This window comes from Drosophila erecta, unplaced genomic scaffold, assembly GCF_003286155.1.
Source record: "Drosophila erecta strain 14021-0224.00,06,07 unplaced genomic scaffold, DereRS2 tig00000055-arrow-pilon, whole genome shotgun sequence".
Lineage (NCBI taxonomy): Eukaryota > Metazoa > Arthropoda > Insecta > Diptera > Drosophilidae > Drosophila > Drosophila erecta.
Window position 1 is genome coordinate 4,611,605 of NW_020825200.1, and position 1,107,698 is coordinate 5,719,302.

The 1,107,698-nt window shown below is 44.1% G+C and overlaps 135 protein-coding genes, 1 long non-coding RNA gene and 3 other non-coding genes across 226 annotated transcripts; 72 read left to right on the forward strand and 67 right to left on the reverse strand.

The window, feature by feature from the left end:
• The first annotated feature begins 445 nt into the window (after positions 1-445).
• LOC6541238 (TNF receptor-associated factor 4) lies at positions 446-19,404 on the forward strand. Of its 2 annotated transcripts, XM_015159822.2 has the most exons (3): positions 446-1,269; positions 1,715-1,781; positions 17,594-19,404. In XM_015159822.2, the coding sequence occupies exons 1-3, from the start codon at positions 1,091-1,093 to the stop codon at positions 18,785-18,787; spliced, it is 1,440 nt and encodes a 479-aa protein (XP_015015308.1). In that variant the 5' UTR covers positions 446-1,090; the 3' UTR covers positions 18,788-19,404. The 2 variants fall into 2 exon arrangements, with proteins under 2 accessions (XP_015015308.1, XP_015015307.1); XM_015159821.2 differs by lacking the exons at positions 446-1,269; positions 1,715-1,781 and adding an exon at positions 10,621-11,189.
• A 21-nt stretch (positions 19,405-19,425) lies between these two features.
• LOC6540723 (zinc finger protein 160) lies at positions 19,426-21,408 on the reverse strand. Its single transcript, XM_001968625.3, has 2 exons — positions 21,332-21,408; positions 19,426-21,278 (listed from the first exon to the last, which is right to left on the reverse strand). The coding sequence occupies exons 1-2, from the start codon at positions 21,337-21,339 to the stop codon at positions 19,481-19,483; spliced, it is 1,806 nt and encodes a 601-aa protein (XP_001968661.3). The 5' UTR covers positions 21,340-21,408; the 3' UTR covers positions 19,426-19,480.
• Positions 21,409-21,562: 154 nt separating this feature from the next.
• On the reverse strand, positions 21,563-24,680 carry LOC6540665 (vacuolar protein sorting-associated protein 53 homolog). The gene is made up of 4 exons (XM_001968626.3): positions 24,481-24,680; positions 23,918-24,424; positions 22,690-23,864; positions 21,563-22,629 (listed from the first exon to the last, which is right to left on the reverse strand). The coding sequence occupies exons 1-4, from the start codon at positions 24,574-24,576 to the stop codon at positions 21,744-21,746; spliced, it is 2,664 nt and encodes an 887-aa protein (XP_001968662.1). The 5' UTR covers positions 24,577-24,680; the 3' UTR covers positions 21,563-21,743.
• Positions 24,681-24,839: 159 nt separating this feature from the next.
• LOC6541954 (probable DNA replication complex GINS protein PSF2) lies at positions 24,840-25,780 on the reverse strand. Its single transcript, XM_001968627.3, has 2 exons — positions 25,372-25,780; positions 24,840-25,313 (listed from the first exon to the last, which is right to left on the reverse strand). Exons 1-2 carry the CDS (start codon positions 25,614-25,616, stop codon positions 24,947-24,949), a joined length of 612 nt encoding a protein of 203 aa, XP_001968663.1. The 5' UTR covers positions 25,617-25,780; the 3' UTR covers positions 24,840-24,946.
• A 1,121-nt stretch (positions 25,781-26,901) lies between these two features.
• On the forward strand, positions 26,902-31,402 carry LOC6541991 (alpha,alpha-trehalose-phosphate synthase [UDP-forming]). Its single transcript, XM_001968628.3, has 5 exons — positions 26,902-27,450; positions 28,791-29,331; positions 29,423-30,315; positions 30,381-31,002; positions 31,068-31,402. Exons 1-5 carry the CDS (start codon positions 27,317-27,319, stop codon positions 31,305-31,307), a joined length of 2,430 nt encoding a protein of 809 aa, XP_001968664.1. The 5' UTR covers positions 26,902-27,316; the 3' UTR covers positions 31,308-31,402.
• Positions 31,385-32,530, reverse strand: LOC6542022 (protein YIPF6). Its single transcript, XM_001968629.3, has 5 exons — positions 32,398-32,530; positions 32,123-32,336; positions 31,883-32,054; positions 31,661-31,818; positions 31,385-31,607 (listed from the first exon to the last, which is right to left on the reverse strand). Exons 1-5 carry the CDS (start codon positions 32,413-32,415, stop codon positions 31,495-31,497), a joined length of 675 nt encoding a protein of 224 aa, XP_001968665.1. The 5' UTR covers positions 32,416-32,530; the 3' UTR covers positions 31,385-31,494.
• A 350-nt stretch (positions 32,531-32,880) lies between these two features.
• Positions 32,881-38,806, forward strand: LOC6541629 (transmembrane protein 94). 3 transcript variants are annotated; one of them, XM_015159823.2, is made up of 10 exons: positions 32,881-33,208; positions 33,264-33,897; positions 33,955-34,669; positions 34,729-34,891; positions 35,514-35,610; positions 35,675-36,461; positions 36,630-37,783; positions 37,854-38,016; positions 38,071-38,317; positions 38,378-38,806. In XM_015159823.2, the coding sequence occupies exons 1-10, from the start codon at positions 33,057-33,059 to the stop codon at positions 38,448-38,450; spliced, it is 4,185 nt and encodes a 1,394-aa protein (XP_015015309.1). In that variant the 5' UTR covers positions 32,881-33,056; the 3' UTR covers positions 38,451-38,806. The 3 variants fall into 3 exon arrangements, with proteins under 3 accessions (XP_015015309.1, XP_001968666.1, XP_015015310.1); XM_001968630.3 differs by having other exon boundaries at positions 32,882-33,208; positions 35,675-37,783; XM_015159824.2 differs by having other exon boundaries at positions 32,882-33,208; positions 34,729-34,846; positions 35,675-37,783.
• Positions 38,807-39,585: 779 nt separating this feature from the next.
• LOC6541792 (extensin) lies at positions 39,586-41,826 on the forward strand. Of its 2 annotated transcripts, none has more exons than XM_001968631.2 (3): positions 39,586-39,977; positions 40,038-40,456; positions 40,555-41,826. In XM_001968631.2, the coding sequence occupies exons 1-3, from the start codon at positions 39,808-39,810 to the stop codon at positions 41,805-41,807; spliced, it is 1,842 nt and encodes a 613-aa protein (XP_001968667.1). In that variant the 5' UTR covers positions 39,586-39,807; the 3' UTR covers positions 41,808-41,826. The 2 variants fall into 2 exon arrangements, with proteins under 2 accessions (XP_001968667.1, XP_015015311.1); XM_015159825.2 differs by having other exon boundaries at positions 39,588-39,977; positions 40,038-40,381.
• Positions 41,827-41,933: 107 nt separating this feature from the next.
• Positions 41,934-42,747, forward strand: LOC6541856 (thioredoxin-like protein 4A). The gene is made up of 2 exons (XM_001968632.3): positions 41,934-42,131; positions 42,227-42,747. Exons 1-2 carry the CDS (start codon positions 42,054-42,056, stop codon positions 42,575-42,577), a joined length of 429 nt encoding a protein of 142 aa, XP_001968668.1. The 5' UTR covers positions 41,934-42,053; the 3' UTR covers positions 42,578-42,747.
• A 214-nt stretch (positions 42,748-42,961) lies between these two features.
• On the reverse strand, positions 42,962-79,879 carry LOC6540639. Its single transcript, XM_001968633.3, has 4 exons — positions 79,865-79,879; positions 47,432-48,241; positions 47,052-47,362; positions 42,962-46,976 (listed from the first exon to the last, which is right to left on the reverse strand). The coding sequence occupies exons 2-4, from the start codon at positions 48,222-48,224 to the stop codon at positions 44,949-44,951; spliced, it is 3,132 nt and encodes a 1,043-aa protein (XP_001968669.1). The 5' UTR covers positions 48,225-48,241; positions 79,865-79,879; the 3' UTR covers positions 42,962-44,948.
• LOC113564055 (C-type lectin 37Da) lies at positions 49,943-50,469 on the forward strand. Its single transcript, XM_026978433.1, is given in 3 exon segments — positions 49,943-49,962; positions 50,025-50,401; positions 50,465-50,469. Coding segments are annotated over 3 exon segments (402 nt in total).
• On the reverse strand, positions 59,171-59,242 carry Trnaw-cca. Its single transcript has one exon. It is a non-coding gene; the product is annotated as a tRNA-Trp (tRNA).
• On the forward strand, positions 74,748-75,672 carry LOC6540602. The gene is made up of 4 exons (XM_001968634.3): positions 74,748-74,765; positions 74,828-75,179; positions 75,238-75,361; positions 75,416-75,672. Exons 2-4 carry the CDS (start codon positions 75,083-75,085, stop codon positions 75,516-75,518), a joined length of 324 nt encoding a protein of 107 aa, XP_001968670.1. The 5' UTR covers positions 74,748-74,765; positions 74,828-75,082; the 3' UTR covers positions 75,519-75,672.
• LOC26526435 lies at positions 78,441-78,912 on the forward strand. The gene is made up of 3 exons (XM_015160020.2): positions 78,441-78,493; positions 78,578-78,727; positions 78,781-78,912. Exons 1-3 carry the CDS (start codon positions 78,466-78,468, stop codon positions 78,849-78,851), a joined length of 249 nt encoding a protein of 82 aa, XP_015015506.1. The 5' UTR covers positions 78,441-78,465; the 3' UTR covers positions 78,852-78,912.
• A 3,080-nt stretch (positions 79,880-82,959) lies between the features above and the next one.
• LOC6540656 (protein FAM32A-like) lies at positions 82,960-83,623 on the forward strand. Its single transcript, XM_001968635.3, has 2 exons — positions 82,960-83,053; positions 83,116-83,623. The coding sequence occupies exon 2, from the start codon at positions 83,136-83,138 to the stop codon at positions 83,487-83,489; it is 354 nt and encodes a 117-aa protein (XP_001968671.1). The 5' UTR covers positions 82,960-83,053; positions 83,116-83,135; the 3' UTR covers positions 83,490-83,623.
• LOC6541137 lies at positions 83,504-85,347 on the reverse strand. The gene is made up of 2 exons (XM_001968636.3): positions 85,095-85,347; positions 83,504-85,036 (listed from the first exon to the last, which is right to left on the reverse strand). The coding sequence occupies exons 1-2, from the start codon at positions 85,236-85,238 to the stop codon at positions 83,705-83,707; spliced, it is 1,476 nt and encodes a 491-aa protein (XP_001968672.1). The 5' UTR covers positions 85,239-85,347; the 3' UTR covers positions 83,504-83,704.
• On the forward strand, positions 85,347-87,402 carry LOC6541504 (probable elongator complex protein 3). Its single transcript, XM_001968637.3, has 4 exons — positions 85,347-85,465; positions 85,529-85,770; positions 85,827-86,692; positions 86,749-87,402. The coding sequence occupies exons 1-4, from the start codon at positions 85,444-85,446 to the stop codon at positions 87,275-87,277; spliced, it is 1,659 nt and encodes a 552-aa protein (XP_001968673.1). The 5' UTR covers positions 85,347-85,443; the 3' UTR covers positions 87,278-87,402.
• Positions 87,403-89,460, reverse strand: LOC6541666 (solute carrier family 17 member 9). Its single transcript, XM_001968638.3, has 3 exons — positions 88,992-89,460; positions 88,538-88,925; positions 87,403-88,483 (listed from the first exon to the last, which is right to left on the reverse strand). The coding sequence occupies exons 1-3, from the start codon at positions 89,057-89,059 to the stop codon at positions 87,620-87,622; spliced, it is 1,320 nt and encodes a 439-aa protein (XP_001968674.1). The 5' UTR covers positions 89,060-89,460; the 3' UTR covers positions 87,403-87,619.
• A 63-nt stretch (positions 89,461-89,523) lies between these two features.
• LOC113564152 (zinc finger protein 624-like) lies at positions 89,524-91,463 on the forward strand. Of its 2 annotated transcripts, none has more exons than XM_026979745.1 (2): positions 89,524-89,618; positions 89,727-91,463. In XM_026979745.1, the coding sequence occupies exon 2, from the start codon at positions 89,731-89,733 to the stop codon at positions 91,036-91,038; it is 1,308 nt and encodes a 435-aa protein (XP_026835546.1). In that variant the 5' UTR covers positions 89,524-89,618; positions 89,727-89,730; the 3' UTR covers positions 91,039-91,463. The 2 variants fall into 2 exon arrangements, with proteins under 2 accessions (XP_026835546.1, XP_026835545.1); XM_026979744.1 differs by having other exon boundaries at positions 89,543-89,672.
• Positions 91,464-92,862: 1,399 nt separating this feature from the next.
• Positions 92,863-96,658, reverse strand: LOC6540659 (PHD finger protein 14). The gene is made up of 2 exons (XM_001968640.3): positions 94,380-96,658; positions 92,863-93,950 (listed from the first exon to the last, which is right to left on the reverse strand). Exons 1-2 carry the CDS (start codon positions 96,550-96,552, stop codon positions 93,103-93,105), a joined length of 3,021 nt encoding a protein of 1,006 aa, XP_001968676.1. The 5' UTR covers positions 96,553-96,658; the 3' UTR covers positions 92,863-93,102.
• A 75-nt stretch (positions 96,659-96,733) lies between these two features.
• LOC6541569 (tRNA selenocysteine 1-associated protein 1) lies at positions 96,734-98,064 on the reverse strand. Its single transcript, XM_001968641.3, has 2 exons — positions 97,923-98,064; positions 96,734-97,860 (listed from the first exon to the last, which is right to left on the reverse strand). Exons 1-2 carry the CDS (start codon positions 97,956-97,958, stop codon positions 96,886-96,888), a joined length of 1,011 nt encoding a protein of 336 aa, XP_001968677.1. The 5' UTR covers positions 97,959-98,064; the 3' UTR covers positions 96,734-96,885.
• A 137-nt stretch (positions 98,065-98,201) lies between these two features.
• LOC6541363 (NADH dehydrogenase [ubiquinone] 1 alpha subcomplex subunit 2) lies at positions 98,202-98,814 on the forward strand. Its single transcript, XM_001968642.3, has 3 exons — positions 98,202-98,415; positions 98,477-98,583; positions 98,645-98,814. Exons 1-3 carry the CDS (start codon positions 98,318-98,320, stop codon positions 98,725-98,727), a joined length of 288 nt encoding a protein of 95 aa, XP_001968678.1. The 5' UTR covers positions 98,202-98,317; the 3' UTR covers positions 98,728-98,814.
• Positions 98,780-100,408, reverse strand: LOC6542226 (probable pseudouridine-5'-phosphatase). Of its 2 annotated transcripts, none has more exons than XM_001968643.3 (4): positions 100,283-100,408; positions 99,969-100,099; positions 99,440-99,658; positions 98,780-99,321 (listed from the first exon to the last, which is right to left on the reverse strand). In XM_001968643.3, exons 2-4 carry the CDS (start codon positions 100,030-100,032, stop codon positions 98,909-98,911), a joined length of 696 nt encoding a protein of 231 aa, XP_001968679.2. In that variant the 5' UTR covers positions 100,033-100,099; positions 100,283-100,408; the 3' UTR covers positions 98,780-98,908. The 2 variants fall into 2 exon arrangements, with proteins under 2 accessions (XP_001968679.2, XP_015015136.1); XM_015159650.2 differs by lacking the exon at positions 99,440-99,658 and adding an exon at positions 99,697-99,915 and having other exon boundaries at positions 100,283-100,406.
• A 332-nt stretch (positions 100,409-100,740) lies between these two features.
• LOC6541746 (60S ribosomal protein L27a) lies at positions 100,741-101,955 on the reverse strand. The gene is made up of 4 exons (XM_026979549.1): positions 101,862-101,955; positions 101,299-101,616; positions 100,941-101,075; positions 100,741-100,851 (listed from the first exon to the last, which is right to left on the reverse strand). Exons 1-3 carry the CDS (start codon positions 101,862-101,864, stop codon positions 100,947-100,949), a joined length of 450 nt encoding a protein of 149 aa, XP_026835350.1. The 5' UTR covers positions 101,865-101,955; the 3' UTR covers positions 100,741-100,851; positions 100,941-100,946.
• A 567-nt stretch (positions 101,956-102,522) lies between these two features.
• On the reverse strand, positions 102,523-103,203 carry LOC6543491 (39S ribosomal protein L27, mitochondrial). The gene is made up of 3 exons (XM_001968645.3): positions 103,047-103,203; positions 102,829-102,992; positions 102,523-102,766 (listed from the first exon to the last, which is right to left on the reverse strand). The coding sequence occupies exons 1-3, from the start codon at positions 103,108-103,110 to the stop codon at positions 102,563-102,565; spliced, it is 432 nt and encodes a 143-aa protein (XP_001968681.2). The 5' UTR covers positions 103,111-103,203; the 3' UTR covers positions 102,523-102,562.
• Positions 103,204-103,296: 93 nt separating this feature from the next.
• On the forward strand, positions 103,297-105,298 carry LOC6543352. Its single transcript, XM_001968646.3, has 2 exons — positions 103,297-103,696; positions 103,758-105,298. The coding sequence occupies exons 1-2, from the start codon at positions 103,541-103,543 to the stop codon at positions 105,108-105,110; spliced, it is 1,509 nt and encodes a 502-aa protein (XP_001968682.1). The 5' UTR covers positions 103,297-103,540; the 3' UTR covers positions 105,111-105,298.
• On the reverse strand, positions 105,215-106,572 carry LOC6543458. Its single transcript, XM_026979548.1, has 2 exons — positions 106,170-106,572; positions 105,215-106,110 (listed from the first exon to the last, which is right to left on the reverse strand). Exons 1-2 carry the CDS (start codon positions 106,489-106,491, stop codon positions 105,371-105,373), a joined length of 1,062 nt encoding a protein of 353 aa, XP_026835349.1. The 5' UTR covers positions 106,492-106,572; the 3' UTR covers positions 105,215-105,370.
• Positions 106,552-107,870, forward strand: LOC113564056 (zinc finger protein 771-like). The gene is made up of 2 exons (XM_026978435.1): positions 106,552-106,616; positions 106,676-107,870. Exons 1-2 carry the CDS (start codon positions 106,567-106,569, stop codon positions 107,868-107,870), a joined length of 1,245 nt encoding a protein of 414 aa, XP_026834236.1. The 5' UTR covers positions 106,552-106,566.
• A 54-nt stretch (positions 107,871-107,924) lies between these two features.
• LOC113564144 (zinc finger protein Xfin-like) lies at positions 107,925-109,071 on the forward strand. 3 transcript variants are annotated; one of them, XM_026979544.1, is made up of 2 exons: positions 107,925-108,047; positions 108,108-109,071. In XM_026979544.1, the coding sequence occupies exons 1-2, from the start codon at positions 107,948-107,950 to the stop codon at positions 109,028-109,030; spliced, it is 1,023 nt and encodes a 340-aa protein (XP_026835345.1). In that variant the 5' UTR covers positions 107,925-107,947; the 3' UTR covers positions 109,031-109,071. The 3 variants fall into 3 exon arrangements, with proteins under 3 accessions (XP_026835345.1, XP_026835347.1, XP_026835346.1); XM_026979546.1 differs by having other exon boundaries at positions 107,989-108,064; positions 108,121-109,071; XM_026979545.1 differs by having other exon boundaries at positions 107,997-108,047; positions 108,101-109,071.
• Positions 109,072-109,727: 656 nt separating this feature from the next.
• On the forward strand, positions 109,728-111,146 carry LOC6543446 (zinc finger protein 525). Its single transcript, XM_001968648.3, has 2 exons — positions 109,728-109,934; positions 109,993-111,146. The coding sequence occupies exon 2, from the start codon at positions 109,998-110,000 to the stop codon at positions 111,036-111,038; it is 1,041 nt and encodes a 346-aa protein (XP_001968684.2). The 5' UTR covers positions 109,728-109,934; positions 109,993-109,997; the 3' UTR covers positions 111,039-111,146.
• An 81-nt stretch (positions 111,147-111,227) lies between these two features.
• LOC6543469 (polyphosphoinositide phosphatase) lies at positions 111,228-114,112 on the forward strand. Its single transcript, XM_001968649.3, has 3 exons — positions 111,228-111,404; positions 111,462-113,085; positions 113,141-114,112. The coding sequence occupies exons 1-3, from the start codon at positions 111,324-111,326 to the stop codon at positions 114,010-114,012; spliced, it is 2,577 nt and encodes an 858-aa protein (XP_001968685.1). The 5' UTR covers positions 111,228-111,323; the 3' UTR covers positions 114,013-114,112.
• On the reverse strand, positions 114,088-123,274 carry LOC6543525 (sodium- and chloride-dependent GABA transporter ine). 5 transcript variants are annotated; one of them, XM_026978828.1, is made up of 10 exons: positions 123,059-123,274; positions 120,516-121,485; positions 119,766-120,057; positions 118,068-118,246; positions 117,079-117,213; positions 115,937-116,066; positions 115,776-115,868; positions 114,757-115,708; positions 114,506-114,682; positions 114,088-114,442 (listed from the first exon to the last, which is right to left on the reverse strand). In XM_026978828.1, exons 2-10 carry the CDS (start codon positions 121,165-121,167, stop codon positions 114,218-114,220), a joined length of 2,835 nt encoding a protein of 944 aa, XP_026834629.1. In that variant the 5' UTR covers positions 121,168-121,485; positions 123,059-123,274; the 3' UTR covers positions 114,088-114,217. The 5 variants fall into 5 exon arrangements, with proteins under 5 accessions (XP_026834629.1, XP_026834630.1, XP_026834628.1 ...); XM_026978829.1 differs by having other exon boundaries at positions 120,516-121,542; XM_026978827.1 differs by lacking the exon at positions 123,059-123,274 and having other exon boundaries at positions 120,516-122,356.
• Positions 123,275-123,674: 400 nt separating this feature from the next.
• On the reverse strand, positions 123,675-237,307 carry LOC6543522. Its single transcript, XM_026979451.1, has 78 exons — positions 236,774-237,307; positions 219,345-219,403; positions 215,800-216,028; positions 215,626-215,727; positions 215,428-215,544; positions 206,282-206,791; positions 205,716-206,072; positions 197,759-205,036; positions 196,937-197,245; positions 195,027-196,835; positions 194,873-194,965; positions 190,686-191,483; positions 178,421-178,564; positions 178,285-178,362; positions 177,537-178,154; positions 177,013-177,234; positions 176,714-176,896; positions 175,978-176,463; positions 173,485-175,917; positions 172,795-173,418; positions 172,402-172,719; positions 171,786-172,109; positions 171,273-171,590; positions 170,877-171,209; positions 170,484-170,810; positions 169,928-170,245; positions 169,212-169,538; positions 168,822-169,145; positions 167,993-168,622; positions 167,597-167,935; positions 167,224-167,532; positions 166,522-166,848; positions 164,855-166,444; positions 161,485-164,676; positions 159,547-159,873; positions 159,168-159,488; positions 158,766-159,110; positions 158,406-158,702; positions 158,049-158,351; positions 157,347-157,994; positions 156,975-157,292; positions 156,582-156,917; positions 155,898-156,512; positions 155,198-155,842; positions 154,829-155,140; positions 154,430-154,768; positions 154,058-154,366; positions 153,053-153,997; positions 152,678-152,989; positions 152,273-152,617; positions 151,914-152,213; positions 150,897-151,847; positions 150,474-150,791; positions 150,078-150,410; positions 149,705-150,019; positions 149,340-149,645; positions 148,636-149,283; positions 148,262-148,573; positions 147,862-148,200; positions 146,541-147,803; positions 146,162-146,476; positions 144,499-146,097; positions 144,121-144,435; positions 143,413-144,060; positions 142,384-143,346; positions 140,302-142,290; positions 139,927-140,232; positions 136,630-139,851; positions 135,922-136,572; positions 134,660-135,319; positions 133,658-134,593; positions 131,726-133,411; positions 131,170-131,370; positions 130,914-131,108; positions 129,857-130,852; positions 126,560-129,787; positions 126,071-126,496; positions 123,675-126,006 (listed from the first exon to the last, which is right to left on the reverse strand). The coding sequence occupies exons 2-78, from the start codon at positions 219,396-219,398 to the stop codon at positions 125,765-125,767; spliced, it is 55,800 nt and encodes an 18,599-aa protein (XP_026835252.1). The 5' UTR covers positions 219,399-219,403; positions 236,774-237,307; the 3' UTR covers positions 123,675-125,764.
• LOC6543242 (chromobox protein homolog 1) lies at positions 222,891-223,447 on the reverse strand. Its single transcript, XM_001968653.2, has one exon. It carries the CDS (start codon positions 223,321-223,323, stop codon positions 223,003-223,005), a length of 321 nt encoding a protein of 106 aa, XP_001968689.1. The 5' UTR covers positions 223,324-223,447; the 3' UTR covers positions 222,891-223,002.
• A 49,172-nt stretch (positions 237,308-286,479) lies between the features above and the next one.
• Positions 286,480-287,706, forward strand: LOC26526471 (basic proline-rich protein; the record flags this gene model as incomplete). The annotated part of the gene is made up of 1 exon (XM_015160029.2): positions 286,480-287,706. A coding segment is annotated over one exon (1,179 nt), but the record flags the coding sequence as incomplete, so codon positions are not given.
• A 49-nt stretch (positions 287,707-287,755) lies between these two features.
• On the forward strand, positions 287,756-288,577 carry LOC26526575 (the record flags this gene model as incomplete). The annotated part of the gene is made up of 2 exons (XM_026979119.1): positions 287,756-288,165; positions 288,220-288,577. Coding segments are annotated over exons 1-2 (600 nt in total), but the record flags the coding sequence as incomplete, so codon positions are not given.
• A 3,586-nt stretch (positions 288,578-292,163) lies between these two features.
• Positions 292,164-293,580, forward strand: LOC6543520 (trypsin-1). The gene is made up of 3 exons (XM_001968658.3): positions 292,164-292,391; positions 292,461-292,852; positions 293,130-293,580. Exons 1-3 carry the CDS (start codon positions 292,193-292,195, stop codon positions 293,481-293,483), a joined length of 945 nt encoding a protein of 314 aa, XP_001968694.1. The 5' UTR covers positions 292,164-292,192; the 3' UTR covers positions 293,484-293,580.
• A 23,402-nt stretch (positions 293,581-316,982) lies between these two features.
• Positions 316,983-321,451, forward strand: LOC6543478. The gene is made up of 3 exons (XM_001968661.3): positions 316,983-317,244; positions 317,299-317,375; positions 318,901-321,451. The coding sequence occupies exons 1-3, from the start codon at positions 317,147-317,149 to the stop codon at positions 321,372-321,374; spliced, it is 2,649 nt and encodes an 882-aa protein (XP_001968697.1). The 5' UTR covers positions 316,983-317,146; the 3' UTR covers positions 321,375-321,451.
• On the reverse strand, positions 317,370-318,850 carry LOC6543484 (early boundary activity protein 1). Its single transcript, XM_001968662.3, has 2 exons — positions 318,765-318,850; positions 317,370-318,706 (listed from the first exon to the last, which is right to left on the reverse strand). Exons 1-2 carry the CDS (start codon positions 318,765-318,767, stop codon positions 317,597-317,599), a joined length of 1,113 nt encoding a protein of 370 aa, XP_001968698.3. The 5' UTR covers positions 318,768-318,850; the 3' UTR covers positions 317,370-317,596.
• A 187-nt stretch (positions 321,452-321,638) lies between the features above and the next one.
• Positions 321,639-323,142, forward strand: LOC6543532 (early boundary activity protein 3). Its single transcript, XM_001968663.3, has one exon. The coding sequence runs from the start codon at positions 321,851-321,853 to the stop codon at positions 322,988-322,990; it is 1,140 nt and encodes a 379-aa protein (XP_001968699.1). The 5' UTR covers positions 321,639-321,850; the 3' UTR covers positions 322,991-323,142.
• Positions 323,143-323,281: 139 nt separating this feature from the next.
• Positions 323,282-324,915, reverse strand: LOC6543436 (protein ovarian tumor locus). The gene is made up of 3 exons (XM_001968664.3): positions 324,870-324,915; positions 323,647-324,816; positions 323,282-323,544 (listed from the first exon to the last, which is right to left on the reverse strand). Exons 1-3 carry the CDS (start codon positions 324,913-324,915, stop codon positions 323,282-323,284), a joined length of 1,479 nt encoding a protein of 492 aa, XP_001968700.2.
• Positions 324,916-329,077: 4,162 nt separating this feature from the next.
• Positions 329,078-359,077, forward strand: LOC6543461. The gene is made up of 6 exons (XM_015159827.2): positions 329,078-329,344; positions 343,518-343,880; positions 350,411-350,577; positions 355,916-356,052; positions 357,986-358,162; positions 358,550-359,077. The coding sequence occupies exons 2-6, from the start codon at positions 343,794-343,796 to the stop codon at positions 358,660-358,662; spliced, it is 681 nt and encodes a 226-aa protein (XP_015015313.1). The 5' UTR covers positions 329,078-329,344; positions 343,518-343,793; the 3' UTR covers positions 358,663-359,077.
• Positions 338,673-339,209, reverse strand: LOC6543407 (transcription initiation factor TFIID subunit 12). Its single transcript, XM_001968666.3, has 2 exons — positions 339,001-339,209; positions 338,673-338,940 (listed from the first exon to the last, which is right to left on the reverse strand). Exons 1-2 carry the CDS (start codon positions 339,190-339,192, stop codon positions 338,716-338,718), a joined length of 417 nt encoding a protein of 138 aa, XP_001968702.1. The 5' UTR covers positions 339,193-339,209; the 3' UTR covers positions 338,673-338,715.
• A 12,020-nt stretch (positions 359,078-371,097) lies between the features above and the next one.
• LOC6543363 lies at positions 371,098-373,145 on the reverse strand. The gene is made up of 2 exons (XM_026978869.1): positions 372,972-373,145; positions 371,098-372,920 (listed from the first exon to the last, which is right to left on the reverse strand). The coding sequence occupies exons 1-2, from the start codon at positions 373,090-373,092 to the stop codon at positions 371,284-371,286; spliced, it is 1,758 nt and encodes a 585-aa protein (XP_026834670.1). The 5' UTR covers positions 373,093-373,145; the 3' UTR covers positions 371,098-371,283.
• A 145-nt stretch (positions 373,146-373,290) lies between these two features.
• On the reverse strand, positions 373,291-445,289 carry LOC6543419 (neural cell adhesion molecule 2). The gene is made up of 7 exons (XM_001968670.3): positions 444,893-445,289; positions 377,024-377,218; positions 376,326-376,436; positions 376,094-376,231; positions 375,795-375,947; positions 374,561-375,052; positions 373,291-374,442 (listed from the first exon to the last, which is right to left on the reverse strand). Exons 1-7 carry the CDS (start codon positions 444,933-444,935, stop codon positions 374,222-374,224), a joined length of 1,353 nt encoding a protein of 450 aa, XP_001968706.1. The 5' UTR covers positions 444,936-445,289; the 3' UTR covers positions 373,291-374,221.
• On the forward strand, positions 401,793-402,476 carry LOC26526929. The gene has a single exon (XM_015160092.2). The coding sequence runs from the start codon at positions 401,888-401,890 to the stop codon at positions 402,302-402,304; it is 417 nt and encodes a 138-aa protein (XP_015015578.1). The 5' UTR covers positions 401,793-401,887; the 3' UTR covers positions 402,305-402,476.
• Positions 445,290-445,778: 489 nt separating the features above from the next.
• Positions 445,779-447,786, forward strand: LOC6543475 (U2 small nuclear ribonucleoprotein auxiliary factor 35 kDa subunit-related protein 2). Of its 2 annotated transcripts, XM_001968671.3 has the most exons (5): positions 445,779-445,880; positions 445,939-446,757; positions 447,045-447,148; positions 447,269-447,425; positions 447,492-447,786. In XM_001968671.3, the coding sequence occupies exons 1-5, from the start codon at positions 445,867-445,869 to the stop codon at positions 447,769-447,771; spliced, it is 1,374 nt and encodes a 457-aa protein (XP_001968707.2). In that variant the 5' UTR covers positions 445,779-445,866; the 3' UTR covers positions 447,772-447,786. The 2 variants fall into 2 exon arrangements, with proteins under 2 accessions (XP_001968707.2, XP_015015314.1); XM_015159828.2 differs by lacking the exon at positions 447,492-447,786 and having other exon boundaries at positions 447,045-447,177; positions 447,299-447,334.
• On the reverse strand, positions 447,787-453,131 carry LOC6543421. The gene is made up of 3 exons (XM_001968672.3): positions 453,002-453,131; positions 450,932-451,064; positions 447,787-448,822 (listed from the first exon to the last, which is right to left on the reverse strand). Exons 2-3 carry the CDS (start codon positions 451,062-451,064, stop codon positions 448,260-448,262), a joined length of 696 nt encoding a protein of 231 aa, XP_001968708.1. The 5' UTR covers positions 453,002-453,131; the 3' UTR covers positions 447,787-448,259.
• Positions 453,132-463,870: 10,739 nt separating this feature from the next.
• On the forward strand, positions 463,871-466,900 carry LOC6543511 (short-chain dehydrogenase/reductase family 16C member 6). Its single transcript, XM_001968673.3, has 4 exons — positions 463,871-464,442; positions 465,790-465,907; positions 466,053-466,653; positions 466,711-466,900. The coding sequence occupies exons 1-4, from the start codon at positions 464,287-464,289 to the stop codon at positions 466,811-466,813; spliced, it is 978 nt and encodes a 325-aa protein (XP_001968709.1). The 5' UTR covers positions 463,871-464,286; the 3' UTR covers positions 466,814-466,900.
• LOC6543413 (probable ATP-dependent RNA helicase DHX35) lies at positions 466,798-469,206 on the reverse strand. The gene is made up of 5 exons (XM_001968674.3): positions 469,017-469,206; positions 468,862-468,953; positions 468,700-468,793; positions 466,896-468,643; positions 466,798-466,837 (listed from the first exon to the last, which is right to left on the reverse strand). The coding sequence occupies exons 1-4, from the start codon at positions 469,143-469,145 to the stop codon at positions 466,922-466,924; spliced, it is 2,037 nt and encodes a 678-aa protein (XP_001968710.1). The 5' UTR covers positions 469,146-469,206; the 3' UTR covers positions 466,798-466,837; positions 466,896-466,921.
• A 3,498-nt stretch (positions 469,207-472,704) lies between these two features.
• Positions 472,705-478,814, forward strand: LOC6543452. Of its 2 annotated transcripts, none has more exons than XM_001968675.3 (5): positions 472,705-474,134; positions 476,484-476,587; positions 477,275-477,391; positions 477,452-477,927; positions 478,025-478,814. In XM_001968675.3, exons 2-5 carry the CDS (start codon positions 476,486-476,488, stop codon positions 478,422-478,424), a joined length of 1,095 nt encoding a protein of 364 aa, XP_001968711.1. In that variant the 5' UTR covers positions 472,705-474,134; positions 476,484-476,485; the 3' UTR covers positions 478,425-478,814. The 2 variants fall into 2 exon arrangements, with proteins under 2 accessions (XP_001968711.1, XP_026834531.1); XM_026978730.1 differs by lacking the exon at positions 472,705-474,134 and adding an exon at positions 476,279-476,297.
• Positions 478,815-480,175: 1,361 nt separating this feature from the next.
• On the reverse strand, positions 480,176-481,537 carry LOC6543507 (protein farnesyltransferase/geranylgeranyltransferase type-1 subunit alpha). Its single transcript, XM_001968676.3, has 3 exons — positions 481,282-481,537; positions 480,853-481,213; positions 480,176-480,773 (listed from the first exon to the last, which is right to left on the reverse strand). The coding sequence occupies exons 1-3, from the start codon at positions 481,418-481,420 to the stop codon at positions 480,269-480,271; spliced, it is 1,005 nt and encodes a 334-aa protein (XP_001968712.1). The 5' UTR covers positions 481,421-481,537; the 3' UTR covers positions 480,176-480,268.
• Positions 481,538-481,700: 163 nt separating this feature from the next.
• Positions 481,701-486,137, reverse strand: LOC6543437 (ionotropic receptor 25a). The gene is made up of 9 exons (XM_001968677.3): positions 485,560-486,137; positions 485,053-485,202; positions 484,722-484,997; positions 484,210-484,648; positions 484,040-484,154; positions 483,722-483,967; positions 482,865-483,457; positions 482,283-482,798; positions 481,701-482,227 (listed from the first exon to the last, which is right to left on the reverse strand). Exons 1-9 carry the CDS (start codon positions 485,672-485,674, stop codon positions 481,834-481,836), a joined length of 2,844 nt encoding a protein of 947 aa, XP_001968713.2. The 5' UTR covers positions 485,675-486,137; the 3' UTR covers positions 481,701-481,833.
• A 180-nt stretch (positions 486,138-486,317) lies between these two features.
• LOC6543509 (etoposide-induced protein 2.4) lies at positions 486,318-489,007 on the reverse strand. 2 transcript variants are annotated; one of them, XM_001968678.3, is made up of 5 exons: positions 488,817-489,007; positions 488,574-488,611; positions 488,207-488,505; positions 487,455-488,129; positions 486,318-487,206 (listed from the first exon to the last, which is right to left on the reverse strand). In XM_001968678.3, exons 2-5 carry the CDS (start codon positions 488,586-488,588, stop codon positions 486,702-486,704), a joined length of 1,494 nt encoding a protein of 497 aa, XP_001968714.1. In that variant the 5' UTR covers positions 488,589-488,611; positions 488,817-489,007; the 3' UTR covers positions 486,318-486,701. The 2 variants fall into 2 exon arrangements, with proteins under 2 accessions (XP_001968714.1, XP_015015131.1); XM_015159645.2 differs by having other exon boundaries at positions 488,574-488,751.
• Positions 488,609-492,596, forward strand: LOC6543531 (major facilitator superfamily domain-containing protein 1). Of its 2 annotated transcripts, XM_026978439.1 has the most exons (8): positions 488,609-488,690; positions 489,099-489,277; positions 489,918-490,442; positions 490,635-491,162; positions 491,227-491,704; positions 491,766-491,884; positions 491,948-492,047; positions 492,195-492,596. In XM_026978439.1, exons 3-8 carry the CDS (start codon positions 490,235-490,237, stop codon positions 492,250-492,252), a joined length of 1,491 nt encoding a protein of 496 aa, XP_026834240.1. In that variant the 5' UTR covers positions 488,609-488,690; positions 489,099-489,277; positions 489,918-490,234; the 3' UTR covers positions 492,253-492,596. The 2 variants fall into 2 exon arrangements, with proteins under 2 accessions (XP_026834240.1, XP_026834239.1); XM_026978438.1 differs by lacking the exon at positions 488,609-488,690 and having other exon boundaries at positions 489,226-489,321.
• A 565-nt stretch (positions 492,597-493,161) lies between these two features.
• On the reverse strand, positions 493,162-498,569 carry LOC6543529 (eukaryotic translation initiation factor 4E-binding protein Mextli). 6 transcript variants are annotated; one of them, XM_015159638.2, is made up of 10 exons: positions 498,472-498,569; positions 496,868-497,440; positions 496,451-496,772; positions 496,285-496,356; positions 495,907-495,967; positions 495,500-495,840; positions 495,360-495,433; positions 494,921-495,302; positions 494,702-494,820; positions 493,162-493,432 (listed from the first exon to the last, which is right to left on the reverse strand). In XM_015159638.2, the coding sequence occupies exons 2-10, from the start codon at positions 497,267-497,269 to the stop codon at positions 493,319-493,321; spliced, it is 1,887 nt and encodes a 628-aa protein (XP_015015124.1). In that variant the 5' UTR covers positions 497,270-497,440; positions 498,472-498,569; the 3' UTR covers positions 493,162-493,318. The 6 variants fall into 6 exon arrangements, 5 of the variants coding, with proteins under 5 accessions (XP_015015124.1, XP_015015127.1, XP_015015125.1 ...); XM_015159641.2 differs by having other exon boundaries at positions 495,360-495,840; XR_003407788.1 differs by having other exon boundaries at positions 493,418-493,432; positions 493,511-494,820; positions 495,360-495,840.
• A 382-nt stretch (positions 498,570-498,951) lies between these two features.
• Positions 498,952-500,708, forward strand: LOC6543517. Its single transcript, XM_001968681.3, has 2 exons — positions 498,952-499,028; positions 499,087-500,708. Exon 2 carries the CDS (start codon positions 499,101-499,103, stop codon positions 500,532-500,534), a length of 1,434 nt encoding a protein of 477 aa, XP_001968717.1. The 5' UTR covers positions 498,952-499,028; positions 499,087-499,100; the 3' UTR covers positions 500,535-500,708.
• LOC6543439 (28S ribosomal protein S2, mitochondrial) lies at positions 500,641-501,654 on the reverse strand. Its single transcript, XM_001968682.3, has 2 exons — positions 501,547-501,654; positions 500,641-501,489 (listed from the first exon to the last, which is right to left on the reverse strand). The coding sequence occupies exons 1-2, from the start codon at positions 501,569-501,571 to the stop codon at positions 500,720-500,722; spliced, it is 795 nt and encodes a 264-aa protein (XP_001968718.1). The 5' UTR covers positions 501,572-501,654; the 3' UTR covers positions 500,641-500,719.
• Positions 501,655-501,804: 150 nt separating this feature from the next.
• Positions 501,805-503,833, forward strand: LOC6543406 (vacuolar fusion protein MON1 homolog A). Its single transcript, XM_001968683.3, has 3 exons — positions 501,805-502,539; positions 502,603-502,754; positions 502,811-503,833. The coding sequence occupies exons 1-3, from the start codon at positions 501,947-501,949 to the stop codon at positions 503,650-503,652; spliced, it is 1,587 nt and encodes a 528-aa protein (XP_001968719.1). The 5' UTR covers positions 501,805-501,946; the 3' UTR covers positions 503,653-503,833.
• Positions 503,834-504,026: 193 nt separating this feature from the next.
• Positions 504,027-527,721, forward strand: LOC6543495 (probable G-protein coupled receptor 158). 4 transcript variants are annotated; one of them, XM_001968685.3, is made up of 15 exons: positions 504,027-504,223; positions 505,639-505,970; positions 516,854-517,821; positions 522,423-522,662; positions 522,723-522,781; positions 523,097-523,216; positions 523,278-523,358; positions 523,435-523,783; positions 523,851-523,919; positions 523,977-524,378; positions 524,556-524,750; positions 525,848-526,029; positions 526,114-526,225; positions 526,591-526,611; positions 526,934-527,210. In XM_001968685.3, the coding sequence occupies exons 3-15, from the start codon at positions 517,012-517,014 to the stop codon at positions 527,129-527,131; spliced, it is 2,838 nt and encodes a 945-aa protein (XP_001968721.2). In that variant the 5' UTR covers positions 504,027-504,223; positions 505,639-505,970; positions 516,854-517,011; the 3' UTR covers positions 527,132-527,210. The 4 variants fall into 4 exon arrangements, with proteins under 4 accessions (XP_001968721.2, XP_026835425.1, XP_015015320.1 ...); XM_026979624.1 differs by having other exon boundaries at positions 525,902-526,029; XM_015159834.2 differs by lacking the exon at positions 526,591-526,611 and having other exon boundaries at positions 525,902-526,029; positions 526,934-527,721.
• Positions 527,722-528,904: 1,183 nt separating this feature from the next.
• LOC6543367 (chorion transcription factor Cf2) lies at positions 528,905-535,001 on the reverse strand. 7 transcript variants are annotated; one of them, XM_026979627.1, is made up of 4 exons: positions 534,765-535,001; positions 533,101-534,233; positions 532,273-532,367; positions 528,905-531,098 (listed from the first exon to the last, which is right to left on the reverse strand). In XM_026979627.1, the coding sequence occupies exons 2-4, from the start codon at positions 534,111-534,113 to the stop codon at positions 530,923-530,925; spliced, it is 1,284 nt and encodes a 427-aa protein (XP_026835428.1). In that variant the 5' UTR covers positions 534,114-534,233; positions 534,765-535,001; the 3' UTR covers positions 528,905-530,922. The 7 variants fall into 7 exon arrangements, with proteins under 7 accessions (XP_026835428.1, XP_015015122.1, XP_015015123.1 ...); XM_015159636.2 differs by having other exon boundaries at positions 533,101-534,357; XM_015159637.2 differs by having other exon boundaries at positions 532,189-532,367; positions 533,101-534,357.
• A 150-nt stretch (positions 535,002-535,151) lies between these two features.
• On the forward strand, positions 535,152-537,566 carry LOC6543523 (serine/threonine-protein kinase RIO3). Its single transcript, XM_001968687.3, has 3 exons — positions 535,152-535,460; positions 535,519-536,212; positions 536,264-537,566. The coding sequence occupies exons 2-3, from the start codon at positions 535,520-535,522 to the stop codon at positions 537,380-537,382; spliced, it is 1,812 nt and encodes a 603-aa protein (XP_001968723.1). The 5' UTR covers positions 535,152-535,460; position 535,519; the 3' UTR covers positions 537,383-537,566.
• A 4,393-nt stretch (positions 537,567-541,959) lies between these two features.
• LOC113564100 lies at positions 541,960-543,328 on the forward strand. Its single transcript, XM_026978988.1, has 2 exons — positions 541,960-542,502; positions 542,560-543,328. The coding sequence occupies exons 1-2, from the start codon at positions 541,996-541,998 to the stop codon at positions 543,319-543,321; spliced, it is 1,269 nt and encodes a 422-aa protein (XP_026834789.1). The 5' UTR covers positions 541,960-541,995; the 3' UTR covers positions 543,322-543,328.
• A 1,077-nt stretch (positions 543,329-544,405) lies between these two features.
• On the forward strand, positions 544,406-556,736 carry LOC113564084 (sialin). Its single transcript, XM_026978856.1, has 7 exons — positions 544,406-544,942; positions 546,758-546,816; positions 554,216-554,731; positions 554,857-555,227; positions 555,292-555,424; positions 555,517-555,758; positions 555,828-556,736. The coding sequence occupies exons 2-7, from the start codon at positions 546,777-546,779 to the stop codon at positions 556,005-556,007; spliced, it is 1,482 nt and encodes a 493-aa protein (XP_026834657.1). The 5' UTR covers positions 544,406-544,942; positions 546,758-546,776; the 3' UTR covers positions 556,008-556,736.
• A 2-nt stretch (positions 556,737-556,738) lies between these two features.
• Positions 556,739-559,685, reverse strand: LOC6540799. 3 transcript variants are annotated; one of them, XM_001968690.3, is made up of 4 exons: positions 559,622-559,685; positions 558,699-558,809; positions 557,775-557,861; positions 556,739-557,716 (listed from the first exon to the last, which is right to left on the reverse strand). In XM_001968690.3, exons 2-4 carry the CDS (start codon positions 558,766-558,768, stop codon positions 557,106-557,108), a joined length of 768 nt encoding a protein of 255 aa, XP_001968726.1. In that variant the 5' UTR covers positions 558,769-558,809; positions 559,622-559,685; the 3' UTR covers positions 556,739-557,105. The 3 variants fall into 3 exon arrangements, with proteins under 3 accessions (XP_001968726.1, XP_026834658.1, XP_026834659.1); XM_026978857.1 differs by having other exon boundaries at positions 559,567-559,666; XM_026978858.1 differs by lacking the exon at positions 559,622-559,685 and adding an exon at positions 559,281-559,560.
• Positions 559,686-561,479: 1,794 nt separating this feature from the next.
• Positions 561,480-579,929, reverse strand: LOC113563685 (P protein). Of its 3 annotated transcripts, XM_015159631.2 has the most exons (11): positions 579,694-579,929; positions 577,295-577,825; positions 565,588-565,694; positions 564,533-564,677; positions 564,392-564,452; positions 563,280-564,323; positions 562,895-563,224; positions 562,491-562,838; positions 562,285-562,432; positions 562,130-562,223; positions 561,480-562,070 (listed from the first exon to the last, which is right to left on the reverse strand). In XM_015159631.2, exons 2-11 carry the CDS (start codon positions 577,369-577,371, stop codon positions 561,986-561,988), a joined length of 2,439 nt encoding a protein of 812 aa, XP_015015117.1. In that variant the 5' UTR covers positions 577,372-577,825; positions 579,694-579,929; the 3' UTR covers positions 561,480-561,985. The 3 variants fall into 3 exon arrangements, with proteins under 3 accessions (XP_015015117.1, XP_026834761.1, XP_026834762.1); XM_026978960.1 differs by lacking the exons at positions 577,295-577,825; positions 579,694-579,929 and adding an exon at positions 568,003-568,743 and having other exon boundaries at positions 561,483-562,070; XM_026978961.1 differs by lacking the exons at positions 577,295-577,825; positions 579,694-579,929 and adding an exon at positions 568,003-568,743 and having other exon boundaries at positions 561,483-562,070; positions 564,392-564,481.
• A 4,546-nt stretch (positions 579,930-584,475) lies between these two features.
• LOC6540827 (P protein) lies at positions 584,476-587,901 on the reverse strand. Its single transcript, XM_001968692.3, has 7 exons — positions 587,548-587,901; positions 586,939-587,343; positions 586,713-586,885; positions 586,291-586,636; positions 585,847-586,235; positions 585,463-585,789; positions 584,476-585,410 (listed from the first exon to the last, which is right to left on the reverse strand). Exons 1-7 carry the CDS (start codon positions 587,771-587,773, stop codon positions 584,736-584,738), a joined length of 2,541 nt encoding a protein of 846 aa, XP_001968728.1. The 5' UTR covers positions 587,774-587,901; the 3' UTR covers positions 584,476-584,735.
• A 1,765-nt stretch (positions 587,902-589,666) lies between these two features.
• Positions 589,667-591,222, forward strand: LOC6540804. The gene is made up of 5 exons (XM_001968693.3): positions 589,667-589,865; positions 589,932-590,198; positions 590,266-590,666; positions 590,720-590,905; positions 590,965-591,222. The coding sequence occupies exons 1-5, from the start codon at positions 589,773-589,775 to the stop codon at positions 591,149-591,151; spliced, it is 1,134 nt and encodes a 377-aa protein (XP_001968729.1). The 5' UTR covers positions 589,667-589,772; the 3' UTR covers positions 591,152-591,222.
• LOC6540943 (probable 39S ribosomal protein L24, mitochondrial) lies at positions 591,171-592,509 on the reverse strand. 2 transcript variants are annotated; one of them, XM_026978903.1, is made up of 5 exons: positions 592,452-592,509; positions 592,109-592,192; positions 591,842-591,995; positions 591,395-591,784; positions 591,171-591,333 (listed from the first exon to the last, which is right to left on the reverse strand). In XM_026978903.1, exons 2-5 carry the CDS (start codon positions 592,190-592,192, stop codon positions 591,218-591,220), a joined length of 744 nt encoding a protein of 247 aa, XP_026834704.1. In that variant the 5' UTR covers positions 592,452-592,509; the 3' UTR covers positions 591,171-591,217. The 2 variants fall into 2 exon arrangements, with proteins under 2 accessions (XP_026834704.1, XP_001968730.1); XM_001968694.3 differs by lacking the exon at positions 592,452-592,509 and having other exon boundaries at positions 592,109-592,295.
• On the forward strand, positions 592,504-595,474 carry LOC6540919 (geranylgeranyl transferase type-1 subunit beta). Its single transcript, XM_001968695.3, has 4 exons — positions 592,504-592,638; positions 592,859-592,970; positions 593,028-593,178; positions 594,045-595,474. Exons 2-4 carry the CDS (start codon positions 592,861-592,863, stop codon positions 594,972-594,974), a joined length of 1,191 nt encoding a protein of 396 aa, XP_001968731.2. The 5' UTR covers positions 592,504-592,638; positions 592,859-592,860; the 3' UTR covers positions 594,975-595,474.
• LOC6541022 (F-box/LRR-repeat protein 15) lies at positions 595,364-596,935 on the reverse strand. 2 transcript variants are annotated; one of them, XM_015159629.2, is made up of 2 exons: positions 596,027-596,935; positions 595,364-595,694 (listed from the first exon to the last, which is right to left on the reverse strand). In XM_015159629.2, exons 1-2 carry the CDS (start codon positions 596,800-596,802, stop codon positions 595,529-595,531), a joined length of 942 nt encoding a protein of 313 aa, XP_015015115.1. In that variant the 5' UTR covers positions 596,803-596,935; the 3' UTR covers positions 595,364-595,528. The 2 variants fall into 2 exon arrangements, with proteins under 2 accessions (XP_015015115.1, XP_001968732.1); XM_001968696.3 differs by having other exon boundaries at positions 595,364-595,906.
• A 188-nt stretch (positions 596,936-597,123) lies between these two features.
• On the reverse strand, positions 597,124-597,945 carry LOC6540935 (serine protease 1). The gene has a single exon (XM_001968697.3). It carries the CDS (start codon positions 597,927-597,929, stop codon positions 597,153-597,155), a length of 777 nt encoding a protein of 258 aa, XP_001968733.1. The 5' UTR covers positions 597,930-597,945; the 3' UTR covers positions 597,124-597,152.
• A 1,518-nt stretch (positions 597,946-599,463) lies between these two features.
• Positions 599,464-600,347, reverse strand: LOC6540938 (serine protease 1). Its single transcript, XM_001968698.3, has one exon. It carries the CDS (start codon positions 600,325-600,327, stop codon positions 599,497-599,499), a length of 831 nt encoding a protein of 276 aa, XP_001968734.1. The 5' UTR covers positions 600,328-600,347; the 3' UTR covers positions 599,464-599,496.
• Positions 600,348-601,359: 1,012 nt separating this feature from the next.
• LOC6540876 (serine protease 1) lies at positions 601,360-602,245 on the reverse strand. The gene has a single exon (XM_001968699.3). It carries the CDS (start codon positions 602,195-602,197, stop codon positions 601,397-601,399), a length of 801 nt encoding a protein of 266 aa, XP_001968735.1. The 5' UTR covers positions 602,198-602,245; the 3' UTR covers positions 601,360-601,396.
• A 320-nt stretch (positions 602,246-602,565) lies between these two features.
• LOC6540893 (SWI/SNF-related matrix-associated actin-dependent regulator of chromatin subfamily A-like protein 1) lies at positions 602,566-605,345 on the forward strand. Its single transcript, XM_001968700.3, has 7 exons — positions 602,566-603,409; positions 603,477-603,967; positions 604,027-604,177; positions 604,247-604,411; positions 604,467-604,749; positions 604,811-605,005; positions 605,066-605,345. Exons 1-7 carry the CDS (start codon positions 602,646-602,648, stop codon positions 605,279-605,281), a joined length of 2,265 nt encoding a protein of 754 aa, XP_001968736.1. The 5' UTR covers positions 602,566-602,645; the 3' UTR covers positions 605,282-605,345.
• Positions 605,346-605,424: 79 nt separating this feature from the next.
• Positions 605,425-612,761, forward strand: LOC6540995 (cilia- and flagella-associated protein 44). The gene is made up of 12 exons (XM_026979746.1): positions 605,425-605,627; positions 605,682-605,844; positions 605,908-607,724; positions 608,201-608,845; positions 608,897-609,004; positions 609,093-609,131; positions 609,286-609,913; positions 609,977-610,969; positions 611,022-611,444; positions 611,501-611,725; positions 611,779-612,105; positions 612,162-612,761. The coding sequence occupies exons 1-12, from the start codon at positions 605,536-605,538 to the stop codon at positions 612,747-612,749; spliced, it is 6,048 nt and encodes a 2,015-aa protein (XP_026835547.1). The 5' UTR covers positions 605,425-605,535; the 3' UTR covers positions 612,750-612,761.
• A 455-nt stretch (positions 612,762-613,216) lies between these two features.
• Positions 613,217-613,943, forward strand: LOC26526483 (DAZ-associated protein 2). The gene is made up of 2 exons (XM_015160033.2): positions 613,217-613,395; positions 613,454-613,943. The coding sequence occupies exons 1-2, from the start codon at positions 613,309-613,311 to the stop codon at positions 613,844-613,846; spliced, it is 480 nt and encodes a 159-aa protein (XP_015015519.1). The 5' UTR covers positions 613,217-613,308; the 3' UTR covers positions 613,847-613,943.
• On the reverse strand, positions 613,924-615,356 carry LOC6540828 (eukaryotic translation initiation factor 3 subunit I). Its single transcript, XM_001968702.3, has 3 exons — positions 615,243-615,356; positions 614,584-615,073; positions 613,924-614,528 (listed from the first exon to the last, which is right to left on the reverse strand). Exons 1-3 carry the CDS (start codon positions 615,243-615,245, stop codon positions 614,041-614,043), a joined length of 981 nt encoding a protein of 326 aa, XP_001968738.1. The 5' UTR covers positions 615,246-615,356; the 3' UTR covers positions 613,924-614,040.
• Positions 615,357-616,918: 1,562 nt separating this feature from the next.
• On the reverse strand, positions 616,919-617,966 carry LOC6540881 (protein SCO1 homolog, mitochondrial). The gene is made up of 2 exons (XM_001968703.3): positions 617,441-617,966; positions 616,919-617,377 (listed from the first exon to the last, which is right to left on the reverse strand). The coding sequence occupies exons 1-2, from the start codon at positions 617,832-617,834 to the stop codon at positions 617,016-617,018; spliced, it is 756 nt and encodes a 251-aa protein (XP_001968739.1). The 5' UTR covers positions 617,835-617,966; the 3' UTR covers positions 616,919-617,015.
• LOC6541002 (DNA-directed RNA polymerases I and III subunit RPAC1) lies at positions 617,960-619,206 on the forward strand. The gene is made up of 2 exons (XM_001968704.3): positions 617,960-618,211; positions 618,277-619,206. Exons 1-2 carry the CDS (start codon positions 618,072-618,074, stop codon positions 619,136-619,138), a joined length of 1,002 nt encoding a protein of 333 aa, XP_001968740.2. The 5' UTR covers positions 617,960-618,071; the 3' UTR covers positions 619,139-619,206.
• LOC6540823 (protein TonB) lies at positions 619,130-620,516 on the reverse strand. Of its 2 annotated transcripts, none has more exons than XM_001968705.3 (2): positions 620,063-620,516; positions 619,130-619,770 (listed from the first exon to the last, which is right to left on the reverse strand). In XM_001968705.3, exons 1-2 carry the CDS (start codon positions 620,303-620,305, stop codon positions 619,204-619,206), a joined length of 810 nt encoding a protein of 269 aa, XP_001968741.1. In that variant the 5' UTR covers positions 620,306-620,516; the 3' UTR covers positions 619,130-619,203. The 2 variants fall into 2 exon arrangements, with proteins under 2 accessions (XP_001968741.1, XP_015015114.1); XM_015159628.2 differs by having other exon boundaries at positions 620,096-620,387.
• A 179-nt stretch (positions 620,517-620,695) lies between these two features.
• Positions 620,696-622,717, forward strand: LOC6540764 (protein KBP homolog). Its single transcript, XM_001968706.3, has one exon. The coding sequence runs from the start codon at positions 620,863-620,865 to the stop codon at positions 622,645-622,647; it is 1,785 nt and encodes a 594-aa protein (XP_001968742.1). The 5' UTR covers positions 620,696-620,862; the 3' UTR covers positions 622,648-622,717.
• Positions 622,718-622,848: 131 nt separating this feature from the next.
• On the forward strand, positions 622,849-624,167 carry LOC6540753 (39S ribosomal protein L28, mitochondrial). Its single transcript, XM_001968707.3, has 3 exons — positions 622,849-623,037; positions 623,164-623,984; positions 624,037-624,167. The coding sequence occupies exons 1-3, from the start codon at positions 623,017-623,019 to the stop codon at positions 624,098-624,100; spliced, it is 906 nt and encodes a 301-aa protein (XP_001968743.1). The 5' UTR covers positions 622,849-623,016; the 3' UTR covers positions 624,101-624,167.
• Positions 624,168-624,184: 17 nt separating this feature from the next.
• Positions 624,185-625,944, reverse strand: LOC6540967 (GDP-mannose 4,6 dehydratase). Its single transcript, XM_001968708.3, has 3 exons — positions 625,645-625,944; positions 625,106-625,541; positions 624,185-625,048 (listed from the first exon to the last, which is right to left on the reverse strand). The coding sequence occupies exons 1-3, from the start codon at positions 625,789-625,791 to the stop codon at positions 624,468-624,470; spliced, it is 1,164 nt and encodes a 387-aa protein (XP_001968744.1). The 5' UTR covers positions 625,792-625,944; the 3' UTR covers positions 624,185-624,467.
• A 220-nt stretch (positions 625,945-626,164) lies between these two features.
• Positions 626,165-627,468, forward strand: LOC6540858 (mannose-P-dolichol utilization defect 1 protein homolog). The gene is made up of 2 exons (XM_001968709.3): positions 626,165-626,602; positions 626,664-627,468. Exons 1-2 carry the CDS (start codon positions 626,515-626,517, stop codon positions 627,332-627,334), a joined length of 759 nt encoding a protein of 252 aa, XP_001968745.1. The 5' UTR covers positions 626,165-626,514; the 3' UTR covers positions 627,335-627,468.
• LOC6540873 (inosine triphosphate pyrophosphatase) lies at positions 627,441-628,240 on the reverse strand. Its single transcript, XM_001968710.3, has 3 exons — positions 628,033-628,240; positions 627,662-627,971; positions 627,441-627,598 (listed from the first exon to the last, which is right to left on the reverse strand). Exons 1-3 carry the CDS (start codon positions 628,154-628,156, stop codon positions 627,457-627,459), a joined length of 576 nt encoding a protein of 191 aa, XP_001968746.1. The 5' UTR covers positions 628,157-628,240; the 3' UTR covers positions 627,441-627,456.
• Positions 628,241-628,392: 152 nt separating this feature from the next.
• On the reverse strand, positions 628,393-630,167 carry LOC6540762 (UBX domain-containing protein 7). Its single transcript, XM_001968711.3, has one exon. It carries the CDS (start codon positions 630,022-630,024, stop codon positions 628,540-628,542), a length of 1,485 nt encoding a protein of 494 aa, XP_001968747.3. The 5' UTR covers positions 630,025-630,167; the 3' UTR covers positions 628,393-628,539.
• Positions 630,168-630,424: 257 nt separating this feature from the next.
• LOC6540624 (UHRF1-binding protein 1) lies at positions 630,425-641,242 on the forward strand. 5 transcript variants are annotated; one of them, XM_026978803.1, is made up of 18 exons: positions 630,425-630,884; positions 632,472-632,673; positions 632,751-633,377; positions 633,497-634,208; positions 634,528-634,557; positions 634,659-634,751; positions 634,811-635,880; positions 635,950-636,109; positions 636,688-636,829; positions 636,887-637,444; positions 637,506-637,620; positions 638,160-638,180; positions 639,074-639,216; positions 639,281-639,404; positions 639,469-639,616; positions 639,684-639,858; positions 639,919-640,036; positions 640,334-641,242. In XM_026978803.1, exons 1-18 carry the CDS (start codon positions 630,841-630,843, stop codon positions 640,382-640,384), a joined length of 4,533 nt encoding a protein of 1,510 aa, XP_026834604.1. In that variant the 5' UTR covers positions 630,425-630,840; the 3' UTR covers positions 640,385-641,242. The 5 variants fall into 5 exon arrangements, with proteins under 5 accessions (XP_026834604.1, XP_026834606.1, XP_026834605.1 ...); XM_026978805.1 differs by having other exon boundaries at positions 635,950-636,031; XM_026978804.1 differs by lacking the exon at positions 638,160-638,180.
• A 1,427-nt stretch (positions 641,243-642,669) lies between these two features.
• LOC6540684 (reticulon-1-A) lies at positions 642,670-658,675 on the reverse strand. Of its 10 annotated transcripts, none has more exons than XM_026979528.1 (7): positions 655,303-655,654; positions 653,384-653,536; positions 652,956-652,991; positions 643,503-643,710; positions 643,230-643,438; positions 643,061-643,166; positions 642,670-642,999 (listed from the first exon to the last, which is right to left on the reverse strand). In XM_026979528.1, the coding sequence occupies exons 2-7, from the start codon at positions 653,457-653,459 to the stop codon at positions 642,930-642,932; spliced, it is 705 nt and encodes a 234-aa protein (XP_026835329.1). In that variant the 5' UTR covers positions 653,460-653,536; positions 655,303-655,654; the 3' UTR covers positions 642,670-642,929. The 10 variants fall into 10 exon arrangements, with proteins under 10 accessions (XP_026835329.1, XP_015015110.1, XP_001968750.1 ...); XM_015159624.2 differs by having other exon boundaries at positions 653,384-653,551; XM_001968714.3 differs by lacking the exons at positions 653,384-653,536; positions 655,303-655,654 and adding an exon at positions 657,086-658,675.
• On the forward strand, positions 647,474-649,429 carry LOC113564143. 2 transcript variants are annotated; one of them, XR_003407817.1, is made up of 2 exons: positions 647,474-647,873; positions 649,123-649,429. It is a non-coding gene; the product is annotated as an uncharacterized LOC113564143 (long non-coding RNA). The 2 variants fall into 2 exon arrangements; XR_003407816.1 differs by lacking the exon at positions 647,474-647,873 and adding an exon at positions 648,046-648,131.
• Positions 658,676-658,831: 156 nt separating the features above from the next.
• On the reverse strand, positions 658,832-659,722 carry LOC6540610 (zinc finger HIT domain-containing protein 1). Its single transcript, XM_001968715.3, has 2 exons — positions 659,625-659,722; positions 658,832-659,572 (listed from the first exon to the last, which is right to left on the reverse strand). The coding sequence occupies exon 2, from the start codon at positions 659,333-659,335 to the stop codon at positions 658,880-658,882; it is 456 nt and encodes a 151-aa protein (XP_001968751.1). The 5' UTR covers positions 659,336-659,572; positions 659,625-659,722; the 3' UTR covers positions 658,832-658,879.
• Positions 658,840-659,716, reverse strand: LOC6540657 (general transcription factor IIH subunit 5). The gene is made up of 2 exons (XM_001968716.3): positions 659,625-659,716; positions 658,840-659,572 (listed from the first exon to the last, which is right to left on the reverse strand). The coding sequence occupies exons 1-2, from the start codon at positions 659,657-659,659 to the stop codon at positions 659,386-659,388; spliced, it is 222 nt and encodes a 73-aa protein (XP_001968752.1). The 5' UTR covers positions 659,660-659,716; the 3' UTR covers positions 658,840-659,385.
• A 166-nt stretch (positions 659,723-659,888) lies between the features above and the next one.
• Positions 659,889-661,246, forward strand: LOC6540646 (thioredoxin reductase-like selenoprotein T homolog CG3887). Its single transcript, XM_001968717.3, has 2 exons — positions 659,889-660,275; positions 660,350-661,246. Exons 1-2 carry the CDS (start codon positions 660,130-660,132, stop codon positions 660,798-660,800), a joined length of 597 nt encoding a protein of 198 aa, XP_001968753.1. The 5' UTR covers positions 659,889-660,129; the 3' UTR covers positions 660,801-661,246.
• A 70-nt stretch (positions 661,247-661,316) lies between these two features.
• Positions 661,317-677,639, reverse strand: LOC6540689 (collagen alpha-1(I) chain). Of its 4 annotated transcripts, none has more exons than XM_001968718.3 (9): positions 676,738-677,149; positions 676,420-676,604; positions 667,634-667,816; positions 667,523-667,567; positions 664,826-667,436; positions 662,791-664,705; positions 662,616-662,730; positions 662,331-662,554; positions 661,317-662,258 (listed from the first exon to the last, which is right to left on the reverse strand). In XM_001968718.3, the coding sequence occupies exons 2-9, from the start codon at positions 676,510-676,512 to the stop codon at positions 661,667-661,669; spliced, it is 5,778 nt and encodes a 1,925-aa protein (XP_001968754.3). In that variant the 5' UTR covers positions 676,513-676,604; positions 676,738-677,149; the 3' UTR covers positions 661,317-661,666. The 4 variants fall into 4 exon arrangements, with proteins under 4 accessions (XP_001968754.3, XP_026835405.1, XP_026835404.1 ...); XM_026979604.1 differs by lacking the exon at positions 676,738-677,149 and adding an exon at positions 677,530-677,639 and having other exon boundaries at positions 661,667-662,258; XM_026979603.1 differs by lacking the exon at positions 676,738-677,149 and adding an exon at positions 677,409-677,496 and having other exon boundaries at positions 661,667-662,258.
• A 1,366-nt stretch (positions 677,640-679,005) lies between these two features.
• On the forward strand, positions 679,006-686,782 carry LOC6540695 (collagen alpha-1(IV) chain). 3 transcript variants are annotated; one of them, XM_001968719.3, is made up of 9 exons: positions 679,006-679,129; positions 679,651-679,751; positions 680,346-680,394; positions 680,459-681,391; positions 681,496-681,992; positions 682,107-683,557; positions 683,621-684,595; positions 684,678-685,822; positions 686,145-686,782. In XM_001968719.3, the coding sequence occupies exons 2-9, from the start codon at positions 679,732-679,734 to the stop codon at positions 686,403-686,405; spliced, it is 5,331 nt and encodes a 1,776-aa protein (XP_001968755.1). In that variant the 5' UTR covers positions 679,006-679,129; positions 679,651-679,731; the 3' UTR covers positions 686,406-686,782. The 3 variants fall into 3 exon arrangements, with proteins under 3 accessions (XP_001968755.1, XP_026834023.1, XP_026834024.1); XM_026978222.1 differs by having other exon boundaries at positions 679,082-679,293; XM_026978223.1 differs by having other exon boundaries at positions 679,082-679,234.
• Positions 686,783-687,534: 752 nt separating this feature from the next.
• Positions 687,535-690,324, forward strand: LOC6540638 (SPRY domain-containing SOCS box protein 3). The gene is made up of 3 exons (XM_001968721.3): positions 687,535-689,454; positions 689,521-689,739; positions 689,830-690,324. The coding sequence occupies exons 1-3, from the start codon at positions 688,825-688,827 to the stop codon at positions 689,884-689,886; spliced, it is 906 nt and encodes a 301-aa protein (XP_001968757.1). The 5' UTR covers positions 687,535-688,824; the 3' UTR covers positions 689,887-690,324.
• Positions 687,831-688,492, forward strand: LOC6540654. Its single transcript, XM_026978329.1, has one exon. The coding sequence runs from the start codon at positions 687,846-687,848 to the stop codon at positions 688,479-688,481; it is 636 nt and encodes a 211-aa protein (XP_026834130.1). The 5' UTR covers positions 687,831-687,845; the 3' UTR covers positions 688,482-688,492.
• A 35-nt stretch (positions 690,325-690,359) lies between the features above and the next one.
• On the reverse strand, positions 690,360-692,711 carry LOC6540596 (reticulocalbin-2). Of its 3 annotated transcripts, none has more exons than XM_001968722.3 (4): positions 692,515-692,711; positions 692,048-692,444; positions 691,391-691,538; positions 690,360-691,250 (listed from the first exon to the last, which is right to left on the reverse strand). In XM_001968722.3, exons 2-4 carry the CDS (start codon positions 692,268-692,270, stop codon positions 690,593-690,595), a joined length of 1,029 nt encoding a protein of 342 aa, XP_001968758.1. In that variant the 5' UTR covers positions 692,271-692,444; positions 692,515-692,711; the 3' UTR covers positions 690,360-690,592. The 3 variants fall into 3 exon arrangements, with proteins under 3 accessions (XP_001968758.1, XP_026834128.1, XP_026834129.1); XM_026978327.1 differs by having other exon boundaries at positions 692,519-692,698; XM_026978328.1 differs by having other exon boundaries at positions 692,048-692,441; positions 692,515-692,698.
• A 112-nt stretch (positions 692,712-692,823) lies between these two features.
• On the forward strand, positions 692,824-698,006 carry LOC6540644 (ankyrin repeat domain-containing protein 39). Of its 3 annotated transcripts, XM_015159836.2 has the most exons (6): positions 692,824-692,940; positions 694,166-694,272; positions 695,488-695,591; positions 695,846-696,860; positions 696,925-697,131; positions 697,187-698,006. In XM_015159836.2, the coding sequence occupies exons 4-6, from the start codon at positions 696,758-696,760 to the stop codon at positions 697,420-697,422; spliced, it is 546 nt and encodes a 181-aa protein (XP_015015322.1). In that variant the 5' UTR covers positions 692,824-692,940; positions 694,166-694,272; positions 695,488-695,591; positions 695,846-696,757; the 3' UTR covers positions 697,423-698,006. The 3 variants fall into 3 exon arrangements, with proteins under 3 accessions (XP_015015322.1, XP_001968760.2, XP_015015323.1); XM_001968724.3 differs by lacking the exon at positions 694,166-694,272; XM_015159837.2 differs by lacking the exons at positions 692,824-692,940; positions 694,166-694,272 and adding an exon at positions 695,075-695,160.
• Positions 694,180-696,185, forward strand: LOC6540619. Its single transcript, XM_001968723.3, has 3 exons — positions 694,180-694,272; positions 695,488-695,591; positions 695,846-696,185. The coding sequence occupies exons 1-3, from the start codon at positions 694,191-694,193 to the stop codon at positions 696,041-696,043; spliced, it is 384 nt and encodes a 127-aa protein (XP_001968759.1). The 5' UTR covers positions 694,180-694,190; the 3' UTR covers positions 696,044-696,185.
• Positions 696,208-696,654, forward strand: LOC26526297. The gene has a single exon (XM_015159997.2). It carries the CDS (start codon positions 696,230-696,232, stop codon positions 696,635-696,637), a length of 408 nt encoding a protein of 135 aa, XP_015015483.1. The 5' UTR covers positions 696,208-696,229; the 3' UTR covers positions 696,638-696,654.
• LOC6540611 (alpha-latrotoxin-Lt1a) lies at positions 697,469-700,767 on the reverse strand. 3 transcript variants are annotated; one of them, XM_026978325.1, is made up of 3 exons: positions 700,630-700,767; positions 698,436-699,662; positions 697,469-698,356 (listed from the first exon to the last, which is right to left on the reverse strand). In XM_026978325.1, exons 2-3 carry the CDS (start codon positions 699,619-699,621, stop codon positions 698,001-698,003), a joined length of 1,542 nt encoding a protein of 513 aa, XP_026834126.1. In that variant the 5' UTR covers positions 699,622-699,662; positions 700,630-700,767; the 3' UTR covers positions 697,469-698,000. The 3 variants fall into 3 exon arrangements, with proteins under 3 accessions (XP_026834126.1, XP_001968761.1, XP_026834127.1); XM_001968725.3 differs by having other exon boundaries at positions 700,336-700,767; XM_026978326.1 differs by lacking the exon at positions 700,630-700,767 and adding an exon at positions 699,770-700,261 and having other exon boundaries at positions 697,988-698,356.
• An 80-nt stretch (positions 700,768-700,847) lies between these two features.
• Positions 700,848-702,789, reverse strand: LOC6540592 (eukaryotic translation initiation factor 3 subunit H). The gene is made up of 3 exons (XM_001968726.3): positions 702,345-702,789; positions 701,327-702,004; positions 700,848-701,233 (listed from the first exon to the last, which is right to left on the reverse strand). Exons 1-3 carry the CDS (start codon positions 702,423-702,425, stop codon positions 700,976-700,978), a joined length of 1,017 nt encoding a protein of 338 aa, XP_001968762.1. The 5' UTR covers positions 702,426-702,789; the 3' UTR covers positions 700,848-700,975.
• LOC6540727 (UDP-galactose transporter senju) lies at positions 702,518-704,199 on the forward strand. Its single transcript, XM_001968727.3, has 3 exons — positions 702,518-702,863; positions 702,934-703,051; positions 703,110-704,199. The coding sequence occupies exons 1-3, from the start codon at positions 702,779-702,781 to the stop codon at positions 704,068-704,070; spliced, it is 1,164 nt and encodes a 387-aa protein (XP_001968763.1). The 5' UTR covers positions 702,518-702,778; the 3' UTR covers positions 704,071-704,199.
• Positions 704,200-704,219: 20 nt separating this feature from the next.
• On the reverse strand, positions 704,220-704,979 carry LOC6540662 (protein D7). Its single transcript, XM_001968728.3, has one exon. The coding sequence runs from the start codon at positions 704,664-704,666 to the stop codon at positions 704,385-704,387; it is 282 nt and encodes a 93-aa protein (XP_001968764.1). The 5' UTR covers positions 704,667-704,979; the 3' UTR covers positions 704,220-704,384.
• Positions 704,980-705,173: 194 nt separating this feature from the next.
• Positions 705,174-706,077, forward strand: LOC6540718 (histone H3.3). The gene is made up of 2 exons (XM_001968729.3): positions 705,174-705,666; positions 705,752-706,077. The coding sequence occupies exons 1-2, from the start codon at positions 705,385-705,387 to the stop codon at positions 705,878-705,880; spliced, it is 411 nt and encodes a 136-aa protein (XP_001968765.1). The 5' UTR covers positions 705,174-705,384; the 3' UTR covers positions 705,881-706,077.
• Positions 706,078-706,135: 58 nt separating this feature from the next.
• Positions 706,136-708,348, reverse strand: LOC6540670. The gene has a single exon (XM_001968730.2). It carries the CDS (start codon positions 708,203-708,205, stop codon positions 706,346-706,348), a length of 1,860 nt encoding a protein of 619 aa, XP_001968766.1. The 5' UTR covers positions 708,206-708,348; the 3' UTR covers positions 706,136-706,345.
• Positions 708,349-708,570: 222 nt separating this feature from the next.
• On the reverse strand, positions 708,571-710,035 carry LOC6540700 (26S proteasome non-ATPase regulatory subunit 14). The gene is made up of 3 exons (XM_001968731.3): positions 709,862-710,035; positions 709,017-709,790; positions 708,571-708,854 (listed from the first exon to the last, which is right to left on the reverse strand). Exons 2-3 carry the CDS (start codon positions 709,779-709,781, stop codon positions 708,693-708,695), a joined length of 927 nt encoding a protein of 308 aa, XP_001968767.1. The 5' UTR covers positions 709,782-709,790; positions 709,862-710,035; the 3' UTR covers positions 708,571-708,692.
• A 1,014-nt stretch (positions 710,036-711,049) lies between these two features.
• Positions 711,050-721,111, forward strand: LOC6540725 (protein Hook homolog 1). Of its 4 annotated transcripts, none has more exons than XM_015159839.2 (7): positions 711,050-711,236; positions 713,091-713,566; positions 717,316-717,686; positions 717,782-718,715; positions 718,783-718,881; positions 720,536-720,738; positions 720,792-721,111. In XM_015159839.2, exons 2-7 carry the CDS (start codon positions 713,093-713,095, stop codon positions 720,877-720,879), a joined length of 2,169 nt encoding a protein of 722 aa, XP_015015325.1. In that variant the 5' UTR covers positions 711,050-711,236; positions 713,091-713,092; the 3' UTR covers positions 720,880-721,111. The 4 variants fall into 4 exon arrangements, with proteins under 4 accessions (XP_015015325.1, XP_015015324.1, XP_015015326.1 ...); XM_015159838.2 differs by adding an exon at positions 719,592-719,684 and having other exon boundaries at positions 711,051-711,236; positions 720,536-721,111; XM_015159840.2 differs by having other exon boundaries at positions 711,051-711,236; positions 720,536-721,111.
• A 288-nt stretch (positions 721,112-721,399) lies between these two features.
• On the forward strand, positions 721,400-722,317 carry LOC6540671 (60S ribosomal protein L37a). Its single transcript, XM_001968733.3, has 4 exons — positions 721,400-721,468; positions 721,540-721,594; positions 721,670-721,798; positions 722,022-722,317. The coding sequence occupies exons 2-4, from the start codon at positions 721,592-721,594 to the stop codon at positions 722,166-722,168; spliced, it is 279 nt and encodes a 92-aa protein (XP_001968769.1). The 5' UTR covers positions 721,400-721,468; positions 721,540-721,591; the 3' UTR covers positions 722,169-722,317.
• Positions 722,318-722,854: 537 nt separating this feature from the next.
• LOC6540634 (polypeptide N-acetylgalactosaminyltransferase 5) lies at positions 722,855-743,945 on the reverse strand. 2 transcript variants are annotated; one of them, XM_015159619.2, is made up of 9 exons: positions 743,812-743,945; positions 729,062-730,163; positions 728,839-729,005; positions 728,392-728,710; positions 728,153-728,330; positions 726,237-726,417; positions 724,992-725,131; positions 724,694-724,927; positions 722,855-724,630 (listed from the first exon to the last, which is right to left on the reverse strand). In XM_015159619.2, the coding sequence occupies exons 2-9, from the start codon at positions 729,586-729,588 to the stop codon at positions 724,484-724,486; spliced, it is 1,893 nt and encodes a 630-aa protein (XP_015015105.1). In that variant the 5' UTR covers positions 729,589-730,163; positions 743,812-743,945; the 3' UTR covers positions 722,855-724,483. The 2 variants fall into 2 exon arrangements, with proteins under 2 accessions (XP_015015105.1, XP_001968770.1); XM_001968734.3 differs by lacking the exon at positions 726,237-726,417 and adding an exon at positions 727,717-727,897 and having other exon boundaries at positions 743,812-743,944.
• Positions 743,946-744,950: 1,005 nt separating this feature from the next.
• Positions 744,951-746,877, forward strand: LOC6540704 (pantothenate kinase 4). Its single transcript, XM_001968735.3, has one exon. The coding sequence runs from the start codon at positions 744,974-744,976 to the stop codon at positions 746,156-746,158; it is 1,185 nt and encodes a 394-aa protein (XP_001968771.2). The 5' UTR covers positions 744,951-744,973; the 3' UTR covers positions 746,159-746,877.
• A 233-nt stretch (positions 746,878-747,110) lies between these two features.
• Positions 747,111-749,491, forward strand: LOC6540642. Of its 2 annotated transcripts, none has more exons than XM_001968736.3 (5): positions 747,111-747,575; positions 747,916-748,106; positions 748,487-748,601; positions 748,659-748,983; positions 749,040-749,491. In XM_001968736.3, the coding sequence occupies exons 1-5, from the start codon at positions 747,526-747,528 to the stop codon at positions 749,331-749,333; spliced, it is 975 nt and encodes a 324-aa protein (XP_001968772.3). In that variant the 5' UTR covers positions 747,111-747,525; the 3' UTR covers positions 749,334-749,491. The 2 variants fall into 2 exon arrangements, with proteins under 2 accessions (XP_001968772.3, XP_026834780.1); XM_026978979.1 differs by having other exon boundaries at positions 747,243-747,575; positions 747,913-748,106.
• Positions 749,492-750,451: 960 nt separating this feature from the next.
• LOC6540606 (NADH dehydrogenase [ubiquinone] iron-sulfur protein 6, mitochondrial) lies at positions 750,452-751,240 on the reverse strand. Its single transcript, XM_001968737.3, has 3 exons — positions 750,962-751,240; positions 750,690-750,866; positions 750,452-750,627 (listed from the first exon to the last, which is right to left on the reverse strand). Exons 1-3 carry the CDS (start codon positions 751,091-751,093, stop codon positions 750,556-750,558), a joined length of 381 nt encoding a protein of 126 aa, XP_001968773.1. The 5' UTR covers positions 751,094-751,240; the 3' UTR covers positions 750,452-750,555.
• Positions 751,241-751,565: 325 nt separating this feature from the next.
• LOC6541299 (nesprin-1) lies at positions 751,566-856,903 on the forward strand. 5 transcript variants are annotated; one of them, XM_026978388.1, is made up of 30 exons: positions 760,208-762,800; positions 769,396-769,457; positions 773,394-773,666; positions 774,147-774,313; positions 774,373-774,649; positions 774,736-777,345; positions 777,430-777,444; positions 777,530-790,717; positions 791,058-791,372; positions 791,470-792,612; positions 793,343-793,580; positions 793,693-796,475; positions 798,746-799,051; positions 800,483-800,634; positions 806,010-806,979; positions 807,079-807,291; positions 807,346-807,606; positions 810,142-818,188; positions 818,600-836,178; positions 837,742-837,852; positions 838,265-838,429; positions 838,490-845,587; positions 846,162-846,467; positions 847,910-848,167; positions 849,314-852,273; positions 852,702-852,740; positions 853,059-853,685; positions 854,370-854,511; positions 854,793-854,821; positions 855,021-856,903. In XM_026978388.1, exons 1-30 carry the CDS (start codon positions 760,901-760,903, stop codon positions 855,262-855,264), a joined length of 62,478 nt encoding a protein of 20,825 aa, XP_026834189.1. In that variant the 5' UTR covers positions 760,208-760,900; the 3' UTR covers positions 855,265-856,903. The 5 variants fall into 5 exon arrangements, with proteins under 5 accessions (XP_015015340.1, XP_026834189.1, XP_015015334.1 ...); XM_015159854.2 differs by lacking the exons at positions 760,208-762,800; positions 777,430-777,444; positions 810,142-818,188; positions 818,600-836,178; positions 852,702-852,740 and adding exons at positions 751,566-751,987; positions 753,667-754,576 and having other exon boundaries at positions 854,754-854,821; XM_015159848.2 differs by lacking the exons at positions 777,430-777,444; positions 810,142-818,188; positions 818,600-836,178; positions 852,702-852,740 and adding an exon at positions 793,002-793,208 and having other exon boundaries at positions 854,754-854,821.
• A 1,800-nt stretch (positions 856,904-858,703) lies between these two features.
• LOC6540594 (probable cytochrome P450 28d2) lies at positions 858,704-860,595 on the forward strand. Its single transcript, XM_001968742.2, has 6 exons — positions 858,704-858,912; positions 858,977-859,115; positions 859,172-859,279; positions 859,341-859,968; positions 860,025-860,294; positions 860,355-860,595. Exons 1-6 carry the CDS (start codon positions 858,719-858,721, stop codon positions 860,516-860,518), a joined length of 1,503 nt encoding a protein of 500 aa, XP_001968778.1. The 5' UTR covers positions 858,704-858,718; the 3' UTR covers positions 860,519-860,595.
• A 636-nt stretch (positions 860,596-861,231) lies between these two features.
• Positions 861,232-863,181, forward strand: LOC6540609 (probable cytochrome P450 28d1). Its single transcript, XM_001968743.3, has 6 exons — positions 861,232-861,464; positions 861,516-861,654; positions 861,712-861,819; positions 861,922-862,552; positions 862,616-862,885; positions 862,940-863,181. The coding sequence occupies exons 1-6, from the start codon at positions 861,271-861,273 to the stop codon at positions 863,104-863,106; spliced, it is 1,509 nt and encodes a 502-aa protein (XP_001968779.3). The 5' UTR covers positions 861,232-861,270; the 3' UTR covers positions 863,107-863,181.
• On the reverse strand, positions 863,134-865,913 carry LOC6540658 (TBC1 domain family member 19). 2 transcript variants are annotated; one of them, XM_001968744.3, is made up of 7 exons: positions 865,039-865,913; positions 864,559-864,745; positions 864,412-864,505; positions 864,102-864,354; positions 863,577-864,046; positions 863,438-863,519; positions 863,134-863,385 (listed from the first exon to the last, which is right to left on the reverse strand). In XM_001968744.3, exons 1-7 carry the CDS (start codon positions 865,306-865,308, stop codon positions 863,212-863,214), a joined length of 1,530 nt encoding a protein of 509 aa, XP_001968780.1. In that variant the 5' UTR covers positions 865,309-865,913; the 3' UTR covers positions 863,134-863,211. The 2 variants fall into 2 exon arrangements, with proteins under 2 accessions (XP_001968780.1, XP_026834494.1); XM_026978693.1 differs by lacking the exon at positions 865,039-865,913 and adding an exon at positions 864,800-864,888.
• A 36-nt stretch (positions 865,914-865,949) lies between these two features.
• LOC6540612 (lipase member I) lies at positions 865,950-867,378 on the reverse strand. The gene is made up of 5 exons (XM_026978694.1): positions 867,233-867,378; positions 867,075-867,183; positions 866,455-867,023; positions 866,224-866,392; positions 865,950-866,170 (listed from the first exon to the last, which is right to left on the reverse strand). The coding sequence occupies exons 1-5, from the start codon at positions 867,264-867,266 to the stop codon at positions 866,029-866,031; spliced, it is 1,023 nt and encodes a 340-aa protein (XP_026834495.1). The 5' UTR covers positions 867,267-867,378; the 3' UTR covers positions 865,950-866,028.
• Positions 867,379-868,397: 1,019 nt separating this feature from the next.
• LOC6540647 (troponin C) lies at positions 868,398-869,799 on the forward strand. The gene is made up of 3 exons (XM_001968746.3): positions 868,398-869,090; positions 869,184-869,601; positions 869,663-869,799. Exons 1-3 carry the CDS (start codon positions 868,815-868,817, stop codon positions 869,689-869,691), a joined length of 723 nt encoding a protein of 240 aa, XP_001968782.3. The 5' UTR covers positions 868,398-868,814; the 3' UTR covers positions 869,692-869,799.
• A 64-nt stretch (positions 869,800-869,863) lies between these two features.
• LOC6540645 (bone morphogenetic protein receptor type-1B) lies at positions 869,864-892,044 on the reverse strand. 2 transcript variants are annotated; one of them, XM_026978692.1, is made up of 3 exons: positions 891,907-892,044; positions 872,205-872,392; positions 869,864-872,143 (listed from the first exon to the last, which is right to left on the reverse strand). In XM_026978692.1, exons 1-3 carry the CDS (start codon positions 892,004-892,006, stop codon positions 870,836-870,838), a joined length of 1,596 nt encoding a protein of 531 aa, XP_026834493.1. In that variant the 5' UTR covers positions 892,007-892,044; the 3' UTR covers positions 869,864-870,835. The 2 variants fall into 2 exon arrangements, with proteins under 2 accessions (XP_026834493.1, XP_015015103.1); XM_015159617.2 differs by lacking the exon at positions 891,907-892,044 and adding an exon at positions 886,880-887,964.
• Positions 891,254-891,325, forward strand: Trnad-guc. The gene has a single exon. It is a non-coding gene; the product is annotated as a tRNA-Asp (tRNA).
• Positions 891,629-891,700, reverse strand: Trnad-guc. The gene has a single exon. It is a non-coding gene; the product is annotated as a tRNA-Asp (tRNA).
• Positions 892,045-914,377: 22,333 nt separating the features above from the next.
• On the forward strand, positions 914,378-916,781 carry LOC6540625 (probable cytochrome P450 4ac1). Its single transcript, XM_001968748.3, has 5 exons — positions 914,378-914,936; positions 914,989-915,192; positions 915,251-915,332; positions 915,389-915,489; positions 915,539-916,781. The coding sequence occupies exons 1-5, from the start codon at positions 914,735-914,737 to the stop codon at positions 916,477-916,479; spliced, it is 1,530 nt and encodes a 509-aa protein (XP_001968784.1). The 5' UTR covers positions 914,378-914,734; the 3' UTR covers positions 916,480-916,781.
• A 230-nt stretch (positions 916,782-917,011) lies between these two features.
• On the forward strand, positions 917,012-919,167 carry LOC6540676 (probable cytochrome P450 4ac2). Its single transcript, XM_001968749.3, has 5 exons — positions 917,012-917,301; positions 917,360-917,563; positions 917,620-917,701; positions 917,757-917,857; positions 918,077-919,167. Exons 1-5 carry the CDS (start codon positions 917,097-917,099, stop codon positions 919,018-919,020), a joined length of 1,536 nt encoding a protein of 511 aa, XP_001968785.2. The 5' UTR covers positions 917,012-917,096; the 3' UTR covers positions 919,021-919,167.
• Positions 919,168-919,202: 35 nt separating this feature from the next.
• Positions 919,203-921,120, forward strand: LOC6540674 (probable cytochrome P450 4ac3). Its single transcript, XM_001968750.3, has 5 exons — positions 919,203-919,460; positions 919,518-919,721; positions 919,772-919,853; positions 919,907-920,007; positions 920,069-921,120. The coding sequence occupies exons 1-5, from the start codon at positions 919,259-919,261 to the stop codon at positions 921,007-921,009; spliced, it is 1,530 nt and encodes a 509-aa protein (XP_001968786.1). The 5' UTR covers positions 919,203-919,258; the 3' UTR covers positions 921,010-921,120.
• A 2,618-nt stretch (positions 921,121-923,738) lies between these two features.
• Positions 923,739-930,668, reverse strand: LOC6540588 (blastoderm-specific protein 25D). Of its 6 annotated transcripts, XM_015159616.2 has the most exons (8): positions 930,012-930,668; positions 928,981-929,222; positions 928,558-928,777; positions 928,327-928,407; positions 926,067-927,828; positions 925,187-925,613; positions 925,012-925,123; positions 923,739-924,951 (listed from the first exon to the last, which is right to left on the reverse strand). In XM_015159616.2, the coding sequence occupies exons 1-8, from the start codon at positions 930,265-930,267 to the stop codon at positions 924,701-924,703; spliced, it is 3,351 nt and encodes a 1,116-aa protein (XP_015015102.1). In that variant the 5' UTR covers positions 930,268-930,668; the 3' UTR covers positions 923,739-924,700. The 6 variants fall into 6 exon arrangements, with proteins under 6 accessions (XP_015015102.1, XP_026834579.1, XP_001968787.1 ...); XM_026978778.1 differs by lacking the exon at positions 928,327-928,407 and having other exon boundaries at positions 925,187-925,577; XM_001968751.3 differs by lacking the exon at positions 928,327-928,407.
• Positions 930,669-931,174: 506 nt separating this feature from the next.
• Positions 931,175-935,396, forward strand: LOC6540705 (probable serine/threonine-protein kinase fhkB). Its single transcript, XM_001968752.3, has 3 exons — positions 931,175-932,444; positions 932,502-934,166; positions 934,252-935,396. Exons 1-3 carry the CDS (start codon positions 931,536-931,538, stop codon positions 934,975-934,977), a joined length of 3,300 nt encoding a protein of 1,099 aa, XP_001968788.1. The 5' UTR covers positions 931,175-931,535; the 3' UTR covers positions 934,978-935,396.
• Positions 935,397-941,451: 6,055 nt separating this feature from the next.
• LOC6540710 (formin-J) lies at positions 941,452-964,401 on the forward strand. 4 transcript variants are annotated; one of them, XM_026978624.1, is made up of 3 exons: positions 941,452-941,923; positions 961,434-961,781; positions 961,876-964,401. In XM_026978624.1, exons 2-3 carry the CDS (start codon positions 961,649-961,651, stop codon positions 963,555-963,557), a joined length of 1,815 nt encoding a protein of 604 aa, XP_026834425.1. In that variant the 5' UTR covers positions 941,452-941,923; positions 961,434-961,648; the 3' UTR covers positions 963,558-964,401. The 4 variants fall into 4 exon arrangements, with proteins under 4 accessions (XP_026834425.1, XP_001968789.1, XP_026834424.1 ...); XM_001968753.3 differs by lacking the exon at positions 941,452-941,923 and adding an exon at positions 959,452-959,969; XM_026978623.1 differs by lacking the exon at positions 941,452-941,923 and adding an exon at positions 959,921-959,994.
• A 705-nt stretch (positions 964,402-965,106) lies between these two features.
• Positions 965,107-968,676, reverse strand: LOC6540604 (carbohydrate sulfotransferase 11). 2 transcript variants are annotated; one of them, XM_001968754.3, is made up of 4 exons: positions 968,461-968,676; positions 967,125-967,689; positions 967,007-967,062; positions 965,107-966,861 (listed from the first exon to the last, which is right to left on the reverse strand). In XM_001968754.3, the coding sequence occupies exons 2-4, from the start codon at positions 967,622-967,624 to the stop codon at positions 966,086-966,088; spliced, it is 1,332 nt and encodes a 443-aa protein (XP_001968790.1). In that variant the 5' UTR covers positions 967,625-967,689; positions 968,461-968,676; the 3' UTR covers positions 965,107-966,085. The 2 variants fall into 2 exon arrangements, with proteins under 2 accessions (XP_001968790.1, XP_026834426.1); XM_026978625.1 differs by lacking the exon at positions 968,461-968,676 and having other exon boundaries at positions 965,640-966,861; positions 967,125-967,756.
• Positions 968,677-969,629: 953 nt separating this feature from the next.
• On the reverse strand, positions 969,630-980,589 carry LOC6540721 (nuclear receptor coactivator 6). Of its 2 annotated transcripts, none has more exons than XM_026979759.1 (6): positions 979,762-980,589; positions 978,550-978,730; positions 977,177-978,487; positions 972,370-977,055; positions 971,746-972,249; positions 969,630-971,688 (listed from the first exon to the last, which is right to left on the reverse strand). In XM_026979759.1, the coding sequence occupies exons 1-6, from the start codon at positions 979,774-979,776 to the stop codon at positions 971,627-971,629; spliced, it is 6,759 nt and encodes a 2,252-aa protein (XP_026835560.1). In that variant the 5' UTR covers positions 979,777-980,589; the 3' UTR covers positions 969,630-971,626. The 2 variants fall into 2 exon arrangements, with proteins under 2 accessions (XP_026835560.1, XP_026835559.1); XM_026979758.1 differs by having other exon boundaries at positions 978,550-978,733.
• A 424-nt stretch (positions 980,590-981,013) lies between these two features.
• On the forward strand, positions 981,014-981,735 carry LOC6540623 (cytochrome c oxidase subunit 6C-1). 2 transcript variants are annotated; one of them, XM_001968756.3, is made up of 3 exons: positions 981,014-981,090; positions 981,309-981,482; positions 981,548-981,735. In XM_001968756.3, the coding sequence occupies exons 2-3, from the start codon at positions 981,313-981,315 to the stop codon at positions 981,609-981,611; spliced, it is 234 nt and encodes a 77-aa protein (XP_001968792.1). In that variant the 5' UTR covers positions 981,014-981,090; positions 981,309-981,312; the 3' UTR covers positions 981,612-981,735. The 2 variants fall into 2 exon arrangements, with proteins under 2 accessions (XP_001968792.1, XP_026835562.1); XM_026979761.1 differs by having other exon boundaries at positions 981,035-981,155.
• A 166-nt stretch (positions 981,736-981,901) lies between these two features.
• LOC113564153 (acylphosphatase-2) lies at positions 981,902-982,723 on the reverse strand. The gene is made up of 3 exons (XM_026979760.1): positions 982,401-982,723; positions 982,079-982,205; positions 981,902-982,016 (listed from the first exon to the last, which is right to left on the reverse strand). The coding sequence occupies exons 1-3, from the start codon at positions 982,462-982,464 to the stop codon at positions 981,902-981,904; spliced, it is 306 nt and encodes a 101-aa protein (XP_026835561.1). The 5' UTR covers positions 982,465-982,723.
• A 2,154-nt stretch (positions 982,724-984,877) lies between these two features.
• LOC6540667 (protein Turandot M) lies at positions 984,878-985,405 on the forward strand. The gene is made up of 2 exons (XM_001968758.3): positions 984,878-984,956; positions 985,019-985,405. The coding sequence occupies exons 1-2, from the start codon at positions 984,934-984,936 to the stop codon at positions 985,389-985,391; spliced, it is 396 nt and encodes a 131-aa protein (XP_001968794.1). The 5' UTR covers positions 984,878-984,933; the 3' UTR covers positions 985,392-985,405.
• A 185-nt stretch (positions 985,406-985,590) lies between these two features.
• Positions 985,591-991,193, reverse strand: LOC6540697. The gene is made up of 5 exons (XM_026979324.1): positions 990,375-991,193; positions 986,808-987,879; positions 986,594-986,746; positions 986,349-986,532; positions 985,591-986,285 (listed from the first exon to the last, which is right to left on the reverse strand). Exons 2-5 carry the CDS (start codon positions 987,486-987,488, stop codon positions 985,954-985,956), a joined length of 1,350 nt encoding a protein of 449 aa, XP_026835125.1. The 5' UTR covers positions 987,489-987,879; positions 990,375-991,193; the 3' UTR covers positions 985,591-985,953.
• Positions 991,194-994,134: 2,941 nt separating this feature from the next.
• Positions 994,135-997,348, reverse strand: LOC113564074 (acyl-CoA synthetase family member 2, mitochondrial). Its single transcript, XM_026978719.1, has 3 exons — positions 996,925-997,348; positions 994,499-995,951; positions 994,135-994,428 (listed from the first exon to the last, which is right to left on the reverse strand). The coding sequence occupies exons 1-3, from the start codon at positions 996,993-996,995 to the stop codon at positions 994,171-994,173; spliced, it is 1,782 nt and encodes a 593-aa protein (XP_026834520.1). The 5' UTR covers positions 996,996-997,348; the 3' UTR covers positions 994,135-994,170.
• Positions 997,349-998,768: 1,420 nt separating this feature from the next.
• Positions 998,769-1,018,869, forward strand: LOC6540587 (serine/threonine-protein phosphatase 6 regulatory ankyrin repeat subunit A). 3 transcript variants are annotated; one of them, XM_026979161.1, is made up of 17 exons: positions 999,179-999,857; positions 1,001,262-1,001,363; positions 1,004,933-1,005,034; positions 1,006,362-1,006,478; positions 1,008,140-1,008,232; positions 1,009,186-1,009,399; positions 1,009,533-1,009,828; positions 1,009,890-1,010,192; positions 1,010,257-1,011,684; positions 1,011,744-1,012,280; positions 1,012,358-1,012,564; positions 1,012,673-1,013,366; positions 1,013,751-1,013,837; positions 1,014,978-1,015,189; positions 1,016,691-1,016,819; positions 1,017,342-1,017,450; positions 1,017,876-1,018,869. In XM_026979161.1, the coding sequence occupies exons 1-17, from the start codon at positions 999,486-999,488 to the stop codon at positions 1,018,139-1,018,141; spliced, it is 5,268 nt and encodes a 1,755-aa protein (XP_026834962.1). In that variant the 5' UTR covers positions 999,179-999,485; the 3' UTR covers positions 1,018,142-1,018,869. The 3 variants fall into 3 exon arrangements, with proteins under 3 accessions (XP_015015347.1, XP_026834962.1, XP_026834961.1); XM_026979160.1 differs by lacking the exon at positions 1,014,978-1,015,189 and adding an exon at positions 1,015,574-1,015,803; XM_015159861.2 differs by lacking the exons at positions 1,013,751-1,013,837; positions 1,014,978-1,015,189 and adding an exon at positions 1,015,574-1,015,803 and having other exon boundaries at positions 998,769-999,857.
• A 15,172-nt stretch (positions 1,018,870-1,034,041) lies between these two features.
• On the reverse strand, positions 1,034,042-1,034,641 carry LOC6540692. Its single transcript, XM_001968762.2, has one exon. The coding sequence runs from the start codon at positions 1,034,639-1,034,641 to the stop codon at positions 1,034,054-1,034,056; it is 588 nt and encodes a 195-aa protein (XP_001968798.1). The 3' UTR covers positions 1,034,042-1,034,053.
• Positions 1,034,642-1,058,197: 23,556 nt separating this feature from the next.
• Positions 1,058,198-1,070,603, forward strand: LOC6540589 (T-box protein H15). Of its 2 annotated transcripts, none has more exons than XM_001968765.3 (6): positions 1,058,198-1,059,140; positions 1,060,828-1,061,303; positions 1,061,581-1,061,714; positions 1,066,945-1,067,230; positions 1,067,893-1,068,137; positions 1,069,353-1,070,603. In XM_001968765.3, exons 1-6 carry the CDS (start codon positions 1,058,819-1,058,821, stop codon positions 1,069,891-1,069,893), a joined length of 2,004 nt encoding a protein of 667 aa, XP_001968801.1. In that variant the 5' UTR covers positions 1,058,198-1,058,818; the 3' UTR covers positions 1,069,894-1,070,603. The 2 variants fall into 2 exon arrangements, with proteins under 2 accessions (XP_001968801.1, XP_026834980.1); XM_026979179.1 differs by having other exon boundaries at positions 1,061,584-1,061,714.
• The last annotated feature ends 37,095 nt before the right edge of the window (positions 1,070,604-1,107,698 follow it).

Sequence of the window (1,107,698 nt, forward strand, 5' to 3'; positions counted from 1 at the left end):
GCTAAAGATGAAAGTGCAGACAAAGCACTGACTGAGTCCCCAAGCCGAAAGTTGTTGTCTCCACTATTTCTTTTGCACTGAGTGAAAGTAAGAGCAATATTTTTCAGATATTTTATAGCTATGCTTGTTAAGAAAGGTAAATTAAACTAGATTTGTTTAAGGAATATAAGCAAACTGTTCCTATCCCATACGTGGTATGGATTAATAAAAAGAGTAATCCCTCCTCTTTTTGTCCAGTGCACTTGTGGCTTCCTGCAGCTTGCGACGTGTGACGACATGTAGAACTAATTGTCGTCCACTGCGGCAAGGGAACCTCGGCGTGCAGGAGGAGCTGGTGGGGATTGGGTGGTGGGGCACCGAGGACCGAGCAGGAGGGGACTGGAACCGACTTGGCAGCAACTCCGACTGCAATTGGCTGCACCGTTCGCCTTGTGACAGGCATAAATCAGTTTTGTTTCAGTAATCGGCGCAGCAAGAAGTCCAAGTCGAAGCCAAGCCAAGTTGGAGTGAAGTGAGCACCTGTCGGCGGCTGAAAACCATGATGATCTTGAGATTTTCGCGTGTGTTGCGTCATAATTGAAAACGATCGCGGTGTGGCACCTTAAAAGGCATCCCCCCAGTGGTGGCAGACACTCTGCTTTTTTGGCAAGGCAACAACTTCGCCAACGAGTTAATTAGAGTTCGGGTCGTGTGCTCGGGCACCGAATTGTTTTGCCTGATTTATGTATGTTGTATCGCCGGACAATCATTCCTAGGCCAAAAAAGGCGCAGTCGCAGCCGCAGCGCTAAATAAATAAACCAAAAATTAGCGACATTTAGTTAATGCACATAAATAAGATACGAGGCGCGGGTATTCGATATTGCGAGACTCCAAATTGGGCAAGACGCTCGTGTGCCGAGATACCGTGATCCACAGATCCCAAGATCCAAGATCCCAAGATCCCGTGTGGGCAGAAGTCTAACAAAGTAACAATCAAACAAACAAACAGAAAATAAATGACAAGTTTAAATAACACTAACAATCGGCTTTGCTGAAGCTTTGTTGGTTAATGAGCGAACCCATATTTGGCCAGATCGAAGTCGTCCCAAGATGCCCGCCCCGCCGGCCACAGTGAAGCCTGCCACTGGTCACACGACCAAGCTCAACAATGGCAAATCGAGCATCAGCAACAGCAACAGCAACCACACATTGAGCAACTCCATCGCCCATCTGAGCGACTCAAGGACCAATCTCACTGTCAACACGCCCACCACTTGCCAGCGCCTAAGGTATGACACTTTAGCAGCTCTTGGCTTTTGATACTCGAACTAGTTTATCGGGTCGGGCATGAGTTCCGAAAAGTTCCCTCCGATTGTAGTGTTAATAAATTATACCATAGCGTGGGTCTTCGAGGGGCTTGGGTACCACCACTGTGTGTTAGGTTCCATCTATAGAGTTTGGCTAATTGTGTGTCTGTTAATAAATGGAATTTGTCAGTGTAAATTATGGCTGAACGGATTGTTTAATTCGTGTTAGCCACTGCTAAGTGAAAGGTATTTTTTGGTAAAATAAAATATCTGAATCTCACAGTTGTATCTTTATATCAACAATATCAAGTGTTTCACCCTACAAGAAAATTTGTGACGCAAAGGATACGATAATTTACATATCATTTGTTACACCAAATTATAAATGCAGAAAATGTTTCAATGGTTAATTGTCTTGTTTCCACAGCGAAATGTTTCGGCGTTCGATTGCCAGCAGCACTCAGTCCAGTTCCAGGGAAAATACCTACGAGGAGGTAAGACAAATATGCATATGAATAAAAGATCATCCTTTGATAAGCCACAATGAAGAGAACTATTATAATTACAAATGTAGATCGGAGGATTATAAATGAAGTGTTGCGCGTGAAATATCTGGGAATTTAATTGGGAAGCGGCAAAAATTAGGGAATTCAAATCAACCCCAGAGATGGAAAACTGATCGTTTTTACCTGCCATAAAAGTATTTTGTTGAATGCCCATCCCAATTCGGCTAATTAATCAAACAAAATGCCAAGACGTAATTTTTCGTGAGAGGGGAGAAAATTCCTGCAAAGTTTCCGTTACCCCCGAGGAAAAACTCTCGAATTTCCAGGCGTTCCGAGTTGATTTACTTTTCATAATAAAATCTTTTGGCAAGCCCATCAAAGGAAAATAATATACATTTTAGGGGAGCGCGTCGGCGACTGCCTACTGTGTATACGTATCTATAAGTGCGCGGTGTGTAATCCGAGATACTTTCGGTATGGGTTGGGGTTCTCGTCCAGGAGCAGTAGATCGATTTATAAACAGGCCGCGCTCAAGTGTGACAGCTGCCGCTCGGCATCGTTGTATCTTCGAGATACCTTTCCTATTTGCTAAGAAGCTGTGAGCCAGGACCAACGCATCGAATCCTTAAAGACGGCAGGCATTGACCTGCTTCGGAATGCCAAACGAAAACATCTGTCGTCCTCAAAAGGGATCGTCGTCGTCTTGGTAGATACTATATATTTATGAGTCTGGGTGTCCTTTTCATGTTATTACAGGCGTCTTCCTCGATTTGGCGCGCTCAGTTCGTTAGCCCGAGGAAGATCAGGTCGATGCTTGATGGAGCTGCATTCCATACAGGTTTTCTGTTCGGCTGCCTGACGCCTCTGCCTCTGAAGGATCGGAAACATCTGCCTGGGTCGTAAGCGGGTCCTTGCGATAGCCAGTCCAATAATTGAAAGTAATTTCCCTGCACTCCAATGATGGCGGCAAGGTGATAAGCCAGTTTAGTCGCCCGCATCCTGCAAGTTTTGTTGACAGTATCCGGTTAGGGGTGTATCTTTATAGCCAAGCCTAAAATCTTCTGATCTGAACACTAAATAAGGTTCTTGGCTGGGACAAAAATTTTCCTGTAATCCTGTAGATTATTAAAAAGGAGTTAAGGGAAGTAGGTCCTAATTTATAATGTAAATTCTACATTTTTTATATTAGATGTAAAGATAAAATCAATAATTACGCAATGTTTTAAATAGGATTTTTATGGTCCATCTTTCACCATTCTTAACGCATTAAAAATAAATACCCCCATCTTATTAGACTGTGTTCTTAAACTCCACATTACACAATCAAAGTGTCGGGCCAGAAGGTATTTTCCACAAGTTATCCGATACCAAATGACCACAAGCTCTAGGTTCTGTCGCTTGAAAATGTATCTGGCAGATACGCATGCCATAGATACATATTTGAATAGAGTGAGGCAACGCGTGTAAAACGCATAAAATTGCAAATTACCGCGCTCGAATGCACGTCATATGACGATTTCAGAGCTGCAGCTTTGATTCGATTTCATCTGAAACTTGGAAACCACAAAGCCAGGCGGAGCTGGAATCTGAGACGCAGTTCAGACGCAGATGCAGATACAAATGCAGATCCAGATGAAGATGGAGGCGATCGCAGCTCAAGTTGAGCGTGTGGCAGGCAGACGACGATCTCTAATGGGCAATGGCATCATAATCATCATCATTGACAGCCGGTCTCATGTTGCATTTAGCTGGGGCCACTGATAGTTTGTAGCTAGTGAACCCCAACTCAGACCAAGTTGCACTGTGAAACCTCCGCGGCTAATCTGTGGAAAGTGCAAGTGAGTGCACTCTAGCCAAACATTTGCCTTTTATTGCAGTGCCCTAATCACAAATCAAATATTTCTGTTCGCCTCGAGGGTTTTATGGCCTTTGCTCCGTTGCGGTTCATCGTCTTTGGATCGGGATCGGAATGGGAATGGGAGTTGGAATGGGACTGATTCGGTGCCCTCAAATATTTGACAAGGCCCAGTGCATTCGACTTCTGTATCCGACTGACTCTGGCCGAATTGATAGCCTCTAATCAGTTGCTCTGTTTGCCGTCGAATGGGTGCCATAAATTACACTGCTTTGCATTCTTCTTCAAGTGCTCAAAAAAGGGTGATGAACCGTCTTGACATGTTTTATATTTCAGTGCTTAATTGTTTGATTTATGGCTACGAAACTAACTATTTTAAACCATTCTATTTGAATTAAATATAGTTTTAAACTATAATTTTACTAAAGAATTTCATGTTCGTAGTTCTTATAATATTACGAGCTTATTGATATACATCGGTTTATTTTTCCCACCTCCCGAATTATTTTCAGTCAATAACTGTTCAATGTTCTTTAATGTTTTCCGACTGATCCCACGGATTTTTTACTCTTTTCCCTGTCTGATTTCCCACTTGGCTAGACCAAATAAATGTCACCTTCAACTACTAAAGAGGTTTCCAATTGAAGAGATATCACAAGTCAAACATGCGATGTCTGCCTGGACTTGGGTCATGTGCCTTTCATTACCGTCTACTGGGGGTATCTAAGGGCTTTCTTGAGGAGATCCGCCCCCGGTCCGACCTCATTGAAATGCAAACAGCTACGATATGCCCGGGCCATCACCCCGATCCTCTGCTGATCTGACCATGTTATTATTAAAGACACCTAAGTGGGTCGCCAAGAAGTGGGGATGGATCGTCGTGTGTCCGTGTGCTTTGTAGTGCAGCACGTACAATAAATTAGTGACATTATAAAAAAATTAAAACGTGAGCTCCTCTAGCTGAAAATATTTTGACAATAATAAGCAGCTTTGTCCGCTGCCTTCTTGTTTTTCCAAATATGTATGTGTATATACGTACGCATATACCATTTCTCGAGAGCCGCAAATTCACAACGCAAACAACGTGACATGGGGATCCGGATGGGTTTGGGTTTGGGTTATACGTCTTCGTGGGGCCTGTGAATTCATTTTGTTTGCCTTTGCCTTTGCTTTATGCGTTTTTATGTTTTATAGGCCTACTCATTAGCATGCCGATCACGAGAAGCTTACAATTTTGAACTCTCCGTTCTGTTTTTGGTGTGGAGCGACTAGGACAAAGCACAATTGTCAATAAAATTGCTGGTCCGAGTGACAGCACGCACTCGAAGCCATTTGAGACATTTTACGGAGGGGCAGAAATCCGTATCTCAGCTCCGAACAATTAACGAAATAAAAAGGCCGTTCGGCTGGGATCCCACGCTTTTTTCGAGCGGCGGGAAATGTGCGGCATTTAAATAATTTTTCGATGCCAACCCACACCAACCAGCCGCAAGCTGATTATTTGTATACATTTTATTGCTGAAATTTATATGCGAAAATGCACATGCGAACGGAGATTCATTCACAAAATGTTTGGCGCATCTGTAAGTCAGTTTTTTATCATAATCGTATACAGCGGAAATACAGAAGACACAAAATGAGAGATACGAATACACGGAGTCTACCTGAATCTCAGAAATCTCAGCCGCGAACTGGTGAATGAACTGAGAAAATACCTTCGTATTTATGTTTAACTGGGGTTTTTCTAAGCCCCGAATCTCTAGGTCATTAGCAGCTTTTTAGCCGGAATTAGATTGTCTCGGTGGAAGCACTTGACTTTATCTTCGCCCAGCATGTTTGGGAATGGAAAGTCCTGGGATCCGAACATGTTTTGTACACATTTCGGGCAAATCCTGTGTGGCCTCTGAACTGCAGGTGGTCCCTGAATGAAGGGTGCAGTTTGCGAGCCATTTGCCAGTTCGCCATTGCAAACCCAGCTCAAATAATCCGCAGTCTAGTCTATTAGAACCGATTGATTATCAGCTGGAGAAATTATGGAATGATTTTTTCGGTCACAAAAGTAAACTACTTGTGTAATTACATTGTCATGCTTTTTCATTACTTTGAAATTTGTTTGACTAAATCTGTAAAATTCAGCCATAAGCTGATTACCCACTGACTTTTGGTAGATAAAACAACTTTCTATTGTGGCTTTCCTCTGCTTTTTCACAGCATTTCCTCATTAGTTTTTGTTTGTGGCACAATGGAAGTTGGTCCAAGTTGCCACTGTCTCCTCCACTGATGATAATTAAATCAGCGTTGCATGACACAACTTAATCAAAACAGAGCCAAACTGAAAGTGAATTCGGCTGGCAAAAAAGATACAGATACGCAGATCACAATTGAGGTCAACGAACACGGTCCAAGTTGTCAACCGGCACTGTAGGCAGAATCCATTAATGTTTCTATGGGACTTTGAATGGTTTCCCCCCGAAAAAAAAAACAAAAGAAAGACTTTAAAAGATACAAAATCTTTTTGTCTGCTGCTTTTATCAGCACATTTACGTGCCAAATCAGCGGGTGAAAGTGTTGCAAAATGAGCGGAGCGAAATGGCGAAATTACCCCAAGGTGAAAATTGTTTTTCCTCGCTCCACAAGGAAGGAAAAATTCCAATGCGAAAAATTGCACCCAGAGCAGACGCCTCCAGTTGGCCTGGAGTTTTCCCACACTTTGCAGGTGGACGTGTCTGAACTTTGATTAAGCAGCTCGCGTTTCCACCGAGTTTTTCACTGAGTTTTCTGGAGCCGGGTAATAAATGTGTAACATTCTGTAATGGCTGACAACTATGCCTATGGTCGCATGAAAACCGATCTCTGAGTCATGCTCGATTAGTCAGAAGAATTTTTTGGACAAGTGAACGGCCTCTTTGAGTCACTGCAACCGCCAGAGTTTTCCATTTCCCGCGCTGCCGAGGAAAACCTAAGCGTGTTCGCATTTAATGAGTGTCGCGTTTATCGATCGCTGTGGCACCTGTTTCCGTTGCATAATTTCGTTGTCCAAGCCACAAAAACACAAGAGTTCCTTCCTTGGGTTACCAAAATATTTACACATTTCGGTGAGTAAACGATACCCAGGCGCTAGTTCTAATGAAGTTACGAGGGAGTGTGGCAGGTGTCTGCTGCCAGATCTTACGGGCTATTTGTAACCCAATAGACCCAGTTTACACTCTAATGAGGGATCAGTAGATACAAGTAACTTAGCTGCTAATGGGTAAAAGGAACTAGAAAACGGCCTGGAAAATGTGCATAATAAAGGCCTTAATTGGGTTAAAAATATAACTTTAGCTACCTGAAAACAAGCTCTTTAATGAATTGTATTATTATTGTGATTACATTTAGTTGTAATAGAATAATAAACAATATAATCATAGATGGCAGTATTTTGTATACATTTATGTAAATGTTTTTTGATACTTTATGGAATGCAGTAAATGACTCGATCAGCACTCTTAGAAAAGAAGACGAATATCTTCAAAGAAGCCTTGACTAATAGAGCTACAATGGTTTGGCCCATAAATCTCGCTACCATATCGCAATATCTGCCTTGAGCTCTGCTTCCCAGAAGTGCATTTCGAGTACATCAGAGAGCGTACCTCGTGATTTTCGTCATTTTTTGCACTGCTAACCATCCGCAACTAATGCGGCAGAAGGAGATACATCTGAAGGATCTTCCAGAGACGAAAGGCCCGGCGTGTGCGGTTGGCCAGGCTGCTTATTGTTGGGAAATCATAAAAGATCATAAATAAATAGCGGGGCAGCAGGGATTTGAATTTGTCGGTTCTGTTGAGGGTCGGTCACACTTTAATTGCTGAAGATAAAGCGAGTCTAAGCGGATCTCTTGGACTGGGAAACGTACACAGAGTGCGATCCATTCGGGTCCAGTGATTCATGCCGATCCGTCTCGTTCAGTCCGCATATTTTCCTATGCAGTCATCTCGCTCTGGGTAATTGATACCCGAGGTGTTGATTTGTAAAACAAAAAACTGTTTGCTTATAAACAAAAGGCCTTGTTATGTGCACGAGCATCAGCAGCAGTAGGAACAACAACTGAATTTTCGGGAATTTAGATAAGAAGCGAAAATGTTTTCATCCGAAACTAGGAACAGATAAAGCTGGGTCACACCCAATGGGCATTCAAGATCCCAAGCCCCCACCCAGTATGCAAATCAATGAACCATTAGTTTGGGAAGCTATGAAGAACTCAGATTCCCCTCCGAACCTCTGATGTGGGTCTCCATTTCAGTGACTGACAGACTGATTGTGGGTCTTTGGTAGTAACATAGCCGACTCTTTCACTACCAATATTTTCCTTGATAAGCTGACTTATCAGCGAGGCTCTTTAAATATTTAATCTGCCTCTTATGATTTCTTGTACAAACGCCAATGTTTATGCAAGATTAATGGTCAGGCGCACGCCTTCCTTCCTCGTAAAAAGCCCTCATCCCGCGCCGAAAACAAGGTTCATATACATATTACCTCATCGCCGACTTTCCTCTGATCTTGAACTATTAATTAGGCTGATTTCATTTTGATTTGTGGGCTGGCTTAGTAGCGGATGTAACTAAGTTGAGATCGAACTGGGAGTTTAGGCTGAAAGTGCCTGAGAGTGGAAGTTGGTTTTGCTGGTAGATGTTAGAAAATTGTTTAAAAATGTATTAGTTAGTATTAGGTTTCTTTGACTGATGCAGAAATCCGAACGTATATACAGAAAGTAATAAAATTAATAACAGAAAGTAATAAACATTTAAGAAAAATGATCGGAAAGATAAAGATAAACATTGGCTTGCTTATATTTATAAACAGTGTGTTACTGTTAAACTTCCATTTTGATGTGTTTATAAATTCAATTCATACAAAAAGGAAAGATGATATTATGCATCTTAAAAGATGTTTATCCGAGCCCAAAAAGCGAAACATTTCTTTATAAAAAATGTATCCAATGAATATAATAGAACCCAAATTCCCTCGGCTACATGGCACATTTGTCCGGAAATCTGCACACAGCAAAGGACATATTGTCAAACATCGGGCATGAAGGATCCTTTTGCTACGAGCCTGATCCTCTTTTGTGCGACACCTTTGGGAGACTGTCAATAAGCGAGGGCATTGTTCGACATCAGCCAAATGCAGCTGCCTTTTGCCATCGAACTGCGAATCATTTCCTTGGCCCGAGAACAAAGGATCCGTCAGCAAGGACATGTGGCTGCCAGAGGACAGCTTATTGGCCAGGCAGAGAAAATACAAATCGATGCAGAGCATCTGCATCTGTGATGGCCGACATGTGCCCACAAGATGCGAATGATTTTTGGCGGTAAAACGGAATTAACACAGGATTTCTGGTAAATAAATGGTCGAAATAAGGATGGGTTATTTGACTGACCAAAAATTCCACTTATCTAAGGGGTTTATCCTTTTGCTTAAAGTCATATATAATTTTCTACTAACCTATCAACGAGTGTTACAAAAAAACCTTAAATTAAAAAGCATACGATCTTGAAATCTCGTGAAGATCTGGTTACCCTGGGGAAACATTCAGCTGGAACCGAAGCTAAAGCTGAATGAACTCATTTCCCATTGCTCATGCTGGCTCAGCTTCTAAGCGGCTTTATGGCTTTCTGGCCATTATCAGAGCGAAGAGAGAGCCAACTCTTGGCTCTTTCTCCGCTCTGGCCTCTCGTCTTGGCCAGAAAAAGAAGCAGCAACATCAACGGCATCAACTTTTCTTGCTGCCGCTCGGTTTTATGGCTCTTTTTTCGGCAACATGCTCAGTCAACCTTGGCAAGGCCGTTGTTGCCGGTTTTTATGCTGTCTGTGTGCGTGTGAGTGAGTATCTGTGAGTGGGTCCCTGTGGCTGTGTGTTTTCGCGTGGGTTTTCTTTGGTATGCGGCCAACGGAAGTCGGGAATGGGTCATAATCGACATCCCTATTGCTCTGGCCCCTCTGTTCCCCGATCTCTTTGCCCCCTGTTCTACATGTCCGCTCCTGGCCAACAGATGTTGATGCCCTTCGGATAATTGCACTTGGCAATGGCTTGTTGGTGTCATTAGAGCTGCGTTTGGGTAAATACAGCAATTACAGTATCCGCAGCATGTCCTGTTGCCAAATTGAGCGGAAAGCCCATAGAAAATGGAAAATGACAAAGGAAATCAAGCGACGAAATTAACAGCTAAGGATATGGTGTACGCGTCAAGCACCAACAAGGAAATGGGCTGGAAAATAATACTACTCTCAACTGTTTAGTCATTTTAAATTGGCAATTTTTCAAGTATTAAGATTCTGAATATCAAAAGTATTGAAACACAAATGCATATATATGTACAATGTACAATGGAAAATTAGTGCCCAGCTTGCGATCGTTTAATGATCCTTTTGTAAATAGAGCAAATGCAGTTTCAAAGACAATTTCAGTATTTTACGAAATCAACCACTTTTTGCATTTTCAACCACCGCACAGTGGGGAGATGTGAAAATAACATTCAGGTTATTTTAAAACCCTAAACTGTTACACTGTAACTTTCAAAATTATTCTTAGCGAACAAATCATGTGCTCGATAGTAATATATAATCAAGAATATTACTTATAAGCCTTGTGTGCTCATTAAACAGCTGCTTCTTAAACTAGCTGCTTATTTGGTAAATTCAATGGTACTTATAAGTTAATAATAATAAATATACAATGGTATAGATCAGATTATTTGGATAAAGTTTATTATCTGCATATCTTCTAGCGTTGACTTTTGAACAAGAAAATTCAAATAATGCCCACTGTGCACTCCTGCTCACACACACAGACACAAAAGCAGTTCCCTTCTCGCTCTAAAGTGCATTGCCAGAGCAGAGCGGCGCATGCCGTCTCCCTTGCACAACCCCTACGCCACATCCGTGAGAGCGGCGGTGCGCGTGTGTGTGTGAGAGAGCGGGAGTTTCAGAGCGGCTTGGACGTTTCTGCCGTTTCTGCGTCACTTCAATTGCTTTCGAGAAGTCGACGCAAGCGGTTCGTATTCGTGAAGTTCGCATCTGTATCTGAATCTGAGTCCGAACGAAAAACACCAGAGAAACGATGCGCGTGCGCCGTGTGAATTTCGCCAAGTTTTGAAATAGCCAAGATCTTTTCCTAGTGATGTGCCTATAAACCAAGTGCAATTGCCCAGTAAAAGCAATCAAAGACCCCCAAAAACTTGCCACTTGAAACACTTTTGGATTAGTTTCACGACGAGCAAATAAACATTAACAATATGGTTCGAAGTTTGGCCCAGTGGACAAAGACGCTGAGCTTTCCCTCGCGTCTCTCGCCCAATCGCAACTCCAAGGACTGCTCCACTCTGGCCAGTCCCGTGCCGCCACCCACTCCGCCCCGGAACAAGACGACCTCCGGCAGTGGAAACTGCGCCACATCGCGCTCCTCCTCGTCGACGGTGTCCTCATCACACTCGTCCTCCCACAGTTCACCCACTCCCGGGAACAACAACAACAACATGCCCATCACAGAGCTGGAACAGATTGTAAGTTCACCAAGATGTAGTCAGTGTTCCTCAGAATTATCAAGGGCAATGCACCAGAGATGTGATCTTTTCGTCTTGCAGAGCACATTACGTGCTGATTCTGCAAATTTCATATCTTTGGCGTATTGCGTTTTATAAAATTAAATTAGTCATAGAACACAGGCTGTTATTGTTTCTGAACTATAGGCAACAAAGTATTTAAAGGATAAAGTGTTCATCACGAATAAAAAAGTTGGGTATAAATATAACAATAGGTAATTTCGAGACTCAGTTAAATTCATTCACGATAGTCAGATGTGCGTAAAGTGGTATTTAAAACAGGGATCGCATCCGTACCCCTGTGGACGCGACTTCCTGTTTTGGCGAGCCAGCTGTGCAAACATTTAACAACTAAAGCCCGCATATAATTGCCACAACCATAATAGCCGAGCACCCGACACGAGTGCATTCCATTCCATTCCCGATAAAGCTCATTGACCCAATTGAATGGGGCCCTAGACCAGCGGCCAGATACTACGGCTTAGCCAGCACTTATCATTATCAATCAATCAGTTTCGTAAAGCAAATAGGCCCATCTAGAGCGTGGGGACGTCCACTGATAGCGGATTTCCACACCCGATAAGCGGGCTGACAACTATCAAATATACGAGTATATGGCATATGTATGGGTTTCCCGTACCGAATCGGGTGCCATTAAGCCCCCACCGTTTGACGGCCAAGTTGAGAGCAATTTGCCAAAGCTGGGCGACAGATTGCCCGGCCTTAACACATGGCAGGAAAATGGAACTAAAAAACATTCCGAACGAGATTGAAATAAAAATCCGAAAAGCAAACAGGATGTAGACGCGCTTGAACTGAGGATGCGATGGGAATTTTTTATTTTAGGGATACAGACACAGTCTCATCTTGGGCGACAACATATGGGCACAACGTGGACCGATTTCTAGAAATGGAAAGAAGAGCCGTATCAAATGGGAAAATAGGGTTTATTTTGAGGCATAAACAACTGCAGTTTGCGGAAAAATAAAAATTTACCCTGAAATTATTTGAAAGTTGGAAAAGTAAACTGTTATATGAGAACTCGATTACCGAATACTAAGGTAATCGTTCCAAATAGGTTGACTTTCCAGCAGGTGAAAAGCTAAAACTCAATCAACTTTTTCTGCCTCTCGAGTCAAATTTTCCCACCGACTAAGCCCATTTCAATGCGGATTCGAGTCTGCAGAGTAATCAGAATTCCCGTACTTCGATTTCGCTGGCATTTTTTCGCAATCCGCTTTTGACATTCTCTCCCCGGTCAGTGGATTCCGCAGACGAGAGCTGCATTCATTTGCAGACCCAGACCCACTGCGAGCCACACCCACGCTGCACGACCAAGTGGCGCTGCCTGGCTTAAAACAAAAAAAAAAACAAAAAATAAATAAAAACATAAATAACGAAAATCAAGTAAGACGACGCCACGAGCATGCCACAGTTTTCATTGGCGGCCGGGAAATGGAAAATCGTGACCAGTGGCGACCAGGCGCCGCCGACGCGTCCGCGGCAAATGCCAAAGTTGAAGAGCACTTAAGATACAGGAGTCCAATGCAACCGTTAGCCGAAGGAAACCCAGGTGGACCTAGGCTTATGTAAGGCAGGTTCGCATTTTTGCCAACAGAAACAATTCAGAAAACGAGTTTCTTGTTTTGGTTTTGGTCTTAGACCAGTGAAGCGCTCGGAAAAGTTGCCCAGCCGCTTTTCAGCTGCTGCCGAGCTGCTGCTCCGGTGCAAAGTACAAACATCCTTGGCCAAAGGTAAACCAGTTAACCAGTTTCAGTTGCCAACTGCTGACGGGGGCGTCTGCCCTGTTTTTTGCCTCCTCCTGGACTGGCATTCCTGGAATCTTGCAATTATGGTGCAACCCGTTAAGTGGCGGAATGGAGCTTCCGTCTGGGAGAATGGTTCCCACCAATCCAGAATTGCATTTCCCACACGGGAAACCCGATTAGCATATGGTCAACAGATTAGTGTAACAGGAACTAAAGGCTTATAAATATCTGCTTGGTCATTAAATTACAATAGAGTTTCTCTAATGAGCAACTAGTAGATATATGATTCAATTTATTGAGGCCAATATTTTCAATAACAACCTACTATCAAGTTGAAATTGGAGTCCATATAGTTGGTTGCTCTTTCAAGAACGTGCTGAACGTATATTTTCACAAACATTTTGCTTTCGATTAGCAATCAATTAACATATTGCTGGTAATGACACATTTTGAACCGTCTATGGCTGACTCAACGGATTTCTCCCATTCGCCGACTTTTGGGGACCTTGTCAATGCGAAGTATTTTTGCTAATGCCAGCAAGAATTTGGCCCGAAGTCTGACGACCCCAAAAAAAAAAGAACAACTGCATTTCCTGTCGCTTTTCCAGACAAACAGCTGCCAACCAGGCCAACATAAAGGTCAGAGCCGCACGAAAAAAGAGCCACAAAATGTGGCAGCTGCAACAAAGTTCACCTGCGTTGAGGTTTGGCAACCAAGTCGGTGTGGTAATAAATAGTGGCAGAAACTAGAACATCTGATCACCGGGGATCATGGTTTGAAGTCGTAATTTATCCATTTCTTGGGGCCAACGCATGCAAATTCATCACCGTGATTAAGAGTGGCAAAAAGCAGCATTTAACATGGGCACAGTGGATATTTTTGTGATATTGCGATATTGCAGGTGCAGAGGGAGCGGCAACAAAGCGGCGACAGCAGCAGCAGCAGCAACATGGTGTTTTTACCTGTTTAGAAATCAGCTGCTCTGCTCCGCTTTGTCCCCTCATTTTCTGAGGTGAAACCAGTTTCTGGCTTTGGCCATGTTTTGTTTTCATTTTTTCCTCTCTCTGCCTTGTTTTGGGTCTTGTGTTTTGCAGCTGTCTCAGCTCAGCTCATATCCACATCCATCCATTGTTGCCGCTGGCATCGGTGGCTTCGCTGGCTATTGCTGAAATTACACACTGCTGGAGTATTTTTGAAATTGACAAAAGTGCACATCAGCTGTTTCATCGGTTTCCTTTATGGCCAGCTTGGTTGAGCTACAAATTCGCCAGCGATGCACTTTTAAATCCGGCATCGATGCACTTTATTAGGTCACCCATGTAGCCATAACTTTGGCAATCTCCGCGACTGTGGGAAGTTTTGGCCTTAGGCAAACACCTCACCGAAAAAAGCGATCTAATTAGTGTTCCAGCTGCGGGTAAATATCAGAAGCATTTAGCACAGTTTTCATAGAGCTTATAATGTTGATACTGTAGTCCCATATGAATGCTGAGAATTTCTTGGGCAAACACAGACCGCCGAGTCTTGAAGTATAAAAAGCTAATGCCAATGCTCACGTACCAAATAAAAAGCATGCCAGGGGCGTTTTTTAGGGGGATATTTGTGCAGCAGACCCATGCCAAGTTCCCCCCATCCATGTCTCTGCCTTTTGTGCATTACACAAATGAACGTCAACATATTTTGGTTGGGAATATTTTGTGTTAACTGAACAAACGGAAGTTCTCCCAGCGGGGAATGGTTTACCAATAATGGAAGGTGCTAAGTCCCCTTGCCCCAGAATTTGATGATCTTTTGGTTAGCAGGTTGGGAAATCGTGCTCCAGAAGAATAATAGAACACTCTGAGATCATAATGCTTGCATTCAGATTTGGTTCGAAATGCTTTGTTTGGCATTTGCCTATCGAAAATATGAAATAATCAAGTCGATCTCCATCTAATCAACCTGTAAGTCCATTGTGTTTATGTGAGAACATATAATAATATTTTCCCTAGACTCAATTATATTATTATTTAGAGGGGCGATGCTTAAATAGACTCGACCAGATCCCGCATAGCTTCAAAAGTCATTTGGATAATCAGACAAACAAATCAATGTATCCCAACGGACTGCAACCCTTCAAATTAAAGTGCCTCCCAATCAATTTGTCTATTAATAAAGCCCCAAGAGGAACAGATCTTCCAGAAACATGGCCGAACCCAAAGTTTTTGGCCGCCCCAAACTTTCAACAGAAGCATAAACAATGGGATGTTGTCTGATTGAAGCCAGGCAGAGCCATAAAAGCAAATAAAACAAACTTCTTCGTCTATGAGCGCCTTGAACTTTAAGGTTGGGGCAATTCCAAGTAGGAGGCACATGTATTACGGGGAATCGAATCGAATTCGATGTCTAAAATTATAAATTTGTCTTCCTGCCTATTCCTAACTTCATTTTTATGATCTGCCGCTGCCCGATGCACCATGGAAACATGGAAGTGCCTCCAAGTGGAGTGGGCATGTTGCCACTCCAGGAGGCTCCAGGTTGCGTTCCATAAAAATAAAACAAAATGCGCCAACTGCTGTTGGTCATAAATAATGCGTTTGTTCGCTCACATTTCTGTTTGCTGTTTCCACTTTCATTGGCTCGAACATTGAATTTGATTTGGTTTGGAGTTGTGTTGTCTGTCCGTTTGATTCATTCAGTTTTATGTTATTTTTTAATTACCGAAGCCTGAAATTTGGCCACGCTTTCGTGTCTGAATCGGAATTTCAATTGGTTTTGACTGCGGCTTTACATAAGAACCAATCAAACTGAATGACTCTGAGCAGTTGAATAACAATATTCTCGATTTCCTTGCGTTTTTCATCTCTTTTTTTTGGCATGACGAAAAAACAAAAGTTGCCCAAAGATCGCTTAATTATATAATCATCCGCCGAAATGTGGCAAACGACCTCCATTGCCATTCCATCTTTGTGTGGTCCCCAATGTGGAAGTCGGAGTAAATTAACCTTAGCAGAGCGGCAAGTAATTGCCACTAAAAAAAAGTTTCTTCAGTTTTTTTCCTGCCGCTTGGCCCATAATTGTTTGGTTTCCCCGTAAACATTTGGAGTCAGTTGACAAACAGTTGGACGGGGCCAGCTTTTGATCTCTGATCTTCTCGGATGCTGCTGCATGTTCTTCATTAAATCTTCATCCTATATGTGATGCGGAATTTGTGTAAACACCGCCCGTTTGTTTACGGCATCTCCGATTGAGTGGCGGTTACTTCCTGAACGAACTCTTCTGTGGGTGGTTCGACTCCACTTCCAAGTCCAATTGCCTAATTGGTCCATGGCCCCATCGAGAGTTCAACCGCAGTTCACCACTTTTTAAGTGACATTTAACAGCGGAACGGCGGAGAAGAGAAGAGGAGCACCGAACTCGTTTTCACGTTAAATGAAATTACCAGCAAAAGGCGATTCCATAGAAATAATATTTTATTTTTTCCACTACGCCCATTTGCCGGGCACATGGGATCCGAATCCGAGTCCAAGTCCGATTCTGAACTCAACCAGCTCCCTGCTCATGTGTTAATTGCTTATTATATCTTCGTTTTTATGCCGCCTCTACGAGTCTGTCTGTGGTACCAGAACCAGATGCAGCGACATGTTCATTTATCAAAAGTCAAGCCACGCTCCTCCAAGCCCCCTGACCTTCCCTCTTCCCTCTGGCCCCATATAGGCATACATGCTGCAGATAAGGTCAATTAAAAGAGTCAACCGGAAATGTCGCGACGTTCGCTTAGGAGCCACATCTCCCCTACATCTCTCTTTTTCTCGATTTTGACTTGTCTGCTCATCCCTTTAATAGTTTGTCAAATATCAGCGGATCGAACAATTACCATATCCAAGAGTGGGTGGCTGGCCATTCGAAATGGGGGCGTTTTAATTAGATTACACCATCGCAGCCAGTCATAAATATTTTCGCACAACGGAGCAATTTATTATTTTAATCTACCGGATGTGCAGTCGCACTCCTCTCGCCGTCCCCTGCAATTAAAAGCATACGAGTGAAGTGCATAAGGAAAAACTGGGGAGCAGAACTAGAAGCGGGTGCAGTTCTTCAAAAACCCGAAGTACGAGTATATGGGCAAAGGCAGTCAAGCGATGGCTGGAGAAGTTGAGAGAGTGCCCAAAAAGAACGTTAGAAGGTAGGACAGGAAGTGCCTGTCTGGGTGTGCCTAGGAACCTGAGCAGTCATGTGTGAAAACCCCTCAGGGGAAAATGTGCGGCGAAAAGGTGGCGGGCAGGTAGCTGGAAAATCAATATCTGCTATGCATTGGATAAACAACAGGTCAAGGGGATCGGAAGATAAGAAGTGCCATCTCCTGTCTATCAGCTTGGGAAAGTAAATCTGGTAAACCTTATTAGAGGAAGGGGGGTCTCAGGGACCTCATTAGTTTCAGTTCAACTTCCGCACTTGTAAAGTCAGTAATGGGTTTGTGAAAACATTTTTTCACACCAAAGAGTTCTATCAATACTGCGTAGTTTATCATTTTTTACATTTCTATTTATATTTCATATTCTGAATTCCTCATCGATCTTTACTTACTCACAAATTCCTTTATCTTGTATTTGCAGATCTATCCCGGTCCCGATCCGAAACACATCATGGGCTCCCTGGTGTTCTGCATTCATCACAAACAGGGCTGCAAGTGGTCCGATGAACTGCGAAAGCTGAAGGGACATCTTAACGCCTGCAAACACGATGCCACCCAGTGTCCCAACAAGTGCGGAGCTCAGATTCCACGGATCATGATGACCGATCACCTCCAGTACACCTGCACGATGAGGCGTACCCGATGTGAGTTCTGCCAGAGTGAATTCTCCGGAGCTGGTTTGGAGGAGCACAATGGAAGCTGCGGCCAAGAGCCGGTTTACTGCGAGGCCAAGTGCGGTCAGAGGATCCTGCGCGGCAGGATGACCCTTCACAAGTCCAAGGACTGCGCCAAGCGGCTCCGTCGCTGTGTCCACTGCCAGCGGGAGTTCTCGGCAGACACACTGCCCCTGCATACGGCCCAGTGCCCAAGAGCTCCGTTAGCCTGCCCCCAAAGATGCGATGCTGGTCCGATTCCCCGGGGTGAGCTAGAGGCTCATCTGCGTGATGAGTGCCAGTCGCTAGCCGTGTCCTGCAGCTTCAAGGAGGCGGGATGCCGCTTCAAGGGTCCCCGCCAGATGCTGGAGGCCCATCTGGAGAGCAACGCCGCCGCCCATCTCTCGCTGATGGTGGCCCTTAGCTCGCGGCAGGGTCAACAGATCCAGATGCTTAAGTCGGCGGTGTCCAAGCTGTCCATCAACTACACAGGCACTCTGTTGTGGAAGATCACCGACTGGTCGGCGAAGATGGCAGAAGCGAGGGGCAAGGATGGCCTGGAGCTGGTCTCACCACCCTTCTACACCTCCCAGTATGGATACAAGCTGCAGGCTTCGATGTTCCTCAATGGCAATGGACCTGGGGAAAACACGCACGTCTCCGTCTACATAAAGGTCCTGCCGGGAGAGTACGATGCTCTGCTTAAGTGGCCATTCTCGCACTCCATCACCTTCACGCTGTTCGAACAGGGCGCCCAAAGTGGCCAGGGAGGCGTGGCGGAATCCTTCGTTCCGGATCCCACCTGGGAGAACTTCCAGCGGCCGTCCAACGAACCAGATCAGCTAGGATTCGGCTTCCCGCGCTTCATCTCCCACGAACTGCTGCACAGCCGACCCTTCATCAAGGGGGACACCGTGTTTCTGCGCGTGAAAGTGGACCCCAGCAAGATAGTGGCCGTCTAAGGCGCACCATTAGTACCGTAGACATTTACTCGACTTGTGTAAATACTGTGTATTTAAATTTATGAGTAAATCACCTAGCCTAGCGTAGTCTAGCCTGTTCAGTCTCAGCGGCAGCTTCGGGCGATGTTGGCCGGCAGGCGCTAACTGGCCTTGGAATGCTGACCGCTGGGCCACTGCGTCATAGTCATATTCGATTCGTTTAGGTTTTTGCAGTGCTGGAATTAAACCAAAGCATAATTACGCATAGAAATACATTGAGAGCTCATCCAATTCATCCAATAAAATACGCCTAAGTTTGTGTCTTAAGTCTTTTGTTTAGAGATTTGTATTATTGCGCGCGATGCGATCACTTTCAAAAGATCTTCAAACTAGACCATACGCTCAAAATCACTTAGACCATAAGTTGCATGTAAATAGTGTTAAATTCGGAGCAGCCGCAGCGACCGCAAACCTAGTTTAGTTGTAGTTGTACTTAGTTGCCTAAGCGAACGCATAAGTCATTAGTACCATGAACGCGAACATAAACATGAGAATCCAACTTTCAGCATAGTCAAATAAGTTTATGTTTAAAAGCTAAGAAGTCAAACATACAATAAAATGCAGTAACTAAAATACAATTTCAAATTTGTTGTGTTTATTTGGTTGGGAGAGTTTTTATATATCATATCTATTGTAATATTTATTCTATGGTTCCTAATCACTTTCGTTGGACTCCTCGCATTCTTTGTAGTTCACATTTAGATTTCTCCGCCCCCTTCTCCCACTTAATTGATTAATGTGAGTACGCGTGTGCTGCTTCAAAAGATATGTGCTCGTAAAGGACAGCGGGCAGTGGACACACTGGTTGTGACTCAAAATGTGCTTGGTAAGGAGTTTTTGATGTTTGTAGGACTTTTCGCACAGTGTACAGTTGTACTTCTCGACAGCAGTCCATAATTTCTTGTGCGTGGCGTGGTGCGCTTGGTAATCATCTTCAAGGTGAAATTTTTTGGGGCATTTGGGACAAGGGAATATTTGTCCCGGGGACTTACTTCGAAGAAATTGTATGCATACCTGCGAATTGATGTGTTCTTTAAGATCGCTTCTTTTTCCAAAAGTTTGCTGGCACTTTATGCACTTGAACGGCCCTTTAGTCGTGTGACTTTTCTTGAAGTGATAATCTAGATAATACTGACTTTGAAAAAACTTGGAACACTGGTGACACTTGAAGCGAGTGTGAGCACAGTCGTGATTTTTGAGGTTGCTTTCTTCAGGAAACGACATCATGCAGAGGGGACATTTGAACATTAGTTTATCCTTGTGGTGCTTTAAATGATCTTTAAGGCTGGACACGTCTGAGAATACCTTTGAACACTGCAGGCACTTGTGCGATGACTTCCGAGAGAGTCTCTTGGCGAAATCCTCATGTGTCTGGATGTGAATTTGAAGAAAGCTGGCGTAAAGGAATACTTTTGGACAGTGCGGGCACCTATATGGTGGTTCCGACTCTGATTCTCTTTCATTATGCGGCCTATGAATCCACATATGGGCTTCAAGACATCCGCGTTTCAAGTATATGCTTGGACACATGGGACATTTTAGCCGTGGACGCTCTGTGATACGCTTTTGATTATGCGTCCGAATGTGATCTTGAAGTTTGGCGGCGAGTAAGAATATCTTTGGACATTGAGGGCATCTGTGGGGTGGCTTCCCAAGAACTTCATTATCCACTGACTTCATTTTTACTGGTATTGAATCTTCGTCAATGATCTCTTCTTTTGGTTGTCGGTACGTCTGGATAACATTTTCTTCAGCCTGTAGAACCTCCGATGCATTTTGCACATCACCCAGGCAAGTTAGGCAAATATATTCAGAAAATGAATCGCCGTTCTCAACTGGCATTCCTGTGTACTGTGAGATTGTCGTGGCAATCGGAATACCGGACTCCTGTGCGTCATCAAATATGTTAGTTAAATGGTCCGACTGTTCCAAACAAACCCGACAGCTTCTGATTGCTGGCTCCTCCAGACATTCTGTTATTATAAAGTATTCTCCCTGCATGGCTTCCTCTTCAAGAACCTCCTCCTTAATTACGGGGTGCTCCTCAAGAATTTCCTCCTTAGCTACGGAATCCTGTATGAGGATCACGTCTTTACATGCAGGATGCTCCTCAAAAACCTCCCTGTCAACTATTTGGCGAGCTTCTAGGACTTCCTTATTAAGTATGTGGTTTTCCTCCACAAGAACCTCCTGTTTAACTACGAAGTGCTCTTCTGGCATCTGCTGATGATATACAGGTTGCTCTGGTAGGTCGTCCTCGGTGCTTAAGGAGTGTTTTACGTGGACCTTTTCACTAATTTGGGTTGCGGGGCACCAAGGCACCAACTTATGCTTGATGCCAAATGTGTCCAAATGCAGGCACTGGAGGCAAATGGTTTTGGGAAGCGAGCCACCGCGTTTGACCGACAAGCCCGGACGTAGCTTGCAACACTGGCACACGTTCTCCATCGCCCTGGAATCGAATAACTGTATATAACGTATATTGAAATACTTTTTTTGGCTCACCTAGTCATTTGTTTACAATTTTCAGGGCTGTGAACAGTTTTCTATATGCACGAGCCACCCTGTCTCCTTCTGTTATCGAGCTGTTATCGATCTCAAACAACAAGATACCCCCCGGTAATCGACTATTTTAACTATCAGATACCCTTTTTATAGAAATTTAAATGCGTATTTACTTTACCTTTGCAATAAGCCACAGGTGCTTTTCATGCCACCCAAAAAAGAAACGTTTTATCTTTTTCAAATATTTAAAATAGGCGGATGGATTGCGAATAATACAAAACTTAATGTTCCATTACAGTCTAAGAACATAAACCGGATAGACCTAATAAATTAAGCAACTAAACGTTAACGAATATAGTCAAACTAAAGTTAACTTAGTGGAATGATTTCTCAAGATGTTATCGTATATAAACTAGGGGAAGCGCTTTTTTAGTAGGTTTTCCAGCTTTCTGATGCCCGTCTGGGAGCTTCCGTCGGCATTTTTATCTGCGCTTCCCGTAAAGCTGCCCACGCTGAAGATGAAGGCTCGTTTGGGCGTTGAGGAAGCTGCCGTTGTCGTTTCAGTTGGTACTGCCGCAGTTTCAGCATCGTCAGTGGTTGCCAAAGCTGCGGCTACTGTTTCTGCACCTTGGGGTTCCTCCTCCCCAGCATTTGGCTCGATTAAGCCACTAACAGCTGCTGCAGAAGCCGTGTGCTTAAAAAGATCAATCAGTTGCAGTTGATCCACACGTTTGACCGCCTTCATATCCAGAATCTTTTGATACTCCGCAATGGTAATGTCTGGCAGCAGCTTGAGCACTTGCTGGGTGAAGTGCGCCGGCGGCTGGACCGGTGTCATCACCACCTTGATGATCATCTCGGCCCGAGTCATGTCCTTGACCACAACTTTGGTGTAACTGGTGGGCGCCTTGCGGTTTACACTCGATCCCACAGAAGGCAGCTCTAATAAAGCCGTCTTCAGCGAATGGGTGTCCAACAAGAGTTGCTCGCAGCCCAGAACATTGTTGGAACCATCCGAGAGGGTTAGTTTGCAGCGATAAAGCACGTTGATGAACTTCGGTATGAATGCGGCGACGAAGCGATGGCAGAATTGAGTAAAATACTTCCGCGAACTGGCTAACGTGTCCCTGATGGTCGGCACTGTCTGCTTAAAGTTTCCACAAAGACTGCTGATGAAGGCGCTCTGGTCCCCCACATTGTTGATTTGTTGCCACTGCACCTTGGACATCGCCTGCAGCGAAGCTTCGCAACCAGCCTCTAGATCTTGAACCAAAAGTTGGATGCAGTTGGAAATGATACTAACCATGTTAAAAGGAATTAATAATTGTTTGGATTAAAATATAAAGTTTTTTACTCACCGATGAAATACATCCTTTTCCTCGCTCATGTCGATCTTGCTGACATATGCAGAAGTCACCTTTTCCTTCAGTTTATCCTCCAGCTGCTGGACAGTCTCCAAACAGTACTCACCCGTGGTCAAAACGCAACATATGCGCACCAGATCATCTCTTGCAAATCGCTGCGTATCGCCCTCCTTGAGGAAATTGTGAAAGACCTGACCAGCGGCAGTGGATAGATTCTGCATGTCGCGCGTGAGTAACGAGACACTCTTACCGATGGAGCTGCTGGTGGTGGCTGGCACAAGCTTGGGTGTGCTGCCCTCGAGTACTTTGGAGGCATACTCCCGCAAATATTTCTTGAACACTAAAGCCAGATCGTACATAGGTTGTTCGTTGCTCAGCTGGTTGCACTGCACCATACACTTCTTGTAAAAGACGAAAAGATCACCGGAGCTGGGGTACACGGTGGTCTTGGCCTCGGCGAATTTGTATGGTTCCCGCGACATCTCTACGAACTTATCCATCAGCTCCGAAAGGTTTCGGTCGATGCTGCGTATGTATATGTCCAAATGTGACTTGAAGCATTGACCAATTTGGTCGTGGAAGACGGTGATGCCCACAGGGCCGTCCGTCGTCGTTGGCTCATTAAGCACTCTTGCTTTATCAGTGGGCTGCGCACCCAGTGTAACTCCCGTGAAGCGCTTGGAAAGCAGCTGTTCAAATGCCTGCGTCTTGTTGATGGCGAACAAAAGAAGTCTCACGTCGATTTCGTTGGTGCGTTTGGCCATGATTTGTGCCAGCTGTTCGCGTGTCTGCCGGCAAAACTCCACAGTAATTCGCTCAGAAACCTCCCAATCTAGGGGAAACACGGGTCCATACTTGTCCTCGAAGTCTAGCAGATGCCTCTTAAGCCAGGCATAACGTTTATCTATCTTGTCCAGCCAGGCTATATCCTGGTTCTCGTGAAACAGGTGCGTGTACTCCTCCAGCTGTTGTGCAATAAACCACTTGAGCAGCTCCTTCTTCACTTTGGGATCCAGCACGGACATCACTTTACAAGCATCGGCCAGCTGATTAAGTCCCAAACGGTGTTGGTTCTGTGCCGATGGCTTTGCTGAAAACGCATCCTTGAAGTCCTCGGTGATTTGCTGCGCCAGTGTAACCTGTATCTTATCTACGCTCTGAGAGAGATTCTGAAAGAGAAAAACTTGTCGATTACATTATTTTATATGGAAACCAAACCAACCTTGATTTCTTCGATGTCGGAGAACTGCTGGAAGTGCTGGTTAACTTCAGTAATAGCCTGGAGGGGATTAAGGATTTCTCCGTAGGATCGCCGCTCGATCAATTTGTTCAGACTTTCGATTCCGCCGACCAGCATGTGCAGGTGATTCAGCGTGGTGATGGCAGCAGTTAGGTTGCGCTTGGCGCAGTCCAGCTGCTTGATATCCCGGGTTATCTCTTTGACCATTTCTTCGGTGCGCTCCGCCCGGGTCTTCACGTCGATGATGTGGCTGAACAGGGAGCTGATAACTTTTTGAGCCTCGCACAGTGCAAGTTGTCCATCCTGGCCGGTGTTCGTCTGTCCACGAACAACGGATCGGATGTTGTCGTCAATCAGGGACACCTCGCACTGCATCTTTTGGATTGTCTCATCAATCCCGGCCAGCGATTGCTCGTTGGGGAAGAGCTGGTTGATGTAGTCCACAGTGTTGAAGTCCGGCGCATCCATGGGATCGTCCGTTTTGAGAACCTTTTATGGAGATTCGTTGTGGGTTGGTCATTGCAATAAACATATGTTCCACTGACCTTGTCGATGACCTGCTTCACCTCCTTGGAGAAGTGTATCTTGTTGTTAGCAACCATCCTCTCTTCCGGCTCCGCAGCTACCGCAGTCTCGCTCATCTCGCTTTTTCCTTATTAACTTGTATAAAAAAGTTATTGTTATTTTCTTCGTGGAAAACCAGGGATGCAGTGCTATCTTATTGTATAGCAGCTGCTGTTAAATTGCAGTCGTGCTGTAAGACGCAGTGCTGTTAGGATAGTGCATTTCGATAGACATTTATCGGAATTTGAAATGCCTTATCAAAAAATTTTGATTTATTATTTAATTTTCTGAAAGCTTTTCGTTTTAATTATGGGTCTACAAAAATTTTTGGATTTTTTTATTATTTGAATTATTTATTTAATGACTACAGGTCACAAAGCATCCAGCTAATAACTATCTTATTATATTATCTTGAATAAACTTCACAATCTTGCTTGACTGAAAAAATTACTGGGAAAACAATGAGTTACTGTTCGGACCGGAACTGGAGCCTGTCATGGATGCACTTAACATGGATGTGTCCCTTTGAGAGGCGGTGGCCGTACGCTGGTAACGTGCTATGTGGTCCAGAGAATAGGGCAGGATGGGTCTCACACTGTGGATCTCCAGCAGCGTGAGGTTGTCCAGTTTCGCGTATGTGCCCTCTCCCTTGATAAAGGCATCGATAGAAGTGCGGAGTTTGGACTCGCGGATGTCGAAGATGTCCTTGATCACGGTGCGCAGCTCCTCGCAACGGGGAACGTCATCCGGAGCCGTGCTCATGACCAACTGGGCCACTACCATGTAATGCTCGCAGGGCATTTTGGTGAAGAACCTACGGACCGCTGGAGAATAAGTAGTGCGTTCAATGGGCATTCTCACATCATACATACTTTGAGCGCTTTTCCTCCTCCTTGATTTCCTCCAATATGTCCATGTCCATCCATTCTGGAGGCACAATTCGGCACTTTTGCTGTTTGCGCAGATGCGTGGCCATCCACAGGGGCACGAACACGGGAAAACCGGCTCGGAAAGGCCCCACAGATCCGTATATCAGGTGCAGGGGCTCGTTGGAGAAGTTCGGTATAATGCTGATCATGCATTTTTCGCCAATAAATTCAATAATTGCAGGATCCATAATGTCTATAAACAAAAAATAAACAAATGCGGGAACATACGGTCACTCGTGAGGCCAGTGATGGCACCTATCCGCTATCGATCCTCAAGCTATCGGCGAAGTGATATCAGTAGTCTGGCAGCCCCGCTCTGCAATCGACCGTTAATAACGGTGTTCTTTTCTAAGCAATCTGCTTGCATCACGAAGCTATCGCCTGCGGGCTCTGCGTCAATTTAATAACGTCAAACTATAGACTCCTGCGACATAATAGCCATACTTCGCCACTATAAATATGCCAACCGTATTTCGACGACCTTCGGCCGGGTTATCTCACCATCATTACCACTATCGCCGACCGGATCGCATCGAATCGCTTTGCTGCACCGCTGCAGCCAATGGAGCTGACTAATTTGTGCTCCCGATGCGAATCTGTTATTGCAGATTCCGGCTAAGGCGACGACAACTATCAAGAATCACGTAAAACGCCAGCCGGTCGTCGTGATAAGCGCATGAATGCCAAACATGATCAAGCGTTCAAGTTCAGCCAAGTTTTCCGTTCTATAATATATAAGCTGCACGGGTGTAATCCCTTGCACCACTTCGCCGTAAAATCCGAGACTAAAATGCACTAGATAGCGTTATCGGTCTTGTATCTTTGTGGCAAATAAAACAATACGCCCGGTAATGAACTCCAGAAATGACGGTCACCACAAGGTTAGATTTGCATTAGCTGAAATCCTAACTGAGAAGATTTCAACTGCAATCTGCAGACAACTTCGATAGAGAAACGAAAATAGAAATATAAATCTTCTGTGTACAATTCGGATGTTCTTTATAAGGCAGAACTCGAAGCGTAAACAACAGCATCGATTTGTTGACTTATCGCATTGAGAGACAGCATCGATGGTGTGGGATGGGTGGTCAAGGGGAGGCGGAGGATGAGGTTGTGGCCGTCGTTGCCGTGAAATGTTCCCGAGCTGATAACACCAGGCACGGCCTGTTAATTCTAGAAAACTATCTGCGGTGCGTAAACTGTGGCACCGATAGTTCAGATCAGATCACCATGACATCTAACCCCTTCAAGGATCACGGGGTTCGACTTGGCAGTCGCCAATCAGGCAGGACAGAAGCGGCAGGTATTCTCCTCCGTCTGATTTCGATTCTCCCACATCCGCTGGGAAAACGTAATCAGCGCGAGAGGAGCAGATGCCGGACGATTTTCTGATAAGCCGGAGAGTGGACTGTGGAACCCATGACGGAATGGGTGGAGGGGGTTGGCTGGCTGGTATTCATTTTTAGCAGAAAAGTGCGACTTGAGCTGCTAGTTGGCTTAGTGCTTGTCTATTTTCGGCAGGGTACGGAGCTGCTGGCTCTCGCGACCATCGAAACCAACTTAACCAAATCGCCAATCAGCCAGGAAAAGTGCTTGCCATTTCCACGTCGAATCGCATCTCGTAGAAGCTTCGATAAGAAGGCAGTAATTGACTTGGCTTCGGGCAGTCTTCAGTCTTCGATCACCGCACCTCAATCTAAATTCGGCAACGGTCGCTCTCGCTTCGGAAGAACGAGTCCCATTGATAAGCCTGGATTTGAACTAGACGGTCGTTTAACCTCCACATCCGCGAATTTTCCCATTAGTTACGGCCAAAAATTATGTGCCAGGCTTGACGGCAAGAGAAGATTCGTACAACTCTTCTATAGCTAGTTTACCAAGGATCACGATGCCCGACACGGAAATCATCGTTACCAATGCCGGGGAGCCCTCCACCAAGGCGAGTCTTATTGTGGTCTCCAATCGGTTGCCGTTTGTGCTGATCCGGAATCCGAAGACCGATGAGCTGGAACGCAGGGCCAGGTGGGTACATCAGAAAAATATTAGATGAGTGTCAAATAAATAGCTGAAAACATATCTTATGTAATCCATTTAAACAAATGCAAATTCTAAGTACAACTTTTTAAACGACAAAGATTAGAAAAACTTAAAGACAAGTGAAAAAAAAAACAAATTTATGTATGAATCAGGTTAAAAAAGCAAAAGTGAGCTCAATTTGGAAATATACCACACGTTTTTCGAAGCCCAGTTCTTAGAAAAACATATATAAGCGAAAATCTCCGGGTTTAAGAAAATATTAACAAAATATGGCCGAATTATTTTTAATCTAATAAGTCTAAGCTAATAATCTAGCTAATAGTAATTTAAGTACATTTCGAACAAAGGAAAGTTCCAAAGAGTCGTGTTCAAATAAATCGATCGAGTCGTAAGCTCGGTGCTTATCAATTCTCCGGAATCGGACAGTCAGCTTGACCAGTCCGAATTTCCATGTTCTTTGCACTGCAGAGAAACACCAAGTAACCCAGTTCGATCCTCGTGCCGACAATTTGCATTGAAGATAAGCCGCCCGCCCAAAGGCCCCCAATCCTAAATTCTCCAGTTCAGTGCTCGATTCAACTATGTGACATACTCGTACCTACATGTCAGTTCATCTTGATCCACGCTAGCCTCTCAATCTTATCAGTGCAAAACATACAGAGCGTGAGGGAGGCGAATTAAGATGTGCTGGACTAAGCGAAGTCTGGGCTCCGAGTTAGAAAACAAATTCAATAATAATGGCGAGCCTTATCAGCGCGTTTTTGACCCTTTCGTGTGTCTGGTAAAAGGGTCAATACTAGAGGCGTTATGGCGAGGCTGTTGTCGCCCTGTGGAGCCTGAACCTGACACTGAAATTGGAGTCACGTGAATCCGATTGCATCGCAATGGAGCTCTGGCTCCCCGACCTATGGCAGGAATGAGTTTCTTTTGGGCCTTCCGGTCTTAGGGTCTCCGGGATTGATGGCACGGAACGGGATGGACCGGAGTTGGGTCCAGCTCTTGTTTACAATCGCTTGCTTAATGGGCATCTGCTTATCAGGCACCGGGTGTCATGCACTCTGCACAAAGTGGGCTGGGTCCTCACCAACACATTGGCGGGTTCCATTCCAGTCCAGTAGCTTTGGGGAACTTGATTACGTTTTTTATAGGCTGAAGTATGAGATTAAAACGTTACATCACATGGTTTTTCTTTATACAAAATAATGCGGAGTAAGAGGCGTTGCTATAGGTCATGAAACCTCATGTATCTGGCTGAACTAAGAAACTGTACAGGAAAGCACTGTCCCACCACCTTCAATATTGATAGTATATCTTTTACCTTTCAGCGCCGGTGGCCTGGTAACCGCAGTGTGTCCGGTGGTGATCAAGGGCAGTGGTCTCTGGGTGGGCTGGTCGGGTATCCACTTGAAGGATCCCAACGAGGCCATTCCTGAGTCCAATCCCAACGATCAGACGCCGACCGCTGGCCTCAAGTCCGAACAGGTGGTGTCCGTGAACATCGATTCGAAGATCTTCGACAGCTACTACAACGGATGCTGCAACAAGATCTTCTGGCCACTGTTCCACTCGATGCCGGGAAGAGCCAACTTCGGAGGTGAGCACTGGCACGACTACGTGACTGTTAACAAGCACTTCGCCGTGCGGACCATCGAGGCTCTGGAGAAGTGCCTGGCCAAAAATCAAGGATGCGAGAAAAGCCCACCGATTGTCTGGATCCACGACTACCATCTCATGCTGGCCGCCAACTGGGTGCGTGAGCACGCCGAGGAGAAGAACCTGCCTTGCCGACTGGCCTTCTTCCTGCACATCCCATTCCCGCCATGGGATATCTTCCGCCTGCTGCCCTGGTCCGATGAGATCCTACAGGTCAGCATAATTTTCCTATGAGCTCACGAATAAGAATATTGAAAAGCAAGGACAACGTACCATCATTAACTCCTTTTTAACATAATTCTAGGGTATGTTGGGTTGTGACCTGGTAGGCTTCCATATTCAGGACTACTGCCTGAACTTCGTGGACTGCTGCCAGCGGAATCTCGGCTGCCGTGTGGACAGAAACAATCTCCTTGTGGAACATGGCGGACGCACCGTGCGCATCCGACCGCTTCCCATTGGTATTCCCTACGAACGCTTTGTTAATCTGGCCACGACCGCGCCCAAGGTGTTAAAGACATCCAAGATGCAAATCATCCTGGGAGTGGACCGACTGGACTACACCAAGGGCCTCGTCCACCGCCTTATGGCCTTCGAGGCGCTGCTGCTGAAGTATCCGCAGCACAAGGAGAAGGTGAGCCTGCTGCAAATCTCGGTGCCTTCGCGAACCGATGTAAAAGAGTACCGCGAGCTGAAGGAGGAGGTGGACCAGCTAGTGGGCCGCATTAACGGCCGCTTTACCACCGCCAATTGGGCGCCCATCCGGTACATCTATGACTATGTTAGCCAAGACGAATTGGCTGCTCTGTACAGGGATGCGGCTGTTTGTTTGGTAACTCCGCTTCGCGATGGCATGAACCTGGTGGCCAAGGAGTTCGTGGCCTGCCAGATCAACGAGGTGCCCGGCGTGCTGGTCATCTCACCGTTCGCAGGAGCCGGAGAGATGATGCACGAGGCCCTGCTCTGCAATCCGTACGAGGTGAACGAGGCCGCCGAGGTGATCCACCGAGCACTAACTATGCCGGAGGACGAGCGCGTTCTTCGTATGGCACGTCTTCGCCGGCGGGAAGCCGAGTGCGATGTAAGCCACTGGATGCGTTGCTTCCTGAAGGCGGTGGGTGCTTTGGAGATGGATGATGTGGGCACCACCATTATGCAGCCAGTCTCCGTGGACGATTTCGATGACTACTTACTGAAGTGAGTGAAGAACTGCATTTGATTTATAGGAAAATACTTAATTATTCTGATTATCCATCCCATAGATACATCGGCTATAACCACAAGTTGGCTCTGCTGCTGGATTACGACGGCACCTTGGCGCCCATTGCCCCTCATCCTGACCTGGCCACGCTCTCGCCCGAGATTAAGAATGTACTGTATAAGCTGTCCAACCACTCTGACGTCTACGTGGCCGTCATCTCAGGTCGCAACGTAGACAATGTGAAAAAGATGGTTGGCATCGAGGGCATCACCTATGCGGGCAACCACGGCCTGGAAATCCTTCATCCGGACGGCAGCAAGTTCGTACACCCCATGCCCATGGAGTACGAAAAGAAGGTCAGTGATCTGCTGAAGGCTCTGCAGGATTCTGTTTGCCGCGACGGCGCATGGGTAGAGAATAAGGGGGCGTTGCTAACGTTCCACTACCGAGAGACACCCAATCACCTGAGGGGAGCTATGGTTGACAAGGCGCGCTCCTTGATCGAGAAGTACGGCTTCAAGGCCACGGAGGCGCATTGCGCTCTGGAGGCTCGTCCGCCGGTACAGTGGAATAAGGGTCGTGCCTCGATCTACATTCTGCGCACATCCTTCGGCGTGGACTGGAACGAACGCATCAAGATTATCTATGTGGGCGACGACCTAACAGACGAGGATGCCATGGTGGTATGTTATCTTTGAATGATTCCATTTAGCTGCCTGGGATTTATCCAAATTGTTTATCCGCACAGGCTCTGAAGGGAATGGCGCGAACTTTCCGTGTGACATCGTCAGATATTGTGAAGACCGCTGCGGACCACCGACTGCCCTCTACAGACTCCGTGTACACGCTGCTGAAATGGGTAGAACGTCATTTCATGGGACGGAAGGCGCGCGCCAACTCGCTGACCTACAGGCCCACTAAGGGCGATGGCGTCCAGATGCTAATGTCTCTGGAGGTGGCCGCCTCGGCAAACAATCTGGAGGTGTGAGACCAGATATCCCTGCATGCATAGGCAACCTCGTAACTCAGATAACTTGTAAGATTTTAAGAATAAAAAACGGATTTGTAGCTTAAAGAAATGTACAATTGATTTCGGTTTTTTTTTTTGGTTACGCTATGGAATATGCACTGTTTTCTTTACGAACTAATCACTAAACAAAACGTCATTACTTGGTCTAATTGTGGGAAAGAACCAACCACGAGATGATGAAGAAGAACAGAAAGATTGGGTACACGGCCAGTGGTTTCCTATGCGGCGGCTGGCTCTGCCCCAGGAAAACAAAGGAAGCTAAAGGGATGGCCATTAGTGGGCGTTATATGAAATGCAAACGATTATCATACCGTAAGTGGCCCAGGCAAAGCCCATAGTGGTGGTCACAAAACGCAGAAAGAAAAGCATCCTCGTTTGGGTGGCAAGCAGGATTACCCGGCACACAATTAGGGAAATGGCCACTGGCGTAAGGCAGTAGCCCAGCACGCAGACAGATTGGAAGAATGAGCTGGTGGCGATTAAGTACATTATGATGAAACAATTTGTGAATATCAATGAAATAAGTTATTTACATATTGCCGCCCAGCAGTTTGGAGTTAAGTGTGACTACGGCCGCCCCTATCCAGACGATTACGAAGACCTGGGCGAACTCGGGTCCGTTGTCGGACATGCTGTCGGCGGAGGAGGAGCCTTGTAGGATGGTGGCCATGAAGGTGCAAAGCACCAGCGGCCCCCAAAGATCCCCTAAAAGACATGAAAACACAATAAGAAAGCTGCATACGAATGCAGAAGGAAACAAGTTGATGACGTACAATCGCGTAGTAGACTGGACTTTTCCTTGGGGTACAGGACGTGGTAGAACTTAATGCCTACGGCCCGAATATCCCTCAGTACTGTCTCGCTAATGGGCTCGTCCAGGGTATTGTAATCCGGCACTCCGCTCGCAGACTTTGCAGTTGTGGTTCTTTTGCCCGGAATCGACATGTCGCCCTCCAAGGAAGGCGACGTGTTCACGTCCTCGAACATCTAGTGGGGTATTATATATATACATTAGAGATAAAATTCGTGATTAAAGCTCCTTACTCACATCTAGTTTGGAATCCATCGGTATTATCTACTTAGTTTAATATATAAACGTTTACATCGACAGAAAATACGTAGAGGACAGTGTGACCGTGGCCTGCGAACCACTAATTACTCATCCATCGATAACGGTTATCGATAAGAAGCAATACCGGTGAGGCTGACATTTCCTTTTGAAAATTCTGAAAAAAAGAACAACAAGAAAGCATTAAAATGTTTGACCATATACAACTATTAGATAATTATATATTGTAAGCCAGTAAATTTACAATATTTTATGCATTTCAGAACATAAACAAAAAATTAAGGTATTCTGCGAACAACTTATAAATAATTGACTGCAAATCAATTCAAGGGATTCCCAGAAAACGGAATTTCTTGAAAGTATGAAATGCCCAAACGCCAAAAGGGAGTCATTTAATGACGACTTACAACATGGATGTTGACGACGCCAACGCCGCCCAACAATTTGAATGTTTATTAGAGTAGAATATGATTTATTGCTCCAGCCCTGTGAGGGATTAGAGTGACCATACTCGCCGCCGACGACTGTTGCGAACACTTGATCGCCGAACACAAATCTCAACAGACGCAAATATTGTAAACTATGCTGTAGGTGGACGCGAATTCTTGAACTGCAGCCGCAGGAGCACGTCAAGGAAAATGGCAGCGAAGCGGGCGGAAAGTCCGGAGAAGACGGCGAGCTCGGAGCACACGCAGCGTGGCCTTACCACAAAGCTGGCGCTGCGGCGTCTGCATGAGGAGATTGAAAAACGGGTGCAACTGGAGCATGAGCAACAATACGGAGCAGAGAGGTGAGTCAATCTATATCCGTTGGAATGTACTGATAATAGCCAATCCCTATCCTAGCTCCTATCGAAAATTGCGTGCGGCCTTTGTAAAGCGGTACGATAGCCCACTCGGTTGGCTTTCCATTGGGAGTAGTTTGCTGGCCAGTGGAGCCCTGCTTGCTACGGGGATGCTATGGCCCGCCTTCTGCCTGCTGGTCATTTTATCGCTTGACCTTTTTGTGGTGGTCCGGGAAAACAACCTGCGGCGCACAGAGATCTTCCGGAAGGCGCGACACGCGCTTTCGGAAATAAAACTAGCCGAGCAGCACTTCAGCGACGATTGGCAGCCATCCAACTATCCGCATCTAAGTAATCCCATGTCGCCCTGCGTTTCCCTGCAATGGACCTACCGAGATGGAAAAATTGTCAACTTGCCCTGGGCTTTGTTGGTGCGCGGGGATTACATTGTCTTACGACCGGGACACATTTCACCGGGACCCTGTCACGAAATGGAGACGAATAAATTCTTTGCGGCTAATGAAATATATGGAGCTGCTCCTCACGGAGACCCTCCGGTAAAACCTGTGGCACGTCCTCCGTTGCCCGATCTCGTTTGCTGTTTGGAGAGCACACCCTACTTAGACAACCTTACCGTTTGCCTCAAAAACTCCCTGAAGCGACCGCCCACCATCTACAATCAGCAGCGCTATCTGGTAAGAAGATCTTTAAAAGAAATTCGAACCCGTTGATATCTTTGTTTACGTTGACAGCTGGTCACCAAGTACATACAGCAGTGGGGCTTCATTAGTGCCCTGGTTATCACGCTGATCTCGGGACTTTTGCGCCTCCATGGCTACGGCCTGCCTACCGATGAGAAACACAACTGGCGCTTTGTGCTCGTGGAATCCTCGGCGGCGGCCATAGTTCCTCTGTTGCCGCTTATCTTTCCGCTTATGTGGATATCCATGAACCTGTGGGGAATCGCGCGGTTGCAGTGCTTCCTAAAGACCCCCCAGGCTGCATTGGAAAAGACTACAAGCAAATCGTTTGAAGAGGACCTGGACACGCCCTCGTACGATTATCAGAATATATCGATGCTTCGTTCCAGTGTGCTCCGCATCTGGATGCAGCTGTGGCGGGGTGACAGTGAACTCTTGCCGCGCTCAGCAAATCTTGTACAGGTGCTGGGCTCCATTTCTGCGCTGTGCTGCGTGGACAAGAAAGGTATCCTGTCATGGCCCAATCCCACCGCCGAAAAGGTATTCTTCCTGCACAACACAGACGAGGAGGCTCGCGAGGATGGAGCAGGCAGCCAATCTTCTTCACAGAGCGAGAGCGACGACGTACCGGATGTGGATGAGGACCACAAGGAGCGCGGCATAGTAGCTGAAGTACTGGATCTTACGCACGACCAACACTGTCCATTTCGGCTAGAGTTTGACGATCACGAATGGAAGGCGCACATCAAGTCCTTGAAGCCACTGGGTGACACCTGACTGTGAAATTAGTTTTGTAAGTTCTCTAATGTAATTCAATTTTTCCAGGTCTCGCCATTCTGCTAAACACCTGTTCTCCACTTACCCACGAGCACTACGCACAGTTCTGCGGTCATGTAACCGCGGTGGCTATGCTCGACAAAGATCTGGTACCTGTGACTAATCGGTATGCGTATGCACTCATTGAGTCCAGTAAAAGCTTTTTGCATGGGTACGTAGTTCATTGCCATACTCATCGTTAGTTTCTGTCTAACCAGTCATATATATGGTCGATCGCATCGACCGCAAAACTACTACTTATATAGTCTAATAATTTTCTCCAAAATGGTATTGAATACCATTGCATCCAAAGCCAGCCCGATCAAATTAGTCTTTTCTTTGGGTAATTTTGATTTTTGAATCCAATTGGACGATTTCCCCACAAAACAAACACAAGAGATTGGTAAAGATTTAAAAATTAAAAGCGTAAGAAAAAGTATTTTTGATTTCCAGTAATTTCCATTCCCTAATCGTTTTGCTCTATAATTTCCCATATCATTAAAGCTTTAAAACTAATTGCAATGTGGACATATAAACCTTGTATTTATGTATTATTCTACCTCTATTAATTTGTTTGTACTCGTAAATCGATCTCCTTCGCCTCCCCGCCCCATCCCCATTGGCATGCTATTTTAAGTAACAGACATTCAAGAACGCTTAAATATAGTCGCCCCATTCCCGTCACCACCCCATCCGACGACCTCCGCCCGCCACGCTTGCCTGCATGCTCACGCACCACCGACGCATCCAGCGGTAGTTGGAACCAGTTCTAATCGGTTGTTCTCTATAAACAGACGCTGCCTCTGCGAGCTGGCCAAGCAGATTGGATTCACCGCCCATGCCACGGATCGGTTCGCGCTGGAGGGCCAATTGGCCAGCTACCGACATTTGGTAAGTCTCGCAAACGTTGTAACATAGCAAACTGTAATTATTTAAAGTCATCTGTCCCTTCCAGCAACCTGATGTTGTGCGTAGGGACATTCGTTTCGCCCGGCAGCTACAGCTGTCCTCCAAGGTGAAGGTGCCATTCCCGCACTCATTGTCTGTGGTAATGCGCGAGAATCCAGGAGGCTACTTGTCACTCTTCACCCAGGGAACAGCAGACATTATCCTCGACTGCTGCGATGACTTTTGGGACGGCATTGATCTGCGACCCCTGTCACCCCAGGATCGCAAGCGTGCATTGGACTTTTACCAGCGCAGCGCTTTGACGTCATATTGTACTGCCTTCGCCTATCGCCCTCTGCGGCACGGCATCCATGGAGCCCTTAGCGGCCCTCAACGGAGTGGAGGTGACTGTTTGTATCTGGAGCTACCGCCGGAGTCGAAGCTGCGCATGCAGCACGTGGACAAGACCCACTGCGACTTTCAGGGAGGACATCACGTCAATCTGAGTCACAGCATTAGCACGGACTCATTGTTATTTTCGGAGAGCAAGGACGAGGAGTGTAACGATGTGGAGGGCTGCTTCGAGATGCAGTGCCATCAGGTGTTCATCGGCATGGTGACAATGCAGTACCAGGCACAGAACGATATCGTTCGGCTAGTTGAGCATCTCGAACAGGCCTGCATTCGCTTTGTCCACTTTAGCAAAGAAAACGAACTGCGCTCGCGTGTCTTCTCTGAGAAGATGGGTCTAGAGTCCGGGTGGAACTGCCACATCTCGTTGCTAAGCGAACCAGAGCCGGACAGTGAAAAGGAGCGGATAAGTGCCAAGCCCAAGGAGTTCCCGGAAAATATTGGTAAACCTCAAGCCACCACCTCAACCACTGCCACCACCACTACAACTGACCATGAGAACAACCATCATCCCAGTGCCAAAGTCATGTACATATCGCCCCCCGCACCCGCACCTGCCACTGCATCTGTATCCGAATCCATATCTGCAGCTAAAACCACTGAAATTGTAGGTGACGGCCCAGAAATTAATTATCTCTTAGGACCGCCAACCAATCTGGAGTCGTCAAAGACCCTTAGCTCTTCAGCTCCTGGTGCCATTTCCAACCCGGATGAGTGCAATCCACTTAATGCCCTCAATGGCGAGGATTCCCATTCCCCTGATAGCGAGGGCAGTAAGGAGAGCTCGCAGGATAGCTGCACAAAAAATAATCCACCAGCAGATACTGAGTTGGAGCCGGAAACCGAAATAAATAAGCACAAGCAGCGCCACTCGCTGGACTCCGCCATGGACGAAAACTGCCGTTCCTTGAGCACACTCACTGAAAGCACAGATCAGAGTGCGCCCATCAACTTCGATATGTCCAATAGGGCAAAGCTGCCAAGAGGCATTGAAAACATTCGGCCGCATTTGGAACAGGTTGACAACGTCCCACTGCAAGTCTCTCTTTTTACGGACTGCTCAGCGGAAGCCACGAGTCAGATGCTGGACATCATGCAATCCTACGGCGAGATCGTTGTCTGCCTCGGAAGTTCGGCCAGTAATGCCAATGCCGACATTTTCTTGCAGGCCGACTGCAGTATAGCCGTGGAGCCATTGTATCCACAAGTGTGCCAGGATGTCGACGCATACACGGAAGCCAATATCCAGAACAACAAACTGTTGTGGCAGCGGCAGTCTGGCAAGTCGAAGGGCAATGATGATGAGGAGCTTCTAGAGGGCGGCCTTCAGGGCTGCGCCATGCAGTCGCCAGCTCACACCATCTCTCCACTGTATTTAAGCCGGCTTCTCAACTCTCTGCCCTGTTCCATTGCCGTTTGCCGCGACGACCCGCTTTCGCTAGTGGCCATAATTGAGCTGTCACGTCGCTTCTCTCTGGGCCTGTGGAACTGCATCCAGTACTGGGCATGCTGCGCAGGCTCTATCTCCATTCTGAACGTGCTGTGCGCGTGCCTATCGCAGCCCCCGCTTGTAACCCCGCTGCTTGGCATTTATCTGATGTGTGTGCCGGTGCCGCTAATAGCCATTTCGTTAGCCCACATCGATGTGGACCCCAAAATCATGAATCGGGCAACAAGCAAAAAACAGACGGACTATGATTCTCGCGCCTTTGCCTTTGTCATGTGGTGCTACGGCTGCAAGTTTATCGTTCTGGTCGTGTCTCTGGTAAGTTGTGTTGGTTATAAACGTTAATTAGGAAGGAGGAATTAAAGGTGTTGATCAATATTTATTGTAGCTTGTTGCCTATTGGATGCTTTTACCAAATACCCAAATAAATCCCACTGCACCAGCCACTGAGGAGTCCGTGCTCGAAATCGACGATGATGACGACCCGGAGTTTTATCAATTTCTTTACATCGCCCGATGCTCTGCCTTGCTAGGCATAATCCTACACTTTGGTAAATTAACTTACCACACCTGTCGTAAACCTGACCATAATTCGATCATTTCAGTTTTCATTTCTGTCACCTTTGTGCATCGTGACCATGCGCTCTGGCAGCGCAATCCATTTACCAATCGTATCTGGGCTTTTACATGTTTGTTGTTAGTCCTCATCCATGGTATTATTTGCTTTGTGCAACTGCTTCTGGAGGATATCTGGGTTCAGCTGCCCAACCAATGGGTGGCCTTGTTGATCTTATTTGGTGGCAGCTTTCTGAGTATGCTTGTTAGCGAGCTGGCAAAGTTCCAGGAGAACAAGTAGGTTACATTGGACCTTTTTTGAGTTCCTCTATTAAGTGTATTCCTTGTTTATTTTAGGGTTAACGCGCGCTATCAGCGTCGTGCGCGTCTTGACTTTGGTACCAAATTGGGCATGAATTCGCCCTTCTAAGAATCACGGCTAAGACTTACCAAGCAAAAAGACACAAAGGCTGTATATAACACCACCACTCGACACACTTCTTACTACTTTTTCTGACCATCAATCTGGATATCCATAGACGAAGTTGTTTCTGTCAGCATTTGTTTAAACTGTTCCTAGGTTCAGCATCGTTATTTTAGCCACTAGTACTTACACATGTTTATTTTAGTTTGTGACACCCCCATTGAGTAACGACCACACATTTGTTATTCTTGTTTCTAAAACGGTTTGTTTCGAGTTCCTTGTTTAAATGAGAAAAACCTTTGTGTACTAACATGTAAAAGACTTGCAATTATTGTATGAAATATATGTATGGTTAAACTGAAGTGTCCTATCTTTAAACAAGTAAAAGTTGGAGGCATTTTCCATAATTCAATTGGGAAAGTGGCATGCCTAGAACTGGTTCTCCGCAGATACCTTAATATTAAGACGATAACTACGAGGGGCAACAGTATACAGCACGCCTGAATAGGTGCTAATCCGGAGAGGCACGCTGCAGCAAGTGCCGCAGTTACTGACCCACATCCGCGGGCAGGAAGTTGACTGATATTTTTGTCTTTATTGTGTAACGCATGCTATTAATCCTGATTTGGAAATATTTGTATTTCTCATTCACGTGTTTAAATAAAATTCTAGAATAATAATACTAATATTAACTATTGTGATTTATATTTTTTAGTCGTTAAGTAGGAGTAAGTACCTAGGTAACTGACACGCATGTGGCACCTCTAATATCAAATATTTTTAATAATATATATTACGAAATTATACCTACTATTTCTATGGTTTTTTGAGTTAAGTCTGATCAAGTAGAATGTGCCTATATAATATTATGTTTCATGACGATTCAATATGCTACTAATTAGTTGCAAAATTGGAGCCACACGTATAGCCACGGATTCAAACTCTAGTTACACTCTACATGCACAAATCCCAAGCAGCCGGGAGCACCTAACGGAAGATGGCATCAAAAATGTGGAGTAACAATCAATTAGCACCTGCGATGTCGACGAAATGAAAGTGCTGTTCTGCCCGTTCGGATCGCTGGTATATAGATCACTTCTAGTAGCACCTTCTGCCCGGAATCTGGGTCACGAAAAAACGAAATCACGAACTTGCCCAAACGGAGTCGAATAAAACCAATGGTTAACCCAGTGCGCCGTTGTATTTGAAAATTTCTCGCGCCTCGGTACGGTGGTGTTATTTCCGAGCTCCGGTGGATATGAGGACAGTATAGCCCCTAAGGATACTAAGTGAAAGTGCGCCGAAAAAATTATAATTATAAAGTGTCCCGAGCTGAAACGATATTCAGTAACAAGTTCACACGATGCGGTTAGAAGGCGCCAACTGGGCGCTGGTGGTGTGTCTCAGTCTAATCCTTGGATTTGGACGGGTTCGAGCCTACTCTCAGGTTCTGGTCAGCGGCACTGGGGCAGCAAACGATCAGGGACCGCGCATTTTCAAGGCTCTTAATACGGATTTGATATTTCCGAGGACGTAAGTTTGAAGTGTTTACGAATCGCTTAACAAATCTCCTGACGTATCCTGCCCGTGCAGTTTCAACTCCAGTGCCAATGTGGTATCCACCACTGAAGCTCCAGCTGTAACATCCACATCCACGACAACTGTACCACCCGTCCCCTACAATCATCAACCCGAGGGAACAACCAACTCCCCGGTATTCGTCACCCCTTTAGTTGTCGCGGATGCGGAGAAAGTCGGTCATCCTGCTCCTGTATCCGAGGAGCAAACAGAGCCAGTCGTAGAAGGAGCCTCCACCGGACGCGCCGTTGACTACAGGACAGCGTATCCCTTTGGTCAACTGATAACTCCGTTGCTACGGGGCGGCAAGCCACAGCAGTACAACTCCCGACCCTCGAAAACACGTATTTACCCACAAGGTATACCATCCTACTACTCTTCATCATCACGAAATCCATCCCGCCATCAAGCATCGAGGCCCAGCTACAAGAAAGGTATCATCATCACATTAATAGAATATACAAATCAAGGAAAACTTAAATTTTCTAACACATTTGTTTATAATTATTTATTTTTTTTTTTTTTACCTTAGGAATCAGTGACCGCTTTGCTCCTGGCGAGGGAACCGCCGCAGGCCTGTTCAAGGATCACAACCATGATCACAGCCATGATCATAGTCACGATCATTCCCACGGACAGGATGGCAAGGTGGTCGCCGGCTCCAATTCGGTTAACTCTTATGTTTCACCAGGCGATACATACTCGTTTCCACCGTTGAACACAAAGTATCCATCACCGTCACAGGATCCAAAGGCTGCATTGCCCTCGGATACTGTGACAAGTTACTTGGCACCCGCATCTGGAGGACTGAGCAATGCTGGATATTCATATCCGGGACCTACCTTTAGTAGTTACAAGTATCCCGGCCCAGTGCCCAATAGCAATGCCGACAAGGATACGGCGGCCAGTATGGCGAGTGCTTCGCCACCGGCTGATGATGACCCCGGTAATGATGATTCAATCGGAACCCTGCCAGCTAGTGCCCAGGACAACATTCCGTCCAAGGACCAGGACGGCATGGGTGCTGGAGGTGATGCTCCGGCAGATGCCATGGGACCTCCGGCTGATGGTGGAGATAGCGGTGGCGGTGGCGGCGGAGATGGGGACATAAGCGGTCTGCCATCGTTGCACAATGATGGTTCTGGTCCCGACGACGATCACAAATACGACCCCAATATGGAGTATGCCACACCACCGCCCGGTTGGCTACAATCTCACCCAGAATCTGCGGTTCCCAAGCCGGATGATCACGATCACGACCATGCACCCGATCATGATCACGTGCACGATCATGACCATGCACCCGATCATGATCACGTGCACGATCACTATCCGACTCACTTTGACTACCAGCCCTCGTACCCGGATGATTCCTATCCGGATGTTATTTACGATGATCATCCGCACCACCACCACCATGTCCACCATCCACCGCCACCTCCTCCACCGCCACCACCACCACCACCACCGCCGCCACCGCCGACGGAACCACCACCACCTCCTCCGCCGCCACCAGAGCCACGTGTGAAGAAGTACAGCTACTTCTACATTGGCCGAAAGCTCTGGTACATCCCGCTTTACTTCACCGTGTGGTTCAGTTTCTACATCCTGTGGCTGATCATCAAGTCCATCGGTCGCCACAAGGTGAACCTGCCCAATCACTACGTCTCGAGGCGCAGTGCTCCCGATCCGTTCACCGAGCAAGGACGGGACGAATATATCAACGAGATGACGGTTAGGGTGCTGGAACACATAGATAGCTTTAAGCAGAAATACTTGAACTGATAAGGACGCTACTAATTACTTAATGGCTATTAAAAACTTAATTAATGATCTTGCACTGTTGTTTATTGGTTAACCAATTTTGAATTTTCGCTAGGAACGTTGTTCCGTTTCCGCCGGCAGCTGTCATCGATACGTAATCGATGTTTAATAAAACACATGCTATCGTTGCTAGTCCATCTCTAATTTGTGAGACTTTGTTTATGTTTTAATTTTTCTGCGGTAACTTGATATAAAAAACACGACAGGATGTCGTATATGCTCCCGCATTTGCACAATGGCTGGCAGGTGGACCAGGCCATTCTCTCCGAGGAGGACCGCGTAGTTGTGAGTAATCGGAGTCGGGCCAAAAAGATACTGCTCCGTGGAGCACCACTTGGTCGTCCATCAGACATAAGTAACCAGTACTGATTTCCTCATAGGTAATACGCTTCGGTCACGATTGGGACCCCGCCTGCATGAAAATGGATGAGGTCATGTACAGCATCGCCGAGAAAGTGAAGAACTTCGCTGTCATCTATTTGGTGGACATCACCGAGGTGCCGGACTTCAACAAGATGTACGAGTTGTACGATCCCTGCACGGTAATGTTCTTCTTCCGCAACAAGCACATCATGATCGATTTGGGCACGGGCAACAACAACAAGATCAACTGGCCACTGGAGGACAAGCAGGAGATGATTGACATCGTGGAAACGGTGTACCGAGGTGCCCGTAAGGGTCGGGGTCTGGTCGTCTCGCCCAAGGACTACTCCACCAAGTACAGATACTAAAGTGGGTCGCGTACCCCGTCTACTTAGTTTAATATATTTCATTTAGGCGTAACAAATTGATGATCCCAAATAGAAGCGGCTGTCACTTGGCAACTTGTGTATATGTATTTTCTTCTGGTTTATTTTTCACTTGTCACATTTCTCATTAATATCGCTAACATGTACATCAATTTCTTGGTTTTTCATATATAACATTTAACTAAGTTTGTTCTTTAATAGCTCATACTTTTAAAAATTTTAATCCGTTCTTTAAAGTAAACTTGCATTAATAATTCTTGTATTTGCGCGTTAGTAGTACACATATTCGTTTTAATTTCGAATTGCTTTCATTTACCAATTTGATCAATTATGCTTTGAGTTTAGCTAGAGGTACATATAGACATCGAGTTCATAAACATTATGGAAATAAGGTCGGACTATGGAAGGGGGATCGTTAGTACAAAAGTATAAAAGAAAACATCGCAACGAAAGCGGGAAAAGGAAAAGAAGTCTTTTCTAGTAAAAACTCTAAGTACTCGTATTGGAAGTTCACAAATTGAATGGCCTACGCATTGGCGCCGATATCCAAACTTTGTCTTCAACATTGTTATTGTTCATTTAATACAACAGCTCAGTTTTATTACAGATTTATTATGCTTAGGTTTAACAATTGGTTCCGCTACTCTTTGACTTACACAAGTTAGGTTTTGCTCATTGGTTTCATTAAATATAGGTATGTATATTTATCTACGTTATTAGTTATATGTATATGTTTGCTCATTTGAAACAAATCAACGCTACAATTACAATATTTTCATTTACGAATTTTCATTTACGCTTACGTTCTTCAGCATATAACCAACAATTAAATGTTTGTGTTTCTGGGGGTTTCCTTTTGATATACCATTTCCATTTCCTAGGCGCCTTTCGAGTTGATCTCATCGTACAAAATACTTACTAGCATTAAAAAATATTCAAATAGGGCTCGATTTATATATGTGTGGTGTATATAAATATATACTTATGCATAGGATAGGTACAAATCAGGCTCAGGCTGAGGCTCAGGCGTGTGAGAAAGTCTCTGGGGGGCTGGGGTACCTCAAAATGCAGCTATATCATATTATCTCGCCTTTCGACCACTAGTTGTGTATTTTGATTTGAATAATCCGATTTATTTGATTTATTTCCCTTCCCTTGGCTTTAGCTTTTCATAGAAAAATAGAGATGCGTAGGTGGGATGAGTTAGGAAATTGTTTACATATACATGTTCGGCTCTTTTTTGGTTTACAATTTCTATATTCGCTTTCTAACTTTATATTCTGACAACAACTCTATTATATATCCAACAACAATTCGTTTTCGAACAGGCAGGAGCGGGGAAATGCGAAAATGTTCCTGGAGAGTCTGCACCTTTTGTCTAGCTACGCGTTAAAGACATTTAGGCATCTTTTGGGTGGACCCCTCAAGGTCCTTAAGGTCTTCTGTCAGAGTACTTTTGTTGCAAGGATAACACGATATCGCTCGATTCGATACGACGTTGTGGTGCACTCTATAAAATTTCTAAATTACAATACTTTAAGTATTTGGCTGCTGGTTAAGACACTAGAAGAGTTTTCATTCCGTAATAGGGAGAGTTATAGATAGAGATAGAAAGACCGATATATGGTGGCGACTGGCGATATATCTATAGAAATATATGTATAAACTTTCTCTTCAGTATGGAGCCGCATACAAATATATATATTCGTACGCCTGCACTTTTGTTTTACAGATAAAGTGTGAAAAATAAATCCGAGTATCACTACTTAACTTTTAGAGTTCTATTAACAATAATAGACAACAGTCTCTAAGTACGAATACGTTGTTGTTCATTACCCACTTCCTCGTCCCGATCGGTCTATACATGATTAGTAGGCATGTACTACTGTACTGTGACTCCTTGTGACCGAACTTACTTATATTTTGACTAAATGCGCTTAATCTAATCCTCCTTATCTATACCTAAATACTCATCAATACTCGCGTTTCATAGTTCTGGGTTCCGGGTCTCGAGCAAGCCAGGAAATTGGTTGCCAGACCATGCGACAACCTGAATTACAGCGAACACTTCCCTGAAGAAGAATATTCTTAAAAATCGGTTTCCATTTGAAAACATTTTTAAAAAAGGTGTCAACCTAGGATCCTTAGAAAGTTTTACATTTCTGGAATACAGCGAGTGAAAATCCATACGAAACTAAGTTTTACTAAACTTTTTCCAAGTACCTTCTTGTCCTTCCCAGGGAAGTTTTCACTGTAGATCCCATCACCATGCGTACAAAGTCAGTTACTAAGCTCTTAATTAGTGGCCCGGCCCAGGGAACTGCCTTTGTTGGAGCAGTGGAAACCAGCTGGGCTAGAAGAGTGTCTCCTTTGACCATTTCCTGGAAGTGCCGGGCAGGCTGGGATCGCGCTTTTCACCGCCCAAGCCTCCGTCGTCCCGCTCCAACTGGGCCTGATGGTGCTGCTGGTCCTCGTCATCGTCGTTGGGCAGCCGGATTAGGGGAAGCTCTAGCATGACGGCTGGCGTCGCAGTCGTTGTGGTTGATGCAGTGACTCCACCTTCACAGCTCAGATTCGCGGCACTCCGACTGATACCGCTGGTGGGAACTGCAGCGGGACCCGATCCCTTCCGCAGGATCAGATCCTTAAGGGAGGCGGGCACACAGATGCTCTGCTGCCGGGTCGCTATCACCGAGTCGGACACGGACGAGGGGCAGGGATCGTGCCCCAGCCGGATGGCGTTTGTTGGCAGTTGAGCTGGCTGCTGTGTGGCTTGGTTGGCGGCTTTATTGTCCATCCGGATAGCCAGACCAGGAACAGAAACGGGAACGGGACTGGGCGTGGACCGGCCCATGCTGATTACCGTGTTGAGGCTGCTGTACTGGGTGTGGGTGGCAGACTCCGCACCGCCGAGAGTTACTCCAGACGCCTCCACCAATCCCAGCTCTGTATTTAGGGTGGAGCAGGTGTCCTCCTCCGTGGTGGTGGTCGTTGTGGTCGTCGTTGTCGTCTGCGGATCGCTGTACTGCTGCAGCAGAGGTCCTCGCCTGGGGGGACTCTGGCTCACCACTGCCCCAAAGTGGGTTTCCAGCGGAGGCGCCTCCGACTGGATGGGCAAGCCCATGTGGAACTGTTGCAGAGGCTGATTGATGAGAGCCACTCGGTCGCTAGATGTGACACTGATGGTGCGATGCCGTTGAAGCAGGGGTCTCCGGGGCCGTGCACCACCACCACCACCACCACCACCACCACCACCACCACCACCACCACCACTAGTCAAGGCAGCACTCGTCAATCCTGCAGAGGGCACCGCACTCAGGCTCATTCGTTTTAACGGCATGGTATGCAGCATAGGATTGGGCTTGGTTTCCCCACTAGCCCGAATCGAGGCGGCCTGGACTTGGGCAGCCTGGGCTGCCGCCTCCTGCTCCTCGCTGTCGCTGCTCAGCTGCTGCATGTCATCGTCCGTGTCCGCCGGACTCTCCAGCCCAAAGACCGAGTCCTCATCCAGAGAGCGCAGCTCGGAGTCGGGACACTCCAGCGAGGAGATCTTGAAGGAACTTAGTGAGGCCAGCGGCGCTCGCTTCTCCGGATTGTTATTGCCCAGCGCCGGCAGTTTGTTGGACGCGGAAATGGTGGCCAGGCTGGCGCTTCCGCAGCTCGCCGCGCCATTTAACCGCTCCAGACTCACCGGAGTGCTGTCCACGCTGATACTACTGGAGCTAGCTGCCGTGACCGCCGCTCCGGCCGGAACCGCTGCATTGGCCGTGTACGGAAAGCTGTTGTTGTTGCTCTCGTTGCGCTGCAGCTCCACCAGCGTGAGCTTCCGCCGTACACCCAAACGCAGTTCCTCGGATGGCGAGTCGCAGAAGTGGAACGCCTGGTGAGCACTGGTGGGCGGGGCAGACTGCACAGGTTTGGGAAGTGGCAGAGCCAAAGCCAGGTCCACGGTACTCTCCTGGTTGTACGGATACACGTCCACAGTGTCTGCGCTGATCGAGTGGATCTGCTGCTTCCGGCCCGCCTGAGCACTATGCGGATCGTAGGACACGATGCTGTGCTTCCGCTTGACATTGGATGCACTGAGACTGGACATCCTCGATCCGTTCGCAGAACCCGATCCCGATCCCGATCCTTCGTGAACACTGCGCTCCGAGGGACATGGCGAGGCCTTGGGCGTCGGCTGGATCACCTGAATGTCCGGATAGTAGTAGTCCCAGTTCTCGATGCTCGATGTTCGCGAGGCAGTCGATAGCTTCCGTTGCATCGTAGGCGGCAGGTTGCCCATGCAACCGCCCATGTAGGCAGATGAGCGGCGCTCCAGGTAGGAGCTATCGGTACTGCAGCAGGTCATGGCACTACTTCGGCGCGAGTCCTGACCCTGTTGGGTTAAAGGACGGATTCATTTCAGTGTGGATTCATTCCGGAGAGGTCGAACCGCTCCAATTTCACTCACCGCCATCGGTACGGACAGAAATCCCGGCTTGCTGCGCGTGGAATCCGTTCTCTGGTGCTGGTGATCGGGCTCATCGGCGGCACCTGGCTGCATATACTCCTCCGCATCCAGTTCGTCGTCCGTCTCCACGAAATAGTCGTCCGTGCCGAAGCTGCCGCCCATTGGATAGTTGCTAAAGATGCGCGACGACTCTGACCCACTCTTGCGACGACCCACATGACCTCCTGCGCCGGACATTGAGGAATAGGAGAAGCGACGCGGTGGCTCCAGCAAGTAACTGTAGCCCGCCGGAACGCCCACACCAACGCCACCTGAAATGGAGGCATTTCACTTAGTTGAAACCACTTTCTGGTGATTCGTATCCATTTTAAAGGACTTACCCATTGAACCACACCGATAGCCCCGATTCAGCAGCGGTGGAGCACTCACATTGCCCAGTGAGAGCATCCGCTGTCGGCGGTAGACCATTGCATCGTACTCATCTGGGTAAATGGACATGCCCGTGGCTACGATGGCGTCGTGGATTTCGCGCTCCTCCTCTTCCTGCATGCACACCGCCGCTACGGCAGCCATTTTGGGATCCTTGAGCACCTTCATCGTCTCGTTGCTGCTGCTGCGACTCTTCCAAACGATTAAGAACACCATCAGGCCAAAGAAGCCGCCCAAAGTGGCTGCGATCCTGACTCCAGTCATCACGTCATACGTGGCAAAGAACTCCTCCCGTATCCTGGCCCGCTCCGCCGCGTTTTCCGCCTCCGTCAGATTCCGTTCGCCCGGCGGCAGTAGCGGCATATAGGGCGTGGCCGTGACGTGGGCATGGGCGGGTGCTGTGGGCGTGGCAGTGTTGCTGTGGTAGCTGCTGTTACTGTTGCTACTATTGCTGCTGCTGCTGTTCGAAAGCGCCGCCGGTGTCGGTGATGGCGGTGGATTCTCATGCAGGACATCATGACTCGTGTCAATGAGGGCCGCTGCTTGGATCCGATTGCTGTTGCTGGCGGCATGACGGGCAATTCGTTGCTGGTGTGGCTGCTCCTGTTGCTCCTGTTGCTCCTGTGCTTGCTGCGTGGCATGACTTGGATTGAAAGATGTTGCGCCGGTTGTTGCAGTTGTTGCTGTTCTTGCTGTGGAGGGCGTTGCTGCAGACGACGAGGCACGTCGTGAAAGTTTGGCCATCTCTATTAAGACATTTTCTGCAAGCAGAAGGCATAAATTAATAAATTGTAAATTAATAATGTAGGGGAAGGGTGAAATTTTGCATTTTCTTAGTTTAGGAATAAAATCAACTGTACATTGTTCAGCTCACAACTTCACTGACCTATTCTTTGCGACTACTTGCCACATCTCCGCGTACTTGACGAGCAAACTGCGGCAGCTTTATGCTCCTCCACTGGACGTGGCTAACTACCCATGAAAGTGTTGGTCACGAACAAATTGGCCATACAACATCGACGTGACTGCCGTTCAAGCCAGCTGTGTGCTGATGTTGCAAATGGCCAATGAAATGAACGGATCCCCACTTGTGGCAGCTAAATAACCGAATAAAAATAGAGCCTTGAAGATTTATTGCTCTTGAAATTCTATTAAATAGAGATGATGAGATATAAAACGTCAGACGTTTATGCTCAGCTACTTCGCGTTCCCCGCTTGAAAGAATTTCACTGATTGATGAAAGGAAATTGAAAGTGCAACAAAATAAATGGCAAAGCATTATTGATTTCCAAGGAAATATTTCCTTTGAAATATTTTCCACCACGCGCCAGCACCTCTTTCCTTCTGAGAGTGCCATCCCCAACCCATTAGGACGCCATAAATCCATCCACATTTCTTGGCGCATTCTTGGGCACCGCCTCCAACTTTTTAATTGTTTTCAGCACTTTTCCGGCTACCGCTCCGCTAGGCAGCATTCCCGTGGGGAAATAACTTGGTAAATTTTTAACATTTCGTTGAAATGAGTAAATTAAGGTATACACACACACACAACTAATACTTATTCCGTCCGTGAAGTTGCCTTTGCCCGCAGCTTCCCCTTTCGGCGGTATCCTTGGATTTTCAACAAGTTGCACGCTCAATAATTCAGAAGGACACTGTAGCCTGTTGCCTTTGTGGGGCGGTTTGGGAGTGTGGGTGTGTGGCCAGTGGCCATTATACATTGTCATTGGCAGCTAGTTGGTCAGCTCCTGGTCCTCCAGCCGTGCCCCTCCCCTCGGAGACACCATCCAGCAATTGTTCGTTTTGTATTGACAGTCGCGCAATTGCGGAGCTCCGCTCTGCTAAATTTTTCTATCTAAGCTGTTCTTTCCTTCCACAGGATTTTTGGTATTTTTGTTTTACACAGCGTTATGTGTGTCCTGCCAACGCTTTTGTGTCCTGCCAAGGACAGCGGCAGTCAGTCAGGGAGCGAAATGATTATTGCAAAAGTTTTCGTCTAACTCTCGTTTTCCACCTCAAGCTCCTGCACCTTGGCATTTTTCGGTTTGGTTTTTCATATTCCGTTTTCCATTTCCATTGCCACTGCCGTTTTCATTTCCCGCCTTTCCATCCTCCAAGTTGGTGGGCAAACAAGAAAGTTTTAATGGCTATTATACATTGGCCATAATTCGTGTCCAACTTCCGTGCAAATAATGAGGCAAAAAAATGTAAAACACAATTTGCAGTCTAAGCAGTTTGGAGTGATTTTTAATGGCCCCACAGTTTGCGGATTCTTTTCCCGGGCAATTATATTTGAATTCCATTAATGGCAGCAAAATTTGTCTCCTATACTTTAGCACATTTGAAAAGCTTCTTGAATAAGTTTGTATATGATATCTTTAAGTAAATAGTGAATCTGTTTATTTACAGAGCGATAATATTATTAAATAAATCTTTATTCCAGTAATAATATTTTATGTATCATGCTCAAGCAGGATTCAAGGTGAATCCCTTATCATTTAACTTATCTTTTTAGTACTGAAGTATCTGTTGAAGTACTCCAAGAAATGCATTTCTGAATACACCCACAGAGCCATTCGTCAAGATCGGAGATAGTTATTAATTTATTAAAAGTACGCGTAAAACCAACTGGTATGATGCCTTCGAGGCTTGTCCCGAAATGAACGCTGACTTTATCGCATTTGAAGACTCGAAGGAACTGAAACTGGTATCTCAATACCTTGTTAATAAGAAAATTTATATGATTTATTGGACTGCTGGCACCGACTTGGCCAAGCAGGACTATTTTGTTTGGATTTCTACTGGTCAGCCCGTATCTTGGAATTTGTGGCGTAAAGGAGAGCCTAATAATAATAAAAAAGAGGAGCACTGCGTTGAATACAAACCCTTACAACCCAAAAAACAGTTTCATTTATTGTGTGGTAAACCATTGTTTAACAGCTTGAAAATATAAATAAAATTCAAATTTTATATATCCGAAACAGACTGAATCATAAAGGATAATTTGTTCGTGTCTGAGAAATCGAAGTTATTAAATACTTCTAATAAGTTGCAGCTTCCGCTTGCCACACAATACAGCATGTACAAATGCTCTTCAGATCCTGCTGCTCCAAAAGAAGACAAAGTGTTGAAGTTCACGTGGAGTCCTATTGATGGATTAGCACACTTGGGTATGGGTCTTGCTGCCAGGCAAGGATAATTGCCTTGTGGGTGTGCGTGGGCCGAAGGAAAGAATGAGAGGGCAAACAATATACGTTGAACACATTAACAATGTCCGTTCGATGAACGTGTGTATCAACGCCATATCGATGTCAAAGCGGGCGGATTTCGGGGGGCAGAGTGATGGATATGGAATAGGTTGCAAAATGAGCGGAAAATGGGGCTCAAACTACCGACCGACCAAGCAGCCAACAACAAGAACAATGTGTTGCTTGTTGCGCCTTGTTGTTGCTGCATGATGAATGATTGTGGCTGGGCCAGTGGACAAATGGACAGTGAACAACGGGCAAACATGCTGACAGGCGGCCTCGGCTTGGATTTGAGCACACGGTGCGTATGCGTAATGCGTGAAAGGAGTGAGCTGGCGAGGGCACAAGGGGAAAATAATAATTCATCATGCCCGGGGCAAGTCTGCCCTATATATGCATATACATATATGTATGTATATATACATATATGCTGTGTATGTATTTTGCCTTATTTTGGGACTCTCGTATTTTTACTTTGGCAAATGAAATTGACGGCAAATCAATTGAAATTGTGTACAAATATATAGGCTTATACAAGAATGCCTTTGTCAGATCTTGGGCCACCTCGATTTGACTTCACCCCCAGTCAGCCAAAAATGAAATCATTCATGTGCATTGAGGCATATGCCGTAAATACAGAAGCCAATGTTTAAATAGAATCAGCTCAAAGGAACCGTCTAGATTGCTCAATTTGTTCACTTTTACATTTATTGGTCCTGTCACTGAAAACCTAGTTATGCCTAAATGAAGGCCCAAATATTTAAACTCTTTTAACTTACTGGCAATATATTACGCAATTTTTCATAGATAGAACAGATTGATTTATTATTTATTTCTATCAAAGTAACACAATTCATTTAAAAAGCAAGGGTAAGTCCCTTTTCGCCTCTGCTCAACTGGAATGACTGGTGATTTATTGATGAAATTGATTTCGTGCCATTGATTTCTTAACACCCCATAAATCCCTACTTAAATGTCCATCATTGTCATCAGGAAGTTTCGTTGAGCAACTTAAGAATATACATTTACAAAAGAGAGAGAGACTACATATAACAACCTAAGCGGCTTAAAGGAGCATTAGGCAAATGAAAATACTCAACGGCAAAAATGTGTGGCCTTCTTTCGATTCGATTTGCCTCGATTGTACTTCAACTTGGCCTCCATTTGAAATATTTTTTAATTAGCTAAAATGCACACTAAGCTGTGGAATTGAACATTTTAGGAGCTTAAGCTGAGAGTGTAGGCTTTAAAATAGAGAAAGAACAAATGGAAAGTGGTTTCTGTGAGTCTGGCTGCCTTATTAGTGTCTGCTTTGTCTTTTGCAAAGGGACCAAACAATGCCACACAGTCGCCCCAAATAATGAGAATTATGGCATTCCACAGCCGCGCCTACAGAAAGTCCTGCCCTCCACCTCCGCTGCTCCAGTCCTTGCCGAACTCCTGCCCCTGCAACGCAGCCGTGCGCCATTTAACAAACATTCCGTTAATCTGCTACACTTGGCAGCGCCATGGCCACGAGCCTGCCTCCCACATCCGCTCCTTTATCCTGATCCTGCGCCTGTACTTGTGCCACCTCCGGTTCGGCTAGCTTGGCTTTTTAGCCGACAGAATAGAGAATGTAGGGAATTTTGGAGAAACAAAATTGCAGATCTGCAGAAATTTTCATTAAAGGACTAAATTTTATTAAGGGACTACTTAAATGGGGGCTGAAAATCCAGTTAAAGTATCACTCCCTGCTACAACTATGTGATAATAATGTCAATAGAATTAAGAACATATCTTTAAAATGTATGTTATGCAAAAATGGAAAACAAAACAATGCAATTATATTTTAGCCAAACATTCAGGTACCTCCAGGTGTTTTAAATGTTTGATGTGGATTTTTTTGGATGTCAGCACTGGTATTGTGTGTTGTGGGTGTGTTACCTCATGCCGTAGAGCTCGGCGATGTTGTCCTCGTTGTTACTGCTTATTGTTGTGCTTTTATTGTTATGAGCATGTTTTTTCCCAGTCCCGCGCCTGCTCTTTTCTGTTTGCTGTTTCATTTGGCGGCATTGTTGCTTCTGCCAAACCCCTGGCCAAGCCACGCCCCCACGCCCACTTTTATATATACACGTATGTGTGTGGGTGAGCTGCCTTTGTCTTTAGTGCTAAGCGTTTTACGTTTATGATCCCAACTCAGGCCCAGACAGAACAGAAACCGAAACCGAGAACAGACAGACGGAGCCCTGAATTCCTGTCCTGACCCCGCCCACGGGCTTATGTGGCGCTTACAAATGACTTTTGAATTGCATTCCGGTTATTGCCACTCATTCGAGCGCAAATTATGCACTTAAGGTCCTTTTTTTGACACTCACGCCCTCAAAGCGGGACAGTTGTCCCAGGCTAAAGGGAAAATTCGATTGCTTTCCCGCTTAAATGTGTCACGTTTTGAATTTGTTCTACTTCTAATATTTGCTCAAATATTTAACAGGATTACGTGCCTGGCCTTGGTAAAAGATGTCCTGTCCTGGATACCAGCGATAAGATCGTTGGGTTCCCTAAGCTGCACCCGTAGCCCCATCTACTCGTCCATTTTCGACGTTAATCATTTACTGTCAACTTGTATATTTATTGCTTAATCACTCGGAAGACCACAGATAATGCGGCAAAATGTGTGTGGTTGCTGGTGGCCTCTACATAAATCAAACTCATTCGGCAGATGTAGTCAATTTGTAGTAAATAGTCAATGGTCCTTCATTGTAAATGTTGCTAGTCTTACAATCGATATAATTCTACCTGTACCCGTAAATTCTTTAAGAAAAATATTTAATATTTAAATGTCATTCTGAATATTTCATATTCCTTTAAAAGTCTACAAATTATATAATTATGAATCAGTATTGATATTATAATTTTTTGCTGTGTAGAATATCTCTTGAGCGCACACAAAACCTATTTTGCCCATCGCAATCAATGGAGATTAGGCAGAATTAAAGTCAGGGAACCTGAATCGGAAAGCAAAAGGAGAGGAACTTCAACATATAATTACATTTATGCCCATTTTGTCGGATAATCACTCAGTCAATGAATACCATTTTAAATGAGTACGTGTAAATTTATTTAAAGTCTACTAGAAATTAAAGACTCAAAGCAAAGATTACATTACGTTCAATTCTCTTTAAGTTTTAAATTAAGTTAGAGTAGTTACTAATTGCCTTATATTTAAATTGGTCTAAAGGACATAAAACAGGTTTTCTTTTAGTGCCCGCCAAGCCAATGATTATCCTAGCCAAACCATAAAAAGTGCCATTAGGCGTCTTCTATGGTCAACCACTTTGGCAGCTGGCTTTGGCCAAAAGCCGGCAAAGTAGTTAAATTAACAACTAATTTAAAACAGTTTTTATGTGGCAGTCGCACAAATGGCTTGCCTCCTCCGCTTCTCAACGCACAAATAGCCATGTCACTGGCTGTCCAAGGACTCACTTTTGTGCCACTTTGTGTGGTGGTGGTGCTGGTGGTGGTGGTGTTGGTCGCCTGTCATGCGAGTGGACAGCGATGTCTAGACAAATTTATAACGACTGTTGTTATCCTGTTGGCGGCATTCGGCGAAGGCAGCATTCCGCAGCGGACATTTAATTTTGACACCAGGATTGACAAATGCTGGCGGGGTTTTGGGTCAGCTGCCAGGGCCATCAGATGCCGCTTGGTGTGTCATTTGTGTCGGTGAAGTCAAGTGTCAATTAAATGCCCTGTGGGCCACACTTCATTTTGTGACCACTACGACCGCCACATGGCGTATACGCAATTTACTTCACCACATTCCGGCACAACAAATGACATTAAGAGGAAAGCCCTCTTCAGTGCTCCTTTCCTGCAAGCTGACACTTGACTTGTGCTTCCTGTTTGTTTTTGTTCGCATATACACCATCTGTATCCTTTACAGCGGCGTTAAAGTGCCAAGCAAAGAAGTATAATGAAAGCGCCACAAAGTATGCAACAGAATCACACACATGCACGGAAATAAACGTCGCTTGAGTTAACAATTACTGACACCATTAAAGTTGCTGCCACGCCCACCGCCCACACAGGAACGCCCAGCGCCCTCAAGCTTTTTGTTTTGCAACGGCTGTGTTTATACACAAAAAACGCAATGCTGCATTAAGTTGAAGTAGTTGGGAAAAATGGGTTTGCACTGTAGAAAGCGTAAATTATTTAGATTTATTCAGACTTTACCATTCATTTTGGATTTCAAAATGTGATTTTCAATTCCCAATGAATCCAGTGTCCATATATATACTTCAGCATCCGAAAAATATAAGACCTATTTGAGACATCTTTGCTTTCTCGCAGTGCAGCCTTCTTGCAGCTTCATCTCCATTATCCTCAGCTCGCCTCATTGTTGCGCCTTGCCTTTGTCTTTGTGTGTCGATGCATGTGTCTGTGTGTTAGCTGGGGTGTCACTGTACAGTGCACACAGTACAACTTGCTACGTGCCCGGCTCAGGGTTTTCAGTGTATGCTTGTGACATGTGCCTGGCACAGATTGCGCATTGTCTGCAGCAGGCAGCTCACATTTTCTGTGGTCCTGCAACTTTTTGTCCTCCAGCCCAACGACAACGAGGATGCGACGAGCATTTTATGCAAACGACGGCAAACTTTTGCCACAATTGAGCAAATTGCTGTCCGGAAATGTACTTTGATTCAATAGCCATGGGCCAGGACACAAGGCACAGGACGCGTCCGAAACTTTGGCCCACCAAGAAGTAATTTCGAAGTCCATTCGCCCCCGAAGTTGCAGCGGCCGCCCCCAAAAGTGTATTTATCATAATGCCAATGGCTCTTGCCACTCCAAACTGCAACATTGCCTGGATGAATGGGGAGGGGGCTGCAGCTGGCGCCATTAACCCATTAAAAGCCCACAACAAGGACCGCATCACGTAGTTGCCGGGCACCGTACACCGAAAAAACTTTTGCAATTTAAACGTGCTGACTAGTTAATAAAGCCAATTGACTTACAACAAATGTAGGTCGTTCCATAAAATTAAGATATTATGTTAATAATGTATTTATAAATTATATTTGAATAGTGATTCCATATTTCGTACAGTGTAGTAAACTGCATCAGGTATCCGGATGGATCTCGAGCACCGCAAACACAGCACGTAGCCACTTCTCTTGAGAACGACCAACCCGACAGATTCGAATGGGTTGTGGTGGAGCGGGGGCTACAGGGGGTTGGAGGACTCCAAGTGGGTTGAAGGGGAAGAAGAGCAGTTATGTCCGGTCGAGCACACACACACAGACAGAGACACACTCACGCACACAATGGCAGTAGCAGGTATTGCATTGTGGCCATTAAATCAGAGTTAACAACTGCCTGTTCCCCTGCGCACAATGGGCCAAATAAAATAGAGATAAATTATCGTCTTTATAAGAGATCATGGGGATTGTCAGATTGTTACGAAGTCCCTAAAAAGCTTATCAAATTATGTGTTCAAGCAATGTTTAGTTCCAGCAACCTCAAAATAGTTTAGAAGCGTGAATAAATTAAAATGGTTAAAGGACCAATACTGCTTATAACTTCCATTCATTATAAGCAGGTTGAATGTAATATAAAACATATTGTATCCCTTCAAATAGTGCACAAGTCAAGCAGAGGAATCCCCTCCGGCGGGCTATGTTTTCAAGGATCCACCAGGTCAGCTCCACTTCCCCACTGTATGCCATTCACCTGACCTGTTTGCATTAGCCCCGCGCTCCTGGAGCAGCTGCATCCGCCAGCCTGCTGCAGTTGAAATCACGACGACGAAAAAAGATTAAACTGCGGCAACAACTTTGGCTTTATTTGCAAAAAAGTGCAGCAGCGAGCTGGGTGGTTGGATGGCTGGTTGGCTGGCCAAAAAACAATTATTTGTTGAAACGGGGAAGGGAGAAAGTGGGTAGTGTATATTTATTCTAAGGCCAGAGGCACCCGGCCACGCCCACGCCAACGCCCCCCATTCACAAGGACGACTGGCATGGGCGCAGGGAGGGCGAAAGGTAAATGCCAGCAGACGCCACCTAGCGGACGGTGTCAGCGAAACGGCAACATATGCGGGGGCCACCTGTTGTTGTAGTTATTTCTGCAATAGCTGCTCCCCTAGCACACTATTTCCTTCCCTGTCCGCCACTGCCTTTCATTTTGTCCCGCACTTTTATTTCATTTCACTTTTCCATTCGCTTTGTTGGTTCTCCGACCACCCTTCGCCTTGATTTTCCCATTTTCCGAGCATTTTTCTAGCATTTTCCCCTATTTTCCCTGCAGTTTCATCTCTTTTATTTCGTGCTATGTTGTTTTACATTTTGTAATTGAATACTTTAAGTGATTTCTGCTTTGACTTTTCGCTGGTTAATTGACAAAAAACAAAACTAGTTTTAGCAAGGGCGCATCAACTTATTTTAGCTTTGAAAAGCGTCACTTAGACGAATTGAAAAGATTTATTTGCAAATCAAATGAAAAGGTTTCTTAACAGATTTAGGCAGAGGACCAGGGAGATCATTACAGCCCAGTGAGTTGTAGAGTAGACGAGTAATTGGAGTCATTGGTTTAATTTGTTCGTTCGCTGGCACCGTAAGCTGACATGAATTCCCAGTATCATAACCAGAGTAAATGAAACGAATTCGTGGTAAATTAGAAAAGTTATCGAATACCTCTCTAAATGGCTTAGTGGGTAACTAACATTTAGTGATTATACCCGTTAGTTTATTTTAAATGTTACCACGCCCACAAAACTCCCAAAACTGTCACGCCTACACTTTTGAATTTTTTTTTTTATTTCTTTATTTTATTTGCAATTTTTACCGAGATTCCAGAAAATTGTGAAATTTTTCTGATGTATGATGTTGTAGAAATTCAAAAAAATTAAGAAATGTCCTAAGGCTGAAGTTCTACGCTCCATAACTCAACTTATCTTAATCCGATTTTGAAGTGGCATACCTCTAAATATTTCTGACGCAATTCTCTAAATATCTGCATTCAAATTTAGAAATTTATTTTTTTTTTAATTTTGTTGTAATTTTTCTGATGTATGATGTTGTAGAAATTCAAGAAAATTAAGAAATGTCCTAAGGCTGAAGTTCTAAACTTCATAACTCAACTTATCTTAATCGGATTTTGAAGTGGCATACCTCTAAATGTTTCTGACGCAATTCTCTAAATATCTGCATTCAAATTTAGAAATTTATTTTTTTTTTAATTTTTTTGTAATTTTTCTGATGTATGATGTTGTGGAAATTCAAAAAAATTAAGAAATGTCCTAAGGCTGAAGTTCTAAGCTCCATAACTCAACTTATCTTAATCGGATTTTGAAGTAGCATACCTCTAAATGTTTTTGACGCAATTCTCTAAATATCTGCATTCAAATTTAGAAATTTATTTTTTTTTAATTTTTTTGTAATTTTTCTGATGTATGATGTTGTGGAAATTCAAGAAAATTAGGAAATGTCCAAAGGCTGAAGTTCTAAACTTCATAACTCAACTTATTTTAATCGGATTTTGAAGTGGCATACCTCTAAATGTTTCTGACGCAATTCTCTAAATATCTGCATTCAAATTTATAAATTTATTTTGTTTTAATTTTTTTGTAATTTTTTTGATGTATGATGTTGTGGAAATTCAAAAAAATTAAGAAATGTCCTAAGGCTGAAGTTCTAAGCTCCATAACTCAACTTATCTTAATCGGATTTTGAAGTGGCATACCTCTAAATGTTTTTGACGCAATTCTCTAAATATCTGCATTCAAATTTAGAAATTTATTTTTTTTTAATTTTTTTGTAATTTTTCTGATGTATGATGTTGTGGAAATTCAAGAAAATTAGGAAATGTCCAAAGGCTGAAGTTCTAAACTTCATAACTCAACTTATTTTAATCGGATTTTGAAGTGGCATACCTCTAAATGTTTCTGACGCAATTCTCTAAATATCTGCATTCAAATTTAGAAATTTATTTTTTTTTAATTTTTTTGTAATTTTTTTGATGTATGATGTTGTGGAAATTCAAAAAAATTAAGAAATGTCCTAAGGCTGAAGTTCTAAGCTCCATAACTCAACTTATCTTAATCGGATTTTGAAGTGGCATACCTCTAAATGTTTCTGGCGCAATTCTCTAAAAATCTGCATTTAAATTTAGAAAATTAGTTTTCTGTAATTTCTTTTGTAATTTTTTTTGAAATTCAAAAATCTGCATTCAAATTTAGAAATTTTTTTTTACTAACTATTTTTTGTTTACTCTTCTATAGCATTCTATCTTGTTTTTAAGATCAAATAATAAAAATAATTGTATCGGGATCAGTATCCTGTTAATGCTAAAATATATTGTACAATTTTATTTATGAGAAAAATCTACTATACTAATCCCTATGTAGTGGGGATTGCCCGCAGTTGAAAAAGCATACATAAGTACTCGGAAAAAAAACTTCTGATCTGACCCCGACGTGATTTGAACACGCAACCTTCCGATCTGGAGTCGGACGCGCTACCGTTGCGCCACGGAGTCTACGTTAAAAACGCCACACGAAACAGAAATATAAAGCTCTATTGTTGATACTCGCGTGCCTAAAAATAATATCCTACTAAATAAAGTGCACCGACTTTTTCGTCGTTTCGTTGTTGTTGCTGCCGACGACGTCATTGCGTCCGTTCACTTTTACCGCCCCCCATTTGCCGCCCAACTGCAAATTAGTTTGTGTCGTTAAATTAGTTGCTTTCGGCTTTGTGTTTGCCTTCAGACAATATTATACCATTGTGGATTTGGTCACTGTTTACCAGAATTTCATAATATATATTGAATGCATATGATGCTCCTATACACGGTTCTTTTCCTAAATCAATATAGACGACTAAGTTTTTCTCTTCTTCACTTCGTTATATTGATAAGCATAAAATCATAAATATAAACGCGATTAACTTAGATTAGATAAGCCAATACGTCGACTGCGCTGCTAGTTTTACTGCAGCAGAATTATCAGCTTAGCCAACTTTTAGCGACTTAGGTAGGCAAAAAAAAAACTGGTTTTGCTAAAAGAAAAACTGCAGTTAGATCATTGGTAACTTGTTTGGAGCAGCAATAGCTGACCGAAATGAATTGGCGAAATTCTACAACGACTTTGTCAAAGTACAGTAATGACACACTAATATCTTTTTCACTATATACAATATATTAGGAAGTAACCTTTCATAAGGAAATAAATAACTGATATTAATTTAACTATTGGTATACAAATAGCAGCTGATTAATTAGAACACAATATCCTCGAATGACATTGCTATTTAATTATTTATATTATAAATTATAAAACAGGAGTACCAGTTCATTATTATTTAGGCCATAGTTTCATTAATTAGGCTGTGGGTAAGCTTGATAGAGTTTGTGGCATTTGAACCAAACACCATGAGTAAGCATATACATCCAATGTTCAAGCACATACAAAATTATTTTATATCATCTCTTTAAAGATTCCACACTTTCGTATCGTACATTTCGAGCTCTTCAATATTTAATTTACTCGCCAACTGCCCAAAAACATAAACATGAAAAGCTGATTGAGATCTCCAGTACGCCAAGTTCATGGAATACCAGAAAACACCTGAATTCATGGGAACTGGGCTCCTATTTATAGGTTCTTGATTAGTTCGCCCGGAACTTTCCACAGCGCACTTGCATATATTCGCTATTATGGTATTCAAGCGCAAATCCCCCAGGGAGCCACACGAGTCCGCCGTACTAGACCCCTCCACACCCCTCCAGACCCGAAACATACCCCTAAAGAGCCCTCCCGACCTCCGACCTCCGACCTCCGACCCCCGCCCCATGCTCCACGCACACACACAAAACCATTCATGCTTATGGGGCACACTAATAAATACTCAACAGTTGCACATTTGAAAATGTCTGTGGAAAATGAGCGGCAAAAAGCGCCTGGTGAAAAGTGAAACAAAATAAAAAGCGAGATATTCGTTTGGCCTTCACTACTTTAGTTGTTAGTTTTTGAATACCCTAAAATAAAACACTGTATTAAAAGTAATAAAATTAATGTTTTTGACAAAATAACATTACATTGTGGTAGCAAAGCTAAAAACTTCGTTGGCCTGAAAAGTTCTATAATAAACTATTTATTTTATATTGTCTGAAGGATATTTGTTACTTCGATTCCATATTTCAGAACCGGTCTTTTGGGTTTTTTCTCAATTGAGGCGCGTGCTTTTTCATCTCGTCCTTTCAAAACGCTGTTTGTAATTGTGTGGTGCAGTGTGTGCGTGTGTAAGTGAGCCATTTGTGTGCCCCTCCGCAGTCCTGATTGTTTGTATGTGAGAAGCGCATGGAATTGCCAGCCAGGCGCTCAGATAGTGGCGTAGGCGTCCTGGCAACTCCACGTGGAACAGGCCATCCTGGCGCAGTGTACAAATGTGGCGAGTAAAACGAGGAGCCGGAGTGGGGAATGGGAGCAGGGATGGCAGAGAGAGCACTCATTAATAAGTGAGCAGCAGCACAAAGAGAGAAGCGAAACAGGACGAACAGGAGCAGGAATCGAGGAAGAACACAAAAACACACGCACACACACAAGCTCCCATAAAATCTGAGAGTTAATGGCAGCCCGAGTTTTTTGCTCAGTTAAGTAGTTACAACTGGGAGTTCCAGCATAAGCTCTACCTAATTCGTTTAAGGACAACGCAAGTAGCATTTGTCATGCCGCCCCAAAATCTGAAAACCAAGTCGCACGGATCCTGTCTAGCACATCCTGGCTGCCAGAGCGTGACAAACCAAAAAAAAAAAAAAATGGAGAAAATGTGAATGGGCAACGAAGCAAGAAACATTTGACCCAAGTCCTTGTTACGGCGAAGACCTAAATTAACTTACGATTTAGTAAGCTTTTGGTTAGTCATGCCATATGCAAATACATGATTTTATGGCACTGCAATGTCCTTGGCAAGAAAGGAGCGAAATGAAGAACTAATAAAGTGAAAGTAAAAATAGAGAATAAATTATTTAAGAAAATATCCGATTGCTCTGAATATGCAATAAACTCGTAATATATTACTTTAAATAATTAAAATATACTTTTTGCGTTATCTTTGACTAGGTGTGTGAAAACTGCATTATTGGCTCCGATGGCAATTTATGGGCGCGCAAGGTTGTCACAACTTGAGATAAGATATGGCTATGAATATCTATGAATTTCCGGATGGAAACAAGCGCAGTATCGATGGGACAAGGTGTGTTTTATTGCTGGTTAAACGTGTACCCACTCGTGGGTAAATAAATCATCTCTTTCTAGCCAATTTGTCTTTGATAATCCAAATCAATTTAGCAGCCAAGCCAAGCACTCATAACTTTGCCCATCGGCAAGCTGAGAACTTTAGTTCAACTTGGTTAAGTGGCTGGAATATTTCCCAAGGTGCTTTTCCACTTTTCCAATTTCATCCTTCGCCTTCACTTGTTTACACCGCACATCCTGCATGTGTGGATGTGTCAACAGTTCTTTTTTAATTAACTTTACAGCATCGACGGCAGTTGCACAAACTTATTTAATTAAATTTCGCCATTGAGGCAGCTAATTAGATTTTTAAAATGCCACCATTGTGCTTGCTCTTCTCGTTGCTGTTGTTCTTGTTATTGTCGTTCCTGTTCCTGCCTCCGATGTTAATGATGATGTTGTTATTTTGTTGCTGGCTCGTTTCTGCCTGTTTTTCCTGCCCCGTGCTCAACATAATTTTTGGCGAGCTGTCCATAAAATAGTTACAATTATGTTTGCTCAGTTGGCTGCGGGCCGTGTTCGGTTCGGGTTCCCATTCAACTTTTTTCTTCTGCATTTTTGCTGTTTTACCGAGGCGCAAGGACTCGCCATATCCTAGCCAGCATAAATTTGCATAATTTTTAAGGCTTATTTCGGAGCGGCGGCTGCTGAAAATCGATACGAGAAATTTACAAGCGAATGGCAACAAATTAATATGATTAATTGGCACGTTGCTGGTGCGTGGCAACCACCAGAAAAGGGGAAAATAAAATTAGGGTCTACAATTAGGCGGCAAAATACTGTGCAACACATTATAGTACCCTCCATTTTCGGGAACTGAATATGTGTTCCCAAAAAATGTAACATCTTTATATTACCGAATCCAACATTTGTATAATCAAACACATCTAATGTATTGCAAAAATTGCCCCTAAAGTTTTGTTCCTGATGTAAAGCATGTTAATTATTTGAGACACCGAAGCAGCTAATATACCCTGTGGTATCCCCTGTGGTATTGTGGCCACTGGCATTGGGAGTTAACCTGGCACTGGGGTCGTAGCTAGCACCCGACGCTCGCAGCTCACAAAATCAGAACGAAAAGCTCGCTGACAGCAGGGTTTTCCATTGGAGGTGGAGGTCAAAGGGCAGTATACGGGAAATGGGGCGGCCATTGAGGTTACGCGCGAACGCAAACTGAACAGAGGTGGGGCTACTGATTGACAGCACGTGTAAAAATTGATGTCGGTTCAGTTCAGTTGGGGCAGGAGTCACTTGGGCGTAGTGCCAATTTGATAAAAAGTGTGTGCACCGAAAAAGGATTTCATTGGTTCAGTTTAACTGGGTGTTAAATTGACCAACAACTGTGAGCATAGAAAAATATCGAGTATCGCAAATATCTCACACCCATTTTAGAGCAGTTGAAAATGCAATCCAGTCTACATAACTCAAATACATGCTAATTGTTTAATTGAGTGATTTGGCCATGTGCATGAATACAAAGTGTATTTATGATGAAATATGAAAGGAATGTAAATTCATTCTATTACTAAAAAATATTTTAAGTAAGCCATCATAAAGTATTAACAACCTCTATTTAAAATGTTCAAGTTCATGAACATGAACTAAAGAACTTCCATTCTTTTTTTTTTGGGAACAAAGATGATGTTCTAATAGACATCTGTGAATTCTTTTGGGTCTTGTGCTCCGTCTGCCTGAATTGTTTATTTTCGAAATGATTTTAAAATGAATTTTGCAAATTGTTAGGTGTCTGCTCACATAAAGCTTTTTGCGAAGAATACATGTGACGCTTTCCCAGCTATCCCAGAAATTCTGCGAAAAACTCATTAAAAACAGTTTGCAAAGCTATTATTTAATTTGCTTCAGAAAATCCGAAACCAGTAAAGTTGTATTACTTTTTGGGTTCTCTGAAATGGCAAGAAAACTTTGGAGGCGGATCCCAATCGGCCATTTATCCCGAAAAGTTTCCAAACGAGTATTTTTGCATAACATTTGGAATTAATTCGAACCAAGCTTTTGGCATAGTGAACTCAATAATTGCGCTTGTTAAATATTTAAGAGCCAAATGCACACAACGGCCCGAGAACAGACAGGAGCAGCAACAGGCAGGCGGATACAGACAGGACTTTATATAAGCAAGGACGAGCGTGGCCAGGATGTTGGCTGGTTGGCTGGATGGCTGGTTGGCAGGCGCAACTATAAAATTCATTGAGAGCAAAGTTAAGCGCAAACTAAAGCAACAAGTTATGCAATGCCACGGGGGAGGCAAAATGCGAAAAGGGGGCCGTGATGTCGTGCCGTGTAAGCGTCACTTAAAATGAACCGAAGCCGTTGCTAAAACGTGCTCCGTGCGCACTTGAAACAAGAACAGATTTAAGTGCACGCCCTGCCACACCCACACACACCCACACCCAAACACACACCCAAACACACAGCCACATTCACATACACGTTCACATTCAGCCAAGGCTGCTCCGATATTTTTGTCACTAAGCATTGGGACCTCCTGCTCCGATCCGCCTGCTGACAAACACTCGGGCGTATACGTAATCTGGCTGCGAGGGCGGGCCAACGGGGCGTATACGTGCGCGTGCTTTAATGAATGTGCTACTATGTGTGCGATAAGAAGCCGTTCTGGATCTGTGGGTCTGGGTCTCGGTCCCCGATAATGATGAGTATCATTAACTGCCTGCTGTTGGCATTAAGTTGCCTGGCCCCATTGTCCTTAAATTCCCTTTACATTGTGCGGCACCACCGATCCCTTGTTGTGCACTTTAAGGCGATTTTCCACACCACCCTCAACCTTAACGGACGCTTTTTGCAATTCTCGCAATTTTCCCTTTACGCCAGCCATTTTGTGACATTTCCCGTTTTGGATAAACGCATTTCGCGCAGCCTTCGTAGGCCAAATAAAAAAAGTCATACGCAACCTTTGACACTTTTGCAATCAAAGCACCAAATGCACCTGTGTGGGTGTCATTGTGGCAGGCGAAAAATAAAAAGGACTCTCACAGAAGCTTTGGGTTGCATAAATGCATTATGCTGAGCTTATACTTTACCCCTCCTGCAGGAGAAGTTCTCCTTCAGTTTGCAAAAGAAAACATATTTTGTACAAGTTTATAAAACAATTTTGAGTCCAGATTGCTACTGACATAATTCTACACTTTCAAGATTATGATCTTGAGCACACTTCACACTATGAATTAGAATGGTATTTCCATCTGGCATCCAAAATGTCAGGGATTATTATTGCGAACATTTTTAAGTTAAACACAGCTGCAGTATAATGCCTTTGAAAGCATGAACTAGATATTCCTCCCAAAAGAAAATATTCAATGGAATTATAAATATTTGACAAGGCAAATAAATCAAAATATTATTATAAATTTAATGCAATTTTATTTAGCAGGCAGGTAATTTATTTATCATTTTTCCTATACTGCTAGTTTAATTAATTTTTAATGTAAGCTCTCAGTAAATATTTAATATATAGGCCGAACTATGCACATTTTGACTGTTTTTCGTTAAGCCAGAGGCAAGTTGAGTACAACAATTGGAGAAATCAACCAGAAATGTGGTGGTGCATATGGCGAGCAGTGGAAATAGACCAACTATCAAACCGCATTTGTTGGCGTTGGCTTAACGCAGTTCTATCGATTTGCCATGTCAGTTATGCCGCAGTAACCCATATATACACACAGACACACACACAGATTCGCTGATTGCTTTGCCGCTTTTGGTCTGTTTTTTCAGGCTACCTCTATTTTTTCCCAGTCATTTCCTTTCATGCTGCCACTCCTTGATATATGTGAGCTATGTGTGTCCTGCGTTTGTGCCGAATATCAAGGCAACATTTCTGCACTTGCTTGGCAGCGTTTACACGGTTATCTGATAGCTTAATTTGATTTGCTGCTCACAGATACTCACTAGCACACAAAAGGACTTGCACTTGCACCCAAACAATGCCTTTTCCTGTCCCTGTATCACATTTCCCGCCTGTGGTTTCCACTCACGATTGGCGCTGCCTTTGATTTCATTTCATTTTCATTTCTCCGTGCAACCATTTTCAATTTTTCATAGCATACTTTTGGGAGTATCGAGTACCCGGCCCCTTGTTCGCATGCAAGTGCTTACAATTGATAAAGTGACCTGCTCTTGGGCAAATTATTTGCAAATGAATGCATTTGAATAGACTTTTGAAGTTGCCAGGAGTTTACTTAAAAGTATTTACATGTTTATCAGCAAACTAGCTTAAAAATAGCTTATAGCCGTTAGCATTGTTCACTTAATTGTTTATGGTCAAGTATAAGCTTTGCTGGATGCATTAATTAAGATTCCTAGTTAAGTCCGTAAATTGCTGAAATATATTCAATGTCAAATAAGTGTTAATTTCGAGTAACATAGAGTTGGTATGTAGTTTATTATTCATTTATTTCGTGCCATTTTCACGGGTCCTGCCAGTTCGCAGCTTTAAATTAACATTTTTTAATTAAAAACAGAGCAGAAGAGATTGGCAGCCAGACAGCAGAACAGGCAGCAGAGCACTGCACGTGGCGTATGAGTGATGTGAGTTTGGGCCTCAGCTTGGATGTGGGCGTCCATCACCTGGAGCATTTGTTTCGCTGGAGGAAAATTATTTTCGGCTATTAAGCATGTATAAGATATGGCAGATGCTTTTCAAGATTCCTTTAAATATATTTCTCCTTATTGCCGGGCATAAATTATTGAAATGGTATTTCCATTTGTTGTTTCCAGCTGTCCTCTGCCACGTGTCCATATCCCATTTACAAGTCCGTCCGTCCGCTGCATGCAGGCACACATCCGGTCATGGAACGTGCCGCCCATGGTCTCATGGTCTCATCTCTTCCATTTCATGGCGATGGCTTTGGGTCCACAGCCTTGGGCAACTGACCCACAATTGCAATCGCCGAGAAAGGATAATTGAGAGCTGGCGGAGGGTGATTAATTACATCTCCGAAATCTTCGAGAAAAAGCATGTAAATGAAGGACGCAATAGTTAAGGAGCGGAGCTTTCAGCCACCGAAAACGAAGAATGAGCTTAATATTGAAAATAACTCAGAGCCGTAATTGCAAGGACGAATTTTAATGGTGTCCTTTGTGCCTTTTTGCAATATTGGAAGACAGGTTTGAGTTCCCTCTGAACGCTTGAAAATTCCAGCACATCTCGGTTATTTTTCTCATTGCTTTATTTCTGGCAACTTTCATGTTTGCTAAACAGCCCCTCCTCTGCCTCCTTTGAAGCGCCTTTTACATGCGTGTGGCCCCCGAAAACGAGCGGAAATATGTGTATAAAAATGTATGTACATAAAAAATAAACATTACTTATGCTCGACACGTTGCCGTGCCCCGTTGACGATGTGCTTTTGTCGCTGCAATCGAAGAGCTCGCTTGTTCGCCAGTTTCACCTGGTCGTGCGCATTTCCCTGCGTTTGTGTTATCGTTTACCTGCCTGTACAGGTGAGAGCCTCCGGGCGGGAAAGTCAGAGTGGATGGTGATAAAAGCACAAACACACAAACACACATACACAGAGGCACACAACACATGCACATTGAAATTGTTTGGGTTCTGGCATGGCAATTTGCTATCACAGTGCTATGTGGAAGTCGCAAATTGAATGCGAAATTGAACTTTCGCCTTTGAGAGATGGGGTCATCGGAAATTTGCCATAATTGCATTGAATGTCGATGACATTGAGCACAGGAAGCAGTTGCAGCAGCCTTGCCATGGAAAAATCTCCATAAAATAGAACATATCACGAGGGCCAACTGCGATTTGTGGCAGTGTAGTGTAAAGAAATCCGTTCTTATCGGTTCGCATCAGACACAATCAATAAACATCGCGTATACGCAGCGTGGCCTGCGAACAAACACGGCGCACAATTCATAAATGCCACACCTGGCTGGCTCACCTGGCCAGGCTGAGCAGTTTTTAAAAAAAACGGATCAATATTCTCCAGCAGCAGCACAGCCCTTGGCTGAGACGTTGACGTGGCAGCTGTGTGTCCTTGCAAGGACAATTGTGTTGCCACGTCCCGCCTCCTTGTCCCACATTTCTACCCTGCAAATGTGTGAATTTGATTTTTTCTTACTGCTTTCTCTTATATTTTTTTTTTTTTTGGTTGCCAAGGCCCGACAAAGGACTCGGCTTTGACCCGGTCCCAGTTTTGGGATTCCACACTCAAGTGGCAATTAGTGGGCCATGCCACGTGCCGAAAAATCAGCCAAAAATATCAATGAATACACTTGGAATATATATTTATTTGCTACAATTTTAATTATAAAAATATAATTATAATTTTGAATGCCAAGAGAAATGGCAATTTTACCCTTAGTATGTACCAAATAGTATAGACATTTACCTTGAACGTAACCCATCCGAAGATCTAAACAAAACGAAATCATTTAACGAACACCAATGTAAATATCATCTTCATCGGCTAGCAGCTGAAACAACAGAGAACTACGTTAAAATAGGCCAAATTGTTTACGAATTGCGAAAACTAATGGCGTTTAAATTACAAAGTTCGATTTATGTCCAAAGGCAGCAAATGCCAACAGAATTCCAATTCGATGCGGAAAGAAGATGTCAAACGCGAGATATAAATAAATTCAATAAAATTAAAGACCCAGAGAAAGTGCAAAGACTAAATAGAGGTATTTTTAATTTTAAAAATTATACCCACTGAAAACAAAAAAATATATATATTTTTAATGCATATATGTAGTTTAAAAATAAGAATATATTCTCCCCAAATGAGCAGTGCATTTGAGGTGGGGTATCTAAAACGGCAACCGCATCATTTCGTAAACCACAAATGTGGAAAACGTCTGGCAAAAAATTGGCTCAGCTTTGATTAATTAACTTAAAACAGCTATTGACATACGTGTGAGACAAAAACAAACACAGCCAGTGGCCAGCAGCACACGGACATTGGCATTGGCATAAATTTAATTGAATTGTGTGGCCGGTGGAAGGGGAGGTGGTGCCAATGCAGTTGCACCGACTGTCCATTAATGAACTGGGCCACGACCGAGTATCCACACGATGGATGTTGGGGATTGCAGGAGGTGCACTGCCAGATATATCTTTTTGTTCTGGACATCCCCGACTATATTGACATGCCTTAATTCATATTGAAAACGCTTTTTCTCTGGCTTGTTCAACTAGCAAACAATTAATGCAAACGGCAAATATTTATCGGATCAATATGTGGTCGGGGAATGCTCATGGCCAGCAATAAAAAATCCATTAAATAAATATTTTCAAGTGATTTTAATTCAAATGTGGATTGAAAATTCATTTAGAGTGTTGGAAAATCTAATAGAATGATATTATTCATTGAAATTCATATAGAAAAACTTGTTTGTTTTATCATATCCGAATCCGAATAAGTTACTATTACTTAACATTGTGTAGTTTGCTTAAACTATTTCTGAGCCATTTCCATAGTACATTTTGAGTGTGTACGAAAAGCATTTTGGATCGATTGGGATTCGAGTCCATTAGGCGACTACTGACAGTTCCTGAGAGCCTATGGCGCGTAATTGTTTCGTTTCGCTTTGTTTGAATTTAGTTTTCGGCTTTGTTTTGGTTTTTTGTGTGCAGCCGCCTAAAAATAACAAAAAATTCGGCACGAGCACGTTGTCTATATGAATACATGTGTACATGCCAAACAAACGGGCCAGATTGGTATACTATACTACATATTGGGTAGGCATTTAGCTGATGACTACACACATAAAAGTGAAATTGACCAAAGGCAGCAAAGCCGAGCCAAACGAGCCATCAAAATTGAATGTGAATCGAAATCTGGTGAGCTCCATTGTTGCTCCTTGGGTTTCTCAGGGGTCTCGTATGGGGACCAGGTCCTGACCTCCTGACTGGGATCCTCCTCCGCCCTCTGGTTTCTCGGGCTCTGGGCGTTGATTGGCCAGCCCACATGCAAAAGTCAATGGCAGACAAAGTTCCGGCCACCTTGGGGCGTTCTGCCCTTCGCCAATCATTCGCAGGGTCAGAACAAACAAAATAAAAAGCGAAAAGAGCGAAAAAAATTAAATGAAATCCCACTGAAACCGAACTCGAAGCCCATTAACTGCGCTCGAGTGGATAACCTTTTCAGTTTTTTTTTCCTTTTTTTTTTGCTCCGACTTCGAGTGGAATTTTTAATTGCGTGAAGGAAAAATGTTCGACGATGGAGGCTCGCAACTCATTTCAAAGAAATCACTTCCTTCGAGAAATGTTCGGGGCCCGAAAAATATTAATGGCGCGCATCCTTCGCGTCCTTGACCACCCACTTGTTAGCCTTGCGCCTTCATGGGCAGAAAAACAAAGCCAGGTCGACCGACACTGTTCACAAATTTGGTAGTATCAAGGTAGTATCATATTGTTAATTATAATCATGCTATTATTGAATCATAAGACATGTCCACAAATCACTATAATATGTATTATTTTATATTATTCATAGCATCTAATCTGACATCTAAGCTGAGCTAATTACTTCATGAGTACCAATTTTTTCAGTGTAGTGAGGCGACGTGGAAGGGCAAGGGCGCTGTGGGCTGCGCCACCAAGTGCTGCTTTGCATTTAATTACGCTTAAAAATTAATTAATTTCTTTTTTGTGCGGAGTGACTCGGGTCTCGACTCTCGAGTCCTGAGACATAATCAAGCTGCCGCTGCCAAAGAGGACTTTAGTGGCGGCGTCGCCAACGACGCCTTAATGTATGCTACATTGCGGCCACTTTTATCTGCTTGGCATTATCCTTGTACTTGATGATGGGTGGGGTTGGGCGGTGGGCGGTGTGAGATGGGCGGTTGGCTGGTTGGGCGGTGCGCACTTGTGTGCCTTAAATAATTCAACAAGCGCAGCTTCGCGGTTTCCACCAGCAGCAGCAAAAACCACAGAGAGCCAGGACAAGTCAAGCATTGTTAAATGCCAAGGATAAATTCGCAGGTCTGGGTTAATCCGAACTGTTTGGTCACACTCACACACAGCAGCCACAAGTCCATTATCCTGCGACTTACAACGTTTTGATAACGCTTTGATCCCTGATAATAATAACCTAAAACAATTGCAGAGGGTAAGGAGAAGGCGTAGCTCTTGTGAAATGCACATAAATATTTGAATAGATAGAAGCGGCCTAATTAATTAAGTGTAAATGTGACTACAGAAGAAAAAATATAATCGATTGAGGCTAATTGAAAATGTTAATCAATTCCAATGTCTTTAGAAAGTCATTACTCATTTACTTGCCAGGTTATAATCCAATGCAACTCAACTGCAAATAAAGGAAACACTATTGTGAATTCTTTTCTCAAACCATGTATTTCATTCAAGTTACAAAATTCAAAAGAAATTTTCCCCCGGCTGACATACTGATCTCTTCACTTTCGCATACCCATTACAAGGTATTTCTGTGTTCCAAAAACACACAGTAATTTATGGCTGAGAAGTGCATTTGTTTTTCCCTTACACATCTCTCAAATTGTTTATAATTGCATATTCCTCAGTCGATGCCCCTGAAAATTTTGGACACAAAGCAGAGATCTATTTTCGAGAGTATTTCGTTTCTCGAAGTGAAACAAAGGCTAAGCGGTTTATAGACTGCAATTGCAAAGGCGAATTTTAATAACTCAGTGTGCTGCTGTCAGGAACAATAGCAGCAACTACAACAAGATGAGCAAACAAACAAGTAAGCTGGAAAACTGGAAAACCGCATTTTCAAGGTCGTTTACAGTGGATGTTACAGTTGTTGCAGCCCATCGCTAGGCTATAAAGAATGCACACGAAGAATAAAACTCAAATTAAAGCAAAAGAAAAACATTTAAGGAATTTTAGTGTTATTTATATAGACATTTCTAGATGCAATCTTTCAACAATTTATAATAAAAATATATCACAAATTATTAGTGTAGATTTTACTTCGAGTATACAATGTAAATGTTTGTGACTGAATCGAATTTATTTGTTCTCCAGCAAGAATTTTGGGTACTGCACTTTTCACTCAGTGTGCGTGCATTGTGTTTGAAATTTTCGTTGTTTTTCGTTGGTTTATTTTTGGACCATGAATTATTCAGTGAAGCATAACACAATTGAATATTTCATATTTGCAATGCAATAATATATATAATACGGCTAACAAAGTGTAAAGTACTGCAAATTATTGCTACAATGTGTGCGATTTGATTTGGGTAAACAGTGCGTATACTTATTATGAATGAAATTGCGTCCGTAATATATATTTAATTTGATTGAGAAATACATGTGTTTGGAGTGCCAGCTATGACGTAAGAAAAGCGCACAGATTTATTTCTTGGAAAATGTAATTTTGTACAGAATTATTTTCCTTTCGTTTGGTACAACAAAATGATTTTCTTTCAGGTGAAAGCTGAAAGCAAACTTTTCCACACAAAACATCCGCCTGACCTTCAGGTTACACATGCCTACGCCTAAGTCATATCTGTTTTCTCAACTATAAAAATACATACGTGAAAAGCTAGAATTACAAATACACATAAATATGTATGCAGCCGTTAAAAATGCGTGTGTTTGGATGAATGACTTTGGCTAAAAGCATTCGTTGTATCGCATATACGTTATACGTATACCCCGCGTATATATTTCTCGCCCTTTTTTCGAATCTTGCTGCCTGCAAACGTAAATAAATGCCGAATAAAACACATGGCCGTTGGCCTTTTAACGCAGACATTTCACTGGGAGACTGGGACAGGAAGCAATTTGTATGCGAGTGTGTGCCCAGGTGGGCAGGTGGAAAGGTGAGGTGGCGAACAGGTGAGCTGGTGCGCTGGTGAACTGGTGCTCACCTGGGGTCAGCGGGAGGGCGTCACAAAAATTAAAAGCGCCGAAAAAGTAGAGCAATAAATATAAAACATTCGCTTGTATCTCATTCACTTTGATAGGGACTTTAATGTCATTGAAATTATAATGATGTGTGTTTTTATGTGCGACCATAAAAAGGGAGCCGAAATCCAGTCCAGAAGCCGGAGGCTTGATAACCATCTCGGTTTGAAGGCCCCAGGACAGCCAAAAATAAAAAGGGAATACTTGAACGCATCGTCGCCTATAAGTCCCTAAAAGAAAAAAGGAAAAAAATAGAGGTTGCCTGGCCGAAAGTTGACCCTTATTTCTGGACACCTCAATCGATGCCCATTTCAACTCACAGCTAAATGCGTTCACCTGGCCAATTTGTTATTTACGCCACATACGTGTTGATTCTTTATATATGCAAATACCTTAGCAAATGCCCGTGTACATGGTTCTATTGCTCTATCGATCGAAACAATTTTTGGCCTTTATGTATGCCAAAGCGGAAACCGGAATTCGTTGCTCAGGTGTAGAGAATGATTCCAAAAAACATAGTGTGCTACGAAATGGAAATTCCAATAATTGGTGTAAACTATTTTCCTAGGTTGCAAAATGTTATTTTAGTGGCCCTTCAAAAAGTATTTCATTTTGATTGATTAAAATTTAAAAGATTTATACGGCCGCAGTTCCTATAATTTAGTCCACCCTCTAGATATTTTATCTCAATCAATTATCTCAATGTACTTTCGTACTTTTAAGATGTAATTCCTGTAAGTATAATTTAAAAGGGCTAACAAAACAGGGTAATACCGTAGATTTCCTGCTAATAGAGCATGCCCGCACCCCGTTTCTCTTCGCTTAAGCCATCCACTCCTCGGCGGGAAATTCAGCTGTGTTTATTTGAGCTTCGAGTGGGTCGGTTAATTAGCCAACCACTAGGGTCGAGATGAGTTCATTGAAGTGCATATTTCAGGCCCAGCTGAGGCCACTCGATTCAATTAATTTCAACTGGCGAACAATGGAGGTCGCTTGCTAATTGGCCAGCCAGCCAGAGGAAAGGTAATCAAAACAGCACCACACCAGCTAGAATCGCATTTACTTGGCTCGACGGTGGGTGACCCGAAAGCAGACCAAAGATATGTGTGTGAGTACACAGCTGTATCAATTAGGTGGCCCACAAATTTGTTGATTCAAATGGATTTGGCCTGGGTCGCCGACTGGCACACCAACAATCACAATTTACGGAAGACAATAGACAGTCAGACAGACAGGCCAATAAACCAACATTTACATTGGCCCGAAGAAGGGCATGGGTCGCAGGGCAGAGGACATGAGGCTCTGGAGGCAGCGTCACTTAATCGAATTATGCAACTACATCAACAGATGACACAAGGCGAATCCAGCTGCAAATAACTGCATTAACATATTCGATAACTTCATCAGCATATAGCCAGCATATCCTTGCCGCCTGTCTGACTGCATTTTAATTAAAATGCGCATACGGAATCAACAGCGAGGCAGGGTAGGCCTGGCACTTTACGGCCAGACAGCTGGGAAAATCGAATCTTTTAGTCAAATTTCCTGAAAACCCAACAGCGGCGAGCACACACAAACAGGATCAGGATGCCGCAATTCAGAATTTCCACTATCCTGCCAGTAATTATGATTATTCATGGCCAACATCATTTACGAATTCTTTGCCGATAATGGTATATCTGTACCAATAAAAGGTTTAATTATGCAGTTAAAAATATTTCAAAAGTAATTATGTTATCATATCACTTCATAGGCCATTCCAATAAGTGTGTCTTCGATATTTTCCAGGGTAAGGTGATCGTCGAGAGTGGCAAATCATTTCGCCATCCCATAAAGTGCGCCCAAGTTGAGTGCGGTCGGGATGCTTGGGCTCTGACTTATGGGTAAACTTATTCCCCAATATTTATATGAACTTTAAAGATATGAAATTCTTGTAAATACTCAGTTGCAATGATAAATCGTATCCTCCGAAGGGCTGTGTATATGACGGTTATGTGACGCCGACTTTCCCGATTGCTGCGAAATGAGTTTCAAATGCAACTATGCTTAAAATTGTGCGTTTACGTTTTGCAAAGTACGTCAAATTGAGCATGAATAAAATATAAAACATATTTACGAAATTCGAGCTAGATTGTAGTTTAATTATATGAAGATATTAGATACAAAAAAGTAGCTTTTACAGTTTTGGGTACATTCCTCGATGGACGCGCGCACTTGGTTCCTTTTAGTTATGCTCCTCTGGATTCTTTTCGACGCAGGCCAGTCGGCGGAATGGGAGGACATCCAGTACGACCCGAGTGAGTGCAGACAACCGCAGCTGACAGCTCCATTTTCAGCTTCAATTTTCATCCACAGGCCATCCTGGTAAGTGCACCATCAACCCGGGAGTCGTCCTGAATCCGGGGGTTAGCATCAAGGATCCCACGCACGAGTGCCGCAAAATCTTGTGCGGACTCAACGGACGTGTCGTTTACCACAGGTGAGTTGGTTACTTTTCGATGGCTGGAATGCACATCTAACTGTTCCTTGGCAGCTGCGGAGTGAGCATCCTGCCGCCTCCTTGCCGCTACGGTGGATATATCAATCCAGATCTTCCTTATCCGGACTGCTGCAGCAAAGCCCTACTTTGCAACTAGGCAGCCGATCGCTCGTGTTCAATTGGATATATTTAATATTTCTGTCGATATCTGTGCAGAATGTTGTTTGTCCCAGAAACGTTTATTATTTATGCACCAAAATTTTCTGCCTTGGGATACGACTGAAATTTCTAGTTGGAAAATGTGTTCACTTGTTAATTAGGTCATAGTGCATTTTTCGAAATTAAGCAAGCAGCTAACAAGGTTGTGAATAAATCAATTTCACCCCAAAATATGCTAATTTAATAGCTTCATTCGCTGCAACACTTTTATAACCAACTAGCTAAACAGATTTAAAAGGTTTTATTCTTTCTTACCCCTTGGTGAGTACTCGTGCTGGTCGAGATTTATTGAACGCTGGCCAAGGATCCAGATCCGGATGCGGACCTTCTATGGCCTTCCGTGGCCTTCAATTGCTCGATGGCTTCCCGGGGGATTGGAATTGGATTGGGAATGGAAATGGGAACGGGCCAAAAAGAGCCGGAAAGATAAGAGGGCAGCGTGGAGAAATTGAAACCACAGCAACAACACTAATTGACATTTGAATGCGACTGCGGGGCAGATTAAGCCCCGGCTGCATTGCGGGTCAAATGTGACGACCTCGACAGTTGCTCCCAATTCACAGCCATCTCGGTTTAAGGCCAAATGCCCCCACCGAACCCGAGTTCTCGCCCACCATCAAAAGGCCAGCATTTTTCCCCAGTCGTGTAATTTTCCACAGCCTGCGAATGCAATCAAAGTCGCATCTCAATTATGTGATCGATTGCCGCTGAACAGTTGTTCGCAGCTAACTGTTTAATTATTCAATTCGATTTACAACCATCAAATCAACATTTAGTGACAGAGATGCGCAGTAAGAGTTATGTTTTTGGAATTAGATCGCTTAATAATTCAATCGATACAATAGGAAAGTGGCACATATGTTTCACACTTGTTTAGAGCTCTCTAAATTATTTGTTACTCATTTTTTCAGTTCGATATTTATACTATTATACTATTTATTTAAGGACTGACTCTAGTTAGTGAGCCAGTTTCTCATATCTAATTCGCAAATCAGGCCGATAAGAGGTGCTTTAGCTAATCCGCAAAACAGAAATTAATTCGGTGGCCGTGTTAAGCGCATTTAACTGGAACTAATTTGCGCAGGTGCATGTATTGACAGCGGATTTAATTTAAACTTACACGCATACCATTTGCGAGTTTCACATTAAAATTAGCATTGGCTAATGCCTTCGATGGTGTTGGAATTTGCACAAGTAATGTGCGGATGTGTGTGGCCATTAACCCAAATTCGAGTGGAGGACCGACCGAAAAACACGCCACAAAAGTTCCGATTCTGCAAGGACCAACTGGGCAAAGAAGTCGGGTTTTCTTTGTTTGCCCAACCGAAACTTGACCATGGGGCCACAAAGTTTCGAGAAATGGAGAAATGTAGGAGAAATTTACACAGTACGGGGACCGCAGCTGGTTTTTAGTCGCATGCGAGAAGCGCCAGCCTCAGCATAAAAAGTGAATATTACACTTTTATTTTTTTGCCCACTTTTTGTGGCGCATTTTGGGTAGAGGGCCAAGTTAAAGCCTTGTGAAAACACATGTACATACAGCATTTATAAATTGGCAGGGAATGGTGACCTCTCCGTGTGTGCGAAAGGTGAAGGTTGGCTCGGGTGTGGATTTGGATGTGGATGTAGATGTGGAACTGAATGTTGGCCAGGCTACAAATGTGTACATAAACGGAAACTGAAATAAAAGTAGGCGCAGAAGAGGAAAAATTCGGGGGCCAGTCGACGGCTCAAAAACTCAAATTCAACCGCCGCACGGCATATAAAATGTAAAAGGTGCAAAGGAGCAGCTAAAATATGCAAACGCACAAGTCCTCGCACCTTTTTACAATCTATATATCCACATCCACGTGGGCTGGAAAATCTTAAGCTCCTCGAATGGCAAACTACAGCCAAACCTTATTTATTCATTACGTTTCACGCGCTGTCTTTCGCTGCCTTAAAAAAGGAAACTCCATTCACAAAAGCTAAAACGAGATGGACTAATTTAAAGCTTCTCTAAAGATATTTAAATATTTATACACATTCACAATTCATTTATTCCACAGAGGAAATCAATGAACATGGTTTTAATAATGTAAAAAAATTCTTCTTTTTAACCACTCTTAATCTACTACAATATACGTATTAAAGCCACAAAATATACAGCGTTACATTTGAATGCAAATCAATTTTAGTATAACGTTACATTTCAATGCCATAAATCAGATTATTCGCGGAATCTAACACGCTTATATTTCTGACATCAATATAGTAATATTGTCACGGATCTGCCAAAAGTATTATTATTTAAACAAATTTATACATTTTTATCGCTTTAACAACTCATTTTCCGTGGTTGCAAAAAGTGAGAACTACATTTCGCTTATTTTTTGTGTTTTTTTTTTTTTTTGCACAGAAAGAAGCTATGGGTATCAAAAATATCCTCTGAAATTGAATTTTTCCCCTTCAATGCTCGGTTTTTTTTTTTGTGCCTGAGAGGAGTGTATCCTTGTTTTCCTTCTTGTTTTGTTACTCGAATGTGTGTATGCAAAATAAATTATGAGAGTAAGGCACTGCGGACTGTTGCTTTTGTTTTACGAGCTGTTGGCAAAGATTGTTGCCATAAAAATGTTCCGGAGGTCGGGTGAATTTTATTCGCCATGATTTGTAGTAGTAACCTAATGTAATGTCTGCCATGAATTATGAAGGAGACATTTTCTGACCCATCTGCTTTCTTGTTACTCAAAAGCTATCGTTCAATTGGAAACCGTATTTTGTTATAGAAAGCAAGAGTTGAAAACATTTCATGGTTGAATGCGTTGTATATTCTATTTTTGCAAATTAGTAATGCCAAATCCACTGTCATAACTCAGTCGACTTTCACACTTTGCACTGACTTACAAATGAAGCTACTTTGGTTAATGATAATAGGTAGATATATGTAGATCCTATATGTTTCCTAAAAATATTCTTACAAATTAAATAAAAAAAAATTGAAACAAATTAAAAACAAAGGTGTTGTTGCCGCGCAACATTGTGATAAGCTCTGCCCCATCAAAGATAACTTCGGATGTGTCAGCAAGGACAAACAATGCTTTTATACCGTGCGCAATCCATGTATTTTGAAGGCCATTAACTGCCAACGGAAGTCGATGAGCTTATCGGGTAAATATCGATCGTGATTGCTAACTATAAATGGCCCAAACTTTTTGTTTTAGTCCTGACGCCCATTTCTCGCAGCAAGTGCTCCGAAAAGCAAGTTCCAGTTTGCAAAGATGTCAATACATGATGTTTAATGTATATATGATTAATGACGATGATTAATGTATATACATAAACTTCCAAAATTATTTTTGTCTATTATCACTATAGATGTAGGCCATTGGGTGGAATAACTCACTTTAATATGCTTAAATAGTTATGCACTTCCTAACAAACAAAAATTGTAAGTAAAGCCAATAAGGGTGTGCAGTGGTTAAGATTCAAAAGCAAAGTTACGTATACGCCCCGTTTTCCCTTCGCTCAGCGCACAAAAGTAGGCAACATCATGGCCATTAGCCAGTAACTAGTTTAGCTGTAATAGCCGGTCACTGTTGTCTAATTATAACAAACTGTTTCCATTACACGCCCATTATGCCACGCCCAGTCTGCAGAGGGTCTATATTTATGGGCGTGTTTGGGCGGTTAGCTATGTCAATCTCAGCCTGAGAAGTCGTTTATTCACGTATATGGTAGAAAACCCAACATGACACAAATCGAAAAGTTTATTGACATTTTCTGCTGTTCAGGCTCGCCTTCGTCATCGCTATGAGCGGTTTTTCTTTATGCCCAATAGAAATATTATTATTGTGAGGCGAGAATAATTACCAAATTTAAACCAAAATAACATCGGTATATTTCAAATGCAAATGTCTACCATTCAATACAAATGTGTATGAATTTAGCGTCAGAAGCTGAATGAGTTTTTGTTAATCGAACAGCTTTGATTATTATCGTTTCTCGTCTCATTGTAAACATAAAAAATTATAGTAATAAAAAACCGATGTGCTGACTGCCAAATTGATTTAGGTGCTTTTATATGCTCCGCAAGCAAATGAAACTATTTATCTCTGGAGAAAAAAAAGCACATTTGAATAAAGTGTCGATGTGGGCGTTTAACATTCAAACTTTAATTATGTGTTTGTTTGCTGGCCTCGCCTGTAGCTTTTTATGCGACTTCATGGCTTATTTAAGTTGGAGCTCAGTTGGGGAATAATCGATTGAGCGAGGAAAATGACGAAAAAAGTGAATGTTTGCACTTACCTTCAGAGTAGGCCACCAACTAGAATCTGCTGCGCCAAGGATTCAGAATGAGGATGAATGGGGGGTCGCACCGAGGAGAACAGCCAAGTACAACCACAATGGCCAAGTAGATGGATGCCCGGGCTTCTTGGATGTTTGGATGCGCGGATGCTGCAGGATGTTTGGATGGTTTATTCTTGTCCAAGGTAACGCAGACACACGCGTGCTCCGGCAAGGCAAACACACACAAAAACGGAATCAACTCACTGAAAACGACCACGAAATGTTGCAATGTTTTTCACCGCTGTTGTTACGAAAATTCACGCATCAGCAGAAGGCAATTTTCTTAGGCTTTGTTTCGCTTGCCCTCTCTCTTTTAATTAGGCCAAACTAACTGGCATTATCTGCATTCGTAACGATTATGGCCAGCATTGTTCCGGCAATATTAATGTAAATGTGGGGCCAGCTGGCATAATGGCCACCACGCGAATTAATATTATCTCAATGCCAGATTGCGTATACGCCGCGTCGGCGCAATGCCAATCGCACGATTTTCGCTAATGGCATTTCAATACGCAATACAGCAGGAAAAACGGCTGGCTGACCACAGTGAAGCCTTTGCATGAATAATGCATGCTTTTTTATTACACCGCCCAAACACAGACATCATGTGTGTGCTGAATAATAGAAAAGCTGGCGCTTAATAATGCACCGCATTGGAAAAGGCAGCGTGGGCGGTTGGGCCAGGACCTGTTTTGCATAAAGGTCATCCAGTATACGACAAACTTCAACTTCATGTGCAACAGTAATGAAAAAGTGGGTGACTTTTCCGCAACCCGTTGCCCTCTTCTTCGCCATTTAAGTTCGGACATTCAAAAAGAGATTTGTACTAACTGGACAAACTCTGGAACAGCATGTGCTGGCCAAAAGTTGTGCATTTCTAATTTAGCCATGTTCTCGGTGTCCTCAAACATGAGTACTGGTATATGTAGAGAGTTTCTTATTTCAAATAATGCATATTTAAACCAAGGACTTCTAGTTAAATTTTTTTAGAAATAAATCTAAGCAGATTTAAAACGATTCTTTAATATAAGTTGGTTTCTGTTTATCTTCATTATTAATTACTTTCCACATTAATCGAATTCAGATCAGAAATCTACTTGGCAGTTACTTTTGACTTGATGCGAACTCAACATCCTTTTATGACATTGAAATGGCTCTTTGTGGCAACTGTTGTTATTGACGGGACGAGTATTACAGGACCTTCCACAAAAGGAGGAGGTTCGGAGAGCGAAAGAGCGACGGAAATGCAGAAGCGAGACAGGTGTCAATTGTGTTGTGTTACCTGTTACATGCCCTTGGCTACCACTGTGAGAGTGTGTGTGTGTAGTTTTGAGGAGGGTGTGCGGAAGGAGTCGCAGCCTCCTTGGCAGACTTAACCCGTTGGATTGTCTGTTTTGGAGGCTATGGGAATCGTAAATCGCATGCAAATGCCCTCGTATTGTCGCGTTTGACGGCGACTGTCGCATTAAACTAAGTGACAAAGAAGGACATTAAAGTTTGTGGGCTAAAAGAACCTGGTAGACATACACACACACACACACACACACACATAATATTTTCCCTTGCCATGAAAATGTTGATGATGATGATGATATTTTCTGATATTGTTCATTACATTGTTGTGCTTTTACGACTGTTATCCTTGAGTGAAGAACTTGCTACAGGATGCTAACACGGGCACACACACAAACACACTCGCACGCTCAAGCAAGCACACACACTCACACGCACACGCATGTGCGAAAGGAGCGAGCTTTTACGGCACTTTTTGCCTAAACCGTTAGTTTCCGCCAGCAAGAAGAGAGAGAAAGAGCGAGATTCGGATTGAGCAGAATTTTCACCTTCGCACTTTCAACTTTATTTTTTTATTCAACTTTCAAACTTTTATATATCAAATGCATTTGTTATGATTATATTTAATAGATCTTCTTTTGTGTGTAGGGGCACAAAACACGACTTTGGCTCAAACCGGTCACTTTGAAACCACTCATTCGAAATCACTTCGCTGCAGGAATTTCTCGCAGTGTTTTGGCCTGGGCCGATTATGAATATGTTTTTCAATTTTTAAATATTTACAGTCGCGCCTCTAGCGAACACAGCACACACGGTATGTTGTTCCGTCGCCCGTTGGATTAGAACTGAACCTGAATGCCAGCGAAATGCTAACAAGTTCGTTCGTGAGCACGGCCGCAATTTCCACTGAGCTTTTCCTCGGCGTGGGTGGCGCAAGAGAGGCGAAAGAGAGAGTCACACGGCTTAAGAGCAAGACCATACAGCGTGGCATTTAAATAGGAGCACCAAAAACCGTACTACCTTGTCTAAAAAAAGTACCACAATTGCGGTGATAAGAACTGTCCATTAGAAAACCAAACATGATTTCCTTCGTTTACCAAATCCGTTCCGAAGGTCCAATTTCTGTCGAATATGTTATTTTGCATAAGGTATTCGGATACCAGGCGCAGTTTGTCTTCAGTTTCAAACGTGATTAATTCCGCATATAGTCGTCGAGAAAATTCGTAGGCATCAAATCAATTCTTTAGTTTCGTTCTATAAAATAGTAACCGTCTCCAATCTTCATCATCCATTATTGGAGTTATACAAATCATAAGCTCCTAATTAAACAATTAAAATTGATAAGCCTCAGTTAAATTACATTATAACTTAATCGAATTTAGCAACCAAAAACAGGAAAAGTCTTACTAAAAGGTAGATCAACTAAGTTTAACAATCATTGTGATAATGAAAATCAAACCCTGAGTGAACCAAGATATTATAATATATTACCATGGCTTATAACGTTTACACTTCAGATTTCAAGAGTAAGCTTGATAGTTGCTTGAAAATATTTTTATTAAGTATTAACATTTTTGAGGGTACTCAAAATTGTACCCGGTACCATTGATCGAAAATCTTCCGAATACATGATATTTATTGAAAAACTATTTTTAATCTTACAACACTATTTTCAATTTCTTTAGAGGCTTATACCATATTTCTGGTTAGGTTAAAGAAACTTACCACTTACCACTTAAAAAAAAACTATTCTTTAAGATTTTAAAATGTGTTCTATAATATGCCATCGATATTCTTGTTAGATAAGATTATCGAAAATCGGAATATATGCTAAGATAACAACGTTGCGTTCGTGTAAACAAAAACAAGGAAAACCTAAACAGATCGGATTCATTTCAGTTCAGACTCATTTGCAGATAGAAGAACCATTCAAGGCATGTCCGACGAGTACGCCTGCGTTGCCAAGAGCAAGCTTAAGCTAAAGAACGATTCGGATCTCAAGAAGAAAAAGAAGAAGCACAAGGGCAAGGACAAGGAGGAGCTGCAGAAGGCGTTTGTGGAGCAGCAAATAGCGGAAGCGGGCGCCACATCTTCCACCACTACCAGTGGGTACGAACGCAAGCTCACCAAAGCCGAGCTGGCCAGTAAGAAGCAGCAGGAGAAGATGCGCAACAAGCGAATCATGGACAAGGCACAAACCACCCACAAGGAGCGCGTGGAGAAGTTCAACGAGCACCTGGACACGCTCACCGAGCACTTTGACATCCCCAAGGTGTCCTGGACGAAGTGAGGCGACGGCACTCGTAACTTAAAGCATACATTTATTATAAGGTTAAGTAATTTCGACTACGTTTCAACCTGGGACGCAGGAAAAGTGAGAGGGGAGGCCAAAATAAATAATCCAGATGGCACAACTAAACTAAATACACAGACATATGTAGTTACAACGTAAAGAGGGGTAGTTTCCAACTTTCAGTCCATTGTCCTTGGAGGGCGTTTGATCTTCTAGCGCGGTGCAATTAGCTCATACATGGCATACTTCCATGTCCACGAGCGCACCAATTGCTCGAACCGCTCGCGCTCGTGCTCATAGATGTATCCAAGTTCCGGCTCCATGCAGACCTCGGTATAAGGATCGGTCAGCAGGCTCTGCACCGAAAGCAGAACCTTAGCCACATTCAGCGCCAGAGACCAGTTGTGCTGCTGGAAGATGTCGATGCCCACGTCCCCATGCCGCGACACATTCGGATGCAGGATTTTGGTGAGGAATCGTACCGTGGGCGGCGTCATCGGATATCGCTCCGGAAAGTAGATGAACAGGAAGAACTTGCCGCCTTCGTAGGGGCTTCCTGGTGGCCCCAGGATTGTTGCCTGCCAGTAGTTGTTTTGTCGATCCAGCGGTATGGCCGATATGCCCTCAGAGTCGTAGCTGTTGAGCAGATTGGCTTCACCGCGAAGGAAGTTGTTGCGCATTACGTTTCCCGGCTCCCGGTCGCCCAGCTGTGGACCTGCCTCCTGTGCGTCCTGACCCCGACCGCCCATCTCAATCAGGCAAGTGCGACAGAAGCAGGAAGACATCAGCGCCCCGTACAGCCGGTACCAGTTGGGATTGTCAGCCAAACTGTCGAACAACGGCCAGCGCTGCTTGATATACGCCTTCCACATGCTCTGGGCCGTGTTTTTCCCGACAATGTCGTGCCATTGCTTGCAAACTTCACTAGCCATCCACAGCGACATGTCGTCCAGATAAGCGAATATCTTCAGCATAACCTCGACGGGTATTATGTTGACAATGTTTCTGCTGCTGCCACTTGCGCCACTTCCGCTAGCGGAGTTGTATTCATGGACTCGCGCCCTTCCATCGGCCAACTCATGCATGTAATAGGGCAGAGCCAAGGGAGCCGTGGCCCGTGGACGCTTTATGGGCAGCAGGAAGGGATTAATGGCCCTCTCGTGCTCAAAGTCGTGTTCCGGAGACTCGCGCCGTGGTGCCGCAGCTTCCGGCGCAGGCTGAGGCAAATCTATAACTGGTTGGGCTGGTTGTTGATCATGTGGCTCCATTGCTGGCTGCGGATTTGGATGCTGTGGGATAGCTGCCGGTTGGGGGTCCTCCAGATCCTCAAAGCCCATGATGTCCACATCGTTTTCGGTCTCTTCGTCCTCCTGCTTGTCCTTGAACGGAGGCTCGTCGTTCCCAGAATCCTCGTCGTCGGAGAGCTCCGTGAGCAACTCCTCCGCTCGCTGGGCGTTGTATAGGAAGGCGTGGCAGGCGCCGCACAACGGCTCCCCGAAGTTGGGCCCATAGTAGCCGTTGCACACCCAGCAGGTGTTACTATTCTGCGAATTGGAAAGGCTATTAATCGGTCCACAAGAAATTAGCTTGTTGTATACACACCGAAAAAGAGAAGGTCGGCTCTACCAACTGGTGGTGGTCCTGATCCGGATCGTCCGGGTCGTCCATCTCGTCGCCACTGCTGAGCAGTTCCTTCAGCAACTGTTCCTGGTCCTTTTGCTGCTGCGCTGGCACGCAGCTAGTCATTTTATCCAGAACACCCGAGAAACTGGTGCTAAAACAAATAAATAATCGACAACCGATAGACCATCTAAAAGTGTTACCAAGTGCTGTTAGCTTCAAGACCTTGCAATAAGTGTTGTGATTATCGAACTGTTGACCGGTCGATAACCAAAGCAAAACAACTGCTGGTAACGTCACACGTGCAATTTATGTGAAATTCATCAGCAAAATGAAAGCGAAAAAGAAGTTGGGTATGTAACGACGCTGGAAAATCAAATACTTCAAATGTCCCTTTACCCTGATAATTGTTTCAGGCGTGGGATTGAGCCGCCAGGAACGGCAGGTGCTCGTCATTGGCGAGATCATTCAGGAGCTCCTGAAGGCGCACGAAGCCAAAAAGGATGTAAACCTTAACCGGATGAAGTCTTTGGTATCCTCAAAATATGGATTGGACAGTTCCCCGCGCCTGGTGGACATCATTGCAGCCGTGCCGCAGGACGCCAAAAAGATCCTGCTTCCCAAGCTGAGGGCCAAGCCCATTCGCACAGCAAGTGGCGTAAGTCTCACTCGTTCTGACAAGGCGGATTATTAATTTCAATCATTTTAATACAGATCGCCGTGGTGGCCGTCATGTGCAAGCCGCATCGGTGTCCGCATATCAACATGACCGGTAATATATGCGTCTATTGTCCCGGCGGACCGGACAGCGATTTCGAGTACTCGACACAGTCGTACACAGGCTATGAGCCGACCTCGATGCGGGCCATCCGGTCGCGGTACGATCCCTTTCTTCAGACCCGACACCGCGTTGAACAACTGAAGCAGCTGGGCCACAGCGTGGACAAGGTGGAGTTTATCGTGATGGGCGGTACGTTTATGTGCCTGCCGGAGGAGTATCGCGACTATTTCATCCGCAACCTGCACGACGCCCTCTCCGGCCACAGCAGCGCCAATGTGGCGGAGGCCGTCCGCTACTCGGAGAAGTCACGCACAAAGTGCATTGGCATCACCATAGAAACCAGACCGGATTACTGCCTCAAGCGGCACATATCCGATATGCTTAGCTATGGTTGCACCCGGCTGGAAATCGGTGTGCAATCAGTTTACGAAGACGTGGCCAGAGATACGAACCGAGGGCACACAGTGCGAGCGGTGTGCGAGAGCTTCCAGCTGGGCAAGGATGCTGGCTACAAGATCGTGACGCACATGATGCCTGATCTTCCGAATGTGGATTTCGAACGCGACATCGAACAGTTCATCGAGTACTTTGAGAACCCTGCCTTCCGCTCTGACGGCCTAAAGATTTATCCCACACTCGTAATTCGCGGCACAGGTCTCTATGAGTTGTGGAAAACTGGGCGGTATAAGTCATATCCGCCATCCATGCTTGTAGACCTAGTGGCCAAAATTTTGGCCCTTGTGCCACCATGGACGCGAGTGTACCGTGTACAGCGCGACATTCCCATGCCGCTTGTTAGGTGACTTGACCGATATGAAATGTATTGAGTGTACTTGACATAATTCTTATTTTTAGTTCCGGCGTGGAACACGGAAATCTCCGCGAACTGGCGCTGGCCCGCATGAAGGATCTTGGAACCACTTGCCGCGATGTTAGAACCCGAGAAGTTGGCATTCAGGAAATCCACAACAAGGTGCGCCCTTACGAAATTGAGTTAATACGTCGGGACTATGTGGCCAATGGAGGCTGGGAAACGTTCCTCTCATACGAAGATCCTGAACAGGACATCCTCGTCGGACTTCTTCGGCTGCGAAAATGTTCGCCGGATACCTTCCGCCCGGAATTGAAGGACAAATGCTCCATTGTGAGGGAACTGCACGTATATGGCTCAGTAGTGCCAGTTAATGCGCGGGATCCCAGCAAGTTTCAGCACCAGGGCTTCGGTATGTTACTGATGGAGGAGGCGGAGCGAATTTCTCGAGAGGAGCACGGCAGCACAAAGTTGGCGGTCATATCGGGGGTGGGCACCAGGAACTACTACCGCAAAATGGGATACGAGCTTGACGGGCCATACATGTCAAAGAGCTTAGAGGAAAATTACTAAATCTAGCGTAACTAAATAACTGTCCTTGTGGTATGTTGATGGATTAAATATTTGTATTTTATCACGCTAGGAGCAGTAAGATTTCACTACTTAAAACTACTCTCTTAAATATATACATTAATATATAGAATGAATCGATTTATTGGCAAAAACTCACAGGGTCTTTTAAAGTATCAATGATACCTCATATTTTTCATATTTCTCACAAAAAAACGTATTGATCGTCAAACTTAAACGTATATTCTAAATATTAGATGCATGAACATAAATCGATCCACTCCAATATACCCACACATAAATAAATACGTTTGCTTTTGCTGAGAGCATGTGTGGGAGAGAATGTTAAACGATGGCTTCCGCCGAACCAAAGACTATAAATATGATCCAGCCAACCAAATTAATGCCAGCAGCAGCGCTAAACACCATCGGCCAGCTTTGTGTGAGCTCCAGAATGTGGCCTGCCAAGTAAACTCCGAGAAAGCCAGGAATTGCGCCCACTGTGTTCATTAGACCAAAGACGCTGCCCGAATGCAGAGGGGCTAGATCTTGAGGATTCACTGTTACCGCGTTGTTGTGGAAGCCCGTGCCGCCAATGATAATGGTCATGCAGATGAGGGCCGTATGAAAGTCCGAAGTCCTGCTCATCACAAACAGGGCCAAATTCTGAGCAGCGAAGCAGCAGCTTTGGATGAGCTTCCGTACCGTCGTCGTGTGCCATTCGCGAGCGAGTAACCTGGTCGTTAAATACTTGGCGAATAGCGTGCAGGGTGGCAAGGCAAGCCACGGTATCATGTTTACTACCCAACCCTTGGCGTGCGGGAAGCCATCGTGGAAGTAGGTGGGCAGCCACGAGAGCAACACGAAGAAGCAGTTCATCTCGCAGGCGTGGGTGAGCACACAGGCCCAGAAGGACAGTCGACTAAAGTAACGCAACCAAGGCACGGCTGACGTCTCTGCCGGACTCTTATTCGCACACAGTCGGGATGGTGTGGCAATATTAATAATTCGATTTCGCTCACCGGCCATTGCATAATAGCGCAGCACCAGCGCCCATGCAATGCCCATCATTCCAATCACCCGGAATACATACGACCAGCCGAAGTAATCTAGCAGAAACGATCCCATGATCCCGGTCAAAAGAGTACCCAAAGCCGATCCTGCTGTGAGCAGCCCAAAGAAGCTGCTTCTCTCATTGGGGCACAAATTCTGCGAATGATTAAATTATAGTTTAAGCGTTCATTTATACAATGAGGTAAGCACCTGACTGGTTAAACTAATCATGCTGGGAAAGTGGACGCCCTGAAGAGCGCCGTTTAGGATTCGAATGGCAACAATGACGGGAATTGCGTAGCTCTTGATGGAGCCCGCCGTCCAGATGATAGTGGGCATTAGGAATGTGATGAGTGACCAGCCGATGGCGGCGAACAGGATGACCCGCTGGCCTCCAAAGCGGTCGCTGAAGTAGCCGCCCACAACCTGCGTAAGTGTGTAGCCCCAAAAGAAGGAGCTGAGCACGGTGCCCGAGTCGGTTTTGCTCCATTTTTGGGCGGATGCAACGGCCGGCACAAGAAGTGGCATAGTGGTGCGGGTGGAGTAAAGCATGCAGGTGCCTGTTATCAGGGTGATGAACCAGACGCGCTTCTCTTGCCTGCAAGGATTAAACGGAGGAGTTGTAATTGGAGCGCATAAGTGATTTGTATGCTGTGAGACCCACCTGGTCCAAATGCTCTGCGTGTCCACCAGTTCCCCGCGCAGCAGCGAATATTTTAGCTTCTCGTCCATGGTCACAAACTGGGTCCGGAACTATTGCCACTGCTTCACGTCACATATCAACTGCAAGTGCTGCGTCGCTTGCCGCTGTGGCATATTTTACTGGCCTGTGTTTGCTTTCATTCACGTTGGTGACCAGGGCACGCCAAGTATCTGCGCGTGTTAAAATTATATTTTTACGTGGCCGTTTTTCCAACAGCCGCTGGACTGGAGCATAGTGCGGCTTGGTCGACTTAGCGATAGACTTGGCTTTAGAGCATATTATCTTTTTAACAATATTATACCTTAGATTTCCTATATAGCATTTGTAGTTGGAGCCAAATAAATATGTAAAATCATCAGAAAGGTTTATATTTCTTTTAAATTGACTATTTCTTAGAAATATATAGAAACATATTAAGTTAACTGCCTGTTGATGTTCTCTACTAATTCCGGTGTAGGGCAACGAAACAGTGTGCCCGTACATTGAGTTCGTTGTTTATGTTATGTCGATATGCCCTGAATGGATTGTCATTCGATAGCACAACATGTGATTTAGATCCTAACAGCACATTTAACGGCAATGTTTACGGTACGCCAATGAAGTAAACAACAATCTGCAACGCAAAAATCACTAACCAAAATCGTATGCATAATAATGTATTTAATATTGTCCATAACGTTAATTACTTGATTTCAGAAATATGAAGGAGAAATGCAGAGCTTGCTTGCTGGAGTACCAAAATATGGTCAATATTTTTAAGCCAAGTGTGGAGCTTGAGATTTCCCTGGCCGATATGATTTCACAGTCCACCGGCTTTCCAGTTCACAAGGGAGACCCATTTCCCGATTTCATTTGCCTACTTTGCCTCAAGGATACGCAAAATGCATATAGAACTCGACAAGCTTACGAGCCGGACTATGACTTAACCTGCCAAGTCAAGGAGGAAATCATAGATGATTCACTAGGGGAAGCAGAGTATAATAAATCTAAAGGATCACAATATAGCGAGGAAACGGACCATTTCGTTTGCCTAGTAAAGAACGAGCCTTTAGAAGAAGACTTCCTAGATAAAGACATCTTTTTAACAGCACCTTACCAAATAGGGGATCAAAATGAAGATCTGAGTTACGAAAAAAACAAAAAGGTTAAAGCTTCTTCCGATGAGGCACTTTCTCTCAATAGTCCTTATTGTGCTGAGACATTTCGGAGCAAGTATTTTCTAAATCTCCACAAACATCTTCACATGAAGAAACAGAAATACTCATGTATCCACTGTCCGAAGACTTTTCTTCTTCCGGATGCCCTCCTAGATCACATGCACACCCACAATGCTTTATTCGAAGAAGAAGTCTGTCAGATGTCAAACAATGAAAATGATCAATTTGATGAGATTAAAGTGGATATATTTGAAGCTGATGATAAATACAATTCGGATGGCGAACCAGATATCACCGACTATTCTAATTTATTAAGATGCCCTCGTTGTCCAAAGATGTGCAAGCGCACTCAGGACCTAAAAGCCCACCAAAGAAATCATTTTGAGCAGCCGCAAAAGTGTCCCCACTGCCCCAAATCTTTTGGTATTATATCAACTTTTAACAGGCACTTGCGGGTTCATAAAAAAGAAAAATCGGTTATGTGCTCTTTTTGTCCAAAGGCTTACAAGAATCAGGCCCAGCTCAAGGAACACAACCGAACTCACACGGGAGAACGGCCGTTTCAGTGTCCCGAGTGCCCACAGACATTTACGTATAATTCCGTGCTAAAAAAACATATACGTACCCACACTGAGGAAAGGCCGTACACTTGCACCGAATGTAAAAAATCTTACCTACAACTAGATCATCTTAAGCAACATGTTCTAGAGCACCATTCAGAAAACGCAGGGGGTCGACCGCACAAGTGTGGCAAGTGCTCAAAGACCTACAAGTGTGCGAGATCCCTTCGGAGGCACATACTGATTCACAAAAGTGACAAAAAGTCCACATGTACTCACTTCTCAGAGTGACTATTTTTACACACAAACACCAAATTTATTATATGGCACAAATGCCTCCTGATGAACACCTTGGAAACTTACACGGAGAAAGCCATTTAGCTGTGAACATCTATTATTTTTAAGAGCAGACTATCTCGAGAAGCATGGCTTTATCATCGTTGGTTTCCATCATTGGAAACAGAATAATCAGTTAATCAGTCGGAGTATCAGGGATTACAATAAAGAAGAGAATCTTAAGACTTTTGAAATCCTTTAAAAATCAAGCTGGGCTTGTAATGCTTATTGACCAATGATTGGTAAACAAATATGTAAAAATTTTTAAAAATGCGTTTTATATTTGAATTTAAGAACCAAATGTAATGTTATATGTAATGTTCATCTTCTTAAGTAATAAACTATAACTACAAGGCTTAGTGGCTTGAGATCAACCGAAATGATTCATTTTTGTTTTCCTATTATTTCTAATATCCGCGTTATGAATCGTCTTCAGATTCTTTCTTTGTATGGCTTTGAAGGTGGTTTTGAAGCATGATATCCAATGCGTAGGACTCGGGGCACAGGGAGCACTTTAAGGGTTGCCAGTCGATGTGCTTCTTGCGAATGTGTCGCCTCATCTTATCTGGAGTGAGAAAACTCTTTGGGCACAGGAGAAGCGGACATCTTACAGTCGGTGTGTGGCTCCCCCGTGGATTCCAGCGATTCATTTTACGTGTATAAGCCTGCGATTTGCGAAAGTAGTCCCCTATTGGACAAGATTTTCTCTCCTTTCTAATATTGCTGTAGATTTTCTTTTGGTCGTCAGTGAATCCTGGTTTCGTAAAATGAGTCCGCATATGCAGCTTAAGGTTTACGGCACGCAAACAACGCTTTGGACAAAGAGGACACTTAAATGGTAGGAGATTGCTGCACTTTGCATTAGTCACTTTGCTACAGTCTCCAGGAACACAGGTGGTCTCCTCCTTTACGAAATAGTCGAATTGGTGAGGTTCCGTATTTTCGACGCCTGGGGATTGATCGGTTTTTCTAAATGATGCTTCGTCCATATTATCATCGATCCTCTCGTTCTTGACTTGATAATCGTATAGGAACGTCATCGATTCCCGATCTTCATATTTCTTCTCGTAGCTCTCTTGTTCGCTATTACCGCAGTCTGGTACTTGGTTATCTCCTTTCTCCAGTAAATCCTCATCAACGATCTCTTCTTTGACCTGGCAAACTGGTATTACGCTGAATACATCTACTAATGTGGAGGTAACGATCTCCTGCTTTACTTCTCCGTACAACCTCGCCATTGTCCTGAATTCGGTTATTTAAAACCAGGCCAAAATGCACAAAATTCACGTAGTTTTGTAGAAATAATTTAGAAACTTTAAGCAATTACTACAACTGTTTACAAACAGTTATCAAACTACTATCGATATAATATCTAAGAATTTCGATATTCATCGCTGTTATTTATAGTTTGCAATTTGAACTTTCAGTCTTTTAATTTTCTTTTCTGCATTGAATAAACAGAATTAAAAGTTTTAATGAGTTCGAGAGATTTATCATACAAAAATATTTTTTCTTTTTATAGAAATTCATTTGGCTTAAACATCTATATTTAGTATACAGTTCAAAAATGAAGTTCAATACGATATGATGCAAAAAATGAAAAAGTCTACTTTCTATAAGAAGTAAAATTAATGTGCAATGTTTATTTTTTAATATCAATAAAATGTTACTTCTGCCGCCAAATGCTGTTGCTCTCTGCTGTTATGAGCCTGCAAACTGCGCGTTAGGTCACTAAACATATTCGATAAATAAGAATACAATGTTATCGGCGATTTGAAATTTGTCTTTTGTCTAAAATGGCATATTTATATTGTTTTTATTTATACAATATTCACTTACATAAATAAATAGCTGCGCCGCCCAAGTCAGCACCTTAAATATTACAATTTGATCAATAATTGATTGTTCATTCTAATATGTATTTTTTACCTATTTTATGTTGTGTATTCAGATTAGATTTGGAAATATCGCACGAAACTTATATTATAGTAAAAAATCTACTTAAAATCGTGTTTGCTTTCATTTCTTGGGCAGTGCATCCTCGTCTGTGGGATCGCAGTCAGCACAGTGCCAGGAGTAGCCGCGAATCTTGGGCGACTTCTTAAGCGGCGGCTCGAGGCAGGCGAAGTGGTAGTGCCGGTGGCACTCGTCGCAGGTCACCACCTGGTTGGATTTGCCCGTCTGGGTGCATACGCAGCAGCTGATTTCCACATTGGGCTTGGCGTTGGACACTCGTGGCCGACCCACACGTGTCTTTCGGGGACTTGCCTTTCGTGGACTGACCTTTCGTTTTGGCGATGGAGTAGCGGTGACGGAAGCGGTGGCTGGAGCCTCCTTGGGCTCTCGAACTTTTTGCGGCGACGCTGCCGGCAGCACGATGGGGGCCAAGGCCTGCTCCGCTCCCTGAACACTATCTTCCACCGTTTCAACTGAGGTTGGGCGCGAGGCCTCATCCACGGAGCGCACCGCGTTGGCCGGCACGTAGAAGTATTGAGATTCAGGCGCATCCTCGCCAGGTAGACGCAGAGCCTTAAATATAATCTTAATGGTGCTGCCCGAGGTGTTGCCCACAGTATCCAAGTGGGAGGAAGATTCTTCGAGGTGGGCGCGCTTTTTACGCTTCCGTTTATGCTCCTTGCCGATAGATTTCTCTGTATCCGACGACAGGTTGTGTTTGTTTTTGTGCTTATCCTTTCGCTTGCCCTTGCGCGATAATTTTCCACTAGAGTCGTCTATTGAGTCCTCGCAGCCAGATAGGTTCATGGTGCTGGTATTGGGCGTGGGCAGAGCAGGAGGTGCCGCAGGAGTAGCCGACGAAGCAGCAACAGGAGCAGCCGCAGTTGTGGGAGTGACATTGTCGGAAGGAACTGGTGGCAGAAGATACGTGACATTAGTTTCATTATTTAAAGTATTTTACGGATTATTAAAGATACGCACGAAGTTTTTTTGTTTAATTTTAGTTAAAACAACATAATTCCTTGAAGTTAATACCAATTTGTTATAATTCAATGAAGGTAAACAAGGGTCAATGGATGAGATCCTTTTGATATCAATTTGTTTGTACAGGCCAAAAATAAACAATAGTAGGGAAAATCAAGTTTTAACAGAAAACAATTTGTTCATAAACAAAACAATCAAGCGAAAAAAACTGATAATTCGCGAATACATTTTACCAAAATATCAAAATACCAACCAAAGAACATATTCACATATTCAAAAATTAAACCAAAAACTTCAAATCAGTTTAGATTAACAAGTATTGTGAAGCAAAGTGAAATCCTTCACAACAAACTCACTATTAGTTGGTGTTTTACATGGTGATTGGAGTTTAGGCCTTTTCGGCGACTTAGTCAGATCCTCGATATATTCCGGAGCAGGAGGTGGAAGGGATTTGTTAGGCGTTCGCTTGGTGGGTGACTCCTTGGGCACGTTTGCAGCAGCCACTGGAATGTCGTCCAGCGAATATCGATCCACATAGACCAGATGACCATCCTTATTGAAGCGAGTGCGTGATTTTCTCGGGCCCGACGAGATCTCCGTAACGGCATCAGACCCTTCCGACTTGTCGCAGCATTCGGAGCACTGCCAGCCATATTGCTTGGATTTCTTTGGGGGACGAGTAAGCGGCGGATTCAGGCAGCCCAGGTGGTAGTGCAGATTGCAAGTGTCACATTTGACCAACAGATGCTGATCCTTACTCCTTTTACAGATGCCACACGACACAGAAGGAGCCGCCTCCACGGACGCCGAAGAACTGCTGTGTTTGCCCTGTTTGGCCTGAGTACTGAGCATTCGTGAAGAGTCCATTTTACTCCCCGGTGGGCCCAGGTGACCCAAAGGAAAGCCCACACCCATTTTCAGGGCAGCTGCCGTGGGCACTGAGATGGGTCGCTGGGGAGGAGTTGGCGTGCTCGTCTTGGGCGGTGCCTCTGGCAGTGGACGAGCTATGATATCCACGCTGGGTAGAGTCATGTTGGGTGCGATTTGAGCCAAAGAGGTGTGCAGAGATTTAATGCTAGTTAGCAGGGAATCCTTAGTGCCCTTCACCGCCTTGCGCTCCTCCAACGCGGTGTCGTATTGAGCCCTCAGCACGTCTTGATCCTTGGATAGGATGGCGTTGTGCGAAATAAGCTCCCGTTGCTGCTGACGAAAGTCATCCATTCGAACTATGCGGTCCATGTAGTAAGCGGTGAACTCAACGCTGAATGCCGGCGCTATGTGCCACTTCTTTCGAATGTCTGTCAAGGCGTTGATGTGCGCTTCCCGCTGCTCCAGATGTTGCACATCCACTGACATGATCTCCGCCTTGGCCAACAGGCGACGACAGGCTGAGGCCGAGGTGGTAAGTAGGCGCGACATTTTCTGGGTTGGCACCCACGGTGTGGGCTTAAGCTCCTTGTGTCTGGCATACTTGTTCTGGATCTTGAGCAGCTTACGCTGAATGCGTGCTTGGGCTGGATTCGGGTGAGGAGCAGGTGCCTTTTCGTCGCCAGCTGCCGCCTCTTTTTCTCTTGCCCGTTGCATCATATTTAACCGCAGTGTGTGATAGTTGCGTCGTCGCTTCTTGATCATCTCCTTCTCCGAGTGCACCTTGCAGTGGGCGTAGAACGGATCGGCGGCATCGTCCTCGTGGTGCGCCTCGATAAGAAAACCGGCCACTTGGGCGCAGGTAACGTGAAAATAGGTTTTGCACATGCCTGCATCACAACCAATGCAAACGCCCGAGCGAGCAAATAGAGCGTTTTCGCAAAGGGAACACACCTTTGCGCCCCACTTGCTGTACTGCATCTCGAACAGCGTCACCGAGGACAGCTGCTCCACTTCGCCAAAGGCCACGCCGGGCACATACAGAGCGCAGATGAGGTGCACCCACTTGCCCACGTCGGTCTCCTTGTAAATGCCGCCCTTATTGGGACAAAGCTCGCAGTCCGGTTCCGAGACACCAGCGCGACAGGCCTCGCAGAACCACGGTTCTGTCGAGCAGGTGGAGTTGGTACTGGATATGCTCACGTTGTCGCTGACCCCATAGCAGCCTTCGTGGACAGAGACGCCGCAGGAGTCGCACTCCACGATCTCGTTGACATCGTCGCTGCGTTCGCCCAGGCAGACGCAGCACATCCGCTTGGCCGGAGCACTGGACAGCTGAAGAGGCGGACGAGGCACTGGTGCGGCCGGAGATGTTCCACCGTGGTCCACTCCGTTGATTCCGTTCTCCAGCGGTGACGGCTCCGTTTCTGCCAACAGCTGCCGGAGCTGCAGCGTCGAGTCCTCGCTCTCCGCATCCGAATCCGATTCAGAATCGGAGCCACCACTGGCGTCGCTGCTGCTCCCGTCGCCATCGCTCTCGTCCTTCGATCCGTCCGAGCAGTTGTCGATGTCCGGCAGGAAGTCACTGTCCGAGGAGCTTTCGCCCAGGTCAAAATCTAGCAGGGCCTGTGTGGTAATATTCGGCTGCCGCGCTCGCTTCATAATTCAGCGGTTATTTAATACTATTTATACGGAATTTTCTGTACAATACCCGAAAGTCTCGGGCCGAGACGGAAACTATCGACTGCCAACATAGAGATGGCATATGCGGCATGGTATTCCATTTGTATATCGATAAGACTATCGATTTCTAATGGATATTATTTTAAATATTTTTAGACATTTATTATTAAACCTTCGCGAAGAAATGTAGAATCACCATTACAGGTGATAGCTTGCTCAAAATCATTAATTAAATATAAAAGGTAGAAGTGAGGATTTTTTTTCATAATAGTAACTATAATAAGCTATAAATACATATGGTAGATAAGAATCCTAAAAGACCTCTAGCTGTTCAATGGGCAGCCACTTGGAGCTCTCCAGAGCATCATACAGACGGCGGTCGGCGTCGATGGCCTCTCGATTCATCTTGTCCACATCCAGGACGAACTTATGTTCGACCAGTCCGTACTCATCATCAGCTCCATTGGCGGCGGAAGCGGTCTGCTGCTGCTCGTACTGGGCGCTGCGTTGTGCGCTCCATGCCTCGGCGTGCTGGGCCAGAATCTGGGGATTGGAGTGCGACTGCGACATGGCCTGCTGGTAGTAGGCAGCCGCATCTGTGATCGAGGCACCGGCCTGCTCGTAGTAACCCTGCCAGGCCTGGTATCCCTGCCAATAGGTGCTGGTTGGGTCGTAGTACTGCGAATAGTCAGTACCACCTCCTGCGGTCGCACCGCTTCCAGTGCCACTATAGCCATAGTTCGTGTTTCCATCGGCCAAGGCATTACCCAATTCGGACTTTGGCTTGGGCACAGCATTGCAGATCTTAATAGGCTTGGTGCCCAGTCCGATATACCCATTCATATCGTATAGCGCTGACTTTTGCTCATCCTCGATGCCGAACCGCACAAAGCCGTAGCCCTTCGAGAAACCCAAACTGTCCAGAATCACCTTGGCGGTTTTGATCGATGTGAACTTGCTGGAAAACACCTTGTACAGCTGATAGTCGTCCACGTCGGAACTGAGGTCGCCCACCCAGACGCTGAACTCGCGCTCATTGCCGGGCAGCTTGTACGAGTTGCTGGCCGAGTTGAGCCGGAATCGCACGATGGGATTGGTGCCCGGAATGGGCTTTCCGTTCAGCTTGTGCATCGCGTCCAGCGCATGATCATCCGATATGAAATTGACGAAGCAGTAGCCGGCTGGTTCGCCGGTGTACTTGTTGCGCATCAGGCGTACCGTGGTGGGATCTTCGCCCATCTTCCGGAAAGCGGCGATTATGAAGTTCTCCGTCATGTAGGACTCCAGCTGAAACGGTCATATTGGGCGTTGAGGATCTTGTTACTGGTGAAATGCGCGTTGCTACTTACGCTTCCCATCCACAGTTGACAGTGTACGGACGCCATATTTGTTCAAAGTCGTGTTTAATTGAATACTTTCCAGAGACAAATGGTATTTACCAAACACAGTTAGCGATGGCAAATAAGTAAGCTGACCGTCAAGCATATATCGGTATTAATCGATACAGGCAAAACAAATGTCAGCCAAGACAACCACCTGGGTTGGTGTCTTTAATAAACGATTTATTAAGTGGTTCGAGTCTCTGGCGAGTTAGACGTTATTTTTGTTTGAGCTCAATAGTAATTTGTTTTTTAAAACAATAATACCAATATGTAATCCAAGGCTGTTTGACAACCCTGTATAGTAACGACATTTAAATAAACTTACTTCTTCATCATTTCAAAATCGAAGCAGCGTTGCCAAAATGCGTATCACTCTGTCTCGTTTGGCCAGCTTCACTCCAAAACTGAAGGAGCTGCGGATCATATTGGATCCCAAAGGAGCAGCCTCCAAGGGAGCCAGGTAAAATCTACGCCCGCCGTTATTACGTTATATAATTTGCTCAAGCAGCGTTCCTCTACAGGGAATACGTGGAAAGGTTCTATCCGAATCTGAAGAAAAGTAATCCCGACCTGCCGATCCTCGTGCGCGAATGCTCTGGCGTCCAGCCACGCCTCTACGCCCGCTATGGTGAGTGGATGAGCATGATGTGAGCAACAAGTTTCTCCAACATTGATTCCCATATCCGCAGGCAACGGCAAGGAGGTGTCCCTATCGCTGGCCAACCAGGCTGCTCCAGACATACACAAAAACCTGGAGGCAGTGGGAAAATAGAAGCTACGCTGCGAAACTATGTAGATTAGGCAGAAATAAAGGCGAAGCCAGATACTATATGCACAAATACGTGTATATGGGATAACACTTTACACTTAAATTCATTAGCTTGGTAGGTACATCAATTTCCAGTTATAGCAATAGCATCGCTCGGCTACAAAAAGTACATCAGCCATTAAGCTCAATCCGTGAAGGCGGGCAGGCCGAACTGCTCCGGCTTGAAGTCTGCCAAGGAGCCCAGCACCTGTGTGGCGTGCGAGGTCTTCTCCTGGGAAAGTCGTGGATCCGGCACCATCACTACCTGCATTCCGGCGCTGTTCGCCGCCGTCACTCCGTTTGGCGAGTCCTCGAACACCAGGCAGTCGGACGCTTTGGGCGGCACACCGAATCTGGCGGCGGCCACTAGGAAAATGTCGGGAGCAGGCTTGCCGTTGGCCACCTCCTTGTCCGTGGAGCCACAGACCTTGTGGTTAAATAGGCCGAACAGCTCCCGATGCTGGGACGTCTTCAGCTCGACCATGTCGGCGCCGGAGCTGGTGGCCAAGCAAAAGGGAACCTTGTTGGCGTGCAGGTGACGCAGCAGGCGCTCAGCACCTTGAAAAGGGAAGGGAGCACAAGATTAACAGCCGTCTTCGGTCACAGTGGGGTACTAATGGAAGCAGAGGTATTTATAGGGAGAAAAGCCGATTAGAGTTCTGGTCGTGGTGCTAACCTTCCAGCAGGGGAACGTTGTTGAGTCGCTCGTGGCACATTTGCGAGTACCGCTGGAGGAAGTCTTTGGTGGTGATGGGCAGCTGGCACTCGGTGATGGCAATCTCCGCCGAGCGCTGCTCCGTGGTGCCCATTACCCGGAAACGCACATCCACCGGATACGGACGGCCGAAGGAGGCGGCTATCTGCCGGGTGACCTCCTCGTATATCCTTTCCGTGTCTGAAACGTGACGGCAAATCGAGAACGGGGATTAGTACCTGGCATCAACTGGGCGTTCCGCATCAAAATCTCGGTGTTGGCGCGCTGCTGGCGAGCGTACTCCTCCCACGACATGGGCAGATCATAGTGCTCGACCATGAACCTGGCCAGCGGCTCCGTCTGCAGGCCCATGACCTGCTCCTTGACCTCAAAGGGGTATGCCTTGCCGTAGGGCTCGAGGATCATTTCGGTGGCCACCGTATAGAGGCGTTCGGTGTCTATTCGGCAAACAATTAACACAGAAAACAGACTCAAGCACGGCGGCACTCACCCAGCAACAGACCGTCCATATCAAAGACGCAGTGCGTCACCTTTCGCAGCACTTTGTTGGCCATCTCGCAGCACTTCTCCTCACTGGGCTCCCGATTATGTAATTATGAAGTCAACAAGTTCGTTTCGCGCCTGTAACATAGAGGTCATAATCAAGTTTATTTACATTTACAGGCGCATCCCCCGTCCACTTTGGCATATTCTGGACATCGAGCCCCTTGTTCGGTGGTGTCCTTGACCCAAGGTCGCCGCATCCCCCCACCCGCAGCAAGGTCAAAAATGGGGGTCGCCCTCATCCCTGTGGCCTTGACCTACACGTAATCTGCTTCCGCCTTTTGCAATGTCGCGCGTATCGCACTTTTCCGCCTCTTCCAAATTTTTCCGCGAGCTTTCTGCTGGGCGCTGTGTGACCGTAGCGACGAAGGCCCAGAAAGCCTAGTCGAGAATAGTGCTAAAAATGGAGCCTAACTGATAATCTACACCGACGAAGTTATGCTCTTTAAATAGGTCATTCGTAGTTACTACAAATTATTTTACATTTTTCCAATATTTCTGACAATCTTATCGACTTCTGCAATGTCTTGATAGCTTAACCAAATTTTAGCTAGATTGATTTGCTTTGCCACAAAAAACAATGACATTTACATAGAATGCATTATAAAAATGTAAGGTAATGTTGCGGCAGAAATATAATTCCAAAGTCTATATATAATTCTAAATCTGCGCCAAACGATTTGCAAATGAGACCCCAATATCTTACAGTAAACAGCACGTTTTGTAGGAATAGCAGATACTTGTTTTTCTTTTAAATTTATTAAAAAACAAATACATTTTTGATGGTCGAATGTAGTCCACTTGCTTTTTTCTGTAGAGGAGGAATCAATCTGCAAGAGAAACAATAGCAATTAGGCACTGCAATCGGAAGCTTCAGCTTTGAATAGATAAGATGGCTAGGCCTGGAACACAAACTCACCTTAACTTAGGCGCTCAGCAAGCACACACCGCCGGCCTTCTTGATCTTGTCCTCAGCCTTCTTGGAGAAGTACTTGGCCTTCACGATGACGGGGCGGGCGGGCAGGTGACCACGGCCCAGCAGCTTGTAGTAGCCCTGTGGAGAGAATGGAATACCAGTTAATACTATGGCTTACAGCAGGAGGTGGAAGAGTGCACATCCTCTGCAGAAACTGCTGGCTTTGATCTGAAAGGCTGTCCTCTACACGGTGAGAGCAATTGTACGGTCGCATTCTGTCCGCCCATCGCCTTGGGTGTCTCTTCATGTTGAAAGCAGCAGCAGTTCGGATGGCAGGGTGCTGAATATGGGCGAAACTTACGAATTTAACCAAGTCGATGACGGGAGCCTTGGTGCTCTTCTCCTTCTCCAGCTCGGCGAACTTCTCGGCTCCGACCAGGGACCAGAGTTTGTCCAGGTTGATCTCGGGCCTGAACTTGTGCTGGCGACGCAGATGGAAGTTCCTCATGCCGACCTTGCCGAAGTAACCAGGATGGTATTTGTCGAAGTTGATGCGGTGGTGGTGCATGCCACCAGCGTTACCGCGACCTCCGGGATGCTTGCGGTGCTTGCCGATACGGCCGTGACCGTGGCTCACATGACCACGCAGCTTCCTGGTCTTCTTCCGCTTGATATTCGACTGTAAAAGATAGCAGAACAGAAACGTGTTTTCATTATCCATTCCATTCCTCAATCATTTTCACCCACGTGCTGGAGGTTATGTTTACGTGCAGCATTCGCTCCAGTAGCTGTGCGCACTGCGCCATTGCAGTCAGTGGGCAAGCGAGCTGCGGCAGTCAATGTTAACTTTTCTTTTTATTCCGCATCGTTTACCTGCCCACAAACCACATTTTAGGTGCACCACATTTACCGACGTCCACTCACCATCTTTAAAATTGTAGGAAAGAAAGAAGCGAAGTTGGCTGCGGTTGTAGCAGTGTGACCGCCCCGCAGCGATAACAAAAAATACCATCCGACCTGAGACGAAATACCCTTAATGACCATTTTGGTGTCAAAAAATATCACGTACACACTATTCCAAATTAATGTTTAATTTCCTTTTATAAATGTTATTATTATATGTAATCTGTAATGGTGTTGCGTATTTTTGAATATTGAACGTTACTTTTACAACGCAAACATTAAATTTGTACACTTTTATAGCCGGATGCTATAGGCACATTTATTTATATATGGTTTGGTGCATACTATTTTACAAAGTGTTTTGAGTGTGAAAAAAGTTAACAAATTAAAGTTTTTGAATTATTGTGTTTTATGGTTTGTTAGAACCATAGTGCTTAGTTAGTGACAAAATAAAAGAACGGGCAAGCTTTGAAACTCGTAATGTAAATGGGACAGCGAAATTTATAATTACAAAGAAGCATTGAAAACAGCCTATAGTTTGGAACCTTAAGTTTGGGAAATATCGAATAATTTGGTTTAGAACACTGCTAAAGACAGGGCTGTAAAACGATCGGGCTGCCATGTTAAAATAACAGGTTATGTTAAGCTCACCGATTTCTGTTAATTGCCAAAAGTTCAAATATTTGCTATTGAATTTGGTTTGAATTTTTTTATTTAACAACCTAGATTTCCTCCACTAGACGGAATCGCTGATGCTGATTTTCGGGCACAACATTAAAGAACTTCTTATAGATGGTCTGGTCCTGACGGCCGGCGTAGTTTCGCTGAATCCAGGTGTGGTCCCAGTTGGGATCGATCGCCTCGCAGGTCACATAAACCTTGCCGTGCTCCATGGCGAACAGCGTTCCGTTGCGGCCAAAGCCCACCTTTTAATGGGAATAAGAATACGGATATTAGAGCCAGGAAAGCTCAGTCAACCACTACTTACATTCAGGCCTGGATGGAAGCGCGTGGTGAGCTGGGTGGCGAGTATGGTGCCCTCGGAGACATAGTGGCCATCCTGGACGCGCCATCCACGATGTTTGGGCCTCGCATGACCCTTCTTGTTCCTCGTACTTCCGCCGGTTTTCTTGCTGGCATTGCGCACGGTGGCTAAAGTGGATTGAATTGATTATAATCTGAAACTGGCTCGTGGGCAGCTCTTACTCATCAGCGGCTGGTCCGCCTTTAGGCACTGCATTGTCAGCTTTTGCATTATATTAAACGACATATTTGTGATTTTAGTCCAGTAACGAGGTTTGTTTATGCAATTCCAGATGGCGACCAGTGTGACCCCGAGTTTAGCTAGAGCAGCCCATTAACAGACTGTGGGCCATTGTTGCCAACTAGAGCTCTTAAAATATAGCTATAAAATGATATATCAAAAATAGCTACATATTTATTTTTGTATTTACCTGTATGTTTTATGCTTTAATTAACTATAGTATAAGCTATTAATTTAGCACACCTAGCTAAGTAGCTAATCACATGTAATATTCAAATATTATAAAATCATGTAATAGCTAAATAGGCATCACTGCTGCAAGCGGGTGACTGGAGTTTGGCACCTTCTGTGGTAGAGCAACACTTGCCGGTCATTGAAAATTTTAATTCTTCGTTCTTACGAGCCATTAGCATTAAGTTTAAAGTTTACCATTAGTATGACGACGTGGGGCAATATCTGCCGCATCTGCAGCAGCCCCGCAGACTACGAGATATTCGCTAAGATTCCCACGTACTTGCACGGCTCCACAAACGAGTTTCTCAACTGGCAAAAGCCCATAAACATTCTGCTGGAGGAGACGACGGGCCTTAAAGTAAGTGACTACATTGTCCAGTAACCTCTTGTATATAAGTGCCTCTTTCGCCTGACCGTAGAACTCAACCGACGACGGGCTGCCACGCAACATATGTGCTTCGTGCATCTCCTATCTCAAGCATGCCGTCACATTCCGGGAGCAGTGCATCAAGAACGCTCTGAGCCTGAAGCTGGCGGAGCTCTACCAGCAGAAGAGGGTCAACATTTCAGATGCGAACAAGATAGACAAGGAGAGCGCCCTGTTCACGGCGGAGGATCTGCGTTATGTGGAGCAGAGGCCTGTGCACAATCTTCTGCTGAACAACAGCACCAAACTGGACCCTTCCAAGGACAAAGTGCACAAGCGACTGCTCAATCAGGCGGCTCCCCAGCTGGACGGCAATGCCGAGCAGAGGATGCAGTACGTAAACGTGCTGTTCAACAAGCAGCAGTCCCACAGCCGCATGCCCAGGCACTCGCGGGATGGCGAGCTGCCAACGAGCAGTGGTCAGAATGACGATGAAGATGACGACTATGCGGTGGCTAGTTCCAGCGATGACAACGAGGAGGCGGCCCTGCTGCGCAAGCACAAGAACTGCTACAACTACACCGAGACCAACTTCGAGGAGGACGATCCCATGGAGCAGGACCAGTTGCAGCTGCGCGACATCAAGGTAAATATACCGGAGCCCATGTGGAAGGAACGCAAGTGCCCGGCATGCTTCAAGCGCTTCATGTTCGAGGACTCGCAGCAGTTGCATCTGGACAACTGCGTCGAGTTCCAGTTCGTCACGTTTGTGACGGAGATGACCAAGTTGCTGGAGATTAGGCGACAGAAAATGGTCTCGCCGCACGAGTTCATCCGTCGCATGATATTCGCTCTGCACAAGACCTGCACCTGGCTGCAGGAACATTCCATAGACTCGCTTCTGGCCGAGAAGCTCAATCAAGTAAGGGTGTCCAACGGTGAAAGGAGAGCTGAGCCAACAATTCCTATAGAAATACGCGATCCCCGCCCGGTGGAGGAACCACCTCTTTTCGACTTTGCCAGCGGAACGACGACTCCGATCACGGAGGAAAACAATGTGCTGTACGCCATTGAACGTACTGAGAGCCGCCATTCTCAGGGCACGCCCACGGTTAAGAAACCCATTCCAATTCGCGGAAGAGCCGCGGTGGGAATCGGCCTAGATAAGCATAGGGAGAGGGCTACGTTCCTCGAGAAACTGCAACGGGCTGCAGTCTCTCCAGGAACAGTTTCGCAAGGCCCAGCGCCCGTTTTCTCAGCTCGCTGCGGGCAGTGCAATTTAGTATTTGACTCGGTCTCCGAACTGGAGGTCCACAACCACAATGTCCATAGGGGCAATGAACTGAACGCCGACGACGAAGCCAAAAAGCGTCAAATAATCGCCCTCTTCGAGGATGATATATAGGTTTTCCAAAGTCCTTTTTTTATAGCAGGTGGCTTAATCAAACTAGTAATCAAGTTGGCCACGTTGTATCTCTATTTTATTGTTGTATTGTGTTTGTTTATTATTTATTTATTTAATTTATTCTGTTTCCATTGGTGATTTACATCTGCTTAGTGGTAATCCATGTTCACTGACATTCTCATGTACTCAAAGCTCATTATATTTATATTTACTCTAAGACCAATAAAGAGATTCCCAAGACTTATTCTTAACCAAAACCCCTATGCGTATATATGCAAGCTATCCAATAACAGGTTGGAATCGGCTACGTTTAATTGCAAATAGTTCTTGAGCAGCCGCATCGAGTCCAGGCTGAGATCTGGATCTCGCAGGACGAAGAGCTGGTTTAGGGTTTTAACAAGGTTCTGCGGGTCTGCCAGTGCTCCTATAAGACTTGGGTCACCTAGGGCAACCAGATTGGCCATTACGCGCACCCCGTAGATCAGGCTAAGACGGTCGGCTGGTGGCGCCAAGGTGGCTTCAAAGAAACGCACCAGATATTCGGCCTGTTGAGCACCTAGCTTGTGTTCCTGTTTCACGATTTCCAGTTGGTGCACTATGTACATGAAGTACTCGTTGCCGGGCTGATCGGGGATCTTCTCGGGCATATTTTGGGCAATATACCTTCGATCCTCGTCACTTACATGCTGCAGGCAGTGGGTGGCTACCAGGGAAAGGCAGATGGCCGTATCTTCTTGGCAGCCATTGGGATCACTGTAGAGCCTCCACAACTTGGGTAGTAGTTGCATTTGCAGCAGTACCCGGCCGGCCTTTTCGCACGTGCCCAGAATGTTGGCCAGTGTCCACAGGCAACTGCGCTTGAGGCGTTCGGCCTTGCCGTCGAGGTAGGTGACCATGTAGCTGCCCGCCAAAGTGACAATCTTATCGGAGACATGGGCCTCGCCCAGGGAAAGATTACACAAGCACTCTACAGCATCTGTCTGTCGCTGAATGTGGGGTCCTGCAAGTCAAGAACACTGTATATAAAGATACAACTGATAAAGATGAAATTATGGTTACCAGTCAGCTCCTTAACAAGGACCTGAATTGCGCCAGGAATAGCTGCAAATGCGTTGATGTTGTCGTTGCCCTGGAGGAACCCCAGTGACAAGCGGCACAGATCCTCGGAGGTGGCGTGCTTGCGCCGCTTGATCCTGCTGGCCATTCCAATAACGTCCTTGGTGCCCATCTCAAGGGCCGCCACTTCCTGCTTAACCTGTCCAAGTCCAATGCGCAAGGAGTCCTTCGCCTTCATGCGGCACTCAACGCGCTGATCCCTGGCATATCCCCGGATCTTGTTTCGGAGGAAAGTTCCCTCCGCTGTTGTGGTCAGAGAGTTCATTTTTTTAAATTTTAAGAAATCCTTAGCAAGTGAGCAACTAGCCGATACATCAATAACTATTTATCGATATCAAAAATGGTTAAAAGCACTTGCTCCATCAGCTGTTTAAGTTGTAAACAAATAAGGTAAGCTTATATTTCTGTTAATAATTTATTCGGAGTAAGTAATGCATATTTAATTTCAGGGCTATGGTGGCCTTGTGTCGCATTTGTAATCTGAACTCGGAATCGTGGATTAACATATTCAGTGGGACCCAGGAATCCGATTTCCCATATGTGGATGTGGTTTCTTTCTACACTGGCACAGAAGTTCAAAGAGGAGATCCATTTCCTGAAACCATTTGCATGATGTGTCTCGAGGATGCTCGAAAATCCTGGCAGGCCTACCGAAAACGTCTACAGAAACAGGAAGTTGTCTTTGAAATCTCAGCATTCCACAATGAGGAGCACCTTTCCGAAAAAGACCCATTAGGAACAGTCTTCGTCACTCCAGACCGCCAAATAAAGGAGGAGGATTTACTGGAGGAGGAAGTATTCAAGGTTCCGGACTGCGACCGAGAAGACTTAAGTTGTAAATCAATAGTTAAGGAGGAAGAAACCGAAGAAGTGGAATTACATTTTAACAAGGCTCCAACAGTCCACGTCCAAATAAAAAACGAACCAATTGAGGATGAATTGTTCGCCGAAGAAAACAGCCAAGCATCTGAAAGTAGTGTTAGTCCAACAGATTGCCTGATAAAAATCGAGCCAATTGAGGAAGAAATGTTTGAGGATGAAGCTTGCACGATAGGAGTTGAGCGACCCTACAATTGCAGTGATTGCCAAACGTATTTCAAGGAGGAATCTAGCCATAAGAAGCACATTGCGACCCACAAGCGACCACACAAGTGCTCCCACTGTCCGAAGTCCTTTCTCTCAACCTACGATCTTAAAAGGCATACCCGGATCCACACAGGAGAGCGGCCCTACTCCTGTGACCACTGTCCAAAGACCTTCTCGGACAAGACTACTTTGACGTCGCACGTGAGGACGCACAAGGGCGAACGGCCCTTCAAGTGCCCCGACTGCCCGATGTCCTTTTCGCAGCAGTGCAATCTTCAGAGGCACATCCGCTGTCACACGGGTGAACGACCTTTCGCGTGCCCCTACTGCCCCAAGTCCTTTACGCAACAGTCCAATCTGGGTCTGCACCTGCGAGCGCATTCCGGGGAACGCTTCGAGTGCTCTCTCTGCTCCAAATCCTTTGCTTATAATAACGATCTTAAGCGTCACTTACGCACTCATTCCGAGGAAAAAGTCCAGTGCTCCTTCTGCCCAAAATTGTTCGCAACCAGAGGAACTTTGGCTAAACATCTGAAAAAAATACACGAAAATGTATAAGCTATTAGAAAAATAAATGAAAATATTTCGTGTTCCGAAAATTAAGTTATTTAAATATCCTTCAACAGGTAAAGGATATGTGCATATATCGATATCCGATAATCGTTATCCAACCACCACCTTGGGCTGACCACAGGGTGACTCTAGCAGTTGTGTTTCTTTCAGCTGTTGAATATGGTAAACAGAAAAATTTGGTATTTGTTTTGAAAGCTACAACCGATTTGGATAAGTTAACAGTATTTCACTTTAGGAAAAACAGGACATGTCGCATTTGCACGAAAAGATCGAACTTTGTGATAAACATATTCGATGGGCCATCGGAAAGCGGCCTTTCCAATGTGGATGTGGTCTCCCACTACACTGGCCTAGACGTTCAACGGGGCGACTCCCTCCCTGAAACAGTTTGCTCGCTGTGCCTCGTGGATGCGCGGATTGCCTTCAGATCTAAGCCGTCCTGCCCGGAAAGTGACCAGCTAGATATCCGAGCCACGGAAGACAATCTAGACGAGTTAGGGGCGAATACAGAGAAGGAGATCCTCAAAATCGCAGAGCTCTGCGACGAAAGCGCAATAAAGAAAGAAGCTCTCGAGATACCGGAATACCAAGTAAAGCAGGAACGACTTGAGGATTCAGAATGCATATTACCAGACTACTCCCGTACAACTCCTTTTCAAATTAAGGAGGAGCAAATCGAATGTGAATTGCTCCATGATGAAGTATCTTCTAGCTATAGCAATACATTGTACGATGAAGTAATACGGCAAACAGATAGTAAGACAACATTCCTCGGTGATAGTAGGACTCATGAGTCGTTCTCGGCTAGAAATACCTTGACATCGCAGGGAATGCCCCACAAGGCGGATACTTCTTTTAAGTATCAGAAACGCTCTGCCCGGAAAATATTCTTCAGGTGCTCCTTCTGCATGAAGTGCTTTAAGCAGCAGTCCGATTTGGACCTGCACATGCTGAGTCACTCTGGGGAACGCTTCAGTTGCTCTGTTTGCTCCGAGTCGTTCGCCTTTAACAACGATCTCCAACGACACATGCGAACCCACAATACGAATTTAATCAAGTGTCCCAAGTGCCCAAGACTGTTTCAACATAAAACTGGTCTTAAAAATCACCTCCTTAAACACGGATTTAAATTTCATAGTCCCTAAAAGTACATGCAATTAATATAACTACAAGTACATCATAAGAAAAACAGTCATTTTATATTATATATTATAATCTTCGTTTTTTGCTTTATTCTACTGTAAAATAAAATTCGTTTAAATATTTTTCAAAATTTTACATATGTAAACATCGGTAACAGGTGTCAGAAAAACAGGGTGTTCAGTGCCTAACGAAACTTGAAAAGTGCTGATCACAACATTGTTGCGGTCAAAATACTTTAGTTTCCATGTAATTGAGGAGATATGTCGTGTTTGCCTGGAAAGGCCCAATGGCTTGGTAAACATCTTTGGCGCCAGATAAAAGATCAAAGTTTCCATAGCCGAGATGATCGCCCTGTGCAGCGGTCTTCCAGTAAGTCGAGGTGATCTGTATCCGACATGATTTGTCCGTCGTGTTTGGAGGATGCGAATAACGCTTTTTCGATTCGGCAAACCTGTGAAAGGAGCTAACAGTTCTACTGCCAGGTCAGGGACGAAGGAATTGAGGAGGCCCTTTGCGCCTTGATTGAAGAAGAGGACTGGGAGTTTTGGGAATGCCCAAATAAGTTTAGACGTAAGGATCTGCTCAAGATCTTAAACATCAGATCTTTAACCTTCTTAAATATCACACATTAAATTAATAAAATTAATCAAATAGGGAAATACATAAATATTTTGAATTTCGAACATCGATAATAAATCGATATGGTCCAGAGCACAGGGTGCCCAGTGTACTGCACACATTGTAAACAATGTGAACTCTTAGTTTATTTTGTTTAATAGTGGGATCAAATCAATGAAATTGCCTTTGAATTAAATAGATTACACGGAAAGGATTCCTAAATTATTAATGATTGCTCTCATAACCATAAAGTGTCATACAAGCGAAACTGCTTAAGTAGTTAAACAGGTGAGTAGTTTTGAGTTTGCTGTTTAAAAGTCAGCTTAATAGCTTTAGTTTCTTACAGGGATAATGGCGAAAATATGTCGTGTTTGCCTGGATAGTTCCGGTAGATTTATCAATATATTTGACGCCAGAGGAAAGACCAAAACTTCCATTGCCGAGATGATCGCACAGTGCACTGGGTTTGAGGTCAAACGTGGCGATTTGTTGTCGGAGATGATATGTCCACCGTGCTTGGAGGATGCGAAAAGCGCGTATTTGATAAGGCAAAGCTGCGAGAAAAGCCACCAGTTCTACTGCCGAGTTCGGGATGAAGGTATGGAGGAGGCATTATGCGCCTTGCTCGAAGAAGAGGACTGGGAGATTTCGGAAGACGAAGATGCGTGGATTGGATCTGCATCCGATGATGACGACGATGGAAAAGTCGACAGCATGGAGATAGTATTCGAATGTCGCGAATGCCCCAAGAGATACAAGCGAAGGGGATCGTGGATGAGGCACATGAGAACGCACATGGACGGACAATCCTTTCCCTGTCCCTACTGCATGCAGAACTTTAGATTTAGGATAACTCTCAAGGCGCATATGAAAACCCACAATTCAGCAAAACCCTACGAGTGCTCCCACTGCTCGAAGACCTTTGCGCAGCAGTCCACCTTGCAGTCGCATGAACGAACACACACTGGCGAGCGGCCATACAAGTGTTCGCAGTGCTCCACAACCTTCATTAAATCCTCAGATCTCCAGCGTCACATCCGCACACATGCCGGTGAAAGACCCTTCAAGTGTTCCAAGTGCACGAAAACATTTACGAGGAAATTTCACCTTCAAAACCATCTCCGTTCTCACACTGGGGAACGACCATTCAAGTGTTCCCACTGCTTGAAGGCCTTTGCTCTTAACCAGCACCTCAAGGTACATATTCGCCTTCACTCACCAGATCGTCCATTTCGCTGCTCCAACTGTCCCAAGACATTCCGACTGAGCAGCACCCTTAGGGAGCACAATCTCGTACACAGTTCTGAAAGGACCTTTAAGTGTCCTCACTGTTCCAGGTCCTTTAAGCAGAGAAAAACACTTGCTAGACATATTAACGGGGTACACAAATGACCTCTACGATTTTCTTAGATGATAAAATACAATTACATATTCGTTGGTATTGTAAGACCAAGGTATAAAACTAGTTTGTAAGGAATATACGTCTTTTGATATTTTTATGATGGATTAAAAAATGATTTTTGTGTAATCGTACCAACATCAATTTATTTATCGAGTACTCTCACGCTGCCATCACTGGCTATTTTGGGCATCCCAAACACAGCTGATCAGCTGTTGATTGTTTATGTGGGAGCGGACTGAAAAATTGTAATAAAAAGTGACGCAAAAGGAAGAAAAATGAACAATGATAACCCGAATATAGTTTTCAATCCCCTAATAAGCTCCATCCAGAAAGTAGTGCTCTATGAGACACGTGCGGTAAGAAATCACCACCAACAATGCCGTTTCTGAGTAATCACACACATTGTCATGCAGCGCTTGTATTTGGTGGGCAGCAACAATCGGGAGACTCGGTTCCGCCTCCTGACCATAGACCGACTGGCCCACAACAGGCTGAGTATCGAGGAGAACGCCAACGAGTTCAACAGCTTGGAGATCCGGCGTTTTGTCGCCTCCCTCACGGGTTCGCCCAGGGTGACGTCTGCTTACGGCGTCCTCGGGTTTGTGCGCTTCCTTGAGGGCTACTACCTCTTGCTGGTAACAAAGCGCAAATGCTGCGCCCACATCGGCCGCCACCTGGTTTACACCATAAAGGACACGGTGATGGTGCGTGTGAACGAGGTGACCTCGCAACGACCTCCGCATCCGCACGAGGATCGCTACAAGCGGATGTTTCAGAATATCGACCTCCGTAGCAACTTCTACTTTTCATACTCCTACGATCTGACGCGCACGCTGCAGTACAACGAGTCTGCGCCCCGCTACGTTGGTGCCAAGGTAGACCTCGACCGAGACGAACCCCTTCCCGATTGGAACACGCTAACCAGCAACGTGGACAAGGCCCATGAGCGCGTGGATTACGCGTTTCGCACCGATTCCCGCAAGCGCTTTGTCTGGAATGCCTATCTTTTGCAGCCCATGGAAGGCATTATGCTAAAGGACTGGCTTTTAGAGGTTACTCACGGTTTTGTCAGCCAATCGTGCATCAGCATTTTTGGGCGGCACGTTAACGTTTGCCTGGTAGCACGCAGGAGTTCACGATTTGCCGGCACTCGTTTCCTTAAACGTGGAGCCAACTTTCAAGGAGATGTGGCCAACGAGGTGGAGACCGAACAAATCGTCAGCGATGGTCAGAGAATCTGCGCCTTTACCCAAATGCGAGGTTCCATACCATCGCACTGGTCCCAGGATATTAGCAAAATGGTGCCCAAGCCGCAGATTCAATTGGACATTTGCGATCCATATGCGCAGACTCCATCGCTCCACTTCGAACGTCTACTCTTCCATTATGGTGCGCCGCTTATTATGCTCAATTTGGTGAAGAAGCGGGAAAGACGCAAGCACGAGTCTATCATCTCCAAGGAGCTAGAGTACAGTATCCGCTATCTCAACCAATTTCTGCCGCCGCCGCACCGCATGAAGCACATCCACTTCGATATGGCACGACAAAGTCGCCTAAGTGGAGGCAACGTCATGGAGCAACTAGCCATTCACGCAGAAAGTATTGTACAAATGACGGGGATGTTTTTCAAGGCGGCGGGCAGTGAGCCCGGCTTGCAGACTGGGATCGTACGCACAAACTGCGTGGACTGCCTGGATCGCACCAATTCGGCCCAGTTTGCCATAGGAAAGTGCGCTTTGGGTCATCAACTGGAGCGTCTGGGTTTTGTTAAATCCGCTAAGCTGGAGTTCGACTCGGATTGCGTGACGATGCTGGAAAACCTGTACGAGGAACACGGCGATACACTGGCCCTGCAATACGGCGGGTCGCAGCTGGTGCATCGGATTAAGACATACCGGAAGACGGCTCCCTGGGGCTCTCAGGGAAGCGATGTGATGCAGACCCTCAGTCGGTATTACAGCAACACGTTCAGCGACACCGAGAAGCAGCACAGCATCAACTTGTTCTTGGGCATATACAAACCCAGTTTGACAAAGCGTAAGTAATAAACTCTTATGAATTTGAAACATTATTTAATCTAATTCTCAACCAGAGGGTCCGCCCATTTGGGAGCTACAGACGGACTACGATATGCACAACGCATTCGTGCCAAGAGCGGATAGCAAGGCCATCACCGATTGGGTGCGCCACAAGGTTCGCGAGTGCCTACCCTATTCATGTGCGGATTCCAATAAATTGGTCAAGGAGCTGTTTCGCGTTCACACAAGCGGTCTGGAAATGATCGATGCCTACTCCAACTACCATCAGTCCTTCAAGTGGACTGACTTCAGCGAGCACATCGCTTTCGAGATCAGTCAGCTGGCACTGCGATATATGCCCACATTCCGCACTAACTTCAGTCCCTTCCAGAGGCAGATCCAGACATCTCGAAAGGCCCGTCAAAATCCCTCAATGACAGGGCAAAGCTCCACGGGTTCTACGAATAGCAATTCCTCCAGTTCCAGCGAGGGCGACGTTAGCTCCAGCGATGAGGAGTTGAGTGCAAGTTTTGCCGAGAAGGAGGCAAACCAGACGGAATCGTCCGAACCAGCTGTTGCCACTCTGGCCACAGGTCTCCCCTCGATGGAGGAAATCTATGGGTGCACCATCAATCCGCCCTCCAAGCAGAGCATGGCTGTTTATAAGAAGTACGTCCAGATGGGCAAGTTGTCCAGTGGTGGTGCGAGGCCAGCTCAGACAGCCGTTGCTCAGCGCGATCAGGAGCTGGCCAAGATTATGCGTGGCATTACCCTGCGTCCACTCAGTGACTACGGAACCGACTCTTATCTCAGCGTGCGTCCGCCGGTCGTTCCTCGCAAGAGTCTCATTGTCTATGCCGAGTACTGCAGAACTCGCAGCACCTTTAACGCCGTGCCCAAGCTGGAGGAATTTGATTTACTCTATCAATATGTGCAAAAGCTGTAGTCATTGATATGTAATGTCATCTGATATTTTAGTTTGTTGTCTCAAAATGTATTATACATTATATTAACTATTATATTAAGTTAGATAACCTCCTTAATCCAGTAGGCTCGATCTACAATTTATTTAAATACTTTAATTTCTGCAGTTAACTTACAAAAGTGATTCGTTAAAAATACTCGGAAATGGCTATTGTTGGTAGAGGTTCCTAACAGTTACTGGCCACGTGGTCCGCATGAGCGGGTGAGGCTTGCATGGCGTTGTAGCCGGACTTCTGGCCGAGATGGAGCAGGTGTGGGTTCGTTGGCTTGTACACGGTGGCCAGTTCCTGGGTCAGCATGAACTGCTCCTGCTCCGGAAAGTCGTGTTCGCAGTGATGTTCGCCGCAGATTTTGCACTCGTAGATGTTTGGTCTCAGCGTGTTTCGGATGCGCTACGAAGGGTTTTCAATATGGGGTTAATAATTGGACATAGGCAAATGCCAGGTGCAACATACTTCCCAAAAGGTATCTCCACCGGACCGCAGGAAGTTGATAACCGCATATCCCGGTATGCAGATCAGCGAGAAGGAGGCGAACATCCAGCCTATTCCATAGGCCCAGTCCGGATAGGTATAGCGTCCATTGTGGTAGGTGGGCTCGTGGTAGTTGATCAGACTCAACACCCAGATGGCCTGATGGCAGATGGCAGAAATCCCATGCTTTTAGATTAATTCTACATATGTAATTAAGACTCGGGGTTACTTACAAAGAGGAGGCACGGTCCCAGGACTAGCCAGCAGGACCTGAAATAGAATGAAGGCGCCTTTCCGGTCATTTGCTTCACGTTCTTCGAGAGTCTTCCCGTGCCGTAGAACCAGGCAATGGCGATCATTTGGCAGAAGGCCAGGAACATGATCGTCACGGAGGCGGCGTAGTGATCCATTAGCTGGAAGTAGTAGATGCCGCCCTGTATGATGTTGGGCATTCCGAAGAGACATGAGATGACACAGACGAACAGGACCACGATTTCGTGATAGCCCAGGTGTCGCTTAATCCACCGCGGAAAACCATCCTGTATGGAGGTGACCACCACCTCCACGATGGCAAACTGCGAGTTTAGTCCCAGGCAGAGCAGCATGAAGAAGAACATGACCGCCCAGAGCTGGGCGTACGGCATCTTAGCCATCGCTTGGGGATACACCACGAATATCATGCCAGGTCCATCACCGATGACGTCCCTCACATTGGTGTTCTGCTCCAGGGCCAGGTTGCCCAGCGTGGAGAAGGCAAAGATGCCCACCAGGAGACTGGTGATCATATTCACCGCACTCACTGCCACGGTATCCCGCAGGATATTGTTGTTGTACTTGTTGTAGCTGGCAAAGGAGATCATGGATCCGAAGGTGATGCCCAGCGAGTTGAAGTTCTGGGAGGCGGCGTTGATCCACACATTGGCGTTTTTTAGCTCCGACCACTTGGGACGGAAGAAGAAGCGCAGACCCTCCGCAGCTCCGTCCAGGGTCACCGCCCGCACCATCAGGATGATGATCAGCACAAACGGAAAGGTGGCCGTGAAGTAGCGCACCTTCGCCGACGACTTGATCGACTTCCACGTGGCGAAGTAGACCATCAGCCAGGCGCAGATCAGGCAGGCGAACAGCTCCCAGCGCATCATGCCCGGATACTCCAGGCCACCGCTGATCTGAAGGACCTTGTTTCTTTGGAAGGGAAATTACGAGTATAAGACCACAATGATTTTACTTATAAATGTATGCTATATGTTACTCGAAGAATTCCTCAGAAGGAGTGCGAGATGTGTCCGGCGCACTGGCATTCATCTCCTTGCGCTGCGGCACCCAGCAATCCGGCGTGTTCCACCTGGAAATCATTTATGGAAGTCCACTTATGAAGGAACCATAAAAGAATGAGAAACATGGGAAACCCACCTGTTGTTGCAGTCGATCCAGGGCATCTCCGTTTTGAACGACGTGAAGAAGTAGTAGATGGAGTAGCCTATGATGACACTATAGTAGGTGGACATGAGGAACGAGACGACCACGCTGGCGAGTCCGGCTCCTGAGGAGGCAGAGAAGAGGCCATCGATAAGTAACCCAGCTCACCCAAATCAGTCGGGCATCTCCAGCTGCAGCTCAACATTATGGCAATGCCAGTTGCAATGAGTTGAGCATACACAAAAATTAGACTTAATTAGGCCAGATGATAGTCGGACCGGTTTCGTATGGAATCACATGTCTAGACTGGCACTCATCTGCATAATTGGCCATGTGCCTGCCTCCTACGGCGACAATTGGAACCGTTCGAAGTCGCTTGCGATTCTTGGTTAAATAGTTTTTACACGTTATTAATATTTATTAGCTTGCCTCTCCGTGGGCGTGGTTTGTTTGCAAAATATTGACAGTAATTAAGCGTTTGGCAACGGCAAAAATAGCAAATCGGACTGTGTGGTGGCATGGGGATGGGGGAATTTTCCCGGCTTGCCTTCGGGTTTTCACGCCACCTCCACAACACAATGGCCCAGCTAATTAGCTTCCGTCCGTATGCATGTGGAGCATCGCAGCGCACGGATTGAGTGTAAATCACAACGCAAAATAGAGCTCAACAAGCTGGCTAAATATTGGATTGACCTTGGCCCATGGCCAAGTCCATACCATAGCTGGCCAAATCAGCGGGCTCTCTTTTATGTTTGTCATGGTGGTTGGGCAGGCCTGGCTTTCCATTGTTTTCAGGGGGGTTTTCAAAGTTATGAAAACCATGACGCTTTTGCAAACTACAAATGACGCAATAGGTTCGATCCCAAATAGGAGTTGGAAAATGATGTGTAATAATAGTTAGAATCAGTTTAAGTCGCTTGTAATAACAATTTGCTTTAATAACAAACGGGCCCGAATTCGCAAACGTCGCTCTTGACAACAGGCTGTATGTGTAATATTTATTGATAATTATTACGTATACGAGCCGTATGCGATTTTTGTACACCAGTGCAAGAACAAATAAACTAGATTCATGTTTTAGGCTTAAAAATATCAAACTTTGGTGATAACCAATGGCGTTTTCTACTGCTACTCACCCTTGAACAGAGGACACAGTTGACCCAGTGCCCCAATGGGTCCTCGACCGGTGTACTGGCCAACGGATAGCTCCATGAAGAGCAGCGGAATGCTGCATATGAACAGTATTATGCAATAAGGTACTAGAAAAACACCTGTAACGACGAAAAGCAAATAATTGACACATGTACGTGTAGCCATGGACGAGAGCAGCTAAGCAAATAATTTAAATTAATTATAAATATTTGACATAAGCACATGCAAATGGCATGAAACTGCTGTCTATCATTCCACGCGTCATTAGCAGGAGGTCGTGTGCCAGTTTCTCCACTGTCACACCAGCTCATTACGCCCCCATTTCCATTCCCGATCCCCTCGAGAAATGGGGAAACTAGGTAGGGGCCCAGCTCCGGGTCTCCAAGTGCAAATGAAGATGGACGCGGGCCTCCGCGCTCGCGTGATCGAGAAACACCGGCCAAGTGATGACAGTGACCGCTCTATTATCTATTCCCGCTGCCCTGAGCTTAAACAAATTTTAATTTATGACTTTTAAACGTTTCAGCGGAAATGCCGCTTAAAGCGCAAAATTGTCAAATGTTTTTAGAGCAACTAAAACAAACAACTAAACCCCCATATCTTCCCAGTGCCGTCGCACGAAATCAAAGTAACTATCTCAATATCTGCTTATCGCATGTGCAGGCTGTTTTTGGCGGCACACTTAGTCACTTGCTGGACTCTCACGAGGCACTTCCGCTAAGCCTTCCCCGGAAAATCTCGCAATTGCCTACGACTGACCCCCTTCTTAATTCCCAATTGAACCGGAGATCTTTTTCGTAGGCACTGATAAGGGTATAAATAGTTTTTGAGCAAGTACATATAACTCAGCCAAATTAGTAATTCAATAAAGAATAGTATCTCATATAATATCTATAGCCATCGCCAAAATAATCTTATCGTAAATATACCTTAATGCTGTTCAATTTATAGCCCTGTGCATATGCGAACTTACCACCGCCACTCTTGTAGCACATGTAGGGAAATCGCCAGACGTTTCCCAGTCCCACCGAGTATCCAATGCAGGCCAGGACGAACTGCATCTTGTTGGCCCAGTGCTGCTGGCGCGGCTTCAGGTTGGCCGTCTCATCGGACATGTCCAAGTAGCTGTCGTCATCATCGACTCCCAAGGGTCTAAAAAAAGAAGGAGGAGGAGCTTTAAAAAATAGCCACTTATGCACAGCACACACAAAAAGAGTTGATGCGTCAAATGGCTTAATTGCAGTAATCACATGGATCCGAACCACCACCAAGTGGGGGCTGGCCATTCCATTGGAGGTGTCAACTGACGGTGCATTGTGCCCGGCGACGAGAATCTGATCCGGGACTCTCGTGTCATGGATGGCTGCTGAATGGTGTGCAATTGCTGGTGTGGGTGAGGTGCCACCGATTTGAACAGCCGTTCGTGTCGGCGTCTCCCCCTTTTAAGTGCTTTGATTAAATCGGGGTAATATTGAAAATAAGCATTTGTGCGGTCGCATGTCGACAACACGGCACTTTTAATAATTTGTATGTGTTTGGCTAAACGGAATCATACTCACTGTGGATCAGTGCATTGTAACATTTAATGATTAGTACATTTTAATAATAGACCAATAAATCTATATCCTAGTTTCTGTTCAGCAAATTGCCTAATTCGAATACAAATTGCATATTATTAACTTTGCATTTGTATTCCATTTTTTTAAGCAATTTCTTCAAAAATTCTTGATATATCAACACAGCACAGTAGCACCATATATGGGCAGATATTGAAAAAAAAACGTATATTTACTATCCTTTTTGGAATAGTGGTAAGTCGGGTATAAGCAGTCTACTTAACAATCAAGCAATCATTCATGTTTAATCAGCGCTTTATCGCTAATGTTTCGGGCAAATAAATCACACGATCACCATTTAATGGCCTGATTCGAGACGTTATGCAACTGAAGTTTTTCCCTGTGCTCTTACACTTTGGCCACCCGGTTGAAGCGGAAGAAGGACTGCTCCGAGTGCTTCGAGGACTGGGCATCGTAGTCCTGGCGGTTTGGCATCTCGACTCTCGCTCACTCCTTTGCTTTAATCTACTGATATTCAGGAGTCACTTCTAATGCAGCCTTCGAACTATGAAGGTATCCATGGATGCCAAGGATACGTGGAGCAGGAGTCGCGGGCACTGGAGGGAAACTGGGAGTGGCAACCGATCGGTTTGTGGGCTGATGCGTTACTGACTACAAATCCGGCAATTTTTAGCCGGGACTCGGCCGCAGTCCCGGTGTTTATGGAGCACACAATGGGGAGTGGTAATTGGTATGGCCAACACAAACAGATAAATCACAAAAACGATCGAACCGATCTATTGATCTCGTTATGGAACGTTGCTTAAAAATAGCTGATGCGAGATCGGCACGTTTCGGAGCCCCTTGGCCATCATGTGGACCCCGCGCCCAAAGATGCCACAAGGGTGTTAAAATCCCCTGTTTGCCAAATGCTCCACAATGTTATTCTATGCTAAAGTGCCAAATGCTGGCCAAATTTGCCACACATGTTAGATCATTTTATCGGCGCCCCTTTGTCAAGCTAATGGCCCTAACTATACACAGAGAGAAACAGCTAACAGAAAACTAAATCGGTATTTGATTTGGAAATAAATGCGTCCCTTTACTTCACTTACGGCGGCGTCTGCGGATTGACCATGTCGAAGAGCTCGTTGGCGGTGGTGGGCACCCGCCGGATGACCAGCTTGCGTCCATCCGTCGACCCAATGCCAATGGAGGCCAGCGAGCGAACGGAGGTCACATCGGAGTAGATCTGGTTGCCGGCCAGTTCGTGGAAATGATAGGAACTGCCGCTCAGCGAGGCCTGTGGTTGCATGTAGAGCGGATTGGGGGCCTGTAATCCGGAAGTGGCCATCGATATGCCTCCAACCAGATTGCCGCTACTATCGCTCAGGCCCGGAAGATAACCTGCGCGGGATTAAGAAATATAAGCGCCTTACAATAGTTCCAGGTAAAAGATTAGATGTGAGACAATCATCGCGATTAAGGGCATGCATATGCGAGTATAATCAATTACAGAATAAATAATTATACACTAATTGCATAGTAAATGTGGAACTAAGTTGCTGGGTGTGCCATTTAAATAGCTAATAATGCCTCAAATTTAGTTTAATGTTGTAGAACTCAAGTAGCAGAATACTATGTAAGCCTATCTAACTTTCGCTAAATGACACTGGGGCACTTATAGGCATACACTTAATTATTAGTAGGACAACATTATCAAAAGCCTGTTCAAGTATTTCGTGTAATTAAAAGATTAAGAGGCGTTTCCAAGCAAAGCAATTGAGTACAAGCAATTACATTCGCGCACTTTGGAACTCAATATGCGGGTGAGGAATGGGCTGTGAGGTTAGAGGTTCACCAACCTGAGACCACGGAGCGCATACTGCTGTGGTGGCTGCCTAGCCGCGACTTCAGATCCATGCTGAGCGGCGAGACGGCCACCGAATCCCCGGCCATGGTGGTGGTGGTGGTGCAGGTCAGGGTGGCGGGCGTGGGTGAGATGGCGGGCATGGTCACGGGACTTGGAGCTGAAGATCGAGCTGGATTCTCAGCGGCTTGTTCATCGCAATCGTCGATGGTGAAGGTGACCGTGGAGGTGGATCCTGCTGCCGTTGGCTGATGGGCCTGCACCTGACCTGCACCAGGTTGCAATACCTCCGAATTGGGCCTGGTTCGAACCGATATCTGGCGTAGTGGTGGCTGTTTGTGCAGAGCAGCCGCCATGGCCGCCAGCGAGGTGGTGGAGCTGGTTTGGCGGAAGGGAAGTGGTCCGGCTACCGCACCGCTTCCCGGCGGTGTTCCCGGCGTGGCCGGTATAATGATGAACTTGTGGACCCGCGACGAGGACGACCGGATGAGCCGTGCCTGTTCGTCGCCCTCGTAGCAGCTCTCCGCTCCGCTATCAGAGAGTTGGCTGTGCCTCAAGGGCGTAAGACCGGTGGGCGGGGTGCGCTTGGTCACCACCTGGTCGGGTGTGGTGCTCAGCACCTGGCTGGCGTCTTTGTTGTCCGCCATTGGGAAGGTTGAGGGGAGGGCCTCTCTGTGGGAAATTCGTGTGGCTGCTGTAGCTGTGTTGCTGGTTGCCAGTTGATGTGTTGCTAGTTGCAGGTTGCTAGTTGCTGGTTGGTATTCGCTAGTCGCTTTATCATAAAACCATTTTGAACGGCGACTGTTGTTGGATTTTGCACTGGTTCGCTGATGCTGGGGCCGCTTTCATATCTATCATTTTGAATGGTCGCAATCTGCGATTGCGAGTACTGGTTGACACAATTTTAAATCACATTTAAATCTTGAGTTGCACAATGTTGTTGTTGCCGGCTGCGTGAGTTTGGGCTTTTAAATCAAAATAAACTAAATCATGTGAAAGCCAGCACGAGTTATCTTTATTTGCTTTAATAGAGGTGATTACTTTCTTGAAAGTTGCTCTTTAACCATTTAATAAAATAAAATATTGTCTGCCTACTCCGCAAATTGTTATCACTTTATGGGGAATTCACTTTCCCAACTCAGTGCGCTGCCATAAAACTGAGTGATTTTTCCTTTTCTTTTTACGTACACCTTATATATTTTTCTCGTATTTGTTTATATAAACAAACAAGCTGAAGTTTTGTTCCATTTTTTTTATATATATTTTATCACCGCCACAGATAAACCAACTCGAGCTCTTCAGCCACACACAGGTGAACAGCAACTCGCACTTGACACTACAGATACAAATTTGTATCTTATCGGCGATGTGGCCCTAAAAGGTTGCTCCCGACCACGTCGCCCACCTCTCATGGTCGCCTTCTTGGAAAGCATTTCTCGGGCTGCTTTCATTTCGATGACTGCCAGTGACGCTCTTGCCCATATCGGGCTCTTTGAATTTGAAAGTTTCGGATTGAGGAGGAAACAGAGGCACTACGTCATTGGCACGCGATCTGCTCCAGTGACTCTCCGGTCAGCAGCAGACCACGAAAGGTCAGCGAGCTGGCTCAACTGTGCCGTAATTAATAATTACGCATCTTGCCGTACACATATCATATATCATAGCACGCTAGGGGGTTTCGTTGTAATATGAAAATCAGCCACACTCAAGTAGTAAAAATGTAAATTTTCAGCCAGAGCGCGAGGCACGAATAAAACCGATTCAACTGATCAACTGAGCTCGAAAACATTCCAATTGTATTTACATAACTGTGTGCTAGTAGAGTAAGCTTCTTAAAATATCAGCTGTTGGCTTTTTGGGGCTTCCATTCAAACCTCACAATAAAAAAAAACCTGATTGATTACCTTTGTCGGGCAATAAATCACTTATGGAGCGTTGTGTGAATTTAATTCGCTTTACTGTTGAAGCTGAGAAAGCTAAACCCTGTGAAATGTTTTGGTAATTGCTTACTTGAGGTCTGACAGTGGGAGAAATAGTGTGACATCGTATAGGACAACTATACCTCATTGTAAGTCGTAAGCCGTCGATAGAAAGCTGCGGCATCAACAGATGTTCTATTCCGGGCACATCCCTTGTATCGCACTGGACTATAAAACCAAATTAGCACTCCAACTTGCTAATGAAAGCTGTGCCCAGCCAGTGCTAAATTCCCCATTATACAACAAGTTTGTTTGCCCAGTTGCTGCCACCAACAAACAGCCATTAAATGCTGTTTTTACCGATATGCTGTGCTGCACTCGAAGATCAAACAAACAAAAAGATTTAACACCTTGGCCAAACAGATAATCACACACTTTAATGGTGGCAATCAGAGCGACAGCGATCGACACTAATAATGGTAATTTCATTCACTTTGATTCACTTGTTCCTGCAGTTCAATTTAGATTCTAGTGTGGGGATTCTGGATTCTTCACTCATTCATCCGCCGAACAATGGCCAATTTCAATCATAATAGTCGTAATAGAACAATCAACGCACATCAAATTACCCGACAACGGCAATCGGGCGGATCAAGATAACGACGCGTATACTTGATGCCCAGTGCGAGTGTAGTGCGAGGTGCTCAACTTTGCGTGCCGCACTTTCGACGACTTAATGGATTAACCATGAGTCCATGGAGGTGGCTCCGAAAACGTGCCAACACGCGCGCCGTCAAATGTCAACTGATCCAATCCCCGTGTGCGAATATCGTTTGCAGTTGCGACTGCTGCTGCGGCATACCACAAACCCGATCCGCTCGCGCTCTCCACATACATACGTACATATGTATGTAGATAGTATGTGTATATATGGCCAGCTATATCTCGCCGCTCTACCCATATCTGGCACGACCACTCTGCCGGAGAGCGGATCCAGTATTATAAGTGGGATCCGCGTCGGTGGCGGCGGGCAGATTTGAGAAGCACTACGGGTTAGGCTTGTTCCCGCTCCCCAAAATGCTGGAATATTTTAAATCGGATTATCTGACATCCAAGAAGAAGCTACAATTTTCGCCATATGTGTCCGCTTAATCGCTTAAATGGCCAGATTCGAGTTGAGTGCAAGCGGAACGCTGGCGAAATACTTAATTTAATTATCATTGGAGTCCCCGCCGTCATGTTGATTTATTTTTATTTATTTATTTATTAGTTTACAATAAGCGATTACAATTATGTTCGTTTCTCGTTATTAAATACACGTTTTATAAGTACAATTTAACTATTGCTTTCTTTTTACAATAAGAGCCACTCTTATTCCTTATTATTTTCTCATTTACGAGTATATTTGCTGCCAGTGCAAAAAGTTTTGTCTATATTCAATGTAACTCTATTTTGGGTCCGATTTTGAAGCGGTTCTTGTGAAGAAAAATAAAAGTGTGTGGTAATTGTGAACGAGGCGGTTGCAAATTTGTGCACTTGCTTGTACATTCTATTGGCTATGGAATTAAGAAAATAATTTTATGCCTGGCATGGGTTAGGATTAGCCTGTGATTTAGTTCGGATTTGGGGGTCAAGGTGCTGAAACCTATACACAATAATGCGCTACTAAAAATACCATAGAGTTTGCCTGTGTATTATTTACAAATTCTGTCTCTTTGTGTACGTGTCTGAGTGCGAGTTTATTTTGTATGGTATTTTACTATAAAGAAAATTCTCTTTCCTCTTAAAGTAGTGACTATACATTTTGTTTACGTTTAATAATATTAATTTAAAACTTCATGTTTAATAATTTAATTATCCAGGCCCGAACCCGCGAAACCGCGACCCCCCCGGCTATCATCGCATCGGAAAAAGACATGCTCCGTGAAACGGGCGCCGGAAACGGAAATTCGCTGCATAGTTTCCGGCGCGTTGACAGAGGCGTGCTGTTCCCGACGGAGAACGGAAGGGGGGCGGGTCAGGGGCAGGGGCGGGACGCTGGTTCGTTGCCTTTTTAAGTACGCTCTGTACTTTTGTCTCTACATATTAGTAAGTTAGTGGAAGTATCTCTTTTGCATTAAAAACAATCACAACAATTTAATATTAATTGACTATAAAACTACAAAAATAATGGTTAATCATAGTAGAGTGTAGTACAAGGGGTCGAGGGACAGTGGTCAAAATCAAATCCTCCATTAGTCGGTGTTGCGATTAAAATTAAAACAAACCTAGTATTTCCTATGCAATAGATAAGTATCTTTTGTGCGCTGACGACGCCTCAGTGGCAGTTATAGTTATGTTCCCTCAACGAGTTGGTGCCTAGATCCAGATGAAACTGTTCCCACGTCTATAAGCTGCTTAGAGTGGTCTGATTTCTTCGAGGTTCGTGTTCGTGTGTGTGTGTGTGTGTGTTTTGGACTCTTGAGCTTGCCTACAATCCAACTGGGACAATCGTTGGCATATTGTCCAGTGGTTATGGATGATAGACGCGAAATAGTATCTTATCGACCGAGGCACAACGATCTCTTACATATATTATGCTAGAGAGTATTCTGGGGTGCATTGTTCGTTTTTTCTTGTTGGAAATCAAAGGCAGTTTTCAATTTTAACGGGCTAGTTGAGTTGGTATCTAAATTACAGGAAGTAGTTGCAGTTGTGTGTGCGTGTGTCTGTGCTATAATACAAAGTGTCGTTGCTACTACCCACACCCTAAATATTTATAGGAAGTCTTTAGTTATACATATATAACAGAATTAATATTGGTTCTCGACTAATGAAGAAGTTGTCGTTAGAGGACGAGAATTCGTTTGTAGCTGTACTCTCTATGGGTAAATTCCCTCACATCTGTTTGGCAGTTGGTGGTCTCTATGTGGCAGCTAAACGTACAAACACTACGCGGAATTCTCATGTTAGTAGGAAGGAGAATACTAATCGTTATTACAATTAATAAAATTATTTTCTTAAGCTACTAAATTACTTTCGTGCTTTCTTCGTGCGATTCTCGCTTCGTCATTTTTGCTTTTTACAATAATTCAATCATTCATAGTTTCGTTTTACGGCCAACAGAGCCGACTATTCTTTCAGCTCACAACTGTACTTTTGTTTTTCTTTTCTTCAATCTTCAATCTTGATTATCTTTCGCGATTTGATCTGTTTTGCATTATTCATAACCTTTTGCACTTGCCTTTCAAATATTCACAAAGTTTTCTTTTTCATTTTCATTCGATTTTCTTACATACTAAAGATATAGCTAGGTGTTGTGTATCATTGTATTGTTACGTTACATTTAGGAGATGTAATCCGGCGTTGGCTCGGGCACTGCGTCCGGATTGGAGAACAGCGGGTTGGGGAACTCTGGCGGATGGGGGAGGGGCGCAATGGTCTTCGGCCTCCTCCTGTAGGCCATCAGCCAGCAGGAAACAGCCACGGCAACGGCCACAAGAGCCAGCAGAGCCGTGATGACCAGCGCAATGATTAATCCCACCATAGACACGCAGATATCCTCGACCCTTTGAGCCGCCGGTTTTACTGTGGGAAATGGAAATCAAAGTTAGTTATGGTTTGAGTTATGATCCATTGCAGGACTACTTACTGTTGGCATCATTAAGACCTTGACCGCTGCGCTTCTCGAATGTCAAAATGGCATTTGACGAGATTGTGATCTCTTCGCGCAGTTGACCCTCCACACCCGAATTCGTGGCAATGGCGGTCGCATCGGTGGAGTTGTCCGCAATGGAGCGGCGACGTCGCCCGAAGGCGTTGTAGCCACCACAATTGACGGGTTGACAGCGTCCAAAGCAGACTCGTATGTTGCACTGGAAGCGGATGTTATCGCTCGATGGGAACTTGAAGGCATTGAAACTGGCCAGCAGGCTGTTCGTGTCCGGGTTGTACTCCCAGTTTCCAAAGATACTGGTATCCGTGGCACAGCCATTCTCATCAGTGACCAGATACTCGTTCTGCACATTGTCCTCCATGGTTTTGGCAATACAAGAGCGGGCAAAGCCTCCATAAATGGCTAGAAGTTAAATATAGAGATAAGCATACATTTTGATAGGTCTTAAAAATATTAAATTCTTACTGGCTGGCTCCACATCCACTTGCAGCTTGAGATTATCGCCGATCTCAGCAGAGTTGATCTCTTCGCCTTCGTTGGTGATGATGCGCATCTGGCAGATCGGCGGTGGTCCTGTGTTGGCAATTGTTCCGGCAGTCGTCAGCATGGATACGTTGAATCCTAGAGTAACATTCTTCTCGCCAGTCTGGTAGACACACTTGATGTTGTAGGCCTGCGCCTTGTAGGTGACCAGCTTGGGATGTTTCTGGATGACCAGCACGAAACTAGCCACATCCTTTACTGCCTGCATGCCGCAGCTACCAAAGTGAACGCGGAAGATCTCGGTACGGGGAACAGTCTCGCCAGCCAGGTTGACCACCCGACGGCACTCCTCGTCCTTGCTGTGACCCTTAACGTACAGTACTCCATTGAATCCTGGCTCCGTGATGTGGATCTCTACTTGAACTCCATCGGCGAGACAACTGACGACCATATCGGGTCGTGGGAAGTCGGTGCGGAAGTTAGTGTGGTTGCAGTGCAGCTCCGGATTGCCGGTGTAACCAGTGATGCACTGGCACTGGGCTCGGTGATTCACCGCGTTACAGAAGGCATTCACTCCGCACACCTTGGTCAGACAGGGATCCTCACAGGTCTTGGTGTCTAAGTTGCAGAAACGGTTGTCGGCGCACTGATCATTGCTCGTGCACTCTGGCGGCTCCTCCGGCTGGCATTCGCCACGTGGAGTCAGACGGTAGCCCAGATCAATGGGACAAGTGCAACGGCCACGCTCGTCGATCACCATTCCACGCTCCAAAGCGCACACACAATGTCCATTCTGGTCGATGCGGAAGCCTTGCTCCTCTCGGCATGGGGTGCAGTATTCGTAGATATCCAAAGCGGTTCCTGGTGGGCAAACACATTGTCCATCCACATCCCGAACGAAGCCCTTCTCGATGACGCACAGCGAACGCTTGTCGCATTGCACGGCTGGGTTGCCAGTGTAGCCTTCAAGGCACTCACAGATCATTGTCCTAACAGGCAAGGTATCACGGACACTGCAGAAGGCATTGACTCCGCATGGTTGGGTGGCATTGCACGGATTCACACATTCTCCGCGCAGGCATGCTTTCTGGCTGGGACAGTCCGCATCGCTTATGCAAATGGGAATGTGTCGCTCCGATTCGCAGCCATTCTTTCCGGGCACGGTTCCTGGTGGACAGGCGCACTGTGGTCGGTGATGATACACCTTGCAAAGCTCGTCCTGGGCACATAAAGCAGTTGTTGTACAAGGATCATTACATTTGCCGTTGACGCACGCCTTGTCTGTTGGACATTCGTCGTCTGAGCGACATCCTAACGGAGTACAAGCAATCCTGGCGTTTCCACCATGTCCTGGCATGCACTCGCAAACCGCACGATGCTCGATAGCCAGGCACTGGGCATTGGATCCACACTGCTCACCCTGGCAGGCAGGGATGCAGAGCTGGTTGCGGCACAAGTGCGTTCCCGGGCAATCTGAGTTGATACTGCACTCTATCTTGGAGCACTCAAACTCTGGGTTTCCTTCGAATCCTTGGCGACAAGTGCATACGGGTTTATGGTCCTTAATACGGCATTCGGCATTCAAGCCACAGTTGCAAGGATCTCGGCAGACGCTGTTCAAGCAGGACTTATCTGCCGGACAATCAGAGTCCGAGATGCACCCTCCAACCTCCTTGATTCCTTGCGTGGGCTTGCAGCCTCCACTACCTCTGCTGACATAGCCATCCGGACAGATACAGAGCATCGTACGCACCGGTGATGTGGGAGTTACCTCGCAGATGGCAGGCCGTTGGCAAGGCTCCAATACAACGCATGGATCCACGCACTGTTCGTTGATGCAGGCCCGGCGACCTGGACAATCGGTATCCAACTGGCAGATGGGCTGTGGCGGCGGTCGGCAGTCCACGTATGGATTACCCAGGAAATCGGCAGGACAGCGGCACACGGCCAGATGGTTCTGAGCCCTGCATTCCGCTCGCGGGGCACAAGGGTTGTGGTAGACGCACGGATTCACGCATTGTTCGTTCTGGCAGGTCTTGTCCGTGGGACAGTCGTTGTTGCTGCTGCAGCCAATGACACGACAACGCTCGTAGGGATTTCCTCGATAGCCACTCAGGCAGCGGCACTGGGCACGGTTCGATTGCACATAGCACTCGGCGTTGGGTCCACATGGATCGTTGATCAGGCATGGGTTGATGCAGTCGCCGTTGATGCAGGCCTTACCCGAATCGCACTCACCGTCAACGCGACATCCAATAGAGCGACAGGAGGCATAGGGATTACCCTCAAATCCGTCCTGGCAACTGCACACGGCGCGATGTTGAGTCACTTGACAGACGGCGTTAGTTCCACAGTTGCATGGATTGCGGCACTGCGCGTGTATGCAGGCCTCTTGGTCGGGACAGTCCTGGTCGCTCTCGCAGCCTGGTTGCCTGGGCGGTACCATCTTTTTGCACGCTCCACTGGCATCGGGCACCTCATACTCTGCACACTCACAAACCATTGTTCTCACTGGAACGCTATTTAGGACACTGCACTGAGCAGTTTGATGGCATGGCGAGAGCACAGCGCAAGGATTTTGACACTTGTCATCGATGCAGGCCAGCTTACTTGGGCAATCTCCGTCATCCCGGCAGACGGGCTCCACAGGTCTGGGTTCACAATAGGCATGCGGGTTACCCAATGGCAACTGATCCGGACAACGGCAAACAGCGCGATGCTGCAGAGCCTGGCAAATGGCATTCTGGGCGCAAGGATTACGTTGACCACATGGGCTAACACATTCGTTTGATACGCAAGCCAAGTTCGATGCGCAGTCATAGTCTGAGTGGCATTCCAAGCGCAAACAACGCACAAACGGATCACCCTCCAATCCCACGGGACAGCGGCAATTGGCGCGATGGTTACGCCCGTAGCACTCGGCATTAAGGGCACACGGATCGCTGGTCAGGCAGGGATTGATACACTCGCGATTCACACACTGCTTGTCAGCGCTGCACTCATCATCCGACTGGCAGCCAATAGGTGCACATCCAAACTGGGCGTTTCCGGAGAATCCGGGCTTGCAGTAGCAGATCGGATGGTGGTTCTTCACCGTGCACTCGGCATTCGGTCCACAGTTGCAAGGACTGACGCACTGGGTGTTGATGCAGGCCTCGTTCGAGGGACAGTCGGTGCTAGACTTGCAGCCCACCAGGATCACATCTGAAGCTGCAGAGATGGAATTGAAATAAGTATTGCAGCCACTTGAGGTTTCAAAAACAAATAAAAAACACTTACGTGGCAGGCAGCGGTCTTGTGGGTTACCGGAATAACCAGGTGGACAGCGGCAGATGGCCTTTCGCTGCTGCACATGGCAGTAGGCTCCAATTCCACAGTCATCTGCGGCACACGGACTGACGCAAATCTCGTTGCGACAAATCTGATCCCTGGGACAGTCGTCGTTGCGGGAGCAGACAGGATTGGGGATTCGTAATACATCAACTTCCGTAGTGTAGCATTCGATGCGGGGATTGCCTTGGAAGCCCTTAGGGCAGTTGCACTGAGCATAGTGATCCCGAGCTGTACACTGGGCATTGACGCCACATCTCTCCAGTCGGCAGGCATCCAGGCAGTTTCCATTCAAACAGCCCTCAGTATTGGCGCACTCAGAGTTGTGCTGACAGCCGGTGATGACCTTGGGTACAGTGATAGGCACGCAGTTGCGTGAGATATCCGTCACTGTATCGCCGGGGCACTTGCACGCCATTGCTCGCTTTGGAAGGGTATCCAAGACTGTACAAGTCTGCTGCGGAGTACAAACATGGGGCATGGCGCAAGGATCTGCGCAGCGCTCATTTATGCAAGCCAATTTTGATGGACAGTCGGCATCCTGAATGCACTGAGGCTTGGGCGTCTTCACCGGTATATCGCACTGCACATGTGGATTGCCCTGGTATCCGGGTCGGCACTCGCACAGAGGCTGATGGCGACGACCCACACAGATGGCGTTTAGGGCACAAGTCTCCTGATCGCAAACGGGTCGGCAAACGCGATTCAATCGATCGCAGGCTTCGTGGTCCGCACAATCCTCGTTGTACTGGCAGTGTCCAGTGATGCAGGAGATGAAGGGATTTCCCTGAGTTCCGGTTGGGCAGATACACACAGCTTGGTGGTTTTGAGCCAGGCACTGGGCCCCGTTGCCGCAACGCACTTGGCTATGAGTGCATGGATCCACGCAGTTTTCGTTCAAGCAGGTCTTGTCATATGGACAGTCGGCGTTGATCTTGCATTCGGCTGGAGGATTAGCGATTTCATTATTCTTTGTCTACAAGGGTGTTTCACACGGAGTACTTACGTTTGTAGCATTGCACTTGTGGGTCACCACCCCAACCAGCTGGACAGAAGCAAATCGGTCGGGAGTTCTGCACGCGACACTCGGCATTTCCGGCACATGGATTGGCCTCGGCACAAGGATCCTGGCAGCGTTTATTGATGCAGGCCGTGGTCGGCTGGCATTCCGAATCGTGGGTGCAGCCAGTCTTGATTTCAGCTGGAAATATAACACATGATTAGAGGAATCCATTTGATCCCAATTATAAGTGGTAGCTTACGTGGCTCGTAGCAGTTGGTGAATGGATCTCCCTGTGTCCTTTCAGGACAGCTGCAAATGGCGCGATGCTGTTGGGCCAAACACTGGGCGCTTCGAGCACAAGGCGAGGCATCCAAGCAGGGATTGACACAGTTGCCGCCACGACAGGCTTCCGTATCCTGGCACTGATCATGTGACGTACAGCCCTGATCTCGCGGGGGTTCTGAGCAAAAAAATTATAGATTAGAGATTTCTCCAAAGTAAATGTGTGATTGCTGAGTGTGTATGTGCAACAGTTAAGAGTTATAGAGTGCATTCAAAATATATATAGGTGCAACTGCTCAGGATAATGGGTTTGCATCACTATAAATGGGATTGTAAATTCAGGATAAATATTTGTATAAGCACTTTATAAAAAAACCTGCTGCTGCAATGAGAAAAGCAAACTCAAAAGTAAAGGGTATAATAAGCTGGAATGAAATCCACCAAAGCTATGGTGGATTGAGTTAATAGACAGCTGTCTAACAAATCAACCCACTTTAAGGCTCCTTGTGATCTTTCCACCAGTCATATCTTACCTTTGTGACATCCGATGTCGGCTTCACCCACATAGCCAGGTAAGCAGCTGCACATCATGGTGCGCAGAGGCAGAGTGTCGACCACCTCGCAGATGGCATTGGCGCCACATGGATGCGTGACATCGCACGGGTTCTTGCACTCGCCGCCAAAGCAGGCCAGTTTGCTGGGACACTCCGCATCCATGGTGCAGCCCTCCGACTGTGTTGGCACAAGATCACATCTTACGGCCGGATTGCCACTGAAGCCAGCTGGACAACGGCACTGGGCACGGTGGTTCTCCACGCGGCACTGGGCTCCAATGCCGCAGTTGCACGGGTCTTCGCAGCGCTCATTACGGCAGGCCAAGTGGAACGCACATTCGTCATCGGATCGGCACTCTGGACGTTCGCAGCGCACCAGAGGATTGCCGCGGTAGCCGTCCAGGCAATGGCATCTAGCTCGGTGGTTAAAGTCAGCCCGACAGATGGCTCCCGTTCCGCACTGTGTGAAACCACAAGGATCCACGCACTGCTGGTTAACACAAGCCTCATTGGCGGCACATTCACCATCCGATCGGCATCCCAGAAGGTAGCAGTTTTGCAAGGCGTTTCCAGTATATCCCTCATTGCAGACGCACAATGGCCGGTGGAGCTGAACATGGCAGCGTGCCTGTGGGGCGCAGATGTTCGATTGCTCGCATGGATTGCGGCAAACTTGGTTGATGCACGCCTTGTCATTGGTGCAATCACCGTCATTGATGCATTCCGGTTTGGGCTGTGGCTCCGGTATCTGTCTGACACACTGAGCGTACGGAGATCCGTAGAACTCTGGTGGGCAACTGCACACAGCCTTGTGGTTGATGGCCCGACAGATGGCATTGATGCCACAGGCATTCAGGCAAGGGTCGCGGCACTTTTGGCTAACGCACGCCCTATCCCGGGAACAATCCTCGTTAATAACACACTCCGGATAACTGCAGGTGGCAGCTCCATTGTAAACACGACAGATTCCATTGCTTCGGCACGGGGAAGGCTGGCAGGGATCGATAGGTTCAGCCTGGCGTGGTTCCTCGCACTGGACGAACGGATTGCCCACCATGTTGGCAGGGCAACTACACACCGGGCTGTGGTTGATCGTTTGGCAAACAGCTCCGAATCCACACTCTCCCACGCAGGCATCCACGCACTTGGAGTTGATGCAAGCCCGATCCTTGGCGCAGTCAGAACTGAGGGTGCATTCAGGGCGACATCCCTGGGCCAGCGGATTCCCGAAGAATCCGGGCCGGCACTCGCACACGGACTTCTCGTTCTGAATCCTGCAAATCGAATTGGGTCCGCATGGGGACGGATAACAAGGGTCCGACGGAGGGGGTGGTGTTAGCTGACGGGTGCATTGTGCAAATGCGTTGCCTGTGTAGCCCGGCGGGCAGGAGCAGATCGGTATGTGGTTGTTCATGGTGCAAATGGCCTCCAGTCCACAAACTCCTGGACAAGGATCCTGGCACTTGCTGCGGATGCAAGCCTGATTGGCCGGACACTCGGAGTTGCCCACACATTCGGGGCGACAACCCTCGTAGGGATTGCCGATGTACTCCAGTTGACTGCATTCGCAGACGTAGTTCTCTCCTTGAACGCGGCACACTGCATTGGTACCGCAAGGCGAAGGGTAGCAAGGATTCTTGGGAGTTGGTGGTGGCTTTGGTTCGTCTGAAATCGTAATATTCATATGTTAGGATACTATATAAAAAGGAGGCATTCTTAACAGTGGGCCCTGCCTAATTACAATATGCAAACTTGGTTCTTAAATGTTGTAAGAAATATTTTTATATTGGGTCAAGGAGTTTATAACTTTTGGGTGATATTCCTGTTTAAAAGGATTTAAAATTGGGACACTCTGGTTCTGACAGGTGGGTAAGATTCTTGATTTGGGTGTCGTTACTTGGGAGATCTTACCACGTGGTTTTGGCAGACAAATTCGGAATGGATCACCAGTCATGCCCACGGGGCACTGACAGTTCGGTATGTGAAGGCTGACCGTACACTGGGCACCTTGGCCACAGCTTCCGGGGCAGGGATCACGGCACTTCTGGTTCATGCAGGCCAGGGTGTTGGCACACTCATCGTGGCTCACACACTCCGGTCGGCAGTTTGGCGGGGTACCCTGGAACTCCTGCAGACAGCGACACTCCGCTTGGCTATTTACATTCGTGCACTGCGAGTTGGGACCACAGGGCGAGGGTTGGCAAGGATCGCGGACTGGTTCTGGTAGTATGGGAACTGGAATGGGGTTGCACCGAACAAAGGCATTTCCTGTGTATCTCGGGATGCACTCGCAATGGGCTCTGTGCTGGATCGCCTGGCACACTGCATTTAGACCACATTTGCCCGGGCACGGGTCCACGCACTTGTTGTTAATACAGGTGTGCACTTGGGAGCAATCGGAGCTGGAGTAGCACTCTAATCGGCAGTTGGGCGGCTGACCAAAGTATCCGGCTAGGCAAGAACAGATGGCGTTGCCATTCCTCTCTAGGCACTGGGCATTAGTTCCGCACGGCGAGGGCTGGCATGGATTGGGTGTAATTGTTGGTGGATCTTCGCGAATTGGCTGACAGGAGACGAACGCATTGCCCGTCATCCGCTCGGGGCAGTGACACATGGCGATGTGGTTAACGGCATCGCAGAGAGCATTGAGGCCACAGTGGCCTGGACAAGGATCAACGCACTTTTGGTTGACACACGCCCTATTCCTGGGACAATCCGAGTTCAAAACACATTCGGGACGACATCCAGTGTAGGGATCACCATGATACTCTGGCAGGCATGAGCACTGGCCATTGTTGCACAGAGCATTGGCTCCGCAGGGCGAAGGCTGGCAGGGATCAGAGGGAGCTGCAAAAGAAATGGGGCCTAGCTTAGGGAAATCTTCTTGGGTTTCAGGTAAAGCGAGGGGCATACTCTGTGGGGGCGGTGGTGGCGGCAGAAGTCGGCAGCTGGTGAACGGATCTCCCGTGTAACCCGAGGGACACGAACAACTGGGCGTATGGTTGATGACACTGCACTGAGCAGCAAAGCCACAGGCTCCTGGACATGGATCGCGACACTTCTCGTTGATGCAGGCCAAATTACTGGGACACTCCGCATTGATGGTACATTCCGGACGGCAGTTGGGGGCCGCTCCCACATAATTGGGCAGGCAGCTGCAACTAGCTCCGCCATTAACCACCCGGCATTGAGAGTAGGGTCCACAAGGTGATGGTACGCAAGGATCGCGGATATCATTCGATTTCGGTGGCTGTGGAGGCGGTACTGGCAGACAGCGGGTCAGAGCATCTCCGGTGAACCCGGGCTGACACGAGCACAGCGGACTGTGATTGCGTACATGGCACTGGGCATTCAAGCCACATGCTCCCGGACAAGGGTCCTGGCACTTCTGGTTGATGCACGCCCTATCCGCCGGACACTCAGCGCTGATCACACATTCCGGACGACACGAGGGCGGTGTGCCCACAAACTCCGGCAGGCAGGAGCAGATAGCCTGTCCCTGTGCCTCACGACACTGGGAATTAGCACCGCATGGCGATGGCTGACAGGGGTTCACATATTCCGGTGCAGGGGCTAAGGGAAGTCAGAGTAGGATTTTTAAAATTTGCGTAATAGCGGGCCAAAAGCGAAGCATGATTAAAGGCAATCAAAAGCGAGGTTAATATTTTCTAAAGCTAGCATATTGTCACTGAGCATAATCGATGCAATATTCCAAGGGACACTTGATGATTTTATATTTAAACAAATGAGGTAGCTGAAAGGTAATCGGCAGTAGTAATTCGTTGTTGCTAAAAGATATTATTTTTTACGATTTCACAAAAATATCACAGAACATTATTGGCACGTTGGATCATAGGATCATAGCGTTGAGATCAAATATGTATGAGGATTAAGTCGTAATGGGTAGATACAATTAGGGCACATAACAGGAGCAGATACAAGATAACTGAGGCAGGGAATTGAGTACAGCGTTGTTGTATGCAGCATTAGGAAGTAGTCAGATTTAGTTCGGCATTGAAAAGTTCTCCCAAAATATCACAGAATATTATCAATGGACTTATATGTTCGCAGTAAGACAGAGCAGAAAACAATTCGAGTAAGGCGTTGTTGTTCAAAGAGAAAGTTCGCATTAGGGTCGGTTTTAGATAAGCCAAAATAAGGAGATTTTTTCTTACGTTCACGCTGTGGTATGCGACAGCTGTGATAGGGATTGCCCACATGACCCGTGAGGCACTCGCACACTGGGTTGTGGTTAATAACCTGACAGAGGGCATTAGGGCCACAAACTCCGGGACAGGGATCGCGACACTTTTCGCTCATACAAGCCCTGTGGCTTGGACAGTCCGAGTTGACGGTGCATTCGGGTCGGCAAATTTTAGAGGGATCGCCATAGTAACCCGGCAGGCATTGGCAAACGCTCAAGTCGTTGTGCGGCTGGCAGAATGCGTTTACGCCACAGGGACTGGGATTGCAAGGCAGGATCACCACGGCAGGTGGACTCGGCTCGGGTCGAGTGCAAAGGCTGTAGGCATTGCCTACATAGCTTTCGGGACAATAGCACACGGGACTGTGGGCCACCACACGACAGAGAGCTGAGTAACCACAGCTGCCAGGGCAGGGATCAATGCACTTGTAGTTTCGGCACGCCTTGTCCGCCGGACAATCAGCGCTGTTCACGCACTCCGGCCGACAGAAGGGCGGGGTGCCGTGATACTGGGGTAAGCAGGAGCAGCGAGCTCCGCCGGACGTGGCTTGGCACTCGGAGTTCGGGCCACAGGGCGAGGGCTGGCAGGGATTCACTTCATCGCGCTCTACAGGGGGAATAACTAAAATAGTGGAATTAGAAAAGTGGTCTTTTGGTTTGGGCGATTTTTCTGGTATACCTATGGGTTGACAGGCCAGCAGGGGATTACCCGTCAAATAGGGTGGACACACGCACAAGGGACCGTGGTTCTGGACATGACAAATGGCACGAATGCCACACGCCCCGGGACATGGATCGCGACACCTAAGATTCAGACAATATTTGTCAAGGGGACAGTCTGAGTTGGAGGTACACTCTGGACGACAGCCTGGTGGCGTGCCAATGAAATTTGGCAGGCAGTAGCAAATCGCCTGCTCATGGTAAGCTCTGCACTGGGAATTGGGTCCACAGGGAGTGGGCTGGCAGGGATTAATCGGAGCACGTTGCGGTACGATGACCGGCAAGGTTGTAGGTGGTGCTGGCGCTGGCGGTTGAGCCTTGGGTTTGGGGTCACATCTCACAAAGGCATCGCCCTGCATTCCTTCCGGACAGGTGCAGGTGGCCACATGGTTGTACACATGACACAAGGCCTGTAATCCGCAAATGCCCGGACACGGATCTTTGCACTTTTGTTGAATGCAAGCCTTATCCCTGGCACAGTCTGTATTGAGAACACATTCCGGCCTACATCCAACATAGGGATCTCCTCGATATTCAGGTATGCAGCTGCACTGTCCATTATTGCACACAGCGTTTGGTCCGCAAATAGATGGATAGCATGGATCCTTCGTCTCAGTGGGCTCACGTTGAACGGGGGCTATAGGTGTACGTTGGCAGGAAATAAATGGATTTCCGGTGTAGCCAGTCTGGCAGTAACAATTAGGCACATGTTCATGCACACGGCACACGGCATTGTAAGCACAGGATCCTGGGCAAGGATCTCTGCACTTTTCATTGATGCAGGCCAAAGCTGATGGACAATCCGAATTAATTACGCATTCTGGTCGGCAATTCGGCGGAGTTCCTTTGTAATTTGGTAGGCAACCACAGGCAGCTACTCCAAATCGATTGTGACAATGAGAGTAGGGACCACAAGGCGATGGATAGCATGGGTTGAACTCGAAATCAGGCTTTGCCACATCATAATTTGGGCGATCTGGAGTTGGCTGCGGAACAGATGGAACGTTAACCACACCCGGAATTGCTTGTGGCTTCTGAGTATCGTGATAAACCTCTTGCACCGGATTTTGTGGTGCTGATGGTATAGGTTGCGGTATTGAGGGAATATTGATGATTCCAGGTTTTGGGATTGGTGCCGGATAAGATGGCTCTGAGGGCAAATTGATCACTCCAGGAGTTGCTGATGGCACTGGCTGGGGCACCGAGGGAATATTAATAATTCCAGGTACCGGAGGATTTGGCTGTACAGTTGGGACCTGGTAAGATGGCTTTTGAGTTGGATACGTAGGTTGTGGCACAGATGGAATGTTGATTACCCCAGGCGTAGGCTGTGGTGTTTGTGTTTCATATTGAACAACCTGTATCGGATGGTGAGTGGTAGGAGTAGTTGGTTGTGGTACCGACGGAATGTTTATAATTCCGGGCTGCTGAACCACAGATGGTGGCGTTGGTTGCTGCGGAATATTGATCACACCAGGAGTTGGCGCTGGGAACGGTTGAGGCACTGAAGGAATATTAATAATTCCAGGTAAGGAAGGAGTGATCGGCGGTGATGCTTGCGAGGGAATATTTATCACACCAGGAGTGGGTGATACGGCTTGAGGCGGTGATGGAATATTTACTATTCCTGGTACGGGAGGATTTGGTTGTGGAGCTGGATAAGTAATATCCTGAATCGGTGGATTCCGATGTGGATATGTTGGTTGAGGTACTGATGGAATGTTATGAATGACTGGTCTTGGAGCTGGTATATGTAGAACTGGCGCCGGAACGTAGATCGGTTGCTGGGGCACTGGGTAAACGGGCCTTGGGGGCGATGGAATATTGATCACACCCGGCCTGGAAGGCGGCGGCGGGTAGTACACGTCATATATAGCAGGGCGTTCGACAACCGGAGGTTGATACGTTGGTTGCACTGGCTGTGCGACTGAAGGTATATTAACAACACCTGGTTGAGGAGCGGGAGTCGTGTATACAGGTGATGGTACAAACACGGGACGTTGCGTAATTGGAGGCGTTGGGAGTGGCACCGATGGAATGTTAACTACTCCAGGTTTGTGTGGTATTGCAGATGGAGATGTTGGATAGTTAACGTCGTAAACAGGGGCCTGTGGTGTAGGATACACAGGTTGTGGTGCTGAAGGTACATTTATAACTGCCGGTCCGGGTGTTGGTTTCGGTTGCTCCTGGGATGGTATGTATATAGGGGGCTGAGGTGTTGGTGCCTCTGGCCTTGGGTATGATGGTATATTCAGAACACCTGGCTGGTGAGGAACTGCTGGCGTAGTGGGATAATTAAAATCGTGGATTGGTGGATTGGGTGCAGGATGCACTGGTTGCGGTGCTGAAGGAATATTTATTACTCCAGGCTTTTGAGGAATAGGAGACGGTGTTGTTGAATAATTCACGTCATAAACAGGAACCTCTGGTGTTGGGTGTTCTGGTTGCGCTTCGGACGGAATATTAATTACACCAGGCTTTGGAGCTGGTGACGGGCTCTCAGGGGACGGAATAAAAACGGTAGGATGTTGTGGTGGTGCTGTTGGATGCGGCGCAGACGGTATATTGATAACTCCCGGTTGGACTGGTATATGAGATGATGGTGGCGTTGGATAGTTCACCGGTGGATTTGGAGCAGGGTATGTTGGAGTTGGCACCGATGGAATGTTAACTACGCCAGGATGTTGGGGAATAGGACTTTGAGCAGTAGGATAGTTTGTATCATAAACAGGGCTTTGTGGCGTTGGATATCCAGGTTGTGACACTGACGGAATGTTAATAACTCCAGGTAGCGGTGTGGGCGCTGGGTTTCCTGGCGACGTAATAAACACAGGTCTCTGAGATGTCGGGGGCACTGGTCGAGGTGCCGAAGGAATGTTCACAACCCCGGGTTGTTGTGGCACTGGCGTTGTTGGGTAGTTGACATCGTAAACAGGTGGTTGAGGTGTTGGGTAAACTGGCTGTGGCTGTGGAATATTTACAACTCCCGGTTTTTGGGGATGCGCCGGTTGCGGGGATGGATAGTTTGCATTGTATTGTGGTGATTGGGGCGTAGGATATATCGGTTGAGGGACAGAGGGAATATTTACTATTCCCGGTTGTTGTTCTTGTACATAAACCAGATCGGGTATAGCGACCGGATATGGAGGAGAAGGCGTGTCGTATATTTGGGGTCGCAAGGCTGTTGAAAGTGTAATATTGAAATTTTTGTTAACCGATTTTTGAACTCCATAAGAACTTGTATTTATATTCTTACGTTTTGGGGTTTCGTAGCATCGTGTGAATGGATCACCCGTATGCGATGAAATGCAATAACATATGGGACTGTGATAGTGCACGCGACATTCGGCATTAACACCGCAAATTCCAGGACAGGGATCAACACACTTGTGATGTACGCAAGCCTTATCATAAGCACACTCAGAGTTTAGAGTACACTCGGGTCGACAATTGGGTGGGGTTCCGTAGAATTCGGGTAAACAGGAGCACACGGCTTCATTGAGCGACGGTTGACACTGGGCATTGGGTCCACAAGGTGAGGGATCACAGGGGGTCAAAGGAGCTAAAAGGGTTGACATATGATTTGGATTATCTATATTGGTGGCGGGTTTATCAATGCATTTATGCTTACACTCTTGGACTATTGGCACTGGTGAGCAGTACGCCAAAGGATTTCCAGTGTACCCACTGAAACATCTGCACTGTGGCAGATGATCCAGGACATGACACTCGGCATTCAGGCCACAAGTTCCGGGACATGGATCGCGACATTTTTGTTGTACACATGCTCTACTCGAGCCACAATCGGAGTTCAGAATACACTCGGGTCGGCAGGCTTCGTAAGGGTTGCCAAAATAGTCTGGCAGACAGACGCAAGAGACTACTCCCCTTCGCTGATTGCATTGCGCGTTTGCCCCACAGGGATTTGGTTCACATCCATTGATGAATGGTTCCTCATACTGAAGCACTTGTATGGCAGTTGTGGGAGGTGTTGTTGGAATATCAGGACGCGTGGGGGGCAGGCAGGAGTTGAAGGGATTACCCACCAAACCAGGAGCACAAACACAGTTGGGCTGGTGATTGTAAGTTCGACAAATGGCATTGTACCCGCACAGGCCGGGACATGGATCCTGGCACTTCCGGTTAATACATGCCCTGTCACTGGGACACTCGCTGTTGGCGATGCATTCGGGTCGACAGTACGGTGGTACTCCCAGGTATTCCGCCAGGCATCGACAAACTGCATTGCCTCCCTCATTGCTGCATTGAGCATGAGGCCCACAGGGAGATGGCGAGCAGGGATCAATGGGTTGACGCTGAACTGGTGAGTAATCTGTCCTAATCAGGTGGCACTCGGAGTAAGGACTTCCAGTGTATCCAGCAGGGCAAACACACTGTGGACTGTGATTAATTACATGACATTGGGCTAAGCGACCACAGGTACCAGGACAGGGATCGCGGCATTTTTGATTTACACAGGCCAAACTGGGTGGACACTCCGGATCGCTGACACATTCGGGTCGACAAGCCGGTGGGCTGCCATAATAACCGGGAAGGCAAGTGCAAATGGCTTGCGAACCAACTTCACGACACTCTCCATGGTGTCCACAAGGTGAAGGCTGGCAGGGATGGAGTTTTGCGGGTGCTTGAAGAGGTGTTTGCTGGCACAGTACAAATGGATTGCCCTGATAGCCAGCCGGACACTGGCACATGGCCACATGATTATGTACCTGGCATGTGGCTCCTGATCCGCACGTTCCGGGACACGGGTCCAAGCAACGATTGCGGATGCAGGCTTTGTCCCACGGACACTCTGTACTTAACACGCACTCCGGGCGACAGCCCACATAGGGATCACCCTGGTACAGGGGCAGACAATTGCAGACACCGTTCGAACACTGGGCATTGGGACCGCAGGGCGATGGCTGACAAGGATCATTGGCCACGACGGTAACAGGTGTTGGAGGAGGCGCGGGAGCAGGGTAACAGCGGTAGAAGGGATCTCCCACATAACCTTTGGGACATGAACAGCTAGGCACGTGATTGAGCACATCGCATCGCGCGTGTAGACCACATGCCCCGGGGCACGGATCCACGCACCTTTGATTGACACAGGACCTATGGCTGGGACAATCTGAATTCTGTGTGCACTCGGGTCGACAGTATGGCGGAGTACCGTAGTAGGAGGTAAGACAAGAGCATACCGCTTGTTCGTACTCAACGCGACACTGTGCAAACTGTCCACAGGGCGACGGCACACAGGGGTCTCTATAGATTACTGGCGAATCCCTAATCGGTTGGGGCGGAGGCAAGAACTGGCAGCGCATGAAGGCATCACCTGTATAGCCAGGATGACACGAGCAATAAGCTCTGTGCTGATGCGCTCGACAAATAGCGTTCTGACCACAAGCACCCGCGCAAGGATCGGTGCATCTTCTAGCCACGCAGGCTTTATCATTGGGACATTCGGGATTAGTGGTGCACTCGGGTCGACAAGCAGGTGGGGAACCATAGTAATCGGGCAGACAGCGACACACCGCTTGGCCCTGAGACTCGGTGCACTGTGAGTTGGGACCACACGGCGAGGGTTGGCAGGGATTAGAGTGCACAACTTCAAAGGCTAAATAGGGACATAAGAGTGCAGATTGGGCATATTGGTAGATTGGTGAGTTAGTGCATGGGTTAAACGACGGACTGGGTAAAGACTGCTTACGTTCTGCCTGGACCACATGGCAATGGCGATACGGATCGCCACTATATCCAGGATAACAACTACAGCTGGGCACGTGATTGACTACTTGACATTGGGCATTGGGCGCGCAACTTCCCGGACAGGGATCTCGACAGTGTTGATTGAGGCAAGCCAAGTGGCTAGAGCAGTCCGAATTAAGCACACATTCGGGTCGACATCCTTCATACGGGTTTCCGTAATATTCCGGTAGACACTGACACGAAGCGACTTCTCCACGCTCTCTGCAGATCGCATTGCTTCCGCACGGGTTCTGGTAGCATGGATTGATTTGCTCTCGCTGAATGGGCGGCCGGGCATAGCATCCAGTGTAGGGATCTCCAATATAGTCTGCAACGCAAATACACGAAGGCACGTGGCTGACAACTTGACAGGTGGCAGCGTTTCCGCAGAGCCCTGAACAAGGATCCTTGCATTTCTGACCAATACAAGCCAGCTGAAGCGGACACTCTGATGACGTTATGCACTCTGGTCGACAGTTGGGTGGTGTTCCTATGTAGTCCTTTAGGCACTTGCAAATGGCCTGTTCATTCTGATTTGTGCATTCGGCATTGGGTCCGCATGGCGATGGATAGCAGGGATTGAGCGGTTCTCGTTGGACTGGTGGTGGTGGTGGTATGCGATGACACAGGAAGAAAGCGTTGCCTGAGTAGCCTGAAGGACAACTACAGTGCGGAACATGCCGGATGACCTGGCATTGAGCGAACTGGCCGCAAGCTCCAGGACAAGGATCTCTACACTGTTGGTTCAAGCAGGCCAAATGTGGGGCACAGTCTGAGTTAATGGTACACTCGGGTCGACACTTTGGTGGAACACCAAAGAAACCGGGTAGACAAGAGCAAACGGCCTGATCATTAACCTCTCGGCATTGGGCATTGTTTCCGCACGGTGATGGTTGGCAAGGGTTTAAGGGCACCACGGGTGAAGCTAAATAAAACAGGGAATTGTTAAATAGAGGCTCTATAGTTGGTAGATTCTTAGTTTGGAACCTACATTGCACAAGGGTGCACTGAACGAAAGCATTGCCCGTCGTTCCGGGTGGGCAATTACACGTGGGAATGTGATTGCGCACCTCGCAAACTGCTCCAATACCACAAGCTCCTGGACAAGGATCTGTGCACTTGCTGCGCTGGCAGGCTTTGTCTCTTGCGCAGTCCGTATTGAGGACGCACTCAGGTCGGCAGCCCACGTAGGGGTTGCCATCAAAGTCGGGCAGACATGAACACTGGCCTCCGGGGCTGCAGATTGCATTGGAGCCACAAGGTGAGGGATTGCAGGCATCGCGAAGGGGTGGAGTCGGCGGTGGAGGGATTCGTTGACAGCTGATGAAGGGGTTGCCCTGATAGCCTGATGGACAACTACAGATGGGTGTGTGGTTTATGACGCTGCATTGGGCCTGCAGGCCACAAGAACCGGGACATGGATCGCGACATTTTTCACTGATACATGCCAAATGGGACGGGCAGTCCGGGTTAATTTCACATTCCGGTCTACAATTTGGTGGTGCTCCGTAGTAGCCAGGAAGGCATGAGCATACAGCCTGGTTGCCTTGAGCTCGGCACTGACCAAAGGCTCCGCAGGGAGAGGGAACACAGGGATCGCGGTGGGTCTCTTTGGGGGGATCGTAACTAATGGCGGGTGCTGCAGAGAGTTTGCGGTTAAGAAAACTATCGAAGGAATTTATTAAAAGTTGAGTCTTACGAATCCGTTGGCAACCACTAATGGCATCACCCGTGAAACCAGGCAAGCAACTGCAGTGGGGACTGTGATTTATGACCCGACACTGGGCACTATTGCCGCAGACACCGGGACAGGGATCGACACAGTGTTGTTGAACACAAGCAAGGGTCAAATCACATTCACTGGAGATGGTGCACTCGGGTCTACATGCAGGTGGGGATCCAATAAAGTCGGGCAGGCACTTGCAAATTGCCTGGTTGTTTGACTCCCGACACTGAGAGTTCGGACCACAAGGTGACGGCTGACAAGGGCGGGAGGAAACTGGTTCAGGCAGTGCTGTCGGGGTAAATGCAGAATAAGTATCGGATGCAATAATTTTCCTTTCCATGGGCTGCTTACGTTCACGCAGGACACTACAGTAAACGTAGGGGTTTCCCTGATATCCAACATGGCAGTTGCATTGGGGCAAGTGCTCGCGCACTTGACATTCGGCGTTGATACCACATGTTCCGGGACAGGGATCGCGGCAGTGTTGGTTAAGACACGCCAAGTGGCTGGGACAGTCCGAATTGAGAACGCACTCCGGTCGGCAGCCTTCATAGGGATTGCCATAGAATTCCGGAAGGCATTGACAGGCTCCGGCTCCGTTTCTTTCAGAACAAAGTGCATTGGCTCCGCATGGACTGGGCACACAGGGAGTTTGTGGCTCGGGAACATCTCGCATCACTTGACAGCCTACAAAAGGATTGCCGGTTTGTCCGGCAAGGCATGTGCACATGGGTGTATGGTTAATCACATAGCATTCAGCATTGGAGCCACAGACACCTGGACATGGATCTCGGCACTTCTGATTAAGGCAAGCCAGATTCGTGGGACAATCTGAGTTGGACACGCACTCGGGTCGGCAGTTGGGTGGTGTTCCAATGAAACCACTTAGACAATTGCATTGAGCACTGCTTCCCTGAACACGGCATTCCGCATTAGCTCCACACGGTGATGGTTGACAAGGATCAATGGGTTCATGCTTAATCGGTGGCGGTGGTGGCCGGTGACAAGCCGCGAACGGATTTCCCGTAAAGGAGCCAATGCAATGGCAGTTCGGGCTGTGATTTATGACCCGGCATTCGGCATTCAGGCCACAGACTCCGGGACATGGATCTCGGCAATGTCGTTGAAGGCAAGCCAGATGAAGTGGGCACTCAGCATTACTAACGCACTCTGGCCGACATGAAGGTGGAACTCCGATGAAATCCCGAAGACATGAGCACACTGCTTGTCCGTTGATATTGCGGCACTGGGCATTTGGTCCGCATGGCGAAGGCTGACAAGGGTCTATAACATCGCGTACCGGAGCTGGTGGCAACTGTCGGCATTGGCTGAAGGCATTTCCAGTCATTCCAGGTGGACAATGACACATGGCAACATGTCTGTGCACCTCACATATGGCATTGGATCCGCAAGTTCCTGGACATGGATCGATGCACTTGTTTCTCACGCACGCCTTGTTCCAGTCGCATTCTGTACTCAACACACATTCCGGACGACATCCAACTAATGGGTTACCCACAAATTCCGGCAGACAAGTACATTGCCCTTGATTGCAAACAGCATTGGGGCCGCAAGAGATCAATGCGCATGGATCACTAATTTGAGGGGGGTCCCGAACAATTGGAGGTGGTATATGGCAGGATGTAAAGGCATTGCCAATAAATCCAGGAGCACACTGACACGTGGGATTGTGGTTAATAACTGTGCACAATGCATTGAATCCACAGGCTCCGGGACAGGGATCGCGACAACGCTGTTGTTGGCAGGACAAATGAGAGGGGCAGTCGGGATTTATCGTACACTCGGGGCGACAGTTGGGCGGGGTGCCAAAATAGGAGGGCTGACAACTGCAAGTGGCAGTTCCCTGGTTATCCCGACACTCTGCATACTGGCCACAAGGCGAAGGTACACAAGGATTGCGGTATACATCCAACTGAGGTGGTCGTGGGGCTGGAATTTAAGGGAAGGACGGGTAAACTAAATGGTTGCGCGCATTCTAGAGGCAATATCTTACGTGGCAGGGGTAAGCAGCGTGAGAAGGCATCGCCTGTGAATCCTGCACGACAACTACAAATAGGAGCATGCTGGATAACACGGCAATCGGCATTTGAGCCACACACACCGGGGCAGGGATCACTACACTTTTGCCTAATGCATGCCTTGTCATGAGGACACTCTGAACTGGTCACGCACTCAGGTCGACAATTGGGTGGAGCACCGACGTACTCGGGCAGACATGAGCAGATGGCCTGCTCGTTGTTTTCACGGCACTTCGAGTTGGGGCCACACGGGGAAGGCTGGCAGGGATTGACATATTCTTTAAGGACAGCTAAAGGTATGGGAGAGGAATTGGTTACCATATGAACGCAGAGCAAACCAAACACACAACTCACGTTTTTCGGGAATTTGGCAATAGCGATATGGATCACCAACAAAGCCGTTCTGACAATGACAAGTTGGTAAGTGATCGATCACGCGACATAAGGCATTGAGAGCACAGACTCCTGGACAAGGATCGCGACACTTCTGCTGTTGACAAGCCTTATTCGATGGACAGTCGTTATTCGTTACACATTCCGGCCGACATATCTCGTAAGGATTTCCGTAGTATTCGGGAAGGCATTGGCAAGAACCAACATGACCCTCGTGGCGACATACAGCATTGGCTCCGCAAGGATTGGGAGAGCAAGGTTGAACGACCTCAATTTGCTGAATCACTGGTACTTGGCCACAGGAAGTGAACGGGTCCCCAGTAAATCCTGGTAAACAGTAGCACATGGCACTATGGCTAATAACGTGGCAATTGGCGTTGGAACCACAAGTTCCCGAGCAGGGATCGCGACATCTTTGGTTTAAACATGCCTTGTCGAAGGAGCATTCCGAATTGGTGATACACTCCGGGCGGCAGCTCGGTGGAGTTCCAATGTACTCCGGCAGGCAACGGCACTGCGCCTGGTCGCCCACGGTAGTGCATGTAGCATATGGCCCACAAGGCGAGGGCTGGCACGGGTTCTTTGGAACCAACTCGTCGCGTCGCACGGGTTCCGGGAAGCATCCCAAGAAGGGGTTTCCATTGTGCTTTGGTGGACAACTGCATATGGGCGCATGGTTCACAACGTGGCAAAGTGCATTAAAGCCACAAGTTCCTGGACACGGATCTATACAATGCTGCCTCTGGCACGCCAGTCTAGGCAGGCAATCTGAGTTATGCGTGCACTCCGGTCGGCAATTTGGTGGGGTTCCAATGAAATCCTCTATACAGGAACACACAGCGTTGTTGTTGAACACACGGCACCGACTGTTCGGCCCGCACGGCGATGGGTAACACGGATCTGGAGGTGCCAGCGACACTGGCGGGGTTTCACATTGGATAAAAGCATTGCCTGTCATACGCTCCGGACAACGACACATGGCTATGTGGTTAATTACATCGCAGACGGCATTCGGTGCACACGTTCCCGGACAGGGATCCACACACTTATGTCGAACACAAGCACGATTTCGCGCACAATCCGCATTTAACACACATTCGGGCCTACAGCCGGTATAAGGATCTCCTTGGTACTCGGGTTTACACGAACATTGACCATTTTGACACACAGTATTGGCGCCACAGGGCGATGGATAGCACGGATCATCGAGAGCAACGGGTTTGGCTAGAGTTAGGGGTAAGGTTATACTTTGACCAATAACACGCACACTTTATATTCTTACGTGGTGGCTGAGGTTCAGGGTGACAGTTGGAGAACGGATCACCTACATAGCCCACTGGGCACTGACAACTGGGCACGTGATTACGCACATGGCAAATGGCGTTGTAGGCACAGGAGCCAGGACAGGGATCCGCGCATCGTTGATTGATGCAGGCCAGACTGGACAGACACTCTGAGCTTTGAGTGCACTCGGGTCGACAATTGGGTGGAACACCGAAGTAGTTGGGTATGCAGGAGCAGATGGCTTGCCCTTGGGATTGTCTACATTGGGCATTAGCTCCGCAGGGAGATGGTTGGCATGGATCGCGCGTGTAATCATGGACAATATGCGTAGGTGGAGCTGGACATATATGTTAGATGATTAGAAAGGAAGACGAGGTTTTCCACTTTTGGCAACTTACGGGGAATTGGGTAGCATCGAGTAAATGGGTCTCCTGTATAACCCGCTTGACAAGAGCAGAGTGGAGCGTGGTTCACCACCTGGCAGTTGGCAGAGCTGCCGCAGGCACCAGGACAAGGATCCAGGCACTTGTGACGAATGCAGGCCTTGTCAAGATTGCACTCAGAAGATACCGTGCACTCGGGCCGACAACCCGGCGGAGTGCCCACATATTCTGGCAAGCAAGAGCATGTGGCCACACCATTCTGCTCGCGGCACTGAGAGTTAGGACCACAAGGAGAGGGTTGACAGGGGTTAACATATTCCCGAATGGCTGTAAAAGAGTATATGATGTGTAGAGGCATTGTTGGGTCAACAATAGAAAGGTCTGCTTACGTTTCGGTTCAATGCTACAATACCGATAGGGGTCACCCACATAGCCACTGAGGCAGTTGCAAGTAGGCAGGTGATTGCGTACAAAGCATTCGGCATTTGATCCGCAGCTTCCGGGACAGGGATCACGGCATTTCTGATTGACACAGGCCAGCTGAGCGGAGCAATCAGAGTCAAGAGTACATTCCGGACGACATCCTTCATAAGGATTGCCGAAGTACTCCGGTAGACATTGACAAGATCCGACTCCATTCTGCTGACGACACTCGGCAAAGGCGCCACAAGGATTAGGGTTGCAGGGTTGCACTATCTCAATCGATTCCCTTTGGACGTGTGGTGCACAGCGAACGAACGGATCGCCGCTGTAACCCGGCTGACAGTAGCACATAGCACTGTGGCTTATCACGCGGCATACGGCATCAGTTCCGCAGAGACCCGGGCACGGGTCCTTGCAGCGGTTATTCGTGCAAACGTTCACCTGACTGCACTCGGAATTGGAGACACATTCAGGTCGACAGTTGGGCGGGGTGCCAAAGAAGTTGGACAGGCAAGAGCAGGAGGGTGTTTCTCCTGCGCGGCGACATTCGCTGTTTGGACCACAGGGTGAGGGCTGGCAAGGATCTTTGGGCGTAATATCCCGCTGTGGCTCAACTATAGGTGGGGCATTATATAAGAGATGTCCTCTTAAAATAGTTACTATAACTTACTAATCATATGACATTGGACAATGGGATTTCCCGTATAGCCGGGTCTGCAACTACAGAAAGGACTGTGATTGACAGTTCGGCACTCGGCAAAAGCGCCACAAGCTCCAGGACAAGGATCGACGCAGCGCTGATTCTGACACGCCAAGCTTGGGGAACAATCGTAGTTGGTGCTACACTCTGGTCGACACGAGGGAGGCACCCCAAAGTAGTTGGGGAGGCAACTGCACACCGCTTGACCGTTCTGCTCTCGACATTCAGCATAGGAGCCGCATGGCGAGGGATTGCAAGGGTTACGGTACACATCAACTAGAGAACGGGTAAGAAATTAACCGATATTCTTCTTCAAAATCATTGGGTTAACCTACGCTGAACTGGAGTACATTGGACAAAAGCATTTCCTGTCATTCGATCGGGACAGTGGCACATGGCAATGTGGTTGACCACATCGCAGATAGCATTGGTGCCACAGGTTCCGGGACAAGGATCGGTACACTTCTGTTGTATACAGGCCAGATTTCGGGGACACTCGGAACTGAGAACACACTCGGGTCTGCAGGCCACATAGGGGTCTCCCTGATAGTCAGCCACACATGTACACTCGCCCTGATTAGAACAGATGGCATTGCTGCCGCATGGACTGGGGTTGCATGGATCGCGGGGCTCTTCACGAGATGGTGGCGCTGCAAAAGGTTCCTGGTCTTAGTCCGAGAAATGGAATTATACACTGAAAACTCTTACGTGGTGCCGGGTGGCAGGCCAGGAATGCATCGCCCACATAGCCGCGAAGGCAAACGCAACTGGGAACGTGACTGATTACACGGCACTCGGTCTGTTGACCACAAGCACCTGGACAGGGATCACGGCATCGCTCGCCAATGCATGCCAAGTGGCTTGGGCACTCTGCATTGATGGTGCACTCGGGACGACAATGGGGCGGAGTACCGAAATAGTTCGGCAAACAAGAGCAAATCGCTTGGTTCTGTTGATTCCTGCACGACGCATACAGGCCACATGGTGAGGGGAGGCAGGGATCGCGATAGGGAGCTACATCCCTCAAGGGTGGCGGTGCAACTGGCATCGGGTAAAGAGAGTTAGCCTTGATCTTATACACACCAGACTTTTCCAATTTCTTACTTGTTGGTCGGGGTAAACAGCGCACGAAGGGATCGCCGATCAGGGCGGTGGGACACCTACAAATTGGACTGTGGTTGCGAACCTCACAGATGGCTTGCTGGCCACAAACACCAGGACACGGATCAATGCATTTTTGATTGATGCACGCCCTGTTGGGGGCGCACTCTGAGCTCGAGGTGCACTGTGGCCGGCAATTGGGTGGGGCTCCCTCAAATTCGGGACGGCAGGAGCATACTGCCTGTTCATTAACCTCGCGACAATTTGAGTTCGGGCCACAAGGGGACGGTTGACAGGTGTTCACATACTCATGGACAATAGCTAGTTATGGTTAGGAATACAATACAAAACAATTTTTGGAATTAGTAACTACTTCCACTACTACGGCCATTAGTACGACTACGTGAATAATTGGAACTCGCTTACGTTCTGGCGGTTGGCTACAATAGCGGTACGGATCGCCTATAAATCCAGCGAAGCAGTTGCACATCGGTGTGTGGTTCACCACATTGCATTCGGCGTTCTGTCCGCAGCTTCCGGGACAAGGATCACGGCACTTCTGCTGCTGACAAGCTCTGTTTGCTGGGCAGTCCGAGTTCAGAACACACTCCGGGCGACAGCCTTCGTAGGGATTTCCGAAATAGTCTGTGAGACACTGGCAGGCTCCGGCTCCATTCCGTTGGATGCACTCGGCATTGGCTCCGCAAGGCGATGGTTGGCATGGATTTATGATCTCAACATCCTGCACGACGGGTTGGCATTGTGTGAAGGGATCTCCGGTCAAACCAGCATCACAAATGCACATTGCTGTGTGTGAGACGACGCGGCAAGTAGCACTTGAACCGCACAATCCAGGACAGGGATCGCGGCACTTTTGATTGATACACGCCAGGTTCGAGGGACACTCTGAATTGGCCACGCATTCGGGTTTGCAATACGGCGGTGAGCCTACAAAATCAGCAAGGCATGTACAAGTTGGTGTCTCACCAACGGCGCGACATTCAGAGTTCGGACCACAAGGTGAAGGTCGGCACGGGTCCTGTGGCACAATATCTTGACGTGGTGGCTCGATAATCTGCTGACAACCCACGAAAGGATTACCAGTGAACCTTGGCAAGCACGTACAGAAAGGATTGTGGTTAACCACACTGCACTGGGCATTACGGCCACATGAACCCGGGCAGGGATCAGTGCACTTTTGGTTAACACACGCTAGGTGGGACACACACTCCGAGTTCGACGTACACTCCGGTCGACAGAGTGGCGGGGTTCCGATGTATCCTGGTACACATGAGCAAACAGCTTGCTGGTTGACTTCGCGGCATTGGGAGTTGGGTCCACACGGAGAGGGTTGGCAAGGCTGGACAAGGACGGGGGCTGCAAGGAAATCGTTGAGTTGGGTATCGTTGGGCTTTGAACACGGCCTTGGGGGAAAATATTTACGTGGTGTAGGTTTACACTGAACGAATGCATTGCCATTATATCCCTCCGGACAAGTGCACATGGGCACATGGTTAAGGACAGTACAAATGGCATTGGGGGCACAGGTACCGGGGCATGGATCGAAGCACTTGTTCCTCGAACAGGCAAGTTCACGTGAGCAATCCGCGCTTGTGATGCACTCGGGTCGGCAACTACTGTAGGGATCGCCATGGTATTCGGGAATGCAAGTACACACTCCATTATTGCACTGAGCGTTTGGACCGCAGGGTGAGGGGTTGCATGGATCTTCAAGCTTAACGGCTGAGGAAGGAATGGTTTGAATCCATCATAAACTTTTCTGTTTATACTGAGTGTCTTACGTGTTGGAGGCGGAGGTGGCAGGGGCTGACACTGACTAAATGGATCACCAGAGTAGCCTGCTGGACAGGTGCAGCTAGGCGTGTGATTGACCACATTGCAAATGGCACCATAGCCGCAAGAGCCTGGGCAAGGATCTCTGCATTTCTCATTAATACACGCTTGACTGCTGGGACACTCCGCGTTGATGCGACATTCGGGTCGGCAATTTGGAGGGGCTCCTATGTACCCGACCAAACAGGAACAGGCGGGGGCATCTCCCTGGGATCGACACTGGGAGTAGGGGCCACAAGGAGAGGGCACACAGGGATCAACTGGAGTCTTTTGTACTGGTGTTGGTGGTACCGCTTTTGAGACATTAGAACAGTTAGGAGTGGGACCTTCCATTTGGGAACAAGAAGACTTACGGGGCTTAGGGAAACAGCGGAAGAAGGCGTCACCGGTGTAACCGGCACGACATGAGCAAATCGGACTGTGGTTTACCACTCGACAGATCGCTTGATCACCACAAGTGCTTGGGCAAGGGTCAACACATTTCTGGTTCACACAGGCCTTGTCAGTCGGGCACTCTGAAGATATCGTACACTCAGGGCGACACACAGGCGGAGCTCCCACATATTCCGGAAGACAGGAGCATATGGCTTGTTCATTCACCTCACGGCACTGAGAATTCGGACCACAAGGTGATGGCTGGCAGGGATTGACGTATTCCTTGATCGCTATAAGGGTAGGTATGCCGTGGAAGATTACACAATTCAATGAAATCTGACCATTAGTCTTACGTTCTGGCACACACGAGCGGTAAGGATCACCGGAATATCCTGATATACAGCTACAGCTGGGTACATGATTCAGGACATTGCAGAGAGCATTCTGACCGCATGTTCCTGGACAGGGATCCTGACACTTCTGCTGTTGACAAGCCTTGTTCGATGGGCAGTCCGAATTAAGGACGCACTCAGGGCGACATCCCTCGTAAGGATTTCCAAAGTATTCTGGCAGGCACTGACATGAACCGGCATCTTGGCGGGAAGTACATCGGGCATTGATTCCACAAGGACTGGGACTGCACGGGTCTAGCTGGTCTAGTTCCTGAATCCTCTTTTCCCTACATAAAGTGAACGGATCACCTTCCATGCCTTCGGGACAAACGCAGCTTGGCGTGTGCGAAAGGACACGGCATTCCGCAGATTGTCCACATAGCCCAGCGCAAGGATCGCGACACTTCTGCTGAATACACGCCTGATTCGTTGGACACTCTGAGCTGGTCACGCACTCTGGCCGACAGTTAGGTGGAGCTCCAATGTACTCTGGCAGGCAAGTGCAAGAAGGTGATTCGTTAACTTCACGACATTGGGAATACGGTCCGCAGGGAGATGGCAGGCAAGTTTGTCGTGGCGGTGGAACCGGGGGTTCGATGATCTGCTGGCAGCTCACAAACGGATTACCCGTGTAGCGCTCTAGGCAGCGGCAGAATGGACTGTGGTTAGTCACATGGCATTGAGCACCGCGACCACAGACGCCAGGACAGGGGTCACTGCACTTCTGGTTGCGACACGCCAGGTTCAAGGGACACTCCGAGTTTGTGGTGCATTCAGGTCGGCAGAATGGCGGACTTCCAATGAAGGATGTGATGCAAGAGCAGATTGCTTGCTGATTAACAACGCGACACTGTGAGTTTGGCCCACAGGGTGAGGGTTGGCACGGATTCTGTACGACGTCGAGCTCTGTAAGGTTGGCGAGTTTATGGTAACTAGGGAGGAGAACTTTGGGCAAAATCATCTTACGTGGAACTGGGCTGCACTGGATAAAGGCATTGCCTTGCATTCCTTCTAAGCAGCGGCAGTTGGGTATGTGGTTAAGAACCTCGCATATCGCATTGGTGCCACAAATACCGGGACAGGGATCAACACACTTGTGACGGACACAAGCTCGACTACGGTCACAATCCGTGTGTAGAACGCACTCTGGCCGACATCCGCTGTACGGGTCACCATGGTATTCGGGCAGGCAAGAACAAACTCCGTTGTTACATTGTGTGTTAGAGCCACATGGTGATGGGTTGCATGGGTCCTCCGGTGGCAATGGGTCTCGGACTGATTTATTAAAATGTAAGTTGTGATTTTTGAACCTCAGCTTTGGTAGATAATGCATCTTACTTTTCTCGGGTATTGGCTGTGGGTTGCAAACGCTGAATGGGTCACCTATATAACCCGAGAGACAACTGCAGATAGGCGTATGGTTGATGACATTGCACTGAGTGTTAAGACCACAAGAGCCAGGGCAGGGGTCCCTGCATTTTTGATTAATACAGGCCTGATGACTGGGACATTCGGCATTGATGGAACATTCCGGGCGGCAATTAGGTGGGGTGCCCAAATATTGCGGGAGACAGGAGCAGGATGGTGTGCCGTGAATTTCGCGACACTGAGAGTTTGCACCGCAGGGTGAAGGAACACAAGGGTCAAGGGGTTCACGTTCGATGACTGGAGGGGGAGCTGAAATGGATTTTATTTATGGTATCGAAAGGACCACTTTATTCATGACTGCTTTCTTACGCGGCTGACGGTAGCAGCGGGTGAATGGATCACCAGTGAATCCACTGAGGCAAGTACAAATGGGATTGTGGTTACGCACGCGACACTCGGCCTGCTGACCACAAACGTTTGGACAAGGATCCACACATTTGCGATTCACACAAGCCTTGTCGGCGGCGCACTCCGAGCTGCTGGTGCATTCCGGACGACAGGCAGGCGGACTGCCAATGAACTCTGGCAAGCAGGAACAAACTCCTTGCTCGTTTACTTCACGACATTGAGAGTTTGGACCGCATGGAGACGGCTGACACGGGTTCACATAGACACGTTCGGCTGGAAGGAAACCATCTATGGTAATGGTGTTCTTACGCGGAATAAAATCTATCTTACGCGGCTCATTGACTGTGATGCGGCATATGCTGTACGGGTCGCCGGTGTATCCAACCAAACAATTACAGGTGGCCAAGTGATTGATCACCTGGCACTCGGCGTTTTGGCCGCAGGTGCCGGGACAGGGGTCACGACATTTCTGGTTGACACATGCCTGATTTGAAGGGCAGTCAGAGTTCAGAACGCACTCGGGACGACAGCCATCATAGGGATTTCCAAAGTAATCAGGCAGACACTGGCAGGATCCTGCCCCACCACGTTCCTCACACTTGGCATTGACGCCGCAAGGACTTGGGTTGCAGGGCTGCAGAACTTCAGGAGGACTGTCTCTTATTGGACTACACTGACTAAACGGATCTCCGGTGAAGCCACCGTCACACAAGCACATGGCACTATGACTAAACACCCGACAAACGGCATTCTGACCACACAGCCCAGGGCAGGGATCCACACATTTCTGGTTAATACAAGCCTGGTTTGAGGGGCACTCAGAGTTGGATATGCACTCGGGGCGGCAGTTAGGCGGTGCTCCCACAAATTCAGGTAGACATGAACAAGATGGCGAGTCTCCAGATACACGACATTCGGAGTTGGGACCACAAGGAGATGGCTGGCAGGGATTTTTAGGTCTTTCATCGCGTACAACTGGAAGAACTTCATGCTTGAGCATAGGCCGGAGTTAAAAACTATGATGTCTTACTTTGCTGCTGACAGCTCACGAAAGGATTTCCGGACATGCCACTGGGGCAGCTGCAGAAGGGACGGTGGTTGACGACGTTGCACAGAGCATTAAAGCCACAAGTGCCAGGACACGGGTCGCGACACTTCATATTTTGGCAGTCCTGATCGGCAGGGCAGTCTGAGTTGGTTACACATTCCGGCCGACATTGCGGCGGGCTGCCCACGTAGTTGGCCAGGCAGGAGCAGACCGCAGTTTGTTGCACCACGCGGCACTGGCTGTTCGGGCCACACGGCGACGGCTGGCAGGGATTTTGAATCTTGGCAGGGGGCTCAGGTCGACACTCGAAGAAGGCATTACCAGACATTTGCTCTGGACAACGGCAAATGGGGATATGGTTGTTAACTTCGCACAAGGCGTTTACCCCACAAGTTCCAGGACAGGGATCGATGCATTTATTGCGCACACAGGCTCGATCCCTTGGGCAATCGGTGTTAAGCACACACTCAGGACGACAGGAGACGTATGGATCCCCTTGGTACTCAGGTATACAAGAGCATTGGCCATTTTGGCACTGAGCATTAGCTCCGCAAGGCGATGGATTGCAAGGGTCGTCGGCAACTGGTGGTGCTGGGGCTACAAAGGGAAAAATTATCGGAGTGGGTAAACAATCACCAGATTTGTAAAATCTTTTGCGACACCTACGTTCTGGAGGTTTGGGGTTGCAGCTGGTAAATGGATTTCCTATGTAACCATCGATGCAGGCGCACAGTGGTGTATGATTAATGACACTGCAAATGGCGTTTTGACCGCAGGCTCCTGGACAGGGATCGCGACACTTTTGGTTAATACACGCCAGCTGACTGGGACATTCGGAGTTGATCGTGCACTCAGGTCGACAATTTGGTGCCTGGCCAATGAAATTAGCCAGACAGGAACAGGCAGGCACACCATTGATATTACGGCACTCGGAGTTAGGACCACAGGGTGTTGGTACACAGGGATCCCTCAAAGGTTCGTCCTTGGTCTCAATAATCGGTGCTGTGATAGGGAAGGGTTTACTATGTTTAACCCCTGGGTAAAAGGCATTGGGCTTACGTGGAATAGGGTAGCATCGAGTGAAGGCGTCGCCTGTGTAGCCGCTAATGCAACTGCAAATAGGGCTGTGGTTGCGCACCCTACATATGGCATTATTTCCGCATGTATCCGCTGTGCAAGGATCCACACATTTCTGATTAACACAGGCCCTATCAGCGGAACACTCTGAGGAAATGGTACACTCGGGTCGGCAGGAGGGTGGAGTTCCGACGAACAGAGGCAGGCAAGAGCAAACCGCCTGCTCATTCGAAACGCGGCACTGGGAGTTGGGACCACAAGGTGTCGGCTGACATGGGTTTATATACTCGTTTTGGGGAGCTAAAATGGGGCGCTTGAGTATGAGGAAAGTATGTGTGGTCGGTTCCGGCTTACGTTCTGGCAGTCGATTACATTGCCGGTATGGGTCACCCACATATCCGGTCAGGCAAGTGCAGGTTGGCAGATGGTTCACCACTTGACAGTTGGCATTCAGTCCACAGGTTCCTGGGCAGGGGTCCTGGCATCTCAATTGTTGGCAAGCCCGATTGGACGGACAGTCCGAGTCAAGCATGCACTCTGGGCGACAGCCTGCGTAAGGATCTCCAAAGTATTGCGGCAGGCACTGGCAGGATCCTACTCCGTTGCGATCGCGGCATACGGCATTCGGGCCACAAGGACTCGGACTGCATGGAGTACGGATTTCATTTTCATATGCGATCTCCGGTTTGCATTGCACGAACGGGTCTCCGCTGAAGCCCTGCTGGCAAATACATTGCACGGCGTGGCTAACCACATAGCAATCGGCATTAAGGCCACAGCGTCCTGGACAAGGGTCGACACACTTCTGGTTCACACAGGCCATTTGACTGGTGCAGTCTGAGCTGGTCACACACTCTGGTCGACAGTTTGGAGGACGTCCAATATAGGTCTCCAGACAGGAGCAGGCGGGGGCCTCGCCAACAGGTCGACACTGGGAATAAGGTCCACAGGGAGATGGGCGGCAGGGATCAACGGGCACAACATCACGAACGGGAGGTTCAACTGGGAAAGGTGACTCTTGTAAAGATGACTCTTTTTCCGGCATAATGGTCTTACTCTGGGGCTGGCAACGAATGAAGGGATTACCCGTAAACCTCTCAGGACATGTGCAGAAGGGGCTATGGCTGACAACAGCGCAATTAGCACCCACTCCACATGTTCCGGGGCAGGGATCTCCACACCGTTGGTTCAGGCAAGCTTGAGTGGGTGCACACTCCGCATTCGAGGTGCACTCGGGTCTGCAGGATGGCGGAGCTCCAATGAAGCTTGGCAGGCACGAACACACTGCTTGCTGATTAACCTCTCGGCACTGCGAGTTTGGACCACAAGGTGAGGGTCGGCAGGGATTAGATACTGTAACTATGGGGGCAATTGTTAGAGGAGCTTTTGAGGAGGGTAACCATTTCGACGTACTCTGCACAGGAGAGCAGCGGATAAATGCGCTGCCAGCGGTGCGTTCGGGACATCTGCACATGGGTATGTGATTGATGACATCGCAAATGGCATTCTCGCCACAAGTTCCTGGACAAGGGTTAACGCACTTGCTGCGATGGCAAGCCTTGTCCCTGGGACAATCGGAATTTAGAACACACTCGGGACGGCAACCAGAGTAGGGATCGCCATGGAACTCGGCCAGACAAGTACAGATTCCTGCGTTGCATTGGGCATTCGAGCCACAAGGTGATGGGTTGCAGGGATCCACATATTCGCCTATTAATTGAGTTGTTTCATTTAGCTGGAACATGTAACCTACAAATTTTTCCAATTCCTTACTTTGTACGGGCTCTGGCGGTGGCGCCGGACGACAACTGGAGAACGGATCACCGGTAAAGCCAGCGGGACAGACGCAAATGGGCGTGTGGTTTACTACACTACACTCAGCAGCATAGCCACATGAACCGGGACAGGGATCTATACACTTCTCCCGTATGCAAGCGAGATTTGAGGGACACTCAGCACTGATTGTGCACTCCGGCCTACAGTTGGGTGGTGCTCCCAAGAACTCTGGCAGACAGGTACAGGACGGCACACCTTGTACATTGCGGCATTGGCTATTCAATCCGCAGGGCGATGGCAGGCAAGGATCACGCTCAACTCGTTCGATTACAGGAGGCGGGGCTAGGTTGGATATAAGATTTACAGGATGTTCGGTGTGAAAAAGGGGCAATCTCTTACGTGGCAGGGGATAACAACGGGTAAAGGAATCACCGGTGAAACCTTGACGACACTGACACAGAGGACTATGATTACGAACCCGGCACTCGGCATTGATGCCACAAGTGCCTGGACACGGATCCTGGCAACGTTGACTGATGCAAGCTTTATCGGTGGGACATTCTGTGCTCAATACACACTCGGGTCGGCAGTTGGGTGGCAGGCCGATGTGGAGCTCCAGGCAGGAGCACACGGCCTGACCGTTGAGTTCGCGGCACTGGGAGTTGGGACCACAAGGTGAGGGGCGGCAAGGTTGAGATGGTTCGGTCACTCGGGCAGGGACTAGAAAGGGTCGAAGGTCAGGGAGGAAAACAAGACGCGTTTAAGTGGGGTATCTTACGCTGGGGTGGGTCCACGTGGCAGTACCGGTACGGATCACCGGTGTATCCAATGCGACATGTACAGGTGGGCAGGTGGTTCGTAACACTGCAGTCCGCATTGCTGCCGCAGGTGCCTGGGCAGGGATCGCGACACTTCTGCTGCTGGCACGCCTTATTGGAGGCGCAGTCCGAGTGGCGTACGCACTCCGGACGACACGACTGATACGGGTCACCAAAGTGATCGGGCAGGCACTGGCAGGAACCGATGCCATTCCTTTCACGGCAAACAGCATTCGAGCCACAGGGATTGGGCTCGCAGGGAGTAACCTGCTCATTGACAATGCGTTCTGTAGGGGGGGTAAACGGATTTCACCCAAAAAGAGAGGGATAGAAATGTGGACAGATATTTTCATTAATTGCTCTTGAGTGAAACGGGTTTAGTAGAATACAACACACCTGGCGTTGGTTTTTTGTCAGCTGATTAATCCGATTGCAGTTGTGGTATTATTGTGGCGGATTAGAGTACAAGTACGAGTTAGGTGTTGGCATTAATCGCTCCAATCGAAGGATATTGCGGTTCAGGTGCAGCGGTTCGTAAACCGCATTATTTAGTTTGGTTAAACTCGGTGTGCTTAGTGCATTGGCAGTGTTTTGTGAGTGCAATGTGCCAAGTAAATTGGCATTGAGTTATGTTTTTGTGTCGTAAGTAAAACAGGTGTTCTTTTGCGAGGTTATATCATTTCATTTATTGCTCATTGTTAAACAATACGCTACAATTTTGTTAAATCAATTTAATTTGCTAATTTATTACTAACGCGTTTTTATTTTGTTTGGTCTACGACCAGTATTTGGTTAATTTCTTTGGCGTTCCTAAGGCAGAATTTTGGGTGGGTCAGGGTCAACAACAACAACGCAGTACTCAATTTCGGGTAGTTGGGTTAGGATTTCGATTCAATTTTGGGTAGTAAGCGATTGGAGAGACAGGGCCATTTCAGGTTTCAGGGCCAAATAACAAATTAGGTAAAAGCATTTCACGGGAATTATCCCCCAAATCGAATACAGCAGGGACGCGAGGAGATACTTTTTGTGGCAGCAACGATAACGTCAAGGGTTAGGGTAATATATTTTAGGGCAGCAACGATTTCATCAGGGGTTAAAGGCAAAAATCAAGGCGGGTGATTTGGTGTGAAGGCATTAAAGGTTGTATATAAGGAAGCAATAAGGCGTGGCAAGTTTGCATATTGTAATTAAGGCATTAGGGGCAATAAAAGCAAATAAATAATTGACTAAACCTAATTAAAATCTTTGACTTCCCCAGCATACAGACACTTCCAATTGCACATCCACTCAGACAACTCGTACAGAGTGTGTGACAAATTGAAATTTGCATTTCGCAATTCGAGTGCACTGTGATTTTGTGTAAAGAAACATTACTGGAACACTCATTAATTTGCAATGCATTGTGCCTGTGCGTGCGATAATCATAGATTTTAATGGACGTAAATTGTGGTATAAAAAAGCTGCCTAAGAGCACATTAGAACAAGTCACGCGCCTGAAGTGAAACACAAGTGCAAACAAATAGTGCAAAATAAGTAGAAAGCAACTGCAACGATTGCAATTGCTCTTTAGTGATGATTGTTCTTTTGTTCTAATGCGCTTGTAACGAATGTGAAACTTTGCTTTAAAAGTTTTTAGATCTAGGGTACCAGGGGAATTTCACTGAGTTTTCTTTATATTTGTTGGTTGGCGAATACTGAGGTGGATTCTATAGTTTCACATTCTTTTTATTCTTTCAAGACGCAAACAAATGTTTTGGCTGTGCGGCATTTTTGTTTGATTTTTAATAATAGCAAGTGTTTTACTGGGCGTCCAGTAAGAAACCAAAACCACAAATTAGGTTTTATAAGCTGGTTTACGTCTTGACCTGACCACTAAGCAAATGAAAACGGGGTCCTACCTTGCTCCTTTTGACAGCCAGTAAACGGATCTCCAGTATAGCCCACATCGCATGTGCAGATGGGTTGATGATTGGCCACATTGCAGCGGGCATTAAATCCACAGGCATTCACACACGGATCCGAGCACTTTTGGCGAATACAGGCCTTGGTTGGTGGACATTCCGGATTGATGGAGCACTCGGGTCGACAGCTTGGTGGCGTACCAATAAAGGTGGCCGCACACGAGCAGGCCGCGTTTCCATTCAGCACCTTGCATTCGGAATTGGGTCCGCAAGGAGATGGCTGGCAAGGATTATCTGGCGTCGGAGGTGGTTTTCGTTCCTCCTGGTAGCATCGGGTGAACGGATCGCCAGTGTAGCCCGTGTTGCACGAACACGACGGGTTGTGGTTGATAACCTGGCAGCGTGCAAATTGCCCACAGGCTCCGGGGCAAGGATCGACGCACTTCCTGTTCACACAGGCAGTGTGCAACGAGCACTCGGAGCTGACAATGCACTCCGGCTTGCAGGCGGGCGGTGAACCCAGCATTCCCGGTTGACAGGCGCATACAGGTCCTTTTCCGGATATGTGGCACAAGCTATTGGGTCCGCAGGGGTTTGGTTGGCATGGATCCTTGGCGACTGGCGTCTCGTGGCGGCAGTGAACAAACGGATCGCCCGTGTAGCCCTGCAGGCAACTGCAAATCGGTATGTGGTTTGAAACATCACACTGCGAGTTCTGCCCACATACTCCTGGACAAGGATCAACACATTTCTTGTTTAAGCAAGCCTTGGTAGGTGCGCAGTCAGTACTCAATGTACACTCTGGACGACAGCCGGTGTAGGGATCTCCCTGGTAGTCCAAGAGGCAGCTACATATACCGTTTCGGCACTCCGCATTCGATCCGCATGGCTGCAGATCGCAAGGATCCTGCGTGAGTGGAGGTGACTTTGTGATCTCTTCGATTAACTCGAAGCAACGAACAAACGGATCACCGGTAAATCCTCCACGGCAAGTGCAGATAGCCAAGTGGTTCTGAACACGACATTCGGAGTCGACTCCGCAGGATCCATCGCAAGGATCACGGCACTTCTCGGCAATGCAAGCTCGATCCGGCGAACAATCCGTGTTTACAACACATTCGGGTCGGCAGTTGGGTGGTGCTCCTATAAAGTTGGGCAGGCAAGAGCACGAGGCCTGATCGTCACGCACCCTGCATTCCGAGTTCAATCCACATGGCGAGGGTTGACATGGTCTCCTAACGGGCTCATCCCTGGGTCCTGGGGGCGGCGGTGGCGGAGCTGGGTAGCATCGTGCGAACGGATCACCCGTCATGTCCAACGGACAACTACAGATGGGATTATGGTTAATCACTTCACACTTGGCATTCAGGCCACACGTCTTGGCGCAAGGATTAGCGCAACGGAACTTATGGCACGCCTTGGTCGAAGGACATTCGGCGTTAACCGTGCACTCTGGTTTGCAATTCGGTGGGGCTCCAATAAATGTATCCAAGCATGAGCAAACGGCTAAGCCATTGGCGACCCTACATTTGCTGTTCGCTCCGCAGGGAGATGGAATGCAAGGATCTGAAACTGGTGACGGTGTTGTGACCTCCACTCGACGACAACTGGCGAACGGATCTCCAGTATAGCCATCGTCGCAGACACAGTTGGGCACATGGTTTACAGCATAGCACTGGGCGTTCAATCCACAAATTCCTGGGCAAGGATCCTGGCACTTGTTGCGGATGCATGTCTTGTCCGTAGGACAATCTGAGCTCAGTACGCATTCGGGACGACAACCCTCGTACGGGTTACCCTGGTATTCATCAATACATTTGCAGGCAGCGGCTCCGTTCCGTTCAATGCACTCGGCATTTGGACCACATGGCGATGGCTGGCAAGGTTTCGGTGGCTCCTCTTGCTGTGGCACACACTGAACAAAGGCGTTGCCGGCGTATCCAGCTGGACAAGAGCAGGACACAGCGTGTCCAATGACACGACACTCGGCATTGGTTCCGCATGATTCTGGGCATGGATTGCTGCATTTGTTGTTGATACACGCCTGCGTAGATTGACAGTCCGGATTGATGATGCACTCTGGCCGACAGTTGGGTGGCGAGCCAAAGAACTCTGGTTGGCATTGGCAGACGGGACCGTTCCTATCATTCTTGCATATCGAGTTGGGTCCGCAAGGCGATGGCACGCAAGGATCTTGAGGAGGTGTCTTTACATCTGGCGCAGGAATCGGTGGCAGGACAACGCATTGCTTGAACGGATCTCCAGTTCGGCCAGGTGGGCAACCACAAATCGGACTATGATTGATGACCTCACAGCGAGCCTCTAAACCACAAGCTGCGGCGCATGGATCTACGCACTTCTTGTTGACACAAGCTTGTAAGGCGGAGCACTCGCTGGACACCACACACTCTGGGCGGCACTGGGGCGGTGCTCCGATATAACCTTCCAGGCACGAGCAAACCACATGTCCGTTAACGTCTCGACACTGACTGTTGGAACCGCATGGCGATGGAGAGCAGGCCTCAATAATAGGGTCCTCCACAACGGGTTTCACACGGCAGTTCATGAACGGGTCACCCTCGTAGCCCTTGACGCATGAGCACACCGGAATGTGGTTCATCACCTCGCACACGGCATTGTTACCGCAGATTCCTGGACAGGGATCCACACAGCGATTTCGCATACAGGCCTTGTCCCTAGGACAGTCCGCGGAGAGCGTGCACTCAGGACGACATCCTTCGTAGGCATTGCCTTGGTAATTATTTTGGCAGCGGCACTCTCCTGCAAAGCAATCTGCATTTTGTCCGCACGGGTTCGGCTTGCAAGGATCATTCTCGGGTGGCGGAGATCTATCTTCTTCCTTCTTGGTGCAACGCACAAACGGATCTCCCTCGTAGCCCTCAATGCAGTTGCAGATGGGCAGGTGGTTGAGCACATGGCACTTGGCCTCAAATCCGCAGGATCCAGAGCAGGGATCGGCACACTTTTGGTTAATGCAAGCCTCCGTGGGTCCGCATTCCGAGTTCAACACACACTCCGGGCGACAGCGAGGCGGAGCCCCGATGAAGTTCGGCAGGCAGGAGCATGCCGGACTATTGCCCACGATCTGACACTTGGCATTGGGTCCACAAGGCGAAGGCACACAGGATGCGGGAGCCGGCGACGGTGTCGTATTTTCATTGGTGATTGCTAAATAAATTATAATAGACGTTATCGGTAAGCAAAATTACAGTTAATCGGGATTTTGTAAGTGCAGGTTTGTGAAGTAGTATCACTATTTTAAAACAAGAAAGAATGCTACAGTCGATCTATAGTCGAACGCCTTTTACTCTACGAGTGACGGATATAAATATATTTAATTACTTACCAACTCTAGTGCACTCAACAAACGGATCTCCAGTCATTGTTCGAGGGCACGTGCAGATGGGGCTGTGGTTTTTGGTGGTGCAGATGGCTCGGATGCCGCAGGTATGCTGACAGGGATCAACGCACTTCTTGTTGACACATGCTTTTTCCGGAGCGCATTCGGCGCTGACCACGCATTCCGGTTTGCAGTTGGGCGGCTGGTTGATGAATCCTGCCTGGCAAGAACACACTGCCTGGTTGTTCATGGCCCGACAATTGCTGTTGGGTCCACACGGAGATGGATTGCATGGGTTAAGCGGAGGACGCGATGTGACCGGCACGGGTTTGCAGCTGAAGAACGGATCTCCAGTGTATCCAGGCGGGCAGTCACAAGTGGGCACATGTTTGTCGACTGTGCAAATGGCATAGTCTCCGCAAATATTGTTGCAGGGATCGACGCATTTGAATCGAGAGCACGCTTGGACAGCGGTACAATCATCGTTATTCTCGCATTCTCGTCGGCATCCTCGTTGGGCATCGTAGGGATTACCCTCGAATCCCTCATGACAGTAGCAGGCTCCAGCACCATTCCTCTCCCGACACTCGGCATGAGGACCACATGGAGATGGTTCGCAGGGCGATGATGGGGACTCGGTGGGCGTCACAGCTGGAATCAGCTGACAGCCAAAGAGAGGCTCTCCTTCGTATCCATCGGCGCAGGAGCATACAGCATTATGCTGCACCACCTGGCAGATGGCATTGCTACCACACGAACCAGGACATGGATCCACGCAGCGCTCCTGCTGACAAGAAAGATGGTTCTGGCACTCGTCATTGTTTGTACACTCCGGTCGGCAAGTGGGGGGGCGTCCAATATAGCCCGCGTTACAGGAACAAGCTGCCTGGTTTCCAATCTGTCGGCAAACAGAGTTGGGTCCACATGGTGACGGCACACACGGATTCTCCACGTTCTTGACTTCGGGCGTGGGCTCACAGCCCGATATCGGATCACCTGTCATGCCAGGCTGGCAGGTACAAATGGGGTTGTGGTTTACCACTTGGCATTTTGCATTATTGCCGCACGATCCTCGACAAGGATCCTCGCACTTTTGGTTGATGCAAGCCCTGTTTTGTGGGCACTCCGAACTGACCACACATTCCGGTTTGCAGCTAGGCGGTGCTCCAATGTAGCCTTCTAAGCAGCTGCACACAGCATGACTGTTGGTGTCCAAGCACTGGCTGTACGGTCCGCAGGGTGACGGCTTGCATGGCTCCGGTCGAATGGTGACCACCTCGATCAAGGAGCACGAGCGATGCGGATCTCCAGTGTAGCCATCGAAACAGTTGCAGTTCGGTCCGTGATTAAGGACCCTGCATTCAGCATTGATGCCGCAGGCTCCGGGACATGGATCCTGACACTTGTTGTTGATACAGGCACGCGAGCGGTCACAGTCGTCGTTCTGGACACATTCCGGTCGGCATCCACTGTACGGATCACCAAAGTACTCGGGCAGGCAGGCGCAAGAGCCAGCTCCATTGCGCTCCCGGCAAATGGCATTTGCTCCGCAGGGGCTAGGATTGCACGGATTTCTTGTCTCGTCCCACGGGGCAACTATAGAAAAAATTCGAGAATTGGTTATGTAAATTAGTAGGGAATCGTAGATTCGTTAGCAGGCAGAAATATATTACTTTGCTGTACGACCGCACAGCCTGAGAAGGGATCTCCGGTGTAACCTGGCACACACTCGCATGCTGGTCGGTGCTTAATGACCGTGCACACGGAGTGCAGGCCGCAAGCGCCGATGCATGGGTTCGAGCAGCGCTGGTTTACACAGGCCAGATTAGCCGGACAGTCGGCACTACTAAGGCACTCGGGCCGGCAGTTTGGCGGACGTCCCAGGTAGTCGGGCAAACAGGAGCATGCAGGCGAACCACGGACATCGAGGCATTTCGAGTTGGGTCCGCATGGTGATGGGATGCAGGGATTACCAGACTTATCGGTGGGTGGGGGCTCCACTACATGCCATATAGCCGTGCCAGATAGTTGAAGTAGTTTTATAGCACATTCAAACAAACATTTACATAGGTTCATAGGATAGTAGAGTTGGATAGTGGTTTTACAAAGTGTACATAAAATAAACATAATAAGAAAGGGAAAATCAAACATTAAATAGTGTATATACATGCAGGAGGTAGAAAACTTGGGTGGGACGGCAGGCCAAGTGGGGGAGTAGATTAAGTATCGCGCTTTTGGGGTTTAATATTTTAAGGGGGCTTCAATTCTCACAAGGTGGAATAAACTATAGTGTATTCGAGGAGGTTTATATAGAATTTATAAAGATCGTCCCCATTTGGCTTGCATTCCTCATCCATCAAGCTAGTCATGCTTACACAATATCTTGGTGCACCGGTTGAAGGGATCTCCGGTAAAACCTGGGGCACAGGAGCATGCGGGATAGTGGTTAATGACCTGGCAGCGGGCCTCGATGCCACATGTGCCCGGGCACGGGTCCACGCACTTTTGATTCTGACAGTTAAGATTTTGGGCGCAATCCGAGCTAATGATGCACTCGGGTCGGCAGTTGGGAGCCGATCCGATGAAGCCCTGAAGGCAGGAGCACACGGCATGGCCGTCAACCTCGCGGCACTGACTATAGGGACCACACGGAGATGGTCTACAGGGGTTCTCATCCCGTTCGGCTGGGAAAGTAGGAGGTGGGATCAGTTCGACTGTGTTTCTTTACAGAGGTACTCGTCAACCTACGTGGTGGGGGCAACTGAGGAATTTCTCGGCACGCGCTCGACGGATTTCCAGTGTATCCAGCCAGGCATGAGCAACTGGGAAGATGATTGGACACACGACACTGGGCGTTCAAGCCACAAACACCTGGACACGGGTCCACACATTTCTGGTTGACACACGACTTGTCGCGCGAACAATCACTGTTCACCACGCATTCTGGACGGCAGCCACTGTACGGATCGCCGAAATATTCCGGCAGACAAGTACAGGAGCCGGCTCCGTTGCGCTCACGGCACTCGGCATTGGGACCACAAGGCGATGGTTGGCAGGGAGTCAAACGTTCATCGGGTATGGCTGGAGCTGGGGGCCACAAAGCGGATTAGGACTACTTCCAAGAGGCACTGAGCTAAAGCTTACGTTGTGGGTTACAGCCGGCGAAGGGGTCACCTGTGTACCCAGTGTCGCAGGTGCAAATGGGCGAGTGGTTTACCACACTGCAGTAAGCATTAAAGCCACAGGATCCCGGACAGGGATCCTGGCAGCGCTCATTGATGCAGGCCAGGTTTGCAGGACACTCGGTGTTGATAGTGCACTCTGGACGGCAATTTGGCGCCCTGCCCACGAAATTTGGCAGGCAGGAGCACACACCCGTCTCGCCCACGACACGACACTGAGAATTGCGCCCACATGGACTGGGCACACAAGGATTTTCATTGGACTTGGGATGCTCCGGTTCCTCCTGCCACGGCGCACAGCGATCGAAAGGATCGCCGCTGTAACCGGCTGGGCAGGAGCAGATCGGGTTGTGGTTGGTCACTTTGCAGATAGCCTCATTGCCACAGGTACCAGGACACGGGTCCGCACAGCGCTGGTTCACACATGCCCTGTCCTGAGCGCATTCGGAGCTAGCCGAGCACTCCGGACGACAAGCGGGCGGTGTGCCAATGAAATTGGTAACGCATGAGCAGACCGCATGTCCGTTAACCTCACGGCACTGGCTGTAAGGTCCGCAGGGCGAAGGACGACATGGTTCAACGGGAGCGGGCACTAAAATCAGGGTGATCGTTATAAGCCTGTTTGGCAATGGGGAGCACTAAGAGTGGGCCTATTTTTAAGGAAACTCAACAAAACCGGAGGCTATTTGTAGGAAGCGTTCTGATCAAAATGATCTTAGATACTGTTTTTGGAAACTACAATTAAAAGATCCCTTAAAACTCGACCCACCCAAAGTGAAAGTAGTTCATACATCTTGGTATCTCCCGACAAAATTGCGAGGGATTGCCAGTGAAACCCGAAGGACAACTGCAGCTGGGTGCGTGGTTTATCACGTGACACTCGGCAGAGACTCCACAAACTCCCGGACAGGGATCGCGGCACTTGTTGTTGAGGCAGGCACGGTTCTTCGAGCAGTCACTATTCAAAACGCACTCTGGGCGGCACTCCGTGTACGGGTCTCCATTGTACTCCGGTAAACAAGAGCAGGAACCCACTCCATTGCGCTCCTTGCACACGGCATTGGCGCCGCAGGGACTCGGGTTGCAGGGCTGTGCCACTTCCACCGGGACATTAACTAGGGATGGGGGAAAGGTCAACGGTTTAATATGTGCCTGGATAGCGACGCTTTCGGAACCCTTACTCTTCGGACTACACCCTGAGAATGGATCCCCTGCATAACCGTCAATGCAGCGGCAAATGGGTCTATGATTATTTACAAGGCAAGTGGTCTGTATGCCGCAGGTACCGACACACGGATCCCGGCAGCGCAGATTGATACAGGCCAAATTGCCGGGGCACTCGGAGTCGGACGTACACTCCGGCCGGCAATTTGGCGCCCTACCCACGTAATGCTGCAAGCATGAGCAGACAGCATGCTCATTGGCGGCCGACACCCGGCATTCAGAGTTGGGCCCACATGGCGAGGGCACGCACGGATCGATGCGGTCATGGGTAATGGGCGGCCGCTCTACTTTCACCATTTATAACCATAACATTACACCAAGTACGATAATCGTCATGCACCAAAATAAGCCATACATAGAGTACATATAAAAGAAATAAACATAATGGTAAAGATATATATAGAGAATGTGAATAATGTTGTCAAGCAGTGATGAAATGGATCGAGTGAACAAAGCACTCTCTGATGACGAAATGATTCGGTGAATAGTTGGCTTAAAAACCCCTGCAGTAGAGTTGTACAATCGTAAGTGAGTATCTAGTTGAACCCAGAGGAAATACGGATAAAAGAACAATCTAAACGCTTGCATCAATTTAGAGAAATAACTCTGCAGGGGAATTTAAAACTCCGGCTGGCCGAAGCTAAGCTTTCTTTGACTTCTTGCCGATGCTTACTCTCTTGGGGGAAGCAGCGCACGAAGGGATCACCGCTGAAGCCGGGACTACAGGAGCAGATGGGGTTGTGGTTGACTACGCGGCAGAGCGCGTTGTTGCCGCAGGTGCCTGGGCAGGGATCCTTGCAGCGCTCGTTAAGGCACGACTTGTCCTGCGCGCAGTCGGAGCTGCTCATGCACTCGGGCCGGCAGTTGGGAGGAGAGCCGATGTAGCTGGGCACACAGGAGCAGACTGCGTGACCATTAACCGGACGGCAGTTGCTGTAGAGGCCACAGGGCGAGGGTTGGCAAGGGTTTTCAGGCACTATAGGGTCGGGATCTACAGGCGTGATAATTACAGCAATTATTAGAGAGCCCAACTATGGGCCTAAGTTGCAGTGATGGAAATAATACCATGGTAGAGTAGACTTTGCGGGAAGGCCATATCAAAAACTATTGTAATGAAAGGGAGTATTCCCAGCAGCAAAATTTTAAGTAATCGTTTGAGACTGACTCTATCTACCTAAGTACATCCATCACTGCTAAAACCACTAAAACGACATTGCTTGCGATCTTACAGTGGGGAATCTCAGGGACTATGTGACAACCAACGATGGGGTTGCCAGTGTAACCAGGTAGGCATTCGCAGTTGGGGGCGTGGTTGAAGACGGCGCAAAGTGCGTTGTGACCGCACATCCCCGGACAAGGATCCACGCACTTTTGATTGACACAGGCTCGCGACCTGGGACAGTCCGAGTTAATGACGCACTCGGGACGACACTCGACATAGGGATCCCCAAAGTATTCCGGAAGACACTTGCAGGCGGCGGCTTGATTCCGCTCCTCGCAAAGGGCATTTAAGCCGCAAGGGCTGGGGCGGCACGGTTGGACCACCTCAATGGGGGCTGTATGGGCGGGGCAAGCACGGGAATAAGTATATGGCATATTACAAAACCCTCAGAAGAACCTACTCTCAATAATCTTGTAGCACCCGGAGAACGGATCGCCGGAAAATCCGGGCTCACACATGCACACCGGTGCATGCAGGCTGACATGGCAGAGTGCGTTATTTCCGCACGATCCTATGCACGGATCGGCACAACGAGCATTTATGCAGGCCATTCTGGCCGGACACTCGGAATTGATGCTGCACTCTGGGCGACAACCCGGTGGTCGTCCTATGTAATTCGTTACGCAGGAGCACACTGCTCCACTGCTTGAAACCTGACACTGAGAGTTGGGTCCACAAGGTGATGGCACACAAGGATTGGGCGGAACAATGGGATCAGCTATTGGTGGTGGTTCTACAATTATGATAACCTCAGTTAGACACTCTCTTAGATTAATTCTTCCTACAGGAAACCTACTTCTTTCAGGAACGCACTGATGGAACGGATCCCCGGTGTAGCCATCGTAGCAGCTGCAGATTGGTGAATGATTGGTGCAACGACAACGGGCATTGTAGCCACACGTTCCGGGACAAGGATCTTTGCAGCGCTGGTTTATACAGGCCCTATCCGAAGGACACTCGGCACTGGTCATACACTCGGGCTTGCAGTTGGGCGGAGCACCCATGTAGTCTGGCAAGCAGGCACACACAGGGCGATCCCCAACTACATGGCACGTGCTGAACAGGCCACAAGGCGACGGTCTACAAGGGTCTTTGGGCAGGGGAAGGTACATGTCTATAAGGGGAAGTAACATTAAGTTCAAGACTCCTGATAAGGTGTATAACGAGTTGGGTCGATTTCTTTGGGTGAAGTAGAACCAAAGCTAAGAACCAAAGTCATAATTTAGACAAAATTAGCTGAGTAATCCGAGTTTAAGATAAAACGATTCGTTTTCCAAACAAATCGACCCAGCCCAGGACAAAGTCATACTTGAGGGCCTCTCGACGCATGCGCGCAGGGGATTGCCTGTGAAGTGAGGTTCACAACTACAGACAGGTTGATGATGAGCCACCCGGCAAATGGCATTAAATCCACAAGCATTGGCGCAAGGATCGCGGCACTTCATGTTTATACAGGCACGGTTACTGGGACAATCGCTATTCTGGACGCACTCAGGGCGGCAGTTGATATAGGGGTCACCAAAATAATTTTGGATACAGGAGCAGGAGCCGGCTCCGTTGCGCACGCGGCAAATGGCATTCGCACCACATGGCGATGGGTAGCATGGATCGGTGGGTGGATCTAGCACCACGACTGTCATGGTCATGAAAATAGCAAGCAGGCAATGCGGATGCATACAGACGAATGTACAAACACAATAGGCTTAAGACTAAGTAATAATAATTAAAGTAATAATAAAATAGATAGATAGATACATAGATGAAGACCATAATATATACACAATACGAGGAACATGCAAATGTACACCACAATACCAATACTTCTAGAGCACCACTGAAAGAAACATTTAACATTAAGGGCGGATCTGGAGCACATATCGGCGCTCTTGGAAAGGATAGCAAATAGTCGAGGGTTTTGTACTCACTCTCACGCATTCTGCAGGCGGTGTACGGATCACCCTCAAAGCTTTCAATGCAACTGCACTTGGGCTGGTGGTTCTGTGTGGAGCACACGGCATTGAAGCCGCAAATGCCAATGCAAGGATCCTCGCACCGCTGCCGTATACAAGCTCGATTTGATGGGCAATCCTGGTTAATCACACATTCTGGTCGACAGTTAGGTGGTGCTCCAAACATTCCTGGTGCACAAGAGCACTCCGCTCTATTGTTCACATTTCGGCAAATGGAATTGGAACCGCATGGGCTGGGCAGGCAAGGATCCACGTTGAGAGGTTGTTCTGCAGCTGCAAAAGTTTCAAAAAAAAAAATAAATAAATAAATATTTTAATATTTAAACTTAAATTAATCTTGCTACTTACGTTTGGGCACACATTGCTCAAATGGATTTCCCTCATAGTTGGCTGGACACGAGCAGATGGGATTGTGGTTGTTGACTTGACATTTGGCGTTGAATCCACAAGTGTCCACACATGGATCCATACACTTCTGGTTTATGCAGGCCAAATGCTGCGCACACTCCGAGCTGACCACACATTCGGGTCTGCACTGCGGCGGAGCTCCGAAGTAACCAACCTGACAACTGCACGTAGGATGTCCCTCTACAGAGCGACAAATACTGTTCGGTCCACAAGGATTGGGCTCACACACGCTTTCGGGTCGCACAATAGCCACCCGCTTGCATCCGTCGAACGGATTACCCTCAAATCCTCTGGTGCAACTGCAAGAGGGCAAGTGGTTAACCACCGTACACTCCGCATTCGCTCCACAAGCAGCCGTGCAAGGGTCGCGACAGTGCTGCTTAATGCAGGCCAGTGATGAGGGGCATTCCGAGCTGTAGATACATTCCGGTCGACATCCGGTACTGTAAGGATCGCCATTGTAGGGCTCAATGCAGGTGCAGCGCGCGGCGTTATTGTAAGGCGTGCAAACAGCGTTCTCGGCACATGGGTTGGGGTAGCATGGATCGATGTGATCGCCGGGTCCTAATTGGGAGTATAATAAATAAGTTTATAAATAATATGTACTTTAGTAGGAACAGGACTACTTACTTTCTGTAATTTTCTTTGAGCAACCAATGAAGGCATCTCCCTCGTAGTCCTCATCGCAACTGCAGTGGGCCGAGTGGGCGATGACCGTACAACGGGCATTGTGTCCACAAACGTTGGCACACGGATTCTGGCACTTCTCGTTGATGCAGGCCTTGTCAGATGGGCATTCACTGCTCAGCGTGCACTCTGGTCGGCAATACGGCGGGCTGCCTATATAGTTGGCCACACAGGAGCAGACTGGTCGGTTTTGTTTAATCTGACAAATGGAGTTGGGTCCGCAAGGAGATGGCACGCACGGGTTCTTGGGCAAAGCGATATCGCGACCTGGGTCCTGAATGGGTGAGCACGCCACAAACGGATCACCCTCGAAGTTGGCCTCACAAGAGCAGATGGGGTTATGGTTAAGCACTTCGCAGCGCGCTCCACCACCGCAAATACCTGGGCATGGATCTGCGCACCTCTGATTCAGGCAAGCCTGGGTGGGAGCACACTCGGAGCTAACCACACACTCTGGCTGACAGACTGGTGGAGCTCCTTTGAAGTTCGGCAGGCAGGAACAGGCTGCATAGCCATCAGGCGTGGCCTTGCATCGAGAGTTTGGTCCGCACGGCGATGGCTCACACGGATGAGGTCGCTCTGGAGGTGGCAGGTAGAATGGATTGCAGGCAATGGAGGCATCTCCGCTATATCCCTCAGCACATATGCAAACTGGCGCATGGTTAACCACACGGCAAACGGCATTAACGCCACATACTCCGGTACACGCTTCTACACACTTGGAGTTCAAGCAAGCCTTTTCAGCGGGACAGTCACTGTTAAGAACACATTCTGGCCGACAACCAATATGTGGGTCTCCGAAGTAACCCTTACGACAGACGCAGGCAAGACCACTGTGCTGACGCTTGCACTCCGCATTGGCACCGCAATGGAGTTTAGCGCAGCTTGGTTGTGGTGGCGGCTCTACGACTGACTTAGTCGTGCACTGTTCATAGGGATTTCCAAATAGTCCAGTGGGACAAGCGCATACGGGGTTATGCTCGTAGACATTACAGATAGCATTCCGGCCACAGGATCCAGGACAGGGATCCAGACAACGCTGGCCCAAGCATGCGCGATCAAACGGACAATCCGAATTGCCCACGCACTCGGGTCTGCAGCGGGGATTCTGTTGGGCATTGGGTCCAAAGCAGGGATCACAAAGGGCCACTCCATCGCCGTATACCGAACAAACGTCGTGAGGTCCACAGGGCGACGGAGCACACGGATCCCGAGAAATATTCTTCAGTATTCCAATAGGAACGCATTGCAAAAAGGCGTCGCCGACGAAGCCATCCAGGCAAAGACATACTGGCGTATGCTGGCGGACATTACATATGGCATTAATTCCACAGATCGCTCCGGCACAGGGATCCACACACTTGTGGTTAATGCACGACAAGGTATCACCGCAATCCGAGTTAATGTCGCACTCAGGCTGGCAACCCGATTGAGGATCGCCCAGGTAACCTGGGATGCACGAACAGACAGCACGGTTGTTCAGCAACTTGCACTCGCTATTTCGGCCACAAGGGCTTGGAACGCAAGGGTTCGTTTTGGGATGGTCCAAGGCATAGCAGCGAATTCCAGGGTTGCCAGTCAAACCGGAGTTACAAGAGCAAACTGGGTGATGCTGATCCACTTGGCAGTGAGCCCCTTGGCCACAGGCTCCGGGACAGGGGTCGTAGCAGCGATAGCCCATGCAGGCCTTGCTGTTTGGACAATCGGCATCCACCTGGCATTCATACCCATGGCATCCAATGGGGGACGTGGGATCTCCTGACAAACCGTCAGGACAAACGCATGCGGTTTGTCCGTCGCCAGCTACAACGCAGTTAGCATTAGGTCCACAAGGATTGGGGTCGCAAACAGTGCGACTCGGTTCACGGCATCCCTGGTAAGCATCTCCCATATATCCCGAACGGCAGTAGCACTCCTCTCGATTTCCAGCCACATAGCACTCGGCGTTTCGGCCACATGGTCCTGGCTGGCAAAGTTCAAGAGTAAATGCAGGGTAGTCACACAGTCTGAAAGGATTGCCAATCCTGTCGTCCGGACAGTAACACACGGGCTGACGCGAAGAATCGCAGATTGCTCCAGTTCCACAAGGATTCGGGTCACACGGGTTAATTGGTTCAACACATCCACGGATGGTGTTCGGACTCTCCACGTAGTTCGGCAGGCAGGTGCACTTGGAGAAACCGTTGCTGAGTACGGAGCATTGAGTATTTGGTCCGCAAGGCGATGGGTCGCAAGGATTCGAAGGCAGCTCACATGGAATCGACGGTGGCTGACCCTCATATTCCGGCAGGCAGAAGCAAACCGGGTTTCCACCTACACGTCGACATCCGGAGTTGGGACCGCAGGGATTCGGTGTGCACTCATCTCCCTCAGGAACTAAATTATGATTGAATCAAGTTTTACCTAAGCATCTCTAGAAATATAGACAATACTCACTGCAATTTTTGAACGGATTTCCGGTAAGACCCTTTGGGCAGTAGCAGATGGGGTTGCCATTGTCCAGTTCGCACAAGGCATTTAAGCCACATGGATTGGGGTCGCATGGATCTTGAGGCGGACTGCAGCCCACCTGTGGATTTCCGTTGTAGCCGGGAGGGCACTTGCACACACCTCGATGATTAACCACATCGCAGAGGGCATAAGCTCCACATTGGCAGGGCGATGAACACTTTCCATTGATGCACGCCTGACTGGAATCACATTCGGAATCGGAGCGGCATCCCTGACTAGGAAGACATTGCACGTAGGCATTGCCCAGGAATCCGGGCAGGCAGCGGCAGTCAGTACCATGGTTCACAGGTATGCACTCGGCGTTCTCGCCGCAAGAGTCCTCTTGACAGGGATTGATGCAGCGGCGGTTCAACCGATCGCAGAGCTTCGTCGGTGGACAGTCCTCGTTGTATTGACAGACATGGGAACGTGCTGTGGTTTTGGTTAGGATAACGGTGCGATTCGGTTGGATCGGTGGGTGTATTTATATTTTTTTTGTTGGTTTTTAGAGTTGAATGGTGTCGGGGCGGTACAATTTTTATACATGTGTCGTGGTGTACGGGGATTTGTACAGTGTATGAAAGAGAAAGATTTTTAGAAACGAGACATGGTGACACATTAGCAGGAGATTTCTTGGAGGACAACAGAGGTGCGTCATCGTGTTGATCAAGGGTATACTAACCTGGCTGACAGCCAACAAATCCATTGCCTTGGAAGCCATCCGCACAGCTGCAGTCAGCTGCATGGTTGCTGTTGATGCAAACAGCATTCGTGGCACAAGGATCGTGAACATCGCAAGGATGCTGGCAGAGCTGGTTGATGCACGCTTCCGTGACACCGCAGTCCGAATCGTCGGTGCATTCAACTGCAAGTTGGTCAAATAATGTTATTCAGATAGGAAAAGTGGAGCCTCTATGGTCAATTATTGGTAGTACCCAATGCATTAAATGAAAGTTGTTGATTAATTGATTAGTGCCTTACTTGAGGTTTGAGTGGTTACACATTTGACCATCGGATTGCCCTCATGGCCCTGCGGACAGGTACACACTGGTCGATGACTCTTGGCGGTGCACTTGGCAGTCGCGGCACAAATCTTGGCAAATTCGCAAGGATCCTGGCACAGTCCCATGTAACAGGCCTCGCTCTCAATGCAGTCGTTGTTAGATTGACAGGGTTCGGGCGTTTTTGGTGAACCCGGCGGTTCTACTTGTTAGAAAGGATTAAGTGAGTTAAATTGTTAATAAAATGACGGTGATTTTTTTTTTGGTAAATCAATTTATCCCAAATATGTAAAAGGGCTATCCTAAATATGTACAATTTTTACAACGAAATTAGTTTGTAATGCCAGAATGTATAGGGCACACATACGAATTTATGTACAATTAAATGGTATTAGTGCCACTTTGGGATAAAGGATTTGTTCCAATTAATATGACTGGTTATTTAGCCAATTAATAGAATGGGATCCCGAAGTGGCGTGCATGTCACATATAAACTTAATATACCTTTTTTACGGCAATGGCCCAGCTTGCAGTGCTCGTTAGGGGCACAATTAGTATCTACTGTACATGGGTTAATTAATGAGGTGTCAGTGGTGTTGACCACCGGGGCAATCATGGTGTTGTAGACTTCCGTGGTGGTGCCCTCCGTGGTGGGCAGCTCTATCGGCCACGGCGAAGTGGTATCTGAGACTTCGTTGGAAGTATCCAGTCGGGTGGTTTTCATTTTGGGCGTCGTGGTGGACCAACTCAGATTGTAACTCAGGTTACCTTCTCCCCGCAGCGTGGTCGTCGGGATCGGGGGCCTCGGTGTCGGAGTATCAGTGATATTGTTCTCACCATCACGATACCGCCTCGTTGCATCAGTGTGGGAGGTGGTGCTTTCTGTGTCTGGTTTTTGGTTCTTACTGGTCTGGTTAGTAGCGCTTGTGATTGTGCTCGATTCAGTGCTAGTGGAGGAAGTGGTAGTAGTGGTTGTGGTCGTGGTTGTATTTCTTGTGGTGACCCTTGTGGTTGTCGGCGTTGTTTTGACGCCTGTGTTTGGGTTAGCTGTTGTTCTTGGTTTCGTTGGTATCTTGGTAGATGTGGAGTTCTTGGTAGTAATAGTTGTTATTGTTACATTAGCTAAGGAGAGAGATGTATTTACACGGGTGTAACGGGAGGTTAATTTTAAATTAGAATATGTACACATCGTATTTACACTTAAGGCTAGAAGTTTTAGGTTGATTAAAGAAGGACTGACAGTAAAACTTACCCTTTATACAAGCACCGGTTGTTGGATCGCAGTTTGCGCCTGGTGGACAATGCTCGCAGCCAGGCGTGCGACCATGCTCTGCGCAATTAGAATATTAATAAATTGAACCAGTTATTTAATTTTGATTGATACTCACCGGCTGAGCACAATGGCTGATGGTTAAAAACACGGCAATCTTCATTGCGGCTGCAGGGATTGTTAAAGGTGCAAGGATCCACACAAAGAGCATTAATGCACGCCTGCTGGGACGGGCACTCATCACTCGATGCGCATCCGATCTCTGTTCATGCGTTCAAAGCAAAGGACATTAAGGCATTAGATAAGGTAAAAGAGATTTGTTTATCTAAGCACTATCGTGCGTGGATATAGAGTCGTTATAATTTAAGTCATTCACTTTAGGTCAAGAATCCTGTTCGGTAGGTAGTTTCTTTTTCATTAAGTTTTCAATGCAGTTAGTACATTTTTTTAAATAGAATATAAACTTTAACTCTTCAACTCCAGAGTCATGCTATATAATAATATTTAGCAGGCTTTAGCTACGGTTAAATATGGTTTAGTTTTAAGCAGTTGCATAAAACAACATATACACATGCAAAAGCGTTAAGTTAGTTAGTGCTAGGGTTTTTATCCTTAGTTACCCATATACCACATGCAATTTATTACACTTAAAACTATTACACTTACGATGCATGAATAACGAAAACGAGTATGCACTAAATACAACAAAATCAACACAGATTTGAACACATTTTGAAGGTGTCGCGCTGAGATATGGAGAAAACATGCGAGTTGAGATCATTCGAAGACTTAACGAGAAACATTCAAAGTGGGGTGGAAAATGACTGAGGATTTGGTGATGATTTTTGCAGCAGGCAATCAGGCAGACAAAAAGCAGGCAACTAACATGAACGAACAACATTGCAACATAAATCGACATGCAAACGACTGCAGACAGGTTGAACTCCCAAGGACAAGCATTCGATCAAAAGCTTCTTTGGTGGACACACGGAGTTCAAACATCTCTGGTGCTGCACGTGGTGGGGAGATCGATGGGTGAAGGTGCGGGTCTTTGACGAATAATAGCCGAAGAAGCAATAAGAAGAGGGGAAACCGACATATGCACTTGGAAATTCGAGAACGAAAAACACACGGGAATTGCAGGAAATAATCCAAATGATTGCATGCAAGGTGCCCGCACTATTTGAATGGCTGGTCATACATATATATGTGCCACAAGAAGGATAATGGCTGGAAATCCAAGAGAAGAGAAAGATAACATGACATCAAACTGAAGTAGTCACTACGATTGGCCAGCTATGTGATTGGCGTTGAAAGTAGTCGGCTATGCCACGATGCCAGGAGTAACCGCAACCCTGTGGTTCCTTGCAATTCATTCATTATGATTCGATAACAAGACTTACAACTTATATACACAACTTTAGTTACCTGCTTTCATAGAGCAATCGGGTCTATTTACATCATCGGCGGTATCACAGAAGCACTTTGTGGTGTGGTTTAATGTACGACAAATGGTCAGATTCTGCACCGTGCACAGATTAGTGAAGTATTCACAGGGCGATATGCACTGTCCCCCAATGCAGGTCTGTTCGTCCAGGCAGTTATAGTCTGTTTTACAAGTCTGTACAGGTACTGTCGTCGGGCTATCTGTCACAGTAATGTCTGTTGCAGTTGGCAATTTATCCGAAACGGGTTCCGGTAAAGAAATCGACTTGTTGAAATCTGGTAAAACAGTAGTAATTGACGGCACGTCATATTGTTTGATTGTTGATATATCAACCGATAGAGTAGTTGAACTTATATCAATGGGATTGACCGTAGAGGTTTCCCTTGGCATAGTACGTTCAGTCACTACGTCACTTGAGCGTCCAGTCGTTATTTCGCTGACAGATTTGGTAGTCCGTTCTGTCACTTGTCCTCGTGGTGTACCAACAGAAGTAGATTTTGTGATTTCTGGAGTTAATGATGAATTAGTCGGTTCTAATGTTGCCGGCCTGACAGAAGATCTTTCTGTTGGGCTGAGTGTTTGTACTTCCCTAGTACTTTCTGTTGATTGTTCAATAATAAGTACAGTGCTTCCATCCGGTATTTCGGATGATATAGTTCTATCCGTTACTCCAGGAGGAATAGTATGTTCTGTATATGGTCGAGTAATTGACTCTGAAGGTACTGACGTGGCTGACTCAGGACTATCAAATGGAATAGTTGCATCGGCTAAGCCAGCAGGAGGAGTAGATTCTTCAATGGTTTCAGTGGTTCTGACTTCGCTCCGAGATGTGGTAGTCTGCTCTGCTACTTGCCCAGCTGTTGTACCAATCGGAACGTTTGTGGTGGTGTCTGAAGTAATTGATGGAACAGTCGTTTGCAAAGATACTGGACTAAGAGTAGATTCTTCAAATGGCCGGATGGTTGGAACACTAGTAGTTTCAGTCGTTTGTTGAGCGTAAGCCCGAGTGGTTAAGTCTGATGGTAATGTTGTGGTTATCTCAGAACTTTCAGATAGAGTAGTTCTATCCGTTGACACTGAAGGAAGTGTAGATCCTTCAGGAGTCAGTGTCTTTCTGACTTCGCTGCGAGATGTGGTAGTTTGTTCTGTCACTTGACCACCTGTTGTACCAATCGGAACATTAGTGGTGGTTTCTAAAGTGATTACTGGAACAGTCGTTTTTAAGGATACTATAGTGGGAGTAGATGAATCAAATGGCCGAATGGTTGGAACTTCTTTAGTCGTTTGTTCAGTGTAAAGTCGAGTAGTTGTGTCTAAAGGTAATGTTGTGGCTGCGTCTGGACTTTTGGATGGAGTACTCCTATCCGTTGAACCAGCAGGAAGTGTAGATGCTTCAATGGCCATTGTGGTTCTGAACTCGGATGGAGATGTGGAAGTCTGTTCTCTTGTACCTGTTGTACCAATTGGAACATTTTTGGTGGTTTCCGGAGTGATTGATGGAACAGTAGTTTCCAAAGATACTGGACTGGGAGTAGATGCCTTAAATGGTCGGGTGGTTGGAATTTCTTTAGTAGATGCAGTGTCAGGTAGAGAAGTTGTATCTGTAGGTAATGTTGTTTTGGATGGAGTACTCCTATCCGTTGACCCAGCAGAAAGTGTAGAGGCTTCAATGGCCATTGTGGTTCTTAACTCGGTTGGAGATGTGGTAGTTTGTTCTGTCACTTCTCCACGGGTTAAACCAATCGAAACATTTGTGGTGTTGTCTGAAGTGATTGATGGAACAGTCGTTTGCAAAAATACTACAGTGGGAGTAGATGAATCAAATGGCCGGAAGGTTGGAACTTCTTTAGCCGATGAAGTCGTTTGTTCAGTGTAAAGTCCCGTAGGTGTGTGTGAAGGTACTGTTGTTGTGGGTGTCTGAGGACTTTTGGATGGAGTACTCTTTTTCGTTGACCCAGCATGAAGTGTAGATTCTTCAATGGTCATTGGAGATGTGGTAGTCTGTTCTGCCACTTGTCCGCGGGTTGAACCGATCGGAACATTTGTGGTGGTGTCTGAAGTGATTGATGGAACGGTTGTTTCCACAGATACTACAGTGGGAGTAAATGAATCAAATGGCCGAGTGGTTGGAACTTCTCTAGTAGTTTCAGTCGTTTGTTCAGTGTAAAATCGAGTAGTTGTGTGTGAAGGTAACGCTGTGGGTGTCTCAGGACTTTTGGATGGAGTACTCCTCTCCGTTGCCCCAGCAGGAAGTGTAGATACTTCCGGAGGCATTGTGGTTCTGACTTCGCTGGGAGATGTGGTAGTCCGTTCTGCCACTTGCCCACCTGTTGTACCAATCGGAACATTTGTGGTGGTTTCTGGAGTGATTGATGGAACTGTAGTTTCCAAATGTACTGGACTGGGAGTAGATGCTTCAAATGGTCGGATAGTTGGAACTTCTCTAGCAGTTTCAGTCGTTTGTTCAGTGTAAAATCGAGTAGTTGTGTGTGAAGGTAACGCTGTGGGTGTCTCAGGACTTTTGGATGGAGTACTCCTCTCCGTTGCCCCAGCAGGAAGTGTAGATACTTCCGGAGGCATTGTGGTTCTGACTTCGCTGGGAGATGTGGTAGTCCGTTCTGCCACTTGCCCACCTGTTGTACCAATTGGAACATTTTTGGTGGTTTCTGGAGTGATTGGTGGAACAGTAGTTTCAAAATATACTGGACTGGGAGTAGATGCCTCAAATGGCATGATGGTTGGAACTTCTCTAGTAGTTTCAGTCGTTTCTTTTGCGTAAGGTCGAGTGGTTGAGTCTGATCGTAATGTTGTGGGTGTCTCAGAACTTTCCGATGGAGTAGTCCTATCCGTTGACCCTGAAAGAAGTGTAGATACTTCGAGAGACATTGTGGTTCTGACTTCGCTGCGAGATGTGGTAGTCTGTTCTGTCACTTGCCCACCTGTTGTACCAATCGGAACATTTGTGGTGGTTTCTGGAGTGATTGATGGAACTGTAGTTTCCAAATGTACTGGACTGGGAGTAGATGCTTCAAATGGTCGGATAGTTGGAACTTCTCTAGGAGGTGCAGTCGTATTTTCAGTGTCAGATCGAGTAGTTGAGTATGATCGTAATGTTGTGGGTGTCTCAGGACTTTTGGATGGAGTTGTCCTCTCCGTTGACCCAGCAGGAAGTGTAGATGCTTCAATGGCCATTGTGGTTCTGACCTCGATTGGAGATGTGGTAGTCGGTTCTGCCACTTGTCCGCGGGTTGAACCGATCGGAACATTTGTGGTGGTTTCTGGAGTGATTGGTGGAACAGTAGTTTCAAAATATACTGGACTGGGAGTAGATGCCTCAAATGGCCTTATGGTTGGAACTTCACTAGTAGTTTCAGTCGTTTCTTCAGTGTTAATTCGAGGAGTTTTGTCTGAAGCTAAAGTTGTTGTGGGTGTCTCAGTGCTTTTGGATGGAGTACTCCTCTCCGTTGAACCAGCAGGAAGTGTAGATGCTTCAATGGCCATTGTGGTTCTGAACTCGGATGGAGATGTGGAAGTCTGTTCTCTTGTACCTGTTGTACCAATTGGAACATTTTTGGTGGTTTCCGGAGTGATTGGTGGAACAGTAGTTGCCAAAGATACTGGATTGGGAGTAGATGTCTCAAATGGTCGGATAGTTGGAACTTCTCTAGAAGGTACAGTCGTATTTTCAGTGGTAAATCGAGGAGTTGAGTCTGAGGGTAATGTTTTGGCTGTCTCAGAACTTGCAGACGGAGTAGTTCCATCAGTTGATTCTGCAGGAAGTGTAGATTCTTCAAGAGTCAATGTGGTTCTGACTTCGCTGCGAGATGTGGTAGTCCGTTCTGTCACTTGCCCACCTGTTGTACCCATCGGAACATTTGTGGTGGTTTCTGGAGTGATTGATGGAACAGTAGTTTCCAAAGACACTGGAGTACTCCTCTCCGTTGACCCAGCAGGAAGTGTAGATTCGTCATTGGCCATTGTGGTTCTGAACTCGGTTGGAGTTGTGGTAGTCTGTTCTGTCACTTCTCCACGGGTTGAACCAATCGAAACATTTGTGGTGTTGTCTGAAGTGATTGATGGAACAGTCGTTTGCAAAGATACTACAGTGGGAGTAGATGAATCAAATGGCCGGAAGGTTGGAACTTCTTTAGCCGATGAAGTCGTTTGCTCAGAGTAAAGTCCCGTAGGTGTGTGTAAAGGTACTGTTGTTGTGGGTTTCTCAGGACTTTTAAATGGAGTACTCTTTTCCGTTGACCCAGCATGAAGTGTAGATTCTTCAATGGTCATTGGAGATGTGGTAGTCTGCTCTGCCACTTGTCCGCGGGTTGAACCGATCGGAACATTTGTGGTGGTGTCTGAAGTGATTGATGGAACGGTCGTTTCCACAGATACTACAGTGGGAGTAAATGAATCAAATGGCCGGATGGTTTGAACTTCTCTAGTAGTTTCAGTCGTTTGTACAGTGTAAAATCGAGTAGTTGTGTGTGAAGGTAACGTTGTGGGTGTCTCAGGACTTTTAGATGGAGTAGTCCTCTCCGTTGACCCAGCCGGAAGTGTAGATGCTTTAATGGCCATTGTGGTTCTGACCTCGATTGGAGATGTTGTAGGTTGTTCTGTCACTTGACCACGGGTTGAACCAATCGGAATATTTGTGGTGGTGTCTGAAGTGATTGGTGGAACAGTAGTTTCCAAAGATACTGGACTGGGAGTAGATGCCTCAAATGGTCGAATAGTTGGAACTTCTCTAGAAGGTACAGTCGTATTTTCAGTGGTAAATCGAGGAGTTGAGTCTGAGGGTAATGTTTTGGGTGTCTCAGAACTTGCAGACGGAGTAGTTCCATCAGTTGATTCTGCAGGAAGTGTAGATTCTTCAAGAGTCAATGTGGTTCTGACTTCGCTGCGAGATGTGGTAGTACGTTCTGTCACTTGCCCACCTGTTGTACCAATCGGAACATTTGTGGTGGTTTCTGGAGTGATTGATGGAACAGTAGTTTCCAAAGACACTGGAGTACTCCTCTCCGTTGACCCAGCAGGAAGTGTAGATTCGTCAATGGCCATTGTGGTTCTGAACTCGGTTGGAGATGTGGTAGTCTGTTCTGCCACTTCTCCACGGGTTGAACCAATCGAAACATTTGTGGTGTTGTCTGAAGTGATTGATGGAACAGTCGTTTCCAAAGATACTACAGCGGGAGTAGATGAATCAAATGGCCGGATGGTTGGAATTTCTGTAGCTGATGCAGTCGTTTGTTCAGTGTAAAGTCGAGTAGTTGTGTGTGAAGATAACGTTGTTGGGGGTGTCTCAGGACTTTTGGATGGAGTAGTCCTCTCCGTTGCCCCAGCAGGAAGTGTAGATACTTCTGGAGGCATTGTGGTTCTGACTTCGCCGGGAGATGTGGTAGTCCGTTCTGCCACTTGCCCACCTGTTGTACCAATTGGAACATTTTTGGTGGTTTCTAGAGTGATTGGTGGAACAGTAGTTTCAAAATATACTGGACTGGGAGTAGATGCATCAAATGGCCTGATGGTTGGAACTTCTCTAGTAGTTTCAGTCGTTTCTTGTGCGTAAGGTCGAGTGGTTGAGTCTGATCGTAATGTTGTGGGTGTCTCAGAACTTTCAGATGGAGTAGTCCTATCCGTTGACCCTGAAAGAAGTGTAGATACTTCGCTGCGAGATGTGGTAGTCTGTTCTGTCACTTGCCCACCTGTTGTACCAATCGGAACATTTGTGGTGGTTTCTGGAGTCATTGATGGAACAGTAGTTTCCAAAGATACTGGACTGGGAGTAGATGGCTCAAATGGCCTGTTGGTTGGAACTTCTCTAGTAGTTTCAGTCGTTTCTTCAGTGTTAAATCGAGGAGTTTTGTCTGAAGCTAAAGTTGTTGTGGGTGTTTCAGTGCTTTTGGATGGAGTACTCCTCTCCGTTGACCCAGCAGGAAGTGTAGACTCTTCAATGGCCATTGTGGTTCTGAACTCGGTTGGAGATGTGGTAGTCTGTTCTGTCACTTGTTCACGGGTTGAACCGATCGGAACGTTTGTGCTGGTGTCTGAAGTGATTGATGGAACAGTCGTTTCCAAAGATACTACAGCGGGAGTAGATGAATCAAATGGCCGGATGGTTGGAATTTCTGTAGCTGATGCAGTCGTTTGTTCAGTGTAAAGTCGAGTAGTTGTGTGTGAAGATAACGTTGTTGGGGGTGTCTCAGGACTTTTGGATGGAGTACTCCTCTCCGTTGCCCCAGCAGGAAGTGTAGATACTTCCGGAGGCATTGTGGTTCTGACTTCGCTGGGAGATGTGGTAGTCCGTTCTGCCACTTGCCCACCTGTTGTACCAATCGGAACATTTGTGGTGGTTTCTGGAGTCATTGATGGAACAGTAGTTTCCAAAGATACTGGACTGGGAGTAGATGCCTCAAATGGCCTTATGGTTGGAACTTCTCTAGTAGTTTCAGTCGTTTCTTCAGTGTTAAATCGAGGAGTTTTGTCTGAAGCTAAAGTTGTTGTGGGTGTCTCAGTGCTTTTGGATGGAGTACTCCTCTCCGTTGACCCAGCAGGATGTGTAGATTCTTCAATGGCCATTGTGGTTCTGAACTCGGTTGGAGATGTGGTAGTCTGTTTTGTCACTTGTCCACGGGTTGAACCGATCGGAACGTTTGTGCTGGTATCTGAAGTGATTGATGGAACAGTCGTTTCCAAAGATACTACAGAGGGAGTAGATGAATCAAATGGCCGGATGGTTGGAATTTCTGTAGCTGATGCAGTCGTTTGTTCAGTGTAAAGTCGAGTAGTTGTGTGTGAAGATAACGTTGTTGGGGGTGTCTCAGGACTTTTGGATGGAGTAGTCCTCTCCGTTGCCCCAGCAGGAAGTGTAGATACTTCCGGAGGAATTGTGGTTCTGACTTCGCTGGGAGATGTGGTAGTCCGTTCTGCCACTTGCCCACCTGTTGTACCAATTGGAACATTTTTGGTGGTTTCTGGAGTGATTGGTGGAACAGTAGTTTCAAAATATACTGGACTGGGAGTAGATGCCTCAAATGGCCTTATGGTTGGAACTTCACTAGTAGTTTCAGTCGTTTCTTCAGTGTTAAATCGAGGAGTTTTGTCTGAAGCTAAAGTTGTTGTGGGTGTCTCAGTGCTTTTGGATGGAGTACTCCTCTCCGTTGACCCAGCAGGATGTGTAGATTCTTCAATGGCCGTTGTGGTTCTGAACTCGGTTGGAGATGTGGTAGTCTGTTTTGTCACTTGTGCACGGGTTGAACCGATCGGAACGTTTGTGCTGGTATCTGAAGTGATTGATGGAACAGTCGTTTCCAAAGATACTACAGAGGGAGTAGATGAATCAAATGGCCGGATGGTTGGAATTTCTGTAGCTGATGCAGTCGTTTGTTCAGTGTAAAGTCGAGTAGTTGTGTGTGAAGATAACGTTGTTGGGGGTGTCTCAGGACTTTTGGATGGAGTAGTCCTCTCCGTTGCCCCAGCAGGAAGTGTAGATACTTCCGGAGGAATTGTTGTTCTGACTTCGCTGGGAGATGTGGTAGTCCGTTCTGCCACTTGCCCACCTGTTGTACCAATTGGAACATTTTTGGTGGTTTCTGGAGTGATTGGTGGAACAGTAGTTTCAAAATATACTGGACTGGGAGTAGATGCCTCAAATGGCCTTATGGTTGGAACTTCACTAGTAGTTTCAGTCGTTTCTTCAGTGTTAAATCGAGGAGTTTTGTCTGAAGCTAAAGTTGTTGTGGGTGTCTCAGTGCTTTTGGATGGAGTACTCCTCTCCGTTGACCCAGCAGGATGTGTAGATTCTTCAATGGCCATTGTGGTTCTGAACTCGGTTGGAGATGTGGTAGTCTGTTTTGTCACTTGTCCACGGGTTGAACCGATCGGAACGTTTGTGCTGGTATCTGAAGTGATTGATGGAACAGTCGTTTCCAAAGATACTACAGAGGGAGTAGATGAATCAAATGGCCGGATGGTTGGAATTTCTGTAGCTGATGCAGTCGTTTGTTCAGTGTAAAGTCGAGTAGTTGTGTGTGAAGATAACGTTGTTGGGGGTGTCTCAGGACTTTTGGATGGAGTAGTCCTCTCCGTTGCCCCAGCAGGAAGTGTAGATACTTCCGGAGGCATTGTGGTTCTGACTTCGCTGGGAGATGTGGTAGTCCGTTCTGCCACTTGCCCACCTGTTGTACCAATTGGAACATTTTTGGTGGTTTCTGGAGTGATTGGTGGAACAGTAGTTTCAAAATATACTGGACTGGGAGTAGATGCCTCAAATGGCCTTATGGTTGGAACTTCACTAGTAGTTTCAGTCGTTTCTTCAGTGTTAAATCGAGGAGTTTTGTCTGAAGCTAAAGTTGTTGTGGGTGTCTCAGTGCTTTTGGATGGAGTACTCCTCTCCGTTGACCCAGCAGGAAGTGTAGATTCTTCAATGGCCATTGTGGTTCTGAACTCGGTTGGAGATGTGGTAGTCTGTTCTGTCACTTGTCCGCGGGTTGAACCGATCGGAACGTTTGTGCTGGTGTCTGAAGTGATTGATGGAACAGTCGTTTCCAAATATACTACAGAGGGAGTAGATGAATCAAATGGCCGGATGGTTGGAATTTCTGTAGCTGATGCAGTCGTTTGTTCAGTGTAAAGTCGAGTAGTTGTGTGTGAAGATAACGTTGTTGGGGGTGTCTCAGGACTTTTGGATGGAGTACTCCTCTCCGTTGCCCCAGCAGGATGTGTAGATTCTTCAATGGCCATTGTGGTTCTGAACTCGGTTGGAGATGTGGTAGTCTGTTCTGTCACTTGTCCACGGGTTGAACCGATCGGAACGTTTGTGCTGGTGTCTGAAGTGATTGATGGAACAGTCGTTTCCAAAGATACTACAGAGGGAGTAGATCCCTCAAATGGCCTGATGGTTGGAACTTCTCTAGTACTTTCAGTCGTCTCTTTTGCGTAAGGTCGAGTCGTTGAGTCTGATCGTAATGTTGTTGATGTCTCAGAACTTTCAGATGGAGTAGTCCTATCAGTTGACCCTGAAGGAAGTGTAGATACTTCGAGAGACATTGTGGTTCTGACTTCGCTGCGAGATGTGGTAGTCTGTTCTGTCACTTGCCCATCTGTTGTACCAATCGGAACATTTGTTGTGGTTTCTGGAGGGATTGATGGAACAGTAGTTTCCAAAGATACTGGACTGGGTGTAGATGCCTCAAATGGCCGGATGGTTGAGACTTCTCTGCTAGATTCAGTCATTTGTTGTGTTGAAGATAATGTTGTGGGTATCTCAGAACTGTCAGATGGACTAGTTCTATCATTTGACCTTGTAGGAAGTGTCGTCATAGTCGGAGATGTGGTAGTTTGTCCTGGTTGTTTCCCTTGTGCTGTCCCAGTGTGCACAATTGTCATGGATTCGGGGGTTATTGATGCGACAGTAGTTTCTGGATGTGCTGGACCAGAAGTAGATCCTTCGACTGGCCTGATAGTGGGAATTTCACTAGTAGGTTCAGTCTCTGTTTCTGGGTTAGTAGAAAGTTGTTTTGTCGTCTTATAAGACTCGGTTGTACTTGTGTAAGAAACTGTTGTTTCGTTTTCGGCTTCTATATCGGTAAAGCGGGTTCTCATTTCAGTTTGATTTGCCAATTGCATTACAGTGTACTTTACGTTAATAAAGTCCGTTGTCGTTTCTATTGCTTGAGTTGTAGTCTCTATTGTTATTTCTGTCGAAGTGCAGTTTGATTCTGTATTGTTCGTTAAGGTTGCTGGACAAGTACATATAGTAACCCTATGTGCTGATACAACACACTTTACTGCGCCAGCACAGGAAGTGAGGCAGGGGTCGATACATTTACCCGACGATCCACATTGGTGCGCTTCACTGCAATCTTCGTTTGAGGTACAGTTGCCACCTGGCTTAGCTGCTTCAAAATTTCAGGGTTTTGGGATTTTTTTTATATAATATTGGGATATACGAGTGGAGTATTTTGTACATATTTCAAAATAAAAGTGTAGGGTTTAAAAAAATAAAAAAATACGTTAAAATATTTACAAATATATACCAAATATAGGATAGAAAGTGTAGAGCTACAACAATAAGGAAGGTGCACTATATATACAGAAGGGTGTACCTAGGGATATACTTTTGGAGGTGTGGATCTAACTCTCTTGCGTACGACTGCAACTGTAAACAAATATCGGAAGCTTCATAAACTATTTTACGGTTAATCAATTTCAAATTAGGAACGAACGCCTTTACTATTAGTTAGCTACATTTTGGTGTTGGATTGGTATTAATTAGTATTAAATCTTTTTACCGTTTATTTAGGTTCATAGGTTAAATTTTCATAGTACAAATATTCAAGAGGCATTTGATTAATTAATTGATTATTATAACTGTGAGCATGAGCGTGTGTGAATGTTCAGAAGAGTTTTCTTGTAATTGTGTCTTCATGTTATTGGTATTTTTTGTGGCTTCAAACGATCATTCAGATCAATGTTTGGACAACTCTTTTCATTTAAGTGCTTTCGCCCAGTCTCTGTGCTTGTAGCATAAAGCATCTGATCATAAGGTTAAAAAGTCGCTGGACTTGAATTTGGCTTGTAACTAAGCTTTGGGAAGGAAAGTTGACCATATCAATAGGCGAAAGCTTGATACGGCTACAGGCTGTTAATTTCTCAGACCTATGTACACTTCCACAAACATTGCAAGGAAACAGATTGACAAGGCCCAAAGGACTAATCAGGAGTACGCGGCTTTGGTCAATACATTTCGTCGGGCAAATTGGTTTGTGTGCTTTATCGCTGTTATATTTTTTGTAAGGGGACAGACAATAAGACAGAGCTAGCAAAAGGTGAGAGCGTGTGTGAGAAAGAGCAGGAAACAGAGATATTCGAGTCGGAAACATAAGACACTTTCACTCGACAGAGAGCTGAGTGACAGAGAGTACTTTTGGTGCTTTACCTTTTTGACATCCATTCTTGGCATCGGCTATAAATCCAGCTGGGCAGAATTTACATATCGGCTTGTGATCCTCGACAATGCATGGCGAGTTGGGTGCGCATGTGGCAAACTCGCACGGATCGACGCACTTGAGCTTCCGGCAAGCCTGGCTAGCCGGACAACCGGCGTCGCGCAGGCAAATGGATATGGATGGCTGGCAGTCGCGCATACAAATGCAGACTGGCTTGTGATTCTGCACCTCGCAGGACTTGTTCTCGGCACAAATTGCGGCTCGGCCCAGGGGCACGATGCAAGGATTGCGGCACTTGCCATCGGCGCAGGCCATGTTCGAGGCGCAGTCATCGTCTCGATAGCACTCCCGCTTGTCTGGGGCGCACGTTAGTTCTCCGAACTCATTCACTATGAAGCCCGACTTGCAGATACAAACGGGCTGGTGACGTCTCGTCTCGCACTTCTTGTTGCTCTCGCAGATGAAGAGCGGATTGTTGCACGGATCTGTGCATTGACCATACTGGCCGCACTGCAACGTCTCTGGACACTCGGAGTCTGTGGAGCATGGGACCTGCTCCTTGGTCTTTGGGTCTGTGTCCTCGGGCAAGCACTTGGGATCAGACTTGCACTCGATCTCTGGCCGACCGATGTGGCAACTGGGGCAGGAGCAGCGCGGTCGATGCAGTACGGTTTTGCAGAGAGCATTCAAACCACACACGCCACGCATTGTACAAGGATCGCTGCAGTGTCCTTGGAGGCATGATTTTTCACTGGGACAATCCGTATCTGAGTAGCATTGTTCGGTGTCTATAACATTATATCCAGGGCAGGGAAGAACGAGAGAGAGATAGACAGGAGTTGTTTGGTTGTTTAAATGTTAATCGTTGGTGGGTGCATTCAACTATTCGGTGGCATAAACGGTACAGTACGCTACTAAATAGATATATCTTTTTGTGGGTATGAAAACACATAGAAACGAAAGTGCGACATTGAAATCGTCGAGTCAAAGTTTGGACTTGAGCCTGATGGACAAAGTCTATAGTTGATAGTCTGGCGGAAGATTCAGATTCAGGGCTGGTTGGGATATTGCAGTAGAAAGTGTAAACACAAAATTTTGGAAACATGAAGTATAGGTGACTCGCATAAGACTTAAGGCTAAACGTTTCTAAAAACAAAAGGAGAAAACTTAAACGACAAAATATATAAAAAGTATTTTTCAGTTTCTTTTTATTATGGTTGATTTGGGATTGGGCCTTTTTTGCTTAAGTGTTGTGTTTTTTTTTTTTTATGGTGTTTGGGTTGGGTTGTGTGTGTTGCTGTGGGTCGGCTTCTGTGTTCAATTAAGTGTAAGTGGGATTGTTGTGGACTCGATTTTGGGGTTGCGGGTTTTGTGCATGGGGTTTGTTAAAGTAAATGAAAATTTCAGCGGGGATTTATAACGAGTTAAAATAAGGGAACGGTGCGATCAGAAATCATAAGGTAACTAAAAGAAAATAAAACTGAGGAAACTTAAAATTTGAAAAGGGTCTCTTAAGTGGCTAACTTTAGTTGGTGCAGTTAGTTTAGGCAGACAACTATAGCGAAGGCTGATTATTATTTTGTTTGTCTTAATCAAATTGTAGAACTGTGAAGGGAACATCTCACAATAACTAGGGTTGTTTGTATCTATAGGCAGGCCAAAACAATGCTTATCAATAAAATTGGCTGCTTTTAGTTTTTGTCATTGGTAGGTATGAGTTCGACCGAGGTTATCGATCAGCGTACAAGTGAGCGAGTGGGGGTAGCAGTAAAAATCGGGTGAGCATAGTTACAATTCTTGATGATTTACCATTTTGCGAGCGAGCATAGAGCCTGTCACTTTCCCAATTCGCCCAATTAATTTGATGCTGTACTAGAGGCAGGCTTAGTTGACCAATGAATTATCTCGGGATTAATGCGAATTCGAGCTAATATATATTTTGGTTTATTGTTTGTTCAGTTTGAATAATGGCAAAAATTACACGACATCCAACACATGCGCTCTGCCCTCACGAGAGACACGTTATTGGCGATTGGATTTGTGAGTGAGTGATTGATTCATAGGAGAGATATAGAAAGATCTATTGGAAGAGGATGAAGTGTAGGTACAAGTCTGGCAATAGCAAGTTTAGCTTTGTAGAAGAGTGCTTTAGTAAGAACGTGAAAAATCAGTAGTAGTGGAAAATTGATGGGTAAATACAATTTTGAAAAGTTCGTTACAAATATACGTGTCAAACTAAATTTATTCGGGTTATTTATAATTCAGTTTTCAAATTTGGTTTATATTTACAGATTGTATTTGGTGAGGTTAGTTTGATTGGCCACCAAGATGTGACCTATTCGTTTACGAGTATATGTACAGGTATGTACAACTTGCTGTATATACAACTTAATCACTAGTCAAACGTACCAAAATATAATTGAAATGTTAGTTAAATTTAGTTACAATTTATATCAATTCGGGTTGTTGTTTATATAGAGTTTTACCAATAGACGATCTATGCAGAGAGTGGTAGATAGGGAGGAGCTTTCTTAATACGTATTTTAGAAGGAGCTTTTTACATAATAAACGGTTGGTTTAATTTCGGTTATTCAGTAGACTTGCTTTAAGGATGCATTGAAAAGTAGTAGTAGCTGTTGATGTTGCTTTTGTTTTGGTAATCGTTCTGTACACAGTTGTAATGGATCTTAACTTGATAGCTATGTTCCTCAATTGGTTTCAAATTGTTTCAAGCATATGTGAACTATGTGTGAGAATTGTCCCGTCCACAGTTCCCAATCTGAGACTTTGTTCATTTAAGAAATGTGACAAAAGGGTATTAGCAAAAGGAAACGACAGAGCGATAGGAAAACATCATTTCAGGTTCAAAAGGGGTGGACAGAGCGGAATCGGAGAAAGGATGGGATTTTTTTGGGTCAGGAGTTCGTTCATTTTTTTGTTTTCAGTATCAAGGATGTGTTGAGGATTGTTGTCTATATGATAAGCGTGGCATTATGTGTTGTTTTCTTCTTTGTTTTTTTTATTTTTTATATAATTGTTTAGTTCTAAATGGTGTGCCTTCTTTGCACTTTTCCTGATTAACCAGTTTAAATTTTCACTACAAATTTTATAGACTACATATCGCTATCGCGGCATTTGTCATTAGACTAAATGTTTAATTGGGATGAACTAAATCGTTTACTGTTCTGTGCGTTAACTGTTTCCAAGTTTTAATGAATGCCGCATTATTAAGTGCCAATACAGATGGTTATTCAACGCCAATTGTATGGTAACTAGGGAAGGATTTCAATGAGAACTTAGCTTTATGAAAGCCGAATGAAATGAAATGGCAAGCTTTAAGCTTAATGAGAACTAAGATAAATTCTTGATATTTTTTTTAAGGAATGCACTGATTGTGAATGTAATTTTAGTAAGGTAATTTTAACTTTCTTATAACTAAGCTTAATTTTGTTGCGTATTTCTTTAAGTAATGTGTGTTTCAAAAATGAATTGTAGGCACAGATTGGGTAACCGCGATAGCGACAGCAACATTTCACGAATCTCCATATGCGTTGATGGTATTGTAAAGTAAAGTGCTTAAGATCTAGTAAAACTCAAATAAAAATAAAACAAAATTGCAAATAAGAACTGTGCACTGTATATTCATCGGCATGTCTGTTGCTTAAAAAAACAACATAGTTGCCTTTAGGGAGTTGGTTGTGTAGGTGGCTTTTTTGGTTTCTTAGCGTGTTTTTTGTACGTGCTGGGAATGTCGATATTAGACTAATACCTGAAACTTCGCACATGTGTATAAGTTGTTAAGAAAAAACTCAAAATGTATTAGCATTTGTATTTTTAAACACACACTACACTGAAATCAGATTTGTTTGGGCAAATGTTCTAAGCAGCCGCGAGGGCCGATAAATTAGTGGAATTAGCTAATTAGCTGGTTTAAGTTTTTGTGTTTAAACAACTCAAAACTATGTAATTAAACCAAGAATATTATAACAATATAAAGTCAATGTCAATCAGTTACTAACAAACTTCCAGTTATATTGGTAAGGGTAAAAACTTCAACGATATAACGCTTACTGATTACAATAACGATAACTTTTAAAAACGCTGGTTAACTTGATTAGCATTAACGGTACGGTATGGTCTAAAACACTCAAAACCTGAACATAAACTGGGGACTTACCCTGCTGGCAAACGTATTCATAGCCCTGGCGTACACAGCCGCCGACTTCGCATCCTAGGGTACGACAATCCTGCTTCGGCGTGGTCAAGTAACCTTTATTAAAGGGATAATTATTAATCCAACTTAAATAACCTGCGATAACTACAACACTTACATTGCACATAGGCATCACCATTGGGGAAGTCCTCTGGGCAGTAGCATTCGGCTTGATTGTTTTCCAGTACGTGGCAGGCGGCATTTAGCCCGCAAGGATGATCCCGACAGGCATTCACTAGAGGTCCGCCGCAAAGGCATCCCTGGTGGGCATCACCAATGCAGCCATCCATGCAAGCGCATTCATAGCCTCCAGGCACCTCAGTGCACTTGGAGTTCTCACCACAGGGTTTGCTTGAGCATCCTCCTTCCAGCGGTCTGCACTCACTAGTCGGATTGCCAAAGAAGTCCGGCGGACATGAACATTGAGCCTTGCGACCCACCACCCGACACTGAGCATTGGTGCCACAAGCTCCATACTCCAGACAAGGATTGCGGCACTTTCCTTGGTCGCAGCGCTTATTGCTGTCGCAATCGGTGTCCACACGGCACTCGAACTGCACGCACTCCTTACTGGGCTCGCCTTCATATCCATCCGGACAGTAGCACAGCATCCGGTGCTCGGACACAGTGCAAAGAGCATTCCGTCCGCAAGCCTTCTCGTTCGCACAAGGATCGGAGCACTTTCCATTGACACAACTCTGGTCGGCGGCACAATCACCGTTCGACTTGCACCCGGCAATGCAAGCGCCTCTCTCGCAAAGCTGTCCCACCGTACACTGACGCTTGGGTCCGCACTTATTCCGGCACTTTCCTCTGGCACACTGTTGTCCACAGGCGCAATCCTCGGTTCTTGAGCATTTGGCTGCGCAATAGGCTCCGTTTTCGTCGCATTCACAGCCAGGATGGCAGCGTTCCGGCGGGAGTTGGCAGCCAGTCAAACCGTCTCCCATAAAGGCGGCAGGACACTGGCATTGGACTCCATGGTTGACAACAAGACAGTCGGCACACTGGCCACATTGGCCGGGCGTGCGACATGGATTCTGGCACTTCTTGTTCACGCAGGCCTCGTCGGTGGCACAACTCAAATCGGTACGACATCCAGTCTGGCACATTCGGTTTTCACAAATCTGTCCCTGAGCACAGGCCTCATCGGTGTTGCATACGGTTCTACATGTTCCTCTCATGCAACGCTCATCCGCCAAGCAGTTCTGATCGTTCCTGCACTTTCCTTGACAGCTGCCAGCATAGCATAGCTGATTCGATTGGCAATCCTCGTTCCTGCCACAAGCAATGCGAGGCACCTTGCAGGCCACATTGGCATTGCCATCAAGACCCTCTGGACATAAGCACTGTTTTCTATGATCGATCGTTTGGCAGAGGGCATTAGTGCCGCAGGCAGTGGGATCTGCACATGGATCCACGCACTGCTGACCCACGCAGGACAGGTCCTGGGGGCAACCCTGATCGGAACGGCATCCAGGTACGCAGTTCAGGCCAAGACAGAGCTCTCCATGGCCGCATTCATTGTCGTGGCGGCAAAGGGGTTTGCAAACTCCCTGCTGACAACGCTCGTTGGTTAAGCAGCCGGCATCGTCGGCGCATAGAGGTCGGCATACCGACTCGAAGCAAGCCAATCCATTTCCACAGTCGCGATTCTCGCGGCATTCCAAGGGAGGAGAACGGACGCAGCCCACCTGGGGTGTGGGATTGGGCACCATACTCTCCAGACAACTGCAGCTAGCACGGTGGTTGGATACCGAACAGGCGGCATTGGGACCACAGGGACTCTCCAGACAAGGGTTTACGCACTTATCGTTGCGACAAGACTCTGAGGCACTGCAGTCATCGTCCACATGGCAGCCATACACGCACTTGTTGTGCAGGCAAACGTGACCCAGGAAGCAATCGTTGTCCACCCGACAGGTCACTAGAGAAGAAAGATTATTATTAGATTGGGTGAATCTGTTTATTGGTGCCCACCCTCATAATATTCTTTTGCGAATTATGATATATGGCTAGACCACTTACGCATACAGCTGCCCTTCAGGCACTTCTCGTTGGAGGCGCACTCCAGATCGTTGTGGCACACAGGCAGGCACATGGAGTCGCGGCAGGTATATCCAGGAGCGCACTCGCCATCGCAAGCCACCGGCACACGCACACACTCCTTCGCAGAGTCGCCGGTGAAGCCCTCCGGGCAATGGCACTGTTTCAGATGATTCTGCATCACGCACTCGGCATTCTGGCCACAGGCCTGCGGTTGAAGGCAGGGATTGAAGCATTGGCCACCTTGACACACTTCGAATGCTCCACATTCGGTGTCCAGAACACAGGCAGCTGTTTGGATGAAGATCATAAATTAATAACTCTTTTTCAAAGGAATAAGTATTTATCCCGGTTGGCGTTACGGTCCCGATTTGTTCGCGGAGTGTAGTCAAATGTGTAAATTGTTGTATTTTTATTTTAGTTTGCAGTTAGTCTTAGTTAAATTATAGCATTTGGTTAAGTTCGTAGGCTTTGAGCCAGTCAAAGGTTGTGTTGCAGTGGTAGTAATGCTATCTAATACAGTCTTTTAAGTATAAATAGGATATTGGAGTTGCTGATCAATTTTTTTTAAATTTAAATATTACCACTTGGGATTGCAGTGGTGAGCCTATCGAACTATTTTATAGATTCATCATTCATTTGTAATTTATTTTTGTTTTAAGAGTAAGCTCCTGTTTAACAGTAAGTACCTAAGTGCTAGTTTTTGAGTAAGTAGTACTAAAAGGTTGTTACAAGGTTGATTAGCCAATTCACGTTGTCTGGTAGTCGGTTTAGGCCCGGTGCTGGGTGGGTGTTAATACTTACGTTTGCAGACGCTATCCGAACAGTATGTGTTGGTCGGACAGTCGCCGGTGACCTGACAGGGAGACGGCAGCGGCTTACAGCCGGCCACCCGGTCGGCGGGTTGGCCATCGTAGCCGCTGCGGCATGCACACTGCGCCACATGGCCCTTCGGAACACATTCCGCATTGGGACCACATTGCAGCTGGGCACAGACATCGCGGCACTTGGCCACCCCATTGGTTTTGGTGCATGCGGCATGCGGGGGACAGTCCTCGTTGGTCTCGCACTCAACAGAGCTGCGACAGCCCTCGTTGTACGGATCACCAACGAGTCCCGGGGGACAGGTGCACTTGTACGACCCCCTCGCGTTTCGGCAACGGGCTCCGGGTCCGCACGGAGCATCCCGGCAAAAATCTATAACATCGCAACGAACCCGCGGGTCTCCAGAGAATCCTGGCTGGCAGTGGCAAACCTGCTGGTGGTGTTCTGTGGTGCAGAGGGCATTCTCTCCGCACGGCTGTCCAATGAGGCAGGCAATCTTGCACATGTGGTTGTCGCAGCTCTTGTCATTAGAGCAGTCATCGTCGCTACTGCACTCGATCTTTCGGCATCCAGACTTGGCGTCCCCGAAGAATCCCTCCTTGCAGAGGCAATCGGGAGCATGGGAACGTGCAACGCACTCTGCATTCCTACCACAGGCAGCGCGACCAAGACACACAGATTCACACTTTGCACGCCCATAGGCATCACTCAGACAGGTTTCGTCTTCGCCACACTCGCTATCGGATCGGCACTCCAGCTCCTTGGTGCAAATGTTATTCAAACAGAACTGGAACTGGGGACAGCTTGAGTTTGACTTGCAGGTTCCCTGACAGACGCCCTGCAAACACAACTGTTCCGAAATACAATCACGATTGGTGCTGCACAACGGACTGCAAATTCCGTGGGAGCATATGCTTCCCTGGGCACATTGTCCGTCCTGCTGGCAATATTGCAGCTGCACACATCCCAGTTTGGCATCTCCGGTACTGCCCGCTTCGCAGGAGCAAACTCCGATGTGATTCTGCACCGAGCAACGTGCCAAAGCTCCACAGGCATTGGGCAGGGAACAGGGATCTATGCACTTCGAATCCAAGCATGCTTTCTCCCCGGAGCAATCGTCATTGTCCGCGCACTCAATGTGTACGCACTCGATTGCGGGATCTCCACGGGAATTCAGAGGACAAGTGCAAATGGCTTGATGGCCCTGTGCCTGGCAGTTAGCATTTAATCCACAAGCATTCTGCCGCTCGCAAGGACTACGGCATCGGGAGTTTTGGCAACTTGCTGATGCAGGACAGTCCGCATCACTCAAACACTCATTAGGATCCCGACAACCGGCTTGCAGGGGATCTCCGATCAATCCCTCCGGGCACTGGCAACTGTAGCTTCCTGGAAGATTGTTGCAAAAAGCTGTGCTGTGGCATGGCTGCGATAGACACTCGTTCATGTCCTCACATATTCCGTTGACTAATTGATATCCTTCGTAACAGGCACATGTCGCCTTGTGATCCTTCACCTGGCAATTGCCCTTTCCGCAACTAGTCAGATCACATGGCTTAATGCATCGGTTGGTTTCCGCATCGCAGGCACGATCTTCAGCACAATCCACATGGTCGATGCACTCCACCTTGAAGCATCCGACTCCAGTGTCGTTGGGGTCTCCCAAAAATCCAGCTGGGCAGCTGCATAGAGCTTCGTGTCCTTCCGACTGGCAATTGGCATTAATGCCGCAAACAGTATGTAGGCAAGGATCCGTGCACTTTCCATGTATACAGGCCAGACTATTGGCACAATCGTCTGGTTTGTGGCATTGCCTGGGCTGCGAGCAACCCGGCTGGGAGTACCCATCGCCGACTGTTCCTTCGGGGCATACACAACGATAGGTTCCCGGAAGGTTCTCGCATCGAGCACTGGCATGGCAGGGCTGTTCCGTGCACTCATCAATATCCGAGCATCCAAAGGGTGTGCCTATAAATCCGGTGGCGCACTTGCACTTTCCTGTCAGACACAATTCGGTGGGTGGGCAATCGGCATCTGAATCACATCCTGGTTGGCACGTCCTGTCCGAATTACAGATTTCTCCGGCCAAACAGTTGTTGCTGGTATAGCACACCTTGCGGCAGACTTGTTGATAGCAACGTTCACCAACTGCACAGGAAGCAGTCTTGGTGCATGGAAGATTGCACTGATTTCCAATGCACATGTGTCCGCTGGGACATTGATTACTGGCTAAGCAGGGAGCTGGAACTCGAACGCATCCCTGTTCTGGTGTGGGGTTGCCCTCGAAACCTTCCGGGCAACTGCACTGGCTATGGTGCTGATCAATGCTGCACAGGGCATTTGGACCACAACTGTTGGCAGACTGGCAGGGATTCAGGCACTTGTTCTCAATGCAAGACTGATCCTGCTTGCACTCCTTGTTGCTGCGACAGCCGATGGTGCAGTGTCCCTCGACACAGGCCAGTCCACTTGCGCACTGACTGTGATCCAGGCAGGCAACCACACAGACATTCTTCAAGCAGCTCTCGCCATCGGAGCAGTCTTGGGTGTTCCGGCAAGCAATACGGCATTGTCCATTGTAGCACAGCGCTCCTCCGCAGTCGACATCTGTGAGACATTTAGATATGGTCCGAGCACATCCATCCTTGGCAGTATCAGAGATAGGCTGGAATCGCAAGGGACAACTGCATACGGGTTTCCTATTGACAACCTTGCACTCAGCATTCGATCCGCAAGCGTTGTCGCAGGGATTTTGGCATATTCCTCCGGCGCAGATGGTGTTCGCTGGGCAGTCGGCGTCTCCACTCGGGCACTGACCATCTGGACGGCAGCCACCCGACTTCGGGTCGCCCACAAAAAGCGGCGGACACTTGCAGACAGGTCCTTCAGGAGTGACCTCGCAAATTGCGGATGGGTGGCAAGTTCCAGCGGCACAGCCGCCTTGTTTGGTGCAGGCCACTTCCGGTAACGGATCTCCCTTAAATCCAGGTGGGCACTGGCAGACGGCCCGATGATCCTCAGCTAAGCAAATGGCATTGTCGCCGCAGGACTCCTCGTCGCACACATCGAAGCATGTGTGTGTCATACGGTTGCACATCTGGCTGGGTGGACAGTCATGGTTGTAAACACAAGGAACACTCTGGCAGCCATTAAATGGATCGTATGGATCTCCGGCGAAAGGTCCAGGTGGACACTGACACTGCGCCTGATGGTTATTGGTGACACAAACGGCTCGGGGTCCACACTTCACCGTATCACACGCTGGACGACAGCCGAGGGTTTGGGTAGATTCATCCTTAATACAGGCCTCCGACTCCTGGCACTCGGCGTGGTTTCTGCAGTGATGTTTTTGGGCCGCCTGGCAGCCGTTCCTATCGTTGGGGTTACCCACGAATCCGTTCAAGCAATCACAGCGTCCCTGGTGCTGACGGGCTACGCAAACCGAGTTGGCTGGGCACGTGAAGGCATCACAAATGGCGACGCACTTAAGGACTCCCAAGACATCCGGTCGACAGGCAGATGCATCAGGGCAATTAGCGTCACTGGTGCAGTCTGGCAGTGAAGGCTTTTCGCAGGAAGAAACCACTGGGTTCCAGACATAGCTCTCGGCGCAGTTGCAAATGGCATGCCCAGCTGGATTAATCTTGCACAGCTCGTTGGGTCCGCAGACGACGTTGGAGCACAGGTTAATGCACTCCTTGATGCCGTGAACGCTGGCCTGACAACCGTATCCCCGATTACAGTCCTGATCCGATTTACATTTATCCTTTTCCTCGGTAACTGTTCTTTCCGGCTGGCAACCCACCTGTAGGTTGCTTGGGTTTCCGAAGAATCCGTCAGAGCATATACATGAAGATCGATGATCCTCGGACACGCAAAGAGCATTGGGTCCACACTGAATCTTGGAGCACGCGTCCACACATTTGCGCAGACCCTTGCCTAACTGGAAGCAGATCTCAGAGTGCAGACAGTCCGCATCATTGCCACACTGACCGCGAATGCTGCAACCCTGAACTTGGTCATGGGGATCTCCAATGTAACCCATGGGGCAAATGCAATTTCCGGCATCGCAGATAGCTCTTGGCCCACACGAAGCTTGGGAGCAGAGGTTTTTGCACTGTCCTTTTTGGCAACTGTAGCCATCAGGACACTCTACTCGTTCGTTGCACTGGCACTTATTCGCATCTTGGCAGAATTTGCTCTCAATGGGTTGACAACTACTGTAGGGATTTCCGGCGTGTCCAGAAAGACACAAGCACTCGAATCCTCCGGCTCTATTTAAACAGGCAGCATTTAGACCACAAGGTTTGTTGACACACTCATCCACATCCTGGCAGCCAATGTAGGGATTACCACTGAAGCCCTGTGGGCAAACACAGGAGATGTGGTTGCCCACAGCACGGCATTCGGCATTGGGTCCACAGCTATTCGGCTGGCATACGTTCTTGCTTTGCGCTCCACAGCCTTCATAGGGATTACCAAATGTTCCCGGGTTACAGGCACATCGGCTCTGACCCAATCCGTACTCGCAGTGTGCGTTCTCTCCACATCCTGGAGAGCACTTGGCCTGCTCGATGGGTGGCATGCAGATCAGGTCAGGATTACCCACAAAGTTCGGCTCGCAGATGCACTTTCCATTGTTCCTATCGCAGGTGGCTCCAATGCCACAGACCACACCCTCGCAGCGCTCCTTGCATCTTCCATTGATGCAGATCTGCCGTTCGCCACAAGGTCTGGCGGCTGAGCACTGATCTGTGCTGCAGCTGCCGCCGGGGAAGGGATTTCCGAGCTGTCCTTGCGGGCACTTACATGTGGGTCCGTCGCTAGTTGGAATGCAGAGAGCTCCATCGCCGCAAATCACGTCCTGACACTGAGACACGCAGTCTCCATTGCCATTTTTGACATATCCCACTCGGCAACGACACCAGCCAGCATGTTGCTCCGTCTCACAGTAGGCATTGGATCCACACAGAAGACTGCTACATGGGCTTACGCAGCTACCTTCCAAGCAGGCTAGATTACTGGCGCAGTCATCGTTGCTGAGGCACTTGCTCTTCGGCGTGCCGCTCTCAAAGATGCAGCCACTCTTGTACGGATCTCCGGTATAATCCTTGGGGCACACGCACTGGTATCCGCCCTTCTTGTTTACACAGTATGCTCCATATGCACAAGGGAGATGGGAGCACTCGTCTTCATCGGTGCATCCCAGCAGTGGATCTCCCTTGAATCCAGCCTCGCACATACATTGTGGAGGATCCGAGGGCGTACACTTAGCATTGATGCCACACGGGAAGCGTTCGCAAGGGCTCTTGCACTTGTTGTTGTCCTGCGGATCCAGGAAATATGGAGGTGGGCAAACACACTCTCCTGGCTGGATGCATTTTTCGTTGCTAGCGCACTCCCTGTCGGCAGCGCATTTCCTTTGTGCGAGGGCACATAGTCCGTTGTAGGCATCTCCTTGGTAACCCTCGGGGCAGTGGCAACTATAGCTTCCTGGCTTGTTTACGCACTGAGCTCCAAAGGCGCACAGTTGAGCGCCCCGTTCTGCGCACTCGTCGACATCTACACAGCTTCCATCCGGTTGGGTTTGGTATCCCTTGGGACATGCACAGTAACTAACACCTCCAGCTATGGAGATGCACTCAGCTCCGCTGGGACAGGCCTGTCCACTGGAGCATCCTGACAGAACACAACTATTTCCAACAAGCTTGTACGGCGACTGACACTGGCACTCCGGCGTATTGCAGATCTCGCACATGATGAAGGGATTTCCGTTATGACCCTGTGGGCAGCGGCACTCGTAGCTACCAGGTAGATTCTTACAGAGAGCATTAAGTCCACAAGCTGGTTTTCCTCTTTGCACCGAGCACTCATCCACGTCCTGGCACTGACCGTTCTCGGGATTTCGTTCATAGCCCTGTCGACAAATGCACACGCTGCTGCCCGTGTATGAGTCTTGGACGCAAGTCTCACCAGTCGCGCAAGGATTGGCATCAGAGCAGCCCACCGTCTTTGAGGTAATGCATCCCTCGCGGTATGGATCTCCACTGGATCCCCCTGGGCACTGGCACAGATAGCCTCCGGCAGTATTCGAACAGATAGCCTTCTCTGCGCAGGGATTTGCGCGACATTCGTCGATGTCACTACAGCCTCCTGCAAGAGCAGAGTTTCCTGTGTATCCTGGAGCACATAGGCACTGAGCCTGTCCATTGGCCAGCATGCACTGAGCATGTGCTCCACAATTGAGGGCTTCGCAGGGATGACGGCAGTCATTGCCAATATTCGGTTCCGGACACAGGCAGCGCTTTGTAGCATCACAGATGGAGTTACCCGGGCAGTCCTCGTTAGCGGAGCAACTGACAATGGGCACACACCTCACACTAGGATCAGGATCGGCAATGGTGTTCCCGGGGCAACGACAGGTGTATCCACCACCTGGTACGTTCACACATTCAGCTCCAGCTCCACACTTGCTGGCTCCTGTGCGGCACTCATCTACATCGACGCATTTGGAGTGCGGATCTCCAGAGAATCCAGGTGGGCAGGCACATGTAAATCCTCCGGCACTGTTCGTACACGTGGCATTCTGACCACAGCTTCCGAAAGGTCCATGCATCGCATCGCACTCATCAATGTCCACACATCCCGCAGCGACATCGCTCGGGTTGTAGGTCCATCCATCCTCGCACACACAGTAGGCTTCATTTTGATCCGGTTTACAGTAGGCATGGGCTCCACACCGCACATCCTCGCAAGGCTGCTTGCACGCCATTCTTGGCGGACTGCCCACATATCCCGCCTCGCATTCACAGCCGTACGACCCGGGCGTATTCAGGCACTGGGCATGGGGACCGCACACCTCAGCGTGGGTGCGACACTCATCGATGTCCACACAACTGGATCCAATGGGTTCGAATCCATCCAAACAGAAGCACTGATTCTCAATGCACTCCGCATTATTGGTACAATCGAAGTTACTGCTGCACAGTATATTGACATCCACCTGTTCGCAGGCCACCTTGGGATCGGGTTTGCCATCATATCCCTGCGGGCACTTGCAATTGTAACCAGGAACAGTATTTTCGCATACCGCATGCTGTCCACAGGGCTTATCCAATGCGGTGCACTCATCGATATCTACACAACCACGGAACGGATCACCAGTATAGTCCGGCTTGCATGTGCAAACGAAGCTGCCAACGGTGTCCGTGCAGATCGCATTCTCCCCACACGGATTATCCTGACACTCGTTGATGTCTACGCGATTTCCAGTTGGTGCAGGGACAGGGGTGATGGTTGATTGGAGAAGGAGCGCGCGTGTTCGTTTGCGGGTTTTGGGGTGAGTTAAATATATTATAATTAATTTAATTAGTATGCAAAACAATACAGAATCGGATGATAGGCGAGGGAGCACAGCGTGAAGTGGGGGAGCGGGATTTGGATCGGGCGGGGTACACAGATATAGAGAAGAGAACGGGAAGATGGGACTACGGGAACACAAAAGGAAGCTGTCTGAAAAGCATGCATCTGCCGGGAAAGCAAATAAGCCAAGCTTGAAGCTTGCAAAACAGCTATGTGTTGGAAAGCAGGGGAGGAAGCAAGAAACAAGGCTGGCAAAAGTAATTCCAGAAACTTGGGGATTTGCCAGCTTTGTGAACTACTAAAATGCATGGGCTCTATAAACAACAGGTTTTATATATATAAAAAAAAAAATAACTTCGAATTATTTAAATTTAAGATCTGTTTTAAAATTCTTTTTCAAAATCGTTAAAGAAATGCGTTTTATCACATCAAAAGTTATATTACCCCTTAAAAATTTTAAGTTTAAATTACATGCATATGTAACATTTAATGTATATTTACATTCTAAATTCCTTTCGTTCAAAGTAATGTTTATAGAGCCCAAGCAAAGGCAAAAAGCAGGCAGGATACTAACTCTCGCAGTGCAAATAGCCTTGTCCTTGGAATCCACTGGGACACAGGCAGCGGTATGAGCCGGGGAAGTTAATGCACTTGGCATTGGTGCCGCACTTGGCCACTCCGTCCGGCTGATTGCACTCATCGATGTCCAGGCAGGCCAGACCGGCGCCCGAGGTCCTTTGATAGGGCGCCACGTCCGTCGCCCCCGGCCCGTAGCCCAATTGTTGGGTGTTCTGCGGCTGAGGCAACTGATCCGCATGCGGATCGTGCTCCAGCACAAAGCCGGAGGGACAGCGGCACTGGAAGCTACCGCCCAGGTTCACGCATTCCGCACCCAAACCGCATGGATTGTTAGTGGCGCATTCATCGACATCTGCCGGCGTTAGGCATTAATTGTTGTATTAATGTTGCATGTTGCGGTGCATTAATGTACGATTATAGTAATAATAATGTGTGTGTAGGTGTTTGTTCGTATGTTGAAGGTGCCGCCAATTCAAGTTCAAATAAACAAAAGTGCAAAAAACAACCAAAATGGAACAATGAGCTAATTTAATTTCCATACTGTGTAGCTAATCTACTTACCCTCGCAACCGTGCATGGGATCACCACTGTAGCCGTCCGGACACAAGCAGCGGAAGCTGCCGTCCGTGTTCAAACAATCCGCGTTCCGGCCGCAGGGCGTCCGTGCGCACTCATCCTGGTCCACGCAACCGGACTCCGAGCGTCCATCGCCGTCGTATCCCGGCGGGCAGTCGCAGCGATAACTGCCCTCGAGATTCGTACATATGGCACCGGGTCCGCAGACATTCGGGTACGAGCACTCGTCCACATCCTGGCATCCCTCCCGATACGGATTGTTGCCCACATAGCCCTCCGGGCAGGTGCATGTGTAATTGCCCGGCGTGTTGGTGCACAGGGCGTTGGGACCGCAGTTCTCCGGATTGCGGCACTCGTCCACATCCGTGCACAGAACCTCGCCGTCACCCTCATATCCATCCTTGCACTTGCAGAGGAAGTGCGCCGGCAGGTTGCAGCACTCGGCGTTCTCCACGCATCGCGCTGCTATCGCGGGATCTTGGCATTCGTCAATGTCTAGGGGGGAAGGAGAACGGAGAGCGGAGCTTTGATTAATCGAATGTGCCACGCAACAAATGACAAGTAATTAAAATCCGAACGCAGGCCATTTATCTCCACCTCCGAGAATACACTGAAGTGAAAGTTTACTCACTAGGGGCTTTAAAACGGAAAGGTTAGGGAAGAAACTTCTAGTATTAAAAAATCTAGTTTCGAAATCTTAAAAATCTATAAAATACGTATTTAAAGGTCACTGATCTATATAATTATTTAGGATATATTTCTACTTCGGATAAAATCTTAAAAAATTCAAATCCTACTGTTCTGGCAATACAAAGATTCAAAATGTATTGCATAGAAATAGTTCTATTGCATCTCCAAGTGTAGTTACCCCCCACCGGTAGTCGGACAGACTCCAATCTCAGCCTCATTCTAAAACTCTACGCATTTTGCCGCTTCAATGCGCTTTGCTCGCTTTGCAGCCGCACTTGGAGTTGGATTCGCTGCTGTAGCTGGAACTGCAGTGGATGCATCCGAGATTTGCATGTTACGCATGACATTTCAGTGTCGTTTCAGCGGCGTGGCAGCCACTGGTTGCAATGTCACAGCACAGGATGCACCAGTTGCATACGCTTTGCATGCCAATTGGCTGTGTGGTCAATGTTAATGGGACGGGCCATTTTCGTTTGGAATTTTCAAGCGGAGTACATCTCTAGTTTGGGGAATTCATAAATTCTTTCTTTTTTTTAAACTCTAATAAAAGGTGTAAGCGCTCCAACACATATTTAAATTATGTGTTATATTTATTTTAATGATGATTTTTAATAATATGTAACGTACATCTCTATAAATATTAAAAAAAAAAAAATTGCAAGGAATAAGTTTCAAGCCATCTCATAATGATAGCATATCCGTTGGCCCCTGCTATAATATTATTCCTTTAGAATAATCTATCTCTAAAACCTTCTTGAATAAGTAGCCATATTGGCATTAAGTTTAATACATTCACAAGAATTCTCGAATTGCATAAACCGGCAGTCGGCAACCCATCTAACCTTTCAGCTTAACCCAGCTCAGCCGCATTCTCTGGGTCTGAATGCGAATCCAAAGCTCAACTCAGCCGGAAGACTGGCTTAGGATGAGCTGGTGATTAAAACTTTCTGCTCCAATAGCGCGCAGCACATTGAGAATTCAATATCGTAGACGGTCGTAGCCAATGGAGCGGCAATTCGGCTGGATGGGATGGTAGAATGGTAGGGAGGGAACTGAACAGGAGGCCCGGCGGAATCATGGGCATGGGCAGCCGCTCCATTGCAATCTGGACCCATTAATCATTGGCCCGGCGAACAGGCAAAAGTTGTACATTTATAGCTAATATGACATAAGTACAAAAGTTGGCAAAAGCCAAAGACAAGGATCCTAGAGTGGGAAAAAGGGAGAAAAAGGGCGAGCGTTGGGCTTATAATTACAAGCAGAACGAGTTGGCCGTTCAGTTATAATTACTAGTTTTTAGCTTATAAATTAAGAGGATCATCACTCGGTTGCGGCGGGGCCGAAACTGGTATTTGCTCTTAACAACCGACTGATATGACAGCATTCCATGTTTGCCCGACATCGCTGCGCTGTGTGTTGCAATTGCAAACTCTGATTACTCAATGTCATCATCCTCGTCGACTCGACTTGGTCCCATGCCACTCTTGGTCTCTTCTAAATGGCAGTCCAAACCAGGAGTTCTCTTCCAGAAGCAGGAAGCATTCTGTGTTCCTCTAAGTTTCAATGTCAGTTTAATTACTTTATGCAATCCGACTGCAAGACGACAGCAGGCCAGGGATCTCGCATCCAGGCATCGGGCCATTGACCAAAGGCTGTCTAATGAACTTAGCACGCCCATTGCATCTCCTGCCAGGAATGATATTCTCACAGCCCGTTAAACCTTGAATCTCGACTGGGATGCGTGGATCTAATTTTGCTTCCACTCAGATTAAGATTTTCCAGCTTTCGCAAAATAGAATCACTTTTTGGCAAAGCTCTTTTTTCAGTAGATGTTCTAGCCGTCGGATTTGACCGCTTTAAAAGCAATCAAATATGCGTGACTCGATGTCATTAAGCCGAATGATTGCCTGAAATGATGCTGACATAATTCTCGTTGGCTGCCTTAAGCAGGGTCGTCTTCTTGGGTTTCCTGTTCGTCTCTAAATGCTAACGCAATGCTAACCATAATGACAAGTGGCATTTTACGAGGCGGTGATCTGGTCATTAAAATCACACACACACACACAAAAATGAAGAATAGGGGAAATGCTTAGAACATTATTATATCCATCTATTTCTTTGCATTTGATGTGAAGGAAACCTAACTTAATTTCAGTTTTGCCTGATGGGTTCTATACTTCCTGTCCGCAAAAACTGTAACTCAGTGGTGATTTAAATAATAGTCAACTGTTCGCTGACCAATCAAAGTGCAGCTCTGTGCCAATTAAAACTAATTATCAATCAGACACAAAGCTAAACCTAATCTCTATACATGGGTAGCAGTCTCGTCTGGCTGGCGTCTATCTAATAAATTGTGTAATTGTGGCACTAATTAGCATTTGCTGCATTTGTTGCATTTGTGTGCAAAACATTTTAAATTATGACATTCGTGCCATATAGAAGAGATAAAATTTACGAGCGGACATGACTTTCATGCTCCACCGACAGGCAATGTTGACTAGCAGCCCGAATAAACGAATAAAACAACTAAGTCGGCCAAACAGTTGAACTTGAACTCAAGCTAAAACCAACAGAGATAGTTATAAAGAAAACGCAAATTAGTTAGCAATTTGTTACGCAATTATGCGCCAAAGTTTTTCCGTGCCACTAAGTATACTCTAAGATCAAGGTCGGCCCGCAAGTGAAGTCACCCGGATCCGGATACGGATCCGAACCACTGGTAAATAGAAAAACAAAGCCATGGGTGGCTTTCCTGCAGGGAGCCGCCCCTCATTTGTGCGTAAATGTGGCAACACACGCGCGTATAATTAGGCGTGTCAATGCCGACGCTTAAAGCCATTTTCATGCCTTATCAGCGCCGGCTTCGACATGAGAATTAATTGCTGCCATTTTGATATGCAAAAAGTGCAAAGTACCTGGCAAAACAAAAAAAAAATTGCACTACAAAGAGGCCTAAAATAAGAAGCCACAGCAAAAAGAAAAACAACCAAGGAAGAAACCATTTTGGGATTACTCTAAAAACTATAACAAATTCCAGAAATAATTTCATACGCTTTCTATGTCATATTCAATGAAAATGAAGATTAATGGTATCTAACTTTATAATCTGCAACTAGAGCATTATTGCTCATGGTCAACAGTATTAAGCTCATTCTTGCTGAAAGCATAATACCCTCCTTGAAGGGTATTAAAAAAACGGAACGAAAAACTGGCAACGCTTATCAACTGACGCTGATCTCCAACTGGTGCGACGCCCGGCCCAAGTCGGCAGATTGAAGTTGGTGTCGGTTTTTGGCTTTGGTTTCGGCCTGGAAGCGGGACAAGAAGGCGGCTGTTGTTGGAGATGGAGCTGTTGTTGGAGCTGCAGTTGGAGATGGAGGCAGTGCCGTTTGGGGCTTTTGAGGACAGGCGGCATTAAGCGCCGACAACGCTACCGCCTCGGATCCCAAAGCCCGAGCTGAGACTGTGACGGCGTTGCTACGTGGGCACAATCTATTTTATCCGTTTTAATGATCTGCCCCAGTTAGCGAAACGAAAGGGAGCAGCCGCCGCTGGTGAACGTGCCTGGCTAAGCTGGAGCGGACCAACGAGCACCAGTCGATCCAACTCAGTGCTGTATTTGCGCCGTCTTGTTGTTTTTTGGCGCTGGCCAAGTGGAAATAAATTTTAGCACTCGGCTGGAGAGGTTCACTCCATTTTTATTGCGAGACAAATGCATTAGAAGGATCGATGGCTATATGTGCAGCAATACCCACTCTCTCTCGCCGCGTGTGTATATTTCATTTTTCAATAGTCATTGCATAACTGGACTTTTGCGATGCGTTAACGAAGCCATCGCCTTCGCCATCGCCATCGAACGCGTTTGGGTTATGAACATGAAATAATGCGCCACGGAGTCTAAAACAGGTGTTGCCACAAAGTACCGTTAGATGCATAAAAAGGAAATAAATGGCCAAGTGCGAAACAGGAAAACAGGTAGATCCACCTGCAGCCAAACACACCACTGCACACCACTGCAACACGCAAAATGTGTCTCTGAGCCGGCAAAGAGTGGGTTTGTCAGGCCAAGAGCAGTGTGATTTGTTACTAAGTTTATTGGGTGAACTTCATTTAGAAACTGGATTTACATAACGCCAGGGGACACCTCGAATCCCATGGAAAATCTGGGCGTTACACGATGGAAGACTTTCCTGTTCAAGAAGATTTAAGACTTCCATTATCATACTACTTGTAATGGGATCGTAAATAATGCCTGCATTTGATATGCAAACATATTAAACCCGAGCTAAAATGCTATAGTCGAGTTCCCCGACTATCAGATACTCGTTCTCAGCTAGTGAAAGTGCAAACGAGAAATTTTTTGGAATATTGGAACATATTTTTCAAAAATGCCACTTCAAAAACCAATTAAGATAGGTTGAGTTATGGACTCTGGAAATTCAGCCATGGAATATTATTTAATTTTTTTGAATTCTACAACATTATAAAATTTGAAAAAATTACAAAAAAAAAAAAATTTCCAAATTTAAATGCAGATTATTAGAGAATTACTCCACAAACATTAAAAGGTATGCCACTTCAAAATCCGATTAAGATAAGTTGAGTTATGGACTTTAGAACTTTAGCCTTGGGTCATTTTTGAATTTCTACAATATCCTCACATCAGAAAAATGCCAAAAAAATTGAGAAAAATTTAATTTCCAAATTTGAATGCAGATTTTTAGAGAATTGCTCCAGAAACATTTAGAGGTATGCCACTTCAATATCCGATAAAGATAAGTTGAGTTATGGACTTTAGAACTTTAGCCTTGGGTCATTTTTGAATTTCTACAACATCCTCACATCAGAAAAATGACAAAAATATTGAGAAAAATTAAATTTCCAAATTTAAATGCAGATTTTTAGAGAATTGCTCCAGAAACATTTAGAGGTATGCCACTTCAACATCCGATAAAGATAAGTTGAGTTATGGACTTTAGAACTTTAGCCTTGGGTCATTTTTGAATTTCTACAACATCCTCACATCAGAAAAATTACAAAAATATTGAGAAAAATTAAATTTCCAAATTTGAATGGAGATTTTTAGAGAATTGCTCCAGAAACATTTAGAGGTATGCTACTTCAAAATCCGATTAATATAAGTAGAGTTATGGACTTTAGAACTTCAGTTTTGGGACATTTTTGAATTTCTACAGCATTATAACATCAGAAAAATGACAAAAAAATTCAGAAAATTAAATTTCCAAATTTGAATGCAGATTTTTAGAGAATTGCTCCAGAAACATTTAGAGGTATGCTACTTTAAAATCCGATTAATATAAGTAGAGTTATGGACTTTAGAACTTCAGTCTTGGGACATTTTTGAATTTCTACAGCATTATAACATCAGAAAAGTGACAAAAATATTGAGAAAAATTAAATTTCCAAATTTGAATGGAGATTTTTAGAGAATTGCTCCAGAAACATTTAGAGGTATGCTACTTCAAAATCCGATTAATATAAGTAGAGTTATGGACTTTAGAACTTCAGTCTTGGGACATTTTTGAATTTCTACAGCATTATAACATCAGAAAAGTGACAAAAATATTGAGAAAAATTAAATTTCCAAATTTGAATACAGATTTTTAGAGAATTGCTCCAGAAACATTTAGAGGTATGCTACTTCAAAATCCGATTAATATAAGTAGAGTTATGGACTTTAGAACTTCAGTTTTGGGACATTTTTGAATTTCTACAGCATTATAACATCAGAAAAATGACAAAAAAATTCAGAAAATTAAATTTCCAAATTTGAATGCAGATTTTTAGAGAATTGCTCCAGAAACATTTAGAGGTATGCTACTTCAAAATCCGATTAATATAAGTAGAGTTATGGACTTTAGAACTTTAGTCTTGGGACATTTTTGAATTTCTACAGCATTATAACATCAGAAAAATGACAAAAAAATTCAGAAAATTAAATTTCCAAATTTGAATGCAGATTTTTAGAGAATTGCTCCAGAAACATTTAGAGGTATGCTACTTCAAAATCCGATTAATATAAGTAGAGTTATGGACTTTAAAACTTCAGTCTTGGGACATTTTTGAATTTCTACAGCATTATAACATCAGAAAAGTGACAAAAAAATTCAGATAATTAAATTTCCAAATTTGAATGCAGATTTTCATTTAGAGAATTGCTCTGCAAACATTTAGAGGTATGCCACGTCAAAATCCGATTAAGATAAGTTGAGTTATGAACTTAAGAACTTTAGTCTTGGGACCTTTTTAAATTTTTTGGAATTTCTACAATACCATCACATCAGAAAAATTACAAAATAATTTAGAAAAAATAAATTTTCAAATTTTAATGCAAATTTGTAGAGAATTATGCCAGAAACATTCAGAGGTATGCCACTTCAAAATCCGATTAAGATAGGTTGAGTTATGGACTTTAGAACTTCAGCCTTGGGACATTTTTAATTTTTTTGAATTTCTACAACATCATAACATCAGAAAAACGTTTCTTTCTGTCTGTTATGTACTTTTCAACGAATCTAGTATTCCCTTTTACTCTACGAGTACGGTTTATAATATTCCTGTCAATTATCTAAACACATGCTGACGCAATCTGATACTCTATCTATATCATATGTTGAATTATGCAATCAGCTACTGGTGCCGCATACAATAATTGTGTATTTAAGAGCATTCGCCTTGGGAAATGGAGTGCGTGCCCCTGATGAAGGTGCAACTATTCCACGCAAATGCGCAGATGGCGAGTGAAACTTTCTCAGCGCATTTAAAACTAATTCAGATGGTTACTGACAATTGGAAGTGCTAGTTGCTTCGGGTTTTGGTTCTGGGTCTCCCGAGGAGGGCCCTGTCCCCAATGCAGCATGGCGAGCGCAATCATGCCATCGTGAATAATATGCGAGAAAAAGTTCTATAGAAAAGAATTAGATAATGCGACTGAAATGCGATGCCGGCGTTACACGTCGCTGCTCAGAATTTATGCATGCCTGCCGCTGGATGGGATCTTGCCATTTTGTGACTGGGACTCTCCTCCCGGCTCCTCCATATCACTCGTCACATGTAATCTAGAATCTTGGCAACGTCTTCATACGTAGCGGGGTAATGTCAGAGTGTCTGTGAAATTTGCGCTCGTTATCGCATTGCATCGTATGCAGGTGGGGCGTGGCATGGGCTCCTCCCTCCAACATTGCACACCTCTTCATCCTACTCCGCTGGGAGTGTTGAAAGTTCTGGCGTGTCCATGTACGGGGTCAGATTACATGACACTGATCCCCCGTCTAACAGACAGCGTGTGTGTTGCATGGCGCGAAAGCATTGCCACAAATGCTGTGGATTTTATTGTTCGGTTTCCCCGATCCATCCGCATCATTATCACCGCCATCATCATCTCCTATTGGAAGTGAACTACTTGCGATGGGTTCAAACAGAGTTTGAGAAGCTCGAGTTGGAAAGATAACTTTTTAGTACACTTTCCTAGTTATTATTGCTGCTCACGACGTTGTTCTTGTTTTCGATTCGTTCTTCTTTGGCCTTAGCGATGCCGTAATGTGCTTTTATTACGTAACATTAAACGAAGTCCAATTACGACAGCCGGTTTCTCGCTGTCATATACTCTCCAAGTCGTAATCGTTCTCGCTCATATGGAGGAACAGGTGCGCCAGCACACGTAGAGTTCTATCTTCTAGCTTTTTGGGCCCCTGCTGTGCGGCACTTAGTCTAACGAGCGAATGGAACCGACCTCAGGATTAAAACTGTAGCGCAGATCGACGGAAACTGATTGAGATATTTCGGAATTCGTTTGGCCAAGAGATCCAAAACATCCAGATAGCTCCAGCCTGGGATTAGTTTGCCCGCCCGTGGCTCTCTAATCCGCTCTAGCCTTGCCACAATACATCCAAGTGTAATCGCTACACGGTCATTATTATTACCTCGCAGATAAGTATTACTCTATTCTGGCTGAGAAAGCTTTCATATTATTGTCTGGCGCGTCTTTTGTTACATTTTCAGCTTTGGAGGCTGGGCACTCGAGACGTCTATTTGCTGGGAATGGCACAAACCGTTAGGTCAAACTACATAAAGCCTTTAGTCTGGGCTAAAAAGAGACGTTGACGGAAGTACAAAACGGCAAACAACAATCATCTGTACGATGCTTGGTTGGCTGGTCAGTCATTATGCTAACTAATACAATGAAACTAAGACGGAGGCTGTGTACTAAGGTTACACAGAAAAAATCACTAGATGAGTCTTTCGTTTGATATAAAGAATGAAATTGTTAGAACATTGCATTTGATAAAACAGAACGCCACCTATCCATATAACATGACATTAGGTTCCATAGATTGATAAGTAGTTCTTGAGTAGATCCTTGCCTAATTTAACTTGTATACTATTTACACACTATTCAAATATCTCAGTGTACAACTTACCTTCACAATGGAAGCCATTGCCGCGATAGCCCGGAAAGCAGGTACACGTGAAGCTGCCCAGTGTGTTTGTGCAATGGGCGAACACGTCGCACGGCCGCTGTTTGCATTCGTTCTCATCTGGGGGCAGAAATTGGAGAGTTAGCAGGGGATTTTAACGGTTATGTAAGTTAAGACCAGAACAGACACAATCAGACTCACCTTTGTCCACGCAATTGCAGCCGCCGTAGCCGTCATTGCAATGGCAGACGCCGTTCAAACACGCGCCATGTGTGCACTTGGTGCCATCCTTATCACAGTCATCTGCGGAAAATACACGATCGGGGGTTAGGCAAACCCATTAAGCTTTCAAGCGATTCCCGGTTAGATACTCACTTGTGCATTTGAGCTCTTTGCTCAACTCATCGGCACCCAGAAAGCAATCTTGGGTACCGTCGCATAGTTTCGATAGGTTGAATAGCTGCAAATATTCGGTGGACTCGTTGACTTGGCAGCCAAAGTAGCCATTCTCGAGGTTCAGGTAGAAGACCTCGCCGCGAAACCGACTATTCGCCCTCAAGTTTGTCTTGAATGGTTGCGGTTGTTGTGAATATTGTGAATGTACCTGCAAGCACACGATACAAATAAATTAGTTAATGGCCAGTTACTGCTATTAACCCAATTTAAACAGGATGCTTATTTGTATATGTATATTTAAAGCTAATTGAAGGCACAATATATAGCAATGACCTGCTCAAAACGGCTTTTGATCTCATTTGGAAAATTTCTGGGAAATATATAATAAGATTCGGTATAACCAAGAATAATGTATACATATATACGGAACCTGCTACTGACACCAGCATTTTGTAGAAGGAAAGATAGTAGCGATCCCCAATCCGCCCCAACAAAGGGTTAAACCTTTTCCAAATGCCAACCTTCGCTGCAACCTCATTTCGTTGATGATAGTATTTAGGGTTCCCCAGCTGGTTCGCTAAACTAATTTAGATTCAAATTAGATACAGCGAGCTTAGCAGGCGTAGCACCGGCAGCGCTTCTTCAGATTTCTCAACCCGATGTGGTCCATATGGGCACGACCCGATCGTACAGAAACGAGTATTATATGTAGATACACCGGTCCATTCTCTACTATACTGTGTTGTTCCGCCGCCACTTAATTGTTACACTTGGCTGATTTTACTTTTAGCAAAACAAAAGTTGTTCGCCGCTTGCCATATTTTCTTGGCCAAAACTCTGGCGACTGGCGGCTGGTTCGTTTGTGTGTTTCTGCTGGCAGTATTAGATAGCTGGCTGCGAAACAAGTTTGTCACTTAAGACCTTTTTGTGCTCCAGCAAAAATGAATTAAAACTAGTTTCTATACATGTACCTATTGTCGCATTGCCCGTTTTGATACATATGTATGTGATCGTACTTCTATTTTTGTAGCCTGTTCAGTTCGACTTCCTACGCTCAAATATAGTTATTAAGTGGTTAGATCAGATTTGGAAGCAGATAAATATTTGTAAAACAAGATTGGTGGTGATTTCTTCAATAAATATCAGAATGAGTGCCCAAAGTTCATGCATTCTCTTTTAGTGATTACTATTGAGCAACAAAACTTTATAACTTGCTCTTAGAAGTGAGCACTTTAATGATTAAACCTATAGTAACGATTTCTTTTTAAGGCTTGATTATTTAAGTATTGTACGTTTGTATTGATTTATAGTACACTCTATGCATGTTATTCAAGGCTTTCTTTCAATAAAAAAATAAAAATGTATACTATCAATATGGGTTTATTTTGTCCGTTGCCTTAAAGTCTTTTCCTTATTATGCCATTAAATACAGAGTTCTTTGTCTCAATTAAGTAGAAGGTTCCCCTCTGCTATTTATTTTCCCCAGTTTCCTTATGTAAGGCCAATTTTCTCTGCCTTTGTTTGTGGGCGCCTAATGAGCCCAGGGAGGCCATAAAAAGGCAGCTTAAATTGCTCTACGACCCCGCCATGGAAGGTGTGAACATGAGGCACTGGCTGTCAAGTTCAAGTTTAGCCGCGAATTGTTTTAGGCAGATTCTTATCGGGAGGAAGACGATGGAGGCGGGCTCTCTTGTAGAACTCTATGTGGCTGCGGCTGTGGCTGTGGCTTTTCAATTGCTTTGTACCCACTTCACTTCACGCCATGCAACGCTAACGGCCTTGCTAAACAATAGATTCCGCCGACTCTGCGACTTTTATCAATTGACAGGCGGCACAATGAGCACCACATGCACTCAACTGAGGCAGCAATACTCGCAGTGTGCTGCAACAATTAAAGGCGTGCGAGCAAAGATGTGCGCAGCCCATGGGGATGCTGATGCTACACACTGATCCAACTGATGCCTCCTCTACTGAAAATGACGATAATGATGATGATGATGCGGCTGCTGAACGGCAAAAGCTCCCATGACATTGAGCGGCATATGCCAGCGACTACAATGCGCAATTTTTCGTTGCCAGGCTTGTTAACAGGCGCAATGACAACGGCAGACAGATGACGACGTTGCACGTCAACGCTCAAGTGCACATCCGTTATAACTGTCAATGGGTATTAACTTGGCTGTATTTGGGAAAACCAAACTACTGCCATATATTTTATTTAAGAATTATTTTCTTTTTCATTCCGACACATCCTAACTGGACTGAAATTTAGTAATAATTTACTTTTTACAAAAATAATAAATCTCTGAGGCTAACAATTCACGAAAAAAGGTGTTTATAACATAAGCAGCATAACCTTTTTATTTTTAAGCAGGGAGTGGTAAGTTCATACAAGTCTACCTTACCCGCGCAAACCATTTGTAAAAATTGTCCTCAGAACAACAAAGTATTCGTCAACCGGCAAGTTTGTTGCCTGAGTTTTTTGTTTGAAAAACTCACAATTAATTATGATCCCATCTAGCTAATCAAATGAATTATGACTGCCTCGCATAAATCAAGTTCCAACGCACGAAAGAAAGCAAATATCCGTAAACAAAATCTTGCCATGGATCCATTGACAGAGTGTCGCAAAGAAAACCACAAACGGGAGAGAGAGGAGTCAATGAACTTGGCTTTAGACTTAGGGAATTCTCTTGGCCAATTTCTCAAAGCCCCTCGGAGTTCCCTCATTTACACCGGACACCCTTTCCCCTCTCACCAACTGCATAAATCGATGACTATCAAAGCGTTTTTACAGCTAATGCGGCTATTTTTATTCATTACGTTTTCTTGGCTTTCTTCCATCGATTGGCTCCGTTTGGTTGAGTTCCTCGGCCAGTCGTTGACCGCAGACGCTGTGATTCTGCTCTTCCGTTGGCCCTATCATTACTAGTCAGTCTTTCTAGCCTGGTTTTCTTCTGTATGGCTTGAAATTCATCTCTGGCTGCCAAATTGTTTCCCCAGCATCATCGTTTCCTCTCATTCTCCTGCAGAGTTCACAGCTAGCTGTTAGTTTTAATAAATAGATATGTTCTCGCTATGCCCAAGTCATTTTGCAGTAACTTCTTTTTATGGCTCATTTGCATGAGACCAGTCCGAATACCGTTAGGTCATCAAAGGTTCCAGCATCGTTATAATTTGTTTCCTCTACTTCGCTCTCGGATTCTATATTATATCGCATCATAATAACATTTGTTAATCATTGGAGTTCTTTCACTTTTGGGATCTCTCTTGCCTTATTTGCTCAGAATAAAATTTGTTTCATAATGAGGTGGCAGCTCATAAATTTAATCATATTTCTTTCCATTCCACCGACGAGGCGAAAAGCCTTTTGTTTGAGCCTTTCGAGAACCCATAAATTAATTATGACCGCTACGCTAACTGCCGCTGGCAGCCTCTGATCTAATCCCATCGAAATTCAGGTTTAGCCCCGTCAACTTAAAACTAATTAGCTTAATAATGAGTAATGTTTATGAGGTACTTACTGCACTCGAGAGTAGTAGCACTATCCACGTGACTAGTGGCAAAAATATTTTCATTTTTGCTGCAAAGAGATCAAAGAGAAAAAAATCACACATTAATAACCATTGAAAAATCAATTACAGCATGTTGGGTAACAAAAAATAAATATAATTAAGGCCACCCGGGAATAACCACTTAAGCCATAAGACTCTTTTCGGCTCTGGCCGAAAAATAAGACAAATAGAAATAATTAACTTAAAAATGTTGGGCACGCACAAACAAAACACAATTGGCCTGGTCATCTCGAACAGGTGCCAAAAAACAATGAAGGAGGTACGAAAGACAAATGCCCAGTCGGGTAAATGACACTTGAAATTTATGCGCAAACACGAGTCTGGGTCTGGAATCCCAGGCTTATCGCTTCCTTCGTCTTTCCCTGAAAACTTATCCAACAACGGGACCGGCATAAAAAATATAGTAATGCCCGAACACCTTTGGCGAAACAGAAAATGTTTAATGGCCGCAATATTCATTGTTTGCTACCTGTTGGCGATTTTCTCACGCATTCGTTTTCCACTTTCAGTTTTGGGTTTTCAGCCCGGCGACTGATTTTCATTAGACTTTGGTCTTGGCAACGAGAAAAACGTCAAATGGGCATGGACTCCCTCTGCGCGTTAATTGCGTAGAATGACAGAAAACTGTTTTCCCCTGGAGACGCCCGGGTTTTTCGGATAACGTAATCACTTTTGTGTGAAGTCCGATAGCATCTTTATATGGTAGGTGGGAGCATTCGTGATTATGACATAAGACAGCTGGACAGGCGGAAGTGTCTGGGAAGAAGGCGTTAGTCTGCAGGTCACAAATACACAGTTGAGTTTTCACAACGAAACAATTTACATGATTGTACACAAATGTCCTATTATTAAACAGATTATAAGATTGTAAGAGTATTAGAAGTGTGCTGTTAATTCCAGTTCAGTGTAAGGTGCTAGGTTTACCTAATATGTTGCTTCCAGGAACGTCAGCCATCCTTCCTATCGAGGGCCCACTGTAACTGCAGATGGGCGTGAACAAACAACTTTCTTAGCCTGGCGTGAATGCTTTAACGTGTGTAAAAGTATTTGCCATTATCTATCTGCGAGTGCGGTAAACAGGAAAACAGCGCCTTGGGTTGGCCATAAAGCCTTCAACGGGCTAAAGGTAAAAGGCAGGCCAAGGATTGTGTTTCCCTTTTGGACCACGATTTATCTATTTCGGTTTATCAGCTAATAAACGCTTAAATAAAATACACACTCTGAGCCAAATTACATGCGCTTTGCAGTTCGCCAAGTTAGCAGAAGGAAGTTGCTTACTCTCGCAGCCGGGACTTCGCGTCTCGTTTGCTGACTTGGCCATAAAGGGCATTTTGGCCCGGGATCCGGGTCCAGAGATTTGCTCCATTCTAACGACATTTGAAGCCCGTGCAGTCGGGCGTCTTCTAATCTTGTTTTGGCCGTTTCCAGATCCAAGTCCGCGGCCCCTGGCCATTTGTGTTTGCCCATGTTCATGATCACTTAATTAAAGCTGAGCCCCCAGTGGTAGTTTTCCAACTCGGGCTTATGTTTATTGTGGCTGGGCTACGGAAAGTACTGTGTTCTCTGATGTCCGATAAATTTATGTGGCCGCGAAATGAGCGTAATTTGGTGGGTTTGGGTTGGTTCGGATTAACTGGCCGGTATTGGGGTTTCCTGGGCAGCTCCCTTTGGCTGACAAGCTGATATATGTGCGTGATAAATGTGGCAAATGCGGTTTCTTGTTTTTCCACCGATTGCAAATCACGAAGTGCAATGCGGCAGCGAAAGAAACGCGGCGCCTCCATTTGCAGCACGTATTTCAAATTTCCAAATTATCGTCAGCCACGGCAAATCGAAGGAACTCCTATCTAAGATGCTCTTAATGGCTTTCTTTCTGCTTTTAATAGTAATTGGCGGCTTTTTGCGCTTTACAATTGGACAGTTGCACAACAGAGCTTTATTGAGCAGTGATGGTAATTGCTCGATAACGCACAGGAAAGTGCGATAACAGCAGAAGTGATGCATTCAACAAGTAAAGCCATGGAACAGGCGGAATGAAACAGGAAGCCTCTTTTGAAAGCAGGATTTCGAGATAATTAACCTATTAAGCAAACTCATTATTTAACGAACTCTTCGCCCAACAACCCAAAGCTCAATTCGACTTAAGCTAACGGCACCGCCGGCTTGATATCTACGCACGAATGTCCGTAGATCTAATCTAAATATTTATACAATGTCAAATCATTTTTGAATGAAGGCCAAACAACCGCCGGTCACTTGAGTTTTATAAGAGTTGGAGGTAAAGACCGAAAAATCGTTGAATCTCTTGATATGCCAAACGAAAATCTGGCAGTTCCCTTGCCCCCATCTCCGCTGTTGCCATCTCGCTCTGATGCGGCGGCTGTCAACGCTATCAACGTCACTGCCGCCATCCCCGTCTCTTTTCCTCGATGGGGGATGATCTCATCTCGCTTTAACCTGTCTAGCCACTAAATCAAAGTCAAAGAAGCCAGCCAGTGACACATTTTTGCCCGATCGTCCGAAAACCAAAAACAACAGCATTCTCCACAAAAAAACACACAGACGTAAAATTAATGATGGCATCTTTATTAAAAATAAATGCCGATAGCTTGAAAAATGGGTTTCTCGCAAAGCAAACAGTTTGTGCAGCGCATTGGCTGAAAAGTGGAGAGCGCTAGTGTGAACACACCCAAAAAGATTCCGACCGGATGCTGGCGCGTCATCGATGCAATCGACAGTAGTTGGGAATTTTTCATGTTAATTCGTGCGTTTTACATGCGAGTGGCAATTGGGCTTTGATTGATTTCGAAATGGCAGGCGGCGCCCCATTTTATTTCTCTTTACTTGTGCGCTTTGCCATAAATCTTTCATAAATCGATTTAATCTGCCCCTGGCCACGCCCACATGCTGGTGGGCCCATCAATTAATTATACTTTTTCAATGTCAAAATGTCGCTGCAAGGAATGTGCGCCTTCTGTTGAACCCTTTTTTTATGTATGATTTACTTAGTTGACTGCATTAATGCTGAGGCGCCGGCGAAACGGAACCTGTGAGCTGGGTCTGATCCTGCGGCTTAGTCTTCTTTTCTAATTGCAGGTTTTCCAACGCCCCGATGTGAAGGTCACTGACAGTATTAAGTACACTCGGAAAAGTTTTGCTGAGCTAAGTCCTACTAATTGATAATACAACAATTGTATTGTATGCTGTTTTCTTATAGAATGCATTTTTGTTTAAATTTCAAAATCCCACTAAGCCTTTTCGCTCGGTGTATACATACATACATGTATAATTTCGCGCCCGGCAGTTAATGCCGCCGGCCTGTCTCCAGCATCAAGTTGTGGCCAGGAGGCGGAGGGCGTGGCTGGGCCGAGCTAAACTCACTTATTCACCTGCCCGCATGCCAACAAAGTGCAGCATCAGCAACCAGTTCGCATGAAAATGCATAATCAATCACCAGCGACAACGGCGACCAGAAAAAGTGAAAAACTTGTGGCAGAAGTTTCAATACTCTTTATAGGCGGTATCCATAAAGCGGACAACGCCAATCTTCGTTATACAGGAGATATTCGTGAACAGCAACAGTAATTTTGTGAATTTGCGTTATGACCTAGGCTTTTGATGAACGTTCCTTTGACGGGCTCGAAGTGGTTTCATACCCATTGTCGGAGTCCAAGTCCATGGTGTCTTCATGGTCGCTGGCATCCTTGAACTCGATGCGCTGCTCGTAGAACGATATGACCAGTTCGGGCCATCGAATGTTGGCCACCTTGGCGGGCACCAAATCCGCTTGGTCGCAACCCTTCCACTGCATCAAAAACATCAGCTCGCCGGACCAGTCGCAGACTCCAATGATCCGCAATGGCTGGAGTCCACGATCAACTCCAAGTGGTTGCTCCTCCAGGTAAGTCTTAGTTTGCGAAGGATCCATTTTAATGAATGGATATCGTGATATTTTAATAGGCAACTTGTTTAGATGTTTGATAGATCGCCAATTGTCACTTGTCGTTAAGTGCGTTTCAGGTTTCAGTTTCGATAACTGTTGGTATCGATTTGTATTTGAAATCCTGTAGGTGTGACAACCCTGAGTGTGAAACGCTTTAAGGGAAAACGCAAATAAATGTTACATTTCCACATAACCATATTGTTTAGCATCAAGTTAGGGTATTGTACATTCCAACGCCCATTGAGCGTATCATTGGTGCATCTTCATCTGACATTTCGCACGACTCGAATCGAATGTCAAGGCGCGATTGCCGGCGATATTACTAGCGATATTGGCCTTACGCGGCTTCACTTGTTAACTTGAATTCGTGTAAAGTGGCCGCTCATTAAAAACTCATAAATCAGGGCAAAAGGGAGGAGGGTTTTCGGTGGCACCACCAGTAATTGCCGTTGCTGGCCCAGTGTCAAAATAAAGGCAAAATAAAGGAACCCAACTAGTCGGCGGAAATGATCGGCAACCAGGTGATTGGGATGGTGGGAATGGGGCATAAAGAGACTACAGCTACATACATACAAGTAATTTCCGCATATTGGAAGTCTCGTACTCTCGGATGGGCCTGTGATTAATGATTAATCTGCTCGGTGCATCCGCCGCTATGACATTTAGCCAACGCCGTCTGAGAACCCGCTTCAGCAACAAAAAGAATCCGATTCGAAATCAGAAACAGAAGTCGGTGGTGGGGTGGCCAGTTTGAGCCGAGGTCTCCGGTCGCCAGTTGGATCCATTAAACGCCGCTGGAGCTGCTTGGGCGCACAATTTAAAGCAGCAACTAACGCAGTTAGACAACAAACCACTTTCAAGAGCTGGCTGGCAAACAGGGAAAACGGCTTTCAACTCGTTTCGCTGCCCGCTCAGTTGCAGTTGCATACACTGGGAAAACTAAAGGGTATTCTCCAACTAAGTCGAGTTTTTTTGTATAATCTTATTCTTAGTATTTGGCTTGGAATGCTTATAAGAAAAAAAAAATAACATTTCATTTCAGATGGATTTCCTATATTTCAAAATAGTTTATATAAAGGAAGGAACAGAAAGAAACAAAATTATTACTAAAGTGAAACAGGTTTGAATCCAAGAAAATTGATATTTGCAATGCTATTTGCAAATTATGTATTTTATAATATTTAAAACTATTTTATTCTTCATAAAGAATTATTATACTCATAAAATATATTTTGCAAGTGTACTGCCGTTAATGCTGTTGCTGCCGTGGGTGCAGCCGTTGAATGTTGCATGCTGCCAGTACGTTCAACTTTTGCAGTTAACAGTTAGATTTTGAAATAGCCAGCAGCACTGGCACTGGCATCGGCATTGGTATCGGTTCTCTGGGATTCCAGTTTTCTGGCCACGGCCTGAGAACCCGGCGATCAAGATGCGCAGCTCCACCACGACGGAAGGAAATTGCCGATCGCTGCATTGCGCACATCAAATAAATACTGGACTGGTACTTGGCAATTTTTGTGTTAAAACAAAATTAAAGCAATGCCAGCAGTGCTGCTGCGGTGTAACATTAACCCAAATACATAATACCCATTCCCGCCACATCGACATCGGACAAGGATCGGCACATTAATCATTGGCAGGGGGACAGCTCTTGGGAAGTGGCAGCATATTTGGGTCTATGGGTGAGCCCCAGTATCCTAAGCAGGAAATCATTAGAGTGCGGTCCGCAGGAATCCGCAGGGGTTTGGCTCATACGTATTTCTTGGGAATTCATTTTGTAGATCTTGGCTCTGCATGAAGGTCAGTTTCTAAGCCTTCAAGCGGAGATCATCGCGTGACTGGGCAACAAAAACCCATTATAAATTCCTCACATTTATGATGTGTCCTTCTGTCAGCGATGATAAAATATCATACCACTCTCTTCTAAACTTCTGAATTTTTCGTGTTTTTGTAGATATAAATATATAAATTAGCAGAGCCCATCTTGAACGCTGCCCAACTGCTGGTGGATACTATTTGTACAACACCTCTGTTGTCGTTTCTAAGAAGGTAAATGTGAAGGGCATGTGAAAATATTAAAATAAAGAGCTTAGCCCTTTAAACAAAATCTACATCTTATCCCCTTATTTCGCAGATCTTCACTTCAATGGTATATTGATATATATGTATGTATGCAACTAGGCGAGTGAGACATTACATGCGATATCCGAGAACAATGTATATATCTTGTCAGCAGGGAAGCGGCTCGATCGGATTGACTTTAGCTGACTGTTGACAAGTTTCTGATAAGATTAATATGCCGCACGAGCTTAAAGGTTAAGCATGCAAATCAGGCGGTGGAAGTGGAAGTGGCGGTGGCAGTGGCACTGGTCCAGCGGGAAGCATTGACCGCTCAGAAGGACATGCACTGCTGGCCAGGGAAAGGATGAGGAATTCTGGAGGAGCTGGAGCAGCAGGAGGCTAGATGGCTGGTTGGTACGAGCTACTAAATCTCTTTATTGCCTGGTGGCAACACAATGGGGGAACTGAACTGGAGACGCCGACTTATTTGTAGTAGCTACAGCCACTACGCACCGTATGCCTGATGTATTGTTTTTATAAGGCTTATCCCCATTTTTTTATATATATATATATATTTTTTTTTTTCTTTTGGTTTAGTTCCCTTGTTTATGGTGTGCTGCTGTACTGTTTTGTTTATGCACATGCACATGCACCCAATGAGATCAAGTCGATACGTTTCGATTTGTTAAGAGATGGCACCTAAGCGGAGGCCAAGACGATGGTCACTGGTGTCGCATTGACATAATTGAGACATTATCGATGGCCTCATTGGTGGACTCTATTTGCTGCCAAGGGGCGAAATGTCCAGCGATGATCGCCTGGAAATGTCAAGGTTACATTGCCGACCTTTGGCCAAGCACGAAACAATTTAAATGCAATTTTTGCTTAAATAAGAAATAAAATCCACAGCAAGGCAAACATCTGCAGAACTACAAACAAAAAAAAAAAAAACAAAAAAAGAAGAAACAAATATTTGCTAATTTATCCTGTACGTGTCCTCCAACTAAGTGCACAGGTTTTGGGCCTTAAGCCGGCACGTTACCGCTGACCCTCCTCCAGCTCCAACTTCATCTCCTCCTCATCCGCTTCCTCATCCCCATCTTGGGCATTTAGGTCTTCTGGTTGTCTTCTGGCTCTTTGGGCCGTGTTGATTGTTTGCGTTGGACGCTGGCTGTTAAAATGCCTTTGATCTTCTGATATTTCTTGGCCCTGGCCTGGTCTCCCGGTGCCCAGAGAACCAGAGAGCCCAGCGGACATGCCAAAATGACCAGTCCCCCATTCCCGACGACTTCGACGCACGGCGGGCGTATTTAACTTGACTTTGACTGGCTCCAACTGCAGCTCTAGGCCCTTTTCTGGTCTCTGCGGGCAACTTGTTAAAAAGAATGTCGACTCCGGGCGACGCATGTTTTCTTATTTTCCTCCCATTTTGTTCTTTTATTTCCCCAGTCTGGAGAACTCCTCTTTCGGCGGACTCTAAAATTTCGCTTTCATTGCCGGCCATGACTGTGTTTTTTTCGTTTTCCCCCCACATTTAACCCAGAAATTAGCCGCTAACCCAACGATCTGGTTGCAACTCTTTAATGCACCTTCAATGGCTAAAAGCTAAGGAGCTGACGAGGAGAATCGAAAGATCCGAAGTTCGGTGGAGGGCCAGAGGTGTTAATTAGGTTTTTTATAGTCTACGAATCTCTGTGCCACATTATTGGCAAAGCAATCTTCGGGGGCCGTCGCTAAACATAAATGTCAATATTTATTTACGCCGTTGCGGTCGCAATTTATTTCCAGTTTTTAATTGAAAAGGCTGGCCTCCGACGGGGATACTGGAGTGCGGCCACAATTTGCTGCACAATGTGTCTAAGCTGAGCCTCGTAAATGTCCAGACCGCCGTAAATTGTGGCCCGCACTGAGGCGAATATCGGCTAAAAAGTGTATATATGCCAAGGACATGCTCTTTATTATGGGAGAGAAGATCTGGAAACTGGTTTTTCTATTACAACAAGGCAGGGCCGATATTTTGGCTTCGAAGGTGGTGACCCATCCATTCCACACACTTGTAAATGCGTTTGCCAAGCGGTAATAAAATAAACCTGTGAAATGTGAATCTATTGTTATCAGGTTTTATTTTAAAATCTCAAAAAGGTTCCATACCTTACCATTAAATTCTGATCAGTGATTCCGTTCGAATAATATTGCTACACTACCAGTTTGATAACCAAGAAGTACCTTCACAAAATTTCACAACGTGATCAATGCATTGCTATGGCGTGGCTATTAAACAAATTGAATAAATGGCAGCCATAAAAATGCAGATAATCTGTAATATATTTCCCATTTCCAATTACCATGCCTGCTGCACTGATTCCTAACTGACACACTTTCTTGGAGTGTAGAGTGTGGCGACCACGGCCCACATGTGGCCGTTTTTGTGGGTTTTTGTGTGTTTTCGTGGCATGCGGAGCTGACCTCCAATCGACAGAGCCCGTGGCGCCTTTGATGGCTTTCCAAAATGCACACATTTCGCCTACGCCGGGTGAAAGAGTCTGGCCGAGATGGAGAGCACGGAGTAGGAGCAGGAGTTGGGCTGGCCACACCATAAATGGACACACACGATCTGGGGAGTGCAGTACAGACTGCTGCAGTCGAAAACCCCATGTGGCCATAAATGGAGCTGGCCATTAGAAAGGTAAATTGCAGTCGATTTAATTCAATGCAGGAGAGTCAGTCAGTCAACTATAATTACCAGTGGTGGTGACCTTTCGGACGCTTCGATGATTTGACTAAGTGCCTTGAACACCCTCGGCTCTCCAGTTCTTGAGGTTACATAATGGGTATGAAGACCCGTGTATGGGATACGCTGCAAAGCAATCAATCATATAAGGGCAGCGCCTAACGGAAATACCCAGAAATAATGTAAATTCAAGAATCTGAATAATCGGGTAAGGTGACTGGTTCTTCACTTTAGTTTTAGGAGTCAGCACTCCAAGTTCGGTTTTACCATTCTAATTTATATGATTTTTACGTAGCTATCCGGCGGAAGTAAACCTCGGCCGGTGTTGACGTCTTGCCACTTCGACTGCTTCTGCCACATCTTGGCCATGTTTATTTGTGTTGTAAATTGCGAATGCGCCCCACAGCAACAACAAAGGGGAAAAACATAACGCGCAGTCGCGCACTTCAATAAGCAACAGGAGGAACACCACAACAGCCACAACAACTATATATACTTGGGCATTAGTTGCCTCTGGCATTGCGTACGTGCCCGGACCCGGCGTCGCCATTTTCATGCACCGGGAAAAATGTTCATTTAATGGGGTAAACCCAACAAATCAGACTAATCCAGACTAAGACCAGACTAATCTTGGTTGGCCAAGAACCGACATAATACTAGGTAGGTCTACACAAAATTTAATGATGTGAAATGGGCAAGCTACAGTAACTGAGGCATCGACGGCATCATGAAAATCCAAGGAAAATCGTAAGTCCCCAAAACGCGCACTAAGTTTCTTTCTGTGCAGCCATCGCCATCGAATGTGGATGGTTTCTTTGGGTTTACCACTGACAAAGACGACAACCACGCATCGTAAAAAGAGTTTTATGCAATTGCCGCTTTGGTTTTGGCCCGAATGTGGTGTGGTTGTGTTGGCCTATTGTATAATAGCCCCATGTGTGTACGTGTGCGGTATGTGCTCTGCATAATTTTATGATTCGTCCGACAGTTCCTGCAACGCGGGCCAACTCGAAAAGCCATGTCCATTGGCGATTTCCACTCGAAGCCTCTTTTTTTTTGTTTCCTTCGGAGGACGCGTGGGCGATGGAGTGCATGTGCATGTGGATTTGATGCATTGATTGAATTTAACGCAGCACATTTTGGCCCCTACGCTGTTGGCCAAAAGGGCCAAAGTCGAGTCACAATGGCCCAGCGTGAGTCAGGCGGAGATGTGCGACTATGTGACTGGAATCGCAATCGGAATGCCGCGACGGATGAGCCGCGGATGGTGGATAGTCGATGGTCGTTGGTAATTGTAAATGGCCGGACAGGTCGGTAGCTGCCATTCAGTGTTGCCAATTTAGCCAAATTTGGCATGTGACTAGGTTTTTTTTTTTAAAGAGCGGCTCTTAACTGCTATTTTATCCGACTCTTGTGGAAGTTTCGATGGATTTGGTCGAAAATCTTATAATAATAATGTGGGACGGGAACAAAATCTTCAAGAAAATCGCTGTCGGTCGAAAAAAAGTTAGGAATTAGTGTCATCACGAAATCATCAACTCATGGATTCGCCATAGCGTTTTCTTATTCTTCCGTTTCCATTTAAAACTTTTTTCTCCCAGAAAATGTGGTTTTTTTCAAGTCATTAGGAATTATCCCATAATATATATTATTTCCCCCCCAAGTTAAAGATACTTTGTGTAGCAATCCCCCTTTCTTATCCCCATTTCATCTTGATTTATTTAGTTTGCTTTAATTTATGACTCGACTTCGATGCGATATTTCCAACTAATCCTGGTCGCAGCATTCCTGTTTAAATTATCGCCGCCTGTACTTCTGATCCAGTGGCTGGTTACAAGGAGAGAACCTTGAAGCATCCCAAGTACAAGCGATTTAAATATACGAAAATAACTAAATCTAGACATAAAAAGCGACAACAGTGCCGCAAACAAGAAGTCTTGTAAAAATGCAAATCAATAAGCAAAGGTCCAGTTTGCCTGCCTGCAATAAAATAAACGTAAAATGCCAACCATTAAAAACGTCCACAAGGAGTACCAATATCCAATACCCAGTACCTGTTGAGTTGGCCAGTTTTTGTCTTTTGTCGCATCTGGCAGACGCCGATGCTGCGGTTGCAATTTGGTTTAGTACCTAGGTGTTAATTATCGCTAAAAGTCAATGGCGGCCAATCGGCGAAATCTGCACAGGGGCATCGCATCGTGCTTTGCATCTGCCCCTGGAGAATACTTAGAGCTGCATCTGAAGTTGGAGCTGGGATTGGGGTTTCGAGTGGAGCAGCAGGTTGCACTCGGACAGCTGTACAAGTGGCCACGATAATTAATATAAAAATATGTGAGGATGGCGCAGGACAACTCCACTCCGCCGCGCAGAAATGTTTGCTGCTATTTTTAGCAGGCAGTTTTTAATGAGCCCTGTCCAAAGTCGTGCCCATGCTGCAGGGGGAGTCCGAGGAGACCAAAGAATCCGTAGGGCCACCCGGGTGTCCTAATTATGCGCTCATTTCTCTTTGCTTTTATGAATTATTAAAATCAGCATCGCCGGCATTAATTGCTTTATAATAGAGATGGCGGCGATCATGGCCCAAAATAGGGTCCCGCTTCTCGGTTTGCGTTGCTGATCCGAGTGGTGTTTTGAGACTTTTTGCCGTACTCATATTTCTATAATTTATTGTAATGCACTTGGGGCGTGTTTCATTTCTCGCTTTAAAATGGCATAAATTTTTAAGCCATGCCCCGGCCCATTCTGCGTCTCTGGATTCCGGAGTCTGCGGCTATTTAACAATTTATTGTCTGTATACATATAGCTGCATTTATACTATATACATTTTTTTTCCTTTTATTTCCATTTTTTCTGTAGTTGCATTTTGTCTGAAGTCGACAGCGGCCACGACCACCTTGATGTTCATGTCCCGAACCGACAACAACGACGATGACTCCAACGACTGGGGGCCAATTTACTTTAGTTTTCATTCATGTATGTCGGAGTGGAGTGGAAAATAAGAGAAAAAATCGCTGGAAAAAACTGTAAGCTGCGTTCATTACACGTTGTTATTTGTTGTCTGCGGTACATTATTGCTCTTGTTCGCTGTTTTGCTCACCAATTAGCTGCAGTCGGCCAAACGAATGACTACGACCACGAACTTGACTCGACTGCTGTTCGTTCTGAGTGAGGAAGATTCCAGCCGCCGAGGGCTTTTGTCACGTACTTTCCACGGTCCTAATCCACTTCTATTGCCTGGAACTTTGTTCTTGGCACAGGGAACTCGAAGAAGTCAAAGAACTAACTCGATTTTCTTGCTGACGCACCACCATCAACATCATGCTCATCCTCATGACGATTATGACCGGCAAGAGGGGCTCACATCAATCAAATGCCTCATTGTACACGGTTTCCTTCTTCTTGTTTTTTTCTTTTTTCGTTTTATTTAACCAAGGGCCGCCACTTGAACTTGACATTTGGTGTAAGTGACCATTAAGGAAGTGCCTTGGGATGGTCCGAGTCGGAACAACTTGGAGCCAAGCCTATGGCAATTAGCCGGGAATATCAATCAACGCACCATTTGAGTGTGAAAACAGCTCAGCTTTTAATTACAAAAGCTCTTTGTGTGTGGGACTCAGAAGTCGACGCAGTTGAAGGCCTTCCATGTCCCCGCCCACGGTCATTTCAAAACGCCTCTGCGCAATGTTTGTTGCCAACTGGCGTTTGTTAGAACCGCATGCAAACCAGGTCTGTTTGCCTGTCTTAACTCGGATCATGGGTAATAAGCCAATTGGCGTCGGCCAGGCCACACTACATTTTAATCAAGCCAACTGAGCTGTAAAGCCCACGCACCATCAAAGCCAAATATGTTCCCCGTCGGCGGTGCGAGACTAGCACCACATCCAAAGTGTCGCCAGCTGTCGACCTTCGAGGCGTTGTTGAGTTGAGTCATGGCTTATACCATTGGCCATAACCGACAACTCTGTGGATGGCAAGTTGATGGTGAAATGGTGTAGGGAGGCTGGAGAGCGAAGATATCCGGGATGCAAAGCGCACTTAATCGCACTTAAACACAAAAAATCTTAAGTTTTATGTATAAGCTGAGTACTATATTCGTATAGGGTACAAAACCACTGCCTCCCCTCATTACTCTGGGAACCAATAAAATATATACATTTTATGGAAAATAACAAGCTAGTGAAGTACTTCTTCCTGAATGTGATCGTCACCTGGGTACGATCAAAGTGCCCACACTTGTTTAAAGCTTCCTTTGCACACCGACAATCATCCAGCCTCCTCGTTCCGGAGATGAATCAAATACCGATAGCTACGCCCCTTTTAGCTGGCGAGAACAGACTGTCAAGCTAAATTAGCAGTGGCTACTGTTGGTCATATCATATCATTTACCCAGGAACACTGGTCATATCTACCGGCTACCAAGACCCCTTGCCAATTCGATTAGACCGTGCAAATGTAATTTAATAATTGCGGTTGCCCATGTTGATTAGCATGTGCGGTTTTTGCAATTTACGACCAGCGGCGATCCGCAGGATATGAGCTGGCACTATGACAATGACAGGATGCATCAATGTGCGGCGCAGAGCCACTTCACTCCACATGGTGGCGACGGGGAAATGTTTATGGCTTTGTGCTCGCCTGCGGTGGCAACTTCAAATGCATCGGTAATTGAATTTTAAATTGTGGTGGTTGTGTGCTCTACGTGCTGCTCCTGTTGGCCAGATTAATTTAAATGAAGTTATTAGCCAGCTAGATAGCTCACTGACAGGGCGCAAAAAGCAGCAAAAGACAAAAGACCATGTAGCTCCCACTCCTGCTGACTTAAAGTGCCCTGATATGGGGATACACTACACTACATGTACCAGTGGAGTTACCAGGCTCCAACGGGTTTTCCGTTTTAACTGCTCTTGCGGGCTGCATTTGAAAGTTAAATTACGGTAGCGATATCAGAGCAGACATTCCGTTAATTGGCCGCACAACTTGAGATCGAGCTGATGGTTAGGTTTTGCATCCAGGCGTTTTGCATACTCTATTTGCCAGTGAAGCCTGGTAATGACTGAACGAATATGCAGGCCAGTCGAGAACTCCGTTCGGAAGTTTTTGGAACTTTCTAAAGTCGATGATGTTATGGGCTTAAGAAGGCTGTGCGGTAAAATATTTAGTACTTGCACAAATCTGTGGCCTAACCTTAAAACATCAATTGTTTTGTGTAATGTATGTGTTTCCGAGTCACTTAATTCATTTAACTTGGTTTTTCCTACTTGGCAGTCGCGCGAAAGAAACCTGAACTGGATTTTGTAAACCGTGAAGCTCACAACTCAACCCATTTCCCTGCTGTTTTTGGAGAGTGTAATAAAACTTCGTTGCGCCCCAGCAACCTCGCCTTCTGAATGCCAGTTTTGCAATTTTTTTTGGCTAAGTCTGCTTTACAGTTGCGGCAGAAATTGTTGCAAATTGCAGTTTAAAAAGTTTCCGTGTTGGTTTTTTTTCCGGCGTCGGCGTCGGAGTCTGCAACTAATATGAGTCATAAATTTAAGGGCTTAACTCGAGGCTAAGGCGAGTGCAACTGCAACCGACCTGGAGCTGTGCCGCTGACAGGGACTTTTAAAATGAAATAAATAAACGGCATTACGGCTAGTTATATGCAGCGATCAGGGTCTTGAGCGGCATAAAGCACGACGACAAAAAAACAACTGTGCCACGGAGTGTTGGCGTGGAAGCTGAAAGTTGAACTGAATGTGAACTTAACTGGGCTGGGCCCAAGTCGTCCAGTTACTTTTGCATTTGCAGCACGGTCCCCATGCTGCACGAGACGAAGCCATTTTATTGATACAGATACAGCAAATTCGGGTCCACCAAAAACAAAAAAAACTAAAGTCTGGCCGGGTTTTTTTTGGCAACTCGCAGCATGACATCATTTTGAGTTACTGCGAATCGGAGTTTGAACCGCTCTTTTAACTGCAGCAGCCCTGCAGCCACAAAAAAAAAAAACACAAAAACTGGTCGCTGTTTTACTTTCGCTTTATTCCTCGAAGTATTTCTTATTTCCTTTCGGCCTGTGCTTTCAGTTTTTTTCGGTAGAGATGCTTCATTATTTTTTGGGTCATCCCGAAGAAGTACGTTCGTATATGGCGATGAAAATGAAACCGAGTTCTGGTGAAAGTGGGCTGCCCATCACCGAATGGAAATCGAAAACGCATAACAAGTGCACGGCTTTCAAGATCCGTGAACCACATGGTCGGGCCTTGGCGGATCGATTGTGTCATGGAGCGTGGGTCGTTCGCCCACGAGGCCTTCTCAAAAAAGCCTCCACTGGCCGAAACTAATGATGTTAGACTGCTTCGCTTTGGTCTCGGTTTCGTCTTCATCTGTTCATCGGTTTATCGATTTGTATGCGTTGCCCACACACTGTAGCTCTTTTGGGATTTTTGCGGCAGTCAGAAGAGATCAATGCAAAAAGTTTTGCGAGCGCAAAATTAATTAGAATTTTGTGGCTTTGAATGGCAGCTCCGCCGTTGGCGGCTGGGAAAAGACCTTGAGCGGCGGTTCAACAGACTGTGTGGGGTGCTGCAAACTAGTTGAGGCAACTGAGTCACAATCTTGGAGCTCCAAAAGAGCATCCAAATCGCGACCAGTCTTTGGAATTTGCCATAATAAATCTGTCTGCAGGCTAATGGCACTGAAGACGCACAACATGACTTACGAATTACCCGTAAAATCTATGGAATCAATCTCCCGATTTCGCCAGTTGCTTTGGCGTTCGACGAAAGTAGCTAAATCTCTTTCCCACGAGTTTCTCTGGTCATTAGGCAATAATAAAACTGGGGTTTTATTTGCATTCAATAAAGGTTTCATTAGCCGACGATAGGTTTGTGTCTGCAGTCTTTTGTTTTTGCCATGCAATTTATCTGTGCCAGGTTTTAAAAATAATAGTTCGTCGATTTCATTATCGACAAAAACAAGTTTGTTTCCTTAGTCTTTTGATTCCGTTGTAGAAATTTGCACAAAGTTGGAGTTGAAGTTGGAGTTTTCAAAACTTTAAAATAATATCAAGTGCGTGACTTAAGACTTGTAATCTACCTCATCTACCTTGGAAAACCAGAATCCCCTATGTAGTTTGTGTCCTAAGTCTTTAGATTTGGCCCATGAATTTTGCAATAAAAATAACTGAAATTTCTCTTCTGCAAAATGTGAAAGACTTGTCTCTTTACACTTACGCCATTTATCTCTGCAGAAGAATCGCGAAGCAGAGCATTCACTTTGGGTCCCTTGACTCACTTAATTGCGGCAATTTCTTTCGCCCACGCAGAGTGAGTCAAGCCATTTGGCTCATAATTTATAGGCATTATTATTGTAATTTCTCCAAGCAGACAAACGCAGCAGCTCGCACGCAAAACAATAATACATAAAGTGAAAGTTTTGCACCTTTTGCCGCGCAGACAACAAACGAACGGCGAACGCATCAGCCTAAACAGCTAAGCAACACAAAAATAGTCAGTCAGTCGGTCGGTGAGATGGGATAAGATGAGCCACGCACGAACCGTTCGGGAAAAACAACTTCAACCAAACTACCAAAACCCACGGCGAGCAGAAAAACAATGGTTTACAAATGACTACCAGCTAGTTCATGCCGAAACTGGCTGACAAATGAGATGGCGCCGGTAGCTTCACTTGTGTCTTGCTTTTGACAAAAAAAAGATGCAGACAGGGATCTCCCATCTCCATCAACGAACACACAAATTTCGCCAAATCCGCCTGCGAAATCTCCCAAAATATCAAACAATCACAGAAAGATATTTTTTTGACCTCATCTTTGTTTTCGGTACACTTGTGATTGCTTGACAAACTCTTTCCTCGCGCCTTCGAAAAGTGTGTCAAGCGGGCATTTGAAGCAATTATTTGTCATATTTTCTATTTGCGTTTCGGTTTCGTTATATCCGAAATGAGATGCAGAGAAAATAAACAGCATTAGCGAAGAGGCCCTGACCACAGAGTCAGTGACAAGCCGTCTTCGGACCCGTTTCCATCTGCGTACTCATCATCTTCGTCTTCCAACTCATCAAATCTCACAATGACTTTGGTCTGAGATTTTTGCACCAACGAAAGTGAACGTTTCTTTGTGTCGGCACTGTTTGTTATTATTATTTCTTTGCCACACTAACAGTTGGTATTGTGAGCTTATGTCTGCACTTGGGTGGAAAAAAACGCATATTTATCATGTAAATTTTGTGTGCCAGCAGTTTTAATGCTCGCTAATTCCAGACTATTTATAAGTAGTTTTAATGAAACTTTTGTGTTTGCGACTTTAATGGAACTACAAACGTTTTTATATTAAAGTTAAAAATAATATCTAAGACCCATAAAAAGGCACTTAAAGTAATACGACGAAATTTATATATAGTTTCATATATTAATTTGACTTTTCTAAATGTATTCAATTTCAGTTGGCTCTTCCTAATGGTTATCAGTTTTATTGCAGGCTAAATATATTTTTATCTTTGCCATTTGCGATATAATTTAGGTTTTGGCTGTTTTAACCACTTGGCTTTTTCCGCCCGAAAATCCATCAAATTTCTACTATAATAAAAATGTTTTATATACCACTTAAAATTTGCACTTAGTAGAAGGGGGAAAAAATGTGCTCACCATTTTATTCATCAACTTTCGGCCAAAATCAGTTCATACTGCCAACAGCTGCCAACGAAGATCGACGCCAGCAAAAAAGCCTTGTTTCTTACTTGGCTGCTGCCAAAGCAGCTGCCAAAAGCGATTTGCCGTCAAAAGCGCAGAAATACACACACACACACAATGCGCGACGGCTTTGGCAGACTCACAGACACTGGAATATTTTTATTAAAACGTATTGTTGTACTTAACAATATTTAATGCTTTTCTTTTGAACACTTTGGATTGCTTTGCGCGCGTTTGGTTTTTCGGAATTTTCACAGGGTAAAATAGCTGAAAAATGCCCGGCAACTTTCACTGCAATTAGGCGATGGATGTTAGATTCCCCGCCTATTCAAATAAGGCAACGATCTCCGCTCAGATGATCTATCCGGAGTGCTGGCGCTGAACTTAACACTTAACACACTGTCCAGAGAGAAGCCCACTTGGCAGAGAACCGCACCGCACGCGCGCTGAAAACGAACTGAATGTGCGGAGCTTGAGCCGCCGATCGCGAGCCCCAGTGGTTACCTGTATTGCCAAGAGTTACCTGGCTCTAAACCCGAGAGAGTGTGTGTATGAGCCCGGATTTTGGTGTGAGTGCGGCTGGCTGTTAGGCAACTTTGCTGCCCACACTTTGCTCGGCAAAAGTCGCCGCTCTGCTGGTCCATTTTTGGCCTGGACCGCTCAGCAATAATTTTTTCTCTCCTTTTTTTTGTTGTTACTTTGTTATAACCAAGACGCCTTTGCAGAAATGTGAAAAAGAAAAAAAATGTAGAGGTATAACCTATACGATTTGTGGCTTCCAAGTTGCCAGTTGTGCTTTGACTTTTGATTGACGTAATTTCTGCGCTTGATATTCACTTGAATTTCTTGTATTTCCACATTTAACTGTTTTGGTGTCGGGCGCACATTACACGCCCACCACACCCGTACTCACACATACACACACACACCTCCCATGTGGGCGTTTCATTTCTTGAAAACATTTAAATTTATTTCATACGTGTTTCATCAGGAGTTTTGTGAACTTTCGCTCGCCACGGAACTGAATGGAATATGTGGGAGTGCTGAACCGACCCTATATAGGCTATATAGTGCTTGACTCACTCGATTTGCTTGGCTGGCTTGCTTATGCTAATTAACCAGCTTAAACTTTGGTATTCAAGCGTTTCCCCAGAAATTAAAGACTTAAGCAACGAACTCGTCCCAAATTGCTGAAAAACTTTTGTGGTTCACAGCTGACCTTGTGTTATACCTCCGAAATGAGGTCCTTATCGTCAAGGAATCTTTATTGCAATGAAGTAATTTCCGCATGTAATGGGCAGATCGAAAAAAGTTCTCTCATCTTACGGTAACCGTTTTTTTTTTACCAACATTACCTTTTGGAAACGCCCAGCTTGCACATTAATTTCTACGCCCCGCAATTATTTCATGCAGCAAATGGAGTATGAAGAAACATAAACGAAAAACGTGTCCCACATACTAAGATAGGTTAAAGCAAAAAGAAACAAGCCACTAAAAAAAATAAAAATGTACAAGCATAATTAAAAACACACTCGTTGAAAATGGCAACAAAAAATATCAAAAAAGGTTGGGATCTGTGCACCGCAGAGACTGAATCTTTTAGCCTTTGCTGCAAGTGCGGGCGTTTTAATTTCGGAAAAAAAAACGATCCGAAGATTGAAGTGCACTAAAAACTTTATGGTAAAACGTAAAATTTTTGGCAAAATCTAAAAAAACAAGTTTCCAAGAACATTTATGTTGATAATATCATGTTTACTTAGGTCCCAAAATTATTTATATATATAAGGTTAAAAGCTTTTAAAACATATAAAGTTTTAGCATATAAAGTTAAGCTTCCTCAATTTGTAACAATAACTACATAAATAATGATATAGTATTATTCCTAATAACATTCACATTGTAATTATTAAGTACAGGTGAGTAACTGCAATTAATTAATACACATTTGATTTTCTAAGTACAATGTAAATGAAATAAGTCAACGTTAAACAACCTGAACAGCTAATAGAAAAACTGGTGGGTTTGACTTGAGTGTTTGGTATGTTAATTATACCCATTTGAAGATGAGTAAAGTTCCCTGTCTAAACAGCCACTTTATGATCGCCACTTAAGTGAAGGAAAATTTCGAGTGCAACTCTAAAGTGCATTTTGTTACCTATTTTCGCAGCCTAAACAAACTTGGCGTTCAAGTTGGGTTACCCGTTCAAGAGACGTGCATTCCTGAATTGCTAAAACAAGCAATACCGCAACAGCTGCAACAAGTGCGGCTAATTTGATGCAGCAAAGGCAGCAGTGCAACAGCAGCGGCGCAAAACCCACACGCGTCGTCGTCTACACTTGGCATATTTAACACATTTAATGAAAAACCAACAAAACATCAGTATTTATGATGCAGCCGGGTGATCTAGGGCCAGCTCTCCAGGCGCCAGGAGGGCCTCCTGTCCACCGGCAGGTTGTGGCTTTATTAAGTTGCTGTTGTTGTCTGTTTTTATTAATAAGTCATATTTTTATATGGTTCAGCCTGGGAGCAACAGAAGCAGCAACTTGATAATTTATGTTGTTTGCGAAGCGCCGAGCGGGATGACAAAAGTTGCAGATGAAGCTGTTGGACCAAGGGCAACTGGAGCCAGGGGCTCCCACATTCATACGTGGGCTTATTCATAAGTCATTCACTCGCTTGCTCGGCCATTCATTCATTCATAAACTTTAAGAAAAAAAGCTCGAAAAGCGAAGCTCATTTTGTGATTAATTAAATGCAACTTGGATGGCTTTTTGTTTTGATTATTATTATGGTTGCTTTTGAAAAAGTGTGCCACTGCAAGAGACATGCAACAGGTTGCAGTGATGTAAGTGTTTACGACTATTTTCAGTTTTTTATTGCTCTACCAACCACTAATATGATTTTCGTGGAGTTTACTTATTTGGTTAGCAGGGGGCGAAAGTTCGTTGCCTAAGTCTTTCGCTGTGATGCACTTTGCACCTGACCAACAGGTGCGCCAGAAAACAATTCAGACGTGGCCGATTGGCCGCGTGATAGCCCCTAAAACTGTGTCAAATCACTAAGTACACTAAAATTATTTGCTCATTTGTGCGAAAATGTGCAAAAATATAATTGCAGGAAAATGGCGAAAAACGATGAAAAAATTCGCAAACGCCGTAAATAGTTCAAGCATTACGTAATCGCTTAAACATCTCATTTCTGCTTCAGTTTTCGTGATGAAAAAGTTGCATGGCGTCAACGAATTAAGCAAACAACGATAGAAATTGCTGTTAATTTGAATGCGGGTTTTATTTATTTTTGCAATTTTTGCCGGCACAGTTTTCACACAGCGCCCACACACAGCTGTTCAAACGCCGGAGCATTGCACAAATATGATTTGGATAGGCGGGGAGATCTGGATCTAGAGGGGATTACGGGAGGATCGCGCACCTTAGCCACAATCGAAACGCAACCGATCGGCGGATAAAACTATTGAGCGAAGTGCACACAACGCGGTGCGCCGGCTGACTGAATTTGAGAGGCTAAAACTACGACGCTCCTCACTGCATTTGTTGGCCAAGTTAGTTGGCAAACAGCTGACAGACTGGCTCTCTCTCTCTCTCTCTCTCTAACGACTAAAACTAGTTTCGTTTAATTGTGGCCCGGCCTGGCATTTGAAAATCTGTTTGGCCGTATAACAGTTGGCCAGCGTAACTGTGCTACCCGCTGAGAAACGGAGAAAAACTCAGAGAAACTGAGAGACTTACAGAGAAGTATGGACAAAACGAGAATCACAGCGGGCTGGCATCGTCTAATTTGTTATTGTTATTGTATTTGTCAAGTCAACTGATAAATTGACTTGATATTGAAAATAAATTAATTATATCGTCGAAAAATGGAACAATTCGAAGTTGGCTTTCGTGGGATTAGGCAATCACTGAAGCTGGCAGAAAATTCAAGCGGATCTGTACTTGCAAAAAAAATGTATAAAATTATAGTACTTGAATAATAAAAATGAGGTCACAGCATGCGTCATGGGAGATTTTCATAATAAAATATAGATATAAATATTTTTTGTATTCATATAGATAACTTGACTTAACTTGTTTTTTTTTATATTTCTGCTGCAATGACTCACACATCTATTCTGAGCGCAAGACAAATTGTGGCAAATTAAAATCAAGTTATCTAATTGATTTCAACAATATTTCACCTTGAAATATGCCAATATGCTATGCATTTTTAATGATCCATTTCCATTCTTCCTCGGTTGAAAAGAACATCATTAGCTTTGAGCTGCCTTATAAATGAAGGCATATTCTTATCATGGGTGATATAAAAGAAGTAGACCACTTGTGGTAAAATGGCACTGGGAGATAATTAATGATGCCCTTGATGTAAAAGACAAAATGCTACATATTTATCTGCATGCAGCTATGCTTTCATTTCTTATGGTTATAAATTATCAAGGAAAATGCGAAATAAGTAATCCCTATTTTTTAATAAAAAGTTTAAAGGCCCCATAACTTTTGAATTAGTTATACGTACAGCTTTTTCACTTCTCCTGTCTTTTACTTACATTAATTTCAAATGTTTATAGCGCATTCGCCTGCAAAATGTAAAATGTGCAGCAAATTCGGCTCAGTCAATTTAAGTGACTGCTCACGTTTTTTATTTTGCTGATCTTTTTGAATATGTACGAATCTTATATAGAGTTCACTTCTGGCCAGTTCCAAAGTCACGTTGCGCCCATAGACGCCACGTACGCAGTAACAGTCGCGAAGTAAGTCACAGTCACAGTTTAATGTTAATGTTACTTGCTGGCTTGCTTATTTATGTTTTTCCATTGCTAAATTTATTGTTGCGCCCGCTTGTGCGGAGCTTTACTCAATTTTTGGGAGCAAAAAGTTGTTGTTTTTGGAGCCACGGGGGAAATTCACAAAAGTGCAAGCAATTGGCCGGGCCAAGGTGCCCATACATAAGCCTCTATTTGCCTCATCCAGTACTAAATATGATTTATGCTGCCCCTGCGTTGCGTAAGTTGCACACGTCAAGAGTGATGACGTTATGCGAAGCGCGTGCTGAGGCAGCTGACCCAAAAAGCAAAAAGCCACTACGGTAGTTTGACGCCAACGCGGCCGAGGCGACATTTGGCTTAAATAGAATGCAAAGTACGAAACTCAAAAGTTGAAACTGCAACATAAAGCCATAGGCGGGTAGATAGTAGGATGATCTATACTCTATTTACTTGTTAATCCTATGAAAACAAATCATAATTTGTGATATCTATATTGTTTGGTCTACATATGGTTGAATATATTATTTATCTTCTTTGAGAAACATATGTGCGGTTAATAACGCGTTAATATTTTTAATTTTATTGTTATGTAAAAAAAACATTCGTTAAGTTAGCGATAATAAATACCGAATTCCGTGTACTAACTTTTTTTTTTGACCGATTTTTAAATGTTTGCCCTAGTTGATGGCACCACTTGCAGTTAGGGTGGACCAACAGCCGAGAGCAGCGAGCGTAAACAAGTTGGCGGCTGACAGCGCAGTTAGACATTAGACGGTTAAGTGATGAGCCTGTTGAGCGCGTTGCTTGCCAGCTTTTGCAAATTGGCTGGGTTCGGTTGGGGCCGAAAAGATCGCCGCCAGGCTGAGTACCGTTGGTTGCCACACCAACCTACATAGCACATGGCACCAAGCACATAGCGCATGCCGCCGCTCCAAAGACGCGGAATGCAATTGCAACTGCAACAGCGGCCGATGATGTTGCCGTCTATGAGATAATTGAAAAATGCGTAAGTTAGACCCTGATGTCAACCGGACGAAAGGGGTTGAGCGGGTCACGCCGCGGTGCCAGAACTCTTTGCATTATCCACTGATTTTTCCTGCACGCACCTTCTTCTGTGTTAGGTTAGCTAAGAGAATCAAGGAAAAACTGGTTTCGCGTGTTGTCTATTTTCTTGTCGCCGCTTTCCCCCTTCGTTGTTTGTTGTTTGCGCTCAATTTCGTTACGTACGGAAAGCAAAAGGCATGGCAAGAAGATACTAGAAGAAGTATCTACGAGCTGGATGTTGTGGTGTTTTGGCCATTAGAGGGGAAAACACTCACACACATATACGCAGGGAATGCTAGCGGTTATGGAAATTCCTTTGAAGCACTCACACACCTATATATACACATAAAATCATGGCCAACAAAGGATGTGAGGAAGCATTGAGGGAAAAAAGACCGAAACAATGAGGATCTCCCGTAGTGTTGTTGCTTTTGGCACTTGGCTATGGCCATGGAAAATTGGCCGTTTTGCTGGCATAGATACAACACTTGCTCCTCGGGGTATCATCAACCTCATCATTGGGATTGGGATCGGGATTCGGGATTCGGGATCGTGTTTGTCTGGTAGCAACTTAAGGCATGACACTGCCGGTTTTTTCACAGTCCCTTGCTACATTCATTTCTTGCCAATAGAAATTCGGTTAGAATTTGTTTGTTTCCCGATTGAAAAATGCCTAATCAGCGTTATATTGTTACGAGTATAGTGGCTCTGCTACTGATGGGCGACTGTAACAAGCGAAGAGTGAGAAAAAGTAGCGTGACTTTCGATGGAAGTGCCTGCATAATTAGAATATAAATGCCCACTTTGTTGTGGGATCTTCGGGAATGCACGGCAGTGATTATGTGGATCATGTAATTACCAGCGCATTTCCTTATGGCCAAAACAATGTAAAGACTTGGCCAACGAACTTGTGAAATGAGAGTTTTATGCGAAAACTATGTGCGGGGGCTCTAAAACGGTATATGGTTCCCTTCCAACATCGCAAACATAAAACCCATCAGTACTCAAGGTATTGACTAAGTAAAAGAATAATCTCAACTTCCGATTTAATAGATTCAAATTGCTCAAATGACTCGGCGCAAAACTGCTCTTAGAACAGTTAGAGAACAAAAGACTTAGGCAACGAACTGAAATAAATTTACAGACGACTGCACAATTTTTAGAAAGAGACGGCGACAACGTGCAGCATTCTTGGCTCGTTACCAATTAATCAAACGGCTAGAGAAACGGTAAACGAATTATGTAACTAATGCAGTAACTACGCCCCGGCTCCCCAACGCCCCCGGGGCCACGCCTTCTGCTGGTAAGCATCTTCAGCGAAGCGTTTGACGCCACTAAACTGTACAACATTTCAAACACTTGCCTCGAGGGCAGCGAGCCACTTGGTTTTGGGAAAACTAAAACTGGTAACTAGAAACTGGTAACTGATATGCATGCGCAGAGCGTGTAAATAATTAGAACCGAGCACTTCCAGCCAAGCAGAGCTGCCCAAGAGACAAAAACCGCAGCATGATTAAGAAGTTTTTACAGTGAGGTTCAGATGAGGGTGTAATAGAGAATGGGAACTAGAATGTTCTTCAAAAATATGAACAAAAGATAATTATACGCTAGATTTCCCAAAACCCTAAAAGACTTAAATTCAGATGGTCAAAAAAGTTAATGAAAAGTTATGTTATGAAATATTATAATAATAATACATTTTCTGTTCTTGAAAATAATAATAATTAAATTAAAGTATTTCACGATTTGTGGAAAAATTTTTTCAACACTTTTTCCAAATATGCCTGGAATGAACTGACCCTACGCCAAAAAAACATGTACTTCCCTCATAATACTTTGGGTATCTTGTCTTCTATCATCACTCTAAGTTCTTCTCTCTGGCCTTCGCTTAGAAACAAAAAGGAATTTAACTGAAGCATAACTCGAGCGTCGGGCAAAGTTAATTTTTATGGCTATAACATTCATTTGCTGGTAATTATGAGTGCCGAGTGAAGGCACAGAAAATGCTGAAAGGCAGAAAAGGCGTAGAAAAGCTCATTTTGTAATTAGACATCCAGCAAGCGGCAATCCTTTGCAATGGGCCAATGAACTACGGTGTCCAACGAACTTGATTTGCTCCGCGGATTTTGCTGTGATGGTGCGTATGCAAATGGATCCGCCAAAAAGGTCAACCTGGGACAACAGACAACAGCCGCAACAATTACAAAATATGCGTTAAAAATGCAGGGCCGCCTGAATCGAACACGACGACCACGGACAACGTAGGCAGGCTAGGAACAAAAAAAAAAAACTGAAAAAGTACTGAAATAATATGGCCACAAATCGTGATAAGCAATGCCGGGGCAAAAACTTATTGGCAAACATTGCCAACAACCGACAGCAACAAAAACAGGCTTGGCCCGGCCAAGAGCAGCAACAACAATCAAATGGCCCAGGACGGCAGGCACAACGGCGGCAGCATTTTGTGAACCACTCTATTTATCAGATTGAGGAGGGCGGGTGCTGGGGGGCTTGGGTATATTGGTGGGTTCCCCGGTCCCCAGGTCCTCTGTACGGGCCAACTAGTTGGCTCAATTGCTATGGCCAGTGTACATATTATTGAGCGATTTTTAGTGCTTCTCTCTCTCGTACAGCAGCACTACGCTCATATTTTTTTTGATGGCGCGCTGAAAGTCGAGGCGATATCTCCCCTACATGTGTGTTAGTAGTAAAAGTTGTTGCACATCCAGCTGAGGCCGAAGAGTGAACGACCATCAAGGTAAGACTGCAGCAAACAATGGCCAAAGCGGCACGTCGTGCCCAGCTCCAGGTGAATGTGCGGCTGAACCCAGTTCCTGCCCTCCATCCGCCATCAGCCATCCGCCGTCCCACAGCTACATTCTCCACCCTCTTTTGGGTGTAGCCGCAATACTGCCCGCAGAATTGTAACGCGTTTTGGCCAAGTATTTGCCGAACCCGGCACTCGCCACTCTTATTGTTTTTGCTTATTTGTTTCTACGTATTAATAACATGTTCGGGCCGCAATCGCGCGCTGCCTGTTTTAAAAATATGCATACAGTGTGCTGGGTTCCTTGTTGTTGGGTTGGAAATATGAAAGGATTTCGATGCGATCCCACAGGCTCGGCGTGCGTGTAACCGCCCTGACTGGCTGTCTACTAATAATAGTAATACACGGCCAATAATAAGTTTTAATCATCGTGATAATGGTGTGCTTATGGTAAGATTCCTTCCCACGACTCCGCTCCCCAGCTGATGTCTCCATAAAAAGCCCTATCCTGGATTTTAATACATTTTTGCTTTTAAGCCAACAGGTCCAAGCCGCAGACTGTTGACGTGGGCGTCATATTTAGTTTACATGACCAACACTGCATCTGGCATCTGCTAGAAAAATCCATAAACTCTTTGCCATATTTTTATGGGCTTTGAAAATCTTAATATTGTAAACAAGAAATTCCCATAAAAATTCCAGGAACATTGATAGGTTCCCAAATAGCAATATAAGTTTATGTGAATATAGGGTAAATTGTTAAGAGGTTCAATAAATACAAAAAGCCCCAAAGGTATTAAGAAGGCTTTAATGAGTTCAAAAACTTAAATATTGAATTTTATTCTTATAAAACGCAATGGCAAACATCCAGAGTCTCATATATAAAAAGATGTTAAATGATTTTATTTTCGTTAAAATATATTATAGTCTCATGACAATCATTTTGAATCGTGAAATCATCACCTACTTTTCAAATTTGGAAAAATCAAGTAATTGAACTGTATCCCCACGTTCAGCAAAAAACTTTACAGTTACGATTCCGATATGAAGTGGGTGGATATAATAAATACCATATTCACTGTATACATGAAAAATGATCGCTATTAAAACGGTGCCAATGAAGGCTTTGTTCCGTTTGCAAATGTCAGAACAGCCAGGCGAGAGTAACTGGCCAAATGCCAAACTGGTTTTGGCCAAAAACAAACATTTGCATATAAAAAACGAATGGAATCAATGCACACACACTGGACAGAGACAGACCCCCAAAGTTGTTTGCCTTGAGTGGATTTTAAAATTCGAGAGTGCACACAGAGCAATGAGAAATCCGTTCGCATATTAGAAGCCAGCTCAGAAACAGCTGACCAGGTTACTGACGCATCTGCCAAGACAATTAAGCAAATCCGAACAGGTTGTGCTGGCCATAAGTGTTTTAATTACATTTTCGGTGACCTTAATTATGCCCAGATGGCAGATCTCCCAGCCGCGAAGTTCGAGGTTGATTTTGCAGACATACAAAAGACTTAAGACACAAACTTGTTGAAAGAACTTTCCTCGGGCACGCATGGAGCATAAAACTTTATGACAATTTAATTAGTTTAATCGATGCGATGAGACACAAACGGCGGGTGAGGAAGCCAGTAGATCCAGCTGGACACTGGTCACTGGCTGCCTGCATGGATATTTATGGAAAGCATAAAACTTAATTGTTGCATAAGTTACCTAGCAACGATGGGATCGAATCGGGCTGGTCCGGTCAGGTTCGCTGGGGTTGTTTAAGCTGCTTTAATAGTTTGCTTTGGCTGGCCGATGATTAATGCTTATTGCCAGTTGCCCTTTCGGCGTTCTGGGCCCTCTCACACATAACTGTAAATTGCTGGCGTTATTAAACGTAATTACTGTCAATAGTATTTCTACTTTGGCAATGATGAATTGCACGAATTTCGCCGAAATCGAGCCAAATGAAAGTTCAAAGACACGCACAAAAAATTATTCTTAGGCAACGGGGGTGCGACTTGGCCTGTCATTCATTTTCCATTAACAAAATGTTTACGTATTATTTTTCGTATTGTTCGCATCGCCAACTTATTGAAAGCTCTTAATAGGATTGTGTAGTTTACATATGTATGTTTCGTAGCTCCTCAAAAACGTGAATGGGCTCAGTTCGAGCAGTTAAGATTCGATTGCCATGATGCGTGTGGAATAAATTTGGTGATCTCATGACGCTTTGAGTTGAAGTAGGAACACTTAAGGTGACATAAAAGTTCCTGTGAGAAAGCGAGCTCGCAGTGAAATGAGCAGCCAAAGAACACTGCTCTTGAAAAAGGGAGTTTGGCTGTAAAATGTTTACAACCTGAGACAAAGTTTTTATGTTAGGGTAGTCCGCAGCAGTAAATTTTTATTGGACCCTCAACTAAGTCGGAGGAGTTTTACTGCTAGGGAATTAATTTAATTTGTTTTCGCCCTAGCATAAGACCAGATGCATATCATTAAGATTTGATCTCCTTAATCTATTTCTTGGAGTAATAAAATAGTGCATTGTTCGGAGCAGACTGTACACAACTGGCCAACTCATATCAATTGCATTTTGGGCTGGGTAGGCTAGCCAAATTATTGCATCACTTTTCATCCACCAACCCATTTCACAAATTCATGAAATACTTGAGATACCCACTGCGTTTGGCTGTGAAACGCGTGGACTTCCTTTGAAATATTTTTACAAGCGACAAGTTACCAAAAATAGGCAATTAGCAAATGATTTCGAGTTGCGGTTCGGGTTTATTTTGATTATTTATTGACAGTTGCCTGTTATGTGCTCAAGAAAACAGAAATGTGGCGAAGAAGCAAAAAACCCGGACTACAGACGGTTTCGTAAAGAGCCCAGCCCAACAGCTTTCACCTGACTTGTCTCCATGTAAGCCACACGATTTATATTTCGAATACTGTGTATTTTTCTCCCCCTTTATTGCGCCGATGTTAAGCATTTATTTGTTTAGTTATATTTGCGGGCATGCAGGTCGATTTAAGCCTGCTGATTTGCCACACTTTGGATTTGAGCACGTCAAGTTCGTGCCTCGAGTCTTTCGTTTCGCTTGCCTGGTGGCCCGTTGCCCCGATCCCGAACCGATACGATATGGTATGGAATGGATTGGAATAGTAAACCCCTTTGTTGTGCCTGTGCCTCGGGTTCAGGCTGCAGTTGCTGCCGGGGCGTATGGTAATAATAATTTTGCACGGGCCATGTTGGCGGCATGCGACTTTGTAGGTAAATTGCGCTTAATGATTATGTTCAGCGAACTTTACAATATATATATGCGAGTGCATGTATAAAGATCCCAGGTCCGGTCCCTTCGAGGTGTTGAAAGTGATGTCTCTCTTCCTTCGTGACCTAGCAGGAGGCTGCGCTAAATTCAATTAGTTGGCAGCCGCTGTAATTTATTTTAATACACTTACTTTTGAGGCCTCTCATAATAAAATTACTTAATATTGGTTCGAACCTTCTCCGAGGCTGCTGAGGCTATTGCCGTATCGTGCCGAGCCCCGATTAGCTATATTTATATATATTTTGTGATTTAAATTCAAGGCTGTGGCCATTCAGGCGTCACGGCAAACATTTGTTTGCAATTTTTTGCGACGCAGAATTTCGTTAGCTCTTTGAAAAGATTTACCGAAAATTAAACGAATGCGGACATGACTTCAGGGCACAAATAAAATAATTTGAAATAATTTGTAAGAATAAGTGGAAAACCGAAAACCGTCAAGAGCAAAAACCGATTGCAAATTTCAAATGCTGTCAAAGCGCGTTTGGCAAATATCAACACGCCTTGGAATATTTTATGTTAAATAAAACTAAATAGTAAACAAAGGCAGTCATGAGCAAAATAAATTAAGTTTTTCTGTATCTGAGAAACCAATCGTAAAAAGATAAATATCTTGACCCAGGAGTTTTTTCCCTTCCTATTCATATTAAATCCCCACTCAACAACGAAAATAATTGTTTTGTCGAAAATGGATAATTAATAATGGTGCTGTAAAAACATGAAACTATGTATCTCATTTGCCGCCCTCAAGTATTTTGCTATTACTGTTCGACCTTCGATGGGCGGTAGACATTAACGTCTCACATCAATGAACAGCAAAAGCTTTAGCAAATACATATGTATATCTATAAATATATGTACTTAGGAAGCATGTGAATCTTTACTAAAATTGTTAGAGTACGGCACAGCTGATGAGCAGACAAAAAACCTGAATATATCTTGATTGAAAATAATTACCGCAGTAATTAAATAAATGAGTCTGTTAATCAATGAGATCAGATTCTTCACGAGATAGCTGTTTTGGTTTTTCTACAGACAGTTGCTTATGTCGAGCTTAACACTTATGTTTCTTAGTAAATAATATGAATTCTCCTAATTTGTATAATAACTGAAATCAATAACCGACAAAATCTTTTTATTCTAAGAACCCAAATTAGCCGTAAATGGGGCGATACTTATTAATGTCTATTATTACTTCAAAGTGTTTGCAAAGTTTATTAGTTAAAAACCACAGTGCTGAAAATACCACAAAACCAATCAAATCTGAATTAGGTAAAATGAAAAGCAATAAATATATTGGCAATTAAAGTACACGTATTTCAGGGAATTTGAAACTTGTTTGTGGTTAATTTTTGGCTAAAGATTCCGTGGTTTACTTACCAAAAATTTGTTGTTACTCATTTCTCCGCAACAGGAAAAGGTGTTGGCCTGGTTGAGATGGGGTTTTGTAGCTATTCAATTACTTTTTGTATTATTTGTCACTACACGATATGCACTATATATATATATGTATATATATCTATTCGTTGTACTTTGAGTGCACAAGGCACTTGGGAAGAACACACACACACTAAAAACCCAAGTACTGTGCCAACTCTGATATTAGTTTCAGGCAGTTTTCTCCACTTCACGTTCTCTGTCTCTCAGAGATCTGCAAATAGGATGAGTTGTTGGTTGTGGTTATGCAACGCCAACGCAGGCAAAAATCAATTGCACTCAATTGGAGTGGCCATAAATAAGCGAGGGGCGAACATTTATCATTTGAGTTTTCAGGCCCTCAGAGCTCTGAAACCCCTACAAATTGCACTGGCCCGTTGCCACGATCATTTGTTGTGTTGGCGTTTAATTTGCCAATTGTGATGAGTTATTGCCAGTGCCAGAATTGCGCTGATCTGTTTGCATTGGCAAATTCAGCTCAGCTCTGCTAGGCAGCAGCAGCTTCATTAAGTGCTAAATTTAGACAGGTCTAGCAGAAGTAGTATTCGCGGAGCCCTCGAACCGGATATGGCTTAATGCCGAGGGAACACCGATATCCAAGATCTGGCCACTGTCCACCAGTCGAGATTTTTTTAGTCAGCATCAGCAGCAGCAGCAGCAACAGCAGCGCTTAACTTTATTTAAACACAATTATTTGCTGGGCCAGGCCAAGAGCAAAGAGCCCTCTTTTGCTGCTGTTCACTTACACATAAATTTGCATGCCCAACAAATTTGCTGCAGTTTCGTTTTCGCTGCTGTTGCTGCCGTTGATGTTGATGTTGTAATTTAGTTAATTTTGCCTATTCCAAGGTGGCAGGGAGTCCAAAGAACAACCCATGTCAGAGCTCGAGCCCCTGACTCAGCCTGAGACTGAGATTCAGATTCAGATTCAGACTTGGAGGAGGCTCATGCCAAAAGGCTCGTGCTCTGTCTGGTTGGCTCGCGTTTTTATTCTGTTTTCGTTTCTTTTATAGAGCTGTTGGCTTTTGATTGCGTTGGCGTTGTGTTTCGATACTGCAGGTTTTGCATGTTCCCTTGCTGTTGCACATTTGTTTTATTGCTGCCAATTTGGCTAATTGTATATACAGTAGCGACAAAATATTGCCTTAAACGATTTCGCTGAAGTTTATTATTTTAGTAATTTGCTACTATTTTTTTTTGTTTATACTTTTTTTTTTAATTATAAGGAGGCAAATTTGATGTTTAAATCTTCATTATTTTAAAGTCACAATTTATGTACTCAATTTAATTTTATTATATCATAAATATTTGTAACCAAATAATTATCACTTTCAAATGCATTTAAATGTTAAAAACTTTGCAGAATAGCAATTTTTAAGAAACAATTTAACACAAGGCTATAACATTCAGTCGTGTAAAAACGTTTAGATTGAATTTTTTTTGTAATTGAATATCAATAGTTGTATTTGGAAAACTTTCAGTAAAGCGCGCACACGAGAAATTATTTTCTTGCAAGACGAGATTTTTCCTCTTAATTTTTTTTCCGTGCGACGATGCGCGCAGACGACTTGGCTGGTTATTAAGCGCGACTCGGAATGCGGCAAGTTGTCCAGGCATTGCCCCAACAAACCCAGCGAAACCCCAAAGAGCCCGAAACGTAAGCGACCAAATGACGTAAGCGGCGGTCAACGAACGACGGACGACGTAAGCGGGTTGGAGCAAGATGCCCTGAGTATTTCGAGGGGAGCTGTCCACTCACAGAATCCACAAAAGGAACACAGATCATTAGCGACGGACACACCTCGCACGTTGAAGTTCGCAGCCAAACTGAAGCGCGCGCGCCTGCAAGCCGAGATTATAAGTTGGCCCAAACCGGCGAAGAAAACTCACCACACAGCCACCACACTTGAACTTGACCAAATGCACAAATTGCAGAGGCGGCCTCCGCAGCACGTGAGTCGCCGGAGAGCCAGCGATCCGCTCTCCCAGGTAAACAAACACTTCCAGCTGGAAAGCCGCGCTCGCCAAAACAGGTTTCACTTGGCCATAATCACGTGGCCGGCATCGGTTTGTTTTGGTTTTTCGAGTGTTGTTTACAGCCGTGACGTCACTATTTTGACAATTCCAATTGGCGTTCCGCTCTCGCGTTTTCTCTCACTCTCCTTTGTGGTGAGTTTGCACGGCCTCAAACGAAAGACTTAAGCAACGAACTTAACTTGTGCGCGCTGACGCAACGTAATAAAATATGGAATTTGCGAAAAAAAACATCCATAGGTAAAAAAAATATGTGAACATTTGCTTAACAAAAATATAATGTAAAAACCTCTTAACTTAAATCATTGGCTCGAGAATTTCGTGTACACTTTGCCCTACCCAGACGAGAGACTCGAGCAACGAACTTGACTCTGGCGCTGACACAAGAAAAGTGACCAAAAAAAGATGTAGCAAAAAATCATATTGAATTTCGCTTTAAGTCGCTGGGCGTGCAGAACTCCGTTCTTTTGTTAAGCCGCACATTTGTCTGGCTTTGAAATCAGCTTAAAATCAACGCCTACGTGGGTGTCCATCCATCGCCACAGAGATGCCGACAACATAAATAACCATCTGCTTACGGACCGTGTCTGTGGCAAAATTCGGCATTCGATTTCATTCGTGGTATTTTAAATCGATGCCATGACATCACACTTGACTGGCAGATAATTAAATTGCATTAGACACTGCAAATTCGCAAATGAAAGAAACTGCAGCGAAGTTGCTGCGGTTTTGCTTGTATATAAGCTACACAATATGACTCAGTAAGTAGTTTTTACTTATGGCGAAGTTTTAATGACTGTCAAGAACCATCAGCGGGTGGTCACCAAATATAAATAATTTGGAAAATGTGATTTGTCATTACATGATTAATTCGAGGTGGGGAAACTTGTAAGCTTAAAATGTACTTTTTTGAAGGTTACTTTACGTGAACTTGACGCACCCAGTTAAATGTGTTGTATTCCTTATTTTGTTTAAACTTAACTTTTATTGAGTGACTCATCGTGTTAATCTAACCTAAAGTTATAAAAACTTTACGAATAATAATTTATATATGTATATATTTATTTTAAATTTATCATTAATTCAAATATTAAGCCCACAGTTGGTGATTTTTTTAATGAGCATCTAGAACTATGAGGTCAGCAATCGTCTCAAAAGAAGACAGAATGGTGAGAAATCAGTTGGCAACGAAACCTGTTAAACTGAAAAGAATATAATCGCATAATAGACGGAACAACATAATTTTAAAAATGAATTATATAATTGTGCACTAATTTAAGTGCACCAATTTCGAGCTGAGGAAACGTAAAATCTTTCTCGGAACTTTGAGAAACACATTTCGCAACCCACTAAGTGCTACGCCAAAGGTAACTATTTTCGCAGCTCTTATGCGGAGTCAGTTGATGGATTGTTTGGGCGGTCGGACAAGGTGTTCATCATAGTCAGAGCTTGGCGAATCGTGCCACTGTTGACCTGGTTGCATAACCGCCGGACCACTTCCTACACCTCCACGTAGACATTAGTCAAATGCAAGCGCTAGCACAGACCAAACAGAAGCCACTGCACAACACACAACACTTGGCTTTCATTTGCGCCTGTTGAGTGCTTTTGTCTAATTGAATTAGCGCCATTTGCAAATATTTTGCAACCATCGAGGGGTCTCCCCCTTTTATGTGCACTTAATTATGGATTTGGCATTGAGGTTGGGCAGGCAGGAATGGAATTAAATGGAGAAACCGCGATCTGCAGAACGCATTTTTATGACTTTGGCACTGTGTTTTATTAGCCCAGACAATGTTACTAATTTCCAGGGATTCTGTTTTTTCCCAGCCTTCTTTACGACCATCCAAGTGGCCCTCCAAGGACCCACTGGCTGCTGATGAGCGGTGGTGCGAGGTGGTGCGTTGACAAGCGACTGGCGGTGTGAAGTGCAAGTGGATGTGGAAGTGGTGCGTCGTGGCAGTGGAGATCGCTGCGCCCTGGCGAAGATGTCAGTTTCAATTTGAATGCTCAACTTAATCCGCGCGTCAGGCCAACTCATCTCATCTCATGCCATCTCTAGGATTCTGGTTCTGATTCTGATTCGGATTCTGAGCATCGTTCCCATGGCCGGGAGTTGATGCCTCGGCTAGGCAATTTGCGCGGCGGCTCGTCTTCAAAAGCGTCCATGTCCAAGTCAAGTGCCAGCATATATTCAAAATTAATTTCAACCACAGCTAAAATTTTTTAATTATGGGTCTCAGTTACATTGAGATCGGTTCGTGGCAGTGCTGGGGGCTGGTTCGATTCACGCAGGATCCATTTGGGGCGGCTTAATTGAATTCCAGGTATGTTCCATCTTCTAGCCTCTCCAAGTTCCTGACTCCAGTGGCCCAGTGTGGTCCTTTCGATCCGGCGATGCGATGCCAAATTGATTTGTTTACAACGGCCGGGGGATAACGTGTTTGTTTTTACAGTTAACATTGAAGAATGAAACTGTTGCATGTCGACTGCCAATTAAATATGAGTCGTCCCTTAAATCCCCTTCCTAGGTAGCCGCAGTTTAAGAAGCTTTAATGAAGGGTCTGCACCGGCTAAGCAGACGCAAGGCCTTCGGCCAGGATTGTACTCTGACCTAAACAAAGAAACAGATAAATTGATGTTGGCTCTCGATCAGGATTACACTTGAAACAATATGAGTTAAATGTTAAATTTTCTTAGGCTTATTTAAGTACTTCCTTAACAGCTTAATAAAAGTGTACTTTCTATCGCTATTCTAACAAAAGACCTTCGAAAAGCAGTAGTGAACCGGTCAAATAACATCCAATTACCAAAGTTTTTTGTTTTTGCCTACAGCTTATTTTGTGTTTTATTTGTGGTACTTCTCCGAAGTAAACTGGCTTTAAGATCGGTACAATAGAGCTTGATCGGTCCATCTGTCAGGTGAGTTGCCCCTCGGATAACGGTAGCTCTGCGAAATGATTGATCGGACACCCACCAGAGACAGCCAATTAAGCCATTGACACACTTTCATCTCCTGCTGCCAGATCAATTCGAGTGCAGCCAAGCAATTACCAATCGCTGGAGATGTCTCCGGGCAACCGCCCGTTCACACATAACTGCAAATTCATGACCGAATATTAAATTGGAGAACTCATAGATGTGCAGTTCCAGCGGGAAGACTTATGGAAACCAGTTGCGCTGTTTGCTCATCGGTCATTTGACTGCCTAAGTGTCGTCTCAGTTTTGGCCGATTGCCAAGGAGGCAAGTGGATTCTTGGTCAGAACGGAGCACAGCGATCTGAAAGCCATTAAAAATTGCAAGCACACACTCGACCAGAGAGGAGGAGCAGCTAAAAACCGCGCCCATCCTAGAACGGCTCAGTTCCCGAGATGCTGATTAGGCAGACGACTCCAAGTCGCCAGGGATGACAGCTCAGATCTCATTCCCCTGCCCACGTAAAGAGTCCTTGGCGCACGTGTGCTCTGGACTGGCATTTGAATGTTAAGTGATTGGTTAATTTGCGCTTGATGGCCCCGCTTTGAGTGGCTACGACCATTAAATGATTATGCATAAAGGGCCAAGAAATTTGGTGTCTTTAAGTACTTTAGCTAGACTGTGATTCGATAAGTCGACAGTTATATTCGTTCGCATAATAAATCCTTTTCACAAAGAATTAATAAGAAATAGAACCTTCAGTCAATTTAAGTATAATGTGATGCGTAAAGAACTTGTACAGGAAGACCTCTTTAACCATCCTCTCTTAGGCATTTCCATTAAAATATGTAGTTCATTTAAATAACATCGAAACTAACATCTTTTAAAAATAATTAAATGGCCATCCCACAGTTAGACAGTAAGCGCATATAAAACTGCCAGCTACGCACTTCTATTACCATAAATTCCTGAGCCTTGGGACGCGCAAACATTTGGCTGAGCCTCGGCAAATGCCTTTAGGTGACAAATTAGCAATTCCACTTGGCCGGCTGTCTACACTCGAGTTCCTAATGAGCCACCAAAGCCACCGAAGGGCTCTCGAAGCGGCAGCCATTTGTAAATGCTAATTAGAAAAGCAAGTTGCCACTGCAACTGGGAGTTGCATTGGCAGTTGCAGTTGCAGCTACCAGTGCCAGTCATAAATTGCGTATGCCAGCCTTTCTATTTCCTCTGCCCCTTTTGGAGGCACAGACTCCGGGCAGCAAATCACATAGGCAAATGAACTGTCAACTGGAATGTGTGTGCCCCAAGTTGGCCATGACCGAAAGCCAAGTTGGTGGAGCAGATCAAGCATGATCTACGGCTGGGGCGTTATTGTGTGTGAGCCAAATAGCACACGCAAATAATAAATCAGCCGGGGCTTTTGGTCAGGTTTGCGGCAGAGTCTTGGCGGTGGTTAGAAAACATTTTCCTTGCCATTCTCCTTTTTCTTTTTGCTGCCGAGAGGCGCGAATTGCTTAAGCGCCTGTCTTACCTCATCTGCCCCGCCCACACATTTTTTACGCTCGCACTCCGGGTGCTAAAAACTCTTTGGCCATGCCATTTCTAATGGGCCCAGTTTGTTTGATTTGTAATCGAGTGGCGACTGGTGTCAATGGACATTGAGGCGGGTTGAGTGCCTCACCTGGGATTACCTTAGCCCCCATCTCCCATAGAAAGAATGCCCGTCCAGAGTTCGGTTTGTCGGCCTCTTCCAATTTAGCGCAAATTGCAGAAATATGCCGAAGAAACAAAGGCAGAAAACTCATCCGCAAAACAATCATAACACTGACCTCAATTTCCTGCCAGCCACAATCACATTTCCTAGCCAGTTCTCTTGGCTCTGTAATTCTAATCAGATGCAAAGAACGAACAGCGCCGCAATTATGATGGACGTTCCATACGAAGGTACAGTGGGATTGCTAAATTGAAGAGCAATAAACTATGGGAACTTTATTTCCAGAACTATTTTATAAAATAGATGCCAGTGAGACAGGCAAATTTCCTAAACGAGGTTAAAGTTTAAACCTCATATGAAGACATCAATATCGAAGAAAAGTGTCACCTTATTTCATATTCCCTAACCACTGTAACTTTGTTCGGGCCAATTGTAAGACATGAAAAATCAATAAAACTACGGAGAAATTTCTTTTGGCTGGGGGTAGCGGTGTGTACGTGGAATGGCATTTCTATTTTGGCTGATGATTTGCTTTTGATGATGCGCACGAACAGGAACGGTTCGTCGAAGAGAACAAAGTCAGAAAGGTAAGAAAAAATAGAACTGGGAATATTGTGGCAACCCGAGACGATGAAAGCCGAAAAGTAGCACAGCAATTGGCACAGAAATGGAAATAATTTGCATTTAATGACGATCGCCGCGTGGGCCGCATATGGCCATGGAGGAGGCGGGCCCAAGGAGGAGGATACCCAAATCCTCAATCCCTATGCATTATGCACTAATGTCGGTCCAAGTTCAAATCATTAGGTATGGCATGGTGTCTTTCGGCAGTGACTGACCATCGCGGTCTGATGGCTGGATGGTAGAATGGCCCACTGGTCCAATGGTCTGATGGTCCTGGGCAATTTGCAGAGTGCGCTGTCACGATTAATAACGCTGTCATAATAACACTTTTCTGTGATTGATTTAAGACAATTACAGAAAAGAGGAACACAGCGCTCACGTTTGATGATGAGGACTGGAGCTGGAATAGAGTGTTCGTCAAGGTTTGCGGGTTCTGGGCCCTGAGTGATTGGCGCTGGCCGCAGCGCTTAAGAAAGAGATTATCAAGTTGCCAAATGGGCACGTCCGTCGAGGGAATGGGAATTGGAATGGGATTGGGATTGGAACTTGCACTTGGACTTGGACTCCCTAGTAATATGGGCATGGGCATGCCGATCGAGGGCGACTGGCTGCGAAAAGTGTTGAGCCGCGCAGACATGCTAAATTAAGCTGAAGAAGATGGCTATCAACACCACCAACACCGCCAAAGAGTTGGTGGCTTCACTTCAGCTCAGTCCACTTCTGGCTGGGATGGCCTGGCAAAATCGCTTGATGTTGATGGCTTACAACAAGTAATTGGCAGCATCCACATGTTGGCCACAACAACCGCAGCGCAACTTCGTTTTGTGCCCATCCGAGCGTCGCTTGTGTCAAAAGGTTTAATTTTTTACCCTTCTTCATTTTGTGTTGTATTTTTTTGTATTATGTGTTTTTATTTTTTTTACTTTTGCGGGTTATGGGTTCGGGTACCCCGCTCCCGCATGTAATAACATTTCAAGCTGTGCTCTTTGGTCTTCAACTTGAACCTCTTACACGGCTGACTGCCCTGCTCACAGACCTCAAAAGGCAGCCCAGATTTCAGATCCCACATCCACGGGCCAGGGCGTCAATGTCAGAGCTTCGATTTTGTTGCCAACTCTCTCTGGTTATTGTTATTGCCGCCGGAGCTGCCGCTTCTGCCTTTAGGCCGGGTCAAGTTCAAGGCTTCCCATTTTGCGAATTTTATGCGTTTTTTGCCGCTTTGGCAATACATAAGCGCCCTAGACTCGGCACACGACTATCCGCCGGCAGAAACGAGGATCTGCCTTGGGCTTTGGGTCGATTTTCTGTTGCGAAATCTAAGTTATGTGTGCTTCGGCAGTCGGGGTAAATAATTATGACCAGACAATCAAAAGGATACGGGTATACGGCTATATGTGTAAAATCTAACTATATTGTTAGGGACTTTTATCATTGCAAATTTAATCCCTTGAATCCCTAGTTCTAGGCATTTCCTCTTGGTATAAGTTAAATCAACCTGAAATCTCTTGTCGTTTTTCGACCAATGGGCAGAACGCTGTTCAGCGAAATAATGGATGGGTTTGGGGGGAGGGGGAAAACGACCACATAGTTTTGTTTTTATGGTATGCAATGGGTATAAATTCGTAATATTTGCTAAATGCCGCAAAGTGCCTCCTTAACTCACATTCTACCCACCGCCGAATGCCTTTTTGCGGCTAAGCTCTTTAGCTCTCCCCTTTCATGATGGACAATAATAATTCTTGGCAAGAGCCATTTTCGTTTACAAATTGCCGCATAAATCGCATATTCGATGAGAGTTCTTTGGGCTGCTGCCCGCTGCAGAAATGCATAAAATGCAAAGAAGAAAAAAGCAGCATGCAATTTCTTCCTCTTCCACCGGCTTGGCGCTCGACTCCCAAACAGGCAACCGGCCAAAACCGTTAACTGAAAACTGAAAAAGAGCCAGTCAGTTGAAATAAAGCAAGTCGAGTGCATATAATTCGTTATGCTTTATTACGAAATTGGATATCCATAGAGTCGACGTAGCCCGAGTTGGGCATGAAATTACAGCCGAATGCCGATTCTGGAGTCTCTGGAGTCGCGGTAGCCGCCAAATGACATACTTCTAATTTATGGCCACGGCTGATCTCCATCTCGCGGAGATCACGCAGCTGTGGATCTCCCCCGAAAAATGCCGCCAGATCACCGGCGGATCGCCCACGGAAATGGCTGAAAACTACGCGAAAAAATTACAGCAGAACCGCTAGATTCCTCGGCAGGCACATAATTAGTGCAATGTGTGGACAGGCCACCGCTCCCAGCACATCCCGCCAAGGAAACTGGAGTCCAAGTCAAGTGCACTGCACTGGAAACAATATGTGCCTAACGAATGCCACCAGATCGATTGATGCGCTTTTGCTATATTTATAGTCTTGCGATTTACTATTGAATTTTCAATATAATGTTTTCAGGATGGTTATCGAGCACAAAGTTCTTCTCTTTAGTTAACCAAACTTTCAAGTTACTTATCTTGTAGTAGTAACCATTTTTCCTGTGTATCATCCGCATTGCGAGTGCATTTCTGGGCGATCGTGATACGGATACGCGGCGGCTGCCAGTCGTCAATGATTTTATCTGGCTGCACTCGGTGCCTCCTCCTCCGAATCCCAACTCCCGGCATCCAGGTAAATAAACAACGGCTGCTGCTGCTATCACAATCCGCTGGCGGCTTCTTCGGTGCCCGATATCTTGAGGATACATTGGGTATAATGAACTTTGGATAAGTTGGACGCCCCGGCCCTAGTGTGAAGAATTCGAAAATTGCTCTGATGTGTATGATTCTGCAGAGAATCTAATGGTGATCTTCCCGAAGGCCAAGCATAAATGGTTTTCCTCCTTTTTCCAAGGAATCATTTCCCATTTAAAGTGCTGACGTTCCATATAACGTAAATGGGAAAAGATTTTAAGTTCATAATTTCCTTAAAGCTTTTAGATACCGGCTTGTTATTCTACTCTTGAACACTGTCGTAGAGGTACTAACGAATTCGATTCACCTACCGACGATTTTTTCGTTTTTTCGATGCCATAGATATATTGTCGCTTCAAGTACAGTTAGCCGGTACATATATATTAGCCAGCTGCTGCCGACATGGCCAAAAAATGCTCTTGGCCGCCTTTGGCGGCCAGTGTCAGGGTAAGTTGTTTATTGGCGAGTGGGTGGCCAGCTGTTCTGCGCTTTTTGCGCTGTTTTCATTAACACTAACCGCAAATTAGCCGCTTTGGCTGGACCAGTTGCGAAGATAACTCAATCGAAATTAAAATCGCACTTGGAGTGGTCGGCAAAGTGTTACCGTTACAGCAGATGCCATTTATGGCCAACTGGCTACAAATTGTTGAATCTTGTTTACCATGCCCAAGTAGGACGAGATGCATTAGAACGGCAATCGATCGGGATTCGATCTCGCCTAATCAGATCAAGTCGCTCCATTTGGTCACAAACACTTAGGCGCCAATTGAGCATCTATGGCATTTCGTCTAATTAGATAGAAATGCCTCGAAACCCGCTGAAATTCTCGCATCGGATGCCACGCCTTTTAGGCGTCCAAGCCAGCAACCTTACCATCGCCTTGTTGGTGGTTCCGTCACACGCACATGTTGTCCAGATTTATGAGCTACCCACCGTATCCACGAATCGCTCAGCGGGATCATTGCGGATTGACTCCGAATTGCATTCGATTCTGGATCGCTCTTCCTGTTGAAATAAAAGCAGCAGCAGGCAAGCAATCGTTCTGAATTTATGTGGCCTCCAATGCGAGTTTTTAAATTCGGGCATATGGGTTTCGTTTGGCAAGAGGGAGCATCACGGAAATTGAGGTCTTGCGCTTGGGGCTTAGTACATCCGTTTGTGATATATGATCTCAACAGCAAGTCAATTTAAACACACCAAATTTGAATTCACATAATAATTGGAATACGATTTATGATATGTTGGGGAAACTCAAGAAAAGAAGTAAGAAGCGGAAGAAATTCGAATTCGTAATATCCTTCGTATATAACTTAATTAAAAAACAAGATAAAATGCTATAGTCGAGATCCCCGACTATCAGATACCCGTTACTCAGCCAGTGAAAGTGCAAACGAGAAGTTTCAACATATACTGGAACATCGGTAGAAATTGTATAAGAAAATTCAAAAAAATGTTCAAACACGTAATAGTTTTGGGCGGATTGTCTGCGGTAGAGTGGACGTAGTAAAACGATTTTTCCAAATCGTTAAAAAAACAAGACTAATAAAAAAGTGCAGAAATAGCAAATTTTTCAAATATGTCAATTCAGAATCCGATTAATTTAAGTAGAGTTATGGACTTTAGAACTTCAGTCTTGGGACAATTTTGAATTTCTAAATTCAGAAAAATTCAGAAAATTAAATTTCCAAATTTGAATGCAGATTTTTAGAGAATTGCTCCAGAAACATTTAGAGGTATGCCACTTCAACATCCGATAAAGATAAGTTGAGTTATGGACTTTAGAACTTTAGCCTTGGGTCATTTTTGAATTTCTACAACATCCTCACATCAGAAAAATGACAAAAATATTGAGAAAAATTAAATTTCCAAATTTGAATGCAGATTTTTAGAGAATTGCTCCAGAAACATTTAGAGGCATGCCACTTCAACATCCGATTAATATAAGTAGAGTTATGGACTTTAGAACTTCAGTCTTGGGACAATTTTGAATTTCTACAGCATTATAACATCAGAAAAATGACAAAAAAATTCAGAAAATTAAAATTCCAAATTTGAATGCAGATTTTTAGAGAATTGCTCCAGAAACATTTAGAGGTATGCCACTTCAACATCCGATAAAGATAAGTTGAGTTATGGACTTTAGAACTTTAGCCTTGGGTCATTTTTGAATTTCTACAACATCCTCACATCAGAAAAATGACAAAAATATTGAGAAAAATTAAATTTCCAAATTTGAATGCAGATTTTTAGAGAATTGCTCCAGAAACATTTAGAGGCATGCCACTTCAACATCCGATTAATATAAGTAGAGTTATGGACTTTAGAACTTCAGTCTTGGGACATTTTTAAATTTCTATGGCATTATAAAATCAGAAAAATGACAAAAAAAATTCAGAAAATTAATTTTCCAAATTTGAATGCAGATTTTTAGAGAACTGCTCCAAAAACATTTAGAGGTATGCCACTTCAACATCCGATAAAGATAAGTTGAGTTATGGACTTTAGAACTTTAGCCTTGGGTCATTTTTGAATTTCTACAACATCCTCACATCAGAAAAATGACAAAAATATTGAGAAAAATTAAATTTCCAAATTTGAATGCAGATTTTTAGAGAATTGCTCCAGAAACATTTAGAGGCATGCCACTTCAACATCCGATTAATATAAGTAGAGTTATGGACTTTAGAACTTCAGTCTTGGGACATTTTTGAATTTCTACAACATCATCACATGAGAAAAATGACAAAAAAATTGAGAAAAATTAAATTTCCAAATTTGAATGCAGATTTTTAGAGAATTGCTCCAGAAACATTTAGAGGTATGCCACTTCAAAATCCGATAAAGATAAGTTGATTTATGGACTTTAGAACTTTAGCCTTGGGTCATTTTTGAATTTCTACAACATCCTGACATCAGAAAAATGACAAAAATATTGAGAAAAATTAAATTTCTAAATTTGAATGCAGATTTTTAGAGAATTGCTCCAGAAACATTTAGAGGTATGCCACTTCAAAATCCGATTAATATAAGTAGAGTTATGGACTTTAGAACTTTAGCCTTGGGTCATTTTTGAATTTCTACAAGATCCTCACATCAGAAAAATGACAAAAAAATTGAGAAAAATTAAATTTCCAAATTTGAATGCAGATTTTTAGAGAATTGCTCCAGAAACATTTAGAGGTATGCCACTTCAACATCCGATAAAGATAAGTTGAGTTATGGACTTTAGAACTTTAGCCTTGGGTCATTTTTGAATTTCTACAACATCCTCACATCAGAAAAATGACAAAAATATTGAGAAAAATTAAATTTCCAAATATGAATGCAGATTTTTAGAGAATTGCTCAAGAAACATTTAGAGGTATGCCACTTCAAAATCCGATTAATATAAGTAGAGTTATGGACTTTAGAACTTCAGTCTTTGGACAATTGTGAATTTCTACAGCATTATAACATCAGAAAAATGTCAAAAAAAATTCAGAAAATTAAATTTCCAAATTTGAATGCCGATTTTTAGAGAATTGCTCCAGAAACATTTAGAGGTATGCCACTTCAACATCCGATAAAGATAAGTTGAGATATGGACTTTAGAACTTTAGCCTTGGGTCATTTTTGAATTTCTACAACATCCTCACATCAGAGAAATGATAAAAATATTGAGAAAAATTAAATTTCCAAATTTGAATGCAGATTTTTAGAGAATTGCTCCAGAAACATTTAGAGGCATGCCACTTCAACATCCGATTAATATAAGTAGAGTTATGGACTTTAGAACTTCAGTCTTGGGACAATTTTGAATTTCTACAGCATTATAACATCAGAAAAATGACAAAAAAATTCAGAAAATTAAAATTCCAAATTTGAATGCAGATTTTTAGAGAATTGCTCCAGAAACATTTAGAGGTATGCCACTTCAACATCCGATAAAGATAAGTTGAGTTATGGACTTTAGAACTTTAGCCTTGGGTCATTTTTGAATTTCTACAACATCCTCACATCAGAAAAATGACAAAAATATTGAGAAAAATTAAATTTCCAAATTTGAATGCAGATTTTTAGAGAATTGCTCCAGAAACATTTAGAGGCATGCCACTTCAACATCCGATTAATATAAGTAGAGTTATGGACTTTAGAACTTCAGTCTTGGGACATTTTTAAATTTCTACGGCATTATAAAATCAGAAAAATGACAAAAAAAATTCAGAAAATTAATTTTCCAAATTTGAATGCAGATTTTTAGAGAACTGCTCCAAAAACATTTAGAGGTATGCCACTTCAACATCCGATAAAGATAAGTTGATTTATGGACTTTAGAACTTTAGCCTTGGGTCATTTTTGAATTTCTACAACATCCTGACATCAGAAAAATGACAAAAATATTGAGAAAAATTAAATTTCTAAATTTGAATGCAGATTTTTAGAGAATTGCTCCAGAAACATTTAGAGGTATGCCACTTCAAAATCCGATTAATATAAGTAGAGTTATGGACTTTAGAACTTTAGCCTTGGGTCATTTTTGAATTTCTACAAGATCCTCACATCAGAAAAATGACAAAAAAATTGAGAAAAATTAAATTTCCAAATTTGAATGCAGATTTTTAGAGAATTGCTCCAGAAACATTTAGAGGTATGCCACTTCAACATCCGATAAAGATAAGTTGAGTTATGGACTTTAGAACTTTAGCCTTGGGTCATTTTTGAATTTCTACAACATCCTCACATCAGAAAAATGACAAAAATATTGAGAAAAATTAAATTTCCAAATATGAATGCAGATTTTTAGAGAATTGCTCAAGAAACATTTAGAGGTATGCCACTTCAAAATCCGATTAATATAAGTAGAGTTATGGACTTTAGAACTTCAGTCTTTGGACAATTGTGAATTTCTACAGCATTATAACATCAGAAAAATGTCAAAAAAAATTCAGAAAATTAAATTTCCAAATTTGAATGCCGATTTTTAGAGAATTGCTCCAGAAACATTTAGAGGTATGCCACTTCAAATTCCGATTAATATAAGTAGAGTTATGGACTTTGGAACTTCAGTCTTGGGACAATTTTGAATTTCTACAGCATTATAACATCAGAAAAATGACAAAAAAATTCAGAAAATTAAATTTCCAAATTTGAATGCAGATTTTTAGAGAATTGCTCCAGAAACATTTAGAGGTATGCCACTTCAACATCCGATTAATATAAGTAGAGTTATGGACTTTAGAACTTCAGTCTTGGGACATTTTTGAATTTCTACAACATCATCACATGAGAAAAATGACAAAAAAATTGAGAAAAATTAAATTTCCAAATTTGAATGCAGATTTTTAGAGAATTGCTCCAGAAACATTTAGAGGTATGCCACTTCAAAATCCGATAAAGATAAGTTGATTTATGGACTTTAGAACTTTAGCCTTGGGTCATTTTTGAATTTCTACAACATCCTGACATCAGAAAAATGACAAAAATATTGAGAAAAATTAAATTTCCAAATATGAATGCAGATTTTTAGAGAATTGCTCAAGAAACATTTAGAGGTATGCCACTTCAAAATCCGATTAATATAAGTAGAGTTATGGACTTTAGAACTTCAGTCTTGGGACAATTTTGAATTTCTACAGCATTATAACATCAGAAAAATGACAAAAAAATTCAGAAAATTAAATTTCCAAATTTGAATGCAGATTTTTAGAGAATTGCTCCAGAAACATTTAGAGGTATGCCACTTCAACATCCGATTAATATAAGTAGAGTTATGGACTTTAGAACTTCAGTCTTGGGACATTTTTGAATTTCTACAACATCATCACATGAGAAAAATGACAAAAAAATTGAGAAAAATTAAATTTCCAAATTTGAATGCAGATTTTTAGAGAATTGCTCCAGAAACATTTAGAGGTATGCCACTTCAACATCCGATTAATATAAGTAGAGTTATGGACTTTAGAACTTCAGTCTTGGGACATTTTTGAATTTCTACAACATCATCACATGAGAAAAATGACAAAAAAATTGAGAAAAATTAAATTTCCAAATTTGAATGCCGATTTTTAGAGAATTTCTCCAGAAACATTTAGAGGTATGCCACTTCAAATTCCGATTAATATAAGTAGAGTTATGGACTTTAGAACTTCAGTCTTGGGACAATTTTGAATTTCTACAGCATTAAAACATCAGAAAAATGACAAAAAAATTGAGAAAAATTAAATTTCCAAATTTGAATGCAGATTTTTAGAGAATTGCTCCAGAAACATTTAGAGGTATGCCACTTCAAAATCCGATTAATATAAGTAGAGTTATGGACTTTAGAACTTCAGTCTTGGGACATTTTTGAATTTCTACAACATCCTGACATCAGAAAAATGACAAAAATATTGAGAAAAATTAAATTTCCAAATTTGAATGCAGATTTTTAGAGAATTGCTCCAGAAACATTTAGAGGTATGCCACTTCAAAATCCGATTAATATAAGTAGAGTTATGGACTTCAGAACTTCAGTCTTGGGACATTTTTGAATTTCTACAACATCCTCACATCAGAAAAATGACAAAAAAATTGAGAAAAATTAAATTTCCAAATTTGAATGCAGATTTTTAGAGAATTGCTCCAGAAACATTTAGAGGTATGCCACTTCAAAATCAGATTAATATAAGTAGAGTTATGGACTTTAGAACTTTAGCCTGGGGACATTTTTGAATTTCTATAGTCTGCTATATTCGAGTTACTCAAATAGCAAACGAGAAATTTTAACATTTTCTGGAATATCGGTAGAAAGTGAGTAAACAAATTCAAAAATAATTTAAAATGTTTCAAAGTTGTGTTCGTGACAGTTTTGGGCGGATTGTGGGCGGTAGAGTGGGCGTAGTAAAAATCGCGAGTCAGTACAAATCAATTATAGGGGATAAGTAGTGCTTCACAGCCGATTCCAGTTGCATCATCATACTCTTATTATTTATTTTAAATTTAAATTATACGCTTGCCTTGAGAGAAAAGTGCACGGCGCTATGTTTAAAACATTAACTTTTGCTGCCTCAGCCGGACTAGGGAGCTGGAAAGGGCGGGGCTATATCTGCGGCTCACAGTCCGACTTCATGCACGATTGGCAGTTGCAATTCAAAGATATTTCAAATTCTAAAGCCAAAGCCTTGGCCCGCAGGCGATTGCACTGCAGTTGCTGCATGCGATTTGCATTCGAAATGCCCATGCGCTGGCTGCTCGAATTTAATAAAAAATGTTTTATTAAGTCATAAAAATATTTTAACATTTTGCGCATCGTCCGGGCAAATATGTGCAATTTGCATAAGTAAATGCGCATTGCAATTGTGCAATTTTGCGAGCCCAGTGCAACCAGGAAGTGCCCCGTTGATTTTCAAGCAGTAGTGAGTGGGAGTTGAGGGGCTTTGGCTAGTTTTGTGCCATCCTAGCCAGGAATCCGGGCATTGACTTCCATAGACAGGCCCAAAGACACAAACTCACTGGAATCACGCACCATCAATTAACGTATATCTGGCTGTCACAGTCACAGTCCTTGTCACAAAGGCGGAATCCAACAGTCCCGCCTCTTCCACTCAAAGGGCAATTACACGAATTCCAGGGCATCAATGAGGAGCGACTATTGGCATTCAAGCCGCCACATCACAGCGACAACATGGCGTGCCGATCTCACATAAATCCCACAATTCTACGCTTTCCTGGCAGCCCATTGACCCGCAAATTTGTCAAGAGATTGTGGTGATCTTCGCTCGGGTTTTAGGTTAATATTCAATTACCATTTACATCTTAACCACCCAGGGCAGGCACTAAGTGCAGGCTCATTAGCAGGCCTGAGAACCGTTCTTACCCTCTCGGCCACTCAGAAAGATGTTATCGTTAAATTACCGCAATTTGCATGTAAATGTTGTTTATCAATTTAAACGCTAAATGCCTTAGAACTAATGACGGGTGCTGGGGTCCCAAAAGAATGAAGAAATTTTTTCACCCTCCAGCTCTGGACCGACTGGTAACGGTTCAGGTCCAGGTCCAGCTTCAGGTTCACCCATCACCCAAATGGCCATCGCCAGGTCCACGATACCCGAAGCAAGTCCATGTTCATGGTCAAACACGACGTGAGTGCGAGAGTACTTGCGGCTCACATTGTAACAACAATATTAAGGTAATGACGTGTCATTAATTTTATTACAAAATGTGTATGTGAATGGTACGGCCAGTTGATTCGGAGGTGCAGGCGGCGCATCGACCAGGTCCGTCATGAATACTCACTACTCCATTTAGCCCATTGGCGTTGTTTCATTGAATTCTTCGCCAGACTGCCGGTCTTCCGCGTTTGATGGCCAGGCGCGCCGGTGAAAGCCAGGAGTTGGGGATTCTAACTGGAATCGATCAAAGTGTCCTGTCGTATATGAAAGGTAAGATTTTTATGAAGACTTGGAACAAAAACGACTTTATAAATATTTGTCATCAAGCAACAACAAGCATTCACCAAATAAAAGGTAGGAATTATTTTTATATGATTAATCAAAGCCCAATTACGCGGCACAGGGGAGAATAGTTTACATTGTGATGAAATATATATAACAAGGCGCGCAGGGTTTTTCTGGCCGATCTTTGGGAGCAGAGCCGACTGGGGAGATATATTCTATGAACTGTTGACTGCATAACTCACTTATAGCGAGGCGAAGAGGAGGCGATCCCCAGCCGATTGCGCTCTTCCGATCCTTTCCAGCAGCAGCAGACTGACACTGAAAAATGCAAACAGAAATAAAACAAAAGACTTAAGCAACAAACTGAGTGATTGCAATTGCTGGGGTATGTGTGTGCCAAGCGCTATTTTTAGCCGGCTAAATAGTTGCCATTGCCATGGGCCCAAAGGATGCGAGGATCCGAGGAGCACCTTACCTTATCCACATCCGCGCCCCGTCTGCGAATCGTCTGCGAATGGCGTTGCCATGGCAGCATATTATTTTATAGCCGCTCGCATAAATCTTGCAAACGCAGATAAAAAGAACGCTTTATAGAAAAATAAAAATAAATAATACGATCTGGGCAAGGCAACCGGATCGGCAGCCCTCGCATTGATGGAAACAATTTATGGCAAAATTAATGATAGATTATGGTGCTGCCAATTAAAAACCAACAAACAAGCGCCCAGTTTATGGATGTGGCATCAACTGGAGTGGACTCCCATCCCAGCCTGCGATAGAAATGGACATGGAGATGGATATGAAGATGAAGGCGGCAATGAAGATGGCGCGAGTCAGCTAGCAGTAGAAGAGTAGGTGTTTAGACGGATTGTGGTCATTGGCATTGATTTGCTTGGTTGCTGTGATGAGTGACAAATTACCCGGCTGGATGGGGTGACATCATACCGAACATGGTCATGATTCCAGGCAATTAAAATACAATAAAGGGAAAGATGTGTATTACCTCTTTGATTAATAACCTATACCAAGTCGGCTATAAAAATCAGTCGAGCGCAATCAGAACAAAGCAAAGCCAATCTGCGTGTTTCCTTTAAGGGGAAGTCGAAGAACTCGAATCTTGAGCGGAATTCTGCACGCTTGATTCTTCTGGTCAACAATGAGATCACCTGCCTAATCGACGACACAGTTTGGCAGTCACTGGACGGGTATTCAAATGCCACTCACAGATCTTTGTCGGATTTAACTGGAATTTTTTGCTTAAACAGAAGCACCATTATTCAAACCAAATCTCAGATCAAATCTAGATCTGTCTTCAAAAAGACTAATATCACTTAGTTCAAATTAGCCTACTTAAGATTATTTTTATTGTTTTCATAGATTTTTCAATCTTTACTTGTGTTCTGATTTAAAAACCCAATCAAATTCGAGTTATTAACACCTCATTCCCTAAGGCCTATCTTTTTAAAGCTACCATTATGCAACGACCCTTCAGCTAAGAGCAGCGAAATACCTTTTCTAAAACTTGAAAAGTGATTGAAAGTTAATTAAGTTGCCCTGTTGTTGGCGTGAGTTCAAGGAACTGGCACACGGTTACCATCGAAGTTGAGTCAAAATTAGAAATCCAAAAGAGATGGCCAGAGGGGTACCAAGTAAAAGTCGCCATCAACACCAACAGTGCGGAGGCTCAGACCACGCAGGAATACGGGGGGCACGCAAAATTAATGAAACCACATTGAAAAAATCATAATTCTTATTGGAGCCACAGCCACAGACCGCGGGGAATCATTAAAATCGTGTGTAGCGCTCTTGTCAAACATAGGGCGAAGCAGGAACAAAGTGGCAGGAGTGCGGGGTAGCAAGTGCTCGATCAGCACGCGATTTGTAAGAACAAGATAGCAACGACATGTACATTGAATTCAAGAATCGAACAGCAGACCAAAAGGGAACGGTGCAGAGGACAGGCCACAGTTATGAATCATTATTCATATGCCAAGTTAAAAATCGAACAAATCGAAGAAAGCCGTTAAAGGCTAGATACAACAGTCTACAGCCGTATACCCTACATGAAGTTTCAAAAATAATTTACAAATTCTATATATGTATATGTAATACAGTACGTACACTTTGAAAGCTTAACCAAGTACAAGTTGTATATACTAAATTTTAATCCCAATCGGAATAGGTTGCTTTATCTTTTCCTCTATCTACAAAAAATCGTCTTAGCTCAGTAAGGGTATGGGTTTATAGAGAAGAAATACGTTAAGAACCACGAGCCATCAATGGAGGCACTTTGAATTGGTCTCTTGATTATCGATTGGTCGGCTTTTGTTTGACCAAATCAGAGCGGTAAATAATGTTGTTTGTTTCTCTATGGCACTCTAAGCACTCCAGTTAGTTTTGATTTGTGCTTACGGCAGCGCCCCGAGCGCCAATGAAATACATTTAAGTAAAAACTGTGCCGCTTCTGGTCCGCTCGCCAACCCGTGTTACGCGTCGGAGTTTCTGGCGGGGATCGGACGTGGTCTCAGTCCCGGTCCCAGCTCATTAAATCATCGTAAAATTGTCCGCTACCGAGTTGCGGACTCAATATTCTCCTCACATACGACCGTTTAGCGAGTTTGCTCAGCGGCTGTTTCGACATGAGCTTTTGCCAGTGATCTCAGCTTTGCTTTACATGGATACTTGGACATGGGCGTGGATTGGACAAGAGTGAACAATCGCAGATCGTGTAGCACAGATCCGTCAATCAACGGATCAGTAGGCCTTATTTATATAGTATATGCCATTTCGATTGCGCAACGCCGACTTTCAGCACGCGATCGTCGGATAGCCGAAAATTTCCTTCGGATTAGGCACAATGAACTTTAAGCCGGAGGTGGAAAAGTATGATGTAATTGCATAATCTTTGGAATACAACTTAATTATTTTAGCTGTGATTATTTACAATATGGTGATTTTGACGGCTTTCTCAGCAAAGTATTCCTTAATTATCCTTTTTTATTGCCAAATTAGGGATAATACTTCTTCAAATGCTTCGTTATTACATTAAACTTATTACAACTGAAAGGTATAGTTAAACTAAAGTAATGTGTGTACTTTGACTGTCACATTAATCTTTTTATTAGTGGGCAGCAACACAAATTTGTTAACAATTTTAATAGTTTGTTTTTGACATTGGTGACCAGGCACAATTGACATCTTGCTTAAGCGACTAAGTAATTGTAGTTTTAAACAAATAAATACTAAGGACATGAGATCAACAAGTATTATGTTTCCACACCCGCTGTTTTGCTGTCGGCAAGATTAGCAGGGGCTTATACATTGTTGCCAACCATTAAATATCTGGCCATATATATCTTGATTCCTACATCATATAATGCTAAGCCTGGCTGTCGTTGTGCGGGTTTTGTTGGCGGCAATCAGTGTTTATGTGAGCACTATTCAATAAGGCAAATCTCGATGCTAATGAAGCAATGAAACTGCCCATCCACAGGCAACTGGCTAGCCTTCCGCCCAATGAGGGGTCTTGGGCATCCAGCCAGTTGGAGTGCTAGATTTTATATCTATACTTATGCGAAACTTCTAATCGACAGGCGACAGATGGCAAACGTTTAGCAAGTGCCTAATTAAAAATGCCATCAGCAGTAAGTATAATGCTAACATGGCTAAATAAAAATTAAATGCCTTTTAAAGCTAAGTAAGTGCGTTTTATTTTGCATAAGTCCCAACACTGGAAGATACCTACTTTAAGTGTGTTTGACAAATAGAATCATACAACCTCGATTGTTGCCGAATTCGGGGAGTATTGAACATGTTAGAATTGACATTAATATTTCATACCTTTTAGGTATTGATTTATGCAAAATGGCTACTTTAAAAATATCAAATTGGGAATTACAAATTCGCCAACTCATAAATGGATTCCCCCATTTTAATACCCTCCATACTTTAAGTGACATGGATATCAATGACAAATGCTCGTTGTTAGACATTATTTGCATTTGCTAATTTGCCAAAAACAATATTTTGTTTGCAAAATATTTTCAAGGTCGCTGGGCCAACAAAAAGCCAACGTTCAGCAGTGCATGAAATTTTCGCTTGACCATGCCTCTGTACAATTTATATAATTATTTGCACTTTTTATTATGCTCGGTGATTTCTCGCAGTTGTTTCTGTCATCGCTGCAGCCATAAAAATGTTTTTAATACTTTTATTGGTAATAAATCCCCGCCCCAAACATGTCATGGTACCTACGACTATTTTCTCTAGATTTTTCTTGGCGCTTGCCTCACTGCATACTTGTACTTCCTGTCATAGCGAAAATATTTCTCTAAACGCACTCAGGTGCATCAGAAAGCTCCGTTGTGTCGGCAAAAAAGGCGACGAGATGTTACGGCCAAGTGGCGAGAAAAGTGTCGGGTCTGAAACAATGGGGAACTGTAGATCTATAGATCTTTGAGAATATGCCCGACAAATGAAAGCAAGAACAACAGCAAGCGGCAAAGGTAGCGATAATTTAGCGTAGATAATTTTAATGCAGCCAAATGCAGTTAGAGGTGCAAATAAAATTAGAGTCTAAGGTGAGGCACACTTGTATACTTCTTAAAGGCTTAAGTCGATAAGTGTACTTATAATTCATAGATAAATAGTTGTTAAATTCTTTTATAAAATATATTTGATATTATATTGCTTTTCAAACCCTAGGCCACTAAGCCCTTTATGCTTTTAGTTACAGGGTATCGCCTTTGCACGCGACAATTGAGAAATTAACATTGCATGCTGGGGATGGGTGGAAATAGTTAACTGAATTGCTCAAAAAGCGAAAACATTTTCAGGACATTTAGGTGCAAGTGTAACTAGAGCAGTTGAGTTAGCAAACTGTGACCATTAAATGTGCTTTGCTCAGTTTTGGGCGACAATGAAGCTACGAGCTCGGAGCGAAATTAAAAATTTAGTGTTACTAATTGTATTAATTATTTCAGCATATCTCATTAAAATGTAAATTTATTCTTTTCATAGTGTTGTTCAGAAACAAAGTAAAACTTATAACTAAGAACTTCATGCACCTACGACTTTAGTTCAAGCGTTGGTCATAAATTTTCGGACCAACCTTAGGCGGATTTGAGAATTTGCGCTGATTTGCATGCGACATTTGTACACGAATCTTGCACAGATCGGTTGAGTTGAAAAGGTTTTCCTGTCACAGCTCATTGAATGCCGCTGGGAAAAAGCCGCAACAAATCAATTTGACAGAGCCCCACAAGTCGATACCTTGGGCACCGGGTCGAATGCATTTGGGTTAATTTGGGGGCGTCGGAAAATTCATTGCAAATGCACCCAGATGGACTATCATCCTCCACTTCAGCCAGTGATCCCGCACTCTGCCTGCGCAATAACACTCAATCGTAATTACCTGTTAATTGTCATTTAATATGCCGATCTGATGCTGGGACGCGTGTCATTTATTGCAATGCACAATCTCACTGCCCCCCTTCCCAAGGTCGTCCGTTCGCCGGGTGCGTGCCGCTGATGATGAGCTCATGGTGACCACATGGCCTGGTCGCAGATGCACCTGCTGCTGTCTGTTTGCCAGCTACCAGTTGGAAGCCAGCTAGTTTGCATTTCAATTGTCCCAAGGCACTGTGGACAACAGAGCTGGAAAAGGTATTCATTTCACTTCATAAGAAAATGCCTTACATTGCCTGCATATTATCAGCATCTTCATCTAAATTTCAATTTAAATAATTTCAAAATGTAATGTAAGTCCACTAAAATTCATTTCCTTAATTGGGTTATTAATATTAATTTAAAATATTAGCTACATCTGCACCTTATTTTCATCAGTTTATGGAATACTATCCTATAGATAGTTTACCATACACCCTACTTTTAGTTTAATAACGTTGACCACCACAGTGCATTGCAGCAGTTGGCTGCGCAGTCATTAATAATATTTGCTGCTATTAATAGCGAGAGGTGTTTGAAAGTTTTGCACACTTCACAATCGGCATGGGGCATTGGTTGTGTGGCTACATAGAACGTGGCATGGAACATGCATCATGATGCAGCGAATCCAGTGCCGCCCCTTGCCACTCTTTCGATTCGTTCCGCACACATGGAAATGGATGGGCGGGCAAAACGCCCGACACAAGCCATACTAACTTTTTGCAGTATTCAGTGGCTTTACCTATTTTATTTAATTGAGTACTTGGCCAGAAAATAAAACAACCAAGTCTAAAAACGAAGAGCATGTCACGTTTGCCAGCTGAGAATCGTATGATGTGCATAATGACGGCATTGTCATAATCATACAAAGCCTCTAATCGCAAATCAAAGCAATAAACGTAAACCAAACAATGAATTATGTATTGTAATGCCATAAAATACCTGTACCAGGCGCCAAATATCAACGTTAACTCGTTTTACTCCTAAAGTACACGTCTAAGGTTATTTCCACTGATCGGTCGACCAGCATTTGCATTAATTGAAAGACCTCACGTTTATTAAGATGTATCAAGCATACAGATGTATCTGTAATTGGTACATAGAATTTGACTTTGGTATTGATCTGAATAGATTTATTAGATTAGGATAAAGATAAGTCAAGTTAAGCTTTTGATCGTTAAATAAATCAAACAGTTTTACCGCTAGTAAAATCAAAATGATTACCGTTTATTAACTGTTCATTACTTGAGAACGTACCGTAGAAGATTAAAAAAATTAATGATTAGTTGCCATTAGAAACTTTAAGCTATCGATATAAGGCTGCCCATCTTTGTGCCCCTCTGCGCTGCAGCAACAATTCAATCAACCATCTAGCTAAATTCAGCCCATCAAATCCTTTCAATTATCCAGACTTTCTGCCCATCTAGCGATTAAGTGGAACAGCCCGCAGGGCATATCAAAGTCTGGCATTATTCTAGAGGCCAGCCAACGTCGTGCCCACATGCTTTTGATGTTGCAATTTAATGCTATTAAGAAGATAAATTGTTATTTACAAAGCTGCAAAGATGCAGCTCGCCAGATGCCAGATGCCAGCCACTTTCCACAGCGAGAGAGAGAGAGTCATTGATGGCAGCAACACCTCCTTCTGCCTGGCCACTTAACACTTTGACCAGCTGACAGTCAAAGTCGTTAGCTTTGACATGTTCATAACAATTGCCCAAAAGCCCGACCAATTACCATGGCCACGGGCACAGCAATTTTGCAGCACAGGTATCGTGGCCGCCACCCGATGAACATCTTCCTTCGAAATGATTTCCTCTTAACCTTAAGGCCAACTATAGAAACAGAAGAGCCCGAATAAAAGAAGCTTTAGAAAAATAAACCCGTTTAGCATATTGGCAAATGTTTAGTATTTACGAAAACCGACAACTTCCTTGACCGCCCACTTCAGTCAACCGGCTAGGCACATTCATCTGACTCTGACTTTCGAGCTTCCTCGGAAAACAGAAGAGCTGAATAGAAGGGTAGGGAGCACAACAAAGACCGAGTCCAAGATGATGATGACGATGATGGCTCAGCGACCTCTGCATTCGTGTTGGCCCATCGGACGACCAGCGAAATGTTCAACTTTGTGCAGCTGTGGCCGCGGCTCTCCTAAGTGGAGTAATGAACTCTTGGTTCGCGATGTTGTTTCTGGCCATTACGTCAAATGCGCTGCATGCATGCAACTCTTGTTTGACCGCCTTGCCGCCCTCTGCACCTCTGATTTTCAACAAATTTACAAATGCAACAAGCCAGCTGAGGGGCCATCAGCGGGTTGCCCGGCCTCTGATTGCAAGTTTAAGGTTAAGGTTTCGATTTTGTTTTTGTTTTGGCCAAGCAGCCGAAAACAAGGAAGTAAACTAGTCGCCCACCGTTGGAAACACCCATTGATTTAAAGGAATACGAGGTAGATCAGTTAGAGATTCATCAAGCATATGTTTGGGATTAAAAACATCTAATAAATTCCCCGGAATAATTTATAAATCTTAACCTTTACATGTAAATAACGTATTTTAAAAAATCACTTTTCACGTTAGAAAATATTAACAGGTAGTTTTTAGTTGAGCACCTTTCGTCTTGCATCTACCATTTACCAATTTGAGGCAAAAAACTTGGACGTCTTCTTGGCGATCGCCGCCTAAATGGTAATCATAGTGATTCGTTATTGAAATTTTCCGCTGACTGAGCCGGCAAGTGGAGTTAGATTTTGCTTAAGCTTCAGCTTAAGTTTACTGTTAAGAATTCGGCCCAATGCGTTGGCTGGCGAGCAAGTTCGTGTCCTAAGTCTTTTGATTTCGAAGGCCTTGGGGCCCGCCCGCGTACATCTTTGCATATTTCCCGATAGAATTTTCCCATGCAATTTGCCACTAATTGCTGCACGCAAACCCCGTACTACAAGTGGAAGCTTTTTATACCCGAATCTGCTTTCCTTCTTGCGCCCAGCACGGAGCGAGTGACCATATTACGTGCCCGGCCCAAGACTTCCATGTCCCAATTCTGGTCGTTTACCTGCATCGAATCGGCTGGGAAAGCCTTATGGGCTTCTGCATAATCTTATAGATTGTAGGTGGAAGTCTCATATAGAAAATTCGGCTTAAAGTGAGTAATTTATCCATTTTGGAAAGTAAAACTACGTGTAGTTAATTCCAATTTATATATTTACAAAATACTTGGTAATTTACAAATAAATGGAATCTCGTTTGCTCAAATATTTAAGTTCAACTTAAGCTCAGCAGGATTGCAAGCTCAAAGGCAAAGTCCACGTCCCGATCTTCTTGGTATCTCTGCTCCTGGCCTGGTGGTCAAAGTTGTCACCGGTCGTGTCCGCCTGGGTCGGCACTACAAATCAATGTGGCCATAGCCATGTGACAACAACCTACCGCGTTGCTGCAGGCGAGGAGCCGAAGAGTCGGGGAACTGAATTTGCTACAGTTGGAGCTATTTTAATGGGTTCTTTCGCTTTTCGTTTCGACTCGCCAGCATCGGTGGATAGCATCAAGGAAGCCAGTTTGGCCTGGCTTCTGTTTCTCTAACGCTGTCGTTTAAATGGAAATCAACGCGCAGGATGCATAAAGTTGGCCAGTCTGCGTCTAATGAAAGGGTCAGCCTGGTGCTTCTGCTTTTGCCTCTGCTGCCGGCTGCTATGAATTATATGCGCTTTGTTCTGGCTGCTCTGCAGTGCTCTGCACTTCTGTTCTTGTGGCTACTGCACGCGAACTGGCCAAAGCAAATAATAAAGTGAGAAGAACAATGCCAATACAATGTTCAAAGTCAACGAACCTAAAAAGTCCCATATTTCCCTGGCACAGCAGCGGCAACAGAAGCTGCAGCAGAAGCCGCAACATCAGCAGCGGCAGCAATACAGTCCAAGTGGAGGCTTTGACTGTGTCCAGCTCAACATTTTTTCGCTCCATTTCATTTTTTCCATCCATGACGCAAAATTTGTTGCCAGCTTTTCCACACACAGCCTCAGAGTCTCAGCATTTTCACAACCTTTGCACGTACAGCCAGCAACTGCAACATCGGTGGCGGCAGCAACTGCAACATTGGCAACAGCAACAGCAACATCAACGGCAATGGCCCTCCATGGCATGCACGTAAAAAGTGCAATGGCCTTAAGTGGAAAAAGCAGTAATAGAAAATAAGCATGGACAAGGCATGGGGGCAAAAAAGCAGCAGAGAAAAGAAAAGAAAACCGAGAAGAATTGCTGGCAGTCAGGAGAGTCTGCAAAAAGCTGCAGATCTCCGTTGTTGTTGCTGTTATTGCTGTTGCTTAGTTGTTGCTGTTGTTAGTTGGCTGGCTGAACGACCTCGCTGGGATCGGATCATTAGAAGTGGTGCTGCGGTGCAGACACAACAACACTGGGAAGAAGCTGCTAGTCTCAGTCTTCAGCAGTCTGCAGACGAAACCAAAGTGCTGCTACGTGCCCAGGAATCCCAGACCACTATGTACGAGTAGTATGTGATGTGTATGTGGATTCTACAATCGAAATAATAAACCCAACTGTTGGACAATTTCCTAGACGTGCGGCTCTGCCAGCCAAATGGCCAAAGAGCCTTGCCATTTGCTGTATTCTGGTTGTTATGAAGGCAAAACATGGCCAAGTTGTCACTGCTGCCGCTGACAAACCAATTGACCTTTGCCCCGAAACGACGCGGTTCAATGGACTCAATCAAGCAATCAATCAATTGTACCAAGCCAAAATCATTAGTGCCACACAAAAATTCCGGCCATGGCTTGACCCACAGCCCACTTAAGGCAAAACTTGTTGAGGCCAAAGCCTGGATGTAGCTGCACTGGGATACAAAAGTTAAAGTACACTATAATCTGGAGAATCTATAGAATCACTTTAACAATAAATCTTGTTTTATCAACTATAATATAATATAATCCAAATGTAAATTAATCACTAATCAACAAATCGCTAATTTCTCGTGCCTCGAAATGAATGTGTACAAATTATGTTTGTTTCACAAACTTTTCCCCGACTGTAGTTGCCCATCGCAGCAGTTGATGCTTTGGCTGTTTTGGATTTGGGCAATCAAAGCACAAGTACCGCCGTCGCCAGAACATGCGCCATGCGAATCGAAATTGGAGTCGAGTCTCTGTCTTTGGCAATGGCCATGGCGATATAGGTGGCTGGGTTGGGGCCAATGGAGAAGCCTGGGTACTCGGCCGGGTCTATACACAAAATGTTCGTGAGAAATTCGCACGCTTTTTTATCGCAATTGTTTACGGCGGCATCAGCAACATACAGCATTGCTGTTGCTCTTGCAGTTGTTGTTGCTGCTGCTGCTGCTGCTGCTACTTCGTTGTCAATAGCAACACCAAACAAAGCCCGACCCAAAACAACTCGGAATGGGCAACGTGACTTACATATTTGCCACCTTCATCTGCATCTTCTTCTGCGGCAATCGGCTTTCCTTCCATCCCCCACCACTTCGATTGTGGGTGACTCCGAACTTTGGATGATTGCAGTTACCCAAGCCATTGTGGCAGTTGTTGTTGCGAAAATTAGAATTTCTAATGGTGGCCATGTCTTGGGTCTGCACTTACCCATACCTTTGCCTTTCCTGTCCCTAGAAGTTGTTGCACCAGCAATTTGCGCGTGTTAAATGCAAACGCCGCTGCAACATTTAACTGTTAAACGCGCACTCCGGACTCGAGACTCCATCCAGACTGCAGTACCACCTTCCTCCTTCCTCCTTCCTGCTGTTGCCTTGAGTGTGCCAAATTATAGTCAATGATTGAATTAAATTTGCAATTGAAAAAAGCCCGGCCACGGGCAATGCCCGTTCGGCTTGGCCCTGGAGTAGGCGGCAGTTAAGCCGATTTGGTGGCTAACGGACAAAGGCAATGGATAGGAACGTATCTGGGAAGGCTCAGGCCCATAGCATTGATGATGCAACAGTCGCTGGGAGGAAGATTTACTGGTGATGTCATACCGAGCCGGCAACTGATGTTGCTTTTGTTCCCTCGCTGGCACGTGAATGGGCATTTAATTGCATGTAAATGCAAATGGCTAGATTGATTGGAAGAATAGAAAACACATCGGTTTATTAGGTTTTACCACACTGCCCAAAAATAAGCAATAACAATTGGGAAAACGAAAAGATGGAAAGTGTAGTTTGTCATAAAAATGTTCGAGACAGTTCAAGGCTGCAAGTTAATTACCATCGTTCTTATTTATCGTCATATTTAAATAAGAAATATTGCAAATATTTATTTTCAGTAAGTCATAGATTGGTGTATCATAATCCGAAGCCTTCTCACTCTCATGTGGCAAGTGCATAGTTAGAGATTGTGTGTGCAAGTAGGTAATAAATTATTAAAGCAAATTAAGCAAGCACAACATCAAGGGAATCTATTTTTAGTGGCATGTATCAACGCCGCCAAGATGAGCACATCAACTTTGGAGTGGGATGATGATACATAGATAACCTGGCACGTAGGCATGATGATGTCGTTGATTGTGAAATACGTCTAGCGGTTATTTATGCAAACGGATGTATATTCCAGGGAGACTTACATAGCGCAACTGCACTGGATAATAAAAACTAGAACCTTGATAAGTATTTCTAATTAGCACTGGCCCAAGGCTCCAGCTGCCCCACAACTTCCATCTCGCTGAGCCAGCTTTGCATATCCTGGCTAATCAGCCGCTTAGTAGATGTGGAGATCCCTTGGCATTAACTTTTATGTTGGAGCTATTAAAATCGTAAAAAAAAGGGTCGACAAGCCCTGAACAGATCGTTACATTCGAGAGTAGCCAACACGAGGGGCACAAAAATGTTGGCTGGCATGTAGATCGCAGTTGATTTAGTTGTTTCATTGATTTGAATAGGTACACCTACACGAATTCTCCATTTAGCGAACATGAAACATGGGTTCCTTCAGGTGTTTAATGGCAATCGTAAAGCTGGCCAGGGAGCCATCGTTAAAGCGGATTGAATGTAAAAATATTTAATTTCACAAGCCTTTTATTGGGTTTGTGATGTAAAACATCTAGTTTTGGGACTACTTATTTGAAATATTTTCTTGTTATATCACTTTACTTGCAGTTCTTAAGAAGCTCTCCTTATTACCCTTAATCCTGAAAGTATGCAGAATATTTTTCAGGTTTTTGAATCGGTGACTAATATGTGACAATAATGTAAAAATATAGTCAGGCGTATTTTTGACCCTTCGCAGTATATTAAGCTGACCTTTCTGATACGGCTATTCCTGTTGGCTGAAAGGCGAGATGCTCCGAACTTTCCGAAACATTAGCAGCCCGCTTTAAGAGCCAGCTGCAGGCTAGGTATAATGACTTTCGGTCTAGACTAGACATAAGATACATGAACTAATTAGAGGTGCCCACTATCCAACTGTAACTGTTCCAAATGCGATCGCAGCTTGAAACTAATTAGCCGTCCAGCGGCTCTCATGGCGGAATAAGATCAGCCAGCTGGCGGGGTTGGCTAATTAAAATCGCCAAAAGGCTGTCTCCTCCTTAAACATGCTGGGCGCGCTCATAAAAGCGCACATTTCTTTAATAAGCATGAAATGCAACTAGGATCCAGCCTTGGTGTGGAACCGGAGGAATCCCGAGGAAACTGAGACCCCAACCCATGCCCCGATCCCATCGAAATGCCCAGTGCCCGGCGAAGGTCCCGGCCAAAACTATAAATAACGCCATGTCTCCACGAGACTATGACCAGCCACATGTATTGATGTGTGTCCTGTCCACTGCTTTTTAAATCAAATGATAATAAATCACCGCCAGATATCATAAAACATGTTGCTCATAATCATCGGAGCTGAAGGGTTGCTGGATGGGGGTCTTGGGGGCCTGGGAGGCAGGATCTTCTAGGCCACGAGGCAGCCGGCTGGTCTCTTGGTCTGGTGGGAAATTTGCGCCGCTGCTTAGAAGTAGCCATCGATCGTCTTTTGTTGCTCCGCGGCCTTTGGTGCTCCTGCAGCAGCTCCTCGAGAGCCATTGCCGTACTCCTAATTTGCATAAATGACAATGAGAGTCATAAAACATGCGTCGTTGTTGTCGTTGCTCGATTGTCTTGCCGCTCGCTTTTGGTCTTCACTTTTTTTGTTGTTTCATTTTTTATTAAAAAATATTGCTGGCTGGCTGCCGCATTTTCATCATCGTGCAACATGTTGTATGTTCTTGTACATTGCATAAATTAGATTTCGCGCTGATCTACACTTTTGCTGGCACGACGAAGAAAGTGCAACCCGAAGCGGTTTCCCTCTCCACCAGAAAGAAAGAACAGACCAGAACAGAGCAGAGCCAACTGCATCAGCATCAGCAGCCAAAGAGATGCTGAAGAATTTATATCGGCAAAATGACGGTCAAAAATGTTAAGGGCCAAAAGCGTGTCTGGAAGTTCAAATACGAGCAGAACAAGCAGGAAGCGGAGGCAGTCATGGCATGCCACTCAGTCGATTTGGAAGAGGATGAGGATGGGTATCGGGATCGGGATCGGGATGGAGATGAGAGGATGAGGATGAGGCCCAGAGGATGCAGCTCTGCCTGCCTGTTGGCTACTTGTGCGGCACGGCAAGGTGAGGCTTGGCCTTCCTCTCCAGCCATTTCATTTCGATTCATTCCAAGACACTTCAACTAACACTCAACAAAAAAGCATTCTATAAAAATCTGTAACTTCACTGTTTAGTGTTTACACAAAGAATATTAAATTCATTCAGGCACTTAATTTGTATATATTTTATTAGCTTCGCTTAGACAACCAATTCTACAGTAAATGAGAGATGTATATGTCCTAGAGCTAGTCAAATCTCATACTTAAAATAGTTTTTAACGTGTATCTGATCTTCGCCAGCTGGCGGGCAATCGTCGCCAGCTCCATCCTCACGGACCAGACCATGTTGTTGCCCTTTTTGAAATTTATCTAAGCTTCACTTGACACTTGTCGTCGTATTCGTCGTTGCTGCCCAGTTCTAGGGCCGCAATCTCGCGCCTTTAAAGTTCCAGCAGTTATCATTAGCGAGCGAGCTGGGCTTCAATTTTCCACACACATATGTGCCCCAACCCCATTCCAAACCTTATTCCTTCCTGGCAGATTGTTATTGTAACCCGCGGTCCACATCTGCAGGCTATTCGCCTTGTATTTTTCGCTGCAACATTTGACGCGCGCCTTTTTTCCCACTTTTGGCCATAACTGGCAATTGCACGAACTATTTGCTGCCTTTTCCTGGGACTTAGGATCTGTCGAGGGCTTTCATAGGTAGGCACGAGACTGTTGTGCCGGGTATTTAATAGTCGCGGCACTCGACTTACAAAAGTTATTGATATGTAATAGTATCTTATATATTCTCATATTATTATCATTGACTAGCCAAGAAATCCTCACAAGATCAGAGCAAAACTAGAGAAATCACAAGAACATCACTTCGAACTTTAGCCAGAACAACACCCTCGTTCACCGATTTATCTCAATATCTCATGGACACCTTATTTACTTTTAATGAAGTGTTGGTCGGCAGTCAGCATTCGGTTTCTTCTGCGAATCGCTGTGGGTAATTGATGTTGAAGGTGCTCCACAGGCTCTTTGGAGCTGTCAATTTGTTGCACCACTTAATCAGCAGCCCATAAATGCGATATGTAACGCATTTCTCCCCCAACGCCAGTGCCAATTTGAGGAACTCGACTCAATTCAGCGTCTGGCAGATGCGTTGTGCCAATTTGTTGCAACCAAATGCAAGCATCGGGGCATGCCATGCCATGCTATGCCATGCCATGGCACATAGAAGCGGTGGGAGTGGAAGCTGGAGAGGATCGGACATGACCATGGGGTAAGCCCTTTTTGGGGTCCCGGCAAATCATTGCGCACGCTGCGATGCAGAGATTATCTTGTCCGATTGCGTTCACAAGGCATCGGAGGCCTCGGGTGGACCGCGTCCGGCCAGTTCTCTCGGCTGGCCATAAACGCAATTAGAAGAACAATTGTTAGACATGCAAAGCGGGGACGTTGCCCACAATCCACGGCGCAGCCCTTTCCAGGCAGCTCCGATTGCCATCTCTGGATCGGGGAACTGAGAGGATTCCAGGGGTATCTGGGGGTCCAGCAGCGGCTGTGTGCGTGTTTATAACTCAAATGAGCAATTACCTTACAAAGGATTTTTTGCAGGGGATGGCTGAGAACAGCCGCTGTTGTCGTGGCATTTAATAAACTCTTCACGGTGCCAAGATCGCTGCACAGTGGTACAATAACTCAAACCTAAACACATCACACATAAAGAGACCGAGAAAATTAATACATACAAGCATGTCACTCAGCTTAAATTTTTCCAAGATAAATGACACTTTAACTATGTAATCCAAATAGTTTTCCGTCAAATATGACAAATTAGTTAATGTATTCCTGGTAATGCATTTGTTCTACTTTTAAATGAGTAAAATGCCAAGCCAAAGACAATCACTTCAGTTTTGTCAACTGAAATGCCCCCTCAAAATGTGGAAGTGGATAATTCATATTATACTATTGTTAGTGGTTCAAGCCAGCAAAAAAGTAGATGAACAAATATCACCGGTAAGAAATTTAGGAACGAATAATGTTGACATTTCTAATGCTCTGCACCAACATCTGCAGAGAACAACATCTCAAAAATTACTTCAGCCGTATCCGTGTTATTATACAGTATCAAGCCACATAAACCAACATTTCCGAAAGTATCCAAACACAGGATACCTGTGTTATCCACAAAATGAAATTAACTCATACCTCTGGTACCCACCGTGGAGCCAATGGGTAGTTGAAGAATATCCACCAGAAAATGGGTTCATCCCACAACTTCCGACGGGATCTCAAAATATCCTTTATCCTGTTTTTCAAATCCCGCCTGTTCAACTTCCGACACTACCCGCACCACCTGCGTTTCCGATTCCTTCGCACCAATATCCAGGATATCCTGGATCGCCTATGCCTGCCTCTCCACCCATACAACCAGGTTGGAGTCCACCTGGATCACCTTCTCCTCCCTTCCCACCGCCAGGACTACCGGAAACACCAGGTTGGAATCCATGGGGGTCTGAGAATCGTCCCATCCATCCTCCGGCGCATCCCGTACCACCCGGTTGGAGTTCACCTGGATCACCTTCTCCTCCCTTCCCACCACCAGGACTACCAGGTTGGAATCCATGGGGTTCTGAGAATCGTCCCATCCATCCTCCGGCGCATCCCGTACCACCCGGTTGGAGTTCACCTGGATCACCTTCTCCTCCCTTCCCACCACCAGGACTACCAGGTTGGAATCCATGGGGTTCTGAGAATCGTCCCATCCATCCTCCGGCGCATCCCGTATCACCAGCTTGGAGTTCACCTGGAGTTTTGATTCCTTCCCACCAACTTCCATCACCAGTGGGATCTCTTGGACCATCCCCCCCTGACCAACGTCCAGGATTACCGGCACCACCAACTGGGAGTTCACCTGGATCTCCGAATTCTACTTATCAGCCAGTACCGATTCCTCCTGTCCAGCCTTCAGGATTACCGCAACAACCAATTTGGAGTGCACCGGGCTTACCTAATTCTCCACTTCAACCTCCGGGAATGCCCGTACATCCTCCAAGCTTGCCGGCACAACCAAGTTTTTCGAATTTTCCCTCTCTACCCGGGAAACCAGGTTGGCAAGGTTCATTGGTGAATATAAATGTAAATAATTTACTTGTGGATGGTAAGAATGTCACCAATAAAACATTTACTAAACAAATAAGAATATAACATTTAAAAAGAAAAATTTAATAGACATAGAAAAAAGAAATATTGTATTTTGATATAACTGAGAATAAAAATATTTATGTATTTTAGCTGGGAATGAAACTAAGCCATTTACATATATAGTTTTAGAAAATCTCAGCCCTAATTTTAAGCTTTTTATTAAATTCATTCGTAATGGTGTCTAAATTTGTCGGACTTGAAGCGTAACTGTTACTTATTTCTTTCTAAAGCGTTTATAATGAATCAACCCATAAAATAAGTTTTCGTATTAAAACTGAGTAACTTGATATGTTTCAGTTCATTCAAAAGTTTGCCATAAAAGAAAAGTACACTAAATGTTGAAATGGAATTATATGGTACTTCTTGTTTTCCTTTTTGTGCCACATAGGCACAGTTTTCAAAATAATAGCCCCTCGGTAAGCCCGGCTCAGCCCATATAGAAAGTTAAGTTTATTAAATCCAATTTAAGGTGAATGGTGAAATTAAGGTCGAACGACTAGGATTCCGGGCGCCATGCAATCGATGCCGTCCCTGCTACCGATGCCATCCATCTCACCACTTTCCCTTTGTTCCACCACCGCCACCACCGCCGCCCCCACCGCCACCACCGCCACCGCCGCCACCGCCACCACCACCACCACCACCACCTACAACACAACCACCTACAACACCCCCACCACCTACAACACCTGCCCCACCACCTCCTGGTCCAATAATTCATCCAGTATGGTATCCGTACCCTATATATCCACCTGGATCGGTATTACCTCCTAATTCACTACCGGGCTGGATTCTGCCTCCTGGGCCACCAAACCAAGGTGGATATCCACCAGGATCACAGATGCCTCCTAATTCTGGATTACATCCTCCACAACAGAATTGGATTCTACCTCCTGGGCCACCAAACCAAGGTGGATATCCACCAGGATCACAGATGCCTCCTAATTCTGGATTACATCCTCCACAACAGAATTGGATTCTGCCTCCTGGGCCACCAAACCAAGGTGGATATCCACCAGGATCACAGATGCCTCCTAATTCTGGATTACATCCTCCACAACAGAATTGGATTCTGCCTCCTGGGCCACCAAACCAAGGTGGATATCCACCAGGATCACAGATGCCTCCTAATTCTGGATTACATCCTCCACAACAGAATTGGATTGTGCCTCCTGGGCCACCAAACCAAGGTGGATATCCACCAGGATCACAGATGCCTCCTAATTCTGGATTACATCCTCCACAACAGAACTGGATTCTGCCTCCTGGACCACCAAACCAAGGTGAACATCCACCTGGATCACTGATGCCTCCCAATTCTGGATTACCACCGGGCTGGATTCCTCCACTTGGGCCACCAAATAAAGGTGGACAACAACCAGGATCACAGATGCCTTGTAATTCAGGATTAAACCCCCCACAACCAGACTTGATTCCGCCTAATGGACCACCAAATCAAGGTGAAGGAGGATTACTGATGCCTCCTAATTCTGGATTAACCCCTTCACTACCTGACTGGATTCTGCCTCCTGGGCCATCAAATCAATGTGGACATCCACCAGAATCACAGATGCCTCCTAATTCAAATGTATCCTCCCCACCAGCCGCCTCGATTCCGCCTCCTGGGCCACCAAATCAAGGTGGACATCCACCAGGATCACAGATGCCTCCTAATTCTGGATTAATCCCTGATAATAAGCCAGATAATAATCCAGCTATAGTGGCCAACATAAATATAAAAGAATTGCACATCAACAAAAACAAACTTACCATACCATTCGGAGATATTGTCAAACCCGATAATGTAGAAACCCCGCAACCCTGTCAAATTTGCATTACACCGTAACAAAAGAGAACAGGAGTAAGTAAACTTTTTATAAAAAAAAAGTTTATAAAAAATGGTAATTAAAATGTTTTTAAAAATACTAAAATTATAATTGTAATCACAAATTAAAGAAAATATTTGACATATTAGTTGCACGCAAAATCGCTTAATAAAAATTTACAAGCCAATTCGATTTAGTATTAACCCTACAAACTCGATTACCGAAGAGATTTAAAAAATAAATTTTATTCATACACGTATAAGCCTTCAACAGAAACTGCACCAAATGTGCAAATGGCAGCATATGTTTATATTGTTTTACTTAGTGCCAAGTAAACATGGACTGGAAAGACGTGATTCATTGGTAAGACCTTCATATATTAATACTGTACGGTTTTTAATAATAAACTTGGAATACCTGGATAAGGAGTCACATTCATTGCTTTTTGATGATATCGATAATCTACTATCCGAATTAGAAACAAGCCTTAGGGCGCTCCGCATTAATCGACAGTCATGTAACAACAGGTAAAAAGTAAGCAATTCTTTGATCTAAATATATATTTTTGTAATACTTTAAAGATTATTTCAAGTAAATGGTCTGGCCAACGATACCTCTTTACTGAAGAGCACAGAAAAGCAGTTACTTTTTCTGAAACTACTTTTTAAAACTGGCTGTCCAAATGAATATCATAGGAATATTCCGAAAGTCCGCTCGCCATATAAACCATTCCATTTTCCCTTTGTACCAGAACATGAACCTAATGGGGATTGCCCTCCAGCAAACCCATCTTGCCAGGGATCAGGCTATCCAACTAGTCGTCCTCCGCCTCCTCGACCAGCACCCACTGCTCCTCCAACTAAGCCAACCACATCCTTTGTGCCTACAACTACTACTACTACTATTCCTACTACTACTACAATGCCTACCACCACTGCGACTACTAAACCCATTAGTTCTACTACTACTTCGCCTGGACCTAATCCTTCACCTCTACCAACTTCTGTTCGTCCGTATTTTGTAGATCCTACCTTTAATATTTGCAATTTTACATTTTCACAAGGAGTGATAATAATAATTGGTTACAATTGGAAAAGCAGTTTCCAAATATTATTACAAAAGATTTATTTGGTTATGACACTTGAGGAATATTTACAATTTTTCAACCATGTGCTCTTTAGTTTTTTGAGTATTCCAAGACCACAGTGCGATCCTAGAGTGTCTCGCGTTTGGCGTTGACTTGTGAGAAAGCTGGGCGAAATATTTTAGAATTTTCACAACACGTCACACGACAGCAGGCCCAGAAGAAGAGGGCATACGTGGATGGTCTCGGACTTAGGGCCCTTGGCAGGCTGAGGGATTGGGAAATGTAGACGGAGGGTCGGAATCTGAACCCGAGCCTGGATAGCTGAATGACTGGATGGCTGGAAGCTGCGCCGGCACCCGCACGCTCATGGCTTGTATTTGGCTTGTTAACTGCGCTTGTTTACTTTATGTTAAATTAAGTTGAGAATCGTGCAATGCAAATCAGTGCGCAGTGCCAGCCGGAAAAGTCAGTCCAAGTCCAAGTCGGAGTCGGAGTCGAAGTCGGAGTCGAAGTCGGAGCTGCAGTCCGATCTGCAGCCGCATACAATTTTCCAACTCTTTTCTAATTGCCAAGACCAAAACGGAGACGACGAGCGGGTTCTGGAGGAGAAGCGCTCACTGATTGCTTTGCATACGAAATGAATTAATGTCATTGAGGAAGAAGATGTTGCCAGTTGGCACTGCAGGGGACGATTCTTCGGTAGCCGAAGACGAGTCTTCCAGACCGCTCTTCTCTTCCTTTCTTCTGCTCGCCTTTTCTCCTTTTCTTCGTGCCGGCCTGTTACTAATTTGAATTACAGTGCACCAGACTCGAGACGAGCTTCCTTTTCATTATCTAAGGGTCTAAGACTTCATTGCTGGCAGTTATCAAATGCAGCACATCAGGCGAAGCCACACCGCAGACTCCGAGACAGTCTGAGAATTCAAAGACAGATGTCTGCCAGAGTGCACTTCAAGAATGTTAGTGGGATAGATGTATCTGGGCAAATATAAATAATATCAAACTTATGCTTTCAATATTTTTGACATATTTTCAAATAACTTCCAATTAAATAACTCAAAATATTGTACAATATACAAACTGAAAGGCTTAAGTACTTAAGTACTTTTCTTGCAGTGTACAGGCAATTGTGGGCTCTCTCTCGTGTTCTCACTCGACATCTTTCTCCGAGTTCTTCCCAGCTGGAGTCGTCGTCGCCGTCACACACAATAATTAAAATCTTTGCCTTTGCCATGATTGTTTCCACAGCCGAGATAAGTGCGGCAACAACTGCATCTGGAACTGCAACTGCAACTGCAAACTGCAAACTGCAAGCTGCAACTGCCGCTTAGATAATGCAATGCAATTCAGTGTTCTTATGCAAATTTATGAGTGACTGACTGAGTGACTCTGACGGGCAACTGCCACCGGGCGAAAAGCAAAGAGCAAGAAGCAAGTGAATGGCATGCCATTCAACCTTTCTAACCTGGCATCTTATAGTTTGGCATCCTCGGTCTCTTGGTCCGTGTGCCGTCTGGTTCAATGATCTGCATCCTATATATGTGGTCATAAGTGATTCCTGCTGCGTGTTTGTCACTCAGCCACGCCCACAAAACAGAAGGGGGAGGTTCGGGTATTTATTCATGCTGAAAGCATAATGAGCATGCTGAAATCTGCGATCTTTTCATTGTTCTTTTTCTGGCAATTACAATTGCAACAATTAGACGTGAGTTGAATTTGCATATCTCTGATGCTTTCCATGATTAAGTTGTGCCTTTAACTAATGAGTCTGGGCCAAGATAGTGGCATTTTGAGATCTGTTTTTATACATTATGCTAATTTTGCGAAAGAAACAAATTTCTAAAGCTGCCTACATTTGCATGCGTTGAGGGTTTGCATAAGAGTAAAAGTTATTTATGTTGGGAAGCCAAGCAAAACATACCAAAATGTAAATATTAGGCTATTAGCTTTTGGCGATTTTGATATGTGTAGCACAGACTATATTAGATATAAATTAAATCTATCACCTTTAATGGGTTTTTGGCAGATTTATTATTGTTATAGTAGGTCAGCCAGAGCACCCTAAAATGTAACCTTAAATATTCCCTGCAAATTTGTGTTCTTGCATAATTCATTTTGTGAAGGCATGCATGTAAGTGCCACATGTTGCTTAATTTCAAACTGCACGCAATTTTTCAACGCGCTGCATTTATTAATTTATATTTTTTGGGCGTTTGGATGGACGACACTGAGCCCCAGGCGAATCAATTTCGATGCCAATCCGAGTCCGGGAATAAAGTGGAGGGCGACGACGACGACGACATTCCATACAAAGAAATATGATCGAGGAGCCAGCAGAAGGAGCTGGGGGAATAACTTGTCCCTGGTTCTGGTTGCGTTTTGTAAATTATGCCGAAAAGCAAACCCCATCGCCAAAGCCTTATAAATTATTCCCCATCTTCGGCAGCGTGAAAGCGGGCGTTTGCCTCCGGTTAATGATGATACCGGATAACCGGCACTTAAAGGATATTTATGCTGCAATGCCGATCGGTCAGATGGCAATTTGCCATTCGCATTCGCCATTCGATGCGACCGATTGGCGCGGAGAAAGAGACTCTCGAGTGGGCCAGCAGGAATCCGCCAACTCAGCGCCCGAGTTTATTTTGGCCAGGTCCGGCGGGTCAGAGGCACTGCTGTCGATGACGATGCCTAAGCCGCTCCAGATGCGCATTAAAAGTCCATTAAGAAAGCGACGGGAGGTGGAAGTGGTGAACTCGCGCTCGAGTTTGCTCCACTTTCATGAATATGCAAAGTTGTAATGGAAAATTGGACGGAGGTTTGGCGAACTTAATATACTCTGCATTATTCTTTAAGATTTTTTAAAATAAAAAATAAGATAACAAAAAGATTTGAATATATTTTTTTTGTTTGTTTAACATTAATTTTGAATTCCAAACTTTAAAGTCTTTAAAGAACTTTTGGACAACAAAATTTTAGAAATATGAAATCTAGACAAGTCATTGGATGATCTTGCTATTTCCTAACGTTTGGCTATTAAACGTATAATTCAGATCTTTCAATTGACCCTTCCCAATAACCCATTTCGTTCAGCATTACACGCTTAAAAGCCTTAATTGATATTACAAGTTTTTTTGGCCATTTGGCAAGTTGTTCTGGATGAGAATGATGAGTTGTACAGAGCCAAAAATACAAAACCCTCCGCACTCGAGAACCGCAAGGTGTGTGTGTGTGCGGCGCTATAAAGTGTTATGCAAATAAGGTGCTGCCAAACAAAGAAAGCGGAGAAAGAAAGAAAGAAGAAAGAAAGATGCGCACGCGGCTTATACAAGCAATAAAACATTCATATTTTTAGTTTTATTAAAAGGCGATTCGAAACGAATTCGCCAACTCAAGGGTTTGGGCCCTATAAGTAGCCGGCGTTTGGCAAACCACTCTGTCACTTTCCTCAGCAGTCAACTCCGGACAAGATGCGCATCTACCTGGCCCTGCCGCTCCTGCTGCTGGGCATCAGCCTCAGCTTGGCCCAGTACCAGTACCAGGCTCCCCACCAAACCCTTGTCCAGCAATTCGCCGACGTGGTGGATGTGGTTAATCCTGCAGAGCAATCCCTCAAAGCAGCGCGACCACCGAAGATCCGCAATCAGTGCACCGCCAAGCAGAACTGCTGTGAGTACCAGCAACTCCATTAGAACTCCATCTATATCTCATAAATCCGATTGATATTGCATTTTTCAGTCTGCGGCACCCCGAATGTCAACCGAATTGTGGGCGGCCAGCAGGTGCGCTCCAACAAGTATCCTTGGACCGCCCAATTGGTCAAGGGTCGCCACTATCCCCGCCTCTTCTGCGGAGGTTCCCTGATCAACGATCGCTATGTGCTGACCGCCGCCCATTGTGTGCACGGAAACAGGGATCAGATCACCATTCGGCTGCTCCAGATCGACAGATCCTCCCGGGATCCTGGCATTGTGCGCAAGGTGATCCAAACCACAATGCATCCCAACTACGATCCCACTCGGATTGTCAACGACGTGGCTCTGCTCAAGCTGGAGTCCCCTGTTCCGCTGACTGGAAACATGCGTCCTGTCTGCCTGCCCGAGGCCAACCACAACTTTGATGGCAGAACTGTGAGTACTATTCTTGATTTATTTGCTATGCTGTATTTTATGTTGGCGTGAATAGAAGTTTTCAGGGCATATATAAAATGTTTACGAGTCCATAAAGAAAACATCTAAATCTGATAGTTAGCTAAGGCAATCAAGACACACGACATTTAAAACCAAAAGTCTGACCATTATTTTGGGATTTTTATCACATCTTGACCTATTTAGTTTAGTTTACCTGTAGTTCTTTTGTACTTGTACAAATTTATGACCGAGTTATTGACTTTTTAATGGCTTCCAGGCTGTGGTCGCTGGTTGGGGCCTGATCAAGGAGGGCGGTGTCACCTCCAACTATCTGCAGGAGGTCAATGTGCCCATCATCACCAACTCGCAGTGTCGCCAGACGCGCTACAAGGACAAGATCGCCGAGGTGATGCTCTGCGCAGGATTGGTGCAGCAGGGTGGCAAGGACGCCTGCCAGGGCGACAGTGGTGGCCCACTGATCGTCAACGAGGGGCGCTACAAGCTGGCCGGCGTGGTGTCCTTCGGCTTCGGATGTGCCCAGAAGAATGCGCCGGGTGTCTATGCCAGGGTCAGCAAGTTCTTGGACTGGATCCAGAAGAACACCGCCGACGGCTGCTACTGCCAGAGCTAGATCATTTTGCTAAAAGTGCTCATTTGCTTGCCTCATTTCTAAGTTATTCTAAATTATTGAAAAGAAGTTCACATCCATTAAATCCATGAAATCCTCAGCCTGTCTGTTTTATTTATAATATGATATTACACAAATTAACATTTTAAAGTAGTAAAATATTTAGCTTACGAGTCAAAAACATGTGATTTATGAATGAAGAGCCGCAACTAAATGTTCGGCTACCCAGAATAACCTCTTCATAATCCATTCTGCGTACGATTTAAATGCCTGTCGCATCCGGCGGAGATTGCTATCGAGGATTCGAGGAGCATTCCTTCGGCGGCATTGCTCCACCTTGTGGCAGTTTTGGGTAGAACTCCATGGGACCCACCCTCGTACTTGACGGCCATGATTAATGCCTCGAAATTGTTGCCGCTGATGGAAATCTTTTTGGCAGCGTTCACATCATAATCGCTCGGCAAGAACCCCGTCCACCGATCGCGACCGCTGGTCCAGTCGAAAGTCGAACTGCAGTCGCTGTCAATCAGGCCCCAGTTGGCTAAAACCTGCGAGCGGCATAATTTGTTTTGACTCATTTTCATGCGCAGCTCATAAATTCCGCCAGGGTATGGGGGACTAGAGATGCAGTACAGAGCATGCAGCGTGGAGCGTGGAGCGTGGAGCTTGGAGCTGGGAGTATAGACTCCCTAGCCAGCACCTCGATTATGATTATGATGATGATGCATGTGGACAGGACTGGGCAGCAGCCCATCTGCATAGAGTGGCCTTTGATTTACTATGTGAACACTTTATGGCTGTTTAAGTTGTTAAATTGAATTAAGATGAAATAAATTCTCGGGCAATTTTTATGTTTGTTAATAAATTTTGCATGCCCTGCGATAATTTGAACGGCTCCTGACCGCCGATCATAAATCGGCCGGCTTTATGGCCACTCTAAAAATAATGCAGCGCGCAGACAATCGAAATAAATAATTCATGCGACTGCGAATGCGAATGGGAGTGGGTATCGCCTGGGTTAGCTGGACATGGACGCACATCCTCCTCGCCGCGCCGGATCGCTTTCCGTTTCAATCTCGGGTTGCCTTCAGTTGCTTTTTGGCAGCGCCCAGGGGAGCAACTTCAAATGGACTGCGGATAGAAGCCACATTGTTGGCCATTTGGTGTTTGCATTTTAGATTTCTTCACACCTGAACGTGGCGGTGGGTCCTCGTCCTCGTTCAAAGCAGCCGCCGGCGGCGACCGACAGAACCAAGGAAATGGTGAACCTGTCCGCGTTCCTGGCACTTGATGCTGCAGTCAGGGGAGCCACTGGAGTCACTGGAGTCCCGGAGGCCGGAGGAGTCGCAGGAGGGACCACAGTTTATCTAATGCCCAACCGATGTCGAGGTCTTACCAAATTTGGCTCTCAAACGTCCGGTCCGACTCTGGACTTGCCAGCGAATTTGTCGTGACTTGTTAATGATACATTTCGCCAGGTTGCAGGTTGCAAGTTCCAAGTTCCCAGTTCTGGACCTTAACCACGCTGGCTCTGGGCCTGGTCAAGTGTTGGCATGTCGCTTAAATGGTACATGGTGCCATCTTTGGAGCATCACACAGCGAGAAAAGTGGAGAGCTGAACAGGTGTTCAATTGATGTTGTAAGACCTAAGTTAAATAAATAAAGAGGTTGATGAACCTTTTAAACTAACATTCAAAAACATATTTAATCCTATGAAGGACACTACATATCTTATTATTGATTTTCTAAACTTCTCAAGCGAAGATTCCAATTGCAGAGCATTGATCTTTTCCAGTGCAGCGGCAAGTACCTTTTTGGTACTTAGGATAGGGCTAGCATCATGACTTGGCCGCCACGGCCCGGGGCTATCAGTTTTCATTGATTTGAATAGTTTTCCAACTCTTTTTCAATTTACACGGCGCTGCAGAAATATGTTGCCCCAGCAGCAGCCGTCACCCGCCTCTTGTTCTGACCACAATTTACGAGCTGGAGGACAGACCAAATCTTGGCTCGTGATAATTAAACTGCGGCAGCATCCAGAGTGAAAAGAAAATGATTTACTGGTGGAACCCGAAGGCCTTACTTGCACTTTACTTACTCCAGTCGTGTCAGAGCGCACTTTTATTTTTGGCCTTTGCCGAGCCTAATCTCATTTGTCTTAGTCGTCGACTTGCCAACTTGGCCGTCGATGCCTTCTAAATAACGACCCTGTAATTACGGCTGCTTAGTCCGTTTAGTGGCGAAAATGCGCTTTAAAAATCAACTTCATTAGCCGATCTTTATTGGTTGGCATTTATTTAGCCAAAATGGCGAAAATCCCAAGGCCTTCGCTAAGCCCATTAGAAGATCGCTCACTTTTATGAAACCCCTTTCGATAAAAGTAAGGTGGGGCTTTTCGCTTTACAACCTGCATGAAAAAGTGTGAAAAGCCTCTTAAAAAGACAGTTTATGGCAAGTCTGAAGAGTATTCAAAACGTTAAATCATTTTTTAAAAGGTAAGTGCAACCAGGTAGTTGTAAAACATTTGAGTGGAAAATAACATTTTTATTACGGACTGAAGGTTCTAAATATTTTATTTTAAATTGACTTTTTTATTTCTTTCCTTATCTGCAGAAAGTCAATAATGATTTCGCTGAACCCCAAACATTTATTTTCATTTACTTCCTAAAGGTCTTCAAGTCTTTGCATATACATATAAAATGCAATATATTATATAATACAATTTATTATATTATTAACTATTAACTATATGAAAATCTACTTTCGCAAAAGATTGCAATCATTTGAACACAATTTTAATATGCAAAAATAATTTTCAGACATTGCCCCATCGGGATTTCCACGTACAGTGCGTCCCGTTCCCATATGCATAAATCAGTTTTTGCCAGCCTTACTTTTCGTTTCGTTTCGCCGTATTTTGGCGCTGAACACGTTCCAGTTTTACTTTCGGTTGGGGTCTTTGGCATTTTTGCACGTTGCACATTTATTTTAATTTCTGGCCGATCTCTTAGCAAATAGGCTGGGCTTTTTAGCCATATCCGAGCACGATGCACGTCCGCGTCGAGGACTACTTTATGTAGATAATCTCGCAGATGAACTCCACTGGGCGAGGGGGGCTGGCTTTGGCGGACTTGGCTGCAAACTGCTCATTAGTTTATTAATTAAGTTGTGCTCGTCGATCAGTTTCCCAGGCTGCAGCTGCTTCTGCTGATTCTGCTGCCTTTTTAGCTTCAGCTGGAGCTTCTGCTTTGCAGATTTATTTCTGGCCATTACGAAAATTGTCTATGGCAACGCCATCGCCCGTTTCTGGACTGCGATGGCCGCTGTTTTTAACATTATTATGCTAGTTGCCGTAGTTATTTTAAATTGTTTTGTCTGGCCTAATGATACCCTACACGGCAACGGGGCAGCGGCACCTTAATCGACAGTAGTTGGGCTTTAACGCCCGGCCCTCAGCCCGCAGATGGCGACTGGAAGCTCCCAGCTGCCTCATCCCAACTCATTTTGGGCTCCAAGTGGGAGCCGCTGGGCTGTGGGCTCTGGTTTGGTTAGCGGCCGCTAAGTGGAAGGTGTTGAGAAAATGCACAAAAATTAATCATTTTATAATTGCTAAATTGCCGGCGGCCATTCAATTGCCCACAAAGCCTGAGAAACTCCGGCTCATAAATTAGAAATTTGATGAGGCGCTTAGCCGGAATAGAATATGCATTAACAAATGGCCAGCGTGGGCATCTGAAGTATCAGCTTGCCACTTCTTTTGGGCCTAATCCATATATGAAAGTCTTGACAAATTAGCTATGAGTTTCGGTACACCGAGAAAATTAGCTGTACGCTAAACTTCGAAAACTTTGCTATAAAAAAAATGCTAAAGTGTCTACAATTAAATTTCAAGCTATTTATACCTCCTAAATTAGATTAGGGATATGAAGAATTGGTTTGATAAAAAAGTGTAGTAAAGAATTATTTTTACGAGTGTTTAGTTAAGAGCAACTTACTTCCTCTTTTGGCATCTAGTATAATATTTTTGGAGCCACAGCTTGTTAAGCCCAAATAGCTTCAGTAATTTCTTGCGATAAATTCTAAGAAAGCTTTGTTTGCCACATCGAAGTTATGGTCTTGCCCCATGATGACGTCATCGCAGTGACCTTGGAGCAGCGGAGTGTGTGCGACTGGAGCTAATCAGAGCGTCCAGACACCATAGGATCTGGCAGTTTAGCCCTAGAATTCTCTGGGCTGGCCAGACCTGACGCGTTGTCTACATTTTTCTCGCTTTACTTTTAAATTTGCACGCGTCCCAGCGGGTTTCCTTTGGAAGATTTCTGCTCGTTTTTTCTTTCCGTTTTTATTCTGTGTCCATTCTGATGAGTTTGTTTAGTTTGAAATATGTTTTCTATACGTGCGTCATGTTTGGACGTCCCTGGCCGCGACTCTCGGCGGGTCGGGCACTATAATTAAAGGTATTGGTAGGCGTTACTATTGGCTCAGTCATCCGAAAGGGACAGGTATGTGGCTGAGGAAACTGGAGCTACAAGCCCCATACGGAGCGACAGCAGATGGTCTTGTCTAGGTGGACATTGCATCAGTTGGAGTCCGAGAAAATTCTACAAAAGACTCGCCGCCGAGCGTGGCAAACAGTTATGTAAGCTTTCTGCAGCGCGATCTTCTTCTAAATTCGTAGGAAATTGCCTTAGCCTCAGTTTCGGCCACAACTGGCAGTTAATTGCCGACTTGAAAACCGACGGATGTTGGTCTACAATTTGCGCTATACTTCCAACGCCTTCATCTGCGCATTTGTGCCGCTTTGCTTTGCTCTGCTCTGCTCTCGGAATTAATTAGCACTCTTGGCTCAAAATTAATTACTGTAAATAACAAGTTACACTCGGTGATTCTGGCCATCTTAAGAGCTTCACTAAAGACCTGCTGGTTTCGAAATCGAAAATCCGGGGGAATTTCAATAATTTGTGGCCGACTCAAATTGATTTACATTTTTATTCGTTTATTATGCTCAGCAGTTGCCCAAATGGAAATTGCAAAATGTGGCACAAGGTGAGGAGTGTAAATCCGTTCTAAGAACTGGGTTACGAAGGTGTAGTGTACTCAGTTCGACTAGCAAAATTTCACACAAAATAGGTACTTTAAACTACATTTAACTGGAAGCGCTTATTAAAATATGCGCGTAATTTGTAGCCGTTTCCCTTAAAACCCATAAACTTTAATCACGAAATGGACCAGGCAACTCAAATGAATTACCATATAATATCAAGCTCAGCTTAAATCGAAAAAAGGGGCAGCAAACGAGTCATTTTATAATTACGGACATCTAAAAGAGTGCAATTTATTTAAGGTATTTAAAATTACCCAAAGAAGAGGGCCTGGAGCCGCGTTTCCCGGTACTCCGTAAACATGATAAATGAATCACATTTCTCATAGCTCAGCCAAATTTGTATCCCAGCCAGTCGGCAATTGTTAACCATTACTTATAGAATCCCCGAACCGATCTTCTTTCGCATGCTGTCACAGCCATCCATCGCGATTCGCGATTGTATAACCGCACAATGAAATTACAAAAGCGCGGATGGTCGGGTTTCTCAACGGGCGGATAGAAGAGCAAGTGCTTACCGCATTAACAATTGCAAGTCTTTGGCCACAATTTTTATGACTTTAATTGTTTGTTTTCCTGGCATGACGGAGAGCCCGAAGAAGATCAGATCATGGCCGAGAATCTAGTACTTCGGCTGGAAGGCAAGTTGAGTTAGGGAAATCAAATCGCAGAACTCGAGCGTTGAGAAAGCCCCGTTAATGTGACCCGACGTGCGCGGCAACAGATAAAAATGCCCAGCCAAGAAAATGATAGAAAAAAGAGACAAAAAGGCACAAAACGAGGCAAGACAAACATTTCAGAGACAGTCGGATTGTCGGATGGCTGGATAGCTGGATAGCCAGATAGATAGATACGAGTACGTACAGTTGAAGTTGCGGGCGGACCACCAACCGCAGAAACTTCACCTCTTACCCGCTTTTTCCGGCCAAAGGCGGGGGAAAATGATGACCTCGTGCGGAAAACTAAGTCACACGAAGTGAACGACCAACGAATCAGTGACTGAAAAATTGCCAACAAAATGTGGCGGATGGCATGACGATGATCTCAGCCCAAGTCACTGGGTAAAAGGGGTGCCCGTGACTCCAATGAAGCCAGCAAAGTACGAAAAAACAAAGAAAACATTGCCAAGGCATTGACACAGCTGCAGGCCATGTACTGCCTTTTGGCCAGGCCCCCAGATAAGCTTTTGGCCATTTAGGGAGCAGTATCGAAACCAAAGGCCGGGTATCGTACATAAACGTTATCTTACGACCATGTCCCGAGCCATGCCATGCCAATGGGCCCAAAATGTCCACAAGTGATCAGTGGCTTGGGAAACCGGCAGCAGTGCCAACTTTCGACCACCTTCATATGCGAAACAGCATTGCCAAAAATGTGCTCAACGCATCACGTTTATGTAGATACATACTGTTAACAGCAAGCACTCTATACGTTTATGTAGATACATAGTTAACAGCAAGCACTCTATAGATGACTCCCGACGGTACTGAAATCGGCGGCCATAAACTTACTTAACTGATCTGATTATTCTTAAGTGGACTTCCACTGGAAGCGACCGACCTAATCCCAGTTTCAATGCCATGGCTCTGGCCATGAACCATATCGTATCGGTTGTCACCTCCGGAGCGCTCCGCCACTGACACTGACCGCCAAAATGGAAATGCGTTACAAATCTGGCCGCAAGACAGGCGGCATCCTCCTGGCCCGCCAGTCAATTGCAATTTCAATCAAGCAGCTACAGGCTAAGGGTTGTCCGGAGGCAGGAGGATCCCGCTTGCAGGGTGCTGGGGTGGAGGAGGATGGAGGGCAGCACTATAGCGGACTAAAGCACCGGCTGACCATGCAATTTTATTGGCAATCTTATGGTTATCAAAATAAATGAAGTGTTACAGCAACAAGTTGCGCGGCGCGGAAGCTGAGCTACGTGCCTGCCTTTGGCCGCTGATTGCTTGGCCACACTGTCACAAAAAGGGCTACGAAGTGGATAATAATCACTTTGAAACTGGAACTGGAAAGCCTGCATAGTTAGTACGTTGATTCATTTATATTTTAATGATTTATTTTCCCTGAGACAGGATTTTACTGAACCAAAATCAACCAATTACCATCAAAGCTAATCTCCCTAATTAGCACATCATTTGTGTAATTTTTCTCTCTGCAACGGCTGACGAGTGCAGACCGAGATGCAGGATCTAGGCACCAGCAGCCGAGGGAAAGTGAGGGGATAGCAAATTTTCAATATACAAATACATGGCATCCTGGCCGGCGTGGGCATGCTCAACAAACGCTGGCACAAATTGAATATTAAGCCGGTGGATCGCGGATCCCGAATCGGAAATCTCGATTCGGACTGCTGACCACTGGGCGATTCCCCAGCAGATAACAACGATCGCGATAAGCGCCCCAGAAGGCGCTTCCTGCCGAACCAAAGTGGCCCGCTGTGGCGTTTGTTTGCCACACGCAATCAATGGATGTGGATGTGGCTAGGGAGCGGATTGGGTTGGGTTGGGGATATAGATGCCCCTTGGACCCGATTCCATGCTTCAGCACTTTGATCATCATTTCGACTAATCGGCCCGCTGTGCAGATCCCCAGCTCCCACTCCAGCTCCCGCTCCAGCTCCAGATTCAGATGCAGATCCAGATGTAGATGCAGATACATGTACGAATACGAGTTCGAGTGCATCTCATGCATCCACATCCAAAGCCACATGCACATCTGCAGCTGTGGCTGTTTATCTAGCTGCGATTGTCGCTGCCCAGTCACTTGGCCATGTTGTTAGTCATTTGTTATGAAACAAGTAAAAGGGTCTCTGGTCTGAGGATCTCCCATGTTGTGCATATGCATGAGATCGCCGTCCGTCTCGGCGTCCATGTCCAGTGTCCATTTTGCTGCCGCTGTGTGGCATTTCAACTGCCGGCCAGTTGCCATGTGCGGAATTTCTTAACACGTGTCACCCTGCTGCATTTGCCTTCCACGGCCAATTGGTAGGGGCAACAGCCTGCGATGGTATATTAGATCTCTCGTTGCTGGCTGGTTTACTAAATAGGCTGTAAGCCTTTAATGAGATGCTGGCAATCTATTTGCTTCTCTGGTGCTAGCTAGAAAGGCCTTACGATTCAGCGAAAAGAGAAAGGGTTTTTAATTACTTTTCGAATTTGTCTAAACATACATCCTTCATATAACTAAGATGGTCTTTTAAATTACTAGCAATTCCGTTTTTTTTTGTATGCCAGTAATATATAAGCCATTTTAAAGCCAAGTATCCAAATTTTTGTATTTTTTTTTAATGAAATTTTAAACATTTTTATACATATGTACATATGTATATTAAGCAAGACTTTGAATCCACTGTCTCCTTAAAGTGGGCTTTATATTTCCGGCCAAATATGAGTGGCGCCACCTATGTTTTAAGACGCCTACAAAGCTTATTCGAGTTTTGAGACTCGCTTGCTTTTAACGTCAAGCAGAAGTCACTGTAGAAAGCGAATGTAAAAATGTAGAATGTAGATGTGTAGACTGTTTTATGTTAAAATATTTATTAAACTAAACCGTACTGGCTGGTAATACAGAAAAATAATCTGAAGGATTACGTTGCCATTTCCATATTATCCCTAATTATTCCTTGAGCAGCTGTTACAAAGCTCTCCCGATTTGTTCATTAAATTAATTTCAGAAAATTGAACACCCTCTGATAGCTTTCTTTATTACCATATTTGTCGAAGCTCTCAGCTTTAAGTCATTAAATCGCTCGACTGTCTAATTTGGTGACCGACAAGATACTTAATTATAGGCATAAAAATTCCACAGGGGAATGGGTCAGACTGGAACTACATAAACAAGGGCTATTACCAAGGACAGGTGAATGCCGGACGTTTTTATTTATTTATTCTTATTTTTATGAGACGAAGTCGCTTGCGATAGCTGAGGCATTCGTACAAATTAGCGGTGAAATACATTTGGCAATGTCACCGGTTTTCCCTCGCTTTTCCGTTTAAAAGCAAATTAAATTAGGCACACTGCTTAAAGGAAAGAAACCAAACGAAAAGGGAAAGCCATTGAGGTAAATGCAAAGTAAATAGAGGTAAAAGAGGTTTAAATCCGTCCCCCCTTTAAATGCCCTTCCTATATAATTTAAGTGAACTAAGGAGCATGCATATGAAGTCCTATGGCATTCATATTTGCTTTATAAAATGAAGAACATTTGTTTATAATTATCACGACAACTAGTCCCAGCAATTACTAACAGTTTATGTACAAACCGAAGGCTGTCTAAAGAGTATCCAAATATCGTCCATGGGCCTGTCCAAAGGGGTTGCGACCTGTCGCCCTTCCATGGACGTCGGTCTGGCTTTCTGCCGGAATGCAGGGTTGACTGGGAAAGCGCATTCATGGCTGGTGGTGTCAGCAGTCAAATGGGAACGGGCATCAGCCAAATACGACATGACAGCTGACTCGTCTCCCTGCTCCGTTTTAATTTTTCCCTTTTTTTTGCCTGGAGTGGTGCGACATAGGCGGTGCTTAAAAACGCGTGAATGGCAGGCAGTCACATGCTAATTTGCATGCCCAACCATCTCCAGTGCCTCGAAAAACCCATGTGCCGGGACAGCTAATCATGCCGATGCCAGTGGCACTAAAATGTCAGACAATCTGCCATGAGAAGTGACGCTAATGAGCTGACATAATCCTAGGACCTGCGTTGGCGTTGCAATTAAAAATACTTAATCATTATTGGCAGACGCCAAAAGGCCGTCGTTTGATTTTTTCCCCTCCGTTTTTGTTTTTAATATTTTGTGAAATGCTCCTGGTCGGCGGTGACAAATTAAGCCGATTGAGTGGGACTTTTGATCCTCTTTTTGGGGCGGCTTGCGTTGAAAAGTTTTCCAGAATGAGTTTTAAATGCGGAGGTAAAAAACTGAAATCTTTTGGCCAGCTTATCGCCTTATCCCGCTGCCAAGAAAACTTCTGAAATTCAGAGAAAATATTAAGACCCACGCTAGACCAAAGGTCCGACGTCATTGGCATGCTAAATGCCTGTTTCGTTTATTCATACGCCCAGTTGGCCGGCTTCAACTTCGACCCCGAGATGGCCGGCCACTCGCATAAAAATGCTCATTACAATCGAGCCAAATTTTTATTGTTGCATACATTTGCCGGCGCACTTGAACTGCCTTTTCGGGGCTGGCCAAAAGTCGGATCAGAACTTATTTATGTTGTACACATATTTGCCAGCAATTTTCCAAAATACATACTCCTATACATATATACGTTACCAGCCGGCAGTCAGCCTTTGTCTGCCAGAATGATGTTCAGTGCCGAAATGGCGGAAGGCCGATAACCTCATTATTCAAACTCCTTTTGGCTGATTGTTGTACTTTGAATATTTGATTAACAGCCTAGATTTGTTATTGCCCCTTCAGTAGAACGAAAAAAGACTTAGAATATACACTCTCCCTGTTTGGAGAATAAATTCAAGTTTAACGTGCTGCTGAGGTTTTGAATAATCAGACTCGGTACCATCTAAAAAAATCGGACTAAGTTCGTTATGACCTTCATAAAATATTGCTTCAATTATTTCGAACAGTATGATTGTCAGTGACAAAGGAAGTGGACTTGGCAAACCCTTTTCACAGAGCAATTGTTCACTATGGTGAAGGAAAATATAATGACCCCTGACCCCAATTTACCAATGCTTTTCACCTTTTCTCTGCTCAGTTAATAATTGAGTTGATTTTGTTCATTTGCTTTTCACATTTTGGACAGCTCATGTCGGGCAAATATTTCCATTGGGGATATTTCCAATTATTTTGCCACTTTTGTGTGCCAAAAGGGTTTCGCCATGTCTTATTCTGTTTGCCCAATATATTTCCCCTCTAGCAAAGTGAATAGCAGACGAGGTATTGTTTTGCCGGAGGTAAACAATAATTTTCCGGGCAAACAACATTTAAAGGAATTGAAGGATAGGTAAAATGTATAAAATAAACTCTATCAATTACTAATGTTTTGCCATTTCCCAAGTTGTGCAAGTACCACTACAAATATACACAACTAGGACAGCGATTACATGCAGAGTGCATAACCGTGAGTGCTGGCACTCGGTTGACTTCTTTTTGCATAGTGGCATGCACATTAATTGAGCCACTTGGGGCATAGCCTAATCAGCACACGCATAATGAGCACTATTAAAGGACAAACATAATTACAAGTGCGCTCTGCCCACACACACCAAATAAAACGGGCAAAAAAAGCAAGGACCCAGCCAAAAGCCGGGCCAGCAAAGGGGCAAACAAAGAAAGGGCTGCCAGAAAGCCCTGGCCAGAAACAAACACGGAAAGAAAGCGAATCCTGTGCAAACTGGGCAAATGAAATTAACAAATTTCGCTAGCGCATGCACAAAAGGCGTATGAATCCTGGAGGCAGGACTTGAACCCGAGCCCGAGCCATCCTTATTTACGTATGTAAGTCACACAAAGCGATTTCGGCTCGGCGCTCGATTACACACCAGATTGGGGTTTTCTGGAGGTTTCCTGGCCCTGGGGTTTCCTGGGGTTTGGGCTGTTAAATGCGGTGATAAATGAGTCAAGGTAATGCGTTACATGCGATGATACTCCCGGGAAACCCCGGCACGCGCTACTCTAATGAAATCATTTAAATACAACCCACACGAGCGAGCTGCCCCTCGCCCAGCATCACAGCCAACTCAACCACCTACAGTCGTCCGGCTTTCATTTTCGGGATAGGATTGCTCCCTACCGCAAAAACGTGCCTCAGCTCTTAGTCACAGAACCAGAAGCATTTCCCACTCAAACTATCTTGCTATCGCCACAGCACAACTTTGAAAACTTAGCAGGCAGTATGAAAAGTCAAAAAATGTTAACTTTTATTACGCTGAGGATAAAGAGGTATCTGTGCTAGCATGGTATCAATTCCTTTAAAATCCGCACATCGTATATACAAGTAGTCTTGTGTACAGATATTTTCTTTCTAATGAGCTACTGTTTTATTAATTTGGCAAACATGAACACAAATTTCCTGAATAAATCCTGTAGCTTTGCTCATTTTGTCACACGAAATTCAGTGCTATAAGATGCAACATTCAAACTTGGCCACATCTATCATCGGGATTCCCAAGGATCCTTCCATCTCCGGCTAATGCAGAAATCCACAAGCCAGCGTGTGAGTGAGGACACAATTTTGAACTATTTTAGTGCAGGCGCAGCTGCGTTAACGATACTCCCCGACTGTTGGCTTCGATATATCAAGGATAGTGTCAAGCAGCGTGTTACTTTGTGTAACACACAGCATACACATGGATAAGCAAACACTTGTACATCAGGCGAGATAAAAAATTTCATTTTTTACGGCCAGCAGCACTTACGCACCAGCGAGTAAAAGGGCTGGGTGCCTGGAATATACATTACTGCAGTTGATGGTTTTCCAAACTCTGGTTCGCTCATAAAACAAAAAAGCTAAGAAACTTGGCAATATGCTAACCAGGCGCAGATGGAAGGGTGCTTTTCATTCCCTTGCCATAAATTTCAGGGGAGACGAGTGTCGCTATAGTCGAGTGTCGGTCCTTTATAGAGAGTGCTACGGATGCGACAGCTGCTGTTAATTTGCCGTGTCATTTGCAACACTTTTATGATTCAATACCGCCGACAGTGTCTCATCACATAAAACGCCAAACGCCTGCATGCTATATATGCACAATCCTTCTGGGGAGGCGTGCCAATTAAGCCACAGCGACATTAACTTTAAACTCCCCTAAAGTCCCAGGCTTCAGGACTCAGGCAGAAGAAGAACGCAGCAAATGCTGGCAAAAAGTGGTAGAAAAAAGGGATAAAAATGGCTGAGGAAAGCCTGAAAGATTGATGGGCGCGGAAAGGGGCGAAATGTTTGAGCAAAAGATAAACGCGCGACGGGCTAACTGAGCGCTGCAAGCTTTGCTTCCGTTTCCGGTGCATTTTTGCATTTGCGGATTCGGCCACGCCCCATCGTACCCCACGCCCCCTAGGTCATTCTGGTTTGCAATGCAAATGTTATCAAGTGGCGTTTAAGCGGGATTGCATAAATTGTGACTGCCATTGAATTATGCGACCCTGTGCCTGCACTATGCACCGGGATTTAATTTTAATCAATTCCCCCAACACTTATTTATTTAACATTAATCATAGTTAAACTGGTGCCACTAATTGATATATTATAGCTGTCATCGTTTTAAACTATAATTAAGGCGGCCAGCCGGCTGCCAAATTGAAAAATGAAATGAGCACGGCGAATGCAACACTTTACAATCCGCTTACATGGCCAATGACATTTATTGGGAGTGGGTAATTGCAAATGCAAGTGAATGCTTGTCGTTACATTCAACAAAAAACATACCCACAGATATGTATGTTTTCATCATTAAATTATATTCAATTTCGCTTTAAAAGTTTGCTACATGTTTCGGAGATTGAAAAACGACCTTTACATAAAATTTGTAAAGCTCACTGTGGCTGGATTTAACTGGGAATTTGATCGATACCAAAACCTGAATCCAACTAAAAAACGTTTGAATATTTAGTCATTTTTTCATGTAAAAATTCAGTTCTTTAAGCTCAACCAAAGCGTGAAGTCTCAATAAATGCAATTCTGTTGCAGCTTACATATGTAATCCCTATTGTAGCGAATTCATAGGTCTATCATGACAAATAAAAGGATCCACGTATTTTTGAACTCATTTGTGCCATTCGAAATCGCGGAGCAGCAGCACAAAAAAATGCAAAATAAATTAACCCAAACGAGGGATTCTTTTGCACAAGGCGCACACGGCGTATGCGCGATATTTTCTGAGCGAATGAGATAAAAGTTTGCGCTCCATTGATTGAGTTGAATAAATTATAGTTGCATGTTGATTAACTAAAGCCCGAACATGGGTAATTAAGTTGCGGACCGAAAAGTGCCCAAAATTAAGCGAGAGTTTACAGCTTGGACATTTTCATGAGCTGACAGTTGGTATTATGGCAAAATGGCCGCCATTTAAACCACCAAATGGCATAAAGCCGCTTTGTAATGGTAAAGGCTGACCAAAAATCACCCGAGGGTGTAATATTAAAGTGTTGGGCGAAATTAATGTGTCAACTTAGAATTGTTTGATGTGAAAGCGGTTGGTAGCCGCAGGGGGTTTATGTCAAATCGTCGTTAATAATTTAAATCCTATGCATAAGCTAGTACTTGTAAAATATGTTTTATGGCGATTTTAATTACCAATTAGGTTCACATTTTCTCTCTCCTATTTTAATGCCAGTTCAAAGAGTGATTGATGTTCACTAGTGGACCCATAAGAGCTTCATTCAATTTTCTCAGACACCTTTATTGTTTTTACCCTCATGGCTGTCCCTGACATCTCGAACAAAGGAGCTTTATCTTCATCCATTTCCGAGAAGAAAAATAGTCGCTGACACCTCACTTGATTGCAATAAAATCCGTTGGATAATCGATCGATATGCACATGGAAATTATACAGAAGTCTCCCCTGGTCCCCGGAATTCTTGGCCCCAACCCAACTTGCCGATGATGACCGTGTGCTGGTGTTGAAAAATTCATATAAAAAATTCCAGTTTCCGAGCCAGGAGGATGGATTCTCAACCCCTGATGCATTATACATTGACACCTTGGAGATGGGCTCCAGGTTAATCAACTTAACGCACTCGCATAATACGACGAAAAGTTTAATTAAAAGCTTAATTAATGAAGGGGGTCCGCAGACGCCAGGACGTGGCGTGTGACCTGTCAACCCGGCGGCCTTGCTGCCACGCACATGCTGGCAATTAAAATTAAAATTTTATGCTAAACTAAGTAGCAACTCAAGGCAAGAAACGAGCCTTTCGCCTAAGCTGCCGTGCATACGGCTGGCAGCTAATACCACTCGGCTAACGGGGCGTATGCATAATAATGCGAATTTCTCGCATCCTTGTGGCACAGGTCTCTGATGCTATTAATATTAATTAGCCATTTGCATGCAAACATTGTGTTGCATTCGGCTGATACCAATCATAACTACTGTAGCACATCAAATGTATTTAACAACACGTGAATGAAACAAGTTTCATTTTTCTATGTGTATTTGGTTTAAACATGTTCTATTTTATTATCTTTACAATTTCGGAAGTTTTCTTTCAACACATTATGTTTTTTTTCAATCTACAAAGAATATTCCTGTATGATTGCCACTGTACTGCTTGAATATTTTTTGCGAAGTTGGTCTGTGAATTACTACATCAGAATGTTTTTATTGGCTAAATAAATTGCTGAAATTCCTTTATCTCATCTCCCGTGTATCTCAACAGAATGTCAACAGGGAAAAGAGCAAAAAAGAACTAAAGGAACTGCATGTTTTGCCCTTCTGGGACATTTTTGTGTATATTTGCACGGATATTGAGTTCACATTGGAATCGAGTTGGATCAGCAAACGTATCTGTGTCAGCTCAAGACAGAGCTCAAGCTCCGTCTGTCTGCCCATTTCATTTTGACCAAAACTTTTTGCCACACTTTCGCAGGCCAAAACTAATTTTGCTCCTAGCATGTCGCGCAAATCTCGTTCTCCGGGAGCTTTCGATTCAGGCCCAACTGGAGCGTAGCGTATACGACGTGTTGTTCGAGCGAAACGAACAGTTTTTACTTAAGTTTTCTACATTTCCTGTCGTAGTGCCACAAATGCCTGTAGTGGGATGTGTTTTGCTTGTTCTCAACCGGTCTCTTTTCCATTTCGATGCTGACACGTCCTTGCTGTCGCCTCCTCATCCTCCTGAAATCCTCAAATTGCTCTGCACCCGCTCGTTATTTGTTACTAGTGCCGCTCTTCACTTGGATCTGTTTTTTCAGCAATTTGACGTTTTTGCTACGGTATTCTTGTCTGTTTCCCATCTCTGAATGGGTGTTATTCTAAACCTAATAGATTATTTGCCGCTTTGCTAGAGAAATAAGTTTCATTTTTTGGTCGCACAGACCTTGAATTATGTTGTTTCGACTGTCAGGAGTTGAGTACAGTGGAACAATTTGTTTTGCAATACAGGAATATCTTAGAATAAACCAGGTATCTACTCTCTTTGAAAGAACTAAAATGTATTAATATTTTATTATGGGAAGCTCATATACATATATGATTTTTTGGCAAATTTATATTAATTTTGTCTCACAATGCCGTGTATTCCCATCTGTCTTCGACACAAACGTCTTCGCAGTTTGTGCCTGGCAAGCGGGATTCGATGAGACTTCCTGGTGCACATCTGGGCCACATCGCGTCGGCACTTCTGCTTATGCGATGCGATTTCGCAATGGAAGCTTAGCGAAGCATGCTGGGAAGGCCAAGATTTAGTACCACCGGAGCCACGCCCCCACGTTGAGCAGCCGATTTCGTGTGCAGCCGCCCAAATTAATGGCTAATGAAGCGCACGGAGCGCAGGTGATTGCAGCCGAGTGCCATAAAAGTCAAGTATCCGGGCGGAGTTTAACCTAGCAGCTTCCTGCGTTCGGCTGCACGCCTCATTTGCTGCACAAATACTTCGGACCAACCTGCCGAGTTCAAGGCCGAACAAAAAAAATAGAATGTAAACCTCGAGAAAATAAAAATCACATAAAATTTTGGCTGCCATCAGCAGCAGAAATTGCAAATGCAGCGCACTGCAATGATTTGTATCGATGCGATATACTCACTGTAAACACGTTTACCCCCCAAGACCTGTACAATTTTCTTTTGATTTTTACGGTCACGACTTGGCATTTATTTCGACCCAGACAAAAAGTTCATTCAGCTCGATATTGATCAAGTTGAACTTGAAGTGCAAACTTTGCTTTGCAGTCGACACTCGGTAAAGCTGACAGAGAAAGGGCCCATTGAGTCGTGACCTGGAGAAATGCAAATATATTTGCAAACATTTAGGAGGAAATCAATCAATTTGTGTTGCCTTGACAAGAGACACACAAAGTCAGAGTAGATCAGAAAGCAGATACGGTTGTAAAGCTATTTATTGGAAAAAACTAGTTAGGTTGTGAGATTCGATAAGAAACCATGTGTAATGGGATATAAATGATGTTGGCATTAATTGTTCGTGCCTAGCTCATTTAGAAAATGAGTTTATAAAGGTCAATGCAATAAATTGAATTTAAATCGAATTTTTCGAATAGGCGAGCATAAATAATTTTAATACATTCATTTATCACTGTTTGCTTCCTTGTCCTTCTCTGTTTTACTGGAATTTTCACCGCCCGTTTAATTTCATTTACAAATCAAACGTCAAATCATTTCACATATCAGTGCATTCCATCAGGCTTAAATGTTGTCGTTTTGCCTCGTTATGGCCCTCTCAATATGTGTACACCCCCTGGGCCTTTGAGCTTTCTGCCTTCCATCGATATTCAAATATGTCAGGTCGCCTCTTATTGATTACATTGCCAAACAATCCGGAGACACATTTGGACCCATTGTTGCGCCCATTTTTCGCTTCATTTAACATCGCCTGCTTTTGGGTACGGAAAGTGTTTAAATGCCGCTTCCGTCTGGTTTTTCGATTTTGGCCCTCACTTTCAGATGATTTGAGCAAGATGTCCTGCATGTGTCAGTTTAATATTTGAAAACCTACACGAATTGTGCGTGTTTTATTGATTTTCATTTACCCAAGTATTCATAAAAATTGGTTTCTGATGTGTTTTTTATGACTGCGTATACCTCATAGGACATCTTGTTCTGGATACCTCGTAAAAATGTTTATTTGAAATTGACAGTGGGTTGAATAAAAAAAAGTTAATGTCCTTTTTATTTTATATCAATGATATACTCCTTCCTTTTTTCAAATATCCTGATAAATAAGTAATGAATTCATCTGCATAAAATTCGACAATCAGAACTACCAAATAAATTAAAGTTAGCCAGAAATAAACAATTGTATTAGCTTTACAATTATTCTTAGAATCTAACGATTCCACCGTGCTCGTTAGTCGCTCGTCTTGGAAAATTATGCCCTTTCAGACAAATTAAATGCATTAATAATGCATGAAAACACATTACAAAAATATTGATAAAGTCGCGCTTAATTTTGGCAGCATTTCCCACAGCTACCAGAGGTGGTCTTAGCACTTCAAATGTGAGCAATCGCACGTGGCACATGCGGCGTATGCGTAATTTTCGCATAATCATGCGGTGTCCCAAGCTATTGAACACACTCGCACACACACACAGCAATAAACCTGTCAGGGCGGCATTAAAAGTAAGTCTCTAAATGTTATTTACTCACACACAAGGACAATCAGCGGGAAAAGGAAGGAAACAAAAGTATCTGCAGTGGAGGGAGCATCCAAAATTGTACACGGAAAAAAAATAGCAAGGGTTGCATTTTTCAGCGCCTAATTCTGTATGGAGCTAATCAAGTATTCAAAAACCATTCATATGGAAGTCGTTTGAAAACTGTTTTACATTTAACATACCTAATAAAGCAATAATATTTTAGATAACTAACTTTTACTTGATTGCTTTAAACAAAAGGAATGCCCATTGGTTGACCCATTTTAGAGATATTATTATTTAGGAGACTATGCTTTGGTTTCATTTTTGTGCCGCCATCAGAAGATCGTAAAAATTAAAATGATTGCCCAAACTTTGTCCGCTGCACGTGTAAAAGTTTTGTCATTATGTTGAGTAGCGCTGTCGTTAATGGGTTTCCATGTGGGGGCGAAACTATAGAGCTCCCTGGAAAAAAGCCATCTCCAATTGCCATCGAGCTTAGTTTACAGCAGCGAGCAAATTGCCGACATTCGCTTGTCGGTGGCTCAACGCAATTGTATTGCCATAAATCAAAGGTTCACAAAGTATTCCGAACTATTTTTTATTGTACCTTGCCGGGAGTAAAAGCGTAGTTAACTTAATGAACACGTTCCATTTGCAGACAAAGCCAAGCAGCAAATGAACTTTGTTTCCAAACAATGCAGTGACGATATAAAGCGTTCGTTTGTCACATAGAGTGAAAGACAGTAAAGACATTTTAGGGATAAGGCGAAAATCTGATGGGCTGCGAGTGATGTTAACGCGGCTCTGTTGAGCTGCCTGTTATGCGAACACGTGGCGTATGAGTGATGTTAGTTAACAGAGGGTACCTTATCCTTTGTATAAAATCTTAATATATTATTATTAGTATCAATGTTGTCCGCCTGCATTTTGTCTTCGATTAAATATGTATAGCAAAACTTTTGTATTATACCAGCATCTTTGTGCTGTTAAATAGTAATTGCCAACAATCCCCCTTGGCTTTTGAAATTAAATGTAGCAACCATTTCTCATTTCCCGGTTGGCCAACATCCACAAAATTTCTATTATAATCGAAACTTTTTATCGGCGCAATGCGCGCTTGGCGAAACTTTGGCATTTCGCACGAGCTCAAAATTACTTTGTCCTGGCGGGGAAATGTCCTGCGGCTACTTGACGCATTAGCGAACTACGAAAGCGTTACATTCGCAACCATGAACATCATAAAATTCCGTAATTGAAACCAGCATTGTTTGGCGGTACCGGGAATTTGCCCCAATCCAATGAGGATAAGTTAGTCTTTTGTCGGGGCAGCTGATCTGATTCTGGAGGAAAACAGCTTACCTGCCCACTAATTACGCTAATTATCTTTACGATTACCTGGCTAACTTTGCGCTTTGTTCGCTTCTTTCATTGGCGTATGTATTATTCAGAAAATCTACTCAAAACTTTGGCACAATTTGCCATGGTTTATGCCGAGCAATGTTGTGAATCTAAAATAATTTGATGTCCCTGCTTACATTTGGTTGCTAGTATATATTATATTTTTTATATACGTTTTGTAAAAGCAAAGCACTTTTAGATTATTTTACATAAGAAAGGTTACCATGATCCGCGTTAACTAATGCACCATCTCTTTTGTTTAGAGCCAAAACTACCCAAACTTTCAAATGAGCCTTTAGAAATTTGCAAATCGATTTTATGCTTTGTTGGCATTTTCCTTACCAAATTGCAGCCAACGCCATATCCTGAAAATTTTTCCCAATATTTAACGCAACTGCCACCTAGCGATGGATTCAAATGGAAAAGTTGACTCGCTGGCATGTTAGTCGCCTGGAATGACTTCCCTCCGTGACTACACCGCAAAAAAAGAAAGTCCCAAAGTAACACGGAGTCCAACCGACGGGCGACTACGTCCTGGTCCCATAGAGTAAACACAATTCAATTAACTCGGCTCTCGTTGTCGGTCGGTTTTTGGGGGCATTGTTGTGTAAAGGAGCAGGCACCGTCGACGCTAAAATAACTGAAAGCGACAAGCCGATGATGGCACATTGCCAAAGGCAGAGGAACGGAGGTACACTGCAAACAACATCTATGTATATACATACCCTTAAACCAATATAAAATGAAGTAAAAGGGAATCTCTGGTTAGAGGAAATCTATTATGTACGATCCAACAGCGAGCAAGTTATCTTAATTTGATCTGATTCGGAGTTTGCGTTAATTTTGCCCAGTGCACATACTGCAGTTACTAGGTGCATGCAACAAGCCACAAGAGCAACGCGGCTTCAACAAAGCATTTGCATTATTAACATTTTCATTTGGCGGCCGCCCTTGAAAATAGAGAACCGGCTAATTGAGGAAAACGCAATCTTTAGCTGCTCTCAGAGAAGAGAGCACAAATTGAATCTAGACTGGTTAAAGTTTCCTATTCCGGCTTAAGCCCAAAGTAATTGTCACAGTTTTGCCCTTAATCACTAGCTCTCACTGTTTTGACAAGCCAATGGCGACAATAACTATTGTATGCTTAATGAGCTAAATGCTGAAAAACTTTGACTTAACCGAGCACAACAGGCGTCAACGTTGCGTATACTCATTCATCATCTGCAAGAAATTTAAGCAAAGCAGCAGCTGAAGTGTAAATGTCACTGTCAGCTTGGTTGGGTAAAATCGAAGGCAGTTGGTGGTCCAGGGGGAGTTAATTCTGTGACCTTTCCCACACTCTTTGCTATTGGGGTACATCTTCACTTGTCAATATCCTTTAAATCTTATCTGCAATTTCTTAACCCATTAAAAATTCCTCCAGCTAAGTTTTTCTATTATAAGAATTTATAAGATGAACTTGAAATAACTGGAAAAAACACTTAATAAACGCTACTAAAGCTAAAAACTAATTTTATACTATCAGGAAGGGTATTCAGGCCTCTACTTGCATTCTTTGGCATCGTAACTTGTGTTCCTTATTGCTTCTTTTATTGTGCGACACAGTGGTTGGGTTCAGTCATCGTCAGAGGAGCAGGACATTGAAAGGATGCGATGCGTGGCTGTGGCACGGAGATGGAGTCGCACGACTGCCGTTGACACGTTGGGAAATGGGGAAAGCCCGGGAAAAACTAGGGTTTGCCGAAAAGGGTAAACGGTGGAGCCAAGGTTCCGGGATCTGTGGAGTGTGATTTTGATATTTGGCTCGGGCTGAGGGGCACTCTTCGACTGGGACTCACCTTGAAGTAATGACTTCATTTTCCGCCGCATACATTTCCAGCAATGTCACGCCTGGCCGCGGCGGCTTTGTTTCCATTTGCTGCCTTTGTTTTGCTTCTTCAGCTTTAAAGAAAAGAAAAATCCACGAAGTGTTTTTCTTCATTTTTCAGATATTTTGCGCGACGAACGGGCTTCGGCTAAAAATAACTTGGAAATTCCTTTAAATTTGTTACGTTTTTCTTTCGTGGGCCTCGTTTTGATGGTGTTTTATTTTTAAGGCCAATTTGCCGAGTGGGTAGTTTGTGGGATGGCCAGGCCAGGCCAGTATTTTATATAATGTTTCAATTTGCCATCACATAGACGCAGATACCATTGTGTGGGCGGTTGTGTACGTATGATTGATATCAATTTTGCTTTGATGAACGCTCCAAGGAATTGCTACCGAATTTATTTATTATACTTTTGGGTCGCCTATTCCAATTCCCGTCCTTCGTTCCGATGAAATGTTTGAGAATCACATTTTTATACAATTTCTCCGCCGCAAATTCGAAAAACAGTTTACTTCAGCCACTGTCCTTGCGGTTTGTGGTCCAAAAACATAGCTTCTCTATTTAGAACCATGGTATGGTGTAGCACATAAATATATTTAAATCAGTCGGCATCTGCATATCAAAATGTGGAACATCAGAAGAAAAAAATCAAATATTTACATACATACGTAAAGAAATGGTGAAAACATTGACACGCTTTTGGCCAGAGCGACAACCGAAAATTGATTATTCCATTTATTTTCCAACCCAAATGCCTCGGGTTGTGAGAATTACTCATCAATTTCAACGTCTTGGGTGCATGTGTGAAAAATGGTCCTTGAATATTGTGAACTTCCATGCTGTATTGACTGCTCGATGGAAAAGATAAATAACACACTTTGTCTGGAAGGCAGACAGAACAAAATCCAGTCTGCTGCTAGAGGTCTTTCATATAAAAATGCGAAATTTAACTTTAAATGGTTTATAAAATAGGTGTTCATTCTTTTTTTCAGATGTTTTGCAATTGTTATTGATCTGAAATTAGGGAATTGAATTGAATTGTAAGAACAATTAATAAATAGGCTAGAAGATACCATTCTGTACTTCCTCTTCCGCAGCCGCGAGACTTTGAGATGGAGCTGCCTGAAGGACGTGGACGCCAAAGAGGAAGCGCAGATCCCGAACCTGCGCTCTATGATTGCAGATGGGGCAATTGCACGAGGAATTCAAGTGCAAGAGGATGCAGCTGGCCCCGAACAGATGGCCGCACTCTAGAGAAACGATCCTGTGGGGTCCCTCCGCCGTCCAAGGTGTTATGCAGATGGGACAATTATTACTCTCCATAATATTATCTCGCTCAGTGATCACCTTGCAGAATGCTTCGTACCATTCGTTGACTTGCTCCTCTTGGAGGCAGCTAACGATGGCATCCTTGGATATATCTTGTTCCAGAACTTGTTGACGCAGTAACTCGTTGTTGGCAACCTCCCGTTGAAGCTGCTGCAGCAGTGCGTCCCTCTCCTGCACCAGTTTCTCATTCTGTTCGGTGGCCAACTGGAGCAGACTCTGCTGCACACCATCGTAGTCGCTTGGCTCAATCTTCACTGTGTAGGGCGTATTCTGCTCTTCCAGACTCTGCTGCACATCATCGTCGTCACAACCATCGTAGTCGCTTGGCTCAATCTTCACTGTGTAGGGCGTATTCTGCTCTTCCATTGTTTTCCGGTTACTTTAAGCAATATTATTTATTTAAGAAGTCACAAAGCTACATATGTACATATGTTGAAGTGATCGGACAAGGGATGTCAAATGTACCGATTAGTTTGCTTCGGGGAAAACTATCGATGATTCTGAAGTTTTCTGCTGCTTAGTAGAAAATGGCAAAAGTGTGAACACACCTTTATTGAAATGCGATGCAGTGTGTAAGACAGCTTTTTGCTACCAGTGTTGCCACATGGAAAATCGATATGTGAAAACAAATTACATATGTACATTTTAGACAATCAGAAACCTTTTCTTTTGAGCAATCCAAATTATTTGTTACATTTACTGACCAATGAGTGCCACGAACAAAAAGACCGGGGAAGCAAGCTTGGCAGCACAGCAATTTAGGCAGAAACATCAATATATAAGCCTGATGATGATATTAGGAAGGTAAAAGGAAACTTTCTGCAATAGTTTCTCCAATTCTAAAATTTGCAATTTCAGATGCGACGATTTGCCAAGGAAGACCAAAAGCGATTACTCCCTTACCCGCATCAATTTCAAGTCCACTAACGTCTTGGGTAAGAAAATGGGTTTCTTTATTCATTTGGTGCACTGGCTTTTATCGGCTGTGCCGGGACTTACTATACTGTAGAATCACTTACAATTGTAAATGGAACTACTATCGCGGATTACACAATACATTCTGTTAGATGATTCAAATACACTTCTAGGAAATAGTAACTTTGATTAGCCAAACCGCTTCGACTCGAAAAAGAAAGTATTTCCCAGTGGAATTCCCCTACTTCGATTTGCGCTGCATTCGCGAGCGGAGCATCTTGTTCTCATCCGCACATTTAGTGGTGATGGCGGTGCGCACCTCCCGTGGAGTCATGTCCAGGCTGTTGGTCATCAGATAGACCAGATCGGCCACCTTGAGCGGATCCAGCTGTTGTTTGCTGGGACGAGCACAGTCCCTAAATGCCGGCGATGGTTTTCCGGAGAGCGTATGATGGGCCAGGGTGTCCCGGTCGAAGATCTCGCAGAGCAGCTTCCTGGTGATCGATGGTCCGGTCATATCCCAGTTGATGGCACTCAGGCTAACGCGGGATACTTCGGTGCCATTGGGACCGATCATCACCATCGGCGACTCGCCGTCCAGGTCGAATTCGAAACCAGGACACCGCCGTTTGGCATTCGGAGTGGACGTCACCGGTTTCTTGATGCGCTTCCTCTTGTTTCCCATTGGCTCCTCTCCACCGGGCACATAGTCCTCATCGTCATCGTCCAAACCAAGATCTTCGTCGTTTGTTTTCGGCGTCGAGGTGTTGTGCTCATCGGTTCCATCGCGAAACACATCAAAGGGCTCCGAACTCTGCTCCTGGTCCTTGTCCAGATCATGAGCCTGCTCTTGCTCCTGATCCATTTCCTGCACCTTCTCGATCTCAGTTGTTAGGAGATCGAGAGCCTTGCGCTTACTGCGCTCCCATCGCTGTAGAAGCCTCACACGTGACTCATTTACCGCCTGTATGGTGTTCTTCATCAGCTGCGAGTTCTCCATACCCTGCACAATGTCATCGAAGTCCTGATCTGGCACAGACCCGTCCCGAGGCGATCGATGTGCCCTTAGCAGTTTCTCAGCAGCCAGTGTCAGAGTTTCCAGAGTGCTCAGCTTGCTCAGCTTGCCATTATCGGACATTTCAATGTGGTGCATGGCGGTATCGGCGAACTCATTTGCTTCTTGAATGCGCCGCACCTTGCAGTCGTCGCTCTCCTCCTCCGTAAAGGAGTCATCCGTTCGCAGGCGGGCAATGATCTCCTCCACCTTTTTCTGCGTCTCTGACAACTGAATCGTCTGGGGATCGTAGGGCAATAGTGTCAGGGCAAATTCCAAACGCTGGCGACGGTTAATCTAGGAGGAAATGATATTTTATTTTAAAATGCTTCCCCTTGGCTTCCACTTAACTTACCATTATGCTGCTTGTTCTCCACTTGCAAACTGAATTGTTGCTAATAGGTCAACGCCTTATATACCAACGCGAACCGCTTCAGGTAGTTTTTTTGAAGTACTGATTAATCCTTTTATTGCCCTTTATAATTTTGCAGATGCTTCCACAGTCGATTTGGTGGCCATCGAGTCGGCTACGTTCCGCCTACCTGCCGGAGCAATTTGCAGCTGTCGTTCCGCTGGCTCCAAGTATCAACCGACTGCCATCGACTCGGAATCAAACCAAACCACTAAGGACATGGGAACCCAAGCCGGCTTCCAAACGGATTCCGATGAGGATTGCAATTTCGAACGTGATGCATCCACCCAATCGATGCTTAATATGCAAGACGCAGAGACACAATCGATTCCAAAATTATCTAAAAACATAAACAGCATACAAACGCAAACGGAATATGAAGAACCAAGCACTTGTAGAGTTACATCGGAAACTAAAAAGTCTAAAACTAAGCATAAAGATGAAAAAGCTACAAAATCGAATTCTTCGATGCGAAAATGCTTTTTCAAGCGCCCACTAATCGTAGTAAAAGGAGGCGCTCTCGTATCTACCGATTTTACAGCAAATGTCCATCAAACTAGAAATGAGAAAGTATTAGTCACTATTCGGAAAGAAGATAAACAGACCCAATATGAAAACCCTTCAGGGTCACAATCGAATAGTTCGAGCGATAAGCCTTCAGGTCCCTCAACCTGTTCCAAAATCCTCGATAGAGTACAGAATCTGGAAACAATTATGAAGAGACAGGAGCGTTCTCTAAGGGATTTGCAAGGATCTGTTAAATTATGGAAGGCACAGGAATGCAAGCTCTCTGATTGCAGAAGCATATTTCAAGTTCATCCGGAGGAACGCGAATTGCCAAGAAAACCTGAAACTTTTGACCAGGCTTCCCAGAAAAATGATATAGTTCGTTGCGAGAAACGCGAAATGCCAAACAAATCTGAAACATGTGATCGGGGTGCACAAAATAAAGATATAGCTCATTGCGAGTGCACATCCCAATTCGAAGAATTTCTTAAAATATTTATGAAGCCTGAAGCTGCGCAAGAAACACCGAAACCAAATAAGTCTCAACGCGAAAGTAATGGAAATTCTACAAAAAATAATCATAAGTGTTGCAAGGAGAACGGAAATGAAATATATCAGAATGATAATCAAATCTCAACTGCTACACAGTGCTTAAAAGATACAGAAAACTTTCTGCAACAATTTGATCGGGCTTTTGCTAAAACTAAAAGTGAAGAAACAATTGGCGACAAGTCCAAAAATGTTCCAAAAACAAACCACATCGAAATACCAACATCCGCTTGCTGTGCAGATCCTACGAAACAAAATCTTATGGAACAAAGGGTAGAAAACCTACTTGATGATTTTGTTGAATTAGTTAATAAACCCAAAGCAGATTCCATAAGTGTAAGAAAAGTTTCTTCCACATCTTGCTTGGAAGCAAAGATTTCCAGTCAATCAAATCAAACTGTAGAGAATGAAGTATACAAATCCTTGATTGAGCAGCTTATTAGTCTTTTCACAAAATCCAAGTCGTGTGAAAATAACCAGGCGCAGAAGACAGAATCTGAAACCTTCTCATTCGATCGTTTACTGGCGGAATTAATAAAAATGTTTACGAGATCCAACAGCCTGGAGGAGGACAGGTCCAAAAAAGTTACCATCTCAGAGAAGGAAACTATTTTGGGCGCCAGCTGCAATTGCTCGAAAGCTCATCGCAATGTTAAATCCACTGCAATGCAATCGGACCTTAAGATGTCGGATATGGACTTGGATTTTAACGGGCATAGGGGATCCTGTCAACTAGAAAGAAAATCTACACTAAGTGAAATTTTAAGGAACGCCCAGAGAAAGGATCAGTCGCCACGTGGATGCCAATTTTGTGGCGATGGCAGTCTGCCCATTCTGGACTCCTTGTTAGACGACCTATTTCGGCTGATTGGACCGAGGGCCTTCGATGACGTGGTACTCACCATACTGCGTCAGGAGGAAAATGTCTACCACATCAAGGTGTGTGAGATGGCTACCGGAAACCATCTGGGCTGTATTCTGGGGAATGGAAGGTCCATCAACCAAGCGATCGCCCTTGGATTATTCGAGGACATTCACACGTTCTGTGAGCTGGACAGGACCAGGGAGCACTACCCCAGGGTCTGTTCACTGGGCACCAGTCTGGACGCCCTTTGTCCACGGGAGCACGGCGGTGAGATTGTACCAGATGGAAGTGTCGACAAGGAAAGAGTCGTAGAATTTTGCACTCGTGTGCTGGGTCTCCCGGCTGGTCAAGCGTGCCGCTTCTTCTCCCTGACCAACGCCCTGAAATTGGCCAAGAAGTCATCATTCGATTGCTCTAGTGTGCTTCCTCATGGCACAAATCGAGGACTAACTCGCCTAGGAGCAGTCACTGGTAGCTTGGCTTACACGCCAAGTGATGTCAGTAATAACATTTTTTCTACAAAGGACTCGAGTGATGTGATCAAGACATCCAGCTTATTCCTACGCATCATTTCTGGGCACGATAATGAAGTTCAAGAAGATGAGGATGCATCATACATTCTTGATAACTAATATTCATTTTAGCTTGTGAAAACAGTGACCATTTCTTTCTCTTTACATTTCCCGTAGGGCTTTGAGACAAAATTTGTATACGCATTTTTATCGAATTTTGTATGAAAATACATTTTAAATGCAATTCGCATTTATTGCCACTTAGCAGCTGCGTATTGGGAAAATCCGCTCAATCAGCAACCTTTGCAGGTAATACACAATTAGAACAATCCCAGTTTAATCCCTTCCCGCTGGCAGATGTTGGTCATTTTAAAAGCCTATATAAAATTATGGAGTTAATGGCAGGTAGAACCATTGAACTATACCCTTTAACAACTATAAAATAACTGGCAGCGAGGAAGAGTTCATCAGTTGGCGAAGAAGGCTTCACCAATTAAGACATTCAAACAAGACGGTTCGAAAGGATTCATTGTTTTTCTTAATATATATTAGTTTTAAAGAACTTTTGCCTATTAAAAAAAAACACATCCGCCATCATGAGCAACATCAGCAACGACAGTGGATTGGATGACTCCGCGAACAGCGGAGCCGTTGTGAGCGCCAATGGACCGTTGGCAGCGACTAGGTTATCCTGGTTCCTGGCCGAAGTGGATGACGGCTTGATGAAGGACGGGAAACCAAATGGTCGGCGCCGTCTCTGCGTTCTCCATTCGATGGAACTATTAGAGTCCGATGTATCGGACAAGTACATGACTCGTTTCGTAGAATTCCGGGTCAATGGAATGGTGCTGGAGGCGAAACTTATACTGGCCGCGGATGAAAGGCGCCTGGTGGACGCAGCATTGCTTTCCATGAGCAAGGAGGAGAGGGAAGATGCCATATCCCAACAACTGTTGGTTCAGTACACCGAAAACGAAAAGGCTGGCGAGCGCCTAATCCAGAAACTAGTCTCTCCAAACAATGTGATGTGGCTGAGCACCAAGCCCGAGCTGAAGGGTAATCCTCTGGTGAGCCTGGCTCCCGGTTGCATCGCCCATGTTTTATACGCCTACGAAAGCCGTGATTATATGGAAAAGATCCTACTGCACCTGAAAGCGCGAAGCTTTGATCTCGCCTTCGATGATAATGTGGAAACTGAACCGGAGGCCATGAATGACGACACTTGGATGCTGGTGCAATACAGTCCCGAACCGGAGATGGTGGTCTACCAGGTGGTGCAATACAGGCAAACAGTGTGGCGGAACGAGAATCTATTTAAGGATGTGATTGCCTACATACAACTTCCTGGTAGCGACGTCGTCCTCCAGGCGGTAGTCATCAGCTATGGCCAGGACAAAGAGGCCCAGGAAGCGAAGTACGAGGAGTTACAAAGATTCCCTTTCGATATTGACTTTCCACTGCCTGAAGATTTGGAAAAGCATCCGGATCACATGACATCCACAGCCCTCTTCTCGCGAACCAGTTTGTACCAGAAGGCGGAACAGCGGGACTCCACTGGTGAACACAGGGAGCTGCGAAGAAGTCTGGAACAGATGACCGAAAAGGCGCAGGGCGAGGCGCAGTTGATCATAGATGCCTTCGACATGGTAGACAATATCAACAAGAATCTGCAGAGTCGATTGTCCGGAGAGGTGCGATCGGCAGTGGAGGCCACATCCGGAGACGAACTTCATTAGTTGGCAAACACATTACAAATTTCTTTCCATATAGTAAACTAAGTTACGTTGAAAGTTCAAAACTTAAAAGGTAAATGTTATTAGGCTAGAATTAAATACCAATTGTAAACTTTATCTTCAGGAAAACTGAATAAATATTCAAAGATCTGCAAATGATACGTGAATTAATATTTCTGTAGGTGTAAACATTTTTTATTGAGAGATTGTCTTGTTAAATTGACACACATATTTGAAAAAAAATGGAAAAATTTATAAAAGTTTATGAAGCTATGTGGCAGGCGGATGAGGGGCCTAAACAGATTCAAACACCGATGGTGAGTTGTGTACAACAAATGGAATCGGCATCATGTTAGGCGGCGGACCAACTCGTGGTGGTTGGACAAAAACGAGTGGTCCCGGTGGACGAATCATCAGATGATTCGGCATAACCGGCCGGATAGGTTGCATCCATCTAGGTGACCCGAAAAGAGGGAGCGGTGGTGATAGGAAAACCGGACGAGGAATAGCCATTGGTGCTGCCGTGGGGATCTGATTGTTTGGGGGAGGAACGAATTCTGGTGGATTATCTTGTAACGACTGGTTTGGTGACGACGGTCCACTGGAAACATTTTCAAATCTAGTTTCAAAACATTGTTCCCTCGCTTCGGAGTGTTGACGTGGACTTGAACCACGTGGCTGTGGTCTGAATGTGTTTCGTATCTGAAGAAACTGCCTCTTCATTCGGATCATATGGAGATGTCGAGGCAGCTTGGGTCGCCGCTTACGCGCAAGATCCCAGGCCTTGAATTCATCTGGCGGCAGAGGATGTAGGTTATCGTAGGGCACGCTTACAAGTTTTCCCTGCTCCTCGATAAACACTTGACAAGCGGATCTATTCCTATCGATCGATTGGATGTAACAAATGCTGAGCAGATCGCGTCTATTGGTATCCAACTCCACCTGGCACTTGGCTCCAACCTTGAAATTGTAGTCGCCTGTGTAGATATCCCATTGCCTCGCTTCGCGACGGGCTTCGACCAGGCTAGTAAGCTCAACGTTGCGAAACATATAGGGATCCATTGACTTGGCTGCCACGTAGCAGAAGGGCTGCCTTTTATGCTGCAGAAGGCCCAGCATGCAGGACATGTCTGGAGACTGCATGTCCAGCTCTAGCCTGCGATTATGAAACGGGCACAATTTGTAGTTATCAAGCAAGCAAATGGTGCTTCCGGGGCGATCCAGCTTGAAACTCCGTCCGTTGCGGCACAGCAAACGGATGACATTGCCGCGCGGGTCGTACTCAAAGTCAATGCCCCGTTTGAAGGTCTCTGGATACAGCATCCATTCCACAGCAAGACTAACATCCGGCAGGCGGAACACGTGCTTGTATAGCATCTTGAAGGCCACGGCCTGGCAAACGGCGGCTATATCGACGTCCTGCATGGTCAGCACGGAGTCGAAGTGCCCCTGTAGGTTAACAAAGATGCGTATGTTCTCCTGGTAGTCCGTGCTGTAGGTGATCTGTCGGCCCAGATCGAATGGTTCGTAGATAATGACATTCCGACGGTACAGGTGGCACAGGGCACTCAGTTCCAGCATGGTGCCTGCCGTCTTGGTCTTGCCCAGCCGCCACAGGTACTCTTCGAAGTTTTCACTCACAAATCGCCGGAAACTCCTCGATCGCCCGAACATAAAGCGCACGCACTCCATCCTCACTTCGTAGTGAAGCATCTGGGTGTCGTACACCTGCTCGGCGAACACGCGAAACAAACTTGAGGTGTCCATTATTATATGCTTCCGGAAGAGACGATGATGTTCCAAGAACTGATCTATAGGGTCTGATGCCTCTGTGGGAAGCTTTGGTTATGGTAATTGTGTAAGATGAAAATCACTGACCTACTTTTACTGCCAATGGAAACTGAACGCTGCAGTGCTTTGGACATCATTGTTGAGTAAAATATTCAAGTAATGGGCTCTCAAAAAAAATCGCAATATCAAGTCGTTCGAACTAATAGGAAAAAAATGAAGGAAAGCCACGCATTTAATAGGGCGTTGCCGGATGGTGGAATTCTGCACTTCCAACATAAGCCCTTAAAGTGGAACAGTGGAATTGGAAATCACACTTGCTTTCAATTAATAAAATTTCAGTATTTGTATGTACAGGCTTAAGCAACAGCTTTTATAAAAGCAAAATGCCAAACATCCATGTTATTTTATTTATAGCTTTTCCCTTTGAGGTCCTGTGTGAAAACGCTATTATCCTGCCATTTAAATATCAAAATGAAGTGAGGAAATGCAAAAGTCTAGCTACGTGGCAACACCGTTGAAAGGAAACGTATGCAATACCTAAAAGCTAAATCTTTATAATAATTGATAGTATCAGGTCATAACATTATCATCAAATATATTAATATATACATATTAACCTTTGCTGCGTACCTTAACCATTTAAGTATGACGTTTTGTTTCTGAACATAGATAATTCGTATTTATGAATACAATTTCCAATCCCATAAACTTCATAAAGTGGCTCTCAAAGCTGCAATGAATGTTTATCTTTGATAGCATTGATATATTACGCTTTCATGTGGATCAATAAAACAGGAACAGAGTAATAGAACATAAATAACCGCATAAATATTTAGATGCAAACGGCTGAAAAATGCAGCAATGGCATTCAATAAATTTAAACGCATTTGACACTCCAGCAGGTTGGTAATTAATTGATAGACAGAAATAATCGAGTAAATTATGTATAATTCGATTTCAGCACGTGTCGCCTTCAATTTCTACCAAAATGGCTACCATGTGCGATGCCCCCCAATTAACTAAGCGCTTTTCCATTACTTGGCAATCATGGATCATTCATGGGATTAATTCCGCCAACCGAGCCACTTCATCATCGCCACAAAATTGTGGGGAAAATTGTGGAAATGTGAGAGTAAGACTATCTCGATAATGAAGTGTACGGAAATAGACAAAGATTTAGGGGTTTCTTCCGCTGCCCATCGGGATATTGACTTGCTGATTATTTTTATTTGGCCGGCCAGCGCTTCAATTGAGACATAAAACTATGCCAACACACAAGCATAAACATTTATACACACGATTAGGAGTGCTGTTTGTTTTTATGTTTGGTTTAGCGCTTCCGTTTGCGGCCACCAAGAAATTCCAGCAGACATTGCGTATACGCATTAAATGGCCCAGAATGAGATACAAACAAACAGACGAGTGGGAGAAAAAAACAAAAGCGAAAATTTGGCGAAGCGAAGGGAGCCCAAACATTTGGTGCTATTAAAGTGAGCACATCTAGTTTAATAAAACACGGTCCATAAATCAATGAAAAACTAATCTGAAAATCAAAAGGGAAACACTGTGGAATTTGTTTAGTCCGAAATGAAATTGGCTGGCCAATAGAAAGCATGTGAAAACCCATACTGCACCAAAAATTATTGCGCTCTTTGTTCAACTTGTTGAAAATCATTTAAAATGCAAATCAATTAAATTAAAAGAACAACTTTATTCCCAACTCCGTGCCATTTTGGAAATTAAATTTATGCAAATGCAACAGCAGTAGCTGTAGTAGAAAAATAAAAAACTAAATTCAGGGCAAGCCGCAAGCTTAAATGCTCATTAGTGTTCTGAAGCGAGAAAAAACCAAATAAAATGAAATAAAATAGAACCCCCGAAACTAAAATCAAGAGGGAGCGCAGTGGAGCGTACTTTTGTCGCCTGCATCGCATTTACATTTTCAAATCCAGCAGTACTATATACTTGTGAGTTAGCACATAAGGACAAATATCTGCCCCATATAAATGCAAAGCTCCTCAGGAACCGGATGGCCTTAAGTAACCGAATTGCAGGCAATTAATTGGGACTTATGGCCAAAATCCAAGGCTGACTTGGACTTTGCCCGAAACAGAAAGATTTCGTTGGCTGCATTGTTATGCGCTCTTGTGTGAATTGATCCACTTTTAATGATGCACTCCAGTGGCGAAAATAATTTGCTTGTGACAGCCTTTAAGCCTTCTGCTAATGCTTTGTTTTAAATCACTGGTATTTCAGGCGAGTAAGCTTTGCTGTCTGTGCTTTTCTTCGTTAAGTGGAAACGCCATTGATTTCGGCACACAAATGCAATTCTGTTGCTATATAAGGAACATGTTAAGCATACGCAGCGTTGCCTCGGCGAAAGTTTTGTGCATGTAAATTTCACGATAAACTTTAACTAATTAAAAACTTGTGCTTAATGACAGAGACCGCAAAGGTTGTGCATTATTTTTCCGCCAGAAGGATTTCACATTTCGTTGGCTGCGTGGCGGGTATGTTGACAAATTGACATATTGTGGCTACAAAAAGTTGCAGCTATACGTCGCAGCCATTTCTCTTGCCACATGTGGCACAGCGGGAGGTGTAATACTTGCCGCTAATTCCGAGTTTGTTGCTCCAAGCCCGAAGCATTTGGTATCTAGCTTCCTGGCCCTATGCTCTGCTCACACAAAACTCATGGCCACACGATAAAACGGGAGCCAAACAAAACCGCACGCAGGCTACCAGCGGTTTACTTGCCCCTCAGCAATTGCTGTTCGAAAAAATATAATGGCACTGGATAAAAAGCATGTAAAACATTTTGTTCTTGGCCGAAAACTGCGGGAGCTGCAGTTTAAGAAATTCAGCCACTACTTGACTGGCGTTCAGTTAAAGAACTCTTCGAGTTTACTATCAATAACTTATTTTATTCACTTTTAAAGTGCATCTACACCGTTTCGTTGGCTTAACCTTTATTTGTGGTTTTTTCGTCTGTCTAGTTTAGCTTTACTTTGACTTAGTTCAAACCTGCTTACCTGGTTATGTTTTAGATACTTTCGGCCAAAACTTTACCTTTAAAAGTTTAAATAGTGCACATCAAGTAAACTTCATGCCTGCGAAAGAAATAAATATTTCATAACTTTCAAAAATGAAATAGAAAAAAGACACAATTTAAGTCTTAGGTTTGGCTTTAAAAACTCTTTGAATTTACAGTGATAGCCGCCACATATCGGGTATCACAGAGTCGGACTCCTTGAAGCATTTATTTTTTATAATTCACTTGAGCCTTGTTAAGACCGCTGGTGGGTAGCATGTGTGTGTTTATGGGCCACCACCTCATCATCAACTCGTGCCGTGCCCCACAATCCCCGCACCACTTGCAACCACTTGAATTTGCTGCGGTTGTTGCTGCTGCTCGTATTTGCCATGCCATTTGCTGGAGAAATTTTTCTTGATTGCCTCGCCCCCAGCATTTTGCTTGTTTTTCGCTTATGCGTCGTCATCTTTCTTCCGCAGTTTCCACTTCCTTTTACCATTTTCCACTGCTTTTCCCTTTTCTCCATTTTTTACTGTTTGTGTTTTTTGTTCTCCTGGCAGACAGTGATTTTGACATTTCACGCGCATTTGTTTGTTTTGCTTTTCTGGCCAGTAGCATTGACAGCGCGGGAAAGGTCAACATTTCCCTTTTTTTTTGCATACATAAGTGCGTAAGGCCATGTATTCATAGAAATCGTAGTGGGCCATAATAAAAATAAAGGCTGTGGAAGTGGCACGCAGGCTCATTAACATTTGCGAGGCACGTGGCGGGAATGACGCTAACTCAGTTGCTCCCCAGCGTCGCATTCGGCTTAGCCAAATTGATTTTCCGTTCTGCCAACAAAACAATCTGGCACAGCGAGAGAAAAACATAACAATATCCGTCACATAACCATAGCCAGTTTTGCATAGCTTTTCCAGTTCATAAGCCAAGGGTTTTATGATCACAATTTATCCGAATTTCGGCCAATTCGATTGCTCCTTTTCATGTGGAAAATATTTATGAATCGATACGTTTATAAAATATAAAGCACATTTTATAAATGCCATATCTTTATCTAAGGATGCACAGCATTTCGCTGTGTATTCCCGAAAGTGGAAATAAACATCAGGCCAACACACAATTTCACTCAAAACAATTATGAATGAATGGCCAGAAGAGCGCTCAAACCAGTTAACAGAGCAGCTGTTGCTGTCGAGTGTATGTTAACGCTTTCAGTTGGCCAACAGTCGCAGCTTCTGGCAAGTATTCTGGCTTTTAGTCCCACAACAGACGTCGAGGCGAGAGCACGCGGCCTAAAAGACGTGCGCATGTCAAGTTGCGAGCTGCGTTTGGTTTTCGATTCGAGCCACATGGCGTATACGCGATACGGTCTGTTCCACTGCCACTGCCTGCATTGAGTACCGAGTCAATATGGTCGGCGGTCAGTACTGCGGTCAGTAGCAGATAATGTGTCAATAATTGAACTGGGCAATCGGCATTGCTCGATCAGTATGTGAATAGCCGACACTCAACTGGAAAGGAACTTCGATGTAAGCATAAATAGCTGGCAAAAAGGTTAAAAAATTCAATAGAGTTTCTAGTAAATTGTGGGTGCAGTAAGGCCACGAACTAAAAGCACATCCCATTTCAACATTTATGAAATAATGTGGTAATTTTCTGTTAAGTGAAATGTGTAGGAAACACAACCTAATTACAAAAATTTATGTTTTCAACTAAGATTAAGGATTTGAATTGCTTGTATTTAAGAAAATACAGCCTCAGCATAAATGAAATTGGAACACTTAAATATCCAGACACAAAAGCCCTTATATCACTTAGCCCAATCAATTAGATCAAATGAAATATCAATACGAAGTAGAATAAAAATGGTCCACAGCACCGGAGAAATTCGAATAAATAAATGCAAATGAAATAAGTTCAAATCGGATCAGCCGAGTGACGTATTTAAATTTCACCAGTGGCAAATCGAGCCGCCACGTAGTTCGAGATTCGAAATTCGGGGCGGATTGCATTAGGGAAGTTCTTACCTTCTTTTGCCGCTCGAATTTCCCGGGGGCACTTGGGATGCACGTGAACTCTGTGCCGATGGATTTTCCATTCCCCATTTTCCCCGTCCCGCTCCCTTAAACATTTCCTGCGACGTTTGTCAACGCCATTTGCCCTCTGTTTGATTTGCATATTGCTACCTGTCTGCGTTTCTGAGAAGCCCGTGAACGTGCGTGAAAAGTAAACAGGGGACAGGAAAAACAAAAGAGACGCCGAACGTGATAAAATAGGCGGAAGAATAGCGGATAAAAAATGAAAACATTTGCCGGAAAACAAAGAAAATTATCGGACCAGATGCCCGGGCTTTCCGTTGTCCCTTCCCGGGGGAAAGTTGTAATACAAAAATAAAAATAAAACCCGGGGGTCGCCAGTGACAAGTGACAGGTTGCTTGTTTGCCCGGCCAAATAATGTGGTCAGGTCCGTCTGATATGGCCGCCTAATTTGGGCGACGCTTTTATTGTTTGCCCACGGACATGGCGTCATTATCTTCGGGCATTTCCATGCCCTCCCCAATTGTTTGCACGCACTTTTAACGTGTTTATTCGGCCGCAGCGCAAACTAATTGAAACACACCGGGCGTATACTTATTGTAATGCCCGTGGGCGTGTCACGTTCCGCGTGCAATCAGTGGCCGCCTTGAAATCCACTCGTCTGCAATTGCAGTGCACTCCCCTGCCACGCCCACCGTTTGCTCTTTGAGGCGTTCGCTCGGAGGTGCCACTGTCATTTGGCCCTCAATGCCAGCAGCTGAAAGCTGAAACAACAGCTCACTGCTTCCTCAGTTCCCGTAGTGCTCGTCCTCACCATCATCATCATCGTCATAGTCATCGTCATAGTCATCGTCATCATCATCCCCATCCGCCGTAGTCGCGGGTACGGCGTATTCGCGCAGAGGTTCACGCTGAGGTTGAGGTTCAGCCGAGCTGAGTGAGTGAGTGAGTGCCATGGGCGGCAACTTGTTTACCTGCCTGTGTTTTAATGAAATGCAAATGCAAACACTAGCCGCGGAGCACCATGGGCTCCATAGGCTCAAAGTGGGCCAAAAATAGGTGAAGGATTAACTGCAGGCAGAAGCCATTACCCGCTTTCTAAGCCCGCTTTTATTTATGTCTAAAGTGCTGGAAAGTTACTTTCTTCTAGAAACACATTCACAAAATCGTATTTCAACAGTTACAGCGAACAATTTATAAATTAAGTATAATCGCAACCAGATAAGCGAGTACTTTAAGGAGCAAAGCATATCTATAAGTATATAGCTAGCAAGTTGACTGAATCTCAGTTTAATTTTGATAAAACTTTGCAGATTTCCATTTGAGTTAAAAACACAGAACACTTTATTTGGAGCTTTTATAGGCGGATGTTGTGATTAGTTTGTTTAAAACAGCATTGTTTGTTTTCATAAGCTCGCTCGATGGCTTCGTACGATTGATTGCACCCAGAGAACAAATCGAAATAAGCCTCCGAATCTAAGCGTAAACATGCCACAGTGCGCACCTGTACCCTCCGCCCCCCGCAGCAAGGTAATTTTTCCTGGCCCTCTGCAATGGCACTTAGTGGTAATGGGGTTACTGCCAAGGAGCCGCACACGCTGGAGAATGTCCCTGATTTTGTGCGCAAACACTTAAATTTCCGTGACAGATGACAATTTGCCACAATTGCACATTGCAGTGCAATTAGATTTAATAAATTTACAAATCCCATTTGGTCGCCATTAGATTCGTATGTAACACAATTTCATTCACGCTAGTATTAGCCTTTTTGTCCTTTTTAAATTGGCCAAAGATTCCTTTACGGCCAAGAGGGATGATCTTTAGCCCGCAGCTTGGTCTTAAGTTCTCTTTGCCATCGGGGTCGTAAAAGCGGATTTAAGCGCCATTTCAAAATTGCCTGGAATTGACCGCCATTGCGTTGGATTTCGACTTAAAGTGCCATTTGTGTATGCATTAAATTTATGGCAAAACATTAAACTAAATACTCCACATCGAAGCTATCGAAGGTGTCGCAGCGGAAATTGAACGTGACAAACTTATGAAAAGCGCTGAAACATGTTGGCCTAAGCGGCTTTTTATGACGGATACTCAATTTTTCCTAATGGTACCTGTGGGCTTAACAGAGGTTGGTAAAAAAGCCGTCCGATTTGTATCTGAATATAAGCATGACATGCTCGACAAGTTTAAAGTTTTAATTAAACAAGTACGATGAGCTAATTACTACATTATGATAAACTTAACAGAAAGAGCACTTTAGACTTTTAGCAAACCTTGAAATGAAGTCAAGGATAAAACGTTAAGATAAATATTATTTTGCAATTCAAGTTAAATACATTTAAAGTTATGTGCATTGAGTTTTAAGCCCACGTCAAGTCAAAGCGTCAAGGATAACGTCAAATACTCGTGTCCTTAAGGCGAACGGGAAAAGTTGAAAACTTTTCCAATTCACTTAGTTCATTAACTTGATTCATCGGCAAGCGAGTTGCCCGAACTCCACAAATGGTAATCAACTGCCATTGATTGCTCCTTTTTTTCAGGTTCTAGTCCTGTGCCAAAAACTCATCTCGATTAAAGCTGTGGATTGCAGAAAACCCCATTGACCTTGGCCGGAAACCAGAGAGGATTATTTTCTTTTGGCCTGGCCCAGCGTCAACTCTTTGGTAACATATCACTCAACTCAAGTTTTTGCCCCGGCCCTAAAGTTGCCATGAATAACTTGCGAATTTCTTTGAAAATGACTCGCTCAAAGGCGGAAGTTTCCGCTCTCCCCGCGTTTGACATGCAGGAACGGTCGTCACTTGAATTTAATTAAAAAAGAATTTGTTCTAAACTTTGGAGCTGCAAAGGCTGCTGCTGCATTTACTTACCCATTAGAGGGCTCAATCCGCATTAATACACAAGTCGGGTCAGAGGACCCGAGCGTAATCATAATGTGCTTGCAAATAACGCCTTTGATTTATGCTGATAACTCAATTTGGATGCCTCATACTTTATTCTGACGCCTGGATACATTTTCATTAATCTATTACGGCCAGCGGCGACCGATTTCACTTTAATTCAATTTATATCTACCAACAACATCATCCGCAACACCATCGAGAATTCGTATTCGTATTTATTTCATGCGCACGATTTCGAATATCAAAACCGAAACCGAAACTGAAACCATACCGTCAACACCCCATGGGCCATGATGTCGGGACAAAGTCACTTAGCTGCTTATCTCCTCGGAACTAAGCCAGATCGCCCTCAAATGGAGTGGGCGTGTCACATTGTGTCTGGTTGTTATTTTTTTTTTGTGTCACGCATTGGGGAATATGTACGAATATGCACGACAAATTCATTATAATATCGCCCAACCGAAATCGTCGACGGCTTGAATTTTCCTGCGTGCGTGCCAAGACATACGGCAAACGAATTTCCTCCCGAATTGCTGTGGTATTGGTGGCATGCACACAGATACTCACCCACACACAACGCACAACACACACACAGGCAGCAGGCGAACGAAAACACTCGCTGATCCAATATGAAATCAGTTTAAATGCGCCCCAATGTGTCGTTCCTGGATTATGATTGCGAACGTTTGCGGCTGCCCCGAGGGCGGATACAAATGTAATGAAAAGTGTTTTCTATATTTGGCCATAGCCAAAGAGGATTATTTCCAAGTGGTAGTACTGCTTGTACCGTAAATGTGATATAAACATAAATGTAATAGATATATATTTATTTGCAATAAAATTAATAGTCCGACTGTGCTGTTCAATCCATTAGCATTAAATTAGTTTCACCTACATTATTTCATTATTTAAATCACATTAGTTAGATATTGAAATATTGTCAGCAGGTTGATTATTTATTTTGTGTCAGCAGTTCTCAATTATATATTTAATCTTTATCCAATCCATTTGTAGCTGGTCTTGATTTATTTTAGTTCAATTGAAGAAAATACATAAATTGGGTGAAAAAAATAAAACTGATTAAATAGTTTCGGTCTGTTCTTTGTTTCAAAGCAATCGGATATTGATTAAATATTAGAAAAAGAAACAATCTCTATTAAATCGGTGTAATAAAAAAAGTCGTTGTTTAACTAGCATATTTATTCTTTATATCCCTGCAATTCGCTTAAAAATAACGAAATGCAGCTGCTGGGCATGCAAAACATACACCGGCATAGAATGAAATCCTATGGGTATTATTTAAATAAGTACAGATCATCTTCTGAATACAAAAATACAAGTTTGCTTAAGAGTCAGAGAGAAAAGCTTCAGAATTACGCTTTTTTTCCGCTGCTGCAAAGTGCCCATGGCCGGCGAAAAAGTATTCTTTATTCTTGAGGCACCACAAAATAAGAAATGTGAGGAAAAATCGTTCTGAAATTTCCGCCCCAGCCTTATCCTTTATTTTGAGCAAAGGGCCTGAAAAGGACCCAGTGCCTGTTCATGTGTGTAAATGGGAGCATGTGAGTGTTTTTCAGCCACTGTGTGAGTGCGGCATTATGCTCCCTGGCATTTTTATGGCACTTTAACTTTATGTTGAGTAATTCCCGGCTGAAGGGCGAGAGTCAAGAGCTCGGCAAAGTGTGGCCGAGACCATGATGACCGTTTCGCAGGGGCTATTGAATGTGAGTCCGGCCCTTGACAGCGGCCATTGAATTTATTAATTGCTTAATCATGATCATCCGGTTTGCTACCTTTTTTCATTCACACCTGAATGGTTATTTACAATTATATTGTTTCGTCATAAAAGTTCATTGTTTCTGAAAACAATGTAGACCTTTGTTAGTTTTGGGTATTTTTAAATTCACCAAATTAAATAATTGCTTGCGATAAGACATTTCGGTCCAAAAGTAATCAAATTTTTAATCATAGCATTTGAAATAATTGACCAAATAAAAATTGGCATACCTCTTTGAGCTTGTATTTTATCCGCAAATCGATTTGCATTAAAATTTGCCTAATTTAAATTTTTGACATTTTCGGCAAAATTTGATGATGGTAAAAAAAATGCGAAAACTGATGGAAAAATAAATTTTTTTGTATTCACCAAAAAGTGATAGGGATCGTTGGCATTGGTAATAAGATGCAAAAAACTGTTGTTCTTTTATATTTATGACCATTTTTAGCTGAGTTGTAAAGAAAAAACCATTCTTAGATATTGAGTTTTTGCCAAAGGACGTTTTTCTTATTTTTGGACCAAATATATTTTGACTTTTCGTCATAGCTCAGGAAATAATTGACCAAATAACAATTGGCATTCCTCTTTGAGCTTGTATTTTATCCCCAAATCGATTTGCATTAAAATTTGCTTAATTTAAATTTTTGACATTTTCGGCAAAATTTGATGATGGTACCCCTTAAAAAAAATGCGAAAAATGATGGAAAAATAAATTTTTTTGTATTCACCAAAAAGTGATAGGGATCGTTGGCATTGGTAATAAGATGCAAAAAACTGTTATTCTTTTATATTTATGACCATTTTTAGCTGAGTTGTGAAGAAAAAACCATTCTTAGATATTGAGTTTTTGCCAAAGGACGTTTTTCTTATTTTTGGACCAAATATATTTTGACTTTTCGTCATAGCTCAGGAAATAATTGACCAAATAACAATTGGCATACCTCTTTGAGCTTGTATTTTATCCCCAAATCGATTTGCATTAAAATTTGCTTAATTTAAATTTTTGACATTTTCGGCAAAATTTGATGATGGTACCCCTTAAAAAAAATGCGAAAAATGATGGAAAAATAATTTTTTTTGTATTCACCAAAAAGTGATAGGGATCGTTGGCATTGGTAATAAGATGCAAAAAACTGTTATTCTTTTATATTTATGACCATTTTTAGCTGAGTTGTGAAGAAAAAACCATTCTTAGATATTGAGTTTTTGCCAAAGGACGTTTTTCTTATTTTTGGACCAAATATATTTTGACTTTTCGTCATAGCTCAGGAAATAATTGACCAAATAACAATTGGCATACCTCTTTGAGCTTGTATTTTATCCCCAAATCGATTTGCATTAAAATTTGCTTAATTTAAATTTTTGACATTTTCGGCAAAATTTGATGATGGTACCCCTTAAAAAAAATGCGAAAAATGATGGAAAAATAATTTTTTTTGTATTCACCAAAAAGTTATAGGGATCGTTGGCATTGGTAATAAGATGCAAAAAACTGTTATTCTTTTATATTTATGACCATTTTTAGCTGAGTTGTGAAGAAAAAACCATTCTTAGATATTGAGTTTTTGCCAAAGGACGTTTTTTATATTTTTGGACCAAATATATTTTGACTTTTCGTCATAGCTCAGGAAATAATTGACCAAATAACAATTGGCATACCTCTTTGAGCTTGTATTTTATCCCCAAATCGATTTGCATTAAAATTTGCTTAATTTAAATTTTTGACATTTTCGGCAAAATTTGATGATGGTACCCCTTAAAAAAAATGCGAAAAATGATGGAAAAATAATTTTTTTTGTATTCACCAAAAAGTGATAGGGATCGTTGGCATTGGTAATAAGATGCAAAAAACTGTTATTCTTTTATATTTATGACCATTTTTAGCTGAGTTGTGAAGAAAAAACCATTCTTAGATATTGAGTTTTTGCCAAAGGACGTTTTTCTTATTTTTGGACCAAATATATTTTGACTTTTCGTCATAGCTCAGGAAATAATTGACCAAATAACAATTGGCATACCTCTTTGAGCTTGTATTTTATCCCCAAATCGATTTGCATTAAAATTTGCTTAATTTAAATTTTTGACATTTTCGGCAAAATTTGATGATGATACCCCTTAAAAAAAATGCGAAAAATGATGGAAAAATAATTTTTTTTGTATTCACCAAAAAGTGATAGGGATCGTTGGCATTGGTAATAAGATGCAAAAAACTGTTATTCTTTTATATTTATGACCATTTTTAGCTGAGTTGTGAAGAAAAAACCATTCTTAGATATTGAGTTTTTGCCAAAGGACGTTTTTCTTATTTTTGGACCAAATATATTTTGACTTTTCGTCATAGCTCAGGAAATAATTGACCAAATAACAATTGGCATACCTCTTTGAGCTTGTATTTTATCCCCAAATCGATTTGCATTAAAATTTGCTTAATTTAAATTTTTGACATTTTCGGCAAAATTTGATGATGGTACCCCTTAAAAAAATGCGAAAAATGATGGAAAAATAAATTTTTTTGTATTCACCAAAAAGTGCTAGGGATCGTTGGCATTGGTAATAAGATGCAAAAAACTGTTATTCTTTTATATTTATGACCATTTTTAGCTGAGTTGTGAAGAAAAAACCATTCTTAGATATTGAGTTTTTGCCAAAGGACGTTTTTCATATTTTTGGAACGACTTTTCGTCATAGCTCAGGAAATAATTGACCAAATAACAATTGGCATACCTCTTTGAGCTTGTATTTTATCCCCAAATCGATTTGCATTAAAATTTGCCTAATTTAAATTTTTGACATTTTCGGCAAAATTTGATGATTTAAAAAATTTAAAAAAAATGCGAAAAATGATGGAAAAATAAATTTTTTTGTATTCACCAAAAAGTGATAGGGATCGTTGGCATTGGTAATAAGATGCAAAAAACTGTTATTCTTTTATATTTATGACCATTTTTAGCTGAGTTGTGAAGAAAAAACCATTCTTAGATATTGAGTTTTTGCCAAAGGACGTTTTTCTTATTTTTGGACCAAATATATTTTGACTTTTCGTCATAGCTCAGGAAATAATTGACCAAATAACAATTGGCATACCTCTTTGAGCTTGTATTTTATCCCCAAATCGATTTGCATTAAAATTTGCTTAATTTAAATTTTTGACATTTTCGGCAAAATTTGATGATGGTACCCCTTAAAAAAAATGCGAAAAATGATGGAAAAATAATTTTTTTTGTATTCACCAAAAAGTGATAGGGATCGTTGGCATTGGTAATAAGATGCAAAAAACTGTTATTCTTTTATATTTATGACCATTTTTAGCTGAGTTGTGAAGAAAAAACCATTCTTAGATATTGAGTTTTTGCCAAAGGACGTTTTTCTTATTTTTGGACCAAATATATTTTGACTTTTCGTCATAGCTCAGGAAATAATTGACCAAATAACAATTGGCATACCTCTTTGAGCTTGTATTTTATCCCCAAATCGATTTGCATTAAAATTTGCTTAATTTAAATTTTTGACATTTTCGGCAAAATTTGATGATGGTACCCCTTAAAAAAAATGCGAAAAATGATGGAAAAATAAATTTTTTTGTATTCACCAAAAAGTGCTAGGGATCGTTGGCATTGGTAATAAGATGCAAAAAACTGTTATTCTTTTATATTTATGACCATTTTTAGCTGAGTTGTGAAGAAAAAACCATTCTTAGATATTGAGTTTTTGCCAAAGGACGTTTTTCATATTTTTGGAACGACTTTTCGTCATAGCTCAGGAAATAATTGACCAAATAACAATTGGCATACCTCTTTGAGCTTGTATTTTATCCCCAAATCGATTTGCATTAAAATTTGCCTAATTTAAATTTTTGACATTTTCGGCAAAATTTGATGATTTAAAAAATTTAAAAAAAATGCGAAAAATGATGGAAAAATAAATTTTTTTGTATTCACCAAAAAGTGATAGGGATCGTTGGCATTGGTAATAAGATGCAAAAAACTGTTATTCTTTTATATTTATGACCATTTTTAGCTGAGTTGTGAAGAAAAAACCTTTACAAAACAGAGCTATGAATGCTGAAGTTTTTTATGCTGTGTACCTATTTATTATTTCCACAATTTTTAAATTGTGCATTTTTTTCCCATTAAAATATTTATTTATTACTAGTTAGTTTTTAATATTTATTGTTAATAGATGCAATTTATTCAATGGGGAACTCCATGTTGTACTCGCGCTTGAGGATGAACTTCAGGTCTAGCACGCTAACGTGGCTCTTTCGGTACTTGGCCAACTTGACCATGCGCATGGAAACGTCATTAACGAAGGCATCGGCTATTCTGGCCATCATATCGCATCCTTGATCGTCCAGCGAGGCATTTCCATCGATTTTGTGCACAAATTGCTGCATGTTGCTCTTGCTGATAATCTGATAGGATAGGAAATGCGTATCGATTAATGCGTCCTAATTGGGAAAGTCGTTACTTACATCATAGCTGCCACCCGGGATGCACAGGCTCTCCGTTTCGGTGGCTGGCTCCTTCTCCACGGAGGTTTCGCTGCTGGTGTTACTGGAGCTGCTCGAGGATCTGGTCGAAAAGGGGCTCTCGTTGCCCGACGATTTATCGCTGTCATCGCCATTTAGGGCAAAAGACCAAGGGTCCTTGTTCTTCCTATCCATGCTTCAATTAATTTGATGTCCTTTTGCGTTTATATCACATGCACTAGGTGAGGAAATGGCTTGAACTGGTTGGAAATTATAGGGAAGAAGGGTGTGAGTCATTGCATACTTTTGGGACAAGAAAATGTTGAATCCTAATGGAAAAGTAAAATTTTTTTTTGGGTGTCGTGGGTCATTAGACTTTCTCGCTTTTTTCCTCTGCAATAGTTTGGATCGGGAAAACCCAGCTGGGCCTTGCAGACTCAACTCTTCGCCCTTGGCCTGCCATAAATAACCAGTTTAAGTCGCTCTCTCCCTGCAGCTGAAAACGATTTCCATTGTTGCCGCAGCGTTTTCCCTTTCCGCTGCGGCTTTTCCTTCACGGTTTTTCCGCCGCCTTGTGCTTTTGATTTATGTTCCGACTGGGCTGTGCGCTTTTCACTTCTCATGCGCCACCGCCGTCTAAATAAATATCAAAAAGCAACAAATTGTGGCCGTGCCGTAAACGACCTTTGCCCCGGCATAAGAAGTAGCCAGGCGACAAACGCGTCGTCATAGCTTAATTTTATGCCAGGTGAGTCCTGACAAGGCCAGTCAAAACAACAGCCCACACGTGCCCAGGTGTCCTGCCAGCCTATTATGCCGTTTGTTCTTTTCGCAAGCCCTCAATGCACAGTGGGAATTTCGCTTCAGCGGAGCTCCGCGCCTAATTTAAGGCCACCTTGGGAGCTACGGGTTTCAGGCTGCAACTTGAGCCATCTGTGCAATCTGATTTATATGCGCGGTTTACGGCTATAATTTATATGCCTAGTTAGCAGTCTAAACGTAAATAATTTAAACTGGAACACCATTGAAAATAGAAGTTAACTGAATATTCGGATCTATTTCTTATAAAAAAATGATTAAAGATTTATACAGAAAAACCAATAAGAAGTATTGCTAAGCTTAGCTCAAGTTGCAAGCATATTTATTAGGTAGAAACATCTTTTACTATTAAAATGTACTATATTCTCATGTTGCCAGTGCCACAGTGCCCGTTTTTGTCATTCTAAAACGCTGTGCCATTTGCTTTTGCTGCGCTCCGGCCACTTTTGAGGTGCTCCTCGGTGTCCTCGGCTTAATAAAGTCGCCTACTTAAAGCGAGCGACAATGACATTGTGCGTATGTTGCCCGTCGTCGCTGGAATGGGATTGGGATTGGGGTGACGGCGGGGGGCAGGTCGCCCCTTGGCCATGTGTCACACATCCGCATCCGGTGTTTGGCATTGGCATTAGGTCTCCTCTTTCCCCTCGCCGACAGTCGTTTGCCGTTTCCGGCATGCGACTCTTTTATACCGCCGCTTTTATTTGCTGTGTGCACTTTTCAGCTCCTGCCCTCTCTGGCTGATTTTTGTTTCATATTTTGCTCGCTGGCCTTTTGCATAGTGTGCGGCCGACGTTTAGCTTTAAGTGTGCCAAATGCCATAAATTTCACTTTGTCAGCGTCTTTGATCGCCCAAGCCCCAATCAGGCAGTCATTGTGGGGCATTGAACAGGACTTGGCTGGCGCAGAAAGCTTAACTGTCGTGGGGCACTCGGGAATAAATGAGCCTCTTGTAGGTTTTTTACATATATGCCAAATTATTCTGTGTTTTTTCGTGTCATGCAATTTCAAAGACTTTCACTCTTAGAATATACCGCATATACCGTATAAAATTCGTATACATAATGTGCTTATGAACTTGAACTGGTCGTAGACAAACAAATTAGTTTCCTTAACTTTGAAGACGGCCTTTTTGTTCATTCTTCTAAATTTGAGATACATGCTCGTTCCTTTCTTTTATTAAAACAACGGCTCGAAAAGTTTTTCCGGCCTTCAAGTTCAAATTGCACCTATCATGTCCGTAACGAGAATGAGAGTCAGTTCCTGTGTATGAAGTGCTAATTTGCTGTCGTGCGCACATAAAAAATGACAGCCTTAGTTGCCAAAATGTTTGAATTAATCACACATTTGTCAAAATTATTCAAATGTCTTTGCGGCGCAAGAGAAAGGGAATGAGTGTGTGTGGGCATGAATAGTTAATACGCATGTGGGGCCTTCAGTCGGTGCCGCCCCCTCAGATTTAGCCGCAGAGTGGTGTCTGTGTAATAAAGCTAATGAGTTTCTGCCATGTCTGGTGGAGTGTCGAGACTGAGGGGCTAATTCCCAGCTAGTCAGCATGTTCTATGCACTCGCAGTTACACGTTGGCTGCCATGCGGAATGGTTTTATTTCACACGATTATGGCATTCTGTTGTTAAGGATTTCCCACACACAAATGAAACAGCCACGCATTCTTAGGCCCCGTTTTGTTATTGTGGCGTACTTTTTCGCCCACGCAGTGGCTGTGCCAGATATTGCGTATACGCCACAGTGGCAGATAGCAAGGTTGCGTATACGCCACCGTGGCAGATACGAAATTCATTTAAGTCGAGCCAACAACACACAGACTATTAAACAGAACTCGATCTGCAACAGATTCGCGTTAATGTTTCATAAATGCTAAGAGCAACACATTTAAATTCTTTCTCCATTTAAGTTTTTAATTACACTTAGCCGGCGAAGCGCACGGCAGCAACAGGAATGAAAATGGAAATGAAAATGGGTAGCAGACGAGGACGACGATGAAGATGGGGATGGGGATGGGGATGGGGATAGGGATGAGATCCTTTAATAGGCGACGCGGCATTTTGTCGCCGGCATCGTTGCTTAATCCTTTAGCGGCATATTTTCCAGCGCACCGTGACTTAATGAGGCGCTTTTCCATGCCGAGCACGCGGCTCGTCCTTCCACGCCCGATGCCAAACAATGCGGATCCTTCCGGGAAAAGTGTGATTCTAAGCCATCAGACATACACCTCTTATCAGTTGCATTTACGGCGGGGCAGGCGTTAATGTGGCATCGCATTTAGTTGGTAACGCAGGATGCCTAAGCCTCATTTGTGTGCCAAAAAGTGTGCGAATTTAATTTTCCAACAGGAAATTAATTTCGCTTCCTCTATGAAATTATTCTGGTGGACCAAGTTAAATTGTCAAAAATTAAATCGCAAACTAGATTGATATCTTTGCATTAGCTGATTTCCATAAATATTTAGATACTCACAGTTTGCAATTGCCAATTTCTTTCTTGCCAATTACCTTCGAGTGTTTTGCCCAGAGCACTCTATTCATATTTATCATTTTCGTTAAGTGAGAATTAAATTCGATTTAATGAGTATTAACTGACCTATGGCATTTATCAACTCCTCTCAAGCTTTTTCAATTGATATTCTGCTAAATTTATTCAAAACCCTAGCTCAAGGCGCATTCTGAACTGTTTGTGTTGGCAAATCGAGCGACTTGACTGGCTGGCACAAATCAAACACGGACTGCAGGCAGATAGCTTTGCTCCATCGCATACTGGCATCGCATCGCATCGCATCGCCATGGCAAACAATTTACCTCGGGTCTTAGCCTACATTATTTGTTTGCCTTGCTTTCCTGCGCTGGCTTTCAGACTTTTCAGACTTTTCAGCTGATGCAGCTGCAGCTTAGTAATTCTCAGTTGTTTTCCTTTAATGTAATTTCATCGTTTTATGGACAGGATGGGCTGGCAAAGGTCGGTCGCGGTGGCGAAGGTCGCCAGTGAACTGATTCAATACAACTGAAATAAAAAAGAAAAAAAACGTCTGTACACAAAGATCTCCGCTGAGAGCTCTGGTTTTTTTGTTTAGGGAATTTCCGGCAGAGATATTTAAGCTTTCAATACTTTTTAGGCAACCCTCTGTGTTGATCTAGTGTCTGCATGTTGCTGCAGCACCAAGAGTTGAATTTAATTTAATTTCCCTTCTCGAGCTCGACCTTTTGTTGCCTGCTTGTTTATTTGTGCGAATCGAAGGGTGCGGAGGGCAGAGGCCAAGTGGATGCAAGTTTGTGGCCACGTAGTAGCCAATCCAGCCACTCAAAGCCAAATGAAGTGTTAACGCCGAAAGTGCCAGGAGCAGTTGGTTGCCAACTGTCGCATCCGGTGCGTTTGTTGTTTTTCTTGCTGGGAGCAAAAATGCGGGGCCACAAATGAAAATCGATGGCATGGCACAAAAAAAAAGCAGGGGCAGGAGAAAATAAAGCAAAATGCAAACTAAAATCCCCGAATGAGTCGATTGTGGCGACGATGGTGAAGTGGCGTGACGGAAATCGGCGATGCCACATCCGATTTCCCCGCCTTCCATTTTCCCGGTGATGCCGGAAAGGCGTGCCAACATTTTCCGGTGTCGCCGCATTTCGCATATATGCAATTCAATCTGAATCCCACTCAATCGGTCTATGTTATTTGTTTTATTTATGTTCGCAGATGGTCAGCGCACCAGGTGATGTGATTGGAAACAAGCGAAGCTAAGTGCATCCCATAGCCATTGCCAATTTGCGAGCTCAGCGGCTGTCTCGATGGCTTGCCGCGGCTCCGAGAACAAATAGCGCATATCTGTGACCCGAGAGCCATGTTCGATTGAATGCGGCAGCAGCAGCAGCACCAGCACGAATCTGCAACACTGCAGCAGCAACAGCGGCATCAGCAGCATCCGCAGCATCAGCAGCAACAACAGCAGCAAGAGCAACACCAACGAGCAACATGTTGACCACCCACCATCTGCACCACCTGCACCACCATCGCGGCAGTACGGCCGTGGAGCTGGACAAGATCACCAACCTGAATACGGTAGGTCGAGGGGTTCCTTACCATTATGAACGATTTTTTAATGATATTTATGGTATATATCTATATCTACATAATAAAATGATAGCTATCCGAAATAAAACCTATGAACTTGAAGACTAGAAGGTAGAATCAAATACTTTAATCGTTTAATGTACTGAGCTAAAAATCTAAGAAATGTCACATTTGCTAAAAGTAATTTATGTATTTGTTAAATCGCCTTAAAGTGAAAAGGCCAAGCTGTCTAGTCTGTGCGAAGGCATCAGTAACTCTGCTTTCCGAACTCACAGTCCGAACGCTTGATTGCATTTGAAAAGATAAATTCTGGCAAAGAGCGAAACCAATTTAGCTTGTTCCCAAACTTGCAAACCCCAAACGATTGCCAAATTGCATTTGCTTTCCCAAGGAATTCTTTTGCACTTCAAAATTCGAAGAGTTTGGCTTCTGGCTGCGTGACCTTTCGGAAAAAATGCATGGTCGCCTTTCGGCAAATGAAGACAAGCACTAATGAATGCCGACTGCAATTCATCAGTTTAAGCTGCAGTAAAATCGTGCTTCGGAAAATGAGCTAATAAAGTTGCCTGCGATTTTTCGAAGTGTAGTGGCGCAGCTTCCGCGGCAGAATAATAATAACAAGATTGAGTGGAAAACAAGTTTATGGTTTGCATGTGAAGGAAGTTAGTTAAGAGCAGACCACCCATTGCATTACCAGCTGATGGAAATTAATGAAAGGATTGCATTAAGTGAAAGTGGGCGGTGGGTGGTGTTAGGTGGTCAAGCGAACGTGGCTCACTTGACCAAACACAAAAGTTCTCTAGCAGCTAAATGAGAAATGTTTTTGAGAAAAATTCGGGGGAAGTCGGCTGGAGTGGCAGCGAAAAGGAAAATGTGAAACACGTTTATTGCCATTCATTATATTCTCGCGAGCTGTTGCGCAAAGTAATGAAGTTCTTTTATACGAGGCAGTTCTCCTTTCACAGGACACGCACAGAGCCACGCCCACCCAAACTACGACCTCGGCACTGAAACAAATATTCCAGTAACTTCTACACCATCTAGTGTTTCTACAATACAGTATGTTGACTAAAAGATAAAGCACATAAACTTGGGCTTGACAAAGCAGTCTACCTTTGTTGTATATTTGAATGTACAATTTATTTAAGCATTGATTTCAGCACTTTGGTGTGCAGTTTTTCTCAGTGTGTCAGCATGTTTTCGCTTTTAAAAACACTCGATGAAAGGGGGAGAGTGACTAGCGATGATGAGGAAAGACCGTGAAGTCTCCCCCAGTTTTAGCTTAAGAAAAATGGCTCGCGTCTTGGTCTAGAGTGGAAATAATAATTTCGGGTTTGGCCACTGCAGTTTTTCATGGAGCTTGGAGCAGCGGGAAGCACTGCCCAAAAAGAACTACAACCAATTTTCATTAAATGAGCACTCCCACACTCAACAGCCGCCAATATGTCTTCATTAATTCTGGAATAATGTATGGCATGTTTGCTCAGACATTTAGTCGACCCTGTCATTGGGGCTGCTCTTCTGTCTGCGTGGCTCTCGGTTTTTGGGGGCTTGGGACCGCAGGACCTCAATAAAAACTGAAAACTTGTGCTTAACTTTAGCGACGAGCATTTGTCTCCATTGCGTGGGGCTTGTACGTATGTATGTGGTTTGAAGACCAAATAAATTTGAGGGCGAAAGTTGCGCAATAAAAAGTCCTGGCCAAACAAAGGATCGTGTTCAAGGTCCTGGGCCAGATTCTCCGCCTTGTGTCACTCCCAATACGGCCGAAAGGTATCCGTCGATTGTCAGTCGGCTTGATTGATAATGTAAACCGAGGCGCTCAGCACACACTCCGACCATTTGGTCGGTCCTTTGGTCCTTTGGTCCTTTGGTCCTTCTCCTGGCTGCCACCCAACTCAACATCGCCGTAATCGCCGGCCATTGAGACCCACTCCTCGTCAAGGAGCAAATAAAAGTCCGTCTGGTTCCGGAGCGAGCATCTTATCGATTTTGCGGATTACACATTTTTGTTATCACTTACGCAAATGACCCGAATGGCCGATGCAATTGCCGCCTAGATGGGAGTTTTCTTTGCAAATGAAAATGTTGGGTTACGCGAGATATAAAAAGGTTCCTTCCTTTTCGAGTATAGCTTTAAGAACTTAAGCCACCCGCAGCCCTGTAAGGTTTTTAATAATTTCCCTAAATGTATAGATTAAAATAAACGTTTTTAGATGAACTATTTATTTGTTTTTATGGGAACAGTGTAGGAACAGTTAAATACAATAATTATAATCTTAGTTCAGATCCTTTTGTAATGGCCAGCAATTGCGAAACCGCAACGGTGTTGCACGTGATCTAAGCAGGGGCAGGCAGCCGAGTCCAAATTGCTTTCTGTGGCAGCAGGAATCGAATTCGGAGGGGTCGTTGGTTGACGAGGGTCAGGGGCTCTCATCACCGTCACTTTGCCGCAGTTATGCTAGTCGCTGGTTGTTCTAGACACTTCTTTTCCTTTATTGCTGCTGCTGGCCGAGTGGGGCTTTGTGGCTAACACCAAAGTCCCTGGTTGCGCCACACATACACACACTCCTCTCCCTCTTATCCCCATATACCTCTCATGGGACCATTCGATATTGGCCGTGTGTGTTGCACATCTGCGGCATTGTGATGTTTTCGATGCTGCCCTCTGTTTTCGCCTGCTGCAAGTTGTTACCAAGCCAAAGGACACTGAAAAAAACGTGTAACTTTCTGTTAAACACATTGTGAAGTAGTGTATTTAATTCCAATTCTTATCGAAGAAAACGGAATTGGTTAAATAAATTGCAATTGGTCATGATTGAAATGGTTTCTGTATATTTGAAGTGGCATTGTGCATTTCTTTCTCTGTAAGCCGATTTGAAAACCCTGTCGGACATTCATACACTGTAACGAACCTTTGTTTGGCCAAGTGGTGGCGGAGTGGGAGTGCGGGGTTAAAGGTCGACTGCTGAAAGGACAGTTGGCTAGTTGCCTGCTTCCTGCGATTGCCTGCTTCCACCGCCGACCCCCCGCCAGTTCGATAGTAATTATTCTACAGTTCAACTTGTTGGTTGAACTGGCTAATGCGTTTTGGCATTGCACTCTGTAAGCTTGGCCCCCAGTCCGCCCGCAATTGTTCCATGTGGGCGTGGCAGTTGCTGGACATCAACAGATGTGGCTGTGGATGTGAATGTGAAAAGTGTAGAAAGCGCATTAGCGGCAGCGCGTTATCAAAGTTTTTACAGCTTGTGTTGCAAATGGTGCGTGATATTTATTGGCTGAGAGGAGTGCATCTGCTGTTTCTGCGAAATGAAAACGGAGAATTACTATTATCCTGGCCATAAATATTCCCAGCAATGTAAGGCTAAAACTTTTTGCATTTTAAACTTTTCTTCAAATTTGTGCAGAGTGCTTGTCCAAGTACAAAGTGTTGCATGTGGACATTATTTTTTCATTGCCCGCGGCAAATGCATTCTTCAGCTATTCCAAAACAAACTCTAACACATGCCACCGCCCACACACTCTCTTCATTATGAAAACGCTGTCTTTGTCTTTGTTGGTTCGCCCCTTTTGTATTGCAATTTTAATTTCCGCTTTCACTTTGTCTAGATTCAGTTTTGCTTGTCGTCGTTCGCTTTTGTGTGTTGGCTGCTTTCCTTACCCACCACCCACACCACCCATCTTATGCCATCTTTCTACCCGCGGGCTTTCTTTGTCTTGTTCTTGGCATTGTGGCATTTGCGTTTTTGCTGATTTACACATTTGGGAAATGAGGGAAGGAGTGGGAGTACGTTTTTTATGGCAAGCGCAGCACGTATGTGCACTGGGAAAAACTACTCAAGATTTCCAATGAGTATGCAGCATATTTAATAGAAGCGTTATTTTTACTTATTTGGTATTGGTCTCTCATAGAAACTTTCTGACAAAAAGAGCAGCTAAATTTCTGTGGATAACGTTTACTTTAACTTCGCTGCACATGGCACTTGGCATGTGGCACGTAGAACGCGTGCAGTTTCTGCTTTCGTTTCCTTTTGCTGCACTAAGCGCGCAGATGTTTTTCAATTTTCCGCCTCAACTGTTGACGCAAAAGTAGTTGCAAGTGGTTGGCAGTCGGGGGATTGGTGAAACAACGTGGCCAGTCCAGTTCCGCATGGATATGCATATTCATATGCAATGTGGAATGATAAGGGGATTCTCCCTACAACTTGTTACTAGTCTACACGCTGCATCACAAGGCGGCACAACTTTTGTGGCACACTTTTTAGCTGGTGCGGCTGTTATGAGGCACTGCTTTCATTACTGACCAAATGGAGCGCCAAGTGCGCCGGGGGAATTGAATACATACGAGTATATCCCAGTCATATGTACATACATATATATTGGGTTGGTGTGTGAGTTTGGCCAGGTAATTTCCGAAATGTGCTCGGGCTTTTTTCGCATTTGTATTATTTGCCGTTTCGTTGTCTTTGTTGTTGCACAGGGACTCGACTCTGGTTTAGCGCCGCTGTCGGCTGTCCCTTTTTATGCCAGCCCAAGGACCTTTGCCGCAGGACGAAGACGACAGGCGTTTACGTTTGGGATTTGCATGAGCTGCATGAACTTTTGCAGTGCCCATCCAAAACCAAAAAAAACACGCCCCCTTTTCCGGCAGTGAAAGCCCTGCGTTGTCTCTTTATGTCTGCCGAGATTTAAGCGTCATATAAAATTTATGCGTGTGGCTTTTATGAGCTTATACCTGTGCCTCACTTGCCGTTGTTTTATGGGAGCCACTGTCCTTGGCCGACCGGCGAAAAAACCCCAAATAATTAGGCTGCAACGCAGACGTTATTTCGTGGGGTTTCCAGTGAGCTGTGTCTTATTTAAGTATTTAATGAATTATAGTCAGGTCACATAGGGCTTAGCCTTTGAACCCAAAATGCTAGCACTAAAATAAGAAAATTGTATTTCAGGCAAATGTGTTTTATTCATCTACCTTTGCCCTACATTGCACCATATGATTTCCTTTTTGCCCTTTTTCCAATCCTTTCGCAGAGCCCTTTTTCCTGAGCAGGCACAATTTGATTTTCTGCTTAAAATTAACCCTGATTCCCCATCGATTCTGTCTTGTTCCTGTCAATATCACAACTGAAAGGCAAACAAGCAAGCCAAGCTGGGTTCCAAAAACAATACATCCAATCGAGTTGCCGACGAGGAGAGGGCAGCAACAGCTGATGGTGGAAAAGTTTCGGCTAGGCCCGAGCCAAGAGGAATGATTACAAAACCATGATCCCGCCCCCTTGGGCCCGCCCATTTATTGGAGAAAGTTTTTAAGGGTGGGAAGCGCCGCACTCACAGCACTTTCAATAAGCAATTTGGCTAAGTGCCCCGCCCCGCTACGCCTACGCCTCTCTTTGGGGCGCAGTCTTTGTGGCATTGTCAAGCCGATGCCATCAATATGACTAATCATGCATATATTTCATAAGGCTGCAAATCTTCCAGCCTCCCTCCTGATTTCTTCATCGGCACAGTCCTCAACGCACAGCTGTCGTCCCAAATTGAGTCAAGCCACAGAATTCACTTTGCGTTCGCCGGGGGCGTTTCAGGATTCGGGGATTCGAGGATTCGAGGATTATTAAAATTACGCATACGCCGCGTTTTAAATGAAGTGCGCGACCAGATGGGGGAGTGGATTTTGGGCGGGGACTGGTTGCGAAATGAGGTTGCCGGAGTCAACCATTAATATTTAAACGTGCCACTCGCATGCGTGTGTGCGTTGGATTTGTGGCAGCGGCTCGTGTGTGTGAGTGCAAATTAAGCTTATGACTGACTATGGAATTAACTTGGCGGCAGTAAGAGAATAAAAGCATATCGAAATTTATTTAAAAATAAATCGGTGAAATAGCAGTTTTAATTGGTCATAAGCCTACAAGGTGCTTTATGTATAATTATAATGCATAACAATATTGATATTAAAGCCAAAGCCAACCAACCAGAGCGCACACAGCGAATCAACATCACATCAAATTAACCAAATTAACCAAGAATGAGGAATTTAGTTAACAACAATTGACCTAACATATTTTCCAGCAGCAGCTTGACCCTTCTGCTTTTCCAAAAACAGGGCTAACCCACCCAAAAGCCATAAAAGTGAGCTCGAATAATCCTTTGCATTGCGGGCATTTTAATTTTTATGAGCCTGATTCCGCCGCTGGCGAAAGTCGATGGCGTCGGCCAAGGAATTAGGTCTCGATTGCTCGACTCATTGGCCGCCTCCATTTCGGCAATGGGCCGTAAAACTACAGGAGCAGCCTCCATTTTATCTGGCCAAGAATTTCCCAGAAATTTTGATGGGCCGACAACCCGGCTGGGTAAACAAATACATATATATTAAGTCCTTAGATGGGGTTGTGCATAAATTAAAATATCAAATGTGCTATGTGCCCGGGCTAATAGAGCTCTCGCATAATTTAAGCATCAGTCGCCACCGATGACCCTGATATGAATCGCTCATCCACACCCGCCAATCCGTGTGATTTCAGCTCATCGTGGAGATCAACAGCCATGTGGCGCTATTCCGGGACATGCTGATACACGTTGGCCAGGCCAAGGACTGCCCCGAGCTCCGGGAGAAGATCCGCAAGCTGCGTCGCACCTGCGTGGAGGCACTCAAGCACACCGCCCAGATCCTGATGCCCCAAGTCAAGAGGTGAGTGCGTAGCACAGTCCCTTTCGATTTCCATGTGCACGGGAAACAATCATTTAAGCACTACCAATATACTTTTTATTTCATTTATTATCAGAATTACGAAGCTCATAGATGTATATCCAGGGAGTACAGCAATTTTGTCCAGTGTAACTGAGCGAAGGACCCGCAAAGGGATAGATAGCATTAACATAAACATAAACAGCAACGTGTGTGTGACATTTGGGGCATATCCCTCATGTGGCTGTCCCTTCCTTATGGAAATGTATGCAAATCTAATTGCAGGCAAATTGGAAAGAGAAAAGCGGTTGGGTTGGGTTCAGAAAACATAAATAACAATTTGTTGGGCTCGGATTGAAGGTCCTTGGAATGCTTTCCAAAATGAGTTAGTGGCTGAGTTTGAAATTCAATTTCAAAGTGCTGCATAATTTATCAGAGCACTTCAACTTCCCGATCCCTTCAATCCGAAACGGCAAAAGCTAATAACATTTTTTCGAGCTGCCTCCGGTGCTCAGAGCATATTGGGTAATTTTTATTCATTAAACCTGATGAAAGGACCGTTGTGCTATTGTTTTTCTCATTTGTTTCGAAATAACAGCGAGCAAAGTGAAGGAAAAACTGCACAAATTTGGTTGAAAGCCCGCATCGAATGATGTGGCATTAGCTTCCATCAGTGCGATATCGATTTACTCTGGAGAACCCAGAAAGGCACAAAACTTGAACGTCCCTGTTGACTTTTTTGGGGCCTGTCTGTTTACCGAATTCAATTTATTGATTTATGCCTCCAAAAAGTTTCAAAGGCGAAATCCCTTGTGGATGCCACACATGTGCCATTATCGCACGCCTCCTTTTTCTTTTTTTAGTGAACATCTTGACGAGGAATTCACACACAATGCCATATTTGTAATTTCAGACATGGGGTATCTGTCAAATTTTTGTGTGAGGGTAGGAACTTTTTAAGCACACCACGCTGCCATATGACAATGTGATTTATTATCGAGCAGAGGCTTTAAATGTCACTCTGAAGTGAGAAATGTCAATATAACGAGACGAGCATTCGCATCAGCCTTCTGTCCATCCGCACTACACATTCGACTGGGTAAAGTGCAGAAAAATGAAGAAAAAGCGGAACCAGAGACAGTTAAATTGATGATTGCCTGCAGTCGGCCAGGGACAAAAACCAGAAAAGGGGGCAATGGGAAGATTTCAATTAATTTCTGCTTTATTGACACAAATGAACGACACGACGAGCAGTCAGCCTCACATTCTTCATTTCCTCGCAGAGCCACCGTTTGCAGATAGGCGCACATGGCGTATGAGTGACGACAATGAATTAGCGCTGCAAAAAAGCCGCCAGCTCGAGGACTCAAAGTTAAATTGAAAGTCAAAGTTCAATAAAGCAAAAAGTATGCTCTCCGAAAATGAACAAAGCAAATGGAAGGCACCGTGAGGTTGGGTAGAAACTTTAGTGGCAACTTGGCAATGACAGAGCCAAACTTTCTGACAATATTTCGATGTTTGTTGCTGTTTTATGTTTTGTAAACACATGCATGACCCATGTGCGACAGCCAAAGTCACAACAACTCGGTGCTACTGTCCCATATCCCATAAAGAGGAAAAAGTAAGAAAAGCAAGAACGCCATGGGAAAATAAATACTTAAAGTTTGCTGTTTTGCCGTAAGGAATATGTCAAGTCTTTCTGTTAAAGAATGAATATAGTCGTTGAAGCTTTTTAAACGAATTATACCTGCACCTAAACCAGAAATGGAAAAGTTCTGATTTATTTAATGATGGAAATTAGGCATCCAGAGCTCGGATTAAATTAAGCAATATTTCTGAGAGCTTTGTGAAATGTTTTTACATTTTTCTGTTTGTGTTAGATCACCGCAAACTAAACATTCATAATAGCAACTCAAATATGCCCCTCGAACTTGGCTTTTAGAACAAATACATTTACCATTTAGCCCCAACTTTTGTGGTTTGGCTGGCCAAACAAGACGACAAAGTTGTGATACCTTGCGGCCACCCAAGGCAATGAAATGGCATTCCCCTACGAAAAGGGGAGTGCTGAGAAAAATCAGCCAAGACCTATGAGACTACCTTGGAGCAGACACTCTTTGAGGCGTTTTCCCAAGTCATGGCTATTTCCATTTCCATTCACATTTCCACTAAGATTCTCAGATGGCGGCAGCACTTTGCCGACTGCCTTGAGTGACTGATAGTTGTTTGCCTGTTTGTTTGTCCAACTCGCACTTATACATGTCCTGAAGATACACTCGGAGAAAATCAATACCAAGGCGCTAGTCAGCTGTAATCTGAAACAGCAAAAGAATTTATAGTCTGCCTTCAGGCAAAGGGATAAAACCTTTGGATTTTCCCCAGCAGTATTTGAGCCTATTGCTGCTGAATCGCAGTGTATCTTATATAGCACATGTATATCCTTGGAGGCGACGTTCGGTCCATTTCGCCGTGTTTGCGTTTGTGTTCATGTTATCTATCCATCTGTCTATTTGCCTGCGCTTACTTCGCATTTGTTCTGCTGTTTGCCTTGTAGTTATGTGCAGTTGTTTGTTGTTGCTAAATTACTGGCGCTGCCTTTGTTTTAGCTGCTCGGTTCCTCCTGTTTTGACAGCCAAGTTAGTCAACAGAGTCCTCGGGGGCAGGACGAGGTCCCACTCCACGCAATCCATCCCCATACCCATGGTGCTGCCTTAAACGCATTTCCGCTGCAAATATTATTACTCGGACTGCTCTGCCTGCCACATCCTTCGTCCTGCGTCCTTCGCTGCTGCACGGAAAACACAATCCGACAATTGCCCAGAGAGTCCGCCGGGTGAACATAACACAAGGATTCAGACCTCCGGGGACGGCCCCATCAAAGCCAAAGCCAAAGCCAATCTCATAGACGTCGTCGATGGCGTTGTCTGCGGCTGTGTCGGAAATTTTATGTTTCCTGCAACTGCCACTGCCACAGTGGATGAGAGTTAAGAATATATTTCAAAAACTTATGCATTTATTACTTGTGTTTTTTGTTTAATATACAACACTTACGCTTTTACGTGTTTCGTAATATCTGGGGAAACCCTTCAAAACTCAGTAAAAAATGATATTTTTATGCCTTGATTGGTAATATTGCCCATATCCTTTGGCATCCCATGGTCCTTGCTGTGCTGCATTGTTTTATTGTCGCTGTCGGCTACTTCGTTCATTATTTCGACACTTGATGCCGGCTTCCCTCGCCGGATGGCCAACTCGGAGGAAGACTCGGTGTTCTGTGGTCATGTTTGTGAAAATGACAGCAAATTATGGAGGACAGGGAGGCAGTGGCTAGAGTTACACAATTAGGGAGAGCTCGTCACGTAAAGTGTGGCAATTTTAACAGCTCCATACAGCTGCAGTTAATAACTTCGATTGGGCAGCGCGTTTTATGAAGGCCAGTTCCTTCACCATTCCGTTCAGTCTTCTGCGCTGAATTTCCTCGGGTCTAGCGAGGGAATAAAAAATACTTCAGTGTTATTTGCAATAAATGAATATTACGTCCGAGCTGTAATCAAGACCATCTGCTGACAATGGTCTGCCCATTTTTTCTTCGGTTTGCCCTTCGCTTTTATTTATTTTTTTGCTGCGATGCTCGGATGCTTGGATGCTTTGCAGATTTGGTTCCTTTGCTCCAAACTTATTATTGCCGTTTTCTGGGTGCGGTGCTGGCGAAAATGACCCACGTTAATGTCCGCGCTCCACAATCCAGGAAAGATGGAATGATGGGATAATCGGAGCGGGAGGTCATTAAAACATTGCCCTTTGCCATTTACAACTTGCAGTTTTTCAAGGAAATCGCTTGGCATTAATTTGATTACGATTTGAGACATTAAAGTCGCACTCCTCTCTTCGTAATTTCTGGCATAAATGCTGATGTGTGATAGTAAAATATTAATGGGGTATTACGAGAGATCATAACCGGATGATTATGAATTTACCATGCCGGCGAATTTGTATACGTTAATTGGGGATTTCGCAATTCATTCAGATGCTCAAATGTTAACATTTATAGGATTTTGGTATTTAAACGTAATTTGAAATATATTTTTGGCATGGATAAACTTTAGGTGATCCAAAACAACGTCTTCTAAGCCTACATTTTCGTTCGCTCCCCTAACAAATAACTTTTCCGTGAGTAAGGAACCCGAATCTAAATCACTTTATGCTGAATCCCCTCACACCGAAACTCCACTTTAGATTCACCTTGGGGAAGATTAATTCGCAATTTATTTGCTTTAATGCCAGTCGTGGGGTGAAATCAGAAGACATGGCAACACTTTCTGGATTTGGCTCCCCTGTGAAAAACATATTTTTCATTTTCAGCTCCGTAGAGTTTGGGCTATGCAAAAGCAATTTGCAAATTGAATTTATTCCTGTGTAGCTGCAAATATGTTTATGGCAATTTATATTTGTGTCCCACTCCGTAGATTCGCCCAGTTTTGCCTTCCTAATTGCCCCAACTGTGTTCCTCGTGCTGCTAAAACTGAAATTAATGTCAACTAAGCAGCAATTTGCGAACCCACTGTAAATTCTGTGAATTCTGAGTGTTTTCTAAATGAATTATGCCACAGCGAATGCTGCAGAGCGGTATCTGCTATTATATACATTTTCGTAATGGTAATTTCGTTGAATTAAAATGTCGTTGTGCTGCTGATCGTGGAATTAGAATTTAATTGCCCACGTTAACTTACAGAAGTTAACCTCAAGAAAACATGTTAAGCACTTTAAATTTTAACTTTCAGTAGAGTCTATGAAGTAGCAACTTTTAAATCAAAAACGTTTTTTATCTCTACCGGTTATTGTGTTACATATTTTATATCGAACTGATGTCAATGCCAACACTTTTTTCCGAATGAGAATTATTTTTCCAACAAGGGAAAAATGTGAATGCCGTGGCCTGATAAAATATGCCTGAGTGTCTGGGTTTCCCCAGAAAAACCAATTGTTACTTCGACGGGAGCAGCTGAGCCCAGATACAACCATCTAGGATGGCCTTTAAAAGTTGGCGGAAATGAATTAGTTTGTCGCCAGTTTACGACCCCCACTCTCGACCCAAAGAAATGTCATAAAATCATATAAATTTCATTTCACAATTTCCGCATGCAATTTGGCGTGCCACAAATGCGGCTCATACCGACTGCGGCATGCCACTCCAGTACCATATTCACTCGGATATCGGAAATCGGAACACAGAGCTGGGTGCTCGGTGCTCCGTGCTCGGTGCTCGGTGCTCGGAATCCGATGTTCACGTTACCTTGCATGGCTCCCATTGTTTTAACCCTTCCATTTCTGCTCTTTGCAGCGCCATGGCCGATGGCATCCTCACCGACAACCCGCACTTGGTGCTCCTGTTCTACATGGCCCAGTTGTTCCTACGTGAACTTGTGAAAAGCTATCGCCTCATACAAGTCGTGCCAATGGATATGTCCGGCTATTATGGTAAGTTTAATTCAACACCAACGCCCAACGCACAGTGCCAACTGAAACCATGTTTCAGCTGTCGCCATTTCGATTTCGGGTCATTGCGATTTTGCTGTCGCCAGCAAATGTCAAAGTCAGCGAAGGACTTTGCCATAATTTGTAGTAAGTGCGGGAAACCAGTTCTGTTCCAGTGCATGGTCGTTATGGTGCTTTAATTATAATTACTCGGGCTTAACATGCTGAAATTGTAAATATGTGGGGAACTGGTGGATTTACTTGGGTTTACGAGCATAGGATTGGCTGCGTTTACTTCGCACTTCGCCTGCATTAAATGACCTCACTTCTGAATTATTTGCCAGCATTCCGAGTTTGACCTAACGAGGGTGTCGTTTCTTTGACATTGCCATCAGGGCAGCAGTCACTCAGTGCACGTTCAACAATTGTTTGGCATACTGAGGAGTCGGCCAGTGCAGCTGCGATTCAGGATCTGTGTGTCCTGGCTGTGATTGCCATTCTTTGGTCGTGTTTAATGTGCACGTGCGAGCGCAGAAATATGCAGAGCCAAACTTCGAACTGATTTGTCGCCAGAGTGACCGTGGGAAATGCCAGTGAATACAAATGGCAACGCAAATGCCAAATGCCAATTGCTGATCATAAATTCTTAAATTACCACCAACACAGCACTGGCACTGGCAATGGCACTGGTTTCTCACTGTCAACACGCGGCCAAATTTGGCCAGAATGGGTGGTAAATATTTACCAAAGCCACAGTGCCAGAGTGCCAGAGTTTCTGGCTCCGGGCCTCTGGATGCAGCAAATTTACAACGCACCCGCGCCCAACCGTGGGAACAAACAAATATCTGCAGTGCCATGAAAATGCCATCAGAGCAGAATAAGCAATAAAAAATGCAAAAATTGAAAACGTTTTTCCTGCCTGGTGTTTGGCTGTTATAATTACAAACCAAAATATGCGCAAAATCGACATGACAGTGCGATAGTATGTATGTGGCGATGGGATGACAGCTTTATGTGGACCTTTAATTATTGCCCTGCCAGCGAAAATACACTTCTTTCCAGGGTTTTTCGACAAAAAAGTGTTCGTTGCCAGTTCGTTCGTTGCAAGGGTTTTTGCACAATTTAAGCCAGAATTTATGTGGCTCACTTCTTGGACAGTCTTATAAAAACTGCAATATAAACGTATATACATCCGATTTAAAACCAATATACCCTCTAACGCAGCTGGTACCCTGCAACGAAATGGCAAACGATGGATGCTGGTCATGCATCCTCGATGAAATATGAATATTGCGCATACGCCGCATTGGCTGATCGAATAGATTGCAACGCACTGAGGCATGCAGCTCAGCAAGTTTCACTAAGTAATTAATTTGAATGCGTCTGATGAAGATTGATTGCTGATCCAATATTGATTGCAATCAATCAAACGGCCCATATCAAAGCAATGAAGACACTGTTGAACAAATAGATTATAGAAATACGCCAAACTTTCGGTCTAGATTGTGGACAGGAGGGTCGAGTAATTGGCAAACTTTGCATACTCGCACGCTTCCAAAAGTACATTATTAAATTTCCGTTCATTAAATTAGCAAATGTTAAAGTCGAAAGTTTATTTCGGTTACAAGCGGACAGACATCAAAGGGAGTCCCAAAATGAAAAGCGAATAGCGAAAAGCTAATGAAGCAGCAAAAGCAGGGAAATAAATAAAAAGCGGGAAATGCAAACGTCAAAGAAAAATGTTTGCATACAAATGAATGAAACAAATAAATGCGGCTTCCGCTTTTTGCGGCCAAGTCAAACAACATGGTTTGTTTTATTGCCATTCCGGCTAAATGTTCTGCCCACAGCTTGACCCACTGCACCTTGGCTTATCACTTGGCTGCGATTTATCCCTTGGCTTCCATGTTTATTTCGTTTATTTTACTACTTTCAGAGAACCGAGCCGGGCCCTCGAACCTGGGCAATGTCATCAGCCAGATATTGTTGTGCAAACAGTTCACGCCCGACTTCAACGAGGAGGAATTATGCAGCATCACCAAGGATTCGCAGGACATCGCCGTGCTCCTGGCCGAGATGCAGGAGTACATGCCCCAGCACGAGGCGTACTTGGGTGAGTGGCTCCAACTGCGCATGCTCCCGCACTTCCGGGCTCCCAGTGGCCCGCCGGTGACTTGCCTGCACTTCCAGTGCCGTGCACTTTGGTATTTCGCCAAGGCCCGTCGAGCAAACAAAATTGTATAGCATACAAAAAAGGGCAAAGCTGCGCACAAAATATGGACAGGCTATTAGGGCTGCAGTGGTTTATTGCCACGCTCCTGGTAGATTTCCATAGTGTGTGCGAAAGTATCTGAAAAGATCGTAGTTAAACTAAGATGAAATGCCAAGGTTAAATTGCAGTATTGTTCTCTGCTCTCACCATGTGAGGGGTTACATATTTTCCCGCCGGATCCATTAATTAATCAAGCCAACTGTTTGCTCTTCCATGTGCTGTTCGCAGAACGCAACGCGGCACTGGACACAACTGGACCTTGGCAGGCCAAGCGGCGCCAGAACTACATCTGCAAGAACATGAGCCTGCTCTGCTGCGTCTCCAGGCCGAACTATCTCTGAGAGCAGGCGGATGGTGTGTAGTCCGATGCGGACTAGGAGGAGGAGGAGCCAGGATGCGAGCCAGTCACCGCACTCAACCACTACTTATATCAATTACTAGCGCCTAAGCTGAGCCTGCATACCCGTAGAGCAAATTCTAGATCTTAAGCCGAGGAGCGGAACACTCAATTAGCATTGTAAATTAATCAAAGGTCGACAGAGACATGTGTATAATCAAAGTTAATTATGCTGCATAAACAATATTAATGTAAAACCAATCACACAATATGGATGTGGTGAGTACGTTATAAGGACGCATAAGCATACATAGTGGAGCGCAGCCAGTTAAGACTTTTTAGGCCATTAAAATGTAGTCACTGTATAGACCCGAGCAAAACCACACACATACATTATCCGGAAATGGAAATGGAATGGTGTAACCCTGGAGTTAACACTAAGATTAGACAGAGGCTGGGCCGAGGATGTGAAGGGTGCTGGGAGCAAATGGCAGTTTAGAGGTAGTTGATAACGATGTAGCCTTCGTAATTAAGTTAAAAGCCTGGCCAGGCATGTGCTAAACAGAAGCAATAACAAACGTGTTACTCAAACAGAAATCTATGTATGTACAAGTATGTATATCTAACCAATTAGAAATGTAATTGAAATGTCTCTAGGTTTCCGTTTGTTCATTTCACGGTTTTCAATGAGAACTCTGCACAGTACCTAAAAACACAGCAACGTGTGACCAATGAAAACACAATTGAACCAGATCAATCTGTTTAAAAAACAAGGTTCAATTACAAATCAATATTCCATTCTCCAATGATAATAATAAATTCTGTGAATGTGTGGGGCAACAAAGAATTTCAATCAGCCAACCAATAAATATTCCTTTTAGCATAAAGGATTAATTTCAAATAATAATAATAATTGTTAGATCTAAACACAATCAGCGTTGAAAGCAAAAGCTATTTTCTTTATCCAGCATGAAATAGATGAGACCAACAATGTAGAAATTAAATTATTTAAGAATGCACTACTACTTCCTGCCATCTGTACCCTTTGTTTGCCAACAAAGCCATGCAAAATAGTGATGGTTGGCAAATAAATTTTTATTCGCGGCCAAAATGAATAATTATGAGCTCATTGTGTTTTTGTTTCCATCGAAATCGCATTAAAATTGCACAGTTCTGAATTTTACAAATTGAATATGTTTTTAAGCAGCCGCAACTCAGCATATGGAAAATTTATAGGTTGATTGTTTTAAAGGGCAAAAACAACTTTTCAATGGAGTGCACATACCATTGGCCATTTATTATTACTACGTGCCGCATATTTAATGGCAATTAATTGAACATTATTTGTTGAGCAATTTAAATGGCAGGGAGTGAGCCGAATTTGTTGAACAATGTAAATCAATTTGTTTTGCCAACAAGTAAGTGCTGATCAACTATGCTTGGGCACTCAACAATTGTTAAAATGCTGAAATGACAATGAAAATGTAAAACTCTGTGCGAACTTCGAATGCCCGAAACACAATGGTTCAAGTAGCTGGCAAATATTTGTACATACTTGAAACCCAATAGAATAAATATGTAATTGAACGGAATAATATATAACAGATGTATCTCTCATTACTAACGAATTACAATACGGATTATTTACTAATTTTATTTACTTATTCGATTCTAGGCATAAATCAAACACCAAACAAATTTACACGTCTTTGGCGAAGATAGTTCTTAAATAGAATGTTTATAGTATTGATAATTATTTACCTGTATATGAATGTATATTGCTTAGATCGTTTAATAGGTATTCCATCAAGAAGCCGTGATTGTTATATGATATTCATATAAGAATTATCTGAATGTATTTACTAAATGTTTGTTCATGTTGTTCGAAACCAAATGCCACTGAGAAGTAACTCAAAAACTCACACACTAGCAACAAGAAACTAATACCGAAAACCGAAACTAATTACCAAACTGGGTACCAATCAAATATGAATAAAGCTATTTTTAGAGAAACTAAAGTCAAGTTTTGCTTTTATTTGCCTTCCCTAAAGGCTTTAAGCCTTGAAAGAGCGGCCAAGAGCGTTAAGTTGCCGGCCAACGTGTAACTCTGAATTTATTACACTTCATAAAAGAGCGATTAATGTTTATAGATGTGATTTTATCACGAACACCCGAGCTACGATAAATATGTATGGAGCTGCACATAAAGATGGAAGATGCCTGCCCCCTGAATCCTCGAAGGGTTGCTACCTTGTAAAAGAAAAGTCGGTTCACGAGGGGCATCTAGAATGCTGATATACTCTTTTAATTAAAGATTATACAAATTAATAATTTATTATAGTTCTAACAGTTATTTAGTTTCAAATGATTATGCATGGATATTTTATTTGTTATTATTTCAATATTTAATTTTTTGTTTAGTGAAGGATATTGAGAAGTGCGCATATCCTTATTCTTTTACCCCATAACCAGGTGTATAAAACGGTTTGGCTTAAATCACTTGAGGAGGTGCCATTCTACGTGCCAAGGCATTGAGGACAAGCCAACGTATTCGACAATAGATGCGTCTTAATCAATCTTAGCCCGTTGCCAAGTGGCAGAATGGCAGCATCACGAGGACCCTGTCATCGTGTTTATTTTAAACGCACTGTTTGGCAGGGAGAACCCCGGCTTATCTTTGGGTTAGCGGTACGAACTTGGCCCACAACTTGCAGCCACGACACGGGCCCAATGCAAATTGCATGGTCACGTAGGTTCGGCGTCGAGAACTCTATGCAAATTAGTTGGAAAGTTACGGCAGCGATTGCCTTTTGACGTGAAATCCATGGGAAGAGGGAAGGACCAAAGCCTTTTGCGAGTACGTGCCGTTTTGGCCAAAATGCTTCATTTACCGCACTCTCACACATACGCACTGCTCGCATACAGGCACACCTTGCTCGATGGCATTGGCTGTGGTTTTCGTCCTGTTTTCCCGCTCCCTCCCCTCTCCTCTTAACTCGAAGTGCGGCCCAAGCGGGCTTATCCTTCAGCCAGACGTGAGGTGTTAATAGATTTACATGGCGCCCGTGTGGCATGGGCCTCTTGGCTGAGCACGCACTCCATCAGGTGCAAAGTGAAAGAGTGGGAATGGTGACCAAGGAGGTGAAAGTGGAAATAGCTTTTTTAAAATAAGTTTTCGGGCTTTTCCTTCAGTTTATGGTAATCCCTACATTTCACTAATTTCTATAAAAATTAAATTCTTTTGTATATTGTTAAGTAATTATGCCCGTTACTCTTAGAGTGAAAGGGTATACTAGATTCATTGAAAAGTATGTTACAGGCAGTAGTAGCTTTTCCGACCATATAAAGTATATATATTCTTAATCAGGATCAATAGCAGAGTCCGCCCACATTTTTGAAAAATTATGAAATTTCTCTTTCGCACTTCCACTAGCTGAGTTACGGGAACGGAGTCGGGGAACTCGACTATAGCATTCTATCTTGTTTGTATTTTGTTTTGAATTATTTTATTTCGTTGCCTGCTAAATGGCAATGGGGCACGCATGCCGTGGCAACTGGCGGCTCATTATGCTCCGCAATGAAGCGAGAATATAAAGTTAAAGAGCCCAAACACAAAAATTTGCAATTCAAAGTAAACAGAAATCAAGAAAAACAGCAGCGAAAAGTTAAAGTTAAAACAACAGGAGAGGATGGCGTCAAAAGTTGGCTAACCAGAACGGAAGTTGACATTATTTTTATTTTCACTCGTTTGTTTTTTGGTTTGTTTGCGTGTTTTCTTTTGATGTGTGTGTTTTCGGTACGGGGGCTTCAAAATGCGGAATCGAGTTGAGTGGCCAGCAAACAAGTTGCCACTGCCAGCGGATCCCAACTCTTGTATGTGGGTCTGTGTGCGGCAAAGCCAAAATAAATGCCAACAAGGATAATTCCGGGCTAATCCGATTTAGTGCGTTGCCCGCCGTTAGTTCCCCGGATCCGTGGTGCACACACACAAAACCCTCCTGATTATGTGCCACTGCCCCGGACTAGATGCCCACTTCTGGTTGCCTCTACATCGACGTTCTGGCCAATGTCCTGGGCACTTACTAGCCAGCTGATGCGGGTCTGCTGGCCAGCAGACTCCGGCAGACACAGTGGGGCAGGTGCAGGGAAAACCATTCTGCCCGGCCTTAATGGCTTTAGTATTTCCATTAAATTTGCCTGCGAACAAAGTAGTTTGCTTGCAATCCTTTGTAAACTTCAGTTGAAAGTGGATTAAGAGTATGGATTTTCTATGTGGATTTTAATATAGTTTATGCTACCGAAATATTTAATCGATTTTCCCCACTGTACGACCCTCAGTATTTTTTGCCTCTTCTTTGTTGCGTGTTTTAGCATTGGCAGCAGGACTCGGACTTTTTAATGTTGTTTGAAACGCAGTGGTCGGTGAATTCTGTTTGGAACCCATAATGTTGTTTTAGTCACTGCCACCTTTCCGATGCCAAAGTCCTTGTGGTTTGAAAAATTAAAAACATAATTTTCATGTGGCCGCACGCATTGTTGCTGCCTTTTGCATAATTGAATAACGTAGTCTGAGCGCAGAATGCTAATGTTGACTAAGGGTTAGTCTGCGGCTTTTGTGTCTCCTGCCAACTGCTGTCTTTAAGACAAACGAGCCAAGGCTATTGGACAAATAAGCACGCCCAAAATCCGTCTCAGACGGCAACAATTGCTCTAAGGCTCTTCAAATGAGTATGAGAATGAGAATGGAAGTCGAGCGCTGACCTCGAGTCATTTTGTCCCATCTCGGCATTATCCGATTTTATTTCAGCCAGTTGTCTTTACAGTCTGCAGGAATACTCGCCAACTTAAAGAGCTTGTGCTCGAATACATCTTGGGGGTTGAATGCTTCCCTAAGCACTGAAACGGCACACGTGGCGTATGCGCAATAAAACGATAGCGATGGCTAATCACTGAAGTACATTCTTAAAGCCATTAATTTAAGACCATGTTTCGCGGAGCGAGCAGAAGTATTTCGATTTTATTTTTTATGTGCTCCTGGCCATCCTCCTTTCAACGCATCCTTTCACCAGAACAGCTGGGATTCATTTTGCCAAAGCGAAAACCACTTCGCAATGCTGGCACAAATGTTTTAGCTTCGTTTTGCTTTTTCGCTTAGAAATGCACAAAGGAATTCGGCACAAAGTGGGTGAAGCGATGCCCGTTAAAAATGCATTCGTGCTGCTTTTTTGAGCGAATTGCATGCGATAAACTTTATAATTCAATTGTGGTTCCTCAAGTCGTATGTCGTGTCGAATGCAAAGCTGGTTTGAAATACGAGTATTCCAAAAGCGAGTAAAAGCACTTGTAGCTAAGCCGCAAAACCACTAAGTTCAATCAGCCGGTTGGTGGTTTTATCGCAGAATTTTTCTTGTTTACTTGCCACACTATATGTTAACTCAATCGCCACCGCAAAAACTCCACAACATTCCTGAAAACTTAATTTTCATCGGGGTACTTGGTTATTTTCATTAAATAAAATTGATAATAAAATTCTTTAACTTAAAAAAACAATATTCATTTTTACTTTTACATTTTAATAGATTACATTCATGGCTCTTAAGAAGTACTTGTTATATTTCTCGAATTTCGTATGTGAGGTCCTTTTATGCCAGGACCTCATTACTATGCCAATTGTAATTAAAGCCCAGAATGTCCTTTAAGGGTCCTGTCATTCGAGTGACTATGTCACAAACTTCAAGGAGCTTTCCCTCGCAATAAATGATTAACAAGTGACCCACTTGAACTATTATGTAGCAAACTAGCAGTTAATTGGCTAATTAAGGAAATAAATTCGGTGCTGAAATGTTTGACACTTTAACAAGAATGTATAGAAATGGTAGTACTTGGACAAAACTGCAATTTGTTAGGAATTACAAGGTAAAGTCTTTCTTAAAGAAGAAATGTGTTTTTAACTTAATTTACATATGTTCCAATATCCATAAACCACTAATTCAAAACGCACAAAGCTAACAGCAGTTACCTTTTGAAGCGTACAAATGTGCGCTATACCAGTCAGCTTTTGCAAGCTTAGCATAAGGTTTGCAACCGAAGAAGGGTTCGTGGCATCACTATTTGTTTATGTAAAAGGGATAAACAAGGATATCTTTGAGTGAAAATGTAAAGTAACATTTTAACTGTTGAAACAGCCGCTAGGTGGAGGGCCTTCTTGTGCGCCAATTTAAATAAATTAAATGTATTTCTAGCAAGAGTAGACTAAGTAGTTGTAACAAATCAGAACCAAAAAGTGAAAAGCTAACAATTTAAAACATTCGATATACCATCTGGGCATTTATATACCTTGTGACTTTAAGGGATAAATTGATTTTGAGGGGCTGCCAAAGCATGAGGATATTTTAGGAAATATCTTTGCTACAAACATTGTACCAAATCTAGTTCCGAAACTGAAACATTTGTCCCCCAATCGACTTTCACACTAGTGAATCATATTTCGATTGGAGTTGGCACTCACACGTCTGCCCAGGTATTTACATGGTTCAGTTCAGGTGCACCAGGTACCCTGAATAAGCAGTACATCCTGCGGCCGTAAGCGCAAATACACCTAAGTTCAAACACCTGCTAAAGTTCAGAACATCAACGGCAACGTTGACCGCAACAAGCAAACAAATGAGGGTCAAACTGTGAAAAAAGGAAAACATCCTTGCCCGCCAGGCCCGAAACACAGGCACATGCTTACTCGCACATTCAATGCGCCACATTAACCCACAGCCAGGCACACTCATCCTATTTTCCAGCAGGATCCTACCTCTGATTCCCTTTCAATTAGAACGGGCTGAGAGGGGCAGCATTCAGATGAACTTTGACCATTCAACACGTTCATTTCCATTCGCAATGAGTGCATGGGTGTAGCAAAGGGGCAAGACTTTTTGTTCTTAGTAAGTAAGAGTAGAGCAGAGTAAGCTATGCCTTATTATTTTTATATTCCAATAGTTTCGTATGTAGTTTTAAACATTTTTCACGGAAATAATTTATTTATAGTTATTCTATTTGTATTAAATATCCTTTTCAGCGCGGCCCTGCCAATATCGTTTTTTATGAGTTGGCCAACAGGAAGACCAGGAAGTTGCTCGTAATTCTGTTTCCGCTTGATTTACAAATATTTGCATGGCAAAACATTTTTCAACAATTTTGCGGAAAAGCGGGTGCAAAAAAAATTGCCGAACAACAAATGCAGAAATAGAACAAAAAGTCTTTACCGAAAATTGCAAGGAAATGCAAAACTAGCAAAGTTGTTGAAATGTTTAAGGCGAACTATTTTTGTGGCCAGTTGGGTCTTAAAATATTGGCTGAATGGTATCCTACTGATTTCTGAAAATTTCAACAGAATGGTTCGGCATAATTATGGCAAATTGATCAGAAAAAGAGTAATATTTGCAGAAAATAGCAGAGAATTGTACTTTAAGTAGCTATTTTTAAATAACTAGAAACTATAGCAAGAGGAGATTAATTTATTGACTGACTTCTTTGCCCCAACTAATTTGTTCATGAAGTGTGTCTCGAGTTGTCTATCATTTCAATGTTGTCATTTGCTTGGCATACTTCATAGTTTGTTTCCCCCCCATTTTGACAGTTCTGTTTGCTTATTTACTTATTTGCATGGCTCTTTTCTCTCCCGCAGGACCCTCCGAAGAACTCGTCCTGTTGACTTCCTGGCGGTAGTACTTTTTATGTGCCGTCTTTATGCGTTGGCTGCTTCCAGTCGACGGGGGCGAAACTTGGGGCTCCGGAAGTTTCGCAATTTGCATGTCAGTCTGGCAAAGGACTTTCGAGGACCATTAATAATCGGCTGCCTGTTGCTCCACCTGCACGAATCCTTTGCGTTGAAATGCATTTGCCGCATCAATCACACACGAATTCGGACGCTCGTTTGATGGCAACAAATCTTTGGCGAATTCCCGCCAGCATCGGCGTCCAAATCAGGGTCCCAAAATCATCGTCCTGCGAGTGACTGCAGCTGCTCATTATGGACGCCAGTTGCTCCCCGGTTCCAGCACACAAATCTCCACAAAGTAATTTACTGGCAACTGCGAAAAGTGCTCTCTGCTATTTTTCAAATCGCCAAGCCAGACACAATCCGCTGACTTCTGGCTTCAAGTTGAAACTGAAATTGAATTGCGATTGATATTGATTGGCTGCGTGCTTGAGCGACAACTCGGCCAAATCATGTGCAGCCAGCTGGGGATTTCCCCATCTTGTAACTTTCGCTTATTGTTGTTTTTTTCTTTTTTTCTTTTTTTCTTATTCAAAGCCAGATCCTCGTTGAACTCGCTGGCTAGCTGGAAATCGAATTTGGAGTCTAGGTCCCAGCACACTCGCATATAAGTTGTGTATTGTTTAGTCAAGTGCAGCTGCTCGTGCAGCTTGTTTATGTGCTGTGTAAATATGAGTCGGATGGAGCTATGAGTGCGCAAGTTAAATGGGAACTCGGCGCACGGATTTCTGCAATTTAATACAGGCCAACTCGAGTTTGTCAAATTAACTCGGAAAGTTATCGCCTTACTGTACAGTTTTTCTAAAGATTTATACCGAAGTTCTGCAGTGGCACCATGACTCTCAGATCTAGTTGACCAAATTATATTTCATATTTAATTAAGGTGTTTAATTTTGGAAATTTCTTGATTGCAAGAATTCGAATATTTCAAGTCATAGATAGGTGCCTGGGATCAATGCCGAGTATTCGATCATCGACTGACAACAGACTGACTTGAAAATTTGCAGTAATTAAAGCTTGCAAATCGAAGACAGCACACTGTGGCCAGCACCAATGCGGAAGCAATCAAACAAACGCAGTAACAAGGATTGCATTAGGATGCATACAAAAGCACTCCAGAACTGCCGGAGTACCGGAGTCCCGGACTCCAGGACTCCAGGACACGGGGGAACCGCAAAAGGTGCCCGGGCAAACAGGTGCCAAGCGGGCAGGAGCAGCACTTTGTGCCACAAAGAGCTGAGTGCTCCAGATTGGGATGTGCGAAGGGCGAGGAGCAGCAGCAGGAGGTGGGCAACAATGGCAGTTCCTGCCAGGACAACGATGGAAACAGGAAATCCTGGCGACACTAAAAATATTTTCTACCAAATTTACAATATGAAGTGGCTGGCTTCAGTTTGCTGCCAAAGGTGCTTGCTTATGTATGTTACATCATTGTAATATCTATAGTTTAGTGTGTGTGCTGCCACAACATTCGCATAAAGCAACAACACACACACAGAACGTAGTATACAAAATGTTGCACTTCATTGCGTTGACAGAAACAAACGTGGCACAAATGTGGAGTTTCCCTAGCTCCTTTCGCTCGTCCTGCCCCTGCGAGTCCCTATTCATCCAATCTACGAGGCTCCATCTGTTGCTGAGTGCATTTCGAACATAATTTTCAATTTTCAAACATGTTTTGCCATTTGCTCGAGCACTGCGAAATTGTTTCTGTGTGACATTTTTTGATTTGCTTAATGGTCGCTCTGTGATTCGGCATTTGGCAAACGGACATTTTATTTAAGTTCATGATAGTTGCAAAACACTGCAATCAGCAAATAACTCTGCATATCTCTTTAAAATGTTTTATAGATTTAAATGCTAACAAAAACTTTGTTTCCAAATGACACTAGGACTTTTAATTTTCCGGGCAATAACTTAAAGCATTTCAAATGTGCTAACATTTCATTCCCGCTTAATTTTATATTTTTGCCTTTTTTTAAGAGTTTATTTCTGTTCAGTTTTTCAGCTGTTCCTTAATCCTCTTTTAAATAAATTTAAAGTGTTTTGCTTTTAAGCCTATAACAATTTGACACCCACTGCTTAAAGTAGATTGCCATAAAGGGCTTTATTATAATAAGCTGTTTACGTTTAATTACTTTTAGTAGCAGCACATGCTATCATTATCATTTGGCTAAGCAATTTAAATTGCTCATCTGGGATGCCCTGTGAATTGGGCCAATATCATTTGATATGCGCTTTGAGACAGTGGCTACAACCGCATAGAAAGCGCTCACAAAAAGGCCGAAACACGGGCAAAGTTGCAGCCAAAAAGCGGGGCAACAATGGGGAAATTGTACTGGTTTCGTTTTACCCTTTTTCCGGGTCCAGATTCTGATCCTGCTACTGGTGCCGCCGGTGGTCCTGTTCCTGGTCCTTTTGCTGGACGGACTTGGCTCCGCAGGCAGCATAATTAATTGCGGTAATTAGTGTGTTGGCAACAAACAGCAAACACACGAAAACATTCAGCAACAGCAAGTGAAACCAGCAGAAAATGGGAAAAAGGGGCCACAGCACCGATGCATTTACTTTGCACAAGATTTGTGGCCCCGCCATCTCTGGCATATTAGTTGGTTTGTGGACCAACTTTTATTTACGACTCCATCCGAAGAGCTGGCTGTGTATACGATATATATTTATATATCTCGACTGTTGAAAGGCCGACGGCGCTAATTTAGTTGGCCGCCATGGTTGTTCAGTGGCATCATTAGAAAGCGCGAAATGATTTTTATTGCTAAGCAAACGGCAGGGACCGAGTAGCCGGCGCAAATCTCAGAGCAAAAGGATCCCTGCGAAAAGGACATAACCCCCGGAGGTCTGTTGCTCCAGCTTGGCGGGCAAAGAAACCCGGAGATTTTGCTCTTTGGCGTTTCGCTTTAATTGGTCACTTGGCGAGCACAGAAGAACAATTTAATTTTCGCCATTTTCCTATTATCTCCGTCTGTGGATAGTCGTCGTCTTCTTGGCTCAGCTTTATGTAATTACGGGCTGCACAAGGGCGGGCGCCCGGAGGGGGCGTGGCAGCGTCTGTTGTGTGTTATTACCACCGCAGTCATTAAATCTTTTGTGTGTAATTAAAAAATTACAATTTAATGCTTTGCGCTCATTTATTGACACGGCGTGCGGTCGTTGCAAAAGCATTCACATTCACATCCGCACCGACATCCGCATCCGCATCCACATCCGTATCCGCATCCGTATTCCCCTGGCCAACCAGCTTCAACGAGCGGAAAATCGCGGAAAACCAAGTGAAGAAAATGTGGAACATTGTGTTGTGGGGGGATAATAATGAAGCACTGATGGAATTCCTAATGATGCAAGTCAGCCCGTCTGCAAAACGTGTTAAGTGTGTATTTATGGCTAGGTAAATGTTGTTAAATCTTCGTATCGCCAGCGGCTGTTTCCTTAGTTAATGCTGATTACTGGCTACGAAAAGGGATTTATATTATCAGTTTAAGACATGTGAGGGAATAAACAGATAAGCAACGTGGGCCGATTTCCACAAGATTTAAAATCTGCGCCCGTAAAAATACAGCTTTGGAGTTTAATTGAAAGCCTGACTGCCATGCTTGCAGTGAAAAATGTTGAGCGCTGAACTTTCGATAAGCCAAACGAAAGGAAACAGATAGTTGGGGAAAGCGGAAAACTCTCCGCTGACATGGAAATTGCATTGTCCGATTGGCCTCGCCCCCCCATTGAGTCGGTTGGCATATGACCTGTAGCGGATTTCGCGTTGATTTGCTCTAAAAGCCAGTTGGAAACTGACCCACTTGCTGGTGGGTCGATGGATTGGCGGATTGGCGGTTGCAGGCCTAAAATTGACGAATGTTGATTTTTTGCAGCATTTATTTGTACTCCGTTTTTGTTGGTTCAGCTGTCGTGGCCCAAACCGTTGACTTAAAGTGTTGATATTGAGAGCCGGCGGGCTCACAGGCTAGTCATTTGAACTCACGCTGCGCCGAATGATTCGACGGCCTGCTCCACTCATTTGGAAATTAAATAGCCGGGCTGATTGTTTTGAGCCGCACCCAAACAATGGTGACGTTCATTGCTCATTGTGATGCGGATGGCGATGGCAATGGGAAATGTCTATGATGACGGGGCGGGGCATCCATGTCCGTGCGTAGACAGAAAAATATTTAACGCGCGGCCGGGCAATAAAAGTCACCACGCACAATATGGTGCCCAGTCGCAACGCATATCCGCATCCGCATTCGCATCAGCATCAGCATCCGCATCTGCATCCGAATCCGACGTGTGGCATTCAACTGATTTATGCGGCTGTCATCGCAGTGCTCCTATTCCTTGCCAAAAGCCCCCAAAAAGGCATTCCGCCCAAAAGCGCATATGCGGGTCCTTAGCTGAGCCCCAGTTGACGTGGCTGATTGACAAACCGCGCTCTTTGCCCAAATGAACCATTTGCCATGCGGTCCGTCTGTGCGGTTGTGCAAGTGGCAATGCAACCTGTACGGTTAGGTTCATTGAAGCTAATTAGAATTTCCTTTGATCTGCGCCTTATTGTTCTCTATTCTCGCTACTCTGATTTGAATTGCATTCTTGGTATGTTATAAACATTAAAGACTTACTTGATTTTTTAAAGAAATATTTAAATTCTCTGCAAGGCTGCATTTCTATAAACATGTATTTAAAAACGGGTTGCCTTTTATTAAAAATTTGAAAAATAGGTTTTAAGTGGGCCGTTCGAAATCTTTTGCTACAATTTAAAATAGCATTTTTGGTTTCTAAGGGGTATAGTTATTCGCCCTTTCCATTTCCTGTTTATCTGCATCCATATTGATCGTTTCCTTGACAGCTTTCCTACCACCTGACTGACTTTCTCTTCAATCTTGTTTGAGTGGAAACTGAGTGTGTCTGAATTGCAGGTAGCTCGACTCCCAAATGGCTACTGGGTATCTTTTTGCTATAGGATTGTGGAATGGAGTACACGTACTCTAGCTGCTCCAAAGGAAGACCGAGAACCCTGGAGATGTATTCCTTGCCCGCCATGCAAGTTCCACGAAGTGGAGAGTCGCAACCACCGCTCTGCCGACTTGCATGATGGTATTCAAAGGAGATGCCCAAGGGGCCGTTCTTCGACTTGATGGTATTCCGCACATCAATTACACTGAAGGTGAGTATCTCCTGGAAAACTCCCAGCTCCATGGCCTCCTCAATGCCCGCATCAGTGACCAGGAAGCAACCAAGCGAACATCCAGAGCTCAGATCCCTAACATTTACGTGATAGACATTATCTGCTCGTAGAAATAAGGTTATCACAAGGTCTGTCAGGCAACGATCCCTAATACAGTCCATCAGTTGGCAGTGGAAACTATTAAGTATGTTCAAACACTGCCCTTGACAGAACTGGCAGGTGCTCGAGTTCTTCTCCACCAGCTTTTTGGCGCATTCCTTTTTCTGAATACACTCATTGGCCAAACTCTGAACGTTGGCATGCAGGCTATTCACCTGCGAGCGGATATCGCAGAGTTCCTGGCTCTGAAGACCCTCCAAACGACGATTCATTTCCTCCAACTGCTTGGATAAATCGCATATAGCTGGGCAGTTGGAGCATGGCGGTGGATTCGTCGAGCAATGGGGCTCCTCTGGTAAATAGAAACAACAGAAATCATCCTGGATATGGGAAGTGCAGCTTGAAATTGGACAAGTCTCTTCGATTTCCACTGTAGACTGGCAACAGCTTGTTGAAGAATCGTTTTCAGGGAGCTGCCTCTTTGCCTGGTTCTGCTGAGCTGCAGAATGTGACTTGGAGTGATCTTGGCTAACTGCTTTGGTATTCTTAGATTGATGCTTCTTAAATTGTTTAGTTCCCCCACCCGTGGGCACCACAATCATCGGTCTCATGCAAATTCGTGAGCCTGCGTGGTTCCTGGACATCTCTTTCGGCGGTTCATCGGGACGTGGTTTTGGGATATCCCCGTGTGGCTCCTGGCCACAGCAAACGTTGACGGCGGAAAGGCAGGATTCATCGGGCTCCGAGCATGAGGAGTGCCGGTAGTGCGGATCAACTGTGGGAATATCCTTGGCCATGGGCTCTTCAAAGGACACACAGCTCTTGCGCTGGTTCTCATGTCCACTGCAGCATGGGGACTTATTGGGTTCCGGCATAGAATTGCAGTGTTTTTTCGGGCTTTTATCCGCTGCACTTTTATTGCACTGGCAGAAAGATTCATCATCCGTGCTGCAATCAGTTTGCTTTGAGGGCTTAGCGGCTTCGCAAGCAGGCTTAGCTGTTTTGTTTTGCTGGTCGGGGCATTGCTTTTTTTTATTTTGTTTTTCCTTTCCAGATTTATTGGATTTCTTGCAGAATCCACCACCTGAAATACGGCTATGTGTGGCCTGAATATTTAGAGTGCTGCTGTGGGGATATCTTGGATGCAAGGCATTTTGCACACGGACGAGGGTTGCCATGTACCGCTGATATGTTCTATTAGTATCTAAACAAAAATGTAAATTTTTTGCTTTAATTATAGGCTAGCATTACTTACCCGGATCTCTGCTAAACGTATAGTTTCTTTGTGAATTTCGTAAAATCTGGTCTTCTAAATAAAAGTCTTCATTTAGCGGTTGGTTTGAGTTCTGACTACAATAACGAAATGAATTTTCCATTTTGCAGCATTTTTATGCTATGTGCTTTTTGTTTAAAACTTTGTGGCCAAATGATAGAAATTAAACACTATATGCTACGCCAACTTAACTGAGTTCATTATAACCACATATATCTATTATATGTACTCACCATGGCCTCTCATCGAAATTGAATATGCTGATTTAAACAGCAAAAAATCGAAGCAGAAAAGATTTTGGTTTGATATTCATAACTTTTATTATGGCTCACACACAATTGGCAAACGAAAGCCAGAAAAAATTAAATCTTTGGCTAGGTAGTATGGTTTAGATTGTACACCACTTTAGCTGAAATACATTTATTTCATTACGTATAAATAACTTTTGTAAAATATATATATATTTTTGTTCAGCTCTCGTTTGCATAATATTTGTATTGTGGCAAATGTTTAAGCTTATTTTTACATCTATCTTTTATTCTGTATTTTTTAGCACTGGTAATTTACACGTGGAAATGTTTGTGTTGGCTTTTGACTATTAAAAAGATTATGTGACATATAAAACTTTTAAATGCTGTCATTAAGCTCTTTGATATTTATATTAATTGTTTGATGCGTTTGATGGTTTTCCAAAATTGTATATAGTTATGGAGTTTTGCTGAAGATTGTGTATTTATATGGAATGACGGAAGGCTTCTGTTTATACTGAACTAATGTTCATTTTTAGATTTGGCAACTGTCTGATTATATCTTAAAGATTTGGCAACGACATGGGAGTTGCGGGAAAACTTCCAATTCAAGTTTAAATATTCTCGACAGTTGAGCAAGCATAATTTTGGGGAGCCAAGGCCAACAAACTATTGATTATGTCTAACTGCTATGAGGATTTGTTTAAATATATATAAATATCCTATAAGTGATCCATTAATATCTTTCAAATCGAAGCACTGAAAGCGTAATAGAAATTCTTACTAAACTTAACATTCTTTAAGGTTATATTAACGCACTGAACTTAAGAGTAAACCCAATTACTTAGACCGAGCAAATCAGACAGAAAAGTGTCCTTGCGGACACGCCTTACAGCTATACAAAGCACATGGGGTTTAAGGTCCTGGTTTCCGGTTCCGCTAGGTGCATCACCCGTCATCCTTCATCCGCCTGCAGATTCAGATTCATCCCACGAACGGCCGCATCAGCACCATTAGTATCATCAGACCCAGTTCCACGCACAGATTCCTGGTCTGCTCCACCCCCGATGAGACTCGGGGCTCCAGGGAAAGTGTCTTATACTTCTCCACCCTGGTGAAGTCACTAAATCCGGCCAGGTTCCTTGATGCAGCCCTCACCAGGTAGACCGTATCTGGCTCCAAGTTCGTCAGAAGGAATGTTGCACCTAAAATTCAAAGGAACCGTAAAGTTAACGAAACAGATGAAGTTAACGAAACAGATGAAAGGAGTGTTTATTTTGCCAATTTATTAAGAAATATGGCTTAATATGGCTTAAAACTCACCCTCCTCGAAGGCGTAATCCTTCCGCCTGGCATTGGTCCACTTGCCCGCGTCCGTCTTGAACTCCATTTCGGTCATGTACTCGATGCGGAATCCATTGACCCCCATGGGACTGTCCGGAGGACCTCGTGGAGCACTCAGAACCACATCGAAGGTGTTTGAGTTGAAGCCACGCAGCTGAAAGTTGGCCGGAGCCGGGGGCTTCTCGCCCTGCTCCAGTCGCGTGGTCCTCTCGATGGTGCCCAGGTCATTCCTCGCACGACACCTGTAGTTATCGAAGGCGCTGGTGTTCAGCACGTGGATGGTGAGACTCGACCAGTAGCTGTCCGACTGAATCGTGTAGAGCCTATTGTTGCTGTGCAGCTTGTTGTGTTTGCGATACCACGTGAAGTTCGCCGGAGGTTCCGCCAGTGCCTCGCACATAAGAGTCGCGGTTCCGTTTATATAGGCGTACTTCAGGCTGACGAATGGCGTCTTGGACCACATGGGCTTGTCTGCACGGGTAACAATAAGGATTATTTCGTTTAGAAGCCACTGCAAGACCGCTTCGTAATAATTAAGCCAATAAATTGACATTTTTCAGTTAGTGCTTTCTGTTCTATGGCCCATTGTAGCCAATTAAAGTGCCCCAGAAATCAAAATGAGCATGCATAGAACCGCAGGAGGCATAGTGACAGCTCAAACCGAGGCGACTCTCAAAGGTAGGCCATGGAAATGGAAAAATCATGTGCGCTAACCATAAATCAGGACCCGGCCAAGTTAAGCCATTAGCTGCATGTGCGACACGCCCACTCGCACTAGCATTCGAACGCCCACGCCCACTGGCCACACATCAGGAACACCGGTCGACATCCGGATCCATCAAAAGCGGTTCGCATGCCGCGAGTGTAATTCCAGAATTTTTCGTGCTCAAAAACTATTTACCGCTCACTGCACTGCATACTAAGCGCAAACTCGAAATTTAGAACAAAACGGTGCTCAAGTAATTTCGACAGGTCATCCCACTTTGCACACTGGGTCTAGGTAGGTTCAAAAATGTCATGCTTGGCTCTAAGGAATGAGCAAAAACCAATAAAGCTTTAGATAACTACTAATTTATTATTTAAGGAAATTGCACATACAAACACAATGCAAAGAGAGTTGTTTGGATAATCCTGAATAGGGAACCCAAATTTCAAGGTAAGGTCCCAGTGTGGACCAGTTTTCAACGTTTGGGAAATCGTAAATCATACTCACGTTCGATTTTCATCAAAACGGTGCGCTCCTGCATATCGGAAGCAATCGAGTTGACTTGGTATGCCCGGCACGCGTACTCGCCGGTGTCATTCTGTGTTACCTTGTTGATGAGCAAACCATCGGCCAGGATGCGGAACTTGGAGTCGTCGGCCGCTGCACAGGCGGAAATGGAGAAGGTGGAAAAGGGCAGATATGTAGTAGTGGCAGTTGGGCATTCGGCATTTGCCAGGAGGAGGCATCATGGTGGTGGGTGGGTCGGATTGGAATGCAAAATGCTCATTATCAAGGGGGATTCTTACCGCCGGCACTGATGGGCTGTCCGTTGAAGTGCCAGGTGACATTTGGCTGGGGCTCGCCCTTCACCTCGCACAGGATGGTGGCCTTCTCGCCCTCCTTGACCGTCATCACAGTGGCATTTTCCGTGAATGTAATTTTCTCTGTGCGAGTGTGCGTGTGTGCGTGTGTGTGGGGAGGGAAAACAATGCAATATTAATGACTGACCTCACGCCCGCCGGCGACTCCACCACTTACGGTACACAATCAAATCGAAGGATTTACTATGCAGACTTCCATCAGCAGCTTCGCAGGACCAATTGCCCTTGTCGGCCAGTGCGATATGGGCGAAAACGATTTTCAATTGTTCTGAGCTCGGGAAATAAACGGCGAAACGCGTCGGAGGGTGTGAAGAAATGGAAAATGGGAAATTGAGTAAGGAATACATAGAAAAAAGGTTAAACGGGCTTGGCAAAACAAAAGCGATATATTTATATTGGCCCCAAAGTATGTGGACTAACTGATACCGCATATCTGCATACACAAACGGAATCCATTGATTGCTGTTGCTGGAACGTAATATATATGCTTTAAAGTTGAATATATTCTTAGGGCATGCATCTAAATAAATGAAATACCCTTTTTAATTGGTGGTTATTGTTCACATTTAAATGACTAAGCTAATTTCCGCATTCATTTATTTTTGTAATTAAAGCTTAGTCGGAATTGTTCCATTAATGTTGCCAGCACTGAGCATTCGGCTACAAAGAATGTGCAGAGAATTGCAATTAATTGCGTTTGTTGTGCCAGTGGCCTTGTATACACTTACCCCCTGAACACTGAACCCTGACCCCCTGACCCCCTGCACCCCTGCTCTATCCACTCCCCTGCAGCTTTTACTTTTGTTTTATCTAGCCCAATCCAACGGATGCAGCCCCATCCCATCTGATGCTTACCTGCCGATGTTTGCTCAATGTGAATGCGTCCTTTGTGCTCGCGTATAATTTCGCCTTTCGGCGATTTCCAATGGAGCTCCACTTTTGGATCCGGACTGCGGCACTGGACGATGAGGGATTCGTTTGTATAGCGCACCACACTGTGCTCCGCCGGACTGAGTGAAAGGCTCTCATGGTGGTTGGCCCAGGCGACAGCTGCAATGGCAAGCAGATGAAAAGGATATGTAGTATGTATACTCGTATGTGGGATGTAGTAGTTACTATGTTAAATGTCAATTGAAAAGTCAAGAATAACGTCCTCGGTCATTGTGGCTTACTTAAGCGCAATAATAGGTCGGATTTGCTTTCACACACATGTAGTCAGGGCACACACATTGTAAATATTTAAAAAGGATATTTTTGTAGTCGATTGACTCAAACTAAATGGATTCAAAACGTATGCAACCCGTTTTAGACATTTATACAATATTGTTTTCTATTAAACTATTTCTGGTGTTCTTCTTGATAAGTTTTTCATCAGTTTTCAAGAAACAAAGGTACACCATTGATCGCTGAAATGCACACACAACCGCCACTTAATCACTAAATGGAAAATATGGTTTGCAACATTTAGCACGAAAAACACAACTATTCAAACTAGTTTGAAAAGAAACACAGAACTGCTTGCGAGAGTTTCTCTTATTTATTTGGCATAAATCAGTTGGCACGCAATTTATGTGGCCAATTTTTATTTGCCAACCGCCTGCTAACATACAGCAAACTGCACTCAACGGAGCGAAATCGTTGCCGCAACCCAGACTTTCACTTCGTCTTTTGCGCCTCGGCAGAATGTTCATTGAAATTTATCACAAGAAATTGCAATTTCATTTCGCCAATTCGTGTCAATCTGCAGAGGGAAAAGCGTCGGCAGGAAAACTTGAGGCAGGATCAGGATGGTTGGCTGCCTGGCTGGCTGGATGGCAGGTCCAAACTTCAGGCAGAACCGGATGCGGATGGGGATGCCTTCGCAGCCCTTGGGGTATTCGGGCAACCTATAGATGCACAAATTTCTTGCATACTTTTTAATAAAGTTTGTTGCCAGCCCAAAGTGGCAAAGATGGAATAAAAACAAGAGCTACGAAACACGCTGGGGTGTGGGCCACATGATTGCATCGTTCATTTCGTTGGCAAAAACTTTTGCGTTGCCTTTTTCTGCTTGTGCAAATTTTATTGGCAGCAGTACGAACATATTGAAATTATACAACTACATAATGAAACACTCGCACATATACATTTTGGTGTGGCCCCAAAAGGAGTCATGTACAAGGATCCCCCTGAAACCACCCACACCCACACCCACACCCCCCCTCCCAAGGGCAAGCCAAGCGTCATCTTGGTGGAACATTATTAACAATGCATCTGGGCCAAAGATGTTCGCAATTAGGTTTCGGCAGCAAAAACTTTGCTAGTATTAATTAGCACAGACCAACTTTGAATAGAAATGATTTTAAATGTGGCCAAATAAGTTTCAGCTTCGGCACTCTAATTGCGGTTCCTCAATAGAACTAGAAGTAGTTTGGTTGCTGCTGAATTTACGTAAAATAAGTGCTTCTAATGGTGAGTATCCTTGAAATATCCGCACTAAAGACATGTATAAGACCCATCAACAAACTGTTCACAAAATCGGAGAAAACTTGCTCATAACTTTCGCATAAAAAAAGATTTAAAATTCGGAAATAACAGTGTTAAGAATATAAAGTCATTTCCCATGCATTCCCAACCTTTTTGTACAAACACTTTTGTTTTCGCTTAAGAGCTGTCTGATGTCTCAACGAATCAATGCCGTCGTCGGCCAGAGCTGCCAAACAATGGCCAAAATTACTTTTTATCGCTCTCCTGGCAGAACTTACACGTTGCCGATATCCTTCGCTATACTCGCATGTGTGCCATATAGTTATGGAAACATACAAATATTTGCATTGTTCGCCTCACCTGCAGACGCCCACGTCACTGTCTCCGTGGCGTCTGTCTGTTGGAAAGTGAGCATTGACTGCTTTTCCGAATCGGATGGTGGCTGTGTGACTTGCTACACAGCGCGAAAATACTGCCTTATTATGAAGCTGTTATGACGTGTAATCAACCGTAGAGAGTTGCGGTTTTCTGTGTGACTAATGTATTAGGAAGCTGATCATATTATGTTATCAAATGTAATTAGGAAACATTTCAAAGATCTATAAAAAATGAATTGTATAGAGACGGTTTGGCAGTGAATGAAACACATCTTTACGTGTATATCCTGTGACTCCTGTTGCTGCGTCCTGTCGGCAATGGTGATATCTGGTCTAGAAGAATGCGACGTCGTAAAATTTCATGTGCCAAGCAAAGTCGCAGCACATGCAAGCTTAATGACAGTGCCACGAAAAAAATAAAGCGAAATGAAATCAAATAAAATAAAGTAAAGCAAACGTGTCGGACGAGTGCCAGTGGAAAAGTAAATGTAAAGCAGTGCCAAGTGCGAGAAAAACAAACTGTTAGTGGTGAATCGGAAATGGCATTCCCGCAGGAGCGAAATGAAATTATCTGACTGGCTGTTGGCATTGTTCGGCGGCCTTTATAAATGCATTATGTCGCGCACTGTGTGCCCTGCAAGTGGGTTATAAAACAGTGTGAGGGGCAGAAACTGCAGCTGGCAGTGGGTGGTGGTTTCTGGGTGGTGTCTGGGTGGTTTCTGGGTGGTTTCTGGGTGGTTTCTGGCTGGTTACTGGGTGGTTACTGGGTGGCTTCACGCACGCTGGCTGGAGTTCGGATGGAGTTGCTGAGCGGTAACACGTGCGAGCTGCCAAAAAATGCAACCAAGCATGCAGCGCGTGGGCGACGTCCTGTGAACTGACGTATAATGCCAACTGGTCCTGTCAGGATCCTGCACGAGTCCCATTGAGTTTTTATGTGGCTGTGTGGGACATTGCAAGGTGTTAACCTGGAAATTCCGTTAAATGAAATGCATTATTCAGCACCAATATGCGGAGCATAAAAGCACGAGGAATTTTTTGCGAATTTATGCTTGCGGTTCAGCATTTCTATAATTCGGAATTAACAGAATATCACCCATTTGAATGCTGTTAGTAGATATACCTAAAAAGCTCGACCACACTGCCCAAAAATGGAAGGAAATAAACGACAAAATGCATATATAAACAATGTTGTTTCGAATAAATTCGCATTTATGTCCAGCAAAGCTGAGCTAACAAGATGACACTCTATTGTACATTTATTGCTCCTTGAGGGCTTCTGTTCGAAACGAAATGTATTCATTTGGTTTTAAATTATTCATCCGGAGTTTTAATGAAATTCTGCCTGCGTTCATGAGACGGGCCTGCAATTCAATTTCCATTAGCTCGACGAAAAACTTTTTAATTATTTTCCAATGCTTAATGGGGGGACTGGTTACTCGGCTTCAGAATTCTATTTGCTCGAAATGCTGCAAGTTTTCCTCTTTGTGCGACATTTTTGTTTTGCATCTGCTCCGGCAAAAAGTTTGTTAATATTTTTTGTTTTTTTGGTTTTTTTTTTTAATTCTGTTCGCATTTGCTTTGCCCAGTACGCACGCATGCTCTCAACTTCAATAAAAAGTTTTAATTTTGCACTTGTAATGGGAAAAGGGGAACGAACAGTCTAAAAAGGCCTGGCAACCATTCAATGTGTTTTAAATGTCAGCATAAACGCACATGAAGCGCACTTAACCTGAATTATGCGCGGGTTTTCACCGGCCTAAAGGAAAATCCGGGAAAATAGGGAAATAAAAGCAGGCACATAATTGTAGCATTTGTTCGAGCTTAACCCATTTCTGTCAGGTTTTTTTTCCTCCTGATACGTTACAGTTGCACAGTTTGCCATGGTTAACTTTTCTTTTTTATCAAAAGCCAGACACTGGGTACGATGGGAAAGTAACTCAGCCACCTGAAAGAGCAGTGCAATAACCCGATGGCCATTATTACCTCGTGGAATATCCTGGCTGGGAATTTAATTCCAATGGCACACAAAGCACGTAATGCTAGAATATACATAAATCATCAGCGCGTCTCCGCACAAGAATATATTTCCGCTATAAAATGGACGTTTCCTGTTTGGGCAAGCCGAAAGGGCCACGTCTTGGTTTTGGTCCTGGTTTTTGGCCAGCATGAAAACAGGAAGTCAGGTTGCCTTTTTCGGTTTTGCCTTTGCCCAGCTGCAGTCATTTGCAGGTGGAGAACTTGCACCAGTTGCCACCAGGTGCTGCAACTTCAATGGCTGGCCGGCAAAGATGCCTTTTTAATAGTTTTCCAGCTGACACTTGGCCATGCTCTGCGCTCTTGTTTCAGTTCGGCAATTAATTTTTCCTGCTCTTTCCGCAACTAGTTCATAAATTTTGCATTATGTGAGTGCGCGCCGGAAAATACATTTATGCGTTTTTAAATGCCTGGCAGCTTATAATTCTCCCAGCTCGGCATCTCGGCAGCTCTCAACTCTTGGCTGGCCTTTGAGGAAACTGGCGCATATAAATTTGCAACTGTCGGGTGATAAGGAACTGGAGTGCAAGGATGCGGGTGTGGCCGGTCCAGTTCCAGACAGGACTCTCCTGACCATGATTCGGCTTTCGACTCATTCATCAGCGTGGAGCGCCTTTGACTTTTGAAACAAAAGTTTGACAAAGTTTGCTTTCTGCTTGGGAGGAGGAACACGCAGCCAGTTTAAGCTGACGTTGTCGCAGGACTACATAAAAGTTCGAGCTACTTAAATATTTTAAGCATTTTATAGATAAATCTGCGAACAGTGGCTCACTGTCAGTTGCGATTGGGATTTGTGTCATTCTTAAAGTATTCTTAAAGTGGAATAACGAGTGGCGCCAAACGAAGAAGTCAGTTTCAAGGATTAAGGCGCACTTTATGTTGCTTCCAAAATATTCAGTTAAATATGAAACAAAACATTCATTGTCTCATTTCTTTTGTTCATCAGCACAGACAGATAAATCATGACTCTGATTTTTATAAGGAACTCATAACAAGTTGATAATTTATGTCATTATTCATGGCCCATATCTAAACAGTCATCACAAAAACATTTTCTTTTCTTTGTCATTTCACTCCACTGTCCCGCTTTCACTTTTCCACTCCCCAGGGCAAACTTGAGTACATTTGTCTTGGAGTTAGACCATTTGTTAAGCAAATTTCGCGTAAAGTTGCAACATGACAGGCGTCGCATTAATCATGGACCATCAAATTGCATTAATCGTGGCTTCAAGTGTCGTTGCTAATTATCCTGGCTAAGGATAGAGTCATCCAGGACTCCTGCGCTCTGGCGCACCTCATGGAGCTGTAATTGAAACTGTTTCTGCGCACATTGCGTATACGCAGCGTGCGACATGCCACTGGAGTCGGGCTGTAAAAATAAAAATAAAAATCAAATTTCCACGCCGCTCTGAACTTTGCTGGCATGCAATTTTTAGTTAAAACTTTGTCTCATGTCGCTGCTAAAAATTAAAATCCAACTGCTGGGCGACAACAACTTGTGTAACTATAGCTCCGCCGTGGTTGTTGCCTTTCGGTCCTTTGCTAACAACTTTGCTGCTTGCACTTTGTCGTAAAAATAAAGTTTTACACACGCGTACGCGAGTTGCTTTTTCTATTGTATTACTTACTTGATGCCATTGTGCCACGTCCCACAGCCCCACATCCTCACATCCCCACTTCCCCACATCCCCACATCCCAGCTCCAACGTGCCACATACATGCCACATTACTGCACCGCCTTTGGTGTCTTCATTTTTAGTGCGCCATGAGAAAAACTTGTCAGTTTCCCGATCCACTCGAATTGTTTTTGTTAAGTCAACAAACGGCGGGACATTTGCGCGGACAACAGGACTTAACCCGGAGGTATGCCAACATAATAACCAAAGGGAGCGGAATGCCAATGCATTGTTATTTTTACGACTATTCCGACTCGGATTTTGAACTCTGGATAAAAGGTGCGGTTATATCTTCATAATACACGGAAGCATAATAACTAAGAATACACGTATTCTGAATAACAAGCTTATGAAATGTGTAACATTCCAGTCCTTATTTGTACAAACAGCTCTTTCAGAAAGGTGATTATTTGGATGATTCAGTCAAATAGATAATTCCGCTATGCATTTTCAGGTTTACTTTTAGGCTTGCTTTAAACTTGTTTATTTTACTACTGGCCAATATCTCGGCTAATTTAGTTCATTTCCCAGTAATTAGTTGGTTGAGCCAGCAACGAGGTTGCTAATTTAATTTGATTTCAGACAAACACTCGGACACGCCCATTTCCGTAGCCCAGCAGCGAAACTTCCTGTTTGCCGCGCCCCTCCTCCCTGCGATTTATGCACCTCAAAGTTAAAGGCAAGTTTCCCGACTCATGGGCGATTAACCCGCTTAGGAAACTGAGCCGCGGCACTTAGCTGCATATTTCATTAGCATGCAAGAGGCGCTTTCAATTCGCAGTAACAACAATACGCTTACTATAAATTCTGGTGCGTGCATGAGGCACGCAAATTGTTGCCGGAGTCTCGAGTTTCCCGTGATTCCAGGCAGCGGGGCGCAGATAGCTCAGGTGAGAGACTCCGGCTGACTGGGCCCGCTGCAATTTAGCAATTTATAACCGCGGATTCGCTGCAACTCCAGTTGCCGGCTACAATTAATGCTCTTTTAATTAAACTTAAGTGCGCGTTCGCAATTGCAAAATTGCACCCGAAGTATTTTAACTTCTGAGCAGCGGTTTAGTTCGGGGTGGGTGCGATGAGTTCCACGGTGCTGGCATTTAAATAGTTTACTCAAGTTGGGCTTACTTCAAGAATGTGGACTTAAATCGACTGACGGCGGCTTCAAGTGGCTTTTATTTTAATGAAATTTCACCCAAAGCTGGATTGTTTTGTGAAATCTAGCTGATGGGGCACAGTGAGTTCAGACTATCAAAACATTAATTTATTTTAATAAACTAGGATTACATTCATTTTATTCAAAGAATGTTAAGCTTGCCAGCAATGGCAGAACTTTTTATCGGCTTATGAACACAGTTTAAACCCTTTTGCACATTTTAGCAAGCACTTTGTTGCACTGTGTGGAGGTGGCTCCATTAATTTATGCTGTAAACTATTAGAATCTCAGCCGAAACAGGATGCTGCTGCCGCTCCATACGGACACACGTGGTGTATATCGTCACGGCAGTTTCTAAGCTTTTAACGGTGTGTGTTCTGTGTGTTATGAGCAGCTAAAGCCAGCATAAAGAGTGTTACAAATTGAATTTTTCATCGCAACACTAAGCCCGCTGCCGCACACACACACACACACACACACACACATCGGAGTCATGGCTAACCACACACTTAACAAGTTTTTGTGTGGCGGTGGAAAACTGAAAACTGAAAACTAAAAACTGAAAAGTGGAAGCCGAAAGCCGGAAGCATATTGAAAAATGCGACAATATTTTCCACCGGTGAAATGAGGTGAGCTCAGCAGGAGGTTTTTAGTTAGGCGGATAAGCCGGGCTCTTCCAGAGATGAGCAGGTGGAAATATAGTTGTGGCAGGTGCGAAAAGATTGCGTTCGCCGTGAGCCTTTAATTTGCGACCCAGAAAGCAGCGGGATATGAACCACTCTCTATTTACCTATATATTATACATAAGAAATATGAAATCCTTGGCGGCGGAATAAAGGAAAGCACAGGAGAATGCCTTTGATGGTTTTGGGGTTCATTTGCGTAGAACGGCTTTCCTGGCACTTAAGCCATGCAGCTAATTACCTGGCGGTAATGAGTGGCGTGGCAAAGAAGTCATTAAAAATGATTTACCTACGCGCGGAATGCTGTCGACAAAAATAAACGTTGCGATATTTGTATAAATGTAATACCCGTGGAGTGCTGTGATTTAATTACAGTTGAATTTCATGTTTTCCAACGCATGGATAATGATTGACAAAAGTCATTAATATCGATTAAGCCGACTTGTTTGTAATGGAAGCTCATTGGCATTGTTCGGTAGTTTAACTCGCTGAAAAGTGGGCCGATATCATGTGCAAATTTAAAGCTTAACCCGATGTATTTGTGTTGAAACCACAATGACTTTTGGCGCAAATGGCTGCTTAACGAAATGCAATAATATTTGCTTATTCATTTTAAAGTTTGTTCGTGCAGGAAGACTGTTAAAGGTTTTGTTGAGTGTATTAATTGTTGAGAAAATTTTATAAGCTCCTCTCTCTCACCATTTACCATTTGTAGTCCAATCAACCAGAATATTTGTACTACTTTAATAGTTCCCTTGCAAATGCACTGACTACGCAGGAGTTATTTATCAAGTATCCGACGACAATTGCCATTCAACTTTGCTCGATTCGTTTGCCATTAGAATTTTTGCAGTGAATTTGCCCTTCGTGTAATGCAGAGTAAATGCACCGAACTCACTTTCCTCTGATTTACTGCGTGAATGGCATGACTTTGCAAATAAACTGCTACCAATTCGTCTTGATCACGGTCTCTGATTTGAAAATGCAAATGCGCAGCACTCTCTCAATCATTCTGGGTTGCAAAAGGATGCAGTGGCATTAAAGGCGAGATGCTTGTCGCTCATTTCAAATCGAGCAAACAAATGCACACAAATTCACATCTCATCACCGAGCGGCACGACCTTTTTCGTGTTTTCCATTTTTCAGTTTCCATTTTCCCCCGATTTTTTCCGAGGGGGACAGGGGCAAGATGGGTGGATGGATACAACGCACAGATGGACCCGGATTCGGAATTGGGGGACATATGTGCTGTTGGTTGCAGTGGGCGAGGGACTTAAGTAATTCATTACTTTAGTCATGCATTGTCATGCATGTTTGCCACGCTTTCCTTTCCGTGCCTTTGCGATCCTTTCCGTTTCGTCCTCGCTGGCGTTGCATTTTTATAGAATATATCCTGGTGGGCAGGTCGCTCCGCTTTGGTGCTGCATGTCAAGCTCAGTGCTGGCTGCTGTTGCAATTTGTATGCAAAATTGTTTTACAAATTGAGCAAGAAAGATGGCGTAAGCAGAAGGCACACGCACACACACAGTCACGTATCACCTGACAAAGGAAAAGGATGTCATACCCACACACATACACGTACACATGCACATGCAAACAAGACAGCCATAGACAGTTGCATTTCACTTTTTCGTGCTGCTTTTCTATACATTTTTGAACGGCTGCCTTCAGCTTCAGGTGAATGCCATTAAATGGGAAAGTTGCGGACTCGGCAGACTGTTGTCACCGTATTTACATAATTAATTGAGTTTATTTTTAATTTATGCCAAACAATAGCGAACTGATTACGCCGCCCACACTGCCATAATGACCCGCGTATTTATGAGAAGATTAATTACAATTTAACGCTGGCCTCGGGCCTGAAAATGAGAGCTTTGATGCATTGTTTTCGTTGCGCAATCTGGGCGGCCCGCAAATGTCCTTCCCTCCTTTTGACCCTGGGCTATTTTTAAAAGTTCTTCTCCTTGAGCAGCCAACTTTGTAAGCCTCCTGCCGCCGCTGATCCACTTCAAAATGTAGCAGGTGTTGGCATTTAAGGCAAATACAAGGCAACGCAAATCCCGGCAACGCCGGCCACAAAAAGTTTGACGAAGGTAAGCGCTCGAAAGTATGCTACATCGTTTTATTGTTACGAGCAGGCATTACGTATACGCCGTGTGACCACCAATTGGATGTAAGCTGGCATGTAAAATGCGTGCTCTTAGTTGCTGCGATTTAATTTAGGTAAATGTGACTCAAGTAGTATTTAAAACTAAATTTGACTTGTTCAACAATTTAGTTTGGTGCTCGGTCAAGTGGCCGAATTCTCTAATTAAAGTTTTCTTGTAATGCAAGCTGCATAATAAGTAGATGCACAGCTCTCACTGCCCATTCAAATTTGCCTTCAAAGTTCATATCAAAATTGCACAAAGCTTTGGATTGCGGTCAGACTTTTGAGGTCAACTGTTCATATTATAATTAAAATATAAATACAGCAGACTCGGGACGAGGCAAGTACATATTTAAGTAGCTCTTGGGCGGCAATTTAAGTATTCAAATATTGGCAGGAGTTTTGTCTTCGGGGGCCGAGCAAGTTTTATCAGCAGTGTCGCAGCAATTTGTGTGAGCCACTTTTCGAATTCCAATTGTTCGATGTTGGAGTGGAGTCCCGCATGTTCTCCATTTGCCATTTGCCATTCGCCATTCCCCATTTGTTTGTTGGCCAAAGTCCACTCGCCGAGTGAAGCGGCGGGAATCTGGTCTATTGAGCGAACTTTTCCCAAAAGTGGAATTGCATTTGCTTTGCTTGAAAAACTATTATAACTTTGGCCACTGCCTGCGCCATGCAAGAGTTTCAGTTCATCCAACTATGAAAGTACTTTATGTGAGCTAACAAAAATATTTCTTTTATTGAGTTTCACCAGATCCTTGTGCCCGTTCTTGTGCCTCAGCCTCAGCTCGAGTTTTAGGCTGAGTGGATCGAGTGCGGACCCAAAACTTTTGTTCTCAAAGCGCTGTTGCAGAAGGCCAAGTCCCCAGTTGCCACCAAGTGCCATTGTTGGCCAAGTCGAAGACAAGTTGATACCGGATACGAGCCTCGTTCGTTGGTTATTTGATATATGCAATCTAGAGCCACAAGGAAATCGTTTTATTTACTTAGACTAAGCTGTAGTGATACAGAATAAACTGCACTTTATCATTTTAGGGAATGCAAGGGGATTATCTTGTGTTGCTGTGTTGCTCAACTAATCAATTTATATTGGAGAACTTTACCCAAAACTTGTATTTAGTACCGCACATTTTCCCACTTGTATTTTCCAACAAAGTGACTTATTGTGCCACATTCAAAAGCAATTATGTCGATTGGTTTTATGGCCAGTGCTGGGCGTACTGTAAACTATTAAATTTGATTTATTAACTACACAAATTAACCGCAAGTGTTGAGCCGTAAATTGTAAAATACATTTTTGTGTATGAAAATTGCCAGATGATGCGACATAAATTGTGCAACATTTGCATTTAAAATGTCATTGTAAAATTATAACTTTAAAGCCCTTGCCCACATTAGCCAGTCAAATAAATCTGTTTCCGCCGCACAAAAAGCCAACATAGTTTTTAGTACTTTTTGGCGTTAGCAACAAGCACACACACATACACACACACACACACACACACCGACGCACACAAACAAGCCGCAGACTGTGGCATATGGCTTGTGTTTTTGTTGCTTTAGCATGTACATTTCTTGTTGCTCTAGTGATGTAATATTCGCCGGCGTTTTTGTTGTTTGCCGGTTATTGTTTGTGGCGCTAGTTTTGTGGTCGCCCTTTGTTTTGGTTCAGACAATGCGATGGCAAAAACCATTGCAAAAAATGTTGCTTACGCAATGGCACATGCCTCGTTCTCGGATTTAGCCCATCCCCAATTGTTGCAGCGCCAGTAGTTTGGCAACAAAAACATGAAAACAGGAGAACGGCAAAATACAAAAATACAAAAAAAAACATTCGCATGCAACGTCAGCAACAGCCAAGTTTTAATTACGTAAAATATTTTTGCGTAGCCCTGCTTCGCTGTTTCCCTCTAATCAACTTAAAAGCCGGGTTCGCAGGCGAAGCTGCAGTTGCAGCATCAGGCCAAATTGCGATTCGGCAACACGGTCCGAAAATGTTGCAGCAATGCAAAGTGCGCTCCATGAGTCGCCTGTTGCAACTCCGCGGGCCGTGAAAGCATACCAAAAGCGCACCAAAGTTCCCCCTGCAGAGAGCTTAGAAATGTCAGACATCAATGCATTTTCATCCTTTCCCAAAATTGCCAAGCTGCTGCATCTGAGTCTGATAATCACAGCGTGGATACTTTCATTCGAAAGAGTTTCCTTACCCTGAAAGGGCACACTACAATTGTTTGCAGTCTTTGTAATTTGTCTCTATACGAGGTTGGTGGGCCTCTAGGGATAATTTTCTATAGGTTTTGAACTAGATGCATTTGCATTTTCAGAAAAAATGTAATTCCCTAATTGAGCTACTGGAAATCAACTGATACCCAGGCTAAAGTATTTTTTAGAATTTTTTTCCAAGTCTATTTTCTTAACTTTAAAGGTTATTTAATTCAGCATTTCCCTTCCGCTTAGCGTATTGAGCAGCGTGTGCGTGCCGCCAAATTGTTTCTCCTCTGTGTTTGTTGTTATGTAATTACTTGCTGAGTGGCGTACGCAAAATGTTTGAGCTGGCAGTTGCCAAGGCGACGGGAACTGAAACAGCAACTAGCACAACTTGCACAACCAGCACAACCGACACAAGTGCAACTCCGACTGCAGGACAGCACCTATACACTCGCACATACGGAGCTCTAAGTGCTTTTTGACATGCAACTACTGCGCTGCGTTTGTGTGTGTGTGTATGTGTGGGTGTGTGCGAGTGAGTGTGTGTGCATTTATGAATGCTTGTATAGGTAGGTGCGAACATTTATTAACATGCATGTGGCGGTGGCAAGAGTAAAAGCAATTTAGTTTACTGCAAATGCTGGCCGGCGGCTCTTTGTTCTGTTCTGCTGCCTTCAGCATTTTGGCTGATTCATGGCTAAACGTTTGGCAGCAAACAGTGCGTATGATTGATATCGTAGCCAGCACAGCAGAGCAGAGCACAGCACGGCACAGTACGAAAATTGAATTCACAACTTGGTGGCGGACAACCTGGTCCATTAGGAGCCCACCCAACAAACTAGATACAACCAATAGATACGAGTGCGGGCATAAATCACAAGTCACCTGGCTGATATTTTGGCCAACAATTGTTAATCAACTCGCAACATGACAGCCGCAAATTATGCGAGAGACTCGAGCCCAAGTCGCCCAGTCGGTGCAGTGAAAATCCGGTCAGCGGTGGAGCGTCTGGAGTTTCTGGTGTTCTGGTGTTTGTGGAGCCTCGAAAGTGTTTGCTAATGTCTGCGAGAATGGAATTTATTATGCCAGTCGGGCATCGATCAATGTAACCTATTGTCCGATCGAAAGAGGCCAGGCGAAACGGTCGCAATCGATTTCAATTGCCACAAATTGCGACATGCTGCACACAAAAGTCAATGCAATTATGTGCAAATTTCATTTTACTAGATTCGATTCAATTCGTGGCATTGATTGGATTATGCAAATGTTTGGTTTAAATTGCATAAGCACACGGCTAATTGAAATTGCTGCAAGGAGAAAAGTTCGGGACAAAACTTTTTGCGCCAGGTGCTAGGCAGTTTTTTTCGACTTTAAATTATTTAGTTCAATAATTTCAGTTTCCTTCGGAGATTCCGTGTTGGGAAAACTTCTTCCCTCTGCTTGGAAAATGTGATTCTCACACTTGAGGGAATTTTCCAGTGTAAAATTCAGGGCATCGACTCTACATATTTTCCTTGATTTTCGTATTGAGGTCGGTTTACTTGCACTAGTTTTAATTAACAGTTGCTATGCCTTTGAAGAGCTTTGCAAGTCCTCAAAGTTCTCAAATGTGACCAATTACAGTGTCAACATTTGAAATTCTGTTTTACATCTTTAGTGTAAATAAATAAACATCTGAGGAAAGTAATAAAGGCCGTAATTATTATTTTCATGGCTCTGCACTCACTAGTGAATCAAATATAAATCGTTTTAGTAGTAGAAGTATTTGTGGCTACACACATTTAGCGAATTTCTCTGGATTTTACTTTAAAACATCTCTCAGTTGTCTTCTATCCTTACAACCTCTATTAGGACCTCAATTCAACAAATCCTAATTGAATACAGTTTTAATGATGCCCCAATTTGGTGGGGACATGCAAATTCTAATATGCTAGCAACTTTCGATTCACTTGTGCATTCAGGGGTGACCGTATTTTCGCGTTTTCATTTTCAGTTAGCGATCATTTTTGATGGCGCATTATGCCATCGCATAGTTATGCATTCCAGCCAAATTCAATTTGAAACGCAATTACAATGGTCATTGGGGCTGCATTCATAATCAATCGGCGGCTGTATTTAGAAACCGAAATGAAAGGACGATGATGTCGGTTTTGTGTAGAGGAAAGCATTCATTGCTAAGCAGAAATAATCAAAGCGCTGACATTTTAAATAAATCATGGGACACTCGATTCATGTGATATGACTGTGACATTTGTTTTGGTAAACAATGTGTGTGCGGTGCACCGCGTGCGCTAATTGAAGTGTCAGGCCGGCCAACGTGGCGTATGCGCAATGCTTAGTGCATAATGTGAATAATGTCGTTTAGCGAAATGCCATTGACATTTGACGGGACATTTAATGTTTGCAACTCATGTTAGACATGAGTAATACAAATTTAAGGGGCACAAAAACCAGCTCTCGCCGTTTTAAGTCATAATTTTTGGCTCAAAGTTGGTCCTTCAGTGTCCTGGCCTAAATGGAGCATACACACATGCGTTGCCAGAAAATTGCTGCAGTGATGCCTGCAATTGTCACGACAACTTGCTGTCTCTAATTGCAGTTTTCTGGCACTTTCCATTCTGGCATTCGCATAGCGTCAACTTGACACAATTCGAAACTCGATGCCGTTTTGCCATTGTGCTTGTTTGGGCTAATTCTTCTGACAGCATAAGTTAGCAAGTGACATCATAAAGGAAGAGAAGTGGAATATAAAGTCTGCTTATGCGCAGGGAAAAAGGATACAGCACACAGTTGGAAAAAGATGCACAAGCTCTGTCCATGAAATACCCATAAAAATTCGAATAGATTGGATGCTTTTTCAGTTACTCGGTGTATTAGTAATAAATATCTTCTGACAAAAAGCTTGCATGTTCCTGTGGCTCATCTACATTTACATATGTAGGTGAATCAATTAAAATTCTATTGCTGTATCTAGATAGACACATCCCTTTTTCGTCATTTAATTGATTGCTTTTTGTAGCAGCCACACCTTGCCAGAAGCAAAATGTGTGCACTCCCGAAAACTTAGACTATACTTTGCTGTTGGCCACTAATTGGTCACTTGCCGTGTCCTGATTTATGTGGACCGTTCTGCTCGGCAATTTGTTCAGTATATTTGGCGCAAATACTCATTGCTGGCAGGACAAAGAAAACACCATTTTGCTTTGTGTCGAAAATAAATTTTTGAAAACTTTTCATACACTGTTCCAGAGTGTCGGGCGTTGAGAGCTGTCAAGAGCAGGGCCAAAAAGACACCGACATCGATAGCCCGGTGCTATGAACTCGGCAGGACCAGGCACTGAGTCCTTGAGGACTTCAACCAGCAGACCAATGCGTAACACTTGGACCAAACAAACTTGTTTACACATTTTTGGTTGCTCAATTTCTAGTGTCAACAGGCGAGCCACCAGCTAGCTGTTAGTCCTTGTCTCGTCCTTGTCCTCCTTGGCCGTTGTCCTGCCGGTGGGTGTCCTTGTGGCCGCCTTGTTGTTGCAATGGTGCTGCAGTTTAAGTCCAAGAATGCGCTAAAAGTAATTCACGACCAGTGCTCAACTTGGCCACAAAAAAAATACAAAAATGGAAGGACATTTCCTTGACCGTGTGCCAGATACAGGCACTGCGATTCAGGACCCCCTTTCTGCTGGCTATATGCAAATGAGTAGCTGGCACGACTCGCCGCTACTTTATGGCCCGATGCAGATGCAGTTTTTTATGATCTCGACTGCCAGCACGGTTGCAGTGCTAAATTACAGTCGCGCATTACGGCTAATCCATGGCAATGATGACGTTTAGTGGCCTCGGCGACAGTTGTGCGAACTTTTATGTGCCATAAAATTGCCACTTAACAGTGGACCGAATTCGGATGTTTAAGAGGGCAAATTGTCACGTTTCTTCCAGGAAATACAGCGTTTATATTTAAAAAGCAGTAGTTTTCACCACGATGTTGTGCCATAATTAATACAAATATTTTAAACTTATTCTTTTTACTGAATTTTCTTCTTCCACACAGTTATACTTTGCCTGATTTTACTTGACAGAATATTAATATTAAATAGCCGCAATGTTTAAACTGCATTAAATTTCAAGTGTATAACATTAATATCGTTGCCGCACCACTGTTCCTGCCACCTTTTGCTGCTCGGATGCCTGGCACTCTGGTGCTAATTTCGATTTAATTTTATTTGAGTTTAAATTTTGTATATCCCCAACTTGGCTTGGTGTCGTGCAGTCGGCGTTTGGCCGACATTCTGGCGACCTCCTCCCAGCCCACATATGCCATGCATTTAAATGAACATTTTCCTGTGTGCGTGAGTTTTTGCCATTTCATTCAATTACCGACTCAAGCTGCAGACCTGGTATGTCCATGTCTTTGTCTATGACTATGACTATGGAAATGTCCATGAGTGTTCTAGCTGAGAAGGCTTTTATGGCTGACTGGAGCCTGTCACATTTGCTTATGCCTTGGCTTAGGTCAAATTATGTTTGACTATAAACGGCATGCGAAATTTTCGGACAAAGCCCCGAGCACATCAATTTTAATCAAAGACCAGGCAACGTGCCCGGCATGTAAAAATAGGATGTTCTGGGTAAAAGGGAAAAGGGCGCTATGTCAGGATATCAAGAGGCCTCATCATATCGTCGCATCGTGGCGTGAAACTTTTCAGCCCTTGAACAACACTTTTGAGAACTCAAGGAGTCGCAGTAAATCAAGGCTAAGCCCCCCTCCCAGCGTTGATGACCATTCAACGTCACTTAGAAAATGGAAAAAAGGAGGAGGAGATTCCCAAGCAGGGTCTTCAAATGCATCCGATGGCGAACTTTGAACTTGCACTGCCCGAAGCAGCAGCAGCTTAACCCCTTAATGCCGTTATCAGCCTTCGCATTTCACTTGGCCGGCTCGACTCAAACTTTGTTGGGCTATTTAGCCCGGCTTTCTTGTCTCTTGGCTTGACCTCCCTCCGGCAATTGCACAATTTTTTCTCTACTTCTTGGTAGCCACAGGGGGTTGGCCCAAACCTGGACACTTGACCAGCACAAATCCTTATCCTACGAGCAGGCAAACCAAGATTTAGAGGTATTAGAAATCAGTGGGGAGAAATCAGTGCTGCTAAGAAAGACGAATGAGCTCAGAAGTTTTAAGTTCCTTCAAATACAATGTTGCAAAAAGGAAAGAAAATAAATACACACATTTTCGGGGGCTATGAAACTTGTAAACTGCAGACTTGAACGCTTTCTGCATTCCTTTTAAAAAAATTAAACAATTAATTAAATGTTTTGATTTCATTTCACCGTATTTAGAATAGAAAGAAACTCACTGCTTTCTGCTGTTCATTAGGAACTCTGTGTCGTCTAATTCCCTGCTGACTTTTCCGAATTTGTCACCATGCATCAGTCGTCCTGTCAGTTCCCACGTCCACCAGAAACCATCCATCCACCAACAAACTGCAACCAAGGCTAAGCCCCCTGTGCTTTGTAGACTGGCTGCTCGCTCTATTACCTTACTACGACTTCCTGGCCCGGGACTGCTCCTCCTTCTCATCCAACTCCGCATGGAACAATGTGTTCCGCCTAATCCTTTTTATGCCCCACTATTATTACCAGCTGAACAGCAACATAGTTATGGTTCTGGTTGACGAACCAGTTCCCCGACCCTTGGTAAGCTGCTTACGATTGTCCCCACTCGACATGTCAACCCATCCCAGCCCACTATTCCCAACCCTAGACCCAACGACATTGTCTCCATTTCAGCAATTGAGATTCCTGTTGCTGGCAGCAACTTTAATATTTATTAGCTGTTGGCCGACTTCAAAGTCAAAGGCCCAGCATTGACACTTTAATCGGCTGATATCATATTTAATGCATCTCGTGAGGCAGGCTTTTGATTCAGTTTGGCAATTAGCTAAATGCTCTAGCAAACATAATCATAGTAATCATAGAAACACTGCCAACAGCAGCAGAACTTACTTTAAAGAACTGAGAGTTCAAGTATTCTTAGGTAATTTTAAACCTAGCAAACGACTTGGTAGCAAACATTTAATTTAAATATCTTCATGTAAATAAATATACAGAAAGTAGTGTGTGGATTTACGTGGTGTAAAGGTATTGACTTCTGTTTTAGTCAGTTCTCTGGAAAAGTGCATAGTAAAGCTTTTAATAAAACGACGAGGCATGCCTTTAAAAAGGAAATGTGGCGAAGCCATTTAAGGCATCCAAACTGTTTGTTTATACATATATAACGGACAGCCGCAAAAACCATCGAATTTGGCAAAATGTCAGAATGCGGTTTTTGCCACCAAACTTTACGTATTTGCGGAGCCGAGGCAAAAGTTCAAAGGGCTGCGGTGAATGGATAAGTTGGTTGTACCTCCCACCCCTCTCAACCGATCCAAACACCGATCCAAAAAAAAAGGAAAACATTGACAAGGACGTAGAGGAAGGATCCTGAATGGCTGTGGCTGAAAAGTTTCCCCGCAAACATGTGCTGCAATGAGTTATATGTAGTTTTCTTAGTAGCCAGCGAAAATCAATATCGTGCAACTGCAACAGCTTTTCAGACTCTTCTCGTTATTTTCCAAAAGTCCAAACCCAATTGCATTTCCTGGGTGAGCTGTGTGTGTGTGGGTGCTAATCGTTGCATATCAGTTACGCGCTGCACGTTCGGCTTGTGCCCCTTGCCGCCATCTTTTTTCAGCGCAGGTTGCATCTGCTTATTGCCACATAAATCAGCCAATATGCCAGACAGAGCTGCAGGCCAAAAATGCTCCCCATTGGCCTTCTACGTGTGTCACGCCTTCCGGGCGGAGTACTCGCATCCGCATCCACATCCGCATCCCCATCCCCATCCGCATCCGCATGGCTGGCTGGCAGACAGACACGTGTTCCATCTTAAACGTAATATGAGTGGCATCCGCTTTGTCCTTGGCAGCTGCCTAGGACTCTTTCACCATGACTTATGAAAATGACTTCAACGATAAATCGAGCAAAATTGCGTCTATGACTTAATAATTTTCACGTGAAAAACATTTTAAAGTTCAATTTGCCAATGTCATCCAGCACAAGGATAAGGCAATAAGAAGGCAATAATTCGTAACTTCAATTTAATATTGGCCTTTGTGTAGCTACGTGTGCTGAGATACTGAATATTGTGATACTTGATATTGTGATTTTGTAATTCAAAGCGCTTTGTAATTCGAAATAGTAAGTGAGAACAAATAAGTAACTTTATTAAGATGTGTGATATTTTTATAAACTGTTATGTATTAAAATTAAATGCAAAATTAAGTCCTTTAAAAGTACATCTGCTACATCCAATTATAATAACTTTTTTAATTCATTTTTGAATGGAACGCTTAGACTAAGTACTGCCAAAACACACACACTCACTCACACGCAACCGAGAAGCACCACTACCAAGACACAGACTCACACACAGATACAGAATGTAACTCTCGTGAGGATGTATTCGCATATAGATCAACTCGGCGTCGTCGACACGGAAGTTGCCGTTGTATTTCCGGTTGTCTCGCTGACATTGCCGCCATTGCAGCGTCGTCGCCTGCTTGTCGCCTGCCACACGCACACACTCACACACACACAAACACACATGCACTTGGACTCATATACACACACTATGATCCAGAAACACAAACACTGCAAATGAGATGCCAAAATAGTTGCGTTTATGGTTAGCATTTGGAGGTAAATGAGTTCTGCTTATCCACTTGATGTTTTAGTTTCGGTGGCTGTTTTCATTTTAGAGCAACAGCTCGTTTTGCATTTTCGGTTTTAGCCGGGGCTTAATTGTGTGCTTTTGTGTGACATTGCCAGGACATTCGCTGGTATCCAAGTGCCATTCGCTGGTGATTAAATTTTCAGTTTTACGGCCACATTTTTGGGGGCGCACTCACTAATTGAAATTGCTTTTGCAAAGGCACTTTCGCACGGCTACAAAGATGTCATCATATTTTCCCACACTCGGCCCTGGGGCGTTAAATTAACTCGTTACAATTTTTGGGTCGCGGTGTCCTGTGCCCGCCCACGGAAAATGCAGTTTGCAGCGCGCCAAATTGGAAATGCTGTTTTTTTCCCTCCTCCCCCTCCCCAAACTCAATTGCTGCATAAATAGTTTAGCCGAGCTGCTGCAGCTGTGGCCCATAAAGCATACGACCCGTGGCCCGCCGGTCGTAGCTTATTAATTACCGCAACGATGTCGATAGCCCCTCCGGCAACCAATGGAGCATCAATCCGGGCATCCGTCAATGTTTGAGTATCTCCCCGGGTTAGTCCTACACACACAGACATACGCTTGTGCATTAGATTTTAATTGCACGTAATTTAACATGACTGGCTGCCGATGCCATCGACAAGCGCTGTGCCAGCGGATTTGTTACAAAGGAAATGTGAAATGTGATTGACGTCGAGCACTTGGCTCGATGCAATGTGCCACGAAATGAAAGGATGCCCCTGCAGCCACCAGTAACATATAGCATTCAGCATCCAACTTCCGCCATCCGCCATCCGCCATCTGCCATCCGCCACCGCATCCGCAACAAATGAATCGAGCAATGCAATAAAAGCCATCAATAACCGGGCTCCAGATGTCAATTGATGGGAAGAACTACAACCGACAGCCAAGAATGCACTTGTCTCTGGCGGTAATCGTACGGACTGAAAGGAGTTGGTCGAGTGAAAGTGATTCCATGGAGTAAATTACCACGAAAACCCAGAATAGCTAAGCGCCCATGAGGCATAAATAAAATATATGGCCAAGCAAATGGCTTACGTAAGCCATTCGAGTGTAAGTGTTACAAAGCAAATAGGATATAGGATGGCCTGGCAGGGATAAAAGTAATCTACATAAAATGTTGAGCATTGAAATCAAACACTTGAACTTCTCGGAGGAGCAGCATATATGTACCATTTTATGGTTAATTGCTAGGACAACAGATGGAAACACATTTCTCCATTGACTGAAACAAAAACTCAAACTGATGCAAACTGAAGTTCAATATGATCTACTTGGTGCGAACAAAACATTTCCTAGTCTCGCAGTAAATTCAACTCTTCAAGGAGCTCTCAAATGGAAACTCCCTATTTCGTGTATCAATTTGAAGCTCTAACTAACTGTAAAAAAAAAACAGTATGGACCATAAAAACTGCGCAGGCAACATGGCCGTTGCAAGAACATAAAGCCATGAATGGCCAGAGCAATTTGACAGCTGTTGATGGATTCGAGAGCTGCAAACGGAACTATAACTATAACTATCCATGTCGCTGCCGCTTTCGCCGGCTGCAACTTTAATGCCTGAAAAGGAGCCGTGGCATGGGAAATCAATACGGATCCGGGTGGCTCCCCTGGTGGGGCATAACACCCGATAACGGGCCGCTGGATTTATCCCCAGCCGGGCTGCCAAAGGAATGGCTGCACTAAAAATTGGCAGTGACAAGCAGTCGGACGGGCAACGAGGTGGATCCCGGTTCTGGGGCATTCCCGAGTGCTGGATGTGGCAGCAGCGGTGACGGTGGTGGTGGTGGCGACAACAACCGGGGCAACACAAAGTGGCGCCACCAAAGTGCGACGCCATTTGTCTGGGAAAATAGGAAGCAACGAAGCTCACTAAGAAAAAATGCGGAAAAATATCGCGCTCTGGACGTGACCTAGAAAACTCGAGTTTGGGGCAACTTAAATGAGGGAAGGACGGTTGACTTGGCCATGTGCGTGTTCCTAGACATTAAATTGATTTATTGGGTTTCAATTTTTGCGCAGCATAATTAGGTTTTGTTTGGGCCAATTGATTGAGTGTCCAGTTGACTGCCAGCTCATTCATTAAAGCCCACCGACAGTGGCCACATAATGTTGTTAAATTTAATTAGTTTTCATCCAAGCCAATTTGTATGCGAATCAGCTGACAGGCGTACAGATCCTTGATTTAAGTCGACAAAAAAGGACTTTTTATTAATTCCGACAAAGGCCATTTCACACCGGGTAATCGTTGCATGAGTCATTAAGCTATTCACAAACGGACTTTTATTCACATTAAGTGATATCATTAATACATTGCCAGCAGAGTTATTGCACTTTCAATAATTTTCGCAAATAAATCGAATTATCATTGGTAGTAAATTAAAAGCATCAGTCGTGGCTCTCACAAAATGATTTAACAGCATTATTTTGCTTCCATTTCAATGGGAATGGGAGTAAAGTTGCTATTCATTTCCATGTTTTTGAAATAAAAATAAGAAAATCTGATTTTCAGCACATTAACTAGTAAATATCTGTATAAGGCAAACTCAATATTAACTCATCAATCATATTAGGGACAAGTATTTTAAACAGAAATACTTAAAAGGAACCCTGCCTTAGATAATGACGTTCTAAATGTCAGACCCTTTTCATTCATTTTCATCTTACTTCAAAAACATTTCACGAGTTCTACGCCCCAAGGCTCTTATCCATTACGCAAGGACCTCTTTATATTCAGAAGCCTCCTGCTGGAAGCGCTGCCCACACTCGAATTGGCTTTAAATATGTTTTAGTTGTAGCAACATGACTTCATGGCGAAATTATCGATTTGCCAATGGTTGCCAAAAATTGCTCCGGCAAATGGCCAATGCCAAGAGGTTGATGTAACTGCTGCTTTCGTTGCCATTGAGGGTCGACTGGCGCCGTCTGGTCGCGAGTGGAGCGAACAAAGTGTAACCTTAACACACGCGGCTGAAAAGGCGAAGGACTTTTCCGAACCCCCCTTTTCAGCACCCACTTTTTGCACCCCCTTTCCCGCCAACAGGCAAAGCAGACAGACAATGCCGTTCATTACAGGAGACGAAGCGTAGGAAAAACAAACAAGTTTTTCCAGCTTTGGCGACGCCGCTGCTGATAAAGCATAAAACTGTCGTCAAGGCTTTGCCAGAATTCTTTTTTTCCTCACTTTTCAAATTGAACTGGCTTCTAGGGGACCGGGACGAAGAGGAGTGGAACTAGTAGGACTCTTGTGTGCTGGGCGTCATAATAAGGCTAACACAATGGGCGGGATTAAGTGGGTCCAAAGTGCAATGTGCTCTTTGTCCTTTGCAGCTGCATTTGGAGCCCATCTGCCGGAGGCTGTTGCATGTTTGTTGCGCTTTTGTGTGGGAATGGGCAACAACGGCTTCTGGCGCAGTCCTCCAACATACATGTGCATGTCCTTGTTGCAGCCGGATCGAGTGGCCTCCACTTTCGATATAAACACATTGTATATATGTAGGTACTAATGCGCTCCGGCCTGATTCGCATTGCAATCGCAAAGTAAATGCTTTAATGCGCTTATCCTTTTAGCGTCGGTTGGGCATTCGTTCAGACTACCTAACCGAATGGTTTCCTGCCGGCTGCAGGACCTCCTTTCCTGCTCTGCACTTTTTCACACCCATTTCTTTTTCCTGCCCGCCTGGGCAAACATTGTCGCCATCGTAGTCGTTGGGTGTGGAAATAATTTGAATGCTCTGTGACTTGCTCACAGCGGATGTGAGAGGGGAATTACGTTATAAGTAGCTAACTTCCTTTGCACAGGAGCAACTTTCAAGTTCCGTTTTGTATTTGTTTATCTAGGCATACTTAGAAAGCAAGTTTGCAAATAATAGGTAACTGCTCGTTTAGAAAGTCAGTATTGTAAGGGACAGTTCCTGTGAGATAACAGTTTAGTCACTGATATAGTTTTAAAATGAAATATTATACAATTTCTGCTCATGCTGTTGGGATTTGAATATTTAAACATACACTTATGTTACTACTCTTTTCTGAGTTGATTTTCTTAATTGGCAAACTTTTAAAGCGCATCAAGCGCGTTGGCAACGTTTTGCACCAGAAGCAATGGGGCATGCAACACTAATATTGGCTTCACCTGTAGGCGAAAGCTTTCACCTACGTTTTTTTTTTTTTTTTGTCGCTACGAATCGACGAAATGCAGCCAATTTTCGCCCTCTCACGCGCCAGTGACCGATTCTGGTTCTGGGATTGGTCCCATGGAGGGCAAACGGCAGGCGGAGGCGGAGGCAGTGAACCGTGCGGATGTCAAATATTTGCACAGTTGTTAAATTCCATCAATGGCATGTCACGGCCAGGCACATGTGACATGTGCAGACGTATTTTTTATTTCGGGGAAAGACAATCAGAACCTGGCCAGATTGGAGCCCAGCGAAAGATACGTGTGTACACACGAGCTGCATCTACGCTAATTAACAGGCAATTAAGCCGACGGAAGAAGTTGCACAAACACAGCTGTTGCACTCATCGACCAAACAATGCCAAGAAGAAGGGTTAACTTAAGCGCTACGACCACAAAATGGCGGCCAGACGACTTCCGCTTTGCGACTTCCATAGAGCAAAAGCCACCAGAAAGGGAAAGAACTACAGAATGAGAGAGAGGGAGAGAGAGAGCGGGGAGGAGCCGGCGTCGAACGCCATTGTTTATTTAAGCCAATATCCGTTATTTAAGTTGAACTTCCTTCCGGCTGACATTCGCTGTTGCCGTTGTCAGCTGTTTGTTTGGCTTTTGTTTGAAATATATTTAGCACTGCTGCAAGTGCAAATAGCAAATAACAAATAGCAAATAGAGCTGCCATTTGGACAAAACTTCAGCAGACACAACAACAACGCCCGACTGCGGTAGTGGACAAAGTTCAGCCAACGGAAGTGTGAACTTTCTGCCATTATATAGAGTTAGCCACAACCGTGCAGCACCGAAGAGCGAAACCCGAGAAGGACATGCGATAAATTGCCGAGCGAAATCCTTGTCAAATTAATACTGCAAATTAAATGCCATTAACGAAGTAGCCATGTTTCTGGTGTCAAATATGTTTGCTGATTTCATTTTACACCTCTCACACACTTCCAGTTTTCAGCATTCAGCACGAGCAGACATAGATTGAAAATTTCTAAGTTAATTTTTACATCAATATGGAATTTAAAGCTGGTTCCTCGAAATATGCGAAGGAACCGCAGCGAGCAGGAATAACCATCGATGATCCTGTGTCCAGCTGCGATGAGTTTCCCAGGCCCCTGGGTCCGATGTTGAAATACATAGCAAAGACAAAGCTTCAGTCGACCAGGAGGAAAGCAGCTTTAAAAGGGGTCAAAACAAACCAGGCCAGAAAATCAGAAAAGAGAAACAAATTGCACTTATCCAAGGCGCCGACTCAGGGCAAAAGGCGTCCTGCCGCGAAAGTCACAAAAAAGAGAGCTCTGACCACCACGAAACCCAGAAAACCTAAGGCCACGGGGATTATTGATGTGAATGGATCTCGTGGGAATGAAAAGTCTGGAGAATCCAACGATTGGACCGCGGTGGAAGTTCTTGTTTGGCCAGAAGCATGATGACGAAAAGATCTTCCGGGAAGTCCAGAAAGATAAGATACCATGCGATACGTCGATATCCGACAGATCAACCCAAACCAATATATGGATCCGGCCTCAAGGGAATGATAAGGATGATGATACACTGAACACTAGTACCATTAAAAATGCTCAATATAAATAATGAAACTAATTTACCTTGCTTACTCTTTTACTTTTTATTTAGGTTAGAAACTATAAAAGTCTAGAAATGAGGTTTCGCTTAAAAATTGATATATGCTTTTATGTTCTTCGTCCAATTCTTATTGTTATTAGCTTTAAGGAGCAGAATGGCCTGGTGAAGTGTACTCTGCACTTTCGGTCCCCGATAAATTGCATAATAAACAGGCTGCCCGGCAGCCAGCCCAGCATTGAATAAGGATGCTCTTGGCCAGGTCCATTATGCACCTGCAGATGGCCGAAAACTTTGCCGTGCCATTATCTACCAAGGGGGAGTGCTGCTCTGTTTCAACATGTTTGGGCTAATTAATGTCAGAAGCCATTGCAGGGATAACTTGGCGAACGGTCTGCCATTTTGTTTTCCACCTATACACGGCCAGGCAATTGAAATTTAAGGCCGGAAGTTTATTGTGGCAACAAAAGAGCGAACTCGGCGGCGGATGCTGCCCCCGCCCCTTCACCATACTCATTCTGCAAGCTGGTGGTGGCCTTTAAGAAACGCTGACCAGAACTAGAAGTAGAACTTTTTTGCCGTAAATAAATCGCAACGAGCATAAATGGAATGCAAACTTTTTTCCGGTAAGCTGACGTTCTAATTGTTGCACGGCAGTCCGAGTTTCCAGCTCCTGTTGTTTCAGGTTATCTGCCGGCAGCTCTTCTCCGGCACCCTCTTGTTGTTTTAATAAAATATATACTCTTCTTTCTCGAATGGAAAAGAAAAAACGTAATGCAGCTTTAAATTGAAAACCTAATGAGAAAACCCCTTGGGAAGTGCTCAAAAATTAAACGGAAAGGGCGACCGCTACGTGCTACTGCCAACATAATTGCGCTTAAAATCGTTTAAGTGCTTTATAATCCGCCCAACGATTTTTTCCAGCTGTTGTGGTCGCTTTAAACGATGTGCCATCCATCCTGGGCGATACCAGGAGTATCCATCCACAAAAAGTATAAAAAAAGGAGCAAACCGAAATGACTTTTTAAAGCGTCGTCCTGGACGATCCTTTGCCTCGATGGGTGTGCGAGTGTGGGTGCGTATTTGCTTTTGCTGGTCAGTTAAGGCTCTTATGAACGCGCGCACACACACACACACCCACAAAACCACGCACACGCATACACAAAATCGACAATGTGAGCCATTAAAAACGAGGCAAATTTTTGCGCGCCCTTTTCGGATTTTTAGCGCTTCTCCTTGTGGCCTCTGCCGCACCACAGTGGCATGCAATTCGCCAGCGTTGCAGTTGCCGTGCAAGTGGGTTAATTACATCGGTGGCAAGTACCCACGGCTAAGGAAATTAGCTTGATGTGGGTAATTTCAAGTTTTGACATAACCAAATGTCTTATGAATGCATATGCCTTATCTTGAAGTATGTGAAATATATAAATACTGCCGTACATACACGTATATGAATTATAAATAGTTTTGCTAAAACGCGGTCAGTCCGGTAGAGGAAAGATTTGTATGCTCGATTTATTATTCCTAAACAAAATCAACTATCATGCCTTTTCTTTGGCACAGGCGCTGGTATATAAATATTTATGAGAAAGCAAAGGCAAGTTGTATTTTCTCTACAAAATTGCGTTGATATTCTTCCGCCTGAGTGGCTGCCATTTGACTTTCGCAATCCCCAGCCAAGTCGCAGCACCTTAAAGTCAAGTAGTAAATTAAATTTATTCACATTCGGAGCAGAGCACATATGCAAAAGTGAGATTTCGCTCCATATTCACCCACAAGCTGGGCACCAATTGGGGTCACTATTGTGTGTGTGCGTGTGCGAGTGCGAGTGTTGGTGCAAAGAATTCGTCTGAGGATCCACAAACATTTCATAGCTCAAAAACCCCTTTGCCAGGATAACCACTCGAGCCACCACTTGCCGGAATTCAGAAAAAGTTCCCACTTACCCGGAACTTAAGACACTCAAGGGCTGGCCCATATGGAGCACACATATGGAGCTGCAGCGAGCAACAGATACATCGTCATCCGTATGCAAATGTCGGAGTGAGCCACTTAGGAGCAGAAGTATAGGAGGTATAGGTATGCTGCACCTTTGGCTTACTGTACGTACCTGCAGGAGACAAACAGCAAATAAACATAAGTAATAATGTCGAGCTGCTGTGGATAGTCACATGAATATGAATGTGTTTTCGTTTTATTTTTGCATATTTATTTCAGCCCGTCTCTGGGCCAGCGGAAAGTATGCTTATTTAAATGGCAAACAAATAGACAGGCGACCAGGAACAGAGAGTTATGTAACCGAAGCTGTCGACAGCTTTTGCCCTCGTCCTGCCATGTCCTGTGAGTCGCTTGTGAAGCGCTTAAATCTTTAGAAAATATCTAAATTGTTCTCTGTGGCTTTTGTGTCAGCTGTCCCACCCAGAGAATCCATATGAGTGTGTGTTTGTGACTCTGTTCGAGTGTGCGACATGCATTATGCTGTTTTTGACTTTGCCACAAACTACGTAAAAATGTCTTTCTCGTTCGCCCCGTTGCCTGCGAAATGAACTTCATTGTAAGCCGCTCTGGGGATTTGCTGTGACAAATGAAATTTATAGTTCTGCGATTCCCTTTTCCCCGGACAACAAAACTGCAGAGCTGCAAATCTCCGTATGCTGGAAATCTAATTCATCTTTCAAATTAGTAACGTATTTTTTGCATATGGGATTTGCAATAATGGAAATCAGGTTGACAGTGATGGAAAATTTCATTTTACAAATGTTTTGCTATAAATTCTAACATACGAGTATACTCGTAGTATAGGGAATATAGAAGGTTGCTACTTTAGCTATAAAGAAGATGAGGTACATTTAAATAAGTACGAGGTATCAGTACTGTCTCAATCTCGTCAATCACAATGCAACTTGCTTTTTGTGTGGCCCGCAAACGACAATGGCCCTTTGTGCACATGTGACATGCAGCCCCAAAAGTGGCATAAATAAAATTTCATAGCATGCTTTTTTGCGCTGCCTCCGAGAGCTGCGCATACGGATACGGATAGGGATACGGATGTCCATGGCCAGCGCTATTCGTCATCTATTGCTGGACGGGGCAAACCCCAACTAAGAGCGGTTTTTATATATGCATCCATCATTCCTGGCCAACTATGCACGTACGTAACCCCATCCCTCTTGGCTTTTCGTTGGAAGGCATGTCATTAGCCTGAGTGCGGGTACTTATAATTTGTCAATGGATGGGGGCTCACTTTAATCAGGCCATCAAAGGACACAGGACATGGCATAGGCCCAACTGACAGCTGTTTGTGGTCGGACAGCTCGTCGGTCAAACATTTAGCCTGTTGCATCCAATCGAGAACCAAAATGGGGTTCGGTGACACCGCCTCCCCTGCTAATCTAATAAGTTTCCTAACAAACCGCAGCGATGCGATCCTGTAATATGAAATTCTCATTCAAGTGTGTGTGCGGTTGTGCTGAAGTGTGTGTGTGAGCACTGCGAGTTGTTGTGGTTAATTTTGTGAGAGACAGCTCTGTAAGTGTGGCCTGCTCCTGCGGTTGCCCCAAGATTTGATTGCAACTGCAGTTTAGGCACGCCTGGATGCCCACTTGCTGTTCTCTGGGCACTTCAGCAGGAAGAAAAGTCGATTATTATATGTACTTTCCGCATTAAGAAATTTAAGGCTTTTAAGCCATTTTATCTTCAAACGGGTGTGAGCCATATTGGGTCCTGTTGTTGTTGGGGTGCTTCTCGTAACCACAAAATATACAACATTTAATTATGTTAATCTGAATTTATTGTATGAATGGCTTGAATTGGAAATTTCAAATTGTATGAAAATTTAAGAATTACATATTAGACTATATAGTTCCAAGATAATTTGAATATCAACTGTACAACTTTTAAATTACATTAAATAGTTTGTACAGTGTGGGGAAGAAATACATGGTATAAAAAGATTTCTGTGGTGTACATCCCTCTCTCTCTGTATTACTCTATATCTCTCTTTCCAACCCGCTGGACTGACTGTGCCGAATTTCGTATGGAGCTTGCCAGCATTTGTTTTAAAATTAAAGTGCAGAGCAGCATAAAAGCAACAGCGGGCGCTCTCCTTTCTCGTCTCCAGCCAGGAAAACGCCATCCTTTTTGGCACGAAGGCTATGACCATGGGTGGCTCCTTTGCCGGTGGTTTCCATCCCACATATCTGAGTTATGTGCCGCATCCAGTGCTGATTAAGCGGAGCATCGCAGCGCCACGGGCATCTCCATCTTCTCCTGATTTCTCTGGACTGCGGGCGGTACGGAAACGTGGGTCTCGAGTTTGCCATCGAATGGAGCTCCTAAGTATGCTTTGTGCTTCTCACGGAAATATATGAACATTGTTCAGTTCGGGCGAAAGGAAAGAGCTCTTCGAGAGGACTTCTGAAGTTGAGTGGCGGTGGGTAAAACAAAGGAGATGTGGTGAATGAAAAATAAAAGTTCCTCAGCTGCTGAGTAGTCTTAGCTATTTTTCTCATATAAATAATTCTGAACTTTTGCCAACTCTCAAAACAACCAACGCTTTATAGCATTGCAACTTCCGTAGTGATATTTTTATTAATAGAGATATTGAAATTATATAACAAAGGTTTTAATGGATAGCAATAAATCCATCGCCTTTAATATAGTATGCATTTTTATGAGTGGTTAAGTGACTTATAACTTATTATTGGATAAACAAATTAATTAATAATCCAACTCAGTTTTAATGCTTTCAAAACACTTTTTACTTGCAGACTTAGTTGTGTATGACATTTGACAGTTCGCCTGCCATTGATATGCAATTTTATATATTTTTTGTGCTGCATGTAATAAGAGCTTATTTAATTAACAATCCAAACAGATTAAATGCAAATATTTGCACAAAGCCTATCAAATTAGATTTAATGCGAAAAAGCTACAAACATCGTGTTTATTGCATTTACCACCACACTGCGATTATGGTCGGAGTTATACATAATGCGATGTGCAGAAAAAAGGGTATATAAATAAATAACTGATTGGGCTTACAATGTCATTAAAAATAAACGACCACGAGCAGAGGAGGCGTGCAATAAATATTTAAATAGGCTGCTAGATTCTGCTTAGTCCGTGTTTCTCTTGTTTTTGCGGCTGTTAATGTTAATTAATTTCAACTAAGCGGCTTATGCATATAAATAGCGAGCAGAATGGCATCAAATGACATTGAAGCTCTGCCAAAGCCGACAAGATAATTATTAGTTATTTAAACAGCTTTTGTACCATGTTCTATGCAAATCCTGTGCGATTTATGCCGAGAGCCAGAGCGAACAAATGACAACAAAACTGAAATGCCCAAGGGCTTAAAATGATTGGATTGCACCAGTTTAGGCGTGCCAAAAGTATACAATCTAACGATCAATTATTAAAACTACATGCTTATATAATAATTATTATTGTCATATTTAAATAAACAAATGTTATACCTTGTTACGTGGTAGTTTTTTAATTTCCATCTGCCAATTTTTCAATATTTTATACATGGGCGACGATTTTTCCCCGGGGTGCATCTCTTGCAGCTGAGCAATAAATTATGTGATAAATCATTTAATTGCATGACCCGATTGAATGTTTCGATAGTGCAACATTCAAAAAAGAAACAAAGAAATTCACAGGAATACCGAAACAAAAGAGCAGGGCATTTAAGCCGCCCCATTCCAGCCAGCTTTTCCCTCTATCAGCCGAGAATAAATCAGAGACCAAAACCAAAGCAATAAATAATAAATCAGCGCTAACGATTTGCACAGCATGCGGCGCGGAGTTTTTCCTTCTTTCATTCAGCCGCTGCTCAAAGGCGGGAAAATCCCGTTGATAGCTCGTCGAGCGACTCGATTTGCCATTCATGAAAATTATGCAACCAGATGAAAAATAATGAAATTAATTGCTCGGAAAACAGTCGGGCTGCAAACCAATGCAAAGCTCCACCTCTCAATGCTAATGAAACTGGCAATTGCTGGAATGGTCAACTAAGTTGGATGAAAAAATGGCTTTCAGCTAGGAGAATTTCTTCCATTGTTAAAAGGGCGTATTTTATAGGGAATGCCATTGGAGTTTGAGGATTTCAAAAATTACATAAATGGATAGAAGGAATTCTATTCATTAAGGATAAATAGGAGCGCCTGGCTTAATATACGAAGGGCAATAAATCGTTTAACCTGCTTAGAATACAAATGATAAATTGTGGTAATAAATAAGCCAATTCCCAAGTGTCATCACGCCTTCGGCAATCGATTAAGATTGATTTTATAGGTCAAAATTTGCATTACTTATGCAGGCTATTCTTTTTCTCATTTATTCGAGCAAGTCACTTGATGACTTAAGTAGAAAATGCTTTCAACTTGTCAAAATACTGAAACATGCTGCGCAATGCAATTTGTTAGCTCCAATGATGATTGTGGATAGAGAGGGGCGCCAAATGCAAACATTTCAGCTGCATCCTGGCATCCTGGCATCCGGGCATCCTCGAATCCTGGCCTTCTGGTATCCTGGTACCCTTCGCTCCCGGCCGTCAGTCGTTAATCAAAGTTAAAATGCGTTAAACAAGCGCAGCTAGCGCAACAAAATGCGCATTTCGATGGGCGCATTCATGATGGGGTGGTGGTGCCCAAGTGGTGTGGGTGTATGGGTGTGTTGGTGAGCTGCTCCGATAGTGTGCAGTGCATTCGACTTCCGCTTCCTTGGCAGCCGAGCTGCCTTTCCGCTTTTCCGCCTCTGCATTGGCTCGGCGATCTCAGCTATGCATTTCCCTCGACGTTTGCATGTTTGCACAATCCAGCCGGCGACGCGTTATAAACAAAGTTTATTACAACGGCTCAGGATTCGGTTTTGGCTGTGGACTTTGGCTGCACTGGGAAAAATCATGGGTGAGTTTGCTTGGTAGTTGTTTGTGTAGAATAGAGCTTTGCAGCTTTCATAATGTTACATATTTACGTTATACTCGTGCATTACAAATATACATAGTGTTTGTAGTACGCCCTGAGCCGCTGTTTCTAAATGGCAACTGCTGTTGTATCGCATTTCTCTGCCTGCAGATCTCATGGATACTGTTGAGGCATTGTTGCACATTCTCTGGAGGCGCATAACTTGTCCAAAACTTTATGCGCGCCACGTTGCTGCTGACAAAATGGCGACGTCCCGACAATGTCCTCCGTTGATATGCACTCCGTGCCCCCAATTACAGACACGTCCCAAAGCCAAATGCAATGGCAAACCCAAAGCCAGAGGACGAGTCCTTTGGCGTCTTTGTCGCCTGCTCAGCCGGCTATTAAGCCAATCGTCTGGCAATTTGTCAAACATAAAACTATGCAACTTCAATAGGGAAATTGCTGGGAAATTTTAGCAACGCCAGCAAAACGTTTGAACTCAAATAATCGTAGATGTTTGTGAGATCGAGATATGTGCTTGGAAGATAAATGCAATGAATTACAAGCGTGGCAATTTGCAATTACCCTATGCCACTTTGTAGTCTGCTTTACAAATGTGCTTAACTTGTAAACTGTGACCTAATTTGGTAGTATTGAAGGTTTAGTTTTATTGGTTTTCCGTTGCATCATCATTGGGAAATCAGCTAAACCAAGCAACAAGAGACTGAAGGAAATCAGTTGAAGGAGATTTTCTCTTCCCTTCCAAAGTTTCAATTTTATTGCCAGCGTCGAGTTCGCCGCTCTGCCGTTTTATTAACGAAATTGCTACTCTGATCTAGGTGATGGGGCGTGGTCTCAAGGAGCTGGAGACTTTGATTGCGCCAAGGTTTTTCCTCTACAGCTTTTAGCAGCCTCTTCAGCTCGTTTTCTTTCAAGTAGAATTTGATTAAACGCCGTCTATTGATTTTACACCCCAAAAGTCACACAAACCAACGAAAAAAATAAAAAAAACGATGATAGATAGAAGGCTGAAAACTCCGGAGGGAGAAAACTTTCCAACTACTATGTATTTTAATTAGACTTTGCCATCGGTGGTTGTTTTTGTTGACTGCTGTCGATGCCGATGCCGCTTCCGCTTCCTGTTTTCTGTGCTTCGCTGTTGCGGTTGTCAGTCGAAGCCACAGGATATTTAAATTAGCAGCTATATGTTTTATGCCTGGGTAATATGGCTAAAGTTAATATATCGGCTCGTAAGTGGTTTGCACAACTTTCGCAATCTATCATCTGCGTGGCAGGGACTAATTGCACGGTCGACAGGGCGTATACGTGATGTGAGCGCTCGTTTAATGAATTTAATTAAGTTGATCACAAAAGCAGTGGAAAATGACTAAACATTTTTCACAACAAGCAACTTCGGTTCGTGTGTGTATCCGTATGGAGCAACTTAAGGATCCCTTTGCAGTTTGAGCCAACTCCCTCGTAGTGTCCTTTTCAGGCTCCCAACTGCTCGGTTCTTCGTTAAAAGTTCTCAAAAGTTAACTTTTTAGTGTCTGCTGTGACTGGGGACCAAACTTGCAATGCACTTGGCACATTGCCTACACTAACAGCAAACGGAGTTGACAATTTTTTCTGTGTTCCGTTCTTGTTTAATGAAATGTCGAAAAATAGCTCTAATTAAAAAGGCAAACATACACACACACAGAGCATGTGGCCCAGAAAAATGCAATTATAGTTTCGGGTGGATATTGGGCAAATATCACAGTGTCCTGTGTTTTTCAAAACTTTATGATGCCTGTCATCTGGCTTTTGTAAGCTGCTGCCAAGTTTTGGAATTAGAAGCGATTAGTCAAAGAACAATGCAACCAGAGAAGTGAAACAAAGAAGTGATTTCACTGCAGCTTTGCCACATTGCCTGCACTTGCACAGAAACAATAACATCGAATAATTTGTTAAACCAAGGCTGTGTTAATTTTCAATTCAGACATTCTTATGCCATTATTATGCAACCGAAACGAATCTCTCCCTGGGGATGTAACCCGATTCCCTGTCAAGTTTTCGCACAAAACTCTTGGCTCTCGAGTTACGCAATTTCCTGAAGCGCATTTGCCACTGCAATGCCACATCCTGATTCGTCCTGATCCTGCACCCCGAATGCCATAAAGCTGCACAAAAGTACTATTTATGCAGAAAAAGGCGAAAAATTTATGGCTACCCTGGTGCACTTCCTGCAAAAAGGACGAAGGAAACCGAGCACTGGTTCCGTCTTATCAAGAACTTGGCAACCGAAACACTCTGGCACACATGCACCCATTCCAGTTCGGTTCGATATTGAAAGCGCATTAAGCAAAACTCGGTCGCACTTAGTTAAGCCGCTTTTGACAGCACTGAAAATATTTGGATGTGTGGAGCCGGTTCCACGGCTCCTCCACTGGCAGATTGTAAACCAAAATGAAAATTGCAATTGCAATAAAATGGCTAAACGCACTTGAGCGTAATTGCAGTCATGCAACGCTCCCTTTTTTGGCCCAGCCAAGTGTGTCGGGCCGAGAAGCATTTTACAATAAAATATGCGTCCAAATTTAAATGAAAAGGCTCTCCAGCATCCCGAGTCTGCATTCAGCAGCAATATAACTTTGCGCCGCATCTCCAAAGCGGCCTTAAAGTGCAGAGCCTTTGCCACTTGGCAACGGAATCCCGACTGGCTGCATAAATCGAGCCTGGCTGCGGACCCTGCCTTATCTCCTTAAGCTGGCGATGTCCTGTTTCAGTGTGTTTCAGTGTGTTTCTGAGCCCAGGGTCCCTTGTTCGTCGGCGCCAGGCGCTAAATCGTACCAGCCAAGAGCAACAGTAAACATGGCCAGCGGCCACTTTGGCCACGTCCAAAAATCTCAGCATACGAGCCACATTAAATTAGCCCAATGGTCATTGGCTGTTGAGCCAGAAAATGGCAGCCATTAAATGGGCTCGAACTGTTAAATACATGGCTGATACCAGTTAGGCCGAAGCCAAGCCAATGAATTGTAGGGGATTAAAAGGAGTTGGCTTTGGAAAACATAACAATTTTGTTTAATGGAATAGTTTGAACTTGACCGTTTGCTTTTATACACAAAACTAACTCATAATACATTAGGGTACTGTTTATACATACAAAATATGTATTAATGTATGACTAAGCTAAAATATTAAAAACCGCCAGTGTAGGTGTTTTTTAACTTATATTTTTTAGGCAGATTCCAAAAAGCTTATACACTTTACGTTTTCAAACTTCCCAAAACATCTTCTTGAAGTTATTAAAGTCTAGTTGTATGGGGGTGGCTTCATAATTGAAACCCAAAAAATCTGAAAAAATATGTAGAATATTATTTATGCATATTTTGTGAGCTTGAGAGCGCTGGCTGTGCTCGTGCCGCACGAAGATGCTGTAAATATAAACACATTTAATTTTTTTTTAATTTTCCAAGCGAATACACATTTTTGGAGGCAGCTGCTTGGCTAGGCACATGTCCCTGCTGGCTCGAAGGCTTTCTGGGTGGATCGCATGGTGTCGCAGGCAACCGCAAACACGGCCGACGCAGCAACTGTTGCAACAGCAGCATCAGCAGCAGAATCAGCAGCAGCAAACTGTAGCAACTGCAGCTGCAACATCAGCGGCAGCACAGACACAAAACTGAAGCGACATGTGCCTGGCTGTGCGGCGTTGAAGAAAAACATATTGTTAATGGAGTCGAGCATGTGAAACAACAAACAGGACGAACCACTTTTGTCCCGCCAGCACTGTGAAAATGTGTCCAAAAATCGAATCGGGCTGCACACGTTTGTTGGTCTTAATTTGCCTGACAAAAGAGTGATCAGCGCTCTGTTTTTGCGCGGCGGAAATCCATTAAAATTGTTTCGAAACTTGTGATTTGTTTGCAAAATTACTTATGGCACGCTAATCACCGAAAAGTTTTGTCAGTCATATTAAATGAAGGTGTGCCGGCGGCAGCTTTCAGCCTTTAAGGCTTAATAAGCATTTAATTGACGCCTTGAGAGAGGGCTCTGGAAAAGTTGAGCAAAAGTTCAAGGCTCACACACACGTGCGTCATCGGAAAACCCCAACTCCACCCACTTTTCACCTGCCACCGCCCACTGTGCGTCTGTCAGTTGCCACAGTTACCGAGTCGGGCTTCTTGGCTATTTCCCAAGGTTCCAGGTCCTTTTTAAATACTCGTACGCAAATTTACACATTCGATAAGCCGCTTTCGAGAGGGTGTTTTTTTTTTTCTTTAAGAACAATAAGCATCACTTGAGCTAACCCGACAGGCAACTGACAAGCCCTAAATTTAAATTTAAATTCATTTGACAGCCGGTGCGTATACGTAACGTGCTACATGGCGCATGGCTCAGCGTTTGCCTGTGGCTTTTGCATGCAGGTATCGCTCTATTTTTCATGCCACGTAAACACTTGATAAAACTCGCATAAATTTTTATCAATGTGGGATTCGATTTGCTCGTACATCAAACGCGGTAAAAGCCGCTTGGCCCATTTAACTGCGCTCCGTTTCGAGCGTAAAAATCGCGTTTAGTCAGAATTCATGGCGAAAATAAATAAATAAATCCGAGCATGCATATCAATGGGGGCTGCGGGTAAAACTCAGCAGTTTTTTGCCTATCAAAATGAAAAACATTTCCCTAAAAATACCCTAACTCAACTACAAATGATATGCGATGGCTTGTAAATTTTGTCCAAAGAAAGCTCCCAATAAGGTAAATGCTAAATTCATTTTTTAGGCAGTTTTCTAGTGTAAATATTTATTTGTTCAAAATTTGACTGCCGCAACTGTCGACGGGGATGTGGCAAAATATTTTATTGCTGCCAGTGTTTATTTTGCCCCATTCAAAACACGAGGAAAGAAAGGCAAGAAATTTAAATGTAAAGAAGTACAGTACAGCATACACTATGAACTACTATGCTATGATATTATAAGGAATTATAAGAAATTCTCTTAAAAGCGGTCTCTAAAATTGCTTAAAGTAATGCAAAAAATTCCAGCGTAAACCCCAATTTCCGTATGTGGATTACCGCATTCTATGGAAGAAATTTATTCAGGAAGTTCTTTTGTCCATAAATATATTTTTAGCCAGAATAGCCGCACCTGAGCCAGTGCTTTATGCTGCGGCTTGTTGCCCTCAGTAAAAATAAATCTACCGCATTTACGCCGCCTCGTTGGCTTTTGCATATTTTATTTTCGTTGCTCAGTTGCTTTCTGTGGGCAAATGCACAAAATATTTGCTTGTTGATTTTATTGATTTTTTGTTTAGCTGCTCTGCAACTCAGAGATAGAGCCTAAAACGCATTTGTTTGCAAAATGGCAAAAATGGACTACCACCGAATGCTAAGCCACTTTGTGCCGCCTATGCAAGCGCAATACCAATGGCAATGCGACCGGCAAAATGCAATAAAAACGAAAGCAGTGCGCACAAACAAACCGTGAATACCATGAAAACCACAACCAACAGCTTTCTCGCCCCTTTTCCCGCGGCATTTCGCTCGGCAAATATTTACCTGTACAATCAAATTTAAAATAGCCAACACACTACGTGCGGCAAGTTGAGGCATTACAGGTTTAAATATTTTAGGCAATTAGCGGACAACACACTTCCCTCCGTTCCGGCGACAAAGTGGAGTTCTCTGGAATAGCGACGAGCTGAGTGGTCACCATGGAGCAGAGCTCACAAAGTTGCTTCATTTGCTTGGTGGGCGGGGCTCTGGCACTCGAGACATAGCCAAAACTTTGCCAATATATCAGATGCTTAAAAAACATAAACATAACAATAGCGCAAGGAGTCCACAGTGCCTAGCCCAATTCACAGTGGTGTGGAAGTGAAAAACGCGGTGCAATTATCTTAAATGGAATATTAGTTTAAGTAAAGATTTACACAATATAATAAATATACTTAAAAAATATGTGAAAGATTTAGCATTGGGTAATGGGGTTATTGCATGTTATTTTGACCCAGCTTGGATATTTTTTTCCACTAATTAACAGCCACTGTGCCAAGCCGGGGCAATGTATGACTTTTGTAACTTTTGCCAACATGCCTCTGCATATTTTCTCGCTCCGTTGTTGTGCGCAAATGAATGGGTGGCTCTTTCAACTTTGTCTGGGGCACACAATGTGCGAATGAAAAGTGTCTAATAATGCACGAGCTGTAGGTGTGCACTGCGTTTTTGCGTAATTAAATGAGAATGCAGGGCCAAGCGGAAGCGGAAATGGAATTGAAAATGAAAATGAAGTGAGTGCTAAGGCGACGCATAAGCCATTAAGCGGGCGCGAAGCCATCATGTAAATGTCGGTCCTTGCACTAATGGCTGGCACTTTAATTGAACCCCGGATGCCTGATGGCTGATGGTTAATGGGGGGCAGAAAGGAACCGCACCCAGCAGTGCCTGTCACTAGACGGTTTGACCCAAGTTATGGCAGTATGTGCACTATCATAACCTCTGTCAGCTCATTTGCAGCATTTGTTGCAGGCGATGGCTCGGAAATGAAGTGACATCGAGAAAAACACAGGACGAGGCCACAGGGAAGGGAGAAAGTAGCAAGGGGACAGGAGACAGCAGAATGGAGAAAGCAGAAAGGGACAGGCCATTAGCCACGGAACGACGACGACGACAACGAATTGTCAACAACAAGTTGACAAACCGTTGCGCATACGCCGCGTATGCGGTGGGCAACTATTTCCAAGCTGTTGCACACTTTCGAGCTCACTAAGCAGCTACTGCTTATTGGCCCTGCCTCTGCGTACCCTTCGTCCTTCAGCCCGGTATCCTTGTGGCAGAGATATCTGCATCTGAAAAGGCAGCCTGTCAGACCTTATTAGCCATTCTGCCGGTGGAAAGTCCGCTCTAGATTATTTATAAGCCTCGGTATCCTGAACATCTGATGAGTATTATTGATAGTTTGAACGGTATAATAAAGTTAATCCCTAAAGTCCAACCTTAATTACACTGCCTGCTTTACAATCCCAATAACTTTACTCACTTAGCACACTCAATTACTTTAAACTAAGTATCATACACGTCCTTTTCGACTAAATTCGCTCCTGCTAATCCAACTGCTCTCTGGCAATATGGAAAACAGTAAGCAGCTTTTGACAATTTGCTGAGTGGGTTGTCTGCTCTTCTATGCTCTTCCATGCAGACAGTCAACGCCCCGCTGTTGTGGCTGCTGTTTGCATAAATACATTTAAATGGCCGGAGAGCAATATGTTACGTATACGCAATGTTCGCCCGAAAGCTGCACCCATTGTGCACTGTTTTTGTGCTGTGGTTGCCGCCCTGCCATGCATATTTTTAAGCTGCTCGACTTTAATAATGGTTTTCGGTCAGTTGGCCTGGCCACAGGCTTGATGGTTTTGCGAACCCTTTCCGGTTGCCCGGTTGCCCGGTTCCCCGGATCCCCGGGAAAAATGTGTAGGTAGTGCATAGTTGGTACCCCTTTGGCCCTTCACGCTTTTAATGAAGTGGCATGCGAAATGGCAGGAGTACGGCTCTTTGTCCGGAAGTTTGGCATTACCTGCAGACTGTGGCTATGCAAGGCAATGCATCCGTTATTTACTGCACATAAACTTGAATAAATTCCAGGGAACCTTGGAGTTGCTTTGAGTTCATTAGTGTTACTTGAGGAGTCAAATCGCTCTCTAACGAAATGCAAATCAAGTGCAAGGCTTCTAATGCCGGGCCACAAAAATGCAACTCATTTTTAATATCCTGCGGCAGCAGATGTCGACATAGCAGCATGGCAAAAAGGTGCCGGAAATTAAAACTCAATATTCGAGTGATTGTGTGCCGGGCAAAGAGGAATTGTTTGAGCCATCGACATCGACATCGCCATTGCCATTGCCACTGCCACTGCCACTGCCACTGCCATTGACTATTTGACTTAGACCGCACAAAAGTGCGCAATTGAGGCGGCAAATCAAATGAAATCCAACGGAACGAACCGAAACGTGCACCCAGCTCTCAATTCTCCATTCTGGATTCTCGACTGGCAACTAAAACTCGAATTTAAACCGAGTTTCCAGCCCCCGAATGGCATTCAATGCGACTGGCTGCAGACGTGCAATTTTCGCAGACGCTCAACGAAATTGTTTGATTTTAGCCAAGTGCAGCTGCGTCACTGGCATTTTGCTATCTTATGCCATTGCCGTTTGCTAAATGTTAATGCCATTTCAATTGCTCCCTCCCCTCCGATCTCAATTTCGAATCCGGGTCTCTGTGGCCTTTCACCATCTCAGATCTGCCGCTGACACTCAACTTATTTCGCACCCAGAGATACCCTCTCTTTGGGAATAAGCACTCAAGGATATGGAAACAAAAAAGGGGTTTAACTTAAACATTTTCCAGGAGAGCAGCCAACGCTCTTTGTACTTTAAAAGCTTAAAAAATATCTGAAGCTTCCTATTATCTCTATTGTTACAAAGTGGTCTTAAGAGCGCAACAACAAAATACATTTTTGCAGTTTTTATTTTGCCAATTGGTTAATTCCACATTTTAAACAAGAACAACCAATCTGCCAAGGGCATTTCATTTGCAATGTGTGGATAATCTTATAATGCTCTTTCCACTTTTTTTCTATTTAAAAGGAAGAATTTAGAGGCTTGTGTGCAGTGTGCATATCGCATATCTCGTTTGTGGGACACTTTTATATGTTTGCCGGGCACTTTGCGGCAGGGATATTCAGCAGGAGCTGCTCGAAGCCAGTGCCTGGAGTCTGTTTTGTGGCAAGGATTTGACTTTGCAGTGCTTTGGGGCCTGGCAATGGCTTCATAATTTGCACATGAAGATTTCATAATCCTTGCAGTTACCGTTTGCCAGGCAAATGTGACCGATATGTACACCCGGCACAGGTCAGCAAAAGTTACCTGCTGCATCAGCAATCGAAGAGGAATAATTATGGAAACAGGGTTAATCTGAACAGACTGTAACTAAAGTGCTAGCATGCTATCTTGTTTATGTTTTGTTAATCTGGGCTTCCTATTCACCGAACTTGTACTGTTACTAAATTCGCAGAGTAGGATGTTAGTAGAATGTAGAATTGGGCTTAAGTTTCGATTTAAAGGGGTGTGTGAAACATTTCCAGGGGCGTATTAAAAAATGGTTCTCGATTAGAATGTCGCTCACGTCCAATGCCGGCGCTCTGATTGATTGACTGACTAAATGGCTTGAATGGCTGATTGATTGACTAGCCCTTGCACACGTACGCACTCGCTCAGTATTCGCTGCGTAAACTAAAGTTGGCCATCATTGCGATACTCTTATTCTCATTTTGGTATCTTAATGTCTACACTTTGCATCTATGTGCTTAAAAAGTAGATCGCTTTATATATAGGTCTTTAGCCAGCTTAGTTTTAAGTAAATATATATAGAAGAGTTTTGCTTCTAAGATTGAATATCATCATTTGGCACCCATAATGTATTCTCGATCGTAATTTAGGTTTTTGAAGGCGTTTATAAGCTACGCCTTAGCTGTATCCTTTAAATCCCTTTGCAAAGTGTATTTACCTCCATCGTAATTTTCCCGGAACCTCCAATTGCTTTTCCATTGAGCTTTCATGTGTGCTGCGTGTGTGATTTGTTTTACGCCGAATTGCATAAAACATTCGCAATTGCGTGGCTCGTGCTCCGGATGGGAAGCAAGTTAAGGCTTATTTATATTCACTCCAGACACGCCCACCCACCTCATGCGCCCACGCACCAATGCCACGCCCCCTGCAGCTCGTAATCCAATAATGCACCACATAGACAGCAGCTACAAATTAGCCGGCTTTTCGGTGAGTTTACACATCAAGGCCCGTGGGCCATCATAACCGCAGCTGATTAAGGCCGAGGAAGTGGGCGCCAAGTGTGGGCTGCTATGCATATCGCACACTTGATTAAGGAGCCTGGTCATAACGGCGTGGTTACGTCAGTGTCGGCCCCGTATAAATAAATCAGTCATATTGCCGCCATCGGCGCCCACAATGTCATCATGCTTTTGCAACTGTCACTCTGAGGAGCCCACTCCACGTTTTATTGACACCCGGGGACAGCCGAGATGGTGTCCTGTTCTCCTGCGGAGATGACAGAGTGGCCGTCTCTTGTTTTAAAAGAGTGCAGGGTCTACGAAGATTCGCTATGAATATTCTTATAAGATATCCAGTTAAATCAATAGTTAAATTCATATGACATATATTACATATAGATATTATTGATGTAATGAAGTAGTAAAAGTGAGCTTTATGTTGGGGATTTCTCAAATAAAAACTATATAGCTTTTTGTGAGGATCGTGTTGAGGATTTCTCGAATAAAAAGTGTGAGAAGTAGTATATGGCTTTATGCGAGCATTATGTTGAGGATTTCTTGAATAAAAAACCGTCTGAAGTACATAGCTTTATGCAACCAATTTCAAGATGCCACTGCTGTCAGCCATCAAATGGCTTCATTATTATTTGCATTGCACTTTCGCTTGCATGTTAACATCATGTAAAGCAAAGTTCTGCGGAGGACAACCGCTTAGACGTTCTGCACCACCTTGTGACCCCTGACCCCGAACCCCCTGATCCCCAGAACGGCTGACTCTGTGGCTGCAGGACGTGCTGGTGCCGATTGCTGACGCGTTGATTGCTGCGAAGGCAAATGCGATGGCAGGCAACTAATTAAAAAGTTATACGAGTAACTTGCACACGCCTTTAACTTTGGCCAAAGTAATTAAAGTTCGCGCCAGGGCCAAAACCAAACCGAATGTGTATGTGGTGCTGTGTGCCTGGCAGACGCCTCATCTCAACTCAACTCAACTCAACTCAGCTCAGCTCAACTCAACTTTGGCGCATTTACATTTCACACCTGCGCGTGTAAATTCGCCACAAAACCCGACCGCGGAAAAAAGTTAACACACAAAGTTAAGAAAAGCGCTTAACTGGCAGAAAAGAATGACGTACAGTTTTTTTTTGTTTTAATTTCATATGCCTTGGGCTAGAATTAAGCTTTTAGCTCTTGAAATATTAAACATTAACATGTACAAAAAATGTGATAAGTGATTGGCTCTGTTAATGGAATAAATAAGTACCCATGAAACCAAATGAAAGTGAATTCTAAGACCTACGTATTCATTGCTAAAGCCGATTAGGAATCCCAGTTAAGTGTAATCCTGATTCCCATCGTTGGCTCACAGCAAATCAACATAGATAAACAGATGCGTTTGATAATGCAATGCTGTTTGTGTTATTTTTGCATAATAGAGTGTGAAATTGATATGGTTTGCATACCGAACTCATACAAGGCAGCTGGCAAACATTGGTGCTAATATATTATGTAGTAATTGACCAATAATTAGGCAACGAGAATGGTGTACAATTGCAGGTGAAATCACATTATTTGAATACAGCAATGATGTCTTCCCGGGGCCTTTAAGGCAGCGAAAATGTCACAACATGACAACTGTTTTGCATTATTAATAAAGCCACTTCCCCACACGGCGGGTATTTTCGAGCGAATTAATTAATTCTGAGAAGCGCATAAGAGGATTATCAACTTTAAGGGATGGGTGTGGGGGGTGTAACTATAATTAGTTTTCGAAAGCATCAGAATTCTATTAAACAGTCTGGTGATAATACGTAAGCCGGGTTCAATGACCAACCGCAAGCGATCAATTCGCCAATCAAAAGTATATGGAAACTCCTTTGTCCTGTCATATACTTGGCAATTAATTTGGCTTGTCATTGTTCGCGTCTAGACAACCATGAGCTAACATAGGGCTCAATTTGCGGTGCAGTGAACTCTGACGGGCCACTTTGGCCAGTAATTACTGTAATCAGGCATGGTAATGGCATTAGGCATTGGCATCGCACCGCCACAGGGAGGCGATCAAGTTGCCCCAAGGCAGCTCATTAGCCGCAGCACTAAAGTTGTCCCGATAACTTGCTGAAACATCAAAGCGGCCCAAAAGCAGCTCACAAAATGCTTATAATTGGACGAGATTACTGCCATTATGGGGCTCGAAGTTAGCTGGAACTTAGCAATTGTATATAGTTTAGCAACAGTCTTCGAATGCTCTCCTAAAATTATCCCTAAAAAGTTTCCTAGCATCCTGCGTTAAAGCTCTTTGAAAACATGTTGACCTAACCTACGTTAAACAGTCATGTAAAACATACCAATTTCTTAAATGTGTGCAACTGCAAGTAGTTTAAGTTCAGGAATTGCATTTTCGTTATTTTTTGTCACATAAAAGAAGAAAGAATTGTATTTTTTTTTCGCTGCCGTAATTTCTTTGAGTGCTGACCTCACAGCAGGACTCGCAAGCGGCTCTCTGCGGAATTGGTTGAGCGCGACAGGAAACTGCGACGGTCCACGCTGCGTATGATTAACAATTTAAGCGTGTGCATATTTCACGGCGGGCACACGCATTCGGGCAAAGTGAAAATTGCATGCATAGACAATGGACTGGGGTCCCCCCTTAGTCCCTTAAAGCGGATGAAGGGACAATGCTTTAAGTGCTCTCTCTTCTCCCTTCCCTTTACGCAAGATTGCTTCTTTTTCGGAACCAACTGCGTTAGCACGGCACTGTTGCCGGTTTACAAAGCAACCGGCATTAAGCAGGCGACATCTGCATGCTCGGCGTCACAAAAAAGAGGACTAGAGATGGTGTCCAGATTGCAGGGACTCTGCCTGACACTGTCCACCGGGTGAATTTCAGTGAGTTGTCACCCTCTGGGCGGGCAAACAATGCGCCTCGCCTAAGCAAAGGACCCGCACCGATTGTGCTGCGAGGAGCGAAGAATGTCCAGGACATCCAGGACATCGAGGACACTGAGGACATGGCAGAAGGCCGTCTAATAGCCGGTGACTGACTGCGCCGCCATTGTGCAACTTCAATCACCCGCCCATGGAGCACTTCACCAGTCGATGGGCCTTCATCAGAGCCCCCATTTCTCGGAAAACTCAAAAAGGTAGTCCTGCTCAACGCCCAACACATTAAACGCATTTGCTGTCCTGTGGAGAGTCGCTTATTGATTGAACAAGCTTCCTTTGCATCCGCTTATGGCAACATGTTCTTGTGGAAAATGGCAAGGGTTTGGCCATGGGTTTTTTTGTTGCTGTGGCAACAAGGTGCAAATGATTGAATTTCCGATCCTGAATGGATGAGCAATACAGAATGGCACCTTGCAGAGTGTCCGAAGTTGTGGACATATATTAATTGGGTGATTAGTAGTAACTGAAATCGTTCCACCAAAGCAGCAGTCTCCACACCCTCTTACTTTAATTAAACACTATTGATTTTATTGATTTTACACTGAACACATTTAAGATTCCTTTCGTTAATACTTAATAATAAAGCGAAGTAAGTGCTTTGTATGCTTTCCTTCTTTTCCACTGTGTATTTAGTACGTGTATTCAATTTCCGACCCAGGTCTCACCGACAAGCAGTTGACCTCCAGCAGGCGGGGAATCCATTAACAGATCAGAACCTGCTCCTTGACCACCTCGAGTGGATTTCCAGCCCCGTAGTGGGACACCGATGTTAAGTAGCCAGTTCATTAGACGAATGGCAAACACACACAGTTTGCATAATGGCCAAGATTAAGTGAGGCGTGGGAGCTGGCCGTGCATTGAAGATTCAAACATAATGCCACTAATTGCATATCTTGATGTTCTATACTTGATTTAGAAAGCACGGGCCTCAAGTGTGATTGATTCTGTGGACGGAACTGGTTTGGGACACGCAGCGCAATCTCATTACAAAGTCACGATGCAAACTGGGCCAAGACGGACTTAAGGACTTTACCCAGAGCACAACAACGAAGGCAACTATCAGAGGAGCAACTGCGGAGCAAAAGTAATTTTATTATCAAATCCAACTTTAACAACTGCAACAAACCTCCTGCCCGCTTTCTTTCCTCCGGGCGGCCGGGCCAACTTGTTATTTGGCTTGTAAGTTACAAAGTCTTGTTCGTGTCCTCGGGGTAATAAAACAAAACTTTGTGTTGAAAATGAAAATGTACAACGCACAAACGAACAAGCGAACTAATGCAATGCCAAGGCGAAATCCCAGGTTTTTGGTCCTTGGTCCTGGCTATCCTGGCCATCCTAGCCATTCGTCGGCCATTTGGCCATGCTGTGAGTGCAAATGACAGGCGGGCCAAAGGATTAGAGTGAAATGTAAATTTCATTTGCCAGCTCCTCCTTTTTCCTAGCCAGTTTGCAGATGTCTAATTACGAGCATTGCCATAATGCGAAAGCCAGAAGCTCTTAGCAAATTCCACAATCAACCTTGACCAACACGATTTGCATGCGGAAATCATTGAGGAATTTGCTGGTGAAATTCATTGATTTTAGGTGTGTCGATTCTGATCAAACAATTCAGCAATTGCCAAGTATGCAGTCATTTTTACCAATTAAATGGAACTTAAAAGCTTAATTGATGGACTTCACTACATTTATGGTTATTGCGTTTAATACAATTTTAAGTGCCAAAATATTTTTGGAGCTCTTATTTCAATTAAACTAAGATATATTACGCTATTCGCCAATTAAGTATTTTAAGTAAATACATACGAGTTTATGGTATTCCCATGTATAAGATTTAAATTCCTTTTTTGGCTATCATATCATCTGAATATCATATCATATCCCACAAATTAATCCCATATCTCCTTTAACTACCACACAACATTCTCACAGATTGGCGGAGAAATGACAATCCCCGGTTATAATTCAAAATACGTCTTCCTGCGTGAAAAATATAACTAATGGCCAACTCACCGGGGTTGGCACCTTCGCCTACTACCCAAATAATATCCCCATCCAATTTGGCCCGCATGCGAATGTGAGTGAGCGTGTGGAGCTGGCCAGATAAGCACATTGCCATTTGCAGAGCTACCTGCTCTTATCTGCCAAGCCATTTACCAGGACCTGCTCCTGCTCCTGCTCCTATTCCTGCTCCTGCTGGCACCTAGCACTTCTGGAACTTGCCAGACCAGGCTGAAGCGCTTTCCCATTTCACAGCTTATTGTTATTCAGCAGCCAAAGTTTTTTTCTGCTTCTCGCAAAAGTCATAAGAAGTTTGAAAGGTTTTTCCCCAGCTCGTTTTGGACTGCTGCGTAGCGTAACTCACTTGAGCTCTTCTCCTGGGACGCCTCAATAGTTTTATGAGCCCGAAATGGGTGGGAATTTGAGGTCCTTGCGTCCGCGGGCGGCGCAGTTAAATGCATTTTTAAATTGCAGCGAAATTGATCTTTAGTGGTGCGAGTTGGCGCACTGGCGAACTGGCAAACTGACGACGTGTAGCCATCAAAATCCGCTTTACTTTCTCGAGCTGCTATTAAGGCAAGGACCTGCCAAGTGGCATATAAATCGAGTGCATCTCTGACTGGGAGGATATCGTGTGGGTGTGTGAGTGCTTGCACTTGCAAAAAACCAATTTTATTAGTCTAATAAAGGGAATGGTCCATATCGATTTTAATAGTTATAAAGCAATAAACTGTAATATCTATATTCTATAACTAATAGTAAAATCTGTAACCAATTGTAGCAGAAAGTAAAGTACCAATGAAATGATACAAGCTAAGACTTATGAATTGCTCTGCTTCCATGAAATGTAAAATTATTTGAGCAGTAATTCATTTAGGCATTTCTATAATTTCTTGCACTTAGCTTGCGTCTGTCTAATTGCTGCCACATTTCTTCGACGGCTTCATACGGAGTTTCTTCGCCCATTTCCGTTGCTCATACGCCATGTAAACACACTGGCTGGCAACAATGAGTCATAATGATGGCAGAACCACAGGAAGTGCGGGGCGTGGAAGCCGGTAATTGCAGCACGCACTTCGCCAGACTTCGATGCATTTGTCATGGCATTTATTAACCGTTCACGTGCAACTAACAAATGATATTTTGCCCCAGCAGCGGTGGCGTTGTTTTCAGGCAGGCAAAGGAATTAAGCGAGCATTCAGTATTTCCTCCGTGACAGCATCTTTCTGACAAATTGAATTTGGCCAGGACGTGCTGTTGTTTCATGGCATGGCCACGCTCCATTTGCGCTGCATTGACGACACGATGGCCCAAGTCAGCTGGCCAAACTGCAGAACAGCCAAGTCTCTGAATGCCCAACTCTTTGGGTGCACTGGAAACTTTTCAATTACATTAGGTTCTCCAGTCGATGAAGGAGCTTTCCGTGAACAAAGAGGATCCAGGAGGAGCCAGAAGGATTCAGGAGAAGCCAGCAGCAGCAGCAATAGCAACATGTTCGCCCAGGCGCCCGCTGACAAGTCATTAAGAGTGACAAATTGCCGGAGTGGGGCGTGGCCGACTCTCGAGTCGAGTTGCCAAAGTTGGGTACCACATTTAATTAGACTAAACTTCCGTCCACTCGCCGGCTAATGCAATTCATTAAACATTTAATGCCCGGCCCACAACTTTGTTGGCAGCAAACAAGTGCATCGCTGCCAGTTATGATGGCCACTCCCCAAGGACTTCCATCGAGCTTATCCCTGTGGCCCCATGCCCCATTCGGCAAAACGAAGCCACAAGCTTGTGTTGGTGCTCCGTGCGAAGGTGCAAGACATAATATTTTGGGTCCTTCGTAACGAGCGTGTGCCTTGAAGTGCTTACCTTTCTGGCCATAATTTAGCCTCAGTTTTCACTGGATTTCCATTATCCCCCAACGCTCAGTGGGTCATTCTCTACCAATGGTTCCCTAATTGGATGGAAATCTTGTGTTTTCTTGGGCCCTAAGTTCCTAATTTATTATTAAAGTCGTAAGGATTGGTCGTTTATGCAGGGGTTAATATATGCAGGTCGATCATTACGCACATTTTCAGTCGTTCTGTGCACCTCATTAATTTTAAATTTCACATTAGCCCATTGTTTATGTGGTTGTGCTTTTAATACCACAAATATTCTAGTTATATATTAATATGAATAATCGTTGGGCAAACACATACTAGCCAATAAATAGCTTTATTTATTTAAGTGCTCAAGACTGCAATTCAACTCACTCTGCGCTGCAATTGTTATTTAAAATGGAAACAGGACGAGGGCAAACTTCTTACGGGTCTGTCATTATAAGACTCCTGCGGACAGGCGGCTTCGCATTTACTGATTGATGGACTTCGGCCCAATAAATTCAATTGTCAGTGGTGTGGACGGCGTAGTGGCTCCTCTGCCCATGTGGCCGACGCTCCCCGGAGGGCGTTAGATTTATGGGATGCCTCGTGGCCACATAGGCCTGCTGACGCTTTGCGATGGATGTGGGTAGGCCGCGTTCCGGCACAAATTTGTAAGCTTCCTGACTTTCCCAGCTCGTTACGCAAAAGCGAACATATGACAGGCAATTTGTGTTTATTGCGTGGCCATAAAGACCTGTCATATGGCCGAGTAAAACTACTACAGCACAGCTGGGAGGCCACAGTGGCCAAATCTCTTTGGCCTTCGTTAAAGACACCATTACAGAATCCGCCCACCGAAGCACACAAAGAAGCCGCAAATGCGCCACACGATTCGGTGTGTCATTAAAGGTACATAACGTTTTTCTCCATGAGCAATGGTACCCCTTACCCCTTACAGGATGGGGCATATAGGTTACAGACGATTGAAGTGCAAAAGATAAATCGCATAAAATGTCGCAAAGTTTTATACTGGATTTACACAGTTGAAAAGGATTTATTTGATGTAGGAAAGCAGTTTCTTTTCGGACTACCACCTTTAAAATTTTAATGAGTAACATATATTACATATAAAAATATCCCATAAAGCATATATATTTTGTTAAATAAAAAATGTCATTAATAGGTCTAAATAGTTTCTATTCCTTGAAAGTCTTTCATTATGCAGCGTTCTGTGTCTGCATTCAGTTGATTAATATGCAATTTCTTCATGGTGGAAACGCCATTAACGCACACACATACAAAAAAAAGCGCTCACACAGACTTGCTTTTCATACCCGTTACTCGTAGATTGAAAGGGTATACTAGATTTATTGAAAAGTATGTAAAAGGCAGAAGGAAACGTTTCCGACCATATGAATTATATATATTCTTCTGAATTCAAATTTAGAAATTTATTTTTTTAATTTTTCTGTTTCGTGATGTAGAATTTTAAGAAAATTAAATAATGTCCTGAGCTGAATTTCTAAGCTCCATAACTCAACTTATCTTAATCGGATTTTGAAGTGGCGTACCTCTAAATGTTTCTGGCGCAATTCTCTAAAAAACTGCATTCAAATTAAAATTTTTTTTTTTTTTTAATTTTTTTGTCGTTTTTCTGATGTAGAAATCCAAGATTATTAGGAAATGCCCCAAGGTTGAAGTTCAAAACTCCATAACTCAACTTATCTGAATCGGATTTTAAAGTGGTATACCTCTAAATGTTTCTGGCGCAATTCTCTAAAAAACTGCATTGAAATTTATAAATTTTTTTTTTTTTAATTTTTTTGACGTTTTTCTGATGTATGATGTCGTAGATATCCAAGATTATTAAGAAATGCCCCAAGGCTGAAGTTCAAAACTCCATAACTCAACTTATCTGAATCGGATTTTAATGTGGCATACCTCTAAATGTTTCTGGCGCGATTCTCTAAAAAACTGCATTCAAATTTAGAAATTTTTTTTTTTTTAATTTTTTTGTCGTTTTTCTGATGTAGAAATCCAAGATTATTAAGAAATGCCCCAAGGCTGAAGTTCAAAACTCCATAACTCAACTTATCTGAATCGGATTTTAATGTGGCATACCTCTAAATGTTTCTGGCGCGATTCTCTAAAAAACTGCATTCAAATTTAGAAATTTTTTTTTTTTAATTTTTTTGTCGTTTTTCTGATGTAGAAATCCAAGATTATTAAGAAATGCCCCAAGGCTGAAGTTCAAAACTCCATAACTCAACTTATCTGAATCGGATTTTAATGTGGCATACCTCTAAATGTTTCTGGCGCAATTCTCTAAAAATCTGCATTCAAATTTAGAAACTTTTTTTTTTTTAATTTTTTTGTCGTTTTTCTGATGTAGAAATCCAATATTAATAAGAAATGCCCCAAGGCTGAAGTTCAAAACTCCATATCTCAAATTATCTGAATCGGATTTTAATGTGGCATATCTCTAAATGTTTCTGGCGCAATTCTCTAAAAAACTGCATTCAAATTAAAAATTTTTTTTTTTTTTTAATTTTTTGTCGTTTTTCTGATGTAGAAATCCAAGATTATTAGGAAATGCCCCAAGGTTGAAGTTCAAAACTCCATAACTCAACTTATCTGAATCGGATTTTAAAGTGGTATACCTCTAAATGTTTCTGGCGCAATTCTCTAAAAAACTGCATTGAAATTTATAAATTTTTTTTTTTTTAATTTTTTTGACGTTTTTCTGATGTATGATGTCGTAGATATCCAAGATTATTAAGAAATGCCCCAAGGCTGAAGTTCAAAACTCCATAACTGAACTTATCTGAATCGGATTTTAATGTGGCATACCTCTAAATGTTTCTGGCGCGATTCTCTAAAAAACTGCATTCAAATTTAGAAATTTTTTTTTTTAATTTTTTTGTCGTTTTTCTGATGTAGAAATCCAAGATTATTAAGAAATGCCCCAAGGCTGAAGTTCAAAACTCCATAACTCAACTTATCTGAATCGGATTTTAATGTGGCATACCTCTAAATGTTTCTGGCGCGATTCTCTAAAAAACTGCATTCAAATTTAGAAATTTTTTTTTTTTTAATTTTTTTGTCGTTTTTCTGATGTAGAAATCCAAGATTATTAAGAAATGCCCCAAGGCTGAAGTTCAAAACTCCATAACTCAACTTATCTGAATCGGATTTTAATGTGGCATACCTCTAAATGTTTCTGGCGCAATTCTCTAAAAATCTGCATTCAAATTTAGAAACTTTTTTTTTTTTAATTTTTTTGTCGTTTTTCTGATGTAGAAATCCAATATTAATAAGAAATGCCCCAAGGCTGAAGTTCAAAACTCCATATCTCAAATTATCTGAATCGGATTTTAATGTGGCATATCTCTAAATGTTTCTGGCGCAATTCTCTAAAAAACTGCATTCAAATTTAGAAATTTTTTTTTTTTTAATTTTTTTGTCGTTTTTCTGATGTAGAAATCCAAGATTATTAAGAAATGCCCCAAGGCTGAAGTTCAAAACTCCATAACTCAACTTATCTGAATCGGATTTTAATGTGGCATACCTCTAAATGTTTCTGGCGCGATTCTCTAAAAAACTGCATTCAAATTTAGAAATTTTTTTTTTTTAAATTTTTTTGTCGTTTTTCTGATGTAGAAATCCAAGATTATTAAGAAATGCCCCAAGGCTGAAGTTCAAAACTCCATAACTCAACTTATCTGAATCGGATTTTAATGTGGCATACCTCTAAATGTTTCTGGCGCAATTCTCTAAAAATCTGCATTCAAATTTAGAAACTTTTTTTTTTTTAATTTTTTTGTCGTTTTTCTGATGTAGAAATCCAAGATTAATAAGAAATGCCCCAAGGCTGAAGTTCAAAACTCCATATCTCAAATTATCTGAATCGGATTTTAATGTGGCATATCTCTAAATGTTTCTGGCGCAATTCTCTAAAAAACTGCATTCAAATTTAGAAATTTTTTTTTTTTAAATTTTTTTGTCGTTTTTCTGATGTAGAAATCCAAGATTATTAAGAAATGCCCCAAGGCTGAAGTTCAAAACTCCATAACTCAACTTATCTGAATCGGATTTTAATGTGGCATACCTCTAAATGTTTCTGGCACAATTCTCTAAAAAACTGCATTAAAATTTAGAAAAATTTTTTTTTTTAATTTTTTTGTCGTTTTTTTGATGTAGAAATCCAAGATTATTAAGAAATGCCCCCAGGCTGAAGTTCAAAACTCCATAACTCAACTTATCTGAATCGGATTTGAATGTGGCATACCTCTAAATGTTTCTGGCGCGATTCTCTAAAAAACTGCATTCAAATTTAGAAATTTTTTTTTTTTTAATTTTTTTGTCGTTTTTCTGATGTAGAAATCCAAGATTATTAAGTAATGCCCCAAGGCTGAAGTTCAAAACTCCATATCTCAAATTATCTGAATCGGATTTTAATGTGGCATATCTCTAAATGTTTCTGGCGCAATTCTCTAAAAAACTGCATTCAAATTTAGAAATTTTTTTTTTTTTAATTTTTTTGACGTTTTTCTGATGTATGATGTCGTAGATATCCAAGATTATTAAGAAATGCCCCAAGGCTGAAGTTCAAAACTCCATAACTCAACTTATCTGAATCGGATTTTAATGTGGCATACCTCTAAATGTTTCTGGCGCGATTCTCTAAAAAACTGCATTCAAATTTAGAAATTTTTTTTTTTAATTTTTTTGTCGTTTTTCTGATGTAGAAATCCAAGATTATTAAGAAATGCCCCAAGGCTGAAGTTCAAAACTCCATAACTCAACTTATCTGAATCGGATTTTAATGTGGCATACCTCTAAATTTTTCTGGCGCGATTCTCTAAAAAACTGCATTCAAATTTAGAAATTTTTTTTTTTTTAATTTTTTTGTCGTTTTTCTGATGTAGAAATCCAAGATTATTAAGAAATGCCCCAAGGCTGAAGTTAAAAACTCCATAACTCAACTTATCTGAATCGGATTTTAATGTGGCATACCTCTAAATGTTTCTGGCGCAATTCTCTAAAAATCTGCATTCAAATTTAGAAACTTTTTTTTTTTAATTTTTTTGTCGTTTTTCTGATGTAGAAATCCAAGATTAATAAGAAATGCCCCAAGGCTGAAGTTCAAAACTCCATATCTCAAATTATCTGAATCGGATTTTAATGTGGCATACCTCTAAATGTTTCTGGCGCAATTCTCTAAAAAACTGCATTCAAATTTAGAAACTTTTTTTTTTTAATTTTTTTGTCGTTTTTCTGATGTAGAAATCCAAGATTAATAAGAAATGCCCCAAGGCTGAAGTTCAAAACTCCATATCTCAAATTATCTGAATCGGATTTTAATGTGGCATATCTCTAAATGTTTCTGGCGCAATTCTCTAAAAAACTGCATTCAAATTTAGAAATTTTTTTTTTTTTAATTTTTTTGACGTTTTTCTGATGTATGATGTCGTAGATATCCAAGATTATTAAGAAATGCCCCAAGGCTGAAGTTCAAAACTCCATAACTCAACTTATCTGAATCGGATTTTAATGTGGCATACCTCTAAATGTTTCTGGCGCGATTCTCTAAAAAACTGCATTCAAATTTAGAAATTTTTTTTTTTAATTTTTTTGTCGTTTTTCTGATGTAGAAATCCAAGATTATTAAGAAATGCCCCAAGGCTGAAGTTCAAAACTCCATAACTCAACTTATCTGAATCGGATTTTAATGTGGCATACCTCTAAATTTTTCTGGCGCGATTCTCTAAAAAACTGCATTCAAATTTAGAAATTTTTTTTTTTTTAATTTTTTTGTCGTTTTTCTGATGTAGAAATCCAAGATTATTAAGAAATGCCCCAAGGCTGAAGTTAAAAACTCCATAACTCAACTTATCTGAATCGGATTTTAATGTGGCATACCTCTAAATGTTTCTGGCGCAATTCTCTAAAAATCTGCATTCAAATTTAGAAACTTTTTTTTTTTAATTTTTTTGTCGTTTTTCTGATGTAGAAATCCAAGATTATTAAGAAATGCCCCAAGGCTGAAGTTCAAAACTCCATATCTCAAATTATCTGAATCGGATTTTAATGTGGCATACCTCTAAATGTTTCTGGCGCAATTCTCTAAAAAACTGCATTCAAATTTAGAAACTTTTTTTTTTTAATTTTTTTGTCGTTTTTCTGATGTAGAAATCCAAGATTAATAAGAAATGCCCCAAGGCTGAAGTTCAAAACTCCATATCTCAAATTATCTGAATCGGATTTTAATGTGGCATATCTCTAAATGTTTCTGGCGCAATTCTCTAAAAAACTGCATTCAAATTTAGAAATTTTTTTTTTTTTAATTTTTTTGACGTTTTTCTGATGTATGATGTCGTAGATATCCAAGATTATTAAGAAATGCCCCAAGGCTGAAGTTCAAAACTCCATAACTCAACTTATCTGAATCGGATTTTAATGTGGCATACCTCTAAATGTTTCTGGCGCGATTCTCTAAAAAACTGCATTCAAATTTAGAAATTTTTTTTTTTAATTTTTTTGTCGTTTTTCTGATGTAGAAATCCAAGATTATTAAGAAATGCCCCAAGGCTGAAGTTCAAAAGTCCATAACTCAACTTATCTGAATCGGATTTTAATGTGGCATACCTCTAAATTTTTCTGGCGCGATTCTCTAAAAAACTGCATTCAAATTTAGAAATTTTTTTTTTTTTAATTTTTTTGTCGTTTTTCTGATGTAGAAATCCAAGATTATTAAGAAATGCCCCAAGGCTGAAGTTCAAAACTCCATAACTCAACTTATCTGAATCGGATTTTAATGTGGCATACCTCTAAATGTTTCTGGCGCAATTCTCTAAAAATCTGCATTCAAATTTAGAAACTTTTTTTTTTTAATTTTTTTGTCGTTTTTCTGATGTAGAAATCCAAGATTAATAAGAAATGCCCCAAGGCTGAAGTTCAAAACTCCATATCTCAAATTATCTGAATCGGATTTTAATGTGGCATACCTCTAAATGTTTCTGGCACAATTCTCTAAAAAACTGCATTAAAATTTAGAAAAATTTTTTTTTTTAATTTTTTTGTCGTTTTTTTGATGTAGAAATCCAAGATTATTAAGAAATGCCCCCAGGCTGAAGTTCAAAACTCCATAACTCAACTTATCTGAATCGGATTTGAATGTGGCATACCTCTAAATGTTTCTGGCGCGATTCTCTAAAAAACTGCATTCAAATTTAGAAATTTTTTTTTTTTTAATTTTTTTGTCGTTTTTCTGATGTAGAAATCCAAGATTATTAAGAAATGCCCCAAGGCTGAAGTTCAAAACTCCATAACTCAACTTATCTGAATCGGATTTTAATGTGGCATACCTCTAAATGTTTCTGGCGCGATTCTCTAAAAAACTGCATTCAAATTTAGAAATTTTTTTTTTTAATTTTTTTGTCGTTTTTCTGATGTAGAAATCCAAGATTATTAAGAAATGCCCCAAGGCTGAAGTTCAAAACTCCATAACTCAACTTATCTGAATCGGATTTTAATGTGGCATACCTCTAAATTTTTCTGGCGCGATTCTCTAAAAAACTGCATTCAAATTTAGAAATTTTTTTTTTTTTAATTTTTTTGTCGTTTTTCTGATGTAGAAATCCAAGATTATTAAGAAATGCACCAAGGCTGAAGTTCAAAACTCCATAACTCAACTTATCTGAATCGGATTTTAATGTGGCATACCTCTAAATGTTTCTGGCGCAATTCTCTAAAAATCTGCATTCAAATTTAGAAACTTTTTTTTTTTAATTTTTTTGTCGTTTTTCTGATGTAGAAATCCAAGATTAATAAGAAATGCCCCAAGGCTGAAGTTCAAAACTCCATATCTCAAATTATCTGAATCGGATTTTAATGTGGCATATCTCTAAATGTTTCTGGCGCAATTCTCTAAAAAACTGCATTCAAATTTAGAAATTTTTTTTTTTTTAATTTTTTTGTCGTTTTTCTGATGTAGAAATCCAAGATTATTAAGAAATGCCCCAAGGCTGAAGTTCAAAACTCCATAACTCAACTTATCTGAATCGGATTTTAATGAGGCATACCTCTAAATGTTTCTGGCGCAATTCTCTAAAAAACTGCATTCAAATTTAGAAATTTTTTTTTTTTTAATTTTTTTGTCGTTTTTCTGATGTAGAAATCCAAGATTATTAAGAAATGCCCCAAGGCTGAAGTTCAAAACTCCATAACTCAACTTATCTGAATCGGATTTTAAAGTGGCATACCTCTAAATGTTTCTGGCGCAATTCTCTAAAAAACTGCATTAAAATTTAGAAAAATTTTTTTTTTTAATTTTTTTGTCGTTTTTCTGATGTAGAAATCCAAGATTATTAAGAAATGCCCCAAGGCTGAAGTTCAAAACTCCATAACTCAACTTATCTGAATCGGATTTTAATGTGGCATACCTCTAAATTTTTCTGGCGCGATTCTCTAAAAAACTGCATTCAAATTTAGAAATTTTTTTTTTTTTAATTTTTTTGTCGTTTTTCTGATGTAGAAATCCAAGATTATTAAGAAATGCCCCAAGGCTGAAGTTAAAAAATCCATAACTCAACTTATCTGAATCGGATTTTAATGTGGCATACCTCTAAATGTTTCTGGCGCAATTCTCTAAAAATCTGCATTCAAATTTAGAAACTTTTTTTTTTTAATTTTTTTGTCGTTTTTCTGATGTAGAAATCCAAGATTAATAAGAAATGCCCCAAGGCTGAAGTTCAAAACTCCATATCTCAAATTATCTGAATCGGATTTTAATGTGGCATATCTCTAACTGTTTCTGGCGCAATTCTCTAAAAAACTGCATTCAAATTTAGAAACTTTTTTTTTTTAATTTTTTTGTCGTTTTTCTGATGTAGAAATCCAAGATTAATAAGAAATGCCCCAAGGCTGAAGTTCAAAACTCCATATCTCAAATTATCTGAATCGGATTTTAATGTGGCATATCTCTAAATGTTTCTGGCGCAATTCTCTAAAATACTGCATTCAAATTTAGAAATTTTTTTTTTTTTAATTTTTTTGACGTTTTTCTGATGTATGATGTCGTAGATATCCAAGATTATTAAGAAATGCCCCAAGGCTGAAGTTCAAAACTCCATAACTCAACTTATCTGAATCGGATTTTAATGTGGCATACCTCTAAATGTTTCTGGCGCGATTCTCTAAAAAACTGCATTCAAATTTAGAAATTTTTTTTTTTAATTTTTTTGTCGTTTTTCTGATGTAGAAATCCAAGATTATTAAGAAATGCCCCAAGGCTGAAGTTCAAAAGTCCATAACTCAACTTATCTGAATCGGATTTTAATGTGGCATACCTCTAAATTTTTCTGGCGCGATTCTCTAAAAAACTGCATTCAAATTTAGAAATTTTTTTTTTTTTAATTTTTTTGTCGTTTTTCTGATGTAGAAATCCAAGATTATTAAGAAATGCCCCAAGGCTGAAGTTCAAAACTCCATAACTCAACTTATCTGAATCGGATTTTAATGTGGCATACCTCTAAATGTTTCTGGCGCAATTCTCTAAAAATCTGCATTCAAATTTAGAAACTTTTTTTTTTTAATTTTTTTGTCGTTTTTCTGATGTAGAAATCCAAGATTAATAAGAAATGCCCCAAGGCTGAAGTTCAAAACTCCATATCTCAAATTATCTGAATCGGATTTTAATGTGGCATACCTCTAAATGTTTCTGGCACAATTCTCTAAAAAACTGCATTAAAATTTAGAAAAATTTTTTTTTTTAATTTTTTTGTCGTTTTTTTGATGTAGAAATCCAAGATTATTAAGAAATGCCCCCAGGCTGAAGTTCAAAACTCCATAACTCAACTTATCTGAATCGGATTTGAATGTGGCATACCTCTAAATGTTTCTGGCGCGATTCTCTAAAAAACTGCATTCAAATTTAGAAATTTTTTTTTTTTTAATTTTTTTGTCGTTTTTCTGATGTAGAAATCCAAGATTATTAAGAAATGCCCCAAGGCTGAAGTTCAAAACTCCATAACTCAACTTATCTGAATCGGATTTTAATGTGGCATACCTCTAAATGTTTCTGGCGCGATTCTCTAAAAAACTGCATTCAAATTTAGAAATTTTTTTTTTTAATTTTTTTGTCGTTTTTCTGATGTAGAAATCCAAGATTATTAAGAAATGCCCCAAGGCTGAAGTTCAAAACTCCATAACTCAACTTATCTGAATCGGATTTTAATGTGGCATACCTCTAAATTTTTCTGGCGCGATTCTCTAAAAAACTGCATTCAAATTTAGAAATTTTTTTTTTTTTAATTTTTTTGTCGTTTTTCTGATGTAGAAATCCAAGATTATTAAGAAATGCACCAAGGCTGAAGTTCAAAACTCCATAACTCAACTTATCTGAATCGGATTTTAATGTGGCATACCTCTAAATGTTTCTGGCGCAATTCTCTAAAAATCTGCATTCAAATTTAGAAACTTTTTTTTTTTAATTTTTTTGTCGTTTTTCTGATGTAGAAATCCAAGATTAATAAGAAATGCCCCAAGGCTGAAGTTCAAAACTCCATATCTCAAATTATCTGAATCGGATTTTAATGTGGCATATCTCTAAATGTTTCTGGCGCAATTCTCTAAAAAACTGCATTCAAATTTAGAAATTTTTTTTTTTTTAATTTTTTTGTCGTTTTTCTGATGTAGAAATCCAAGATTATTAAGAAATGCCCCAAGGCTGAAGTTCAAAACTCCATAACTCAACTTATCTGAATCGGATTTTAATGAGGCATACCTCTAAATGTTTCTGGCGCAATTCTCTAAAAAACTGCATTCAAATTTAGAAATTTTTTTTTTTTTAATTTTTTTGTCGTTTTTCTGATGTAGAAATCCAAGATTATTAAGAAATGCCCCAAGGCTGAAGTTCAAAACTCCATAACTCAACTTATCTGAATCGGATTTTAAAGTGGCATACCTCTAAATGTTTCTGGCGCAATTCTCTAAAAAACTGCATTCAAATTTAGAAATTTATTTTTTTATAGTTTTTTTGTCGTTTTTCTGATGTAGAAATCCAAAATTATTAAGAAATGCCCCAAGGCTGAAGTTCAAAACTCCATAACTCAACTTATCTGAATCGGATTTTAATGTGGCATACCTCTAAATGTTTCTGGCGCAATTCTCTAAAAAACTGCATTCAAATTTAGAAATTTATTTTTTTTTAGTTTTTTTGTCATTTTTTTTATGTATGGTGTAGTAGAAATTCAAAAAAATTCAAAAATGTGCTAAGACTGAAGTTTTATTCTCCATAACTCAGCTAATCTTAATCGGATTTTAAAGTGGCATACCTCTAAATGTTTCTGGCACAATTCTCTAAAAAACTGCATTAAAATTTAGAAAAATTTTTTTTTTTAATTTTTTTGTCGTTTTTCTGATGTAGAAATCCAAGATTATTAAGAAATGCCCCAAGGCTGAAGTTCAAAACTCCATAACTCAACTTATCTGAATCGGATTTTAATGTGGCATACCTCTAAATTTTTCTGGCGCGATTCTCTAAAAAACTGCATTCAAATTTAGAAATTTTTTTTTTTTTAATTTTTTTGTCGTTTTTCTGATGTAGAAATCCAAGATTATTAAGAAATGCACCAAGGCTGAAGTTCAAAACTCCATAACTCAACTTATCTGAATCGGATTTTAATGTGGCATACCTCTAAATGTTTCTGGCGCAATTCTCTAAAAATCTGCATTCAAATTTAGAAACTTTTTTTTTTTAATTTTTTTGTCGTTTTTCTGATGTAGAAATCCAAGATTAATAAGAAATGCCCCAAGGCTGAAGTTCAAAACTCCATATCTCAAATTATCTGAATCGGATTTTAATGTGGCATATCTCTAAATGTTTCTGGCGCAATTCTCTAAAAAACTGCATTCAAATTTAGAAATTTTTTTTTTTTTAATTTTTTTGTCGTTTTTCTGATGTAGAAATCCAAGATTATTAAGAAATGCCCCAAGGCTGAAGTTCAAAACTCCATAACTCAACTTATCTGAATCGGATTTTAAAGTGGCATACCTCTAAATGTTTCTGGCGCGATTCTCTAAAAAACTGCATTCAAATTTAGAAATTTTTTTTTTTTTAATTTTGTTGTCGTTTTTCTGATGTAGAAATCCAAGATTATTAAGAAATGCCCCAAGGCTGAAGCTCAAAACTCCATAACTCAACTTATCTGAATCGGATTTTAATGTGGCATACCTCTAAATGTTTCTGGCGCAATTCTCTAAAAAACTGCATTCAAATTTAGAAATTTTTTTTTTTTTAATTTTTTTGTCGTTTTTCTGATGTAGAAATCCAAGATTATTAAGAAATGCCCCAAGGCTGAAGTTCAAAACTCCATAACTCAACTTATCTGAATCGGATTTTAATGTGGCATATCTCTAAATGTTTCTGGCGCAATTCTCTAAAAAACTGCATTCAAATTTAGAAATTTTTTTTTTTTTAATTTTTTTGTCGTTTTTCTGATGTAGAAATCCAAGATTATTAAGAAATGCCCCAAGGCTGAAGTTCAAAACTCCATAACTCAACTTATCTGAATCGGATTTTAAAGTGGCATACCTCTAAATGTTTTTGGCGCAATTCTCTAAAAATCTGCACTCAAATTTAGAAATTTATTTTTTTTAGTTTTTTTTGTCATTTTTTTGATGTATGATGTTGTAGGAACTCAAATTAAAAAATGTCTCAAAGCTGAAGTTCTAAGCTCCATAACTCAACTTATCCTTATCGGATTATTAAGTGGAATACTTCTAAATGTTTCTGGCGCAATTCTCTAAATTTATTTTTAATATAATATTTTTGTCATTTTTCTGATGTTATGATGTTTTTGAATATATCATGTAAATATATACATTTTTGAACAATGTTTTTTCCCTTTTTTATACAATCTTGTAAATTTCTATAGATTTCTATAAAACTTTTTGCAAAGCCCACACTAATTGAAAAATTTGTAAGTTATTTTTTAATTTTATTATTTTTTTCCCAATTTTTACCGATATTCCAGAAAATACGGAAATTTCTCGTTTGCACCTCCATTAGCCGAGTAACGGGTATCCGATAGTCGGGGATCTCGACTATAGCATTCTATCTTGTTTTTCTTTTCGTTTCTTCTGGTCGGTTGGCGAGGCTCGAAGTCGAGCGTTTTGGCTTTGTTTGTGGAGCAGAAAAAAACAGAGTAGCAAAAACAAAGGGATAATTTAAACTCTGTCATAAACTAGGTTAGCATCACAGCGCCACCCACTCAGCCACCCCAAATCCACACACCCACACACACACACTTGACTGGCAGACTTGGCTATAATAACTGTCGGTCGGTTAGGAGTTTTTCTTCATCAGCTTCTGTTGCTGTTGGTGTTGCTGTTACTGTTGCTCCTCTTTTGCGCTTTATTTCCTTGGAGGGATATACAATCTTTTTTGCTCCTTGTTGTCAGACAATACGCGCATTTATTTCATTCACTTTTTTCCGAGGGCATGGGCATATATACGTATTTGTATATATATATATGTATATATATGTTCATATGTATGGATGGGGGCGTGCCTCGGTCGGGTCATGCGGCATTATGTGGTGCATTTTTTATGAGTCACTCTGCCTTTTATCACATATGCATACACATAAGTACAGCCTCTGCGCTTTTTGTATTCATGGCGATTCGCAGCCGCCACATAAATTGGCCACAGAGTTTAAAATGCCTTTTTTCCTGCCGCCGGCGGAAAATGCAAAGTGGAAAGTGCCGCTGAAAACAGTTTGGTGAGTTATACTTAAATAGGTATTTGCACGGTGCCCCCAACGGCTTTAGTCCGCTCTTGTTTTTAAAATATTAATTGTGATTTAATTAAATTGAACACAAGTTTTAAGTCCTAAAACAAATGGAAAACTCAGCCACAACAAATTGTGTTGTTATTCGGTGGCCGCAATGAATTCGTTTTAGATGCATTGAGTGTTCATTTAGCAATTTGTTTACGGCCTTTTCTGTGGCATTGGTATTTAAATATTTCCAACGTCGCATAAATAAATCCGTGCTAAGGTAGTTGGCGTATAAAAAAATACAAAAAAATTATTGATAAAAACCAATGTCGAACAGAGTGCCATAAAAAAGCGATTAAATTCCGGATTCCCGGCGAATGCATACGTGGAATGCCCTTGCAAGTGATTTTCCTGTTTATTTATTTGCATTGATTGAAAACACACACAAATCGATTATTATTAACGATTTTTTGCCAATACTTTTTTGCGGCAATGTACATCGATTGTGTTTGGGCAATTCGTTTCAATGGGAGCCATGCATAAACATCAATTAAATTCGCCTGTAAATCGGCGGCATGTGCTTTATGGTAGGTATAAGCCCATATCTTTTAACCATTTAATTAAATGATATTGCAGTGGAACACGCCCCCAGTTGCACAATATCTGCAGTAAATGGTTGCCCACTTTTCACTGTTTTACCACCGTTTTTCAGCTTTACTGACTGCCACCTCATACTACATCTATTGTTTAACTTTGCCGGCGGGGGTCAGAGGTTAATTGATGATAAATTGAAACATCATCATCATCGCCCATCTTGCGGTTGGCTGAGAAGCGAAAAAGAGGCAGGCCGGGCACAATGGCATTTAATTAATGAGCAATTGATTAAATCATAAACAAAAGCAGCGAGACGCGATCCAAATTGAATGCCCAACAAATGTCAAACATTTATCTCCCATGCATTCTCGCATTTTGTCCCGTGGACGAGTGCAATGATTTCTGGACATTTGACTCGGTTCGCTGTAATTGCCACGGCAATTTGTTGGAATTTCCCGCTATGATGCACTCGAATTTGTCAGCCCCAGTTTTCCCCAGTCGACTGAATAATGAATGCCAGCACCGATTTCAGCGGCTACCCTGGTATTTTAAGTGACATTTTTAACGGCAGAGGAGATATTTTTCCACCAAAGGTGGAACCACAAAGAAGCACTTATCTCATGTCGTATTTTTACCACTCTAAAACTAAATAGTTTTGGAGTAATGTATGGTCTGCTTTCGACATTTATATCTTCTGTCGCATAAAACAAAAATGGAAAACAAACAAAGATAATAACTGCCAAGGTTTAAACAAAAACCTATTTTAATTTTTAGCTGTATTTTTAACAAGAAAAGCGCTTTTTTAAAAGCGGAAAAATCGCAATCGTTCCAATTTAAATACCAATTAACTTCAATTTACCGCCCAGAGAAGCCATTTTGAAAAAACACCGACTTTGAATCAGATCCAACACATTTCGGGTGTTAACAAATTGAGTTCGGTTTGTGACCCCGGGGGCAAACTGGCTATTGTAATTATTCACGCCGCGATTCGTGGTAAAAAAGATATGCTCACGTACACACACATATATGTGGAAAATTGGGGGAAATCGTGATGTCAGTGGCACACTGAAATGCAGGACTCGACGCCACCTGACAGCCACTCTACGTGGAGTGCTTGTCGGATTTAAAAATAAAAATATAATAACAAAACGAAAACTTATGGCTTACAGACAGTGACACAAAAAAGAAGACGGCCAAAATCATGCATGCAAAGTGAAGGGGTAAAAGGAAAATGGGGACGTCACGTGGCAGTGGGTGGAAAAGCTGGGCAGGATGACAGGACACTTTTGCCAGTGTCAGTTAAATGGAACACCCGATCCACCAGCCACGCAACAATGGCCAGTTGGGCTGTCGTCCGACTTCCCGCTGGGCGCTGGGCTCCCAAAAACTTAAATGGTGTCAAGGCTGATGAGTTTGTATCGCCCAAGCACCTACACACTCACGGAAAACGAAATTCGGAAAACTTCAGCACAAGTCAAAGTTCGCATGCCCGGCAAAAGTTGAACAAATTCAATAGATAACAATGAAGTGAAAGCAAGTGAGTTGAGACCGTTTTGTGGCTGCCGACGATGGAGTGGGGGCACTGGAAAAAAACGGGGCTATTTCAAGCTCATATATAGAGCTACAATAAATGTGTTGGATGCCAGTTTTGTACATCCATTTTAGACATATAAAATTAGATTTTTAGCATTTCTAAAATGATTGGAAAAATGCTGAGAAGATAGAAAAAGATATAAGCTTACAGTGTAGCACGTTATGAATAATTATTGTGCTCTAAAATCCTTTTAGATTTATTATTAAAAATATATCAAAGAGGAGATACATATTCTTTCCTGTCCACCACTTTTGCCTACCCGAACTCCGTCACAGTCATCACCCTTTTCACGACCCGTTGACAGCGCAAATATGCAAAGTCAAGTGGCAATTTATCATGCTATGCAGTGAAACCGCCCTCCGGGCAGCGCGAGAGTTAAAGGTGGCGGCCCAAACCGCCGCGTGGGGCACTCTGGGGTTAAGTGGCAAACTAAATTGAATCGCCAGCGACGAACCATGCGTGGGCATGTATCTACGCCTACAACTAACACCCCGCGGCCCCAACCCCTCGACGCACTGAAACTGCACATTGGAATGAGAGTGATTTCCATGCGGACTTATATTTGTTCAGATTTTTCGGAAATATTCAAGTTGTAAAGTGGCACGGCACAACTGCCGATAGTAAGAGCGAACGTATATAAGTATATAAGCATGGATTCCGTATTCCAATTTAAGCAATTCTACAACGGATAATATAGTTCAATATTCACTTAGCCCACGAGACAGTGGCCATAAATTGCCAGCCCGCGAAATTAGATAATTGTTGTAAATTCACCGGCATTATCTAGAGCAGGTCTAGTGTCCACAGCAATGTTTACGGTTCGCTTTGCATTAAAATCGATGCGACGCTGACCTTTCCCTCAATTAAAAGCGCACACCCAACGAGGAGGGCGAGGATGGCACACAGTGCCGGTCGAAAGTAATGGGACACTTTTCCACTGGGGGCGTTGCTGTCGACACTTTACCTCATTAGCGGCAGCATCGGCCGGTTGTATAATTAATGACTGCCTCCGCTGCAGGCTTCGTATTGATTTTAATTTGTGAAATTTACTGGGTAAATATGATAAATTCGAGATGAAAAGTGGGCTTTCTGCGCGAGATGGGTGAACAGCGCTTAGCAAAGTAATTAACCAGCACGATTTGGCACCGACTGCCTGCCAGCTCGGTCATCCTCAAAGCCAGTTGGTCAGATCGAGCCAGTTGGTCACTTGACAATCCGAAACCCCAGCCCCACCGAAGTCCGGAGGCGGAAGTGCTCGAGGCAACCGCAGAACAACTCCACTCCATCCACCGACCTCAGGCGTCTCCGGAAATTCACCCTGCCGTTGACAAGCCTCAAGAGATCCAACCAAAGACACTCGTCCCAGTCAGTAAGTGACCGCAGCAACAGAAACAGCAACTGGGGGGCACTGGGAATATGGCGATGTGTCGGTTTCTGGGACGGCGAATGCAACGGAAGGATGCGATGGGCTGCGATGACACTGGCGGCGAAAGGCGGAGTAATATGCGTAATTAAACAAAACCGCAAGTGGGACAGAGCAGCAGCAATAAACGGAGTCGGGCGCAAAAAGGATCCAGTTACCAGGGATAAAAGCAAGTGCAGATGCAGTGCATTTACTCGAGAGATGGTCAAAGTGACTGGATTCAACCAGACGAAGTCGGGACTCTCTAACTTGGCACTTGCACTTGCCTGGAATAAGCAAACTTTCCTAACAAAAATTACAGAAGTAATACCTAGCAAATAATATAAGCCCTATATTGCTTCATGAAAATAGATTTTGTGAGCTCATGAAAAGCACATTAATCATGTGTGCACTCCTCACGTAAATAAAATCTTTGACACTTTACTGCGTGACAAGAGGCGAGAGAAAATGTTGATACCCTTCGGCGAGAATGACAGCAGGCTTAAATGAAATATTTGCGAGGACGCAGGACAAACTGGGTGAAGTGCGGGCCAAAAGGACGAAAGAAATCAAAGAAAGTCGAGCGGCGAGGAGCCAAAAACGCAGCGCCACATAAATGTGGAGCATGCAGATTGAAGTGTCGTCCGGAGACGAGGAGCATGGCAAATGGGAAAACGGGAAAACGGCAAAATGGCAAAATGGTCCCATGGAAAATCAGAGGCATGTGGCAGGCCATGGAACTGCCATTCAAGTGCGACTTAACACCAAACTCAGACAGCTTTTAGGCAGTGGAAATTGATCGAAAGACTAAGAGCAAACATCGTTGACTGACATCGACTTCAAAAAATACAACGGAAAAACAGTGCAAAAGAGCTGCACAGCTGCGAGATAGAGATACTTTCGCAGTATCTTCCAGATACTTCAGCAAAATGTGCAACAATGTGCCAGCATCGATTTTCTATTAGCCACGAGACACTTGAGCCAGAAAACCAAATACAGAAGGCAAATATTGATAAATACGTAACGGCACGACGACGAGGAAGCCGAAAAGCCACAACAACCACATTATGAATAGTACTAATGCTCGTAACTGTCCGTCGACCGGCCAAGAACATAATAAACGCCGTCCATGAGACCGAAAATAAAACGCAGAACGTAACTCGGAAGAGGTCGCCACATCCTCATCCCCCTTCCCATTCCCATTCCCATCCCAATCCCCTCCAGAAGACCGATGACCACCTCAGCCAATGTCACACTGCAGCGATGAATGGGCTCAAAACCTTTGTTAAACAAAATTGAATGCCTACAAAAGGGCGGTGTACACAAAAAAGGTCTGAGTACAGATCAAATAATAGTATATTTCTTATTTCAATATATATTATAAATATTATATATCATAACATATTTTTGCAACATTTTCTATGCCTAAGCGGTTAACATTTATGTAAATACATCAGTTAAATAGCTAAAATTCATCCATGTAGGTAACATATCCCCTATTTTTCGGAGTGTGCGAACCACTCACCTGTTAGGGCTGCCAAATTCAAAATAAATCCAATTAGCCGCATTGCGATTATGAATCTCAGTTGTTACTACACGAAAATGTGAGTGCGTTTGCTGAAGTCCCTGCGACCTGATTACGCGTTCAAAGTGCCAGCGGCGCGAATTATTTCATTAAACTAATTTCAAATTGTGCCGCGAGAATTCACATCAATTGTTTTGACTTAGTTCTGCACGCTCAGATGTTTTTGCCTGAGCCAAGCACGGCGATCCGTCGCTGAAGCCGGGAGTCCAAATTCCGGACTTCGGATTTCGGATCCGAGCGGAATAGAGCAAGGAGAGAAAGCCAGGAGAAAGGCTTTCTCTGGCGACACGAAGTTTGGTGAACGTGAACCGACGCGCACGAATTTTACTTTATCACTGAATTTGATTTTTTTTCGCATCTTCGGCAATCGCCAGACACATGTGTCTGGCAACATTGCCCAAAAGGGGCATTTTCGAACTCGAAAACTCCTGCTTCGAAAGAAGGGGGAACGCGAAAAAGCTGCGATTGTAGCCAAGCAAGTGCTGTACCAAGCAGAAATTAGACGTCTAACAGCTAAGAAAAGCTATATTAAAAGCTTTTCAAAACAGTGCTATAGATATCCTATAATATAATTTATAGTGCTATAAAGCAAAGGTATTTTAATTTTTATCGCGAAAACGAAACTTGGTGTTATATTAGTCTGTTATTATTCTGTAACAATTAAAAATTATCATTACTGTACAACTTCTGTAAACTTTTTTTTACTTATTTTTAAGATAGCTATATGGAATAATGCAAAAAATATGTAATATATTAATGCAAAATATATTATTTTAAATGTTATTAGCTCTTCTGACATACAGTAGTTTTTAGTATTTTTCTTCAACCATGTCCGTGTTACCGGTACTAATCAGCTGTGTACTCACAAATGCGTTTCAGCTGCTCATCGAAATTCAATGTTTTGATTTTGCGAAATGCCGCAAAAAAGGTAAGAAACTATAATTTGTTTGACTAAAATGCAAAACTAATGTTTTTCAATGACAAAGGGCACGAAGGAAGTTGACCAAGAAGCAGCAGAGGAAGCGGCGTCGTCAAAAACATGCCAAAGAACGTGACAAACGGGAGGAAGAGGCGGAGCACCTGAGACTTTTGCAGCCGGAGTACCAGAAATGGTTGCAAGAACAGCAGGAAATGCAGGAGTTCCAACGGCTGGCCGACGAGCGGGAGCACCAGGTGGCGGAGGATTCCTGGCTGCGACGCGAAGCCACAGCGCAGCAGCAGTTCCGAATCGACGAGGCCAAGAAGCGCCAGGAGCAGGAGGAAGTGGAGCGTCTGCAGCAGCAGCAGGCGAAAGAGCGGGCGGAAAGGGAGGAGATCCTGAGAAGGCAGCGCGAGGAGGAGACACGAAAAGCCGCCAAGGCTGCCGCCGAGTTCGATGCCATGATGGAGAGCATGGACGAGTATCTGAGCAACCCGCGCATGGAGAAGCCGCCCAGTCAACTGCTGCGGGTGATGGAGACGCATCCGGAGGAACGAGCCTGCGAGTTCTTTAGCCGCACAAACTGCTGCCGCTACGGTCACGCCTGCACCTTCAACCACCGCCGTCCCATGCTGGCAAGGATCCTCCTCATCCGGCACTTCTTCAACCATTCCATGCTGCAGGAGCGACGGCCGCACAAGGAGTACGCCTCGGCGGAGGAACATCTGGAATTGACCGAACAGGATCTGCGCCACGACTACGATGAGTTCTTCAACGATGCCGTCGAGGAACTGAGAAAGTTCGGCACCATCGTCAACTTCCGCACTGTGCGCAATACGGTGGAGCACCTCAGGGGTCACGTCTTTGTGGAGTACACAAACGAACGGTTTGTCTGAGAGTATTAGTTTTCATTATTATTAAATTTAATTCACATTGTTCATATTCAAATGAAGCCTATTTCCCAGCATTTTCATGTAAAAGTAATTTCATATAAATCACAATTTTAATTTATACCTGTTCTCTCAACAATTTATATATATTGTATTGCCTCTGAGCTCACTTATTTATATTTGTATAGTTGTGAATACTTTCGTAGTTAAATAATGTCAAGAGTTTATAAGCTGATTAGGAGCATTTTCATAGTTCACGACAAAGCTCACCTTATCATTTCAGCTCCGCTCTTCGCGCCTTTACCAATCTTCAAGGTCGCTACTACGCCTCCAAGAAACTGAACGTGGAGTTCTCCAATCTGAAGACCTGGCGCGGCGCAGTCTGCGGTACGTGAACTGCATGCCAAGAAGAAGCCGTATCCTTTAACAAACCAAAACTCAGTTAGACTAAGCCCATGCATATATTTTAATACCATTTTCTTTGACACAATCTGTGGCTTCTTAAAGGTTTGTCCTTAACACGTAAATGTCCCAAAGGTAACGGCTGCGGATATCTGCACCTGTTTGGCAATCCAAACAACCTGTACAACACGGAACTGGAGTACACCACCGGTCCCCGCAGCCAGCGACGCTCTAGCCAAACTCCAACGGCCAAGACTCCCAGGTGGATTAAAATATAATATTGGTTTAATTTCGGCAAACTATTTTACTAACCTCCCCATCTCTTCAGTTGGGATGGGCACAACCAGCACGGCAGGAACTGGCGCTGGTCAGAAAGCCCTGAGGTGGAGCTGGAAAATTCCAAGGACTTGGGCAACAGAGGTCAGGATCTCAAGCACACCCATCAGCGGGGTCATCATTCCAGGTCAAGCAGTGACCGGAGCTCAGTGCGCTCTAAACGAGAACACAGCTCCTCGGGATCATCACATGACGATCGTAGATCAAAGAGACATCATCAGCACAGGAGGAAATCCACAACACCGGATCATCAGCACAAGCATCGCCAATAAAAACGAAAGTATTAATTCAAGTTTTTTATGGGATCTTTACAAAATTTTATTCAATCTCTTTGTGGACAAAACATGAGTGTCTCAAACAAAATACTAAAGAGATTCCGAATTTCTTGCTTGAATGATAGACAGAGGGTCAGAGAGAAACACTTGCAATTTAGGATTGCTTATAAATATTTAAGGTGCGATCTGAAAACGACTCAATTGATTACAACGGAATGGAATTCTACGCGTAAAATTGGCAGTTTTGAGGGGAGAAAGGTAAAGTGGGACTAAGTGCTTGGTGCTGGGTGCTAAGGTGTGATGACAGTACAGTATCGTGGGTGGTGGGGTAGGATCGGAAATTATAAATTCTAAAGTCTATTTGTCTTGCTTTCTTCCGTTTTCGTCGTACACATACAAACAAAAATTATACAAAAACTCGTTTAAGGAATATTATAATAAGTAGCTTTAAAATTAGGCAAACAGCGAACGCCCAGCGAGCCGCCCTATAGACGGATTCCGGGATTCGTGGCCGCCACATAGCGCAGCAGCTCCTCGTTGTCCTCGCAGATGACGGGCTTCTCGTGGTAGCAGGCCACGTCGTGCCAGGCGATGCCATCGTTGTACACGTTGTTCAGCACGGAGAGGCACTGCTCCTTGGTCTGGTTGATGTCGTACTCGGCGTTGTCCGGCTGCGGGCGCTTCTTGTGGCCAGTCTGCGACCAGGGATTGTAGCCCCAGCCCTGTGGGATGCGGTTGGTGGCCTGGATCTTCTCGCGGGTTGCGGACCAGAACCATCCGTAGACGGTCTTGGGCTCCAGATCCGGACGGTTCTCGCAGCCAGCAAAGTCACAGATACGTCCGGCCGTCCAGATGTACGGCACATCGTTCTGCTGGATGACGCGGAAGATCAGGTTGTTCTTCTCTTGGGTCTCCAGGGCGACCAGGTCCATGCAGTACTCGCGGCACAGATTGCGGCCATCCAGCCAGTCTACCTTCTTGTTGGCCAGGGCGGGCACGTGGGTGGTTAGGAACATGTTTTTGCCGCGGTAGGAGAACTCCTTGGGACCTGCGGGTCAGCAAAGAGAAAGTCGGTCAGCGGGAAGTGTTTTCGCGTATGCACTGGGAAAATCGTGGGGGCATGTAATGTAATCTGTGCTTGGAGATCTCAAATTCTTTTTTAAATCCTTTCAGCAAATGCAAAGCTTACATAGCTTTCCAAAAGACTTATAAAATAATTGAACAGCCTTGTTTGAAATAGTTTAAGCTTTGCAATTCAAACTCAGATGCTTTCCTACTGATTATCGGACTTTTTTCCGTGTGGGTGTGGCATGTGGCAACCGGTTTTCCGCGCCGCTGCAGCCTCATCTTCATCACCAACTGAAGTCGGAGGCGCAGTGCAATGTCTCGGAGCCTGCCCCATCATGGGCAAACGAAACCGAAAGCAGTAGCGCCGAAAATAAAGAGATGTATATGCCATTGGATGTACATAGCTGCCCCGGGCCTTACACAACTTCCCCGGTGGCGGCGGCGTGTTACGCAATCCGCGCGGAATTTATGCAGCATGCTTCTTTTTGCGCCTGCCGCCGCTTTCCTTTTGTCTTGGGTGTCAAAAGGTTTTCAGCTTCTCTGTGTGTTTGCTCTTTAGCTTATTTTTTCGTTTGTCCGCCGAGGAACAATGGGAACCCCCGCCTGACACTCCATCCTCGAACTTGTTTCGCCTGAGCGAGCTGCCAACTGCCAACTACCAACCATTACTTCGATTTGATTAGCTGCCTCTTTGGAAGTCTTCGCAATGTGCGATATGTCCGCCCCTCAGACGCGCCCCGAAAAGCTGACAAATATACCCGCCTGTTGCCACAGTTGGCACGCGTCATTAGGCGCGCTTTAAGCCACTTTTGCAACTGCCCCCTGCCACGCCCACCCCGGCATGGCCAACACTTCGCGTGAAATCAGCTTAAGTCCAACACATAATGGCCTTATTGGCCATTGTTTGCATATTATTATTTATTTTGCTGCCGCTTCGTCTGCCACTTGCCATTTCCTCACATTTCTGGGCCTTTTGTGTGCGGGTCAAGGCGATAATGTGGCTAATACTCATCTTGGCTGTATATTTTCCTAGTCGGAAACTTGCGTAATAGTCCCGGTGGCGATGCATTTTTTCGATTGGCATCTTTCAACAGTGACTTAGAAAAACCAAAACGTTTTCGAATCTTAATTATCGGGCGAATGCACGCCTGAGAGAGTTGTCTACAAAAGGCAATTAAGTGGAATTGTTAATCAGGTGATTTAACTATTAGGAGGCAGACCTAAAAACCTGCGCTTGTATAACTGGAATTTTCTAAGAGATGAAAGATCTAAATCGCTGCCAACGGCACTGGCTCACCAAAACTGGATATGCAACTCCGGTGACGCCCCAAAATTAAGTTGCATGTTTAACGGCTTTGGCTAAGTCTCGCTGTGTGTTTGCCTGTGTATGTTAGCCATAAGCTTGTAAGTGTGTGGCGGTGTGAGTTAGGGTTTGTCTAATTAGCAATAACTGCAAAGTGTTCATTAGTGTACCGGATATGCAGCGATGATGCTATTGTTCAGGCGTCTCACCCATTTCAGCCCGATCTCTGAGCCCTGATGCAATGCTCGTAATCTCAGGCGATGACTGGCAGCGCCATTCGTTCGTAGAATAAATGAGGAAAACCCACTTCAACTGAACTATTTGCTTGTTAACCCCCTTGGATTTGAGTAATTATGAGCTTAAGGTGCAGAGGAAATCAATTAATTTGTCGGCCTACAATGTAAGAAGTGGCTGAAATCCCATTAACACACTTATTTTACAAATATTTTATTTAACACAATTGGTGTTAGGTTATTTTCCACATTTTCCGTTTTAAGCCACATATTTTGGCCTATCAAATGGAATTTGTTTACGAAAAAGGCGGGCAAAGAAAGTGAGTTTATAAGCCACCATAAACCTGGCTCACACGTCGACGACCTCGGCTGTTGTGGTTACACCCACACCCACACCCACAGCCACACGTCGCATTGCCAAACAATTTCAAGTGCAAACTTGGCAATCAAAGCCGCTTAATATTCTCGCCGCGTTCGTCACTTTTACTTTTCGCCATGGTGGGAATGGTTTGGAGACATTGTATGATGGTCTATGATGATGGGGTATACTTACGGCTAGCGCACTTGGCGGGCACGGGCAGTGAGAGGAAGCGACCCGGCTTGGTCGCTGTGGTCGTGGTGGTTCTGGCCGCATGGCTGCAGGCCATCACCACGCAGAAAGTCGCTATTGCCAGGGTGACTTTCATCTGGAAGCCAAAAAGAGAAGAGGTTAACATGAGCCAAAATATTGGTAAGACAAAGTGCCAGGCAATCTGCGATTTGGCAAGTAACTGGTACTGGTACACGGCTACAGTTATAGATATGCAAATTGTTAACACGTTGTCATTAACATAAATTTGTACACGATTATCGAGCGATAACGACGCCGCGCCCTTTTGTTCGCCGCCTCAGCCCATATTGCGTATACGCAATTTCGTATAAATTTCCAGCTCGCTGGTCGATCCGATCCGATCGATCCGAAGATGTAAGCTGCTGGTCGAGATCGCTTTTTTATGTCAAGGATGCGCAACCGGTTGCCCCCGGCGGCCACTGACACAGTGCCACAGTGACTACCAAACGCCATCGACCGCCGACCGCCGGCCGCCGAACAGCGACCATCGACGATCGACGACACTTGAGACTTTATTATTTTCATTTTCATTTTTATTGTGGCGCAGCGCAGCGGCAACGTGATCAGCATCAGCATCAACATCAATATCGGCGTCAGCACATCACATTATTCATAAATACAAATGTATTTAGCATCTGCAACGGCGGCAAGCATGTTGATTACACAAGCAGCAGCAGTGGGGCTGACCTTAACTGGTTTTATTGACTTTTTATTTTCTATTTTTTTTTCTTTACTTTTTTGAGACGCTGCGTGTCTTCGGCTAGAACCTTCCACGTCGGCTAGCATTTCAATTTGAATTAAAGCCCGTTTTCGACTCGTTTCTTCCTCCTTATGCTAATGCAATTCGCAACGGATCGGTTAGACCGGGGCTCAATGTCCGCGCAGCTGGAAATTGTTGCATATTAATTGGATTTGATCTGGGTGGCGATTGCGTGTCTGTGTGGCTTAACGCCAGTACTTATTTGATCGCCTGCTGTCCGCTGATTTGGCAATTATATTGATCATTAACGACTGGGCGCTTATCAGCGGTCAGCGCCTAATTTGGTAACAATACATAATGAAAATTGGATTTCGTATTGATTTCATTTTCGACAGCGACATTTCCAAAGTGAAGAGTTCATTGGGAAATATGTGTGTTTTTGTGGGGCTACTTTTTGATGTTTATTTATTTGTCTTATATGTTTGTTCATTTGTTGCGTTTTGTAACTTGTCCATCAGCGCTTTGTCCATTTCTTGTTTCATGCATGTTAATCAATCAGCCGACGAGCTGATGAGGCATTTAATTATACTCCTACAGAGAGCTCAGTGCCCTTTACTGCCAGTGGGCAAATTACATGCCAAGTGGGCTTTGTGCATTATCGAGTGTTTCTCTTTTTGGGTTTTTCTTCGTGGGGTTATGGGTGATGGAAATTTTATGTGCACCATTACGCAAACTATATGTTCGGTGGAAATACGTTTAACTAATAATTTTGTCTTTAATTTATAACTCAAATTTTTGGTCTCTCATGTAAATTTTTGTCTCTCATGTAAATTTATGGTACAATAGACTTAGGCAACGAACTTTTTCAAAGTGGCAAACAAAAGTCAGCAAACTTAATCAGTAAAGGTTCCTAAACGAATGACTTAGACAGCAAACCTTTCTAAGTTCTCAAGCGACAGACTTAGGAAGCGAACTTTTTTCAGTCAGCGGTCTCAAACGAAAGACTTGGGCAACGAACTCGTTTCCCAAAGCGCCTCCACTAGCTTTAGTTCTCATTCATTCAGGTCTTGCAAGTTCTGAGCGGGGTGTTTTTTATATTTTTCAGTTGGATTTCGGATGTTTCAGGTTTCCATATCCTTGAACAGCTCACAGCACTCAATTTTTGTACAAATTATGGTTGGTTTGATCTTTTTTGAACACAATATGACTTTGCACTTTGGTTAGTCCTTCGATTGTCCGCACACACACATATCGTATATGGCATATTAATACAGCACAGTTTATATCCTTGGACGCGGAGGGCTGCTGCTTACCTTTGCTTGCTATTTGGAATAACACTGCACAGCACGTTTTCTATACTGTAGTCGCCGAATTGTCCAAGCAGACAACCAGACGAGACCAGACGCAAACGAAAACAAAAGTCAATTGGCAGCAGCAAACTGTTTTATAGTCGAAGCCGCGCTGGCTGCCCACCAACAACATCTCGTGCAGCTTTGAAAAGCTGCGACGGCGACGCCAACGGCGGCGGTGAAGCTGACCGCAGCTTCTGCTGCAGCGAAGCTTTGGCAGCAGCAAAAGGCAGCCATATAGACATATAGCCATACAGCCATATAGCAATATAGCCATATAACAGCAAAATCCAAAAACAACGAGATGAGCTGCTCAGAACATCTTTAGACAACGACAACTTTTGTCTATAAATATGTATGTTAATTTTTTGTTCAGCCTTTTTTCCACTCGTCTTATTTATTTAGTTTTTATTTAAAGCATCTTCTCGATCTATTGTTCGGTCTAAAACTGTAGTTTGATAATTTTTATAGCCGCAGATCCATTAAGTAGCTGTTGTTCGAGTGCCAGGCACTAGAAACTTGAGCTTGACTGAGATAGAGATTTCGACCGTGTGTTTGTGTTTTGTTTCGAAATGTATTTATGCAAACACTCTTGGAACCGCCGCGCTGGCATCCATCTCCCTGACCAGCTTCATATATCAACTTTTGATGGAGTGTTTGTCTTCTTTTTTAGGCCTTGATCTTGAAAAGCCTTTCGAAATGCCATTTAAGATCGCTGATGATTTGGCTTCCGCGCTCGGCCCCACGCACGCGTCGAAAAATTAAATACAAAAGCGGTTCGATGGGTTTCTTTGGGCATTTACAAACTCGGTTTCTGTTTCTGTTTCGGTTTCTGTGCTTTAATTGCCATGTGAATGAACTGGCGGGGAAAGGATCGTCTACGGGCCATCAGCATACCCCCCAAAAAAAAAACAAAAAATCGCTCGGGAGTGCTTGGCGGTGCCAGCCGGATCTGAGATTGTTCTTAAAAAGCTTTATGTTTGCTTTTTATTTTCGCTCATAAATATGCAAATTGATCGCTTGATTATGTAATTTATTTAGTGTGATTTTGCCAGTGAATCCCCCGCACCGCCCCGCTATTTGTATACAAAAGCAAATCTGTTGCAATGCGTCAGTGAACATTTTAAGTTGGGGGGCAGGTTCAAGTCGCTAATCCTGTTTAATTGTCATCATCAACTTGACATTTTGACTGGATTTGAACCCGTGACTCTTGAATAGCGCCAATGTTCACCTGCCCGCTCTTTGACTCTTTTTCAGTTTTTTTTTATTATTTTATCTTACGATTTCCTTTTTTTTTTTGTTTGTCACATTTCTGTCGCCTGCTAATTGACCATGAAGATGCGTTTGTTGGGTGGCACTTTTGTTTGTCATTTAGAGCTGGCTCTAATAGCGAACTAATTTTGAAAGCGGATTCGAATGCGCTAGCGCTCGCCAAAGGCGTGGCCGAGCTCCACTTCCCGCCTCTGTTTAGCCGCATGGGGTCTTCCCCCCGACTGCCCATCTCTTGCATATTTTAATTAGCCTTATTAATAGAGCCGCAGTCACTTGCCTTGGGGCGCCATGTGCCAAAGGTTTGGACCCGAAGAGCCGTGAATTGTGTTGGGCCAACACATTAACACCAGCATCAAATTAATTACACATTTAGCTGGCGAGTGCTAAGTTCAAAATTGCAAAAAAAAAATGTAAAAAGTACCCGACCGATTGGGAAACTTTAAGTTGATGATCTGGCACGAAGGTTGTCCGCGGAGATCAAGGATGTGCTGATTAAGGAAGTGCAGAGGGCATTTCCACGAAGCTCTCGGAGATCAAAATTGCCTCTATAACAGGTAAAACGTTGAGTCACACGGTCTCGGACTTGAAATGCTGTTTAATTAGTTTTATGACTGTCTAAAACAGCGATGTCTCCAAAGAAATATTTAAAGCCATTTATGTCATGTGGCTTGTGGCCAATTAATATAATGCATAGTAGTGGCAGTTATGTGTTAGAGATGCTATCGAGTCAAATTTATTGTTTATTTATTTCAGTATTAAGTATTATTAATCCAGCTTATGTCAACATAATTATCCTTTGCTTATAAACATTCAAAATACGTTTCCTACTCAAGTTATTCATTTGTAAATATACCAGGATACAACAACAATGAACACCTTTTTGTTCGATATTTTAGACAATTCTGTGATGCTCTCGACGCTTCTTGCTGCTTGCAACATCCGCAGTTAATGTCTTTTGTAATTTTTTCACATGCTGCATCCGCTGTGTCGATGATCTTGTTTCCTTTCCACTTGTTGCACATTTTCGCCCTTGAATCTTGTTTTGATTTCGGGTTTTTGCCTGAGTTTCCTGCACTTCCTGCGGCTAGCCTTGTAGAGTTCAAAAACCGCATCGGCATCGCCAGTCATAAGAAGCTGTTCTGCGTAAATGGTCCTAGTCATGCAAAACTCAAACGATGATCGCTAGTAACGCATATTACTAATACGCAGCGTGAGCCCTTCGATCAGTTTGACAGTTTTATGCGAGGTACGACCTTCGGTGGGTGAGCTGAAACATAAAACCTTTTGCAACTACAATAGGCATTCGAGTGGCTATCGCTGGTGGGCAGATGTTGCCAGCTATCTGGATTTCCATAATCTTTAGCAAAACATCCAAAGATGTTCGGCCAAATCAAAATAAGAAATACACAAAGCCAGACTCCAAACAAGATCGGATTGCTTTGAGCACGGAAGCACCCGTCGACAGTTCGAGCAAATCTCAATCTAAATCTGAAGCAGATTCAGCGCACCACCTTCCGCTTCAAAGGAAATAAATAATAAAAATTGGAAAAAGGAAAAAAATACACAATCAAGATGCAAATTGTTGGAACAACAATGGCACAGCCAACTGAAATAGCGAACAAAAATAATCAATCTACTTAAACAAACAGCCACAAAGAATGGCCAGCTTGTGACCTTAGCTTGGATTTTGGGATTTGATTGGACGGCTTTAAGATTGAACTTTAGCTTGGTTAAAATTTTCCTGCGGTTTTTTTGATTGGCCATATAGAATTTCTATCATTAACATTGGGGCATCAAGCAACTCGTCTGGGGAATGCGTGAAGGTTGCCGGGCGTAATTGCAACTTGTTTTTACGGCCAAGAAGCTTGGCCGCGGCAAATTGAACAACAATCAAAAAACAAAAAAAAGATTGAAAAACGAATACTTTTTAAATGGTTTTGCCCGATCGGCAGATGAGAAATGTTGCCAAATTTGACCCCAAGAGGCTGACGCTTGTTCATTTACACATTAGTTGAAATTTAAATGCTGAGCTTGCGTTGGCTGTTTTGGCCGAGTGTGGGGCTTTTGTCGCACCACACGAAAAGTGATTGGCAACAAATTAATCAAGACCTTGCCGGCTCTCGATCCAACTTCAAACTTCAGCAGCAGCAGCGGCATCAGCATTTCCAGCAGTCATGAAATGAAACCTTTTATTCAGGCGCTAAGTGTGAAACTAAGAAGAAGAACTCGTAGATCATATGCCCCATACCCAAAAGTATAGATTACGCAATGAGCGAATCATAAAAAAAAATATCAAAATGATTGATGTCTGCAATTTAGCGCATCTGTGTAAAATGTGAAGACGAAAAACGGGCTGTTCGTTGTGACACAAAAGAATTAAGTGCCCGGGCGCATTTTAAATTCGTCACGGAAAACGTGACAAAAATTTTCCATATGCGAAAAAAAATCCGACAAAAATTTAGGAGCACCGGCAAACAAACGAAACGAAACGAAACGAAGAGATGATTGCGAAAATGCACAGAGCACAGTACAGCAAACTTTGACACACATTTCGCACACAGGCCATCAAGAATCTTCGTATGAATGGGTCTCCGGCCACGGCCCCGCCCCCATAGGCCCTCCCGCCCACATATATCTAGTTATATTAAATACTGCTGCTGCTGCTGCTGTTGTTGCTGCCGCCAAGACAATGCAACATAAACAACAACCAGCGGGCTAATTGCACAAGAGGCAGACAGACTCTTGCATTGGTTCGTTTAGAATCGCCATTTGCCTAATCAGCGCCATAAATCTGACAAATTATATAAACGCTAAAAAGAGGGTGTGTGCGGAATTGTGCACCGTAGTCACAGTCAGCCCAGACAATCAGGGGCAGATGCGGATGTCTGATTCCATAGAATTTCCATTTCCACCCCTTATCCCAGCCCATTCCATCCGAACATCCATCCATCCAGCAACCCATCGGCTGAATATGCAATGGCAATCGCTCAGCTTTGCATAATTTGTGTGTGTGTTTTACATTCAGCTTTTCATATTTTTTCTTGCTGTAATTTTTACATCATCATCCACCTATCCGATTCAACCACACTCGAAAAAGTGGTAGACTTAACGAAAAGCGGCTTGAACATTTTTAAAAATTCTCACTTTATGTATGCCAGTATACTTATGAAAACCATGTTTCAAAGAGAGAATTTTTGCGAGTGCATCAATCGTCGTGGAGGAAGTTGCATATTTATAAGGCAAAAGTTAATTTTTGTTTGCCAGGCGGGGTGTCATGCTTATGAAATCAATTGAACATATGTTTCGAGCGGCCAGCGCATGCTGCAGTCATAAATCAGAAGCGCTTAGTCAGACAGTTTTCCGCAGGTTGGCCGCTGAAACAGATGAGAACCGCCAAAACAAAAGACTTAGGCAACAAACGCGAACTTTTCTCTACAACATTTAAATTGGATTATTTTGCTGCGCCATTGTGATTATTTTATGATATGTTATTTTATGATATATTCTTTTGCGGACTGCTAAGCTGCTTAAGTCGTCAAATGTTTTCATTGTTGAATTCTATTCATCAACTTAACGTTACCATTGTTGCAGAGCTTAAGCCATTTATAAACGCCCTAAAGAGATTACATCTTAATTTAATGAGCTTAAATACTGTTTGTTGGAGTATGAACTCCAGCAAAAACATGTCTTAACAAAAATTTATAATGAAACGTGATGACCTGCAACTTGGATTGCTGCAACGCACTTGTTGCACATAAAATCAACTTCACCCCACCTAACCCCATCATGGGCCCAAAAAAAAAAGCAAATTGCGTTGTGTAAAGTTCATGGGTCGCCGGCTATTTGCTTGATGATGTTTCTGATGAGCTGCTGCTGCTTTTGGGGGGCTGCAGTTCGCTCAACAGTTTCAGGGTTGGCTGGTTTTTTTTTTTTAGCTTTTTGATTGGTTGTTGGCTGCTTCTTTAGTCATCAGCACACAAGCCACAACTGCGTTGGGGGCGACCTCATCTGTCAGCAGAATTAGAAGCCACATCGGCGGCGGGAACGCAGCCGTTTGTCAGATCTTGTCACATGTCTGCCAACGCACTGCCCTCCACTTCGACCCCCCCAACTCGCCTCTTGAGAAGATCGAGATGCGTGCCAAGTCGAGTTAAAATGTTATTACATTTTGAAAAATCCAAAACAAACGCCACAAAAACAACGACCTGTCCAACTTGTTGTTAGTGTGCGGTCAAACAAGTGCACTTTAGAAATTGTTCATAAATCATAAACTCAGATGTGGTGGGACCGAAAAACGAGCCAGTTTGAATGTAAAACGTTGAAGAAGTGCTAAGTGCATTCCGCGAAGTCATTAACAATATTTTTATTGTTTACAATAATGTACGCAGATAATGTTAAGCGCACACAGAATTAACCACATTTGTCTGGCTTTTGATCTGCCCGATTTTGGCATCAGTTCAAGGCCAATAGCACACTACTACAAATGGGCGCCTAATATCTTAAAATTGTGTTCTTCAAATTGTAACTTTTAAATGTTATAAATATCTAGGCAAAATGTAGAGCATATGAGCATGTTTGAGTAAAACATTATTCCATTAAATAAAAATCATAGGGAAGTATTTAAAACAGAAGTTGTCATTAATTTTCAGGGCTACTATTTAGAAGTGCAAAGACTTGCTTAAATTTTTGTGACAAGGGAAAGGCTTCTAAAATTCTAGTTTTCAGTCGACCCCGAAGAACATCTTCGGTGGCTAAATATACATGGATATTAATTAATCCACAGCGACTCGTGCCAAGCGGCGACCGCATTGGTCCACAATCTCGGATCCAGCAAACTGCTCTTAACAGTTTAGCGGCTTCGGCCAAAATAAATAAAAATCAAAAAAATAAATAACAACAATAAACAACAGCCCAGCCACAATCATTTGGATGTGGATGTGGATGATGATACCAGTTTGCCTCAACCTTGAGCGGAGCGACAACCACATTTGCGTACCCAGTGCGAGGTACGAGATTCGAGTTACCAGTACCACGAAGATGAAGAGCACTTCTTGAGCGGCGCGGCGACTTTGTTTTTGTCGCCCGGCGATAATGCGGATGCGAAAAAGTGAATGTATAGCCACTCGATGACGTTGCGGTAGCCTCATCTTGGTACGTGACAGAACCAAAAGGCAGCATGCGACTGGTTTCGCTGCGATCCCAAATATTTTTAGCCACAATATCCAGTAGTTGATTCGCCGAAGAGGTGCTTGGTAAAACACGGAAAAGGTATCAGTGGTTTCATAATACCCAAGCAGTGATCGTGACTCATCTTCTGCGGTTCATTGATGGGTAAGCGCAAAGAACAATCCTCAAATGTTGATTTACAGCACATCATTAGTCCCAAAAAACACATTTCTACATTTCAATCAAAAAGTTTTAATTACCTAATCAATCTTTGTGCGTTGCCAAAGGTTCCGTCGATAAAAAAACAACACGAAATACATTCATGCTTAATATTTTTAGCCATCGCTCTGGTTCATTGGTTCATTGCTCCTTTTGCCCATATTATGACTGACATTTTTCATTATCTAAGCGAACATTTATCTTCATTTGATTTCGATCATTTGTAAATCTGCAGAACTGGTTGGTAACACGAAGCCAACTTCATGGGTTTCAAACACTTGACAAAAGGGAATCAAACCCATCTCAGGCGATATTTCATTAAAATTTATAATGGCGAAGACTTAAAATATGTGTAATCGCATGCGAAGGCAAAAAACAAAGCAAAGCTTTAATCTGATTTAAATTAAAATAATTCCACACTTCGATTTTACGTAGTATCGATACCAAAATATATATTTATTTATTTATGTACCTGATATTATAATAAATTAATATTTATTGAAAATCTGTTCGTTGGTGTTAACTTACATTATACATTTGCATGTTTGTTGAAGTTAAGTGAGATTGATTTAGTTAACTTAGCAGTTTATCTTGCATCGGTGTAGAAATAATTATAAAATAGTAAACTATTGTAAGTAATATTTGGCTTTCCATAAAAAGCACAATCGACCCTGATTTTTGAAAAATCTTAGCTAATGGAATCATTTATCATCTGTGTCGCTTGACCTTAGCACATTCAATCCAAAAGGTTCGGTCCACGCTTTAGTTTTTACATTTTAGTTTATCAATTCCGAGATGCGTTAAATATTTGCACTTGTTGATATGCGTGACCTCTAAAGCCACTTGATTAAATATTAAACTTACTTGCTGCCCAAAAACCGGCGTATAAATAGGCGTCTGTTGGTCCCAACTTGTTTATGAAAATGGTCGAAAAACAATAATCCGACGTCCTGAAATGTTAGATAATAAATTTCAGACTATAATTGATTAGCGAGTTCATAAGTTTTCGCTATGCTCGGGGGTTTCCGTTTGAGTTTAATAACCTGTCCCAAAACCTGCGTCATAACCCATTCGAAAAAGTTGCTCGAATAGTTTGATATAATCTATTCTATGTATGGTAAAGATTCTGAGAATAAACGTCATTTATGCGACTTATACAATCAGATTTTATATTAAACTAGAAGGGGGTCCCAAAGAAAAAGGTCGACAAAAACGTCATACAAACTACTGACGCACATTCTATACCTCAACATTATATTTAAAACGAGAATAATGAAACAGTTTTCTTATCTTTAATTATTAATCTTATTATTATAAAAAACTGTTCTATTTTTTTTTACATTTTATCACTAAGTAGTGAATTTATCATTGAATTATCACTGCAAGTGCAACGATATTTTTTTAAGTGAATAAAAGTTTTTACAAACATAAGCTTTAGCGAAGACACAAACCTGCACACAGCTATGCCCGCACTCTTGCCATCCTGCTCTCGCGCATGACAAAAACGCCGGCTGCAGTACAGCCATCCCGCTCCCACCCAGCAAGAGCCAAAGAAAGCAGCCGCCGCAAAATTGCGAGAAATCACCGAACTAATTTTTCTGCGCTCCTGTTAACGGACGCGCGATACAACAAATCGCACTACACAAAATGAAATTTGAAAAAAACTCACTTCACAATGCCAGCCAACGAAAAGCGAGAACGCTTTGCTGCTGGCCGCATTTTTCTAACACCAGTCACAGGGCCCAAACCGAAATGCCCCACATCCACCTGTTGATCGCCCTGCAGCAGCAAGTGGGCGGTGGAAAGGGGGGTAGGAAAAGCGGTCGGGAAAAAGGGGCGGAATGGGGTGTTCTCGAGCGGCTGGCAAAGGGTTCGAGTCAATCGGATGAGAAACCAATTACAATTGTGATTGCCAATAGGCTCGGGACCTATCATCATCGAATGCAATGGCCAAACAATGGCCAATGCCACATGAAGCACGAACTCCACCCACCTAATTGCAGATGAACGAGGAGCGCGGCATTTAAAGGTGCTGCTTCCGAAAGGGAAACCTGTTCGTTCTTCAGAAGACTGCGATGAGATTCTTCGCCTTATCGAATGGGGCATCATCAGATCGTTTTGCAGCTCCTGCCCCTGCCCTGCCCTTGCCCCTTCCCCTGCCACTGGTTACTGCCACCTCCGGGGCACAAGGGCCACTCGGCCAGTTGGCCACTTTGGCCTGTAATGGCCTTATCCCCGCTTTAAAGCATTTCTGGTTGGTCTGTCATTTCCATTTCTGCACCAGTCACAGTAAACAGCTGACGCCGGCCCGGCTATCACTTAAATAAAGGGAGGTTTACGACACAAGCCGCACTGCATATACTCTTTAAGGGAGAAATATTTCAAAAAGGTCGTGTTTTACCATACTAATGCTATTTTAAGTTGTCAAACGAATTTATGCCACAATTTGTTAGTAAACTTACCCGAAAGCATAATTAAAATGATAGTATTAAAATTTTCAGGTTTTAAATGACTTATAATAAATTGCCTGCATAGTAACTACACTAACTAAAGAATAGGCTGGTTGACCATCAGAAATCGCACGTCTAGTATGTATACAACAAAACAAATATATTTTCAAAGTTACACTATGGTGTCTTAAGAACTAGACGAGCAATAGTAACACAAAGCTATAGTACCGGGCTGTGAAATACCTAATAAAATAGTACCCCTTCGGCGAGGGTATGAAAACAATACACGCCATCCATGAGCCATTTGTGGCACTGTGTGAGTGCGCAGCTGTGACGGCAGCCAATAAGAGCCACCATCCAACTATATGAGGGCAAACACCATCTGGGCGATCCTGAGTGCCTAGTGCGCGGTTTGTGTCATTCGACCAACACAAATTTTGAAGTTTTTTTCCTGAATTTCTCGCTGTTCGAATGCAGGCACTGGGCGAACGCTTGCCGACCAATAAACTGAACAGCAATCCCAATCCCAGTGCAGGAAGGCTGTTTGGCAGCCAAACCACCAACCAAAGTTGCGACGAATAAAAGAAGCAGAAACCGAACTCAACTGAGTATCTGTATCTGTATCTGCATCGGTGTTTGTGTGCTCTGTATCTGTGACCGCTACTCTCTGTGTGCGTGCTTGTGTGTGTGTGTGTGTTGCTGTGTGCGGGTGTGTGTATCTGTTCCGCCGGATTGCTCGTATCGATTGGACACTGCTCGACGGTCTGGGCATTTCTGAGCGCCTGGCTAAAATATCGGTAGTTTTGTTGGCCGCGTGACGATTGCCGCGTGACTGAAATTGATTGGAATCGGTATCGATAAAGCAAACTGCTTCCTGTCCTGGCGATCAGGTAGGCAATTTAAGGATAAACCTGGTTCTAAGAAGCCCTGATATATGTAGCTAGAGATAATAGCGAAAATCAACGGAGAAATGCGCCAAATATAGAATTTATATTGTAATATGAGTTGAATAGGAAAGAGTCCCTATTGTCCAAACCGTTTCTATATACAATACAAATCATTGTCAAAATGACGAGTGAGTTTCGTCGGAAACGATTTTGTTATACGACTGTAGTTGTAGAGACCAAATGGTGATGAAAACCCAAAATCTGAAGTACAACGAGTAACGAAAGTAACACCCACTCAACAGGTGTGAGCCATACATTTTTGAAAAGGTATGGGTTTAGTCCAAGCCGTTTGCAAGACACTGAGAGAAATATTTGTAATAAAGTTGCAGTTATTAGTAAAATGTTGCATACTTTTCGGTGATGATCGCATTATGTTTTCCATGCAATGTTTTTTTTATTTATATGCATATGTATATGGCGTGAAGGGTGTAATTGTAATATAAAAACTTTCTAAGCTTCTAACAAAATTCTTAAAAAATAACAAGTTTATATAAAAAGCTTTGTAATGAAGAGTGTCTTTAAGACTGGTCTAGTTGGTATTGGCCCGATTTAAATAGGCTCTGTAGCATGGAAATAGTAGCGTGGAATCAACATAAGACGCAATCAAATGCTGGCCGACTAAGACAATAAAATGAGCGAAGAAACAGGTCGAGTTTGCCAGCAGCGTTTGGCTAGAAAGAGCAAAAGCCAAGTTAAGAAAGTGCTCAATTCGGTTGGTTTTTATGCTGGCCGACCATTTCTTCTGCCATTGTGTAAATGTGAATCCCGCACAATGGATAAAGGCAACAAAATAGAAAAAGCGTTGGCTTGGGCTCGAGTTTTTCTGCTATTCGCCAGACCAGCGATCATCAGTGGGGATTGTGAGTTCAGGCTAGACGGACGTGAGTGCTTAGGATCGGATCGTGCGAGTCGAAATCCGAGACGAACATATAGGAAGACGGAGAAATTCCAGCGAGTTTCATTTGCATTTGTGCGGCTCGATTAATGCGCTCCATCAAAAGTGATCAAGTTGCGCATGCCCAGTGCCATTTGTGTGCCGTGCCACAGCCCTAATCAGCCATTCAAGCCGCGCATGCGCAGTGAATTTTAAAAAACCGAACCCAAACTCATACCCAAACCCGAATCGAAACTACCGCGCACGTGTGGCCCACGTTGAATTGCCAAGGGCGTGATATAAGCCAAAATACCCATCATCATGACCGCTGCAGCGGGTCTCTTGCACATGGATCATCCGCTTAGAGCCACCTTTCAATTCTTCCTCGACTTGATGGTGTTTGCCATTAAGTCTGTATATTACGTACTCGAGTCGATTTACTACAGTCTGCTGCCGCAGCGTTTTAGAAAGTTAAAGGTACCATGGAAATGTGTATATTTTATTTGTAATGTGATAGACTTTCCTTCCCCGACTGACCCCGATTACACAACGCCGTGTCAAGAGACACCCACAAAAAATATATTTTTAAGGCAGCTTCCAGTTCGGCACTCCAAATCAATCATTGGTAGAGCTACCTTAAAGCCATGTCATTTGTTTTTTTTATTGTGCAAACCGCCAGTTTTGGCCATTTCACAAATCTTAATGAGCCACGCGCAGTTTCGTGGTAATGAAAACAAATCATGTTTGCTTTTTCTGAAGCAGTCGAACATATGATACTTATGATTTATGAATCTCACGCTGAGAAATTACTGGCAAACAAGAAAATCTAATATTTTAATTCAGGCGTAGGGCAGCACGTTGTTTGCTGATTTGTACGGAGTCTGAAAACTTTCCAATTTATTTATACCGTCTGCAAATCTTAAGCAAATGTCGTAAAAAACCTTTGAACAAACACCTTTCTTTGTTTTGATACGCCTCGATGGTAAACAATTTCGTTCACACGCTTTGCTGACTATTCATGAATGAACCCAGCTCTGTTTTAAATATTTGTTCGCTTCTGCAAAGTTTAACCATGATACAAGCTTTTAAAATATTTGTTTAAATATTTGCTTTAATGGAGCTTTGTCTTCAATTAACCGTAGTCCATGGCTGACATTGAACTTAAGCTATTTACATTTTGGGTATATATGTTTGTCAAAGTTAAACACATCTTCAGTTTGACCAAAAATATCCGTGACTTGACAGTCCAATAAGCAGTAACCAACTTAGTATGACAACAAGTTTTTCCTCATTCAAAAGGCAATGTCTTTTCCTTAGTCACGGTGCACGCTCCACGCACACCAAAAAAATAAATTGCATAGATAAGTATATAGAAATTACAAGCAATCGAAAAGAAAAAGTTGGGATCTGACTAGCAGACAGCAGAAAGTAGCTTCCTTAGCTGCATTGTAACGATGGAAACCGATATGCCCTGCTGTAGGGGATTGAACTCAGATGAAATTATTGAACTTTGTCAACGAAATAAAAGCTGGTGGGCACTCTTGCAACATCTGTCTTATATTATGATTCAAGCATATGTGGCAAGCCATTCGTTGGCCGAAGTAACAAACTTAAATTATGCAAAATGCCCAAGTCATTCCACATGCAGTCGCACCTTTTTCATATGCTAAATAGTTTGCTTATATATATGGATGTACATATATTGTTATTTTATGACTACGGAATGAAAATGATGTGAAAAATTATTGTACACAATATACTATCCTATTTAAACAATTAAAGCTCTATAATTAAAGATTGCTTGTAAATTATTATTCACAACAGGACATCTCTGGCCAGGTAGTGCTCATCACAGGCGGAGGCGGCGGTGTTGGACGCTTGATTGCCCTAAACTTTGCTCGACTTCAGGCCCGCATTGTCATCTGGGATATAAATCAAGAAGGTGGGGGTCTAAGAAATCGCACCTAGATGCTAATGACGCCGTCACAGCTTCCGAATAGCGGGTCAAAAAACTCGTCGACTAGTGAAAGCTGTTACATTTACAATTTGATTAGCTAAACAATATTTGACAATAATTTTCCGCGCAGCCATTAAGACAGCTGTGGATTTGCTGGCCAAACATGGTTATGACAACTGCAAGGGCTACGTTGTGGACATCTCAGATCGGGAGCAGATCTACCAGCGGGCCAGTCAGGTCACCGAGGAGGTTGGTCCCGTGGATATACTGATTAACAATGCCGGAATTGTGTGCTGCAAGCCCTTCTGGGAACTGCACGATCGGGTCATCCAGAACACATACAACATCAACATCATCTCGCACTACTGGACCGTGAAAGCGTTCCTGCCGCACATGATGCGTAATAATCGTGGTCATATCGTGACCGTGGGCTCGATAACTGGAATGCTGGGCACCTACGGATGCAGTGATTACGCGGCCACCAAGTACGCCTGTATCGGTTTCCACGAGAGTTTGCTCACCGATCTGAAAGCCCATGGCTACGATCAAGTCCAGATGAGTTTGATCTGCCCATACTACATCAATACTGGCATGTTTTCGGGTGTCCGTCCGCGGATGATGCCCATGCTGGAACCGCAGTATGTGGCCGATCGCATCGAAAACGCCGTTCGCTGCAACGAGGTGTGGTGCGTCCTGCCCAACTCTATTCGACTGCTCACTCCTCTCAAATGGTAAAGTAATCTATTTAACATAGTTATATCTAATGCAATTAACCCTGGTTTTCTCAGTCTTTTGCCCGCCAAAATGTGCTGGGAGCTGATGTCGCGTGTCATCCGTGGACCCGAGTCTATGATGATGTTCCAGGGACGAGGGCGCGTTGCCGCTGGTTAAACTCAGCTTATGTTGTTCTTCAACCTATAATTTTACAATAAACTTAATTATTTGATTTAATAAACTACTCTAATAGTCTTACATCTACCAATGAGGCCTTGGTTCCTGCTAATCCCGCACTGTGGTCTGTTGGTAGTAATGCGGAGCCAGTTCCGTCAGCCACTCTCTCTTGATTACGGTCACGTAGTTAATGAACAATTTCGTGGTTTGAAGCAGTTCCCCGTAGACCACATACTGAGCTTGAGGTAGCGTGTAGAGAGTGGAGTTCGGATGAATCGCAAGTTCAGTGCCGCTGCTGATTTGTCGATATACTCCGGAGTGGTGCAGATAGGCCACCTGAGTGAAGAAGCCGGCGGTGATGCACTTACACAACGTTTCCACATTGCCATTGCACGAGAAGATTGGAATGCCATACTTCTTCCTTGCCAATGTGATGAGCTGCTCCCTCAGCTCGTGGGCCCTCTTAAGATTCCTATAGATGAGGTAGTATTGGCCACAGAACTCCTTGGTCATGCCCTCCTCCACGAAGCCAGTGTAAACGTTCAACATCGTAATGAAATCCCCTTCCGCGACTTCGAAGTGCCGATGTGCAATGCGTCCACTTTGTTGGGCAACCGCCGAAGCAGGGCGCGAAAATATAGATTGCACCTGGAGCAACGCAATAATGGTTATGATCTCCTCCGAGCAGCCCATCTGACCAGAAACGTATAGCATTTTGGAGAGCATAGCGTTGAAGGGCAGTTCGGCAAGCAGGTAACCCACAGGCTGAGTCAGCTTGCCCTGCTCATCGATGGCGTCCAAGGCAAATAGACCCTCCAATGCGGATAGAAGATTCTGTGCCGGTGGTGGCGATGGGAAATCAAAGCGCAGTATGTTCCCGATGCCCAGCGCTTTTAATTGCAGGACAGCACCGCTCATTTCGCTGCGTCGCATTTCGGGTGGTTGTCGAGGAGCTAGTGCATCATAGTCTGATTTAGTGTACAAACGATAAACCTTGCCGGGACGCATGCGACCCGCTCGTCCTGCTCTCTGGATGGCCGACGCCTTGCTGACGGGCACTATCACCAAACTGTCGCTGCAGGTTTTGGGATTGTACCACTTCACTTTGACGTAGCCGCAGTCTATCACATAAACGATGCCTGGAATGGTGATGGAGGTCTCTGCTATATTGGTGGCCAACACCACTTTTCGAGTTCCTTTGGGCGGGGTAAAGAACACAGCCAGCTGATCGGTGCTCGACATACTCCCGTACATGGGCAGCACCTTGAGATTCTCCTGCTCCGAGCTGGCGATGTATTCGCGCAGGAGATCCAGCGCCTCCAGGACTTCCTCCTGACCGGTTAAGAAGGCCAGAATGTCGCCAGGCGGCTCTTTTTGATGGAGTTTCCAGACGGTCTCCACCGTTTCCTTGACATAATCGGCGCATGGTTCGTTGAGATAGAAATTACTCACTGGATGCATCCGACCTTCAATGCTTAGTTTAACGCTCACTTCTCCCGATCCTGGCCAGCTAAAGAACTCGCTGAAGAAGCCCGCATCTATGGTGGCCGATGAAATGATGAGCTTGAGCGTGCTGCGTTTTCGAAGAATCTTCTTGAGCAGCCCCAAAACCATGTCCGTGAGCATATTCGGCTCATGCGCCTCGTCCACAATGATAACACCATACTGGGTAAGCAGCGGATCGGCTAGGAGTTCGCGCAGCAAGATGCCCTCGGTCATGAACTTGATTTTGGTCTCCACGGTCATCTTTTCCAGGAAGCGCACTACATAGCCCACCGTGTCCCCTACTAGTTCGCCCCGTTCCTGGGCCACGCGATTGGCCAGGGTAACCTGGAAATGGAGTCTAAGTTTAGATTTTATAGGTGTAAAGGACACGGGTTACTTACGGTGGAAACACGTCGTGGTTCGGTGATGCCTATGAGTCCCTTGGTGTGCCAGCCCCACTCATATAAATATTGTGGCACCTGGGTGCTCTTGCCACTGGGAAATATAGAAAAACCACAGAGTTAGAAGGAATACATTGAGACCTTTTGGAATTGCATACACACCTGCCTGTTTCACCCACCAGGATGACCACTTGATGCTTTTCCAAGCAGTAAAGTATTTGATCCCGGTACTGGCGTATGGGCAAACGCTCCCTCTGCAATCATTGAAATTGAATGTGTTTTTTAAGCAAATATTTAAAGATAAGTGATGAGCCCACCTGATCCACAAGTCCCAGGTTGTGATTGGCATTGAATACAAAGGCGGAGGTCTGCTGTTCACCACCTGCATTATCCGTGATTGCATCGTCGGTCTCTGGTTTCAGGAACTTTGGCTTAAAAGTGGTCATTTTCGATTTTGTATTCTGTTTAGGTTTAGTTTTGAAATTAAGTAAACAGCTGATGGAATCAAACACCAAAATACCAAAATGTGTGGAATATGGCTTTATATAGACTTTATGGTCACACTATTATTTGGCGGGAAATTCATCTATATAATGAGTTGAGTCGCCTAAAAACCTCGTTATATCAATTAAACTGAGACTATATAGTGTTCTACCCTAAGTTTATAAAAAAGGCCTTTAGCAGACATAATGATAAAATTTTCACTTTAATATGGTAATATTATAGATCCAACGTAAGAAACCAAAATAAATAAAATATTTTCTACGAATTGGCTGCTAGGATAACAAGTAAATTCCTTTGGTACCCAAAAATTATACTATGTTTGATTTAGTCGACCATTTCATGTACCCCTAAAATGGCAAATGTCCATAACATTCACCTGTATTATTCATGCACATGTTTTTGGCCATTTTGCGGGCACGTTGCAGCACCGACATGTCCCCTATTGCGAGTGAAAATAACTCTAATTGCCAGTGGCAAGGCCACTTGGCTCCTCTGCATACCCTGCAAACTCATTATGTGCTATAAGGTCGCTCTGGCCACGTGTGTGTGTCAAAAGTGTCCCCCGAGTTTTGTGCAGCTGTCGGCAACAGAAGCGCCCAGCCAATTGCTTTTGAATAAATATTGTATCTCTCGAGCAACAAAACACACATTGTTTCGCCCGTTTTCTTTTTTTTTTTATATATATACATACATATATTTTGATTTATGTATCGTCAGTGGGTATTATATGCATGTCGCCAATATTGGGGCGAGTAAGATGGCCGTCGATTCCACCCATCGGCCCCACATGCAAGACCCCTGAATTCTGCATTGACCCTGACATTAAGAACGCTCGCTTTAACTTTAACCCAACCCGACCCGAACCGAACCCATTCAAGCCAAAGCAACGCAAAGCAAAACACGTGCCCGACATGCACGTTTGACCAACCACATCCGCATGCCAGTGCTGAAACAATGGAGCTCTGCTCCACTCGACTCGACTGGACTCCTCGAGCCCAGACCACAGACCCCAGACACCATGGCGTATGAGTAATCCGAGCAAAGCTAATTAAAGGCCAGCGGCGAACTTCAGCCAAGGACGAGGCGCCAAGTCGCCAAAGCCCAGCGAAAGCCGTGCCGTCGAAGCCAAAAACTCTGCGAGCAGTTTGTCAACACCGCCGTTCGCGGAAAGTGCTTCTAGTAAAAGGCACTGGGAGAAATGTTCCTGCTTTCCATTTAAGCTGCTATTACCTTCGTAGGTAAGAAGGTATTTCTCACTATATGAAAAAAAACAATAAATTCACAATGTGTCAAAAACTGTGCTTTAATATTCGCAACTAATTCTCGAATTTCAAATATTAGGATACAATAAAACACGTATGCTTTTAAGTCCGCTGTGTTTCATATGCATATAGATTAGTCATTTCATTTGCGTTCTATGCCACTTAATAGTAGTTATTAAGTTACATTGATGGCTATGGGGGGATGTCACATTTCGCACAGTGTGTATCTTGTCTGGTGGTGTCCAGTTCCAGTTTCGGTTGCACATAAATTTTAATAGATGCGCCCAAGGCCAGAGTTTTACTGTCAAACGACTGTCGGCACTTCACTGCCGGGATCCAAATTCCAATTCCCCCGTCTTTGGGCACCTGACTAAATGCCACAGAACTAAAAGGGCGGCATGAATGCTAACTGTTATTCCGGCTTTTACGAGCAAAGTTTCCTTGGAAATGCCTATGAAGGTACGTTTATTTTTTTCCTATCTATTATAACTATAGTTTCGCGTTGACGACCCTGATTACAAACGCCGGAGTTATGCGTCCTCGACACCCAGCGAGCGGCGCGAAAAGGGGCAGGCGTCATTGTCTTTGCGTGCCGCGATTTGCGTGATTCATGATGCATGTGGCAGGGCGGCAACGTCGCAACTCGAATGCAGCACACACAAAGTGCACTCAAAAAAAACTTGTGGTCTCAAGAATATCCCTAAAGGGCATCCAGTATGTAATAAAAATTCGTTATTCTTTGGTCATTCCTATTATATATTTGTATGAAGTTTTTAAGGGAATTTGGATTTTTTATGATTTTTTGAAAACTCTCATATATGCCAGAGTTTTCGCAAAGTGCATTTAGGAGTGCTAGCACTCCGGGCGTTGTTTTTTGGCGCGTCTTCATGTCTGCTTTAATTACTGGAACTTCTGAAACCGAAACTAGTCCCTGCACCACTTAATGTCAATAAAAATGTCAATTGCACACGCGACCTTGGGCCGCCCGTATGGCTTTCCGGTCAAGTCGGCTGGATTTCGGATGGCATATCACTCCGAACGGCAGCGATTAAAATAGATTTTTTCGGCAACAAGGATTTTCAGGTCCTCACAGCTGAGCGGCGTAAACAAAAACAACAGGCCGCCTGAATTCGGAGAGGTGGATAGAGAGAGAAAAAGAGAGATAGAGAAAGGTGGACAGAAAACGACCGGCTTTGGTGACACGTGCTCCAAAAACTGGCGGCGCTACGTGGCGTATACGTATTGCGCTGACGCCGTGGCCATTTTGCATTGTTTTTTTTAGGTTTTTATACTTTTTGCCTTTGTTGCCGCTAATGTGTTTTGAAAACGCATATCCCAATCCAGTACGGTGTACAGTTACCGCTGGGCAATGGCAACGTGCAAAATAAAAGCCGAACTCCTCATCCGTCTCATCAAGAAGTTGGAGTGAGAGAGTGGCCGAAAGAGAGCCATTCCGATGGGGATGGCAACACCAACACATGAGAGTACCAACACAACTGCAGGGCGAAAGTGGGAGGTAAACAGTGAAAAAGAGGACGAGCGGGCACAAAGAGCACACGCACTGAGAGAAAGTCGCTGGAAATTAAAGTTAATCTCTAAGACATATAATAAATAAATCAATAATTACCGTTCCAAAGAATGTCACTATTAAATTAAAACTGAGCTGTGCAATGCGTATTACTTAAACTATTTAAGCTATTTATAGAAAATATTGCATACTTACCGGGGACAAAGTAGTGGGAATCTGATTGCAATCATTTCTGCAAGTGCAGAGAGAAATGAGCGAATTACAAAGGGTGAGGAGCCTTGCGAGAGCGAATAAATACACGAAGGCGAAAAACACGACGTCGCTGCCACGTTGCAGTTTCCTTCGTTCTCAAATTTGCAAGCGCAGTGGTTTGGGTTAATGATAAATGTATTATTTATGAATTTTAAAATACTTTCAGTATTTTAAAAATGAAGTTTGCAAAATGTTTGAATATGTTTTCTTTAATATTTTCCTTATAACGGAATTACTCCTTTATTGAGATGCAAATTATTATTAATGCATATAATTATTTAATGACAGTGACTCCCTTGAGTAAAATCTGCTAAAATTCTTCGAGATCTGTCTAGAGCGTTCAGAGAAGCATTGGAATCGGCCCACTGTGAGGCGATGGCAACAACAACAGGCAGCGGCGAAAACAGCAACATCTGCTGCTGTTTCGACTGCTGCTGCTGCTGCGGCGCTTTCATGGCTGCTGCTCCTTGGGACGCGAAATCAGTTCGTTGTCGTCAGTCAGCCAGTTCAGTTCAGTTCGGTTTTCGCAGAGGACATCAAGGCAGAGAACCAACAGCCCGAGGAAAATCCATCCAAGGCGAAGGCAACACCAGCAGCGAATTGGAGCAGCAACAGCAACAACGCAGCAGAAGAAGCAGCAGCAGCAGAAGCAACGCAACAGCAAGCAGTCCAGTCCAGGCACAGTTAATGCAAAAAGTTCTCACACCAGTCACCGCAATCGAATTATTCAAACTCGAATTCGATTCCACTGTGCGTGTACCGTTGTGGGTGCGTGTGTCGGTGTGTGTGTGTGTGCGTGAGTGTCCTTGGTTGTGTGTGGCCAAAATAGAAAAAATAATATAAAGCCAAACTGAAGTAAATCAACACTGAGGGCGCCGCCAGGATTCAGCAGCCCACGCAGGACTAAAAAAGGAAGCTGAAATCAGGCCAGGCCGCAGAGGAAAATCAATTTTCTGTTAAAATACATAAATTGCAACGGTAGACGCGTCTCGAAAAGCGAATTGCCGAGAATTGTAGTCGGCTGCAAAACTCCAAAAACTCCGCACCCTTTTCCCCGCCGCCCCTTTGAATCGCCATGAACACACACTCACGCGCGTAGCACACACACACACACACACACGCGCGTACAGAGCAGCAGCGCTTGGACGTTAACGGTAAAAAGAAGAAGAAGACGCCGCCTGGTTAGGCCATCAGTGGAGGTGCAACGGGGGCTAAGGGAGGAGCAGAAAGGAGTGGAGAGGAGAAGAAGAGGAGAATCAAGAGAACTAACTGTAATCTCTGGCGGAGACAGTTCACAACAGTCGCGTCCATCGAGTTAGGCCCACTCAATAATCAATCGACAGAAAAATCAATCACAGCCTGCCGACATCTCCATTCAAAAAAGGCCTAACCAAGAAGCAGCAAAGAATAACTCAGAAAAAAGAACTTCCAGAATTTCCAATAATATAACAAAAACAAAAAAGAAAAAAAAAAAACTATCAACTAAAACAGCCTAAAATAATAACTAAATTTTTCTAATAAAGACATCTGTGATTTGAATATAAAAACGGAACATAAATTTATAAACAACAATTATTTTCATACTGCACTTTTTCAAAACCAACAACAAAATAACTGAAAACAAAATCAATTAATTTTATAAATTTCCAAACATAAATCACATAAAATTTGGTGAGCGTATAAAACAAATAAAAATATAAATTTAAATATATACCGCGCACGCAAAGCTGACACGCCTCGAGGATAAAGTCGAAAACCGCAAAAGCAAGGAGAAAGCAAAGCAAAAGCACCACCACAACCGCCAAACAGCAGAACAGCAGAAGCAAAAGCCGCACCACCAGCCAAGGCAGCCTCAAATTCACACAAGGTCAACGGAATTAATATTTTTTGTAAGTGCACTTCGCAGGCGAACGAAATTGAGGTGGGGAACTGTGCCCTATGCACATTCCTCGGATCGTATCTGATTTTTCCTTTTTAATTGAGAATACGTCGCTAACTTTTCTGCGCGCCATTCCCGAAAGTGCACATGTGCATGTCAATTAGCGTGGATGCGGCTAAGAAATCGCATCTGTAATCACCCGCCAAGGGTTCCTCGAAATTCGCTTTTCGATGCTATTTCAGCGTGTCGTATCATTAATAACTTTGTAAATACCCTCTGAGATACGAATATTTCCCATCTTTAGTATGCTTACTCGAAAATCCATTGCGCTTATTGAGGAGTATTCATATTGATTTATTTCTGAGTTTAAGGATACCTCATTTCATATCTACCCTTTCCTTCTATTCTTTTGAGGCAATCACTTGCGGTTATTGTGGGCCATCTCCTTTCTGTTTTCTGTGACTATCATATTTACCTTCTTCTATTTATCAAAACCCCTCTATCCTTCATGTATTGTCTTGGTATTCTGCTAATCTTTTACCTCCCGTTGATCCTTACAAATGGAAACCTTTCCATTCAATTACATTTTACAGTACAATCTTCTTATGTATTTTAACTGAGTGTACCTGAGTTCAACTTAGCCTTATTTCCTGGAAATTTGCGAATATGTGCTCCTCACAAGCAAATTCAGGGGAAGCTACCTCATGACCAATTCATGACACCCTTCCGGACAGGGTATTAAGATTAAACGCATCGCAGCCATATGGCAACTCAATAATTAGGCCGGAAAAAAACCCAAACGTAGCGAAAATAAATTGGCTGACAAGTGCGATAGCATGCCACAGGTAAGGAAGCAGTCGTGGGCGGGGTAGTCGGTGGACTACCGACCATATAGAGAAGAAAGGGCTCGGGATTGGAATGCGAATGCGAATACGAACTTTCTCGGGGCGATGTCGGCACCCGCGGTGTTGCGTCTGGGTTTCCAAATTCCCCGCGGGGTGTCGCCGTGAAATGTCAACGGTATTTTTATCCATCAAATCAACAAAAACCGTCATAGCAGACCCATCGCTGTAAGGCAGTCAACCAGAAAATATAGACAGGAGATACATTTACAGTGGAAATATTACCACTAAAAAGGAGGATTACGTTTTACCAATTCACCCATACCATTAGTCTGAGGAATAACAAAAGCGTTTTATAAGTTTCAACTACACTGATTCGCTAGCTAAAAGGGATAATATTTATTTAAATTTAATTTCAGGAGTCATTAGTTACAGATAAAAGATACTTTTACTTTCCATAGAAAAATTAACTCTAAATGTGTATTTTTCACCTCTTATGGTAAAAAGTTGACAAATCTGGTCAACATAAATAGCAAATGCTCAAGTCTGATATTGATTTTGCCAAGGCACACAAGTGTTAAGCAATGTCTGAGCTGAATCAGACGTGATGCGGATACGTGGCATATCTTGGCCACTGGTCTGGTCCACACACTCGTACTCCTGCAATGCCAGGCCCACCTTGGATAATGTACAACATGGCTAATACAAATTTCAGCCAGCGTGTGCGCCATTGCTACATTCGTTTTGAGCGCACAAGTTGCTGCAATAAATAGTCATAGTAACCCCTGGCGGTTGGTGGGCTGCAAAAAGGGGGAGTGGCAGATGCCTTTGTAGGGCGAAGGATAATGATATTTGGCGCAATCGCCAATCAATCACAACAGCCATCAATCTTGCGATAAAAACAAGAAAACACACATTGAGCTGCAAATGGATGTATTTGGGAATTGACACAAAATAACTTCTTCCCATCCACAACTTAAAAGATGGCTCTCATTTGTCTGACTTCAGTAACTACAGTACCGATGTTAAAGGTTTAACCTTGATCCCATCCGAAAACTAGTAAATCTAGTCCAATCACGCCATCAATTAATGACAGTAATTGATCCCAATTTCAGTTAATCGAATCAAATTGATTATTGGGCGAAATTTGATGGAGATTACCTGTTTTGGCATGGCACTTTCCTGCTAATTTGGCTCAATTGCCGATGTCCTTCCGATGCACAACCAATTTGAATGGCAGAGTAGCCGGGGGCCATAGTTCTCCATGGATATGAGGAGCCAATCTATATTCCGTTCAACCATTTGTGGCAGAGCATCCCTAACATCCGGACGTGAGTGGCCCGATTTCTTAGACTCCCGCCGTTGTAACTTTTGCTTTCCAACTTGGCTATTGTTAAGCTGTTGGCCTTGAAAGAGGCCAAAACGTGAGACCTTGATGGACGTATAGGGATTCTAAATATACAAGCATTACATAAATACCCACATATGTATGTAACCTGGCTTTAATTTCGTTGCAGAAATGGAAATCATTCCTGAAGGTAAACACTTTCGTTTGGTGCATGAATCAGAGCTTCCAGAAATTTTGGTAACTTTAGAGCGCTATCTGCCGGAATCGCTAAAGGTGCGTATCAAAAATGCCATCACTTTTTTTGCATCCCGAAAGTTTTGCATGCCCGCCCGACTTGACACCAAGATATTCCCCAGGTGCCACGCCCAATTCTCAGATAATTTACCAACAATTACCTGCAGTTGGGCGGGAAATAGGGGGTTTTCCTGTAGTCAGGAGGCGTTACCGAGACCACCAGTCATGCAATCCCAAACCCTCAAAACTGGTCTCGCATTTTTTTTTTTTTTGTTTGTTGACCTGTTTTCACTGTTTACACTTGTATTTTTGTTCAATTTTTAATGCCATTCCGCCCCGAACATCACGTGCTTTTGTACTTTTGCTGGCTATATCTATGGCTTGGCAAAGAACTCAAGGATTTGGCCACCGCCGGAGTTGCCTTAAGTTTCGATTTTTAGCGAGCGACTTTTTTCCGGGGCGGTTACCAACAGCTAGGGGAATGCGATGCCCAAGACTGGGAAATTGCTTTTGTAATTGTAAAATATGGGGAGTGCTTAAAGTCGTAAACTGGGGTAATTTAATTTCATTAATTGTGCTCTTAATTTATTAATATTAAGCACGAACAATTACTTACTTAAATTCCACTTCTTTCAAAAATTATATTATATCACTTATAATTTCAATATCATATTTTCATCACCCATATTCAGGTTATTATTTCAACATGACCTTTTCTACTTGCAGTTTCATCAAACCATAAAAACGTACCTGAATGATCGTATTTGGGATTTTAAGTTTTATGTTGCTAAAGATTGGCCCGACAAACCGATAATTCTCCATTTCCCAGGATGCACGCTTGCGGTGAGTTTGAAATTTAGCCAAACAGAAGAGTAAGATTAACTAATAAACTAAATTTTTTAGCCGCACAACAATATATACCAAACTATAGGCATATTTTGTCCATCCGCACACATCGAGCATGTCGATATGCTGCGCACCGAAGATGTACTTATAGATTGGCAGAAGCCTATGTACCTGAACTTTACGCACATCGCCATTATCAATCGCCTGGATGACTTCTACTCGAAGTTCGGTGTGGTGGAACGACTCAGTGGTGATATCTATGTGTGCAACAAGCTGAACGCCGACCTGGAACTGGAGCCGCTACCGGATGACGCGGAGATGCGTCTGCTGAACCTGGACAACGTGCAGGGCATACATGATTTATATCCTGCCAATGAAATCGAGTGCGTCCAGCTGTTTGACATCCTCGTGCGCAAGCTACCTGGCCTGGGCATCTTTCGCAAGGAAACCGGAGAGCTAGCAGCCTGGATGGTCCATTCATACTACGGTGCCATGTTCTCAATGCAAACACGTCCAGACTTTAGGCGCATGGGGTGAGTAGAGCTCCTTTGGTGACCCATGACAGCATCCTTAGCATCTTTTACTTTAACTTTTAATTTACTAATTATACAATAAATGATTCTCCCACAGCTATGGAATCCGTCTGGCCAAGTCACTGACCCAACTAGTGATCGAGCGCGGCTACACGCCTTTCGTGGTGATACGTCCTGGGAACGATGCGTCCCGCAGTCTGTATACGAAGCTGGGCTACGAAAAAGCCTTCGAGACGTGCCGGGTACGGATGACACCGGATTGCTATGAGGACAGCACCGTGGGAACCATCGGCAACACGTCCTATGGAAAGTTTCCGCCGTTGCCGCAGGGCGAATGCGTGGTGGTGACCAAGCTTCGGCGCAAGCATGTGCCCGGCGAGAGCCAGACGGTGGACGAGGGCATCGAAGATATGTTGGCTGAAAAATGTGATATCAGCGGCGACGAGGCGAGGGAGCGCAAGACCACGACCGACGAGGGCATCGGGGAGGACAAGTAGGTCAGGTTGGGTTAGGGGTACGAGATATGAGATCGAACGGAGCGCTACGCCCACGCAGAACTTATGCTTAAAGCTGTAAGCACCCATTAGGACTCTTTAGGACAGACAGGACATGGCACACATCAAGTGGCGTTGATTTTTTAAACAATTATATTAACGAGAAAATCAAGAAACTGTACGAGTATATTTATAGATGGTATATGAAGCTTCCTCACACAGAAACGCGGCGGCGTCGATCGGCGAATGCGGATTTTTTGGCCAGAATCAAGGGATTTATTTTATATGGGTATTGATTAGGATTCGATGACAAGAACTAAACATTAACCGGGGGATATAAACGATCAAGAGGAGCGCTGAAGTCAGACATTTTAAACGGGAACCGAAGACAGAGAGAGAAAATTTTTAATTTTTTGCTAAAAATGCTTTTACAAAAGTGAGCTCCAAGAACGAACAGAGAACACAACAAAGAGTGGCTCAATGCAAATCGAGGAGCGCATCAATTTATTAAAACTATTATATATATTAACTCTATATATCAAATTGTTAAACGAACTAAACAAGCAACACACACCAACTACTTCTCTCTTCTGGCTCGCCACGCAAAATCTCTGAACAGGATAATAATCTCGAATCAGCCGAAAAACACAGAAATCTCTCGCTTGGGCCATGGAACAGAGCTATGCACAATTTCCTCTATTTAAAGAAATCGTTTCAGAATACTACATATATATTTTTCAAACTATATTGAATACTTTCGATGACCCAAACGAAGTGCTTTGATTTTAAATGGTCTTGTACCAACCAAACATATTTGGATTTATAGGCTTTTTTCAAATTTATATATATACCCAAATCCAAGAATGGAATACGAAACGATGCGAAAACCAAACAAAAATACAAAATAAATATATATTTTATTATTACGAAATTTTATTAAACTACGCAAACGAGTACTCAATGATTTTGCTCCTATTTAGCTGAACTAAAACGAAACAAACAAAATAAAAAAACACGCCAAAGATGTCTTCTGCTTCATTTTAAGTACATACTCCCAAACCGATTCCAAATTTCCAATTCCCACTACCCCTTAGATGATTTTTGGTCTAGTCGATTGCGGTGAAGATCTGAGTCATCTTTGGAGGTTTTCTATTATGAAAATGCAAAAACCGAATCTCAATATATATGCAAGAAAATCAAATTAAGTGAAAAAGTTATATATTACAACTGCTATATTGTATGTACTCGAACTAAAAAACGAATGAGAAAAAACAAACACAAAAACCTAAAAGAAGCAAATTTAAATAAATAACAATATTGAGACAGCACACTGAAGGTTCTTCCTGTCTCTGACGAAAAAGATAACGATTGCGATGGCAACTAAACGAAGATAGCTGGAGGTAAAGATAATTTCTGCTCTAGAAATATTTTCTAAAATATTTACGATGCTTTTCACTTCGTAGTTCTAAACTCCCACATTCATTTGCACACAAAACAGAAGCTCTTCCTAAAGCCTAGCATTAAATGCATTAATTGTTTCCATAATTTACGAGCCCACTTTAACCGCTGAATGGCCTCAGCTGGCGCACACACTGCGCTAAAATTATCTGTTCATTGTTAATGAAATTTACGTGTGCAAACACAACAGCTCACTTAGATAAACAGTTGGACAGATGCGGCAAAGATGAAGACAGCCGCCCATCACGGCATGTGGCAATGTTTAGCTGGGGTTTTGCAACATTTCAGGCGCTCACTTGACGGTAAATTAAATTTTATTTATGTATAAAGAAGGCCTAAGTACGTCGTATGTGGTTTAAAACTATGCAATAATGGATCTATAACCTGGACTACTGCTGCTCCTTCTCCTCGACTGGGCTCAGCTGGTCCTTCAGATGGGTGGCCACGTACTGCCAGTACTTGCGCCGAATCACATCGTGTTTGGTGGCCATGTCCTCGCACAGACCGTACACCTTACGGGCTAGCTGATCGCTGTCGCTGACCTTCAGTTGGAGTGCCTGCTCCTGGTACAGATCGATGAGGAAGGCCAGCAGATAGGGCGATCGATTGCCGGCCTGGTAGAGCTCCTCTACGAACTCCACCACCTCGGGGTAGCTATTCAGAAGTGCTTTTCCACTGTCGCCTTGTCGCATCACGCCCACCAAATAGTTCCATGCACTCTCGTTGTTCTTGATGATGCGAATCCTGTTCATCGTGTACGTCAGTTCTCGCTGGATTAAATCCGGCGTGTATCCAAAATGCTTGACCACGAAGAAGCGCTGGTTCCAGGCTGAATTGTTGCGCTGATCCTCGCAAATCAGACGATCCACAAAGCCAAGTTCGTCGTCATAGAGACTGCAAATAATGAAAAGCAATTTAAAAAAGTAATTTTAAAATTCTCCTAATAAACCAAATTAAACCTAATTTTACTCACTTAAAACTGCGAATGGCCCACTGGCGATGTTGCCAGGCATGGTAGTTCTTGGCATCCCCATCGTTGACCAGGGCGTTCTCAGTGAGGTCCAGCTCGTTGCTGGGATCGTTCAGCATTTCGACGATGACGCGACGGTGGTGCCAAACCTGGTAATTCTTCGAGTTCTGGCCAATCACATCGCTCAGATAGTCCAGTTCCGCATTCAGATCAGCCTTCAGTTCGCGCAGGACGTCGCGTCTGTACTGCCACACCGTGTAGTTAGCCGGGTTCAGACGAAGTGCATCCGTGGTGAGGTCCAAAGCACGTTGGCTCTTCTCCCCGCGCGCAATTATGGCCCTCATGTAGTCGAAGACCTCGCGAACTACGGTGTATGGATATATTTTCTCAGATATAATGACTTCCAGAGATAAAGCCGCATGGATTACTCACACTTTTGGCTGTAAGCAATGGCCACCACCGGATTTAAACCGTCGTCTTGGGCGAGCGGCTCCACATCATCCCATTCGGAGCGTTCGCTGTAAGGCAGCCAATCCGTGCCCAGGTATTCCTCATCCGAACTGTCTCCCATCGCGGTTAATTAAAAACAAAACTGTTGAGCGCGGGTGAGGGCTGAATTTTATGTTGTTCTTTTTTACTTGTCCGAATTTATCGGGCTCTATCGCTCATCGATATCGACAGGCGTTTTTTGTCCGAACCTATCGGTGTGAATTGTTCGATATCAGAAGGCACAATTAATACTAAACTAGAAATACTAGATACAAGCTCCAACGGCTTTTTAAATTTTATTTACAATTAAAAAATAATAAATATATATTAAACAAGTAGTTTAGAAAAAAGGTTATACAAGCTTTCTGTTAAAACATTTATTATGATTTCAATAAAAGTGCACAAGGTGACTGATTCCATTAAAACTAGACGTAGACGTAGACATCCGAGTGCTCACTTTACCATAATATTCGATTCATTGGTATACGAGTAATTTTAGAAACGAGGCTTAAACGTGGCCGGATACTGGTTGAAGCGCGGACGCAGTGCAGCTTTTGATTTCTCAAACTTCTCGCCCGAGTTGCCCAGGATCACCCCATCGACCAGCTTGCCAGGATGGTCCGTAGCATTAGATCGGTCCGCATTGGCCTCGACCACATCGATGATCCGCGGATTCTTGCGGTACCTGTACCACCAGTACTCAAAGACCAGTGTGATGCAGGCCATTCCAATGCCAACGAATATCACGATAAAGACTCCACCAATGTTCTGGATTGAGATGCCATCGGATTGATCCTCCGGCTTATCGCATTTGGCCTGAGCTTCGTCGTTCTTCCACCACTTCTCCTTGAGCTTCTCCAGTTGTCGTTTGTTGAGCAGGGTCAGGATTCTTAAGTATAACAATGATATAGAGAAGCTCACACTTATAATGAACTATTACTCACGCATTATTGAACTGATCCTTGAGATGGGAGCCCTGCTGAACGGCTATGGCATAGGGTTTCCTGGAGAACTCCTCACCCACCACCTGAAGATCGCAGTTGGTCAACTGGAGGTAGCGTATATCGGTAGCATCGCCCAGGAAGGCAAAACCCGTGGCTGCTGTCGAGTTCCTAACCCGGGCCACGGCTTCGTCGAGTGTGGCAGGTAGATGCGCCTCCTGCATGGCCTGCCACATCTTGGTGTACTTATCGCTCACTGGATAGTCCCAAACAGCCAGCTTGGAGCGCTCCAGCGGGGTCAGGGAGTCGTTCAGAGACAGATCCTTCCAAATCTCGTAAAACATTTGCTCTATGTTGGCCATACGTTCGAAATATGTCATGGCAGAGGAACCATTCAATGGAGCGTACAGGATCTTGTACTGCTTCGCCAGATCATCCAAGCTTTCAACGGGCGCATCCAAACGTGATACGGTCAGGAAAGCAGCCAAATTGGCCGTGTACGAGGCAATAATGATAAAACTTAAGGGAAGAACAAGTTAAGTTTGAAAAAATAGAGTTTTAAAGAATCATAAGAGGACTACCCACCCAAATAACCACCAGGTGGCAGCCACTAAACGCCCAGACAGATTTTTTGGAGCTTCGCCACCACCTTGAGGTGTCAATGAAGTCATGCAGAACCAGAGGCACTCCTTCAGATTGAATTCGCGCTTCTCCTCATCATCCTTGTACTTCTCCCGATTATTCTGGTAGCTATAGGGACTCCAACGATCGAAGATCCACATGAGAAAACTGGTGAAGAAGTAGGCAGCCAGGATGCACAGCCACACGTTCGTTTCCAGCACGGTGAGGAACTTGAACAGCGAGCTGGGGGAACTGGGTCGCTGCATCATGATCGTGATCCCGACCAGATCGTAGTACGGAACCGTGAAGTCAATGACTATCTCCCGTTCGGCCATCACCGACATGCTGCCAAGGCCAATATCCGCCTGCTTGTCCATCAGCTTCTTCACAATGCCATTCCATTGACCATTATCGTCCATGTTGCCAAACTTTCCGTCCTCCACCTCCTGGATGGTGTAATCAAAATGGACAATCGCGGCAATCTCGTTGATCAGATCTATGCAGTATCCTTTGTATCCTTTTGGGGCCGTTTCATCGCGAATTATGAAAGGAGCTTGCTGTGAAGATTAAATAAAAATTAGATTACAATGTACAAAATAAAGTATTCTCTTAATTATACGTTTTTGACTAAAACAACGTGCCTTTAGATTTAATATTTTGTATGTATTAATTGAAATGTGACTAAAGACGAGACACACAACGACTGCAAGTTACTTATATAAGCAAATAAAAACAAATATCGTACGAAAACTAAATTTTTAAGAGCGCTTTCAATAATTGCACTACTAAAACATCCTCTGTATTCCCCTGTCGTGACCCACCACAACAGTAAAGATTCGATAAACCGTATCCGCAGTGAGATTCTTCATCTGCTCCTCATCCTTGACGATGAGCTCCGAGTCCAGACCCGATACCCATTTGCCAATGGATTTGCTGTTCACGGAACTGCCACCACGAATCTGTAGCACGTTTATATCCATTTCGAATTTCATGAAGCTATGCCCATTGAATGTCTGAGTGGATTGCGTGACGAGATCGAAGGTTCCATACGAAGTCGGTTCGGTAATCTGTGAAACGGAAATAAAACGGAAGTGGGGGTAATCAACTATAATTTGTTACACAGGTGGGGAAGCGGCAACCTTGGTGAAGAAATCCCGAAGATCCAAGTTCCTTTGGGGTGTGTTGCCACCTTGGAAATCGTCACAATTCAGATACTCCATGTCCTTTGGCCAGGCGCCCGATTGTAACATTTCTCTGTGTATTTCATATTGTGAGTATATATAGTAACTATTATGAATACCCAACCCACTTGATGGTTAGGAAACTCCTCAGTGCCAGATCAAAGTAAAACGCGGATGACAGCTGCGGTTCTTCGTTCAAATTATACGTGGTTCGCAGCAAGCCCAAGCGATCTCGATATTGCGTATACGCCATGGGTTTCATAAACATGATGGTCGCATTATCCCGCTGGCTGCTGATCTCACCTTCGTTCTGGGTGATGGCGTGCCAGGCGAAGTTGCGCTCGAAATACTCCGGCTTCACGGACTCGAGAACCATTCGGATCGATTGCAGGGTGCCCAGAATGAAGAAGTTGTTGATGTCCAAATTCCTCAGCTTTTCGATCTGCTCCTCGCGCTCCCGTTTTCCATCCTTGGCGATGGCGGTGATCACATGACGCGTTTGGATGTTCTGCAGCAGGGACTTGTACTTGTGGTCCATAACGAAGGAATCATCGTACAGAATGGCAGCTGGTGGGGATTGCGAATGGCAATGGCATACATTAATACTCACTTTTATACATGTATTTATGAATTCCTTTACCATTAGTGATGTTAAGATGAATCACTATACTTCGAATGACCTCGGGAATAATGTCCGCCGGCGGCATGACCTGCAGCAAATACTTTTGCTTCGCCTCATCCAAGTCGCGCCATTGCCTCAAGTCTCCCTGCTGACCATAGGAGGCACTTATGGTGGGCAGACCAAGAGCCTGGGTGAAGCTCTTCACCGTTTCCGAGGCTATGCCCGATTTAGTGGTGTCCAGGATCAAGTGAGGCGTCTGTTTCCTCTCAATACTTGTCGCATATTTATTGCAAACTGAGGGGGAAAGTGTGAGCAAAAGATTCGTAGCATAATCTCGACCACAACTCACTAGCTTCCAGCAGGATCTTGGCATCTGACTTGTTTGCCTCTATCGAATCCAACTGCACCGAGAGTCCATATCGGATGTTCTTCTTCAAGTAGGTGAGCACCACGTCCACAGCCTTGGCCGCCGGCTCATTGTCCACCTCGTTGATGAACACTATCCAAATGGATGGGATCACATGGGTTAAGTGCATTGGCCAAAAGCATTACGTGGCATTGCGTTTGTTTGCTTGCCCTAAAAACTCTTATGACAGGCACCACCCAACTAATCTACCCAACCAATATGGTTATCCACTGTTTTCATCTAATTAGTTTACTTTTAATCCAATGAACGAAAAGAGTTCGTCAATATTCAATGTAGATTCGAATAAATAAGAAAATGGTCTTAAAGACGTACCGCTTTAAAGGTCTTGATGTTTTTAGCAAATCCTTTACCCTTCAAAATGAGCGTACTCATATATATAATTATGTATATTTCACTATTTAAATACATATCGATTGATGCTCAACTTACACACATTGATATTTTGAGTAGTTTGCGCAGCGATCTTCAAACTTAAGCTGCTTAATAACGCTAAAAATCCCACCAGCCATAGGATTTTCGAGGTTTTCGGTTTCACCAAAATCATTATGGTTTTCACATAGGGATTTAAATCCGGATCTTAAGAGCTAAAAATCGACCGCACTGGACGAACAACAAATGGTGACTGGACAGGAAACTACGCTTTTGAAAAGGGATACAGATACAACCTATACTGCCACTGACAATTTCGCTTTCAACCAGGACAGTGTGTGGACACATGGGTGTAACCTTGGTGATAATCAATTTGGTCGGCAATCGCCCACAACGCCACATCACCAACTCCCCAATCCAAGCATGAACCCATATCCTGGTTCGATGGTTCGTGCTGGAACTCAAGCGTTAATTGGTGGCGGTTAGGGAAAGGGGATTCGGTCCGGGGGGAAGTTATTATGTGGTACTAAGGAGCTGTTATATTGTCAAATCTTCATGAAATTATTATTCGAATCGGTGGAGTGGAAACATTGGGAATAGGGTCACAGTGGGCAGAACTATTTATGAACTCTTGATTTGAAAATAAAAAGTTATAAGCACACACAAAGTGTTCAAGTTGTGGATATCCTTATCAAAAAACTTATATTAGCAACTACTGTAGATTAGTTCTGACTCACACGATTTATAATCAAGCCCAGACAAATCACACTGATAAGGCTTGATCAAGCGTTCCCCATCAAACGACCAACAACAATTGATGAAAGTACAAAATTAATTTTATTTTTGATTAATTATACATTAAACGAACTTTACGCCCGACGTAATTTCTAGTGTAGAGCATAACACCCTACGAGCAATAATTAAAGAGAAAATCGCCGCCTAAAATAAACATACACGATTATGCAGCAGTTGCGCGAGCCGCATTTCAGATATAGCCACTCTATATATATATAGTCATGCCCGTTCCGAATAGGGCGTTGTGGTGGTGGCGGTGTCGACTAGCGAACATTGTCATTATGCGTAGACCTAAAGTTATCTTTAACTTACACAGTTCACGATGGTTATATAGGTAGATGATACGTACATTACACAGATCGAATTATATATAGCTAAAGCCTACGTTGCGTGTATAAGCATAAATCTCACAAGTTCCAGTCATCAGGCCCCGACTCCTGGCGTATCACGGGCGGGGTTAGCGGAGCTCTCGGTGCACCGGGCACTGGAGTGGGCACCAAAGGCGCGGCTCCGCGCAGCGAGCTCCCGTAATAAGGCGGCGGCCGGTGGCTATTGATGCTCGGCGCGTTGGAGCTGTGCGTGGACGAGGTGGAGGAATCGCGCACCCGTCCCGCATCGAAAACGGGCGCCTGGGCGTAGCGATGGGGCTGTCCTAGCTGCGGTGTCTGTGACCGCGAATGAGAGCGATCTCGTCGCATCAGCTGCTCCTGTTGCAGCCGTTGCTGCTGCACATATTGCTGCTTCCTCTGCTTTAGGAGCTGCTCGTCTCGCTGGAGCAAACGCTGGCGCTGCTGCAGCTCATACTGCTGCCGCTGCATGGCACTCAGTCGATTGGCCTTGCTCCACGGATTGCCGCCGAAGCACAGATTCGATATGAAGACCACCGGCGAGAAGAGACGCAGGGAGACCTCACTGGGCGGAAGTCAAATATTTAGTTATTTATATTTATAGATAGAGTACAGTATAGCTTCTCTAAATCGATATGTGCTGGTCACAAAGGAAAAACGAACTATATTTAATATAGACGTACCATTTAAACAATTTGGACTGAAATTCCGTGATAGTTTAAACATTAACTATATCACTTTTCAGTTCACGTTTTTATTTAAGAAGTTCGATTTAGTGAAGCTGGACTGTGTTACCAAACCAAATATACTTACGTGGTGTCCACAATGGGTTTTGCCTCATTACCGCTGAGTATGAACAGGGGGAAGAAGATGGAAAAGATGCAGCTGCTGACGATCACTGAGCTGGACAGGTTTGTCAGCACCGTAAGCGGTATTCCGAAGCCGAAAAAATAGGGCCAGTTCTTCTCAATGTACGTGAGGCGTCTATGTAGCTCCCAGCCCATGTTGAACCACTTGTACTCGAACGAGTACAGTGAGTAGAGCAGGCACAGATGCACGAAGCACAGCGAGGAACCAACATACTTGACGGGCACTAGGTTAACCAGCATGCTCTGGACCAGGAACAGCATTTGCACCACCATGCTGAATAGGAAGTCGGCCACCAGTTTGCTGATCCCGGGGATTAGCTGCGGGCGTCCCTTTCTCACGCGATAAGCGGCATTGGCTATGTCCGCGAACCACAGAGAGCTCACAATTTTAGACAGCATGAAGATGGGCAGGACCCACATCATGCCGAACAGCAGGGACAGGATGGGATGCAGCCAGCCCCAAACCACCGGCAGGGTCTCGGAATGGGCTCCATAGAAGATGGTAAGGCAGAATTTAAGCGTGGGCAGCAGAGCGGATTCGAACAGGACGATGCTCAGCCAGGTGAAACCGCCATTAAGCATGCAGCACTTGAACAGCTTCTTGGCGATCTTCTTTTCCCTGTGTAGGCGGATTATAAATCAAGTGCGCAATTAAAAAATATATGTACGTGGGATGGGTCTTTGTGTTACACTTACCCCTGCGGCTGTTGATCCTGGGTGGTTGGCTTCTTGCCCAGGATCTTCTCCAGCGTCCGCTCGTCGGCGTTTTCCTCCGCCTGCTTGGCATACTCCTCCCGAATCATAGCAGCCGCGGAACTGGGCACTGGTGACGGTGACCTCCTGGCGCGTTCGTAACGATCCTTGTCGGTGCGACGCAGCTGTTGGCGGTGCTCCTGCTCGGCATTCTGGCGGTTCACCTCGTCGTCGATGTGCAGGACCAGTGTCATGCCACGTATGCTGTCCCACAGGCCGTACAGAATGCCCAGGGTGATGTTCTGTGGTTGTACAACGCATTTAGTTGGGCCATTGTCTGTGTGCTCCAAAGGGGCAGTCTCAATCTCACCTTTATCGCCGCCATCTCGCGTGGACAGACCTTAGTTCCTGATCGGGGGCATTACGAAATGGACATGCAAGCATACGAAACGTGTTTAGCTGCTCGGGAGCGTATCAAAATGTGGCAGTGGGTCTTTGAATAAATTTGCGTTGTGCGAGACGAAGACAACATCGTTGGCGCCTTTACACTGCACAAAAAAGCGTAAGCCTGCAGATTCGGCTGGCTTTGTGACCTTTTGAAACTTTCACTTACATACTTATCGCTGTGCCAGTGCTTGCTGATCGAATTGTGAGTGTGCAGAGGACCTAAAAATCATTGAACTTTGTGCTGAATTTAATAATAATAATAGTTGTTTTGCTTGGTGTAGGAACACACGGTTGCCACCTGATGCGCAACGGACGTTTAGCAGCACTGGTCAGTGATGCACAGGCAGGCAGTGTTGTCAACTATCGATACTTATTAAATTACCGTTATTATATGACAATATATTGATGCTGTTTTCAATGGTATCATATAGTTTGTTTTAATTTTCAGCATGTTACACGATCGCACAAATATTTGAGTAATCGAATTGATTTTCTAAGATAATCTAATATCACTTGCTTATGATATACGTAACGGATACGGTGAGGATATTCCCAAGGCGATCGATATATCGATAGCACGAACACAATGCCACCTTCCATCTCTACAGCTACAGGTAGGGAAACCAGGTAATAACGAACATTCTTCTCCTGACAGGGGACAGAAATAAACCGTAAGTCCTTGACTTGTTGAATATATAGTAGGCGTAATGGGACTTGCTCATCACAAGAAAATTTTGATAATCAAAATAAATACTTCGGGAAACATTAAGTAAAGTTTTCCTGGATCGTAAGCCCGCCACAATCACAATTTGAAAATATCAAATGTAAATAATGCAAAATAAGACCGTGGACTAGTGATTAATTAGTGTGTGACTTTATTTGTTAAGTGCGATAACGAGGCATTTGTTTATTAATCCCCCTTTTTTGTTGATATACGGCATTTACATATGCCTATTTATTGCCGTGTGTGTGTACATATCGAATTTATACACAGTAGAGCTGCTTTCAATACGCAAATAACGTAGTAAAACCTTAAATCAGGTGTCAACTGAATGTTATGCGCATGCAAGCGCTTAATTGATTACTCATTAACCGTTAGTCAACCAACGGACAACAGGATCTTTCATGTTTACCTTGCAAGCACACACAAACGCATGCCCACCCGTGACATTTGCCTGCATGTCTATGTGTGTGAGTGTGTGTGGCCGTGTCCGCGAAGAGAGTGGAAAATGTGGGAATGCAATTTTCAATCTTGGCTTTTTTGCAGATTAACCGAAACACCCCCCATTTCAACCTCTCCATATTCCATCATCTCTGTGCGCGGGAATAATCAATACTGCACTCATACTGAGGCAACAGCAGCAGCAACAACAACAAGACATAATGGTGTGGTCTAGTGATAAGCAGCAACAGTAGGGCCACAGCCCGCCCCCATCCCCCGCCTACAACCTAACGCCTAACGCCCACCACCAGCCAACGAGCAGGAATTCCGGAAAACAGGAGGAGCCGCAAATAGCAATTACCATCACATAACTCAAATTTCCCGTCACTCCTCTATCATTCTGACAACGAAAAGTGGCAATAATGTCACGCGAGGAGCGCAAACCCATCGTTAGTTCGCCGAGCAGCAGCACCTGCAGCAGCGGCGATGACGAAGTGCATCCTGTGGTGCGACGACGCAGCACCCGAGACACGGAGCTCGCCGGCCACCAGAAAGATCCCGGTTGCTGTGATCCGACGAGCACGCCACATCGATTCCTGGCCCTGCTCTTTATGTGCCTCTTGGGTTTCGGTAAGATGTGGATTCCTTTTCTTAATGGTATCACCCATGCCAATTTATATTACACCCACTACTCTTTGAATTGTATACAGAATTGAAACTTTTTTTAAAAGATTTTAAGTTAAAACTTTATATTCACACACAAACCTCACTCTATCAACATTCTTAAAACCAAACCTAATTAAGGAACTCTTTTATATGTAGGTTCCTATTTTTGCTACGATAATCCCGGCGCATTGCAGGACGTTTTCCAAAAGGAACTGCAACTCAGCTCCACCGAGTTCACGCTGATTTACTCCATCTACTCGTGGCCAAATATCGTACTCTGCTTTGTGGGCGGCTTTCTTATCGACCGGGTGTTTGGCATCCGCCTGGGCACCATTATCTACATGCTGATCGTGCTCGTGGGCCAACTGATCTTCGCCACCGGCGGAGTCCTGGGCCACTTCTGGTTGATGATCTTGGGACGCTTTGTATTCGGCATCGGGGCTGAGTCGCTGGCTGTGGCCCAAAACAGCTATGCGGTGCTATGGTTCAAGGGCAAGGAGATTAACATGGTCTTTGGACTGCAGTTGTCGGTGGCCCGCTTCGGCAGCACCGTCAACTTTTGGATTATGCAACCTCTATATGGCTACGTCTCGAAATCCTACACTGGCTACAAGGGCCTGGGTGTGGCCCTGTTCCTGGCTTCCTCTACGTGCGTGATGTCCCTGGTTTGCACCTTGATTCTAGGTACGATTGGTTTTTACATACATAAATATCAGTTTTGAGTTATGACATTTTTCCCTTCACTTAGGTTGGATGGATAAGCGCGCGGAGAGAATTCTTAAGCGAAATAACAATCCTGGTGGAGAACTGGCCAAACTAAGCGATATAGTCACCTTCAAGTTTGACTTCTGGATGGTGTCTGTGGTCTGTGTGGCTTACTACCTTGCCATCTTTCCCTTTGTGGCTCTTGGCCAGGCCTTCTTCGTGAGCAAGTTCCACATGACTCCGGATGAGGCGAACACAGTCAACTCGATTGTCTACCTGATCTCTGCTATAGCATCGCCTCTGTTTGGTTTTGTGATTGACAAGGTCGGAAGAAATGTGACATGGGTGTTTTGTGCCACCATCTTCACGCTGCTAGGCCACTTCCTGCTGACATTCACCGACTTGGATCCCTACATCGGGATGAGCATAATGGGACTGTCCTATTCCATGTTGGCTGCCAGCCTGTGGCCTCTGGTTTCCTTGATTGTGCCCGAGTATCAGCTGGGCACTGCATATGGCTTGTAAGTTCACTCATCTTCCGACTTTTTGTATTGATTAACTCCTTAATTGTTCATTTTGCAGCTGTCAGTCTGTGCAGAATCTGGGACTTGCGGTGGTGACTATTGCAGCGGGCATTATTGTGGACAGCAGCGGTGGCAGTCATTTCTGGCTGCAGATATTCTTCATGTCCTTCCTGCTGGGTAAGAGTAGAGATTGGTGTATATTTTGGCGTGAATACAGGCTAACCCCATCACATTTTCTAGTCTCCCTTCTGGCCACCTGTGCGATTTGGGCCTACAACCGCAAGCATCAGGGCAACTTGAACATGTCACCTGCCCAGCGGGCAACATATCACACCTCGATGTACGTGAATATTGATTCGAGTTGAGCATGCTATTGATGTCTTGATGTTGTGTTCTAATCCCCTATCTGATGACACACCTCCACATCAGCCCCTGACTAATTAACATTCTTTTTCTAAATGTATTTGCTTTGTGTACATGCCAAAAGCGCGATGCAGTGCCCCCATGTGAACAGACGGCCTTTATTGGGCAACTATGTGCAATAGATCGATTATCTGTAACTAACCAATTAACAATTGTGATGCTAATGCCATCTCTCTACCCTTGACTTGTTATGCAACTCGGAGCACATTCTGCTAACCGCACAATCGACGTGGTCATTAGATCTGTTTAACTCCTAGCCAACATTCATTGATACATATCAAAGTTTAAACTATTGTTATATTTATTTTTTTTGTTGTGTATGATAAATAAATTTATGTAATAATCATGTATAATTATGTATTAACCAAATTAAATAACGAAACCGATGCGTTTTGGTGAAATACGGTGTATGTAAAAGAAGCAGTATTTGATCTTGATTCCATTTTATTTCCTTGCAAATATCTTTTTGAAGAATAAATGATTTGTATTTGTACAAAATAAATAAAATAAATTAACTAAAGCATAAACAGAAATTCAAAGAATTTGGTGTGGTTTTCATCTTGTTACATTTCCACATGAATTTAACAAAAATAGTATAAAAATTTCTATGATGCATAGACTAGAGAAAACAAAATACAATTTCAAATCTTGAAAACTGATACTCAGCGCAAGTCACAAAAGAATTATAAAATAATAATAAAGACATAGATGAATTAATACATTTCTTTTTCCATTTTGAGAATTATTTGGTTGGGAGAAACAAAGTTTGCGTAAGGATGAGAAAAAAATTGCAAAATTCCTCTATTGAGCTACTAAAAATGCATTCCATTTCATATGGGCCATTAAAGTTAAGGCCGCTTCGAGGCTTTTCATTTAGCTGCATTTTGTAAATTAGAACATATTGGGATCGGATTCCCATTTCGCTTGAACTTAACTAAGAGCTTCGTTGAATTTTCTAGTTATTATGAAAGTTTTGATTATTTTCGTCGGTAATTTCTACGGTTAGTTTGGATGTTTTTTTTAATATTTTCTTTTTTTTTTTGGTCGTTTTGAGTTTGCGATTGTTAGTGGAGGCCATGGCCAAAAGCATTGAAGCCTAGTGCAGCACCGGCTGGGAGCAGACACTGCACCCCGGACATTGATAGCGTATTATCTATATTGTCAGTTTAAGCCGCTCGATAGATTGCGTTATTCATCCAGAGTCTCGACCTCATCGGCTGCCACAATGTCACGCTTGGCGGCCGTCTTAATGCTAGCCAGATACTTATCACCATCGAAGCGCTGGCTCTCATCCTGCAGATCCTGTTTTCAAACAAAGAAATGGTTATATAGCAGATTGCAAAGTATCATAGGTGGCCAACACAATAGGGACAAGCTTACCTGGGATAAACATATGTACATATGGAACAGTTTAGTAACTAAGTTAGCCATTTGGAGTGGTTTGGTGGACGTGCTTTAGATGAGTTAGCAGCTCATGTTATGATTTTTCAGTGGTAAACACAATTTACAATTTACAATGTATGCAGTGTGGAAGTTAAACCCAGCCAAGCTTTGTTACGGACTTTGAAAGTCCTGTTTATTAGTTAATATAAATCGTATTGAATATGTGTGTTGGGGATAAAACGCTTAAGCCTACGTTTGTTATAAGTCTTAATAAAACATTAATTACAGCTTTGTAAATGTTGGTTTGCATTCGAGAAAAGTTTGTTAGTGGTTAAACGGTTTTAACCGCGATTCCAGTTTATCCTTAGCGACGACTTAATCTGTTTCACAGCCAAAACACAGATTCTTCCTAATTATTACATTTTAATTTCAATGCATTAGATGTATTGTTACCTCTAAGACTAGCGAACAGTTTTACTTTGCAATTGTTTTGGTTTCGTTGGTATGTCGTTAATTATATGACTGGATGCTGATGATAATGTTAATGGCTCGATTCATTATCAAATTCTTGATGGTTCAATTTTTCTGATAATAAGTAATATAAAATTAAAATAGCTAAAATACTGGCATGAGATGACTGAAAAAGAAAAGCCTATCTGTGGCTGAGATTCAATAATACGTATTCTGGCTACGTAATTAAATTAAATAAAGTTAGAAAAAGATCCGGTTATTATTTGACTCTGTTTCGCACAGCGCCAATGAAAACTCATCGTCCTCGCAGTAGCGTTGAAAAATTGCTTTCACTTGGGATGCTTGATAGTTCGACTGGCGATTCTTTCCCTGTGGTGGCCCAGATTTGCCCACAGTATTCGTTATGATTTGCAATTGCTTGTTATACAAATTTCGATCGGACACGGCCGATGTTTTGGGAAGGCGACGGGTCTCGCGATCGGCGATGATCCCTTTTGATTGCTTGTTAGTGACGGTTATGGGATTGTCTGCTGACGCCTCGACAGCAGCTGCTCCAACGGCGGTGCTGATGATATTGGTGTTCGGGGTGGAGGTTATTGAACTTATAACCGGCGAATGTGTTATTACTGATGAGTTAGGTGCACTGGCGATGGTGGAATCGGGGGTGTTCGAAGAGAAAGCAATACGGTCGACTAAGCCATCGAACGGCGGAATTACCTTGTTGCGCAGAATCGAGGGCGTTGTCTCCTGCATCTTTTGCCAGTCGGTGGGCAAGGCCCAGGCGTGCGGACTCATGGAGTAGTAGATCAAGTGTTCAATATCGTAAGAAACGCGAGCTGTAATTTATGGAAACGCATCAAAGACTTGGCTCAATGCAAAAGTGGTTTAAGCCCGTGTAAACTTAAGCTTAAACTGTAGAAATGACTGTAATCTTACATGCATTGCTCTTCAAGGGATTGGGGCCTGCCAATTCGTCCACCTCAAACTTTTCGCGAGCTCCCTTGGTCTCCGGCGTGGACTCCTTGCGTGAAAAGTGGCTGCGACGCGATCTGGCCAGGCCATTTTGATTGTTAGTCGATGATCCGCCATTGCTTGGCTCTGCGAACACCTCGTCGTCGCCTTCACCATTATTGTTGGTTGCCGAGGACGTGTCGAAAAATTGCAGTGTCAAAAATTGCTGCGGGCCGGCTCCGGGAAGCGGAGTCGATGGCGTGGTAACTGGGCTCACCAGCGAAGTGCCGTCGAAGGCGGCGCCAGCCTCAATGGAGGCCAGAAATTCCGAGCTGCTGAAGTAGTCATCAAGCACAAGTTTGGCCACCTTGAAAGCACAGAGGATTTAATGGATTTCAAAGTTGAAAACTACAACATTACTCACGCGCACTAGTTCGCAGCAGTCGCCGGTAATCTTGATCAGGCGCTGGCCCACGTTGACCGTGAACTTGTATTCACCTACGGAAGCATCGTTTGTGGAATATGAGTGCATTAGCAGCTGTTGATTGGGACGCAAGACTTTACCCGCAGCGGCTGTCGCCTGAGCATGTGCCGCCGCTGCTGCTGCGGTGGCTACTGCGGCGACATGCTGCTGCTGCTGTTGGTGCTGCTGGTGATGCGTTTGGTGGTGCATCTGCTGCGAGATCTGCTGTGCAGCAGCGGTGGCGGTCATGAAGTTTTGGGCCGAGTTGAAACTCAGCCGGTTAGCCAAACTGCTTCCGGTTGGAGTTCTTGGCTGCACAATGGCGTCGTCCGAGTTGGACGAGTTAAGCGAGGAGCAGGATCCTCCAGCGGCGGGAGCGGGTTCCAGGCGCACCGGCGAGGCGTTGCGACGGATGGTGTCCTCCATCAGTTGTTTGGCATAGCTGTCGTGGGAAGAAAACATTTTTAAATATTAAGTTGAATAATTTAAGTTCATTTACATTACTCACTTAATTTTATCCTCGGCTGGACCAGTAATCTGTACCAAACGCTCCTTGGCACCCGGGTTGACTAATGAAAACATTGCATTAATAAATTGTTCCAAAAAAGCATATATAATTATGAAAAATAATTAAGATGCAAACACATTTAGAAACAAAATGCTTAAAGATGCATGTATACAGTATGAAAATAGGTGTTTAACTAATTCCTTTAACGATCTTTGTTCTTAATGTGGTGACGTTCAATGGACAAAATCTGGGACATGCGTATTTTTATTTAGTAAATTTTGTAAAAGCCGCTAGCCAGTCAATAATTGAGTTGAATAAGCGTGCCAAATGAAATGCGGGTGCGGTGAGGGTCAATTAAAACCAGCTTTCTGGGGTTACCTCTTTGAAACGATATTATGGTTTCGCTTAGCTCCTCGATCATGTGCACGCGACGCCCCTTGATGCCCATGACTTTGTGGCCACGGCAATGGAGGAATTCATTATTTAAAACCATTTTTATAGATCTGTGTGCTCCAGAACACTCCTCAGCTGATCAGAAACTTACCTTTGCCGGAGTCGGCATTGCGAATCACGACCTCGTCCTTGCAGTACGTCTTGCCGGGAATCTTGGTCGGTTTGGGGAACTTGCCCGAATTACGGATAACCTCACCGGGCGGCAGCAGCATGTGCTGCTGGTTGGGTGAGCCCACGGCCGCAATGGCCGCAGCTTGGGCGGCTGCAGCTGCAGATGCCGCATTGAAGACGGCGGCAGCGGCGGCTGCGGCTCCAACGTTAACACCACCTACACCGCCGCTGACGCCGAATGTGGGGGAGGTGCTGAAGGCGCCAGGCTGCACGCCAGCATCGTACTGATATTCCGAGGGCAGCTGCAAGACAAGTAATGCCCATTAGAAACTATAACAATTTCTTGGCAAACATTTTATCGTTTTCCAAAGTAAGATTGATCCTAGGTACAACTCACCTCCACGTTGGAGATCTGCTGCTTGGACTTGTAGTACGCGATTGTGTCGTCATTGTCCCAGCTCTTGGCGCGCAGCTCGATGAGCTCGAGCAGCTTGAGGCGCGTCGTTATGTTCAGCCGTTCGTCCTGCGAAGCGTTGCGGAAAACGACGAAGGCCCGGTCCAGTGTATCCTTGGACACCGCCTCCAGTTGCGGTCCGTGCACCCGGAGGTTGTGCAGGAGCAGTGTGATTGAGTCCGGCGTGGTGTTGCACGATTGAAGGCCCACGGTCACGCTGTCTATCAACTGGATGAGCTCCTCGATCACCAGGTAGCTGTTTTTCAACGACGATCGCGATTGTGTTTTCAGTGGGCGTGGCGCCTCAATGTTTTTCACGGCGCGTCCCAGATGTGTGTGTGCCATTCTCGGTATTCGTTGGATTCGATATCGTTTCGCAATAAAGTCTTAAGGTTGTCCTGCCTGGTGTCCGGATTTGCTGATTTCTGCTTTTTGTCTGCTTACTGGTTCGTTCGTTTAAATGTTGTTGAAGAATTGGTCAAAATAAATCGTAGAAGCTGTTTTCCGCACCTCCCCCTGCAAGTGCAAGAAAGGTTAGTTAATGATCGAATATATTGTTCATATATTTATATATTATTATACTATTTTGATATTATATATTCTTTTAGCTGCTTGTGCTGCTTTAAGGGAGTAAATCCAAACTGGACTATATTAATGCGGTTGTGCGGTAGAACTTTGGGGTAATAGTCGGCCGTATGGATAACTCTTGGTTCTTAGGATATGGAAATTGGCCTCGTTTTTGAGTGAATCTCGAGTATTGCGACGCAAAGCTCTTGTATATCTTTGGCCTTAACGATGTGCACGTTTGATAAGCGGCTTTAGCTGATAACACCGCGATTTATCTATAGTTTAGTGGCTAATTAACCCATTGGCGCCTTTTGCACGGCTTCTGCTGAGTCAATCGGTGCGAAGTTCCAAAGCGAAATATGTAAATAATTGATGAAAATTGTTTGCATAAATGGGAACGACAAACGGACGACCATTTGTGTTATTTCAGTTCGGCTTTCGCTCCATGCGAACTCATTTCTTTTTAAAATATCACTTACAACCGCTACAGCAACATCAACAACAACGACAAACAAATAGGCAACTAAAACAGCTAACAGAAATATTACAAAAAACTGAAATTGTCCGTGGGAGGGAGAAAGAGAGAGGCGATCACTCTATTGAATCATATGTCGAGAATAGCAACAACAAGAATGGTCTCTGCCGACGTAGACGCTGGCAGCGCAGCTGGCGCCCCTTGGGCGTTGAACAAAAAGGGAGTTACATTTCAAGAAACCCTCTTTAAACATCCATCTATTTTATCCGTTTTTGGCCAAAATACTTTGTGAAATTGAGTAATATTTCGATGGCACTGGCCGCATTTCGTTATAATGGGCAAACTACGCGTTTTGCTGGCGACCGACTTTTCACTCTCGTTCAAGTTCTTTCACTTTTCGCGTTTAGCCCTCTGCTCGCTAATTGTTTACATTAATGGCCGATTGAAACGTCTATTTAAACGGTCTATTTTCGACCGTACTTTCCATTAAATTACTAAGGCTTACCAAAACCAAAATCTCTGCGACTGCGACTAAAATCGTTTTTTACGGTGGGTGTTGCCACCTGGTCGAGCACCTTAGATTTTAGAGATGCGCAACAACTATCTGTTGAAGACCCGTTCACGCAAAAGCGCAGTAGAAAAGCTCGCATCAATTCCGCATCACAGATGTGTTCATATTAAAAATTGTACTTTAATGCTTATATTATAAATGTAATTATAACGAATTCAGACAATTATCACTGCCCTCATTAAATTATGTTAGATGAACGCTATGCGATAACTATTCTTGGGCGGTTGTGTTTGCACGAGATTTAACGTGTTCATTAGTCTTTATTAAGCTCGACATTTATATATCGTTCTTTAGTATACATATGCAAATATTTTTAAATCGGAGAATATGAATTATAATTGTTGAAATCGTAGGTCATTCTGGCAAGAAACAAGCAGTCCCATAAAAATACTTCAGGGGAAACTCCCTAAAATTGTAAAAAAGAAAATATCGATAGAACCATCGACTGCCCTTAAATTGATTGTTATTGAAATTTTTTTTGCCATCGCCAAGTAAAAACGAAATAAAATTGTATTGATATATTCATAAAAAGCATTCCCCATTTTTAAGGTCGCTGCGAGAACATGTCTGATATCGAGGACTTGGAGGCGGCACCAGAGGATTCCAAGGAAGGCGTTAAAGAATCTGTCAAAGATGACGCAGAAACGAAACCGCTGCAAATGTCGTTTGCAGATTGGAAGAAATGCAAAGAGGCTTTGAAACCGGATACTAAGAACGGTCCTCAGCGGAGCAACAATAACAATGGTCTCAACAACAATAACAACAATAACGGACGTAAACAATGGGCTTCGAATAACAACAATCACTTCCAAGGAGGCGGAGGACCGCTAAGCTACCAGGACAGAAACTATCCTCCACTGAACAGACCCCCTCCGCTTCCGATGCAGCTGATGAACATGGGCTTTGGTGGTAATTTCGGGCCTGGTCCCGGACCCTGCGGTCCACCAATGGGACCTGGAGGACCTTGTGGTCCCATGAGCAATATGGGCCCCGGTGGCCCACTGGGCTTTGGAGGTCCAGGCTGTTCTGGGCCCCGGAGGAATCACAACCAGCGACCGCTGCAGCCGCCTCCGTTTTGGGAGGACATGATGTCGCCGCAACACAGGCCACCACCAATCCAACCGCCCATGCCTAAGTGCCCCACCTCGTGGAATTTGGTGCCCAAGGAGCGGGGTACACAAAATAATCGCAGCAATCAAAATCACAATAACAAAAAATTCAGGGCGAATAACCGCGGCAGCACTGACAAAGATACCAAGCTAATGCCTCCGCCCCCGCCGCCAAGCAATGGCAACAATTCGTATTCGAACGGAGACGCGCAGCCATCCAAAAAGCCCAAGCGCAGCGGTACATTTGTCCAGGTTAACGGCCAATGGATCCAGAAGCCAGAGGCACCACTACCGCTCGAGGATGCGCCGCCGGGTACAAAGGAAGAGCGCCAGCGTCAGTGGAAGGAGTACCGCATGGCCATGAAGCCGTTCAAAAACCGTGAGTTCCACAACTGGAAGCGAACAGTGCAGCGCTTAGGGAAGCTGCCGCGCGACCAGCTGGACGAGCAGCAACTAGAACGTCTACAGAAGGCCGAGGAGTACATAGTTGCCCACAAGGCGATGCTGACGGTGAAGTATGCAGAGCGCTGGGTGCAGCAGGACAACAAGCATGAAAAGGGCCAAGTGTTCGTACGCAAGTCATCCAACAACGTGGGCTCGTGGGACATGCCCAAGGAGAGGCCGCCGAATGGTTATGCGACGATGCATGATTTCAAGAAGCAGCAAATGGATAAGTTTTTCGGTCCCGGCCGTGCCATCAAAGGCGGTACAGATCTCTCCGTCATTGGAACCGTAGCGCCGCCTCCGCCGCCACCTGACACCCCTCCACAAATTACCAACTACTGGCCCTCTGGGAGTACCAACAACACGGGGTCCAACTCCAATCCTTCGTACTTCAGCCACTACAGCAACAACTTTGTCAAGGGTTCTACTCTGCTGCCGCCCTAGAATAGCCATCCAAAACTAACCCAGGGCGTGGGTTTTCTCGAACACTATCCAATTGCATGTCACATGCATAAAATTGTACAATATTTTAATCAAGTTCAGCAATTTCTTCATCATCCCGGATCGACGGACATCGGCATTTGTATTCAGATAAATGTAACAAAATCAACTTGACAATACTATGACTATTACTTGAATTTGCGACTGCGCCGCGGCTGCGATTCGTCCAGAGGCGGAAGGCCTAGAAGCTGGCGTCGTTCCCGCTTGCCACGCAGGATGGCCTCCTTGAAGAGGTTGCAATAGAGTTCCACTGCGGCCGGCGAGTCATCGTTGCCGGGCACTGGATAGGTGATTAGGTTGGGATTGCAGTTGGTGTCCACTACGCCAATCGTTGGTATGGCCATTTTAGCAGCATCACGAACTGCCGTGTGCTGAGTCATTACGTTGTTCTGAGTGTTGAGGAAAATGCAAAGATCGGGCAGTCTGGTGACTGCATCAAATTGCACATTGGCATTGGTAAAGATGCCGCCGCGCCAGAAGCGAGTGTGTGAGAATTCACCGGCCTCCTGCGCCTTTCGCTCCACGAGATGCGAGTTCATGGCGTTGCGGTTAAAGAATAGGATGATTCCATCCCGGAAGGCGATGTGCGCGGCAAAGTTGAGGGCATCGCGCAGATGTAACGCCGTCTTGTCCAGATCGAAGATCAGGTGGCCAAGCCGACTGCCGAACAAGTAGGGACGCATTCGGTCGTCCAGGGAGCCCTCCTTGTGGCCATAGTGCACTCGGGCATTGAAGAGGTCGCGCACGGTGAACAGGTTGTGCACTTGGAAGTAATCCGGGTGCTTCAGAATCCGCTGTTCCACCAGGGCGATGTCCTCCGGTTCCGTTTCCACCGATTGCTCCGGTTGTGTGCTTTGCAGACGTCGTGGAAAACCGCACATCTGCCCAAAGCGGGGTACTAACAAAGGAATTCATTTATAACTCGGTTTCCTTACTATTTTAATTGATTACTTACGGTTGGCAAGCGATTTTCTCAACATTTTGGAGCGGCTCGTGTTTTCATAACCTATGTTCTTCTTCTTGTCTTTGGTTTTTGATAAACAGCTGTTGGCCAGTGTTAAAAAGATGTGCTGTAGAACAAGTAAAAATATAAGTTTTAAAAAATGTAATTTTTATATAATAAAATAAATAAATAAAATAGTTCAATAATATATATCAAATTCAGATTTTCTTTAACTTAATGAATAATGAGCCGATCCCAGGAGTTTTCCAGAACACCCTTTATTTCATCATCTGCTACGGACAGTGTTGGATAATCTATCCCAGCTGGAATGATTGAGTTGTAAATTTGTGTTTTTGCTAATTATTGGCAAACTGCAATGTTCCAGAGACTGAAATAGTCAAAAGAAATCAAAATGGAAGTAGAGCAGACGTCAATCAGGTCGGACACGAACTCCACCTGCGAGTATCTGGACGCAGAGGGCGATCCGGAGTCCCCAAATCTCTATCAAGAGGCGGATCCCGACCAGGAGGCGGAGCAACAGAATCATAGTATTATCTCCGAGCTGAGAGATGGCCTGGGCACCACGCGGGACACCAGTACCCTCAGTCCCGAACCGGGGCAGGAGAACAAGGGACTGGCAGCTTCTGTGGAGTCTCTGGCATTGAGCACATCAACCAGTGCCAAAACAGAGGACTCACTTGGTGGGGGATTGGAGGAGGAGTACGATTACCAGCACGATAGTCTGTGGCAGGGCCAAAAGAAGCACATATTCATACTCAGCGAGGCGGGAAAACCAATTTTCTCGCTACACGGCAATGAGGATAAGCTGGCGACGCTTTTCGGTGTCATTCAGGCACTGGTGAGCTTTGTCCAAATGGGCCAGGATGCCATTACGTCCATTCATGCAGGCGGCATCAAGTTCGCTTTCATGCAGCGCAGCTCGCTCATCCTGGTAGCTGCCAGCAGGAGCAACATGAGTGTCCAACAGCTGCAACTGCAACTGGGGTGAGTCAATTTTAAAGCTCCTGATACCAATGCTAACTTCGCTAACTTCGCATTGATTACCAGTGATGTCTACAATCAAATACTGTCAATTCTGACGTACTCACACATGACGAAGATCTTCGAGAGGCGCAAAAACTTTGATCTGAGGAGACTGCTCTCCGGCAGCGAGCGATTGTTCTACAATCTATTGGCGAATGATAGTAGTAGTGCCAAGGGTTAGTATAATTTGCGTGATACTTAAACTGTTTAATTGATCAATAACTTGTTTTAGTGTCCAACAACATCTTCACATTTTTGACCAACTCAATTCGTGTCTTCCCATTGCCTACAACGATACGATCGCAAATCACCAGCGCCATTCAGAGCAACTGCTCAAAGATCAAGAATCTGGTGTTTGCCGTGCTGATTGCCAATAACAAACTGATAGCACTGGTGCGCATGAAGAAGTACTCCATACACCCGGCTGATCTGCGACTGATCTTCAACCTGGTAGAGTGCTCCGAGTCTTTTAAGAGCTCCGAGAACTGGTCCCCCATTTGCCTGCCCAAGTTCGACATGAATGGGTATCTGCATGCGCATGTCTCGTACTTAGCGGATGATTGCCAGGCCTGTTTGCTTCTACTGTCCGTGGACAGAGATGCCTTTTTCACGCTGGCAGAAGCCAAGGCCAAAATCACGGAGAAGCTGCGCAAAAGCCACTGCTTGGAAACCATCAACGAAGAGTTGCAGCAGCCGTTCAATGCGAAGCTATACCAACAGGTTGTGGGAATCCCCGAGTTGCGGCACTTTCTGTACAAGCCCAAGAGCACAGCGCAACTGCTGTGTCCCATGCTAAGGCATCCATACAAATCTCTGGCAGAGCTGGAGCGCCTGGAGGCCATCTACTGCGACTTGCTGCATCGCATCCACAACAGTAGCCGGCCACTGAAGCTCATTTACGAGATAAAGGAGCGCGAGGTGGTCTTGGCCTGGGCAACTGGAACCTACGAGTTGTACGCCATATTCGAACCGGTTGTGGACAAAGCCACTGTGATCAAGTATGTGGACAAGCTGATCAAGTGGATCGAAAAGGAGTACGACGTGTACTTCATACGAAACCATGCTACATTCTAAGCTTTAGCGCGCATTGCTGGGGCATTGTGAGATATGACTATTTTTTTATTGCTCTTCTGCCAATCGATCCAGGACAAAGATGTTGTGCTGCATTTGTGACGGCGTATGTTTAACTGATCCTAGTATACCACAATTACGCATGTACATTTGTAATTTTAAATGCTTAAGTAAATTCTTAAACATAATAGATTGTAGTTCATCTCTTAGAATGTGAATCTATAAAAAACTGAATTACGTTCTAGGAAACGGTTCGAGCCGATGCTAGCGTAATATATCCTTTAAGTTCGGACACAAACCAATCCGGTTATCGTCGGGGATGGACTTTAGAGAGCCAAAGGACTCGCAGAGAGAGCTTTTGCGGAATCAACAACTTAACGCGCGCACTCGCATCGGCGACACAAAGGCAAGGATTACGATGTGAAGGTGCTGGCAGAACATTCGGAGAACACAATTGAGTACAGGACACAAACGCGAACGCACACGCTTCGATTGTGGGCGCTGCCACCGGAAATCCAAAGTTGAACCAGTGCCTGACCGAAAAGAATTACAAAATAATTGCTAAAACCGATGAGTATGTGAAAAATGTGGAAAAACGTGTGGTGGTGGAAAAAATGCCAAGCATAAAATGGAAATTCACGGGTCTAACGCGGCACTTCTTTTCCCCTATTTAACTTGCTCGAAAAGGAGCAGCTTTTCAACATGCGCCACGCATTTTTTTGGGTGTTAAATGCTCGTGTATCTGTCGGTTTTTGCGCGCTTAGCTCTGCGGCGGCATTAATACACACACAAACACGGGGCTTGAACGAAATCCTGCCAGGATATATGCCAGAGTGCATGTGTGTGTGTCCGTGTGTGTGTTGGTGTGTGTGTGAGACGCCGCTCCGTTAGTTTTGCGCGCGTGTTGGTCTACCCGCTTTCAGTGTGCAAATCGTTTAATTTATGAGCAAAATGTATATTTTTATACGCATTTCTCGGGCATTTCCGTTTCGTATTTCTTTCGCTTTCGAATCCTCGTTAATTTGCCGTTTGTCTTTCGAGCCAAATTCGTAGTCCTGAATTAACAATCGGCGGCACCAGGAGCAGCAGCAACAACAAGGAGTTCCAAAGTTTCACCTTTCCTAACACAAACACACAAACACCCATACACATACACACATTGGAGGCCACAGGATGTCTTTTTGTGTATCCCAGAGTTATTTTGAAAGCAGCGCGTGTAGCAGAAAGAAGGACGAAAAAAGAGTAGCAGGAGTAGGTGCATGCGAGAGAAGAGAAGGATTCTATTTAAGTCGGAAAAAGTTTTAGCGCCTTGGACTTTTTATGACTCTTCTTTCGGCCTCCAAACTCCTTGGCTTTAATCAACTTTCCTTGCAGCACAGCAAATGTGGCCAAATTTGATAATTGGCAACATAAAAAGTTGATTGCGAAACTTGTGAAAATATTTTTAAAATATCTCATGGCTTTATTGCACCACAAAATGTTATAAAAATTACTTAAATTCATCAGATATATTTTTGGGCAGAACAGAAAGTTCGTAGGAATTATTGTAATTAAAGTCTTAGGAATTTCATCATATAAAAGAATTGTATGCTTATTATACAAAAGTTAAAACTTAAGTACAATAAGTATTTGCTTATTTTTCTTCTAGTTCCATACAATCTTGATCAACTCTTTTATTTTTCTTCTGCCAATTCAAAATGTTGTTGCAAAAAGTTTTCGCAAAACTCTCAGATAAATTGCACTCCTTAAACTTTTGATTGCATACTTTCAGCGGCGGCAAGGCAGTAAAAATAACTAGATATTGATTTCATGATTTCAGCGCTTAAACGTGCAGCTTAATTTATTATTTATGGCAGCTTTAGGATGTTTTCAGTGCAAATCACGTTATTTATGGGTATTTTTAAACATAAATATTGTGTGTGTGGCAATAGGGAAGTGTAACTAGTTTAACTAACTTAATTGTCTTACTTTGAAATCTATAAAACAAAGTTTTCCGGATTCAACTTGCCAACTACTCGCCAACAGATGAAACCCAGAAGCAAAATTGAATTGAAACTAAATCAATACTGAAAATCAACAAATGAAAATATCAAAAAGCGCGTGCATAAAACCCGCATAAAGCCAAACTGCAACCAACGAAAAAAAAGCGAGATACAAAATCAACAACAATTTCTGGAATTAATTTCATTTGCCGCGCGCGTCCATAAAAATCTACATAGAAAGCGGCACAAAATAAATACACCAGCCAGCGACGAAAGTGAATTGGTTAGCCATGGAGAAGGCGTAACTGCCATCTGCTGACCCAGGACCCATAACTTTAGGTTAGTATGTCGTCGCCGTCTTACTGACTTTGCACTCCTCGAAGTGGGGGACACCCATTTTCCTTTGCCTTCGAGCTTTCGTTTCCACAGCGCTTTCCCATTTTATTTCGAGCCCCTTTTTTATATCTATTTAGTACTAGTTGAATTTTGTGGGCATACTGGACTCATGGCAGTACAATTTTGGCATAAGCCTTAAGAGGTATCTTCTCTATAGAGACAATAGCGATAATAAATGTTATAGGATATTGTAAAACAACTAATGTAGTGAAGTTGAACGATGTGTGATCATATCACCATTCTTAAATTCCTTTATATACAAATTAAAAGGAAGTAAATACTGGGTATCTTGCATTTGAAACGTTTTATTTCCTCCTTTTCTTTGTTGAGATGCGTTGTTCGCTCGTTTTGTTTATCCTTTGGCCCCGATCAAATAGGCATCATTTGCCTGGAGGCTTCTCGGATTGGAAGGAAAAAGGTTCGCGACCGCATCTGCCGCTCCGCCGTGGCATCCGCATCTGAATCCGCATGCTCCGCATCCTGCGCATCCTTCACATCCTTTGCATCCCCATCCGCGTCCATCTCCTTCGCAGTGACAGCAATTTGAGCGACAGACAGTTGATGACTCTGTTGACAGGAGCGGGGTATCTTCGATATGGAGCCGGAAGGTGGGGCCATCTCGGGCCATCGCTTCTCTATACATCCCATCGTCTTGGGCGATATTAACCCTATTTTTGTCGTAAATTAATTACGACCGGCAGATGGTGGGTACGGAAATAGGCACGCACAATTTTTATGAAATTTTATATTGAGCGGTCAAAGCGAAAGGGAAAAGCTGGAACTTTTAAGGCATCTGGATGAAGATATAATCTTAATAGTTCGGGTCTCTTTTAATATGCATCAAAGCTTCTGCTTGAATTATAAGATCTGGTAAAATGGTTACATTATTATTATAAGAACATTATAGAATGCTATAGTCGAGTTCCCCGACTATCAGATACCCGTTACTCAGCTAGTGCAAACGAGAAATTTATTCAAAATATTCTGAAATATCGGTGGGAAAAAATAATAACATGAAGAAAAAATAAAACATTTTTGAAAAGTGTGGGCGTGACAGTTTTGAGTTGTTTGTGGGCATTGGAGTGGGCGTGGCGAAAATTGTTCTACCCAGTATACCCTTTTTCTCTACGAGTAACGGGTACAAATATTATACTTATTTTCCAAGGGTTCTTCCGTATGTCGCTTATTCACTCGCCTGGCATAACTTAAATATATGAGACAGATACAACATATTTTAATGCGAGTAATATTTCAATGGCCACCCACAAGGTTGTCCATTTATTTTATTTTGTTTGTTTTCAATTTCCAGTAGCTGGCTCCTTGGGCAGCCCACTCCCATGGCTCCAGACCATATATCATCGGCTCCTGCGACTTCCGGTTGTCGCTTTTGGCAGCCGCCATTCCCACTGTCTATTTATAGGCGCCGCTCACGCATACATCTTCACATGGAAACCACTACGCCACGCCCACTCCCGGTCCAACGGCGCCCCCCACATTACAAAGAAAATTGAAAAGCAAGTTATGTGTATTTTCGTCCTACTCGGACTTAAGGTGGCTATGTCAGCATACGTGTATGTGAAAAAGGAAAATGCCAGGCTGCTTTCCACTGAGTTTTCCGCGCAATTCCTCAACTCACCCACTCAAAATAAGATACGATATTAGTTTTAATAATTTTGCCCTTAAAAAGGCGACACAATTGCGGTAGCAATAGTAGATGTTCTCAAGAAATAGAGAGAAATTCGATAAATATGGGTAACAACAAAGATATTGTACCTTAAAGCTTCAAAGTTTCAATTTTCAAAGTAATAATAATACAAAGCTTTATTCATTTAGTTTTGTTAGGCAGGTATTTTAATTAAAACTTACATATTCACTTCACAACAGCTAGTAAGTTAACCGCAGCTGTGGCTGTGGTATTGTGTGGAATTTATTGAATTTTTATTGAACTTCTCTGCCGAGCCACGCTGGCTGCTGTGTACTCGTTAGGCGTGGCATAATTCATTATGTTGACTCACCGACACCCAACCACACCCCAACCCCAGCAGCCACATCCTGGCGAATGTCCTGTCCACAGAGCCACCTCCTTTCGTCAGAAGCCTCCACTAATGACGTGCCGCGTGCTTTGCATGCTAATGCATAGAACGGACTGCATTCCATTGGCGGCTCAATTTGCGAGTTAAAGTGCCTACCGCCGGCGGCGCAGGATTGAATATGGTTGCTTTCTGGTGAGACGGGAAGAGGTCCCTTTCAAGGACACGTTTCGTGATTAGCACAGAAGCGAGACGGCTGGCAAACGGGCCATTATTACGCTGCAAAGATCAAAACCGGATTGCCAGGCCAGCGAACTGCCAATCTCACCTTTTCATATCAAAGCCAAGCAATTTTGGGCAGTCAAATATATAAGTATATATGTATATACATATATACACAATTCTCTCATATCCCTGCACACATTATATACAGGAATGAACCACCCTGCAAAGTTGTCCTTGGCGCTGTATTTTTAGAAGAAGTTCCCAGAAAATACACGACTTGTCTGGTAAAAGCAAAAAGCGTTTGAATGCCTTCATTTCACTTGCAGTGATTTGTGTTATAGTGAATTGAATAAAAAATGGTATTATTAAGCAAAGAAATAGGGTTATCTTCAATGAATTAGGTCTTAAAATATATTCTGGCACTGATACATGATTACATATGCCAATTTGATTACAAAATGCTATAAGTTACCAGATTTATTTGGACCTTTCACCGACACTGCAAGTATTTGCTTATATATTTATTTAGTGTACTGTTTTCAAGGGTTTCAAATATACTCTCCTATCCCGAAGTTCAGTTTAATCTTAATCTGAAATTGATTTCGCAGTGAATGGCTCTAATTGCGAGGCCGTGATCTTCCAGCTGGTTGCTTAACCAAACCGATGATATCTGCAACTTCCGGCTGGCATGCATGGGGTATTTACATATCTTGCTCTCCATTTCCATTTCCATTACCCCTCCACTTCCCATTTCCATATCCAAATCCAAATTCATGGAGCCTGGCATCAAACTTTCGCCTTTGCCCAGAACTTTGTCCCGGCGAAAAGTTTGCCCAAACACTGGGACCAGACCATGTCGCCTGGACAAAAAAAAACCAAAGTTTCGGGGGATGAAATTGGGCAATATCGCAGTTCCACTTCCCAGTTCCCACTTCCCTCGCATTTCTAAGCAAAACGTTTAATATTCACGCTTGAGCGCGTTTGCCGAGGCGAAGGGTGCCTTTCTTGGCAGTGGCTATGAAAATGTGTGAAACTGTTTGACGCTTATCTGTACGCCCTGCTCGGCGTTTTGACCAAATTTTATTGCCTGTTTCCAGGCCAAACGCTTCGTTTCTGCTCAAGTGAACCCGGCTCCCTTGGTATTCCGGAGCTCTGCTGTTCCGCTGTTCCGCTAGTCCGCTCTTATGCAATTAGCCACCGCCCATGTGTCCGGATAGGACGGATGTGGATGTCCATTGCCCTGATGATGATGCCCAAGCGGCGTTCATTACCTCCCGGCAGTCATATTAATCATACGCCACGTTGTGCGCACCAGCACTAATGTGCCGATGATGCCCAGTCCAACTTGTTGTCCAATGTCCAGCGTTTAAATGCAGTTTCGAGTTACTTGCTAACTGTCGCTTGTTTACATGCCCAGCCACACAGGCCAACGTCGTGTTTCTCCAAATGTCCTGAATCCAAAGTGAAAACACGGACCGAAATTCGGACGTGGCCTGCAATTGCGATTCCTGATTTTCAGTTTGGTTCGGCTTGCAGCCATCATTCAACTTTCATGCGAACATTTGTTTTCCCCATTCTGTTTTTCCACCGCTTTTACTTTTTCTTTTTCTTTGGTTTGTGGCTGAAATGCGGATGGCGGCCACTCAGTTTCTATTCCACAGTGGTTCAGATACAAAAATGTGATTAAAATCAGTTTTTAGTTGAGTTAAGATTTTAAAAACTATTCAAGTAAAAAACCTTCAAAAATGTTTTAAAATCTAGAAAAACTTAACCCATTTTCACAGTCAATGGTATGACACTGGCTCAGAATATATTGAGATTTCTTAAACACACGTGAGGGTTCCAAAGAAGTTTGACTAAGATAATGCTTATCTGAGACACCTTGCCAGGCATCGATATTAGATGTCTTGTTTACAGACACTTTTTATTGACGCCAAGAAGTTGGCCAGCACTTTTCCGCCATCCAAGTACAACTGAAAGTCGAAGTCAGTGTGCCAGAGACCAGAACAGTGCTCATCTAGGACTCGACGAACCATCAGCGGAAGTGCTCGTCGCCATTTTTAGTGCACTTCTTGAAAGTGCGCACATTTCCGTTTGGCATCAATGATTCGGACCGGAGCCCATGACTCCACCCACTTTACTGCCCACAGTCCGTGTCCTCTCCTTCTCCTTCCCCTTCCTTGTCTCCTCTGTGTGCTCCACGTTTTTTGCCTCTCCCTTTTTTGGCCACTGACTGTTTTGGCCTCACTTTTGCTGATTTTAATTTTGGTAAAAGTTGTCACATTTGATTTTTGGCAATTGTTCGGTTTTATGCGCGCTAGTCTCCGCCTTAGTCTGCTTTTTTATGGCGCTTTTTATGTGGTGCCATGTCGCTGTTGCTTTGTTTGGACCCGCGGACAGCAGTTGGCTTTATTGTCTTGGCCACCCCGATACATTCCGGATTTTTGGGGAGCACAAGGCGGCTAGGATACAGTGTGGCCTGGAGTGCCTGTTGCATGGAATGGAAGTGGATATCTATAAAAGAAAGCCGGGGGAAAGGAGATTAGGCGGTGAAAAGTTTGGCAGAACTCGAAGGAATCTTTGGACGTCTGGCTAGAGGAACAAATGTAATTAGCCAGAGAATTAATTTGGATTTGGTAGTTAGCAATGAATGTTAGGGATTTGGGAAGACGGAAAATGTTGAGATAGGTTGCAGAAGAAAGTGCAATTAGAGTCAGAAGTGGCTTGCCCTATATAAGCCTTACATATAGAGAAAAGCGAAATAAAGCAAAATAAATAAATAGTAATATATAATATAATAAAAGAAAAAATATTAAATATATAAAGATATCATACTCATACATTATCTGGGAAATTATACTCCTCTTACCTCGTTCTATCAATAATAATTTTAGAAAATTGGCAAATGAAATAATTGAGTTCATAGCGAGCATTTAGAATTCAATACCACTGAATAGAATTTTGCTAATAAATCCGATTATAAATCATTCTTGTCTGCCAAATTGTTTATCAAACTATTACCAGAACCACAGGCATTTAACTTTAAGCTCCTCAAACAAACGTAAATGCTTGGCTAACACTCAAAGTATAGAAAACTTGTTTACCCATTCACCTCGGTAATCTGGGTGCATTGTCATCGATATCAGATCATCTGGCCCCCATTGTCCTGCATGATAATGTTCGTTGTTCGTTGGTGGGGAGTCCTTTGGGCAGACCGCCCATCTGCTGGGAGGATGATAGCCACTAAGATATTTATGAACTGCAATTTCTTATGCAATTAAATGTGGCCTTTAAGTCGGCCCATCCACATCCCATCCACCCACTTGACATTGTCATGGCTACGGCTGAGCCTCAAATGACATCAGCTGAGAATGAAAATTTGCCCGTGCTTTTCCGGCAGCCCGTTCCCCCCACCACCTCTCCTTTTCCATGTTCTGTTGCCACTTGACTGCACTTTGGATACACATATTGGATGCATGTTGTACAGAGCTCCGATACGCCCGGGAAAATGGAACAGGATGCGGTGGATTGGGGCAACTGGAGCAGCGAACAGGCAGAACAAGTAGAATGAATCGAAATAAAATCAAGTGAAATTTGAACTTTTGTGTGAGAAGCGAAAATGGCAAAGGCGCTGTTTGTAAATAGCAATCGAAACGGCAATCGGAGCGACACTTTTTCACGCTTCTCCGAGCGAAATAAACAGGGACAAATGTGCGCCAACTATATGTGTGTCCTGTACAGTGCAGACTGGCTATGCCAAATGAATAATGAGAGTGCTTTGATTTCAGGAAATTTCTCAAATAGCAGGAATCCATGCTTTCGTAATAAAATTAGCCCATGAGCAGGCAAATTAATTTTTCGGAGGCTTCACTGTTTGAAGGCCCCTCCCCCTCAGCGCAACCTTCATGCTAGGGCCAACAACAAAGCTAATAAAAAGCTATGACCTCGAAAAGTTCAATTTTGTTGCTGTACATAAACGTTGAGTGTGCTTGACAATTTTTCACTTCAAGCAACAAATTATGCCGTAGCATAACATTAGGCGCACCCACTCACACACACACACACACACACACACAGGCACACACACAGCCGCAATCATATGGTTGGTCCTTCGACATTTTGAAGTGAGCCTTAGCCCCTCTCACCACCCACCGCCCACCGCCCGCCGCCCTTTCCTTTTCCGCTTGTGCGTGCCAAGCCGACTCGGCAGCGACTTTATCTAAAAGCGCACTTAGTCCAAGTAGGCCAAGTAGATTACGGCCAGAGAGCCGCTTGCCTTTGGAGGCATGTATAGATACAAAGATAGCTTATAAATACATCCTACATCCCGTGCTATCCTGTTCTGCCCACGCAGAGCCAGAATCCAGTGGATGAGTGATGAATAATCGTAATTTGAAGGATGAATATCCCGCATATGGTTATTTATATTTATATTAGATTTGTGGTCCATTTATTACTGGGCAGATGGATCTTACTTTTGATTAAATATGTATTGCTATTGCTTCTAGTTCCTCAATGCGAAGTTAGTTAACAAGTTAGCCACAAAGCGAGCAATAAAATGGCTGGATAAGCATCTAACGTCTATTCAAAAACGAGATGCTGAGGTCGTGCTTTTAATGATATAAACACTACGTAGCAGCACTTGAGTAAATTCAGCATGCAAAAGTGGGCTCCCAAAAAGAACGGAAAAAATGGAGAACAAGTGGGGGGCCAAGCGGCGGGGGAGGCGAGGAACAACAAAGTGTGGCGCCAGACCCTGAAAAGTGATTAAAACGATTGTTGTACAACAATGGCCGCGTCCTTGTAAGGACTTTGCTGGCGCCCCTCGGCCGCTCACTCCGCCCCCAATTTGCCAAAAAATAGCGCAGCCATTACAGTGCTGTCTCCTCTTTTGTAATTTTTATACTCCTCCACCCCATTATACAGTCTGCACTGGGTAATGTGAATTTGCATGCCTTCAAGCTTACGGGAAATAAAAAATCTAGAAATGTATTCAAGCCACGCTGCATGCAGCTACTTTCAAAATGGGATTCTAAATTTGGAATGATCTTAGGTTACAAGCCTCCACTGTATCTACATATTGTATCTATATAAATGGCTGAATTTATCTAGAAAAGCCTAATTGGAAAAGTGTTTTGGGACCGGCACTCGAAGCTTTTAGCCGAAAATGTTTCGACAAAGGCACAAGGGAAGCGATTTCAAGCGTTGTTGCCTGATTTGCTGGCTTTTCGGGGTTTCTTGGGGGTTTTGGGGGTTTTGGGGGTTTTCTGGGTTAGGTGTGTGCTGTTTTTTGGGCGGCTTTCGGCGACTTCAGCAAAGCGGGACGTTCACAATGGAATGCGGTGGAGCGGGGGCTGGGGGCTGGGGGTTGAAGACCGGCGAACAATTTGTCCTCGAGCCTGTCAGCGGCACTCCTTATTATTATGCCGTGGCTCTCTGCTTCTGCAATTGCTTTGCTTGTTGCTCTCTCATTGTTTAATTGTTAACCATTTTGCTTGCTAGTTTGCGTGTGTGTGTGCTGGAGTGTGCTGGTGTGTGCTGGTGTGCGCCTGTGTGTGTGCGGCTTTGTTGCATTGTTTGATTGTTTCACACGCCCCAGCCTTGTCTCTCATTCTGTGCGTGTGTGCGAAATAACATTTGTCTAATGAAAAGCGCCCTTGTCTCTTGTCTCCCTTGCACTCGACTCTTTGTCTCGCTCGCTCCCCGTCTGGGCATCTTTAGCTATTTTTAGCTCATTATGTTGCCATGGCCCAAAGGACATTATGTCCTGGGACACGCCTCAAGAATTCGGGCTGCCGCTTCGCCCAAACTGACAGACATGGTTATCTTATTGTTATTCTTGTTCTACAACATAATCTAGCAAAATGATTGAATTGCTGCTTCTTCATGCGTTCAACTTATTTAGTGTGTTTGCTTGGTCATATATATTTACCTAAAAACTAATTCCATTTTCTCTCAACTCTATGGAAAATAACTTTTAATTTATAACTTTTTAAATTTCAATTTGCACACCAGCATTTCCATGCTTCTATGCAAAATCTCTGCAAACTCAATTAACTTTAATATTTAAGCCAACTAGTGCGAAGTGTATATGCAGTTGATAATAAATTGCAAAATCCTCTGAGGACTCGCATCTTTTGCAGCTATTTCATGTTTTGCCACAAATTACAAAGGCAGTTTGGACACAAAATATGGTTTTGATTGCTCTGCAAACAGGAATAAAATAATTGCCAGAAAATATGAATATTCAACAGATGGGGGAAAGGCAAAATATCCATCTGTTGTTGTTTGCCCATCAAATTTGCATGCCGAAGTTATCAAACAGAGACAACAACCTCAACAAATCCGATTGGGGATTGCAGTGCGGCGGTGGCTTGTTAGTGATTTGTGTTTCGTCATTTTTGATTCGAGTTGCAGTTTGCAGCATGCCCAAAAGCAAAGCCAAGACAGTTGGCAAACAAGGCAGCCAATTGGGTTGTAAATGCAAACATGCAACACACCAGGTGACAGGCAGTGGAACCTCAACACGACACGGCAGCAGCTACACCCGAAATCCGGTTAATTGAAAAACCGAATGGCCCACAGAGACATACTATTACAGGATACAGTTACAGATACAGATACAGCTTCAGGTACAGATACAGATACAGACACAGATAGACCCAGTGGGATGGCTTTCGGAGACAGAGATACATTCTCGCATCCTTACCGCATTAGCTGCAGTTGAGCGAGTGTCAAGGTGAGGCCAGGTGAAACCAGCCAGGCAGAAAACAGGCAGCAAAAACAGGCCAAAGTGGGAAAAGAAACTTGGCAACACACGAGTGTAGTGCCCACGCACACTGCAAGAAATACGGCGGCAGAAAAAATGTACGCTCTACTTGATATTTGCCAAAGGCTTAAGGCTGAAAATCTGCTTGTCCAACCAAAGTTTACAGCTTTAAAATGCCTTGTACTAGAGATATATTTATTTTGTATGTAACCATAAAGTTCAAGTGACTAAGTGAACTTCAGAGAGCAGAAGATACAGAAGAACTCGTTGCCTTCAGGTAACGCAAATTTGGGGATACCACCTTAAATGGACATGGGAGACTGTTTTTTCACTTTGGCTGCTGGCATCTGGCCAAATCACGTAATCACAACTTGTTTATGGCGCATGTGCCAACTATTCCCGACTTTCACCTTCGCCGCGGCCCCCTCCAAATCCCTGGGCTCAGACCCTCCAAAAAAGTGACCCCACATACCCCACCGTGCAGTTGCAGCCATGAAAATTAATTTCAATTAGCGGAAATTGTTTTTACACCTGTTTGCCTTCCAGCACATGGCTTGTGCTGCTGCTGCTGCTTCTGCTGCTGCTGCTGCTGTGTAGAAGCCGTCCAAATCGTTCGGCCAATTTGCGGCCTGTCATCGCATTGACGGGCTAATGCCGCACCATACATCCCCTACCATTTACTCTTCTTTTCAGCACTCCCTGTGCAAATTCATAAATCAGAATTGCAAATTGCCAAGTGCAGCACAATGAGAATGCAGCAAAAAAAGTGGAAAAATTATGGCATACCGCTGGGCGACACTTGAGTGCAGCAAGTGCCACGCCCACTCCCTTGGGAGCTCGTAACTGGCCAAGCGAATTCTTTTTTGCACTGCTTTCAGGGTTTCATAGCTCCACAGCTGGGGGATTTTTATTGGGAGTGCCGGAATGTGGCTCCAAATTGCGCACAAGTTCGTCTGAAGCGAGCAATTTGACGCGATTTAATTGCAGCTTCATCCGGCGACGAAAGATACACCCACAAACTAAAGTCGTTTTTTAGAATTATGCATAAATACAATTTGAACAAACTTTTTTTTTTTATTGTTAAGTTTAATATGCCATGCTGTTTATCTGTAAGTGCAGTTTGAAGTCACAGGACACCTTTAATAAAATTTCAAAATTTTATATAAAATGTATCTTATATTTAGTGCAGAGCACTTCGAAGTCGATCACATTCCGCTCTATTTTAATGCACTTTGGCTTTGCACATTTAGCGGACGTCATCAGCAATTATTTGTGCTGGATTCTCAATTAAATTGCAATTGGCGCAGCTATAAAAATTTTCATTGACGTGGGTGTTGTGGATTTTGAATTTTATGCGCGGATTCTGATTTCGTTTTCTGGTGACCAGTTCTTCTGTGGGCTTTTTAATTGATCAGCCACCATTTGCCTACCGAATGCAGTCGAAATTAATTGAACGTGATTGAAAATATATTCAACCACAAACATTTAGAGAGCAATCGAAACGGTCTGGGCAATTGCTTACAGCCAATTTAATTGTGTTTACTTTTTAATTGCTGCTAATTGTGAAATTTAAATATTTTTTTAACAATACGATATGATTTTGTAATTGACTTCAATTAGAGTTAAATGGAAACTACTTCTTAATAGTACTATATTGCTCAGTGTTGTATATGTTTAGAGTTTATTTTTGCTGCATTTGCATGCCACATTTGAACACAAAGCCATATGTGGCAACAACTTTGAATTTATACTCCGACTAAGCCGCAACTAAACAAAAGCCAAAACTTTTCAAATTTTTGCAGATGAGCGCGCCACTGTGCCACAATTTCGGTTTACACCTGTCGAAGCTGCCACTCCCACGAGGAACTTTTTCTACGACCACACCAGCCACAGCAGCAGCAACAGCAACTAGAGGCGCCACAAGCACAGGAAAAAGCAAAAGAGCAACAACATCAGTGATATGGAACTGTGCATAGCAACAAAGTCAAAAACTGAAACCGCTCAGAGTTCAATGCAGCAAAGCAGCCAATGCAGCAGCAACTACCGAAACTATCAAAAGAAATGCCACCAAAATCAAACAAACACTCAAGTACAGAGCACTCAGCAGAGCATTTGCAGCAGCCACAGAGATCGAGACCACCTGACAAACCCACAAAAGCAACAAAACCAACGAACAAATAGTGCAACAGCAACAGCAGCAGCAGCTGCAGCTGCAACATCATCAAATTTCAGTAGGTGCAACGTCATCAGCAACACAAGCACTAAACGCAGTAAAAACACCAGGGAGCCGAGCAGCAGCACACAATTAAACACCCTCTACGCGGTGCTGGTGCTTTTGATAGTCGGCCTTGCCGCAGCCACCGCCTCCCCCAGCCCCGCCCCCTTTTCCCGCGAGAGCAGGCGCGATGCTCTTTTGGCCTACTACAAAAGGGCGCACCTGCCACAAAGCGGCAGTAGCAGCAGCAGCATCTCCCTGGGGCACGAGTACCACAGCCAGCACCAGTATCACCTGCTCCACGATGCCAATGGCCTTGACTTTGAAGAGCTAACACCCACCGCCAGCAGCGTGTCCGCTCTCAGTCGGGCGGAGCGCTTTCGATTGCGTAAGCGCAGCGCCACGCCCACAACGCCCAGCAGTGCGGCAGCTGCCACGGCGGCAGCCACTCCACTGGATGTTGCAACGGCAGCAACAGCGAAGGAGGCGGGCAGCGGGAAGAAGCCCGAGGAGAAGTGCGAGCCAAAAGTACTCGAATCGCTGCCAGACGAGCCGGTAGGTGGTCCATAATAGATTTCAATCATTAGTTAGTTACTCACTGGCATGATATACATATTTTATGAAGATAGATTGTATGTACCTAGTTTTAAAAGATAATATCATAGCGAAAGATACAAGTAAGTAGTAATAAGATAGAATAATAGATACAATAAGTAAGATACAAGCGCTGATTCACTCTACATAACTTACTTGTAACTTTCAATAGGTAATCGTTTACATACACGTGTATATCAAGTTAATAACTACCAAAGCGATCCAAAAGTAATTGAGATTTTCTCAGCATTAAACAAAAGTTCTTCAATCGAGTCCCGCGATGGTGCTTGCAGTTCGTTTAACTTTGTTTAACTTCACAACTGCCACTGCAGAGCGCCACCTTATAATTTGTTGCATAAGAGGATGGGTGAAAGTTCCAGCTGTGCACTTAGTCACGAGAACTACTTAGATCAGAAGCAATTCCGAGGAGCGGTGGCAATATGCAATAAGCAAGCGCACAACTTAGTGCCTCCAACTTTTGAGGCAATCACACAAATGCAAATGCAAATTCAAAGTACTGCAGGAGGATTGCAGGAGGATTGGCGAAAGCGGAGCGGGATTCACCTTCCGGTTGCCTTCATAACTTTTGACGGACATTTGTGGGAACGAGTGCAGCCTGCACAGCGCATCGATCCAAGGCAGAGACAATTAACGACAATTTGCGAAATTGCCGACGCGGCACTGGCGAATAATCAATAAAATTGCTGAGATAGCAGCCCATATAATGTGCTCCTTCACTTTTCGGTATCCTCTGCTTTTTTTTCCCTTTTTTTTGTCTTTTTGTTTTCCTGCTGACACAAATCTCTGCGCAAATCTGTGTCCTCCCCCATTTCGTTATACTCCGCCCCACCTTGTTGATTGTCGTGGAAATATTACGCATACGACATGGCTGACGCAAGTGAATGTGGGAGTCAAGTTTTTCCACTCTCGAGGGCGGCGTGCTGCACAGAAAACCGCGCGATTTTGGAAAGAGTTGCGGCCTGTCTTGGCGGCAGTTCACATGTGGCGCCTCCAGGCCAGCCTCTAGTTCCTCCACTCTGTGAAGCTGCCTCTTGAACAAGTTAATTAAGAGATGCTAATGAAGTGAGCACACCACACACCGTCGCAGCCCGGGGGCACTGGAAAAAAGCAGACATACAGTAGGGCATATTTTGATGTACTATAAATTTGTAAATCTTCAAAAACAAGTTGGAAATTATTTAAGTAAATCAAATATATACAGACTTTTCCAGTGTAAAAGTTTCCTAGCGTTTTGGATGGTCCCTATTACGCCGCAAATTGGAATTAAATAACTTGCACATTTTCGCGCCGTGTGCGCATCACAATATTTTAATTGAATTTGCATGACAATTGCAGGCGAGGACTTTAAGCAGCCGAGGACTTGTCAGGCGAGGATTTGCTCCCACTGTCTGGCAGTCAGTGCCTTGGGATGCTATTTTTAGTGCGCCAAGCGAATCGAGTATAAATATTCAATGAGTCGGCGGTGTAAACAGAGTCCAATACATGACGTGCACGAATCGAATCGATTGCCCTGCCAAGTTTCCTCTGACGCAATCGGGACAGGACCTTTGTGTAATTAGAAGGCGCGGAGTGAGCGGAGGGCGGGCGGTGGATGAAAATAAGGAGCATCCTTGGAGCGATTTGAATCTCGAGTGTGGCCAGATAAAATAATAAATAAATGTGCTGCGCAGCAAGGGCAGCAGCAGCAGGAGCAACACCGGCTGACAGCTGCCAACTTGGGCATTATCCTGGCCACCGCCTGTCCCCCGCGCAACCAGCGTCCTGTCTCGCTCCTGTGCCCTGCGGTCAACGGCGAGCGCCTTGTCGAATGGCTGTCAAGGATTATTGTTGCTCCTGTTGCCGCTGCGGCTGCTCATGTTGCCTGCGGCTGCTTTTGTTTCGCTTCCAGCTGGAAAGTGTCTGCCTTTTCTGCCCTGTTCCCTCTGCCCCATCTCTTCCTTTCGTCCTTTTTTATTTTTTGCTTCGTGTGCGTGTTGTTTTGCTAACAATGCTGAAGCTGCAAAGTTATTAATAATTGTTCTATATACATTCCACTTTGTGATGCTGGACACGCATATTGTTGATTTGCGGAAATATGTTGCCTACTTTAAGGGGCGTTTAACTAGAATACTTTTAAAGTCCTACCGTAATTCAGCTTTGTTTAAGTCACATGAATTAAGTATTTACATGCTGTTTTAAAGTTTATTATGCAAATTAAGTATATAAGAAGCAAAACATATTGTGCATTTGTGTGCGAATTTAATTTTAAATTTAAAATAACCAGCAATTAATCGATGCATTTAACTGCGTATTCTCCGATTAATTAGGTTAGTACTAAAGCTGGCGAACTGTGCGTTCATTATTTATAGGGACATAAATTTAAAAACCATTGCCACTCAACAGGAGCATTTATGTTAATCCGATAAATAAAACAGTCGCACAAACACACTCTCATCCCCACACACACATTGAAGAGCATGCTTCCGTAGCAATCAGCTTATGTCATTCGCCTTGTCGTCCTGAATAATGTAATGAATGCAGGAGTACAGTGAAGCCTGTCAGTAATCGACCGGCATTTGCAGCGTGTCAACAGCAGTTGAGCCAAAGAGAAAGACAAAGCAAAGAAAAAAGAAAAAAGAAACAAATACAAGAGCAAAAAGCAAGGAAAAGGAAAACACTGTCTGACATATTTTATTCATTAAGCGCAGAGCATAGAAAATAAAAGGAAAAACATGCAAATGACAATGAGGAAGCATACAGTTACGCCATGTAAATATTTTTATGGTCATAAGTAGGAATCCTGTACATATGTACATGCCATGCCGGAAAATGCAGATGGAAATGCGGGGAAAGGCGCGCACGGACATTAAAAAGCCAGTAAAACGCGCTTTACTGATTTCATTTGGCAGCCAGGATTCAGTGCTCATGTGTGTCTGAGTGTGTGTGGCCCAGACTCTTGGCATAGTTGCTCAAATACACACACACACACTCACACGTGCGCATTTGTTTCGGCCGTGTTTGCATAAGTATGCATGTTTTATTGCACACACACTCGGTGTGTGTTTTGTGGCTGCTGCCGCTTTTTACAAGTGTTTTCCCCATACATTTATACCCTGAAAAACGAGTGGCGTGAGTGTGAGGGTATGTGTGTAATTGCGGGCATTTGGAAAAAGGATATCAAAGGGATTTGTCGGTAATAAAGACATTCTGTTATTTTCAAGATTTCTTGTGGGATAATTTAAAGTTCCATGTTTTTGTAGGGTGAAAACTAAATAATGTTGTAAAACTACAAACGTTTGCTTAATAAGTTTCAAACTTTCATGTATTATAAACTTTTTAATATATGGGATCACTTTCCATCTTTTATAAACTACTTGTATTTCTCTAGCATGAAAGAGTATCCAAAAGGTTTATGATTATGGCTGCACACTAGTGTTAGGAGCACTACATAATGGCTTTATCTGGAAGTAAGTCTCGTGCCATTTCTCCTGGTACCTTATACTGATTGCTTTTGCCTCGATGTGTAAATTTTGGCCCACGTTTGCGGGAAAAAGGAAACACACACTCACATGGGAGAGCATCCACAAACATTTGTGTATCGATGTTACTTGTTGGCAATTTATTTGGGGCTTCGGTGGCGTATACGCAATGTGGTCGCTCATCACCGAAAACCCAGCTAATGGGAAATATTTGTTTTAAAAGCCAAAAGGTGCCAGCTCAACTACATGACTCACGCCCAGACAACGTGTCCTTTTCCCCGCTTCCCCTTCATGGCCCTTAGTGCGGTTACTTTTGTTTCCCAAAGCCATAATGATGTCATCAAAGTTGCCCCCCTCCGTTTCCCTCACTTTGGTGCGTAGATCTCGAGAGCTTCTTGTAACGTGTAAATTATGTACAAGCATTTGGTCGGTTAAGAGCTGAGCAAACTTGGATTAAAAACATTCCTGCAGACCCACAGCCCGGTGAGGGCATTAAATCCTATTATTTCACAGTAGGAACGGAACAAAACTTTTCGCACTCTTGCCACAAGGTGTTGCTGTGAAACGTGTCCTGTGCGCCGGGTGAATAATTAATGGTCCCAAGTCGGGGGAAGTGGCAGTGCCGCATGGTCACTTAAATCACGTGGCGGCCAATGCGTATACGTAATTTTTCGGAATTTCTGAAAACATCTTTAATAAGAAATCCCACGTTTTCCGCCGCCAGAACTGCCACTTAAATTGCTTATTTAGGCATTTAAGTTTTCTATATATTGTGGTAGAAATAAATTTAGTTTGGCAGAGTGAAATTTTATTTTAAATGAAATTATAACTTTTTGACACTTCTTTTGTTGATACGATATTTAAATCAAATTCGATTAAGAATCAATTTAAATGATATTTAAAATGATTTAAATTGTATGCTTATGACACTCCGCATTTAATATAAATTTAAATTGTATGTTTATGACACTCCGCATTTAATATAAATTTAAATTGTATGTTTATGACACTCCGCATTTAATATAAATTTAAATTGTATGTTTATGACACTCCGCAATTAATCTGTTTTTATAAATTTTGCAGTTTTACGACTACACCGACATCGCCGAGGATGCCGCACGCCAGTTTATTGAATTTTTATCGGGCAAATTCCCAAATGCCAACACACCGATTACCATCGATGAGCCGACACGTGCGGAGGTGAGTCGCCGGGCCAATGGAATCGCCAGCTACGCCCTCAACGAGGACGACAATCTCCTGGCCTTCGCCATCGCCGCGCCCAGCATTCACACGGTGGTCGTTAAATTCAGGGATAACGTTACGGTATGCACCCGCTAATCAGGGATAATGGGGCCACGAGCTAATCGGCTTAACTTATTGCAGATACCTCCTGATCAGGTGCACAATAAGGCATATTTGGGTTCCTACTGGCGGGAGTTGGGGTAAGTTCTTTAGAAAAACTAGCGGCGCCCCAAAAAGTATGCTACATTATTTTGCATATGCCTGTTAAACGCAAATTGTCGTTTCTAGCAATATGCATATGTAGGTTTATTTTCAACGCTTTAAATAATTCAAGTCAATTATCGTAAGCTTATAGCTTTTTAATGCAATCACTAATTACTCTGAAAGATAATCCCAACTTAATTCAATAAGCACCGGAGCTTGCCTAAAATATGTGCCTCGCTTAATTTGAATAGACCATAAGCCGTGTAATCTTGGAAAGTTGCCCATAAATGTATTGTTTTCCTCGACTACAGTGCGGCCTGGAACAGCACGGACGGCACCCAGGAGTGGGGGGCTCCCTTCCGCGACTGCAACCTGTTGACGCGTCGCTGGCTTTGGCCATTTCGCATATCCTTCAGCGAGCACAGGATCAAGTGAGTCGCATCAATGTGCAGCTGGATGGCACAACTTATAATTTATGGTAAATACTTTCAGAGTTGTGGCGGCTGCCTTCATTGCCGCCGATGAGGATGTGTGCAACGATGGCCTGGAGGAAGTTTTCGGTCGCCGCCACGGGTGAGTTATTGCCAAACTTTATCCGCTAACTTGTGACGCTAGTTCTGCAAAATATATAATACCAATATCTCTTTAGTTGCGATCGGAATACGACCTTCTGCCTGCTCACCGAAAACAAACCCGCCGCCACCCGTGACGTATACACCTGTCTCTGCCGGGAATCCTACTACCTGCCCAATTCCACGCTGCAGGGATTCCGTGGCGATCGGGTGGAGCTGTCCGAGGGTTACGACAACTACTCGTGCATTCCGTGTCCCGGCGGATGCACCAACTGCGATAGCAATGGCGTCTGCTTGACCTTCCAGGAGGAGGAGGTGCTCAACGTGGACGCCTGCCTGCGCCTCCTGGTGGCCATCGTCCTGGGCGCCTGCATCCTGTGCTGCATCGTCCTCGGCGTGATTGTCTTCCGGCAGAGAAAGTGCAAGGTACATATACAGTTTAGATACTGTCATATGGTTAGGGAACTTTTAGTAATCATTTCATCATTTTCAGGCCATTGCGTCTGGCATGTGGACTGTGCTGGAGACGATACTGCTGGGCATTGTTTTACTTTATGCATCTGTGAGTGCTTCTTGTGACAGTCCCCACTTCTGTCGTCACTAACATATTGCCCATTAGGTTGCCGTCCATTTCTTTCCCGCATCCACCGAGCGCTGCCTTCTGGAGCCTTGGCTCCGGGAGCTGGGCTTCATCACCTGCTACGGAGCCATCATACTGAAATTGTACCGCCACCTGGTGGACTTCCGCACCCGCAAGGCGCATCGCTGGGTGCTGCGGGACGTGGATCTGCTCAAGTATCTGGGCACCATGGTCTTCGCCGTCATCTGCTACATGGCCGCGTTCACGGCCTCGTCGCTGGACCTCCTCGAAAGTGCGCAGCTGGAGAGCCTCAGGGAGGCGGACACAAACACCTGCCATCCGCTCAAATGGGAGCTGGTCACGCAGACCAGCGAGATGCTCATCCTGTGCTTTGGGCTGCACCTGTCCATCGCCAGTCGGAATGCCAACACCCAGTTCCGGGTAAGATGTACATTCAAATCGGTTGCAATATGAATTTTGTTAAGAGATAGATCATTATTTATCAATCAAGCATAAGAGGTTGCCTTAGATGATTACCTAAGTACACGGGAAATTAGGGCAGCAAATGCCAATAAAGTCAAGTGAATTAACCGGTCATTTCCTTTCGTTCCGCTTAAGGAACGACAATTCCTGGTGACCGCCCTGACGCTGGAGTTCCTGGTCTCGTCGAGCTTCTACTTTCTGCGCTTTGTCTACCTGCCGGAAATGAGTCCCAGCGCCATCTTGCTGGCCCTATTCATCCGCTCCCAGCTGACGAATAGTTTCGCCTTGGGTCTGATATTTGTGCCAAAGTTGTGGTATCAGCACAAGCAGGTAACGTATTTGAGTTCGAAGCGATTTCATTTACTTACTTTGCTTTGGTTTCCTTGGTTCGAGTACGCTTTTGTGTTTCACACATTGAGATATAAGATGTAATTAGGAACTGTTGTGTCCAAGTCGGGCATCAAATTAATATAATAATTATGCTTAGAGTATTCACACCAGTTCATTTTGTGCTGTCTGTCGCGGGCGTGGTCGTCATTATAGTCATCGAAATCCGTATTTGGTATTGACATTGGTTGAGGAAACGATTTTTGTTAATAACTAGCCAACACAAAAAGTATAAAAATGGGGAAACCCACTCGAAAGCTTGGTTGCCTTTGCCGAAACAATTGAATATTTCATTTGGTTATGGTTATATTTTGAGTTCTTGTTCTGGTTTTTACCGAGAAAATTAACATAATTTTAGTATTAAGCTAACATTGAATTAAAACTTTAGTCAAGCTATGAAGTTGCTGCAAGTGTGTCTCGTTTAAACAGAGAATGTTTGACTGTTTTTAGCTCTTATTGTTTCGGCCTGAATGTATTGCACTTAAACTTGAACTCAATAAGCACGCCATTTAATTTGCATGTTTAACGTTGATTTTTGCATGACCTTACCAAATAACACAACATATAATTACAAACAAAATGACAAAAATCGGTTTCCTTTCAAAATTTCCAATATGCATACCAGAAAAATTCCAAACTAGTGTATCCAAGACTCTTCCTCACTGTAACTTTCTCTGTCTTTTTGTGCCTCAACTGAACAATCTTAAACTGAAGTTCTCTATCTAAGTAGTCTTCTAATAGCTATCGTTCATCTTGTTTACCGTTTGAGTTTCTTTTTTAATTTGATTTGTTTCTTTTGATTCATTTCCAGCACCCTCAAAGAGTCACAAACATTCACAACCAATAAGCACCGACCACCCACAAACATACTAAATACATACATATCACATATACTCTCCAGCACAGATCTATTCTATTTGGTTTTTGCTCTCTCTTACCTTTGAGTTCCGATTCCATTTCCGTTTCCGTTCCGTTCTCCATTTTCCGTTTGACTTCCTGAGTGTGGTTTGCGGTGTTTGTTGCATCTTCATAGCTTGCAGGTTCGTTCGCTAGCGTATGATCTATCAATACGTTTACCTGTGGATGCTTTCAAGGGTACGTCACACGACGCCGGCCAGCGGCTGGGCGGAGGATATGCCGGACTCTGTCTGGGCGATCCGGACATCGGGGAGCTGACCATATCCGAAATGAGCCCCGAGGACATACGCGCCGAACTCAAAAGGTACGAGGAAACCTATATTTTCTAACCAAATCTCTGCAGTCCTGCAGGCGTATTCATTCCTTAAATATGTACCTTCGATTCCAGACTGTACACCCAACTGGAGATTATGAAGAACAAGACTCTGAGGCAGGACAATCCGCACATCAGCAAACGACGTGGTGGACGCAAGGCGGGTCACCGTCGCTTCTCCCTGCAGGTGAGTCGGGGTCACCACAACGCCAGCGTAGTCCACCAGCCATAGTGCTCACTGTACATGACATTGACGTGGCCAAAATGGGGGACCGGGCTGTAGGACTCAGATCGATATTGCTGTTACTCTTCAAACCGAAACCAAACCTTATGCTGCCTATCCCAAGCTCCCTAGATCTTTCTCTCCTCAGTCTCTCTATCCGCCTTTGAATCTTACTTCTATTGATCCTCCAATGTGAACTCTCAGTACTGTTTGCCACTTATATTAATACATCTATAAATATCATTGTTCTTGTCATGACTATGTACAATACATTCGATTCCCACCACAACCAAACCAAACAAAACAATAACCACCAATGTTCAATGTAGAAAAAGGGCAGCAAGGATAAGGTAAGAATTGTCGGTCGCTTCTAGCATAAACCTAAAACCTAACCCGCTAAAATATCTGTGTTGTGAATGTAACTAAATCCAAAACAAAAAGACTAATTCAAAAAAACTTCTCGCACGTTTGTCTTAACTTCTCTATAAACTTAGACCCAAGTCCCCCAATAAAACCCGAAACCACCAGCTTGTGTGTCTGCGTGTGTGCATGTGTCCGTCCCATAGATAGCACTTCATAAGTCTTATCGAAAACAGATTGCACACGAAACTATGAGAAACTACATATCCCCAGTTGCCAAAGTGCCCCACTAAGATATCTCCAATTCTCTAGGCTCTAAGTGCCAAACACCGCAGCAACAAGCATCATCAGGACATCGAGATCACCGAGGCGGAACCATCCAGGACGCCCGAGGATTCGGTTTGCAGTGCCGAAGGACCCACGGATACCTATGCGGAAATATCCGGCGTGTCCCACTCAATGCTCTCCCACTCGATGGTCTCCCACTCCGTTGTCTCGCACTCAAAGTAAGGAGTCTTTGCTAAGGAGACCGAATCGCAGGATCATTGCGGATTTTTGAGAATTGTATATAAGTATTAACGATACGATACATGTTGGTATGTGTAGATAATATGTGAGAAATAGTTATTATATAGCGCAACAACACAAACAATAAAAGAATTACTTTAATTTCGCGAAGAAAGAAAAACCGACAGGAAAATGATAGAGGAGATGCAAAACACACACAAAACACAAACAATAACAAACATTACTTTATTTTTCAATGAAACGTAAAGTAAAGAACCTTGAATGCAGTCAAGTTTTATAAAGTTTTGATAAATTTTTAGACGATTTTACTTTAATTTCCGTTGATTTCTCTCAGTCTTGAGTTCGATTGATTTCGATGATAGGATCACTGATAGATCAAAGTTGTTCAAACGGTAGAGCGGTAAAACAGAGCCCACCTGTGTAGGTAACGATAAAACTGTAAAAACAAGGCCACATACACTAAGAAAAATGACACCCATTCCTAAAACACGCGTTTTTGTTTACCTCTAAGTTCCTCGACAGTTACTAACACTCGGTTCCTCCAACCATTTGCTTTCAAGTCAACCCAACACTATCCACTTAATGCTCTGCAAATTGCTAGAGATCTTGAGATCACTTTCGATCAGCGAATAATCAGTTGTAAATTTGAGCTTATAGGCATTAAAACTAGCAATTCCCCCATAACTATCGTACGTCTTACGTCTTGCTAATCTTACCAACTAAAGTGTATTTGTATTATATATTATATATTATGTACTTGTAATTTCCACTCATTCCCATCCAATATCCGAACGGGCTAGACTTTCTGTAAATACACAATGTACGAGGACGGAAGAGCAAATTGTTACATTTTCAAAACACATAGTTCCCGAACGAGAGTGAAAATCATAGGAAAATGCTTAATAGAGGCTACATTGCATTTTTTTTTAACCTAGCCCAACAACAAACTGTGTCGCAAGTATTATTCACTACTAGCTGATTTCCTCCGAAATTTGTAGATCCCAATCCAGAGCATCTTAAATTCGATATCCTCGAAATAAAGATCGTGTTAGAGTAATGAAAAACACAAAGTGAAAACATTTCAAATGTACGCAATAAATTTTGGATGAGCTCGTTATAAAAAAAAGAAGGGGGAAAACAAGTCCATAGAAAACATATAGTACAGTTACATGGGCATTTATAAGGGTTATGAAAAGTATATCTATATACACTACAAAAAATATATAGAAAGTAAAACATGGCAAATGGTTAAATTAGGTAAACTTACGCATGCATGCAACAAATTGAGCATTTAAAACAAAATGAAGGCAAAACCCAAAATGATAATTAATTATATAAAAAAAAGTAAAAAACCAACTTTTGGTTGCGTTTGATCAAAAGTGTGTGTATAAAAAAAATATTTATGGCATATACATAAACATATAACTAACTTATATTATATATAAATATATATACATATATATGAGTGTAATCAGCATTACAATAAAACAAAAACGAGAGAAAAACTAAATTAGTGGCTCAGCGCAAAGGAAACTACAAAAACGATTGGAAAAGAAACCGAATACATTTTGAAAGTGTGATAGTGTTCATAATATTCGTTCATTGTAATTAAAATGGAAAACAAACCCTAAATAAACTGAACTAAATCATCAAACATTTCCTGTATTTTTACGACAGACCTAAAAAGGGGGTACTCATCCACCTAAATATAATATATATATATTATATTCCAAACGACCTTGTGCGGTTTGTATGTATAATCTTTCTACATGGTTGGACTTTATTTTGTATATATAATTCCTTTTCATATATTTTAATTGAAATATTGCTCGAATATTTGCTAGATTTTGTCACGTAAATTTAGATTGCAAGTACATACATTTATATTCGTAATATCTATTTATATATTTAATAATAATAAATTTTACAATTTAACTTCTAATTACTCACTTGCTTATGTTCGTGTTTCTGTGTGTCTGTTGTCTGGCTTCGTTTTTGGATTCGTGGCTAAGATCTAATACTAATAGTTAGTCGCTATTTAGTACGTATCGCATTCAACATGATTCATTCATTGGTAATCACTTACAGCAGAGTTAATTGTTTTTTTTGTCAGTGTTGCGGTTAGTTAGGCGCTTTTTTCTGGATTTAGCTGTTTGCTTTTGATCGTCAACTCATCTCGGTTTATTTAAAACTTAAAGAATTACAATAGTTTAGTACTTAGAATTTATTTTGGTTTTACATGCGCTGCGCATCGTTTGTTGCTGTGCTATGTGCCATTAGGTAGACAATTTGTTTGAGTGTATTATGCATTAATATTAGATACAGGTTTATATATTTGCATACTTTATAATTATATAACACTATGTTATAAAAATGTACATGGTTTTGGTTTTGCTACAGTTTTAGTTGGTTTAGTACGTACAACTCTTGCAAGTAATCATTTGCTGGTTTAAAAAACGCGTTTAAGTAGTTTTAAAAATGATGAATCCACATTTATATACATTACAAAAACAACTTTAAGCTTTCTTTTTATCAAAAGTATCAATTATGTAGATCGTTATGTTAAATTTGTTTAATCTTCTAGTTTGGCGCATAAAGCTGTGTTGCGTTTAGCGTAGATTTCTCATTTCGATTTGCCTTAAATACTTTTTGTCTTGCGTTAAAAAATGCAAATTTTGTAAAATTAATTTCTTAGTTATGTTTTTCGTTTTTCTTTTTTAGTTTTATACAATCTCACTGTTTAGATTAGTTTAACAAACAAAAGCAGCGCTTTCAACTTAATTATTTTAAAAAATAAACAATGGTTAACATTCATCAATAAAAACAAGCTAAAATGATTAGATCATTTAGTTAATTAAAAGTAATTAAATTTTTAAAGCCAAAACAAACGAGATCCTGCTCGTGTGCAAATAATTGGGAAATGACTACAATGGTCCTTCGCCATTTCCACTACGAGTCGAAATTTTGAAAACATTTTTTATGTAGAATAAATAATTTTGTGTTGTTTTGATTTCGAATAAAATAGATGTATAATTTATAAAAATAATTTAAGTTTTGCGCGTAGACATGAGTTTACCTTTCTTTGTTTTGCTGCTTTCAGTAACATTTACAAACAATTTCAGGAAGTAGTAAAAATAATATTGCCACAAAGTATGAGTAAAAATATGTTCTCTCTCTTTATAAATAATATATGTGTGCGCGGTGTGTAGTGTGTAGCTTTTTCGGTGTGTAGGTATAGCGCCGCGCGTAAGTGAGTGTGCGCTAAGGAGTCACCATATAAAATCTCAATGAATAACAAAATATTATATACGATATACATAGGTGTATAAAAATAAAATTGCAAAACATCTACATAACCAAATAATAATAAGAATCAAAAATCGATTGCAATAACTTAAACATTCTACGAACTGTATGCTAATTTAGTACAACTGTGTTTCTGCTTCTCTGTTAACCGAAATGAAAGTATCTAATTTAGTAATTTAATCTAGCAGCACTGCGAAGAGATTTGCCAGTCGTTGGTTGCGTTGCATCCGCTGCAGTTAACACCCATGTACGTGAGTGTGTCTCGTCTTTGAAATGGTCTTTCATTTTGGGTTGCTCATCCCGTTTCCGCTGCAGCTCTTAGCGTCCTAAGCCGATGCCGCAGCCGCTGCAGATGGCTTCTTGGGATCTGTATCCGTGTCGGCGGACAACGGCGGCGGCGCACCAGGAGGAGGAGGAGGAGCGGCTGGGGCAGGAACGGGTATCTGGCGGCCACCGCCCGGCCTTCCCTAGAGCGGATGCAGCTTGGTCGTGTGCACAGTAAGGGCGCTGCGCTGCGTGAAACGCTTGTCACAGTACGGACAGGTGTACGGCTTCTCGCCGGTGTGCGTCCGTATGTGCTTGGTCAGATAGTCCTTCACGCTGAAGGACTTCTCGCAGTACCCGCAGTGAAACGGCTTCTCTCCTGCAAAACAGCCACGATTGGCGAAACGGAGAAAGTTGGGAACTCGGTTAGCACATGTCGCTAGCACTTGGCCAGTTTGCTTGGTGCGTGCAGTACCAAAGGTTTGATTGTTTTGATTGATTGACTGAGTGAGTGGTGGATGTGTGGGTACAGTAGATATGTATGCATATCAAATAGGGTTTGCACGTAATCAAACTAGAGATAGATTATATATTAAATGTGTATATATATTTGGTTGGTGTTGTTAAAATGCATTAGAGACATATTATTACGTAATGAGATGAGGCGGCGGGCGATACGGATTTGGATTATCATTTTGCTTTGCTACCCTCACAGAAAGCTTGCTCATAAATAGTTGTGATTTTGATTTTCTCGTTCTGTGAGGGTATGTAAACTGTGACTCATACTATTCGTTATTTGTCGCTAATCAAAGATGGCAAAAATTCAAGGCCCCGATTGTCACTTGCTGGAAATCGCATAGTTGCTTAACTAGAATCTCTAACTAGACGATTGATTATAATCTAAATTAAACTTTTTCGAAGCAATCAAGATGAAAATCTTATTATAGAAGCACATGTAATCGGAACGTTATATTATTAATTAAATTGCACACTGATTTCACATTGATCATCTCAACTTCTCACAACGGTTGTCGTTTATAATTACTATATTCTGGGTTTCCGATTATTTAGAATGTAATTTCAATAGAATACACTTTAGCAAGCGACATCCTGATCTTGACCATTGGGTTTGGCAATTTTTGCCGCCTTATTCGACGTGTTTTTCTGCGCAGGCGCTGCGGCGGCTCGAGTCTGGTGATTGAGCTTCGGCAGGGACACTGGCAGTGGTGAGAGATTGATATTGGTACTGATTGATTGAGATTGATTGATAGAGATTGAGCGAGTTTGTGTATGGCAAATGGGAATGGACTTGCATACAGAGGTTTCTCTTTTTTGAGTATTGCTTTTTTCTCATCACGCTGAGGTGATAATTTACTGATCGATTGATTGGTTGAAAAGTCGATTGATTGGTTGAGTTGATTGAGAGCTGATTGACTGACTGAATTGATTTGAAAAATATTGCTTCTCACCCGTGTGAGTCGTTAAATGTTTGTTCAGGTAATCCTTAACAGTGAACGCCCTGCCACAATAGCCACATCTAAATGGTTTCTCACCTGTATGTATGCGAGTGTGCTGTTTTAGTGTATTCGATTGAGTGAAGGACTTGCCGCAGTAGGAGCACGTGTAGGGGCGTTCTTTGGGCGTGGCGCTGTCGGAGTTGCGGTTCGGAGAGTGGAGATTCGAGAGTTAAGAATTATTCATATTCATATTCACAAAATACCGCGCAGAAACGGAGAAGAGAAAGATACAGAGAGAGAGAGAGTGTGGGCGCGGGAGAAAAGAAAGAAATTTAAATTATATTATTAGTAACACTCGATTTAAAAATAAGTTGCAAAACAAACGACACACGAACGCATGGGCCTCGTCCCAGAGCTTCGAGGGCGCGCCCATGCGTCCAGCTGGCCCGAAGGAAATCAAAAATAATATATATACAAGTGGTAAGATTATTGGGGTTAGCTCGGCGATCACGCAGCCCCAAACGCAAAGGGAGCCCCACAAACAGAACGTGGTTCCCTTTGAGCTGGAGCGGGCAAGGCCTTGGAATGAATAACGGGTACTCCGGCAATGATCTAGGAACCACTCTTATCTTAAAACAATGTAACTGAATGTTTCCCTAGATGCAAAGAGACTTAATCTTGTTGAGATTAAGCTGAGGTCTATACTATATCTACCAATATTTTATAGATTCTTTACACGACAATATCACATCACTTCTAACGTTAGTTATGCAAGTATTGCTTTAAGTAAATTGACGCTACTATCATTAAAATATCTATAAAATCATCAAATGCCAGTTACACGACTATAGCGTTTATGGTGGCTGTCAAAAGCTATCATTGCCGGAATACACAGTCAGTAAGATGCATATAAAATGGATTTACTCTGCTTCGCCTGTGTGTATCTTGCGGTGCATTGCCAGAGTGCCGGGCGTCTTGAAGGTCTTTGGACAATCCGGGCATTTGTGCCGGATCTTGTGCGCCAGATCGGCGGCCACCGTTTGCGTGCCGACTAGCACACCCGAACTGGCCGGAGCGGGTACACCGGGATTGGCTTGTATGGCATAGACGGGCACAGAGTTGACCACATCACCACTATCGCTCAGGCTGAGTGGCTCCTCCTTGATAATGACCTGCGGGTGGGCCACAATGGCGCCACCGTTGGCATTCTTGTTTAGCTTGACGGTGAGCGGTGGCACCTTCAGCGCCACCTGGTCGCCGGCGAGATCCTGATCCTGCTGGTGATGATGCACCTGCTGCTGTTGCGCCTGCTCCTGCATTTCACGCTGCTGCTGCTCCAGCAGTTCCTGCTGCTGCTGCTGTTGTTGGTGCTGTTGCTGATGGTGGTGCTCCGCCTGCAGTTGCTGCTGGTGGTGCTGCTCCTCGGGCGTCAGTCTCATATCACGGGGCGCCATCGACGGCAGCTGGTCGTCGGGCGTCACCGCCGCCTCCTGCTGTTCCATAAAGCCCTGCTGTCCGGCGGCCAGCATGGCGGTGGTGCAAATGGAGCCGCACTGCGTGCATTTGTACTCGTTGGGCTGCTGAGTGGCCGAGTGGATGCCATAGATGCTGCAAATGAGGCAGCGGGCCAGGAAGGCGGACGTCTGATGAGCCAGCCGATGGTGTTCGTCCAGGTCGACGGCGTTGCCAAACTTTTCATCACAATTGAAGCAGGGGTGGCTGAGCTTGGGGTGCTGCTGTGCCTGCGGATGGCCACCGTCCAGCGTGGCGATGGCTCCCTGGGCGTTCAGCGTTATCCCGTGGCACAGCTGCATGTGATCCGCGACATGCTGCGGCCGCTCGAACTGCTGGTGGCACATGGGACAATAGTGCGGCGACACGTGCACATTGGGATCCATGCTGAGATTGGGCAGAAAGGCGGTCTTCAGGGTGTCCATGTTGGCTATCACGGTGGCCACTTGGTGCGTGGGGGTGGCAGGGGCGGTGGTGGAGGTGGCTGAGGAGGGGGGCGGCGGCGGCGCTGGCGACTGATCCTCGGGGCGTGGCAGACGCTGTTCCTGTGGATTCGTGGTGGACTTTATCATTTCACTTCCGCTGGCGCTTGGAGTAATCGCTTCTTTTTGTCTTGGTTAGTGGGCAGGAGCAGGTGCAATTGGCGGTTAAAGAAGGCGATAGAAGGCGCTGCAGGAGTAATAAAAATCATAATTACAGGCGGCCAAAAGCGGATGTACATATGTATGCAAGGCGGATGTATGGGTGTGTTGGTGTGTGTTCTTTGAGTCGGGCAGTCGCAAATTAACAGGAACGAATTCAGAAATCACAATTTCACGAAATCTTCAGCCCCGATCTTCTGCATTTGACCCCCAATGTCCCCCCACAGCGGCTGGCTGGCGAAGAAGAGGAAGAATGAAGAGGAGGAGGAGAATAAGAAGAAGAAGAGGAGGCAGGCAGCAGCAGCGGCAATGCGTTCGAATTGAAAATTTTTTTCAGTCTGTCATATTCTAAATTCGGAATTCTATTTTGATTGCTTTTTCGGTCTCTCGTTTTGTTTCCATCTTTCTTACCAGCGCACTGAATATTTACTGCACCTTGTTGTTGCTGGCGGCCGTTCTATTTTGTTGTTTTTGGAGCGGGGGTCACGAAAATGCTGGGACGGCCAATCAGTTTAATAACATTTTCTCCTTTGTACAACAAATAAACGTATATTAACAAAAAAAATTTTTCACTTTTATTATTATTTTTGGCGAAAAATGTACAACTACAACAAAAAGTATCGATTACAGGCATCGAAACTGCTTCTGGCAACGTCGCTCTAGAACGGACGATGTGGCAACGATTTTGCTAGCGATATTTTTTGCTGCCTTTTTCCTAAAATTAGTCAAATATCACGTTTTCTAAGTATGCAAATTATAGTATAATATATCTATAATAAGGCTTTACAAAAATGTAAGCAAAGCTTTCGATAATTTGAGACGTTAATCAAATACTATCGGGTCTATCGGTCTGCGATAGTTCGATATTTTTATAGGCTGATCATTTCACAACAATTGGAAAAAGCATTGTTTGGTGAAATACAATATAAATATTATTGCAACAAGGGTGCAATTGGCTCCCCGTTATATTGGGAATCTATAGTGCCACAAATCTCACTTGTCATCAACCGCGGACACATCGAAGTCCACCTGCAATCCGCCGCTGGTCAGGATTTGGATAGGGGCTTGTTTGTCAACTGCCACAATTACCACCGACATAGAACTCCATCTCGTCAAGCCAAGTTCCAATAGGTTTGTCGAATCACAGCACCAAATTTCCATGTATATTGACTGTCCTTCAATTGTGCAGAATGTCGTCACCATGGGTTAAGAGCAGCGATCCAGTGCAGCAGGTAAATCTGGCGGATATAATGTCGGAGCAATATGCCCACAAGTTGCACGACAAGGAGCTGCAGCGCCATACGGAGAAGCTGAAAAAACCAAATGAGCATATATCACCTGTTTGGGGGACGGAGGCATCTTCCTCGCCAGCTCCTAGTTCGCTTAGAAACCAAAGTAATGCGGAGGAATGGGAGGATTACTCTGCGCTTCTTAACGTCGATGGAAACCTTCCGGAGGACATTCAGCTGCCTGAAGATAGCGATGCAGTTATAGCCCAGCTATTGCAGTCCCAGTTCGATCACGAGTACAATGAAGAATTGCGTCGCATCGAGCGGCAGCAAAACAAGCAGTCCAAGGTCACTGTTACCCTCAATAAGTTCCTACGCGATGGCGATGCCGAGTTCTTGCACGACACTGCCGAAGATGACTACGAGGAGGACGAATTGGAGCAACTGAAGCACGACTGGGATCGGTTCGAGGACAACGAACGACAGCTTGACTCTATACCAAGATGCGGCTTTAAAGTTAACAAGGAGGGCGAGATGATAACAAAGCACGATCCGCAACTCTGCGCCGTGCGTAATGCTCAGCGGGTGATGTCTTTTCCACCGGAGTTTCCTACCGGCGATGCTGCCGGTTTTGACATGAAACTCTCCAACAAGGTTAGAAGTGACCAGTGTTAAGAGATACCAAGACTTAAACCTACCTTTCAGGTGTTCAACCAACTAAGAGCCCATTCTCGACGAGGTCGCTCCGACAAACATGAAAAAGTGGCCACCGCAGAAATGGGATTGGATGCGGGCACTCGTATGCTGCTGTACAAGCTGATCAATAACCAAGTACTGGAGCAGATTAACGGCATCATATCCACAGGCAAAGAGGCGGTCATCTTACACGCTAACTCCGATGCGAATTATACAGGCAGCAACGAGCATGGTCACCAGAGTGGTGTGCTAGTTCCGCCGCAGCTTTTGCCCCGGGAGTGTGCCATTAAAATCTTTAAAACCACACTCAACGAGTTCAAGCAGCGCGATAGATACATCAAGGATGACTACCGGTTCAAGGACCGCTTTAGCAAGCAAAACCACCGGGTGATCATCAACATGTGGGCGGAGAAGGAGATGCATAATCTGATGAGGATGCAAGCCATCGGTCTAAACGTTCCAGATGTCGTTGTGCTGAAGAAGCACGTGCTGGTAATGCGGTTCATCGGTGACAATCACAACGCTGCGCCCAAGTTAAAGGATGCCCGCCTGAGTGACGCAGAGCTGAGCTGCGCCTACGAAGAGATTGTGGCCGCGATGCACAAGTTGTACAATGAGGCTAAGCTGGTGCACGCCGATATGAGCGAATATAACATACTCTGGTTCGAGGGTAAGTGCTGGTTTATTGATGTGGCCCAGAGTGTCGAACCGAAGCATCCCAGTGCCCTGGAGTTCTTGATGAGAGATTGCGGCAACATTGTTAGCTTCTTTGAACGACGCGGCCTGCCCAACATTTACACCAAGGAGCAGCTGTTTGAGTTTATTACTGGTCTCAATTCAGAGGTCCACACTGCCGCTCAGCTGGAGCAGATCCACACGCGTGGCGCTTCCATTAGCCAAGCCACTGCTCCGAACCAGGAGGAGTGCCCTGATGAACTGAAACCTTTGGAGTATCCCTTTGAGCTGGCCTGGGAAAAATCACAGCAAGATCGCGCGACCCAAAAGGCTCTGGAGCAAAAGCAGCATAATAACGATAACAAATCCGACACGGATAAGGATCAGGAGACCGATGATAATGAGAACGATAGTGACGACAAGGAAAAGGTTAACAAAACTGCCAACCATTGAAACTTCTAAAGTGTAGACTCATTTAGTTTAGTTTTTAATTGATATTAACAGTTTGGCCACAGAGATTCCATAGCAAAAGATATGATTCTTGTAGTCAAGCAACTTGACTATAAAAGATCCCTCGAAAAAAGAATAAATTGTTTTGTTTTCCGCCTATGGAAAAACAATTGCTTTGTATTTTATAGAATTTATTTATTATTTTATGTTTAACCTTCAACTCCTATGTATTGTGCTCAAATTTGCATTTGTTGCACTCATGTTGTTACGGATATTTCTTCTAATGGCTTTGATCTTGAATCGTTATTAATCAATTAAGATTAATGCAAATGTCAGGCTTCAATGGCCACACGCCCATCTTCCAAATCAGCTAACCCGACAATTGAACTCATTTGGTGCGCAGTTTTCCCCATTAATTGGGAGATTTGTCGGTTCAATCGAATCCCCGATCAGATGATTACGTATAGAAATGCACACGACTCTGGACTGTCGATTGCTCGGGGCTAGTACATCTATCTGTACGAGAGTAGTCTGGATGCGTTTGCGAAATTGGACTTTGCAAAATATTGTGGTTCAATTGTGACGTCAGAATCCAGTTGAGAGCAGTTCCGTGCGTACCAATCTACAAACATATGTATGTATATTGTGAATGAATTCTGTTGGGTTCAGTATAGCTTGAGATGCAAAGTCTACTTTGGTTTACCCTTCCTTATCATTATGGAACTTCAAAAACTATATATATTTTGCTTTGTCTGTTTTGATGAAATAATAGCTAAGCATAATACTCAAATGTAGTATCAACGGATTTTTGCAATCTTTTTTAGATTTCTGCGACCCACTTGTTTGTACTCTTTTTGAAAAAATGAGAGGATCTTAACACAGGGCTGCATTTTGGCCTTCAAAGCGAAAACCGTTAGTTGCTTATTTCCGTTTCCGTCACGACATCTGCAATTTGAGTTCAATTTCAATTGATTCGCATTCGCTGTTGTTGTGCAGCCGTCAATCAAAATGTAACTTTCTTTCGATCATCGGCACACGCAGCAGTTCATCCCATCTATCATTTGTTGTTTATTTGCGGCGCTTGCAAGTGGAAAATATTATTTATTTTTGATTTCTGATCGAGCACAGCCCACTTGACGTTGGCAACAGCAGATCTGAAAAATCGCCTTCTATTAGCGTCTATTGAAATTGTGATACGTGTGCCTGCGGCTACAACCACATACATATGCATAATATACATATGTATATATTTGTGGCTATATGTAACTCGGAGCCCCACACATAGACGCCAATGGGGGCCCGACTTCGTGTGACGGTGACGCGTAGCGGCGAGGGGGGATCTGAAGGGGAGCCAAGTGGCGTGGGGATGGAGGTTGAAAATAGACGCACCAAAAACACGAGTTGGAGCGGCCAACACAGAACTGTATGAAATATACATATGTACGTACATACGTACAAATGTATGTACTTATGCCCAATAAAACGAAATCATGTAGCGAAATAAATGTGTCATTCGCATTTGAAATAGAAAAATAAAGAACACTGTGAAAATGTTTGTAACTTAAAATAATTTTAAAAGAAACATTTAGTAATAAGGATTGTAACAATGAAATACTATTAAAAGATAAATAATTACAAAATGTTAGGACCTTTCCCGAAAAAGAACTTAAAATCGTTTTTTTAAAGATACATTAAAGAATACATTAGAATTCGATTAATTTATTTCTAACGCATTCTACTGAATAACTGTATGAGGTATCTCTATGTGTCAGGAAAGGTCTCTCAAGTCATCTCGTAGAAAGATTTCCAAGAAATTATACGAATTTCGGGGAATTTCGAAATTGAAGGAGCACTTGAAAACCTGCTTTCATTGTGGGGCAATGAAAAAAGCACGAATAACAAGTCAAAGCAATAATCATAAAGACAGGCAGAAAGAAGTTTGCAAAAAAAAAAATGGCCAATGAAGAAAAGCGAAAAATACCAAACAAGGCTATAAACTCAGACATTGCGTTTGGATCATCAATTAAAAAGTGCCGGACATGTAATCAGTGTTCAGTCCACGGTCCTCGGGTGAAAAAGTGGGCTGACCTAGGCAAGAAATTAATTAGGATCACAGAGAAAAAATTGTATGATACTGTTAAGAACCATGATTAAAATTCTTTCAATTCCAAAATTTTAATTGAAAGTATCAGCAAAACTTCCCATCGAAACTGGGAACTGTTTTGCAATATGAGATCAACATGTGAGTCTTATGTTGCTGGTAGCATTTTCTTCAGGTGTAGCCAGTCACTCACACACACGCGCCACTTGACAGTGCGAAGAGGAAGAGGCAGAGACCGAAAACTTCGAAGGAGGCTCGTCGTGATCTTGGGGCCGCTGCTCCGCCACTGCCGCTGCCTCAGTCGCAGTCGCTGCCTCTGCCTCTGCCGACGCGATCGTGATCGAACTGACCTCAAGTGGCTGCAGACACCCCCCTTCTCCTTTTCAACACTCCCCACCAACACACACACTCTCGCACACACGGGATGTGCGCAGACTGGAATTTGCGCGTTTAAAGTTAACAATTTATTTGCATTATTAATTTTCATTTTGGAGCTACACTCCGAGAAATCAATATGTAACGGAATAAAGAAAAATCTTAGCTGGCCTGTTAATGTATTCTGCTTTATATTAAGACATGTGCTAAAGGAATCTTAGTATTGCTTAATTCAAATAATTTAAGCCTTATGATATTGTATACACTCGCATCTAGAAAACAATATTTTCGGATGGCATTTCGAATGGGCATAGGATGATCATATTTAGTATTTATATTTAAATATATGAAACCCCAAATTACTGATTTCTTACGTTTGGAAATTAAAAATAAAATAAAGTGCTACTGCACTTACTCGACGATTTTTTCCCGTGCACGATTGCAAGTTGGTCAAGCCAAGTGTGTCGCCTCCTCTGCTCTTCCGCTGCTCGACTTGGACACTTGGGCACTTGGACAGCGGCATCTTCTATTTTAGGTCTAACTTGTTAACTAGTTAACTAGTTGCTGGCGTGGAACGCGGGTAGGTAATTCAAGTTAGCTACAAAAATAGGACCTTAATTTATTGTTGCCACCATTCCATCGTCGTTCGCTCCCAGTTGGCAGTAGACGTCCTTACATGGTCGTATCATTTTCATTTTTCTTGGTGGCGCATCCACACGCCCCCCGTCACCCCTCCTCCTTGCTAAATAATCGCTGACTTCAACGAAAGTGAAATCTTCTGCGGTCTAAGATGCCAGTTCAGTGCCCCCAAGTACAGTAGACAAAAAGGTACAAGATGTGTGTCAAATAGCATACAAATGAATTGGCATTTATTTTGAAAAAGTGCTAGTAATAACGTAGATATTCATTTAATGACTTACGCTTATTTACAGCTATGCAGTCGTAAATGTGACTTTGTAAGTTACTTTGAAGTTTAAATAAGCTACACTGTTCAACTAAAATATTCGGTAGTTAAAATACTGTATTTAATTTGAATTCTGTGAATAAGAAATCACGGAAATTCAAATCAACAAATGGAAAAAATGTTGCATACTTCTAGGTATGCGATAAGCCAATTCAAATCAGTGCCCGTAAATTATTACAACAATTCGTGTTAAAAAAGCCGTATCTCTTAATAGAGTGCCCACTGTACGTGTGAGCATGGACCCATTAAATGGTTACCCGAGCAATTGGGGTATAATTACCATATCTTCCCCCTGGGACGACACTGCGATCCCAGTAAATTATAAGCCAGGCACACTGCCACGCCCACTCCGTCGCCAACTACGCCCCCGCCCATCCTGACGCCAAATTCATAAAATTCTAGTCAACGGTGCTTAGACTCGAAATGTATAAAGTGAAAAACGAAACTTGGTGTTAAAAACATGCGCAAACAGACCTAATTGATGTGCCCAAAACTGGAAAAAAACATTACAAAGTGTCATCACATTTTAAGGCGAAAAACTGTTGCAAAAAAATAATAAAAATTGACAGGCACATGCTAATGAAGGTAAGCGCTCGCCCAAATGAACCTGATGAGGTTTATTGGGCTTTTGCTTGATTGCCGAACGAACGACCATTACAATACCCAAATGACCGAAATGGCCAAAAACGTGTTTCCCTTAAAGCCACCTCCGATATGTGCGTCACGTGAGACGATCGCAGCGAATCGGCGATGATTCAGCGATCCAAACGATTTCTATATGTACACGTTTATACATACATTTCATACAGGTACATACCTATATTCGCGGTATTCATTAATAAACCGCAAACATATTCGCTGTCAGGTATCCGAACCGGAGGCGTTTACCCTTGACCATGTTTTGACAACCAACATGAGCACATGGCCACAATGGAGGAACCGAACACCGTTAGGAGTCGGAACGACCCAATCCCGATGCAGCCCACTCCCATACAATCGTTCTATCACCATCTACCTGGGTCACAACTCACGTTTGGCATGTGCTGATTGAGGGACAGATGTTTGGGCCGGGGGTTCGATGCTATGGGTACCCATGTGGATATCTACCTGGTCTGGCCGTGTCCAGATTTCTCCAGATTCTGATGACTTGTTTACGGAACGAAACGTGCTGGCAAAATGGAAATACGAAGCCATGCAAAAGCGCTGGCATTGGCTGGAATCAAATCAAATATTACGTTACTCTATAAGAAAGTAGATCTTAAATATGACACAGTAAAGATCCCAAAGGCTTTGGAGCAGCTATCACTCCATTTCTCTCGCGTTTCTCGTTGTAACATATTTTTTAAGCCATCTAGAAAAAGACTCAGGGATTGTGAGCTAAATTTATGCAAGATGCCCTATCTATATGGAATAGCGGACACCAAGTTCCTCCACCAGAGAAAAAAAAAGCAGACCAAGATCCGTTTGGATATGGCACCCACCAAATTCCAACGGAATGAGTTCCTAAAGGGCTGTCCCAAGTACGATAAGGACGATGTACCCATACAGTTTAGAACCACACCCGATTCCCTTGTAGAGCTCTGTATCATTGTGGTGGACAAGTTGCCATTGCCATCGATCTTTGAGTGGGATGACATGGACATCCGGCGGTGGATCAATGGCTACGGCTATCCTCAGTATATGGTAGGTAATACAGAACGATTCAGTTCCAGTGTCATAAGATCATCATGCTCATTTCAGAACACCTTGCGGGTGAACATGATCTCAGGTCGGAAGCTGCTGCTCCTGGACGCCTCCGCGCTGTGTGCGATGAACATCAAGAACTTCGATCACATCCGTCACATAACCTATGGCATCCGGATGCTCTTCCACTTCGAGCTGACCAAGTTCTCATCCAGCATCACGCTGCCGGGCGAAAAGCCCAATGAACTGTACTTGCTCTTCCACACGCAGACCGGAATGAACTACGACGAGGTGCGCAGGAGCGATCTGTACCGACGGATGCAGCTCCTACGTGAGCGTGCCCGCAATCTGGACCATTGGGATCTGCTATACCTGTGGCTGCGCCGCGAGCAGGAGCGCAAGTACCAGGATCTCATCGGAATGGTGCCGCGCTTCACGATGTACAAGTGCGAGGCGGCGGCAAAGCCTCCGGTGGAATCGTCACTGGACCTGAAACCCGATGAGCTCATATGCATGACTTGCATTCCGCCGTGCGACTGCGACTGGACCACACGGGATCTCCGGCTGCCGTGGCGACTGGAGTGCCTGCCGCCCATGCTGGAAACCACCATGAGCAAGTGGAACGCCATGCAGGCGCAGTGCGCCACCTGCATCCCGCCGTGCGAGTGCCGTTGGCCACCGCGATTCTATCTCACGGGCACCGTCATCCGGTGCCTGCAGCAGAAGTTCCCGGAGAAGTTCTGCCCCATCTTCGACGAGCGGTACAGGGCCTCACCGCGACCCAGTCTCGTGGAGCGCTGGACTCGCTTCTCCATTTGATTCGGCACTTTCACAACCTGTTTATTTCATAGATATAGTATTCCATGTTTGAGCTACGCAAATGAACATACACATTCAGCTTTTGATTGCAATTTTGGGCTCTCCATAGGATTGGGGTCCTTGAACGGATGCACCTAATCGCCATAAGTTCTGAAGGGCGAGATCTATGGAATTTCATCATGTGTACAGAGTGAGAACTGCTCCAAGAACTGCTATAAAAACTAACAAATCTCTCGTTCAAATAAGCTATTAGTCAAATATTTAAATGTCTGTCAAAACAAAAAGCACTGATGTTTCAAAATTGCCGCGTAAACTGAGCACTTCGTACTGATTCGCTGCTTTGGCAGCGTTTTTTTGTGCCGAATCAAGTGCTGATAAGCACTTTTGGCTACGCATGCCAAATGGGTCTTGACTATCCGCTGCGATTTGGCCCGATCCCAGCTGGATAATGGCAGCTGGGCAATCAAGCTGACGGCGCCGAGAAAATAGGGAAAGAAGAGAAAGGGGAGAAAGAGGCGAAAGAGGAGAAAGAGGCGAAAGAGGAGAAAGAGAAAAGGAGCGCAGGCGACGTTCGCAAAACAAGACAGATGAATATGATGGTACAGCACAAAAATAAAATAATCGCCGCAAGAATTTGAATTTTGCATCCCACGAACATCAACGACGGACGTCAGCAGAAGCAGCAGAAGCAGCAGCCGCAGCCGCAGCAGAAGCAGCTACAGAAATAATAGCAACAATGACAGGAAAAGCAGCAATAACAACAGCCATAACAGCAGCAGCAGGAACAACAACTGAAATAACAGCAGCAGCAGCGACAGCAGTAAAAGGAGCAACAACGAGCACAGCAGCAACAGCAGCAGCAACAACATCGCTAATAACAGCTATAAGAGAAGCAGCAGCAGCGGCAACAACAGCACTAACAGAAGCAGCAGCAGCAACAACAGCAGTTTAAACATCAGCAACAAGAATGACAGCAACAGCACTAACAGCAACAACAACAGCCGCAGCGACAACATCGACGGCGACGGCGACGGCGACGGCGACTGGGGCGTCGACGCCTCTGCCGACGAACCGCTTTGGCCGGAGTAAAGAAAAAGCCGCGGACGAGCGGCCGCATTTTCAGTTCAGTTCCAACGCTCCGAGTGAAGCGAGTACGCAGCAGCAACAACCGAGCGACAGCAGCAGCAACTGGCCACGGCAGCAACACCGTTTCGAATTTCGATTTCGAAACTGTTCTAGAATTGCCTGCGCTTGCGCTAGAAAACTCCTCGTTAGCCGTTTTCAAAAATAAGCAACAGCTGTCCCATCCAGCACTCTAAAAACCGTTTCTTGTTCGGAGTGCGAGTGTACTACAGCCCAGTCTTCAGTCTGCCGACCTTTCAATATCCCACTGGGAACTGAGATATTACACAAATCGAGAAGAACAGACAAAAATAAACACAAAACACGTGCGGTTTCTTGGCGGTTTTGAGGCGGTTTTCGTTCCCTTGGTGTGTTTTGTTTTATGCAAATCGGCGTTAAACTGAATCGTACGTATACGGATTGCAAATCGGTTGGTGGCAGACAAATTATATAATTTGCCATAAACAACTAACATTTGTTAGTTGTCGTCGAGTGCAAGGTGGGTTCCAGTTCCTAATGCAAATGTTGCTAACAATTTGTTTATATTACAATTACTTAAAGTTAAGTAGATCTAAGCTGCGTATTTATTAAAGGTGTTATTTCCGATAAAGTCACTAGGTCTGTAAAATAAGTTATGATCTAATACTGATCGCTAGATCGTTAACCTGAAAACGGCGTCATAATTGCTTAGTTAACTTCATATAACTCATTTGTATTTCAAGGCGCAAAACATTTAAAATGCCAATTAAACGTCGGCTAACTATAGCATATTGACATAAATATGCCTGATTTGATCGTGTTTTGATTGTTAAGAAAACCGTGAGTTTAAAATTAATGCTTCGGTTAAGATAGTAAGCTGCTAACTAATTTTGATTTAAAATTGCTGTAACTACAAGTTTCATTCATTTATTTTTGCCATTTTAAGTCCAAACAGAAAGTGAAATCAATGCAAACTACATAGTACAAGTAATTACATTATCGATGATATATGCTCTTATGTACATTAGTGTATGGGCCTATTGATGACTAATGTTCTTAACGTAATTGCTTTTATTTGTAAGAAAAATCCGCTGATGAGGCTAACCTCCCGCGATAAAAGTGGCGAATTGAGTTATTTTGCCCACATATACGGGTTGTCGGAAGATGACGTATGTCGACATGTGACCATATAGAAGTCGTATATAGTCATTGCCCACTCGATTGGCTGGCAGATGCCACTTTTCATGGGGACGCCAGCTTAATAACATGGCAACATGCCACACAGGCAAGGACACTAATTTCGGCTATATATATCCTTTCCTCAAACATGCGGGCATAGTTTTGTTGCCATTGTTGTTTTTGTTGTTGCCAGGACGCCAGCAAATATTTGCAACACAAACACCACATAAACTGGCAGTTAATTGATTGTACCAACTTACACATGTTGCTAAGGGCCGACTTCAGACCTAGGACCCTGTCTGCCTCACATGCCTCACGTGTCTGGCGATAATTAGCATGCAACCAATCGCATATAGCCAATGAATTTCCATTTGCACCACCGCAATGTTTCAATAATTTATCGCGGCGCCAGTAGAACTGAACAAAGGAATGATAATGACAGCCCAGTGCAGTTGTCGGTATCACAGAAAGTCTAAAAAAGATATATGCATATCAATTTAACTACATTTTCACTGGTAAAAAGATATAAAGATAACAAATATCATATCAGATCCATTCCTATATATTTAACTACTGAATCACTTCACTTGTGCAAACTTGATTAGCCTACGGCTTTTACCCAAGTCTCTTTGACGTGAAAGTAGCCAAGTTTGCGCCGCTTTGGACGACACTCAAGTGTCCGTGTGAGTTCCGTATCATTATATTTAGAATTTCTGATTTCTGGGCGGCGGCATTTGAAGACGCAGACTACGGCGGCGATAAGGAAAACGGAGACCGAGTTCCGGGCGGGGGCAGGGGCACCATGTGGCGTAGTTATGAATGAGCCGAGAGCCGCTTGTGTGATATAATTGCCTTGAGTCATGGGACACATATATGTATATGGTACAGAATATTCCCTCCTCCGATGAAAATACCTTTCGTGGGCACGTTCAGGTACGAACACGAGACACCGGCGATAAGATAAGATTGCCAAAAAACAAAAAAAAACCAAAAAGGGAAGGAGTAGGGAAAACCATGGTGGGGTTACTTCGTAAAAAGTTTCATTAACTTTGCAGACTATTAATATCGTATTTTCTAGATGTCTATCATATCGCCTGCCATATTTCGTTTCCAATTTATACAATTCGTCTAACCTCTGGTATATTTCCACTTGCAGAGCGGCACTTAGAGGCGTCATGTCCAACACGGAGAAAGGAGGTCTGCACAGAGTGCGAAGTAAGTAGATAAAATGATATGATATGATATATGATACGTGATAAGTCCCCACCCAATAACCTGGTTATATCATACAGCCCACCACACTGATTAACTGCATGTTCTAAGTTAATACCTAGTGCTTTAAGAACTTTCGGGTGGAAATTGAATATTTATGCGAAATAGCTAGAGATTTGTGGTTGCCGCATTGAGTTTCCAGTTTCCACCTGCTGTTCAGCCAGTCGAAAGTGCCAGAACAAAAGTGCCCCACTGAACCGCAACGCTCTTCAATGGCCGAGCCCCTTTTTTCTGCGCTTCTAGCCGCGCAACGATAAGGCGGCCAGAAACCGCATGACGCCACTGAAAAATGGGGAGCGCCAGGGTCAGTCGGCTTGAAAACCGAGCAGAGTGCCCATGTTTGATGGCCAATTGAACTGCAACTCGGCTAACATAAACAAATCGATCTGACTCCCCTCCATCGAACTGGACGATTGGTGTCAACGAGACAACTTGTATGGAGGTTACAAATCAATTGGGCTGTGTGATTCAATTGAATGCTGATTGACTTTCCGGTTCCTCCATCTGTCCTTTGCAAATGTTCATCGATCGAATGTCAATTTGCCCTAGCAATATTCGAGATTATTGTGCGCTAGTCATGATAAAGCAAGATCATCAGGAAAGGTTTCAGAAATTTTCGAATGAATAACTTGAATATTCTGAATGTATATCCTTGATAAAGGATTTTTACCCTGACCCGTTTTTTACCCGTTTGTCAGCTGATCGATCACAGATTATTCGCTAAATTGGCAAAATAAAAGCTTGGTAAGAGAAAGCCCAAATTATAGATGTTGTAACATATCTAATGGATTTGTTTTGCTATAACCACCTGACCCAGATGTGTCAATGGAAATGTAATAAATATTTAATCGTATCAGCCTCGACACCTTGTCAACTTCTCGATCATGGACACCTGGTGGACCCCATTCCAAACCCATACCAAACCCACACCATACCCATCCATCCTTGGGTACACACTCCTCGAATCCTCAGGATGTCATCGATGCGGACAAGGACACGCCCACGTCGTCGGACAACTGAACTGCGCAGTTGGGCGACCTCATGACGCCATTGTTATGACATTTGCACGGAGTACCACGCATTGAACTATGCAAACAAATTAGCACAGTCACGCTAACTAAACACGTTAGTTGGTCTCGTCTACCCCCTGAAATTGTTTAACAATTCAAGTTCCGTTTTTGCGTATGGAATGCTAGGTTCATGGACTACATTTCGAGTACATTTCGCAATTAATTGAATCACTTTTGTGTGTGGTTGTTGTGGCGAACTTTTTAATATCACACCGAAGACGATCATCCGACTGTTTACCGTTTAATTCGTACTTTTGAAGCTGTTTAGCACTTTAGAGCCAGACAATTAATCAATCAGACAGGTGAAGTGGATGAAGTGGAGGAGGTGGGTGTGTGATATCATGTTTCAGTGCACATTTCGTCGATCCCGTGAGCAATCATGAATGATAGTGAAGCTGCGAGCTCTAACCAAAAGTCAAATTGTTCAATTAGCAGGGAAATATTAAAAATGGTGAGAAATACGTCTCAAGATTTCTAAATGCACTCGTTTATAGCCTTTAATTAGGGGGAGTTGGTATCAAAACTAACTTTGAATGTGCTAATTAGATACGTTGTCCCACGAGACAAGTACACATTCAATTAAACTCAAACAATCTGCAATTCATATCGATTAGACAGTTAATAGTATAGATATTCATTACAAACCCGTGTAATTCACACCCACTCACTTGCTCGCAAATAACACAGGAAGGTGTGATTCATGTCTGGTTTTTAAAGGTTTGTATTGTTTTTTTGACATTGTGCTTGGTGTAAACAAAATTCAAGGTGCCTAAAGTTGTTATTTAAAGGCTTCACAAAAAGTGGGAAAATACAAATTGATGAAAATGTATTGTTAAATAATTTAGCAGCAATATAAATTGGAAACAAAGAGTATTACTTTGAGAGAGAAATTACATTTGATTTGTAATTTGATATAAAACCTATAATTTATTATAAACTCCTAAAAAAGCTTTCAAATTAAGTGGTATTCAACGAATAATAGAACTTGGACTAAAAAAAATTCGTCTGGGCTGGGCTATAGCATTTATTTGCGCTTGAAAATTCCCCGGAGGAACCGCTTCGATTCTCATTTGAATCCACATTTGAATCCGGCGGGTATTCACCCTTGGCAACAGACTGTGGGTCGTCGTTTGGAATTAATCAAACAGCCAAGTCCCGCCACAAGTAATGAATAATGAGCATGTGGTACTACGTTCATTCCGCTTACGATAAATTGTTATTAAACTTTTGTCACTTAACGTCGATTTGTGTTTACTTGATCCCTTAGTTTTATTAATGACTGCCATAATTGGCACTCCATTGTACGAACTCCGCAACAGGTTCAATTGTTTCATCCGTCTGCTTAATATGCATTAATTAAGTGTGTAATAACGAGATTGCTTTTAATTGAGCAGAAACCATTTCTTGGAATTTTCGAAGTTATTTGCGCCGCGGCTAGCAAATCGAATTTGTTTATAATCTCATGTCTAGCGTTGTACTTCCGTTGCACATGGCACACTTAATAATTGAACTTAGAACCAGAAATTTCAAGTATTTCGACAATTAAAAGTTCCAACGTTAATCGAATCAACAAGTCCAGACAGTAAAAAAAGTTGGTTTTGACCCGCAAGACCTCTTAATCATTCAGAGTGAGCGATAGTCAGATATGGCGAGGCAGGCCTCCATTGATGGTTCTGAAATCGTAATTATAATACTAAATATTTTCATTCCAATCTGTATTTAAGACCGTCCTTAGTCAAGGCAACGCGTGTCTCAGTTTCGAGTGCCAAAGTTCGGCAGTAGTTTTCGCCCATTTGCGAAATAGTTGCTGATAGTTTCGGTGGGTCCAGAAAATATTGACTCTTGTCGACGAGCCCCCTTTTATACATATATTTTTACTGCCAGCTATAAATGTATACATAAGCACGGGGTCTGAGACCCCTGACAAGTTGTTTACAACCTGTAGCTCTTCATTAGCCGGCACGTGCATCTATGAGATATGGCCGGAGGAAATGGCAACTTGAAGATACATTCATGTCGTATCTTATGCTGGATTAAAGTGATCAGATTGGCACTCTTTTGACGTTTACATGGGCCTCTTTATGGCCAAATGCAGCTAAGTCAATAAAAGTTCCGCATTTCCTGCTTCAGACATCAGACGTTCCATTCCATATACTTATCAGTCTCGTCTGGTGCTGTAAATCTACAAAAGTTCCTCCTTCTTAGAACTGAGTGCACTTTGAACGGCAAGCGCCACAAGTGCAGGGCCACAATTGTAAATTTCCATGGAAGATTTCCCAGCTCGCTTCAAAGGAATCTAGGACAATGGCGATGATGGCGATGCTGGCGATGGGAAAGTTCATCGCAAGATGGCCAGTAAATCACAATGGTCGATTGCCCAACAAAAGTGATAAGTGATGCGGCTGTGTGTGCCTTCAACAAACAGCAATTGGCACAATAATTCAGCAATTAATTAGCTTATTGCTTATTGTTGAAGTAGAACCAGTTCCACAGCAACAGAAACTCGAAAACAAACAATGTCGTCGACGTCGTGGCATTACAATTCACTCGCTTTCAACGAGGCCAGTTCCGTAAATCAGTTACAAACGGAAATGCAGTTGGCCAGCACAACAAAGCCAATAATTGCCGCTAGAAGGCGACGCGGCAATGCCATCCATCCGACAGATTTAGATACTATATTGGGTGTTTGTGAACCGATACAGTGCTTTTCGGCGCTTGAAAATAGTGCAACATTCGGGAATAATATCAAACAGTTATTCCCATGATTTATTTTCAAGTTATGGCTGCAGTGGCGTTAATTTGCATATATTCAGTTGAAGGTCTGATTGATAATTTTTTCAGAAAATCGAGGACAAACCGTCCGCAGCTCCACTGCAAACGTGATCACATGGAAATCGATTGATCTCAAAAGCAAAACTTTTGCATTTCCCCTTGTGGGTTATTACCCACATAGTACTACATAGGTTTGCACAAATCGGTTGTGACTACGATTGGAAATCAGGTGTGTGGGAGTTACTACAACTCAAATGGCTACAAATGGCTACAAATCGAATCTGAAAAGTGGGCTCGTGGCTGGCGCGCCTTCGCCATAACTCATACGCCACGTTGCGCCCGCTGCGATCCCGTGACAGGAAAATGACTTGGCAACTTGACGGAAAAGTGCGCATTTATGTGACGCCGATGCGGGCCTTTCTTTTGGACGGCGAATGAATGGAAAATTTTCGGCCCGACCAAAATGCCCACGCAAATGCTGAGGACATTCCACCAGAAAATCCGAAAGCCGATCACATGCGTCCACCCAATTCGAGGAGAAAATATATCAGTCGGTCGCAGCTGATGACGATATCGGTGGCTAACTTTCACCAAAGCAGTCTATGGCCCATCCGATTTTGAAGGTCAGGAGTGGCCAGAGAGAATCGAGAGTGGGATTGGATATTATCAGCGGTGGGTGTGTACCCAGTGCCCGCATTCGAACGACAGAGAGTCATTATAAATAGATCCGAAAGTGTAAAGGAAAACGGAATATACACAAATGAAATAGATTGAAAAGAATAACAGACGGAATGTACTTAGAATCTTACAAGACATTTTCGAAATTGCTTTTGCGTCAACCCAAAAGTGCCGGATATGATGCGTCTTTTCGAAAATATTAAAAACCCAACTATCGATCGAGCTCATCTTCCCTTCAAGTGCCACTTAGTTGGTCCGCTGTTTTTGGCGAATAAATTCAAGATTTTCCCGAGAAATCAATGAACCCCGTAACGAACGAACTCAGATTCACTTGTTGTTCGATCGTAAAAAGCAGTAATTTAAGTATCACGTTTTGCCCATATTCATTTCGTTTTATTTACTTGCCGGCTATTTTTAAGTTTCTGCCTTTCTTTGATGGGATTTTGATGTTGGCGCGGACTGGCGGACTTGTTTAAACCCAAGTAGAGCATCAACGAAAGCGAATAAAGGCTGAAGATCGCAGCAAAAATAAAATAAAATTAAATAAACTAAGGAAACGAACGGAGCCTAACCAAATAAGTATTCGCACGAGACAGGCGAAATTCTGAGAACAGTTGCTTAAAAATCAAGTTGACCCGGCAGTTGGATACCCAAATAATTTCGACCGATTTTAGCCGGTTTTCTGTGCCTCTCGGCTGTAAACATCATGTCTGGCCTTCACTTAATTTATTGGCAAAAAAGATAACAGAAAACAACACAAGGCAATAGTTTGTTGGTAAACAAAGCTTTAAACAAATGAACAGTTCGAGGCGACAATTAATCAAGAACTCTTCTGTTGGAGGCAAACAAGTTTTAACCATTAAAATTCTGGGAAGGAGTCACACATTTCAGAATTCGAGATGATGAGTAAGATCGGTTTCAGAACCCTTGCTGAGTTCTAACAGACAAATTAGAGCTCTGTCTCAAACTCCATTCCATTAATTATCATCCAAAATATGTGCCTAATGGGAATTTAAGTTTACAAGTTAAATAACTGGATTGATTTATGAGTTATTATACAATTACGAAACCTCAAAAGTTGTTCGCCAATCTTAGTGCAACTTTGTGAATTTAATTTATTGAAAATAGGCCACACCAATTTTTATATTCTATGTCAGATAAGAACATTTACTACTTTAAATGCATAGTCCTTGCCAGATTATGACTCTAATTTATTATAGTTTATTTCCCCTGTGGAAGTGGAAGTCGCACAAATCAATCCTTATCAATATATAGTGGCGGTAATTTGCGGCACACGCTTATTTAGCATTGATTTGAGGTGCTGATGAGGTGTCAGGTGTCCGGACATGCCCCAAAAAATTAACAGAGCGCTACTTGTTAATGATCTAAACTTTCCCAATGACGTACCCTCTTGGTCAATGCTAATCACAGACCTCCACCTCCTGAGTTCGCAATATCCCCCGAGATTTGGCTATAGTTCTGGTCCGATCCGATGCGATCCTATTCGATTTCGTCCACCAAGTCGAAACCTTGCCTATATTTTGTGACTTATTTGTATTTGTGTATTTTGGGCACGTTTTTCTGGTTATATGGAATCGAGAATTTATAGCAAACATGACTAGAGATTTCGTATTTTTTAACGCTTTTTTGATTGTTCAGTTTCGGTTATTTTCGAGTGCTAATTTGAATACAAGTCGAGTGTTTCGGTTTATTGTTGCCCGCTCGTTTGATGATGCTCACCGATGTCTAGACAAGCCGAGTGGCGTTATTTTCGTATTTTTTTGCATGACATTAACATGATATTGTGGCCATAATCAGCGGGGTGGGCGTGTCCCGTCCAGACAGGCGATAGACTGGCCCCGATAGCCGCTTCCACCAGCTGATAGCGATTTTTTCATTTTTTCACCTTCTTTTTGTATGGGAAAGTCATTTGGAGCCACTTTATTATTTATTAAAATCGGTTGGCTTATAAATTTACACCGACACTTGTGAGCATTTCCCTGAAATTGAAGTGTGAGCTGACTGGGGTTCAATGCCACTTGAAATTTATTAATGTGATTTGCGAAAAATGCAGCCCGCGCGAACAATGCACTTTGCCACTTAATAAGCGCCCAAAAAGTGACAGGCTGAGTCCGAGTTGCTTGTGGACACCACTTAATGATCTTCGAGTTCATGTCTTTGGTTTCAAAAGAATGTGATTCACTTGGCCTGTCTTCTCCTTGAAATCCAGCTGCACCCACAATCCGTTGATCCTCAAATCAAATTCATGGGCCATTCGATATGCTATTGAGGTCACTTGACAACGACGGTTAAGTTTTCTCACTGCGATTTTATTGGCTCATTAATATGGGCAATTAATGCTTTTATATGGGCTGCATCGTGTAATGAAAACAACAGATTACATCAGATAATAAGTGTAGTGTGCGGGATGTAGTGAGTTGATAACAAATCAGTTCAAATGGGTGTAAACAAAACGTGTATTAGCTTTTTATACATTAACAGAGGCTCATAATCCAGGTAGACTTTATTTGTATATATATTGTTTAATGTTACTTGAAGAAATAACTTCAAAGGTTATACTGCTCAATTTAAATGTAGTAAAGTTTTGTTATCAGAAATTGGGTCGTTCCCTGGGTGGGTTTTTATTTAGTCGCTGGTCGCCTGATTTTCGGCAGCTTGGGAATATTCCAGAGCTGAATTTTAAGTGCCTAACCTTTCGACGACCCCGACGAATTTGGCGAAGCTCCGACTTATTCGCCATGTACTACAGTATCATTTGCCTTGGATTCTATCATTAATTGGACACCGCTCTTCCCTTCCAGACTTCCTGTCATGCCGCCAAGTTCTGAACCTGCTGACCATGCTCGGCTTCATGCTGAACTACGCCCTGCGAGTGAACCTCACCATTGCCATCGTGGACATGGTCCGACCCAATGTCACATCAGCGGGAAATGCCACTCTAACGGGGAACGGTACGGCGGTCAATAGCACTGCATCGCCGGACGGAGTGGATGTGTACGAGGAGCGCTTCCCGTGGGACACATATCAGACCAACTTCGTGCTGGGCTGCTTCTTCTGGGGCTACATCCTCACCGAACTGCCGGGCGGTCGTCTTGCCGAGCTAATCGGTGGACGCCGCGTCTTCGGACATTCCATGCTGTGGGCCAGTTTGCTTACCCTGATCACGCCGCTGGCGGCGCACATCAACTACGTGGTGCTCATCGTGGTGCGAGTGGTGCTCGGCTTCATGCTGGGTGCATCTTGGCCAGCCATTCACCCAGTCGCCGCCGTCTGGATTCCGCCCATGGAGCGCTCCAAGTTTATGTCCAACATGATGGGTAAGTAGGAGTTATTTGTCCGTAGAAACTCCCTTAAGCGGACAGGTTGGTTGTCCGCTCAAGAGAGGCTTCGTACCTGTATTGTAAAGACTTCCTTTCTCTAACATAAATTTTTTATTCCATAGCTTCTTCTCTTGGTGCTGCAATCACCATGCCCATCTGCGGCTACCTGATCTCCGTCGCTGGCTGGGCCAGTGTGTTCTATCTGACAGGAGCCGTGGGTCTGCTGTGGTCCTTGGCCTGGTTCACCTTTGTCTATGAGACCCCTGCCACTCATCCCAGGATTTCTGCCGAGGAGAGGCGGGAAATTGAGGACGCCATTGGCACAACTACCTCCAAGAAGCGCCCGAGCCATGTGCCCTGGGCCCAGCTGCTCTGTTCCCCGGCTGTGTGGGCAATCATCATCTGTCACGGCTTGGCCGTATTTGGATTCTTCACCGTGGTCAATCAGTTGCCCACTTTCATGTCCAAGATTCTGCACTTCGATATCAAAAAGGTGGGTTTGTTGGCCAAGGCTTACCGGGGATTTTATCTTTACTAATATATTTCTTCTTCTGCAGAATGGTTTGTTCTCGTCGCTGCCTTATCTGGGTAAATACGTTATGGCTGTGGCTTCATCCTACCTGGCTGATTACCTGCGCAAGAAGGGCACTTTGAGCACTACTGCCACCAGGAAGCTATTCACTACTTTTGGTAAGTAAATTGTAATATCACTTAGGATATTCCAAGCATACAAAGTGTTCTTTGTGATACATTTGTCATAAACAATCTTTTCTTATTTACAGCTCTTGTGATTCCGGGTCTTTTGATGATTGTGCAAGTGTTCCTGGGCTACGATGCCACCTGGTCGGTCACCATCTTCTCGCTGGCCCTGTTTGCCCATGGAGCTGTGACCGCTGGTTATCTGGGCAATGGCTTGGATATTGCCCCGAACTTTGGAGGAACCATTTTCGGACTGGCCAACACGCTGTCTTCCTTTGGTGGCTTCCTCTCCACGTGGATGGTGGGAGCCCTCACCTACAAGGATGTGAGTGAATCTAGCTTGAAATTCTATATTAGATAAAATAATAACCTGAGTATTTTATGAAACCAACAGGAATCCTTCCATTCGTGGCAAATTGTATTCTGGATTCTAGCAGCCACCTACATCTCGGGAGCAGTGGTGTTCGCCATCCTTGGCAGCGGTGAACTGCAGTCGTGGAACAATCCGCCAGAGCGTGTTAGGATCAGCGATGTCACCCAGGAGGAGGGTGTGCCCCTCAAGAACGAGAAGTGATTTCACATCGCCAGTGAGACTAATTCGGTGCCACTGCTGTTCCTGACGAGCGGAAGGGAATGAGAGCCAAGTGGAAGATATCGACCCACCGAGAATCATCATCTGCACAAGTTATAGTAGTTGCTACTTGCACCATTGAGATTACGGGGCTTTAATTTGGCCATCCCTTAATCAGAGAACTATAGACCGAAAGGCACCGAACACTCAGTACACAGAGAAAAACATGATATGAAAGACATTATTTTTATAGACACTGCATGGTTTTTTCGCACAAAGAACACACAAACATCTCATACCCATACAAAAAACCCAAAAACCACTATACACCGATGCACTCGTCTGCTAAATGGAAATTGACTATATTTATAAGTAATATTTACTTTAGTACGCCTACATATGTAACTGTAGGCAATATGTATGTAGCCTAAATGATTTATAGTATTCTGTATGTCCACAGAGCGCACAGTCGGCTGGTGGAAGGACCTCATCCTATTGTCGATCCACGATCAGCTGCTGTGCCCCATATGTTTCGTTTAATTTATAATGTAGCCCATAACTACTGTCTAGCTTAGATGAACAAAATACTTATGCAAGTAGGGAAATACATAAAGATGTGCCGATAGTATAGCTAAGTTGATAAAACATGTAACTTTGTACTATTGAATATTTATGTAATTAATTTAAACATTTGTAAGTTCATAATAAAGCGTAACTAAAAAGAAAGAAAAATGTTGGTGTTTTAATGGGGAATATAGCAGTGCGCTACATACCCAAAATCTTTATATACAGTAAAAAAATACAAATGCCTCCAGAAACTTTTAACGTTTAATATACAAGCAGTTATTAATATATTTAAGCAATTTAAAATGTAGTTTACCTTTATACATGATTTTTACATGAGCTCGATTTGAATAAACTTTTATTTACTTTTTATTGCCTACTTGCAGGCTGGCCAATAAAACGATTCGCTAACTTAAGTTTAGTTTTAATTTTATTTACAAAAGATAGCTAAGCCATACTACACACAGATTTGCTAAGCACCCAAATACACTAGTATTTGTATACAGAGGTTAATTAGTAACTAGATAAGCGCACAACCTAAGTGTCCGTCTCCAGACTGACATCCATTAGCTCCTTGGTGATCTCACTCTTGCTCTTGAGCGGATCAGGATTGCTCAGCGTGTTGGTGTCCTGGCTGAGAGCAGGTGGAGGCAGCCTAAAGCCACTTGGACCACCCAATTTGAGGGATCCTCCTGCGAAGGCAGGAGGCACTGTTGTGGTGGATGTGGTGCTGGAACTGGTGGCCATTTTGTAGAGCAACTGCAGCTGCTTTATGGCATTGGAGGGATCTGCTGCCTGTGCATTCTGATAATTGCCTGGCGCACTTTCTTTTGCCGGTCTTTTGAGCTGTTCCCTCGTTTTGGGCTTCTGCGGTTTCATGCCATTCGACCAGGTCTCCAGCCAGCTGGCCCCATTCCTCTCCGTGGAGGTCATCAATCTCTCCGCCTCCTCCATCACCTGCTGGCGGTAAAGTTGACGGGCCAGAGCCTTCTGATCGCTCTGACTCACCTGGCGCTTGTTGAACGATTGATCATCCTGCTTGGGCTCACCGATAGGACGGGTCTCCTTCTGGGGACCCAGTTCCACCATCACCTGAAAGTCCGCATGCTCGCCCAGGCGAAAACCAAAGCCCAAACGGGAATCAGTTCCTGTTTAATAAGAAATCGCATGGATTAGATGGTTCGAGGTACATACGCATCAGCTTACCCTTTTTAATCGGTGGTATATTGGAGTAAACTATGGATAAGATGGAGGGCAGTTCCTGGGGCACAATGAAAGCTGATGCATTTTGTGCTGTAATTATACAATATTTCATTTACACGTTGAGCCCAATGATTGTATCTCTCTTCTGCCGGCCAAGTCCCAGCACTTATGTAAATTTTTGGCCAGTTATTTTAGGGCGGATTATGTAACTGCTTTATGGTCTTGGGTTTTCGGATTCACAGATGACTAACAATGCGTATGCTTGATGTCTTACAGCTCTAAGGTCCGTTTCACTTTGAAGGTCGCTTAAAAATCGAAAGTAATACAACTTTATCTAGATAAACTTTTGTAATCGTACCTTGTGCATAGCAGTTATCTTTGATTAAACAAATTTCATGTAGAAACAAACTTGATTAGTTGTAATCAGCAGATCTATTTAGAATTCAAGGAAATTATACTTATACTAAATTAATTAAGAAATCTATTTAAAGCAATTCTGTGACTTAATCTAATTATTTTATTATAATTTTTTCATGTACCCAACTAGTTTTCCATTTCAATGGAAAAATACTTAATGGTTGTACTCCTTGTACTTTGATCGCAAAGCGTACTATACAAGAACTATTAGGTAACTCATTAAGCACCGCACCGCCATAAAACACAAAAAATAAAAACGAATCACATTGCGAGACAGACAATGAGACCCATAGACGAACCACAGGTTAAACAACAACTGCGGCGATCCGACGACCTTGACACAAAGACCGGCAACAAGTTGAAGCTCATATGAGAGCTCAGGGTGCCAAAGTCTGTCTTGGAGTCACCCGAAGATCTCGATAGACTGTCGCCGGATCGGTTGAAGTAGTTGGACCGGTTACAAATGCTCCAATCTGGGCGATTCGAGCGATTTGGCAGGCAGTTACTTACTGTGGAGCAGGCCGATCAGCACGGGCAGCCAGAGGCTAGCGAAGCCCCATTGTTTTGGCCAAGACATCATGACCAGCAGCAGCAGTCAGCATTTATGTGGAGCCGCAGAAACTGCAATTACACACAGGCGATTACTTCATGCCACCAGATATGATTACTATTTGTTGCAGAATTTTGCTGCGAACCAGTCCGTTTTTTGCCGCGTTTGCGCAACATTCAGAAAACCCGATTTCTGACTTGAGGTTGGTCAGTTGTTCGCTTGAAAAAAAGCAGGTGCGTCATTTGGATAAATATTTGAAATATTTGAGTTGCCAAGTTGTCATTGGCCGCTTTTGTTTACACGATTTCGATTCAAATGCGATATGCATACACACACACACACACACACACACCATACCATACCATGCTATACTATACTATGTTTTTTGGGTCTGGCTCGAAATAAAAGCGTAAATACAAAAATCCACAAAGCCAACAACACAGCAACGCGGTTTGGAAATCACTCTCACTTTTGTTCAATGAGCTTCGTATTGTTGCTGCTTTTTTATGTTTTTATTTTTGGTTGGGTTTTTATTTATTTACATTTGTTTTTCCTTTACAGTTTGGCCTTGTCTCATTTAGGCCCTGATTGATTTCTGACTTCTTTCGGCATTTTTTACTGCTGTAAATTCATTTACACGCTAACTGCCCAAATTGCTGCTAATAAACTGAGCAAACATCACGCAGAAATTTCGGATCGCATAAAAATGAAAGTTAGTGGTCTCAAAAATGCCTTGCTATTTTCGGCAGTACTGCAATTTTTTTTTTTTTTTGGTTTCTCAGCAACAACAAAACGCAACGCACATACGAATGGCATAATTAAACTAACGTATCTTCGGTTCAATTCAATTCGACTTGATTTGAACTCCTTAGCGAGTGCCCACCGTGTTTCAATTGACAACTTGTCTGCTGCGCGTCTGCAAGGCAACTGAGTTGAAAATCGAGAGTGTTTGCGGCTGTGCAACACGCGCTAAAATTCCAACGCAGTGTCGCTCTCCGCGGAAAGCTGGGCTCTGCACTGAAAGAAAACAGGGTATATGTCATGACTCAGACCTGCTTAAAACGTGATCTGTGTATTGACAACAGTCACCTGATGCAAAAGCTTACTTTATCTTTGGTGTATAGATGTATATTTTAATATAATTATGAAGGTATAATTTATTTATTTTTCTTGCATTTCTTATTATATTATTTCTCAGTTTAGATTAATATTACAAAATAATTTGCAGTGTGAAAAATGCCTATCAGTGAATATATGTAGTTATATAGTAATATTTATATTATGAATATTAAATCCTCAAATGTATTTATTACATTAATATATTTATACATATATTTAAGCCATATTTTTTCCCACTGTACAGTAAATCACGTAACTTTGCGCGGTAGCTGCGTACTCTCTTTCCATTGAGCCGCGCTTCAAACTGAAACTGAAACTGACTCCGAGCTTGAAAACGAATCTGAATCTGAAACTGAGACCGGCTGTTGGCATCTGCTCCATTAACGTCATCTCCGACTGAAATTGGCGCACTTTGCTTGGACCCGGGTGTTGCCTTCTGGGGTTTTGTGTTTATTTTTTATACTTTCTGTACTTTTTTTTGGCACATTTTTGTGGCATTGTGAAAGGTTGCTTCAGGGCGGCTCAGTTTTATATCGCTTTTCATAAAATAAAGTACGAAAAGGATGGCATTTTATTGAGTTGTCTGAAGCCTACAGCGGTGATTATGTTCAAGCTGCGAAAAGAAAGTCGCTAATAAATATACGAGTATTGCATTTTCAAGATATTTTATGCAGCAGTTAAGATTGCGGCTTAAGAAATTAAAATTAGCACAAGTAGAAAAAATATAAAACGATATATTACTGTTTACCTTTTGACTCCATGCAAATGTTTTTACCAACTTTTTAGGTTCATTGCACCCCGTAATTACCATAAATGCCAATGCCTCTTTGACGATCGTCCTAACATGAAAAAGTCTAGGTACCATATGTAATGGTACCCAGTGAACCACGACGATCGTTTCGCATAGCCACAATATGGATTATATTGTATTGTATGCATACTTTGCATAACTCAGGTCCGGTTGACATATAGACCAACTGCACATGCCCCCTTTAACGACCCTTAGTCTAATTAACGAAGACGCACGTTGTAACTTTATGTACGTACATTTTGCTTAATTGCCCAGCCATAGAGCAGATGTGCCAAAGAAACCAGTAAAAATATTTATGCAATAGGCGTTGGCAGACTCACACACACCTGCACAGGAAGAAACTTAGACAAGTAAGATATTGTCCTTATAAAATACATAATACCTCTTATATTTGACTAATTAGAGGTCTTAAATCGCTGTAATATAAAGATATTTATTTAAAAATATACTATTTTGTACAGTGTATATCCCAGCCAAAAGCAAACAAGCGGAGCGGTCAATGCATGAAGTGCAAATAGCTTGGGAGGCTGCATCTGCATAATTGCCATTGCAATGGATATGTCGGGGCTCGTCTTCACTTTTCAATTGTTTGCTTTGCAATTGGTAGTCTGCTAAAATTCATAAAAATAAGCGAAAAGAAGTGGAAAATGAATATGACACTGGAACTTTGAAAACTGAAAACATTTAATAAACGACTGAGCTTTTAACCAATGCACCTGAGTTACATTTTGGGGCTGCCTCTAAATTTGTATAGTTTGTTATAATTTGTAGCATACTTTTGGGGTGTTCCTTTACATGTTGCAAATTGCAATGATAAACATATATGTAAGTTACACTTTCTTCAGAGTTTTCTTCAGCATTAACAAAAAATGTAATTAAAATAACCCATTTATTGGGTTATTTGGGCTTACTTGTTTCGTTTTTATTTGATTCGTATTCATACATTTAACATTTAACAATTGTTTCACAGTTCAGCGACATTATTAATTGTAAATAATTAATTTATATTTATTTTAATTCTCTTAATTGTTGTTGTTTGTTATGTTATTTATACTACACACTACACTAACAACGACGTGTAAAAATAAATGTATTTTTATGTAATATTCTTCGTTTCTGTGTTTCTCTGTTTTCCCGGAACCAACACTTATGGCCATCGCATAAGGAGTTGGTTCCCATCTAGCTTGGTGCTGCTTCCGGCATCGGAAACCGGATGAGTGTGGCATTTGGAACAGTTTCTGTCCGTTAGGTAACGAGGTACAGTGCGCCTTGTTGCGAATCGACACAGTCAACTCCGTCATCAATGGGGGCCCTTCATCAATGCCACGCGAACAGCGAATGCGAAACGAGCAGGTAGCCCGTGGTGACAATAATGCTGCCGATCATGATGGGAAAGCCAACTCTGTGGGTTGGGAACTGAAATTAGTACAGTGTCCCCGTGCAAGGATAACCCAGACCTACTTGAAGAACTGCAGGAAGGTGAACTTGTAGCCGTGCTGCTCCGCCACTCCGGCACAGACCACATTGGCAGAGGCGCCGATCAGCGTGCCATTGCCTGGAGGAAATTGTTGCACATAATTCTAGATAATCCGGTGGAGCAAAGAACTGCTACTTACCTCCCAAACAGGCGCCCAAGGCCAGGGCCCAAACCAGAGGCTGTAGTGGCAGATTCAAGGTGCTATTCTGCGCCAGCGATATGGTGATCTTGACCATCATCGTGGTCAGTGGGATGTTGTCCACAAAGGCGGAGGCCACAGCGGAAACCTACAGAAAATAGTGGTATATAAAAAAAATAGCGGTCATAATATACTGCGAAACCCACCCAAAGAATGATCAAAATGGCCACCATCAGGCGCCGATCCTCGCCGACTCCCAGGATAATGCCCTCGGTCATGTTGCCGATCCACTCAATCAGTCCCAGTTCCGTCAGGGCTTCCATGAGAATAAAGAGAGCGGCGAAGAAGAGCAGCGTGGACCATTCCACGCGAGCCAGTATGGCCTCCATGTCCTCGATGTCCGCCAGAATGATGAGGAATATGGCGCCCAGCAGAGCGGTCCACCCTAAAGACAGTCTTTGGAGTTCGGGAACCGAGTGCAGGAAAAACAAACTGATCACAAAAAGTAAGGCGGCGGAGCACTTGATTAGCAGCGGCTTGTTGCGAATGGGGTACTGCAATGACCAACATATAATAAGTAAGAGTTGTATTATATCTAAGATATACCCACCTTTGCCTGAAGATTGGCCAGAGTTTGTTGGTAATTGGGTGCCGGTTCTATGACCGCCGTCATGCGTTTCTTAAGGCTCCTCTTCAGGCGGTTCACCTTCTTCATCAGTGTCTGCCGTACCAGCTCCTCGTCCTTGGAATAGGCAGATAGACTGGCGGCCGCCCGCTTCCACACGTGAATCTCGTGACGCAGTTCCTCCACCTCCGGCGAGTCCTTGAACTGCAGATCACTGATGTTGCGAAACTTGAAGCGCAACTGGATATAGGTCTGCACCATCACCAGGAGAACTCCGGGCAGCATGTGCAAGGTGAAGACAGCAAAATTGACGCCCTGGAGAATAAATATGTCAATATCTATATATAAAAAGAGTTTCCGATGATCCTACATTTTTGGATATGTAGCTATTCGAGGCTATGATGACGTTGGGCGGATCCCCCACTGGTGTCAGTGCCCCGCCAATGTTCGAGTAGATGACCATGCACATGAGTATGGGCACCGGATTGAGGCACATGACCTCGCAGAGTCGTATCGTCACCGGAGTCATGAGCAGCACGGTGGTCACGTTGTCCAGGAAGGAGGACAGCACAGCGGTGAACAGGCAGAGGCAATTGATGAGTGGCCAAACGTGTCCGTTGGTTATCTTGTAGGCATACACAGCCAGATAGTCAAAGACTCCCGTCTCGGAGAGAATGGCCACCAGGATCATCATGCCGAAGAGCAGCAGCAGTGTCTCCACATCGATCCAACCCATAATGGTGGCCATCGAGGGCCTGGAGTTCAGTGCAGCCAGTATGCCAACCGACAAAGTGGAGGCGATGATGGCAGCAAAGGTTCGATTCACAATCTCCCAGATGATCATCACATACAGACCGCAGAGCACAGCCGCAGCATAGATGACTCCGTCCCTCTTGTAGATGGGTGACTCATCCACATTCAGCTGGAGCGGCAGTTCCCCCTCGATGGAGCTGGTGAACTCGAAGCTCAGCTCCGTGCGATTGGCCTGGGCCAACCACAACGGATCAGTGGGACTCAGCTCGAAGGTTCGCTGCTTCTTCGTGTCCCTGGTGGCGTCTATCAGATCGGGATAGACCACGTCCAGTTGCCACACCTGGCTGGCATTCTCGATGTAGATCTCCATGCCCTCGCCATCGAAGTAGCTGCGCATCACCTGCACCTGGAGCAGGGGCAGTGGAACGCTCGCGTTGATGGTCAGCTCGTTCTCCTGCAGCCGGAAGGGTCCTCGCAGGCCCAGGCCAATCCTCTGCAGGCTGGCGGTGGCAATGGGAAACACTCTGGGTGAGCTATTCCTAGGAACACTTATGAGGCTCAGCTGGTCCACATGCTCGTTGTTGGACATCAGGAAGGCGGTGAAGACGCACCAGACCACCAGGAGCACGGCTATCTTGAACCAGATGAGATACTTTCGTATCTGAAAAATAATAAATACATTATGGTATATATCTCTGATTATGATCTCTGACATTGATGTGTACATACCAAACTTTTGGCATGCGGTTCGGCCTCCTCGTGCTGATCATCGTTGTTGTTCTCCAGATCCCTGCAATGGGCACGGGGAATCACAGAAAACTGGTTGCACTAATTACGTAACTGACAATCGAGGCGCACAGAACTACGAACCTGCCATCGAGTACCCGCACCTGACCCGCCTCGTTCGTCACATTGATCCCGATCTGTGTGAATGGCTGGTTGGCCAGCGCCGTCTCCTCGTGGTGTCCATTCTGCACCCGCACCTCCGACTCCTCCGCGTGCAGCTGGTCAACATCTGCGGTGTACAAAATAGATGCATTTAAAAATAGTTACCCATGAAAGACATTTCCAGCTGATTGACCTAACCCCGCCTCGGAATTGGCAAATATTTGTGCGAAAATTCACTCATTCGGTGCTCGCGGAAGGACAACTGGCGGTTAACTGTGGCCATGTGACTTTGGCCAGGAATCGGGTTAGCCCAGCTGCCTTCTGTTGCCTTTTTGTATTCTTTTATTGGCCCAGCCACGCGGTAATCAAGTCGAGGCTATAAATAACCATAAATGGCCATGGGCGAGCTGGCGGAGAGAGTGGCCAACTGACTGATGGCTGGAGACAAGGATGCGGAAAAGGGCACATTAGGAACTCGAAGGTTCACGACACATTTAATTCGGCCCATGGGACTGCGAACTCTATAAGCCGTATGCTTGAATTTTCTTCTCGAGAGAACACATCTTACATGAAGTGCAATATATTTTGTATATTTCGGAGCTATGATGATTCCTCTTGGCAGTAAACCAATCATTAACTGTGCCGAATATTCAATTCAAAGCAAATTTACCGAGTAATTTGGTCCTCCAGTTTCCACTGAGCCCTCTAATTTAGGGAACCCAACGCAGATTTTGTCCACTTGCGAACTGACATCATATGCCGGAAAAAGACTGGAACCCTGGCATTATTATAATTTTCTAAGCCCCAAATAGTGGGTCTATCAAAACAATTGAAGATAAGCTTGGACTCGAGTTTTTGGTATGCAAATCAGGCAAAAATGAAAAAAAAAAAACAAAAAAACGCAATGTCAATGCCAAACGACGACGCAAATGGCAATAAAAAATTCAGCAATAATTACGGCAATAAAAAAGGTGGCCAAACAGCCAGACATAAAAAGTAAGGAAATTATGTGATGGGGGGCAGGACGCAGGACTTACCGCCATGCAGACGCTCGTGCTCCTGGCGAAAGGACGCAAGACTGGGATCCTGACGAATGCGCTCCGGCAGAGTCCGCCAGACCTGTAAGGCACCTTCTGTTACTTCGCTGCATGTGTGGAGCGGGATTCCAAGGAGGAGCAGGACGAGAAGGAGCCGGGTTTTGTTACACATCGGGGAGCAATGAAAAAGAGAAGAGAGAGAAAAGAAATGGGATTTAATAAGATTACCCGGCTTGTGTGGGAATTTGTTTGCTCAGGTACTGGTGGGATAGGGTGGGCGTGGCTCATTTCGTCGTCCGCCCCACCGCCAAAAACATTCAATAAATTTTTTTAGCACATCCATATTGATTTTTTGCCCCGCACCATAACGCCTTAACATACAAGTATTATTTCCCTAGCTCGTGCGTGCAACAATTTGTATTTATTTGATTTGACTCTTATGAAGACTTTAAATCGAAGTTGTTTACCCTAAAAGGGATTTCTCGAGGGTCTCAGTCGGTGCCACATGAAGTGGAAACTCACTTGTGGCTGCGAAACTGAATGAAAATCTGCTTAGCTCGAAAGGATTCTGATTGACAACAAATCTGAAAGGGCTCTTAGGCAGCTAGCAATAAAATCGGATTTTGATAAATGTATTTGGCCATTTGCTTAACGAATAGAAAAGTGGGGAAATTATAGACGATATAAGAAGATTGAAATTACTTTAGATAGAGCGTCAGTGCATAAGAAGGGTTAAGCGAACGATAATAAACTTCTAAAGAAAATATGAAATATCTTCACTTGAAAATATCTTGCTAATTATGACGGGGAACTCATGAGCCACGTTGTCCACGTCACGTAGTCCGCAAGATAACTAAGAACGATGACAATTCCACATTCTAATTTCCACATAAACCAGCCATCTTCAATACAGATTTGTAAATCACTTCCAAGAATCTGAGTAGCCGAGCTCAATTAAAGCGCAATGCCAGATGCGACAAGCTCTATAAGTCGGAGCGCCCAAAGGTCGTTATCAGAGGAAAAAGTCATCGGACCAAAGAGAGATGTCTATTTATAGTGGTCATAAAATATTGTTTTCCATTTCAAATGCGTCTTTAATGACTCTTTGCCATAATGACTGGGATCCAGACAGCTGAGGTCCACCAACTTGATTGGAAGAAGGTTCCTCGGTGGAAAAAAAAGCGCTTGTAGTGCATTGGGAATCGCATCACGTGTGCGGGCTAAATAAATGCAATTTGTGCACTTGGTTCAAGTGGGCACACAAATCTTAATTCAGTCGGCTTGACTAAATTTACTTAGACCTGCCTTAGAACGATAAAAAGTGCTCGAAATAAGTCATAAATTATATTTACTTAACTTTCAATTAGCCGTCGTGATGGACGGACGCGCTGTAGTCATGTCATAAATAAAAACAGAATCAGAAACAAAGACCGCCAAAGTAATGCTGACACTGATTTTCCACGCAGCCATATATACCCGACTTCATATGGCATATACATATGTATGTAGCCACATAGCGAGGCAGACATTTTTGCTTGAACTTGCCTCAATTGCAATTATCAGCTTAGACAGCTGTGGTTTTCACAGCTCGTTCATAACTCATAAGTTCTTTGATTGGCCGCCGTGTTGGGGCGAAAAAAAGCATTTTCGATTCACAAGAGAACCTAATTGACTAACATTCGGATTGGCTTTAGGTCTGAAAAATGATATTACATCACTAACAAAATCTGAAACATGCCTTGCTGGATAGTAACAAAATTTCATTAGTGGTTTACTTTAATCCCCTTAGCCTTCTTAGCTTGTTGAAGCCAATTGCAGCTCATCACATCGTTAGCTCCACTTTAATCCATACAAAATAAGTGGAAATTTAAGGGGAGCATGTGGGAACTTTCTCATAACATGAAAGAATTTGTCAAGCAGTTGCCGCCTCCTCAACGCAATGATTAAATGATTTTGCTGATGGCTCTTAATACTGTGAACAGCTACTTCATGTCACGGCTTTCGCTTTCCGCTGAAGTGAGGACAAGTGTCCATGCCAAAGATTGATTCAGCCAACGGAAAGGACACCCACGAGCACCAGGATGTCCTGTGTATAAGGCAGACAGCTATCATTAGCCGGAGCCAAACGAGTTTTACGCTCCACTGAAGTTTCCGGCAATCTGTCGGTTATTCGAAGGGTGCTACACATCAAAAAATATAATGAGTACGTTGGAAAATGCATAAATATAAAAAAGGTGCACCCAATAAATTAACTGAAATATGGTATAAGGTCTCAGCTTTTTAATGGTGTTTTACAAATCACACTACTAGGTTTTTAGCCATAGGTTTGTTGCGCTGTAGGGAAGGTGAACCGCTGACAAGCTTCTTAATACTAGAACACAATTTATTTTCGTGCCCCCCACCCTGGACACATACTCATCCTCGTATGCGGTGTCGTCGGCGCTGTTGTTGGGATTGTAGGCCATCCTGGGAAGGGAAATGTTAAGAGTTCAGGGGTTTCGCGAAACGTGACACTCAACCAGTATATAGGTAGGTATGTATTCGCGGAAAATAAGGCGTATTATTACGTAAATCGCAGTACGCATACACTCGCGAGCTTCTTTAAAACGAAAGCCGGGAAAAATGTGAAATTTTCCTCGTTAATCGCATAGTTTTGCGCCGCTTGGGATAATGGATAATGGGCGAGATCGGGGGGCGGAGAGCCGATCTATTCAATTAAATAGCGGGATCGCGTTGCCTTGACCACTTGTTGCAGCTGCTCTGCGCTGCGCTTTTGATTGTCGCGTGCCCTTTTCGGTGCTTGGCTTTACTCTTTGCCGCCGATCGTGACTCGGATCGGGCGTCTATATGCGGTCGAAAGCTCAAGCGTTACTAACTGCCGTCCGCCGTTTTTTACCCTATTTTGTAGGTTTTAATGCACTCGCAGTCGCAGCGCAGTCGCGGCGCAGCAGCAGCGAATTCGAGTGCGAGGCGAAGCAGCGCGGCAAAGAAGAAGGTAAACAAGCGCTCAAATGGAATGAAATTTCCTGATATTCACATTCACATTCACATTCGCTTTCCATCTTCATCATCAGTTATCTCTCGCTGGCCGCGCTTTGCTCATTATTCGCATTTATGCTTTCCCGGCGGCCACTGCAAGTGCACTCAAAATCCAACAGCCAACTCGACCGATCCACCGTTCTTACACTCAACAAAATGCCAGGTGAAAAAGTGTATATAGCTTTGCAAAAAACATTTAATGAAATTCAAAAATATTTTCTCATGAATTGATAGTATTCAAAAGAACTTAGTTGCAACTGATTTAAAATAGTGGTAGAAGTCCACCTAGTCGAATGTCCGAGTAATATAACGAGTAAAATTATGGATACAAAAAAATAGTATACAAAATCGAATAAAAGGTTACCAATTGGCAGAAAAGTTTCCAAATAAAACGTTAATCGACCAGTGACTGTCTTATAATCTCGGAAAAATACCTCTCCTTAATTTATAATTTTTTTTAAATTTGCAAATGACCATTTTAAAGATAAATGACCATTCTTTTGAGATATTTTTATGAGTGCTGCCTAACCCGAGCATAGGCTTGTACTGCTCTCCCCTCCCCCTGTCCATCCATCACAAAGGGGTTCTGCTTTCATTTTCGGCTTCGTCAAGTGCCCTCTCTTTCGCTCAGTGTTTACTCTTCCGCTCTCTTCCGTCATTGTTGTTATTGTTACTGGCGTTGGCTTATTTGCACTTATTTCAATTACACTTGATTTATCACATTTGACAGTTGCTCTGCGATGCTTTTGATCTTGCGCTGCGCTACGCATAGTTCTTCGGGGATTTAGGATCCATAGAGTACCTAACACTAGAACATTTTGTATCATTTCAATACATTTATCCATTTTAAAAAATTTTTATACCCGTTACTTGCAGAGTAAAGGGATATAATAGATTCGTTGGAAAGTATGTAACAGGCAGAAGGAAACGTTTCCCACCATATAAAGTATATATTCTCTTGATCAGGATCAGTAGCCGAATCGTACTGGCCACATCAGTCTACCCGTCCGTCTTTCCGTACGAACGCTTCGATCTCAGGAACTACAAAAGCTAGAATGTTAAGATTAAGCATGCAGCTTCCAAAGACATAGTCGCAGCGCAAATGTTGCCACGCCCACTCTAACGTCCACAAAATGCCCCAAGGCTGAAGTCCTATACTCCATAACTGAACTTATCTTAATCGGATTTTGAAGTGGCATACCTCTAAATGTTTCTGGCGCAATTCTCTAAAAATCTGCATTCAAATTTAGAAATTTATTTTTTTTTAGTTTTATTGTCATTTTTTTTATGTATGATGTTGTAGGAACTCAAAAAAATTAAAAAATGTCCCACTGCTGAAGTTCTAAACTCCATAACTCAACTTATCTTAATCGGATTTTGAAGTGGCATACCTCTAAATGTTTCTGGCGCAATTCTCTAAAAATCTGCATTCAAATTTAGAAATTTATTTTTTTTTAGTTTTATTGTCATTTTTTTTATGTATGATGTTGTAGGAACTCAAAAAAATTAAAAAATGTCCCACTGCTGAAGTTCTAAACTCCATAACTCAACTTATCTTAATCGGATTTTGAAGTGGCATACCTCTAAATGTTTCTGGCGCAATTCTCTAAAAATCTGCATTCAAATTTAGAAATTTATTTTTTTTTAGTTTTATTGTCATTTTTTTTATGTATGATGTTGTAGGAACTCAAAAAAATTAAAAAATGTCCCACTGCTGAAGTTCTAAACTCCATAACTCAACTTATCTTAATCGGATTTTGAAGTGGCATACCTCTAAATGTTTCTGGCGCAATTCTCTAAAAATCTGCATTCAAATTTAGAAATTTATTTTTTTTTAGTTTTATTGTCATTTTTTTTATGTATGATGTTGTAGGAACTCAAAAAAATTAAAAAATGTCCCACTGCTGAAGTTCTAAACTCCATAACTCAACTTATCTTAATCGGATTTTGAAGTGGCATACCTCTAAATGTTTCTGGCGCAATTCTCTAAAAGTCTGCATTCAAATTTAGAAATTTATTTTTTTTTAGATTTTTTGTAATTTTTCTGATGTTATGATGAAGTAGAAATTCAAAAAAATTCAAAAATTTCCTAAGGCTGAAGTTCCATACTCCATAACTCAACTTATCTTAATCGGATTTTGAAGTGGCATACCTCTAAATGTTTCTGGCGCAATTCTCTAAAAATCTGCATTCAAATTTAGAAATTTATTTTTTTTTAGTTTTATTGTCATTTTTTTTATGTATGATGTTGTAGGAACTCAAAAAAATTAAAAAATGTCCCACTGCTGAAGTTCTAAACTCCATAACTCAACTTATCTTAATCGGATTTTGAAGTGGCATACCTCTAAATGTTTCTGGCGCAATTCTCTAAAAGTCTGCATTCAAATTTAGAAATTTATTTTTTTTTAGATTTTTTGTAATTTTTCTGATGTTATGATGAAGTAGAAATTCAAAAAAATTCAAAAATTTCCTAAGGCTGAAGTTCCATACTCCATAACTCAACTTATCTTAATCGGATTTTGAAGTGGCATACCTCTAAATGTTTCTGGCGCAATTCTCTAAAAATCTGCATTCAAATTTAGAAATTTATTTTTTTTTAGTTTTATTGTCATTTTTTTGATGTATGATGTTGTAGGAACTCAAAAAAATTAAAAAATGTCCCACTGCTGAAGTTCTAAACTCCATAACTCAACTTATCTTAATCGGATTTTGAAGTGGCATACCTCTAAATGTTTCTGGCGCAATTCTCTAAAAGTCTGCATTCAAATTTAGAAATTTATTTTTTTTTAGATTTTTTGTAATTTTTCTGATGTTATGATGAAGTAGAAATTCAAAAAAATTCAAAAATGTCCTAAGGCTGAAGTTCCATACTCCATAACTCAACTTATCTTAATCGGATTTTGAAGTGGAATACCTCTAAATGTTTCTGGCGCAATTCTCTAATAATCTGCATTCAAATTTAGAAATTAATTTTTTTTTAGTTTTTTTGTCATTTTTTTTATGTATGATGTTGTAGAATTTCAAACAAATTAAAAAATGTCCCAAAGCTGAAGTTCTAAGCTCCATAACTCAACTTATCTTAATCGGATTTTAAAGTGGCATACCTCTAAATGTTTCTGGCGCAATTCTCTAAAAATCTGCATTCAAATTTAGAAATTTATTTTTTTTTAGTTTTATTGTCATTTTTTTGATGTATGATGTTGTAGGAACTCAAAAAAATTAAAAAATGTCCCACTGCTGAAGTTCTAAACTCCATAACTCAACTTATCTTAATCGGATTTTGAAGTGGCATACCTCTAAATGTTTCTGGCGCAATTCTCTAAAAGTCTGCATTCAAATTTAGAAATTTATTTTTTTTTAGATTTTTTGTAATTTTTCTGATGTTATGATGAAGTAGAAATTCAAAAAAATTCAAAAATGTCCTAAGGCTGAAGTTCTATACTCCATAACTCAACTTATCTTAATCGGATTTTGAAGTGGCATACCTCTAAATGTTTCTGGCGCAATTCTCTAAAAATCTGCATTCAAATTTAGAAATTTATTTTTTTTTTCGATTTTTTGTAATTTTTCTGATGTTATGATGAAGTAGAAATTCAAAAAAATTCAAAAATGTCCTAAGGCTGAAGTTCTATGCTCCATAACTCAACTTATCTTAATCGGATTTTGAAGTGGCATACCTCTAAATGTTTCTGGCGCAATTCTCTAAAAATCTGCATTCAAATTTAGAAATTTATTTTTTTTTTCGATTTTTTGTAATTTTTCTGATGTTATGATGAAGTAGAAATTCAAAAAAATTCAAAAATGTCCTAAGGCTGAAGTTTTATACTCCATAACTCAACTTATCTTAATCGGATTTTGAAGTGGCATACCTCTAAATGTTTCTGGCGCAATTCTCTAAAAATCTGCATTCAAATTAAAAATAAATTTTTAATTTAATTTTTTTGTACTCGTATAGTAAAAGGGTATACTAGATTTGTTGAAAAGTATGTAATAGGCAGAAGGGAAAAAATTGCCCATTTTCTACCGATATTCCAGAAAACGGTAAACTTTCTTTTTTGCACTTCCAGCAGCTGAGTAACGGGTACCTGATAGTCGGGGAACTCGACTATAGCCTTTTTGTCTTGTTAAACATTTATATTAGGAACTAGTTGAGGTGGGAAAGGTCTTACTACTAAGCTATTCCTTTGACTTAGTAGTAAGGCCTTTCTTTCTCCGACTTACGCACAGGTATATACATATGTACATACCATACCATACCATTCTATTAATAACTGAATTATGAACTGAAAAGTCTCGAAAAGAACTCAGTTGATATACGAGTTCCAATTATAACATTCTATTTTAAGCCGTAACCCGATACAATTTTCATCAATTTGTTCCGCTCGTTCTAAACGATTTTATGACACGAGATGAGCTATGAACCCAGTCATAAACAATAGTATATATACAATAGTATAGAATAGGTTGATTCTGAAATTTGGCGAGAATCAGCTGCTCAAGGTTCGCTTATTCTGTTAAGGAGCGCTGCGAATTATGAAATACTCGTGGACCGCCTAAATTGGGGGCGTATTCAGTGGGTGCTTCGCGAGGCCTTGGAGTTCAAGGGTGCCTTCAATTCGCATGCAAATTTGAGAAATTGAGCCAAATCCGAACGCCCTCACGTGATGCGAAATTCCGAGCGTATTCATTTTAGACATCTATATATATTCAAGTAATTGAAAGGCACCCCAGGGAAATGGCGCCTGTCAAAACTTTCGAACAGAAGCATGTCAGAAGTGAAGATTCTGCCGCGTAAGCTGAAAATATTTTAAGCTTTTTGGCCAACTCAACAGAAACCGCTGGCTGCTGACTCACTGACGTCACAGGTGTGCCGGCCAAGTTTGCATAATGCGACAGGTAATGCTATACTTTTCCCTCAATAGATTAGAAAATCAAGGCGGCCCAGGGCCACAATTGCAATCTGACACCCAGAGCCACCTAATGATAGCCATTTCGCAGCTCGGCTAATGAAAAAGGTCTCCAAGCATGAAGATATATACTTATACATACATATACACATATATATATAATTATACATATATTGTCGTGTTGACCAACTGCCACAAGTGTTTGCCGTGGCCGAGTGAAATGCAATTTAATTGAAACGACGCTAGGTTTCGCGTTACGGCGGCAAGTTAAGAGCCCTGGCATTGAAATTGAATTGAAATAGATATAGAAGAAGCGCAAATCGAAGGGAAACTGAGGCGCCAGTTGTGGCCGTTTAGGGCAAAGTGCGCCATTTGGACGGAAAATGGCGTATAGCCGATGTGGCACGCCCCGTTTGGATGTTTATTCAGAGTTCTATTCAATCACACGATGCGATTAATTCACAATACATTTCAGTCAGGGTGCTCATCTAACTGCTGCTAATTTCAAGCTCAATAAGCAAATAGGCAAATTGCAAATTGTTGATTTCATTTCAACTATGATTAGTTAACACACAAAAATCACAATTGGCCAAGAAATATTTTATTATGCCAATTATGTTTGATGTTCCGCGCTTGTTAAAAATAAATGTTCTTAAAATAGCTTCTCTAATTGGAAGTATTTCGGCATAGCATTAAAGTTCAAAACGGATGAGTGGCGAAGCAATTGAAAGTGCACGCACTTTTTCCGTTTGATAAATTAAATGAACACGCGCTCATCAAACGGCTTTCCTCTAACGCTCGGATGTATATTAAATCAACTCAAACTTGCTTAAGTAAGTCGCACTCACACAGATACTAGTGCTCACGCACACATGAGAATCGAGAGTCGAGAAAGATGAGCCTATATATATACACACGTTTATATATATAGGTCATTGTGCGCAATGTGGATAACGAAATTAGAGACCCGAAAAAACGTTTTTCATCCAGTCGGTCCTCTTTTTCATTTTAATTTCACTCATTGTATTTTTATGCACAAGCCAAATGATTTCTAAATTAAAAAGTTGAAAAATAATAGTTTTTATAATATTGTGTATTATGAAAAGTTAAGCAAAGTATTCAAGCATTGAAATAGTAGCGGTGATTTGAATTATCTTGCAATGGCTCCTAAAAGTATGCAACGAAAACTTTGGCGAGCTATAAAACCTCTTAAAAATAGTAACATCTACAAGAGATATAATATTCTTTTGCAGTATAGGACTGTTAATAAGTCCAGCTAACTCTCACTACTTTTTTCCCAGTGCACTCTCCTCTCGCTCCCGTTTCGCCAGTGGGCATGTCATTCGTGTGGCGCTTTCAATGCGACACGCTTCATTAATTTCGAGAAAATTGAAAGCATGAAACGCTTTGCACTCGGCGTTTTGCCATTTGGCGATGTGAGCGACTTGAAGTCTTATTTGTGTTTTTATTTTTAAATCAGTCTGAGGAGGGTGGCAGGCCTCGATTAGCAAGTTAAATCTTTTTGCCGACCGTGCGAGTATTTTTCCACTGCGAAAAATGCGAGTTAATTAATTGAAAAAGCGTCAGTTGGCGACGTGGATTGCGGCTCCATAGTGGTGCACAGCTGCTGGGCAGAGTGTGAGAATGGCGAATGGCACACGTTCCTAATGGTCTCATAGTCACACGTTTCGACGACGCCTCCATAAATCGAACTGTGACTGAGAATGGCCATTTCGCCAAGGGCAGGGCTAAGTAGTGGGTGGTTCTGGATGTGGGCGGCAAATGGGGGCGGTAGCGGGAGCGGGTCGGAATCGAAATCCAGGCGGATAGCAAAGGTTCAGCTGGCACTCCAGTGTGGTATGCAAATTGTCGGCATAGCGGTAGTGCTAGCTTGCATTCATTTGCATTTTTAATTTCCACATACTAATAGTTTACTCGCTGTGAATCAAATTGCAGTTGTAAAATATTTTGTTTAGCTAATTAGTTTGTTTGAAAATATTTATTTATGGAAACTCTCGTCATCTGATTGCATTGCTTTGTAGTTTGTTATTTAAAGTTGTTGATTCTTGCAAAGATTCTGTGCCGGTTTCCGGGTTTTTGTTCAGTTTTTAGCAGCAGAATATTTAAATCTAATTTATGTGCACTGCTTGCGACCTTTTCTTTGTCTCCCAGGGCAAGTGTCTGCTGAAGTACCTTAACCCAATTTCGGCATTAAATGTTTTAATTATTCATGTGTCATGTTTATGGCCCTCGCTGTCGTCGCCGTGGCTCAGAAACACACATCCTGGTCGGGCTCATAATCACATTTTGAATGAGCTTGGAAGAATGCAGAATCGGGGACTGAGGCTGGGCCAGAATTTGACCTTGGCTGGGTGGACGAGGTCGCTGTCGCAGCTCGCGCTATGCGAAAGAATTTTTACTTTCGACTGACCCACATGTAAGGCGTGGTGGCGGTGTTAATGGCTTGCTTAAAGTCGCCGACCAGCCCACGGGGCGGATGAGCGATGAGCGTGGGCCAAAGTGAAGTATACGCAGTGTTGGCTGGGCTCCTGCAGGCAATCTAGGTATTCGTCACAAAAAGACAAGACACACAAACTGAAAATTAATTGCAGAATAATTTGGTTGCATGGAAGACAGAGTTTTCGATTTGCTTTCGGCTTTGTTGACTTTCCTGTCGTCCATTCGGTCAAATACATTAATTAGTATTTGTCTAAGACCATCTCTTGTTTGGTCCGTTTTAATAGGAATGGAAGTGAAAAACGAAAAGTTTGAGTCACGTTGTCAGGACACTTTAAGGACCCAACAGCACGGCCCATTTGACATCCCGATTGATGGATGGATTCCCCCGAATGCCAATACCTGAGTCTATAAATTATTCCAACAAATTTCTTCTCCAATTCAATGAAGTGCTCGGTATTGAAACATTAATGGCAACGGAAACAGGACGCCGCACATTTGTCCCTTGTTTTGGGCAAAAACGGAAATTAAATGCCTGACATTAATTTCTTTCTTGTTTTCTCATCTTTTTCGGTCGACACATGTTGCTGCCATTCAGGGGAAAATAAGAGCCGTACACGATTACATGTTTATGTTTATGTTGTGGTCGAGACGGGCACCGGAACTGCCTTCTATCCGGCCCACTCCCCTGCGGAGTTTCAGGCACGTGCTCTTGGCCGGGCCACAAGAAACCCATATAAAGATGTAAATGTACGAGTATGGGAATTCTGCATTAGCAGATGTAAGCCAAAACAGGTCTCGCCTCATGAACTTTGGCATATTTGCCCGGCCATCGCAATCCTATAATGGAAAAGGTTCAAAGGGAAACTTTATCTGTGGCAAAAGGGGAATAACACGCATACCGCCTCATAACCAAAAAGAAAATCTCTACTTCAATAGTCTTAATGATGCTTTAGCCAACATGGATCTGAACCTGACTTATTAATTTTAATCTTTCTTGAAAAGTTTCATTTTTATCTCAGAGTGCTGAGTAGTATGCATTCTGGTTAATTTCATTCAACTTCCATTAAATTGACGAACTAATTGCTTTAATATGCTTTTAATATAAGCTTCTTAAATGTGGTTTCAGTTTGTAATCCCTTGCACGTTTTTTAGTTGATGCCTTTGAAAGGATTAAGCCCATTAGCCAGGAGCTTAAAACTAGTGCACACATGGAATAACAAATAATGAAAAAATGTATTTTAATTTATTAAATTTGCTGGTTTGTATTAAATTCATTAACTTAATTAGCTATGTTGACTTACTTTGGCTGTGGGAACCGGTCGCTCTTGGTGGACGCCTGTCGGTGGAACCACAGGCGCTTGGCCACCTTCACCCGCATCCTGAATGGCCAGATGTTTTTGCGCTTCTTATGGATGCTGCCACTGCCACTGGCACTCCCACTGTGCCGCCGCTGTCTCGTGGATGATGCCGCAGTGTGGCCCACTGTGCCGGAGTCCGTCGTCTTGCCGCTTGGCTGGTTGTTGTTGGTTGGGTTTGATTGGTGGGTGGCCGTGGGCGGTGGGCTGGGCGCAGCGTGAACACGAACGGGCGCAATTTTGACCGAATTCGGTGGGTGTTAAATGAGTTAAGTCGGTGACGTCTAGACGCGATTTGGACTTTAACTTCTGGGCAGTGATATGCTTTGAACCCTTTTCGATTAATACTAATTATTATCGCAAATCACAAGAATTTATCTGTGGGCTTTCAGGCCTTTCTCTTGTACATCTTGATGTAGAATCGGGCTGTTTTGTGTCTACCCTTCATATAAACGAGTCACGCATACGCAGTGTTGGCTGCCAGCAGTAAATAAATTGATAAATAAAAATAACAGCTGGTTTTCCCGAAAAAGTTCATGGTTGCGTCACGCCGAGCAGGGATTAATTATTCAGGGTCCAGAGTGACGAAAATAGTCACCCAATAGACAGACCTAATTGGGAATCAATATTCGTTTAGTTTCCCATGGCCTCGTTTCATCTAGGCACCAAATCAGATGGCACATCAGAAATCCAATCGCAAAGTACAAGGGATGATCACGTACGTCATCGTCCGCGGTTCATGGAGCACGTTCCATCGGTTGATTTCCGATGGGTTTAGGTACCCATATACTTTCGTATTAAGTTCTACTTAATTATGGTGTTTGCTGCTAATTAGTCGGCGTACCCCTTCATACATTAAACAATTTAAGAGGGCGCATAATTAAAAACCCAACCCGAAAACATTTCAAATTATGGCAGGCCATCTGGGGGATTAGGCCGACAGGATGTGGCCAAAATTACGGGGCCAAAAATGCAAAACAGACACGTGGCAAGGACTCAGCTCGGCGGAATGTTTCACCGAAAAAATAAAAATAAAATATATATTGTTGCCGAAAATATCCTGTGCGTTAAGCGGAAATTGCTTTCACAGATATGCCGCCATTTGGGTGCGGAATATATTTTTATATATTTGCCTTCAAAAAATGTTTGCTGATACATAATGTGTCAACAGGGTGGATAAGCCATCTATGTTGGGGGTGTGGAACCCATTAATATTTCCGAAAATTCGGGTCAAGCTTGCTTAAAGCCATTTTGTTAAAGGAAGTTCAACATACCCAGAATATACTTATGCCATCCATTAGTCTAATTACTAATTGATTTCAGTGAAAAATAAGTACGCTTTTAGAACTCGAATGCAAATTGGCTGGAGTGCTTTATTTACAGACTTTTCATTGTTTTGTCAGCAAACTTTTCGCATCCTGGCTGAGGACTCTAGAATCCTTTGGCAAATTAACGCCACAAAAGTTTGGTGTTGTCAAAACCCTCAAGCAATCACTTAAAATGTATTTGAGTTTTCCCTAAAAGCCATTTTCGTTAGCTCTAGCTCATAAATGCTATTCCTGGTTGTGGGGAAAAGTGATGGATGCGATGTGTTTTGGGGGCACACTCATATCTAGACTGGCATGAATATTTCAAATGAGTGTCATGAAAAGTTTGCAAAGCTTTAAACAACTAACATAAAAGCCTGACACGCATGGGTCCTCATTTCTGTGTTGCCTACTTTTTGGGGGCGGTATTCATTTTCATTTCCATTTTCATTTTTGCACACGATGATGCTATGCTGATGAATCAATTTGTCCTGCGGAATATATTGCTTATTTGCGTGGCCTGTCAGTGGTCAATTATTGATTGCGTTCAGCCCAAAAGGTGCGACCCCGAGTATCATCCATAAATTATGAAATATTTGCCAGCAACTGATAGGCTAATTCTTCCTAAAGGACCTGCTCGCATGCCATCGAATGCCTCAATGTTTAACCACAAATTTGTAAATAGCAGGTGGTTCGATTCCCATATAAAAAACGAACTTGAATCCTGGGGAATCCTTCAATTAATGTATATATGTATATATATGTATTGTAGTCACCAGACGCTAGGCAATTATTCAGAAAGTCAGAAGCAGACTAATTACCAACGCTTAATGCAAAGAAATTGCTCCTTTTGGGGCCCGCCTAATGAGCAAAATTATCTTGAAGTAATAAGAAACTGGAAATAGAATGGAATCCGACTGCCCGTGGAACAAAGGAAAAATTTCCATAATTAAATGTGCTTTTATCTCCTTTAGATTATCTCGCGACCTGCTGCAGCCACAACCCTGAACTTCCGGGAAAGTCTCACTTGTTTCTTACTTGGAAATAAGAAGTTATTTTCTAGTTGTTGTTTTATGCGCCTTTTGTGCACTCGGCTGTTTGATTATTATTTATTTGTATCGCTATTGCTTGCCACTCGAACGCGGATTGCCGGACAAAGTCGCACGTCCGTTTCAAGCGAAAGTTGTAAACTGAATAAATCTGCGGGCTCGGTGCCGCGTTCCTAGTTATTTCAGCCGGTTACTGCCGATTCCGATTCCGATGCCCATCCGATGCCCATCCGATGCCAATCCGATGCCATGCAGGCGTAGCTACAGCTACTTATTCCGATACTGATGTTGCTGCTTCGTGCGTCGCCGAAGTCTCAGCTGTTTTCGGTTGAATGGCGAATTGAAAGCGGAAAGCGTTGCCGCGAATTGAATGGAACTTTGCCGCTTTCAATAGCTGTTGAATGCCTCTGGCTTTTGGGGCCTTGTTGCCGCTGGAAGCGCTCGTATTCCAATGGCCAATAACTTGAACTTGAGGCTTTCAGGCCGGCAGAATTAGCTAATTATTGCTAATTTTATAGTTCATTTATAAACGTATGTATGACTGAGTCAAACAGTTTTTGATAAATGCTTGGGTCATTTAAGTCATTGAGTCATTTACAAATGGGGGAAAAAATGGTTTAATGGCTTCAAAATACTTTATACTCAATAAGTTATTGTAGGCGAGACTGCCTAATCACTTGTTTACTTCAACTTAAGTGTGCTATTTTAAGCAACTGAATTAATAGGCAGACTAAATGATATTCAGAACTTAGAAACCACGAGCAACCGGTCGAGCAATTAGTGTGAATTTAAATCACTTGTCATACAGCCCAAAAATAGTCATGAAAATTATACGATACTGAATGTAAGACGAGAATCTGGACGAAAGCTTTCAAGACTTTCTCAGAACGAAAGTAAAATCTGCAGAAGAACTCAGCTTTATCAAATTTAAGGCCGTCCGCTTGTTTATTTATAGGCCAAAGTTGATAAATCCCACTGAAGCTTCCAATTCTGACAATATAGACGACCACGCGCGGTCCCATTTGCATGTGTTTGTGTGCCACATTCACGGTTTTTTTGTGTTTTCTTTGTATTTTCTGTATGGGCAGACAAAAGGCGAGTTTATCAAACGGGCCATGCAAACAGCTTCTGCTGTGCCCCATCTCAATTTTCACGATTTCGGTTCGCAATCCCAAACCCAAACCCAATCCGAATCCCAAAACCCATGCCACTGACAATGAAACTCAAGCAAACACACTCCAAGGAGCTGAAAGTGAACTCGTGTATATGTATATTTAGATCTCGTCACGAGCCGTTTGACATTTGAGCGAGTTTAAAGCTAAATATTAACGCTCTTTTATTCCGCAATTTTCCTCACCCACATTCAATAGGACGGTGGCAATAATAATAATAACGCTGATGTACGGCTATATCTACAGTAAGACGCAGTAGGTGTGTGCTCCCAGTGTTTTATCCAATAACAATTGTCTCTTCGCTCAAGGTCTGTGCGGCTTATCCATCTGAATAATAATGTGGTGTGGGTGCAGTTGATTCGAAGAATATGGGATAAATCCATGACCTTCTTATGCAGATATCAGCAGTTACTTTCCTTACAGTCCCGTTCTTGATACAATACACTTTTAGGAGACTGTTATACCACATAAGCTATTATTAAGTGAATTACATGTCATAATAACAACTAATACATAATACATTTCCACTCAATTGTGAAGGAAAGGTTGGCCCCAATAGAGGCGCACATAGGTACATAGACAGACACACATTCCTTATTCAAGCCGGAACTTTAACAGCCCCTAAGCTCATCCCCTGGCAACAGAAAAGTATTTACAGCTTGTGAGAAAATTGTGCGCGGAAAGCCCTCATGTACAGGGATAGGTATTCGCACCTCCTCCGTGTGCCACCCACCCACACCAAAACTATGATATGTTTCCACAAACAACACACACATATGTACATGTGGAATGCCGCAAACCGAGTACATGTCATCGTGGGACCACCAAACTTGGGTTGCATGTTCCTGGATCACGTGGTTCTGGGTGGACTTGAAACTACTTAACAACTTTTCAGTTGTTTGTCGGGATGTCAAAGTTAATGGGCCGCCACATCAAAGTATTCAACTGTCAGTGCCAGTAACTTACAACCCATAACCCCATCAGTATATAACCCTTCCGCTTTCTCTTTAGTACCCATCAAATGTGCCAATTAGCCAAAGGCTATTATCGATGTGTTAACTGTAATTATTTGGTATCGGCCAATGCAAAAATGCAAATTATTACTAGCGATATACTCGATTGTACACTTTGTCAAGACGTACTGAACACAACGAATGCCCAGCGTGAGTAAATAAAAAATAATTATGTAAATAACGAGTGCTTATGTAATAAGCTAAGCTTACTTCAGGTTTGACTGTCAAGAATATGTCAAATAGAAACAGGGTGTTCCAGAAACTAGCTACAAGGCAAATCCTTAAGTTTAAGGTATAAAAGGTTAGGCATCTGTGTAAACGTATCACTTTGTGTCTGAAGCTCTGTTTTTTATAAGTGTATTGTTCTTGTTAATGTCTGAAAATGTTTTATAATGATCTGCAGTATGTAAATCGACTGCACACCCTATAAATTTATGAGTAGCCGTCTCTATTGCAACCAAGTGTAACTGCTTTATAAGCCAGAGAACTCAGTGAATTACCGTCTCGGATTTTCCCTTTAATTGTTAATTAACAAGGCGGAACTTTTAATTGAAGACCAGCTGCGTATGTAATACGCATTACCCTAGGTTTCCACTCCACCGATAACGCTCAGCTAATTTTGTGTGGGAGTGCACTAATTTGAGTACCTAACTTAACTCGAATGTTTAACTTAATAACACAAACAGCTGCGGAGGCTGCTGAACCACGTATTTACCAACGGAAATCCAGTACTATAAATATAATGCAACGCAGCCAATATTTATGCCCCATTGTTTATTTATAATCTACACATTCTCTTTGTACTTTAGTAAATTCACACGTGTCCAAGGTATTACATTATCGATTCTAAGCAAGCAATATCGAATGGTAATTCCCAGAAGCGAAGTGCTTAAACAAAAGATTGGCTTAGGCTGAAAGTGTGTATATGCCAACTATTCTTGGAATTATTCAGACAAAGTCTGATCAAAAATACCTGAATGGCATTCAGTAACTTATTGTGAGCGTTTCAGGCATTTTGTTATAACCACAATCTTAATGGGAATGCTGGAAAAATTGTTCCTATCAAAACAAAAACATGATTAATTTGGATTAGGAGTACATTTCAATCAGAGTTTCTGAGAAAAGCGCATTTATCACTCGGCTGGATTTCTTACGCATAGGACTATGAAATATACAATCTGCTGTGTCTGCTCCAACTAAAAAACAAATAAATTGTAATCAATCTCAATGGAAACCATCTGTTGCGGTTCTCAGCGGCTTAAATTCCATCAAATGTCCATCATGATCAATGGACCGTTATTAAGGAGCTTAGCAGGACATTAAAGAGAAAAGTTTTGGGTCCACCATCTCCTGCAGCACAATTAAATGTCAGGCTAATGAGAAAAACGAACCAGGCAAATAAACAACTGAAACTTTGAGTGGCGGTGGCCACCCGAGCGTATACTTAATATAGAAAGAAGTTGACTCAGGGCGTATACTTGATGCGCCCAACTTACCATTTGCTGCGATGTTTGGCGTTCAAATGCAGCCAACTGATGATCTCCTGCAGCTTGGACTGTCGCTCCTCGTCCTCATCCAGATCATCGTCTTCATCACCGGGCTGCAGATGATACGGATCCCGGGTGTGGTCCGTTATCATAAAGGTGGGTTTGCTGTATCCATAAGGAGATGTCATTTTGGTTCACCTTCAAAAAAAAGCAACACAATTCCAGCGAAATTTCGAACGCTTGTCACATTTTTATTGGCCACCAGGGCAGTCTAGGTCTAAGCCAATTTCCAATTTTCACTTTATTCCTTGGCGAAAATTAATTAAAATTCAGTCAGTCGTTGGGGCCGACTTTCCCTCTCGCGGCTGCCATAAAACTGCTGGCAGTCTCCTCTCCACATGGCGGACTGGGTCCTCCGTTTCACCTCCTCCGTTCCCAATCCCTCGTGGCCATTTGTTTGAGAACTTAAAATACAATTTACCTATGGAACGAGCGCTGTGGAAAGCGTGGAAAGCGCAGCGGCAGCAGCAGCAGCAGAGCAAATACCAACAACCACCCGAGGAAATCCCTCGCTGCTTTTCCATTTTGTCTTGTTCTCATTTATTGACCAGCGTTTGTCTTTCTATATACTATAAGCTATATACTGCGTTTTATATACATGCATACGCTTTCATATGCGGATATTCCGGTCAACATTGAACTTGGCAATGGTCAGTCTCAGGAATTATTTACGTTTGTTTATGTTTTCCTACCAAAGTGCATATGGAAAAAACGCGAAAACACGAGAATTATGATATCTATAATGTAACCTATTGTATGTTTATATGGATGCTTTGAAATTTCTAAAATATGCCACATATAGGTAAGAATTATTATAGTTTATAATTTAAGGCTTATTAAATAGAGCTACCTCTTATTGAAAATTCAACATAAAATCTATAATTTTCATTGGTTCTGTGCTTATGGCCTGTTTAATTTGCACGATTTCCCCACTTCGACCTCAGACGATAAAGACTAAAATTAGAGCATTCCACACGACATTAAAAACACAGCCTTGAGCGAGAGACTACCAAAAGTGATTTCCATCAGTCCAGCCAAGTTCTATAGAGGTGAACGAAAACCATATGCACTTTATATTTATGGTATATTTTTATACATTTGCTAATCACAAATGAACGCTTAAATATAGATATTCTTACGTTATATGCCAGAACACATAAAACACATCAAGAGGCGAATATAAAAGGACGAGGACTACAGTGGAACTCACACAAAATAAACTTTTTAGATTCGAAGTGAAAAACATTATTCATTAGATACAATAATATATTAATCAGTATGGATATTAAATAGGGAGTCTCAATGCCATTCAAAGACCACATGGGCCACCAGTAGATAGACAGTCATCAGGGTGATCTGTGCCAGCATCATGGGAAAAACGGTTCTCAAATATCGGGTGAAGGACAGCTTATAGCCATGTTGCTCGGCAATTCCGGCTGCTATGACATTGGCTGAGGCGCCATAGAGCGTTCCATTCCCACCCATCGATGCGCCCAGGGTCAGAGCCCAAACTAGTGGCTGGAGGGGCAATCCCAGCGATGGCTTGGCCACCAGAGAGGTCACCAGCTTCACCATTATGGCTGCCACTGGAATACTATCCAATATGGAGGATGCCAGCGCCGACATCCATAATATCATAAAGATGGCCATGGCCAGACGAAGACTCTTCCCCACCGAAAGGATCACATGCTCGGTGAGCTCACTGATGCAGGAGAAGATTCCCAATCTCTCCACGCACTCCATCATCACGAACATGGCGGCAAAGAAGAGCAGTGTGGTCCACTCGATGCGGTGCATCAGATGCTCCATGTCATCACGATTGAGGATGATCAGCAGCAGGATCACGCCCAGCAGGGCCACCCAACCCAGGGGCAACGTCCTCCAGTGCGGCACGGATTGAATGAAGAAGCAAACAATGACGAAGAGCAGGGCTCCGGCGGATTGCAACAAAAGGGTCTTGTTTTTGATGGGGTACTGGAAATGGATTGGTCAGCTATAAAGATTCCAGTTCTCTGAATCCTTTTACCTTCTGCTTGAGCTCATCCAGCGTATTTGTATAGACCTCCGAGGATCCCACACCCTTTTGCAACCTTCTAAGGGTCCTTTTCAGCTGCTTAATTTTAGCCTGAAGCGTTCCCCTCACCAGCTGGGCATCCTTGGAACAGGAGGCCACTGCATTGAGGGCTCTCTGCCACACCTTCATCTCCCTCCGAAGCTCACTCATCTCCTTGGGCTCATTGAGACGCAGTGCATCGATATTGTGATAGAAGAGGCGCAGATACACGCAACTTTGAATAACTGCTAAAATGACACCAGGGAAAGTGTGGGCCACAAATGTGGGAAAAGTTACATCCTGAAAAGAAAAGGCTAAACTATATAATAGCTTAGATAGGACCCGTGTTGTACCCACATTATCCACAATAAAGTGATTGGTGCTGACTATAATGCTGATGGGATCTCCGATGGGTGTCAGGGCGCCTCCGATATTGGCATGCACTATAATGCCCATCACCACGGGCAGGGGATCCAGCTGCATTACCTCGCACAATCGGATTGCCACTGGGGTGAGGAGCAGCACGGTTGTCATGTTGTCCAGCACACTGGACACTACGCAGGTGACCAAGCAAAGACTGTATATCATGGGCCAAATCTTGCCACCCGATATCTCGAAACAAAATACGGCCAGGTAGTCGAATACGCCAGTTTCTGTCAGTATCAAAATGAGCAGCATCATGCAGAAGAGTAGAGTCAGTAGCTCCATGTCCATCCACTGGATAATCTCATCCATATTGGGACGATCTGTGGGATTAAAAGTTATTAAGTGATGAATAAAAGCCTGGGTTCTTTAGCCCACCATTAAAACAGGCTAGAGCTGTCACGGAAAGAATAGAACATATCATGGCCACAAAGGTCCTTTCGAACAGTTCCCAAACCAGCAATGCGTAGAAGATCAGCAGGATCAAGCCAGCCAGGATGCTCCCTGTCCTGGCATTCACTATCAAGGGATTATAGTTCAGAACAATGGCCAAATCCGCCTCCACATCGCTAAAGATATGCAAGCGAAATTCGCTGTCCTTCTCCTCCAAAAAACCACTCAACTCCTGGGTCATCTGATAGGTGCGATTGGTGGCCACAGCCGGAGCACGTAGCAACAGCTCGTCCTGGGAGAGCAGTGGTAACCGCCAGGCTGGAAGTATATCCTGAAATATAAAACAAAAGTTAATTTTTTGCCAACTTTGTACACATTCGGGTAGTAAAAAGTTAAGTAACACCCACCTGGAACACCTGGCTGTGATTCTCGCCAATGTAAGTGGACACCTGTGGCTGCACAGTCAGAAATCCGAAGCTCAAAGTCTCATTTTCAGGGGCATCCAGCGTGGAGAGCTCTCTAAAAGCACCATGAATCTTTAAGCGAAAGTCACCAGTGGGTTTTTGACGCAGCTTGAAAACTAATTAAAAATAATTTCCTAATAAATTCGATAAAAGAGCAATAGTAACTCACACTTTCCCTGCTCGCCCATGGGCACATCAATGGTTTTCTCCAGCAGATGCTTTTCGCCCACCGATATCAGCACCACTGCCGCCAGGAGCCAAAAGACAAGTAATCCGCCGCGTTTCCACAATTTGTCCCGCTGTCTTTGCTCCTTGGAACGCCTGGATTTGTGATGGATCCGGCGGGCCTGTGATTTGGCATTACCCGGCCCATTGGCCGGTTCGTGGTCGGAATGGGTGGTGGCCTCATCGTCGGTGGCATTCTCATCACCAGGCCTGGTCTTGATGTCCAGGAAGTCGGAGCCAGCATAGCTGGAACCGGGCTCGTCCTGAATGCCACTGGCGTTCTTCCTATCTACCTCCTCGTATGCCTCCTCATCCTCATCCTCGTCGTCGCTGGCGCCGGCGGAGGAACCTACGAGTGGGTGGCAGTCAAGTAATTAATGTGCTAGCTATGAACTTAAAGAATGGATTGACGTTTGTTTGACGGCTTATTGATTTAAATGCTATGGCTCATACACTCAGCAAACAGGAAAACAGAATATTAAATTTATTTATATATATTTTTATTTATGAAATAATATTTTTTCATAAATTGCATGTGAACCCCTTAACTCACCATGGATTCTTTCGTTCTCCATCTGAAAACTGGCCATGCTGGGATCGTGGCGAATCTCTGCGGGCAGTGCGCGCCATACCTGTAAGGACTGTTCGGTGACCTGGACGGCGGCCACCTGATTGTGATGGCATGCACCTCTCGGACTTCGGTGCTGCAGCTCGATGCTGCCCTTGTCCCGGCCGGGACTCTCCGGCCGTAGATTTCGAATGGTATCCCGCAGACCCATGTGGTTGAGAATCGGTAGGAAGTGTGTATAAATCGGGTGGCGAGGCGTGGGAGATTTTCCAGAGACTTCAGAGATGCACGTCAGCGAGGTATAGTCGCGGACATCTTTGCCGCACGCGAGGCACAATGCGACTGAATATAAATCCGAGTCGGAAGCGACGCAGTTGCGGGGTTTCGGTTTCCATTCAGCCGCCGGCGCTGCTTTCAATATTGAAAGTGAAAATGCCATCGTACCATCCCCTGCGACCTTCGGTCCTACGAAGCTTTATAGTCGCCGATTTCCAGGATGACGCAGGCGCGGTGGATATTGTTGTGGATTCCCATGTTTTGCTCGCCTCATTCTGGTGGCACAGTTCCTATCAACAAGTTTGCATTTTGCACCCACACAATGGCTTATTTAAACGCATTTACTTGACCTATTAATTTTTGCCACCCCGATTTTAGGTGCACTCAATTGCGCATACGACATGTGGTCGGATTTTATATGAATGCTACCTATAAATTTGTACGTCCTATTGAATTTCATTGAACAGAAGTAAAACATTGACAAAGAGCACCAGAAGCAGTCGGACCTCTCCAGACATCCCGGATATAACAGATGCTCCTATAACGACCACGGATGCCACATCTCCAACGACTACCACTCCTGGAGATGCACCACAACATCTTCCACTTGTGCTCCAACCACAACGACTAGGTAGAAAATAACTTGGAGGTCACAATAGCGCAGGCGCCTATATGGCTTTTGGTTTTCCATGTTTTGCTTAACACTTTCGCCCCCCAGAAGCTCAGAAAGCTTGGGCGCCATTCATCAACAAGTTTGCATTTGGACTTCACCACTCTAATCGACACTTGACTACATTATTACTTATTTAAACGCAATCATTTGATCCATTATTTTCCGACGCCTTACCGTTCGGTTGCACTGCATTGGTCATGCGACATGTGGTCGCACTATATGTTTGGAATCCACATTTGGACAAGTTTAATGACCAATTGTCAAGGGATCGGAGGACTCACTGCCCTTCGAATAGCGTTAATAATTTAGCTGGTTAGGAAAAGTAGAAAAAGCGATAAACAAGATAACTTAACGAGTTCTAGCATATGGCAATGTGTACAGCTAAAAAGTTATTACTTAAGAATATATGTTCTTACATTTTACCAATGGTAACATGTTTATTTCCCTTAGAAATGGTAAAATGTTTGAAATGTAACAAATTTACTTTCTCTGCAGGGTATACCAAGCCTAATAAGCAATAACAACTCCTCAGCAGAGTGTACCACTAATTTGCAGGTAATTTATCAAAATCTAGATTATAATCCTGCTGATGGATTATGTTTTCGGTCGATTAGTACCCAAGTTATAGGGCTACTAGGGTTCGTCCTTCGTTCAGGTGAGCTTGCACATTTCCAACACAATAAGCAGATGTTAATGGCTCCCCTCTTTGTTGTTTTTGTTAACTTGTTAATACAAATACACCGTGTGCCAATTCACAAATCCAACAAGGTATAGTGGACACACCAACAAAAATGCTAGCAAGGCAAATAACAATTTGTTGACACACATAGGGCCATTGGAGTGAACCTTAAAAAATGCATTTAACCGAAATATTATTATCTATCAATTTATTAACCGAAATATGTGAATCAAGCAATGTGAGGAAAGCACGTGTTTACAAAATTGGTGCACATGTCGTATGAGCAATTTCCATGAAGAGAAGTCCACTCTAAAGGACACATACGTGTTAACAAGGGGGTAACGCTTGACCCTGTCCCCACCTCCCAAAATGGGTCGTGGGTGGATTTGGTGTGGCCCTGTCCAATGACTAGCGCGCAAAAAATAATTTTTTATTGTGTTTTCCCTCATAAGTGGACATGACGGACCCAACGAAAGCTCATTCAGCGCTGGACAGGCGAACTGGAAAGGTCTGGGACGGAAGATGTCATCGCCGGAAGAGCGGGCAAACTTCGTGCAGCACTTCGGACAGACAACCTGAGTGATGGGCTGTGGCTCCTCCATGGATACGCAGACGAATCCTGTCGTCACGGAGGTCAGCTCGGAAATGCAACCGCGCCAGAATGGCGCCTCTGGAGTAATAGCACTTGTACAAGTCGTCTTACCTTTGCCATAATCAATACCTCTTCCATTTCGTCATCAGAATGTGGTCGAGCAATATGTGCGCCTGGACGAGCAGATCAGCAAGCTGGAGGGCACATGCCCTGGTCCTCGAATGGCAACCGCCGAAGCCTGGGTGGAACACATCCAGAGCAAGCACGAGGCGATGCTGGGACTCGAAGGCATGGGAGTAGCACCTATGCGGGAGAGGGAATGGGAAACGGAGGAGGCACTGCCCCTTCCAGCTTACACAATGGGACGGCAGGGCGACCCAATTGTAGCCAACACACCCACCAAGGACCTGGCCCAGGTAAATGGCCTGCCATTAGTGAATGTGATGAACTTTCCTCAAGTATATTATTAAATTTTGACCTTAGCTTGCCTACAACCTGGGTGTAATTGGCGATGCCCGCAAGGCTTCCATGCACGAGGATTTCTTCGCCAACCTGAGCGAGTCCGCCCTGTATTTGCTAAGCATTCGCTACTACGGAGAGCTATTGGAGCACACTAAGGTGCGTCTTAAAACACTGGTCGAGAGCTATGCGGAGCTGAACGAGCTGTACGTGAGACAAGATGGGATTATAGCCTATATAAGCGGGGGAACGTACATGACTCGGCTAGAGGAGCGCATTGATGAGCAGTTAGAGACGGCAAGAGATACAAGAGATAAGCTGGGCAGCGCACTAGAGCAGTGGCGCATCTGTGGATTACTACTAAGGGCAGCCGCCAATTCCTCTACGCAGGCATTAAAACAATGGCGACAGCTTGGGAGGATAATGTAGGTAACATAATTCCCACTTAGAACCGGTTAACATGTTATTACTCCTTCAGAGATCCCAAGCAAAAGCTTCAGTGGGCGTTGGACTGCCGAAGTCTGTTACACGCCTCCACGATATCCCTAGAGGCGGCTCAGCTGGCTCTGCCGCACGTGGAACTCAAATACATGAGTCATCGCCAAGTCCTAGCCGTCAAGCACTGTAATACCTACCTAATCACGGATATAGCCAACAAAGCGCGGTGAGTCAATATATAGATACCTCTAGAATCTTCTCCAACGCTAAACGAATCCTTTGTAGATACGAGCACACCAGTAGAGTGTTCACCAGCTACGAGTCAAACATGTCCAAAACGTGCACGTGGCTCTACGAAACTTTCAACAGCACGCTGCGCCCAGACTACGACAAGGCGGAGGAAACAGTATGTAGACTGGCTAAGACGCTTCGGGATCATCGCGAGGAGGTCTTCAGCACGGTGCGCAAGTGACATTAAACTAATTGCTCAATTATATGGGTATTTTGTACATTACTTTAATAAACAGTAGGCATAACATTAGTACCAATAGCTCTTTACAGGCGTGCGTTCCTCCTTGATGCCCATTTCCTCCATAATGTCCATCTCGAATGTAGACAACTTGGGCTGAAAGGTGATCTCACCCACAACAGCGCCTGAAAAGGACAGACTTGTAGGACTATGAACATAATGATTTGAGATATGAGTAGCCCATACCTGGCGTATCTTTCTCTCTTTCGATATAGGCGTTTGGTGTTTTGTAATCGTGTGTCTGATTGTTTGTCTCTGGGACGGGTATGATTCGGCCTGATCGCAAGGACACCCGCACTTTCTCGCCTTCCTCCGTGAAACGCCACTCAAAGTCAGTGCCCTGAAGATCCGCTGGGTCCACCAGACGAATATCCTTGGTGACGTGCAGTGGTGCCTCGGACTTGATAATGATGCCGGGAAACTCCTTCTCGCCGCCAACCTTGCGATAGTGCCAGTTGAGGCCTTCTACAATTACCCAATTGCGCTCGGGTATTACCTGGGTGACGATTCCTTGTTTTCCCTTGTCCTTACCCACCAGGACTTCAATACGATCCCCACGGAAATAGCTCCAGTCCTCTAAAGAGACACAACCATGGTTTACTAGAGTAGAGATAAAGGCATACTTTTCCTTACCAATTGGTTCCACTAGCACCTTGCGACGTACTGTTCCGGGCATATTTTGCTGGCGGAACTGTCCCGTCCACGGGCGATTTGTCGTGTACCGAAACTTCTTTCGCTCAACTGTACGTGGCAGGTAATTAATCTCCTTTGGAGTTTGCCAGTACACCTATTTTTAGATGAATATAAATATTTCAATAAATGCGGATACATTTTCCATGCGATCTGTTACGTGAGCCACTGTTCACAAGTTGTTCAATGAAAAGCGACTTTTCCTGTTACCTGCTTTTTGCTGCGCTCGATGTATTCCTTGGGCAGATTGGAAAAGTTCTTCAACTTGCTGGCCAAATACTGCGTTAAACGCATCTTGAAAGATTAATTCAATAATTAATAATAAGAACTAAGAAATTAAATGCGGCTTGCAATCAGCTGTTGGGAACTAATAAAAAGCCATTCAAAGGAAATCACCAAAGTTGTATTTATTTTGAATATTTATGCGACGCTAAAGATTATGATTACTTGTAGTGGGCTCGAAAATTATTGAATTAAATTAAAATTGGGCTTGAAATTACAATTAAAATTTTTTTTTGTCAGGTTTTTGGTTAAACAAAATAAGTTAGCTTACATCTTTCTTTACATTAGGATTTACAAATTAGCAAACTAGCATTGAATTCCCCGTGTAAACTTGGTTCGTTGTGACTGGCAAAAAGAGGTAAGAGGAAGCAGCTGCTGATTGTGGACTACTCTTGGTGTTTTATATCGTTCGCCGCAGCTCTAAATTGCAATGCAAACCGGCTTTATATAAACAAAAGGTAAGTGCTAGACCATATAAATGCGGGCACGTGCAGGCGCAACACCATTGGAAGACGCAATCGCAACCTGAGAGCGTCTGTTCTGGCCAGCTCCGTCCAACCGTTTGGGAAGGGCCTCGCAACGCTTAGTCATATCCATATCTCAGCACTCCTCGAGACAACTCATTTCCTGCCCAGCCATAAGTTACGAAAATAATAAGCAATATGTCCCACCACATAGATATGGAAGACCACAATGATGCGGAGCCCGTGCTGCTCTCCAAGCACGCCAAGAATCTGCTCCGATTCCTTAATCTCCTGCCAGCTCGCATGGCGTCGCACGATAGCACAAGGTAAGTGCATTCTGGCCTCGTATATTCCTTGTGAGTAACCATGCCTTTGTCCATCAGGAGCACAATTGTGTTCTTCGCCGTCTGCGGTCTGGATGTGCTGAACTCATTGCATCTGGTTCCCCCACAAATGAGGCAGGACATCATTGACTGGATCTACGGAGGATTGGTGGTGCCACGCGACCACGAGAAGAACTGCGGCGGTTTCATGGTGAGCATAAATTCGGGTCTGTCAGATGTACAAACAGTCGTTGACAAGCCAAACAGCACCGCCTTCCGTTCCCACATCCACTCCCAGTCATATTCCTTATCTCGATACGTGGCCAGGCAAAAGACACTGCGGCAGACCTTGTCGCATCCCCCACATATTGGTGTTTATTCAGTCAGCTTATATATGAATTCGCATTTCCTTCATTGAGACGCTTCTATAAAGTTTATATTTTGAAAATACGCCATGAATCATTTGCATTCATCGGAAAAAGTATGCAATTCTTTCCGTTAAATTCTTTTTAATTTAATTATGTCGTATTCGTATAACCGATATACCTCAGAAGCCACGTCTTATTTCCCCATCACACCATCCTAATGCTTACAGATGCAATAAACGCTGATGTACTAGTAACACGGTGTAAATACTAATGGAAAACCATAAATACATTTATAGGTCATTTACCCATACAAAGACAATTTAATGATTTATGCATTTAAGTTTTATAATTTAACAATGTTACTCAGACTCTCTAGTTTCAATATAAAATCTAAATTTTATTTTTAAATAAAGTTGGATACACTTTGTTTCCAACAAATGTTTCTACTTAATGAAACCAATTAAATTGTTAATTCCAAGGTCAACGCATCTGCTTTAGAAAAAAAGCAAAGTGGCATTGCTTTTGTTACGATCTATACTGTTTAAGTATGCATAACTGTAGGGTAGTTCTCCATTTGCGCAGCAGCTCGATTTACCAATACCCACCACACCCCACCCACCGAGTTTATCGCGCCACGCTTTATCAGCGACGGCAGCAACATGCAAAACCACTTTAAAATAGATACTTTAATTAATTGGTATCTTTGCAGGGCTGCCGCGCCATGGTTCCTAAAAGCGAGGACGCCGAGATCTTGGAGTGCATGCGGAAGTATCAGTGGGGTCACTTGGCCATGACATACACCAGTCTCGCAGTGCTGGTGACCCTGGGCGACGATTTGTCCCGTCTGGATCGAAAAAGCATTGTGGCCGGAGTGGCTGCTGTTCAGAAGCCGGAGGGCAGTTTTAGCGCCTGCATCGATGGCAGCGAGGATGACATGCGATTTGTTTATTGTGCCGCCACCATCTGCTACATGTTGGACTACTGGGGTGATGTCGATAAGGAAACCATGTTTCAGTTCATCACTCGAAGCCTGCGGTACGATTACGGTTTCAGCCAAGAGCTGGAGGGAGAGGCCCATGGCGGCACCACATTCTGTGCCTTGGCGGCGTTGCATCTTAGTGGACAACTGCATCGCCTAGATGCTACCACGGTGGAGCGAATGAAGCGTTGGCTAGTTTTCCGGCAGATGGATGGATTCCAGGGTCGTCCCAATAAGCCAGTCGATACGTGTTATTCCTTCTGGATTGGTGCTTCGCTATGTATTCTGGATGGCTTCGAACTAACCGACTACGCCAGGAACCGAGAATTTATTCTGAGCACACAGGACAAACTCATTGGGGGCTTTGCCAAGTGGCCGCAAGCCTCGCCAGATCCGTTTCACACTTACCTCGGCCTCTGCGGACTGGCCTTCACTGGGGAACCTGGTCTAAGCCCAGTGAATCCCAGTTTGAACATGTCCATGGCCGCCTACGCTCACTTGCAGCATCTGCACGAGCAGTGGCGATCCGCTGATGGCCGAGGGAACGAGGACCTCAGTGTAAGCTCTGCATTGAAGCAACAACTTCAACTGTCAAAAGGGGTCGAGGCGACATCCACGACAACAACTACCTCTAACTCGCCATTAATTTCAGCACAATGATGGGAAACCGCACGAAACCCAAGGGGAATGTTAAAGCACACTATTGTATTTATATTGGCCGCATTTTAGCCATGCTTTTATACCCTTGCAGATAGTTTTATTTCAGCCAAAAGTTTGTAACGCATTGATGGAATTTGAGACCATATAAAGTATATATCAGTCTGTCCGTTTACGCAAAAAAATGTCTTAGTTTTAAATCTATCTACATGAAGATTTTCCAAAAGTCTTCTTTCTATTGCAGATATTTTATAAATCGGAACGGGCCGTTGTTTTTATTCGGTATATATAATAATTACTGCAAGGGTATAAGTATAAGCTTCGGCTTGCCGATTCTAGCTTCCTTTCTTGTTTGAATGTATGCAAAAAGCACGAGCTTTTGGAGAGAGAGATGAATAAGTTAGTATGTTTATTGTACAGCCTAAATTAATGTTAACAATGTGTAAGAATAAGCTTAAAAGTAAATTAAAGCGTCCCATGCTGAGGCATGTATTTACAGAAAAGGTATTGGATAGCCTCATTGGTACATTGGTATTGGCCCGGAATCAGAATTAATCTCAAACCTGAAGGAACAGGCGGTGATGTCGCACAGTTGGCATGTAGCCCATACTGGGCCGATCGATGTGGACCCGTCCACGAAGTGGGGCGAGCACACGCTCGGTGACCAATGGGCAGCGCTGCACCATCAATGACTGCAGCAGCGGGCAACTCGAGGTGAGGGCGCTGCGGAAGAGGGAAAACGAAGTGTGGGCTAGTAAACAAGAAAATCGCTGGGATAGAAGTCGTTCAAGTTGTAAGCGTTGAGCCCCACGTCCTGCTGTGGCCTATCGATGTAAAGACGCCGCTGCCTGAGCGGTGCTAAAGAGAGTTCCGTGACCCGCGGACAACGGCGGATGAGCAAGGTCTGTAGACGCAAACAGTGCACTGTTAAAGCGCTGAAAATACGCAGATGCGGATGCAGATGCAGATTGGTTTCCCCAGAAACACACAGACACAAGGCACGCACAGGTTTACTGACAAAATGACAACAGCTGTTAGGGATAACGATTACTTACTGCACGCCATAGTCGGAGATGGTCGCACACCCGATCAGGTTGATGTGCTCCAGTTCGCGACAATAGTTCCCGATCTGGATGAGCACCTGGTCTGTGACACTGGGCGTGTTTGCGAGCGACAGGACGGTGAGCTTGTTAAGTTTTCTGAAGAAGATAATCAAGCAGCGTTCGCCAATTGCTCCGCAATAGGAGATGTCAAACTCCACCAGCTTGCTTTGGTGCAGCGTCAAAGCGTCCACTGCTCCAGTGGTCAGCCACTGGCACTTGGACAGCTTGAGTACGCGCAGCTCTTTGCACTCTACGATGATCGGCTGCAGCGAAAGGGCTGTGATGTTGACGCACTCGTTCAGGTTGACGGCCCACAGGCGTTTCTTGTTGTTGGTTAGCAGGGGCAGCAGCAGCTCATCCGTTAGCCACCGGCAACAAGCCAAATGAAGCACCTCTAATCGTTGGCAACAGCGTGCCAGCACTCGAAAGCCCACGTCGATATTCTTAGTGTTGTTCCCAGAAAGATGAAGTTCCTGCCTTTTTTCCAGCGCAGCCTCCACAAAGCGTTGTGCGGTACGGGAGCAGCACCGCAGGTTAAAGAGATCCTTGAGCGACAGGTAGATGGCAACCTGCGGGATGAGCACATCGTCCCAGCAGACATCAAACAGCGATCGTAGTGGTGCTGTGGAGGCTTTGAAAAGTGGCCTTGGACTGGCCGTTCGTGTTGGTTGTCCGCCGCTGGCCATGGCCATCAGGTGGGCCTCCTCCTCGGGATGCAGAGTGCACATGCTGCCGCCTCCGGTTACGTGATCTGGCCACCAACAAGCACTCCCAACGCAATCCTCTGGTGCAAGGCAAAAACGTAATTAATTGTTTACTTGCAATCAGCAGGTGTGTTGCCATTCACACAAAATACCCACATATGTTATTTGTCTACAATAAATTTACGATGTGGTTTCTACACACGAGTAAAATGTGCCTTACACTGTGTAAAACGAGCGTAGTAAACTTGTTGGTGACCCAGCTTTTTTTTTTCGAGCTCCATTCAAGATTTTTGCCGCTTCACAATTGCGCTTTAGTTTGCTGCCGCCCACTGTAATTATATACTCTTTTAATATGATCGATTTATTTAGAAAAATTAGTATGAGATGCCAGTGTGGTCGCGGATCCAATCCAAATGGTAGGTGACGCGCTGGAATCCAGCAGGAGCTCCCGACTGGCAGCCGTTGGAAGAGACGAAGTTGCTGACTCCCACCAGCTTGGTGCCGTCGTGTGTGACCAGAGGACCGCCAGAGTCACCTTGGCAGATGGACTTGCCGTCGACGGTGCGGGTGCAGATAATGTTGTCACCGACGCTGCCGTAGGTCCAGCCGCACTCGTCGTTGTGGACGATCTGCAGGTCGACGCACTGCAGCCAGTCGGGCAGTGGGCTGCCGTCGTAGGTGCCACCCCATCCGCAGGCAACGGCCCACCATTCGTTGTAGTTGTTGTAACGGTCGTTGTAGCTTGGGAGCTCGACCTTGTTCACCATGTGCCAGAAGTCAACGTGGGGGATGCGGATCAGGGCGATATCAGCGTTTTGGTGCTTGATGAAGTTGCCGTTACCGACGGTGTGGGTGAACTGGGCGTTGGTGCGCCAGGTGGCACCGAAGTAAACGGTCACGGAAGCGGCATCTCCGATGCAGTGCTCGGCAGTCAGGACCCAGTCGTGGGCAATGATGGAGCCACCGCACCACCAACCACCGCTGAAGCCAAGACCCACAGTGTAGGGGGCCTTGCCCTCGGGGGCGGCGTATCCGTTGGTGACACGGCCCTCAATCTTGGTGGTCTTGGGCAGGTCCTTCACGAAAACCTTCTCGTCGAAGGCGGCGGCCGAAGCCACGGCCAGAGCCAGGATTGCTAGGAACACCTTCATGCTGATGTCTATACTGGATTATTCTCTAGAATAGCAGCCTTTTATACACATTTTCAGCGAACCCTATCTGCAACTGAAAAGGGCTCGTAAATAATCCTCAAGACTCCCATAAACGATGTCATCGATAAGAACGGAGTGGAAGAATCGCTGTCGGCCCATGGAATTAGTAATCAAGAAAACCATAAGCCCTAATTGCAATATAAATTAGATTTACTATATTTTAATTAGGCAGCAATAAAACAACCAAATTATGATCAATTTAAATGGGATCATGTTGGTGGTTTTTTTGCAGTTTGACTTATATTTATAAATTATGTTAAATGTTGTTCAGACCATTCCATCTTATCATACCTGATAAGAGTTTGAAATTTACAATGATCTTTCAACACGAATGATTCCAATATTAGTTGTTGAATGATTTCCAATATTAGTTTTTTGTTAAGAAAAAAAAAACTTATACATAAACTGTAAGTCTGCTCATTGTTCTGATAAGGATAATCAGTGATAATGACTGGGATTTTTTGGTTTTTTATTGAAAACATATCTATAACTGTGGTTAAGTTAATCTGAAGATTTCTCGACTTTTATTAATTTAATTATTTTTAAGGACAAACAATCCAAAACTTTATACACAAGTGTATGGACTATGATAAGCTTATACTTACGAGTTTTAATTAACAAGAATTACGATGTAGGCTCTCGTTTAATATTGTTTACAATCACAATTACAACAATATTCTAAAGGTGAAGATTATAAGATAGATGTAAATAAAATCTCGGAAACTTGTGTATCATTTTCTTCTTTTTGTGCACCAAAATTAGTTAGCTCCAGATATTAAATCTATTAACTTGAGATTTTGGAGTCCATTCTAGAACAATTACAATTTATAATTTTTTGTTATTAAAAATTGCTTTTGCTGAGCGATTCTAAATTATGTTATGTAATCGTTTTAAAGCTTACATTGACTTATCAAATTTCATTAAGTGATAAAGTTACTTTCACTATCAAATTCTAACTAAAAGTTTATAACTAATCATAAACGAACTATATATCTGTATTTCATTATAAGAAATTTTCATTAGTAAAATTATGGAAAAGTTGATTTATTATAATTAAGTCTCAAAAAATGGAAATTTTCGCCACTTGCGTAAACCCATAATCTTATCGAAAGTACGTAGGTCCGAAGAGTAAACATATCCCTCTAAATCAATTGATAGAAAACTGAGATAGTATATAGTATAGGAATAACCAACACAGATAATACAAATAAAAAAAAGCGACTTTTGTTTCTAACTTTTGAAGCCAGCTTATCTTTCTAATTGAATTAAAATATGAGGCTAAAAATTGAATCACCAATAATAATGAATTCTAAATCGCGGCTTTCATAGAATACAAAGTTCAGCACAAAGCTACGATTATATAAAAGAACTAAAAACTAAAGAAACTAATCTTGAGGAGGATAGATTTTAGTTTCCCCATTCGAGATCGAAATTCATTCTATTTGATTTTAAGTTAGTAAAAAACAATACTCTATTAAATGCAAAATAGTTTATTTCAAAAACGAAATTAGTAAGAGATGCCGGTGTGGTCGCGGATCCAGTCCAGGTAGCTGGTGACGCGGGTGAAGCCATCGGGCAGTCCCGAGGTGCAACCGTTGGCGGCAACGAAGGAGGTGACACCGACCAGCTTGGAACCGTCGTGGAGGACCAGTGGGCCGCCAGAGTCACCGGCGCAGGTGGACTTGCCGCCGGGGGTGGAGGTGCAGATAACGTTGTCGGTGACCACATCGGTTCCGTAGACGCTGGAGCACGCGTTGCGGTCGATGATCTGGGAGTCCACGCAGTTCAGGTAGTCAGACACTCCACAGCTGTCGCAGGGCCTGCCCCATCCGGAGGCCACAGCCCACCAGCCGGCGAAGTTGTTGTGACGCTCGTTGCCGTTGGGCAGCTCCACCTTGTTGACCAGGTGCCAGAAGTCCACGTGCGGGGTGTTGATCAGGGAAATGTCGTTGTTCAGGTTGTTGGTGTTGTAGTGTGCGTGCTGGCGGAAGCTGCCGCTGCCCACGGTGTGGGTGTACTGAGCCTGGAGGCGCCACAAGGCACCGTAGTAGATGGTCACGGAGCTAGCTCCATGGGTGCAGTGGGCAGCCGTGATCACCCAGGTGTTGCCGATGATCGAGCCACCGCACCACCAGCCACCACTGCCGCTGCTGAAGCCCAGACCAACGATGTATGGCACCTTGCCCTCGTGGGCAGGATAGCCGTTGGTGATGCGGCCCTCGATCGATCCGGGTCCGGATCCCAGGACAGCGTCCTTCAGGGGCACCGGCTTCACATGCTCGGGCACAGCGGAGGCGCAGGCAATGGCCACAGCCAGGACAGTTAGGAACAGCTTCATGTTGATCACTTGAGTACAACTGGATACTCCGCCGTCGGGCAGTGATTTATATACCCCTCCAATCCGACGTAGTCATATCGCTGGAGATCTTCACCACCACTCGAAATTTCAAACCACTCTGCCTAGACCTATCTTATCAAATTAATTTCGCACGCCTCCAAAATGCGCCACTATCATTACAGGGTACTCCATTGATCTACCCATCTGATTCGCACACTTTCCGGCTCATGACGTGCCACTCAATCCGACGATTGCCGACCGCCACTCATTCACTAGGAGATTGTGTGAGTCTATCGACTTGGACGTGCGGCCACTCGGTGCTGATTTGTTTATAAGTCCCGATAAGCACCCATTCATGCCCAGAACCACAACTCAATGGAGCACTCGAACAGGAGAGTCCAGAGATTAAGGAACAAGTCCTGTGGTCATTCAAATGTATTGTTAATTAACGTTTGGAATTGCGCTACATTGTTTAGGTTTTCCATAAATTTCTATCCCATTTACGTTGTTAAATTAATTTAAAACTGTATATAAAATACATATATGTATGTATTCATAGGTAATTAAAAACATAGGTATCTTTAAGAGAAAAAACGTTGGAATTTACCCGTAAAACGTACAAATATTTCAAAGACGAATACTTTTTTATTATTTTATATTTCCAAATAATACGAGCAGCTTCTGCATATAAATGTAGAACAAGAAATACTTAGCCTGTGGGATTAGTTCTTGTAGCAATTTTTTGGGGAATTTATTATCTTATTATTCAGTAAATTAAGCCTCAACTCATATTCCTTTTTATATATGTATGTATATCTATACCTATCATTGCTAAATATATTATATAGGGTTTTAATCATGTTGCCCAGATAATAAGTGTTAGAAGCCATCCCATTTCTCGGCCATTCATGGATTCTTATCTATGTATAAAACGTATATTATAGACTCTAAAAATATCAAAACTTTATAATATCAATGTGAAATATTATTAATATTGAAAACCAAAAACGCAAAAGGCACGACATTAAGTATTAAGCATTTTGTTTATTATAAATGGGGATAATCAAGCTTAGTAGTAAGCAACGCCGGAGTTGTCGCGGATCCAGTCCAGCTGGTTGGTAACACGGGTGAATCCGGAGGGCAGGCCAGCGGTGCATCCGGCGCCGGAAACCCAGGAGGTGACTCCCACCAGGCGGCCACCGTCGTGGAGAACCAGGGGGCCACCGGAGTCACCAGAGCAGGTGGACTTTCCGCCGGGGGTGGACACACAGAGGATGCCATCGGGCTGGTTGCCATAGGTGCGGGAGCATTCCGAGTTGCTAATGATCTGCAGGTCGACGCACTCCAACCAATCGGGCTGGGATCCGGCGGTGGTCAGTCCCCATCCGCAGGCGACGGCCCACCAGTTGTCGTACATGTTGTAGCGATCATTGAAGCTGGGCAGCTCCACCTTGTTCACCATGTGCCAGAAGTCCACGTGGGGGGTGCGGATCAAGGCGATGTCGTTGCCGTTGTGGTCGGGCCAGTTGTGGTTCTGGATGAAGTTGCCGCTACCGATGGTGTGGGTGAACTGGGCGTTAGTGCGCCAGGTGGCTCCGTAGTAGACGGTCACCTGAGAGGCGCCGTTGGTGCAGTGAGCAGCAGTCAAGACCCAGTCGTGGGCGATGATGGAACCACCGCACCACCAGCCGCCGTTGCCGCTGAAGCCCAGACCCACGGTGTAGGGAGCCTTGCCTTCGGTGGCTGGATATCCATTCACAATGCGGCCATTGAGCTTGGTGTCCCTGGGCAGGTCCTTGGGATGAACCTGCTGGACAGTCTCGGCGGACACAGCGGCCAAAGCCAGAGCTAGTACAACGAACACTTTCATGGTGATTGAACCAATCGTGGCCTTTGCCAGACTTTCATCCGTTTTTATTTCGCCCCTTATCGCTGTCTGGAGTAGGCCCCACTCTGCGATATCCTATCATTAAGAATTTGGCCCACTGATACCGATGGAAATTAAATGATACCTAAGAACATCTTGATAGGAAAGAAATAATAATAACTCACTCTTAGGAAAAATCCAATGCTGATTAAATAATCACTTACAAAACACGTACACAATATAAGGAAACTCAAAAATTATTTTAATTTAATTTAAGGACTAAGTATTTTACATTTACGTGTAGTAAAGTGTGTAAGATGTAAAATAAAACTTTTCAGATTAGGCGCTTATTGTATGATGTAAACGATAAAAACATGATGGCGCTGGTCACACTAAGCCATGCATTTGTTGTTTATAAATTCCGCCAAATTTCGTTAATTTATGTCGCAGCATGTCCACTTGCAGTTCATCCGAAATAGCGGAGAAGAGGCGCATTGCGCTGGCCAAATTGCAGGCCAAGAAGACCCAGCTGCTGGCCAGCGCATCCATATCCAACGGAAAATCAACGACTGCAACAGGTGCTCCGCAGCATGCCCATAATGGAAATTCGGATCCCAAACAACCGCAGGCCAAATCCCCATTAAATTTCTACCGATCACCGACTGCAGCGCAGAAGAATATCACCAGGATCGGGCCCACGCCCGGCGACAACAAGAGCTCGTCCTTTATGAACGCTCTAAAAGCAATCAAACAGACTTCCGCTCGAGAATTATCCCGAGGAGCCGCACATCCTTACCAACGGCCAAATGGAGGGAAGGAAAGAAACAAGCCAACTCTTTCACTTGGTCCGGATAAGGAGAAACCCGTGACTGTGCAACTCGGAAACTCCATCACTTGCTATCTTTATATGGTCAGCACATATCGGTTTGCTGCCCATACCTCCGGATATCATGAAAAGCTTGTGGCCGTGTTCAAGAACATGCCCACCAAATCCTACGAAAGCCAATCCCGAATATGGAGTTTCGATCTCTCGGACTACCAATCCCTGGAGACGCATACAGCGGATCTAAAGCCATATGTCCACTTGGTTGGTATTCCAAAGAAGGTGCTGGATCTCTGCCGCCAGCCTCCTATAGTTCCGGAAAGAAGTGTTTTAGCTTCCATAGAACCCAAGCTCGCGGACCAGCTTATGCCCTTCCAACAGGATGGCGTATGGTAAGCTTTAGTGATATGCTATATGTTATGCTCCAATCGCACTAAATCTATTCCATCTTATATTTAGCTTTTCCATAGCCCAAAAGGGCCGCATTATGATCTGTGATGAAATGGGTCTGGGCAAAACCTATCAGGCCTTGGCCGTAGCCGACTATTTCAAGGATGATTGGCCTTTACTTGTCTGCACCACTGCTTCAACGAGAGACAGTTGGGCGAAACACATCATGGAGCTACTGCCGAAGGTGCCCATCCACTATGTCCAGGTGCTGAACAACAATCAACAATATGTGGGCGAGGCCAAGGTGCTAATCACCAGCTACAACATGATGGAGCGGCACGAAAATAAGCTGTTGCAGCGCAAATATGGTTTCATCATCTTCGACGAGTCGCACACGCTGAAGAACAGCAAGGCCAAGTGCACGACAACGGCCAAGAGGCTCACGGATCAAGCCAAGCGGGTGGTTTTGCTATCCGGAACACCAGCTCTCTCCCGACCGTTGGAACTGTTCACTCAACTTCAAATGGTGGATGGAAAATTTATGAGTTTCATGGAGTTTAGTATGTCTAGGATAAATGCTAACCTTAAAACATGATTATATCAATTACATTATTTACAGCTACTCGTTATTGTGATGGAAAGCAGTCCACTTTTGGTTGGGATGCCAACGGACAGTCGAATCTGGAGGAACTGAAGGTTCTTCTTAACCTTAAATATATGCTGAGGCGAACGAAAGTGGAGGTACTGCCTCAACTCGCTGAAAAAAACCGGTGGGGTGTTCACATTGCTGTATATTTAAAATATAACTTCTAACATTTTTTGCATTTTTCCATTCGCAGTGAGACTGTGGTCCTGGATCCCGCCTTAGTGTGGACCAATGATGAGACCAAAGATACCTTAGATGCGTTTAACAAAGAGTTGAAAACCTCTAAAGGCAGAGAAATGGAGGATCTCTTACTGCGTTTCTATGCACGTACTGCGGAAGTGAAAGCTCGAGCCGTCTGGTAAATAAACGAACATTGCGAGACTATCTGCAATTTAATACATTATCAATTATAGCGCCTACCTGAAAACCTTAGTTAAGGAACAGAAAAAGTTCATTATCTTTGCCCACCATCGTGTCATGATGGACGCCATTAGTGACTGCCTCAGTGGGTTGAAAATACATTACATACGTATTGATGGACAGACGCGCAGCGATCTCAGATCGGATTTTGTAGACACATTCCAAAATAAGAGCAGTTGTAAGGTGGCCCTGCTCTCCCTTAAAGCCTGCAATTCAGGAATCACGCTAACTGCTGCTGAGATTATAGTGTTCGCTGAACTGGACTGGAATCCCAGCGTAAGCTTTCATCATATGTTATCGTGGAAATCAGTCTAATATGTTTTTTTTTTATCTGTAGACCCTGGCCCAGGCTGAAAGTCGTGCCCATCGCATTGGTCAGACGAAACCGGTGATTTGTCGCTATCTGATGGCTCACAAAACGGCAGATGACACAATCTGGAACATGCTGAAAAATAAGCAAGAGGTGCTTAGTAAAGTGGGCATCTTTGCCGAAAATCTTCAGAAAGCAACCCACACAGCAGCACCCACTTCAGTAAGATACGTTTTAAATACTTTGAAAAATATAATTTTCGATGATTTTACTGCTTTTTAGTCTCACAAGATTGAGGAATACTTCTCGCCCACCAAGTCTACCTCCCTTAAACCGGAAAAGAGTAGCATAAAACAATACTTTTCGCCAGCTCCAGTCAATGAGCGCCGTGAGCAAAATAATAATTTAGAAAAGACCAAAGAAAACCATGCCGAGTCCGATATCGCGGCGTTTTTTAACGATGATGATGACGAGGCTTTTTTGGATTTAGATATTTAGATAATGTGAGGGAATTTAATCCTAGGTCGTTTAATGAGTTAATTGAAATAAATTGTATTGGAAAATGTTAAGGCATTGTATGAACTCCGTTGGAAACGTTTCTGCGCATGCTCCACGTCTAAACAAATCTTTTCAGATAGCCGGTTTTATGTGACCTGGCAACAGGCAAGCAAACACTCAAGCAAACCTTTTCACTTGTATCAAATAAATAAATACACAGCAAGTTAATTTTTGTAGAGCTTAAGCTATATAAAATGGATACTACGCAGGAATCAGATCTTCTGGGCGAAGAGGAGTTGGAAAATGAGAACGACATATCCTTCCCCCGTGATATCGTCAGTGTAGAGTGAGTACGAAATTGGCAGCTTGTACCTTCATAATATGAAAACTCCTGCTGCAGGCACTCCTTTGGCTACGATTGTAAGAAACTGTTTAATTTGGTCCTTGTGGATTCAGACACTCTAGTTTTTGCCTCGGGAAACTTCCTCAATTACTTTAGTATTACGCGCCAGGAGATTTCCTTTCAGGAAACGGTCTACGGCTGCGGAGTTGGATTTGTTACGGTGAGCTTTAACTTAAAAACATTTGTATGATCTAATGTCCTCCTCTTTGTCCTCGATTGCCAGAAAAACGAGCATCCCAAGTACACCAACCTCTTTACGGTGGGCGAGAACGGAGCTCGCCCCACTGTTTTTATCTACGAGTACCCATCGCTTAATGTCCGTGTAAAGCTTCTGAATGCAGCCCAGAATTGTTTTACGGCGGGCTCTTATAATAAGACCGGGGAATTGTTTGCCTCGCAGGCTGGCTATCCGGATTTCATCATAACTATTTGGCTCTGGGAGAAGGCAGAGGTCGTCCTGCGTGCCAAGTCCTTCCAGAGCGACATTCTGTTCGTGCACTTTTCGGAGCACAATCCCATTCTCCTCTGCTCTTCGGGTCTTAGCCACATCAAGTTCTGGAAGATGGCCAACACCTTCACCGGCCTGAAGCTGAAAGGAGATCTGGGACGCTTTGGCAAGACAGACTTCAGTGATATCTATGCCATGTACATGTTGCAAGATGAGAATGTGATCTCAGGCAGCGATTGGGGCAACATGCTGCTTTGGCAGGCGGGGCTCATAAAGTTCGAGATCTGTCGGAAAGGTCGAAAACCGTGCCATACAAAACCCATTACAAGGATAACCATGAAGAATGGTGAAGTGACCACTGTTGGAATGGACGGTTATGTGCGCGTTTGGTACTGGGAAACGGTAGACTTGGCCGATCCCCCAGAGGACGATTTGTTTGTGGAGATCGATCCGATCTACGAGTTCAAGATTGCCGACGTGGAGCTCCGTTCCATGCAGAAAATCCATCCTTTTGATGAGTCGGATTTCACCTACTACGCCCAAGATGGAAATGGAGGTATTTGGTTCTGCGACATTAACACTTACGATGTCCCTCAAAAACCGAAAAAGCTCTACTCCTGCATTGGCGGTAAGGTACTGTCAGCCCAGATGTCCCCAGTGTCGCCCCATTTCCTTTGCATGTCGGAGAGTGGAAAGCTGTTTCTTTACCAATACGATGATCAGCGCCTGATCCTGGAGAAACAGTTCCCGGCGGAGGGAGTCGATGTGATCTGGTTGGATACGAATATCTCGGTAAAGGGAACCGAATTAGTGGCAGCGTTCAAGGATGGTGTTCTGCGGCAGTTGTATCTGGACCTAAGCAACCCAGAAAGACCAAAGATGACTCGCGTGAGAGCCTTCAAGGCGCACACATCCCCGATTACTGGACTCACTGTAAACCGGAACAGTTCTATACTCCTTACAGGTAGCGCTGACAAGAGCATATTCATCTACCAATTGAGCCAGGATAAAAATCAGATGGTAGACATGCGTCCGCTGGGATTTATCCAGTTTGCAGCTATTCCGAACTGCTTCTACTGGAGCGAGACGGAGCCCACCGTGGTCCTGGTGGGTTGCAAGAGTGGTGATCTGTACGAGTATAATATCCGCACAGAGGTCACCGATCAGGAGACTTACCTGTCCTATAACATAACTGAAAACTCGCGCATGCGTTACACAAAGTTCGCTTCCATTAAAAGCCGCATCCGAAGGGACATCAATCGGGAGAACGCGAAGAAGCGCAAGGAACGCAAGCGAGAGCGCAAGATGAACGAGGTCGAGAAATTGAAGAAGGCCAATCCCGGTCTGCAGATCGACATGGAGTCAGCGCTGGCGGACTCGGAACCGGATGAAGAGGAGGAGCCGCTTCACATCCCCGTCGTGCCCAACGCAATCATCTGGCTGCGGTACACCGTCAGAGATACAATTTGGGTGTCCATGGCGGGCTATGATGCGGGATATATCTATGAGCTGGAGTTCAATGCGGCGGAGCCCACTCAAGCCACCATCATTGCGGAGGCGGATGATATCGAGATACACTCGTATTGCATAATGTGAGTGTATTTAAACTCGTAGAGTAAAAGGGTATACTAGATTTGGTGAAAAATATGTAACAGGCAGAAGGAAGCGTTTCAGACCACATAAAGTATATATATTCTTGATCAGGATCAAGATGAGTCGAACTGGCCATGTCCGTCCGTCCGTCTGTCCGTATGAACGCCTCGAAACCGTCCAAAACTGCCACACCCACACTTCTGAAAAATGTAATATTTTTTCTTTTTTGAATATATCATGTATATTGCTATAAAAAACTTTTTGTCACGCCCACAGATCGCCCAAAATTGTCACGACCACTCTTTTAAAAATGTTGTGGTATTTTTTCACTTTTTTTGTTGAAATTTCTCGTTTGCACTTTCACTACCTAAGTAACCGGTATCTGATAGTCGGGAAACTCGAATATAGCATTTTATCTTGGTCTGTATTCCCTTACCAAAGATCCCGACATGTTCACTTATTTTGTATTTTCCAGTGATGACTTCATCATCTTTGGTCTCCACAATGGACGGATTCGAATCAATCGCATCAATCCGGACAATTTTACGGACCTCTCCGAGTTCCGCATCTATCCGATGCACGACGGCCTGAAAGGCACCATTCCCAAAATCGATATTAGTTACAGTGGTGAGCACTTACTCACTGTTGGCTACGATGGAAACGTGTTCCTACACAAGTGGAACGGTCCGAAAATCGTTAGGAACAAGAAGAGGGATATACTGCCGCCCCTGCCGGAGGGAGTAAGCCAGATTCCGGACATAGAGGCGGAGGCTACATCCCTGGAGCAGGATAAAATCAACGCGGAGCTGCGACGCCAACAGGAAGCAGCCGATGCACATGATCGTGATGTGCTCAATAAAATCGGAGTACTCCAGAACGTCTACTTCGACATTATCAAGATCAATGAGGAGCTACCGGCGGGCCTGAGGGCCAAGGATACCGACTTGCTTCTGGACGATCGCATCACCCGACAAATTCGAAATGAGCTGCAGGCGGAGTTGGATGATGTTCGAGAGGATCTGGCCTACGACTTGGAATTTGCCCAGGTGGGACACTCGAAGCTGTACAATCACTTCCTCAAGCAGCTCGTCCAAGTCCCCTTCACAGTCAATCCATTGCGGTAAGTAAACGGGTGCATATCATCCCAACAAACATAACACTATGCTTGTAGTGCCAAAGTGCCGGGTGTGTCCACATTCCGCCTACAGGCTCTGGGAGAAGAGCACGCGCAGATTAAGCAGGATATCGAGGAGCGTCTGAAACGGGAGCATGACATGGGGTAAGTGGGGAATTTCAAGGTTCAGCTTTTCACTCTACCATCTTCACAAGAAATATACATAATTTACTCTTACATTCAACACAATCAGCCTTTACACGGAGGATCGAGTACCAGAACAACCGGAAGTGTAAGACATACAATTTCTTAAACATTTGATCACCTGCTCACCTTAAATTATTTATTATGCCACCAATGCATGTTATTATAAGTCATAGATATGACTTTATTTTCATTAGTTAATATCGATACCCACTGATGACTTCTGACTGTATTCATTACAGACTGCATGATATTGTGGTTCCCGAGACATCGGAAGAATCCATTGGGGAGCCCCCGCCCGAGTCGTTCTTCTTTGGACGGGATCCGAAGAGCATCGAACCGCGCTTCAGCAAGAAAATGATGCGACTCCTGAACCGCTACCGAAAACGTCAGTTCTACGAGGTGCGCCGCATCTTCGACTGGGACAAGCTGGAGCGGCAGAAGCCGGACCCCAATCGTAACCATCCCGATGACGATGCCCAGATCGAGGATGCCAAACGCAACTTGGGTGACTTTAAGCTAAAAATCGGATCGGACTATGAGCCGAAGTCATCGGAAACCTTGACCCAGAAGTACATAGAGATCGTTGAGTGCCGCGAACAATACTTTGCTATGGTGGACTCCTTCAACCAGATGGTGATGGAGCTGCGCGAACGCAAGGGTGAGCTGGACCAGTTCATAAGCGCCAAGAGGAAACGCCTTGAAGTGATTCATAACTATCTGCCCGAGCCGGACCGTCAGCCCTTGGAACCGATTCAGGAAACGGACATGGACTTGGAGTACCCAGAACTTAATCTCTGCGAGCACTATACGCCCGGCTGTGGTGTAGAGATTGACGATATCCTAACCCTGGAGGACAGTGCAGAACAGGTGGGTGAACTAAATGCTACTTATTTTATTTTATATGCATACATACATCTTTTATATTCTCAGGTGATATCCAGGCTAGCTCCAATAAGATCCGCTGGCAACGTAAGCCTTTTCAGTATGCACGGCTTGGATGTACCCGAGCTTCACGAGAATGCCGCTTTCACGATGCTCCAGATCTCGAAGCTGACCAGAAGTCTTCCCAATGCAGAGCTGACCGAGGAGCTGCTAAAGCTGCCGCCTAGGAGTGATCCGGCCTACTTCGAGTTGAATGATGATGGCCAGACGCCCTACATGATGGAGACCCGTCATCGATGGCTTCGTCATTTACTTGTGGAACAGGATGCCATACGGACAGAAGTGGACGAGGAAGTGCGGCAGTTTGATAAAGCACTGGAAAAGCTGCAGGTACGACGCTTCCACGTCAAACTGGACGCCGAGTTTATGACTTCATTCATGAACAGCCTAAATCAGGAGCTCTACATCCTACGCGACAGCGAGGAGATAGAGACGCAGCTGCTTCTAAACGCCAAGACGGCGATGAGCACCCGGAATGACCTACAGATGGTTATCAATAGCACCAACAGGCAGTTGGATGAGCTGAGGCGCAACATCGACAAGCTGGGCGAGCAAATCGTAGCCCTGCAGGTACTCTTCGCGACCACCGTTAAGGGTCACAAGTTTTTCGACTTCCTGCGACGCATCTTCAAGAAGAAGTGGCGTCCACCGAAGGTATCCAGAGGGGAGGACGAGAGCTCCTCTTCCTCCTCCTCATCTTCGTCATCCAGCGAGGACGAACAGGCCGATAACAAGAGTTTGGACTCACTGGACATGACCACTATCCGATTGGACGAAGCCACCTGCCCCACCGGCCTGGATCGATCGCTATACGACTTGGCCTTCTCCATGCGCGCCGACCGCCACGAACTGGAGCGAAATGTACGGGATCTGATACGCGAAGTGGAGAACAAACGCAAAGAAATCGCCGAGATGCAAATCAAGATGAAGTTTCACGAGGAAGTGTACCAACGCGAGAAGAATGCCCTGTTGCAATTCCGGGTAGGTTATTCTATTGGAGTTTGACCTTCATGCTGAAGCTTCTGTTTTGCAGCGTAATCGACAGCAGGAAGTGAACAAGGTAAACATCAGCGCCATCCTGCGTATGGACCAACTGCAGCATTTCTATGACGGCGACGACTACCGCGACCTGTCCAAAGCCATTCTCTTCGACGCCGACATGCTAGTGGACCTGCGTCGCCGGGCGGATCAACTAAGTGAGGAGACACAGGCGACCAAGCGCTGGCACCGAATAAACTTCATTCACTTGAGACGTATGAACACGGACATAAAATTCATGCGATTCGAGATAACGCGGCTCGAAGAGGAGATTCGCCAGGCAATGATGAAGAAGTTCGGCATTATTGTCAATCTGGATGAGTTGGAGGAGGAGGTCCTGAGGCGTTACATTTTTGATCTGGAAACCAATGCCGAGGATGAGCTTATGGCTCTCGAAAAGGAGCTTTTGGAGAAAGAGGTACATTTGCTTTCATGAATATGAAAATTTTGTAATATCCAACTATTGTGCTTCAGAAAGAACTCTCTCGCTGCGAGGAGGAACTGGTCCTGGAGACCCAGAATAACACCGAGAAGGTTAACATAATGACCGTGCTCCGTGAAGAGAACAATTTCCTTCGCACTTTGTTGGACATTCAGAACAAAAACTACGCCAAGTGGAGCAATCCAAATGTACTGAATCTGTCCTACGATATTGAGAAGCTGAGGGGCATTGAAAAATCATTGCTGGACCAGATTGAAGTGGGTACTTCTCCTAAGCTGATTTCAAATCTTTAAAACGCTATATTTAACAGTGCCTGGAGCGGGAAATTTGTGCCCTGAGGCTGAAGTCCAAGCCGCTGCAAATCAATTACGAGTTCGAGTTGGATCCCAATGCACAGCCACAGGTTGTGGCCAGTGAAATAATGCCCAATGACGATGCAATGGTATGTCCCGCAATCCTCACTGTGGATGCATACATGCTGCCACCCATGCCCGACGAGTTTATCATGGATCGCGTACAGACCATTGTCCAGAAGAGTTTCAATCGCTTCTTTGGAAAGAACACCACTCCGGAGAATGTGCGCAAGTTTGCCCAGCGTTCCTCGCTTTATTTGTGCCAGGCCGCCTACAGTTTCCAGGTGATAACAACTAAATACAATAAGTTTAGGTTATCTTACCAAAAATTATAATATAGGGTCGCTACACGGATCGCATAGCCGAGTGCATAACGGAGCATCTGCAGACGATTGTGCCAAAGAAGTACTTCATACACATCAGCGGCGAGGAGCTTCGCAAGCTATTCAATGAGGTTGTGGCTGTGTTCGACTACGAGCGCTCTGATGTGAATACCGAGGAGCTGATCTCTGGAATTTTCGATCACGCCAAGGACTCGCTGTGCGCTCGTATCCATCTGGGCGATTCCGAAGTTGTGAACCGCACCCACTTCATCGTTGCTCACATGTTCAAGGAGCTGATTGAGGTTCTGCCGCTGGAGGACTTTCAGTCCGACGAGACCCTTCGCATGATTGTGGACGTTCTGGAGCGTGAACCGATGGTGGATCCTCGAGCCATCGGCGTGGAGCAGTTGATCCAAAGCACGCTCCAGCACGCCCAGGAGAATCTAATCGATGGGATTACAGCGGTTCCCGTTCGCAGCCTGGGCAGCTCTATTCAAAGAGACCTGATAAAAAGGCGCCAGTATAAGCAGCCCAGTTGCGAATCGCCAATGTCGGTGCGGATAGCCACGAAAAAGCCAGGAACCAGCAGTGGGCTGCCTTTCTAAACTTGCATAGGATTTTCCAGCGTCCGAAAAAATGCAACCACTTTGGTAGAAATTCCAAAAGTAATTATTATTGGGAACTTAACAGCGTCGGATTTATTCAGATTTTTAAAAAGTCTTTAAAATTAGCTTCAATTTTATTACGCAATACATATTTTTTTAAATTTTGGTTTGATTTTTGAATATAGGTGACCCAAACATGAATATTTTATCACAGCATATCTTTAAATCTGATTTTGGATTATTTGTAAAAGCATGTGTTTCTCTAACTGGCGACCTAATAGCAGAACTTGAAGAGTTGAAAGAAGTTGAAAACAAATTTACTAATTAATTGTTGTTGACACAATTTTACTTTTTTTTTTTTTGTATTTTAGTTCACATAGCAAATAAAAACCTCAAATTAAAATACTCGCAGAGCGCACTACACAAAACTGAATTCGAACAAATCCAGATCTGACGGGAAAACTTTACATCACTAATTTCGATTGGCTGACAACCCTGTTTCTGAATCGCAGAAACTGCAAGTAAACAAAGTGCGACTTCGAATTACAAACAAGATAAAATGTCGAAGCCATCCAAATCGGGTCCACCAAGCGAGACAAGTGCTCCCGCCTACGATTATCGGAATTCCGGCGATGCCATGGCCATGGTAATAAGCTTTTTCGATTACAAATGAACAGTTGCAATCTAAGGTGTACGATTTCCAGCGAGCTCCTCCGCCAACCTATGAAGAAAGCCAGCGAAACGGCGGTACCGGTACTGGAGCCTATGGTTATCCACAAGGAGGGGCTCCTCCGCCCAGCCAGAATCAGTATTACGGCATGATTAGCCACCAACAACAGCAGATGCCCTTCGGCGGGCACCCCAACTACGGTATGCATCATGGCACTGGATTAGGATTTGCTGGTCCCAGTACATCGGCTGGAGCAGCTGCCGCACAGGTGCTCCACTTGGACTCACGCGCCGAGGTGAGGACAAATTCCAACGGAAATGTGGTCATCCCGCCTCCTCCGCCGGGCTGCCTGCCCACACCGGCTCAGTGGGCGGCCATGCAGGGTCAGCCTGTGGTTCTCAAGCAAAAAAAGCGTTCCTTTTTCTAGATTACACAAGGCACACCATTTACTCGAATATAATCATGTTGTACCCTTTGATGTTATAAAATAAACGATGCGATCCATTTCGTTTCGTCCTCGCGTATATTTGAAAGTTCCCTAAGCAAACGAACATGTCGCCGGTGAAGTGGTTAGGTTCAGTCCACCGGCTCTGATCCCTACTAAACACTACTGGATGCAAACTACTCGAAGATGTTCTCAAAGTATGTACTATCGAATGTCTGGACACGCACGAAACCATCTTCTCCGCCCGAGGCGTAACTCTTGCCATCCGGATGGAAGGCCAAACTGTTAATGGGTCCGAAATGGCCCTTGAGTCGGGCGAACTCCTCCTCGTATATCAAGTGGAAGAAGCGCGAGTCGAACTTTCCAGCCTTCGTAGACGTAGTGGTGACCTCCATGGCATCTTGACCGCCACCCAGCACGACATGATCCATGATTGGGCTGATGGCCGCCGAGTTAACAGGTCGCTCCGTCTTGTAGGTCTTCAGGCACATCAGAGACTCGGAATCAAACAATTTCGCGGTGGTGTCCTTAGAGGCGGTGACAAACATGGTCCCATCCTTGCTCAACTGCATGTCGTTGATACCAGCGCTGTGATCCGTGCCAGAGTCAACCACCTTCTGACCCTTACGGATGTCCCAGATGGCAATGTTGCCATTATCGTGACCTGAAAACAATGGTTTTATATGGCTTTCATAATAGATTATCAGGGGAATACCCACCTGTGATGATGGTCTCATCCAGTGGACCCCACAACATCGAAGTAATTTTGGACTCGGTCATCGGGATACGGAGCGTGGGTTCCTGCTCCGACAACGACGAATCGGCGTTGCGGACATCGATGAGGAACAGCTCACAGCTTTGTCCCATCGCTTTGTCCGTTGAGTAGGCTGCCTGGTTGCCCGAAAAGCTGAAATTGCTGGTACGCACCGACGACTTTGTCGGAATGGAGGCGATAACGGTGCCGTACTCGACGTCCCAGATCTTGGTGGTCATGTCACCGGCGCCGGTGATGAGCTTACGACTCTCCCAGTCCACGTCCAGACACCAAACCGCGCCCTGGTGACCATCGTAGGTGCCCAAACGTTCTCCGTTCAGCGAGTACCACACATTAGGCTTCTGATCCTTCGAGCAGGAGAACAGCAGGTCGCCCTCGCGGTTGTACTTGATTTGCGTTATGGAACGCTCGTGGCCTTGCAGCATCAACGGACGCTATAAAAGAGTGAATAATACGGATTTTTAGAAACAATTAAGGCCGCTTTTAAGGTTATGTTTGTCCCGGAATATCACACGACATTCAATTAAGTTGCAATTTCGGGTAAATTCTAGAGGAACCCCTCCGGAATACGGCAAACTGTGTAATCCTTTAGTGAACACGCACCATTTTGTATTATATTTTGTATTTGTTGCGAGAAAACTAATATTTTTGCAACAACATCCACGCAGCACTACACGCCAAAAGAGCAGTGTGACCGTGGCCTAGGGTTGTTGATAATATATCAAAATATCAATATATCGATATTTTTTCCCTTCGGTCACCCTGATTTTTAAAGGGATACCGGGTAAAAGTGCTCGTGTTAAAATGACCATAAGGTAGGTACCTGATCCGTCCGGTATAAAGTGTGTAGTCTGTGACGCACGAAGGCGAATGACTGACACACATATAACACAACGAGTCTTCATAAAATCACTTAACTCGAAGTATTGGAAATAAGTAGCATTAATTTATATTAACACAATCTGTATTAATATCCGTATTAGATATTGAATATCCAGTTAAATAACAAACATGAAGTTAATAAGAAACTTTTATATTTTTATTGTGGGGAAAAAACAAATTTTATTTGAAAAAAAAAATATCGAAAATATCAAATAATCGATTTTTTTTTTATATTTTAAATATTATCGTAATTTTTTTGATAAAAAAAATATCATCGATACGATATTTTTTTAAAATCACGACATTCCTACTCTAAATTAGAAAACATGCCTTACAGTCTTCACTTGAACTAGTTGGGAATTACAGGGCTACAAGAAAATATGTTTCCTAAACAAATATTAAAAGCGGCAATGACTATGTGTTCCGACAGTAAGTTAAACATCCTTCAGGCTTTATTTAAGACATTTTTTACTACTCACTTTAAAGACCTCACTATTTCACTCACTTATATCATTATGACAAAATAATAGATTATTATTTAATTACTTACAGCTCGAGATTAATTTTTTAGCACTTTGTATACGAATAAACATAAAAATATATATCCCTTTCAGTGTAGGGTAATCAATTTCTTAACAAGAATTTTATATTGTATTCTAAATATTTTTTATGAATAAATATTTTAAAATAAATATTATAACATTTCAAACTCTTGTATGAATAAAATTTGCCTGGTTATTTGTTCAAGAGGGATGCCAATGTGATCTTGCAAGTAATCACACTTAAAAACACATACACTACACATACAGATACACTACACATACACATACACTACACATACACTACACTCACTGCTCGACCGGTAAGAGATTACTTGAAATATTTTCTGACTCTAAATTAGAAGACATGCCTTACAGTCTCCACTAGAACTAGTTGGGAATTATAGGGTTACAAAAAAATATGTTTCCTAAACAAATATTAAAAGCGGCAATAACTATGTGTTCCGACAGTAAGATAAACATTCTTCTGGCTTTATTAAAGACAATTTTTACTACTCACTTTAAAGACCTCACTTTTCACTCACTAATATAATTTTGACAAAATAATAGATTAATTTAGTAGCACTTTGTATACGAATAAACATAAAAATGTATATCCCTTTCAGTGTAGGGTAATCAATTTCTTAACAAGAATTTTACTTGAAATATTTTGTGACTCTAAATTAGGGTTGTTGATAATATATCAAAATATCAATATATCGATATTTTTCTGAATATCGATACGATATTTTTTAATATCACGACATCCCTACCGGCGAAGAAGTTTATTTTAAAATTTAGACATTTTAACATTCTAAGAATTAAAGTATAGCCAATAATATGCAATATAAACTAAAATTTGGATGTAAAACTTGATATACATCAAGTAAAAACCATATTTTATGCCATACATTAAGTAAATACAACGAAGCAACATTTGTTTAGCTTAGCCAGCCTAGCTGAACCATCCCTTTTTGTTCATTGAATTCCACTTGGCTATGTTCACCAAAATGGAGGCCACACACTGGTCCTTGTCCCGACTTTGGCCGTAGTAATCGACAAACTCGCCATCTGGGTTGACCAGGTACATAATAATGGTGTGATCCACGATATAATCGTTGTCCTTGTCCCGGGGTCCAGCGCTGAAATAAACCCTAAAGGCCTTGCACACCTTGCGGATCTGTTCGACGGTTCCGGTGAGTCCCAGCAGTTTTGGGGAAAACTCTTTCACGTATTTGGCCACCACCTCTTTGGAATCACGTTCTGGGTCAACTGTGATGAAGATGGGCTGCACTGCTGGAGTTTGCGGGGACTTTTCTGTGAGGATTTGAAAATCATGGGTTCTTTTTTGTATGGAAGATATACTCAGGCTTTACTTACCAACTTCATCTACCACGGCGGCCATCTTCTCCAGCTCATCGGGACAAATATCCGGACAGTGAGTAAAGCCAAAATAGATGAGCAGCCACTTGCCCAAAAAGTCCTCAGATTTGCGAACCGCTCCCTGCGAATCCACTAATTCCCAACTGCCACCAATGGCCGCCTTTCCCAACTGCCGCTGACGCTCCTTCATTCTCGCCTCATCCTTCTCGCTCTTCACGTACAGCATAAAGCCCACGCCACCGACTCCAAGTGCTCCAATGACGGCCAAACTTCTCCAAGAGATCGGTCCCTTGCCTTTGGTGGAATCTGCGGGAGCGGCATAGTGACGAATGGCGGGTTTTTGTGCCCAGCGACGACAGCTGCCCACTAAGCGTTGCAGAGAGCGGGACATCCTATGCCCTGGTTTCAGAAATTCTTAAGCTTTACGTAAATGTTCTGGAGAAATAAAAATCTCGCCGGTGTCCTGCTGCTTCTTCCTATTCTGCCACTCACGGTGGAACGCCGTTATTTAGTACAATTTCGGTATATTAATCGGTGTGGTATATTTTTGTATTAGAATCGCGGTCTTATTGATTCCAGCACGTGCGGTTCAATTTTGTTAAAATATTTAATAAAATCACCGGGGCAAATGACAAGCACAATGCGCAAAGAGCCGCTTCTGTACATGGAGGAGTATCGGGTCAAGCAGGATCCGCAGGACTATGGACTGGCGGACGACGTGTTTTCCGTTGAGGCGTTCAAGGAAAAGCTGCACATAAAAATCGTCAAGTAAATTTTGTTTTCTTAATAAAAATTAAGATATCTGGAGTCGATTAACTGATGCTCATTTTTAGAAACGACGAGGACGGCTTGGAGTTCGACCTGATTGGGGTTTATCCCGCCATAGCAAATGCCTTCCGGCGCCTGATGCTCAGCGATGTGCCCAGCATGGCCATCGAAAAGGTGTACATCTACAACAACACCTCGATCATTCAGGACGAAGTTCTGGCCCATCGAATGGGTCTACTTCCGCTGCGGGCTGATCCCCGGCTTTTCGCATACCGCACCGAGGAAAGCACTGAGGCGGGCACCGAGCAGGATACGTTAGAGTTCGAGCTGAAGGTGAAGTGCTCGCGGCGACGGGATGCTGGAAAAGATCAGTCCAACTTCGATGACATTTACAAAAACCACAAAGTGTACTCGGGTCATCTGAAGTGGCTGCCAAAAGGAAAACAGGCGCAGATTTACAGCGAGAGTGCTGTAAACTGCATTCACGATGACATACTGATTGCTCAACTGCGTCCGGGTCACGAGCTGGATCTTCGACTGGTGGCCGTCAAGGGACTTGGACGAGATCACGCGAAGTTCTCACCGGTGGCCACGGCTACTTACCGACTGCTGCCCCAGATAAAGCTGAACCGCGAGGTCTCCGGAAAGGATGCGTACCTATTGCAGAGCTGTTTCTCACCAGGAGTGATTGGCATCGACGAGAATGAGACCGCCTATGTGAAGGATGCGCGCTACGACACGTGCAGCCGTAATGTGTATCGCTATCCCCAGCTAAACGACGCTGTGACTTTGTCCCGTATTCGAGATCACTACATCTTCTCCGTGGAGTCGGTCGGCGCACTGAAGCCCGATGTCATCTTTCTGGAGGCTGTCAAGGTATTGAAGAGAAAGTGTCGGGCCTTTATAGACGAAATTGAGGCAGAATAGTTATTTATTTAGTTGTTAAAGAGATTATTCTATGTACATAAAACAGCTTGATATAAATTGTAAGCCTATGAAGAGCGTTTTAGCTCCCTCTTGCGTTTGAGGACCTTCAGGCGGAATTCTGTAAGAACCACCTGCAGACGCTCTTGGCACATAAGCGCGTCCTCTAAGTCCATGTTGTTTAGCTGTAGAGCCAAACTCTTGCCAAACAAATCAAATTCGCTAATAATGGCGTCATCCGACATCGCGTCGACTTGGAATTCGTTATTAATCTCCGGATCGTCCGTTTTCAGATGTATCATCTCTTCCTCGTAGACCACCTCTTGGTCCTGGAGATCTGTTTCTTGCTGTTGTTCTTCGAGGAATTCATTCTCAACCACAAACTCCTGCTCCTGATAAGGCTGATCGGTTCTCAGCAAATCATCCAGGATTGAGTCGTTCGAGGCAATTTCGTCCTCCTCCTCCTCCATGCTCTCCACCTTAGCCTCGTTCTTAATCTTTGTCAGCAATTTGCTCCTTGGCTTTTGATTTGGATAGGGCTTTGGTTTGGGCTTGGGCTTTGGTTTGGTTGGAATTATGGAGGCCTCTAAATCCGGGTCATGCTCATCCTTGCTGAGTTCACCTTTGATCATGTTCTGTTGGTATAAATGCAAATGAGTTGTTAAATTTGTGTAAGGGAACAGCAAAAAAAATGCTAAATAAGTATTCCTTTCTAATTGCATTGCATAGTAATTAAATGTACCGATAGAGGGATCTACTAGTAAATCATTAAACAGGAAGAATGCAACGAAATAATTAACAAAAGATTAGTTAATTCGCTAAGGCGAAGAACAGAAAAATCATGTTTAAAATTTAGTTCGGATCGCAGAATACTTGACTCAATGTATATGGGTCATTCCTATTGCTTCTGGATAAACCCAATCCCACCTGGGCAAGAATGTTGTAGCATTGGGAACTTTCCTGGTGCTTCCGCGTGGCGAGGTGCTGTTTTATGGACGCCAGTCTGGCCAGGACATTGACGTCACAGATCTTGCAGTGTGCTGAGTAGCCATCGTTACTAGATGCAAGCCAGCTGGAGAACTCTGGGTATTTCTCCCACTCCGTGCGATAGCGCTGGTGGTACAGTCGCTTCACTTTCTTGTCGTCCTCTGTCTTGTAAGTCTTCAGCATTGTGCCCGCTTTCGGATTGAGCAGTTCGTCGGATTTGTGGAGAATTATTATCTTTGAAAGATGAGCGCCAAATGCAGTCTTTAATAACTGATAGTAGTAAATATTTTGGTATATTCCAAAAATTTGCGACGCGAAAAAAATCTGAAAGTCGATGCGGTGTGACTGTGATCCAATTCGTTATAATACCAGCAATTATTTCCAGGGCTTCGACAAATAGGTTGCTGCCGAACGGTCACACTAAACTGTTTTTTTTTTTTTTATATAAATATATTAATTCCAGGCGGACGTCTTAATATTTGTATTACAGGCTTTTACGGTTGTAATATGTATAATTTTTAAATATCTTTTGCTTATTTAGTTTGAATTAATTTCACTTAAGAGTTGAAGGAAAATATACATTCATGGTTTGGGTCTCTGGTAAGTTTTGAACTGTCTTAATACTGCCACACTAATATCAATGGGATGACAAAATAGAGAGAAAAAACTTTAATATAGTAATAAAACGGTTTAGTGGACTTCACGACAACTTTTGCTTGCACCGTGGGTGCTCAGCCAACATGGTCATTCCAAAGGAGATCTTAAGCGACTACAAGGAGCTGTACGAGAAGGCCAACCGTCTGGTAGAGGAAGAGAGCCGTAGCGATCCGCCCACAGACCCCTTCCGCTCCCATTATAAAGCGCGCGATGTGCTGAATGACTTGAAGAAGCAGCTCGACGACCAACTGGTCTCTGTCCAGGCCAGCGAGGAGGATGGTGGTCAGGACGATCTATGCTACCAGTCCTTGCTGGCCTTCGTCTGCCGGGATCTAGGCAGGGTATACATCTACACGGAGGAGCAGTCAGAGGGCGAGAAGATGCTTAATCGTTGCCTGGAACTAGTCACGCCGTTCAAGGACCGCCCTGAGGGCATCGTTCCCTATATTGGTTCTATCAACGAACTTAGCATTGTGCTGGCTTCCAAAGAAGAGTACAAGAAAGGCCTGGACATTCTACTGGAGGCAGAAAAAATCTACGAGAACTTCAAGGAAAGTGGTCTGAAGCCCCTAGTCATACAGGATTTGTTCAATCCCCCGGAAGACGGACAGGAATCTCAGGAAGCGGGACGCAAGGAGCTGGAATCCCTGTACACGCTTGTCTCCTTTTACATGGCGCAAATGTATGGGCATTTGGGTGAGCCGGAAAAGTCGGCTAAGTGCTGCCACCGCACCCTCCATCGCCAGCTGGAGTCTAAAACATACGATGCCATTGATTTCGCACTGAACACCGCCACCTTGTCCCAGTTCTATATTGGAGAGAAACGCTTCCAGGAGGCCCGTCATCACCTGGCCGCCGCTACGCTCATCATGGCCGAATATGAGGTGCACATGCTGGAGCCGGAGATGAGTGAGAGGCAGCGGCAGGAAGTGTCGGAGACCTTCAAACATCGCTACGCCGATGTAGCACGCTGTTGGGCCAAATACGGATTGTATTTAATGAACACATCCAAGCTTCGGCTGATGAGGGACGAAGATGACGAGGAAGCCAAGAACCTGGAGATGGTTATGCGCAATCTTCAACTGGTCGAGGCGGAAAAGACCCGGTTTGCAGGTCTTGACCTCACTGCGTGTGAAAATCGTATTAGTTGTGAGTACTGCCTGACCTTCGACGATGCAAAGTTGGTGTTCCATTTTGTTAACGAGTGGCTGGACATAGCTAAGGACTATTACAAGGCAGAAAACGAAGCTACTGAGTATTCCAAGATTATGCAGGATTACGCTGAGGCGTACGAGCACATTGCCTTCTTCGAGGAGAATCCAGAAAACCAGGCCAAGATGGAAAAGCGTCGTGCCAAGTACCTGGAAGATCTATTGGATCTGCTTGACCCCATATTTTACATGAAGATCTGCCGAGAGTGCTGGTACCGAGCTGGGACAGCCCATGCTGCCGTGATGGATGTCCGTCTCGATATCATTCGAGCCACTAGGACTCCATCTCCGGAGGAAATCAAGAAAGTCAATCAGAGCTGTATGAAGGCCATCAAGCACTTTGAGAGCTACGTAAAATCCTATCTGGTGAAACCGCCGAGCGAGGAGTGGCGACCCAACATGGACGTGGAGGAGCAGCGTCATATGCTCTACGCCCACTTCCACATCGGTCGTATCTACTACAAGCTGATCAGTGCCCATCCACTCCAGCAGTTGGAGCACCTAACCATGTGTCACACCTACTACAAGAGATTCGATGCTGGTTGTCAGCTGCACAAGGAGGCGGCTGAGACGCTGCAGGGCGAGATCGGAGTTGTGCGCGAAATGCTCCAATTGCTGCCGCTCAAAATAAACACGATTAAGGCCAGGTTAGGCTAGACTAAAAATTAATTGCATTTGCTGAAAGCTTTATACGTAGTCCAAATAAAACGCTTATGTTTCAAGAGTATTTCTCTTTTTTAACTTATTAAACTATTTAGTAACAATATAAAAAAATTTTATTTGAATGGAAATTCGGATTTTTCTAGCTAAATATCTCCGAAATACTTTTCAAAAGTCGGCAACCCTGGCCGCCAGCCATTCACATACGAACAGCTGTTTTTTCCAAACAGAAAGAGGAAGAGCGCTGTGCAAAGTTGTTGGCCTGGCCAAAATCAGGGAAAATATAGTTTAATAGCCAAGTTTAGACTGCCACTATAGTTTTAATAGTGAATAATAACGGTATACTGCTAGTTGGTTCCTTGAAAAATGGCGCACGCCACACCACAGGTAAGTGATTGCACCAAAATCGAAGAGGAAACTGGTAGCGCGCCGCATTTCTGTGACGCAATAGCTGCGTTAGCTTTTGTAAACCCCATGGAATAACAAATCGTTTAAAACAAATCGTTCCGGCAGGGCGTAAAGCTATTAAATGGATGGAAGCGTCCGGGTCGCTTTGACAAGGGTCTGGGAGCCCAGCTGCCTGAGGCGTACAGGAAGTTCTGGCGCGAGTGGAAGCTGACGACCCCGGCTGCGGTTCATTACATCCCCAAGGAGCAGGAATGGGAACGAGATGAGGTGACGCACGCCATCAAGCCGGTGCAGAACATCCCGCTGCCATTGATCGACACGCCGGAATCGCACCGAGGCATTTGGGGTGGTGAGGCCGTGATCAAGGGTTTCCAGAAACGCCAGCAGACAAAGCGTCGCGTTCCGCACTTTTGGGTGCCAAATCTTAGACGTTCGGTGGTCCATAGCTACGTGCTAGACTCGTACATGTCCGTGGTGGTGACGGAACGCACGCTGGAGCAGATCCACGAGTGCCATGGCTTTGATCACTACCTCCTCAAGAATCGTGCCTGCGATCTTCGCTCCGCTTTGGCCCTGAAACTTAAGCGAGAGGTGCTCCAGGCCCTGCAGAACGGTGTTCCAGCCCTGGCCGATGAGCCCGAACGTCAACAGGAAGTGCTCAAGGAATATCGCCGCTATTTGGAATCCTATACGTCCGAGGAAATTGATTGGTATGGCCATACCTATTTGGAGGCCATACGCAAGCTGCAAAAGCAACTGCGCGAGGCGGAAAAGGTGGTGCCGCATAAGTTGGAGTTCCGCGGAAAGCTAATCGAGCAGCTGCGCCAGGCGGGAATCAGCGAAGCGGGAAAGCTGGAAAAGCCGGATGCAGTAGCGGGATCTTCAGCCGAGCACAAGGATTCGGACATTGAAGCGCTAACAAAGCTGTAAGTCACAAATACCTCTGTAATGAACTACCTAACCAATTATTAATTTCAGGGAATCCTCGGCCTCTTCCAGTTGGCTGTCTAAGATGAATCCTTTCGGAAAGAAAGAAACCTAGGCCAGCTGTCCTCGTTTGTTTTTGATTTATGTGTTCAGTCTCGAACAAATAAACATAATTTCGGAAACATTTCGTTACTGTTTAAAGGTATTAAAACGTTGATACTAAAACGTCTTTATTCCAAATATTTGTTACATCTGGTAAAGTGTATAAAAACAAGTAGAATCACACACAGAACGTGAACGTACGCCGCAAAGTAGAAAAAAGGAATGATTGCAAATCCCCATGAGAATACAGAAATACATTGACAAATCAACTACAGTGATCACTTTTTACGCTTAGACTATGGTTAGTGTGTAGCTCTGCAAGCGGGCAGAGAGCTTTGTGCCGTATAAGATCCCAGTCCGGGCTGGAAGCCTGGTGGGCCCTAAGCAATTGGGTTTTTCCTCATTAATTCGATGTCGGCTTTCATCATGTCGCTAACCAATTCCACAAAGCTAACTTTGGGCGTCCAATTGAGCTCCCGGTTGGCCTTAGAGGCGTCGCCTTGCAACAGGTCCACCTCCGTCGGCCGAAAATACTTTGGATTTATGCGGACGCGCACAATACCTGTGCCGCTCTCCACTCCAACCTCGTCCACACCCTTGCCCTTCCACGTTATCTCCCGATCGATATGCTTGAACGCGGCTTCTACGAACTCGCGCACACTGTGCGTTTCGCCCGTTGCTATGACGTAGTCGGAAGGAGATTCCCGCTGCAACATCATCCACATGGCCTCCACGTAGTCGCTGGCATGTCCCCAGTCGCGCTTGGAGTCCAGATTGCCCAGCTCGAAGTACTCCATTTGCTTGTGATAAATCTTGGCCACGCTACGGGTGATTTTTCTGGTCACAAAGTTCTCGCCACGTCGCGGACTCTCGTGATTGAAGAGAATTCCATTACAGGCGTACATGTTATAGGCCTCCCGGTAGTTGATGACGATCCAAAAACCGTACATCTTAGCGCAGGCTTAAGTGAGGTGGAATTTAGTGTTACATATAGCGTTCATTATCGTAGCTGGCTTACCATATGGCGACCTGGGATAGAAGGGCGTCTGTTCGTTCTGGGGCGTCTCCACCACTTTACCATATAGCTCCGAAGTAGAGGCTTGGTAGAACCTCACGTTCTTTTCCATGCCACAAGTGCGGATGGCGTCCAGAATACGCAACGTGCCCACGGCGTCCACCTCGGCCGTGTACTCACTGAGATCGAAGGAAACCTTGACATGCGATTGTGCCGCCAAATTGTATATCTCCGTAGGCTTCACCATATTGATTATCTTCACCAGGCTGCTACTGTCTGTCATGTCGCCATAGTGGAGCTTCATCCGCCCACCTTTGTGCGCCTTCGGATCCGCATAAAGATGCTCGATGCGGGTGGTGTTGAAGGTGCTGGCCCGCCGGATAATGCCGTGCACCTCGTAGTCCTTTTTGAGCAGGAACTCTGCCAAGTAGGAGCCATCCTGGGCGTAAGCGAATAAGTTACAATCAAGCACTTTGAACACGTAAGCACGGGATTGAGGAGATGCCCCTGAAACAGCAGTGACTAATCCATCAATTACACACCTGGCCTGTTATGCCTGTTATCAGCGCCACTTTATCACGGGAGTCGCCCTCGGCGCCGGCTGCCGTTCCATTTTGGTCCTTGCTGCCGTTGCTGCTGCTTTCAGGACGTGGCTTCTTGGTTTCCGGGGCCCCATCTGAGGTCGACATTGCAATTAGCCGGGTATTCAGCACGTACTGATACTAGTTTTTATTTTCACGCCGACGCAGCCCGGATAATAAACAAATTTTTATATGCAGCACAGAGGTGGAGGTGAATCGATTGGCTATCGATACATTTGAATCGAATACAGTGGGGCAATCTGTTTAAGACAACGTAAATTATATTCAATTAGCAACAATTAAATATTTTTAAAGAGTATATAAAATTACATTCTAAATAAGAAATAGATAACATATTATTTTACTTTTTTGATTTTTTCAAAAAAAATAAATATACATTTTCAAATAATTTTGTAAAACATAATTAGTTTTACAAATTTTCCTATTACTATTACTATTTTCCTTTTTATTCTACTGCTGCACTTTTATAACGATTCTGTGCCACTTTGCGGCAGTGTTGAGTAGCGCCAAAACCCACGTTGCGATTTTTACCGCATACCTTTCAGCGAAAGTTGGACGAAAATAACAACGTTGGCACAACCACCTATCTTATCATTCCTCCTCCTCTCCCAAGCCAATTGGCCACCGGGCATCAATATTTTCTTCAGCGGAACCCGCATTACGTGTGCGTGAACGGCGGCTTTCAATTTCATTCTTGGAGCGACCGGCCAGCGTGATAACACCGGTGCACAGTGAAACCAGCGCCACTTACTAATTAAGTACGACCACGACCTCCGTGATAAACAGAAGTCAATTGTTCGCAGCACAAAAATGACGGATCTTATCAGGCAGGGTGCTCTGTTCCTTATGAGCGAGAAGTGCTATGATAACTACTTCCTGGAGCACAACTTTCTAGACGGTGAGTGGCCGCTAATTCGAATGGGTCTGAAAATATAAACTATCAATGAACTTCTCCGCAGTTCCCTGCTTTAAGGCTTTATTGAGCAAGGGCCTGGGATTGGGCATTATCGCCGGATCCGTGCTGGTCAAAGTACCGCAGGTGCTGAAGATCCTCAACAGCAAGTCTGGCGAGGGCATCAACATTGTTGGCGTGATGTTGGACCTGCTGGCAATCTCCTTCCACCTGTCGTATAACTTTATGCATGGCTATCCGTTCAGTGCCTGGGGCGACAGTACCTTCCTGGCCTTCCAGACCGTTACGATCGCTGTCCTAGTTTTGTTCTTCAATGGTCGCAAAGCGCAGTCGGGACTCTTCCTAGTGGGATATGTCGTGCTAATGTATGTCCTCAATTCGGGACTAACGCCCATGTCGGTATTGTTCACCATTCAGAGCTGCAACATCCCCATCCTGCTGGTGGGCAAGCTGTCTCAGGCTTACACCAACTACCAGGCTGGATCCACTGGTCAATTGTCGGCCGCCACCGTGATCATGCTGTTTGCTGGATCGGTGGCCCGTATCTTCACCTCCATCCAAGAGACGGGCGACTTTATGATTATCCTCACCTTTATTGTCTCTACCTTTGCCAATTCGGTTATTGTGGGTCAGTTGATATACTACTGGAACAAACCTGCTGGCGCCAAGGTGAAGGATTCAAAGACCAAGAAGACGAAGACAAAGAAGGATGATTAGGCTGTGCGGAAAGGAAATTACAAAAGTAGGAACAGATATAGAGAGATTTGAACTCGAAACATAAGTTGCAACAACTTCTCGATAATGTAGAACAAATATGCAAAGCTTAAATAAATTGAGTCCTAGTTTATTAACTTGTCCTGCTTCTCGAAGTGCTGCCGCAGCAGAGCCAAGGCGCGGTAGCGATGGGAAATTGTGTTCTTTTCGGATTTGGGCAGCTCGGCGTAGGTCTTATCGTAGCCACTGGGCTGAAACACCGGGTCCCTGCGGCAATGATAGAGAATAAGTAAGAGCCATTTTATCAAACATGTTACGCAAGTGACTCACCATCCAAAGTCCCGGGGACCGCGAGGTTCGACGATAACGCCCTCGGTGATGCCCTTAAAGATTAAAGGTTCTGCATCCAATCCGTCACAGTAGCCAAAGGTGCAAATAGCCTGAGCACTTTTGTTCTCCCAACCATGAAGCAGACGGTGTAGTCCCTCCGGCTGCAGCTTCTCCAAAAACCACTTGATGTACGGACCCGGCAAGCCCTCCAGAGCATTGAAGCAAAGACTGGTGTCCTCCACCAGTACGGGTCCATTCACCTGACGCGCTGCCTCCTTGCACTTCTTGATGGCAATTTCGTCGATGTCCCCTGGGGTATTATCAAAACATGGACTTAGTGCTACTTTATTATGATAGAGGCTTTTATTCACCTTGCAATTCCGGAAGATCGATCTTCTGGGACACAATGGTGCGCGGGAAACTAGGACCCAGGATGGCAACCAACTCCTCCAGCTTCTTGGCGTTGCCGGTGACAAAGGTAATTGGTTTCGACATGTTAAACAAAACTCAATTCAACGCGATTTGCGAGAGTGAAGCATGCGACCAAATCAGCTGTTTGCTGTTTAGCTAGGGCGCGAAATCAAGAACAGGGTGGTTATCACTCAAAAATGTTTAAAAAACTTGAATTTGAAATAGTCACAGTAATTTAAATATGTAGGTAAATTAAATATAAAATGAAAAATTGAAAAAGTTTTTTCCCTCAACACGAAGAAGAAAACACTTGTGGTGTCTAGCATTTCTAGTTAATTTATTCAACATAACTTAGTTTAGGACAAAATTGTTATTCAAATGGAAATTTAAGTTTTTTTGGGACGAGAATGGTTTTCTTGGGATGACGAAATTTGCAAATAAATAAAACATGCACATGAAAACTTTTACTAATCGTCCACGTTTGTGAGATGCAAATTAGCCGACGGATGCAGCCCGAGTTCCTTCAGGGAGCTATCGTTGTGCTCCGCCTCCAAGAATTTTCGCGGGAAGGCGCAAATGAGCTTGTAGCCGTCCTGAGGGATGTGCTTGTGCGTTTGGCTGATGTACAGCCTCAAAGTCTGCAGTTTGGTGTCCGAGGGCCAGCGCAGCTGAACCATCTCATCTGTTCCGGCAGCGTTGAGCAGGCGCAGCTTAAGGGCAGTCAATTCAGTCGTGGCCTCGCCCAAGTGATTCTCGTAGGAGGCGGCGGCCACGCCCTTGAGCTCCTCGTCATCGAACTCCTCCAGGCTGTCGTTATCGCTGGCTTCATCAGGACTATCATCTTTGTGGTTGCCTCCGCCACCGTTTTCGTTTATGGAATTCTTGATAGCCAACTCCAGCTGCTCCTCCTCAGTTAACTCCAGAACCTTGGCGCGTTTTTTGGGAGTTCCCTTTGAACTGGTTGTCGAGGAGCGTGAGGCCTCCGGATCAGGCTCCTCGTCATCATCGATGTAAGTGGCCGAACGCTTTGAGGTGCTTGGGGCATCCTCCTGAATAAAGTCACGGTGCTCCTTCAAAAACTGCTTCAAATCGGGAAGGATATTCTCCAGCTTCGGCTCTGCGCTGCGCCACACTTCCTCGCCTGTACGCGGATCGATCACGCACAGGTAAGGCAGAGTGGCACAGTGGTAGAAGGCCACGAAGCGGCGTCCCTCCGAGGTGTCGTTGTCCACTTGCCAGAAGGTGAACTGGCGCCGTATCAGTTTCTTAAGGTCCTTGTCTGACCAGACATCGCGGTTCAGGGTCTGCGACTGAAAGTTGTCGTCCTGGACGTTGACCAGCAGCCAGCGCTGCCGTTTGGTGGCAAACTCCCGGGCAGCAGTCAGCGATCCGGAATAGAGTATGTCCGTGGGCGGGCGGAACAGGTCTCCGAGGCGGGAAGTGCTGGTGGCCGTGCCCGTTGTGGACCGTCTGTTAAGTGCCATGGCCTGGCCGGCAACCACCATCTGGGCGGACCGTCCGCGACGGATTCGATGCGTATTGGGATCGGCATAGACGCCAGTGGCCTGCAGCTGCTCCTCCATTAGAGCGCCCTCGCGGGCAAAGTCCCGCAAGGGATACACCTTGACGCGCTGCGTGACACGCGACAGCCGGCTACTGCTGCCCGACGCAAAAAAGTTGTCGTCCTCGGGCAGGATCAATTGCTCACGGACCGGGGCGATTGGCGCCCTTACCTCATCCTCGTCGTCCAAAAGGGGAAGCGATTGAGCTGCAGCACCAGCACTGGAGCCCGCCGCCGTGGATGTGGAGGCTGCCTGCTCGAAAAACAGAGCCACTGCAGCAGACACATCGTTGGCACAGGCAGACAAGTAATATTTGGCCTCGTCCATGGAGCAAGCGGTCACCTCGCGGACCTGCTCCACCAGCGCATCCGGCGCCTCGCTGCTGGACATGGCTCTGCTCTGGAGGATGATTGATTTTCTTGCTTGTTAAATGGCGAGGTTTGAAAAATGCGAGCAAACGAGAGAACACAGTACGATTTTCCAGGGACAGATAAATGCGTCCGCACAGCTGTGGGAAAAATTTGTTAGCAGCCTGTGTTGGGAAACGTCGTGCCCAATGTTTATACAGACAGATTTAACGCAGATATTTATAATTATACACCTGATTAAACCTAAAATTCAATTCAATGAAGCACCGAGATTCAAGCAACACTCAAAAAACAATAAATTTGGACGTCATCAACCAAAAATTGTATCGCGACTAATATTTTATTTGAGACATCACTTGCGTCACCTTCAAACTGCAAGTTGCACTACTCCAATTGGAGTGCCTGACCAACACTGCTGGCCAACTTGCGCCAGTCGTTGTGCAGCACTAGTCAAGTCAGCAGCAGCAAAAAGCAGGAGACTTTTGCGTCTCTTACGCGAAAATCAAGATAAGATTCGGAATCAAAGGGTTTCCAAAATATGACTAATCCGCCGCCGGAAGACATCCCACCCCCGCAATGACCGTGAATATGTGAGCTTCGCGAAACGAAAAAAATTGAAGCCAGTTTGACAGTTAGCAGCCAGTTTCCAATCAGATTCAAATCAAGTGCAACAGTGAGAAAAATTGAAAGTGAATTGAAGTTCCCAGTGCCATTTGCTTGCAGCCAGAAATACCAATGATTTGTTGCGCGGAATAAAAGTTGAACTATTCAACCCGGTCGTCCCGTTGTTTGTTTGTTTTCCGTTTTGTTTATTGTTGACCGCTGCTGACGTCGCAAGATGGTCTCGCTGATAAAGAACCAACTACTCAAGCATTTGTCCATGTAAGTTAATCTGCGCCAGCAAATCCAATTACGAAACTCAATTAAAAACTGCAGTTGGCTGGAAACAGCTTGCAAAGTGGAGAACTTGGAGACGGAATTGATTTTTCCCACTTTTTCGCATTCCAATTGGATTTCCTGTGCCTGTGTGTGTGTGTGAGTCTGTATTTTTCGCAGCTTCCCACCCACCCCACAGTACCGTTATTCCACCTGTACACTGGTCGGCTTTCATGCGGTCTTTATCGTTTACCGTTCGTCTGGCCCCATGCTAATTCACCCCTCCCCCCATCCACCCACTCCACCCCCTTTAAAGTAACAAGTGGATTGCCAATTTCTACCCACGCACCTTTACTTACTTCTCTTTGTTTTTTTTTCTGGCGTCTCTGCGATATTGGATTCCCATTTCCTCGCTACTCTTTCTCCACCATTTGCATGCAAAATTCAATTTTCCGTATTTTCCTCGCCGCAATATGGTTACTCGTTAACCCCGCCAAGTGAAAATGAAGATGTTATGGCCAAAAGGCGCCGCTTCGCATAAACAGCCAAATCAAATGTTTATTTGCTTACTTATAATTATGCTGAATGGTCGGAAAGGGGGTTCCACAAAATTGGTTGTCAAGGGTTTTACGCAGGCACTGAAAAAAAAAATGTATACAAAAGAAATACAGAATATATCACATGTTTATATTAAAAGTTGTATTAATGCAATAATTTTTTATGAACATTTTAAAAATAATTTTTTAAATATGTTAATGCTTTAGCATAACTATATTATATTGTATACATATTTATATACCTACTTATGCTGACCATAATGTTACGCGTGGTTTATTAGCCCACTTTATTGGCCCCCAAGTGTGGTGATAACATCGAAGGGCCCACATTTAGCATTTATTTTTATATTTCTACCCTCCACGAACGAACCTTAATATGTCAAGTCCCGCCCACCTGCCAAAACAAGGCCATATTTACCCGTACACACATTGCCATTGTCTTGGCCCCTTTGTTGATGTCTTTTGTGCCCCATTCGCCAGGTTGGCTCCATCCCACCGCCACCACCATGCTATGGTCTCTTCCACGCAATTAGGCTGCAAACAAGCCAAGTTTATAACACAACAGGGCCCAAAGTGTAAATGCAAAGCAAACTTGTTGCCCATGCTGGGCGGGTAAAAGTTTGAGAAAATCTTGTTATAACCCCCATCGTGGCTGTTATCACATTTTTCCATGCATTTCTCTCGGCACTTCTAATTACCAAGGATAAAGGCAACTTAAGGCTCGGCAAAAAGTTCCTAAGTAACAAGTTGTGGAGTTCCGCTCCCGTGGACTTTTCGCCACTTAGACCCAATCAATGTCTTCATTTCGATTTCAATTATGCCCCGGCCATTAGCTGGAAGTGGGTCAATTGGGTGGCAAGCATCTGGCGTCGACAGTTCACTCCCAGTTCACCCACCGTTCCGAACCCTCCTCAACTCGAGACCTCGCATTTCTTTCTATCCCCTCACGGAAAAGGCAATGTGACATGTGCGACGAGGCACATATTATTGCCCAGACAAGCAAGTGATTCATCTTCGTTCTCTGCTTTAATTATAGCTATACGAAGAATCTATCCTCGGACAAAATCAATCTGAGCACCTTCCGCGGCGAGGGCGAGCTCTCGAATCTGGAGTTGGATGAGCGGGTGCTCACCGAGCTGCTGGAGCTGCCTAGCTGGCTGCGCCTCACCTCTGCTTGGTGCAACCATGTCTCCTTCCGGATTAGTTGGACCAAGCTCAAGAGCGTCCCCATAACGCTGGTGAGTGGTTTCGGAAACTAGGAGACAACTCTTCGTTGTAAAGTTATTCTGTTCCTAATAAATACTTGCCACCACAGACTTTGGATGAAGTGCGCATCACCATCGAGACCTGCAATCCAACGACTCGCGATGCAGGCGGAGGATCTGGACCTGGTGGAGCAGGATCTCCCACCGCTGCCGCCGCTGCTGCACTGCCACAAGTGCCACAGGGTAAATACAGCTTTATCCACAAGGTGGTCGACGGCATCACCATTGTGGTCAACACGGTGAATGTGAATTTCGTAAGCGCCGCCTTCACAGCCTCCGTTCAGATGTCCCGCATTCGCGTGGAATCCAAGACACCCAAGTGGGCCAATGCCGATCTGCGGTTGACGCGACTCAAGGACGCGCAGAAGGGCATCATACTGATCTTCAAGGAGCTCTCCTGGCAGACGGTGCGAATCGAGGCCAGCTCGACCCAGGACAAGTCACTGACTCCCCTGCGCCTGCTCACCAATCACGCCAGGTGCCGCATCACCATCCGGAAACGGCTTTCCGATTGTTCGCTGCTCGCTTCCCGCCTGGTCCTCATCCTGGACGATCTGTTGTGGGTGCTCACGGACTCGCAGCTGAAAGCGGCTCTGCATTTTGTGGACTCCCTGTCCGGATTAATCAAGGCCGCCACTCATGCCACCCAGAAGACGAAGGCGGCTCGCAAAATGCAGGTGATTAATCCATTCATGAATTAAGGGTAATTCCCTGTCTCTAATTAGACGAGTTAAGCCACTAGGGTGAACTGTGGTTATCAATTTCAATACTTATTTACTATTTAAATTGTTTTCAGACACTGCCCGAGTACAAGGCCCAGGTGGAGCAGCAGCAGAATCGTCTTTCCGAGTCCGCCCATACGACGAATGCGCAACGCATGTTCAACGCCTTCGATGTGCGTGAGACATCGTATCATTTCTTTAGCCAGCGCATCGATTTGCATTTGTGTGACGACGAGGGTGACGGGCGCTCCAGTTACCCGGACTTGGACAAGGGCGGCGCCTTGCAGGTTTCGGTCACCGCGTTTCAGGTGGACTACTATCCCTATCACCTGGCCAAATCGGATCGCTCGCATTGGGCGAAGTATAAGGAAGCTTCGGTGGCACCGGCTCTGTGGCTGAAGGAATCGCTAAATGCCTTCCGTGAGGCCGTACTTAACTTGAGCCAGCCGAATCGACCGGCCACTCATGCGCCGCTGGAACGGAGCACTCCCGCCTCACCGATTATGCTCAGTGCCAGCATGCTGGGCTCGCAGCATGGAACCGGCAGCTTCTCCAATGGAAGCAGCACGCCGACAGCAGCAGGTTTGGCTGGGGGATCGGGTGGATCCGCTGGTTCCGGAACCGCCTCCATGAACAGCCAGTTGTCCCAGGCAGCGCAGCAACGAAGCACTCTAGAGAACCTGGCCAAGCTGATGAGCTCTTGTGTGATCCTGCGCATCGAGGACTTCACCTTGTACCGAGTCACTACATCGGGAAAGAAGGCCATGCCTAAGGAATTCGTTTCGGGTACGGATTTATCTTGCATTGGACTAAACATCACTAACTAACAAGCCACGCCTACATAACAGCTCACCAACACTTTAACCAATGAACAGAACAGGCTACAATTTTATTAGCTGAGCTTGTAGAAGAGTATTCTGTCCAAAGTGACAATAGAATCCCTCATCTTATAACTCAGTTGGTAAAAGTGGGTCTTCAGCATTTCCAACTAATGTAACATTTTGGCCTCTTTTTCTCTCGCTGCTTTCTACTGACTTATCCATTCCATCCATGAATCATGTAAAACGCTTTTGTTGTTGTATTCTTGTTGTCGTTGCCCTTGTAGCGCAACATAAAAGGAAGACCAAATCCTCAGGTGAATATCACAAAAGCTTGTAACTTTTCTGATGTCATGTTGCATTTAAATATATATACAGATGGGGTAAATGACTTATTAACAATCTTAACCATTTGCAGGTGACAAGGATCGGTACTCCTTTCCCGCAGAGATGCCCATCATCCATGCGGAATATACTTACTTCTACTACCCCGGAGACTTTGTCTTTCCATGTAAGTTTTGCTTTGCTGCCAATCTACTTGAGATCTGATCCCTACCTTTTTGCCCACAGTGCCACCATCCAAGGTCTTTGTGCATGTGAATCCAATTCAGGTACATTTCGATCTCAGCTCAATACTGTGGCTCAACTCCTTCGGCCTCAATCTGCACGAGAGCTTGCTGCGCACCAGCGTGGGATCCCAAAACACTCTGCATCCGCAAGAGCAGCTGCCACGCGGCTCGATTGCCTCCAATGGCTCCAATGGCACACAGATGGCCGGCGTCAATGTTGAGCAGGAGCCAAATCTGATGTACATGGATGTCAAGGTGGAAGCGATTATGCCGCGTGTCGTGATGGAGGCGGCGTTGGATGCGCCCAGTCAAAAGGATCGGCCGAAGACCATGCAGATTCAAGTGTCCCGGTTCGCGTTGACCAACATCCGGGAAATGGGCAGCTCAAGGGCGGATCTGGCCCAAGCACTTCACTCCCTGCAGGAGGGATCGCTGGTGTTTGGCTCCGGTTTTCCCTCCCAGGAGGGTGATATGTGCATCGTAACGGATCGCATTTTGTCGCATGTGGCTGCCTCGGATGTGAGCATGATGTCACCCGTTTCGCCGACGGGTCAGCAACTGCCCCGATCCGCCTCCACGCAGTACCTATCCCGTTATGTCATGTGGCTGGAGCCGCGGGATGTGTGGTGCATTAAGCTGGACCCGGTTTGGGTGGATTTCCTGGGCGCCCGCTCACTGGGCCCCAACAAATCCATTCCGTTCGTAGACGCGGTCCCCATCACACTGTGGCTGCACTCCGGCTCCGCCCAGGCACAACTGGATGTGGGAAAGACCGGGACGGCGGTCAGCATGGAGAGCATGGGTCTGCCCCCTTTGCCCACGCTGCCGCCTCTCCAGCCGTGCAATCCCTTCCTGAGCGACGAGGATGTGCGTTTAGCTGGTGCCTCGGGAGCATCACCTCCGGCTCCTGCACCAGATCGCACGGCAGATGTGCATGCCATTGCACATATCTCTAACCTGGTCAGCCTTCAGATCGATCACTACCAGTTGCTCTTCCTGCTGCGCCTCGCCGAGGAATTGAACGAGATGTCTACCTTCCTGAACCTGGACGCCGAGCGCATATTGCAAAAGGTTTGGGCTGCTTGCTATACCATATCCAGGAGTCCATTCCTAATCAATATTATTTTGTATGATCGCCAGCAAAACGAACAAAAGTCGATAATTTTTGGGTGCGTTGTGCCGCAGATCGAGGTGACGCTCGTGATGCCATCGCCAACACCTGGTAAGGAATCAAGTGGTGGTGATGCTGAAAGTGTCGTACCCGATTCAGCTAGTTTGGGTGATGATTTACACATGAATAGTAAGAATTTATATATCTTTTGTTGTCTCTTCTTCAACTCTCTTTAGTTTTATGGTTAAGTGACTCACAAACTAACCCCCGAACGATCTCCATCCAGTGAGCTCTTCGATCTAACACAACCACACGACCCTAGCTAATGTCTAACTCACACGTAGTTGCCACCGATACCGTGTTGTTCTTAGTCCCAACCCCCATCACTCAGTTCACCAGATTTCCTAGAATCCAACTAAGAGCCAGTTTACACTTGCCGCTGTAATTGTCGCTTACAAATTGTACCTTTACTTTTACAATTGTTATGCGTTTAGGCTGGGCACCTAGGACCATAGACACTTCATTTGGGTGATGTTCCGCTGAAGCCGTTTGGAAGCGGAATCATATGAGTACTGCCAGTTCCATTTCTCATTTGACTTTCGTCCACATGGCTTCGGATAAACACTCCTTATAAATATCTCGCATGTCTTTTTGTACTAAATTACTAACCGAAGCAGCAATTTTAGTGCATATCTAATATTGTAAAGTGATCGTAAACCTTGACGTGTGATCAACAATTTCAAATAACACCAATAAATCCCAACTAGGCGGCAACATCACCTGGCCCACACCACCTCCATTGGACCAGCTAAAGAGCAATACTTTCGGCAGCGTAGAAACACCATCCCCGGTGACCAATGAACCGCCTTTCGACAATGGCATACACACATCCAATCCTAATACGCATGGGTGAGATAAATACAGCTGGGATGCACTTCGTCAAACTAATTGCCCTTATCATTGCAGCTACAATGTTCAGATACAGAGTACGCCCACGATGGCGTCTTCCACGGCCAGCCAAGGATCACGTCTGGATACGGGTATATCCACGCAGACCCAGTCGCAAACACAATCAGTCTCGTCTGCCTCGAAGAGTGGCAAGAGTGCAACTGCTCGATCGGGGGGAACTGATGCCGTGCCCAGTCTCACCAAGGAGATCAACTCCGGACTGTTATCCATGAAGAAGGGCTTCTCCAGCTTCATGACTTCCATTGACTCGGCCATCAAGTCGGGTACGCCCAACGACGATGCCAGTGATACCTTCTCCATACAGAGCGACATTAGCTCCGATTCGGATAACTATGCCCATGTATTGGGCGATGACAAGACCATGGATTGCATGGATGTTATGTTCCGACTTAATCCCTTCACCAACGATAACATGAAGGCCTCGCCAGTGGAGGTGGCCAGTGAAGTGTATGAGGAGCAGCCGAGTAGCTACAAAACAAACATGTCTTCCCCATCCGAGCCATCGGAAGGCAGCACCTGGCGGCGGCGCGATCTGGTGTCCATGGCCACCTTCAGGTTGCTTCAGTGTAATGAACTGCTTTGCAAATCAGTTAATACATTGTTTGTCCACACACAGATTGACCACCGTGGAGCTTATTCGCCAGCAGGAGGGCCCCAAATCTTCTGTTCGCTTACAGGTTGCCGCCGTTTCCTGCGACGAGTGTGGAGCCATTCCCTGGGATGAGTTGCAGGTAGACTTTACCGGAGGTCTCCGCTTTCTTTTGCTGGAGTCTTTTTAGTTCCTTGTCTTTCATTTGTTTTGTGTTTGATTTGTAAATACGAAAACGGACTTCAATTCTATCGAGATTCTTTAGTTCCTCTAAAGATTTTGCTCAATTAAATGTTTGCGCTTAACTTTTTGCATGTTTCGATATCTTTTATCTGAACATTTTCTTGTAAAATCACTTTCGAAGTTGATATATATTTGAATCAGTTGGGGAGTACCCCGGATTGTTTATTTAAAGCAAAAGAATTCTTTCTGTAAGATAACTTATCATAATATCATTTTCTCATTATATTTTCTCTCTCTCTCTTAAAACAAATGTTAAAATTACTCAAAATCAATCTCAATGTGTGCTAATCAAAACCAAAAACAAACTCAAAATCAATTGTTGTGCTCAACTCTTTATAATCAACATGAAACGAACACTTGTAAATTAATTTATGACAATCCTTACATGACACAACTTTCAACAATTACAACAACCAACAACACTCCAAAAATAAATAGATCGCGCATCAAGCAAACAAGGTATAGAATATACAAAATTTGAAATTTTTAAATTAGTTAATTGTTAAGGATTCTAATTTGGCGCTTTGTATATACAACCCACATTTTTATTTATTAACATAACTTAATGGTTTTTGGTGCGGCATTTTTCCTTTTAACGTAGTGAACTTTTGGCTTGCTCGCAAACGCATTTTGGCGTTACTGGCTAGTTGAGTAGTTAAGAGCTTGTCGTGGGTTCCTTCATAGCTGGTAGTCACTGTGAATACCTCTGAAAGTACGTTGATCAAACATTCAGCCCGTACAGCAATCGAGATGCTCTTGCGGAACTTGTTTGGAAATGGTTTACTCATTCAAATGTTATTTTTGAGCATGATGCCGGTTTGAGAACAGCTATCTCCAACTATATTCTAGACCTTCCCACACAATAAGTACATATTGATCCCCACCTGAATTCCATTTGATTTTATAATTTCATTGGTATTGGTATTGCTTTGTTGATGACTTATGATTTGCAACGAATTGGTTTCCTTCAGAAATATACGTTTTTTTTTTCGAAAGCGTACACGTACTGCATAGGCAAATACGGCCAAAAGAAGTACAGTAGAACACATAATAGAGCAACCACCGACCTATAACATAGGCGTCAAATACGACTAACAACTGTACTGGTAAAACTAACAAAGCAACTAAAAAACACCCGCTGTTTTAACAAAAAAAAACCCATTTTCCATCTCTCCCATAACACCCACATCAACACCATCGATCCCACTCAACTCAAACCCACATTGCATGGTGTTGCCTCTAGCTTAGCATGTTGTTCCTTAGCTGTTTCCATTCCATAGTAGCTGATCACGAGCACAGATTTGAGCGGCTTAAATCTAACATGCGATGTGTTTTCTAACCCCTCCACTTAGACGAAGTTCGGCGCACGCTGCAAAGCCTGGAATCTGGCGCCATATAATCCAGAGGCCCCACCTTGCATCCGGATGCGCTTGGAGGAGACTTTGAATATGCCAAAGGAAATTGAGGGCATCATCGATCGCAAACGCATCCAGAGGTATGTTCTTTATGGTTTATTTTTATGTTTATGTTTATGATCTTAAGTTCTCATTCATTTTTAGCTGGATCACTCACCATGCCGAAATTCGTGTGAAAGATATCAATATGGATCTGTCGATGAGCACCGTAATTGGACTGGGTGATCTGGCCGAGGATGAGGTCATTTCCCCGCCCATGCCAGTGACCGTAAGATGTCCCCCATATGCATTGTGTTTAGATTCTTAATACTTAATGCTTGGCAATGTCATAGGTAAATCTGGAAAATGTGCGGATCAATTTGCTTGAGGATCGCCCTCCCGTAAATATTACCTCACCGGGTCCCATCCCCATAAATCTGTGCATTGGTCGCATGCGTTTGGAGCGGGACCAGAGCGGATTGCTCAACATTCAGCCTATAGGTGGGATACGCCTACTTCCGAAACCAATCATTCATGGACAAATATAATTGTGGTGTTTATACCGTAGATACCAACATGAGTGACGCACAGCACCAGGCGTTGGGCAGTGCCTTATTCGGAGCGCCTCGTGAACGCGATCGAGAGCTGTTATCCATGCAGCTGGTGATGCAGCAGATGAAGCTGGACAACGATCAACTGCGTCGACAGCTTGTGGACTCCAAAGTCAACACGGATAACTATAGGTGCACGTTTAATTATATTGATCTCAAGCATTTACTCATAGTTGACTGATTTCTCTATAGACACAAGACCAAACAGGAGGCGGATGTGCTGCGATCATATTTGAAGGCCGCCCAGGATGATATTAGCATATTGCTGGAGGAGAAAAAGGCGTTGCTGGACACCATCCGTTCATTGCAGGTAATTAAAAGGGTCGGAGTTCTCTTTGCCTAAAACGACTTTCTCACCAGTTTCACTGTCTTTAACTTTGTTGACTGTAATAAACACCTTACCACCTCTTGCTGTTGTTGTTGTGCGTAAAGTTAAAACACGTTAAGCTTAAGAACACTACAAATAATAATGCAAGGATCAAAGGTCAGTTAATGCCCAGCACGCTAGAGCCCTGCCTGCACGCCTTTTGAACTTTCCACACGCCTTGCTTTAGTTTCCAAATAGACTTCCTGCAACGATCTAATGAAATGCTCTGCTCTCTTGTAGGTACAACTGACCTCATCGAATATGAGCCGAAAGAGTGATGGAAACAGGTAGCACAACTGCATGGACTGCATACAATGCTGCGGCGAGAACAACAACGCCTAGCCGTAAGCTCCAGCCAGTGTATGCCGTATGGTCAGATGATAGTTACCCCAAACCATGACGTTCTCAACATCATTGCCATTTGATTTTGAGTTTAGCAGAAGACTGAGCCGTTCCGAAAGCGGACACTTTTCACGTTGCCGTTCGTCATTCTTGCTTATACAAGAACCTATACGTATAACAAATCTATAACTATTAATTGTTTTTATCGGTTTTAAGCTGCCACAAGCTTTTGCTATTGTTCCAAAGAATGCTTTATTTTTCTAAATTTTGGAAATATTTTTTGTTAATCTATTGCGTAGCCTTTTTAGACGCAGACTTTTAGATAACCACCATTGTTAATTATTTTACAAAAGATAATCAAAAAGAAAGCTCGAACTATGTACAGCCAGCATTGTCATTGATATTGCGCCTACTCCACATATTGTATATTAAAACTAATTCCACTAAGATTGGATAAGACATATTGTTGTGATTCATGATCATATCAAAACTGAATTCTAGAAGCTGTATGCATTGCTGTCGTAATCGTGTGCTAACCAAATATTTGGCAAAATTTATTATATCGAACTTTATAGTATTCTCTCGGATGGGATTCACTCATCTGAGGGCTATTAAAATTTGTATTCACGTTCAAATTGCATTCCATTCGACTCGATCATCGTCTTGCTCCACCTACTAATCAAAACAAAATACACAGTGAAATACAATAATCAAATGTTATACAGACATCCTATACTTACCGCCTACTATTAAACAAACTTAAATCGAATGTACCATGTTGAATAAATCAAAAACTCAAGTCAGTAACGCGATGCGTATACAAATTTTAAATTACAAATTTTCATATTTAAAACTGTACATGAGCAAGTGTTTGTATTTGTACTATAAAGTCTAACATTAAACTAAAACGATTATTGATTGTTATACATTATACGAAAGTTTTCATCTGTAGCTAGGCGAATTGAAACATAAAAAATTGAAGTCATATTAAATATTACAAATATATTCAAATATAAATGTTTGAGCCGTTTTTCAATCCGATTTCCAGTTTTTGGTGTTGTGTTGGGAGGAGCCGTACATTCTGAAATTGTCTTCATAAAAATAAGAGTTGTATAGAAAAACAACAATTGTTTTACTTTTATAAGAGTTTATTTTTATTTGAAACTTTACGATCATAGCCAACTGCTGTTGCTGTTGTGTCTCATTCATAGAATTAAATACTCTTTAGAGCGCATCTTTCTTATCTGTTCATGGCAAACTCACTGCACTTGTGTAATTCTTCACCTGTTCTCTTGGGATTACATATGTATGTACGTAAAGTTGCACTAAATTATAGATAAACCCTCGAAAAGTTGCACTTAAAAATTTCGATCGTTCGTCAGGCGATGTCTTTGTTTATCTCACTTACGGTTTGTATACATATATATTCAAGTGTATTAATTTGCAAAAATATCTATTGGTATATAGTCTGATTTAGAAGAACGCCTAAGATGCAGTTGTTGGATAAACTGCACATGCACATATGTATGTAAGTACGTCTATATGGGGATTCCATCGAAATACGCAATTCAAACGCAAGGTTCTTCAACAATCAGCAACAAAGAGTTACAGTAATAATAATAATGAACATTTAAGCTACAATTGTGATGACACTTGCCAATGCCTTTGCCTCAAAAGAATTTGCATTAAATATTTGATTTAATTTCATGTAAAATGCTTACAAATTAATTGTACAATATGAAACAAGGCCATGTATGTAAATAAAGCGGTAAAGCTGCTTTCAATTTTTTTCTTCGTTATGATTTATGATTAATGTCTGCCTTCTCCTTTAGCATTAGGCGCGTGTTTAATGACTTACGGATCAGCTTACTTATAAGTATATATTTATTTTTTTGTTCTTTATTAAAAATGTTAGAAAACACAAAAATCATTAGTTGTGGATTTTTACTTCATTTTTTATTTGATTTTTTCTTATTTGTTTGTTTTAAGAGTAATCTTAGTTCTTCTTGTTGTTTTATACAAAAAATCAACAAAATAGTTAAACTAAAACTAAAGCAAAGAATTAATTTAAAAAGGGTCACATGAAAACTAAGAAAGTTGAATAAATCGAAATGAAGATAATTGATATAAATCGGAAATTGCGTGGAACTCATAAGAAATTTAATTGCATTGCTGCGTCTATATAATCGGTTTCTTCTTAATATTCCTCACTATAAATGTTGTTTAATGTTTCGTTCGTTAAAAACTTAAAGACACTTGGACAATGTTTGAAACTGCTACGAGTTGTTGGTTGATAAGTTGTTTTGGGTTTTTTCAAATTTGATTTACAATTATCGATTGATGTAGATTGCAATTATACAATTAATATGTAAACATTGCCGCTAGACTTGTTATTTATTTAATGCCTGGATGAATATTAAAACCATTCAAATTATGCTTTAAAAATAAATAAACATGTTTATTTGTGGTTGTTTCTCATGCTAGTGCGGGTTTTTTACTTGTCCTTCTCAGACTCGGCAGCGGCCACGGGCTTCTTGTTACCAATGGGGATGGCCACTCGGATCCTAGAAGATAAACGCGATTTAGAATATCTGTTTTACAGGGATTAAAGACGGCCAAACTCACTTGTCGGTGATTTCTGCCAATTTGCTGCGCCCCAGATCCAAGTAGGTGTCGATCGATTGCTTGTTGTTCTCGTAGACCTTGGGCAAGGTAAACAGCGAGACAAAGGCTGCAAAAATATAGAAGATTATCAGTTGTACACCCGATTGGGCTTAGCGAATCCTCCACTTACCCAAGATGACCAGAGTCATGCCATTGAACCAGGCACCCACGTAGGTGAAGACCCACAGAATGACGCCGAACTTGATCGAATCGATGATATCCTCAACCAGAAACAGACGCCTCAGCTCGGAGGTGAAGCCATTGATATGTGCCACAGCCACCCCGGCAATGTTCTGCACCTTTTCGTGCGACAGCGTCAGATCCAGCTCCAGGTATTCCCTGATTTCAAAAGAAGTTACGTTAGTTAACCACCATTTGGGGAGTTTCAGTCAACAAAACTCACTTGAAGGGGTGTCCCTCGTTTGTCTTTTGCACGGCCTGTGTCACAGATTTGTAGATTCTGAAGGCGACGGTGCCGAAGAGGGCCAGGAGCGACAAGTAGGCGAACACGCTGATCACCGAGAAGCTGGAAATGGCCACCAATGTGATCAGGCCAGCGCCGAAGACAATGCCGGATTTCTTCACATCGCGCCAGTAGATAAGGGATTCCACTGGAAAGAAGAGCAAATGGATCAATTAGAATCTGCTTTTGGTGCACCATACACATTTGATTTTTCATTCCCAAATTATAACCCTCATAAACTGTGAAAAGAGACGAGATAGAGTGGACAATGTGGACTGAGGATCCGCAAATATACAGAGGCACACATACGTTCAGCGTCTCGCAAGCATTTACATATATCTTTTCAGCTGGCGGCAATTATGCAATCTATGAGATAAATAGATGAGATACAGATTCGAGCACCACGGCCCCATCGGCTGAGGTGGTAATTATCGTTGGCATTTGTTTAACAGCATGCAACTAAGCTCTGCATTATAGTATCTGAACCCAAGCACCCCCTTTTTTCAGTCCGGTTCACTCACACAATCTGTTCGACATTTTCGGGTATTCAAGTTTTCGGGTTTCACAACGGATCGTTCGAGGTGCTCCTACGTTTGACGTTCGCTGCCAAGTTCTACACACTAGCGAAGTATTATTTGGCGTCTGCTGGTCGGGGGCAGAACGTATATGAAAATGTCTAGAAGAAGAGGGCCAAATTGTCCGGACCCAGCCGGAAAACAAAAGAGAGCCGCAAAGAGCATAGATACCAAGTGGGAAGAGCGATGGCAAACGAGTGTTTGAGTGGTGAACGGATATGGAAATGGTAGTGGTAATCGCTTAGGAATCGATTGTCCAGCTCGTGCCGGAATGTATCTTGTGGATTCAGCCGCTGACGTAAACACCTCTCTATCCACTACAACCTGGCCATCGGATTCGGCTTCATTCGCTTTCGTCGGATTTGCCGATAAGAAGTCACTGCCCCACGGCGTCTGGGTTAACCCAATTAAGATATGTACTAAAACAAACAATAGTTCTATAAATACACATCTCAAGTGTTGGGATTTGCCAACTCATTGAGAGGTCATTAGTTTGAACTGATTTGTTAGGGTGCTCAGGTAACTAATAAGGGAAATCCAGTAAGGTGCTTCCCATAAGGAAATGATATATGGCCTATAATTAACGATAAGCATTTATTATTTTATAGTGCCCTTGCGTTTGGGAAACACATTAATGGGTTAATAATGGTATGTTTGTTGGAGATGCGTTGAAATATATATGTTATTCTTACAGGTATCATTTTAAAGACTGAGTACAATGAAAAACTAAATGGTATATCACTTAGGAATACACCTAAACAAATAGTATATAGATGAAACCGAAAGCCTGCGAGCTGGGTAAACTAGTTTTCTGACTGAGACTCGGATTCGAATTAGTCTAAAGTTGCTAGGCCAGACTCCATCTGAGAGGTATTATGTAAATATGGGTGAAATAAATTAGAAAGGAGACGCACAATAGTGATGAGATGGCAGCGTCTGAGGCCCTAAACTGGGTAAAAAGACTGAAAAAGATCTCTCGTGGGAGAAAGTTACCCGAGTAGCAATTGAATCGAAGAGTTCGTTACAATTGCAACTTCAATCCCGCCGAAGATTTCTTCGGATGGAACTGGTTTGGTTTCGTCCGCCTTGAAACCCGTTTTGGCCGAAAGTGAAGTGCAGCCTCATCGGGACCGCAGAACACGTATGTAGTAGTGGAAAATAATTACAGAAAAGAAGGCAGATAAGAACGACTGGGACTGATAACGTATAGTAAGTACCTGATACTTAGACACTTGTTTAATAATTCAATTTAAAATTGCCAATGCAAGCTGGATTTATGATGATGGGCGAACATTTTTGTTGTGCTGGTTGCCAAGCACTGAGTTCACAACGTGGCAAAAAAAATATACGAAATTAGCACTGTCTAGAATGGAAGTGAAAAAGAATTTGCATAGCGAAGGCTGGATTTGATTGGATTGTGCTTTTTGGTTATGACCATCACTCAACATTTTAGCCACGTTGACTCTGATGATATTCTGTTGCTGACGTTGGCAGCAATCACTGCTCCATAAATAAATTTTATTCCACGACCCCCCGAAGATAAGACCCTCGTTGCGTTGTTGTTTTCGGGTGGGCTTTAAGAACCCACAGTGGTCAACGTGGACCAGAGGCCAGGTGATAGCAAGGTGGAGATAGCTCCCTGATGGTTTCGTATTTGGTATTACCTGGTCCGCGTTCTGGAAGCGGCTGAAAGTTGCCGTTGGAGTTGTTGCGAGAGTAGCGCTTGCTGCCACCTGCCATGTTTGGTGTTTTCTTAGCTTTTTAGTTTTGAAAACCGTTACTAGCTTGGCGCCAAAATGTATGCAAAGCGGTCTGGCTTTTCGCGTGTCTAGGCTTAATTACAGCGATGAAGTTAGTTAGTTAGCTGGCTAGTCACGCACACACACACTCACTGGCACACGAATGGGACGATTCGGCCGACCGTCTGAATCGAGCGCAGCAAAAGAACTGGAAGAAGTTTGAGCACAAATTAAACCAACAAGCCTCCAATTTGCCGTCGCATATGGGGAACTGCTTGGTTGGAGCGAGCGGGACAGCAATTGTAGCGGGTGGGGGAGCGAGAGAAAGGGAGAGGGCGCGAGAGTGGCGGCAAACAAGTTTTCTGGATTAAAAAAGCAGTGGGAGCCCCAGCAAGCAGTACACAGTGGGCGCTCGAGCAATCCAATCGATTAATGGTCCACATATACAATTTAATGATTTCAATAAACACCATTACAGTGAATTTAATTTGTATTGTTTTTTGATGGTACTTATTGCAAAATTATTCTTTCATAAGCTAACAAACTTATTTAATCAGCGCCAATCTAGGCAGCCCGGCCCACTGTGCGGTTGGAGAGAGCTCCATTGGAGAGCGGGAGAGAGCAAAAGACGATCCGCATTGAAAGTAAAAGATAACGCGCAGTAACAACAACAAATCCGGCATGGGGGCCGCAAGGAGAGTCCGTACATATGTCAGCAAACGTGTCAACCTCAACCACGAACTTGGATTCGCGTTTCGGCTGTGTGGAGCCGAAGATTGGAGATTGGACTTACGTAGTGTTACGTTGAGTGACGTAGTGGGTGGGGTTTTGCGGTTGAATCATGAATCCGAAGCGTGACCAACAATGGCGAAATGCGGGAAATGCTAACACATACGATGGACCTAAATCAATAAATTAAATCTCCACTCACATCCCCCACCATTTGTACTGCTTATCTGGGCTCAATGGGTTCACTGGACTGCTTGCGCCAGTTTGACAGCCACTGTGCATGAAAATACCCTAAGCCCCGCTCAAATGAAAACGCAATAGACGGGAAAACTGCGTTTTGGCGAAATGCGAAAAAGCGTTTAAAGTGACATCATCATACGCAAACACTTACATAAATCCAACCCCAATCACCTCTAACGCTTTTGCGTTTGCTTTCTAACTTTTTTGGCGCGTTTGAATGAGTAAGCTCTGCTTCAAATGATATCATAGCGATGTTCGCTGACATAATTCCTAAGTGCGCGACAACAAACGAACATGAATGCAATTATTGTGTGCACCTGACATTGTCAGAAAGTCTGCAGAATTGCATAAGGCTATGTGTTCTAAAATAATAATAAGAAATGCAGCGCATAGAAGCAAAAAGAAAATAATATTAGAAAGTACACAGATGATGTGCACAAAATCCAATGCTTTTTTTTTACATTTATGATTAAATTTTGAAATCATAATTCACTCACGCACGCACCCCTCACTTGAAACCCCAAGAAAGTTCCACGAGTGACAAGCCACTTGAGGCTTTAATATTTTTATCAACTAAAGTTACCCAGCGGGAAGTGCTGATAAGAGGCAATTTTCTCAGATTAAGAATAGTTTTAAAAATCAATCACATTTCGCACAGTAATAATAATTGAAAAATTGTCACCATTGATAGAGTGAAAAAGATCAATGATTCCAAAAATACCCGATTCAGCAAACTCCTATCTAATCGAATATTAAAGCAGGGGACCTATCAGCCTTATAAGCCGAAATACTCTTCCAATTTTTCCTATAGTCCTCAACATTTTCCCTAAGACACTAAAAAGAATATTTATAAATAAATTACAGCTGCAATTAGAGAGAGGGGCTGTGTTGAAAAGAGAGGGAAAGAGAAAGAGCGCTAGGTGAGAAATAAAAGAAATTTCCCCAAGGGAAATTCCGTTTCATTCGATTTTCAGCTGGCCATGCGGTCGGCCCTCATATCTAACCAAACCCTATACCTACAAACATATGTACGTACATATGTACATATATATTGGAATTCTTCGGGAAAAATTTTCATTTAATTTTACTTACACGACTCGCGGTTCAGGGGCAAGTCTTTGAGTTCGCCCAGCGATTGCAGCAGACCCTGCAGCTGTTCCAGACCAGCAGCCATCGTATCTTATTGTGTTTGGGTTTGGATTGACTGAGTATATGTGGTTTTAGTTCTATCACTAAAGCTTTTCGCCCGACTGCAAGTGGAGGACAAAATTGGAAATGTAGCGAAAGTACGGTCGAATTCTCGCGCGGTTCACGGATCGAGGAAATGCGAATAATGCAACCGCGGGCATTAACATTAGCCAACTGAACGATCGCGGGCCAGAGCAAAACCCGATGGGATCCGACCTAGACGAGAGATATAGAACCCGTCCGAGAGTTCCTCGCACTCGCGGACGGAACTGATATGGAAAGAGCCAGTCAGCGGGGCCAGATAATAGGATAGGATTAATATTATTATATTATTTCATTCACCGCTGCTTTACGACGATAACCGCGATGGCTAGGTGCACGTCTTGATATTGAATGTGATACAGTGGTCGCTGGCTAGGGGTGATTACTTGGCGTTTTCAGATCTTTGTTAATAAATTGTAATCCTCTAAGGCAAAGTACACCAAATAAAAGGTGTATGAAAATAGGCACTGATGCTGTATGATGATGTCGTTTGCTAATGTTCAGAATTTAATTGATGTATAAGACTGGATGAGTAATAAGAAGCCCACTTTAGTGCTACATCTGGAACTTCGCACCTTCTAGCGAGCACTGTATCCACATTGCATATATAGCCAGTGCTAGGGCACCTATCCAAGTTATATAATTAGAAAAGTATCCGCACAAAAAACACAAGAAATTCCGCGAGTTTTTCTGGGGCTGGGGCAAACAGATTCAGAATCGGAATAATGCCGAGTGCTGAATGCTGCGACGACAATGACAAAGGCGCGGATACGTGTTTCTGTCAGCTGCAAGTGCAGGTCATTCGATGAGTTCAAACAGCTGACACAATCCGTGCCATCCGCAGTGCAGGAAGGGTATCCGCATCCCGCACAGACACTGTCACACACTTATAGCGAAACGCACGGGCACGCAGAGTGCGGAAAGAACCATTTACCGATCTCGTTTTCGTGTTCGTTTTCTCGATCTCGATCTGGACCTAGATCCCGACTCTGGGGCAATGTGACGTTGTCAAAGTCCGTACATCAACTAAACTACAATTAATTTCAGATGCGCTCAGCTCGTCGCAGGGCGAAGCGAATACACTCATGCCCACACAAACACAAGCGCACACACACACGCGCTGAAATTACACACGCAGGTACCTAGCTCGGAGAACAGCTGCGAGCAGTGAAATAGAAATAAGTGTAGAAATGTAACAAATACCAAAACTAACTTTATTTTAAGTTTTGGTTGTAAGTCACAACATCATGTACTTAAAAAATAATGAATTATGTACATATATTCCCCCACACTGAACAATACTTTTAATAACTTCTCAGTGAATCAGCAATAAATGAATGTTTAAAAAATTCAATGAAACGAAGAATGAGTAATCCGAAATGCCTATCGTATTGGCCCTTGCTGTGCGCAAGGAAGGGAAGAGGAAGGGCCTATGGCGAATTTCGAATAACATTGCTCGGAGAGAATCGCCCAGAGAGGGGGTGTTTTTATGGCCCAGCAGCAAGCATTTGTAGCCGTTAATGTAGTTGTCGCCTGCCAACAAACACACATGTGCGAAAATGCAAGTTAGGTAGCCGACTGTTTTTCTCCCGAACATGTCTCTGCATGCAGCGATCACCGGGAACAGGTAAAAGGAATCGCAGAGAGCGTATGTCCAGGTGAGAAGATGAGAGACCAAAGGGAAGCTGAACCGAATCGGTAAAACCGGTCAGGTACACGTGATCGGGTCCTAAAGGTCATACAAATGCGAACCGGTTATAATTTATGGCTACAGTGAAGGTGATCCAATTGTCAGGTTAAATTAAATGTAGTCTATACTATGCATTTGTACAGATCCTGTAGCATACAATACCATTTAATATGCTTTACATCTTGATTTTTGGTAGTCGATCTCTATGGATGTGTTATATCGGGTCCCCACTGTTCCAATATTCTGTTCCTCCCCAGTTCAACTGCTTGACCGCCCAGTGCAGCCTACATAGCAATCTTTAAATGTTAAACCGCACGGCTAGCAGAACAACAACACCAACTACAAAGATAATGCCAACGGCAGCAACAAATGACAGCGAATGGCTGAAATACTTAGCTAAAAGGCTAAAATTAGCAGGCAACTGTGAGTTTGAACATTGACGCCGGCCGGGTAGTCAGCATCCAAAGGGGGTGCGAATGGGAGAGAACGAGATAGATGAGTGCAGTAATGAATGAGATGGGAGACAGCCAGATTCAAGGTTAACGGTTTGGCGCCTTCAAGAAGCTGCTCACTGCTTATTTTGAATGATGAACTGCTTGCGGTAAGCAGTACGAACTGCTTACCCAAAAGCCCTCGAAATTTAAAATTTTGAATTTTCACTTTTCGCGATCTGACGTCATCATCGATAAAACCAAAAGCTCTGGGTGCTCATGACTTGGCGACTCCCTTATCTTCAATTTCTAATTGCAGACCAGTTATCGTTAGAATTAAGTCATTTCTACTGGCTTATCATTGTTATTTGTGCGTTTTTGCTAATTTTTCATTTCAATGCAAATATTTCGCATATATAAATAATTTTTTTTTGGCGCTGAATTAGCAATGGCCAGAAAAATACTGTCGATGATCTAATCGATTTCGACTGGAAGTATAAAATGATATATGTACACAAATGTTTTTAGACAAAAAGAAATCTTGTCGACCAGGGCACGTAGCATTTCCCTTTTTGGTCGTTACTCAATCTAGTTCTTAAGACAGGTAAAAAATGTGGTAAGATAAAGACCTAAAGACCGTTGGCTTAGATAGTTATATCTTTAAAATTAATAGCAATGCAGTCATGGCTAACAACTGAAACGAGTCATTTCGATATTTATAAACGAAATATTCAATAAAAATCGAAATTTCACAACTTCGAATGGAAAGCACAAACTAGAACAACGGATAACTAATCATGATTCTTAACGCTAGACTTGCGAACACATCATGTCTAATTAACAGTTTTACAATCACCGCTCGCTTGGCTTTCCTCTTCTGGAGAATGCTAATGTGGGCCGACTTCCGACTGACTGACTCGATTATCCAAGTATTCGAGTGCCCACAGTGGGCAGTCCACTGCGAGCGGCACTTAAGCTCCTAACCATGTCCAAATTGGGCTGAAAGCACGGAGAAATCCATCAGCGCCGCAGGTTCATGTTTAGCCACTCGTGCAAAATGTATTTTGGCGCATGGAGGAGAAAGACTCATGTAGAAAGGAAGGGAAAGCACATTTTTGCAAATTTGGGAGTGGCTGGATAATGAAAAATTGATATTCTAGAGCTTACAGCTTTTTTTATATGTCAGTATGTAATAGGATGTATATAAATTTTAGCTTAAGTAATAATGAATAGATACACTAAATATTTACATGTAGGTGCAATAATCAGTAAGTGGTGATGTAAAATTAATTGGCCAATTAAACTATTTTAGTCTGCTTTAGATGTTAGATGTTTTATTGATAGCGATGTGAGATTCTGAACATAACAAGTGTAATAAAAAATCGATTTAATTTAAAGCCAAAGTCCAGCATTTTGAATGACTAAGAGAAGCACAGTCCCAGTGCATGATTAACGAGTGATTTTTAATAATAACTAAAGTAATCTGGTGGCGACCAAATTAAAACGAATTAGTCATAGCGAAGCAAATAATTTTACAGCCAAAAGCTGATTAAAAGCGGTGCACTAAGTGAGTATATATATATGTATATACATATATGCACATACATACGTTTGTACAGACATACTAGTACCTATAGAAAGTGCATGGAGCGTTAGACTGAGCTCAGATTGCATGCGAGGCCTTTGCCCCTCATTTTTGTGGTGGGGAAAACGGCAGACGCCCCATATCAGTTTGCGATTTTCAGTGGTAAAGTGTTTTTGTGAATATGCAACAACAGAGTATATGCATCCCAAAACCAAAATTTTAATGTGCTACATACTAACTACCGATTTAAAAGAAACTGCGTGGCATGTGCATTATTAACTGACCATCTTTTACAAGCCGAAATTCAGTTATTGAAAAGTGGTTCTACTATACTGGCCGGCACTGTGCCGCCTGGCGGTATAGTTGGGTTGGCTTAGCATGCGATCCGATTACGGTTACCGCTCACCGCTTCAGTGCAAATCGTTTGGCTGGCGGGTAACTGAACTATATGAAAACGACGGCTAATTGCATTGCGACTGGACTTGCAACCGAATATATGAAAGGGAAGGCAGGGAAGGGGGAGTGCAAAGTGAGGGGCGTGGCAGCAACCCCCATGAGCATTACAGAAAATGAAAATTGTTTGTTAGGCACCCTCCAGGTGAAAGCTGCACCAAACATGAAACTAAACTTTAAAGTGCAGTAGCAAAGTAGAAAATGTAGCTTACATGTATATATTTCAGTAAAAATACAACATTAAGGGAAGAGATTTAGTTAGCTACTATACATATATGTACATATAAGCGTATATTTAACAGCGTTTTGAATGTTATCCACATCGGCATCCCCCAATACATGTAATATTGCCCTAGAAAAGTACTGAGACAATGCAGAGTGGAGCACTCGAAAGGATATGCGGAATAATGTGGCATACTTTCTGGGGCACTGCTTGCAGCAAATGAATACAACAGCAACAGCAACAGCGTACAGCACAAAGCCCGTCATTTGTACTTGTGCTCGTAGGCTCTTAACCAAAGAGGGGAGCAAAACAAAGTCAACAACAATAACAACACAAAAAAGGACAACGGGGGTGGCTCGATGACATCATCATCATAATCATATAAAACGCATATTGACAACCGTTTCGTAGGATTTGTACAGTTACAGTTTTACAGCGCACAGGCTGGGCGGCTAAGCAGCAGAGTCGCGGGCACAGTTTTAGCTGCACTTGACTTACCTTGCGGGTGCAAACGTTCGGGCTTAAACCAGGCATCTGCAAATAGGCGATTGATATATTGATTTTCGTTAGTTTAGCGGTTAGTCGAGGTGCGAAAAGATAATGAAAACAGGAGTGGAAGGAGATGGCGTGCAAAACAAAAACTTAGTGCAAAAGCAGTTAGGCAGAGTTAAGGACCAAGCAGTTGAAGCAGTATTTAAAGTAAAATTTAAAAGCAAAAACAGTTTTAATACAGGAAAGCGTTAAAAACCACTTGTACAACACAGTATACATATATACTATATAGACAAATTATACAATGCTTAAGCTTAAAACTACCACCCAGGCCACCGTTGACAGAGGTTAGTTTTGTTGTTTTTCCAACTTATTTCCCAAATTCGGGGTGAGTTTCGTTTTTTGGGGTATTTCCTTTCATTTTTTTAACTTACTGGGATCGAGTATGGAACAAATCAATGGGCGCTGCTTGCACACGCCATTCTGACCGGTTTCACCAAATGCAGACATTATGCTGTTTTTTTTTTACAATTTGGGTTTGCTTTTTGCTTAGCACACTTCTTCGTTAGCACTACGAGTTATCCTTTCTATTTGGATAGTAACTTTTCCGTTTTATTCGATTGTTTTCGTTGAGCAAAGCGCAGCGCAGCAAGAGAGAGCGGAGAGAACGAACGGGTATTACGACGTTAGGGTATTACGCTATAAGAATTTTCCACTTCCGTGTGGCGGCCTCACGACGCGTATAGAGACTGAAACGTATTGGGAAAAGCTTCGCCGCGAAAAGCAGGCCGGGCGTTTCCCCCACCCCACCCCCCGAAAAGGACAACCCTAGGCTCAGAGCGGCGGCGCCGAGAGAGAGAGAGATGTCTAAGCGGCCCGCTGTGCACACTGCACACTACAGTGAGCCCCCTTGATCGTTAACAAAGCGTGTCCTTTTGTCACTGGAAGTGTTTTAAATTCGCTTCAAGATGCGTCTAAGAGTAAGCCACTGTATTTTAAAAAAAGCTAAAAGCAATGGGAACATGGTTTCCAAAACTGAAAATATTCCAACTCAAGCTTTAACATGTAGTCCTTTAGTTTTCAAAAATTCTAAAATTAGTTTGTGGTAAGAGTTTGCTTGGTCTCCAGCATAGTCGCTACTGTCGCATAGTGTCCACTGTAGTCGCCCGGCCGGGCTGAGTACGATGCGGATGCGGATTGAATGAGAGGGCAACCGCAAGTCTCACCAAGTTGAGCAACCGTGCTTAGCCCTGAACTCGGTGGCTCGGCAGTAGCGTTCGATTTGCCGCCGAGTTTGGGGAAAGCTCGCGAGCTGGGGGGCCATCGATTTCACCTATTGCAGCTGACCCGCTGCCTGGAGAGCAGCGGAGAGTTTTCCGGGCGGAGACTTTTCTTCGCTTTCCGCGCAGCGCATGCGTTGGCTCCTGCAGGACTCGTGTTGTTTTCGTTTGACACCCACCCACCGGATTGGGCCGGAAATTGCCAGACGCTGCAACTTTTGGGTGCGGTGGGTGCAGATGCTGTTGCTATCGCCATCACACATCCCACCCCCATCCCGCAGCCCCCAGCTTGCCCTTTGACCCCGCCCTGCAGTTGCGTGCGGCGCGATAAATGGATGGGAAATCAATGAACTAAGACTCGAAACGCATTTCGCACTTTTCTGGCCATCGGTTGTCTATGCTAGCATTGCTCCGTTTTGCAAAGTTGAATACTTTTGGCCAACGACCAAGTTATGACACGAGTTTTTGACGCATTCCGTATGAGATGTGCTGCCAAAAAGGCAAACTTCCTTGACGGTTTAGCACAGTTCTGTCCGAATGAAATCGATATTTAGCAGGAGCATACGGAAGCATGTTTTCCGGCGCTATTTCAAAAGGAAAATCATACCACAACTTTTGCATTCAGTTTTTTGATACTAATAAATTTGACCTACTTTCTTAGTAGGAGCCAAGTACAAAAATATGGCACTCTTTAAAAAAAAAAGACTATGTCTATGTCTGTTAAATCTCGTAACAAGGTTATTACGAAAGTGAAGCCTATTTTCAGACAGCTATTCACGTAAACTGATACTCGAAAGCAACCATAAGAGCCATGGTTTTTTTTCACTGTAAGAGAAATTCACCTATTCGATGTAATCCACATATCGAGCAATACCCCTGACCAAATTGTTTTTAGGTTAAATTTGACCCACGCACAATAACTTTCCTAATATAGGCAACTCTCCTCCGCTTTTTCCACCGAGCACCATGTGTTCTCCTTTTTGTGGCCCCAAAAAAGCGAATACCCCCCACTTAATCGATCGTTGGCGGCGTGGGAGGCGCAATTAACCAAAAATAATTTAAAAAAAGCACACATTGTTTACTCAGTTCCACTTTTCGGATGTCCGTCTTTCTTTGCCGAGCAACACAACGCGCAAGTAAAATTAAAATAAATTCTAAATCTCCGATCTCCGGTCGGCTGGGAATTGTTATAGTTATAATACACAAATGTGTAAAGTTAAAGTGTGACGATATCGGGAGCTGTCAGTGAACTACAGTTGATTGCAACTGCAACTACGACCATTGGCGATAATGGGGGTGCGATAAGGTGGATGCTAAACCAGAGAGGAAGATGCAATGGAGAAATGCGATTTGGATGCGAGTCCAAAGCGAAATCAATGGCAAATTGGAAGACAAAAGCGCAGCGAAGACAAAAGAACAAGGCACATGTACATATGTACATATGAGTAGCAATGGAATAAAAATAGCCGCATAATCGCACAAAAGGGATGCATTCAGACTGCCAGACAGAGGCGTCGATGAAAATCACTAATTGGAAAATGTTTTTCCGCAGCTTGTGGCCGCCTGCATGCCGTTAAAAACTGGCATTCGCCCCACGGGAGACGAAAATTGAATTATCCGCTGGCTAAATTAGCGCCCTGGCGAAAGGTAGTAGAAATACGAATGTAAACGTGAGATTGACAAATAGTAGCAGACATTACTGCGCAACAATAAATTACTCTGCCGCAAATTGCTTTAATGGACACGAAGCTGAAACACAGAAAGCGGATAAAGAATCGCAATGAAATAAAGCGAAATATGAACGGACATGTGTACGTCAATGGCGGGCTACATATGGCTACATACTCTAGTATGCCCTATATATACAGCCACATAGAGCTTTTGGAATGGAGCAGCTACCGAGCTGGTGAGCCACTGAGCAGCTGATTCACGCCGGTTAAGTATCTCGGTAGTGGTGGAACCAGCTCGAGAATCTTGCCCCTTTCCTATCTACTATACTCGGTGTGATGAGTTGCCCAGTTGGGATTAGTTATGCAATTTACCTTCTTTTCACCTCTATCTATCTGTTCATCTAAGGTGTACCTATCTGCTGTGCGATTCACAGCGCCCTATCTATTTAATTGTCTCTGTTTGCTTTGTTAGACACAGTAAACGTTAAGGTCAACAAACAGTTAAGAATATTATGAAAATTAAAGAATATTATTGAATATAACATACACTATTTCCCGCTGTATATACTTTGCTTTCCCCAAAAGAACCTTCTTCCAATGTATTAGCTGGTTGCCTTTAGCGAACGACCCCTGTATTAACCAGCCACAGTTTTGTTCGTGGCATTCAAATGAGTGTGAATCACGCGGAGACGATCGATTTGCGAAAAATCTATGGAAACTATGAGAAAGCCGGCAAAAAAAAGAACATCGGCTGCAGTTCACATGGAGAATGATTAATGTCAAGGGAAATGGAAAAGTCGACATCAGAAGAGAGTATCTTCTAGGCAATTAAATTTCACCACATTGCGATACAAAAAATACATTTATAAAATAAGAGAGCCCCGCCAAAACCGATGACATCATGAGCAGAGTTGGAGGAAAAAACGACAGAAAAAAAACAAAAAACAAAGTAAGAGAGTGGCGAATGACTAACGCACAACACAAAATCATATAGAAGGGGCAGCAGGCGGAAGGAAAAGGCGTGGGATGCAAGGTGCGCCGCAAGGACACTGGAAACAAACATCGAAATGGTACTCAAATGACGGCGGTGCAATAGAATACTCTAGTGACGACGGGAGCACAACAAATTAATTAGAGCGCAATGATAACGGGTTGACTTAGTGCTATTTGCAGTGGCTAGACTCACCCAATCCGTATTTGCAGAAGATCTCCTCGACGGACGCAATCTTTGGCTGCGGCTGGGTCGATTCAACTGGCGCTGGAACGACCTTCGGCTTGGGCGGCTCCACCTTGGGCTTGGGTGGCTCCGGTTTCGGTTCGACTACGGGTGTGGTGGTGGTGGGTGCCTTGGGCGCGTCCTGGACACTGGGCTTGAACACCACCTCCTCGTCATCCAGATCGGTTATCAAAGCGGTTGTCACGGGTACAGCCACTGGAACCGGCTGGGGTTTGGCAACTGGTACTGGTACTTCTACTGCCACTGGCACTGGCACTGGAGCAGGAGCAGGAGCAGGAACAGCAGGTGGAGCAGCAACGGAAATGGGAGCTGGTATGGGTGCTGGTGCCGGTGCAGGTGCTGAGCGTGGCTCCTCCTTGAAATCGCTGACCAGATCCTCCGATGAGATGAACTTCTCGTTGTCCTGATCCTTAAGGGCATCCACAATGGGTTTCTTGGCCGGCGACGGTGTGTACGAAACGGACGGCGATTCGGTGTCCGAATCCTGATTGGCTTTGGTCACTGGAGCGGCAGGTTCAGCTGGGGCAGAAGTGGCTGGCTTGCCCAGGAAGTCATCCTCCTCATCGTCATAGAAATTTGCCGTGGACGGTGCCGTGGGCTGGAAGGCCTGGAGTGGAGCCGATGGCTGGTCACTGAAGCTGCCCAGGAGGTCCTCCTCGACAGGAGCTGGCACAGCAGGAGTTGGAGCCACAGAAGCTGGAGCCACTGGATCAGGAACCACATGAGCTGGAGCTTGTACTGGAATCGCCGGAGCTTGAGCTACCGTCTCGGAGAATGGAGCCAGGGGCGAGGAGAAGCCCCGCTCGGCATTCATGAAGTCGGTGGTCAGTCCACTGATGCCCTGCTTCACCTCCTTGCCGGCGTCGCGCAAAAAGTCCTCGAAATCATCCGTCTTCTCGGCGAACTTGGCGTCCAAATCAAGTTTGGCGTCCTTGGCGCCGCCGGAGATGCGTTGTACAATCTCCTGCGGATCGCCAAAGTCCAGGTTCTTTTGCTCGTTGGCGAAGTAGTGCTCCGTGTGGGCATTATCGTCCTGGGCGCCACCGCTCACGTTGCCAGCATCGTAGGCCTTTTGTGCCCGTTGAAAGATGTCATCGTTGGTGGCAGCGGCCTCCTTTTTCAGTTCGTCGAACTTCAAATCCATTTTCTCCAGTGTTTTGATTTCCAAATATTCTGCCTCTCTGATCAATCAGAAATTTTCACAGATGTGTTTGGGTATCCTGGCTTTCTGATTGGAACTTCGCACGCACGCTCAGCGGAGATGCTTCACACACACGACGCACCCAAACACACACACACACACACGCACAGGCACCGAGCTACAGCTGATTCGCCGGTTGGAATTAAAATGATTTTTTTTCTTGCCGACTTCACTGCTTTATGGTGACTGGAAGGCCGCAATTCGTAGGGTTTTGTGCTCGGGAACGTTAAATTTGGTTTGAGCAACAGCGACTTTTTACAGGCGCCGTCGATGCAGACGTTTGAAAAGTTTCAATGGACCTGCGCTAGAGGTGGCACACTGGCCGATACTATCGATTACGCGCACTGTATAATTGCCTAAAAATAGCCAAATGCCCTGATCAGCTGTGTTTCGAACCAAAGCGAATATTTAGCAGTGACATTAACCTAACAGCTCTGGTATATTAATCTAGCATTAATGCTAAACATATTTGGATTTCCAGAAACTTCGCATAATTCATTTATGTCTAATGTTTGATTTATTTGTAAACATAACAACCATGTTCAGGCGGTCCACTTGAGGCATCGCGTGTCCTGGTGCGTATTCAGGCACCTAACGCTGCAGTATCGCGTCCCGCAGGCGGTGCACGAGTACAAAGAGAAGTTGCCGCAAACGGCGCAGAAATGCCGCAAAGGCTTTTGCGGAGCCGGCGCCGCGGCGCTCTCGTAGTTGGGCTGCTTGTCCTTATCCTCCTCGAGCAGCTGCTGGAAGTTCTTGCGATACTTAGCGCGAAAGTATTCGGCGCCCTTGCGCTTGCCTTTCTTCTCCTTGGCAGTCTTCAGGTTGTCCTGGAATTTGGGCAACTTCTTCGACATGACGAGGTCTGCGTGTGGGTCATCGTGGAAATTGTCCTGTTCCAGGGCCTCCAAGGCTTTGCGCGCTCGCCTCTGGCGGGATGTGGAGTCGAGGACACGCTTCTTCTCAGCGTCCTTGATGCGGTTAGATTCTCGACCTGTCATGGTTGTTTTGGGCTTCTACTTTTGACTATTAGTTTTTGTGGTTGATTTTTTTAGGCGTCCTTGTCGTGCAACGGAAAGCTTATCCGATCCATCAAATCGTCCACTCGCGCCTGCAGCACTTCCACAATGTCCGTGGAGATAAACAAATGGTTTTCGTCCAGATCCTGGATAATGAATTTGCGACCCAGAGCCAGTTTCTCGTCCAAGTGCAGCAGGAATTGTTTCATAGCAGGATCACTAAGGGAAACGGTTTAAATATAGCAACACAAACGTCTAAGCTTCCACTTACCACTCCACCAGCACTCCTTTCATAACATTTACCATGTTGCCAGCATTTGCTTGCCGAAAATAATAAACAATTTCTTCAATTCTTAGGGATGCATGACAATCACAGTGAAGCGTAAATTAGAGCTGGCAATCGGGAGCCTCTAATATCGATATTTCGAGGATTTTAATTAACCTGGCTATCGAAGCTTAGTAATTATTGCACCCGCCTAATATTACTTATTTTAGTATGGCGACATAATTTTATTTTAAATTATCTAAGAAATGTATTTTAAGACATTTTGTTTTTATCCAACGCATAAATTAAATATTTTAAGATTGTTTAACCAGCGAAAGTTCCTTGCGAAAAAACAAAGCTGTTTTGCCAGTCCTATCAGTGCCACTCACAACAAAACGTAGACAGCAGTAGCGGAGTATTTGCCAGTCACACGGACAAACACTAAGGCAAAAGTGTGAGCAAATATTGAATTCCAAATTAAATTCGAATTATATCAGGCCAAAAGCACTCAATGGACGCTCTGAACGGAAGGAACGTGGCACTGCTGGTGCTTTGCCTGTGCGCCGGCTACGCCCTGGTGTTCGCCGAAGGCGAAAAGGAAATACCGGTCACCAAGTTCGGCCAGAACATAGCGCCGACGATGACTTTCCTTTACTGGTGCGTTATATGCGGGGCAATTAACATAATAGATAACGATGACCTATGTTTCTCCCTTTTGATCCGCCAAATAGCTACTCCTGCGGATATCGCAAGGCGTTCGAGGATTACGTTCGCCTGCTGGACGAGAAGTATCCACAGATTCAGGTCCATGGCGGCAACTACGATCCGCCGGGTCTGAACTATTACCTCTCCAAGATGATATTTGCATTGAAGATCATCATCATTGTGTCCGTGGTCAGTGCGGTCAGTCCGTTCACTTTCCTTGGCCTGAACACGCCCAGTTGGTGGGCTCACCTGCAGGCGAACAAATTATACGCCTGCATGATGATTTTTTTCCTGGGCAACATGCTCGAGGGCCAGCTCATCTCGTCAGGCGCTTTTGAGATTACACTGAATGATGTGCCCGTGTGGTCGAAACTGCAGACGGGACGCTTTCCATCGCCGGAGGTCCTCTTTCAGATCATCGATAACCATTTGCAGTTCACCGAAAAGGTGCAGGAGAATCCGGACTTTGTTAAATAATAGCATTGGACGGACTGGCGGGCGGAGCGGAAGCAGCAGTTGGACAACACCAAAACAGCCGCGGGCATCGATTCCCGGTTCTGAACCTATCTTAAACATAAGCTCCTTGTTCCGATATTATCCACTTAGCTGTATTTCTGTTTTCAACCTAACTCTAGCCCACTCTACGCATCCTATATCCTTGTATTCCGTGTAAATGCTTAGGGAACTGTATGTGTTCTTTGTGTTGAGCGGCAGGATGGCGATTAGAAACCGAACGGAGACGACCGGGGTACATCTGGAGATTCATTGCCTGCCTCTATAAAGATGTACCTTGTCCAAAGCCTTTATGCGATTGTGTATTCATTAACTGTTAGTGGGGGGAACAATTACTTATAAACGGATGTGTAAAACCTTTTTCAAATTGTAATACAATAAAAAATTCACTGGACAATTTCAAATGCGAACGAAATAGCATTTTACCGGAGAGGGTACAAAGTTCCCATACATTTGCAATCAAACAAAATTTCTTGTGCATTAGTTTTATGTGTTGTAAATTTTATTTATCAAAAAACTGGGCTTTGTTTTTGGTTTTGTTACGTTTACAATAATCCCAACAGGGGCTCCAGATTTACTTTCGTTGCAGTGGAGGCAGTGATTACTCTTCTCGACCCCTCTTCCATAATTATATTTGGTATGTGGCATATGGTTTTAGCTTTTAGGTGTCCACGTAATTAGATTACATCTCCACGGAAAATGGCACTGTTCAGTGGTTGAAGTTTGTTTGTTTGGTACTCGAGTTGGGGTTTGGATCGTTATCGTTTCCTGGATAGGATAGCAAATGACTTAAGACAAATATTTAACTGCTACTTAGTTCGAATTGCAATCTAGGGGGCGGTGGTGTCCTCGCGGGGGCGTCGGTTGTACTGGCGGTTATTGCCTCCATGGCGAGCATACTCATTGAAGGTGTGCAGGTTGCTCGGGCGAACCCTTTGCTGGTACCTTCCGTTCAAATAGTTTGATGGGGCGCGAGAGCGTGTATCTGAGCTCCAAGAGGAGCCTGTGGACCAGGCGTTGGATCCTGGATTGGAACGTGCACTGGAGCCCGGATTGGAACCTGCATTTGAGCCAGTGGACCAGCTAGAGTAAGATCCCGGATTGGAGCCTGACTCTGCTACGGGTCCGGAAGACCAGCTAGATCCAGCATTGGGCCTCGATTGCCAACTGGCGTTGGATTCGGAGATAGAACCGGGATTGGACTGGGAGCCAGCACTGGAAGCCCGGCCGGCTGTCCAGCCTGACCTACGATCGAAATCTGTGTTCGGAAATGAAGGATAAGCTGTGCCCGAAGACGATCTTGAGGACCAGCTGGGAGAAATTCTCGAGGCAGAACCACTGCTTGAACCGGAAGACGCATATTCCTTGGAATATGCACTCCGAGCCACAAGGCTGTTACCTTGACGACGGCAAACCGTGCACCTAGAAAATTATTTCATTATTTATATGCATATGTATGCAGCCTGAGCAACCTCATTAGCTCAAGTAACACACCTGCTAATCTTGCTGGTCAAATCCGCCTTGAGCGTCTGTTGGCGCGGCTGTACAAACTGATCCTGCTCCTCGATGACGGTTAACCAGAAGGAGGCCAGTGCATCGTAGTAGTTGCACCGTCCATGGCCATGGCACTCAATCACCGGCTGGGCGCGGAACTCCTCCAAGCAAGAGCCCGGGGAGACGAGGTTCTGTCCAACGCCTCCGACATTGTCCAGCGTGCTCTGAAATTTTGGATAACAGTGGGTTAACGTAAGATTCTCAATTCTGAGAGTAGTAACCTACCATGAAGTAACTGTAGCCGGTCCACATTTCTTCCCAGCCGCCGGGGCAGTCCGGAATGGACATGGATTGCGAGTGGAGGGCAATAATCCTGGTCGCCGTCTCGCACACAACGCACCTAGGGGAAACACATGGCAATAGTCAGGGGATTCCAGGGGAGGAAGGAATTGGCACTTACCGCGAGATGTACTTTATGAGGTCCCTGCCCTGGATGGGCGCCATGGTCATTGACATCGGCTCGGCGGTGGAAAGCCAGAGACTGTCGTCGTTGTTCTGAGCAAAGTGGCAGACGTTGGTAAAATCGCACAGCATGTACGGCATGGTGGTGAACCTCATCAAGCAGGAACCGGCCTGACCTAGATCCTGACCCACTGCTTTGCTGGCGGCCACGTTGCCGGACAGTGAGTAGCCCTCCCAGAGCAGATTCGTGTTGGCAGGACACTGGGGCACGTGAACGGACTGCGAGTGGCGGGCGAAGATGAATCCGCGGCTCTTGGGCGCCGGCGGCGCTGGCGCTGGGTCACCTTGCGGTCCGGGAGGACCAGCCTGGCCGGGGGCTCCGGTCACGCCCATATAACCCTTGTCACCACGTAGTCCTTGCGGTCCATCGGCGCCGGTGTAGCCCACCTCGCCCTGGTCACCGCGATATCCGAAATCACCTCTCCGTCCCTGTAATCCTAATAGTCCTAGTGCGCCGGCTTCACCTTCCTCGCCCTGGAATCCATCAAGTCCGGGCTCGCCGCGATCTCCTGGTCGGGCCATGGAGTAGGAGTAAGTTACACCTGGTTGACCCTTGGGGCCGACGAGTCCGTCCATGCCATCAATTCCACTCCAGCCGGCGTCGCCAGTGTCTCCCCGTGGTCCTGGGGCACCAACCCGTCCGTTTTTACCCGAAAGTCCGGGGTATCCTTGCTCACCCTTTGCGCCATCCCAGCCTGGTTCGCCCTGGAAGCCGATATCTCCGATGTCGCCCTGTCTGCCAACAATCGCATATCCAGATTCACCGCGCTCACCCTGCCGACCCATGTCGCCAAGCTCTCCTTTTGGTCCAATAAGTCCATGACGACCATTGCGTCCTGGTGCTCCCGTAAAGCCGACATCGCCCCGTGGTCCAGGGGGCCCCTGGATCGCGGGTCCCTTGTGTCCGCTCGGACCGTTGGCTCCATTCTCACCCGCTGGTCCTGGTGCTCCCTTCTGTCCAGGGTAGCCGTGACGACCTGGGCGTCCGTCGAGTCCAGCAACACCCTCTTCACCTCTCTCCGCCGGCATTGTTATGCCCGGAGCACCTCGAGGTCCTTGGTCACCCGGGAAACCCTTAGGGCCGTTTGCTCCATCGAATCCAAGTTTTCCAGCGTAGCCAATGTCACCGCGTTCGCCCTTGGCGCCGGGAGCGCCAATAAAGCCAATTGGTCCCGTGTCACCCTGCTCGCCACGTTCACCATGTAATCCTCGATCTCCGGTGTAGCCACGATGGGAGCTCCAATCTGTCGGCTCCACTCTACCCGGGAGGCCGACTTCTCCTTCGTCGCCCTGCTCACCCTGCTCTCCCCGCTCACCAAAACTGCCGCGTGGTCCTTGATCACCAATCACACCAGTTGGTCCATCCAGGCCCACAACTCCTCTCTCACCCTGCGGACCTTTGGGTCCCTTGGCTCCAGTAAAGCCAGTGGCGCCCTTCAGGCCGTGAGCTCCGTTGCGTCCAGGATAGCCATTCAATCCAATGGCTCCTGGCTCTCCTGGTCTGCCCTGTTGGCCGGCGAATCCGCGATCTCCTCGCTGTCCCTTTAGTCCATAGCGACCGGGAAGTCCATTGGGTCCAGGACTGCCCACTTCTCCCTTGCGGCCAACAATTCCATCAAGGGCCGGTTGTGAATCTCCAACGGGTCCAGGCTGTCCCTTTGCTCCGGGAGCTCCTGGATATCCGACGGGTCCGGTCAAGCCGGATTCTCCACTATCACCCTTAATGCCACTGTATGCGGCCCCGCCTTTCGCGCCTGTACGTCCTGGGTATCCAGCCTCTCCCGGCTCACCCTTGCGTCCGGGATAACCGTTAGCTCCGGGATAGCCATCCGGTCCATTATCACCGGAGAGACCTAAAGAATAGTAGGTACCGTATTTTATAGACTGGTTTATAGGATAGCTGATAAGCTATGATTAGACAAAGAGAGCAACCTCTTTTATATGTAATATATTTAGTCCAGATATCCGCTCACCTTTAGGTCCGAAGCTGCCATTGGGTCCACGAGGACCGATGTCCCCCTGCCGTCCGGTCAATCCAACTTCACCACGCTCTCCAGCCTCGCCAATCGTACCTCGAAGTCCGGGTATGCCAGGACTACCGGGCAGGCCCTGCAGACCCGCACTTCCGAGTAGTCCACGGCGGCCAGAGAAGCCGATGTTGCCCTTGGCCCCGTTCTGTCCATTCTGTCCCAGCGAGCCCACTTCTCCCTTCTGGCCCTTGATTCCGTGCGGTGCCTGGCCACCATTGCGTCCAGGCTGACCCTTTGGTCCGGGCAGACCAACCTGGAAGTCACCTCGCTGGCCCTTGTTACCAGGCAGTCCTTTTTGTCCTTCTGCGCCATCTGGTCCCTGCCCACCCTTCTCTCCCTTGGGTCCTGGACGGCCGGAGTGTCCGTACTGCCCGGGTGCGCCGACATCACCAGGTAAGCCCTTAATGCCTGATAGACCGGGCGGTCCAATTTCTCCCTGAATCACCTCCTGACCAGGTACACCGCGTTGGCCCTTGTATCCAGGGCCGCCATCCAAACCAGGTTGACCTTCCTGACCGGGTAATCCGGCAGCTCCCTGCGGTCCGTAATCGCCAGTTGGGCCGGGATAACCCTTGGCACCAACGGGTCCAGGAATAACTTGACCAACCGGTCCACGGTCACCAGTTTCGCCGCGAAGTCCAATAGCTCCTTGCTGTCCCTTGGCTCCCTTTACGCCCTTCGGACCGGTATAACCATCCTCACCAGGAGCACCAGTTCTGTCGTAGATCGGACCCGGATTCGGCTCACCCTTGACGCCCTTGAAACCGGTGTCACCATCGGCACCGCGCTCTCCCTTAAATCCGTTATATCCCGGCTCGCCGATCAAGTAGATAATAGGAGTGGTGTTATTCCTTCCGGGAGCTCCATCAATACCATCGCGTCCTGGCACGCCATCGCGTCCCGGGAAACCGGCATCGCCATAGTCGCCGCGCTGTCCGGTTTCTCCGCGCTCACCCTTGCTACCAACATCTCCATCTCGACCCTTGACACCATCGTCACCTTGCTCTCCACGACGTCCGCTCTCGCCGTCTTCACCTGTTGCGCCCTTCTGCAAAGAGCCAATGGTTTGCACCACTCCCCTGGGTCCGGGTGCTCCGACTTTGCCTGGCTCGCCGGGAATACCCGGTGGACCGGGCAGACCTTTGTGACCAGCCCTTCCGGGATTTCCCTGCAAACCCTTTGGGCCACGAACTCCCATGAGGCCCATAGCTCCGCGGTTTCCATGGTCACCCGAAAAGCCGGTGTTGCCCTCCTGACCACGGGGTCCTCGGGGTCCAGCATTGCACACGGGGCAGTCGTCACCGCGTAATCCCTTGTCACCAGGCTGTCCACGTAATCCATTTACACCATCGTCACCGGGAAGTCCACGGGAACCGGGCGGTCCCTGGGATCCGGGAGGTCCAACGATATTATAGCCCTCGCCGGGCAGACCCTTGTCTCCGGGCAAGCCGACTTCTCCGCGATCACCGCGATATCCCCCCAAACCGTCTTCACCGTTCTGGCCAGCCTCGCCCTTGGGTCCGACCTCATTTTGTCCGGGTTCTCCGTGCAAGCCGTATCGTCCGGGAAGACCAGCTTCGCCGGGAGGACCCTGCGGTCCCGGGGGACCAATGAATCCATAATCTCCAGCCTCACCGCGTTCACTACGTCCAGGCGGTCCGCGTTTGCCATTCAAGCCGGGGTCTCCTGACTGACCAGCTGGACCGGTGGGTCCACGACGTCCCTGTTTGCCGGGCAGACCTGGTAGACCCTGCTCTCCGGGCTCTCCGATGTCGCCCTGCGATCCAATCGGTCCGGGAAGCGATTGACTCAGACTGGGATCGTAAATTCCGGGGGGACCAGCGCGTCCTTGAACACCGGGCATGCCAGGGAATCCATCCGTTCCGCGCTCTCCTGGGCTTCCGTCCAATCCATCAGCTCCAGTCCAGCCGGGCGCACCCTTCATGCCCTTGTCTCCAAATCGACCGGGCTCACCATCCTTACCGGGCTTTCCGCGCTCTCCGGGTCCTCCGATCTCACCTCTTGCACCCGGCAGTCCATTGCGGCCGATGGCGCCCCGTTCGCCGGTCTGTCCCTGTGGCCCCTCATCGCCTTGGAGTCCCACGTATCCCTTGTAGCCCTTTAGGGTGTCGTCTGGCTTCAAAACTCCCGACAGGCTGTCTCCTGGCTCACCCTTGGCACCAGGTGGTCCAATCAGTGAGTATGGCAGCTCCGAAACGTCACCAGTGTCGCCCTTGGGTCCCGGCAGTCCCGGGTCTCCCTTCTCGCCGTTTAGGCCAGCGTATCCAGTGTCACCCTTGCTACCGCGATCGCCATCGAATCCAAACGGACCCGGACTGCCTGCCTGTCCGGTCTCGCCGCGATTACCCTTGGTGCCCTTGGAGTTGATGCCGCCCTCGCCAGCCTCACCGGGAGGACCCTGCTGACCGGGCTTTCCCGGCGGACCGCGAACTCCGTTAATGCCGGGTGCTCCGCTTGGACCCTGCAGACCAGGCCGTCCGTCGCAGCCATCGATTCCACGGGGTCCTGGTGTTCCAGGCTCACCGCTTTTACCCTAGATGACCAGAAGGTAATGGAAATGATTACTATTTGTCTTGTGGCAAATGAAGAATATATCCATGAAATACATTAATAACTCACCAATATGCCAGGGTAACCCATTTCACCTTTAGGTCCGATATCGCCCTGCAAATATATTTATCATGCATAAGTCATACATCATTTAAGGACACAATGCCACTGATTTCTTACGCGATGTCCTTTCTCGCCTTGTTCGCCATACTCGCCGACGTCTCCTTTCTCGCCGAGTGGTCCTGGTGGTCCATTTGGGCCTATATCACCGGCAGGTCCTTCCAAGCCGGGAACACCAATGAGTCCTGGGGCACCCATACGTCCCTTGATTCCTTTGCAATCGCATATCGTTGTATTACAGATCTGAAATCCAGAATACATATGTACATATATATTATATAGTGACTCGCACATGTTGCAGGGCAGCCCAAGGAATATGGAAGCAGGCTTGATTGCCCCTGATTGAAACCCCCATTTGGGCAATCGAAGATGTCACAATCAATTCGTTTTCTATGGCTTGTGCCATTTGCTAATGGCGCAAACTAGGAACTAGCTGGATGCTGACCAAATCTATATAAATAAATTTAAACTTAGCTAGCTTTCAGCTTATACTGGACATGACTTGAGCATAAACTTGGGTATAAGTGTAGTTTAGCACTTATATATCAGTTTTTTGGTGCACATACCACTTCAAGTTGAAGTCTGTAAAGTGGACTATTTGCCTTGCTGTACAATCTTGTTGAAATTATACGGAAATGACCTTTGCCTTTATAGGGTTTCTGCTGGATGGATTTGTGAAAATTCCTTTGCATAGTCATTTGCAAAAGTCAAACGAAATCTGGAAATCTGGGGCCGCCTTAGCCAGAAAATCAACAATAATAAGTAGAGCTGCAACATTTTTCAGCTGCAGTTCGCAGCTTTAATTGCACAGTTTCCGTTTGCAATGAGATAATCTTCTATATGAGTACGTTTACTTTTGCCCAGTCAATTGAGCGAGTGCATAGAACACGCTCACTGGACCTCGGAATGAAGTTGAGGGTATTCAGAAGTGAAAATGTGGCAAATGGGCGGGGGAAACCGCTGGAAAATGCTGCAAATGCTGGGAAATGCTGGGAAATGCTATCCACATGCAGCGCATTTTTAACCCATTTAATGTGCATTTATTTATAAACAACAAGAGCGATTCGGTAAAAAGCGATTATCTGGAATATCTCCCATTATGAAATCACTTTGAAATCCCATTTTTGAGGTAGGTTGAAGAAGTGGCAGAGACACACCTATGTACGCGGATTTATTTGCACATTGGTTGCGGCTTCCTCATTCATGTCAGCATAAACATCCTTAGTTGTATTTAACGTATTTATAGAATTGACATAATTTCAAATTTCATGTTGGTTAATTTTTGTTGGCCCGAATTTATGACCGCCTTCATTAATTTGGAATTTCAGTGGTCGTTCAAGCTTTCCGCCGACAGTTCCTCCAAAAAACCATTTCAAGATGAAGAAAAAACTGCACACATGTTGCACGCATGTGTCGACGTTCTTTGCGTAAAATCTCAAACATTTTTGCATACGAAATTTGTTGTTTAATTGTCTGCTGCCTGGATGAATTAGTGTCAAATGTTTGGCAAATTCTGTTCTGGATTTACAAACACCTCCGCCGACTGGAGACTTATGGCCAAAATGCAAGCGACATCAGCAGAGTTCAAAGCCCCGGAAGATCGCACTCTATTCGATTCCCAGAAGGGAATCTGTTCGCAGGAGATCAAACCATCTGTTAACTAAATATTCACATCACCAAATCCCGACACGAGAACTCCAAAGGTAAACAACACCGCACACTGAAAGCTGAAAAGCTAGAAAAAAACTAGAAGAAAAATAAAAGACTGTGCCACTGCGGTGAACCAAAAGATGTTGTTCTCCCCGGGCGAGCCAATGAACAAAAATCCGAGAAAATGCAGATACCAAAATAAAAACCAATTTTCCCCCCTCCGGAAAATTTTCTGCGGCTGCAGGTGCACCAAAGCAATTGCACTCGATTGCTGGAAATGAGAAGCATCTCACCAACTGGGAGAATCATCATAATATGTGGGGGTGTACCCAGTCCCATAATATTCGAGCATTACCACATATTTCGATCAGTTCTGGGTCCCATTCAAGTCTTTGGTTTCACAGCACACATTCCTTCAATCGAAATAAGTGCAAGAGAAACCGAAAATATCCAAAGGCGACACCATCGAATTTCATTCAATCAATTTGCCAAATCTGAAACCCAAGGAATCCTTCTCGCATAACACACATAAAGCCATATTATATATCTGTGAAGATATGTACGAGTATATTGGCCAGCAAATGTATGTCAAACTGTGGAAATTGTTGCGGTAACACGTTCAAAAGTGACAGCACTGCAATTTCCTTGAACTTGACACTGGGCCACATATGCTACATATAGCATACTATATGCTGTATGCTACATGAACGTTGTGCCCGTCCACATATATGGGCCACTTTTTTTTGGATTTTTTTTTGTTCTTCGGTTGGCAGACGGAAGACGCACTACTAAGTGGCGTCGTCGAGGAGGCGAAACCACTTGAAATCGAGGGAATGGGAGGGGCTATCTGCTGTTCCGATGGCTATTGCACTGTGCGCTCTTCTTTCACATATGTACTAATGCATACCCGTACGATACCCTCGATTCCGCCGATGTCAGCAGTGGAGGCAGTGACTGGGAATATTCGCCAAACTAATAACAAAATTCCTCAATGGGCACGCGTGTCTGCGCGAAGTTGGCTTACCACGTGTTGGGCGTCCCCACTTATAAAGCGAGAGTGCTGGAGAGGATTTGGGAATTTCAGGTGGAATATGGGGTGTGCTTAGTCGAAAGAACCCACTCTCGTTTTTGTCCCTTGGGTGATACAATCAGTTACGCCACTGTGTCTGACCAAATCGGCGGACTATGTGCGGACTATATGTCGACTTAAAGATGCGATTCTCTGCGAGTGGCGCGCACTTAAGCGCATTTACACATGTTAATGCCAATTGCGCCAGTTGCCCGTCCATCCAAGCATTCAAACCATGGTTTAAGGTCAGCGCGAGGCCGCCACACGGATATATCTTGATATCTGGCATATATCTGAGGCGACAATTGGGCACACCCACCCACGCTAATCGCTTGCCGGGCGGAAAGCTACACAAATGACGAGCGCTCCGGCTGCAGCGTAATGCATCTGAGCAACCAAGTTTATTGGCCCGACACGTTCTGGATATATGTATGTATCTGACACACATACGTGTATGTATGTATGTGCAAGTATCTGCAGTCTGTGGTCCTGGGTATCTGATGACAATCCTCGGGTGCCAACTTTTCGCCTTTTCGCCGAACTGTAAGCGATACTACCTTAAACTCTGGCCACCAATTCTACGGACTGCAATTATTCAGGGAATGCAAAGCGCAGCGAAATGTCTTCGAAAGAGATGAAGCCACTTGGGGGACAGAGATGGAGGGCTTGAGAAAGAGAGGGAGACAGGGAGACAGGGAGAGAAGGAGAGAGGCGTCTGGTAATCTGGGTCTCAAAGTTGGTGGCCTGCTACGCCCGGATGTGGCATACAAAAAAAAAGAAACAATAATTATAATTATCAGAATGTCATATACAAATTACGGCTGATAAGACTGGACACAGTTTCAGGACGGGAGAGCGGATTTAATTAATATATTTCAAATTTAGCATTAAATTATATTTCATACACATGTGCGAGTATACCCTACACTCGTTTGACATTTATTCGTATTCTTTCTCGAGCTCTTGAGGACAAAGGGGTTATCTGTCGCAGACTTCAATGTGAGCTCTTTGTTGCCAAGGAAGACTGTCAAAGAGAGGATACTATTAACTATTGCTCATGCGATCTAAGACTTTAGGTTGTTAGATATACAATGCTTAGAAATTTCTATCTTGTCGACGCACTTTTCAAGCCCGAGACCAAGACTCCGATGCATCTATCGAGGATCCTTTTGTGCGTCACAGTTGACCCAATTTTCCCCGTCAGACAACACGCGCCATCAATCAACCGCATTTTCATTTTCACATTTATATGGCCCACGAAATGGAGTGGGAATTTCGCACCATCAACAATAGCAACAACAAATCTGTTGTTGAATGTGCATCATAAACGTTTGGAACACTGCACACATGCAACAATGAAAGGCATTCGAATGAAGGTATTAGACGCAGGAGTACTAAGTAAAATTTAAAATCTAAATTCTTTATTATTTCACTTAAGTAATTCTTTTATATCATTGGCAAATTGGGAAACCTAAATTACAAGCCCATTAGAAAATCACAAACTAACTTCAAATAGTTGGCGACATCCCACAAATGCATTTTATTGACCATTCAACCTAGTGGCTCATTGCAAAAGTACCAGATTCATGGCAATGCATGCGCGCCAGTTGGCATAAAAACGCCTGATTTGGGGCACAACTACAGGGTAGCAGTAAAAAAACGTATATGGGCCAACATATGAGCAGCGTGTGATTGACATGAAAAGGCAACCCCCGCACATACTCACACTAACATTCATGTGGAGCATAGTATAATGGATGCACATCTGGACGGGCGCACTTGCAGCATGACATCATTTTGCTCCGGCTTGACATTAAGTCAACATGTGGAAGAGACGCAGAAGAATCTGCACTCCCACTGGCACATGGAGAACACCCACGCACTCCGTGCGCCTGGACCTACTGGACCAGTTGGACCTACTTGAGTGCCCGGTTACGGCATCATGGCGCATAATTGTTTGGACACAAGCCTGACAGATGATAACTAATTGCCGTGCACTCAAATTAACATTGAAATTGATGGACAGCGCGCTGTCACAACTGAATATTCGCAACGATCGTCAATAAAGTGGCGATAAGGAAGCGCCAAGTGATTGAATCGCCTCTGGAGTGGCACCTGCCCCGGAATCTAGGTATTCCTAGGAGTCCGAGTTGCGAACTGATCAAATATCTGGCGAAAACTATCTTGGGTCCTTGTATCAAAGCAACTTACCAGATTGGAAAACTAAAGTGTTTTCTATTAAAAATTTGTTGAAAATCATAAGTCATTCCATATGCACCCCTTATCGTTCGAATTTCTCCTCAATTAAATTTCACCCAGTTATAAATCGTTTGAAATCATCAACCCATCGGTTGACCATATCAATGGCTTGCAAATTATTCAGGCAATCAAAGCACTAGAAAGTTAACCAAGCAAATTAAGCAGAATTTATTTTTAGCCATGACAGTAGATGTCTGCCTTCTGAAATGGAATCTCAGCATACATTGTATATATGCCATATAGTGTCTAAATATATGTATAGAATTTCAAATGCTCAGATGAATATCAATTTCATGAGCCCGTACGGACTGATAAGGCGGCAAAAAGGAGAACAACGAGCTGTAGTTATGAGACAGATGACTGATAACCTAATTTCACTAGCTTCGCTCATAAATAATCGTTTCAATTTACGAAATTCATTACAAAGGCGGCTACTAAGTGGTCCCTGTCCATATCACTCATACGACATGTTGTCCATATCGCGCACACACACACACACACACACACAGTGAGAGAGAGACTTCGCATAATTTCCGCATTCAGTTGCAGATAAATAAATAATTGAGTCAAATTGAAATGCAACTCGCCAAACAATTCAGCTCAAGCACGCAAATAAACTTCCACAAGGAGTCCAACAATGAGATGATGATCATTGTTGTCCGACCCGCTGCCCCTCTCCCTTTTTTCTTGGGCGGTCTCCAGTCGGATCCCCTCTTCCAGCTGGTCCCCATCCCATCCCCATCCCCATTTGGCCCCGCTCTGTCTGGCCGGCGGTGGTCAGTGATTTATGCCAGCATCATCGAATCCCTTCGGACCAGGATCGTTCATAAACAAAAACCCAAGGAGAGCGAAACTGAGGACTGAAAGGGAGATGCACCGTAAGAAATAGCTGCGTGGAAAGTAGTCAAAACTACAGTTCATACTAAGATCCTAATTTTATAATTCGATATTGTATGAAATTGTACAAATTAAATGTAGAAATGACGAATGTTATGAAAAGTCGAATATATGTAAGTCTAAAATCTCTCGTCCTCTTAAAGATTTATATGAAAATAAAGCAAAATACAACATTTTGAAATTCACGGTATATTTCAAAGATTTAAAGTAATTTATTTATTTGGTAATTTTCAGTAAGTAGCTACGATTTTTTCTAAGTGCACTATTGAAGTTTCTAAGACTTTGGACAGCAACAGCAGCCGCCGCAGAAGCAACAAAACAACAAACAGCCAAGAACTTTCAATTCCAATTTGAAATGGTGCAGAACGTCAAAAGATTGCCGCCTCCCCACCCCCTGCAGCTGCCCTCCTGGCAACCCTTCTTTTCAGTAAATCTCTAAGAGAGCCCCTCACCGATCACTTGAGCTGCTGCTAATTGTCGGAATCGAGCTGCACACACCCACACACACACTCACAAACTAGTGCTGGAGAACACTTATTCACAGGCAATAACGGCATTTCCATACATGTACACGTATTTATAGCTGGACAAGTGCAGTAGAAAAGAGAAGGGGTATGGGTGCGTGGGGGAGAGCGGGGGTGGTGAAGTGGGGAGAGCGACTGATAAAGACCATTTATCAAAATTCATTCATGGAAAGCCTCAGCTGCATCTGCAATCGATGAGTTCATCTCTCTCTCTCATTTGCTCTTCGATTGAAGCAGCTCTTAAGCGATCGGTTTCTCTTTTCGTGGAACGGAAAAGGAAATCATTTGTTCGGTTAATGAAGCTCCAAACTGGTTGCAAAACCCATTGCGGGAACAGTTTTAGAGCCACTGCGGGATAGCTGTTAACTGTTTAGAAAGTATTTTCAAATGATGCTGGTATAAATACCCTTAAAAATAAAAATTCGATATTTACATGATAAATACAATACAACATTTGAAACAAAATTGGTTAAACGACTTAATATTTTGATTACTTGTAAATTATTTGTAAAAAGAAAGTTTAAATTAGTTACACTCATTTTATGTATTCTATGTAAATTATTAAAAATAAGGAAACCAAGTAGATAATGCACATCAAATATTTGCTTATAGCTTGTACATAATGCATAGATTGCGCACATACAATGTGTGTTTTTAATAACGCTCTAATCAAAGCTAGTTCTGGCGAAAAATGTAAGTCCCAATTGCATTCAGATTAACTTAATGCACACATGCTTATAATATATTTAATATATTTTTTCAAACACTGTAGTAAAATCAACTTTTCTATAAGCCCTAATTTTTCGTGAGGGTAACCGGAGCAACGGTAGCTAAGCGAAGTCAAGTTTTTCAGCGTTTTGCGGTTAGTCTTCCATTGGCAACCCACAAGACCTGGAGACCTGGTAGCTCTCACTCGGAATCGGGGAGTTAGGGTCCCAAGCCCATGGCATTGACCACGTAACCGAGTGCGAAAAGAGCTGGGCATCGTATTACCAAAGTAGTCAGACGAGCTGCACACACTTATGATGGCAAACACGTGAGCGATGAGGCCAGATTTCCAGATCCCAGCAAATTGAGTACACGAATTGTGTATTGAGAAAACTGCTAAACTAAGCTGAACTAAACTCTGATCTCTGGTAAAGGCAATAAGTCAAGCCAAGCCGATAGCCTCTGCGACACTTGTTTCAATTCTAATGTGTATTTATTCTAAATTCGAGTCTAGAAAGCCATGTCGCAATCAGCGGACATGCTATCAATGGCGTCAATGCCGCCAACATAGCAATAGGTCTAATTAAATGTGTAGATCAGCGGGCAGTAGCCCAGTCGCAGCCTGATAAGGCCGGAACGCCATCAAAAAGTAGATGCCGCCGGCATGTGCTCCATTTTTCATCCAGCCTTATGAAATCTCTGCGATCCATAACCATCTAAATATCAATGTACAAATAATTTGGTATATGTGCAAGGTACTCTATTGGGAAACTCAGCGCTAAAAAGTAGTGCATAGTTTTTGGGGCAACAGCTTTGCACTTGTGTCGAATCATATCTCCTAATGAAATCCGTTTCCTATTTTGTAAAAATCCGAATAATCTATTAAATTGTTTTATTAACCAGGAACCTACGCATTATTTCTGTGCTTTTCATTATCATTCCCGTTTCATTTAACAAATGATTATAAACCAATTATGCGACTAATCTCGCAGTTATTAAATATAATTTTAATTGCCAGCCGGAAATGGCCAAAAAAGAAATGTCCTCCAAACGTAAAGATTAGGGGGTTATCAATGAGCGTTATCGCCAACCTCTTCACCTAAAACATTATGTTGCCAAAATTATTTAGTGACATAATCGATTCCAAGCTGGACTTGGACTCCAGTGAACCCCCAGAATCGGGAACGAGCTGAATGGAATTATCTGTCGAAGCCAAAGAGTTGTAACTACGCGATGTTTTCATGCCGGAAGTGTGAATGAATCAAAGAGTGCATTGCTGCAGAATAACAAGAATAGCTGCGGTGATTAAGAGTCGAGCTCCGAGCTGACCCAATTTTATATAGTTGCTTATGGTTGATACTAAATGCAAAATCAATGACTACTTATACAGTTTGGGGAACATTGGAGGACATGATAATTTTCTTCCAAAGTAAAACACAATAATATTGGTTCAAGTAAAAACAAACTTAGAAATTAAAAATTGATGGCTGAGTTAATAAAATGTGTGTTTACAGTTAGACAATCACTTTGGGTAGTATTTGGCAATCCCGCAAATTCAAACTGTGTTTCGGTTTGAGAAGCACTTTAAATAGCCTATTGTAAATAAACTTTACTCAGTGATTTTAAGACATTAAAAAAATAACTTAAAAAAGCTTTTAGAACTACAAGCTAAAATAAGTATTTATGATTCGTATGATTTCGTTTATGCTTAAAAGTTGAAGTCCTTAGCTTGCACTTACCTTTCCGTTCGCCAAGGTAACGGAAACCAGGCTGCCCAACAGATAAACGGCGCCCAGAAGACCCGAGAGATACCTTAGATCTCTGGGTAACATCCTCGATGGGTCCTTTGGTCCTATCCGCAACGTATTTATGTCGCACTCTATCTAATTGCCTCTGTCTCTCCCCGCTTAAAACACACACGAAACTGCCAACGAAATAAGCATAAATTAGATTTTGAAATTGAGGAATTTTCGATTCTTATTCAATCCCCTAAAGAAACCGACATTAGCAAATCAAGTATTAAAGAGTTGTGAATCGGAAAAGTGTGGGAAACTAACGGAAAACGCTGATTTGCTGCTGCTGCGATCGTCGGGCACAGCACTCTCCCCACATGTGGAGATCGTCTAGCGTTCGAAGTATTACTAAACACGAGCCCCGCCAAAGAAATTTGAATTCTTCGCCCGCTCGCTTGGCACGCTCGGCTCCACTCGGCTCCGCTCGTAATAGTTCGGCCGTTCGATCGGCTCTCGGCTCACCAATACCATCGCAAGGCGAAGCTGCAGTGGTGTGCGTGTCGCAGGCACAGGCCAGGGACAGGCCTGGATGGCTGTTTCGTTGGAGATTTGGCTGGATGTTTGAATGTAGATGTGGCTCTGGTTCTGGCTTCGGTTCGGAATTTAGCACTTTGACGCCTTGAAACGAGGAAATGAGGAACAGAGCCCTCTAACCAAATCAAATCGGGCCGATTCTAAGCATACAAATTCTAGTTCCTATTTTGGTACCGTTTCTCTGATGAGGTATAATTGTTCTTATTCTCACTTCTGGCTATTAATTACAAGTCTGCTAGGAATATAAAAATTAATAATTTTCGCATTTTTAATCTTTAAAGCTTGGTACTGCAATTGATTTTAATATGCACTTTAACAGATCGATAGGTAATAAAAGGACACATACCATATTATTATTACTAAAATTTAAGTGCCAACTATCGACACAACATTTTGCTTACCGGGTATGAGCAAGTCTTTATACTCAACTCCAGCTTGCCCAGTAATTTCAATACAATTAGATGCTAGTTTGTTTGTCGCGCTCCTCGTGATTAGGTTAAGGCTTTTTCATTTAGTACTTACATATATTGCATATGTAAGGCTGATAAGACTGATATAGCTGAGTATTTCCTGTTAGAAAGAACTACTGAACAACTGAAAAAAGAAACAAGTCCCAGCTGCTCTTGCTCTGTGCTCCAACAAATCCGACACAGAAACACCAAATTAGAATCTTTCGAAATTCGAGCTTGATTTTGAGTTTTGGGGCCACAGTGTTTTGAAATAACTCTTGGTAGGGCTATAATCAAGGCCTTGTTCTAGTTGGGAAAGAGTTCTTTTGTTCTAGGGTACGTGCAAGTCGGATATGGTCTAGTGGCCTTAATAGGTCTCTTCTCAGGAAGCTGCTAGATTGTGATATGAAATGATGTCGCACTTTGCCAGCTTAAAATGAATTATTTTAAGTTCAAAATTAGTATGTAAATATAAGTCGTACTTACTACCAATATGAATGGATCTTATAATATAATAGTAATCAATTATTAGGGATGTTATGTGTAAATTAAATAAGTTATAGAACATAGTTATAAAACTTTGCACTTAAAATTACATTGTACATTTTTATTTTTAAAAATGGATAAATTTTAAAAGATAACCTCAAAAAAATTATTATTTTTTTATTATTGTATTTAAATTTGAAATAACATACTTTATTTAGTTTGGTAATTGTATATATTATAAGAATGATTTTTTAATCATTATGTGAAAAGCCTAGAAAGATTTTGTCAAGCCTTTGTCAAATTAATTATATTAAATTATTACAAATTATATTCAAAATTATATTAAATTTGAGATATTTTGAGAGCTATACTGATATACTAATTTTTTAAAACTGATGCAAAAAACTGTAATCTCGGTGAGATTTCAAAAGTTTATGTGCGCCATTACATTTTATAGCAAAGAAATATGAATAAATATAGATACAGCTCAATAAAATGTTTACACATGTTTTTTATGATTTCGTTATCCTTTAAGTTGTAATCTGTATAAGAAGTTTTCTTCTAAAAAAAAAAAAGATAATACTTCTGATGTGGTTATAATTAGAACATGGCCCTGATAACGAAGACCTCGGAACTTCCGATTTTCGAGCTCCAAAATAAGTCCAAGAGGCAGGAACCGCGGACCAAAACGGAAGTCATGTGCCCGATCTCGGGACGAGGGCTATCAGCTAAATTCAAGATGGCAGCTGGAAGCTGGGATCTGGAAGCTGGGAGCTGGGAGCTGGAGCTGGTTGAAGGTGCTCCCGGGGAGGTGATCCGGCGGAACGAAGCTGATGTGCTATTGAGCAACTTAAGTCGCATGTGGCATATCAACAGCAGCGCCTTAGTTTTGGACTTATCGCCAAGTTTCATTCATTCCGCAGCGACTATGTTAACTTGTGGGATTAGTGTTGCTACATACGTTTCATTGCCCATCCGTTCTATATGCCATGGTGCCACCCACCTCCCAACCGATCCGATGCCCATCCAATCCCCGTCCAATCACACGGATACTGTACGTGAGCCAGAGACCCGATCGCCGCGATCGTGCCCAGCCGAACGATCGGCGAGTGGAGATCGGGGCATCGGCGTTTGGCTTTTGGATCGCTCGAACTTATACTATAATTAGTCGTGTTCCGTCTCCCCGAGTAAGTAGTAGTCTGGTCTCGGTCCGGAGCTGATCTGGCCAGTTGGTTTTAGTCTGTAGTCAGCTCTGTGCAGTGGTGATCGGATCGGATCGCTCGGTTGTGAATGTGTGTTTTCAGTAGGGTCCACTGCCGTCTATCCGCCCCTTAAATAGGATTAGATTCCTGTAAGGAACTGAGCGTTTAAAACGAAGAAAAAATAACAAATTAAATAAACATGAATGACAATTTGTCGAGTAAATCAGGGTAACCGCGTACTTTTAACTGAAATTCTCCAGCAAGTCGTTGTGCGAGCCTCGTACCAGTTCCAGTGCTTTTCAAACTGTCGCGTGTACGAGAAATATTCCGATATGCTTGGAAATTAAATGAAACGAAATACAACCATTAAATCGTTGAAAGACAAATAAGCCAGCTTGATTTTCCCACGAATATTAAATAAAATAATATTCCTCTAAGAATATTTTTAATTTATTTTGCAACTGTTGCGAAATTAAAGTGCCCAATTTTTTGGCTCATCTTTCCAGGCCCAGCGACGGCGACATATAAAATTCAAATTCGACGAGGACAGAGCAAATAATTGTGCAGGCTTAAGTGCATAGGGCATCATGTTGCCCTTCTGGAAGCGGTAAGAAAAAAATATAATAGTAATGGTAATAGTAATAGTAACAGGGAAATTGCCTCAAAATTGTAAGTTAGTAAAAAAGTTAGTTAGTTAGAAAAAGAAGTTAGTTAGAAAGCAAGAGTAAAAATTTAAAAAAAAGTTTTCGCTTGGTAACAATAAAATACACTCATCCCTTAAGAAATTATTTTTTTTTTTCAGCAAATAAATATAGTTTATAAGCATATTGGTTCTTAGAAATCATTTTTGACATAATTAAAACCCACTTTTGACCAAAATAAAGTATTTCTAAACTGTTTGAATACTTAAGTGCATCCAGAAAAGCCACATATTAATTTTATTAGATATCTGCAATACGAATGGAAAAAATATTTTTTTTTACTTTATACATGCTTGCAATTATTTTTTAAGTCTTACGAACTGCACTCTCTTAAAAACTTGTTACCTCTCTCTTAAGTGAGAGCTCTTTTCACCGAAGCCTTAAGAGAGTGGCCACTCGAATTAAATAAACTGCTCAATTAAAAAACTAGCCTGATAAGACGGATCGTCTGTACGAAGCACAGTTCCTAACCCTCCTGATCCCCGTCGACTTCTTTGCAGGCTGCTATACGCCGCTGTGATCGCGGGAGCGTTAGTCGGTGCCGACGCTGTAAGATAACCAGTGGACATGCAATCCAACGGGACATTATTTAATATACTCATTTTTCCCTTAGCAATTTTGGAAGACGTCTGGAACGTCCGGTTCGATCCAGGACTCAGTGAAGCAATATCGAAATGAACCCAAGATCCCAATTGACGACAGTTACGACATCGTAGATTCTGCCGGTAATCTACCGCCTAAGAATTGTACGGCCGGATATGCGGGCTGTGTGCCCAAGTGCTTAGCCGAGAAGGGCAACCGGGGTCCGCCGGGCCATCTGGGACCCACGGGAATGAAGGGCGAGATGGGTTTCCCTGGTATGGAGGGACCCTCAGGTGACAAGGGTCAGAAGGGTGACCCCGGCCCATATGGACAGCGTGGTGATAAGGGAGAACGCGGATCGCCGGGTCTTCATGGTCAGGCTGGTGTACCCGGAGCTCAGGGACCCGCCGGCAATCCCGGCGCCCCTGGTATCAACGGCAAAGACGGTTGCGACGGCGAGGATGGTATTGCCGGCTTAGAGGGTCTGTCCGGAATGCCCGGACCACGCGGCTATGCCGGCCAGCTTGGCAGCAAGGGCGAGAAGGGTGAACCGGCGAAGGAGAATGGTGACTATGCGAAGGGCGAGAAGGGTGAGCCCGGTTGGAGGGGCACTGCCGGTTTGGCTGGACCTCAGGGATTACCTGGCGAAAAGGGCGAGCGCGGCGACAGCGGACCTTACGGAGCCAAAGGACCCCGGGGTGAGCACGGTCTGAAGGGAGAGAAGGGTGCCTCCTGCTACGGACCCATGAAGCCTGGTGCACCGGGAATCAAGGGCGAGAAGGGTGAGCCGGCATCATCGCTTCCAAGCAAACCGACGCACACAGTAATGGGACCTCGTGGCGATACGGGACAGAAGGGAGAACAAGGCAGAGATGGCCGCAAGGGTGAGCCCGGATTGGAAGGCGAAACTGGAGCCGATGGACAGAAGGGCGAGAAGGGTCTGCCCGGCGGACCAGGCGATCGTGTAAGTAGAGTTCATATCGTTGTTGAAGTCGGAACCTATATCTGTGATATATCCTGTCTTCGTATTGTAGTAAAGATCCTAATACATTCTCAATTATGTTTCAGGGTCGCCAAGGTAACTTTGGACCCCCAGGCTCTACAGGACAAAAGGGAGATCGTGGCGAGCCGGGCCTTAATGGCCTGCCCGGTAGTACCGGGCAGAAGGGTGAGCCAGGACTTGCTGGAGCGACAGGTCAGCCAGGTCTGCTCGGTCCCCCGGGACCGCCAGGCGGTGGACGTGGAACACCAGGACCCCCGGGCCCCAAAGGACCACGCGGCTATAGCGGCAAACCTGGACCCCAAGGATTAAACGGAAATGATGGACTTCCGGGTCCACAGGGATACACTGGACAGAAGGGAGGTGCTGGTCTGCCCGGACAAAACGGTAACGAAGGACCTCCTGGCAAAAAGGGCGAAAAGGGAACCGCAGGACTTAATGGACCAAAGGGATCTATTGGACCCATTGGACACGCAGGACCGCCGGGACCAGAGGGACAGAAAGGTGAGGCCGGTATGCCCGGTTATGGCATTCAAGGACCTAAGGGAGATGCAGGAAAGCCTGGGTAAGTGCAATGATTCAGTCGATTTCCAGTAGGGAACTGAGTCAGACCCTTACTATCATTCATACAAGATTTTATTTAATGGTTTTAAATGTGAATGATGTTCGTTTATCCTAGTTATCCCGGACTAAAGGGAAGCAAGGGAGAGCGCGGCTTCAAGGGCAATGCTGGTGCTCCCGGTGACTCCAAGCTGGGTCGTTCTGGACCTCCCGGTTTAGCTGGTGCTCCTGGACAAAAGGGAGACCCTGGTCGTCCCGGCATTCATGGCCAAAAGGGAGACATGGGCATCAAGGGAGATGTCGGCGGAAAATGCTCATCGTGCAGGGCCGGACCAAAGGGTGAAAAGGGTACGAGTGGACTGCCTGGAATTCCCGGAAAGGATGGCGTTCGAGGACCGCCTGGAGAGCGAGGTTATCCCGGAGAACGTGGACACGATGGAATCAACGGACAAACTGGACCGCCTGGTGAGAAGGGAGAGGACGGTCGCTCTGGTGTTCCCGGAGCCACTGGTGAGCCTGGCAGACCTGCAATGGTCGATTTGAATTCCGTTGCGGCCGAGAAGGGTGATAAGGGTTCCCCTGGCGCGCCAGGTGCCAAGGGCGTGAAAGGATTTAGTGGAGCAGACGGCTTTCCTGGTAACGATGGACCCAAAGGAGAATTCGGTTTTAAGGGCGAGAAGGGTCTGAGCGGAGCTCCCGGCAACGACGGAATACCCGGACGCGCTGGACGAGACGGTTACCCCGGAATTCCCGGCCAAGCCATCAAGGGCGAACCAGGCTTCAATGGAAGGGACGGAGAAAAGGGCGACAAGGGATCATTTGGCAGAAGCGGCGAGAAGGGAGAGCCCGGCAGCTGTGAGATTGCCGAGCTAAAGGCGATCGAAAAGGGTAACAAGGGTGAGCCCGGCCAAACCGGCATGCCAGGAAGTCCTGGAAGAGACGGCAGCCCGGGAGAGAGGGGCTTGCCCGGAATGAAGGGCAACACTGGACCACAGGGACCTCCTGGCATTGAGGGGCCCCGCGGCTTGAATGGGCCTCGCGGTGAAAAGGGCAACCAGGGAGCGGTCGGAGTTCCTGGTAATCCTGGCAAGGACGGCCTTCGCGGCATTAATGGACGCAATGGACAGCCTGGACCGAGGGGAGAGCCTGGTATTTCGAGACCCGGCCCAATGGGTCCACCCGGTCTAAATGGTCTGCAAGGAGAGAAAGGCGAACGCGGTCCAACCGGAGCCATTGGTCTTCCCGGAGCCGATGGCGCTGTGGGATATCCTGGAGAAAGAGGCGATGCTGGTCTGCCCGGAATCGCTGGACGACCTGGAAATGTTGGACAGAAGGGCGACATGGGCCCGGTCGGCCCCCCTGGTGTTTCCGGACCTCCTGGTGTTCCTGGTATTGAGGGTTTGCGTGGACTTAATGGCGTCAAGGGTGAACCTGGAAGTCCCGGACTGGTCGGCATGCCCGGCAACAAAGGTGACCGTGGCGCTCCTGGAAATGACGGACCCAAGGGCTTTGCTGGCGTTACTGGTGCGCCCGGAAAGCGCGGACCAGCTGGTTTAACTGGAGCTTCCGGTATGTTGTACCAACATTCTATTAGAACATTTTATGTGACTCATTAGGATTATTTCTGTTCAGGTGCCAAGGGTGAAAAGGGAGCTGCTGGCTTGAATGGCAACGATGGACCTATGGGTGGCCGCGGTGCTCCCGGTGCTCCTGGTTTGATGGGCATTAAGGGCGACCAAGGATTGGCAGGTGCCCCTGGACAACCAGGACTGGACGGTTTGCCTGGCGAAAAGGGTAACCAGGGATTCCCCGGTTTGGATGGAGCTCCTGGTTTGCCTGGTGACGCCTCCGAGAAGGGACAAAAGGGTGAGCCCGGACTATCTGGACTCCGTGGCGATACAGGTCCGGCTGGACAGCCCGGTTGGCCAGGCGAGAAGGGTATGCCCGGTCTAGCTGTTCACGGACGTGCTGGTCCGCAGGGCGAAAAGGGAGACCAGGGACGCAGTGGAATCGATGGACGCGATGGACTCAACGGCGAGAAGGGTGATCAAGGTCTGCAGGGCGTTTGGGGACAGACCGGCGAGAAGGGATCTGTGGGAGCACCCGGTATTCCTGGTTCTCCCGGAATGGATGGCTTGCCCGGCGACGCTGGTGCCCCTGGTGCTGTCGGCTATCCTGGCGATCGCGGTGACAAGGGAGAGCGTGGTCTAACTGGTCTGCCCGGACTTAAGGGTGAGACTGGTCCCATTGGACTGTCGGGCTTCGCGGGTGCTCCTGGTCCCAAGGGTGAGCGCGGTATTCGTGGTCAGCCCGGTCCTCCGACCATCATCAACGTGGAAGACCTCCGTGGTGAAAAGGGTTCCCAAGGCGAGCGCGGCTACACCGGCGAAAAGGGTGATCAAGGCAAACGAGGCGAGACTGGTCAGCCTGGCTACAAAGGAGCAAAGGGAGATCCCGGATTGCATGGTCCACCTGGTGCAAGCGGATTAAATGGTATTCCTGGCGACAAGGGAGACACTGGTCCAAGCGGCGAGCCCGGTTATCCTGGAGTTACCATTAAGGGCGAGAAGGGTCTACCCGGTCGAACAGGTAGAAACGGACGTCAAGGTTAGTTTTTGTTCGCATATTTTCTTCTACACAGTTCGGTCGCTCACTCATGTAACTAATCATCATTCGTTCACTTATTCAGGTCTTGTTGGAGCCCCCGGTTTAATTGGAGAACGTGGTCTGCCAGGCTTGCCTGGAGAGCCTGGCCTCGTCGGTCTACCTGGACCCATTGGACCAGCTGGCAGCAAGGGAGAGCGTGGTCTGGCCGGCAGCCCCGGAAACCCAGGACAGGATGGCTTTCCTGGCGCAGCCGGATTGAAGGGAGATACGGGACCGCAAGGCTTTAAGGGAGAACGTGGTCTAAATGGCTTCGAGGGACAAAAGGGAGACAAGGGTGACCGAGGACTCCAAGGACCGCCTGGACTGCCCGGCTTGGTCGGACAGAAGGGTGACATTGGCTACACTGGCTTGAATGGAAACGATGGACCTGTCGGCGCTCCAGGCGAGCGTGGCCTCACCGGACCCAAGGGACGCGATGGACGTGACGGAACACCAGGTCTGCCTGGACAAAAGGGTGAACCGGGAATGCTGCCACCGCCAGGACCCAAGGGCGAACCTGGTCAGCCTGGACGTAATGGACCAAAGGGAGAACCCGGACGTCCAGGAGAGCGTGGCTTGATTGGCATCCAGGGTGAGCGTGGCGAGAAGGGTGAGCGCGGCCTGATCGGTGAGACTGGCAACGTGGGCCGAATCGGACCGAAGGGAGAACGCGGAGAGCAGGGCGAGAGGGGTTACGAGGGCGCCATTGGGTTGGTCGGCCAGAAGGGTGAGCCCGGTGCTTCTGCCGGCGCCGCTTTTGACTACCTCACCGGCATCCTGATTACGCGACACAGTCAATCGGAATCGGTGCCGACGTGTTTGCCTGGACAAACGGAACTCTGGACTGGCTACTCCCTGTTGTTCGTCGATGGCAATGACTATGCCCACAACCAGGATCTCGGATCTCCCGGATCCTGTGTGCCACGATTCTCAACGCTGCCCGTTCTATCTTGTGGTCAGAACAACATCTGCAACTACGCTTCGAGGAATGACAAGACCTTCTGGTTGACAACCAACGCTGCCATTCCAATGATGCCCGTCGAAAAGAACGAGATCCGTCAGTTCATCTCACGTTGCGTCGTCTGTGAGGTGCCGGCTAATGTGATCGCCGTGCACAGTCAAACGATAGAGGTACCCGAATGTCCGAATGGCTGGGAGAGTCTCTGGATCGGCTACAGTTTCCTCATGGTGAGTATCAATACTCTTGTAACTCTAGATTATGGATGAATATTGACTTTTCTAAGCACAAACTTTTCTAAGTTGGCAAACTTAGTGCTATAATTTTCTAGCAGATGGCGCACGCAGATGATACACGTGCGCCATCTGCTGGATACAGCTCAGTACTCGGAACTTGACAACAGATTTAAGCCTTAATTTCTAGATAATTCTAATAACAAATAACTGTATGGTTTTAGAAGTTCATTGCATTTGGGTAATCAGGAAACATACTTGCATGTACATGTTTGTATTATATTATACTGATAATTAACCAAACAATTTTTAACAATAGCACACTGCCGTGGGCAACGGTGGCGGTGGACAGGCGCTGCAATCGACTGGCTCCTGCTTGGAGGACTTCCGCGCTACGCCCTTCATCGAGTGCAACGGCGCCAAGGGCACGTGCCACTTCTACGATACGATGACCAGCTTCTGGATGTTCAACCTGGACAGCGCACCGCCGTTCGAGAGGCCCCAGCAGCAGACGATGAAGGCCGGCGATCGGCAGCGCAATGTGTCCAGGTGCCAGGTGTGCATGAAGAACTCCTCGTAGGACCTCCAACCCCTCACAGACACCCACAGCACACAGCATAAGTTTAATATAAATGTAAAGCCTTAAAATTACCAACGAATCGTGTGCACACCCACACGATCACAACACAACTCAAAACAAACACACACACACACACACCGACGAACCAACACTGCTACAAATTCCTTAATCTAACCAAAAAGAAAAACGGATCCACAAGTCGAAGTGCTAATTACCGACCGACCTGGACCACAATGCCATTTTTTATCTGCCAATTAATGTTCTAAACAAATGTAAACTGCTTATAAGTTACGCTACGTAAGTTAAGTAAATCAAACAAATAAATAAACTAGCCTCGGTCGTATGTCCAAAAGTATAAAATAAACTATATGCCAGCATGTTCCATTTATTTTTGAAACCGATTAAATGCGACTCAATGCACCTAAATGAGATATACAACGAATATTAAACGAATCCAATCCTCAACTGCTATACAAATCTTGTCGCATATCGTTTACATTGATAAAACAAACCAAAATTGGAAAAATAAAGAAAATGTATCAATAAAAAAAATTCCCATATAGACGTTTGATGGTGGTGATCCCTATAACAACAAACATATTATAAGAAACGCAAGAAGTTCTTTGCTTTAAGGACATTGTTCTGAGATATATTAATAGGGATACAAATCGTAAGCCCTTCAATGACGTGCTTGTCCTGTACATGGATCCATATGCAAGACAAAGATTGGAAATTTTTTACCCCTAACTTGGCATGATAAGATCTTCCTCGAAAACCCAGGGTTCAGGGTAGCTATTGTGCTGGAAACCCCGCCGTGGAGAGCCACGAAAAAGCAATGCCAAGACGAGGATGACGAGGATGACGAGAGCGAACTCACCTCATGCACTTGTGCGCATGCCTTTGCCTCTCTCCGAGCGGATTTGCAGTGGGGGTTGGGCTACCAAGGGGGTGGCGATTGGGGTCGCTGTGCGGGGCATGAAGTGGGGTGGACCGGGCCTTATGATAATGATATGCAGACAGGCACACATACGCACATAGTCCAATTGGTGGTTGGAAGCAGGTCGTGGAAAATAAGGGTAGGCCTTTGTGGCTTCTAGTTGGAATCGGAAAAGTGAGTTGGAAACAAAAGTGCCAGAAGCCAGTGAGACTTGGACGCATGCGGAGGCGGTCGTCGGTGGGAGTTGTAACTTCAGCCAGATAAGAGGAGCTGCTTTTTGTAGGTGGAGGCAAGCAGCAAGTAGGAAAAAATGTGTGTACCCCGTATAAAACAGTGGAAATAGCCTGTTTGCGTTTGGAAAATTACGTGAAATTTGCGTAAACCAAGACCACAAAGCCACCGGAAGTGCTCCAGCAAAATCCGAAACTCTCAAGAAGCAGCAGCGCCAGCGGCAGCACTCCTCCGCCACCAAGAAAAAAGAGAAGAACACACCACCCCTATTTATGATTATCGTTCTGCTGCTGCTGTTCCAATCGCTGTGCCTCTACTGCCAACGCCTGGTGCTCTACGTCCACGACCGATGTTTCCCAAAGAACGTGCGCCTGCTGCAGGAGGTGGCCGAAACGGTGGGCGATCGTAAGGCGCCACAGCGCCTGGCGGAGCAGCAGTTGGAGCAACAGAAGCGCAGCCAGAAGCGGCGCATCCTCGAACCAATCCTTCCGCTCGTGGGTGGCCTCAATTCCGAGGCCTGTCGCTTTTGTGCTCACAGTCCGCAGGGCTACTGTCGCCACCACTTCCATCTGCAGGAGCTGCAGCTGCACAAGCAGAGGGGCTCCGGTCGGGAGCAGGATTTCCGACAGATCCGCCGAATCAAGCGGGAGCTAAAGCGTAGCCTTGGCCAGCAGCAGCAGCAACTTCAGCCGGCGAGGAGCTACCGTCCAGTCCGACTAAGTTCCAGCTGGAGCAGCAGTTCCCTGAGCAGTGGTTACGCTTCACTGACCAGCGTTGGATCTCAGGAGCAGGAGGAGGCGTCATTGGATCAGGAGATTATAGAGGATATTCCACTGGAGGAGGATGTGGAGCAGCAGGACCTGCCAAAGGAGGAAATCCCACAGCCCCTATTAACCACTTCCTTATAGATAAACGCCTCTGGGTCTTTTCCTTTGAAGGAGGACCATCTACTTGGAGTTCATCTCGGACTAAAGGCCCCTTCATAGAAATTCCACACACACGAAACTACACCATAAGGATGTATTGAGAAACAGGTATAACATAGTTAACCACTAGAGAAACCAAGGGACGAACATCTACGAGCTAAAGACGCCACCCCTGAACAATTCCAACAACTTGTGAGCCCTGGAGCAGCACATCAACCCCAGCAAGCCAACCCCGTTGAAAACGTAACCCCCCAAACGGCTTGAAGGGTTCCCATTGTTAAATTGATTCAAATTGAGAAGCGAAAAAATTTCTAGTCGCAACACAATGTCTGATGTGGAAGTGGATCCACAGCAGGCTTACCCCCATCCAATGGTGGCCATTGCCCCGAGGAGACGTCGTCCTGGCGGCCGACGAGGAGTAGGAGGAGGGGGTTTGCAACCCGGATCACTGGATGCTGTTTCTTCCTCGTCGCCGCCACCACGTTTCTGCCCGCTGGCCGAGGGCGTCGAAGACAACTGGACGTGGAGCAAGCGGCACCGCTCCAAGGAAGTGGTGCTCAGAGGACCCAACTCGCGGACCGTGCACTTCCATCCCAACTGGAGCAAGGGCACTGCCGGTGTCCAGGGCAAAAGATCCCTAAACAACGGACGGTATTACTGGGAACTTCATGTCTCCCAGCGGGTCTTTGGCACCTCGATAATGTTCGGTATCGGTACCAAGGCTGCTCGGCTCCATGCCAACGCCTTCCGGAACATGCTGGGCGAGAACGAGCACGGCTGGGGTCTCTCCCACAAGGGCGTACTCTGGCACAACGGCGTAGCTCTGCTGTACACGAAGCGGTTCCGTGAAAATCAGCCCACTCAGATTGGAGTGCTCTTCGACGGCATCGAGGGCACACTAACCTTCTACAAGGACGGCAAGTGCCTGGGCGTCGCTTTCCGTGGATTGGACCAGGTGAGTTGGTTGAATAATGCAAGTATGCAAGGAACAGGTTTAAGAATTTTGCCCAATTCACTCCAGATTGATGAGCCCCTGTACCCCATCGTATGCTCTACTGCCGCGAAAACGGAGATGACCCTAAAATGCACCAAGAGGGAGTTCGTCAACCTACAGGATCGCTGCCGGGCGGTAATCATGCGGCGGGTGCGGAGCGCATCGCAGCTGGAGAAGCTGAAGCTACCGCTGCCCATCAGTGAATATCTGAGAGAGGTGATCGATGAGAAGGAGCCACTGCGTCAGGTAGACAACTACGATATACTGTGTGATTTGTAGAGCGCGGTTCATCCGGTCACCGTAAGCTAAGTTTATAGAGTACGTCCTCGCCCCCAGGTTAATCAGCTGGAGATGTGCATTATGAATTACGATTTGTATGAGGCCCGTGAATGAATTTAGTGCCATCACATATTGGAGTGCACTGCGCCTCCCAGACGATGCAGTGGCTCCTCTGGGACATGTGCATTTTCCGTAGTAGTTTTAGAGCGCTAAGGTTAAGCATCTGGAATTATCAAGTGTGGATTGTCCGACATTTTGATTTGCCTTCATTTGTAGCGAAAATGTGGGGAAATAGGCCAATTTGGTGCAATATTTGTGATATAAGAAATGAGAGTATATGGAAACGTTTTTCTGGGCTTCAAGTGCTTGCTAGAAAACCGCAAAATAAGCTAAAGCTAAGCATATTTTTCGGTACAGACGAGTGTGAAATCTAGTCAAAAAGAACACGCTGCTAAACTAATTTTGTAAATTCGCCGACAGCAATTAAAGCTTAAGGGAATGTAATGTAACAAAATGGGAATGTCTCTAGTCATAAATTGCAAATAAAGCAAGTGTAATTTAGTAAAAATTATTTATAATAGTTTAAGTAGATTTTTTGTTTGTGTTTATATAAATTACAACACATAATGTAATGGTACATGACAAAACAGACGAATAGTATGAACATGAAATTCGTAAGGAGCGCTCAAAACAATTTGGCGATATTAATTTGCAATTGTCACTTGAATTTACATAAATAAACATAAATTTACTAACTATTTAAACGAAATAAAATACTAAGCACAGGTTCACTATAGCATGATGGGGCTTTGAATGGCATCTACAGCTCGTCGGAAAGATGGTTTATGTTTTGTAAGTGGTCCCCGTAGTCGGTGGCCTCGCTGCCCACAAAGGTGTCGTAGTTGTTGAGTATTTCCAGGTAGGACAGCCGATCGTCGTGATCCTCATCGGTGGAGACAAAAAGGTGGTCCACCTCGTCGTTGGCAATTGCCGTATTACTTGGCACAATCCAGGATAAGACCTCATCGCCCGTCAGCACGCCATCGCCATTGGAGTCGTGATCCTTGTCGAACCGCTCCTTCTCCGTGATCAGCCACTCCTTGTCGTGGTGGGAGGCTGCGTCGCCGACAAACTCCTGGAAGCTGATCTTGCCGTCGTGATCTGCATCCTTGTCCTGCATTGTGTGCTCCAGCAGTATCGGCAACATTTGTGGATGTTCCTCGGGATTTTGGAAGAAAACGAACTCCTCCAGCGTCAGAACTCCATCCTTGTTCGCGTCGGCCGCATTGAACATCTCCTTGTCCTGCTTGATCATATTCTGCTCATCCTCGTAGCTTTCATAGTCGATGGTCTCCTTCTTAAAGTCCTCATCCTCCATGGCGTAGGTGTCCTGGAGATACTCTTTCCACGTTATTCGCTCGTCCGCGTCCTGATCTATTTCTTCGAATCTATCAGCGGCTTCTTCCTCGGATAGTTTTCTGAAAATTGTATTATTTATTTTAGTAAAAGCATTAAATAGCTGTGTTTTCAGTTTAGGCAAGCACAAAGCATTAGGTTGCCGAGGTGATTATTGGCTTGGCTAACATTGATGCAGTATTAATCAACAGACAACACTCACTTAAAGGACCTTAATATCCAGGCTTTCAACTCATGCCGGTCAATAAATTCGTCCTTATTCAGATCCATCATTTTGAGTAATATCAACAGGCGTCGCTTCGATTCCTCTGGCGTAAGTGAGTCGAATTCTTGAGCCTCTTTCGTGTTGCCTAATGTGGTTAAAAGGTAATAATATCACATATGTTAGATGTTAAATGGAACATAAGTCAGCAGCAATGCCATTGACGTGTTGCTTTCAGAACACAATTTTAATGGTGGGTAAAACTATATAAAGCTATACACTTAAAAATTAAATCTTACAGCATATTCCAATTATAATTTCAATTATAATTTAAAAGATAAGAGCCAGCATATGATCTGAAATCCATTAGGAAATCTATTTTGCGACCTTCAAAAACTATTTTCAAATCTTGATGTTTGAATGATTCTTTGCATGTGCAGACCCATAAAAGTAAACCACAGCCAAGTAAACAAACATATCGCCAAAGCATACACCGAAAAAAAAATTATAGGTCCTATTAATTAAAATAAACCCAAAAAAATTATGGTCCAACTCAGTATCTATTGAGTTTTTATGTATAATAATACCCGTCTGCTCAAAAAACTACACTGTAGCTGTGAATATGATCTGCTTTCTGTGTAACTTGCGCTGACTCACCGATGATGGCCTCGTGATCGAACTCCACGTTGTGCTCCCCATCCTCGCCGTGGTGGTGGGCATCCCGAGGGGCGTAGATGCCATCCTTGACCCGCTCCTTGCTGAGATGCTTCTCGTGCTTGTGGCTGTTGGCCACCGCCCCATGGGCGGGCATGGGACCCACGGCGGCCAGCATGGCGATGGCACAAAGGGTCAGCGGGAGGAGCGGCAGATTCCTAGGCATTTTAATTGATTATGCCAAGCGGCGTGTTCTTTGGTATTTGTATTCTCTTTTTTTTTGGCAGCTTCCCGAGTTCTCGAGTGGTTGTTGGTGAGGGACCGGCGGAGTAGGGAAACCGGATGGACGCACACGTAATGCCCAGCTGAGCAATGAACTCTGTTCACCTCTCGCCTGCTTCTGAAATATTCAAATATCAGTACAAAATCGACAACAACAAAAAAACTATTTTTTGAATTTAAATAATCACCAACAGCTGTTGTCTTCGCTTGCCACGCCAATATTTCGCTGAACACAACTTTTTACCTAACCGCACTGCCGTTCAGTCCCACGTGCAAATTATACGCATTAAATTTAATTTAATAATCTATACTTTTTATACATTTTCACATAAAAATTCATTTATTTATTTCCGCACACCAAAGAAACGAAAAAGTAAACAGTGTGACCGCCTGCAAGAAATATATGTTTACCTATTGATTTTTAGGTATGGCACATACGCAGCCCTGTTTTTTTCACACCCTACCAACACTGCCCACCTTGCTGTTAACTTTACAGTAGTGTTTGCTACGCGCCAGCCCTGGCTTACATTACGAGGAATTAAAGAAAATAAATTGCACAAATTGACAAGAAAGACATTGCGAATTGTTAAACTAAAGCCTTGTTAAATTAGCAGGTGAGATATTAAATACGCAAATATCAACAAAGTGCTGTGCAGGTTAAAAGCAACCGGAAGAAAAAGTGAAAACATCTTGAAAAGTGAACGAACGCAGATAATTAAATTCAAATGACATCATTTTGCGACAGCTGTGTGGCATAAAAATCATTTGGAGCCGCTCGTTTATTTATTTCGAAATTTGATCATAATTCTCGTTCATTTTGTGTGCCCCAAACACGCAAAGGACACTTGAGCCCACTGGGTGTGTACGTGTGCTTTTCCAGGACCCCATTTGCTTATGTGTGCCTGCGCCTCTATCGGCATGTGTGTGTGTGTAAGCGCGCGCGTATGTATGTGCATTTGTGTAGGAGTTGTTGACCGGCTCGGTTGGACTTTTATTTTCATTTTATTATTATTTTCGTTGGGCGCCGAGCGACAGAAATACTTACTCATTAGTCGACCGGTCAGGTCAGTAATTATAGTCCCTGACTAAAGCTTCACATGCAACTGGTCGCGGGGTGCCATCCGCAGCGAGTGCGAGCGAGAGGGCGCATCGCACAGTGGTGTCGTCAGCCGAACTCCAAGGGGGATTGCCTAATGATACTCGACAATTTTCCACTTGCACTGACGTACTGTTTTAAAATCATTGATCGAATGGCCTTTTTTAATTTTAATAGTTATTTGTGAGTTTTACTAGCATTTCAGAGCATATCATTAATTTTATTAAAAATATTATATATAAATGTCCGATTTCTAAAAGTTTTTACGAAAAAATGTCGAGTAAGCTTTAATATAAACTAATAGGTTGTGTGGAAAAACAGCCGAACGATATCCCTTTATATGTCACGCCTTCGCTGCTGGCTGGGTCATATCGTATCAGGCGAGTGATTATCCTGGCCAGAATGCGTCACTTTGTCATTTGGGTATCTGCCACCTTACACCGCAGGCTAATCCAATAAAAAAAGCTGCTAACCATTTCAGAGAGCCGCGCTGAGCGACGCCCAAAAGCGAAATAAAATTACAAAACCAAACCAAACAAAATAGCCACAACAGCTAGAGCTAGCGCTGGGAAAACCTCTTGGTCGACAGCGTGGAGCCCAATTTCGGTTTCAGTCGAGAGTCAGCCTTCAGCAGCGCCACAGCGAGCTCTTGCTGCCCCCCAGTTTTGTTTCGGCGTCCATATCTCATTTGGTTTTCACTACTTACGTTTCACGTTGTCACGCCCGCCCTAATTAATCCGCAGATATATCCAACAGTAATCGGGCCAAATGCCGTACATAATCATACGGGGGAACCTAGCCTCCTACAGCCACAAATATCCATGGAGGGTGCTCGTCTCTGGGTTGAAAGGTAAAGCGTGAACCGCGTAGATACAGTATCTCGTTTTAGTTTCGTTTCGCTTTTATTTGTCGTCTCTTTACCATTGCGACACACAATTCATTTCGAGAGCTTGGCAAACAGATACGAACACACAGATATACTTTATTATACCTCCACGCATACGATAGCGCACATCACGATAGATTTCTGAACGCCAGTTTCGGTTTCTCCACCTTGCACCACGAAAAAACACTTATTGAATGGTTAGACAGTGCCTGCAAATTATCCAGACACTAGCTGTTGATTTCTAAATTATATTAATTTTAAAGTATTGTTTCAATATCTTGCATGTCTTTTGCTCAACTTAGAATATTCTTTTATATGGTTCGAAACTTACTTGACCTGACCCAGTGCATGTTCATTTAAAGCCATAATTGTCAAATACAATACATTTATTATATTTATTCAAACTTTATCTCTTTGTATTCAAAAATCACAAAAACTTTAATTTCAACAGCTCTTACAACCACTGATATAAGCCTTAGTGTAAAGACAACTTTACAATCCAATCTTATAGAGTGGGTACAAATCTCACAGTAAAGCTCACTGAAACAATAATTTAAAATAATTCACTGCAAGCTATTTTTAGTTGTTGGTTATCCAATGACCATCGAGGTAAAATATTAGCACTGTGCCGCAGTTATTTTCTCATAAAATCAACAGCTGCCCTTTAATTGCGCTCCATTTGCCCCTGGAAATCCGACTGCCCGCACCATACCGCTTTTTTCGACCGTCACTGTGCGAAGTTTGGTGCCCGCAGACGAGGTCTTCAGTTCGTCAGTTTGGGTTTGTTTTTCGCTGCGTGCAGTTCGCCTGGCAGAGCGGGCCATAAATATACAAATATTTATATATACACCCGTACGTAGAGCACATTTATCCACTCGATTCCGGTGCATATTTCTGGAAGTAGTATCTGTGCGGCACAGAAGTCAATGCACTGGGCTTGTTATCCAGGGACAAAGAACACACGAGATACTCCCATTTTACGTTTATTATGAAACAGCAGTAAATATTTTTTGCATTTCGCTTAATTAACACACTCACATGGAAAGACAAAGCTCTGGGCTGACGTCACCTTCTGACACAGCCGCGTTTATCTTTTGTTGGCCCTGTTTACACATTAGCGAAAAGGAAAGCGATTTTCCAAGAAATAGCACCCGTGATAACCATTGGCCATTCTTCCAGCTGACGACATCGAGCAGTTGAACAAGTTCTCCTGCGGCGGCTACAGCGACGAGTCCACCATCGTCTACCTAGTACATCCTTGTCGGATTCTATCGGCGCTAGAAGTGAGTACATCTATTCAGATTTCTACTTGACATATATCTTATTTAAAAGCTTATAAACACCAAATTGCCTTAGATTAAAGTCTGCTATCTAATGAGACAGCAGTTATTTTATCAGCTTTAGCAGTGCCCAACAAACACTGATAAATTCATTTAGTAACACCTTCTACAGGTTTGCCTTCTAGGCAATCAGCCTATGTTTCCCATCGCAACGTTCAGTTATCCAATGACTCATCGATTTCTACATTTCCTTTCAGATCCTGGGATTTCGCGTGGTGGCCAGCTCATCGACTGCAGTGAAGCAGGACTACAACGAGTATATGTGGACGATGCGCAAGGAGTTCGACGAACCAGAACCCTTGGAAGCCGAGTCCGTAGTGCGAGAGAATCTATCGAATATTGGCCGGGAGGCAGCCAGTTTAGGCAACTATCACAAGGTGGATTCACCTGAATAGGGGGATACAATCCAAAACAAAAAAACAGCAATCAACCAAGAACTCAACTCTAGTTGTATAATTTAGTGTGTGTGAATTGTGTGCGTGTTTCGGTGTGAAAAAACTATAGTAACCTAGGGAATTCTGTTCCAAAACATACTCTGAGCGAAAAAGGCGACCAAGCGAGTCCCCGAAGACGAACGAACTATGAGTGAGGGCGCAGCCGGGCTGAAGGAACCTCAGAATCTCAACTGCGAAGTAGCTTCGACGGTCGTGTCCGCGGGATCGGCTGTATCTCTGAACACCGCCACCGCCAACGTACCGGCCAATGTGGTGACCATTCCGGTGCCCATTCTGCAATCGGAGGGCAACTTCGCCTACGTGACCGTCAAGGGATCACTGCACGACTATACCTGCACCATTTTTGGTTTGAATCAGGCGGAAGTTCAAGCCCTGTCCAAGCGCTTCGAGAGCGGAGTTAAGGCGTGCGTCAATGGTATTATGGTGGCCGTGCCGCCCATGGTTATGCTGAACACTCTGGCCCAGCTAAGCTACAAGGTTGTCTGCAGTTGCGGCGAAGCCGAGATTTGTTGGACCATGCAGCGTGAGGTCTAATTCGTTGGATGAGATCACACTGTCATATCGTCAAACATCAGGCACCTGGAAACGAAAGCAAAAGGAAAGGAAAGGAATTCGTCATTGTAGAGAAAATCTCAAACTAATCAGCAGGCTAAAATGGATCCACATAGTGCGGACAACTGCAAGTGCCACAAGCAGACGCAGCCGGCACAGCAGACGTTAAGTGACATGGACTTCGATCGAGGCATCTGGAATGCAGGTAAGAAATTCATTCTCCATTAATTGTTTCGTATTGTTTAACCAACCACTTCCCTTTTGCATAGCTATCTATAACGAAGTGGAGCGTGTAAGGGAGTTTATCAAGAAGGGTCAGTCGATGGCTCGGGACGACTGCGACTACACCGCTCTGCACTATGCGGCCCGCAATGGGAACGAGCCCATCTGCAAGCTGCTTCTCGACGAGGGCAAGGCAGACGTGAATGCTGTGACCAAGGCTGGAGCTACCGCGCTGCATCGTGCAGCCATGATGGGTAACAACCATGGCAAATCCCTGTTACATTCATACTAAGAGCTTAATCCTGGCAGGCCACTTGGAAATTGTGAAGGTACTGGTCGAGCACAAGGCTGATCTCCTTCTGCAGGACGAGTGCGGGCAGACTGCATTGCATCGGGCAGCGATGCGGGGCCACCTGGAGGTGTGTCGCTTTCTGCTGGCAAAGGAGCCGACTCTTAAACTGGTTAAGGATAAAAAGGACAAAATTGCATTTGAGTACATCATGGAGAACGCCAATGATGACTTTAAGCTGCTGCTGAAGCCCTAAAAGGGCTTGTCATTTCCCAATCGTTCAACATATTTGTATTCTTTATGGTTTAAATATCTTTGTTTATTGAGTCTGTTAACACGTTTTCTATAAAATTGCACGCGATATCGTTGTAAAATCCTACTTAAAAATTGCATACGTCCTTTGTTTGCATTATGTGCGAGATCGATCGTATATGGGAAAGTAATCTTAACGTTTGCGTAGTCAAATAACTTAGTGGATACATTGTTTAAATCATCTATATAGACTATATACATGCCTAGTAAACATAAAATGTGCAAGTAATTTAGACAAAGAACAAAATCTTGGTGCCCAACAGAATGTGTACACAGAAGTCGATTTGAAAAATTCGAGATTTGCGTGGATATTCTGTTCTAAATTTGTAATACATCGTAAGAAAATTAATATCACATTGGAGTCGTGTATCAAAGTTGTTAATCAATCTGGTGTTGAAAAATTAAGGAAAACCTTACACAACCTTCCTACACACTCGTCGCCAATTTACAAAAACTATACGCTACTTATCATATAGCAAACATATAAAACCTATATAATCTGAATAAATTCCTAAAGCGCAATCAATCCCAAGACTCTGTGCATCTTATAACAGGTATCTCGACCGGCTCCATACCCCTTACCGCCGGAAGTTCGGCAAAGTCGCTGAGGTAGCGTTTTAAAGTAACGGGTATGGCGAACTCATCCACGATCCTTCCCAGCGACGACCTCTCCTGAGTGGGGCGATACTTTTCCTGCACCTCCAGCCGCGTTCGCAGGGATCTCAGGAGACACCGACGAATTTCCAGGCGAGCGAGGGACTGCAAGGAGCGTGGCTGGGTGCCAAACAAACGCATTTCCCGCTCGAACTCCAGCCGGGCTGGTGGCCAGTCCTTGGGCAGGGGTCGGTGCTTGTGAGGAAACTGGAAGCCAGCGTTGCCTACGGACAATTAGACATTGAAATTGCATGCTACTTCATAAAAACGAATATCAATGTAAGCTTCTTAGCTCAAACTTACATAGCAACCTTGCAAAGGCCAATCTTGTTGGCGTGCAATTGAATCTGAGCTCATTTACCACATGCTCCCGGCAAATCTGCGCCAGATTGCAGCCTTCGTGGATAAGAAATTCAGCCACCTCCAGGCGATGCAGGTTGATGGCCCTGGACAACGGAGTTTGACAGTAGATCAAGCCACAAACGATTGTCGGAGCACAGGAACCATAGAAATCCTTACGAGCGCTGGGTAATTTGGCAAGCAATACGCGCAGGATGTGGCTAAACTCCTTAACCCAAACATTCTGCTGCACGGCAAACAAAACCAAGCCCTCATCATGCACATCCGAGTAGAGTCCGAGCTTTCGATGTGCCTCAGCCACGCTCAGCAGATACTCCAGCATTTCGTGACGCCCCAGATGGATGGCCAGCATGATGGGGGTGTGGTTATCAGGATCCCGTACGGATAAACTTTCGCCGTACTGTAGAAGAAGCTCCACCAGTTCCCTGTCGTTGGACTCCACGGCAAGATGCAGTAGGTGCTGGGAGGCCAGGCGACGTGCACCGCGCTCCAAGAGCAACTTGGCCATCTGGCCGTGACGACCCCTTACCGCGTACTGCAAGGCCGTGTGGCTCTGCTTATCCTGGAGATTGATGCGAGCACCTCGCTTCACCAGCTCTTGAGCAACATCCAACATGCTGCAGGCGATGGCCGTCATCAAAGGCGTCTCGCCATCGTCATCCGTGTCATTGATGTTGATGTTCGTTTGAAGCAGCAGCCGAGCCGATTCCGCGGACTTGCTCTCGATGGCCACATGAAGAGCGGTCTTGCCATCACTCAGGGTTTTGGCATTCACCAAGGCTCCGTGCTTGATCAGTAACTTGGTGACACCAGCGAAACCGGCACCCACATGGAGCGGAGCGTATCCCTCGCTGTTGACGACATTGATGGGCGCATTGTGTTCCAACAGGATGCGCACACACTCCTCGTGGCCCCAACAGGCGGCATAGTGCAGGGGAGTGGCCAGCTCGGCATCGTAGAGGTGAGGATCCTGTTCCCGACATGAGACACAGCACTGTGATGATATGAACTCTCCGGTGGTTTCGAAGGTTTTTGCATAATACTGATACAATTGGCTGTCCTCTTCGCCGCTTCCAGCTCCATTCTCCGAACAATTCTCGAACTCATCCACCCACTCCAGTTTCTCCATACCGTCGGGCGTCCGCTCGATCTCAAAACTATCCGTGTTAGCTGGAATTCGAAAGCAATGTAAAACGATTTAAGAAAGCAGCTTTAAAAATCGTATTGCTAAGTCTATTCAAAACAAGTTTCTATAAATTTGAAAAGATTTTCGTTACATCCCACATAGAACTCGCACAGTCTACTGCCATTGGAACCGATGGAACCCGTCGTCGACCATTGTTATCAGCCAACCAACTGGCCAACCGATAACCGGTTTCTCGGCCTTCACTTACTTTTCTCTGTGCTTGCATTATGTTGGATAGCCCCGAAAAGAGGTTTGTTCAGTTCAATTTGGGTCACGAGTAAAAAATGCACAACAAATAATTGACATTTCAAACAAAAAACCGACTAAAATTGGTACATTCAACATATTAAAATTAAAGTTATAATAAATATTTTAATTCTTTCATGATGATAGCAAATTTTTAGAAATAGAATAACTAAATATATCATAAAATGCACAAGATACTTTGACTGCACTGCAATTAAAAATTTCCTCGATCCATTGATTATTTTTCATGACCTCAAGACATGTTTTTATCTTTAAATCATATAAATGCACATTATCTATCTCACCCACTGCGAATGCGTTTGATTTAATGTGCTGTATGTGTGCAGTTAATGCATTTTACTTTTCCGGAAGTGTTTTTGTTGTTTTTGTCGGGGCCAGCGGGAGACTCACACTGATGAAAGACATCTAGTTCCGGCTCCTCGCAGGATTGAAGCAGAAGCTCCAGCAGCTCGGCATCGCCCAGGATGGCCGCCGTGCCCACGGCAGTGCGTCCGCAAGTGGGAGATACATACGAGGCCTGGGCACCTTGCATGATGCAGCCCAGAGCCTGCTCAAAATCTCCACTCTGAACGGCGGTCAGCAGGCGTTCGTTGAGGTCGTAGGACAGCATTTTGCCATCGGGTTAGTAATGTGTTAAGGCTAATTGAAGCTGGTTAGCAAAACGCGAAGCAAAAAAGAACAAACCAAATTATAAGCAGCTGCTTGGTGTGTGAAAAGTGCGTCGATGTCGTCAGTGGCTGCAACACTCCCCCGGAAAGTCTCGCCGAGAATTGTAACCAAACAACCGCCGTGCGCAGGAGCAGTACCATTCACACAGCGGGTGGTGGTTTTTCTTTTTTTTTGGGGGCGGAAATGGAAAAGCTATTGAGGCACATGGAGAATACAATAAAGATGAAATCAGCTGGCAGTTCGCTTCCAAGCACACTCAATGCTCTTTTTGTTTATTTTCGACATCAGTGTGTGCAGTTGCTATGTTTGTAGGTATTGAATGTTGTTGCCTCAGCTTAAAAAACGCTTAACATTAGTTTGTCTATTTGGTTTCCTTGGCTTCCTTGGCATTTTGCAGCGATTCGGTGATGAAGAGCTTGGCCAGCGACTGCGAACAGAACTGGGCGATGTGCTGGGCGTGGGTATTAATCTGGCCTGAGGTTATGGTGGCCGTCAGGCGATTGGGCGCCGTCATGGGACGGAACTGTTTGATCACTTCCTCTTCTGGCACTGTGGGTTCTCCCTTCGAAGTGCGAACGGCGTTTTCGGCGGCCAGCTTAGCCAACGCACGGTGCTTCTCCTAAAAAGCCAAAGCAAGAAAGACGATTAGGAGTTTTTAAATATTAAATAAATCTGGTATGTCACTTCGCATATCAATGAGTTAGCTACGTACCGTATCCTGCTTGAAGACCACCTGCTGGTACTTGTTATAGCGCACTGCCTCCTGGTACAACTCGTCGACGCGCTCGATCAGGCTGCGCATTTGGTTCTCCAATACGGTGGCGGTGCCCAGGTCCAGGAAATTGTGTCCCTTGTCCTCGGGCAGCAACTCGTTCAACTCGCTCATCATAATGTTGGTCAGCGGCGAGTTCTTGATCACAATGGGGATCTCGGCGAAGAGGCTCTCGTAGCCCACCTTAAGGGTGCGGAATGCCTCTGGAGTGAAGTCGCCATCCTTGTACATCTGGATGGCCTGCGGCGTGAGGCGGTAGGCCTTCAGGCAGAGGAATCCCCGGGATGACTTCTGCGTATCGTAGACGACAACGACAGACTCCTCAATGCTGGTCTGGTAGTGGTACTGCGATTCCAGCAGCGCCAGTGACAGGCTGTTGCCCACGTCGGAGCTCTGGTACCAGCCCACATGGAGATGATCCACATTGACGCGACGCAGGCGTCGCATCACGGTCAGCTGGTACAGCTCCTCGTCCATGGTCTCATCTCCGCTTTTGGGGAACGGGAAGCAGTTGGTGATCTCCAGGCACTTGTCCACCACCAGACCGAGCAGGGCGCCCTGGGCAAGATCCATGTTGCTCGACTCTTCATGGCAGTGCTTCACCATTTTCATCACGGCCTGCACAGAAGAAAAGTATTAATTAATTGCCAAAATCACTTAGCGACAGATAACTATTTGAACAGGGGCGTGGCAAGCAGATAAATTTCTAAATAATAGTTTCTTTGCTGTCAACATTAAAAAACATGAACAGAGATTTAATATTGAATGAAATGCTATGGTAATAAACTGATCCCTTTTTTATGAAAACTCTACGCCCATGTCCTCGCAAACACCCATACAAACACACACAAGGCAGGCAAATTTTTTGAGCCAGCGCGTGGCATCAACCTTTTCAACTTTCGCACCGGTTGCCACGGCCCAGTCTCGGCCAGATCTTTTGGCCAGAACCACCACTCACCAATCCGTCGCATTGTACGTAGTTAATGGTGTTATCCGAATCCTCGGTGCGGGCAGCATGACGATTTGCGCGATTTGCCATGTTGACGAATTGTAAGCGAAAAGACCCACGACGTGAACTCGGCTGCAGTGGTAAAAGGGCGTTTCACAACACCGCCGGGTGTGTTGACGTGTTGAAAAGCGTGCACTGATTTGAAATCAGCTGTTCGGCCGAGCGAAACAAAAAAAAGGTCCCAAAATATAGTTTTGTTTATCAGCAAAGAAGGCAACAGAAAGAAAATCACAATTGTACTTCCTAGAAAATCGAGAACGGCCCACTTGTCACGAACGGGCGAAACGGTTCTGATAACTGCGGTTGCCGCAGTTGGTAGAGTGGTTGAATTTGAGTTCTCTTCTCATTAGCAACGCAACGCTGGCAATTCGAAGACCGCAGAAATGTCAACTAATTGGCGTGAATTGTTCCCCACCAAGCTCACATTTGTGATCTTCCTGCTGTACATGTCCCTATTTATAGGGCAGGGTATGTAACTGCATTTTTTAAGAATTCCACGTAAGCGAAAGCCGCACCCTAATGTCTGTCTATTTTGCAGGCATCTTTGTCACAGCATCTCAGGAATCGAATAACTCCTATGGCTACAACACCGTCACGGTGGTGCTGCTCACAGAGGTCTTTAAATTGATAGTCTCCACCTGCTTGTACTGCCGAGAGTGAGTAGGAGTTGAGGCACTCCTTAGTTTCACTATTAACCCGCGATTTCATTCACAGCAATAACCTAAGCTCCCTGGTGCGGGATGTTCACAAGGATCGCAATGTCCTGGCCTTGTACATGGTGCCCGCCTTTCTCTACTGCCTGTACAACAATTTAGCTTTTGTCAACTTGGCCACATTTGACCCCACCACGTATTATCTGCTACTACAGCTGCGTGTCGTCGTCACGGGCATACTTTTCCAAATTATATTCAAGAAGTACCTGTCGCAAAGGCAGTGGATCTCACTCATACTGCTGACACTGGGCTGTATGATGAAGCAGGTGAATTTCGGCAGCATCTACAGTGATGCCAATGATGACAGCGAGTCCGCAGCCATACAGCAGCGCCAGTCACTTAATAGAACTACTGCCGCAGAGACGCACGCACACGGCAAAAACATGTCCGGCTTTGACTTCAGCCTGAGTGCCGTCTTCATTCTGGCCCAGACTATTTGCTCTTGTCTTGCTGGCGTTTACAACGAGTATTTGCTAAAGGATAAGGGCGCCGACGTAAATATCTTTGTACAGAATGTCTTCATGTACCTGGACTCCATTGTCTGCAATGCAGTCATACTCTTGCTGCGCGGCGAACTGCTCGATGCATTTAGTCCACAGAATCTGGGTAGTATTATGCGCTTCAGCGTGCTAATCATCATTGTTAACAATGCGGCCATTGGCATTGTCACGAGTTTCTTCCTCAAGTACATGAACTCCATTCTAAAGACCTTCGCGAGCGCTCTGGAGCTGCTCTTTACGGCGGTGCTATGCTACTTCCTCTTCTCCATACCCATTTACATGAACACCGCGCTGGCCATAGCGGTTGTATCCTACGCCATCTATCTCTACACCCAAAGTCCGGTCGTTAACCTGGGCAAGGTGCGTCCGCTGTCCAGCTTGAGTGATGCTACCACCAAATCAACGGACAAACGAAAGCTGCTCGACGAGGAGGCGGCAGAATCGGACCTCGATATGGTTTAGTGCTGTAGCTAGTCCTAGACGTTATCTTAGACTGTAAATATTGTTGTGGAAAAGTGCCTGTAAATGTTTTAAACGCAAGACGAAAGTATTTGACCCCAGGCTTTGTGCAACAGTTGCAGAAACAGGCTTGTAAATACCAAAACTTTTGCTTTTCTAGTTTTAGATTCACAACGCAATTTGTGTATTTTAATCATAACATAAATGCAATCAAACGAATACTGTGTGTAAACATTTCTCCATGTGCTTCTTCAAGAAGCTTTTTATGGTTCATATAGCATGTAGTAGTATATGTAGAAGTGTCTGAATGTGTTAGCCTAAAGTGGTGTATCCACATCATGTCCATTTTCCTGAACGGGCGGAATGCGAGTACTGAGCGCTATCTGCACGGCCTGGTCGTCGATGCTGCGAAGATAGTAGTCACACTCCTTCAGGTGCTCCTCCATGTCGAGAACGCGGTGCGCGGCGTTGTACTTGCAGGTCTGTAGCGGCGGTCCACGGTAGTTCTTCGCGCACTTGACGATGTGCTTGGGCATCCGGAAGATCATTATGCGGTGGGTTTTGTCGTACGGGCAAGTACCTAACTCGCAATAGGACATTTTTCAAGAGTCAAGAGCAGTTGGTCAAAACACAAGTTTCTAAATATGAAAGTCCCGCTATGTTTTAAACACGCCGGAAGTTTTAGTTATCGGTTATGTTATCGGAAGTATCGATATTCCAAAATCGAATATATTACCAATATCTTAATTATGGCTGAAGAAATATGTAGTTCTCTATTTTGACCAGAAATTCCTAATTTTATAGGATGTTTTCGTCAAAACACATCCAAAAAGTGTCACACAGATAAATGAATCACTGTATTTTACAACTAATGATCTAGAATAATTATCCCAATTACATTTTTATGATTAAAAAAAAAATCCTCGTTTTTCATATTTGGTAATGGGAATACAGCGAGATACTGCATTCCATTTTCGCACAAATATTTTAATTGTTGGTGGTAAAAAACGTAATTTTTTGTGCCGCACGAATTAAACAACTAAAAGGTTTTTTTTCTTTATTTAGCAACAGATAAAATCATATTAAAAACTTTAAGTATACATTTTAAATTTTGAAATAACATTTTCCGAAACAGCTGTCAAAAAAATTGACCATATAAGGAATACTTACGATGAACATACGGTCACACTACGCAGACGCGCGTTAACCACCCCGTCCCTCCCTTTCACCATTCATTCAGCGTGAAAATTTCGTAGAGTTCGGTCAATTGTCAATTGTCAAGTCTGCTCAAAGCCAATTAATAATACCAAGTGAAAGATGGCCCGTACCAAGCAAACAGCCCGTAAATCGACCGGTGGCAAGGCGCCCCGCAAGCAGCTGGCCACCAAGGCTGCCCGTAAATCGGCTCCTTCCACCGGCGGAGTGAAGAAGCCACATCGCTACCGTCCTGGAACGGTGGCTCTGCGTGAGATCCGTCGCTACCAGAAGTCCACGGAGCTCCTCATCCGCAAGCTGCCCTTCCAGCGCCTGGTGCGTGAGATAGCCCAGGATTTCAAGACCGATCTGCGCTTCCAGTCGGCGGCCATTGGAGCCCTACAGGTAATGTGTACAGCACTCCCACCTCTGCGACTATTTCATACAGTCATCTAATACTGCGTCTCTCTATCAAATGCGCAATTTGCAGGAGGCCAGCGAGGCGTACCTGGTCGGTCTGTTCGAGGACACCAATCTGTGCGCCATTCACGCCAAGCGCGTCACCATTATGCCCAAGGACATCCAGCTGGCCAGACGCATCCGTGGCGAGCGGGCCTAAGTGCCCATGTCCGCCATCTTGGATTGGAAAAGCAGTGGCGGCAAAAATACCAACCCACAGCTGTCGTTTGGAGTGGGAGATCCGGAGGTGGGGAAGCGGAAACCCGAACCCCCGACCGCAGCTGCCGCCGCTTAGTACTAAGGTCTATCTATACTTACAGATAAGTAATCAATAAACAATGTTCTAATAAAATCGAATTCATTTTTTTTTTGTAAAAGTTTAACCATAAAGAAACGATTTATTTGTGAAGGCATTCGTATGTTTTTAAAGACTGTACATTTGTCAGGTCTCTTAAATTCGAATTCTGTTCCAAGATTCAAGACTGCAAAAGTTTAGCATTATTTCGAATGATTTTATACAAAATACATACATTATTTTATATCACTGTATTAAATGAGGTAGTCAATGTGGTAAATGTATTAATTTGATATCCCAGTTGGTACTTGGTCGAAAAATATGTTAATGCTACTTAAGCTCCTGTTCTGGAGCCAAGCAGTTGAAGGCCCGGACAAAATCAGGCAGCCTTGTAAGAGAATTTGTGGGTTGACCGCCCTCTACGAAATCGCTGGTAGAATACAGGGTTTCCCCAAAGGAACTCTGGCCAAACCTGAAGAAGAACAGTTCCGTCAGAGACATTGTGGTGAAGTTGGGCTGCCTCTGGCTGAACTTGGAATCCTCTGCGAAGTAGGCTTCGTGGACCAAATGGAGCACTACGAGGTACTGCTCGCGTTGACTATTCGCATTCTCTTGAGACAACAAGCTTAGACAATTGTCGCCGGCGGTAATAATTTGGTTATCATCGAACATTTCGAGCATGTTGACTTTATACCGTTTGCAATTATACAAATCGAGACTTTTTAACATCTCCATAGTAAAACGGATGCCCAACGGAGTCATCTTAAAGATGTCATGACTATCGGTATCAAAGGCATCATCCGCCAGGAGGTCGTAGGCCACATAAATCGTGTTTTCATTTTCCTCGATCGCAGTTTCGAAGAAATGATTCGAAATAGGTAAAGAATGGATCACGTATCGTCTGTCTCTGAAGTTCGGTTGATCCAGTATGCTCAGCTCGGCACGGGTTCGGTGCTCCAAGACCTTCAGGTGCGCAGTCGCAGACGTCTCGTCGTCCGCAAACTCAAGATCCTTGTAGAATCGGGTCACGAATCGTCGATGACCTGCTTTTCCCGGCAGATTGCCGATGCTCAGGCTCAAGCCATTCAACTTCTGCTGCAGGGTGGAAATCATAGCGGCTGGCAGCTCAAGGGAGTTCCTTTCGAGCCTGATATGTATCTGCTTGCGCATGGCATCAAATATTTTTCCGGCCTGGTTTTGATAGCTACGTAGCTTCCTGCGTCCCAGAATTCGCTCCTCGAACAGCAGATTGCTGGCGAATTCCATGGTATGGCGCATTGAAGTCACGCATGATCCTCCGTGTTTCATGAACGTGAACATTATATAGAAGTTAAATCGTGCCGCAAGATAAGTGGCCATCACCTGGCTAGGGACGGCAGTCATGAGCTCATAGAGCCCCATAATGTAGTACAGGTTCTCCACTTGCACCACAAAGTCTGGCGAAAAGGGGCGTCGGAAGACGATCTCAAGATACTTGGTTAGGTACACCCCATAATTTTCCAGCTCTCGTAGACTTATCCGGTGGCCTGGTGCAGTGTTTCCATTGTATTCCCAATTCATATCTAATTTGTACATTTCTTGCAGGGCTTTATCCAAAGGCGCTATCTCCTTTGCCAAGTTGGGAGGCAAGCCAATATTTTGCAGCGACTCCATGAACCGCAATAGAAAATCGAACTTTTTTTCAAAGACCACAATGGCTTGGCCGCTGTCCGCATCCTGCCGTACACTCATTCCGAACATAACGTCATTTATGCCATACCGTCGCAGTCGAGCCAGTGCCTCTATCCACTTGAACTTCTCCTTGGGCCACTCGCTTCCGGCGGGTGTCAGAAAGGGCCATGTGATATCTTCTCCTAGTGGCACCAGCTCAAAAAACTTTAGCTGACTGGGTCTTTTCTTAGTCAAACAAATTTTGTAGAAGCGTTGTAATTTTTCCTCGAAGCTGTCCTTTTCGAATACTTCGTTTTCTATTCCATCGAACAGCAATTGGAACTGGTCGCTCACAGTCGCAAACTCCTTCCACTGAAGATTCTTTTGGGAGGAGTTGTAGAAATTATGACATGGTTCGGCTTTTTCATCCATGTCGTCAAGCATTCGCTTCATGATCTCGAGATTAGGATTTGTAGAACACACTGCACTGCCGAGCAGGAGGAGCCAGCTCAGGCTAAGGAATGGTCTGGATCCCATCATCTCAGTTAATCAACTGACGCATTTGGAAATAATCAGCTTCTTCTAAGAAGTCTGATGAAATTACACGAAATTTGAAATACTTTTTTGTTGTGGCGAATTGTGGTGTGACCCTAAGTCGTTTCATGTCATATGCTGAATTGTGCGTCAGTCGCACTTTTTTCGAAATTCACCAAACATTTAATCAAAATTAAAAAGCACTTTTGAAAATTTGAGTAGTACATACATACATATGTACATATACAGAAGTTCAGTCTTATACAAAACTCCAGATATTGCAATGAAGTCCAGCTAACGCAGTATATGTACATTAAATATATCTATGTATGTACAGATGCTCCCAAAATGTAACGAAATAAAAAACTAAATTCACTTTGTGTAAAACTTTGCTCTGAACAAAAGCCGTTTCTTTTTTTATCAGTTAATACGATTAGCTTAGCGGTTTGTGGGTATGAAGGGGAATTGATTGGAGGAGAGCAAATGCAAAAATTCACTTAAAGACTATGGTGTCCAGCATGGCGCCCAGGCACTGCACAATATTATTCTGCATAACCTTGTCCACCTTCTCCTCTAAATGCCGCTTGGGGTCCTGTTTGCCCACATTCTTGATCGCCAGCTGCTCAGGCGTCATTTTCTCCTCGTCCTCCAGTGACTGCAAGAAATAAAGAGAATTCAATAAATTTGACACAGCTTTTCGTAACTATAGAAAACTAATTGTCTTGTCCTTTGGAACAGATGAATACTGAATACATCTACGCATTAAACTGGCTAAATGACTAACAAGATGAATCACCATTCAGATTCAGTAACCCACCTTGTTGTAGTTCTTGGCGAGATCCAGCATCTCAGCCACTGTGTCCTCATTGATAGAACAGTGCTCATTGTAGTCGGACAACGTAAGCCCGTCCTTCCACGACTTTTTGTGCAGATTGAGAAGCATCTTCTGCTCCAGTTCGTTCTTGCGGTAGTTTATGCTAATCGAGTAGTAGTGGCGATTGAGCCCATGGATCAGGGCCTGCACGGAGGGCTTTTGCAGATGACCCAGATTAGAGGTTGTCTGCCGGGGCTCCTGTCCCAGCACAAGCATGTTGGGATTGATCAGGCGGAAGGCATCGATGACCACCTTGCCCTTGACGGACTGAATGGGGTCGACGACGACGGCAACGGCTCGTTCCGACAGCGCTTCGAAGGATTGCTGCGTATTGATATCCACACCGGACAGCCAGCAGCCGAAACCAGGATGCGAGTGATACCAGCCAACGACCATTTCGGGCCGACCCGTCTGCTTCAGCATGTCCAACATCTTGGCCTGGAAGACGGGATCCACAGCCTCCACGGAGACACCGGTGCCCGTTTGGGGCATGGCGAACACATCGATGACCTGCACCGTGTAGTCGTCCACGAACTCGCCCAGCATCAGGCCCATCACCTCCATGGGCACGCCGGCTCGTCCGTGCTTGAGCATCTTAAGCAGGGCCAAGGACGAAATGTACACCTGCTCGGCGGTGTCCACGACGGGCGCATCTGTGGGCGGGGCAGCCTGTGGCATAGCGCCTCCAAGACGTAGCAGACGATCCATTCTATGCGGCTAACCGTGGGCAACGATACAGGATCAGAGTTAGAAACAATCGAAGAGCGCTGACTAATCCAAGTGCTCACCTCTGGGGTTTGTAGACACTCTGTGTTCGGGGCAAGAATCACCTATTTCCTACTGATTTACGTGTAATTTACGTTCCTCGCCGTAAGCAGCAACAAAAAACACAAAGCCGTCTCGTTTGATTTTGCAGAATTGCAAGTAATACTCGCAACAGGGTTGTATCGCTCCAGGCCTATCGAAAAGCTATCGGAGGGAGGAGATGAAAAATTGGCTAGTTTCTAGCTTGTTTTTAGCTTAACTGGAATATAGTCTTATTGATGTAATCAAAGAAAAATTGTAGTTGTTTTGTACACAATGTGTGAATATAAAAGTATAGTAAAGTATTATCAACAAAAAAACATGTTTTCAAAAAAAGTATTCTACTGAGGTTATTAAATAAATTATAAGTTTGCAAAACAATTAACTCAATAAAATTACTTTATTACGAATAAATTACTTTATTTTATTTAATATTTTAGAATATGTTAATTACTTAATTTGTTGATCGACTCTTGTAGCATATTTTTCAGGGAGCTTGTTGTCAGCACTGGTCAACACTGTCTTTATATCGATAAGTAAAACTATCGACAATGGAAATTGGCGCCAAATTATTTTGCAAACAAACATTCCAAAGCTTTCTGAAGTGTTAAATCCCAAAAACAAACTCAAAGGACGTGAAAGTACTGGAAAAAGTGCATTGTGTGTTTAATTTTGTACAACAATAGAATAAGTGCGCAGTGTGGTTACCAGTGAAGTGAGGAAAACTAAGACTTTCCGCAAGACCGAACACCGCAAAGTTTATAATGCACCATTCATCCGCCCGTCAAATGCCATGGGAAATGAGGTCTTCGCCGGCAAAACTGAAACGATTTGGGCAAGTACAATGCAGCCGCCTTTGTTTTTATTGTGCCAATTAATTGCACAAAAAACCTTTTGCCTTTGGATGCGGCGCCTTCTTTATGCCTTTCACCTCGCTCTCGGAGATGGGGACTCCGATTAAGAGATTCCCAGACCGCCAGACGCTCGCAAATTCGCTTAAAATGCCGTCAAAAGGTGGGACTACGCCGCACACCGGCTACAAAATCCAAAACTCAAAATCCATCCGATTGCAACACACGGACTACTCCATTTTCCGTCTCGCTTTGGTAATTGAACAATAGTTTTTCCATCTGCCAACAGACTTTTCCATTCGCCGCTCGGCTTTTCAGCTTCAGTTGCATTTTGTCGCTCGCCTCCAGCACGCGCACTCCACACAATTGTTGTTAAAGTTGAATAGTTTCATACTTTTCGCTTGGTTAAACGGTTTGCCGCTCGGTGTACTCAAGATTTCTGCAATTATTCGCATACAAATTGCCAGCAAATAGTGCACTTATTTGCAGCAAGCGTAGCCAAACTCAGGTATTTAAATACAAATTGTTAATATTTCTAGCTGAAAGGTGGCGAATTTCAGCTGAGGCCGACATATTTGTGTCGATTTTGTATTTCGCTGTTGACTTGCCCTCTTATCACCCAACGAAATACAGCCACAAAATTGTTAAAGTTGATAAGTGAGCGAAGGGAACATAGAGAGCTTTTTTTTACAAGGGGTATGTGTTCTATTGGTACACATAAAGTAAAAATTTGTCATTGTCATAACAATGTGTTTTTAATTCAAGTACATAATTCATTCTAGGTGATTAGTTCTATTTCAGATATAGAGTGATAGTATATGCATTGAGGAGCTGCAATTCGTTAAGTAATATTATTCTTATTGCCTTAAGGCTAGTGAACTGTGCAGGTATTTCGTTCTGTGTACTTTAATTACTTAAACAGCTGCTTGGCATTTACTTAGGCCGAAAGCAAATGAAACGTGCTCCATTTCGCCATTGATTAAATAGCTTCGCATCTGACTTGGGCATCTTAAGCGCTATCCATTGACCTTGTCAACGTTTAAATCAATCCCGTTCGAAGAAATGACGCGAATGCACTCAATCTGGTTACAAAAACGTGGCAAATAACACATAGCCGATATTGAAGGGGGGAAAAGTGGAGGAAAACACGTTTGTTCAGCTGTGAAATTGACCTTTTATGGCCTAACTCAACCCAAAACCCCCCAAAACTGAACATTTTGTTGGAGCAGCCTGAGTTTACAAGAAATGAGCGGAAATACTTTACAATGATAGTCGCTCTAATTGCTACCAAAAGTGGCAGCGGAATCCAAGAGGAAAAAGAGAAGATAATAAGGGTCAGATGAGTAAGACAATTATTTTGGATAGGGGAAATGTTTTGGGGCTCTTTCCATGAGACTCGAAAGCTGTACAAATGAAATATGAAAAATTAAAGTGAAAAATCTATGTTTAATGCTTGTAAATGTATTAACTTAGAGCATAATGTTAATGTTGTTGTATAACATTTATAAACTTCAATTCACTTTTCAAATAAGAATTCCAGTTTGCGTTTAACTGGTTTTTAAGAACTTGAATGCAAGATAATGCAAGAAAGCTTAAAAGATAACAATTAATTTCGCATTGATTTGCCAAATGACCCAGAAAATCTTATCAATGGGACCACTTTTGATGTCTCACTTAATTGCTGATAATGCCAGAAAATATTCAACTGAATTTCTTGTACCTCTGAAGGTGTCAAATAAATGTTTGCGTGTGTTTCAGCTTATTTAACCCAAAGACCTTTGAGATCGGGTTGACTTGTGTAACTAGAACGGCCAGATCCATTGAAACCGCCGCAGAAACCGCAAACGAAAAAGATCCCAACAAACAAATTTCGTAATTAGCTGCAGGAAAAAACTGAACAAGAAAACAAAAAATAAAAAAAAAAACACAAAAAAACTGAGAGTTGCATGTCTGGGAAAATGCTTTAATTTCACTTTTCATTTTGGATTTGCCCAGCAAATCAGTGCAACAATTGGCGAGCGGAAAGGAGTACGATCGTAATTATTAATTGCGGACTGAAGAAAGTTTTAATTACTCCGCGAGCGTTTAAGATAATGAAGACGTTTATCTGAGGCATTCAATTATTAAATTGCTTACATTTTGAAAGTGCAACCAATAATTAGAAATTGATTTAAGCTCAATTTGTATGCAGCTCATTTTCCTAATCATTATTTTGCATTTCACTTTCATGGGGGTAAATGGTTGATTAACTGTTTTTATTTGTACATTTTAAATGTTATTTTCATGAAAAAAAAACAAAGTTAGTGCTAACTTTAAAGTGATTAAAACTAGTTAATAATCTTGCAATTATTTGTCTCTGCAGAAATGATGACGTCGCTGCAGCTGGAGACGTCACTGCCGGCGATGGAGGAGCAAGTGCAGCGGGAGAAGGACAACGAGCGCGCCGAGGACTCCCACACGGCATCCACAACGCCCACTCGCATTCCACATCCCGCCGTGGCTCGTTTCCGGCGTTCCGCTTCCCTGCGCCTGCGCGGGAATCCCGCAGAGCTTGGTTTGCGGGCTGAGCACTGTCCAGCCGGCGGAGGCGGATTCAGTTCGCGCGCCAAGCTCACGGCGATCCCATCCAGTCTCGAATCGCGTTCGCATCCGTTTCACTTGAGGCGTAATCGCAGCTGGAGCAATTTAGGCCACAAAACGGAGCAGGAACCGGAAGTGGAGGCTTCTACGGAGGCACTATGCAATGCCACCCAGTGCTTGTCTTTGGATAAAGAGGCAGTGGCTCCGGCTCCCACAGTGGACAACAGCAGCATGGCCAACGGCAAGCCGCGAAATCTGGTGAGTTGACGTAGGTGGTGCGACTATACAATATTCTGTATTGATTTTCACTTGCTGGTAATTGAAGAACCGCCCTCGCTAGGCGGCTTAAAGGTTACGAGGGGGTGGCCACCACAATACGCACTCGTTGTGGCATGTAGTGTGGGTATTACGAAACTATCTAGGGAACTCTAGAGCCATTTTCCGGGAATACTGGAGCACTCCCAATTCAACACTCCTACTAGAGAGGCAAAATGTTTGCTTACCTCATATGTTCAAGCGGAAAGGGCATACAGTTTAGACTATCAAGTACCCTGGAAAGTCAGGGGTCTCAATAGCTTGTTGGCTATATGTTAGTGTGCGCATTCTGATAACTGACTAATAAATTGATTGATATCTATGTGGTTTGTGTTTCAAAGAAGGGATATTGTTATTTACATATTGTAAATATTGATGCCCATTTGTAGTAGTTGCGTTGTAATCTTAGTGCATGAATTTGCATTAAATGCAATCTTTTTTACTTATAAAGAAATTTTAAGTGAAAAGGTTTATAACCTGCCAAAGATTTAGCCAACTTAGTAATGACTTGGAAAGTTACATATAATTGATTTAGCTGGCTAATGCCATTTTGTCACTTGCACTTCTGTCGATGTCGTGATGACACGCAGCTTACAATTTTTTGCTCTTCCCGCCGACGGCGATCATTAAACCAGATACACTATATACATACATACACATGTATGTACCGTGCGAAGGGAACAAAAAATAAACCCAAAGCCGAGTTTGCATAATACTATGGAAATGGGAGGGAGGGAGAAAGAAAGCAGGTGAAGACAAACACAGCTTACACACACGCTATACCTACAACCTCTCACCTCCCACCTCTCCCTCCCCCCACCCATCACTTAGTTTTGTACCAGCTGTTTCGTTTCCACTTCCGCTTGTTCCGCATGCCAAATTGTACCTAGGAAACAGCTGATTTTCGGCTTGTTTGTGTTTTCCTCTGATTCGCGGGGGTTGAGAGAACAGGAAATGCAAGTGCGCAGCATTTCAACCACAATACCACCCCCAAACCCCCCATCTTTTTTATGTACTCCCTCCGCCCCTGGCTTTTACCACCTTTTTGGTATCTTCTTCGCCTGCTTCTCTGCTCTCTTCGCTTCTTGGTCAAGTGATTTGCGTTTCAGTTGATTTTTTCCACTCACCGCGTTCACAAGATTCGCGGTTCGGCTCACAGATATATTGTTTAAACTGTAAGCCTTCTGGCCCAAACAATTGAAGCGTGCATTTTGCCTTTGGCGCATTGTTGTTGTGTTTCGTTCGAGTTCTCCAAGTGCCCAAGTACCTACTAAGTACAGTGTGCGAGCGATTTTAATTGAAGCCAACAACTTGGGGCCATGGCTCATAAATGGTAATTACGCGCATTGGTCTGGCTATTTTAAGCCACCATTAAAAGTGGCAGTTCGTTGGCCCTTCTGCGTTATTTATTCATAATTGTTATTGATTTTCTTCGCTCCACGTTCTAATTGCATCGAAAATGATTCAGTGTAAATGTGCTGTTTTTTGTTGGTAAAACGGAAGTGGCACGTGTGAATACATAATTATGTGCATGCATAGATTATTACATGGGAAATATTTTTGTTTTAAAATATTTTGTATGTCCTTTTTCTTAGAATATTTGGATCAATATAGCTGCTTGTTTAATAGCATTAAGCTTTTAAACAAGTTTGTATAATATTTTTGCTCTTATTCGAACAAGTTGGTCGAGCTTTTTGAAAGTCGTTTTTCGTCATAAAATTACAGCAATTAGGGATGATTTATACAGCTATAAAGAAACACTTTTTAACCACCATATGTCGCAAGAAGTGGCAGTTCAGTTTTTGTGGTCTATGTAGTCAAGAAATTAAATCGAGAAGTAGTTGAAATAATATTGATCAAAGTCGCGTGTAAAAACCATTAGTATCCCATATAAATTTTCCCTCACTATCGACCCTGAAAAGTATGCAAAAGTTTCGGATGTCCTTTTGTGTTTTAGCCAAAAAACTTGGCCAAAACAAGCATTCCCACAACAGCGAAAAGTGATTGCCAACACGTGACCAAAATAGTAGAAAATTGGCACTGGGCCAAGTGCGCTGAATTGGCCATTACGTGAGTTTTCTTCTGATATATTCACCTGCATTGTGTCGGCCCATCTCCTCCGTTCGGAATCAAAGTCATTGATTTTCCTTAGTCAGCAGCTCAATTGATGCCACCTGAGCGGCGTGTAAGCCAAGTTAGATACCTGAAACGTGACTCTTAGATGGCTTTGAGACGGCCTGAAGTGCGTAATGCAACTAAGGGTCAGTTATTACGTGGCCAAGTGTGTGCTGGCCCCGTTTGCGGGCCATTATTCCCTTTCCCAGTCAGGTTTTGGCCATTGTTTAGCCGTGCGTAAACAGTTTCTCCGGCGCTGGCCATACCAGTAATGCCATAAAATATTCCCCAGAACTTGGGCAATTAAATGGAGCAAGAAACTCATTACTGATTATGAAACTAACTTGCTCACATGCATACCATGAATGGGGAGAATGCAGTGGCAGTTAAAGAGATTTGCTTTCCATTCGAACAAATCGCTGTCAACGTATCGTTTTCAGTTAGCCAATCGGTGAGTTGGTCAGTGCGGCAGAAAAAGGGGGCTAAGATATGGGCCAGTGGTTCCTAAATCACTTAAAACAGAATCTATTCACTGCAAGTCAATGAACTTTTCGCTTACTATGCACATTTCAACTAAATGGGTTCACCAGTTGGTAGATGCATAGTAGATGATTAAGGTGCCTAATGGGGCACTTGTTGGGCTTATTAACTCATATCGAACAGTTAACTTTAGCAATCTGTATTTATTTGCATTTCCAATCACATTCTGAACACTTTATTTGGCTCATTTCAGTTTGTAAGGGTTTACAGAGCATTGTGGTGGCGCAATGGCAAGTGTTTATTTAAGGATTCTTAAGTTTTTACTCAAGTGCTCGAACTATGTCCTTAAGGAGGCGATAAAGAAGGGCGATTTGTCTTCTCAAACAGCTGAGTACATTTTCTTAGTTACAAAACCCGAATACTCCAGGAAGCACAGTGAACCCTATTAGGTTTTGAAACGATCTTGCTCCAGTTAAAAACAGTTTTGTTAGTTTTAAGCCAAGTAAATCGGAGAAATCCATGCATAATTTGCAGAACCTAATGATTTAATCGACGCAGCACCGATTTAAGTCAGTCGGTTAGTCCGATTAGCGAAATGCTAAAAACTAAATACTTAATAGCCACTTGGAAAGTCCGACTAATGGGCAGTTAATTGACCACAAAAATGCTGCCCGATTTGGTGGAGCCCAAGAAAAAAGGGAGGCGATTTTCGAGAGCACCACAATGAAAGTAAGCAACGCGAATGCGAATGCGAATACAAGCCGACAATGTTTTGTTTTAAATCTATGGCAACAAATTGCTTTTAGGGGCGTTGCAAATGCGAATTGGCTTACCCTCCATTTCACGCGGCTACTTCTTTTTTTTACTATTTTCTTGCCATATCTACACAAAATCCCATGCACGACTGACCAGCGACCACGCAACAAAAATTAGAAAATTGCTAAGCAGTGAAACAAGAGTGTAAAATTGAAATGCAAAAAAAAGAAGAAAAAGATTAAGCTATCGAGGGGCAGCCACCACATCGGCATCAGTGAAAGATAGTTACTAATCCCAGTCTACGGACTTCCATCCTACGTCTTCCATCTCCCATTTTGCAGTCTCTCAAGTTGAACGGTGGCAGTGACATCAGCAGCAGTGGCACCGCCAGCAGCAACAAGGAGTCGTCCCCCAGGACCGCCAGGACGCCCAGGACACCGCAGACACCCCAAACGCCGGCCAGCCGAGCAGCTGCAACAGCGGAAGAGACGCCACCAGCGCCACACAGCTGCATTCGGCAGGGCAACTGCGTCAAGGCCAACCAGGGAAAACTGTCCACGCTGCACGAGTCGAAGATTTCGCCCAGGACACCGCCCGTCACACCGGACTCACCCAGCACCTATCTGGAGGATGATCTAGACTCGATGTACTCGTTCGCCACCACCACTTCGGGTCGCTCCACGATGTCCTGCGAGCATCCCTATGTGGCCAGGTAGGGGGTATTTCAATTAAATGCAAATTAAATGCTATAAGACACAGGGCAACGCCAGTAATATAACATTTGATTACATCTTGATGAACTTTCAGAAACGGCACCACCTTCAGTGGTCGCAAGATGAAGTACGTGGTGCACTGCTCCAACTATGCGGGCCAGGTGGGACCCGACTATCTGACGCCCACACAGCGGGCACAGCGCCAGATTCGGCGGCTCAAGGAGCTGCTGTGCATCGCGCGGCAGGATCTGGAGCAGAAGGATACGGAGCTATTGCGTCTGACACGCGAGGTGGTGGAGCTGCGCCTGTTCAAGGCATCGCTCAGTTCGCCGGAGGAGCGATCGGCCTCCTCCGATGCGGTAACCGTGCGGGAGGCGGAGCTAAAGACCTCGCAGGATGTGTCGCCCATCGTGGACATGGTGGACGAGGGCAATGCAAAGGGCAGTCCACGCCATCTAAGCCGCCAGCAGCAGCAGGCGAACCACTCGCTGCAGCAGCAGCAGCTGCAGGCCATGCAGATGTCGGCGGAGATGCAGAGCTCCTACGCGGATTCTGGCCACTTCGAGGACCTCACCATGTCGTCGGTGCACTCGAAGGATTCGCAGACGCAGAGCGAGGCATGCGGCACAGCCACGCCCGATGGAGAACCGGATGTGGGCTGCGTGAGCGGTGGTGGCGATGCCGCCAGCAATCTGGAGAACTACGAGCTGCAGCGACAGGAACTGATACGCATGTACGAGCATCGGATCGAGGAGCTCATCCGGAGTCAGGACAGCGCCACCAGCGATCTGAAGCGATCCCACAATGACAAGGTGGAGGCGCTGCTCCAGAAGCTGGCCGAGTGCAATACCAGGTACTCGGACATGGTGCCCGACTACGAGCAGGCCAAGCAGCGCATCCGGGAGCTGGAGAAGCAGCTGGAGGATCTGCAGCGCAAGCTGATCGAGCATGAGGAGAAGCAGAACAAGATGTACCTGCACATGTACCAGCAGGGACAGGAGGCGGAGCGCATTTCTCGAGCGGATCAGGTAGACACATACTTCGATTGTAAATGATTCGAGAAGGTGATATCTGATGATCCTATGCCCGTTTCAGGCCCTGGATTTGGCACAGCGTCAGCCGGAGAGCAAGGTGTCGATCAATGAGCTACTGCATCAGCTGCAGAGCACGCAGGACGAGTTGGAGAACATACGCGTAAGATTCTTCAATATATTCCTCATCCTATTTTCGGTTTTGTTTTGTGTGTTGCATTTTGTTGCATCGTGAGGCATCTCAGCATCTCAGTTCGACACCGCCACAAGAACAACAAGAACACAACGCGACAAGAACAACACGCATTCGATTCACCTACTTTATGATCCATTGGCTTGTGGGCGTGGCACTTCAATTGGTCTGACTTTGCCCGGCTGGAAAAGCGGCACCTAATTGAAATGCCCGCCAAACAGTGCTCGACCATGATCGGCACAAGCGACATTTTCGTTGAATTTCGTTTCTAGCTGTTAAGATCATTTCGCATATACCTAATTTTCTAGCAAGATTACTACACATTTAAACATACATTAAATGCAACATCGTTTACGTTCAATTTGTTCGTTTGATTTGTTTCATTTTCATTCCGTTGCGAGTTCGAGTAGCCCAAGTACAGTCACGTAGTGGAGTGCGGCGAGCAAGCAAGTGCATGCATGTAACCAAGTACAGTTGACACACTTTCGTTCATGTTTCAATTCCAATTCCAAACGTTCCAATCGCATGCTGGACTTTTTGACCTTAACTATCTTTCTCCGTACTTCTCTTTGCTTCAGTTGTATATCTTTTTAGTTAATTTAACCGATAAAAGCAACAACTCTATCTAAATTTCAAATATTTCTGTCGTAAAACAAACAAAAAACAAACTATTTTTGTAGGCATCAGAGTGCAGAATGAGAGAGTGCGGCAGTAATCATGCTCTCCTTACTGCAAAAGAGGCGATTTCTTTATGGGTACTTGGCGCGCGTAAGGTTTGTAATATCCCTAACAAAATTCCCCCCACCTTCCCCCAAAATAATCAGCCCAACTAACTAACTAACTTTTTATTTGTTATATCAAAATTACCCCCAAAAAATGAAACGTATTTTGAGTTGCAATCTATGATTTGATCACGCACATTGGCTATATCGAACATTGGGTCCTACCATCCAAAACCATCCAAAATTCCCACACCTCACCACACCCTCGAGACTAACCAGCATTTTCATCCGCATTCGCGCTCATGGGCCAGGGTAAGGTTATTGGGTTCCCATCGAAACTACAACTTTGAGATCTTGTGAACACTTTAATGATTTCCATTTCCACACAAATATATACATACATATATTTTGTTGTTTTGTAAGTACTTGTTGTTTCCAAACAAAACCGTTTTGTAGAGGTAACAACTAGAGGTATGTTCAACATCATTCACACATGACACTATGGCTAGATGATATATCTCTGTTCGAGAGTACCAAACAAAACACCCAAAGCTAATCTCTATCTAAAATCCATTTAGCATGTGGTTCACCTCAAGTTAACTTCCAATTAAAGACCAAAATAAGTTTGAATAAACAACCATAACCGCTCCCGAAAATTATTCAGTGTTACATACATAACATTATAACCTAAATGTTCATATGGCATAGCACTACCAAGATTAAAGCGAATCCTTTGTAAATACATTTGATTTCAACGACTAACCACACTTTCGATATGGACTTTGAATATTGAAATTTCTGACTAATTCTCTCCACTTCTTCTTGCACTTTTTCTCTCTCTCCACTCCGACTAACCTGACCATTGTAAAAACTGTACACAAAACTAACCAAACACCATTTAGACCATATATCGCCGCCTGCTGGAAGCCCAGAAGAATCGCACCCATGTGGATCCGGAGGTGACGCTGCAGTTCCTGAAGAGCGCTATCTTCTACTTCCTCACGGACAAGGAGAATTCCCAGGGCCATTTGCAGGCCATCGAGAGCATCCTCGAGTTCACCGATGCCGAGAAGCAGAAGATCAGCTCCGCCAACCGAACGCCAAAGTGAGGTTCTCGATCATCGTTACACATGGCGTATACTTATTATTAACACTTAGATTGCACGCCAAAGTGAGCAAAACGATGGCTAAGATTTTGGTTCGCGCTAAATTGCATTGTTTTCCGCTAATTGGCTGGCGGCTTTGATTTCAATTTTATTTTGTTTTCGGAATAATTTTGTTAAATTATGAAGGCGCCCTTTTTAAGTTATTTCTTTGGCAACGAAGTGTATAAATTTTCCCATAAGTTAATTTCGAATTACGTATATATTTTCTGGTCTAAAGCTTAAGGCATACTAGTACGTCCTTTGTATGAATACGAACATCTTGAGAGAAATACAATTTTACAAAATCTACGTAGTTTTTGTAGATCTAGCTAATCAAGTGAGAATAACACCATCAAGTTTTGTGGAGTTTCCGTCGAGTTTTAATGGCAAATAAATGAAAAATCTGAATAAATTATATGGCGTTTTTTATTTGGGTGCAAACAACATTTTTATGAAATCTAAATAATTATTAATAATCATGATGTTTCTAGAGAAGTTAGGGAATGATAGAAATTTTTTTAAATTGAAATCGAAAAATTTAAAAATCAAAATCTCGATAACTTTGCGTTCAACACTTAGCTAAGCACGTATCCAAGTTTTCCACCCTCTCACGATCACATTTTTTGGCATAATGGACGTGACGAGCGGCGGTCACACTTTTCGCTCTTTTCGATTTTTCGTTTCCGGCGTGTAAGTGTACAATTTTGTTGCTCCACGTTTTTTCCTATTAATTTATATTTATCTCATTTCCACGTGCACAGAATACTGCTGGCGAATCTTTCCCGTGTCTAACACACCGACAACAACAGCAAAATGGTACGTCGAACCCGCAATCCGCACGAAAAGGCACACTAACCGCATTGTTAACCACCCCCCCTCTTCCATTGACAGGCCAAGCGCACCAAGAAGGTTGGAATCGTTGGTAAATATGGTACCCGTTATGGTGCCTCCCTGCGTAAGATGGTCAAGAAGATGGAAATCACCCAGCACAGCAAGTACACTTGCTCCTTCTGCGGCAAGGTGAGTTGGCTTCACCCCCTCCATTCAACATTAGGGTGGCCCAAAAAATGGAACACCAAATGGTGACGAATCGTTGGAGGAACCTTATCAATGGATATTTCTAAAGCAACGCGGATTAGGCTCGTGGATTAGTAGAAATGTCCATTTGTAAAATTCCTTTCCAATAGAGCCATTGCCCAAAGTTGTCATGGATAGAGTAACATACGTTATCTTGTATCCGCAGGACTCCATGAAGCGCGCCGTTGTGGGCATCTGGTCGTGCAAGCGCTGCAAGAGGACCGTCGCCGGTGGCGCCTGGGTGTACTCCACCACCGCCGCCGCCTCCGTGCGATCCGCCGTCCGTCGTCTGCGCGAAACCAAGGAACAGTAAACATAAACGGATCATTAATGATGGAACCATCTTATTGAATGCTCCGCTATGCTAGCTCCCCTAGTTTTAATCTGACAACGCGATTTTCCTGTGGTTTGCGCCGTGCCGGTCATGTGAAAATAAAAAATGTTTTTTACTTTTAACAGTAAGCGAAAGTTATGCTCATTTACGTGGTCAACCAAGTTAACAAATGGTCTGTGTAAAAACAAATCCAGGCATTGCAAGATTCCCCTTTCGGCTAATCAGTTGGATCTAATACTTCTGTGCACTTGTGATTTTAGTTCGGTGTGCAAAGCTAAAACGTTCGATTTGGAACTCTCTTAGCTTGGGATGCATTGCATCCCAAAGGGCACCATAGAGTATCTTGTCATTAGCTGAGTTTCCATGATTTGCCATCAATGAGGAGCAGAACAAATCGCAATGAATGTGTATCACTTTTTTGTGATAAGCTCCTTCGACGGACACTAAATTGTATTCCTCTACCCGAAGGTGCAAGACTCTTAAACTGCACCATTTAATGGCCAAAAGTCGTTCCTTTGTCCAGCACTATGTGAAATCAGCCCAAAGAATGTAATACTGATAGGTGTTCTCTTAAATTTGTCATCTTTTTTATTTATAAAATTTAAAAAGTCTCTAAACAAACAAAAATAATGAAATGAAAAATTCATAAGAAATATTGGCTTACATTCAGTTTTGCGTTATTCTATTATCCGTTCGATTTGTATTCTGAGTGGTTTTACAATTGAGTAATGGGAAACCTATATTTAGCTAATTATACAAATCAACAATATAAAACATAGAGGCAGCTGTAATATAGTGTAGGCCAAATCTAGTGGTCACACGACATTGATAAGGACAAGTTTTAGGATTGTTTTCGGGAAAGGATCGTTGAACCTGCCTGTCTGTGTTGCTTTGTTGGTTCGTTTTCCTGTTTTACTTTAAATGTTTATTAAAAATTGCACCGTCACCAGTTAAAATAGTTGCTATTTTGCCGTATGTATATATCGTTTCTCTATAACTATGGGTTCTTCACATAATCGATTTTAAAAATAAATTTAGCTAAAAAGTTTTACTTGGCCTGCGTCTTATCGGTTTGCTGCTGTCAAGGGTCTGTGGAATTTCGTTCATAGTCAGGTTATGCATCGTACTTTTGATTAAATACATTTCGAAATATTTACACAATAGCTGAGAGAGCGAGCTCTTCAATTTTGAGCAATATTTAGTATTTAGTCGAGAGCTATTGTTGATGTTCTGCAAAACGTTGACTAAATCTAAATTTAATTTAGAACTTAACGTTAAACCTAGAACTAAATGCAATTTATAGTACAGTTTTGCTTGCTTTGCATATGTGTATATCATATAGGTACTACATAGATATTTTATTTAAATGTATATTTTTAATAGCTACATTAATCATATTTACACTGTTTTTATTTAGTTGTTTAGTTTACGTTTGAATGTAGCTTATAAATATTTTTACACTGTATTTATGATATGCGTGCAATTTTGAGAGATTTTTTGTTTTTTTTTTTTTCATATATTCATTGTATAATGATTATGGTTTAGAAGCATTTTCGTGTAATTTCCATTTGTGATATGAAGAGCGCGTTATTTTGGTACAAAGCAACAGATTCTCTGATATTCTTATAGGTGCGCGTAAGGAACAACCCATAAAGTGACTTAAAGTTTAAATAATTAAAAAACAATGCGAATCGTAAATTTTCTCAAGTACAACTCTAGATAGGAATGTCGTGTGCTTGGGTTTTGGTGAAGAGGGATTAGAACCTTTTCGTTTTAGTATTTGGGTTACATTATGCTCTGCTATGACACACTTGGGACAATTGCTTGGCGATGCAATTGCTTGGGTTCAATTTATGTACTTTAAAATTATATTCTGTGAAGCACAAAACGTCAGTTAAATGCCAATTTATTGGTACTTGGTCGAAGCTAATGTAAATATACATTACAATTACATATACCTAGATAAATCGTAGCACTGCCTGTCTATATAAACACATATACATGCACATCATGTAAATAGATATATCTGAATATATCTCACGCAATCACACACGCGCATCAAGATATTGGGAAGACATCCTGCTGCCGAAGGATTTCTCCGGCCGCATATACATTCACGCACACAGAGAGAGATATTTGCCTAGCAAGAACTTAGATCCGCTTGAACTTAGGCTACATAAACGTCAAAAACAGGAGCCGGCTAGGATTAAACATAAATTGGAAGTTCTCAGTATAGTTAGTAGGATCTGTTGAGTTTATTTGTAGTCGGGCTTTCCGGTGGCGGTGCCATCCAGCTAGTGAGCCTGCCACTTGAACTTGGACTCCATCAGCCACTGTTGGCCCTTTCCGTAGCTGCACGGACGCAGCAGCGGCGTGTTGGCATCCTCCCGCGTGGCGCGTTGTAAGCACTGACCGGTGTTCGTGTGCCGAATCCACTTTTCCTGCAGGTTAAATGAAGAAACAGTAAGTAAATCCTCAAAAGGTTTGGTGACATGAAAACGCACCTCCGCATCGTAGACCCACTCCTGATTGCCGCCCATGTTGTGGCATCGCACCATGTTGACCGGGCCGTTGGAGCTGGATGCGTCCAGACACAGATCGTCGGACATGATCTGCTGGCGCTTGGTGTAGGCGAACACCTGATTGCCGCCCAGGCCGTGGCAATAGCTTATGCCCACCTTCTCGTTGTACTTCCTGCCCATCGTGTCCAGGCAGGTTTCCGTTTCCGCATTTCGGATCTGTTGCGCATTTGGAAGTTATACGAGTTGAAGCAACCACTTTTAACTTGAGTTTCCCACTTACCTCTCCAAGATAATAGTAATCCAAAGGCATTAAGCTCTCGGGATACACGTTCTCCAGATACCAGCGGAAACTCTTGCACTTGAGGCGATCTCGCAGAGCTTTACGATCGCTCACATCGCCAGCCGAAGCCTTTCGAGCTCCTAAAGAGATGTCATAAATTGGGAAAAAAGCAAATGAAATACACAAGTTAATTAATATTATTCCAATATTTAAATATAAAACATATATGCGGGCGAGTGTTTTGTGTTTTACGATCTAAGTGTATGTGTTTGTTAGAAAGCGGGTTAAAAATGCTTTTTTTATAAGAATTTGTGCGTGTGATGAAAGATGGAACATATTTGTTATACCAGAAGCATGCAAGTTCTTAGAACATCTATGCAGCCCAACAATTACAAGCATGTACAATTACTTATTATATAAGCTGTGCCAATTACAGTATTTACAAGATTCTCAAACATCCATACGTATACATTAAGCTATTCGCAGTTCAGTGTTTTAATAACTAAGATCTAAACTAATATCCATTACCAAAAAAATGTAGTTTACTAGTAGTTGGCAGTAGAAAAAACATATATAAAGCGGGTTTCAAGGAAGAGGACTTTATAATTAAGTTTCTAATAACCGCTCCCACTAAATTTGAGTTTCTTTTATACCTCTGTGATTATTCCTCGCAAAAAATATGCGATTTTTGGGTGGAAAATTCGGGGACACAATGGGGACAAAGACAAAAGGCAGCAGGTGTGTGTTTATTGGGCGTAAAGGGAACAAAACCAGAACGGAACTTAAAGGTGGCACAAGAACACTGAGAGAAATAAATGGGAATCGGGAACCAATAAGACAAAAAACATTCGAAAATCAATGGTGTAAGGTGAAGAAAGAAAGATATTTCGTGATTGGATTCAGTTGATTGATCGGTGGGTTGCGATATATTTGTTGTGGATTGGATTTTGGACACGGCCATGCCATAAATCATAAATATCGATATAAATATTCATTGTGTGGTGTATATAGACATTGCATAATGCAGGGCGTGCTGCTTGCTCGAGATATAATATTGTAGTTATGTATGCAGAGATATATACGAGTATACGGAACAAAACACTATTTAAGAGACAGACAATAGAAACTAGACAGTGGAGAAAGAACGTGAGCGTGAGAGAGAAAGTGGAGGAGCATTCTGTTGGTTTTATTATTGCTTTTTTTTCGTTTTTTTTTTTAATGTATTTTTTTTTGTAGTTTGTTAACCTGGATAAAAACTGTAGTAGAACTCTTTCCAGTCGTCCAGCCACACCTCGACCAGACGGGCATTATTGTGATTGACTATCTCCGTGGTGCCGCCGGGGAAGGTGTACGGCGTAGACTTGCGGAACACGTGACCCACACGGGAGCAGGGCGCGATCTCGAGCACGCCGCCGCACATCCACACCTGGATGGGCGGCATCGGTGGCGTTTACGGGTTGGTTTCGGCACATTTCGTATCGGGTTTCGTTTGGGGATTATGTGTGTGTGGTTGTTATTTCGACAATCGGGCAGTACAATCGATCATTTGGTGGTCAAAGAGTGGACGAGAAAGATATACACAAAGATATACAATAAATAGAAGCTGTAGTTATGGAGCAGTTTAAGCCAAGCCTAGCTCTCTGTACTTCCAGGCCTAAGACCCTCAAGCAATTGGGAGATGGGGGGCCGGGAAAGATGGTTTCCATATTTGGGCTATAGTCAGGATAAAACTAGAAACAGCATCGCCTAAATCTTTGTATTAGTTTGAGAGATTATAAGCACTTTGTGTGGGCATTATCAATAATAACTGAAAATTACGATTACCTAGAGTAAAAACCGTCTGCAAAGTGCTTATCAAACCACACCAACACTCAAGGAAACCAGAACACAAAAAAAAAAGATTCAACTAAAACTAAAGATTAGTTAAACTTAGGCTAATAAACGAATCATTAAATATAATTACCAATTGGTCAGGTACTTAAAGCATAATTAATAAGCAACAAGTTACGTGTACGTTATGCTTAGCCTAAGGTTTCAACTTGTTAATACTGCGCAACTGGATTATAACTGGATACGTTAATGCCTATGCAAACGAAGTGTTCAACATTAGTGTTTAGTATTAGGAACAAGATGATATAGTATTGTATCTTGGTTAGCCGAACTCGGTCGTTTAAGGAACCTTCAAGGTCATGAGAGAGAGCATGAGCATGAGCAAAAGGAGAACTGAGAAACTGAGTAACTGAGAAGAATTGTGAGAACATTGAGAAGAATTTGAGTTGAGGAAATCATAAAGGAAAACATACTAATTAGGTAATGCCAGTGCGGTTATAAGAAAGAAAGTTAATGTGTTCTGTCATCGATTTGGGAGCTCTCTGAGTTACATGACATGTTTAGGGATAGCTAGTTATAGAATGCTGATCGGGCATCGGTTATATAGAAGTCGGTTACACAAAATCATTAACTATACATTAGTTTTATGCTCAAAAACATATCAATCAGCTTGATTTGAATGTGGTGTGTGTTAGTGTTTTAGTGGGCACCCTTTTTTTTCGAAAAGTGTGGGTTTTTTCTCTGTCTGTTAGCAATTTTTAAGCCAATTACAAATAGATAACGAGTAATTCTTAAGGCTAGGAGTTAGATGCACGCAATTTAAAATCGACTTGTGGTTGGAATGTTATTTGACTGTTTAATTTGTTGATTGTTGTTTGTTTGTTGTTTTGCGAACCTGTGCTCATCGAATAATAGAAATCACGCCACTCGTCCAGCCAAACTTCGGCCACTCGGGCCGCATTGTGCAGCACAATTTTGGCCACGCCGCCGGGGAAGGTGTACGGCGATTTGTCACGGAACACGTGACCCACGTGGGAGCAGGGTATTATTTCTAAAATGCCGCCGCACTGCCAAATCTGCGGGTTATCATCGTCACGATTGCGTTTGTTGTAATGGTTTGTGTGTGTGTGAGTAGAAATAAATGTGTTTCGTTGTTTTAGGTCAAATTTAAACACTTAAAATAAAGCTTCAATAAAATAACATAATCCTATAGTAAATGCAAGTACTGAATTTGTTTTGCGGCTTGGCTTGGCAGCTAAAGAAAAACGTTTGAACAGAACAAAAGAGAGAACGGGAAAATCTATTTGCAAAATGCTTTGATATTGCCTTACACGGAACGACATCTCCAGATTCTCGCCGCCCCAGATGTCCATGCCCTCGTCGTAGGAACCAAGCTCATAGAAGTAATCCTTATCGATGGAGAACAGCCCACCGGCCATTGTCGGTGTTCGCAGCGGAGCGGTTCTATCGTTATTCCTGCGAGCCATTTCTCGCGATGGCACTCGGTACCTAAAGCGGATTAAAGGGGTATTTTAAGGGGATTACCCTGACCAGGAAACTTTTCGCTTACCATCGGAAGTTGAGCTTCCAGTTAAAGCCGCCCCACGTGGAATCCGAGGCCGTGATGTACTCGAATGTCTCGTCGGAAATCACATCAATAATAGGGCACACAACCGTTCGACGATTCTGTACAATACGCGCCAAAAGGGGCTCCAGCCAGCCCTCCGTGCACTCACAATGGGCGTCCAGGAAGGTGATGACCTCACCGCTCACATGCTCGGCTCCCAGGAGACGTGCACGGATCAAGCCGGAGCGCTTCTCTGTACGCAGCACAAATGTCTTTACTGGCAATTTGGCCACGTACTCCTCCAACTGCTTGCCCAGGAAGTCTGTAAGATGAGATGCGTTGTGTGGCAGTTATCTTATCACATAATAAGCCGCTTAATTAAAGCTGGACTTTCAGTTAACTCGACATAGTCCAGAGTCCCCTGAGCATCTTTTGTGTATGCCAACTCACCCCTTTCGCTGGCATCGTCCACCAGGATAATCTCTTTGAGGAGAGCGCGCGGCGAGCGATTAATAACACTCCAGACTGTTCGCAACAGGGTTGTCCAGGCTTCGTTATGGAAAACTATCACAATGGAAGTGGTGGGCAGCTTGGAGGCATAGTGTTTGCGGCGGCAACTGAAATGGTACAATGGTTAAACCAGTTTAACCATATTTAGGAATCCAGCTCTTACCCTTCGTGTCGCACATCAGTCAGCGAGCGATTCAACGAAATCATGTCACTGGCCAACAGATTAAACTGGTTCTCCTTGAACTTCTCCTTCATGAGATCCTTCATGTCGGCGGGTATCTTAACCGGCTTGCCCATCTCGCCCGGTTTGCCCTTGGCTTCCTTTACGGTTGGCGCCAGGAACCACTTCTTTAGCACCACGCTGGGATAGGTCATCGAAATGCCGCCGGATGCAAAGCCTTGGCCCATGATTAGAGCACCACCAGAGTCGCCGTCCAAGGACTTTTCCGTATTAATCTCATTATCATCCACCAGCTGATTGTCGTCCACCAGGCGTTCGGCATTGGGCAGCTCCACGTCGTACTCGCCGGATCGCTTGCAGCGCCATCCATCCTTGCCTATGCAGTCCGAGTAGCGGGCGATGAGGACGAAGTCGAAGATCACCCAGACCAGCGAGGTGAGCAGGACGATGCGGCAGGTGTTGGAGCGCATGCGGCCGCGCATTTTGCGTGTGAAGGTCGAGAAAGTCATGATTGCCTTTGATCACTGTTAACTATCTTTTGTGGTTGGGCTATAGTTCTTGGTTAACTGATTGTTGATTATCCTCGGTTGATGTGGAACTAATGGTATGTTTTAGTGTGGGGCGATCATGTTAGTACCCTGTTTATGATTTGTTGATCTTATAAGGATATGTTGATGTGGCTCGTCTTATGCTTAAAACGTTGATGTTGCTGTGCTGTAGCTAGTTTACTTTGTTATCAATCGTATCAGACTTTTATCGCTCCCTCAAGCGTGAAATGTTAATAGTTTTGTGGTATTTGTTGTTGGCACATATGGGAGCTCCACTCGTCTCGTCTCCCTCTCTCTGGCTGTCGTCTGTCTGTGTGTCTCCCTTGCACTCTCGCACATGCTAGCCTTCGGTTTGACCTTTGACTCCCACGTAGAGTTCCTACTGCTGCATTCTCTTAGGAAAGATCGCTAGTCCTCGGCGACGGTTTCCAGGTCCAGTTTCGCCTCGGAAAACACATTCCCGGACCACTTTGTTGATATCTTTCGCTATCAGTTCCCTCTGGCTATAAAAAATGACGACCTTCGCTATTAATAATCTGCAAAGAGAGCAAAAAAAATAACAATAAACACCATGATAAATCACTTCGCTATAATGAATAACAGCGGAAAAAATGAAAGTTATGATTACATATTGCTGCCGTGATATATTTGTATGCGTTAATATTCAAACAAACACTTTTTTGTACTAAAATATACAACAAATATACGGATAATTGCGCTCAATTTATTGTCGACCAATGAATTCACGCCGTCTTTTATGGGCCGAGCAATTTATTAACAATTTTGTTAGCCCCACATGTGTACAGTTTGGGGCAGATATATATTAATTAATATATGAAAACATATTAATTTAAGCGTTTCGTTATCAAAGTGGCTGCATTAATATTTTTTTAAGATATGTCATGTTGATTGACGGGATAAACGCTTTAATAAAATCGAGTATATATGTACATAAATACGTACGTTATCTTACACATATGTTTATTTTTACTTTACAAGTAAATCGAATATGGAGGGACGACAAGAGCTAAGTAAATACGATTTTTATTGATTTCACATGAGAAAAACAAGGCAAATACATTCCATGGAAATAGCGAAAAACTCCATCGATAAATCGCATCAAAGCTGAGCTTTCAATACCCCTTTTTCGACTTAAATCTCTGTTTTACGTGTGGATCCCACCGCGGAATCTCCAGCGCTTTGCACACGAAATGCCAACGGCAAGTATGAGCAAAAAAAAAAGGAGAGAAAACAGTTTTTTCTCCAAATGCCGTTTTGGCCAAAATTCCATTGACAAAGGTCATAGTCGCAGACAAAAACAACGGCAAGACAAGCAGCATCAGTTCCAACAACTCACGCCAAATGCCAAACAAGCTGTCAGAGGGAGAGGGAGCTAGGTGTGACAGGGAGGGAGAAGCAGTCAGCAGTACTGGCCAAAAGCGCAACAACTCTTAACGGTATTTCGCCGGGGCTTTTCTGGCTTAACTCATACCCTATGAAGTAGCATTACTCGAATCAAGATGCATTTTGTGTCTTAAGAAAAATGTTCCATTATTCATGATCAGATGTTTTGGTCCTTAATATATCTATTTATTTTAAAACAAAACTTCGAAAATTGTTTTAATTTATATACTTAACATTTTACATTTATCTAAATATGTCACACAAATTTTGGCCTTTGATATTTATATTTAATCTAAACGTAACTACGCCCATTTTTTAAATTTACATTTAACATTTTACATACAAACTTATTTAAATATGCTTTATAGCATATGCTATGCTATACCTTATGAATTTTTAAAACTTCTTGGGACACCTATGATGTACCCTGTAATGTAACCAGATTCTCACGTAGAGTACTGGTATCTCGCTGCCCCATAGTGTTTTGAATCCTGCACTTTTTTGCGCACATAACGTGCCTTTGAATCATTCATAAGGCATGCGAAGGCGACGTCAACCTCGTTGAGCGGCAAACTAGACAAGACTCCGGGTCTGGGAAATAGTAGGTAGTCGGAAAAACCAGTTTCCCACCAACCAGTCAGCCGACAGCGCCACGCACACCACTGCCACTTGGCAAGGCTGCCTGGGGGGCAGATGGAGATGGCGATGGAGATGGAGATGCAGATGCAGATGGAGATGGAGATGAAGATGGTGATGCGGATGTGCAGAAGTGGGTGGCTTGGGCAGGGGCAACACTCTGCTTAAATATGCAGCTGCATGTGCTGCCAGAGCCCAGAAGAGGCAAACTTCAGTGGCGCTCACTGGAGTGCCCTTTCAGCCATGTCAGGCCATCAATAATACATTTGCTAACAAGGAAACGTAAAAAATAAATTTCAGTTTTTACAATTATCCAACGTTTCTTGACGGGGTGCGCTCAACAAAAATTCAGAACTTGCGTAATTATTAATTCAGTGCAGATTTGAAAAAACTACAAATTGAAAGGTCATCTCATGAAGCTTTCAATGCCCGTAAAACTTTATGACAACCCACTGTGATTTCATATTTGATGAATGGTGGACAAAAAACATGCTCAATTTATTAGGCATTTCAAAAGCTGACCGCCTCAAAAAAAAGTGGTTAGAATAACACAATAAAGTCATGACTGGGTATTAAAAAACCATATTTAAGCTGCTGTCAAAAGGGCTTTCGGCTGGAGTCGCTCGGTATTTGTAGCATTTAAATTAATCAAATTGTAACAGCTCTGTTTTCACGGTTGTTTATGCTGCTACCACTCATTTGCATGCATATTCCACTATGGAAAATGCAATTTCAATTATGTCAAATGAATACATTTTACAATTTGAGCGTTCTGCTTGAAAAGAGCATAATTGGTCTGGCAAAATGTTGAAATTCAATTAACCCCACATATCGCTGAAATCCCAACGGTTGGGTTTGTTGGTTATAAACAAAAATAAAAGTGGGATGAGCTGCGACTGTCGAAGTCACGCTTTGTGAACTGCTAATTGACAGGTAATCAGTTTAAGTGATGAAAACAGCAGCGAAAGCAAACAAATATTTTTCACATAAATTGTGGTACGGGCGAAAAAAAGAAGAGTTAAATTCCAATGCGACTTAATCAGTGTTATTAACACTTGCCATCAGCACTGCTCAAGAATTAATTGTTCAATCTGATAAGTGTTTTTATTAAATCTACATTATAAACTTAATAGAATCCAATTCAAAGCAATTGAAATTAAAAGCGATTAACATACTGTTGGGAAAACGAACCAGAGCTAAGAACATCATGTGCGAACAGTGTTGTCTAGGTTTGATGGACATGCAGCAATATGTTTGAATTTTACGAAATAGTGAAATCTGTAGACAGTTTCCTTGATAAACATTTAAGGATTTTCAACGATGATTGCTTCCTAAAACAATAAACAAACTTTTGCAATCTGATAATAGCTTCAAGTTGAGTTAAGTTCCGCAGTTTGCAGCAGTAATTTGCTGGAAAACTCTTGGCTCACTGTGTTGAGTTGGTGAGTTGCTGTGCCGACAGCAATTGATGATTCATGTACGACAATCAACTTCAATTGTTGCCGACTTCTGTGAACTTGAGTGCTGATTTCTGTCCCTCTTTCTGATTTCCGATACCATGGGTGGGGTGGGTGGCACTGCAGATAGGGTTTGAATGTTTGTCCGTTGGCAAGTTGTGAAGTTTCGCCTTTGCTTTGCTGCACTGCAGCAGCTCAAATTCTTCTTTTGTAATTTAATTTTGCTTGATTTTAATTAAAATGGAGCTCGAGCTCAGCAGTGCGCAAAAATTCACAGCACGTAACATTGAAAAACTGTCAAACTGCCATAAATTGAAATATTCCCGTGCTGTTCCCTTGAAGTTGGCCCCTTTTGGTCTTTATCTTGGCCTGGGCCACAAAGCGGAAGCTAACATTTTTTACAAGAGCTAAAAAATAAAAAAGCAAACAAAATGGGAGTGGGTGGGTGGCGATGGCGCCTGCTGAAAGCTTTTCAAGCTGGGCTGTGTTTATTGCCACTGATAAGGCGGCCGAGGGTGCGACGAGGGGCGTGGCAGGCCATCCAAGTACAGTAGTGGCTCGGAAATGTGCCAAACTTTTCGGCTTCGAGGCGTTTTTAATTTGACACAAAACTTTTCCTTTTATGAGGCTGCATTTAGGTAAACGAGTTATAAGTTTGCCAAAACATATTTCAAATTAGGCGAAAATTCCATTAGAAGATAAAACAATATTCAAAATAGTTTGGATCTAAGGTTTCGTGACAGCTCAGCTGAAATGTTGCAAGCAAAAATCTTGTTATATCTGAAACAGAAATAGTAGATCTCACATACTTTGCCTACTGTGTGTACAACCTATTTGCAGCCACTGTAGATGAGCTTGTAAGCCCGTTTCAACTGCACTTGGGCCCGAAAACACTTAGCACGCTTGTTGAGTGTGTGGCGCGCACTTAAAAAAGCGCACAGCAATTAATTTGATGAAAATCTGTGTCAGCTCTTGCAGGAATTTATCAAACGCGAGGCGGAAGCGATGTGAAGTGGAGATAGTGCATAATGTTAACAGATCGAAACTGTTTGAAGCTGACGTGTGTGCCATAACTTATTTATTACTACTCTTTGGGGAAAAATCTGTACATGCGGCCAGGCAATCAATTTATAGTTATTTTTTAATGAATTGGCCGTTGTTGACGTGTTGGCGAAGGTCATGTCCCGGCGATGACAAACATGAAAAAACCGACAACAAACAATCAAAAAGAGCAACCAAGCCAATAAACGGGGGCAACAACTATTGTGACAACGCTTACAAAATGAAATTGTAACACAAAATGCAATTAAGAGTGCAAAAAACAAAAAAAAACAAGAAAATAACAGAAAGCAATCCAGTAACAGAAAATAAAAACAAAGGCGCACAGTGAAAACAATTTGGAAAACGTAGGCAATTAAATGCAATTAATGAAATTGTACAATTAAGCGAGTAGTTTGCTGAACCGCTGATGACCATTTGCCGTCGAACTGGTTGCTTTTCCATGGGCTTCCCATCTGGTCACCATTTGCATACAATCCAAACGGAAAATTAAACCAATTTGTAACTTGTTCGCACATAAATCTGTCTAAAGTGTAGTAAAACCTAATGAAATATGGGCATTCGATATGAAACCCCTATAAATAGAAATGTAATACCTAATATTCTTGATTTTAATATATGATTTATTATTATCCCCTACACTCTGCACTTCTAAAAACTCAATTTAAACGAAAACCATACACAATTAGGTGCAACATAGCATAGTAGGTTAACTTTAAAGACTACCACTTGACTTCCATAGGCTTGACTGCCATAAATTCATCATCTGAATGCTCCAGCATGCTCCCCACATATAAATCATCCGATTTTAAGTTTGCTATAATTAAGTACACTCGTTTGGCGCGCACTTCAACAACAAGTCGCGCCGAGTTGAAATAAACAATTTCACATAAATTTCAAGAGTGTTGGTGTTTTTTCGTTTTGTTTTTTGCCGGGGGGACGAGGATAATACTTGTTGTAGGTGTCTGGGGGCCCTGCACTCGGCTCTTTAATGATCTGTGGCCGACTGCCAGAAATGCTGGGGAGTTTGGGGAGCTCTGGACTTGTAGCGTTCTGGAGCTGGGGAGCTGTGGAACTCCGGCTGCCTGATGTGAAAGGCGCGTAATTTATATTGCACACAAATAAAATTTATTTCGGCTTCATGCTGGCATGCGGAGAGAAACCCAGTAGATTCAGGGAGTGATACAAATTAGCGCTATAAATACGCCCCACACACAAAAACTCAGGTTCCACAATTCGCAATCCACAGCCCGCTGGGACGTTTTGGAGTCATAAAAACAAATGCGATGCCAAGTCCGTCCGTCAGGTTAATGAACTAAGACGCCGGCGACTTTGGCGATGACGATGACAACGCCTCGCAATTTCAGCTAATAAAATGCTAATTTTTTCCCCTCCCGCCCAGCAGTTGATATTTTTCAAAGCAGTCAAACTTGCCCAGCTCGAAAATATAATTAAGTTTTCAAGTGAAATTATAAAACGAAGTGTGAACAGATTATTATAGTTATCTATAGTTAGTTTCATGGAAAGTTATAACGGAACTATGGTTAGAAGTTATAAAAACATTTTCTGTAGACTTCAAACTTTTAAATTTCAATGAATAAAAGTTCTTTAGTCACAAGTTCGCATTCGGTTCATGTTTGGGAAGCCCCACTGTATGTCACAAGTGAATGATAAAATCCGGTCGTGTTCAGAGAAATGGGAATAGCAATTAAAAGAGTCCCCAAAGAGGTGTGACAAAGGGGTTTCGACTGGGGAACGTTACTAACTAAGTGAGAAACAAGAGGTTTGAAAATATTTGTCATACATATTTACATTATATTTCACCTGCTGAAATACTCAATTTGTTTGCAGTTGTCAGGTATGTTGTAGGGATTAAATAAATTAAATCAAATAATGCAATGCAAACTGAAGTAAGCAAATAAATTGTAATAACACAAAAGTAATTCGTTTGATTGCTCTTTGGTAGGCATCAATCAACACAAATGGACAAAGCCATAAAAATTGCTTTGAAGATGCGATTTTTCCGCCGGCTAAAGAGAAAATAAATGACAACAAATTAAGTAGGCATTTTCGAGAGGAAATCCGAGAAAAATGCGAGGGGAGAGAAAACCTGTCGCCAAACGAAGAGAAATGTGTCGAAATACGAAAATTGACATCTGAATAATGTATGGGGAGCGTATGGGGATGGGGACATTATCATCATCATTATCATTTGCAACCATCGACTGTTGTGCAGGCTCATAAAGCGGATTTTGCGCTAATTTCTCGTTCTTTTCTTCTCGTAAAATCTTTTGGCACACAAAACAGAAATGAATTCCTGACTCGCATTTTAATTAAAAGTAAATAGAAAGAGAGAACAACTGGGCAATGGAGAAGGACAAAACAGCGTAGCTTTACGTTTGGCATGTGTACACAGTGAACAATTTAAGTTTAAGCATCATATGATAGCTTAAAATGAAAGAGCTGCATTTCAATGCAGTGGAAACTTTTTGCAATTTAAGTTAACAATTTTAAGAAAAATTCAAGTACCCAAAGTTTCCTGTGTATCGAGAAGACTGGAGAGTGTAATCAAGAAAAAAGATTTCGCTGTGTTAAATGTAGCAGAAGAGGATAAGAAAGAGGCGGGGGCGTTTAGAAAGCAGAAATATGCTAAGCGACCCAGTGTTTGCATAGCAATTGCTCATTTACAGTACAAGTTCTTCTTCTGCGGCGTTTTTTATTTAAAACAAACTTTGTGTGTGTTTTTTTTTATTTTTCTTTTTGTTATACCACTTTCCTGCAATTTGTAAAACTTTGCACGAAAACGCGAAACAGGCTAGAAAAAAAAAATAGCCTGCACATAAAGGGCGAGACAAATAAGTGGAACAAACGAAAAGTTTTTCGAGGTTTGACATTTGGCACAATGGTAATTGTATTTGGACCATCATTGGGTGGGCTTGAACTCGGACTCGACAAAAAAACCCCCCTTTGCCACTGGACCCGCATCATTAATTTGCTTTTGTTTCGCTTTGTTCTGCCTCTAATTATGGCCAGCAGCTTCGTTTATGCGATTAAGTCAATTATGCATCGAGAAAGGTTGGCTTAATTAAATGGGAATATAATTACAGTTTCCAGAATTTGAAAATTCGTCGGCTTTGTTTGTACCCAACGCTTCTCAGCTGGTTTGCGAACTAGTGTAAGAGCGAAAATTTGAGAAATGGCTCGAATTGAAGCGACAATTGTATACGTTTAGGTTTTTTAGGCGCACTTTCTTAATATTTGGAAAGTCGATTACTAGAAATCTTCCATGTAATTCGATTTCCATAAAATAAAAAATCGCATGCGGACATGAAGCAAATGAATTTGCAGACTAGCACAAATCCAATGCATTTCAATTTGAAATCCACAAATCCAATTCAATCAGTCAAACTAGTTTTACCAAATTAAATCAAAGCAGGTCAGTGAGTTTCAAATAAAAGCCCCAATCCGGCTCTTATCACGAAAACCAATCACGCATGAACGCACTCGGAACTAGGAGATGTGCAGGGGGCGGCAGCAAAAAGGGGGCGTGGACGTGATTGGACTCTTTTGCGGTTTTTTCGACCAGCGGTACACCCTACCATCCCCTCTGGCTTTTTTTGGCGGAATACTTCCTTCCCAAGCACACGCACACACACACACACATAGGCCAATCTCTCTTGTCCCATTAAAATGTTATTTCCTTATTATTGCCCTGACTTAATCGTCTTCCTTGCCAGCAGCCTGTTTTCCTTCCTTTTCCCTTCGATTCCTCCGCTTTTACCCACTGTCCCACTTTTATCGCACCCTCTTTCCGACTTACCGATTCGTATAGGGGACAATTGTGTCCCCACCGCCGCACATATGCACAATTGTGTTCAATAAAATAGCAATTTAAATGTATGTCTTCACTTTCAACTAGAGTTTACCAATATTTCATTAAGTGACATATTACACAGCTCCCATATTGTTTAAAAAACTTAATATTTGAGATATAAGTCGTAAAAGTGTTCGCCTGAAGTTGTGAGCACTCCTTGTGGTGACAAGCAAGAAAATAAAAATGCATGCATGTTTACCAACTCAAAGAAATCATACAGCTTTCAGTTTCATTGCGTTATTGTTTGGTGTTTGTAAATATGCAACCTTATTGCTATGTTCTTGACCAGCGCTGTAGCGAAATATGAGTGACTGACGGACTTTATTCCCCATTTCCATTTCCACTTCGCTCCTCGTTTTCATGTGATGCGTGTCCATGACAATGGAATACAAATTTATATGGCACACATTTGCTTATTTCTGCTCTCTTGGATTTTTATTTTTTTTCAGGAACGGGAGCTTACACAACCTCATAATCTTCAAGCGGGCGCCACCACAACAAACTAATGCAAAGTGCCAGCGCCACACTATGCCAAAGAATTTCTGAGTCATCGTCGAGCATTGTGATTGTAATGGGGCAGCATCTGCAGATTTAAATTTCAATTTAGACATGGGACTTTAAATGGTAGTTCTATGGAATATTTGAACAATATATAAGAACTACAAACTTGGCAACTATAGAACGTTTCCAAATTCATTACTCTGCATTGAGACAACTTTATTTGGAATTCATCAGGCTCAAAGTTGCTGGTTATAACTTATTTGCGGTGTGGGGAACAAGAGATGGAAACGCAAAAGTTTCTAAACAAATGTGAGCAAATAATAAAGTTATTTGGCAACTATTTACCCAATAACATAATAGAGTGAGACAGGGAAAAATAGATAAATTCTATGCCCTAAAAGAGGCTTATAAATGCTGCTCTTTGCTTACAATAATTTTAAAGTATTAATTACTTAAAACTGGCATATGCTTTCATTTGCACTTTGGTATTATCAATGCGAATTAATTAAAAACCTGTAAGTGATTCATTTTCCTGAAATTATTGGCATTATTCCCGTATAATTTAAACGGAATGACTTATTGTGGGGGAGAAGTCTTTGCCTTTGTTCATCATTTGGTTATGTTCATCAGCTTATCAGTTATGCAAATGCTGGTATTGGGTTTCCATTTCCCAGTTTGCAGTCAAATTGATTGGAAATGGGACACAGACGGATGGACGAGACGGATGTGGCAAGTGCCATTGAGCTAATTAAAACACCTTGCGTAACTGGCATTCAATGCCGCTTAACTGGGTGACATGGCAATTAACTAGATGGTTACCATTGTTCCGGGACACGTGAATTGGGCATCCAAATGCCGCGACTGGTGGGTGAAGTGGAGTGCTAAATTATGTTAGGTAAATGTTGTTCCAATGTTGTCTGTTGGGCCGCTATCGGCATCAGTTCTTAGCATGCGAGTGCCACAGATAGCAGAACATTCTTTCCGGTTACTTTTCATGCACTAATAGTTGATCAGAATTTATGGGGCCACCATACAAAACCACCCACCCACTAGTTTGCATTGCGCCCAGCGGAGCTGCGTTGCCAACCTTGGTGAAAATGCTGTGCTGGCTGCTGCATGGGAGCTTTGTTGTTAATGCAGCCATTGTTGCTGACGCGTTTCGCTGCTCAGCGTTGTCAACCTGGCTAATTTCTAGACCAATCTGGTTATTGCCAAGAGGCGGATGTGGCAAGAACAATACCCGACTTGTGGGCAACCACAAGTCAGTTTAATTTTCATGACTAATCAATGGTATAATGCTGTCGTACTTGACCTGTTATTTAAGCTACCTGCTTAATTAAAGATATTATATTTTTATAAAATGTTACTATTTCAGCTTCCCTGGCTACATTATTTTTACATTTCAGTCGACTAACGCATACCTCGTATTCTGTTTAAGGTCACCACTTATACAGAGAAACTGGACAGTTTTTTATTAGCCACCGTTGTTTAAATTGGCAGTACTAGCGGTGCTGCTTGGTTGCTTGGCGCGCTCCAGTACGATTTGTTTAGTTTTTTTTAGCGGGGTTTTGTTTGGAGATTGGGTCGGGGTACGCTTTTCGTTGGGGCTTTGTCAAGTTCGACCCTGGGGGCATGGCTCATAAATTTCCTGCTGCTATTGCAATATGAAATATATGCAGCATAATTGAATTGCGTCTGTGTGGGTGCAGTGTGCGGCGTACTGTTAATTTCTAATTTACGTTCATAAATAACCAAGCCATTTTCATTAGACAAGATTTGGAAGAGAATGAATGGGCAAAAAATGCAAACTCATGGGCGAAAGAAATGGGGGAACAACAATGCCGAGGTAAAAATGAATGCAATGGTTTCATATCATAAAGACTGAACGCAATTTAAAGGAAGTATAAGATACTTCACCCCTCTTTCTTTAAAAGATAGGAAAAACAAAATACCAGGAATACCTCTCCTTCGAGCACTAAAAAATGTAATTTATACCATGGTGGAAGCAAAGAAAAGTGCGATAACAAAAGAATTTTTCTTGTCGACCTCCGGCTTATAAACAATTTTACTCAGCTTAAGTGCCGAAAATAGAAATAAAAGTGTTACAGTTGCGGAATAGATTCCGTTTCTGGTGTTAAATGCCGCGTAATCACTTTCGGAAGCCCATAAAAGACCAACTAAAACGAAAAAAAAAAAAACCTGAGGGAGTCAGATGGAGTGTGAAAGCTGTGCAAATATACGTAGTCAGCTATGTCAGCTGGGCTTTAATGTGTATCTTGTGACATTCGAAACAGCAGCAGCGCGAAAAAACGGGCAAGACAGAAATAATATTGTCGACAAAAAAAAAAAAAAAAAAAAAAAAAAAAAAAAAAACGAAACGAAACGAAAAAAACAAAAGAAATAAGGCCAATGATGCTTGTAATTGTAGCTCCAGTTGGCCCCAACTCTATTCGGTTTTGCCACTGCTGCGCTGTGTGTATTCCACACGATTTTAGCCCCTTTCCCAGCTTTCGGCCATGACGGCCACTTGCAATTTCAAGGCTGCAGCTCCAGCTCGAGCACTCTGTCTTCTTGGCCACCACATCACCATCACGTCGGATCGGATGGCATCGCATCGCATCCATCGCCCACATGCGCAAACAAGTCTTAAAAACTCATTAACGTTTAATAATGTGAAAAGCGAGTTGCCGGCGGCTACACAGTTGGCCACTGACTGTCACCACGTTTGTGGCACACAGAAAAATGCAGCGACTTCTTACCACAACTTCATTTCAAATCGGAGCTAAAGCCAATGGTACTACTTCTGAATTCTATCGAACAAATAATGTGTACCCTACAAAACACTAAGCAACATTGTAGCATTCAACAACTTGGCACACGTATATCAAATTGATACTTCACACTCAAATGTTAGTAAAAATGATATCTATACATGAGACACGCATTACTAAAACCACTCTGAAGATGAGCTCGGTGCTTTCTCGCAGTGCAGTTACCCAACACGCGATGCTTACTGCCCCCGATGGACACTTGCTGCACTCAATCAAGCTCGACGCCCCGAAGAGGGTTGATATAGGATGTACCGCGAATGGCAAGGGGCTAAAACCCAGGATGAGTTGTCTTCATTTTGCCATGAATGGCAGCTGGCAACTGCAACAGACCAGCCATAAAAGTTGACAGTGGCAACAGCATCTTTTTTGCGTTGTTTTGGTCGAGAAAGTGATTACAAAAACAAGAAAAATGAATGCCAACATTAGCTAATGGACTTTAGCATACTCTGAGGTAGATGGGAAATGCGTGATAATTTCATTGCATATCTGATTAAAAAGCGGCAGTCACAAAAAGTAGTGAGCTACCACAATCGGTGATCGAATATCAAGTTACCGCTAATTTCCGTTCGAAAAAGAATGTTTTTCTGAAAAAAATCGCTCCAATTAACAGATGCTAAACGCAGGTTGTTCTATAACCCAGATATCTAGCCTATATAGCCCCATAACATCGAAAACTTGATCATGAGCAGGAAACTGTGTCTAAGACGATGGCATTTTGTCATTTCATCGGCGGCGGGCAGCTTTATCACTTCTTGGTACAAAAAGACAAAAACCGCATGACAGTGCTATAAAAACACAGCTTCATCCTAGACAATTACGATAGAGTAGAGCCCGGTTTACTACGGGGAAATCTTTTCTTGTACAGCATCTGCAGCTTCTTCTTTGTACGCTGCCGGCCATAACTGTAGTTGCAGGTGTGTGGGTAAATGTACTCGACGTTGTTGTAGTTTCGGTGTTTGCTCGGGGGAATTTACGGAGCGTTGATGGCTTTCTCCTCTAAGACTCGATTTTATGTGAAATGGTAGAGAAGAGGAGGCAGAGCATGGCAGTGGAATGGATAACATAGTGCTCCAACTAAGCTTGGAATGGAAATGGAAGTGGGAATGGGGAGCTGGAGCTGGAGGTGGAGGTGACCAACAAGAGCACGGGGAGATGATCTCTAGGCCATTAGGAGGGGCCAGCAAAAAAGTTTTCGTTTATTGGTGGCATGGGCCAGTTTTATAGCTTCATTTGCACACAACCACTGCTGCAGAGGCCGAGGTCAGGTTGCTATAATTTAGGGGGCAGGTGGGCGAACAGCGGGCGTGGCTCACCAAGTGCACGGTGGATCGCCATTCTTTCAGCGGAACGATAGCCTAAAACCTTCAACCGGAAAGCCTTAATTTAAGCTTTAACTGCCTTATTGCTAATCAAAAATTCGCTTTATTCAGATTTTTTGTACATATATAATTTAGTAGATAAGTCTAGTCACATTCAACCGAAATCAGCAAGAAAGCTAAATAAATACAAGTATCTGCACCTTCCGACTTTTGCGGAATTTCCTCTGTATTCACCTCAGAAGAATGTTTAATTTCGATAATATGTATATTATCAATCTACAAGTTAATGAAATTATACTTTATTTGCTTAAACAATTCGCACTGAACTATGGAGTGAGTAAGACATCTGCCAAAAAAAGTCATCCAATAAGAATTTCGGCAATCAGTGAAATATGTAGGAATTACTTAAGCGAAATCTTTCCCACAATCAGTGTTTCTTTTTTTTTTGTGTTTGCCTGCCATTGGCTTTACCCAACGAGAAGTCACGACCCAAGTGAGCATTATTTTCCGCCGATGCGGTGGTCACTATCATCATTACAGTGAGGCCGATAAGTACGTGGCCCATTGTCATTTAGTCATTAGCTGTGGGCATTAATTGCAGGTGGAAAACGGCGACCTTAATGCATTCGGTTCCACAGCGCGGTTGATAAAAAGAAATGCAATGCTCAGATAGGAGCACGAAAAACATTTAAAATTATCTGGCTCGACTAGAAGATGTCCGGTAATTAAGGTTTCAAGATACAAGATATTTAAATTCCAATTATTCAGACAAAATCTTATAAGAATAACTGTTGATTCTGATAAGAAGTAATGTATTTATTTACGCTTACTATAAGACTGAAATTTGTGTGCAAATACTATATTACCCTATTCGGAAGTTGGAAATTTAACGGGTATTAACCAGGAGAACTGCATTTAACCAGAAAAACAAGAAGAGGAATCTTCAGCGGATTTTATTTACACGAACCGGTTTAATTGGCCCGACCTCCAATCAGAATCAAGTTCACGAACGCACTGGCATTAAGAGTCCAATAAGTAAGTGCATTGGGGAAAATACTCGTACAGATGGAAACAGATGAAAAGTCGCGTTGGAAATCGCTTACCCAAAGTGAAAATCTCTGGAAGCTGCTGGATGAAAGGATGTGGGAAGAAAACAACAGAAACGTTGCAGGATTAACGCGAATTTTTTTCTCTTCTTGTTTGATAGTGTGTGTATGTGGCGAATTAAAGTGACCAACAAAAACAGACACACACACACACACACGGCAGGCCGCTCACTAACTAACACACACACACAATCGTACGCACCGAGAAAGAGCGAAAGAGATGGATGGAGCGAGGGGAGATTCGGAAATTGAACACGTTTGCCGCGATTCCGATTTCGATTCCGGCGGAGGGCGTAGGAACGCCCCTAAATTGTGGGCGACCCGGTTTATTTACACGTCCACATGCCCGAATTACTTACAAACGTATATATGTGTGTATTATGGACCGCGCCTGCTGCACTTTCCACTACTACCACTCCAACTCTCTGTTGCGTACGCGCGTGTGTGTGTTTATATGTGCGTATCAAGTGCACACGTATGCAACTGCTTGGCCGTGTGGGTGTTTTAAATTTGATTTTTTATCCGGAAAAAATTGCATCAAACTACTCACACTTGCACTGCACAAGCACTATTAACTCTCCTTTGATTAATAATTAATTCATGCGCGACGCGACATATCCTCGTATCGAAGCAAAAAACTACGAAGAAGAGAGCGTTGCGGGTTGCTTAAATAGATTTTTCAGGTGTTTAGAGTGACCAGCTGTGACTTACTGGAAAATGACAGTGCAGAGGGACCAGAGTGCATGCATGGATGCTATCGATAGTTGCAATAAGACTGTTAAAAAACAATATTTTAAAAATATTTGTCAGTATTTTTAATTGTAATTTATATTCATACCCCTTTTTTTTTTATTATTATATCAAATGCTCTCTTACAAATTGCAACCACACATTATTTAATGGAAGAGGTAGTATACATAATCCCGGTTTGTTTTGGGTATATATTTAAAATATATTTTGCTTAGGCAAATTTGCGTAGAATTCGAATAATGTATCCACACAATAACAATACTTGGAGTACAAATGTATTTTGGAACTGCGTGCTCATTTATTAAGCTTATGAAAATAACGGTATTATTTAGTACGATAGTCGCAGACTAATCGGCTTGTACAAAACTGAAAACATTGACTTATCGATTGCAGATCAAATTCTATTGCGATGCCCCTGGTCACACCTGCCACCCTAAAAAAAAAACTTACAAAAACGGCGATTAATTCAGCGCTGAAAATCACACGCTCCGCGTCTATCCGCGTCGCAATGCACAGTCGCAGCTTGCTGCCAGATCCGGCTGTCTATCAGCCGGACACCCTGGACCTGAACACAGATGGAAAGGCTGCGGAATACTGGTTCAACTGCTTCCGCGACATGGTAGCCAAGTTCGCGAAGGTGGCGGCCAAGTCGCAGGAGGAGGATCACACGGCCACCCAGAGGGCGGAGCAGTTCCAGTCGGCGTATCTGGAGCGGCTGGAGGAGCATCAGCGGAATGTTCCTGTTAACAAGGGCAAGGTGGTTCTGGGCACCAGTGAGCTCCTCCAGCTAAACGAAACCCTGTTGCGCCGCTATGGATTTGCGGATCCCTGGCTCAGACAAAAGAAGCTGGAGAATGCCTCGGCTGTAGCCCGTCTGAAGCAGCGCCTCCAGGAATTGGACGCCCTGGAGGATGAGGACACCAGGTGGACAGAGCTGGTACGCGGTGTCCTCGCCGGCAACATGTTTGACTGGGGCGCACAGGCCATATCTAATATCCTGGAGCAGGACAGCAATTTTGGACTTCATTCAGCTCTGGATCGCATTGAGAAGCGACCATGGCTGCTAGACAACCTGGACAACTGGCTGAATCGCCTCAAGGGCGAGCCCCACAAGTGCGCCGTGGTCTTTGTGGACAACAGCGGAGTGGATGTAGTCTTGGGTGTGCTTCCCTTTGTCCGAGGACTCCTGAAACGTGGCACCAAGGTGCTGCTCTGCGCCAACAGTGAACCTGCTCTTAATGATGTGACCAGCGAGGAGCTAAGATCCTTGCTGGATGACTGCTCGCGGGAGTGTGAGGTCCTGGAGCATGCCTGGTCAAAGGGACAACTACTGGTCTACGCAAATGGGCAGACTGGTCCCTGTCTGGATATGCGCACGCTGCCCAAGGAGCTGTGCGACGCTATCGCCGCCAATGAGACTGACCTGCTTGTAATCGAGGGCATGGGACGCGCCCTGCACACAAATCTGAATGCCCGCTTCGGCTGCGAGACCCTCAAGCTGGCCGTGATTAAAAACAAATGGCTGGCCAAGTACCTGGGCGGCGAGAACATGTTCGCCGTCGTCTGCAAGTTCGAACCGGCTGCGCCCAGCTAGTCCACGAACCACTACGTTCATTGTTATTCCTTGTTGACAAACAAACGATATCCTCGGTCCTTGTTCAGTATGAAATTATTGTTATGATCCACAGAACTGCTACCGCTACCCATAACCCACAGCCCACAAACCAATCCCATCCCTCGATCTACCGATGAGATTCATATGTGTATAAATGTAATCGTAATGCAAGTGCTTTCGTGGTCACCTCACCCATATAACCGCAAAAACTTTTAATAATTAAAAACAAGAATATATAATAACAAAGCCTTTTGTTTATCACTACGGCCGTTTATTATCGGTCATGGTTATATGGACTGCAATTTTGATAAGCGCCGAATGGTGTGGATTACGCGCTGATAAGGTCCACCGTTCGCTTCCAATTGGCATTTCATCAGGGCGGAGGGCTCGCTCAGACATTTCCCACCATAAAAATTGGTTAATGTCTGCCTTATTTACATACAGTCTACCTTTTTTTTGCGGACTGCGGTGCGTGCTCATTCTTACTGTTGGCTATCTCACTTATCTCTCGATGTGGTCGGAATAAAACAACAAAGTCATCATAATAACTGGTTGATAAGCGGCAGCAAACGAAGCCGAGACCAGGAAAGGCATGACCTTAAGCTAAATTCGAAATAAAATTGATCAACAGATCTAGGCTTGAGAAACTCGCAATGCTATTATTACAAAATATGTCATTAAAAGCCAAAAATAAACGCAAGAGGGTAAATGCCTGCAAATATTTGCCTTCCATAAAGCGAATATATATTTAAACATTTAAATAAGCGGCACCGTATTGCGCAGTATAGACATGTATAAAACGTAAACTAATTAAAAATTACTTATTGTGCATGATAGATTGGAAATATATTGGTTATAAGTTGGCAGTTCATTTAAATAAATAAATTCCTCAATATAAATATTTAGTTGAATTATAATCCTTGATAAATAACTCACGAAAAAGCATTCAAAATTCCAAAAATAATAAGTCCAAATAAATGTAACGGTATTTTCAGATCTGAACAACGTGCCGTTAACAGAGAAGTTTCCAGCGCAGGCACTGTTAAGTGCCGCAGCTAACATCAGCTGTTGGGCGCTCGTGACACGAGCTCACCACCCTCGAATTGTCAGTTGTCAGCTGTGCTGTTGTCAGTTTTTCGACGGTCGTGTGAAAATTAATGCGAAAAAAATCCCCAATAGATAAACAATAAATAGGCGTGCGGATAAAGGATAGCCGGGACAAGTTGAAACTCGCGTCGTTTTGGTTCTTTTAGTTTTCCTTAAACCACTTTGGTTTGCGCTCAGTCAGGAATTTTCCGTTTTCCATTTAGCCCCAAGCAATTATATCGGCGTATCAGCAGAAGATTATGGATATTCTAAAGAAAATGTTCAAGTCCGAGGCGGAAAAGGAGTCGGAGTGAGTACTGAATAGTGGACACTACGGATTTGTCAGCATTACGCAAGTTTTGGGGGCGCCCAAAGGCCAGGGAACGAAGTCTAAAAATATTGACAGGGGGGGGCATTCACATATGCGGCGGCGTTTTTCAGGCGACAATGGATCGATAACCAGGCACCTGCCATTATAGATACATTTTCGCCAGGATACACACACGCACGCGAATAAGGAAAAGCGCCCGCTGCTCTCCGTGGAAACGGAGGCTGCGTGTTGATGTACCCGAGGGTTGGAAATCCAGTTCCCCTGCTCATCCCTGTGGTTTTTCCCATCTCAATCTCTCTCTGTGTTTCTCTTCAAGCAGCTCTTCGGTTTCCGCTTCCAACAAGGACGAGTTCCGGAAGCCCCAGTGGTTCGAGGAGGCCGAGACCGATGACGAACTCTTCGATGACGATCGCAAGTTCGCCTTCCAGGTGTTCACCAGTCCGCTGGAGATGCAGAAGCACTTCGAGAGCCAGCTGCAACGACTCCTGGAATCGCTGAACGACAATGATGGTGAGTGGGGTTATATCCAAAGGACTGTTATTCCCTTTTCACGTTGAATATGATGTCTATAGCTTAGTGTAATAATTCATTAATGTTAACGATGTAATTAGACAGTCTAAAGTTCCTTTTTCAAAGTTAATGATAGCATTAGCGATTCAAGCCATTAGTCGAAGAAAATTGATCTATATGTATGTGCACATTTGTATAACAAAAGTTACTGGTCGATTTACTTGTTATTTGATAAATGACACAAACCCAATGAGTAATTGCAGTAACCTGCATATACAACGACCGGAAATATACAAAGTGTCCCCTTGAGAATCTTTGAATCTGTTAGACGATTTGGTTAAATCCCTTTTATTAAAATATTATTTACTAATTTGAATCAGATGGTTTTGAGCGCGACTTGAAGGAAGACTTCCTGAAGCCGGGCTTTGAGAGCAAGATTCTGAAGAAGTTTGAGCAGCAGAAGGATCTCTCTTTGGATACCGATTTGGATGGCGAGTAAGTAAACATACTTGACCAGCCAACGAGGTCACATTGACAAATTATTTCTTTTAGGATCTATGCCGACCAGTTACACTCGCTCATCCAACGTCTGAATCCGGAGGAGAATGTGGAGCCAGGCGACCAGGCTATTGGCAACATTTTGCCATCGAATCAGCATGGCTATCGCAAGAGCGTCCAAGGCGCCAAGCTTACGGATGAGGAGATTATCATGGGCCGGATCCATGGAACCATCTCCGCCGATGGGGAGAGCCAATCGAACGCTCGTCCGCCGCGTCCGCCGATGAACAACAAGCCGGACATCATGACGCCCATGACTCCGATGTTGCCGCGTAGTGGAATGTCTTCATTTGGAGGTGTATTCGATGGCAACTATCAGGTTGGAAAGATCACAACTTCTTAAGTAAACATCGTATTAATAAACACTTCTGATAGGGCCCCAAGCTATTCAGCCAGAGCGTGATGACCAAGACTGTGCGCAAGCCGGATGGCAGCTATGAGACCACCAAGGTTACTCAGGATTCGTCTGGTCACAAGACCACCACCGTAACCCGGATGATAGACGGGCGTAAAGAGACCACCGTCACCCATGATGGCGGGGCTCCAGCACTTGGAATGGGTGGCAAGCAGCAGCTGCAGCAGCAGCAGAAGGAGATGGCCGTGGCTCGTGGCGAACGCAACATATTCGTGACAAAAGAAGGCTACGCCATGCCACGGAACCTCTGGTGACCAGTGGTGAACAACTATTGCCCCAATCAAGACAAGCGATCTCTGCTGCAGCAACAGAAACAACAGCAACAGTACGAAGATAGGCTAAAGCGATTCGTCGGCAACATAGTCCCGCATCCTCACAACATCCAAATTAGAACCTACTACATTTTAGTTTACATTCTCCTTAGTGTTTGGTGTTTTAGATGAAACGCACTTGAGACAACAGATGACGACGACGATTATTGACCATGATTTAATTGACCAGCGATCAGCGATCCGCTGGGCATATATATTATGTGAGACAGGCGCACCACCCGGCGGCGCCGCACTTTCAGTTCCCAGATCCAGGGCTCTCTGCAGGCCAAGCTCGAACTCCCAACGGTTGGAGATGGAATTGGTATCGGAGATGGCTCGTGTTGAGCGGTGCGAACGTGTGATTAATTTCAGTTTTGTGAGCAGCAGGAGCAGGCTACACGGATGGAATGGAGACTTTAGAGTCGTCCACACCAATTCCCGCAGAGCGCTGGCATCCAAAACAAAAATCAACCAACAAACAATCGCCTAAACGGCGGCAGTTATTGTATTATTGTATTGATTCTTCGTGGTACTATCTGTGTCTCAATGCTGCGATCGTCAGCATCTAAAGTGCCCGTAGTGATTTAACAGCGAAAAATTATAAATTCAAACCACTATACAATACATTACCGCTTACCAGGCAAACAAATCAAGTTTATATACTATCTACGATTGCGTTAACTTTGTTAGTTTTACTCTACATTTTATGCACTTAAGCACCCGCGTGGTGAATTGATCTAATTTCTGCACAAGCAGTCGAGTTCAACTCACAGTATTTTGAATTACAATTCGGTTTTGGTTTATTAGTTTTACTAAACTTAACACTTAAGTTGATTTTGATCAGATCTATCTTTCAAAAAGGACACAATGCATGCACGCATTAGTAATCATTCAAGACACATGCAAATAAAGTGTTGTGCAATAAAAAGAGTTGACTTTCATTTCGGAAAAGGGGTCTTTTAGGTTTCTTATCCATTTGTTTCGGGACCAGAAGATCTAGAGCATTGATTCAAACTAATTTTTCATAGAAATAGTACAAATGATGGTACTTCTCCATGTGATTAGCTTTTTGGTGTTCTAATTTTATTTAGTTCAGTTGAGTTCAAGCTAGCGCAACAGGATAGAAAGGTGTTTCAGCTAAAATCTATTGGCCATTATGGATTCCTCAATGATGATGGTCATCTTTCTTGACGAAACGCAGACCGCAGTAGCCGCAGATGTGATTTCCGGGTTTGTCCTGCAAATAACACACGATCCAATGAGTCAAATAGATGCGTTAGTAGGCTATCAAGATCTCACCAGGTTGATGTACACCTTGGGATGGCCCAAAGGACCATCGCCGCCGTCGCAGAAGACAACTCGTTCGGTGCACTCCTTGGGTGGCACTTCTTCGATGAGCTTGATGCCCCAGTTCTCGTTCACATACCGCTTGGCGTTTACGAACCGGGCATTGCGGTAGTCATCCTTATCGAACACCTGAAATTGTTATAAATTTAGCGATTTTCGTACATATTCCCCAAAATGTTTGCGTAATCGCAGGACGGTTGGATCAACAGTTCAATTTGTCTTACTTGTCCGGTGTGTGTGACCTTCTCGATGTCACCGCGGCAGCTGGAATGGCGAACGGTGGCCAGGGGTGACATCCAATTCTGTCGCGGAAGGCCGAGTTTGGCCAAATTGTTTACCAATTGCTTGCTGGCCATTTTTTTCCACAAAAATTTGTTCGCAAAATGTATTGTGACAGGATTCACCCTGTGGCTGTCAGGCTTACAGCGTCAGCTGGCCTAACAGCGTGTTTACAGAGCAGGTGTTAGTTTACATTTTCCGAACAGCGGTCACACTGGATATTTAATTTTTTTGACTATTTTGATTTTTTTTCAAGTGAATTATATTTAAACAAATTAAGTACAGTACAGTTTCATTTTATTTTGATGAATACAATTTTGTAATTTAGTGAAATAAGAGTTAATACAGGTTGGTTGTGTTTTTTAATAACTCAGACAAAAGTTAATTTAAGAAAGATATTAATTCTACAAGATTTCTATCAGATTAGTTGGTTTAATCAAACAGTACATTTAATTTATTTAACTTATAGAAATTGGTATGCTAGAAAAAACACGCATCACAAATTTTTTCATTTTCTCTATAGAATGCCAAAGTTTTTGCGCCACCTAAGCGCACGTTTTTCTCTCATTTGAATGTTGTTTAGAAAATGGGGATGTAAACAGAAGATGAAGAAAGAGAAATGTTTTCCCATGTGGCACGCTTCACAAAAAAAAGCCGGCAAAAAACGCCGAGAGCCGATTCTTCGTGCACATTTCCCGAACCAGTCAGCGTTTCGAAAATTTTCGAAATTTCCCCAAAGATCGGGGAGGTGCCTCCTGGCGCTTGGGGAGCCAATTCAGTTAGTGTTTCGTGCTCGTCGAGTGTTGTTCTCGGTTCTTCCTCTACAACATCTAAAGTTCTTCTTCATTGAAAAGTCTTCTTTCCGGCCATCCATGCATATATACACGCCTCTATATATACGCATATATAGAAATTGAAATTGGAATTGTTCGCGCAAAGAAATACTGGCGTAAAATCAAAGCGAATTTACGGTGTGTAATGTTACAAATTAATTGCTGTGCCTGTGTATATTAAGATCCCATTGAAAAAGCTCCGAAAAATACACGAATTTCCACCGATTACATAATCCGGCAGTGAAGTGCTCTTTGGAAAAAAAACGTGTTTTTCCACGTTTTCCGGTGCAAGAAAAAAGGAACGCAAAGAATATGGAATGTGTGCTCCAGAATAATAGTGAACCATAATCGCCATAGAATGCATATGGATATCAAAGAGGGATTACATCCCGCAAAGCGGATGGCAATTAAAAGTGGTCCCAGAATAAAGTGAAGCATTCGAGGCTGCATCTTTTTTACTTTTTTTGCTCTCGGCATGGTTTCCTCCGATCCGAGCGAACCGAAAGTTTAACGAACTGAGTTCATTTCTATTTTTGAATAATTCGAAAGCAACCGACAACCGCCGCCGCAAAGTGAAAAGTCTGCATGAGTTTTCCCTCGTCGCGGTGGTGCGATTGGGATTCTTGAATTGGGGGACGTGTGCTTTTTAAGTGCTGCCGATGGTGGACTGATCCACACACCACCCAAAACGCCTACACTGTGCAGTTTTTGGTTTTCGTTTTGGAGAATCCATAAAGGCACTGAAATATTGAAAGCAGATGACGAACAAAATGTGCAAAAATGTTGGAAAATCCTTTGGAAAATTTAAAACAGTGATGACAGCAGATGAGCATTGCATTGCATTTTAGTTGCAAATTATCGGGGCCTTAAATCTACTACTACTACTATTTTTGTTTTATGACATGGGCCTCATTATTTCCTTTTAGTACAGAATAGAGTGGAAGCTAAAATTATTGACAATTGACTTGCAAAACAATTATTTTACTTTTCTGCTCTGCACGGAATGTATTTAACACTCAGCTAATTTCACTTTCACGCAGCGTCCAATGCGAAATCAATGATTTGAGACATTTGTCCAAGGTTACCACACACTCTGCCAGGCATATATCATAGACTTATGGGGCCTTCACACAATTTTGACAGCAGCTAATCCCCAAAATGCCCACTTTTCTCCTCGTTTTCCGCACTTTCGATCTGCAGCATAATGAAAATGTGTTTTGTTGAATTGTGAATTATCTACCAGAGGCATATATGTTTTCACTAATATATGTGACAACTAACTGAAATAAATGATTGTGCGCGGAAAACACTCCTCGGAGACTTGAAAGCCGCACACTCACGTCAGACCCATTTTTAAAGATTGTATAAATGTTTGGACCACTTCCGTTAGGATCTATATCTATACCTACATATGTCTTTCTTATATCTGCGTAGTCTGGCGAAATTAGCTGGCTACCCGTATTCTTGAATAGGTCACGATTTATTTATGCCTCTTCAGCTTGTTTTAGTGACATAATTGGGTTGGATGTTCAGGTGATTGTTTTGGCTAATGAAGAAATGATGATTTATGATTTTGGACAGCTTTGGTGAAGTGAAAAATAGGCCAGCAGATTTAACGTTAAAATGTTTAGGTATACTTAACTGTTTCGTAGTTTTCAGTTCATAACTTGATTCTCAACTCAAGCCAAACTCTGTGCAGTTGTAGGCCTTTTAAGCCATAAACCAAACCTAATATGCAAAAGACACATTTCCCAATTAAATCTATAATAGTTATATAAAGTAATAAAGTAATATGTTTTTAATTCTTCCTTTGCCAGTGTAATATGTTAAATTAAAACCCATAACCCCGTCCAAAAGTCTTTGTGAAACCATAGCCATCCCGCTCGTAAAATCGAAATAAGCCCAAACCCAAAGATCTCGATCGTCTGACGAAGATGTCCGGGCAGCAACCGCCGCCGTACGGGAATGGACCACGTGGCTGGAATCCGCGTGCCCAAAATCCCGCCTCGCCATCGCCCTCGTCCTTCCTGTACCGTCCACCGTCGCCATGGACAACGGCGCCCAGTCCGCCGCCGATAATCTCGGGACCCCGTCCCTATGGACACGCCATGTCCCCCGCGCCCATCAACCAGGTGAGGGGTCAGCGCGGCAGCACCAATATACCCCATCCACGGCCCCAATGGCCAGGTGGTAACCAATCGCCGTCGCCCTACCAGCAGCCAGCACCAGGCGGTTACTATGGCGGAGTGGCGTCCAGTGGTGGCGCATCGCCGGCACCACGTCCCTATCGACCGGCTCCCCTGCAGCACCAGAACTCGTATGGCGCCCAGCCGACCAGCTCCTTCCAGCTGTCGCCCACGCCGTCGCCCATCGTGTGCCAAACTCCGAGTTCGGACTTCAACTACAGCAATCGACAGACGCCACTGTCGCTCCACCAGTTCCAACAGCCACCGCCGCAATTCTACCAGCAGCAGCAGGGAGCGCCGGTGATCCCGCCACAACCGAGACAACACGGAGGACAAGGAGGACATGGAGGGCACGGACTGGCCCAGGATCAGATCGATTTCGTGGGCGTGCCGCTGGAGCCTCCGCAACCTAAATCCTACGTGATTTACGATGACGAAGAGGAGTTCGGTCCTTCGACAGCCGAAATCATTGCGAACCAATCGCAGGACTACATCGACGAGAAGCTTGCCGAATATCAGATGACGATATTGCAGTTGCAAGGTGAGTGCCGATATGATGACCTACATGTATAAGAAAATAATTTAAGTAATTTTTATACAAACATACCTATATTATTTAACAGGGTTAAAAGGGTTAAAAGAAAATGGAACAGTTTTTGAGTACTTCTAATAATTCATTTTATCATACACATTTGTGTAGCACCGTTTCTCTCAGTGCAGCTGAGTCAGCCGCATTCTAGAATTTGTGTGTTAATGTGACAACTATCACTTGGACGCCCCTTCAGCGCCCAAAAAACGTGTAAAATATTTGATTTTCTCTTGGCAAAGCATTGAACTTTGTTGAATCAGAGCGTTTTTCTTGATTGTGCCGGGCGGGAAAAGCGAATGTAAATGTCATCCGAACTTGACCCAGACAGCAGTGGCCCACGTCTCCCCCGTCATCCGCGGCACCCGCATCCCCCGTATCATCCGAATCATCCGAATCATCGAAATCCGCCGTATCCGCATAGGACTCCTGACATCATCGCTCGAAAGTAGACTATGGCCCAGATTCTTGGATTCTGGCTCACCTTTCGCTGCTTTGTGTGCCTTCGGTTCGAATGTTATTTTAGGCCATTTTGGTGCCTTAGGTGCGATGGGCCAAAAGGTAATGACATAATGTTGTCGCCAAAATGGAAACGGAATATAAGTTTTTGGCAATCGTGCAAATTGCAATCGCCAATACGGGCCAAAAGCACATCGAATGCCAAATGAATCGATGAATTGTTATGCGCACATATATGTTTTTTTGTGCTTTCTAACAATTTGCAAGTGCCGAGAATGAGATAATTTGTTATTTAATATTTGGCTCTTATGTGGGTGGGTCTAGAAAATATTTGCAAAGTGAATTTGCTTTGGCAATTTGTATGCTTCAGCACTGATACCAAACACTTGCAGATCATTAAGAGTGGCTTGTTAAACAAGAACCTTTTAATTCATGGATTTCAAAGTGACTAACTCAGCCAGGACAATAGCCAATCGGATTTCCTTTTGGCCAAAATCACCGGCACAAGCCATTTGAAATCAATTGAATGGCGTGCGATCGGATTTTGTGTGTAGCTGATAGGCGAGATTTTGAGTTTGATTGTGAGCCTTTTGTTCGGTGTACTTAGCCTGTTGAGTGGAACGGGCAATGAGATCACTATTTTTTATTGAAACGCATTGAGTCTGTGGACTATAGACCTGACTATGGGATTATTTTGAAAAGTTGTTTATAGACTGAAGCACAACGCAGTGCTGTGAATGCTTTTTTTTCCCCATTTTCCAATGGTGATGATGCCAGGTCCGGTGCTGATGTCACTGTGGAAATGGCTTCACTATTTATTTATACACTGCATTTGTCTGAGCTATTTGATTTTATCCCCATTGTCTTGTTAGCCACCAAAGACAAAAGAAAAGAACAAACTTGGCTGCATCTTGATTCAATTTTGGGCTAACTTATTTTTAGGCGCTTGTTTGGCATGAAATGGGAATCTCAAGGGACGTTCTGTGCTATTTTCGTCGAGGTTTTTCTCGCCCTGCTTTCTGGTTTATTTTCAAATTTAGCAGCATATTTTCTATTTAGTCATTTTATTTCTTTTTGGCTTTACTCGAACTTGTCTTGTCACGCCGAGAAATGCGATTAAAAATAAAGTTTTTCGAGTTTTCTGGGACTTTCAGCTGTTTATTTGGGATTCTTCTGGGGATTTCGTTGTGCAACATATGGATTTATTTGTGCACTCTGAAATACAAGAAAATATTTAGTATAAATTACTAGCAAAAGGTGTATTGTGGGTTTGAATACTAAGCGTTAAGCTTAACAAATTAAATCAATATTTACTTAACTTTTACTGAGCTAATGTTAAAAATCCCAACAGTTATAGTTTTTCTCCCACAATCAAAGTGATTAATTTGCCACTATAAATCTTTGCAACTGCATAGCATCATAAACTAAACCTCATAAATATTTTAAGGTTTTTCCGACTCATTTCATTGACCAGCAATATTTTTTTGTAGAATGCAACTTGTAATCCCCTGTCATGTTTTAGGTGCTATCACCTTAATCCAAGTGACATATTTAATTTAACAATATTATATAAGACAACAAATCTCTTGCCAATAAAATTTCAAGCTGAGGAATCTTGAAATTCCGTATTTTAAATTTTAATCCAACTGTTTGTTAATTTATTCGATTCTGCTGCACATATATATTTTACAATAAACGTTTTGGTGAACACCCACGCGTCTCCACAAAATGGGAAACATATGAGAAATTGGCATATACTTTGTACGTGGATGTATAATGCCTATAAATAGGGAATTCTCGAACTAATTTTATCATTTTTCGCACGTAGAAATCGGGCATGGATGATGATATCTAGACATATGCAAATGCCTCAATTCAAACGAATCAAAATCGTTGACAGTTGCCCAGTTTTTTTTTTTTGGTCAAATTGCTTTTCGACTTTGCGAGGTCTAGTCATTTCAAAATGTATGTGCACTCAAATATTAATGGGTAATAGTTTATATCGTTTACATAGCTTAATTTTTGTGCAAATAAACTTTCTTGGCCGATCTTAATAGGAATTCATATATCATTAATTACCGCTTGAGCTGACTAATGCCTCAAGCCAAAAAATGTCTATTTGGCTCTTTCCACTAGATGAATTTCTGTTTAAAGAATCGTTTGTGATGCCTTGAAGTCAATATTTGAAGACCAAGAAGCTCTGTTCGTTTGCCTTGCCATTAAACTGAGCAACTTTATGGATGGGTGTGAAATAAATGAGGAAACATCAAATATATCTTGGGTCGAAAAGATATAGCACTGAAAGTGCCGAAAATCAAACTTTTCGAGAGCGGAAACCAATGTTTATGCGAAATAATGTTTGCCAAAATTCGAATTGGGTGCTGGAGATATTATAAATATAGATGGTATATTTTAAGAAATTGTATATAATTAAGCCACTGAGTTTTTATTCAGTTGGCATTCAGCGTAGAATCAGATTTATACCATCTATAATTGTAATCATAATTCTTGTTCTTGTTTTTTTTAATTGAATGTTTTTACATATGGATGTTTTTACATATCTAAGTTACAACCGAATTACCCATGGCCTTTCAAGTAGATGCCACTTTAAATTTTACAACCCGCACAGTGGCTCACACCCTTGTAAACAAAATAATGCTATTAAATCAAATTGAACATGTGAATTCTCTCAAGAAGACGCCACTTTTTCGGGGGCCAGCTGCCACTGCCACCAATGTTTACTTTTATCTTTATGGGGATGCCTTTAATATTCAAATTTTACACGATATTTCAAGTGGCGGTCGAGTGTGTGGATGGATCACAAGTTTGAGTCATTATAATAAAGGTCCCATTAGTAAAAGTATTATAGAGTGGCCAATGTGAAATTAGCAGAATCCATGAAGGAATGTATAAAATTGCAAAAAAAAAAAAATGCTATAGTCGACTGTAGTATACTATATACTATACTATATAGTATATAGTATATACTCCTCAAACGGGCTACCTTAGCTGTAATCGAATGCACCTAGTTTTCGAAGAGCCCTCCTCTGCGCTTCTCAAACGGGCTACCTAAGCTGCCATCGCACGCACCGGATTTTCGAAGTGCACTTTTCAAATGGGCTACCTAAGCAGCTGCAGAACTTCGAGTTTTCGAAGAGCCCTCCTCTGCGATTCTCAAACGGGCTACCTAAGCTGCCATCGCACGCATCGGATTTCCGAAGAGCCCTCCTCTGCGCTTCTCAAACGGGCTACCTAAGCTGCCATCGCACGCACCGGATTTTCGAAGTGCACTTTTCAAATGGGCTACCTAAGCAGCTGCAGAACTTCGAAGAGCCCTCCTCTGCGATTCTCAAACGGGCTACCTAAGCTTCCATCGCACGCATCGGATTTTCGAACTATCAGATACCCGTTACTCAACTAGTGGAACTGCGAAAGATTTTCTGGAATATCGGTAAGAATTGCAAATAAAATTAAGAAATAAAAACCAAAATTGTTCAAAAGTGTGGGCGTGACACTTTTGGGCGATTTGTGGCAAAACTATTTTTGGCAAATCGATAGAAATTTAATTTAATTAAAAAAATTTAATTAAAAAAATATACAAACATTTTTCAAAAATGTGGTCCATGGCAACTTTGGGCGGCTTGTGGGCGTGGCAACATTTGGAAATAAACTTGCGCTGCGTGTTATGTCTCTGGAAGCCGCATGCTTAATCTCAACATTGTTGTAGTAAGCTGTTAAGTAGAAATATACTTCATAATTTTAGGGTTAATGGCTGCATTTCTGTTAACTAGATTACCTTTCGAAATTATTAAAATCCGTTGACCTTTGTCCAGCTTGGAATTAGAATTTGTCTATGAATAACAAATTGAATTGCGTTGCTAACAAATTGCTTTAGTCCATTTGAAGTGCAACTTTATATCTCAGGGCCAACTTCTCGGCGCGGCAACAATAAAAATGTACAAATACACGTATCATATGCAATGCAATCACCACAGCGTGACGTCATTAGTCTAGCCCAGCTTGAAAATACACGGCAAACTTGTTTATAACTTTACGTTGATTACATAAGCCACATTTGTTTTGGTTTCCAATCCATGAATGACTTTCATTAAGTGCCGCTGTAAGCTGAGCTTTGCCATGCGCTGACCCATATTTTCAGCCTCTCTCAATATCGCAGATTCTGTAAATATTAGTAAAACGATCCATCAGGGCTGTACCTTATGCTTGTAGTAATAGTCCACATAATCATAAACAACCACCAGCCAAGGGCTGTGTAATTGATATTTTCTCACGCTCCATGATGTCACACAGCAAAGGTGTAAGGCAAGAGGTTTACGATTTGAGACCAAAGGGCGCTACTTAACCAAAGCACTCAAATGCCACCCATTCATGCAGAAGAGCAGAGAGAGAAAGGTAGACAGGGAGCGCCAGAGAGGGGGAGAGAGCTTGGAAGAAATGGGAGAACATGGGTAACTCTTATCGTTCCAAACTTTACCACCCTATAAAGACGAACTAATTTGCGTCGTTGGGTAGCAAGACATTTAATATGATTTTTACAGCTAGTAGTCTTTAAAGTGAAGCAAGTACATAACAAAGACATATTTTTTTGATGGGTAAATTAATTGAAATTAAAGTTCTTTTTAAAATAAAAAGGTTTTTTGATAATATGATTTTTTAATTTCTAACACGCAGATTGATATTAAGAATTTTTGACCCAGAAAATAGAGGTATATAAGTGATAAGATCAATGGAATACTAAATCGCTAAAAACCAAGGGATTTTATAAGCTAAGAGCGTTAACCTTGTAACATGCTGTTCCATTTGCTCGGAGCCCTAAAATGTTTCTCCAAAAAAAAACCTCACCCCCTTGAAAAAAGCCGGCTGCTGCGCCACTGACCCCAAACAACAACAAGGCGGTCGGTTAAAAGGCGGAGAGTACGTGATAAACAACAACATCCAACAAAAGTCGTACGAAATATTGCGTATACTCCCGCTTTAAGTCTCTCTGATTCTCTCTGATTTTCGACCACACCGCTCCAAGACTCTCTCTCTCGATTTTGAAGCAAAATACCAACACACACACTGGAGAGCACAGACTCTGAGCTTTACTACGATTACTATGCCTATGGAGCTGCTCTCTCGCAATTTTTTGGACTGGACAAGGCGTAGCACATTGAACGCTTGTGAGTTTGGGTTCAGTATCGAACCGGCTTTCTACGACTGCGGATTGGAAACGCGGAGCGGCCAAGTCGCCGGACAATAATGTGATATAGCCGGCTATGTGTTCAGCAGGCAAAACTGAAATAAAAGTTAAAAGTAATAAAAACGCCGAAAGCCCTCGAATTCTCCCATCATCATTCTTTGGTGGGGGGCAGTGAGAAGAATTGCGAGAGAAATACTAATTTCCTTACCTAACTGCGTGAGATAATCTCCGGTTGGCATTGAGTGTGGCGCAATAAAAACCCCCAAAAAGCCCAAAGCTTCAAGTGTTAAATATAAAAAAATTGAGAAGAAGCGTGTGTATTTGCATTTGGGAAAATTAAAGTTGAATTACGTGGGCCGAAAATTAAAGACTGAAGGCCATTCAGGGGTTGTTCAATAAGGAAAATTCGGTGAAAAGTCACACGGTGAGTGTGTCTGAGTGTGCGTTGCGTGAGAAAAATCAATTCTGCATTTGGTGGAAAGCCGAAAAAGGAGAGAAAAGTGGTGGAGCGGGGGAAAAAGGACACGAATTAAAGGCTGGTTTCTTTTGGCTGCGAAAAACTCGTGACCGATGACAATTTGGCTTGACGAGGGTCTATTAGCGAAATCAATGCCATTATGGCTGATAGTGGAGGACCAGGATCCAAGCACATGGATCCAACAACCATAGATGCCGGCGGGGGAGGAGCAGGAGCAGCCGCAGGCGATGACGTGCCTCCAGTCCCAGCTGTTCGCCGGCGTCGTGCGCACGAGCAGAAATCCTCAAGAGAGCAGGTGCTGGAGGAGGAGGAGAGCCAACAGCTGGAGACATCGACGGTGACTAGGACCTACATGAAGACCATCACCACCTCCTTAACCACCTCGAGTAGCTCCAACGTGGAAGAGTTTATTCTGGGGGAGCATGCAGCAGGAACAGCAGCAGCTGCTGCTCCATCGCCCAACCAGCAGAGATTGCGTCAAAAGGTGGCCCAGTACGAAAAGGTCTGGTCGGATGGCTCCAGCCCCGTGAAGCGTCCAGCCGAGCAGAGCTCTGACGAGCTGCGTCTGGTCGATGACCAGGATGAGTACGATGCGGAGAATCCTTTCGAGATTGATGTCCATGAGATTGAGCGCCGGCTGCGCCAGGAGAGGCAACGTGGCTTGGCGGAGGCGGAGGCAGCCAAGCTGGCCTTTCAGCAGGTCCAGCTGCGGCACACCACTCCTCCGCGTCGTGTGGAGGTGACCAGTGACCAGGTGGCGAGTCCCTTCAATGTGACCCTGCGCACCACCAGTCGCATGAGTCCCGGTGCCGAGCACGGAAATGTGGAGGAGCACCTGGCGCCGTTCAATGTGACCCTAAGAACCACTCGAAGGACCAAGAAAAAGGAGTTCAAGGAACTGGAAAGCTTTCTCGAGGGCGAACGTACGGTAAGGGAGGTTCCATCTGCGGACGGTGTGAGGACCATCATCACCTCCTCGATGACCAGCGATGGTGGCTATGCCGAGGAGAAGATCTATCGCCACGGCGAGGGCTATGTATCGCCCAGGGATTCGCCGTCCTGGTCGCGTTCCAGTTACTCCAGCGAGCGATCCAGTGTTACGCCACCGAGGAGCGTGGATCTAACCGCCGGCGGACGCAGGATACTGATCAAACTGGAGCAGGAAAGCGAACTAACCGAGGATAATCAGACGAGGGACGAGACCGACCTGTCGTTCGGTCGGCAGGAAGTGGCCATGGCAACCGGCAACATTGACATTACCGTCGGCGGTAGCAACCCCCGCCGGCGTTTGTACCAGCAAACAACTGTCCAGGTGGGTGGCGGCAACCACACCAGCCCCCAGGATTTAACACCCCAAAGACCAAGGGACTTAGACCTGGCCGGCGCCACGAAGACAATGCTAACATCCACGCCGATTGGCACGAAGGAGCAACCGCAAACGGGTCCGAAAACTCTAGTTAGTCCAGCTGCAACGTGCCAATTGCGCGGTTCTTCGACGGAAGAGCCCCGGAAAATTGTAAGCCACAAAACGATAACCAGCACAACGACCAAGTCCACCTCAACCTCATCCTCGACCTCCGCCACCTCCTCATCGTCCACGTCGCGTAAATTAATCGAAACGTCGCCGGTGGTCGTCGGAAATATCGCGCAAATACACACCGGGAAATCACAAGCCAGTGACAACGATATCGACATCGATAACGACTCGGACACGGAGGGCAGACCCGCCAGCAGCATAGTGATTGTGTCCACGCCTACGCGTCCCACCACTCCGGCAACCGCATCCGTATCCGTATCAGCGTCCGCGTCCGCAGTAACCCCATCCGCATCCATATCCGCGTCAGCTGCCCACGCCCTTAGTGGCATCGGCACTTTCAGCAAGAGTCTGCGCCAGGATTATCAGACTCTGGCAACGCAAAGTGGCCGCAGCAACGAATCACCCAGCGACCAGGAATACCAGGAGTTCCAGTCCACCATGGCGTCCATCAATTACGCCCGCAGCAATTCCCAGTACGACAGCCATATCAAGGAGAAACGAGGTAAAAATCGGGAGGAGTACGGATGGGATATACCCACAATGTGTTGGAAAGATGTGTCCAGTGCTTGGGCACATTTAAAAAGTCAGACATCTGCTATTATTCGATCCCAAAGGATCATTCTTAAAGTATTCGTTTAATACTTACAGATATGAAAGTTAGGAGGAAGAACATGTTATATAAAGCTCTTGAAATACACACATTCCTTGTAGCCCTATCTACCATCATACATCCAAGTTAATCCCCAATTTGGCCTATTTTAAGCTAGATCTTATCTTAAAAAGGTTTATACCCCACCACCTGTAGTCCGCAGATAACGGAAATTGCACTGCCCGTTCGGAAAACAATATAAACGGGGCAGAAGCTATAGAATATCCTATAGAATGTCAAGGTCAGGCGGCGGAACTTTGTGGTTACACCTGGTTCGAGAGACATTTGTATGCTTAATTAATTATTACACAAAAAAAAATCGATAAAAACTGCCGAAATGACATCATCCATCGCTTTGAGACGCAGCAATTCGAACTTTAACTTGTTTAGCGGGCTGTGTTCATTGGGGCTGTCGTTATAAGTCAGTCGGTCGGTTGGTCGCGCCCAGAACTTCTATACTATCTGGCGATTTATATTATTTATATACTGGCGCACAGTGCGTTTGTTATGTATTCGGCCCACTCCATCGACTGTTGGCAAGCAGTTTGTTACCTCTTTCCTTTCCTTTTGCCTCGGGGCAAAAAAAGGGAAAATTATTGGCAGCGAAAAGCACTCGAGGCAGAACTACCCCCAGATCAGATTGATGGGGTTGGATGTTCGATTGTTGGATTGTTGGGTTGTTGAATAGTTGTCTATTATGTGACCTCCTAGGCTGTTATTATGTTTAGCACAACAACCAATTAGCTGTCTGGCAGGCGGTCTGTCTTGCCCTCCTTGAATAAGCTGATCTAAGTGGTTCGAACAGTCTGTCCCCGAATGACTGGCGCAATTTTTGGGCTGCACTTGTGGTATATGCAAATATTTTCAGACACATATTTATATCTATAGATATGCCCTGACTGACGGTTGTTTGTATTATTAATATACGAGCATTTTGTGTGCATTATCTTTAATTTATGATGATATCGGAGGGAAGAGTCCTATTTGCAGGAACTGTATTTTGTGGAAATTGATTTTCCATGTTTGTCATATGAGTTTTTATGAGCTGGGATAAGGTTGATCATAAGGGATCATCATAAATTTAAAATAAAATAAAAAAAATAAAATAATATTTTAAGCCATTTGAAGACAGAACCTTTCACTTAGTTATTCGGAATAGATGTCTTCATATGACAATTAGCGAGCATAAATCAAGTTTGCGTGAGTTAAAGTATTATTTTTTCTCTTCTCGGATCATCGTCAGTGTCAGCATAACGGCTGGCTGTCCAATATTTTGACGTTGCGTGTTTTACCAAACTTTTCGAATGCTTCGATAAATTTGCTTGACAGGGCAGCTAAATTTGGCCCAAATGTGAGCCGTAAAACCATATTGGCAGACCCAGTCACACACAATATCTGACATATCATATAGAGCGACATGGAGACAGGGCGCTATATAAATTTATAAGGCAGCAAAAGTACGTCAAGCATTCACTAATTGATGACATTCACATGGATATAGTATAGTAAACTATTGATTGGTGGCTCTTGACTTGGTTTCAATACATGTCCTCACTTTCCCAGCAATTATCATTAATTCCATTTTAATGGTTGTGCAAAAAGCCCATTGAAAACAAAAAACTCTATCCATATTTATGACATGGCTTGCGGTACATCAGCTATTGAGCTACATCAGTTCGCGATTCAAAGTCGAATTTGACTATAAGATGATTTATGAGAGATATTGATAGCTAAGCTCAATGAAAATGTTTTCAAAACCAAGTGACAGCTAGCGTTATCTCAGAAGGTACGACATTGTAAGTAATCCACACAAACGGAACAATCCGAACAGCAGCCGTACAACTGAGATCATCGCCGAGTTATTTATTGATTCTGGTATTGTCGCTATCTGTCAGTTCACCAATATTTATAGTTCATGTAGTTTAGCGGCTTTTAATTGATGCCTAAAATGCGGTCCAGAGAAGTTGGCGCCTCGCGCTGACATTCGAGCTGAGCTCTGTAAATTAAGAAGCGAATCAAGTTTGCACACAAGCCGAACTTGAAGCTCCCACAAGTTCGCTCTTAACCCACAAAGTATATTCGTTTTGGAAGTGGGTGCCAATTCCCCCATTTTCCCCTCAAGATGTGGCTCATGTGGTTGAAAAAAAATTAAAAATTCCTAATTTCGTGGCTTCCTCCTCCTCAGTTTTCAGTTCTGCTCGTGGGCAGATCTTTTGAAGATCCCTTCTGGAGATGCAAACAAATCATCTTTTTGTTTTAAAAGAGGTTTTTTTTGTCTAATTTATTTTTCTAATTTTTTTGCCGCTCAATCATTTAGTCTTAAGTGTTGGCCATCGGTTATCTGTTGGTTTAATGTGCTGTATAAATGACAAAAATAAATAAACATTTAGTTAAACACGTAGAATACGTATAGTTAACTATGACGCAATGCCACCACTTGACTCTGCTTCAATATGTATGAATCCCCCGTATCGTATTTGCATCTAATATTTTCGAGTATCTGCGAAATACCAGCAAATGGGTGGGGGTGCTGTAAACCTGTCGTAGGCAATGGAGCGTAAAGTTAAGTAACTATTATAAGACTCTTCAACATGTTGACTGCTGGCAATTTATGCGACATATTCACCAACATGCTCGTATTTGCTGCTCACTTGACGCCGCAGGTGACAACAACAAGTGCAAGTCGACACACCTCGCTGGGTTTCACTGTACTGCGTTGAAATGTGAGTTTAAACTTAAGCGAAATTTAAACAGTTGCTTTAATAACCATGCAGCCTATGCTGGAGTGTTCATCACATGGTTGATTGCCAATGGGAAGGTCAGCATTGTGAGTGTTTCGATTTGGTAGAATATCAAAATACCTTATCGAGTGGCACGAACTTTGGAGTGTAATCAACTAAGTTGGTGTCAGTGCAGGTTTAGATAATTTTAAGGGGTTTTTGGGAGGGCTTTTGCGATAGGAATGGCATTTCCGAATGATGTAGCGCAGCTTAGTTCCAGTAGCTGGACAGATACTAAGGTTTAAGAAATGCCAAAGATTCCACTGATTATTTAACCCAAATAATTAAGCAAATAAACATAAGTATTTGTATCGTGGAAACTCACTACCGCAAAGACCCAAACATTTAATTCGACGCACTTCCGTTGAAAAACCCAACATGGCCTGCATTCTAGAACCAATTCCCCTCCAACGATTGCCTTTTGTTTATGCAAATGCACAGGAACATATATCGTATTTGGTGTTTTTTTTTTCTATTTTGGGAGGGCAGGAAAACAATTAGCTATGCGTGAAGGCAAATAGACTACTTTAACCGAACACTTCTTTCCTATTTCTATTTATGTTCTGTAACTAGGCCAACTCAGACAAATGGGCGACTGAAGTTGAATGTACAACCAGCTGACTGCCCTTTCAGTACTTGACTTCTTTTTGTTAAGTTTTTTTTGGTAATTGGTAATTATAATTAACGGAAAGAAAGCCATAGGTTTTCATTACGGCATTTCCTAAGAATTTCTGTGTACCATTTTTAATATTTCCCCTACGTTTTAACGCGCTCATTAAACAGCAAGAATAGCGAAATAAACATAAATAACAATCTACCGACTTATCATTATAATCACCATCATTAACTCACTGACTGACTGAACCATTCATAAGATGAAGGGAAACAGAACAGAAGAACCGACAACCGAAGCAGAAGAATTGTGAGAAGAAACCGATTTACCGCTTCTGAAATTTCTGGACAATCTAAAATGATCATTTGCCTCGGGGATCTTGTAATCATTTCATACATCATTATTGAAATGGAAATTGATTTCAACACACCTGAAAAGTCATTCAACTTGAACGTTACTCCCTGGCCTGATTTTGCCCCTTGTTAATTGTTTTACGCATAACGCGGTGTGTAAATCAAATATTTATGCTTTTACTTTTAGATATAGCTTTTATTTCCGAAAGTCAAATTGTTAAATATTTGAACGAGCAAATCACTCGAAATTGAATTATAATTAGCTTTTGCCTTAATTATAGACTATTCGCTTTTTGGTTCGTAGTATAGGAAAGTTTTTCCTTGATATAAAAGCAAACATCACTTCAAGTTTTTAAAGTCAGCATTTTCTGGAGTAGTACCTTAAAAATTGTTATTTGATTGCGTAATCTGACTGGTTTAGAAAGTTAAGCACTTAGTTTGATTAGCTTGACCTGCATCATGTGCACCATATTGCTATACTTTAAGTTCTTATCAGATTCCATTACTTCGAGTGCATTATTTCTTATCTTTGCAGTAATTGGCATTTTTCTGTTATCAGCTATCAGCTGCTAAAAAAAAATACAATTACCAAAAATTCACATGATTTATGGTTTACTAAAATGTTAACTAATCAACATGTGTCGTACATATATGTACATTTATTTTTGGACAGGCCAAGACCGAAATACAACCAAAGCAGCCAACTTGATTTCTAGAGAAAATTAATTCAGTTTGCCAAATGCGGTAGTTATGTTAATATATTCGCAACGCATTCACGATTCCTTACCAAAAATATCAGGTTAATTTTAAACGAGTTTTTGAAGAGGAGTTTTTGGCCAAAACAACTTAATTGTTTGGAAAGACAACGATAGATATTAAAAATAAATAAATAAACAAATAAAAGTGCAATCAATTGTAAATTTATAATTCCGCGAAAGCTTTAGATGTCAATTAAATTAGTTCAAACGAGTTATTTCGAAATTAAAAACACATGGATTATAATTAGGTATATATGAACAGGCAAAACGGGTTATATAAGAAAATTAAATAACTTGAGGTAACTTGAGGCCAGGAGAACTTATATTTTTCTGTAACCACCACAATGTTTTTACCCAAATAAATACCCAATTTAAAATGCCACATTTGTGGTAATTTATTATTGGACCTGCTACATCGAATCTTTACAGGCCATTAGATGATTTTAACGTGTCTGAAAGGAACATAAAAATGGCCATTAGGTTAGGATTTGATGCCTTACCTTGCATCAAGTTCATCTAATTGCATAAATTTGTGGGTTTTTGGCATTGCCAAATGTTGGCTAAACTATTTCTTTCATTTTAGAAAGATTAATGTATAAAGTATACGTACACGAATTTCAGTTGCTTTGCAAATTGCGCAACCTTGAACTAATTTCTATTTAAATAATCTTTTGTCAACATTTCAGAAATTGCGTCACTCAGCTCGCAATAAATGAATGAAATTCAATTCGAGAAATGGCAAAACATAAGAGAACCAAATTGTGGGGGATCATTTAAAATTAATTATTACAATTTGTGTTCGCTCTTACTTTGTAAATTGTTTGATAATTGGCTAAGCGTTTGACGCTTTCATGGTAGCCTCGATTTATTTTATGTAATAATTCTTATTCCAAGCATTCCTCTTGTCTAACTGTAGAAATTTTCCATTTTCGAGAAATTAGTATTTCTTATTTATTACGGGAAATCTATTTTCGTTTCATATTGTTGGCATGCGTTTGGCCAAATGCCAGGGAGCGAATAGACCACGCACTGGGCCAAGTATTCTTGGAGCTGAATTCCCAATGGGCTGGATTTGGTCTGGTGTGGATAGGATTTTCAGCAGACAGCTGCTTCTAGCCACCATTTTCATTTCCATTTTGCATATTCATTTCCATTTCGACTGCACTTTTCCATAATGACTACGCTTAATGCGTTTCTTTCTCGCTCTCTTGTGTTTATTTTGATAATTGTTTACAAATTGATGTTTTAAACGCCTTGTTTATTATTTCCATTTGTCGGCTAAAGAATGAAATTGAGGTAATTAAGGCACGCAAAAAAAGGCTAAATATTTGCTTAAGTCAATCTGAGAATTCGTGTTTACAATTTGCGGTCTACCTTTTGACGCATGTGGAAGGGTCAACGAAATTTGAAATATTGTTTACATTATTTGAATCATCAAATAAATTGTTCAAAAGTTAAAATTAATAAGGGGAAAAACAAAGGAATGCTTGTTGATTTTAAGTAGCTGGAAAAAAAATTAAACTGTAGACGAATCACAGCTTTCCACTTCATTTACAGTGTACTTGACTGGATCTTCACTTTGTAGAGTTTATTGAGGATATAAGCCTTTTGCGATAATATAGCGAAAGCAAGCATGATGTCATTGTGTTAATTTAGTTTTATACACCGACTTAACTGATAATTAAGTCAACATCAGGCAACGTAAAAACGAAAACGAAGAACTGGTGTATACTCGTATGGGATGTACAACCCATGCATACGAAGAAATGTATCTTATCGGTTGGTTTCGGTATCTTTGTTAGTATCGTCATGTCTCTTTTTTCGCCTTTAAGTCTCTTGTTTTTCTTTTCTGCCGACACTTGTTTAACAATTAATTACAAATGAACGAAATGTATTCGCCATTCACTGACATTTACCTTTTCTTCGTCTTTTCTACATTTTCAGAGGAGCAAGAACGTGTGCAGAAGAAGACATTCACTAATTGGATTAATTCATACCTATTGAAGGTGAGTCTATCTTGTCTATCCCCCTGAAAAGTCTCAATCGATTTGCCATTCGTCTTGGGTATACTGCCAATGAATTTTGTCTACAGCAAAGTGGCATTGGAATTTGCATATAGATTTGCATTTGATAAACCAATCGTGAAGGGGTTTTTTTGAGTGTGCCAAAAACTAACCAAAACTCACTGAAAACAAAAATGGGTTAAGGGGCGTGACGTGTCCATCACTTTGAATACAAAATCGTAATTTAAGCGTGATAAGCGTATTTATTTGTACAGTAATTATGATGGAATAATAAGCGAAAAGTGTTTGTTCGGAGATCTGTGATATAACAGATATTAAATGCGTGAAATTTGAAGGTTGTTTTTTTTGGGGCTTGTCATTGTCAAGTAAATTAGTGAAAAGATTTTGAAGCTGTATTATGCGATTGCATTTGATATGTATAATATTATATTTTTTTAAATTCTGTTTCTTTTTTTCGTGCCACAAGTTTTCGGTTTTTAATCATTTTGCTTCTCATATTTGATCTTTTGCTTCTCCTTCTGGTTTTTGATCTTTTATGGCCGCCATACAGCCTCGCAAAAATTATTAAAGCCTTCTTGTTTTATCATTAGCATATGTATGAGTAAATATTTACCTCCAGGTTCTGGATAAACATTTGCCATTTTGCCATGTCTGGGCATATTGGAGTCACTCTTTCTCGCTGGATAGCTTCCAAGAATATCTTATGAGCACACGCACCCATCAGCAACCAATGCTAGAAATTCCTCAACGCATTTGTCTACATACATGCTCCCCATACATCACCACTTCAGACCTTTAACAATGCAAGAAAAAGAGAAATAAGTAAAGAAAATATTGAAAGAAAAATGGTTGGAAGAAATCCAACCAAAGTTGCCTGAAAGCCAACAACCAGCGAGTTGCTTTAATGCCAGACAGTTCCGTTTCTGGCGGGGATCGGCTGTTGGTGGCTTCAATTGCATTGCCATTAACCCGCCAAGAAACCCACGCGACGCCTACTGCCTTACTTTCATGCCTCCAGATCGGAGGTGATTTAATGCACTTTTCAGTCTTTTCAGACTCTTCAGTCTCCTCAGACTTTTCAGGCAATCCCGGCCAAAGTCGCAGATTGAGTGAGCCATGTATCGGTTGGTGTCTCAAATGCGTTATCTTTTAATACCAACGGCAATCTGCAGACATGAGCCGCCAATTTTTTGTCGCCCACATTACTGTGGTTAAAATTGTAGTTGTTATTGGAAATTGTTGAAAATTGTACTGCATTTAAATATAATCATTTAAAAGAAAGCAGTTTGTATACTCATTTTTGCATATTCATAAAAATAAAAACTGTGATCAAATATTTGCCCGCGAAACTCTTTCTTTTATTATAAATGAAATTGAAAAAACTAAAACCTAGATATGTGCATAACTTATATTGTAAAGCACAAATACATATATTTTTTACGGAATAAATTTCTACGTTTTTCAATAACATTTTCTCAGCCATTACTATTTTCCCCACTCTGTATATAAGTGCATGTATATAATTGCATGTAGGAAAATCCGTTGCCGGCCGGCAAATATTCCAATCCAAATTCAATCCAGAAACCAGTTTCTCGACTTCCAGAGTGTGCAGCTCAATAAGGCTGCCAGACAGCTATATGTACAAGTATGTACAGGTATTCCATATAAAAGGAGCAGCTGAAATGGAGGGGTATCCGTCTTCGAATCGAAATCCAGAGTGCGTGGGCAGGGCTCTCCTGATTGAAGTCACATTTCAGTCCTCCCAGGAGTCGCAGATACAATATCTCCATCAACGGGTTATGCAATATGCAAATGAGTCATTTAATGTGCATAATGACGGGACAAATTGATGTCGCTGCCTTTGCAATTGCACAACGATTGGCTTGACACGTTTAACTGAGGCAATAAATAATGCTATTGCCGTTGCAAATAAAAAGTGATTTAATTTGCGTTTACCTATTGGAGATTCGTTAGACCTGTCAATTAGCAAGTATCTTCCATTTCCATTTCCCTATACTGTATCCACGTATCCGACAGATACACACTCGAATGCCATGTAAAAGCATTTGATGTGGCAGCCGAAACAAAATGTTTGTTTGGCTCTGTTCAGTTCAAGGTGAACGAGGTCTTTATTTGACTGCGCTGACGACCCAAAAACCCGCTCTCAACGTTCGCTTTCCATAGAATTTGATTAAAATTTATGAATTAATTTGATACGCTCGTGGTGGGTCCGAGTGACAATAAGCTCGTTGGATGGTCAATTTTTGAGCGGCCCCACATACCCAGTTCCCCAGTTCTCAGTTCTCCAGTTCGCTTTCATTTCTCTATGACATAATTGATGGCAACGCCCTGGCACGAGTCGTGCGCTCCAGTTGGAGCACCCGCATGGGAGTCCATGCCGATGTCCAGACACCCATAAAGCCAAAGTGAAAGGATCCAGCCATTGGAGATGATTAAATTAGAAAGGATTTGGCTGCGGGAAAGTGGGTTACGAATGCTGGAAACTAGTGTCAGCCGCACGTCTAATTGCGTTGGACAGGTGACGAGTGAAAAGATTACAGCAGATTTACAATCCTCTAAGCACTTATTCACCCAGTGAGTGGGATTATCGTTATGACAGAGAAGTAGGGGGCACAACTAAATTAAATTTGAAATGGTTATTTCAGAGGAGACTAGATAAGTGACATGCTTATTTAAAGCACCATTCTTACTTAGAACATCGTAAAGCACTTGAGTACAGTGCTCACTTGCCTACTTATCAATTTAACCCAAGGTAATTATAATACCTGGCGGTCTGATCAAGGGAAGGTACCCATTAAGCGATTAGCTGGCAAGACCCATTTTCCTTCGATGTCATGTTCGGGGATTATTATGTTCCTAAGAGACAGCCAGGCAACGGCTGTAATGACATATGTCTGCCCGAAATAAACAAGAGGAATGGCGGGAAAACTTTTTATTTAAAGCACTATGACACCATGAATTCCGGAACTAAATGGAAAAAAGATGGGCGTATCTAGTGGAACCGGAAACGGAAGCATTGAAATTGATTTCGCTATGTCTGTTCTCAAGCAGAATTCACACAAAAATGAAAAGTTTTTTGCCGTAAAAAGTTGTTACCAAGCATTGTCATTGTCTTTTGCATGTTGCTGGCAGCAGTTGAATAAAGTTTTGCAGAAACTATTTACCCACAAGAAAGCTCAATTAAATGCTACACTCAATTACAATGAATTTTCCCCGTTTTGTTGTTTTGTTGTTCGGTTGGTTGTTTGTTTGTTTGCATGCTTGTTTTTGGTGCCACTTCCGTTGCTGCGGCCTTAATGGCATTACCTTCAAAATTGTAATCTTTTGCGGTGGATTCAAGTTAAATGCCTGCTCGTGCCATTTGCCAATTTGTCTTGGCCCACACTGAAGTATCACCGCAAATTATCGCTATGGCAAACAGCAATTTAAACTATTTTAATTGATTTAATGCGCCTCGACCGATTGCGCGAGCTGCATTTGATTGATTAACCCAAAATAAACTTATGCAAATCTTGAAAGAGCAGTCGAAATTTTCCAAATCAAATCTTTTCAATGCACACCATTAAGTTTGTATATATTTATCGTTAGCTCTGAGTGCAAAACGTTAATAGCATCATAAAAGTGCTACGAAAATTACAATAACTCTAACTTAACTCTACTTAAGTAAGAGTTGCAGTTTAAATGAAGTTAAATTTATCAAGCAGAAACACTTTCAGTATAAGCTAACCCTAATACTTTGAATGGATTTCCCTTCAGGGTGCTGGGTTTCTAGGCGAAGATTAATAGCTTATAACACATTTTTTTATAACATTCGGGTGAAAGTTTAAGTGCAATAACATGTCTTTTCTTTAACCTATATTGGATGGCTTACTGATATTATTTTTATTATTATTTTAGCGTGTTCCACCGCTTCGCATCGATGACTTAATCAATGACTTACGCGATGGTACGAAACTAATCGCATTGCTGGAAGTTCTGTCCGGAGAACGTTTGCCCGTGGAGAAGGGTCGCGTTCTAAGACGTCCACATTTCCTCAGCAATGCCAACACGGCCCTGCAATTTCTGGCCAGCAAACGGATCAAGTTGGTCAATATCAATCCCGCAGATCTGGTGGATGGGAGACCACCAGTTGTGCTGGGTCTGATATGGACGATCATCTTGTACTTCCAGGTAAGCATGCCCTATATCCAATATATATATATTTAAATACACCGAGTGCACCAGTTCACGAATTGAGAGCACCACCAACGATTGGTTGCTAGTTGTACACCTTCTCACGCGGCTACCACCAGTAGAGATGTACACTCCAAGTCCAAAAGCCCAGCAATTTGAAACTTTAAACGTAATTAACCCTATGAACCTTCTTTTCTATATACTTTTTATTGATATCATAATCCTAACACGTAAACAAGCTTCGTAAAAAGAGGCGGAAAAACTTAGTAGTAGTTATAAATTATGCGCCACAGGTGGGTTCAAGTTCAACTTGTAATTGTTGTGTTGTCGTGTGTACCTCATTTATTTATGGGTAGAATATCGTTTTTAGTTGGTAGCCAAACCATTTAAGGCACTTCCAAATTTTAAGTTTAACCATTACATTGCATTGCATCCGGGTAGTGTCGAAAATGTACTTACACAATTATTTATTCATAGATCGAGGAGAACAGCCGCAACCTAGAGTATTTGGGTCATGGTATTGGCGGTTCGGTTAGTTCCCTCGACAGTGTTGGCAACCAGAAGCACGGCGATCTGAAGGCTGAGAAGTGGAAGCAGGGTGCCAGGAAGACCCTGCTCAACTGGGTGACCAATGCCTTGCCAAAGTGAGTGGACTAGACCTATACTAGTTGTATTCACATTCACAATACGTATTCATCAATAGGGACAGTGGTGTGGAGGTGAAGGATTTCGGCGCCAGCTGGAGAGATGGCGTCGCTTTCCTGGCCCTCATCGATGCCATCAAGGCGAACCTGGTCAACTTGGCTGAGCTGAAGAAGACCAGCAACCGTCAGCGTTTGGAGACCGCTTTCGATGTGGCCGAAAGCAAGTTGGGCATTGCCAAGCTCCTGGACGCTGAGGATGTGGACGTACCCAAGCCGGACGAGAAGAGTATCATGACGTATGTGGCGCAATTTTTGCACAAGTATCCCGAACCAAAGGTGAGTTTCGATGGCGAATTTATTCTGAAGCTTTTGAATAAGACTGGAGCTGTACGTTTTAACTTATCCAACCAAATTTGTTGTAGGGTGCTTCCCGCGGCGACCAGTCGCAGGTGCAGCAGGAGGCGGACGAACTGCGTCGCTTCCTGGTGGAGAAGACCACTGAGTACGAGCCCATGGTCATGATGAGCTCGTTCCCACGCGATTTTGGTGAATATTTACTGGCACGTTCTGAGGTCGATGCACATTTGCCGGCATACAACCGCTTGAAACAGCTCATCGAGAGCCAGAGCGGATTCCTGCAGGTCTCCCGCCAATCCTGGGAGGAGATCAACGAGCTGTGGCAGCGTCTCCAGTACCAGATGATGTACTGGCTCTGGCTGCTGGACTCGGAGCTGCCCGGCGACTTTGGCACCGTTGGCAAATGGTTAGCCGAAGCTGAGAAATTATTAATGGACAACGATATACCCAATGCAATGAATGAGGAGACGGCCGCTGTGATCAGCAGGAAGCTGGAGGAGCACAAGCTCTTCTTTGCCGATTTGCCTCGCATTTTGGCCATGTTTGACAATGCCAAGCGGTCACCAGTGGCCCAGCAGATTCCCCTGGAGCAGCTGCGCAACATGGAGCGTCGACTGCAAGAGGTTGGACCCAAGGCAGCGGAGCGAAGGATTCGCTTGAAGTTCCTGGAGCACAAGTGCTGTTTGATTGCCTTCCTGAATCTGGTGGAGAACAAGATGCGCGGATGGACTGGAAAGTATGGACACGAGGAGAAGGTGGCTCAACAGCTCGAGCAGTACAAGAACTTTGTGTCGCGCAACAAGATCTTCCAGGAGTTCCAGAAGGCCTTTGTCGATATGCAACAGGTGGTGGAGGAGTACAAGCGCGATGGCAATGTGCCGCGCAAGGAGATCAACGACATCGATCGGTTCATGTACGAAACCGAGGAGCGCTGGAAGCGCGTCTCCATGGAGCTGAAGTGCTGTCAGAACTCCCTGGAGGAAGTGGTCAACTGCTGGCGCAGCTGGAACCAATTGGCCCCCACGTGCGAGGAGTGGCTGCAGCTGGCTGAGCAAAAGGTCAACCAAAGCGAGGATGAGCGTCTGGACTTCTTTCAGGACATACCCGTTTGGAAGGACAAGTTTGATGCCCTCGCTAGCTCTGCTAACTATCTGATTGCCTCCTGCGAGGAGCCCATTGCCCAGCAACTGCGTCAGCGACATGGAGCCCTCTCTGAGCGATTCGAGCGATTGTTTGCCAACACCAAGCAGTATATGCATGCTGGTGACATTATCCGCTCCCGACAGGAGTACAAGTCGGGCATAGAGCAGCTGTCCAGATGGCTGCGAGGAGCCGAGAGCGTTCTGGACCAGCGTCAAGTCCTGGGCAACAGTGAACAAGTCAAGCAGTATGGCCAGCAGTTACAGCAATTGGCCAGCGAAATCGATGACAACGAGGAGCTGTTCAAAACGATCAGCAGGAATTTCCAATCCCTGATCCAAGACCTGTCACGCGATGAGGTGGACAAGATGATGAAGCTACTCAAGCAAGAGAAGGAATCTCTGGTGCGCATACGTGCCCAGTTGCCTGCCAAGCTGCATCTGTTCCACCAGCTTCAGATCCAACAGGAATCCCTGGAGGCTGGACAAAAGGAGATTCACCAGTGGCTGAGTGAGGCCGAACAGCTTCTGGGCACCCATAATCTCTCCGGAGGCCGTGATGCCATCAATGAGCAGCTGCTTAAACACAAGACCTACTTCTCGCGCACTGTCTACTACCGATCCATGCTGGAGAGCAAGAACAAGGTGTTCCAGAATCTCCTGAAGGCTGTATCCTCCGATGACAAGATCGACACCGCTCCTGCCTCGCAGCAAATGCAACAGCTGAACGAGCGCTTCAACTATGTGATTCAGAATGCCCAGCAATGGGAACAGCGCTTGGATGCGGCAGCCGGTGGATGGAGCAACTTCAAGGACAACGAACGTGTGGTCAGCGAATGGCTCACCCAAGCGGAGTCCATGTTGGTGGAAAAGCACATCGAGTCCAAGACCACAATCGAGACACAGAAGTACTTCTTTGAGCAGGTCAACGATCGCTGGATGAATGACCTGGTGCAGTCGGCTCAACAACTTCTGACCACATTGCCCGCCCAGGAGCAACCGGCTGTGGTGCACAGTGTGGAGCAGTTGCAGTCCCGCTGGAAGAATGTGCTGTCCCAGGCTCCTTTGCATCTACTGAAACTGGAATTTAGACTGGACGAGAATGCGTTCTATCAATCTCTGAAGGATGTAGAGAAGGAGTTGCAGCTGGAGCAGCAGGCCCTCAATCGCAATGAGGATGTGGACTCCATACTCCAGCGCAACCAGCAGTTCCTTCTGCAACAGGATGCCGTTCCTCGCCTGGAGCGATGCCTCCAAAACATGCAACGTTTGGCCCAGGCCCACAGGCAACAACAGCCCGGTGACATTAGTCTGGATCAGGCCTACGACAATGCCAAGTCCCAGTGGCAACTGCTGTCCAACAAATTGGGCGATATGCGTCAGACTCTCCAGCAAATCCCGGCCCAATGGCAGGGCTATCATCTGAAGTTCAACGACATGGTCGACTGGATGAATGGCGTGGATCAGAGCCTGAAGAATATTGTGAACGAAGTTAATACCATGGAGGAATTCGAAAAGGAGAAGGTTGTTTTCCAGGTGAGCTCATTATAATGATCTATAAACATTCCATTTCAATCACCTATAAATAATCCTCTCATTACCCATCACGCATGCCTTAAGCTGAGGGAGCTAGTGGTAACTAATATGCTTTTATATCTTACCAATGTGTACTTCATTTTGGAAATGCCATGGCTAATTTATTATTTGTATCTTATAACAGAAAATCTGCCAGGACGCTGACAACAAACGCGAGGACATGAAGTGGCTGGTCAAGACCCTGGACTCTCTGCTCAGTTACGCCACCGAAGATGAGGCCAATCTGGAGCAGAAGAAACTTGAGGATCTGATCGCCCGGTACAAGAACCTTATTCCTACTATTGAAATCACGATGGTCAAGACGGAAGTGTTCTCGAAGTGCTACACTTACCGCAGAGAAGTGCACGAGGTTGTGTGTCTGCTGAGCAAGGTCAAGGATCAGACTGCCAATATACCAGCACCCGACAGCCTGGAACGTGTGAATCGCCTGATTGAGGAGCAGCAGTATGCCATCAACCAACTGGATCACCAGCGTCCGCATATCATGTCCATGCTGCAAAGAGGACGTGATCTCATCAAGGATGTCCATGCCCCGGCCTTCGTAAATGCCGAGGTCAAGAATCTGGAGACTGGATGGAATCAGGCGTACACAGAAACCTCTGACAAGCTGCAGGCCCTCAAGGGCACCCAGGCTGTTTGGAGCGAGTTCGTGGACCAGAAGAACGACATTTTCTCCATGCTCCAAACTGCGGAGACGGAGCTGCGTTCTCTGACACCATTGCAAACCGATCCCAAGAACGTCAGTCAAGATCTGAAGTCCAAGAGAGATCTCAACGTACAACTGCAGCAGGCTTCCCATCAACTGCTGCCCAAGTTGCATGCTCTCAAATCGGAACTGGCTCCTCTGGCCGCTCCCGATAAGCGTCCCATCCTGGAGAAGGAAGTGACCGAGGTGGAGAAGATGTTCTTCAACACCATGGAGCACGTGAAGGACCGCGTCGGCTATCTGGAAGATTATAGTGCCAAGTGGAATAACTACAAAACCCGTCTCGCTGAACTGCAGGAATGGGCGAACAAAGTCGCCCCCAAGAACATCGAGGCCCTTCAATCGGAGGACCTCACACCGGAGGAGCGTGTGGTCAAGGTGCAGGCCTTCAAGCGTATCCTTGGGGATCGCATGAAGCAACTGGATCTTCTGGCCGCCGATGCCTCCGAGTTGGCGCCCAAGGAGGGCAACATTGCCGAGGCCAAGCGACTGAAGGGCGAGATCAGCAAGCTGCAGGAGGTCCTCAGTGCCATCAATCGCAACGTGGACCACCAGGCACAGGCTGTGCAGGAGGATCTTGTCAACTGGCAGCAGTTCCAGGCCGGTCTGCAGCAAATCAAGCCAGCCGTGGAGCAGAGCGAAGTCAAGGTAAATAATGTAGTTTCTAAGCCCATCTCCCTCGAAGAAGCCGTTGCCATGCAACAGAATGCCCAACAATTCGAGACACAGTGCCAGGAGCAATTGGACAAGCTCCATGGCATATCAAACATCAGTCATAAAATGTTATGTAAGACCAATGCACCCGACGAACTGGACGCCATGCATTCGCGTTGGACTGCCGTCCATGAGAACGCGAAGCAGGCGAGCGCCAAGCTCGAGAAGTTGGTGGCCAATTGGAAGTCGTTCGACGCCGATGCCGCCAAGCTCGAGGATTGGATTGGACAGGGTGAGCAACTTATGTCCCGCCGTCCAGCTGTCCTCAACACCCCGCACATTGACAAGCTCGAAAAGGAGCTGGTCAAGCTGAAGTCGTTCAACAACGAGATCTCGCAGCAACAGGCCAAGCTGGTGACTCTGGGTCAAAATGCCGATCAGATCAGCTTGCACTTGGCTCCCGAAGGAGCAGCCGCTTTGAAGGATCGTGTAAACCAAATGAAGGGCAAGCTGCAGAAGCTCTCGGAAGCCACTCGAGGTCACATCAACGAAGTATCTGATGCCATTATCTCCAGGCAGGACTTCAATGCCAAGTTGGTGAACTTTTCCAACTGGATGGAGCAGCTTCGCAACCAGGTCACCCAGGTGGAGGAGATCAACCCGGAGCGTGTGGAAACCAGTCTCCATGTCATCCACGCGCTGCTGCAGGAGCATGCCGATAAGAAGCCCAGTTTCAATGCCATATATGATGAGGTCAAGCAGTTGGCCTTGGGAGCCACTCCCGAGGAGTCGAATGCCCTGAATGATGCCTACACCGCTTTGGTGGTGAACTATCAGAACCTCGAGACTAACATGCTGCAGAAGAAGGCGGCTCTGGAGAAGTGGACCGAGCTGCTGGGCTGGAAGAATGACACTGAATCCCATTTGAACTACCTCAAGCATCAGCTGGACAAACCGGAAGGACCTGCTGCCGAGGAGCTGTCCAAGGTCATTGATGAGATCGATAACCTGGGTCAGGGTATTGCGTACTGGAAGGGTCAGGCTAAGGAGATCGACGAAAACCCGGCCATCCAGTTGAGGGATGCTCTGTCCCGTCGTCCACTGATTGCCACCCAAATTGTGAATGATGTTGAGAATAAACTAGAGAATCTGAAACTCCGCTCGCAGAACCAGCAACAGCAAATCCAACAGATGACCGTGCGCAAGGACAAGTTCCATGCCCTGGAGCACAACTTTGGCCAGGCACTTCAAGAAAATCGCGCTAAACTGGATGAGATACTCAGACAGCATCCGACTTTACACAACATCGATCAAATTATTGCCGATTTGGTGGCTCTAAATGATGCGCTGAAGTACCAAGCTGATCTGAAGAATCGCATCCATGACGAAGGTTCCTTGCTGATGCGTGAGGACATTGCTAGCATGCCCGCCATTCAGGAGAGCCTCCTGGTCATGGATAAGAACTACGATTCTCTGCAGAATGAAATAGCTGATCGCATTCAGAAGTACAACCTGATCAGTCAGGCCTTGCGAGAATATGCCGATTCCAAGGACAAGTTCACCAAGGAGCTGAAGAAGGCAGAGGATCTATTCAATGCTATACCTCAACAGCCACGCGATGAAACCGAGCTCCATCAAGCTTCTGAGAAGATCAGGAAGACAATGGAGCAGTTGCGTAAGTCGAAGCTCAGCTTGGATGAACTGGAGCGTCGGGGCAACAATGTGGGCAAACTGTTCAGTGCCATTGGAGAGCCCATTCCACAGGATGTGCCACAGGAGGTCACAGCTGCCAAGCAGCACTGGCAGGATCTGCACGATAAAACGGCCAAGAATGCCCATGTGTACGAGACGGAAGCTGTTATTTGGTCACAGATCGAGGATGCCAAAAAGGATCTGCTACCCTGGTTGTCCGAAACGAACCAGGGACTCTGCGATGCTGCGGATAACTCAATTGAAATTGAGTTTGGACCCATGCGTCTGAGCAAGTATCGCACAGAGTTACCTGCCTATCAGGCTCTGAAGGATTCGATTGTCGAGAAAACCAATGATTTGGTGAAGATCAACAAAGGTGCGGAGATACCAGCTCTTTCTGCACTCAATCAACTCCTATCTGAGCAGTTTGCTGAGGTCAGCAACAATGCAGATCGCTTAAGTGCCATAACCACTTCGTTTAATGACCAGGAACAAGAGTTACGTAGGCGCTCGAAGGAAGCTGGCGAAAAGGTGAGCAAACTTCGTGAGCAGCTGATCAAGTGCGATGACATGTCCGGTGATAATAACAAGATCATGGAGCGTCTTCTGCAATGCCGTGCCCTGCGTGGTGAACTCGACAATAGTGGAAACGAAATCGACAACATTAAGCAAAAGGTTGACGAGCTGCGTAATCTGTACCCCACTTTCAGTGAGTCCATCATACCCAAGGAGCTGAACAATGTACAAAAACGCTATGAGAACGTGGATCTGTATGCCAAGAAGATCGAAAGCTCCCTGCTGCAGTTCCTCAAGAAGTTCCACGCCGATAAGGTGGGCATGCTGAAGCGTATCATTGCCACTCAACGCGAGAAGGTGGCCTGGTGCCAGCCAGAGTCCTCCAGCGACAAATACAACCTGGATGTCAAGAAGTCCTCTCTGCAGGAAGTCAGCAAGAGCATTGATGACTGCAAGGCGCGCCATGCCGAGACACTGAAGTCCTTGGAGATGTTGAAGGCTGTAGAATCGCCACAGAACCTGGCGGAACTAACCAGCGATGCCGAGCTACTGCGCAAGGACATGCAGGCCCTGCAGGACAGCTTTGACAAAATCAAGGGCATCCTTGACGAGAACGTGGACCTATGGTCACAGTATGAGCAATCGAATGAGCAGATTTCCAACTGGTTGCGTGATGTTGAGGGACGCGTTAAGGCAGAAACTAGCAGCCAAGTTAATCTATCCGAGGTTCCTCAGAAGCTTCAGGAATTGTCTATCCTCCAGCAGGATGTGTTGGCCCATGAGCCCATTATTAATAACCTTGAGCAGACATCCCAACAGCTTATAGAAAAGAATCCGGAGGCGAGAATCGGCCAGTTTGTCACCCATTTGGTGCAGCGCTATCAAGCTGTGTCCAAGGCACTAACCAGCTACATCGATAAGATCCGTAGTGCCCAGTTGTCGAACGCCAACTTTGCCAAGGCCGCCAAGGACTTCAACGAGTGGTTTGGAGATGCCAAGATCGAGTTCCAGGAACTTGCTCGCATGGGATCCCCGGGCTCATCTTCTGCCACAGCTCAGCAACTGCAGACCGTCAAGAATTACATCAAGACCTTCGACAATGGTCAGATACTGCTGAACAATGCCGTCGATATTGGTGAGGCACTGTACCCAGTGGTTTCGCCCGACAATCGCGAACGTATCCGTGCTGATCTCCGCCAGATGCGTGAGAAGTTCGACTACTTGCGAGATGAGGCCAATGCATTTATGCAGCAAGTTGAGGGTGTTTTGATTCAGAAGACTTCGATTGAAGAAAGCTATACGCAGGTTTCGCACTACCTTAACGAATCGAAGGCTAAGGTACCCACCGGTGACGAATTGTATCCCACTTTGGCCACCAAAAAGGCTGCCCTCCAGAACTACAAGACCCAGTTGCAGGAGATCACCCTGCACAAGAATGCACTGAAGCAGTTGCACGACAAGGCTGTGACCCTTTGCGATGATGAGTCAGAGAGGAAGACCGACGAGTCCATCCAGGAGTATAACACGCTATCCAAGAAGATCTCCGATAGGATTACAACAGTGGGAAATCATGTGGTCAAGCATGAAGCCTACGATCAGGTCCTGGAAAAGGCGCAAGACTGGCTCAATACCATCAAATCCGAAGCCATTGATATCCTCAACGAGACGACCTTTGAAAAGGAAGGCGCCGAGGAGAAACTGCTGGTTGTGGAAAACCTTCTCCAGCACAAGCCCGAAGGCGATTCCATTTTCGATACCTGTCACAAGTTATTGGAAACGGTGCTCACCCAAACCCATCCCAGTGGCCATCCAGCCCTGCTCAAGGGCTTCGACGAACCAAAGCAGTCTTGGGAGGACTTTATGACTCTTTGTCAGGACTCGTTGGTGAAACTGAAGCAGCTTTGCTCTAAATGGGATGAGTTTGACACGATCATCGAGGAGCTAGACAACTGGATGAAGAATGTCGAAGCGGTGGTTAAGAACCAGAACCTTAAGAGTACGGCGGAAGCCAAGAACGCCCACTTAAAGCAGCTTCAGGATATTTCAAAGGATATTGAACGCCGCGGTGCTGCCATCAACGAGCTAATGGATCAAGGCCGTGAGATTGAGGGTGAAACCGATTTGAATCTTAAACTGTCCCGCCTGAATACGCGCTATCAGACCCTGAAGAACCTGTGCAAGGAGTCGATAGCTAAGTATGTGAACTATGTAAAGGATCACGAGAGCTTCGACAAGGACTTCGATGCATTCAAGCACAGTCTTCAGTCCTCGGTCGACGAGCTCGCCAAAACCAATGAAATTGTGGGCGATCAAAGTGTGCTGCAGGATCAGCAAAATAAACTGCGTGAGATGTCCGACAAGCGCATTTCGGATTCCACTCTTTTCGAAGGACTCATCGATCGTGGCGAGAAACTCTATGGCCACACCAGTCCTGAGGGCCGTGAAATCATTCGTCAGCAGTTACGTGCCCTGCGAACCCTTTGGGACAACTATACGGATGACTTGAACTCGGCAACGCAAAAGATCGATCAGTGTTTGCTGCAGTTTAACGAGTTCAGCATTGCCCAGGATCAGCTAACCAAGTGGCTGAAGGATGTGGACAAGGCCATGCAGAGCCACACGGAGCCCAAGACGACGCTGCAGGAGAAGCGTGCCCAACTCCAGAACCACAAGCTGCTCCATCAGGAGATCACCACACACAATGTGCTGGTTGATAATGTCTGCGACAAGGCGCAAATCCTGGTCGACCAGATTAAGGATAACTCGTTGAATGTGTACCTGGCCTCGATCAAGCAGCTTTTCCAGAGCATTGTCCAAAAGTCCGATGAGATATTGCACAATCTGGAGGATTGCGTTCAGAAGCATAATGAATTAAACAATGCTCTGTCCTCAGCCAAAACCTGGATTTCGAATGAGAAGGCCAAATTGCTGGAGTGCGACGATGCTTATGGCGAGAAGGCCGACATCAAGCGCAAGATCGAAACTTTAGGCCAATTGGCACAGAACAAGCCGCAGGCAATGAAAATAATCGGCGATATCCGTGATCTCTTTGAGAAGGTGAAGGCCACGACCTCCGAAAAGGGTAATGAAGTGCTGGACAAGGAGATCGAGGAATTGGAGACCACCATGAAGAGTCACTTCGATGACATCGAGGGCATTGAAGGCAAACAGAAGGATGTGCTGGCCCAGTGGGACAAGTTTGAAAAGGCGCTGGAGGAGCTTACCAAGTGGTGCCGCAGTGCAGAGGCCGTGTTCCGTGAGCAGCAGCTGCAGTCCACGCTCCACGAGAAAGTGGAGCAGCTGGAGAAGTACAAGATACAAAGGGAGTTGATTCTCCAGAAAGAGAAGGAGATCGATGCCTTCGGAGATGCTGCCCATGCGCTGCTTAACAACTGCGGAGCCGATCGTCTGAAGACACTAACCACTCAGATCACCAATCGGTATCAACTGCTTCAAGTGCTCAGCAAGGAGGTTGTCAACCGCTGGTCCAATCTGGTCGACGATCACCAGTTCTACCAGGACAAGTACAACGAGGTGGATTTGTGGCTGCAACCCATTGAATCGCAGATGGCGAAGGTCCTTCTGGATGAGCCCACCCAGAGTTCAAACATTTTGCAAGTGCTGCTGTCTGAGAAGGAGCAAGCAGAGAGCTTATTTGCTGCTCTAAATGCAGCCGGAGAAAAGGCTCTTCCAGAGACATCCACTCAGGGTAGGGAGAAAATCCGTAAGGACCTGCGCGATATCCGCGATCGTTGGGACAAACTGGACGAGGGCATTCGCAACCTGGAAAAACGCCAGGAGGCGCAGGGAGTACAGCTCTCCAGCTACCAGGATATTCTCAATCAAACTGTTAACTGGTTGGATCAAGTGGAGAAACTACTCCACAATGAAAACCCTGCCAGCTGGACCAGTGCCCAAGAAATCCGCTCCAAGCTGTACAAGTACAAGGCCACCAACCAAGACATTAACTCCCATAAACGCATAGTTGAGGCTGTGAATGAAAAGGCTGCAGCTCTTCTGGGAAGCGCAGCTCCAGCCAACGCGGATGAGATCTCTCAGGCGGTGGCCGAGGTAAACAAGCGATATGAGCAAGTGGGTCAGGACTGTGCCAAGTTAGTGGCCGATCTGGACGGAGCCTTCGATGTGTACCAGCAGTTCAGTGAGCTGCAGAAGGCTCAGCAAGACTACCAGAAGAATCTTTGGGATCGTCTTACCGGCTACTCCGACTACTCGGGCAATAAGGCAGCTTTACAAGCACGCCTCCAAAAGATTAACGAGATCCAGGATGCATTGCCGGAGGGAGTGGCCAAGCTCAAGTCCCTGGAGGATCACATTGAGCAACAGGCCAGTAATATACCCGCTCGATCCAAGGAGGCGATGGCCCGTGATCTGGCCAACTTGCATGCCGATTTCGAGAAGTTCGGAGCTTCGTTGAGCGACGTCAAGAGTGGGCTAGAGAATCGTCTACAACAATGGAATGACTACGAAATCAATTTGGATCGACTGATTACTTGGTTGGGTGAGGCCGAGAACGCCCTCAAGAACTACAATCTGAAATCATCGTTTGAGGAGAAGGAAGAACAACTGAACGGTTTCCAATCCTTGGCTCAGAATTTGCGTCAAAACGAAGCGGACTTCGACAAGGTGAAGGATGACACCTCTGAGCTGGTGCAAAGCTCCGGTGAAACAAGGATTGCTGTTAATGTGCAGCAGGTCTCCTCCCGGTTCCAATCGATCCAGGCTACCGCCAAGGAGATTCTCAAGAAGTGCGAACAGGCTGTTCAGGATCATGGTCACTTCAATGACAAGTATAAGCAGTGTGCGGACTGGTTGGCAAATGCCCAGGCCCGTTACGATGACTGCTGTGACTTGTCCACAGTGGCCTCTCGAGACGATCTTCTCAAGAAGCAAATGGTCATTCAGGAGCTTCTGGCTCAGCAGCCAACAGCCACCCAGCTTCTAAACAGCACCGTTGAGCTGGGCGAGAAGTGTTATGGGTCCACAGCAACCGAAGGACGCGAGGCCATTCGCAGTCAGCTGGATGATCTGACATTCGATCAGTTGTTTGACAATATTGCCATAACGGCAAGAAAGATTCAGGACAAGATCGCCAAGTGGTCTGGCTTCGATGAGATTGCTGATAGCCTGAAGAGTTGGTTGGAGGAAACGGAGAATGCTCTTCCAGCTGATATTGAGCTGAAAACCACTCTGGATGAGAAGCGCAATAAGCTGCAAACCTATCGTGACATCTTGAACGACATCAACAATCACCAGGTGGAGTTGGGTAATCTCCAGGAGATTGCCGCCAATCTGCCAGAAAAAACAGACCTTGTGGACCAAATTCTTAAGGACATCTCTGATCGTTTTGGGAAGCTGCAAAAACGTGCCCAGAACTACGTGGAGCGTTACGAGGGTATCGTGAGTGCACATCAGCAGTACTCCAAGGCTGTTATGGATGCTCAAGAGTTTATCGATGCTACCCTGAATACTGTCCACTATTGGGGCGATCTAGATCTGGAACAGATCTCACTGCACACGAACCTCGATCGTCTGAAGAATCTGAAGGCCAGCTTGGCCGATGAATTCCCACGAGTTGATCAAGTCAGGGCCTTGGGCGAGAAGGTTATTCCGGGTACCGTGGATGTGGGACAGGTGAACATAAAGTCCCAGATCGACACCACCCAGCAAGAATGGGAAAGTCTACTGACCACTATCAGCTCCACCATTGAAGCTATTGAAGCTCGTCTACAGCATTGGTCGGAGTACGAGCAGTTACGTGACCAGTGTTTGGCTTGGATTCGTGATACGGATAACAACCTTCATGCAATCGATCTCAAGGAGGATTTGCCGAAAAAGCGTGCTCAGCTGGATGCACTGAAGGCGCTCCAAGGCGATGTGCGCGCCAAGGAATTAGAGGTTGATAATGTCACGGAGAAGGCCCAAACCCTACTGAAGGGTCCCACCAGCAATCGGACCTCGGGTCCTGAGTTGGTAACCAAGTACCAGCAGATCTTCCATAAGGTCAAGGAGCTGAACAATCGGTGGCAGCAGTATGTTACGTCTCACGAAGATTTTGATAACGCCATCTCGGACTGCTCCTCTTGGATCAATGACATCAAAGAAAAATTGGACTATTGTTCCGACATGTCATCTATGAGTCCCAAAGAACTGGATAAGAAATTGGCCACTATCCAGGATGTTATCTTGCTGAAGGACGAAGGTTCTGCGCGCGTCTTGAAGATCTTAGAGCAGGCCCAGCACGTGTTGGCTAACACAGCGCCCGGAGGTCACGAGGCCATCAACAAGGAACTCACCGATCTCCAGGAGCTCTGGTCCGGAATCGCACTGCGCATCATGGATGTCAAGTCAAATCTTGATGACTCCATTACTCAATGGTCTGGTTTCCTGGATCAAGTGCAAAACGTTCGCAAGTTTAACGAGTGGTTGGATGGTCAGGTTAAGGAGTTGAGTGAGCATCAAACAACCATGACAGAGAAGCGAGCGCAATTGGATCGAGTTAAATCTACGGAGGAGAAGGTCCGCGTAGAGAAGATTGATGTGGATGCACTCAAAATCCAAGCCAAGGAAATGATTGCCAGTGGCCAACAGAGTCAGGCAGCCTTCCAGGCCCAAAAGGTACTGGACACGTTCGACGAACTCTTTGCCAAGACACAGAAATTGCTGTCCGACCGTCAGGATCAGTACAGGGATCATCGATTGTTCAAGGAGGCCTACGATGACCTGGTTAGCTGGATTGGACGAGCCCGCGAGAAATTCCCTTCGTTGAAGCAGAGCAGCTTAAGCGATAAATTGGCCATTGAAAACGCTGTCCAAGCTACGGAAGCTCTTCTCAACAAGCAGGCGCAGGGTGAACTGCTCGTGGAGCACTTGGTCCACACTGGAGAGGTGGTGCTGGCCAGTACCTCTGCTCAAGGTCAGGAAATCATTAGGAACGATATCCGTGCGCTGCGCGACAGCTTCGAGGGCTTGTTCCGTGAAATCAATCAGCAGAAGGAAAACCTGGAGGTGACCATGGTTCAGTGGCGAGCTTATAAGGAGGAATATGAACGTCTGATGGAATGGCTCCAGCAGATCGACATCCTTGTGAAGAACCACAAACTGAACTTGTGCTCCAACCTGCCGGAGAAGGAGAAGCAGGTGGCTGATATGAAGGATGTAATGTCTCGTCTCGAGAAAGGCAAGGATGACATCGATAAGTTTAATGCCTCGGCTGCCAGTCTGCTAAAGTCCCATTTGGATACTTATGTGAACAATCAGCTAAGGCACTTGAGCTCCGTGTATCAGGTACAGGTAAATCTAGCCAAGGACGTGCTCAAGAAGGTGGAAACCAACCGCGATCAGCATCGTGAATATGATGCCAATATGAAATCGGCCAAGGATTGGATAGCAAATGCCAAGGCAACAATTCAGTCGGCGGGTGAAGGAGCAGGCTCCAAGGAGGCTTTGCAGCGTCGCCTGGAGCAAATTCAGGATCTGATTCGCAATCGCGAGGTTGGACAGAACTTAGTCCATACCGCTATCAATAATGGCGAAAAGATAATTAGGAACACGCGGTCCGACGGACGTGACGCCATTAATTCCGAGATGAAGGAACTCCAAACCGAATGGGATCGCCTTGTGAAGAAAATGTCCACAGCCAAGGTGCAGTTGGAGACCAATCTGCTGCAATGGGCGGACTACAGTTCCAGCTACTCCCAGCTGCAGCAATGGATTACTGACAGGGAGGCCAAGTTGCAGCAGGCTTGTGAACAGAAGATCGTTAAATCCAAGAGGGGCCAACCTGGTCTCAGCAGTGGATTGAGCGAACGCAAGGCCAATCTTCGTCAGACGAACAACATTGTCCAGGATATTGTGTCATTTGAGCCCATGATTCAGTCGGTTACCTCCAAGGCTTCGGTTCTTCAGCAGGGTGCTCCGGGCACCGAAATCTCGGATAAGTACGAGAATCTTACTAAGCAGGCTAAGGACTTGTACGAGAAACAGAAGAACACCATCGAGAGCTATCAGTCCTTGATTGACGCGGGCAATGAGTTTGCTACGTGGTTGAGAAATGCCAAGGAACGATTGAGCAAGTGCTCCGAACCCACGGGAGATAAGCAAGCTCTGGCCGAGAAGACCCACCAGCTGAAGATTCTGCAGGGTGAGCTGCCGGAAGGCGCCCAGAAACTGAAGAATGCTCTGGAACAGGGCGAGATCGCTTGCCGCAGTGCCGAGCCCGAGGATTGTGAGATCATCGAGCAGGAAGTGGCCCTTCTTCAAGAGGAATTCGATGCCTACAGGGAAGCCCTCAATAAGGCCAAGGATTACCTGGAAGTGGGCATTGTCAAGTGGTCCGACTACCAGGATCAGTACACCGAGGCTTTGGAGTGGTTAAGTAAGACCGAAGCTTTGGTGCAATCCTACAACAAATTGCAGGATAGCTTGATCCAAAAGAAGGTTGTCCTCGAGCAATTCCAGGGACATCTGCAGACACTATTTGACTGGCAGAAGACTCTGGATGACCTGAACATGAAGGCACAGGTTCTACTGGAGACTTGCTCCGATACAAGAATCAGCAATGCTATCATGCAACTGACCACCAAATACAATGCTCTACTGACTCTGGCCAAGGAGGTGATGCGTCGACTGGAGATGCACTACCAGGAGCACCAGCAGCATCACAGTCTGTACGAGGAGTGCCAGTCATGGATTGAGAATACCCGTGAGAAACTTTCCGAGTGCGAACAGATTCCCGGAACTCTTAACGAGGTTCAAATCAAATTGAATACCGTGAAGAATCTTCGTCAAGGATTTGAAACCGGCCAGAATAAACTGCGCTATCTTTTGGAGCTGAAGGAGAAGGTGATAATGAACACCGAACAAAATGGTGCAGCCAAGATCCAGGAAGATACCGAAGCCTTAAAGCAGGACTTTGACAAACTGCTGGTGGATCTAAACGATGTTCGCCAAAAACTGGCCAATCGTCTTGCCCAGCTGGAGGAGATCTTCAAGCTGTACAAGATACTGGTTGAATGGCTGGAGGATGTGGAGCCGAGTGTCAAGACCAGTGATGAGTTCCTGAACGACTTGAGTGAGAAACGCGCGGCGCTGGAGAAGTTCCGCGTCATTCAGCGAGATATCAATGGCCACAATGATATTGTGGAAAAGATCAACCAGCGGCTAAAGGAGGACAACAGCTTGGATCTAAAGGACTTCCAACCGGGCTTGACCAAATTCGATGACCTGCAGACCCAGGTGAACAAAATCATCGAGTCGCTGGAGAACCAGGTAAACAGCCACGAGAAATACAAGCAGGCCTACAATGAGCTGCAAGATTGGCTGCGACGCACTCGCATTGAGGTGGAGCAGTGTGCCGACTGCCATGGCGAGAAGGATCAAGTGGAGAGTCGTCTGAATCGCTTGGGAGACATACAATCATCATCTCTGGAGGGCAAGGCCCTTCTCGAAGCTTGTGAAGAGCTGAGTCAGGCGGTGATTGCCACCAGCGGAAGCGAGGGCCAGGACAATGTGGCCCAGGAGATCAAGCATCTCACCTCGGAGTGGGAGACCCTCCAATCTTTATCCCGCGATGCTCGCAGCAGCCTCGAATCTTGCCTGGCCGCCTGGCAGACCTTCCTGCAGAAGTTCAACAAGATCAACCTGTGGATCGAAACGATGAACAAGCGCGTTACCAAATCCCAGGAGGGCGAGAACAAGACACCCGAAGATTTGGTTAATGCCAAGGTAAGAACTCTTCGTCAAGTCGAGATCTCGCAACTGTCGCACGCACCTCTAACCAAAAAAAGTACTAAAAATGTAATCGAGTATAAATATTGCCAAAGCGTGCACTTTAAGTAGAACTCACCGACAACAAAATTTGTATCTTAATATCTCGCACGGTGAGAAATTAAATCATGTACTAAACCCTCACTAATCACTACTGCTAACTTTTCAGCTAATCACTTTTTGTATAATCAATTGCAGCTAATCATTTACACAGACACCTGTCTTATGCTTAATTGCTTTATGTGCTCTAAACGCCCAATGTCAGGTCTTGAAACTAAATGTTTCCTCTTTCCATTAGAAACTGCTTGAGGAAGTGCTGGCCGAGAAGGATAATGTGGAGGACCTAAACGATAACTGTGAGCTGCTCATGGAGCAGAGCGCCTGCACTCGCATTCGTGACCAGACCATCGAGACTCAGGCCAACTACACCAAGCTCTTGACTTCCGCCCAGGGATTGGTTGCCAAGATCGAGAAGAATCTATCCGATCACACCGAGTTCCTCAACTATAAGAAGGAAATGGACGCCTGGATCGAGAAAGCGCAACAGGTTCTGGACGATTGCTCCACTGATGGCGATGCTGCCATCATTGCCCAAAAACTGGATACGGTCAATGTAAGTTGTTTGTATTTATCAGAAAATATATTAATTGTTTCAAATTTTCATATCATATATATTTAATATAATTATAAAAATCATTTTTGTTTTACAGTCCTTGGCTTCTCGCCTGCCCGAGGGTCAGCATCTGCTGGCTGTGGTACAGGATGCCTACTCGAAGGCTTCCAACATCACTCCTGAGGACAAGCAAGAGAAGCTGCGGGAGCTGATGACCAAGGTTCGCGAGGACTGGGATGCCCTGGGACTGGCCGTAAAGCAAAAGTTGAGTGACCTGAAGCAGGCGCAGACTCGTTGGAACGATTTTGCTGCCAACAAGGATAAACTGGAGAAGTGGCTCAAGGAAACCGAGTCGACGCTTAAGGTGGCACCGGAAACCAAGGGCGAACTGAGCGAAATGAAGACCCTGCTGGAGCGTTACAAGACCCTTTCGAATGAACTGAAACAGAAGGGTAGCGAGCTGGAACAGTTGCAGTCGGAGGCTCGCGACCTGGGCACCGAAGTGGATGCAGTGAATCGCTTGCAATCCCGATGCGACAAGCTCAAGAACGATTGCTCGGCTCACATTGCGGCGCTGGAACAGGAGATGTTCGACTATAATGCCTACCATCAGAGTCTGCAGGATGTGGAGAAGTGGCTACTGCAGATTTCCTTCCAGTTGATGGCCCACAATTCGCTGTTCATCTCGAATCGTGAACAGACCCAGGAGCAGATCAAGCAGCACGAAGCACTGTTGGTTGAAATCCAAAAGTACCAGACCAATTTGGATGATTTGAATGCCAAGGGCCAGGCGCAGATCAAGCGCTATGAATCCTCAACCCCAGCCATTCGTCCTACAGTGGAGTCACAGCTGAAGAATATCCAGGATAGCTACAACTCCCTGCTGCAAACATCAGTGCAGATCAAGAATCGCCTGCTGGAATCGCTGGCCAAGTTCCAGGAATACGAGGACACTCTGGATAGCATTATGCGTAATCTGGAGACATATGAGCCCATTATCCAGACCGAACTGGATGCCCCGGCCACCAGCCTGGAGTTGGCTCAAAGCCAGCTGAGGTGTGCCCAGGAAATGCAGAACAAATTGAACAACGAGAAGTCCCGACTGGCAGCTGCCGTCCAGGCGTGTGAAGCAGCCACTGCCTCCATCAGTCGACCCAGTTCTCCGCTGGAAACAGCCATGCAGGCTATTCCCGAAAGGGAGCTCATTGTGCGCGCCAAGCTCGAGGATCTGCTGGATCAGGTAGGCTACCGTTTACACCCTTGCGATGCCTTTGTAGATTTGCGACCACTTTCCTTAATTCAAAGTCAAGCAATTATATTGTTTAAAACGAATAGAAGCATCCTTGTGTAGATCTATGCAATGCCTTTCAGATCTAAAGAGTAGAATTTTTGCTTGTTTGAAATGTATTTAATTACACCTTTTTTAAAATATTTAGTCTGCCACTCTATTTTAATTTTATCTCTATTATTTTCTAACCACTGACTTGTTCTTTTTATTAATCCCTTAACCCCAAAAACCCAACACTGCCCCAATCTTTGTTGACTTGCCACACTGCCCGTAAATGTTGTAAAATGCACTACCCACCACAAAAAAAAAAATGCTATGCCTTGCGCTTTGCTGCCTAAAAGAAACCGCCTCCAAAGACTCGGAGCTCAACCGAAGGTGTCAACAGGAATGATGATAAGGACGAGGATGATGTTGAGATTCAGGTTGAGCTCAGCGATGTGCATGAGGCGCTTTCGGATCCGATTGCCTACGAGCGTGTCAGGAACTATCGCCGCATAGTTCGCCTGAATAGCGCCCATGTGGGCAAGCTGAATGAATTAGTTGCTAAGGTAAGAGTAAGGACTATCCCCATATACAAACGAACAGGTGGCGGTCTGCATGGCTGTGTTATTTAAATTGCTTGTTTTGCTTACAAATTATGCTATAAACGAATTTAATTCAATTGCTTATTTGTCTTTACCAGGTGCAATCCCACTTGGGTGGTTTGACTGCATCCGTTAGCGAACTGGAGCAACAGCAGAAGCAGCGCGCCGAGCTGCAGGATTGGGTGAAGAAGCAGCAGAGCTCTGTCTCAGATTGGATGATGCGTCCATGCAAACTGCGTCCGGAGGCAGCTCAACAGGAGCTGGTGTCCATGAACGATTTGTTGAACTCCATCGGGGACAAGCGGTCGCAGTTGATGCTGGAAATGACAGGATCGTGTAAGTGTTAGATGTAAAATTGACTGCAACTTATAGGTTTCTTCAAAATTCTGGATCCTTGGAGCAACCCTGTGACCCTTCTGATTGTATTATCTCTTTTTCGTTCCATTAGTGGGCGACGAGGATACCGATCTGGATGATAACATCGACAAGCTGGAATCAGAGCTCATGGATGCCATTGCCAAGAAGCAGGCTGGTCAGAATGTAATCGATGGCTACCGCCAGGGAATGGCTGATGTCCAGAACTGGTTCGATACCCTGATCAAGCGCATGGACGTTTTGGATCGCGGTTCGGGCTTGAATTGTGCTCAGAAAATGGCGGCCATTAACGAGATCAAAAACGAATATGAGCTGCAAGGACATCCCAAGATTCAGGAGCTCAAGGGCAAGGCAGCGCAGGTGGCGGAGGTCATCAGCAATCTCGATGGCCAGCAAGTGGAAGAGCAAATGAAGTCACTGGATCGCCGCTTTGCTGATCTCGGCAAGCGCATCGATCGCAAGGCTCAACTCCTGGATGTGACCAACAAGGGTGTGGAGGGAGCTAAGGGCGAGATTGATCAACTCCAGAATTGGGTGAAACAACAGATTGAGGAGCTGCAGGCACCCACTCCATTGGGTTACACGCCCAAGGATGCCGAGGCACGCCAGCAGAAGATCAAGAGTCTGATGAAGGATGCCGAGGCCAAGCAATCCCTGGCCGATGTCCTTGAGAAGCGTGTGGCCAACATGCAGCAGGAATTGGAACCCGTTGAGTACTCCCAACTGGAGTCCGCATTGCGTAATCTCAACACTGACAACCGCAACTTATCGGCAGTCCTGAAGGCTGAACTGGATCGTGCTCTGGAGGCCAGCAAGGCTCGTAAATCCCTGGAGAACGATCTGGACAAGGCACGCCAATGGCTGAAGACCAAGATCTCTGAAGTGCGCAAGCTGCCCGTCTACCACCCACTGACCTCTGGTGAGATCGAGAAAAAGATCCAGGAGAACCGGAAGTACGATGACGATGCCAAGCAGTTCAACGACAGCGTTTTGACTGATGTTCAGCGCCAAGCGGCCAACATAATGAAGGATTGCGATGATGCCGACAAGGCTGCACTGCAGCAGATCCTGGACGAAATAGCTGCCGACTATCAGACCCTCAAGGATGAGAGCAGCAAGAGAGGAAAGTCTCTGGATGATCTTCTGCAAGGTCGCAAAGCCTTTGAGGATTCCATGAAGAACATGGGCGATTGGTTGAACGAAATGGAAACCGCCACCGAGGGTGAGCTTCGTACCACTAGTCTACCCGTTTTGGAGGAGCAGCTGGCCCATTACAAGAAGCTCCTCAGCGATGCCGAGAATAAGGGCGGCCTCATCAACGATGTTTCGGAGCAGGGAAAGAGCATCCTGCCCACACTAAGCAATGCCGATAAGTTGAAACTCAACGACGATATCAAGAACATGAAGGATCGTTATGGCAGAATCAAGAATACCATCGATGATCGCGTGAACGCCCTGGGTGATCACATCAAGAAGTACAAGGATGCCAAGAGCCGGTTGGCCGAGTGCAGTCAGTTCTTGGGCAATATTCAGCAGAAACTCAGGGAACTCAACCGCCCGATTGGGTCAAGGATCGAAGATGTCCAGGACCTGTTGGGTGCCTATGAGGGAATTCTCAAGGAACTCAAGGACAGCAAGAGCAAGATGGGCGATATGCAGATGGATGATTTGCCAGAGTTGCAGAGCATTTTGGCCCAGCAGGATGATATGATTAAACTGATTGAAGATCAGTTGGCCCATCTCCGCCAGCTTCTGCTGCTCCGCGAGCAGTTTATTGCTTTGATTAATGAGATTATCGCCTTTATCATGAAGTACACCGATGTTATCATTGATATTGAGAACTCACCTGATAGTCTGGAGGATAAGATCAACAAGTACGATGATGTGATTGTGAAGATTCAGGAGTGCGAAGGTGTCTTGGCTTCGGCCAATGATAAGGGCCAGAAGATTGCGTCCGAAGGTAATGCCGCCGATAAGAATAGCATTACCGAACAGTTGCAGTCCCTGAAGAATCAGCTGCAGAATCTCCGCAAGGCGGTGGAATCGCAGCGCCAAAAGCATCAACTCCAACTGGAATCCCACAAGAAGATGGCCGCCGAACTGAGCGAAATCCTCGACTGGCTGCACAGCCACGAAGGAGCGGCCAAGTCGCGTCCTCTACTGGACCGAGATCCCGAGTCCGTGGAGCGTGAGCTGCAGAAGCACCAGGTTCTCAGCCAGGACATCGAATCCTATCTGAATAAATTCAACAAAATCAATGATGGTGTTAAAACCGAAATAGGCATGCCGAGTTCCCTGTTGGAAATGCTCTCCGAGGGCAGATCCCTGGTGGCTTCCCTGCCCCATGAACTGGAGGAGCGTGAAAAGTATCTGAAGAACAACCGCGACTCTCGTTTGGAGTACATGCAGCTGGTGGCCAAGTTCAATGACTGGGTCCATGAGGCCGAGTTGCGTCTTCAGAACAGCCAGCATGGCATCGACTACGAGCACTTGGTCCAGGATCTAGACGAACACAAGATATTCTTTGGCAATGAGGCGCCCATCCGTAACCTGGTGCACAAGCAGATCCAGGAGGCCGCCGACAAGATTTGGTCCTCACTGAACAACTACGAACAGTCGGAACTTTCGGCGGAGTTGGCTCAGTTCCAAACCAAGTTGACCAACACACTGGCCAATGCCAAGACCCAACAGAGTGAACTGGAGAAGGAGGCGGAACGCTGGCGGGAGTACCAACAGTCCATCGATCGCGTCAAGGCCACCATCGAACGCACCAAGTTCATCGATGAGCCCGTCCAGAATTTGGCTGGACTCCACTTCAACATCCAGAAGCTGTCCCACGCCATCGGCAATGTTCAGGTGAGTTTGTTGATTCGTTTTTGTGTGTATTTGAATGGTTTTCCAAAGGTACTTTAGTATCTTACCTTTAAGAAAGTATACGTATTAAAAGTTTTATGAAAGCCTTTTTCACGAAAGAAAATGCACATCCAGATCTGATTGAAAGTACCACCTATTTAGGGCTTTAACTTTTGTCGTTACCTAACATAAAAACCCAACATATGGACGGCTCTTGTGTGTATTTAGGCACTCCTTTGAATAGCCATGAATATTCAGCTGTTCGACTGCATGCTTTGTGCATATAAGTGTATAGTCGAAGAACCAGTTTTCCAAAAAATGACACATTGCACAAGGATGTGCCACTAACTTACATACATATTTACTTATGCGAATGTATCGCCTTAAGAGCAACCTTATGGAGTGGCACCATTAAAAACCGAATTGCAATCGTTTTCTATCTTTTGCGTTACGTAGCAACGATTCGCCGGCCGGCAAAAGCAAATAAAATGCACTCTTGACTCACTTTCAGTTGCATTTGCATTTAAGTCCTCTTCTCTTCTTATTCTTCGCTCTCTTATTTCCACAGAAAATAAAGAGAGATTTGATTTTTTGAGCTGATAGTTGTTTATTGAACACTTTGAGTGCCCATTTGTTTACTTTCGTAAGCTTTTACCTTGGGCACTCATTAAACTTTTAACCTACTAGTTCACTATTTGTCGAGCTTATCGTTCAGTCGTCTGTTGTCGGACTTCCAGTTCGATTATAATTATTCAAGGCACTAGCTCGGTTTTTATGCTCGGCAACTGGAAAAAACAGCTGTTGTTGTTGCTGCTGCCCCGGAATGAATTAAGCTCATGACATCATCAGCACCAGCAACACTGTATCAAGCAACCAGTTTTGAGCCAGGGATGGATTCATCATATATAATGATTTATATATATCTATCTTTTTTGGGATGAATATTTCAACGAATTAATGTTTTTCTAATCTGTTTGGAAGATAGCAATTGTTAATTCAAAATACATTTTGTAACTATTTTATTTACTATTGGTTTCAATTCAATTTTGTTGTTATAATTTAAGGACTTTTTAAACGGGCTTTGAAAAATGTTATAGATTTTATTCAATAGAAAGAAAATAAATACCTTAGATATTTCAGTTTCAGTTCTAGCCCTGGTTTTTCAATGGGATATTGAGATACACATGCTAAGTGCACATTTGTTGGTGTTTGCTGAGTGAGCTTTAAGAGCACCAGCCCTTTGGTCTGGCTCTTTTCTACACAGCTGTTCTGTTGTTGTACTTGTTGTTCTTTGTTGTTTTTGCCGTACAGGGCATGCCGGCAATTGTTGTTGCTGCCAATTATAAAAGAGAGAGAGACAGCGACAAAGAGAGTGAGTGACGTGTACACGGTGGCGTATGCGTTATATACACATTGTATGTGCGAAGCCCAACTTTGGCCGCCCACGCCCACCCAAAAACGATGTTCCACACACATACATTATGCCAAATGTTTGAAAAAACGTGTTTGCCCGGCTTTTTGCTCTCTTTGGGCCTGCTCTGACGGCAAATTAAGAGAGATTCTAACTCGTGCTTATTTGCTTTTGCTTTTGGGCTGTTGGATTTATTTTGAGTTCCGTCGAATTCACTTCAAGTTGAGACGTTTATCTGTGCGGTTGGCAGCGTGTTTTAGATTCGTATTCGCGATTCGTACCGTACATACATGTGTATAGAAAGAGAGCAAAAGAAAGAAAGAGGAGAATCGCTACATTTGTTAAATTTGAATTACCCGTTTCGTTATAAAAACTTCGCCATGTGCTTTGAGCAAGGCGTAAATTGAAATTGAACAAAAGTATAAAAAAACAGCAACAAAATCGCCAGCCAGATAGACATCAATATCGAAAAGCCAACGGCTAACGTCATCAGCCATTTGAAATCTATAAAAGACCAATAAGAAACCAAACAAAATAAAGGTCGCAAAAGGAGGCTACACTCGAGGTGTGTGTGTGTGTGTGTGCGTTTGTGTTTGTGAAGAAAAATCTATAAAATTTATATATGAATTAAGCAACGTTTGCCTTTCAACTCCGTGGGCCAGACATATGTCAGAGTTGAACTAGGGCACACTTAGCAAGCTTCTAGCAAACTCTAGACCAAGACGAAAACCCGGAATTCCAGATATACCTCTTACATATACATACATATATATATATATTTTGTACCAACCGCGTTTCCTAAATCGGTGTTACGTCAGAACCAATTTCATGCCGCTTGTTTTTATACCTTCGTACATTTCAGAGCCAAAGCAGCGACTTAACGCTAGTCAACCAGCAGGCCCAATCGCTGATCCGCCAAGCAGACGCCCGCAATCGCCAGCTGATCGAGCAGGATAACGCCGCACTGAATAGATCTTGGCAGGATCTGGTGCGCAGCCTGGAACAGCGACGTGACAGCCTGCAACAGTTGGCCGAACATTGGGACGGCTTCGAGAACAGCCTGCACGCCTGGGAAAAGGCACTTGGTCGACTGGAGGACAAGTTCCGCAATGTCGATCCGACTGTAAGATCCCGACGTCACTTGGAAGATACGAAGAATGCCATTCAGGTGAGTTGCAACCTTTTGGGGCGACACTGAGAAAAAGTCACTCTTTATTATAGTGCTTTATTTTTAAGGGGACGGAAAAGTTATAATTTTTAATTTATCATTTATCATTTCTTTCATTTATGTTATAAAAATATCCCCTTTCATACAATTGATACAGATTCATGTGTATGTTTCATTCATGCTCGGTTCACAGTGTTTTCATACTTAGGGGCACCCATTCATTCACTCGGTTTCGTTATGGCAATCCGCCCTCCCTTGGGGGCTTTCATGTTTGTCAAATATTTTTACCAATATCCATGCATAAACACATTCCGACAGATACATATGTAAGTGTTAGATATATACGTAAACTGTATAGCCGTGAACACCATGCCGACATCAAGTTCATGGTCACGTTGTGGACCGGAGCTTGCGCTCTCGTAGTTTGAGTTTGTCACGCTCTTCGGACTCTCTTAAACCGACTTGAGCTTCTCGAAAGCCATGGAGCAGCTGAGTTTCCGAGGCAGGTCCAAAAATTTAACTTACGATGTGTTGTGAATGATTAGCACGGAAAGCCACTAAATCACAGTAATCAAGAGCTCAATGCGAATCAAAAAACAACATTCTAACTTTCGGTTTCTGCGGAATCTTGAGCTAACCCACAGAACCAGATATACTCCCATGATTAATGACCTATAATAACATAGAGCGGTTTGCATACCTCTGATTTTATTTATATTTATGTAAATAAATAATAATAAATAATAGCATTATTTTATTGTAACTTGACTCAGCACATTTGTGGCACTTATCAGTAATGATTTGAGTGATTTGTAGGCGAGTGAAATCACTATTTGGAGCGATAACAACTTTGGAAGTTTGTTTCCAATCGGTCAACTATAAATAGTACAAAAACACAAATTAACCAACTAAAAAGGTAGTCCCACCTCAACGTCAATAGCAAGCTTTCAAATCACATTTCAATTGAAGCAATTTTCAGCCATAAATGCTAGGCCCGACCAAATCAAACTAACGATGTTGTCATACATGTGCCATATGAAGCAGCATTCAGCGATAACGAACAAAAATATCAAGCCAATGATAAACAAAAGCAAACACTTAGTAAAGGTTTTAGATTGTCTTTTAGACACTATAAATTGTATTTCTCTATAGTTTTTTGCTTATACTGCATTTTAATTTTGTCGAAAATCTTCTTGATCAAATAACCGCAAGCTCCAAAAGCTGCCAAGTCAAGCGAACAAATTTATTTACTATTATACAGTGCTGACCTTCCAAAAAACTGGAAATGAAACCGAAATTGAGGGAGATACACAAAAAAGTTCTACAAAAATGATGTTGCAATGATCATTTCTGTTTAGAAATTACATGACCACACCAAATGAATCATAATTGAACAAACATTGTAATTAGCAATAATTTTTATTTTTTTAGGAACTGCGTGAAGAATCAAATCAACTTAAATCATCACATAAAGAAATCGAGGCGCTCTCTAAATCCATCCTCACATTCCTTGGGGAAGTACACAAACCCTCGGCGGAGGCCATACAGGCCAAAGTGGATAAGTTAGTTGAGCAGCAGGCCAAGTGAGTACCCAGTGAAACCCCAATTACCAGAACCCTATCAACTATGCCATATACCATTTACCATATAATGTGTTTAACTACGCGTGACTCGGGACCCAAAAAGAGAAACAAACCCAAACAAAACACAAACAAAGGTCCCAATCGAAACGTTTAATTCCGGAAATTGTATTGGCTTGCATACATTATATCTAGCTGCCAAACTTGTTGCCTAATGAAAATAAATGGCAATCTAGAGAACCTAACTGGTTACAGATGAATATCGCCGAGGCTGGTTTATATCATGTTTATATCACACTCATTTCTAAAATATCCAGTGATGTGCTACGAGGAAATTTCTTAACAGTACTTTTAACAACTAAACTACATACTTATAAAGCTTGTTTATAGCTCTAAAAAGAAATGCTTCTCGCCTTTTCAAACCTTTTCCCAAAACGCCTGACTTGTTCGGCCCTCGAAATGCCATCTTATTGTTATAGTTGAGTTGGAAACTGACGTCAGACCAAGTGTTACGCTTCGTTGTCGGCGTTGTTGTGTGTGCATTACGTAACCGAGGCTTATAGCGTTTTGTTTTTACCCCCTTCAGTCTGCTATTTCCCGAAATAATTGTTAGCTTTATTGTTCTGGGAATCCCGGAAAACTCTTTATTTTTAAGCACTTGTTTTCTTTATTTTTCCCGGTGGCTATCCCGTTCTTCAAAAAACTGTGCCAAAGCTTCGGTCTTATCAAACGCGATAGGGGTCTTAGGAGCTATTTGATATATGTACATATATTTCGTATATGCTTTTCGCTTTTGTGATAAGGTACACAGCGAAAGAAGAATTCTTTAGCCTTTTTGGCGGAAATGCCTGATATATAAATAAATAAATAAATTGTTGTTATTTATTGTTGCCTGGCGCTAGACAAACACAGAAACTGTGCCAATATGTCAGTTCATTTCATTCTACTTGTTGTTCATTGTTTCATTGAAAGTGTTGTGGATTTTCTTTTGCTAATTAATCACGTGCCGAAAGCTTGGCAACATGTTGCCAGCAACATATTTATTTGTTCATAAGCCCCGATACTCGGATCACGTAAACACTTTTCGGTTGACAGCGGCCCACTTTTCTCCCTTTTGGCCTTTCACACTGACACAATTTTTGGGGAGATCACCGGCCCCCCAATTCCCCCAATCTATTTTGTTTTATTTTTACACACAATTTGTTGTTTCTTGACAGCAGTCCGCTTGAAAAACGAGAGCAGCAGCTGTGTCTATAATTTTCCTCAATTTTTCCCCAAATTTTCCCTCAAAACCCACCGCAATGTGCGTAAGTTTTTAGGAGGCTTAAAGCGAGTAAAATGACAAATGTTTTGACTGCTGCCAAGCGATGACGGGTTCTATATATCAGTACACATTCTACGGATAAGCACGTTTTACTGTTGGTTGATTAAAATAACAATCAAGAAATGAATATCATTTAGATGTATATATTTCGAATGATATAATAATGATATAATGGAATGATATAATGATCTCCCAAGGGCTTCCCCATAAATTCCCTGAATTATTTCTTCCTTTAATTGTATTCACATTCAAATGTGGCTATCCCAAACTGAACAAATAAACTATGCCATCATCGCACCGAAAAGAGTGATCTAATATAGCTCCAAGCGGCATGTCATCGATAATTATATAGACACAACTGAGATATGTATATGGTATATCCTAAAATGCGTCGCAAAATTTCAATGCATTTACACACTTGAGATATTAACAACATTGTTTCGGCATGCAAAATCTAATCGGCAGAAATACATTAAGTCTCTTGCGTTTTGTGGGGATTTAATAATTTATTTTTAACAACTCGCGGCGTTTGTGAGCGTGTTTATCTTGAAGGCGACAATTAACTCCATTAGCGAGTAAATTTGATTTTTGCGCAAATACTATATAGAGATTCCAAAGCGAAATATGAATATATGGCATATATTTATGTACATATGTATTTGCCATTGAAATATGAAATGCCTGAGCGGATTCAAGCTAGGCAATGAGAGCAGAATGTAAACAAAATGCCGAAAAAATCATAAAGAATAAGTAAATAAAAAGCACAAGTGAAAATTAATTTGTTTGCTTGAGTTGGGTGACTTCATCAGTAAGAAATGGCAAAAGTATGAAAAAAAGGTGAACTAAAAACCATTTGTGCAACTTATTAAAGTGAATGACAAATGAACTATTGCTGAATCATAGTCGTATCTTGCAGATTTACCAACCTTATCAGGTGTATAAGACATCATTAGGCACCCCAACGAATCCAAGTTTAATCTGGGATTTGCATATGCATTTGCATGAACAATTTGTCATTCCGGTAAGGCCGAAATAAAAACAAATAACAGACAACAAGAGAAGCGAATAATAATAAAAACTTTGACCAAATGAGGTAATCGGGTAATAATAAGTTCATTTTCGCCACTGTTAGCCGTTAACAGAGTGCTGTTAGCTTTTTCGTTCCATTCCACAGCGTTGCTCTCTTTTCCGGTTCACGCGAGTGGTAAGTTTATTGCCGGCTTTTCTTATCTAAACCGGCGAATTGGCATTATGGCTTTATCAATCAGCTCTGCATTTTGTGTAATATTTGGCCCTGGAAAGGGTGAGAGTTTCCTTCTAAGTTCGTTGATTTCAGCCGGTAAATTCAATGCCAAGCCACTTGGCCATTATAACTTTCAGTCCCCCCTCGCCCATTTGCTCAGATATTTTTGTGTGTTGAGTTGGGCTCTTAGCAGCATTCGTTCTTTTATTTCCGCAGCGCCTTCGTGCGCCATTAACGATCGACAGCCGACGAAAGCCGAAGCACATTATTTGGCAATTTTTGCATGCGCCGCCAGTGTTGAGATTCTATTCGAATCAGTTTTTATTTAGAGTTAGCTGCAAGCGGACGTGTTTCTCAAACTGGATGGCTGGAAACTAAATGAAAGAGCAAACGAACGAAGCGACCGCAATACATATACGCATATTTTTAAATCAAATTAATTAACTAAGAAGTAGTAAATACCAGAGAAGCAGCAAAGCAAATAACAAAAATACACTCAACCGGCGCCCCAAAAATACAAGAGAGAGATGTATGACAATGGATATACATTTGAGCCAATGGCTTCTAATCGGAATTTACATTTCTTCCCTTCGGTTCTTTCTATTTTCATGTTGAAGTTTCGAACGCCGCTTTGTGGATTACCAGGCGTATACGTAACGAGCGAACAGCAACGAGTCCGGGAGTTCATTTTCCATTTGCAGCGTCTGCTTGGGTTTCACCGAAATTCCGCTTACGGAATTGAGGCACTGGAAGTCAAGCAGAGAGCTAGCAAGTTGCAAAAGTTGAGCACACTTCTGCCTCCAAAGTTACAGGAGGTCCGAAAGTTGTCGCCAACGAGCCAAAATCGCACACAGAAGACTGAGCAGCAATTAAAAATTTGTAGTTCTAGCTAATTGCCGGCCACTTACGCACACGCAGTTAAAGTCGTGAAAAGCATAAGGTGATTAATTTCCCACAAGCAAAATAAGAAGATAGAAATCGCGTACTTAAACGAGAGCTGGTAGAAATTTTCAAGACTTGATTAAGTCATCGTAGATATGCAAAACATCACCGGTCTCTGGTACTCGTATAGTTCGTATAGTCATATACTCGAATACCTGCCAGGGTCGTCAGGTGTGATTGTTTTTGTTATTTTCGCCTCATTCGCTTCGCTAGAGAAACGGAGAGAAAGAGCATATGATTCGCACGCGTTTCTACTTTAAACGATGACGTAGCCAAGGCGACCGAAATAGCCAGACCCAGTGCTTATCGTCGTCGCTGCGGGAATGATTACATTCCTACTGTCCCCATAATTGATCAAACTATTTTTTGCAAACGTTTGTTTTTTTTTTTTTGTATATTTTACGATTTGTTTTATATAGACACTTGTTTCGTTTTGGAGCAACACGCGCCACTTCACGAAATGTGCCTTTCACTTTCACTCGTACTTGCCACGGCATTTCTAGCATATTTTGCCATTTAAATTAGAGCCGCGTACTAAATTTATATCGTTAATTTGTACAAAATGGCAGCCGACTGAAAATAGCGTAGAGGAAAAATAATTTTCCTTTTTTTTTTGTTGCTCTTAGATTTATTTTGCTCGGTTGTCGGCGGCGGCAATTCAAACCCAAACAAAATTGAGAACTCACTAGTTCGATATTTGTTGGCTGCGAAAAATGACGCCGAAATAATTCTGGCTAGTTTATAGACGAGTATCGTTTATTTCCGCTCCCCGATTTTCTCATTTTCGGCGCAGCGCATTTAACAATTAAATTTGAATGTGTTCAGTCGACTTTTCGGCCAATTGGCCAAGAGCCAAATGTGAGTTGACTTGGCCTCATCTTGGCCAGCTTTCGGTACGGCACTCGGTGGCTGTAAAGGGCAAAAAACGTTCCATTAACGAATCCGTCATTCCATGCCAAGTGCAATGGTTGGACATGAAAACGAACAAGTATACAACATAATACTTCAAATACACACCAAGCGCCTTTTGCTTTAGGCCACCAGGGCGTATGAGTGATATGCGTCATGTGCTGGAAATACGGAACGGAAATCAATGCGAATTTCATATACGATCCATGTTACTCATTGATTCATCTCGTTCACTGCAACGCCCCAATGACGTCAGCTTGTCTACGGCCGAAATGCAAATCGGCCGAAGTGCAAAAAAAAAAAATCAAAAAAATAACATAAATAAATGAGGGGAATATAAATTTAAACATGCGCCGCTTTTAAAAATACACACAAGCTAAAACAATAACAAAAGCAAGAAATTTTAAAAGCGGTGCGTGTCCAAGAAACGCTAGGGTATTCATTTATTTAATTTTTTTTTTCTTCGGCGGCTTTTAAATGAAGAAAAGTTTCGCTCTTTGGCTCTCAATGGGATCAAGGCAATTTCGAATTATGAGAAATGTACGAAAATCTTTTTCGAATTTCGAAAATTTTCTGTGGCCCAAGCAAATGTGGTCGAGGCATTTCATTTAGAAAACTCTCTTGTAGCCAAACGGCAGCATTCATTTTTCACGGAAATCTTCGCAGCCTCGAGGCCAAAGCCCAGTGGATCTTACACAGATATATATATAGCGATATATATATATGCGCAGCAAAAGAACATTGAAAACTTCAGAATATTTCAGCCTTTTGTGCCAGCAGAATAACTTTTAGCACCCCAAATATCTCTATAGATAGAGGTCTTTCAGATCTCTTCGCGTGTACGGAATAGAACTTGGTCTATACCATCGGAACCGCGTGGTCTTCACACTGTCTACCCATCGACTGCATGCCATTGAATAACGTGCCCCTGAAACTTTAACAAACCGCTCTGTTTTTCAGATTGAACGACACTCTGCGCGATAAGGAGCAACAGGTTAGCAAGGATCTCGAGGAGATCGAGCAAGTCTTCCGTCGCATCTCGCAGCTGCAGGACAAGCTAAACGCGCTTCACGATCAACTCCAATCGGTTCACGTCTACGACGAGCACATAGCCCAAACGGAACAGCTCCTAATCACACTGAACAGTCAGGTGCAGCAGGCCGCCGAGGAGAGCAAATCACTGGTGGCCCAGACAACGGCCCACTACCAGGCCAAACAGAATCAGCTGCCCAGCGATATTGCCCAGGAGTTTACGGCTCTTGAGCTACTCGCCGAGCGAGTCCAGGTGACCATGGAGACCAAAGAGAAGGATTTCAAGCGGGCGAAGACCGTGCGCACCGAATACGTGGCCGGTGTGGACGCAGTGCAGCTTTGGCTGCTCCAGGCGGAGGTGCAGGTGCAGGAGAGAAGCCTCACACCCACACAGATGAAGGAGCTGCTGCAGCGCATTAACCACGAGATCACCGCCATCTACGAACGCTTCACCCTGGTCAAGACCAATGGCCAACTGATCATCGAGAACTGTCGCAACAGCGAGGAGAAGACGCTGGTGCAGACGACCATCGACCAGTTGGCCGCATCGCTGGCCCAGGTACGCGGCTGGCTGGACGAGAAGAAGCAGGCGGTGGGCGATAGTCTGGACGCGTGGACGAGGTTCATGAACCTCTACCAGATCGTGATGTCGTGGGCTTCCGAGAAGCGCACCTTTATCGACCAGACCATCGAGCTGCGCACCCTGCCCGAGGCACGCAACAAACTGAACGACTATGTGACGGCTGTGAAGAGTATTAAACCGATTGTGAAGCATCTGAGCGAAATGGATAAGGAACTGGAGCACATTGGCCAGGTGACGACTGTGGGTGATCTCAAGGACAAACTGCAGGAGGCCGAGGATGCGAAGATATCCGTGGAAGCGGTGCTGCTAGAGAGGGTAAAGTGCCAAACCACCACCAGAGTGGAGGAATCTCTTTTGAAGTCCAACCATTATTCAACGTCCTTTTTCCCCCATATTCCATATTGTATCTTGTAGAACTCCCTGCTGCAAGAGGCCTGCGAGGAGTGGGACCAATGTGAACGCAAGATTAAGGATATACGCTCCTGGCACGAAAAGACGAAGCAGGGACTGGACTCCTCGCAGCAGCAGAAGAAACCGCTGCGCGATCAGCTCGGCTTCTGTGAGAAGACCCTGGCCGATATCAATGTGCAGAAAACGAAACTGAGACTGTCCATCGAGAAACTGGAGGTGAGTACTGGGGGCGACGGCATGGCTAATCCCTGCTTACCATCTCGTCCACAGGTTCATTTCCGCAATGGCATGGGCGGTGATCCGCGCCTGAGCGAGAATGTCGATGATCTGGTCCGCGTGCTCGACGGCCTCGGCGAATTGGTCAGGGCCAAGTCGCAGAGCCTCGAGCAGACGCTGGCCCAGATCGATGTTTACCAGCAGCAGATGCAGTCCCTGCGCCAGCGCATCATCCAGGAGGAGCAGCAGCTCCGCCTGGTGATGGCGCCCACGTACTTGCCGCACGATCGCGATCGCGCATTAGCCGAGCAACAGGTACGTACCGTCCAGTCTTTGATAGACTTAGTAGACCCGTTTAGCGAACAGCTAGCAGCTAGGAGTTTAATTCAATTGTAGCAGATATATTGCCAGGCTATCTCGTTAGTTAAGTCGGTTATCCAATGTTGAAGCCCCATCCCTTTTGATCTCTACCTCATTTCTTCATTGCTGTGAACGATCCTTCATCGCTATGAACAAACAGTTGACAGAACAACCAAAAAAAGTTATTAACCCTTTACCCGAATATATAATAAATACTTGATTAATCTATGGAATCGTTTTGCCCCCTACGCTTTAGTGTGTGCGGGTAGGTCTGAAGAAAAACAGTTGCACGGTGGCTGCGTATTTAATTTATTTTATTTTATTTCGTTTGTTTAAAAACAAAAGAAACAAGGCGCCTTATTATTTTCTTATTTTCATTTCATTCTATTTTGTTTGGCAAAATTCTATTACGTTTTTTTATTTTCGAATTCGTTTGGTGCCATCATACATATATCACACAAATGCTCACACAAATCATCATTCATCATTTACATTTCATCTTTGCGTTTCCTTATGTTCAAACATCATTCATCTCTCATTTACCAACCGTGCAGCTCACACTCTCAAAACTCATTGCTTTCATACCGCTCTCATTGGGAAAACTACCCACAAAATTGTTCCTCATCAGTATCGGATCTTTAGGATCTTTAAGATCTCATCATTACCATTTGTCACGTGCTGCGGCCGAAAGCATTTTGAATGCCAAGGAAACAAATAAGTTAGGCCACCCAGATGAGAAAAGCAAATTCCTCCTCCAGATAATCACACGGACTATTTTTAGGGCCATGCTGCTTGCCATTGTTTTTGTTGGTCATAAACAAAGTTTATAGATTATATTTAGAACCAGGTGGCCTAGCATAGGTTAAAATCAAGATTTCCCTAGTTTTTTAAAATAGCTTGTACATTTATTACTAAAATTTAACTTTACATTGCGAACTGCAATGTTGGCGGTAAGTGGCAATCTTAGAATTCAATTCAATTTGGGACTCTAGCTAATTTTGATGATATTTGGGGCAGCTCTTGCTATGAGAACTTTTTGATTTCCCTTCACCTGACCTCTCACACACACACAACCATAAGAGAAAGTACAGTCATCACATCGCATTTAAATCGTCACATTTTATGGCACATTTACACATTAAGCTTTGGCCTAGACATTTAAAAAATTCTTTTGGTTTAATTTCATCTACTTTTTATTTTACTTTTACTTTTATTTGATTATTCATTTAGTCAGCTTAGCCAAGCAAACATATTCTTCACCAAGCAGCTCTCTCTTTCTCTAAAAATCTTTTATATCTTTCTGGTATTGTAATAGCGAAAGTCGGTTAATATTTAATTATGGTTACGGTTATAATTTGATTTGGTATTTTATTTTTGACAATTGTATTTCTTTTTATCTTTTCTCTACGTAACTTTTGTTGAATATAAACAAAAATCCTGGTGTCGTTGCGCTGAAAACAATCGAAAAACAAACATGCAAATTATTAAACACACTTCATAAACTTGATTCTTACTAATCGTATATTAAACCAAATACAACTTATCTTGGGCTTTGCTCGCTTGCTTGTTACGCTACTTACAAACCGGTGACTAATCCAAATCTGCCACATTCCGATGTAACCACCCCACCTTTAACAACCCCATCGAATAAACAACCCCTTATCACACACATATTTAAACACACATGGGTACTGCTTACTTCTTCTATTAAAACGAAATATCGAACATGGTGAATGGTCGCTTTTCCTGTATCTATCCCATGGCGTATGATGTGCTCGCTGTCTTTGAATTACCATAAACGAATCTCAATATATATGCTGACATCTCTTGTATTTCTTCTCTATATACTATATATATAAATCTCTGCTCTCACGCCAACCATTCGAACTCTTTCAAAAACATGCACCATCTATACCCTATATATATGAACAATAGGCATGCCGGGAACGTGTCAAAAATCTGCATTCGAAAATAACTGCACGTAATGAGCGCATCAAGTTGTTAATACATCGCGGCACGCCGGACGATGCCAAGCTAGAGATTTAGGATGCCACACCCTTAACCATAAGATAAAGCCAATCTAGGACTAGATCAAAGCCAAAGCAGCCACCCCGGCGTCTTCCGTTTGCCCCTGCCACCGATCTCCTTCTCCCAGGAACGGTGGCTTCGGTACAACTGTCAACTGCCGTCACTACTCTAATCAATGAAACATGACCCGTGTTTAAGAATTTACAATTATCTATATACATATATATATACTATTTTAAAGAATAAATTAAATTATCAAATTATATTTTAAAAACGCAAGCCCCTTTCGAGTATAATTTATGAGGGAGCTAGGACTCTTGTAACTCTTAGGTAGCTTAGCCTTGAGTCCCCCACTTTCAAACCCCTGCAATCATATCAAAGCTAACGTTTTTGGCAAATCTTCCCCCCATCTCTCCCACTTTCTCTCACTCTGATATGTGAACCGTGATGATGAACAATTAGGCAATGCGAGAATCAATCGATGGCATGCAGCAAGTCTACGATGCGACCGCTCGAAAGTCCTATGCGCTGGATCCCCATTCAGTGGTGACCACTTCATCGACTGTCTCGTTGCTTATGAAGCCAACGGCGGCAGTGGGTCTAACCTATGCTGAAGTGCTGTCGGGACAAGCGAGTCCGGTAAGCAGCGGTAATGAATCGGTAACCAATTCCCGACAAGAACGAGACTCCTCCACGACGACAACGACTACGACGACTCGGCAACAAAAATCGAACGATACTCAGAACCAGACCACCATTACAACCATTAAGACTACCACAACCACGACAACGACTTCGAGAAGTACGCACGGGGATGACGATCAGAGCCAGGAGGGATTCGAGTTCAATGGCGGTGGCAGCACCATGCCCACATATATCTATGAGCACCACCAACAGATCACACCACCCAGCGAGAATACATCAAACACGGTTCCTAACACAGCTATGACAACGACAACGACAACCAACCCCAACACCCAGTTCATCGAAAGCGAGCAGAGACACCAACAGCACCACCCGAAAGCCGGTAAGAAGCTTCAGCCACCGCGTCCAGAACGCCGTGGTCGATCTCCCAGACGCCGACCTCAACAACCACAGCCCTCGATCGAGATTCAATTGGAGCCACAGCAACCACAAGAACAGGAGCAACTCTTCTTGCCAGCTGATGACCGGACACGTTCCCGCAGTCCCATGTGGGTACCAGGATCGACTTCCTACGCGGAGGTTCTTCGGGGACTGGAGCTGGAGCGGATCAGGGCCGAACAGCAGGCCGCTCAGGCAGTTCAGGAACGTTCCGACCTGACCATTCAGGATGTTGTGGATGCCAGCGCAGAAGTTTCAGGCAGCATATTTATACCCCAACCTGATCCAGAGCCCGTCAAGGAAACGCAGCAACAGCAACAGCAACCACAATTGGAACAGTACATCACCGAACCGAGCACAATACTCGACTATTCTACTCCTCAGCAACAGGAGCAAGAAGCCCCCAGCAATTATGAAGTACCAATGACTGCCGAACAGATTGCAGCCACCTACTTGCAGCCCGATCCGCAGTTGTATCAGACAATGTACGAAAACGTGGCCGACAGCGGTCAGTGGGGTTATGTCACGGGATCTGCGACGGATCCACAGCAGCAGCAGGCCCCACAGAACTACTACGAGCAGATAATGCAGATGCAGTATCCCATACAGTATCAACAGGTAGCAGTTCCACCAGCCACTACGCAATATCAGCTTTTAGCAGGTTACTATCAGCCGGTGCCCCAGACAGAGACCTATTCCACGGTTTATCCGGCAGAGCCAAACCAAATCTACTACACACAGCAAACGGCGGAGTACTCGCCGGAATATTCACAGCAGCAGCAAACGGAACCCATGCCTGAGTACCCGCAGGAAACAGTGGATCAGACATATCTGCTTGATCCATATCGCGTGGAGAACACTCTTCCCTCGACGACCGGCAACAGCGTGCTGGATCGCGTTGTTACCACATTGGCTTCCATCGTCCAACAAAGTGCAGAACCCCTGACCACCAGCACCCAGCAAATCCAACCTCTTGCCACTGTGGTCCAGGAGGAGCCGTACTATATTGAAGAGCATGTTCAAATGCTGCGACCTGTAGAGCCACAGGAACTTGAGCTAGACGAACCGCGACCTGATATCACATTTGGTCAGTTCGATGTTGATGCTATTGAAACCATACCATTGGATGAACCACAAGCACCACAGACCCAAGTCGAGACTCAGTCGCAAGTCCGCACTCAACAAACTATTACCACCACCACCTATGTAACAGAGACCTCAACTGTCTTCGAACAGACACAGCCAACTGAGATAATGCAGCAGGTTTGGGAAGTCGTCGGGGTAGAAGATGCCCCACAGGCCCCCATAGAAATGCCCACCACTGTCGTGGTGCATCCCCAGGCCCAGAGGCGAAGCAACCAACAGATCCGGCCCCAGGACATTAGTACAGGCAGCACTTACGCCGAAGTCCTTTTCGGTCTCCACCACAATGAACATCCAGTTTTCCAGCCATCCAGTCAGCAACCGACCCCAGTGCGCCTCACGTCCTCGCCGCCTTTGCAGCGCAAGACGGATCAGGCTGGTACTATCAGTACCACTACTTTTAGCAATAAGACTACCCAACCAGCCCGACATGTCGAGAAATCGTCGACATGGGAACACAATGTGGACTCACGATCCTCGCGTTCTAAGAGAGTGAGGCACGAAACTCAACCGGAACCACTACCCATTAAACAGAGCACCAGGAAAGATGGTCGGACGGGTAAAAAACCACTGTCTCCGGATACAAATGGTGTTGCCTCGGTGGAAACCAAACTTGTTGTTGATGCTCCAGCACCCAATCCTGTAGTTGAAGAGACTTCTAAGCCTGAGCCAAAGGCAAGAAAATCGAAGAAGCCAAAGAAGTCCACTGATAATGTGGTCAACGCAAATGTTGAGCCAGGCGTCGCTATTTCAGTGCCATCTAAGAAAGATACGCAATCGGCCCTTCCCCCTGTAGAGAAAAAGGAAACTGTGCTTGAAAAAACTGTGATAAAGAAAATCGTTGAGCCATCTGTTGAGCCCGTAGAACCAGTTCCGGTTCCCTCGAAGAGAGAAAAGAAACAAAAGCCAGTCAAGGAAAAAGAAACTGCTCAGTCAGATGTACCTGTTGTGGAAGTGGCACCAGTCGCTCCGACCAGAAAGGAGAAGAAACAAGTCAAGACAGCCGTTAAGGAGGTTGAAACCACCATAACGAAAGAACCTTCTATTGAAAAGGAGACTGTCAAGCCAGCTGATGTTCCAAAGACGCAAGTAAAGCAAACGACAACTGTGGTCCAGTCGGTAGTTGAAAAGGAGGTTCTTCAACCAGCCGCTACCGAGGATGTAGAGTTGGCAAAGCCTCATATCCAGGCACTGCCTTCGAAGAAGGACAAGAAAAAGACCAAGGCAGTTGTTGAGCCAGAAGTGATTAGGAAGCCAACTGAGGAGGTGGTTATCGAAAAGGAGTTGGTAACGCCAGTTGTGATTGAAACAACCGATGTTTCTCAAGTGAAGGAACAAGGTACTGCAACTTCTTCGAAAAGGGAAAAGAAGCAGTCCAAAACAGTTGTTGAGACCTCGGTCATTGTTACAGAAAATGTGGAACCGGCTGTTCAGTTTGAGGTCACTCCTGCTCTGCCCACGAAAAAGGACAAAAAACGTTCTAAGAAGGAACCTAAGGAAGATATTACAATTGCTTTGGCTTCGGTGGAGAGTACTGAACATATTACGGAGCCTATAGTTTCTATTCAGGAAACAGTTGAAACGTTATCAGAAACAATTCCTGAAACAACAGAAGAAGAAAAGGTGACTGTTCAATATGAAAATGGTTTTTCAGATTTAGCACTTACGACTACCGACACTGTTACGAAATCAACCACGGATACGACATCTTCAATAGAGGAGGCACCTTCCAATATAACTGAGACCATTATCGAAGGCGAGCCCACGGTTACCACATCGACTAATACCATCTCAACGGAAAGTGGAACTACAACCATCACAACGCGAACAATAACTAAGCATATTACCAAGCGCATAGTGAAGCGCATTGTAGATGGTAAGGAGGAGATTGTTGAGGAAGACGTCATTGATGATTTGCCTGAAGAGAACATCTGCGTTGAGCAGTACAACCTACCAACAATCGAGACCACCACCAATGAGGAGCCCATCGAAGTGACAGGATTCGCTGCAACCCAGGATACAATCGTGCAGCAGGGATCGATAACTAAGACCGTCATCACCAAGACAAAGCGCATCTTGAAGCGCATCACCGAAGACGGAGAGGAAATAGTTGAGCAGGTCTTTGAGGATGAACCGGAAGTGGAGCGCGACGTTACACTACTGCCTACCACAGTGGTACATTCGTTGGATGTCATAAAGGATGCTGCCCATAATGTGGTTGAGGAAGTCATCAAACAGGCTGAGGAAATAACGCAGCCTGAGTCGCAGGAATTGATCGTGGAAAAGCCTGCTAAGGTGGAAAGCCGTACTGAACCTGAAGTTTCCAAAGAAGTTGTGGTTGAGCAGGAGCAAAATAAGCCACAAAAGCCTTCGAGAAAGGATAAGAAGAAGCAAAAGTTATTGGAGAACAAACCAGAAACTGTTATCGCCCCGAAGGTTGTCGAAATTGTCGAGCCACAACAAGAAATCGCAGAGCCCCAACAAGAAATCACAGAGCCCCTGAACATAACAAGTGCAATTACAACGGATAATAATCAAACTCTTTCGTCGGAGCAAACCACTGTCAGCGATGATAGTGGCCTCATTAAGACTACAGTTATTCGTACAACCAAAATCGTGAAGAAAATCTCAAATCAGCAGGAAAGTCAGGAGATGACCTCTTCAACGTACTCAGATGCACCCTCGTCTTTGGGATCTTACGATTTGGCGGAAGAAGCATTAGAACCGGCCAAGATTGAAAAATCCGAGTCGAATAGCCGCGAAGTTAGCGATGAGGGCGTGGTAAAAACAACTAAAACCAAAACAACCAAAACAATCATATCTCCCAAGGTAGATGAATGCAAAGAGGAACCATCACTGGAAGTGACATCCACCGTTTCGCCTCCAGTTGATATTCAGTCTGAGGAGGGTGGTGTAATTAAAACTACAATTGTGCGTACCACCAAAATTGTCAAAAAGATTTCCCATGAGAGTGAAAATGTCAGCGAGACAAGCAGTGAACCCGAAGTATCTCTACCAATTGTGGAAGATGCACCTGTCGTTGCTGAATCGGTTACCACCGAGTCAAACAGCGAGGGTATAACCAAGACCACGACAATGCGAACTACAAAGGCTGTGGCCAAGACTGTCACCGAAAATGAACGAGAAATCCTTAACCTACCGGAGGTTCCTGCTGGTCCTGTTGAACCAGAAAACAACACTGTTTTGGGTGTAATTGAAACCGTCGAACTGCCAGCAGTTCCGGAGGCCCCAATTGGAGTTGAGGACAAGCTCCTAATTACTGCAACATCTAGTAAAATTCCCCAGGCTAGTCAAGAAAAGTCCACAATTATTGACTTTATCAGCGCAGAACAGAACGCGACTGATAATTATACAATGCCAGTAAAAACCGTCACGGAGGTGCCAGCTATCGAGGAACTTGAGATCAGTTATCCAATTGAAGAAACTACAACACCTGAGCCAGAATCTTCTGGGGTTGGTGATGTTGTCAAGACAACAATTGTTCGAACAACAAAAATTGTTAAAAAGGTTACCCAAAACACGGAACAAACGGTTGGTGTGATTGTCGATGCTCCGGAGTCGGAGACTGAAAAAACGGAAGCGGAGGAGCCTGCTGAGGAGGCTAGTGGTGGTGTGACTAAGACAACAACTGTGCGTACTACGAAGATCGTGAAAAAGCTGAATGAAGATGGAGAAACAACCACGGAGGAGACCAACACTGCCACTGACCCAGTGACAGTCCGCGAACCCTCGCCAGCTTTTTCGGAAGTGCCGAGCGATACTTCCACCACATCCAGCCAAATCGATGGTGCAATTATCAAAACTACGACGATTCGAACGATGCGCATTACAAAGAGGATTTCCAATGACGGACGTATTCATCTTACGGAAAGCGAGACACCAAGCGATGTGATCGTGACTTCAAGCATTGAGATGCCCGATCAAAGACCAATTAGTCCACTTGTTCCCTCGAGGTCAACCTCCCCTGCTGTGACGCCTAGTTCCGAACTAAAGCTAGATAATTTGGGTGCAAGTATTCAGTTAGGATTGAAGGACAGTCCCACTGGTGTCAAGGTTATTGGCATCGAAACAAGCACAGGGGACTTGCCTAAGCTGGCTGAACAGCAATTTGCTACAAACAAGACTAATGGGGCTTTGAACGAGACGGATAGTATTACCACTACTACGACGACTACCAAGAACACGATACTAACGACTACGCAACGACGAAGCTTCGAAACCGAAGATGGCACAAATGTTCTTTTCGTGGGAGAAGGCATTGACGGTGCTTATCCACCGGGCACAGTTCAAAAAATTTCCCTTATTACCCATGAAGAGAAGCTGAAGACACCTATTGTGAAAATGCATCTTGATTTTCCGGAGGTTAGTCTTCGGGTGACCGAGACTGTGACTGAAAATGTGGAATCCCTGCAAAGAGCAGCCGAAAGTAATGAGAATTCCGTGATTGAAGTAGTTGAATTGTCCAAATCTGAAGTTCCAGAACCAATAGAATTAAAGCCAGATCCAGTTCATTCCACCAATTTAGACGAACCAAAAGCGACCCAAACAGTTTTACCCGAAAGTAATCCTGCAGAATTGAGCCCTGAAGAGCAGAAGCTCTTCGAGGACATTCAGAAGAAATTGTCTAAGAAAGATAAAAAGAAGCGTCCCGCCATTCCTGAAGAATTTATTAAACAAGAAACGGTTCAGGTCATTCTAGAAGAAAGCAAAGGTAATGAAGCTCCTAGTGTTGTCTCAGTAGTTGAAAATCTTACTGATGTCGTTGAACCCTCAGTTAAGCAGGACCCTATTGCCCCGATTGTAGAAGTAAAAATAGTTTCCCAAGATCCTCTTGTTTCAACCATTGATGACGTCGATGTAGATACAAAGCCGATCCCTGTTCCAGAGTCAGAGAAATTGCTCCTTAATATTTCTGAAGACTCGTCCCTAATCTCAACCATTAAGTTAATCGAGCAGAACAATTCAGATATTCTTTACCGAGAGTCTATAGTAGAAGTTGTCCCTGTTTCCACCCAAGAAGAAGTGCCAGTAGAAAATCCATGTGAAACTCAGTCAAGTACTCCTACTAATATCGCTAATGAAATTGTACCTGATAAACCAAGCGCATTAATTGCTGAAGCATTTGTGGCTAACACGGTAAGCACTTTAAGTATAATCACTAATATTGAGAAACTTTCACCTTTAAACAAAATATTTGAAATTCCCAAATTTGACATCTCCAAACTTACTATTGCTGAGGGTAATTATCACATAATAAATTCTAAGTCTAAAGCAATTGAGCAGGTAAATCCTATCGAACCTGATCCTGTATCGCCACCAAAGTCGGTAAGCTTTGTCATTGACAACGTAACAAACATAGAGTCTGCCGTCACCGACGTGGGTTCAACAACTACAAAGACTTTCAATGTAGACCAACAAACAGAAAATGTTCCAGCTATATACCACTTCGAGATTCCCAAATTCGACATACTGTCCATTAGTAAGGCGGAAGCCAGACAGAAAACCCTTCAAGCTTACGAGCTTCAGGAAGCCTCCAGAACTGAACCAGATATCACAGAAATTTATGAAAATGTCCAGAAAATTGAAGAATCACCAGTTCAGGATAACTGCGACACCATTACAGAGACTGCAACAAAAACAGAAAATGCAAAGTACCTCGGCGAAACTTATATTCCTGAGGATGCCCAAACTGAACAAATCGAAGAATTCGTCGAGCCAAAGCCAATAATTGAAGCTCCAATTGTAGACCAGACGACGACCATTACAACTGAAACCACCACAACAATAACGACCGAATCTGTAAGCGAAACATCTTCTAATCCAGTAGTAGAATCGGTGAAGATTCCAGAAGAACCCAAAAAACCAGCATATGCAGGTCTTCCCGTCGATGACTCTTCTAGCTCGTGGATGGATGTCTTGGAAGAACCTATTAACTTCTCTGATGATGAAGAGGAACCAGTTCCTAAGCCAGAGAGGCAAGTGACGCTCGTCGAAGAAGCAGTCGAGGTCAAGCCAATTGTTGAAGATTCGGTTGTGGACGAATCAAAGACCATTACAACAGTTACCACCACAACAACAACTACTGAAACCATTGGCGAACTTGCTATTCCCGAGGAACCCAAGCAAGTAGTAGAACCGGTGAAGATACCTGAAGAACCCAAAAAACCAGCGTATGCCGGTCTTCCCGTCGATGACTCTTCTAGCTCGTGGATGGATGTCTTGGATGAACCCATGAACTTCTCTGACGATGAAGAAGAACCAGTTCCTGAGCCACAAAAGGATGAAATTCTTGCCGAAGAACTAGTCGAGGATAAGCCAATTGTTGAAGATTCGGTTGTGAACGAGTCCAAGACCATTACAACAGTGACCACCACAACAATAACTACCGAAACCATTAGCGAACCTGCTATTTCCGAGGACACCCTGAAAGTTGAAGGAACAGTGGTCAAATTTGACGAACCAACAAAACCACATACTGAAGTAACACGTATCGAGACACCCCTGGCACCCTTTAAAGATGTATCAGAAAATAACACTCAGATTGTAGATGCAGTTGATGTGGTTCAAAAACCAGTCGAAACGGTTCATATATCTGAGGACTCTGTGACTACTGAAACCGAGATCACTCCTCTGGCGCCTTTCAAAGTAATTCCTGAAAGTGAAGAAGAACCAGTTCCTGAGCAGCAAAAGGAAGATACTCTTGTCAAAGAAGATGTCGAGGTTAAGCCAATTGTTGAAGATTCGGTTGTGGACGAATCCAAGACCATTACAACTGTGACCACAACAATAACTACCGAAACCATTGGCGAACTTGTTATTCCCGAGGAACCCAAGCAAGTAGTAGAACCGGTGAAGATACCTGAAGAACCCAAAAAACCAGCGTATGCCGGTCTTCCCGTCGATGACTCTTCTAGCTCGTGGATGGATGTCTTGGATGAACCCATGAACTTCTCTGACGATGAAGAAGAACCAGTTCCTGAGCAGCTAAAGGCAGATACTCTTGTCGAAGAAGATGTCGAGGTCAAGCCAATTGTTAAAGATTCGGTTGTGGACGAGTCCAAGACCATTACAACAGTGACCACCACAATAACAACTACCGAAACCATTGGTGAACTTGCTATTCCCGAGGAACCCAAGCAAGTAGTAGAACCGGTGAAGATACCTGAAGAACCCAAAAAACCAGCGTATGCCGGTCTTCCCGTCGATGACTCTTCTAGCTCGTGGATGGATGTCTTGGAAGAACCTATTAACTTCTCTGATGATGAAGAGGAACCAGTTCCTAAGCCAGAGAGGCAAGTGACGCTCGTCGAAGAAGCAGTCGAGGTCAAGCCAATTGTTGAAGATTCGGTTGTGGACGAATCAAAGACCATTACAACAGTTACCACCACAACAACAACTACTGAAACCATTGGCGAACTTGCTATTCCCGAGGAACCCAAGCAAGTAGTAGAACCGGTGAAGATACCTGAAGAACCCAAAAAACCAGCGTATGCCGGTCTTCCCGTCGATGACTCTTCTAGCTCGTGGATGGATGTCTTGGATGAACCCATGAACTTCTCTGACGATGAAGAAGAACCAGTTCCTGAGCCACAAAAGGATGAAATTCTTGCCGAAGAACTAGTCGAGGATAAGCCAATTGTTGAAGATTCGGTTGTGAACGAGTCCAAGACCATTACAACAGTGACCACCACAACAATAACTACCGAAACCATTAGCGAACCTGCTATTTCCGAGGACACCCTGAAAGTTGAAGGAACAGTGGTCAAATTTGACGAACCAACAAAACCACATACTGAAGTAACACGTATCGAAACACCCCTGGCACCCTTTAAAGATGTATCAGAAAATAACACTCAGATTGTAGATGCAGTTGATGTGGTTCAAAAACCAGTCGAAACGGTTCATATATCTGAGGACTCTGTGACTACTGAAACCGAGATCACTCCTCTGGCGCCTTTCAAAGTAATTCCTGAAAGTGAAGAAGAACCAGTTCCTGAGCAGCAAAAGGAAGATACTCTTGTCAAAGAAGATGTCGAGGTTAAGCCAATTGTTGAAGATTCGGTTGTGGACGAATCCAAGACCATTACAACAGTGACCACCACAATAACTACCGAAACCATTGGCGAACTTGTTATTCCCGAGGAACCCAAGCAAGTAGTAGAACCGGTGAAGATACCTGAAGAACCCAAAAAACCAGCGTATGCCGGTCTTCCCGTCGATGACTCTTCTAGCTCGTGGATGGATGTCTTGGATGAGCCAATGAACTTCTCTGATGATGAAGAGGAACCAGTTTCTGAGCCACAAAATGAAAATACTCTTGTCGAAGAAGTAGTCGAGGCTAAGCCAATTGTTGTAGATTCGGTTGTAGATGAATCCAAAATAATTACAACTGTTACGACCACAATTGTTACATCCACCAACCAAACTGAATCTGAGAAGAACTCTCTTCCTGCCGAAGAGGAAGCTGAACCGCAGATATTTAGTAATGTAGTAGAAGAAGTCAGTCAGATAGAGAAGCCTCTAGAGGGGCCTATTGATACATGGTCCAGCGTTTTGGAGGACACCATTTCTAATACTGGAAACATTGGCTTTACTTCCACCTTGTCGGCGGACGCACCTGAGTTTACTCCATCTTATTTAAAACATACCTTCTCCGACCAAACACATACGTTCCTTGCGAATGAAAGAGTATACAACGAATTCATTCCCAGGAACAAGTCTGAACAAACCATTGGCCCACTTCAAAAGGCTAAAAAGGTAAAGCCCTCAAAGCGACAAAACAAAAAGGTGGAAATACAAGAACAAATTATTGATGTCCAGCCTGCTCCAGAAGCAAGTGTTACAGAACCAATACAAATAGTCGAAGAAGTGGAGAATGTTTGGAACAAGAACCGGGATGGTAAATCGTATGCTGACGTGCTACTCAACTCTGGAGTTATAACTGACGTCCCATCTACTGAGGTGCATAAAGAAATCCCGCACAAGCCAGCCATGGTCAATACTAAAGCCCAAGATCGGAAGAAAAAATCGAAGCCAGAGAAGGGCCAGGAAGAAAAGAGTATTGAACTTCCTGCACCAAGCACCGAAAGCGACAAATCTAAGACAAATAGCGACAGTGAGCTGTCCAAGCCTACGACAGAAAGTGAATTATCGAAACCAACAACAGAAAGTTCCAAAGAGCCGTCTTCCGATGAAAGGGATGTTTCCAGCACATCCGAGCTGACATGGTCAGCCCTTGTGCGGAGACCCGGCGATTGGTCAGATACAACCGTAGTTAAGAAACTGAGTTCACACACAGCTGTCACAACTAAAGATAAACATCACCAGAAAGAAAAGGAAGAGCCCAAGAAGACCACAAAGGCAAAGAAGACAAAGAAGTCTAAGAAACCCATTGTAGAGCCCGTCTCAACTACATCAGAGGACGAGCAACCCGAATCTGTGCCTGAGCCAGTGGTGGCTATACCTGAACCAGTAGAGGCAAAACCGGAGCCTGAAATTGTCGAGAAGCTAGAGAGTAGCAGTGCGTTCTCCTGGGCCTCACTTGTAAAAAGACCAGGCGAATGGATTGACAACACTGTTACTCACATTAAAACCGCTGTCGCACCATTGCCTGAGGTAAAAGAACCAAAAACAACCAAAAAGGATAATAAGAAGCCACAAAAGCCCAAGAAACAGAAGGCAACAAAAAAACCCACTCCCGTTGCAGAGCCCGAAGATGAAGTAAGCAGTGAACCTTCGGAGGACATTGTTGTGGAGTGTGAGGTAGAAGTGGAAGAATCTAAACCTATCAAAAACACAGAAAACTCCTTCTCTTGGGCGTCCCTGGTAAAAAAGCCCGGCGAATGGGTTGATGACATTGCTTCTCGTAAAAAGCCAGTTGAAGTCCTTCAAGAGGAGCCTAAGGAAGTGCAACCACGGAAAGAACGTAAAATTTCAAAACCCCAGTCCAAGCCTCAGTCTGAGAACACCACCAAGCGTAATAACAAAAAGGAAATTCGTGAACCAATAATTGCTCATTCGACTTCAGAGGGCAATGATGTGGTTGAGGTATTACAACCTTTTGATGAGAAAACTATTACTTGGGCTAAAATCGCCAGTCAAATTGATCATATGACTGACTTGAAACCAAAGGCCAAACCAAACCAGGAAACTAAGCCGAAACAAGTAGAAAAGGTAAAACAGCAAGTAAGAGCCGATCGAATTGAGAAGCCCATAAGAGATCTACATAAAAAAGAAGCTGGTCATTCCTGGTCATCTGTCGTTAGTCATCAAGTCACTGATTTTATTGAAGCTGAAAGTGTCAAACCAGCTCCTGAAATCTCTGAGAAAAAGAAGAGTGGCAATACCAAACCAAGAATTGCTCCAAAAGTGGAGGAACCTTTGCAAGAACCCGTTCAAAGTGAATTAGAAAGTACCCCCGTAATGTCATGGTCTGAAATGATTGACGATGGGGCGGACAACGTGGTTACTGAACGAAAATCGTGGAAAGAACTTATAGAAGATGAAATAGAAATTCCTCTTCCTCATGAGAATGGAGACGAAGCCAACATCAACAAGATTATTGAAACCATCCAAGAAATACAATTAACCTGTGAAGAAAAACCAAAAATCTTGCCGATAGCAACAACGATTACAACAGTAACCACCACAACAATATCAACGGAGTCTAACAGCGAAACTGCCATCCCCCTGGAGCGTAAGCAAAAAGAAGAACCGGTAATGAAAATTGAAGAACCAAAGAAACCTGCATATGCTGGTCTACCCGTGGATGACTCATCTAGCTCGTGGATGGATGTCTTGGATGAACCCATGAACTTTTCTGACGATGAAGAAGAACCAGTTCCTGAGCAGCAAAAGGAAGATACTCTTGTCAAAGAAGATGTCGAGGTTAAGCCAATTGTTGAAGATTCGGTTGTGAACGAGTCCAAGACCATTACAACAGTGACCACCACAACAATAACTACCGAAACCATTAGCGAACCTGCTATTTCCGAGGACACCCTGAAAGTTGAAGGAACAGTGGTCAAATTTGACGAACCAACAAAACCACATACTGAAGTAACACGTATCGAGACACCCCTGGCTCCCTTTAAAGATTTAGCAGAAAATAACACTCAGATTGTAGATGCAGTTGATGTGGTTCAAAAACCAGTCGAAACGGTTCATATATCTGGTGACTCTGTGACTACTGAAACCGAGAACACTCCTCTGGCGCCTTTCAAAGTAATTCCTGAAATTAAAGAAGAACCAGTTCCTGAGCAGCAAAAGGAATATACTCTTGTCGAAGAAGATGTCGAGGTCAAGCCAATTGTTGAAGATTCGGTTGTGGACGAGTCCAAGACCATTACAACAGTGACCACCACAATAACTACCGAAACTATTGGTGAACTTGCTATTCCCGAGGAACCCAAGCAAGTAGTAGAACCGGTGAAGATACCTGAAGAACCCAAAAAACCAGCGTATGCCGGTCTTCCCGTCGATGACTCTTCTAGCTCGTGGATGGATGTCTTGGATGAACCCATGAACTTTTCTGACGATGAAGAAGAACCAGTTCCTGAGCCACAAAAGGATGAAACTCTTGCCGAAGAACTAGTCGAGGATAAGCCAATTGCTGAAGATTCGGCTGTGAACGAGTCCAAGACCATTACAACAGTGACCACCACAACAATAACTACCGAAACCATTAGCGAACCTGCTATTTCCGAGGACACACTGAAAGTTGAAGGAACAGTGGTCAAATTTGACGAACCAACAAAACCACATACTGAAGTAACACCTATCGAGACACCCCTGGCACCCTTTAAAGATGTAGCAGAAAATAACACTCAGATTGTAGATGCAGTTGATGTGGTTCAAAAACCAGTCGAAAGTGTTCATATATCTGATGACTCTGTGACTACTGAAACCGAGAACACTCCTCTGGCGCCTTTCAAAGTAATTCCTGAAACTAAAGAAGAACCAGTTCCTGAGCAGCAAAAGGAAGATACTCTTGTCGAAGAAGATGTCGAGGTCAAGCCAATTGTTGAAGATTCGGTTGTGGACGAGTCCAAGACCATTACAACAGTGACCACCACAATAACAACTACCGAAACCATTGGCGAACTTGCTATTCCCGAGGAACCCAAGCAAGTAGTAGAACCGGTGAAGATACCTGAAGAACCCAAAAAGCCAGCGTATGCCGGTCTTCCCGTCGATGACTCTTCTAGCTCGTGGATGGATGTCTTGGATGAACCCATGAACTTCTCTGACGATGAAGAAGAACCAGTTCCTGAGCAGCAAAAGGCAGATACTCTTATCGAAGAAGATGTCGAGGTCAAGCCAATTGTTGAAGATTCGGTTGTGGACGAATCCAAGACCATTACAACAGTGACCACCACAATAACAACTACCGAAACCATTGGCGAACATGCTATTCCCGAGGAACCCAAGCAAGTAGTAGAACCGGTGAAGATACCTGAAGAACCCAAAAAACCAGCGTATGCCGGTCTTCCCGTCGATGACTCTTCTAGCACGTGGATGGATGTATTGGATGAGCCAATGAACTTCTCTGACGATGAAGATGAGCCGCAAAAGGAAAATACTTTTGTCGAAGAAGTCGAGGCTAAGCCAATTGGTGAAGATTCAGTTGTAGACGAGTCCAAAACCATTACAACGGTTACTACAACAACAACAACTACCGAAACCATTAGCGAACTTGTTATTCCCGAGGACCCCAAGCAAGTAGTAGAACCGGTGAACATACCTGAAGAACCCAAAAAGCCAGCGTATGCCGGTCTTCCCGTCGATGACTCTTCTAGCTCGTGGATGGATGTCTTGGATGAACCCATGAACTTCTCTGATGATGAAGAGGATCCAGTTCCTAAGCCAGAGAGGCAAGTAACGCTCGTCGAAGAAGTAGTCGAGGTCAAGCCAATTGTTGAAGATTCGGTTGTAGACGAATCCAAGACTATTACAACGGTTACTACAACAACAACAACTACCGAAACCATTAGCGAGCATGCCATTTCCGAGGAACCCAAGCAAGTAGTAGAGCCGGTGAAGAAACTTGAAGTAGCCAAAAAACCAGCATATGCCGGTCTTCCCGTCGATGACTCTTCTAGCTCCTGGATGGATGTCTTGGATGAACCCATGAACTTCTCTGACGATGAAGAGGATCCAGTTCCTAAGCCAGAGAGGCAAGTAACGCTCGTCGAAGAAGTAGTCGAGGTCAAGCCAATTGTTGAAGATTCGGTTGTAGACGAATCCAAGACCATTACAACGGTTACTACAACAACAACAACTACCGAAACCATTAGCGAGCATGCCATTTCCGAGGAACCCAAGCAAGTAGTAGAGCCGGTGAAGAAACTTGAAGTAGCCAAAAAACCAATTATGGATGTCTTAGATGAGCCAATGAAAGAGCCTAACAAAGAGGAAACAGTTTCTCAGCCAAAGCCATTATCTTCTAATATATGGGAACTGCATTCGTCATATGCGGATGTTTTGCGTCACACTGTGGATTTCATAAGTTTAGAAAAGAATAACGTAGAAGTCCCATCTGAATCAAAGTTAGATAAAGGACAAAAAGCAAAAGAGCCTGCTAAACTTCCAGGAACTTCGATTAAACCAAAGGCGAAGAAAGAAAACCCGTTCAAGAAGGAGCAAGGAGCTACAATTTTGGCGTCTAAGGACGAAATTATACCACTCGAACAAGAATCTCCCAAAACCGAATCAAAAACGTCGTGGTCAACAAAGGTCGATAACATTTTGGATGATAACGTTCATACGAACATACCCAGTTCCGATAGCACTTTGTGGTCTTCAATTGTCCGACAAGGTGTTCAGGAACCTATTACAAAAATTACTCAATCTGCAGACCATGATGTTAAAGCTCTAGAACCAGCATTCCATGACTCGCAAGAAATAAATAATTTCATTTCCCACGAATGTCGCTCCTTAGTGATGGAAAAGACTAAGAAACAAAAACCAAAGAAGGAAAAGCATCCCAAAAAATCGGAAACTGTCGACGCAGTGGTTTTAGAACCTTATGTTGATTGTACCATGCGCGAAGATCCTAAAACACAGCAAGAACCAGAACTTCAGTCAGTTTTAGAAAGTTCACCCAGTCAACCCATGTCATGGTCATCTATTGTCTCAAAGACCGTGGTTCTGCCTCCAACAATTACTGAAAGTAAAATATCCAAGGAACCAGTTGAACCTCAGAGATCAAAAGCAGTGCAAGAGTTCATTAGTAAAGAACAAATCTTTTCAACGGCTGTAAATGACAAATCTACGAAGCAAAATATAAGGAAAGAAGGAGAGTCGTCTAATGTAGAACAAAAGACTTTTATTGATGAGCCAGTTAATAAGGTGACCATAGTTGTTGAAACACAACCTGAACCCAGTACAGTTAGTGAGGTAGTTCCATCGCAACCACTATCTTGGTCGTCTATCGTCTCTCACACCACGGAAGTTACGACAAATGTATCGGAGACCCACTTGACTGAAGAACCTAAACCTTTAGAAGAAAAACCGAAAAAACAAAAAGCAAAGAAGGAAAAGAAATCTAAGGTTGTTGTAGCTCCAGAGCCCATCGTTGAGTCCGCAGTTCCTGAAGCCATTGTTGAACCCACTGTTGAAATGACTTTTGTTCAAGAACCAGTGGTTGAGGTCACCACAATTGTTGAGGACGTAACGCCTGAGATACAACCGGAACCCACTCCAGTTAGTGAGGAAGTCCCATCGCAACCACTATTATGGTCGTCTATCGTTTCTCAAACCACGGAGGTTACGACAAATATAACAGAGACCCGCTTGACTGAAGAACCTGAAGATCAAAAACCTTTGGAAGAAAAACCGAAAAAGCAGAAAGCAAAGAAGGAAAAGAAATCCAAGGTGGTTGTAGTTTCAGAACCCAATGTTGAGTCCGCAGTTCCTGAAGCCATTGTTGAACCCACTGTTGAAGTGACTTTTGTTGAAGAACCAGTGGTTGAGGTGACCACAATTGTTGAGGAAGTACCGCCTGAGATACAACAGGAACCCACTCCAGTTAGTGAGGAAGTCCCATCGCAACCACTATCATGGTCGTCTATCGTTTCTCAAACCACGGAGGTTACGACAACTGAAACAGAAATTCACTTGACTGAAGAACCTAAAACTTTAGAAGAAAAGCCGAAAAAACAAAAAGCAAAGAAGGAAAAGAAATCTAAGGTGGTTGTAGCTCCGGAGCCCATCGTTGAGTCCGCAGTTCCTGAAGCCATTGTTGAACCCACTGTTGAAGTGACTTTTGTTCAAGAACCAGTGGTTGAGGTCACCACAATTGTTGAGGACGTAACGCCGAAGACAGAATCAGAACCCACTCCAGTTAGTGAGGAAGTCCAATCGCAACCACTTACTTGGTCGTCTGTCGTTTCTCAAACCACGGAGGTTACGACAAATATAACAGAGACCCGCTTGACTGAACAACCTGAAGATCAAAAACCTTTGGAAGAAAAACCGAAAAAGCAGAAAGCAAAGAAGGAAAAGAAATCCAAGGTGGTTGTAGTTTCAGAGCCCAACGTGGAGTCCGCAGTTCCTGAAGCCATTGTAGAACCCACTGTTGAAGTGACTTTTGTTCAAGAACCAGTGGTTGAGGTCACCACAATTGTTGAGGACGTAACGCCGAAGACAGAATCAGAACCCACTCCAGTTAGTGAGGAAGTCCAATCGCAACCACTTACTTGGTCGTCTGTCGTTTCTCAAACCACGGAGGTTACGACAAATATAACAGAGACCCGCTTGACTGAAGAACCTGAAGATCAAAAACCTTTGGAAGAAAAACCGAAAAAGCAGAAAGCGAAGAAGGAAAAGAAATCCAAGGTGGTTGTTGTTTCAGAGCCCAACGTGGAGTCCGCAGTTCCTGAAGCCATTGGTGAACCCACTGTTGAAGTGACTTTTGTTCAAGAGCCAGTGGTTGAGGTGACCACAATTGTTGAGGACGTAACGCCTGAGACAGAATCGGAACCCACTCCAGTTAGTGAGGGAGTTCCATCGCAACCACAATCTTGGTCTTCTATCGTTTCTCAAACCACGGAGGTTACGACAACTGAAACAGAGACCCGCTTGACTGAAGAACCTGAAGATCAGAAACCTTTAGAAGAAAAACCGAAAAAGCAGAAAGCAAAGAAGGAAAAGAAATCCAAGGTGGTTTTAGTTTCAGAACCCAACGTGGAGCCCGCAGTTCCTGAAGCCATTGTTGAACCCACTGTTGAAGTGACTTTTATTCAAAAACCAGTGGTTGAGGTCACGACAATTGTTGAGGAAGTAACGCCGGAGACAGAATCAGAACCCACTCCAGTTAGTGAGGAAGTCCAATCGCAACCACTTTCTTGGTCGTCTGTCGTTTCTCAAACCACGGAGGTTACGACAAATATAACAGAGACCCGCTTGACTGAACAACCTGAAGATCAAAAACCTTTAGAAGAAAAACCGAAAAAGCAGAAAGCAAAGAAGGAAAAGAAATCTAAGGTGGTTGTAGTTTCAGAACCCAACGTTGAGTCCGCAGTTCCTGAAGCCATTGTTGAACCCACTGTTGAAGTGACTTTTGTTCAAGAACCAGTGGTTGAGGTCACCACAATTGTTGCGGACGTAACGCCTGAGACAGAATCGGAACCCACACCAGTTAGTGAGGGAGTTCCATCGCAACCACAATCTTGGTCTTCTATCGTTTCTCAAACCACGGAGGTTACGACAACTGAAACAGAGACCCGCTTGACTGAAGAACCTGAAGATCAGAAACCTTTAGAAGAAAAACCGAAAAAGCAGAAAGCAAAGAAGGAAAAGAAATCCAAGGTGGTTTTAGTTTCAGAACCCAACGTTGAGTCCGCAGTTCCTGAAGCCATTGTTGAACCCACTGTTGAAATGACTTTTGTTCAAGAACCAGTGGTTGAGGTCACCACAATTGTTGAGAACGTAACGCCTGAGATACAACCGGAACCCACTCCAGTTAGTGAGGAACTCCCATCGCAACCACTATCATGGTCGTCTATCGTTTCTCAAACCACGGAGGTTACGACAAATATAACAGAGACCCGCTTGACTGAAGAACCTGAAGATCAAAAACCTTTGGAAGAAAAACCGAAAAAGCAGAAAGCAAAGAAGGAAAAGAAATCCAAGGTGGTTGTAGTTTCAGAACCCAATGTTGAGTCCGCAGTTCCTGAAGCCATTGTTGAACCCACTGTTGAAGTGACTTTTGTTGAAGAACCAGTGGTTGAGGTGACCACAATTGTTGAGGAAGTACCGCCTGAGATACAACAGGAACCCACTCCAGTTAGTGAGGAAGTCCCAACGCAACCACTATCATGGTCGTCTATCGTTTCTCAAACCACGGAGGTTACGACAAATATAACAGAGACCCGCTTGACTGAAGAACCTGAAGATCAAAAACCTTTGGAAGAAAAACCCAAAAAGCAGAAAGCAAAGAAGGAAAAGAAATCCAAGGTGGTTGTAGTTTCAGAACCCAACGTGGAGTCCGCAGTTCCTGAAGCCATTGTTGAACCCACTGTTGAAGTGACTTTTGTTCAAGAACCAGTGGTTGAGGTCACCACAATTGTTGAGGAAGTAACGCCTGAGATACAACAGGAACCCACTCCAGTTAGTGAGGAAGTCCCATCGCAACCACTATCATGGTCGTCTATCGTTTCTCAAACCACGGAGGTTACGACAAATATAACAGAGACCCGCTTGACTGAAGAACCTGAAGATCAAAAACCTTTGGAAGAAAAACCCAAAAAGCAGAAAGCAAAGAAGGAAAAGAAATCCAAGGTGGTTGTAGTTTCAGAGCCCAACGTGGAGTCCGCAGTTCCTGAAGCCATTGTAGAACCCACTGTTGAAGAACCAGTGGTTGAGGTGACCAAAGTTGTTGATAAAGTAACACCTGAGATACAACCGGAACCCACTCCAGTTAGTGAGGAAGTCCCAACGCAACCACCATCATGGTCGTCTATCGTTTCTCAAGCCACAGAAGTCACCACAAACGTAACAGAGACTCACATGACTGATGAAGCTAAGGATCAGAAACCTGTAATGGAAAAACCGAAAAAACAAAAGACTAAGAAGGAAAAGAAAACCAAGGTTCACAGTGTTGAAGAGCTAATGGAGTCTAATATTCCGGTGTCCGTTGCTGAACCGCTTGTTGGATTGAGCATTGTTCAAGAAGATGTAGCTCCAAAAACTGAAACGCATACCTTGTCATGGTCGTCTATTGTTGCCCAGTCTGTTGGGGTTCCACAAGCAATTCCGATGCATGTTGAATCAAAATCGGGAGATATTCAAAACTTTATTGCCCAGGAGCAGAATTTCTCTACGGTTGTGAATGATACAGCCAAAAATCTGAAACCCAAAAAGGAAAAGAAAATAGTGCAGCCTATTCAACAGCCAACCGCAGAAATCGTTTCTGTTCCCAATGTCCACATGCGACAGAGAGAAACTGATGCAGTACCTGAGCCACAAACTTTGTCTTGGTCGTCAATCGTTTCGCATAACATCGATTTGACTCCAACGTTTACTGAAAACCGAGTCATTGAAACCGTCGATGAGATCGTGAGGCCAGCGGACGTTCAAGACAGCATTCCTCAAGAAAGCGAACTTCCCGTTCATGTTGGTGAAAAGAAACAAAAGCCTAAAAAGGAGAAGAAACATAAACAAAATATTGAGACTTCTGTTGTATTCGAAAAGATTCCCGAAACTGAATGCGTTTCTCGGTCTTCAACACCTGAATTCAACATTCAGTTGCCGGCACCAACCAAACCATCAGTGTGGTCATCATTAGACACCTATGCCGAAGTTGTTAAGAAGTCGGGCTACACCAATAATACAAACATTAAATATCAGAAAATTGAGACGAGCGAACCAATCAAGAGTGAACCAAAACATTTAAATGACGAAGTACAGACACATGAAGATCTTCTGGAGTTCCCGGACCCTATCCTTCCCGCAATTGAAGGAGATGAACCACACGACTATATCGAAAAACCCTCTCAGTTATCGTGGAAGGACCTTGTAGATGAGGATGATGTGGTGGAGTCTTGGTATAAGGAAGAACCAGCTTCAGTAGAAACAAAGCCTCAAGAACCAGTACAGGAAAGACATTCAAGAGTCAGCGTAAAGCCGCAAATTCGAATTACCGAGGTAGTTACTGAAAATCAACTGCAATCCGAGACTGACCAAGAATTCTTGGAAATTACTTCAAAGAAACGAAATCGCTCACGCTCTCGTTCGCAACAGTCACAGACTTCTAACTTCGATGAAAAGCCTCAAAAGAAAAAATCAAAGAAACCGAAAAATAAGGTACCTAAAGCACCAACTCAACAGCCTACGGAAACTCCGGAGGATGTTCAGCCCCCTAAGGAAACTGTAATATTTGTAGAAGAAAAGAGTGCTTTAGTACAAAGAAGGGAACCGTCTCCATCCCCAGCTCCTTCTCCTTATAACTCTGGTATGTCATGGGCTGCGATAGCCGCCCATAATGTGCCAGAACCTGTTCAACATATTCGACCCCTTCAAGTTGAGTCCAAACCAACTATCGTTGAAGATGTAAGGAAATCAACAAAAGAGCACACAGTAAACATTCCAATCACTTTTGAAACCAATGAGGCGAAGACTAAAAAGCCGAAGCCAAAATCTAAGCGAAAGTTGCCCAGCGATGTGGTTGATTTTATTAATGCAGAAAAATCTGGTCATCAAGTGGTTGCCTCTAAACCTGATAAAGAATCTAATTTGGGTCCTCAACCTTCACCTAAAATAGTTGTCGAAACTGGATCTGTAATAGTTGAAGATGTCATTAATACTTTACCATCGATGGAAATAAAAACTCCTCTTGCACCTTTTGAAATTGTTGCCGAGCCTGAAGATGAACCAGTTTCTGAGTCACATAAGGAAGTAATTCTTGTCCAAGAAGTTTTAAAGGACGAGCCAATTGTTGAACCTACGACTGTGGACGCATCCAAGACCATTACAACAGTTACCACCACAACAACAACTACCGAAACCATTGGCGAACTTGCTATTCCCGAGGAACCCAAGCAAGCAGTAGAACCGGTGAAGATACCTGAAGAACCCAAAAAGCCAGCGTATGCCGGTCTTCCCGTCGATGACACTTCAAGCTCATGGATGGATGTCTTGGATGAACCCATGAACTTCTCTGACGATGAAGAAGAACCAGTTCCTCAGCAGCAAAAGGATGATACTCTTGTCGAAGAAGATGTCGAGGTTAAGCCAATTGTTGAAGATTCGGCTGTGAACGAGTCCAAGACCATTACAACAGTGACCACCACAACAACAACTACCGAAACCATTGGCGAACCTGCTATTTCCGAGGACACCCTGAAAGTTGAAGGAACAGTGGTCAAATTTGACGAACCAACAAAACCACATACTGAAGTAACACCTATCGAGACACCCCTGGCACCCTTTAAAGATGTAGCAGAAAATAACACTCAGATTGTAGATGCAGTTGATGTGGTTCAAAAACCAGTCGAAACGGTTCATATATCTGCAGACTCTGTGACTACTGAAACCGAGAACACTCCTCTGGCGCCTTTCAAAGTAATTCCTGAAACTAAAGAAGAACCAGTTCCTGAGCAGCAAAAGGAAGATACTCTTGTCGAAGAAGATGTCGAGGTCAAGCCAATTGTTGAAGATTCGGTTGTGGACGAGTCCAAGACCATTAGAACAGTGACCACCACAATAACAACTACCGAAACCATTGGCGAACTTGCTATTCCCGAGGAACCCAAGCAAGTAGTAGAACCGGTGAAGATACCTGAAGAACCCAAAAAGCCAGCGTATGCCGGTCTTCCCGTCGATGAATCTTCTAGCTCGTGGATGGATGTCTTGGATGAACCCATGAACTTCTCTGACGATGAAGAAGAACCAGTTCCTGAGCAGCAAAAGGCAGATACTCTTGTCGAAGAAGATGTCGAGGTTAAGCCAATTGTTGAAGATTCGGTTGTGGACGAATCCAAGACCATTACAACAGTGACCACCACAATAACAACTACCGAAACCATTGGCGAACATGCTATTCCCGAGGAACCCAAGCAAGTAGTAGAACCGGTGAAGATACCTGAAGAACCCAAAAAGCCAGCGTATGCCGGTCTTCCCGTCGATGACTCTTCTAGCTCGTGGATGGATGTCTTGGATGAACCCATGAACTTCTCTGACGATGAAGAAGAACCAGTTCCTGAGCAGCAAAAGGCAGATACTCTTGTCGAAGAAGATGTCGAGGTTAAGCCAATTGTTGAAGATTCGGTTGTGGACGAATCCAAGACCATTACAACAGTGACCACCACAATAACAACTACCGAAACCATTGGCGAACTTGCTATTCCCGAGGAACCCAAGCAAGTAGTAGAACCGGTGAAGATACCTGAAAAACCCAAAAAGCCAGCGTATGCCGGTCTTCCCGTCGATGACACTTCAAGCTCATGGATGGATGTCTTGGATGAGCCAATGAACTTCTCTGATGATGAAGAGGAACCAGTTCCTGAGCCCCAAAAGGATGAAACTCTTGTCGAAGAAGTAGTCGAGGTTAAGCCAATTGTTGAAGATCCGGCTGTGAACGAGTCCAAGACCATTACAACAGTGACCACCACAACAACAACTACCGAAATCATTGGCGAACCTGCTATTTCCAAGGACCCCCTGAAAGTTGAAGGAACAGTGGTCAAATTTGACGAACCAACAAAACCACATACTGAAGTAACACCTATCGAGACACCCCTGGCACCCTTTAAAGATGTAGCAGAAAATAACACTCAGATTGTAGATGCAGTTGATGTGGTTCAAAAACCAGTCGAAACGGTTCATATATCTGAGGACTCTGTGACTACTGAAACCGAGAACACTCTTCTGGCGCCTTTCAAAGTAATTCCTGATTCACCTGCAGACGATGCGTTTATATGTGAGACATCCTACTGGTCAGCAACTCTCAAGCCAGGTCAAAAACCTGCAATCGACACAAGAGAAGAGGAAAGGCAACACATTGAAGTAGCTATTCCTGACGATTTAGGTATTGCTGAAGTCGCGGTGCAGTCACCCACTGATCAGCCAACAACATGGTCAGCAATTGTCCAAACCGAGACCACTGTGTTCCCAGCACCAGATGTACAGAAGGACAATGAAAAGGCGCCTGATTGGTCCACTGTTGTTGTGAGCAAAACTACCGACTTCCAGGAGCCAAGGCCTCTAAAGAATGTGGTAGATTCGGAGAACATAACGACAACGACAACAACATATGTCACCACAACGGTGACCACACATAAGGATACACCCATTGTGGAGGATGAACATCCGCCTGCAAAATCTTATGTGTCCACCGTGGTAACCAGCCATAAAAATGAACTAGATTTGGAACCAGAACCTGTCGAACTAAATAAACCGGAGAACCTTATCGATAATCTCCATCGCGAGGCCTTCAAAGTACATCCCCAATACGAACTCTTGCACGGACAATATCAACAACTGAAGGTGGTAAATATAATGAAAGAACCGTGCATAGAGGAATCCAAAGAAGATGTTCCTTTGGTAGAAGATTATGTGATAATTGAACCCGAAGCGATACCTGAAATCAATTCCGAAATCCTTGCTCTTAATCTTTATCTTGACCAAACCAATATATTGCCCAAGTCTCGTATTGATGTCGACACCATTAGTCAGTTGCTCACCCTTGAAAAGTCAGGTCATCCTATTGTAGAAAAAGAACCTGTTCAGGTGGAAACTAAGAGCGTAGAAATTCTTGTCGAGAAATCCACTGTACAATCGCCTATTGAACCCATAACTGTCGAGCCCCTTGTCGTTGAAACACCTCAATCCCCGACAGAACCCAGTAGACTACTCTGGAACCTCAGTCAAGATGATTTCGTTCAACTCATCAATCACTATAGGCAATCGGCAGGCAATGCTTACGCATTGTTGCCAAGGACAACCACAGACGAGACGAAAGCTCAGGAAACTCAAGACGATAAGCAAAAGACTGACGACATTACAGAAACTGTAGTGATAACCACGACGACCACGATAACCGATCGCGTTGTAGAAAAGACTGAACCAGAAGCATCGTCATTACCAATCATTCCTACCGCCCAGCCATTGACGGCACCATCGGTTGGCAACCTCGAGCAGTTGCGTCTGAATCTGCATCTGGACGATTGGCAGCCAGCTGGTGTCGATGCAGATCTGGCCGACGACTTGTTCGACGGACTCAAACGTGCTGATGTCGCCAGTAGCGAAGCGGAACTCGACAAAGACAAGAACCAGGAGCAACAACCTGACGGTGATCCTAAAAAGCCTGATGGTGTTACTGGAATACCAGACAAGGACGATCATGACAGTGACGATGATGACGACGACGACGATGACGACGAAGAGGGAGGTAAGCCGACTGTGCCAGAAATTCGCAAGCCGAACGACGACGATGATAAACCGAACGACAAGGATCCTGGTAGCGGTAGTAGTGGTAATGTGACCCCCACGCCCGAGCACGATGCCCAGTACGGTCAGAACCGTAGCTGTTCATCGGAGTATAGGTCCACCGATCTGCCGGGCGGTGTGGGTCATTGGCGGGACGACAGTACTTATCTGGCTCTGGAAGCCGAACAGCCTCAGGTTAAGCTAGAGTGTGAACCACCGGCACCCACTGTATCGGGTGTTGAATCTGTACTAACCGAAACTAATGCCACATGTCCCGCCCCCGCCCCCGCCCCCGACACCGTCGCAGCCCCTGAAACCAGTCCCAGTACAACTACTAGTTCCCTTAACGTTACAAACGCACTAATCCAATTGGCAAGCGCCACAACTCACACGCTGTCCGCCAAGGCGAACGCAGCAGCAACAGCCACACACGCAGCAGCGCTGGCAGCAACCAGTGCGCTACTTCCGGTTGCAACGGCCGTAGTCGATAAGCTAACGACGACGACAACAGCACCAGTGGAGACACCAGCAGCAGCAGCAGCAGCGGATGTTGCTGCCGTAGAGCCCGATGTTGCACATGCAACACAGGCAGCCGCAGCAGCAGCAACTCCGGCAGCAACTCACACCGAAACGACAACAACCAGCAGCAGCAGCGAAGAGGAGGTGGCATCGCCCACCGAAAATACTGGTGCGGTACGACGCACCACCACAACAACCACAACCGTAACGACAACAACCACAGTTGAAACGCCATCGACAACTAGCAACACAACGACCACGACAACAACCACAAGCAGCAACGATCTGCAACAGCAACGCCAGAAGGTGAACATCACATTGAGCCTTCGTTTATTCATAATTCTAATTTTTGCAGCTTTTCTGTGTGGTTTCGGTATTTGTTCATGGCTTTTATACGGCAATCGTTCGTGTTGCTGTTGTGGCCAGGCTCCGACCAACGGATGCTGCTGCGGCAACACCTTGCAACACATTGCGGCAGCAGCAACAGATCCGGGAAACTGCCCGCCGTGAAGTTGGTCCGGGCCTGGCCATAATGGCAGTGGATAATGCAATGCCCAACTACTAACGTAAATTGATAATCGAGAACATGTTTGATTTTTATGTTTTTAAGTTTTTCATTTTTATTATGTTTGTATTGTATGTGTTGTTATTGCTAAACGCAGCTGAACGAAAAAGTTACTATACCTTTATAAAAGCACCTAACTTAGACGTAACGAAATATGTAGATTGTTGTAACTTAGTTCCTTCTACTAATTGATATTAACCTTTGTAAAAGCCCAGTAATCACGAGACTACTAATGGTAGTGATAATAATAAAATCGATATTAACCAACTTGCACGTTTTAATACCGAGCTGATCTATATACACAGCGTATACGTAGTTTTCTTCGCAGATTTTTCGCACACCAGAGCACAAGACACTAGCACACATGATCACGCATACTGAGCACTTTTCCCACCCCTCCGCCCGCAAACGCAGTGCCGCCTAGAAGTGTGCAATTACCGGGTTCCCAAATGCAGAAAATGTCCATTATGTGTACCGCACGTATATACGCGTACGAGTTCATTGCCTCGCCTACCGCCCTGGTATCAGGAATTCGCGCGCAGAGTACTCCCTGCCACAGCTATAAATACCCTACCCAACGTTCAGATGCGATCCCATCCCATCCCATGCGATCCCATCCGATCCGATCCCATCCGATCCATGCGGTGCAGGCCGTCTTACTTGCTCGAAAATAGTACCCGTTCATTTTAGAATTTTTAGTCTGCAGTGTGCAATGAACGCGTTGAGTTTGACTGCGAAACCCGCAGAAATATTTCAAGAATCTGAATGTTTTTGTTAGTGCCAGTGTGTGTAAGAATAGGAAAACCAATCTGAAAACAGTTATTTCGAGGAATATTCTGAATTTGTAAATATAACAAAAGAAAGTAAGTCTCTTTGCCATTGCATACATTTATACAACATTAGCTAAAGACCGCCAGTACGAGCCGCATATTTTGGTACTTTTGTCTATCCGCCTACTGCCATTTAAAATAAGATAACTATTTATGCCAAATGCATGTGTTACGTTACTTTAAACGAAGTTAAGTCTTAGAGCTAGTGTTATTTTTAAAGCATTTATTCGCATTCCCCCAAAAAGGAATACATCTTCTTGTATGGCTGTGCATTGCATTCATTTGTATTTTATAAATACCTCATATAATTATTCTACTTCATGTACATATGTTGTATGTGTATAGAAGCCGGCCACAAATATTTACATCAATTGCGTTCTCCAGCAATAATCCTCGAAAATTGCAATCTTTATTAATATTAACACCTTTCTACACCGTCTCCCCAACAACAACATATCACTCACAAAACCATAGGATCTAATTACGCAAGAGCTCGACGAACTGCTCCAATCGCTTTCGAGCGTCGAGGATGGCATCGCCAACATGAACCAGAGCAGCCTGGATGGCATGCTGCACGGATTGAAGGTAATAATATATTAATAATATTAATCTAAGGCCGAAATAACACCACCTTTTGATGCTTGATTCGGCATGTACTCAGCGTAGCTAGATTAATTTCAATTAAATATCTACTCACACCTTGTACATAACTTTTGTAAACGATTTTGGATGCTGGCGTGTGTCGGAGAACTTTAATAACTCAATCGCATCACTCCATAAAGAATCGTACATTTTTTGTCAGGCTGTTTTTGTGCCAACAGAATACCTTTCAGTTGTTAGTTTTGTCCCAGTTGTAGTGGTCGTACCTTTGGCTGTCTAATTAGTACATTTTTGTAGGCCCAAAATCGAATTGTACTATGTTACGTTGATTTATATATATAAACATATTGGAAACCACATATTTCTGAAACCCATACTTTACACGCCCGATGTGCAGCTAATCCAGAGCAATCTCGAAGTACACGAAAGGGACGCCATCGAGTTGAAGAACCAGGCAAAGACATTGCCCACGGATCCGGCTACCGAGCGTTTGCTCAACGACACCGTGGACCGCATTGACTTACTACTACGCCGCACCCAGCAAGGCATCACCATGATAGCGGTGAGTGGTTGGGACCTAGGTCTATGGCTGCCCATACTCATAATCCTTTGTTTCGTTCAGAATGCCATGCATGGTCAGAAGAAGCGCCAGCAGGAGATCGACGAGTACCAGCAACATCTGCTGGAGCTGGAGCAGTGGATCATCGAGGTTTCCGCCGAACTGGCTTCCTTTGAACCCAACGCGGACAGCAGCACGGATGAGCAGGTGCTCAAGTCGCAGGTGGAGAGGAGCCAGCAGTTGCTGCGCACCCTCAAGGATCGCCAGCAGTCCATGGAGGATTTGGTGGAACAGACGCGTCAGCTGCAATCCCATCCCGATGTTGCGCCCCTGGCGGACACGCTGATGGAGCAGTTGCAGAGCATCATTACCATTCTGCGGGAACAGGTCACAGTGGCCACCAAGCGCATCTTCACCATTGAAAAGCGCATCGTGGATTTGCGAAAGGCCAAGAGCGAGGAGGCGCAACGGCAGCGTGTCCTGGCTGATTCACTCATCAAGCCACCAACAGAAGTTCCAGCGCATCCGGCGGATCCAGCGGCGCATGAATCCATCGAGTCCAACGAGAACACCATCGACTCGAGCTCCATGCCCGAAGAGGAGATCAAGCCGACTGGAGTGTATGTGGAGACACAGACATCGCTCAGCCTGCAGCAGCCCCCGGCTCAGGTGGTGACCACCACGACCGTGGAGGCGCAGACCAGCTTCAAGGAGCCAGCTGTGGAGACCGCAGAGGTGGCTCTGCAAACCCAGAAGGAGCGTTCGCCCACCGAGAACATTATGGTAACGCAAACGGTGCAGCATGGCCAGGAAACGATCCAGATCGACACGACTCGCAACAAGGATGTGCCCGATGAGCCCGAGGATGTGCAGATTGAGGCTCGCTACCATCAGCGACCTAAGGGCGATGTGGATCGCGCCACCGAGCTGATCCTCAAAAATGTACCTCAAGCATTCGAGACCACTTTCGTGGAGCCAGATGACACTACCACCGAGGTGATTGTAGGACCCGATGGCACCAAGCACATAGTGCTCAAGAAAGTAACCCGAACCCGCCAGCAAGTTGTGCAGCAGCAGCAGATCAGCTCGATTGAGACAATTAGCGATTCGGATGGTAACATTGAGGTTCACTCCACGGGTCAGATTAATTTGGAGAATGTGCACACCACGGACACCAAAGCCGATCCGGCGGAGGGCAGTGTCCACACAGTAATCACACAGCAAACGCGTGGTGCTGTTGTGGATTCATCGCAGCCCGAGGGCGTGATTCTGCAGGAATTCGAGACCGAGCCCACTATTGAGACTTACGAAGAAGTGATTACCCCAGGCTCCCAGGCGCCACTGATTCCACTGCAGCCAGGAGATGTGCAAACCCAAGGCACCATCCGAGCAGTAGTGCAGCAGGTGACCCGTAAGGTGATCCGCAAGACGCGCAAGATTATCAAGCGGGTGGTGATCATCGACGGAAAGGAACACATCACTGAGGAAGTGGTCGAGGAGCCCGAGGAAGTGGAGATCACAGAGGAGGAGACGGCGCCGCACATCAACGTAAACATTGTGCGAACCGTTGACGGAAAGGTGGTCAGCGAGGAGGAGTTCCAGCGACTGATGCAGGAGCCCGGAGTTCTAATCGAAGAAGTTGCCACGGATCTGCAAAAGCCGACAGCAGAACCGCAGCAAGAGGTATTTGATATTGAGTCCACCCAAGTCACAACCACCACAAGAACAACAACCGCAACCACACAAGAACAAGAACCAGAACAACCAGAACAACAGACACAACCAACAACAGAAACGACTAGAGAAGCACCAGTAGAGTTGCCAGCACCTCAAGTAGATGTTGAACAACCCGTAGTAGTTGCCACTACCAGTCCCGTTCATGTTCCAGCTGCGGATGTAGTCGAGCCCAGCGACTCCTCGCCGACTGCAGCAGTCGAAGCAGTCGAAGCAGTGGTTGAAGATATCAACGAGATTTGGCCACTGGAACATCACCTCAAACCCACCAACATTGACTTCTCCCAGCACGCCGAAGAATTGGCAGCACCAGCGGCCACAGTTGAGGCTGAGGCCTCCATGCCAGTAGAGGAAATTTGGCCGACAAGTCCAGAAACCGGCAACTCATTGACCCTGGAGCACTATGAGTTCGAGCCACAATCACCTCCTGAAGAGAGCACAAAATCTGATCTAGTTAAGCCCCAAGAGACTGAACCGCAAGCTGCTGCTGAAACTCAGCCAGAAGCCATTACCACTGGAAGTATTACCATTACCAAGACGACAACCACCATCACAAGCTCCACAGAATTGCCGGAGGAAACTCCTGCCCACAATTTGCCTGCAGATGAACAACAGCCTCCTGCATCTAATATCAAGACTGACATTCAAAGTTTCCTTGAAGCCGAACAGACTTTGGCCGCAGCTCTAAAGGAGCAGTCTTCAACTCCGACTGAAGCTTCGGTGGTTGAAGATGTGCAGGCTCAGCCGGAGGAAATTGTTCTGGAGGAGAGGACGGTGGAGATTTCAACCATCAAGACTGAAGAGAATCAAGAACCGCCAGTTACAGTGGAGGAAGTGAAATCACCGCCAGCAGAGCCCGTATCGGTGGCTCCAGAGCTGGAGCAAGTAACCACTGACATTGTTGAGCCCGAAGAGCTCGTTGTTGGGAAACAACCAGCTCCTGGTCAAATCGATCTGCGAGCCGCCACGCAACTCTTCATCTCTGGAGAGGCCGCAGCCTCAGCGGCGCCACAGAAAACCTTCCAAATCACAGCACCCTCTCTGGAGGACAATGGCGCTGGTGTGCTGAAGGTTGTCCTGGGCACGGAAAGCACCAACGAAGAGGATGCCGCATCTCCCACCACCGGCAAGGTTAGCATGACCATCATTGAGACCGCAGCTGCTCCCGTCGCCGACGCCAAGCGGCGTCGAAAGAAAAAGAAGAGAAGAGATACCAAACACGAGGAGGAGCTCGAGCAAGAACAGGAGACTGAGCCGGAAGCCATTGGCGTTAAGGAGCCTGAGGTGAGCTCTGATGTGCCCGTTTCTCCGGAGGATTCACCACGCGATGCCGTGCGTCATGAGTCCATTGCTGAGATCAGTCCCGATAGCGATTTGTCCAGCATTGAGACTGACACGAAGGTGAAGATTGTGGAGGATGCCGTTGTTTCCTCATCATCGGAGTCGCCACGTGCGCCAATGGTTGAGCTGGTCATTCCCACTGAGGTGGTTGAGTTGGCTTTGGTCGAGGACGAGGAACAACAGACAACACCGCGTGTTCCCTCGCCCACTGAAAAGCCGGAAGTCGAACAGGATATTAAATCCGTGCAAACTTCGCCGCAGCATCAACCCAAGCTGGACGAGACTGCAGTGCAGACGAGTCTGGAGGTGCAGCCGGACAACCAGGAGAATGAATCGCAAACCCTGATTGTTGAGATAACGGAGACTGAAGCACAAACCACTCCGCGCAATGAGGAGCAGCCGGTGGTCGTGGAGATATCCACCACTGAGATGCAAACCGATGTGAGTGGCCAGCCAGCTGAAACGGTAGAGATCTCCAGCCAAACTACCGTGACCACCACCATCGAGAAGGAGCTGCAGACCACTCCAAAGGACTCTCCTCGCGCACCAGAGGCAGGCAGCAGTGACGTGGTGGAATCTCTGGTGCAGGATTTGGTCAAGGATATGACTACCGATCTGCCAGTTCGCACAAGCGAACAATCTACCGTGACTGAAACCACCACAACCACGGAGACCCATGTCCAGACAACCACTCCGGAGCCAAGGGAACAAGCGGAAGTCATTAAACCAGGAGCTGTCCATGAAGAGACCTCAACCGTGGAACTTGTGCAGGTGGCTGATGGTGAGATGCAAACCACGCCCCGTGGCGATGAGCAACCCGTTTCGTTGGATGATAACTCTCTGACAGCCACTTCGATTTCCGTCTCGGAGCCCTACGAACTGGAGGTCAAGACCACTGTGGCCATTCCCGCTGATTCGGATACATCCGTGGCGGAGCCGACGGTCTATGAATACACGCAGACCATGCAGCTGCCCAAGCAGGACAAAAAGTCCAAGAAGGACAAGAAAAAGAAGCAGAATGTGCCTGAAGTGGAGCAGCAGCTGCCAGAGGAGCCACAGATCAGTGTGACCGTTGAAATCGCACCGGAGCTGCTAACAGAGTCAGGTATTGTGGTATCCACCAACCAGCAGATTGAAGATGTGCCTCATGTGACACCCGTGGTAGAGACTCCCATCGAATCCGAAGATGTGGAAGCGCCCAAATCTCAAAGAGTTCAGCTTCAAATCACCAAGACCACTGTCTACGATGAGTACCCCGATCTGCCAGTGCACATTACTGAGCAGAACAAGGTACTGATTGCGTCCCAGCAGAGCAAACGATCCGGAGCAGGACACACGTCCTCAGCGGTGACCATCGAAGAGGTGGGCTCACCCACGGAGGAGCTGGTGGTGCCCATCACCCCGGGACCGGACAATCTGAGTGGCGAGCCCCACAACATTTGGTTCAGTGCCACCACCAGTGTGGATAAGACACCCATTGAACTCTCCCAGGCTCTGATTATGAGCGAGAGCTTGCAGCACTATCCGGGACAACAGCAACTGACCCAGCAGCCAATCCTGATTTCCACCAAGGAGGCCATCGGTGACCGCATCAAGCAGCTCAAGCAGGCGTCGCCCCAACAAGCCACTCCACTGAGCAATGTGCTCCACTTGGCCACCTTGTCTGAACAGATTAAGGAACTGCCCACTGAGCAACGCATCCTGGAGGTCAACGAAGGTCTGCAGGATCTCGATGCTGCCATTAAAAATGGTGACAAGACTGTGATTCAAACCACTGTGATCACGGTCATCGAGAAGGTATCAACTTGGTTGGAAACCATCGAATACCGCGTGTACCTCATCAGGCAAAACTCCAACGAGGGACCCTCCGAGGAGAAGCTGGACAACTACAACCAACTCAACGACGAGCTTAGCACCATCAAGCAAAATGTCGGCCAACTCGAGCGACAATTGTCCAAGACCGAACCGGAACCAGAGTTGCTGCAATGCGTGGATAGCCTGAAGGAGCATGTGGATGCAGTGGAGCAGGTGACACAGCAGAACCAGGTGCAGGACAGCAATGATCTGGAGAAGTGGCACAGCTTCGAGGCACTTCTGTACAACGTGTCCTCCGTTTTGGCCGAGCTGCAGCAGAGCTACGATCTTCTGATCAATCAGGAGTATCCCTTGTCCGCCAAACTAGCCCAGTTGGACGAGTTGGAGCAGCAGCATGAGGCGGCACAGCAGCAGCTTGCGCAGCTCTGTCAAAATGCCCGAGCCTTCCAGCGCGACTTCCCAGGCAAGAAGATGCCGCAGGATGTGCACAATGCCTTCGAGACCAGCAAGAATATTGCCAACAACATTCAGGCGGAGCGGGAGCGCGTCCTTCAACTTCAATCGCTGGCGGAGGAGTACGAGCAGACCCTCAAAGAGTTCACCAAAATCACGGTTCTGGCCGACAAGCTGGTGGAGAGCCCAATAGTTTCCAGTTCCCTCGAGCAGCTAAACAACGAGGTGCAGAAGCAGAGGAAGTTCTTCGTAAATCTCAGCCACTGTCGTGCCATGTTGGAATCCCTGGAGGAGAACATCGACAGTGAGACCCGCGAGAAGCACTCGGAGCTGCACAAGGAGCTCTACAACAGGGCTACCAGTCTGCTGGACAAGGCATCCGAAAGGTCCTCCAAACTGGTGCAAGCTGCCTCCCGCTGGACTGTGCTGGAGAAGGGCATGCGGGATGAACTACAGTGGCTCCAGGTGGCTCAGCAACGAGTTCCCGACCTGTCTGCCGTAACCTCCGCGGACTACGATCAGTATACCACCCTGTACCAATCCCTGAGCAATGACATCTCACATCACTATGTGAAAATGACACAGCTTTCGGGAATCGCCAACAAGTTGCAGCATTTGGTGCAGGCGCCCAATCTCGTGGAGGAAACCAATGAGGCACTGATAGTGCTACTCAAACTGCGCGAGGAAGTTGCTCTCTACCTTCACCGCCTTCTGGTCTTCAAGGAAATCTGGGTGCAGTACGAACAGCAAACGGATAAGCTGGAGGCCTTTGTGCGCGAGGCGGAGCAGGAACTGAGGAACATTCAGATACCCTCGCAGCCCACTCACCAGCCCATCGAGCACATGCGTCAATTCTGGGAGATCAAGGCCCGTTTCGAGCTGCACAATAATGTGAGAACCGATACGGGTCTGAGCTTTGAGAAGTCCCTGCAGGTCATCCCGTTGGCCGACGAGATGCTTCAGCGGCAGTTCCATGCCCAGCTGGAGGATCGCTGGCAGGCCGTGGCCCAGGCCATCGAGCTCATCCAGCACAACATTGTGGAGTGCCTGTCGTCGGAGGATGTGCCCGCGGACGAGAAACTCAAAATGGTGGAGCGAGAGCTGCAGGAGATCTACCTGACCATGACCAGCATGAAGGGTGTCATCAAGAACGAGGAGGAGCTCTGCCTGTACATCGAGCGAGTCCAAGTACTTCGCACTCGCGTCGGATTCATTGGCAACGAGCTGGGCAGGATTGGACTGCAGGAGCCCGCCATTGAGCCGGAAAAAGTGGGTGAGCTGTTCTCGCTCTCCCACAAGATAAGCACCCAGATTGCCGAGGAGCTGGAGGGTGCATCTGTGCTGCGCGACCAGCTGCAGGCCATCCAGGAGGGCATTAGCAATCAACGCAAGCACCAGGCCAAGATCTCGGTCATACTGGATGAATGTGAAGCCGCCGAGCGCCAGGGAGCAGATGTCCTCGAAAAGGCCGTCGCCGATTGCCAGGCCGCCGGCGAGGAGCTGGTGATCAGCTGGCAGGAGATCATGCGCATCCGCCAGATGCTCCACACCCTGCCCATGCGCCTCAAGATGTCCGTTTCGCCGGTCAAGTTGGAGAGGGACATCTCCCAACTGCAGGACGACCACGCCTTCCTCGAGAGCAAGTGCACCAACATTATGGCCATCCTGCGAAGCCGACTGGCCGTCTGGCTGCGCTATGAGCGTCAGCTGGAGTTGGTCCACGGATCCGTGCAGGAAACCGATTTCATGATGGAGCTCATCCGGGTGCACGGTCAAGTCGACTACGAGCGCCTTCGCAAGGCCACGGAACGTTTGGAGGTAAGTTTTCCGCCCTCCATTTTATGACTTTGTTGACGGGCGCGGTTAGGGATCGATTTGTATCTCAGATACGTTCGTATCTTGCTGCCTGTTCCATAACTCGCTACCTGCCAAGCGGAACTGCTTATCGCTTGGTTTTCCCAGGGGAAAATCAGTACAAAATCAGCAACATTTTTGCGACGCGCACCAATCATTTTCCGGCATTCGAGTCGAAAACAGCTATCTTGTTCTGTGATTAAAACAAGAGAAAATATTTTCTAGATTCTAAAACCAAATTTTAAAATAAAAGTTACATTATTATTCAATTTAGTCGTTGTAATTTCGAAATCGAGAAAAGCTTCCCATGTAATTTACGGTAATTCGGGTTGAATGTAATGTTAAAAAGCTGTCCGCCGTCGAACTTTCCCCAAGCTTTTCGTAAGCTCCCGCCGCATGTGGGGCTCTTTACGTTGCAAGTTCATCGTGGCCGCAGTTGACGTTAACTTCGAACCGAGCGCGTATCTCCCGTCGCGGTCGCAATCCCACATACAACTAGACTAATCTATCTTTAACCGGGTAAACTAACCCAACGCAGGGACTGGCTGGCGATCTACAGAACCGCGAGCAACTGATCGATGAGCTGAAGGGCGCCGCCAAGCCGCTGATCGAGAGCTGCGATGTCCAGATTGTGGAGCAGATCGAGTCCGCTGTCCAGGAGGCGGTAGTCGCCTGGAATGACACCAGCGAGAACCTGCAGCAGCTGCGAACCCGCTACCAAAGAGCCGTCGAACTGTGGGACAAGTACCGCAACGCCTCCGCGGCCGTTAAGAGCTCCATTGACCAGCAGATGGATACGGTCAAGTCGCTGGAGCAGCCCCTGGATGCCCTGCAGCACGCCAAGGTGAGTGTGCCCCCAAATGCCGTGACCCGTCCGGCAACGGGTCGTATGAGTGATGTGTATCGCGTGTGGGCGACAGTGATGCCAACGACCTGGTTGTCACATGGGTAAAATCGAACCGGAAAAGACCATTGAACGGGCACAGAAAATCGGCTAATATCTGTGCATTCCAAATACAAATATAATCAGGTTATTCTTTTTCAACATCATAATATTATTCTTAGTATTCATAACTCTGACGACACATTTCCTGTAAGTTTTTTTAATCTTTTGAGAAATTAAGATATCTAGATAGGAGGATCTGTATAGTTTATCACTAATGAAGCCAACTTGGGTGGACTGTGCACATTCCTTTTGGCGGCAAACTGGGACAGAAACGGGGCTCTTTAATTGGCCACTAGAGCCGCGGGTGTTCCACCTAGTAATTACATTGATTTTCTCCGTAGTGCTCGCCCTATCAATTTTTTTGGGCGCGTCAATGTAATGGGTTCGTAATAGTTCCGCCGTATATGTACACATGCGAGTTAACTTGGTCCGCTGTGTTTGTGTCATAAATTATGATTTGGGTAAATAAACCGACATCGACGTACGATTTCTTCTGCGGCATTTACTTAAAAAATTTACGCATACTCGGCTCGCCGTTTGTGTTTATTGATCATTAGGGTCATTATATTATACTCGTTGGTGTAATTATATTTTCGGACAGCCAACTGTCATTTCACACAGGAGGGTTTATCAACCCTGCTGCTATATTTTCCTATATTATATGTAGTCTTATATACACACATAGCAGCTTTATCAGCAGTCGAAGAACAGCGGGAACAGGTCCGCAAATGCCTAGAGCTCCGAAAGAAGATACATGTTGAAAGATAGTCAAATCCATTTCTTAATACTTAATCTATGTTGGTATTTCAATGTCACTTCCCTAAGCGTTTGTTTGCTCATCTAGCGCCGTGATAAAGCATCGCCAAATACTTGGCAGATGATATCATAGGGCACGCATTACAAAGAATTAGAGAACTTAGCAAGTGGCGACCCGCTTTTCCCCCGAATTGAAAAACCGCGGCCCTAATTACAATTGCCGAGCAGGGAAATGCACTCGACATCACAATTGATAAGGGTCTGCGGCACGAAATGGAACGCCAGCCCGGCCGGCTTGAGCTAAATACTTTCCGTCGTCGAGTTAAATATAAACCAGTGACATTTCGCCGGGCATCCCATGTAATTGGGGCTTGTTTCATTCAGAAAGAGCTTTTCGCTGGCGAGAAAGTAAGGAAAACATTAGAAATAGTTGGCAAATGGCAAAGGGAATGATAGATGATAGCTGACTGCTGTTTGGGGGGCATTTAAACTAATAACTTGTTTGGGAGAACAAACACGTGTTAATTGAGTGGACCCTGGTCTTCATTAGCTGATTTGCTCTCCATCTCTCTACATTCGCACAGGTGTGCCAAGACAACCTGACGACCCAGAATGACAGAATCTTGGAGCTGCGCGACATTGTGGCCAAGATCGCCGCCGATGTGGGCCTGGATGCCTCGGCCCTCATGCAGGGCGAGCTGGACGCACTGGGCCAGCGGTTGGCCGAGTGCAAGGATGCCATCACCACGCTGGCCAACGTGGCCGAGACGCAGGACAAGGAGCGCAAGGAGCTCGACAAGGAGGTGACTCTGGCCAAGGCCTACTTCAGCAATGTGCAGCAGGTGAGTGATCGAGGGATCGAAATGAATGAAATCAATGAAATCATGGTAGCACACGGCGTGTATCTCGCTGGGATTAGACCCAGCCATCCTGACCAGCTATCGATTGTGGCGTCGAATTGATGGATATTCTGCATATGCCAGTTTGGCTTTGGCGTGTGGAAATTCCCACACTAACGTATACCGATTAGCCGGCAGGTGTTTTTGTTGTGCTTGTGGCTTGTAGTTGTTAATCCAATACGAAGGACATGCTATTTTAAGTGGGTTAAAAGTTGAAAAAGTTTTTGTGTACCGTGGCTGGCAGCCCACCCACCGTGGTCCCAGTGCTCCTCCCCATCATTATTGATTGATAAGAGGCGCGAATATAAATTTTTAGAGTACGGTTCCTCAGTGAAAACTTATAAAATCGTAATTGACACTTGCCCTGTGGGAAGGATGGTAAATATTTGATGACCTTAGGGATATAAGGATGTACGGCCTTTGCTTTGGTCTTTGTGGTTAGGAAAGTTATGGTGGACTAAAAACAAACTATTATTTATCAAACAAATCATTTATCACTTCCCTAAGGAACGGAAGCTGAGCACTCTATGAAATAACTGAAACTAAATTATTTGATAAGCGCTTTTTTAAGAGCTATGAAGCTCTATCACAAGCACCATGCAAATAAACGGAAGCTTGGTTGGATTAACGATTCATTCAAAAAATATAAGCAAACGATTTCTTTGATCAGATGCAAGTGCCTAACAAATTAACGTACCAAACTGGGCATTTTTGATGGAACTTTCCAACCACCTTGCTCCACGGTGGGCTCATTTGCATGGCACATGCCAACCAGTTTGGCGTTCCCCCGCCCCTTTCCACTCCCAAGCCAACTCCACCGCCCACTTTGGCCCCCGTCAGACAATTGAAGTTGGCCACTGGGAGCGCGTGTCGTTGGCATGAGGTCATTGCCAGTTGGCGGAAAGAGTTGCAGTGGGCCACACCGAAATCCATTGTCGTGGAAGCCATGCAGTGGACAGCGGTCGAATGGTAACCGGAGACATCCGAGCAACCATATTGGGGTCAGGCCAATTAGCGATGCACGAAGAATGCTAAGAGCTGACCGCTGCGTATGAATAAATAATGATATTTGGGTTTGTTTCCTTGCAGGACATGGCCCGAGAGGCACCACAAACGCCCAAGGAGAGCGAGGAGCAGCTGGCCGCTTTGCGAGCGCATCTCCAGACTTTGGCGCGAACGGAAGAGCAGCTGCGTCAGCTGAAGGAGCGCCATCAGAACAGCGAAGTGGCGCCATCGGTGGCCGGCAGCGATGATGACGGCATCCTGGAGGTTCTGGCCCTGTGGCAGAAGATATTCCAGGACACCTTCCAGGAGTACCATCGCCTGTCCACGCGACTCGCCCGCAGCCAAAACAGTTCGGAGGCACTGCGATTGTGGCGGCAGTACCTGCAGCACGTCCAGTCCTTCCTGTCCTGCGCCATACCCGAGGATTACAGCAGCCTGCGTGAGCAGCAGCAGCTGTGCGCCATTCACCAGAACCTGCTCATCTCGCAGCAGAGTGTGCTTTCCGAAACGCCACTGGAATCGGAGCTATCGGAGCAGTACAAGGCACTGACCAACCTGCACAATGAAACCCTCTCGCGGATCATGCAGCGAAATGGTGAGCTGGAACGGCGGGTGAGTGGCTGGAATGCCTACCGCCAGCAGCTGGCGGCCCTCTTGGACTGGCTGCGTCAACGGGAAGCGGAGCGCAATGCCCTCCAACTGCGCTACATTCACCTGAAGCGAGTGCCCCACCTGAAGCACCGCTTGGATGCGATGATTCAGCAGCTGGAGCAGGGAGAACAGCAGAGCAAGGCATTGCAGGAGCAGCAGCAGGAGCTGGCCAGGCACTGTGACGACGCGCTGGCCACCGCCATGCGAATGGAGCAGGCCAGCATTGGCCAGCGAATCAGCAATCTCCGTGCGGCGCTCAAGACCTGGCAAGGATTCCTGCAGCGCGTCACCCAGCTATCGGACAGCTACGAGCAGCGAGTGAACCAGTTGCAGCAGGAATTCGGCGCAGCTCAGAAGCTCTTGGATGCCAACAGCGAATCCCTGCCCACTCAACCGGCGGCCATTGAGCAACTTCTGGGATCCCTACGTGCGCAGAGGGTCCAACTTGGTGCCCAAGTCTCCGCGCTGGAGAGTCTCACTGTGACCCAGGAGGAGCTCAAGGAGTGCATCAGTCCCCACGACATGAAGACCATTCGCCAACGGAACTGGCTGCTCTGGCAGCAGCACGCCGATCTGGACTACCAGCTGGCCAACCTGATCAACTCCATTGAGGAGCGGCTTTCCCTACTGTCCAACTATCAAATCCGATACGATCGCATCTCCCAGTGGCTGCAGCGTTTGGAGCAGCGTGTGGAAAAGGAGGCTGATGTCACTGCCATGACGAATCCCGAACAGGCAGCCAAGCAGCTGGAGCAGCAAGTAAACTCCGAGCTGCAGCTGAGGGACAAGGAACGCGAGTGGCTGCTATCCACCAGCAGGGAACTGCTCAGCCTCTACTCCGAGCCAGAAGTGCGATCCCAGGTGCAGCAGCAGAGTGACTCCCTCATCGATCGCTGGCAGCGTCTCAAGTATTTGGCCAAGCAGAAGGCCACCAAGATAGGCGAGCTGAAGATGACACTTCTCCGGCTGGAGGAGCGAATCGCCCTGATTCGCGCCTGGCTCTTCGAAGTGGAGTCCCAACTGGACAAACCCCTGAGCTTCGAGAGCTACACACCGAATGTGATCGAGGCCAAGCTAAAGGAGCATGAGCAAATCCAGCGCTCCATTGAGCACCACAGCAGCAATGTGGGCGAGGTCCTAAATCTCGTAGAGATGCTCCTCAACGACGCGGACAGCTGGCGCACGCAGGTGAACACTTCCGGACTAGCTGCATCAGCTCAGAATCTGGAGCAGCGCTGGAAGAATGTGTGCAGCCAGTCGGCGGAACGCAAGGCTCGCATCCTGACCATTTGGAATCTTCTCCAGCAGCTCATCAAGCTCACTGCCGAGCACAAAAACTGGCTGGGAAAACAGGAAAGCCAAATTGCCGGCTTTGAGCGAGATCAGAAGTCCCACAGCAAGCCTAAGCTGGAGGAGCGCCAGCAGGAACTGAGAGCCAAGCTGGAGGAGCTGGAAAGCCAGTCGGTGAATCTTCGCCAGCTGGAGCAGATCTATGCCAAGCTGACCATGAGCGCTGGCGTGGAGCCGGAGAACATCCAGAAACTGACACTGCCCACCAAGGTAATGGTGAGCATGTGGCGCCAGCTGACGCCACGCTGTCATGCCCTCTTGGATGCCATCGACAAGGATGCCAAGCTAATGCGAGAGTTCAACAACGCCCAACTGGAGGCCACCAACTCCCTGAATGCCATACAAAAGGCCCTGGAACAATTGCCAAGCGTGGAGGATCAGCAGACCTCAAAGGCGCAGCCCAAAGCTGTGCTCCAACGACTGGAGAGCCTGGAGAAGAAGCTGCAGGACGCCCAGCAGCATGTCCAGCAGGCGGATAACCTGGCCCAGGAGGCCAAGACCAGGACCAAGCAGCAGCCCCAGCTGAAGCAGTTGCTGGAACTTGTGTCCGCCTATACCACCCTTTGGCAGACTGTCCAGACCCGCATTGTGACCCTCAAGACCACTTGGCTGACCCGAGCGGCACAGGCAGCCGCCTCGCTGCCGGTCAATGAAGCAGCCAATGCCGCCGTCCAGGTTAACACCCTGTCCCAGCGGAAACTGCGCCAGGCCCAGCAGATGCAGAGGGAAACCTCCATCACGGCCAAGGATGCCTACATCATGGAACTGCAGACGGCCATCGCGGAGTGCCAGAGCAATCTGGACGAACTGCAGCGCACGGTGGTGGACAAGACCCGCAAGCCGGGTCCACAGAAGATCGCCAAGCTGCTGGGCAACGCCCAGTCCTCCACCGAGCTGGTGAGGCATCTCAGCCATCTACTCCTCACCGAGTGCAAGGCGGATGACCAGGCTGCCGAGGTGGACACCGTGGCAGAGCTCACGTTGCGCTTCGATACACTGCAATCGCAGTGGAAGGCGCGACAGCAGCACGATCAAAATGCAAGGTAGGATTATACACCAATTATCTACATATTTGTTGGGATATTTTGTAAGAGGCTTGCCAAGCCAGAATTGTCGGAGTCAAAGTGGCATATTTGGGTATATCCCTGCCCATTTGTGTCTCAAATACTCCCATAACAACTTTGTAGTAGGGAAGAACGGCATCCTGAATAGTGCATTATATTATAGCAGATGACTTGAGTTCGTCCACATTATATTTAAACATATCGTTCGGCTTGGCAAGTTTTGAGCATATTAAATTTTCTGTTGGTGATTTGGGCCTGTTCTTGACTAACCAATTGTTTTACTGCTTTCCATCTCGCTGTTGCCCACTTTTCTCCTAAACATGTCAAAACACGCACACGCATAATACACTCAAATATGTAAACTTACCCATGCTTAACTCGAACCTGCGCATTCATGACGACACCAGGTGCCACCTACCTGCATCCTACAAGTACAACTGCATCCAGTAAGTGTAACTACCTGTCGGTGGGCCGTTCCGTCGACCTCCTGCTGTTTGCACCCCACCTATGCTCTGTGATCCGTGTTCTATGTGGGTGTCCACTAGACAAAAGCTGGCAGCGGACCACAAATGGCCGCCAGTCTCCAAGGTGGCGCACAGCAAGAGGTCGGGAGTAACCAGCCTAACTGCCTAAGTTAGCCTTAAAGCCAAGGCAATGGACTTTGGCGAGGCAAGCTAAGCTAACATTTAATCGATTACCATCTTAGTCGCTATCTTCCATGATTGTTCCATAACTAATTTACCCACTTTTATGGCCAATTCCAGCGAGGTCGGCCGGCTAACGTGTCCGCTCTGCACACAGCGAAACTGGCAGCAGATCGACAACGATCTGTGGCGCCTGGAGCAGTGGCTGCAGTTCGCCGAGAGCACCCAGAAGGCCCAGTCGGCACCGCCCTCGAACATCGAGCTGCTGGAGGACGTCACGCAGGACCACCGCGAGTTCCTGCTGGATCTGGAGAGCCACAAGTCCATCATATCTTCGTTGAATGTGGTTGGCGACCACTTGGCTACGCACACTTTGGATACCGAGAAGGCGCGGCAACTGCGATCTCGACTGGAGGCGGACAACGAGCGCTGGAACAATGTGTGCATCAATGCCACCAAATGGCAGGGTCTTCTCCAGACCGCCCTGATGGGCAACAGCGAGTTCCATCAGACCATCGATGAGCTGGTGGACTGGCTGCAGCGCACGGAGCAGAACATCAAGGCCTCCGAGCCCGTCGATCTCACCGAGGAGCGCTCCGTGCTGGAGGGCAAGTTCAAGAAGTTCAAGGATCTGCGAGCCGAACTGGAGAGGTGCGAGCCTCGAGTGGTCAGCCTGCAGGATGCCGCCGATCAGTTGCTCCGCTCCGTCGAGGGCTCCGAGGAGCAATCCCAACACACCTACGAGAGGTAAGGTGTCCAGTGCGCCGGTTCCGAGGGCGGAACGAAATGATTCGTGGGTGCCGCTTGAGCTTAGGGCCTGGAAGGGTCTCAGAGTTAGTTGGGCGGAAAACAATTAAATTCTGTATGTTATATGGTTTTAGTTGGTATTCTTAGTTCATTTGACTAGTTTTATGCAATGATCGTTGGGAAACTGTAGATAATTTGTGCCCTTTCTACCAACTCCTTGTAGAATCCAATTCGTATTCGTTTTTATATAATTTACCCGAGTGCTATTTCCTATTTCTATTTTCTATCAAGTTTTTCGGCTTGCCCTTTAACCATCCAAATATCCTTCCATTGTGCACTATCCACCAAAACCCTTTCGGTAGCTTCCCCATCAAAATTCTTTCCAAATTATACTAAAATATCCGCAAGGATAACTAAGCGTTTGGAACCTTCTACAGCTAATCCTTATGTAAACCATTTGATCTAGTAGATTGTATTTCAGCTTTTACTTCTCAACTATATACAAATCAATCGTATCAATCGATCATTTATTTTTGCCTCTACACAAATTTTGTGTTGCCGTTTTTGTTGCGTATATTATTTTGTGTTGTATTTTTGGTACTCAAAATTCTTTCGTCCGCCCATTCTAACCCTCCATCCAACATACACCGCCAAGGGCCCATGCAAATGTTTTAAATGCTCCAGAACCCTTTCCAGATTGACCGATCTCCGGCTGCGTCTCCAATCCCTGCGTCGTCTATCCGGCATCTATATCGTCAAACTGGGTGCCGTCCTCGGTTACGAGGGCGACAATCTCGGCGTGCCACTGCACATGTTGTCCAGTGAGGTGAGTCCAAGTCCTTTCCATTGCCCAACACCATCTTGGTTTCCTGTTCAAAAACATGATTTGTCCCAAAAAAAAAAAAATATAAAATAATTTTGATTTGTTGATTTGTGAGCGCACCAGAAGTAAGTGAAACCAATTGGCAGTCGAACGAGAAAATATGAAAACCATTGAGACTTATGATTTTTATTATTTATAATTTATAATTTATTTGTTTTTCTTTCCTTTCTGTATGGCAAATATAGCTTTTGGATAATACTACATTATCAACCTCTTCTATGCAGGCCGCCGCACCCAACACAGAAAATGCAAAGTAAATATCTATAGAAATTGATTTTAAGTTCTTGATCCTCACATGCATCGTAGTTTAAAACGTATTTTTCTTTGAACATGTGCACTTTATAGTTGAACTGAAAAGAGCACATAGTTTGTAACCCATTAGTTGCATGACTTGCATTGTGTTTTCAATCATACTAAGCATTAGCTAATGAATCTGCATCTCCAACCCATAGCAACACCGATGGCGGCGATGCTGTCGATGGCGATGTCATCAATACCACGGTTCTGGCACGCGGTGCACGGTTCCTAGGCCGCGTTGCACGTGCCTCGCTGCCCATTCAGGCGCTCATGCTGCTGCTGCTCGGTGTGGCCACTCTGGTGCCCCACGGTGAGGACTACACCTGTATGTTCTCCAACACCTTCGCGCGCAGCCTGGAGCCCATGTTGTCGTATCCCCACGGACCGCCACCAACGTAAAGCGGTCGCGTTGCAATCGGATTCGTGCAATGAAACGATCTAAAGAAAGTCAAGAAACCCCAAACCCAAGATACATAAGTCCAATGCAATGAACGCCAGAGCGCAGTTTTGAAAATGCCTTTTGTAAGCTAAATTTCAAGTAAGAAAAATTTGAACAAAAAAATGTTGAATAACGAAAAGGAAGAGTTGTACATTTATGTAGTTTATCACATTTTGTAATTGTATGTAATTTTATAATCATTGGATAGCTAGAGGCATTAATAAATCAACCAATTTGTATATAACCTACTGAACAGAACAGACTCGACAAGCCGAACATGAAACACGTGAATGAATTGAACAAGAAAATGAATGAACTAACTATTCAAACTAACGACAAGTAACGAAAACCTTTTGTAAAACGATATATACATTATACATATATATTTGCACAGCAAACAATTTATATATTCATATATACCCACGTATATGATCCCAAGAAAAACTATAGAGAACCCAAACATTTTGTATATAAAAATATCTAAGCTAAAAACGAAATCAAAATACGCACACGAACATTTTACTCATCACCGCACGTTTTTCCATTATAGAGAGCTCCTGGGCAGCACGAAAATTGCGATCAGTATCCTGTGAATTTCGTGGAACATTTTTGCAGGATATGATCTCAAGTTTCCGCTGCCTGCGATGGCCTAGAAAAGCAATCGAATCCCAAGACAAATCATGACCCACATAGACCAATAGCCGGCATATCTGCTTGGTAACCAATGTCCCCAGTTTGCAGCGCGTCCTTCTCCCAAACTCAGGGCGATGCTGTCAACCGGGGGCATAGGCCACCACTTGGACTCCGGCTCCTCAAGCCCCCCTGTCAAAGGATCATTCTGCCCAAGGCCAAGATCTCTCCCACGGCCAAGGGATAGATGAGATAGCAACCAGTGCGCCAGCCACAGGACACTGTGTTCGAATCCAATCCTTGAACTCCATCCGCACATTGGGGGCTAGACATTTCAAAGCATTCCTGACAACTCATTTCCAAATTACCAATAGACTTTTACCATCGAAGCCGACTCTCGAAAAAATATATGGAAAACGTGCGTGCCACGAGCATTGAACAAAACGAAGCAAGTGTCCTATGCCGGTGCTAAACCAACCTACAAATTTTCTGTATAAAGAAAAAATGTAAAATGCGTATACAAAAATAGAAAGAAACTCCTGAAAGAGATTAATTCTTTGAAAAAAAAAAACAAAAAAAATCGTAAAATGCAATTTGCATATTGACAAGCGACGTAAGTCCATCCAGTAAAAATACCTATTATGTTGTTAATATTTTTTGATAAACCTAATTATATTTGCCTTATACTTATCCAACTTGTTTATTACAACTATTTTTTATTATTTAACGCTTGAGCAATTATTGAAAAAATACATACATTTATTTAGTAGGCCTATGAACGATTTACTATGTATAAAATTAAGTTTGATTTAAATGTTAAATTTGTGTATTTTGCTGCTTCTATCTGGTTATGAAATAATTAGCCGTTGTCAAGTTAATATTATTTATGTAGCATTTTAAGATTTCCTTTCTTGTGAACAACTGTACCTTTATATGCATTATGATTATTAAAAAAAAACAAACAAATAATTTATTGTCTTTTTATATGTTGGGATATACAGCACTATATAACCTAACGTTTGGAATATTTTGATTTCAATCTAATCGGTAACATATGACAAAATAAAACTATTTAAAATCTAAGAAAAAACTTGATAAAATGCTATAGTCGAGTTCCCCGACTATCACATACCCGTTACTTAGCTAGTAGAAGTGCAAACGAGAAATGTAAACATTTTCTGGAATAGCGGTAGAAATTGGGAAAAAAAAATAATACAATTTAAAAAAGTAAACAAATTTTTAAAAGTGTGGGCGTAAGAGTTTTGTGTGGTTTGTGGGCGTGGCAAAAAGTTGTTTGGCAAATCTACAGAAATTACAAGGTATATAAAAAAGTGAAAGAATATCACATTTATAGAATATGTATAGAATAAAGAATATTTGTGGGCGTGCCACAAAGTTTCTGCGCTTCTCAAACGGGCTACCTTAGCTGTCATCGAACGCACCTAGTTTTCGAAGAGCCCTCCTCTGCGCTTCTCAAACGGGCTACGTAAGCTGCCATCGCACGCACTGGATTTTCGAAGAGCCCTCCTCTGCGATTCTCAAACGGGCTACGTAAGCTGCTATCGCACGCACTGGATTTTCGAAGAGCCCTCCTCTGCGATTCTCAAACGGGCTACGTAAGCTGCCATCGCACGCACTGGATTTTCGAAGATCCCTCCTCTGCGATTCTCAAACGGGCTACGTAAGCTGCCATCGCACGCACTGGATTTTCGAAGAGCCCTCCTCTGCGCTTCTCAATTGGTTTACGTAAGCTGCCATCGCTCGCACTGGATTTTTGAAGTGCATTTCTCAAATGGGCTACCTAAGCAGCTGCAGAACTTCGCGTTTCCGAAGAGCTCTCCTCTGCGCTTCTCAAACGGGCTACGTAAGCTGCCATCGCACGCACTGGATTTTCGAAGAGCCCTCCTCTGCGATTCTCAAACGGGCTACGTAAGCTGCCATCGCACGCAGTGGATCTTCGAAGAGCCCTCCTCTGCGCTTCTCAATTGGTTTACGTAAGCTGCCATCGCTCGCACTGGATTTTTGAAGTGCATTTCTCAAATGGGCTACCTAAGCAGCTGCAGAACTTCGCGTTTCCGAAGAGCCCTCCTCTGCGATTCTCAAACGGGCTACGTAAGCTGCCATCGCACGCACTGGATTTTCGAAGATCCCTCCTCTGCGCTTCTCAAACGGGCTACCTAAGATGCCATCGCACGCACCGGATTTTCGAAGTGCACTTCTCAAATGGTAAATAAATTTATATGCGGATTTTTTTTTTTTTTTTTTTTTTGAATTTCTACAACATTATCACATCAGCTGTGTATCAGTTTATACCTACACGTACGTTATTATTTGATGTTTCAGAAACATAAACCATCTTACTAAGATGAATTTCGTACTCAAAATAATAAATTGATGAGGCATGATAATTAACAATATCGTTCTACCAATTAAATCAATCAAAGCTGACTGATGAAAATAGTATAAATGGAAATGTTGCGGATGATACAAAAAGTGTGGTTCGATCAAACCGTGTTCGACAGTGATGCCCCATGTGCAACAAGTTCGATTGCTAGTGCGCAACATTTTACTTTCTGCCCCATTATCGCGAGATTTAAGATTTACTTTGCATTTTAAAATACAAATTTATAAAAAATAAAAAAACTTACATTTTTTAACAACGTACACGTACAAGAGAATTACGGATAACACTTGTTATGACGTAACTCAGGTTCAATTGGCACTGCTCAATTGGGGTTGAATTCGTTCAATTGAGCTTCGCATGGCGAAGCGTTCGGTTGTGCAATGTGTCCTATCTTCTGTATGTGGCTCCTTATAGCCGGGTTTTTGGCCCTGGTCTACGTATTCCTCACCTGGAATTTCGATTACTGGAGAAAGAGAGGCATCGAAACAGCTGCATCATGGCCATTTGTGGGGAGTTTTCCCAGCACGTTTACCAAAAAGCGTAACGTTGCCTATGACATCGATGACATCTATCAGTACGTGCTATAAGATGCAATATTTCCTACATCCAATCGATTATACATTGTGTTTCATTCGCAGGCAGTACAAGGAAACCGACAAAATGGTGGGTGTGTTCACCACTCGACGTCCCCAGCTGCTGGTGATATGCCCGGAATATATCAACAAGATTTATGCCAGTGACTTCCGTAGCTTCCGCGACAATGAAAGAGGAAATTTCGTAGGTAGAAACATATTGTGTGGAGAACTGTAGTTCCACAACGAATACTGCATTAGGTGGACAAAAAGGTGGACAAAATTCTGGGCAACAATCCTTTTATCCTGAAAGGCGATGAGTGGAAGGAAAGGAGGGCGGAAATCACGCCGGGCTTGTCGCTCAATCGAGTAAGAATATTACAAAAGTGGCTATCGATTATAATTATTACTAATATTACCAAATTCGCAGGTTAAGGCCGTGTATCCAGTGTCGCAAAGTGTTTGTAAAAAGTTTGTGGACTACATAAAGCGACAGCAGCGGATGGCCACCACCCAGGGATTGGATGCCAAGAAACTGTCCCTCTGCTACACCACCGAAGTGGTATCCGACTGCGTCCTGGGCATATCCGCGCAGAGTTTCACGGACACCCCAACTCCCCTGGTGGCAATGATCCAGCGGGTGTTTAACTCATCCTCTAAGTTCATCTTATACAGCGTGCTCGCCAACATCTGGCCGCCAATTCGCAAATTCTACAGTTTACCTTTGTTCAACGAGGAGGCGGAGGAGTTTTTCTTTGACATCATGAGCAGGTGCCTCAAATTAAGGCGCGAGAAACCCGAAGAGCAGCGCGATGACTTCCTCAACTACATGCTGCAGTTGCAGGAGAAGAAGGGTCTGGATGAGTCCGAGCTCACCGTTCATACGATGACCTTCCTCACTGATGGATTCGAGACCACAGCTTTGGTGCTATCACATACCCTCCTAATGCTGGCTCGTCATCCCGAGCAGCAGCAAAAGGTGCGGGATGAGATTGGCAAGGCGGAACTGAGCTTCGAGCAGTTGACCGAGCTGCCTTACCTAGAAGCCTGCATTCATGGTAATTGGATCTGCCTTTGGCTGGAGCTTTCTATATTGAATGTTGTCTATTTCCAGAGACATTGCGCTTGTTTTCGCCACAGTTGACTGCTCGCAAGCTGGTAACCGAAGCATATGAATTAACCAACAAAAATGGATCCCCATTGCGACTGAATCCCGGAGACGTGGTCATCATACCCGTAAATTCCCTGCATCACGATTCGCAGTATTATGAGAACCCACATGAGTTTAGGCCAGAGCGATTCCTGGAAGCCAATGGCGGTGTGAAAAAGTATCGTGATCAGGGTGTGTACCTTCCATTCGGCAATGGACCCCGCATTTGTCCAGGTGAGCAGCCGTTTCATAAATTGATCCAGCAGCCATATAACTTAATCTATCTCTTCATAGGCATCCGATTCGCTTTAACTCAACTCAAGGCAGCTCTGGTGGAGATCCTAAGAAGCTTCGACATCCACGTTAACCCCAAGACGCGATCGGATAATCGACTGAATGACACTTTTTGTTGGGCCACTCTCAAAGGCGGCATTTGGCTAGAATTTACGGAGCGATAGCTGAAGTGCTATAAGTGATGATAAGATAATTGACAATTAAAAATAAAATCAGAAACAAAATTTGATTAGCCACTTAATCAGTGCGCTGCACATATTGTTTGTCGGAGTAATTACACCCATTACTCGTATAATTTAGATGGGTATGTTGTATTCCTTGAAAAGTATGCAACAGGTAGAAGGACCTTCTGAATACGCCTTTATGTTCGTTACGCCTGCGCTTTTGTCGCAAATGGCAGTTCTACTCATTTGTGCATAATAAAGAGTATTGAAAGTCGGGGCAATGTTATTTTATTTAATTTTTATTGTTAAATGGTCAATGTCGTTCAGCTTCCACCGCTTTTTAAATGGATCTATGCCCTTAAAATAGCTCCCCTAAACCGCATCTTTAACTGCATACCAAATTCAATGGCAATATGTGTAAGCACTTTGCGAAATGAGTAGCTGAAATATTAGTATCATCATGATATCAAAAAGTAGCCCTATCTTAACAATTTTGTCCAACTACTTGTGGGCCGCGACCTAGGAATATACATACCTAGTGGCCCCTTGATCTTGATACCGTAATCAGGCACTATCACCAAATGGTGCAATTTTATTTACGACAGCAGCACTAACAGAGGTGGTGAAGGCAGTTTGATCAATTTGTTTACTGGGTGAATCCATCCACTTGACTAGCAGGTTCAATTTAAATGACAGCGGCTGCTCAATTGAGTTCCAGTTCGTTTTCATCCGCGTTGGCGAGTGGTTGTGCCATGTGTCCGATTTCCACGGCTCTTTTGGTGATTGCGGCCATTCTGGCCCTGATCTATGTCTTTCTGACCTGGAACTTTGGCTACTGGAAGCAGAGGGGCATTCCTACGGCGAAGTCGTGGCCTTTTGTGGGCAGTTTTCCCAGCGTTTTCACCCAGAAGCGCAACGTGGTCTACGACATCGATGAGATCTACGAGTATGCATAGAGATAGCCACGTTATCTGGTCACTAATTGCATATTCAACAGGCAGTACAAGCACACCGATAGCATTGTGGGAGTGTTCCAGACCAGAATTCCACAACTAATGGTCACCACTCCAGAGTATGCGCACAAGATATTTGTTAATGACTTCCGCAGCTTCCACGACAATGAGATGGCCAAGTTTGTGAGTAGAAACTTACAGATTTTAGGAGCCCATCTCATAAGATAATTAACCCAATAGACCGACACCAAGAAGGATCCCATTCTGTCGAACAATCCGTTCATATTGACGGGCGAGGCGTGGAAGGAAAGACGTGCTGAGGTCACACCCGGACTTTCGGCAAATCGGGTAAGCTTAGGCTGCCCTCGAATCTATGAAAAACTTATCTCGTGGGGGCCCTGATACCCTTATCAATTGAAGTGCTCAATTAAAGCTCTGCCTCCCCAAAAGGTCAAAGCTGCCTATCCCGTCACGCAGCGCGTTTGTAAAAAGTTCGTGGAGTATATAAGGCGACAGAGCCTAATGGCCCCCACCCACGGGCTGAATGCCAAGGATCTCTGCTTGTGCTACACCACCGAGGTGATTTCCGATTGCGTCCTGGGCATTTCCGCCCAGAGCTTCACGGACAATCCCACACCCATGGTTGGCATGACCAAGCGCGTCTTCGAGCAGTCTTTTGGCTTTATTTTCTACACGGTGGTCGCCAATCTGTGGCCACCGATCACGAAGTTCTACAGCGTTTCGCTGTTTGCCAAGGACGTGGCTGACTTCTTTTACGACATCATGAGGAAGTGCATCCAGGTGCGGCGGGAAAGTCCGGCGGCCCAGCAGCGAGATGACTTCCTCAACTACATGCTGCAGTTGCAGGAGAAGAAGGGTCTGGATGCGGTGGAGCTGACCTCGCACACCATGACATTTCTAACGGACGGATTCGAGACCACCGCACAAGTGCTTACCCACACGCTCCTCTTCCTGGCTCGTAATCCTGAGGAGCAGAGGAAATTGCGGCAGGAGGTCGGTACCACCGAGCTGTCCTATGAGCAGATAAGCGAGCTGCCCTTCGCCGAAGCCTGCATCCATGGTGAGTTTTTGGCCAAATCTGAAGTTGTATCTATGCCCATTGAAATTGCATCTATATCACCAGAAACGTTGCGCATTTTCCCACCTGGCCTGGTGGCCCGCAAGGTGGTAACAGAGCCCTACGAGATTGCGAACAAAAACGGAGTGAGTGTGAAACTGAGCCCCGGAGATGTGGTCATCATTCCAATCAACGCCTTGCACAACGATGCCCAATACTACGAGGAGCCCCAATCCTACAATCCCGAGCGGTTCTTGGACATCAATGGTGGCGCCAAGAAGTACAGAGATCAGGGTGTATACTTTGGTTTCGGCGATGGACCCCGCATTTGTCCCGGTGGGTAGCAAATTATTGGCACAATTTGAGTTATTAATAAAACTTGCATTGCAGGTATGCGGTTTTCAGTCACCCAAATCAAAGCTGCCCTGGTCGAAATCGTGCGAAACTTCGACATCAAGGTTAATCCCAAAACGCGCCAGGATAATACAATTGATGACACTTACTTTATGGCTGCCTTAAAAGGCGGCGTTTGGCTGGACTTTGTTGAACGCAAATAGTTATTCAACATTGCGATTTTATGTTAATTATAGTTTAGCCAGTTGCACACATATTATATTTCAAAACACCGATAATACTTCAAATTTGTAACTGAAAAGCACACTTCAGTCCCGACTTAGGGCTAGTTGCACTAGGGGCAGCACCTTGATGGAGGACAAGTCCGCCAGAATCGCTTCGATGCTGTCCAACGAGGCCACCTGCATGATGCTCTCCTTTCTGAAGCTGAGAATGATGATGGCGAACAGAGGAAGGATCTCCAAGCTGTCAAAGCCGAGGATCTGAAAGGGAAGGGATAAGTACCAGCAACCAGTTCGGAGGCGTATTTCCTACCAGATCCCAGAGGACCAGCAATTGATCGGGTGGCAAATGTCCGGAAAACGCTCGCATGAGCCATTTGAAGACGACCCGCAGGCTGAAGTAAAATGGGTAAAATAGTAGCATTCTCAAGGATACGCCAATCCCAACTCACGGCTGTATTTGGAGCTCCCGGAAATGGGACCATAGCTGCGGCTCGTAGGTCTGCAGCAGCTTCTCGAAGAGCAGGCACAGACTCACAATCCCCTGGGGATGAGTGTTGATGGTGGTCAGGCGATGGCAGTAGCGGATGTAGAAGGCCCGGAATGTATAGTACAGATTCACCGGCGAGTCATACAGATAGCAGAAGGGGGCGGCAAACATGCAGATGCCGTGGAAGGGCACCACGCCCGATGGAGGACCCTCGTAGGTCTTGCCCTTCACCGGAAACGCCTCGTACTCCACGCACCCACCGATATCCGTGTCCCGGGAGAAGCAGAGCAGCACCTGGTAGAGCACGTCCTCGAACACGAAGTACTGGTCGTCGTTGGAGGCCGTCAATTGAATGTCCTTGAACACCAGCTTGTCCACGATATGATCCGTGGTCCAGACGGCGTTGCGCAGTTTTTGCCAGTACTCAATATCCTTCGGGGGCATATAGACGTATTTAGCAGTTATGGATCACAAAACCAGTAGTTACATAGTCATGCAGCTTGCTGTCCAGTACAGACGCCCATAGAGCGCCCCTATAGGGTGCGGGGGTGCAGCCCTTCTTCAGGAACTGCTGGCACATGGGCGCATGCCTGCCCTCCAGAATCCTCTGGCACTGAATCGTTAGATCCGGCACTCCCAGGTAGCTGTCGCTGCGGAGCAGGTCCGCATAATGGGCACGCAGCTCGAACAGGTTTTTCACAGGAAGTGCAATGTGAGAGAACTCCCATTGTGGGATTTGGCTGATAGGAAATCGCTAAATTAGCCAAGTTTATGATATAACACTTACCAACACTTACTCTGTATTTTCCGTGGTTTTGGCGGGTCCTTTCAGCGAGAGTAGCACCTCCAGTAGATCCTTTGGAGCGTAAACAGGCCTATAGTTGGCCAGATCTGGAAGTTATATCAAGATTAAGTGTCAGCTCAAATGCCTGCGAGATGCTCACCCATATTGTAGTTGCTCAGCTCGTTCCACTTGGCCATAAAGTCCTCGCGATCCGCACTGATCCTCGGTTGTCCATGCAGTGGAACCTTCAGCTCTGTGCACATGGCATTCAAACTCTTCCTAACCCTGCGATCCCAAAGCACACCAGCTCGTTTTAAGTAACCAAGTGGATCACTAACGGTGGGTTTCTATTGCGAAATGTAGTGAGGAGCTTTTTAGTTCAGTTGTCCAAGACTACATACAATTGTCCATAAGGCTAACGAGCTATTTGACAACTCTATAGTTGTGGCACCTTGAGATCTTTCGGTATCAACTAGCATTTCAATTTGTATGATAAACGTTAAGCTTTGAAATGAAATTTGTTCAATAAAGTAAAAACTAAAAAATGATAGTAAAACCAAGGAGTACTTTAAAATATCAATCCAATTAGTCTAAGTTCCATTACGAGAATTCAAATAGATTAAAGTAGAGTGGTACGCACCGCGCCCTGTTTGTTGGCCAGGTTTTTGTCATCTGTCCTGGACAGCCGCGTCCGGACCAAGTTGAAGACAATGTTCCGGATCTCCGTCTCCAGTCCGGCGCTCTTGATGGCATCCTCGAGGGTGTTGCGCATATCGTGGGTGTCCACGCCGGGATTGCAGACCAGCTTCTGCAGCTCCTTGTAGATGGGCTCATAGCTCTTTGTGTTCTTGATGGCCGCGATTACCTTGGCGGTCATGTGGTGGATACTAGCATCCTGCAGCTCCTCCATGCCGATAACCCTCGTCCGTTTTCACTACTCGTTTACCACTCGGCCACTGACTACCAACTAACTATGTACACCGTTCTGATACTGATTAGCCCCAACTTTTGGCGCTCCTAACTCCGTCGCTTGACTTTTATCGATCAAACTCCGTCGCCTGCTGCTTTGATTTGGAGTCGATGCGATGCGATTCGATGCGATTCGCTTCGAGTCGAGTCACATCCTCGGCTGTCGTCGCTTCTTGGCGACGGAATGCCTTTGCCAAACACTTGTTTGGCTGCTAGTTTGGCGTTAGTTTCGATTTGATTCGCTCGCTTGCCGCCCCTCGCAACCAAGGAATTCCATTATGTTTCGTTTCAAATGTACAGCCAGAGGCGCGTGAAATTGCTTTCCATACAATTTTAGTTTCATGCACACCGAAACACGCTGAAACTGAGTGGCGGCAACTTTCCCTTTTTCTTGGCATCTGTCACCTGGCCCAACGAGTTGTTGACGTGGTCTTCGGTGTGGCTGCTCCTGCTGATGGCGAAGGTGGGCCAAACTCACCTGAACATGTCAGAGTGTCGAAAGTATTTCACCTGAATATTTGGACCAGGCCGAAATAATGTTTGGAAATAGCCAACATTTTACACGAAAATGCAGCTATAATATAGATTTATCTTGGTTTGTGCCCTATATTATTCCACGTTTATTTATGAAACAAAAATTGCTGTTAGGAACGGGGAAGCCTTACTGTGTTTCAAACATTTTGTCTATGATTTCATCGTTCACGAAAGTGCGACCTTTTAGTTGGCGGTTCAAATTAGAAAAGTTCGCCCCCTTGGCATATGGGGGACTATTATTGGTTTCCAGAAAATACCTGCCCCTGGCTCTGCAATAATATGGATAAGCAGAGATCAGAAAAAATGAGGTACGTGCACTTACTCCGAACGGACGTGGTAGCCCATAAGCTGTATATTTTTTTCGGGAGCGCAGATGCCAGTCGCGAAGCTCTTAAAATTGGGACAATAGAAGCCATAGAATCCAGAGGGCGATGAAATGGACTCGGCATAATACTCTACGGCTCGGTTATGGTAGCAGAAATGAGTCTCCACTGAAGGTATAATCATGAAAAGGGAAAATATGTGTTCAACAGATGGCCATAACGCCACTTACTCTTATCAATGGGTCCGCAGTTGGGCTGAGATACACCCATGTTCAAGTAGAAGTCCACGTGGCCCACTGGCTCCAGTAAGCCGAGCATCATCACATCCGTGTGCACAACGTCCACGAACTTGGCATCAGTGGGATCGAGCTTTTGAGCCGTATCGTTGACCAGGTAAAGTGGTTTGGCCGGATCAAGGGCTGTGATGTGCTCCAGCTGAATAAACTGGCCAACGAACCCTGCCACATGGGCACCTAAGCCGAAGCCAATTAGGTGCAGATCCTCTTTCTTGATCAATCTGTTTTTGACGAGTCTTTTCAGCAGCTGAGCAGTGCAGCGACCTACATATTTGGCATTGTGAACCGCTTCCGTATAGCAGGGTTCATGGGCTAGTTTTGAATAGTCCAAGGATAGCACATTGTAATCTTGTTCCAGGAGCAGCGGACGCAGCTGGTTATTGGGGCTGAAATCGCGGTGCCCATTAAAGCCATGGATCAGAACCTTGAGCGGTTTGCGGGGAACAAATGAATTAGTAGGCAGTCCAACTGATGGAAGCTCCTTTCCTTGTGGATTTTTTTTTCTGTGGATTCAGGTAAATAATGAACACCATTGCAATGTGAATTCATCTTACGTGTAGAGCCAAAAGGTAATGTTGTCGTTAGGACAGAATTCGTTTTGCAGGGAGAAACAGTTTATTTCCTCATCTACAAAACCAGCAACGAGAGTAAGACATGCAAAGCCTAAAACAAGATTACTTTATGACTTTATTGTTAGGGCAGCCCGAATTACCTATTAAAACCAGCCAAGACAAGATATTATGCATCGTACCGCGATTCCTTTCAGACCTCTGATAATTTTATTTTCCAACTTTATATGCTCTAGGTTCCATAAACTATTTTAATTAAGTTCGTTTCGTTCAACCGAATAAGTAACCGGAAAGCTTTTATAATTGCAAAAGGTGTTCATATCCAAGCGCCCAACTTGGGGCGCCAAAATATATTATTACATATTATTACTTTGAATTGGAATACTGAAGCTTAAGTGCAATTATTTAAAATAAAGTCAAATATCAGTTAAAATATTATGAAGACCAACATGTCCACCTTCTCGCATTGACTTCGCTCCTGGGCAAAACAAATTTGCAGTGGTAATTACGTCGTAAATCTAGCCTTAAATTTCATGCCACCAAACTGTCAGCGTTCGAATTAGAACTTCTGCCACGAGTGTGGCCAACACTCAGGCTATTTATACAGATACACATATTGGGCATTGGGAATTATGCAAAAAACAATCGAAGTGACATTGTGTGAGTGCACTGTGGTCGCCAGAGCAACGCAACCCAACCCCTTCCCATTGTACCATTCCGTCGGCTCCCTGGGACATTCCAAAAGTGTTTCACGTTTTGTCATAAATAATAAAACTCAAATGACCATCAAAGCGACTACTGTGCGCCTTTGCCAAAAAATGCCGTTGCCGGGAAGGTTACCCACTCATACAGAACTATCCGAATCCGAATCCGCATCCAAATCCGCATCCAAATCCGAACCCATGCCCAAAGAACCACATACATAGCACCCCCACAATTGGCCTGTCCATCTAGCGTGATGTCCATTTGCCAGCCTGAATGCCTGTTTGTTTGTTTTAAAGCAAAAATCTAAAACCAAATCAACATTTTCGAGACCAAAGTGGAGAGGATGGGTGTGTGGTTAACCGCAGCACTAGTGGCTATGGGTGCTGGGTAGCCAGCAAGTAGTCAGCAAACGGCAAAGAGCCTGTGGAATCGGCTGTGGACCAGCCATCGGCATCTGGCCCACACTGATGATCATATGGACAAAAATTGCTATAAAGTACTAAAAATACAATTACCGTGAGAAAATCGCACTGATTTTGTGACTGATTGTGAAGACGTTTATAGTCGATTTTTAGTGACTGACTGAGTGACCGACGGACCAGGCCACACACACATCTCCATTCGCAGAAATATGGATGCGAGGGTGTACCTATATCTGTATCTCTATCTGCCGTAGCTGCTGTATCTGCTGTATCTGGTGTATCTGGTGTATCTGTTGTATCTGCTGCTCTTTTGCATAATTGTGGCGTGCGTTGTGCGCTCGTTTTTCCGGCTGCCAGCGCCAAAGATGATGGAGATGACGTCGCCGTTCTGCCGCCGACCTTAAGGCATCAGTACCCTCGTCCCTTACCCAACCGCAGCCGATACCCAACCAATAGGCGAACCAACAGGCAGTGCACCTGTAACACTTTGATCTGATTTAGATCAGCGTCTGGCCAGAATCAGTCTGCGCATCCGCCTCCACCTTCACTCCCACCGCTGTGCCCACCGCCACCTCTGTGCCCACTGGTTCACATTCCAATGGCTGTTAATAAAGTGCTTTGCCGAAAAGCCAAACCAACAATAACCCATGGATGGGATGCTCTGCTCCGCTGCTCCGCTGCTCCTCTGCCGACGAGGTGTACAACGCTGCGTATGAGTGACGCTTCCACTAAGCGAAATTTGTTGTTTATAAATAATGATCTTGGCCAGGCGATCGGTTTAGTGCGCGCCCGCAGGCCAACGCAGTTGGAACGCATTGGAGATTGGAATACTCGCTCGCTCGCAAATTGTCGCTTGGCCAACAGATACAAAATGGTATCTATCGGGTGTTGTTTTTGCATTTCCCTGGGCGGGTGGATATTGTGCAATCGTTTATGATGTGATCGGGCTAATTTTTGGTAACCGCAGGAGGACGACGAGAAAATGGACATCATGCGCAAGGCATTCCAAATGTTCGACACACAGAAGACGGGCTTCATTGAGACGCTGCGTCTGAAGACGATCCTCAACAGCATGGGTCAGATGTTCGACGACAGCGAACTGCAGGCTCTGATCGACGACAACGATCCGGAGGACACCGGCAAGGTTAACTTCGATGGCTTCTGCAGCATCGCCGCCCATTTCCTGGAGGAGGAGGATGCCGAGGCCATCCAGAAGGAGCTGAAAGAGGCCTTCCGTCTGTACGATCGCGAGGGAAATGGTTACATCACCACCTCAACGCTCAAGGAAATTCTCGCCGCCCTCGACGACAAGCTCTCCTCCAGCGACCTGGACGGCATCATCGCTGAGATTGATACTGATGGATCCGGTACCGTGGACTTTGATGGTAAGTAATCCCAGTAACTCGCAAAAATAATATGCTTACTTATGGCACTTTTCGATCGCAGAATTCATGGAGATGATGGCGGGCGAGTAGAGGAATCACGAGTGCTGATAAAACCAACAGAAAATCAAGCTTTTGGGTTTAATTATAATTTTTTATTATTTTTAAATAAATTAACTAACCGCTTTAATACAAACTTTAGTTCTTGTGGTCTGCGAGCAGTAATAATGAAACAGAAAAAAAAACTGAAAGAAACATATCCATCTAGTTCATATAGTTTACTTTTTGCTCTTACAGGCTAGTCGTCTAACTCTAGCTTAAACAAGGTTACATGATAAGAACGATAAGATATAAGTTAAACGGTTACAGTTAAAGATACATATATAGTATTTACAGAATCGCTTATAACGATAATATATAATATATATACTATATATCTGTATGGTTAGCGGCCTATAAACATCTTTGCTATTTACACAAAACAAAAACCGACACAAGTGCACTTCTCGAGATACCAAACTGCCAGTTCTATATATCTCTGTATATATATATTTATATATATAAGGTGCTACTTAAAGGGGAGGAAGGGAGTCGGGCTTCTGTCTGTTGGCTCCTGTCTTTACACTCTGTCTTAAGGCAACTAATTCCGTGGATTTTACAAAAGGCAGCATTTACTTGCACAAAGTCTGCAAAGTATTCTCTTAAACACTAGATACAAACAAAACACACGAAAATATGTTCTATGTTGAGGCTAAAGCCTCGGTGGTCAGAAAATAGGCTTCTTAACTCGTTTAGTTAAAGCGTACAAAAGCTGGCACAAAAATTAAAGTATGTTACATATAAATTTCGATTCTTTCAATTGATTTTTGTTCTCATACTTATGTACATCATGAATAGGTGGCCAAATATATAGGCCAAATACATACTCCCTATATTTCTCAAATAGTTAAAGCATTTTTCTAACCAAAGATTTTGCAAGGGGCCTTAGTAACTAGCTCCTGTCAACTTAAATCTAGCGTCTAGCTTACAATCAGTGCGACGATTAAAGTAACCGTAGAATAGGCACCTCTGAAGGATCCTCTGCTTTGCTCCGCCCAAGTACAGGCAACTTATGATTAGAACCTAACTAGGAAATTCCGGACAAAAGGTCGGAACTACGCATCCAACAGGAGTTGAACGAAAACAGAAAACTAAATGCAACTTAGGTCAAACCTAAAACGAGTCTACAAACAGCTGCTTAGACAATCTTAATGGGCACATCGATTAGGCAGTCTGTTTCCAGACGCCCTAGCGTCTTCTTCACGCGCAGGGCAGTCAGCCGGACGGTGGGATTCGGGTGCCAGCACTCCTGCATGATCTTGGATACGGTGGCGAGTACATCATCCTCCTGCCAGCGCAGTGGTATCGGCGGCCGGAAGCCCTTTACGCACACAACAGCATGCATGTCCTCGAACGTTGGATCCGAGGGCACCACATCGTGGTAGGGCAGGGCGTAGTCCTCGCAGGTAGTTGTCTTGGTTCCCGATATGGGTGTGTAGCAGCGGCGGGCGATCTCCCACAGAACGAGACCCACTGAATACATATCCGCCCGCTTGAATTCCTCAAACTGCTTGGGATCCAGCTGCTGACTCAATACTTCTGGAGCCATGTAGCGCCGTGTGCCGACACGCGGATTCTGGGCAATGTGGATGACATCCAGTTCCGAGTTGTACTTCACCGCCAGCCCAAAGTCAGCAATAGCGCACTGCCCATTCCGCTTGACCAGTATATTCTTGCTCTTGATATCGCGATGAGCGATAGCCGGTTTGCCAGGGGTTCCGAAAATCTCGTCGTGCAGGTGGGCTAATCCGGAGGCCAGCGAGAACGCTAGCAGCTGCAGCTTCTGGGGATTGATCACCGAAATTGAAAGGTAATCATGCAGGCTACCCATCTCGTGGTAGTCGGTGATCAGCAACATCTGCGTCCAGCTACCATTACCCTTAATGTCGGCGGCAATGAAGCCCAGGATGTTGGCGTGTCGCATCAGCACTGTCTGATAGATTTCAGTCTCGCGGAACCAAGAAGCCTCTTCGGTCGTAATAAAGGTCTTGACGGCTACCCGCTCATCGCGCCACTTGGCTAGCCAGACCTCGCCATATCGTCCCTTGCCCACCAGTCGCACCATCTGAATCTGCTTGGCAATGGTTCTCTGCACCAGCAGTGGCAATCCCGATCCGGAGCCCGAACTCTGCTCGACCAGTTGAGACAATGGTGACAGCTGCGAGTTGCACATGGAGTTGATGAGACGTGGTTGCTTGCGCAGCTTCTCGCGCCGCTTGTAGGTGAGGCATAAGCTGGCCAGGATCAGCATAAACACGGACATGGAGATGATGATAGAGGCGTAGACGGCTACCGTGTGCAGGGACTCGGTGCTCACGGGCAAATCCGGCGCTGGTGTGGTCAGCCTGGGTGTGTAGGGGGGGTACAGGTCGCGGTTGCAGAAGTCCTCTTTGTCGCAGCAGTCAATGTTCTTGCCATGCAGGTGAGGTCCAGCGCCTACTTTGCACTGTAACAATGATATTTTGATTAGCTAATGATTTACTAATTGATTTCAGCGGGGAACTCACCATCAAAAAGCCACCGTTGTCTTCCGGAGGCATGCATCCATAGGTCCGCTCCTCCTCGTACATCCCAGTCGCCTCATCGTAAGTCTGCTGAACGGCGCTGAAGCAACTGCCACCGGGTCTTGTCTCGCAGGTTCCATTGCTCACGTTGTCTGGACAGCTGCCCTCGCAGTAGCAGGTCACGATGCGGGCTGTAATGGCACATAATAATTAATATAGCTTTCATTGATGATCTACAAATGAAGAGTCTGGTAAGAATCAAATTAACTTATCAACATCCCTAATTTTACGACTCCTGCGCACTTTTTTCTGCTTCAAAAGGGGATTGACCGTAACTCCTAAGCTGATCCCTACGACGTGTCCTATTGAAATCCGGTCATACTAATTATAAGTCTGTAGCAATAGTACACTTAAATTTGACGAGCGGGCTGTTCTTATTCCCGCCTTTAAACCAATCAGCCACAATCGTTCATTGGGATTAGGTATATAAGTGAACTGCTAACAATGTAGTGCTACTTTTTAACATTAATTATAATCTCCTTAATCCTGATCATAAATGTGATAACTGCAGATAAGGAAAAGAAGAAGTCTTAAACAGGTTTATTAACGTTTTATTACAACGGCTTGAGTACTTTTTATTTACGTGCTAAGCTCCCTTACTCTGGCTTTTAGAGCACCAAGCCCTGTAATACAACATAATGGAGTACAAAGTACTCCCCAAAATCAATCTAATGACTTGGCTATCCTGGCTCGGCGACTATAAGCACCGGCAAAAAGCAAAACCGCAACTGTAGCATTAAAATGCGTTTGAGCATGAAGAGTGGGCCGTGGCTGCCAGTAGCAAGTAGCAAGTAGCAAGCTGCAAGTTGCAAGTTGCAAGTAGCTAACGGTAACTCGGGCAATTGATTCAGGTCGCTGGCAAATCTGCAACTAATTACAAGCTTGTTGCTGTTTCTGCTCGCTAGCTGCCTTCTCCACAGCCACTTGACCAAGCCATTAGCACACGAGGAGCGCGGAGCAGACAGCACCAGTTGGAGCTGGAGCTCAGCCGTTATGGAGTGGGCGTTGTGGCCATTGGGCGCTATTTTTACGGCCATTTGCCGCCTGCGACAGCCATCGGGAAAGGCATTAAGTGCGTTTTTCCTCGGCGGAGATGAGGGGTAGACAGCCGTTAGATGAATGAGTTACGGTCGAGTGGGTGGCTTTCCCATGGATCGTCGGATGGTTGGAGTGCCCGACCTGCTCAATACAGTTTCGCATTTAATTGCATTCAGCCGCTTGCAGTGAGTTCATTCATAAAAACGCCTTTAATGCCAAAGCGAATGCGCCATATTTTTTACGGTTCGTGGCTGGCACAAGGTGATTTGTTTACTCCCAGACTGTGCGAAAGGTATTTAGCATATTTTTAGACATTTTTATTGATCATTTATAAGTCGTAAAGCCCGAAACGGATGTGTGTCATGCTGGATCTGCTGGATGCATTCGCATATATATCGCATATCTAGTAGATCGCTCCGCACTTTTGCTGACTAGCTGTTGGTGGGGATTGTTTGCCGATTCTCATTATTGTTTATTGGCGTTCGCAGTTCTGGAAAAACAAAACTCTCGGATTCCATTCGCTTATTTACGCTCAAACGAGCTCGTTACAAGACCCCGGCCATCCATCAAAGCCACAACATTCACACGAAAAACGAGATCGCAGATCGCAGTTAAGAGCTATTAATGGTAATGCCTAAAAATGCTCTGAAAGATACAATTCCGTTGATTAACGATCCGAATTCCTAGCGTAGTTTTTTTTTGTCGGCAGAGCCATATCCGAGCAGGTCGCGTGTTGCCAAGGCTGCAGCAAAAAATGCAAGTGACACATGCATACCATTCACAGTGCGCAGTTTCAGTTGCAGATACAAATACAAATACTAAGGAGCAAGACGCTAACAAATCCACAAATTGGCGGATGTTGTCTGCATTTGGGCACGCCCCTTGCCACGGCGAGATAATAATTTAATTACAATTTAATAGCCAGCGACAGCTGCTGTTTGGCCGCTGTCGCCACGCGTTTCCCTCGCGGTTTTTATCGCGCCAATTGTATCTGGTGCCGTTTGGCATGTAAAACGTGCAAATGCAGATACATACCCACCCAATTGTTTTGGGTTTCATTGAAAACTAGCTGTGTTTCAGCTAGCCAAGTTTTATTTGCTGCCAACTTTTATCCGCAAATACCTGTTGCTTCTCATCTCTTTCAGCAAAGCAAAGAAAACAAATCACAGAGAACTGAGAACTGAGAACGATGACCACGTAGCACGGTAGCCTTTTGCGGTGCAGACAAATTATGAATTTCTTACCAGACCAGACCGACCAACAAAAAACAAAAAAGAAAACGACCAACCAAATTATGAAACGAACCGCGGACAACCAAGTGGCATCCGCCGTGTAGAAAGGGGAATGAAAGGGGTTTGGAGGAAGAAGACGTCGCGCTTCGAAACCAAATTGTTGCCTCTTTCGGTTAGCTGTTCAGCTTCAGTTTTGGCCCGGGGGGCAAGGCGATGTGGCGGCTCCAAGTTGGCGCCAAGTGCACGCGCTTGCCACTCGGAAAAAAACCCAAAAAGTGAAGAAAACCAAAAAAAAGAAAAAAAAAACAGATCAGAAGAAACCAAACTGAATCTGGCCGGCAGGCCCAGAACAAAGCAATCTCCAGGTTGGCCTTGTGCGCGAGTTTGTTTGCTAGCTGGTTGCAATAAACAACCATTTTTATGTGAAACTCTTCAAACACGAAAGGGAAGTCACGGGAACAGAGGCCCTATATGGCCGGCATTCAAACGCACAAAGATGCAGCCTCGTAAAATAATATTTCCAATAATAAACGGTTGGCAGGCAAAAAAATCACAACTGATTCCAATCATAATTGACATTATTCCAAACATGTCTCTGCAGATATTTCTTTTCATATTTTAAGAGTGGAATTAAACCAAAAACAGTCTGTAAGTTAAGTATACAATTATGAAAAGCAAAGTAAATACGATACAAAAATATTATAAATAAAACAGTTTACAGTTTAGCTAACTAGTTAGCTTGTGTTCTTGGCTTGCATAAAACCGAAACCGAAGAGGAAGGGATGGGAGCTCAAGCTGAAGGCTATAGCTTTCCACTTGGCCCTTGTGGGTGGAGCAAGCCCATCGAATACATATTTTTAGCCCGGCCAGCCATTTGATGCGATGTTTGCGGCACGATCTCGACAGGGAGGCGGCAGGCGGCCCACGCCCACAGCCCACAGCCCGCAACTCACGGCTCTCGGAGATTGGAGATCGGATCATCATGGTGACTCTGGGACTATGATGATGCTAGAGGCCTGGGAGGGTGGGAAACCAGCACCGGGAAAACTAAAACTGCACCCATGTCGGAGGAGCGTTGGCAGCGGAAATCGTTAGCTGAATCATGCCATAAAATATTCCCCATATGCCACCGACAGTGCGTTGCAAAACTATAAACCCATCTCAATTGACAGACCTTTGAACACAGTCACCGCTGATTGTTCTCTATTTGGTATTTGATTGTACCATTACTTTTGCTACCCACTGTTTCTGGCTAGAAAGCAGCAGTCCAAAGTCGAGAGTCTAATTAAAATTGCGAGCCATATAAAGTAATTACGGGTCAATGTTAATCTGCTCTCCGAATTGGGCATTACGTTCGGAAAAGGAGTCACAATAAAATAAAGTCACAAAAGTCACAATAAATAGGAGTCACAATAAATAAAATAAAATTAAAGAGGCTTTGATTGCCACAATTATTTTTAAATGGCCTTTGTATTAATCTGCAAGCATTAAACACTTTTAAAAAGGTAAAGAACTAACTTATCAAATAAGGTCAGTTAAGGTAAATTATAGTCGTTATCGAAGTGGGCTAGTTGTAGATAAGGCTAATCTAATTCAATTAGTTCGACGTTCAGTACTGAAGCAAGTTTTTACATAGCGCAATTAGCGAGAAGGCAATGCTAAAATTAGGAATTAGAAAATTCGAAGTGTGATCATATAAACCTTACTGAACGTCCTGTTACACAAATGTTTTCCCAAGATGTTCAAGTGTGCGAATAAAAACAAGAAGTACCCGCAGTCATGTGATCGAGAAATATACACAAGTCTATCTACTACTCGTAGTACTCACAGCAGAGCAACGCACACCTGGCGCTGGAGCTGGAGTGAGCTCATCAATGGGATGGAATAGAATGGCTCATGCATCATCAGCTCCCTAATTCTAGTCCAAACAAAAGCAGCAGTAACTGCAATACCAACAAACAGAAAGAGCCTGTGACGTCTGAAGAGGTGCTTAGCCGGGACACGAACCTCGCGGGGATTGAACAACGACAGCATAATACTCTTCCTAACTTTCATTTTCATCTTAAGTTTTTTATTTATAATATTTCGAGTGGTGGGGCACAAAATAGAATGCATTTTCATGTTTCTTGTTTTTTTTTAATTGACTGGGCATTTTCCAGTCACCTGTTAAATACCAAATTCCACTTGTGGCATTCATTTGTGCTTTTCTGCACGTTTTCCTCCGTTAATTTTTTATTTTTTTTTTTTTTTGTTTGGGTGGCCTGCGGACTGTGGGCGTCTGTTTTCATTTCCATGGCTGGTTGTTGCTGCGCTACACATTTTTATATAATAATGTTAAGTTTTATTGTTCAACGTAGGCAGCGCGGCATGTTGTATTCCCCGGTATTTATTATACAAATTTCGAGAAAAGTGGGCGGCATTTTCCATAATTTCTGTCGTTGCTAATGAATTGGCTGGCTGGCATTTGATTTTCCTATCTGATCCACAGTCTCCTGCCAAACGGTGGATTTATTTATATTGGCAGATTTATTCGCCCGGTCCTCTGAGACTTCTACTTGTGACTTGCTGACGTCGTTGGCTTGGCTTTCTATCTTTTTATCCAACCAACTGATGCTTGTTTGTTTGCCTCGCGATACGAATCGGTCTGCTTTGCTTTGGTTTACTTGGCTATAATTCTTTTGGGGGCAATTTAAATTTAGTTGCCGCAATTGTTTGTGAGGTTGCCAAATTTTATCAAGGCATTTGCGTATTTAAGTCTGTTTTCGTTTGAGTAAATGGCGCACGGAACTTTCCCTTGCGACGTACTGAATGAATTGGCATTAGATTAGACATTAAACGACATTCCCAGCTAGATATCCAGCAAGATAAGAGTGATCTGTGTAATTAGCTTCTGAGAACTGGTTCTCTGTGGGTCGCTGGTACAGTGAACTCTCGGTAGCATCCGACACCCCTGTTAACGCACTGTTGCGTCACTGTAGCTCAACATCGAGCGACTACAAAGTCGCCATTGTGCGTTTTGCTTTGCATAAATGCATTTTACAAGCGTTTAATTGACTTTCAAAACGTGTCACAGGCAATACAAACATGTTTTTGCTGTTAGCCAGCAGCTGTAAGCTGTAAGCTGTAAGCTGTAAGCGGCATGAATGGCCAACTGGCTTGGGCTTTGGCTTTGGCTTTTGCCTTCCGATAAATCAGCCAAGCAACCAGTTATTTCCCATGCCGAGTTTGCACAGATCCCAAAAGATCGTGGGCGTTAGAGCGAACCTGCCAAGTGCCTCAGGCGGCTGGGCTCTTAATCAAAAGGCTGTCAAAATTCTTAATAAAACGCGCTGCAGTGCCGCGAAATATTTGCAAGTGTCTCTACGTCGCATGCGTTTTAATTAAGTGTCGCATATTTTTAATTAAATCACAAACGCCCAGGCGACGCGACTTCTAGGCGATAAAAGCCGCGTGGGCTCTGGAGGGAATCCAAAAGGGAGGAGTGCGATTTGAATCGAGCAAATGGGACAGTTGGCACAACAAAATGCTAAACAAATGTCTGTCTAGTTTTGAGGCTTTTTCTTTCACATTTTGATGCGTGGGCAGCCGGATGCTGTGGATGCTGTGGTGCTGTGGTGCTGCCCCAGCTTCTGTGGAGAGGGAAGTCCCACCGACTACAGAAGACACCTACACTCCATTCCGAGTTGCTGAATAGATCGGCTTCGAACGCCCTTTGCATAATCTGCATAAATCGTATCTCAATCTACATTAGCCTCAAATTGAATTGGCATTAGACAGAGAAAGACAGAGGGAGGGCACACAGCTCAAGACATCCGGGTCTATGTAGCATATCTTATATACCATATGTATGTACAAATGTGCGATTATATACCAGTTTGGTGGACATGTGATCGAGCGAGGAAACTGCTTGAAATGCAAAGCATAGAGTGCTGCATAAATTAGCCGCGTTTCGAGAGAAGATAACAACGACAGCGAAACAGTTAAGAAAACAAATGCCAATGGGCTGAAGTACTATGCATTTACAAACTAGTTGTAACAGCGGAATTAGCTCAGCAGTATCTCGAATTTATCAGATTGCCCTAACTGGCTGCTCGACCATTAGTAATTACTTATATCTCCACAGCATCTGCGTTATTACCGGCTATTTACCAACCGCGAAATCAATAACCAACAGTAGCCCACATGGATTGAAAATTTTCGCCTGCGGGTTAGCTTCCTTCAATGGCTACTGGAATGATTATGGCTGATGATGTTGCAACATTGGCAATGAAGTCATCATTATCTATTGGCTTGGGGTTAGCTGTTAGCTTCTATTGTGGCGCGCATGTGGGCAATAAATAAAATATTCGAGTACACAAAGAGAAAAAAATGAAGGAAAATGATTGCCCGCCTGGCTTTTGGTCAAGCGATTGCTAAATAAATCAAGCATACGCCCCGTAAATCAATAGCAATTAATTGTTTTCTTCCCATTTCGCTTTGCATACGCCCTCCAATGAACAATGACTTATAGATTGCCAATGGCCCGGGCCCACATAGCCGTTTTGTATGGATATTAAGATACAATCGTTTGCAATAGCGTTTGAAATACATAGTGAACGATGAAAGTTTATGAGCTTAATTAGGGTTTTATTGTTAGCGAAAGAAATGGTATACTCGTACATAAATAAAGCTGGGGGTTGTTTAAAGCGTTAATTGAAAGAGTCAAGAGTCATCCAAAAAGTTGTGTGACTGCAAAAAACTGTTAGGTATTTATCAAGCTAATAAGTTTAGCCAACAAAACCCCAACTAGTTTTTGCGGATTTGTCATGCGGAATGTGATTCAAGCTTTAAGCTCACGTTAATTCCGAGAAATCAAATTACTATCATTCAAATCAGTTTCGTTAGAAATAGGAATTTATGCCCCAGGTGTGAGCATCATGGCCAGAAATTGAGGTTCCCCAAAATCCTTGTGGGAATTATGTATATCCAGAGTTCTGAACAAACCCAGAAATGGGATACAAAGCTAAAGAAATAAATTAATCATCGGTGGAAAGGGAGAGGCTGTGCGGCGAGGGAGCGAAAAGACTTTAACCCAAAGTTGAAGTCAAAACAAAATCGTTTGTTTTCCTAACAAAAACTAAAAAAAAAACCAAATAAATAAAAAGAATGATGGCGAAGGTAAACGGGTTTATGGCGGTGGTTGCCAAGCCTCTGTGGTTGTTGCCGTTGTTGTTTGCACACTCCACGCTTGGGCATGACAACTTTTAAACGATTTTTCCTTATAAACGGCCATAATTAATGCCTGTGTTGCCTATTTATATTGAGTTTTTGGTGTGTTTCTATTTGGTATTTGTCTTCTCGGAGTCGCGTGGAAATTGTGAATGAAACGCTAACTGGAAAGCACAATAATCGCCGAACAAACATCACTTCCAATGAGCAGATGGTCGCTCATGGTCGCCAATGGTCAGATTTGTGGCTGACACAATTTGGCATATGGACTATCCCCAATCTGCCCTCTCCTTCACTCGGGCAATTAAAAACAATTGCAGCATTCATACATCTGCGATAGTGCATAATTTTCGTATATTTTTATCCGACATTTTCCTCTGCATACGGCAGCCGAATCAACACAATCAGCTTTAATTAGAGTGCCCGCGGGCGGACCGCGCTGATTTGGCTTAATGATTTTTAATTGCAGGCGCAAATTATTAAAAAACATTCGTAAAAAAGCACATGTGCATATACAAATGTGAAAAATTGCAACAGCTGTGGACCACCCAGGCGAAGGCGTTTAAAAACGCGCAGGAATCGCCAGCGACTCGCGCGAAACTACTAAAGGTGAGTAATCGAAATGTTTTCAGGTTTCTTTAAATATATTACTTATCCACATTTTATTTTCTATATTCCAGACTTTTCACATTCCTGCTGATTTGACACTTACCTGAAATGAGAGGAAATGAAAACAAAGTTAGCAATTTAATGTAATCAATGTATGGGCAAATTAAAATCATCATCTGTCCACATAAAAATCTTATCGGGCAGCCACAAATATATATTTCTATATATAAGACTAAATTTGCATAATTCAATGGCAGCGGCAGCTGATAATTTTTATTGCGATTTTATCAAGAAATCGAAATGAGCAAGCCAAATCGGAGGATCAACGACATTAATATTGATATTGGGGCGATGATTGCCAATCATCATCGCCGCAAGATCGAAATTGTAATTGGATTCGAATGCAAATCAGGAGGAGGCGTTAGCCAAAAGTCACTCAAGCTGAAATCAAGATGATCAGATGATCAGATGATTTGCTCCACAGTAGCGAAATGGAGGAGCATTCTTTTTTCGCTGACTCGTTGCCTTGGCTGGGTCAAAATTAAAATAAAAACAACAGAGCGGCTAATTAGTCGTCGTCGCTTTGAATGTTTCGCTTCTTTTTGTTTCTAAATCGAAATTTATGCGCCTGCCAGACGAAATACCAAATGCTATTTGGCTAGAAATAAACTTGTACGCAGACATTGTATATATAGTATATATGGCTATAGCTTGGCGGCACAAAAATAAAGTCAAGCTGTCTGCGCATTTGTCGTCTGCGATTTGTTGGCAACATTTAACGTGCGACGACTCCTTCTCAGAAAATGATTATACGAGTATATTGCCAAGGAAACAAGGAAACAAGCCAACGCCCGGACAGCGACTCAGAACTCAGAATTAATACTTAAGTGGGTGCACAGTCGAAATTGTTCTCCGAAAAGCCAGATTTACAACTGTCAGAGATACCAAGAAGCCACAGCGGATGTCCAGTGCAGCAGGGATCGTTGATGAATCACCCAGTGGCGCCCGAACAGGGACTTTGCATACGAGATTTAGGAGCATGTGGGTGGGCCAGCCAACAAGCTATGCAAGTCGCGTCAAAATGTCAATTCGATTTATGGCCACAGCCCACTTTGCATACAAAAAGAGATCCAAAAGCAATTCCAAAACGAACCGCCAGCAACATGTTGTTGCTGCTACAAGCGAAGCAATTGCTACTGCAGCAGCAACATGTTGCTCCTCGCCTTTTTGCTTTGGGCCAGACTGTTTGACTGCTGGCCATTATTGTTACGCTTTTTTGGTCACCTGATGATGAATCAAACATTGGCGACCGGCCACCACTCGCTGCCTTTTAAGGCTGCCCGGCGACAGCATGACGTGTGCAGGCTTTTAATAGACAGGAAAGCATATATATAAATCGCAGCCAGCAGACTAACAGACACCGAAAATATGCAAATTTCGGATTTCGCATTTCAGATAGAAAAATAAACTCGAACGTATCTATAGCAGTATTATTTTATATGATATGCACATATGGCCAAATGAGCAATACGTGCCAATGTGCGTTGTCATCGACTCTCGACTTGCGACTCTCGATTCTCATTGTGCGGCTAACAAAAGTTGTTGCCGTTGTGTTTGCAGTCTAATAAACATGCCGCCGCGCTGTCTGTGCGACACACTTACCAACCAACAACAAAACTTGGTGAGTGGGTCCAATAAAAGTTAGAATATGCCCACTAACAAAGCGAGTATACCAAAAAAGCACATTTCTGGCCCGTAGCAGCACCGAAAAGCTGCCAAACTTGGCAGGGAACTGTTAATTCTTCCAGGATTAGCAAGTTTTAAGCTCCGAAGAATGTGGAACAATGGCCATGCAAAGCTAAGATCATAAATTTTAAAGAGAGGGGTTGGAAGGAACTGATATGATGTTAATCCCGCGTAAGTCAAACAGCTACAGCAAACTCATAAAATTACGGTGACATTTATAGCTGGAGGTGCTGCGTACAGCAGAGTTCAAAAAAATAGTCGATGTAATGAGTTAATAGAACTACTATCCATGCCCAAATTGTATATATGTATATTCCTGCCATTTATCATCCATGTTTTCCCAACTCAAAAGTATTTTCTTCAATTATAGCGAAACCCAACTCTGATGATAATTTTGAGCACAACTGTGAGTCCGTACACAACAAAAATCATCATAAAGCTGAGCCCCCTCGCGGACCCGAGATAATCGTTTCGAGCATTTAACGCATTTGTTGGGGTAAAAAACAAAAACGAAAATCAACCCGAGAACGGCACACAGTCCACTCAAATTTCACTTCATTTATCACGAAATCCATCATCAGCCAACGGCCATCAGCAGCAGTTAGCAAAGGAGCTGGAAAGTCTGAAAGATGAAGGAGAGCCAAGTTACTTGCATTTATTTGATTTTGATTAATCGTCAACGAAATTAAGCGGAATTTCTGGATGAGGCGGTAGTTTCATTTTGGGCCGGCAGGAAGCCGCATTTACATATGCCCGAGCTGCATGTGTGCGAGTACGTGTATCTGGCAGATACATATCACTGCACTTGCCCAGCCCCACAGCGAATTCCATGCCAATGTTTTGACAAACAGCAGCAGCTGCCGCCTACTCAGCATTCAGCATATCCGCGTCTTTCCCGTGCAGCGCGCAGATGCGCAGTGGCTGCAGTGCATAACTCGGATGGATGGATGGATGGAGCACCAGGACGGACGCGTCATTTTCACGCGCCCTGTGAGCTGCACACACATGTGTGCTCCACACGCTGGCGACAGATCGCATCGGGTGATCCAGAAAACAGGATATGCGCACGCTGCACTCGGAGAACCGCAGCAGAACAGCAAACAGGCAAGACGTGGCTGAACAAACATATCTCAGTCGAAAATAGTGTGGTTTGATTAAGAGTTAGTGGAATAATCTGTAGTTGATCACGGGACGACGGCTCGAAAGGAAGTGCTATAGTAAATAACAATAACAAATAATAACAATATACAGTTCAATCTGAGACATTTAAGTGAAATGCTTATTTATATTTATAAAGCATATACCCTAGTTACAATGTGCTATTACCTTATGCAATTTTCTCGGAACGAATCGCACAATTTACGCCGCCCTCTTCTCATATAAAAATCCCTCAATAAAGAGAGAGAGAGTACAGCCACGTTAGTCATTGTCACTGGGCCGAGTAAATCAGGTTTTATTTGCATTCCCTGCCATTTTCAATTCCGAGAATAATTCGTTAATCTTTAATCTGATAAGCGCATCGCAATGGACAGCCTTCAATTGTGAATATTGTATTCAAATTGAAGATCATGAGTGAAGTCAATGCCAGAGTAATCGCTGATTTAAAACGAATCCACGTAGCCGAGAGATATGGCCATATTAGTATGTCGCCTTACTTTTTCCGTCTGAAGACGCGACGGATGTCTAGCCGGTGACTTTCTGCTGATCGGTCAGAACGCATCGCTCGGAAGGCCCAACAAATCAATGACCCCCTTCTTTGCGTGTGCTTTTCGGCCGGGGGAAAATCGACAGGTTGGCATTTAAACTTAATTTAAATAAATGCAATTTCGCCGAGGAAATGTGCGAAAAGTGCTGGTAGCAGCAAATAAACATAAGAAAGATGTATGTTCGACATGGCGATGTAGTTTATGGTTGCAATGCATTTTTTCCTAGCATGTATCACAAATCTTTGAAAAGACCTTTCGGTTATGCGCAGTGGCGACTAAAAACGCTAGGAAAACGCACTCGAAATACAGCCACACGCTCGTCGTAAAGAGAATCGTGCGCCTAGGTACTTGAAGTCTATACTATGTATTTATTTTGTTTTTGAGTTGCTTTGCGCTTATTATTATTATTATAACTATTTTTGTTTGTTTACGCGAACGGGCGGCGGACGACAATATTGATAAGATTAGCTCGGGTACTCGGAAACCACCAAACCTAGACCCTAAACACAGCCGCCTGTCGGTCATATACCTGGGAATTAGTATTTACTGCCCCCCAAAACCCACACTTGTGCGCTCTTATCAGCGTACGTCGTTCCATATCAGCCAGAAAGCACAATTTGTTGGCTAGGTGATTCCACGAAACATTTAGAGTACGTCGATTCCATCGCAATAGTACCCTGCCATATAGATTCATGACAGCTCTGCACTTGTTATGATCGAAGTGGAACCGAAACTGGGTCTCCATCGGGGCCATCGGAGCTTACTATTTCAATCAAACGCCGACTTTCCTTCAAAGGTTTTTCGGGGAAATCAACTCGATTGCCAGATTTTCCGATTTCGGTCGTGGGTGTGCCCGGTCTCTTTGTCTTTCGGACTGCTACAATGCCCACATCAAAAGGTGTTTTTCGTATTTGCTGCGCTTTCGAGGGATTTTATCTGCTGTCTGTTGTTTGGCATTTGGTGCGATTTGTCATGGCCGCAACCGACTGACCAGGAGGACCAGGAACGACCAAGGGGACGGGAGCCACCCGTGGCGAATTTATTATTAAGAGACCAAGGCCGAGAATGCCAACTGCACAAAGCAAATCAAATACAAAGCTGAGAGATTTGCACCTGGACGGATGCACAGACGATTGGCAGGCCAACCAAAACCTAAATCAGCAGTGGTCGCTGGCATAAACTATTGTTTATACTACCAAACTATTAAGTTTTACTAATAAAATATGTAGACATATGTAAGCATTCATGGCCACTTATAAAGTAATAATACTAAAATCTTCAACTGCACTTGATTGCAATGCATAGTAATAACTAATGGCTTATAATATTATATTATTTTATTAAATCCATAAGTGAGACTGATTGCTTTAAATTGCCTGCATTTATGGCTTAGATGTCTGGTACAATCCGAAGCTAATAACTACCCAAGATATCCGAGCGTACACTAAACTTGAATGTTATCAGAGTGATTAAAAGATCAAGCAATGCGTTGTTCCAAGAGGATGAAAAGGGATTATATCAGTGTGTATCCAACACGCGCGGTCGTAAAACTCAGTTGGCTGTCTAGGCCCAAATCAAATGCTCAGATGCATATCAAAATAATCTAAGCAAATGAAATGACAACAAAGTTGGGCACACAAAAAGACATAAAATATGTGCGTACAACACCCCAGAAAAGGAGTTGGAGAAAGGGGCACCCATAAAATTGACAGCTGATCTTTTTCTCTCCCTTTTTATTTCGATTTATTTTTTGGTTTTTTCTTCTTCTGTTTTTTTGGTTTTTGGGTATCCACTCTTTCAGCAAGGGGTGCCCGGATTGTAGTTCCCTGTTGCTCTTCGCATTATTTGTTCGTTTTCCATCTTTCAGAGCGGCTCGGTTCTACCTGCTCAGGGTCATAAAAAATTAAGAAAAACATGCACAACTCCAGAAAGGAGCGGAGGAGAAACGTCGCATATTTTAAGCCGCTGGAATCGGAATCTCCTTGGGCTGGTCAGGAGCGCCGAGATCCCAGACACACTTGGCATAGAACCAGAGTTAAACAACAAAACGCAATTAGAAACGAATTTCAATTGAATTCGGTAGGGGCAAGGGAGGGGACGGGAACGTGGACGGGGAGAGCATAGGAAAACCAACAGGATATGCCCACAGATTTGTAATATGAGCGCTGAATACTTATGAGACCATGATCATGCCGCTGATAATGGCACTGCTATTTAGATGGCCATGTCCGCCGATCCACTGGCCGATAAGCGACAGGTCTGAGCCGCGGTGAAAGCTTGGGCAAATCTCCCAGAGTATCGCAAGTAAGACCATAAATGCTCAAAGAGCCAATTCCCAGGTTAAATGGCAGTAAAGGAACCCAATCGAATTGTAAGTACTCCTCTTTTACGAGCAAATAATTAAATAAAAACCACTTTTATTGTGAAAAACTGGTAAGATCACTGGTTTAATGTTGGTAGTTTTTACAGCTCAGAAAATCATGATAAGGCACAAATCTGGTTTGCTATTTATTTAATAGTGTCTGCTAAAAGCCCTTTTCGTATGTTTTTTATAGCTACTTATTGTGGTATTACACCGTTAAAAAACAGCACACAAAACTGGTTTAAATATTACAATCATTATTATGATTATACAATTATCATGTCTAAAAATACTTTTATTAACACAAAGGAAATGGCCCTCACACTTTTATCAGCTTTGTGATTTTATCTATCCGCAATACTTATCGTTGTCATACTAACAAGTTGTGATAATAAATATTAAAAAATGTTGTTTGCTTTATCAAAATTATGTTTTCTACTTTGCAGTTGTATATAGAATAAGAAAAGAGATTGTCACTTGGATATTTATAGTACAATTCGGAAATCTATCTAAGGAATAATGTTTAACGAACTAAGAGCTTGAGAAGAAGAGGTAATCATTCAATTTTCTACATTACCCCTTTTTCTAAAGTCCCAAGACAAAGCGATTGAAGTTAACAAACTAATATACCCCAATAGAATGCTGGACAATTGTTTTCCCCCGTTTTCAAGGTGCACGAGAGAGAAAAAGGCAGAGAAATGTTATATTAATATTTACCATGAGCCTTCTTCTTTCTGGATTTCGGCGCCATGTCTGATGGCTACAACAATAACAGCAACAACAGCAACAACAACAACGACGTGGGCCAAAGGCTGATGATTTTTATACGGCGGCGGCTGCAATGCAACTTAGTTGTTGTTGCCCCAACCGATCGGTTCTTGGTTGTTGTTTTTGTTGGCCTTCCTCTCTATATAGAGAGGGTATCGGGATCCCGGGTGTTTTGGGGCCAGTTCCCCCTTCGATAACCCCGCGTTGCCACGTTTATTTTTTCCGGGCTGTGCAGCAAAACAATAAACGCGAGGCAGCAGCAGCAGCAACAAGAGCAAAACAAAAGCACCAGGAGAACTGGATTCGTTGTATCTCGTCGAGTCTTTGCGTTGTTATGGAGTCGCGGTCGCAGTCGCAGTCGAAGTTGGAGCTGGAGCTGGTGCTGGAGTTGGGGTTGAGGTTGCCGTTGGACTCCTCAAGACTTGGGTTTGTTTATAGGCAGGCGGCGGCGGTCAAGCCGGCGACACCACGGAGCCCGCGAAGAGCAGAAGATGCGGAGCAGGCGGAAGATGAGCGAAATTATGGGTTTCGCCAAAAACTTGATCCTGCTGGTGGGGCTGCTGCTCTGTGCCGATGTGCTTTTGCTTTTGCTTTGGCTTTGAGTTGGTGTGAGCGCGTGATCACGTTGATTATAATTATATACGAAAGGTGGCAATACAAATCAGGTGAAACTCAATCCGCATTTGACGCATATCCTGTGTGTTTCTGGTTGTTTTTCCCGTGTTTACACTATTTTCATTATTCACACTGGCACTTGTTTAAGCATAGAAATATTTGTGCAATTTTCTATTTAAATCATTAACTACAGATTGCCTTTGCTGCACATTTATTATTGGTTTTATTGTTAGTTAACAATATTTCTGCTTAGGCACAGGTATTTGGTTGAAACTCGAAAATATTTCACGCGTAAACAAAATCGACGATTCTTTGGATTGTATCTGAAAATGTGGTTTCTTTTCCAATCCCGTGGATACGTCACGACTCGCGGAGAACGTATCGACGAATGTGCAACAGTTGGAATCGCCGCTGCTGGTAGACCCGAAAAAGAGAGCAAAGAGAGTGCGCTGCTCTCGCAGAGAAAGGAAAAACATGAGAGCGTGGCGGAAAACGCGAGAGTGCGCTGCTGGCAGGCGTTTAAAATCGCGCCACTCACACAGTTGCTAGCGTTTAAAAACGCGCGTAAGGTAAAGATACTCTGTCTTCTGGGCTCTCTCCCTTTGCATTTGTTCTTGTTTCGCCAGCTCTCACTTGAATTTCAAGTTTTTTTCGTACAAAGGTGTGTGCGTGTGTATCTTGATCTTTGAGTTAGCATCGCAGTGCCGTAGTTGTTGTTGTTCGTGCTCGTATTTCTTGAGCTGCTTATTATAACTGACATATCTAGATGTGGAATACGTGCATATGGTGGGGAGGTATGGGGAGAATCGGAATAGCCTGCATAATTGCAGGGCCCTTTTGCATGCACACTATGTGCAAGAAAATAACAGTTTTGGTCGAATTTGTAAGCGACCAAACGTGTGATTAGCAGCAACACCATTGCCAACTAATAGAACTCCGCCTCCTGTTCTCCCGAGCGCATCCATAAGATAGAATCCCACAGCCACCATCACCGCAATTGCATCCCCAAGATATCAGTTTTCCAGGCTCTGCAGACTCATTAGCCGCACAGTAGTCGCTGCTAATTATGGCCTAGACTCTGAGGCTTACCATTCTTCTACCTGTGGAAATCAGAAGCGCTTAGCACTTCGGGCTTCTTCAGGTAACTCCTGGCATTAAAAACGCATTTGAACCTGCGGACGACCTCTGTGATCCGCGCATAACTTGCTCATTTTGTTTATTGCTAGCGATAACACCCGCCAGAATCTATGCCCCCCGAACCTAAACCTCCACCTTGGCCACATCTTTCTAATTTCACACAAAAAATATATAACCAAGTCTCAGCCATCACTACAAAAAATATGTATATACATGAATACAATTTTATTATTATGGCAAGAATATTTTATGTGTATACCGACAAATTGGGCTTTTATAAAAGTAATTTATAACCAAATATAAAGAGTTTTCTTAATATAAGTCGCACGTAATTTGACATTAACTAAAGTTTTTCTTCGTGCATTTCCACTTGAGTTCCAGTGGTGATCTTTCGTTTATTATCGCGCTCGCGGCCATAATTCATTTCGATCTGGTTCGGGGTCTGCTCTGCTTTTGTCTAGTCAAAATCTCTGGATGATGCCCCCAGCTCCAGTTCCAGCTGCAGCTCCCTAAATGCCCGGATTGTGGATGTGGCTGCTGCTGCTGCTGGTGGTGCCTCCGAGGTGTGATTTCTCAAGTGTAGGAGTCATGCGGTGCACAGCCAGACGCTGAGAGGTTGCACCAGAGAAAGAGAATCGAGGGACAGAGAAGGAGACACAGAGGGACTTGGATCCAATCGGCCAGAGGGCAACTGTTCGTGTACCCCTTTCGAGAGGAGCCAAGAAATAAAGTTGGATCTGGGGATGCGATCAATTGAGTGTAATGGGTAGCAGCATACCATTTATATTTAGCTCGTCAGAGGAATTAAAAGGACTTAATATGCCATTTGTTATCTTATCATTGCTTTCAAAGGGGCTCTTTAAGCAAAATTTATTTAGTTTTGTTTTTATCTTTTAAGTCAATATTTTTTTAAATATAGAAAGTGATTGAACCGATAAGGTAATATTTCGCAATGATATAAACTTTTGATCATAAACCTTATTATTACTGAGGCGATTATAAATCTAATTACTCTTTTAGACAGACTTTTAAAACTCTGTTAAAAAGCAAGATTTTATCATTTACTGGTCCGCTACGCTTGAGAAATTGACAGTTTTGCAGTTAAGTAGAATGTGCAGATGGCATGACTTGTGGATAGCAATTGATTAGAAGCTGAATTCTGAAAGTATCTCTAGCGCGAAATTTTCGAACGATCCGTGCTAATTCTCACAATAGGAGATCGCGAGTATTCGCTGCATTGTCCAATTAGCACCTGTGCTAAAAAAAAGCCTGTAGATTTGTTCGTTCCATTAACACTGCAATGTGCTCTCGAAATTGTTTGCTCTTTCGTTTGAGTGGAAAGGCGGGGTCTAAAGGTTGATTCTAACCATACATACATATTTACTTTGAATTTTAGACAATAGAAAATCCATGCTGGATTTTCGAGTATTTCGTGTGAAAAACGCTATAGGGCGGGGGAACACTATTCCATCCATACAATAAACACAAAACGGGGCCGACACTCCCAGGGAAAAGGCCAGACAAACTGGCGGGCCAAATGTATCTGTGTCTGTAACGAATCCGACAGTATCTCTGGAAATATTGTTAGAACTGAGCATTAGATACACAAAGCTGCAGAGAGGTGAACCCCGGGTCACTGCAACATGGCCAACAGATGTGCGCAACAGGCTCCCAATCAACGAAATCACCAAAAATCAGACAAAAGACGAAGGTCTCGGGAAAGGTCCAAGATGTCACTTGGAGTGTGGCTGGACCCTAAATCAAAGTCAGGCATTGCTACCCGATTGTTCTGCGTCTTTTCTGTTTTCCTCCTTTAGTCTTTTGGTCGGTAGCACTGTCCAGCATCCCATGGATACCAGTCTGTGTATCTGTATCTCTGCAGCATGGAAATTTTCGAATTGTACCAAAAATTTGTGTCAACGTGGGCGACACTTTATTGTGTGCCCGTGTTGTTGGGTGTGTGTAAAAATAAACCAAAGACATTTCATGTTGTCAGCAACATATGGAAAAATGCTTGGAATTCGTTCCGTTCCTGCACACTTTTGCAATGAATTAAATCTGATAGATACACACATGAAAACCCGAAAAGCAGATCACCCTGGCAGCTCTGCATTAACACCACTAAATCTCCACTTCGTCAAAAAACTGAAGTGCAATTACCCAGGCACCAACTCATATTCGATTCTATCTCAGGCTCCTTCCTTTCGTTCTGCTGCACTTCACGGTCCCAAGGTGAGGTGTTAAAGTTTTATGGAATTTCAACAACGATAAATTATAATTACACGCTGGGCATAAATCTACCCACACAATCACAGTGCTATAAAGCACACAGATACTCCTCTGCCACATTGCGAGTGCAGGCGCGTCAAACATAATTTGTAAAAACATTAAGTATTCCCCCCATTAACACCTTTCGAGGGTGACTGCAGCCGATCCCCCCCATAATATATGTATTCCCAAACAGAACTTAATGCCAAACGAACTGCCAAAGGAGGAAAGGTCTTCCACAGATGGAACCCAGCTGAAGTCTAACGAGAATCGTATGCCGCATTTGGCGAGCGTCGTTCACCGTCCTCGATAGTATAGTGGTTAGTATCCCCGCCTGTCACGCGGGAGACCGGGGTTCAATTCCCCGTCGGGGAGATGCGAGAGCATTCTTTTTTCAGTATCTTTTTTTTATTTAAAGTTAATAACAATTAAAATAAATCTTAGAAGTTCGTTAGCGTGTATGTTGGAGTTTTTAGTGATCTGTTTCAAACACATTTGCAATTGCTAGATTATTTTAAAAAGATCTATTGGTTTGCTTACGAAACAAAATGCTTCTGCGCTATCAGAATAAAATTTAAAATGTGTGCATAGGCAATTAATAAATATACCATTTCTTTAGGTAATTATGAAAAACAACATAAAATAGGTATATAAACAGAAAAAAAATGCTTTACACATCTCCCCGACGGGGAATTGAACCCCGGTCTCCCGCGTGACAGGCGGGGATACTAACCACTATACTATCGAGGATGTTGAACAGAACCCGCCAAATTCAAAATATTGCCTAGCTGTTGATCTATACAGCAGGGTGTACTGATCAAAAGTTATTAATATAACCAACAAATAAAAAATATTTTTAAGATAAGATATGCCATCCTATGCTGATTTATCACACAATAAACTGTATAGAAACGTGTGCTGGTTGTTGACCAATTAAAAAAAGTGGGTACGCTCACCATTTTTCATGGCCTTGCTTTTCTCGTTGTCGGCATCCTCGTATCCCTCAGATCCTGGTACAGATCCCATTTCCATGCCACTTAAAGCGGCAGCGGCCATAGCTTCGACGTCTGGCTGAACATTCGCACTGAATTCACCTACGGGGCAAACAGAAAAACGGGCAATACGAAATTTAAGTAAATTGAAAAACTGTGTAACTAATTTGTAAACAAAAAGGGAGAGCGGGTGGGAGTCTTGGCACTTGAGTTGCTCTTCTGTGGCGCCAGGCAAATGTCAATTAATAATTTAACAACAACAATTGCGCGTTTGTCGGGCGCCTGAAATACGAGATCTTAATTGAAAATAGAAACAGAGAAGGGGGCATTGAAGAGGAAAGGGGAGCAGTACCAGCGGAGAATGGGCAACTTCAACTCTCTTCCTGCTGAAAGCGGATGAGCGTGGGCCAAGTAGACAGCTAAACGTGTGTCATAAACTTGGTCAAAAGGCCGCAATATTTAGTGCCTCTACGCAGACGGCTGCGCTCAGAACCAGTTGCCAAGTAGTCAGAGAGGCATCTTTAAGATACTGTTTGACAGCTTGCCGAGATTACGTCTAGTTCTGTCGTCTGCACGCCACAGACTTGGAGGATGACGTTCCTCGACGGCTCAAAGCCCACGCAATAAGCGCGACTGGAAAACCAAGAAAGCCCCCCTCCAGGACTAGGTGCAAGAAGCCCACTGGGCAACTTTCAGAGGAAATCAGCGGAAGCGACTCAGACGCCATCTCTGCGGAAGGGGTTAGGCCTCCTCGAGGTGTTTTTGTTTTGTGTGCTGTATCCATGTTTCTCCACACTCACTTTGCCAAAATTAATGAGCGAACTTCATCGTAATTTGATAAACAGAAAAAGTGATTGGCGCTCAGTGGGGGCTTATCAAAACATTAGTTATTATTTATGATGCGTCTCATTTCGAGAGCTGCTATATAATACGTGCGCCACTCGACGGGCAATTGAAATCGGGCGCATGTTGGGTGGGCGAGGAAAGTCGCGATTTTAATCCGAATCTGTCAAAACGCGATACGATGAATTATGTGAGTGCAGGTCCGATAAGAGGCTGCCATTCATGCAGATACGGCAGGAAATGCGGAGAGCGAGCCAAGGATTATCTTAATTACAACCGTAGAAAGTCGTAAATTAATGGAACTCAATAAAAATTTAACGTAACATGAATGGCGTTCATTATGGTAAACTTTTATGCACAACAATACAAATATTATTATTTTAATGATTAAGTACACATACTGGCAGCAGGGTGTGTGATATCGAAGGTTTTTGTTTTATTTCTTTCAGTATTGCAAGCATTGAATGTGTATATAACATTTCTCATTTCAAAGATCCTTGCTACTTTATGACACTATACTCTTTTTAGCTTAACGATATTTCCCAGTGCAAGCACGAAGTAAAAATAAGTCAAAATTGATAAAAGCCCATGTCTGTGGCTCGACTATCGCTAATTGATTGAGTGCCTTGCACTTGTCGACTCGAAACCGGCAGACCAAACTACGTAATTCCCCCGACGCGTCTAATATTTTCGCCACATTGGTGGTTGTGTTGTGCCTTACACTCTTTGGCAGTTACATAAGCCATCTATCAAAGATTGCAAATTGCTGGGTGGAAAAGTCGCGGCTCTTGTGTTGGACACATTTCCAAGAACCCAAAAGCAAAACAAAACATAAACGTGACAATCCATGTGGGTGCAGTGCAGCCAAAGAATTGCGAGCAGGGGAACTGATTTCGTATGGGCAGAACATGGACAACAACCACACCCCAGGCACAAATTGGAGCACGTGCAAATTGCCTATCAATCAATATGCATACGGGTAGGACAATGTACTACGATGATATAGTTCGCATCGCTTCAAAAGATACGCAATTACGTAGAAATAAAAGCAAATGCCGACAGCATGGCAAATATATTCAATGGCTCCCAGCCAATTGGCAAAAAAGTTAAGCCATTATGACACTAGGCCCAAAAGCGGAAGGTTATACAAAATTAAATCCAGCTATTAAAACCAAAGATTGTGGGATAAGCGTGAAAATAAAAGCCTATGTATCTTGAATATTGTTTGTTAGTATTCCAAAGCGACTAGTGTCATAGGCGCATCTCTCAGATGGTCAGTGAGTGAAAATCAATTGGGTGTGGTCTGGGTAACTGGGCTTTTTAGTGGTTCGTTGCTCACTGAACTTTGTTCAGTTGTTGCTGACTTACTATAAATATTTCAAGTACTGCATTTACTGCAAAAATGGTCTGGAAATCGCCTTTCAAGTTGCACTTACAGTGGCCCAAACAAAAACACTGCAAAACTTTGTTGCCTGAGATAAGAAAACTTGGCTGGCGAGAGGGAAAACACACAATGAATAATGAATGGCGAATGTACGCCAGATAAACCCACATTGCATTTGTTGTGGGTTCGGGTTCATATTTTCATATTCATATTAAGTGACTGATTGATTGATGGCCCAGGCAACTTGGAGGTTTACTTTCAGTTTGTCGTTCGGTAAGTCACACGTTTCTTTCCAAATCGCTCATGGTTGGGATGTCAACTTTGAGATTGATGGCAGAACTGGGAAGAAAACCCCAAGGCAATCTTAGTGCTGTAATCAAAAGTGTTGTAATATTGGAGTTTCGATGGCAGACTTGGGCAATTAGCAAAGTGGGGGTGCGTTGAAAGTTATCTACAGCGAAATTGAATAACATTTCCTGCATGTAATCCCAGGTTTTTGGTCTCTTATAAAATGCTTATGCATGCAGATGGGTAAAAATAGTATGTGTCACACGCATTAATTAGAGTACAACTGTATATTTCGAAACATAAAAAAGCAATCTAAAGATTAGTGCTCCCTCCTTCAGCCCCATTTGAAATCCCCTTGCCCATTCGAGATTTTTGACCAGCAAAGATGTTTTGAAACTGGGTCGTCGGCGCAGAGTGCTCGCACTCTAGTAGCAATTAAAAATTTTAAATATTCCCTCTGCTGAACAGAATTTAGCAAAGTTGCATTGGTCACTCAAAAATAGATCAAAGTGAAATTTATGTTACAGATTTTGAGTTCTTTCTTTTTTTATATTCCTACATTTTTTTTGGGAGGCAAAAACCAGGCGAACGGCGGATGCGAGAGTGGGACGACAGGGCCAAAAATAAATTCCCCGATGCAGCCATTTGGAGTTGGATTCTGTCCATCAACGCGCCGAGTCCATGCTAAATGAGCTGCACCCCCCGCCAGTCCGATGCATCGGCGTGTGAACATTAGTCAAAAATGCGTAAATGAAATCAATTAAAATTACGCATAGCACACGAGACGCATTTGGAATGGAAATCGCTGTGTGTTTACACATTCTGCCTACGCGCTCTGCATGGCCTAATGAAGGCACGTCCCCGATACAATACCATACCATCCCATGCCACTCCGCTCCTACAATCCCATGCAATCCCATACAATCCGATCCCCAGGGAATTGGGAATGGGGAATGGGCGAGGGTAAGGGTTGAACCCGAGTGCAATTGGTAATGGCCAAGGCAAGAAGAAGAGCGGAGGAGCAGGGGATCACTGAGTGCCACTTCAATTTGTTTACAACAAGTTGGCCCGCTGATTGCAGCTGGGCCTCATTTCATCCACACTTCAAGAAATCAATGTTGGCCCATTAGGGATTTGGATTTAATGTTCGCATGTTGCCCAAATATAAAACAATTGCCTTCACCTTCAATTGCGCACCTGTTTTTATGATTGAACTTCGCTACCACTTATGTGTATATTTCATAATTATTTCTCGCAGTGCATCATTTTCTGCTTAATCATATCGCTTCGTTTTGCTTTGCTCCTCAAACGCGCATCACACAATGCAGCTTTAATTTTCTTTGGGCCCATATCAGATCTGGCAAGACCAGAACGGATCTGATCCGATCCCAGATGAGAAATGAAAACTCATGGTATAATAGCACTGTCAATGGACCCGGTTCTCGTGGCCCCCAGGTGTTGGCTGAAAGTGGAGATCTTCACTTCAATTTGGGCATAAATGCAGCATAATGATCTTGCCGGCAAAGAATAGCCTCAAATTGCTGGAATCACATCAATTTGTCTGCAACAACACCGTCTTCTCCATGAAAAACATTTAGGAACGTTTTCTTTTTTCCAAATAACTTAATTCATTTAAAGTTTCTAGGATCTGCGCTAATGAAGCTGCCAAGTGATTGGGTGATTTGAAATAGTTAAAATTCTCAGGTGAGTGAAATGAGCGATTCGCTTATATAAACTTAACCAAACCAACATCATAAATTACAAAGTGTTTTTTTGTAGTGATTTTATAATAAGGAAGCCATTCACCAAAAGCCTTTGCTCGGCGAATATTTTTCAAAATTGATCATTTATCATGGCCTTTGAGTATCGACGCTGCAGTTAACTAGCCTCTTTTGTTATTATTTATGGCTTCATGCTGCTATGTTTGTTTGCTATTTCAGCCAAATGTGCAACTCGATGGCCACACAGGGCAACGAAATCCCGCCCAGAATTCCTAGATGCAGTCATGCATTTATGATGATTATTTATATAATCAAATGTGAACGCATGAATTTTCCAAATATTTTCCTACTGGCCGGGACCGAAAACGCAGCACGGTCTTCAACTTTTGACTGACGTTTGATTTGTAATTGAAAAAGGCGGCCGCATAATTTCTAGCTCTTTATGTGTTCAGCTTTTCCGAATGACAGCATTTTGGGTGGTCCCACATAAATACATATATATTTAATTTTTTCTTTTTTTTTTACAGCCCAAGACGATTGCAGAGTTTTGCGCAGTTCTCGATTTCAAAGACCTAGAGACGGCGAACGATCCGTAGACTAGCGAAAAAGAATTCTCCACTCGCAATTGAAGATTTCCTGTTTGGCGGTGGCAACGTCATGATCATGATGCTCATTATGAGATGATTCTATAGAAAGCACTTAAATTGAATAATGTCACCCGAAAGCGCTGAAATTGATGCAGCCGCGCTGAGACGGCAATTTCGTTGGATGACTTTAAAACGGAATGGGTATGGGGATTCTCATGTGGATGAGGATGGGACGGAGGATTGGATGGATGGGACGGCGGATGCTCACTCGGCCGCTCACTTGATGATGATATGTCAGCAGCCACGTTGGCATGTAATTCAATACGGGCCGACGGGACGGACTGATAAATGCCAAAGTGTGAAGAGGCGCATTTCGGATAAATGTATTGTCTACAATTTTAGCAGCGAGCAAGAAAACCGCAGAACCAGGAGCCCAAAAAACATAAGGTATGTGCGATAAGTAAGATAACATAAGATATTTAACCAGTGATGGGAAAGAGTCGTGATCAAGGGGAATTCCATAAAGTATTTTATAAACAAGATAAAATGCTATAGTCGAGTTCCCAGACTATCAGATACCCGTTACTTAGCTAGTGGAAGTGCAAACGAGATATTTAAACATTTTCTGGAATATCGGTAGGAATTGGGGAAAAAAATGATAAAATTAAAAAAAAATTAAAAACTTTTTAAAAGTTGCAAAAATGTTGTGCAAATCTAAAAAAGTTAAAAAATACCACGGCTTGTGGGCGTTGGAGTGGGCGTGGCAGCATTTGGAAACAAACTTGCGCTGCGTCTATGCCTATGAAGCTGCATGCCTAATCTCAACATTCTAGCTTTTGATGTTCCTGAGATCGAAGCGTTTATACGGACGGACGGACGGACAGACAGACTGACATACGGACATGGCCAGTTCGACTCGGCTATTGATCCTGATCAAGAATATATATATACGAACATATGGTCGGAAACGTTTTCTTCTGCCTGTTAGACACTTTTTAACGAATCTAGTATAACCTTTTAATCACGAGTAACGGGTATAGTAAATTATAATAACAATCGTTATTATAATTATCAAAAAATTGTTCTACTATTGATACATTCACTTTCTTGAAAGTACCACTTCTCCCGAAACTTTTGTCACGCTCTCACCGCCATCGAAACCAGGAACACAAACCACATTGCAGATACAGATAGAGATGCCGATGCCCAGTGATAAAGACAGCGACGATCTCAATCTCGAAGAGTCCACGGATCTCTGAAAAGGGTCGTCATATATGAAGTGAGCACTTCGGGCAGCCCAACAACAAGCACCGAAATAAAAGCAGAGAACTCTGTAAGGGGTCGGGCAGTTTGTGCTTTTTTAGTATTCTTCAGTTTCGTCGAGTATCTACATATATTTATGCTGTTCGTATTTGGGGAACCTTCGAAATAAATGTCCAAAATGAGTGGTAAGAGACGTTGGCGGTTGAGGACGAGACGACAGCCGCATTTGGAAACAGACAACGCAAATCAAATTGTAAAAGTGTTAAAGGCTGACACATTCAAGTGTTTGACGGGTCTCCACCAACAAGTAGGCTGGTGTGCGTTTGTATCTGTGTGTACCTGCCAGTGTGTATGTGGTATCACTTTCAAAGAACGTCTGCCAGTCAAGGGCCAAAAGAAAAAAAAAGAAAAGCAGAAAAGAACATTCGCCGACAGCTGCACGAGAGCTTTTTTAAGATCTTCGCACATTCCTAGTTTTAAGATAATCAACATGTGAAAAATTCCCAAATCTTACGAAATCATTAGCTGGAGAATATAACTCACTTAATATAACTCAGCCATTTCAATTTTCTAATTAAATTTCATTCCAGTTGCCTCTTTTATTTATGGCTTGATTACTCGTATTGCATACATCACATAAATAAAATAGAACTATTTCTCGGAAATTAAAAAACAAGCATATAAAGTAGCAAACACTGGTTAACTTCGCTGTTGTCAAATTCCTAAAACATATACATAAATAACCAGAAGCTGTACAAGCCCAAGAGGTTTAGGAATAATGATCGTTAAGGGGCCGGACAATAAATAATTTGTGAACAAATGTTGTGTGAATGCTATTCTACACTGGACTCCTACGCCAACGCTTAAAGTTTGCATCAAATGCTAATTCAATGAATAAATGACATCTTCTTAATTAGCCCCACAAATTTGTTAATAGCAAAGCTAAATCAATAAATACATCTACTCAACTCAACTCGCCTCCCACTCGATCTGCGATCTGGAAATGTTAATTGTTGGCCCCAACAGAACAATGGGCATGACTTTTACCATCGCAGCCAATGGCCTCGAGGAATGCGCTGGAATCACCGAAAAAACCCATAGAAATCGAGGAAAATAAAAAAGCACAAAAGGTTGGACTCAAAAAGTAGAACAAGATCGATCGCTGACTCTCGATTCGATTCGATTTCGTTTGATTAGACAACAGTGCTTTTTTTTTTTGGTTGGCTTACTATTGTTCGGAACCACAACCACATCGAATTTTGAAGTTTGAACTCGCCTGGTTGTGGTCAAAATGTTTTATGACTGCCACACGTTGTTTTTGAAGGAATCGTAGAAATGTATCTGACTCTGACTAATTTGCATTCGATGCGGAAACTGAAAAACTGCTGGTCATTGCCATTGTTTAGATACATGGGATAATGGGAGTCTGAAACATGTTGCCAGTTATATAGAACGATCACATAACACATAAGTTTAGTTTGTAGTTACAAGTTGCCAACTGTACCATTCGAGCTTGACTTTGCCACCATTTTTGCGCCAAACAAGAAATATTATGCAGATCTTCATTACATTTCATTTCGATAAACACGAATGTAGTTAAGCTGCAAAGCAAAAAGATATTGCCATTTGGACTGACTTTGGGTTGGGGATACGGATTGGGTTCGGATTTGCGGCCTGAGCTCCTTTGCCTGATGCCTGCCGCCTGATAAACGAGCAGGGTTTTCCGAGGAAAACATGGTTATGGCAGCGGGGCCACGGAGGCCAGCTATGAGGTGGAAAGGTGCCACAAAGTGGTGGGAGTGCGACTGGTTGTGGGAGTCGTTGCCTAAATGTGGGCGTGCCACAACCGCTTAGATGTGGCCAACAAAACGGGCAGCAAAAGCGCGTGGAGCGTGCCTCATAATTGGCAACGTGAACGGCCAAAGACGGGACCGCAGCACGACAATTATTTGGGCAATGTGGTAAACGGTTTTTCGTTCTTTTTGGCCTTTTCCCAACTTCTTGGCTTCCCCCCTCTCGCTTTCTCTCTTTTGTTGCCCGGAGTTGCGGTCTCCGCATAACTTGGCTAACAAGCAAAAAACTGTTGACCAAAAATTAAGGCTCGCAATGCGCGTGCAAAGAGTCACAGAAGCAGCAAAAGCACACAGTGAAATGACACATCAGATAAGGCAATATCACCTACCCGGCCGTTGGGAAACCAAGGAGACACAACCCGGTCAAGATGCACTGGCAGAAAAACTATTGATGTAGCTAACACTTGGTAATACCTTCCAAGGGAGTATAATCTTAGAAGCAGGAAAATTCATTTGAAGATAGCAAAGACACTTTAGATATTGTTTGAACATCTATATTCTGAGTTCCAAAAGTTTTGGGCAGTGTGGCAAACGAGGCGACGACGCCGTTTGTCTGCTTCGTTGCCACATCCACAGTCGCAGAGCGAGAGCAAGATGCAACAATTGATTGCCAGAGAAGGAACCCAGGTCCAGTCAGGAGCTGAACAATGCGAGGCTGCTGCTGTTGTTGCGGCTGCGATTCCAACTCCATTTGGATTCGGAGGCGACTCCTCAGGGTCGCTGCACAGCAACAGTAGTCTGCAACGTCGTTCCCCATTTGTACTTTGCAATGCAAAAGACGCGATGTCCTCCGCCCAGATGCTCCACCTTCATCTCCCCAAATCCGTGCCCACTCCATATGCCCATGTCGAGTACACGAAGTACAACACAAATTGTGGTGTTGAACATCATGTTCTCGGTGCCCCGAAAATACAAAATAACAAAAAAAGAAATACTACAAAAGAAGGAAAATCACAATCACAATGGTCTTGAGACTTGAGGACAGGCCAAGAGCAAGTTGGGCCAACTGGTCGGGCGTTTTTCGGCCGTATTTTTTTGAGGAAAAGTGTAATTGATGAGTGGCATGTCGCATGGCTAGACACATGCAACATGCAGCAGCCCGCAGCCGCAGCCGCAGCTCATTACCCCGATGTCTGGTCCGGTCTTCCCTGGGTTCCTCTGATCTTGGCCAGACCAGGCACACAATGGCCGCATAAAGTAAGGAATCTCAGACCCCAGAGACGCAACTTTGACGCATGAATAAGTAAGCGATGCCAATTTTCAATTTCCAATGCCAAAACTTCAACTGCGAGTGACACTGAATTTGGAGTGGGGAAAATGCATAGCTACACATAAGATAAAAGTTATAATAAAGATCTGATGCTCTATGCGAATTTTGTTTCCTACCTCGCTTTAATCTTTGTTGATTAAAATTTAATATCAAATGTCAAAGTGGTGTTGAAAGAATCATCATGGAAATGGCCAAAAATTATCATAATCCGCATAGCAGATAGAGTAAAAAATACACTAATTTTATTGATAAAATTTATGGGTAATACTGAAAGCTTGTGATTAACATTTAAATTTTTATATTGATTTTCCCAAAAATTAAATAAGAATTTTTGTACGGGACTATTTCAATTACTTTTGGGATAATTTACAAACCAGCACACTAATTAACCCGCTACCAATTCCTTTGGCTATTAACCCACTATGCACATTGGCGCAAATATAATGCCAAAACAACAATCATTATTAAGCAGCTACAACAGCTTTGGCAACAAAAAGCCTACGTGACGTTGCACAAAGATGAGGAATATTTTTCGTTTGTTGTTTAATATTTCTTGTGCTTTTTGACTTCAGGTACAGGAAGAAATAAATTGTTATTCTTTTGAGTGAGGGGTTTTTAGTTGTTTTTTTTTTTTTTGCAGTGCTCTTTGTTGTTGCTCTTTAACACTTTACGTGCGAAATAAGGCAGCGTGAATAAGTAAAAAGAAGGGACGGTTAAGCAGAGAAAACGAGCCGAAGGAAGCACTAACTTTAAATTAGCTTTGACAAGATAAATGATCGAGCATCGGGCTAAGAAAGAAATGAGAAATGAATACTACAGGCGACCTCTTCCCTTATTTTAAGTTGCCTTGACTTAACCGATGCACTCGGTAGTTGCACAGTGCGCTGCGAACAAGTAAGGATGCAGCTTAAAATTGTAGTACCAAGAGCATAAATTATATTAATGGGAAGATACAAAAATTCGAATTAAAATTCAATTGGCGTTTCATGAACTCATCATTATGTTACTACTTCATTATAAAAGATTCCAGACGTAGTGCTTTTTACCAGCATAATAATTTGTAATTCAACCATAATGATCTGAAATACACTGTAGCCAGATCTATTAAACGAATGGCAGGGAAGCACTCATCTGCACCTCCAGTGACCCCGACAGTTGGGCTGCATTCACGCCTGGTGCATCCTTATCCTCATTATGCCCGTCTCCGTTTGCGTCATTGGGTCTGCTATTTCAATCGGACCGGAAAGGACGCGGCACTAAGTATATATAATTTGTGCCCCCTGCGCGGCTTCCTTCCTTCTGCTTCCCGCGGGCAGGTTCCGTGCAATTTACAATTGGCATTGGCAGCGAGGCGTCAAAAGGCTTATTAAAAGAAATTTGCAATTGCAACGGACAACGGACACTGGACGGCGGACACTGGACGACGGACACTGGACACTGGACGTGGAGGAGACCAGTGAACGCATCGAGGGAAACGAAAAAGTGGAGCCCAAACGAAGCCCATTTCCAATTGCATCCCAAGATGCACAGCTCGAGATTTACCATTCCAGTCCGCCGTCGAGCCATTTATGTTATTTTTGCAGCGGGTCTCCGTCTCCGTCTCTGTCTGCATCCACCACTGCCATCCGTTCCTGCTCTCCCTCTCACACACTCTCTATAAGGCCCGATCTCCACACAATCCCCCAATCACAATGGGGCAGGCACGAAACTCCACTTTTAGAAGGCACCTTATCTGCGCAACGGCATCATTATTTCACACCAGCCCAGCTGTAGGCACAAAGCAGCTCCATGGACAAGCTGCAGATGGAAATGGGGATCCGGGAGCAGGAGGATCGAAAGGATCGCAGGGGGAACGCGCCGTCTGTGGCAGCGCAAAAGGGCACACAAAAACGGCATAAATATTATGGCCAAACTGCGAACGAGCTGCAGGAGCCAAACATAAACAGGGTCTAGAGATGGTAAAGAGGGCATAAAGAAGGTGGTAAAAGGTCGTCCAAGGAAATAAAATAAAATAATAAAGCTGATTATAAACATTTCTGTTCCAAAAGGTTATTTGCTAAAATGTTTAATAAAGTTGTTAAAACTGATTTTTGGGAAAAGATGGTGCAAGATACTTGGATAACAAGAAAATTAAATTGACTAACAAGGATAACAACCCGCATATCTAGGCACTAAAGTTCCTTGAAACTCGTGTCACGCACCCATCGACGAAAAAAGATCTCATATCAAGAACAGTACGTGGCCGGCAATGCCAAGAAATGCTTAAACATAAATTCAACGAGACGAGGAAGTGCAGGACGGGATTGGATCGGATGGAATGGGATGGGTCAGGATGGGAAGGAAGGAAGGAAGGTGGAGACCAAAGCCGGTCCTGGTCCACATCGCGATGTGCCACGGCAGATTAGTCTGAGCCATAGAGCAGCTTCGTGTTTTCGTTTCTCTTTCTGTGGCAGATGTGGATCTTGGCCAGAAGAACCGAGGCACCAAATGTTCGCATTTTGCAGCGGTTTTAGGTTTTGGTCTAGCTTTCTCTTGGCTTTCTGGCTGGTCAAGCCATGGCCCGACCGATGCCATGGCCGATGCCTGCCTGGACCGCATTGTTCCTCGGCCAGCAATAAATTATCGATTAGAGTGGGCTGCCGTCTGGATATGGGCAATGCAGCTGGGGGTTCGATGACCCGCCAGGCAAGTAACCGACTTATTACGGGCCAAATTACACAAAACAATGGGTATGCGTTACGTTTTACGGGCTGCTGGATGGCCATTCGAGTTCCTAAAAGGTTCACGCCTACACTGACGTTTTTCTGTTCCTGCAACTGTACGCGAAGGTGTGAAATTTCCAGCCTGGTCATATTCCCCAAAGGCTGCCAAAAGCTGATGGTCCTGCCACTGCAGCTACTCGTCTGAACCCGTCTTGAGAGCAGCCCTAAAGCCTTTAATTTAATGCCAAGGCAATTCGCCTGGCCGGCAGACGTGGCTGGAATTTTAAATGTATTTTTCAGCCACAAGAATCCGAAAACGGCGAGCGCAAAGTGTGATTAACGCGTACCTGCAACTCAGACGGGAATATCGAGGACAGGCCCAGCCTTTTTGACACAAAGCTCTGGCCTTTCAGTCTCTGGTCTTTCGTATTGCCATTCTTCCTTTTTGGTCCCTCGACGGCCCTGCGACGTTGATAAAAAAATAAAATAAAGAAAACCCCGCGATACCCGTGGATCCTCATAAATGCGCGCAGAAGCTGCACAAAAACCCGACGAGAATCCCGGCCAGCCACCACCTCATACCCAAGCCCCATCCCGGTGTGCTCCATCTCGATTTGCCGCCGTCTACCTGAATGGCAGTTTGTAACTTTTGTGTGGCTCGGGGCTTAAATGCCCCAACTCGTTATGCTCACCACAGCAGCAGCAGCAGCGGCAGTTGCAGATAAGCAGCGAGCAGTTCACTTGCCAAAAAAATTTTATTTTAGAGTCTAATTACTGATACTATTATATTATCAGTATGTTTACGTTAACTGAAACAAAGTTCAAGCCTGTTAAGTTTTCTTATTTATATTAAAAAAAAAAAGATAGGTACAATTATATTATCAGTATGTTTATATCAACTGAAACATAGTTCAAGTCTGTTAAGTTTTTCTTATTTATATTTAAACAAAAATAATATATAGATATTATTATATTATCAGTATGTTTATATCAACTGAAACATAGTTCAAGTCTGTTAAGTTTTTCTTATCTGTATTTATGGCGCTTTTCTACTCCACTGTAGAACTAATTTCTCCCAGTGTATAGAATATACTGCAGTTCGCTTTGCATGCCAGGCGATGCGCCCTGCCCCGCCCCCGCCAAGATCCCTTCTGCCCGCCGCAGGCTCACCCATTTAATGAGTGTTGTCTGGGTCGGTCCTCGGATTCGGGTTTTGGGTTTTGGGTTCGGGGTTGGGGGTTGGGGTCGGACTGGGTCCGTTGCCGTGTCGCTGACTGCATCATTTTAATAATATTGTTTACGTGACATTTGATTTATTATGAACTTTTTCTTTTGACAGATTATGTGGCGGCTTGACTCCATGCCATTTGGCTACTGTTTCGCCTTGGCACGCAGACACACACACACTGGGATCGTTTGGGATACAGGAACTTAATGGATCCGCGAACCTGAATCTCTGGAGGGAAATCTGCAGCAACAGCTGCGGATGCTGGCGAATCAATTAGCCTGCCGTATAACAGTAAGGCCCACAATTACCCCAAATTACACGAAACAGTCCCACATTAAGGTTATTCAATTAGCATTATGAGCAGGAATGGTTATGCGAACTCCACTGGGGAAACTTGGTAAGCTTGAAACTATTTATGAGTAATTTGCGATATCTGCAGTGTTTGTAGCAATGAAATCATGGATATTTTTTGCGAAAGTGTTTAATGCAATTTTTAAAAATACGTTTGTTAAAAGATAGGGGACAGCAATTATTTTGAGATGTTCTAGAGTATATAAGACAATTAGATTACAAAGCTTTAAAGTACAAAGAAGGCCGACATCACGTAAGAGGAATAAAAATGGCTTTGATATATTTAACAACCCGCACTTTAAAAACTATTATCACATCAAGTCCGCATGCTATCGCATCCTTATCTAAGCACTACCAAATCGTTTACAATCTGTTTGAACTCCCACCGAAATAGTGAAATCTCCTTTAATTTCTAGCAATCAACGTCACAATTGATTCCCATTAAATCCTTCCTTTTTATGGCACCACGATCCATCTTCCTGCCCGAACTTGGCCTTTTAACGCCTTTTTTACGACCCGCACACCGAAAGAAGATTCAAATTAATAGTTCTTGTCATTTGAAGCGACCAAAAATATAATTAAAAACCGTCTCAAGTGCCAGGGCTCTCGATAAATCAGTTCGAGGCGACAACTCCGGAGAATCGGCAAAACACATGGGATCAAAAAACGAACTGAGAATCTGTAGAACCAAAACAGGGCCTAAAACAGATGAAATGTTGGCCCAAAGCCAGGCGGCATGGATCCCCCATTCCACACGGCATCTTCTTCTCCAAAACTCAACTCGTTTGAATGCTGAATGCCAGAAAAATGTTTTTAAATTATAAGAAACCTTTGCGCACTGCAGTTTCTGGTTAGGTCGTTCTTTTTTTTGTTTTTGGAAGCGATCCATTCGGGTTCTCTGGGTCGATTTGGGTTCCCTGTTCTGTACCGATCTGTTTTTTCCCCATTTTTACTTTTCGTTTATATGTTGTCGTCTGATTCGTTACGATTATTTACAGAGATCTCGACCAATGTCGTTTTAATTAAGAACCAGTTTATTTTTAGTCTTTGTTTTGGTTGGCTTATTTTTTCGACTTTGCCCAGCGACATTTACAAATTAAATGGTGATAAGCTAAGGATTTTTTTTGGTGTTTCCCCTTTTATACTATCAAATGTTTAATTATGCGACATGCAAGGAGTGCAATAACAATAAGTGTGCTGCACTGCGAAAAAAGCTTTAAAAATGTTTGCTCAGGCAACATAGGGTTGGACTAAAATAAAGATTACAAGGGCACAAACTTTTATACTTAAGATAACTGATCCAAAATACTACCAAAGTAGATCGATTAAATATAATAGCTATTCATTTGTGTCAAGAAGTGAGTCAAAGAACTCATTTTCGTCAGTGTGGCTGCGTTTATCGTTGAGACTTTAATCTTTATGGGTTATGAATGCACTCGAGTGGTTAGGCTCAATTTAAACAGCCATCGAGAACGACCAGATCGCAGCCTTATTTACGATAGCTGTCAATAATAATAGTCATAATAAACACAATCGCCGCGATCCCTTGTGGATGAAGGTGTTGCACCCATGCGGCGAGGGTGCGAGTTTAATATTGACCGATTCCGATTCCGATAATGTCATAAATGTGACAGCGATAAGAATCAACTCAATTTAGCTGAGTTGGAAGGGGTCGGTCTTCTTCCTCGCCGGATAGATAGAAATATCTGCCACTCTGCAGGTTGTTTTTGGGCCTCGAGACAGAGGAAGAGAATTCAAACTTGTTTACAATTTTCAGCGCTGGCAAATGTTTGATCGAATGTCTCACCGCACATATTGACATTGTGATTAGGGTTCGACGGAAACATTCTTCCAAGCAGGAAGCTTGCACAACCCAGCTCCACTGAAAAAGCCCAGAAATGACGGACAGAAAACGGCACACATTGCCGTTGCCTCAGCCATTTCCATTTCCATTGCCATTTGCACTTCCATTTCCCATTTCAGCTGGAGTCGGCGAACATTTTATGCAAAATCGAACACGACTTTGCACTAAAAATTAAGCGATCCCGCAGAGAAACTTTGACCAGGATGGCCAAAAAGACAGCATAGAGCACTACTGATCCCGAAAGTGCCCCGTTTACATACGAAATTTAAGGAGGTTTCAGTTGGACGAGGGCGTACATAAAATGTGAAACAGTTTGCTTAATAACAAACTCTTTAATACTTTAATATACATAAGCCAAACTGAACCATTCATAATAAAAAGAGCCTCTTTAAGCTCGTGGCTTCTTGGCAATGTCGAATGATACTTCCTGAGCCCGTTCTTTTTCGAGGAGACTGGAGGAGACTGTCAACGCATATGCAGATATATGGACACTGTCAGTCATCTTGCAGTTTTCCGCAGACATTCAAGCCAGTCCAGCCGAGCTGGGTAAGATTTCTGCGCATAGATTGGACACCAGAGAGAGGAAATAAATTGCTTTTGGCTTATGCAAAAGACGGGCTCTCCGCTTTCCTCTGGAGGAAGATGCTGGAGATGCTGAAGATGCTGGCCAACCAAGTCAGCATCCCAAGATGCCAGCAAAGCGCGAAATTTCTCGTACGTGTGCGATGGTCCGGGATCTGCGAAAAGAAGTCAAGGAAGTCAAGAGGAGCTGCGGAGAATTGCGAAATATTCTGCGGCGTTGCTATCGCCGCCTTTGGATCGCTGAGGTTGAGGTTGAGGCTCCGCAAGCGGAATGCGACGCACAATTAATCATATCTGAATATATTGCGCCCTTTGGTGGTATAAATCTCGCTGGACTTTAAGCCGCTCTCTCGGAAACAAAACAAAATAATAAAAAAATGAAACGAGAAGAACTGGGCACTTAAGCGCTTCACGCGCATGCGCAACCAATCGCTTGATTAGTTCCCAAACTTCAGGCCAGGATTAGCTCATAAAAAAGTAATGTACAAGTATGTCCGCAGACTGAACAGGAAATAAGCTTTGGTAATGGAATCCGAATGGTGCGGATCAACATTCCATCCGTCTGGGCCAGCTTATTATAGTCCGTAATGAGCGTTCCCAGCTGCATTTCTGCAGCCTATTTGCCAATTAAATGAAATTAAAGTCATATCTGGCAATTGCTCTCGGCCGACGCGTCTTGCCTTCTGGGACTGATGAGGTGTCGCCAGCGGGACGCGTAATTAACCCAATGGATACCCCAACCACACTCTATGCCACATCCAAAGACCAGAGCAGCAGACTCTTCTAATTAAATTGTGGTGGCTACTTTTTAATTAAGTACACACTGGCAGGCATCCAACATTTATAGAACTGCCACTTCGGGTCGGTAATATAGGGCCTGACGAATGCTCGAACCAAATCAAGGAAAGTCTAGTTAATTAAAGCAGTATTGAAAATGTTTGTGATAAGCGAACTGCCTTCATCAGTCACGAGATTATTTCCGCAACGAATACTCCCGCCATGTATATCATCTTTAAACTGCTTGGCTGAGATTTAAGTTTAATAAATAATAGCATTCTCCACAAGTTGCCCCATTGTGTGCGCTCTGCTTGGGGCAGTTCCGAGTTGATTCAGTGCATCATAAGCAAGGACAATGTTATTGCCATTGTGCAGCCAATGTGGTCTTTCCTGGGCAACCGAAGTCCCAAGAAGACCGCAATTAAGTGCATATAAATTTCGCAATTTTACGAGCTCCGCTCTTATAAAAAGCTCACTCTATGGCCACAGTTACAGTCACAGCTGCCAAAAGGAGCACCCAAAAGAACTGGGCTCAAAGGCATTAACTGCGCGATTTATGTCCACGTGTTCGAACTGGCGGAAAATATGAGCAAAATACATTCGTGACCGAAATGAGGATGCCCGCTGTTTTTCTATTGCTAATTAGCCGTGACATTGCTTAGCTTCGGGCCATGAACTGTGCAAAAAACTTGTGTAGTCAGTGTTACACATAGGAAAATCTCAGGGACCAAAGGTGTAAGTAACTAAAAATTTAAGTAGTTGATTTCTGTTGGAAAACAGAAACATTCCTTGTTTTGTTTTTTTTTTTTTTTTTTGTGTAAAACCGGATTAAGAACCCTTGGCAAAAACGCCCTTTCAAGAGACTTATCTTAATTTTTGCATTTAATAACCGCATTGCGGCTGAAACGAGCCAGCAAAGTGCCACCGGTCAGTTGGGCAGCGATCGCAACGGGCGGCCATTAAGCTTAATATGGCCAAGTAAATTCTTGGCCAACTATCCGGAGGTGTGAAGAAAAGTGTCGACTTGTTAAGCTGCGGCCACAGCGGGCCCAGACAGATAGCCACCACCTTTGGACGGGATCGCCTGAGTTGCGAGCACATTTCTCGGAAACAACGCGCTCGATTCGTGGAAGCAATAAATAAGGAGGCGGTGGTGGAAAAGGTGGAGGAGGGGGAGGCAGCGGCATTGTCCTTCATGTGTTTCGTGGCGTAATAAATTTTATTTATTTTTTTCCCCCCGCTTTTTTTTTAGCTTTTTTCTGCACAAGGACATGGCGAAAAGGGCCGACGGTCCAACACCACCGCCCTGTCGCACTCAATTAGCGAACGCGAACGCGAGTCGCGCGCGTTTTTGGCGCGGCAAAATCCGTTTGATTTTCTTGGCCAACTTTACGATCGGCGTGCGGTTTTCTTGTTAAGGCAAATTAACTAGACTGGTCTAAAGATTATTCAGCACCCAGCTACTCTATCCTGCTGGCTGTCAACACTCGGCATTGTCTTTGCGAATGAAATCCAGACGAACAATGGCTGCAAAATAATATACAAGTTGCCTATAAAGCGCCTGCTTAAGCTTTGATGGGCTTAGACACATAAACCTCATAATGGTAGCTGCTCTATAAAACAAAATACGTGGCCAAGTGGCATAGAGCTGAAATTAAAAACCCCCTCCCATTCGTGAAAGCCGATTCAATTTGTCGATTCCACCGAAGTCTGTGTACACTTTATGGGCAAGAGCCATTCGAAGCGGTTGTTAAAACGAAATTTGTTTTTTTAATTAGTTCAGGCAGCTAAAATTTAATTAAATTTAAAGTGGAAGCCATACGCAAGCGATGTGTGGCACATAAAATTAATGCAGCCTGATTCATTTCAGAGAAATAATGCAATTTCTTTCAAACGCTCGGAATAAATAAAGCTGGTTAAAAACTGGTTAACCTTTGTCCTTTCTACTTTTCATCTGCACAGATATCAAATTTAGAGAAGTTAGGATGAATTAAAAAATAAATTTATAGGAAATGGTTATCAGTTTGGCAATAAAATATAAAAGCTAGAGGTATTAGCTAGAAAAGGAATTGATTTCTTATCAGAAATAGTAGCTTTTATAGATTTTGCTCTTTGATATGTGTGCAATAGTTGTACTATATTAGTTGTACTATAAATTTTAGTACCTACAGATGTCTAGCCATCTCCAATAAAAAGCGCACACTATCTGCGCGCTATGAAGTGTATAAATTGATCACGCAAATATTTTTGATATTCATATTTAAATCGCTTTAAAATCGCATCAAAGTCGAATGACCACCAATTGAAGTGCTTCGATACCATTCCGCTTTCAATTCGGATCGTCGCAGATGGTCGGCGCATAAACTTGGTTGTTTATGGGCCTAAGCAGCTTTGGCTTTCCTGGCTGAGTAACTCCGCCGATCGTGCCCCGGTTTGGTGCCTCCGCATCTTGGCCTGGTCTGCGTGACCAGGTCTTTTCAGCCATTGGCCATCGGCCATCGGCGGTGTCTAATCCATGGCAATTAATTACATCGTTACACGCGCTGCCGCCAAACAACTTAATACAACATAAATAATTGTCAAAATGCTCGGCCACAGACGCGCGAATTAGTCTTCATTATGTCAATAAATCTTGGCCAATTGCCACACCGGATCATGCAACATCCAAACGGGAGTCAATATATCTTAATGCACCTGTCCCACGCCGAAATGGAAACCAAAGCTGGAACTTGTCCAATTTTCTATTCGACTGACTATACTTTCATGGCGGTAAGGAAACACAATTGTAAAATGGTTTTTGATAATCCAAAAACAAATTATTTTCAAGAGATCGTAGGGGAGTAAACGAAATCAAGTGAATGCATTCATCTCGCAGGCAATTTTCAACAGAATATCCATTTAAAATTATCATTTTTTTAATCGAAGGGGAAATGCCAATCGCCTTATTGATCGACTGTTCAGTTTTTACAGGGACATACTATATAAGAAGTGGACACCAAAGTTGGTCTATGGCCGTCGCAAAAGATGATTATGGTCATGACAACTTAATGACGAACGCAGCTCGGCATGGGAACCCGATCCGATCCGTTGCGATCCCAAAAGCGAGCCCTCGTCGTCTGGAAACCCCTCAAGTTGCACGGTGACCGAAAAACGAGACTGGCAAATTTGCATAAAAATCAGTGGAGTATATTGCCCGGATTCCCCGCCTCCTCCAGGTGACATTAACAAGCCACAAAAAAGGAAGCAGCAGCCACTGTGATACGACCAAATTTTAATTAAAAGTTTAGTGGAGCGAGAGACACACGCCAACGACAACGCCAAAATACACAGCAGCAACATCCACACCAAAAGCAACCCGAGAACAACACTGCACAGTGGTTCAAACCACATTTTGGAGTCACTTTTACACAAAATATGTCCGTACTCTGGGGATCTAAAAACAGAAGGCAAAGATCATAGCATAAAGTGGATATTTTGAAGACCTAATTATTGATCTGTTAAAAAGTAATTTCAAAGCAGAGGAATCTAAGATTTGGTTGCAAAACGTGAGCCTTTTGACCCATTGTACATCGACCGCAAGAGCAGCATCGGCAAGCTGAGATCTTTGGGGCACTGCGACCGCAAAAGGTTGCTGGGGCAGAATGCCGTGCAACAAGTGTCAGGCCGTGCAACATGGCTAACAAGCGTCGCCTGTTCGTCGCCGGCATCGTTCGCTGTCAGCCCATACACGCCAAACAAAAAAAGGAAATATCACGGAAAAAAGATACATACACACGAAGGACGAGGTGTTAAAGTAAATATGCAAGCGCTTACAACAAATTTTACATGCTGGTGCCATAATTGAAAAATCATGTTGCCGCACAGCAAATGTTGCCGCGACCGCGCAACATGTTGCTACATGACTTTGTGCTTAGCCAGAAATGCAGCGAGTAAGGTCAGCGCTAAAAACATGAATATATTGGCTAAAAAGAGGCTGGAAAATGGTGCAAAATGTGGTGTACTAAGGCCGGAAGAATGCGGCTGAAAGGTGTGGTTTTTATTTCTCAAAAAGTAAGACAAATAAGGCCGTTAGCCTTAGCATATACAAAGTAATAAAGCGCCTGTTTACTTTTAATGATATTGCCAGTGCCTTATAAGCAACTTTGGTGCAGGTGCCTGAGGGTTCTCAGCTCGCAAGTAACTCGGAATTTGTTATCTTAGCGATTGCCTCAAGCGGCTTGCGGATGTGCAACGCCCCTAAAGGGATAACTCTGCTTTGGCTCAGAATTTTGCTTCGGGAATTGCCCTTAGAGAATCGCCAGCCACGCCGCGAATCACGTACGTAAATAAATAAATACGCAGGCGTATGGCCGTATGTTTGTGTACTCACGCCGCAGCGGAAGCTGCAACAGTAGCGGCAGCAGCATTCAACGCAGCAGCGGTTGTAACAACAAACAAGCAAACAAACATTCAAGCCGCCACCGCAATGGTTGTTGCTCATTGTTGGTTTTGGTTTTGGTTTTTGTGGCCAATGCCGCCGCTGCAATTGCCACTGATCGCGTCGATTCAATTAGTAATTCTAAAAAGGCGGCAAGCAACGTCTCTTGCATCTTAATGAGCAGCAACAGTTGATGTTGCTCCTGTGGCAGCAGCAACACATGCAGCATGTTGCCGCCGCAATAACATTTGTTCATAACAACAAGAAACGGAGAGACAGGGCCAGTTTTTCCGTCCAATTGTGCCGGCACAGCACTTTTCATGCCCAAATGCAGTTTGTGATTGCTGCTGCGACTGTGGCAGTAGTTGCTGCTGCTGCATTGACTATTTTTGTCATCCAGGTCCACGCACTGGTCGTGCAGCATGTTTGCGCGTTCATCTCCGGCTCCTGCCATTTCCACAGAAAATGTAATTACTGTGATTTAATTTTTTTCCACATTTACTTCTATTGCAGCCGAGGCTGCACTTGGTCAGGTTGCAACTGCAACTGTGGCATTGCCATTTCTGCGCGCGCATTGCAAACTTGGCTCAAATTAATTCCTCAAGCCCAAATGCGATCTGGCCAAGCTGCAGCTGATCAAACTTTAATCAATGCGGCATTTTGATGCGACATTGCCTATTTCCTTTTTTTTCTGCAGCCACTTCCATAGTTGGAACGATGGGAAAATATGCCGCTCGGCCTGGGAGGAAATTTGCCAAGAAATTGTTATTAATCTGGAATGGTCATAGGGGGGATTTGAAACGATCGTAAGCCAGTTTCAACTATTTCAAATGCTCCTCTAACAATTTCAATATCTGCCAAGTGCTTCAATTAATTAGTATGCCTCTTGATAGGAGGCAGCAGGTTGGTGGATAATACCATTCATTTTTAGCAGCTCATGAAGGTTTGAATTTAATGAGTATACTTTATCAGCAGCTAAACAAATTCAAACTGCATTTTGATCTCATTGTTTAAACATTTCCTGTGTATACTTATAGGCACTAATTATTATTGAGGCCAACAAAAGTAAAACCATAACGCTTTGAATTCGATAGCATGACATTATAGCTTACATGCATTAGCCAGCAATTAGTTTCAATTCTGACAGTCTAAGAGGTTTACGTGCTGTATTGTAATAAACAAATGAGGGTTTCACTTTTGAATGAGTTAAGCAATTATTTTATTTAAGACTGTTTTTGTTGACACAACTAAGTGCTTTAGTAACGACCATTTAACGATCGTAACTGACCCTTGACGCATTTATAATCGCGAGTAATACCACAACCTTGCAGATTAAGATAACCATTTAACACCGACCATCCAACTCTGTTAGATCAAGCTTAAAATGTGGGGATGATGCACAATACAGTCATAACTATACATTATAGCAAATTCCAGTATAAGTATCAAACTAATCTGGCTGAGCACAGTAACTATAGTTGCGAGAATCCAACCGTATAATTCACTGATAACAGAAAGCTGTTTTGACATTGTTATTGTTTTAAACAGTACTAGTATACTACATACAATTGATTATGATTATTGAGGCTTGATGATATGACAAAGCTCAGTGGGTAGTGAAATTGCCTCTAGAACGGATCGACCGGAGAATTTTGCGACGACATGTGGATCGCCCTGCTGGGGACCCCGATTTTGTTGGCGGTCCTGGCGCTTCTTCTAAAACAAATTAACAAAACCTACTTTATACTTTCATTATCGAAACGAGTGCGAACCGAGGATGGCAGTCCGTTGGAGAGCAAAGTGGCCATAATACCGGGAAAAACGCGATTTGGCAATAACTTGGATATTCTCAACTTTACGCCGTGTTCGTAATGTACTCATAAGGTTTATAACTACTTTTTACTGTTTTATTGCAGCCAGTGTTTTTAATTTTGTGCGAGAGTCCACCGCCAAGGCCAAGGGTCAGAACTATCTGTGGCATTTTCTATATGCACCCATGTATAATGTGGTTAGGCCCGAGGAAGCTGAAGAGATATTCCAGAGCACCAAACTGATAACCAAGAATGTGGTTTACGAACTGATTAGACCGTTTCTGGGAGACGGACTGCTGATAAGCACAGGTGAGTGACCCAGTTTTAATTGGATTATTAACTTTACTAATTATACGTTGATTTCAAGATCACAAATGGCACTCCAGACGAAAGGCTTTAACGCCGGCCTTCCACTTCAATGTCCTGCAGACCTTCTTGGGTGTTTTCAAGTAAGTTTGAATTAACCATTCCTTATTGGCATTGCCAAAGTATACGCTTATTTCAGGGAAGAGTGCAAAAAGTTTCTGGACGTTTTAGAGACACATTTAGACGCTGAACTGGAGCTTAACCACGTTATTCCACCATTCACTTTGAATAATATATGCGGTGAGCTGCCTGACGTGATCATATTTAAACTAAACCATACCCTTTACAGAAACTGCTCTGGGTGTAAAACTGGATGACATGTCGGAGGGCAACGAGTATAGAAAGGCCATCCATGCCATCGAGGAAGTTCTAATTCAACGCGTGTGCAATCCGCTTATGTACTACAATTGGTATTTCTTCCTTTACGGCGACTACAGAAAGCATGTGCACAACCTGCGGATAGTTCACGACTTCTCAAGTCGCATTATCGAACGCAAAAGGCAGCAATTCCGGCAGAAGCAACTTGGAGAAGTGGATGAATTCGGCAGGAAGCAGCGATACGCCATGCTGGATACCCTGTTAGCAGCCGAAGCAGAGGGTCAGATCGATCACCAGGGTATCTGCGATGAGGTCAATACCTTCATGTTCGAGGGATACGATACCACCTCCACGTGCCTAATATTCACCCTGCTGATGCTGGCCCTCCATGAGGATGTGCAGAAGAAGTGCTATGAGGAGGTGGAAGGTCTTCCCGAGGACAGCGACGACATCAGTGTGTTTCAGTTCAACGAGCTAGTCTACTTGGAGTGCGTGATCAAGGAATCGCTGAGGATGTTTCCATCCGTCCCATTTATTGGGCGCCAATGTGTGGAGGAGTGTGTGGTGAATGGAATGGTGATGCCAAAGGACACACAGATCAGCATCCACATATACGACATCATGAGGGATCCGCGTCATTTCCCGAAACCAGATCTCTTCCAGCCCGAGCGTTTTCTCGCAGAGAACACTGTGAATCGCCATCCCTTTGCCTTTGTGCCTTTTAGTGCAGGCCAGCGGAATTGCATTGGCCAGAAGTTTGCCATTCTGGAGATGAAGGTGCTCCTGGCCGCTGTGGTCAGGAACTTTAGGCTTCTGCCCGCCACTCAGTTGGAGGATCTTACTTTTGAGAACGGAATTGTACTGCGCACGCAGCAGAATATCAAAGTGAAGCTATCGAAAAGGGTCAAGTGAGGAATATTTCTTAGTGTTATTTAGGGGAAAACTGTTTGAAAAGAGCTTTTATTTGTAATACGGTTATAGAGACAAAGAAACCGGTAATACTGTTACAACTCTGAAAAGAACGATCGCTTGTCGAATACACCCAAACGTACTATTATTTTATATATTGGATAAAGCAGATCCTAACATGTTATTAATTTAATTAGCTCGTTCGCCACAATCACGAACGTTTAAATTAATTGCTGGCTGTCTTTTATATAGAGGATACTTACATTTTTTTACAATAAATCTTCAAAGCTGCATTGTAAAACTACCGACAACTTTATACTTTATTATGGCGAAGAAACGGTTTAGAACTCTCATTAAAGCTTACGTAAAAAAAAATCCAATAAATATCATAAATTTCAAAAAATGTGTTATGCAAGACTAGTTGGATTGGCACTATTAGCAATTCAGTATACCCATTAATTGCATGGCGCATGGGAACTTGCTTTATACAAAGTAAGTATTGATTTTACAAAACTCAATTAGTCGATCACTGAGTTTTAATCAGCATCTGCCATTTACAGATCAGAGCTTAATCTGAAAGGTACTGGTACCTCTAGCCGGAATATTATTAAAACGTAGCAATGATTTTTGAAGTCCTGTTTTCCGCTCCACTTGTGATTTTCCTCTTTTACAAGCTGTGGGCTCATTTGAACAAGACTTATTTCATTCTAAGTCTGTGTAAACGCATTCGCCCAGAAGACGGTAGTTTGTTGGAAAGCAAAATTTACGTAACGCCAACCAAAACCCGATTTGGAAACAACTTTGACCTCGTGAACTTTACATCTGGTAAGTAAGACCAAATCAACACTAAAACCATATTTACGCCGTTTGAAATATTTTTCAGAAAGCATTTTTAACTTCGTGAGAGATGCCTCGGTCCAGGCGAAAGGTCGAAACTATCTCTGGTACTTTTTCCGTGCACCCATGTACAATGTAGTTCGTGCCGAGGAAGCCGAGGAAATATTCCAAAGTCCCAAGCTAATCACCAAAAATATGATCTACGATCTTTTGAAACCCTTTTTAGGCGAAGGACTGCTGACTAGCACAGGTATGTTAAGTGTTTAATCTTACAACGTTTTTTTAAGGATTCCTAACCCAATGTAGATCAGAAATGGCACTCTAGAAGAAAAGCCCTGACTCCCGCTTTCCATTTCAATGTATTGCAGTCTTTTCTGACCATATTCAAGTGAGTCTACACAATAATAAATGTTGGTTAAGTTGCAAGCACAATCGCCTTTCAGGGAAGAGTGCAATAAGCTTGTGAAAGTCCTGCATCAAGGTGTGGATAAGGAGTTGGAGCTGAATCAGGTTATTCCTCAGTTCACGTTAAACAATGTTTGCGGTAAGTCCAAATACACCCATTAATTGATATCGCCGGATTATATATTCACGCGATTGTATAGCTCATGATGACCAGCAAATAAAGAAATTACTCTCTATATCATTATCAATGAACTAAATGCGCAACGTTAGGACTTATCAATTATATATATAGCTGCAATTTTCACTGGCGGTTTATTCAAGAATGCAGAGAATTTTTATGTGAATAATATAATTGCAGAAACCGCACTGGGAGTAAAACTAGATGACATGACGGAGGGTATTCGATATCGCAAGTCGATTCACGCCATTGAAGAAGTGATGCAGCAGCGCTTATGCAACCCGTTTTTCTATAACATTGTGTATTTCTATCTATTCGGTGACTATCGCAAGCAGGTGAATAATTTGAAAATAGCCCACGAGTTCTCCAGTAACATCATAGAGAAAAGGAGGAGTCTTTTCAAGAGCAAAGATCTCGGACAAAAGGATGAATTTGGTAAGAGGCAGCGATACGCCATGCTAGATACCCTGTTAGCAGCCGAAGCAGAGGGTCAGATCGATCACCAGGGTATCTGCGATGAAGTCAATACCTTCATGTTCGAGGGATACGATACCACCTCCACGTGTCTAATATTCACCCTGCTCATGCTGGCTCTCCACGAGGATGTTCAACATCGTTGCTACGAGGAGATCAAATACCTTCCCGAGGATAGCGATGATATCAGTGTGTTCCAGTTTAATGAACTGGTCTATATGGAGTGCGTGATCAAGGAATCTCTCCGGCTGTTTCCTTCGGTGCCTACCATTGGACGTCGGTGCGTGGAGGAGGGTGTGGTCAACGGATTAATCATGCCAAAGGATACCCAAATCAACATTCACATCTATGAAATCATGAGGGATCCCCGGCATTTTGCGAACCCAAAAATGTTTCAACCGGATCGATTCCTTTCGGAGAACACCGTGAATCGCCATCCCTTCGCTTTTGTGCCGTTTAGTGCAGGACAACGGAATTGCATTGGTCAAAAGTTCGCAATCCTAGAGATAAAAGTTCTTCTGGCAGCGGTCATCAGGAACTTTAAGATATTACCTGTTACTCTTCTCGACGACCTTACTTTTGAAAATGGAATTGTGCTGCGTACAAAGCAAAATGTTAAGGTTAAACTGGTGCATCGGGAAAATAAGTGAACCTATAGAACCTAGACTATACAGCAGTTCTACTTTTGTACATTCCGTGGAGCCCAGCAGTTTGAACTATAAAATTTTATTATAACAGAACGTCAAAACACAATTACTAGAAATTAACCATGAAATTAAATATTCCGATAACAAAGAGCTTTTTCATTGGCCTTCTCATTTCGCTGGGTATGCCTTAACTCAGTGGGTTTTGAAGTTCGCAGTAGTACGGTTCACCAAAGCCTACAAAATGTGGATCGCTCTACTTGGGTCTTCACTTTTGATTGGTGCCCTTTGGCTCATGCTGAGACAACTTAATAAAACTTACTTTATTCTGTCATTATGTAAACGAGTGCGAACAGCGGATGGCAGCCCATTGGGCAGAAAAGTGTTCGTAATTCCCGGAAAAACGCGATTTGGCAACAATTTGGATTTACTAAATTTAACGCCAGGTATGGATTGAAATTAAGTGTTATAACTGTACATATAATTATTGATATTTATTACAGCTACTATTTTCAACTATATACGAGAGTGCACTGCCAAAGCCAATGGACAAAATTATCTATGGTACTTCTTGTTTGCTCCAGAATATAATATAGTTCGTGCCGAAGACGCTGAAGAAATATTTCAGAGCACCAAAATTACTACCAAGAATATGGCTTATGAATTGATAAGGCCATTTTTGGGAGACGGGCTGCTGATAAGCACAGGTGAATATACGTATATAATCATAAATATATAATAATTCCATATCTTTTAGATCGAAAATGGCACTCAAGAAGAAAAACTTTGACCCCTGCTTTTCATTTTAATATTCTGCAGTCTTTTCTCTCTATTTTTAAGTGAGTGATAGTGGAACTATTAACTATTGAAATTATCATTGCTTTTATTTCAGAGAGGAGAGCAAGAAGTTTATCAAAATAGTGGACAAAAACGTGGGCTGCGAGCTTGAACTTAACCAGATTATTCCACAGTTTACTCTAAACAATATTTGCGGCAAGATTGATCATCTAGTTATAAAATATTATTATATTACTAACTACAAATTATTTTATAGAAACGGCCCTGGGCGTAAAACTGGATGACATGTCGGAAGGAAACGAGTATAGAAAGGCCATCCACGACTTTGAAATAGTTTACAATGAGCGCATGTGCAATCCGCTGATGTACTACAATTGGTACTTCTTCCTTTTCGGAGATTATCAAAAGCTTTCCAAGATACTGCGTACAATTCACGGCTTCTCGAGCGGTATCATCCAACGGAAAAGGCAGCAATTCAAGCAGAAACAACTTGGAGAAGTTGATGAAGTTGGCAAGAAGCAGCGATACGCCATGCTGGATACCCTTTTGGCAGCTGAGGCGGAGGGCAAGATCGATCATCAAGGAATCTGTGATGAGGTCAATACCTTTATGTTCGGGGGATACGATACCACATCAACCAGTCTAATATTTACACTGCTCTTGTTGGCTCTGCATGAGGATGTCCAACAGCGGTGCTACGAAGAGATACAAAACCTTCCCGAAGACATCGACGAAATCAGTATGTTCCAGTTCAACGAACTGATCCATTTAGAGAGTGTCATCAAGGAATCGCTGAGGATGTTCCCCTCAGCTCCCATCATAGGCCGAAAATGTACGGAGGAAAGTGTGATGAATGGTTTAGTCCTACCAAAGAATTCCCAGATTAGCATCCACATATACGACATCATGAGAGACCCACGCCATTTCCCGAAACCAAATCAGTTCCTGCCTGAGCGTTTTCTGCCAGAGAACGCTGCGAATCGCCATCCCTTCGCATTTGTGCCCTTCAGTGCAGGCCCAAGGAATTGCATAGGTCAGAAGTTCGGCATCCTGGAGATGAAGGTGCTCCTGGCAGCGGTCATTAGGAACTTCAAACTACTGCCCGCCACTCGATTGGAGGAGCTCACTTTAGAGAACGGAATTGTACTGCGCACTCAGCAGAACATTAAAGTGAAATTTGAAGCAAGAGCGAAGTAGTGAATAATAAATTCAAAATGGTTTTACTGTGTAAAGTAAGTAATCTTCATATTCGGTGTTCTACAAATAATTGAATGTACTTCATCATGACAGCCGAAAAGTAGGCTATAAAATGTGAAATATTGGTTGAAGTAAAAAATATGTAGAAATGGTACAAATATGTAAAATAAGTTCAGAAACAAGCATACATACATATGTATGTGCTAAATTGAAAAATGTGTTTATATTGTAATAGGTTTCATTAGTATCCCAAAACTCTTGAGTTAAACAAAAACTGCTTCTCGCGCTGAGGATAAACAATGCAACATAAGTATAGAATATGAAAAAAAACAAAATTTAATACTATAAACATAAATGTTTTCATAGAACCTCTCTGTTAACGGAGTGCAATGCAATGTTCTACCGCTGTTATCAAACATGTTTCTACCGTAAACAATGTAATTGTCTATAATTATTTATAGAACCGATACAAAATCAGATGCACTTGCAGAAATTATTTAGTCTAGTCTCGTTTCCAATTGGCAAAGATATGAACATCCAATAAGAATTACACTGTAACGCCTGTTGCTGAGAGGATTTAGTACTTGACATAAACAAAAGTACATATATAAACAAAGCTGCCACACATGGATTCCAATTATTTACACAAGCAATATTTTCGATATTATATGGTTTAAACAATTCAGCGGAAGGTGTCCTTAACATTTGTCACCACATACTTAATGGTCTTGAGCACGTAATTAATGATTTTTCCTGCTTCGATTTGAGGGTCGACTTCAGAGGCCTTGATTACAATATGGTTTCGCCAAGAAAATGCCTAATTAAATTATATATTTCCATTCTGCGCATCGAATAACAAAACAAACCGCACACACACACAAAGTCACATGCACTGGCAGTGCATCAAACACACACACAATCGCGCGCATCATTGAAAACTCTTGTATTTTGCAGCTTTCCAGGAATTCTGTATAATTGCATTAATGTTTACTCACTACAACGCACACTCACCAGTTGTTAAATGCACTAGAACCACATTTATACCGAAAACTAACAAAAAACAAAACATTTTATCCCAATTCGCGTTAACAGTACAAATAAACTTTAACAGCGCGTGCCCGATAGAGCTGGAAGAAACATCGACGTATTATCGATACTCCGATAGCGTCAACTTCTTGAACATCGATTACTTAAACTATTAAATATAGAAAGACTAATAACGGATATAAATATCATATATTGTCAAATATCTCCCTTCCGTATCTGGCAATACTATACATAATTTGAAAGGTCTTGACATAACCTACAAAACGACGCTATGCATGATAAGTTTGGATATTGCGATCAACAGTTATAGACGTGTGGACATGGAGTTCACTAACGCCGAAATTCGCGCTATTTTAAAGTTTTCCTTCGTTAAAGGCAAATCCGCTAGAGAAACGTTCCGTGAGATTAATTGTGTTTTGGGGGATGGTACTCTATCACTTCGAACCGCGGAGGAATGGTTTCGACGATTCAGAGCCGGTGAAAACGACACCATGGATAAGCCAGCCGGCGGAAGACCTGTGACGACAAATACCGATCAAATCATGGAATACATCGAGTTAGACCGGCATGTGGCATCTCGTGACATCGCCCAGGAGATGGGAGTTAGTCACCAAACCATTTTAAACCATCTGCACAAGGCTGGATACAAAAAAAAGCTTGATGGTTGGGTGCCGCATGATCTGACACAAAAAAACCTTCTGGACCGAATCAACGCCTGCGATATGCTGCTGAAACGGAACGAACTCGACCCATTCTTGAAGCGGATGGTGACTGGCGACGAAAAATGGATCACATACGACAATATCAAGCGAAAACGGTCGTCGTCGGAGGCCGGTGAATCGTCCCAAACAGTGGCCAAGCCGGTATTGCCGGTCAGGAAGGTTTTGCTGTGTGTTTGGTGGGATTGGAAGGGAATCATCCACTATGAGCTGCTCCCATATGGCCAGACGCTTAATTCTACCATCTACGGCGAACAACTGGACCGCTTGAAGCAGGCGATCGACCAGAAGCGTCCAGAATTGGACAACAGGAAGGGTGTAGTGTTCTACCAGGACAACGCCAGACCACACACTTCGTTGATGACTCGTCAGAAGCTACGGGAGCTCGGATGGGAGGTTTTATCGCATCCACCATATAGCCCGGACATAGCGCCAAGTGATTACCACCTGTTCCTGTCCATGGCGAATGCCCTTGGTGTTGTAAAGTTGAACTCAGAAGAGGCTTGTGAAAAGTGGCTGTCCGATTTCTTCGCAAATAAGAAGAGGGGCTTCTACAAGGAAGGTATTATGAAGTTGCCGTCTAGATGGAAACAGATTATCGAACAAAACGGCGCATATTTGAACTAAATCCGATCACTGTAACACTTTTTATAAAGCATTGAATAAAGAGCAAAAAAGCGGAGCCAGTCGGGATTCCGTTGGGAGATATTTGACAAGCTATTATATCGAAATTTAACTTCTTAATAAAATTGTAACGTACATTTGTAAGCAATAAACGAAGTTCTTGCTGTTTTAATTTTATGACCACAACTTAAGACTAGATTTAAAATGGTTAAACACGTTATAAGTCTTTGAAATTTAATAAGATAGGATTACATACAATACAAAAACATTATTAATCAATATATTTATATGCCCCCATATTTTAAAATATTATTAATAATAAAAACAATTTATCACAAGTTGGTTTTATAAATAATTGTATATTTGGTTTTTTTTTTTGTATTATTTTTTTATACTTTTAAAAAGTAAACTTCTATTTTGATCGAAAGTATTGATTTAAGCACTGATTACACAAAATCGTGTGATTGATAAACTAAGTTGAGGTTTTTTTCTTTACATATAAGTCGAGTGAGTTATGGGGACGAATAAACGTTTAACAAAAGATCGCGTTCGCAAAAGCAATATTGAAGAGTATTGGCTAACTTAAATCGCAATTTAAATACATAGATTCGTGTGTATGGTTACAGCTTTACAGGTCTTTTGTCGTTACATATTACATCAATATCATAGATCATCTTTTACGCTCATTTTCATTTTCTCTATCAATAAATTTAACAACAATTCCGATGCATTTGATTGGGCACGTGATAAACATTGATAAACGTGCTCGCCTACTCAGACGCATAACAAATTTAAAATACTGTTTCTTCTAATATAATTAATATACGATAACTGTTTCAGTAGTCAATTAGTAAGATCAACATTGCAGTGAGACATGCACGAACATATATTACGTGGATACTTCTTCGTAAATGTCCAATCGAATGTATGCCTTTAGCTCGTGTAAATAGTTTATCCATTCGTATTAGTTAGTCGATTACTAGATGTGTTACAAATTGGTACACTAGTGTGGATTGTTCCTCATTTGCGCGTGGGTGAGTTTAAGTTTAGATTATAGTCACTGTAGTTATTGCTGCGGTGCTCTCGTGTCGAACAACATGGATTCACATTCATTCACAAAAACGCAACGTACGAATACGACGAGTATGCAAACTTAATCTACCGAGTGTTGTATATGATTAAACATTCATAACGATCTATGGGTAGGTGCATGTTCGATGTCTGCTGATGCTGAGCACCTATCCTCAGGTTGTCTTTTTCATATTTAACTATAAGCTATATCCGTTTGCCGGTGGGGCAAACTAAGGCATGCCGGGCAGTCCGCCGCCCACAAGTCGCTGTTGCTGCTGCTGCTGATGAATCAGGTTCACCCTAGCTCGCTGCTGCTCCAACCGCTGCACTGTGGCCGTCAGATGGGAGTTCTCCACATAGAGGTCCTTCACCAGGATGTCGGCACTCTGCAGTCGCTGTGTCTGATCCGCCAGCAAAACACCCTGTGTTTCGATTCGGCTGTGCAGATCGTTGAGCTCCACTTGATGCTGCCGCCAGGATTCTAGTGAAGACATATACATTAGGAAATGTCCTTGGTCAGCATGACGTTTCTTCAACTTACGCTGCATCAGGGACTCGGTGTATTGCTGCTGCTGCTTGATGACATTCTGCAGATGGCGATTTCGCAGCTCCAATTGGTTCAGTCGCTGCTGAAGCGTTGGATGCGTGGTTCGCTAATGATGGGTAACCAAATTGGATTAATAAATATGCCTCGATAAACAAAATCCACTGCTCACCGCATATGCCTTCTCGAGAACGGGTCGCGCCTCCTGCAACTGCTGCAGTTCCATGACCAGACCGTCCCGCTGCAGGCTCAAATCCTTGATCTGCTCCTTGAGCGACAGCTCGAAGAACTTAAGGCGCTTCAGTTCCTCCTTCAGTGCCGACGGACTGCTGCACTTTTCGTGGCTAAGGCAAGACGTTTTACTGTTGGATTCGAAGCTCTTGTTGGACGCCGTCGACGACGTCTCACAATCGGCTATCTCTCCCTCCGATGGAGCAATTTGGGGACTCTGGGCCCTCTTGGGTTTGCTGATCGGAGCTGGAGCGGCATTAGCGCCGGAGGCATTGGTAGTGCCACTATTCGTAGGCGAAGGACCGGACTGAGAGCTTTCGAAGGGTGTTGTGCTGAAGATGGATGTTTCCGAAGTGGTGAGGTTATTGCTGTTTAAGGAGCCATTATATAGGAGTGATTTAAAAAATGAAAACGCCTTTGAACGAATTGTTAAACTAATATTTAGATGCAAAATGAAAACGTGGAATGATATAAATGGGAAAATTAGCCAAATACCAAACAAAAACTGTTCCAGCAGCCAATTTCAATTCATTTCATCGAAAAGGTGCAATTTCTTTTATATAATATAAAATGAAGGCGGTCTTTTTTGAAATCATATATCAATAAATTTCGAAAATGAGGTGAATTTCTTTGTGAATATAAATTATATTTATTAGACAAGCACAAACATACACTTAAAAATATTAAATTAACTTATATTAGACATGGTTAGATGTGAGGAGACAAACTAAAACAAATATACAGGACAAAACAGTGCAAGTTATGAGGAAGACACAGGGATGCTCACACCAAGGACACACAGAGATGCTTCTCATACTCACCGGCTGGCTGTCTTGTGCGATGGTGAGCCTCCGAGCAGTTCGATGGCACTGGCGGTGGCTTCCTCCTTGGAGTCAGCTAGGGATTTCGCCGGCTCCTGGATGGTGCTCTGCAGCCAGAGGTAGCTGATGGGTGAGCTGGCTGGACTTTTTCCCGCCTCGGCACTCAGTTGGGCTACCGATTCCGATGTGAGTTCACAGGCGCCCGTGAGGATCTCGACGCTCTCACCCAATCGCTGTCGCAAATCCTCTATCTCCGATTGCAGAGAACTAATTTCGTGAGCCTTCTCCTCGAGCATTTCAATGGAGCTCGAGCGCAGTTGGGCTGCCTCGGCCTCCAATTCCGAGTACTGCTGCTCCAGCATATCCCGCTCATCAATGGGCGACAATCGGCCATCCTTGCTGAACTGCTCTTCGTACTCGCGCACCTTCTCCATCAGCTCGGTGAACTTCTTGTCGCTCTCGTGCTGCTCATCCTCGTAGATCTGTCGCTCCTTCTCGAACAGCTGCCGCTCTTCGCTGAGTTTCGTTTGCCAGTAGTCCTCGCATTCCTCATAGGCGCGCTGCATTTGCTCGAGACTGGCCTCCAGTTCCTTGGAGCGGCTTTCCGGAGTGAGAGATCTGCCCTCCCTTGCAGCCTTGAGTTCCTTCTCCAACTCAGCCACCCGCTGTCTGAGGCTTGTTAGCTCCTCATCTTGGCTTTGACTTCTTTGGAGCTCAGAGTTTAGAGCCAACCAATCTCCGCTGTTGCTGGCATCACTCTGCTCTCCTTCGGTGCACTTGCGCTGCTTTCCTAGACGAGGGCTCTCCTCTGTGAGGTGTGTTTTGCTTGGCGAATCTCCGCGCCTTTTGGTGGCCGTCGCCGCCGACTCCTGGTCCTCTTGTTTCTCCTGTTTTTCTTGCTTTTTGCCCTTGGTTTTCGATCGAATTAGTTCAACATTTAAGCTCTCGATTTCGATGGTCAGTTCGTCAGTCTTATCACGCAGCTGGGCGTTCTCCATTTGAAGAGCAGCCAGCTTCTCCATTAGCTGGAGCATCTCCTCCTCCTTGTCCTCGCTATGCCTTCCTGGTCGCATTGGACTGTGCTCCGGAGTGCCACTAATGCTGCTCGGCCTGTGGGCCAGTTCCTGATTGAGCTTAATGTTCTGTTCGAGAAGCTCTGTAAGTTGGATGTGAGCCTTCTGCTGCTCCGACTCAAGCTCCAAGTTCTCCGTGCGCACCAGTTCCAGTTCCGTTCTGAGGCGGATCTCCTCCTGCTCTAGCGATTTAAGCTGCGCCTCTAGCTTTCCCGTCATGCTGGTCCAGTGATCGCGGTCATTGCTCATCCGCAGCGTTAGTTCCCTCACCATACTGGCATGTCGCTGCTCCAGCTGCTGCACCTGCTTCTTGGAGCTATCCTCCAGTGAGGCATGCCGCTCATCCACTTCCACGGCCAGCAAAGCCACCCTTTGGTTGGCCGCCTTGTTATCGGCCCTCAGCTTGAGGTTCTCCTCGTGCTGCTGCCTATAGGCAACTCGGTAGTTGCCCAATTCTGCGGCCTGCAGAGCAGCCAGAGCGCGCAGCATATTCGATTGCTCGTGATCGCCGTCCAGGCCACGCATCTCCTCCTCCAACGCCTTGGTTAGCTGTTGCAGGTTCACCTCCTCCTCCTCATCGAAGCCCAGGACGTGAAGTAGGTTGCGAGTGTTGGGAATGCTGGCCAGCTCCCAGGCTTCAATAATGCTATGCACTGAGATCGTCTCCAGCTGCTGAGGCGTCACGGTGTCTGTAAATCATGGCAATTAACAATTAGCGTGGGACGAATGAGATTAGGTTCGCCGTTGTATATACACATTTATTATACATATAGCCCAAGATACCAGGTGGGTGTGGGATTGGGAGTGGGGAAGGGTGTGTGTGTGTATCGATGGTGTAAGCGAAAGCGCCGAAAGTTTACTGTTTCGCTGTATCAAATGGCTTTTCGAAATGGGAAAATCTAGTACTGGTTTGGTGTGATATTTTAAGAGGTAGCAATTAATAAACCAAGATAATGGAACAAATTCCTTCCTAAACGAAATTAATTTATATAAAATCTTGAATTAAACTAACAAATAGTCAGGAATTCACAACTTTACTAGGGGTTGAAAATGTAGGATATGGTGTTATACGAGTAAATAGAATGAAACAATGGTGCGGCTACATAGGGTGCGATTAGAAACCGAATGACTAGGTTGGGGTTTCGGTGGATGTGGGGGTGTTGACAATTGCTTCAGAGCGCACAAACCTTTGCAGCATGACCAACGGCCGCCGTGGTAGCATCTCCAGTGCTCGGACGACGGTGCGGGATTGGCGGCCAGGTGATGGCCTACGTTGTGTACCGACAAGTGTTTTACTTTTATCATTGCTTCAAACGTAATTTTCGCATTTTGGGCTAACAACAACAGAGGGTGGCAGGGACAAGGGGATCGGCTAATCTGGGATAGTTCGGGTTGGTTGCTGGCCAGTGGTAACTTACCCAGGGATTCCACGCTGCTGCTGTGCTGCGCCTGACTCTGGATGGACAGATGTTTCAACTTGGCTGCTGCCGTCGGCGATGTAGCTGCTCCCGTGCTGTTGCTGTTTATCTTCCGGCGTGCTGGCAGTGAAGCACACCGCTTCAGTTTACTACCACTGGTGTGGACGGACCGCAGGCGCCGGCTGCCAGGAAGATCGCTTTGGGACGAGGAACGTTGCACCTGTGGTTAGTGAAAATTAGATGCTTATTGGTGCTCAACTATAACAAACTTATTTAATTTCATAAAGTATTTCGGTACCTAGTGGGGCTCCACTGTACCAGCAATAATTAACGATTAAACAAAATCTGTATACTATGCACTTTTGCATACATAACCAGAAGTTGTATCGCCGCTTCGTACGTGACTTGCCAATCGACGCTCACCTGAACTCCCAGCTCATCGCAGCCATTGAGACTTCGCTGCTTCTCCTGCTGCAGCTGGTCCTCATCCGTATTGTCCGAGTCCGTGACGGATAACTCATAGATACCCTGTTGTGGCCTGGACCGGCGACCGTATTTCTTGGTGCCCACAACGAGTTTGGGTGAAACTTCGCGGTCGGAAGACTCCGGCGGACTCTCAATATATGTGCTGGTCAGCGGCTCATCCGTAATCACCAGTGAACGCTCTGCAAGATTCAATAGATATAGGTTAGTAGAGAACTGAAAGATCTGTATGGATCTTAGGTGACTACCAAAGCGAGCGGCTAGCTTCTCAATGATTGGATCTGCTATCAGGCCGCTGGATTGGCGGTAATACAATCGCGTTCCCATTTCGATTTAGACTAAACTGCCCATCTGAATGAGTCGCGTATTTATACAGGACATCGTAACCAGCTACCTGATTAGGATCATGCCGGATCAGGTAGTCGAGAACAGGGGGAGTCGTAAAAAACTGTCAATTGCATCTATGATTTTATGACCGCCAGCTGCCGCCGTGTTAATCCGCGTGCTGATTATGATATTCGTACCCTAACTTGTCCTAAATTTGCCTAGAAGTTTCCCAAGCAGATAAGCAGGGGTTTGAAGCAGATGTGTATATGCCTTGCAAATTGTTCCAAATTCTGCTTTCTTTTTTAGGGTTTTAAGACTATGGCAGTTAAACAGTAAATGTGGAAAATAAGCAGCAATTAATTTGTATATCCGTCCATTGGCTGCTTGCAATATGTCTATTAGATCAGAGTTTTATTAATAGGGAAACCCATTCGGTCCGAGTCCGTGTCAAAGTTGAATCACTATCTCAAGTGCCTGGCAAAGCCTCCGTGATTATCTGATGTTGCTTGATAGGTAATTAGAGCGCAATTACAGATAAACAGTATGTTGTTTTATGAGAACCTGTCGCGTTAGTTTATAGCAAATATGATATTTATACTATGTAAGCTAATCTATAGCTTGCTCGATTCTTAGTGCTATCTCACCAATAAAACCCGATGACGTCGTGCCATCGAATTCGGAGCCCAGGAAGTTGAGAAGCGCCTCCTTGAACTGGCCAAAGGACACGCCCAGCTGGTGGCTGCCGCCCAGGCTGGCGATCAGTGCGGATCCTTGATCCCGCAGCTCCAGCAGGGAGCAGAGTTTCAGCAGGGACTTCTCGTCCAGAAGTCCGCACTGCGTCTCGCAGCTGCGGAACATTTGGTAGAGCTTCTGCTCGTACGGATCGGCGGAAACCTCCATTATCCGTATCCCGGGGGATTCAGTTTGCTGCCGTTCTAATCGATCTGCTGCTGAATTGCGTTTTCTCTGCGCCTTATTTTTTTCTGGGGGAAAATCCACAAACGCAGTCAGGGGTCGAAAACAAGAAAAAGAGAAATATCGGGGTCTATGTGCGTGGGTGGCAGGGGAATCACGCGTGTTTTTTGGATAGCAGGCCGATTGCGGGGTAACTAATACTACTAATCTATGATATGCACTTCGGAACGCAACATAAACACTCGCGGGTTTGCGGTTTTTTGGGAATAGCGTAATTTCTAGCGAGTTGATAAAAAACAATAATGCAGTAATACCGAGCACCGTGGCGCGCTCTGGTGGCCAGTAAGCGAACTTGCGACGGAGGTGGCACTATCGCAAACTATCGTTTCTATCGCTACACAACTATCTCGTAAATTTTCAATTTATATGATTACAACGATAATAACAAGCTGTATCCAAGAGAGAACGAATTGCCATTCAATTCTTCCCGATCATTGCCTTAAAAACGTCAGTTCAGACCCCCAAGAAAGTAGAGAACGTTACGAAAATTCAAATCATCCGAAATAAACATTTTGGTTTCCATACAACACAATTAATTTATAAAATGTTTATGGAATTGTTAGTAGATCATAATATAATAAAATGTGAAGGTTATTCTAAAAATTATTTTTAAAATTTGATTTTTAAGTGCTGTAAAGTACTGCAATGAACTGCTTACATATGTATCGAATCAAGCAGTGCACGAGACACACACACACCTTTATATAAACAGAACAAGCTGTATTTTTATTACAACATTTCAGTTTTGTGAAGCAACTAATTAGGAAGTCAAGCGATAAAAAAATGGGTTTTGGTTAAAAATTCCCAACAACACGTTTCTATCGCACTATCGATAGCTCTATGTCTAGGCATCGTCAACAGTGACAGCAAATATTTTTATCGATTGTTTTGCAGCACTAATAAATTCCATTTGCAAGCTGAAAAGGAGGAAAAAATACAAAATATCTTTGAGCATTGCAAACGATTGAAAAATCCAACCAAAAATCATGTGGATGTGCCACCAGTGCCAACCCACGACATCGAGGGATTAACCGAATTGGTGCAGCCAATCCAGGCCAATCGGCAGGAGGCACTACACTCCGAAAACAGAGACTTCCAAGTGGTGACCCCAAGAAACCACTGTCTCGCATCCATTTGTTTGTGTTACGGCAAACATCGCACGGCAGGATCAGGGGGTTCCCCGTCCGGCTAAGATGGCCATGCACTCGTACATGCGCCAGGGATCAGGATCAGGTGGAGGAGCAGGAGCAGGAGCAGTCGCAACTGGAGCACCGCCCCTGGCCAGTCCGGACGAGATGCATGGGTTCCTGAAGGACAAGCAGGCCTGGGAGCACGCCATCTCCCTTTACCAGGGTCCGGATCCACTCGATCATTGGTACAACTACATTTGCTGGTACGAGAATCACGCGCACAGTGATCCGGAAGTGAAGTACCGCGAAACTCTGGAGCGCTGTCTGACGGTTTATGAGCACAACGACTACTATCGCCAGGATGTCCGTTTGGTGCGGCTGTGGCTGAAGTACATAGCCATGCAGACGGATCCACTACACTTCTACCAGGTGCTCTTTCAGCGGGGAACTGGTCGCCAGGTGGCCGCCTTCTACATTGGATGGGCTGCCTACTACGAGTCACGTGAGGAGTTCAAGGATGCGGAGGCGGTGTTCAACTTGGCCTTCCAGGAGAAGGCGCAGAGCAGCTCGGAGCTGCAGCACGCCCACACCAAGTTCGCCTATGCCAGGTCTCTTTTCCACCAGCGGCAACAACAGCAGCATCAGCAACAGCAGCAGCAACATCCCCCGCAGGATGCACTGCAACAACTCACGAACTATGCACAGCAGCAGATGCCGCAGAGCTATACACAACACCGTCCTCAGTCATATCAGCAGAATGTCTATCAGCAATATCATCCGCAGGCGCAGGCACATCCAGCCGCACAGCCTCATCACCCGGCGCCACAGCAGCATATACCGCAGGAACAACAGGGCTATCAGGCACACTACCAGGAGCAGCCGCGCTATGAAGCACATCCTGCAACTCAGTCCCCAGCAGCAATACCACCAGTGCATGTCCAGCAACAACCGCAGTATGCTCCTGTGGCAGAGGTGGGCAATAAAATGTTATTTCTAAGCTACTTGATAAATACTCCTTTTGCTTTTTAGCCTCATTATGCACCAGCGCAACAGCCACAGTTGCCGCCACAACAAAGTGCAGCACCGCAGCATGCACAACAGCCACAGCAGCAGCAAAACGGCAACGGCAATCCACCTCCTCAACAAAGTCCTCCGGTGACAAATGAAGTGGCTGGCCTGCGCTTACCACGCAATTTTCACGCATACGGCCGCAACAACCATGAGACCTGGAAGCCGGCTTTGACGCTCGAAGAGCCTGATGATCCCTCGCGTGTGTGCCACTATGCCAAGCAGTTGGTTTATCCACCGGGAGCAGGCATTGAGTACAGCCCCGAAGAGATACTAGCCCGCAAGTTTAAGCAGTTAATGGAGCAAAAAGCCAAGCCATCGCAGCCGGCAGAACAAGAACAGCAAACTCGATACGATTCCTACGAATCTGAGAAATCCTACTATATGACTGCTGTGGATGGAGCTCTTTACGGGCAGAACACCAGCAGTGGTCAGGAGAATACGGGTGAGGAAGATGAGGACAATGATGCCGAGGAGGGTGAAGAGGAGGAGGAAGCTGGAGAAGATAACGGGGATGATGATTCTGATGAAGAGGAGGAAGACGACGAAGAGGAGGAGGAGCCTAACGGACCCTATACAAATGGCGTGCAGTTCAGTGCGCAAACCACTTTCGAGCAGGAAAACCGATCGATTAAGATAAAGTTCAGGAAGGAGCCCAGCAGCACCTACAGTGCCTATACCATAGAGAATGTTTACCAGCAACAACAACAGCAGCAGGAGCAGCATCAAATAATCCATCAGCACCCGCAGGCAGTCCATCATCCGTCCCCGGACCCGGCACCTGCTTCTCCGATTCCCATCCAGCGTCAACGCAACGGAAGCCACCATCATTTTCATCCCTACATGCTGGGCCAGACCTCGACGCCGAAGAGCGAGGCGAATGGCTATCGCAGGGCACGCACCAAAGTCAAGCGCAACAAGTTCCAGCCGGATCTCTGCAGCAATAGTAACTCGGCATCCTCGGCGGCTGATGTCGCCATTGCCGCCTCGAGTAGTGTGGTCGCCGGAGCACCTGGCACGTTCAACGACAATGCCAACTTTTCGTTCTCTAGTGCCACAGGTTTGGATAACTCAAATAGCTCGCTGGCCTTGGCTGTGGATAGACTCAACTTCCGCGACACATCGCAACAGCAGATCCTCCATGCGGTCAATAAGACGCTACAAACGCACAACAACAATAATAACACCAGCAACAACAATAATGGCACCACCACACTGGCCGACTTCTCAACGTTTCAGGAGAACTCGTACTTTGCCACCCAGCACGATACGGAGGCTCAGGAGCGTCGGCTATCGAAGGCCGTTGAAACGATTGCCCGCCACATGGACAAGGCGGCCATCGATCCGTTCAACAGCGAACTGTGCCGCGCTTTCCTCGCCAAGCTGGACTTTCCGGGCGATCACGATGCCCACGCCAGTTACAAGGTTGTCCAAACGCCACTGCCAAAAATATCCAACACTCGCACGCTGAACGTCCTGGAAGGCGTGACCTTCAGCATCGACAAGGAGGTGGGTCGCGGATCCTATGGTTCGGTTTATAAAGCCACTGATTCTCGAACTGGTAATGTGGTGGCGCTGAAGTATCAGAAGCCCCCAAACACCTGGGAGATCTACATATGTGATCAGGTGAGAAAATGAATATATAATATATATTCTAATGTTCTTGGCATGCCATAAAGAATACAGTGCTAATACAATTTCCTTATTTTAGGTGCTGAAACGCATCAAGGAGCCGGAGGTGTTGCCTGGCTTGATGGACATTTCCACGGCGATTATCGCCCCAAATGCTAGCCTAATAGCCACCGAGTTCTCCCCGTTCGGTTCGCTGCTAGACATCAACAACAAGATCCGCCAGGCTACCACCAAAGTAATGCACGAATCGCTGGTGATGCACTTCTCAGCGCAGATCTGCAACATCGTAGACCACCTGCATCGCCAGCACATCATCCATGCGGACATCAAACCGGACAACTTCCTGCTGATGCGTGTGCCCAATGTCGACAGTCCGATGCCATCGCTGCGTTTGATTGATTTCGGCTGTGCTATCGATATGACCCTGTTCCCGGACGCTGAGAAGACTAAGTTCCGAAAGGTGGTGCAAACGGATGGCTTCACCTGTATCGAGATGCAGGAGGGACGCAGTTGGTCCTACGAAACGGATCTCTTCTGCATCGCGGCGACCGTTCATGTTATGCTCTTCGGTGACTATATGCAGCCGCAAAAGAAGGGCTCCAGCTGGGATATCCGACAAAAGCTGCCGCGTTACCTCAAAAAGCACGTGTGGACAAAGTTCTTTAAGGATCTGCTGAACATGCAGGCGGACAAGCTACCAGCGCTGCAGGAGATGCGTCTCGTCTTCGAGGAGGAGGCGTACCGCATGGACTCCGAGCTGCAGAATCAGATACGCGCCCTATCCAACATCCTGCATCGACGATAACCAATCTATTCCTATTCCTTTCTATTAAATTGTTTTGTGTATAACTCTGTTGACCAAGTCACTCATTTAGTTTGTTTGAGTTTTTATTTTAAAACAGTTTCCACTCGTCCAAGATATTAACACCAAATCTGGAAAATCTCCGCCGACATGGCTGAGTTCATTTTCACGTTCTAATTTAAGCTAGTTTTCTGCGAACAAACTCCCTTTCGCTTAACTTAAATGTTTAATCTTTCTATACTTTATTTATTGTTTTGATGCCAAAAAACAAAAGCAAAAAGTACGCTACGAAATTCAAAATCTTTGTACATATTAGGCACAGACTCGATCTAAACCAAAATTTACGAAATGAGTTTGTGGTAAAACACCCTGGATTTAATTGTAATTTTTTATGTACAGCACAATAAAACAATATATTGAAGGCAATGTAAAAAAAAGAAACGTACATATGTTTAAGATTAGTGCTTGCTGTACTATTGAGTAATATATAAAGATCTTTAAATAATAGTGAATAAATTGACGAAATGTTAAAGCAAAACCCATATAATTCGTACCGAGAAAAAGGAAAGCAGCGGTAACCCAGTTTCATAAATCAAATGCCAAAGTGGCGAACCCATAATGTGTGTGTTGCAGGCAATTGTCAGTTTAGTGGGGGCATGCAACAAGTAACAGCAGCAGCAGCAGCAGCAGCAGCATCAACAACAATGGTGCGCTTGACCCACTTTTCCTTTTTGCCAGTCAACCAAACGGCACACAATTTCCACCAAGCGACTGGAAAAAGTTGCAACTTTTCATGCAACACACACACACATCGACAGTTGGAAAAGCTGCAACAGGCGCACAAAGTCAAAGTCGACGCCTGCGCTGCGGCATTTTGTTGCTAGTTGCTCGATGCTTGATGCTTGAAGCTTGTTGCTTGCTGCTTGTTGCTCGTTCGCCAAGTGAAAGTAAAGTGGGACAAATGCAATTATTATTGCATCTAGTAACCGACTTAGAAGTCGTGGCGCGAAACTGCAGCTTGCGGCCTGCAGCTTGCAGTTTGCAGTTGGAAAGTTGCTCTGCCGGCGTCGCTTTTACACAATATTTTATTTAATCAAATTGCAAAGAGAAAATTGCAGCAGGCAGTCGGCAGTCCGCCGGCGTTTGGCGTTTGGCGTTTAGCGATTGGCGAAAAACTTTCTATTTTTTTGTGTGTCGACTGCAACGTCAGCTGCAGCATTAGATATTTCAGCGGATTGTTTTGCATGCGATAAATTAATGAATGTGCCCCAGTTTCGGGACCATGGGCATTGAGTGACAAACGAAGTGGCCAAGCGGAGCGAATGACAATGCGGCATTTATTAGATCACTGGGGCACACCGATCTCCATCTGGATCCCATTCCCAATCAACCGATCGCCCGACCCACCAGCCAAACACAAAGCAAAGATGACAACAGAAACCTATAGAAATGGGTAGAAAGAAATTCGTTAATAGATCAGTTAAGTGCTGAGCTGCGACACTTAACTCGTTTCTAATTAAGTTGGCCAACGGTATTCGACTGTATTCTCCACCGAAGGAAAGTCTTAATCCCAGAAAAGTGGGGGACTCTTCGTTAAGTACCTGCCAGCAATTAAGTTGGTTAAGATGCCATCAAGCTCGGCGTTTTCACCATCTGTGCAGGTGCCTAAGCGGATTCGCCAGGACTTAAAAACCAGATATAGTATGAACTTCTAAAAAGTAGCTAGATTACAGCTCTTCAAATCAGAGTACCAAGTCTTAAATATAATAATAATTGTTACAAGAATACTTTCTTAACAACGTCTGTATCTTTTTTAGCTTGAGACATAGTTGGTATCTGAGGAGGCATGTCTTGTTTCCCCCCACCGAAGAGCACTCAATGATGACCGATGGCTGCGCCCAAAGGAACGTTAACAACTTGAGTTTGTGGTAAGGACTGATCTGAGTCACCCTGGGAATTTAGGGTAGAACAACGACTACCAGTCGGTTAGTCATTCCAGTGACTAAGTGGACCTCCTCGCCAGCGAGTCGTGCAAAATGGTTGACTGCAAAGGTTAGGAAGGGACCCTAGACTTGGCTAAGTGGCAGTTGCAGCAGGCGGAATGCATCAGTGGGCACACAACAAAGCCAGCAAGATACGTGCAGACGTATGGGTGTGCAGAAAAACCAGCTAAGACCCCCGGCAGATAGCGATGCCCTCCCCTCGTCGAATGCCACGCAGTGTTGGCCATTTGATTGTCATGACCAACTTTTCACTGCCGCGCCGTGTTGCTGCTGTTGTTGCAGCCGCTAATATGCAACAACATGCAACAACTGTTCGCAAATTGCACGACAAAGCGAAAACTGGGAAAATAGTTAAGTAATTTGCAGTGGAAAGCAGTGTCGGAGAAATTCGATTCGATTTTCTTGCTTTCTGGCATAGATGCTTGCTGCACTGCGGTGCGGTGCGGGGAGGTGCGGTGCGGTGCATGTGCATCATGGCACACATAATGCTGATGCCACGTTGCAAGCTGTAGTCGCCGCGATCCACATCCGTTTGCAGTGCTGTTTGCTGTTCGCTGTTGCCGCATTAGAAAGTTGCAACTGCAACAACTGTCATGGGCCGCTTGCTGCAGCTTTTCTTTTTCCCACTCGCCGAATTGGGGCTAACGTGTATGTACTGTACAGTGTGCACTATGCAACAGCATAGTGCCGCCACCAGCGCTTGTAATGAGTTTTGACCTCATAAAATCTGTTCGCGAATTTTCCTTACTATTTTCTCTTCTCGCCAAATATTTTGCATCCCGCCGAGGGAAACTTGAGTGGGATGGAGAAACTTTTTTGGCGGAAAGCGTTAATAAGCGTGCGGTGCACCGATTGCAGCTGACAAACGTGAAACGGAAAATTCTTGAACGAAAAGCGATATCTAGCATCCGGTAATTGACCCACTAAAATATGATCAATTGATTGGCCGTTTAATAGCAACCTTTACGGAGCTGGATTGGCACTGGTTTGCTAAGTCATGAGTCATTTATCATTTAATTTAATATTTCCTTATAAGGTTTGCGAATTTAATACCAGCCAATTAGTGACCTTCTGCAAATCGATAACTGAATTTGATAGTAATACCTTGCAGTTGATAACAGCTCATGTGTGGTAACTTCTAATCTTTATGTCGTTTATAACACCTATGCCAATACGCGTGACATCACTGAATTGAGTCATGCTGGTATTGAAGACACATATTTGGTCCCCTAATTAAATGCATGCAACAAATTAGTAATTCACTATTTATTCATTGCTTAGGTGATGTATAAAGTACATAAATGTGCTTCATTGCCCTCTTTGTTAATAATCATGCCCGCAAACTTATTTCATCAGCCGTCATTCAGTTGACCCCAAAAAAGTCCTTTTGTTCGGTTCGCTACGCCCTGAGCATATGCAAAAGTCCTGAAAAGCCTACTTCAAATTCTATTTTCATCACTCACATCGCCACTTACGTATGTATCTCCTAGTCATTGTAATTGCGGTTATCTGGGGTCTGGGGTCAAGTGGCCATGTGGCCATGTGACTTTGACCGAGATGGGCCCGATGGGCCGATGTCCTGTGACCTCGTCGGGTGCATTCAACTGAGGCCGCCATGTGGCAACGTCCGCAGGTCGAGTCAACGGCCGAAATATCCCGAAAATGCGAGAAATCCTGGCCCAAACTGAGCCTGTGACTGGGCCGCGAGTTCGTCGCCCAGAAAAACGAAACGGAGAGAGGGAGTCTTTCGTAATTCCCGCCGAATGTAGGATTTCGACAAAGTCGGAGGACCAAGGACCGACGTCGACCGCTGTCATTGCACTGCCCCGCCCACTGGCACCTGCTGCCGCCGACGCCGACGCCGCCCACTTCCGTCGACAGTGAAAACAGAAAACCGAAAGCCGAAAGGTTATTATAACAATAAGGAGCAGCCAGTGTCTGGACCCCCACTACTTCAAATTCTGCACGGGGCGAGTCTAATAACCTTTCCCTTTCACCGAGCAAGTCCACCAGACGACGCCCTCACACAGATACATATATAACAGACTATATAAATGTATATATGCACCTCCAACGACAGTAAAAGTCATCGCCATCGAGGCTCAGACATCTTCTTCCTGCCGCTCCTGTTTCGACCTTATGTAAGTTCGGGCCTGGCTAATGAAATCGTCAGACTCTTGCTCCAACTCCATCATATACTTGGTAATACAAAGCGGTGCTGATCGGTAGTAATTTTGTTAATTAAATGCCAATAGACAGCGTATATTAATGATTTGAGCATAGAATTTCCGTGTTTATAAGTTGATTAATGATTTTAATTGGGAAAAATTGTATAATTTTATACCGACTATTTATAGTAAGTGGTTTTTCTAATAAAGAAATTAAACACTTCGATAAATACATTAATTATATCCTTGAAAATTATATTATATTCTTGTTTTCACTGTGAACTTCCCACTTTTAAATGGTTTTTGTTGATATATTTGGTTTTTTCCTTTCTGTTTCTTCATACCGCAAGTTTTATCCTGGCTGAAAAGTAGAGTACTCAGAAGGGCGGCAAGACTGCACCACTGGAGCGTAGCGTGCACCTGAGAGAATGAGAACGTGAGCAATAACATCCAGACGGGCAGACAATCATCGGGCGGAGAGCTGGGTTAACAGATATTTAAAGGGTGTCATAGGCACAGTGGTCATCGATCGACTATTTAATGAGCCATTATGATCGTGCTGAAACAAGCGCAATTTAATAAGAGCAATCAAGAGTTTTTAGTAAACGGCGATAATCACAGATAAATAATCTACGTATAGATATCGAGTATACGACTAGTTTTCTATTATAGAAATTGCAAATTAGGTACAGTAGATTTTTAAACTGCCTAATTGCTACACTCTTGCTTGTCAAGCAATTGACAATATGTATTTAGCATTATTTTTTTGCGAATTATATCCTTAACTGCCCACTTAGACCCACTGTGCCACGCTTGGTCGCGCAGGAATTGCGGCAGACGGCAGACGGTAGACGGTACGAGGTATATGCTAGATGGTAGATGGTGGACGGATCCAAGAGGATGGAGGGTAGATTCCGATGGAGGACGAAGCGCCGAACGGGGAGGCAGGGTTCCCGGCAAGTGAACGAACTGCTAGCTGCTTGTGTGTGAGTATGAGTGAGTGACTGCGTGAGTGTGCGTGAGGGTGTTCGATGGCGATGATGTGGACGTGGAATTGGATGTTGCTTCTGGTCCCTATCCGCGTCCCTTACCCCCAGGCTCGTTCTGCCCATGCCCAAGTGTCATTGCTCGCCGGCGTCGCCAGCCAAAGACTTAACCTTGAAAAGTTTAACTTCGCCATAAAGGACGTGCGATAAGCAAATGGCAGGATGCGGATGCAGAGGGGAAATAGCGAAGTACCCTGGGCATGTGGGCCTGTACAGTGAATCCTTGCAGCAGAGTTCTTAGGCCCTAGTCAAAAATATTATGTATCACTTTATTGTTGTTTGCCTAATGTTTTATGAGCTGTTTTATTTAGGAATCCCAAACTACAAAGCAATATATTTCTGAAGTACTTTAATTCCTTCTTGCCAAGGACCACTGTATGCAGATTAGTTAGCACAATAAGCTGGCTTGTTTTCAGAAACAGAAACAGTCGTTGACTCATGTCGCATCTCATCCAGAAAGCCGCTCATGCATTGAATTGGCATTCGATTTCGGGCCAAAAGAAACGGCCATCCCATCCAAATGGCAGAAAGATCACGAAGCGAGAACTGACAGGCGATCGTTGGGTGAAATGGTAGTGATATTGGTTAGGGGGACGGGGCTAGACTTCAAAACATAGCGCAGCATATCAATTGACTTGGCCAAAATAAAAAGAGAAAGCGGGCCCCGTTAAAGAACACGAACACTAAACAACGGTAAGATGGGGAACATAAGCAGCATAAAACCAACTCCAACGGGCCAAAAGAAAAAGAACGAAACTGGGTCGAGCGACCAAACGAGCGCAGGCAACTGCAACACGTTCGCTGCCAACACTGCAGCATGCAACATGTTCGACGGCCACTTAGCATTGAACTTGTTCGTTCGCCGTTGACAGAGACTTTGAAAACACGAATGCAATTGCGACCTGAACTATGTATGTATGACTTCAAAAATGAAAATTTAGGTGGAATTTTATAATTTGTAACTTGTATAATTTGTAAATTTCAATAATTTGTAATATACTGTACATACTTATACGTTTTGATAATACATTTGTAAATATACCTATTTTAAAACCACAAAACATTTAATAAATAAATCTTAATTTTTTGTTTTAACATTAACATAACTTAATCTGCGTTATTTGAGATACTCTCTCCCTCTCTCTCTCTTGATCTCTGCTCTCCCGCTATTTTGCTCTCAGAACACTTTACAATACCCTGCCGGCGTCGACGCCTGCTGCGACCGCGACTGCGACGGTGACTGCGACGTCGGCTGAGCCGGTCAATTGCAGGCCAACAACAAATTCAGTTTCGATTCGTTTGGCTATGTGGCAACAACAACAACAAGAAAACACACCTACGTCAACAACAAAAGTGCTCGAAGATTCTTTTAACGGCGAAAAGTGAAATTTCTGTATGGCGGCCAAAAAGCCAAATTGGCTACAACCAAAACATAAACAAAAACGCAAAAGATCGAGAATTTCATAACGACCAACGGCCGCGCCTTTCGTATTTTTGCCCTTTCTTTTGTAATTTGTGGCGCAATTAGCGAAATTGAAATATGCAATTGCTCACATAAGTTCCCTGTGTTTGGGTCCAAAATTCAAGAGACGCAAATAAACCAGCACACATTATATATTGAGGTATACGGAATAATCCAATAAACAACAACAAGCCGCCGGAACAAATACGAAAACACATTAAAACGACGCGATCAAAACAAAAAACCAAAAAATTTGGCCAACAGCGTTTGGTAAGTGTTGCGACTGAACTATGTGATACCCTGTAGGTTAATGAGAAGATACTCTCCAGTAGAGTTTTTTAAACGATATCGAAGAAATTAGATTGTTTGTAACTTGTATAATTATGTATGTATATATATATAAAGAAATAAGTACAATCTTGATTCCGCTTAGTCACAATAATCGTTATTTTATTAATATATGTTATTATAATTATATTATTTATAGGCTTACTTTTTAATAATCCCTGATCGTAAAGTTTATATTGTATAGTTGTCTCAATATACCCTAACAATGGCGGGTAAGTCGGTGAATTTGTGCCTGCTCTCTCTTCATTTCTTTGCGATTTTCACGATCAGGAGCGTGATCACGACATGTGATTCAGTCGAGGCCTTTCTGATAGAGGCACTCGATTGTTTGTAGTTTTTTTTTGTTTTTTGCTTTATTTCCTCGTTCGCGCTCCATTCATAAACCCAAAGTTTACGCGGTGCTTCAGATAAAAGCGAATCCCCAAGCAAACAAAAAAGCGCAAACTAAATACAGGTGCGTCGGTAGAAAAAGATACGGCTCTATTAGAACGCATTGCATGGGGGGAAATTCGCGCGAATTGCAACCGATTTCAAACGCGGAAGTCATCGCACTGCGAATTGACAACAAAAACTAATATTGCTAACGAAAAAAATAATAAATGCAACAACAAGGGAAACAAGAAAAGTAATTGCCATTACAACTGCGAAGTTGCGTTGGCGGTCACATCGCATTTCGCAGTGCAGCAGAAAAGTTGTTTCCTTTGTTTTACCGTAAACATATGCACAAAAGTATATAAATATCTCTATAAAGAGTAGCATATAAATGTATCCATATACTTTATTATTAACATTGCAGAATCAATGTGTACACCTTGCGTTAAGAATCTAGGATTTCTTGTTTGAAAATAAGACTTATTTTTGAAATGAAATCTTATACTTAAATAAAGATGTCTCTTTAAAAAGTTGTAAGGTTTCATTCCACCACATCAAGCTATTCTGCTATAATGCATTTTTACAAGTGTAAAATTAAGACGAACAACGAAACTTTTAACGGATATTAACACGCACACACCCACAAGCAGCAGACAGGAACAAAGAGTGAGTGAGAGGGAGAATGGGGGTAGAGGGAGAGGGGGATACACTGACTGGCTGACAACAAGTGCAAGTGTTGCAACTACAAGTACATATGCATATAACATGTCAGTGTGGGGGTATCAACATCCTATTCACGTTTTTTATGGAAGCCCCTCTGTTCTGAAATCAGAATAATATGTGCCTCCAGTCTACAAAAGTAGATATATGTAGGTACACAATCTCTTACACCTCTTACACTTAACTTACTTGTTACTCAAATAAATTAAGGAAATTTCTTTGTAATAAGCAAATTGTTGTTTAGGCTTAGCAAACTTATTACACCTAAGCATTTCCGGTGCTGAAATTCCCAAGTTGCTGAGTCACATTCATCGTGTACAGAAAGAATGTTACACTAGGGAAAAAGGGCTTCTCAATTGTGACTGCCAAATTTAAGACTGCTAATTTAAGACTTTTTCCTCGAATTCGCAGAATGCATAAATTTTATTAATCTGCTTGTGGTTGATGGAAGTAAAAAAAGAGCCTAAATTGAAGTCAATGAAATATCATGTTGCTTCGTTTACTTTATCCTTCCTGTATATAAACCGTATTGTAATGCATTGTTCTTTATATACACTCTTGTTGAGTCATTTTAATTATAATTAAGTACTAGTTAAGGAAAAGTCGTTCTGCAAGTATATCGTGTTTTTAAGGAAATCAAAAATCCAATTAATCACTTGACAAATCCATGATTACGAGTTGAAGCAGTCGAAAGGCGCCACATATAATATTACGGCTTTTATAATGATATGTCCAGCTTAGAATTTCAAGCCAGAATTATTTAAAGATTAAAAGGGACTTACGGGAAATCGAACACGCAAATGGAAGGTGATTCATTTGCGATTATTCATTGATTACTCAATTAACGTCAATTGGGGGAGAAGTCTACACGTACTCAAATATGCAATCGCGAACTGAAACAAGATGATGCAATCTATGTATACTAACATTCCTCACTTGACCATCCTTGAACCCGAAAACTTTTTGTTGTGAAACAAAATCGTTCTCCCTGCTTATCGGTCACTTTGCCCCGAAAACCCATCCAAAAGTATATTTCCACCAACCCATTTCCACATACGCATTTGTATATTCGAGCAGAATGACTCGATAAATATTGAAACAAAGACCCCAGCTGACGGCTGCAATGAGCACCCCCAATAAAATAAGTGGGTTTACATACATACTTATGCTCCAATTGGTGGCACTTATCGGTTGCGATAAGCGGAGTGCATTCGTAATCGCAGTGGGGCAACGGAACCGCACTTGGTACCCATGGTGGGCGGAGGCGGGCACCACGACCAACTGGTGGCCATGGCTGATAAGGGTGCACAACACCTCGCTCTCTAAATGCCAATATTCAAATCAACAAACGTCAAGACAAGAGAAATATTTTATCATATCCCACTTATTATTGGAACGCAATTATCTGGCAGATCAATTAAATGCTGCACGCTTTTCACAGTCGTTGACTTTATAAAGTCACTAAGTAAATATATTGGCATTTTTTTCCTTCAAATCCGGTTTACTTACTTAGTATACTAAGTATTTTATGTTATTAAAGGTTTACACAGCTTTCCGAAGCACGCATTGATTTTGAAGCTTATAGATAATAGTTTTCTGTAAAGAGTTCTATCATAAATGGTCAATATTTTTGAAATGGTTTTTTAAAACAGCTGTAAAAAAATCCGTAAAATAGCGGCTGATATGAGCATTTAACTCCCTAATTTGGAACAAGGGGCTTGGCAACCTGAATTCGAAAACTTCGGTTACTTAAGACCGAAATACCTGAAAACCTCCAATGGAAAACAGTTGTTGTGCAGGTTGCTGGAGGGGGGAGGGGCGTTTGGAGGCTTGTGCTGTAACAGGGGCGCGAAAGGGACGGCAGCAGTGCGCCAACGGCAAGAAACGATCTCAAGGACAAAACGCTTTGTGTGTGTGTGCGTGTGTGTATGTGTGAGTGCAATGTTGTGTGGGGTCAGGCAGATACGCACACCAACGCACGAGTCCAATGCCAATGCTCATGTGTGTTTATAAATGTGAATGGCAGAACCAACAAATTGCAAGAGCAAAAACAAAGAACGCTGAGCGATACAAAATACTAAAAAAAAAAACCAAAAACACTGAATTGAAGTTGTTTTTATAACTCCCCACACTCGAGTGTGTGCGAGTGTGCGTGTGTCTGGGTGTCCGTGTGTCTGTGAGTCTGTTTTGCAAATAAACTGCGATCGGTAGGTTCAAGGCCAGTGCCTCGAAGGTTCAAAACACTCGCTCGCCAGACAAAAGGAGTGTTCACCGCCTGTTTGTGCGAGTGTTTGTATTCATAATCGGGTGCTCGTGTGTGTGTGTGTGTGTGCTTGTATGCATAAACGCCTTTGTGTGTGTGTATATACCACGCCCACATGTGCATATGCGAAAGCGAAACTTATCGCCCGCCGCTGTCGCTTATGTAATACAATCCTTCATGGGGGTGCCAGTTCCAACCAAAGGAAGCAGTCTCAGAAGAAACTCATAAATACAGTTTGCAATCTCTAAGAAGAATAACTAAATTCATGGAGTTTTGTAAAGGATCATAGATGTATCATTTCAACTTTTGTATTGCCTACTTTTGGGTTTACTTTCAAGGGATTTTAGAAAATAATTAGTTCCACCAGTTTCATTTGGTTAGTTGATGTAGTATTTTTATCTATTAATGCTCCATTGAAAAGATACATATATTCCTAAATTTCGATAATAAATATACCATAGCCTATTCTTTAAGATACGCCAAAGTGAACATTATCTTCAAGAGCAAACTTATTTAAACATTTAAAAAAATGAAGAAAACAAGTATAAAAACTGCTAACTGAAGTTAAACTTAAATGTTAAGTTCATCAATGATCCCCTTACTGCAAATCCAACTTAATAGGGTTCCACTGTACGCGTATGACAAGACAGTATTCTAGATTACATAAAGCGCAAGATCGGAGATCCGAAGCGCGGAATGTGCAGCCCAGAACTCCTCCTCCTCCGCGCTGCGCCCCTCTGCTCCGCATCCCTCGGTCACTGGCCACACACATATGGCACACACACACACACGCACACACATTCGCATTTGGGCACACATTGCGTATGCCATTTAGCCGGTGGGGCTGCGAGTGCGAGCGAGACAAGAACCAGCCTTCTGCGCGAGCGGGCAGAGCTGCGACTGCGACGCCGGCTGCGCTGCCCGCAGAGTTAATGCACTCGCAGAGAAGTTCAAGGCTGAACAAATCAGTCGTTGGCTTCGCTCTTCTCTCGCTCGCTCACACAGCTGCAGCCCCTATATGAACAGCAGGGGTAGAAACCGTAGGATATGAACAAAAAAAAAAGAAAGTAAATATCATTCTATACGAAGATAAAACAGATTTATAAACTCAATTTAAAAGACTTTAAATCTAAAAACTTGTTAAGCATAATAGTTAAATGTAAAATCTCTTTGTTCTATAATTCTTTGTTTAATAGATGTTCGTGAAAACCTTTCTTGTTCTATTATCCTGATCTATTCATCCCACCGCGACTGTATTGCGCGCCGGGTGTGTGGGTATTCCAATAAGATCATTTTGGCGGCGGGACAAAAAGTAAAAACAAAAATTATACTCGCATTATTGTTGTATAAATTAGCACAGCACCCAGTCTGTGTGCATTATAAAAAAAATGCGCAGCTGGCATCGTGGGGTAGTCGCGTTTTCAGCCTTCTTCTCCTTCTCTCCTTCTCCTCCTCTTCATTTTCCCCATGGTCTATGTAAAATGTGCAGGGTAATGTAATATATGGTGCCTCAAAGTACTGCGATAGTAATACTGTTGAAATATTTATGCATACTTACAATTAAATTGATATGTACATATGCAGAGACTGCCTCCATTGCCCTCATTACTGCCATCTCTTTTTTCACTATTTCCCCTCTCTTTCTTCTTGGAAACTGTGGTGAACTGGTTTGCATAATTATTGCCTAAGGAATACAATCTATCATTTGCAATTTATTAAAATATAGAGCATTGTTACTTACTTTCATTAAATATAATATTAATATTTATTTTTATAATATTAAATACTATTTAAATAGCGGGTTAGTTTTACGTCACGGCCTTAAGGAAAATCATTTTTTATTAATCATTTTTTATTTAACCTTGATAATTAGCAATCGTGATTTACGTCATGCTGAATTACGCAAGCACAACTCAGGTTTTTGAGGAAACATTCGAAAGAAGTTTAAAATTACACAATTTATTTAGTATAAAGTATGCAGATGTTAAGGAGAGACATTACAGTTGAATTTAAATGTATCTGAAATATAGTTATATATATTAAAGATCACGAAAAAAAATTCATGGGAACGCATCGCTCTATGTATACGAATTCGGTAACTAGAATCACGTTAATTAACCTAACGATTTGAAGTCATCGTCAATCGACTTCAAAAGTTGCCATAAAGCGATTTCCGTTTTCCTCATTCTCGATTTCCCCCATTTCCTCGAGATCTTTTTAGCTAAATGACATCACATGCATTTCCCATTAGTCAGCGAAAACTGGCCAATTAAGCGAGTGAATAAATATTCTCGGAACAACTTTTGCATAATCATTGAGTTTTGACCACTCAATGATGAAATGTTCACTGCTGAGGAGACAAAGAAAGTGCGATAAGAGACTCGGGCAGTTAGGATTGCGATAAAAGTTCAACCGCTGTTGCACACAAAGTTCAAGTCTCTTTCGTCAGGGGTTTATGTTCCTGTCTGCAACTGCGCAGATTGCTCAACTTAACTGTGAGAGGGAGAATGGAATATAATATACTGGGTCTACATAAAAAAAAAAAAAAATACAGTAGATACAACAAATGAAAAGAACTGGGAGATATGACCAATCAACCTACTTTGAGGGGCTTGGGGGCTGCTGTTGGCGCTCTAAATTTAGCATTTCTTAAGAATTTCTTGTGCCGAGCTGCGCCGTTGGCATTTTCTGATTTTCTGCTATAAAAGGGATAATACGAATACACTGCCTACTGGCTGTGACTGTATCTGCATTTGTATCTGTATCTTGCGATGATCCTCTCTGACTGTGTGTGTGTGTGTGTGTGTGTGTGTGTGCATGTACGTGTTTCCCTCTCGGTCGCTGTCATTTCGTTTTCATTCTTATTCATTCTGGTTCTTCGTTTATTTCGTAATAATCGCAACATCCGCTGGCATCGGATCGGGATTGGGACTTGCGACGCCTCTTATTGGGTTGGGTCTTCGACATTGCCCCCTGCATTCCCAATATTCCTTGTACACCCCTCGCTGCTTCCTTTATCTCTTTGTTGGCGGAACGATCGCTCTCTTCTTTGTCCGCCGTTTGGCCGTTCTGGTTTGTTCTTTGTGTGGGTTTTATCTCTGTTGCATTATATAATTGTAATTTACAGTGGCACTTTTATATAACCCATGGGGCGTATGCTTTATTTACTTAGCTGTAGCACAGATTACGTATACGCAGGGCATGATGTGCTGTACTTAATGGGGCTAACGGGTGCATCTTTTGGTTATTTTATGACGCAAGTGTTATTCATTCCTATCGCATATCCTATAAATTGCTTATTTATTTTTATAGGCTATTATTAGCTTTGCATTTTATTATAAGGAATGTAGCTTAGTAGGAATTGCATCTAAAGAAACTATCTTACCAAAACCTAGCTTAATCAGCTAATAAACAATGAAGGGGTACACAAATACATTTTTCAAGCCAAACAAGCTCCACCCTTTTTTTTTACCAAAAATATATTCTGAGTACTGACATCATAGCTCTAAAATATCTATTAAGTAAGGGCTGTTTTTAAAGAGTTATTACCAATAAAGATAGTACCCAAATGGATTTCGGGGCATTCCCAATTATCCCACGTTTTTTCCCGCCCATTTGCAACCAGGGCAAGCAAAGCATTTATCTTAATTGAAGATCGCGCGAAAGTCTAAGTGCAAATAAGCGGTTAGAGTTTTCTATTTGGCAACAACAACAATTTTGAAGGAAAAAAAAAACAGCGGCAACTGTGGCAGTACTACCGACAACAACTACATGGCCAGAGGAAAGCAATTTGGAAAGTTGTAACTTGCCCGAATGCATAATTCATTGGGTTCGACAGCGCCGCCTCAGCGGTACAGTTGACACATTAGCCAAACTAGACAAAGCCAAAGTCACAATTGCAAATGCCTGGCCAAAGAATAAAAAAGAAGGCTATATGAAAGCAGCAGCAGCAGCAGCGGCAGCAGCAGCAGAAGAAGTCGTCAAATGGCCAACAAATGAAGCGCATTGTGCAAAACTTTTACTCCGCCGATGGCCCCGCTCATATTTGTTGTGTGTTTAGGCCATACTCTGACAGAAGGGTATAAGCAATGAGCTACTATTTAGTTAGTTTCAGCGATTAGAGTAGTGCTAAATCTAAAGGCTTCACAGATTACAATGATGCTAGATTAAGTTAGAGTAATCATTCTACCAGTAAAAGCTGTATATGGCACAAAAATTGAATATAGTTTAAAATCTTTTTCGTTTGATATGCTACCTCTTAGCCAAGTGTATTAGTACGTTCGATTTGGTGAGCGTGAATTTCCCCTGTCGATACTTTTCGCTTTGGCCCATGGTCATTGACATTGCTCTGGACATGGACTTGAACGTGAACAGGGCCTTCTGGCAGCAGAAGAAGAAGCTCGCCAGTTGGCAAGAAGAGGCGAGGCGGTAGAAAGAAAATTAATTAAACAATCAATTGGCGTAACACTTTCTCTTCTTGGACGATAAAAATAAATATAAAAATAGTAAAAGATTTTCATGTGGCTCGCTTGGCGCGCTGCGCCCGTTTGTCCATTCGCCCGACTTTAATGAGCCGCCGCGGCGATTCGTGAGTGAACGTTCTAAACCGGTGTTCAAGTCGGGCCAACAAGAAGGTACACTCAAAGAAAAGGAAATACCATTTAAATTTAAAAAAATATGATTGCATTTTAGGGTGTAAGCAAATCAAAGTAAGAACGATGTAGTTAAAGGACTAGCTGATACATAGAGCTTAGATGCAGAACTGCATCTGATCTTTAAGCTGATTTATAGAGCTTAGCTAGAGATCTGCATCTGATCTTTAAGCTGATTTATAGAGCTTAGATGCAGAACTGCATCTGATCTTTAAACTGCCCATCTTGTGGTGCAATTTTTCCGTCTGTACCGCCGGAGTTTTCACCCATCTGCCGCTGCAGAAATGTAGAACATGGGGCGATGGAGCAGGGGAGGGGCAGGGACAGGTGAGGAGGAGAAGGGCGGTGCAGCATGTTCGAGACGAACCTGCATGAAAGCCGGCCACTAGGTGAGCAGAGCAGCTGAGTAAGCCGAGTAAGCCTGAGTAAAACCGATCCCGATCCACTGCTGCGAAGAGAGCGGCATGTTGTAACCGGTTTGCGGTGCTCTCAATTTTAAAATTCGGTTTGTGTGTTGCGACTGAAGTTTCAAGGGGGCGGGGCAGGTGGCGGTAGCGGCAGCGGCAGGGGGAGGAGGTGGTGGAGGTGGAGTGGAGTGGAGTGGAGTGGAGTAAGCGATGACGCAGCTTGTTACGTTCTTTCGCCGATCTTGCCCCAGCCCCAAAACAAAGAGAGTAACAGCGCGAGAGCGACTAACAAATCCGTTATTTGACCCAATTCTAAACTGGAAACGAACGAAAAAACACACAGTGAAAAATACATATTCATATTTTTTCCGAGTGAGCCGGATGTAAGCAGCAAACTAGTGGTGATAATATTTAAAAACATGCTTAATATATATTTAAGCTGAGTTTGGATTCTTAGAGTACAAAAACATTCAAAATGTCTGAATAGATTTAAATTCAATGAGAGTGCAGTACCTATTTTGTATATAATGGCTCCTATGAGATGGTTTTTTTCAGTGCCCCGCGATTTCCAAAAAAGAAGTTGCAGTGAGAACAGCACATTTGCCTTGCTATCGATGCGATTGCCGCAGTGCGAGTAGTGGGCCTTGCGTGAAAGTTTCATAATTACACGACAGTCTTGGTTCCCTTCTTTTCCATTCGGTTGGTTAATCGCGCTGCTCCTGCCGCTGCCGGCGTCGCTGCCCGCTGTTGGCCCACTTCTGCGGAGAAAGTAAGAACTCCGCTTCGTGCTTTCTTCGTTATCGTTCCTTTTGTAATTGATTACATAAGACAATGGGGACCAGAAAGAGAACGAATCTTTCGAATGGCGTTCGCTCGAGGCTCTCAACTTTTTTCGTTGGTTTTTTTTTTTTTTTTTGGTTGTTCTCAATCTGTTTGCTGCGCGCCTAACGGTACTGTGGCCTAATATTGTAACACACTCGTTTGTGCCTCTAATAATGTCGTTTACCCAATTCCGAAAACTTGTTTAGTTAGCGTTCTTTGGAGAATTCTTCTGGCCTACTACCGCTTTTGTCCCTTGCTGCGTTTATCTCTGTCCGCGTTTTATGCACCATTTTCACTGTCTTTTTTCGGTTTCTTCGCAGCCTGGAAATTTTGGGTAGGTGGGCATTACATAATTGCCCGTAGTCAGTTTTTTTTTGTAGCTCGCTGTTTTTGGGTTAACTTTTACGGTTCGCAATTTGGGATGAATGTCGTGTTATGTATTAAGACGGTATCGTTAAGCACAGTTTGGAATACTGTTAAGATGGGCATAATAGACTAATTATCACTACTTCAAATTCTCGAACTGCTAAGTACAACATAGCCATATCACTCAATCCAACTTATTTTCACGATATACTTAAATACATGTACATATGTAAGTTTAACCAACGATCAGCAAAGGTCTTTGAACCCAAAGTCTTTCGCTGCCGTTGAAGCTTGACTTTCTCGCCCACGATTAACTTTCTTGGCAGACTTATGTGTATCGTATACCAGAAGATTCTCCGCATTTCTCCGCAATGCACTAATTGCTCGGAAAAAAAGGTTAAGTTTCTATAACTCGCATCGACAGGTTGACAAAAGCTAAGCTTTTTCCCCAATTAGAAAGACTTTGACGCGGCAACAACAAATGGCGTTATGTGAAATTCTAATAATTTCATTACGAAAAAAAGAAAGCTACACAATTGTTGTTGCCGCAGCTGCAGCGCTGCCAGCTTCGTGCATTGACTTTCCATTCTTGGGCCCCGAAACTTCGTGTGTGTTTGTGTTTGCTTTCATTATTCTAATTTCGTTAACCGAAAAAAAGAAGAAAATCACAATAATAATACCTACAGCCAGAAATTGTTTATCAGCAAGACTCTAAGTAAATGATGAAAACAAACTCATAAATGAAATCAAGTTGAATGCACGCACACAAGCATACACATGCACATACGCAGGCGTATAACAAAAATTATAAAATTTTATTTTATGACGAATTTCTTTCGGAAACTTAACAACATCGCAAAAGTTGCACGATGAAAAGAAAGCAGAAAGCGCCCGCAGACATTTCTACATGTGACGCGTGAGTTCTGCAAAATACAGCGCGAAAAAAAGAGAGTCGCTCCATCTCTTTCTGCCGATCTGCAGCCCTCTCTGTCTGCCGCGCTGTTTCTTTCTTTCGGGGGGCTCACTCTCTCGCACACACAAGCAGCTTTTTTTGGCTTTGCAATCGATCATTGAACTTTGGTTGTGAAAACTAGAGCAAGACCCAAATTTCTTCACAACTTTGTTGCCTCTTTGCAGCGCACGAATACACCAACACCGTATACACTTGGGGCCAATATAATAGTGTCATGTGGTCAAAAGGGCGAAAGGATCTGGGCTTAAAACCCACCGCAGAAAAAAGATTTTTTCATTTACGGTTTTTTATCATTGCTTATGATGTGTGCATCTTTTGGTTATTTGCAATTACTTCCTTATTTGTGAAAATTCTCCATTAATACTTATTGAATTCTGTGTATTTTAGAATTCCAGCAGCTCTTCTATTATTGTGACCCCATTTGTGCCGCACTTTTGTGCCTTATCAGCTTCTCTTTGGCTCCCACTCTGCGTTGGCTTTCTTTCTTTCTGGCTTGTTTGCTGGTATTACCGCGTATGTTAAGTGATTTCTCAAGTGCGCTGTCTTGTGGCCAGCGATGAAAACACGGAGCCCAATGGATTTCTCAGCCGTTCTGATAAGAGTCATAAATACGGCTAAGTGCATTAGTGTGTGTGTGTGCTAATGTGTCATAAGGTGAAACGCAATAGACCTCAAATCAAATAGGTTTGTTTTATAGAATCATAAAGTAATCTGTGAATCATTGAAAATGGGGTAAGTGAACTGGGCTTCAAAGTGTTGTATTTGTTAATCGTTTGTGCTAGCCAATCAACACATTACCAATATGATTGATCAGTTCTGCCAGAGTTACATTAGGCACTTTTCAAGGGAAGTTCATTGTTCTGACTTTTGGCCTTCGAAATTCATCGCCCCATTGCAAAATAAATTTTTTTCTTAAAATGTAGAATATATCAGTGTGTTATCTTCAGAAAAAGTTGAAATACATTTTAATGGTTTTCAAGGTTTATTAGAATCACTTTTACCGAATGGGGCAGATCGATATCGATGTCAGTTTGGATTAACGGTTCTTTTGGGGGGTCAAAAGAAAGCTTCGAATTGGGGTTCTGCATAATAAATGGGCTACCGTTATCGGTATACATTTCATGTGTACAAAATTTCGGTTTCGTTTGCCGTTTAGAACGCAGTGATATCAAAAGTTTTTTTTGGTGTTAAGCGGGGGATTGCCCGGTTGAAGTGGGGCCAGAGAGGGGGCGGGAAGCTCCAAAACCCGGGGGACTCGGTCTCCGGGGCCTTTCTTTCTCATGGGTGTGTGTGTGTGTGTGCTAGACGTTTCGATGTGGTGCGGCGTGAAAGTTGTAAGCTCCGACGGACCGACAGAGCCAGCGCATATTGTTAGTGGCCACTGTTTCGGTTTCTTCTGCCCCCATGCTTGTTGTTGTTGTTGGGGCTGTTTCCGAGATTTTTCGGCCAAAGAGGAAGAGCGCGAGTGTGCGAGCGAGTGGGCAATAGAGCTGCGTGTGCGTCTGCGGGAAGTTCATTCACATTTGCACTCATTACGCGGCCAACGTCGGCGTCGACTTCGATTTTGGCCGCTGCTGCTGCCCCCGCACTGAATCTAGAAATTTACACAGCCCCAAAGTGCAGGCGCCATCTGGCGGGCGGGCTGGGTGAACTATATACACATTTTATTAGATTATATTAAAAAATATATGCACATTTTATTATATTATATTATTATTAAATGTAAATTTAATTTTCAAAATATGAAACTTTTTTTGTATGTACAGTACCAATTCTTTGCTTCAAGCTGCAGCTAAAATATTTCAATATTTAATTGTAGTTGAAAGTGGATTAAAATATGTATAAGAAATTGGACAAGGAAACTACCAAAAAGTTGTATTCTTAATGCTTTTAAAATAAACTGCTCAGTAATGGCCGCAGTAATTTTTGCAGCTTAAAAAAGCTTGCCATCTATTAAACTGCGGGATATACCGGATGGTTTTTAGCTGGGAAAAGGCAATAGAGCTGTTGATTAGTTCCCGCTCAATTAAGTGCGCCTCGGCGTGAACCCTTGACCGCTGATCCCCCAGCGCCGCCCCACTAAATGACATTTGGCGGGCACGCTTTTCATCACGTTGCAGCTTACAGGTGTCCGATTGATTGCCACGGCTAAGTCCAAACAATTGCTGCACCCCGTCGTCTGGCGTTCGTTTGGCCGCCCCATCGTTTGTGTGTCATGTAATAGACACAGCGCTAATGTGACTTTCGAGTACTCAGAGAGCCCCCATCGCCCCCGTTTTCCACTTTTCTACCCGAAGCAACGTGCCTGCTGCTGCACAATGTTTATCGTTCGAATGGTGTAAGCTAGCCAACGCAACCGCCTCCCCACCCCCACACAACAAACACCCCATCATCCCGATCCCTCGACCCACTCAACCAACCCGACACCACCTCCCCCCGCCCTTCAGGTGGGCCCTCAAACGCTCAGTAGGCCAGCCAGAAATCGCTTCCAAACCGCTGTCACGTTTGCCGCTCACGTTTTCCCGGCAGCGCTGCTTCAAACAGGTTGCGTGTTGCATCGGGGTCTGTGTGCCAGCGTAACACTTGGAAAATGGGGTTTACCTGGGTGGGTGACTGTGCCAGAGGGGGCATCTGGGCACCGGGGCAGCGGCATATACGACCTGATTGACGGGCTACCACTACGGCTCCACCTCCACCTCCACCTCCGGCTCGGGCTCGGGCTATTGGCTCTGGTGACGTCCATCGTTGCTGTGGTAATCATCATGTGGCCTGTTTACTCACGTTGCACAGCCGTCGCAGAGGAAAATCAGCAGCAGCAGTAACATAAATCCCATCCATCGCAGCCGGGAAAAGGGGAAATCCGTTGACGCGCATTTCGAGGTCAAGTTGGCCAGAATGTCATGGAAAATTTACCCAAAAGCTGGGAGAGTTTCTTCGCAGAGCCGCCTTAAAAAACGGTACAAAGGATTAGAAAAGGTTTAAAAACTTATATTGTATAGCATATGAAAAGGAAGCCAGGCAGATTTTGGGATATCTTATAAGTCCCATTGGCACCTCGCTCATTAATCGCCCTATATATTTTAGTGATCTGTAGCTATCTAAGGTTATATGCGTATAAATAATCAAACACATATATTTGCTGTCGTTTTAAGCACAATTATTAAAGCTTATCAGTTTAATAGGAACACTTAGTGCCGCTAGACGAAAATTAACTTTTGCACTTGACAAGTATTCATTTACACGCTGTAATCAAACAAAAAGCATCGAATGAGCAAGCGAAATCACATTGCAATAATTACATAACCAACGCGACTTGATTGCCGAACAGAACAAAGAACGAATCCGAATGTAAGTCAACATTCAATAATAAATTAATAATAAATGTAATATTTAAATGCAGATTTCATCATACATACACTCGTACGTATGTATTTATTATATAAGATTGTTAGTGTTTACCATTCATTTGAGGGGTATAACGAAATAGTGAGCTATGTTAATTTGAGTTTTAAAGTATTCAATCAAAATACAAATAAGTGAGTACTTTAAAGACCACAGACAATTATTTGTTCTAAGTTGATTAAATAACTTGGACTTTCATCGTCTGTAACAAGCCATTTTATCACTTTACTCAAGTGCATTTCCTAGAAATTTATTTTCCTAAATGACCTATACCAAGATTATAAGTAGTAGTCAACGGAAATGTCGGTAAACCATGTTTTGCAGTCCATTTTAGTACCCTCTACTTTTTTGTTTCTTCAAGTCTGTTGTTGATTATTTTTTATTGTGTAAATTAGTGCAATTATTGTGTAAATGTATTGTATATATTGTATGTACCTTAACTCATTGCATTTAGAGGGTATACACCTATTCGCTTCTACGTTATTATTACAACAGTAAGAATTCCATGCTGTTACAATTACAACTACAACTACCACAGCGGCACAATTCCGACGAGCACGTTGCCAAGTACCAACAAAAACCTTTGGCGAATGCCAATCAATGCAATGCGCAAACAAAATTCTTTCGAAGATTTGCATTTTTTCTATTGGGATTGGGCCCCCTGCTGGCCGCACATATGGAGGGTGTTATGGAGAGAAAATAATATTAGTATTGGAATCAATCTTGGTACAGTGCAAATTCACTTGGGTGAACTGGGTTATAATGAGAAAACCTAAGATAAGCATACGATAAAGCATACGCATATCACGTATACGAACTACTGCATACTATGCGTATACGTAACCTTATCGTATTCTATATATCGCGTATACGTAATATTACATACACCTAAAATATTAAGCATATTAAGCATTAAGTAAGCATATTTTCATAAGTAAAGTTTAAAATTATACTGTAAAATATTGGCTGCAATTAGCAGGTATTACCTAGTAATTTGAATTGAAAAAAGGGTTAATTTTTTCGAAGGACCACTGTGGCAGCCAGGGCACAAACGCAATAAGTGGAGAACACGTTAATTTCCATTTGGCTTGCGTAGCCGACTCAAGTCGCCAACATGTGAGTCGTCGCAGGGCGGCTGTTGGGGAGCGTTGCACTAGCCGGCGATGCCTCACATTCCGCGACACGTGACCGCTTCGCCGATTGCCGGATTGCCGGGTTGCCGGACTGGCGGGTTGCCGGGCTGGCGGGATTGCTGTATTGCTGGATTGCCGTTTGTCGAACGTAAAGCGTCCAGCGGCGAACGTCGAGTCAGCGCGCACGCCTCTTGCTGTGGAAAATATAAATAGCGCGGGTATAACTTGACTGCTGATGCAGTGGCATGGTGGGGGGAGGGGGAGGTTGGGGTGCTAGCTCGAGAATACGGCGAAGACAAAAGTGTTTCGTAACCAAAGCACTACAGCTAACTACAGCAGTTCCTCCACAAACATCCTATTCGAGTATGAGTGTGTCAAAACAAACCAAAAGATGAGTGTTGGCATCCCGGGGCAAAATGTTAGTACGGAAAACACCAACACACCAAACAGAGTGGTGTGATAAGGGCCCCATTATGCATTTGCATACTGATAATGGATGCGCCGGTGATTACGGGGTATCCCAAAGGGGTTGGTCGGGTGTCTGGAAGGCCACCAGCGGATCCGACTACGATTGGTCGGTACACGTGAATCGGGCGGCTCACGTGGATATAGCGCAGTGATCGCGTAGTTGGTATTTGCTCATGATCATGGAACTGGAAGCTGCGAAGTGGATAGCCAGATTACATAAGTGGTAAGTGGAAATTACTATTTCCTAGGCGGATAGGTCAGTTATAGGCTCGTACTAAAAACAACAATATTATTATTATAGGCTCGTACTAAATTATTATTATTCCGGGTGATTACTATACTAACTAATGCAACTCTAGAGTTTAGCGCAATGCAGCAATAAAGTTTTTCCAGTTCTATTAATAGCACAGATAAAGTGCAGTTTATGTTTTGCACTTTATCAGCATTTATGTATAAATGTAGTCCATTTATTCTCCGGTTTTCCTTGGTTATTTACTTGTGACGGATTTGCTGGCATTTCGTAATCACTGTCGAGAAGTCTTTTATGTGAATTCAATGGAATTTCTTCTTTCGATTCGATTCTATTCGCTGTTTGTTCCGCGTTTGTGTTTTACTGCCTGGTAAATAGGAACTTACGTAATATCTCCCGGCCTTACTTTTTACAACAACTCGTTGTTTACTATGTACAGTGCTTAAATAGCCCTCTTTGTCTTCCACTGCAACCAAATTGATACTCGCTTTGGATCTACCCCATCCATTCTGATAAGCGTATCGCAGTGTTGAGCGCTTAATTATGATTTATATAAGCTGATGAGTGGTTTTGTAATAGCCCACCAGACAGTTTGGTGGCTGGAAAGTTATCAGCACGACCGTATATTTACTTGGTTGAACTATCCAAAGTTTCAAAGCCACGTGATCTGTCGATTAGTTCGTCGTTTATTAAATAAATTTTTAATTATATGCAGACTCAGGCGAGTTCAATAGTTAGCTACTACTTAGTAAAGGCCCTGTTTATAGTTTAATCTAAAAAGATGTGTTCAGTGTACTCGAAAATGATTTTCTGGGAATTTATTCAAATCTAAAAGGGAACGCAAATAAAGTTGGGGAAACCCAGAAATTTCGCGATTGGGCTTCTATACTATACATTTATAATTTATATTTAAGTTAAATAATTGCTGTTCTTTACCAAATTCTTACATTTTTAAACAACCTTTATTACGAGCCTAAAGTTATGAAATGTGCAAGGTTAAACCTTAAAAATTGCTCGGTAAACCACATTTACATGCAACTTAAAAATGTGTTGCCTAAGCTTTTCATTTAAATCAGTTTCCCCGACTCCCCAGCCATTTGCATGTGTGCATGTGAATGCATTCTCGATTATTAATAATGTGCTGGTTCTCTGAATATTTTGTGTAAGACGCTTGCGTCACCAAGCCAACTGACACACACACATCGAAACCAAAAAGGCTAAAAAAAATGAATACAACCAGTACGGAGAATCGGAATCAGAATGGGAATAAGAATCGCCATCGAAATCGGACTCACGCGGCCAAAGCACCTAACTCACCTTACGTGTGTGTGCGTGCGAGTGTGTGTGGGCATGTGTGTGTTTGAGCGTCAAGAGCGAACCCGCTGCCAACAGCTACCCCTCAGCAATCACGTTCTAGTTTCGAATATGCAGCTCGAAACGATTTTGTTCTCGCTGAGATCGCCGCCGCGCTGATTACTCAACAACAACGGCAGTGTGTGATCGTTTGCAGCGCATGTTCGTGCATGTTCGAAGCGGCGACTGAGAAATTTCACTTTTACTGCATCGAACCGCGCGCAACATGTTGCGAGCGAACAGGCTGGGTCGCGTGTAGCGGATGCGTGTTGCCACAACGTGACCGCCGAGCAGCTTGTCGGAGAAATGCTTTTACAAATTCAATTGCGATTCAGCCTTCTTTCGAAGCGGTTCAGGCGCTCGCGATAAGTCTCTAGACTATACCATACCATATAATATACAGCCGATCGGATTCACAGCAGCAGCAACTGCCGACCGCGATAAGCAAGTGAGAGCCGTTAAAAGCATTTCGGCCAAGTGCATCAGGCGCAGAAACGTTGCGTTAGCCAACTAAATCAGTTAAATCGGTTAAGCCCAAAATTGCACAAGTGTTTGAAAAACGATTTTCGTAATATTTGTATAACATTTGCAATTAAATAGCACACAAAAACAATGCAAATTTGTGCGTTCTAACAACAAAACATTATGTCGATTGTCTGCACGCTGGAACAGAAAGTGAACTTTTTCAAAGCGGCTGCAACGACCAAAAATCTGTTGATACTCAAAAACAATACGGATACGAATTACAGCAACAACTACAAGCAGGATAATACCAGCAACAATAAATGTACGTGTTCTAGTGCCACGGAAAAGTAATAACAAATTAATCAGTGTTACGAAAAGTTACAATAGAACTTAGTGAACAGAATTTTCGAACTTTCCACGTTTGATCTTGAAATCAGAGAATATATTACCAGTGTGGGAAAACTGCTGAGAATATTTCAATATTTGTGCTATTTTTGCGTAGTACAATTCCAACTGTTAATCAGTTCTAAAATATTTACTAAACTTAGTCGGTTTCAAACAATAACACACGAATGATTGAGACGCAAAACAAAATAAGCCGAAGAAGTGTGGGTGAGTGGGGGGCTGGGGGGCTGGGGGGCGGGGGTCGGTGGAATGACTGGCGAAGCTTAGTCATTTTGTTTTTGTGAATTTTGTCAAGACGCCGACTGCAGCGCTGCTCTCTGTGTCGCCCTCTCTGTTGCTCTCCCGTTTAGGGGTTGCCGGCAGCTGCGCAGCTGGCGTCGACGTCGGCAGAGTCTGGCCGCCAGAGCGCTTAAGCGAACGTGTGTGTGTGTTTGTGTCTGCGAGCACATTGAACTGTAAATGCCAATTCGATGGTCATGGTGAGGGTGAGTGAGAAAGAAAGAGAGTGGCAGAAAGAGGGCCAAGGGAACGGGACCGGGGGCGCACTCACACACAGATGTGCAATGTGCGATTTCTTGTTTACATTCTAGCACTCTGCTTGTGTCTGTGGCTGTGGCTGTGTGTGCTTGTTCTGGTTCTTCGTCGCCTTTGTCGTCTAAATTTCGCGCCCTCTCTTTCTCGCTCCCACTCGCCGATTCTTGCATCATTCGCCGTAATCATTGTGTAAATGCTTGTGTTAAAAACGAAAGCAAACGGTAAAGCTATAGACGAGGGCAAGAAGCAAGGGCAAGGACCATCGAACAAAGAAAGTTCTGTATGTGTGTGTGTGGGTGTGGGCCAGACAAGATCGCATTAGACTTTTTGGGGACCCAACGAGTTTTGCATTGGGTAACGGACCCCTTGTCAATTTGTCAGCTTATCAAATGCTCAGCCTGATTAGTATTACTAAATATGTATATTCTAAATGTCACAAAGCTAGATAAGAACATTCGAAAGAAATGCCATAAATACGTGATAAGTGATATTGTTTTGGTAGCAGGAAAGAGATATTTTGCGCAATCTTAAATTTTGATTGGGGACAAGGTCTTGTTTGTTTATTTTCTTTGGGGCTAAACAAAAGTGTAGCCTGCTTCCAGGCGCAGGAAATGACTGGTCTGAAAATTGGTATACCTTTGGATTTTTAATTGTTAACAAAGATTAGCTGAAATAGTTCCAAAGATCTTCAAAGTGCTAATATCTTGAAAATACTTCATTGTAAATGAGATAAAAAGTGCAAAGGATTGAAGGCTGGAAATGTTACTGATCTAGCAATAAATTCTTCTGTAGCGACTATAAACTCTTAAGTGTTAAAGAGACTAACCTCTCTATCTTTGCATTGCAGTTCCCCGCATCCAAGGCCAAACCAACACCAGCCACCTGCAACACCAGCAGCAACTGCAGCAGAAGCTAGCACAGCTGCATCACTACAGCCAGCAGAAGCTGAGCGTCAGCGACTTTCCCTACGGGCCACGCCCCCACACCGGAGGCAAGGAGGAGAAGCTGCTCCTGCTAGCGCCGCCGGGCAAACTCTATCCGGAGGCATCTGTGGCCACAGCAATGCCCGAGGTCCTCAGCGGCACGCCCACCAACAGCCACAACAAAGCCAACATCGTCATGATGAACAACGTCCGGCTGTCCAATATATCGCCGACCCTCTCGATGAACGGCAGCTCCAACGAGGCTTCTAATTGTAAGTATCCATTCATCATATATCATATCCTATCATATCGTATCTGTAGTTCCAAGAGCTTGAAAACTAACCCGATGCCCTTCTCTCCTTGCAGTGCATCCGTTGTCCATGTACGGCGGCTCCATTAGTCCGCAGTCGAATGACAGCGGCATGTCCGACAGTCTGGGCAAGTATGTCCCGGGAAGCGGCTATGGAGATGGAATGATGGGCCAATCGCCCTCACAGGGTGGCAATGGACCCCAGTCGGCGTTGACCGCCGCCCAAAAAGAGCTCTTCTCGCAGCGAAAGCAACGCGAATTCACGCCGGACAACAAGAAGGACGAGAGCTACTGGGATCGCCGGAGAAGGAACAACGAGGCGGCCAAGAGGAGTCGGGAGAAGAGGCGCTACAACGACATGGTTCTGGAGCAGCGCGTCATCGAGCTGACCAAAGAGAATCATGTGCTGAAGGCCCAGCTGGACGCCATACGCGACAAGTTCAACATCTCCGGCGAGAATCTGGTCAGCGTGGAGAAGATCCTGGCCTCGCTGCCCACCAGCGAGCAGGTGCTGAGCAACACAAAGCGCGCCAAGATGAGCGGCGGCGGTGGCTCCTCCTCGAGCTCCTCGCCCACGGGCAGTGGTTCGGGTGAAGGTTCGCCCCAAGGTGGCCACAATGGCTATCCAGTGGCTCCACCACTATCTCCTCTGATCTACGGACCCAATGGCAATGCCCGGCCAGAGGCCACAGTGAAGAGTGTCCACCACATACATCATGCGGGTGTTGCGCCGCCTCCCACGCACCTACAACAGTTGGTTGTGCCCCAGTCGCAGACACAGCACCTCTATCAGCCACAGCCGCCACAGCATCAGCCGCATCAGCAGCAGCAGATTTCCCAGCCACCGCAGCAACAGCAGCAGGAGCCAAGTCCCAGTGCCGGCTCCAGTTCACCAGCCATCTCCGATCCGCACAACCGCCCGCCAAGCACCACCATTGCCAATCTCCAGGTGCAACTGCAGCAGGCGCTTAACCGGAATGTCAGGCCCGAGGATCTGGACAGTTTGCGCAAGGTGGTGGCCGTCGGCGCTCTGTACAATGCGGCAGCCGTGGTGGGAGCACCACCACCGCCACCGACTGCTGGACTCTATGTACCCGCCCCCAGCGCCTATAAGGATCACCGGGAAGCGGCTGCTGCCTGGAGTCACAATGTCGAGACGGCGGTCAGCAGCAGTGCTGTGGATGCGGTCAGTAGCTCATCGGTGACTGGCAGTGCGGCCAGTGTGCTGAATCTATCGCGGCGGGCCTGCTCACCCAGCTACGAGCACATGCTCTCCTCCACCACCTCCTCCACTCTGTCCTCCGCCTCCTCATCCGGCGATGATGAGCAGGAGCACGAACCGGCGCACATGGCTCCACTGCAGCTGCAGCGGAGCAGTCCGCAGCAGGTCAGCGATGCCAACAATTGTCTGCCCCTCAAGCTGCGCCACAAATCCCATCTCGGCGACAAGGATGCGGCGGCCACGGCGCTGCTCTCGCTGCAGCACATCAAGCAGGAGCCCAACTGCAATCGTGCATCGCCGCCGGCCTGGAACGATGGCGGCGACAACTCCAGCGACGAAAGGGACTCCGGTATCTCCATCGCCAGTGCGGAGTGGACGGCGCAGCTGCAGAGGAAGCTACTGGCACCCAAGGAGGCCAACGTCGTCTCCAGTGCAGAGCGTGATCAAATGCTCAAGTCGCAGCTGGAGCGCCTGGAGTCCGAGGTGGCCAACATCAAGATGATCTTGGCGGAGTAAGCAAGCCCCGGGAGCTGGACAGGATCACGACTAGGCGGATCAGGAGAGAGAGCGAAGAGACAGAGGCTCTGATGGGATCAGAGTCGGGGGAGCAGTGCAGTAGATGGCAGAGCAGAGAGTTCCATGTCGCCAGTAGTTCTCCTGGACAAAGAAGTTGGCTTAAGCATATGTTACGTAAAGATGCCCAAAACAGAGTGTTAACTATTAGAAACCGATGCATGCTTGTCTCCATCTCTATGTATGGGCCAGGTCTGGACCATAAGGACTAGACCTGGCCAAAACGTATCTGTGTGTATGTGTATCTATCCATTGTATTGAGTCTTGTATTCGTGAATGCTTAACTATATAGATCTCGTCAACTCGGAGCTAAACAAATCCTTAGGGTCAGCCCAAAAGAATTTCTAATTTAACCTGTTTGTATACACGCACGCTATTTGTTTGCATAGCTAGCTGGTGACCTGCGATTAGCATCGGGGTCACCAGCCACGTTATTGTTCTCTTATGCATCCCAAGTTTCCTTATGCACAGCGAAAGTGGAGAAGAAAAAGAATTATTATGTTTGTAGGCAAACGTTACTAAGTATTTGCTGTTGTACATATTACACAATTAATTATACATATACTATATCTATATTCCTGTCGTGTACATAATTTTAGTTGCAAGCTAAGCTTATTTTATTTTACTTTATTTTATTTTGTATTGAGTACTATTGTGTAGTGAAACAAACATATACATTACACTTAAGAAACGCGTGAAGCACATTCAAAACGTGAGAGACGAAAGAAATCTGAAAAGAATTGATGAATAAATTCTGCAATAAATAATTTTAAATATCCTACCTTAATGTTTGTCGTTCTCCATTTATTTATGTTTTGCTGCTTTGGTCACCCATGTGGGTCTAACTAAATGTTGTTGCTCAAAAACAAAAACGAACTCTAAATCACACAAAATACACATTATATTTGTAGACCATGTAGCTGGTAGATCGATTGGTGTCGTAATTCGAAGTCCATGTGAGGGCGAGCATTCACTTTTAAAGTTGTATTAATTGTATTACACTTTATTACACTTTACATTAATCGCAGTGGAGCACACAAGAAATACATATGACTATTACTATAGCTATGCGTACGCAGCCCTATCTATTTGCATATTTAAATAACTCGTTTGTGTTGATCAATGAAAATAAACTATTTATAATGATGAAACAAATCGCCAAAGGTCTTTTACTGTCAATTTACTGCAATTCAATATTTGCCGACGCGATGGGATGAATCATCATACTATTATATCAGCAAAGTGCAACTGAAATTGTGAGTTAATCTATTACACAGCTTTTTCAATAAATTACATCACCTTTGCACGAGCTTTTCACATATTACAGAATGAGTAATTAAATATCAGCCTTCAAACCTTTCAATTTTCCCTGAACACTTGGCGAAATGCATTAAAACTTCAGGTTTGAGTGGTAAAGAGATTATTTATTCTTAATGACTTTGTTGCCTTGTATTTATACAACGGAAAAAGTTTTGAAAATTTAAATTTATTTAGAATAATATCGTGTTACTTTTCGATTCTTTGTTATCATTATTCGAAATACAGTATAAGTATAATAATTAAATATTCTCTGTCTTCATAATAAATCCTTAAACATCACATGAAAAGTTTTTCTGTTGGGTTTTCCATCTTTTTTTTATAAGTTTTAAACACTTTCCTTCCGTTCTTTGGTATCATTTTCATATAGGGAAATCGAATATTTTCCGCTTTTTTCGTTAGCCTAGGAAAAACGTATCTAGTCCACAAAAGTTATAGACTTAGATCAAGACCTGTTTATAAATTTCGTTAATATATAGGTATATGTAATAACTTAATAATAGTAAGTACCATATGTTGTGGTTGTTGAGGGCTTGGTATTTGGGATTCGGTTGTAAATACGTGTAAATACAGAATTTCATTTGGTGTAAGACGATTTCTCACTTTCTGGTTGTATAAACTCGCCAGCCTTGCCTTGAAGATTAGCGTTTGCGATATAGGTAAAGAGGTCTGTATATATCGTTTAACTATATAATATATCGCTTTTCTTGTGGGTCTGTGTGTGTGTGTGAGTTTCTTTTTTTTTTCGTTTGGTTTGAGAGTGCATCTGTAAATTGTAGGTACTTATAAACTAGCTACAACACAACACATGCCACGCCATGTAAAATTGTAGGGTATCGTGTTCGAATTTTGGTGGCTGAAAAAATCCATCAAAATGCTAAATCTTCTAACTAAGTTTCCTTTCGGGTCGTTACTTCGTTACATCGCTTGCTCGTTTTTCTTTGGCATTATCTAAGAGAGGTCAAGAGTGTTTTTTTTTTTTTTCGTTTTTGGAAAACGTTGATTTGGCCATAAACTTTTTTGGTAGATTTGTTAGCTTCGGTTGGGTTCTGTTTATCGTGTGAGAGTGTTTTCTTGTCTGTGGTTTGAGTTTTCGTGTAAAAAGGTACATGATAAGATTGTTTCACGACTGATCGATCCCAAGCTCCTTGACCCTACGTCGTCTGACCTTGTGTGGAATGGCCAGCCGAAGATATCGCAGGTGTGGTACTGGTGGTTCCGACAGCCGGCACTCCGGATGCGGATGTGCTCTGCTCCAGGCTCCACGGATGCACCATATCGTAGTACCGGCGATAGTCGTAGTCAAAGAGCTCGAAATCGATGCGATATATCTTGAGCAATTGGTCCAACGTTGAGCGGTCGAGATCGGCGAAGTATCGCTCGACCAGGGCCTCGGATTTAATCCCACTTCGCGCTTGGTTGCCAATCTTGCGCTGCTTTCGCTGCGGCAGCTTGCCCAGTCCCAGGAGCAGCGATTCCAGGCCCGCCTGCCGTATTATGAACTCCGAGTCCCTCTGGAACGTCTCCGTCTTGCCAATGATGGTGAAGTTAACGCTGCAGGGCGTGCAGAAGCTATAGACTGGCGCCCAGTGCTCGTCGAATCTCTTGCCCGCCGCATGCTCGGCGATCAGGAAGCGCACGAACTCCTCGAAGGTGGGTCCACATCGCGGCCAGGGACCGCCCAGATTCCGCTGCCTGTAGCGATGCACGATCTTGTTGCCCAGCGCCTTGTAGAAGGTGTTCTTGTTGCCCTCCAGCTTGTTGCGATAGGCACTCAGGATCCGCTCGAAGGGATCGCGCACGAAAAGGAAGGACAGGGCGCTGGGCAGCAGCTCCATCAGTTCGCCCAGTTCCGGGCGGGGAAAACGCTTCCTGGCCAACTCCAGTGGCTGCGTCTCCGTTCGCTGCAGATACTTCACATCGTAGCCAGCTGAAAATCCATATTACAAAATTACAAAATACTCTTAGGAGGAATATTGGACCAAGTCAATCAAACTCCATGCCAAGAAAACAAAGCGTAAGTGTAAGAGATCATATTTTACATTTTAATTATATACATTTTAATTATAACTCACCTAGTATATTAAAGTAATACATCCACGTACTACTGGCCGCCTTGAAGACGTTGCACCTAAAAGTAAACCGAAAAGGGTTCAGAAAAAGGAAACAAACTACAGACAGGATGCCACCAACCAGACGAGATTGTTGTGGCCAGGTGAGACGAAGAACTCCCAGGGATTCGGTGGGTACTTTTCCTGCAGCTTATACCGATCGCAGACGGCGGCCAGATGCTCGCTCCTCCTCTGCAGCTCCCGCTCCGTGCGACTGTGCAGCTCCTCGGAGTACTCATAGACGGGATTCAAGGTGGTGGCCGGCGGCAGCGGCGGCGGAGGAGCTGCTGCCAGGGCGGATGAGCTGCCTGCACTGGCATTCCCCCCAGCAATGGCCTTTCCCTGCTCCAGCTGCTTGGCCAAAATCCTCTGGCGCTGCAGCTGCTGCCGCTTCAGCTTGAGCTGCTGCTTCGAGGGCTCCGAATCCGCCTCCAGTTCCGCGGCCGTGGCCCGCTCCCGGTGCTCGTAGGCATTGAGGGATTCGCGGAAGAGGAAGGCGAAGTAGCACAGGCCCACCAGGACACAGGCGCCTATCTTCAGATAGGTCTGCAGGCGTCGTCCATAGCGCAGGCGGATGAGCATCTTGCGAATCTACCAAGGATTCCTGCAGCGATCTCGCTGCATGATCCACGGATAGGCGGTGGTTTCTAGAATGTTTGGAGCTATTATTATGCCTCGGTATTAGGATGTTCAAAAACTTGAATCTTTTATTATCTCTTATCATAAGTTAAAGCTTTGAAGGGTTCAATCATATATTATATATAATATAATGGTATGATATATAAGATATGATATATGATATATGTAGGTTTAAGCCACAGATGAGTATACTTATTGATATACCCCCTTCCCGTAAGTACAATCGTAGAGTCCGTTTCGGATTCTGTTTTGGCCAAGTAGCGTGCATTAATTTTCCAGCCCTCCTCCTCATTGGCGCCTTTGGGCAGGCGACACTTGTTGGTGTGTACACACCAAACGACACCCTCTGCCACATACATACGCACATGCAAGCATTCGGGCCAACAAACAGGCCAACACACACATTCCGACTTGGCAAACTACGTCATCGTGGAACCAACACAGACGCACTTGAGCGAATGAAAGTCTCGGAAAGTAGGACGTCATCCTTAAGCGTCAACATGGCCAGTGCAATTGCTGTTGCTGCAAGTTGCCTTCGCTGCTGCAACGCCAGTTGCTGGCTAATGTTGCCATGGGGTCACTTGTGGCCAGGACTGGGAATTGGCCGCTGATAGCTGCGCTGGCACGAAGGCCCAAAGTATTCACGGCACCTCGGAGACCACTTGGCCACGCAGTTAAAGCTGAACTATCTGGTAGTTGGCACATCTGTGCGTTTATTTCTGGCTGTGTCCGGGTAGTAATCCCCCTGTAATCCTTGTGCAGGATATGGCTAAACTTACTTTGAAGCGCGGCGGGCGTTGAAATATTTATCCTTTGCTTTTGGGGGAGCTCCCTGTGTATACTGAAAGCCTACGGCTGCCCGCCTCTCCGCCAGCCCCCTCCTTCACCTGGGGCCGCTCTGTTACGTGTTGCTCGTGGCTCCGGGGAATCCTGCTGCCTGCTCCGCTTCTGCCGTCCTGCTCGCGGCGGCCACTCGCTCTCAACTGCCAGTCGGCGGATGGCCGCAGCTGCGGGTCCCTGGTGTGCCGAGCCAGCTTTCCTCTCCTCGGAAGCCGACAATCCTCGCCAGGCGCCGGCGCAGGGAGAGCGCACCCACTGGGGGACACTCTCTGGAGTTGGGAACGCTGCTCACTGGCCACCGGGAAAAATCACAGGACCTGCTGGAATCATCAACGGATGATTTTGGGTAATTTGAAATAATTTCAAATTGATCAAACGACACAGCAAATAATACGTAAAATATTGGTAACAGAGTTACAACTTCCAATTGTTTAATTTAAATGAAAATATTTATCAGTTTCTCACATTACTGTTCAACTATATATTCTTCTGAATCCGAGTTTTAAGGTAGCTTTTAAAAAAATGAGTTTTCAAAAACTCAGCTTCCAATTCCCGGAAATTCCAAAAACGCCATTCGTTTATTTTTTGTGTATATTAAATCTTTGTATTTTTTTCTTTTTCTATAAATATTTTACTTTAAAGTACAAACAAATTAATAATAAACTTCTAATACTACGTTTTAAGACACTTTCGTTTTTTGTTGTTGTTGTTCATCTTGTGTGGTTTGTTTTAAATATTTAAATATATCATTTATTTGTTTATGTGTGTTGTTTGTTGCCTGTTTGTTTACGAAGCGGTATATAAATTATTTATACGTTCTATACAACATTTCCATTAACGTGTTTTCTGTGCTATCGGGCTTATTGCAGTTGGTTGTGTTGTGGCTGTCCAAAGTGTTTAAACAAGGTCCACTAAATATGCTTCAGTTTTCGACGGGTTCGCCTTTTGTGTTTATCAAGGGGCCGTGGATGGTGTGGTATGCAATTATGGATTCGGGTTCTATATACGTTAGTTTAGCGGTTCTATATGAATATATGCAAAGTTATGCTAGAGGGTTGGGTTTTACATACGCTTATGCTTTGTTTTGCCTTGCTTTAAAGTAAACATGTACAAAGTATCAAAAGAATTATTTTATGTAGCAATCATACAATATATATATAAGGTAATAATAATATTGAACAATATATAATGTTGTTTTTTGTGTGTTTGTCTAGCGCTTTGCCTTTGCTTTGCTTTGCTTCCATTACTTTACTCATTGTTTTCCCCTATTTGTTCAAGTTCAAATAACATTTAGCAAAAATAGAGCCTGCCTTATATACAATACAACTTTTTGTTTGTGTGGTTTGTTTTTCACGATATCCCATTTTCTTATGTGTTTTGCGTATGCAAAATATATAACGTTATATAGTTCTTTTCACTTTGCAAAACGACAGATACTAGACGACTGATTCTCAATATTCTCAATATTCTCCACTCATTTCTCGTTATATTTTTCGATCTGTTTTTTGTATTTTTTTTTTTTCGTTTTTGTTTTTTGTAGGTTTTTGTGTTTTCACTTTTCTGGTGCTTGGCCTTTTTACATTTTTGACTAACTTATTGCATAGGTTTCCATGTGCATATTGGTAAAGAATTCGCGTTAAGATTACTGTCCTTAGGCTAGAGCATTTAAAACTAAAAAACAAATTTTCGAAACAACGCAAGCTTACGGAAACTAATACGCTATATATCTGTATGTACTGTACTGTATTCGTATGTTAAAGGTTACAAAAATATAAAACCTAATGTAAACGTGTGGTCTGCTCTGATCTGCTCGATCCAACGGATCAGCTTCTTATAGACTTTCGACTGGGCGCAGCGCTTAAAAGTAGGACAACCTAAACCTAGAAATGTGTTCATGTTGCATCGTGAAGTATTCAAATATTTACAGAGCGGTCCATGGAAATAAGATTTCTCTTGTTTGTTTCAAATTTCAAATAAAACTATGCATGCGTGAGAGTTTGTAGATGTTTTGCAGTTTCGGCCAACTATACTATGTTAGTGTTTACGGGAGCTTCTCGAATAAGTTACTCAACTAATTTGTTCAAATTTCATCTTCTGAGCTATACATTAAATTGCCTGTTTCACATGACTAGCAAATCATTTCCAATGGGTGCATTTTTGGGGAGTAATAGCAGTGCCAGATGAGGGCGGTGGCGGCGGATAAGCTCGGACTGAGGAGGCGGAAAACAAAGTGTAAACAAAGGCGTAAATCGGCGCTTGCAACCGTCCGTTTGCGTTGTATGTATGGGTGTGTTTGTGTGTGTGCATGTGTGTATGTGTATGTGTGTGTGAGAGAGTGTGTCTGGGTGTGATGTTGCTCGCTATGAGACGCAACATTATTGCAACTTTTGGCTACCACTAACTATACAAAATAATCCTCAACGGAAACTAGGACTAAGAACTACAAACGTAAGCGTTCGGTATCAGTGCGTGTGATATATACAAGTAGCCGTCCGTAATCCTACTTCACTACGCCAGCTGCGGTGAGCTGCTGCTGGCGGAGCGCTGCTCATCCGCCGTTGTCGCCTCACTGGCGAACTCTTGAAAACTCAATCCCAGATCGTTGCTGAGCTGTACGATGTTGAGCACGTCGCCGGCGTCGCGCCATGCCTGTTGGTGTTTAGTCGCCATGCCGCTGACGCCTCCTCCTCGTGCACTATCACTGTCGTCCTCCTCGCTGAGGATGTTGTTCAGGCACAGGTTAAACTCATCGTAGTCGACAAAGCTGGCGCAGTCTAGGGCCGTGGCGTTGGCCAACTCCGGCATCAGCACCTCATCCACCTCAACGTCCGCGGCACTGCTGCTACTGTGGTAAGACAGCAAATGATCGGCCTCCTCCATGTAACCGCCGGCTGCTCGCGCCAGATTCTCATATTCGGCCATCTCATCACCGTCCTCGTCCTGCGCCTGGGCTAAAGGAAAGCTGCTGCTGCTGATCTCCAGCTGTTGCTGCTGCTGCTGATGCGGCTGCTGTTGCTGCTCAAAGTCTTCGAATAGCTCCAGCAGATCGTCTTCGTGTGCATCGCTCGGATGGTTTAAGCCTTTAGCCAAGGCGCAAAACTCTGGTCACTTGTAATCACGCGACGTTCTTCTCCGGCGTCCCTCGGTCAACATGGACTCGCCAATGACTGCAAAACGGAGTACGATTAGCTCAGTTGAGCCAAGATTATTCAATATATTCTCACCTGCACTGCGGGTCTTTCGCCTGGCTTCCGCGACACTTTCCACACTGCCGGCACTGTTGGCACCAACTGCTGCTCCCGCCTTGCCAGGTGTTCCCTTCGGCTCTGCCGCGGCGGCGGCTGCTGCAGCAGCTGCGGCTGCATTGCTGCGACTATAGATGATCTTGTTGGCTGCCGCACTGGCTCGCACGCTTCTCCGGGTGCCGATCTTCTCGTCCGTGGGCGAGCTGGCCGAGTTGTTATTGGTGGTGCTGGCAGCCGCTGCGGTGGCTCCCCGTGTTGCATGCACCACACTCGTGCCGCTGTTAACTTGGCTGGTGGTCACCACAGCACCGCCTGGCATTGTTGGCGTGGCCGCTGAGGCGGGCACAGCACTGGGATTGTTGGGTGTGCTGCTGTTGTGATTGTTGTTCGCAGCGGTGGTGGGACCAACTGGCGCTTGAGCTTTTCCCGATCGCGGTGTTCCAAGGGCAGGTGCGGAAGAGGGAGCATGGTTGCCGACCGTTTCTGTTGGAAATAAAATCATTGATTATTCAAAAGACACTTTCTCTTAGCGGTTTGAATTTGCAATTTGCTAAGCACCAAGATTATTGCCAAATCAAGATAAAAGGATCAAAGTTCACTTACTGTTCTGCGGTGGTTGTAGCTGCTGTGCATTTCGTCGCGTCACGTGCTTCTCTACTCCTGCTGCTGCTGCGGCATCGGCAGCTTCGACCTGGGCTTGTTTGGAGTTGCGCACCTTGCCGGCCACCTCGATCAGCGGCTCATCAGAATCGGAGGACTCGATTTCAACCTTCTTCGGCAATCCCGCGCCGGCATTGTGATCTGCAGCTGTTTCTGCTGCGTTGTTATTGGAGGTGCCGGTGCTCACCCTCGGCCGCTTTATGTTGTTCTCGCCCAAGTCGGCACCATCGTTACTGCTGCCACACTCGGATTCCTGGCGCCTTCGCTTGTTGTTATTGTTGTTGTGGTTGGGAGTTGGTGTGACCACGCGAGGACTGGCGGTGGAGGAGGCGCGGGATAGACTCTTGACGGTGGTAGGCGTGTTGGCTGCACTTGCCGCTGGGGCTGGAACTCCCGTGACAGTTGTGGGATCAGGACTTGCTTTTGGCGCATCCAGGGGACTCTCCAGGCGACTGCTGGCCCGCGTCCTTATTCTCGGCGTCTCACCGTCTACCTGAGCAGGTATTTCAATAGAAATGGGTTGCAGTGATGCTGAAGAAGCCTCGCTCTGAGCCTTTTCCTGCAACTTCTCCTCCGACTTGGGCTCGACTTTCGGTTCCACCTTTACCTCCACCACTTTGGCTTCCACTTTAAGGGCGCTGGCTATCGGTTTAATCGCCGGCTCCTTCTTAATTGTAAGCAGCGGTGGCATCTCGTCCAGCTTCACCTTGATCGTCGGTGGCTTGCTCTCTGTGAGTTTCTTGATGAGATCATCGTGTTCGAGTATATGATGTTCGCCGTTCAACTTGATGCTACCTATGCTACTGGTGTTCGTGGAGGCTGTGGTCACAACGGTTGCAACTGTCGCTGCTGGCAGTGAGCTCTCCAGGCTATTCAGGAAACTACCACCCGCAGCACTGGCACATTCGCTTGTCTCCTTGATCATCGATGAAACAATGTCCTCGAGATCATCGGGAAAGTCACCCTCCATCTTCGCCAGAGCCTTCTCGATCTCATCGTCAGCCTGCTGCTTTTGCTGCTGTTGCAGGGAACTGGATACGGTTAATGATGTCGCTACAGCTGTCGTTGTTCCTGCTGGCGTTGAGCTGGGAGTGATCACTGGTGCTATCACCGCCGCGGATGTGGTTGTGGCGACTGCGCTCGTCTGTTGCTGCTGCTGCTGCACCATCGTCACCGCCGCCTTGCTCACTTGGATTGGACTGCTGGACGAGAGTTGATGAGGACTCTTTTCGGACAGGGCGTCCATGGACTCAATGCCGCTGTCCTCGCCGCCGCCATTGTTTCCGTGACCGGGTGTCCCACTTCCATTGCTGGCGGGTGAGTTGCGCAACGTGCTGGGCAACGCAGCCGGCGATGAGGTAGAGGTGGTGATTATGGATGCGGAGGAGGCCGTTGATACGGAGGATAAGGTCGACAGGGTGGCGGAAGAGGAGTTCACTGTGGCCACCACCACGTTATTGACCGTGGTCATCGGTGGCATGGCCACTGGCAACTTTCTATCACAGATCAGCTGAGTTGTTTGCGTAGTGGGCGTCGACGATGTCGCTAGTGTTGCTGTGGCTGCTGCTGCTACGGCTACTGGGGATGGGTTTATGCTAGGAGCCTGCTCTGCCGTGACCTGCGGTGTGACCTTTGTTATCTCCACACGCTTCAGGGTCGTCGCACTGGGCAACATGGTTACGGCCGCCGCCAGTTGTCGCTGCTGTTGCTGCTGCTGTTGTTGCTGCTGCTGTTGCTGCTGTTGTTGCTGCTGCTGTTGTTGCTTCTGCAGCTGCAGCTGTTGCACGGCTGTGATGTATGGCGGCGGCTTATGGTTTTTTGTCATCGGCTTGCCACCCACAATGGGTGTTATGGTGGCGGCAGTCTTAATCGGATTCTTTATCGTCAACAGCCGATTGTTGTTATTCCCGCTGTTCACATTGTTGTTGTTATTGTTGCTGTTGATGGCACTTAGTGTAATGCTGCTGGGCAACGAGGTGGCTATCTTGCTCAGCTGCTGCTGCTGCAGGGTGGTGGACGTAGGCGTTGTTCCTGTGTTGGTGGAACCCACTATCAGCTGTGGATCACTGAGGGATTGGGCCTGCGCTTGAGCCTGGGCCTTGTGCGCCTCCACAATGGCACTGATCGTTAGACCATTCTTGCCCGCCACAATGGTGGTGGTCTTTGTGGTTGTGGCTACTCCGGCTTGCAGTTGTTGTGGCAATTGTGGTGGCGCCACTGTCGCCGTCGTCTTCTGGATCAGTATGGGCAATCCGTTGACATGGGGCGGTGGCGTGAGCTTGGCTTGCTTGTTTTCTGCTGGGTCCATAAGCAATTGCTGCGGTGGCTGATCGCTGTAGCTGCGCTTCAGTTGGCGCTCATCAGCACCGGCCTCCTGGTTCTGGACCTTCTTTCGATCCTTTCGCGTGTTCTTGACCACCACATGGTTCTTTCCACGCAAACGGATCTGCAGTGGAGGAACACGTGGTTCATTGGGCCCCGGGACATTTTGCTGCTGCTGTTGTTGTTGTTGAAAGTTGCTATAGACCGGATGGTGTTGTTGTTGTTGCTGTTGAAGCGGCTGCTGCTGTTGTGGCTGTTGTTGCTGGAGCGGAGTAGGTTGTTGCTGTTGCTGAAGCTGAGAAGGTTGTTGCTGCTGCTGATGTTGCTGTTGGGTTATCTGCATTTGAGTTTGCTGCATTTGTGGCTGCTGCTGCTGCTGTTGTGGTTGTTGTTGTGTCGGCAGAGCCAACAGTTGCGTCTGCATGGGCAACTGTTGCATGTGATTATTCACCACAATGGTCTGCTGCTGCTGTGGCTGCTGGTTGATAATAATCTGTCCCTCGTAGCCGGCTCCCGCTGCCGGCGTAGTCTCCACCTTCTCCAGTTTCAGTCGCAGCTTTATCTTCTCCTCGGCCGCCTTCGTCTTGGCATTGCCCTTCGCCCGTTCTCTCTTCTGTTTTGGCGCGGCCGTGGGATCCTTGGCTTTGCGCTCCTTGACTCCCTGTTGCAGCTTGCCGCGCAGCAGATTTGGCTTGGCCTTCTTGCTGGGCGCTCCACCTGCATTGGCTGTCACCGATTGGGGCGAGTTCAAACCAATCAACGGCGAACTATTGCTGGATCGTGGCGAATTATCACCCGCACCGAAATTGCTATGGTTCGCCTTCGACACCGGCGTTTTTCTAGCCCTGCTGGTGGCTGATTTGTTCGATGCCAGGGAATCGCGCGATCTTTCTTGATCACTACTTATACCCATGGGATGCTGCTGCGCGGAATTGGAGTCCTCCTCGGAAAACAGATTGCTGGGCAGAACCATATCGTTGGCGGGGTTGAAATTGAAACTGCCTAATCCACTGTGGCTGTTGCGGAATTGCGCCTGGCCAGTTTCCTCTTCAGCCTCAGTCTCGCTATCGTCGCTGGCCATAGGTTCCATATCGCCGGTATGTGGATTAATGATAAATTGCTTCTGGGGAGGTCGCTGTGGCTGCTGCGGATGCTGGACTTGCAATTGGGACTGCTGTTGCTGCTGCTGGCGTTGAACCATCTGCAGCTGTTGTTGTTGCTGCTGCTGCAGTTGCAGTTGTCGCTGCACCTGTTGCTGCTGCTGGCGCTGTTGCATCTGCGGCAATTGCTGCTGCCTCTGATGTTGTTGCATGATCAATTGTTGCTGCAACTGTTGTTGCTGCTGTGGTTGCTGCTGGTAGGGCATTTGCATCATTTGCGGCGTCTGCTGTTGAGGCTGCAACGGCGCCTGTTGTTGTTGCTGCTGCTGCTGTTCCAGTGGCGCTTCTTGCAACGTGTTGAGAGCGTCTCTCATGTCAACCGCCGATAGATTGTCCTCGATCAGATCCAAGTCCAGATCCTTGGCGTCTTGCAGCAGAGATTCTAGCTCGTTCTTATCTTCCAAACTGAGTGTGGAGTCCAGATCACAGTTCAAAGTGGGCAACAGGGCGTCCAAATCGTTTGTGGTCAGGGCATCGAGCACGGAAAGCGATATTAAAGAATCGACCTGACCAGGAGCCTGACCTGCAACCTGTGGCTGTTGAACCTGACTTTGTTGTTGCTGCGTCGGCAGCGCAGGAGGCGGCAACTGTTGCTGTTGTGGCTGCTGCTGCTGCTGTTGCGGCTGTCCCGGCAGGCTGACTTGCTGCTGCTGTTGCTGAAGATTGTACTGCATCTGGTAACGCGTGAATTCCTGAAAACTACTCTTGGTGGCCGAGTCCATCGGCTTATTGATCCCGGCCAGCGGCCAGCGAGAGTTGGCTGCCGCCTGATTGTAATCTGGTGGTGGAGCTGCAGGTACGTGTTGATTGGCTGGCATGATTTGTACAGCCATTTCGCTGGGAGCAGTAGGTCCAGGTGTTGCCGCAGGCGACACCATCTGCGGCTGCTGCTGCGCCTGATGATTGGACATCAGCGGACTGTGCATCGAATGGTGACTGGAGGCGGGCGAGAGGGCGGGTCCAAGGGGCGAGGCTCCGCTCATGAATTGCTGTTGGGGTGACGCTTGCGGCATGGACAGGCCCATGAGCCGCTGCTGTTGCTGTTGCGGATGAGGCGGCGGAGGAGCCAGCGGCAGTCCGCCGGGTCTCAGTTGATGTCTTATCTGTTGCTGTTGCATGGGACTCATGCCCATGTTGTTGAAGCAATCTGTTAGAAGGGAAATATACAGGTTAGAAAAAAGTCTATGCCTATGCACGCCTTAATAACTTTGATGGTCATCAAAAAGGCATGTGACATCAAGTCGTAAAGGCATTAAAGTGACGCTTACCGGGCGCAGGCTGATACTGTTGCTGTGGTTGCTGCTGGCCCTGTAATTGCTGCTGCGGTTGCATGAATCGCATCTGCTGTTGGCGCTGAAGTTGCTGCTGTCGCAGGGCCACAGCCTGTGGCGACATTTGCTGATGTTGCTGTTGAAAGCGAATTGGTGGTCCTTGCTGCTGTTGTTGTGGTTGCTGCTGCTGACCCTGCTGCTGTTGCTGAGTATACAAAAGATTGCCATTGCCGCTGGGACTGAGCATGGCCTGCTGATGTTGTTGTTGCTGCTGCTGCAGATTCCGCATCACCACGGGCGGCGGGCAGGGAGGAGCCGCCGCCTGGGGCGTTGTGGGTGAGGAAGGCACCACCGGACTCAGTACGTCACCCATGAGAAAATCGCTGGGCGTCGCAGGACCGGAGGATCGCATAGGGGAGTTCATCATCTGCGCTCCACTGGGGCTCATTCCAATCAGCGGCGACTGCTGCTGCTGCTGTTGGGGCGACTTGAGCTGGTTCGGATTCGACATGCCATTGCCGTCGTTCTGCAGCAGATTCACAAGCAGCGGCGACGATATGGCAATGTTGTTGCTGCCCGTCGACGTCGCCGTAGGCAGCGGCGGATGCCCAAGCGGATGGTTCAGCTGGCTGGGTGCCGTCACAATGGCTGGCTTGGCACTAGCGCCCGCTATGGCAATGGGTGAACTGACGCTGCTGGCCGTGGCAGCACCCAAACCCGGATATGGCGGCGGTGGTGGCTGGATGAACTGAGATTTGCTGCCGGGCGGCGTTGGTGCAGCTGGCGTTGGCGTTGTGGGTGTCAGCTCGCCATTCTGAGGTGCCTGCTGCGTTTGCGTCTTCAGCACCTTTAGTGTTACATTTGGCGGAGGAGGTGGCGGTAGGGGCGGACCCAGGCCGCCCGCCTCTCGACCTTGCAGCACTCTCGCCTGACGCATGCTCTCGAAGGGAAAGTCCCGCGTGGTGGAGGGAGATGGTAGCAGCAACGGCACCTTGCCCTCCATGGGGCACACGGTATTGGGGGATTTGAAGACGGCGGGTGTCACGGCCACCTGCTGCTGCTGCTGTTGTTGCTGCTGCTGCGTGGTCTGGAGGGGCATCTTCTGAAGTCCAAGGCCCGCCGCCGCCGCTCTTCTTTGCTGGAGTGAGATTGCATCGTTTTGGGGCTGTTGCAGGATTCTCTGCTGCTGCTGTTGCATAAAGGCGGAAGCCGCCTTGCTCGTACTGGGGCCATCGAATCCCGTGGCCAGCAGACCACTTTTGTTGCCGGAAAGCGAGCCAGCCGCCTCAAGTGTCTCGTTTACATTATCTACGAGAAGGGATTACCCAGGTTAATTGTTTGTTTAGAGGGCATTTGCTAATACTACTCACCCTTGGTTATCTTAATATCTTGTCCACCAACTTTTAAATTTATCACAGAATCGCCCTCGAATTGCACGGACTGAATGTTGAGGGCGCGCAGCTCCGGATTTCCATCGTTGGCCAGCTGGCGCAGCCGTTGTGCTGCGTCCCAGGGTAGCGAGACCAATATCCGCACCAGTGACGGTTCAAGCTGCTGCAAAGTGGCACACATGTGAGACATTTTGCAAATTTACAACATTTAATTAACATTTAAGGAGCCGTATAGGAAGAGAAAGAAGAAGAGGGACAGTGAAATTGCTGGCGATGGCCAGTATTTGTTATCGATATCTATCCAGCGAGGGTTTGCAGCCCTGGTTCACGACACGCAAACATATAAACACCAAATTTATGCGAAAACACAATTCTGAACCTTATTTATAAGTTTCATTTACCTTCCATAGCTCTGTCATGCTTGAATGTATTTATTTCTTATATATTTACTATATTATTTGCATTTCTCGTTTTATTTTTGACCCTGCGGTCTCTGGTGCAAGAGAGGGATGGCCATAGTGCACTCATTGGAAATTCCAACAACAATTTGTTTCGACAACAGTCCCCAAAGATAATATGCTTGAATTGAGTAACCCAAAAGACATTTCAGCTGACTGCATTTTCCACGCGCGGCGGCCCAAAAGGGGGCGGGGCAGCTGGTGCCCACAGGTTGCATTTTCTCATGCGTGCGTGCGTTTTCCATTTCTCTCTGCGGAACGTGTTATCGATACCCCGACTTCGTCGCCATTTTTCTTCTTGGCCTCTTGGAAGGCGGTGCGCTGGTGTGTGTGTGTGTGCGTGAGCTGGGTGGGCAAGTGTGTGTGGCAGAGGGAAAAGGTAACCAAAATACTTGCTTGGAACTAAGGCAGGGGGTAAAAAGGGGGCGGCTGATTAATAAAATAAAAAAAGGGGGGAAACAGAAAGAGATAAAAAAAAAAAACACGGGAAATGCGAGATTCTACACACTTAAAACCAACCAATTAGTTCGCCCTTTTCGCCGCCTATTGTTTTTGTTTTTATCCCCGTCTCTGAGTGCGTGGGTGACGCAAGTGTAAAATGAGCAAAAGGCAAAAACAGACAAAAAAGAAAAAAGAGAAAAGGGGGGAAGAAGCCCACTTGAAGTGCAATAATCGCAAATCAGCTGTTCTGTTGCGCTCGCTTAAAAAGCGAAACACGATAAACTCAACTCACCTGTTTAAGTGGCATATCATCACACGACAATCGCACGCGTCGTAGGTTTAATTGGTAGAACGCTGCTCAATTCTCGCATTTAGCTTTCGATTGACCGCCGTGGCGTCCTTTGGATTGGAATTGTTGAACCAATTGCATTTTAGGCATAACACTCGATGGCTTCGGTTTATTGTCTTTCGATGTATTCCGCATTCAGTTTTTAACCTCTGCGACTTGGTTTTTGGGCATTTTCCACTATTATTTTTTTTCTTCTCCCCTTTGCTTATGACTTTTTTTTTAGTAGTAGCCTCACCAACACACACACACATGCACTGCAACACACACACTCACACACGTGCGGGGCGCGGATACGGATTTTCCTGCGTCACTTTTCAAGCGCTTTTCCTGCTGGGAATCTTGCCTGCCCGCTTTTCAATTACTGTTTAGGGCAAACTGTATGCATTTGGGCCCCCACTGTTCTCCATTTCACATTTGCTGGCCAAATAGTAATGCCTGTTTAGCGGAACTCGAAAATTTTCACGCATTCGGGCAACCGATTTTCGGGGGCTTAATTTCACACGGTTCGATTGTGTGCGGGCACTCGATAAACGCACTGATTGCTGTCGAAAGATTCGCGCTTGCTTTTCAGACGTCAATTGGCGTTGCAACGAGGCGTTTATCCTGTTTATTTTGTACAAAAAACTTCGTAATTATTAAATTTCCACGAACAATAACAAGCACACAGTGGTAGCCATTTTTATTTTCCAGCCGGTGTTGCCAGAAGATCGAGGGCCGAAATTCCCTAAATTTTCCGGCATATTTGTGGTTTTCAGGGCTGCGAAGTAAGTTGCATTGGAAATTTTGCTCAAGCAGGGTTGTCAATTGCTTGGCAATCTGAATTTAAATTAAATAATGCCACAGTGTAATATATATACAAATGATTAAGATTATTTTAAGATCGTATCTTATTTTCGAGCATGTGAAGTAAACATAAATGTTAAGTAAACATCTTTTAAAAAGGTTCAATATATAATTTCCATTTATGAATATCTATCCTGCTTAGAACTGCAGATTACAGCTGAGCTCATAGCATTAAGATTCAAAATTAAAGAAAGGTTTTACTTAAAATATTGTGTCTTAGGTCTGCGGATTAAGCAGAAAAGAAGAATTATGCAAGAAATTATGCAATCATATTGGCTAAGTACCGTGTTAAATTTTAATATAATTTTTTAATTTTCATGTAACTAATCGATAGTTTTGCGAATACTGCCACCCTCACTGAACGAACGATAGTATTGAATAGAACTTGAGTTAGGTTCCATCTCTATCTCTGATTCTGAAATTGCAAATGTGAGTACATAACAAGGTTTTTCTTTAATAAAACAAGTTTCAAGGGTTTTTGGACTACAAATAAAGTAATTGTATACCACATTGGCAGACCATATTAAGTTCATAAGTTGCTGGGGAGAATTAAGTAGTTGCTATGCGTTTTATGACAGCTGCCTTTGAGCACCTTACGTAACTACCGAGCAATATAATTGATTTTTGTGATTTTTCATCCTTTTCAGCATTATGGCCAACACTCCAGCCACCTCCTCTGCCGGACCCGTGCTCCGTGGTCTCCACAACGCCACCATCAAGCGTAACCTGGCCATTTCCCTGGGACTGACCGCTCTGGTGACCGTCGCCTACAAAATTCTGGTCAACGATCCCAAGAAGGCCGCGTACGCCGACTTCTACTCGTAAATATAGCTTACATATGCCATATGAGCCATCCATTGATCTGGTTTATCCCTTATCGCTGCAGGAAGTACGATGCCAACAAGTCCTTCGAGCGCATGAAGGCCGCCGGTCGTTTCCAGTCCTGCTAGGCTATGTTATCCGGAACACAAGTAGTCTAAGTCAAAAGATGTTGTAGAGCAAGAGTTGCGCTTCTGTATTGAAAACTAAATAGATTTCAGTCTACGTATGTGCACGAAGGCCTTTTAATTTGGATCTATGTTGTATTGCTATCAAGAGTTGGAGTGATTAACAAAATGTGAAGACAAATTATGATTATATTCTTTATTATTTACTCGTATTTACAAACTTAGCCAAGTAATGCACAAAACAAACACACAAAACTATAAGGCCGCACACCGACTGCGGTCACGGAACACATCTAAAACCTAATGGCAAAGTCCTTGTAGTCCAGTCGGCTGAGGTTGCCCTGGTTCCGGACCTCACAGCGATCGATTTGGCAGCCGGGAGAGCCCTCAGTGGACAGCCAGGTGATCCTAAGAGGAGATTTCATCGGGAATATGAGCGTGGAAAGTGTAAATTATACGGGGTTACCCACATCTTGTCCACCTCCTCCTTGGGCCCCTGCATCTTGCCCACAATGGTGCCCTGTTTGCTGTTCTTCACCCAGCCAGTAATTCCCGTCTTGGTGCAGCGATCGCGGGTGTCTTTCGTGAGATTCAGGCCTGCCGGTTGAAAAAGCAGAGGTATTTGTTTTATATAGTCTAGCGCATGTGGAATGGGGCGTGAAACAAAGCCAAGGACAGTTTGGGGCCCCAAAAGTAACTAGCTACTGAAAGTTTATTTTTAGGCAACCAACTGAATGAGCTGTGTTATGCCTGGCCCTCGATTCCCGATTCCTATTGCCCTTGAGATCGCACCTTGTACATGTCCATAGACCTCAAAGTCCAGCGTCACCAGCAGTCGGATATCCGGAATGCCCATCTCGATCGACTTCGCACTTTACCAAATGCGCACGTTGGTTATGTAAATTTGGCAGCAAACTGCTCGATTTTTAAGATTTGCCTGATTTCAGCACTTTACTCGCACTTGAAATTGGTTTATTTTCTACAAAAACTGGAATCCCCAATTAAGCATATATATTTTTTGAAAAATATTTTACTCGGAGCGATTTTTTTCCGCCGCGATCGCTAGCTTGATTTTCAGCAAACCGTCGCAAATTTAAAACTAAAATGCCAAGTAGCATATCAATTGGTTTCTATTTTGCGTTTTCGATTTTGTATTTGCGTATTTATTTTAGCCGCACATTGCATTCTGCCTCTTTCTATATGTTTTTGTTGTTATTCTAGAGAAGAAAATACAAATACAATTTGGGAATCTTTTGGGACGGTCACAGATAGTTGATTCTGGTGGTCAGTATCTGAAATTTGGGTGCGCTACAGGGGTTATTCGAGAAAGATCTTAATTAAGTGGTATGGAAAAAGTTCTAGAATCTGAAAAAAATCAATATCTATAATATCTATAATCTGTATATAGCATCAAAATCGTAGGATTCGGTTCCTTATTAGACATATGTATGACTGCATATTGTTCAATTTGGCAATAAAATGGTGCATTTTCGTCGCGTAAAGAAAACTTATTGATCCGAAACAATGCACAGACTTTGTTTCTGGGACCCCGTCGATTTCGCTTTCTAATGCACCTATATAATGCACCTATGAGAAATGTGAGGAATGACAAGTTCATAGCAGGCGCATAAGATGGGCCCTGAGACTTTTATAAGACCAGACGACAAGTGCAGTGCTTTGTATTCTTCTTTAAAGAAAGGGAAATTTATCTATGCAATGAAGAATAGTACGTAAACTACGATGTATTTAAACGAATATTGTCCTTGTATAGGAATTCGTCCTCGTAGATAAGGAAAGCGGAAAACACAACCCAGAATATGAAAATTAGGGGCTATAAATAAGTTTGAACACATTAAGATAGAATGCTATAGTCGAGTTCCTCAACTATCAGATACCCGTTACTCATCTAGTGGAAGTGCAAACCAGAAATTTCAACATTTCCTGGAATACCGGTAGAAATTGGGGAAAAGTAATAAAATGAAAAAAAAACTTAACAATTTTTTAAAAGTGTGGGCGTGAGAGCTTTATGCGATTTGTGGGCGTTAGAGTGGCCGTGGCAACATTTGGAAACAAACTTGCGCTGCGTCATTGTCTCTGAAGCTGCATGCTTAATCTCAAGATTCTAGCTTTTGTAGTTCTTGAATAGGATAGGAATAAGATACAGAAAAATTACAAAAAAAATTAAAAAAATAAATTTTTAAATTTGAATGCAGATGTTTAGAGAATTGTGCCAGAAAGATTTAGAGGTATGCCACTTCAAAATCCGATTAAGATAAGTTGAGTTATGATGTTTAGAACTTCAGCTTTATGACGTTTTTTTACATTTTTTGAGTTTCTACAACATCATACATCAGAAAAATTACAAAAAAATCTTAAAAAAATTAATTTCTAAATTTGAATGCAGATGTTTAGAGAATTGCGCCAGAAACATTTAGAGGTATGCCACTCCAAAATCCGATTAAGATAAGTTGAGTTATGGAGTTTAGAACTTCAGCCTTGGGGCATTTTTTATTTTATTGAGTTTCTACAACATCATTCATCAGAAAAATTACAAAAAAATCTTAAAAAAATTAATTTCTAAATTTGAATGCAGATGTTTAGAGAATTGCGCCAGAAACATTTAGAGGTATACCACTCCAAAATCCGATTAAGATAAGTTGAGTTATGGAGTTTAGAACTTCAGCCTTGGGGCATTTCTTAATTTTTTTGAGTTTCTACAACATCATTCATCAGAAAAATTACAAAAAAATCTTAAAAAAATTAATTTCTAAATTTGAATGCAGATGCTTAGAGAATTGCGCCAGAAACATTTAGAGGTATGCCACTCCAAAATCCGATTAAGATAAGTTGAGTTATGGAGTTTAGAACTTCAGCTTTATGACTTATTTTGCATTTTTTGAGTTTCTACAACATCATTCATCAGAAAAATTACAAAAAAATCTTAAAAAAATTAATTTCTAAATTTGAATGCAGATGTTTAGAGAATTGCGACAGAAACATTTAGAGGTATGCCACTCCAAAATCCGATTAAGATAAGTTGAGTTATGGAGTGTAGAACTTCAGACTTGGGATATTTTTTAATTTGTACATCAGGGAAATTTCTTCGAAATCTACGTAATAGTAAACTCAAGATTAAAAGGGCTTACACAGCCTAACCAGCAATCGTTTTTAAAATTATTGAGAAACAACAGTTCTTGGAATGCAAACAAAATAATTGTTGATTTTGCATATTTTAAATGCTTATGATTAGTGGAAGAACGAGTATAAATATGGTTCGAATGCTCAGCTAATTATCAGTTTCAAGTTTGAAAGCCAAGCCTGCAATATGAATCCTGCAATTTACTTGAGGTAAGTGAAAGGATTTCCCTTAAAATGGTATCTACATTTAAATATAATAATCTTTTTTTAAGCTGCCTTGTGGTTTTCTCCCTACTTTTGCTGGGGAAAGTAAATGCTGAAGACGACGATGAATTTCGTACAGAAAAGCAGCGCTTACTTCGCGTGTATGGTGATTCTTCGGTTGATGAAGCCACCAGATACAGGAACGTCGACGACCTGGTCAAATTCTACGACAAGTACTCCACTCTCCTTCCTTGGAAACCGGATTTAACACAACGGGCCCAGGATCTCTTGAGGCGGTACAAGGAGGAAACCGCTCGTGCGGTTTTGGTGGATGGTGCTCCGGCTCAAGGCGGATTCTGGCTGCCCCTGGTGAAGCTACTCATTGTCCAGCTGGGCGTTGAAATTGCCTCCGAAGGATTCAAGCGAGCTATTGAATCTTAATCATTCATTGTGAATCAAATTAAATTGGAAGTTTATTCAATATCGTGTCAAAATATGTAAATAAACCTTGAGCATTTCAAGTTTTGTTTGTCCCTTCTTTTTAAAATTTTCTATTTTAAAAAGAAATGGCCTTCAAGCTCTTAATAAAGTTAATAATACGCCCAGCCGCCCTGACAAATATTCAAACTTCCCATTTTGGTTTGGTTATATATTTTATATGTAGTATTTACAAATTAATTTATTTGTTACTTGCGATATATGAAAATACCAATGTACAATGTTTATACTCGTAGTTGAATCGTTATCACTTAGCTAAATGTGAGTGGGTGAGGTTGCCTTCGTCACCAGGTTAAGGTTTGCAAAGCAAACCTGCTGTGGAAAATGCATACATACTTAAAGTCTAGATACGTCGATCCTTAAAATTCTGTACAGTTTGGGATTTGCGATCGGGATAGAGACTACATCTATGGGTAATGCTAAACAACTGACTCTTAAGTAAGCTCGATACGATTAAGCATAGGCGATTACAACTAGTTTACCAGGATGCCAGGAATCCGGATCCCTAAACGATCTGCACGGCGGCATGTGGCTTCTCGATGAGGCTGCTCTGCGCCTCCTTGTCCTTCTCCGCATTCCGGCCCAGCGAGACGTGCTCCGGCTTCAGATAGTAATGCGGCGGCGGAGGCTGCGATGTGGCCTGCTGGCCGGCCTTCTTCCGGCGCTCGCGGAGGAAGTGCAGCCGCACATAGTTGATGGGTATATCGACGCTATCGGCGCCCACGCCCTCTGCGTCGATAAACACGCCGCGCACCAGGATGGAGTTGGCGCACTTGAGGGCAGCGAGGAGCAGGAACGGCACGATGTGAGTCAGCCAGAAGCTCAGCAGCTTGTTATCTGAAGGATACCGCAATAATAGTAAGAATAAGCTTAAAGAGATGAGCCTAATATATTTCCCACCTGGATACAGATACACATCCAGCAGATTCCAGATACCGCGCCAGGCATTCACAGCCCCAAAGAAAGTCATCAGATAGTAAATGTCGCATATGATCAGCTTGAGGATTCCGCTGATCCGACGACAGACGTACCGCATCAGTGGATGAATGAGGAACGTCACAAAAACCGTCAGATATCCAATGAGCTATACAAAGAAAAGGGACTTCAAGTACTGGTTATGGAAAGGCACTAACAGCGATCCCTACCAGCGAGCCCCAGGCCGACTTGGCCTTGTCCGCCGGGAACAGCAGCAGGTCAAAGATTCCCCAGACTCCGCGCCAGGCGATGACCACCAGGGTGCCGATCACAAAGACCGAGAAGAGGGTGTCCAAAATGTATAGGCCCGGTTGATGAAACCCCTGAAGAGTGCCAAAGTTAGAAAGCCCCAACTATTATTTTGCACTTGGGCATACAACTTACGGGTATTTTGAACATGGTGTCCACCTCGAAGTAGTCGCTCTTGTGATCCATGGTCACAGTGTAGGGAGCTGCACCAAGGTTCCTCAGTGTCCGTGTGGCCACCAGGAAGATGAGTGCGATGCCCGTCACCACGGACACAATGATCAAGGAGTCCACACTGGTCAGCCAGTCGCAGAGCAGCCAGGCACCCCGCCACATATTCACGCACACGATGCCGAATACGGCCGTATAGAGTCGCGATACGGCGTAGTATGTGAGCCGCCTCCGGTCCGGATGGATGTGCTCCTTGAAGAAGTTCTGTGTGACTGTGAAGAAGAAGTGCCCCAGTCCGCCGATCAGAAAGCTGGCCATCGCGGACAGCGGCAAACTTTCGGGAAATAGATAGACGAACATCAGCTCCCAGGTGCCACGCCAGTAGGCGATCACACAGGGAGCCACCACCAGGCAGGACAGCATCATGTCCAGCAGCTCGAGCAGAAGCTCATGGAGATCCCGGCGCGGCGTCTCCGCCTCCAAGCGCTTCTCGCAGGCGGGTGAGTGTGTGGCATGTGCGTGTGCTGGTGGCATGTGCACTGGATGGAGGTGCTGCAGGAGCTGCTGATCCGACACGGATACCGATCCATGGCAATGAGATTTCTGCGGCCTGCTGGCCGCCAAACTGCCCTTGTCGGTGGGCAACATCGCGGTTTTAGATTTTGCGGGCTTTTTAAGGTCTCCTCCACCTCCTCTGCCTACCTACTCCTCTGTTAATTCCCGCCAATTATGGGCAATTATCACTCCGGATATTTTGGCTGGGAGCGCTCCTGCTCGCTGCTCGTCGGCGGCTCGGATGTTTTTGAAATGGTCAGGTAACTAAATGCATTCCGCAACCGGTGTGCTCTGCAACCGTCACCGCCGCTGCATCGCCGCTGTGGTGATAATAATCTGGCACTGATAATTAAATCGTCTATCTGCGAACCCCTCTCGATCTCTCCAGCGTCTGGCCGCAGTTGCATAATCCGCACTAGCATTCGCATCCACTGTCACATCCACATCCACATCCACGTCGAGGTTGGCGTTCGCCGTCTGGAATCTAGGCGAGTTATATGTATTAAAGAACAATCATCAAGCCCGGCTCCTTATCACTAATTCCACCGACTTAGATGCCGGCTAGAGTCCTAATAAGTGCTTTATAGTCTTTTTTTTAGTTTATAGACCAAGCAGCTGCAGTGATTGTGGGCTTATCAAAATCCAACGCTTTCCAGTATTCACCGACATCACCAAGTGGACCTTAGGCGCACTACATGTGTCTAAGTTTTGGCATTAAGGCAGGCTTACTATGCAATCGAACAGATAGCCGCTTTGATTTACGAAGCTGCGCACATTAATTGAAACCTTAATTAGTTAGTCTGTTTGATTTGCGGGACATTGACATTGACACTGGGAAACCGAATGTGTGCAGCTTAGATTTTAGTTTATAATACACTTTACGCACTACAAACACCTGGAGAAAACTTTCCCTGTGACTCATAGTCATCATGGGAATCCTTTATGATGGCGGCCTTATATGGGTGGTAAAGTCAAGCCCATCGCAACAGCGAGATATGAAATGCCAGCACACTTGTTTGTTTGCCCATGTCAGATGTCCCAGATTTTATGGAGATCACCTGAGAGAGCCGGGCTCTTTTACTGATAGCTCAACGTCAATGTGACAATTGTGCGTTGAGTGGCCTCTCCACGCGGCACTTAAGTCGCCCCCTCGGACTTATCTCAAGTGACTTAATAGATCCAATTTAGTGGCTTTGATTAAACGCGAAATGCCAGCGAAAGTGATGTCCACCACACGACAGGGCATCGAAAGTGTCGTGAGGAGTCTTGAACTTGTGCCACTTGAACTTGCCACTTGATGTGGGCAGGTCAGGGCTTCGAATAATCGTGACTCTCAAATAGATTACACATTCGCTGAACTACGCGGTTTATTCCCTTTACAAGTACCCAAAGAGCAATCAAATTAAAATTTATCAAATAATTTTAAATATCAAGGCCCATGTAAATTCTTGTAAAAAGTGCAAAAGAAATGACGTCGCTTAAGTAAAAGTAATTTAATATATTATATAGTACATTGAAAAGTTGCTATATCTTTTTCTAAATGGTTCTTCTTTGTACGTTTTCTAAAAATAAGTGCTCTTTAATGAATCCTACACAGATGCCATTTATAGTCTTTTGAGTATTCAACAATTATGCACTGGCAGTGACTAATTAGCAAAAGTCCGGCTCGCTGGCCCCTTGAAATTAGTGCAGGATGTTTGTGATTTTCGTGTTTTGCTTGCCGATTCGTCTGCGACGGCAACGCGGCGTATGCGCGATAATTAAACACACGACTTGCATGGGGCCGCCGTCGAAGGTCCAAAAGCGGGATTTTCGTCGGATCCACTGAGGCTGCTGCTGCCATTGCTGGCTGTTTGGGTCAAGCTCATTCGCATTTAAATCTGCTGGCTAAATGGACGACCCACTGGGCGACTCATTGCGCCCAGCAAGACTTCCTCGTTTTGGGGGTTTCAGAGATTGATGGAGGGATGCTTGTAAATTGAGATCAGGGATCTGTCGGAATCGGGGAATCGGGGAATTGGGGAATTCGGCAATTGGGGAATCGAGGGGGCTTGGGAATTTTCAAGTTCAAACTCCCCAAGTGGGCCAAGTGACGTGCCGATGCGATGCAAATGCACATTGTACTCCAATTATGCGAGATAATTGACAAAGAACGGGTGACAATTCAAATGCAAAATTGGACGCTGCGACTGATTCTTAATTTTCGCAAGGTTCTTGACAAGTCCCAGCCCCCAAGTTACGACTATAATTAGTTTTGCCAACCCAAACGAGCTGCAAATATTACCCGAGCAATATCTGTTTCTGTGCAAAGATATATTATGTAGATAACTAGATAAGGTCCGCCAAGCTATCAAATCCCACGGAATGCCGCGTTTTATTTGGATATCGTTTAGTGTTTATGATCTTTTATGATAATTTGCCTTTGACTAATTCGAAGCGTTTTCAGGTGCGATAATGTCCAGACTACATCTCGCCTTTTGTTCAGTATTTGCTCTACACATTATCAGCTCCTAAGTGCTCTTTTTATTTATGCTGTTTTTCACAAGTCGAATAATCGCAGCTGATCGAGCTAATTTATAAGTTTGACGGCCACACAATTACTTGGAGATTGAACAAACATTTATGTATATTTAAGCGGTTTTTTTCGTAACACTACAAGCTTACACTTAGAATCAAATACTTTAAAGTCAAATAGTTCTAGAGTGCAGTATTTCTCAATTATTACGATTAGATATGCTAATCAAACCAAAAAAATAATCTTTGTTTATCGGTTATTTCCTATCAGCTATCGTTTTCTAAAGACTTGCAGTCTAGTTTGAAAATAAATACAAGTAGAGTCAGTATAAAAAAAAGATCTCATAAATTCACTCGTTTTCTTTTCGGATTCCCTTATTTCAAACTGAAATCGATTTCTAGTCAAACTTCAAACTATTTTGCGCAATATTACGAAATTTAACGATTAGATTCGAAGTGACTTACATCGGAATGGTTGTTTCTTATCAGTTATCGATTTACAAATATTAGAAAATTATATATTTCGAGCGAGCGGAAAATGCGTGGACAGCGATAAACAAATAACAAACGCGACCACACACACACAGCACGCACACACACACTGGCAAAAGCACACTATCACACTCACAGCTACGTTGGACTACAATAAATTTGTGCAAGAACAAAAACATGGGATTACCGTTTAAAATTAGCAGAGCTTGCTGTTGCTGATTTTATTATTATTATTATTTTTCGCTGCTGGGTGCGTAAGTCGCCAGCGCGAAAGAGGGAGATACAGCAGTTATTCAGTGGCCATAACTGCCATCACTTTCACAACAATGCCCACGCACACACACCGGAAGTGATCGGTTTTTATCGAATTGCTTCGATTACTATTTGCTTTCGGTTTCGGTTCCTTGTTTTCGATTTCGTTCGATTGCGACCGTTCGACCGTTAGACCGTTAGACGTTGGCCGTAGATGTTGATGCTCGAATGCGCGTACGCGACTTCTGGCGCTACTATATATATGCCTATACCCGTAGAAATTGGCTAAGCTCGGCCGCACTCACACACACACACACTCACAGCAAGGCACCCACAAATACTGACACAGTTGCAATCTAGTTTGCTTGTACGGTGGTTTGAACTCGGCGGACTGATCGCTCTGATCGTTCTGATCGCTCGTCAGTTGCCGGTGGCCGCCGCTACTAAACTGGACAACTGTGGTTCCGGGGGACTCGAACTGGGGAACTGCGTCTGATTTGGGTCTCCGTCGCGAACTGAGTGCCCCAAAAGCCCCCAGCTCAAAAATCGCCACAGCTTTGCATCCAGTCCCCCCTTTTATCGAGTCGAAATCCGAGCTTGAGCATGTTTGCCTTTTGGCGAAATCAGATTTTGCAACCAGTAGTTTGGGATTTTCTTCTTTTGCCCGAGAAAAGCGAACTATTTTGTGATTTTTCAGAGGTGGCAAAACTATTAGAAAAAATGTATGATGTATTTATATTTGAAAATATTTTGAAAATATTCACCAAGAGCTTTCTTTTCAACGGCAAGCTTTCTCCACGGAATGTGGCATCACTTTCGTTTTGCATTATGATCACCTCTAATAAGTACAGTATACTTTGGTTACGAAATATTGATCATTACACGTAATATATCAGTTAATTTATGAATTCATAAATAGTAATCTTACATTATCACCATGTAATTCGATTTTTTTAAATCAGCTTAATAACTATGTGTTTACATTTGAGTGACAGGTTTCTTTTTGCTTAGTTATGAATCAAATTACTAATTTTAGGTGTATAAAAACTATTACGGAGCAATCAACAATGTTTCAAGTGCAATTTATCACTGGTAGCAGTAGTACGACACAAATTAGCATGGAATACTGGATAATAAAGGCTGAGAATTAGTTTAGGTAGTTAAAAAACTTGGTGAAATGATATTGCGCATCCATATTATCGAAATCTCATGAAAATGCACTGAAGTTTCATTAGTGGCTACATTTTTGATTGAATTATAATTTTACCAGAATTTCTGATATAATTCGCACCTAATAAACTCATAAAAACGATGCAAGTGCAACGAGTGCAAATCTATAAATAATTAATTACGCTTGAGAACTGGAAATCTGGCTAACACAGTTATAGTTACTTTCCCTTCGAATCGGATTTTGTAATTTATGCGTGAATAATTTTAGATAAGAAAATTAAGTATTAAGATTATGCAAACAAATAAATGCAATTAGCCACTAAGGTTTGGCAGGCTAAGATTTACAGTGCAACTGAGTAAAAAATTGCCTTCCCTTCACCACATAAAATATGCCACTGCATCGCATGACCAGGATTTGTGATTAGATAGCCGTTTTTAAATCGCAATCTTAATGTGCTCTCAAATCATAAACTTCTTGCTTTGGGCCGTGATTTCCTTTGTCTAATTGTTAGCACCCGCCAAACAAATTAAGAGATAATGGGTAATTTAATGGCACTTGTGTTCTTCATTGGACCATTGGCGAAAACCCAACTGCTTATTTATTGTCGAACCTTGAAATCAACTGATTTGGATTGTTTTGCCAAAATAAGCCCGAGTGTGTGTCTGGATCTATATCTCTGAAAACAAGTTTTGGCCCTTATCAATCTAAAACTTAAAGGAAACCCATAAAACTCTTAACTTTTCGAAAAGTATGGGAATCACTGAGGGTAACAAAAAATCTTTTCATTTTAAGGGGAAAACGAACAAAAAAAAGTAGTAATATATATGAATTTGTCTCACATTTAGCACTTCACTTTTTTATAGAAAACAACATTTGAAATACAGAAATGCCTAAATTCAGCTTTATCTTACCAAAGTCCAGATAGCCACTATCAAAATTTAAAAAAAATGAACAGAGCCTACTGATACGTTTTTAAACCCGGTCACAACATTACTAACCTACGTCAAATCAAACTAGATTCAACTAAAGATGCGATTCGCAGATCACAAAGATATTCCAATGCCAAGTGACCCGTGTTTTTGTCGGTCAGACCTATGCAAATCATACCGAAAATCACCGAATCACCAATTTGCTGGATTATTTATTAATTTCATTAATTAGTCCAAGCTGTGTCAAATATTTACATACGTCTCCTCCGATTCGAGCGCTCGATGATCACAAACTGAACCGTTGCCAAATATTTGGACCTCTCAAGCGCCCAACATCGGTGGCGATTCGTTATCGCCCTCCCAAATGATAAGACCAAATCGAGAGGAAGGCATAAATTCGAGTCCATTCCACACCCTTAAGTTGTTTGACTGGCCTATTTCCATTCGGCGGCGATTAGAATTCAATGTAAATATCGTTCCAACTGGATTTGAAGACGTATTTTTCCGACATAATAGTGGCAAGTAAGTATGTTGCGATTCCTGTTCTCGGCCATAATGTCAGATGACTAAAGCTGCCGCTATCAGAGCGTTGCGAAAAAACAGACATAAAGGCCCAATCGGTTGCCGGGTCATAAAGATCGAGCGAAGCTATCGGCCGTAGTTTAGATGCTGAAAAAAGCCGACGAGGTTCGCCGTTTCGCGCGGTTTTAATCGCTCGCAACTCGATTGCTTTTCGCTTTGTATCAAGCGGCACGTTTTTGGCTTTCTAGGGGATTCAAGTCATACAAATAACACAGAATTTATAGTTTTCACTTCTACTTTTCCACTACGTCTAAAGTTTTCCTAGCTGATCCTACTAGTGAAGAACATTTTGAGATTCGTTGAACTGTCGTTAAAATTGTACAAATGATAAGCTTCTTTAAATTCAGAAAGACTGATTAAAGGTCATTGTGCTTGAAGATTCTGTTGTTGCTCAAAAAGTGTACAAATATGCATTGAACAAATATTTTTTGCAGTCAAACCGGGGAAAAATAATATTATGTGTAAATTTACCCCCGGGTTACCCCCGAAGTAAGACGCACCAATTTTAAAATTTTTCCATTTAAATCTGATAAATAAATATGGTGCACTTTATATATATGCTGAATGGACTTTAAAATAGCAAAAATACACCATAGTTTAGCTCGACCGCCTTAAGTATGCTCTAAAATTTTATGTCTTCCGGCGGCCATTTTGTCTGAGAACCTAAAGGTATGCAACATAATTTGAAATAGCGCTAGAATCGCAGCATAACGATTTACGCAAAAGTTTTAGATTGAAGCGAAATTGGGAGTCAAGGTAATAAACCGAAATATTTGACTTAAAATCGTAATTAATTTTTATTTTTTTATTTTAAAAAATTACTCAAATTAAACGACTAAGCTGTGGCAGCTTTTAGCTCTGTTTCCTTTGCCTTAAAATCCTCTACCAGCTTGAATTTCTGGATCTTGCCCGAGGTGGTTTTTGGGAATGCATCTATGGGGATCACATATCTGGGCACCTTAAAGTGGGCCAGCTTGCCCTTGGCATAGGCCTTCAAGGTCGCCGCGGTGAAGGTGGCGGGGTCAACGCCCTCCTCCAGGCGAACATAGGCGCAGACTTCCTCACCCAATCGCTCATCAGGCACTCCAATCACCTGGTCAATGGACAACAATTATAGCAAATTAATAACACACTAAATCAATCCAGTTTTAAACACAACTCACATGAGTCTCAATGACCTGGGGGTGGGTGTTAACAAAGTCTTCAATCTCCTTGGGGAAAATATTTTCGCCGCCACGAATGAGCATCTCCTTCAGGCGACCCACAATCCGTCCATATCCATTGGCCTCCAGGACAAACTGATCTCCCGTGCGCAGCCACCTATCTGTACCGATGGTTTCCTTCGTTTTCTCCTCATCCCCGTGGTAGCCCAGCATCGTGGTGTATCCGCGGACGCACAGCTCTCCGGGCTGTCCGAATGGCACACACCTGCCCTCGGCATCCACCACCTTGGCCTCGACGTGATCCATCAGATGGCCCACTGAGTTCAGGACAACATCGCTGTGATCGCCGGGCAAGGACTGGAAGATCACCGCTGTGGATTCCGTAAGGCCATAGACACTGTGAACCGTTTCCACTTTGAGAACCTGTCTCACATCCTTGATCAGCTGCGGCGACACAATGGCACCTCCGGTGATGGCCTTCTTGATCCTGCCCAGCGGCACCTGCAGCTTCTTCTGGGTGTTGATCAAATCCACATACATGGTGGGTGTGCCATGGATCACCGAGCACTTCTCATTGATGATGGCTTGCAGCGAGTCCTTGGGACTGAAACCGGCCGCGGGCAGGACCATGGTGGCTCCTTTGGTCAGTGCAGCCATGATGCTAATGATCACACCGAAGGCATGGAACATGGGCACCTGCACACAGATCCGCTCGCCCTCCAGTTCATTGCGATTGCCCACATGGATGCCATTGTTGACGAAATTGTTATGGGTAAGGCAAGCGGCCTTGGGATTGCCAGTGGTTCCCGATGTGAATTGAATATTGCACGGCGACTCTGGCAGAATGTTCTTCTGGATTTTGGCCACCTCTTCGCGCTCCGACTTGTTGGCCAGGTCGAGGAAGTCATCAAAGCGCAGGGCGCCCTTCAGGCCATCATTGCTGTCGATGATTACGGATTGCAGGTGCGGGAACTTCTCACTCCGGATCTTGCCAGGCTCCGCATCCGAGATTTCCGGACAAATATCCCTCAAAATCTCATAGTAGTTCTGCGTCTTGAAGGTCTCCGGCGCAATGATGGCCTTCACATTGACCTTATTCAGGCAGTAGGCTATTTCCGGTGCCTGGTAAGCGGGATTCAGACCCACCGAGGTGAGACCCGCCCGGGCTGCTCCCATCATGCCCAAGTACCAGTGCATGTAGTTGGGTGCCCACAGACCAACGGCATCGCCCGGCTGGAGGCCCAGCTTCCGGAAACCCGCCGCCATGGCATCCGCTTCCTGCAGCAAACTGCTGAAGGTGTACCGCTTGCCCTCGTGGCAGGAGACAATCGCCTCCACATCGCCGTAGTCGCCCGCTGATAGCTCCAGCTGCTGGCCAATGGTGCGGTACACCAAGGGCTCCTTTCCGATGTGATGCTTATGGCTGATCAGGTTGGGCATCGAGGTGGAGATGCTGCAGAACAGGGTGGGTAATGATAGTTTAGTAAATACATACAAAGTTGCTGGAATGTATATCTAACTGGAGGATTCTTTTCTTTTACTTCAAGCTCTTGGGAATATTTTCAAAAGATTCTACGTGTCAAAGAGCGAATTTCATCATCGGCGGTTTGCGTTTTCGCTGAAGGGGTTCCAGATTTTGGTAATGTCGAAGCTTTTTGAAATGAATAAGCTTTTAGCATTTATATATGTAAATTGGAAGTCATAGAGTTTTCTTGAGCAAACATACATATATGTTTTATCTCTCAATAGTTCTGGCAGATTATGCTTCCGAATTGCAAGCGTAACTTTACTTACTGCCCAAGTGGAAAAAGGTGGCGCTCCGAAACTCACACAATAATATTTATTTAGTGGCTACAGCAACAGGTGTTATGCCAAACTGTATATTATGCAGTTCATATACTTAAAGTTGTAAATGTAAACACTTGCAAATGTATATGTACGCTGGCTATCCGTGATAATAGATCTTGGGCTTTTGGCTTTCGGTGCTGGCCATGTATTATGAAGCGAGTGGAAAGTTCTGCTGGCGATTTGCTTATCTGTCGAAATTCATCTAAATTGATACCTGATAATTAAAACGACCTGTGGCTGCTCTGAATTGGAGAAACACTCCCCCAGCCACGCCCCCTTTGAGGCTGGCACTCAAATTGAAGACATACTTAGGCCCAATGACTACCAACTGCTGTGGGCAACTGTACCTTCTGCCTGGAATCTGAAATATTACGCAACGTGGCGGGGATGTCGCATGTGTGACGGGGGGTAGAGGGGCGTGGTATATATGTATGTATGTATAGAGTACTGGGCACCCCAACCAAAACTGCGCAATTAGATGGTGGAAACATCGCACCCTTCGTCACAAGCAAAACCTGTGAGCTTGGGCACCCGCTCTATAAGGATGGCCATCCCTAAAGGATGCTGATCCTGCCTACCTGCGCATCGAGTTGAAGGCACATTTCTGCCTCAGCAGATATTTGGAGATGGTCTGCAGCTTGCTGTTCATCTTGGCACTTATCACAGTTGTTGATTGGCTTAAACGGGCGAATCTGTTACTATAATTTCATAATATGCACAGCTACACTTTTTGCTAAAAAGATTATTAGTTTTCGATTCAGTTCGCCTCGGTTTCTGGCTGGCAACCTGGGAACGTCCGCAGCCCGTCAAGTTCTGAATCAAACTGAATCTAATCGCCGTATGTTCTGCCAGCTGCGCTGCCTCAGTCGACGCCTCTAGTTTTTTTCTTTATAACCAGACAAGATCGTTGCCGGCGTTTGTTTTGCTTTCTGTTTTAACGCTTTTATTTTGCTTGCGTTTTTGTTGGCTTTTGGCAGCACGTGTGGCTGAGAGTTAGCACTGTGTGTGTGGTGCTTTCAGCTCTATTATGTTTGCTTAATTTGCAGCTTTCGGTGGGCAGAGGCGCAGAAAGGGGGCTTTCCACCAGTAAACCCCTAACTTTATTGCTCAACAAATAGTTTGTGAGCATATGAAGCTTAGATATTTTGTAAAAAATTACATTTTTGGTTCTGAAAATTGTTTCTAACTGTTTTCTTTCGTTATTTTATTAGAAGCAGATTTATAATTATATTTTTTGATTGAATCAAAATAAATGTTATTGTTGAGCCCCCCCTCACAAGTTTTATTAGCTACGCCCCGGTTGTTTGGAGCTCGCATGTTTGAAGCTTTTTCGTTGTGGCGTGATTCGCAGCTTTTTGATCTGACAGAAATGTTCGCTCTCTCTGAAATACTTAGGCATAAATATGTACATATGTTGTATGTTCTTCCTGAACTTAAGTGATAATATTGATATTATTCTCAAAATAATAATAATTGTCGTGGGAGAAAATATAATTTTATAGAATTTGTATTATTGCTTTGAATAGTGTGCGAGAAAGTATAATGGTATTTTTACTTCTGTATGGTTTGGATGGGATACATTGCTTTGAATAAGTTGATTAGACTTCAAAATGAAATAAAGCTGCATTTGTTTCACTGCAAATGGTACATCCACCTTTCTAGATTAGACGACAACAGCTGTGCGATAAGATTAGTTGACATTGCTGCTACTTGAGTCACTTGTTGCGGCATCACTGATAAGACATAATTCGCGTGGCTGGCGTGGCTTTTCTGGTTCCTATCGCTTATTTTTGCTCTTATCATACCCCCAAAAATGTATAACCCTCACTCAAAAATAGCTTTTTATTTAGTTGACCTTGTTGTCAAATCAGCATAGGTTTAACAATTGAGAAATCAAAATTGTGTGCGAAAATCTTGATGAGTTATTTGTGCATTTCCTTGAATCCGAAGCGATTCCTTTTCCTTAGATATACATATATTTATATGCAAAAATTTGAAGGGAATTTCATTATTTACATAAGCGATGTATTAACAAAATCGTTTTAAATGGTAGAATGGTTAAATGGCTATTTGAGAAGCTTTTTATACAGAGTGATATAGAAGTGGCTCCATTTAACCAAGACCATCCAAAAACTATTAACCACTCGTTTTCCTGGCCGTTTGGGATTTTCGCGACCAGTCAGCAGGGATGTCATACTCCCAATGGCGACTGTTGCCCACTTGGATTTCCCAGCGGCACTTAACGATGGTGGAAATCCCAACGACATTTAAGAGTAGCGGCCAGATTTTGGCGCCAAAAAAGGCGGTGTTACCCGGATTCAACAATTGTAAACAAACGCTTGCGCGGATGCAACTTGGCTCCTACTTCTGATTTTTCGCAGGAGCGTCTTGGGTCGTTCGAGTTTGGAGCTTCGTCGTGTTGCCAAAGCTACCAAACCGAATGGAGGGCCGAGTTTTTCCGCTCGAGCGCCTTGGGAAAACTCGACGCTGTGAAAATGGGACTGGCAAATCAGAAACTCGCAGACGCTCGTGGCAAACGGTTGATTTTTTCTCGTGGCTCCGAAAAAGAAAAAAAAGAAGTAGAAGGCAACCAGGAATCCAGAGTTGAAGTTGGGGACTGATTTGGCCAAAAATAATAAAGGGGGCACCGCCGTTAACGCACACGCAACCGATGCCATAAAGGGGCTAAACATATAAATTTGTGTAGTAAAAGTGAAGAAAGCGAAGGAATCAAAGTGGAATAATAGCGAGTGTTTTTCGGTTTGCTGGTGTTTCCTTCTGTCTCTGTGTGTGTGTGATTCCTAGTGTGTCTGTTGCTGTTGCTGTTGCCAATGAAAATGCAAATTGTTGGTAACAAATATTGGTAAAATGCGGAGGCCGTAGGAATTTGTGCAATGCGAGTGCGAAGTGAAGGAGCCCGAAACTATGCAGCTAAAAAGCAGCCATCATACCCCGCATCGAATCAATAATAATACAATAACCCAGACGTATTACACGGATAATGGCAGCATAAACCAGTTAACATCCGACAGTGTTTCCGCATAATCACCTGTCTCCTCCTCCTCCACATCCCCTCGAAAAATCCCCATGATCAGCGGAGGATTGTGGAGCAGTAACTAGCGAGGGAGCAGTAACCAGGATGTCGCAGCCGCGCGGAGGGCGTGGCGGTGGGCGTGGCGGCGGAGTGGGACGCAAAACCCCCTCCTCGCTGACCGGTCCGCCGGATGAGTCGGCCACGCCCAGCGAACGGGCTACGCCCGCCAGCAAAGCGGACTCCGATCCCAAGGACGACAGCTCGAGCAATGGCGACAAGAAGGACATGGATCTCTTTCCAGCCCCCAAGCCGCCGAGTGCCGGCGCCTCCATTCGGGACACGGCGAACAAGGTCCTCGGATTGGCCATGAAAAGCGAGTGGACGCCCATCGAGGCGGAGCTGAAGAAGCTGGAGAAGTATGTGGCCAATGTGGGCGAGGATGGCAATCACATTCCGCTGGCCGGCGTTCACGACATGGTGAGTACTGTACAGTGAAGTGCCGCGAGGCGGCTTTTCCGGCTCATTTGCCACGATTTGTAAAATCAATTGCGAGCCAGAGCGGGAATAGGAAGCGAAATAAATACAGGAACAGGTCCTGCACTTGGCGAAAAAATTTTAAAATTAACTTGTACATCGAAAGATATACATATAAAAAACATTTGTGAACTGTATTGTTTTTTGAAATTCCTAATGAAGGATATATTTGAATATTCAAGGATATTCAAGGATTCTATATGGATAGGTTGTTAGGATAAGGATATAAGGATATATATAGTTGCATAAGGATATATTTAAATATTCATCTGTAAGGATCGGTTGTTCTGTTAACTTCTATTCAGCTATTGAATTCTTTTAATTTTCAGTGCATTAGTAAAACTAAAATATTTTAATAAATAAATTTAGAAATATTAAATAGTGCTGAAAAATAGGTTTGCTATTTTTTATGTGCATTCATTTCCCTGAGTGTATGCGATGTAGAAACGTCGCCCTTATCAACGTCGGCGGCATTTTCCCATTTCTGGTTGTTTACCAGCCAAAATAACGACACAGGAACTGGAGGCCAGAAAACAGAGCATACCATGTATTAGCCAGAAAACAGAGGCCAGCAAGCAAAACAGGCCCAAAAAACAGAGAACAGCGAATGTTATTTGATAGCGCGGCCCAAATGTTTTGGCTGCCAAGGCGATGGCTTTGGTGGCTTTCGGTTTTCGGTTTTGGAGCTCCAAGTTCCTGGAGCGTCCTGCCACAAGTTGCGCTGACTACCCTCTGGGAGCCCCGTCTCCGACCGATAAACTCATAAAACATCGAAGAATTGAAGCGCTTCGATTTCAATTTACCATAAACGCTATGAAACGGAGAAGTCGTTGACATAAAATTAACGTTGCACCGCTAATGAAATGCGGGGAGGTGTGCGGCGAAAGGGTTGAAACTTCCTGGCCGTGTTTTTCTTCTATTTTTCCCTTTTCTGTGGGTGGAACTACATAGCCCCACCAGTGGTGCAGGTTGTCTGCCAGACTAGACTTACGACGAGACGATATTTGCATAAATATAGCTTGGAGTTGAGCTATTTTTGCCTTGATTATTTCCGCTTCTCCAGGATTGGGGTCTTTATTCGGTTCTTGCCTTGATGGGCTTGCTCTTGATTTCGTTTTAATTACGAGCGAACGAGCTTATAATATCGAAACCAGCCTTTCAGTCGAAGCATTCCAACGCAATAATGATGCATTTAAATGGCCAAGTTGCTTGTCAATGAGGTCAGGACAATGCGTCTTAAACTACTTCTATTTAAAATACTTTAATTGTGGTACTATGCTTGTGGACGTAACATATTGTATTATATCAAGCTTAAACTAAAGGACACCCCATTCATTTCCATTGCAGAATACCGGCATGACGCCGCTGATGTACGCAACCAAGGACAATAAGACGGCCATAATGGATCGCATGATTGAGCTGGGCGCCGATGTGGGAGCCCGCAACAATGTGAGTCTTGACCGGGAATCGGGCAGGAATAATTTAAAGCACCTTAGCCAACTACCCAAGTTGTTCCGTGTTCCAGTGGCCAAATATAGCAGCGGCCCAGCTGTTCAAGCCAACTGCGGCAGCAAAAGCCGCTAAAAATGTGTCAAATCAATAAAAACCGCATAATTAAATCTCGAGCGTGGGCGTTGGTGGGCAAATCCGTGCACCCACTTCTACGCACGATTCTCACACGCCGCCCACCCCCGTCAATACGTCAATTCGGCAATGCCTCCCTGCCTCAATGGGTCAACTTGGCCGGACTTGGCCAATGGGCGACGCACGGGCAGTTCACTTCATTGGACTCCAGTTGAGTCAAGTTTTCCCGCACGAATGGGAATTTCCTCGGGGAAAGGAAAATACCAACACATTGCTTTTCTTTTGATTTTATAACTGCTGTTTACGTTGGCAAATAACAGCTTATGGTGGGCTAACAAAAAATTATAAACTCTTAATTACAGAACACTAAAGTTGAAATTTATAATTGGGCACCTATCGCTTTTAGTGACTTATAGTTTCAACTTAACTTTTGATTTTAAGGTAACATTATCAACAACGGAGTTTTGCCAAAGAGTAAAGATGTAAGGTCATCGCTGATGACTATTCCGATTTCCCTAGTAATTTACCATCGTGATTATGGCCAATTCTTGATTCGATGTCAGCAAGTGAAGTGAGCAGAGTTGGCATCGGCCATTAGGCCAAGTTGCTAACAATTGGTTGAATTCGCCGAGCAGCTTGCTTTGCATGCCGCAATTACTTAGCACATTTCACTTGAAGTCGCTTTTTTGGCTGCCCATTCACATGTCCTTACGTATACGCAATGTACTTTATTTGGGGCTAGCGGCGATAAAAATCCTTGACCTAATTACAAAATAATTGTTGGCAAGCCAGCGCAGACATGGCGAATTGAATTACCAAAACAAACACAGAAAGTTCAGTTTTCCTGTCCCCCTTGAAATTTTCCCAAAAAGTTGTGGGGGTTAAAGATTGTGCGGGGAAATGTTAAAGGTAAATTTGCACATGAAAGTAATAAAACATGAACTAGCTGGGATTTACAAGCCGGGCATGAAAATAAAACACTAGATAAGCATTTATTTGAGCAAAGCAATTCTATGTTTGTTTCAACTGCACATCAATTACTCATATTTGACCTCTTAAATGATACTAGCCTTCAAAATGATAAATGTATGTATTTTATAACGCCATGTAGACAGAGATACTTATTTTTTCCTCGCAAATAATTATAATAATTATTAATTTTAACATGGTTTAACATGGTTTGGTTGCCATTAAACTAATTAGCTATTATGATATCATTTTCGTGAGTTTATTCAAAGCGCACCTTCCTGAAAACCGGACCATTACCTCATCTGTTTAATTACTCTTTTGTTTTATAAAACAAATGTCACTTCGTGACCAAATCGGATAATTTCACGTACACCGCCCCAATGAGTTAAAAACTGGGCTCGTGGCCGAGAAAATGTTTATTGCATTTACAATTTGCAACTTATCTAACTGTCAGGTCCAGTCGAAAGTAATACCCACACAACACGACAGGACCAGGACCTTTATGGCCATTACAGAGGATAATTGTATGATGTAATGCCGTGGTAATTAACATTTTTAACTTTTCAACTCCAAGGTGGCAGAGTGCCACCGTTTTTTTGGCACTCGACTTGGAGGCGTGCTCGCAACACCTCTTTGCAACTTAAAAGCCAATTAATCAAGCACATGACTCCGATGTACGCCCAGTTGGCCAAAAACTCCATTTGACCTTTCGAGTGCGGCCCAAACCGGAGACCTCGACGTTGGCCCCAACTTCCGCTACATTTTTATGGCCAGCGGCGCCATTAATATGCAATTTTAATTAAATTCAAGTGGCATTCTTCACGCAGTGGCCTCTCCATATGTGCGGCGATGACAGCGTGAAATAAACTGAGGAATAAAAACGCCAATTCATTTGTCAAGCTGGCTCAGTGCGTGAGTGAAGTAATCTGCCCCAACCACGCGAAAAACAGAAATTAATTTACTTCATTAGGAGTGCATATGCAAGAAGGTGAGGGTTTAAGCCAAATGAGCACCGTAATGAGGACTTGCAATTATTCCAAAGAAGGTGTGTGACATCGCGGCAAAATGACTTCATGGCTGCCACAAGGCACACTCCTCGAAAATCCTCCGAGTATCTCTGGGCCGTAAAAAACACCACGAAACTGGGTCGACTTCGTACACCTCCACCCTTTTTTTGCTTTTCGCCTGGCGGGGCAAAAATGTGCTGGAAAATTTGCGCTTCCGTTTTGGTTTTGTTTCCGGTTTTTCCTTTCGCCCGGCCAAGCAAACACAAACACAAACACACACGAGACTCGAAAACGAACTCGAACCGGGCTGAAAAGTATGCAAAACAGCGCGTGAAATATTATCTGTCTACCTTGGACCCCAATACGGGCCCAATCCTCCAGCAAACCCCCAAGCGTCTGCCGGCTGAAAGTTAACTTGGCTTTTTCTTTCGGGCCAACGTCTTGGCTGGGCTTTCTGGACATGTGTCAAAGCCGTCGACTCGAGCGCCAACTTGCGGTGTATGCAAATTAGCAGGAGTTGCGGCCAGAAATAGTCGCAAATAAACCGCAGGGAACTCGAATTTCACGCGGCACGAAGTCCACACACACTGCCAAGTGGCAAAGTCCTCGTGAGAACTTCAAAAGGGTTCGAAATACTTGCGATTCCAGGTATTCTGCAAGATCATGAATAGCAGTTTGCTAAATGTTTTGGTTTGGCCTTTGTTTACTAGACAGAAGGTATATATATTGATTAATCCCCTCAATTTAATCTCCTCATTTTTTAAAACACACACTAATTATTTTACTCCAACTGTTTTCATTAGCTAGAAACTCCTACCCTTTTATGCTGAATTTTATAGATCCTTTCTGCACTTACCAACCCGATGACAGGGCATAAAGCAGCCATACATATATTCGAAACCAGTTCACTTCCGGTCGGGTTGGAAACAGTGGGAGGGCTTAGTTATAAATTAGGTCCGGGCGTACGGGGCGTATGCGTTATGGCTTATTATATAAGCCAATAAATATGGCCGCATGCCCCGGTTTCATATGTGACTCACTTCAGCTAAACTAAGCACTCCATGTCAGACGTTATCTTAAAGCACTTTTCGTTACGTTTCGGTGATTTGCTGGGGGTCATACTTGTATTTTCCTAGCCGCATTGTTTTATATTTCTTCCTTGGGTTTTTGGGGCTTTGGGGTTTTCCTGGCTGCCCCATTGATGCAGTTTTTGCATGTGAGCTTGCGGCTGGGCTGTGGCCATTAAGAAAACCGTCCGTAAGTGAAAGTCCGCATGCAAGATTGTGGCTTAAGTAATCAACCACTCCCTTTTGGCAAAGTCCCCGCAGAAGCCACATGCAAAACCGTCTGACTTTGACCCATTGAACTGACCCAGCTCTTTTGGTGTGGGCGTCAGTTTCCTGCCAATGAATTGCAATTGATTTCCCTCCACCACCTCTCTCTCTCTCTCTCTTTCAGGATAATTATAATGTGCTACACATTGCCGCAATGTATTCGCGTGAGGATGTCGTCAAATTGTTGCTAACAAAACGCGGCGTGGATCCCTTCTCCACCGGTGGCGTGAGTATTCCAATAGCTCTATATACTATATGCCCCAACCCCCCACCCCACCCGCTTCCAAGAAAGTATTTCCCCAATAGTTGAGGTAGCGACACGTCAGGCTCGAGTTCCTAGTTTCGAGTCAATGAAATCGCTGCATACTTGGGGCTGCTGTCAGCCCGATTCGCAGGCAATTTGCGGCTATTAGACGCATACTTCAGTTGGCTTCGACTAAAAAAACAAGGTATCCAAAGGTCAGAGCCATGCGAAGATGCAACTTGGAGGCTCGCATGTTGCATGTTACTTTGGCGGGAGCAGCAATTAACTGGCGACAAGGTTAAGATGGTAATGTCTAGGCTCCGCTTAAGAACACTTCAAAACAAATTTAAAGTAAGCCCATATATTTTACCCAACGAATTACGCAGAAATAAAATCAAACTCGTTTATTGAAATCCTGCATTTTGCGTGGCTCCGATCGCTGACGTTTGTTTAATTACTGCAACTTCAGACTGAGAATTAGTGAAACCATACGTATATTATCTAAAACCAAAAGCCGTTAACCTTCACCTCTAAGAATACAGTGATTTTAACTCTCATCAGAAGCATTTTTTGTATAAAATCTAATGATCACAACGTCGAGCATTTTGGCAATTAATTATCAACGTTTTTTTCCCGTGTTTGCATTAATTTGCATTTCTTTATTATTTCTCTGCCGCATTGAGTTTTCGAGACTTGGTGACTTGGGGGGCGTGAGCCTTGCCGAAATTACTGATGGTTATCAGAAGAGCGTTCTAGGCACGCGTGGGAGCGAGAGGGCTGGAGCCGTGGAAGCGGGACAGACAGATGCAAACTTTTGTTTTAGCAACAGCCAAGTTTGAAGTGTTCCGTTGGCGTGTGTGCGTGGCAAAAGGACTCCACATCCACAGCCGACACCTGCCCCATGTTGCCTACACCTGCTGCTCGGCCACCCGTCCCCCCGTCCCCCCGCTCCCATTTATAGGCCTCTCTCGCTCACTCGCACTGCGGCCGTCGGTGGGAGTTCTTTATTATGTTTTTTTTCGGGCTGTCAATCTGTGATATGAGCGGGAGAGGCCAAAAAAGAAAAATGACACGAAACGTGCTTATAAACGCAAAAACGAGCCACTTGCCTATTCAGTCGCAAATGGGATTTTGAAGCGAATAGGAAGCAGTTTGCCAGTTTTTTAGGTGCGAACATTAACCACATAGCAGTGCTCATAGTTGGCTGCATATTAATTCTGGCTCGGGAAAAGTGTGACCCTGACAATAAGTGCGTTTGCAGTGTGTGCCTAATTCAGTCGAAGAGTTAATTGAGTTTCTCCCATTTCAGTCGCGTTCCCAAACTGCGGTGCATTTGGTGTCCAGTCGACAAACCGGAACTGCAACTAACATCCTCCGCGCTCTGCTCGCGGCTGCTGGCAAGGATATTCGCTTGAAAGCGGACGGTGTAAGTGTTACCATGTGTGCTTGTGAGTGTGCCAGTGTGGCTGTTTGGCTGTGTGAGTGACGGAGAGCCACAAGTGTTGGCCGCCCAATTGATGCCACTAGATCTCCACTAGTTATGATAGCTGAGCCCCCCACATGTAAGCTGTTGTGAAGTCAAGTACTCTCGACAGCGGTGCCAGGCGGTGCCGACGTAAACAAAGACTTAATAAAAATCACCAAAAAATATATACATTACAATAATGGCAACAGCAAAATCGAGAGGAGTTAGTAAGCAAACAAAATTTGTGGAAAAATCGATATGCAAAACTGCTCGCGGTAAATGCATTTCGACTGGCTGTAAATCAGAAAAGGCCCAAAAAAGTTAATGTGGCTATTACACAGCAAGAAATTTGATCAGTTAGTCCCAGTCAATTTGTGCAGTCTTGCTTCATTTACTCATTTCTTAGTGAATTTTCAATTTTTTTATATATTTATAACAAGTTATTAGAAAGCTAGTATATGAATTCAAAAATATAGATTTTAAAAACAGCAATATTATGTCTGCATATAAGGTATGGGATCTGCAAATATATTTTTCCTACATTTATATTTGCATTTTTTGTATTTTTATAACAAGTTATTAGAAAGCTAGTATATAAAATCAAAAATAGACTTTAAAAACAGAAATATTATGTGTGCATATAAAGTATGGGATCTGCAAATACCTTTTTCCTGCACTGTATCAATAAGTAGCTCTCACCACAGTGGGTAGGCTCCAGTGAGCTTTGGGTTACCATCAAAGCAGTCGTCTCCGTCTGATGAACTTGCAGGGGCAAGCCGAGCTCCAGATCCCCTTTTCGAGCCCCCTGGCAAATCTCAGAACAGAAATGCGGAACTATTTGTCGCATCACGTGCGCCGGGTGAAAATGCACAGGCGATATTTCCATTACGCACGCGAAGGGAGCGCATAAATTTCCGGCGAATTGCTATCAAGCGATTGGGTGGCATTGGGGTAAATGGGGGCCGATTGAGGGAATCCCGATGAGGGTGCCACCGATTGATTGTCTAGACAAAATGGTAACCCAGCTCGATTTGTGCCTCGATGGCTGCGGCAAATGGCAAACAGCAACTTGATTTAAATCAATTAGAGAGAGGTGGAATGGCACTGTCAGGCGAAATTAGTCGGATGAAGTATTTAGCTTTCGATGCCATTCAGTTCGATTCGTTTCGTTTAGATTCGCTTTTCTTTTTCTACACGCATTTCCGGGGTTTATATACACACGAACATATATCTGTGGATTGTACTGTAGATTTGCCCCGCGAGGGCGCTCAACTCGTTGCCAACAACAAACAAATAACAAACCGTGGAAAACTCTGCCGAAAAAAGGGGGTCAAGTCGCTGTACAACTTGATTTACTCGCCTTTCCTGGCAGATAGGGATAATGGCACCCCGTCACGCCCCCTCTTACGACCCTCCGCAAAAGGCAGTAGTTGGTTGCAAGTTGGAGCGCCAAAGTTGCGAACTTGGCTAAAAATAGCGAAACATGTTGCCGTTAACACTTGAGGCTCGAATTGGCTAATTGGATATTTATGATTATATGCTCGCGAGTGTGAATGGATGGGTGTGTGCTCGCTGTCCTTATCTTAATTATATTTCATACTATATATAACCTATCTTCCTAGCGTGGCAAAATACCATTGCTCCTGGCCGTGGAGTCGGGCAACCAGTCCATGTGCAGGGAGCTCCTGGCTGCACAAACAGCAGAGCAGCTCAAGGTAAGTAATCTGTGAACTCGGAGCGCCATCCTACACCTATTTTAAGACTCTAAAATATAAACAAAAATGTTTGTTATATTTCAACTCAAGTTGCAGTTAAAATGGAAATATAAACGGATCAATACCAAACTGTAATATTGCCCAAGTTAGTTAGTTTATGAGCGAAATGCTCATCAAAAGCCATAAAAAGCATAAAATGCAAATTTCGCTGGCCATCAACGCACCTAGCTGATTTTCACTAGGTTGGAGCCAAGAAGTTGTTGATTTTAAAATCGCCACGATAGTGTCAATCAAAATGTCCATCCGCGCTGTCGGAAAATGTCCACAAGGTTCTCGAAGCCTTGAACTGTCCAATAAGCAGGCGTGCAAATAAATCAAAAATGCAAATTTACCTGCCTCACCTGTGCGTACAGCTGCACAGCAAGTGCAACAGTGCGCGACATTGGCAAAGTTTGTGCAGTTTTCAATCAGAAGTTGAAGTGCAGCACACCCGGAGCAGTGCGTGTTGATTAAATTAACCAAAGGGCTTCGGCTCGCTCGCTTTGGGCCAAGGGTTCAAGCCCAAGTTAAAGTTAAAGTTGCGCTGACTTTGGCCGCTGGCTGAGCACGCAATCAGCCGGCAAAACAGCCGTAAACTGGGTCAAAACTGGGGCGAAACGCAGTTGAGATGGGCGGGGCAACTGATTTGCATGGCCCAAAATAAAATGTCGAAAGTGAAATGCAGCATGAAACACTAAGGAAAAACCTAAGTGCATTATTTAAATGTATTTTAAAACGTAACAGCTCTAAAGCCATTGCAGAGATACAAACTTAGTTATAAGCGTTTCCAATTCATATTTTACTTTGATGCAGCTTTTACTTTTGATGCATAGAATCAGTGAATCTGCAACCCAATCAAAACCTCTTTGTGAAGTGCACCCTTCATGTCCAGTTTTTGGTTTATTTTCGCGCAGGCAACGACGGCCAATGGAGACACGGCCTTGCATTTGGCCGCCAGACGGCGGGACGTGGACATGGTCCGCATCCTGGTCGACTACGGAACGAATGTGGACACGCAGAACGGGGAGGGCCAGACGCCGCTCCACATCGCGGCGGCCGAGGGCGATGAGGCTCTACTCAAGTACTTCTATGGCGTGCGCGCCTCAGCGTCCATTGCGGACAACCAAGGTGAGTCTGTGGCAGCAAGTGGGGCAAGGAAAAGCTGGCTTGACCTTGATGCAACGACGTGAGAACCATGATAATTGCACTTCCCAAGGGAAGCTAGCAGTTTTATAATACTACACCTTATAATCGCCCGCAGATCGCACTCCGATGCACTTGGCCGCCGAGAATGGACATGCGCACGTCATCGAGATACTGGCCGACAAGTTCAAGGCGAGCATCTTCGAGCGCACCAAGGATGGCAGCACGCTGATGCACATTGCGTCGCTCAACGGTCATGCTGAGTGCGCCACGATGCTCTTCAAGAAGGGCGTCTACCTGCACATGCCCAACAAGGATGGAGCCCGGAGTATTCACACCGCCGCCGCCTATGGCCACACGGGCATCATCAACACGCTGCTGCAGAAGGGCGAGAAAGTGGACGTGACCACCAATGTAAGTGGGCATCATCGACTGGGGCGAGCATCGTTTTAATTGGGGGATATTGTCCTTGAAGGATAACTATACCGCACTGCACATAGCCGTGGAGTCGGCCAAGCCCGCCGTTGTGGAAACCCTGTTGGGATTCGGAGCAGATGTCCATGTCCGTGGAGGAAAGCTGCGCGAGACTCCCCTGCACATTGCGGCGCGTGTGAAGGATGGTGACAGGTGTGCCCTCATGCTGCTGAAGTCGGGAGCCAGTCCCAACTTGACCACGGACGACTGCCTGACCCCCGTCCATGTGGCGGCCCGTCATGGCAATCTGGCCACGCTGATGCAACTCCTCGAGGACGAAGGCGATCCGCTGTACAAATCAAATGTGGGTAGAGCTTCACGAGTGTACTGAAATGATAAACGATTGATTTTATACCCCAATTTCACAGACCGGAGAGACACCCCTGCACATGGCCTGTCGCGCCTGCCATCCGGATATTGTGCGCCATCTGATCGAGACGGTGAAGGAGAAACACGGCCCGGACAAGGCCACCACGTATATAAACTCGGTTAACGAGGACGGCGCCACGGCGTTGCATTACACCTGCCAAATCACCAAGGACGAGGTTAAGATTCCCGAATCCGACAAGCAGATCGTTCGCATGCTCCTCGAAAATGGCGCGGATGTGACGTTGCAAACGAAAACGGCCTTGGAGACCGCCTTCCACTATTGCGCCGTGGCTGGCAACAATGATGTGCTGATGGAGATGATCTCCCACATGAATCCCACGGACATCCAGAAGGCCATGAACCGGCAATCATCGGTGGGCTGGACTCCGCTGCTGATTGCCTGCCATCGAGGGCACATGGAGCTGGTCAATAATCTCCTGGCGAATCACGCTCGAGTGGATGTCTTCGATACGGAGGGCAGATCTGCCCTCCACTTGGCGGCTGAGCGAGGCTACTTGCATGTGTGTGATGCCCTGCTGACCAATAAGGCGTTCATTAACTCCAAGTCACGCGTGGGACGCACTGCACTCCATCTGGCAGCCATGAATGGGTTTACGCATCTGGTGAAGTTCCTGATCAAGGATCACAATGCGGTAATCGATATTCTAACGCTGAGAAAGCAAACGCCGCTCCATTTGGCGGCGGCCAGCGGGCAGATGGAAGTCTGTCAGCTGCTCCTCGAGCTGGGCGCCAATATCGATGCGACGGACGATCTGGGCCAGAAGCCCATCCACGTCGCCGCCCAGAACAACTACTCTGAAGTGGCCAAACTCTTCCTGCAGCAGCATCCGTCCCTGGTGAATGCCACCAGCAAGGATGGCAACACCTGTGCCCACATTGCCGCCATGCAGGGATCCGTCAAGGTGATCGAGGAGCTGATGAAGTTCGATCGGTCGGGCGTGATTTCGGCGCGGAACAAACTCACGGATGCCACGCCCCTGCAGCTGGCCGCCGAGGGCGGACATGCGGATGTGGTGAAGGCTCTAGTGAGAGCTGGTGCCTCCTGCACAGAGGAGAACAAGGCGGGATTCACCGCCGTCCATCTGGCGGCACAGAATGGACACGGCCAGGTCTTGGATGTGCTGAAGAGCACAAACTCCCTAAGGATCAATAGCAAAAAGTTGGGTCTGACGCCGCTGCACGTGGCTGCCTACTACGGACAGGCGGATACCGTGCGGGAATTGCTGACCAGTGTTCCCGCCACCGTCAAGTCGGAAACCCCGACGGGCCAAAGTCTGTTTGGGGATCTGGGCACGGAGTCGGGAATGACGCCACTGCACCTGGCGGCCTTTTCCGGCAACGAGAACGTGGTGCGATTGCTCCTCAACTCGGCGGGTGTTCAAGTGGATGCGGCGACCATCGAGAACGTAAGATTAGGCGAATCCCTTCTGTTCAGAGCGCATTAATGGGACAATTGATTTTACAGGGCTATAATCCGCTCCATTTGGCTTGCTTCGGTGGTCACATGTCAGTGGTCGGTTTGCTCCTAAGTCGGTCGGCGGAACTCCTCCAATCGCAGGATCGTAACGGCAGGACGGGCCTGCATATCGCCGCCATGCATGGCCACATCCAGATGGTGGAGATTCTGCTCGGCCAGGGCGCGGAGATCAACGCAACCGATCGGAACGGTTGGACGCCACTGCATTGTGCTGCCAAAGCTGGCCACTTGGAGGTGGTGAAGTTGCTGTGCGAGGCGGGTGCCTCCCCCAAGTCGGAGACCAACTACGGTTGCGCCGCCATTTGGTTCGCCGCCTCCGAGGGACACAACGAGGTGCTGCGGTATCTGATGAACAAGGAGCACGACACCTACGGCCTGATGGAGGACAAGCGCTTCGTGTACAACCTGATGGTGGTGTCCAAGAACCACAACAACAAGCCCATACAGGAGTTTGTCCTGGTATCACCAGCGCCCGTGGATACGGCTGCCAAGCTGTCCAACATCTACATAGTGCTCTCGACGAAGGTGATTTAGCTGAAGGATCTCCTCTTACCCATTCCATAAATCCAACGCTAAAACATTATATATTTTCATCTCTTTAGGAAAAAGAGCGCGCCAAGGATCTGGTAGCTGCTGGCAAACAGTGCGAGGCCATGGCCACGGAGCTCTTGGCCCTGGCAGCTGGCTCGGATTCCGCCGGAAAGATCCTTCAAGCCACCGATAAGCGGAACGTGGAGTTTCTCGACGTGCTCATCGAAAATGAGCAGAAGGAAGTGATTGCCCACACGGTGGTGCAGCGATACTTGCAAGTGTGTGATATTAATAATTAGCTAGTTATAATTAATAGTTATAAATAATTAGCTAAGTCCCATGTTGTATGAGTGTGATATGATATCTAATGTGGTTCCTACTTTTAGGAACTCTGGCACGGCTCACTGACGTGGGCTTCCTGGAAGATCCTTCTGCTGCTCGTGGCCTTCATCGTCTGCCCACCAGTGTGGATTGGATTCACTTTCCCCATGGGTCACAAGTTCAACAAGGTGCCCATCATCAAGTTCATGTCGTACCTAACCTCTCACATTTACCTCATGATCCACCTGAGCATCGTGGGCATAACGCCCATATACCCGGTGCTCCGATTGAGTTTGGTGCCCTACTGGTACGAGGTGGGTCTGCTGATCTGGCTGAGTGGACTGCTCCTCTTCGAGCTGACGAATCCGTCGGACAAGTCGGGATTGGGATCCATAAAGGTGCTCGTGCTGCTGCTCGGAATGGCCGGAGTGGGCGTCCATGTGTCGGCATTCCTATTCGTCTCCAAGGAGTACTGGCCAACTTTGGTGTATTGCCGGAATCAGTGCTTCGCGTTGGCCTTCCTGCTGGCCTGTGTGCAGATCCTGGACTTCTTGTCCTTCCACCACCTCTTCGGACCCTGGGCCATCATCATTGGCGATCTTCTGAAGGATCTGGCCCGGTTCCTGGCCGTCCTGGCCATCTTTGTGTTTGGCTTTTCCATGCACATTGTGGCCCTAAATCAGAGCTTCGCCAACTTTTCACCGGAGGATCTGCGCAGCTTCGAGAAGAAGAATCGCAATAGAGGCTACTTCAGTGACGGTAAGTCGAAACGTTTGCTTTGCTTACTCCAGTCTACCTTTTGAATTTTCATTTCCGAACTTTTGTTTTCATTTGGAATGTTTTTGCAAACTTCCTCTTTTGAACGTTCAATGTGTCTTGATAAGTATCTGTGTCTGCCTTGAATGAAAAGCCATCTAATCAATGTGTGCTCGATGTTTCACATAAGTAAAATAAAGCAAAAAGAACCAACTACAACCACATAATACAACAATTGCATGCTCAACAAGTACAAACAACCCGAACCTCCAACCTTGATGTCGTAATCCCCGTCCACCCCCCTGCAAAAAACCTCCACTAATAATGTTCTCCCTCTGATCTTAACCCCCAACTGAATATCTTAACTGAATTATCCGAATGGAACAGATGACATGCCCACCCCTCGCCCTCCGCCGGTGGAGAATTATGTCGATAGTCGCTTCAGCGAATTCCGACGAAAGCACAAGGACGACCGTAAGTCTCCTACCACCCACAACTACCACCCCTTACTCCCCCCGCATCTGCATGGCCCCCTTTCCGGGGGCTGACCCGCCCCCTTAACCCTACAATGCCGGAATCCAAGCCGTTGCGTTGCCGCCTTCGATGTTGTGCGTAAAGTGTTAATGTCGTTTGTTTTCCAGTTCCCTGGAGGAACATCCACAAGTCCGCACTCGCTGCTCGAAATCCCCTCGCCTTGCTCGTTTCAGTTACTTTCGTTTTGAGGCATGTTCGCGGGAAAAGCCTTTTCCGCATCCTCGATGTTGTGGATCTGTGTTTATATAGGTATCCATGCGCCAAGCTTTATTATTTAGTTCGAAGTATCTTTTATGCTGTTTGTTTTGTCTCAATTTTGATTTAGATACATTTTATTTCTTGAAATTTGTAACAAAGATATTTAGGTGTCATGAAAAGAGAATCATATTATTTTTATTCAATTAAATTACATTTATGATCTTAGTTTCAACACTTTCTAGAATCATTTCTATTATTATGTTCTCAACTATATTTGTTATTAGTTCTTTTTCAATTATTTTTATCGATGTGTAACCAAAGCGATACCCATTAGAACTCTGTACAAATTAAAAATTCCAGTACTGCATGTTGATGTTTTAACCCAGTCAATCCAAACCAAAATCAAACAATCAATCAGCAATATCGATATAACCAATGCCCGCCTGCCCGGGGCTTTCAGCTTGCGCCGCTTGCCCACCACCAAATTCTGCACAATCGAAACAATCGAGACCGATCGTATCGAATCGATAACGAAAAACGATAATGCTACTGATACCGATACCGATTACCGATGCTCGTTTTCGTGAGTCATTCGAACCGCTGAGCTGCGAACTGCGAGATGCTGCTTTTGACGTGTTTAACCACTCACCCGCACTCTCCAAAATCCAAATAAACCCACCATAAATATACTCGTTTATGTCAACTTCAAAATAACCAACCAAAGCCCAGTTTTAAACTCGCACACACGCCTGTGCCAAGCCGACAATATATACATATATCCGTATATACATAAACGCTAGCTGCAGCAATCGCAAAACGCGCTAATGAAGCTATAGTTCAGATATCTGATTGTGAGTAACGTTCCGTTCGGACCCATGTTAGGACCCATGACGCCCTTTCTGGCTTTCGAGCGCCTCTTCTTCGCGGTCTTCGGACAGACGACCACCCTGGACATCAATCCCATGCGACACTTGCGTCCCGAGTGGACCGAGGTGCTCTTCAAATTTGTCTTTGGCATCTACTTGTTGGTGTCTGTGGTTGTACTCATTAACCTGCTAATTGCCATGATGTCGGATACTTATCAGCGCATTCAGGTTTGTATTGCCAAGGCCACTAATCAGTATTTTCTCTCTGCTTTCCCTCTTCCCCCCGTTTTTTTTTCTTTTATTTTCATTTTTCGGAATGCTGTTTGTTTGTGCTTTGATTGTAACAACCCCAAAACTGACCGCTCCAAATTGAACCACAATTGGGCATACACCGATACTGGGGGTTGGTCGATCGGACAAATCAACGTAACAAAAAAAAAAAAAACGGAAACCATCAAACCATAATCGAATCAACCAACCCAAACTGGGCGTCCGTTATCTTTTTATTTTTCAAAATAATTTCCACGCCGGCCAATATATGCGTGCTGTCCGGGGGTGTCTATTTGTATCTGTATCTGTATCTGGAAATGTATCTATGGGGCTCCGACACAGTGCGCATGCATCCGATTAACTCGTTCGAGTTGTTGTTCTTCGCCGTGTTCGGACAAACGACGACCGAGCAAACGCAAGTTGACAAAATCAAAAATGTAGCCACGCCCACTCAACCGTATTGGGTTGAGTACCTGTTCAAAATTGTCTTTGGCATTTACATGTTGGTGTCGGTGGTTGTGCTCATTAACCTGCTGATTGCTATGATGTCAGACACCTATCAACGTATCCAGGTAGTATTGCTAAAGGCGCTTTTACCTAACTCGACTCTATTTATTAACCCTTACGTTAACCATAAGTTAAGTGTATGTTTTTAATTCTATATTGCATTGTGTACTAATCCGTCTCTCTTTCAGCTTAAAAAGTAAATTTATATATGAAGATTATATTCTAGCATGATATTTCTTAGCCATTTACAATTGGTAGTTGAGAAGTGAAGAACTAAATGAGCTGTTGTACTAAGAAACTAGTTAATACTAACCATACAAATCCTTAGAGAACTTGGCGTGCTCTGTAAATCCATCAACTGCCCAGACTTGCATCTTCCAGGTTTTTTCAGGAAAATAATTTTAGCAATCTGAGGGATACAATTTTGTGAAAGTGTATCTCGAAGATGGAAGCCTGCCGCCTTCTAGTGTAGTACAGTGCAGACTAGCTTTAGTGGATTAGCGCCTTCAAGTGTGCCCTGCTTTTGTGACCAGTGTTGAGCAAGGCCGAACCAGAAAGTGTTGTTTAACGCATGCTTACAAACCTTATACATATATAGAAATCGTTGCTGCATGTCTATGTGCCTGTGTTCGTCATTGTCTAGGACTTAAGTCTGAAGAGATACACCAATATGGTGGCTAGGTTTTGTATGGTAATTTGTGCAGTCCTCGAGCGATTGCCATCCAAAACAGGCCACTGAATTTGTGTATTTCTATTATTAACAACCTGATTTTTGCAGCTCTTAAGTTACGTATAAACAAAGTAAAAACCTGTAAAATCCGAGGCTTCCGTACACGAAACTCATCCCGTTTATACCTTTGTTCTTGTTCTCCCCAACATCATGTCTCATCCATTCAACATCGCGCACTTCGCAAACCAATAATAAACTGAACAAAAACCTATGAAATACTAGGCCCAATCCGACATCGAGTGGAAATTCGGCTTGTCCAAGCTTATACGCAATATGCATCGCACCACAACAGCGCCATCGCCGCTTAATTTAGTTACCACCTGGTTTATGTGGATCGTCGAGAAGGTCAAGGTAAAATCTCAGGTGACGAAGGTCGCCTTCCAGCCGCTGGCGCTGCCTCTCTCTCTCTCTCTTTCCCTATCCGTATACTGTATCCTGTATCTTATACATGTTTCCATATCTGTTGAATACATGACTATATATGTGCAACTACCTGAACCGATCCTGAACGGGTGTAGTTAGCTGACCTTTTCCCCAACCCATTTAAAGCAATTTGGCAACAACCGCAATGAGTTTTAACACCGTGAATGCTTTAAGTGTGTTGCCCACATAAGAAAATCACCCTTGCACCTCGCACTTTCTCTGTATCTTCAAAATAGGTGATCGAAATATAAGTATGTACATATTTCGATCTCCTACTCTATGGCACTTAATGTCCAGCACCGCGCACCTGATTGCTTTCGATGTAATTAACAATTGCTGACTGCGTTTATGTTGTGTCTCTTGTCTTGTATGTGATCTATGTCCCGTGTCTAATGCGCCTTGATCTAACCCACAAACCTGCAAACCCCAATTCAAAAACACGCGCCTCAGGCACGCATGAAGAAAAAGAAGCGTCCAAGTCTGGTTCAGATGATGGGAATACGTCAGGCCAGTCCGCGTACCAAAGCCGGCGCCAAGTGGCTGTCGAAGATCAAGAAAGGTGAGACATGTATGTATCGCTGCAGTGCTACTCCGACCAGGACCCGTCCACATCCTGGGAACACAACCCATCCATCCGAGGGGTTTTGTAGCTAACAGCGTATCAGCCCAAGTGTAACTCTTTCTACTATCAGCTCTTCTGACTGTCTTGCTTTCCTTCCTCAACTCTTTGCTCTGAAACGATTGGCTCGCTCTAGCTCGAAATTCTTTCCTCAATTTCGCCTTTTCCATGCACGAAGGTAGAAACGCCGTAGAAATCTATTGACGCACAATCGGGAACTACTTAAGATATAGTTTTCATTTCAAAACTAACAAATTATATCATATTAACTATATGAAGAAGTTTTGATTTCTGGCGTTTGTACCTCAGTGTATCCTACTGAACAATGGAACCCAAAAGCTAATGATATTACCCCGAATTCCCAGACTCGGTGGCCCTGTCGCAGGTCCATCTATCGCCCCTGGGATCACAGGCCAGCTTCTCGCAGGCCAACCAGAATCGCATCGAGAACGTGGCCGACTGGGAGGCGATTGCCAAAAAGTACCGGGCACTGGTGGGCGACGAGGAGGGCGGATCCCTCAAGGACTCGGATGCGGAGAGTGGATCGCAGGAGGGCAGCGGAGCACCACAGCCACCGGCACAGGTGGGCAGACGAGCCAACAAGGCCAACCTGGCAAACACTACAAAATAGACACACAGAAACGACACAGAATACCCAGAAAAACAGCTTCGGTTGGTTAATTAACTACGTTTTGATTGCAGGTCTAAGCTTCATCTATCTCTTCAAACTATCCTTCCTGACTATCCCTATCTCTTCTCGACTATCCGAGCGTCTGTCCTTCTGTAATTCTAAGATCTAACCCTAAGAAACCCTATTCCTAGGCTGCACCTTGGGCTTGGTTCTCTTAGACTCTGGTTAACTAAAAGTACTTTCTGGTTCAACTGGAGTGTGGGAAAACCAAGCCGAAATCTTAAGTTAAGCCTTCACTTCTTAAACTAATTTTAGCTAGAATATTGAAATTGTTTTGTGTAACCTTTGGAGCGTCAGCTGGTTGTTTATTTTGATATGATTTTCTGTCGGAGATTTCTACGATAAGCAAAACAACAAAAAAAAGTTTTCCATGTTCGAGATTTTTGAAGTAAGTAAGTTAATTCGTCCTTTTTGGACCCACTTTGCCTTACATTTTTTGAAACCAACTCCCAGCATTTTGTATTAAGCTAATGATTGCGACGATGACCGATCGACCACATCGTTAATATTGATTGTCTTAGATGTTAAGTAAGTCTATCTCTAGCTTCTTTCGGAGCTGAGGGCAACCGGTTTTATATAAATATCGCAAATCTCATTGTTTTCTGGTAATTGTCAAGTAGCTACGTCCACTCTACTTACTAAGCTTTTGATTCATTTTTTATAAAAAATGAGCGCCTAAAAATTGTTAATTGTACTTGAATGTAAATAAATAAGTCATATTTTAAAATATTGTATTTTTGCTTTAGCTTTTACTCACTGCATACTTTTCGGCGGCATTGGCATATAGCGCCATCTACCGGGCAAATAAATATATGGAAATGTTACTTTTCATTAATGCTTAATTAATTGTTTTTGGGCATGCTTGTAACACAAAATTAATGGTTTAATTAATTAATTTTATAGACAGAAAATTATGCTTTTAAGTGTGTTTTTTATTTATCCTCGTGCATTGCTTGCGTGCTGCCAGATGGTCAAAATAAGTTCTCGTATATTTCCCATTCACTCGTGCGACATCTGTGTGCGAGTTTTAAGACATGCGGAAGGGAATTTATTTGGATTGTTTCGGTTTCACATAATCCCGCTAGGTGGCGCGAGCTAACATTTGTAAAATTCATGTAAATGATTAATAATTGAAATCAATGAATGAATTTTAATAAAACTATGAAATTATATTAAGATGGTTTTAGAGTTAACACGTTAAAATGTTTCATTGCATATTTATTTGAAATATTTCTTCAAAGTTTGTTCACTAGATCATTTAAATAAAAATTGTCCAGAATATATCATGTGTTTTCTAATTATTAACTAGGTAACTGTAAGCCAGTTTGCTTGTGCTAAGAAAACTACCAAATGGGCTAAAATTCTCTCCTTTAAACCATGTAATTATAGCCATAAAGCTAAGAACGGGCCATAAAGTTTGCTTAATTCGCCTGCTGAATTGACAGATTACCAAGAGACACAGAGGCGTCATTAGCCTGGGCAGCAGAAAGCGGCAGAAACCGCATCGGAAATTGACCAAGGTGTTGAACTTCGGAATTGCATTTTAATTTGGCTTCAAGCTGCAGTTGGCTCTTGTTTTCGCCTCGATTGCAGGTGTCACAGTCGGTTTAAATGTGTTGAAAACCTCAAGTGGTCAATGCTTGCTCGTATTATTACACATAATTGCCCCTTGCCGTTGACATTGTTGCTGTGTGGCAGTTGCACTTGCATTTGCAGTTGCTGCTGTGCTTGATATTTGCCACCGATAAAACTGTACATACAATATATGCGAAAATATATGGCAACGAATAGCAAACGGGTTTCTGTAGCCGCAGCCAAGGTTTATGGCCACAAGCGTGTCAATTTAAGCTGCAATTAGGCAGTTAATAAATTCAACCGATTTTGCCAGTCAGATACAGGCCCAGATGCCAGCTGATTAATGCCACTTTCCCAGCGATTCGGTAGCTGCAACGTAGAAACTCCAAATGGATTCCAATCGGCTTCGATGCTGGCTGTGGCTATCCGTCATCCATCAAAGGTTTCTTCTGCGGACCAGGAAGCAGATTCGATTCGATTCGATCCGGGCCGCCATGGTCAGTCTTAGCCTCAGACTCGGCATCGTGCAACATGTGTGTGGTGTGTTGGCACAGCAGGTGACATTTCCAGGCCAGATCAGGAAAATGTAAATAAATGATCGGACATCGGACGACACCCATGCCCATACCCATACCCATTCCCATACCCATATGATCACCATGGCTGAACACGACATGGAGCAAGTTGTACCTGGTTATGCGGCTATATGTTGCTGTTCATGTTGCTGTTGCTTTGATATACAAAACACTTTTTCATATCGAAATTTGTGATAGGCCGTGATTAATGGCGAGCGACACAAACACTTAATTTGACGCCAGGCCCGTAGCTGGCGCCTTGGGGAAATGGCAGAGATCCGAACGCCAACTCTTCGGGTGCACAGGGAGAATTTCCCAAGAAAAGATGCTAACTTTTCACAAAAAATGTACAAAAATGTAGCTCCACCTTAAATGATGGATAGGTAACAATCTAACACATAAAAGTTCTACACACATGTTGGCAACAAAGAACTTGCAACAATTTTATGAGTTATTGGAATAAAAACAAATGTTTGGTTATATCTAAAATACAGATACCTATTTTTTCCTCCTGTAGCTTTGAATTTGCTGCTGGTTTGCCGGCTGGGAGAAACAATAATCTCGGGCAAGATTAATTATTGTAATCACATCAACAGCAGAGCCATGCGAACGGATTCGTATTCATTTTCGGAATGGGAGTCACAGAAAAACCAACACGAAAATGATCAATGATCATCGCTGGGTTCTCTGTTGATTTTTATAGCGAACGCCCGATCGCCGGCCTGGGTTACACATTTCATTGGCTAATCAAGATGCTAATTTGAAGAAGATTAATTCGTGTGCGAGTTTCTGACTGCCTGCCAGGCATACCCCAAGATCCGATGATTATAATCTGCTAAGCAAGAGGAAACTGAAGGCTTATTATTAATACAGGCCAACACAGCCGCCAGAAATGTGTCTTGTATTTAATTAAATACGCGCACACTGGGAAAACGAATATGACTGCTAAACGGTCTGATTAGTATAACCACTACAATAATTAGGTACTCCAATAACTATAAACCATTCAATACTAAAATTCTTGTCTAAAAAGTTAAAAATTTGTCTCCATATTTGTACCAATTTTCGCTGAGTGTATCAGCCATTTAGCCACATCCCAGCAATGTAGAGAGATTCGGGTGAGTGTTGGCCTGGCAGTGCAGTGACACGCAGATTAATTGAAATTTTATGAGTAGCGCAGACGTAAACAATCAGCGAGACCACCTTTTGCCAGCCCCTTAGGTCATAGGAGCTCGCCAAGATCCCCCTGCACGGATAGCGTATCCATGTCCAGATTCCGAGCTCCAGCGCCGACTCCACTAACTGGCCAAGTCGCCGTCGGACAGCTGTGGCTCAACCCGTGGCCAAAAGAAACTTGCAGCATTATGAAAAATGGACCACAGCCATGCACAGTGGTGTGGAAATTATGAAACATATATATAAATATTGACTTAAAATATTTCGCAAGTTCTAATCTAAGATCCTGCAGTTGAAGCAATACGCCAATTCAATTGCATATATATTTTAATAACTCTTGGGGACACCACTGTGCACTGTGATCCTACTGAGCGATCGCCACGCTAATTGATAGACTGTGAAATTATTTAACAACGGCTGGAAAGTGAGCTCGGCGTGGCTGCGGCTCGAAAGGAGCTTCCAAGCGTGGCCAGCTGGGTCAGATGGCTTTCGACCCGGTCATCAAGAGCTGGGACGGCACTTCTTTTTTGGTGGCTCTGGCCCCTGGCACACACTCATCCATCCAGCGGAGGATCGCGGACTTACGGCTAAGTGAAAAGTGTTAAAAAGCGCGACTCACGGCGGGCATTTGTGTCGGGCTTGAAGACAAATGAGCAGCGTTTTTGACATTTGCGAAATTTAAAATGTCAGCCCAGAACTGGTGGGCCAACTTCCCTTGACGAAGGTCCCGGATGGGAGGTCCCGGTTCCACGGCGGAACCAAAGCCACGCTTTGGCGGATAAGTCGCGGGGAATTTAAATTAAAACTCAGGTGAAAGGTTATTAATTCGCAAGTGGAACTGGGGCGTAGCTCGGCTCACTGTTAATACTCCAAATCTCCACTCATTTGGGTTAATGCTGATGGCACTTTGACAGGGATGATGATGATGGGGATATGACGAATGCCAGCGGCGATGATGCCGTATAAAATGGCAATGACAGAGTTGATTGTGTTCGTTTTAATTAATAAGCACATTTAGAGAGAGCTTTCTTTTCAGCAAAGAAATAAGCATCAATTGTGGAAAATATATCTTGTAATAAACTCCCGACCTGTCTCCGTGTTCTTTGATAAAGAAGCACACCTAAATAGTAAAAAAGGCCAAACGAATGGCAATTTTGCACCAATAGTGGAATGTAATACCTCGCTGAACTCGTCTCGAATTTCCCAATCGATTGGCATTCAAAATTGAAAAATTTTAATTTTACCAATTTTTTGCAAATTTTGTGATGTAACCCCTTATAAAAAATGTGAAAATTGGCTAAAAATTTAAAATTTCAATATCATCCAAAAAGTGATAAGGATCGTTAGTTTTGGTCGTCAGCTGCACAAAAAGGTCTGTAAATTGTCCATGCGTCTTATTTTGACTCAGTAAGACCTAAAAAATCACATATAAATAGTCGAAAATTGCAATAAGTGCTTTTCCCAGTGTTCTGCCTAAAAACATTAATTTTTTTTTCCAAAAAAAAAGGAAATTTTGCACCGAAAGTGGAATGTTATACCTTGCTGAACTCGTCTCGAAATTCCCAATCGATTGGCATTCAAAATTGAAAATTTTTAATTTGACCAATTTTTTGCAAATTTTGTGATGTAACCCCTTATAAAAAATGTGAAAATTGGCTAAAAATTTAAAATTTCAAAGTCATCCAAAAAGTGATAAGGATCGTTAGTTTTGGTTGTCAGCTGCACAAAACAGTCTGTAAATTGTCTATGCGTCTTATTTTGACTCAGTAAGACCTAAAAAATCACATATAAATAGTCGAAAATTGCAATAGGTGTTTTTCCCAGTGTTCTGCCTAAAAATATTCATTTTTTTGCCAAAAAAAAGGAATTTTTGCACCGAAAGTGGAATGTTATACCTCGTTGAACTCGTCTCGAAATTCCCAATCGATTGGCATTCAAAATTGAAAAATTTTAATTTTACCAATTTTTTGCAAATTTTGGTGATGTAACCCCTTATAAAAAATGTGAAAATTGGCTAAAAATTTAAAATTTCAAAATCATCCAAAAAGTGATAAGGATCGTTAGTTTTGCTTGTCAGCTGCACAAAACAGTCTGTAAATTGTCTATGCGTCTTATTTTGACTCAGTAAGACCTAAAAAATCACATATAAATAGTCGAAAATTGCAATAGGTGTTTTTCCCAGTGTTCTGCCTAAAAATATTCATTTTTTTGCCAAAAAAAAGGAATTTTTGCACCGAAAGTGGAATGTTATACCTCGTTGAACTCGTCTCGAAATTCCCAATCGATTGGCATTCAAAATTGAAAAATTTTAATTTTACCAATTTTTTGCAAATTTTGTGATGTAACCCCTTATAAAAAATGTGAAAATTGGCTAAAAATTTAAAATTTCAAAATCATCCAAAAAGTGATAAGGATCGTTAGTTTTCGTCGTCAGCTGCACATAACAGTCTGTAAATTGTCTATGCGTCTTATTTTGACTTAGTAAGACCTAAAAAATCACATATAAATAGTCGAAAATTGCAATAGGTGTTTTCCCCAGTGTTCTGCCTAAAAATATTCATTTTTTTGCCAAAAAAAAGGAATTTTTGCACCGAAAGTGGAATGTTATACCTCGTTGAACTCGTCTCGAAATTCCCAATCGATTGGCATTCAAAATTGAAAAATTTTAATTTTACCAATTTTTTGCAAATTTTGTGATGTAACCCCTTATAAAAAATGTGAAAATTGGCTAAAAATTTAAAATTTCAAAATCATCCAAAAAGTGATAAGGATCGTTAGTTTTCGTCGTCAGCTGCACATAACAGTCTGTAAATTGTCTATGCGTCTTATTTTGACTTAGTAAGACCTAAAAAATCACATATAAATAGTCGAAAATTGCAATAGGTGTTTTTCCCAGTGTTCTGCCTAAAAATATTCATTTTTTTTGCCAAAAAAAAGGAATTTTTGCACCGAAAGTGGAATGTTATACCTCGTTGAACTCGTCAGCTGCAAAAAAAAGTTGTCATTTGCCTATGCGACTTGTTTTGACTGATTTTATGCCGCCCTGCTTAAAAAAATGTGTTTTCTGGATCATAAATGAAAGAAATAGCTATTCTTTCAAAATACCTGCTTTAATTTGTGTGTATATATTGTGCTGCAGCTTTAGTGTGAAATTTGCTTAGCTAACCCAGGGATCAGGGTTCCAGCTCGAAGTTACGGACAAGATGGGCCCTTTGGGGCTTGGGCATGGGCATGGACATGGATTGAAGTTAATTCGTGGCCCAAAAGATAGGTAGCCGGGCGAAATGCCAACGAGCCGTGGCCATTTCCACTTGGTAACGGTAAGCGAGGGAAATTCAGCACGCACGACACACAAAATGCGGCGGAGTGGGACCAGGGGCACGAAAATAGGCAACTGTGTGACCATAACTTATGCGCAAATGATTCGATTTGGAGGCGTACAAAATGCAGATACCCCGTGCACGGCTACCCAATAATGGTCGGTCTCTCTACCGAAGAAGCTGTGAAAGTTGCACTGCGACTCGCGGGAGAAAGAGTGGCAAATTTGTAGAAAATTGAATGCCACCTACCCGTCGTCAGTAGCCAAAGATGGTGCATCAAAAGAAAAAATTTATAACTGACCACGTAGGCGGCACACGGATGCCGATGTGTAATTTTTGTGAATTTATTTTATTTGGCAACCGCAAACTCACTCCATGCACTGCGAACAAATAGAAAGCCTTCGAATATAAACATATAAACGAAACATTTCGAATGAATGAGTTATTAAGGAAATGTTGAAGGTGTTTTCATATAAATATATGTATATAACTTAAAGATCATTACATTGTGCTTACTGGTGCAGAATATTATTAATCCATTTTTTAAAGTGACTTTAAAGATCAGCAAAATGACTGAAGCAGCGGTGGTGGCGGAAAATCACAGAAAATAATTGGCAAGTTGTGGGAAAGATTTCTGATTTCTCCCTGGGCACTTCGTCTAATTGAAATTCCCATGCTCATCGCTCAGCGCCTCTAATGGCGACCCCAGCTGCCACACACACAATCTGAGTCTGGGCGGGCCAATTTGAGCCAAATCGCCCAACAGCACGCACTTTTGGCCAAATGCACGCACTCGTGGGCTAGAAAAACCGAAATGGGGGCTGGAGTGGTGGAAATGGGGGTAAATGGGGCTGTGGCAGGACGAAAGGCCCAAGCTGCAACCTCTGATTGTCTCTGGTTGCATTCAACGGCCATTTTCGGTGCTTTTAATTGTCAGTGACAACCCTGCTCCTTCTTTATCTGGTCTGCGATTGCGAAATGGTTCTCATGTGACCCGGGATTTTAATGCTGCTAACGAAATTTAATTGGCCTCTAAATGATTTTAATTGTGCCACTGATGTTGGCCATAAGTTACATCGCAAATGGCCAGCAATTCTAGATGTTGCATCGCAGATAGGTGCTGGAATAAAGGGAAGCTTACAACAAAGGGCGGCTTTCCATTTTCCATGTGCTACGTATTTTATTGGATTGTATTGAATGTATTCAATTAAAAGTGGTTCCAATTCCGTGTTTCCCTTTAGCTCACCTCTATTAGCAATAAATATGATAATGCTGAAATACTTTGCCATCTTGGGCATAACAAACTGCAAAAAATAAACGTTCAGCGATCGTCAGTTCACTTCGCATCCGCAATAAATCCGCAACACATCCGCACCGGCATCCGCGTCGGCGTTCTCGTCGCCGTCTTTCATTTCCTTTGATCTCGTAGCGCCGATCAAATCGATCAAATGTAATTTTCGCAGCACGAACGTGCGGCATGGCCAAAAGAGACCAACCGGGCCAACTACGAGCGCCAAGTGCCAGCCCTCTGATTTTGGCCCCCTTTTCCTGTTGCCATTCTCGGCTGTGGCCAAGTACATTTACACCAATTGCACTGATCGATCTGGGTGTAAGTTATATGCCACAGCAGCAGCAGCACCGTGCCAAATTCTTAATAGTTGCGGGCCTACTACGAGAGCGAACTGAATCCACAGGCCGGGCCATCAAGGAACCCCGAACCCAGAACCCATAACACAGAACCCATAACACAGAACCCAGAGTCAGGAATCACAGGCCAGGAACCAGAAGAATCGAGGAGTGAGAACCGAGTGCCGAGAGTAAACAGCCAGCGACAGGGCCAAGACCATCACGATGGCGTTTTGTGGTTAAACTTTGGCTGGGAGTTGAGGCTAAGCCAAGAACGCAGGTACACACGGAGAAATGCGATGTTAAACTAAGTGAATTCCATACATTCTATATGGCAGCAAATGATATGACATGCTAACTTACTAGAGTCCTTAACTCAATCGACTTGTAAACTCCTCTTTGTTTGTTAAATAACTATATTGAGACTGATCGAACTAAACATTCTGTTTTTTTTGTAGCAATAAGGTTTTTTTCAGTGTAGGAACCAAGCTTGGTCGCTGGCGGTTTCGCTATAATTAAGGACTTTGGTGTAATTTGTACACCTATTTAGGATCGCGTTGATTACAGGCCGGCGTTTTATTGCTTTTGACACCTAAAGGGAAACCGGCTTTAACCCGCTGCCCCCCATCCTTGATAGCCACCCCCCTGGGCCCCCCGCTGACCCCTAGCCCCTTGGAAGCTGCGCGAAATGCATGGAAAGCAGAACACCCGAGAGTGAGATCCACTGAAGTGGATTTATTGGCTGACGTGAGTGTTTAGCGTTGACGGCATAGAACAAAAGGAATCGCCAGTTGACTTAGCCCCTGGGCAACCACTGCAGCTGGGATGGATCCGCTCCGCCGGGCGAACTCCCACATCCAGCTGCTCGATGGAGCAGTGGTGCCCACTCGCCGGACATCCGCCATTAACGCTGGCCAGCTTCCTTGGTAATTAGGGCGCAGATAAGCTCTTAATCCTTTTCATTCAAAGGTCACCCCTTGTCAAGGCCAGCAAAGTCAGTCAATCGTGGACGAAATAATTAAGCGCCAGACACTATAAACATAATTCATTATCGCGCTCGCAGTGCCAGACTAAATATGGTAATTTGTCTAGCCCAAAATAGAAGCGGGCTACCAAAACGTGTATCATAAATAATTTGTCAGCAGTTTGCCAATAGCCCAGCGAATCTGGCGGCATTATCGCCGGCAATTAGTTGTGCCAGTGGCCACTGCCAATTCGAGTGTGTGGGCTGGCAATGAAAATCCGAATCAGATGGCGTCGATGGTTATCGCCGCGAAAAACAATCGCCCGTCCACCGACGGACTATTGAAAGCATTTGTCGTCGCCAGTTTTTCGCAGGCGTTTCTCTGGCAGCGTTTCCGCGAAATACCGCCCACGCAAATTGCTTTGACACTTTTCCAGCGAACGGCGAGCGGCGAACTGGCGGCTGCCGGACACCTTGGATGCGGAGGACTGGCTGGGTACTCCGCATCCTGGAGCTGGGCAGCTCGCAGCGGGTGTGCGACTTCGACACTTGAACGCCGGCGCGGGCAGCCTGAAAAATTGCGGATATGTCACACGATTTTATGGCTATATAGGGGGCATCCCCGGCAGCGGCGGCTTGAGCAGGAGCAACTGCAGCACTGGCAGCACCAGTTGCAGTCGCAGCGCTGTCTCCGCGGGCGAATGCTAAATCATCATAAAAATGTTGCAAATCGCAACAGGACTTGCCTCGCACCCCTTACCAGGCTGCCCTTGCCCCAAACTTACCTGTTTCTGATCTGTTCTGGACAAAACAGTCCGTGGCATTGCTGGTTACTTCGTGGGGCAGCGGCACCGTGGTAAGTTGCCGCTTATGGCCAACTAATTGCTCAGGCCTCAGTTTATTTAATTTTATTTATTTATAGATGTGGCTATTCAAGCGAAATTTTTTTAGAGCAGCACAAAAATGCCTTCAACTGAGCACTACTTAATTAATCCAATATATTTAGCTATTGGATTCAAGCGAAATAGTTTAAAGCAGCTCAAAAATGCCTTCAACTGAGCACTACTTAATTAATCCAATATATTTATTTGCATATAAAGTGCAGTGCATGCATGTCGCTGTAAGACGATTAAGCAAATCCACAACCATGGGGCTTAAATAACTTATAAGCTTATTAGGCTTATGATTTTGGGTTTTTGCAGCTAAGATCTCGAACTACTATGCAAATAGGAGTTCCACTTAGCAGGCATTCCAGCTGCTCACTTAGGGCAAATGACAAGAAGGCTTCACACCTCGGGGAGTCCTCGCCCAGGGAGCAGCACCTAGAACCACTGGAGGATCGGCGGTGGAAGAGCAGCTCTCGTGCGCAGCAAATGTGACAGCCTCCGCAGGGAGGGCCCACTGTAGATTACGAGTGCACGGCACGGCGGTTGGCTGGATTCGCCTCTGGGCCGCATTGCATTGCACAAAGTTATGTATTAGCGCTTTTATTGGCGAAATGCACATGTTGCATGCCAACTGCTCGTTCGCATTTGGCCACATTCCACCATTGATGTGGGTAATTAAAAGCGCTCGATCCCGAGGGGTTTGCGTACTCAACGCATGCCATCAGCAGAAATCACGGCGACTTGGCAGGCTACGTCGCATAGAGCCCAAAATAAAAGCTGGCTAAATAGGTCTTAATAAATAGTTCTTATTCGTTTAGCCGACAGTTCTTGATTCCCAGCCCGCTGAGGTGCAAAACAGAGTTATCAAAGTTGTTGTGCGAATGCAAATTACTCGGGGCGTAATTTAAATTCGAAGCTGAAGATTTGCAGAGCAAAGTTGTACCGCACACTGAAAAAGAATATTTTGCAGCACATTTAATAATTGGAATTTTAAAATCTATTTCTCTATTTCCCCCATTTCTGCTTGAGTTGCAGGTATGTTGGTTTTCAACTTGATTACTTACCAAATGTGCCCCATGGCCAAGCAATTTTTTCCCGTGCAGGCCTGGGACCTTGCAGCCACAGCTTCTCAGCTCCTCACTTCAATCAGTAATCACAAAATTTGCTGGCTGAAAGAGGAACAAAACCTGTACACGTTTGGCGGCAACTGGTCAAAAGGCTGCTTCCCGGCCTTCGATTCCATGGCCGGCATCCTTTGAGCCTTTTGCCAAATTACCGCGCATTTAATTTCCACTTTGATGTTGCATGCGGCAAGCTCTTTTGCCAGTCGATGTGTTGTGCATTTTTTCTTTCAGCAGCGCAGCAACTGAAAAGCCCTCGAAATCCGATTTGCATGTAAATTTTCCAGCTCGTCTTGATTTCTTGCCCGCTGCTGTTCGCTCATAATTACGGCAACAAATTGGAGTTTGATTTTCGGGTGGCAGGGGAATGGGAATGGGAATGGCTCCTCTACCAAAAGTTCAATTGTGTGTGGGCCAGAATTTATGGACACTTTTGATGGCAGCGAGACGACTCACAACGCCAGCGGCCAAATGGCCAAATGGCCAAATTCGATGCTGGATTTGTTGTACGTTTTGGCGCTTCGGAGCTCCAAGCCGTTGACAACATGTTGTTGGCGCATTTCGAGCGGTATTATGATAATTTTATGGGAAATCATTTTGTTTACAATTTTACAGCCCCACGACCGCGGCACGCCCAAATTAAAACTGCCATGTGGGCGGCGCACAAAATGCTGCGAATGATTATCGATTTTACATGCCAAATTACAGGTTGTGAGTGTCAATTTGGGCAAACTTTTGATCCCATGGAAGCGGCTTGAATTTGAGTGCTCACTATAGATGCGTCTAAACCTGCTTAGCCGTGGCTTAGTGCTTTTTCATATACCTTAACTTACTTAAGATGAATTTATGAAGTCAAGGAAGCACACAAAAGTATTTGACTCATATCGAACTAACAAATTAACATATTTATTGAGCTTATTTCAGTATAAAGTAGGATTATAGATGCTACCTATTGTGCGCCACAGTGAATCTCTGCCTGGCAAACCCAATTGGCTGGCTCGTTTGCGTGGTAGAAACCCGTCGGTGGATCGCCGCCAATTTCTGGCGACCCACTCAAACCACCTCTACATCGACAACCACTCGGCTGCAAACCGGCCTCGCAAGTGGGCAGAGCCACAGAGATTCACTCAAGAGGAGCCGCCAAGTTGGGTTGCCACAGAGCAACTACATGGCAAGTACAAGCACCGATCTGGTTTTTTTTTTGTGTATCTTGTTCAGGGGTGGTGGTCCAACACTTTGGTTTTGGGAACGAGCGCTAAAGAGCTGCTGATGCTGATTCCAAACGAGGCAGAAGAAGCCACCCGAAGACTGCAAACCAGTTTCTTCTCGGCGACTCAGGCCAAAACGAGTTGCCAGCGAAGATTACATTTGTGGGCCTTTTTTTGTTCGGCATTTAGCTTTTGGCGAGCTGAACGAATCAGTGCCAATGAGGTTGGAGCTGAAGCTACGCCCACTTGGAGGCTTGGAGAGCTGGCCAGGAAAATGGCTGCCTATTTTCCGAGCTTAAGTGCAAATAGTACTGCTTAAGAAGCCATGCAATCTGAAGAAACAAAATATTCGACTGAGCTATATTGAGCAACCTATGCAATACAAATTTAAAGATTACTTCCAATGCCTATTTTCCCCCTTAAAGAGATAACACAGCTAGAATTGGTATCAGCTTACTTGTTCCTACAGCCAGTGAAGCGAAGAAAGTGAAGTCTGAAGAAAGAACATGCCCTTTGCCAGGGAATATGCAATTAATTTTACTAAAATTACCTAGCTCCATTTGTGATATCCCTGAAATGGGATTACCATAGAGCCGGGACACAAAAAACCCCTGATGGATGGCTGGTTGATCGAGTGTGTGTGGTTTTTCACACTTTTTTACTTCACGCCTCCCTGCACTTGCCCTCGTCTTCGGAGGGGGCGTGGTCTGTGTCATTTCCCCGGCAATTTGGTCCGCTTCTCCGGGGCCTGAGATCATCTAATTTCCCGGTGGAACTTTCCTCGCAATTAAGCACGCTTTCTGCCCAATTTTTACGTTTCACAAGCAGTGCACGCATCTCATGTAAAACGATGCCACATGTGTGCCAGTATCTCTCGGATTGTGTGAATGTATCTTAAGGTATAAGTATCTGTGACTGCTCATGTTAAGCGGAAGATCGGTTTTGGCTCGCTTGTGCATTTCGAATGTCTGGGTATCTGCTCGCCGCCCTTTGTTTTTTAACAAATACGAAATTATCCGAACTGTCGAAAGTACATGGAAAAATATTCGTTTTGGCTTGCATGAAATTATTTTGGATTTTCCACGGTTCTTAGGGTTACAGATGTGCGAGGTGAATTGGGTTCCTGTGGGTGCTTTTCTTTTATTTGAGTTGCGTATTTCAAATAAAATTCGTATCTATTTAAAGTATCTTCAGTTTCTCAGTTAAATTGTCAATTATTTGTAGAATCCATGCATAAATATTTGAAAAACTTAACTTAACTTATGCTATAAAATGGGAAAAATGTGTGCACTTTAATCCTGCACCCTTTGGTTGATCGCAATCTCAGCTTTTCCCTTTCGCAGAAGAAGTTGGCTGTCACAAATATTTCCCCCCCACCAGCGGCTGTGCCAATTTGCATACCAATTGCACCCGGCCGTATGTCAAAAAATGTGAAAGTTTAATATAGAAAATGCTCAAAGCCCCAGGTCCTGCCCCCAAGTTCCCTGCCACGAGGATGCCAATCCATTGACTGACAAGGACAAGTCGTGTGCGACAGTTGACAGCTGCTGCCTGCTGGCTGCCACCGTTTGAATCTCTCCTCCACTCCACTCCACTCCACTCCAACTCCCGACGCCGATTCCAATCCTGGGTGGTCGCCGCCACGGGATGCCCACCGTACAGTAGTCACTAATGGGTGGCTGCTGATGGTTTCTGGAGGTGGTGGCTCCAATGGCGCCAGGCGGAGCTTGGACAAATGACAGTGGACGGCTGCAGCTGATGAATTTATGCGGAAGCCGCGATGAGAAATGCATTTTTCATAATAAACTGAAGGGAGAGTGGGCACGTTGGCAGCCAGTGGAGTATCAGATTTTTCAATTAATTTTTAAATATTACAGTAGACAAGAGATACAAGTAAACATGTTTGAAACGTGCTTAAATAATACATTAAAAAATGTAAAAAATATATACTTCTGCTGGAAAGAAAACTATGTTAAAATGCAAGATATCTTAGTGCATGGAAATCAATTAATTAGCTTTATTTACTGTGCAATTTTGAAGCTGCCTACGTACTTCCAGTAGTGGGCAATAAATTTCCACCGGGAGAAAACAAACTGTCAGACATTTTTATCAGCAATTAATCGTGTTAATCAAATGCCTTGTCAGCATCATTTACCCAGAAACGAATTTACGTAATGCCGCGCGATCCATTACGGCTAACAAGAGTTGAGTGAAAAGCTCTTTCGAAACCACTGGCCATTGCCGATGGCCAATCAATCAATGACAGCGACCTCAGCTCAAGCGGGCTTTTATTTTCGATTTGAAGCCAAGTTAGAAACTCATTGCACTTCATACCCGAATGCCAGGCAAATTGTTGAAATTAGGCGCACGAGTCACCAACATGATCACAATGGCGTGAAAACAAGTCAAAGTTGAGTTCGGTGCTGACTGCGTGACCGGGGATTGGATGTGGGCATGCACTGGGAGAAATCAACCCCATATCCCTAAATCAACCATATCCCTAAAGCTATGATCGTTGGGACTAGCTGCATTTTATCTCAGTGTGAAAGGCATCTATCATTTAGTAAACATATATGTATGAGCTCTTCGCCACGAGTACATTTTGCAGTGTACAGTGCAAGCCGGAAAAATTGTTAAGCAATGCCTAGGCCTAAAAAGGTTTTCCATGCTCGTGCCATAGAAAGTTGTTGTCCTTATCGCGAACCCCTCATCTCGAGTTGTCATGTCAACGCTTCTGATTCCGATTTCTGGCTGCATTCCACACATGTCACGGTGCCCGAAAGTGGAGACTCGGCCGCAGATTGATGCCCCCGGCACAGTGGGATACTTGCGATGTTCGGCACAGTATCCACTGGGGATCCAAGTGGGGAGATGGGGTATTGGGCTTGGGGCTGGGGATACTTGGCTAACTGATGGCTGGTGCGGCTGGCAGCTCCTCAATGTCAGCATCAGTCGACCAATATCATCAACCACGTCGCAGTCGTCAGCGTGATTAATTTGCCGGTCTTGTAACTTGGAACTCTGGAACTTGTAACTGCCAACTTGCTGGATCCCTAGCCCTCTCGGCAGCCTTAACCCTTTTGTTACCTTCTCGCTGCCGCTGGCTGGCATTTATTAAATGCGGATTTAGTTAATGGGTTATTTTTGGTTGAATGTCGCTGTCTGGGCCATAAATCAGCGGTACGAAGTGCGGGCTTAGTCCGTTAATATGCAATGATTAAAAGTGTCATTTGTTATGGCTTCGAAAATGGATTGAACGAAGCCACGGATTGCCGAATGTGTTGTGATTCAACATTATAATTTTGAGCGCAGAATTGCCTCTTTTTGCAATAAAGAAAAATTGTATACATATGTGCAATTTTTGTTGCACAATGTGATCAAAAAAACTAAAAAAATACCATTAGGATCGGGAACGATCGTTGAAGAGATCGCCCACTGCCTCTTGAATTCTGGCGATGGGTTCTGCAAAGTCATAGGCGAAAATCACATAGATCATAAGGAATATACCCATGGACACCAAAACGGAGCTGGATATACGATCCACAAAGCGATCCACAAGATGTAGCATTAAATAGAAGAGGTTTCCTTCAACGTCCGACTCACTGACCTTCATCAATTCAAAGCCCAGGAAATATAGAGTAACTGGGCATATGGAGCATTGTCTTTCTTTTATGGACTTGCGGTGATGTTTTTTCTTTTGACACTTTGCCATGCCTTCGGATGCAGATTCCCCATTCGGAGGTGGAGCAGCGACTGTGTCGGATATGGATTCCCCACTAGGAGGTGGAGCAGTGGCGTTCTGACGCTCCAGCTCAATTGTGGATATATATTTCCTTGATCTGGGAATCCGTGATCTGGGCTTATGTGCTTTGCTCGATGCGGAGCCTGATTCATCCTGATTCGAGCTACGGAATTTCTTTGGTATAAAATCCAACTGGTCGCCTTGGCCCCTGTTTTCATTGTTGTTGTCAGCTATGATAGGCTCCATTTGAATATAAAATTGAAAATTATAAAAAGTATGGCTTTTTGAAAAGTTTCAGTCACTCAAAGAAACAATGTTTGCTTCGGTACGCTTGGGTTTGTTCTGAATTCCAATAAAGAAACGAGTACCTAAGTTTTTCAAGGCTCACTTTAATTCTGTGCAAAGCCCAAATATATAAATATATTTAAAAATATTTTGCATTACTATTTATATATTTATAGTAATATATTGTGGTATTGTAAATGAAATTCTTTGTGATTTTTTCAAAAATTAATAATGCGAAAGTGACGCAGCGAAAACGGAAACGATTTGTCGAAAGATTCGCAAACAATGCGATGCAAAACTCATTTATAAGGGACAGATCTGCCAAAATAATATTTAAAATTAATGCGGGGACAGTTGTTGCTCCGGCTGCACCCACATGCCGATCTCTTCACACCTGTTCCACAAGGATCCTGGCAGGGAAGGCGTGTCGTCAACATGTGGTCCCTGGTCAGGAATCCCGCTGGGCGCCGATTCTGGCCAGAATCTGCGTACTCGGCCACAGTGTGTGCAAAACAAAACGACGCCGCTTTGTCTCCTGTTTTGTCCAAGTTGACAGGACACAAGGCACAACACAAACAGACGCAGGATAATGCAAACCGAACATCAAGAACGCAGAGTGGAGCATCGGAAACCAAAGTGGCAGTTTTTATGCCCAGAATTTGGGTGCATAAACATGGCCAGCCACATAAATACGTCATGTTTATGGTGCCCCATGGTGTGTCGGTTGGACAGTTGCGGTCAAGAAAGTAGGGGTCTCATACAAGACCTTTTAGGTTTTTATCAATACTGAAACGCAGATCATCAGCCTCACTGATAAAAGCAAGTGTTTTATTCATATGCAAAAATATATGATTTTTACAGTCCTATAAAGTAACTAAATCTATCTAATGAAGCACCTTGAGTCGAGAAATACAGCCGCTGCTGTGCGCACAGCACTCCACTACCACACACACATGGCACATCCTTAAAGGATATTCACTTATGGCTCGTTGCTTATTAATGACCTCGCTCAGGGCCTCATTGTCTGCAGATTGCGGCTGCATTGTGTGCGCTCTTTACCGCCCCCCAGATGGCCGTTTGAGTCCTGTTTGAATTTAGCCGCTAAATAATCGGAAATAACGGTCCGCTCGAGCCGGCCACTAACGGTACCCAATGGCTACTGTGCGCGCGCCGCTTTAACATGGAATCTTTATTATCCTGTGCGGTCTGGGAAACCCGGCCCAAGGATGCCCATGTCCCCTGGGTGAAATCCTGCTGAATGAAAACAAATAGCAAGTGCGCGCAGGAGCTGGAAATGCTGGAAGGTGTGGGAAAATAATACAGTAGGGTTGAAGGAAAAATTCGTTAAATAAATGCTATATTAAAAACTTTTATATCATATTTATCTTAAAAAAAGTACTTGAAATTACTTTGTGTTGCCAAATTGCCATTCCTTTCATCGCCTTTGGCCACTGATAATTCAATATCGATAAGACGATCTCCATAATTATGTGGAAACCCTTGCGAATTTCCCCCAAACTTTAAATTTAATTCGTAAATATCACTTGCCACTAATTCCGGTAATCTGCATTTATTAAGAAACCCTTCATCACCCCTTGGCTTATTTACGTAGGTATTTCGAGCAAAAACAATACGCATATAACACGCGAAGAATATACAATTTTTGGCTTATAGTTGCCCCTTTATCGGAGTTATCATTCTCAATTTATCGGTCCGCGGAGACGTTTGGTGTCAAATTTGGGTGTTGACCACAGCCGCGTACATGGCAATCAACGCCAAATTATTTCTTTTGTGTGCCACCGCAGCACGCCCCACTTTCAAGTGGAGTGCATGTGGCATGGAGTGGTGGCATGGACTGGTGGCATCCTTCCTTCCTTTTTCCGTGGGCTGCCGCAGCTGCCCGGCAATTATTTCAGGTAGCCATGCTCTATGTTATCTAAGGTGTAATTTTCGTTTGGGAAGGAAATCGAACTGGAAAGGTGTAGTGAAAGAAATTTGGAAGCAACTTAAAAAGAGGCTAAAAAAGTAAATAAACAAAATATTTAGAGATTCAAAAAACGTATATGGAGAGCATCACAATGTTGTACTGCATTTAGAAGTTCTTGGTACGACTTCATCAAGGAGGACCCCCTTTTCTCTCAGTGCATGACCAGGTCGCATATCGATGGCGACACCTTGCGCCATCATCGCTCGGGTAGATTACCACTGTAAATATTATTAAGCGCGATTACAATCGCTCCGGCAGACGGAACCGTTCATTAAAATTATTATGCATACACATACAGTTTATTTTGAATGTGCGTCCGTATCAGATTCCGTGTTTGGGCCAAGTTATCCAACCACGTTGCGCATGCGCAATGGGTTACCTGGGTATCTGGGTATCTGGGGATCGGCTAATGTATCCGATCTGCGGTTGACAATGGTCGACTGGGGATGGGACATTTTACGCGTAATTGACAAGCTTTGTGGGCCCTGCTTTTATGCGGCATTTAAACCAACTAATTGCCACCGAAATTTCCCTCGATGTGAAAAGTTTGTCGTCTTTCTGTGCCATGTTTAATTATATCCACATTTATGTAAATAGCTATGGTGTTTTTTTATCTTTTTCTCCCCCAGATACACAGTTATGCGCACAATTAGATAGCCGAAATTGTTGCGTGTGTTTAGGTGCGCGTGAAAACAAGCAAAATGCCTTTTAGGAGCCATTCAAAGTACTCAGTGCTTGGGGGTTCAGGGGCCAGTGGATTCGTAAATTATTCAGCAAACTGTCACGCAATATTTGGGCAGCAGGAAAAAAATGTTTCGAAATCACAACGAAATCGGACCACACATTTAGCCAATTGATTTGGCCGCCCCAAAAGAACGCCAGATAAGTCCAAACACGCAGCCACAAAAATAAAGTCAAGCTCTTACCAACAATTTCTGACAATTAGCGGCGCTTTTCATGTTCATTTCGATTCACGTATCGAGGTCCCCGTCATATTGACAATTTGAGCGCAAATTTGTTTCAACATTCAGCGACTCGTCTGCGATTGAAAGCTGATTTCTGAATGTGCCTCCACGCAAATGTATTTCCATTGTTAGCAAATCGAATCGGGGCGAGTATTTCTGACATTTAAATGACATTTGAATTCGGTTAGAAAGCCAATTGGCCGGGTCAAAAATGTTGATTTCCGAGGCAAATGACTAAGTGCGATCATGTTGAAAGCCGAAATGTGGAGGTAAATGTCGTTTTTGGTAAATGTAAGTGCTTAAAAGAGGTTCAAAGATGAAACCTTGGGCACTATATTATTTTCTTAGTAAAACTGAAAAGTTCACATAACTCGCAATCCATTGACGCATTCGCAATGACCCAAAAATGGCCAAGCGATACATTTTGCAATAACAGGAAATAAAGAGCAGCCCACAAACAAGTTGAGAGGAATCCATCGTAAAATCTTAAGTCATAAAAATTGTTCGCAAATTGTTGCCATCGAAAAGAGGAAACACAACAGTGAAAAGCAGGGAATCGCAGATGGTATAATAAGCATTATCAATTTCTTTTGAAATTTACTGCCAAAATGCTTAAGCATGGCGTCGATTTGCTTAAAGAAATTCCATTGGTCCGGAATCCGAATCGAAGCGAAACCAGAAGGAAAAACGAGAGATCAAAGCCCAGAGGGAGCGGGCGGAAAACTGGGAGGTAATTTTCAATTTTCCACAATTACGCCGCCCGGGAGGGGAAGTGAACCGTTTTGAGGGCGGCGGATGCTGCGTGTTTGGCACAAAGTGCAGATAAAATTAATTAAAATTTAATTCAATTCAATTCACTTGCGCCGGCGCAAGAAACACAAAGAGATTTATCGCTGATAAACGCGCCCAGAATGGGAAACCTTCGGCTGGAGTGGCAGTGGGAGGTGGTGGCGCACAAGATCAATGGTTGGATTGTGGATGTGGACCCACCAGCCACCAGCCACCAGCCACCAGCGGATCAGGGTGGGGATGAGGTGGTGGCCCCCAGAGCGGTTCGACTGGCGCAATGGATCACGCCGTTGATTAATTCGCCGTTGTTGTCTGGCCCGGCCATTAAAATGCCATAAAATTATTAATTAAGCAAGTGCACTAGGAAAAGCCACTTGCCAGTTTCCAGATTTATGTGCCAGCTGTACCAGCGGCGATAAAGTGGATATACTCGTAGTGTATGTTCGCAATCGAAGTGAATCCGACGCCAATCGAAGTTCGATCTGGAATGCCTTGGATATGTTGAATTGCCAAATGAAAATCATTCGCTTTTCCCTGCCCCTGCCCGTGCTGCAGTCGCATTTTCCGAGTGCCGCCTCAAGCATTATGGATTTTTAACGAGTTTTCAATTTATTTGCGCGCCAGTCGCGGAAAAATCTTTCGAGTGCTTTTCATACAGACACTCGACCATCATCAAGTGGCTTTTCCTTACTCGAACTTTGTGGATGTGCGTCGGCATGTTGTTTATTTCATTTCAGCAACTGTTCGAAAAGCTGTGGACTAGTCGAGGAATGAAAACCGCAATCAGGAATGTTTTTCGAAAACTCAAGGCAAATAATAAAGGGTTTTGAAAATAAGTGAACTCTTTTAAGTGAACTTCCCTTGCTATTCATCGATTATCATGGCTAATTAGCGAGTGAAACCCATTTCCATGTAACCGCTGCTCAATGAAATGAAGAGCCAAGGAAGCCAGTCAAATTCAGATGGCCAAAACCCCGTGGGCCACAATCGTGCTGGCAAATAAAAGCCGCCAAGGAAAATGCAGCTCGAGGAGAGCAAGCGAAGACAATGAGAAAATACTGAAAAGGGGGAGTGCAAGAGCCGCAACAATAGTCAATAAAACATGCGGCAAATCATGTTTATCGCATTGATTTATGCATTTTTAATGTGTTCGCCGTTGCTTATCGGCAATGCGCCTAAATCAACGGGGCCCCCAAAAACCGAACACACTTTCACTGCAATGCCAAAGTCGGGCCTTCACAGCCACGGATCCATGGCCCCACTTTGGCCATATACTATACTACACCGAAACACGCTGCCACTCGCGTTTTGGCCACGTTAATTTTTAAATCTCACCGCCTGATTAGTTCGCTTCGCGCCAAAGAGCCAATGCCGCTGCAATTGTGCGCCATCTTGATTAGACCGCCGGTTTCGAGGCTCGGATGCAGCTGAATTTGCCAGCCAACTGTAGCTGCACTCGGAGAAAATGGCGCGCAAAACAAGTAAAAATAAAATATATATAAATACAAACTAAATGAATCTCTATTCAAACAATAAGCATTCCGTGCTCATTACGCATTTGATGGCAAGCAAGACTTGGATTAGGTAATCATTTTTTTCAGTGCCTAACCTGAGTCCGCCTTTTTTGGCCAGCAGAGCATCCGACTGGGGACGGGGCATCATCAAAGGCCGCCGCCTCTTGCCGCTGCCTTTTGTCTTATTAATAATTCACATTAACGCTTGCGAGTGCGGCCAGGTTGCCGCCCGTTTTGGCCACGTTTGGCCGTGGAGCAGAGATGAGCCGAGTCCGGCCTGGTCTGGGCCAAAAGCCGAATCCCTGGGCCAGTGTGGCCAGCCCCTGAAGAACTTATCGGGAATGCCACATCTGGAGTCGCGGCTTAAGCCTTTTGGGCCGCTTGACATAAATGCCGAAAGCGCACGAAGTGCGAGCCAGGTTCGAATAAATGGTCAATAAATAAGGTGTGAAATAGCTAAGTGGGCTGAACCGGTACCGGCCGCATCCGTATCCGTATCTGTATCGGTTCGCAGGGCGGGCAGCCATCCATCCGATGAAGTGCTTTAGATATTTAACACTGGCTAATGTTATTTATTTTAATTGGGCGGCTAAATGCAGGCAAATCAAAGGAGGGTAGTTATTTCTGTTTGCCAATTAAAGCTTAACAAAAACATTCGCATATACTTAATGGGAAAATGTTTTAGTTTAATTTTATATGCCAGATACGATAAAGTTCGGTTTCGTGCATACTGTAAATCATATTTTATTTCATTAAAGGTTGACGTTTTCCAACGCATCAAAGAGCATTCACATTTCAAGGTGATCGTTACTCAAAGCTGAAATGCTGATCATTTATTTGCCTCCAACATTCACCATAAATTACACCCGTTCACACCCCTTTTCGGTTGATATTTCCATTTTGGTGTTCGATTCCCGGTGAACTTCTGTCACATTTGCACGCCGTTTGGTTCGTTTGCCTGTGGATTCATAATTGCAGCCGCTGGCAAGGATTAACCATGTCAGGGCCCTAATTTGCATATCCCAAAAGGGACACAAACGGCAGTCAAAGGAGGCTAAATTATGACAGGAGGCGCATGTGTCAAAAAGTAAACAACTCGGCATTTGCATAGGCAAATTAAAATGGCTTAGTGGTTCTTTATTGGCCGCAGGCGAAAGGTAAACAATTTTGCCAAAGTATTAGCTGGATTTTCGAAGGGCATCCTGAGCATTTTGGAATGCCACAAGATGGTCTGCATTTCCTTTCAGTTTGCGGAACGTGACCCAGCGTGCTCGAGAGGCTTTTGATTGGCGTCCGGGTTTATGGCCACAAAAATGGATACGGATGCGGTTACGGATACGCTTAATTGCCACAGCCGTGAGTGTAATCAAGGCGAAAGCCATTCGGCCACGTGTGTCCTTTTGATTAACAAAGGGTTTTCCCCAGTTCCCTCGATTTTCCCCGCCACCTGCAGTTTCCACGAGCCTCGCTCGTAAATCTCAACAGGCAGCCACATCAGGACAAATTAATACAGGCGCAGCAGTCCACGGAGCTCCATTCATTGCGGTCATGTAGCGTCTTAGCCGCATATCCCTTAAATGATGTACCAAGGAGTGCTCAAGGAGCAGGGCTCGAATATCAGACACCTTGTGAGTATACAAATATGAATGAAATATCATAATTAACATTACATTTACTGCTAAAGTAATTACAAAGGGGGTAAACTCTTTAAAACAAAGAAATTCATATTTACTTACCTTTAGAAAATCAGCAATATTGCCTAAATTTCAGCTTTATGCAAATCTGATGGATCAGCGAATTCCTCACAAGCCAATCCTGAAACCATCATAGCACTTGCGCCCACTTTTCAATGGGTATTAAAAGAAGCTGGATGAAGAAACAGCAGCAGCGCAAAAAAAAGAAAATAAGAAATGAAAATGCCAGCAAAATCGTAGAAAAAAGGCCAAACGATGGCCATAAATGGATCAACTCGCCAACTCGCGCACCTGAGGCCACGCAGGATGGCAGGATAACAGTGCAGGACCCCTGGCAACTGGAAGGGCAATAATAGCCAGAGAGAGTGCCGCCGTTTTATGGCCCAAACATGCGTCCACATCCCCGTCAGCAAACCACCTCCACCTCCACCTCCCTTCGGTTTCAGCTGCAACAAATCAGTGCAAGGATTTTTTTACGATTAACTGCGTAATTGAGTCGTTTGGCTGAGGAAGACGCAGCCACAGGACGAATTCCGGCCAGGGTGAATTTAATTAAACTGTAATAAAGCAAATCCCGTTCCCGCCCTTTGTAATGAGGGCTAAGTCGAGCTTAAGCGAGCCGCCCACTAAGTAAGCAGAAAAAATTGACATAAAACTTGTCTTTCACGAACTGGGTGCTTTCCCCCGGGGAAAGCGGGGGTTAAGGTAAATAAAGCTATAGGCTAGCCACCGCTGCCACGCCCCCTCGCTGTGGCAAATTGAGGCAGATTTATCAAAGACAACAGTGGGTGCCATAAAAAAGTTTACGTCTTGCCAGGAAGGTGAGTACGAAGCGGAAAGAAATTGCGGATAAGCAGCGAAAGATGGGCCGCTCTGAGAAAGGAAAAAATCTGAGGAAAACCTGGGGTGATGCAAAGGGGAAATGCAAAGCATTCGTCGAACTTCTGGTGGGTGGAAAATGGCAGGAAAATGGTTGGAAAACCTCTGTGGGTGGGGCAGGTGAAGAACTTGCCGTGGAACCGCAAAATGGCTGCTAAACTGACAAGCGAACTTTATTATTTGTACTTTTTCCGCTTTTTCCTCTTCATTTGTGCACAGAAAAAAACATGTGTAGTTTTTGAAAGAATTCCGCTTATTATTTATTATAGCAATTATTTATTATATTTATTTATAAACAAAAGCTTTTAACACACTTGCTTGAAATATGCCGTTCTTTTCCCTACAGTTCCATCTGAGATTTTTGCAAGTGCTCAGTTTTTTTGCATTCAGATTTCTTGTATAACATTTCCCGAGTTTCCGCATGCGGAGGGATTTGTTGCGATATCAATGTGGAACGTGGCGCTGGAAGGACGCAGCTGCGCGGCTAAATTGCTTTGCATGCACCGCTTAAGTGGCAAGTGGGCGGTGGGTGTAAGGATTTTTCATAGGTGTTTTACATAAGATTTCCCCAGTTCAATTTGCTGCGAGAGAAACGGCAATGTGTTTATGCGTAAAGATGTGTGAGAAGAGGCTAAAGAGGAATAATCGAAGAAACTTAGAACGAAGCTAAAACTTTGCCTCAAAAGAATTCCGTGGCTACTTATGCACTTCTAATTGTGATTGTCTAGGAAACTATTAAATGTAAGAACTCAATCTCGCAGCTGGGCATACATTATCGAATGGTTACTGTACTTCGCCATGAGTAAACACTTCAAGAAAAGTCCTAGTAATTAGGTCACCTGTGAATGTAGATCTGCGAACGTTTTGCATACGTTTTATGACACCATGCAATTAAGGTGGCTGCAGTGCAATTTGAGTCTTAATTGCTAGGGCTTTCGACACGGCCGACATGTGGCAACTTCCTTGAGTTGTAAAGTTCGGCATACTGTACAGGTAAATTAGCTTTATGGATCTGTGGCGCGATCGTCATATTTTGTACGCTAAGTTGGCAACACTTTGCAGTTGGAAATGCGTGTGTCGGCCTCTGTGTGTTTATTTTTTAATTGCCGTTGCTTTTCAATGGAAATGCAACTAATTACAGACACGCAGCAGGCTGGCAAAATTGTTAATAATTAACAGGTTTTCTCTCTCTCGGCAAAGGCAGTTTTCTTTTTTATCCCAGCACTTGGCACCGCTCGAGTGTTGAAAAATGCATTTCACATTCGCAACGCAAAGGCAACGCAACGCCAATTGCAATTGCATTCACAATTGCATTCACACACGACTGGCGCTGCATTGAAATGGATATTCATGAATAATTGTCGGTCCATAATGAAGAGTCAAAGTGCTGAGTTTAAGCGGAAAGAGGAGGTTCTGTTACAAACTAAATTATGTCATTATTTTGCAGCGGTTTTGGGTTGTACGTTAAAATGAAGAAATACTTAATACTTTCATAAACGAACAAACATTGGAACAAACGAACAAAGATGGAATGCTATAAAAAAGTAAGATGATGAGTTGCGTTATGGAGTTTAGAACTTCAGCCCAGGGACATTTCTTAATTTTTTTGAATTTCTACATCAGAAAAATTAGAAAATAATTAAAAAAAAATATATATTTCTAAATTTAAATGCAGATTTTTACGGAATTGCGCCAGAAACATTTTATGCTGCTTCTATGTCTCTGCATGCTAAATCTCAACAATCTAGCTTTTGTAGTTCCTGAGATCGAGGCGTTCATATGGACAGACGGACAGACGGACGGACAAACGGACATGACAATCTAGTATACCCTTTTACGCTACGAGTAACGGGTATAATTACAGGAGTGATCTTTGCTGGCCCATCCAAATTGATTATCTTGCCTTCCCCAAAACCAAGCACATGATTAAGCGTCCATTTCAGTGCAATAAATAATCTCGGATCGCCTTGGACTTGCAGGTCTACTCCACATATTTCCGCTGGCACATTTACACACCTATCAAAAACAGCTTTGTCTCCGTTGAGATCCGTGACCGAAATAAGCTGTCAAAGTAGGAGAAACCACCAGATGTATGGCACATAGCATGCTGGCGGTGGTCAGTGAGCACCAACCAGACATAAATTAAAAACTAACAAAAAAAAACAAAAAACGAACTTAAAAACAACGTAAAACAGAGACAGAGAAACGTTTAGTGGCGCAAATTAATTGAGCAACATTAATTTTGAACCGACCGAAAATAACTCACACGAACACCCAGCCAAAGCCAAATTAATAACCGAAAATTGTTGAGACCAACGCCAGAGTTTAGAATTTTTGGTCAGCGGTGCGGTTCACTGGGAACTCAAAACTGAGCCGCCACCGAGCGAGTCATGCAACCACATTTTTGACGCCTGCTGCAAGCGAATGGACGCCAAAAACTTCATTTACAACTTAATTTGGCGCCATCAACGGCTGCCGGTCTGCAGCCCCCATTGCCACCCCACCCCACCCCTCACCCCGCCGACTGGCATAATTATGGCAAATTAAATGCAAAATGTGTTTAATCTTAAACACGACGAAACGAACCACGAACGTCGATCGCTGCACAGGTTTTCCTTTTCTACTCCTTTTTCATACTTTTTTGTTGCACTTTGATTGCGCTGTAAATTTGTCTGCCGCTCACCGCTAGGCAATTTTCGCAGTTTTAATAGGATTTCGGGGAGTACATTAGTTTGGTTATTAAGCTGGGCTGTTAGGGATTTTTGAAAGGGAGAAAGGAACTCTGGGACAGCAGATGATTTAAGTTATTAACCAAGAAAGTACCAAACTTGTGTCCCACTTGCTGTGTAAAAAATCAATCAGTAAATGAAATAAAGGGGAGTTATTTTTCGAGAGTATTTCCTAGTCCTGCGTGGCACATGGTCTTTCTGAAGTGGTCGAGAATCCCATGGTCGCAGTGGCTGTCGTCGGTAATTATAGCGGACTGCACACTAATCAGCGTAATGTGCGAGCCATAACTATAGGTGCAAGTGGAAGTCAACGCACAAAGGGGCCAGAGGGGGCGGACGCGAAAAGCACTTGGCTTTGATTACACGCGAATGGCCAAGGCGGCTGGCTGACTTATTGAAAAGCGGCGCAAAATCTGAGGAAAACTAAGGATGCGAAAACCGCCGGCGGCGTTAACTGAAAACCGAAATCGAGGCTGTGTCAAAACAATAAAATACCCAACTAATTAAGGCCGAGATGAGGCCACAGCTGCCATGACAGGAGTGGATCTATATGGGTACTGGGTATTCACATTCACATTCACATTCACATGCCCATTCACCCTGCTCCCATTCTCTGGGTATAATTTATGGGCAACTTCACAGGCCAAGCGAGAACATAAACAGGCATTCGGAGATCTCTAAAATCTGTCACTCCCCTTCGCAGGCGAAATGAGGATCGTCCTTGTGTGGTTGGGCAACAATTGCAGTTGGCAGGAGGAAAACAATTGCAGGGTTTGTTTGGGCCATTTTATTGCGTTTGCTCATTAGTGCAAATAGAAGATCGTTTCTGTGCAAGGCCCTGGAATTCACGTGAAACTTGTTTGGCTCCTTTTTTGTCTACCTATTTACACAGCTTGCCAAAATAAATGGTCTGTAAAACTGCCCAAAGGTGTTAAACTGGCAAAAAGTCACTCGATCGATCGGAGGCTGTGCTTCATTCCGGGTTCGTTGAAAAGCTGAAAATCTCCCATTGTGGCACATTGTGGTTTTCCGGCTCGGTACTTGAGCAAACAAAGTGTCCCTAGCCCCGGTGAACAGCGTGCCACATTCATTTATCACACTGGACAAAGGTCTGTCTCGAGTCATTTTTGGCACGATCTAGAGAATTGTGGTCTTGGGCAGGAATACTGTTGTATTGTTGTAAAAATGTAGTAGTGGGTGCTTTAAGGGTGCGATCATAGCTCAAAACATATTATAGATTTCTTTTTTAAATTTATTTTGATGCTCTGATTAAGAACTGTATTCACAGGACCCCACAGAAGCGGTCTGCATATTTAACCCCCTAAATAGAAAGTAGCTGCACCTTTTAAAGTGGAATGAAACTTACCTTCGTACTCCACTTGCCTTTGTTTTATTCCCCTTTAGTTCGCCCACAACTTGATCCTTATCGCATTGTCCTGAACCGCGTTTTGGCCGTTTGTTTTGACCGCGACTTGCCAACAAATGAGCCTAATTTGTCAAAACGCCCGGTGGGCATTTCTCCGGCTTTCATTCACCTCGAATTCCAGTCTTTTCAATTCGATTCAATTCAATTCCCGAACCGAACTCCCCGCCTGCGCGCATGAGAATTGCATTTGACAGGCCTTGTGCGCCTCGTTATTAATAAGTCCTGATCCTGTCAACTTACGGCACATGTCGAAGCGGACCGGGCCAAGAACAGCAGGAAGCAGTCGGGAATACCGTTCGCCGGACAGTGATTAAGCGAGAATTAAATGTCAGGCGGCTCGGATCGGTAGCACCAGATGAGGGATCCAGATCTCCAGATCCCCGAGATGCGTGAAAAGTGGAGAGGAGTTCTTGACTAATACGCTACGCCCCGAGCATCTGATCTCTGATCTCCACCAACTGTTACAGCTGAAAGCCAATCCCGAGGCAACAGCAAATAATATATGCAAATAAGGTGGAAAAATAAAAGTAAAAAATCATTTTAAATGCGAGACGTCAATCAACACAGCGTCAGCTTCCAACTGCCAAACTGCCAACTGCTAACAAAGGCCAAAATTGAAATGATTAAAAAAAGATTATAAAGCTCGCCAGCATCGCAGGCAAACTGGGCGGAATTTGGGAAATATAACTAGTTAGGTTACATTTATTTCAGCAATTTCATAAACTTGGTATGGCATAAAGTTATAAATTTATGATACCATTGCATTTAATTTTGGTAATATATTTTGTAGAGATCCTAGGAACTGCTACGATGTTTCGCTCTCTGTATGCCACATATGCCACAGCCAAAAGTGTACATCGGTTTTATGGCTTCGTCGTTCACTCAACTCAGCTCATTAAGCAGCCATGACGAATGGAATTGAAGCTGATATATGAATGTTCGACTCCAGACTGAAGACACATGCGACCGCTTTATATGGCAGCTTGCAGGCCAGCGTTCACTGTACAGTGGTCACTAATCACTGTGTCAATCGGCTGGGTGGTCTCTTGCTGATTTTCAGGTGACTTGGCGTGAATTTGTTAACTTTTGCTCGAAGCTGGGCGCTGGTTTTCTGGTTAAGGCTCAGAAACAAGATCAAAACTGGTATGAAATGCATTGAATGCTGGCCCAAGTTTAGTATCTACTTCTTTATTTTGTTTCTTTAGAGCCCTGAACTTAAGCCTTCCACTAAGTCAAGCTGTTGCCCGGCATAAATATTTCTGCGCCATTTTCCAGAAGAAAAAACTGGTCTCTAATGCGCCTAAGCTGGCAGCCAAATAAAGAAATAAAGGCAAGCGAAACCAAATGTAATCAAATCAGGTAAATTTGTCATAAAATACCACACAACAACAGGGTATCAACGAAAGAAAAGCTGAGGGAAAAACTAATTTTGAAATGGATTTCGTACGCAGTTTTGAGCACAAATGGTCCATCCAGGACTTTGGGCCTTGACTTGGACTTTTGCTCGGGTGTCTTGCAAATTATGCGAAACCATTTCGAAATTGAACGCATGACAGGCCCTCAGCCCCTCAGCCCCATTTTCACCCATATATGTACGAGTTCAGCAGACCCACCATTACGACATTGGTCAGCAGAAAACTTGCAAGTCAGGCGAATGGGCAGTGTCCTTACTGCTCTAATAATAAAACAGCTCGGGACAAAAGAAAAACTAATAAAACAAAAGTTTCCCCATTGCCCCTGGTCCATTTGTTGTTTACCTTTTTATGTTAAATCACCGCAGCAATAACAAGAACAAGGATACCCTGCCACATACAGCATCATATAGCATATGCGACCCGTGTCTGGACCAATAAGCGGTCGCAAAAAGAAGAATGGCCCATGTACGGTGGGAACTGCCTAAGGCGAACTTTCTGTAACTTGATATACAGCACAATTGTTTACTTGCTGGACTGTATATTTAAAGTTGATCTTTTCGGTTAATAAAACCCTTTTTTCTAGGCAAATTCTGTTACATAGCTGTTTCTTAGCTTAAGCTAATGTGTAGACATAGATATTTCTTAGGAAATAAATTATGATTGTCAAGACTTAAAATCTCTACTATCGAGCATTCACTTTAGCCCATACCCTGCACCTTTGGATGTCCCAACTTCAGTTGTTTGTGGCTTGGGTTCGTGATTTGCTAAACTTATGAAATTACTTTATGAATTTACGTGTATCCTGGCCATGTTCCCCCCTTTTGGCCCAAAGCCGCTCCGCTTTTTTTTGCCCATGTTCGGGCCATTTGGTCAATTCCTGCGGCTGTCATTGTGCTATTCCGACGCCTTATCTCTTCAGGATTTACATAACAGCAGGGGGAGGGGCAGGAGGTGCAAGGAGTCCTTTTTCTTTTGCTGCTGCAAAAGTTTTACGCAAGTCCATATGTTGGATTAGACGACGTGTGTGTGTGTGTGTGTGTGGGTGGATTGGTAGGAAAAAATCCCATAAATAGGAAATCACATTAAGTTTTGAAAACTCTGCTGTCCGTTGTTTGCATATCCACAATTTCTCCGCAGATAAGCAATGCCAAAGTTTAGGTTTATTGCCGCCACGTTCCATTCAAAACTTTATTCCTTTCTTATTTTATAAATTTCTTATTTCGTTGCCGTTTTTGGCATACGGATATCGATGGTCAACCGCAGATTAGCAGTGGAACTTTAGGAAAGGAAATATCTAGAGATTGAGATCTTTTCAGCAAAGAAATAAAATCTAATTTCAATTTAAGATAAAATGTATTTAACGAACATAATATTTTATATGTATTTAACCAACGGAAGCTTTTTTAGCTTGTTTAAAGCACTAAAAATAGTTATTTTCTCCTCGGGAAATTCTCGTTTTCATTGGCCTGTCAAATGGATACGCTTTTTCTTATGTCTGGCACTCGGCAATTTACGAATTGACATTCTAATATTTGTACGCAATTTACGCAGAGAAAAACTGAATGAAAACCCCCTCAACTGGGTTAATAAAAGACCAACGAAGCGTTAAGGAAAAGCAGTTAGTGGGTACTAGACTTTGATTGAACCGAAAAAAAAAGCGGTGCATAAAGGAGAAAGGAAAACGAAGAGTTCAATAACAAACAATCGAGGAGGCTCTTAATTTAGGCAAATATTTCTGCCAGCGTGTAATATGGACTACAAATGCATGTGCAAATGTTGCCACGGTTTGAAAGGATTCCAAAGGCGCAGGATTGCGAATAACAGCGGCTGTGACACGCCCCTTCTCCGCCCGATTTTTGTGGAGCTCAGAACAGAAAAAAAATCAGGCAAAGCAATTTAAGCCCGAAAAGGGTGTCACATGTGCCAAATGACTTTTGCGTGTGGAAATGACAATGATTTCTGCTATGTAGACAATAACGAAATGCAAACAAAGGACAAACAACCGAGTGATGGAGGATCCGAGGGAGTGGGGGTGCTTGGGGCAGGACATCACGGCAGGACGAGTTCATAGAGCGACATTTGCATTTGCCTGCCATATTCGCAAATGAAATTGCGAACCGGGACAGCCAGGAACTTCAAATTAGTTTTTGGCCAAAATAGTTGGCGCTGCCAAGGAAATGATTAAGCCACCAAAGTGGGGCTCCCTTACTTCGTGGGTACACTGGCACAAATAGTGCAGCTGGTTATTATCACTAAGTAGTATATTAATATAGGTAGTATTTCAATAAGTTTTAATGACCTAAAAGCTAATGGTGAAATTTCAAACTCACTTTGTTTATTCTATTACTAATTTCGCTGAGATTTTGATGGCTGATAGCTGACTGCAATAAACATTTGGCATGAAGTTGATAAATACAAATAGCTAAGCTTCAATGAGCAGCGCCAGCGGGATTTTTCGCGCAGTGCATCCACTCCCATCCTTATTCCTGGCAGGACGCGTCACATGTTGGCTCATAAAGCTGTCACAAAATGACTTTACAACTTAATACACGGACAGGGCCAAAAGCGGAGCTTGAGGGCCGAGATGGAGACATAGACATCAATCACATTGACTGCCGCAAATATAAACGTCAAGTCAAGTCGGGCTAGTACCCCGCAAAGCTATTGCAATGGCGTGATCCTCCACACGGACGGCAGGACATCTGGCGTGCCCCGGTCGAGTGGAGTGCCATTAGGTGGCAGGAAGGGCATTATTTTGACCGCTGAGCGCCAAGTTATTGCTTTGGTCTAAACCGCGAAATCGCATCTGGCAGCTGTCTAAATGTCCCGCGCACTTTTTGCGACACTTGTCGCGGCCCGGAAGTTCCAAATCCCGATTCGATTAGCGGAGAAAATCGGACAGGACATCAAGGACCCCATGTCTATGGTAATGTGAGGCAAATGGAGGACATCCAAAACAGCACATGTTCGTCAAAAAGAAGCGCAATATGAGAATTACTTAATTTGCTTAGTATTAATAAATAAAAAGTTTAACAAGGCTTATTTGAGTGATTATTTTTCATGTTTAATGTGCATGTTTTTCAGCTTAATTTCCCCCACAATTTACCAATTTTCATTATCCAATTGATTTTACAAAAGGCACCTTGCCATTTCCCAACAATGGACACACTTTTGCAAATGGCCAGCCTCATTGCCAACACACGTGCGTTTTTGTTTAGAATTTAGATGGCAATTAGATGGAGCAACAAAGCGGCAACCAGACGATGATAAAACGAAAAAGCCCCCCGATGATTAGTTACCCTCGGAAATGATTATTATTGCATATTTCTAGCCGTAATGGCCGCCCCATATCGCACATTTACACTCCTCCAATGGCACTCGTTGCATGTCAACCATAGATATGTAACCCTCGGAATAATCAAAGTCATGGGCGTAGTCGCCAGTTACCGCATGGGGTTGCAAATCCTCAAGGATGTGGCTTACTGCGTGGTTATTACATAGAGATTCCAATTGATTGGCACTCAAATCAAACATTTCGAAACCATCAAGCTTAGGATCCTAGATATCGGCTACAAAAAGTGTTTTTTGCATAATCCCTGCCAGAAATTCGGCTTGGCCGTCTCTGCTGAAAACCCAAACAATAAACCCGAAATTATCGAAATGGCAACCGTTTTCGCTCTAATTACACGGCCCAATCCGACAGGAAAAACAAAGGCAGCCAAATAAAATTGTCACCTGATGGTGTAGTTATTATTTCTGTCTGAGTGTGTGGGCGGTACGTTGGCATGGCCATTGTTTTTTTCCCTGCACGTAATGCCAGCCAATATAATGGCCTAAAGCTGAGAATACCATACAACCGAGTGAAACAAGCCGCAGTGAAAAATGGCTTGCGTGAATTTGTTAAAGTTTAGAGCTTCATTTTGCATTTTGGCCGCAACCCACACAGCAAAAACTAACTGCAAATCCAGTCAAGCAAATGTCGCGCACGAACTTGGCCATAGTTAATTGCAGGCTGCACCTGCTCAGCGGTGGGCGTGGCCAACGCCCCTTCCCCTCCAGTCCAGCTATTCGAATTTTTCCAGATCGCGGATGAAAGATTGCATCTTGTGCCGCATGGGCCAAACCCCAGTGCGATCGTCGGACCCACCCAGTCCATGTCAATTACCATCGAGAGGTTGAGGTTGATTCTCGGGGATTGGGGATTGGGGCATCCAGGGATACAGTGCATGCAGACTTGTGCATACATGGCATGGCTTTCGTATCCGCATCGCGTGCTGCATGTCAACGCGTGTGTTCCACGTAATTGTCGCTGACTTGGTGGCCATTCGCAAGATGGCCGCGTCCTCCGCATCCACCTGCATACAGTGGGTGGGGTGCGCATAAAAGCATAAAGCGAATCATTAACTAGTGACTCTTGTGTGTTTCAAACTTTATGGCAAAATTCATACGTAAGCAAAAGGTATTTCCTCTCGAACATGGCGATTTTTGCTGGCACAAAGTCCTCTGTGGTAATGTTTAGTTATTTTTTTGCTTGCAATTCCTGCCACTCCGCCCACTGTGCAGTGACAGCAATTTGCGACGCCTGCATCCGAGAGCGTGTTTGGCGGCCATCAGGCGGAGCTTTTGCACCGCCCTGTGATTAATTGCAATAGGCGCTCGGCAATGATTGGTTCCTGGTAAACTTCGCACTGTCATGACATCGACGTGGACACGAAAGCGCAGATGGAGCGGCGGAGATGGCGCTGGATTCTAGGAAGCCCAACGCACCGGAATGCCAGACAAATCAGCGTCACCTTGTTCTGTGCATCTCGGTTTCCCGATTGCTGGATTGCTGGGATTGTTTCCTGGGAGACAGAGCGACTCGTCCGGCGATAAGATCAGTTCAGGTGATCGTCCCACGCCCGGATATCTGAGAAAGGGGGAAAACGCCGTGGCTCGTTGATCTTTCACACCTTGCACTGGAGTCAGCTTCCTGCAAGTGAGGTACCCCCACGCCAGGAATCCCAGCCATTGTTGTGCCCGATTTTCATTGTTTTCCGCTTGGCGTTTTCCAGGGATCGGGCTGCGATGTCCTTGCGATATAAATCGCATTAATCACACGACGGCAACAATGGGCGAGCAAGGTGTGATCACAGTTTTGACAGCGACAATGACAAGAGATTTTATTTTTAGTTTTATTTTTATTGGCCAAGAACCGAGAACAACCTGTGTCTCCGCGCCCCTTTCTTTCCATAGAATACCTGACTAGTCGAGCTGACATTGTGTCTGCCCGATCCATTGTTTGGTTTCTTTTTTTGTCAAGATCTCTCTTTTACGATGGGACTGCCCCTCTCGAATGAAATCCAACTCCGCGTCATCCGATGGCAATTTATTAATATTTAATAAGCCTCCAGTTCTCGGTTCTGAGCTCTTCATCGTGTGGGTGGGTGGTTCTCGATGTGGGCACATTCTACGCATCCCATTGAAGATTGTCGCTGTGTGTGGCTCTTCCCACCTCGGATTCTTCCCCGCCCAGGAATACAGCAGCCAGTCGGGCTCTTCAGCTGCGTTCTTCGCTTTGATCTGACCGTTTTGTTTATGTTGCATAAGCAATTTGCAGGCTAGACACTGAAAAAATGCAGGCAAACTATATTCAAAGTGGGAAAATTTTAGGAAGTTAGTTATAACTAACATGATTTTGGCATTGTATCCTTATCCTTCAACAATTGCTTATACTCAAATGTAAATGAAAGAGATATATACACAAAATAGTTTAAAAAGGCATACAAATATGTCCTAAAACGCATTTTCTTCTCTTTTGGAAAAACATCCTCTATATAGAATACACCCCTAAGATTTCGCCGTGTACCAATTAACTGTCGCAACTTTATCATCGACAGCAGCAGCAGCAACAGCAACTGCAAGTTGGGCTCATAAATTTTGACAGCAAACGGAACGCGTGTTAATAATAATTTCAATTGCTCCGGCAGCATTTGAAGTTCTCCGCCGTTCGGGGGATGCCGCAGATTCCGATTCCGTCAGCCAGGATGTGGTTTACACCGAAGATCGTTAATCTTTGGGGATCTTGCGCCTGTGGATTGGATGGCATTGGGGTGCTCCACTAGCGCATTTGATGTGGCAATTACCATGTGGCAGGAAACGGTCGTGCGGCCAAAACAAATGTATCTGCGCACATTTATCTCAGCCATTTGTATCTGTATCTCAATCTAAGCCCATCTGCATCTGGAACTCGGATTCCGTGGCAACAGTGGGCGTGCATCATTGGCAATTTTACCATATTATCAACGCATCTGTGAGCCGACAAAGTGTTTTCAACGCTTTCGGTAGTTGCTGCTTGGGAATGTTGCCGTTGCAAGTTGCAAGTTGCTGCTGGCTGGCTGCTGCAGCTGGTAGGCGTTGCCGGAGTTGCGAGCCCGCTTCGATCCCGATTCGATTAATTTTCGCATTAAGCCCGGCACAACTCCGCCCTGGACATGGCTAAAAGGATTCGCTTTGCCTACACTGCAGAAAACAAAGCCAATGAAATGAACATACAACGAACAGCTATGGACATTTATCAGCCACTAACACTAGGCAATATATGGCATCATTTCAGTTGCAATTTAATATAATATTTTGCAGATGAACTAGTTTTATAATTTTTTAGCCCATTTTTTGTTTGGAGTGCACGATTTTTCGCAGTTGTGGGCGCGGTAATGAAATCAAATTAGGCAGAGATCTCGTTGCTGGCGGCGTAATTGATTCGCTCTGCTCGTCTGCGACTGCCTCGCTCTCTTGCTCTCGCGCTGATCCCAAGGATAATTGCCGGTGTCCTTGGCGTTTGGACGTGGTCGCACCTGCCTTCGGGTGACACGCTCCGCTCGCACTTCGCCCACTCAGCCCGGGAGATCTGCTCTCAAGGATGCCGTAATGGCCATAAAACACAATTGCTCGCAATTATTAATTCTCTGTTTGCCTTGGCGCAGAAGGATTAAGGTTGTGCAGGGGGCGAGTTCGGCAAAAAAAGGAAAACAAAACCATTCGCTACGCAATTCGTATGCAACAATAGCGGGCGGCTGAAAAACAAAAAGGCTAGGAGGAAAACAAAAAATAATAGATTCGAACACACATGTTGTTTCGATTTCGGGCGGCAATAAAATTGATATATCCTTTGGCACAATATGGCCGCCATGTGCATTTAGATGGCCATGTCCTGGCGGCTTAGTTTCCGCCTTTTTCCGCCTTTTTCCCAATTTCCCACCGCCACCCGCTTATTGGCCATTTAGTGCACGTAGGCAAAAGGAGCAAACGCAAGGAAAATAGTGAAATTTCCCAAATAAAAACTAATAGCCATTGGGAAAACCGTGCTCCATTCTGCGGCTTTTCCGCATGCGACTTTGCCGTAATCCCGTCAAAGCGTAAACAAAATAGGAATACATGGGTTATTCGAAATCTGTTCCATTCAATGCGAATCGCAATGGCTTCTAGAGTATATATCTCCTGATTGGCTTTTCCGCGCTGTTCCAAACATTTTTGCTACGGTTTCCGATTTCTTTTGCCAGGATTAGTCATTGTTTTTGGCAATGTTGTTCATAAATAACTTTGAAGTGCTTTGTTTTGATTTTCCGGTGCAGCAACATTATGGAAATACCTCAAGTCACAATTTTGTGCGTTTTACTATTTATAAAAGAACGATGGTTTATGACATATACTGCTTAATATTTGTATAATCTTGGAATATGCATAGATTTATAAGAGTAGTACTTATCTAAAAATTCGTTTTTTTATCTAAACCATAAAATCAGAAAAAACACTCCCTTCACCATCAACAAATGTCCTAATTTCTCAATTAACTCTAAGCGCATTTCCGCACTCTACGAACTTCATTAGCTCGGTGATTTCCACGAAAATCGTTGAAAACTATTTAAAGAAATGACTATTAGGAAAACACGCCCTCTTAATTTCATTAAATCAAATTCAAATTGCCCGAGACCAACCCACAATGAAAACAAAAACAAAGCGATTGCAATTTTTCACTCCCCCTGAAAAGAATATATAAAAAAAGAAGCCAGAGCAGGAGCAGGAATAGAAACGGGGGAAAAGCCGAAAAAAAGCCTGGAAAGTTGAAAAAATATGGTGGCATATGCAAATGAGATTTCAGGGCAGGAAACAAATCATTGAAAAATTGTCACCGAGCCGCGACAAAGCAAACAAAGTGAGCTGAGGCCCACCCTGTCTGAATCCCTATACTCCAGATACCACATATAGCTACGTGCCCCCTCCACCGATCCGACCACCATCAACATCACCATTAGTGGCTCAATTGTGCGCCACATCGGCTGGCAACCACGAATCGCATGCAAATGAAACCGCAGACACAAAAACAACGGCTACACCTGGAAAAATTAACATGCAACGCATTCTGAAATGAAACTTATTTTATAATTGATGTTATAATTGGAAGTTTGGATCACAATTAAGCATATGGTCATAATATTAATAAATGCATTAATATGAATCTTAAAATTTTTTAAATCAATGTATTAGTTACCAAAACTAGACATTAAAGTAAATATTATAAAACTGGGATACAAAAGAATTTTAATTTGGATAGTTGATATTTTTGGTAATGTGGTAAAATTATTCAACATTTCCCGCAGTGCTGGGAAAAGAGGACATCATCCTGGGAGGACGAAGGGCGCAGCTGACGAATTGTGATAAAAGTCTGACGGAGGGAAACAAGATGGTGGCACCACCCGAGCCCCTTCCCCTTAACCCCCCTCCCCCCACCAGTTTCCGCCCCTTTTCCCTTTGTCTATAATTTTCTGCTGCGTTCACACGCCATCGTCGCATTTTTTTCCGACCATCTTTTGTTGTTTCCTTTGGGCAAACATTTAAATTAAAAACATTTACATACGCTGGTGGGCGGACAAAAGGGAGGAGTGCCAGGAACCCAGATATTCAATTATGATTTTTCAATTGGAGGACCCAGCACACGAGACATTTTCTCAGATAAGTCCTGTCGCAGGACTTTTTGGTTTTCCTCATGGCGGCATTGAAATTTAAAGGTAGGAAAGGGAATTTAAAGAAAATAAGTAATCAAAAATAAATACATCAATATTTGTATATTTTTTAATATGGTGAAAATATAATTGTAACGAGGAAATGTACTCTCCTTTTTTCATCTTTCAGGCGCTTCTCAACATTTCGAAAAATTTTAAATAAAATGCTAGATGAAAATGCGTGATAAAGCTAGTTAGGTGTTATGTGAGATTTCATTTTAAAATATAATATATAAAATAATGTTTTTAATCTTATTTTATAATCCCATTTTATACAGTAAATGTAGCTAGAACGTAACTCACTCGCATTTCCACTCAACTCAGTGTGTTGTGGTGAATAGCCAAAGCGAAACGAAATGGAATCGGACCGAGTTGAGAATAATCGTAAATAGTCGACGAAAAGCGGTGAAACACACCCCCAGCCCCTTCCAACAAAATCCACTCACACTCACCATAGCAACAACAACAACGAACCAAAGAACTGTCAACAGCCAAAAACAAAATGACGAATTTATGAACTCCTCAGCGCGCTCTCTGTCGCTCTCCCTTCCACATAGCTGTACGAGTGAGATGGCAGCACCAGAACGCTCTCACTCAAATACAGCATTATCTAGTTGTCTCGCTTTAACGCGCGGATTGCTTATGAATTGGTATTGTTTTGAGTGCATGGGAATGTGTGTTCGAATTGGAAAATGGAAATGAGTTATGCCTCGACGCCGACGTCGCTGCAAGCAGCATGGGAATGCGCTGCATGTACGGCCATCTCGCTCACACCTGTCTAATTGAAAACCGTATTTTTTTCCCATCTTCCGTTTGTGGCTTAAATTGGCGGTTTGCCTACGTCACGTAATGCAAGTTTCGGGCCATGTTCTCTGGAAATGTTTCCTTACGTCGCGTTACGTGGTGTTGAAAACCTTTCGCCGTAAGACACATCAGCTGTTGTTGTTTCTGTTTTGGGGGGTCAGTCGACGTCGCAGTCAACGACGCTGCCGGCGTCCTCGTATTTGTTGTTGATTTTTGCGTTGCGTTTTTGTTGGTTTTGTTGGCTTTGTTGTTTTTGGCTTTGGCTTTGGCGCTTTTGGCGTTTACATGGCGAAAAGCGAATTGGGATTCATTCAATGGTCAGCTGCGTGACTGTGAAGCAGCGACGGCGCTCCGGAATTTCCCGTTTCCTCCTCGAAAATACGCAAATTACGATAAATAGCACGAAAAACCGGAGACCGCAAATACGGGCGTAAAGTCGTCAAGTCGCAAAAGTGTGTCGTTAAGCGTCGCAAAAAAATATTTATCATTTGCAAAATATTCTACACTAATATTATAATATTATGTTACTTAATTAAAAACGACCGTTACAAAAAAATGCATATATGAAAAGGAAACAAAGCAAGTCTGTGTGATAATATTGTTAAAACTATTTAAAGAGAATCTGGCAAGCAACAATTCGCAAATATGAAGAAAATTGTAATGAATTCATAGAATCTCAATATAATTTCTTAATGAGCAACACAACAAAGAAGTCCCAAAATAGCTGAAATAATGCAATCAAGCTAAATGAAAATTTAACATACAATGGGCAACCAGCGTCAGCCGGCAAACTAAAAGGAAAATTCCAATAAAGCTGAGCACTTTTGAGAACATATTTTTGGCAAGAATTGGCTAAATCCGTGCAGGAGTAATACCAATAGGTCTCGGCCCGAAAATGCTTTTGAGCAACCAGCCGGCGAACACGAAACCGCAGCAAACGCCTTCGCCGTCGCAGACGCAGAACTTCAAGACGAAGCTGCAGCAGCAGATTGTTTCGGCAGCGGCGGCGGCAGCGGCGAACATAGCCAACGGCAGCAGCCATCATCATCATCACAGTCACAGTCACAGTCACAATCACAGTCACAATCAAAATCACAACCACAATCATAATCACAATCAGCACAACATTTCCTTCGCCACGGATTTCTCAATTGCGGCGATTATGGCGCGCGGCGGAAACGCCCCGAGCAGCCGGGAACCTTCGGAACGCAGTCTGAGTGAGTAAAGTAATTCAAGAGGCCAGGAATCAGGCCTACATCCCGAACTAGACCTAATCGCTGTTCTAAAATAGCCAATCCGTTTTAGGGCTTCGTTTTCGTCTGGGTTTCAGGCAACTAAGTATCTGGTTACTGGTAGTTTGCGAGAAACATTTAACAGATGAATAAACGGGCACCTTCCGATTCCAGAATTCAGATTCAGCTCTTTGATTTTCTTACAAAGAAGTTTCACTCCATTAACATATTCAATATTCCATTCTTTTGATTGAGCGTAATAAATTGGTCAGTCAAAGGCTGAAAAGAGTATGGTTCTGGCATACCTCACATGTTGATGTTTATCCCAAGTTACGGGCTTGTCTGCTGATTTAACTATAAATATTTACGATCCAAAACTGGAATTCCAGCAGGATTAAAATTTGAAAGGCTGCTAAATGATTGGAAATAATGAAGGTGTGACGAAGAGCGAATTAGCACATTTATGTATTATTTATAGGAATTTTTAATACTGATTTCTAAAAAGAATAAGAAAACTACACTTAACAGTGCCTGAGAAAAAAGCACAAAAGAGCAGAAATGAAATGCGTTGCCAGAAAAATATATGTGTAGCAAAATGACTTCGAACACTTGAGACTTGATGAAAAGCAAAGGAAATACTAGGTTAGTGTGTTAGCGAGGAAAATCAAAATATATAGCACGTTTCTAGAAACTCATAGAGCACTTTGGAGTCAAACTTATTCAATTTCATTGGCTGGTGCAAAAAGTCATATAATCGATTGCATACTAATATTCAGCTGTGCCTTTTTTCCCAACCCTTGAAAAAGTGTCGCAGCTGCATTACATTTCTATATTTTTCCGCACTTTTTGCCCGCGTTTTTTGTGCAATATAAATTATATATTGATGACAATGCAACGTTGATGACTTGATAATTGCAGCAAATGCGCGGCAATAAAATAATCAAAGCCTATTTGAATGCGCCAAAGGGGTTGGGATATGCACATGACAGGCGCGGAGCAGATATATATGTATAATCGTTTATGTATATACACGCTGAATGCAAAACTATTTAGATGCCATAATTGGGCAGAGACAGAAGCGCAAACAGATGCATTCATTAGTGTGAAAACCCCTTTTCATGTCCCCCCTCCACGCCCCCTTTCAATTGGCAATTTTCATTGGCAATGCCAGCACACAAATACACACGAAATTAACATATGAAATTGCAATTTGAGCAAATAATTGAATTTCTGGCGTAATCTGTAAAACGCATCTGGTCGCGAACTGGATTCTCGTTGGCATTGCCATCGCTACTCGTCATCGACAACATGCAACATGTTGCAGCCCAGCTGCAACTCCCACGCTAACGAGCCACTCTGATGACTCTATTTTCCAAATGCACTGAAAGAACGGGTGTTGTTCTAATACGATATTGGAAGAGAGATTAGCACTCATGTCTGTAAATAAGTGTAATACCTAATTATACTTTCCTTGCTCTTGGAAATATTTAGGAATATAAACTTATATTCAAGATACATTGCTTATCAAATATAAAGTCATACTGATCAACTTAACTTATGTATCTTCTTATTTCGAATATACCCTTTCAAGAAATGTATCTTGTAGTGCCACTTTCCATACATCGTAGCTCAGTTACTGATGCATTGTGCCCCTTTTCATTTCTGCGTGTAGGTCCCGCATCCGTGGAGCGCTTTTCAGGCCAGGATGCGGACGATGATGTTGACGTTGATGTGGTCGACTGCAGTGACTCGGAAATGCCGACGGCAACTGCGGCAGCAGCATCAGCAGCAGCAGCAGCGGCAACAACAGCCGCGGCGGCAGCGGCAGCACTGCAGGCGCAGCAACAAGCGCGTCAGGCATTGCGTGTTGCACAGCAACAACAGCAGCAGCAGCAACAACAAAGGCAGCAGACACATCACCACGCAACAACTGGCAAGCAACAACGTCAACATCACAATCATCACAGCAGCAACAGCAACAACATCGGCAACTCAGGCAACAGCAACAGCAACAGCAAATCAAGCAGCCAGCGAGGGCGTTCTGCTGCCGCAGTTGGAGCCGCTGCCACGCCCTCGCCGCCACCGCCCCCGCCCTCGCAAAGTCCCGAGGAACTCGAACGCCTGTCGCCAGAGGAATCGCCAGCCCAGGTAAAGCTACACTGAGAGATATGCCCCCGATTCGTACATAACAAGTTGAGATCAAATAGTATAATCAAATTTAGGTAGAATAAATATCAAGCTCAAAATACAATAAATGCAGATATTTCACATTCCTAACTTTAGTTGCAACCATTTTCTTAGCGTGTATGCTTCAGCAACTAAGTGTGGCGAAAGAAATATGCATCTCCTCGAGCGCCCAACTAAAATCCCCTGCTAATACCCTACTCCTTCTCTTTCATCTCTTTTGGCAACGCAACGCCCACAGCAGCCCACGCCCAAGATAGTCGGCTCGTGCAACTGCGACGATCTCACGCCCGTCCAGTGCCACCTGGAGACCAAGGAGCTGTGGGATAAGTTCCATGAATTGGGCACTGAGATGATCATTACCAAGTCGGGCAGGTGAGTGCCATTGCCATGGCGGCAACAAATGCATAAATTAAGGGGTTTACGCCTAAGTGAGTGGGCTTGCTGGAAAAACCAGGCTTTCCATTGATGCAGAGATGGAAGCGCAGATATATGCCTACTTTATGCCTTTTTGGAGGGATATTCTATACGCAACTTCATAAAGCAGAGTGGAATTAACTCATAATTGGTAGACTTAATATTAAAGTAAACAGCATATAAATAGTAATTAAATAAATAAAAATTAATAGTAATTGGAAGATTTAATATTAAAGTAAACAGTATATGAATAATGCAGGAGTGCAGTTGAATTTTCCCACTTTCCTATTTGTTGGGCTTGGAAAATCACTTTAATCATGCCACCAACTAATCAAGTTGGACATTTGAAAACTCCACTTATCGACATATCCAGTTATTGAAAGAAATTTCCCGATAATCGCTCACATTTCGTTTATGGCCCCGGCAACGTGCATTTTATTTCATTAAACATTCGTTGGAATTCAATTTGCCGGCGGTGATAGAGAGGCGGCGGGGTGGGGCAGGCGCATGGGGCATGGGGCAGTACGGGTCATAACCATAATGCCGCCTCCGGCACTCGGCCACCAATAGAGCCCACGAAAAGTCCTCGAACGAAAGACAATCAATAAAAACTTTAATGCGCCTTTCACCCATGGAAAGCCGAATCCCCAACTTCCAGCTCACGTTGTTGCTGTAAGCTCTCGGCCACGCCCCTCTACGCCCCTTACCGTCTTAACTGGAAGTATCAACAGCTTTTCGGTTAGTTCCTCATTTGCATCAGGCCATTCTTTTTTTTGTATTTTTGATTGACAAGGCAGTGAAGTAATTTGCGTCGATTTTCGATTAGCACAAAAACACAAAGACAACCATTTCGTCAGCTGTTTTGGCTCCAAAATTATACGTGCCCCCCACAAAACACCAAACACACACCACACTCACATAAAAAGAAAACAACCGAGTTAAACGACTTTTCATTCGCAACTCAAGCAAAAGTTGCAGGAATTATTGCTCGACGATATGTTCGATTCTGGTGCGAATGTTGTGGCGTTGTTTTCGGGGAGGGGGGCTTTTTGAAATGCGAATACGAACGAAACATGAATGTGAAACATAACTTTTTGGGGCAAGGAACTTTTGTTTTTTTGGCCCCTTTTTCCCGCTCCCAGGAAACATGCGAAATGCGCATTAGTCGCTAGGTGGTAGTTAGGATCTCCCTTCCTTTGTTTGTCGATTTTTTCGGGTTTATTTTCGGCGGGCTCGGGTATGATGGTACTTCGCAGCGAAATGATACATAATTCAGTGCATTGTGAAAGAATATCAATTCCCTTTTCGTATTGGTTTTCATAGGCGTTTCAGTTTTCTGTAGGGTACTTCCAAGTCTACCCATTGCTGGTGTTTTATATTTCTGCTACTGTTTCTCAGCTTTTTGCCTGGCAACTTTTGTTTATTTGGCCGTGCTGATGCTTAACCCTTTGCTGCCCGTCAACAGGCGGCTCCGCAGCCCCCTCCCCCAGCACTTACGACACATTAACAAATTTACTCCTTTCGGTGGCCCCGCATTTCGGGACCCCCATCCCGAGATCCACACCAAGTATAAATTGCATTGTAATAGCTGCCGATTGTCGCGCTAACAACGCGTTTGCATGTCCTTTGGCTTTCGGGACATTTGCTCCTTTGGCTTCGTGTTTTTGCGTTATTGTTTTTGTTTTTTTGTTACTGTTCCTGTTATTTTGGGCCCTGTAATTAGTCAAAGGATACCGATGAACGGCCAACACTTATTTACATTTGTGCGGGTTTGACGGACGCATGCAACACAATTGCAAAACAGAGTAAAAAAGAAAAAAACCCCACAAATTCGATGGAAAAACAGTAGCCGAAGCAGTGGCAGAATAATTCCCATTCCCAGCGATATCCATCTATGTCAGCACATCGTTTGCTAGCTAAACATGTCCACGAAAAGGGGCGGGCCAGGTGGCTAAGTGGGTGTGGCACTGCGGGACTTTTTTATGTGAATGATACATTTTAAATTGCAAAAATATCCGACTGGGGCTTTGGCTTTGGCTTTCACGTCGACCCGATAGCATGACTCGGTGCAGTCTGTCATGGCGGATATAATTTGACAACGGTAGACATGTGGCAGCAGATCATTGGCCGCACTTGGCAATAGTTTCAAATTAAAGCCACAAAATGTAGATAGTTTGTAGAATTAAGATACCCCACACTTATGTATATGCATACTTATGCCCTATATACTTAAGTAACTTATTTCCATTGCTAACATTGCATCTGAAAGACAGTGCTTCCATAAAAACCCGCATTTTTTCAGGCAATGCGCCTCGGCAGCTGTGAAAATGTTGCTGCCACATGCAAATGCGCATGCGTGGCACTCATCAGAAAGCAGCCGTGAAAAGCGGCCAGAAGTGCCGCAAATTGCCAGCACATACGAAATGGAAAAAGGCAAGACTTTTCAGATGATTTACAAGCAGGGTCAACAAAAAAAAGGCGTCAGAGACAGAGTGTTAGAATTTTTTACCTGTTACGCGGTCAGGTTGGGATGGATTTCTTTGTTCGTGCGGTTGCCGAGATAAAATATCACGTGGTTTGCGATTTTGTCACGCTGTCAGCGGTTTTGAGGTTGGCATTTTCCCAAGACAATGGCGGAAAAGTCAGCAGACGGGCTAATTGTTTGTTGACCCATCGCAAAATACCCAGAGTTTGTCAATATTTTGCGACAAACTCTTCACGCCTATCAGCCGAGCTCCTTGCCGCCGCAGGACATTTAAGGACAGTAGCCTGTGCACCGAGGATGCGTTTAAATTGCAATTTCCATGGTGCAACCCCTTGCAGGCCAAGATATTTCCCGCTCTGGCATTTTGGGCAAACAGTTTCCACAACTTCATTAATATTACGGGGCAGCTGAAATGGTCAGCCTCTGGATCGGGAACAAGTTAATCCCCGGTTGGTGGAAAGGTGCAGGGTATGAGTTATGAATTAATCAACTAATAAAAGATAGCGAATAGGGGGGAGTGTTGTCAGCTGGCGATAAGATCAAAGTTATAGTCTATAAGAATATAACTTGTGTTTTTCGGGGGTTGCTTTTTAGTTTCGCTTTGTTCAGGTGAACTCGCTGGTGAATGCTAATTTGCATTTTATTAATTTAGACCTTGGGGCTTAATTTGCTGTAACAAAGGTGTTGATAATGAATTGGCATTCCTGCATGTTCCTGCTTATATAGCATACCACTAATTGAAAGCCGAGCGACCCCATGGCAAATGGTGTGTAAACTTCATAATTGTAACCTTTGGCACCTAAGCTCTCCTTGGCTGCGGTCCGAAAACCGAGTAAGAGCCATTTCCCTAATTTTCCCATAAACAAATACATAAAATCCACACTTAGAAGCTCGGCCAGCGGGCCAACGGGCGAGCCAAACCGGCAAAACCCCCCACCCCCGCGAAAGCAAAATAGCCAACTTGGCATTGGCAGGGGAGTGGCTATTGCTCTAGCCGCCCGCGGGCTGCTCTTCAACTCGTAAAATGTATGTAAATGCTGGAATATGATTTACGACATTTCCGCCTAGCAGCAGAAACACCACAAATACACAAAAAATAATGGAAATGTGGGGGCGCCATTAGATATGGCCCATGAAAGCGGGGCGTGGCAGTTGCTCGGCTTTCACACATTTATGGATCACATTAGCAGGTCGCTCAGCCATCAGAAAAGTGTTAACATTTTGTTCAAAACTGGGAGAAATATTTGCCTAAATTCAGGAATTCGCCTGAGAATATATTACGTTATCAGCATTTGTTAGCTATCACTTGTAAAGTTATACAATTTTAATAAATAAGGATAGGGTTTTGTATCTTCCCTTTATTTTTTCATTGAGTTCTTAGCCTGGTTGTTTTTGCCCGGTGCATGATGTGTAGAATGCGCTTCTTATGGAAATTCTCTCCATTCGTTTCGGGGGTAAAAACAAAATGGAAGCTTCCGGTTTGGCGGCTTCCGTTCTTGGCGGCTTTTGGCGGTCAGGCTCGAGTGCAGTTAGTCAGTTGAAGTCGGTTTGTGGGTCCGTGCAGATATCGAGATAAGCGAAACACGTTAAGTGCCCGCTACAATGGTGCTAATTGTGGCATGCAACTGCGAGTGCAGCAGAAACAGCTTACAGCACAAATCACAATTACAAGTTGTGATTCGGATTCGTTTTGGCCTGGTAACTGCGATAAATACGCGGCCACCACAACAATCATGGTGACACTGGACCCGCCCATTACAATAATGGGCTGTAAACACAGCTCGAACAAACAAGAGTTGTACGTTATGTATACCTACACATGTGGGTTGAAATGCGGGAGAAATGGAAATGGAAAATTGAACTAGAAAGCAGTCTTCAATCAGACCTGCAGCCCTAAACTGGTACAAATTGTACTTGCGTGTCTGAGAACTAAAGTCCTTTCCATTTGAAATGCTCATATTCGCACTTTTGTTATTGGGTAAATACATCTTTGCCTAATTCGGCAAGGTTTGGAATGAAAAATTCAGTATTTTACTCAAGTTTTAAAAACATACCTCTGTACATTGAATAACCTTACTATTTTATTAAACAAATCTTGCACAATTAGCGTTCCCAAATCCATTGTAATTATAGCGCCCAGAATATCGGCTTCACTATTTGATTCATGGTAGGCGTTCATTCCGCTAGACAAATGACAAAAAACTGGGCTGGGTCATTAGTGTCATTTACACTTACCTCCGGCCACAAACACGATTTTCCGCGGGTGGCGGGTGGTGGGTGGTGGTTGGTAAGTGGGTGGGCTGGCGGTACACACCCCGTTCCGCCCACCCGCTGGGCGGAGGTCCTGCGTTCAGGACGACGACATCGCTTGCGGAAATGTGTCAAAAACGTGCTAAAAGTCATAAAATTAAATATGCGTCTTATTTACATACCTTGCTAGCTCGCCACCTACTTGTTTTTTTTTGTTTTTGCCGCCGCAACACAATGACGAGCAATAAAAAAATAGTTCACGATTTTCTTGCTTTTTTTCGTGTGTGTTTCCGTGACTGTACTAACATTTTCGGACGTGTCTGGTGCACTGCAAATATATACCACTCAATGCAATACAATTAAATTATTTTCCCTCAAGTTACCCCTAATTTATGACATTAAAAGCACAAAATAAAATATTTGTAATGCTGTAAAAATTTTTATTAATTTTAGACGCATGTTCCCCACCGTTCGAGTGAGTTTCTCAGGTCCATTGCGGCAAATTCAGCCGGCGGACCGATATGCCGTACTTTTGGATGTGGTGCCGCTGGATTCGCGGCGCTACCGTTACGCCTACCATCGCAGCTCGTGGCTGGTGGCCGGAAAGGCGGATCCGCCGCCCCCCTCCCGCATCTACGCCCATCCGGACTGTCCTCTGAGTCCGGAGGCACTGCGAAAACAGGTCGTCTCCTTCGAAAAGGTGAAGTTGACTAACAACGAGATGGACAAGAGCGGACAGGTGAGTCGAAGCGTCTCAATTTGTGGAGCAGCCGAAAAAGTTCGAACAGATTGATAGCTAGAGTAGTTAAATACCTTCCCTAGTCCTTAAAGTGTTGATAAATAACCTTCAGGCCTGAATTACTTGGGCTTTAACAGTGATGCAATGGTTCTGATAACTTACCATGATTAAAAGTATTGCTCTAACAATTGGCGCACAGTTGGCTTCCACCTGAGTCATCTCAGGTTTGAATAATTTAGGCCGCAAGACAAGCACATAAAGTGGCGGCCCGCCTTGCCATTGTCTTGCGATTCGGCGGGGTCAAAAGGGGTCAGCCAGGGTTGCCAACGAACGCGATTGCACATATGCAAATGGCATTGCGCGCGCACGAAAATGAATGAAAATTGTTGGCAATTTGGTGGCAAATACGAGCCAACTCAAGACCCTGTTGGCAAATGTATATATTTCTGGGGATTTTCGAGCCTGCTACCGTTTTTATCACGGCCATAAAGGCGGTGGAGTAAAAAGACGCTGCGAGGACAGTCAAAACAAACGTCGACTACTTTTTTATGGGCGTACATTTTTTATTGGGCCGTGTGTGCGCTCCAAGCAAACAACAAACAACAAACAGCAAACACTCCGCATTCATGGAATTTTTCTTCTCCAAAAACCCACTTTTGCAGGTCGTGCTGAACTCAATGCACCGCTACCAGCCCAGGATCCACTTGGTGCGTTTGAGCCATGGCCAGAGCATACCCGGCAGTCCCAAGGAGCTGCAGGATATGGACCATAAAACCTTCGTTTTCCCGGAGACCGTATTCACGGCCGTGACGGCCTATCAGAATCAATTGATTACGAAACTGAAAATCGATTCGAATCCGTTTGCGAAGGGATTTCGCGATTCGTCGCGTCTCAGTGACTTTGATAGGTAAGTTTTTTCTTCTAGTCTCTCCGATTTCCATTCCCGTGGCGCGTAGTTGCCCCCGTTTCGGTTTTTTATGGGGTCATGTCTGATTTATGGCCTGATTTACGATGGCCTGTTGAGCCGTAAAGACGATACAGTAGCCCAACTTGCCCCTGATTAGCGAAAATGTGTGAAAGTGCCACTCCGCGAAGCGATTCCTGCAGGTTCTTCATCTTCAATTAGCGTGCAACGTGCAGCACCGGCAATCAATCGGATCAAACTTATATGATTATATGACCGATGTCGGCGTGTGATTTTGATACGCATTTCATTTAAGAGCCTTTAAGAAAAGCAGGGCAATTTTAAAGGGCATCTAGCTACTTGCAGAATTTTTAGACATAAAAGGGACTTTTTATTTTAAATAGGCAAACTAGAAATAAACGGAGCTTACTTCAAACTTCCAAAAATATCTTAATTAAATATACAAATTGCTTGCAACATTGCTGCGCACCAGCAACATTCGAGTGTCTTGTAGCAACATGTTGCCCTACTCCCGACAGGATCTCGCCCAAGGCGATTCTTCTGCAGCATTTCGGAGGACTGCTGCCCTCTTTTCGACAGGGACTTCAAAGTGTTGCAAGGCGGCGACTATTAAGACGGCAAATGCCCTGCCGCCAGCAGCAACACGGGCGCAGCAGCAGCAGCAACAACAGCAACAGCAGCAGCGGCAGCAGCGGCAGCAACACCAAAAGCAATGTTGCTGTTGTAGCCGGCACGGCGGCGGCTTAAGTGGCGTAAATTACAGATCGGCGCTTTTAACTTTGATGCCGATTCGTACATGAAATGAAAACACGAAAATAATGAGTGAATGTGGCTCTTGTTGCTGTTGTTGCTGTTGTTGCTGGCTTTGTTGTTCCTGTTGTTTAGTGTCGGCAATTGGCAGTTACTTTCGACGTAATTATGTTATTGCTCCGGCTGAAGTGGCAGCAGCAACAAGTTGCTCATCGGGTTCTGACACTCCAAGTTCTTCGAGCCGAGCTCGAACTGCCCCAGCCGAAACTTAATAGAGTGGCAATGGCTCTTAAAGAGCAAACTCTGTCATTGTTTCGGTTGATTAAAGCCGAGAAGGCAAAAAAATGCATTAATCAATTCAATATTTAGCTAGATATGCGGAACATCTTTATCAGATTGATACTCTTGAACTAACTCATTATAACACCTTCTATGCAACATTTGTAGGGATCCCATGGATGCGTTCTTCTTCGACCAGCACATGCGTACTGCTCCCCTGCGATTCTTCCCCGATCCGCTGATGTCCCAACTGACGCCTCAGGAGGCAGATGCCGCATCCTTGGCCCTGCTGGAGAAAGCCCGCCAGCACCTGCAGATGTTTGGCCGCTCGCCGTACACGGAGATGTTGCTGCCACATTTGTATCAGCGATCGGCGGCACCGCCGCCGCCCCCGCCGGCCCCCCACCTCAGCGCCTTTCAGCTGGGCATGTGGCAGCAGCAGTGGCCCCAACTCACCGCCGGATTCCTGGCCAGCGCCAATCAGCAGGCGGCCTTGGCCTTGGCAGCGGCGGGCGCCAATCGAACGCCACCCCCTCCGATGGCGGTGGCGCCACCAGCTCCTGCCACGCCCACCTCCTCCTGCGGATCCGCCTCTCCGGATCTGAGGGCCAGACCCCAGCTGAGTCACTATCCGCAGCGATTCAGTCCGTATCAGGTGCCCCAGCATCAGGCCTCGCCACCAGCCTCCAATCGGGCAGAAAGTCCTTAGGATGCAGCTACTTGCCCAAACAACTAGACCACCCAAAACACCACCCATTTCCCCAAGAAAAACCGAGCTCTGATGTGGTTTTTAAATCATTGAAAATGCATACAACGTTTACATTTGAGAAGCCATTTATAAATATTTTTCGAGTGCAATAAATCAATTCAACTCCAATCTAGAAGCAAATAATAAAGTAAATGTATAGTATTTAATAAAAATAACGGATTGGGCTGTTTCAAAGTTTAACTTACCCATCAGGTGACAAAATATCTCAGATATTTCTCAGATCTAAAGACCACATCGGAATACCAACGAAATGTATGTGCAATGTTGTTGAACAAAAAAAGAAAAAGATTAAAAATATTCCTTTGTAAATAACCCCGAAAATGTTGCTGCGACATCCAAGCGATGTTGCATGTGATGCTAAGCTAGAGAACCGTCTTAACCGGTTTCACTGTATTGTAATTTTGGTAGCATTATAACAGTATTAGTTAATTTAATTAGGCCTAGGCAATATGCATACCCATCTTTCTGCTGTGTTTTTTGTTGTCGTCCCATGTGTTCCTAATACTGCAAATTATTGTGAGAATTCCACGCTGAATTAAACCCTCTAGACACTCCCCGCAACAAGCAATTGCAAACCAATTACCAATTACTATAAACACTTATTTAAATTATGTGCAAAAAGATAGGAGGAATCAAAACTGAATAAACAATTTATAACACAAAGTGAAGTGTATTTATTGCTGCTCGTATTTTTCGCAAAATAATATTATGGTTTGATGCCTTCAAATTGGCAGCAGAATAAATGTTTTTGAAAATATGGCCAGCGATTAATAAGGTTAATGTTTGCTGACGGGTTGCAAGTGGCTAGTTGCCTGTTGTGGCGGGGGGAGCAACGTGCAACTTGCAACCTGCAACCTGCAACACGTGATGCGCAGTCGCGCATGGCCACTGACATTTGGGAACGGCAATGAAATATAATTTATAGAATTTTGTGCTCTTTATGAAAGTCTAATTAATTACCACTCCGTGTTTTAGTCCATGTTGCTATTCGCAGTCGTAGTATCTGCCCCTAAAAGGGTTGCATGCCATCGACAATGAATGCAGTTGCACGCGACATGCGTCATCAATTTCTAATGATGTATGTCTGCTCCACGGACATTTGTTATTAATTTCTGTTGGGCTGCTCTTACACGGCCATTAACATTTTAAAGTGTTGTTTGCTCGAAAGGGTTGCACATCGCGACATAATCTACGGATAAATGAGGTAGTGAACGTTGTCCGACTTGTTTACAAAGTCAAATTGAGTGGCTTTTAATTTGCGGGTAATTCTATTGCAAAAACAGTAATCTTAGAGGGTAACTAAAGTATGAGAGGCATGACAGTATAGTTACCATCTGCGATGTATTCATTTTAGAACCTGTATACACAACCCCTAATTTTTCTCACATTCGACAGTATACTTCCAATTCATTCTGTCAATCGCCGCTAATCACCTACCACACTCAATCACGTGGCAGCAATATTTAATAACTTAATTTTCTAGCCCATAGGCCATAGGCGGCGAAAATCCAAATGGGCCTCTAAAATAAGAGGGTCAGAAAAGTGGACAGTGGTTGACTGAGGAGGGGCTGGGCCAACATTTAAATATGGCTTATATAAATGCCGAGCCGAGGCTTTTTACCTAACCGATAACTAACCAATAATTATACACTTTGAAGCGTGCAATTAAAAAATCGTTTTTGACCAACAAACCAAACTTTCCAAATATCTTAATTTACGGCGTTGAGGTCGGTTATTCGGTGTGGGAAAAACTGTGAGAAAGTGTCATTCTGTTATGAAAAATATATAAAGTTTTTCCTAACATTAATTACAAGGCTAACAACTTATTGTATTGGCTTGAGGTTCAAATTGTTGGAAAGTTTGGGGAAATTGGGTAAAAATGTATGAAGCAATTCAATTCAGTTCATTGAGAATGCCACACTACACCGCTGTTGGTCAGGAGAATTTATGGCCTATTTGTCCAGTAATATATCTCAACCTTTATCCATTAAAAGTGGGTTATCTTGTTTTACAAAGCGTTACAGCATTTGTATTTCCATTTCGGCCACAGAACGTAACCACTTTGGGATGTGCCGCAGATACCTGAAATTTTCTCACTCACTGCGACAAAGTCGTACACAAATTATCTCGCCACTAAAAATTTGCCTAATTTCCAACATAAATATGAAGCAACTTATCTCGAACGACCGATCTCGCAGGCGGCACAACCTTAACATTATATCTACCGACTAATTTTTCCGTGTTTTTTTACTTTTTTGGGCACGGGACAGGAACAGGAGCCAAAAAAATATACAAGTCAAAAACACCCCCGAAAGGATGGGTTTTTTGGGATCTTGACCAGGCAGGCAGGCGCTAACAAATTTATGTCTTCTTTGGGCTTAGAAAACATGAAAGGTGCTACTAACGGCGAGGGTGAAGAAACAAATTCGAAAAAAATACAGGTAAGGGTGAGGTCAAAGGTGACGGGAAAGGTAACGGTGAAGGCGGTCTGCGCTTAGCTCATTACACACAATTTGCAGTTAGGTGCGAGCATATAAATTTCTGTGGCCGCCTTATCAGAATTATGCCAACCTTTATCTAAATTATGTTTCTGTATTTCGGCGTCGGTTGAGGGTGCTTTTTTCCACATAAATTGCATCTCTGGGTGCGGATTTAATTCGCCTTTGGAACGAGGTATCCCTAAGATACTTTCTGCATATACATGTATCTAAAGCCCATTCCACTTAACAAATTCAGTTCGCCAATATCGTGATCCACTTAACCGTTTTGATGCAATAACCTGATATTTAATTGCGAGGGCGGATCGCGTTCACATTAGCCATGAACATGAGTTAATTATACCATAAAATTTATTCAATTTATCAAAGAACCAACATGGAAAAAAAAGAACAACTGAAAAACAACGCTATACACGTCAGCATGTCAAATGAAGATACGAGTACATTTAGCCAGCGGACGAATGATTTGGCAACTTTTGTGGCTTTTCATTTCTGAGTGGTATACGAGTGTGTGGCGTGTGTTATGAGATGATAAATGATAGTTATGGCCAAGTATCTCGGGGAGGGATGGTAGCCATGGTAGCTCGGATAAACAAGATGTCAGGGGAGCGGAAAAATATAAGGGTACGCCTGAATAGCATTTTTAATGTGCGGTTTTCAAGTTATTAAATCAGATTTGAACTAATAGTGTAACACCACCCAATTTAAATGCTTGCATACGCAGAAAGCTATAGTCTTGGGACTGTATTTTAGTATAATAACTTTATGTTGTTTTTAACTATAATATTTGGTGGGTATTTGTTGGCTAAATATTTACAAAAGTCCCGAAACGAGCTTTAGAAAGCCACCAAGTGCTGTGCAAACTAGCCGCTGGTCAGTTGCGTTTAATTATGGTAATTTGAGAGCACATACACACGTCATATACAAAATAAAGAGCACTTTTTAACGAGAGCGGAGAAATTAATTTCACGACACAGAAATGTGCCAAAGGCCTCTTGGCCCGGCCAACAAGCGAAGCCTACATCACACTTCAACACAATCGGCCAATTTCATCGCAAGGGGGCGCCGATGAAAGGGGCTGGGCTGGGCTGGGCTGGGATGGCCCCAATTGCATTTCACGTTTCGCCAGTGAAAATATCCACCCATCACCCCCCAGCCTATAAGTCCACCAGTCCACCAGTCCACATCCACATCGGCGATTCTGGGCAGGCATGCATGTTGTGCCTGTGTCTGTTTTGTCTGCATATTGAAAATTTGCATGTTTAAGCATATCCTTGCCAACACTTTGCGAGCTGGACGCAAAATACATGTTCTATATACTTTGTCTGCGATACATATTTATATATATATATACAGCCAAGTAGTGGGCTTGGGCTTAACGTGCCGGAAGTGCTCGCAGTTTAAAGCTTATCGCTGCCATTTAAGTTGGTCCTGCAAGAGGGATATGCTCTAGGTGGCAGGGCAAGAAAATTTCGATACCCAGGGAAATTGTAGCTATGAGCTATTTCGTTCAAGAAAATGCTTTATAATAAAGTCACGAATATGTACAATTTTTAGACATAAATTAAATCAGCACTACCTACCGTATTAGAACTTAAATACATTTTAAATATATCTAAGCTAAAAAACAGAGTACAGCTTGCAAAAGGGTATCACATAACCCTGAGACTTGAAAAGCCTGCCCGCTTAAATAAAAGTAATACCATTGCAAATTAGTTTCGCAATTTCGTGCACGATGCCCGAATGAATCGTTCAATGAACTTGCCGCAAAAGGAGGTTGTGCTTTGAAAGGTTCATTAGCAGCTGTCAACTGGCTAATGAAGTGGCCGAGCAGAGATCCTCCAGATAATCGGGAAAGTAAGAAGTACGCAGTACGTACTATGCATACATGTGGGCCAACTGTTGGCAGCAAATGAACTGCCTGCTGATTGATCTGCTGAAGTCTTCATCAATATCTTCAGCAGCATCTCGGCAGCTCAGGGTGAACTTGACTATTAATAAATGACAAGTCTGCATTAACAAATGCAACAAGGCCATGAAAAATGTCCATTTCATTTGGGGCCAGATGCAAAAACAGCAGCAGCAGCAGCAGCAGCAGCATCTCAGTTTTCGGTGTTGACATTTGAGAAATTTGTAGCTCATCTTTTGCAGGCATATCTGGATGGCTGAGCATCCAGGAGGCAAAAACTTGCCACTAATTACGGGACGACATATACGCACACAGATTCAACACTTGAGTGGCACATTTGCACATGCGGCCGCCCGGAATGAAATGTATCTTACGGATACGGATGCCAGGCATCTGCTCGCAAGTTTATTTCTTACGGGGGCGTCAGCTGCAGCCGACTTAATTGCCTTGCTTATTTCGTTATTGGCCGTAATAAGATGTCAACGCTGGGCAAAACGATTTTCCGCATTTGCACAAAGTCGCAAAATATGGGAAAATACATACACAATCCCATGTGATGGATGGTAATAGATAAATGTTTGTGAATATGCTTTGAATTAACTCTCAATACAATGTGGTTGCTTAAATTACAGTGAGAATAATAATACGTTTTAATAATAATTATGCAATTTATTTTGATACAATTTTTGTCATCTTTCACACCAAATACTTCCTAACACTTTATCTGTACAATTTTGAAGTCCTAGAATTTTTCACAATTAATTAAATGACTAAGACCATATCATCTCATAAATCTTTTCTTTATATTCTCACGCTTCGATGGTCCAAAAAACTGATTTTAATGGCCACTGGGTAAAAGACTACATTTTCCACCATAAATTTCCTAGTTTTTAGTGGCCTTCGCGTTTTTCGTCGCCTTTACACATTTTTTTATGGCCTGTGAATTATGTGCGACGAAGCATGGAAAATAATAATCAAAATAATCAGCGAGTGAGGGCGCAAATAAAATTTAATATTAATCAGGTGCGAAATATACGCCAGATCAAAGGAAATATGGGGCGTATACTGTATATAGCACATGGAAATTTAAATAGAAACCGGACGAAGAATTTTCGTGCGAACGGCAGCTGCGACGAATGCGAAATGAAAGCGAAGGAGCAAGAAAAGAGAGCAGGTTTCCGAGTGAGCGAAAACTTGCAGGCGGCCATTTTGGCGGGGGGGCTAAGACCGGATGCGTGAGCGAGCGGGACGGGGAGAGTCGGCCAGAACGAGAGCGAGCACTTCCAGTGAGGGGAAACTGAGTGCGAATTTTGAGTGCCAAACGGGCGGATGATTGAGGGCGTTCCTCGGCAAAAATGGCAGCAGAATGTTGAAAGCTCTAACTACGGCGCACGCACTCCAGGGGGAGCGAAAGAGAGAGGGCGCGCGAGAGAGAGAAAGAGAGCGAGAGAGCGTGGTTGATGGGGGGCGAGGCAGGGGCGCAAAACAAGATGGTAGTGCAGCAGACAAGTTGCAACTTGTCCGTAGCTTGTTAACAATTGCAGCACTCAAATAAATGAGCCACAAGGAGCCTGGATTGAGTGCCACGGGGTGTGCGAGTGTGTGGCTACACGAGGAGAAATATATAGTTCTAAGCAGCAAAATAAGGTTAAATTACCACAAATGTTCTTAGAACTTTATAATTACATTCAAAATGCTTAGTTTGGCAGCACTTTGTAAGTGTGTAATATAGTTAACAAGACACAGCCATGATTTCTTTCAGTGCCTGGAGAAATTAGTTTCGGCCCAAGAAGAAGAAGCAGCAGATGTTGCTGTTGCCAGGCTGCAGGCAATATACTTAATTAAAAGTCGCACGAGGCAGAAGCCAAGCAAAAAACGATTAAAAAGCGCAAGATTTTAGCACAACTGCTGCACTGCCGCCCCTCCCCCCACCGACCCGCCCCTCTCGTAACCTCTTCAACACCCCGGGGAATTCCCCTCCTGCGCCGCCCCATGCCGCCCCTTTCACTTGCAATTGTTTGTCACTCAACAACGCTGTTTCGCTTTTATTTTTCCTCAGTGCTTTTTGCACTTGCCTTCCTTTTTTGCACGACACTCTTTTTGGTGAGCACATCAAAGTGGCTTTTGTGCTGCTGTTGTTGTCGCCGCCAATTCTGATTATTCACATCGATTGGAATTTGTGAAATTTTCACGAATTGACACTTTTAGCCACTTGGGTGGTTCCTGTTCTAAATTTACGCTCCTTGCCGCTGTTGCTGCTGCCATCGGCACGTTGCTGATGCAGTGACAAGCCAATTGATTCGATTGAAATGCCAGCAATTTATTCACGGGTGCAGCTAATGTGTGGTCTAAACCGTGGGGATAACAAGTCTAGCTAGGCGGAAAAAAATCTCAGAAAATAAGGTAATTATAGAGACAAATACTAATACTAAAGTTTAATACGCAGCGGGATCCTACGCTTTTAAAGGTCTTTTATTTAATATTTTAACATATTTCTTCAGCCTTAGGTCGCCTTATTTCCCCGCCTCAAAACAATTAATTAATTAACCTCTCGGATGACTTTTCAACTTAGCTGCTGCATTTCTCGGCCTGCTCGTGTTAGCCAAAGGCACCTGTCCACCGGCTTTTCTTCCTCGACGGACGTCATGCGGCTTTTCCAGCTAAAACGGCTATGAGATCGATTGGGAATTTTATGGAGCGCGTGTTTGGGGCTGGCCAACGGTAGGCATTAAATTATTATAGTTTACATTCGGGCTTAATTAATTACAAATATTTGTTCAGAGAGCGCGCCACTCCGCTGCACTCCAAACAAAAATAAAGAAAAGAAGACAAATTGATAAATGATCGCTGATGGGAATTTATGTGCGTTCTCGTGGAGCGGAATCCACCTGCTCAGCGGAGGAAATGGAAACAGTGGAAAACACATGTCACTCGCTGATTATGATGAACTCCCCTTGATGGCTATAAATAGTCAACGACTCATACAAATCGCTCTTGATTAATGCCGACCAGTTAGTGCAAAATTAGATGAGAAATTGTCAAATGAAACATTTATGGCCACTAACCAAATAAATTATTATTTATGTCGCAGCCAATGTGAAAAGTGACAGCCAACACACATCCAACAGCCCCACACACATGTGCCCATATCGGATTTCAAACACAGCCATTAAATTATTATGGAAATGTTCTCATTTCTTGCGCTGTAGTTTGTTTTTCGGGCGTCACTTTTGCGCACGAGTTTGGAAAATGGATGGGCAGAATTTTCCGATCCTTGGGCCACACAAGTGTGCGCAGCTAAGGCATAGGCTAAATCATTACTCATTTGATTACATTACAATATTTTACAAAAAAATGCAAAGTGGTTTGCTTTGAAAACCAATACGTTACAAATGTATCTCCAAGATACAACCTGATGGGATGATGGGAACCATATAAATTCTGTGCAGTTTCAGCTGAAAAAGCCTAAAGCTTCAAGTTCCAGCCACTTTATATGGCCACTATATCCTTCGCCGAGCGTATAAATAACGTGATGCTAATGAGCGCGTCGAAATTCGTGACACTCGACATGGAAAACCAGCCCCACACTTCTGTGTATTCCTGTGTGCACTGCATAATTCTCACACTTCGACAGGCAGCCGAAAAAAGAGAATAATATAAAGCAGAAAATTCAAATTGAATGGCATGTCGCCCCAAAAGACCCCAGACCCCAGACCGCCACTCCCCGCCTGATTGCCAACACATTGGAAATGTCAAATTTAGCTGACAATTAATAAATTATGCGAACGGAGCGCTTAAATGGCGCCAGTTCGGGGACCAGGACGTCACATTTTCATATTGCCATTAATTTTAAATAATTACGCGAGGGACGGACGGCGAGTGAAATCGAAATCAAAACATTCCCTATGGGTGGGCCATATGTGTGTGCTGGCGATGGAGAAATTCCGCGGCACTCTTAATTAACTGAGTGCCAGCGAGCTGAGATCCTCCCACAAATTGTTCACACTTCAACGTTTTTCCCTGCATTTTCTTTTTTGCTTTTCGGGGAACTCTCCTCTAGTTGGGCTACCTTATGCAGCCACGTGTTTCAATTCTACGGGAAAAAACTTCCCCCGCGCCACAAAAAGTTCTTGGTTTTGGGGCATCTAATTGACATGTTAGTGACACATGTTGCCGCAACATTTTCGGCTCGAAAACGCGACTCCTGGGCGAGGACCTCACACGAAAGTGTCAGCGTAATACGAGTCGATGATATATGCTTAGGGAGCCCCGGTTCGTTAGTTGGGAATTATTTATACGGAAATCTCCTGACATTGACGGAGAGCCAGGAGCACCGCAGCTTTCGGTTTCGCGTATCTTAAGTTCAGGGCGATGGCAATGAACTTGCAGAGTTTTTGGGGATGGTATACAACATCTTAAAAACTATATAAGAATTAATGAAAGAGCTAGCTAGCATGGCAATGAACTTGCAGAGTTTTTGGGGATAGGTATACGAAATCTTAAAAACTATATAATAATTAATGAAAGAGATAGCTAGCATGGCAATGAACTTGCAGAGTTTTTGGGGATAGGTATAAAAAATCTTTAAATTTTTATAAGAATTAATGAAAGAGCTAGCTAGCAGGTGTTCCATCATCTGGGCAATTCGCTCAATGGTGAAACGATTAAAATTATGTTATTACTGCTCCAATCTCATCGCCAGCTAATCCAATAATTTGTATAAATGTACAAATGTACCGGATATCATTTCAATTAGCCAGTGGCACTGCACACTTCCTGGCATTTGACACTCGCCTCGAATTTCCCCCTCTGCCTTTCAACCTGACCAACGCCCGCTCATCTGCGGTAATCCCAAAGCAATCCCCGCTTTTCATAGGCCATTAAAATTAACAATGGTGTTGTTTCCGACGCAAGTATGTATCTATTCGGCAAGTATCCGAGCTAAGCCGCATTATGCGCAGTGCCAAATCCGCTTCTAATTTTTAAAATGGGGCAAGGGAGGGGCGGTCGAGCTACGGGCGATAATCGCCAATGGACCAACGCTCGTCCAATGCTGGCTAACTACTACCACTGACACCCGCCCACTCACTTACACACGTGTCACGTCTACGTGTCCGCCTTTCTGGCCCACTGACAGCTACAAATTGTGCCACAAGTCGCAGCTTGCACTGAGAGAAAATTGCTAGAACATGGAAAGTATTGTGGTAGTTCAATTTTAGGTATCAATTTTAGGTATATATATTATATCCTACGTATATATACTCTCCCACTTATATATTATATCCTACTTATATATTATATCCTGCGTATATATCTATATATGTCCTAGTGTTTCTAGCTACTTTTAATTTATAGAATACGATATGATTTTCGCTTTTATTCAAAGGCTCGATTGTAAATCAGTGGCATTTGTATATTTTTATATGCACAACCTAAGACGTAAATTTTGTAGAACAGCTAGCAGATTTTTCGCAGTGCTGATTGGCTTGGCGTGGCTTTGTTTCTCGGCTGGGTGGGGTTGGGTTGGACACATCTCGCCGTTAGTTGCGTAGACACTTTGCTCTTGCCTCAAAGTGGGTACCGAAAAACAGGGAAAAGAGTACTGCATGGGTAACCGTCAACGCCGACGCCACGTTCGTGTAACTTTCAGCATAATGACCCAGACACGTGGCTGTCTAATGTGGCCAGGAGTGTGAGAAGGTGGCCAAGAGATAGAGTCGGGGGAGGTGTCACTGCCACCCGCCGCCATTGTTTTTCAACATTTTTATGGTAAAATGTTAAATGAGCTGGGCGGCAATTGCTGTTGGTGGGGATTTTATTGTCTGGCCAAGCCTCGTTTTTAATACATTTTATTGCAATTTGGGATTTCGCTGGTGCTGTCAAGGATTTGTGCTCGCTTTTCGGTGCAATTAAATGCGTGCCAAATCGCTGGACTAATTGAAATTGCCCCTGATTTCCAATTAAGCTAAGTGCATCTTCTGATTTTCGGTGTCGGTGGCTCGAGTTGGTGTGAAGTGTGCAATTCAATGAGGAGTAGTAGTTGGCTATGGGAAAATCAGTTTCTTAAGAAGTTTCACTTTCGCATAGGTGGTGGTAAAGTACTGAAGTTTTTCGATCTGAAATTTTTTAATTTCCTGCAACTAAAGCAAATAGTCGGCAGTGTCTTGAATACAATCCTATGACTTCATTAGCCTCTTTCCCCGCCCCGCGCCTCTCAGATGAGTTGTCATTGATATGGACTATCCATCAATCATACATCGAGTTCGGGTGGTACCCTAGATTCTAATCTTCATACTTGGGCCAAAAAGTTAATTTACTTATAATTGCCGAGTCCGAGTCTGAAACCGCGTGCTCCGCTCAGCTCGGCCGGGTAATGACTTGTAATTCCGCTAATGAGACCCGACACCAGGGTACCGGCCAAGGTATCCGTCGTGGTAACATGTGCATAGTAATGGTAAGTGTGACGCTGGCGATAAGGCAGATACATAGATAGTTAGACTAGTGAGCGCAGCCCGCAGTCGAGCATTTCAATTAGACTGACTTCACTAGGATCGGGGCATCCGGGGCAGCGGAGAGCCAGCTCCAGAGGCAGAGCCTCCAGACCGGAGGGCAACTGGTTCACCCGGGATCTCTTCCTGTCGATATTAACGCGCAATAAATTAGCACAACCATCGCGGCGGCGAGGTGAGAGAATGTCTCATCTCGGGCATTTTCCCCTTTTCCCATCAGCGAATCTGCGAGCCATTGAAATCGCAAACGCGTCTAGCATGCAGAGGCAGCGTTAGCCAGCGATTCCGCTTCAGATGCACTGCGAGAAATAGGTCATCCTTGAAATGTGTAGATATTAGGATTTATGGAGAATTTTGCAGCAGCACATCCACCTACCTACCGCGTGAAATTTTAATCGAATGTTTGATGTTTAATAAAAGTACTTGCTTTTAAAATTGATTTGTGTTCTTCCAGTGCACTTGGCCACTTGCTCAGTTCTCAATCTCGATGCGCAGCGCATAATCTTCCCGACTCTTTCGACGGTTAATTTCAGTTTGAGATAATTATAGAGCGGCTGCCACCAAAGGCAGGGCTCCCCACCCCTACCCATCCTCCCGCCCCGGCCCCTATTTTGGCCAAGAGTGGTGGCAACTTCGGCGGTTGCAAGGTGCCGTCTGCGGTGCGGTTGGTGGCTGGTGGATGCGGCTGCGGCCACAAGGGGCCAAGGTGGCATGCGCTTGCACGCGCTCGAATTTATTATTAGCCCGCTCCGACAATCGCGGCGATTCTGGGCCTGATGCTGCCTCCGATTCCGATGCCACAGTTGCCCTCCATGCCGCCGATGCCGCAGATCGGTTCGGGGCGTTGAGTGTAGTAAGTGATAGTGGGCAGCAGTTGCGATTCCAGAAGGGGCGAGGTGGAGCCAGTGGATTCAGCAGCCCAGGCAGTTGCTCAGCCCATAATTATCCACGGCCATCGGGATCGGGATAGGGATCGGGATCGGGATCGGGATCGGAACGGGAACGGGAACGGTCGAGGGCATATTGAGTATATGCAAATGGCTGTAACAACTAGAATCTGGCGTGATTACAGAACGTTTAGCAGGGGTTGGGATCAGCCAAAGAGAAGATCTGTAAATATGGGGTTAATATGGAAGACTGGTACATGGGAAGACAATGGTAACTAGCTCCATTTGAATCAGATAATTACAAAAAAATGTATACAGTTGCATATAATTGCAGGTTAAATGGCGTCGAATATAGCATCCTGTTACTCTCCCATCACTTACTAGAGTATCCGCTATTCTGTACACTTGCAAGGGCAGACATTCCCATAGTTGTATATATATTTCTGGAACCTAAATGTATTATTTTTCAGCATATCGTTCGTGGCCAGTCCAAAGCGAAAACGCCGACAGAAATCAAAGTCATATGCGACCACGCCCACCGCTGGCATGTTGATCTTCATCAAGATCGCCCGAAAACGGGACTGAATGAGTGTCCAAGGGAACTTCTGCCTCCATAGAAGCTAATCAACAATTTTCTCACCTCTTTCCCGGCCGATGGGATAAAAGGCAAGGGGAAGAGGCCGGGGAAAAAAATACACCAGAAAATAAACTCTGCGGTAGGCGTTTGCCGCGCTGAATGCTCTGTCTTCAGTGGACCGGACCCAAGAGATCCGAAATCTCCAAGTCCGATCCCCGATTCCCGATCCCGACGATATGCCGGGCAATTTGCAGCCTTTGTTTTAAGCCGCGCTTTTTCGATAATAAGACCCAAATTGAGGGCCGAACCTGTTGCATGTCGGCAAATCGGGTTAATCGATTTTAAATCGCTTTTATGTTTTCATTTTGATTCATCTGCGGCAAGATTAATCTGCAGCCACCATTAGAAGATCGTTAGAACTTGCACATCGTAGCGCTCGGCTACAAAACAAACAATAAATCCTAGACGAACTGATGGGAAAATTGTCGCTTGAAAAATGAAGCTCGCGTTGGCCGCGGTCTCCCCAATTTAAATCAGTTGGCTAATGTATGGGCTCGTTAATGGAAATTTATTCCTGCAGTCACAGGACCACACATCACTGTACCCGCATGTGCCACCACATAAAACTTGCTGAATTTTCGCACAGCAAGTTGCAAATTGATGGACTTCTGGACTCCGGTCTCCCCTTTTTCCTTCTAACAGCAGGTAGGCTTTATACGGTCGAATATTTATGGCTGCCAGCACTGTGCTGATTTTTCAAATGCCCCAGCAATCGTACATACACAAAGAAAAAAAATGGCAACAAGAAAGTAATATAAATAAAATATTTAATATATGCGTTGCTAATAACTCAGCTTTTGCATTCCATAGTTACAAGCACACTGTTCAGCTATGTTTAATTTTTTTGAGTGCACACATTTTGCAACTGGCCAAAAGGCAGCCACTGAGCCACTGGTCTCCAGTCTTGGCCACAGATTCAGACCCGATCTGGGCTGCCTTCACACATGTAAAGCCCTAAAAATTACGTTTTCTCAATAAGTTTTGATAAAAATCAACATCATTTGTGGCGGCTCAGTTGGGGGGAATTCCGATATGTGGTAGCTGCTGTTGCTGCCCCCAAAAAACAGCAGTCTTGCCACGCAAAAGGGGTTCGATCAGTGGGCTCCACGAATGACCTATGTGAATATTATAACAATATGACAACTAATCCAATCACACTTCTGCTTGGAAAAGCAAGTACAAATATTTATTGTATTTTTTGAAATATGTATTACTTTATGTTGCGAGGTAATCCTGCTAAGCAGACCTGAAAGCCGAGCCCCTGTAGGGCAGTCAACTTCACGAACCTCATTAGCTGGTACGCCTGCGATGCGAGATGAAACCAGTTAAAACGGCGAACAAATCCGCAGATGCTTTCTCCCGCTCCTCGGGATGTGTTGTTGTCAGCTTAAGTCGGTTTCTGCTGAGCCACAGTGAAGCAACGTGAGCCACAGTGAGACACGGACAGACGGACCGCGGAACAGACATGGGACCACATCTCGTGTCTTACGCTCGTCATTTGCGCGATTTTTAAGCTGATGATCAGCGACAAACGATCTTTCACTGGCAACATGATGGATTCGTACCACCAACAAATTTGCCACTGATGAATGGACTGCTGTCCGTCCCCACCTCCCCTTCCCAACGATCCACTGCGATCCGATTCGATCCCATGCCATATACCATATACCACATACCATACACCATATACCATCCAGTCCAGCCCAATCCGATCCAATCCGATCCGATGCGATCCGCAGGGGCCTACCCACCAACATGTGCAGCTCCTGGAATGCGTAGCAAGTCGGAGCCAAACAAAATCAGACATCAGTCGGATGAGTGTAATGCATTGTAACAAATTGGACTGGCGTTTGTAGCGACAGCCAGACAGGATATTTCAGTCGGAGAACGAGGAGAACGGGGCCAGCTCGGTCTGGACTGGAAGTCGTTGGCCAAGTCGTTGGCTAATCACCCGGAGAAAAGCGCTTTGAAATATTAATTCACCAGTGCTTGCCCAGGATTTACTAATTGATTAGGTTTAGTATAGTTTCTATAAGTCTGAAAATAGCTACAATTCCATTCAAAACGCATAAATATTTATTAAATGTAAATTATAATTCTTGCTAATATCCAAGTGTATCCCAGCTAATGCTTGATGTGGCCTCGCATATTTTCTCCAAGTGCACAAACAAGTGAGTGCCGTAACCAGTTGGCGGTGATTGATTTCCCTGGGCTTAGCCTTACTCTAATTGGTGACCCCGTTCGAAGTGGCGGAGACCACCCATCCAGCGCCTTTAATGACACTTTTCCCAAGTCCGTTCGCTTTGATATGGTAATGGAGAAAATCCCCTCAAAGACGCCGGCAATTGTCAATTGAAATGCGAAGATATAGGGAAAAGCGCTGTGCGCTGGCTGTCACAATGAATGATATGGAAATGGAAATTACCGGAGATTCGTGGCACACAGGCGCATAATAATCGCCACTTTTGTCAAACGCGTCAATCAGTTTGCAGTGGGGGATTTGAACGGTAAGGGGGGACAGGTGGGGAATGGGGGATGTACCCAAAAGTGCCCCAAACTAGCTGTTCTAGTGGTGCAGTACCAAAACCACCGCGCGTTGACGTGTCAGAATTTTCATATGCATGTCAAGTGTCTCGGAAAATCACGCCCCTACAAAAGCGCTGATTATTGCGGCTGCTCGTTGATTTCCCTTTGATTCGTTCGCCTTGTCATGTCAGTTTTGACAGTTTTCGTGGCCAGAACAATGGGAAATGCTGGTTCTGCTTAGCTTCAATTAGATGAATTGAGGTTTCGTTCACACCAGCAGCCAGCAGCCTGCAGCATCTGAATCCGCGTCAGGATCGACCGTTACGGCATTATAATTGCCATTGGATTAGCTGTCAGTTTTCTCTTCCCATTTTTTGGTTTTTGTGTTGCACAGCACCCGAGGCTCTTTTTGGTTGGTTGCCACAATTTGATGTGACATTGATGTGTCAGCCCGTTAAATGAGCAAATATGACAGGACATCAGACTTGTTTGCGGTTGCCTTTTTCCGAATCAGAATCGGAATCAAAATCAGATTCTCGAGGGTTGCTCCTCTGGGGATGATCGCATCGAATCACCCTGATGACGATGATGAGTGCATTGTTTGCAGGAGCGACTTTCTCAGGATTTGTCACTGGCTAGATTTGGTTATGAAAAACCTTGACATTGACTTTCTGAAGTTAATTGCAGTTCAGGCAGTATGAATAAGAAATTTGCGAATTTCATTGAACCATAAGCACCTTCGCTGGCTAACAAAGTCTTGTAATTGTTTAAAGAATGTCAAAGGTAATCCGCAATAGAAAAAAGGTCTCTAAGATCATGAACCTTCGTTTAAATGCAACAATAACCAATTTTGCTAAGAAATTACCAGAGGTTAAACGTCAAAAATCTCGGGAGTATGTAGTTAACTATTATCCCCTTACTCGTAGAGTAAGAGGGTATACTACATTCGTTGAAAAATGTTCCAAGGCTGAAGATCTATACTCCATAACTCAACTTATATTATTCGGATTTGGATGTGGCATACCTCTAAATGTTTCTGGCGCAATTCTCTAAAAATCTGCATTCAAATTTAGAAATTTAATTTAATTTTTTTTAATTTTTTTGTAATTTTTCTGATGTAGAAATTCGAAGAACTTAAAAAATGTCACAAAGCTGAACTTCTATACTCCATAACTCAACTTATATTATTCGAATTTGGATGTGGCATACCTCTAAATGTTTCTGGCGCAATTCTCTAAAAGTCAACATTTAAATTTAGAAATATAATTTCTTTTAATTTTTTTGTAATTTTTCTGATGTAGAAATTCGAAGAACTTAAAAAATGTCACAAAGCTGAAGTTCTATACTCCATAACTCAACTTATATTAATCGGATTTTGAAGTGGCATACCTCTAAATGTTTCTGGCGCAATTCTCTAAAGATCTGCATTCAAATAAAAATATTTTTTTTTTTTTAATTTTTTTGTGATTTTTCTGATGTAGAAATTCGAAGAACTTAAAAAATGTCACAAAGCTGAAGTTCTATATTCCATAACTCAACTTATATTAATCGGATTTTGAAGTGGCATACCTCTAAATGTTTCTGGCGCAATTCTCTAAAGATCTGCATTCAAATTTAGAAATTTTTTTTTTTTTAATTTTTTTGTGATTTTTCTGATGTAGAAATTCGAAGAACTTAAAAAATGTCACAAAGCTGAAGTTCTAAACTCCATAACTCAACTTATATTAATCGGATTTTGAAGTGGCATACCTCTAAATGTTTCTGGCGCAATTCTCTAAAGATCTGCATTCAAATTTAGAAATTTTTTTTTTTTTAATTTTTTTGTGATTTTTCTGATGTAGAAATTCGAAGAACTTAAAAAATGTCACAAAGCTGAAGTTCTATACTCCATAACTCAACTTATATTAATCGGATTTTGAAGTGGCATACCTCTTAATGTTTCTGGCGCAATTCTCTAAAGATCTGCATTCAAATTTAGAAATTTTTTTTTTTTTTATTTTTTTGTGATTTTTCTGATGTAGAAATTCGAAGAACTTAAAAAATGTCACAGAGCTGAAGTTCTATACTCCATAACTCAACTTATATTAATCGGATTTTGAAGTGGCATACCTCTAAATTTTTCTGGCGCAATTCTCTAAAGATCTGCATTCAAATTTAGAAATTTTTTTTTTTTTAATTTTTTTGTGATTTTTCTGATGTACAAATTCGAAGAACTTAAAAAATGTCAGAGAGCTGAAGTTCTATACTCCATAACTCAACTTATATTAATCGGATTTTGAAGTGACATACCTCTAAATGTTTCTGGCGCAATTCTCTAAAGATCTGCATTCAAATTTAGAAATTTTTTTTTTTTTAATTTTTTTGTGATTTTTCTGATGTAGAAATTCGAAGAACTTAAAAAATGTCACAAAGCTGAAGTTCTATACTCCATAACTCAACTTATATTAATCGGGTTTTGAAGTGGCATACCTCTAAATGTTTCTGGCGCAATTCTCTAAAGATCTGCATTCAAATTTAGAAATTTTTTTTTTTTTAATTTTTTTGTGATTTTTCTGATGTAGAAATTGGAAGAACTTAAAAAATGTCACAAAGCTGAAGTTCTATACTCCATAACTCAACTTATATTAATCGGATTTTGAAGTGGCATACCTCTAAATGTTTCTGGCGCAATTCTCTAAAGATCTGCATTCAAATAAAAATATTTTTTTTTTTTTAATTTTTTTGTGATTTTTCTGATGTAGAAATTCGAAGAACTTAAAAAATGTCACAAAGCTGAAGTTCTATATTCCATAACTCAACTAATCTTAATCGGATTTTGAAGTGGCATACCTCTAAATGTTTCTGGCGCAATTCTCTAAAGATCTGCATTCAAATTTAGAAATTTTTTTTTTTTTAATTTTTTTGTGATTTTTCTGATGTAGAAATTCGAAGAACTTAAAAAATGTCACAGAGCTGAAGTTCTATACTCCATAACTCAACTTATATTAATCGGATTTTGAAGTGGCATACCTCTAAATGTTTCTGGCGCAATTCTCTAAAGATCTGCATTCAAATTTAGAAATTTTTTTTTTTTTAATTTTTTTGTGATTTTTCTGATGTAGAAATTCGAAGAACTTAAAAAATGTCACAAAGCTGAAGTTCTATACTCCATAACTCAACTTATATTAATCGGATTTTGAAGTGGCATACCTCTAAATGTTTCTGGCGCAATTCTCTAAAGATCTGCATTCAAATTTAGAAATTTTTTTTTTTTTAATTTTTTTGTGATTTTTCTGATGTAGAAATTCGAAGATCTTAAAAAATGTCACAAAGCTGAAGTTCTATACTCCATAACTCAACTTATATTAATCGGATTTTGAAGTGGCATACCTCTAAATGTTTCTGGCGCAATTCTCTAAAGATCTGCATTCAAATTTAGAAATTTTTTTTTTTTTAATTTTTTTGTGATTTTTCTGATGTAGAAATTCAAGGAACTTAAAAAATGTCCCAAGGCTGAAGTTCTATACTCCATAACTCAACTAATCTTAATCGGATTTTGAAGTGGCATACCTCTAAATGTTTCTGGCACAATTCTCTAAAGATCTGCATTCAAATTTAGAAATTTTTTTTTTTTTAATTTTTTTGTGATTTTTCTGATGTAGAAATTCAAGGAACTTAAAAAATGTCCCAAGGCTGAAGTTCTATACTCCATAACTCAACTAATCTTAATCGGATTTTGAAGTGGCATACCTCTAAATGTTTCTGGCGCAATTCTCTAAATATCTGCATTCAAATTTAGAAATTTTTTTTTTTTTAATTTTTTTGTGATTTTTCTGATGTAGAAATTCGAAGAACTTAATAAATGTCACAAAGCTGAAGTTCTATACTCCATAACTCAACTTATATTAATCGGATTTTGAAGTGGCATACCTCTAAATGTTTCTGGCGCAATTCTCTAAAGATCTGCATTCAAATTTAGAAATTTTTTTTTTTTTAATTTTTTTGTGATTTTTCTGATGTAGAAATTCGAAGAACTTAATAAATGTCACAAAGCTGAAGTTCTATACTCCATAACTCAACTTATATTAATCGGATTTTGAAGTGGCATACCTCTAAATGTTTCTGGCGCAATTCTCTAAAGATCTGCATTCAAATTTAGAAATTTTTTTTTTTTTAATTTTTTTGTGATTTTTCTGATGTAGAAATTCGAAGAACTTAAAAAATGTCACAAAGCTGAAGTTCTATACTCCATAACTCAACTTATATTAATCGGATTTTGAAGTGGCATACCTCTAAATGTTTCTGGCGCAATTCTCTAAAGATCTGCATTCAAATTTAGAAATTTTTTTTTTTTTAATTTTTGTGTGATTTTTCTGATGTAGAAATTCGACGAACTTAAAAAATGTCACAAAGCTGAAGTTCTATACTCCATAACTCAACTTATATTAATCGGATTTTGAAGTGGCATACCTCTAAATGTTTCTGGCGCAATTCTCTAAAGATCTGCATTCAAATTTAGAAATTTTTTTTTTTTTAATTTTTTTGTGATTTTTCTGATGTAGAAATTCAAGGAACTTAAAAAATGTCCCAAGGCTGAAGTTCTATACTCCATAACTCAACTAATCTTAATCGGATTTTGAAGTGGCATACCTCTAAATGTTTCTGGCACAATTCTCTAAAGATCTGCATTCAAATTTAGAAATTTTTTTTTTTTTAATTTTTTTGTGATTTTTCTGATGTAGAAATTCAAGGAACTTAAAAAATGTCCCAAGGCTGAAGTTCTATACTCCATAACTCAACTAATCTTAATCGGATTTTGAAGTGGCATACCTCTAAATGTTTCTGGCGCAATTCTCTAAATATCTGCATTCAAATTTAGAAATTTTTTTTTTTTTAATTTTTTTGTGATTTTTCTGATGTAGAAATTCGAAGAACTTAATAAATGTCACAAAGCTGAAGTTCTATACTCCATAACTCAACTTATATTAATCGGATTTTGAAGTGGCATACCTCTAAATGTTTCTGGCGCAATTCTCTAAAGATCTGCATTCAAATTTAGAAATTTTTTTAATTTTTTTGTGATTTTTCTGATGTAGAAATTCGAAGAACTTAATAAATGTCACAAAGCTGAAGTTCTATACTCCATAACTCAACTTATATTAATCGGATTTTGAAGTGGCATACCTCTAAATGTTTCTGGCGCAATTCTCTAAAGATCTGCATTCAAATTTAGAAATTTTTTTTTTTTTAATTTTTTTGTGATTTTTCTGATGTAGAAATTCGAAGAACTTAAAAAATGTCACAAAGCTGAAGTTCTATACTCCATAACTCAACTTATATTAATCGGATTTTGAAGTGGCATACCTCTAAATGTTTCTGGCGCAATTCTCTAAAGATCTGCATTCAAATTTAGAAATTTTTTTTTTTTTAATTTTTGTGTGATTTTTCTGATGTAGAAATTCGACGAACTTAAAAAATGTCACAAAGCTGAAGTTCTATACTCCATAACTCAACTTATATTAATCGGATTTTGAAGTGGCATACCTCTAAATGTTTCTGGCGCAATTCTCTAAAGATCTGCATTCAAATTTAGAAATTTTTTTTTTTTTAATTTTTTTGTGATTTTTCTGATGTAGAAATTCGAAGAACTTAAAAAATGTCACAAAGCTGAAGTTCTATACTCCATAACTCAACTTATATTAATCGGATTTTGAAGTGGCATACCTCTAAATGTTTCTGGCGCAATTCTCTAAAGATCTGCATTCAAATTTAGAAATTTTTTTTTTTTTAATTTTTGTGTGATTTTTCTGATGTAGAAATTCGACGAACTTAAAAAATGTCACAAAGCTGAAGTTCTATACTCCATAACTCAACTTATATTAATCGGATTTTGAAGTGGCATACCTCTAAATGTTTCTGGCGCAATTCTCTAAAGATCTGCATTCAAATTTAGAAATTTTTTTTTTTTTAATTTTTTTGTGATTTTTCTGATGTAGAAATTCGAAGAACTTAAAAAATGTCACAAAGCTGAAGTTCTATACTCCATAACTCAACTTATATTAATCGGATTTTGAAGTGGCATACCTCTAAATGTTTCTGGCGCAATTCTTTAAAGATCTGCATTCAAATTTAGAAATTTAATTTTTTGGAATTTTTTTGTAATTTTTCTGATGTATGATGTAGAAATTCGAAGAACTTAAAAAATGTCACAAAGCTGAAGTTCTATACTCCATAACTCAACTTATATTAATCGGATTTTGAAGTGGCATACCTCTAAATGTTTCTGGCGCAATTCTCTAAAGATCTGCATTCAAATAAAAATATTTTTTTTTTTTTAATTTTTTTGTGATTTTTCTGATGTAGAAATTCGAAGAACTTAAAAAATGTCACAAAGCTGAAGTTCTATATTCCATAACTCAACTTATATTAATCGGATTTTGAAGTGGCATACCTCTAAATGTTTCTGGCGAAATTCTCTAAAAATCTGCATTGAAACTTCGAAATTTATTTTTAAACAATTTTTTATTGGTGTGATGATGTTTTAGAAATTTGAAAATGTCCCTAGGCTGAAGTTCTATACTCATTTTGAACATAAATCGATACAAATTTCTTATGCGGCTAGTCTTCCTATCCAAATCCTTTATTGAATTAAAGCTAAACTCCAACGTAAATCAATAATTCAGCTATCCGTTTAAGCCCAAGCACCCGCTCCTTTTGTATGCCCTTTTCTCCATCCGTTTAAAAGCATATTAGATAACTTGTTCCGAGGCATAGAAAATAAAGCAGAAAATTTCGATTTCATGGCGATAATCATGAATCGTGATTTATTTAGCGGAACAATTTGTCAGTGCGGTGGCGTGGCCCGAGGGCCGAAAGTCCATTTCAGTTATTTCGCTGGATGGCAAAAGGGGTGGAAGTGCCGGTTGCTGTTGACTTGTGAGTGCTTTGCACCCGGAATTGGGAAAACCGGGTACCAGAGCACAAGCACCGATACGGACACGGATACGGACGCATTTACGGACAGGGTTCGAGGGACTGCGGCTGGGGGGATATTCGCGCAACTATTTGTGAAATTCGGGTGGAACATAAAATTGCGTTATCTATGGTCTCATTATCATCAACAGACGGCGGGCGAAATCCGGCACCCTTATCCTCATGCCCAGTCCAATGTCAATCCCAATCCGAGTCCCGTCCGGATGCAGTCAAGTTGAAAATTAATTTTGTCACAGTTGCGCATCGGCGGAGTGTCATTATGATATCGCGATATTCCCACCGACACTCCGCCCACTCTGCGATGATTCCGTTGATGATGAGAGCCTGTCGTTGGAACTTCCGCACATTTGGCATAATATATTTGTGCGAGGGTCGCTCTTGGCGTTGCCAATTGCTAAGCACACGTCTGTAGTTCACCCCTCGCTCTGTTCCCGTTCCCGTTCCCGTTCCCGGTCGGCAAATTGAAATAGTCGCGTGATTCCGTCGATTTTTTAAGCGATTCGATTTGCTGGCAATTTGTTTGCCATTAGGCAGTTAAAAGTATTCACTTTTTTCGGGGTAGTGCTGCTTACGGATTCAATTTTGTCTTGGGTGCAACGCCTACGTGGGAATTTGTAAATTAATTTAAATGAAACTTTAATTTTATTGGCTGTGACAATTGCTGCACGCATTTCAGTTCAGGTTTTTAAGGTAGTGTAAAAAGCGTGGGAAATACTCAAATTTAATTTTAAGCTGAATTGTATTTTCATAATAGTTATCTTTAATCTTTGTACCCACTCCGTTTGAACTCCTACCTATATATTCACTGCTGATCAACGTAGAGCTAAAATCAAAGAGTTTCCAACTACTTTGACGGCCATCAACAAGTCGGCCAAAATGAAAATCCGTTGATGTCGGCTCGTGTGAGAGGGCTCAAAGAGCTGGCAGCTACTTTTCACTTTGCACTAATCGCATCTAATTTGACAGATTTACATAAGGATTAGACGGAGACAAAGACGAATGCCAAGACCTTGAAGGGAATGTGATGGGGTGGGGCAATGGGTCGATGTCTGGGTTCTCGGGTGCTAAAACTGATGGCATGGCCGGGCGTAAGTACATATTGATGACTTGACACTGACTGACACTGTCAAACGTCACTCAGCCGAAAAGAGAAGGATTAGACGGTGAGATGGAGGTCGATAAGTCTGATTTTTCGGGCAGCTACACACACATATCGACGACAGAAACAAGTAGTATCCAACTTGGTCAAGTGGGCGTCTCGGACTGGCGTATTTCACACTTTTGTCACGGGCAGTTGACCCTGTAAACCTGCCGAGAACAACACCCCCACCGCCCCCATCGATGTGAGCCCATCCGATTCGAGCGGATATTGATGACACAATGCTGCACATTAAGTCATTCAATTCCAAATGCTGCGCAGCTGTGACGATTTTTAGCACCAGACTACCGGGCTGGAAGCGGCAAATCAACGGCACATCAAGCGCGAAAAGAAAGGGGTTGGGGTGGGTTAAGTCCGGTGCAGAATGGTTTGGTCTAGTACGGTCTAGCACTGGAAGCAATCAAAAGTAAATACATCAACTCATCAAAGTCAAAAGGGCCTTTCAGCCTATATACATTTGTTCCTAGCCAAAGGCCTTCGTTTTTATCAATCTTGGTTATTTGGGACATGGTTCAATCTTGTGCAAGCTTAATTTCTTGCAGTGCACATCTGGTGTCGGGGTTTCAGAGAATGAGCCTGTTTTTGGAGGCGCGGCGGCGACTTCATTACTCTGCGTCATTAGGCACTCAAATTGCTGCCGTTCAGCTTAACCCTTCTACTGAGTACAGGGTATAAAGGAGCATATCAAAAGAATATACAATTACAAGAAAAGGTGCCAATTTGTTAGTCAGTTTCTAGAGTACTAAGCAATAATCAATATAGCATGATAAACAGCGCTGTGCTATATATTGCTTTACATATCTTTATATATCACATAGTATCTATAATTATTTAAGATCAGCTCTGCTAATAACTTAAATTTAGGTAGAGCTAAAAGAGGGGTATTCCCAGTCCTATCCTTAAACGAGCCCTGTTCTACTTGTTTAACTCTTTCGATGAAATGGAAACGGTTGCGCTTCAATGCCAAACGGAAGTCGGCGTCAGCGTCTAAGGTGCGTCCGTCACCTCATCCTTCCCCGCCCCCACCCGAGCCACGCCCCTGCCCCCTGACCCCTTGACGCCGCCGTCTATGAAGTGACAAAAGGTCGCGCTTGGTCAGCGCCAGCGGTCCGGTGTCATTCAGCCAATCGATCGATCGGCATTATCGACCCGCTGCGAACTGTGCTAATATCGTCGAGTTAACTGCTGTGCAGTTGTTCGTAATTTGCTTTTAATTCTTATGACCGTTGCACCCTTTCCGCTTTTGTGGAAATTCAACTGGAATTGCAGCACAGAAAAAAAAATTAATAACAAAAAGTAGCAGCATAAATTGATAGGAATTTTAAAATATGATATAGTTTAATGGTTTAATTTTGTTGTATACTAAATGATTCTCAATAAGGTACATTTTTGGCAGTAAATATGCATTTATATTTATATTTTAGATTAATAAATAGCATTATATTTTTTATTACGATTATTATTTTATACATTTTAAGACTCCCTGTTTCTTCCAGTGCATTTGAACTGGAACTGTTGAAGCGTCGCCATCAACGCGCCACACTCTTTGTTGCTGCAAATTAACAGCGCTAATGATCGATTTTATGGCGGGCAATCGATAGAAGCAATATCAATAAAAGTGCCAAGTACACATGCACTTTGTTGTCAAAGGGTTAAAACTAAATTACGTTGGCTTTGCCGTTAATGAGCTGCCCATATGACATTGTTTCGGTCAACTTCACTAAAATGCAGTTACATTTTCGACTACTACATTTGTAAGGGTTAGGGATATAGATAGATTTTCTAGAATGTTGCCATATTTAAAGGTACTAGGATGCACCATTTAGAGACTGACCCAGTTAGGGAGAATAAGTTGTGCACTGCATGTCTAGAACAAATCACATTAATATCGATTTGCAGTTGACCCACTTCGAACAGCCCGAGAGTTTTGAATAGATTAACCAAGCTGGACAGCACTTCTTGGCCGGATCGAACCCGTTTCATTAACATTAACTGCTTCCGCAGAGCCGCCGAGTGTGTGGCAACCGGTTGGCGGAGATTCGTGGATGCCACCACATCGATTAAACGGCATTGAAACTCTAGAAACTTTTCAGCAGGCCACGATAGTCCAATTTGCCAGACACGGACCAAAAATGAACAGCACACTGTGGCCAAAACGGGCCTTGGCCATCATTTGCATTTTGTGGCAAAGGAGAAGCTGACAACTTTATTTCGTTGCCATGGCCATGCACCGAAATGGCCTCAAATTACGTTGGCACTGGCGCATTCAAGACGTGGAGCCGGAGCAGGACTTTGGTCATAGAATGGCCACTAGATTTTGTCAGAGAAGGAGCTGCCTTCAGTTGTGGAGTTAGCGCCCAATTTATCATATTTTCCCTGGCCCCAAACTCCGGTTGAATGGCTATGTCATGAGGCTGGCCATCTATCTACTTAGACTACGTCCTTACACTGCCAAAGGGTTAAATAGATTTTTATTTACTGAGTACAATGGTGCAAAAGTTTTGTTTGGCGACCTATCACATACTCAAGAGCTTCTTCTTGTTACTCATTTCAGTGTATTTCAAACTTCGTTTCAGCTCTGTTAGAGCCATCCTACCCATTGTGGCTAACTGGCGCCCAAATCCAGTTTGCGACGACGTCTCCTCGTTGAAGTCATGTGCACTCGCTTGTCTGGGCCTTCACAAAGAATCTTGCTTGTGGGCCAACTGTGGGGCGCGAGAAGAAGGAGGTGGAGGTGGAGCTGGAGGAGGGGATCCTGGTTCTGTCTGGAATCCAGCACACAATGGGTGGTGGAGCGCATTGTGAACGCCACTTAATTACACGGAAGTCTGCCCGAACTGAACCGAGATGGGCTGCAGTTGCTGCCAAGTCGCGTCATGTGGCTCACTGGAGAGCTGAAGGGCTTGCCAGTTGAAAAGAGCCAGATTTAGGGCCGCAGTCTTGGCCAGTTCAAGGTTGGCCCAAAAGGTAAGACGATATGCCACGGTTGCGCGTTGCTCGTTGGGTGGTGATGCAAAAACTAATTGCAACAAGGTTGCATGGGCACTGAGAAAGCTATAATGCTAAAGTAACTCAAATAATTGTTAGTAAAAAACATATTTTCAAAAGCAATTATGGTAAAAATTATTGGTAATAAAAATACTTTATATTTAACTGATCATATTGTATTTAATGCATTCTCTGCTCAAGTTTATTTTTCTTTTCAATTTACCTATCTATTGCGAAGGAATTAGGCAGATGCATTTTTCCCAGTGATCTTCAGCTCCCCCTCTCTGGAGATCTCGGTAAAAAACACGCACATGGCGTGCCAAGTGCAACAAGCGAGTTGGTGCCAATAAATCAGCAAATATTTCAGCAATAATTCAGAGCGAGAGGTGCTAGCTTGTTGACGATGGTATTCACGCCTTGAGCACGCGTCTGTCTCCCCGAGACATCCGCATCCACATCCACATCCACATCCATGTCCACATCCACATCCATAAACGCACTCGATCTGGAGCTGGATCGTAATTAATAAGAGGCAGCTAGGATCTGGCTCATGGCGATTAATCAGCATATCCAGCTGCGCCTTTGACACTGGCTTAAAATGTAATGATTTAGTTGCATACTCATAATTAACTTGCCGCATGACTCACTCGCCGTCGAAGTCACGATCGCACCTCGCACCTCCGGCCAAACTCAGTCGTCGTCTCATTAACTGGCTTTTGTTTTTGGTTTGCTGCCAAGTTTTTGCCTAATTGAAAGTCGGCTTCATTTGAAATGGGCCAAAAGCCTCTTCCTTTTTTGTTACTTTTTTGGTATATCGTTTTGCATTTGGGGTGGAGTCCAGCATCGTTGGAAGTTCGCCGAACTTGGCCAGCAGTGCACGAGGAGTAATTCCGGTGTTAATTTGTACGCAAGATGCCCATCAATCATGGGAGGGTCCACATATTTGTGGGCGTTGGCGGTTAAACTTTGAAGGAGCTGCCTCTGGAAAAAGTGACCCAATCGATGTGGGAACGTGAGAAAAATAATTGCCCCTCAAATATGTGCAAAATAATTTTGGCAATCAAAGTTAAAATGAAGTGCAAAGCTTGATATGGGGAAAACTGGTCTCATTAACATATTTATGAAGAGCTCTTTGGATTTCTTGGTACACATGTGTATCGATGTATTTTCTGACCAAATTCCGACTTTCCATTGCCCATCCCTCAGATAAAATATATATTTTGGTAGAGCCCAATGAGTTCACCTTTGCAGATGTTGCAACATCCACTTACAGCAGCTGGCATCGTGTCAACGATGTGAGACTGCCACCCAACTTACAACATGGCAAGACATGAATGAATCGGCGGCTATATAAGGAATCGGAGTAGGCAATCAAGCCAAAATAATTAAACGCTTGTCAGACAAAGCAGAACAAGCTGGAGGAGATATGTATATGCACACGAGTATCTGAAAGGTGGGGAATCGTCGGATGGTGTCAGGCCCACACACATGGCCAACCGAGAGCCGAAACCCAAAAGCAGTTTGACACAATGCCGCGATAAATTTGCTCATCATTCACTCATTCAGACGGTAAGTCATTCACGATCGCGCCTAAAAATAAAAGCGGGCCTCATCGGTCTTGCGTGAATTGAGTTTGCCCCGCAGGAAAACTTGCGGCGAGGTGTCAATGAAAACGGACCGAGGAAAACGGGAAAGCTGCTGGCTGGGCGACAAGTCTCCGACTGCCGCATGCCAATTTGTGGTGATCATTCATGTAAGTGTAACAAGATCATTCCCCGATGCCTGTGTGTGGTAAAGTGTCAACATTTACAATGTACAAATGTCAAAGATGACAGGCAACAGCACGAAAGTCGAAAGGGGCATTGCATTGGGGCAAGTACTGGCTGGCAACTGTTGCAGTTTCCATTTCCAGTGCACTTGCAACGTAATAGTTACATCAGGTTAACCTTTTAATTACAGGCCATATGCTGCACCCACTTGCCTCGAGGCGTTTTGGTCTTTCTCCTTACTTGCCGTTTTGCATTTCCATAAAAAATTACAACTTGTTTGCTGGCTGGCGTCACTTAATTGTTTCTGCCCCCCGATTCGAATGAAACTGACTGGGGCATGTCAAACAACTGTCAGTTAGTTCGTCATCATTACCATCATCATTATTCGAGGGGAAAATGCGCAGAGGAAATGGGAAACAGCAGCAGACTTCTTCGATCGGGATCTGGGCATATGATTAATTTGCATTCGCTTTATTCTGCCTTTTGTCTCGCTGTTTAAACAGTGTATTGACTCATAGGTTTGTTGATTAATTCAATTCAGTCAATAAATCAGAAATCTGTTCGACGCACAAAAAGAGAAATTCCCAAAATACACAACAAATCGGAGACAGAGAGCTTCAACACCGCTGGCAGTGTTGAAATATTGACACCACAGGTGTTTTTACTGGGAAGTCGAGAGGTTGATTTGCCTTAGACTTAGGAACCTTTTTAGCCCGAATCGCCTGATGGCAGTTTCGGAAATTAAATCGAGGAAAGAACAACCATCAGTGATTTGGGATGCGGGCTCGAAGGGTCGGGAGAGCAAATGAGATTTGTTAAGTACAGCATTAGCTGAAATGAATATTATTTTTGATTTGATATTTGACATTCTCGAAAGCACCATTTAGTTCAAGGCTTGATTGCTTTGAGAACTGTTTAGGCCGTAAATTGTTCGGTTCCACGAACTGAGAACTGAGCGGAGGAAAAGCAGCTGCTTGGCCAATTTAAATCTCAGCCCTTTCAACTGTCACCAATTTCCCGGAATTGGTAATGAATTTTTAAGGCATTTCCCGATCCAGAGCTAATTTTCTCGCCATTTTCCACTGAAATTTTGAATAATTCAAGTGGCGCAAATTGGCCATTGTCCACCTGGTGGTCCGCTTTTTCCCCCAACATTTCTTATATAACGCACATGACAGTGTGACAAATTTCACATAAAACAATTGCCGCGAAGGCAACAACTGTCGCTAAATAACAAACGACAGGCAGTCAACGAAAAAATATTTAATTGAATTAAATTGTTTGGCATGTCGGCCGCGGCTGTTACCAATCGCAATTGGCCAATTTAGCAGGCGGATGGAAAAAACGCAAAGTAGAAATTGTTAGCCAAATGAAAGGCCGTGAGTCAAGTGGCCCCCGAAAAAAGCGAAAGAAATTCGCCGATGGTTAGATGATTGCTCGGCTGGAAGTCGAGTGGAGGTGGATTTGGAAGTGGAAAGTGACAGGCGAGTGTCGCTTTTATTGTTTACTTTCAATCACTTTTCGTCACGAATTCGTTGGATGCATAAAAAGTAGTCGTATAAATAAACAATGCCCAAATGGAGGGGTTTAGCCAATCGAAATGGGGAGGTGTTCCATTTGACTTCAGTTGGGAAGAGCTACCGGTGGTCATTTACATATTTCCAGTGGCGCCAAATTAAGGGGATATGCCACGGAAAACACTAAGCTATTTAATAAACTACTCACAAAAAATGTATAACAAAAATCAGAAGAAATATATTATATAAATATTGAAAATAGGAAGTATGTTTGCATAGGAAATATAGAGAGCCAATTAATAGGTATCGAATTGAAAATATATTTAAATTATATTCCAAGCTGCATGAGTACATCTGCATTTTGCAGTATTATTAAATTTTAAGGATGCAAAACACTAATTTGAACCCCCTCGACTACGCCCTTGGCTTTTAGGCAAATCACAGACACACGGCTGACTGACTGCTTTGTGGACATTGCTGACAAATTGCACATAATGACATTAAATTGAAAATGATTGTGTGCAATTGTTTTTTCCCTCCCCTCCCCAGCCAGCTGCTATACCCATCTCATTCGTTTTTTATGCCCGTCTCACTTTCGCCCACTGTCCAGCGGAAAAGTCAACGAGAGACGAAGGCGTTTTGCGTTTGAGTTTGACGCACAAATTAAAATTAATGGCAGTCAGTGGTGCGTAAAACACGGCACAAACATAAAAACAAAAAAATCCCAAGCCCAGCACGATACATCAAAAGGTCCACAACAACGACAACACACCCACTGTACAAATAGAAAAAACATATACAAATGATGAAAAACAACACACGTGCGCCCAATAAACAGAAGCTGCACTTGAGATCTCCTGCCACGGGATTGGGATTTTCCAGCTGAGTTTCCACTTACGTGGAAAATCGTTCACTCTGCCTAATGTGCAATTAGAAAACGCATTTTCATTAGCTTTATCGCAGGCCTTTAGTTTCAGCTGCTCTTGCGATAAGCTTTCAATGGGTCCAAGTGCGAGTATCTCAAAAATGCGCTTAATTTCGCTTATCGGCTTGAGAGGGAAATATAGGAAATGGTGGAAAACAGATGACTAAAAGCATTTGGCCTCCGTAATGATGATGATTATTGGTTGATGGCCAAAGATGGCCTGAGTGGGTGGACGGAAAGGTGGTCGAGGGAGTGAAGTAATGGCCATATGCTGTAGGCCAGAAAATTAAATGGTAATAGAGATAAGGCGGTGCAGTGGATAGGGCAATAAATTTAGCTATATTTGCCATTAAAATTCAGTCAAATAATTGTGTAAGTGTATTGATATGGATAATTTCCTCGCTATATGCTGAAGAACAACAAATGCTCAATTCATTAAACTGGTGATTGTACAATTTCCATTCGCTCACCGCAGCGAAATCAAGTCATAGATCAATCGCCCAACCAGCCGTGCTCATTCGCGTTTTAGCATATAATTTCCACATTTACTTAATTACACACATCTGGCAGTATGCCATTTTCATTTCAATTTCCAGCCGAGTTCATTGTCTCCTCGAGGAGCTACTCTCACTTTGCCCACATATATGTGTGTGGCCAAGTCTGAGTCGAACGAGCAGCTTTCGCCATTGAATTGAATGGATCCCAAGTAGTTGGCAAATTAGCAACAGCTACAATCACAATCAGCAAGAGTTTTATTCGTAAGCTCCATCATATGATCGTGTGAAATGATTTCGATCATTGGCCATCTATCAATGTTTCGCTGTATCCATTCGACTCGACTCGATTCGATTCGATTCGTTTCGTTTGGCTTATAATGAAACCCAACGGCTGCCAACGTTTAATTAACATGATAAATCGTTTGTAAATTTCTTAATTATTACGTAGCCGTCGTGTGGTCAGCCAGCATCTAAGTACGGCAATAATTTAAACCGCTTTGCCTTGCCATTCACCTTAGCAGCTCATGTGTGCTTATTCGCATTTATTTATTAATTTTTGTGATTAATTTAATGCGCGACGAAAAACGAAATCGTTGAGTGTCGCTAATTGTTTATGAGGTGCACAACAACGAAGGCAATTATATGCAAACACATATACGTATACGTTTGTGCATAGTATAGTACACTTTCAGCTTTGGCTATTGAGAAACTGTTAACAAGTTAATTAGATAATTGAGCAAAAATAAAAACCACATGTATCTAATATGTGATGCTATGCGAGAAACAGCTCACGTAATGCCCCATTCGCCTAATTAGTGTGATTAGCCTAGTCAGCCGGCTAGTTCTAGCTGCTAACCGCTGCTAAGTGCCCAGTGCAAGATGCTTTGAATAATGGCAGCCGGTTTACTGTTACGGAAAATGATAAAATAAATGAAAAGCCCGCCCATCAATGTGGTTACATTTTAATTTGGAGGATGCCCAACCCTTTTTGTGAACTTGCCAACTTCAAGTTTGCCACAAGTTCAGCTGCCAAAAGTTTGCAGAGAAACATAAACCAAAGATGTTCCCGTGATGTATGCATATTTAATATATACTTCCTTAAGTTTGCAACGCGAAAAATAAATTTGATATGGTGATATATTAAAGGCAATGCATAACGTTTTATTACTCAAAATGCCACGAACTCGTTGAATGGGGATGTAACATTCTCATCTCCAATAGAAACTGTAATTAATTAAAAGCCAACTGCTGCAAAGAAGAAGCTCGGCAGCTCCAAAGCCAAACTGCCTTACTAAGCGCCTTGTGATCCTTTCTTAATTGAAAAATGTCGTCACACAAAACAAGGAGAAATGGCAATGGAAAGCAGAGCAAGTATTCAGCATGGAAAATCCCTGTTAATCCGGCACTGAAATTGGAAAACCTTGGCCAAGGAAGTAGATAGGGATAGGAGTCTATATATATGTAAGTATAGAAAAGGAAGGCCACAGAACGTGGCTCGTAAAACTCTTGAGCCTCGACATAAAATTGGACAAATTATGTAATAAATGCAACATAAATTTGGACTTTTCTCCGCTAATTAGAAAGCAATGCAACAATACGAGATCCCGAATAGAACCATTTACGGATGCTAAGCAGAGCTCAGTGCTGTATTACCATTTCCATTTCCATTCTGCCTCTAATGACAAAACTCGAGGGGGGCCACAATCAAAAGTGTCACAATATTACACTTTCACAGACAAACGCGCAGCGGGCAAACAAATCGTTAGACGCTTGTGAGTCACCAAACAAAAAGCCAAACACCCAAACACCCAAACATCCAAACACTCAAACATCCAAATGCCGGATCCAGACTTTATGTCTATAAAGTATTTGTATCGTATCTGAGTCTCTGGACTTCATTCATAAATCGCCCCCAGCGTTATCGCCCCGAAATCCAATCGAATGCGCACAAAAGAGGTCGTCACACCTTTGGAAATCAATATCCGGACAATGGCACGCTGTTGATATTTTCCCGGCCACATAAAATTTCTTTTCAGCAGTTGGCCGCTTTGTCCGCCGCTTGACACATTTTATGGCCCAAAAGTTTTCATGAAAAGTTCGAGTCCGGCCGCGACAAATGAGCCCGCCCGAGTTGGACCGCCGTCGTCGCTTTGTCTAGGCCAGATGCTGGTCATCTGTTTGGGCCTACTAAAAAGCTTCAAAAGGGAGGGGAATGTGAGCCAGTAATCGCCATAAAAAGTAGCTACGAAACTCATGTGAAGTTTGTAGAAAAATATCTTAAGTTAAGCTGCTCAACATGGCAAATCAAGTACTCATAGTTATTTTTCATTAAAAATTGTTGTAAAAGCAGTACAAATTTTAGTTAGTTATACATTTTTTAAGGTATTTAGTCAGCTTTTAGTATTTACATACAATAATGTCGCTTTCTTCATTAATATCCAGCTAGAAAACCGCTGACTAACCAGCACTGTCGTCAACAAAAGACAGATTTACCATTTACATCCATCTCATTTGCATGAAAATTTGTTGAAAAGATATTTAAACGAATCGAATATCGAACTGCCTGCCCAGGCAATGGGGAAACGGTAATTTGTTGGCCAGTTTAAATGTGTTATTAGCACCGTTTATATGCAAGTTACGCCCCAAAAATAGGGCCAAGCACTGATGGATATCTTGGCTGGATTTCATAGCTGGATATCGATTCTGGCCATAGTTGGAGCCCCAATTTATGTATCTGGATGTGGGCATTCAACGGCAGTGTTATGTCTATATCGGTGTCTGTTTAAACTGCAATAAGCTTGGCTAAGACTGATCTATGCACGCGTATAGATCGAGGATTTTGTCCATTATTGATGGGATTTCGGCTTGGGCTTGTGTGATCTCAGCTGCGCTGAGCTTAGATAAGCGGGGGCATCATAATGGCTAAGAAATCGTAGACGAGCTCGAAGAAAATTGAGCAGTATAAGGGGAATTACAGCCTAAATGGGAGGTGTCTTTGGAAGAAAGTGCAACTACCTAAGCTCTTTCTTACTTTGCCCAACAGAATGCTAATAAAAAATAAAATAGGTGCTTCTTTTAGGCTTGTCTAACATCATGCCACTGCAACTTAAAGCCCCCCTTCAAACGATCCATAAAACGCAATGATAAACAAGGCAACCCAACGAGCTTGTCACGCAGTTCAAATGCATTTGCCACCAGCGAAGAATAACTGACAGGCGGATACTTCCCTGTTTGTGAGCCAAGAAATGCAGCCAGTACGCTGCAGGCATCGTTTCCATGCAAATGGAGGCGACCTCGGGCTAGAAGAGCAGCTAATCCCAACCAGAGTTGGAAACCACAAGGTGGAAGCGAACAGAAAACCAAGCCCACAAAGAAAACCAGGCAAGCCTCGTAAATTTGCAGCTTATTGGCAATAACTGCAAGTGGCTTGTTAACAATTTAACACGTCTTAATCGTTAAATTTGTGGATGCGCAAAAAAAGTAAAAACACTATACAACGCGAAAGGCTGAGCGGCTGAGGTGAGCATTTCGTATTTCCAAGTTAAATGCCAAACGCATGACACTTTTGTAGGTGTGAATGCCAAACGGCTGTGGGGACACTTCTGATTTCTGATTTCTGATCTCTGAGCTTTGAGTTCTGAGCTCGGAGTTCTGAGCTCTGAGTTCTGAGCCTCGAATGCTGATTTTAATGGCAAACCGGTTGGGTGCCAGTTCGATCTGTTTAATAATGATATTTTCTGGCCCAGGTTCAGGCTCAGAAGCGGACGCGGACTCCAAACTCAGGTTCCGTCCCAGTCAGAGGCAAACAAAAGACTTAAGTCATAAACTTTATGACATTTTGCAAAAATCTCGCCAAGAATGTCATCAATGAAACAAATCGATTTGTTTACATGCCAACGTCGACGGCGTAGCTCTTACACTGCGCGAAAAGGTGCTGTTTTCATTTATAAACGAAATTCTATATTAATACATAGCTATAAGAGCATTAATGCGACTTAAAGTTTTGTCTTAAACTCTGTATATTTATTCGTGACAAAATTAAGAAAAATTCACGTTTGCCTCTGTTTTTTTCAGTGCCTTGTTTTAGCTGTTGTCGTTGGCCGTCTGGCCTCCGTCCCTCATTGCCAATATCGATTTGACTCCTTTGGCTTGGCCCTGTCCGCCACCAGGTTGCAGTAGACCCTCCCCCTCTCTCATTTATGTGGCTTTGCCTCTTGGCTTTGTCCACACAATTCTGGGAAGATTTTAATCTTACTCACTGCAGTCTCCTTCAGCTTGTTTCCTTCTCTTTTGTTGCTGTGGAAGGGGGCATTCGGTGTGCGGTTTATGGGTTTTCGTGTCTGATAATTTTCTGATTTTAATGTGCGAAATTAAACATCACATTTTTCAACACGAACGTTTTGGTTGTGTATTGGTATAACTCAAAAGAAAACAGGTCCTAAGCTGAGATTAGTACAGAAGGTACGTTACACATACATATGTACTATATGTACTAAATACAATTCCTAAAAAAATGGAAATTTTTCCCCCTTTCTTACCCATTCCTCTTTTTATTAGCAATGTTAACATATGTAAAAAGCAACTTCATCGCTGCGTAGCTGTCACAATTTGTAGGAAATTAATTCCAAGTGGCCAAAATAAATAAACAGTCACAAATTATACCCAAATTAGCAAGCAACCAACCACTCGCAGGGCGCTGCATTTATAGATACCACCCCCCGGGCGGTTTCCCATCAATCAGATACACGTTACATGTGTAGCATAATGCCGGCACAAACACAAACACAAGTGGCGGCAAAGCGGGCCATAAATACTAACCGCATAAAGCGTTGGCCTAATCCTCTGAATGGGGGGTGCTTTGTGTGGGCGGAGGTCTGCAAAGTCACCCCTGGGTTATTTATACACCCCTGAAAATTCAGCAGCAGCAGCACCACCAATTACTCAACATGATTTCAATGAAATTACCGCACACAAAACAAAGCCAAGCTGGTTTTGAAGGAAGCCAACTCTCGGCCTTGTCGAGATGGAATACACTAGAAAAAATAAATGAAAAGAGAAAGGTACAAGTTCGAAAAGACTTATTCAACTTACAAAATGTTTCTTTTTCTTAAGCTTTTGAAAAATGTTTAACTAATTATCTAAGCTATATAACATTTTTATTGTAAAAATAAAAAGTCAATAAAAAATGGGTATTTAAAATGTATTTGTTGCAACATAATTTCAATATCCTAAAAGTATTTTGTTACAGAAAATATTTTTGTTTAAAGTAAATAAGTTTATTTTGAGTGCACCGCAGCAACAACAACATCAATCTCAATAACAATTCATAATTCATGTTTAACATGCGCCCCCGTTATTGAGCAATTTAGCAGGAAACCATCCTGCCACCCCCACCACCGAACCACCCCGCACCACCCCCGCCCCCCTCTTAAGTGGGCCACTCATCCGCTCGCAAGGCGCATAAATTGTTGATTGTTTGTCTATGCTGTGGGATGTATTTATGGCACCCGGGGAGTGAAGTCAACTTTTTGTGGCTCAATAACAAATGACACCCCAATTGGGGTGGACCGACGACAACTCCGTCAGCCATCCACCTGCCACCCTCCGCTTTTCCACCGCTTTTCCTCTGCTTTTCGGATGATCATCCCTAATTGGTGTTGAATGGAGTTTGCCTTGTGGCTGGTGAAATTTTCCGCTTTTGGGGTGAAAGGTGGTAACCCTGAAAGGATGCTGACTGTTTGTCTGCGTCTGCATTTTTTATGGGAGTTATGCGAGAAATTTAAGGGTTGTACTGGGGTTTGCCAAATCTCGTGGAAGGGCGTGAAACTTATTAACATAATTGAGATCTTTGTTTACTTTTGTGTCGCATAAAGAATACAATTATGGTTTGACTGGGTTATGGGAATCCGTGCAAGGATTGGTAGGAATATTAGCTTATTCTTATTTATGGAATAAATATTCAAGAACAGCTTATTGTTAAGCCAAATAGCAGTACAGAAATATTGCAAAACGAGGAAGTTTAATCTTAAGCCCAACCCAAGGCACATCTGACACTTTATTCACCTTAAAAAAACTTACAGAGCTCATTAAAAAGTGTCCTTACATTTTATTTAAGCAATTTTATTTTCCAATTTTATGTGTCAGTTTTACGGGCGCGAGTTTAATTTTCTGATATTTTTATGAAATTCACAAAAGGCATTGCGAGAATGCGACGACAAACGCCGCAGGGGAGCTTTCAAGTATTTTCGTATCCACAAGCCGGGGAAATTAGCATGCGCTTAAGTTATAATTTAATTATAATTTATTGATTTTAAACAGACATTTTATTTATACACCCAATCGAACGTCTTGCGGCAGCGTTGAAGTTCGATTTCTGTGCTGTTTTATGAGCTGTAAAAATGTGGACTTTATGGGGCACTTAATTTGGCCAAATAAGGGGCAAAATTAAACAACAAAAACAGTCATGACGAGTGGGCAGTTCCCGAGCGAATTTAGATGTGAAACTGATGACGCTCCCTCCTTTTTGGCATACAAATCATAATTTGTCAAGCGCCGGCCAGTGTGACCATGTGTGACCAAGACGCAAACGGCGAGTGCTGCCAACTGGCGGCGAAATATATAAAGTGCCAACCGCTGCCACCCAATTACCAAATGACATGACAAAACCGCTTTAAGGCGTCGTCGTCCATGTCTCCATACAAAATTGCAAATTAGGAGTCCCGGCGTCAAGTGGAAAAAATTCAGTGAAATAACAAAGCAAACAGCCATAAAACTTAAATGCGAAAGACAGACGGACGGAGGATTACTGGGGGGTTGGTTAGGGGCCGGAAACAGGAACCAAAGTCGAGATAACTGCCAACATGGCGGTCACGGAAAGGAATAGAGAGGAGGAAGGCCAAAAAATAGAAACAAATAACATAAAATGCAGGCAATAAAAAGCAGCCAAGCAGCG

What these genes read in the sequence shown, in the direction of transcription:
- LOC6541363 (XM_001968642.3), top strand. Translation starts at nt 98,318, where the DNA reads ATGCGTATCACTCTGTCTCGTTTGGCCAGCTTCACTCCAAAACTGAAG. An exon ending in GCAGCCTCCAAGGGAGCCAG is followed by an intron (nt 98,416 to 98,476) that starts GTAAAATCTACG and finishes GTTCCTCTACAG; the next exon opens with GGAATACGTGGAAAGGTTCT. An exon ending in ACGCCTCTACGCCCGCTATG is followed by an intron (nt 98,584 to 98,644) that starts GTGAGTGGATGA and finishes CCATATCCGCAG; the next exon opens with GCAACGGCAAGGAGGTGTCC.
- LOC6540893 (XM_001968700.3), top strand. Translation starts at nt 602,646, where the DNA reads ATGTCCACTTGCAGTTCATCCGAAATAGCGGAGAAGAGGCGCATTGCG. An exon ending in TATGAGTTTCATGGAGTTTA is followed by an intron (nt 603,968 to 604,026) that starts GTATGTCTAGGA and finishes CATTATTTACAG; the next exon opens with CTACTCGTTATTGTGATGGA. An exon ending in AACTGGACTGGAATCCCAGC is followed by an intron (nt 604,750 to 604,810) that starts GTAAGCTTTCAT and finishes TTTTATCTGTAG; the next exon opens with ACCCTGGCCCAGGCTGAAAG.
- LOC6540674 (XM_001968750.3), top strand. Translation starts at nt 919,259, where the DNA reads ATGTGGATCGCTCTACTTGGGTCTTCACTTTTGATTGGTGCCCTTTGG. An exon ending in TTTACTAAATTTAACGCCAG is followed by an intron (nt 919,461 to 919,517) that starts GTATGGATTGAA and finishes TATTTATTACAG; the next exon opens with CTACTATTTTCAACTATATA. An exon ending in TACTCTAAACAATATTTGCG is followed by an intron (nt 920,008 to 920,068) that starts GCAAGATTGATC and finishes ATTATTTTATAG; the next exon opens with AAACGGCCCTGGGCGTAAAA.
- LOC6543509 (XM_001968678.3), bottom strand. An exon ending in CAGGATCAACAGCCGCAGGG is followed by an intron (nt 488,130 to 488,206) that starts GTAAGTGTAACA and finishes CCGCCTACACAG; the next exon opens with GGAAAAGAAGATCGCCAAGA. An exon ending in AAACCCATTGTGGACACCAC is followed by an intron (nt 487,207 to 487,454) that starts GTAAGTATATTT and finishes ACTTCCGCCCAG; the next exon opens with TGAGGTCTCCCTGCGTCTCT.
- LOC6543495 (XM_001968685.3), top strand. Translation starts at nt 517,012, where the DNA reads ATGGAACTGTGCATAGCAACAAAGTCAAAAACTGAAACCGCTCAGAGT. An exon ending in GTTTTCGGTCGCCGCCACGG is followed by an intron (nt 523,359 to 523,434) that starts GTGAGTTATTGC and finishes ATATCTCTTTAG; the next exon opens with TTGCGATCGGAATACGACCT. An exon ending in ATACGCGCCGAACTCAAAAG is followed by an intron (nt 526,030 to 526,113) that starts GTACGAGGAAAC and finishes CTTCGATTCCAG; the next exon opens with ACTGTACACCCAACTGGAGA.
- LOC6542022 (XM_001968629.3), bottom strand. An exon ending in GTCCAGTCTACTACGCGATT is followed by an intron (nt 32,055 to 32,122) that starts GTACGTCATCAA and finishes CATGTCTTTTAG; the next exon opens with GGGATCTTTGGGGGCCGCTG. An exon ending in AAACTGCTGGGCGGCAATAT is followed by an intron (nt 31,819 to 31,882) that starts GTAAATAACTTA and finishes AATCGCCACCAG; the next exon opens with CTCATTCTTCCAATCTGTCT.
- LOC6543511 (XM_001968673.3), top strand. Translation starts at nt 464,287, where the DNA reads ATGACCGCTGCAGCGGGTCTCTTGCACATGGATCATCCGCTTAGAGCC. An exon ending in AGCGTTTTAGAAAGTTAAAG is followed by an intron (nt 464,443 to 465,789) that starts GTACCATGGAAA and finishes TATTCACAACAG; the next exon opens with GACATCTCTGGCCAGGTAGT. An exon ending in CTGCTCACTCCTCTCAAATG is followed by an intron (nt 466,654 to 466,710) that starts GTAAAGTAATCT and finishes TGGTTTTCTCAG; the next exon opens with TCTTTTGCCCGCCAAAATGT.
- LOC6540609 (XM_001968743.3), top strand. Translation starts at nt 861,271, where the DNA reads ATGTGTCCGATTTCCACGGCTCTTTTGGTGATTGCGGCCATTCTGGCC. An exon ending in CCGGACTTTCGGCAAATCGG is followed by an intron (nt 861,820 to 861,921) that starts GTAAGCTTAGGC and finishes CCTCCCCAAAAG; the next exon opens with GTCAAAGCTGCCTATCCCGT. An exon ending in CGCCGAAGCCTGCATCCATG is followed by an intron (nt 862,553 to 862,615) that starts GTGAGTTTTTGG and finishes CTATATCACCAG; the next exon opens with AAACGTTGCGCATTTTCCCA.
- LOC6540659 (XM_001968640.3), bottom strand. Translation starts at nt 96,552, where the DNA reads ATGAAGCGAGCGCGGCAGCCGAATATTACCACACAGGCCCTGCTAGAT. An exon ending in ATGTAAAACACCAACTAATA is followed by an intron (nt 93,951 to 94,379) that starts GTGAGTTTGTTG and finishes TTCTGCCACCAG; the next exon opens with TTCCTTCCGACAATGTCACT.
- LOC6543469 (XM_001968649.3), top strand. Translation starts at nt 111,324, where the DNA reads ATGAACAATGATAACCCGAATATAGTTTTCAATCCCCTAATAAGCTCC. An exon ending in TGCTCTATGAGACACGTGCG is followed by an intron (nt 111,405 to 111,461) that starts GTAAGAAATCAC and finishes ATTGTCATGCAG; the next exon opens with CGCTTGTATTTGGTGGGCAG. An exon ending in CAAACCCAGTTTGACAAAGC is followed by an intron (nt 113,086 to 113,140) that starts GTAAGTAATAAA and finishes ATTCTCAACCAG; the next exon opens with AGGGTCCGCCCATTTGGGAG.
- LOC6543525 (XM_026978828.1), bottom strand. Translation starts at nt 121,167, where the DNA reads ATGGCGGACAACAAAGACGCCAGCCAGGTGCTGAGCACCACACCCGAC. An exon ending in TGGATCGACTGCAACAACAG is followed by an intron (nt 115,869 to 115,936) that starts GTGGGTTTCCCA and finishes AATGATTTCCAG; the next exon opens with GTGGAACACGCCGGATTGCT. An exon ending in GTGGAGATACCTTTTGGGAA is followed by an intron (nt 114,443 to 114,505) that starts GTATGTTGCACC and finishes AACCCTTCGTAG; the next exon opens with CGCATCCGAAACACGCTGAG.
- LOC6543363 (XM_026978869.1), bottom strand. Translation starts at nt 373,092, where the DNA reads ATGGAAAATTCATTTCGTTATTGTAGTCAGAACTCAAACCAACCGCTA. An exon ending in TACGTTTAGCAGAGATCCGG is followed by an intron (nt 372,921 to 372,971) that starts GTAAGTAATGCT and finishes ATTTTTGTTTAG; the next exon opens with ATACTAATAGAACATATCAG.
- LOC6540753 (XM_001968707.3), top strand. Translation starts at nt 623,017, where the DNA reads ATGGCGCACGCCACACCACAG. An exon ending in TGGCGCACGCCACACCACAG is followed by an intron (nt 623,038 to 623,163) that starts GTAAGTGATTGC and finishes TCGTTCCGGCAG; the next exon opens with GGCGTAAAGCTATTAAATGG. An exon ending in ATTGAAGCGCTAACAAAGCT is followed by an intron (nt 623,985 to 624,036) that starts GTAAGTCACAAA and finishes TATTAATTTCAG; the next exon opens with GGAATCCTCGGCCTCTTCCA.
- LOC6540858 (XM_001968709.3), top strand. Translation starts at nt 626,515, where the DNA reads ATGACGGATCTTATCAGGCAGGGTGCTCTGTTCCTTATGAGCGAGAAG. An exon ending in GGAGCACAACTTTCTAGACG is followed by an intron (nt 626,603 to 626,663) that starts GTGAGTGGCCGC and finishes ACTTCTCCGCAG; the next exon opens with TTCCCTGCTTTAAGGCTTTA.
- LOC6540638 (XM_001968721.3), top strand. Translation starts at nt 688,825, where the DNA reads ATGTCTGATGTGGAAGTGGATCCACAGCAGGCTTACCCCCATCCAATG. An exon ending in CTTTCCGTGGATTGGACCAG is followed by an intron (nt 689,455 to 689,520) that starts GTGAGTTGGTTG and finishes AATTCACTCCAG; the next exon opens with ATTGATGAGCCCCTGTACCC. An exon ending in AGAAGGAGCCACTGCGTCAG is followed by an intron (nt 689,740 to 689,829) that starts GTAGACAACTAC and finishes CCTCGCCCCCAG; the next exon opens with GTTAATCAGCTGGAGATGTG.
- LOC6540602 (XM_001968634.3), top strand. Translation starts at nt 75,083, where the DNA reads ATGGACGCGCGCACTTGGTTCCTTTTAGTTATGCTCCTCTGGATTCTT. An exon ending in GGACATCCAGTACGACCCGA is followed by an intron (nt 75,180 to 75,237) that starts GTGAGTGCAGAC and finishes TTTCATCCACAG; the next exon opens with GCCATCCTGGTAAGTGCACC. An exon ending in GGACGTGTCGTTTACCACAG is followed by an intron (nt 75,362 to 75,415) that starts GTGAGTTGGTTA and finishes GTTCCTTGGCAG; the next exon opens with CTGCGGAGTGAGCATCCTGC.
- LOC6540705 (XM_001968752.3), top strand. Translation starts at nt 931,536, where the DNA reads ATGGCCATGCACTCGTACATGCGCCAGGGATCAGGATCAGGTGGAGGA. An exon ending in AGTATGCTCCTGTGGCAGAG is followed by an intron (nt 932,445 to 932,501) that starts GTGGGCAATAAA and finishes TTTGCTTTTTAG; the next exon opens with CCTCATTATGCACCAGCGCA. An exon ending in AGATCTACATATGTGATCAG is followed by an intron (nt 934,167 to 934,251) that starts GTGAGAAAATGA and finishes TCCTTATTTTAG; the next exon opens with GTGCTGAAACGCATCAAGGA.
- LOC6543413 (XM_001968674.3), bottom strand. Translation starts at nt 469,145, where the DNA reads ATGACCACTTTTAAGCCAAAGTTCCTGAAACCAGAGACCGACGATGCA. An exon ending in CTGGTGGGTGAAACAGGCAG is followed by an intron (nt 468,794 to 468,861) that starts GTGTGTATGCAA and finishes TATATTTCCCAG; the next exon opens with TGGCAAGAGCACCCAGGTGC. An exon ending in AACCACGACGTGTTTCCACC is followed by an intron (nt 468,644 to 468,699) that starts GTAAGTAACCCG and finishes CTCCATTTCCAG; the next exon opens with GTTACCCTGGCCAATCGCGT.
- LOC6540662 (XM_001968728.3), bottom strand. Translation starts at nt 704,666, where the DNA reads ATGTCCTATTGCGAGTTAGGTACTTGCCCGTACGACAAAACCCACCGC.
- LOC6543461 (XM_015159827.2), top strand. Translation starts at nt 343,794, where the DNA reads ATGTTGACCACCCACCATCTGCACCACCTGCACCACCATCGCGGCAGT. An exon ending in CTGATGCCCCAAGTCAAGAG is followed by an intron (nt 350,578 to 355,915) that starts GTGAGTGCGTAG and finishes TGCTCTTTGCAG; the next exon opens with CGCCATGGCCGATGGCATCC. An exon ending in CCAGCACGAGGCGTACTTGG is followed by an intron (nt 358,163 to 358,549) that starts GTGAGTGGCTCC and finishes TGCTGTTCGCAG; the next exon opens with AACGCAACGCGGCACTGGAC.
- LOC6540697 (XM_026979324.1), bottom strand. Translation starts at nt 987,488, where the DNA reads ATGTTGCCCACCGACAAGGGCAGTTTGGCGGCCAGCAGGCCGCAGAAA. An exon ending in ACACCATGTTCAAAATACCC is followed by an intron (nt 986,747 to 986,807) that starts GTAAGTTGTATG and finishes GGCACTCTTCAG; the next exon opens with GGGTTTCATCAACCGGGCCT. An exon ending in GGATGTGTATCTGTATCCAG is followed by an intron (nt 986,286 to 986,348) that starts GTGGGAAATATA and finishes GGTATCCTTCAG; the next exon opens with ATAACAAGCTGCTGAGCTTC.
- LOC6540881 (XM_001968703.3), bottom strand. Translation starts at nt 617,834, where the DNA reads ATGTCCCGCTCTCTGCAACGCTTAGTGGGCAGCTGTCGTCGCTGGGCA. An exon ending in CGCCGTGGTAGATGAAGTTG is followed by an intron (nt 617,378 to 617,440) that starts GTAAGTAAAGCC and finishes AAATCCTCACAG; the next exon opens with AAAAGTCCCCGCAAACTCCA.
- LOC6540873 (XM_001968710.3), bottom strand. Translation starts at nt 628,156, where the DNA reads ATGTCGAAACCAATTACCTTTGTCACCGGCAACGCCAAGAAGCTGGAG. An exon ending in CGATCTTCCGGAATTGCAAG is followed by an intron (nt 627,972 to 628,032) that starts GTGAATAAAAGC and finishes ATAATACCCCAG; the next exon opens with GGGACATCGACGAAATTGCC. An exon ending in GGTCCCCGGGACTTTGGATG is followed by an intron (nt 627,599 to 627,661) that starts GTGAGTCACTTG and finishes TCATTGCCGCAG; the next exon opens with GGACCCGGTGTTTCAGCCCA.
- LOC6541002 (XM_001968704.3), top strand. Translation starts at nt 618,072, where the DNA reads ATGACAAGCACAATGCGCAAAGAGCCGCTTCTGTACATGGAGGAGTAT. An exon ending in CTGCACATAAAAATCGTCAA is followed by an intron (nt 618,212 to 618,276) that starts GTAAATTTTGTT and finishes GCTCATTTTTAG; the next exon opens with AAACGACGAGGACGGCTTGG.
- LOC6540943 (XM_026978903.1), bottom strand. Translation starts at nt 592,192, where the DNA reads ATGCGTTTAACGCAGTATTTGGCCAGCAAGTTGAAGAACTTTTCCAAT. An exon ending in GGTGCTAGTGGAACCAATTG is followed by an intron (nt 591,785 to 591,841) that starts GTAAGGAAAAGT and finishes GTGTCTCTTTAG; the next exon opens with AGGACTGGAGCTATTTCCGT. An exon ending in AAGAGAGAAAGATACGCCAG is followed by an intron (nt 591,334 to 591,394) that starts GTATGGGCTACT and finishes TGTCCTTTTCAG; the next exon opens with GCGCTGTTGTGGGTGAGATC.
- LOC6541991 (XM_001968628.3), top strand. Translation starts at nt 27,317, where the DNA reads ATGCCCGACACGGAAATCATCGTTACCAATGCCGGGGAGCCCTCCACC. An exon ending in TTCGATGACTACTTACTGAA is followed by an intron (nt 30,316 to 30,380) that starts GTGAGTGAAGAA and finishes TCCATCCCATAG; the next exon opens with ATACATCGGCTATAACCACA. An exon ending in CAGACGAGGATGCCATGGTG is followed by an intron (nt 31,003 to 31,067) that starts GTATGTTATCTT and finishes TTATCCGCACAG; the next exon opens with GCTCTGAAGGGAATGGCGCG.
- LOC113564074 (XM_026978719.1), bottom strand. Translation starts at nt 996,995, where the DNA reads ATGAACAGCAAGCTGCAGACCATCTCCAAATATCTGCTGAGGCAGAAA. An exon ending in GCCTTCAACTCGATGCGCAG is followed by an intron (nt 995,952 to 996,924) that starts GTAGGCAGGATC and finishes CCTGTTCTGCAG; the next exon opens with CATCTCCACCTCGATGCCCA. An exon ending in CCCAGGTCATTGAGACTCAT is followed by an intron (nt 994,429 to 994,498) that starts GTGAGTTGTGTT and finishes TCCATTGACCAG; the next exon opens with GTGATTGGAGTGCCTGATGA.
- LOC6540684 (XM_001968714.3), bottom strand. Translation starts at nt 658,280, where the DNA reads ATGGATTTGAAGTTCGACGAACTGAAAAAGGAGGCCGCTGCCACCAAC. An exon ending in CGAACGTTTGCACCCGCAAG is followed by an intron (nt 643,711 to 652,955) that starts GTAAGTCAAGTG and finishes TCTTCTTTCCAG; the next exon opens with TGGAATCCCTTATCTACTGG. An exon ending in AACGAGGGACACCCCTTCAA is followed by an intron (nt 643,439 to 643,502) that starts GTGAGTTTTGTT and finishes TTTTGAAATCAG; the next exon opens with GGAATACCTGGAGCTGGATC.
- LOC6543446 (XM_001968648.3), top strand. Translation starts at nt 109,998, where the DNA reads ATGGCGAAAATATGTCGTGTTTGCCTGGATAGTTCCGGTAGATTTATC.
- LOC6540689 (XM_001968718.3), bottom strand. Translation starts at nt 676,512, where the DNA reads ATGTTACCCAGAGATCTAAGGTATCTCTCGGGTCTTCTGGGCGCCGTT. An exon ending in TTACCTTGGCGAACGGAAAG is followed by an intron (nt 667,817 to 676,419) that starts GTAAGTGCAAGC and finishes TCTGGATTTCAG; the next exon opens with ATCTGTAATACAACGATATG. An exon ending in CCGGCTACAGTTACTTCATG is followed by an intron (nt 662,555 to 662,615) that starts GTAGGTTACTAC and finishes CCAAAATTTCAG; the next exon opens with AGCACGCTGGACAATGTCGG.
- LOC6540827 (XM_001968692.3), bottom strand. Translation starts at nt 587,773, where the DNA reads ATGGGTCTGCGGGATACCATTCGAAATCTACGGCCGGAGAGTCCCGGC. An exon ending in CATGGGCGAGCAGGGAAAGT is followed by an intron (nt 586,886 to 586,938) that starts GTGAGTTACTAT and finishes ATTTTTAATTAG; the next exon opens with TTTTCAAGCTGCGTCAAAAA. An exon ending in AGCTCTAGCCTGTTTTAATG is followed by an intron (nt 586,236 to 586,290) that starts GTGGGCTAAAGA and finishes TTAATCCCACAG; the next exon opens with ATCGTCCCAATATGGATGAG.
- LOC6543421 (XM_001968672.3), bottom strand. Translation starts at nt 451,064, where the DNA reads ATGAAAGTCACCCTGGCAATAGCGACTTTCTGCGTGGTGATGGCCTGC. An exon ending in GCCCGCCAAGTGCGCTAGCC is followed by an intron (nt 448,823 to 450,931) that starts GTAAGTATACCC and finishes GCTGACCCGCAG; the next exon opens with GTCCCAAGGAGTTCTCCTAC.
- LOC6540692 (XM_001968762.2), bottom strand. Translation starts at nt 1,034,641, where the DNA reads ATGGAGCCTATCATAGCTGACAACAACAATGAAAACAGGGGCCAAGGC.
- LOC6540587 (XM_026979160.1), top strand. Translation starts at nt 999,486, where the DNA reads ATGTCGCAGCCGCGCGGAGGGCGTGGCGGTGGGCGTGGCGGCGGAGTG. An exon ending in TGGTGCAGCGATACTTGCAA is followed by an intron (nt 1,012,565 to 1,012,672) that starts GTGTGTGATATT and finishes TCCTACTTTTAG; the next exon opens with GAACTCTGGCACGGCTCACT. An exon ending in ACGAAAGCACAAGGACGACC is followed by an intron (nt 1,013,838 to 1,015,573) that starts GTAAGTCTCCTA and finishes GCTCCGACACAG; the next exon opens with TGCGCATGCATCCGATTAAC.
- LOC113564144 (XM_026979544.1), top strand. Translation starts at nt 107,948, where the DNA reads ATGTGCATATATCGATATCCGATAATCGTTATCCAACCACCACCTTGG. An exon ending in TCTTTCAGCTGTTGAATATG is followed by an intron (nt 108,048 to 108,107) that starts GTAAACAGAAAA and finishes ATAAGTTAACAG; the next exon opens with TATTTCACTTTAGGAAAAAC.
- LOC6540625 (XM_001968748.3), top strand. Translation starts at nt 914,735, where the DNA reads ATGTGGATCGCCCTGCTGGGGACCCCGATTTTGTTGGCGGTCCTGGCG. An exon ending in ACCTTCTTGGGTGTTTTCAA is followed by an intron (nt 915,333 to 915,388) that starts GTAAGTTTGAAT and finishes CGCTTATTTCAG; the next exon opens with GGAAGAGTGCAAAAAGTTTC. An exon ending in CACTTTGAATAATATATGCG is followed by an intron (nt 915,490 to 915,538) that starts GTGAGCTGCCTG and finishes TACCCTTTACAG; the next exon opens with AAACTGCTCTGGGTGTAAAA.
- LOC6541792 (XM_001968631.2), top strand. Translation starts at nt 39,808, where the DNA reads ATGCGGTTAGAAGGCGCCAACTGGGCGCTGGTGGTGTGTCTCAGTCTA. An exon ending in GATTTGATATTTCCGAGGAC is followed by an intron (nt 39,978 to 40,037) that starts GTAAGTTTGAAG and finishes CTGCCCGTGCAG; the next exon opens with TTTCAACTCCAGTGCCAATG. An exon ending in GAGGCCCAGCTACAAGAAAG is followed by an intron (nt 40,457 to 40,554) that starts GTATCATCATCA and finishes TTTTTACCTTAG; the next exon opens with GAATCAGTGACCGCTTTGCT.
- LOC6540700 (XM_001968731.3), bottom strand. Translation starts at nt 709,781, where the DNA reads ATGGATCGTCTGCTACGTCTTGGAGGCGCTATGCCACAGGCTGCCCCG. An exon ending in TCGCCAAGAACTACAACAAG is followed by an intron (nt 708,855 to 709,016) that starts GTGGGTTACTGA and finishes TATTTCTTGCAG; the next exon opens with TCACTGGAGGACGAGGAGAA.
- LOC6540645 (XM_026978692.1), bottom strand. Translation starts at nt 892,006, where the DNA reads ATGGCCGCTGCCGCTTTAAGTGGCATGGAAATGGGATCTGTACCAGGA. An exon ending in AAGCAAGGCCATGAAAAATG is followed by an intron (nt 872,393 to 891,906) that starts GTGAGCGTACCC and finishes GTGCCATTACAG; the next exon opens with CCCGCATCGTGACCTGCTAC. An exon ending in ACAACGGTGGCTTTTTGATG is followed by an intron (nt 872,144 to 872,204) that starts GTGAGTTCCCCG and finishes TCATTGTTACAG; the next exon opens with TGCAAAGTAGGCGCTGGACC.
- LOC6540654 (XM_026978329.1), top strand. Translation starts at nt 687,846, where the DNA reads ATGATTATCGTTCTGCTGCTGCTGTTCCAATCGCTGTGCCTCTACTGC.
- LOC6541299 (XM_026978388.1), top strand. Translation starts at nt 760,901, where the DNA reads ATGGCTGATAGTGGAGGACCAGGATCCAAGCACATGGATCCAACAACC. An exon ending in ATGCCCTGCAGCACGCCAAG is followed by an intron (nt 846,468 to 847,909) that starts GTGAGTGTGCCC and finishes ACATTCGCACAG; the next exon opens with GTGTGCCAAGACAACCTGAC. An exon ending in ACTTCAGCAATGTGCAGCAG is followed by an intron (nt 848,168 to 849,313) that starts GTGAGTGATCGA and finishes GTTTCCTTGCAG; the next exon opens with GACATGGCCCGAGAGGCACC.
- LOC6541746 (XM_026979549.1), bottom strand. An exon ending in TCATCGACTTGGTTAAATTC is followed by an intron (nt 101,076 to 101,298) that starts GTAAGTTTCGCC and finishes TTCTCTCCACAG; the next exon opens with GGCTACTACAAGCTGCTGGG.
- LOC113564084 (XM_026978856.1), top strand. Translation starts at nt 546,777, where the DNA reads ATGTCCAACACGGAGAAAGGAGGTCTGCACAGAGTGCGAA. An exon ending in AGGTCTGCACAGAGTGCGAA is followed by an intron (nt 546,817 to 554,215) that starts GTAAGTAGATAA and finishes CTTCCCTTCCAG; the next exon opens with ACTTCCTGTCATGCCGCCAA. An exon ending in GAAGCTATTCACTACTTTTG is followed by an intron (nt 555,425 to 555,516) that starts GTAAGTAAATTG and finishes TCTTATTTACAG; the next exon opens with CTCTTGTGATTCCGGGTCTT.
- LOC113564152 (XM_026979745.1), top strand. Translation starts at nt 89,731, where the DNA reads ATGAAGGAGAAATGCAGAGCTTGCTTGCTGGAGTACCAAAATATGGTC.
- LOC6541954 (XM_001968627.3), bottom strand. Translation starts at nt 25,616, where the DNA reads ATGGATCCTGCAATTATTGAATTTATTGGCGAAAAATGCATGATCAGC. An exon ending in GAGGAGGAAAAGCGCTCAAA is followed by an intron (nt 25,314 to 25,371) that starts GTATGTATGATG and finishes AGCGGTCCGTAG; the next exon opens with GTTCTTCACCAAAATGCCCT.
- LOC6540804 (XM_001968693.3), top strand. Translation starts at nt 589,773, where the DNA reads ATGGGCTGTGGCTCCTCCATGGATACGCAGACGAATCCTGTCGTCACG. An exon ending in GCCAGAATGGCGCCTCTGGA is followed by an intron (nt 589,866 to 589,931) that starts GTAATAGCACTT and finishes TTTCGTCATCAG; the next exon opens with AATGTGGTCGAGCAATATGT. An exon ending in GATATAGCCAACAAAGCGCG is followed by an intron (nt 590,906 to 590,964) that starts GTGAGTCAATAT and finishes AATCCTTTGTAG; the next exon opens with ATACGAGCACACCAGTAGAG.
- LOC6543475 (XM_001968671.3), top strand. An exon ending in GTGGAGTACACAAACGAACG is followed by an intron (nt 446,758 to 447,044) that starts GTTTGTCTGAGA and finishes TTATCATTTCAG; the next exon opens with CTCCGCTCTTCGCGCCTTTA. An exon ending in CTGGCGCGGCGCAGTCTGCG is followed by an intron (nt 447,149 to 447,268) that starts GTACGTGAACTG and finishes GGCTTCTTAAAG; the next exon opens with GTTTGTCCTTAACACGTAAA.
- LOC6540646 (XM_001968717.3), top strand. Translation starts at nt 660,130, where the DNA reads ATGGACGCTCTGAACGGAAGGAACGTGGCACTGCTGGTGCTTTGCCTG. An exon ending in ACGATGACTTTCCTTTACTG is followed by an intron (nt 660,276 to 660,349) that starts GTGCGTTATATG and finishes TCCGCCAAATAG; the next exon opens with CTACTCCTGCGGATATCGCA.
- LOC6540704 (XM_001968735.3), top strand. Translation starts at nt 744,974, where the DNA reads ATGCCCCTGGTCACACCTGCCACCCTAAAAAAAAAACTTACAAAAACG.
- LOC6543406 (XM_001968683.3), top strand. Translation starts at nt 501,947, where the DNA reads ATGGAAGTAGAGCAGACGTCAATCAGGTCGGACACGAACTCCACCTGC. An exon ending in CAGCTGCAACTGCAACTGGG is followed by an intron (nt 502,540 to 502,602) that starts GTGAGTCAATTT and finishes ATTGATTACCAG; the next exon opens with TGATGTCTACAATCAAATAC. An exon ending in TGATAGTAGTAGTGCCAAGG is followed by an intron (nt 502,755 to 502,810) that starts GTTAGTATAATT and finishes AACTTGTTTTAG; the next exon opens with TGTCCAACAACATCTTCACA.
- LOC6540671 (XM_001968733.3), top strand. An exon ending in CTTGCTCCTTCTGCGGCAAG is followed by an intron (nt 721,799 to 722,021) that starts GTGAGTTGGCTT and finishes TTGTATCCGCAG; the next exon opens with GACTCCATGAAGCGCGCCGT.
- LOC113563685 (XM_015159631.2), bottom strand. Translation starts at nt 577,371, where the DNA reads ATGCGGGTGAAGGTGGCCAAGCGCCTGTGGTTCCACCGACAGGCGTCC. An exon ending in GCACGAGCGTCTGCATGGCG is followed by an intron (nt 564,678 to 565,587) that starts GTAAGTCCTGCG and finishes TGTACACCGCAG; the next exon opens with ATGTTGACCAGCTGCACGCG. An exon ending in TGGCCAATCTTCAGGCAAAG is followed by an intron (nt 562,839 to 562,894) that starts GTGGGTATATCT and finishes TGGTCATTGCAG; the next exon opens with TACCCCATTCGCAACAAGCC.
- LOC6540670 (XM_001968730.2), bottom strand. Translation starts at nt 708,205, where the DNA reads ATGATGGGATCCAGACCATTCCTTAGCCTGAGCTGGCTCCTCCTGCTC.
- LOC26526929 (XM_015160092.2), top strand. Translation starts at nt 401,888, where the DNA reads ATGGAATTTAAAGCTGGTTCCTCGAAATATGCGAAGGAACCGCAGCGA.
- LOC6540604 (XM_001968754.3), bottom strand. Translation starts at nt 967,624, where the DNA reads ATGCTCATCCGCCTGCGCTATGGACGACGCCTGCAGACCTATCTGAAG. An exon ending in GGCCACAACAATCTCGTCTG is followed by an intron (nt 967,063 to 967,124) that starts GTTGGTGGCATC and finishes GTTTACTTTTAG; the next exon opens with GTGCAACGTCTTCAAGGCGG. An exon ending in GTATTACTTTAATATACTAG is followed by an intron (nt 966,862 to 967,006) that starts GTGAGTTATAAT and finishes ATGGATTTTCAG; the next exon opens with CTGGCTACGATGTGAAGTAT.
- LOC6540695 (XM_001968719.3), top strand. Translation starts at nt 679,732, where the DNA reads ATGTTGCCCTTCTGGAAGCG. An exon ending in CGTTAGTCGGTGCCGACGCT is followed by an intron (nt 680,395 to 680,458) that starts GTAAGATAACCA and finishes TTTTTCCCTTAG; the next exon opens with CAATTTTGGAAGACGTCTGG. An exon ending in TGGTTTAACTGGAGCTTCCG is followed by an intron (nt 683,558 to 683,620) that starts GTATGTTGTACC and finishes ATTTCTGTTCAG; the next exon opens with GTGCCAAGGGTGAAAAGGGA.
- LOC6540611 (XM_001968725.3), bottom strand. Translation starts at nt 700,555, where the DNA reads ATGCTGTCCTACGACCTCAACGAACGCCTGCTGACCGCCGTTCAGAGT. An exon ending in ACTAGATGTCTTTCATCAGT is followed by an intron (nt 699,663 to 700,335) that starts GTGAGTCTCCCG and finishes TTCGAATTCCAG; the next exon opens with CTAACACGGATAGTTTTGAG. An exon ending in GGCCTTTGCAAGGTTGCTAT is followed by an intron (nt 698,357 to 698,435) that starts GTAAGTTTGAGC and finishes AATTGTCCGTAG; the next exon opens with GCAACGCTGGCTTCCAGTTT.
- LOC6541856 (XM_001968632.3), top strand. Translation starts at nt 42,054, where the DNA reads ATGTCGTATATGCTCCCGCATTTGCACAATGGCTGGCAGGTGGACCAG. An exon ending in CCGAGGAGGACCGCGTAGTT is followed by an intron (nt 42,132 to 42,226) that starts GTGAGTAATCGG and finishes ATTTCCTCATAG; the next exon opens with GTAATACGCTTCGGTCACGA.
- LOC6543523 (XM_001968687.3), top strand. Translation starts at nt 535,520, where the DNA reads ATGTCGTCACCATGGGTTAAGAGCAGCGATCCAGTGCAGCAGGTAAAT. An exon ending in ACATGAAACTCTCCAACAAG is followed by an intron (nt 536,213 to 536,263) that starts GTTAGAAGTGAC and finishes CCTACCTTTCAG; the next exon opens with GTGTTCAACCAACTAAGAGC.
- LOC6541666 (XM_001968638.3), bottom strand. Translation starts at nt 89,059, where the DNA reads ATGGACGAGAAGCTAAAATATTCGCTGCTGCGCGGGGAACTGGTGGAC. An exon ending in ACGCAGAGCATTTGGACCAG is followed by an intron (nt 88,926 to 88,991) that starts GTGGGTCTCACA and finishes TAATCCTTGCAG; the next exon opens with GCAAGAGAAGCGCGTCTGGT. An exon ending in TGATTAGTTTAACCAGTCAG is followed by an intron (nt 88,484 to 88,537) that starts GTGCTTACCTCA and finishes AATCATTCGCAG; the next exon opens with AATTTGTGCCCCAATGAGAG.
- LOC6543367 (XM_015159637.2), bottom strand. Translation starts at nt 534,260, where the DNA reads ATGATAAAGTCCACCACGAATCCACAGGAACAGCGTCTGCCACGCCCC. An exon ending in ATACACACAGGCGAAGCAGA is followed by an intron (nt 532,368 to 533,100) that starts GTAAATCCATTT and finishes CAACTCCGACAG; the next exon opens with CGCCACGCCCAAAGAACGCC. An exon ending in ACATTTAACGACTCACACGG is followed by an intron (nt 531,099 to 532,188) that starts GTGAGAAGCAAT and finishes GCTGTTTTGCAG; the next exon opens with GAGAGAAGCCGTTTCACTGC.
- LOC6540658 (XM_001968744.3), bottom strand. Translation starts at nt 865,308, where the DNA reads ATGGAGGAGCTGCAGGATGCTAGTATCCACCACATGACCGCCAAGGTA. An exon ending in TGGCCAACAAACAGGGCGCG is followed by an intron (nt 864,746 to 865,038) that starts GTGCGTACCACT and finishes ATTTCGCAATAG; the next exon opens with AAACCCACCGTTAGTGATCC. An exon ending in TGCTGGTCCTCTGGGATCTG is followed by an intron (nt 863,386 to 863,437) that starts GTAGGAAATACG and finishes CTTCCCTTTCAG; the next exon opens with ATCCTCGGCTTTGACAGCTT.
- LOC6543437 (XM_001968677.3), bottom strand. Translation starts at nt 485,674, where the DNA reads ATGATTTTGGTGAAACCGAAAACCTCGAAAATCCTATGGCTGGTGGGA. An exon ending in CAAGATCCTGCTGGAAGCTA is followed by an intron (nt 484,998 to 485,052) that starts GTGAGTTGTGGT and finishes TTTCCCCCTCAG; the next exon opens with TTTGCAATAAATATGCGACA. An exon ending in TCATCTTAACATCACTAATG is followed by an intron (nt 484,649 to 484,721) that starts GTAAAGGAATTC and finishes AATCCCCACCAG; the next exon opens with CTGCCATTCTGTACGATGAT.
- LOC6543436 (XM_001968664.3), bottom strand. Translation starts at nt 324,915, where the DNA reads ATGATGTCCAAAGCACTGCAGCGTTCAGTTTCCATTGGCAGTAAAA. An exon ending in AGTTTCCATTGGCAGTAAAA is followed by an intron (nt 324,817 to 324,869) that starts GTAGGTCAGTGA and finishes AGCTTCCCACAG; the next exon opens with AGGCATCAGACCCTATAGAT. An exon ending in GCCACGTGGTTCAAGTCCAC is followed by an intron (nt 323,545 to 323,646) that starts GTCAACACTCCG and finishes ATAATCCACCAG; the next exon opens with AATTCGTTCCTCCCCCAAAC.
- LOC6543531 (XM_026978439.1), top strand. Translation starts at nt 490,235, where the DNA reads ATGTCACGCGAGGAGCGCAAACCCATCGTTAGTTCGCCGAGCAGCAGC. An exon ending in TATGTGCCTCTTGGGTTTCG is followed by an intron (nt 490,443 to 490,634) that starts GTAAGATGTGGA and finishes TTTTATATGTAG; the next exon opens with GTTCCTATTTTTGCTACGAT. An exon ending in GCAACATATCACACCTCGAT is followed by an intron (nt 492,048 to 492,194) that starts GTACGTGAATAT and finishes ACATGCCAAAAG; the next exon opens with CGCGATGCAGTGCCCCCATG.
- LOC6540596 (XM_001968722.3), bottom strand. Translation starts at nt 692,270, where the DNA reads ATGCCTAGGAATCTGCCGCTCCTCCCGCTGACCCTTTGTGCCATCGCC. An exon ending in CGATCACGAGGCCATCATCG is followed by an intron (nt 691,539 to 692,047) that starts GTGAGTCAGCGC and finishes TAACCACATTAG; the next exon opens with GCAACACGAAAGAGGCTCAA. An exon ending in TGGATATTAAGGTCCTTTAA is followed by an intron (nt 691,251 to 691,390) that starts GTGAGTGTTGTC and finishes TACAATTTTCAG; the next exon opens with AAAACTATCCGAGGAAGAAG.
- LOC6540657 (XM_001968716.3), bottom strand. Translation starts at nt 659,659, where the DNA reads ATGGTAAATGTTATGAAAGGAGTGCTGGTGGAGTG. An exon ending in AAAGGAGTGCTGGTGGAGTG is followed by an intron (nt 659,573 to 659,624) that starts GTAAGTGGAAGC and finishes CGTTTCCCTTAG; the next exon opens with TGATCCTGCTATGAAACAAT.
- LOC6541022 (XM_001968696.3), bottom strand. Translation starts at nt 596,802, where the DNA reads ATGTGCACTCTGCATCCCGAGGAGGAGGCCCACCTGATGGCCATGGCC. An exon ending in ATCTCCGACTATGGCGTGCA is followed by an intron (nt 595,907 to 596,026) that starts GTAAGTAATCGT and finishes GCGTATTTTCAG; the next exon opens with CGCTTTAACAGTGCACTGTT.
- LOC6540619 (XM_001968723.3), top strand. Translation starts at nt 694,191, where the DNA reads ATGCCGTACATAATCATACGGGGGAACCTAGCCTCCTACAGCCACAAA. An exon ending in GCTCGTCTCTGGGTTGAAAG is followed by an intron (nt 694,273 to 695,487) that starts GTAAAGCGTGAA and finishes CCATTCTTCCAG; the next exon opens with CTGACGACATCGAGCAGTTG. An exon ending in GGATTCTATCGGCGCTAGAA is followed by an intron (nt 695,592 to 695,845) that starts GTGAGTACATCT and finishes ATTTCCTTTCAG; the next exon opens with ATCCTGGGATTTCGCGTGGT.
- LOC6543407 (XM_001968666.3), bottom strand. Translation starts at nt 339,192, where the DNA reads ATGGATAGGAAGAACAAGGACCCTTGGTCTTTTGCCCTAAATGGCGAT. An exon ending in TCCCGGGTGGCAGCTATGAT is followed by an intron (nt 338,941 to 339,000) that starts GTAAGTAACGAC and finishes CTATCCTATCAG; the next exon opens with ATTATCAGCAAGAGCAACAT.
- LOC6540644 (XM_015159836.2), top strand. Translation starts at nt 696,758, where the DNA reads ATGGATCCACATAGTGCGGACAACTGCAAGTGCCACAAGCAGACGCAG. An exon ending in TCGAGGCATCTGGAATGCAG is followed by an intron (nt 696,861 to 696,924) that starts GTAAGAAATTCA and finishes CCTTTTGCATAG; the next exon opens with CTATCTATAACGAAGTGGAG. An exon ending in GCATCGTGCAGCCATGATGG is followed by an intron (nt 697,132 to 697,186) that starts GTAACAACCATG and finishes TAATCCTGGCAG; the next exon opens with GCCACTTGGAAATTGTGAAG.
- LOC6543522 (XM_026979451.1), bottom strand. Translation starts at nt 219,398, where the DNA reads ATGAAAATATTTTTGCCACTAGTCACGTGGATAGTGCTACTACTCTCG. An exon ending in GCCACCTCCGCCTCCAACAC is followed by an intron (nt 152,214 to 152,272) that starts GTAAGACACTCA and finishes TTCCTTCCTCAG; the next exon opens with CCGTTAAGCTTGAAGATCCA. An exon ending in TAGTGGTTGCCAACGGATTC is followed by an intron (nt 144,061 to 144,120) that starts GTAAGACTCAAC and finishes AACTCTCTGCAG; the next exon opens with CACCCGCCATTAGTTACGAT.
- LOC6540592 (XM_001968726.3), bottom strand. Translation starts at nt 702,425, where the DNA reads ATGGCAAATCGCGCAAATCGTCATGCTGCCCGCACCGAGGATTCGGAT. An exon ending in ACGTACAATGCGACGGATTG is followed by an intron (nt 702,005 to 702,344) that starts GTGAGTGGTGGT and finishes TCTTCTGTGCAG; the next exon opens with GCCGTGATGAAAATGGTGAA. An exon ending in TGGTCTTCAAGCAGGATACG is followed by an intron (nt 701,234 to 701,326) that starts GTACGTAGCTAA and finishes TTGGCTTTTTAG; the next exon opens with GAGAAGCACCGTGCGTTGGC.
- LOC6540727 (XM_001968727.3), top strand. Translation starts at nt 702,779, where the DNA reads ATGTCAACTAATTGGCGTGAATTGTTCCCCACCAAGCTCACATTTGTG. An exon ending in GTCCCTATTTATAGGGCAGG is followed by an intron (nt 702,864 to 702,933) that starts GTATGTAACTGC and finishes TCTATTTTGCAG; the next exon opens with GCATCTTTGTCACAGCATCT. An exon ending in ACCTGCTTGTACTGCCGAGA is followed by an intron (nt 703,052 to 703,109) that starts GTGAGTAGGAGT and finishes TTTCATTCACAG; the next exon opens with CAATAACCTAAGCTCCCTGG.
- LOC6540995 (XM_026979746.1), top strand. Translation starts at nt 605,536, where the DNA reads ATGGATACTACGCAGGAATCAGATCTTCTGGGCGAAGAGGAGTTGGAA. An exon ending in ATACACTCGTATTGCATAAT is followed by an intron (nt 607,725 to 608,200) that starts GTGAGTGTATTT and finishes TGTATTTTCCAG; the next exon opens with TGATGACTTCATCATCTTTG. An exon ending in AGGCCGCCTACAGTTTCCAG is followed by an intron (nt 612,106 to 612,161) that starts GTGATAACAACT and finishes ATTATAATATAG; the next exon opens with GGTCGCTACACGGATCGCAT.
- LOC6540623 (XM_001968756.3), top strand. Translation starts at nt 981,313, where the DNA reads ATGGCCAACACTCCAGCCACCTCCTCTGCCGGACCCGTGCTCCGTGGT. An exon ending in GCGTACGCCGACTTCTACTC is followed by an intron (nt 981,483 to 981,547) that starts GTAAATATAGCT and finishes TTATCGCTGCAG; the next exon opens with GAAGTACGATGCCAACAAGT.
- LOC6543242 (XM_001968653.2), bottom strand. Translation starts at nt 223,323, where the DNA reads ATGGATCCTTCGCAAACTAAGACTTACCTGGAGGAGCAACCACTTGGA.
- LOC113564056 (XM_026978435.1), top strand. Translation starts at nt 106,567, where the DNA reads ATGGTTAAAAGCACTTGCTCCATCAGCTGTTTAAGTTGTAAACAAATA. An exon ending in TTAAGTTGTAAACAAATAAG is followed by an intron (nt 106,617 to 106,675) that starts GTAAGCTTATAT and finishes ATTTAATTTCAG; the next exon opens with GGCTATGGTGGCCTTGTGTC.
- LOC6540935 (XM_001968697.3), bottom strand. Translation starts at nt 597,929, where the DNA reads ATGAAGGTGTTCCTAGCAATCCTGGCTCTGGCCGTGGCTTCGGCCGCC.
- LOC6543439 (XM_001968682.3), bottom strand. Translation starts at nt 501,571, where the DNA reads ATGTTGAGAAAATCGCTTGCCAACC. An exon ending in GAGAAAATCGCTTGCCAACC is followed by an intron (nt 501,490 to 501,546) that starts GTAAGTAATCAA and finishes TTCCTTTGTTAG; the next exon opens with TACCCCGCTTTGGGCAGATG.
- LOC6540588 (XM_026978776.1), bottom strand. Translation starts at nt 930,267, where the DNA reads ATGGAGGTTTCCGCCGATCCGTACGAGCAGAAGCTCTACCAAATGTTC. An exon ending in GACGTCATCGGGTTTTATTG is followed by an intron (nt 929,223 to 930,011) that starts GTGAGATAGCAC and finishes TGAATCTTGCAG; the next exon opens with AGCGTTCACTGGTGATTACG. An exon ending in CCGTTGGTCATGCTGCAAAG is followed by an intron (nt 927,829 to 928,326) that starts GTTTGTGCGCTC and finishes CATGATTTACAG; the next exon opens with ACACCGTGACGCCTCAGCAG.
- LOC6543452 (XM_001968675.3), top strand. Translation starts at nt 476,486, where the DNA reads ATGGAAATCATTCCTGAAGGTAAACACTTTCGTTTGGTGCATGAATCA. An exon ending in ATCTGCCGGAATCGCTAAAG is followed by an intron (nt 476,588 to 477,274) that starts GTGCGTATCAAA and finishes TTCTACTTGCAG; the next exon opens with TTTCATCAAACCATAAAAAC. An exon ending in TCCCAGGATGCACGCTTGCG is followed by an intron (nt 477,392 to 477,451) that starts GTGAGTTTGAAA and finishes TAAATTTTTTAG; the next exon opens with CCGCACAACAATATATACCA.
- LOC6542226 (XM_001968643.3), bottom strand. Translation starts at nt 100,032, where the DNA reads ATGGCCAACAAAGTGCTGCGAAAGGTGACGCACTGCGTCTTTGATATG. An exon ending in TATGGACGGTCTGTTGCTGG is followed by an intron (nt 99,659 to 99,968) that starts GTGAGTGCCGCC and finishes GTCACGTTTCAG; the next exon opens with ACACGGAAAGGATATACGAG. An exon ending in CAACGTTCCCCTGCTGGAAG is followed by an intron (nt 99,322 to 99,439) that starts GTTAGCACCACG and finishes TCCCTTTTCAAG; the next exon opens with GTGCTGAGCGCCTGCTGCGT.
- LOC6540764 (XM_001968706.3), top strand. Translation starts at nt 620,863, where the DNA reads ATGGTCATTCCAAAGGAGATCTTAAGCGACTACAAGGAGCTGTACGAG.
- LOC6540938 (XM_001968698.3), bottom strand. Translation starts at nt 600,327, where the DNA reads ATGAAGCTGTTCCTAACTGTCCTGGCTGTGGCCATTGCCTGCGCCTCC.
- LOC6540639 (XM_001968633.3), bottom strand. Translation starts at nt 48,224, where the DNA reads ATGGCCAAACTTTCACGACGTGCCTCGTCGTCTGCAGCAACGCCCTCC. An exon ending in CTATCGGTGTGGTTCAATGG is followed by an intron (nt 47,363 to 47,431) that starts GTAAGTCCTTTA and finishes CCTCCATTTCAG; the next exon opens with GTGGCGTTGGTGTGGGCGTT. An exon ending in TTCTGTCCGTACCGATGGCG is followed by an intron (nt 46,977 to 47,051) that starts GTGAGTGAAATT and finishes TTAACCCAACAG; the next exon opens with GGTCAGGACTCGCGCCGAAG.
- LOC6540594 (XM_001968742.2), top strand. Translation starts at nt 858,719, where the DNA reads ATGTGTCCTATCTTCTGTATGTGGCTCCTTATAGCCGGGTTTTTGGCC. An exon ending in CGGGCTTGTCGCTCAATCGA is followed by an intron (nt 859,280 to 859,340) that starts GTAAGAATATTA and finishes CCAAATTCGCAG; the next exon opens with GTTAAGGCCGTGTATCCAGT. An exon ending in TGGACCCCGCATTTGTCCAG is followed by an intron (nt 860,295 to 860,354) that starts GTGAGCAGCCGT and finishes ATCTCTTCATAG; the next exon opens with GCATCCGATTCGCTTTAACT.
- LOC6543529 (XM_026978936.1), bottom strand. Translation starts at nt 497,269, where the DNA reads ATGGCACACACACATCTGGGACGCGCCGTGAAAAACATTGAGGCGCCA. An exon ending in AGCAGATCTCCAACGTGGAG is followed by an intron (nt 496,773 to 496,867) that starts GTGAGTTGTACC and finishes CTTGTCTTGCAG; the next exon opens with CTGCCCTCGGAATATCAGTA. An exon ending in CATAATATCGTTTCAAAGAG is followed by an intron (nt 495,968 to 496,284) that starts GTAACCCCAGAA and finishes TGTTTTCATTAG; the next exon opens with TCAACCCGGGTGCCAAGGAG.
- LOC6541629 (XM_001968630.3), top strand. Translation starts at nt 33,057, where the DNA reads ATGGCAGCGAAGCGGGCGGAAAGTCCGGAGAAGACGGCGAGCTCGGAG. An exon ending in TGGCCAGCTACCGACATTTG is followed by an intron (nt 35,611 to 35,674) that starts GTAAGTCTCGCA and finishes TGTCCCTTCCAG; the next exon opens with CAACCTGATGTTGTGCGTAG. An exon ending in AGGCATAATCCTACACTTTG is followed by an intron (nt 38,017 to 38,070) that starts GTAAATTAACTT and finishes CGATCATTTCAG; the next exon opens with TTTTCATTTCTGTCACCTTT.
- LOC6540799 (XM_001968690.3), bottom strand. Translation starts at nt 558,768, where the DNA reads ATGATGTCTTGGCCAAAACAATGGGGCTTCGCTAGCCTCTGGCTGCCC. An exon ending in GCTGATCGGCCTGCTCCACA is followed by an intron (nt 557,862 to 558,698) that starts GTAAGTAACTGC and finishes GTATAATTACAG; the next exon opens with CACAAAATGCATCAGCTTTC. An exon ending in TATACCACCGATTAAAAAGG is followed by an intron (nt 557,717 to 557,774) that starts GTAAGCTGATGC and finishes CTTATTAAACAG; the next exon opens with GAACTGATTCCCGTTTGGGC.
- LOC113564100 (XM_026978988.1), top strand. Translation starts at nt 541,996, where the DNA reads ATGGAAATACGAAGCCATGCAAAAGCGCTGGCATTGGCTGGAATCAAA. An exon ending in ACGGCTATCCTCAGTATATG is followed by an intron (nt 542,503 to 542,559) that starts GTAGGTAATACA and finishes TGCTCATTTCAG; the next exon opens with AACACCTTGCGGGTGAACAT.
- LOC26526483 (XM_015160033.2), top strand. Translation starts at nt 613,309, where the DNA reads ATGTCGAAGCCATCCAAATCGGGTCCACCAAGCGAGACAAGTGCTCCC. An exon ending in CCGGCGATGCCATGGCCATG is followed by an intron (nt 613,396 to 613,453) that starts GTAATAAGCTTT and finishes TACGATTTCCAG; the next exon opens with CGAGCTCCTCCGCCAACCTA.
- LOC6540919 (XM_001968695.3), top strand. Translation starts at nt 592,861, where the DNA reads ATGGAAGACCACAATGATGCGGAGCCCGTGCTGCTCTCCAAGCACGCC. An exon ending in GCGTCGCACGATAGCACAAG is followed by an intron (nt 592,971 to 593,027) that starts GTAAGTGCATTC and finishes TTTGTCCATCAG; the next exon opens with GAGCACAATTGTGTTCTTCG. An exon ending in AGAACTGCGGCGGTTTCATG is followed by an intron (nt 593,179 to 594,044) that starts GTGAGCATAAAT and finishes GTATCTTTGCAG; the next exon opens with GGCTGCCGCGCCATGGTTCC.
- LOC6540721 (XM_026979758.1), bottom strand. An exon ending in AGATATTAAGATAACCAAGG is followed by an intron (nt 978,488 to 978,549) that starts GTGAGTAGTATT and finishes CCCTTCTCGTAG; the next exon opens with ATAATGTAAACGAGACACTT. An exon ending in GCTACAACCACCGCAGAACA is followed by an intron (nt 972,250 to 972,369) that starts GTAAGTGAACTT and finishes TATTTCCAACAG; the next exon opens with AAACGGTCGGCAACCATGCT.
- LOC6541137 (XM_001968636.3), bottom strand. Translation starts at nt 85,238, where the DNA reads ATGACTAGCTGCGTGCCAGCGCAGCAGCAAAAGGACCAGGAACAGTTG. An exon ending in AGCCGACCTTCTCTTTTTCG is followed by an intron (nt 85,037 to 85,094) that starts GTGTGTATACAA and finishes TCCAATTCGCAG; the next exon opens with AATAGTAACACCTGCTGGGT.
- LOC6540718 (XM_001968729.3), top strand. Translation starts at nt 705,385, where the DNA reads ATGGCCCGTACCAAGCAAACAGCCCGTAAATCGACCGGTGGCAAGGCG. An exon ending in CGGCCATTGGAGCCCTACAG is followed by an intron (nt 705,667 to 705,751) that starts GTAATGTGTACA and finishes CGCAATTTGCAG; the next exon opens with GAGGCCAGCGAGGCGTACCT.
- LOC6540656 (XM_001968635.3), top strand. Translation starts at nt 83,136, where the DNA reads ATGTCCGACGAGTACGCCTGCGTTGCCAAGAGCAAGCTTAAGCTAAAG.
- LOC6543517 (XM_001968681.3), top strand. Translation starts at nt 499,101, where the DNA reads ATGTCTGATATCGAGGACTTGGAGGCGGCACCAGAGGATTCCAAGGAA.
- LOC6540967 (XM_001968708.3), bottom strand. Translation starts at nt 625,791, where the DNA reads ATGTCGACCTCAGATGGGGCCCCGGAAACCAAGAAGCCACGTCCTGAA. An exon ending in TAACAGGCATAACAGGCCAG is followed by an intron (nt 625,542 to 625,644) that starts GTGTGTAATTGA and finishes GCTTACGCCCAG; the next exon opens with GATGGCTCCTACTTGGCAGA. An exon ending in CTATCCCAGGTCGCCATATG is followed by an intron (nt 625,049 to 625,105) that starts GTAAGCCAGCTA and finishes ACCTCACTTAAG; the next exon opens with CCTGCGCTAAGATGTACGGT.
- LOC6543352 (XM_001968646.3), top strand. Translation starts at nt 103,541, where the DNA reads ATGACGACGTGGGGCAATATCTGCCGCATCTGCAGCAGCCCCGCAGAC. An exon ending in AGGAGACGACGGGCCTTAAA is followed by an intron (nt 103,697 to 103,757) that starts GTAAGTGACTAC and finishes GCCTGACCGTAG; the next exon opens with AACTCAACCGACGACGGGCT.
- LOC6540610 (XM_001968715.3), bottom strand. Translation starts at nt 659,335, where the DNA reads ATGACAGGTCGAGAATCTAACCGCATCAAGGACGCTGAGAAGAAGCGT.
- LOC6540612 (XM_026978694.1), bottom strand. Translation starts at nt 867,266, where the DNA reads ATGCATAATATCTTGTCTTGGCTGGTTTTAATAG. An exon ending in GTCTTGGCTGGTTTTAATAG is followed by an intron (nt 867,184 to 867,232) that starts GTAATTCGGGCT and finishes ATCTTGTTTTAG; the next exon opens with GCTTTGCATGTCTTACTCTC. An exon ending in GGCTACCACGTCCGTTCGGA is followed by an intron (nt 866,171 to 866,223) that starts GTAAGTGCACGT and finishes ATATTATTGCAG; the next exon opens with AGCCAGGGGCAGGTATTTTC.
- LOC6540665 (XM_001968626.3), bottom strand. Translation starts at nt 24,576, where the DNA reads ATGAGCGAGACTGCGGTAGCTGCGGAGCCGGAAGAGAGGATGGTTGCT. An exon ending in TGAAGCAGGTCATCGACAAG is followed by an intron (nt 24,425 to 24,480) that starts GTCAGTGGAACA and finishes TCTCCATAAAAG; the next exon opens with GTTCTCAAAACGGACGATCC. An exon ending in CCGACATCGAAGAAATCAAG is followed by an intron (nt 23,865 to 23,917) that starts GTTGGTTTGGTT and finishes TTTCTCTTTCAG; the next exon opens with AATCTCTCTCAGAGCGTAGA.
- LOC6540606 (XM_001968737.3), bottom strand. Translation starts at nt 751,093, where the DNA reads ATGGCCAGCAAGCAATTGGTAAACAATTTGGCCAAACTCGGCCTTCCG. An exon ending in AGGTCACACACACCGGACAA is followed by an intron (nt 750,867 to 750,961) that starts GTAAGACAAATT and finishes TAACAATTTCAG; the next exon opens with GTGTTCGATAAGGATGACTA. An exon ending in CCAAGGTGTACATCAACCTG is followed by an intron (nt 750,628 to 750,689) that starts GTGAGATCTTGA and finishes TGTTATTTGCAG; the next exon opens with GACAAACCCGGAAATCACAT.
- LOC6540624 (XM_026978803.1), top strand. Translation starts at nt 630,841, where the DNA reads ATGGTCTCGCTGATAAAGAACCAACTACTCAAGCATTTGTCCAT. An exon ending in AGAGCGTCCCCATAACGCTG is followed by an intron (nt 632,674 to 632,750) that starts GTGAGTGGTTTC and finishes TTGCCACCACAG; the next exon opens with ACTTTGGATGAAGTGCGCAT. An exon ending in TGATGATTTACACATGAATA is followed by an intron (nt 636,110 to 636,687) that starts GTAAGAATTTAT and finishes AATCCCAACTAG; the next exon opens with GCGGCAACATCACCTGGCCC.
- LOC6540667 (XM_001968758.3), top strand. Translation starts at nt 984,934, where the DNA reads ATGAATCCTGCAATTTACTTGAG. An exon ending in AATCCTGCAATTTACTTGAG is followed by an intron (nt 984,957 to 985,018) that starts GTAAGTGAAAGG and finishes TCTTTTTTTAAG; the next exon opens with CTGCCTTGTGGTTTTCTCCC.
- LOC26526435 (XM_015160020.2), top strand. Translation starts at nt 78,466, where the DNA reads ATGAAGCTACTTTGGTTAATGATAATAG. An exon ending in ACTTTGGTTAATGATAATAG is followed by an intron (nt 78,494 to 78,577) that starts GTAGATATATGT and finishes TTAAAAACAAAG; the next exon opens with GTGTTGTTGCCGCGCAACAT. An exon ending in GAAGTCGATGAGCTTATCGG is followed by an intron (nt 78,728 to 78,780) that starts GTAAATATCGAT and finishes TTTTTGTTTTAG; the next exon opens with TCCTGACGCCCATTTCTCGC.
- LOC6541504 (XM_001968637.3), top strand. Translation starts at nt 85,444, where the DNA reads ATGAAAGCGAAAAAGAAGTTGG. An exon ending in GAAAGCGAAAAAGAAGTTGG is followed by an intron (nt 85,466 to 85,528) that starts GTATGTAACGAC and finishes TAATTGTTTCAG; the next exon opens with GCGTGGGATTGAGCCGCCAG. An exon ending in ATTCCCATGCCGCTTGTTAG is followed by an intron (nt 86,693 to 86,748) that starts GTGACTTGACCG and finishes TCTTATTTTTAG; the next exon opens with TTCCGGCGTGGAACACGGAA.
- LOC6540725 (XM_015159838.2), top strand. Translation starts at nt 713,093, where the DNA reads ATGATGACGTCGCTGCAGCTGGAGACGTCACTGCCGGCGATGGAGGAG. An exon ending in GAGCATCCCTATGTGGCCAG is followed by an intron (nt 717,687 to 717,781) that starts GTAGGGGGTATT and finishes ATGAACTTTCAG; the next exon opens with AAACGGCACCACCTTCAGTG. An exon ending in GCATTTCTCGAGCGGATCAG is followed by an intron (nt 718,716 to 718,782) that starts GTAGACACATAC and finishes TGCCCGTTTCAG; the next exon opens with GCCCTGGATTTGGCACAGCG.
- LOC6540823 (XM_001968705.3), bottom strand. Translation starts at nt 620,305, where the DNA reads ATGCTGAAGACTTACAAGACAGAGGACGACAAGAAAGTGAAGCGACTG. An exon ending in GCTACAACATTCTTGCCCAG is followed by an intron (nt 619,771 to 620,062) that starts GTGGGATTGGGT and finishes TTATACCAACAG; the next exon opens with AACATGATCAAAGGTGAACT.
- LOC26526297 (XM_015159997.2), top strand. Translation starts at nt 696,230, where the DNA reads ATGAGTGAGGGCGCAGCCGGGCTGAAGGAACCTCAGAATCTCAACTGC.
- LOC6543478 (XM_001968661.3), top strand. Translation starts at nt 317,147, where the DNA reads ATGAGTGCCACGAACAAAAAGACCGGGGAAGCAAGCTTGGCAGCACAG. An exon ending in CTGATGATGATATTAGGAAG is followed by an intron (nt 317,245 to 317,298) that starts GTAAAAGGAAAC and finishes TTGCAATTTCAG; the next exon opens with ATGCGACGATTTGCCAAGGA. An exon ending in CAAGTCCACTAACGTCTTGG is followed by an intron (nt 317,376 to 318,900) that starts GTAAGAAAATGG and finishes ATAATTTTGCAG; the next exon opens with ATGCTTCCACAGTCGATTTG.
- LOC6540642 (XM_026978979.1), top strand. Translation starts at nt 747,526, where the DNA reads ATGGATATTCTAAAGAAAATGTTCAAGTCCGAGGCGGAAAAGGAGTCG. An exon ending in GAGGCGGAAAAGGAGTCGGA is followed by an intron (nt 747,576 to 747,912) that starts GTGAGTACTGAA and finishes TTTCTCTTCAAG; the next exon opens with CAGCTCTTCGGTTTCCGCTT. An exon ending in GATACCGATTTGGATGGCGA is followed by an intron (nt 748,602 to 748,658) that starts GTAAGTAAACAT and finishes TATTTCTTTTAG; the next exon opens with GATCTATGCCGACCAGTTAC.
- LOC6540710 (XM_001968753.3), top strand. Translation starts at nt 959,828, where the DNA reads ATGTCGATTGTCTGCACGCTGGAACAGAAAGTGAACTTTTTCAAAGCG. An exon ending in TAATACCAGCAACAATAAAT is followed by an intron (nt 959,970 to 961,433) that starts GTACGTGTTCTA and finishes TTTGCATTGCAG; the next exon opens with TTCCCCGCATCCAAGGCCAA. An exon ending in CTCCAACGAGGCTTCTAATT is followed by an intron (nt 961,782 to 961,875) that starts GTAAGTATCCAT and finishes CTCTCCTTGCAG; the next exon opens with TGCATCCGTTGTCCATGTAC.
- LOC6543458 (XM_026979548.1), bottom strand. Translation starts at nt 106,491, where the DNA reads ATGAACTCTCTGACCACAACAGCGGAGGGAACTTTCCTCCGAAACAAG. An exon ending in CCTTGTTAAGGAGCTGACTG is followed by an intron (nt 106,111 to 106,169) that starts GTAACCATAATT and finishes CTTGACTTGCAG; the next exon opens with GACCCCACATTCAGCGACAG.
- LOC6540589 (XM_001968765.3), top strand. Translation starts at nt 1,058,819, where the DNA reads ATGCTTTTGAGCAACCAGCCGGCGAACACGAAACCGCAGCAAACGCCT. An exon ending in CAGAGGAATCGCCAGCCCAG is followed by an intron (nt 1,061,304 to 1,061,580) that starts GTAAAGCTACAC and finishes CAACGCCCACAG; the next exon opens with CAGCCCACGCCCAAGATAGT. An exon ending in CGTCTCAGTGACTTTGATAG is followed by an intron (nt 1,068,138 to 1,069,352) that starts GTAAGTTTTTTC and finishes CAACATTTGTAG; the next exon opens with GGATCCCATGGATGCGTTCT.
- LOC6543507 (XM_001968676.3), bottom strand. Translation starts at nt 481,420, where the DNA reads ATGGGAGACAGTTCGGATGAGGAATACCTGGGCACGGATTGGCTGCCT. An exon ending in CATTGCTTACAGCCAAAAGT is followed by an intron (nt 481,214 to 481,281) that starts GTGAGTAATCCA and finishes CATACACCGTAG; the next exon opens with TTCGCGAGGTCTTCGACTAC. An exon ending in TGGGCCATTCGCAGTTTTAA is followed by an intron (nt 480,774 to 480,852) that starts GTGAGTAAAATT and finishes CATTATTTGCAG; the next exon opens with TCTCTATGACGACGAACTTG.
- LOC6543532 (XM_001968663.3), top strand. Translation starts at nt 321,851, where the DNA reads ATGAGCAACATCAGCAACGACAGTGGATTGGATGACTCCGCGAACAGC.
- LOC113564153 (XM_026979760.1), bottom strand. Translation starts at nt 982,464, where the DNA reads ATGGGCATTCCGGATATCCGACTGCTGGTGACGCTGGACTTTGAGGTC. An exon ending in GGTCTATGGACATGTACAAG is followed by an intron (nt 982,206 to 982,400) that starts GTGCGATCTCAA and finishes TTCAACCGGCAG; the next exon opens with GCCTGAATCTCACGAAAGAC. An exon ending in AAGGAGGAGGTGGACAAGAT is followed by an intron (nt 982,017 to 982,078) that starts GTGGGTAACCCC and finishes ATCTCCTCTTAG; the next exon opens with GATCACCTGGCTGTCCACTG.
- LOC6543520 (XM_001968658.3), top strand. Translation starts at nt 292,193, where the DNA reads ATGCGCATCTACCTGGCCCTGCCGCTCCTGCTGCTGGGCATCAGCCTC. An exon ending in CACCGCCAAGCAGAACTGCT is followed by an intron (nt 292,392 to 292,460) that starts GTGAGTACCAGC and finishes TGCATTTTTCAG; the next exon opens with TCTGCGGCACCCCGAATGTC. An exon ending in ACAACTTTGATGGCAGAACT is followed by an intron (nt 292,853 to 293,129) that starts GTGAGTACTATT and finishes AATGGCTTCCAG; the next exon opens with GCTGTGGTCGCTGGTTGGGG.
- LOC6540762 (XM_001968711.3), bottom strand. Translation starts at nt 630,024, where the DNA reads ATGTCCAGCAGCGAGGCGCCGGATGCGCTGGTGGAGCAGGTCCGCGAG.
- LOC6540828 (XM_001968702.3), bottom strand. An exon ending in GGATGAGACCATCATCACAG is followed by an intron (nt 614,529 to 614,583) that starts GTGGGTATTCCC and finishes CATTGTTTTCAG; the next exon opens with GTCACGATAATGGCAACATT.
- LOC6540634 (XM_015159619.2), bottom strand. Translation starts at nt 729,588, where the DNA reads ATGACTTTCTCGACCTTCACACGCAAAATGCGCGGCCGCATGCGCTCC. An exon ending in ACTGATGTGCGACACGAAGG is followed by an intron (nt 729,006 to 729,061) that starts GTAAGAGCTGGA and finishes GTACCATTTCAG; the next exon opens with TTGCCGCCGCAAACACTATG. An exon ending in GGACGATGCCAGCGAAAGGG is followed by an intron (nt 728,711 to 728,838) that starts GTGAGTTGGCAT and finishes CTCATCTTACAG; the next exon opens with ACTTCCTGGGCAAGCAGTTG.
- LOC6543419 (XM_001968670.3), bottom strand. Translation starts at nt 444,935, where the DNA reads ATGCGGCTAATTGGATTTATTTTGAATTTGGCAGCCCTAACAG. An exon ending in CTTCGATTTGATTGTGTACC is followed by an intron (nt 376,232 to 376,325) that starts GTAAGTGGTGGA and finishes ACACTCGCACAG; the next exon opens with AGAAAATTACATTCACGGAA. An exon ending in ACAGCCCATCAGTGCCGGCG is followed by an intron (nt 375,948 to 376,093) that starts GTAAGAATCCCC and finishes CCGCCTGTGCAG; the next exon opens with CGGCCGACGACTCCAAGTTC.
- LOC6540876 (XM_001968699.3), bottom strand. Translation starts at nt 602,197, where the DNA reads ATGAAAGTGTTCGTTGTACTAGCTCTGGCTTTGGCCGCTGTGTCCGCC.
- LOC6540676 (XM_001968749.3), top strand. Translation starts at nt 917,097, where the DNA reads ATGATTTTTGAAGTCCTGTTTTCCGCTCCACTTGTGATTTTCCTCTTT. An exon ending in AGGACTGCTGACTAGCACAG is followed by an intron (nt 917,564 to 917,619) that starts GTATGTTAAGTG and finishes AACCCAATGTAG; the next exon opens with ATCAGAAATGGCACTCTAGA. An exon ending in TCTTTTCTGACCATATTCAA is followed by an intron (nt 917,702 to 917,756) that starts GTGAGTCTACAC and finishes ATCGCCTTTCAG; the next exon opens with GGAAGAGTGCAATAAGCTTG.
- LOC6541569 (XM_001968641.3), bottom strand. Translation starts at nt 97,958, where the DNA reads ATGGCGTCCGTACACTGTCAACTGTGGATGGGAAGC. An exon ending in GTCAACTGTGGATGGGAAGC is followed by an intron (nt 97,861 to 97,922) that starts GTAAGTAGCAAC and finishes TGACCGTTTCAG; the next exon opens with CTGGAGTCCTACATGACGGA.
- LOC6540647 (XM_001968746.3), top strand. Translation starts at nt 868,815, where the DNA reads ATGGCTGTTAATAAAGTGCTTTGCCGAAAAGCCAAACCAACAATAACC. An exon ending in TGGCCAACAGATACAAAATG is followed by an intron (nt 869,091 to 869,183) that starts GTATCTATCGGG and finishes TGGTAACCGCAG; the next exon opens with GAGGACGACGAGAAAATGGA. An exon ending in CGGTACCGTGGACTTTGATG is followed by an intron (nt 869,602 to 869,662) that starts GTAAGTAATCCC and finishes TTTCGATCGCAG; the next exon opens with AATTCATGGAGATGATGGCG.
- LOC6543491 (XM_001968645.3), bottom strand. Translation starts at nt 103,110, where the DNA reads ATGTCGTTTAATATAATGCAAAAGCTGACAATGCAGTGCCTAAAGGCG. An exon ending in GGCGGACCAGCCGCTGATGA is followed by an intron (nt 102,993 to 103,046) that starts GTAAGAGCTGCC and finishes AATCCACTTTAG; the next exon opens with CCACCGTGCGCAATGCCAGC. An exon ending in GCTTCCATCCAGGCCTGAAT is followed by an intron (nt 102,767 to 102,828) that starts GTAAGTAGTGGT and finishes TCCCATTAAAAG; the next exon opens with GTGGGCTTTGGCCGCAACGG.
- LOC6541238 (XM_015159821.2), top strand. Translation starts at nt 10,923, where the DNA reads ATGGTTCGAAGTTTGGCCCAGTGGACAAAGACGCTGAGCTTTCCCTCG. An exon ending in TCACAGAGCTGGAACAGATT is followed by an intron (nt 11,190 to 17,593) that starts GTAAGTTCACCA and finishes TTGTATTTGCAG; the next exon opens with ATCTATCCCGGTCCCGATCC.